The 855,717-nt window shown below is 41.5% G+C and overlaps 2 protein-coding genes and 1 non-coding gene across 4 annotated transcripts; 2 read left to right on the forward strand and 1 right to left on the reverse strand.

Annotated features, from left to right (window-relative positions):
- Nucleotides 1–19,316: 19,316 nt before the first annotated feature.
- On the reverse strand, nucleotides 19,317–149,470 carry LOC126273457 (transmembrane protein 209). 2 transcript variants are annotated; one of them, XM_049977014.1, is made up of 11 exons: nucleotides 148,920–149,441; nucleotides 148,695–148,835; nucleotides 141,326–141,501; nucleotides 119,052–119,201; nucleotides 92,413–92,604; nucleotides 90,477–90,599; nucleotides 83,801–83,943; nucleotides 64,578–64,806; nucleotides 50,283–50,380; nucleotides 33,790–33,999; nucleotides 19,317–19,860 (listed from the first exon to the last, which is right to left on the reverse strand). In XM_049977014.1, exons 1-11 carry the CDS (start codon nucleotides 149,111–149,113, stop codon nucleotides 19,732–19,734), a joined length of 1,785 nt encoding a protein of 594 aa, XP_049832971.1. In that variant the 5' UTR covers nucleotides 149,114–149,441; the 3' UTR covers nucleotides 19,317–19,731. The 2 variants fall into 2 exon arrangements, with proteins under 2 accessions (XP_049832971.1, XP_049832972.1); XM_049977015.1 differs by lacking the exon at nucleotides 92,413–92,604 and having other exon boundaries at nucleotides 148,920–149,470.
- A 77,984-nt stretch (nucleotides 149,471–227,454) lies between these two features.
- LOC126273368 (uncharacterized) lies at nucleotides 227,455–763,871 on the forward strand. Its single transcript, XM_049976918.1, has 16 exons — nucleotides 227,455–227,538; nucleotides 320,468–320,605; nucleotides 467,930–468,145; nucleotides 491,357–491,518; nucleotides 609,251–609,364; nucleotides 636,187–636,305; nucleotides 649,122–649,227; nucleotides 667,150–667,607; nucleotides 675,676–675,963; nucleotides 689,497–689,656; nucleotides 703,495–703,734; nucleotides 712,225–712,355; nucleotides 715,224–715,462; nucleotides 725,910–726,179; nucleotides 740,865–741,006; nucleotides 760,909–763,871. Exons 3-16 carry the CDS (start codon nucleotides 467,971–467,973, stop codon nucleotides 761,182–761,184), a joined length of 2,880 nt encoding a protein of 959 aa, XP_049832875.1. The 5' UTR covers nucleotides 227,455–227,538; nucleotides 320,468–320,605; nucleotides 467,930–467,970; the 3' UTR covers nucleotides 761,185–763,871.
- On the forward strand, nucleotides 398,701–398,807 carry LOC126274934 (U6 spliceosomal RNA). Its single transcript, XR_007550478.1, has one exon. It is a non-coding gene; the product is annotated as a U6 spliceosomal RNA (small nuclear RNA).
- Nucleotides 763,872–855,717: the final 91,846 nt, after the last annotated feature.

Raw genomic sequence — 855,717 nt, forward strand, 5'->3', positions numbered from 1 at the left:
TTCCACAATATTTCCTCAGAACAACTGAGACATCTCCAGGTGGTTCAACCTTGCTCGTGGCTAGTCGCATGGTTGACACAGTAGTCGGAAATGCTGAGGGTAATTCAGTAAGTTTGCTTTTTGCTGCTAGATCAATGGTTGTGACAAATCAGTAAGAGCTTCTGATCTTTCCCCTAACATTTTAGTATGTCTAAGTAAGGCATATGTTAAAATAAAATACCAATTGCAGTGTTTAACTTAACACACAATTGAATTACTGACGGTGAATTAACTGCCATACTAATCATAATAATAATCATCTACAGATTCAGCCCTTGTCTGGGTCTGTCTGGAACATAAGCCTCTATCTTTCCTTATCCTGCTGCCATTCTTCTGTCTCCACTTGTCCTAGTCTTCTCCTCTTCACCAATTCCTTCACTCCAATTGTCCACCTGTCTAATGGTCTTCCTTAAGGTCCCTTGCCTCCTATTATTATTTCATGAAAATGTTCTTCATATCTTGCCAACTTCCATTCTTTTTTCTGGCTTCATACATGAGCTTCTCTTTCACTATTTCTCTCGTCTTCTGATTCCTTACTCTATTCGTATTTGTTAGTCCTATCCTCCTCTTTAAAATTTCGTCTCTGAAGCATGTATCCTGCTCACACGATTTCCCTTCATTACGATTTTCCTGCTGTTCAATATATTTCTTTGCATTGTGGTGGAACATCATTGCTCCAGGTGAGGCTCTTACACTGTGCAGGTATCCATGAGCTTGCCTTCCCCTTTTTTTGATCTTCTCATTCCTTCCACTGACTTCTGTTATGCTCCACAGGTACTTGAAATGGAAACCTTCTATAGCACTTCCCTATTGTAGTGAAATCTGTTGATGGTTTCCTCTTAGTCCTTGTTATCACCATAACTTCATACTTCTTTGCATTAAATTTTAATCCAAACTGTCAAACCACTGCCTCCCATACATTAACGTTTCTTGTTCCTTTCCTTCTCCATTTGACCATATAATTAATCATCTGAAAACGCTATTGCTTTCATATTTTCATTGTATTCATGCTGCCAGTCCCCCCCACCAGCAATCTGTCTCCTCTCCTCCTATTTGTGTACAACTCGCACATCCTTGATACAGTCCCTTCATTCTTAGGCTGCGTTCACACTGCCGGCCGGGCCGAGCCTGGCCGGCCCGCCGCCCGCTTTGATATCAAACGCATGGTTTTGAATTGCGGTGTTCACACTGGCGGCCGGGCCGGGCCGAGCCGGGCTGCGCCGACAAGGCGTGAGCCTCCCGGAGCAGAGCCGGCGACATCCAGAGTGTTTAATATTGCTGGCACGAGCTGACCACAGGCGCGAGCCTGTGGAGCAGCACTACAGCTTCTGCAGTGCACGCATCACTCGTCTCCCTTCTGTGTGACTGCACACGTCTTTTATTTTAAGATGATTACCTCACATTTCACAATCAGTGAGGAAAAATTATGTTTATTATAATGATACATGCGAAATTACTTTTATTTCATTTATTTAATCTACCGTATTTACATGCATTTACAACAGTAGCTTGCCAGCGATAGCGGCATTGCCGCCACTGAATAGTTCGCATTTACTTGTAAACGGAGACAGATACGAGTGTCACTGAGGGACGGAAATGTGTCCCTACCAGATGACAATGCATTGTAAAGTCATGCTGTGGCACGTTACTGTAGGCTGTTGTCTGTGACATCTTTTTGCGATGTTCTTACTTTAATGAATGCAGAATAACATATACATGACATTAACTTGTGTCCATCAACTTGGTATCAGAAATTTGGCTAGTATGACAGTAATGATGCAGTTTCCATATTATGGAACGAAGTAACCATGGAGTGTTTTTCAGATAGTACACACAAATATAAATTATTTTTCTTAATAGTTTTATTTGCTTTATTTACAGTGAAATGAGATACACAAAAATAAAGTAGCTAAGTACGTTCAATTCCAAAATTTATTTTTTGAAAGGTTTTTGAATTATTTTAAGTTGCATTTTTAACGAAATATTCAACAAAAGTGTTCCTGACAGTTCTCAAACGTAATGTGGGATTTCTGTTGAATGTGGCATCAGCTGTGTGCATATCAGCATTGTTACAAAACTTTTCAGCTTTAACATTGCATCCTTCTCTGTCAATGACAATATTATGAAGTAGACAAATGCACTTGACTATGTGATCAGCTACATCAATGGATATTTCAATTTCCTTCCTCAGTAGTCTCCATTTATTGGTCATTATACCAAATGCACATTCAACAACTTTTCTTGCTCTGGAATGCATATCATTGTATAGAATCTTCTCGTTGTCAAAATTTCTGCGAGGAAAAGGTCTCATCAAATTCTCTAATAAGGGGTAAGCTTCATCTCCCAAGATGACGTACGGTAGTTCCTGACACATTACTTAAAGTCCTGTTGGTGGCGGTAATAACAGCTCCCCATTCGTAAGTTTCTTATATAACATACTTTCTTTAAACACTCCTGCATCAGACTGTTTACCGTAGGCACCAACATCTACAGCTACAAATTTGTAATTTGCGTCAGCAACTGCTTTGAGTACAATCGAATAATACTGCTTGTAATTGTAAAACATGCTGCCAGAAAGTTTAGGACATTGAACACGTATGTGCTTCCCGTCTATACATCCAACACAGTTTGGAAATCCCCATCTCGTATGCATTTCACTGGCAATTTCTTTAAACCGAGAAACAGTTGGTGTTGGTAAACGAATGGGAGCAAGTGACTCCCATATGGCCATACAAACGTCTTTCACCACCGCTGATACGGTGGACACACCTAATCGGAATGACAATGCTAGTGCATGAAAGGATATGCCAGTGGACAGATGCCTGAGAAAAAAAACGTAAAATGTGTTCCTCAAGTGTGGTGTTGAGCGAAGTTTTTAGTTTTGTTTGCACAGTAGATATTTACTTAGTCCATGTCATTTCACAATTATACAACAATAAATAAAGACACATTTTCTTGCACCCTTCTATATTGTTTCAATTAAAATAATGAAATCGAAATGCAAAGACCTGAGAGACAGTTACAGAGAATAACTTGTATAACTTGGCAAAATAAGGTCATGTGATCGAGGGAACAGTATATTAAAATGCAATTCCACTTGGGCTTTGTTCTGTCATATGATTTTCCTAAGTTCCAAGAGCTATGCATAGTTCCTTATCAGTGGAAATAGAACCACTGAGTCAAAGAGCATTATCTCAAAACTCTTCGCCTATCAATCTGTCTATCTTACAAGGTAATGAAAAGAATTCTGAGAGGTCATCAGTGGCTCCACATGATGAACCATCACCACTGCCAAGCACTGCATCATGAAGGAAAAAGAAGAAAAAAGTTGGAAAATTCTGAAGGAGTGTTTCTGCGATTCTTCTTTGAAGGCACAGCAAGACATTACCTAAAATGACTAAGCTAATAACTTACTAATGATTCTCGGGAGTCCCATAAGCTCTCTCCCCCTCAGAGGTAAGCGTTTGTGAAATTTAAAATACAAAAGCACGACTACAATTAATTGGAGGTAGTGAATGCTGTACAAAGTTCTACTGCAAACCAAAAAGTGTGTACTAACGAATCTTACCTTATCGTTATACACAATTTTTCTTCTGCTGTTATACTTCTGCGAAAATTTGTGTTCCGTTTCGAAATTTTGTCTTGAATGTTCTGCAGCACATACGGAAATGTATTCATTCTGTAATATGAATAAAAATTTTCAGGATAGTTTTTAAGATATTCATGTAAAGAAAAAACTCTCCTAAATGTATATCGCTATTTGAGATGAATCCATAAACTCCTAGTTCTTCTGTATTTCAAAACTCGACGAGTTACTGCAGAGTCAAAACAATAGCAATTAAAGAATGAAGACATTGTTCTACACGACAGCACAGACTAGCTAAAGGCGAGCAACTGTTGACTGCAGCTGCGTTTTCTACTTACTTGCTTGTCAGCTGTCGAAGGGTAGGGATTTTTTTAAATTTATTTATTTGGCCTCCGGCAGCTTAACAGCCATTTAGCCAAAGAGTGGGGACAGTGCAGCGCAGCCCGCCAAGGATGGGAGGGGGGGGAGGGAGAACAATGAAACGCAAATCTGTGTCGATCTACAGTAGTTTCATTAACTCTCCATTATTTTTTCTGTAAAAGTAGACAACGAGACTACAGAATTGAGCTTCAGTTTCTGCAGTAAATGGATCACAAATCTCCAGTTTGTTTTTGTGATTAGTTTTACACCAAATTTTATCAGACCTATGTGATTGACACTTCTACCTGTACATGTACTACACCAAGCTGTAACCGCGCGAACTCCGTGGCTTGCGGACGCGGCACTGACGCCACTAAATAGCTCGCATTACTTGTGACCAGAGACAGATATCAGTATCATTATCATTTCAAAAACTTTTTGGTACTTTTAGCTACATCTCATTCCCAACGATGTATGGTCTAAAACAGATATAACAGTATGTTACCCGCTACATAACTTTTTCACTGCAACATTTGTAAATGAAGTGCATAACGCTGACAAAAAGCATCATTACACAATGACTGCTAAGAAATATGGAAAGATAAATGATTCAATACGAAGCTAAGATGTTATACTATCACATGTACAAAAATCAGATTTTTTAGCAGCATAGTTTCTTCAAAATCGGTTGGAAAGCGTTGCGAAATTAAGAAATCACGCAAAACGAAAAGTAGACTTTTCTTTTTTCACGACGTAACGCTTTTAAGGAAAAAATAAGTTCATAAAACGGTGTGGTGAAGCCTTATATACCGCTAAGAATTTTTAAAACATGAAAATCGGATAAGTGTATTTTCCCCGATTTCGCCATCACGGCTCGGCGCAGCGCTCAGTGTGAATACACTGCACGTCGGCCTGAGCTGGCCAGGCACGAGCTGAGCCAGTATGCGTCAGCCCGGCCCGGCCGGCAGTGTGAACGCAGCCTTATTGTATTGGCCTTCCCGTTCCCCATATCCTGCTTCTTTTCAAACTGTCATACACCTTCTCAGTGTCTAGTACCACCGTTACTGCTAAGTGATTCCATTGAAGTAATACTTAAACAACTGTAATGGGCCTTTCATTTCTAACACCAGATTTTGACTTCACACCAACACATCACATGGGTGGCTGAAGTGGTCAAATCCACTGGTATCCCTTATTCTACATAAGTGACCTGTTCTCTTGTTGATACCAACTACATTAGTGATTAATCATCCTACTGAAACTTAATGCTGTTCATAGATACCTCATTCTTTCTTGGCTGTTACATGATTTGTTGTAACTCTTAACTGTGATGAACAGTTCAAATTACATCAGCTAGAACTTCCTTATTTGTAAGTTTCATACAGATTTCTCTCTTCTTTAGACTTGATTGCGACCAGCTTAACCTTATTCTCCAAATAGTGAAAGATTGTGACATTGTATTAGTACTTCCTGCCCTTCACTTTTAAGAACATAATTCCTATGTTATTTATATTGGGACTTTGGTGCTCTTAATGGTGTACACTGACTCCCTCTGTAGGTCATGCTGTAGTCAGCAAAAGACATGGGATTGCAGCTCCCTTTGTAGGTCGTGCTGTAATCAGCAAAAGATATGGGATTTCAGCTTAGCAAAGCATTGGAAAACCAGCAGTGGCGGCACTAAAGCATCTTCGGTTGCAGCAAAACAAACATGATGAAATTGTAATGATACTTTGAAGACAATAAATTTAAACTTTGCAGACTGCATTATAGCAGAAAATGTAATCAATACATATTTTAAATTGTCTTTTAAACAGATAATGGCTAATTATTTTTATCACAGATCTTACAATCTCTTAAACTGTAAAAATGTTAATACATATTTATTACACTCCAACACTTCAGTGTGCTAAATAACTGATTAATATATTTCAGTAATTGCCATCTCATCTAATGAAAAATTTAGAATTAGTTACAGACTACAGTGTGCACACACTTTATTTAACATGTAAATGTCACTACAGATATTTGGATTTAAGTTACGACATGTTTGATCTGTCATCAGTGGCAACGATGTGGTGCATGCCCACAGAAGTGTCGGAACATCAGTGCTGTTGATGACCTCCTGAATAGGTGTTACCAGCTAAGCAATGATTTTGGAGTTATTGCTGTGCACCTTTTCTTTAATAAAGCCCAACATCAAGGAGTTCAGATCTGGTGAGACTTCCAATTGAGGCCCTTAACAGTGGCCTTTCCGTACCCCATAGCCGGAATGTCCCCAAAGTGCTCCTCCGGGACATCAAACACTCTCCTGCTTCGAAGGGGTCAAGCTCAGTCTTGTATGAACCAGATCTTGTCAAAATCAGGATCAGTTTGGATAATGCAGATGAAATCATCTTCCAAAACCTTAACGTACCGTTCGGTAGCCACCATGCCATCAAGAAAAATCACACCAATTATTCTGTGACTTGTGGCTAGTGCATCAAGAGTTTCTGCCTTATGGTCATACGGTCAATAAGGATTACTACCTGTAAGTTATACGTGAAGCAATCCGAAGAAAATGACAATGACTCGTGGAAATTGCATCACGATAATGCGCCCACCCATGGCTCACTACTTGTTCGTGATTTTTTGTCAAAAAAATGAAAGCGTTATGTTGCCTCAACCACTGTATTTGCCAGACTTGGCTCCCTCCGACTTGTTTCTATTCTTGAGGCTGAAGAGAACCATGAAAGGACATAGTTTTGCCACCACTGATGAGATAAAAACAGAGTTGCTGAAGGTGCTGAACACAATAATGAAAGATGGGTTCCACGTGCTTCCAAGACTGGAAAAAGTGCTGGCACAATTGAGTTACCTGGAACAAAACAAAAATTGGTATATAAATAAAGATTCTTTAAGAAACAAAAACTCCCATTACATATTCTTCATTCAGTTCCAATAAGAACTGTTGTAACTGACAGTGACTTCAGAAATTCTACCATTTGTACCATCAATTTTTGCATGTGCTCCACTGCTCCAAATTTGGTATATAGTTTTTCTTGATGTACAAAACAATGAATCCCATGTGTCAATCGCAATTTTTTGCTTTTTCATCCTCAACTTAATCTTTAAAAATTCCTTCTGTACAGTACTAGGTACTAGAATGTTGTTTCATATCAAATTTGCAGTACCCATCACTTGTGCGACTGCATAATGTATAGTAAGAATTCTCATCCCTCCTTTGTTAAGCGTTTTCATTTTTAAAGCCTAGTGATGACAGATTGATAGACGGATTCTTTTTGTGCAAACCACTACTGGACCTGTGAATGTCATTTATGCCACAAACAGTGAACAGCAAACAATGCTGACATTGTCTGCCAAAATGAAGAGAGTTGTCCAACCAAAAAAAAAAAAAAAAATAATGCCACACTGGAATACTCAATGAAACAGAGCTTCCGTGTACTTCCCAAAAATATCGAGCAAAGATTGGGCCTTCGGCCGCAAAGCTTGCACAAGTGAAGTTCGGCATGCTGTGGCTGGCCATGCACTTCAGTGCTAGTATTGTATGGGCCTTTCCAGGATACATGGTGAGTCAGTGGTGATGATTAAATTAAGCTCTGTACCAAATTCTACCAGGCAGCTTCCTCTTTCATTCCTTTCCCCTCCAGTTCATATTCAGCCACTATTTTTCCTTCTCTTCCTTTACCTATTATCAAATTCCAGTTCCCCATCGCAATTAAATTTTTGTCTACCTTAACTATCTGAATAATTTATCTCGGCATAGATTTCTTCAATATTCTTATAATCTGCTGAGTTAAGTGGCATATGAACTTGTTCTATTGTGAATGGCGTGGACTTCATGTCTATTTTGGCTAATGTGTGTTCACTATGCTGTTCATAATAGCTTACCTGCATTCATGTTTACTTATTCATTATTAGAGCTAGCCTGGATTGCCCGTATTTGATTTTATAACCTTATACTCACCTGATGCGGTGTCCTGTACCTCCTACAACCGGCACTTTACAAGAATGGAAAAACTAGTATAAGCCAAACTTGGGGAATATCAGTTTGGATTCTGGAGAAATGTAGAAACACACAGATCAGTTGTGATCCCACAACTTCTCTTAGAAGAAAGGTTAGGGAAAGGCAAAACTCTATTTACAGCATTTGTGGACCTAGAGAAAGCTTTTGCCAGTGTTGACTGGAATACTCATTGAAATTTCAAAGGTAGCAGGGTTAAAAGCACTGGCAGCAAAAGGCTACTTATGACCTACACAGAAACCAGATGGCAGTTGAAAGATTTAAGCAGCAAAGGAAACCTGAGAAAAATTTGGAGAAGGAATTAAAGTTCAGGGAAAAGAAAAACTTTGTCTCTCAGTGACAGAAAATGACTAGGGAGAGCAGATGAATGGAATGGACAGTGTTTTGGAAGGATGGTAGAAGATGGACATCAACAAAAGCAAGATAAGGATAACTGAATGCATTTGAATTACATCGTGTGACGCTGAGATCAGGAAATGAGACACTGAAATTCGCAAATCAGTTTTGCTACTGGGGTGGTAAAATAACTGATGATAGCTGATGTAGTGAGGATATAAATGTAGACCAGCAATGGCAAGAAAACGTTTCTGAAGAAGAGATGTTTGTCAACATCAATAGAGACTTTAGTGTGTGGCAATCTTGAGAAAAGTATACGTCTGGAGAGTAGAGTGAAACGTGGATGATAAGCTGTTAAGACAAGAAGAAAATAGAAGCCTTTGAAATGCAGTCCTACAGAAAAATGCTGCAGGTTAGGTGGATAGACCATGTGACTAATAAGGTACTGAATAGAACTGAGAATAAAATAAAATCGTGGCAAAATCTGACTAAAAGAAGGCAACAATTGACACATGTTCTGAGACTGTAGAGGGCGGACTGAGCAATGAATACAGTAAGTAATTTCAAAATATTGTTGGTTGCAGTAGCTACTGAAATGAAGAGGTGTGCATGGGGCAGATTAGCATGGCAAATTGCATCAAACCAGTTTACAGACTGAATACAACAACAACAACATTGTTGAAACACTTTTTAAGATTGTAGACTGTCTCAAATTCATTTACACCAAAGGTAAATGCCACATCATCATCTTCAGCAACATAGGGTCTCTCTTCATCTGTCTAGGAATAAGGCCAAAAAAACTCAGCAGATGTCCTAAGTAGTTTTTTTGCTGCCATGATTTTACTGATAATATATCAGAATTTCTATGTCAAGTTACTCGGTTATTTCTCCATATTGCAGCTAATATACTCCCATTTCAACAACTTATTTGCAAGTACTACTTCTATGAATTTCGATTACTTAACACTTTAGCCGCGGCGCGGCATCTGTGCAGGCGCGCAACTCTCCAGTGCGGCCCGGCAATGTGAAAAACGCCAGGTACCTCTCGGAGCCGATGCTCCTAAGCACTCGTGACTACAGGCTGACATCAAGACCTTGGAAGATCTGTAGGATCATGTTCTATACTGACTTAATGATGACACCTTAGATAAGCTTCAACTGTATTGTGGTCATCGTTTTAAAGTCTGTTTGCTGTCTGACACCTATAGGGGTCACAGGCGTCATTTAGATGTTCGTCATTTGTTGATAATGTAACAAAAAATACAATTCAAACAAGCAACAAATCCACTGCATTCAGCAAAAATTTGGATTCCAAAATGCAAATTCTTAAGAAGGAAACCGGATTCATTTGAAATTATATTTACTTCAAAAGCACATTTTTCAGATTGACTCTGATGGAGGTAGTCAATTAAGTAGCATGTTTGCTCCTGGTATGAGAGAATTAGCCGTCTACATTTATCATAGACGCCCAGGGGACTCCCAGATGTGTATAAGTTAATAAGCGAAACATACCATACATGGAGACTTCTCTCGTGTCCCCCATCAATTCAATTGCAGTGCTATTAAAACAAATTTAGCACAAGAAATTATTTTGCAAAAAAACTGGAGTGAACACTTTACAACGCAATAAGAAGTCGACTTAAAAGAAAACCTTATTTTCTGAGTACTCGTGGAAAAAAAGTTCTAACCTTTCACGTCATAAAAGAAACCATGCAATATAAAAAAAATAGTTGTCTTTCATAATCGGAATTCCCCCATATTATCACGTTTTTGCTAATTATGGGAAATTATACAGTAGTTGAAGCAGTATCCAGGTTTGTCTGGGCAGATTGTGCACTCGTATGGTGTATCAGTGCGCTAGCCTTGTTCCGCGCACGTCTTTCACCGCTTCCTCGTAACTTGCTTCTTCACTGCAGTAGCTTCCCGCTTTTGCACATTTTTTCTTTTTTTGGGGTGATGTTTCTTGTTCACATTTCGTGGAACGCCCATTGGCGGAAGGAAGTCTTTTATAATGTTCATTCTCTAATAGTACAACGTCATTTTATTTCCTGAGTATTTGTTGTACAGATATAGAGAATTGAAAACTAGCTTGTCAGTGACATCAAAGAATATTTTTTTCGCTCAGCAGATAGTCTATCGTTCACATAAATAATACGATAACATACAATCTTGTTTATTAGTCCCAAACATACACGCATTGTACCTAATAATAGGCAAAGGTTCTTGACTATTTGCTGGCGCGTATTCGTCACTTGGTCCATAACATTTAGATGTTCCGTGGAAATGTGGGAAACCTCTCATCGGTCCTTCCATTTTCCAATCATAACGCCATTAGAATACCGTGCAATTGTCTCCTCTCCCAAATTTTGCCGATACGTCTTTGGGGGTATATTTCCTATTTAATATCAGAGTACCTGTGGAAAGTGCTTTTAGGTTCAACAGAGTTGTAGTTAAATGAAAACTGTTATAATAAGTGTCCAAGTAAATGTGATTACCAACATGCAACTTTTCTGCCATCAAATGCAAAACGACCTTTTCAGCATTATCATCCTTCCCCCCCCCCCCCCCCCCCCACACACACACACACACTAATTCCCGTGTACACAGCGCACTTATTTATGAAACCGTCTGGATTATTGAGCATGTACATCCTAATGCCATATTTATTACGTTTGCTTTTTAAGTATTGTCTAAATGACAGTCTTCCCCTCCAAAGAATCATTGATTCATCTATTGATAAATCTCTTCCCAGGTAATACGCTTGCGACATTCTCGTGTTAAAAAAAATCCAATATAGGTCATATATAAACGATTGACTGATACCGGGTTTCCCGGAAGTGGATTTTTTGTAAATGCAGATAGCGTAATATGATCAAATACCGGCCTCTGCTTATACTCATTGCTATTCCTCTATTCTCAAACAGCGGTCCTTTCTTCCAGTAGTCTTGTAATCGCAGATATTTAACGTTACTCATATGTAACGAAACACTCAGGAAAACTAGCAATTCGAATATACTTAGAGGTTTCCATTTACAGATCCTAGATCCCTCTCTTGTATTTTCACTCAGCAACCTGTTGACTGCATTATCATTCGTTTTGTCAACTATAAGTTGCAACAATTCGTCTGTTACCAACAATCTGAAGAAATCCATATGAGAATTGCCATCAGGATGAATTTGCAAAACTTCTTCCTTCGTAAGTGGATGATACTGCATATTAGATGGTTTTTTTTATGCCAGGAATCACCTGGATTACCTCCGTGTGACAGGTCAGGCTCTTTTTCGTCGTCGATTTCCACACAATTGTCGTGATCCGTATTCGGAACAGTCACGAAACAGCGTGGAAGCACAGCTTTCGAATCTATCATCACTCTGCAATTCTTCTGCTGCCTCTAAATGACAACCTTCGTGGTATGCCTCGTCCTCACTACACAGAAAATCACTGTCTACGTTCAATAACTAGCCACACAAAACAACAGTTTATACACTTTGATGCTAGCTTAGACGCTGCAACTAGACTGAGTAATCCGACAGTGGGCATCCGGACGCTTATTAGCGTCAGCCGCGCTGCCGTTGTATGGTTAATTGCAGGGGGTATCATGTAACACTATAGTCGTTTCCTTTCCTTTTCCACTCGCAAACACAGCAAGACAAAATGACTAGCTATGTGCCTCCATATGAGACCTAATTTCTGCACCTCATCTTTGTGATTACTGCGCGAAATTATGTTCGCACAATTAGAATCGTGCTGAAGTCACCCTCAAATGCTGTTTCTCTAGATTTTGTCACTAGCATTCCTCTAAAACTTTGCCTTCCATCGAGGGATTCCCAGTTGAGTTTACAAAGCATCTCCGTAATACCCGAGTGCTGTTTAAACCCATTGCTAATAAATCTTGGCACTTGCCTCTGAGTCTTTCTCTAATCCCACCGGGTGTGGATCCCAGACACTCCAGCACTACTCAAGATCGCATTAGTATCCCATAAGTGGTCTCCTTTACAGATGAACCACACTTTCCTAAATTCTCCCAATAAACTGAGTTCGATCATTGGACTTCCCTACCACAATCCTCACATGCTCATTCCGTTTCATATCAATTCACAATGTTACACTCAGATATTTAAATGACGTGTCAGGCAGGACACACTACTACTGCTGTATCGTAGCACTGAAGATTGTTTTTCCCACTCATCCACATTAACTTAAATTTTTCTGTATTCAGAGGTAGCTGCCATTCCTCACGCCAAAAACTAATTTTGTTTGTTGCCTTGTATCCTCCTACACTCACTCAACTTCACCACCTTCCCATACACCACAGCATCATGAGCAAACATCCACAGATTACTTCTCACCCTGTCCAGATCGTTTATGTACATAGAAAATAATAGCAGTCCTATCACACAACCCTGAGGCAATCATGACAATACCTTGTCTCTGATGAACACTCGCCATTGAGGACAATATATTGGGTTCTATTACTTAAGAAGTCATCGAACCACTCGCATATCTAGAAACCTATTTCATGTGCCCACACCTTTGTTAAGTCTGCAGTGAGGTACTGTGTCAAATGCTTTTCAGAAATCTAGAAATATGGAAACTGCCTGTTGTCCTTCGTCCATAGTTCAAACATACCATGACAGAAAAGACAAGCTGAGTTTCGCATGAGTGATGCTTTCTAAAATTGTGCTGATCCATAAACATAAGCTTTTCATTCTGTAAGAAATATATTATATTCACACTCAGGATATGTTCAAGAATTTTGCAGCAAATCGATATTAAGGGTATTGGTCTTAATTTTGCGGGTCCGATCTTATAACCGTGTTATATTCAGAAGTCACCTGCACTCTTTCCCGTTGATTGGGACTTTGCACTGTGCAAGAGATTAATGCTAAATGTGAGCTAAATAAGAAGCCAGTGCCATAGAGTACCATTTGTAAAATCAAATTGAAATTCCATCCATACTTTGTGACTTGTTTTCAACTTTTTCAGTCGTTTCTCTTTGTCAGGGATGCCTATTACTATGTCATCTATATGGGAGTCAATATGATAGTCAAAAAAAGTTAATTTTGTACTATTGTCCTGCGCGAATGATACCTGAATATGAAATTTAAAACTTCCTTTTGCTATCTCCTACTTCCACACCAGAATGGTCAGTGAGTGACGAGATAGAATCCTTAGACCCACTTAGCGATTTTATGCAGAACCATAATTTCTTGGTTTCTCAGCAAGATCTATTGCTAAGATATGATTGAGGTAGTATCTGTATGCTTCACAAATAGACCTTTTAACAAATGCATGAACCCCTACTAACATTTCACTGTCGTCATGCACGCATTCTCTTCTGTACCGAGAGTGAAAAAGCCTTTGCTTCTTCGGCATTTTCCAAATGTCGTTGTTAAACCATGGGGGTATTCTCCATCCATAATCCCCTTATTAGGTACAGACTCGCCGAGAGCATGATTTACAATATGTTTAAACTGTACACATAATTCCTCTGTGCCCTCAGACTGGAACTAAATGATTTCAATTGACTGTCTAAGTGATATGCTAACAACTGCTTACCTGCTCTTTCTAGCAGAAACATTCTTCTAGCCTTCTTGACTGATTTACTAACTTCTATCATCAGAAGTCACTGTAGTGACACCATGATTTTTACTAATCCCTCTCTAAACTAATGTCAGTGATGTGCTCAGTCATCTATGGTATTATTTCCATTATGTGTGGGCTGCAGAACTAGCTACTCAAAACAGTTGTCAGAAAATAAGTTCAAAGGTACTTCACATGAGTGTCTGCCACCCCCCCCTCCCCCCCCCCCCCCCAATATGAATCCTTTGACACCCCAGTCTATACTTCCTAGGTTAAAGTCACCTCCAACTAGTACTGCATGATATGGGTGTCTACCCTCTAGTGACTATAGACTTTCTTTGAGACTCTACAACTGTCACACCCAAATCAGGTGGCTGGTTATAATAATCCAACAATCAACCTGGTCTCACCTAGACCCATTAAATGCAACCAAATAACTTCACTGTCACACTCAATTTTGACCGCACTGGACACAATACTTCTCTCAACTGCAATGAACACTCCCTCTCCTATATATATTCTACAACTCAATAAATATCTCAAAGCTTTCTACTTCAGCTCTTGGTCCCAAGAATAATAACCTGAGAACTTTCCTGGATGGCATTGGTTTCAGAAACTTTGTTGTGGATACTTCAACATTTTACTGACGACATTTTGACAGTTGACATGATTTACTCTAAATGGGGTCTGATTTTGCTGTCCATGAGTTGTGTGGCGGGTGTTCATCAGAGAACCTCAACCTACTGCATAAACTTAGCACTCCTCAAGTACTCTGCTACCTGCATAGCTGCTGACATATCAAGGGAAGTCCTACAATTCCCCAACCAATAACACAGGTCCATAAATTTGCAGCCAAGATCATCGCAGAGCCGATGTAGCCTTTGGCTGAGACCCTCCACTCGCATCAATTTGAGACGAGCAGCCTCCACCACCTCTGCCAGCTGCCTAGATGGCCTCAGAACCCCTGCAACATTAATCATTGATGGTAACCACAACTTGCAGTTGACTGAACCCTGCACAATCGACAACCGCAGCCACTGCTGCCTCCACATCTCGGATGAGGATCCCCAGCAGATGTGCCAAGTGCACAACACTGAACCCCTCTCCCTCAGCCCTGAATGCAATCAGACCCTGCTGAAGAAACAGCCACCTGTTCACTCACAGGGTGAACAGGTGAGGCCACATGGCCAGCCTGCACATTGGCCCTCTGTCTCGAGCGATGCCAATAAGTTAGTACCTACCACTCCTCTCGCTGTGAAGGTGGATCCACCGCAACGGGTACGCTAGGAGGTACCTCATCAGCAGGGCCCGTGTGCGAAACAAGCAACACCACAGGTGACCCATGCATTGCACCAGATTCATTGCCACAGCTACACTCAGATCACAGGCAAATGCAAATTCAACTGTTTGTGGTCTGTGGCTGGCTGCTCCTGTGTCCACACACAGCATGTCCATATGCTACCCATCCTAGAACGACTAAATGAAGAAGTAAACTACAAAAGCAGACAGAAACCTAGATATGCAATCTGCTACCCTCCTCACAAGTCACCAAAGGACGCTGATGCCTTATTGAATTGTGTAGCTGGCTGTTCACAAGAAAAGAAACGTGCACTACAGACTGCCTGAATTTACACTTACAACTGAAAATGCTACATTAAACCATTTAAATAGAAAAATACACCCATTAAAACACAGGAAAAGCTAAATATGTAACATACTGCTGTGGACATGGGTAATAGGCTACAGCCGGGGCCTTAACTTTGTTATGCCACAAGCTCACATTGCTACATGGGGCAACTCCTTGTTAGTTCTATTCAGTAACCCAGATAAGAGATGGAAACTCGCCAATTAGCAGAGGTATGCGACAACTGTGAAGGAAGTTGTGTGCCCTGCAAATTTTTGAAATTGTGAGAAATTTACAAGGATCTGTCTGAACATAAATGACTGTAATTCTTGTTCAAATCAAGACCCAGCTATGAAACGTATGCCACAGAAAATATAAATACCAGAGCTTTACACTGATCTGCACCAAGGTGATTTCTAAGAATTTTCACACAAATTGTTATCGACTGGACATTTGACCTTGAATATATCAAAACATCCCATCCTCAACTTTTGTTTCAAAAATTTGTGTGTCATTGCACTATCAAAATTCTGTACGCAGCTATGTATCCTGTTTCTTCCAGAACAGCAGCAAGTAGCTCTCACTACTATTAGAACCAAATGGCGAACATTTCATGCTGGGAACAGCCTATCAGAGAGACTATTCCAACCAATCACCATTAGTTTAATTCATGGGTTGTAAAGTATATTTAGTAGCAGTGAGAAAAAAAATGGCTGTCAAAATTGTAGTGTTGAAATCCATTTAAATGAGGCTGTGAAAAAGTACAATAGAATTTGAGGAATGTGCATGGTAAACAAGTTTTCTAATGTATTTTTAGACAGAAAAATTTGCAGCAAATGTAGAAAGCAGACTTCACAAAACCTGTCAACACCTGCAAATATTGCCTCACCCGTTCAAAAGCTTAAAACTGTTGCCCCCGTGTTGGAACACATTGATGTGGCAGAACTGGAAAAAGTGTGAAAAATGGAGAAACTGGAGTTGTAGCCCACATGTAAGATGTTTCACAATGTAGGCAGAATGTGTGACAAAATACAAATTTTTGATTACACTTTCAAAGAGGTGGAGTATATGGAAAACTATGAAAGAATTTTAGACTTGTGAGTATATGATATGAATAGCAGTAGCAAAACATTGTATATTAGCAAAAGCAAATTCAAAGCCAGGTAAGATATTGTGTGAGGAACCTGTTCAATGTATACATGAATTTTGCTGTGATCATGTGAGATATCTGACATCAGGAAGGAAAGACAAAAGGGCCTGTGTGAGAAAATATAGAGTACATGAGCAGAATCAGCTAGAGTGAGTGTAAGTCCTCGTTCGCTCTCTCACATTGTGTAGGATTTGTTACATGCAATCCCGCTCTTCCATTATGTTCCTTAAATGCATGTTCCTATTGTCCAAGTGTGACAAGACACCTGTTTATCATCCAACAGCAGTTACAGTTCTCTAAATTCTTAATCTCAAACTATAGGTGATGGAGATCACACATGATCTCATACTGAAAACGACATCCCGTCAACTGAACAGTGGCAACATCCATTTGCAGGTGACTTCCAGAATGCTGCTCAATTTATCTCTACACAGGTTTCTTTATTATGATAGAGAAATCTTGTGCAGCATTTGTTTGTACTGAAAGATAAGGGAAAGAAAGTAATATTTCATTCCATAGTTGTTTTTAACATACTAAAAATTGCGAACACATTTTTGAAGTTTGTCGGTGAATTTACAATCTGAAGCTAAAAATGTCGCACATGCTGATGGAATATTTGAGAGTATTTGTGTGTCAATCTAATTGAATGATAATGATCATCTTATACTTATCTCATAGAAATATGTGCAATAGTTCATGAAATATTAGTTATGAGGTGTACCTTTTTATCTGTTTTCAGTTCAACTTTATAATTGCTTTTAAATAATCCCAAAACTGGTCAATTTTACAACTGATGAAGTATGAAGGAACATTTGGACTCCTGTTTTGAAAATGAAGAATTTTAAGCCAAACCACTCCATAATGCTGTACAGCAAGCATTCCTAAATCCTTGTAGGAATATCTCCACAAGTTGAAAAATTAAGATGTATATTGCTTTTAAGATTTAAAAATCTACGAATGATAAAGATTTTGAGATGAGAATCTTAATATCTGAACCAATACAAGAGTTTCCTTTATATATTAGGCTCATTATCTTAATAATGTCGCTATCTGTACTAGATTAAGCAAAATTTGTATAACATACACACTTAAGAACTGGACATTATGGAGATAGGTGGATGTCATTTCTTAAAAATCTAATAAGACATTTCTCTCCTGTTACTGAAAAATCAGGAAAAACTAAATGCTCTCTGACAAACTGATATTCTGTCATCTGTAAAAAGAACTGCTAATACATTGTTTCAAACCATTTGTTACCATTTCACCCAGCCAATTGTAATAACAATCATTGGTATTGAAAATTTCAGAGAAGTTAATTTCACTATACTAATGCAACAAATGGTTCAATAGTTAAAAATCAATGCTACATTTCTGTTATAAATGAGACAAGCTCTGTAACTGTTGGCACCACCTTGTTAGTACGTAATGACAGAAGCTTGGCTTCCTGCTCTCCATCATGTGATTTTAAAGTTGGTTTCTAACCTTAAAACAGGGGAGTTTGTGGTCTATATGCACTTATAGTCTAATCTCTCAATGCGTCATCACTCCTCAGTCTGCTCTAAGATCTCCAGACTGAAGCGTGTGATTGTGGCTTCTAAAAGAAAACATTGTGCTAGACTGAAAGCAGAAACAGTGAATTAATTTAACAGTACAATGTTGGATGAGCAAGTATTTAGGACCAAACTTTAACAGGCAAAGAGATTAACAAAACTGTGTGGGGAAAGTTATATTAAATTGACGAAGAGAATATCTCTCACTGCTGGAGCTGCAGAAATCTTCTTAGAGTACATTATGCAACAATCAAAGTACCTATGTAATGCTTGTAAAGCCATTGTGTGAAATCATTGACAAATAATATTCCATACAGAGTGATACTACTGTATATACACACACTTTCAAAGACTAAGTTTGCTATGAAAATAAATGTAGCTTTAGTTTTTAATAAAGTATAATCCCTATCAGTTTACACTAAATTTGACACACTCAATAATCTGACAGCCACATGAGCAAGGAATGGCTAGATTAGCAAGCATTTAGCGTAGCACCAAAAGTTACATCGATTTCATTGCTTTTCCTGTCTCATATAGCACTATATAAACAAACAACTGAGTAACACCGCATAATCAGCTCATGATGTCTTCAAATGTTAAACTATAATCAAATGGTTCTCATTCAAAACCTACTGTTGCTACTTTGAGTTAAAATTTCTGTACAATATTTAATTAAAGTGAAATATGCAATGAAGACCAATTCAGTTAAATCCTTATGTGTAACAGAATAAAGAGCAAGTGTGCTTTTCACTGAAGCACTACGTAAAACTTACTATATTCTCAGCAGGATGAGGTGCAATTGAACTCTGAATCCTTTTTAAGTACTCAACATTTCGTTGTTGTGCATCCTGAAGGTACTGCTATCTTTCATCAATTATAAACTTTTAAGATTTTCAAGTGGTTTCCATAATACATAAATTTCCAAAATGAAGAAACAGTTTAATCACTATATTACAAAAAGCAAGCATGTAAACAGGTAAATTTTGTCTGATTGGGCCATGTTTCATGTTACACTCATACTTGGTGATGTAACAGCATTGTTACAATTCTGAAGTACAAAATTATGATACATTGTAAAAAATCAAAATATATTTTGATTTCAAATGAGCAATTTGTTTTACATAGACAATGTAATAATGTGTACAGTATTAGTGTTTGTTAATACTCTACTCTTTGGAAACAACGTGGTTTAGTTTCTCATTTCTTTAGTTTTAGTGTTTCCTGTAACTGTTTTACAATTGCATATTACAGTGCACAGATCAGCATAAATAAGGCCTACAGATATCAGAAATATATTCAATTACAGGTTTCATTTCAGACTCCGCAACTTCCTTTTTCTCCTCTTCCTTTTTTTTTTTTATGAACTGGCAATATCAGGCACATTTCTCAGAAACGAATACAGTCCAAGTATTCTGACCAAATAAAGGTCTGACAGTCATATCACATTGACAATTATTTTTCTTTTCTGTCATTCTAATACTGCTAACTATCTATAACCCAAAGAATATTAATTCCTGAGGGGCCCAAGTTGACTCGTCCTAGCATTCCATGTTCTCTCGTCTTCAGCTGGTGCAAGAAGAGCAGTATGGTATGGAACAGGTTGTTGCGACCCTGGTAAGAATTAGAAGAAAATGATTATCAGTAATTCACAGTAACCAATGATCACACTCTTAGGAACAGATTAAAATATATCCAATATTTATCAAATTAATATTATGCAAGCACTGTAAATTAATACAAACAAAAAGGAACCATGGGCTTTCTTTGAGATTAAAAGAACGCGAGTAAATAATATTATACTAGCAGCATCACCACTACTGACAAACCAATATAGCATTGCTTCAGTTGACTGTCAAGCATTTTAAAAAACCTCAAACCTACTATAGTGGCAAAACCTGAACTACATGGTATGAAATGCTAAGAATAAGACTTTAACATTGGAATACTCTACATAATTCAATGATTTTTGGACAAACTGATATCTAATATTACAATTTACCATACAATTTTGTGGCCTTGGGATAATATAAACCCACTCAGCTTGACTACGTTTAAAAATTTTATTTACTGGCATAACCATAATATATTTTGTAGAAATAATCTGTTTCAGCCAACAGCAGTCATCTTCAGATTACAATGAGAAGCAGTGTTATTTTTCAATGCTACATTTAAGCACACTGCTGCTTCTCATCATGATCTGGAAACGGCTGATGCCAGATGAAACCATTTATTTTTAATAATATCTGATGATTCCAGTCAACAAGTAAGTCATTGTTTTTGTTTCCATGACAAAAACATAATGTTTTCCACATGACAACTACATGTGATTAAATATTATGACAATAAAATAGATGATTAAAAATTGGATTAATTTTAACTCCGAAAGAGAGAAACTAAAGTTACTTACACTTATTTTCTATGTCATATGAAATACCAATTATAATGAGAAATTGAGAACATAGTGAAGCACCATCAGTGGCAAATTTTATGTAATAACATGTGAAATTTTGCTGCTTCTGCCAAGACTCAGTAGAGTTTGCAATATTTCTCCTAACATGCTGATGCATTTGCATCTGTGACAAAAGAATCTTGGAAAATAGTTTATTATTAATCAAGCAACTGAAGACAAGACATGTTAACAGCTCATGAAAATGTTCATTGTCTGCCTAAAAATAAATGTGTTATTTCTTAAATTATGTTATTGAAGTTATGCACAGATTACCTTTTCATTACTTATTGATTTCAAAAAGACACGAAGCCCACACCCACTACAGTAGTAAAAGTTTATATGCCAACTAGCTCTGCAGATGATGAAGAAATTGATGAAATGTACGATGAGATAAAAGAAATTATTCGGGTAGGGAAGTGAGGCGAAAATTTAATAGTCATGGGTGACTGGAATTCGACAGTAGGAAAAGGAAGAGAAGGAAACATAGTAGGTGAATATGGATTGGAGCTGAGAAATGAAAGAGGAAGCCGCCTAAATCTCTGTCTTACCATTATACAATCTATCTGAAATCTTTTAGTATCTCCAGGGTTCTTCCATGTATGCAACCTTCTTTCATGATTCTTGAACCAAGTGTTAGCTATGATTAAGTTATGCTCTGCGCAAAATTCTACCAGGCGGCTTCCTCTTTCATTTCTCAGCTCCAATCCATATTCGCCTACTATGTTTCCTTCTCTTCCTTTCCTACTGTCGAATTCCAGTCACCCTTCCCAACCACTGCTTCCCTTTCATGCCCCTCCACTTTTATAACTGCCATCTGGTTTCTGTACAAATTGTAAATAGCCTTTCGCTCCTTGTATTTTACCCCTGCCGCCTTCAGAATTTGAAAGAGAGTACTCCAGTCAACACTGTCAAAAGCTTTCTCTAAGGCTACAAATGCTAGAATCTTTCTTCTAAGATAAGTCGTAGGGTCAGTATTGCCTCACGTGTCCAAACATTTCTACGGAATCCAAACTGATCTTCCCCAAGGTCAGCTTCTACCAGTTTTTCCACTCGTCTGTAAGGAATTCGCATTAGTATTTTGCAGCTGTGACTTATTAAACTGATAGTTCAGTAATTTACACATCTGTCAACACCTGCTTTCTTTGGGATTGGAATTATTATATTCTTCTTGAAGTCTGAGGGAATTTTGCCTGTCTCATACATCTTGCTCACCAGATGGTAGAGTTTTGTTAGGCCTGGCTCTCCCAAGGCTGTCAGTAGTTCTAATGGAATGTTGTCTACTCCCGGGGCCCTGTTTCGACTTAGGTCTTTCAGTGCTCCTTTGATGCTTAATTGATTGACTGATTTGCTAGGAACAGTGTTCTTGATCCTTCGTAACAAAAAATAGTTCTTATTCTAAAATAATGGATGTAACAAAGTAATGCATAATGCAATAATGAACATAATATAAGAAATTTTTCACTGGTTCATTCAATTTAGTCTTTCCTTTTCAGCTTCTTTCTAAAGCCTCTGCCTTTCTGAGCTCTATCATGAAATTTGATCTAGAATTTTGTAACTAAGTTTCTATTACACTTTTGTACACAGCAGGAATATAATCTAGAAATATTTCAACAGTCTTGTTGTACACCTTGCTTTTTATACTCTTCCTTATGTAATGTTCATAGGTCATTTTCCATAATCAAGTCCATTTGCAGCACAATTTTGTAAATTTTTCCATGTGGTCAGTGGATAACTCCTTCCCTATATTGGAAGAAAATAGAGCTTGCTGTCACATGAGAACTGCAGGAAAACCCATGGACTTTCTGTATGTGGTCTGGCCCATTGCTGCAGAAATCCACACATATACACCCAGCTAATGACTCCATATTGGATGTTCTGCGAATGGCAGCTGACTGCCTCAAGGTCGTGTCTCCACTAATGCAAGGCGAAGATTGCAAGTGTTCTAGAACCTGTCCGAAATAGCTGTCACCCATACCTAAAGTTCGTTTGTTTGTAACCAGCTAATGCAGCCTTATGCAAGCAGTTCAGTGCAAGACATTGTCATGAGCCCCTTTTCAGTTATCGTACTTTATTATTATTATTACTATTATTATTTAATTATTTCAGAAATACATATCAAACAGCAAACATCCTTACAACATCCAAGGATTAAAAATGTGTAGAAGAGAAGTAAGTTTCACTTAAACTGAAGAAGGGAACCAACACTCGTCTGAAGAAAAAAGGAGACAGCATGGGATGCAAAATTTTACACAGGTTGTAGAGAATCAAAATAAGGCTGTATGTTTTGCGGAGTGTAAGTCTTTAGCTTTCCAGTACCCTGTTGCAACACTTTAATATCGGCAAAGCTGCTTCTTATAGTCATAACAACAACAACAACAACAACAACAACAACGGCAACTTCCAGCATCAGAAAAACCTATTGTCCTGGCCAAGTGTATAACAATGTTGGCAAGAGATCTGAGGACATTCAGAAAGTTGTAAGAGACGGCGCTCTAGATCTTGCACAGACACTGCCAGAAACAGGAACACATTGCTCCCAATGAAATTGAAAGAGGCGTGCTTCCTCATCCATCAACAACTTCTCACAAGTGTTGCAGGACATGAAGGATGGTGCTTGCCCATATACAGCTCACACATGGAGAAACGCTTACACTAAAATACATTATTTGACTCGTACTATGCATTCAATCTCAAGAGAGTTGCAGTGCAAAAATAAAGTCTTTTTTGTTACAGAGGTCCCATTTGGTACAGAGTAAACTGCCACAAATTTACAGAACCTACACCAAACTCTTGAGGATAAATGGTTGCAGTAATATTGTCCTAATGTTTACACATCGTTGAAATTAATCAAAAATGCCATAATTTATTAAAAAGGACTGGCCATGTGAAAGACACACTGTTATAGTTTAGTGTAAGCAACATGTTGAGACTTTGTTGGAATACTTTGTGTGTCAGGCTAAAATCTGTGTTTACGCAACATGAACAAATTGCTGAAGATTGCGTGACTCGGGAAAAATACAGTTGTTTGGGAACTGAGATTCCATGTAGCTAACAAATTAATTCAGTTTCTCCGAGTAATTCAAGAGGCTACCAAGACTGTGGAAGCTGGCAGTGGTCCGATGCTACAGCTGCTTGTGTCATTGGTGTTCTAGGTTCAGGAGCACTGTGCTGAGAATGCAGCTGACAGTGAGGTAAGCAATCTCATATATGTAAAACACCACATTTATATACTAATAAAATTTATATTTTGGTTAAACATATTGTATTTAAAGAAGATGGTGTGCCTCAGTATTTTCAAACATTTGTGGGAAATAGCACTACTGAAAGCAAGCACTCCAAATCTCTTATGCGATGAGAGAGGAAGTTTATGCCGAAGCACATTCCAGATGTGCTGCACTTCTAGGTAAATGCAATGTTATGTAGATGTGCATAGTAAATATTTTATCAATGTCTAATTCCATTAGGAACTGTGTGCGCCACGAGCATGTTACTGTCAATATATTTTGGATAAATCGCACCATCAATTGTAAAGATTGAAACCATTTATTTTACAGATCAATTTCGGTCACTAAGTGACCATCTTCAGTGCAAACTATTTGAACCTTGTTTGCCCATATTGTAGTAACACAACATTTTCCATGAGGTGTAACATATATGTGATGATTACTTCCAACAGATATCTTCACTTTTACTGCATATGATAATTTCGAATTACAGAAGGACCTATCTTGTGACCTCAGCAGTTGCCAATCCAACATACCGACTAATCTCTAATGTCTTAAGTGCTTGTTTCAAGAATAAATTATCCAGAATATCGTTATGGTCTTAAAAGATTAATAATATTTCTTTATTTACTTGAAGGAAGAAAGTTCACACGTCTTTCTTTTCTGAAGTTTGTAATTTTCTTTTAATTTTAATAAATATATTTATACATAAAAGATAATTTAGTTGCTGTATCATGTGGGAATGATGGCATGTAGATATTTTTGCACATATCGAAGAGCAGAGGTTCCTAAACTTTTTCATTCTTTTACCACCTTCCGCAATAAATTCTTATGTGCAAATCCCCACCTTATAAAAGAAAAATGTACTTGCAGTAACATGGAAGTAATAGAATTCCAAGCAAATGATTTACTAGCCTCAATGCTTTTATATTGCTTTACATTTCAGTTGTATCATACAAAAGATCTTTGAATACTTTTGCATAATGGATTAATCTAGTATGCCATATTAAAGTATTTTACATTTTTCTGTTAACCTACAAGTTTTCGTTATGGGATATCTCAAATTACTTTCACTGGGAAGTTTGTTTCTGCATTTATTTTTTATGTAAGTGTAAGAAGGAAAATCCTTTTCACATAAATATGTGGATGAGACAAATAATAAATTAATGTAGTTACAGCTATATTTGACAGCATTGGAAACATTGCCTTTAATATTAACCAGAAACTTCTCTGTGACAGAGATTTCTTTTTTGTAACTTAAGTCATTGGAAGTTCCAAGTAGCTGCTCCTTTTAATTTACAATTCATGTGGATTCCAACATTATTGTCTCTTCAAAGTGATTACAAATCCAATTCTTAGTACTAGACAGAGCATGAAAATGGTCTTTGAAAGCTTTTCCAAATCCCTTTAAATGTTCCTTAATTATGTTCTTGACATTTTCGTCCAATGTAAGATGAATTTCTACACGGAAGTTGTGAAGGATATTAAAGTACTCAATTTGATTGGAATTTAAACAGATTTCCCAAACTGTAAGATTTTAACAAGCAATTCCAAATGGGCTTGAACATTACACAGGTTTGTATTTGGTCCTTAAGTAATAAATTTAAAATGTTGCTTTTTAACAACATGTCTGTCAATCAAGCCACAGTCTGAAGCCAGACTTTGCCTTAGGAAAGTGGTACCTGATGAAAAAAAGATATACTTCATATAACGAGAACAGTTCTGCCATGATATAATCATCTTCATTGTGTATCAGTAAAAACTTTTAAATACTTGCCATTCCCTCATACATTTTTACAAAAATTTGATAGAGCACCTTTTAATAAAATTAATTATTTCTATTGCATCATAAGGTACAGAATGTTTTGACATGCACGTAACAATACATTGATATAACAAGCAATGGTGGAGATTTATGTAACCATCTTGTTCCTGATGTTACAGCCATAAGTTATTTTAACGTAATGCAGGAAGTGAAGTACTGTGGCAGAAAAGACTGCGTGAAGTAAAAAATGGCCTGCAAATGGGCCACAGAGATTTTGTTTCACACACACCACAGTGCGATACCTGATGGGCAAGTGACATGATGAACAACTGAGCCGCAATGGCACCTGGGCAGACTCAGAATCTGGTGGCATACTGCTTGGTCACAGCTATGTTCGCGGGCAGGCCGAACAGGTTTGATGCATGCCTCTCGTCACCATTATTATGCAGGCACTATAACATGGCAGTTTTAGATGGGGATGTTTTGATCTATGGTAGCTTAAAATACTGACAGAGATCAGGACTGTACCACTGCATTTACGGCATTGCCAGTTGTAACCAAATGCCTCCAGTATTTACATGCTGTTTAGTTTGCTTTTTGTTGTTAATTGCTTGTTACTTTCTTCTCTTATTTTATTTTGAAATGCGTGATTTGTAATAAGAAGTGGTGCTCATAAAACAATGCACAATGTGCTGCGGTTCTGCGAGGTTGAAAAGGAGCATTTGAAACTTGTACACACTATCATTCTGGCCCATAAAAGAGCTCTGGCAAAAGTTTATGGAGCCTAGACAGGGTTAGGAAATTTGCCAGCTCTCATCCTGGTCAGCCACCAGGAGTTCCCAACAAGAAAAGCTCAGTTTTAGCTGTAATTTGTGCACATAAAGACTGTATTTATCTAAGTATAAGATGACTACCCCCCAATTAACAGGTTCCTTGAGAAACTTTTTTTTTAAATATTCTAATTAATTACAACTACAAATTGTTTTACTGGCAAAGTATCTGCCAAAAAGTTGTTATATCTATTCAATGTTGTTGTTGTGGTCTTCAGTCCTGAGACTGGTTTGATGCAGCTCTCCATGCTACTCTATCCTGTGCAAGCTTCTTCATCTCCTAGTACCTACTGCATCCTACATCCTTCTGCATCATCTCTTGGTCTCCCTCTACGATTTTTACCCTCCACGTTGCCCTCCAATGCTAAATTTATGATTCTTTGATGCCTCAGAACATGTCCTACCAACCGATCCCTTCTTCTAGTCAAGTTTTGCCACAAGCTCCCCCTCTCCCCAATTCCATTCAATACCTCCTCATTAGTTATGTGATCTACCCATCTAATCTTCAGCATTCTTCTGTAGCACCACATTTCAAAAGCTCCTATTCTCTTCTTGTCTAAGCTATTTATCGTCCACGTTTCACTTCCATTCGTGGCTACACTCCATACCAATACTTTCAGTAACGACTTCCTGACATTTAAATCTATACTCGATGTTAACAAATTTTTCTTCTTCAGAAACACTTTCCTTGCCACTGCCAGTCTACATTTTATATCCTCTCTACTTCGACCATCATCAGTTATTTTGCTCCCCAAATAGCAAAACACCTTTACTACTTTAAGTGTCTCATTTCCTAATCTAATTCCCTCAGCATCACCCGACTTAATTTGACTACATTCCATTATACTCATTTTGCTTTCTTTGATGTTCATCTTATACCCTCCTTTCAAGACACTGTCCATTCTGTTCAACTGCTCTTCCTAGTCCTTTGCTGTCTCTGACAGAATTACAATGTCATCGGCAAACCTCAAAGTTTTTATTTCTTCTCCATGCATTTTAATACCTACCCCGAATTTTTCTTTTGTTTCCTTTACTGCTTGCTCAATATACAGACTGAATAACATCAGGGAGAGGCTACAACCCTATCTCACTCCCTTCCCAACTGCTGCTTCCCTTTCATGCCCCTCAACTCTTATAACTGCCATCTGGTTTCTGTACGAATTGTAAATAGCCTTTCGCTCCCTGTATTTTACCCCTGCCACCTTTATAATTTGAAAGAGTATTCTAGTCAACATTGTCAAAAGCTTTCTCTAAGTCTACAAATGCTAGAAACATAGGTTTGCCTTTCCTTAATCTTTCTTCTAAGATAAGTTGTAAGGTCAGTATTGCCTCTGGTGTTCCAACATTTCTATAGAATCCAAACTGATCTTCCCCAAGGTCAGCTTCTACCAGTTTTTCCATTCGTCTGTAAAGAATTCACGTCAGTATTTTGCAGCTGTGACTTATTAAACTGATAGTTCGGTCATTTTCACATCTGTCAACACCTGCTTTCTTTGGGATTGGGATTATTATATTTTTCTTGAAGTCTGAGGGTATTTCGCCTGTCTCATACTTCTTGCTCACCAGATGGTAGAGTTTTGTCAGGATTGGCTCTCCCAAGGCTGTCAGTAGTTCTAATGGAACATCATCTACTCCGGGGGCCTTGTTTCGACTTAGATCTTTCAGTGATCTGTTAAACTCTTCACCCAGTATCATATCTCCCATTTCATCTTCATCTACATCCTCTTCCACTTCCATGATACTGTCCTCAAGTACATCACCCTTGTATAGACCCTCTATATACTCCTTCCACTTTTCTGCTTTCCCTTCTTTGCTTAGAACTGGGTTTCCATCTGAGCTATTGATACTCATGCAATTGGTTCTCATTTCTACAAAGGTCTCTCTAATTTTCCTGTAGGCAGTATCTATCTTACTCCTAGTGAGAAAAGCCTCTACATCCTTACATTTGTCCTCTAGCCATCCCTGCTTAGCCATTTTGCACTTCCTGTCGATATCATTTTTGAGACGTTTGTATTCCTTTTTGCCTGTTTCATTTACTGCATTTTTATATTTTCTCCTTTCATCAATCAAATTTAAAATTTCTTCTGTTACCCAAGGGTTTCTACTAGCCCTCGTCTTTTTACCTATTTGATCCTCTGCTGCCTTCACTATTTCATCCCTCAAAGTTACCCATTCTTCTTCTACTGTATTTCTTTCCCCCATTCCTGTCAATTGTTCCCTTATGCTCTCCCTGACACACTGTACAACCCCTGGTTCTTTCAGTTTATCCAGGTCCCATCTCCTTAAATTAGCACCTTTTTGTAGGTTCTTCAGCTTTAATCTACAGTTCATAACCAATAGACTGTGGTCAGAGTCCACATCTGCCCCTGGAAATGTCTTACAATTTAAAATCTGGTTCCTAAATCTCTGTCTTAGCATTATATAATCTATCTGAAACCTTTTAGTATCTCCAGGGTTCTTCCTTGTATGCAACCTTCTTTCATGATTCTTGAACCAAGTGTTAGCTATGATTAAGTTATGCTCTGTGCAAAATTCTACCAGGCGGCTTCCTCTTTCATTTCTTAGCCCCAATCCATATTCACCTACTACGTTTCCTTCTCTTCCTTTTCCTACTGATGAATTCCAGTCACCCATGACTATTAAATTTTCGTCTCCCTTCACTGTCTGAATAATTTCTTTTATCTCATCATACATTTCATCAATTTCTTCGTCATCTGCAGAGCTAGTTGGCATATAAACTTGTACTACAGTAGTAGGCATGGGCATCGTGTCTATCTTGGTCACAATAATGCGTTCACTATGCTGTTTGTAGTAGCTTACCCGCACTCCTATTTTTTTATTCATTATTAAACCAACTACTGCATTACCCCTATTTGATTTTATATTTATAACCCTGTATTCACCTGACCAAAAGTCCTGTTCCTCCTGCCACCGAACTTCACTAATTCCCACTGTATCTATCCATTTCCCTGTTTAAATTTTCTAACCTACCTGCCCGATTAAGGGATCTGACATTCCGCTCCGATCCATGGAACGCCAGTTTTCTTTCTCCTGATAACGACGTCCTCTTGAGTAGTCCCCGCCCTGAGATCCGAATGGGGGACTATTTTACCTCCGGAATATTTTACCCAAGAGGACGCTATCATCATTTAATCATACAGTAAAGCTGCATGCCCTCGGGAAAAATTATGGTTGTAGTTTCCCCTTGCTTTCAGCCGTTTGCAGTACCAGAACAGCAAGGCCATTTTGGTTAATGTTGCAAGGCCAGATCATCCAGACTGTTGCCCCTGCAACTACTGAAAAGGCTGCTGCCCCTCTTCAGGAACCACATGTTTGTCTGGCCTCTCAACAGATACCCCTCCGTTGTGGTTGCACCTACGGTACGGCTATCTGTATCGTTGAGGCACGCAAGCCTCCCCACGAACGGCAAGGTCCGTGGTTCATGGGGGGACATATTCGAAACGTATGCCATTTATTGATTGTCTACATTCTGATAACACTATGAGAAATAAAATAAACAAAAAGAAATGGTTTACACTGATTTTCAAGCCATTATCTTTTCTGCCTTTCTTGCTTACTAACCCTGTAGTCTATGGTATCACTATTTTTAATCTTCTTTGTCACAACTATCTGGCTGTTCCTTCTGACTATGTTGTTATTTCTAAGGTTGTCGTTATGATTGAACCTGAAAACATACCAGTTTTTTTCAGTACATACCAGATTTCACTTCTATACTTGCACGAGAGAGTTGTTATGTCTCGTGCTCCCAAACATATTGCCTGCTCACCACTCTCTCACTGGCTATATAGAACCAGCTGACACCCCCTCCCCCCCCTCCATTTCCTTCAGCAGGAATTTGGGAAAAAACCTTTTCTTATAATCGGGTAATCCTGTACATAGTTGTTCATATTTGACAATGCTTCCAACTAGACACCTGTGACATCTGAATTATTTTATTTTTATTTTGTTTCACTTAGGAAGAGATGCAGTAATATTAAAGAAGTTGATGACCTCAGTAAATTAATAATAAGGAATTCCATCACAAAAAAATAGTACCCTGCATATCAAAACTACTTCCAGTGTTGCTTGAGAAGGTAAGTGGAAATGGAGCAGTTCCTCCTTAAAAAATATACTAACTTGATGGGATTCATATGGCAATCCATAGTTAACAAAAGAAATCTGTTACCCGAACATGGTGATACTGTCCTCTGGCAGGCATGTTTTGTTGTGAACAGGAAGAGTAATAGGGAAGCTCACTACATCATTTTTTACCTTGAGTCATACAGCAACCTAACATGTGGCAAACATTGGCCGAAATCAAAAGATTTCGTGGGCATTGTGCTGTATGGAAGTGCCTCCAGAAGAATGATAGATGCAAATGTAGGATGGAGAAACGGGTTAGTAAAGCAAGCACAGCTACAGTTCTAGATGAAATTGACACAAGGAGACTATCATGGGCAAATTTGTTCAACAGATTTAGAGAAATTGTTTTTGGAGATGTGTACCCAAATCTTCCACTCAATTCTGTCATCATCATAGATAATGTGTCCTACCAATGTAGGCAGGTGGACAAAATACCATCACTACATTACACAAATGTGCCAATGATTGAATGGCTGCAAAAAAGGAGGGTAGAATGCAAAGACAGCATGACAAATGCTGAGCTGCATGCTTCAATACAGGAAAAGCTAATGAAGAGACATGTAGCCTATTAAGTAAGTGTGTAGACCACACTGTGCTTTGCCTGCCACCATACAGTTGTGACCTGAGCACTACTGAACTCGCACGAGTGAATATTAAATATTATACACAGACGCATACTGTCTTCAGCAACACGCTTACAGCAAACATTCATGAACTTACAGATACTGCCTTTCATTCTGCTACTGCAAACAACTGTGAAGGATAATGCATAAAAGTACAAGAGTGGGAGCATGATTGCAGGAGTGTCATGGAAATAGCAACTGATTACAGGATAATAAAAGCTGAAATCTAGTGAAAGCTCATCTCTTTTACAGATATTGTGGAATATGAGGCTTCATCTCACCAGACATAGTCAAGAACGAACTGTATGGTACAGGAATGGCCGAGTGTGACCAAAAAATTGTTTAATGTAAGTTACCAAACTTTTTCATGCTATGTAATAAAAGTAATAAGTTTTGAATAGTTAATTACTTTTATTGTCAAATATCTGTAATTGGTTTACCAAGCTTCCAGTTTGCCTATAATTTCATACTGTTTCTGATACTGATACACACTTTATAGAAATACATATTTTCACTGAGTGTGTCAGTATTAGATCAGCGGCTCTAGTTTCCACTATACGATATAGTTTGGTCGGTTGGTTGGTTGTTTGGCTGATTTGGAGGAGGAGACTAAAAAGTGAGATCATCAGTCCCACTGGATGAGGGAAGAATGGGGAAGGAAATCAGTCATGCCCATCCCACTAAACCATCCTGGCATTTGCCTGAAGCGATTTAGGGAAATCACAGAAAACTTAAATCAGGATGGCTGGACCTGGGTTTGAACCATTGTACTCCGGAATGTGGGTCCAGTATGCTAACCACTGCAGCACCTTGCTCGGTAATATAATTTAATTTGTTGTTACCATGTGTCAGTTTTGCTTTTGCAGAAACATGAAACATTAGCATAGGTTGGCTGACCAGTGAGACGGAAGGTGGGGCTTCTCCCATCCACCTCTTATTATCCTTCACTGGCCTAGGCCATTTTTTGTTTACACTAGTGACCAATTGTCACAATACAGTGTTTCCACTCAACCTTTTCAAATATGGAAGTGTTTTCCATGCATCATAAAAATCAATAATCATCCAGTAACTATTCAATAACCACAATCTGTAATCACATACAAGTTCTATCTGGAAAGTAATACTCTATAGACTATATATAAAATACTAAAACAATTAAAGTGAAAAGGAAAGCTGCTACTCAGCATATAACAGAGATGCTGAGTCGCAGGTAGACAACAGAAAGACTGTCACAAATTATAGCTTTCGGCCAGTAAGGCCTTCATCAGAATTAAACGGCAAGCACACACATACACACTCATGAAAACGTAACTCACACACAGTGTGGAGTCAGTTGCCTGAGACTGCAGGTGTGTGTGTGTGTGTGTGTGTGAGTGTGTGTGTGTGTGTGTGTGTGTGCAATTATTTGTGACAGCCTTTTTGTTGTGCCTATCTGTGACTCAGCATCTCTGCTATGTGGTGAGTAGCAACTTCCCTTTTCACAATATTGTTACATTCAACTCTGGATTTCCCATTGTTTCATTAAAACAGTTAAAGCAAATTTATTAAAAAATCTTAAAAACTAAACACATGTGTTGCTTATCTACATAATCATCATTCTTCATATCTCTTTCTAAGATACGGCAAATTCTTTCTGGCCTTAATTTGCACCAGTCCGCAACTATATCTTTAACTATTTTTCTGTATTCCATATGCATTAATAGATGGAAATCATGCTAGTGGATTCTGTTCAAATTCCATTTTCAATGCTGAAAATCAAATGCAAATATGTGTTCCACTAACATTTGTTGATTACAAACCATTTTTTGGCTTTCTGGGTATTCATCAACTATCACCTGTTGCTGGTCCAATAATATGAAAAATGGTTTCCACTGAAACAAATATCAGTGGAACAAAATACAGTTACTTTGCTTTTTGACATTAAAGATGGAAATCCTGTGGATCTTAGCCTGGGCAGATACTGTACTGTTTGAACTAACAACTTTCTGTCCCCTCTGGGTACTGACTACAGACAAATGGCCATTTTTGTCATTATAATGACTATTTGTGCTTCCATTCTTAAACACCATTGACATTTTCACTCATCATCTTCAATCTGTGTCAGCATGAATTTCATAATAAATATCAACAGATTTGGGTTTTTTGCCACTGAAAACCTTATAGTAGAATGGATTTCATATTTAGTGATATTTTCAATTACAACGCTCTTTTTGTATGGATACTGTAGTTTAATGAGCAGCAAAATGGTTCTTATTATGGCAGCTCTAAGCACTCTCAACGATCTCATGAGCCAGTGTAGTGACTGGTCCAGTCCAAGCTTTTTGTGTTCTGAAAATCTGATACTGTGTATTTTCTATTACATTTAATGCATTCTTCAGCAAAAAGCATTTGACTACAAATAAAAAAGAAATACCTCACTTCTTTCTACCCTTGAATACTTCCAATCTTGGTTATATTTTCTGCTTCTACTTTCTGCCATTATCATCATACATACACTACTATATACCTTTGCTAGTTCCAGTTTCTCATCTCCAACCATAAGGACATAGTGTGGAGGGTTGGTTTGGACTTCATTTATAATTGGGAAAGTCTTTCCCTTTGGTAACTTCTCTGTTGATTTGAGAAAATACTGCGATGTAAAAGGTCTTCCTTCAGGATTGTGTGGCAATGGAGGCAGCTGTGAGTCAAAATATGATGCCAACAAATGCATAACCACCTGCAAACACAAAATATAAAATTTAATTTTCTAAGCATACAGTGAATATTCCATCATAAACAGTAACAACCCCCCCCCCCCCCCCCCCCCCCCGTCTCTCTCTCTCTCTCTCTCTCTCTCTCTCTCTCTCTCTCTCTCTCTCTCTCACACACACACACACACACACACACACACTCACACACACTCACACGTATACAAGAAATACAGATAACATGGGAAGCATCTCAATGTTAACAATTCAAGTAAAGGAAAATATTTATGATTTTACAAGTGGATATATCAGCAAATGACTCCAGCTGGTACAGGCACAAAATATCTGGACCAAAAAAATAAAATATCAATCTTGTAAATTAAATTACAAACAAGTGAAATAATATATATTTACAATATCTCGGGAGACTGACCGTTTGAGAATATATATGAAACCATTGAATTACGAAATGCAGTGCAGATGTTGCAAAGATTCATTCGTCTTGTTCTTCAAGGCCTCCCACTCTTTTTAGGGACTTTGATGACATGCTCATGTTCTCGGAGACTGAGGAACAACAATAATGGTTCAAATGGCTCTGAGCACTATGGGACTTAAATTCTAAGGTCATCTGTCCCCTAAACTTAGAACTACTTAAACCTAATTAACATAAGGACATCACACACATCCACGCCCAAGGCAGGATTCGAACCTGCGACCATAGCGGTCACGCGGTCCCATACTGAAGTGCCTAGAACCGCGCGGCCACACCGGGCGGCTGAGGAACAACACTGACAACATCTGCAAGATAAGTTCAAGCATCTGGAGCATTCTGGAGTAGTGCTGAACATCACCAAATGTGCTTTTAGGCAATCTGAAGTCATTTTCTTGGGGCATTGACACTCTGCTATGGGCTCCCTACCTGACAAAGAAGGTTGAATTTACAGTTACATAGGCTGACCACAAGCAAAGAATTGCTTCGGTTCTTTGGTATGCTGAACTTTTGTCATTGCCACTTGCCTCATGCAGTACAATTGCAGGAACCATTGACTGCAGCACTTACTGGTCCTAAGACAAAAGGCAGCTGCAAAATGCAGTCGACTGAGACTGTGCGTTTCATATTCGAGGCCATGAAACAGAGCATGGCTAAGGCAGTGCTTCTAGCTCATTCTTAACTTGATGCACCTCTTGCATCAGAGGTAGGTGGAAGCCAGACGGCTACCAACACAGCATTAAATCAGGAGTCAGACATTTCATGGCAACCACTGGCACACTTTTCTCAAAAATGGACACCATCTCAGAGAAAGTGGAGCACCTATGACCATGAGCTCCTGGCAACATATGAGGCAGTGAAATACTTCTAACCTCAAATCAAAATGCGAGTGTTCACAGTATACACGGACCATAAACTGTGAAGTTTTGCATTAAAATGTAACGGTGTCAACTGTTCTCCTCGCCAATTCAGCAACTTAGAGTTCATAGCCCAGTTCACTACTGATATGACACACATTTCAAGAATCAATAACATTGTGGCCGACTGTCTTTCACCCCTCAGCAGTGTGATGAGTACTATAGACTTTTCTGCACTGGCCCTAACACAAAAAAACAAGACGAGGAACTTTGAAAGTTCATGCATGATAATACGTCTGCATTACAATTGCAGCTTGTCAATCACCTGGCCCATTTCTTCCAGCAGTTTCCAGACAAGCTTTTGACAGCATTCATAAGTTGTGCCATCCAGGAATACATCCCACTTTTTGCTTGTCTCCCTATGTTTTGTGTGGCCAGGCACAGAAAAGGACCCGTATTTACTCGAATCTAAGCCGCACCTGAAAAATGAGACTCGAAATAATGAAAAAAAAATTTCCCGAATCTAAGCCGCACCGGAAATTTGAGACTCAAAATTCAAGGGGAGAGTAAAGTTTTAGGCCGCACCTCCAAATCGAAACAAAGTTGGTCCATTGTAATATGAGACACAATTTAGGTCGAATGAATGACGATACAGCTACAGTAGTTTGGTTCGAGTCGTAAGCTTAGCAGTTAAGCTTTACCAGGTAGCCATTGCTATGCGTCAGGTGCTCCGTCCGTATTTATACCGATACCCTTCCTTTTTCACGTGCTTCGTCTGGTTTGAATCGATTGCTTATTTTGCTTTGATCTGATAAGTGCTGTTTTCTTTGTTACAGGTGTTTACGTCACTCTAAGCTGAAAATGCATTACCGTACTGTGTCAGGCATTGTTTGTCGCATTCTGTTAGTGTGTGTTTACGGCCTGTCGCCGCTCGCGGCATGGCTTGCTTTTGTGCGCGCTTACAATTAAAAAAGAAAGAAAGAGTAATCGTCTCATTAGCGAAACAATGGCAAGAGACTGCTATTTGTTGTTACTTACACTGCTGCTTTCTTTGATAATGACCAACAAGAACCAAATAATAGACTGCGTATGATAGAACATGTTCTGAATGAGAGTCAGGCGAAAATGTTTCTCCATTTGAATATCTTTGCGGCCGCTTCTTTAGTACATCAAATTCTGCACAGAAATTAGAGTCATCTTAGAATTAAAAATCTAGTCAGTTGCTGTACTTCATTTCTGACTGTATCACTATTAGGCATAAGAATAATACGAATATAAACATGACACAATACGTATATTCTTCTGCGTTTGCTGCTGTCTCACTCTTGTTTCGTAGTTTATTAGGCAGACAGGATTTAAATGAGATAGCAGCAAACACGAAAGAATACACTGCAAAATGTTGATATTCCTATTATTCTTATGGTGAAGAGAATACTGCATGTGATTCACATTTCATCAGGTTCCTATTAGCAACCATCTCTCCTCACAGGTAGGAAAAAATTCAGAAAGCAGTGTTGGCCATATTGACAAACATCCCAAACAGTTTTGCACATCGGATTTTCATAGTACATTGAAATTCTGCTACATTCGAAGATGAACACTATGAAATTTGTATTTACTTCGTTGGATAATGTATGAAAATGCAGTGGTCGAAACTCGGGGCAGAGAAAAAAAGCTAATCTTCCGCCTTTTTTTAAAATTTATTTACTGATGCGGAGGTTTTGGCGCCAGTATTTATCTTTGTGCCTACAAAGCATGCCTGTGTAGCGCTACATATATTCAACGGCAGAAGTTAGTTGTGGCGGCACCTACCAACATTTTTCAGAACTTCCACTTGCTTTGCACTCGATTCTAAGCCGCAGGCGGCTTTTTGGATTACAAAAATCCGGAAAAAAAGTGGGGCTTAGATTCGAGTAAATACAGTATCGAGAATAGACAAGGACATGTTTACAGTGCCACAGGTGGAAAGCGTCTTGCCATGTACATTCCCCCGTCGACGATTTTCATACAACTGTGTGTTTCAACCATGTACATCTAGATGATGTGCAAGCAGAGGCATTGCCAACAGATAATATTACTGCCGAAACGGTAGTCTCTACCTTTGTGTTAATGTGGTTCGTGAGGTTTGGGTGCCCACAGCATATCACTACCGTCTGTGGATGATAGTTTGAGTTGGACCTGTTTGCACAGCCTGCCAAATTTTGCGGGTATGTTCACCACTAGACCACCAGTTACTATCCCACTAGTAATGGCATGACTGAACGCTGCCATCACTGTTTGAAGGCGGTGCTCATGTACCATTAAAACACACGAACTTTGTCTCTTCCAATGGTTCTACTTGGCCTAAGGTCAAATTATAAACTTGATGTCGATTCTTTAGCTGCGGAGTTGGTCCACAGAGATACTTGCGTCTGCTTGATGAATCTGTCAATACTCACACACTGCAAACTTCCTCGCAAGACCAGCCAGATTTCTTACATCATCTGTGGAACCACATCCCACAGATTCCACCTCGAAAGGCTTCACATCATGGCACGCCGCGAAGTTAAGTGCATCACAACCTGCATTACTGCTTACTTGTTATGCTCTGCACTGATGGTACAAAATCACCTAACAACCTCTGTACATGCACCACGTGTTATGGAGAAATACACAGATGATGGACATACTGGTGAACAGCAAGTCTATGACAATTTCTCTGAACAGACAAAACTTGCATATGTTTTTCAAGAGGCATTACTGTCCACTACCCAAAAGAGATATCAGAACGGGCCTGAACACGATGCCTAGCTGCTAGCAGCAGCACCACCACCACCACCACCACCACCACCACCACCACCACCACCACCACCACCACAGCCATCCACAGAACATCTGGTGATGCAGATGACCGGCTCCAGATTTCGTGTCCACTTCATTGCTTGTTTCCTCGATACCGACACTCTGCTTCTGCCAGGGGGCTGACACATAGCATCCGACATGGAGCCGCCAGAGGTTCTGGTTTTTTATTTTTCACCTGCACTTATGCATTCTCCATGTGCGAGGTTTATTCCTTGTTTTTTAAGTTCCATGATCTGAACTGTTGCTCTGGGTTATGATGCAATTAGCTTCCTCTCCAGCTTAATCCTTTGGCATTGGATTAATCAGAATTATTAAGTCTATCAGTTTTAATTACACCAATGCCGACAACCTTTACACAGAAGCATACAGTAGTAATCTGTGTGAAGTTGGTAACTAGACATTCAGCATAAGCCTCTCTAGAAACCTAGGAATTCTTACATATATGCATAGATGTGTATACTCCCTGATGGTATTTGTGGTTAATGCAACAGTTAATTTATAATAAGCTGTGCAATCCCCCAACTACTATGCTACAAGTAAAATTATTTCCATATGTAATATGTATCCCGGTCTACGGATCAGAATGTAGTTTTACATTCTGGTGCAAAAGTCTTTAACAGGTCACCGGTAGACATCAAGCAGGAAACTGAAAATCCCCAGATATTCAAAGACAAAGTAAGAATACCTTATTAGTCACTTTATCTATAATTTATAATAATAACTAGACTTTCACTGATGTAAATTCTACTTAAATCTAATGCCTGTATTTAAAGACATCATGACTTTGCTAGTACACAGGCAGCAGAGAGAGAGTTGTGAGTGAAATTAGGTAAGTGCTTAGTTTGAAATATTAGATAAAAGCACAGCAGGTAGCAATTAAAAGATGAAAAGCAATAGCTTTTTTTTTTTTTTTTTTTTTTTTTTTTTGTAAACATACTTGGACTAAGCTAGAAGTATAGATATGATTTGTTGTTTGTATACTGTATAGATGTAGCTTGCAGTGCCTGCTTCTGCTCATTAATGAATAACTTGATTTGATTTACATCTTTGAAGACTTTTCTTCAAGATGGGCTTTATTGTGTATGACATATTTCTTAACATTGCTGCCATGAGTTCTACCAGGGGAAATATGGGAACCTCTCCACTGGAAGAACAGAGTTGGTGGAGGGCTTCGGTTTACACTACTTCAAGGTGTGTGTGTGTGTGTGTGTGTGTGTGTGTGTGTGTGTGTGTGTGTGTGTGTGTGTGTTTTAAATGTGCTGAAATGAAAAGAATTGATTGATAGGGATGAAATTCATGAACAGGAAATGACATGAAATCACTGCAGACTGATGCTGAAATTGCAGTGCAATGAATATATAACAGTAAATTAAATTTTGTGCCACAGCAGCTCTCTAACCCAGGCTTCTGCTTATTGTGACCAGCTGTCTTAACAATTACATTAAGCACATCTATAGGACTGACTCAAATACTCATTGTCCACCTACATGGAAACAATAGTGACATCAATATTAAACTCATTTTGTTATGTATTTCAGTTATTCTAGAAGGAAATCATATCATCATAACATGCAAAACTTAGCACAGTAGAATGATTTTAACCCTACATTAGCACTCGCACTATATGATCAATGCACACAATCATAACCCAAAATATAAATACAGAAATAATGCTATTAAGAGAGAACATAATTGCACAAAAACCTACTTACGTCAAACCTCATATATTGGCCAAATTTCAGAACAACTCAACGATTTAAAAACAAAATGGTGTTTGGTACAAATAACACTTTTAAACTAAAAGAAAAACTGGGAAAAACTAAAACCCCAATTATCTCAAATTTAGGAAAATATAAAATCTCATGCAACGATTGCATCCAATGTCACATTGGACAAACAGATAGGAACTTCACAAATAGGTTCAAGAACACAACCGAAATTTTGAAAGTAATCAATCCACATTTTAAATGCACTTTATGCAACCATAAACACAAGTCAGAAAGAATAGAAAATGCAATGAAAATTCTACAACGTATATCCAAAGGAACTATGATGTATATCCTAGAAAAACTAAAGCACAAACAATATTCAGAAAAGTTTATTGAATTTTTAAAGAAAAACTGGTGAATTTCAGTATTTAATGATACCAAGAAATAAATTAAAAACAGCAGAGCTCTGAACACAAACTATTTCTTTGCAAAATATACAAAAACATATGGTAAATGATCTCTGTAATGTAAACTAGTTGTAAACATATTTGCATCAGGGGAGTGGACCTAGAGTGAAATTACATTTCCTGTGAAATGAAAATAGGTGCACATAAAAAGTGAGCACCATATATGAAGTTCTAATAAACCTCAACAGCATAAAAACTGAGAAAAACTCTCAGCAAAACACTTCAGGACACTATATTGTGATGTCCAAAACATAAATCAAATAATTACCAATATAGATGTAAGCCATACTTTTATCACATTAACAAAAAATTGTACCATAATTAATATTTCAGGATCACTTGAAAGTGGTATAATTGCTGAAAGGAGTCCCACTGTATGTAAATAATGACAGAATAAAATCAGCGTGCATCAGAAACTGATAAATAAATAACATGTTAGTGACTGACTTAAGGCATTTGTGGTTAAGTACAACACTGTCAGAGGAGCAGTATGGATTCAAGAAGGCTGGATTGCAACCAATCTAATCTTTGGACTTCGTCTGCTCATGGAGAGGTATCGACAAAATGCAAGTCTCACTATATTGCTTTCCATTCTGTGATTAGGATAAAGTTTAGGTTATGCTATGACAGAATGGAATAAGCGGTAATATGGAGAAGATGACTGAAACCTTATACAAGGTCATCAACAGTGATGCTAAAAATAGTAGTAGAAACGACCACAAGAAAAGACCAGAACCTTACACACTGTCTAGGAATTATGATGCTACCTTATGGCAGAAGGAGGATATATAATAGAAGAAGCAGTTTCTATCTGGAAGAAGGAGGCAGCACTTAAGGACAAATGAGCCATAGACTACATATTCCCATTTTGACCTATGGGTATGAAACATTGACAGAGAGGCAGAAAGATGAAGTTGAATTCAGAATGGAATGGAGGGAAATTGATCAAGTTTTAACATAACTGTTCAAAACAAGAAAAGATCATTTAAGGGCAGGGGGTGGGCAAAGGGGACCTGCCGAAATTTTTGTGGAAGCAATAATGAAGAGGGAGGTGTGAATTTTGCCAAAAATAGATCTAAATTTTCAGGACTCTAGTCATTTGTGTTTTTTTCCAATTATTCTTAAGTTGAGCAATCAAATCTGCATTTTTGTAGTGGTTTTTACTTCCATTACCACGTGTAAGATAAGCTGTAGGTACACTTACCACAAGATGATCAGTGATGATATTTAGAGACACAACGAAGGAGGACATATGAATGAAAGGACACAATTGGGATTTCTTAGAAAAATAAAAACTGATATGAAGATGAAAGTTGCTCGAAGTACTTCATGTTCAATCCAACAAGTACGATTTGATAATTTAGAGTATGTATGTGTTATGGCATAAAGTCAAGTGCCAACACACCAGTTGGGAATGACAATGCAGAGAAGGCTGTGAGAAGTGGTCAGCCAATCGCACACTGACCAACGTCCCTTCCAGCATGAAGCTGCTAACCAACTGGGCTGCCACTAGTCAGGTGTGGCGCTTATGTCCTCTTCACCTAGGGGTACATTGAATCTTGTTAGGCCCTTCGATCGCAGCATCAATGTTAGCGACTTCATTAGCTAGCTCTAAGTGGCACAGACTTATTCTGAAGAACGTTGATTATTTTGTATGTTGCCCTTCATTTCTTGATGTAATAAAACTCATTAATATGAGTTGGTTGGTTGTTCATCTAGCGAACCGAGCAGGCAAGATCCCTAGACACAAAAAGATTGGCGATGAGGTGAACGAATCCTATAGCACCAACCTGTTAACAGAGCAGCCAGCTGCCACAGATTTTCTTTCGTCGTGAGCTTTTGTGTTTTGATGGCACCTTAATTCTACTTTGTCTTTTCTTTGAAGGGGTGTGTTTACATGTTTTAACAGTGTCTCTTCTTGTGTTTTTTTTTATTCGGTGTTTTCAGGTGGTTGTTGCAGAAATTTTCTTTGTTTGTATGCATATTTTTATTGCTTGCACTTTCCTATTTCAAATGAGCAACCCACCTTCGCCACCCGAGCAGCCCGCTTCCTCCTCCCCCTACTCAGGCACTTCAGCTGCGCTATAAATGCAATGCAGCTAACAAATTTTTGAGTAGCAGATGCTACAGATTGCAACCCTTCTCAATATGGTACAGCAGTTACTCACAAACCAAGTACCAAACGCTGTGCAACGTGCAACAATTGTAGCTCAATGTCGTATCACCTTTTCGCCAGTAAAAGGAAAACGAATAGGAATGGTCCGATTGGCTGCAGCAGTGTGAAGCCCACATCATTGCTAACAAAGTATCAGGTGCTGTGAAACTACATTACTTTTTGTCAACAGTAGGAAGTGCAGTCTTTCACATCATTCACAAATTTTTCCCCAACACCACTCTGAGTGAACTTCTGTTATCATTACGTTGTAGGTTCTCTAACTAACTATTATGACCAACAAGTGAGTGTGGTGGCAGCTAGGTACCAATTCTTTTGTTGCAAGAAAAGTTCAACAAATTTATTGTGAGTGGGTAACAGATTTGCAGGGTACGACGAGGAAATGCAAATTCAAATGTTGCGTGGTGCTTTATATTCTGATGTTATTTGCGTGATGAGATTGTGTACAGTGTAACTGATGTCAAACTTAGAGAACAGATTTTGAAATAGATTCATCATTTCATCACGTAGTGCAAATTCTAGATCAGTATGATTCAAGTGCCAAAGCAACTGATAAATTTGAGCAGCCATCAATTTGTCGGGTTGAGTCACCCTTGTTTACAATCAACCCGGTAGGCAGCAACAGCATGCACATGCCAAGCATGTGAACAGTTCTCTAAACAGGCGAACAGAATTAAGTCATGCCCTCGGTGCTAGTCAGGGGACAAACGCCATGACTGCCCATCCAGACAAGCACATTGTTATGCCTGTGGCAAGAAAGGTCACATACAATTCCAAGCAAGCAATTTCTTCACTGCTACACCAGTCCTACCAACTTTTTGTTCATTTGCATCTTACTTGAAAATGTGTGAAATTTGTGTTGGACACTGATGGCTCTGTTACATTGATGAATCATAACACATATGAACTGTCAAGGCTCCCCATGCCTGTCTAAATCTAGCATGCACCTGATGGCTTACAATGGATAAGACATTCCCATTCTCAGAAAACATACTTTGCCTGCCATGCATCGCTCGCATACACGAACTGCGACTTTTACTGTGCTACAATGGTGCGATTGTGAGAACATATTTGGTCTTGGTTCATTTGATTTGATTGGCTTTCAAATTCAGGACAATGTGTTGTCAGTGACTGCATTCAGTGCCAAAGACAATACAGCTTGCTGAAAGAATTCCCTGAACTCTTTCCTGAAGGTTTAGGCAAGGCTAACATTTTTTTAAACACATTACTTTGAAAGACTATGCTCAGCTGAAATTTTGACAGGCCAGAACTGTTCCCATAGCATTACAGGACAAAGTGGCTGTTGAACTTACAGAATTGCAAGATAGAGGAGCTATTGCACCCATACAAACAGTCACTGGGCAAGCTCACTGGTTTTTTTCACACCAAACATTCAGGTCGCATTGACTCTGTGTTGACTTAAAGTCTACAGACAACCCACAAACTGTGATTGATACTTATCCATTGCCATGCCCAGAGGATCTCGTGGACAGATTAGGCGCTGGTAGCTATTTTTCAAACATTGATTTGCGCGACACATATCTTCAAATACACTACATGAAAAATCTCAAACCATGTGTGTTGGGAACACACATTTGGCTTGTTTAAGTATTTGCGTACCCGCCATTTTCCACTAGTATTTGGAACAGCTGACTACTCATGTACCAAACTGTTCAAACTATTTGCACGTATTGTCATAGCAGGCACACACCTGAAGAACACCTTGCAAATTTGCATGCTTTCGTGTCTTACCTGATGCAGGACTAAAGTGTAGACTGGATAAGTGTGATTTTTTTTTTTTTAAACCCGAGTTGCAGTATCTTGGTCATATCATAAATAGTCAAGGTGTACATCCTCTTCAGTCACATTTGTTAGCCATGTGTGACCTGACAGTTCCTTGCAATGTCACAGAATCGCAGTCAGTCTTCGGGAAAATTAACTATTATATTCGGTTCATACCTAATGCTGCACAAATTGCAGCTCCATTGCATCGCAAGACCGTCCCCTTTATTTGGACATATGATGCCAAAAGCACAAAGATGCATTGCTCAGTGATTGATGCTTGGTTCATTTTGATCCTGACAAACCATTTGTGTTGCAAGTTGACGCTTCCTCTTACGGAATCGATGCAGTGCTTTTGCACAAATTTGGTGATAAAGAAAGGCCTATTGATTTCACATCAAAAGTGTTCTCCACAACTATTCATAACTAGAGAAAGAGGCACTGGCTATTTTTTATGGTGCCAGCAAATTCCACCACTATTTGTATGGCAGAAAATTCTATTCAGTAATAGATCACAAGTAATTTGCAATCCTTGTTTCATCTGATGAAGCCGGTTCCTGTACGAATTGTCCAAAAATTGCTAAGATGGGCTTTGTTGTTGTCTCAATACCAGTACGAGATTGTGTATCAGGTCTATCACCCGACAACTCAACATGGTAATGCTGACATACTTTCACGTCTTCTAATTGGCACTGATACATACTCTGACACTTCTGCTGCATCTTGTTGTCACATTGATGCTCACAATTCTGAATTGCTTCAATCCTTTCCTGTAAACTATAGGAAATAGCACAGACCATGAAGCGGATTCAGATTTGAACATTTTGCTTAAACACATTCGCACATCTTGGTCTCACTCATTGCACAGCATAAAGAACTCTGTAGGGCACTGATACTTTGCACGTTGGCACAGCCTCGCTATACAGAAAGGTGTGGTTCTTGTTCGAAACGATAGTGGACAGTCACGTGTGTTGACCCCGAAAGCTTTGCAGAAAGAAGTGTTGCAGTTACTTCACCGAGGACACTTGGGGATTGTTCATATGTAACAGTTAGCATGTTGACACTGTACTTTGCAGGGTATGGACACCCAAATAGAAGAGATAACATCACAGTGTCATGCATGTGTGGAAAATCAGTCTGCTCCACCACAAAATTCTCTTCTTGGCCTAAGTTGCAATCACCATGGCAATGTGTGCACACAGACTTTGCTGGGCGTTTTTGGAATACTCGCAGGTTGATTGTGGTGGACTCTTACAGCAAGTTTCCTTTTGCTGTGCCAATGAACTTGACAACATCATGTAGCACAGTTCAGGCATTGTCCTTTGTTTTTTGTCCCTAAGGTTTGCCTGAAGTCATAGTGTCTGACAATGGCCCTCAGTTGAAATCAAATGAATCTGAAACATTCTGTGAACACAATGGCATATAGCATCTAACTAGTGCACCATTCCATCCACAGTCAAACAGCAAAGCGAAAAATTTTTTTCAGATCCTTCAAGCAGCAGATGGCCAAACTTTACATTGCACTCACCTGGGACTACTGTGATGTCATCTGTTCTATTTGGGTGTCCATACCCCGCCAAGTACAGTATTAACATGCTAACTGTTTCATACAAACAATTACAAAGTGTCCTTGATTAAGTAACTGCAACACTGATTTTTGCAAAGCTTTGGGAGTCAACACATTCACGACTGTCATTTTGAACAAGAACCACACCTTGCTGTATAGCGTGGCAATGCCAACATGCAAAGTATTGGTTAACTACAGAATTCTTTATGCAACTATTTCTCATCTCCTATTGTTCTCATCCACGAGATGGGAAACTACTCTACCCTCCTCAGCATCCGATACCAAAGGAAGGCCACAAGTATCACTTTGTGTCACATGACATTGTGTATTTCAGGGTTTTTAGCAGCAGAAGATGGCACAAGCAGGGCAAGATCCTTTGTCGACTTGGTGTGCATGCTGTTATCTCATTTTAGGACCAGACAGACTGCAGTGCTGACATCACAATCAAATTTGCCACTGTCATGTGCACGGTGATCTTTCTATATCTCTTCCCCCAGCTTCACGGATCCCGAGGACAGTGCGGCCACAGCAGCTGCCAGAGGGTGTCATCATGACATTGCAGGACAACCCCATGCAGATGGAGCGTTTGCCGCCTCCTCTTGTCTTACTGATGGAGCTGCCCCCCCTCCCCCCCCCCCCCCCCAACGCCACAGTGGCAGACACTTCCTACATCTTGTAAAAGGCCTCAGGAGATGGACGTGTTTCCTTCAGGGTGTTTTCCTGGGGACGTTTGCATCAGAGCAAAGGCCGGATTGCGGGCTAGGACCCGAAGTCTGACGTCCCCTGCAGCCACAGCTTACAGTCCATCAGAGGGTCCAAGCTCCTGCCGCCCCTCCCATTGCCATGCTCTGTATTTGTTTGACGATGGTCTGTTGCTTTTTTTTTTTTTTTTTTTTTGGGGGGGGGGGGGGGGGGGGGAGTGGAATGTTACAGTGTAAAGTCAAGCGCTGGCACGCCAGCCGGGAACAAGAAAGCAAAGACTGCGAGAAGGGGTCAGCCAATCACACGCTCACCGACCTCCCTTCCAGGACGACAACGCAACAGCAGCCCCTAGGTGAAGAGGACGTAAGTGCCGCATCCGACTTGTTCAGGCCACTTACATAGCAGCTTCAATGTTAGGCACTTCGACAGCAGCGCCAACATTAGCAACTTTGTAAGCTAGCTCTATGTAGCACAGTCTTGTATTTGCCTATTCTGAAGAAGACTGATTATTTTGTATGTTGCCCTTTGCTTGCGAGACACATCTAGGAAAGTTAAGTATTGTAATTTTCTTGTTCTAATAAAACTCATTAATAAGAGTTGTTTGTTTCTTTGTCTAACGAACCGAGTAGGCACAACAGTATGTATAAGCTCATTATGAACTTCACCCCAGTCAGTATTTTATTAAACTGTCAATGACATGTCTCTTATTGTGTCACTGATTAGCCTCAAACTTTCTCACAAATATATAACTGTATCACGCATGTCAATAACTAGATAATGTGACACAAAAATCTAATACATTTTCTCCCATGAGGTTATGATCTTGAGTCACTTATGTAAGGAAGTAGGGTGAAATGTTAAGTGAAACATGGTTTGTCTCTAAATTATTTTTTATTGTTGAATAAAAGTGTACATGAGAATTAAATTTTCAAATCCAAAAGTATCTATTGCTCCAATCTTTTGTCATATTTTTCACTTTTAGGTTACTTTTCAGAACAATTATTTTTTCAAACATTTCATCACACAGTTCATAGGCATTCAAACATTGGGAAGTTCAGATTGAATAACGACAATGATAGTTGTATTTAACAAAATTTGAAATATTTATTGTTGTTAACACATGAAAGAACACGTTTCACAGATGCCGAGAAAGATAGCACCATGTTGTTTCTTCCGAAATTTCAGGGCAATGATCTGAGACATTCAACTAAAACTCTTCTCCAGCAAAAAACTGAGAAATTGTCAATTCTGCTACAGTTTCTGACCAGTAAATTTGTTTGAGTTCTCTTATCTGGTTCAACAGCAAAGAATTTATTTTCTTTTTTGCAACTTCATTATCAGAGATGTCACCCAATTTCTGCAACATTTCTTTGACTGCTATAAGCCTGAAGTCTGTTATAATCCTCCCTCGATCATGCACAGCAATGCATTTATTTTTACATCATGGGTAAGACAGTGCTGTAATAGATGCACATTTTCCCTTTGCTATAGAAAGTCAAGAAAAGTCTTCAAATCGTCTTTCAACACTTTCACAGTAGGATATTGTCAGTGCAATGTACTATTTACTTCTTATCTGCCCAACAGGAGTTTGAAGTCCTGTCCACTTTCTAGGATCATGAAACTGCAGAAACCGCAAGGAGTTGAATTCATGCATTAGCGTCCTTTTGGGATGACCGTGTACCTCTGTTTCAGCATTGGAAATTTTTCGGCCATGATAGTTCAACATTTCTACCTACAAAGGAGAGAAAAAACAACAAACTTGGCTCTGCTGATGTGAAAGGATGTTACTGTGAGTGTTTTGATATTTACAATATAGTTTCATATTGTTTTAGTTACTGTAAATTGGTATTGCTAATGCATTACTTTGTTTTTAGCTCTTAAGTAATATTCTCCATGTAAATTAAATCCATCGGTACAGTTTTCCATAGTTTAGGCAGGAAAAGGTTGAGAGGCCTGCCACCCAGTTTTTGCATTCTTTTACATCGAGCCATCATTTACATCGAACCATCATGCATGGAACAAAAAGCCCATAATTGTATATACTTAGCTCTATGTAATTTACCTCGGATCGAATAAATTTGTTTCATTGCATTGTCGTACAAACTATTCCATCTTTTAATGCCAAGCCTGCTTAGAGTCGGTCCTAAAACACTTTCAATTATTTCACATTGCTTTGAGTGTCAAGCATCATTCCTCAAAGTGTTACACTCTTTTATAGTTTTGCAACATACTTTGGCTCAAGTTTTGGATTCTCCATTTTCATCAATGTTCTGAAGGATATGATGAGCACCACTTGAAGTGCCCAAATTGTGTATGTGGGCAGCGGCAGGGGGGGGGGGGGGACAAACAAGCACGTGACCCCTCCCCCCCCAAACCACACACACACACACACACACACACACACACACACACACACACACACACACACAGAGAGAGAGAGAGAGAGAGAGAGAGAGAGAGAGAGAGAGAGAGAGAGAGAGAGAGAGAGAGAGAGAGAAATAATATATTTTCTGCTCAATTTCAGTTTGAAGTATGAACACTTACTATCAAATAGTGTCAGTGACAATGGTAAATAGTTTTCATCTAAGCTGCTTGACGTCTCTGTTTTAAGAGATATTAGACTTAAAGTCTGTTTATGTAGACTAATACCAGTCAGTGAGTCATAAATTTGTTCACTCCTTTTGTAGCACTACAGACACGAGACTTGCGTAGTTATATGGAATGGATCCACATCCTTTAGCTTTGGCAGCCCTGGTATAACTGAAGAAGATATTGCAAATTAGCATCTCTTGGCTGCTTTCTTATCTTCGCCTAGTTATGTGCATTGCTTCCACATGTTGGGAGAACGGGGGATGGGAGGAAGTACTGCCAAGAGTAGGGCTCAGATGAACTGGACTGTGTCACCAAAGTAGCTGCAAAGACCATTCGCCTGTGTCATATTTCTAACACTGTAGAGTAAATAAAGCTGTACACAACCAAAATTTTCATTCCAACACCACAGTGCTTTACTAAGCATTATCCTATAGACTCCTACAACCTCTAAACTGACTTTTCAGTTCGTTATATGGGCACTTGCAGTTTAACATGGACTTGGAACCACATTTATGAACGACTGCCAGAGGGAAGCAAGTGATTCGCGAACAATTTGTAGTCTAGCAGCTGTACACTGTGCCACAAAGTCATATGACCATAATGAAAATTGATTAAGTATCTATGAAGCAGGAAGCTCACTGTGTCTCAGGAACAAACACTAATCTATGTTATTCATTAGTTAAATGACTAATTAAAAACAACACTTATTTATTTTCACAAGGATGAATAATCCCTTTAAATGCAAATATTTTATTCATGAATAAAAATTTTAGAATCATCTATTTATTCGAATAGTTATGTAGTTAGAAATTGATTTGAATAATGCCCATCTCCGCTTTTAAGTTTATAGTCACAAATGGAATGACATATACTGGCTTTCTGAACTTTAAAATAAGGTCCTTCAACAGCAGAGACAGACTGGGATAAATGAAAGAGTGCCGTACTAATGAATAAAGGAAGCATTGCTTTAATTACACAAAGTGTCAATTGTGATTGTTTCTCCACAGTTGTTGAATTCACTTACCTGTCCATACCCAACAATGACAAATTAGATGATCCAGATATTGCATACTTATTTTACTAAAGTAAATTAACACAATTTTGTTTAATGTTTCAAAACCTGTTAACTCACAGCTGAATCTGTGGGCAAATGTTCCTCCCAGTCCTTGCCATGGAACGATCCTCCACTGTTCCACCGAAACTCACTCATTGCTCCTCCTTTCGCAAGTTCTGGACAAACAGATAACAAAAAAAATAAAGTGAAAAGGTTTAGCTAACAACAAAAAACATCATTATTGTTATTTAATATCTTACAGCATAAAACTTACATTACGGCCAATATTCCCTTTAACATCTAGGAGATATGAAACTAATATGAATGTATGTACAACACTTCTAAAAATAGTGGAATCTAAAATTTTGAAAGAAAGAAATGACTTATGTTACAATTAAATAATGCACACGACATGAGCTGTAATTGCAACTGCCAAGAAAAATTTCCATGCAGTTTCAGTGTGTACTTGTGGCAGAGTTTTTGTTTTTCTCATTTTGTGGCTGTTACAGAGTCATAAGATCCCAATTTATTATTGTTTGAAATATGTGTTAACACTGTAATTAGATGTCTACAGAGCAATATTAACTGAGTAATTATTGTCGACTTTTTCATTTGTAGAATTGTAGTCTGAAATGGAAGTGAAACTCAAGCCTATTAGCTCCACATAATATGTGAAGAAACATCGTGTTATTCACCTGATACTGCAGTTTTAAATTCACTGTCTGTCCATTTTGAGTGTTGGAATTTGTATTAACATGCTGATGCAGACTGCAACTTTGTAACAGTTTCCACTTTCACTGAGTCCGAGTTGATTATTCACAGAGAACTGCATTAATTGGAGATTTCATGATGCAAAGTCGATGTTTCAAAGCCTCCCAAAAATACTTATTCACATTGAAACCAAGATTCTGAGCATGGTATTCTCTAACTGAAATCTTTTCAGTAAGTACTTATACAACTGTATACTATGAAATATGGCCGAGTACCCCTCCATACTAGTAGATAAGATATTATGCCCCCCTCCCCCCTACCCCAACAATCAACCAATGGCCTATACTTCCTAATGGAAGTTACAAGTAGTATCACACAGGCACTTTCTTCGATGACTCAGGAGTCCAATGGGAGGACCCACGGGGCTCCCACAGGTGAAGGAAGTATATATTACCTCAAAGACTGATTCATCGGAGGCACTTGTGTACGTCTACAGATACATCCATACTCTGCAAGCCACTAGAGGCACATGACAGAGGGTATGACCCCCTGTACCAGATATTAGAGTCTCTTTCTGTTCCATTCATGCATGGAGCATGGGAAGAATAACTGATCGAATGCCTCTGTGCATGCAGTAATTATTGTAACCTTATCCTTGTGATCCCTACGTGAGCAATACATAGGGGACTGTAGTATATTCCTACAGTAATCATTTAAAGCGGTTCTTGAAACTTTGTTAGAAGTCTACCACCAGGTTTACCCATGACTAAATCCATCAGATCATCCGGTTTCATATTCCTACAAAGTGTTACACCCAAGTAACTGTATGAGTTGGCCAATTCCAACAGTGACTCACTGATATCATAGTCTTAACATACTAGGTTTTTTCGTTTTGTGAATTTCAAAAATTTACATTTCTGAACATTTACAGTAAGTTGTCCATCTCTACATCGCTTTGAAATCTTACCAAGATCTGAATGAATATTTATGCAGCTTCTTTCAGAAAGTACTTCATTACAGATAAATGGATCACCTGTAAAAACCATGATACTATTAATATCGTCTGCAAGGTCATTAATATATTTAATACACAACGTGAACATCAAGGGTAACAACACACTTACTTGGGGCACACCTAAAGTTACGTCTACATCTGACGAACACTCTCCATCCAAGATAACATGCTGTGTCCCCTACCAAAACGTCCTCCATCCAATCACAAACTTCACTTGATACTCCATATACTCGTACTTTTGACAATAAGTGCAAGTGTGATATTGAGCCAAATGATTTTTGGAAATCAAGAAATACAGCATCTACCTGTGCCTTGATCCAAAGCTTTCAGTATGTCATGTGAGGAAAGTGCGAGGTGGGTTTCAAATGATTGAGGTTTTTAAAAGCCTTGCTGGTTGGCATTGAGAAGGTCATTCTGTTCAAGATCCCACAGTATGTTTGAGCTCAGAATATGTTCTAAGATTCTACAACAAATTTATGTCATGGATATTGGACAGTAGTTTTTTTGTATCACTTCTACTACCCTTCTTGTAGGCGGGTTGACCTGTGCCTTTTCCCAAGAATTGGGAATGCTTTTTTGTTCGATGGCTTTACAACAGATTAAAGTTAGAAGAGGGGCTAACTCGCGGAAAATTCAGTACAGAATCTGACAGATATTCCATTGGGCCCTGGAGCTTTGTTCAATTTTAACGATATCATCTGTTTCTCAACACCACTGACACTAACACTTATTTCAATCATCTTTTCAGTGGTTCGAGGATTAAACTGAGCCCATTCACCTGGGTTTTCCTCTGAAAAGAAACATTTGAAAACTGAGTTAAGCTTTTTGGTTTTTGCTTTGCTACCCTCAATTTCAGCTCCTGTCTCATTCACTAGGGAATGGACACTAACTTTGGTGCCATTGACATCCTTTATATACGACCAGAATTTCTTTGGGTTCTGTGGAAGATCACTTATCAATACTCTGCTATGGTAGTCACAGAAGGCATCATGAAATTGCTCTCTTGACAGCTGAATGAATTTCATTCAGCAGCTCTCTATCTGTAGCCCTTTGTTTGTTTTACACCTATTATGCAGAAATCTTTATTTCTTTAGAAGCTTCTTTACAGTGACTGTATACCACAGAGATTCCCTCCATTTTGAACTCTTCTACTGTGTACAGACCTATCCAGCACATGGTCAACTATTCTTTTAAACTTGAGTCATAATTCCTCTACATGCTCCTGCCCTGTGCTGAAAGTTTCCTCACTGACATGTAACACTGCTGATTTTTGATCTAGTTTGGAGAAAATGGAAATGAAGTCCCATACGACTTGACAGAGCATAGGGCAACTATTCGGGAGACAAGCAACACCATACTAGTCAAGGTCTTAATGGAGGTGGTTTGCAGTTGCCTTCCTCCGACCGTAATGGGGATGAATGATGATGATGATGATGATGATGATGATGATGACGACAACAACAACACACCATCCAGTCATCTCGGGGCAGGTGAAAATCCCTGACCCCGGCAGGAATCAAACCCGTGACCCCGTGTTCAGGAAGCGAGAACACTACTGCAAGACCACGAGTGGTGGACTTTATCTAGTTTACTGAACATATATATCTTTCTGCTTGCTCTAGTTGTGCTTTGAACTTTAGTAATCATACTTGCCACAACCGCATCATGGTCACTTATGGCAGTTTTGATGTGGATATCATCAGAGAGGTCAGGTATATTTGTTGGATCCAATATATTTTCATCGTAAGTGGGGGTTCCTATCTTTTGTTGGTATATTTCAGAGAAGGCATTTAGTAAAGTTCCACAATATGTCTTATCATGCCCACCATCACTAATAAAACTGTAATTTTCCCAATTAATTGTTGGATCATTTAAGTCTCCACCAATGATTTCAGTATGACTGGAGAATTTAAATACAAATGAACTGAGGTTTTCTCTGAAGTTTTCGGTTGCACTAGGAGAGGAGTCTGATGGGTGTCAGAAGGATCCAACTATTTTATGCCCACCCCTGATGCTGAGTCTTGCACAAACAATCTCACATGCAACTTCAATTTCTACCTCCGTGGATTTGTTTCTTGTCTACTGCGATAAATACACCACCTCCATTTCCCATTTGCCTAGCCTTTCGATACACACTCAAATTTTCCCCAAAAATATCACTGCTATCAATTTCAGGATTCAACCAGCTTTCTGCACCTAGCGGTATGAGTTTCTTTGCTTTTCATGAGCATTTCAAACTTTGGCACTTTGTTGCAGCTTACTGTTAGGATTTTAATTCTCTCACCTGTGAGAGGCATTTCTTTTAATCTTACACTGATATTTATGGGTTTCCTACATATATCGTTATCTGGACTGGATGGAGAGTTGCCTAATCTAAAAAAAACCTTGTGCACCCCGCACACAGTAATTTAGCTGAGTAGCAGCCTTTGATGCGTAATGCACACCGGACCCATTTAGGAGGATCCTACATTTCTCAATCCTACTGTGCAAGTCAAAAAGTCACAGAACTTTTGGAGTGTCTAGTTCAGTCCTTCAACTCAACTCAGAGCTAAAGAACCATGATCAGTTCTGGGGCAAATGTTCAAATTGTGAGCTTCATTAAAACTCCATGCAAAATGCTGGTCTTCTCAACCTTCTCTGCCAGTCACTGGAATAACCCAAGAATGACCTCGGAGCCCAGATGACAGGCATCATTTGTTCCAACGTGTGCCACAATCTGCATCCTGTTCCCTCAATGGCTGCTCTTCAACATGTTAACATGTTGAGTGAGTCCCCCCCCCCCCCCCCCCCATACAGTCTGAGTGCACCTGGTGTCCTTTCTTGCCCCTTGTAGCCATTTCCCTAAGGGGCACCAACATTCGCTGTATATTTCAACTGCTGACAATAGACTCCTACTCTTTTGCGTTTGCTTCGTCTCTTCCTGACAGCACCCTGAGTTCTCTCTGGCCCTGTCCACTCTTTACAGAATGCCTAGATCTACAATTGACACACCACCCACAAATAGGTGGATGAGTAATGACAGATCCTGTACTTTCTGCATAGGAGATAGGTCCACAGTAGGGGATAGTACTAGAGGTACCTCTGGTACAGATATCATGGGTACACGGCTCTTGGGAGCTCTTCCAGTGCACCGATTCACAGCAACTGCCAATTGTTTAACAGTGGTCAGGGTAATTTCCACCTGCTTATGAAAGTCTATCAACTCATCCCATGTTTGAGAACAGCATTCAGAGTGGGGTTGCATTTTGGCTGGTGCAATGTATTACAAGGCAAGAAACAATGAACAAATAACTTTAAATATAACCTGATGATTATCTTTTAATCTGTTTAGCTAAAAAGTAGCTAATTTCCATTAAGAATTGAAGCAAATACACTAAATGAGATTTTCATATGGCAACACAAAAACCTGTGGTAAAAATTACTAGTTTCCTAAAATGTTTTGTTATTTATTATACTTGTTAGCGAACTGGAAAACAGAGTTAATTTACGATAAATGCAAGTGATTTATTGGGCTACTCCTCTTCAAGGGAAAACTAGATTTAACACAATATGTTAGATAGAAAATCTGTTACAGTAACTAAATAACAAATGCTGATTTGTTACAAATTTCTGGAAGGTTATACAAGGAAAATTCTCAGTAACGCATGTTTATTTGTGTTCATATACAATGAAGTTCAAAGCTGACGTGTTCTGTGGCAGAACTGGGAATCACCAACACTGATTCGCTATGAAATTAATTATGTATCCAAAACACTTGTATAACAACTTATGAAAACATAGTTTCATAAGAGTCCGAAAATTCTCAAGATAACCTATCTCTCGTTTTGTTGTACAATGAAATAAGACAACGATTGTATTGAATGAGGCTAGGCATGCTGTTCTCAAAAATTTTAAAAGAGCTCTATTAAGTTTAAGCCTACAATTAACAATTATAGTACGAGTTTATAACAGCACTTTCAAATGTTAGATTTTTTTAAAATATATCCGAATACAAACATATACGGATACAATCAATGAAATGTTATGCAGGGATGCCGCAAACAGTAAAATATGCAAATCTAGAGCTTTAAATTGGCACACAATCTTGTACGCGCGGTCTCAGAAGAAGGAAGATTTCTAAGCTGGCTTTTATATATAAATAAATGTGCATATTGCATGGATTTCTCTCTTAACTTATTCTGTGCATGCTTGCACACTGGTATGCCCAAGAACAACACTGCAGCATGAATTTCTCTCAATCAAAATCAATAAAATGTGCACCACCAGCAAAGTATGTGTTGTGCTTGTTGCAGCATAAAGAACACATGGGATGCTAATTTCACAGAAAAGTTGTTAAGCCAGCTGCCGTCGTGGAACTTGCTGCCTTTATTGGTGAGCTTCCTCCACCTGCTGTGGTCTTCGATGAGTTCATCCCATTATTTTCCCAGTTAATATTAAATGTTTTCATGCCATGCTTGACAAATCTCTGAAGTCCAATGCAGGTCTTCCAGGGGGTCTATAAGTGTCCTATTCACCAAAAGTGACATTCCTTGAGAGTGGTGGTGACACTTGGTAGCTTCACAGCATTCAGGACAATCTAATTTGTCACATGGTCCCTCCACGTTATATCTAGAATGTTTCATAAGCACCAAGGAAATTACGTTGTTGTTGGCAAATGATGTCCAGGTCTCAACACTGTACAAGAAGGTGCTCAGTATGCCTTCTTGTTAGACAAGCATTTTCACGGTCACAGTGAGGTGTTCACTGTTTCAAAATCTGGTGTGGAGCTTCCCAGATGTGTTCGCCGTTTTGCCAGTTATTGAATTTATTTAGTTGGCCAGAGAAAGATCTGCTGACACTAACAAGTTGGTATAGCATAATTTATCGACTACATTCAACGAAGAACCATCTAATCTTATTGCAGGCATAAGTGTATCCTTGTGCCACAATCACATTCTTCTTTAATTTCACTGATGTAGAGAAGAGCTTGAATGCAGCAGAAAATTTGTCCACAAGCCATTGAAGATCGTCTTGAGCATATGCTATGAATGCTGCATCATCAGTGAATAAAAGGTTTCTTACAAACAAGTCCTGACAATGAAACTTCCTGTCAGATTAAAACTGTGTGTCAGACCGAGATTCAAACTCGGGACCTTTGCCTTTCGCAGGCAAGTGCTCTACCACTTGCCTGCGAAAGGCAAAGGCCCCCGAGTTCAAGTTTCGATCTGGCACACAGTTTTAATCTGCCAGGAAGTTTCACGTCAGCGCACACTCCGCTGCAGACTGAAAACCCTCATTCAAGTCCTGACAATAGCACTTGTATCTGAGTAACAAAGAGTTGTAATTTCCCATCAGCCCTAGTGTGTAGATGGATGACCAGGTTTGTTTTTCCGAAAATAACATTGAGAAGTAATGAGAAGAATATATCAAACAGAGCAGGGGCCAGCAAACGACCTTGACGAATTCCTTCTGCACAACAAAATGATCTGATATGCTTCCTCCAAATATCACAGCACCCTCTTATTTCATCAAAATGTTATGCATTAGGCTAATGGGCAAGAAGTGGATGGGGCTATTTTCTTTGTTATTGATATTTTTGTGTCTGTCTGTTCTCCAGTCTCAAAAAAAGTATGGAATCCCTATTACTTAATAATAATACACCAGGGCTTTTATTAAAAATATTTCATTAACTACTACTGGTTTTGGGTAATGGCTTATTGTCAAGCAGTAAATTAAATCAAAAAAGTAATGCTTGTAGATTATTATTACAATAGTATGCATTTCATACTTTTTCTTTGTTAAATGAACAATGAGGTATTTCTGAATTAGTCTTTTGCACTGCAGCAGAGAGAGTACATTTTTTAAACTTTCTGACAAAGAGCTACTGGCAGAATTGAAACTGTTAGATGCAGTTTTTTTCCACATCCCTGAAGTCTCTCCTTCACAAAGAGATTTACAGAACCCAATATGTGAATGAATAGATATCTGAATCCGGCCTGAGTTGTCAGACATATGTGTGAGAGGTGTACTTGCTTGTGTGCATGAATGGTGCGCGTTTCGCTGTTTCTCTTTTGCTAATGAGGGCTGTGGCTGAAAGCTTTGTGTGAGTGTCTTAATTATGCCTATCTGCAACTTAACATGTCTTCTTTACGGTAAGTAGCAGTTTTTCTTTTCGTACATTAATTACCTCTCAACATACTGATCCTGATGATGAACACACTTCTTCCAATGAGAGTCCATTTTGTTGATACCGTTCACTGTGGGTTGCCTGACTTTGTTGCTTGAGCCACAACCTGACCTCTGCTTGCACTGCTTCATCACTACCAATGTTATGTCCTCAAAGGTGTTCTTTAAGTTTTGGAAACAGATGAAACTGACATGGGGACAAGTCAGGACAGTATGGAACATGATCAAACACATCCAATATAAGAAATTACATCCTGTAGGAGATAAACAAAGACAAGCTGTCGCATGAGTGAGACACAGATAAGCTGATTAAACAGATTGTTGTGTGTTTAGTAGTATATCTCACTGCCGTGAACCACAGGCAATAATGCTAATTTATTTACAGCTGAATGCATAAATGTTGCTGACTGGGCATCAGTTTTGATCTTAGTTCAGGAAACGAAACCCAATTCATGAATTCACTATGTTATATATTCTGTGTTAGCATGAAGCATTCTTGTCAACACCACTAATTCAAAACAGTTATTGCACTTTGACTGCAGATGTTAATCACAGAAAAAATATTCACAATACTCATTGTTGAAAATGTCCTGTTGTAAATATGCAGGAAAATAAGTGGAAGAAACTTAAATATGGAGGAAAATTAGTGGAAGAAATTTCTCAAGTTCCTTCAACAAACATCCCTGCAGCCAAAAAATATAAAAATAGCAGATGAAAAAAAAATATAATAATAATTCTCTGGGTTTAATGGTTTTGATACATTGTTTGGCAGCTGATAACTCATGGCCACCTGGTGTAAGCCATGACTGTGAACACAAGCTGTAGACAACTGTAGTGTTGTGTCAAGGTTTCAGGATTTTTCCAAGTGTGATGAAAACATGCATATTACAGATTAAGATTTTCATACAGCTTTTTGTGTGGACGAATGTTTCAATAGTTCAATTGTTTTAAAGCTATTGTTATCCAACACTAAAGAACCTATCAACACAGAGAACAGCTGAGGTACATGTCTGCACTGTCTGCTTAAGTAGATTCGTCATCGAAGCAAAAGCTGGTTTGGTCCATACTGGTTTAATGGGCACAGCCTTCTTGCAGACAGTATACGCCTCTTTGCCTCCTTCAGACCTCTGCACATACTTCTGCATCCAGCTGAACCATGATGCAATCTGGAATTATTGCCAGAGGGAAAGTGGGGAAAAACGACACCACCTGGGACAACTTCATTTAGTTATTGGCCAGCAAACTTCAGTTAACTAACTGACTTACATGTGCCTATTATTTCTGTTTGATAACACACATGTTGTAGCAGTTTAAGCCCAATCAAGAACGTGTCCTCAAAAAGTCTAAGTTTCATAGAAGTACCAGTACTTTCTGAAGGTCTTGCCTTTTGCCCTACTCCCAATTTCAGTGATGCTGGGCTTGTTAAAGACATTGTCTCCTCCTCCTCCTCCTCCTCCTGGTCCTTACAATGGAAACACTTTTGTGCCAGTAATCCTGCCTATTAGACTCCAAACCTTGATAATCAGACTCCATCCAAAATCCATCCTGACATTTTATTCATCCATCTGATGGTGAATCACCTCCACTACCCCAAAATCATTCACCGTTAGTTTTCCAGAATTTCCTAACCTCGAACATTACCTAACCATACAACCTCATACCACCAGAAAGAACAGCAATCCTCCATCCACAAATTGATCATAACCATATAATCCTACCTGCTGACAAAGCCTCCAGATGAACTGTGTGGGTTACCCAGCAGACTGATTTTGCCAGCTGTCAGATACACTGCCTACAAGCCCTGCCACAGTAGCTCTGTTCCTGAAAGGCACCAGAATCTCTGTCCCTCCTCAAATCTCAGAACCTCTCCACTGAATACCTCCCTCCTCACTAGCACCACTCTTGCTCTCCTACCTTTTGCATGCTTCCTAATTCACAAAACCAACAAGCCAGAAAGCCCCATTGTGGCTGGTTCCTGTTCTGTAATGGAGAGAATCTCTGCCCTTATAGACCATCATCTTCAGCCTATTACCCACAACCTACCCTCCTACATAAAAGGCACTGCTATTTCCTCTACCAACTTTCCATAGTTATTCCTTGTTTATTACCAGTGCCTTGCTCACCTCTAGCAATGCTAAATCCCTCTACAAGAGGCCTGGCCACAAGCGCAAGATGAACCTGCTCAGCACTCTGGTTTCCCTCGCCACTTTGCTACTGGAGCATGTGTACAGAGTGAGACGGAGGTGTGAGAGTGAGACAGTTACATGCCGAAGACAGGTGGCATTCTTAGGCATGTGTGTTGTAACACAGTGCAACTACTTCGAAGAGGCGAACATGGCAGCATGCTTTTATAAGCAGGATTTTATCATGCGAGTTTATTTTCAACTTTTTACATTTCTGCCAAATAACTTGATTAAATAAGGACATTAGATAGAGCTAATACAGTGAGCAGAGCTACAAAAAGCTTTACATACAGGCACTTAACATTTAAGTTGTGATGTTTTTAAATTTATACACATTATGATTTCAGTATATGTAATATACGGACTTCAAGAAGAATACAATAATTCCAGTCCCAAAGAAAACAGGTGCTGACAAGTGTGAAAATTACTGAACTATCAGCTTAAAGTCACAGGTGCAAAATACTGACAGGAATTCTTTACAGACAAATGGAAAAACTGGTCAAAGCTGACTTTGGGGTAGATCAGTTCGAATTCCTTAGAAATGTTGGAACATTTGAAGCAATAGTGATCCTACGACTTGTCTTAGAAGATAGAATAAGGAAAGTCAAACCTACGTTTGTAGAATTTGTAGACTTGGAGAAAGCTTTTGACAATGTTGACTGGGATACTCTCTTTCAAATTCTGAAGGTGGCAGGGGTCAAATACAGGGAGCAAAATGCTATTTACAATTTGTGCAGAAATCAGGTGGCAGTTATAAGAGTCGAGGGGCATGAAAGGGAAGCAGTGGTTGAGAAGGGAGTGAGACAGGGTTGTAGCCTATCCCTGATGTTATTCAATCTGTACATTGAGCAAGCAGTAAAGGAAATTAAAGAAAAGTTGTGAGTAGGAATTAAAATCCATGGAGAAGAAATAAAAACTTTTGAGGTTCGCCAATGACATTGTAATTCTGTCATGGACAGCAAAGGGCCTGGAAGAGCAGTTGAACGGAATGGACAGCGACTTGAAAGGAGGATATAAGATGAACATCAACAAAAGCAAAATGAGGATAATGGATTGTAGTCTAATTAAATCAGGTGATGCTGAGGGAATTAGATTAGAAAATGAGACAAAGTAGCACATGAGTTAGCTATTAGGGAAGCAAAATAACTGATGACGTTCGAAGTACAGAGGCTGCATGGTCGCCATTGCAACTGATACAGTGGGGAGGAGGCGGCAGGCAATCACCCTCAGGTACTCTGTCAGACCATCAAGCAACTGAGTGTAAATACACCATATGAAGAATGAATAGGATAGCTGTGGAGGAGCGAAGCTGTAAGCAGTTGTTGGGTTGAAAATCATAATTGGTCTCCAGAAGCAAAGTTTCATTATGGAAATGAGAGCAAGATTTCACAGGGTCTGCTATTGCATCAACACCTTTGTGAATTATAAATGAATTAACCATAGCAAATTACTAACATCCTTCAGTACATGATACCACGAGAAACTGACGTGCGGCTGGGAGATACTTTGAATCTTTTGCCTCATTCTGTTTACGTGTAGTAGGCGGAGACTGAAATGGTGATGGCTCATTGCAGCAAAATCCCCCATGATTGCCAGCATCTCCGATTGTGCACTCACTGCAGGATTCAGGTCAGATGACCTCGCAGGCCATGGAATAGGACCTCCTCTTACAATCCAGCGACCGGGAAATACAGCACTGAGATGCTTGCAGACAACTACACTGAAGTGAAGCAGTGCACCATCATGTTGTTGTTTCACAGTACGTTCTGTCATCGAACAATGTAAATATGATACAACAGAGCCACCTTAAGGAGAAGTAAACAAAACCAGCTTCGTGACTTCCTAGTAATCAGAACATCGTCCTTGTTCCCTTGCAGTAAATAAAGAATGTGTATGTACATATACAGCACAGTACATGCAAACTTGTACACACGTTAGTTGTTTATATGCTGGAAACCAGTAACACTAGATAAAGTGATAGATATGTTTACTTCCATATCTCCTTAAGCTGGATTCTCTGACCCCAGGTTCCCTACCTCAAACTGTTCAATGGAGCATTCTCTATATCCTGTTACATTTTGCACACTCTAACGAAAATATCCTATATACTGAAAACACGGTGGGAATGCTGTACTTAATTCTGTTACTGTGTAATTAATGAAATTGTAAAGACCATAGATTAAGCTGCATATCTGATGTAAATCCAAGTGATAACATTGTTACACTACAGAACAGTAATGGGCAGAAACTAGAAAATTTATTAAAATTCATTCGCATTGCCACGGGCCAATCACATCATGCCAGAGACAGCGGCAGAAGCAGGAAGTGAGCCACAACAGAGTCAGGTCATCAACATATTACGATGCCACCTTTTGTGTCAGGATGCGCATTCAGTAGAAAGGAGACTCTGACAGGAAACCAAAGGAAAGGAGACAAGTGTACTCTTTAGCCATAAGACATGTTGCCAGGAACTCTCTCTCTTCTACAACAGCACAAGTGAGGAACTAGCACAGCAGTTAACAGCCTGTTAAATTAAGGCAGCAGAGTAAGGAGGACAGAGGGAGTCACTATGAACAGAGCCTCACATCATAGATTCATGCTAGCTCTCTAAGTACCACACCTCTCCAGCTCTGATCACGAGTTCATAATTGGGACTGATGACATTCACAGTAATAGTGCTTCCGTGATTACAACACTGTAGTGAATCTATGTCTTAGACACTACAGCACAGTCTCTGAACTAGCTGAAGATATACTCTGGACAATGGCCTTCACCTGATGAAATTGCTGCCTACTATCTAATAATGAAGAAACTGACTGTCCTCTGACAACACTAAATCACACAGTGCTGCCAGTACTAGATTTTGGTGTGGAAGCCAGTTACAGCGCCTCTTGGGATCCACATTCCTGTTCAACATTCAGGTACCTCTGGGTGCTGACACCTACCAGGTGGAGGGAGGAGATCAACCGATCCACGACTACCAACACCAGGTGCATTGCAGGTGGGTCATCAAGGATCATCATAAAATTTGGAGCAAGATGGAGTACATTGCAGCAGCCAGCATGAAAACTACTTCATGCTTGGCAACAGCCGTGCCTGCTTGCCGGCAGTCCGCCATGATGCCAGGGTCACTGACAACTTTCCCTGCACAGGCAGCCACTGAATTAACTTGACTGACAGCAGCCAGAATCCAACATGCAGGTGTATGAGCAACAACTGAGGCTGATACGGAAGAATGATGACTTGTGAACACCAAGAGCAAAAAACTGAACTCTAATAATGTTTTTACTAGTGTCGTCAATGTTTCACAGATTCCCAACAGCTATCCTGACTTCACACAGAGGTCTGTCTGCTCAGTCCCTCCGTAACATTGTTTTTGACTGATTTGTATGTATGAAATGACTTAGTGATAACAACATTTCAGCATGTATGTCATATGAACTTGATGAAATGTTTTTTATTTGTAATATAAGGACATGAATTGGAGAGTTCATGTTTCACTGTTGATACGATATTTGCAATGGACCACCTGTGTCACACTAAGTAATAAAATGTTGTAAAACATATATCAGTGTATCTTTTACTTAATTCAATTAAGTTTGCACACTGAATGGGTATAAATCCAAATCCTGTCTTGTGAAGAATTACAGGACACCAAATGAGAAGAAGTTAAGTACCTGAGTCACATCACCCATCATATTTTGACTAAGTCTTGCCTGCAACAAACTTACATCATTTTAACTGTCAAGAATTAAAATTCATTTAGTTGAAGAGATTATGCTACAATGTGAAAGAAATAATAAGTGACAAAATCCTACAACTGAGCACAGATTGAATCTCAGAAGTATCAATTTTGTGCTCTGCTACTTAACTATTGAGTCACTGTGCCATTGAACAACTGTAACTGACCATTAGCAGTGTATTCAAATATTAAGCACACATTATAAATCAAACTGCAGCTGCTTAGTGTGATTAGAAAAGGCAGCTGAAAATGGGAGTAGTAAAGAGAACTAATCGCCATACAGCTGAAACACTGAGCAGATGACATGCACTTAAATAAGAATGAAGTGAGTTCTTCAGTATTTAATATGAATAACTTACTTTTTCCAAGCACACATTTTGGAGAAGATCCACAAAGAAAGAGGTTTTCTGTGTGTGTGCGCTTCACCTTCAAAATGACGTCAAAATGTTTAAAAATGCTTTTTTTTTTTTTTACTAACACTGACAAGCTAGCAAAAGCAAGTATTTCACTTTTACTGAATTTTGTTCTTTATTACAAAAGAATGCTTTAGTATTTACCTTTGATGCGAGCCAATAGATATTCTTGGTTAGTCGTAACTTCTAGAAATGGCACAATCAGTGGCAATGTAGGTATGTTTTGGACAACTGGTAATGTCTGAGCAGTTTTCTTTAAGCGTTCCAAACCCACTGAACCAATCTGCATGTCAGCAAGACCATGACGCGCAAATGCTTCATTCACTGATGATATCTCCCGAACCAGTCTGTCAAGTACTGTCTGTGATATCCACTGTCAAAAGAAGATTTCTTTTACACATATTACTAAACAAAGACAGAAACATACTACACTAACATACTTTTATTAATGAATAATATTTGTTACTCTCTCTCTCTCTCTCTCTCTCTCTCTCTCTCTCACACACACACACACACACACACACACACACACACACACACACACACACACACACACCGGAAGGTAGGGGGGAGAGACCAGTCTACACAAAAACTCTTCCAAATGTTACTAGCCCTTAAGCAGAAATTATTGTAGCTACTTTCCAAGTATTTTGTTAGGTGTTCACCAATATAAGAGAGCTAGTTTGTACTAAAAGGTTTTTTTCAAAAATAACAGGTGCCACTTTTCTTATGGAAGAGCATTAACTTTTAGAAACACTATTTAATTTATGGAGGACATCGACAATGGCTTGGTGTTTTTGTCTTTTGATGACAGGTCCTCGACTTCATATGCGACGACCAGCAAGCAATGAATTATACAATATGCTCTAGTAACTTTTCTGATAGACCCATTTTTGGCACAGGCATAAAAATCCATACCAACTCTCTCAGGCTGTATCTCACTGGCCGATGCTCTTGGTCTTCCTCCTGGGTGTCCAGGATTTGTGTGAGCCAGATGCCTTGCTTCTTTGGTTCTGGTGATAAGGTCTGGGTGTATATGTGGACAATAAAAACAAATTCCCAGATTTCCTGGTTAACAAAGCACCTTTTCCTAGATGATAGTACATTTAGTCCGTGTTAAGTGACAATATACTTTCCCTTTGAGCTGTAAAAATTATCAATTCTTTGTATGGTGAAGGTTTTATACACCATCATAGAACTTTCCAGCACTTTAGGAAAAGAAACCCAGCAAAAAACATTGCATTTCGGAAAGATCTTTGAGGCAGGGCAACATTTTCAGTACATATTTTCATATTATGAAAATATAAACATGAATTCCCCCAATTACAGAACAGTAGCTGCTGAAGCACTGAAATCAGGATTGTGATGTACTTCTGTCAGTTAATCATAGCTCATGTCATGTGATCTCACCAGTCAATGACGATAGATATTCACAGCTTAGGATACATGATGTAGTCAGCCAGTAATAGCATCATCATTATTAAACAGTGTGAACACTCGAAAAAATTAATACACATACAGTATAACCACAGGAAAACTAAGCTTTCACAGATAATATGAGTCATAAAACGTTTTTTGCTGTTTCTTCTGAGGGCATGGGTAGACAGGATTCTAAGAGCACTGCCTTACTTTGAGGAAGCACAATTACACATTTCACTACTATGCACCAAACATTTTTTGGGTAACCTGGCTGAATACATGTTCTGTCAAGCACTTCAGCTTTTCCATGTAAAGCAAATTAAATGTGACTTTGCTCAAGAAAGAACTTTGCACCTTTTTTTAAAAAAAAAGATAATTATACTTTTTGCTATCATTATTACATAATTTACAACCTATGAAAGAACCAAAATAAATACAAAAACTGACCTGTAAGCTTAAACAATGAAAATCCTGGATGGACTGTAACAATTTTATGAAGAGGAAAGTTGCCACTCACCATATAGTGGAGATGCTGAATAGGGGAAAAAAACTGTCACAAAGCTTTCGGCGGGCAAGGCCTTCATCAAAAATAGATCTCTCTCTCTCTCTCTCTCTCTCTCTCTCTCTCTCTCTCTCTCTCTCTCTCTCACACACACACACACACACACACACACACACACACACACACACACACACACGACTGCAGTCTCAGGCAACTGATGCCACACTGGGCAGTGTGGCATCAGTTGCCTGAGACTGCAGTCGCGCGCGCGTGTGTGTGTGTGTGTGTGTGTGTGTGTGTGTGTGTGTGTGTGTGTGTGTGTGTGTGTGTGTGTGGCTAATTATGATGAAGGCCTTACTGGTCGAAAGCTATATCCGTGACAGTCTTTTTGTTGTGCCTATCTGCGACTCAGTATCTCTGCTATATGGTGGGTGGCAACTTTCCTTTTCATAATACAGCTACATAACCTCAAAACTTAGTCTTTTTTAGCATCTGTTGCCTTTTCAAGATATATCAAACACAAATGTGCCAGTAAATTTTTACATAATGGCATAAATGGCTGGTTTTCTGGGCTCAAAATTTTTCTAAGTGACTGGTCCTCAGTGTTAAATTTTGAATGAGAGTCTCTAACATTGCTTGATTTAAGAAATTCATCGCACTATCTCACAAGTAACATAATTCATATTGCACAACAGTAAATTTACTTTGAAAGTGACGCTTTTCATTCCTTTGACCTATTAGAAATGTAAATAGTTGTAACATCACAGTTGTCGAAACACACCCCACAAGAAAGATGCATCGACAGCAGTTTGTTGTTATGAAGTACTGCATATTTCTGGAGCTTGTGTAGTTGGCACAGAGGTGGTGACAGCATTGCAGATGGAGCAATGAGCGCTGACTATTATCCATCAGTTCCGTTTGTCCTGATGAGGAGGTTCCAATTTGGTGAAATGGCACTTCTACATACAGGATTGGTACCAGATGCACCAGCATTAACTCTGGCTCATGCTTCTATCATTGACATTGCTAACAGTGCCTCACGCAGTGTTTACAGGAGCAATAAAGACATAGCCAGAGATACCTGCATTTAATTCATTCTAGTTTTCACATATCTCAGGTGGCCAGATGTTGGAGCATTGTGGAAATTCTTGAGGATCGCTAGTCGCAGATGAGCTGGGATGACGATCAACCGTCTCCAACTCGTCAGATCATAGTTCCTCTTACACTATGTTCTGTATATTAACTGGAATACTCCTTTGGTCTGTTCCTCATTTTTCAAGGCTTCTATGGTTATAAGCAATGCTGGATTAACCTCTCTATTCAGCAACAATGTCATTTAATGCCGGATTGCCCAATATTTTGTCCACACTGTTGTGTTCTGCCGGAAGAGACCCTGAAAGGCAGTCGGCACCCTTGCGTTAGGGACTGCTGTTTGTATGCCACTGTGGCGTCATACTCCTGAAGATTCAGTGCCACCTTGCCAGTAGTCCGATGAATCCTTCAGGCAAATCAACCAGCAGAGAAAATGGTGAATTGTCACAACATTAAATGGATTGCCAAATATACGAGTGGAACTTGATGGCCCAGACAACTACAAGGCACTCTACAGCTATCACCTTTTCAGCAGTTTTCTTAATTTGTACTATAGCTAAACTGTAAATCACATTAGTTTCTCCTTAAGGACAACAAAATCTCTCTCTTGCACTTCATTCCAGGGAAATATAGGCCCTAGTGTTATAGTATCTCCCTGCAATAGTTCTTGCAAGGGAGATGCCTTAGTACATATGTCCCTTATGAATGGCCTATAGAACAAGCACATTCTGAGAAAACTTCTCAAATCACGACTGTGCTGAGGAGTCAGGAAATATGTGACTGCTCATACCTTCTCTGGATCGGGATGGACTCCATCACCATACACTTTGTGGACCAAGATGGAGAGGCACTTTCTCAGATACAGGTGGAGATTTTCAGTCTGAATACACTTTAACACAATAACTAGGTAACTTATAATGTCCTTCAAATCATTTTAAAAAAAGAATATCAGCCACTTAGCAAAGATACAGCAACCATTTAAAGTGTCAAATCAGATTGCCTATTATATGTTCAGGATTGCCGGAGTATTACATAGTCCAAACAACATAACTTTGAACTCAAAGTGGCTGTCTAGTGTTTAAAAGGCAGTCTATTTTTTTTAATTTGCCAGCAACACAGTCACGTCCACACTTGAGAAATACTTTACGACTATCAAGTTGTCCAGGGTGTCAGCAATGTGGAGCCATGGATAAGAAATCTCTCGTGATTTTGTTCAGTCATCAGTGGTAGATGAACTGGATGTTGAAAGATCAATTAAGTATTTTTTAACATCAATATTGTGTGGAAGTCTCTGAATCAGGCACAGAGAGATAACTGAGACTATGGTGGAACATCTCATCAAAGAGACCATTACATAACCATCATCCTCCTCATCTTCCTACTTCCTGTTCTGCCTAAAAGGAACACAGAAAACTTCTCAGACTTGTAAACAATACACATATTACAGAAACCATATCTCTGAGCACTAATTTCCATTACATAATTACACAGGCCAACAGAAAATTTTTTTAAACCTTTTTTTACTTTGATAGCTGATCTTTCTAGATTTTCATCAGCTGAATCCAAATGCAGCCTTAGGTTTTTTTTATCTCCCATAGTTTTAGAGCAATAAGCTTTTTACTATATGGTATAAAAATCCTATGCTATACGGTAAATGGGTAAATTAATGAAACACTTTGTTACAACATAAGTTTGGTTTGCATTTACAGTAAGCTACTTAAAACAATGATAAATGTTAATAGAGGTTTCACTTGTCAGCTGGAATTGGTTTGTATTTTCTTTCCCTTTTTACTTTGAAGTTTCTTGTGCAGCTTTTTCTACAATGAGTCACTTGCTGAACTTCTCGGTAGGGCATCATGTTTGTGTTCCAGCGGCCTTGGTAGAGTTTTTTCATCACTTTAAAGTCCTGGTGAAAATGCTCTCCATGCTCCTCATTAACATCTCCCATATTGTCCAGGAAGTAATCAAGGTGACTATTCAAAAAGTGAACTTTCAGGCTCATTAAACATCCTAATTTCAAACTTCTTTAACATTGTAGGTTTAATAGAAACATATTCTGGGTCTTTTTCATGTCCTAAGAATTTGTAACGACTTTCTTGAATGGTACCCATACTTCTTAGGTGAGGTTAGTGTTTAACGTCCCATCGACAACGAGGTCATTAGAGACTGAGCGCAAGCTCGGGTCAGGGAAGGAAATCGGCCTCTCGTTTCTGGTCAATGTGAATTCAAAGTTAACATCAAACATCAATTTTCTAATGTCAGGTCCAACAAAACCGCCTTCTTTTAGTTTAGCTTCTGAAAGGTGTGGGAACTTTTGGCAGAGATACTTTAAACATGGTCCATCTTATGCAAACTGTTTAGTTAGGCCTAACTTCATATGTAGAGGTGGTAGGAGTACTTTTTTTGGATCTACAAGGTTTTTGTGTAGAATGTTCTTTTCACTAGGTTTTAAAGACTCCCTCACTTGACAGTTTTTCTGCACCACTGTTGATCCTTAACCCTACTGTCCCATTCAACAAGAAACATGGAAATTTGGTAAAGCCACCTTACTGACCAAGGAGCATGTATGTTACTTTTAGATCGCCACATATCATCCAACCATTAGCAGAATAGCCTGTTTATTTAGAACTACTTCTAGGTTTTCATAGCTTTCCTTCATATGTACAGAATTTCCAACAGGTATAGATGCATACATGTTACCACCGTGTAATAAAACAGCCTTTAAACTAGTTTTGGATGAATCAATAAACAGCCTCCAGTCTTCCTTTTTGTATTCAATACCAAACTCATTCATCAGACTGGGAATGTCTGAGCTGTACACTAAATGACCTTCTTGTTGAAAAAACTCTACTTTCTCTTTCTATACATGTATATGCTGGTTCCAACTGCCAATAAGTTCTTTTCTTTTAATCTACAGCCAAGCAATTCAGCTTCTTCTTTCGTAAGCCCAGATCCCTAACCAAATTGTTAAGCTTGGTCTGAGTAAACAATTTGGGCTCTAGACTTTCTGTATTACAATGGAATTCATCATCATTTAGTTCATCTAAATCAAATTGTACATCAGAAAATACTTCTGTTGGAATAGAATTTAAATCATCTGGCAGTTCAGGAACCGGCAAATCTACACCATGCCCTACTGGTCGGATGGCAGATGGAAGGTTAGGGAAGTTTATTCCCTTCTTGTTTTTTGAATTATGACCAGTAATAACACTGCAAAAGTAGCAATCATTGGAATGATTTCTTGACTCTCCCATATCACAGGAATAGCAAATCTAATGGCTTTTTTCCTCCTTTTTGGACCATTTTCTCAGATCTCAGCATACCTTATGAGGTGCCCAAGATTTATCTTGATCACCAAGTTTAGATCCAAAGAATGGTACATAAACCTTTTTCACAAAGTCTGTACACCATCTGTTAACACAAAAATTGATTCTACCTTTTTTTTTCAGCAAATGTTTTTCAGTAGTGTTACCAATGTCATCTACTTTCATTACACCTCTTTTTTAAATTATATTAATTATATAAAAGCTGTTAAATTCTTTTAAAAAATGCTTAATTTAATAAATTTAACTGCAAAATGTGAAGAAATGGTGGCTGATACAGTTTTTTTAAGTATAATATTTGGATTTACTGCTGTAAAAAACATAAGAATAAGGTATGCCATAATATGTCCATAATTGTAACATTTATTTATGTACCTCTGGCCTTTATCATTTACTTTTGTTCCAATGTATACCATAATATTTACGTAACATCACTGCAGCAACACTTTATAACTGATTGATTTATTTATCTTCATTTTAATCAGTTCTCTTTCAATGTAAATAGTAAGTACCATAACATTAGCAATTTGTAAATTTCTACTGTCAGATACATGTACATAATGAAATATCTCAGAGTGGGAGTCTTTGGCATTGATATGATTGTAATATCACCATTTTTTGTCCCCCTTCAATGATATGTTGCATAACATTGCCTCAGGAGTCATAACAAATTAATATTAGAATAGCACTGCTTAAATGGATTCTACTGTTAGTGGGCAGTTGGCATTCAGAATTAAGGTTAACATACTGTTACATTATTTAGTTGTAAATTAGTGCTCACAGATGTGGTTTTTGGAATGTGTGTATAGTTTATATAACAATGTAACTCCTTGCTAACAAACATCTGAGTGAGTGGGCAAAAGAAAATAAAAATTTTAATTTCAAAATATAATTCAGAAGTAATCCATTATTAAAATGTATGATTCTATAACTATTCTGAAATTCTTTAATATCTGCAGTGATATCAGATTCCATCCCTAATCAATGTGCACTGTTGATCCATATATGTACCCAGACTCCAAATTCAGTCACCTTCAAATGAATGCTTTATGAAATTCGAGCAAATTCCCTGCGTCTATTCCCCAAGACTGACAAACAGTTTACAATATCAAAAACCTTCAAAGGTCATAAATGGTGGCTATGGCGCTTTCCTGCCACATACAACTGCAACCTCACACATTCATTTCTCCTATGGCACGGCGTACATCACAGGTGGGATTAATGGATTATAAATTTTCTTTCAAGAACTGGTATTACTATGTACAATTTTCGCCAGAAAAAATCTGAGACCAGTACATACCTTCAACTTTTCCATCCTCTTAATGGTGAATTTCGGCTGATCTGTAACTGCCAAAAGGCTGAGGTAGGAGCACATTATCTCTTAAGTATATGAATATTGAGTCCTGTACTGGCCTAACTGTAGAATAGTTGGTACTAACATAAGTGGGAACACAGTGTTTACCTGAGAAATACTGTTCTCATGCCTGATGGCCCTCAACAGTTCTTCTTCGACTTGGTATGTGAAGCAGTGACAAAACATAAAGTACTACATGGTGAGAGATCCTCAGAAGCTCCATGGCAGACTGAGGGGCAAAGCTCTCAGCCAATACCAGGCCTCTAAGTGACATTAATCCTTAAGAATGAGCAATCATCTACTACGTGAAAGGGGTGCTCCGAGCTGTGTTCGGAAGACAATGACATGATATTCCGAACAGCTAAACTCCGGAAGATAAGCAGTGTTTGCACCCCATAGCAGATTAGCAGGTCATGTGCAGCAAAGTCCCTAAAAAGGAGGGATCGATTAAAGAACTATATAACAAAATCACTGAGAACCTTGAAAGTTTCCACATGTAGATAGGCCAAATAAATGTTACTAATTACACTGAGTTGTGAGTCCTCAAATAGTAGCTTGACCAGATTATGTCAAGCTATGATCAACAAACAGATTCTAAAATACCTAGCGAGCACAGGTTTCATAACACTGTGTACCATTGCTCGAGTATTAGTTCTGCCGTGTCTGGAGGATGATGATGATGATGATGCCGGTTCTGCAACAGATGTTCAGTTATCGAAAAGCTTTTTTTTTTCTTTTTTTTTTTTTTTTTTTTTGGAACATTATTAAGTTCATCACGACCAGTTTCAGCCTTTATATTGGGCCATTATCAATCACAGCTGAAAGTTATGCTGTAGAGAAGCAACGTCAAATGTACGTTTGATGTCGCTCCTCTACAGTATAACTTTCAGATGCATTTTTTAATGGCCTAATATAAAGGCCAAAACCGGTCATGTGAACTGAATAATGTTCTAAAAAAGGCAATTGCTTTAAACACTCCCATGCTATTGGTGCTCATGCAAGATGGATCTATAAACACGATAAAATTTGACATTTTGTTAAAAAGTGTATCAGCGGCATTCGCGGCGCACGAGGCGCAGGGTAAATGTGGAGGCTGGCCGTGTGGCATCGCCCAGTCTGCCTGTGAGTGGACATGTGGCCACTCCTTCAGCAAGGTCTGAGCAGGCACACCGGGGGGGGGGGGGGGGGGGGGGGGGAGTTTATTAGTTATTGGGAGCTCCAACGTTAGGTGGGTGATGGAGCCTCTTAGGGAAATAGCGGAAAGGTCGGGGAAGAAGGCCAGTGTCCACTCTGTCTGCTTGCCGGGGGGTCTCATCCGAGATGTGGAGGAGGCCCTTCCAGCAGCGATAGAGAGCAATGGGTGCACCCGACTGCAAATTGTTGCTCATGTCGGCATCAATGACTCCTGCCGTCTGGGTTCAGAGGTCATCCTCAGTTCGTACAGGCGGTTGGCGGAATTGGTGAAGGTAGAAAGCCTCGCTCGCGGGGTGGAATCAGAGCTAATTATTTGTAGTATCGTTCCCAGAACCGATTGCGGTCCTCTGGTTTGGAGCCGAGTGGAAGGCTTAAACCAGAGGGTCAGACAATTCTGCGGACATCTGGGGTGCAAATTTCTCGACCTCCGCTATCGGGTGGAGAAACGTAGGGTCCCCCTGAATAGGTCAGGCATGCACGACATGCCGGAAGCAGCTACAAAGTTAGCGGAGTACATGTGGAGTGCACATGGGGGTTTTTTAGGTTAGAGAATTCCCTCCCTAGGCCCGACAAGACGCCTCCTGAGATGCGGCAAGGTAGGAGTAGGCAAAATGCAACAGGGAATAACAATATTAATGTGCTTATAGTAAACTGCAGGAGCGTCTCCAGAAAGGTCCCAGAACTGCTCTCATTAATATACGGTCACAATGCCCATATAGTACTAGGGACAGAAAGTTGGCTGAAACCAGACGTAAACAGTAATGAAATCCTTAACTCAGATTGGAATGTATACCGCAGAGACAGGCTGGGCAGTGAAGGGGGAGGCGTGTTTATAGTGATAAGAAGTGCATTAGTATCAAAGGAAATTGACGCAGATCCGAAATGTGAAATAATTTGGGTAAAGGTCACGGTTAAAGCAGGCTCAGACATGGTAATTGGATGTCTCTATAGGCCCCCTGGCTCAGCAGCTGTTGTGGCTGAGCACCTGAAGGATAATTTGGAAAATATTTCGAGTAGATTTCCCCACCATGTTATAGTTCTGGGTGGAGATTTTAATTTGCCGGATATAGACTGGGAGACTCAAACGATCATCACGGGTGGCAGGGACAAAGAACCCAGTGACTTTTTTTTAAGTGCTTTATCTGAAAACTACCTTGAGCAGTTAAACAGAGAACCGACCCATGGCGATAACATATTAGCCCTTCTGGTGACAAACAGACACGAACTATTTGAAACAGTTAACGCAGAACAGGGAATTAGCGATCATAAAGCGGTTACTGCATCAATGATTTCAGCCGTAAAAAGAAATATTAAAAAAGCTAGGAAGATTTTTCTGCTCAGCAAAAGTGACAAAAAGCAGATTACAGAGTACCTGAAGGCTCAACACAAAAGTTTTGTCTCAAGTACAGATAGTGTTGAGGATCAGTGGACAAAGTTCAAAACCATCGTACAATATGCGTTAGATGAGTATGTGCCAAGCAAGATCGTAAGAGATGGAAAAGAGCCACCGTGGTACAACAACCGAGTTAGAAAACTGCTGCGGAAGCAAAGGGAACTTCATAGCAAACATAAACATAGCCAAAGCCTTGCAGACAAACAAAAATTACACAAAGCGAAATTTAGTGTGAGGAGGGCTATGCGAGAGGCGTTCAATGGATTCGAAAGTAATGTTCTATGTATTGACTTGGCAGAAAATCCTAAGAAATTTTGGTCTATTGTCAAAGCAGTAGGTGGATCAAAACAAAATGTCCAGACACACTGTGACTAAAATGGTACTGAAACAGAGGATGACAGACTAAAGGCCGAAATACTAAATGTCTTTTTCCAAAGCTGTTTCACAGAGGAAGACTGCACTGTAGTTCCTTCTCTAGATTGTCGCACAGATGTCAAAATGGTAGATATCGAAATAGACGACAGAGGGATAGAGAAACAATTAAAATCGCTCAAAAGAGGAAAGGCAGCTGGACTTGATGGGATACCAGTTCGATTTTACACAGAGTACACAAAGGAACTTGCCCCCCTTCTTGCAGCAGTGTACCATAGGTCTCTAGAAGAGCGTAGCATTCCAAAGGATTGGAAAAGGGCACAGGGCATCCCCGTTTTCAAGAAGGGACGTCGAACAGATGTCATAGGACCGTTGCTATTCACAATATACATAAATGACCTTGTGGATAACATCGAAGTTCACTGAGGCTTTTTGCAGATGATGCTGTGGTGTATCGAGAGGTTGTAACAATGGAAAATTGTACTGAAATGCAGGAGGATCTATAGCTAATTGACGCATGGTGCAGGAAATGACAACTCAATCTCAATGTAGACAAGTGTAATGTGCTGCGAATACACAGAAAGACAGATCCCTTATCATTTAGCTACAAAATAGCAGGTCAGCAACTGGAAGCAGTTAATTCCATAAATTATCTGGGAGTACGTATTAGGAGTGATCTAAAATGGAATGATTATATAAAGTTGATCGTCGGTAAAGCCGATGCCAGACTGAGATTCATTGGAAGAATTCTCAGGAAATGCAATCCGAAAACAAAGGATGTAGGTTACAGTACACTTGTTCGCCCACTCCTTGAAAACTGCTGAGCAGTGTGGGATGCGTACCAGATAGGGTTGATAGAAGAGATAGAGAAGATCCAACGGAGACAGTGCGCTTCATTACAGGATCATTTAGTAATCGCAAAAGCATTACGGAGATGATAGATAAACTCCAGTGGAAGACTCTACAGGAGAGATGCTCAGTAGCTCGATACAGGCTTTTGTTAAAGTTTCGAGAACGTACCTTCACCGAAGAGTCAAGCAATATATTGCTCCCTCCTACGTATATCTCGCGAAGAGAACATGAGGATAAAATCAGAGAGATTAGAGCCCACACAGATGCATACCGACAATCCTTCTTTCCACGAACAATACAAGACTGGAATAGAAGGGAGAACCGATAGAGGTACTAAGGGTACCCTCCGCCACACACCGTCAGGTGGCTTGTGGAGTATGGATGTAGATGTAGATGTAGATGCTTCAAATGCTGTAAAAGCAAACCCACCTAAAATAGAGGGTTGCTGGATCATTAACCAGTGATGAGGAAGGGAGTGTACCATATACATAGAGGACAGAAGGATTAGAGACCTTAAAACAGGGCTTCATAGCAAATGTGCTCCACGAACAGACAGTGATTGTAGGCCTGTGAACAATGAGTACTGTGCCCTCTCCATCAACACAGGGAATGGGGTTGGGAGCCATGTGGAGACAAGTGTAAATGAGGAAATCAATCATAAGGGAAGTGCTTGGAGAAATTTAGACTGTTTTTATGCTCCCTGTTGCACTACATTTACTTAGAGCTGCAGATCAGTGTGTGGTGGGTACTTTGGAGCATTTACATTTCCCTTTCAATTGCATTTTAGCTCCTGATTCATTTATGAACATGTCTGGTACTCAGTCTGTAGACACACAGAATATAGAACTCCATGAGAAACTAACCTTTTCTATACTGCTTAAACATTGCTAAGAATGTTGCATCCCACTGTGTACCTGTGATATGTTCACATTAATTTTTTTTTTAATATTAATGAGATGTTAGAAAGAATGGCCATTCCCTCTAATTCAAGTCCTATCTGCTACATAATACCTCACAGTATAACATGTCTCTCCTTCCTTCTAGTAGTTCTGCCAGAATTCCATTGTTTGCAGGTGTTCGTGTTGTTGTTGTTGTTGTTGTTGTTGTTGTTGTTGTTCAGAATGCTGTTTTCTTCTTTAGCTCTTTGACAATGACAGCTGCTCTCCTTCCACCATTCCCTTGACATTCATCTATAGGCGAGTCAGTCTCAAGATCCTGAGAGCTGCAGTGGGCTGGGCGATGCTGCATGGCATAGCTACCTCAACCATTCTCTTAAAGCTATTTTGTAAACGTCTCTAAGGCATTGCCTACGTACTGTTGCAGCTATATAGACAACTAACGTTTTCACCTGCAGCCATTAGCACCACACAGCTGAAAGCTGGCAACAGTACTTTAAGCTGTCGGTGATCTTCACATACCGACTGAACTATAGTTCTAATAATACATTTGTTTGTGTGGCTGTGCAGTTGTTAACATCTGTTGTTATAGATTATCTATCTTGAGCTGGCTGCAATGTAATAAAAAGAATTACACCAGATGAGTTTCGCTTTTATTTACAAAGCATCTTCTGTAGTATTCTGTAAATTGGATACACATATTTGTACATTTATTTTTTGACAAATTGCCTATTGGTTTCTGTCTCTGGTTCTTCGGCCAACGTTCATCTAATGATTTTTCTAACGTTTCGCCAGCACAAGTGGCTGGCATTGTCAAAGCTTCACCCTCCATTGCCGGTGGTGAACTGGAGCCGAGCTCACAGCCGCTGACTGTATGTACCTGGCCCGCCAACGTCCGAGGGCTTCTCCGCGGTCATTTCTGGTGCGGTTCTCCTCTTGCTACCAGCGACGGTCGTTCGCTGCAGTACCGGAAGCCAGGATCCATTTACCTTAAGGCTTTCCTCTTTCTCGTTGAAACTGTTCGCGTGTTTTTGTATTTCTACAGCTTCTCTGAAGAAGCACGTGTGATAGTGCTGCTCTACAGCCAGAATCTCCGTGTCGGCGAATTTTATTACGTGGTCGGTCTCATTCAGTGTGTGCTCTGCCACGGCCGATTTCTCCACCTGCCCCAACCTGCAATGTCGCTTATGCTCTTTGATCCTGGTGTTAATTGATCGTCCAGTCATACTGACATAAACTTTTCCGCATGTGCATGGTATATTCCCGACATTGCAAGTGGGTCTCTCTTTTCCTTCGCTGATCGAAGATACACTTTGATCTTCTTTGTCAGTTTGAAAATCGTCTTTAAGCCACGTTTGCGCAATATACGGCCCATTCTGTCTGCCACTCTAGGAATGTACGGCAGAAAGGTCATACCCGACATTTCTTTTTCTGGTTTCTTACTTCGTCGAGTGTTTGGATCTGTTACACTTCTAATATAATTTGTGGAGTACCCATTGCTCCTCAGAACAGTTTCCAGGTGTCGCATTTCTCGTTTGAGGTGTTGGGGCTCACATATTCGTCCTGCTCTCGTTACGAGCGTACTAATAATCACGCCTCTTTTCTGGCTTGGGTGGTGGTTTGACAGTTTGTGCAGGCATCGGTCCATGTGTGCCTGTTTTCGATACACGCTCTGTCCCAGGTTTTCGCCGTTCCTTATGACCAGCACATATTGTCCTTTTCTACTTCCATGGTAAATGTTATGTTGGCATGGAGGCTGTTCAAGTGTCTTAGGAAGTCACCCAGTTGTTGTTCACCATGGCTCCACACCACAAAAGTATCATCGACGTACCTGTAACACACCTTAGTTTTGCAAGTCACCGAGTCCAGTGCCTGTGCTTTAAATTGTTCCATGAAGAAGTTGGCCACCACTGGGCTGAAAGGACTACCCATGGCGACGCCTTCCAGCTGTTCGTAGAAATCACCATTCCACGTGAAATAGCTCGTGGTGAGACAGGCATTGAAGAGATTTTTGATGTCTTGCGGGAAAATGGAACCGATTTGCTCCAGAGCGTCACTCAGTGGCACTTTCGTAAATAATGAAATAACATCAAAGCTGACCAGGATGTCATTTGGTGCAAGTTTCAGTTTCTTCAGCTTCTCAATGAAATGTCCCGAGTCTGCACCGGAAATGACCGCGGAGAAGCCATCGGACGTTGGCGCACCAGGTACATATAATCTGCGGCCGCGAGCTCGGCTCCAGTTCACCACCGGCAATGGAGGGTGAAGCTTTGACAATGCCAGCCACTCGTGCTGGCGAAACGTCAGAAAAATCATTAGATGAACGTCGGCCGAAGAACCAGAGACAGAAGCCAATAGGCAGTTTGTCAACAAGTGGCCATGAAAGCCTTAACAATTTTGCATTTATTTTTTTATTCTCTTATATTAAAAATAGCATTTTTTTATCAAGTTGGTCCATAAGCTAAGTGTTTCTTTAAATAGTCTGCACCTTCCCCTCTTGCTAGCAGTAGTTGATACTGATAGGCTTCATTTCACATCTGCAGTTTTTGGTATTTTGTATTACATCCTGTGCTGCACTAATTATAATTGATTTCATAATTGTTATTCATTCATCACTGCTACAGTGTTTATGCCTATTTGTTTGTTTTCATTCAAGTTGTGAGTGTTGCCAAGCTATGAAACAATTTTTTGTGTGTGTGTGTGTGTGTGTGTGTGTGTGTGTGTGTGTGTGTGTGTGTGTGTGTGTGTGTGTGTGTGTGTGTGAGAGAGAGAGAGAGAGAGAGAGAGAGAGAGAAATTGTCTTGTATGTATGTAGTTTGTATGTAGGTAGAGATGTGAGAGGGGTGTCGTCGTCGTCCCCCTTCCTGGAATCTAAAAGGGGGGGAAGGAAGGTGGAACGACAGTGGTGGCCTGGATAGTGATTATGGGACAGATCTGGGAGGAAATGGTAGTGATAAATGAAGCCAGTGGTTATATTTGTACTTTTAATGTTATATTAAGTGGTCAATCAGTTTAAAGACTGTATGGTTTACCAAGTTGATCTGGACATTTATGAGTTGTTTCTTTTCTGTTATGGTTTTTTGGAAGTCGTAGTGTTATTGTAAAGTGTGATGAGGTGTTTTTTGTTGTTTATTCTTGTGATTTACATGACTGTGTGTCTGGTCATAATTTTATGTTGGTGTTGGTATTGCTGTTCTGCAAAAGTTGAATGATTTGTCCTATACTTACATGATCTGTAAATCTGGTGTCAATTGTCCTCCTGGTTTGACCAGGGAGAGGGGGAGAGGCACGGGAGAAGGGTGAGGGAAGACTGTAGTAGGGGGACGGGAGGGGGTAGGGAAGAGGGGGGACGGGAGGGGGTGGGAGAGGGGGCAGGCGAGCGGGCAGGCGTAGTGTGATGGGGGAGGGGACGAGAAATGGGGGTGGCGAGAGGGGGAGAGGGGAGGGAAGAGGGGATTGGAAAGGGTAGGCAGGTGTGAGGGGATGGGAAGGGGGAGAAGAGGGGCGGGCGGCGAGGGGAGCGGCGAGGGGAGCGGCGAGGGGAGCGGCGAGGGGAGTGGCGAGGGGAGTGGTGAGGGGAGTGGGCGGAGAGGGGACAGGCGAGGAGATGGGAGTGCACTGGCGGGGGCAAGGGCCGAGTGCGAGGGGAGGGGCAGGTGAGAGGTGATTGGAAGGTGAGAGGTGATTGGAAGGTGAGAGGGGACAAGAGAGGAGATGGGGACGGGAGAGGGGATGGGGACGGGAGAGGGGATGGGGACGGGAGAGGGGATGGGGACAGGAGAGGGGATGGGGACGGGAGAGGGGATGGGGACAGGAGAGGAGATGGGGACGGGAGAGGGGATGGGGACGGGAGAGGGGATGGGGACGGGAGAGGGGATGGGGACGGGAGAGGGGATGGGGACGGGAGAGGGGATGAGGACGTCAGAGGGGATGAGGACGTCAGAGGGGATGGGAACGTCAGAGGGGATGAGGACGTCAGAGGGGATGGGAACGTCAGAGGGGATGGGGACGTCAGAGGGGATGGGGACGTCAGATGGGATGGGGACGTCAGATGGGATGGGGACGTCAGATGGGATTGGGACGTCAGAGGGGATTGGGACGTCAGAGGGGATTGGGACGTCAGAGGGGATTGGGACGTCAGAGGGGATTGGGAGGTGAGAGGGGATTGGGAGGTGAGAGGGGATTGGGAGGTGAGAGGAGATTGGGAGGTGAGAGGGGATTGGGAGGTGAGAGGGGATTGGGAGGTGAGAGGGGATTGGGAGGTGAGAGGGGATTGGGAGGTGAGAGGGGTTTGGGAGGTGAGAGGGGTTTGGGAGGTGAGAGGGGATTGGGAGGTGAGAGGGGATTGGGAGGTGAGATGGGATTGGGAGGTGAGAGGGGATTGGGAGGTGAGAGGGGATTGGGAGGTGAGGGGATGGGGAGGTGAGAGGGGATTGGGAGGTGAGGGGATGGGGAGGTGAGAGGGGATTGGGAGGTGAGGGGATGGGGAGGTGAGAGGGGATGGGGAGGTGAGAGGGGATTGGGAGGTGAGAGGGGATTGGGAGGTGAGAGGGGATTGGGAGGTGAGAGGGGATGGAGAGGTGAGATCGGATGGGGAGGTGAGAGGGGATGGGGAGGTGAGAGGGGATGGGGTGGTGAGAGGGGATGGGGAGGTGAGAGGGGATGGGGAGGTGAGAGGGGATGGGGAGGTGAGAGGGGATGGGGAGGTGAGAGGGGATGGGGAGGTGAGAGGGGATGGGGAGGTGAGAGGGGATGGGGAGGTGAGAGGGGATGGGGAGGTGAGGGGATGGGGAGGTGAGGGGATGGGGTGGTGAGGGGATGGGGAGGTGAGGGGATGGGGAGGTGAGGGGATGGGGAGGTGAGGGGGTGGGGAGGTGAGGGGATGGGGAGGTGAGGGGATGGGGAGATGAGGGGATGGGGAGGTGAGGGGATGGGGAGGTGAGGGGATGGGGAGGTAGGGGATGGGGAGGTGAGGGGATGGGGAGGTGAGGGGATGGGGAGGTGAGGGGATGGGGAGGTGAGGGGATGGGGAGGTGAGGGGAGTACATTTACACTTTTGTTAGGCATTTGTCAATAACAGAACTTTGGTGGTGGTTGTGGTTGTGGTGGTGGCAGGCCAGATATACTGCTACAAAGCACTATAATTGATACACCATAGCATAAGACCATGACTGATCACATTTTCACAAAAATAGCTTGGCAAGTTTAAATGCAGTACATAATCACAATATTTCACTTTCAGGGATGGGACCACCAGTGTCATTACAACTGGTAGCTGTTGAAAATCAGTTACCTACGTATTTAACAGCTGGCAGGTTTTAACTCTTATGTAGCACAAATATTTTCAAATATTTTATGAAGCATACCATATTTACTCGAATCTAAGCCGCACCTGAAAAATGAGACTCGAAATCAAGGAACAAAATTTTTCCAGAATCTAAGCTGCACCTGAAATTTGAGATTCGAAATTCAAGGGGGGAGAAAAGTTTTAGGCCGCAAATCGAAACAAAGTTGGTCCATTGTAATATGAGACACAATTTAGGTCGAATGAATGATGATACAGCTACAGTAGTTTGGTTCGAGTCATAAGCTTAGCAGTTAAGCTTTACCAGGTAGCCATTGCTATGCGTCAGGCGCTCCATCCGTATTTACCCTTCCTTTTTCACGTGCTTCGTCTGGGTTGAATTGATTGCTTATTTTTCTATGATCTGATAAGTGCCGTTACTTTGTTATAGGTGTTTACGTCACTCTAAGCTGAAATTGCATTATTGTACTGTGTCACGCATTGTTTGTCGCATTCTGTTAGTGTGTGTTTACGGCCTGTCGCCGCTTGCGGCACGGCTTGCCATTGTGCGTGCTTACAATTTAAAAAAAATAAATGAGAGAGAGTAATCGTCTCATCAGCGAAACAATGGCAAGAGACTGCAATTGGTTGTTACTTACACTGCTGCTTTCTTTGATAATGATCAACAAGAACCAAATAATAGACTGCGTGTGAGAGAAGATGTTGTGAAGGAGTGTTTAGCAAAAAATTTTCTCCGTTTGAATATCTTTGCAGATGCCTCTTTAGTACATTACCTTCTCCATAGAAATTAGAGTCATCTCAGATTTAAAAATCTAGTCAGTTGTCGTGCTTCATTTCTGACTGTATCTCTAATCGGCGTAAGAATAATACTAATATAAACATGACATGATATTTATATTCTTCCGCGATTGCTGTTGTCTCACCCTAGTTTCGTAGTTTGTTAGGCACATAGGATTTAAATGAAGTAGCAGCAAACACAAAAGAATACATGGCAAAATTTTTATATTTGTATTATTCCTATGATGAAAAGAATACTGCATGTGATTCACAATTCATAAAAGTTCCTATTAGCAACCATCTCTTGTCACAGGTAGGAAAAAATTCAGAACGTAGAGTTGGCCGTATTGACAAACATCCCAAACAGTCTTGCCAGTCGGATTTTCGTAGTACATTGAAAGGCTGCTACATTCGAAGATGAACAATACGGAATTTGTATTTACTTCGTTGGATAATGTATGAAAATGCAGAGGTCGAAACTCGGGGCGGAGAAAAAAGCTCGTCTTCCACCTTTCTTCTTTTTTTTTAAACTGATGCAGAGGTTTTGGAGCCACTATTTATCTTTGTGCCTGCAAAGCATGCCTGTGTAGCGCTACATATATTTGACGGCAAAAGTTACTTGTGGTGGCACCTACCAACATTTTACAGAACTTTCGCTTACTTTGCACTCGATTCTAAGCCGCAGGCGGTTTTTTGTATTATAAAATACCGGAAAAAAGTGCGGCTTAAATTCGAGTAAATACGGTATTCTGGAACAGAAAAGAAATGAACTGGAAGATAAGAAGAATACAACACTGATGGACGTCTTAAATAAATGTGACAAAAATAAATGTTAAAACAAATGCAGTATAATATAAATTAAGTGAACATATTTTCTGTGTAGTTTACCATACGAAGGTTGGCAGTCCACTGGGTAAGAACTTTGACATCAACACTAAGTCGGCGCCAAACTTCCAGATTTTTATTCTGAAGTGATGATGGTGATCCTGGCTCCTCAGTTTGATGACTGCTGGGGCTGGTTGAGACCTGCACTGCATAGTAATTTCATAATTACATAGTGTTTTTGTACATAATTCAATACAAATGTCAATATAACACTGGCTACAGCAATCTATCCTCTAATACAAGCTGTTCTATCTTGTGTGATCACTGGCAGGTAGTAAGGCACCCATGTGAAAAAAGGGCAGGGGTGGGCAAGAAGGTGATGCATGGGCAGCCTATGCGACAATGTTGCACCAAGCAGGCAGCAGTGGCCAAGTGGTACAATCTGTGCAACAGGGCTGTCTGGCAGACAGCCTATATGGCTACGTTTGCCTGAGGATGAGCAGAAATGCGACAGGGGGCACCCGTGCCCTATGGGGCTGCAATGGAATAACCTGCTCTAATAGGTGATTAACACAGTCAAGAGCAGCACATTTACAAGCTCCTCCAGTTGACAGTTGAATGAAAATTCCTCAACAACAAGGTCAGTCACTCTAAACAACTATTAATAGTATATATATATATATATATATATATATATATATATATATATATAAAAAATAAAAAAAAAAAAAAAAAAAGGAGGAGGAGGAGGAAAAGATTCAATTGGCTCTTAGCACTATGGGACTTAACATATTAGGTCATCAGTCCCCTAGAACTTAGAGCTACTTAAACTGAACTAACCTAAGGACATCATACAACACCCAGCCATCACGAGGCAGAGAAAATCCCTGACCCCGCCGGGAATCGAACCCGGGCATGGGAAGCGAGAACGCTACCACACGACCACGAGATGCGTGCTATTAATGGTCGAGAAAGTTCAATGAAGGGCAGCTTGTTTTGTATTATCGGGATATAATGGAGAGATTGTCATGGAAATGATGCAACATTTAGGGTGGACATAATTAAAACAAAAGTGTTTCTCGATGAGGCAGGACCTTCTCATGAAATTTCATTCTGACTTCCTCCTCCAAACGTGAAAATATTTTGTCATCAATCTACATAGGGAGAAATGATCACCACAAGAAAATAAGCAAAATCAGAGCTCACTTGGAAAGATATAGGTGTTCAATTTTTCTGCATGGTGTCCGAGGAATAACGTAATTAATGTGAAGGTTGTTTAATGAATCCTCTGCCAGGCACTTAGGTGTGATTTGCGAAGTAGCCAGGTAGATGTAATAAGTAAAACAAGGTGTTTATGTGGACAAGGACAAAAAATTCCCGGATTTTCCCCAGATGTCCCAGTTAAAAATACACACTTTCCCAGGTGATAATACACTTTTTCATGTTAAGTGACAGAATACTTTCTCTCGGAACCACAAAACTTATCAACCGTTTGAACGGTTAAAGGCTTTATACGCCAGCACAGAACTTCCCCGCACTTCAGAAAATGAACACCCCCCTCCCCCATAAAAAAAGAAACATGCATTTTGGAAAGATCTTTGATGTGCAGCAGCATGTACACTGCATGTTTTGGTATTACGAATGTATATATTTGAATTCCACAAACAAAGCATGTTACTTTTCGAAGCACTGAAATGGAGATTGTGATGTGCTTTAGTAAGCCAGTCATAGCTGATGATACATGATCACGCCAGCAGATATTCAGAGCAGAAACACGTGATGTAGTCTGCCAGTAGCAACCAACATCGTTGTTCAGTAGCGTGAACACACAAACAGGAAATGTTAATGGTTTAAATTAATATACATAGTGTAGCTACAAGAAAAGCTAAGCTTTCGCACATAATACTGGTATTTTTTGCATGTGTAAAACTTTAATATACACCACACAAATGTGGCAGTAAGATTTTAAATAATACATTAACATCTGGGTTCAAAATTCTTCTGAGTTGTTGGCCCTCAGAGTGTTTAAGCTTTAAACGAGAATCAAACATTCTGTGATTTAAGAAATTCAAAGCACATTCATACATGTAACATGATTCACATTGCGTAAAATGAAATTTACTTTGAAAGTAACGCTTTTCAACAACCATTTGTAATACTTTCCCGCAACCTGTTAGAATTCCTTTCAGCAGTTGTCATCGAGCGCTAGAAAACAGTGTTACTGTGGTCGCACAGCTAGTACCAGTACTGTTTTATCTCATGTTTGGCTATTATGGCAGAATGCCATATGTATCAGGAAGTAAAAACTGGTACTTGTAATTCATCAAACAGTTCACACAAGCCAATACTGTGGAATGAAAGACTTAATTTCAAATAAATTGACTGCCTCTGCAGAAAAGATTAATAAAAACCAAATTTCTGTAGCAAATCAACAAAAGCAAGTTCAGTGTTCTGCAAGGCAGTTAATGCTTGACTGGCAAAATCCTGAAAATAAAATAAAACCACAAAATTAAGACTAATTACATATTTTAGCTTCCATAAATATGTGAATGTATCTTAATTCATGTGCTAGCTCTCAGCCCCAAAAATCCATTTTGTTTTAATCTGACGTGAGAGTTGTATACAAAGAAGAAACAACGAAATCTCTAAACCTAAACAAGGGTTACATGGAGACTACTCCCCTCTCCACTGCAACTTACGACTGCTCTGCACATGCGCAAATCTGGCATCTTGGGCTTGCCAAAAGCATTTTTTCCGGCTAGTGTCTGGCTGCTTGTTGCTACTGCCGGTACAGCTAACAGCCATACTTCAAGCAGCCATATGCGGAGGCAGGTACTGCTGATGTGTGACTCTACTACGCATGTGCACAAGCCCACTGGCAACTGCTCAAACCAACATAATGTAAACCGTTGTGACGTCATGGTCATCAGAAGCAGTTTGTTGTTTCGAAGTATTGCATAGTCTTCATCGCAAAGCCTTTAACACATTTTGGTGTTGGCACATACTTGTGTACGCAATGAGTTATGTTGTTGGAAATGGTGTATTTCCTTTGCAACTTGAGTTTATTTTGGTTTTCTTTCCCTAGTTTATGTTTCATTGAGTAGTGGGCTAAAGTATTTTTTTTTTCTTTTGAGTATCAGTTCTCACCAGTCAAAATTTTAAAAATTTAACTGAAAACTAAAACAATTAAAAATACCCAGAATTCTAAAAAATTCCCGTGTTTTTTACCGGATGAAAAAATTCCCAGGTTTTCCTCGGATCTCACGGTTGACCCAGGTTGTATACACCCTGATACAGTTCATATCCCAACAAATATTTTGAGTCACCTGTCCTTCGACTGGTTTGATGCAGCCTGCCACAAATTCCTCTCCTGTGCCAATCTCTTCATCTCAGTACTCGCAATCTACATTCTCAGTTATTTGCAAGCTGTATTCCAATATCTGTCTTCCTCTGCAGTTATTACCCTGTACAGCTACCTCTAGTGCTGAGGAAGTTATTCCCTGATGTCTTAACAGATTTGCTATCATCCTGTCTTCTTGCCAGGGTTTTCCCACATATTTCTTTCCTCTGATTCTGCATAGAACATTCTCATTCCTTAGCTTATCAGTCCACCTAATTTTCAACATTCATTTGTCGCACTACATCTCAAATGCTTCAATTATCTTTTACCAGTTTTCCCCACAGGCCACATTTCATTACCATACAATGTTGTGCACCAAACAGACATTCTCACAAACTTCTTCCTCAAATTATGGCTGTGATTAATATAGCAGACTTCTGCTGGTCAGGAATCCCCTGTCTGTCACTGCTACTCTGCTTTTATGTTGTCCTTAATCTGTCTGTCATTAGTTATTTTGCTGCCTAGGTAGTAGAAGTTCTTAAGTTTACCTACTTCATGACCATCAATCCTGATGTTAAGTTTCTCGCTGTTCTCTTTTTCTGCTACTTCTCATTACTTTCATCTTTCTTCAATTTACTCTCAACCCATATTCTGTACTCATTATACTGTTCATTTCATTCAGCAAATCATGTATTTCCTCTGCACTTTCACTGAGAGTTGCAATGTCATCAGTGAATAGTGTCCCTGATATCCTTTCACCTCGAATTTTAATTCCACTCCTGAATCTTTCCTTTATTTCCATCATTGCTTCTTTTATATATAATTGAACAGTAGGAGCGAAAGATTACAACCCTGTCTTTCACCATTTTTAATCCAACTACATCTGTCTTACACCCTTCTTATTCCAAGCACCCCATTCTTGGTTTTCTGGGCTCTTGTACATTTTGAGGTCAACAAATCACATAAACATGACTTTATTTTTCTCTAATCTTACTTCCATTATCAAACACAACATTGGAACTGATTCTCTGGTGCCCTTACATTTCCTAAGGCCAAACTGATCTGTATGTAAAACATCATCAATTTTCTTTTCCTTTATTCTGTAAATTATTCTTGTCAGCAACTTGGATGGATAAGCTGTTGAGCTGACTGAGATGGGGGCAAAAAAATCGCACTTGTCAGCTCTTGCAGTCTTCAAAATTATGTGGATGATATTTCTCTGAAAGTCACATGGTATATCGCGAGTCAAACATTCTCCGCACCAACGTGTATAGTCTTTTTGTTGCCACATCCCCCAACAATTTTAGAAATTCTGATGGAATGTTGACTATCTGTTCTGCCCCATTTGATATTCTGCATTATTTGATATTAAAGTCTTCCAAAGCTCTTTTAAATTTTGATTCTAATACTGGATCCTCTATCTCTTCTAAATTGATTCCTGTTCCTCCTCCTATCACATCAGACAAAATCTGCTCCCCCCCTCCCCCCCCCCCCCCCCCCCCCAGTGGCCTTCGATGTACTCTTTCCACTTATCCACTCTCCCCTCTGCATTTAGCAGTGGATTTACTATTGCACTCTTAATGTTACCTTGCTTTTAATTTCACCGAAGTTTTTTTTTTACCTTCCTATATGCTGAGTCAGTCCTTCCAACAAACATTTCTTTTTGGATTGCTTCACATTTTCATGCAGCCACTTCATCTTAGCTTCCCTGCGCTAGCTATTTATTTATTTATTTCCTCAATGACATGTATGTCTGTATTCCTGAATTTCCCTAAACATTTTTGGATTTCCTTCTTTCATCGATCAACTGAAGTATTTCTTCTGTTACCCATGGTTTCTTTGCAGTTACCTTCTTTGTAACTACATTTTTCTTCCCAACTTTGATTGACCTTTTTAGAGATGTCCAATTCTCTTCCACTGCGCTGCCTACTGAGCTATTCCTTACTGAAGTATTTATAGCCTTAGAGAACTTCAAGCATATCTCTTCATTCCTTAGTACTTCCATGTCCCACTTCTTTGCATTTCATTCTTCGTGACTGATCTCTTAAACTTCAGCCTACTCTTCATCACTATTACACTGTGACCTGAGTCTATATCCTCTCCAGGCTACAACTTACCATCCAATATATCACTTTGGAATCTCTGACCATGATGTAATCCAACTGAAATCCTTCCATGTCTCCCAGCCTTTCACAGTACATAATGTCATCCTCCTCTCGTGATTCTTGAACAGAGTATTTGCTATTACTAGCTGAAATTTATTACAGAGCTCAATTAGTCTTTCTCCTCTCATTCCTAGTACCAAGCCAGTATTCTCCCACAACCCTTTCTTCTACTCCTTTCCTTACAATCGTATTCCAGTCCCGCAAGAACTGTTAAATTTTCAGCTCCCTTTACATACTGCATTACCTGTTCAATATCATCATATTCTTAGTCTTTTCATCTTTAGCTTGCGATATCTGCATGTAAACCTGAACTATTATTGTCAGTGCTGGTCTGCTGTGGATTTGGATGAGAACAATCTGATCACTGAACTGTTCACAGTAACACACTCTCAATCCTACCTTCCTATTCATAATGAACTGTACCCTCATTAACCAATGTGTGTTGCTGTTGCTATTACTGTCTACTCATCTAACCAAAAATCCTTGTCTTCACTTCACTTCCACTTTCACTTTCACTTTCACTTCACTTTCACTTCACTTCAATCCCTTGCACATCCCTTTTCAGATTTTGTAGCTTCCCCATCACATTCTAGTTTCAGACATTCCATGCCCCGACTAATAGAATGTTATCTTTTCCTTGGTTATTCAATCTTTTTCTCATGGTCACCTACCCCTTAACAGTTCCTTCCCATAGGTCTGAATGGGGGCCTATTCCGGAATCTTTTGCCAATGGAGAGATCACGGTGACACTTTTTTAATAACACGCCACATTCCTGCAATTCTGATGTTACCATTATTAGTCTGCCATCTCCTTTACATACAACAGACACTTCACTGTGAATATCAGAGTAATCACGTAGATGTAGGGAACATGAACAGCAAGCGTCTCCATTCATTTCTCTAGGGCATACCTGAAGTTCTGTCTATACATGTTGATCAATCTCCATTTAAGATAACATGCTGTGCCCGCCCTATCAACAAAATGTCAATCCCGTCACAAATTTTGCATGATAAGCCTCATGACTGTGTTTTTGATAATAAGTGCAAATGCATAAAATGCTTTTTGGAAATCAAGAAATACGCCAAAGTCTGAAGATTGTAGCAAAGTAAAGAACATTCTATAAACAATGTTTAAATTATGATGAAACTTCTGATTTTGTTTCTTTTTTTCTTTTAAGGATCCTGTTATCTTTTTTTGTCCACCTTAATAGCAAATACTGTAAATCTACTGTACCTGGACTAGGAGTTGCCAACTGGTATACATAACGCCCTGAAACTGGTGACAATTCTGACTTGCGCATACTAGGGGTCTTCCAATACGAGCTCAGAAAGTTTGTTGGTTGTTCCATTGTTTCACCTGTAATTACAAAACAAAATGAAATAAAATGTCTCAGCTGTAACCAAAACTACAAAAATAAGAATAAATTATGTTCTCAAAATCAGAGCCCCTACCACTCTAATATTTTATATGCTGTGTCAAAAAGGATTACAATATTATGTACACCACGGAAATACTTATACGCTCGGTATAATAACTTGAGAAAAACTGTAAAATTTCAATGAGATTGTAAATCATTAAATTTAGAAGACAAAATTCCTGAAATAAAATAAAAGATAAAGCAGTCCTCAGCTCAAGGTCTTTCCGAGGTCATGTCCCGAATGTGTTGTGCAAGGTGTGCCTTCAATGCAGCTAAGTTTGCAATTGACACACTGAACACAACATCTTTCAGATAGCCCCACAGCCAGAAGTCACACGGATTAATATCAGGTTATTGGGACGGCCAGGCTGTAGGGAAACGGCAACTGATAATTCTAGCATTTCTGAAATGGCGCTTCAGCAGCTGCTTAACTGGATTTTCAATGCGCGGAGGTGAGCCATCTTGCATAAAAATAAGCCCATCCACACATCCACGCTGCTGGAGAGCTGGAATGACTTGGTTGCGCAAAAGACACTCATAATGCTTACCAGTGACAGTACATGTAACAGGACTGGAAGCACCTGTCTCTCCGAAAAAATATGGCCCTATGGTGCAATAAAACCGCACTACATAGTGACCTTTTCAGGATGAAGTGGTACTGAATGATTTGCGTGTGGATTTTCTGTTGCCCATATTCAACAGTTCTGTGTACTGACTTATCCTGTCAGATGGAGATGGGCTTCATCTGTCCACAAAATCTCACATGGGTAATCATTGTCCACTTTCATGAGAGCAAGAAATTCTAAAGCAAAGGTCTCTCTTGCTGGCAGGTCAACAGGAAGCAACTCGTTCACATGGGTAATTTTGAATGGATAGCAAAGAAGGATGTTTCATATGATTTTACACACTGCACTCTCCAGTACTGTGCACTACACGATGCCAAATCAGTTCATTTCCTCCCTCTACCAGGTTGCACACCAAAAAAACTAGTCCTTTTGAATTTCCAAATCATTTTCTCCAGACCCATGGCAGTCATTGGACCAACGCCTTTTTTCAAACACTTGTGTTCGGAACTTCTGCAGAGCAACGTGTACATAGTCACCACTTTTGTAATACAGCTTTACAAGCAGAGCATGATCCTGCATTGAGACAGTCCTGGCAAACATCGCAGACATGAAAGGAGGACAACATGAGTACCTGGTGTGTTTATACCAACTTCAATGGGTCATGTGCATGACACGTGTTTTCATTTACATATTCTATACAGCACCATATATTGATCAATTTTCACACTACTTTTTGTTCTGCCATACAATTTCCCCCTTCTCTGACAATATTCTGTTGCAATTTGACCTCAATCTGACTAGTTGTGTTATTTCTAATGTGTTTTAAAAGTTTAACCTTAATTATAATCATTCAGTAGTTGGTCATGGTGACTAGGAAGGAGATTGTTAGTTTGGAATCTGTCGGGGGTTAGGAAAGGTAGTGTTCCAATAGCCGTATGGCCACGGCAACAGGGATGTTAGTGTAAAGTGAAGAGGCATCAATAGTGACGAGCAGGGCACCGTGTGGTAAAGGGATAGGAACTGTGGAAAGTCTGTGGAGGAAATAGTTTGTATCTTTTACATAGGAGGCTGGGTTCCGGGTAATAGGTTGAAGGTGTTGGACTACAAGAGCAGACATTCTCTCAGTGGGGGTACAGTGAGACATCTGTAAACCCAAAATGTATACGTACAAAAGATACTGTCTTACCAACTGAAGCACACTTTTCCTTCACTTCATAATCCTTTAAATACTGCTGCAGAGAACGTTCGTTCTCAATAAAATCTACTGGTGATGAAGTGTAAAAAGAGACTTTGTCTGGCGAAACAGGGCTGGTCTCTGTGGCAGGAGGTGAACCAGGTGAAAAGTTCCACGATGTTGACGGAGTAGAAATATTAGATCCTGAAAGTGAATTATTTTTGTAATGTAACAAATACAAACACAAAATAAATATGTTTTTCTTGTAGCTCGTTACAAGTACAAAACAAACAAATTTTAAATTTTATTTCCCAGTAACCACATAAATAAGCAGTTTTGGGTAGAGACTTGTCAAAGTTGCAAAGCCCAGCAGGCAGTGGGTAATACAGGGTCACATATTGTAGCAGGTTTCTGAAAATTAAATATCAGTATGATTCTTACTGTTCTCTAAAACTTATCAATCGTGCATGTTCATAATAAACATGAACTCCTAATTCTAGGACAATGCCAATCTTGCTTCAGAATCTTAGTTTATAGCTTTTTGGTAGTTTATCTGTGATCCTGTTCATTCAGTTATTAATCTGGTGTGGTATTATAATTAAATTGCATGAATAATGGCTTGGTTCACTATCAACTACTTTATTCACTTGTCCAAATTACATAATACAGCAAGATTGTCCATGCACAGCTTATGCAAATAGACGTCCTTGCAAGAAACAAGCAAAGTTACTCTTTTTAAGCGTAACTAACATGACACAGACACTGACAGTTCTCAGTAGTGTGGAGCATACATAAAATTTTCGACATGCCTAAGAACAAACAGAAACATAGAGAATATAATAGAAATAAAACATCCTTGGGTGGCTCGCACAAAAACTATTTTTGACAGTATGAATTTGTAAGTGTAAGGATTACAACACACATGCACCAGCATTCCACGTCAGAACACGCAATAATTCAAGGATTTATAGCCCTCTATCTCAGATTTTCACAAAACTTTGCACATTTGCTTATACTTGTACCATAGGAACTTCTGCAAAATCTTTTTGGTCTCAGACTACAACTTTATTTTATACTGAATTTTAAATGTAGTGATATTCTGATAACTGGGATCTGCAAGAATGGCAACGCAAAATGTACTTATCTACATAAATGCCAATAACTCAGGTGTTTAAGAAGCTTTTGATTTGGAGCTCTTTTCAAAAGTTACGTAAGGCATGTAGCTAACAGATATCCTGTTACTGAAGCAATAAAGTTACAAAAAAAAAAAAAAAAAAAAAAAAAAAAAAAAAAAAAATTAATGTATGTCAATTATTGATTTCTGAAAAATTGCAATGATGTGGAGAAATGCTAATATCACATTTCTACAACTTGCTGGGAACCTGATTTTGTTCTTAAATAATTCCCTAGATTGTACGCTTCCTAATAAAATAAAAATTTTTGGGTCTTCTTCTAACTGACACACAGAACGGAAATCAAAATACTTTTTCCTGTTAAGGAAAAGGGTCATTTTAAGTAAGTTAATCCACTCACTGTCTCACTGCCTCAGATGCAAGGTATCAAATTAGCATTTTTATGTGCAACACATTCAAGGCAGGAAAGTTAACTTTAAGTGCGAAAATGTATTTCCTTTCATTTGACTAATACAGTAATTTTTTAAAGATTATAATATGTATGATTTATGTGTTCAGGCAATCACCTGCTCACAGTGATAAAAAACCGAGCGGGGTGGCACAGTGGTTAGCACACTGGACTCGCATTCGGGAGGACGACGGTTCAATCCCGTCTCTAGCCATCCTGATTTAGGTTTTCCGTGATTTCCCTAAATCATTTCAGGCAAATGCCGTGATGGTTCCTTTGAAAGGGCATGGCCCATTTCCTTCCCAATCCTTCCCTAGCTCGAGCTTGCGCTCCGTCTCTAATGACCTCGTTGTCGACGGGACATTAAACACTAACCACCACCACCACCACCACCACCACCACCACCACCACCACCGTGATAAAAAAGTATTCATGGACAGCAGTAGCTTTCTTGAAACCTTTATAGGCAACAAAACAATGCAACAACTGCTAAAATTCATTACTGAGAATAAATGGCATGGAACAATTAGTCTATTTGGCCTCAGTTGCTCTTTGTATTTTTGCGAAGACAGGCCATATCTGTTCATGGTGTGGCTGTATCATTCCACTTGTATAAAGTATGTTATAAGTAAATTAGTGTTCAGTTAATCGCAATTAAACATGTGAACTCATGCACTTTTGGAAAATTACTAAAAACGCCATGTCATTGACGACATATAAACTCTACAAAAAATAGAAGAGCTGAATGGAGACCAACGAGATTTGATACTGCTGTAATCCAATATAAGCTTGCCACAAGTTCAAGAAAGTGCTACAACATGAGGATATCACAGATACTATCACTTAAATGTTCTTGAAAGTCATCAAAGAACTTGTAATCCTTTCACAAAACAAAGACAAATAGTTAAAAGATATTTGAGGTCAGTTTGCTTGTCTTTGTCTAAAACATTAAGTGCTACATGAATCTATGTAAAACCAGGCCAAAAAGTGCCGGTAACATACTGAAAATTTGTGAACAGAAAACTGACCATCATTAGTCACTGTCCTTACCCATCCAGCCCCTTCCTTGTTCCCACTCCAGCACTACACAGCCGTCATTCCACCACCACACCCAGTCTTGTTATTTTTCTCCTTTTCCACTCCCCAACTCCCCCTGTCCACCACCTAACCTGCAGCACTTCACTGTCATCATCCCCACCATACTATCCCTCCCTCTGCCTGCCCCAGCCTCCTCCTTAACCCCCCCACCGCCGCCAAGCCGCTTCAGTTATTGTGATCATTTCACAGATTTTGTTACTGATAACAACTTGACACCAACGCCTACAAGCTTTAATTTGTACGCTAAAGCACTGAAGATGATCATTATGTGATCGAAAATCGATTTTGCTGTCAATAAATCATCAAAATTAGGCCCAACACTGACCTTCCTTCTCATTTTACTTATATGGTCATTGTGCACACAGCACTCTATGGAGTCGTCAATCAATACTCTAAATAGTTCATAGCAGGTTGTCTGGAACAATACCAGTGTCTATCTTACTCCACAGGCGTCACAAGTACTGTGATGGTTTGTGGTCCCCAATGTCTTCTTGTGTTAGTTCCTGATGGAGACATTCTTTTGTTAAGTTGATTTCCTTCTGATTAACTCTGCCTTCAGCCCGTTATATGAATTGCTTTCAGGTGGCACAGTAATTACGTCCTGCACCTTGGTGGTGTCCGATTTATGGCCAACGCTAAGTTCAAAGAACCAGCAAATATGCTCAAGTAGAAGCCAGCATCTACTTGCGTGAACAAGGTGGCTGGATAGTGAGGCCAAAAGGGCTGCAGTTGTACTGTGAGTCTTGACACAGTGAGCTTTGTCAGTGCTGAGCTTTCTGTGATCTTTGCAAATCATTTGGAAGATAATGCATTTCATCCTTGCACATCCTGTATCACACTGTTGCGTGGCCATCAATATGCCTTGTTTGCATCCAGTGCCAGTGCAGATAGGTCAGCCATCACATTCTTGCACCAACTGGTGACTTCCCAGCCACTAAGACTCTTCACACAGTTTCACACAAAATTATGTGGGGCATTTGCCTCCTCCTAATAGTCAACTCTACCTGCTAACCATGATTGAGTGTTTCACGCGATAACCAGAATAAGCACCAGTGGACAATATCTCAACAGAAACTTCGGTGTACTCCTTCCTGCTTAACTAGGTGCCATAATTCAATTGTCTACTCCACATCATGACGGACTGCAAAAAACAGGCTGAGTTGGATCTATTTGCCAAGCTCATGGCACTCTCTGTAAAAGCCACCAGAAGACAATAAGCCACTGTCTGACCAGCAATGGGATGACTGAACATTCAGACTGGTCTCTCAAAACAGCACTTATATGACACAATACCAGGTGGATAGATGCTCTTCTGATGGTGATGCAAAATGCCTATAAAACTGATCTGCATGCCTCCTCAGCAGAATTAATACATGGAGAGGCATTGCAACTAACAGGGGCATTTGTAGACATGACTACATTGCCTGATCTGGTCACATCTACCTTTGTTGGACATTTGAGAGATCATGTGTCGAGCTTCTGACCTCCACAACCATCCAGACTAAGAACAGTTTACCTGTTTATCCATAGCAGTCCGACCACATGTTCACATGTCAGGCTGTGTGCCAATGACACCAAATCAGCTCATCAAAAGCCTCACATTGGGCCCCACCATGTCTTCAAGAGGGGAAACTATACACTATACATTCCAGTCAATGGGAAACATGCTGTAGTCTCTATCAACAGAGTCAGACAGACATTTTTTAACATGCCCTGCCCCCCTGCTGAGATTTCACAGACACAGCCTCACCCAGCACCCTTTCCAGCAGCAACCACAACTGTCCGTTCTGTTTGTTCAGAGTGGTGGGCATGTGTTGTGATGCATATGTTTACAAACTTCATGCTGTCAAAAACTGTTTTCACACCACTCATCGGGGGGCTTTGTTTCTATTACACTGAAGTGCCAAAGAAACTAGTATAGGCAAGCATATTCAAATACAGAGGTATGTAAACAAATACGGCTCTACTGTCAGCAATGCCTATATAAAACAAGAAGTTTCTGGTCCAGTTGTTAGATCAATTACTGCTGCTACAATGGCAGGTTATCAAGATTTAAGTGAGTTTGAATGTGGTGTTATTGGCACATAAGTGATGGGACACACAATCTCTGAGGTAGTGACGAAGTGGGGATTTTCGCGTACGACTATTTCACGAGTGTACCATGATTATCAGAAATCTGGCAAAACATCAAATTTCTGACATCGTTGTGGCTGGAAAAAGATTCTGCAAGAACGAGACCAATGATGACTGAAGAGAATTGTTCAACACAACAGAAGTGCAACCCTTCCATAAACTGCTACAGATTTCAGTGCTGGGCCATCAGCAAGTGTCAGCGTGCGAATTATTCAATAAAACAACATTGATATGGGCTTTTGGAACCTAAGGCCTACTCGTGTACACTTGATGACTGCAGAACACAAAGCTTTAAGCCTCGCCTGGGCCCGTCAACACCGGCATTGGACTGTTGATGACTGGAAACGTATTTCCTGGTCGGATGAGTCATTTAAAATAGTACTGAGCTGATGGACGTGTACGGGTATGGAGACAATCTCATGAATCCCCGGACCCTGCATGTTAACTAGGGGCTGTTCAAGCTGGCGGAGGCTTTGTAGTGGTGTGGAACGTGAGCAGCTAGACTGATACGGAACCTCTGATAAGTTTAGATACAACACTGACAGATAACACATACTTAAGCATCCTTTCTGATCACCTGCATCCATTCATGTCCGTTGTGCATTCCGACGGTATTGGGCAATTCCAACAGGGCAATGTGTCACCCCCACACATCCAGAATTGCTACAGAGTTGTTCCAGGAACACTTTCCGAGTAAACACTTCCGCTGGCCACCAAACTCCCCAGACGTAAATATTATTAGGTATCTGAGATGCCTTGCAATGCGCTGTTCAGAAGAGATCTCCATCCCCTCATACTCTGACTGATCTATAGACAGCCCTGCATGATTCATGGTGTCAGTTCCCTCCAGCACTGCTTCAGACATTAGTCAAGTCCATGCCACATCGTATTGTGGCACTTCTATGTGCTTGCTGGGGCCCTACACGATATTAGGCAGCTGTACCAGTTTCTTTGGCTCTTCAGTATATATTCTCTGTGTGTCTGTTTATTCTTAGGCCTGTAAAAAATTTCAAGTTTTTTATGTATGCTCCATGCTACAGAGAATTGTTGGTGTCTAGTCATTCTAGTTACAAGTAACCAGAACAGTTTTGTTCTTTTCTGGCAGAAACATCTACTCACATTTCCTGAGCTCAGAGGGCCTTACTGAATTATCTAATTTTTACCAGCAAGAACAAAATAACTGACAGAGAACCAAGATGATGTTCCTGCAACTTTATCATAATATTACACTTGATTAAAAGCTGAACAACTAAGATCACAGCTCCACGGCCAAAGTAGTGATCCTGATGTGAAATGCCTGTTGTAACACACACATCTGATGCAATACTATTGAAAACAATTTGCAAGATGATGGAAAGCCTGACAGCAACACACATCAATGTTTCAAGACTCACAGTACTACCACAGCTCTTCTGGTCTCTCATTCTGGCCTTCTCTTACCCACAAGGGCATAACTACTGATCCTACTTTTTCATTGGTCATGAGTCAGCTCTACCACCAGTAGATTGCTGAGCTGCAGGACGTAATTGTCACACTGACTGAAAGCAGTTTTTACTACTGGATGAAGGCAGAGTTAGTCAGAAGGGTATCGGCTTCACAAGATGAACGCCTCTGTCAGGTTCTAACACAAGAGGACATAGGCCACCACCAACCATTCAAATACTTGAAACACCTGCAGAGTAAGACTGACATTGGTATGGTTCCAGACAACCTGCTACAAACAATATACCAGTCCTTTGGCACCTACCACCAAGGTGATGATAGCATCCCAGTCGGATATGTCTTTGGATTAGAGATGGGCAAAACTGTTCTTTTTCAAAGATTGGATCAGAACTGGCCACTCACTGCAATGAACTAGCTCTTTTTCATGATTCAGCACTCACCATTCACTCACAAAAATAAGTAAAAGGAAGGTACATTGTCTTTTTAATTCAGGTCACTAAACCTTCATTTTTATCTGATTTGGTCCTATTTTGAAAGAACATACAAAGATGAGTAATAACTGTGTGTTATGTCCCTATTAATTTTCAGATTCTGATTTTGTCTGCAGCAAAAATTCTTTCTTGAGATGACAATGCTGTCAAAGCATCTTTCAGCTCAGCATTTAATGTACAGCAGGGGTCACAGCCCAAACATCCCACTACTGCTCATAACAACTAATGCGCCTTAGACCTTGAAGCTCTTGCCTGGACAACACAGCAGAAACACGCATTCCATCAGAAAAGAAGCCCTAGAGATCTGATTGCTAAGATGAGTGGCTGGGTACATTCTTTCTGTAAGGAGAGTGAATGTAGGCATGAGAAAAGAACAGAGTGAAATACTTAAATGAGCAGATTAAAGAATATGAAAACAATTAGAATAATTATGTCACCAAAACTGGTGATAATTATTACCCAGTGGGCAGAAGATAGACTGCGGAAAATCAACAGTTTCAACCAAGAAGGTATAACAGACAAATGCCTAATACATGCAGAGAGAAGAAGAAGAAGAAGAAGAAGAAGAAGAAGAAGAAGAAATATCTTATTAAAAATACCGTGATTTTTTTAAGAAACTGTGATTATAATGAGTTTTGTAATTGCATACAAAACTCTGGTCTGATGTAAGAGGACTCCTCAAGGCATTAACCTGTTCAGGTCAAATGAATAAATACAAAACTAAACATAATATACAGCTTGTCCCATGATGAATGGTCTATATTCAGGGATATGACAGGAACGATAATTTTAAGCAAAAACCTTAATGTGTACACGTGTTATTCTGAATGGTTTCCAAGATAGAACATATTTAATGTACACTGTTACTTATTTTCTTTATCGTTCTGTACATTTCCATTTACAACGTATTACAGTAGTGTAGACGAAGTCAGGACGAATAATTTGATATGGTCTGTCAAGTCGGGAAACTACCGCAAACTGGCTTACATACACCTCAACACATGCATGTTGTGCAAGATTTTCTGTATTCTCTCACTCTCTTCATGCAACCTGTAAGGCCTTGGGAAAAATTACTAGGGCCTTTTGAAAGGAAATTTGATGTAGTTTAATTCCGTACTGTAGTTTTCACTCTAGTCCATGGACTTCATTTTCTTCAAGAAAAACGTACAAAAGTTACTTTAAATATGTTCCAACTCAGAAACCATTTGGAATATGGCATATGTCCCTATTTAGTTTTTTTGCTTCCTGTTGTATCTCTGAATATCAACTATTCCTCATGAGAGAACATTTATTCATCGACTATCATGTATGTTAAAATAATTATAATTTAAACATACCACTATATTTAGTCTCCTATCCACCAAAGTAATTAAAACCTTAGTAAAGTATAGTAAAGTCTACCAAAGACAGCAACTATAAATGCAACAGAAATAGAAGGGGACATACTACTACACCTGACAAGAACACACATTACAACAAGAAAACAGAAGAGCAACAACACAACACAATGACAAATAGAACAAATCAAATAAGGACACAAAAAATAAAGAGCTGAACTCAGATGGAGAAGTGCTCAGTCAAGAAAGCAAGTTGCAACCTGTATCACTGTGTCAAGAATAAAGCAGTGATGCCTAAGTCGGCATTAGGTCTGCTCCGTGGGATCTCATCCGTGAAAGCGGGGGGATGAGCAGTGAGCTAGCTTGCAATCCATTCCATAAGAGTGGTGAGGAGTAGTGAGCTACCTCGCAATCTGATTCCCGAGAATGGTGGGGAGCAGTCAGCTATTGAGAAGGTCCGATCGATCAGTAATAGGGAGCCTGAGCTGTTGTGAGGGTACTGGTGCCTGGATCAGTTAGTGATGCACTCCGTCCACATGGTGGGGGAAGACAGTAGCTTTTATAATCGCTGGTAATGCATTCCAAGTGCGAAGCCAAGTCAAAGGATAAGAAGTAACAACTTGCTCAAAAATATGTAAGCCATTGTTTAGCTTCTGAAATTTGAGATATTCTTTTGCAATCAAGAGTGGGAATATGATGCTGGAAGTGTTTTCCACCTTAATACATCATAACGAAGCACTTTGATCTCTTCTGCCTTGGTAGCTGCACACTCAACATGGCAGAATGTGAAGCAAAATGCCCCAGATTCGATTCCCGGTTGGTTCAAAGATTTTCTTCCCCCACTTGGAGATTGAGTGTTGTGTTCTGCTTACTTTCATGTCGTCCTAATTAGTATTACTATTGAGATAGCTGAACGGGTAACTGCTTGACAGCCAGTAAATTGAAAAAAAATAGAAGGAGCTTGCTTTATTTTCTGTTTTCATGGATGAGAAAAGCTTCATGTATTACCAAGGTATGCAAATACACATTTGTACATGGTCTATTACAAACAAAGATTCCAAGACTTATCAAGCGGGAAAGCGCCGGCAGACAGGCACAATGAACAAAACACACAAACACACACACAGAATTACTAGCTTTCACAACCGATGGTTGCTTCTTCAGATCCTGGGAGCGGAAAGACTTCCCTTAGGGGGGAAAAAAGGACAGGTGTACACTCGTAGGAGCCAGAGGGTAGGGAAGGTGGTTTGGGGATTTCATAGGGATGAACCAAGAGGTTACGAAGGTTAGGTGGACGGCGGAAAGACACTCTTGGTGGAGTGGGGAGGATTTCATGAAGGATGGATCTCATTTCGGGGCAGGATTTTAGGAAGTCGTATCCCTGCTGGAGAGCCACATTCAAGGTCTGATCCAGTCCCGGGAAGTATTCTGTCACAAGTGGGGCACTTTTGGGGTTCTTGTGTGAGAGGTTCTGGGTTTGAGGGGATGAGGAAGTGGCTCTGGTTATCTGCTTCTGTACCAGGTTGGGAGGGTAGCTGCGGGATGCGAAAGCTGTTTTCAGGTTGTTGGTGTAATGGTCGAGGGATTCAGGACTGGAGCAGATTCGTTTGCCACGAAGGCCTAGGCTGTAGGGAAGGGACCGTTTGATATGGAATGGGTGGCAGCTGTCATAATGGAGGTACTGTTGCTTGTTGGTGGGTTTGATGTGGACGGATGTGTGAAGCTGGCCATTGGACAGATGGAGGTCAACGTCTAGGAAAGTGGCATGGGATTTGGAATAGGACCAGGTGAATCTGATGGAACCAAAGGAGGTGAGGTTGGAGAGGAAATTCTGGAGTTGTTCTTCACTGTGAGTCCAGATCATGAAGATGTCATCAATAAATCTGTACCAAACTTTGGGTTGGCAGGCTTGGGTAACCAAGAAGGCTTCCTCTAAGCGACCCATAAATAGGTTGGCATACGAGGGGGGCCATCCTGGTACCCATGGCTGTTCCCTTTAATTGTTGGTATGTCTGGCCTTCAAAAGTGAAGAAATTGTGGGTCAGGATGAAGCTGGCTAAGGTGACGAGGAAAGAGGTTTTGGGTAGGGTGGCAGGTGATCGGCGTGAAAGGAAGTGCTCCATTGCAGCGAGGCCCTGGACGTGCGGGATATTCGTGTATAGGAAAGTGGCATCAATTGTTACAAGGATGGTTTCCGGGGGTAACAGACTGGGTACGGATTCCAGGCGTTCAAGAAAGTGGTTGGTGTCTTTGATGAGGGATGGGAGACTGCATGTAATGGGTTGAAGGTGTTGATCTACGTAGGCAGAGATACGTTCTGTGGGGACTTGGTAACCAGCTACAATGGGACGGCCAGGATGTTTGGGTTTGTGAATTTTAGGAAGTAGGTAGAAGGTAGGAGTGCGAGGTGTTGGTGGGGTCAGGAGTTTGATGGAGTCAGGTGAAAGGTTTTGTAGGGGGCCTAAGGTTCTGAGGATTCCTTGAAGCTCCGCCTTCATGAAATCCTCCCCACTCCACCAAGAGTGTCTTTCTGCCGTCCACCTAACCTTCGTAACCTCTTGGATCATCCCTATGAAATCCCCAAACCACCTTCCCTACCCTCTGGCTCCTACCCTTGCAACCGCCCCCGGTGTAAAACCTGTCCTATGCACCCTCCCACTACCACCTACTCCAGTCCTGTAACCCGGAAGGTGTACACGATCAAAGGGAGAGCCACGTGTGAAAGCACCCACGTGATTTACCAACTGACCTGCCTGCACTGTGACGCTTTCTATGTGGGAATGACCAGCAACAAACTGTCCATTCGCATGAATGGACACAGGCAGACAGTGTTTGTTGGTAATGAGGATCACCCTGTGGCTAAACAAGCCTTGGTGCACAGCCAGCACATCTTGGCACAGTGTTACACCGTCCGAGTTATCTGGATACTTCCCACCAACACCAACCTATCCGAACTCCGGGGATGGGAACTCGCCCTTCAATATATCCTCTCTTCTCGATATCCGCCAGGCCTCAACCTCCGCTAATTTCAAGTTGCCGCCGCTCATACCTCACCTGTCTTTCAACAACTTCTTTGCCTCTGTACTTCCGCCTCAACTGACATCTCTGCCCTCTGCCCTTACTCTTTGCCTTTAAATATGTCTGCTTGTGTCTGTGTATGTGCAGATGGATGTGTGTGTGTGTGTGTGTGTGTGTGTGTGTGTGTGTGTGTGTGTGTGTGTGTGTGTGTGTGTGTGTGTGCGCGCGTGTGTGTGTGTGCGTGCGTGCGCGCGCGCGTGAGTGTACACCTGTCCTTTTTTTCCCCCTAAGGGAAGTCTTTCCGCTCCTGGGATTGGAATGACTCCTTACCCTCTCCCTTAAAACCCACATCCTTTCGTCTTTCCCTCTCCTTCCTGAAGAAGCAACCATCGGTTGCGAAAGCTAGTAATTATGTGTGTGTGTGTTTGTGTGTTTTGTTCATTGTGCCTGTCTGCCGGCGCTTTCCCGCTTGCTAAGTCTTGGAATCTTTGTTTTTAATATATTTTTCCCTTGTGGAAGTTTCTTTCTATTTTATTTACATCATCATTAATTTGTACATGGTCTATAAGACTTTTTTGTAGTTTGGGGAACGTTTTCTTTTGGATGCGGGGTGGGGCACCGCTGTAGCAGCCTAGTGCAGAATTTTCATTCTGCTCATTCCAGCCACCTGAGATTCATTTTGAAATCAGATGAGCGACTATTTTTTTTTTTTCTGAGTCATTCTTCACTAACTCTTTAGATAGATCTGGCTCTTCGAATCAATTCAGAAGCAGACTGCCTATCTCTACTTTGGATACAGTGGTAGACCTAGCAGATAAATTACAGGATGTGTTGTCACTTATGTCCATCTGAATGGTACCAGCATAGTGCGGCGATTGGCTCTGGTTCGGCTAGTGATAGCCAAGGCACAATTCGGCTGCATGATATGTGAAGGCATCATGTACCCATCTAGCAGTCCCTGCTCTTCACCAATCCATTTGGTTCCAAAGAAGTGCGGTACATGGCAGCCAAGGTGCGATTACAGAATGCTTACAGTCTGGACAGTGCCAGATTGGTGCCCAGTGTCATTACTCTGTGGCAACTATGCATTGTGTGGCACTGATCTATGTAGTATGTTCGACTGTGCTAAGGCCTGAACACAAATACCAGACATTGAAAAGAGATATCCCTTAGAGGGCTGTAATAATCCTGTTTGGCCTATTACAGAGCAAGTTTATGATGTTTGGAGTCCTGGTAAAATTGACAGAGGTTCATCAATTCTGTATTACAAGGGCTGATCTTCTGTTTCACCTATTTACACAACATACCGACATTCTCAGTCTCACCTGAACAGCACTGCCAACACCTTGTGAAGGTATTCAAAGAGATAGATCAATACAGCATGGTACCGAACACAATGAAATCAATCTTTAGTCAACCACAAGTGACATTTCTTGGCCACTGCATTTCTGTCAGGCTCCTTAGTGCTACCTCACAAAGTGGAAGCCATCCTCCAGATTTCCCCACCGACCACAGTCAAAGAACTAGTGTTTCCTCAGAATGCTGTAACACTTATATCAATTAGAAGTAGGTTTATATTATGTAACTGTGTATCTGCAGTTATGAAATGTGTATTCTGCGTCATTTAAACTCCTTGATCTGTGGCAAGGAAATTAGTTTTGTAATGTACAAAAGAAAAAAGCAAAAGGATATGTTAAAATGCTTAATAATTATAATACATTTATGTTAAAGAAAAAAAAAGAAAAGAAAATGTTTATTGAAAGCTGGTTCATACTTAGGGCACTTGTATTTGTAACATGTAAAAGCTGTAAGGAAGTCCCATGCAACAGAAGTGGAATGGTGCGATGTGAAAGGTGGTTTTGGCAGCTGAATTGAGCCGCGCCTTTGTGTGAACAGATCATAGTATGTGGCTAGCCATAGCACAGTACACTTTGACGGTGCTAAGAGAAGCAATTAGAAGCTGCTTTATAAAGGATTTGCATCGGATGTGGATCTGACTATTATTTGGCATTCTAGCATAAAGGAATGGCTCTAATATGTTGAAAATCCAATGCCAAGGAGAGATTTTATAGAGCATTTGAACATCAAGAGCCGTGAGTACAGTTACCCGCCATGTCGCTTGCCACTAATCTTTGCCACTGTTTCACTAACTTCATACATTCAGTCATGTATATGGGCATGAACCAGTTACTTTGTGTGTTGTTTTAATAATAATCACAAAAACATACATTCGTGTCCGGAACCATATTTTCTATCCTGAACACGAGCCTGTGCAGGGTCCTCACCTAAGTGCTACTAAAACTGAGTATCCTGATCTAAATGAACAATTCTTGCATTCAAGTGTTTAAAAGTGAGTTTTTGTATAATGTAAAAGGAGTAGTAAGAGTTAAAGCTAAAACCTCAAAAGTGAAGTTGGATAGGCTTTTGCTAAAGTATCCTTAGTTTATTACAAAATATAGTTTTGTAGGATTACTGTGCAAGATTGTGTAAATATTATTGTCGTGAATATCTGCTTTACAGGTAATAAAAAAAGCAAATAAGTTATGCTCATTTTCAAAACTAGTTTGGTTTTGATTTATATCATGAATAGTTCCTTTTCTGAAGTTAATTAAGCCCAGTGTTGTATTTTATTGTCTTGCAAATTAAATTATGAATTACTCCAAATTAAAAGATTGATTAGCTTTTTGAATTAGTCTTTTCTACTGTAATAATCAAAAAGCATTGACTAGTGAAACTATACTAGTTTATGGGTCCCCATCATATTCTCCACCTATTAGGAAAAAATTGAGCTATTACTGTTGCTAAGGAAAACTGATATATGTAGGAAGACTTTAAACGCTGTATTTATGACATTGTTGTTGTTGTTGTGGTCTTCAGTCCTGAGACTGGTTTGATGCAGCTCTCCATGCTACTCTATCCTGTGCAAGCTTCTTCATCTCCCAGTACCTACTGCAACCTACATCCTTCTGAATCTGCTTAGTGTACTCATCTCTCGGTCTCCCTCTACGATTTTTACCCTCCTCACTGCCCTCCAATGCTAAATTTGTGATCCCTTGATGCCTCAAAACATGTCCTACCAACCGATCCCTTCTTCTAGTCAAGTTGTGCCACAAACTTCTCTTCTCCCCAATCCTATTCAATACCTCCTCATTAGTTACGTGATCTATCCACCTTATCTTCAGTATTCTTCTGTAGCACCACATTTCGAAAGCTTCTATTCTCTTCTTGTCCAAACTAGTTATCGTCCATGTTTCACTTCCATACATGGCTACACTCCAAACAAATATTTTCAGAAATGACTTCCTGACACTTAAATCTATATTCGATGTTAACAAATTTCTCTTCTTCAGAAACGCTTTCCTTGCCATTGCCAGTCTACATTTTATATCCTCTCTACTTCGGCCATCATCAGTTATTTTGCTCCCCAAATAGCAAAACTCCTTTACTACTTTAAGTGTCTCATTTTCTAATCTAATTCCCTCAGCATCACCCGATTTAATTTGACTACATTCCATTATCCTCGTTTTGCTTTTGTTAATGTTCATCTTATATCCTCCTTTCAAGACACTGTCCATTCCGTTCAACTGCTCTTCCAAGTCCTTTGCCGTCTCTGCCAGAATTACAATGTCATCGGCGAACCTCAAAGTTTTTACTTCGTCTCCATGAATTTTAATACCTACTCCAAATTTTTCTTTTGTTTCCTTTACTGCTTGCTCAATATACAGATTGAATAACATCGGGGAGAGGCTACAACCCTGTCTCACTCCTTTCCCAACCACTGCTTCCCTTTCATGCCCCTCGACTCTTATGACTGCCATCTGGTTTCTGTACAAATTGTAAATAGCCTTTCGCTCCCTGTATTTTACCCCTGCCACCTTTAGAATTTGCTATTACTGTTGCTAAGGAAAACTGATATATGTAGGAAGACTTTAAACGCTGTATTTATGACATTGTTGTTGTTGTTGTGGTCTTCAGTCCTGAGACTGGTTTGATGCAGCTCTCCATGCTACTCTATCCTGTGCAAGCTTCTTCATCTCCCAGTACCTACTGCAACCTACATCCTTCTGAATCTGCTTAGTGTACTCATCTCTCGGTCTCCCTCTACGATTTTTACCCTCCTCACTGCCCTCCAATGCTAAATTTGTGATCCCTTGATGCCTCAAAACATGTCCTACCAACCGATCCCTTCTTCTAGTCAAGTTGTGCCACAAACTTCTCTTCTCCCCAATCCTATTCAATACCTCCTCATTAGTTACGTGATCTATCCACCTTATCTTCAGTATTCTTCTGTAGCACCACATTTCGAAAGCTTCTATTCTCTTCTTGTCCAAACTAGTTATCGTCCATGTTTCACTTCCATACATGGCTACACTCCAAACAAATATTTTCAGAAATGACTTCCTGACACTTAAATCTATATTCGATGTTAACAAATTTCTCTTCTTCAGAAACGCTTTCCTTGCCATTGCCAGTCTACATTTTATATCCTCTCTACTTCGGCCATCATCAGTTATTTTGCTCCCCAAATAGCAAAACTCCTTTACTACTTTAAGTGTCTCATTTTCTAATCTAATTCCCTCAGCATCACCCGATTTAATTTGACTACATTCCATTATCCTCGTTTTGCTTTTGTTAATGTTCATCTTATATCCTCCTTTCAAGACACTGTCCATTCCGTTCAACTGCTCTTCCAAGTCCTTTGCCGTCTCTGCCAGAATTACAATGTCATCGGCGAACCTCAAAGTTTTTACTTCGTCTCCATGAATTTTAATACCTACTCCAAATTTTTCTTTTGTTTCCTTTACTGCTTGCTCAATATACAGATTGAATAACATCGGGGAGAGGCTACAACCCTGTCTCACTCCTTTCCCAACCACTGCTTCCCTTTCATGCCCCTCGACTCTTATGACTGCCATCTGGTTTCTGTACAAATTGTAAATAGCCTTTCGCTCCCTGTATTTTACCCCTGCCACCTTTAGAATTTGAAAAAGAGTATTCCAGTCAACATTGTCAAAAGCTTTCTCTAAGTCTACAAATGCTAGAAACGTAGGTTTGCCTTTTCTTAATCTTTCTTCTAAGATAAGTCGTAAGGTCAGTATTGCCTCACGTGTTCCAACATTTCGACGGAATCCAAACTGATCCTCCCCGAGGTCCGCATCTATCAGTTTTTCCATTCGTCTGTAAAGAATTCGCGTTAGTATTTTGCAGCTGTGACTTATTAAACTGATAGTTCGGTAATTTTCACATCTGTCAGCACCTGCTTTCTTTGGGATTGGAATTATTATATTCTTCTTGAAGTCTGAGGGTATTTGGCCTGTCTCATACATCTTGCTCACCAGCTGGTAGAGTTTTGTCATGACTGGCTCTCCCAAGGCCATCAGTAGTTCTAATGGAATGTTGTCTACTCCGGGGGCCTTGTTCCGACTCAGGTCTTTCAGTGCTCTGTCAAACTCTTCACGCAATATCGTATCACCCATTTCGTCTTCATCTACATCCTCTTCCATTTCCATAATATTGTCCTCAAGTACATCACCCTTGTATAAACCTTCTATATACTCCTTCCACCTTTCTGCCTTCCCTTCTTTGCTTAGAACTGGGTTGCCATCTGAGCTCTTGATATTCATACACGTGGTTCTCTTCTCTCCAAAGGTCTCTTTAATTTTCCTGTAGGCAGTATCTATCTTACCCCTAGTGAGATAAGCCTCTACATCCTTGCATTTATCCTCTAGCCATCCCTGTTTAGCCATTTTGCACTTCCTCTCGATCTCATTTTTGAGACGTTTGTATTCCTTTTTGCCTGCTTCATTTACTGCATTTTTATATTTTCTCCTTTCATCAATTAAATTCAATATTTCTTCTGTTACCCAAGGATTTCTAGCAGCCCTCGTCTTTTTACCTACTTTATCCTCTGCTGCCTTCACTACTTCATCCCTCAGAGCTACCCATTCTTCTTCTACTGTATTTCTTTCCCCTATTCCTGTCAATTGTTCCCTTATGCTCTCCCTGAAACTCTGTACAACCTCTGGTTCTTTCAGTTTATCCAGGTCCCATCTCCTTAATTTCCCACATTTTTGCAGTTTCTTCAGTTTTAATCTACAGGTCATAACCAATAGATTGTGGTCAGAGTCCACATCTGCCCCTGGAAATGTCTTACAATTTAAAACCTGGTTTCTAAATCTCTGTCTTACCATTATATAATCTATCTGATACCTTTTAGTATCTCCAGGGTTCTTCCACGTATACAACCTTCTTTCATGATTCTTAAACCAAGTGTTACCTATGACTAAGTTGTGCTCTGTACAAAATTCTACTAGGCGGCTTCCTCTTTCATTTCTTAGCCCCAATCCATATTCACCTACTATGTTTCCTTCTCTCCCTTTTCCTACACTCGAATTCCAGTCTCCCTTCACTACCTGAATAATTTCTTTTATTTCATCGTACATTTCTTCAATTTCTTCGTCATCTGCAGAGCTAGTTGGCATATAAACTTGTACTACTGTAGTAGGTGTGGGCTTCGTATCTATCTTGGCCACAATAATGCGTTCACTATGCTGTTTGTAGTAGCTTACCCGCATTCCTATTTTCCTATTCATTATTAAACATACTCCTGCATTACCCCTATTTGATTTTGTGTTTATAACCCTGTAGTCACCTGACCAGAAGTCTTGTTCCTCCTGCCACCGAACTTCACTAATTCCCACTATATCTAACTTTAACCTATCCATTTCCCTTTTTAAATTTTCTAACCTACCTGCCCGATTATGACATTATTCATCTTTATTTGTGCCTTTTTTCATGTCAGTCAAGATAAAAGCCCCTCATGTCAAAATTTAGTTCCGCCCTTCATGCAGTACATCTCAGTATTTGATTAAGTAATGCTCTTGAGTGTAGTTGTCAGTAGTATGAGCTTGATGCAAAATTACTTCCTATAATTTACTGGTGTGTGCATTATTGGTAACTACTGCTACACAAAATTCTGAGTGCACTCTGTCAGTCTGTATCCTGCTTGCTATTCAAAGGGAAATCTCAACGAAAGTAACTTCATAAATTTTTTTTTCCTTAAACATATTTTCTTAAACATTTATTTTCAAATGAATGTGCATAATTGAGCTGGCGACCGTTCATTTTTTTTCCATTCATTTATGATTTTACCACTTTCATTAACTCTTAAGGTTAAAGCCCATTTGGTTTTCCTGTTAATTTCACCAAATTCAAAATTATAATCCGACACTTTTGTCCATTACACACAAGCACAGTCAACCTTCGAAATCCTCTCAGAGGCTAATATTAGCGTGTTTCACATTAGAGTGATATATGTTAGTGTTACACTGCCAAAACACAGGAATCTTTGACAGCTGCGCTAGGAAGTCCTATACACAAAGGAAACACAGCAATTTCATGGACAGATCATACGAATGCTGAGTTTGAGTATTCTAGCCATGGAATAGTGGACGCTGAGTGACAACCAACCTTGCTGCACTGGCACTGGATGGAGCATCTTGTCTACTCACAGCAGTCTTTCTTAATTCCCAGCCAATTGGTGACTTCCCGTACACTATACTTGTTTCATGTAGATGTCATGGGGCCTTAAGTCTCCTTCAAATGGCCATCTGTACCTGTTAACTATGATCGAACATTGCATGCGATGGCCAGAAGCAGCACTAATGGACAATATCTCAGCGCAAACTTTGGCCTACTACATAGTATTCAATTGGGTATCATGATTTGATTGCCCACTCCACATCAAGGCAGACCATAGAAAACAGTTCGAGTCAGATCTATTTGCTAAGTTCACAAAGTTCTTCAGTACAAGCCACCATAAAATAACGCGCAGCCACTCAGTTACCGATGGGATGATTGAGCCTCATCACGGGTCTCTCAAAGCTGCACTGATGTACCACCAAACCAGAGAGGACACATGCTTTTCCAATGATTTTGCTTGGATTGACAAACACCTACAAAACTGATTTGACATCTCCTCTGCAGAACTGGTAAATGGAATGACATTGTGACTACCCGGTGAATTTGTAGATGTGACTACTCTGCCTGATCCAAACATGTCTGTGTTCATCACAGTGTCAAGTGTCCAAACTCAACAAATTCCAGAAATGGACTAGTTCTCACATTTGTATACCCTCTGCCAGGCACTTTATTGTGAAAAGCTGAGTAATCACATACATGTAGTGATGTGAGCACATGTCCATATGTGCTGCTACACATGGATGCTGTCAAATGGGCCCTTGGACCATCACACATTGGGCCCCATTGGCTCCTCAAGAGGGGAAACTGTAAACTAGATACTCCTGTTGGCATATATTTTCAGCCCCTGCTGAGATTCCACAGATGCGCCTCGCCCAGTACCTGCTCCAGCAATAGCAGCTCCTATAGCTGCACCAGTCACAACATTACCAAGGGACCAGTGCCCCACAAGATCTGGTCTATGCATCTATTTCCCACTGCATAACTTGCAAGGTGCCCTGCTTCTGCCAAGGAGGCTGTTGTAACAACTCTGGCTGCTAGCACTGTATGTGCAGTGTGGTGCATGTGTGTTGTGGCACTTATGTTTACAAAAATCGCATTGTCAAAAATAGTTTTTGTGCCAGCCGCCAAGGGTGTTGTATTTATATTATACCTTCTGTGTTTCTGTATATTATTAGGCCTATAGAAAAGAGCCTTTTTTATGTGTGCTCCACGCTACCATAAACTATCAATGCCTGTGTCATTCTGGTTACAGATAAACTGAGCAATTTTTGCTTGTTTCTAGCAAGAACATCTATTCACATAAACCGTGCTTGGAGAGCCTTACTGTATTATCTAATTTGGACCAGTGAATAAAGTAGTTGTTGGTAGAGAGAACCAAGATGTTGACTGCGCAATTTAATTATAATTCTACGCAGGATTAGCAGCCTGAAGAGCAGGATCACAATCAATACAATTCATGACATTATGTAATTCCATGAGAAATCTACATTTGAATTTATAGGATTAAGTAACCATTTTTATTTCTCCCTTTTTGTTAAATGTCCAGTAATAATTTATGTGCATACCTTTTCTCCACTGGCCAAGTATTGTATCTGGGTCCTGAAACCTCTGTCTTGGGCCAAGGGACCTTTTTCACGAATTTCAGCCTGAAACCTCTGTCTTGGATCAAGGGACCTTTTCCACCAATTTCAGAAGACAAAAGTCTTGTATGAATTCCGTGACTGATATTACTGTCATCCAACTTTTTTTGGAAATTATAACCATTTAAAATAGTCTGTGATTCACTATTATTTCTAGAGTGTTGTGCTACTCTCTTCCATCCTTAATCTATCATCACCTCAGATCTATTCCCATGTGTTCATGCAGACAAGACCAAAATACACCTGTAGTGGGAAATGAACATGATGCTTCAGGAGCAGTAGTAGGGTAGTGAGCGGTCATTCCAAGCCATACACCTAAGAGCGTGGTTCCACCTTTCGACAACCCACACTTATACTCAAAATAAAAGGTTGAATCGTATTAGGGATCTGACAATGATGATTAGCATCCACTATAGTGTTACAGATTTTCCTCTTCTGTAAAGAAAGTAAGATTAGGGTTTAATGACCTGTAAACAATAATGTCAGTGAAGACATAGTACAAAGACAGTGTTGGTGAATGAAATCAGCAAAGACCATTTCAAAAGAATGATTCTGATACTTGCCTTAAGTGATCTAGGTGACCCACAGAAAACAAAAATCTGGATGACCAAATGGGGGACTGAAACCTCATTGTCTCAAAAACTAGTCCACTGAAACTTCCTGGCAGATTAAAACTGTGTGCCCGACCGAGACTCGAACTCGGGACCTTTGCCTTTCGCGGGCAAGTGCTCTACCAACTGAGCTACCAAAGCACGACTCACGTCCGGTACTCACAGCTTTACTTCTGCCAGTATCCGTCTCCTACCTTCCAAACTTTACAGAAGCTCTTCTGCGAACCTTGCAGAACTAGCACTCCTGAAAGAAAGGATACTGCGGAGACATGGCTTAGCCACAGCCTGGGGGATGTTTCCATAATGAGATTTTCACTCTGCAGTGGAGTGTGCGCTGATATGAAACTTCCTGGCAGATTAAAACAGTTTTAATCTGCCAGGAAGTTTCATATCAGCGCACACTCCGCTGCAGAGTGAAAATCTCATTCTGGGAACTAGTCCACTGTTTTACCTCTACACCAATCAGCTCTATGCCGATGACATACCGGGTGGTTAGAATTAAACTTTCCCTATTTAATACATTATAACACGGAAACTATTTACTGTATGAGAGCCAAACTTGGTAGCACTAATTTCAAGGATGGGAAAGAGAAATAATGCAGACTCCATTCCATTGACACACTTTTAATGTGCTGCTATGGTACATCATACCGTTACATACCAATATCCCTATTGCTACAAAAGGGGCTCAATATAGTGCCCATCAGTCTCCAGAAGCGTATGAAAGTGCAGGAGTGTATTCTGCACAGCAAAACGAAGCATGTCCGTACATGTCCGTAGGTAAGCTGGCTACCTTTCTTGATATGCTGTGCTTCAGATCAGCACAAGTGTGAATGTTCCCCTGGTAAATCCTATAACCAGAAATCACAGGGAGTGAGCAGGTGATCATACCATCCAAGCATTTGGAAACAATTGGCTGATAGATCATTTCCAAATGTGTTTCAGAGAAGCAGGTGAAATTCACGAGTGATGTGCGATGTGTGGTGGGCCCCATCTTGCATGAAAACTGTAGAGTTCAATGCTTCTCTCTCTTGTAAGGCGAGCATGACATGCTGGTGAAGCACATCACAGTAATGCTGGCCAGTCACACTGCATGTCTTTGGTTCTTGAGCGCCAACATGTTAAAAAAAGAATGGGCCATAGATGAACGTACCCATAAAGCCAAACCATACAGTGACACCTTCACCACAGAGGAACTTTATGCTCAGTAACCAAAGGTGAAGATCCCTGCACTTTGGTATTGTGTGTGTTCACTTAACTGGTCAGAGAAAAATGAGCTCCGTCTGTCCGTAGGATGGTCCAGGGCCAGCCCTCACTAGCTTCAATCCTTGTGAGAAAGTTGAGAGCGAAGTCAACATGTCATCCTGTGTCCTGTGGTGCAAGTTGTGTACGATATGGATCTTGTATGGAACCATTTGAGAATGGTTACAAGCACATTCCATACAGTGGACCATGGGATGTTCAACTGTCATGACACAGCATGCACACTGCCTGACAATTGGGAATTGCGCACAGCGTTGTCTGCCGTAGAAACAGCGATTTCATCAACCACCTGTGGTGCAACCAGTTGTCAACCTCTTGCTAAGGCCAAGCCCAGTTATCCAGTTGATTCGAGTCTGCCCCGATAGCTGGGTGGTCAGCATGATGGACTGCTGTCCTACAGGCCCAGGTTCAGTACCCGGCTGGGTCGAGGATTTTCTCCGCACAGGGACTGGGTGTTGTGTTGTCTTCATCATCATTTCTTCCACATCCAGCATGCAGGTTGCCCAATGTGACATCGAATGTAATAAGACCTGCACCAAGGCGTCCGGACCTGCCCCGTAAGGGGCCTCCCGGCCAATGACACCAAATGCTCATTTCCATTTACAGCAAGTGGAGAAAGAGGACCCTTCCATAATCCTTTCAGCAGGCAATATTCTTGAAGTGCTGCTGCAGCATTACTGATGTTTTGATAGTAGAGCTTCACCAATAGTGCCCTGTTCCTTTTGTCCAAGCTCACATTGACACATCACCAAGAGCACTGTGACCGGTCAAGTTTGTGAGGCTACGAATCACGCACGATGACTGATCACGAAATGTGGCGGCCATAGTTGAAACTAGACAGTGGCACTGTGATGCACAGAAATCACGCATCCCATACTCTGGACATTGATGCTACCAAGTATGGTACTCCTACGGTAATTAGTTTCCATTTTATAATGTGTTAAATAAGGAAAGTTTAATTATAACCACCCGGTATGTGAGCAGATTAATAATTTAAGCATTCAGAAAAATTTTCATTCTGAAACGTTTTCTTAAACTGTGTCAGTGTTGTTTACCATGACACGATAAAAGATTTAGATGTAATGTTACCAATATTTTTTATGTAAAGGACAGCCTACGTGCACATATCTAAACTGTAATGGATGAAACTCATTTTTACTCTAGACTAGGTAGGAAGCTTAATCTCATACATTCAAAGATTACTAAAAGTGGCTGCACACGCACTGAAGATGGCACACACAACAGTCAATCAATTGAGGTCACCATAGAGGACACCAGTGGAAAGCTTCAAGATATGGAAACAGAAGATAACAGAAATAAACAGCGGGTGATTGTAATCATGTAAACGGAATGGGTGCTTTACATCTTGCATGAAATGTCAAATATAATATGAATTTGGTATAAGCTTTGTGTCACAACTGTTGACTTAAGCTAAAGACAGATTAAGAACATTTTGATATACTTTTTGGCACTTTATGTCAAACTTGACTCTTGATGTGGATGAAATCAGCTGCATAAGAGTAAAATAACAGTCACAACAATAGACAAAAGTTGGTGAGAGTGCATCAAAGACAGTTAGCTACTTTTTATCCAAAGGAAAGCTGATGAACACTTTTATATGAGTTCTAGGCCATGACTAAGGTGAATTACTCTGCAGCGAGTGTCAACCACGTAAAAGCATAATCACTGGTTCTGTATTCTCCTCCATGCTAACTTCTTTCACTTCACTTCTCTCTCTCTCTCTCTCTCTCTCTCTCTCTCTCTCTCTCTCTCTCACACACACACACACACACACACACACACACACACACACACACACACACACATTTTCACACTGTTCTTTATAAAGTTCTGCGTCCTCATATTGAATAACTATTTAAATTTTAAATCATTGTTTGGTTGACTGTTGTCTTTTGAATGGTTATGGTTTTATACACGGGCATAGAATTTCCCAGCATTTTAGAAAAAGAAACTCAGTGGAAAAAAACCAACATGTTTAGGAAAGATCTTTGATGTGAAGCAACATGTACCCTGCATATTTTTCTATTTCGAAAGTATAATTCTAATTCCATCAAAAACCACATGTTACTTTCCCACGCATTGAAATCGAGATTGCGATGCGCTTTTATAAGCCAGTCATAGCTCATATCACGCGATCTCGCCAGCTCAGGACAGCGGATATTCAGAGCACAGCACTTGTGATGTAGTCAGCCAATTAGCAACATCACTGTTAAGTAGAGCGGACACACAAACAAGAAAAGTTAATGGTTTAAATTGATATAAATACTGTTACTAAAAGAAAAGAAAAGCTTTCACATATAATGTTGGTCTCTAAGGTTAATAAGCTGCAAGAGAAACTAAGCTTCCATATATAATTTTGATCTTTTTGGCGTGTTACACTCTAAGATATATCACACAAATGTGCGAGTAAAATTTTTAATAACGAGATAAATGTCTGATCTGCTGGGCTCAAAATTTTTCTAAATGGCTCATCATCAAAGAGTTGATTTTTAAATGAGAGTCAAACGCTGCGTGATTTAAGAAATTCATCGTACATTCTCGCACATAGTTCAACTTGAGTAAAAGGAAATTTACTTTGAAATTAACGCTTTTCAAATCAACATTCGCAATATTTTCCCGCGATCTGTTAGAAATAGGTTCGTTTCAGCAGTTGCCAGACAGTGCTAGATAACAGGCACCACCACACTTGCGCAGCTACGAAGACGGAGGCAGCCCGTATGTTCGTAATTGTAAAACATTAAAAGATCTTACACTATGTCATACAAGAAGCAAGACATCAGAGGACACTGCAAAAGCATCGGAATGTGCACATTTAAAGTGCACATTCATATGTTCAGATTCCCAATGAAGTAGTAGTCGACCTGATACCGTAAGCTTTTCAGTGTGGTTTTCGGGATGTACTGTACCAGTACTGTATTATCTTATGTTTGGTTCTTTATTATGGCATAATGCCACGCGTACTAGTAGATGAAAACGTGCACTTGAAATGCAGCTAACAGTTGAACCCAGTCAATAGTGTGGAATTAAACACTTTGTTTCAAATACACCGACTGCCTCAGTGGAAAAGATTAATAAATGCCAAATTTCTTTAGCATACCACGTTTCAAATACACCGACTGCCTCAGTGGAAAAGATTAATAAATGCCAAATTTCTTTAGCATACCAGCAAAAACAACTTCATTGATCTGCAAGGGGATTAATGCTCGACTGTCAGAAAGGCGGAAATAAAATAAAATAAAACCTGAAACTAATAACAAATTTTGCTTTCTGTAATTATGTGAATGTATTTTAATTCACTTGATAGCTTCGTCCACAGAAATCCGTTTTGTATTCATTTGATGTGGGAGCATTAAACGAAGAGGATGCAGCAAGATCACAGGTCACGTGGAGACTACCCACTTCTCCACTGTAACTCAAACTGCTCTGCGCATCAGGCCTGTATCTATGATATTTCTGAACCGGGATAATACTTGATAGCTTCTGTAGCCAGAAGCACATTCGCACAAGACTGCTCATGAGTGCTATAGGGACACTGATGTAAACGGTTGTGACATCACGTTCATCGGAAGCAATTTTTTGTTATGAAGCATTGCAGTCTTGGTTCAAATGGTTCAAATGGCTCTGAGCACTATGGGACTCAACTGCTGTGGTCATCAGTCCCCTAGAACTTAGAACTACTTAAACCTAACTAACGTAAGGACATCACACACATCCATGCCCGAGGCAGGATTCGAACCTGCGACCGTAGCAGTCACACGGTTCCGGTCTGCGCGCCTAGAACCGCGAGACCACCGCAGCCGGCATTGCAGTCTTCCTAAAACCTTTGACACATTTTGCTGCTGGCAGACGCTTGTATGAGTTCTGTGTTTTGTTGTTGTATATGGCACATTTCCTTTGCAATTTAAGTTTTATTTTAGTTTTTTTTCTCTCGTTCATCTTTTATTGCTGCAGTATTATTCTGCAGTAGCAGGATATAGTAATAACCTTTGTTAGAGTATCGGTTCTTACTAGTCAAAATTACACAAATTTAACTGAAAACTAAAACCAATGAAAAATTTTCCAGGATCTCCCGGGTCATGTACACCTTGATATAATAAGTCCCATTGTGAAGTGATAAGCATATAGTATTCTGTTGATGTTATTAGTACACTGATAATATTGGGTGGACAAATTTAAAAGCCTGATTGGTAAAGGGTATCTTTCATGAAGGATCTTGTAGCTACAACCTTACAGAACTGTCCATAAGCACATTGTAACATCACAAGCTTAACTGGAGCACATCTGTCTAAAAGTAGTACTGTCTACCAGAATCTGTTCAGAAGCAGCCACGCCTTGCATCTATAGTTTGAAGTATCTTTCCTTCTCTCCTTCAACTACCTATCTTCCCTCTGCCTTTTGTACTTCTTATTTGATTTTTCTTCATACCAAATGCATTTACTAAAGTCCCAAAATCTCCAGATTCAAGTTTGTTCACACACACACACACACACACACACACACACACACACACACACACACACACACAAAACTTACTTTCACTCAACGTTGGAGACATGCCAGATGAACGCCAGCTTAGAGCAGAGAAGTTAAGTCGAGTTGAGGACAAACCCCGACCTGACTGTGACAGTTGAGAACTGTCTTTGTCCTCTGTAGCAGGTTTTTGTGAAACTTTGATGAATGAATCTGTAACAGAAAATCAACTACATAACAAAGGAAAATTTCTTACAGTTTGTTATGCAGATATCTATAATCTGGTACAAGTGTTACATAACTACAAACTCTTTACCTGAAGCATGACAACTTGTTACATCCTGTAGTGCCAATGTTCATTTAGCCATTATAAATAAGTATTTGTTATTAGCCTCCAAAAAGAGATAATATTCCATCAAATTATATTATATGCTCCCTTATGTGTGGGAAGAATACAAAGAATGCAAAACTGAAACGTTTATGATCATTGTATTTCACTGAACATTTAAAAATAAAAAAATAAAATAAAATACATCTTAAGTATGGCAAATGCTTCGAGAACTGAGGATGTAAGTGAATTGGACGTAAGTAAGTTTTGGGTTTAACGTCTTGTCGACATCAAAGGCATCAGAGATGGAGCACACACACAAAATGATTCATGGATGGGGAGGTACAGGTAAGAAAGCCATGCCCTCTCAAAGGAACCATCCCAGCATTCACCTGGAGTGATTTAGGAAAAAGTAAAAAGACTATCCAACAGTAATAAAAGCAATTTGACAACACAGGGCAGATTAAGGTGAAGCAGAGGGGTGAATAGATCACTGACTCATTGTAAGGTAGCAGCTTTTGGAAATGAAGGCAGCATATTCGGAACTCAACAGACTTCATTCGGCGCATCAAGGAGCAGACCCTACGAGAAACAGACATCATGGTGAGCTTTGATGTCTTGTCACTGTTCACAAGGGTCACGCTAGAAGATTTGATTCACCTTATCAGCGAGAAATTCGGTCCTGAGTTGACAACTGTTCAGGCACATATTTACATCCACCTACTTCATCTTCAATGGCCAATACTATGAGCAAGCCGATGGTGTGGCTATGTGGAGCCCTCTCTCACCTGTGACAGCCAACTTATTTACGGAGAGTTTCGAAGAGGAGGCACTTCAAGCGGCCGAACGGAAACCCATGTGTTTTTACCGATACGTGGACGACACATTTGTCATCTGGCCCCATGGATCTGATCATCTACAGACATCTAAATTCCATCCACAACAATATATGGTTCACCATGGAAATCAAGAAGGAAGGGAAATTACGCTTTCTTGATGTACTCGTAGAGTGGAGATCAAACGGCACACCGGGTCATAGCGTGTACCGCAAGCCTACACATACGGACCTATATCTACATGCCTCGAGTTACCACCTTCTTGCACAACTCAACGGGATGCTCAACACACTGGTTTGTAGGACATACTCGATATCGGACGAACAAAGTCTGCACAAAGAACTCAAACACCTAGAAAATGTGTTTCACAAGAATGGATACAGCAAATAACAGATTCAGACAGCCCTCAGACCACAGAAACACGACAGAAGCCCGGATGAAGAACAGTCTAAAGCTGAGGATACACGCCTAGCCTTTCTACCGTATGCAGGCAACGCGACATCAAAAATTGGGAGACTGCTAAAACAACACAAAATTGACATGGTCTTCCGACCACCATCCGAGATATGGTCCCGACTGGGGACAGTGAATGACGGATTTGGCCTCAAAGAAGCAGGCGTATGTAATATTCCATGTGGTTGCAGCAAATCCTACATCAGTCAAACAATCCGAACAGTTGAAGACCGCTGCAAAGAACACCAGCGCCACACGCACCTAGGCCAGCCCACTAAATCGGCACTGGCAGAACCCTGCTTCGAAACTCAACACAACACGAAATACGAAGAGACCAAGATTCTGGCCCCTACCAGTTTCTACTGGGACAGCATCTTCAAGGAGGCCATTGAAATACACGTAACGGGCAATCTCATAAACTGAGACACAGATTTTCAACTAAGCAAGGCATGGCAACCAATACTTAACTCCATCAAGGAGTCACGCGACAAGCGGACACAAGACCCTTCTACGACGGCCACAGAGGACACTCCACGGGATTCTGCATCTTCCACCACCCGGCGCGATGCCGGGTTGGGCGTGGACCTGGGTTGGCACCCGCAAACAGATTGTCAGCGGCCGTAATCAAAAAGCGTCAGCGCTCGCAAATGGAATGTCAGCAGCCTCAATTGGACCTTCGGCGCAGGGAATCAAAGCCCGACTGACTGACATAAATAACACTGACAATGAGCAGACAGATCATTCCATCAGAACCACCTGATGATGGCGGAAAGGTTATTCGCCGAAATATTGTGGGACTTCAACGATCGCATCCGGCTGGACACCCGAGAGCTCTGGAAACAACACATACGGCGGGAAAGCCTCTGATAAAATAACAACACAAACATGAATTGTTTTCATTTTTGATAATGCCCCACCAAAAAGGCTGGTTAAGATGACGATAATTTTCTCTATTAGGATCTTGGATGGGATACGGCCATTTTTCTCCAGCATACAAATTTATTAATAGAAGCAAGTACATTGGTAATCTGGTAAGGATAATAGTAATTCACAAAAAAATGTACAACAGACAACTTATGAATGGTTTCCACCTTCTTTTCTTTCAATTTTTCTTCTACTTTAATGGTTTGTGAACCCCCAAGCATACCCTGAGCCGATTATGCTGCCTTTTAAGTAATTGTCTTCAAGTGTTTTCTTCAATTTAGCTGAAGTTGAGAGAAAATTTCATCTTGTGCCTACTTAAAGGAGTCTGTCCACTGATTTTTAAATGTTATTGACCTTTTAAATCTTCTCTTCAAGATGCCTTTGGTTTTGGTCCTCTTTTTGCTTTTTTCTAGTTCACACTGTCTTTCTTTCACATTCTTCCTTATAAGCAGTATAAGTCACACGTGCCTGGTGTCTGTAACTAATGAGCTGTGAGTCAATGGGCAGAGAAACAAATGAGAGTATTATCTCCAAGCAACCCCTCAGTCAAAACACTGTTTAAAAATCGTTTTAGTTTTTGTTGCTTTCCTTCTCTTAATGAATGTGTTCTTCAAAGTGGAATACCCTTCTCTCTCTATATTGGCATTTCCGTGGGAGCAAAAGAAGCCTTAATAAGTTTGGAAACATTCAGAGACTTTAACTCTATGGATGACAAGACTCTTTTTGACAACTGCTATTGCCAGTAATTGTCAATACGATTGTTATCTCAAGCTGTATCATCTTTCTCAAACTGTAGAATCTTCCACTCGTTTAATAAGTAATCCTGCCAGACACTGAACACCATTTCCGTAAACTTTAATATATTGCTGCAGCTTCCATTCTTTATTCTTTCTTTGGGGTCTAAAAACCTAAAACTTTGTTGCGGTACACTTGGTAAGCACATCTTTTCCATCAAACAATGGAAAATCCAGGATGAAATAATGACAATATTATGAAATGGAAAGATTCACCACCACCAAATGCACACACATGACCACAGTGTCTGCCATTTGGGGCCACACTGCATGCATCTGTACATGATGGGAGAAGCAACCTTGGTGGAGGGGGTATGCTGGGCAGGGTGGGAAGGGAGTGTAGGGTACAGGTGGAGGATGGTAATGTGCTGTTTGTGGGAGCATACAGGGATGAGGTGGAGAGAGATTAGGGCAGCTAGGTGCAGTCGGGAGGTTAGACAGCGAGGTGGCAGAAAAGGAGGGAAGTAAAATGACTGTGGGTGTGCTTGTGGAATAGAAGTTGGTGGTGGTGGTGGTGGTAGTGGTGGTTGTTGTTAGTGTTTAACGTCCCGTCGACAACGATGTCATTAGAGACGGAGCACAAGCTCGGGTTAGGGAAGGATTGGGAAGGAAATCGGCCGTGCCCTTTCAAAGGAACCATGCCGGCATTTGCCTGAAACAATTTAGGGAAATCACGGAAAACCTAAATCAGGATGGCTGGAGACGGGATTGAACCGTCGTCCTCCCGAATGCGAGTCCAGTGTGCTAACCACTGCACCACCTCACGTGGAATAGAAGGCTGTGGACTGGGTGGTGATTCAGTTGCTCCAGTCCTGAATAATACTGAGTCACGAGAGGAATGCTTTTCTGTGGCCAGATGATGGGACTTGGGGAGGTGGTGGGCAACTGGAGAGACAAGGCACAGGAGATCTATTTCTGTACAAGGCTTCGAGGGTAGCTGCGGTCTGTGAAGACCTCCATGAGACCCTCTGTATATTTCGAGAGGGACTGCTCATCACAACATATGCGGCGGTGGTGGGTGACTAGGCTATATGGGAGGGACTTCTCGGCAAGGAATGGGTTTCAGCTGCCAATGTGGAAGTACTGTTGGTGATTGGTAGGTTTGATATGGATGGCAACTTTGAGGTGAAGGTCAACATTGAGGAGGGTGCTCGTGGGCTGAGGGGGGCCAGGTGAAGCGAATGGGGGAGATGGTGTTGATGTTCTGGAGCAATGTGAATAGAGTGTCCTAATCCTTGATCCAGATCACAAAGATGTCATCAATGTACCTGAACCAGGTGAAGGGGTTTGGGATTCTGTGTGGTTAGGAAAGTTCCCTCTAGATGGCCGATGAATAGGTACAGGATGATGTGTGGGTGCCCTCTGCTGTATCCTGGATTTGTTTGGAGGTGATGCCTTCAAAGGGAACGTAACTGTGTGTGAGGATGTATTTAGTCAAGGTGAGAAGGAATGAGGCTGTTGGTTTGTGATCTGTACTGTGCTGGGAAAGATAGTGCTCAATAACAGCTAGGTCATGGGCATTAGGGATGTTAGTGTAAATGGAGGGGGCATCAATAGTGATGGGCAGGGCACTGTGTGGTAAATAAACAGGAACTGAGGAGAGTCAGTGAAAGAAATTGTTGGTATCTTTTATGCAGGGTGGTACATTGTGTGTGATAGGTGGAAGGTGTTGGTCAACAAGAGCAGAGTTTCTCTCGGTGAGTGCACAGTAACTGGCCACAATGGGGCATCCTGGGTGCTTGGGTTTACGGACTTTAAGAAGTATGGAGAAGATAGGAGTGCAGGGAGTGGTAGGGGTGAGGAGAGATATAGATTCTGGGGAAAGTTCCTGGGATTGGTCTATGGCTTTGAGGTGAGACTAGAGATTCTGCTGGATTTCTGCATTGGGGTAACTGTAGCAGGGCTTGTAGGTAGCACAGTTCTTCTGCCATACAATCCTTTTGGTTCAAAGCATCAGTTGGTAGGTTGGTTTTGGGGCTTGATTGGGGGGGGGGGGGGGAGGGGTAACATCAATGTCATCAGTTCCCTGTTCCAAACAGACATACTTGTAGAAGGCCTATACAGGAAAAGCATAACCTCTGCACCCAGAGGGAGGGAACACCAAGGGGTACAGAGCTAAAATGAACACCACAATAACGCAAAATAGAGGACACTTAATAGGAATAACGCAATTAGTTGACTAGAGTAAAACAGACTACAGTGGTTGATGGATCAAGTAAAAGGTCAACCACTCAACTACAAACGAAGAACCTCCAGCTGGAAAGTGTTGACAGAGGCACCAACACAACTTGTTACCATAAAAGACGCTATATTGGTACCCAGGTCACAATTAAAAGTCGACAGAATGGGTGTAGCCTTAGAAATCATACGAGAGTACAATCACTAGAGTGAGTGATAAAACCCAGCTGCACGGATAAAACGTAAAACTCAAAGCACCAGTGATGGAGTCTTTGCCAGTGGTTAGGATAATAAGGTTGAATCAGATTTTAGGCAGTGGATTATGATTTTTTTTCTGTGGATGTGAGGTTAGCTTCAAAGTTGAGGGATTTGGGGAATGATGAGCCAAAGTTCAAAGTTAAGAAACTCTGGAAAGTTAACAGGGGTGATTTGGGGCCAGTGTGGATGGATCACAGTTGGAAGGAGACATGAACTGACTTAGGTAGGCTTCACCACTGGTCTTAGGTGGAGACTGATTGGTAGGGTTGATGATGAAAAAGTGTTTTCATTGTAGGGACCGGGAGAAGGAGAGAGGTCTTTAACACTTCCAGCATGATTGAATTTGGGAGTGCAGCAAAACATAAGGCCTTTGGAAAGGACATACTTCCATGTTTCGGGCCTGTTTAGGTTCTGGATTCTGTATGGTGGTGGGAGGAAGTCTTTTAAGGGTGGGGTAAATTTAGTAGCATGAGGGGATGTAGGGGACTGTTTGTAGGAAGTTGTAAAGAAGGCTGATAGTGGTGGTCCAAGACAAGAGTTTCACATGTTAGCAAGATGTGATGTAATGTTTTCTTTCGAAATCACCACTTGTCATGTTCTTCCAGTTTACTAAGCTCTTCAGCAACTTGTGCACTAACAGCTACTGAAGTTGTTCAAGAGGAAGCAAATTATCCAAAGTAAAGAGTTCATTATGGAGAACTTCAGAAATACCCTCAATTTTCATCACAGCAGAAACCTTCAAAACGAGCCAAAAATGTTTCAAGTATATTTTCTATTTCTGTATGCAACTTGTGAATCAAACATGTTTGACCTTCAAAATGTTGTGTGATCTTACTGAATAGTTCTGCAGATGAAATCATAAAATGAAGTTCTGCTGCCACAGAAGGTTCTACGTAAAAGAAAATGAGAAAGAGAGAGAGAGAGAGAGAGAGAGAGAGAGAGAGAGAGAGAGAGAGAGAGAGAGAGAGAGAGAGAGAATAGCCTTGTAGAATTTGGACTGAAAGGTAGCAGAATGTATTTATTTTGCATGTATATGTGTAAGAAAGTAATACTGAATACCATCCCAATGTTCCAAAAATCTGTTGGCTTAAGGTCATAAAGGAAGCACCTTGTTGTTGTCTGCCTAAAATACTTGTGATGTGGAATGACAAGCTTCAACTAAATCCCTTCAAATTCTTCCCAGCAAACAAGTCAACCATCAAAATAAAGGTAAATATTGACCAGAAATTTGAATGCTTCTTCATCTAAACACTCCAAAATCAAACAGTGGAAATCCAGGATGAAATGACGGTAATATTATGAAAAGGAAAGACTGCTACTCGTCATAAAAGATGAGATTTTAAGTTACAGACAGACAACAAAAATATTGCCATAAATGTTGAGTTTTCAGCCAGAAGATAACCATGCATGAGCAGCCTTAGTTATCTTCTTACAGTTAAAAATACAAAAAATGCTTTTCTTCATACATTCGATTATCTGGATTTGATTATGTGAATTACTTATGCCAGCAATTAGTCTGGTTAATTGAATCTATATTGTATCTCATATTCTTTATACGAAAGTGAAAAAATGTTCAGAAACACTACCAGGGAACATCTTCAAAAAAAAATCTTGTAACGAATCCATAGAGTAATTGAAAAACAGTGATTTCATTGCCCAAATCAACTCAGTTGTGGTGTAACTACCTGCATTGTTCACACACATACCAAACATGAAGGCTGTATGTGATCTGAAACTTATAAATGTAACTGATGGGGTTCACATTTAATTTCAAAGTTGTGCTTACATTTTGATGAAAGTAAGTGGGTAAAAATTGGCTGAAAACCTTGTCTCAAAATTAATGCAGCAAGATCATATACTGCAAAATAGTTCACTTCCACTAATTTGCCAATGCAGAGACAATTTTTAAATTTTGAAAAGTCTTGAAAATAAACTCAATGGAGTACAATGGCAGCACTTTTTTTTTACTACAGAAAAATTGGAATCTAGAACAAAAAACAGAACCATTTGTAACAGAAAAATATTTGACACTGATAAAAGTTATACTAAATACAAAAAACTCAAAAATCAAAAAGGAATTATCTATATCAACTTTCAGGAGCCCCTCATGTTAGATTTTATCTACTTTCATCATTGGAGCATTCCAAGAAGTGAACAAACACTGATGCAGACACTTTTAAACAAAAGTAAATAACTTACTCTCTCCCTAAAAGAGCGAAAAAGTTTGAAAAAGGTGAGAATGTTAAAAATGGTGAGAAAGAAGACTGGCTCCTCACCCTCAACTTGTGACGAACTCTCGCAGATTCAATTCCTCCAGCACTCCTCTCCTGCTTTGCAAACTTCACAAAAGCTCACTTGCATACTCCTGTGAGGGTGGGTTGAGAATCATGCTAGGTTAGTCCACGAGGTAACAAACAGTACTGCCCACTTTCAGCCCCAGTCTGGCACACAGCTTCAAGTGACAATGTTTACAGAGATTCTCAATTTCTTGTTGAGTGTCTAAAATGGGGGTTTGTTGGAAACCACTGCACCAAAACACCTTTTCAAACCTTAGACAAGGAGATGAAGTCTATCTAGAGTTTTGGCCCATCACATATTGCAACTGCATGAATCACAATTGGAATTAGAATTATTTTTTTTAATTATTAGAAAGCAATTTTAAGAGTTCCAAATCTTTGAAAAAACCCCAGCTATTTTTTATGCCCTTCATACACTATTCTTACTGCTCACTTTAGTTGAATTAATAACTCTTTTCAAATTTAGATGCACTGGTGCAGGTCTTGAGACAAGAGCGCATTAACATAGGCTGAATAGATCATGACCCTGGTCTTCATGTCAACACAGTAAGACACACTCTTAAATACTAAATAAACTGAAGTGAGCACCTAGAATAGGATTTTTTTATTGATGCCATCTTAGTAAAAACACAGATGGAAGACTAGTACTTTATTTAGTGTGCTACATTTGTCTACTTTTGGTAATAACAGGTTATTTGAATTTGTCGAAATTACACTATATGATTCTCTGTGAGCTAAGACCAAAACTGTTTTCTGTGAAACAGAAGTAAGACTTTGAGATATCATGTGGATGGACACAGATTTAGCTGACACTGTGGGCTAAAAATATCAGGTAGAGGTCAGCAATTGTATGTCTTCTTTTCCTATGTTTACTCAAAATTTACAGTCTATTGAAGCACCTTATACAGTTATATGAGTTTTCATTATCATCATCAGAGTGAGAGACAGCCAAAGTAACTTACAATGAGGAATATGTACGTAACTCCAATTTAACACTGCTCCTATGAACAAATAGATACAAAAAGTATATCAAAATTAATATAACGGATACCTTGTACATAATATGAAGAATGGTATGTTTCAGTGCCACCAATTGACACAAACCCAAAAGCTACAAATTTATTGCAATTTTTACAAGTGGTTTGGTTGGGTTCGGACTGTAAATGGGACACCTGTGAAAAAAAGAGCCTTTAATGTTTTGGAAGATCATTTGTAAACATCAGAAACAGAGTCAGGCCACATACTGAGCTCCATTGTACTCCACAATTTATAGGGGTCTGAGGAGCTGGGAATGTAGTTGACAGAGACGACAGAAATAAAATTGTGAAACACATCTTATGTCATGCCACAACAACCAAGTGTGTAGGAGAATTACCCATAAAACACAAAAATCCATGCCGAAGCCTTGATCTGGAGTAAAGCTTTCTGTTTTTCAGGAATTTCCTTAACAACTGTTTACAAGTACATGTCCTTGGATTCTTTCATGGTGGCATGTTTCAAAGGAGTCTTTCCCAGTAGCATGCTTCGATAAAATCTCCTCGATTTATGAGCCATGTCATTTTGAAAAAAAGTTGAGCTTTCAATAGCTGTCTCCACCTTCATCATCAGGAGTTGAAATCACCAACTGCTGAGGCTGGCACTGTGTTCTGCTTATTGCTTATGTACATGTAATGGCGACACCTGGAACCTCCCACAGAAGGCTGGAGTGGCGCATGTGCAGAATGCAAGTTGGGCAGCTCCTAGTGGCTCTGTCCCACTGCAGGACCAAGTGACATCACATGGCACACTGTTACCAAATGTTGTGCAGAGCATTCACAATGAATCAAACGAAGAGAACTTGAGAAATCAGCCACAGCCGAACACTGCCTGGGGAACAGACATAAAATACAATTTGGAAAAAAAACAAGTGTTTTGGCTCTAACATCATTATAATGGGATCCTGTTATCAAAGAAGTGGCCAAAATTAGAATAGACGACAAAATTTTAGCAGGTACCAGGGTACACACTTATTAGATTAGGGCATGGGGGCAGCCTTTGGACATTGATGTATGCTTCACACTTGCAAGAATGCAGGAGCTTACTGTCTGACATTTTCACTGGCAACACATATGCGAACCATTCATGGCTAAGAGGGAAAAGGGGGGAATGAACAATGGTACATGAAGTACTCTCCGCCACACACCATTAAGGTGGCTTGTGGAGTATAGATACAGATGTATTAAAGTATGTGGTTTGGAATTCAGAGTACAGTAAACCTTCATTTATACGTTTTTCGCTAATACGTTTTTCTCACTTACACTTTTTTTTTCATATTGCAGTGAAATATCCACAGTGTGCACAAGACATAAAGCAGTGTTTCGGAGTGGGTTGCCAGGAAGTGGACTGGTAAGGCCACTATCAGACTATAATAAAATTTGATAGTGTAATAAGGAACTTTGTCAAAGTTAGGCATTGGTCAAATTTCCTTTGATCAAACTTAGCACCTCACTTTAAATTTGGTCAAAGGAAGCATTCATCTTATGTTTACTGCGTGGAGAAATAAACCGCTTGGAGCACTAGCATCACTGCAGCTGCTTCACACACAATGTTTATCAATATAACTCCCAAATTTACATGGTGCGTCACATATATAACGAAACTGCTATAAAAAAAAAAAAAAAAATTGCTATTAGTTGTGAATTGCGGCCAGGATATATCCCCGAGAATATAAAGGAGAAACTTTACACATTCTGTGGAAATAAAAATTTTTCATGACTGCAGTACATATTACATTTATTTGACTTCACATATTCCTCCTCCAGTGCATTATAAGTAGCTTCAAACGTTTCTGGTATTATTTTCGTCAATGTGCACTCCAGCATTAGAGCGCTATACCAGTACTGTGAACTAGAGGAGCTAGAAATCGCAGTATTATGGTAAGTCTGTCTTTTGCGAATGTAGCATTTCTGAGGAGACTGTTCAGCTTCATAATATGAGGAGCCACTTTCTTGAGCACATACTGAAATGTACTCTCGTCCATTCCCAAAGGGATTTTGATGCGACTTTACGTCGTCGACCTGCAGCTCCCGTAGCAAATTTTGTTGTACGTCTTTCGCATCTCGCTGTGAACTCCACGGCTTCACCCAAGTATGTTTACTTTTCTTGCAAATACAATGACAATACAATTGCTGTGCACCAGGTATAATTTTACTTATGGCATAGATGGCATAGTGTGTTGTTGGCAACAATTATTCATTACAGGGAATTCATTTCACTACAAAGTAAATAATTAAATTTGTTGTTGCTCTATGTTTGACAGATTCTTGTATGTACCCTTGTCCACTCAGTAAATTAGTATACTCACAAAATGAACATTTCATAGGAAAACATTTACATTATATGAAGATGGTGTTGCCAACATAAGCACACTACACTGCCCTTGCCGCAAGTAAAACTGAACCGCAGAGAATAGTATTAAGTCAATACTGGCCATTATGAAGTAACTTTGACGAAATATTTGATGACAGTGCCATGTCAAAGATCATTGTCAAAGAAAATTTGATAGTATTAAGCTTCACCTATTAACATGGCACCGCCGTTGACAACCAAAAAAACACTCTGTTGCAAGCATCCGAATCCAACTAATCCAACTAATTAAATTTTTCATGTGACAGACTTGAGATTGTTTTAGAGATTGACAGATCCACAACGACAGTATAAACTACAATAATAGAGTCATCACAAAAACCAGATGTTATACAGAGACTGTACAGTATTGGACAGTACAGTATAACGTATGACGCTTATTATTATGGCAGTAGTGATAGCCATAGTGAACGTTGGTAGTAGGTGTTGCAATCATTTGTTTTCCTGAAATTACACGGCTTCTGCCGAACTAGGGCACAACTGGACAAGAATTGTTGCATGTCACTCAAGAATCCCAAAATACATCACACCCCATACTGTATAGGCTATATTACTGTATTTCTAATTATTTTGAGAACTGGTAACATGAGTGGGATGGAAAGGGAAAGTATTACTTTCACTGAAAAGCTATGAATTTTGAGAGTTGTGGACGAAAACAGTAGTCAAAAGCAAGTGGATATTGCCAAGGAATTAGGAATTTCTGTGTCTACTTTAAAGCAGAGGCAGATGCATGTTCAGAATTTCTACTAGTAAGCGGACGTGCATTCAGGGCAGGAAATATGAAGATGTGGAAGATTGACTGTTGCAGTGGGTCAAGCAACAGAGCAGAAGGCATTCCAATTAGTGGCCCTATGCTTTGTGAAAAAGCAAATGAATTTGCAATTAGAAACTGTATGGAAAATTTCAGTGCTTTGTCAGGATGGCTGCACAAATTTAAGGTAAAACATGGGCATCAGCTATCAGAATGTATGTGGCGAAAGCAAAAGTGTAGATCCCGAGACAGTGCAAGATTGGAAGGAAACAAGTTTGAAAAACTGACCGCCCAATATACTCCTAAAAACATTTTCAGTGCAAAGGAAATAGCCTTGTTTTACCTTGTAATGCCTTACCACACAATGGCATTCAAAAGCAAGAACTGACATGGAGGAAAACAAAGTAAACAACCTGTAACAGTGCTGTTAGGTGCTAACAGTGATGAGAGTGAGAAGCTCCCCCCACGCACGACCGGGAAATTTGCCAAGCCCCATTGTTTTAAGAACACTGTCACGTTTCCCACAAAATACATTAGTAACAAGAAATTGTGGATTACGACAAAAGTTTTTGAAAGCTGGCTTCAAAGTGTCGATGCGAAAACGGGTGCAGCAGGCCGGAAGATTTTATTGTTTGTAGACAGGTGTGCACACATCCTTCCCTTACTTCTTATTTGAGAAATGTGACCATGGACTTCGTTCCAGCGAATTGCACAAGTGAGCCCCAGTCACTTGACCTTGGAGTAATACGTAATTTCAAGTTGCATTGTCGAGAAATGCTCATGCAGCATGCCATCAGGTGTGTAAACATTGAAAAAAAGGAAGAAATGAAAACAAACATTTTACACGTAAGATTTTTACTTGCTATTTGTTTCATGTTGTGCTACAGGAGCCAAACAACATGCCAAGAAATTTCTTCTGATAGGCTACATTGCAGTTTCAAGGCACAGAATTTCTAATAATACCATTCAGAGATGTTTCTGAAAAGCTGGATTTGGAAATGAAGTCCACGATCATGGTGGAAATGATCATACTGATGATATTTCACCTAATGATGAAGAATGGAATCGACTTTAAGAGCAGGCATCATTTGAAGATTATGTGAACGTCAATGAAAGCCTCGTCACTACAGAACCCATGACTATCGCTGAGATAGTTCAATGTGCATTGTGGAACTTTAACAACGAAGAAACTGACGACGAGGATGCTACAGAAGAGCCTCAGCATTCCTCCATGACATTTAACAATGCAGTAAATGTGTTTGAAATAACTGAACAATTTGCGACATGCCACAATGTTTCTGACGAAATAATGACAAGAATTATACTGTTTTGAGGGTACAGTGTAAGCTATTGCCACATCAAAGAAACAAACACGCAAAAATTATGGAATTTTTTATGAAATAAAGTTTACTTGTGTGTTGAGGTTTACATTTTTCTTTATATATCTGCTGAGTATGGAACCTAGTAAGCCTATAAAACATTTAGTAGAAAATAGCTTTTTATTTACTGGATTTTTCATTTGTGTTTACCAATAAATTTGATAGTATGGTGTTATATTTCATATATACGTTTTTCACACTTATACTTTTTTTCCTGCAGTCTGTTAAAAAACATATAAACCAAGAGATAGAGGGGCTGGCCAGTACTTACCTCAGCTCAGTACAGCCAATAGAAACACAAAAAACAACCAAAAATTTAAGTTCCTAGCTTTCGGAATAAACGTTCCTTCATCAGGGAGGAGAGAGGGGAAAGAAAGGGAAGAGTAACTAAATCCACTTTCCCTTCTTCCCTTTCTTTCCCCTTTCCCCTCTCTCCTCCCTGATGAAGGAACATTTATTCCGAAAGCTAGGAACTTAAATTTTCGGTTGTTTTTTGTGTTTATATTGGCTGTACTGAGCTGAGGTAAGTACTGGCCAGCCCCTCTATCTCTTTGTTAGTAATTGTTTCACATCTTTATATGAGATTTTCCATTAATTAGTTAAAAAAACATATAAATGAAGTTTTACTGTATTACCTGCATACAAACACACTTGTTTTCTGTAAAGCCCGATCACACACTACTATTATTATTTACAAAGATGCATCTTGATTTCTACATAATTGTGTATACAGTGTTTTCTCTTAGTCAAGCAGTAATCCATTTGTAGAGAACATAAGCTTTTGTTAAAATTTTCATTTCCTATTTCTTGTGTTGGCAGACTTCGTTCTAACATGGGAATTCATCTATGCAGAGTAAGAATGAGACTGGATCCAAAAATCTGTGAATCCTGTGACTCATTGGTAATGTTTCATTTTTCAGTTACAAGATGGTTTCTTAAGAACCTGATATACTTCCTAACGTGCTGTTCTGTTTCCTACTGTCAAAATATGTTGTAAACCAATTACTAACTGTTCCTTCAACATAAAAAAATCATTTTCTCAACACTGTATGCACACAGACAACAGAAAATTCCAGTTGAATATTTTGTAATGTAATTTGTGAAATTATAAAACTTCCTGGCAGATTAAAACTCAGAACCTTTGCCTTTTGCGGGCAAGTGCTCTACCAACTGAGCTACCCAAGCACAACTCACGCCCCATCCTCAAAGCTTTACTTCTGCCAGTATCTCGTCTCCTACCTTCCAAATTTTACAGAAGCTCTCCTGCAGGAGAAACTTCCCCAGGCTGTGCCTAAGCCATGTCTCTGCAATATTCTTTCTTTCAGGAGTGCTAGTTCTCCAGGTTCGCAGGAGAGCTTCTGTAAAGTTTGGAAGGTAGGAGACGAGGTACTGGCAGAAGCAAAGCTGTGAGGATGGGGCGTGGGTCATGCTTGGGTAGCTCAGTTGGTATAGCACTTGCCCACGAAAGGCAAAGGTCCAGAGTTCGAGTCTCGGCCCGGCACACAATTTTAATCTGCCAGGAAGTTTCATATCAGTGCACACTCCGCTGCAGAGTGAAAATCTCATTCTGAGAAATTATAGTATGTAACCCAAAATATGAGCTAGAATATGTGAGAAACCTATTTGTATGCATTGACATGTAATGAAATGTACTTTACTAGATCATTTAATACAATGAACTGATTTTGTAAAGCTAGTAAAGAATAAGACAATAACAGGTTAGATATAGGTCCAAAGAAATGAGTGTTGTAGTAACGAATACCTATTGTCCCAACAGTGTTTAACAGTACTATGTGGCCTGTGGAATGAACTTGATGTCTCATATGTAGAACATTATTGGAGTCAAACTATTTCTTCCTGAACAGTTCGTACAGGTTTGCCACATGAAGTAGATGCTGTTATTGAAATAAAGTAGACTGTTGTAGGTGAACCCAATCATTTGCGTTTTAATCCATGAACTTTGAGAATCATTCAAGGAAGGGTAACTGCACCTGAATGTTCTCCATGTCAAGTCACAATTTATCTGTGTTGTTTGAGAACAGTAATTTAGAAACGCACAGCAAGTAACATTAGGGCTTTCATTAAGATGACGAAAAACGGAAAATCATATAAATCAGCAAATAGATTGAAACTATCTTTTCAGATACTCAAGTGACCATAATGGCATACGAACTGTGGATGACAGAGAAGGCTGAGATACACAACATCTTTTTTTCAAAACTGTTCCACTGACAAATACTGCACTGTAGTTCCTCCTCTAAACCACGAAATGAACAACAAAATGATAGATACCAAAATAAATGACCATAGGGTAGAAAAGAAACTGAAATCACTAGCCAGAGGAAAGGCTACTAGGTCTGATGGGATACCTACATGAAACTACATGGCGTATGCACAAGAATTTGCTTCTCTTCTTGCAGATGTGTATCTTAGGTTGCAGGAAGAGTGAAGCATACTTAGTGATTGTAAGAAAGTGCAGTTCATTCCCATTTTCAAGAAGGGTTGTCTAATAAACACACAAAGCTTAGGTGCCTGTATCTCTGATGGCAGTCTGTTGTAGAGTTTTGGAATATGTTTTATGCTTTCATATTATGACCTTCCTGGCCATTGAAAATCTGCTCTGTAGGAATCAACATGGGCTCTGGAAGTAACAATGGTGTGAAACACAGCTCACTCTGTTCATAAACGAGACCCAGAACACTACAGACTCTGACTTTTGGAAGGCTTTCAATACAGTTAAGCACTGCCACCTAATGAACAAAATCAGCCTAGCTGTGTGACTGGGCTGAAAAGTTTCTGGAAAACAGAATACAGAATCTCATTGTCAATGGAGAGAAATCTTCAGATATAAATGTAACTTCAGTGTGCCACAACGAGTGTTGTTGGTCATTTATTTTTCACAGTATATGTAAATGATCTAGCAGATAAAGTCAGATGTTCCATGAGGCTTTTTGTGGATGATGCTGTGGACACACAAAAATCACAATGATTGAAAATTGTACCAAAATGCAGGAAGACCTGCAGAGGATGGATGTTTGATGCAAGGATTGGCAGTTTATTCCAACATACACAAATGTAACGGACTGTGCACTAATTGGCAGAAAGACCCATTATTGTATGATCCAATGACTGCAAAACAATCGTATAAGACTCACATCTATAAAATATCGAGCTGCATGCATATGAAAAAAAAGTGAAATAACCACATAAAGCTAACTGCAGGAAAGGCTTATGCAATTGGATGAATCCTCCACAATCTCAATCCACTCTGCCTATCTCACAAAAGAAAAACCATGAAATTCAAGTTCATGTGGAGGCTTAGAAAATCATCCTTTCCAATGAACCATTCATGCAGAAAATGAATGGATGGGGAGTGGGGGGCACCTAGGAGCGACAGTAATATCCATGCTACCCTGTGCCATACACTGTAAGGTGATTTGCACAGTAAAGATGTACAGGGGATAGGCAAAATAATGTGATCACCTGTGCTTACTTGGGACTGGTTTATTAATAAGGGGTTGGTCCCCCATTTGCCCATAATACAGCTGTGATGCTTCTTGTAATACTGGTACATAATAATTGTGTAGTCTCCAGTAGAATGTTATGCCACTCTTTGACCAGAACCTCTTCTAACTCTTGCACCAATGAGGGAGGTAGAAATCTGCTCCGGAGTCTGCACTCTGATACCACCCACAAGGGTTCAATAATGTTCAAGTCTGGAAACTGTATTGGCCAGGAAAGACGCTGCAGCTTTGTTGCATGCTTCTCATACCAAGATTGTACTGTCCTGGCTGTGTGAGTGGGTGCATTATCATCATGGAATATGACCTCATTATTTGGGAACAACATCTAAATCTTGGGATGCATCTGATCACCTAAAACATTCACATAATTGTTGGCTTTAACACGACATTTGAAAGTAATGATAGAACCTGCAGAATACCATGATATGGCTGCCCACACCATAACCATCTCCATGCTTAACTGTTTGAATCAAGCAATCAGGACTGTAGGCTTCTTTTGGTGTTCTCCAGATGTAAACCTAGTCCGATGTTGGAAATAACGAAAATGTTGACTTATCGGACCATATGACGTGTTCCCACTGATCAACCGTCCACCATCACGTTTTGTGCTTCTTTGTGTTTGTTGTCGTCATTAATGGTTTCGGTATAGCAGCTCGTCCATGAATATTCACTTTATGCAGTTTTCGACGCACAGTGTTGATAGATACGGGGTCTCAAAGATGGCTATTGTTCTCTGCAGTCAATTTAGCGGCTGTAGTTTGGTGTTGTTTTGACACAATTCATGTTAGCATATGATGATCTCTTGTCATTCAGTTTTGATTTGTGCCCACTATTACATTTACACGATGTCTTTCCAAGTTTTGTGTAGACTGTCATGACTGTTGAAACAGTTGCTCTTGAAACATTCAGTAAGTTGGCTGTATTAGTTATTGATGCTCCAGCTATTGAGTCCCCACAATCTGCCCTCTTTGGAACTCCGTTAGGTCTTTCATTGCACTTTGACCTCGACCTCTGAAAACAAATACGAAGTGAACTATTCGTAAACAACCTGAACTGATGCCTAGTCTGTACTGAACATGCACAGCCCAGTGTGACATGTGCCTTACCTGTGTTGTCAACCATCAAACACAACCATCCCATTACTACCACTGTTCACATTATTTTGCCTTTCCCACATGCATGGAAATCTCCAGAACAAGATAGATTTTCTCTAAGCTACACCCTTGTCATTATGGAGGCTTACTTAAGTCTACAATGAATTTTGAGAATGAAAGCATGGTCCAAATAGACTGAGATCTGTTATCTAATTTTAGCCATGCGTCATTTTCAAGCACTCATCATACCTTCAAAAATGGCAACAGTGGTTTCTACGTCAATTGTCTATAAATTCTCGCATATACAATTACTTCGTAACCCAAGCTAGTTATGTATTTTAAACTTCATGCTTCTTTTCATATTCTAATACATGGTTGGTGCATTTGGACTGGTATACATTTCTGTGCACAAGTGGCACAAAAATGGTACAACAGTGTGTGTGATTACATCAATTAACAGACACAAACAAACAGGTGCCATATCATAGTACAGGCACAGCTGTTACGGTATGACCAAAGATGTTTAGAATCCTATCTGTGGATGATCAACAACATTAAATAAGGTACCGGCACAACTGTCACTGGCATATTATATTAGTTATTCTCACATGTACTATCTTATAAAACGTAGAAGATCAAAACTCACACATTGGATATCATGCCATACATAATTTAGAAGTCACAGCACAAAGTCAAAATTACAAATATGTCGGGCCTTTTAATGGGGTGGCCAGTCAATCTATAAAATAACAGTGATGTAGTAACAAATATGTCACGTGGTACATTAGAACCAGTAACATATTTTTATACACACACACACACACACACACACACACACACACACACACACACACACACACACACGCTCGCTCGCTCGCTCGCTCGCTCGCTCGCTCGCTCGCTCGCTCGCTCGCTCGCTCGCTCACTCACTCACTCACTCACTCACTCACTCACTCGGTGAAATTTCACTTTGTCTTCTATAAGGTATTATGTAACAGTGGAAAACCAAAGTTGGATTATACACCATGCCAGTACTGCCATCTCAGCAACATGAACAGTACGAATGTTGGAACCTACAGGTGGTATGTGAAAGACAAGAGACCTACTTCTGATTGCCTGTATGGGCAATGTAAATTACTGTACAACTTGATGTGAAATGGAAGCAGAAGCTACAGTTTTGAGGAAAGTAGCCTCATTTAGAGCTCATACTTTATAAGTCTTACAGCGCTAGGTCATTCATAGCCTGTACATCATGTATCATGTAAGATGAACAAATGTTACATCTGCCACGTTAAAACCAATAAAAATATGATGGACTTCCTCAATGTGCATACTAGTCATACTAAAAACTGAACTAGCCATTAGAAGATTAATAAGAGACTGAACAAAATATCTTAAATCTTCATGAACATTCATAAATAATACACTAAGATCAAGTTCCAATTGACCAAATTATTGACAATGAAAAGACAAGTAGACTGAAACCAACTGATGGAACGAGTGGGGGTTGGGAAGAAATGACTCTCAGGGATCATTCCAAACAGACCAATACTTCCAAAATATATAGAAGTACTACACAGCTCTATAAAATCTATATTATGGACGATCACCAGTGATCTAATTCCAGTTAGGACCGATCCAGTCAATTAAGATTATAATACTAATAGATGGAAAGTAAAGGCACCCATAAGCTAAAATATTACATACGTAATTCACCAAATCAATAACTGAGGAATAGTGGATGTTGTAATTCCAGATAAAAATAGCACAAGTAAATTAAGGTTAATAATAGAAGTCCAGGTCTAGTGACAAAGTATTACACACTTCACAGTTCTTGAAGATCTGAAAATTAATAACTACTTGAGAAAGCCGGAATTATAGTTACAGGTGAAGAAACCCAATACATTTATCTGGAATTATGACATCCACTATTCCTCAATTATTGATCTGGTTCATACTCTTTAAGAAACTATGTTTTCCACATATAATACTGTAACTTCTGGAAACTATCTAAACTTCGCAACATTACACTACGGGCCATTAAAATTGCTACACCACGAAGATGATGTGCTACAGACGCGAAATTTAACCAACAGGAAGAAGATGCTGTGATATGCAAATGATTATCTTTTCAGAGTGTTCACACAAGGTTGGCACCAGTGGCGACACCTACAACGTGCCGACATGAGGAAAGTTTCCAACCAATCTCTCATACACAAAAAGCAGTTGACCGGCGTTGTATGGTGAAACATCGTTGTGATGCCTCGCTTGAGGAGGAAAAATGCATACCATCACGTTTCCGACTTTGATAAAGGTAGGATTGTAGCCTATCACAATTGCAGTTTATCATATCGCGACATTGCTGCTTGCATTGGACGAGAGCCAATTACTGTTAGCAGAATATGGAATCGGTGGGTTGAGGAGGGTAATACGGAACGCTGTGCTGGATCCCAACAGCCTCATACCACTAGCAGTCAAGATGACAGGCATCTTATCCCCATGGCTGTAACGGATCGTGCAACCATGTCTCGATCCCTGAGTCAACAGAAAGGGACGTTTGCAAGACAACAACCATCTGCACAAACAATTTAACGACGTTTGCGGCAGTATCACTGACATGAGCGTCTGTGATGGTGTACTCAACGACGAACCTGGGTGCACAAATGTCAAAACATCATTTTTTCAGATGAATCCAGGTTCTGTTTACAGCATCATGATGGTCGCATCCGTGTTTGGCAACATTGTGGTGAACGCTTATTGGAAGCGTGTATTCGTCATCGCCATACTGGCGTATCATCCTGCATGATGGTATGGGGTGCTATTGGTTACATGTCTCGGTCACCTCTTGTTCCCATTGACGGTACTTTGAACAGTGGACGTTACATTTCAGATGTGTTACAACCCGTAGCTCTACACTTCTTTCGATCCCTGCAAAACCCTACATTTCAGCAGGATAATATATGAGCGCATGTTGCAGGTCCTGTACGGGCCTTTCTGGATACAGAAAATGTTCGACTGCTGCCCTGGCCAGCACATTCTCCAGATCTCTCATCAACTGAAAATGTCTGATCAATGGCGGCCGAGCAACTGGCTCGTCACAATACACCAGTCACTACTCTTGATGAACATGTTGTATCGTGTTGAAGCTGCATGGGCAGCTGTACCTCTACACACCATCCAAGCTCTGTTTGACTCAATGCCAAGGCGTATCAAGGCCATTATTACAGCCAGAGGTGGTTGTTCTGGGTACTGATTTCTCAGATCTATGCACCTAAATTGCATGAAAATGTAATCACATGTCAGTTCTAGTATAATCTATTTGTCCAATGAATACCTCTTTATCATCTGCATTTCTTCTTGGTGTAGCAATTTTAATGGCCAGTAGAGTATTTTACCCGGAGTTATGACACCACTTTTCCTCAAGAATTTACCTGCTTTATAGGTATTACAGAACTGTAAATTACTTTTGTAATACTTTAGCTTCTAGATACCTTTACTTTTATATTTACTAATATTATAATCTTCATCAGCTGGGTTAGTCCTAACTGGAATTAGATCACCATTAGCCATCAATATTATAGATTCGATAGAATGTTGTAGTACTTGTGTAAGCCTTAGAAGTATTTGCCCGTTCTGGCATACTTTTAACAGTTTTAAAACATATGTACATGTAACATGAAATACAATGCATGGGCTATGAATCAGCTAGCACAATGACAAAGTAGGAGCTCTAAATAAGGCTACTTTCCTCAAAACTGTAGCTACTACTTCCATTTCATGTCAGGTTGTAAAGTAATATACATGGCCTATACAGGAAATACAAAGTAAGTCTCTAGCTGAAGAAGACAAACAGGTTTTTGGCATTCAAAATGTTAGGAGAGACACTAGGCACTACCAGTGACAGACAAATAATTAAGACTCTCTCAGAGTAAAATAGCTACTTGTAAAGTGTAAACAGATACATAAGAACAGAATGTGTGTTGGGTAAACACATGCTCTTAGGATTTGAAGATGACAAGTGTAATAATAAACCTGATGACTGTCTTATAACAATACACTGTAGTTACTTATTGCAGACATCTATGGAAACATTAAAAATACATTCAATAAATTCACCTAAATGTTTTACTCCTAGAAGTTTTTTCTGCTCTGGAGTTACAGTCACAGATTCAGCACAAGCTGTGTTCCATATGTAGCTTACAGCATGATAGAGAGTATTCAGTCCCAGCACAACAGCCACAAATATTTCAATATAATAGACCAACGATGTGTAATGTGGACAAGTGTAGTACCTGCAACATGTAAGAAAATATTACAAAAATTATTTTAATATTTATTTATTTATTTATTCATCCAGGGTTATCTCACAATGATGTAGGGTTTGTCATCACAACATAATGAAAGTACGTAACATGCGGTTGCGCGCGTGCGAACCGTCCCAGAGTTTGCCTGAAATGATTTAGAAAAGCGAGTATGACCTGACAGAGCACATTACATCCTCCCAAGTACAAGATCAGTGTTTTAACGACTGCACTGCCTCAGTCGGTTGGTAGCTATTACACAAAGTTCTTTTGATGGCACAAAATAATTTATGTTTAAGAACTAAGTACAATAATACACAAATCAGAGAAAAAAATGGGTGCTACCCCAAGCTTGTTTCTTAGCACTGTATCTGAAACTTAGTCTATAAAGCAACAGTCTAAGGTCTCTAAATCAGGAGTTCTAAGACTTTGTCTACATCATATTAATCATTATTTAGGTGCTTCTTCCTTCCTCCCCCTCCCCTTTCTCCTGTTATCTTCTTTTTCTGAAGCAGGTGATTTTATGTTAGTTTTATCACATTCATATCAGTCATGCAAATAAAAATAGCGTACATCAGTCTCCAGGCACCCCCCCCCCCCCCCCCCGGTCCTTCAAATTTGTTTTGAGTGGCTGCCACTTCATTATACTTATTTCATAAACCTACATATTTACAACAGTTAACTACATCTAATCAAATATGTTTTTACTGTTTGTCATCTGTGCACTATTTTCAAATTTTCACTGGCTTCAGTTGTGAAGTTGACAGTAATCAACTTTGACCTCTATCTTTGTTTTAGTTCAAAAAATGTGTGTGAAATCTTATGGGACTTAACTGCTAAGGTCAGCAGTCCCTAAGCTTACACACTACTTAACCTAAATTATCCTAAGGACAAACACACACACACCCATGCCTGACGGAGGACTCGAGTCTCCACCGGGACCAGCTGCACAGTCCATGACTGCAGCGCCTTAGACCGCTCAGCTAATCCCGCGCAGCCTCTGTTTTAGTGTTGCAGTTTACTGTATGTTGTATATTTATTAAGGAGAAGTTGAACATACTTTTGGATTTCTTCTGAGTAACATGTCTGTGTCTGTGTATTTATGGGTGTGTGTGTGCGTGTGTGTGTGTGTGTGTGTGTGTGTGTGTGTGTGTGTGTGTGTGAGTGAATATATACCTATCCTTTTTTCCCCCCTAAGGTAAGTCTTTCTGCTCCCAGGTTTGGAATGACTCCTTACCTTCTCCCTTAAAACCCACATCCTTTCATCTTTCCTTTTCCTTCCTCTTTCCTGACGAAGCAGACGCCAGTTGCAAAAGCTCGAAATTCTGTGTGTGTGTTTGTGTGTTTTATTCATTGTGCCTATCTACCGGCGCTTTCCCGCTTGGTAAGTCTTGGAATCTTTGTTTTTAATATATTTTTCCCATGTGGAAGTTTCTTTCTATTTTATTTACATCATCATTAATACATGTAGAGTTGTTCAACATGTTAAACACGAATATGTCTACACTTGAAACATGGTCTTCCACAATTTTCAGAAACTGAAGTTTTATGTACTATGGCGAACTATTATCCACGACCATATAGAGACGCCATCAAAATATATAAACATGGAGATAATTTTAACAGAAAAGAAGAAGCCATGAAACTCAGTGATATAAGGACTGTGGCACTACAGAACCAATGGGAAGTTTCTTCTTTGGTGTACTGTAATCGATGGTTAAAATTTTTTGTCTTTGACAAGGTTTACCTCTGCTATCACGTGAAATCCAGGCCACCCCCACTTTCCACGGTGTTTAGGCTGCTCTTCGACGTCCAACTTGTCAGTCAGCAAGACTCAGCACAACCAGGAGCACCTCCGAAGACATCCAACGCAGCCTTGGATGAAACATCAGGGATTGAAGAGTTCCATGGACCATGGCCATACAACCCGGAAAAATTCTCAGCAGCTGAAGCATCCAGTCTTGAAAGCCTCCACTGTATGATACCTATGATTACCTCAGCCATTGGCGGGTGTCAGCTTTGCCACTGGTAGGAACCTGGGAAGGGAGTGACTCAAGGGATGCCTTCCTGGCAAGGGGAGCTGAGGAACACTTACACTTATACTTCTACCTCTGACAAGTGGAGACTGACATCCCCAATGGTTGGAGGGGGGGGGGGGGGGGTGTTGCTTCTGAAATAGGTTGTGCAGGGAGCAACAGGGAGGGAAGTGCCCCCACCCCCCACCATCAAGGGGGCAGGTGGAGTCTGACTGCTCTGAGAGCCAACTGTATGTGGCAGAACGGAAGATGGTAGAACCATTGTTATAGTGGCAATTTAGGTTGACATCATGTGCACAGGATGTAGCGTCTCACATTTTCTCTTAACCTCAGTGTAGGTCAGTCGGTCCAGGGTCTTGTATTTCATTATTTTTCTTTCTTTCTGGAGAATTCTGCAGTCTGGTGGGCATGGCGAATGGTGCTCTCCGCAGTTAGCATGGATGGGGGGCGGGGCACAGGGAGTATTGGGATGTTAAGGATGTCCACAATTCTCACAGGTGACACAAATTACAGTGGGAAGACATATGGCCGAACTTCCAGCACTTAAAGCACCGCATCGGGGGAGGGGTATATGGCTTTACGTCAAAGCGGGACACCATCACCTTGACCTTCTTGGGTAATGTGTCACCCTTGAAGGCAAAGATGAAGGCACTGGTGGCAACCTGATTGTCCCTCAGATCCCAGTAGATGCGCCGGACGAAATTTACACCTCGAAGCTCTGAACTGGTGCGCGCAACTCATCGTCAGACTGCAAAGGAAAGTCCCTGTGAAATATGATACCCTGGACCACATTTAAGCTTTTATGGAGCATTATGGAAACAGAAACATCCCCCAGCTTGGCACAGGAAAGTAGTGCCCGTGACTGGGCAGATGATGCTGTTTTGATCAAGACCGACTTTGACCGCAATTTGGACACGCCCTCCACCTCCTCAAACTTGTCCACTAAATGCTCCACAAAAAACTGAGGCTTCACCATCATGGAAGATTCCCCATCAGCTGTCTAACATACAAGGTACTGGAGCGAATAAAAGCCGCTGCCATCCTTAGCCTGATGATCCTGCCACGGTGTGGCCAGGGAGGAGAACAATTTGCGGTCGTACTTTTGTGCATTGAATTGAGCCCGTAAATGTTTAAGAGACTGTTGGTGTTTGATCACCAGCAAGAGACAACGTACTACGCTTCATGGCACGTCATCTGCCCTGATGCCACCCACTTCAACCAGGGGCCCTCCTCATGGGCGCCACCCTGCAGCCGCAAAGGCCACCTGGCAGGATGGCCATTGCTGGGAGCCCTGATGCCCCAGGGTGACTGGCACCTACTCCTTGGCATACATGGGGAGTTAACGGCACAGGCATCAATGGAGCGGAGCAATCCCTGTGTGGTCGGGGCTACAACCAACAGGGTACATGGTGGCCCCACCACAACAGACTGGGTATCACGCCGGATATCGGGCGCAAACGAGGTAAGAAGTCCATTATTGACAGCGCAGAAAGTGATACAGCACAGGAGATGGAGGAAGATGCACCCCGGATGGTGACCTCGCCGAACAGCTGGAGAATGAGTGGAAGTGCAGATTCACATCGACAAAGGATGCGAGAGGTCTCAGCGCATGATGGACGCTATGCACCGTGTAAGGCGCCCTTCCCCAATTGGCTTGCACTTCGGGAAAATTCTGAAAAATGGAGGTCAAACCCTACAGGGGACCATCACGCGAGGCTCCTTTTAGTTGCCTCTTACGACAGTCAGAAATACCTCGGATTTATTCTAACCCCCGGACCTGCAGGGGGGTACAAAATTTCTGTACATGCAGATACAAATCAGAGACTTGACAATCCACACTAGGGAGTGCAGGTGTGGTGTACATATCATTTCACTTAGACGTGCACAATTCACATAAGGTCAAAAAGTGCAGGTTGAACCTACAGACAGTGGACATTGGCTTTCACTTAAGTTGTAATATTGATATGGCATCTGACATCATATGGGGACAAACAAAAATAGAACAGAACATTGGCAACATCTATTTTACTTCTATTTTTTTGACTGCAGATTGTGGTGAGGATGAGCTGCAGCATAGCCCAACGTCTACTAAGATCTAAGTTGACTTGAAGGACGACAATTTGCTTGAAAGTTGGAGAAACCAATGAAGCTGAAGAACATTTGGAGATGGTACAATCGGACATCAGAAGATTCCTTCCAGGCTGTAACATCACGTGTAGAGTTGGCAATGAGGACTGTCAACTGCCTTCAGCAGATAGCGTCTTAAGAACGTCTAAAATGGGCATCAGTTATCATGACACAGTTGCAGCAACAATAATTACCAAAGAAAACTAAAATATGTAAGCAGATTTATATGTTCAGTAGACTAGATAATGAGGCAGTAGTGTGATATAGCAAGGTGAAACTTTAAACATTTAAGGCCGAGCTTAGGGCAGAAGCACACAGAGGAATTGTGAGTGAATTCTTGAGGTATAGTTGATTGAGTAATTGATGCACACAGTATGTAGCTAGATGCTTATTGAAAAAACACCTATCACAAAACAGAAAGAAATCAGATCACTGATGCAAAAGTTAGTGTCCAGACACTTATTTATGATAAAGGAACTGAATTTGAGTAGCAAAGCAAAAGTAGAAATGTTCAATGCCATTTTCAAATGTTTCTTTATAGAGAAAGATGTTTTGAGTACTGCATCAGTTTATTTCTCATGCTATGACCTTCCCCAAGCAAACTACCAAGGGTTCCCAAAACATTGGTTGTGTAAAAACCAAATTGCATTTTTTTTTCCCATGACATGTTAAAAGCCCTCAATGAGAGCCATCAGATAGACGCAGTATTTCTTGTATTTCAAACAGCATTTGATTGGCACTACAAAGTTCAATAATAAAAGCACAAACATGGAGTAGACAATAAAATTTAGGATTGCATGAAGGATTGGGATTCTGGCTATTCATAATCTATATTAATGCCCTGGCAGACAATATTAAAAGTAACTTCCATCTTTATGAAGATCATACTGTTACATATAACGAAATACTGTCGGGGGGAAAAAAGTTTCACAACATTCATTTGGTGCTTGGCAAGGTTCCTAAATGGCACGAAGATTGATAATTTGCTTTCAAATCTTCAGGAATGTAAAATTCACAATGAGTCACAACTGCAATCAGTAAACTCATGCATGTACCTGAGAGTAACAATTTGTGGGGATATGAGATGGAATAATCACATAGGTTTATTCAAAGGTAGGGCAAGTAACAGACTCCATTTCAGTGGTAGGTAGCCTACTGGAAAATTGCAACTGTTCTACAAAGGAACTTGCTTACAAAATTCTTGCGCAACTCATCTTGCAATATTGGTCAAGTACCTGGGAAGGAGTACCTGGGAAGACTGAACGTAAAGAAAATACCTCATACAATTAGGCACAGAAATGCTGAAAAACTTCAAACGAAAGACCTATGAAGACAAAACTTTCTCACAAATGCCTAATTACAATGTTTCTAGAACTAGTACCCCTTATACAGGGTACAAAAGAATAAGAATACAGGCTACTAACGTATGAGACTAAATCCTACAATACGGTACAACTGAAAGTGACTTACGTCACAGAGCATTTATGTCGAAAGTAATTTAATTTTCCTTTTCTTGTCCACAGGACTAACAGGTTTATTGCTCACATGTGAGACACATTTAATTATATGCGTTTTGGGAAGGCGAGCCAAAGGTTGCGTTTCATTGGCAGGACACTTAGAAGATGCAACAAGTCCACTAAAGAGACAGCTTACACTACACTCGTTCGCCCTCTGTTAGAATATTGCTGCGCGGTGTGGGATCCTTACCAGGTGGGATTGACGGAGGACATCGAAAGGGTGCAAAAAAGGGCAGCTAGTTTTGTATTATCGCGTTATAGGGGAGAGTGTGTGGCAGATATGATACACGAGTTGGGATGGAAGTCATTACAGCATAGACGTTTTTCGTCGCGGCGAGACCTTTTTACGAAATTCCAGTCACCAACTTTCTCTTCCGAATGCGAAAATATTTTGTTGAGCCCAACCTACATAGGTAGGAATGATCATCAAAATAAAATAAGAGAAATCAGAGCTCGAACAGAAAGGTTTAGGTGTTCGTTTTTCCCGCTCGCTGTTCGGGAGTGGAATAGTAGAGAGATAGTATGATTGTGGTTCGATGAACCCTCTGCCAAGCACTTAAATGTGAATTGCAGAATAGTCATGTAGATGTACATGTAGATGGTTTCAGAAAGACAGAATAAACTCATAACAGTTATGGAAAGGCTTGATACACTATCATTATACAAACTGGAACACTTTTCAATCAACAGTGTCTTGCTGATACATCAACATCGTGAACATTGATAAATACAGAAACAAGGAGGGATGTCATGTCAACAGTGAAGTCTCTAGAAACTGAGCACAAGCTTGGGTTACAAAAGGATGAGGAAAGAAATCACCCTCTCTCTTCAAGGGTACCATTCCAGCTTTTGTCTGGTGCAATTTGGGTAAATCACAGAAAAATCTAAATCAGAAAGGCCAGCCATAAATTTCAACCATCATCCTCCCTAGTACGATACCAGTGTGCTAACCACTGCAAAACATCTTTTGTTGTGATAAAAACAGCAACCTATAGTATAATTTTCATCCAACCTTAAACCATCTGTTACGTTTCTGGCAGCCTGCCACTAGTATATACTTGTTACACACAAATAATTTATATGGGGTCAATGCCAATTAATGATTGTACAAGCACAATACACTGGAGAAACAAGCTATGTTCTTCATTCAGAATTGCTGGACAGGCTCAAAAAAATATGAAGGAAATAAGCAAACCTATCCCTAGTTGACTATTACATAGTTTCATTAGACAACATAGAATTATTAGAGAAACATCCCGGAACGACCATCATACAATAAAATGCACTATAGTACAAAGTAGGGGACGATTCATATCGAAACAGGAGTCATCATCACGTAAAACAGTTGCGTAAACTAAAGGGGTCGATTAGATTCATTTTGGATCAATTATGGTTTCTGCAGAATTCTGATTAAATAATTCCCTAGCGGCATCTGTGGCAGTTTGATACCATTCATACAAACGTCTCTCTGGACAGGCCAGTATTTTATTTTGTGAACACTTACATATCATATATAAGAAACGAAAGGCCCGTTGCATTTACCGCACCCCACATCAAGTTTGATTTCGCTCGGTGCGCAACTTGTGTCAGTTGAAGAGTCTTTTCCAGAAGGGGGGTTTTTATCCCAGGAGAAACAGTTCCACTTCTGAAAAACAATGAATACCGAGATGAATTAACAAGCAGACCAAAACCGAAAATGAAATTCATTTATAATTTCTTCCAAATATACCTGTTATTTACAAAGGACGCATAACTGTCTTCGGAAGACATTTTAAGGCTACAATTTTTATTATGTTTTGGTATACTAAATTCGCAAATGAGACGCACCAACAAAAATTTCAAACATAACCTCCCGAAACTTGGACTCCCGCCACACAAACACGCCACTGCTCTCCATTCACACTTCCCTTCGTTTACCAACATTGACCATTGAAATATACCTTTCCTGTCTTGCAATTCACGTCCAAAAAGTTTCTATACTTTTCATTAAAATATAAAAGAATTTCCTTTGAGCAGTACCATTCACAATGAAATATTTACGTGAAATAAAATTATGGATTACCGGTTACATATTCAATAACGATACTTGATAATAGCTTCCACACTTCAAATAAATCAAATAGCGATGTTTCAGTTGCAAATAAAAGTCATATACTTGAATCATAATTTCATAAAAATTAGAAAAATGATAGAAGCAGCACCAACATTTTTGTCCTGAAATTTACACAACTGGAATGTTTCTACATGTCATTTGTCGTCTTTATGTTAAACAGTGGTACTGTATTCTTGTAAGTGGCCGATTCTCACTGCACGTGAATGGAGCAGAGCAGTATCTTCTGCACTACCATTGTTATTACAATCACACTCTGCAAACTCTTGAGAGGTGCGTAGTAGAACATACTTTCCATTGGATTACATATTAGGCTTTCACCCTATCCCATTCATGTATCAAGCGCCAGCCATTCAGACTTTTCGTAATTTCCACTACGCTCTCTTCTGGGTGAAACAAACCTGTGCCCATTCACTATACTAAACTTTGCATACGTCAGTACCCCTGTTAGTACCACACACTTGAGCAATATTCTAGACCATCCTAGAAGCGTTTGGTAAGCAACCACCTTTGTTAACTTACTGGTACAACATTATTTATTTAATTTGTTTATTTAATAATTCGTGTTCCGTTGATCCAGTACACAAGAGAATTGCATGGATATATAACGAGTCATAATTATATATGAGGACAGTACGTACAGACACTGATAAATACAAATCGTAATACTTGTATAGGATCAACATCTTCTGATGATTACAAGCTTTGGCGTTTCTAATAGTGGCAAGAGGTATAACACAATAAAATAATAAATAAAAATTATTCCACATTACAAATTTGATAGAACTGAAGCACGTCATTAGCGTGAAGGAAGATTTCGATGCTGACGTAGCGAGGCAGAGTGGGGATCGGCTATCTTCGAATTGTTATCACATTTACACAGCACAATCCACATATCTCGATGCGCTTCTTGTCTGCTCGTTGTCACTGTCTGTCGTAGCAGGTACCACCCAGGTGGTGCAAATAGCATTAAAGAAATTACCACCTAATACCTACCAGACAGAGGCGGCAAAAGACTATTTAAAAATCAGGTCCTGAAAGTTCATAATAAATATCGGGCATTTGGGTTCTACCTTCTTATAGCAAGATGTTTAAAGTTCTATTGACTATTTACTGCCACTAAGACTCATGAAATGGCTATCAAGGCCGTATTTATGTCTGCGTTAATATTGTCTCTGCAAGTTTACAGTTATAAAGATGTGCTACACATAATCACAAGAAAGCAGCCAGATATTTTGCAAGTTCGACCCGGAAATTATTCACGATCGAAAGAGTCAATGACCCACAACATTACACATTCGGTCGTTTCAGTGGCTGTCACAAATGAGAAACTTACCATACGAATTTTCTTAGTTCAAGCACAATATTTTACACGCTGCTACCCTTCACAAAGAAGCACACAACATTACCAAATATTCACTAAAATGTTTCCCACTCAAGTCTCTTTCTATTAAGACCCCTGTAAACGATCAAAAGTGTTTGACAAACTCGCTCTTGCCTAACCATTGGTTTGTCAAGCAAGCCCACACACGTTCACCAATGTTTATCAGTTTAAGGGGAGCCGGAAAGATGAAAATGACAAAATTAACGTTTTTTGTATTTTCCATTATAAAATTATTTGGAAAATAATTTCTAAGCAAATTCTAAGAATGTTTTTTACCGATACAAAGTTGATGCGCTGCGTAAACGGTTGTAGCGCGTTGGTGTGTCACCTCTGATGGCGCCGCTCGCTGGCTGCAGGCAGGGTATCTTTGCGCAATTATACATTGTTTTGATTTTCAACGTTGTACGGCTCTATCTCTGTGTCAAGTGACTGTTAATATCGGTAAATATAAATGATATACCGTGTGTGTTGACTTGTGGAGTTTGCTTTGTGTTGTTTAGCTGTTCAAATTTGCTTATTTGAAGAATTTTGCCCACACCTGTTTTATGTATTTGGTTTGTGGATATCAATATGCCCCGTTTCAGCAATCGAGTGTTTAAGAAAAGGCACAATGAGTGGAAGAAGAAATCTTTTGTTGTTTCGAAGATAGATGCTGCTCAAACTGCTTCACTGACTACTCCAAATGAATGTGACAGGAGTTGTTCCAAGAAACTTTGTGACAGTAAAGAAAAATTTGAAACCTATGAAAGTGACTGTAATGATGTGACTGAAATAATTAACATTTCCTTGCTCTGTAATATTTTGAAACATAACGTATTATTCCAAGTTTTCAAAGAAAGAGGTCTGGAATTGAAAATAACGTCACACATTGGTTTAGCATGTAAAATGTTATTGAAATGCAACAAATGTGCTGCAGAAGTTTCGTTTTCTAATTCTAACAGTATTCCTCATAGTGTTAATAGTGGAAAGAAGCTGTATGATATAAATGTTAGGCTACTGTATGGCTTGCGTTGCATTGGCAGGGCAGTGCTGCAGGGACTTATGAACTTACCAAAACCACCAACCAAGTTTGGATTTTATAATGAATTGGTAGGATCTTCTGCTGAAAATATTGCTCAAGCAACAATGAAGAAAGCAGTTGAAGAAACTGTGACAGATAATGGGAATTGTAGAGATGTAACTGTTGCTTTAGATGGATCTTGGCAATGTAGAGGTCATAAATCTCTAAATGGAGTTGTGACAGCTACAAGTGGAGACAGTTGCAAAGTAATTGATCTTGCTATTCTCTCAAAACGTTGTAGATGTAAGGGCACTACCAAGGATGAAGTAGTGAAAGTTGTGAAGCAAATTTTCAGAGCACGAGTGGAGCGATGGAAGTAGAGGGATTGTAACCTGTTTTTTCCAGATCACAGGAGTGTTATAATGTACAATACACTGACTATCTAGGAGATAATGAATCTAAGGGATATAAAGCTGTAGTGGAAGTCAAACCTTATGACAATGGAATTCACATTAAAAAACAGAGGGGCATTGGACATGAGCAGAAGCACAAGGGGGCTTGCTTCCGCAAAGTAAAGCAGACATTAGGGTCCCAGAAGCTTAGTGATGGTAAGGAAGAGGAAGATTGACAGATGATGCAATTGATAGATTGCAGAGGTATTATGGGTGTGCAATTAGGCAAAATACAAGAAGCATTGAGCATATGAGGAGAGCAGTATGGGATTTATTTTTTGTACTGCATCAACAAATGAACACCCACAACATACACTGTGCCTCACAGGTGATGACTCATGGTGTAAGTACCAATCAGGAAAGGAATATGCCCATAAAAACAGTTTGCCAAATGCTGTAATTGATGTAATTAAGCCCATATTCAGAGATTTATAACAGACACGTTTATTTTGCAATTTGGAGTGTATGATACAGTGGCAACATGCAATGAAGGAAACATTATCGAATGTGATGTGCTGAAACGTTTAGGTTTCCAACAAGGACACAACACCATTTCCACAATACACCTAATTGATGAAGAAAGACTAAGAGGTGCAGGAAGAAGATACAAAAACTACAACATTCAGCAAAAGGGAAAAAAACCAGTGAAAAGGAAATTAATACTGGAAAAAGAAGAGGATGCTGATAATCCATCATATGGGGCAGGAGTGTATTAAAAAAACTTTGGAAGCCATTTCCTGTAACTTTAAAATTTTCATTTTTGGGAACATTTTCTCAGAAACTGTTAACAGTATATGAATGAAATTTATACTCAATATTGTTTGCTTCTTTTCTTTCATTTTTATAACAAATTGTAAAAAAATATTGTATAATTCAAGAGTTATAGAAGAAAAAAAAGCAGATTTTGAGAGAAAAAATAAGCATCTGCTTAAAAAATTGTAAAACAAAAACCAATAAATATTTCTTAACATGGCATTATAACTTTGTAGAGAAATATTCACTGAACATGTAGTCCAAATTTCAGAGCAATGTGTTTAATGGTTTTAGAAAAAATGTTCCTTCTATTTGATAAAATTGACATGGAGCGGATGGATCATTCCAGCTCCCCTTAATCTCACTCTGAAGCAGAAGCGACTCATGATGATGTGTAGTTTGAGAGTAGTGAGAACGATCACAAATACATACAAAGCAGTCTTGGCATTTACTTTGTCACCATGTTTAAAGAAGTTGAAGAAAACGAGACTATGGTCTATGGATTAAGCTTAAGATGAGAGATTTACCCTGGAAAACATGCCAAAGGAAATATTACTCTCAGAACCTGATGATTACACCAACTTTCTTCAAATGTACAATGAAACTTTTTAAAATTTATGAAATCCCTGCCAGAAGAGTAAATCTGCCTGTAAAGTTCGCTCTAATCTAGCTACAGATGTGTCAAACAAGCTGCTACATGTACTAAGAAAGCTTGTCAGTTTAACCTTACTTTTGAATCAGACACTTTTCATGTATGCTCTGTTTTGGCACTAGTGGGAATGGCTAGAAATTCAGATAAAGCATTTAAAAAGTTGCCTCTTGCACTGTGTTTAAAGAAGAAGGAAACAAGATGCAGATCCAGAGGATAGTTTAAAATGAGAAATATCCAACTGGAAACCTGTTAATGGAAAAGTTTCACTCAGAATCTGTTGATTACATAAAATTTCTGCAGGTACATTGCGACACGTTTAATAAATTGTTTAGCATTACTTCACTCTCATATTGAAGAAAAAAAATGCGAAAATTTATTGTCCTCTACTTGGTCCTCTAATGACTGGTTATTAAAATACCGCAACATGGGAGCATATACCCCGCATCAGCTGTGGAAAAACTGCAGAAATTAACTTTCCTATACTTCATTCCACTCCTGTTGTGAGTCATTGTGTGCATAAAATATTGATTTTGTTCATGACCTCTTCACATGTAATAAAATGTTGGGAAAGGTGTAGTACTTTCACAATTTTGGTGCCTGTCAGTGCTATTTTGTTTTTATAGTTGATTGTAGTTGTCATAGTCGTGGAAACCCACGCTACAGTGAGATGAATTCTAATAAAACACCAAATGTATACGGCTGCACGTCGACACAAACAACGTCCGCCATATTGTCAAAATTTCTGTCGATCAAAATTTCTAGCAATTACGTCAAAGACGATCTATGCTTGACAAACATGTCAAACTGCGCTGTACACGGTCAAATATTTAATGAGCATTGTTAAGTTTGAAAAAATATTTGATCGTTTTCACGGGTCTTTAGCGATAACCATATCGAAACTACATCTCTAGTTCCTCGTTTTACATACTATTTGCGAAGAGCGATTTGACGTGGTGTATTCGGTTTAGGCAGGATCCTTGTACAGATAGTTCTGTCTCCATGTGGGAATCTCTCAATTCTGATTGGCTATTAATCTGAATGAGCAATTAGAACAGTCTTCATATACGATTCTTGTGTCAGAATACTCTCTTATCCAACCATAATTCAGAAAGCCATTTCATACAAGCAAAACTTCAATTTATTACATTAGATTTGATTATAAATCAAATAAAAGTATGAAATAATTCCAAAATTAAATAACAAACTTATTTTATTTCTCAAATACTTTTCTAGCTGCCTTTTACAAAAGCATGCTCACTCAGACATATGTCACACGACTCAGGGTTCTACGCTGGAATTTTCCCCATAGTTTGAATTTCACACAGATCTGCACAAAATAAAACATTTAGAATTTCGTATGTCTCTCATTTGCTCTCCCAGTCACTCCCATGCACTAACATAACAGCCGGCCGCGGTGGTCTCGCGGTTCTAGGCACGCAGTCCGGAACCGTGCGACTGCTACGGTCGCAGGTTCGAATCCTGCCTCGGGTATGGATGTGTGTGATGTCCTTAGGTTAGTTAGGTTTAAGTAGTTCTAAGTTCTAGGGGACTAATGACCACAGCAGTTGAGTCCCATAGTGCTCAGAGCCATTTGAACTAACATAACAAAAAGTATAGCTGAATATTAGTTTTAGAAGGTTCCAGTATTATGTGAAGTAAAAATTACAAAAAAATTTAAAAAATGGAAGATTCTAGTTAAATGATTTTTAGGAGCATAACATTTCATAATAGCACCAAAGGATGTTGAAGGTTAATCTATTGCAATTACTAGATCAGTTTCGAAATAACAGGATGGTTTTTTGAGATTTTTAGATAAGAATTTCTATCTTCGAAACTATGATCAGTAACAGCATGAAGTTTGGACAATATCACTTTAGTAGTAACCTAAAGCAATGAGTAACATTTGAACAAAACTGAAGAATAACTAATGTCATTTAGATTCATAGGGAGTATAAGTATTCACAGTTTTCTATTGGAACTGCCGGCAGGCTGAGTCACTGTCACAGGTGGCATCTGATATAGGTCCTTTAGCTGTACTCTAAGTAAAGAGAATAAAAACGAACGAATCTCCCACAGTTACTGAACAAGAGGCGCTTATGGCTACATATTTTACTATGCCTATCATAATACAGAATAACTTGTTACATTACAATAAGATAATGTGTTCCATTATACTGTGATAATAGTAAGTATTACAAGTACAATTTGTCATATCTACGTTACATGAACCATGGACCTTGCCGTTGGTGGGAGGCTTGCATATCTGTTGAGAGGCCAGACAAATGTGTGGTTCCTGAAGAGGGGCAGCAGCCTTTTCAGTAGTTGCAGGGGCAACAGTCTGGATGATTGACTGATCTGGCCTTGTACCATTGACCGAAACAGCCTTGCTGTGCTGGTACTGCAAATGGCTGAAAGCAAGGGGAAACTACAACCATAATTTTTCCCGAGGACATGCAGCTTTACTGTATCGTTAAATGATGATGGCATCGTTTTGGGTTAAATATTTCAGTGGTAAAATAGTCCCCCATTCAGATCTTCAGGTGGGGACTACTCAGAAGGATGTTGTTACCAGGAGAAAGAAAAGTGGTGTTCTACATATTAGAGTGTGCAATGTCAGATCCCTTAATTGGGCAGATTGGTTAGAAAATTTGAAAAGGGAAATGGATAGGTTTAAGTTAGATATAGTGGGAATTAGCGAAGTTCGGTGGCAGAAGAACAAGACTTCTGGTCAGGTGAATACAAGGTTATAAATACAAAATAAAATAGGGGTAATGAAGGTGTAGGTTTAAATAATGAATAAGAAATAGGAGTGTGGGTAAGCTACTACAAACAACACAGTGAATGCATTATTGTAGTCAAGACAGACACAAAACCCACATCTATCACAGTAGTACAAGTTTATATGCCATCTAACTCCGCAGATGACGAAGAGATTGATGAAATGTATGATCAGACAAAATAAATTATTCAGATAGTGAAGGTAGATGAAAATTTAATAGTCATGGGTGTCTGGAATTCGATTGTAGGAAAAGGAAGAGAAGGAAAAGCAGTAGGTGAATATGGAATGAAAGATGAAGCCCTCTGGTGGAATTCTGCACAGAGCATAACTTAACACTTGGTTCAAGAATAATGAAAGAAGGTTGCATACATAGAAGAGGCCTGGAGATACTGGATGGTTTCAGATAGATTATCTAATAGTAAGACAGATATTTAGGAACCAGGTTTAAGATTGTGAGACATTTCCAGGGGGCAGATGTGGAGTCTGACCACAAACTATTGGTTAACAGGAAATTGCAAAAACGTTTTAATTTAAGGCGATGGGACCTGGATAAACTGTCTAAACCAGAGGTTGAACAGAGTTTCAGGGACAGCATTACAGAACGATTGACAAGAACGGGGGTAGGAAATACAGTAGAAGAATACTAGGTAGCTTTGAGAGATGCAATAGTGAAGGCAGCAGCGGATCAATTACGTAAAAAGACGAGGGCTAGTAGAAATCCTTGGGTAACAGAAGAAATATTTAAGTTAATTGATGAAAGGAGAAAATAGAAAAATGCATAAATGAAGTAGGCAGAAAGGAATACAAACGTCTCAAAAATGAGATCAACACGAAGTGCAAAATGGCTAAGCAGGAATGACTATGTGCAAGGATGTAGAGGCATATATCACTAGGGGTAAGATAGATACTGCCTACAGGAAAATTAAAGAGACCTTTGGAGGAAAGAGAACCACTTGTATGAATATAAAGATGTCAGATGGAAACCCAGTTCTAAGCAAAGAAGGGAAAGCAGAAAGGTGGAAGGATTATATAGAGGGTCTATACAAGGGCGATTTACTTGATGACAATGTTATGGAAATGGAAGAAGATGTAGATGAAGATGAAATGGGAGATACAATACTGTGTGAAGAGTTTGACAGAGCACTGAAAGACCTAAGTCAAAACAAGGCCCCGAGAGTAGACAACATACCATTAGAACTACTGATAGGCTTAGGAGAGCCAGCCCTGACAAAACTACCATTTGGTGAGCAAGATGTATAAGACAGTCGAAGTACCCTCAGATTTCAAGACGAATATAATAATGCCAATACCAAGGAAAACAGGCGCTAAAAGATGAGAAAATTACCGAAATATCAGTTGAATAAGCCACAGCTGCATAGTACTAACACGAATTCTTTACAGACAAATGGAGAAACTGGTAGAAGCCGACTTTAGGGAAGATCAGTTTGGATTCCACAGAAATGTTGGAACACGTGAGGCAATACTGACCCTACGACTTATCTTAGAAGCTAGATTAAGAAAAGGAAAACCTACGTTTCTAGCATTTGTAAACTCAGAGAAAGCTTTTGACAATGTTGACTGGAATACTCTCTTTCAAATTCTGGACGTGGCAGGGGTCAAATACAGATAGCGAAAATCAATTTACAGTTTGTACAGAAACCAGATGGCAGTTATAAGAGTTGAGGGGCATGAAAGGGAAGCAGTGGTTGAGAAGGGAGTGAGACAGGGTTATAGCCTATCTCCGACGTTATTCGAGCTGTATATTGAGCAAGCAGTAAAGGAAATAAAAGAAAAATTCGGATTAGGTATTAAAATCCACAGAGTAGAAATAAAAACTTTGAGGTTTGCCGATGATATTGTAATTCTGTCAGAGACTTCAAAGGACTTGGAAGAGCAGTTGAACGGATTGGACAGTGTCATTACAAGAGGGTATAAGATGAATATCAACAAAAGCAAAACGAGGATAATGGAATGTAGTCGAATTAAGTCATGTGATGCTAAGGGAATTAGATTAGCAAATGAAACACTTAAAAGTAGTAGACGAGCTTGGTTATTTGGGGAGCAAAATAACTGATGATGGTTGAAGTAGAGAGGATATAAAATGTAGACTGGCAATGGCAAGGAAAGCGATTGTGAAGAAGAGAAATTTGTTAACATCTAGTATAGATTAAAGTGTCAGGAAGTCGTTTCTGAAAATATTTGTATGGAGCGTAGCCATTTATGGAAGTGAAACATGGACGATAACTATTTTGGACAATAAGAGAAGAGAAGCTTTCGAAATGTAGTGCTACAGAAGAATGTTGAAGATTAGATGGATAGATCACATAGCTAATCGGGAGGTACTGAATAGAATTGGAGAGAAGAGAAATTTGTGTCACAACATGACTAGAAGAGGGGATCGGTTGGTAGGACATATTCTGAGGCATCAAGGGATCACCAATTTAGTGATGGAGGGCAGAGTGGAGGGTAAAAATCGTAGAGGGAGACCAAGAGATGAGTACACTAAGCAGATTGAGAAGGATGTGGGTTGCAGTAGGTACTGGTAGATGAAGAACCTTGCACAGGATATAGTAGCATGGAGAACTGCATCAAACCAGAGTCTGGACTGAAGACCACAACTACAACAGCAAGTTACAATGTAGAAATGTTTACATTAAGACATTTATTAAGAGAATAAAACAAGTTTTTCAGAAGATAAAACTTTAATTTAATTTTAAATTGTGGCATTACACTGGCAAAATACTTTAAGTCAAATGTGAGTGCATTAAACACCTTTATATTGGGGTAGTGTACCCCCTTTCGATCTAGACTCTAGTTTTTTCTATCAACATTCAGTTTCTGTTGTGATCACATATTGTATTTATGAAAGGTACTACTGGTTTTGTGCACAGGGAGGTTCTTAACTAAAAAGCACATCAGGGATAGGCTGTGTTGTTAGGTCATCGTTAATATTTTACGTACTTTAAAAATATTTATCCAGGAATGTGAATTCTATTGCTCTTTTCTTGGTGAGAAATATTTTATTTGCCATTGATCAGTTACCCCAAATCATTATGTCATACGACGACAACGAATGAAAATGGCCAGAATAAGCAGCCTTAACAGTGCCAGTGCTAGTAGCTGCTGCCATGATAAGTATAGCATAAACTGCTGAACTAAGTCTTTGTCTCAAGTCCAGAATATGGCATGACCAATTTAGTTTTTTGTTGATCTGGAAGCCTAAAAATTTTTGAGAGTAAACTTACCATACATCATGATCATCAAAGCTTAGACATGTGTCCTCGTGAACTGTCTGAGACCCATGGAAATGAAAGTATTGTTTTCTTCTTTTTTTAAATTTAAAGTCAGGCCATTGCAGTTGAACCACTTATGGAGATCATGGAGCACAAAGTCGGCAGACGTTGTAATGTCACTGTCAGGTTTTCTTTTTTTCCCCAACTAAAAGAGATGTATTGTCTGCAAAGAGAGAAAATTTGCAACTAACTTTTGTACAAGGTGGAAGGTCATCAATAAAAACAAGAAAGAGCAAAGGGTCCAGCACAGAACTTTTCAGCACTCCTGTACTTTCTGCTCCCCAATCAGATAAAGCTATTATGCTTTTCCATGATTCACCAGTACCCTCTGCTTTCCAGCTGGAAGGTATGATCTATGCTACATTAACATTGCATCACTTAAGGAGTAATAGATTGCTTTCGAAAGGAGAATTTCATGGTTCACACAGTCAAAGGCTTTGGCTAAATAACACAATACACCAACTGAATCCAGTCTATTGTTCAGTGCTTCTAAAACATTATTGGTAAAGGGTAATGTGGCATTACCAGTTGATAGACATGTTTGGAATCTGGATTGATAATGGGTAAGAGCCTTGTGCATGTTCAGCTGGCTCCCAATTCTCTTTTGTGTAAATTTCTCAAGAACTTTGGAGAAACATTTTAAAACAGAAATTGGGTGATACTTTGTAGAAGTTGTTTTATCCTCTTTCTTGAATAGTGGTTTCACATCAGCATACTTCATTGTCTGAGACAATACCTGGTTGAGGGATTCATTAAATATTTGAAAAAGTATGATACAAATGGCATTATGACAATGTTTAAGTACCTTAGTAGAAATATTATCAAAACCAAATGAATTTTTGTTTTTCATTTTAGTGATGATCCTTTCCACCTCATTGACTGTAACAGGGGTGCATCTGAACTATTTTCAAAATGCAGTTCATTTCAGAAGAGCCATAGCTTTGTGGACTAAGCTCATACATCCAGTTTTCTCAGAAGCTGTGAGAAAGTGCTCATTAAGGACACTTGCAGCTGCATCTGTTTGTTTAATCAAATTACCACAATGTCTTTTTTCTATGCTGGATTCATTACCATCTTTTTTCCCCAGTTCCATTTTGATGACATTCTAGATGGTTTTTATTGTGTTAACACTGGAGAATCAGTACATGTACTGGTGACTGTGATCACTATTCAATTTTCTTGCTTTCATTTACATTTATGATGATTATTAGGGAAGACCAGTAGCAGCTAGTGTTTTGAATTGTTCTGTGCATGCATCAAGTGGAAAATAAGTGTTAACAATGTAGTGGGTAACATTCTCTAATACCAAACTGACATTCTTTCCAGTAACTGCTGTTTCTCAGCAGGAATAATAAGAATAATAATTTTATTGTTATTAGGTTATTACAGAAACGAATCATTTCCATGTTTTTTAAGCTAACCACTCACATATTACTTTTTAATTCGAGTTTTGGAAGATCTTTTGCAACTTGTGACAGCTTATTAAATAATTTTTTCCCTATAAGTTCAAGAGCTCACAGCTGTTAATTTGATTGTTTCTTGTACTTTAGCTATCGATTTCACCTTGGCGTTCTAATTCCAGTTGTTTCTTCTTCATCTAACATTCAAAATAATATCACAGACATGATTTGTTGCTAAGAGAATAGAGATTTGAAGTATGATTCATAAAAAGACCCAGTAGTTATTCTAACAGCCATCTTCTACAACCACATGAAGTCACAAACATAGCTATAGTTGCCACACATGTTGATGCCATAAGGTACAATGGTTGAAAAAATGCAAAATAAGTCGTTGTAACACAGACTTCAAGTACACAGTTCATCAGTCACATTAAAATATTATTGTAAACTATCTACTACTAATGTATTTTACATGTAGTTCTTCACGACAGAGTGTCATCCATATACACACCTAAGAACATGATAGAACTAGAAATATTTCATACATTTGCAGATCATCGGGAGTGTCTGTTCTTTCAGACATATGTGTAAGAAGAGCAGTGCCGACTGAAGGGACATTTAGTTTGTGAACTAAAAATAATTTTGTGTTGTTTTCAGAAACAAAATTCCATTTGCTCAAAATAAATAAATGTTTGATAAATTATATCCATAATACAATTCTTCATACTAATGAGATCATTACTACACTGAAGGAAGCATAAAAGATCTTGTATATCATAATTATCTATAATTTACTTACTGACTGTAAAATATACAAAAACGCAAAATAATATTACCATGGAAATTAGGTAAGAAATACCAGTGAACTTCTAGTTTTAATCTCTGAAGTGGACCTTTGTCTGTGTACTGCTGCTTCTATATGTCACACAAATAATAACCTAATTTCTGAAGGTTGTGTTAAAAGGAAAAGTATTTTAGCGTTCACTGTAAAGTGCTATTTATTAGTATTTTTTAAAAGTTCCTTTACTTATATGATCTCTTTGAGGTTCTTTTCACTTATAAAATAGAGCTGTAGCCTGAGAAGATATACCATTCATAAATAAAACTGTGTAGTTCAGAATCAATAATATGTAACAGGTGTGACCAGGCTATGTCTAAATGAACAAAATACAGCTAAAAAAAAGATTCAATCCAGTGTATGCTGCCAGAAGAATTTTCTGTTGTAACGACTTGTTCAGTAAGAAGATAGGTACAAATGGAGATTGTAAAACGAATATCGATAAACTTGAAGGACCTGAAGATTGGGCAAAATGGAAATGGCACATCATTATAGTGCTCCGTTCATATGAAAAGTACTGGTACACATATGGTGTTGCCTCGGTAACCGGCTAGTGAACAGTAGGCAGTGTACGCAGCAAGGGAAAAGAATGATGTGAAAACAGCAAGTCTGACAGTAACTGCACTAAGCAAACCAGCTGCTGCACTTGTGTTGGGGTGCAAAAATGCTAAAGAAGTACGGGACAATCTACATGAATGATTTGAATGTAGCAGCACACAGCACCTGACTTGTTCAGTAAGAACATATGTACAAATGGAGATTGTAAAACGAATAGCGATAACCTTGAATGACCTGAAAGTTGAGCAAAATGGAAATGGCACATCTTTATGGTGCTCCGTTCATATGAAAAGTACTGGTACACCCATGGTTTTGCCTCGGTAACCTGCTAGTGAACAGTAGGCAGCATATGCAGCAAGGGAAAAGAATGATGTGAAAGCAACAAGTCTGATACTAAGTGCACTAAGCAAACGAGCTGCTGCTCTTGTGTTGGGGTGCAAAAATGCTAAAGAAGTATGGGACAATCTACGTGCATGATTTGAATGTAGTAGAACACAGCACTTGAACATGCTAATTGGAGCCTTTTTTGGGTCAAATTCGACGAAACCAAAGGCATTAGCAAGCATGTAGCTAAGTCGAAAAAGTTATTTGTAGATCTCAATGATAATTATTGAAACGTGAAGGGGATACATTGCCTAAAAGAATATTAAATGGTCGAATGTCATCTATGCTGGGAAAGTAGAAGGTTGTAAGGATGGATTCTGTGATGGCTGTGGATTAGGAATAATTCATGGGCTACCATTCAGACAACTAGCAAATCACTCCACAGCTACTGGCAAATTAATCAACGCAGGTTGAGAGAGGACAGGTTACTCTCTCATCTATTTTTCGCACATGGAAAATTATTAGAGATTTTATTACAACTTGACACACCTTGAGTGAGACTCCAGAAAGTTAACGGCGCGACCAGACATTGATGGAGCATGGAAGGGCGCTAAAAGCATGAGGTATTTTTATGATTATTAACTCATAGTAACGGCTTGTAGGGAGTTGAAAGCAATTGGCGGCGAGCTCATCCTTCAGTAAATCTTGCTGGACAGGCCTACAGCCATACAGAGCAGACAGGGCAGCCCTTCATTAAGACAGGGCTCCAGCAGAACAATGCCGCAACACCTGCTGCTTGCCAGCAGACGCCTGGGCAGGAGCAACGGTCTAAAGGAACACATCTACCCAGTGGAGACGTAAACTGGGCATTGTGTGCAGAGCCATCCGTAATAAATATTCACATGTTTTCATGTTCGCCGACAGTGCAAGTAAGCCAGTGAATCAGTTCCCTCAGCTGCCTAACTTCAGCATCTGAGAAACATTTAGAGGTAGAATCTTTATTACACCTCATAGCTAGGACTAACAAGCTCCAAGGCACAGGAGATTTAGATAAAGGTATTTGAGATTGTATCTTTTCGCTTGTTGCCCTGGGAGGTGACATGACTTTGGAGAATATCATCTCTTCCTTCACTGTGAAAACTTTAAAAAGCCACTAACTGGCAGTTTCTATTTTTTCAGAGACGCAGATTTCTTAACTCTTGCCCTGGTTCACATGAGTTTGTGCTGTCATGTGGGAGGGGAGATTTAGTTCCTCTAGAGCCTTGATATTGGCTCAAGATGGGATGAATGCGGTGTCGTTCATGCACTTGGTGGGAAAACGGAATTTTTTTATGTAGAGGTGCGAAGCACTGGGAGGTGGGGGGAGACTTTGGTCTGGTAAGGGACTTCTGGTCAAAGCTCTGGCATGTGTTGTTGGTACTTGGGACCTGTCCTGAGACTGACTTCACTTGCGAGTAGTTTAGTTGGGAATCCTGTGGTGAAGTTCTTACTGTACTGACATTGTGAATTCAAACGTCTAGGATTGCTCGTTTGCTGAGGGCACACATATTCGGTTTTGGTTTACCAGTCTTGAAATTTTGTATCCTTGTGTGCTCTGTCGTATAAGTGAACGAAATTGGTCCTTGGTACGACCAGCGAACGGGTGTATCACACACTGAAATGTGCCGTGATACCAGGGCTCTGGTAGAGAATAAACTGCGATCCGTCTGCCTGATCGCTAGACCGTGAGATTTTGACATTTCTTTCGTGGCCCAGATCGAATCACAGGTTCCGGCTCCATGTCTCACCTCCTCCATTTCTTACATCTCTCCAGCTACAAGTCGTGTCACCGCACGAAGTCTGGCGTGAGGTCGGTCGTTTGACGGCGCGTTCGAAGCGGCCCCGCCCGTTGTCGGCGCGCCGTTAAGGCACAGAGGCTCGCACTAGGGCGTATCGCTTCTAGTCGGGCGTGCCGCGGAAGTCCTCACAGACGGAAGTGACGCGTCTATTAATGCCTCTCCTTCCCAAGTGGCTCTTTCCGCCTTCCCATTGTAATGGTTCTTTATTTACGTGACCATTACGGCACTCCAACCCCAGTTCTCGATACCAGTAATATCGAACTACTTTTCTGCGAAGTAACAGACATATTTTTGTGACAATATTCACATTTGGTTTTATTAATGTAGAGGTACTCCGATGTATCGATATATTACAGTGATATGGTTCTAGTGTTTATTCATTTCTATGAGACTGTCATAATCTTTGACTTACTTGTAATCATTTTGGCGTGAATGCGCACAGAGCAGCCTTTGTTTCACTTTGCAGAAGTTATGTTGTTATTTCGGCTTGTAAAAGAACAGTCAAGTCTTATGTTTGGTTAAAGTGGAAATTAAATATGTGAAAACTGATACAAAACTGTTTTCTTGATGATGTGGCAATTAAGAAGAAGCATATATGAATTTACAAGAAGTTTATTAAAAATGTGGATCGTGAACACCAAGTTAAAAATTATTTCTACCATGCCATTATTCCGATTTGGGATTGTTTGATCATTAAGAATTTCCTGAAAACCGCATTTGTTAGGTCTTCAAATATTGCTAAAATTCTGATCCGGAACTTCTAGCAGCCAAAGTGGAGACACCCTAGAATCAACAAGATGAGCCATAACGACTTCGACGAAATCTACGTGGGAATCCATCCAAGATAAGTGCCAAACTAATGACTTATTTACAGTGACCTCATTATTTCGATTCTGACGATACCATCCACAGTGAATAACTTAGATGTTGCCCGTTAAAGCGAACATATGCTGTGTGAGCAACATTATTAATTTGATTTCTAATCTACTTTGCAAGTGGTGGTATTGTTAGACCGTGGTGTCAGACGTTAAGCTGGGCGTACTGCCTTGTGACAAAAGGGAGAGCTACGACTCAACCTGATGCACAAGCAAAGGGTGCTTGGCACAGGGGGAGCTGTGTCAAGGGACCTAACATCAGTCCCTTTCTGTTCGCAAGGCACAGACCAGCAGGTGCTCTGCATGTCAGCGACCTCCTTTGTCGGCGTGGGATCGCAGCGCGTGTTGGCAAGGGTGCTTCCCTGTGTTCCTGGGTAACCGAGGCGTGTTCTGCCAAACCCAGGAGGTGGTGACATCGCCTGAGCCAGGTTAGATGGGTCCAGACTGCTGAACGACTGGGTGACCGGCCCACCACCTGAGTAGGAGTGGGTCCTTGGCCGAGAGGTGGAAGCTTGGGCTAGTTAGCGGCGAGGGGTGAGAGGTGCATCCGCCTCTCCAAAGTGCGGGGTGCTCTTGACGAGGAGCGTCGGGTGAAATCGTCTACGACGGGGCCATCGATGGGGACCAGTGCGCTGGTGACAGTGTGCTGAACCCACCAGTTCGCCAGTGCCCTTGGTATAGGGGCGAGGCCGGTGGGTGAGCTGCAGAAGTCCCCCCCCCCCCCCCCCCCCCATGCCAGAGGAGCCAGTCTGGGGCAAGAGAAGCGCTCCCACATTTTTATCACTCGTTACAATCATGGATTCTAATGAAACGAGTGATTCGAGTGCGCTTTCGAGGGCTTATTTTGCACCTGATCCCTCTCCTCAGGACGACAGGACGAGGTGGGACAGGCAGAGGAGGATGATACAGTGATCAAAAGACATGCTAAAATCACTTTGCTCTTGGAGCAAAGTATTGAAAACGGTAAAATAAGTCAAGTGGCATTGTCTCAAATTAAAAATGAATTGGCTGCTTGGGCTATTTCCCACACAAAACTGGAAGGCTGCGTGGATGAGTTAGAAAGGGAGAATACCAGATTGCGGAGACAACAACCTACCAAGACCTGGGCGGCTGTGGGTGTGCAAGCCCCCACTAAGCCGAGTAAGAATAAAGACACTATTGACTGGGTGGTCAAAAGGCAAGACATGGCAGTCTTTCTCAGGACCCTGCCTAGGCAGGATACGAGTGTCAAGATAATACAAGAACTTCTAACGACCACAATTGACCTGTCAAGGACAAAATAAAAATAAAAAGAGTCAAACCAAGCCGAAACTCAGTAATTGTAGAAGTAGCCTCTGAAGAAGATAAAGATAAATTGTTAAATAATCCGAAATTAAATGCGGTAGTCAAATATGAGCCACCGAAGAAAAGGAATCCGTTAGTCATATTGTATGATGTTCCTACTGTAATGACGAATGAAGAATTGTGCGAAACAATAAGAAAACAAAATTTCGAAGAAATGAATGAGGAGGACTTTAAGATTCAAGACGGGTTCTAGGCACCGTGATGTTGTACATCAAGTTGCCGAGGTCTCCACATCAATGTGGAAATAAATCACAGCTATGGGCAGACTATATGTCGGCTTCCACGCAATTAATATGAGAGACTATATCGTGGTACCTCGTTGTCATAACTGCGGCGACTTGGATCACATTCCGAGGCACTGCACTAGGGGGTCGGGCTGCTCCTAGTGTGGTGAGAGTGGTCACACTCGAAAGGACTGTAAGGCCACAGGAGTCTGCATTCCCTGTAAAAGTTGTGGCAAAAAGTCTTGTGGAGCCACAGGATGGAACTGCCCTACCTACAGAATGTTCGAGCTAAGATTAATTTCGAGAACTGATTATGGCTGAAAGCGGCATACCGAGCAGGATGCCAAAGTGTAAATCCCCGAACAAAAGGAGGAGGGATGCTATGAGGGCAAGCAAATTTAGTGAATTCCTGAAGTCACTTTCGAGCGCTGACAAAACAACAGTCGACAAATCTATTCAAACGGAGTTCATCACAAAGGAAATTGGTATCCAGACAGAGTTTCCCTTGGTGGTCACAGCTTCCTCCTCTCAAAGCCGGGGTATGATGCCAATTAAAGATCCAAAACGGCAAGGGCATCCTGTGGTAGCTGTACATAAAGCTGTACTTCAACCAGTACAAGAAAACAAAAACTAGCTCCACTACAAATTCCGTCACACAAGACACCCCAGTAGTTAGGTTGCCACCTGTCGATCTGGTAAGGGTGTACCCGAATCTCGAGTACACCATGCAGCTGGCTAAGCTGGAGCAGCCGACTACCCTGACCACTGCCTTACGACATGTGGTCTGCGTAGGACATGCGAACAGACGAAGGGTAACCTTCCCAGTGATAGAGGCTGAAGACATAATACAGTTAAAGTCGGTAAACCTCCCCACTGACTTTGGAGATCTACTTAAAAAAGTTTTCGAAAGACGCGGAGAAAAATTTGATCTAGATGAAATCTATCAGCAATCAGTTATGGCAAGTGGATGACTTACATATGACTGGAACAAAACCTGGCCGAACGACCATATACACACCTATTTTCCATGACGACCAAAATAACAATTGGACAACTCACACTCATAACAGTCGACTGGTGATGCAGGAGCTCCGTAAGGAAGTGGAGGAGAGGAGACTGGATATACTCTTCTTGCAGGAGCCGTACTCTCTAGCTGGAAAAGTCGCTTTCACCGCTGCAACATGGCAAACCGACAGTAGTGGGGATACCCCAAAAGCGCCAATTTTAGCAATTAATACTGCATTGCGTGTAACACCCTTGTCACAACAGTCACAGCAACGTCGTGAAGATGCAATCCCCTGCTGGAATTGTAATTCTCATTAATATGTACTTCCAATATAGAGACAGTATTGAGCAGCACTTAGACCATCTAATGAAAGTAGCCACGGCGTTGCGGGGACGCAAAATCATTATAACTGCTGACATAAACGCCAAATCCCCCCTGTGGTACAGTGGCACAAGGGACGAAAATGGTGGAAAAGGGGAAGAGATGATTATGGCTCTCCAACTTGTGGTGGCAAATAGGCCCAGTAATCGTCCCACCTACGCGACGGGAGGGCAGGGTACAAACATTGACGTGATGCTGGTCACACCAAACATTTCGTTCAAACTTTGATGATAAAGATTTTTTGGACAACTGGTTGGGAATGCCAATGACAAAGAAGAATTTATAGTATGAATTCCTCCTGAAAAGAAAGTGATCACTTTATCTTCCTCCAGGAGCAGACTGTCAAGGAATGTCGAATTTAATATGATCACTACAGAAACTAAATTTTACATCATGATTCGAGACCGCAAAGTGAAGCACTGTGGTGGGGCAATATCATAGACAGGTCAGTTGTGCATGGTGAGCTCTACAACTACAACTGAAGCAGAAATTAATTCAGTGAGTGAAGGAGCCAAAGAATTAATTTGTTTATGTCATTTATTATGTGAATTAGTTGAAATGCTGGAACAACTTGAACACTCTTTATGTTGACAGTGCTAGTGCATTGAAATTGGCAAGAAACCCTGAATATCATCATCAATCAAAACATATAGAGGTCCAAAACTTCTGTGCTCGTGAAAGATCTTTGAATGGTGAAATTATGTTGGAATCTGTAGATGGAAGGAATCAATTAATGGACATTCTGACAAAGCCACTTGAATAAGTTCGACTTAATTTGCTGCATGCAGAGACTGATGTGAAGGAAATCAAATAGTAACTTTTTATTTGTTTATTTGACAAATTTTTATATTTCCTTTTGGAGGAGGTGTTCTGAAAAAAGAAAAATGTTTTAGTATTCACAGTAAAGACTTCCTTGGTACTTTTTGAAATGTCCTTGTTTTTAAATAACCTTGTTGAAGTTCGTTTTGGTTACGAAATAAAGCTGTGTTCCAAGAATAAATACCATTAATATATGAAGACTGCCTGCTTAGCTTAGTGGTAACATGTTTGCCTCTCATGCAGCAGGCCCGAGTTTGATTCCTAGCCAGGTTGGGTGTTGTGTTGTTCTCATCATCATCTCATCCTCATCGATGCACAAGTCCCTCAATGTGGCATCACATGAAATAGGACTTACAACATGATGGCCAAACTGTCACGGATGGGGCCTTCTGGTCAACAGTGTCATAAGATCATTTCATGTGTTGTTCAGACTTAATAATTAAAAACACTGAAAAAAACTTTCATGCATCTACTAGTGTCAGAGTTGAATCCAATAATAACTCTGAAGTCACATTTTATTTAACTTCATAAGTAATTTGTTAAATTATACCTAAAGCTATCACAATATGGCGGCAGTATACACAAACCAAATGGTGTCAGTACCAGTCTGCATACAAGACAGTAGCAGGTTGAATAATTATGTATAATTCCTTTTCTAATTTACGCTATAGGCAAAGGAAGCAGATAGTGGAGAGTAATTTTAAAACTGCTGCTCATTTCCCTTAGGAAAGAGTTAACATCGGCAATTCCCACTAAACAAGTTTCCAGTTTATTTCTTATGTGAGGCTACAGAAAGTTGTGTCCATTGGAAATGGCAAAATGTGGCAAGAGTAGTCACTTGCCCCAGCCTCCCTTAGAGGAGCACAGAGTTGTTTCATTACAGAATTCTCTTATATTTCTAGCAGTGATATCCTGTGATTCTGCTACACCTCTCATTTAGTGGGTTATAGCATTTTGTGACTGATCACAGGGAGCCAGTGTTTTGGCTTTGGCAATTGCTGTATAACTTACATATGTGACAATTTTATAGTCTGGCTCCCTTCCCCATCAGTGTAAATTTCTGTGGACACCCGTGGTTGTGTCATCTGCACATAACACCTTATTAGATGTTGTGAATGACGGCAGGCCAGTCTTTGAGTGTTCAGCTGAAGATGACTAGCAGGGGTCCAGTCGAAATAATGCAGAGTGTTGTAAACAATGACTAGCTTCAAGCCCGAAATTTCTTTAACAGGTTATCAGTCACTATCAAAAATAGAGAAGTTCCTGACGTGGGTCCCTATGGAACACCTACACTAACTGTTCTACGCAAAATCTTTCCTTACCTACACAGACACCTTGTTAATGGTGCTATAGATAATATTTTTAAAGTTTTAGGTTGTTGTCTCTAACTGTTCTACACTAAATCGTTTCTTACTGACACAGACACCTTGTTAACATTTCTATAGATAATATTTTAGAGGTTTTGAGTTGTTGTCTCTAATGCTATAAAACTGCAGTTTGTTTTTGAGTAGTAACATATTCTACTCAGCTAAATGCCCTGGTTATAGCAAGAAACATAACCTGAGCAATCTCCCTGTCCTTGAATGCTTGAAGAACACATTTAACTGAAGAACACATGGTATCAATAGTTGATAAGTTTCCCTAAACACCTATTTCGCCTTATTAATTATTTCTAGATTTTCCAAACGATACAAGTCAACATTTTAGAAAAGACGGAACTATGAAAACAAGATGGATCTATGGAAACTGATCTGAATCTTGATAGAGATTCGTTACCTTCTATATTATATCTTGAAACTGCCAGTGACATTTACAGTGCAGTTTCTCATTAAAAATATTGCAGCATACTTACCTTATTCATCATTGCATAGCCTACTATTTCTTACATACAGTGATTTACATTTAACTATATCCAATCTCTCTCCCCCCTCCTTCTCTCTCTTCCTTCCTCCACCCCTACCTTTCTCCCCCCTCCCCCTCTCTCTCTTCATTTGATTATCTGTTAAATTCTTTATAGCACTGTGTAAATGATCAAAGGATTTTATGGCTAAATGGCTTATTCGCTTCCATACTACCCTAAGGCTGAGTGAAGAATGATGGGAGTTATTTCTATATACATACATGTTAAGAAATTGATAATTGTCATAAACATGTGTAGACAAACAAAAGATTATAACTTCAGAAAAATTAAATGACTTATTCAAGAGAAAGAACTTCATGAATCATGCAAGTCAATAACATTTTGATTCACCACTGCCCCATCTGCAAGCACCTATGAGGCTACGCATTGATAGAGCTGCTGGATGTACCACTGAGAAATCGTGCCATTCTGTCCAATTGGTGCAGTAGATAATCAAAACCCGATCTGGTTGGAGGGCTCTGGCTATAATTTACCAAACGTTCCCAATTGGGGAGAGAGCTGGAGACCTTGCTGAGCAAGATAGGGTTCATCAAGCACAGTAACAAACTGTAGAAAGTCCCGTCGCATGTGGGCAGACATTATCTTGCTGAAATATAAGCCCAGGATGGCTTGCCAGGAGGAGAAACAAAACGTGGGCTAGAATATAGTCGATGTGCCATTGTGCTGTAAGAATGCCGCAGATGACAACCCAAGAAACCTTTCTATAAAAAGAAATGGCACCCCATATCATCACTTCTTATTGTCAGGCTGTATGGAATCTGACAGTCAGGTTGGTATTCCACTACTGTCCATGACATCTCCAGATACGTAATCGGCGCATAATCTCATTGACTTGAGTAAAATCGTCTTCAGTTAAGAGTCCTGGTTCGAATTGAGACTTGACAACCAGCAAAGATATATCTGGTGATGCTCCGGATGGCCCTGCAACCAGCAGTGGTGGGTTGAGATGGCATTTCCTTTCATAACAGGATCGTTTGCTTGTCAACCATGGCGTCCTTACAACACAGTGGTATGTCGACGAAACTCTAAGCCTCATTTCTTAGCCCTTCATAGCCAGTCCTTGTGTTCTTACATTTCAACGACATATTGTCCGTCCACACATAGCGAGACTTTGTGCTGCTTGTCTTCACGCTTGTCAAACATTACCTTGATCAGAAAGGTTGATGGATCTCTCTAACTGAGAACGTTTGGACGGCTATCGGCAGGGCTCTCCAACTAGCTCAGGATTCTGACCATCTAATGCACCAAGTGGGCAGCAGTTGACACATAACCCTTAGGAGGACATCCAACAACTCAGTCAATCGATGTCATTAACGTTATTAACTTGCTCTATTCGTGAAGCTGTTTCTCTTGAATTAATCATTCAATTTTTACGAAACAGTAATCATTTATTTGTCAGTACACATCACATCTATCGATTTCCATGCCATTTTGATAATTCCTTTGTGGTGCGTAGGCGTTTTTTTGTCTTAAAGTATATTACTGTTGCTTTCAAATTGTGAATGACCGTTGACAACAAACTAAATGTTGAAAACGATCTTCATAAGACACCGAATTTGATGTGAAGCTATTGTCACTCTGCTCAACTTTTTAAAGAGCTGTCTCCAAGAATTTCTAGAGTGAATAGCACATATTAACCATATAACGCACTGCAGACACTTTGTGATGATCTTACAACTTGGAAAAGTTTAATATATTGGAGAAATGTACGCCAAATCTTCTCGTCCTAATGTACATTACGCCTCCTGCCTAATAAACCAAAATTTTCACTTGCTGAGTAAGGAACTTTACTTTTTTTTAAATTCTACAGTGATGGACATTTTAATTTCTATGGGACGCTACTAAGTTTTCAAATTCATAGAGTAGGTGGTGGGGGGTGGGAGGAGGGGTAAAGTCCCACAATTTTCAGATTTTCTAACATTTTCATCTATGAAGGGTGGATTTTCCCACGCTTTCACACTGAAGTCATAGAGTGAGATGTAACCTATCACCCTTATTAATTAAAGAGAAACTCCCAATTTCATAACACAGCAAAAAATTGAGTTTTTTCCCACAAAATGGGGGTAAAGGCGCAATGTGTGGGTCTCTGCCACATCTGAGAAAAAACATGGATACAAAAGGATGATTGCAGAACAAAGAATAACTTGAAATAATCGTTTGTAACACTGTTTCATTGTAGCTAAATTATAAAACACAAATATAACACAAATTTGAACATAATGCTTAAATATAATTGTATAAAAATAATACTTTTTCTCCATGAAAGAAGGATTAGCAGGGTAAGTTGGAAGAATAATTATAAAGGAAGACTTCAGTAACTGTCGATAAGCTATCTATGTACCTAATAAATAGAGTACTTTATTAGGCCCTCCAGAAAAGTTACTGTATTATGAAAGGATGCTGTGTGCATCCCTGTGGGTTTTGACCAATTCATTATCATGTTGTCAATACAAGTGAATTCTTCTTCCTGTGTCTCTGTAAATTTGTGAAGTGGAAGCTTTTTGCAACACAGGCCTTCATAGCTTTCCATTTGGTATAGTGAAATTATCTTGGGTACAAAAAGCCAGAACGAGTCCTTGATTTTTCCCTGCGTTTTCACTACAGTGAAGCTACTGAGAGATAGACCGATATGATTCTTCCTTGAAGTCCGAAGCTCTTTTTCCTCTTCTTCAAACATTTCACTCTCGAATAGTAAGTCCATATATATAACTGAGCGACCGGCATGAACTGAGAAGATCGAATCTGACTCTGAAGAATGATCAACTGGCTGTTTGACATATACTTTTTTTGTTTTGAAGTGATGTAATGAGATGTAGCTAACGCCATTTTGTTTTTGTATCATGCTCTCTTCTTCCATTGGTATGTCTTTCCTTCAGAGCAGAAAGATGTTCATTTCTCAAGGTTCTTCTCCCATTTGTTCTATGTTGGGTGTCGATGTCACATTTGAAGCTTTGCCAGAATATTTCCTCTTCATCTTTATTTTAGGTGGGAGAACTGTATCTTCATGTGAGACAACCTAACGTAGTGAAGGCCAAATATCATGTTTTGTGTGAATCATCGAAGAATAGTCGTCACATTGTTGCATATTGTGCTCCTGGGTTGATGTAATAGCAGATCAGAAGAAATTTCCTTCAGAACTGTAGGCTCAGTTACATTATTTTTCAGGACTTCTGTGTCGTCAAATACGATTATTAGGTCATCTTAGTTGCATTCGTCTTCTGGTAGCTCCTGGTCAGTAACTTCTAATGGCATAAAGTCACCTTCTGTAAAGATTTTGGGATCGAAGGAGAAAATTCCTGTTGATGTGAAACCATGAGAAGCAATTGTAGTGGTGCCACATCTTTGAAAAACAATTTTGAAAGTTGCACCCAAATCGAGATATCAAGATACTGAGAAATGCTTTAATGACTGTGACTTCAGCACATTATGCAGCTCTGTCTATAATGAAGAGGATATACTGGAACCCCTCTGAATCCGGGGGGGGGGGGGGGGGACCAAAAAGGTTTATGTGGACATGCTGGACACAGTCAAGGGAATCTCGAATCTCCCTAGTGAAGGCTGCACGTTGGGGCCAACTACTTCTTTTGTAAGCTGCACATGTACAAGGCCACGCCTTAGAGTCTTTTCTTGCAGTCAGCCAGATGAATTGTTCAGTTAAAAGCTTTACCATTAACCAAATTCCGGGGTGTGAAAGACTGCGCAGGTGGTCGAACATGGTTTTCCAGGAAGGGCCTGGTATGACTGAGCGAATTCTATCCTGGGAAACGTCACACACACAAGTTCACTAGGTTGTAGTCTATATGTGATGTAGTCATGGGCATTCTACACAGGTAGTCAACGACCATGTTTTTCGCACCTTTAATGTGTCTGGCATTGATTGTAAGTGGCAGAAGCACCAGGTAGAGTGGGGGGGGAAGGGGGAAGGGGGAAGGGGGAGGGTGGAGGTAAGAGTGGGAGTGAAATCAGTTGACAGGCGTTCACCAGGGGATAGTAATCTGTGTAAAATTACGAGGAGCCAGCCTTCAATGTTAAGGCTTTGTACAATGTGAGCATTTCTCAGCTAAAGGCAGACCATTTCCGTTGGGAATTAGACTGTTTCCATTAGAAGAAGCCAGCACTCGCCTGTTATATTTTTGCCTGACAGTACCTCAGTTAGAGGTAGAAGGGTGGCGGCAGCGTTATGGAGTTGTCGTCAGTAGTTTATCATCGCTAAGAAATGACATAATTCGCAGTAACCCGTGGATGGTTTAACAATCTGATTTGATCTATTTTTTGGTAGTTTTTAGGGATTTGTAAGTACGCTTTCTTGCGGTCTACCAGAATGAAAATCACTGCACCTTTTAGAGAATTTGTAAAGTTTTCAATTTTAGGAGTTAGTTAACTGTCAGTTACGATGCATGAGTTTAAAACTCTGTAATCTTCACACAAATGCCAAGTACCACCTTTCTTTAGGACGAGTTTTACGTGTGATGCCCAAGCACTGTTGGAGGGGCACACAATCCCAGCTTTTAATAGTTCATCTAAAGTGGCCTTTGCAGGACACAGTTTGTGTGGAGATAGACAGTGGGGTCTATGTCGAGAAGGTGGGCATAGCATGGAGACTATCCAGTGTATAGTTCTGTTAAGGGTAGAACTTTTCACAAGGGGCAGAGGGACACTCGAGGGTGGCATGTCAGGTGTGTTGTCGTCTTTGTGCACAGTATCTGACAGCAACACTTCACTAGTCTTGTATATGATGTCGAATGCACCAGTTCTGTGAGCACCATAGCTCTTTTGGGAGAGAAAGAGAGTGGTTGTAGGTTGAACTTGATGTAGGTGAGATTGCATGACATCGAAGTAAATCAGTGAGATGCTTACCACCAACATACAGTGCAGCAGCGGCTGTAGCAATATGCCAGCAAAGCTCGTCGCTTTGTGTGACTGTTGGAGAGGCATATTTTAAAATATTGAATCTGGAATGATTTAATCACATTGAGAGTGACGAGACGTTGGGAGAGGGTTAGAAGAGACTGATATGGATCCTCAGCTCTGTTTGGGTAGTTTACAGCTGATGACACTGAAGATGAATTGACTGCTGTCCTGTTGAAGTGCAACACCACAAGCCAGGTCTGGTAGCAGCTGGTAGTGTCATAGGATATCTGCACCAAAGACAGGTTCTTTGAAGTCAGCGATAAGGTAGGTCCAATGGAGAGTGTTGTCAGAAACCGGATCAATGTCAGTGGTAGTTGAATTGTACACAGTGACAGCAGTGTCATTCACTATGTGAAATTGAACAAGTGACATGACAGCTGTAAGGGACATATGGTTATGTTGTAGAAGTCGATTTAGAATTTCCTATAGAATTACACAATTTATGTAAGGATTTAACATTGGCACCTGAGGGAGGACAAAAATTATGAACAACTTTAAATAATAAAGAAAAATATATTTTATATTACAGAAATCTTACACAGTATTTAAAATGTAGATTAAAATTAACAAAAAGCCATAGAATCTTGTCAATTAAACAATCCGATTGGTTAAAAAATACACTGGTTTGAATACAGAAATGAGGAAAAATGTAGCTATGGGATTTGAAAAGGATTTTTATAAATTAATGAATAATTCCAGTTTCAGTAAAATAATGGAAACTATTGAAAAATGAGACAGAATAATAAAGTAATAATATTCCCAGAAAAACATAAAAAATATATTTCAAAACCAAAGTGTGAATGTACTACTGTATTTTCAGGAAGCCCAGTGGCAGTTCATACAAAGAAAGTAAACTTTGGTAGATCAGTATATATTGGAAAGTGTATTTTTGATATTTCCAAAATAAAAATATACGATTTTCATTGTAATTTACTGTTCGAAAATTTGGTAAAAGTATTGATTTATGTTATATGGAAGGTTTTTATAAATAAATAAAATCATTAATATACGGATTTGACACAAACAGTTATCAAAAAAGTAATACTTTTGGAACTCCTCAAAAAAACAAGTAAGTTTCAGGAAAAATGAAAGATGAAATTAGTGGAAAAATTATATTAGAATATATTAGTTTAAGATCGAAAATATATGTTTATAGAGTAGAACATCAAGATTATAAAAATCTAGAGGAGTTAAAAAAATCTGTCATAAAAATCAATTTAATTTTGTTGATTATAAAAATTGTTTAAATAACACAATAAAAATAAAGCAAAATGAATTTGAAAACAACATATAAACATGAATTATATACTACTGAATGTAGTACGATTGTTTTCATTCTGACAGCAATAAAAGATTTTACAATATGGAATAAATATTTTATCATATAGTCATTATAATCTAAGGAATTAAATCCAAACAAAATGGAAGGAACAATCATACAGAATAATAATAAAGATTTCTTAAATGAACTAAAGAGTTGTGGTAATGATTACCCAGAAAATGAAATAATGAATGACGTTCCTTAAGTGAATTAAAGAGTTGCAGTGAAGATTATCCATAAAATGGAACAAAGAATGACGGCTTCTTAAGTGAATTAACGAGTGCCATAGAAGATTATCCAAAACAGATTATGAAATTAATGGGATCAAAAATTAATTCGATATCTAATCAGTTTTAACGTTTTTTAGGATAAACGGATATTTGGTGTTTCTTAAGAATATTTTACAAAAAACTCACCACATTAATCTTTTTTATAATACTATTCTTTATGTGTTGGATAATTGTTGTCTTTTTTCTGAACTATGGTCACAATTCTGCATATATTTAGAAACCTTTCTAAATTCTAATTTCTAAATTTAACACATAAATGTTTCATTATTCAAAATATTAAAATTTTCTTTTATACATTCTAAATTATTTTCCTTTAATTCATTAAATCCAAGGTTGTGGGAAAACTTTTTGTAATTTTTATTGTTTTATTAATTACTTTTTCTTGTTTACACTATGAACAAATGACTTTCCATTTATAAACCAAAATAAATAATTTTGTTTTATACAAATCGATTCATTTTTAAATCTTAAAAATAATGAACTTCAGTATATCAATAAACAAGATTTAATATTTATTGATGATAATAATAATCTTTGACTTGATAGAAATAAGGTTAGTGATATTTTAGGATATGGATGTCCTCAAGATTCTATAAAACATATTAAAGGAAAGTATTGTAAAAGATTTGAAAATTTCAGTAGCGGTAAAGTCAGTCTACATAAATGTGAACAAAAATCAACAATTTATTAATGAACCTCATGTATTTTCTTTACTTATGAAAGCGAAAATACCTTTTGCTGCAAATTTCCAAGATAGGATTTATGAAGAAGTTTAACCATCAATTCGTAAAAATGGAGAATACAAGATAATAAAAGACATGACAGATATCTATAGAAACGAAATAAAATACAAAAATTACTTAATACAACATTTAAAGGAAATATATAATTTGAGTGAAAACAAGTAGAAAATTTAAAAAAGAACAATTACTAAGGCCTTAGAGACAATAAAAGATAAAAACAGAGAACTACATACAATATTACTTCATTCTTTTCCACCAATAATTGATGAAAATCTAAGATCTGCTTTTGTTCTTTTGAGATTCTATGGTATAATTTTAAATATGATTATTTTGTTATTTGAATGCAAGTTAAAAATTTTCAAAACAAGTAAATATTATCAGAAAATTTTTGTTTTGCATCTCCAATCTACTGATTCAGTATTAATAGAACTTGATAGTCTTACTTTAGAATACTTGGTTTATGTGTTATTCTTATTGATTGGATAAAATTTATTATTTTGTAAAATTATCCAGTACATTTATGAAAAAATCAAAATTGTTAAAAAATAATTTATACTTCCATTTTCACCAATAAAATCTACGTTTATAATAAAGAAATCAACATCGTTGAAATTATGTATTTTTTGTTCATTTGTGGTAATAATAGTAAATTCAATTATTTGTTTTTCACAGATTTTATTTCAAAGATTACTTATTTGATTTATATATGGTATTGAATCTATCTTGGAGAAGTACTCTGAAAAACGTTTTCTATTTCCTATTTGTAAAGTAATTAGGTAGATTAGTTTCATTTAGTTGATTAATTTCTTCATTAATATACGTTTTTGCGATATAATTATTTATTTGTGTTAAACTATTTGAATGTTCATTCCTTGTAACGAGATTTCTTTAAATTCTCCTTTATTGATGTAATTATTGTGCTGTGTTAAAATATTTTTATATTCATGTTTTGTAAATAGGTTGGTTATTTCTTTTTCTAAATTCTATTTATTACCAACATTGGATCTCTTACTTCAACAAATCTTCTACCTATAAAATCAATGTAATTTTTGCTTACTTTTAAAAAAATTCATAATTCTTTATGAATGAGTTTAATCAAATTTTCTATTTTTGTGTTTACCAATGACTAAAATCTTCGGATTTCCTTAAATTTTGGTTTTAATGACTATAATGCCACCTATATTTTTTCAATTCAGAATACAATTTTCAGTTATACTGATTAAATGTCTTTGACATTTGATTCTAATGGCACTTTTCCTAAATATTAGAGTCTGTTGACGATTGAATACCATATGTCACATTTTCTATTTTTGATTGAAATTCCGCAAAATTTGTATTTAATTCTCTTTTAAATTTCTGTTCTATTAATGGCTTATCTTTGATTTAGTATCTAATGTCTTTATCATTTCTGTAAGATAGATAATTGTTCGTTCATCTTCGCTTCTAATGGTTGGCAATCATTGATTTTTTTTGTAACTCTCCATTGTCTGTAGGATGCAACTTATTTCCAAAAATGTCCATATGTTATATTTAAAATACCATTGAAGTTGGAAGTATTTGATAGTAGTTTAAAGACAAAGAAACATAAATGGCTACAAATAAATAAGCTAAATTCCTTATTGTTTTGATGTTATAAAATAAGACATTTTCCCCAAATAATTTACTAATTCTTTTAGGATATATCCACCATTTGAATACAAAACAAATATAGAATTTTCGGGTTATAATAACAAATCTAATGAGTACCAACATGATCAGATGTATGTTAGCAAGTATTCAAGATCTGTTACTTCATTGGTATAATCTGTCACTCTTGAAAACACATCTAACATATTTAATTTTTAATTGGTTAACTAATTCTCATCTATCGAATTAGATAAAGATTATTATATTTTTAATATTTCTTTGATTTTTAAAATTTTTCAGCCATTTTACTTTGTTCTCCATTATTGGAATACATCTTTTTTGTTCTTTGAACTCTTTATCAACTTTCGATTATTATTAAGAGGTGAAACACCAGAAGAAATACCTGTTAGCGAACCAGTTATACCAAAAGATACCAATAAAATTGATAAAACTCCTTTCTTTTTCATAAGATATACAAAAATTTTTTCAGCATACCAATACCTATCGTAATAAGTAAATTTCCATCAGTTTTCTTATTTCTCTTACCATTTAGAGTTAAAATATTACCGATACTGTTTTACTGAGCATTATTTAATTTAACCTTAATTTATTTTTGGTTAATTTTATATCTTTGAAGTAATGACAAATCAATATGAAACTGTTCATGTATACAGATAAAAATTAAAGGGAAATTTTACAAACCTCATCCTGTATCATCAGCTTCAATTCCCATTCCTAATTTTCTTTTTCCATACTTTATTTCTACAACACATGTTACTGACAATTTTTAAATGATAAATCATCTTCAGAATGCCTTCTTTCTTTTGCAGTTAACTGAAGTTCTTTATTCTGGTTCATGTCTTCTTTCTAAATCTTTATTACCTATACAAAACATGTTATTTTTTTCATTCATTTCATGTATTGAATAATTCCTTTATTATCTCTAGCTAATCTTTCTTTTAATTTTGTTGCAGGACTGTATTTGTTATAACCAGGAGATAGTTCATTAATTAATGTTAACTTATCCTTCTCCATATTTTCCCTTTTTCGAAAACGTGTGAGAAAGATTATTCAAAAAATATAAAATATGGAATTCTTTTCGCATTTTAGTAACAAAATCACTAAATTCATTTGTTAACGTTTTTGTTAGTCTGACTTCTTCATTGTCATAATTTTTATTTCCAGTAATTCACCATGAATTACTCTTTACCTAACGATTAATTGTCTGCATAATTCATCCATAGTTGATCAGTTTTTCTGTTTATTTTTTAGTTAACATTTTACCTATTTTTTTCTAATGAATTTGTAAGATTTCTTTCTGAAGAAATTCTTCGATAATTGTTTTTATCAAATTATTATATTTATTTCCTTTAATTTATTTATTGAATTTGGATTATTTTCAATGTGTACTACATTTGAATCGAATAAAATTCTAAGATAATTTTGTAAATCAGGGTTAAAAAAAATTTTCACTAAATTATTCATAGTAATCTGTTTTTTCTTAAAAGATTTATTAATTCATCTGTAACTTCACGTCTTTTTTAGGAATTTTTAAGATATTACCATCGAATGCAACTAGATATTTTCCATTATATTCAGAAGTCCCAACATGTCTTCATTCAAAAACTATATCTCCACTGCATTGATAAATTCTAAGATTCTACACTTGTATTTTAACTATCTTCTTATTAATTTTGAGACAAAATAGTACTTCTGTTTTACTTTATGTATAATCAAGCTATGAACTTTCATGTTGATTAATCAATGGAATATCATAAAATTCTTCTTAAAATTGTTGACGATAAGGAACTACTTTTTCAGGACCTCTTTTTTCTTCAGTCACTTTTAGCACATTATCACCAAATACTTCAATTCCTTGTTAAAGTTGTTCCATTGGATCAATAACTAGTTTATCTTTTTAAATCTTTTGTATTCCATAATTGTTTCTTTTCATTTTTAATAATTTTCTTTAAATTGTGTTTTTTCTTTTGTATTTCATTTAGCTTTTTTAACTATGTCTCAGTCCGATTTTGTATACATGTATTGAGATAAAAAAGTAAGCAATTTTGTTTTTAACCTTCAACATATATTTTCAATATTTATGTTCAACTTTTATCTTCAATATTTATGTTGGATGTAAGTTTATGTTTTTCAAATATTATTACTCCTTTCCCTGTGATGATCGTTATTTATTTTTCTTGTCATATCTGTTGTAATAAACCCAAATTCATCATTATTCCAACATTTACTGCATATTTCTTTACAAGCGTCAAATTTTAAATAACCTACAGTATATTCATTATAAATTCGATTTAAATTTAAATTTGTGTCATCTTGTCAGAAAATATCTGAAAAATTAAGATTATCTCACACAAATTGTTTCAGTATTTTTAAATATGTTTGAGTTAAATAAAGACAAACCGTCCCTTCATATCTACTTATAGTAAAATATTTTCTAGCAACATCTTGATTTCAAGAATGAAATCATCAAATATAACTACTGAATTATTTTCACACTTATCTAACAGAATAGTTTCAAGAAAAGTAGTTTTTTAATTAAATTCATCCTGTTTTTTCATAAATTCTTGATATTATGGTTGATCTAAGCCTTTAGAATAAATGTATATATGGCTAATTTTGTTCCAGTTCAACCATCCCAGACCTATAAAATAATTATCTATGTTTAATGTCGTTTTTCCACAATCAATAGGTCTCATTATTGAACATTGAGTAGAGTTTGGTAAAGGTTTCCCCTGTTTTTATTTCGGTTACTTCTCTGAGACTCTTATTTTAAGTTCGCTTTTTGTTTTTTATCTACATAAATTTTATTAATGACAAATGATTTGTGTTTTTTCAAGTGAGTGGTAATCATTTGCTCTTAAAAATGGTTAACCATTTCTACATGAGATTCCTATTAAGGATTAACTGGTGAAATTGTAAACGATGTTTTTCAGGAAATCATTAAGTGGTTCTCTGCAAATGGGCTCTCATTAAACTTTGACAAAACACAGTATATACAGTTCCACACAGTAAATGGAATGACCCCATTAATAAATACAGACACCAATCAGAAATCGGTAGCTAACGAACAATATTCAAAATTTATAGGTGTATGCATTGATGAGGGGTTGAACTGGAAAAAACACACTGATGATATGCTGAAACGTTTGAGTTCAGCTACTTATGCTATTAGGGCCATTGCAAATTTTGGCGATATACATCTGAGTAAATTAGCTTACGATGCCTATTTTCATTCTCTGCTTTTGTATGGCATCATATTCTGGGGTAACTCATCATTGAGTAAAGGAGTGTTCATTGCACAAAAGTGTGTAATCAGAATAATTGTTGGAGCTCATCTAGCTCAGCTAGAAATCTTCACTGTAGCCTCACAATATATGTATTCACTTATGAAATTTGTTATTAACAATCCAAATGAATTTAAAAGTAAAAGCAGTGTACATGGCTACAACACTAGGAGAAATGATGACCTTCACTACTCAAGGTTAAATCAAACTTTGGTTCAGAAGGTGGTAAATTAAGCTGCCACAAAAGTCTTTGGTCACTTGTTGTTGTTGTTGTTGTTGTTGTTGTGGTCTTCAGTCCTGAGACTGGTTTGATGCAGCTCTCCATGCTACTCTGTCTAATGCAAGCTTCTTCATCTCGCAGTACCTACTGCAACCTACATCCTTCTGAATCTGCTTAGTGTAGTCATCTCTTGGTCTCCCTCTACGATTTTTACCCTCCACGCTGCCCTCCAATACTAAATTGGTGATCCCTTGATGCCTCAGAACATGTCCTACCAACCGATCCTTTCTTCTGGTCAAGTTGTGCCACAAACTTCTCTTCTCCCCAATCCCATTCAATACTTCCTCATTAGTTATGTGATATACCCATCTAATCTTCAGCATTCTTCTGTAGCACCACATTTCGAAAGCTTCTATCCTCTTCTTGTCCACACTATTTATCGTCCATGTTTCACTTACCGAATAGAATCAAAAGTCTGACAGATAGCCAGCCATATAGCATTTAAAAGGAAATTAAAAGAATTTCTTAATGGCAACTCCTTCTACTCATTAGATGAATTTTTGAATATAGTAAGTGGGTAATTTCCCAACCTCCACAAAAAATTGAGTGTCATGTAATATTTTGTCTAATGTAATATCTTGTATAGACACCTTTTATTAACCTGACACATTCCATATCATTACGAAGTGTCGTATTCATGGCCTATGGAACAAGTACTAATCTAATCTAATCTAACACTGTGAGGTGGCCATGAGTCATCAACTTGTGCATTGTTAGGTGGATAATATATGCTTTGTTGGTGCTGACTGAAGGTGTGTTTTCTATTTGCAAACCATAGTTTAACATCAAGGGGTTCCTCTTCATGTAAACTTATCGCTAGTTGTGCAGAGTCCAGTTAGGGTTTGATTCAAATCCACTAGGGTTCAGTGGTGGCGCCGTAGCTATGAAGAAGTGCTGTCACCAATAGCTTCCTTATAAATAACCTGTTTGAACTGTTGCTTCAGTGTCCTTGACAGGCACTGAAGCAACAGTGGCTTGAATATGACATACTTGTTCGCTATGGATGTCGTGAAAAATAAATGTCTAATCAAATCCGCCTGCTCATCGATGTAGTTCAGAAGATTACCTAGTTCAGCACTGTCGTATACTATACCATGTGCGTCCATGATGCCCTCACTGACGACAAATCCTATGGTGCCCTGATTGGCACAGAACAGCGCAAGCTTGAAAGTTGAACGAAAAGTAGACAATTCGTCTCAAGTTTGTAGTCACGGTGCAAGCTGGGTTTCAAGGAGAGCCAGTGTAGCAAACCCAAGCATGGTAGGCGCAGCATCAGAGCCGTTAACTCAAAATTCACTTGCTCTATCAACTGTTGCGATGCGGGTGACAGAACTGTAGAAATGCATGACGTGATTAGTGCAATGTTCAAGGGTGAGGAAACATGGGTTGAGATGTTGCACATTCTGTTGCATGGAAAACACTGGAAAAGTCATGGGTACAGTAGGAATACCATGGATACAGGACGAAATGTCTGTCTGATATCATCGTTCAGGTAAGAGTGTAGACATTTGTGACAGGGCAGGCATGACATACTCAAGTGGGGAAAATGGATCTGAACATAGCACCACTCATGGCGCAGTAAGCACCAAAAATATCAGGAGTGCGATAGATACATCATATACGCTCGAAGAAGGGGATGTTTGACTCCATAGTTCAGGCAGGAGGTCGACACTGTTCGGCATTGGCACATGACACTGTTGCATAACATCCTTGATTTTAGGCACAGTATGAGGGGACACACTTGATGAGTGGTTTTGTAGCATGGCGCTTGGCATGAAGTAGCAGGAAAGTAACAGCCTATTTGTGGTAATTTCGGGACTCCAGAGTTCGAAAGTAGCTGCATTGCTACTGGGTAGTTACTGGCACAATTGTACAGCGAAAAAATGCAGTCAGATATAGTTGTCATTGGTCACCAATGTAGATCTCCAATGTAGTTCTCAGTCAGGGTGGTGAGAAAGCTGCATAATGAATACATATACGACTGATATAGATGACAATTAGCCTTCTTGTAGATGAGTGTGAACTATCCTCTCTTCCATTAGGTAACTTTTTGTTTGGCTCATTTACAGTAGCTAATTGTTAACAGGCGCAAATTTTGTGTAAAAAATTAGAGGTATTCCACCGAGCCCTGTAATTTTGTCAATTTCAGTGATTTCAGCTGTAACTCAACCCCACTGATACTGGTATTTACACTGGTTCTTTTTCTCTTTGCAGTGGTGCAAGGATTAAAGTGGGCCAAGTCTTATGGAACTTATTTCATAAAGTAATAAATAAAGTTTAAAGCGTTTCTCCTCTAGCACTGCAGCCCTCAATTTCAGCTCCTTTGCTTTCTGTAAGTGTTGTGACACTTCGCTTTTATGCTTGTGGCAGACTTCTGTATTAGTTACAAAGGGGCGATCTATAATAATTACTTGAGAGAAGATGAACTTCTAAGCCATGGCCGCTTGAAAACAACCTTTATTGTCGGTTTCCTATTTTGGTAATCATGGTTACCATCTTCATATCTGTGAACGCATTCATACAACGTGAAATTTTATGGAGATAAAATTAATTGTAGAACGCGAAATTATACAGAGATAAAATTAAGCATACAAAACATGTGCTTTGTAATAGTGGAAACAAGTTTCAACATACTTCGATGAAAGATCATTACATGTATTATATATGAGCTGTAAAGGTGCTCTTTCTAAAACATTGCCAAGTATGTGAGGGACAAGTTCGACAAATGCTCGTGTCCCGTACCATACAGTACTGTGCACTTCATTGCAGCCAGAACACCGCTAGACTGGCAAGTGGTGGCCAGCACTGGCCAGGAAATTGGCACTGTCAGGAGTCGGTAGTGTATCACGTATTTCTTACTTAAAATTATTTGTGTAATTTAACTATAGCATAATTCCAGATACATGTCGATAAAAGATGCCTGTACATCTTTTTTAAAATAATTGTAAAATAGTTATTAAAACAAAAGCTAAAAATTATTCTCATTACCTTGTTTTGCACTATGTTTTCTATGTGGATTTGCAGAGATAATGGATCATTATGGGTACAAGCATAACAGGCCTATTGTTCTCCTTATCAGCAAGGACAAAGGTCAATGATCTCCAAGCACAGTGTATTTACTCCTTTATGAAGTTTGTGGTAAATAATCCACTGTACAGAATTAAAACACCTGAAGAAAAAATGACATACATTATTCCACATTGAGGTTGACTTTATCACAAATGTGGGTGCACAAAGTTGCAACTAAAATTTTTGGTCCCTTGCCCAGTGCCATAAATTGTTTGACACAGAGCAAAGTAAAATTTAAAAAAAAATTAAAATTTTTCTCCTTGACAACTAGTTCTATTCTAAACAAGAATTTCTGTTATTTTAGTGTGAAAAAGGCACTGGGCAGGAATAAATAATTCACATCTGTATATTTTTAAAAAACTTATAAATGTTCAACATGTTAGCATATTTACAAATTAATTAGCAATGTGATTGTAAGATGACCCATCCCACATTATTATGATTTATCATGCAACATAATCTAGGAAATATGAAACTAACTAACTAAAAAACCAATGTCCTGGCAGTTGCATGACTTATCTCCAACGTTGATCACTCTTCCTATCCCCCTCCCCACTCATCCTCGCCTTTCTGTCTCCCCTACCTCTTCTTTCCCTTTATTCTCCCCTCTCTTTGAGCTAAATTAACATCACTTGTGTTCTCTACACCATAGTGAGAGCATCATGAAGTACCAGCAACAGAGATCTTACTACTTTTATTAATGCCCCATCTCTGTTACTTATTACCCAATCAAAGGCCTGGTGTCATTATTTATTACCTAATGATAGTGAATATTGATTACAGGCGAAGTGCCTAGTTAAAAATGTCGGGAAACTAAAAGGGGCATTGTCCTACTCTTTATTACCCAGTTATACTATTAAAATTGATTATTCGAAAACGACCACCACAGATTTTTCTCTTCAATTTATTTCATCAAGTTTTCACTCATGTCTTATAAATACACATGACTTGTCTCTTTACTTATACATTTACATGCAGTACAGCTATCATAACATTATTATTGTATTCAGTGCAGTTCTCAATGTGATTGGATTTGAGGATTGATGGTATGGTTTGTAAATAATATCGACCAAACATGATAAAATGTTTCATTCATTTACCTACAATATTATCATTCAATCTGTTCTTGATTACAGTGTTAGAGACAACATATTTAATATTTTTTGAGATCAGTTTTTTTAACAAAGGTGCTTTTTTACAGTGACAATTATAATGACTAGTACTATGAAATCCTAAAATAACGAAATCTATAGTACACAGTTCAGTATGTTTCTCAGGAAATTCTTTACCCCTGTCATTCTTTTTCAGTTCTTGCAAGGATAAAAATTTTTCATTCAGCTACTGTAATGTCATTTCATTCACTTTTTTTAAGTGGAAAAATCTTTTTTGTATTAAAAAGACAGACTTTGCATGGGAAATACGTTATAATAAAGGCTAAGGACTTCAGTGACTAATGGCATGTGAAAAAGATTAAAAACAAATGCAATAAATACACACATAGGCTCATATTTGTGTACAGTAAGCATATTCAATGTATACAGTTTTACCTACACAGTGTCTGCAACCAGCCCACACACATGTGCATATATTTACACTGATTTGCAGTGTGTAAACAGTTCACACTATTCCATACAAACTAGCACATACGTACACTACTTACAAATCTGTATATCTACTCTCTCTCTCCCTCTCTCTCTCTCTCTCTCTTTATATATATATATATATATATATATATATATATATATATATATATATAATGTGAGTGAAAGAGGCTCTCGATCCCATCCTGGCAGATGAACCATTTCTCATCATGGCGCAACAGACTGACCTTCATTTCTGATGCATAGTATATCATATAGTCTCACAGTCAAATGCTTACTTGGTGCATGCAGAGAATGAAGGTATCGACATCACCTCTGCCATTTGCGTGTCAAGTACAATCCACCAACAACCAGACAACAATGGACAGAAGCCTACTCGGAAGATAGAAGAGCAGCTCTGCCCGCTTGATTATAGACCATCGTCCAGGGCTGACAGAGAGGGCATGTCATATAGTGAATTCCTAGAAGTGAACAGACAGTTGTTGTAAAATTCCGTATGGTATGTACTGTGAAGTTGACCAACGATTATTTGCACATAGCCATTGAAGGCTTTTTTGTATAATACTGTAAGTAGTGTTGCAGACTTCGTATTTCAACTAGTCACAGAGATAAGTAAACATTTTAACTCGTTTATGTGACTTTGTTACTAATTTGTTGTAGTTTTCTCCTGTCCTGTTACCTGACCCTGGGGCATACCTGTGTAATACTGGCAGGGAGAAGTTGTCTTTGTGGTGTACTGCGCCAGAAGCCGTTTCACGAAAACAGAAACTCGGTCTCCACTGCAGTAGCGACGAGACCTTCACAAAGTTGCTGACGAGGCTTCACAAAAGCACCTATATGGTACATATACATTTATGATCTGAGACCCACAAACTCCTCAAACTGTGACGATCAGCCTGGTCTTTCATTTGGCTGATAACTTTATTGTTTCCTACTTTTATGCCATAAGGATCATTGGTCACAAATCGAAGTATGTCGAATCTGTCAGGGTGGTGCGTTAGTACTTCACATGGAGCACCTCCCTTCATTCAGCAGTTGAAACTGTCAGTGGCCATATAAAGTAGCTTCAGACTTGTGAAATAAGTTTTGTTAAGCTGTTATTGAAACTGGTACATGTGGAGTTTGGACAGGTGCAATACATACATACTGACATAGACAAGTTTCTTGAGCACTATAGAGACCTTAGCTCCAGAGTGGCACATCCTTCATTGAAAATAGTGGCCTGTTTAAAATATCGCCTGCACCACGACGCCCCTCTCAGGGTTAAACTATATGAATTTCGTGTTTCTTGCTGAAATTCTTCGTTATCTTTGCCGAAAACTGTGTTGTTCATTAATTTAAGAAAGTCTTTTTCAAAGTCCCCATTGCGAGAGCCCTCTGTTTGTTTGATATTGACATCAAAATAGGTATTAGGTATGTTCTCTCTACTCCCTCACCCCCGGCCAACAGCTTCATCACCTTGTCGGTGGAACTGATGTGCAGAACTAGGCACTCATGACATTGTGGCATACTGCTGCACACGTCATGCAAAATATCAGCATATGCCACTTCTGTCTTCAGGACATGTCTTACACTAGAATCAGCAGGCACATCGCAAAATTTACCTAATATGACGATCCTTTTATCAGACAGCCATCAAAACCACCCATTCAGCAGAGATTGTTGCATGGTGTAACCATATAAGTTGTTTACATCCAGGTACAGTATGTAACTGAAATCGTCAAATGTATGAAAACGTCATTGATTCGCGAGTTATTTGTCTCAGTGTGCCTTTGCACGTGTTGGCAAAGTCCCTCACGAATCCCACATTAGAAAAATAGCAACATGTGTACATCAGTCGATGTTGAGATGTCTCATTTACAAGACGCCATGTCACAAAATCCTTGGAACAGTGTGACAGAAGGCAGGAGTTGGAGTGTATATGATTATGATTGCACTCTGGAATTTCTCGAAAATATTTGCAAGTAAGAGTACATTGGTATCCACATAAAGTTCCGCATACCATCCTAAGTTAGAGATGTTATATTCCCCCATATCATTTACCAGATGCCCATACTCTATCTACTGCCTGTAGAGCTACTGGCGAAAGTGGTTATGTTGTACAGTGTAGTTTCGTACAGTTTCTCCATCGATTCTAGACATTCGTATGGAAAGACCCCTTTCTTTGTCATGAGCTGAAACTTTGCATCATCGGGATGTACAGCTCTAGTGTTGTGCATGTTCTCATAATGCATTGCTTTCAGCAAGTTTCTGAAGCGGTTTATGTATAAACCATAGCGAATGTAGAAAGCACAACACAATGTTCTTGGAAACTTCCTTGTAGAATCAAATTATTTTTTGGCACCATCAGGCAGGACATAAACCTTATCATTTCTCAAGCCGAAATCAGCCAAGTGCTCAACAAGAACATGAGCACTATGTCCATGAAAAATGAGGAAGAAACCGGGTTTGTGTCACGGCAGCAAGTATTTCAAGTTGCATGCATTGTGTGGTGCACCACAGAACTTTCCCATTAGATGACAGTGGCATCTAAGCAGAGTTTCAGATTTTTCATTTAACAGCAGCCCATAGATATGATAGTGAACTGTATTCTCATATAATGCATCATTCTCCTGTGATCTGGCTATGGGGTTGTTGGTATGATGAAGTCGATCAACAGCCCATGCAAGTCATTTGAACTCAGAGAGCAGCCATCTTCCAGCATTATCCCTAACATAGGAATCAAAATGACTAAGAATTAAGTCATACATGCATATGACCTGGTATACAATTGCATATGGTGTGTACCACTCTGTGAATGTACTTTTGGAGGCAATGTGATCACCCTCACAGTGTGTCACTAGAGCTATGAGGCACTTGGAATCAGTGCGTACTAAAAAAGGACAATGTTCTTGATGGGGGGGTCGTTCTTAAACTTCAAGAACTTGTCTGTCTTGGGGGGCGTTCTTAAACTTGAAGAACTTGTCTGTCTCGGTAGGCATCTCCACACATTACAGTGTAGAGCAATCTATTACATGCTTTGCTAAATATTTGCTCAAAGTAAACGACTTGAGACATCCAGAGCAACAAAACTTTTATTTTTAGTCGATTGGGGGAAATGCTGCCGGGACATGTGGGAGAAAAGTAACAAATCTACATGTTGGGGGCGCTGACTGGCAACTCTGGGAAAGTAAAGGGATCCACAATTTTAAGCTTAACGTTTATTTAATGCGTATCATGCTCAGGTTGTAAATGTGGTGTGACAGCAGGTTCTGCCTCTCAAATGTAGGTATGTCCTGAAGTTTAATGAGGAAATTGATGCCATCCAAAGGTGTAGAGTCCATGCATAGATAGGCATATTGTAGCTAGTACGTTACTGTTCATCTAGCAGGTAATTTTTCTCACAAGCCAGGACTGACCGCACAAAGGAAATTCATCACCTTTATTTTGAACATTAAAAAAACCTGTTTGGCAGCTTTATCCTCTGGACGTGGGGTATGGCTAGACCCTCCCCCCCACATTTAATGGGCCATAAACAAGTGAGTGGATGGGCTAGTGGATTATATGGTGAGTGTCTAACACAATCGTTATTTCTCACACACCATTACCATCTTCTTTTAGGGTGTGTTTTAGTTCCCAGCATAAAAGTGCATACATTTAATGATGAGTTACAATGTATCATAAATGATTTTGAGGAGCTCACTTTCCAGAACAGATAGGCATATGTTCAGGAGAAGAGTGGGCTGTCATAACCTGAAATATGCCTGGAATCAGAATGTAGTTTAAAGTTGGCCTGCAATTAACCTTGGTGCTACTATCCTAAACCAATAGGATAGGTAAGAGAGTTGCTGCTGGACTGTTGGTTATTGTTATTATATGTTACAGAGGTTGATAGATGGGGTGGGTGAGATGGTTCCAGTAGTGATGTCAGCATAATGCTCCAGGCACTGGTAGAGTGTCGCTAATGGAGACTCGATTCTGGATGATTCCAAAACCCTTCGAAGGAAACAAATGGCGACATTGATAAGTATCATGTGTATGTGTGAAGATTCCATAAGATATGGCAAACATACACAGGCATAAATAATTCCTAGAATTTATGTAGCAATTCATCAACATCACTCTTGTCTCGTATGGATTTCATATCATCATTACCAAGTGCCTTGAATTTTGGTCATGCAACAACCACAGGATCAACATGTATCACATCATCATCACCATTAACATCATTTAATTTTTGAAGAAGCAAAAGCATCTTATAAGCAATGCATGTGAGTGTACATTATTACTGTAAAAACACTTTTAACATGAATTAACACTTACATATTCGTTCATTGACAGTTGGAACCATTTCCCATCAATGTTTGGAGGAAAATGACGTTGAAACAATTTTGTGATGTTCCAAGTCGTTTGTCGCAGCCTCAACCCATTCTGAACTTCCAGCATCATCCAACTTCCCAAGAAACAAGAACATTTGATATGTATTCAAGTACAAAATTATTATTATTATTATTAGCATTTTTCATGTGAATTAACACTTATGTGTTCGATTTATGACCATTGGAGGCACACCACATGAACTTTGGGCGAGGAAAGTATAATTTAACGCTCACTGTAGGCGACCTTGGCATCAATGAGCTAATATGGCTCAATAATCACGTATAACTCTCCTAGAAGCCAAAAGCAACAGCTAAGAATTGTATGCAAATGTAAATTATTATTGTAGAAACACTTCCAAGCTGAATTAACACATGCAACTTCATTTGTCACGGACAACTGATATTGGCATAATTCTAGCCATTTACTCTGCCTCAATCCGAGCAGCTGCAGCATCAAACCAATTGCACAACTCAGTAATTTCATCCAAGTCTTCTAGGAATTAAAAACAGCAGTTAAGTGTTGTATACAAGTGCAAATTATTATTACTATTGCAGAAACAATGTTTTAATCTAAAACCCAACTGTTAATTCGTCAGCAGCAGTTTGAGCCTCATTTGGTATACATCTTGTGGTTTTAAGCAGAGCCAGCGATCTAGGCTCACACACTTGCATAAGGCCCAATATTTATCAAATCCTATAAAGAAGAAAAAAGGTTAGATAAAATATGTGTCAAGCGTAAAATATATACCCATATATATAGAGCACTCTCTCTATATATGGGCTTATAGATGTTACATACCAGTTTGACCTTCTGCAGGTGGCTCATTTTGGCCATGTGGACTAGGATCTGTAACAATAATGTTCTCTTTCAATAATACCGGAGAAAGAATAAAACGTAATATAACAATTATGAGATGATTTGCAAATGTATACATAAAAACATATACTGATGTCCATAATTCTCACCAATAATCTCCATCAAGTTCTCCATAGAATAACCACTAAACAGAGCTGATAATAGACTACATCTATAACACCAGAAAATTCAGTAGTTTATGTCTGTGTACGAAACAATGAACATACATGTGTGTATAATGCGCTAGATCCATACCTTCAATGTAGTCATCTAGGTGGGGGTATTTGCTTCCACCTTCACGATCTCAGCGCTCTCTCAACACTTAAAACTGCTAGTAGCCTGTCGAAAACGAAAATGACTTCAGCCAGTACAATTGTGTCTTATATATAAACTGGCTTTGTAGGTGTCATGTAAGAATGCAGGTCTACACTTGCATTGCGTGTCTACAGAGTCAAATGGAACATATTTCTGCTAAAATTATAACGCCTCATGAAAACAGGTAGGAATGAAATAATTTATAATATTTTCATGTGAATTAAAGCGATACTTCATGTACCCATCAGAGTATAAAAACACATCAGCAAATCATTAGAGCGAAATAATTTATAAAGTTTTCATGGCAATGAAGCAGAGAGAAGTTTCTGACGTTGTCACTATACATTATTATTTATATTCTTTGTAATGAGACTCATGTAAGCAGTTGGGAGATAGACATACACAACTGGCAGAAGCAACTCATGGCCTCCTTCAATACGTTTTTCCAATTAAGAATAAGAATACAACACTCTTTGATGTGTTTCCGGCTACAATTTTCTTACACTCTGTTCACTACATAAACGTTGGTGTCCTAGTTATATTCATAAGTATTTTTCGCCCCCACTTAATGATATAAGCTCATTTGTTTCTTATGAAGCACCAGATTATTCTGCTTTACTAGCAGTCATTAAAGTGAGTGCTGAGCTGAAGCTATGGTTTAAGATGAAATATAATTCGATTCACATGATGATTGCCTGGAATTTTGTATATTGTTAAGTGCTCCTGTGGGGGAGGAGGATGAACTGAATAAATAATAAGCCATTGCACTTTCATTAGAAATCATTTACACACATAAAAAAAAGTTTTGCATCACCTCAGTTCCGAGAGTTCCAGAACCTGTACAGGAAATTGGTATAGAGATCAACATAAATATCATTTCTGCCCTTTTTATTGCTCTTGAAAACCACATGTTGTGCCACCATACAGTGAGACCTTCAGATGCGGTAGTCCAGATTGCTGTACATACCGGTACATGTAATACCCAGTAGCACGTCCTCTTGCATTGATGCATGCCTGTATTCGTCTTGGCATACTATCCACAAGTTCATCAAGGCACTGTTGGTCCAGATTGTCCCACTCCTCAACGGCGATTCGGCGTCGATCCCTCAGAGTGGTAAATGGGTCACATCGTCCATAAACAGCCCTTTTCAATCTATCCCAGGCATGTTCGATAGGGTTCATGTCTGGAGAATATGCTGGCCACTCTAGTCGAGCGATGTCGTTATCCTGAAGGAAGTTATTCACAAGATAAGCACGATAGGAGCGCGAATTGTCGTCCATGAAGACGAATATCACGCCAACATACTAACAATATGGTTGCACTATCAGTCGGAGGATGGCATTCACGTATTATACAGTTGTTACGGCACCTTCCATGATCACCAGCGGCTTACTTCGGCCCCACATAATGCCACCCCAAAACAGCAGGGAACCTCCACCTTGCTGCACCCGCTGGACAGTGTGTCTAAGGCGTTCAGCCTGACGGGGTTGCCTCCAAACACGTCTCTGACGATAGTCTGGTGGAGGGCATATGCAACATTCATCGGTGAAGAGACTGTGATGCCAATCCTGAGCGGTCTGTTCGGTATGTTGTTGGGCTCATCTGTACCGCGCTTCATTGTGTCTTGGTTGCAAAGATAGACCTCGCCATGGACCTCAGGAGTGATGTAGGGCATAATTCTGCCTATTGCGCACAGTTTGAGTCGTAACACGATGTCCTGTGGGTGCACGAAAAGCATTATTCAACGTGGGGGCGTTGTTGTCAGGTTTCCTCCCAACCATAATCCGTAGGTAGCGGTCATCCTCTGGAATAGTAGCCCTTGGGCGGCCTGAGCGGGGCATGTCATCGACAGTTCCTGTCTCTCTGTATCTCTCCCATATCCGAACAATATCGCTTTCTTTCACTCCGAGACGCCTGCTGAGAGCCCTTCCAGGCACAAAGTAACAATGTGGACGTGATCGAACTGCGGAGGCGATCGAACCGCGGTATTGACCGTCTAGGCATGGTTGAACTACAGACTACACTGGTCAAGTATCTCCTTCCTGGTGGAATGACTGGAACTGATCGGCTGTCAGACCCCCTCCGTCTAGTAGGCGCTGCTCATGCATCATTGTTTACATCTTTGGGCGGCTTTAGTGACGTCTCTGAACAGTCAAAGGGACAGTGTCTGTTATACAATATCCACAGTCAACGTCTAGCTTCAGGAGTTGTGGGAACTGGGGTGATGCAAAACTTTTTTTTGACGTGTGTATTTGTCATGCAACTTAAAAGTAATTTTACATTATCTGTAGCAGACATAAAACGATTTTCTTCTTCACCATACTCCTTCTTGAGCAGTTGTAGGGAAGGACACCCATATAGTTCAAGTTTCCAGTCGTAACATTTTTGTACATACCGCTCATCCATGAGTTCTTCTTGTTTCTCACCTTTGACTTAGACAATTGTACTTAAATGTTCAAATAGTGGAAGTGATGTCACCATAAGACATGTACATGTCATGCCATTATAATGAACGATGAAAACAACCATAATGCACTTTACTGTGTTTTTGTGAGTATCACGTCTCTGTAAGCTTTGGTGAAGTGACATTCACAGAGAATGTTGTTATTTAACGTCCACTGTTTATGAATTCAATAAATGCAATGTCCTTAAAATGTCCACATTTGTCATAGAAGCCTTGAGTTTCTACAACCACTTTCGCATTTTGAGGTGTCATCATGAAGTGCTTTAGATGAGACCCAACACTTGTTCATATTGAAAATTTGATGTTCATATCCTTTTTTGGAAACTGGCTATTGATTCTGTTGTGCATGCACGAGCTCTGTGTCCCAGATATTATCATCACGAGTGGCAGTGAGTGAACAGTTATTGAGAGTGGTTGGACGCAGCCTGGGTTGGAGAAAAGGCATGCAGCAGGAGAGATTGAAGCCTCCCCTGACCGCTACACAGCAAAGTAATTTCGTCTTCCTCTCTTTCAGTAATAATGTTACACAATCAAAACTAGCTCTACTTGTCGAGATTAAAAAATCGAATGACGAACTTTGTGGAGAGACCAAAGAACCTAGTAACAAATCAATAAAATTTCAAGTTACAGGAAGAGAATTTCAAATTGTTTTGGGATGAGATTAATTACAATTAACGACTAGCATACAGTGATAAGAGGATTAATTTACTGGACAAGGTATGCAAGGAACACAATAATGCATACATTACAATTATGCTGTCAGTGGCTCAAAGTGCTCTGCTGTAGAAAGGAAGAGTAAGTAGCGACAGTGGAGGACATCAGAAAAGTTGCCTAGATGCTTGACGAATTGACTTACGTGGGCTTCCGAGAAACATTTGTCTAATATCCTCCACTGTCTCTTCTGAAACTCCATAACATGCACCGCCAGAATGTTTCAGAACACTTCCTGTTGCCAGAAACTTCCTACACCATTCCTTAATTGGTTTCACATCAGGTGGATCACATTTATACACACACCGATAACTACTTTGCACAGTAATCGGCAATTTTGTCCCTGCAAACCACACTACTGCTTATGCACAGTGCTGTGAAGTCGCCACTATCACTTCATGCGACCATGCTGCACTCTGGCGACGATACTTCGCACTTCTAATGCTCTGCAATGTGGTGCATTTCTCATTGTCGTTTCTACTACAGGTTTTCTCTTCTGGGTCTTTGAAATCAGGGAGGTGTGAGTGGGACACCCTGCATAATGCCTGGATGGTCATTGGAGGCTACGACGGGTTGGTGGGTGCCTCATCAGTCTTATATCCTGAACCAAATGCAGGAGAGAATCCATGAACTGTATGAATCGATTTACTGTCGAGATCTGTGTTCATTCGGACTTATACTTTATGAGAATTGTACTGACTGCTTGTATGTCTAGTGACTGAGCCGATTCATAAAATTTATTGCTACTCTTCCTCGAAGCTTGACTTTTTGAGAAACCTAGTAGCAGTCCTACTGAACCTTCCTGGCTAAATTATTTGTCATCGACTTTGTCCTTATTTGTGATTTACACGTATTGATGTTTGCTTCTGACGGAATCTCTTTTACTTTCCATTTTAAAAATGCATTTAAATAGTCAATATTTTATTAACCAGGAGGCATTTCCACAGCCTGTTTTTATCGTGAGCTACTAGCTGTAGTTTCTTATTTGCATTGGTGATATTAGTAACGCTGTTACGACTTCAGTCCAGGAAATGTGGTACTCTAATCCCTCTTGCTTAAATTGCATCGAACTGATGTTTTTTTTTTTAAAGCCGGAATGTACATATCACATCCAAATCTCAACTGATATATTCATGTCTATAGTGCTTGTTTTTATATCTTTACCAGGAGGAATATGAGGTAAACATTGCCACACAAGTCTCTATTGAACTTTTGGTAGCGTCAAAAATTGTAGTAGAGCACACGACTTTTGGTAAAATATGAATGCAATTTTTTTGACAGCTGCAAATCACAAAATGTGTTATTCAGTTTTTTAACATACGAAACCCAGTACGTTCCAAGTCCTCCTGCAACATCTAAATTCACAATCCCATATTCCTTTAGGTTCCCACATAGTTTCATGTAATGTATTCCTGGAAATGTTGGATGTTGAATTTTAGACGAATTTAAGCAGATCAGGATTTGTAAGTCTGCTGTTGGATAGTACGGCTAGTAGTTTTCTTTGTGAATAGTCCAAGTTCTTTTTTGCACCAGCCTGGTTAACCACGCATTGATAGCACTGTTTCTGGGATGGGGAGACAGAATGACCTGGATCGAATCCACTAGGCATATTAACAATGAGGATCAGTGTGTTGGTTAGCATGGATGTTGTTTTCATCAGTTTACCATATCCCACTAGGTGAATATCAATCTGGAAACCAAGTCCCACCTCAGTTACATGATTCGGAAACATTTACAGAACTTTTGCGTGCTTCCATATGAATAACACTACATATAGACAGTTGGGGTACACACCTATTCCGATCTGGTGTGTGTGTATGTATGTGAGGGGAGGAGGGGGGGAGGTGGGAGGGGAGGGTGGTAATGGGGTATATCTGGCCACCTCATAAATTAATTCCCTAAACAACCATCGTGGCCCTGGATCAATGCGAGACAAATGCATAAGAGAAAAAGAAGAAGAGTCCAAGGGCTTTTCTGTACAGTTTTAAGTAAAGTCCTTATCCGATAGCAACTGATTCCATCATCCTATTGTGCTTTTTGCCTCATCAAGTTATTCCCGAGTGCTTTTAGCATTTTTCACTGTCTGGGCGATGTCTACCATGCCTACGATTAAAAAGCTAATCAGAGAAAAGCCTGCATGTGCAGGAATTAGAGATGTAATAATTCCAATAGATGTCTTAAGTACTGGTACAGCCCTAGGTGTTTTAAGCGATCCTCTTCTTACTGCTCTATTTACTCTTCCTTTCTACAGCAGACCACTTTTAGCCACTGATAGCACATTTATAATGTATGCTTTATTGTGTTCCTTGCATGCCTTGTCCAATAGAGTAATCCTCTTATCACTGTATGCTAGTCCTTATTCAGGGTTTGTTCTTGGTCCACAGTACTCACATGCAAGAATATGCAATTCCACAGGTAGCTTACTGAGGATACCACGACGATCTCTGATGTACTTCCTACCACACATGTCATGCTACTGGTGGTTTGAGATTTGTGCATGCTGGAATATATCAAATCATGAGCGTTCACCAAACTGTTGTGGGATGGTGGGAAGCCAAGCCATTTAACCCTTGGAATACCAAATGGTGAGGGGAGGGGGAGGGGAAGTTAATTTATGTCCACCATTTGAAAATATTTGAATATAGTTACATATCCTATATTTTAAAATTTAGAAAAAATGTAAATATTTTAAAATGATTTCTTATACCAGATTCAATAACTGTTTTGAATTTTTCAGGTAAGTATAACACAAAAGTTTCAGTCTTTGTGGTAAATGTGACATTTCCACTAAATGTCATATTCATATTCAAGTTGAGGACCCATCATACACATCTACATATTTTTAAAAAGTGTGTTGTGAACAAAACTCAACGAAAAGCAATGAAATCAGTGTTTTTTTGGTACTTCTTGTAGTGAGCATAGAGTATCTGAGTACACATTATGGAAAATGTGTTGGTCCTGCTAATATTACACTAATAGATATTTTCAGGTTCTGGACTCTACTTATACAACAACAAAAAAGATGTCATTAATAAAAGTTAACAACGATTAACGAATTTTTTGTGGTGGGCATGAGGTAACCCCACCTTGCAAGTACACATTATGCGAAATTTTTTGGTGTTCTAGGGTTAACTATAGTGTTTCCTCGATGTTTTATGACACGGTCTTTGTGTTACACATCCAGTTCAGAGCTTCTCTGTAATTCTTCTGTGCAAAAACTCCCAGCAGTTTCTTCACCTTTGAGTCCTTTAATATTTAAGTTGTAGGATTTGTTCTCTGTAAATTCGCAGAAGAGCTTCTGTAAAGTTTGGAAGGTAGGAGACGGATACTGGCAAAAGTAAAGCTGTGAGTACCGGATGTGAGTCGTGCTTCGGTGGCTCAGTTGGTAGAGCACTTGCCCGCGAAAGGCAAGTGTCCCGAGTTCGAGTCTCGGTCGGGCACACAGTTTTAATCTGCCAGGAAGTTTCGTATCAGCGCACTCTGCGCTGCAGAGTGAAAAGATCATTCTGTAAATATCACTGTTGACTAAACGATTTCTCAAACGAAACTTTGTATTTTGAAACAGATAATAAATCACCTAAGGCACATTAAAAATCTGTTTACCCAGATTCACAATTGTAATACGATTGTGTACTGTGTTTAGATCCTTATCATGGACACCAGTTGGTTTCATTTCTATTGTGTGATGTTTGGTACAGTTATACTGCCCAGTTACTTTGGAACTATATCTAATCATCTGCATGGTACTCATAGATTAAAATGGATCAACTTATGTGTTTTATTGTTGTGTTCATATATCCCACGATCCTCTCTTCTATACTGTGTGTATAGAGTAGGTGGATTGGGAATAAGGAATTGTATCAATGACCATTAAAATATATTTGAAACCTTTATTTCTGGGTCAACATTTTTTCATATCAACGAGATCCACTTGACATAAGTAGTCCAAGACTTCTGTTGTATCATATTTATGTGGAAATGTCTTGCACACTGGTTCATGAAATCCTTGAACTACTGTTTCCATGATTATTCGATGGTGTATGTTTCACTAAGCACAGATGTTAAATCCCATAGTGCTCAGAGTCACTTGACCCATTTTTTTCATTCTTCATGTCTACCTCCTCCCCCCATGAACCATGGACCTTGCCGTTGATGTGGAGGCTTGCATGCCTCAGCGATACAGATGGCCGTACTGTAGGTGCAACCATAACAGAGGGGTATCTGTTGAGAGGCCAGACAAACATGTGGTTCCTGAAGAGGGGCAGCAGCCTTTTCAGTAGTTGCAGGGGCAACAGTCTGGATGATTGACTGATCTGGCCTTGCAACATTAACCAAAACGGTCTTGCTGTGCTGGTACTGCGAACGGCTGAAAGCAAGGGGAAACTACAGCCGTAATTTTTCCCGAGGACATGCAGCTTTACTGTATGGTTAAATGATGATGGCGTCCTCTTGGGTAAAATATTCCAGAGGTAAAATAGTCCCCCATTCGGATCTCTGGGGGGGGGGGGGGGGGACTACTCAGGAGGACATCGTTATCAGGAGAAAGAAAACTGGCGTTCTACGGATCGGAGCGTGGAATGTCAGATCCCTTAATCGGGCAGGTAGGTTAGAAAATTTAAAAAGGGAAATGGATAGGTTAAAGTTAGATATAGTGGGAATTAGTGAAGTTCAGTGGCAGGAGGAACAAGACTTTTGGTCAGGTGAATACAGGATTATAAATACAAAATCAAATAGGGGTAATGCAGGAGTAGGTTTAATAATGAATAAAAAAATAGGAGTGCGGGTAAGATACTACAAACAGCATAGTGAACGCATTATTGTGGCCAAGATAGACACAAAGCCCATGCCTACTACAGTAGTACAAGTTTATATGCCAACTAGCTCTGCAGATGATGAAGAAATTGATGAAATGTATGATGAGATAAAAGAAATTATTCAGGTAGTGAAGGGAGACGAAAATTTAATAGTCATGGGTGACTGGAATTCGTCAGTATTAAAAGGGAGAGAAGGAAACATAGTAGGTGAATATGGAATGAAAGATGAAGCCCTCTGGTAGAATTTTGCACAAAGCATAACTTAATCATAGCTAACACTTGGTTCAAGAATCATAAAAGAAGGTTGTATACATGGAAGAATCCTGGAGATGCTAAAAGGTATCAGAGAGATTATATAATGGTAAGACAGAGATTTAGGAATCAGGTTTTAAATTGTAGCACATTTCCAGGGGCAGATGTGGACTCTGACCACAATCTATTGGTTATGACCTGTAGGTTAAAACTGAAGAAACTGCAAAAAGGTGAGAATTTAAGGACATGGGATCTGGATAAGCTGAGAGAACCAGAGGTTGTACAGAGTTTCAAGGAGAGGAACAATTGACAGGAATGGGGGAAAGAAACACAGTAGAAGAAGAATGGGTAGCTCTGAGGGATGAAGTAGTGAAGGCAGCAGAGGATAAAGAAGGTAAAAAGAGGAGGGCTGCTAGAAATCCTTGGGTAACAGAAGAAATATTGAATTTAATTGATGAAAGGAGAAAATATAAAAATGCAGTAAATGAAGCAGGCAAAAAGGAATACAAACGTCTCAAAAATGAGATCGACAGGAAGTGCAAAATGGCTAAGCAGAGATGGCTAGAGGACAAATGTAAGGATGTAGAAGCTTATCTCACTAGGGGTAAGATAGACACTGCCTACAGGAAAATTAAAGAGACCCTTGGAGAGAAGAGAACAACGTGTATGAATATAAAGAGCTCAGATGGCAACCCAGTTCTAAGCAAAGTAGGGAAGGCAGAAACGTGGAAGGAGTATATATAAGGTTTATACAAGGGCGATGTACTTGAGGACAATATTATGGAAATGGAAGAGGGTGTAGATGAAGACGAAATGGGAGATAAGATACTGCGTGAAGAGTTTGACAGAGCACTGAAAGACCTGAGTCGAAACAAGGCGCCCGGAGTAGACAACATTCCATTAGAACTACTGATGGCCTTGGGAGAGCCAGTCATAACAAAACTCTACCAGCTGGTAAGCAAGATGTATGAGACAGGCGAAATACCCTCAGACTTCAAGAAGAATATAATAATTCCAATCCCAAAGAAAGCAGGTGCTGACAGATGTGAAAATTACTGAACTATCAGTTTAATAAGTGACAGCTGCAAAATACTAACGCGAATTCTTTACAGACGAATGGAAAAACTGGTAGATGCGGACCTTTGGGAGGATCAGTTTGGATTCCGTAGCAATGTTGGAACACGTGAGGCAATACTGACCTTACGGCTTATCTTAGAAGAAAGATTAAGAAAAGGCAAACCTACGTTTCTAGCATTTGTAGACTTAGAGAAAGCTTTTGACAATGTTGACTGGAATACTCTTTTTCAAATTCTAAAGGTGGCAGGGGTAAAATACAGGGAGCGAAAGGCTATTTACAATTTGTACAGAAACCAGATGGCAGTCATAAGAGTCGAGGGGCATGAAAGGGAAGCAGTGGTTGGGAAAGGAGTGAGACAGGGTTGTAGCCTCTCCCCGATGTTATTCAATCTGTATATTGAGCAAGCAGTAAAGGAAACAAAAGAAAAATTTGGAGTAGGTATTAAAATTCATGGAGACGAAGTAAAAACTTTGAGGTTTGCCGATGACATTGTAATTCTGTCAGAGACGGCAAAGGACTTGGAAGAGCAGTTGAACGGAATGGACAGTGTCTTGAAAGGAGGATATAAGATGAACATCAACAAAAGCAAAACGAGGACAATGGAATGTAGTCCAATTAAATCGGGTGATGCTGAGGGAGTTAGATTAGGAAATGAGACACTTAAAGTAGAAAAGGAGTTTTGCTATTTAGGAAGTAAAATAACTGATGATGGTCGAAGTAGAGAGGATATAAAATGTAGACTGGCAATGGCAAGGAAAGCGTTTCTGAAGAAGAGAAATTTGTTAACATCGAATATAGATTTAAGTGTCAGGAAGTCATTTCTGAAAATATTTGTTTGGAGTGTAGCGATGTATGGAAGTGAAACATGGACGATAACTAGTTTGGACAAGAAGAGAATAGAAGCTTTCGAAATGTGGTGCTACAGAAGAATACTGAAGATAAGGTGGATAGATCACGTAACTAATGAGGGGGTATTGAATAGGATTGGGGAGAAGAGAAGTTTGTGGCACAACTTGACTAGAAGAAGGGATCGGTTAGTAGGACATGTCCTGAGACATCAAGGGATCACAAATTTAGCAGTGGAGGGCAGCGTGGAGGGTAAAAATCGTAGAGGGAGACCAAGAGATGAATACACTAAGCAGATTCAGAAGGATGTAGGTTGCAGTAGGTACTGGGAGATGAAGAAGCTTGCACAGGATAGAGTAGCATGGAGAGCTGCATCAAACCAGTCTCAGGACTGAAGACAACAACAACAATATGTCTACTTATTTATTTCTCAAAGAATCACCCTGGTGACACATACATTTTCCCAACAAGAGACCACTTTGTTGATACTATCACCATAGAATGTTCGGCTTTGTTAATGGGGCCACGATCTCACCTCTACTTGCACCGCTTTATCACTATCAAAGTGAAATCCTTGAAGGTTTTCTTTAAGTTTTGGAAACAGATGAAAATCAGATGGGGCCAAGTCAAGAATGTATGGAGGGTGATCAATGACAGCGAAACCAAGGCAATGGATTGTCACAAGTGTTGCACCAATCGTGTGTGGTGTGGTGTTGTCATACTGAAGGACATGGTGCTCCATGTGCAGACGAACTCTTTGACTTAGAAATTCAATTGCAGCGTACTGTTTATCACGCACAGTACAGTTATGTCACATACTCCATGTTACACACTACAGTTCAGACACCCTAGCAGCAGTAGGCTGTAAATACATAGACATGAACAACGAAGGAGTAGAATGTTAATAAAGTTTATTTGATTTAAAAAGCTATAAGAGTTTTCTCACACAAAATTTGTAGGTATCACTTTTTAGCACGCCATCATATAAACTATAGAGATCGATTGTTAATTCTTTTATGCTGAATGCCAACAACTCTACTGATGCTGTGTCAAGTATCCAATGCCAGTTTAATAAATATTTTGTATTTCACACTGCTTTGGCCTTCTGGGCTCCCATTGGCTTTCTTATACACATTTATCAAATGTAAACTTAACCACACATTTCCAGATCTTTTGGAGATAATTCTTAGGTTTTGGAGCTCTCAGAAATATGAGGGTCAGTAAGCTGAATGTTATTTCAAATTCTCTACAGTCAGCGTTTATTGCTTGCTCAGTTAAACATATAGGCTATGCGCCCAACATATATGGTTTTCCTCTGTTGATTCCATGTGTTTTATCTATCTTTGCATTGCTCTCTCTGTTAATAAAATCAGTAATGGCAGCCTCTTCTTAAACCGTTTGAGAGACACAGTAACCGATTTACACATTTCTTGGAGTCTTTGATCTCATTTCTAATCTTAGCTGTCGTAATTTCTGTCAAATGGCCATATGCAGTAATGTGCCTTGATGATTTTACATTTTGTCGATGTGCTTTTGAGTACCGATTTTGTTAGAGTATACTACTTATAGAGTCTCACAAACTTATCCATGTTAATGAGTGGGGCTTTCTCATTGAATGTATAAAACTTTGCCTAGCGTGTCAACCTTTGCATTTAACATATTTATTAACCTCGGATGGATTCTAATGGTTTCTTCCCCAGATTTTCTTCCCCTTATTTACAAGAGGCATTTTTATATTTTCTAATGTTTTTTCAATTTCAAGAACCTTCACCAGTTGCTATATTCATGTAATCCAAAGCATCTCCCAATATTTGCATTTTTGTACTATGACGTTTCAGATTTCATTAATTTTCAGTTTCCATAGTACAGGCTTTAAGACTATTGTTTATTTTTTCAATTTTCGTATCTAAGTATGGACGAATGTTCTGTGTATGCAGCCATCACCCCTCACCTCTTGGGATGAATCTGTGACATATGTGTGTATTTGCCTATGGTGTAAAGTGTACTTACTTTATTTACTGTATTCATTAAGTCAAAGAAATTATTGGAAGTTTCATGTACATCATCCATCATTCAATTTTCTTGTTTTACCACTAACCAGCAACACACGCTGTGTGTGATTCTGGCAATCTCCACATATGGTTATAAATTTATTGAATGGCATGTCACATCCTACAAGTACTTTGTAAATGTGTTATAAATTCATACTGCCCTGTCTGAATGTGATAATAAAGTAGGCATTATTCCTTAGCAACTGTTTTGGAATACTAAAATATGTCAGGTTCAAATGAAAGATGTCAGCTCCCATATGATAAGTGAAACAGAAATATTTCTGTATTTGAATTTGGTTTTCTTGGTTTGGCTTTATTCTTGTTGCTTTTGCTGAATGTTGTGTCTGTTACACCAATGGTACTGTGTATGATCTCCAATAAAAGCTAATATTTGGGCTGAAATAATGGCTTTAAAATACATACACATGATCGAAGTGGGTCCAATCTGGATGTGTTAGTAGTAACACAAGAATATTCGTTTTGCTGTCATTGGATGGGCCAATAATTATTATTTCTATATCTTATCAGAAAGGAGTATTTCACTCTTCTTCTTCTTTTTGTTCTTCTTCATCTTCTGGTCTTTGGAAGTACTGCAAGACCACTTGGCTGTTACAAGGTCTTTGTGATGTGAGTGCTTTGCCCACTCACCCATAGCAATGACTATACAATGACATAAGCATGCAAGTGATTTTACACAGAAATAAAAAAAACACATGTAACTATCACATATTTTTTAATTGTAAGAGTTTTTATGAACTATGAACATGCTTAAATAAGAACATGGATTTGTATCTATATCTGGCATAGTAGATTCATACACATTTGCACATATTGATTCACACATGCATCATAAGGTTAAGCAACGATCTCTTCTGTGCGATGTAGAATTTGACGAGCTAACTCCAGAAAATTAGTCCATATTTTCTCATAGCATCTATACATGAAATAAGATATCAGATCACCTGAAGTTTGTTTTTGTATAGTAGTAATTTATTTATTTATTTTATTTTGTGCTCTCATGTTATCGCCAGTCTGAGTAAAATATTTGCCCTTATATCGACTTTAATACATGTAAAGAGGAACGAATTACATCTCTGTGCAAAATTGGCCTATGCCATATCTTTCTGTCAAGATCTTTGTTACAAGCAACAGTCGTAAAGCGCTTGCTGTGTGCTGGAAAAGTCTCGCTGTCAGAGCGTAAATTAATATAGTCTGTGTGGAAGTGTGTGTAGTAATATAACAACTGGACATCAAAATGGAGGCAGACAAATGAACACTAACCGAAAAAAGGCGCCCATACTGTCACAGAAAGTAAAAAAGTAAATTCACATCCATATCAGCAGATAAGCTGTAGCCATAGTGATATATTAAAGTGTGTTCCATTTTTTTGTCATAGAACCATCACCCAGCATTATGCTAGTAATAATGCTGTAGTTTCCTGAAACCATCTGAAGATGAAGCTGAAAAGGTTCGAAACTTGGTTCATGGACTAAAACATAATTATTCAAAAAAGTGACTGATTGCAGTTTTGTAAATTTTATTTACATTCCATTTACTTGATCTGTTGTGTTAACTACATGTTGTATTAAACAACATTAATTTCACATCAGGTTGCGATGATTATGATGATGCCTTTGCTTCACCTGCATGAAGAAGAAAAGAAAAATTAGCTACACACATATCTGTGACCACATACTAATACATAGCCATCATCCCAACTAATACTTAGATAAAAAATATAAATGTCGTGTGACCAGGGCCTTCTGTCGGGTAGGCTGTTTGCCGGGTGCAAGTCTTTCGATTTGACACCACTTTGGCGACTTGCGCGTCGATGAGGATGAAATGATGGAGATCAGAACAACACAACACCCAGTCCCAGAGCGGAGAAAATCTCCCACCCAGCCAAGAATCGAACCTGGGCCTTTAGGTTTGACATTCTGTCTTGCTGACCACTCAGCTACTGGGGTGGACAATACTTAGATGATAGACATAGTGAGGATGAGAGATGTGTTGCTGCTATTGACATTTTCACCGTTCGCAAATTTTCATATGACTAGGCAAATGATTTTATTATCCTTTTGCCAATAAGTATTATTCATCACAGTGTATGAAACTTTCTTGAAAAATTTGTGTAGTTAAATAACATTTTTGTTTTTCAGTGTAAAAGAATAAATATGCGGGTCTCTGCAGTCATTTCATCACTACTGCTTGTGTCATCACATATACTGCTGAAAATGAACAAGTTTATGATACCTGACACTAAACCTGATAAAAGTATAATGACAGTATTAGTCATCAATTTAAGTGAATGAAATGAACATACACTGCAAATTCTGTATACTAAAATGTCTTCCTGTAATTTAAAAACATCCACTAACTCACTGTTAAAGAAGATGATGACTACACAATGTTGGTGTTTTCAAGAAATCTGCTAAGCTCAGACTTCCTAAATATTCTGGGACTAATGATTCTCAAGCATTCGCAATAATACAGCTGGAAGACAATGGATTTGATGAGAATGATCAGAATGTTAATGCATACTACCTATTTAAATGACTGAAGTCTAAACATGTGTGTAAGCTGGTTTTTGAAATTGATAAGAAATTTACAGAAAGAAGGTGTAGTTTGAACAATATATACCATTGCTATTTGACATTTCACTGGCTATCTCGAATGTTTCAGAATCACATGCTTATTTCAAAAGTATGAACCTTGCCATAATGAGGTGGAAAAAGTTCTTATGTTGTGTCAGACATCCTTCTCCCCAGTGTTGTTCAACAACTTAACGTGATGGACTCAAAAATTTGTAGGAAGTCCACCACAGAAATACTGAACCATGCTGTCTCTATAGCCATCTATCATTATGAAAGTGTTGCCGATTTGATGGAATTCATGTCAAGAGTTCTGGATGGTCAAATTATACACTTGAAATGTCCAGAATGTTCTTCAAATAAATTGCAAACAACTGAGGCCCGGTGTTATGGTGTATTGTCATCCATAAAAATGCCATCGTTGTTTGGAAACATGAAGTCCGTGGATGGCTGCAAATGGTCTCCAAGTAGCTGAACATAACGTTTCCAGTCAATGATCAGTTGGACCAGAGGACCCTGTCCACTCCATGTAAACACAGTCCACACTGTTACTGAGCCACCACCAGCTCGCCTGGTGCCTTGTTGACAACTTTGGGCCATGGCATCGTCTCCTTGGGGTCTGTGTAGAACTCGAACCCTACCATTAGCTCCTACCAACTGAAATCAGCATTCATTTGACCAGGCCATGGTTTTCCAGTCGTCTGGGGTCCAACTGATATGGTCATGAGTCCAGGAGAGGCACTGCAGGTGATGTCGCGCTATTAGCCAAAGTAACTCACGTCAGTCACCCGCTGTCATAGCCCATTAACACCAAATTTCACCACAGTCTCCTAATGGATACATTCGTAATATGTCTCACATTGATTTTTGCGGTTATTTCAAGCAGTTTTGCTTGTCTCCTAGCACTAACATCTCTACACAAACTCCAGTGCTCTCAGTCGTTAAGTGAAGGCTGTCAGCCACTGCATTGTTGTGGTGAGAAGTAATGTTAACAACTTTCAGCAACCTAGATAGAATAAAATATGTATTTATTTAAGACAACCGGTTTTAACAGACTTTGTTGTATCTTCAGGTCTTAAAAATGTTTATGTTGTGAAATGTGTACATTTTACATTGAATCTCACACCAAGTTGTCTTGTGGATAAAAATCAGCACATTAGAAAAGGTTTGTCACACACACACACACACACACACACACACACACACACACACACATCTGAATACTGACAGTATATATATATATATATATATATATATATATATATATATATATATATATATATATATATATATATCAAACCACTGGTAATTTACTGTGCACAATAATAAAGTCAAGACAGTTGTAAAGCACATAAATGTATAAAGAAAGAGGCAAGTCATGTTTATTTATAGAACATTAGTTCAAAATTGATGAAATAAAGTGGAGGGAAAAACGCATAGCAGTTGTTTCTGAATAATAAATTATAGTAGACTAACTGGGTAACAATGCCTTTTTAAAAATTTCCAGCCAAATTTTACATAAGGCAATGGACCTAAAATCATGGGCAGCAATTTTGGGACATACATCATTATAATTAGGCAGTAACAGGTCTCTGACTCAGTAATAAATAATGGAGATGGGTGATTAATAGAAATGATAGGATCTCTGGTGCTGGTACTTCATGATGCTCTCTCTATGGTCTAGAGAGCACAAGTGATGAACAATTGACTTAGAGAGAGAGATGGGGAAGAGGAAACGAGAGGTTTGGCAGATGAGAAGGGGAGGGGGTAGGGAGGGCGAATTGTAGGGTGGGTTGATATTGGAGATAAGTCTTGGAACTACCAGGATATTAGTTAGTTAGTTTCATGTCACATGGATCATGTTGCTTGATAAATCATAATGATGTCTCATGAGTCATATTACATTCCCACTGCAAATTAACTTGTAATTAGGGCAACATAATGAACAACTCTAAGCTTTTTTAAAGATATACAGGTGTGTGTTCCTACTGACTACCTTATACTCATTAAAATATTAGAAATTCTTCTATAGAACTGAAGGAGCTTTTAAAGAGAACATTTTCAATTTGTTTTATAAATATACTTTGATGTCTGTTAGACATTTTATAGCACTGGGTAACTGATCAAAAATTTTAGTTGCAGCATTTGTAACCTTTTTGTGCTGGAGACAATATTAATATGTAGTAATGAATGCCATTTTTGTTTCCAATTTTGTAATTATGTACCTCATTGTTCCTTTTGAATTGTAGTGGATTATTTACAAAAAAAACTCCATGAGAGGATAAATATAATGTGAAGTAGTAGTGAGAACTTCCAACTTCTTCAACAGATTTCGATGAGATGATGGTGTGTGGGCCATATTATTCTTACAGCACGTTTTTGTGCAATTAAGACTGTCTTTCTTTATGAGTTACCCTAGAAAGTTATTTCATATGCCATTATTGATTGAAAATACACAAAATATGGCAGCTTACTGATTTCTCTCCCCTCAAGATTTGCAGATTCTAAGTGGAAGTGTGGCTGATCTAAGTTGTTCCAGGAGTTCCAAAATGAGTTTTTTCCTATTAAATTCTTATGAATCTGGGTCCATAAGAATTTGGAAGTTTACACCCTATTTATTATTTCCAAGTGTCTTACACTTGTCACTGGTGTAGTATGTCTAGATGTGCAGAACTGAATATGTTGTATCTTTTTAAAATTGAGGTTGAGACCATTCACAGAAAACGAGTGAATGATAGTTTTAAGAACTTTGTTTGCCATTTCTTCTCTTTCTGTACATATGTTTGGACTGATTACAAAACTAGTATCATCTTCAAAAAGAACTAGTTCTGCTTGTTTTATACTCGACAGAAAGTTTTACATGTATAAGGAAAAGGAGAGGACCTTAGATTGAACAATGGGGAACCCCAAATGTGCTTTCTCCCATCAGAATTATGTCCATGGACAACATTGCTTGCATTACGAAATACAGCTTTCTGCATTCTTTTGGTTAGATATGACATTATCCTTTGGTTGGCTGTACCATCAATCCCATAACACGTCAGTTTATCTAGAAGAATTTTGTTTCTCACAGTTAGATACCTTAGACAGATCACAGAAAATACCAGCTGGCGCTCTTTTATTATTTAATGCTTGTAGAATCTGATGAGTGAACTTGTAAATGACATTCTCAGTAGAGCAACTTTTCTGAAACCCAGATTCTCATTTGCTGACGATGCTATTGTTGCTAATGTGAGATACTATTCTAGAATTCATTCTTCTCAAAAATTTTCGAGAATCATGTCAGCACTCAAGCAAGTCGGTAGTTATTGACATCTCTCTTACAACCTTTCTTAAAGACCAGTTTAACGATGGCATATTTCTGGCTCCCTGGAAAAATGCATTGCGTTAATGATGCATTACATATTTCAGATAAGACTGGGCTTATTACATGGGAACACATTTTTAGTACTGTACTGGAAACACCATCGAAACCAGATGAGTTTTTATTTTTGAGAGAATGTATAATGCTCTTAATTTCAGAAGGAGAAGTTTGTGATATATTTATATAATTTAATTTCATGAAAGTTATATTTTCAACCTACATCTGTGTGTCACATGCATCTATAAACACTTAGAATGTTCATACATTATTTTCAGTCCAAACATGTCTGTGCTTCTGTTTTTTTCATGGGGTAAAGTAAAAAATTATTTTCAGTCATAGAGTCTTGTTAGGTTAATTTTTATTTTTTTTCATAGCAGTTCACAATAATTCTTTTTGGAAACTACTGCGTCATATTCTAAAACAAAATCTAATATTTTTTCGGAGTTTGTACTAACATCTAAAATTATAACTAATTGGCAATTCTGTAGGATGGTGAGATGACCTTAAGGTGCTTATTTTCGTGACGACTGCTATAGGCGTGACATTGCAAAACGAAATGGAACGAGCATGTGAGGACAGTAGGTGAAGGTGAATGTTCGACTTTAGTTTACTGGGAGAATTTTTGGAAAGTGTAGCTCATCTATAAAGGAAACCAATTCACGAGTATTACGGAAATGCTTTGTGAAATGTAATGGGAATCCCTGGAGGAAAGGCGATGTCCTTCTCGTGGAGCTCTAGTGAGAAAATTTAGAAACCGGCGTTTGTAGTTGACTGCAGAAAGATTCTACTGCCGTCATGGTACATTTTGCGTAAGGACCTCGAAGACAAGATGACAGAAATTAGGGCTCACATGGAGGCATATACACAGTCGTTTCCTTCACATAACTCCGTTTGAGAGTAGAACAGAGTATACATGGCTTGGAGAGTATATATGTACATGTGGAAACAGTCTACTGGTCGGACGTTGTGCTCGCATCTTCCAGCTGATAAAAACGGTATGTCTAATCACCACATCACTATCACCAACTGCCAAGTGTCGAAATCTGCTGGATGAAAGTCTCATGTAGTTTTTTTCCATGTGTAATGATCACCTCACACACCTAGTTCCTCCTTCATGTTATATAGTGCCATTTGGCCATATCTCATTAGGAAGTCATGTAAATCTTTACTTACCAACTGGGATTTAGCAAAGAGTTTCCTTGATCCTCTGTGCTTGTAGAAAAAGATGGAAATAGTAAATTAGCTGAACTCCAAAGATACAAGTCATGGTAGATGGGTGTGAACGAAGTGAAGTGAAAATTTTTATGCATGGAAGTGAAAAACTTCTTAAATGCCAAATCAAACAAAACAACATGATTCCTTTTCAAGTCACAAACATCCATAAAATTTGTACCAAGGACGGGATTCCAACCTGGGTCTCCCGCTCACTAGGCAGATGAGTTAATGAGTGCACCATCCTTGTACAGTGGTTGCACACAAATGCACTGACTACCCTAGCGCACCTCCCTCCTTAATCCAAATTCCAGTTCACGCCTCAGCCAACTTGGCTTCCCCTAAACTCGAACTGTATTGCAGAGGCTCATCAGCTCTGTTTGAACAGCATCTAAGCATCGAACGAAATGGGGTTCCAGGCATAAGTGCTTTGATCAAATGAATCTATTTGGTACCATAGACCTATTCCAGTTCCGAAAATCTGTTATATATAAATCCAGACTGAATTTTTATAAGCCAAAAATGTGCTAATCTGCAGATGTACTAGTCTTTTACTTCAAAGCAATAAGCCAACTATTTTTCAGAGATTAAACTGCATCCCTGAAATGCGATTTAGGAAGGTCTGCTTCACTGGGCTCAAAATTTCTTTATATATTGGAATGAGAGGAAGGCAGCTGGTACCAAAATTGATGAAAAGGTTGGATGTTCAAGAGTTCAGATTTCAAATCCGTTAGTTTCCACGTTGTCAAAACCTTTTTAATGGGCAGATTCATTGCTCTGATGATGTATGATATCTTTTCTTTCCAAATCTAGGACTCTTATCACACTTTTTTCATCCATCTGGTTCTGAAGAGTTACAGGGTATACAGATTATTGTTGTTTCTCTTCTCGAAATAATAAATAAGGAAAATTTCATTCGTATTATAAAAACACTACAAGCAACCGTTTGTGGCAAATGAAATCTGTTTTGTCTGCTGTTTCATTTTTGCTGTGAAACAGTTCCACTTGCATAAAGAGTCGTAACGGGAGGCCCACGGTATAAGACACTTTTCGGCCTGTCGGCGATGACAGAATCGAGGCGTACACCTTGAAAGTTTTCTCAAGCGATTTTGCTGTATCTATTCGGTAAAAAATTTCATTTTTACGTTACTAATCGCTTTATATGTTACCTTCATGATGATGTGCCCATCGTTTCGTTAATGGTCATAGTTATTGTGATATCTGCATACAGTAATACACTCCGCGAAATTAGAAAAATATTACAATGAAAGATACTGGTCGCTATGATTTTGCGTTTGGTTCATATACATAGTATGTTTCTGGGCGTGAAACATAGCTAACATTTGAGTTTTTCTTTATACTTGGGTGGAGATCTCTATCTGTCACCAGTATCAAGAAAATTAATCTGATGTGCGACTCTCATTTGCGATCACGTGCGCCGGCGATATATCCAGAGTGAAATATCCACAACATTCCTCAAATTGCATAAACGGTGTGAGATATCGGAATGAGATTTAGGCACGTGATAGCACACGAAAAGGAGAATTTTTTGTCATTTGGTTATTAGGCAAAACTCTATTTTCTACCACGTTATTCCGCTAACTACAGGCTTTTCCGATTAAAGATGTAATTTTTAAGGGCGATCGATAGCTTGTGAAACGAGGAGAGCTATGGATTTTGGAACAACATAAGTGAAGACAGTACACGTTTATTTTTATATTGAGGATGTCCTTTTTCAGAAGCTATTAATCTTACTTTTCCTCAGTTACTCACTTAATACACTTCATAAATTATAGTTTCAGACTCTTCTCACAGTTGCGTCTGCACAACATGTTAGTGAAGTGGCACTGTATAAACTCCGCACTGTTTTGGGAAAAGAAACAAATTTTAACATGGCAACAAAAGAAACGTGTAGATTTTACTCAAAACTCGCCACTAGTGACGCTTCTCTGGAAGTTACAAATGGTTAACAAGTCAGGCGATTGTTGCATTTTTAGTGGAATTCGTTTTAGATACTTACCATAGCAGACGTGACAGATCTTTTTGAATAGTCACCGTTGCAAGTGTGTTTGTTGAGGGGCTCCACTCAATATTTACAAAAAAAACTGAGTGAAGGCTTCAGTTTAGAATGGCACTTCTCCTTCAACACACAGCATTTTCTCTACAGTGCCTGCTCGTAACCCCCCTCCCCCCCCCCCCCCCAATTACTACCCTCATCATGGGTGTCCTGCCAATTGCGCATCTACCGACCAAGTTATTCTGCGCGTTCTGTATATAAAGGCACGAGTCAGTCGTCTTATGACCATGACATCGCCGCAACATTCAAACAGCTGCACTGTAGCTGCTCAGTGAATGTGTGTCCAGTTAATAGTCGTCTGCAAGGGGGGAGGCACTTGGTCCTTCTTGGAATCTTGTAACACGTTTTCCATTCATTAGCACTGTTAGCCCGACGGGATATATTGTTACTTTATCGATCACTATATACCTATCAAATTTTTTTGTTTGCAACTATGTGATATTAGAAAATTCGAAAAATTAGAGCTACTACAGAGGCTTACCTACAATCGTTCTTCCCGTGCACCTTTCATGAGTGGAACAGGGAGGGGAGGGAGCAAGGGTGGCACTTCGCTACATTCTCCCTCCAGAACCTGGAGTACAGAGTTTTATTCACCACAGAACTCCCATACACTTCTAGAACCAACTACCGTGACTCTGCAAAATTTCACGTTTAGCCAGTTATAGTGTTATGTGGCCGATCGCAGTGAGATAATGCTATGGCAGTTACCACCTTCTGTTTAGAAATCGTAACACTAGACATTCGATTGTGAAACACTGACTTCATTCGTTCGTTAAGTCGTTGTGCTTTTCTTAGCAATCAGCCCGCTGCTGTTCCGCGGATTGGATTAGATTAGATTAATATTTGTTCCATAAATCATGTATACGACTCTTCGTAATGATGTGAAACGTATCAATCAAATAAAATGTTTTTTTTTACATCACGTAACGCAAATATTTTTAAATAATTGTGAAGTTACTAATTTAAATCTAAAAATTGATCTACTGAGTTGGAGTTATCATTCAGATGCTGGTTGAATATCTCTCAGACTTTCGATGCTACTTGGCAAATGACCAAAGACTTTTGTGGCAGCATAAATCACCCTTTCTGTTCCAAAGTTAGAATTAACCCAGAAGAGTGCATATCATCCTTTTTCCTAGTGTTGCAGCTATGCTCTTTGTTATTTCTTTTGAACTGGAAATTGTTATTATTAACAATTTTCATACGTGAATATATACATCATGAAGCGCTGTGTATATCCCTAGTTCCTTAAATAAATGTCTGCAAGATGATCTTGAGTGAGCTCTAGCTATTATCCTGATTACAAGCTTTTGTGTAAGGTATACTTTTTTCATTAATGATAAATTACCTCAAAAGATAGCGAAAAAACCGGTGTTGTGTTCCTGTGCCGACTTCAGATATTGCATCCTTCGATGTACTATTAAGGTGGTAACGAGACGAGGCATTTCCAAACTAGTCCGTGGAAAAATAAGGCTGGGCAGTAAGCGTTAAGTGCTGCCACTGGCTGACGCTGTGACGTCACTAAGGAACAGCGACTGCCGCTTTAGTCTTTACTGGAATAATGTAATGTAAATTGCTGTTCTCTTATTGCTGGAACGCTATTGCTACATTCTGTAACTTTTCTAAAATTTAAACGGACATTGGTGTCTTAAAAATGTTCAAACGTCTATCGAAACGAAACATCCAAAAATGAGATCAAACTATATTCTTCTTTTGAGGCTCTCTGTCAAAGTAAGGATTGGAAGTAAGCATGAAGTTTTCTAAGTTGCCTCAGAGAACAGTTTTCACAAATAAACAAGGTCTGTATAACGCTCATTTTCATTTTTTATGCATAAAAATTTCAAAAGAACTTCAGCTAATAGACAGACCCCGTCGTTTTCACTGAAGAAATTATCGAACTGCCACATTTGTGGAGATCATTCAAAGTAGCTAATTTGGAACTGCTGCACATACACTTAACAATTTTAGTCACACAAGTAACGTTAGCATTTCGTGACCAAGTAGGAGACTGCTGATCCCAGTTGTTCTAATTAAGCGATATAAAAGGATACTAGGTCTAGAAATTTTTAATGACGCTGCAAAATACAATTTAATCTTACATGAAACAAGCGAGTTCACTTACCGTGCCAGCCATTCAGCAAAACTAGGATGTAGGGAGGCAATAAGTCAAGCCGAGTCAGCGTCATCCTTGGACTCTTGCTAGGTAGCTGTCAAACAGTGTCAGAGGACCTTCACTTTTGTCACTAATCTAGGTTTCTATATAGCTTAACTTCCACAAATATCGTTCATTGATACCCTAAAGCGATTTGAAATGCCATTTCCTTGCTTTGCGATGATGAGCTGCATCTGTCTTCTTTGCCTTGTCTTTCGGTGACAGCGAGATTAGTCGAGTAAATGTTCTCGTCCTGACGCAAATTTTTTATTATTTCTGGGTGAATACTGGGGAAATTCTCGGTAAGTGTAGCGGAGAGATTCTTGATGATACCAATTTCCCCGGAAAAACTGTCTTGTCCATAGATATGGGCAGAAATTAATTTAAATTTGTCAGTTGCTTCAAGCCACGTTTCTGAGGCTACAAGCAAACCTTCGTGAGAAACCATGCCCAGCCATCCACTTGTTTTATCTTTAGGAATTGTCAGTAACTCGCCAGTGGGTGTCGCCGATGATCTGTCGTGCTGTCCACAACGATATGCTACGTGTTCAGCAAAATATCTGAATCCTTCAACGCTGCAGTCAGAGATCAATGACAATGAATATTGCAATCTGCTTCTGCGAGCTCTAGGTCTTCGATCTCCTTCTCTCCTAGAACCATTGCCAGCGCCTCAGACATTATCTGATAGGATGCTGCCAAGCACCGTTGCAATCACAAAACTTCCTTCTTCCCTTGGCTTAACAGAGGATGCATCTGAATAAGGAATGTCGTGGGCAATTGCTACGAACAACAATAGTCTTATCCGGTTCTTTACCTCGTCTGGCAATGCATCATAAATGTCCAAGGTCTCTTGTCAGGTAAAAAATTCTCTCCAGACAGTCTTAATGTAGCCTTGGAATAAGAATGTAGTCAATATTATAAGCCACTACATCACTGAGCAAGCCCAAAAGTGATCGAACAGTTTTCAAAAATTCTTTTCGAAATGGCAGCAGATGCTTTGAGGAGCCTATGTGCATGCTCTTATAGCGTTTATTACATTTACTTATGCACTACTCTTGGGCTTGAAAATGAGTACCGTATCCACAGACCAGTAGCTTATTACTTTCGCTAGTCCTTTAATGGAGCACATCGAAGGTCTCACCCACGATCTGCATGAAATCAGTGGCGTGTCCTTCTTCAGGCATTAAATAGCGAATCGCTTGTGCAGTTACGTGAGATAATAGTTGAGATGCTGAACGCACTCGCTGTCGTTCTCTGCCCTTCACTGTAATGTGTTGCTGAAATAACTTAGGGCCTATATTGATTTCGTCACTGTCCGAGATAAGGAGTCTCTCCAACACGATTTTTGTTACTGCCTTGTTTTACAATATAATGTCTTCCCTAAGAATTGTAGCAAATGTGGGGCACCAACGAAAACCAACACATGTTTCAGAGGAGCACTCGGGTGCGGAAAACAAGTGATTTTTTGAGTAACGCTAAGCTCTTTCCAGACAGAAGTATTCTTTGCCCCCGTATCTCTACTGCTGTCACGACATCAAAAGCAAATGCTGGCCAAGAAAACAATTATTTCGGTCTGGAGTGCAGCTTCATTTGAATATCAAAACTGAAGTAGACAGACTGCTTCCAAGTTGCAAACAATCCTCACACCACAACAACGAGGATATTGCTATGAGGTCCAAGTATCCTGTCTTCTTACTGATCATAACAAATCTTGCTATCAATGTTCATTTCATCAAACGACAAAACACAAATATATTCCCTGCGTTTTCATCGTCACTAAAAGATCCTTCAGAACGAGATTGTTCTTAAAGGGGATGTAGACAATCATCGATATTTATCTTCAGTGGAAGGCAACAGGAGTAGGAAATACATGGAAATACATCAGAGGACAGAAGAAGGTCAACATCGATCAGAATGTCATCTCTTTATTTATTTATTTTATTGGAATGCTGAACTAGATTTCAACAGACAGTGCAGTTATTATCAGTGCTTTGAAAGCAGTCATGTAGACTGGACGTAATTATAACGACACATATTCCAGGCCGACTTAGGCATGTACAAGTATTAGTCCAAGCTTTAGTCTAAGCATTAGTTGAACTAATGCTTGTACACGCCTGTGTTACATTGAAATATGTGTTGTTATAATTACATTCCGTCTACATGACTGCTTATAACGCACTGATAATAGCTGTACTGTCAGTTGAAATCTAGTTCTGCAATGCAATATAAAAAGAAGATGATATTCTGACCGATGTTTACCTTCATTCTGTCCTGGATTGCATCCCGGTCGTGGGGCACAATCATTTCCATGGAATGATGAATTTCATCACAATTGAAAATACAGCTGGGAGGACCAACCATGATAAAAATGTGATAAATGGCAAGAAAATATGAAACAAAAGTGAAAGACTTTCAAACTTCAAGAAGAATGTGATAATCCCAGCATCAACGAAAACAGATGTAAGGTTTACTATCGTCAGCTTGCTAACTCATTATTGCAAATATTAAGACGAATTGTTTACAGAGGAAATAAACTTCTGGTACAGGCAGATTTGGGGGAAGAAAAACAGTCACAGAAAAACGATAGAACACTCGAAGCACTACTGTCCCTACGATTCATTTTGGAAGATAGTCTGAAGAAAGGCAAACCTAAATTTATAGCACTTGTATATTTATCTGCAGCGTTTGACTAAGTATTCTGGAACACAATCTTGGGAATTCAAAAGTCACTGAGGAAAAACTATGGGGAACCAAAGCGTCCTCACTGTACTTACAGTATAAGAGTCGATGGATACGGAAGGGATGTGTTAGTGGAGAAGCATATGAGATGGAATTGTAGTTTGTCACCGATTTTAGTCAATCTGTACACAGAGCAAGCAATAAAGGAATCTAAGAAGAAATTTGCAAAAGGAATTTGAGTTTATAGAGAACAATAAAAAATTTAAGGTTTTCCGATGATACTGTTATTCTGACAGAGACAGCAAAGCACTTATCGTATGTTGTTGTTGTTGTGGCCTTCAATCCAGATACTGGTCTGATGCGGCTCTCCATGCTGTGCAAGTTTCTTCATCTCAAAGAACCTACTGCACCTACATCCTATTGAATCTGCTTAGTGTATTCACCTCTTGGTTTCCCTCTACGATTTTTACCCTCCACGCTGCCCTCCAATACCAAATTGGCGATCCCTTGATATCTCAGAAGATGTCCTACCAACCGATCCCTACTTCTAGTCAAGTTGTGTCATGAATTCCTTTGCTCTCCAATTCTATTCAATACCTCCTCATTAGTTACGTGGTCTACCCACCTAATCTTTAGGATTCTACTGCAGCACTACATTTCGAAAGCTTCTATTCTCTTTCAGGAAAGACTTCCTGCACTTAAATCTATACTCAATGTTAACAAAATTCTCTTCTTCAGAAACGCTTTCCTTACCATTGCCAGTCTACATTTTATATCCTCTCTACTTCGACCATCATCAGTTATGTTGCTCCCCAAATAGCAAAACTCATCTACTCCTTTAAGTATCTCATTTCCTAATCTAATTCCCTCAGCATCACCTGATTTAATTCGGCTACATTCCATTATCCTCATTGTGCTTTTACTGACGTTTATCTTATATCATCCTTTCAAGACACTGACTATTCCGTTAAAACGCTCGTCTAGGTCCTTTGCTGTTTCTGACAGAAATGCAATGTCATCGGCGAACCTCAAAGTTTTAATTTCTTCTCCATGGATTTTAATTCCTACTCCAAGTTTTTCTTTTGTTTCCTTTACTGCTTGCTCAATATACAGAGTGAATAACATCGGGGATAAGCTACAACACTGTCTCCCACCCTTCCCAACCACTGCTTCCCTTTCATGAGGCTCGACTCTTATAACTACCATGTGGTTTCTGTACAAATTGTAAATAGCCTTTCGCTCCCTGTATTTTACCCCTGCCACCTTCAGAATTTGAAAGAGAGTATTCCAGTCAACATTGTCAAATGCTTTCTCTAAGTCTACAAATGCTAGAAACGTAGGTTTGCCTTTCCTTAATCTTTCTTCTAAGATAAGTCGTAGGGTCAGTATTGCCTCACGTGTTCCAACATTTCTACGGAATCCAAACTGATCTTTCCCAAAGTTGGCTTCTAACAGTTTTCCAGTGTCTTGCACATGTTAATATTTTGTATTCGTGGCTCATTAAACTGGTAGTTCGGCAATTTTCACATATGTCAACAGCTTCTGTCTTTGGGATTGAATTATTATATTCTTCTTTAAGTCTGAGGGTATTTCGCCTGTCTCATACATCTTGCTGACCAGGTGGTAGAGTTTTGTCAGGGCTGGATCTCCCAAGGCTATCAGTAGTTCTAATGGAGTGTTGTCTACTCCTGGAGCCTTGTTACGACTCAGATCTTTCAGTGCTCTGTAAAATTCGTCACGCAGTATCCTATCACCCATTTCATCTTCTTCTACGCGCTCTTCCATTTCCGTAATATTGCCCTCCAGAACATCGCCCTTGTATAGACCCTCTATGTACCCCTTCCACCTTTCTGCATTCCGTTCTTTGCTTAAAACTGGTTTTCCTTCTGAGCTCCTGATATTCATATAAGCGGTTCTCTTTTCTCCAAAGGTCTCTTTAATCTTCCTGTCTCTTTAGTTTTACCCCAAGTGATATATACCTCTACATCCTTACATTTGTCCTCTAGCCATCCCTCCTTAGCCAATTTGCACTTTCCGTCGATCTCATTTTTGAGACGTTTGTATTTATTTTGGTTGCTCCATTTACTGCATTTTTATATTTTCTCCTTTCATTAATTAAATTCAATATCTCTTCTGTTACCCAAGGATTTCTACTAGCTCTCGTCTTTCTACCTTCTTGATCCTCTCCTGCCTTCACTATTTCATCTCTCAAAGCTAGCCATTCTTCTTCTACTTTATTTCTTGCCCCTGTTCTTGTCAATCGTTCCCTAATGCTCTCTCTGAAACTCTCTACGACCTCTGGTTCCTTCAGTTTATCCAGGTCCCATCTCCTAAAATTCCTACCTTTAGCAGTTTCTTCAGTTTCAGTCTACAGTTCATAACCAATAAACTGTGGTCAGAGTGCACATCTGCCCCTAGAAATATCTTACAATGTAAAACCTGTTTCCCAAATCTCTGTCTTACCATTATATAATCTATTTGAAACCTTCAAATGTCTCCAGGCCTCTTCGACATATACAGCCATCTTTCATAATTCTGAAACCAAATCTTACTTATGATTAAGTTATGCTCTGTGTAAAATTCCATCAGACAGCTTCCTCTTTCATTCCTTACACCAATTTCCTTCTCTTCCTTTTTGTACTATCGAATTCCAGTCCCCAAGACTATTAAAATTTCGTCTCTCTTCAGTATCTAAATGATTTATTTTATCTAATCACACGTTTCTTCAATCTCTTCTTCATCTGCGGAGCAAGTTGGCATATAAACTTGTACTACTGTGGTGGGCGTGGGTTTCGTGTCTGTCTTGGCTACAATAATGCGTTCACTATGCTGTTTTGGTTAATGTTTCAAGGCCAGATCAGTCAATCATCCAGACTGTTGTCCCTGCAACTACTGAAAAGGCTGCTGCCCCTCTTAAGGAACCACACATTTGTCTGACCTCTCAACAGATACCCCTCCGTTGTGGTTGCACCTAGGGTATGGCTATCTGTATCGCTGAGCTACGCAAGCCTCGCCACCAACGGCAAGGTCCGTAGTTCACGGGCGGCGGGAGAGGGGGGGCTGGACTTATTATATAGCTGAACGAAATTGATAATGACTTGAAAAGAGGCTATAAAATGAATATCAACAAACATAAATGAAATGTAACAAAGTATAGTCGCATTAAGTCTTTTGATATTGAGGCACTTAGGAAATGAGATTGTAAAAGCAGCAGAGGAGTTTTGCTATTTGTCCAGCAAAATAAGTGACGAGTGGAGAAGTGAAAAAGAACATAAAATGTGGACTGAAAGTAGTAAGACAAGCATTCCTGAGGAAACGGAATATGTTAACATCGAATACAAGTGAACGTGTTATATTTGTTTAGAACGTAGCCTTGTATGGAACTGCAACTCCAATGATAAACAGCGCAGACACGAAGAGAATGTAAGTTCTACAATTTGGTATTACTGAAGACAGTTCAGAAAACTTTAGAGGCACTGAGTCGAAAGGGAGGGAAAGAGCATTATGACGTAATTTGGCTAAAAGAAGGGACGGGTTGATAGGCCACTTCCTGAGGTTTCAGGGAACAGTTTATTTGAAAATGGAAGGCAGTGTGGTGGGTAAAAATGGAGGAACTCCCTCAAAGAAGGATGCATAGGACATTTTCGACAAAGTTGAGTTTTCACTGGAATAAAGTGGTACGTCACATGAGACATGTTACCATATCACTACAGATGCCTTTCTTCCTGTTTACAAGCTGCTTTATTTGTAACTGTAATGTTCACCATCCTAGAAGAGCGTTTGTATAACTGAAAATGGCGGACGTGGCTGATGAAAGTTTCTTTCCAAAGGATATTCTACAGTTAAGCACAGAAAGGAAAACAGATCCATCAAAATAGAAGCGGGATGTCAGGAAAAGTAGGAGGAACGGCGGAAAATCTCATATTTCTACAGTTGGTGGTGATGTGCTTGAAAAAACTACATCAAAAGCCGTACGTTTAAGAGAGCAAAGAACATCTGGGCAATGATACTTTTGTGCAACTACCTAGTTTTGACAGGATGTTTTAGAACAATAGAGCATACGTTTATTGTTTTGGTGCATAGATTTCTGCCTCAGAATAGTACTTTTGCATTAGCTGGTGAAAAAAGAAGAGTAATGGGTGTCATAATTACCTATGAATGGAATTATTTAATACCTGAAGTCTGTTTAAGTACGCATTTCATTATAAAGGAAATGAGCCAGAACGACTATGTTGTTATCAATGTTTTTGAAATAATTATGGATTCTGACCCAACTTGTAAAATAACTTATTACGTGGTTGAATATCACTGCAGATGCGCGAAATGCATTGTATCTGGGTCTTAGTCACAATGTCAGTCAACCTTGAGCATGTATCTGTCCAATGTCTGTGCAATCTCCTCGATACGTTGCAAGTGTCAGAAGTAGTCAAAACAGTGTTCTGTGTGGTTGTGAATGAGTTATGCCGAAGATAATTGAATTCGAACGTGGGCAAATTGTTGGTGGTCGTGTGGTGGTTGCAACCTTGGTTGCATACTGAGCTGCTTCCACTATAGGCCGGGATAATGAAGGTCTTGCTGGATATGCGTAACTACCTTGATGTACAATATAGGGAATTTTATGTGAACTTGCCTTCTGAATGAACAGTTCAATTTATTTTTTCTCTGTCTAATTTTTTCTTTGTCATTGCCTCTTGTGCTATATAGAATTATTTCTTTTTAGTTCGAAAGTTAGTTAAATAAATACATTGCATTGTTTCAGTATGTCAGATAAAATATTATCAGGATTTTGCATAATTTATGCCACTGTAACGGAACATTAATACTGTTTTGATGTACAATGTTATTTCCCAATGTATCTTTACAGGACATGCAGCTTTCTTACACGGAAAGCTGTGTAAAAATTAAGATAACTTTCTAAGTATGGTAAAATATGCTAAATACAAGTTGCTGATTTGTAATACATACTGTTTTACTCAATCATACATAATAAATAAATAGTCCCAAAACAACAATTATTTTTACTTCCTGAAAAATTATGGGATTGTGATATAGGACCTACTGAGGAGGAAGTTTCCAGTTGTAGATGCAGTTTCAGGGTTTAATAGAGTAAGCACTCTCACATGGATGTTAACGTGCAATAGGGATGGGAGTTATCGCTGAAACAACCGGTTTTCGATTATATTGATCTTTTCCCATGCGAGTTTAAATTGACGGTTAAAACCGGCCAAAATTATCCGTTTCTAAATTAATGGATTTTCAGTTTTTTAATGCTGTTATTTCCCGTAACAAACGTAGAAATCGAACCAAGACTGAAAAATTTTGACTCTCTCAGTTTTAAGGCACACAGAACCAAATTTGAAATTAAATAAGCAAATAAAAGAAAACTTAGTCCGTTCACAGTTTGCTGCTTTGCTCTAAAAGTGATTAGTGATTGACTACTACAAAAAAACTTGGATGGGTGATCATACAGGCCGCCATGCGCTCTTGCCATTTTTCGCGGTGCACTCAGCCTCGTGATGCCAACTGAGGAGCTACTCAACCGAATAGTAGCGGCTTCGGTCAAAGAAAACCATCATAACGACCGGGAGAGCGGTGTGCTGATCCCACGCCCCTCCTATACGCATCCTCCTCTGACACTGCGGTCGGCTGGTCCCGGTAGGGCACTCGTGGCCTGAAGACGGAGTGAGACTATAAAAAAGTATTTTCCTATTAGTTATTCCAATTTTCTTTAAACTCTGCTCAAAAATCATGATATAATCGGGGATCGTATCACTATTTAGGCATAGCGAAAAGTCAGTGCCATAGGGTGAAAACTGATGTTGAAGAATTCTGTTTCTCGTGTTAATTTGTCCGTTTTCAAGGTGCACATGCAGGTTAGGTACAGGCTTATTATGTAGTCACAGGCGGTAGATTAGCTACTTTCTATTTTTATTGTATACCATGAATGAATTGTTGTTATGGTTTCAATTTAATACTGTTATCAAATTACCTTCCTCTTTTATTATTTCATAAAAATGACAGACAAATCTCTAATCTTATGAAGCATTGACCATTGTACTGCACTACACTGCAACATCACTTCGTAGAAATATTTGCAGACTGGGGTTGGTGCCATTCTGCAATACAGCGTGTGTCCAGAGACGGCAACGAGAAACTACCGTACAGAGTAAGTGGAGTTAAGTCATGCACCCTGTACGTACACTCGTTTCTTAAGCCAGGACATTTGGCAAGAGGGACGTTATTGTATCAGCAATGCTGTACCAGTTGTTATACACTGTGTTTGTTGCTCGTTTCTGTCGGAATTGTTACTAAAACTGTATTGATCGCTTTCCCCATTTTCTATAATAACGCAATATTTTAACACAATGCAAATTATACGAATAAAAATTACTCCTTTTTTAAAAAGGTTTATTTAAAAATGAAAAATTTTAGCGCTGCTGTTGTGGATAATTAATATTTTTTTTACTCGGTTATTAGTGAAAAATAAAGGAACCCTCTTGTAACCGTGAACAAACAAATACCGAAGAATACTGGATAATAAGAACTAAAATACCGTCATCGGTTCTTCCCATCCCTAAGATGCAGTAGTCATGAAAAGACTTACATAGGATAGAATAACGCAGGGCACTTCATCAAACCAGTCTTCAGTGGTACATCACATGATGGATACTGACAGATTTATGGTGACAATCAGTGTTTATAGTGAAGAGTAATCAGTTCATCAGTATTATGAAAAAGATGGTTGCTACTCACCATATAGTGGAGATGCTGAGTCGCAAATAGGAACAACAATAAGATTTTCAGAATGTGCTTTCGGCCAATAAGACCGTAATCGAAAACAGACAACACACAGATACACACTCACGCAAACGGAACTCACACACACATAATCACAGTCTCTGGCTGCTGAGGCCAGACAATCAATCAGTTCTGTAGTCAACAGTGAATGGAAATGAAAAAAAGAATATTAATTGCAATACCACCCGCACTGCCGCAAGTCAGTATCCAACTACACGTTACGAAAATAAATAAATTCCGCGTGTCGTATCCGAAGATGAGTCTGAAAAGTTTCGGAAACTATGTTGTGGACATAAACATACTTTTCCAAAGCTATACGTTGTGGTTGTCTGTCTTTGTATTGAAGTAATCTGATTTACAGTAGGAGAAACTGTGAAGGTGAATTGAACAGAGGCGCTTCTTCGTTTGCAGAACCATCAAGCTGAGACCTCGTGACAGGAGACTGGAGCGCAGGTGGCATTTCCAGTACCGGAGAAAGTGCAGGTTGCGCCGTGCCGGGGGGGAGGGGGGCGGGCCGTTCGAGTGGGGCGTACCGGGAGCTTGCGGTCTCCAGCTTCCAGCTCCAGTGTCCAGTGGCCAGTGCTGGACGGGACACGGCCTGCCACAGCCAGCGCCTCTCCACGACTTGGCAGGTACGTCACGCTGAGGCAGCAGATGGAGCGTGTTGCGCCAGGCAGCAGAATGTGGTACTCTACGAAGACTGGGCGAGGTTGCTGATTGGAGTGCCTGCATCGATAGGAATCGAATGATATCGACCGAAACTGATGTCATTCAGTTCACTGGCAACTTCACCTAGAACACAAGACTCTGCTTAGCGTGTATACGAAAATCAAAGTGAAACGCGGAGATAACGACTGCTGAAGTATTTTGTGTAACTGTGTTTCAAAACATTTACCGACAGCGTAGCAGCATTAAGTATAATGTTATCTGATAGTTCACGTCGAAGGCGGCCGGGAAGCACTCAATGCCGGTCAATGTCATTCAGTTTCCGTCGATTCAATTACTTCTCACGTCAGTCACCCCGCAGTCTCTTCTCAGTGTGCGCCTATAGAACTATATATACATGCTCTGTAAAATGGTATAGACGACCATATGATTGTGGCGAATACAGGTTCAGCATAACGTCATGTCTAAAAACAACCTCAAATGAAGACTATGACAACACAATTGCTACAGCGCAATAAGCCTCAGCTAGCATCTGAGGAAGTGCATTAACATGCCAAGAAACAAATCCGAACACGACTCAAAAACTGGAAAAAAATTTGGGAGAACCTCTTCTGACCTGTCTGTGCTCTAAGTACATAAATTAGAATCTTCCAATAATTGTCGTCGTTTTCGTTTCATCAGGAACATAAGGCATTTATACTTTTCTCATTAGATGTGCATTTTTCGCAGCTTTCGGGACAATATATATCTATCCTTAATGGCGGCTGACCGTTTGATATTCTGCATTACTTATTTTTTAATTTTTATTTTGCGACAAATTGAGTTAATACTGTAAAATAGGTGTGATTACTCTTCCTCTGTGATAGCATTACGTTTCATTTATTCATTTATTTTTTGCCGAAGAGTGATTGTCTATAGCTACAAATAACCAACCAATTTAAACTTTAAATGTCAACCGTTTAGGTTAGGTTTGACCGTGACTGTTACGAATATCAGCTGAGACTGCTCTTGTTGAAACCGTTCACGTTTATTATATTATACCTTCCATTACGTCTTTTGGAGGTTTATACCTTCTTCATCCGATGGATTCATGTCAGTTAATAAGGTGTGGCCGTAGCGTGTGTACGGCTTTTGGGTAGCGTGTGGCACGGGCTTGCAGTGTCTGCATGTTTGCTGCTTTCTTGAATTCGAGAAAAGTGCTGGTGACCCTCACATGAGCGATGCTTCCTAAACTCCTGTCAGTCTTTGGAAAGTAGTTTGTGTCTCCCTAGCTGCTAGTTGGGATAAGAAAGCTCCATTCGCTGCCCAAATTTGTTCTTGTACCTTAAAAGTCACCCTCTCTGAAAGTGTCGAAGTTAGTAGAGCTCTTGAGGAGCCTACGTGTTGTGAGCCGTACTAAAACTTGCAGCAACTGCACTAGTGGCGCAGAGACGAGTCCAGAGTGTTCACAGAGACGCGCGTAACATGGGAGTACAACCTCGATGTGCCCAATGGGTAAATGGGATGATGTGTTACACACTTACCGAAGTCATCCAGTGAAATAAGCGGCAATTTTCGCAGATGTGTTGTGTAGCGTTACCGTCAGTAGTAACAGTCTGTGTCTACAAGCAAATACATGGCACTTGCGGGCGAAAGACGATGTCGGCGGACGGGAACCACCAGCACGTGTCACGGACCACAACAAACAGTCCCTTCTAGGTGAGGTTGGAATACTTCGCGACCTGTTTCCAGATGAATTCTACGGATTGTAGCGAACAGAGCAACATCAGAAGTTGAGCACTGGGAGTCAAATCACGTTTTGTGTGTACCTGAGTTCATTATACGCCTCAGGAAACCTCCGGGCGAGTTCTCATGCAACGGGCGGAGTGAACTTCCTGGGATGTTTGAACGAGTACTTTGGCTAAACAGACATAAGCATACATTAGGAACTACTCTACTTGGTCAAAAGTATCTGAGCAACTATGAGTGGGCTTTAATATGGCGTTATATTGCAGTGCATCTGTTGTTCCGAAGTACGATGCAGTGGGAACAGGCACTGCGTTGACTGCAGCCGTTATGAAATGCATGAAATACATTCACAGCTGCGAATGTTGACAACCAACAGCTGTATAATGGAATGAAGACAATGAAAAGCGGGACTTGAACCCGGATTTCTCACTTATCGTGATCGGTCCCCTTGTCATTAGGCTATCCGAGAACGACTTATAAGCAGACTTCCATATGTTGTCAACCATGTGTCTATAACTTGTACTCGTTCATACATTATGATTATTCCCGCACAGGGGAGACGTTCTAATTGAAAGTCGCTTGCCCAATGTCGGCGGATAAATACGAAATTGCTGTGCCTGTGTTGTTCCGATGTACGATGCAATATTCAAAAAATGGTTCAAATGGCTCTGAGCACTATGGGACTTAACATCTATGGTGATCAGTCCCCTAGAACTTAGAACTACTTAAACCTAACTAACCTAAGGACAACACACAACACCCAGCCATCACGAGGCAGAGAAAATCTCTGACCCCGCCGGGAATCGAACCCGTGAACCCGGGCGCGGGAAGCGAGAACGCTACCACACGACCACGAGATGCGGGCTGCAATATTCCCTCAGACATGCATGTATGTTCGAGATGTACTTGATGTACTTGAACTTAAAAAATTCTAAACTACAAATACCGGCGTCTTTAAAATTATATCCAACATTTGTAGTAACAAGAGTTTCTGCTGTTACAAATTTAATTTTTTAACTCAGAGTTTTGTAGATAAAGGCAATGCAGTAGTTTTTATGGTGGACTGCCGTGAAAAGTCCTTGCGGCTTAAAATTAATTTGTTTGAGTTCATATCTTGTAAATTTTCCCATTTTGCATATATTCCTAAGATTTGCCTTGAGCTTTTACGTACTATGAAAAGACGCGTCTGGATTCTTTTGAATTCATTAAAAAACTCAAGTCTCGATTCTGAAAACAAAAATTACGAGCTGCACACAGTAATACTGAATGTCTTCTTATTCACATGACTGTAAAACTACGCGCTCAGTTTGAGGGTTTTAGCACGTAAATAATGATGTGGGTTCTGTAAAGAGAAAAACGTTCAAAAATTATGACAAAAGTAATAAAATATTTAAATGTCCAAACCGACGTCGGAAGTCTTCAGATTCGTGTCGGGTTCTCTGATGTTTTGTTTAGTATTTCATACGCTTACTTTCTACATTTACATTTCTGGCTCTCTTTCTGTATCTGTTTTTTCTCTGAATTTAGCATCTTGCTCTGCATTTCACGACCTTGAGGCAGTTGCACAAGATATTCTTATCGCATAGGTTGCAACTATTGTTTCTCCCTTCAGACGTTGTTGTAGCTCAAGTTATTTCACATTACCCATACTGAAATTATTTACACCTTTAATAATCGATAAATCCAATATTTTGTTTCCGAGAAAATTTCACAACGAATCAGTCAGCAATCGTACGTGCACTGCGTTAGTGTTATGCAGCCAGTCTCTACAGATGTATCAAGAATTGCGTGGAAGCAATAATAAGATTCATCAACATTTATCAAGAAACAGATTGTTTAACCCCAGAAGCCGTATATTTCGTCCTGTGTCCTGTATAATATACGTAATGACGTTGTCAGTAAAAGCTCTTTACAGATCTTGGCCGGTTTACTTCGCATTTTGATACGATACTCCAACAAACACATTTTGAATATATGTAATATATAAATATGTACATAAATATATAACAGGGATACGTTGTAAGCAAAAATCTCGAAGAGTTTTTCACTGATTTATTTCTAATTTTTACATGATAGTCCGATAAGACGAACAGAGACTGTACATTTTTTTAGGCTACAATGAACCCTTTTATGTTAATACCATCTGAACAAAGGAAGTGCTATGAAACTGTGTGACCAATGACCCCAACTGTTTTACCCATTCATTCTAAGCGACTTCAATTCCAAATCAAGGTTTCGTTTGCAATGGCAATAAACTAATGTCAAAGACAGAGAGAAGGGTAAATGGAGATGAACATAGAGATGGGTGGAGGAAATGGACAGTGATAGTGGCTGCTGGGCAAAGAGAGTGGACGAAGGAGGAAATGGACAGAGAGATGGGGGAGGAGAAGAACATAGAGAGGGGGGGGGGGGGAGAAGGAGAATAGGACATATATCCAATTCCCATACATAGTTAGCAACTGTGAAGCATTACTGGGTTCGCTAGTAAATAAATAAAATGTATATAAATAAAAATGTAAGTGTTCGTTTGGAGAAAACTTTAAATCTTCGAAAGGTCTTCACCGATTGCTTTGAAATTTTGACACCACGCTGCATTAGAATAAACGCGTGTTTTTATGTAGCCACTGGAGCGCCATCTTTAAATATGTAAATACATATTTAATACAAAAAGAATAATCATAGTTGCCAAATATCTCGAGAAATACTTTATCGATATACTTCAAATTTTTACACGTCACTCAAATAAACGTTCGGATGGACATAGCCTATACGTTTCAGTATAGATGTAATATGTAAACGTGGATAAGGCTATATATACTTTAATTTTTATGATCTATAAATGTGTATATAACATATAATAAGAAAACAAGTTGTAAAGCCTCGAAAAGCACTTGACCAACTTACTTGAAATTTTTATAGGACTCCCTCATAAACCTGCATATGGGCATAAGCTGTGTATTTTTTTTTTTTTTTTGAACGACAATGTACAGGTTTTCTGTTAAAACCGACTGCGAGAAAGAGAAGGCTGTGCTTTGCTCTGCGGTGAATATGTGTGGTTTTGTTTAGTTTCTCGCAATGTTTTAACTAAGATAGTAGGACAATTAAACCATTAGAAAAATTATTTTTCCCATACATGTTCTTCCTCATTATGCATATATCATTGACAAAAAAGTTGTACACAACAATCTGCTGTGTCATTTTTTCCCTCGCAGTCGGTTTTCGCAGAAAACAGAAAGTTTTGTTTATGGCTTATCAGTTTATGATTAGAATACTGCCACGGATTCCGAATTTGCAATAACAATAAACAAGACACAAGATCAGAGAGATTAGGAGGAGCAGATAGACGGAGTAGAGTGGTGGGGGAGGAAATGGACACAAAGAGGGGGATGGAGGAGATAGAGAGAAGGAGAGGAGGAGACGGAGAAAGAGGGAGGGATGAGGAGGAGGAGGAGGAGAAGAAGGTGGACAGAGGGAGAGGGAGGGATGATGGATAGATGGGGGGAGGATGAGAATATGTATAAATAGATGGGAAGGAGGAGATTAGGATATGTCTCTTATTCTCATACATATTTATCGATTGCGAAGCTTTGATGGGTTCAGTAGTAAATAAATAAATTTCTGTAGAGACTGTATGGGCAACGGAAAAGTTGTATGCTCTAGGACTGCAGGACGATTCTTTGAGACTGAAAGGTATAGGCGTATAGTGATTTCCATAAATAAGAGAAAATATTACAGTAACAACAATAACTCGGGGCAAAATGGAGAATTGAAATTAGTTGTCTATCACCGGTAGCATTGGCACAGGAATATCACAAGTAAACCAAGTCGTTTCAATCCGCCTGCATCATCTACATATAGCAAAGAACTGCTCCAATGAGAGAAGGTATACAGTTAATACTGTGGTAGTGAAGAAGACGCCTGAGAACTCTAATGAAACGCAACTATGTTGAGACATCAAATTCTCGATGAAGTGCGACGGAGGGTCATAGGCAGGTGTAAGTTAGTGAGATGCAGTCGGGTGATAAGAGTGTACGCCCTTCTCTAGTCCCTAGATGGTCACAACTACCGATCGTAGGTTCGTAACCCTAGATGTTTAGCCACGGTCGAACAGTGGCTATGGGACGACTGGTAACCGATACTCGAACGGATAGGAGAGCTGGCGCTCATTTTAGCGGAGAACTAAAGTGGCGCAAAGAAAATATTGTGTGGTCCGTCAGCGACAAGAATGATATGAAACTCATAGTTTCAATTATCCGCATGGTACACGATTAGTTGTATCGAAGACGTATACCCAGCTTTACTTATCATTACTTTTGGTGAACCAGTCTACGTGGGCGTGCTAAAAAGTAATGCCTCCTAAATTTTATGTGAAAAGTCTAAAACGAACTTTATTAACATTCTATATCTTTATTCTTCATGACTACGTTTTGGTAGCCCTCTGCCGCTAGAGGGCTCCGAATTGTAGAGTGTAACATGACGGTGTCTAACGGAACTACGTAGGTGAGTGAGAAACAGCTTGCGGTTATAGAATTCCTAATTCGAAAAGTTTGTTTACACATGGAGCACCGCGTCCTTCAGCGTGACAATGCCATACCACAGACATCGCTACATCTGCAACAATCCGACGCGTTGGGTTCACTGTCATCGATTATCCTCCGTACAGTCTCGATGTGGCCGATTCTGTTCTTATCCTTTCACAGAACTTAAAGAACACCTTAGAGGACTTCACTTTGACAGTAATGAAGCGGTGTAAGCAGTGATGCGACTGTTGCTACGTCACATTCAAACATTCTACAGTGAAGGAATCAACAAACTGGTCTGTCGTTTGGAGAAATCTATTCGTCGCCTGGATGACTATGTTGAGAAATAAATATGTAGACATGAAACATAAAAATGCAGAATGTTAATCACGTTTGTTTTATTTAAAAGGCTTTATGAGTTTTCACTTAAGAAATTCGGAGGCATTATTTTTTAACCTGCTCTAGTACATTGCTAATAACTTCAGCAATCCTTGTAAAGTTTGCGGAATATGAGCCTCAGACAAATAAAGATGATGCCCCATGCGGATATAATCAGCTGATTTCGTCGCTCCCTACATTACAGTTGACGTGAGGTATAGCGTTTGCAACTCCGGCGCAGGTGTTGGTCTTAGCATGTTTCACGCATTTCTTCTGTTCGGTACCACATTTTCTCCCGTGTCGGAATTTGTCTTTCTTTGGGCTCGACAACTCTGCCATGCAGGAAATAAACATGTCGTTAATAGAGGGGAGGCAGCTATTGTAAGTAGGCTGTTTAGGTTTTTATGTTGCTAACACCACGTAGCGCTCTGTATGAAAATCACTGACTGCTGTGCGCAGTCTGTGGCTGGTTGAAATATGACTTTTGAACATTATTAAGGTAAATACATTGTTTGTTCTCTATCAAAATCTTCCATTTGCTAACTACGCCTATCAGTAGTTACGGACTTCAGTAGTTAGAATCTTTTAAATAGCTGGCAGTAGTGGCGCTCGCTGTATTGCAGTAGTTCAAGTAACGAAGATTTTTGTGAGGTAAGTGATTCGTGAAAGGTATAGGTTAATGTTAGTCAGGGCCATTCTTTTGTAGGAATTATTGAAATTCATATTGAGTTGCGCTAAAAATATTGTGTGTCAGTTTAGTGTTGATCAGAATAAGTAAAGAGAGAAATGTCGGAGTACGTTCAGTTCTGCTCAGCAGTTTGAAAATCAAATAAAGTAAGAGGTTTATCAGCACAGTCATTCGTAAATTTTTCTAAGGGGACGTTTCACTATTAGCGCTTTAATTCAATGTTACATGGTACAGCAGAAAAATTGATTTCGAGGCCGAGAACATCCTTTTTATTTTTTAAACAGAATCTGTAAGTTGGCACAGTGGTTTTCAAATACTGACTCATATTCCGCAGAAACAGGGTTGAATCCTGTAGTAATTTTATTTCACAACAGGCGAATATTACTATTATTTTCTTTGAGTAGGACTTACCTCATCTTCATTCTCGTAGATTTTTCCAGTAAAGCAAAACATACGTTAAACACTGACCTTCTTTTATCATGGTGTCTGTTGCAGTGGAGCTTTTCGTGCTCTTTCCTGTTTTAAGGCTGCGTCTCTGTGTGTGAAAGTCATTTGAACACATAGGCGCACGTGCGCACACAACTGGTCAATATACATACTCCGTATGTATTGAGAGAGAGTGTGTGTGTGTGTGTGTTTGTTAAGGAAAGAGAGAGAGAGAGAGAGAGAGAGAGAGAGAGAGAGAGAGAGAGAGAGAGAGAGAGAGAGAGAGAGAGAGAAAGAGAGAGAGAGAGAAGGAAGGGGGAAGAGATTTGAGAGTAGAGGTGTGGGACGTAAAAGAGAACAAACTTTCCGCAGTGTGTATGCATTGTTAAAGCAGCTATGGATACAAAGATAGATTTGGAAACGGCGTGATTCTGTTGTAAACTTGTTTGTCTTTGCCTTCCTTGGTCTGTGAATGGGCTCATTCAGCAACTGTAGGAGCTTATTAATATGCGCTGAACATTTGAACTGAATTAGTCACCTGAACTACTTCCTACTTTCAACTAATCTACGTTTTTTCTGATGCAACACAGACTAGCTCCCTCTTTGTTTTCTTGCAGCTCACCTCCATCCTCATTGCTTACTTGCTCTTCTTCTCTTTGGTTGATGCCCTCACTCTGTATTTCTTCCCTCTTAACTATCACTAAATTCATAATTGTTTGACTCACTACAATTATCATCAAAATCTATTATTCGGGAATCTCTTCAGTCACATCTCCTATTTTCCTTTTCAATCTATTTTTCATTTCTGCTCTCCATTCTCTAGTTCAAAAATATGTTCACCCACGTTGCACAAATCGTTCATGCAATAATTATGTACATCGTTTACTTTCTCTGTGCTGTATTGCTTCTTTGTTTTTGGGATCCACTTTCACAAACCGCTCAGTCTAAAGCTCATTATCAACTCCTGTAGCTTTCTACCCACAATTCAGATTTCTAATGCCTTGACTAACTATATTTGATTATTTTGACAGTGTTTGGGCTAAATCCAATAAACAATTTCCTACAAAGATATACCTAAATTATAGTCAATTATGCCGATGAACGGCCTAACATCTTGTGGTAACTTCCTGCGTCCTGCTGTCCTATATACGTCCTCGTAGAACTGTTTTATCATTTTCCTTCATTTTGGCTTGAGGTGATCAACACTTCTTTAAAAAAACGCTTCAAATAATTCCTAATTTTATAAACCTAGAATACTTGTGATTATCCAACTATTAGCATATCTCCCATGCCTTTGTTCCACTTTTCTGATTTTATCATTCACAGGATCTTCCTTGGGTATAAGCCTTTCTACATCTGCCAACGAATGCTGCAAGGTATTATTTGGATCATATTTATCAATTTCTGTTCCTTTATTAGCACAAAATCTTCCATAAGCGCTTGAGGCATTAGAAGTATTGTATCTACACACTGAAATCAAAGTGGCAGCTTTTAGGTATTGTCTGTTTAAGGACGTACCGACCTCTATGGCTTGTTCGGCAAATATCAGCCTTTGCTGTCTTCCATCCCCTTCCTTACGCATCCTTTTTTTACGTAAAGAAATGATCGTATGGCATTAATGGCATTATAGGTTGGGAGGCGGCAAGAGGGATAGTCCGGTCTCGTCTCTTTATTTGGCGCCACTTCGGGGACTTGCGCGTCAATGACGATGAAATGATGATGAAGCCAACACAACACCCAGTCCCCGAGCTGTTAAAATCTCCATCACGGTCGGGAATCGAACCTAGGACCCCTCATGGCAATCAGAAGCGCTGAACACGTTTTGTTTTGTTTTTGAGATTCCATCAGACGGAAATTTAGCAGACACACGAAAAACGATTTTTAAAAAATAACGATGGGTCTCGAACTGGTGACTACATATAAATACTGCGCGACGTTTACCGCTTTCTTTTTTTGTCTTTTAGTAAGTTCCTCACATTAAAGACTATACCTAAGCATACAAAAAAAGGACAAGATAATGCCATCGCCACTTTTAATGTAAGCACAAGAAGAAGCATCAAAAAAAGCTCCAAGCTCCACCGCTTCAGGCGTTGGCCCCTGTCAGTGAAGACTCCAATAACCTCTACCAAAAACAGGAAAGCAGGATACACGGAAGGCATTTTTAAAAATTAGTAATCCATCTCCGTCGCACCAGCAGATCCTCGCAAAGACTGGCGATCGTCTTCGACTTCAGCGGGAGATAACCCGTGAGGTGACCCCTTGCCACATGGAAGGAAGGAAGGTAGAAGTCGGTACGAAGCCAGGCGCCATTTCCATCTCCACGTCGCGGTCATCGCTATTAGGCAGGCTAGTGGCACCTCCCGACAATGTTTCTGGCTGCAGTGATGTGACAAGTGACGGATCAGTCTCTGTGACGGCAGTTACCGTCTGTGTCGGGTCGCGTGGGTCGTGCGGGAGATCGGCAGTTGGTGCGGTGACCGCGGCATAGGTAACAGGAAGGGCTGTGGACGCCACAGTAGGGGTGGTGTCGTTGTGCAGGGTCTCTACAAGTTGGGGTCGGAGGCGTTTTTGGTCTGGTCACAGCCAGCACAGGTACGGGGCTGTCAGTCATACATGATGATGGCTCTGCATCCTCCTATAACCAGGTATGACTGCACAGGCTTCACTAACTCAATTTTCAGTTGACGGACGCCGTCGAGAACAGGGCAGGTGTCTAAGGTTTTTCATTTTTCGGCCTGATGAGTGAGTATAATGCTCTATAGCTGGAAAACCGACATGAAGACGTCCGGTGGAAACTCTAACGGGGGCTCGAAGGCCCTGATCGTGCCTAGTCCGAAACCGGCGGGTCAATTACGATGGCACCTACGCATCCGTTGGGGCAGCCCAAAATTTCGGAACACAGTTCTTCGGACCTAATAATGCAGCGCAGTGGTTAACACACTGGACACACATTCGGGAGGGCGACAGTTCAAACTCTTGTCCGGCCATCCTGATTTAGGTTTTCCGTAATTTCCGTAAATCGCTTCAGGCAAATGCTGGGGTGGTTCCCTTGAAAGCTCACAGCCGATTTCCTTACCCATCTTTCCCTAATCCGAGCTTGTGCTCCTTCTCTAATGATCTCGTTGTTGACAGGCGTTAAACACTAATTTCCTCCTCCTCAGTTCTTCGGTGCGCATCTTGACATATATAACGATTCCAGTGATGGAAAAGTGAATGGAAGTTACATCCTGTGGATCCAGGAGAAGTTCATCCCGTATAAAGTTCTTAAGTTCGTAAGTTCGTGGTCGTACATATTCTGCTTGGAATGTGTTCTTGATTGTTGTCCGGCGCTAAGGACGTGCCGTGGCTCCCTCGGGGAGGGACGCAATACACGAAACCATGGCGAGAGGTAAACAAGGAAACCACGCGCGTACTCCACAACAGGCGGGACGGAAGCGGACGTCCACGCCTCACGGCTACGCCAGCCGAGCTGCCGCCATTTAGTTACAGAGACGGACGTCTTTTGTACTGATCCGTGGGTTATCAATCTGTAAGTGGAGCCACTTAGTGACTGACTCGTCCCTGCCATTATTTCTGCTTTACCTTCTTCGTGCTCTTTATTTAGTATTTTAATTTCGAGATCGATTTGCTCTTTCAAATCATTTCTTCCAGTTGTTCGAATGACTCAAGTCTACAGTCAAGAGCTTCAATCCTTACCTAAAGCCGGCCGCGGTGGTCTAGCGGTTCTAGGCGCTCAGTCCGGAACCGCGCGCCTGCTACGGTCGCAGGTTCGAATCCTGCCTCGGGCATGGATGTGTGTGATGTCCTTAGGTTAGTTAGGTTTAAGTAGTTCTAAGTTCTAGGGGACTGATGACCACAGATGTTATGTCCCATAGTGTTCAGAGCCATTTGAACCTTACCTAAAGCATATATATTTTATCGTCCAACCCATATGTTTTTTGTTAATCTTTCTCCTATTACCAGTCACCACTTTTGTACCGAAGGAAAGAAGGCATTTTAGGATTTAACGTCTCGTTGACGATGAGGTCATTACACATGGACTGCGATCTCTCACACTGAAAAAGAAACAAACCCGGTCGTGCTATTTCAGAGGAACCGGCCCGGCATTCACCCTATGCAATGTAGGGAAACCACAGATAACCTACACCTGGGTGCCTGGGAGAAAATTTGAATCGCCGTCTTTCCGAATACGAGTGCGGTGTCTTACCACTACGCCAACTCGCTCGGCCGTTACGTTTTCTCTAGCGAGCTGATGGTTACCACCAGTGAAACATAACTAAATCACTGCCAGAGTTCAATGAGCTATGTATTAACTGTGAAATCCATTTCTGTTCTCAACGAGCTGCTTACCAAACTGCCCACAGCCTGTACAATATTTCATAAATTTCAGAAAATTTATTCCCTTTATTAATACGTACCATTTGCACGAATTATGTCCTTTTACACGATTACTTTGTCCCCAGTTACGTTTTCACTACATTTTTTACGACTTCATCTGATCGTAATATTCGCCTTCCCCCTTTATTATCACAACTGACACCCAGTTGAAATAAGGTTCTCACATACGAGGGCTATTTATTCTTCGAGATCCGATCGGTCGCGAAATGGAAACCAAAGCGAAAATCAATTGCAACATTGAAATACATCTGACATTTGTTGTAGCGTAGTACCAGCTCTTCAATTCGCTCGTCATAGAAGGCAGCAACCTGTGCTTTCCGCCAGCTCTCTACACCGACCTGCAGCTCGTTGTCCGTGCCAAAATGCTGACATATTAGTCAATGGTTCATGCGGGCAAAGAGATGAAAATCAGACGGAGCGAAGTGCGGGCTAGACGGTGGGTAATCAAATACTTCCCATGTAAAACGCTGCAGGACGTCATTGTTGCAACTACTGCATGCGGCCGAGCATTGTCATGAAGAAGAACAATGCCTGGTGAGAACATACTCTTCGCTTGTTCTGAATGGCACCTCGTAGACGATTTTCTTGTACTGCCTTATCTTCTAGCTGAAAAAGATCATCGGTTGGCATTCGCTTCACTGCCCGACGGCCTGCATCATGAACGTCTGTATGTTCTGCTTCAGAGTTCCTACACCATTGCCGCACTTTGCTGTCATGCGTCACAGATACGTTACGTGTTTTGCATGAAATCAGGAGGAACCGCTCAGCACGAAGAAATGGAATGACAGCACACACTTCACACATGGCGGGAGACTCTATTCTTAAAAGCATTTTTACGTCTTCACTGTGTGCTCAGAACTGAAAAGTTGAATCGACGGGATTACTAGAGAAATGCACAACACATCTGCACAAAGCTTCATCGGACTTTCACTGTCGCTTTAATTCCGCGAGTGACCTTTTTTTTTTTTTTTTTTAACTAGGCCTCGTATTTACGGCAAGGCCAAGTCGCATGGCGTTATCGACTGGGAGAGCTTGTGGGATACGTTAAAACATCTAATTCTTCGTAGAGGTTGGTACCTCTCCTTCTAAAAAAATGTTAGCGATGTGTTGTAAGTGCATGTGTTGACTGTGGGTGAGCATAATGAGTACTTATGGAGGGTTATTATTGTGTATGTGCCGTTGATGATAATGTGACTGAAGATAGAGTGTGAAATAGGGCACACATCCTATCACTCTCGAATAGCACAAGGAGGAGAGGGAAGGGGGGGGGGGCAGAAGATGAGAGGTCCGAGCTTGACGCCCCAGCCGCGATGGGAATCATCATCAACAATGGCACGCTCCTTCGTTCTTCGAGACACTGCTTAGAAGTTTGGAAATTAGCCCAGGACAACGGCGTACAGTCTGGTCAACAGAAACTGTACACTGTTATTTCTCCCGCCCTTGCTGACCACGTACTCGCGGTAAATATTTTTCCACCCACAGGATGCGAACTGGTTACCTCTGGCACATTGATCGCCCTGGACACCTCAGTCCAGTTACAACAGTGCTGTTATCGCTGGATAGTTTCTTTAATTGTACGGTGAAAATTGTCCGCATATCTTCCTGTAGGGAAAAAAAAATCACTGAGTGACGCAATTTTCAACAATACTGCAGGCTCTTCAACCACCAACGCCGTTGCATAGCAATAGTTTGAGACGTGTCGAATGGCCAGCAATACCAACGTTTCTGTTCCCTTTCTATAAAACCATGAATTCCAGTGTGAGCTTGGAGCAATAGTAGCTGTCAGATGGTAAGCCATCAACCAGGATCTGATTTCTGCCAATCCTTTGTACGCATAGCGCAATTATCAGATTGGTTGCACCTTCCTGCGGACGCAAGAGATCAGTTCTCTCAGGCATGTATTTTTAATGAATATTGATATCTTCGACAAAGCAGTTATACTCAGGGTAATTTAATTTTGCGAACCACTCATCGATACTGTTTATCACTGCTTGTCTCAGGCAGTATGTGTTGAAGAAACAATTTCATAAATCTTGTAAATGCGTGAGTATTAGAGTACTAAAAATTACATGGTCCTACGAAGCTGCGATAGCAAGTAACTTTGATATTCATTCAGCCAGACAGTGCTCGACAAGTTTAATACATCACCATGGTGTAAAAAACACGTTTCCGTGCACATATCATGTTGTTGTTGGTGTGGTCTTCAGTCCTGAGACTGGTTTGATACAGCTCTCCATGCTACTCTATCCTGTGCAAGCTGCTTCATCTCCCAGTACCTACTGCAACCTATATCCTTCTGAATCTGCTTAGTGTATTCATCTCTTGGTCTCCCTCTACGATTTTTACCCTCAACGTTGCCCCCCAATAATAAATAGGTGATCCCTCGATGTCTCAGGACATGCCCTACCAACCGATCCCTTCTTCTAGTCAAGTTATGCCACAAGCTCCTCTTCTCCCCAATTCTATTCAATACCTCCTCATTAGTTATGTGATCTACCCATCCAATCTTTAGCATTCTTCTGTAGCACCACATTTCGAAAGCTTCTATTCTCTTCTTGTCCAAACTATTTATTGTCCACGTTTCACTTCCATACATGGCTACACTCCATACAAATACTTTCAGAAACGACTTCCTGATATTTATATCTATACTCGATGTAAACAAATTTTTCTTCTTCAGAAACTCTTCTCTCAGTATCACCCGACTTAATTCGACTACATTCCATTATCCTCGTTTTCCTTTTGTTCATCTTATACCCTCCTTTCAAGACACTGTCCATTCCGTTCAACTGCTCTTCCAAGTCCTTTGCTGTCTCTGACAGAATCACAGTGTCGTCGGCGAACCTTAAGTTTTTTATTTCTTCTCCATGGATTTTAATACCTACTCCAAACTTTTCTTTTGTTTCCTTTATTGTTTGCTCAATATACAGATTGAATAACATCGGGGATAGGCCAGAACCCTGTCTCACTCCCATCCCGACCACTGCTTCCCTTTCATACCCCTCGACTCTTATAACTACCATCTGGTTTCTGTACAAATTGTAAATAGCCTTTCGCTCCCTGTATTTTACCCCTGCCACCTTCAGAATTTGAAAGAGAGTATTCCAGTCAACATTGTCAAATGCTTTCTCTAAGTCTACAAATGCTAGAAACGTAGGTTTGCCTTTCCTTAATCTTTCTTCTAAGATAAGTCGTAGGGTCAGTATTGCCTCACGTGTTCCAACATTTCTACGGAATCCAAACTGATCTTCCACGAGGTCGGCTTCTACTAGTTTTTCCATTCGTCTGTAAAGATTTCGAGTTAGTATTTTGCAGCCGCGACTTATTAAACTGATAGTTCGGTAATTTTCACATCTGTCAACACCTGCTTTCTTTGGGATTTGAATTATTATATTCTTTTTGAAGTCTGAGGGTATTTCGCCTGTCTCATATATCTTACTCACCAGATGGTAGAGTTTTGTCAGGACTGGCTCTCCCAAGGCTGTCAGTAGTTCTAATGGAATGTTGCCTACTCCCGGGGCCTTCTTTCGACTCAGGTCTTTCAGTGCTTTGTCAAACTCTTCACGCAGTATCCTATCTCTCATTTCATCATCATCTGCATCCTCTTCCATTTCCTTAATATTGTCCTCAAGTACATCGCCCTTGTATAGACCCTCTATATACTCCTTCCGCCTTTCTGCTTTCCCTTCTTTGATTAGAACTAGGTTTCCATCTGAGCTCTTGATATTCATACAAGTGGTTGTCTTTTCTCCAAAGTTCTCTTTAATTTTCTTGTTGGCAATATCTATCTTACCCCTAGTGAGATAAGCCTCTACATCTTTACATTTGTCCTCTAGCCATGCCTGCTTAGCCATTTTGAACTTCCTGTTGATATTATTTTTGAGACGTTTGTATTCTTTTTGACTGCTTTTTACTGCATTTTTGTATTTTCTCCTTTCATCAATTAAATTCATTATCTCTTCTGTTACCCAAGGCTTTCTAGCAGCCGTCGTATTTTTACCTACTTTATCCTCTGCTGCCTTCATTACTTCATCCCTCAAAGCTATCCATTCTTCTTCTACTGTATTTCTTTCCCCCATTCCTGTCAATTGTTCCCTTATGCTCTCCTTGAAACACTGTATCTACAGTTAATAACCAATAGATTGTGATCAGAGTCTCCTTAAATTCCCACCTTTTTGCAGTTGCTTCAGTTTTAATCTACAGTTCATAACCAATAGATTGTGATCAGAGTCCACATCTGCCCCTGGAAATGTCTTACAAATTTAAAACCTGGTTCCTAAATCTCTGTCTTACCATTATATAATCTATCTGAAACCTGTCAGTATACAACCTTCTTTTATGATTCTTGAACCAAGTGTTAGCTTTGATTAAGTTGTGCTCTGTGCAAAATTCTACCAGGCGGCTTCCTCTTTCATTTCTTCCCCCCAATCCATATTCACCTACTACATTTCCTTCTCTCCCTTTTCCTACTACCGAATTCCAGTCACCCATGACTATTAAATTTTCGTCTCTCTTCACTATCTGAATAATTTCTTTTATTTCATTATACCTTTCTTCAATTTCTTCGTCATCTGCAGAGCTAGCTGGCATATAAACTTGTACTACTGTGGTAGGCGTGGGCTTCGTGTCTATCTTGGCCACAATAATGCATCCACTATGCTGTTTGTAGTAGCTTACCCGCAGTCCTATTTTTTATTCATTATTGAACCCACTACTGCATTACCCCTATTTGATTTTGTATTTATATCCATGTATTCATCTGACCAAAAGTCTTGTTCCTCCTGCCACCGAACTTCACTAATTCCCACTATATCTAACTTTGACCTATCCAGTTCCCTTTTTAAATTTTCTAACCTACCTGCCCGATTAAGGGATCCGTAGAACGCCAGTTTTCTTTCTCCTGATAATGACGTCCTCTTGAGTAGTCCCCGCCCGGAGATCTGAATGGGGGACTATTTTACCTCCGGAATATTTTACCCAAGAGGACGCCATCATCATTTAACCATACAGTAAAGCTGCATGCCCTCGGGAAAAATTACGGCCGTAGTTTCCCCTTGCTTTCAGCTGTTCGCAGTACCAGCACAGCAAGGCTGTTATGGTTAATGTTACAAGGCCAGATCAGTCAATCATCCAGACTGTTCCCCCTGCAACTACTGAAAAGGCTGTTGCCCCTCTTCAGGAACCACAAGTTTGTCTGGCCTCTCAACAGATACGCCTCCATTGTGGTTGCACCTACGGTAAGGCTATCTGTATCGCTGACGCAAGCCACCCCACCGAAGGCAAGGTCCAAGGTTCATGGGGGGTCCAGTGGATTATAGAGAGATTTTAGACATTAAGCTAGATTCCTGTCAGAACACAATTTGGTCTTCAAAACATAGGTGTTCTACTAACGGAATGAAATTATTGTCTTTGTTTACGTGTCATTAAATAAGGTGGGTCAGTTTCATAGTTTTTGCGCCAGTGTAGTTCGTGTCCTCTGTATCAGTACAGGGCTTCCACACTGTTTTGGCTTTTCGTCTCTATTGTACTGAATCGGTAGAGGTCGCTAGATTTAGAGCTACTAATACGTTGATTTCTCTCACTGTCACATCATCCAGTGAACTATAAGCAAGATTATGTAGACGACTGTGCTTAATGCTGTGTCTCATTTCGACGATTTGTGATTTATTGTAGTATCATTTATATATGACTTCTTACGCCATTGTGTATCTCTTGATCTGCCACATATATTTCCGTCGACGACGACCTTTTTAAACGCTAGACACACACACACACACACACACACACACACACACACACACACACACACACATGATGTAGTATTGCTGGAAATGTCGCGAGCAGTTATCGCCTAAAGTTAGTCACACACTACCGATTTAGGCGATGTAGCAAACGATTCCAAACACTGTCAAACACTACAATGTCATAAAGTTTTGTTATCGAAAATTATTTGCTATGTTTAGCAAAACTGCATAAGTTGACTAACATCCATGAAAAACAAGAGTTGAAATCTGTTAAACTTGTCTGGAATGTTTTGGTTTGGGATTATAATCTATACATTAACACATTGTTAGATTTAAATTGTCCGGTACTTACATAAAACGGCACAATTTTGAGACAATCTTTGATCAGTTCATAATTGTCCTTAAAATTTTCGTCTTCTTCCTTATTCTACTTTCTTGCAGCACAATTTATTAAGTTTCAAATAGTTCTTGTTTTTTTACTGATTTATTTTTCTTTGACTTACATTTAGTGGTAACACACTGTACTCGAATGCGGAAGAACGGTTGGTTCAAATTCCTGACAGGCTTATTTACATGCTTTGTTATTTCTTTAAATTGCTTAAGGCAAATGCCTGATTGGTTACTCTGAAAGTGCAGAGTCGCTTTACTTCCCTGTCCTTCGCAAATTCGAGATAGTGTTTAAATTCGGAAGAGTGTTCCAGGAGCCTCTCTGTAGCAATCTGGACGTATGGGATGTCTTTTTCCCTTGCTGGAATTATCCAAGTCCGTTGGAACGCGCAATAGACATGAATGGATGCAGGTGATCAGACAGGACGCTTACGTACGTGTCACCTGTCAGAGTCGTATGTAGACGTATCAGGGGTCCCATATCACCCCAAATGCACACGCATCACACCATTACAGAGCCTCCACCACCTTGAACAGTCCCCTGCTGACATTCAGGGTCCATGGATTCATGTGGTTGTCTTCATACCCGTACACGTCCATCCGCTCGATACAATTTGAAACGAGACTCGTCCGACCACGCAACATGTTTCAGGTTATCAACAGTCCAAAGTCTGTGTTGACGGATCCAGGCGAGGCGTAAAGCTTTGCGACGTGCAGTCATCAAGGGTACACGAGTGGGTCTTCGGCTCCGAAAGCCCATATCGATGATGTTTCGTTAAATGGTTCACATGTTGACACTTTTTTCAGTTGCCGTTGGTCCCGCTCTTGCAGGATCTTTTTCCGGCCGCAGCGGTGTCCGAGATCTGACATTTTGCCGGTTTCCTGGTACTCAAGGTACACTCGTGAAATGGTCGTATGAAAAAAAAACCACTTCATCGCTGTCTCTGAGGTGCTGTGTCCCATCACTCGTGCACCTACTATAACACCACGTTCAAACAAGTGGCCAGACACTTTTTGTCTTATACAGACGTTGCTGACCGCAGCACCGTATTCTGCCTGTTTACATATCTCTGTATTTGAATATGCGTGTCTATACCAGTTTCTTTGGCACGTCAGTGTATATTCTGCCTAAGAGAAGAGGCATTTCCCTCAGCCCTTGAATGCAAACGCTCGCTGTTGGCGCAGTGTTATTTCGTCCAAGTTAGATAATAAAGAAACGAACACTGCATATCAGAAATCTTCTGTTTTAATTGAGCCACTGCAGTTTCGACGATGTGGCACTGTGGAGCATAAAATTTGACGTCATATTAAGAAACAGAACTAGGTTAAAGATAACAACGTTCTTATTGGACAGTGTCACTCTTGACTGCAATAGAGGCAATTACTATTCTTAGTGACCCGAGTATATTTGTGTAGAACTAAGTTTAATAATGTCGTATGACACTGCTGGCTGGGATATTCCAAGGGGTGGGTGCAGCCGCCTAATCAGAGAAGTTGTTCTTCCTCCGCGAACTTGGTTATTTTTAACTTATTTCCATGCCAATGTATGGCATCAAATATTATCCTTCACCGTGGCATTTAAGCTGAAATTGCAATAGTGCAATAACAACTAAAAGGAAAAACAATGTCATTTAAAGAGTTTATAGAGACTTTTCACCTGTAATACAAGAAGGTAGTGCTAGTTAACCTGATTGACAAAACAGGATCCATCTATCAGGTCACCTAATGATATTATATCTACATCTACACAGATACTCCGGAACCCAACGCACGGTGTATGGCAGAGAGTGCCCTGTAGCACTATTAGTCATTTCCTTTCCTGTTCCACTCGCAAACAGAGCAAGGGAAAAATAAATGTCTATATGCCTTTTTACGAGCCCTAATTTCTCGAATCGTATCTTCACAATCCTTATAAGTAATATATGTTGATGGCAGTAGAATCATTTGGCAGTCAGCTTCAAATGGCATTTCTGTAAGTTTTCTCTATAGTCTTTCTCGAAAAGAACGTCGCCTTCCCTTCAGGGATTCCCATTTGAGTTCCTGAAGCATCTCCATAACACTTAACGTGTTGTTCAAATCTACCAGTAACAAATCTTCCAGCCTGCCTCTGAATTATTTCGATGTCTTCCTTCATTCCTACCTGGCATGGATTTCAAACACTCGAGCCGTGCTCCAGAATGGGTTGCAGCAGGGTCCTATATGCGGTCTACTATATGCGGTATGCTTTGGAGGTAAACCACTCTTTCCTAAAATACTCCCAATAAACCAAATTCGACCATTCACCTTCCCTACCACATTTCTCACATGCTCGATCCATTTCGTTTCGCTTTGCAACGCCATGCCCACATATTTAAATGACTTGGCTATGTCAATACTGTAACCGAAAATAACAGGTTTGTTCTTCCTACTCATCTGCATCAACTTACATTATTCCACATTTAGAGCTAGCTGCCATTCATCACACCAACTAGAAATTTTATCTAAGTTGTCTTGCATCTTCTTACCACCTTTGACACCTTACCATACACCACAGCATCATCAGCAAACAACTGTAGATTGCTGCTCATCTACATAACGTGGAGGGAGCACGTCAAATTCAAGTGCCATATCACTGCAGCACTCCCACATTGTAAAGATACACTTGAATACCATAAATAAATTACTGCAAATAGTAGTCATACAGAGGTGTTCAGATCATTAGACTAAACGATTATTTTTGACACTCTTAAGTTTTCTGGTGTAAAAATAGGAGAGAAAAGTGTAATAATTGATTTGTTGTAATGGTTTGATTGATGTCACGAACTTCTCCTTCCAAGCAACTCACAGATCACAGAATTATTCACAGTTGGTGACATTTGTCATTTTCCCTCCAAATCATGTTGGTGTTAGTTGACTATATACATGCTTTGAAACTGTGTTTACAGTAATGTTTCATGTTTCTGTGGTGTACTTCAGCTTGTTATTTATTTTATCAACTTCTTGCTACATTAACAAGACATTATGCAGCTTGTGAACTTGCATGTTTTTTGCTATAGGAATAAATCAAGGAGTTTCCAAAGAAAGTGAGGTTATCGGGAAGACAAGAGATTTTTCACCTCGGAAAGTTTCGGCTGTGGTAGCACTTCTTGCTGAAAGTCGCTTTACTCAGCAAGAAACTGCGGACAGAATGAGAATATCACAGAAAACTGTCAGCTGAATTAAACTTTCAGCGCAGAAACTTTGTGAATACAAGTCAAACAGGAAAGGAAAATGTGGACGTAAGAGAAAAATCAGTGCTAGAACAATGAGAAGACTTACAAACATTGCAACAATGAACCATAAACTTACTTCTACAGACATGAGCTGTCAGCTGAAAGGTTTGAGTGTTGAAATTTCACCTGTGACAATCAGGAAGAGGCTGTTTGGCTATTTAAATGTGGTTTAACGCATGCCAACCATGGAAAAAACAGAAAATTACTCCTGTCATGAAAACCAAAATATTTCAGTGTGCTAAAGAACTTCAGGAGTGGACAAGTGAGGTCTGGGCTATGGTATGTGCAATGATATGATAAACTAAGTGGGTCTGATCTCTAAAATCTCTAATGTTTTGGCTTGAAATTGTGATGTTTTATTGATACTGAAGAAATGCACACTGCTACTATTCCCAACTTTTATAACCTGCAATTTTGTACACGTGCTTCAGGTATGCTTCAGTAATGAATCTTTATTTACTGTGATGGAAGAAAGCAGCCAGTGTGTTAGTCGCAGACCTGGGGAACAGCTCAAAGCTGAATGTGTGCAGCAATGTGTGAAGCACCCAACTTCTGTTATGGTCTGGAGTATGATGGTCGTGAAAGGTCCTTGCAGATTACACATTGTTGAAGGGACAATGGGGCAAGCACAAAATAAAGAAGTCCTTCAACAGAACTTTTCCCCCAAATAAATGAGTGGTTTCCTAATAAAGATGTCACTTTTATGCATGTTGGTGCACCTTGCCACAAAGCCAAAAGCTTCTCCAAGTTCTTGGAAGAAAAGCAAATGAAAGTGTTCCCTGGCCAGGCAACAGCCCTGATATGAACCCAACTGAAAATTTATGGGCTACTGGGAAACAGTAGATAAGTGACCACCAAACAAGATCTCATGGCGAAACTACAGGAAATCTGGTACCATGACAATGATATTAAAATGTCATGTGAAAAGTTATGCTAACTGTGCCAAATAGGATAAAATGTTGATTAAGAACAAAAGCATGCATACAAATTACTGAATGTACAAATATAATCTGTATGTGGATGTTAATGTGTAATAAATGTAAAGTTTTAGTCTAATAATTTGAACCTCTCTGGATTTACCAAGAGGGCACTGAAATTTCGGAATGTAGTATAGTTCCTATCAGTTTGGATTACTGATAATCGATAGCTAATTAATCACGTTTTGGATAATGTTTCGTGGTGTTCTTCAGCTGGAGACTAGTTTGATACTGATGTTAGTGTATCATTTGCAATTCTCTTCAATAATATTTCAAATTGGCAATTAATGTAAGTACCTAGTGATTAAAACTGATACCATCTGCAAATTTCATTTAACCTATATCAGTTCTTAATTAGTAGCAAAATCATTTCATAGTCTAAGAACCTGGTGTGTAAAATTGCTGCTTCAAACGTAAATAGTTTGAATTATGCATTTCGAAAAGGCATTCACAGTTCATTTTTAAATGTGAGGAGCATAACTTTCAGAAATGATAATTTTGTACCCACTTGTCGAATAAAATTCGTGGTGTACACCAAAGGTTATGAGGCGTCAAGACAGTCCATTGCTCACGTAATACATTGTTTAATGGGAATAACAATATTACACAATGCAGGCACCTTAGATTGCTAACAGTTGAAAACATCTCCGGTAAAATCAATGACCATTCAGATTAAAAGATGAACATTCATTATTGTTGGTTATTGCAGAAATGTATGCAATAATACTGCAATTCTAAATGTTGTTCTGCTACTTACCTTTTGTATCAGTCATCTTCCTTGTTGACCATCAAGTAAAAATGTTATCGATGCAGAATAAACCAAAGACGACATGCTGAAAAGTGTTACCTTGCAAATCAAGCAGTCGCCACACGGCAATCTATTTTGGCTACCTTCTTCTTCCATAGTGTTTGCATACTTTGGGAGACACTTTATTCAACTGTATCTTCGGAAATCTGGTATCATCCAGAGCGTATCCTCTGCTGACCAAGTCCAGCAATAAGCAAGAATGAGGATTACTCTCTCTTAAGCCCTACTTATATTCTAAAATCTCTAATCTCACATACCTTGAGTTGCAAAATGCTAATATGCCTTTACAGAGACTCTCTTTTCAGATTTATAATAACGACGTACAACATTCACTCTACACTATCTATTGCACTGTAAAGTTCCACACTCCAATCGATTAAACCACTTAGTCTTGTGATCGCTTAACTACGGATTTCGGAAGGATTTACGAGTACTACCAGATTGACAACTCACAGCCAAAAATGGCAATAAAACTCAATCAACTACAATTTCTTTGATGTGAAAATACACTCCTGGAAATGGAAAAAAGAACACATTGACACCGGTGTGTCAGACCCACCATACTTGCTCCGGACACTGCGAGAGGGCTGTACAAGCAATGATCACACGCACGGCACAGCGGACACACCAGGAACCGCGGTGTTGGCCGTCGAATGGCGCTAGCTGCGCAGCATTTGTGCACCGCCGCCGTCAGTGTCAGCCAGTTTGCCGTGGCATACGGAGCTCCATCGCAGTCTTTAACACTGGTAGCATGCTGCGACAGCGTGGACGTGAACCGTATGTGCAGTTGACGGCGTATAGTGGGCATACGAGAGGCTGGGTGGACGTACCGCCAAATTGCTCAACACGTGGGGCTTGAGGTCTCCACAGTACATCGATGTTGTCGCCAGTGGTCGGCGGAAGGTGCACGTGCCCGTCGACCTGGGACCGGACCGCAGCGACGCACGGATGCACGCCAAGACCGTAGGATCCTACGCAGTGCCGTAGGGGACCGCACCGCCACTTTCCAGCAAATTAGGGACACTGTTGCTCCTGGGGTATCGGCGAGGACCATTCGTAACCGTCTCCATGAAGCTGGGCTACGGTCCCGCACACCGTTAGGCTGTCTTCCGCTCACGCCCCAACATCGTGCAGCCCGCCTCCAGTGGTGTCGCGACAGGCGTGAATGGAGGGACGAATGGAGACGTGTCGTCTTCAGCGATGAGAGTCGCTTCTGCCTTGGTGCCAATGATGGTCGTATGCGTGTTTGGCGCCGTGCAGGTGAGCGCCACAATCAGGACTGCATACGACCAAGGAACACAGGGCCAACACCCGGCATCATGGTGTGGGGAGCGATCTCCTACACTGGCTGTACACCTCTGGTGATCGTCGAGGGGACACTGAATAGTGCACGATACATCCAAACCGTCATCGAGCCCATCGTTCTACCATTCCTAGACCGGCAAGGGAACTTGCTGTTCCAACAGGACAATGCACATCCGCATGTATCCCGTGCCACCCAACGTGCTCTAGAAGGTGTAAGTCAACTACCCTGGCCAGCAAGATCTCCGGATCTGTCCCCCATTGAGGATGTTTGGGACTGGATGAAGTGTCGTCTCACGCGGTCTGCACGTCCAGCACGAACGCTGGTCCAACTGCGGCGCCAGGTGGAAATGGCATGGCAAGCCGTTCCACAGGACTACATCCAGCATCTCTACGATCGTCTCCATGGGAGAATAACAGCCTGCATTGCTGCGAAAGTTGGATATACACTGTACTAGTGCCGACATTGTGCATGCTCTGTTGCCTGTGTCTATGAGCCTGTGGTTCTGTCAGTGTGATCATGTGATGTATCTGACCCCAGGAATGTGCCAATAAAGTTTCCCCTTCCTGGGACAATGAATTCACGGTGTTCTTATTTCAATTCCCAGGAGTGTATTAGCGAATAAAAAGATTAAATTTCATAATAATTTTCCACATAAATAAATATTTGCACTGGCTGAATAATTTATTTCTTGAAACGAACTTTGATAATTTTGAAATATAATGGTCGCCAGTCCAAAGATACGAAATTCACTGCAAAATCAATCAATCGTTCAAGTCAGAAAATTAAAACATTCGAACTACCGAAACTCATCATAAAATATCAGCCGTTGAAACAAGACTAAAATATTGCACACCTAGCTACCAACACACAATAATATAGAAGCACACGCAAAATTCTTTCAATAATTGTTTAGTGCCATTCAGATTAAATTTATGTAAATAATTGCTTTGAAATCAAAGAATACTATGCTGAAGGCCTGTTATCATGCAATCTCGCTATTAGTTAATTTAGATTTACTCATGAATTTTCCAAAGGGACAAAATTTAATATAACTGTATTATATTCTATTGCAAATATTACCAGTATTATTTACTCACATTGCCTTTTCAGACACTCAAAACATTTTAATACTATTTTTCATATTAAAATTGTGATTTCTTAGAAAAGTAAGATGCATTTGTGAAATCCTCATCCGATGTAGGAGAGAACCAGATGATCCTAACCAGATCGGGTTTGATAAATACATAAATAAAATTTGAGGGCACACAATTCTGCGGTGAACTTATTTACAGGCATGGTCAGTGCCTGAATAATGTAGCTGCTTCCTCCTCTCTTAAGTGCACCAGGCTACACTATGGTTTTGATATACTCATCTCGTTGATGGAAGCTATACCACTTATCTTAGTGCACATACGTGGTACGAACATGTTGGAGCCTCAGCTCATTTTTGATATCATACTCTCGAACACCTGAGTCAGAAATTCCGTGAAACGTGAATAGGAAGAGGAGATACTGTCACGTCGCTAGCTCATTCGCTTGATCTGACGGCACTTCAGTTATTCTTATTCATCGATGTTGTTCGACTAGATATGACGAACACGGTGTGACGACGCCATGCCCGTGACGGCATTTCGAAAAACTATAGTAAATGTAGGCGACCTTGTACGAGCCAAGCAGATAAATGGTAGAATCCCAGTATTTGTTAACTTGGATTTTTTATGATTGGAAGCAGACTAAGAGTTAATTTCGATTTTTCTCCTTTCGTTTTTAACTTTCGTCTGGAAAGTTTGCCCCTCTCTGTCAACCTTAAAAATGTGTGTCGCTGTCATGAAAGAAGTCGTGACTTTTTGCTACCACCACAATGTTATCGTATTATTTTTCTCATTTATTGGGGAAAAAGGCCTAGAAAAGATATTAATTTCTATTTTTGGAGGTAAACTATCCGAGTTTATGAACGCTACAACTACACTGAAACAACCTCAATGTTAATTTAGTTAATAGAGTTTTTGGTAGTATAAATATCAAGCAGCTGTTTTGTATTCCTGTGAAGGTTTCGTCTGCAGGAAAAGTTTTTCTGCGGAGATATTCCTAGCGTGAGATACGAATAGCTTTTGCAGTCGCTCGCCCTGGGTCATACGTTGCATTCTAAGTTTCTATTGATCTTCGGGAATTATTTCAGTTCCCTCCCGCCTCCTGTCTGATGGGGAAGGGGCAGATGCTGCTGAGCTCCCAGCAGATCGTAGAAATAAATCTTCGCGAGAAGAGGCAGTCTTCGCCCGCCAGCTCATGCTAATTGCCCTACATAGCAGGCATACAAGAAGAGTGCATTAGCTCCGTTCACCACTCATATTGAGGAAACACATATGTCAATTATCTTCTCGCCATCAACTTTTTAGATCGTGACACTTCGTTGCCCGACATTTCTCAGATGGAAATCTCACAACGTGCCGCATCCTCTGTCCTCTTTAGCTGTCTGTGTGTATTTGTATTTGTGTGTGTGTGTGTGTGTGTGTGTGTGTGTGTGTGTGTGTGTGTGTGTGTGCCAGCTAGCTAGTGGAGTGGCTAAATATTGGACTGCCTGATGCACCTTACAGACACGTGGCTCCTAAACTGACACAGTGCTATTGACTAAGTACCTGTGATAGCACAGTATACTCATCCTCTCACGTACAGCAGCTCAAAAGTCACTACACCTGCAACTCAAAATGTTTGTCATTTACTCGGGTAATATCTTTCATATACCCTCGTATCAAAAACAAACTGTTCTGACTGCGCTGTTCACACTGTAAAACGGTAATTGATTAGTCCCTTTCAATATGTGGCGAAATACATAGGTTTGTCGACAATAGTCACGGTGCCTACATACACCATCTGATCAAAAGTATCAGGACATCTATTAGTGGACGTTAATATGGGGTGTGTCCACCCTTCGCGGTTATGACGACTTGAACTCTGCTGGTGACACTTTCAGTGATACGTCTGAATGTCTTTGGAGGACTCCAAGCACATTCTTCCTCAGGAGCTGAATCCAGAGAAGATAGTGGTGTTGGACGCTGGGGTCTGGAGTGAAGTCGTCCCGGAGGTGTCTTATTGGGTTCAGGTCGGGAAGCTGGGCAGGCTAGTCCATGACATGAATGTTATTGTCCATCAATCACTGCTTCACAGATGTCATTTTACGACAAGGTGCAATGTCATGCTGATACTATGCTCATCTGTACCTCTACTGTATGCAATATACAATCAATGAACAGCCAAAGAAACCGATACCCTTCCATGGATTGCCAAAAGGTTAATCGCGAGTCATGGCTGCAAATCACAGCTATTCACTGTGTACTGGCGTCGCTTCTTAAACCATTTAAAGCGTTACTTTTCACTGACTGTACAGTAATGTGTAGCTTTTGAGGAGCTGCTCGACAATTGCATTCCATTATTTTTAACTTCCTGCGTGTATTCATTGTACTAGCGGGACTGGTGGTAGCACTTTGCAACTCACGAATGGTTCCTTACATTGTTTTCATGCAATATTTTACAACCATCCTCCCTAATTTTTTTATTTAATAAAATTGCAGCCAGATAGCCATCCATATACAGTTACTTTGCTTAACATTTTAAATTTACATTTACATTTACATTTTACATTTTTGCATGTTCATTTATCGATTTCACTCTTTTACTGCACAGTTACGCATGATATCGTTCAGAGGCTTCGTTCACAGTTCACATACACATGTTGTGGTTGGGTCGTGATAAGTTTTGTTTTTGCGAATTAGATGATGAAAGCCGTGAATAGAAAGTCTAGTTACGACATGTCGCAGCTCGAATTTTGGTGCTGTCCATGAGCGGTTCGTCATTGCTTCGGTGCCATAGTACTCCGACCATACTTTTTCTCGTTGTCCTCAATGATCTTCAGTTGATTTCTGGAAGCCCTGGTGTGTGGCATCATATATCGAAGTTTTATGTCTTCAGTTAAAAATGTCTCTCTCGCTAGCAGGTACACGAGTCGAGATCTTGTTGTCTTTGAGAGACTTAGTGCTCTTTTTAGGTAAGTCGATTTTACCTTTTTTAGCGTGTCTAATTTTTTTTCTGTCTGGTGGTCCCATATAATCTCCATCCCACAGGCCAGGATTGGCAAGATTTTTGCGTTGAATAATTTCATGGCTGTTTCTAGACTGAGTAGGCGGATGTTTTTGATGTCCTGTATTGCTATTATTGCTTGGGCTGCACGTTCTGTTGTATGTTTTGTGAAGCATTTGGCTGTTGGTTGCAATGTCACCACTACGTATTTTAAGTCTGATGAGATTTTTATTTTTTGTCCTCTGATGTTGATTTCCACATTCTTGGGTATTTTGCCTCCTTTACTGAAAATCGCCATTCCTGTCTTTGTTTATGTGTAGTTTGTGTTCACTGCACCATTTGTCTATTTTCTCAATGATTTTCTGCAGCTTCTGTGTATCTGTTGAACCTACTGCTATGTCGTCAGCGTATGCATATACTTATACGTCTTCTTCATTTTCTCCAGTTCGGAGTACTTCTTCAGTGGCAAGAACGTATAACAAAGGGCTCATTGGGTCAACCTGTAAGACTCCGTTCGGTTGCAGAATGAGGTTCGAAAAAGAGAGGTTGTCTGATATTGTGATTAAGTTGTATTCGAGGATTGACTTGATTATTCTTGCCCATTGTGTTTTCCAGTTTTCGGACTATGAGTTCTCTTTCCTGTAGGTTGCGTTGGTAAAGTCTATGAACACTGTGTAGAACATTTGTTTCTTTTGTAGCGCTTCGTCGATGTGGTTTAGAAGAAGCCTGACTGCCGCAAGTGTTGATCTTCCAGATCTGAAGCCCATTAGTAGTTTTGGGAGATTACTGTCCACAGAGGCTTTGATTTTTTATGTAACTATCTTTGAAAACATGTTGAACTGAGTATTTTCCAGGGCTATGCCTCTGTACTTGTTTGGATCCGTTGGGTCTCCTCTACCTTTGAAGAGAACTTTTGTTGTGGAGTGTCCCCATTGGGTCGGAATTCTAACAAGTTCCAGGCATTTGTTGAATAGTATGGTCCATACGTTTTGGAGGGCCTCTTACGCATCTTTTATATGTTCATTATATATATTATCGGGTCCTGCTGCTTTCTTGTTCTTTAGTGCTTTTATTACTTCTTTTACATCTTCTTCATTTAGAGGTTCCCATACATTGTCTTTTTCCTTAGTTTGATGATGTTTCTCTGTCTTTGGGGGTGTTTTTATTCCTTGTTTGTTCAGTATCTTACTGCAGTGGTCTTCCCATTCCATCATGTCTATATTTGGTGGTTTTGAAAAGCCAAACTTAACTTCGAATACAACTTCATTATTGAAATAGTCAACGTTAGTAATTCACCCAAATCACTACCACCTCCCTTTGCATTCAGTTTCTCTTAAACGTTTTATTTATCGGCCAACAGAATTTCATGTACATTTCAAAGTATTACGGCCAACATTGCACACCGTTGAGCCTGCAGCTAATATATTTTATTCTTCTTCATGAGAGAGCAGAATATAACGCGATCCACTGTTGCTGCTTTAGAGGCAAGACAATTTTATTTATTTATTACGTGCACAGTGAGCAAAGTTATCAGTTTCGAACAGCACCTGAGGATTCAGTACCTAAGGGGCTGAATGTATTTTGCGGTGACTGCATTTCTTTATTGGTATTGGGAGTTGCAATGCCCAATCAATCCGTATAACGTTTTGCTAACAATAACACAGAGTAAGCACACCATTTTCAGTTACAACACGCTATGCGATAACTCCAGTTTTGTATGGATTCACATTTCAGGCAATCATTTAAAGATTTCAATAATTTATAAAGAACGTTACATGACAGAAATTTAATTTTTAAAGAGCATTTAAGCGCTACAATAATTTTTAAAGAACGTTACATTCGTATAATTTTTAAGGAACGTTACTAGGGGAGGGAGGTTCTGGGCCCCCTATACGCTCCTTTGCCTACGTACTTGGAGACACGCTGAGCTGCTAAGTACTAGTGCAGTTACTTCCAGACTGTCCAATGAGGCTTCGGTGTCGAGCCCTTCCAAAAGGAATAAAATAAACCTGAAAGCATACGCCTTGAGCGTACTGTAGGAAGGCTGGTGTCGAGAGCGCTGGAGTGCAGTGGCGGTCTTTTTTTTTTTTTTTTTTTTTTTCGAGCAGTAGCGCGCCGGTTGAGACGTGAGCGTGACGTGAACGGAAGTGCGAGCTCAGTGCGCTAGACATAAGAAGTAGTAATTGAGCAATAACTGTGGAATACAACCATTAATTGATATTATAGCAGCATTACACGTGGAGAAAGAGAGACAAGTTTTTCTTGCGAGTGGAGTACTGACTTCGTACGAGTTATGAGTGGTTGCAGCTTCAGCAATTAGCCGACAACCGAATGGTTATGTGAAGGTAGTAGATATTTATCACAGCAACTTCTGTATGTTTAAAGGACGTTCGATACACTGAACAGACCACTGCGGCAGTAGCCTGCTAACTCAAATACACTTAATAACTGGTAGAGTACGCTAACTGGTCAAGTATTCGGACACAGCAATGTAATGTGAAACTGTCCCATAGGTGTCAAGAGAGGTGGAACCGTCGATATAAAAAGGAGGCGGGGAGTACTGCGTCGTCAGCAGAGAAGCAGCGACGGCACAGTGGGTCGGCCGGGAGACCTCACAAGGGGAAGGCCTCAGACACGGCCAACCGATTCGGTTCAGATTTGGCAGGTCGCTTGTGTATAACCTAAAACGAAGGAATGTGACATATTTTGGGTCAACACCCCCCCGTTTTTGAGAAAATCACCCCTAATGGTTATGACGAACAATCGACTCAAAGTTGGCGGGATCGATAGATAATTGTAATTAGAGCATTTTGCATCACCAGGTATGGAGTCCGAAAACGCATACTTTTCCAGAAATTGAGGTAAGAAACTTTTACAACTGCCGCTTCTGTACCCACATGGTCAACGCTTTTCGCCGACAGCACCGACAGCGCAACGGCCAAGGCAACTGGCTGTGAATTTCGAAGAAACGTAGTGGATGTTATTCTTTTGGTTTGTTTTTTTCCATATCTCAATTGATAGGGATAGGAGGTTTAATTAGGTAAGTAAATCAACAAGGAATGATAATAAGGTAGGCAAATAAATTTCTCAAAACTCTTGAGATAGTAAACAACTAAAATGTTACTCCAGGTCACATTACAATGGCTCTTCCAGTCACTGTTACGTGTCCTCACATTTCTTCGAACAACTAGATGAATAGTACTTGTCATATAAACATTCGAAACAAACATACTCACGGCACGAAGAGCATCTAATGAATGCAATCTTTCGACAGCTACACTGTTCCTTCCCTATGGTATGACGAAGAGGCGCCGGCCGCGGTGGTCTAGCGGTTCTAGGCGCTCAGTCCGGAACCGAGCGACTGCTACGGTCGCAGGTTCGTATCCTGCCTAGGGCATGGATGTGTGTGACGTCCTTAGGTTAGTTAGGTTTACGTAGTTCTAAGTTCTAGGGGACTGATGACCACAGATGTTAAGTCCCATAGTGCTCAGAGCCATTTGAACCATTTTTGACGAAGAGGCAACCGGGACAACATAACTCTCCCCGCATGCATTCTATCCCGTGCCTCATTGTAAACAAGCGTCGGACGGTTGGCTACCTGTGATCCCTCTTGAGGAAGTCGCAGCACACTTAACTCAGAGTTGTTTTCATGTGGCGAGGCTTAAAAGTTTAATTCTTTACTAACTCACGGCGTTTGGGAAATTAGTTTGCCCACCTTATTATTATCATTCCTTATTGATTTACTTACCTTATTAACCCTCCTATTCCCATCAACTGAGATATGGAAAAATACAAACGAGTAGAATAACATTCGCTAGGTTTCTTCGAGATTCGAACCCGGGTTTTCAGATTCCCAGCCAGTTACCTTGGCCGTTGCGCTATTTTTTTTATTGCATTTTGTTCGTTGTTGATCGTTGTGTTTCGTCGTTGCGGACTTCTCATGACATCCATTCAGGTTCGTCGTTGATCCTTTCACTCAGTTTTTTATTACAGAGGCCACCCAGCTCTCTCGCCGAACACGCTTAGCTACCGTGCCGGCTACGCTATCGGCGCTGTCGCAGATAGGCGTTAACCATGTGGGTAGAGACGCGGCAGTTGTAAAAGTTTCCTACCTCGATTTCTGGAAAATTATGCGTTTTCGGATCCCATACCTGATGATGAAAAATGCTCTATTCACAATTATCTATCGATCCCGCCAATTTTGAGTCAATCGCTCGTCATAACATTTAGGGGTGAGTTTCTCAAAAACGTGGGGGTGTTGACCCAAAATATCTTAGTGTTTCACTTTAGATTGTACACAAGCGACCTGCCAAATCTGAGCCGAATCGTTGGCCGTCTCTGAGGCCTTCCCCTTGTCAGTCATTTCGCATTTCGAACGTGGGCTAGCCATTGAATGTCACTCGAAGAACAAATCCATTACGGACATTTGAACCCTTCTAAAGCGCCCAAGTCGAGTGGTGTTGATGTGTGTGTGAAGTGGGAAAGCGAAGGAATAACCACAAGTAAGCCAAGAGCAGGCAAACCTCATGTACTGACTGCCAGGAACTCAGAAAAATTACATCCTTTTTACTAAATGAAAAACTATCTTTGCTGACGTAGCTGCAAACAATGAGAATTGTACAGCAGGTATTATATAACCTTATTATTCAAGTATAAATGCTAATCAGCCAATTACATATACCTGTGTTAAATCTTAGAAACTAGCCTACACATCAACCCTGTTTACGTACTTTCTGCGGTTACTTAATATAGAACTCTCTGTTACCAATAACCAACCAACTCAGTTATACTACCGCGCTGGCAAAATGAAAGTATAAAAAAATTAATTTCCTTACCTTAACTGCTAGAAAACTTCTGATTCCACATTTATATTTCCAATAAAACATGTACTCGTAAAGATTCTTTGTAATATCAGTGCAGTAATCCTTCCTTGTCACAATTAAATTTACATTTCAACATATAACTTTACATTCCATTATAAAATCACTCATCATGTTTAACTACCTATTTTACGTGCCGTGTAACGCAAAATATTTGTATGAGAAAATTCCAACATTATAATCTAACACTTGATGGCTTTACAGAGCACACCACAAAAAGCTGCCTACCGCATCTTCTTTCGCTCACTGCTGTGTGTCGAGCGCTCTCTTACTCCAGCACTACAATCTCAGACCAGAAGCAGCATCTTTTGCTCTATGGTCGTGCAAAGTCAGTGACCCGCTTTACGGAGCCCATCAGAGACATACATAGTTTACAATGTATTTTCTTTCTAGTTTACATCAGGATCATTACAATGTTCGCGTGCTACATATAAGTGTACCCTAGTAGACTGCTTTCACCCTGAGTCACGCAATTTAAATTACACGCGGACTAGCTGCCTTATAGTGAAATTGAAAAATATTTTGATTTCCAATCAAACTACGAAGTAGGGATATGCACTATCAATAGTCAGCGAAGTCAACGATAGATTTAAGCTATTGTACATTCATAGCACTATCGGTTGTCACACATCCCTATTTCAGCCCAGACCTATTGTCAGCCTTGCTTGAGCTCAATTGTTGGTTTGTTGATCAGTTCAGCTCTTACTTGTAGTTCAATTTAATGTAAATGTTGCACCACTGCAGGTTTACTATAAATATTGGACCTTCACATTGACCATGAAATACAGATATTGCATCGGGATTGCATACAAAAGGCACAATGCCGACTTCTGTCCAGGCGGAGTATCGCTCCAAACAGTCTGTGCTTGGAACCTTTCCTGGGAGTCAAGTAGTAGATTCCGATGCACCACTGCAGATTTATTGTAACCCTTAAACCTTCACTATGACGATGAAACACAGAAATTGCATCGGGATTGAATCCAAAAGCACAATGCCTAGTTCTGACAAGGGGGTCTAACGCTTCAAACAGTCTGTGGTTTGTAAGCTTTCCTGAAAGTCCAGTAGTAGATTCTGATGCACCACTGCAGGCAACCTGCAACCCTTGGACCTTCCCATTGCCGATGAAACACAGATATTGCATAGGAATTGAATACAAACGGCACAGTGCCGGATCTTTCCAGTGGGACTAGCGCTTCAAACAGTCTGTGCTTTGAACCTTTCCTGGGAGTCCAGTAGTAGATCCCGATGCGCCATTGCAGGTTTACTGTAACCCTTGGGAATTCACATTGACTATGAAACATACCAAAGGCACAGTGCCGACTTCTGTCCAGGAGGAGTAACGCCTCAAATAGTCTGTGATTTGAACCTTTCCTGGGAAACCAGTGTTAGATTCCGATGCGTCACTGCAGTTTTACAATAACACTTGGGCCTTCACATTGATGGTGAAACACAGAAATTGCATCGGGATTGAATACAAAAGGCACAATGACGAGTCCTGTTCAACGGGAGTAACGCTTCAAACTATTTGTACTTGGAACATTTCCTTTCAGTCCTTACTTGTAGTTCAATTTAATGTAAGTGTTGACGTTTATTGTTTTTATGCTGTTTATCGTTGTGAAAGTTTCTGATTAAGAATAAGTTTGTAACTGGAAAGAAGAGGAAAACCGATTTTGATCCTCCCGCTAGCATTGTGGTAAGTTAAAAATATCTACGAACTACTACAGGGTGAGGCAAATAAAAGTGGCCCGGACTAGTGTATCCGACTGGATTACCATAGTTACTTCCAACGGGATGGTGCAACTGCCCATACAGCCGGCCGAACATTGGATCACATTTAAGCCATCTTCACGCCCGACAGAGTTGTTACAGAGGTCAGTCTGGTCGGGGCCCTAGGTGGCCACCCAGGTCAACTGATCTACCTATGTGCAGTTACTTTTTGTGGCGTCCTCTCAGGTCTATGGTGTAATGTTAAAACCCTCAAATTTCAAGAACTGCAGCAGAATATTTCTGACGAGACTGCAACAACTCCAGCAGTGAAGCTTCGATGCGTCTTCAGCAATTTGCGAACCAGAGTCCAAAAGGGCCAAGAGGTGAATGGTGGTCGATTTCAACATCTACTATAGTCAGTGTAGTGTACGTTTTTCCTTTCCTTTGCTGTGTTTCTTTGTACCCTGGAACTCTGTTCCCTGGGCCACTTTAATTTTCCCCACCCTCTATAATAGTCTATCTATGTTAGCACTGGAGTCGGTATTTGGAGACTGGTACAACTTTGGGATTGCAATATTGCAGTACTTAACAAGTAGCGGAGCGGCGAATGTCATTACAAATAGCGTTAAATAAAATGAGTACATAAAAATACACCTGGATTTGTCTGCCTTGATCAACAAAAATATCTCCTAAATTGCGATGGTTGGATATCTTTAAAAATTTGCTCAATATTCTATCATTAGTGTCCCAAATGGCAAAATATCGCCCAATCTAGTCACTCGGAATGTACTGAATTATGAAAACCTGTTCCAATACGGAACGATGGTGAGGAGTTTGTGGAGAACGGAAGGAGCGTGTGGTGACGTCAGTTTGTTCGTATCTAAAAGATTTTCTTCAGCAGGCTGTTTGAATTCGTCTGAGTCGACTGCCCCCTGCATCCTTCCCTGCCCCTTTCATTCAAAATCTATTTACGCTCTCGTAATAGTATAACAATTGAAGCCAGGAATTCCATGCGCAATTAAATCTTAAAATAAGCAAGTATTCGTGCACTGTCAAATGAGCAAGCATGCACAATTAAAGGAAAAACATACACTGTCAGAATTCAGTCTTTTGTTGTGTGCATTTTATTTTATTTTAAAACAATGCACAGCATCTAGTTTTCCAAATTCTCCACAGGTGTGGAGTAGCTCTGCGTGTTGAGCTGCTGAACTAGCAATCTCTGCCGACATTAAAAATAGTTTTCTGTGGTTTCATCTTAAGCAAAAGCCGGGATTGGTCCCCTACTATAGGCCACAACAAACTCCTTCGGAATATGTTTCCTTCCTAGCACATCCCTAGATGCTTAAATGAAATGAGCTGCTTAAAATGTGAGTCGAGCATCTCTTCGGAGACTCCAGGCACTAAAAAGCTCTATGATAAAAGAGAATAGAAATTATCCTCATTTAAGCTCATACATTTGTCTGCCGGGACCTTCTTTAATGCAGAAAATGATCTTTCTTACATTGCAAGAAGTAACAGATGCATACTTACATCAGAAAATCTTGGAAAGTTTAAGATTGAATCCTTCCAGATCCTTTGCATTTTTGCCCCGAAACTTCTTTTCTATCGAACGGGGATCTCTTTATTATTTCAAAAGCTCTGTTGGTAATAAGGTGTCTCAAAAAAATTGCGCTCGTGCTTCCTGATCACTTCCTCATTTCAAATCCAGACTGAAAGAAGGAGAGCTTAAAATGACCTTGGAGAGTGAAGGGAGAGTGGAGCATGACTGAGTCTTACTGGTTTGACAAAATATAGCAATTCTAAGGAACGAGATTGTATCTTCACTTGGTGAAAACTCCGAGATTATTTTCGAATAAAATGGCTTATCGTTTCTTATGCAAATTTTCAGAACAAATGAAAAACATGAGCCTTCATAAGTTCCTCTTTAAGAAATCAGACCCCACTTTTGGCAAAAACCTGGCTACATCCTTGAGTGTGGCCTAGATCTGTGACCATATGTCTGAACTGTATGTCGGAAGAACTGCACAACAAGAAGATAGAGCAGATTTGACACACAAAAGTATTCAGTATACTTGATTAGAGAAGTTCTCAAACAGGAGACAGACATTTTAAAAAAGGCAATAAATCCCGAAAATCTGTTGTTGAACGTCTCCTAAGGACCACCCTTGCCAGTCGAGACCTTCCCAAGTGAAGATCTTTAGTGAGTGATTAGGGGAGTCGAAGATGAGACGGGATGGGTGAGAAATGTCCTGAAACATGTCACGTAGGTGGCGCAGGAACGCAAGGAATTAGGTATTACATTGTAACAAATAATATTATTTACTTAATGAAAGTCATATTTACACCATGAAACATCTGTTCGATATTTATCGGACTTTGTGGAGACGTTCATCACGTAACGGGTATTACGTGATTAAAATTTCATTCCGTTTCAAACCGGACGTCCACCGTCAACATCAATATGAAGTGTAATCCCGAAAGGCACGAATATACTGATGTGCAGAGGGAAAAAATGCACCCATCGGCGCACAAAAAATTCGCATATGCGCCTGTTTATTTAAAAGAGTCTGAAAAGTGGCTTACCAGCTGCCTCATTCTACGTTACCCAGCACCTTTTAAAAGTTTTCCCAAAAATTTTGGCATGCGAACATATTCGCGCTTTTTTCAACATGCAACTCAACTCAAACTCCCACAAGTTACCCTAACTGTAACTCATTCACACCCATTAGTTCATCTCTGTGCATCGCTCATACCCACCCACTCCCAGTTGCCCTTTCTGAATCACTCATTCAGCCCAGCTCATGGTCATTATCTCTTTGTCTCTCTCTGTCATTGTCTTCTATGTCACAGCTACAGCGCTCTTCGGCCTGTCTTACTACTACAATCTCCACTCATTGTCACTATCTCTGTCTTCCTCGTTGTCGTTGTCATATACTCTGGTGTCTCTCGCTATCACTATCACTGCCTCTCACACACTTCCATTATCTTCCTTTTTATCCCCCCTCCCACTACCCCCCCCCAATCTTGGCACTTTCTCCTTCACTCTTTTCCTAGGACTGTTCTATCACAGTCAACTATATTCCACTACCGCTGTGTTCCTCTCTTTGCATCTACGCATCTTCTCTTTGCATCCTCGCCGATTTGGCGTGGATGCAAACAGCACCCGAATGTCATGATGAGGGGTTTACTGGAACGCCTGAAACATATGCCGCTGTCTTGAGTTCATCTCGTCACCACTTGCTATGCAGTCATTGTACCACAGCCAACTGTCTGTGCGATCTGTCATTATGATTTTGCCATGTCCCTCATGCCAATGATTCACCTTTCTCAAAGCCCTAGAGATGCTGATCATCTGCGTACGACGTCCGCCGGGCAAGATGTGTTTCAGTCTCCACCTGAAATATTCCAATAACGTTAGACACACCCAACAACCATCGTGTACTCACAGAGTTCTTCATCGATAGTAACGGCTTTATTTCTGTACTAAAAATACCGAAAATAAGTTCTCATAAGAATGCAATTTTAGTTAGCACATCCCACTGGCATGGAAATACTGGAATAACCGGTTTGTAGCGTTAGTCTAATGAGTTAATGGTGTATTTTCAATTACGAGAGTTAAGTAAAACTAATAGCGGCAGGTAAAATAAACGTTTAGGCAACCTATTAACAACGTTGTTATACAGGCTGCTTAGCGGTGATGGTGTAGATCCGAACTGGCAGCAAATGAAGGTTTATTTTATCAACCAGTCTCGGTGGTATAGTCATGTGACTTACTTTAAAAGTTTACGAGCTGTGGGATGCCACTTGAAGCATCTGTCTGACTTTGTGAGTGAATGTGTGTGTGTGTGTGTGTGTGTGTGTGTGTGTGTGTGTTTGTGTGCTAGTTGATGATTAAAAGCTTAGAAAAGTACGGTAGTCAGTGAAAGAGGATGGCATGCGTACGGAGTAAATAACGGTGTTTTCTCCGGTAATAAACTACTATTGTTTGGAAGCCTGAGTTCAGCTGTACCTCAGGACTGTGTCACTAGCCTTGATGATATCTAGGCTCCTTAACATTTTTATCACCTAGTCGTATGCTTCGGAAATGCAACATAGTAAGATACTGTAATGTGTCTCTTCAGTGCTGCATATACAATGACTTGTCCACAAATTGGACGATTGTTACTATTTTTGAAGTGAGCTGCACCGAAGGACACATCGGCATATGAAAATTTGAAGTTTTGCTTAGCTGCTTACCTTGATGTTGTCTTCATTGTCTTCTTTGGAGGTAAAACAACACCCGTATGTCTTCTTCTAGTAGGGAGAAAATTAATTGATGAAAGGATTGCGAAAATAGGGCAATGCTCTAAATTATAAATGAAGTAAAATATCTGGTATTTCAAACGTTTATATTCTGCAAGATTTCATATATTATGGTGGCAAAATTTGAAGAAACAAAACAAGGAGAAGCACATTAAAATAAAGGACGCATCACAAAGGAATTATTCGAAGCCGGCCGCTGTGGCCGAGCGGTTATAGGCGCTTCAGTCCGGAACCGCGTGCTGCTATGGTCGCAGGTTCGAATCCTGCCTCGGGCATGGATGTGTGTGATGTCCTTAGGTTAGTTAGGTTTCAGTAGTTGTAAGTCCAGGGGACTGATGACCTCAGATGTTCAGTCCCATAGTGCTTAGAGCCATTTGAATCACATTTGAATTATTCGAATGGGACGGAAATCGGCAGATGTATGTACAGACAAACAAATGATTACAGTATCAAAAAAACTGGATGATTTATTCAAGAGAAAGTGCTTCACAAAATAAGCAAATCAATAACACGTTGCTCCACCTCTGGCCCTTATGCAATGAGCTATTCGGTTTGGCATTGATTGAGTGAGTTGTCGATTGTTTTTCTGAAGGATATAGTGCCAAATTCTGTCCAGTTGGTGCGTTAGATCTTCAAAATCCCGAGGTGCTTGGAGGGCCCTGCCCATAATGCTCAAGACGTCCTCAATTGGACAGAGATCAGGTGCCCGAGCTGTCTAAGGTAGGGTTTGGCAAGCTCGAAGACAGGCAGTACAAAGTCGGCGGTATTCTACGGCCAGTTTTGTTGTCCTTCATGGCAAGGCGTTCTGGGCTTACAATTCAGCAAGATAACACCCACCCGCACTTGGCGAGAATTTTTGCTGCTTGTCGTTTCGCTTGCCAAACCCTTCCTGGGCCAGTTGACGAAGCTTGGAATATTATGTGCAAGACCCTCCAAGCACTCCCCCTTCAGGCCACAAGTGGCCCGTCGGGACCATCCGACCGCCGTGTCATCCTCAGCTGAGGATGTGGATAGGAGGGGCGTGCGATCAGCACACCGCTCTCCTGGTCGTTACGATGGTTTTCTGTGACCGTAGCCGCTACAGTTCGGTCGAGTAGCTCCTCAATTGGCATCACGAGGCTGAGTGCACCCCGAAAAGCGGCAACAGCGCATGGCGGCCCGAATGGTCACCCATCCAAGTGCCGGCCACACCCGACGGCGCTTAACTTCGGTGATCTGACGGCAACCGGTGTATCCACTGCGACAAGGAAGTTGCCAATGCCCTCCAAGCAGCTCGGGAGTTTGACGATCTAACGCACCAGTTTGACGGAACGTGGCACGATATCTCTCAGGAGGACATCCAAAAACTCTGTCAATCAATGCCAAGCCAATAACTGCTTGCATAAAGGCCAGAGGTGGACCAATGAGTAAGTGACTTTTTCAGTTTGTGAAGCTCTTTCTGTTGAATAAATCTACAAATTTTTCCGAAATTGTAACCATTTGTTTGTCTGCACATGTCCATCACATCTATCGATTTCCGTCCTATTCGGATAATTCCTTCGTGGTGCGTTGTTTTGTTTTTCTTAGACTTCATATGTAAAGTTAATGAACGTAAGTATACAAGGTCGCCATTGGGACTCGCATAACGTAAACACATTCTGATCTCGAAAACAATGAGAAATATTCAGTAATACGAAACAATTTTAACATACGAGTCACTCTATACACCTCCTCTGACTGAAACACCACTGGGAGCATTTCATTAATAATGAAACACTAAGAGCAAACTTCTAACAGTAATTGTACTACTAAAGTATCACATTCTCAGACTGCGTAGAGAACTCGTCGTTACCATCCGGAGATACTCAAGCAAAAGACAGAATCCACGCTCCAAAACTATCTCTCTCTCTCTGGATCGTTGAAAGAGACTTAAAATTACGCAATCAGAGTTCATTGTTCACACTCTCATCTTCCCTTACTTTTATTTTATAAAGAGGCCATAATGTTATCAGTTGAGCTACCGGCTTATTACTAGCTATCGAGAGATGCGAGAATCGTATTTTCATACATCCGCATCTAATTTCACATACATGCTGTTAATAGTATTACACAGTGGACGCTACTTATATACAGACGCAGATCATCCATGGCGGTTTGACATGAACAAGGCGTCTATGTGAGGGGGAAGGAAGTTCGGCACCAACTTTGATGGTGAAAGCGTGCTCTCTTCACATACTGAAGACAACACATCTAATGGTCAGCGGGGATTCTGACCTCCTCTGGGCCAGACTGTGGTCCGTATGACGATCTGTTGCTTGAATCAACTGAATTATTCTCATTTTACCATGCACTACATTCGATACCCCACCAAACTCGATGTTGCTGACTGCCACGGGCTGCGCACACATTACAGACGTCTGCATACAGACCACTCTCTGAGACCCCTGTATGCAACCTGTGGAGAAACTGCAATTCTCGGGGCAAGTATAATCTCAGAAGTCTGTTGTCTTACATAAATTATTGGGTTGAAAAACTTTCTTACATTTTTAAAGATTATTAGGAATCGGGACTAGAACCCGGAACCTTGCCTTTTCCGTGTATTGCTCGCACTATCCAGGCATGGTCACAATGTGTCCTCACAGCAGCTCCTCTATGACCATACCTTTCTCCTATTGATCAAACTCCACAGAAAGTCTCCGTGTTACATTGCGGGACTAACGTTCCTAAAATAATACAATTTCGTGCAGAAATGGCTTAGCCGCGACCTAGGGTTTGTTTCCAGAATTAATATTTCATTTTGCAGCGGAATATGCACTGTTCTGAAACTTCCTGACAGATGGGAACAGTACGCCGGTTTGGGAGTCAAACGAAGACCTTTACTTTTCACCATATACATACACAAGATTTTTCTTTCATATACCAAAAGTTTCTCAGCGTCAGTTTTCGTGATACTCAAGGCCTCTGTTTCGCTGAAAATGGTTCAAATGGCTCTGAGCACTATGGGACTTAACATCTGAGGTCATCAGTCCCCTAAAACTTAGAACTACTTAAACCTAACTAACCTAAGAACAGCACACACATACATACCCGAGGCTGGATTCGAACCTGTGACCGTAGCGGTTTCGCTGAAGATCGTGTACGATGTTACTATCTGTTCATGGAGAAGCATGTTCTGGATACATTAATAATACTCTGTCTTATGTCCCGGTTTAAGTTGTTGTGGTTGTTAAGACTTTCATGTCGCAGCCAAACTCATTTTCAGATATCAGGCTTGCAATAGTTCATTCCGCATTGCTCCTTTGGATAACAGCTTCGCTTCCGTGTGCTCAGCGTTGGTGTTCCAGTCAACTTTACTCGCATACTGGGCTAGGTTTGTCACTGACCGCATGTCAGATCCGACTCTGCCTGGGCTGCGATATATTTTCGATCAGTTTTGTGGAGAAGACACAATGAAATGATTCAATGAAACAATACGAAAGAAAAATTTCATAAACATACTCGTACAGTGGATAGAATGACGTCTTATCAGTTACGATGACAGAGAGCACAGCTAATAATGAAAGAGATAAAGCTGTACAAATATTCGAATATTTGTCAGAATATAGACGTTCTCAAAAAATTTCGCAGATGTAATCTTCTAGTTATCAGCCCCGCGGTAGCGTCGCTCTTTCGAGAGTACTACTCGTCATCTTGAGCTGAAGATGTCCTGGAAATGTGTAGTAAACTTGTTGAAACTTTGTTTCTAGACAATGTTGCCAACTGGCTAATAACCAGAGACGATGACACCTATCCAAAAATATCTTTAAATGTTTCTTCAGTTAAAACAAGGAATTTGATATACAGGTAATTAGTCCTAATAATGAAAACAAGTGACATTTCGGGAAAACTCTAGATGAGGTATGTAAAGCCATTCGAGGTATGAAGAAAGTGAAGTCACCTAGAGATGTGGTTTTAATAAAAATGGTTAAAGTTGACAGGAAAGTAATGCAAAAGGAACCTGCAAAATTGCTTAGGGAAAGGTTGCTTGTCGGGTACACATAAATTGTGAGAAATGTTTTGACCCAGTTTCGACAAAATCTATGCTAAAAGCCCTTACGAAATATGATACGTTTTCAATATGTGTTAGTAAACCGAAGAAGATACGCGTCAACAGCACAGCTTCCATTAGACTTCATCAGGATATTGGGAAATTCATAATGTTTAATAGCAAAACTCTTCTCAGCACCAACACTCGAAGCGTTCACATTGTTAAACTGGAAACTAGAGTACTGCTTACGTGTTAATTAAACATTTATCATCCACTTTGGTTTCACTGATGATATTGTACTGCTTGTCTATAGTGCATATAAACTTGAACAGAAATCAAAGAACTTTTGAATATTTTGGCAGACTAAATAATATTTTTAAAACTATGTTCTTGATGTATCTGAAAAGGAAAATTTACAATCAGTGTGTGTTACCCGCGTTCACTTATGGCAATGAGAAATGATTTTAAATAAGAAAACCGTTCAACTCTGCAGGTTGGTTAGCGACCAGAGGGAAGACTAATGTTAGGAATCACAAGGACAGACAAGGGGTCAAGGATCAGGCAGGAATGGAGATGTATTATGTCGTAATGAAAATGAAATGGAGGTAGATAGGACATGCAAGCAAATGAAGAGCTCGTAAACTGACAAAAAAATCCATTGCTTGATTTCAAAACACGAAGAAAAAATAACGACTACGACCTTATGTGGCGTGGGATGATATCAAGAGGGAGAACATGCAGGAGCGAAATGTATGTGTAAACTGAAGATTCTGATACGTGAAAAGTATGGAGAAAATTATAACCCAGCAGCGGGTGTCAAATGGCTGATGATAAAAGATGATAACGGAATAGTTTATTCACCTTTGGTCGTGGTGAATACAAGATACGCAGCTTGGCAGCCTCGGAAGGTGCCATATGCCATTGGCGACCCATTCTCACAAGACTCAAATAAATATAATGGCCTTATTCCAAGTAATGAGAGTCGAATCCGCTGGTGATACCTTTTACCAAGGTCAAGGACGGAGTGGTGCAGTTGGAAAGGATGTACGAGGGGACTTCAAAAAGTTGCATATTATTATGGCAGGACAAGCAACTATTATTGAATGTTACGTTATGTACCAAGTGCCACAGATAGACGAATCCATTTTTCAGCATGGTCACCAAGTCTCTGCAAACAACGATGCGAACGTTCTACCAGTCGTTTAATTCCTCGGCGACAGAAACCCGCTGCTCGGTCACGGAGCGACGCGAGAATCGCTGCGTCAATGTCCTTATCGTTGGAAAATGTGTTTTCCACAGAAGTTCTTTCACCTTGCCGAAATGAGTGCCTGGATATTATCGTTTATGGTCGATAACGATGGCCAGCTTTCACAATCAGGATGATCCACGTCTGTGCGACCTTGGTCAAATTGTTGACACCATTTCGCTACGGATGGACGCAACATTGCATTTGGTCCATATTTTTAATTTTTTAATTTTTTTGAGTCACTTGTCTTATGACTGGTTTGATGCGGCCCACCACGATTTCCTCTTCTGTGCCAACTTTTTCATCTCAGAGTAGCTCTTGGAACCTACGTCCTCAATTATTTGCTGGATGTATTTCATCTTTGTCTTCCTCTACAGTTCTTACCCTCTACAGCTCCCTCCAGTACCCTGATGTCTCAACACATGTCCTATCATCCTGTCCCTTTTTCTTGTCAGTGTTTCCCATATATTCCTTTTATCGTCGATTCTGTGGAGAAACTCATCATTCCTTACCTCACCAGTTCACCTAATTTTCAGCACCACTTCCCAAATGCTTCGACTCTCTTCTGTGCCGGTTTTCCCGCAGTCCATGTTTCATTACCTTACAATGCTGTGTTCCAAACGTGCATTCTGAAAAATGTTTTCCTCAAATTAAGGTCTAAGTTTGATACTAGTAGACTTCTCTTGTCCAGGAGCACTCAATTTGCCAATGGTAGTCTGCTTTTATGTCCTCCTTGCTCCATGCATCATGAGTTACTTTCCTGCCTAGTTATCAGAATTCCTTAACTTTGTCCACTTTCTGATCACCAAGTCTGTCGTTAAATTTCTCGCTCATCTCATTGCTGCTACTTCTCATTACTTTCGTTTTCTGCTTCCCTGTCTTTCATCCTTTTTAATCCGAGTACTTCGTTCCTGGTATTGCACTCTTATTGTTCCCTCTTGGGTCTTGGTTCAAATAGTTCAAATGTCTCTGAACACAATGCGACTTAACTTCTGAGGTCATCAGTCGCATAGAACTTAGAACTACTTAAACCTAACTAACCTAAGAACATCACACACATCCATGCCCGAGGCAGGATTCGAACCTGCGACCGGAGCGGTCGCTCGGCTCCAGACTGTAGCGCCTAGAACCGCACGGCCATCTTAGGTCTTGTAAATATTATATATTACCCGTCTTTCGCTATATCTTATTCCTATTGTTGTCAGAATTTTGAACGTCTTGCACCATTTTGCACTGTCTAACGCTTTTTCCAGATTGACAAATCCTATGAAAGTCTCTTGATTTTTCTTCAGTCTTGTTTCCATTATCAACTGCAACGTCATAACTGCCTCTTTGGTGCATTTACCTTTCCTAAAGCCAAAATGATCGTCATCTCACACGTCCTCAGTTTTCTTTCCCTTTTTCCGTATATCATTCTTGTCACCAACTTGGATGCATGAGCCGTTAAGCTGACTGCCCCGTAATTCATGCACTTATCAGCTCTTGCAATTTTCGGAACTGTGTGGATGATGGTATATCGCCAGTCTCATACTTTCTACACACCAATGTAAATAGTGGTTTCGTTGCCACTTACCCCAATGATTTTAGAAATTCCAATGAAGTGTTGTCTATGCCTTCTGCCTTATTTGATTATAAGTTTTCCAAAGATTTTGTTAAATTATTATCCTTACCGTGGATCCCCTATCTCTTAGCTATCGACTCCTGTTTATTCTTCTACCACGTCATCAGACAAATCATCCCCCTCCCAGAGGCCTTCATTGTACTCTTTTCACCTATCCGCTCTCTCTTCTGCGTTTCAAAGCAGAATTCCCGTTAATTCTAATGTTACCGCCCTTGCTTGTAATTGAAACGAAGGTTGTTTTAACTTTTCTGTGCGCTGCGTCAGTCCTTTCGACAATCATTTCTTTTTCGATTTCTTCGCATTTTACATGCAGCCATTTTGCCTTAGCTTCTCTGCACTCGCTATTTATTTCATTCCTAAGTGACTTTTATTTCTCTATTTATGAATTTCCTTGAACGGTTTTGTACATAAATCGCCAGAATTTCGCTGCGAATCTGTGTGCAATTTAATTGCTTTGTCCACAAGGATTGCAATGTCACGCGTACGTAAACGTTAGAGTACGTTTCCAGTTGGCACGCCGCTATACTCCCACACTGCGATGCACCTGTTATCCGTATCGCAGTAGAACTGTGTCTGCAGGAAATTCGGAACAAGAATTCTCTTCTGACAATGCGCCATTCTCACTGCGTCTTGTTCTTAGCCGTGGGACGACAAGTATGACTTTCTTTCTGAAGTACCTAAGTACACTTAACGGTTACCGAATTTTCAATGAAGAGGAAAGTGGGAATGGAGGGGGAGGAGGGGAGGGGGAAGTAGGGAGGTGGTATTTCGAATACGTACTCTGAAATTAAGCTTCGAAATCAATCGAAATTATGTATTTGATCAGAGCTCGACCCCGGATCTAGAAGGCAAATATCCCAGTTAAAATATCTGCACACTCTCCCAAGAAGCCCCATAATAAAGATTTGTTTGTTCCTCTGTCGATAGCATTATCTGTTGGCCATAGTCTCTAGTACCAGCAGGTATTTTGACCAGACGTATGAGATTAATAATTCAGACGTGGATGCGAAAGTCTCTTCCCTCGTTAGTGAGGTATAGTTTCGCATAAGTACGAAAACAGTGCGTCTGATTAATTAGGATGTCACTGTAAATCGTAAAGGGTCGTTGGGTTTTATTATTCATGTAGACCCCTCCCTCAGTTCCTACCGCTCGAATACCATTTTCGAAGACTAAGGGCATATGCGCATACGCTCGTGCATTAGACTAAAGTGTAGGGAAGATACGATACGATATTACAGTGCCTGTGTAGTTCAGAAGTACGATGCAAAGGTTCTTCGAACATGCCACAGGAGCAACTGCGGTGACTACAACGGTTATGAAAAACATGAAATGTGTTCGCATTTGCGAATATGAACAACTATCAGCTGTATAATGGAATGACGACAGTGGAAATTTGTGCTGGAACGGGACTCCAACCCGGATTTCCTGCTTATCGCGAGCGGTCACCTTAACATTAGGCTGTCCGACCAAGACTCACTGCCCCACCCAAACTTCCCTATGTCGTCAACCACGCGTTTCCACCCTGCACTCTTACATTCATTATGTATATTCCCGTACAGGGAGACATTTTGCTTAAAAGTCGCTTGGCCGAACTTTGTATCCTACCTCTGAACAACACAAGCGTTGCAATATCGTATTTATCCGCCGACATCGGACAAGAGATTTTCAAGTGAAATGTCAGCCTCTACGGGAGTATTCATAATGAAAGTACACTATGTGATCAAAAGTATCCGGACGTCCCCAAAAACATAAGTTTTTAATTTTGGTGCAGTGTACTGCCACCTGCTGCCAGGTACTCCTTATCAACGACCTCAGTAATCATTTGACATCGTGGGAGAACAGAATGGGGCGCCCCGCGGAACTCGCGGGCTTCAAACGTGGTCAGGTTGTTGGGCGTCACTTGTGTCATACGCCTGTACGCGAGATTTACACAGTCCTAAACATCCCTAGGTCCACTGTTTCCGATGTGATAGTGACGTGGAAAAGTGAATGAACACACACAGCACAAAAGCGTAGAGGCCTACCTCGTCTGTTAACTGACAGAGACTACCGACAGTTGAAGAGGGTCATAATGTGTAATAGGCAGACGTCTGTCAGACCATCATCACACAGGAATTCCAAACAGCATCAGGATCCACTGTAATCACACTATAGCAGTTAGGCGGGAGGTGAGAAAACTTAGATTTCATGGTCGAGCGGCTGCTCATAAGCTACATATCACTCCGGTAAATGCCAAACGACGCCTCGCTCAGTGTAAGGAAGTAAACATTGGACAATTGATCAGTGGTAAAACGTTGTGTGGAGAGACGAATCACAGCACACAATGTGGCCATCCGATGGCAGGGCGTGGGTATGGCGAATGCCCGGTGAACGTCATCTGCCAGCGTGTGTAGTGCCAACAGTAAAATTCGGAGGAGGTGGTGTTACGGTGTGGTCTTGTTTCTTATGGAGGGGCTTGTACCCCTTGTTGTTTCGCATGGCACTATCGCAGTACAGGCCTACATTGATGTTTTAATCACCTTATTTCTTCCCGCTGTTGAAGAGAAATTCGGGAATGGCGATTGCATCTGTCAACACGATCGAGCACGTGTTCATAATGCACGGCCTGTGGCGGAGTGGTTACACGACAATAACATCCCTGTAATGGACTGGCCTGCACAGAGTCCTGTCCTGAATCCTATAGAACACCTTTGGGATGTTTTGGAACGCCGACATCGTTCCAGGCTTCACCGACCGACGTCGATACCTCTCCTCAGTGCAGCACTCCTTGAAGAATGGGCTGCCATTCCCCAAGAAACCTTCCAGCACCTTATTGAACGTATTCCTGTGAGAGTGGAAGCTATCATCAAGACTAAGGGTAGGCAACACCATACTGAAATCCAGTATTACAGATGGGGGACGCCACGAAGTTGTAAGTCATTTTCAGCCAGGTGTCCGGATACGTTTGATCACACAGTGTATATATGTAATGAAATTTGTCCATATTAGCAATTGCGAATACATTTCATGTACAAATTGTAGGGAAGTCAGAACGAAACGTGTTATAGCCTGCAGTCGTTTGTTGATTGGTCTATGCCGCGCTGTAGGTGGCTTGCCTTGAGGCTGGCATTACGTATTCGTGACAGGTGCTGCTATTAGCGGGTCGGTCAGTCACTTCTTGTTCGCAAGTTGGCTCATCGGAAATTCCCAACACCGGTTTCAGTGAGCCACGTGGTGTGTGTTGTGATTCATAAACTGTTTCAGTATGCTCTGCAGACTCTGCTTTTTGTAACTAAATACCTTAATGTCAGCGAATGTCTGAATGAACCACAAACAGCTGCTATAACGAAACACTTTACTTTTGTAACTAGTTTCAGTCAAAACGGATCACCATCAGCTACAAAAAATATTGTCAACTCACCAAATATGTATGGATACAGCTATGACGTTGAAAATAAACCTACTTAATGGCAACTATCTTATAGGAAACGTCACAACCTGCTGCAAAAACATCGATAAGTCATAGCTGGCAACTGTAATCCTGACATTAAATACACCCACGGAAAGGAATCACAATATAGAAAAATAATTAATGTAGAGTAATGAAATTTCGGGACTCCATTAGTCTGGGTGACATATATGAGTATTAAAACTGCAAGGTCACAGGTTAATGTAAGAGCGTGATAAGCCATTGCAAATGCAATACTGATTTATTAATAACCATTGCACTCGCCAGGATGTTGAATACAAGCATGTAAATGTGCACGCATTGTGTTGTACAGGTGCCGGATGTCAGTTTGTGGAATTTCACAGCTTGCGGCACTTAACCGGTCAATACAGGGAAGGTTAATGTCATTTGTAAATGACGCTGGGGTTGTCGTTCGATGATGTCACATACGTGCTCTATTGAAGAAAAATTTGGTGATCGCGCAGGCCAAGGCAAAATGACACTCTGTTGAGCATGTTGGGTTAAAAAAACTGTAAGTGAGAGCGTTATCTTGTTGGAATACACCCCCGGGAATGCTGTTCATGAATGACAGACAACAGATCGAATCACCAGACAGTCGTAAAAATTTGCAGGTAAGCTGCGCGGATAGCCACAACAGTGCTCCTGCTGTCATATAAAATCGCACTCCATACTATAATCCAGGTGTAGATCCTGTGTGTGTAGCACGCAGGCAGGTTGGTTACAGCCTTCAACTGGCCTCCTTGTAACCAACACATGCCCATCACTGGCATCGAGGCAGAACCAGCTTTCATCTAAAGTTGCAAATGGTGGTGGTTTGGGGTCAGTGGAATGCGCACTACAGAGAGTCTCACTCGGATGTGCCGTTGAGGTAACCGATTTGTAACAGTTCGTTGAGCTGATATAGAAGCTCACCTACCAACTTTGATTTATGTCGCACAACTCCCTGTTGATGTGGCTACTTTTTCTTCCGCCCGTGTACATCGGTTTGCAAACGTCGCTGTTACTGATAGAATTTTGCGCATCAAGCCTAATTATACCTGCCGACCAGCATTACCACTCTTCATTGGGTATATTTTAACACATCCATTGACCTAATGCTAGAATGTGAAAATGTTACGACGTTTTCCATCTGTATATAATATATTCTTGTGAACAAAATGGTTCAAATGGCTCTCAGCACTATGCGACTTAACTTCTGAGGTCATCAGTCGCCTAGAACTTACAACTAATTAAACCTAACTAACCTAAGAACATCACACACATCCATGCTCGGGGCAGGATTCGAACCTGCGACCGTAGCGGTCGCTCGGTTCCAGACTGTAGCGCATAGAACCGCACGGCCACTCTGGCCGGCTCTTGTGATCACCAGTGTGTACTTTCATCAGTTACGAATATTCCTGGAAAATATTTGTCGTGATAATATTATGCGAACTGCCCAGTACTCTACTTAAGTTTTCAAAGATTTTTTTAAAATGTAGACACATGATCAAAACATGGAGATCTTTGTTGTCGTTGACTTCGGCCCCAAAGACTGGTTTGCTGCAGTTCTCCAGGCTAGTCTATCGTGTGCAAGCATCTTTTTCTAACTACTGCAGCCGAAATTCATTTGAACCTGTTTACAGTAGTCAATTCTTGACCTCGCAGTACAATTTTTAGGCCTCACATTTCCCGCACTTACCAAACTGACGATTATAACGTGCCAGTTGATCTCTTCTCTTAGTCAAGCTATGCCATAGATCTTCATTTCAATTCAGCACCTCTGAATTAGTTATCCTATCTAACCTCATAATTTTTAGAATTCTTCTGAAATATCATATTTCAAAAGCTTCCATTCTTTTCTTGTCTGAACCGTGTATCGTTCATGTTTCCCTATCGTACAAGGCTACACTCCAGGCAAATACCTTTCGAAAAGACTTCCTAACACTTAAATTTATATATGGTGCAAATGGGAGGAGCTTTCAGAAAGTAATGCAACACATTTTTTCTCTGCCAGTTTCAACTGAAAAAATGTGGAATTTGTCGTGAGACATCATGGAATACACCGGTTTCAGGCCCTATAGTTTTATGAATTTGCGATAGGTGGCGGCGCTATACGCAGCTTTCAAGATGGCATCTGCAACAGAGGTGCGTTCAAAGCAGAGAGCTGTCAGTTGAGTTTCTTTTGGCGGAAAACCATCGCAGATATTTATAGGTGCTTTAAGAAAGTGTACGGACACCTAGCAGTGAACAAAAGCACAATTAATCGTTGGGCGAGGCGTCTGTCATCATCGCAACATGGTCACGCAAACCTATCCCATCTGTTGCGTGCCGGCTGATTCTTGCAAGGCTGAAACGTGAACAGTCTCATTGGAGGTATTCGATGGATCACAATAAATTTCAACTGGCCATCTCTTTTGGTAGTGCCGATACACTCGTCCACCAGTTGAAGCACCCAAAGATGTGTGTCCATTGGGTCCCTCACCGCCTAAAATAGACTATAAAGAAATCAAAGGATCCACTCTGCGGAAATCAGTATGTCGATGATGGGGAGGTTATTACTGTAGCGGGACGTCAACTCCGACGTCGACCAGCAACCAGCGGAGTGGTACCATGCGGGCATACATGCACCCCCTCCCCCCCCACCCCTCTTCATTAAGGTGAAGTAAGGTCGTGGCATTGAACGAAGATTATTTTGAAACATAGGGTTTTGTAGCCAGAAGAATAGGGAGTAATATGGTGTATTGGAACCCAGAATAAAACCTACCTAATTTCAGTAAAAAGTGTTGCGGTAGTCACTGAACGCCCCTCAAAGCTTTCTTTTGGAGAAACGAATTTTGCCTTTTATGTTCATTACAGTAGTGTAAGTGTGTATGTCTACTATCTCCACAGATATTGAAGAGAGTGAAAGGATATGTTGTTGTTGTGGTCTTCAGTCCAAAGGCTGGTTTAATGCAGCTCTCCATACTACTCTATCCGGTGCAAGGATCTTCATCTCCCAGTAACTACTGCAACCTACATCCTTCTGGATCTGCTTAGTGTATTTATCTTTTGGTCTCCCTCTACGATTTTTACCCTCCAAGCTTCCCTCTAGTATTAAATTGGTGATTTCTTGATGCCTCAGAACGTGATCTACCAACCAATCCCTTCTTCTAGTCAAGTTGTGCCACAAATCTCTCTTCTCTCCAATTCTATTCAGTACCTCCTTATTAGTCACGTGATCTACCCATCTAATCTTCAGCATTTTTCTGTAGCACCACATTTCAAAAGCTTCTATTCTTTTCTAATCTAAGCGGTTTATCGTCCACGTTTCACACCCACACATGGCTACACTCCATACAAATTCTTTCAGAAAAGAATTCCTGACACTTAAGTCTATACTGGATGTCAACCACTTCTCTTCTACAGAAACAATTTCCTTGCCATCACCAGTCTACATTTTGTATCTTCTCTACTTCGACCATCTTCAGTTGTTTTGCTGTCCAAATAGCAAAACACTTCTACTACTTTCAGTATCTCACTTCCTTATCCAATTCCCTCGGCATTACCTTATTTAATTCAACTACATTCCATTATCCGCTTTTCCTTTTGTTCACCTTATATCCTCCTTTCAGGACACTGTCCGTTCCGTTCCACTGTTCTTCCAAGTCCTTCACTGTCTCTGACTGAATTACATTTAATTTCTACCCCAAATTTTTCTTTGGTTTCCTTTACTGCCTATTCAATGTACATATTGAATAACATAATGTATAGACTACAACCCTGTCTCACTTCAAATGGTTCAAATGGCTCTGAGCACTGTGGGACTTAACATCTGAGGTCATCAGTCCCCTAGAACTTAGAACTACTTAAACCTAACTAACCTAAGGACATCGCACTCATCCATGCCCGAGACAGGATTCGAACCTGCGACCGTAGTGGTCGCGCGGTTCCAGACTGTAGCGCCTAGAACCGCTTGGTCTGTCCGGCCGGCTAAATGAAAACAATAATCTGGTTTCGAATATGGGTCGCAAACATGAGGGGCAGCCACTGTGTAACCTATTTCGGCTGAGATTATAGCGCTCTAAAAGGCATCTAAATTAAGTCCAAATTTTGACCGCAGTTTTCTCAGAAGCGGTCGAGTATCTCCAGATAATCAGAGACAAGTGTTCGTTTATCCTGACTCCTCTTCACTGAGTGAAGTTTCGGGGAATCAGGTTATGGCACTTGCCGTGTTCTCCTCGTGCGGTAAGAATCTGGAATGTCGGAAAAACGTCAGTCTATGGCTGCCATTATCCCTTCGTTAGACTAAAAAGGTTCCCCATGCAATAATTTTGTTTTATTGTGGTCAGATGGCACAAAATCTAATAAACATCAAACATTTTCTAGCAATTTGTATTCAGAACCTACGGTTTTTCCATTGCCAAAGCAAATCAACAGTTTTTTCGTTGCAAAGCATCTTTCTGTAAAGATCCAATGTATTCATGAAATCTAATTTCCGCGCCTTCTGTAACGTATTTTTTTATTTTGATTTCACTCTTAAGCCTTGCTTAGTATTCTACAGTCACTGTTTTATCTTTTGCGGGGTAATAAATAAAAGTATTCCATTTTGCATCTCAGGAAACAGGGCCATAAAATTTACGGAAATGAAATCGACATTGCCTTTTTTGTCCACCGCTGTTGGTTTACAGTCGCCACTTTACTGTGGTGTCAGTTTTATCGTAAAATAATGATTCCAAGTATCTGTGACAGTAAGAAGTCGGTGTAAAAAATCGGATTGTTTATTGAGGTAGTGCTCAAACTATTGCTGATACATTAGTTCATTCCATTTCGGACTGTAGCCAAACAGGTCGCCAAGTTAGTTGCAAAAGCTTTATTATTTCTGTATTTAAAACCTCCTGTTCTCTAGCTTCTGAGATTTCTATGATGACAACAGTTTCATGTTCATTTAATGCTGTAGGCATTCTCCATATTTCAATTTGTGGTTGCTACTCTAATACGTACTCTATGTTTACCTCCTTCGAGACAAGTGCGATTCTTAACAGTTGCATGTGATGGAAAAGGTGCGCTGTGTACTTCACCAAACTTCGACGAATTTCCGTTGGCGATACGCCTCCCTAACGAATGAATTTTATGATGGCATGACTTTCCATTTTCCTCATTTGACAGAAGGAAAGCGGCATAGTGCACAACATCCCGTCTGCGACGAGCTGGCCAGTTACGAAGCACACTATGTGTGTGTGTTTGAGGTTTACGGGCGCTAAACAGCGTGGTCATCAGCGCCCAAAGCACACTATCGCGTTGCAGAGGGATAGGAAAGCAAATGGTCGTATCTTTTTGCAATAACCATCTCAGGATCTACATTAAGCGGATTAGGGGAACCAGGAAATACCTAAACCTGGGTTACCAGGAGAGGAACTGAACTGCTGGTCTCGCAATTGCAAGTCCAGCATCTTAACCTCTGCTTCACCTCACAGAAGTATGCTCAGTAGGTCTGCTCCTTGAATTCGCAGAAGCAAAATTTTTTCACTTATAATTGGATTATTTTCTTATGTTTGTCAGCAATAAGTACTAACGTCAAAAAATATTGATATCATCGGCATCTCTGCATCGTAATGCAGTTTTTTTTCTTTGTGTTTCTATGCAACATACCTCCTGCAGTTAAATGATGACATGGCATTCTTCCGTTTTTCCTTTTCGAGGAACCCTTGAAAATTAAATCAGTGTTCGCTTGGCATTTTTTCTAATATTGTGCTTGTGTGATCAACAAATTTACAACATTCTTAAGGTATGGGTTTCTGCATCTACATTTATACTCCACAAACGTTTGTGCAGTGCATGAGAGAGGCAAAAATTACTCCTTATTGCTTGTGTATGCGAGAATCTTTCTATTTTATTTTCGTGATTCTTACTAGATTCTGGGAGAGGTGCTGCTCTAACATTTTTCACAATATATTTCCACTATTTACACAATCCATTTCTAGTAGCCGCCTTCGTTTCACATATCTGTCATACTGCATTTTGATCTTTTATCTGATTGCTCGTTATTCCTGTGCGTGTGTATTGATCAGCCCGTGAACGATAAATTATATATTACAGAATTCTTCATTACAAACACAATTGCTCTTCCTTGCTGATTTTGGTGATGAAAGCCTCAGTATATTTCTTTACTTTGCATACTTCTATTAATTAATGTCATGTACAATAACTTTAAGGGGCAATTCTGCACATACGAGGGTTGCCCAGAAAGTAACGCACGCATGTTTTTTTTTCTCAGTCGAAAACAATGCTATGAATTCGAAACGTTACGTATGTATTATCTGAAGTCTGGGTGAGCGTACTAAGTTTCCGTCACTTCCAACAGATAGCATAGCTGCAGGACAGTTTCAAAATAGCGTCTGTAGGTGAAGTACGTTACAAGCGACGTGCCATCATTGAATTTCTCACTGCAGAGAAAGAAACTGTCGCGAATATTCACAAACGCTTGTGCAAAGTCTATGGAGTATTTGCTGTCGACAGAGTACAGTCAGTCGCTGGGCACGGAGGGTGAGGTCATCAGAGGATGGTTCGGTGGAGCCCCACGATTTGCAGCGATCGGAGAGAACGCCCACGGCTGTCACACCTGACCTAGCCCCCTCGGACTTCCACTTGTTTGGACCATTAAAGGATGCTATTCGTGGAAGACATTTTCAGGACGATGAGGAAGTGATTTACGCTGTGAAGCACTGGCTCCGCCACCACGGCAAATTGGTATCAATAGGACATACACGCCCTTGTTTCGCGCTAGAAGAAGGCCATAGAACGGGATGGAGAGTACGTGGAAAAATAGGGTGCGTAGATAAAACACCATTCTTTCGTGTGTGTAATTCTCATTATGTTCAATAAAGAACTGCTGAAGAAAAAATGCAGTGCACTATTTTCTGGGCAACCCTCATAGTATTCACTACACACAAATGTTCGTTAAGAACAATACCCCGTGCCCATCCCCGAAACTCATTTAGCATCACAGTATTCACTCTGTTATGAAGTTTACCATGATAATCCTCTCACACTTTGAAAATAATAGCAACATTAATAAATGCAATATTTGGTGCAAAAATAAACTTCATTATTCGCAGTTCACCCTTGCTTTTAAACACAAAGAAGCACATACAGCCTTAGAAAATTTTTACCATTTGTCTTGTGAATTAAAGACATTGGCAGATAATGAAACCTTTAAAAACAATTTCAAATAATTTGAGCTTGAATACTCAACTACTGCAAAGATGAATTTCTGAACAGAAAATATGTGCATCGTTCAGCCGCAGTTATTATGTATCTTTGTAGATTAAGGTTCAACATTTAGCCATATTTTCACAGGAAAATATTTCTTACAGGTAAACGTGCGGAGGCGCTCCATTCCGTAGTGAACTCTATGCGGTCCACGGAAGATGCAGACAGCTACACGAGACTAGCTAATGGGGGACAGACACTGTCTGCTGCAACACTTTCACACTTTCCGAAGGTTGTTTGTATGCCACGGAGGAAGTCTGTCATCCTTGACGATTTTGTGACATTCAATTTTTGTAAAGTTGGGTCAACTATTCGTCCGAATTTGAACCACAGTTTCCGTGCAAGGCCGCATTATCCAGTACACATTACGTCTGCAACTACATCTGTACTTAGAAAGCCACCTTCCTTATGAGATGGCATTTCTGTGTTTTTCCCGTAATTTTGCGAGAAGGGGGAGGGATTAGTTTGTTGACTCATTTTTCCTAAAGAAGTTTTCTGCCGAAATTTTAACAGTAAACTTCTCCCAAATGAACAACGCCTCTCTAGTAGTGTCTGTTAATAGAATTGAGGGGACGCGTCTGTGACGCCCTCACGCTCATTTCATAAACCGTGACGAAACGCGTCGCTCTTCTTTGGATGTTCTCTGTGTCTCCTATTATTTTCATTTGGTAATGGTTTGACGAGCAACGTGCTCGTATAGTAAAACGCGCAGCGCACTGGTTCGATACAGCAGGTGGTGAGCCAGACCGGAATAGAATCCGCTCGGCGGGTTAACGATGGGGGCAGGTACACTGACCAGCCTGAATGTGATTTTTGGCAGTATTCCATGCTCTTTTAGCCTAATGCTGGGCTGGTTCCCAAATTCCGCCTCAGAGAAGACTATACAAAAACAGTTAAAGTACGATAACACACAGAACAAAGCTTTCTTCATTCCCTCCGTTAGGTTACATTGACTACTAGCGCTTCAGAAAGGGCATCCGGTCCTAAAGTTAAATAATAATACAATAAAATTTGCCAAATCCTCAAAAGCGGACCCTGTACTAGACGGAATAAACGCTAGACAAAGACGAAGAAGAGATTAATCCGACGAGTAATACTCTACTGTCGTTCGAATGAGTATTTTGTAAGGTACATCTTTCATAGGTGACATTTCGATCGTATGCTTCCAGTGGCTCTTAGCCTCCCATCTACTATCAGTGTGCGATTACTTGGTCGTTACATTTTAGGTCGCTCCGGACTGATAGTACCACACAGTTTACGACAGCCAGTGTTTCATTATAATCTATTTGTGTTCATCACTAACATTTATTCAGAGGGTCAACTGCCAGTCACCGTACCAACCCCTGGGTTGCGACTTACTGACATATATCATTCGCGAAAAGCCTCATGGAGTTTCTGACGTTCTCCGACGGGTCATTTCCATATGTCACCAAGAGTAACGGCCCCATAACACTGTCCTGCGGGACTCCCTATATTACTTGTGCACCTATCAAATTCTCCGCGTTAAGATTGACGTGTTGAGTACTAGGAAGTCGTGAATTCAATTACAGTGCTCGTATGATAGTCCTCAAGATTGCATTAGGTGGACATGTAGTGATCGTTGAAAAACTGTGCCAGATAGGGGCTCGAACTCGGATTTCGTGTTAATCACGACTAGTCGCCTTCGCCATTAGGATATCGGAAACGCTTGCAGGTCTGGCTCAAATTTTCATTGTCAGTGATGTTTCCACCGACGATTTTCAACCACTGCTGCTAGAGGTCCTCTCATGGGGTACGCGGGAATAGCAACGCCACGGGAATTGAGTCGGTGAAGGATTTTGTTGACTAGACGACAGTGCGCAACTATTTCGCATTTCATCCGGAGGTCAAGGGACGTGCTTCTTTATTGGAAAAGATATTAATATCATCATCTCCATTCTACGTCGTTTGTCTAGGGCATTCCATCGTTCAACATAAAGAAGTCTTCAATGCTAGGATTGTGGCAGTACTTTAGTACGCATGCTCGCGTTAGAGGTTGTATACCTTCTTCCGACCTTGGAGGTGACTAAGCCAGCTGCTGATAGCGAGACCTAGAGTCTGACTTGTGCTCCAAACCACGACATGATGTGGAATTCTTATCAGACACATATCGTTGCCAGGGGGGCGAAAGAAACGGATAGCGACAGTAGAAATCCTAGGACAGCTCGAAGGCTGAATCTAGACTTCTGGATTTGTTGAGTCACTGACCCAGACAAAACAACATTAGCGACGAAATTTTTTTTTATTTTTTTATTTATTTATTTATTTATTTATTTCTTTTTTTTTTTTTGCACGCCGCAGTGCCTCCATCACAAAGACACTGAGCAAAACTTAGCTATCTTCGGCTAACATCACGAGAATAGTGCTGGCCGGAGTGGTCGACCGGTGCTAGGCTCTACAGTCTGGAACCGCGCGACCGCTACGGTCGCAGGTTCGAATCCTGACTTGGGCATGGATGTGTGTGATGCCCTTAGGTTAGTTAGGTTTAAGTAGTTCTACGTCCCTATGGGACTGATGACCTTAGAAGTTAAGTCCCATAGTGCTCAGAGCCATTTGAACCATTTTGAACGAGAACAGTGTGTAATTTCACCTCTGACTTTGAGCATGGCCTCAGTGTATCAGAGAAGAGAGCACACATTTTTGTTCAGGTATACTTTATCCAACTGACGCAATTCATTGATGATTAGATCCGATAAAGCTACCAGACAGCGAAGATGTTCACTGCTACGTTTCACCCGCTATAACAAATAATCCCAGACATTAACTTTGGGTTTTTTAGCCAGTCAGACAAGGTGCGACAGAGTGCCTCAGCGTCCGTAGAACCAAAAACTGTGAACACTGCTGTTGTCCTCTCGAAAAATGGTAGTGTCCCACAAGATACCCATCATGAAGATGTAGACGAAAGGGCAACACTTCGTAACCAAGAATTGTGAAATAAGAATCCTGGTTCATCGAACTTTTTGGCAGATTGAAACTGGGTGCCGGACCAGGACTCGAAACTACGACCTGTGGACAAATGATCCACCGACTGAGCCATCCAAGTACGACTCACGAACCGGACACGGAGTTCCACTTCTGCCACCAGTACTTCTTCTCGCGTTTTCCAAATTTCAAAGAGGTTCTCCGGCTTACCTTGCAGCTCCGCACACTGTTTTAATCTGCAGGAAGTTTCAAATAAGCGCACACTCAGCTGCAGAGTAAAAGTACGTTCTGGAAAACCTAATTTATATTCATGGTGCACAGAATGAGTGGACCTAAGCCGTGGTACAAAAAGGAAAACAAATCACAGAACGAGCGCTGGTCTGAACTACAGTTTCCAAATTCTGCGGGTTAAGTGCCTCATAGGACTCGTAGGACCACACAATACGCATCTAGTCAGCTGTTGTCCAGTTTTTATGTTGTGTGGACCACCAAACATATTTATGTGCCGCTGATAGCAACTGCTTTTTGTCAGGTATCCTATTCCACTGCATTAAGTTCTCTTCGCATTATTTTCTTGGAAACTGGTTGACTTGGACATGTATTCACTGATAGCAGCTATTCCTGTCGAGACTGAAACCGAATGTCACTCACTATGTTTACTACTCGTCTCTGGTTCCTGTCGGTTAAGATGTGTTTACGAACACTGTACCCACATCACGTCCTATGGCTGCGAGTGGTATTCTATTCCTTGCAGATACAGTGGACATTCCGTGTCGATACACAAAAGAATCGAGCAACTTCATTCACGGTGTGTTCGTGGGCACGTTCACACGTGACAGCTTCTTTGTTCCGTTCTGTCACGCCTTTACGTCGACTCGTCTCACTGTACTGATTCCATACAACTGACTGTCACATACATCTATTGAATTATATCCACATGGAGTGAAAAATCTGCTTTTCCTTAGAAATGATGCTCATGTGGATGATACTAACGTAGGTAGCACCACACGGGGACGCTGGACTTGATACCTGCCTAAGAGGTCTATGTGGAGCACTGCGACCTGCATAAAGAATTGTGATGTCAGTTCCTAGTAGTCATAATGCCTCTTTGGGGAAAATGCAGCTTGTCACCTACCTAACTGCCGAGACCTACGTCAGCGGTGGATAGTTACATGCGCAACCCTTTACAGCGCTCCAGTGCGACTATTGTTCTCTTTTAATGTTGCGACTAATATTTAGTTAGTTGGTTGGTCGATTTGGGGGAGGGGACCAGACAGCGAGGTCATCGGTCCCATCGGATTCGGTAATGACGGGGAAGGAAGACGGTCGTGCCTTTTCGAAGGAATCATCGCGGCATTTGCCTGAAAGAAATTCAGGCAAATCACGTAAATCTAAATCGAGACGGCCGGACGCGGGTTTGAACCGCCGACCTCCCGAATGCGAGTCCGGTGAGCTTACCAGTGCGCCACCTAGGTCGGTAATATTCAGTCCCGTGAGCTTCAGCATCCAGTCTTCTACTACAACGAAGTGCGTCCCTGCGTGGCAGTAACGGCACAGACCCACTACAGCCGCCACGGCCGTGGCCGCAACCACGGCCATGGTCATGACCAACGGGTAGCGCTGCTGGACCGACAGCCGTGCGGCAGCAGTCGACAGGCCGCACGCAGTGGACGTAGCCGATACCTGTGTGGCTGTGCTCTCGTGTTGATGCCTAAAGTAGCCTGTCTCACTGAGTTTGTCAACTTGTTTATAATAGCTTATTTACAGCTGATAATCTTACGGACCATATCTAAAGACATTAACGCACATGTCCTCCAATGTGTATGTGTATGTGTGTGTGTGTGTGTGTGTGTGTGTGTGTGTGTGTGTGTGTGTGTGTGTGTGTGTGTGTGTGTGTGTGTGTGCTCTAAAGTTACTGTTAACGCATGCTCCTCTAAAATGATAACGCAACACTTCATGCATAGTGTTTACTTTTTTGTGTAAAGAAACACTGTGAATATATGTTGCGTGTGCGAACACAAAAATCTCGAGAACATAAAAAAACGACTGCAGGAAAAGAAAGTGAGAGCGACACACACTCAAAAAATTTGTCCATTAATTACATAAACTCTCACGGCACGCGAATATGGGAATAAATCCCCTCAACGTGTTGTTACGCCTAAGGCAAACGAATTTTTGTTATTTCAATCTTTATTGACACAGTTGCAAGTTTTTCCAAAAATATCGATTATAAAGGACTAAATAAAGTAAAATACGCTGGCGGCTATGAAAATATCATGCAGACAGCATGCAGCAAACGCCAAATTGGCATGCAGTGTACTAAGGGCTCGAATGTAAAATTGATTAGCATTCCTGTGCGACAGCACGAAGTATATAGGAACAGCATATATACGGCAAGATAACGCAGCGGAATCTTTCTTTATAAGGGAAGATTACACAGCGGATTTCTCATTCAGAAATGACATTTGACTGGTAGATATTTTCGAAAAGACCACATTGTGCCTCTTGTAAGAAGGAAAAACGTCTGCTAGCACACGTCGGAATTAGACAGCGGCAGGATGGTGGCTTGTCCCGATAGCGGTTTATCGTTCCGTGATACTGAGGAACGTGATAATACACTTTCGGCGGTGTAGATTTTACAATCGGATTTTATAATTTTCTGAAAGAAGGCAGCTACTTAGCTTTAATCATCGACTTTGTAGTACAGATAAGTTTAGCCGTGTCTCGCTGGCAAAAGAGAGGGTGGCGACCCTTATTTAAACTGACGTGCACGCATCCATGCATATCTGATGGGCACCGTATTGTAACGATACAGATATTGTGTAAAGCAGACATTTTAACCATCAACGATGAATCTTTGCCTCAAAGGCCTAAAATGAGAATATGATATTTGTTTCCAATGCAGGGATCACGAATACTGCGATCGTTCCTGAGCCGACCGGGGTGGCCGAGCGGTTCTAGGCGCTACAGTCTGGAACCGCGCGACCTCTGTGGTTGCAGATTCGAATCCTGCCTCGGGCATGGATGTGTGTGATGTCCTTAGGTTCGTTAGATTTAAATAGTTCTACGTTCTAGGGGACTGATGACCTCAGAAGTTAAGTGCCATAGTGCTCAGAGCCATTTGAACCATTTTTGATCGTTCCTGGAGGCGTGCTCGGATAGCCGAAATGGTCAAACGACGACTCGCGATTAGCGGGAAATCCTTGTTCGAAGCCCGCTCCGACACAAATTTGCATGTATCGCAACCGGCTGGCGTCCATGCGTAGCCGTAGAATGTGAATCTACTTCGCAATTATTGAGATTGGTTTTAACAGTGTAGCAGTGCAGAGAATGAACTTGGTTCCACCAATAAACGTTTCCGAATAAACCTGCGTGACAATGTTTGGCGCGCCGCACGTCGTTAGGAAACATGGGATTCACTCCGTGGCCGCGACTAGGACTTTTGCGCGACGCCACGAAGCGCCGAGGGCGGGACAGCCAACGTTTCAAACACGTCTCGTTCTGGTCTCGACAAGAGTCGATCTGCAACCTCAGAATGAATTCAGAATTCAGTGCCTGGTAGAGGGTTCATCGAACCACCTTTACGCTTCTTCTCTACCGTTCCATTCTCGTGCACCACGCGGTATAAACGAACACTTAAATATTTCCCTGCGAGCTATGATTTCTCTTATTTTATTATGATGATCATTTCTCCCTATGTAAGTTGGCGCCAACAAGATCTTTTCACGATGAAATTACAATTAAATCACTACGCTTAGATGCATACAGGCGTATCTGTTCTTTCGGACATGTCCCAAAGAACAGATACCATCTTCATATATGTACATAGTTAAGGCTCGCCGGCCATTTGACCATCTTCTTTTGTGCGGATGCACAAAGAGTGCCAGAACTCTTACGGCAATCGGCAAAAAGCCGCGAGTAATGAGTATAATGGGCAGGGGCACTATGAATATAGTGCGGGACAGTAAGTTGAGAATGTGGGTCTCACGGGAGTCGTGCCAGAGATAAGTCCCTGCAGTCGCGCTGTCCTCAGTGGCTCAGATGGATAGAGCGTGTGCCATGTAACCAGGAGATCCCGGGTTCGAGTCCTGGTCGAGGCACACATTTTCACCTTTCCCCGTTGACGTATATCAACGCCTGTATGCAGCTAAGCGTAATGATGTAATTGTGATTTCATTCTAAAACAATGGGCTGGAAGGTCTCCGATGGCATCTGTTCTTTCGAAGTCTACTTAGGAAGGAAGGAAGCTTAGGATCCAACGTCTATTCGGCGACGAGGACATTAAAGACGGATTGCGCGGTCAGAATGGGGAAGGAGATCAGATGTGTCCTTTTTCAGAGGAACCACATCCGATAGAACACATACCATCTTCATATACACTCCTGGAAATTGAAATAAGAACACCGTGAATTCATTGTCCCAGGAAGGGGAAACTTTATTGACACATTCCTGGGGTCAGATACATCACATGATCACACTGACAGAACCACAGGCACAAAGACACAGGCAACAGAGCATGCACAATGTCGGCACTAGTACAGTGTATATCCACCTTTCGCAGCAATGCAGGCTGCTATTCTCCCATGGAGACGATCGTAGAGATGCTGGATGTAGTCCTGTGGAACGGCTTGCCATGCCATTTCCACCTAGCGCCTCAGTTGGACCAGCGTTTCTTGCTGGACGTGCAGACCGCGTGAGACGACGCTTCATCCAGTCCCAAACATGCTCAATTGGGGACAGATCTGGAGATCTTGCTGGCCAGGGTAGTTGACTTACACCTTCTAGAGCACGTTGGGTGGCACGGGATACATGCGGACGTGCATTGTCCTGTTGGAACAGCAAGTTCCCTTGCCGGTCTAGGAATGGTAGAACGATGGGTTCAATGACGGTTTGGATGTACCGTGCACTATTCAGTGTCCCCTCGACGATCACCAGAGGTGTAAGGCCAGTGTAGGAGATCGCTCCCCACACCATGATGCCGGATGTTGGCCCTGTGTGCCTCGGTCGTATGCAGTCCTGATTGTGGCGCTCACCTGCACGGCGCCAAACACGCATACGACCATCATTGGCACCAAGGCAGAAGCGACTCTCATCGCTGAAGACGACACGTCTCCATTCGTCCCTCCATTCACGCCTGTCGCGACACCACTGGAGGCGGGCTGCACGATGCTGGGGCGTGAGCGGAAGACGGCCTAACGGTGTGCGGTACCGAAGCCCAGCTTCATGGAGACGGTTGCGAATGGTCCTCGCCGATACCCCAGGAGCAACAGTGTCCCTAATTTGCTGGGAAGTGGCGGTGCGGTCCCCTACGCCACTGCGTAGGATCCTACGGTCTTGGCGTGCATCCGTGCGTCGCTGCGGTCCGGTCCCAGGTCGACGGGCACGTGCACTTTCCGCCGACCACTAGCGACAACATCGATGTACTGTGGAGAGCTCACGCCCCACGTGTTGAGCAATTCGGCTGTACGTCCACCCGGCCTCCCGCATGCCCACTATACGCCCTCGCTCAAAGTCCGTCAACTGCACATACGGTTCACGTCCACGCTGTCGCGGCACGCTACCAGTGTTAAAGACTGCGATGGAGCTCCATATGCCACGGCAAACTGGCTGACACTGACGGCGGCGGTGCACAAATGCTGCGCAGCTAGCGCAATTCGACGGCCAACACCGCGGTTCCTGGTGTGTCCGCTGTGCCGTGCGTGTGATCATTGCTTGTACAGCCCTCTCGCAGTGTCCGGATCAAGTATGGTGGGTCTGACACACCGGTGTCAGTGTGTTCTTTTTTCCATTTCCAGGAGTGTAGATATTTTCAGGCTTTGAGGAGAAAGTTGTTGACTGAAATTTCATGAGAAGTTCTTAGCGCAGCGAAAAACGTCTTTGTTTTAATGATTTCCACCCCCATTCGTGTGCTATGTCCGTGAGACTCTCTCCCTTATTTCGCGATAATACAAAACGATCTGCCCATTGAAGTTTTTCAGTGTCGTCCGCCAATCTTGTCTGATGCGGATCCCACACCGCACAGCAGTACTCCAGAACAGCGCAGACAAGCGTCGTGTAAGCAGTCTATTTAGTTGACCTGTTACAGCTTGTAAGCTAACAATACATAACAATACATCGCATTTTTTGGTGTTTTTTCCCCACAACATTATCCACCTGATCGTTCTAAAAAATGGTTCAAATGGCTCTAAGCACTATGGGAATTATCATCTGAGGTCATCAGCCCCGAAGCCGGCTGGAGTGGCCGAGCGGTTCTAGGCGCTACAGTCTGGAACCGCGCGACCGCTACGGTCGCAGGTTCGAATTCTGCCTCGGGCATGGATGTGTGTGACGTCCTCAGGTTAGTTAGATTTAAGTAGTTCTAAGTTCTAGGGAACTGATGACCTCAGAAGTTAAGTCCCATAGTGCTCAGAGCCACCTGAACCATTTCATCAGCCTCTAGACTTAGAACTACCAAAACCTAACGAAGCTACGGACATCACAGGATTCGAAACTGCGACCGTAGCGGCAACGCGGTTCCGAACTGAAGCTCATAGAACCTCTTGGCCATAGCGGTCGGCCTGATCGTTCCAATTTAAGTTATTTATAATTGAAATTCCTAAGTATTGAGTTGAGCTTACAGCGTTTAGATTTATGTGATTTATCGCGTAACTGAAATTTAGCGGATTTGTTTCAGTGCTTCACACTTTTCATGATTTGCCACTTTTTGCAACATAGAGACTGCCCTGCTCTCGGATGTGATATTAGAATACTGGACGTCAGTCGTGGAGAACGTATCGGGAGCTTCCCACTTCTCGGCTGCCGGGTTGCCGAACACTTGATCGCCACTGCGGCCGTGGCCCTGATAGCGCGCCGCCTCCGTGAGCCGACATAGCAGGCTCCGCTCGGCAGAGGCGGGAGCGCCGAGCCACCAGCCAGCGGCCGGCCGGCTGACCCCTGGCGCCTTGACCTCCATTACGGAACCTGTAGTGCAGGGTCCCGGCCAGTTCCGAGTAGGTGGACCCACGCTCGTGTCTCGGATCCGGGACACGAGCCGAGCCGAGCCTTTTTTTGCCGCCGTGCTCAGCCAGCGCCTTATCCCACCTGGCCGTCCGATGATGGAGCGCCTTCCTGCGTGTGTAATCACGCGGCATCTGGGACGGCGGGGGACAGGCCACACGATAAGGCCCAGGGAGCCGTGCTGCTGGAAGGTGGCGTGGGGGAGACGCCGGTCACGAGTAATATGTCAGGCGCGGCAGATGGAGGCTGTACTAATGTGTGCCTCATCAATATTCATCGCCGCGCGCCATCTGACCGCGTTGTTCGCTTCACCTGCGAGGTAATGCTCCTCACGATGGCGGCGCATGTGCCCACTCTACTTCGGAAGGAAGGAAGGAAGGAAGGAAGCTTAGGATCCAACGTCCAGTCGGCGTAGGGGTAATTAGAGACGGATTGCACGGTCGGGACCGAGCGAGGTGGCGCAGTGGTTAGCACACCGGACCCGCTTTCGGGAGGTTGACGGTTCAATCACAGCTCCGGCCATCCTGATTTAGGTTTTCCGCGATTTCCCTAAATCGCTTCAGGCAAATGCCGGGATGGCTCCTTAGAAAGGGCACGGCCGATTTACTTCCCCATCCTTCACTAACCCGAGCTTGCGCTCCGTCTCTAATGACCTCGTTGTCGACGGCACGTCAAACACTAATATCCTCCTCCTCCTGCACGGTTGGGATAGCGAAGGAGGTGGAAGGAGATCGGATGAGTCCTTTTTCAGAGGAACCATTCCGGAATTTGCCTTCACGAAAACTACGGAAAAAGTGTAAGATTGCTGAGTCTCGCGGCGGTAACTCTGAATAAAAAAGTTCCCGGATTTGTAGCAACGTCGTGTGATCAAAATTACACGAGCTTTGGGCCAAGCACTCCTTGGCCTTTGTCAAGTAGTAAGACTGCCAGTGGGCTGCTGGTATCCAAATGGCTCTGAGCACTATGGGACTTAACTACTGTGGTCATCAGTCCCCTAGAACCTAGAACTACTTAAACCTAACTAACCTAAGAACATCACGCACATCCATGCCCGAGGCCGGATTCGAACCTGCGACCGTAGCAGTCGCGCGGTTCCGGACTGCGCGCCTAGAACCGCTAGACCACCGCGTCCGGCGCTGCTGGTATCCTCTTTATGTACACGAGCTGCCGCGTGGCCTACGATAAACACACTCCGGAGTGTACATCTGTGTGACGCCACAGCAATGTAGTGTTCCTGGCCAACGATAAATACCGGATGATTAAAAAGTCAGTATAAATTTGAAAAGTGAATAAATCACGGAATAATGTAGATAGAGAGGTAAAAATTGACACACATGCTTGGAATGACATGGGGTTTTATTAGAACTAAAGGAAAAAGAAAAAAGTTCAAAAAATGTCCGACAGATGGCGCTTCATTTGATCAGAATAGCAATAATTAGCATGACAAAGTAAGATAAAGCAAAGATGATGTTCTTTACAGGAAATGCTCAATATGTCCACCATCATTCCTCAACAATAGCTGTAGTCGAGGAATAATGTTGTGAACAGCACTGTAAAGCATGTCCGAAGTTACGGTGAGGCATTGGCGTCGGATGTTGTCTTTCAGCATGCCTAGAGATGTCGGTCGATCACGATACACATGAGACTTCAGGTAACCCCAAAGCCAGTAATCGCACGGACTGAGGTCTGGGGCCCTGGGAGGCCAAGCATGACGAAAGTGGCGGCTGAGCACACGATCATCACCAAAAGACGCGCGCAAGAAATCTTTCATGCGTCTAGCAATATGGGGTGGTTCTAATAAAACCCCATGTCATTCCAATCATGCATGTCAATTTTTACCTCTCTATCTACATTATTCCGTGGTTTATTAAGTTTTCAAATTTATACTGACTTTTTGATCACCCGGTACTTATCAAAGCCCTTTGGTGAAATCTCTGCATTTTGCTTTTAGCAAAGATATTTGATAAAAATTAGAACGAGGGCCTAATTTTGAATAAAGTTCGCCATTGCACACATTTCGCTTCACTTGCTTTAGTGCGTTAGGCTTTGCACTTTGTGCATAGCTGCCACCACAATGATCGCTGCAAAGTGTGAAGAATACGAAATTCTTCATAACACAAAGTACGCTGAAACAGTAGAAAGCGGCTGGTATGTTACAAGGAAACAGCTGCAGCAATCAGCTGCATTCGAAGTGGCCACAATGCGGATGATATTAAGCTTACATATAAAAAGAAAGGATGTGGAAGAAGATGGAGATGTGAAAAGACAAGTGTACTCGAAGTGTATTTTGTGTTATAAAGAATTTCGTATTCTTCACACTTTGCAATGATCATTGTGGTGGCAGCTACGTACCAAGTGAAATAAATGCATTTATTTGTACTCTGATGATGAGGAAGTCCCAGAGCGTAGGGAAACGGTCTGGGAGACCCGCACCCACGTACTAGGCAATGTCCTAGCGGAGGTGGTTTGCCATTGCCTTCCTCCGACTGTAATGGTGATGAACGATAATGATGAAGATGACACAATACCCAGTCATCTCGAGGCAGGTGAAAATTCCTGACCCCTCCGGGAATGGAACCAGGGACCCCGTGTTCGGGAACCGAGAACGCTACCGCGAGACGACGAGCTGCAGACATTTGTACTCTAAATAACCTACTTAACCTTTATAGGTTCCTCCTTAGAACATTGGTGTATTGGTTCTAGAATAACACGTAAAATGTTACACTTTGGGATTCGGGTACGTATTACCATTACAAGCCTTCGCCTTTTGCTAAAAATCTTAACCTAACGACAAGATGATCCTTATTAGAAATAGCATACGTAATTTGAACAGTGGAACGTTGCACCTGTTACGTAGTTTCTCACGAACCCGCGCGACGCTTTGAGAGAATGTATTCTCGCGATCAAGTGCAAGTATTTACCTAGGTGTTTTATGTGAGGTTTCGGGAAATCGGACAAAAGAAATCTGTCTGATTGCAGTAAATCATAAAAACCCAACTGCAAGGCAGTAGAGACAGAAAAACACTCATACAAACGCCACATGGAATACCTATGTAGCTACTTCTTCTTGATAATGAAAATAAATTCTCGAAACGCGTCATATTAAGCATGAAAAACTACGTAACTGCACAGCATAGTAGCGCAGTCTCCAAGTACCGTAAGCGCAGGAAGAGTTCTGCATAGAGACATTGTGTACAATGTAATTAAATTTATGTCGGGAGAGGCAAAGAGGGGACGAAAATCTCATTAAGATGTATGCTAAAAAGAGTTCAGTCTGCTACTGGTGATTCACTTCGGACAATAAGAAGAGTAAAGACAGAGGGAGAGAAAGTAGTTGCCGGTAGTTCTGGGGTTTACCTACTCCAGGAAAAGAGAGAAAAAATTTATATGTAGATGATTTTGAGGAACAAGTTATGCGGAAACTAATACACAATTTGCATGTTACAAACAGACAGTGTCCCACGACGAAGTCGTTTTTTCCCATAATAATAGAAAATACCTCCTAAGGGAAGTATGTCTTCATTACGGCATCTACTCCACAAGGTAAGCTTCAGTTAGGTTAACTTTTTGTGTCCATGTATTAAACATTTTTGTTTATTTAAGGTGTCTAATATTTACCTGGTGGCGATAAGCAACAGACAATCGGAAGAAGCTCGTGGGACGCTTAGAAATGCGCCGTAAACGTACTTAGTATTTAAATAAAATAAAAAATTACCCTGAAGAGGGTAGATCGATCATATACGTCGATGAAACGTACGTTCATAGTTCGTATACTATACCTAATGAGTGGACAGACAGCTCAAGTGAGGAAGTTAAGACGCCAATTTCGAAAGGACAGCGCCTCGTTATAGTACTTGCAGGTAACAAAAATATCTGGTAAGGACATGTAGTTCTGCAGACTGCAAGGTATTGACGCGTCTAGAGTTTAAAGAAACATTGACTCTGTTCTAGTCTACAATATTGTACAACAGAAGAAGTGAGAATTTGTTTTAAATTTAAACATGTTCTATCAAGAAGCGACTGAAAATTCCCTCTATTTTATTAACGCGTTTATGGAATGTTTCTGATCGTAGGAGGAACGTTAGGTTTTGTGCCAAATGCACTTTTAATGTTCAAATCCGGAACTAAAACGGAAAGAAATTATTCAAGGTAATGGATTTATCTTTTATCTGACTGAAGTAAACGCGTACAGCAGTGTCCCACTTTGACATAACTAATACATTTTTTATCAGGTGTCTGGAACAAACTGATACGGAACTTCCCGAAAAACACAGTTGTTGTCGTTGACTATCACAACATTCTGCATAAAAAACCACCTACAATGCATAGCAAGAAAGCTGAGATGTCATTCTTGACATTAGATTTGACCAGGAAAACACTAAGATTGAGTTACTTGCCTTAATAGAAAGCAACAAACTTGCTAAGGTTTTAACTGCAGATAAATTTCTGGCACATTATGGTAATTCTGTTCTCCCTCTACCCAATTACCATCCCGAACTAAACGCTGTAGAAATGGTATGGGCACTAGTAAAGAAAATGGGTGGCTGCAAAGAATGTTACTTTCAAGCTGGAGGACGTGTGGAAACTAGCTCAGGAAAATTTTTCCTCCGTTACTGAAGAGGACTGGGCAGTGACTTGCAGACAGGTGGAACGTTTTGAGAAAACACATGTAGATCAGGAAAAATTGACATACGAAGTGGAATAAATGGTTATCGAGTTGTGTGCCTACGATACTGTGGGCACTGGCGACGTCGAAGATGAATTCCGACTATTCCATTTGCGGACAGCGAATAAATGGAAGGCCAGTCGGAAAAAAAAGCCATGTTCTACATACCCTTTATTTTACCTGTTGAGCACAGCGAAGTATGTATCTTGTGATATCTCCTTCGCATTGTGAGTGTTACATTTAGCATTGCTTCCAACTGATTCCTTGGTTAAGTCCCTAATGAAAATTTTTCTATTTGTATGTTCGCCAGAAAGATCATACTCCCTGTAGGCACATTAACAGTACTAACAAATCAGCCCTTATCCTGAATCCCAAAACTGTCGCAGCAGCATCAAAATTTCCGCTATCTGCCCTTTCTCCAGCCTATAATGCGGCTGAGGTTTTTTCCCCATAGCTCTTCAAGCGGTGGCCTACTATTCCGTAGGATCTCTTCTTTTCCATTATCTCCCTTCATGGGGCCTTATAAATGGGTGGTTGAGGCGAGAAGCAAGGATCACATCACAGTTACCCACCAGCGCCGAATCTTTTTAGATACTAACCGAAGCAGAGGTGATAGTAGATCTTATTAGATGGTCAGCATGCAAGTGTGGACATGGAGAAGCTCCACTTAACACTTACAAAAAATATAAGCGTAGGCTTCAGTTTAGAACGACACTCCCCCTCCAGCGATCGTCATTTCCCCTATAGCGCTCTGAGCGACCCACGACATTTTGCGCGAATTATACAAGGAGCAGCCCACTGGAAGTCACTTGACTTGATAATGGCCAAGAAGTGCTTGGCTGAAAGCTTACGTAATTTTAATCACCTGATGTGGCCGGAAATCAGAGAACTTTTTATTCTACGGAAAACGTAAATCATTATAGCCAAACTAGAATTTAAACAGCATTCCTTCAAACAGCGAGGCCAATGTCTTACCACTGCACAGTCTCACTCGCTGAAAATGCTGACTGTAAGAGGAAATGAAAGAGTGAAAATATTGATGAACGGATATAAAGCGAAATATGTGCAAGATTTTAAGGACTTAGAGCGTACAGGGTGCTTCGAAAAAATATGTCCTATTTCACAGTACATGAACGGAGAAAGAAACTTCTGGTAAATTTTGTAATAAACATTGGTTACAAAGCTTTTATTTTGAAAAGAAATGGTATACGGGGGTTGGTTAAAAGTTCGACAACATTTCGAGAAATGCATGCTTGAACATAAATGCAGACGCTAGCCAAGTCTGCAGGTTGCGCTGTTACATTTGACCATGAACGGCACCCTCAATACGTTAAAAGTGTCACTCGTGATCGGAACAGCGTTCTGTGTAGTTGTGAGTACGTTATGTCGAAGCTAAGTGAATTCGAACGTTGGCAAACTGTTGGTGCTCGTATGATGCATGCTTCTGTAAACGAGGTGGACAAAGTATATGGTGTTTCAAGAGACACCGTAGCAAATATTTACACCGTATATAGCCGGCCGCTGTGGCCGAGCGGTTCTAGGACCGCTATGGTCGCACGCTCGAATCCTGCCTCGGACATGGATGTATGTGATGTCCTTAGGTTAGTCAGGTTTAAGTAGTTCTAAGTTCTAGGGGACTGATGACCTCAGAAGTTAAGTCCCATAGTGCTCAGAGCCATTTGAACCAAAACCACTCGTTAGTGGTGTAAATGTCCTTAGCAGAAAAACGCGCTGTCGAAGCCATAAAGCCTGGACTACGGAGCAATGAAACAAAGTGATTTAGTCGAAGGAGTCTTTTTTTACGTTGTTTCCAAGGTCTGGGCGATTTCTTCCCAGTAGCGAAACAAGGCAAGCCCTATGGTTGCTTTGCAAGGTCACAGTACTGCCAGAAATTACGTGACCATTTTGGCTGATCAGATGCATCCCATGGTACATGGGGTACATTTCTTGTTCCGCAACTGTAATGCTGTGTTCCAAGACGAGAGCGCCCGTGTTAGCACAGTTCGTGCCGCCCAGGACTGATTTTATGAACACAAGCAATCGCTCCTCCACAGCCACCACAGTCGCCAGACCTCGACGTTACTGAGCCTTCGTGGTCTACTTTGAAGAAAATGGAGGTGGATAGCGACCACGCATCATCACCGTTACTGAACTCGCCACTATTTTGCAGGAAAAATGGTATAAGATACCCTTGAAAGCCATGCAGGACCTTTATTTAGCCATTGGAAGAAGATTGGAAGCTATTTTTGTGCCAACAGGTTTCCCACGCCGTTTTAGGCATGGCAATGTGTTGTGTTTTTGATGTTTCCGTATGTTTATCGAACCCCTCTATCTTCCACATGCATTGATCTTCCACATTCATTGACATGCAGTTTTCCTACCATTACGTTTACTAAGTTCTCAGTTACCTCTCAGAAATGTTCAATGTGTCCTCCACCGGACGCACGACAAACATCCCATGCTTTCTCGGGCATGTATGGCGTTAATGCTTTCACTGCTGTTGCTATGCAGGGCATTAGTTCACGTAAAATAGTTGGAAGGGGGGCACATAGGCGGAGTCATTACCACACATACACACATAAAATATCCTTAGGACAGGCTATTTCCGTGGCCAGTGGCAGAATGCAGGATCCGCACACCCTTTACGCTGTAGTATCTGCAGTCCCATACTCTCGACCAAAATCACGCCACACCCTTGTAACTGAACTTCAGCTGTTGAAACTCAAAATGGAAAGCGCCTTTTCTTGCTGTGGTATCAGCATCTTGACCTTACACACATCGTTTAACGAACCGGTGAGAGAACAAACAAGATGCACAAGGGAGACCCCTACCGGCTACCACGCGAAGCAGCAACTTACGACTAATGGTAAACTAAACTTTTGGTTTCGATGTGTAATTTAGATTCGCCCCGAGTCTCTATCTTCATGTATATAATAAAAAAGTCTTGTAAAATTAGATAAATCTTTTAGAAAAACCCTGCATAACAGAAAGCGTTTTGAGGGACACCACGGACTTTACAATGAGAATAACACTCGCAAAATTGACCTTCCCTAAGAAGTGGAGGATTTTCTGCAGCGATAAGGAAATAGGATCCTGGAAAAGCGTGGTTAAGGACTTGAACCTTGAAGACAGAAAACACGAAGAGAATGGAGGTTTTCAGTATGTGGACTTTGTGGAGAAGAGATAAAAATTAAATGAGTCGACAGAGTGACGAACGAAACCGTGCTAATGAAAATAGGATTCAAATTCAAATGGCTCTAAGCACTATAGGACTTAACATCTGAGGTCTTCAGTCCCCTACTTAGAACTACCTAAACCTAACTAACCTAAGGACATCACACACATCCACGCCCGAAGTAGGATTCGAACCTGCGACCATAGCAAAATAGGAAATAAAGGCAGTTACTGGCTGTGGCTCAATGGCCAGATGCAAATACACTCCTGGAAATGGAAAAAAGAACACATTGACACCGGTGTGTCAGACCCATCATACTTGCTCCGGACACTGCGAGAGGGCTGTACAAGCAATGATCACACGCACGGCACAGCGGAAACACCAGGAACCGCGGTGTTGGCCGTCGAATGGCGCTAGCTGCGCAGCATTTGTGCACCGCCGCCGTCAGTGTCAGCCAGTTTGCCGTGGCATACGGAGCTCCATCGCAGTCTTTAACACTGGTAGCATGCCGCGACAGCGTGGACGTGAACCGTATGTGCAGTTGACGGACTTTGAGCGAGGGCGTATAGTGGGCATGCGGGAGGCCGGGTGGACGTACCGCCGAATTGCTCAACACGTGGGGCATGAGGTCTCCACACTACATCGATGTTGTCGCCAGTGGTCGGCGGAAGGTGCACGTGCCCGTCGACCTGGGACCGGACCGCAGCGACGCACGGATGCACGCCAAGACCGTAGGATCCTACGCAGTGGCGTAGGGGACCGCACCGCCACTTCCCAGCAAATTAGGGACACTGTTGCTCCTGGGGTATCGGCGAGGACCATTCGCAACCGTCTCCATGAAGCTGGGCTACGGTCCCGCACACCGTTAGGCCGTCTTCCGCTCACGCTCCAACATCGTGCAGCCCGCCTCCAGTGGCGTCGCGACAGGCGTGAATGGAGGGACGAATGGAGACGTGTCGTCTTCAGCGATGAGAGTCGCTTCTGCCTTGGTGCCAATGATGGTCGTATGAGTGTTTGGCGCCGTGCAGGTGAGCGCCACAATCAGGACTGCATACGACCGAGGCACACAGGGCCAACACCCGGCATCATAGTGTCGGGAGCGATCTCCTACACTGGCCGTACACCTCTGGTGATCGTCGAGGGGACACTGAATAGTGCACGGTACATCCAAACCGTCATCGAACCCATCGTTCTACCATTCCTAGACCGGCAAGGGAACTTGCTGTTCCAAAAGGACAATGCACGTCCGCATGTATCCCGTGCCACCCAACGTGCTCTAGAAGGTATAAGTCAACTACCCTGGTCAGCAAGATCTCCGGATCTGTCCCCCATTGAGCATGTTTGGGACTGGATGAAGCGTCGTCTCACGCGGTCTGCACGTCCAGCAAGAAACGCTGGTCCAACTGAGGCGCCAGGTGGAAATGGCATGGCAAGCCGTTCCACAGGACTACATCCAGCATCTCTACGATCGTCTCCATGGGAGAATAGCAGCCTGCATTGCTGCGAAAGGTGAATATACACTGTACTAGTGCCGACATTGTGTATGCTCTGTTGCCTGTGTCTATGTGTCTGTGATTCTGTCATTGTGATCATGTGATGTATCTGACCCCAGGAATGTGTCAATAAAGTTTCCCCTTCCTGGGACAATGAATTCACGGTGTTCTTTTTTCAATTTCCAGGAGTGTATTTCAATTGGACGCCACTTGCGTGACTAGTGTGTCCTTAATGAAGACCCGTTGTCCAACCGAGAAAAGTGGCAGCTACAGTTTAACTCCTTGTCGTGCCATTTAGTTCGACGAAATCAACGCTCAAGCGATTGGAGACAACACTTGCGAAACGGGCCGTTACGATGCGCTAGAAGTTCACAGTACAAGCCGACATGCGGATACCTGCTACGTAACTGTTATTTGCTTAATGTCATGCTGCTCTTGTAGACGTCAACACTAATTTAAGTGTTATTCTGTTTTAATACATTTACGGGAAAAAATCACATCAACAAATAATTAATGCAGAATAATGAAATTTTGTCTAGGTAACATACAGGGTATTTCCGTAAGAGCGTGCAAAAATGTAACAGGACAGAGAGAATGATCGACTAAACAATTTGAGGTAGAAATCTGGGGTCGAAGAAGCCAGCTTACGGAGATACAGAAGTAAACTTCCCTACCGTTTTGGTTTGCAATATGTATTCCAGCTTATTTACAACTAACATACGTACAACTTTACATGTACTGTGCTATTTATTTACATGTACATTCTTTATTTCTTGCAAGAAAACAAGGAGGAGGAGCCTGATTACTAGGAAGTCGTGATGCAGGTTTTGTTTACTTTACTTGTACATAAGGTGGCTCTGTTATATCGTATATACATTGTCTCATGATAGATTGTGCTATGAATCAACGATAAACCCATTCATTACTCAGTACTGTTTAGAGACGTAGAGTACAATACAATGGAGCAGCACGCGTAATGTTTCGCGAAACAGACCTACATGCACATTGTGTATGGGGAAGTACGTTGCAATCCTTTGTAGGTAACGATTTCCTAACAGGCATCATGTACGTTTATTTCTCTCGATCGACAAATGCGGGAGACTGGTTCATTGGGAAGAAGGAACTAGGGACCTGGAAACATGAGGATCACTCGCACACCCGATTTGGAAGAGGAAGTGCTGGAACGTGTTGCAGAGGACACCACTAGAAGTTCTCGTCGTATTGCAAGTGAAATGGGCTTCTGCACATATTAGCATGTGGCGAGTACTCCAAGAACGACAATTACACCTACATCACCCACAACGAGTCCATGAAGTGCCTGTGACTGACGTTGCGCCAAAGGGTCGCATTGTGTCATTGTGTCAGTGGTTGCTTCAACAATGAATTGATCGACCAGATTTCCTCCGATCCGTGCTGTTTACTGATGAGGCCTCATTTTTGATCGTGCTGGTAATTCTAACAGCAAGAATAGCCATGTGTGGGATAAGAAAAACCTTCATACTGCAGTGCGGTCACACCGTCAAGTAGGTTTTGCTGTGAACATCTGGGCCGGCATTGCAGGCGACAATCTTACTGGGCTATATCTTCTATCTGGTCGTCTGAATAGTCACCTGTACTTGGGCTTCGCGCAAATAGTTTTCCCGAGTTGTTGGAGAACGTCCCCATGGCTGTTCGTGAGAGGATGTGGATAAAACATGACGAAGTACCGCGTAACTTCAGTGTGGGTGTCCGCAATCATGTCAGTACTGTATTTTCTGTTGCTGGATTGGGAGCGCTGGTCCTATTACATGGCCTGCGAGGTCGCCTGAGCTGAATTCCCTTTGTTACTTCTATGGGGACAAATAAAGTCACATGTGTATGAGGCCCCAATGGATATGGGGATTGAATTAGTTGCCAGAATTGTAGCGGACTGTGATGTGATTGGAAGCATATCAGAGATGTTTCTCAGGATGCGTCAGAATCCTGTTCGGCGGTATCATGCTTGCATTGAGGTTTATGGCCGTCTGTTCACCACGCTTTGTAAAGTACAGTACAAATGGTACCTTCATTGTGTCAATAGTGGTATATGCAGTTAACTGTAACTAATGTAATTAAAAAGTACACACTAGTGTGATTTTGTTCCTATTATCTCCTTAAGCTGGCTTCTCCGATCCCAAGTTTCCTACTTCAAATTGTTGGTTGGTTGGTTGATTTGGGGGAGGATGACCAGAAACAAGGTCATCGATCCCATCGGATTAGGGAAGGATGGGGAAGGAAGTCGGCTGTGCCCCTTCAAATTAGCCAACCCGGCATTTGCCTGAAGGTATTTACGGAAATCACGGAAAACCTAAATCAGGATAGCCGGACGCTTGTTTGAACTATCGCCATCCCGAATGTGTGTCCAGTGTGATAACCACTGCGCCATCTCGCTCGGTACTTCAAATTTTTCGGTGGAGCATCCTCTATGTCCTTTTGAACTTTTGCACACTCCTGCAGAAACACACTGGGTGTAAGTAAGATTGCAGGACCTCAGCCAGATAAGCCATCGCAAAAGTGAAATTCAGTTGCATTAATAACCGGTGTAACCGCCAGAATGTTGTATGAAAGCACGAAAACGTGCTGTAAGATGGAAGTCTCATACCTGCTACACTTGCTCAGTCTATAAAGGGACGATTAATGCTTGTTGTGGACGACGCTGCAGTTAGCGTCCGACGATGTCCCATATGTGTTCGATTGGAGACGGATCTGGTGATAGAAGAAGCCAAGGCAATATGTCGACACTCTGTGGAGCTTGTTGGGTTGCAACAGCGGTATATGGGCGAGCGCTTTTCTGTTGGAAAGCACCAACTGGAGCGCTGTTCATGAATGGCAGGACGACACGTCGAACTACCAGACTGATGTGCAATTTTGCAGTCAGGGAGCGTGGGATATCCACGAGACTGTTTCTGCTGTCATACCACATGGAAACCCAGATCATAAATCCAAGTGTCAGTCCAGGTTGGTTGCAGGCCCTCAACTGGCTTCTTTCTAACCAATACACCGCCATCACTGGTACCGCGGCAGTACCAGCTTTCATCGGAAAACACAACAGACTGTCACCCTGCCCTCCAGTGAGCTCTCGCTTAATATCACTGAAGTCGGAGGTTCGAGTCCTCCCTCGGACATTGGTGTGTGTGTGTCTTGTCCTTAGGGTAACTTAGTTTAAGTTGCATTAATTAGTGTGAAAACCTAGGGACCGATGACCTCAGCAGTTTTGTCCTATACAACCTTACCACAAAACGTCGCAAATGGCGGTGGTTTTGTATCAGTAGAATGCACGGTACACGGCGTCTGGATCGGAACTGTCCTTAAAGTAACCGTTTTTTCACGCGGTGTGTCGCTGTGGTGCCAAACGCTACTCAAATTGCTGCTGCAGATGCAGTGCGATGCGCCAGAGCCATAGACCGAACACGATGGTCTTCCCCCTGTATAGTGCCACGTGGGTGCCCGGAGCCCGGTCTTTTTGTGACCGTTCATTCTCGTGGCCACCACAGCCACCAATCATGTACAGTGGCTACATTCCTGTCAAATATTCCTGCAGCATCGCAGAAGGAACATGAAGCTCTTCGTAGCCCTATAACACAACCTCATTCATTCTCTGTCAGGTGTTGATGATACCATCTTTGTTGCCTTAAAGGCATTTTGACTAACATAAACTCACCGTCCAATCTCCGATGTAACTAACGCTCACGTCCGATAGAGTGTATGTTTCAAGAAAACCTTGTAGATTAAAACTGTGTGCCGGACCGATACTCGAAATCGGGACCTTTACCTTTCGCGGGCAAGTGCTCTACCAACTGAGCTACCCAAGCACGACTCACACCCCGTCTTCACAACCTTACTTCCGCCAGTACCTCTTCTTCTACTTTCCAACCTTCACAGAATCTCTCCTGCGAACCCTGCAGAACTAGCACTCCTGGAAGAAAGGATATTGCGGAGACATGGCTTAGCCTCAGCCTGGGGGATGTTTCCAGAATGAGATTTTCACTCTGCAGCGGAGTGTGCGCTGATATGAAACCTCCTGGCAGATTAAAACTGTGTGCCGGCACACACCAGTCCGCCTTTGGCCGCGAAGCAGCTCGGACTTGGTTACGTCGCGGCTGCGAACGTTCGCGGAAGAAGCGGTATATACACCATCGTGACTCGCGTGTGTTACTGTTTGAATCGAACGCAATGGCACACAATTTCCGAAAAACCACGAAATCGAACGCAATGGCACACAATTTCTGAAAAACCACGATATAGTTCACGTTCTGTAACGAGTATGCAAGACCGAAGGCTTTCGAAAACGAACGTTTCTTGAGGGACGAAGTGCATCTTAATTGCACGGAGATTACTGGAATTCATTTATCAATCGTGAGCATCACTCTTTACGTAAAGATGATTGACGACGCAGCATGCGATAGAATCATTGAAGCTGCCAAACGAGGATTCCAATTCCGACACTCCGATGGTCATATTGACGAAGTTTTAGTAGATCATTCGGGCCTGGGCGTGCGTACGATTCGAGTCTCCGAGCTGCCTTTCGAGATACCCGAATCATTGGTCACTGAATCACTCCAGCCATATGACAGAGTTATTAGTCGTACGGCCGAACGTTGGGCAAGTTTTAGCACGTATCCGGTGCTCAATATTGTCCGACATGTGGTAATTGCCTTTACGAAACATGTGATATCGTACATAAACATCGGTGGCTGTAGAGCTATTGTCATCTATAATGGACACCCCCGGACATGCTCCGGGTGTGGTGGTGAAGGACATCTTTAATAAATTGTTCAAATGGCTCTGAGCACTATGGGACTTTACATCTGAGGTCATCAATCCCCTACAACTTAGAACTACGTAAACCTAACTAGCCTAAGAACATCACACACATCCATGCCCGAGGCAGGATTCGAACCTGCGTCCGTAGTGGTCGAACGGTTCCAGACTGAAGCGCGTAGAACCGCTTGGCCACTCCGGCCAGCGAAGGACATCTTCGATCTACGTGTATGCAGCGGAGACTTACAGAATCAGACTACACCAACGTCACTGCCGATAACTTACGTGACGGCGCTTCGCGTGGAGGTGACGCCGAGGTCGGAGCGCACTATCGAACCAACGGCGCAGTTGATTGAGGCGCCTTCGGGTCCCACTGAAGAAGGAATGGCTCTGACCAACCTCCAATCCCAGACACTACAGATGGCCCAGAAAGAGGATGACAACATCACACTAGTCATGGAAGCTGAAGTGGAACGGCCCCAGGGTGTTGTGGCGGCGGCGGGAAAGCAGCAGATACAAGACTCGCCAACACTAGAGGCCGAGGTTAGGGCCCGCAAACAACGCTAGCCAGAGCGCCGCAAGAAGAGCCGACTAAACTCTGCGGAGACGCTCCCTTTCTTCTTGGGAGCCCAGATGACTCTAACACTATGGACCTATCTGACTTGGAGCCACAAGCTTCGGATGTCGCTAACCATATGAATTCGGACAGTGAAAAGATGCCATGTCGTTCAGACGACGCATCCGCTCAGGGGCCTGACACCCGTTCTGCAGTGGACGCTAAGGCTGCGAAAGAACCACAGATGTCACACATCAATTCCGCACAGCGAAATTTGGAGCCCCCCAACAATAACAGCTGGGATGAGCAAGACGACGAAATCACCGATGCGGACCATTCTACTGGTGGGGACTCGCATCCGTCCGCATCTCAAGAAACCTAATGCCGCAGGGGCACTTCCGTCGGGCGGTAATCTGCGGATGTGCAAAGGGACTATCGATAGGTGAAATTCTGTTATTTTAACATCATGTGGAGATGACAGCTACTCGACCCCAGGCATACAGAATAGTGACAGTGAACGTAAATACCATTAGATCGCCCGTGAATCAGTAGTTGTTTAGGGACATGATGTACGCGTCAGATGTGGATATACTGATGGCGCAGGAAATTTACATTCCTGAGTTCATGGAAGTACATGTATACATCTCCTACACCTCGCCTCACTCGAACAACGACAGTGGAACGGCAATATTGTGGTCCGGGACGGGATTCCGGTTCGCGATCTGGCTCATTTGCCTTCGGCACGAGGACTGGCGATAGCTGTTAATGGAATTCGTATTCTCAATGTTTATACCCCTTCCGTCACAGACAACAGACGGGCGCGTGAGAGATATTATTCGGAAGAGATTGTGCCCTTATTTACCGGCAGATTCGATAATTTCGTTATAGATGGTGATTTCAATTGTGTTTTAGCCCAAAAAAAACAGACTCCACATTACAATACCTGTCGTGAATTGCATGTGCTATGCCGGGATCTGGAGTTAAGCGACACCTGGGACTTGATGCATTGGAACCGTGAGGGATATACTTTTTTTACCAGTCACTCGGCGAGCACACTCGATCGAATATATGTTTCAGTTGGCCTGCAGGATAAGGTGGTCGACGCGGAAGGAAAGGCTGCACCATTTACTGATCATCTGGTTTACATTTGTACCATATCACTCCCTAGGCAAAGTGTGTGGAGAAGTCGCGGGACATGGAAGCTAAATTCGTCGCTTTTGGCGGACCTCGAATGTCGTCAGAGAGTGGAGGAGGTATGGGCCACATGTCAACGCCGTCTAGCAACATATACCTCCGTGCTTAAATGGTGGCTAGAGTGTACTAAGCCGGCAATAAGAAGAGCTCTAATACACTATGGCCGCGATAAGACGAAATGGCAAAGAGACACTCTTGATTATTATTACATCATGCTTCGTGAGCTGTCATTCCAGGTGCCATCTGTAGAACATCATGCAGAAGTTCATCCTGTCAAGACACAAATCCTATCGATCACGCGACGACGACTGGGTGGCATCCCAATATGGACAAGATGTCTCGACACCATCACTGGGGAACGTACCTCGGGGCACCATGTGTCGCGGGAACATTAACGTTACCACCGGGCATTGGTAACAGTGCTCCACGGTTTAGATGGCCGTCAACTGACAACACAACAGGACATTGCAAATGAATTTTGGAGCATTTCCGCCACCTCTATGCCGGTACACCGGCAGACCCTCGAGTGGAGGAAGACATACTGCAACATCTGCAAACGACATTGACAGAGACGGATAAGGCAGCGCTTATGGAGCCACTCACAGAAGACGATATAAAGGTGGCACTCACAAAAGGAGCGGCCCATAAATCACCAGGGCCAGATGGGATTGCGTTAGAGCTTTATCGTGAATTCGTGGACATGATGATGCCACAGTTGGTGTCGATGTACAATGAGGCGATGCGTCCGGACATTCGCCTACCGTCGGATTTTGTGACGGATTTTCTTCTCCCCATCCCGAAGATAGTGGGGAGCCGCAGTGTTAATCAATATCGGCCTCTCACTATGCTAAACACCGACTATAAAATCTTTGGAGGAATACTAGCGTCTCGTCTCAAACTGGCAATATCCAGGACAATGTCCCCTGATCAGGCTTGCCTAGGGGTGCGAAGCAACATCTCCTCAGCGTTAAGTGAATACAGTGACGTTATCGCCCTTGCGGAAACGTGTAGAATGCGAGCAGCGATGATATCTGTGGACTTTGATCGTGCGTTCGACAGGATAAACCATGATTTCTTGACGTCAGTCATGAGCCGAATGGCGATTCCACCTGTTTTCATCTCCATCGTTATGAGGCTAATACGAGGGGCTACATCGAAGGTGGTTGTAAACGGTCGGGAAGCTGGCTCGATTCCCATTAACAGCTCAGTCCGACAAGGGTGCCCACTCTCCATGATGCTGTTTGCGATAGCACTGAAGCCACTGATGTGTGTTATGAGGCGCTCAGTTATTGGGATAGCACTTAATGAGAACTCTTTCGTTTGTCGCGCATACGTGGACGACTGATCCTTCTTGTCAGATCAGGACATGAAGTGCGTCGGGCTGTTGAACATCTTGACTTACGGGACGGCGGCAGGCAGTGTTGTTAACATGACGAAATCCAAAATTATGCACATTGGACGGGGTCTGGAAGACGTACTGGGACCGTTTGAGACGGTGGAATCGCTGAGATGTCTGGGGATCACATTTACCCGTTCACTACGGCGGTCAGCGGCGGCGAGTTCTCGGCGGCTTCTGCAGAATGTTCCTCTGACGATACGCAACAACTCACTGAGAGACTTTGACATGATCCAAAGTATGGCATACCCCAATGTTCACATAGCGTCACGACTGCCCCATTTAGCGCAGATCCTACCAATACCGAAGGGTATTGCAGACCGCTTCTCGGCTGCCTTTGGTTATTATGTTAGTACTGGAATGTTACTTAAGATCAAATATGACACGTTAACGCTACAGTTCCGGAAACGTTGGCCTCAACCTCACAAACGTACGAAACAAAGCTTTGGCGCTTTACAAGCGAGCGATGATACGAAATTGGCAACAACGAAAGCATACCATAACATCAGCTCTGCTAGAAGTACTTGTTCCGCCTTCGTATGAACCCCCGATAGTGGGGGGCAACATTTCGCATTCTCTTGCACACATTGCCTCATTTCTTAAAGTTATGTTCGTCTGAAAATACCTTCGACGAGAATACCCACGACTCGGGAGATCTATAGGTGCTTGATGGATCACCATGGCCGCAACATAATGAAATTCAAATACCCATTGAGAACTGGGAGCCACATTTGGTGTGCAGTGCATACTCTATTACTGTCAACAGCAGCGAGATCGATGCGGTACGTTCTTATAAACCGTAAACTTGTAAGCAGGAGTCGATAACATACAGTTCATATGGTCGATTCTCCTCTTTGCACAAACCATGGACTGTTAGCAACGGAAGAACATGGTTTAGCGTATGACGCAGCGAGAGACGTTTGGATGCCGACGCCTCGAATATTGGCCTTCCTTCAGCGCACTAATTACACAGAAATCACATCGGATGTACTTTTTCTACCGGACAAGACCTTTTTTCCTAAACAAAAGACGTATGCGGTCAAGTGGATCGCTGGACATGCAACGAAATATTTGTATTCGTACGATATTAAGTCCGTGATGGATTATTTGATGTATTTACAAGAACAACACGAGCTCATACGGGGTCATACGAAATGCAGGACTTACTTTTCCAATTTTTTAGGAAGTGTTTTTCACAATCCGCCCGACAGCTGGGGTGACCCAGAACTGAGAAGACTCCTGCAGCAGAACGACTAGTGACAGTACTGCGCGGTTCAAATATATTGGCATATTGCACACTGAGAAGAAAACTGGCCCTACCTGTTGGCGACAGTTATGCCTGGATTATGTTAACGTGTAGAAAAAAAAAAACAACACACAACGATGGTAAACACCGAAACCACCTCAGATAATGGTCCTTCGAATGGTCGACGCAGGAGAAATACATACCGCCCACACTGGCAGATATGGTCAAGATTATATGGCTTTCTGCCAGGTTTATGATGCGACACCGCGTGCTGCAGGGATTGTGATGCAAATGATAACTTCATTTTCATTCCTGCCCGTGACTAGGATTGTCATTTACTTTCTTAATGTTAAAAAAATAAAATAAAAAATAAATAAAAAAAAACAAAAAATAAAGAGGGTGGCATTTACGTTGATTTTATGGTTTCCAAATTGTTTTTGCTGTCTCAATACTTTTCCTATCCCTAGGTCAGCACAACTGTATGAATAAAGATTGTTTGTTTACCCTGCCGTCCTATTCCACAAAAAGAGGAGGAACCGCGTTTTTATTTTTATTTTATTTAAACAGGAAAAAAAGTTGGTGGAGCACTTGCCCGCGAAAGGCAAAGGTCCCGAGTTCGAGTCTCGATCCGGCATACAGTTTTAATCTGTCAGGAAGTTTCATATCAGCGCAAACTCCGCTGCAGAGTGAAAATCTCATTCTGAAAACCTGATCCTCATTGTGGCACCACTAGCGCCACTCTTATGGGACTGGCGTGTAATTTTTGAGATGTAGAAACACGTCTATCAACTTTTGTTGGCGTTGCACAGCTTCGAAATTAAAATATTTTTGAGTTTCTTCATGAATGCTTTCTTCAGAAATGATGTAATAACACGACTCTTAAACGTAGATATTGTCAAAAATTGTAATGACAAGAAGTAATGCTCCCCTTAAAAGGTTTATAATAGCAAAATATCTAAATCTCTAAAAATTAGTAGTCCTGCATGGCATGGCAATTTCGAAAGCAATGAGGTAGACGTAACGCCACTTTACACTACGGGCATTCCCATGTCATTTCGCTTCGTCATTGTGTTTCATGGAAACTTCGCACATATTTGTTGGTTTTCTTTAGGCATCGGATCGATACGTTTTGGTAATTTGGTCCAATATTGCGCTCGGAGTCGAAGATGTGTTTGCTGAAAGGCTCACTGACTCACATTTTATGAAAACGAATACATTTTAGAGTCCGTCTTTGCAGACATTTTTTCTTGTTTTCGTCCATACTGCCTCCTCCCAAAGTATGAAAAGCAAAGAGCTTGCAGTAGAAGAGATGTGTTTCGTAGTAGAACACCCAGTGTACACTTCAAAATCAAAATGAGTAAACGTAAGCAAATGAAGAATTATTAGTGTATGTAAAATAGTTTTTGATTTACAATTTTTTCACGCCAATCACTTTAAAGAACAGCACATCTCCTGCAAATCTAGTTCACTTTAACAGTATCATTTCTAAAATGCCTATTTGTACAGTAGAGTCCCGTTAATCCGAACTAATTGGGAACGGACCTTGTTCGGATTACCGATTTGTTCGGATCAGCCAGAATTATGGTGACGAGTTTCTAGAATGAAATATACCAAGCAGATAAGTAGGTACACCATGGTAACAAATGGGAACAAGTGTGGGAACAATGGCTCACTTTCACTGCCTGCCCTTGTTGTTATGGATTGTTGAGACTTTTGTAGTGTCTGAAGTCAGTACACTGCCAATTGGCTCGCAAAGCGCTTGGTTATGTTAGTTATCGATCGCTGGCACGCGTAACAGTTGTACTGTATTGGTTCAGGTGTAGTGGTGTACGTATTTTCGTCATGAGTAAACGGAAACATACAACGTTAACCCTCAAAGAAAAACTGAGTGCTTTGAAGTGGATAGACAATGGTGAGAATGTATCTAAACTGGCAACGGAACTGGGTGTTGGTAAAGCAACCATTTGTGATTGGAAGAAAAAGCGAGTGAAGCTTGAACAGTCCCGGGCAACGTCTTCGGGAAAAACACTCAAAATTCGGCAGACTTTGAAACAGTCCCTGTATGATAAAGTGGATGAAGCTCTTTTCCTTTGGATTACACAGGAAAGATAAAGGGGAACTCCTTTGAGTGGAGCACTGGTTCAGGAGAAGGCTGTTTACCTAAACTATTTAATGGATGGCGATTACGGGTTGGTTGGACAGAACGTCATGGAATCCGTCAGTTAACAATTACTGGAGAGAAGCTTTCTTCTGACCGTGATGCCGCCAATGCATTCTTGGGTAAGTTTGAAAAAATGATAAGAGAGGGAAAGTATTCTCCCCAACAAATTTATAACGCTGACGAGACTGGTCTTAATTTTAGAGCATTGCCAACAAAAAGCCTGGCATCAAAAGCAGAAGACTATGCTCCTGGTTTTAAAATGTGCAAAGATCGCGTGACTTAAGTAGCGTGCAGCAACGGTACTGGTAATCACAAGTAGCCTTTAATGCTGATCGGCAAATCTGCTATGCCCAGAGATTTTAAAAACTGCAGCATGAAGTCACTGCCCGTATATAATCGCAAACAGCAAAAAGCATGGATGGATGGTAAGCTGTTCAAAGAATGATTTCACGGCCAGTTTATTCTCTCTGTTCTACGGTTTTCTAAGGAAAATCATTCGTCTCTCCGTGCAATCCTTTTGACTGATAATGCGCCATCTCACCCCAGCACTGAGGAATAATGTGTTGGAGAAACTGTGAGAAGTTTTTGCCGCCAAATGTTACACCATATCTACAGCCGATGGACCAGGGCGTACTGCAAACATTGAACCTGATTTAAAGAAAACAATTTTTAAGAATGCTGATCCAAGATGATAGCTTTCCTTTAGTGGACAAAACAAAAAAGACCAATGTGAAGGATGTTGTTTATTGGGCCACTGAGGCATGGCAGAATATTTCAGAAAACACTATTAGAAAATCGTGGAAAAACTGGGGATATCTCTTGAATTGCAGGACAACCTAATTGACAATGAAGAGGAAAATCTACTACAAATGATACAGACAATCGCTGGTTATGAAGAAGCTAGTGAAAGAGACGTAGATGGGTGGATGGTAGCGGATGATGCATGTGTGGCGAACCTTACTGACGCTGATTTAGTTGCTGCTGTGACTCAAGACCAGGAAGAAGTGGACTGCTGTGACGGAAGTGACAATGAGCCTGAAAGCGAGAAAGGAGAGCTGGTGTCACAGAGTGACGCAGTAGAAGCCATTGACCTCGCGGTACGTGATTTGGAGCATCAGACCACTGCTACACCTGCTGATCTGATGTTTACGAGACGATGGCGCAACTATGCGTCGTATAACAGACCGTCTTCATTACGCCAAAAACAATGACTTGAGTTTCTGTCATCTGAAAAGTAGGGATAAAATGTCCGCTGTATTTTAGTAAGACTGACAGCTTTCCTCTCATTGTTATGGATTGTTTAAACATAATGTTTTCTTGCTAGTTTTTCTAATACATGTTTACTGAACTGTGTTAATTAAAATAGTGTATGTACATCAGTATACCGCACAGTTTTCAATACTTAGACTAACATTTTTCATGTCCGGATTAACCGAACGCTCGGCTTACCGGGGTTCGGATTAGCAGGACTCTGCTATATATTGCTTGTGTGCCACCGCGTTTAAGCTGTAGCGTTCATGGCTATATGGCGCTATCGAAAACTGGCGGCGAGGCAGCTGTTGTGCACGCCGGACCAGAGATGACAGGGGTGAACTATGGCTATGGAGATGTGGAAGAGGGAAGAAAGGTAACGTGGTGAGAACTTGACTGCCCAGATGAACCAAGGCTCTACCAACGGTGTCTCCTCACCGACCCTTCACCGAACGTTGTTGCGTATGGGCCTCTGCAGCGGGCACCTATTTCATGCGCCCATGCTGATTGCTGTTCATCGGCGACGAAGGCACGCCGATACCGCAACTGGAGGTCCACTCTCTAGCGCCAGGGAGCATCTTCAGATAAACCACGTTTTGTGCCCCCTTGGACAGATGGCCGTTGGTGTGTTTGGCGTCAAACGTCCGAAAGCAGAGGATCCAGACCGGAGGAGGGGGCTTTACAGTCTCGGAAAAGTTTTCGAGGATTTCCTGGGTGATCTCGTCGTTCCGGAATGCTCAGTGGATTAATACAAGTATGCATCAGTCCTTGGGGACCCTTCCATCCCAATATGCAGATAGGTTTTCCTGGGCTTGATGGCATCTACTAGCACGATAATGTCAGCTCGTATTGTAATGGCGTGATTACAAGAGTACAAGGACAGGTTTAGCGCACTGCCCTCGTCAACAAACTCTCCGGATTTAAAGCTAATCGAGAATCTGTGGAAACCCCTCGATCGGGCTGATCGCACCACGGATGCTCAACCGAGAAACCTAGCGCAGCTTTCCAGCGCACTGGAGTCGGCTTGGCTCCACCTCCCCGTCGGATCCTTACAGAACATCACTTACACACTTCCTACGCGTCTGCGTCTCACAGCGGTCCACGTTGCAAAAGATGGTTGTTCGGGTCTTTGACACGTGGTCACCTTAATGCCGCAGTATAATGTACATTGATAACTGAACACAGAACAAATCCTGCCCCTTGTGATATACAATTACAAAAGAAAAGAGTAGATGACCTGGAGCCAACGATGCGAAGCCCTACGTGGCGTCGTCAAATATTCTGTTGTTCCAGCCTCAGCATTTACAAGGCTAACACATGCCTGCTCCTCCTCCTCTTCTTATCCTTCTTCTTCTTCTTCTTCTTCTTCTTCTTATAGTTAACAGTTACCATGGAACGCTATTTACGCCTTCTACATCTTTACTATCGGGGTCAAAGACCATCCGAAGCATCATTTTTAGGGAGTATAGATTTTAGCCTCGTAAGCGATGCGAGATGTTTCCACTATGACAGTTGACTTCTCCATTTTTCCCTCAGTTGGCACGCTCTCCATGCGCCTTCCACCGTTTCCACTGACGTGCCTTTGTCTACTTAACGCCTAGGAACTTCCCTCAGCTTTCCTACCCTATTGTTACAATTCCATCGAACGTATACGTGGACCAATGCCCCACGTGGACCAATGCCCCACGCAATATTTTCACGGATTACTATATATGTATAAAATGGTTCTCTTTTGGTACAAGTTCTGGTATATAGACACTTGTAAACAGTGACAGCACATACACACTGAAGAGCCAAAGAAACTGGTACACCCGCCTGATATCGAGTAGGGCTCCCGCGAGCACACAGAAGTGCCGCAACTCGACGTGGCATGGACTCGACTAATGTCTGAAGTAGTGCTGAAGGGAACTGACACCATAAGACCTGCTCGGCTGTCCGTAAATCCGTAAGAGTACGAGAGGGCGCAGATCTCTTCTCAACAGCAAATGGCGACGTATCCCAGATGTGCTCAATAAAGTTCATGTCTGGGGAGTCTGGGGGGCCAGCGTAAGTGTTTGAACTCAGAAGAGTGTTCATGGAGCTACTCTGCAGCAATTCTGGACGAGTGGGATGTTGCATTGTCCTGCTTGAATTTCCCAAATCCGTCGGAATGCACAATGGTCATGAATGGGTGCAGGTGAATAGACAGGACGCTTAAGTACATGTCTCCTGTCAGACTCGTATCTAGGCGTTTCAGCGGTCCCGTATCACTTCAACTGCACACGCTCCACACCGTTACAGAGCCTCCACCAGCTTGAACAGTTCCCTGCTGACATGCACGATCCATGGTTTGTACTATCCGCTCGATACAATTTGAAACGAGACTCATCCAAGCAGCAACATGTTTTCAGCCAAATCGATCATGTTTCTTTGAATGGTTCGCATGCTGACACTTGTTGTGGCCCAGCATTAAAAACTGCAGCAATTTGCGGAAGGATTGCCCTTCTGTCACGCCGAACGATTCTCTTCAGTCGTCGTTGGTCTGGTTCTTGCAGGATCTTTCCCGGCCGCAGCGATGTCAGAGATTTGAGGTTTTACCGGATTCCTGATATTCACGGTACACTCGCGAAATGGTCGTATAGGAAAATCCCCACTTCATCTCTACCTTGGACATACTGTGTCCCATCGCTCGTGCGTCGACTATAATGCCACGTTCAAACTCACTTAAATCTTGATAACCTGCCATTGTAGCAGCAGTAACCGATCTAACAACTGTGCCCGACACTTGCTGTTTTATATATATGCGTTGCCGACCGCAGGGGCGTATTCTGCCTCTTTACATAGCTCTGAATTTGAACATACAGGCCTATATCAGTTTCTTTGGCAATTCAGTGTGTAAAACACAGGCAAAACATTATTTACAGGCGACTAATATTTATGAGCGACGTGAAGTGTTGGTGCTACAAATTCATTTACAAAATACAAACTCCATATTGAAAGCCTTTGTCTGGCTAGTAATTTTGCTTCTTCTGACACCAGAACAGAGTCGGTAGAGTGTCTTCCAGGTAGTTCATTCATCTGCGGGGTCACAAGGTATCTTCCATACTTCAATAGACTGGTTTCTAGCTCGCCAGGTTGTTTGCTGTGGTGGTGCTGTGTATGCCTCAGATATCTTATGGAAACTTTTTCTCGATTTCACATGTCAAAGAGCTTGTCAGTAGGTACGCAGAGGAAGTATTTCAGATGTCACTCATCGAATGTTAGGAGAAGCTGTTCCAGCGAAACGCAACTTCTTCAGAGGGATGCGCCTGAGGCAGACTATAGCGCCGCAGTGTGACTCATTGATAGCTATACCCGTTACTTTGGCATGGTGGGATCCGTTGCGTGTATAAAGTTGTACTCAGCAGTACAGTAAAGGAGTCCCGTCAGTTTCTAGTTGAGGTCCGCAAGTTGTTCGTGTCAATTCCTTACAGCGGTGTTGACGGCATCCAATTCATCTGTACGTTCAGACAGTGCTGCTTAAAAGACAAGGCGGCGTCCAACAGAGCCCCTCATACTGTTTCAAGGCTTTTCCTTTCCAGGAGAGTGTGAAGTTTATTTTGGCCTTCTACACATGTTTGTATCTTCTGTAGGTTCGATTTGATTCTTTTAACTGTATGTGGAGAGGGAGCCTCACTCTGTCAATGACTGTCTGAAATTTTTTGTCTTGCGCACTAAAAGCACAGTAGTCGGCTTAGATGAAACTTCGGGTCGATTCAGAAAGAGGCATCAACTGACGTTGTTAATTTATATACATTTTTACATAATATGTTCGTCTCACGTATTGAGGTGAAAATAGCTAACCAAATTACAAGGCTACATCAACACAATCGCTGTTTCCATTTATTCTTGGCTTGCATAGAACACGGTGCTTAATAGTTTTTTGCCTTGTGTCTTTTCAGATTACGCAGTATCTCAGCGCTCCTTAAAACGGAACTGTTCTTTCCGAGAACAGGAAGTGTTTGCTACAGTGCAAGTGGCGTTACCGTGAGAAACTCAGAGGACCGATGTAACGGTTGCCGGAGCCTTGTTCTACACAGGTAAGAGAGATCGTGCACAGATAGCTTCCCGCGTGGTGAGTACCTATAATTTCCGCACGTGTTCATGAATGCCGGTCTCCTCGCTACTTCCAAGGCCAAATAATTGCCTGCGTTATTGGACAATGATGTAACTATTATGAAAAAGTAAAGAAAGAGTTCAGTTTCAGCGCAACAGAGGCAGAAATTGATGCGGAAAAAGAGGAAGAAACTACAGGTTTCACGACATGTCGACGTCGAGGTCATTAGAGACTGCTCTGAATTACGGCTGCTGAAGATATCTTAACGATTATGGTGCTAAGTTACAGGCCACACACGTAATTTCTGTATACTCCAATAGGTGTTGCAGCGAATGGAGTTCGTCAGAGACTGCTACTAAGAGATTTCATGCAGTATCTGTTTTCTGCCCTAAAACGAGTTCCAGTGCGGCAGCGTAGCTATTCCAGTTACGATTCCAGCACGAGCTTTCCCCTAGTGAAATAGAGAGGCGACTTTCATCGCTCGATCTGTCACTCCTAGATAAATAAGTCCGCCATCGTTGGTGGCGGCGATTCCGGTTTTCTGATCGCCCATCAGCAGTAACCGATTATCAGCTATTAACTTGTATATAACGAGTTCTGTATGCCGAGAGCGGTAGAAATGATATGAAATGCTACTTCCACATTACCATACAGGAAAATATAGCATCTGGCTATTAACTCCCAAGTACGCTGTAGAAATGCCATCAGCTGTAAGGTTGGTTCAAATATCAAAGCGCTTATTAGTCATTATCCAGCTACATTAACACCTACGACTTTGCCCGTAAGCCAGCTTACGATGTCTGGCACAGAATAAATAGTGTACTACTGTAGCGTCATTTGCGCTCCTTCGTACTCCGTTCTCTGAAGGTACCAGGGGCGGGGTGGGAGAACCCCTCTCTGTGCTCCTAATTTTTGTTAAAAAGACGACATTTCGTTTAAGGAGATCGGTGACTGACTTATAAAGTTTTGTTTGTTTTTGGTGCAATAACTTTTCATGAAACATCATGGCCTTCTTCAGATGCTACAAAAGGAAGAAATAAAAAGCTACGGTAAGACGTTAATATAAATAAAAATATTTTACTAGGTCCACTTTTGAATTTAGTAATGTGCAATTAAAATACATTATACCTAAGGGTGACATGTGGTGAACAGCCACGCGCTGTTAAGCTGAACATAATACCAAAAATCAAGGGTTGTATGGATGCAACTAAGTGTAATTTTCTTTTCCAGCTGTCTCCATTACATGCGCGGGTCTTCTACGAAAGTAGTCTTTAATTGTGAAAATCAAAAAGGTATCAAAATAAACAATAGCAATCCAAGTAGCCTTCTTTGTTTTTTTTTTTCCGCAGTCGCAGTTACAAGTAGTGTAGGTTATGTGGCGTCTTTTGCGACTATAATAAAAGTCTTATTTAGATGGCATGCATTTCAGTTTATTTGAAAGCGTCTTCATTGGTCGCTGTAATACTATGGTTTTTCCTACAATTCCCGTGCTTCAGCTTGCTGCTGTTAAACAGTATATAATTACTATCGTTATTTACGTTTTTTTAAATTTCCTACTTCATTCTTAGCTTTCTTCTACAGATATACTTACAAGAAAACTTCCAAATCCAAAATCAAGTTGTAGAAATGACGTAATAAATAACGAAACAAATATTAGCAACCAAACGTTATTAAACTAGTAAAAAAATATCAGATACGTAACAACCATCACCACAAAAATAGCATCACGTAAACTAGTCGTATACCTACTCAAGATCACCCACCACTGCACAACAGGGAAGTAACAATTTCGATCCATGGAAGTTAGCACAAAATAACACCCCTTACATGTAACCCCCCAACCCCCCCCCCTTCAAATATATGTACATTGTGGACTGCAGGCGGCACTTGGTAGGGTGAGTGTTGGTGGTGACATATGTGGGCCCAGAGACATACTGCAGATAGAGACAAATGTTTAATTCAACTTTAAATAAACATCGCGTTATTAGTAACACAAGGCAGGCACATCCCACTCTGTCGACCGTTGCTGGGGTTGGCTTGCAGGTGGCTGCGTTCTCCCTGACAAAGAGATGCACCTATGAGCGGCCTGTGATGCTGACGTCAAGCCGAGCAGCGGTCGGTGACCCGATAGTAGTCCATACCCTTGACACCACTGGCATTTTCCTACTACAGCTATGTCAGTACTCCTCTGTGGAACGACTGCTACCGACAACTCATTCTCTGTATGTGTCCACCACGGAGGCAGGCGTAGACTGTCGTGGGACATGACCCACTGGCAGGAGTCTGACGATGGCAGGCGCAGCCGGCAGGGCACCGGCGCTGTGGCACCACGTCCACAAGGAGACTCAGTGGAGGCGGCAGCTGGTCCAATCGTCTAGAACTCATGGCTACTGCTGGCGGAGACCAATTGTCTTGTTACCTAGCGTACATTTGGCATCGTGGTGGTGCTCCTGAACTCAGAAGGAACCTGTGTCAAAATTCACTCCCATTTATGTGTCTCTGAGGGCCTTGTACTGCATGATTACGCAGCCACCGGTCACAAAGCTCACAACATGGCTCTTGTCCTGGTGTGGTGACATCATCCTGCCTGTTTCGGTTATCATCACTTCGTGGTGCAGGTTTCGCCAAACACAGCTGACCTGGGGGCCGAACCGAACAATAGCCCTCGGTTCGGTGTGGGACGGCGGTGGGGTGAGTGGACTGCTGTAGCCTGTTGTGGGGTTGTGTGCCACTGAGGGCTACGGCGGGGACGAAGCCCCTCCGTCGTTTCTAGATCCCCAGTTCATCAAGAGTAGTGACTGACGTATTGTTATGAGCCAATTGCTCGGCCACCATTCACCAGTCGTTGTCAATTGGTGAGAGATCTGGAGAATGTGCTGGCCAGGGCAGCAATCGACATTTTCTGTATTCAGAAAGGCCCGTACAGGACCTGAAACATGCAGTCGTGGGTTATGCTGCTAAAATGTAGGGTTTCGCAGGGATCGAATGAGGGGTAGAGCCATGGGTCATCTGAAATGTAACGTCCACTGTTCAAAGTGCCATCAATGGGAACAAGAGGTGCCCGAGACGTGTAACCAATGGCACCCCAATACCATCACGCCGTGTGATACGCTAGTATGGCGATGACGAATACACGCTTGCAATGTGCGTTCACCGCAATGTCGCCAAACACGGATGCGACCATCATGACGCTGTAAACAAAACCTGGATTCATCCGAAAAAATGACGTTTTGCCATTCGTGCACTCATGTTCGTAGTTGAGTACACCATCGCAGGCGTTCCTGTTTGTGATGCAGCGTTCCGTATTACCCTCCTGAACCCACCGATTCCATATTCTGCTAACAGTTATCGGATCTCGACCAACATGAGCAGCAATGTCGCGTTACGATAAACCGCAATCGCGATAGCCTACAATCAGAGCTTTATCAAAGTCGGAAACGTGGTGGTACGCATTTCTCCTCCTTACACGAGGCATCACAACAAAGTTTCACCAGGCAACGCCGGTCAACTGCTGTTTGTATTTGAGAAATCGGTTGGAAACTTTCCTCATGTCAGCACGTTGTAGGTGTCGTCATTGGCGCCAACCTTCTGCGAATGCCCTGAAAAGCTAATCATTTGCATATCACAGCATCTTCTTCCTGTCTGTTAAATTTCACGTCTGTAGCACGTCATCTTCGTGGTGTAGCAATTTTAATGGACAGTAGTGTACATACTTACATACAAGGCCTTTATAACAAACGGAACAAAGGAGAAAAGAGAAGGTGAGTATTGTGTTGTAAAAAGTAGTAACAGCAGAAACGGTCCGTCATGAGAGCTCGATGAGTTCGAACGTGGACTAGTTGGTTGGTACCAGCTGAATAACATGTCTCTCAGGGACGTTCTAACCCTTTTAAAGCTGCCCAAGTGGACTGTTGAGGATAAGATCGTAAAGTAAAACAGCGAAGGAACAACCACAGCTAAGCCATGCACTGACGGACAGGGACCTCGAACATTGCATGGGATGGTTGTAAAAAATCGCATGAAACGAACAGAACGAATAACTCTGAAACCATTGTAGAACATGTGAGCTCCGGTAGAGAGTGTTATAATAGGCATACCTCACAAAGCAACCCATGTCCGCATCCTTAGTGTACAGCACTAGTCATCGTTGTACTGAGTCGCGCGCTGCCAGGAGGGTAGGCACACATCTTGTCACCCGAGCCGTTGTGGTAGCAGGTCTGCAGGGCGACGATTTCAATGTATTTGTGACAGCAGGGTGAAAGAGATGTCAGGCTGAAGTTTTATGACCTTTATTTGCAAATTATGTAGTCGACGTAGTTACGGATATTCTAGGCGGGACACCACTACAAGTTATCCGCCTCTTGCTGGGACGTGAACGCGTTGCATTTAGCTGTACAAATGCTTGTTTCATAGGTGTTTCATAGAGGGCAGCATCTGTGCAGACTGCGGAGTCCAGTTCGACCTGTGTCAGTTTGTCATCTACGAGGACACGTGTACGTTCCTGTGTGGGGCGGACAGGTAATGTAGTGCTTTTCTTGGGAGGAAAGGGCAGATATGCTCTGTGCTTATTAGGCGGCGAATCTAAATGCTCACGCTGTCCAAGGTTTATACGTTTGGCGGTTTTCGATTAGCCGAGTGCCAGATCCAAGCACGTTTACTGCCATCCACCGTTCCCCACGAGAGGCAGGTTCACTTGAGGTACGTTTTCCACTGACACGTTCTCGTAATGACACAGGTGCATTTAAGGTCTACGTCGAACCCTGGTGTGTTCATTTTGTATTACAGGTGCGAAGGCCTGATGGACGCGGTCGTCAATGCACAGTGCTTACACCAGAGCTAGAAGAGTAGATGTTAGCACTGCTGAAAAACACACCCTCAACAACCTCGTAATGTGTTGCTTGGGAAATGGGTACAAGCCATTCCACAATTTGGCATGTGTGGCATGAAGATGATTTGCAACCCTATCGTCTTCGGAAGGTTCAAGCCCTTAACCCAGACAATTTTCCACGTCGAATTGAATTCTGCCAGTGGTTTTTGAGAAGGTGTGCCATTCAACCGGACTTTCGGAACCGCGTACTTTTTACAGATGAGGCATCCTTTACAAGAGGGCGAAAATCAACAGATGTGGCCAAGGAAAATCCCGCACACCGCCTTTGTTAGTCGTCACCAAGATCGCTTCGCTGTCAGCATTTGGGCCAGTTTGGTAGGTGAAAACCTGGTAGTCCATACATGTTCAGTTGGCGACCGGATGAAAACAGATGCTTAATCCTTTTACGAAAACTCTGCCGAAGATGTCAGAATATGTTCCACTCAACGCGCGACGGCGAATGTGGTACCAATACGATGCTACACCTGCACACTTCGCACATGCAGTGCGAATGCATTTGGATGAAACCTTGAGTGAGAACCGAATAGGGCGCGGTGGGCTGGTGACATGGTCTGCATGTTCCCCGACACATTATCTGCACGATCCCCGACGTGACGCCAATAGATTTTTTCTTCCGGGGCCGGCTGAAATTTGTTGTCTATGAAACTGACACTGGCGAAGAGCTGACAGCGCGCGTTATGGCAGCCTCCGATGCAATTTCCACATTGCCAGGAGTGTTTGAAAGAGTGCGACCGTCGCTCCAGTATCGAGGGGGAGGGCGAAATTTCGAGCATCTTTTGGCTCCTAGACACGGACAATTATATACGGAAAAATTGCACCGCCATCGGGGAAGACATCAAGCGTGAAGGGATGCAGGTTGTTCGAAGCTGTCAGCGTGACTTTGGTTATTACCACAGGTTCCATGTAATCCCAGGAGAAAGTTTCCCACAGCATAATACTGTTTACAGCAACCCACAAGCGTGGCGCTGCATGTTTCAAGCCGCCATGCACCTCAGTGACTGTTTGTGGAGACGAAAATCGACCTAATGTAGCAAAAACAAGATTCACCCGACAATTCGATACGTTTCCATTGATCGGCGGTCGAATTCCGATGGATCCGTATCCACTGCAATTGTAACTGACGATGTCGTTGGGTCGACATGTAAGCACGAAGGGATCATCTGCTGCGGAGTTCCATGTTCAACAATTTACGATGAACGGTATGCTCCGAAACACTTGTCCGTGCACCAGCATTGTGCTGTTTCGGCAGAGATGCCACAGATCTCCATCTAACCTACTTCACAGGTCAGACAAGCCTTCGAACCCCACGTCCCGCGAAGAGTCATGGACGTATACCATTTAGCGCCTAATGGTAGTAGTTTCACTGTTCTTCTGCCTCTTTCCGTAGATGCTCACGACAGTAGCAAATGAACATCCTACCAGCTTCACCGTTTTCGAGATACTCCTTCACAGGCTCTGTGTAATAATAATCTACATTTGTCAAAGTCGCTTGCCTCAATAGATTTCCCCATTTGCAGCCCCTGTCTTCGCTAAGGTGATCCACCGTCCGTGTCTACTTCGCTTACGTACATTCTTTACCACGTCAAGTGTCCCAAAGCCACATTATGTTTTGGATTTATACACTACTGACCATTAAAATTGCTACACCAAGAACAAATGCAGATGATAAACGGGTATTCATAGGACAAATATATTATACTAGAACTGACATGTGATTACATTTTCACGCCATTTGAGTGTATAGATCCTGAGAAATCAGTACCCTGAATAACCACCTATGGCCGTAATAACGGCCTTGATACGCCTTGGCATTGAGTCAAACAGAGCTTGGATGGCATGTACAGGTACAGCTGCCCATGCAGCTTCAACACGATACCACAGTTCATCAAGAATAGTGACTGGCGTATTGTGACGAGCTAGTCGCTCGGCCACTATTGTCCAAACGTTTTCAGTTGGTGAGAGATCTGGAGAATGTGCTGGCCAGGGCAGCAGTCGAACATTTTCTGTATCCAGAAAGGCCCTTACAGGACCTGCAACATGCAGTCGTGCATTATCCTGCTCAAATGTAGGGTTTCGCAGGGATCGACTGAAGTGTCGTAACACATCTGAAATGTAACGTCCACTGTTCAAACTGCCGTCAATAGAAACAAGAGATGACCGAGACGTGTAGCCAATGACACCACATACCATCACACCGTGTGATACTCCAGTATGGCGATGACGAATACACGCTTCCGATGTGCGTTCCCCGCCATGTCGCCAAACACGGATGCGACCATCATGATGCTGTAAACAGAACCTAGATTCATCCGAAAAAATGACGTTTTGCCATTCGTGCACCCAGGTTCGTCGTTGAGTACACCATCGCAGGCGCTCCTGTCTGTGGTGCAGCGTCAAGGGTAACAGCAGCCATGGTCTCCGAGCTGATAGTCCACGCTGCTGCAAACGTAGTCGATTTATTCGTGCAGATCGCTGTTGTCTTGCAAACGTACGCATCATTTGACTCAGGGATCGAGACGTGGCTGCACGATCCGTTACAGCCATGCTGATAAGATGCCTGTCATCTCGACTGCTAATGATACGAGGCCGTTGGGATCCAGCACGGCGTTCCGTATTACCCTCCTGAACCCACCGATTCCTTATTCTGCTAACAGTCATTGGATCTCGACCAACGAGAGCAGCAATGTCGCGATACGATAAACCGCAATCGCGATAGCCTACAATCCGAGCTTTATCAAAGTCGGAAACGAGACGGTACGCATTTTTCCTCCTTACACGAGGCATTACAACAACATATCACCAGGCAACGCCGGTCAATTGCTGTTTGTGTATGAGAAACCGGTTGGAAACTTTCCACATTTCAGCACGTTGTAGGTGTCGCCACTGGCGCCAACCTTGTATGAATGCTCTGAAAAGCTAATCATTTGTATATCACAGTATCTGCTTGCTGTCGGTTAAATTTTGCGTCTGTAGCACGTCATCTTCGTCGTGTAGCAGTGTTAATGACCAGTAGTGTAGATACCAATACATGAGGGTTGTCCAGAAAGTAAGTTGCGATCAGTCGCTAAATGGAAACCACAGTGAAAATCCGAAACATTATTTGCAAGAGTTAGCTATACTTTCCAAATACTTCTCTACATAGTAGCCGCTCCAACTTAGACATTTGTCGGAGCGTTATACCAAATTTCCAACACCACCGTCATAGGAGGCAGCCGCCTGTGGTTTCCGATAATTCTCTAAACTGGTCTATAGCGCGTAGACTGCGCCCAAGTGTTGTCTTCCTATCCAGCGTTTCATGTGAACAGAGATGATACCCAGGGCCAGCCAATTAGGGCTGTGTTGTGGATGATCGAACAATTCCCATCGAAAAGGCTGCAGGAGCGTCTTCACTGCCCCTACAGAGTGTGGCTGAGAATCGCCATGAAGAAGGAAGTGTGTGGCAGTTGTATTAGGTGGGTTGCATACATTAAGGCGAAGCCTCTCAGCCGGCCCTTCTATTTGGCGGGAGACCTCATTCTTGGCACCTTTACTCACTCACACAACTGAAAAAAGAGTCTTGATGCGATCGACGGTCATACTAGAGACACTACCCAACACATCTGCGCAGAGCTTCATCGGGTTTTCACTGTGGTGTCCATTTCGCGACGGATCAGAACTTATTTTCTGGACAACCCTCATATAATGTTATCCCCCTAATTCTTCCACCTCAGTATTTCCTAAACGAAACAAAACGTGAAAAATGCAATTGGCCAGGGATGCACCTATGACAGGGGTTCACAAAATGGGCTAGAATGCACAATCCATCATTGTAAACAAACATTACTTTCAACCCAGACTTACTTTTTTGGCACAGATATGTTTTTTTCTACGGAAATAAAAATCAGAGGTACCTTTGTGACAGCAGACTCGTTTTCACATTCATAAACCTCATACCTTCTGAAATACTTAGACTTCTGTGGCAATGATTAGAACAAGGGTTGCCTGCAGCAGGCTTTAAGACAGTGCAGGCAAACCGTGTTGCGGCACTGCAGCATTGCGGTAGAAATTGTAACACCGTTTCACCCTTGAAAGTATTCCAGAAGACATTGGGTTTAGAGTATCGAGACCAAGTCTGGCATCACTAACTGTACCTCTAATTCTCATTTTGGTAGAAAAAACTCATCGTGAAGGTTCTGGGCAACCACGTAAGAGCGTCACGAGGGAGGATCACCGTACTGTGCACGGAACCCTTTCACATGTGCACCTGCCATCCGAGAGCAAGTAATGGTCTGCCTACAATGTTCTGTGTTATCCATTACCGTTGGTCGGAGACTAGCAGCAGCCAGGCTACGGAATTACCGACCAAAGCGTAGATCGCCGTAAACAAAACACAGATATCTACGTTTGGAGTGGTGTCCTCACCGCAAAGCATGGACTACTGATAAATGACGTCATATTGTGTTCAGCGATGCTTCGCGGTTCTGCACTAAGCCAGATGATCATCATCAGCGAGCATGGTGGCGATGTGGGGATTCATTCAATATTTTGGAGAGGCACAACGCTGTAACTCCAGGCGTCATGGTGTGAGGGCCTTTCAGGTACGGCTTCATGTCAGAGCTGATAATAATACAGAGAACTACGATGGCACACCAGTACATCACGGACATCCTGCCTTCCTCGTGTGTTACCTCTCAAGTGACAGTATCGTGGCGCCATAATTGAACACACGACACGTGACACTCTATGAACTACCTATGTGATGTTGAGGCACATCCGTGGTCAGCAAGATAACCACATCCCTCACCGACAGAACGTGTAGAACCGCCACGGACGTGAACTCCTCCCCCTTACCAATATCGAGGATATCAAAGGCCAGTTACAACAGTCGCGGGGCAGGTTGTCTGAGGGGAGGATACCCTCACTTTATAGCAGCCTTCCCCACAGAATGCGTGCACACATCCAGACCAGAGGGGGGTGGGGGTGTAGCGTCACATTGATAAGTGGCAAGTTACATCAAGTTCTTACGTAAATGTGACTATTTTGTAATCATTGAAATAACATCACCTATCAACCTGTAAAATTTCCTTTCGTTTCATCCTCCTCCTCTGGGAGCTACATTTTTTATTTCATGCAATGAATTTTTCAACACAACCACGTCAAGACTTTACAGTGCTATTACTGGCTTCGACTAGCCCGTGATAATCTTCAGACAAAATGTATGTGCTGCAAGCGTTTTCCGTGACACTGGCAATAATACGGTATTGTTGAAAAGGCATAGTAGACCGCTCATAACATATGACTTTAGTCTGAAGATGACCACGGGCTGCTCGAATCCGGCAACAGCATCTGAAATCCTCAAGTGATTTTGTGGAAAGGTATAAAAATAAAAGAACGTGAGCGCTGTCGCGACTCTGAAAGCGACAGTTAAATCAGTAAACTGTGATAATAAAGTAACAAACGTCCGTGGTAGTGACAGGAAAGAAATTAATACAACTTTTGACTGTGTATTGGCTTTGACTACTCGGAAGGTTGTCCAGAGACGTTAAATAAAATTGTAAGGAGTATTTGTACAACACTTCGTCAATTATTGTATATCAATAATTTAAAATACCGACTCCCTTTCGTGTTTAAACAAGTTTTTCCAAGCAGAGTAGGAAAATATAATATACTACATCTATTTTTAAGGGCTGTAGCTTGTATTTGTAGAATTTGTAACGATCTTTGATCAGAAGAGATTTTTATGTTTTATTTGATTACAAGTTCTATAGCTGAAGATCATCTACAGATCGACCTATGTTAATTGTGTGCCGGTGCTGGCTCCACTGTACTGGCGACGTAAAATTGTTTTTCTTTCAGTTTTTCTGTGTATTATGTTCTCTTGGCTGAAATTTTATGATTAAAAAAATTTTTTTAATACTTTTTTCCTCCGTTGATGGTTTCAGTCCTCTCTCGGGCATGGGTGTGTGTGTTGTCTTTAGCGTAAGTTAGATTAAGTAGTGTGTTAGCTTAGGGACCGATGACCTCAGCAGTTTGGTCCCACAGAACTCACCACAAACTTTCAAAAAAATTTATACCATTTTATTAACTTAAACCGACCTGAAGAACATTCTTGCTGATAGAAACTAGTTATTAAATGAAACAAAAGACTTTTACGATCAAAGATCTGTACGAATTTTACAGTTTCTAACATCTATTTTAGTTTCATTTCAAACAATTAGACACTAATTAAACAAGAAATTTGTTGATTTATTCGTATTATTACCCCATTTGACTAATACAGGGTTATTCGTAAGTACCTCTGTGTTTTTAGAAAACGACTGTGTGAAACCTAAAATACATACAGGAAATAGACACACATCAGTGTACAGACAATCTCCCTAAATTTTAAACTCACTTTATAGTTGTTCAAACAAAATGGGTACCGTTGGTCATGTGGTAAATGTCTTTATGTCCGTATAATTCCTTGAAGTCGCTAACACTAACAGCCTGGGGAGGGCGTGACAGCAGCTGGCGTTAGAAATCTGCACATTGGGTTGCTGCGTGTACGAACTAATGCGATGCAACAATAGGGAGCGGCCGATTTGTCTACATGTTCTGATGCACGTGTCCCACAATGCAACTACGCTACGGCGCGAATTACGAGTCAGACCTTGTGTGCTAGCCACTGAATAAGGCCGTTTTCCCGTTGTATTCTGAAACCCCCAACGTACTTACGAATAATCATGTATAATGGGCGACAAAAAAAAAAAGAACATTTCTCTTCGAAATCCGAACAGTCCAGAATCGCTATGTCAGTCAGCAAAAATCGCCGTGAGCATTGAGACAATAATCCCACCGACGCACCGCGTAATGTGATAAAATACCGTGTCCTGCCGTGTGAAGAAGTCCGTAACTGCCTTCTGTATATCCTTGTCCGACAGGAATGGTCGACACTTCAAGGTACTTTTTTAGGGACTGAAGGCGTAATAATCGCATGATGAGAGATCAGACCCATAGGACAGATGCTCATGTGTCTCACTTGAGTTGGTGTAACTTATGCTTTGCGACATTTACGATATCGGGCCGTAGGTTCTCACGAAGCAGTAGCACCCGTTGTCATGCACCATTCCACAACGGTGGTTTTCTACAGATGTACTGCCCCACACACATTCTTTACTATCCGATGGATGTAAACTGCTATTTGTCCTTCAGCAACCAAGAAAAGAATAACAGCATGTTAGTCCTGTTTGGACGCATTTGGTAATAACGTCACCACAGTTCACGTTCGGGCAATTACTACGCGCACCTGGGAAAGACTTTGTAATGGATTTGTTACACCTTAAAATTTATTCTTAGTTGCAGAAAACCGATGACGTGCGCCAAACAACAACAACAACAACAACAGTCTGAGTTCAATGACATGAAAGCCCTCGCTCAAGAATTGTATTTTCTTCTCTGCGACGCTTTGAGATAGCATGTGACCCAATGTGGGCTGGCCACCTAAACCTTATAGTGAAGGAGTCAAATGAACATACAACATATTACGAGGGTAATTCCAAAAGTAAGGTCTTTTTTTTTATAAGTACAGAACTCTGTTTGTGTGGCAGTGTCACACTGTTATGAAGAGTGCTTCCCGCGCTGTGTGTAAACATGCGCACGCCGCGCTGAGGCGCTCAGTCTTGGCTTTGGAGCCGTTGAGAATGGAGTTCCCGTTGTATGTGTTACCGACAAGTGCGAATTGCGCGCAGTTATTTGGTTTTCGAACGCAAAGGGCACTGCGCCGATTGAAATCCATCGCCAATTGACGGAAGTGTATGGTGAGTTGTGCATGGACGTTAAAAATGTTCGTAAGTGGTGTAGACAGTTTGCAGTTGGTCGGACAGAAATTCACGACGAACAAAGGATCGGAAGACCGTCAGTTTCTGAGGAGACAGTGTTGAAAGTTGAGCAAAGCATGCGCGAAGATCGGCGGATCACCCTGGATGATCTCTGCACGTTGGTTCCTGAGGTTTCCCGAAGCACCGCTCACAGAATTTTAACGGAAACATTGAACTACCCAAGGTATGCGCAAGACGAGTGCCAAGTATGCTGACTGAGGACCACATGCGGCAACGAGCTGATGCATCCCGCGCATTTCTTCACTGCCTTGCAGCCAAACAGGACAACTTTCTGGACTCAATTGTCACGGGTGACAAAACCTGGGCATACCACTTTACACCTGAGACCAAGCAACAGTCACGCCAGTGGCGGCATCCTTCTTCGCAGCATGGTGGCGAGCTGGTATGACATGGCCATACATAAACTGCCACAGCGTCTACAAAAATGCATCGCCAGAAATGTTGATTATGTCGAAAAATAGCTAAATGTTCAAGCTGTATACTGGTGTAAACCATCGTAGAAATAAACAGCTCTGTATTTATAAAAAAAACAGGAGATCTTACTTTTGGGATTACTCTCGTAATTCGTCAAAACTCAGAGTTAGATATATGCGGCAAACAGCTTATACCCTTCACGCCTTGTGTACAGTATGTTGAAGAACGTAGTTAGCTCAGGAATTCAAGGTACTCAACACGTATGTTTGTTGTTGTATGAGGAAGTGCAAAACGTGCAGTTATGGCAAATACAAAGGCCTGTTTCAGTGACAGAAATGTTGCATGAAACACCTTCACGAAATGCTTGTAAGAGTATTTGAAGCAGCTGAAGTGGAAGTGACTGTCCCGTTTATTAATAAAGGCTGAAACGTATAGCTGGTCATTTTCTGTAGTCACCGTTATGTGACAGTTATCAGCCGCTGGACTTACCATTACTGCTGTACTAATGCTTGGTGCAGTATATATAACACGTGTTCGTCGCTGACAGCCTTTGCATTCATAAAGCACTGGTAATGGCCTGAGACTGCAAGGAAGCACCGTTGTGTTTATTTGCCGTGTACTTCCTTATAGATTATTTTACAAGCCCACCTGTCTTAAACCGGAGTGTCTGCAGAACGTAGAAGTACTGGAGAACACAGCTGGAAAGCAAGAAGCATGAAGAACGGTGGATAGAGATCGCTGCCTGTGATTTACTGGCCGAAGAGACCAGTGGTACCTCTTTTTTATAAGTTTGTGCCGAGACCGTAATGCAGAAGCGTTAGTTGAGATTGTGCTATTGGAAATTCTGACGCCAATTGGAAAGAATGCACCTAATGCCAGTAAGACCGTTTATCTTTTCCAACCAATCTCGTTAACGTTCAGATATAACTAGCTACTTGGATAAATGTGAATCGCAAGTTCGCGTAATTTAAGACAGTACTGAATAATTTTTCAGTCACCCATATACGTTTCAGTAGATTTGACTTTCGTTTATTCGCCTGAAATTTTAATCAAAGGATATATAACTTACAAGATAGTGTAAGTTTTAGTAAAACGGACTACGTCTATAAAAATAATGTAAAAATTGAAGTTCACACTTGTATGTGCAGCTAAAGATTGTGAACAACGATTAAAAATTAAGCGCCGCAATACTCTATGTCTGTTTCTAAAGTTTGTTATAAATCAGTTTTTTGGGGGGAATTAGAGAATAAAGTATTTGATAATCTGGCTTTGAAATTCGTGACCCAACCTTCACACAAACTCACAATGAAACAGATGTACAGTAAAGACTCGCAAGAACAAGCTAGATGACTAAGAAACCTAGTGTTTCTGTGTCAAAATAAATAAACATGCTTGTGAAACCATCCAAACTTTCGTTGTAAAATATTTTTATTCCAAACTAATATTCTAGATCTAATCTGGATTGCCAGATTCCATCTGGTTTTTAAAAGTCTCTGCTAATCTGGACGGAATGATATTTTGTTCAGCGGAAGAGAGAAAGAAATAACATTCAGAGCAAGAGTTTTCCACCTCAAAATAGTTAATTGAAGAAAAACAACCATCGTGATATTTCGTATATCAGTTGTGTAACATGTGCCATTAGCAATGCAAGAATGCCCAGTAAGCATGGTCAATGATCAGTGATATGAGAGAAACAATCACTCGAACCAAGAAAGTTTAATAAACATAGGATCTAAAATGCATACCTTAAGAGCTACAAGCACTCCTTCAACTTCTATACTCTGAAACAAATCTCTTCTACTGCGAGCTCTTTGCTATCCGTATTTTGAAAGATGATAATGTGGACCCAAACAAGCAAAAAACGTTCAGTGCACATGTACACTGAAGTGCATAACTTAAGAGCTATGAGCATTTGTTCATCTTTGCTACTCTAAAACACATCTCTTCTACTGAAGAAGTGCTCATAGACTTTAAGGTATGCATTTTAGAGCCCACGTTTACTGCGCAATTTTTTCTTGTTTCGGTCGGCACTGTATTCTCCAAAATATGGAATGCAAGGAGTCTGCAGTAGAAGAGATGTGTTTCGTGGTATTGAAGATGAAGTGCTCGTAGCTCTGCAGGTATGTATTTTAGAGCCCATGTTTGTTAGGCTTCTTTGTTTCGAATGAACATTCGTTTCGTAGCCCTGAATATTGACCATTCCCCCTGGGACGTCCTGTATCTGTAAACCAACGCCAAAGTTGACGCCTAATCACCGCTAGTTTAAAAGTACATAAATAACTTTAAGCTGAAATTCAAATGTTGCCATATTATAATAATTTTCAGGCAGAACAATGAGAAAAAATTCCACTGAAGATAGTGACAAAAAGTGCTGAAACTAGTTACAGTAAAAAAAAATAAAAATAAAAAAAACAGTGTCGCACGTAAGAAGAAGTCTCTCTCCAAAACATATGAAGTTTTCTTACGTAAACTAGCTGCTGTAATACATCGGTATTTCTTCAGCTTGTCATCTGCAGCTATTTTTTTTCACATTAGATTGAAATCTGGGTTTCGTAAACCGATTTCCCAGTACCATCTTATGTTACTAATGTAAACGTCGTTATCGATACTGGAAATGCTGTTCTAGGTGCCTGATTTCCTCTTTCATAATCTATGTTCGCCACCATGTTAACGCTCAGTCGTTTCTGAAACGTCCTTGGCTTGACAGAGTCCTCCTTGTTTTTATAAATATCGGTTAATCTGGACGGAGTGACGTTCTGCCCAGCAGAGAAGAAGAAGAAATATTAGAGAAAGACGTTACCCATCTCTCATATTTAACTGTAGAGCAACAGCGTTCGTGATGACTAAATCAGAACCAATCAGTGTAAGGGAAAAAAAAACTGTCTGTCGGAAAACCGATATTTTATCTTGTTAGCAAAAACTATTTGGGCTTTAACACGTAAGTAGGTCAGTGATAATCACTTTCCGACGTTCGGTTTTAGTCTTCCAAATGTGGTGTTGGATGAAAACGTAACAACCGAAGAGACCTCTTTCTCCTAGTAGATATTATCACGCGATGCTTTCAGCTTTTTCGAACGCGTAATTGCAATATTTTGAAACATATTTAGGACACTTCATTTGGTTCAAATGGCTCTGAGCACTATGGGACCTAACATCTCAGATCATCAGTCCCCTAGAACTCAGAACTACTTAAACCTAACTAACCTAAGGACATCACACACATCCAAGCTCGAGGCAGGATTCGAACCTGCGACCGCAGCGGTCGTGCGGTTCCAGACTGAAGCGCTTAGAACCGCTCGACCACACCGGCTGGTTTTATTTAGGATACTATACGGCTTTTTTTTTTTCCAAGTGTAAATACGAGTTATGATGTTCCATAATTGGCAGCATATAATATTTTTGCGGTCGTTTGTGTATTACTACGAGTGCTGATGTTCAGTTGTTTTCCCTCTCATTTGTTTGCAAATGGAATGATTTCAAAGGTTTTTTTTTCCAAGTTATATTTGCTTGTGCGTATCGAAGGGGTGTGTAACATAGGGAAGGCACATTTTGCGGGCAGTGCGCTACGGATTCCAGGTCATCCACGAATGACGTCTTTGAAAAACTAAAATCTGCTATCAGTGGAGTTGTGATGACATCTGTATGTCATTCAGGCTCACTTGAATGAAACCTGTAGCGATCATACGAATACAGGCATGATATTTAGAATTCGGACGTATTAGTGGTTGTATGACGTTTATTCAGCTATACATGAGAAATTGCGAGCGATACAGCTAGAAATAATAATTTGTTCGGGTATCAGATATCAATGAATTGTTTGTGGTGCTAGGGTGCTCAACTCAGTGGGCTCTTGTCGTTAGCGTGTATGTCTCGTGTCAACGAACAGCACATTGTGTCATAGACAAAAAGTAGACAGGTCACTGCCGCGAACCAGCTAGCTTACGGAAACAAGATAGACGTCAAGGCGATGGTCGAAACAGTACAGAGTGAACAAAACCAATGCGCAATTCGTTCCCACAAGCGGAACTGAGAACACCTTCCTAAGACCGATGTGCTCACGCAGTGTAAACAGAGCTAGTTCGTTTCGGTATCCACTAGCCTTACATGGGCTCTGCCAAACCGCTCAAACTTTTGCTACGCTGCGGTCACTACCGTGGACGGTTGCGACTGCAGCTCTCCTGCAACACAAACTTCTCAAAACCTACCGCATAGTGTCGCAGTGGCTGCTGATGCACTTCATACACCCATCGGTTAAGTGATTAGCCACACAATTATCGCGTCCCAAAACGCAAACGCCCATCAACATGTTCCACACGTAAATACACCTACAGCGGAAGTTCTGGAGCCCTCGCGGAATACTCAACGGGACCTCATGGAGGAGGAAGGACACGACGATCAAAAAATGGTTCAAATGGCTCTGAGCACTATGGGAGTTAACATCTGTCGTCATCAGTCCCCTAGAACGTAGAGCTACTTAAACCTAACTAACCTAAGGACATCACACACATCCATGCCCAAGGCAGGATTCGAACCTGCGACCGTAGCGGTCACGTGGTTCCAGACTGAAGCGCCTAGAACCGCACGGCCACACCGGCCAGTGACACGACGATCAACGAGACAAAATGTAAAGAGTGTTATGTGCAGAAGCCACCCAAGAAGCAACCCTCACCCAACAACAAGTAAGTGGCTCTGCGAACAGATACGGAACAACCCACAAAGAGCCTTTTACCTTGTTTGTTGAAAGTAAAGTCAGAAACATAGACAGATTCCGTCATATGGCACCAGGCAAACTTGTTATATAGGATGCCAATAAAATTCTTCTGGGTTAGAGACCGCATTGTCATTTATAAAATTCCAACGTTTCGGCGTCTGTTGCAAGACGCATTCCTCAGGGTGTGTTTGCTAACTGCTGAATGAGCGCAAGTGTGGGTACATATATACTATGGAAGAGTGTTGTGATTGGATGTGAGGATGAGGAGGAAGGGTACTGGGAGTTCATTTTATTGGCGTTTGCATTGCGTCTTGTTATTGGCGGAAATAGGCGTTTTCCATTGGAGTTTCCTTTACTGCCTGCCATTGGTGGAAATCGGCGAATAGGAGACTTAGCGGCGACTGCAGCGTAGCGTTGTTTACTAACTGCCTAGTATCGCCTAGGCCGCGTCAGCGCTCTGTGTACCATCTTCCGCTGTGGCCTACCGCACGCCTGTTGCTTTGCGCGAGCTGTCCTTCCGCAAAGCAGGCAGTAAAGGAAACTCCAAAGGAAAACAAAACGCCTATTTCCGCCAATAACAAGACGCAATGCAAACGCCAATAAAATGAACTCCTAGTACCTTTCCTCCTCATCCTCACATCCAATCACAACACTCTTCCATAGTATATATGTACCCACACTTGCGCTCATTCAGCAGTTAGCAACACACCCTAAGGAAGGCGTCTTGCAACAGACGCCGAAACGTTGGAATTTTATAAATGACAATGCGGTCTCTAACCCAGAAGAATTTTATTGACATTGACAATGACCGCGGAAGCCTACGGTTACATTGTTATATAGGAATTTGATTCATTATTGAAGCACATAATTAATATTACGGCGGCAGGGAAAACCACGTATAAAGACTGTGTCAGGATTATCTACACTCCTGGAAATTGAAATAAGAACACCGTTAATTCATTGTCCCAGGAAGGGGAAACCTTATTGACCCATTCCTGGGGTCAGACACATCACATGATCACACTGAAAGAACCACAAGCACATAGACACAGGCAACAGAGCATGCACAATGTTGGCACTAGTGCAGTGTATATCCACCTTTCGCAGCAATGCAGGCCTCTATTCTCCCATGGAGACGATTGTAGAGATGCTGGATGAAGTCCTGTGGAACGGCTTGTCATGCCATTTCCACCTGGCGCCTCAGTTAGACCAGCGTTCGTGCTAGACGTGCAGACCGCGTGAGACGTCGCTTCATCCAGTCCCAAACATGCTCAATGGGGGACAGATCCGGAGATCTTGCTGGCCAGGCTAGTTGACTTACACCTTCTAGAGCACGTTGGGTGGCACGGGATACATGCGGACGTGCATTGTCCTGTTGGAACAGCAAGTTCCCTTGCCGGTCTAGGAATGGTAGAACGATGGGTTCGATGACGGTTTGGATGTACCGTGCACTATTCAGTGTCCCCTCGACGATCGCAAGAGGTGTACGGCCAGTGTAGGAGATAGCTCCCCACACCATGATGCCGGGTGTTGGCCCTGTGTGCCTCGGTCGTATGCAGTCCTGATTGTGGCGCTCACCTGCACGGCGCCAAACACGCATACGACCATCATTGGCACCAAGGCAGAAGCGACTCTCATCGCTGAAGACAACACGTCTCCATTCGTCCCTCCATTCACGCCTGTCGCGACACCACTGGAGGCGGGCTGCACGATGTTGGGGCGTGAGCGGAAGACGGCCTAACGGTGTGCGGGACCGTAGCCCAGCTTCATTGAGACGGTTGCGACTGGTCCTCGCCGATACCCCAGGAGCAACAGTGTCCCTAACTTGCTGCGAAGTGGCGATGCGGTCCCCTACGGCACTGCGTAGGATCCTACGGTCTTGGCGTGCATCCGTGCGTCGCTGCGGTCCGGTCCCAGGTCGACGGGCACGTGCACCTACCGCCGACCACTGGCGACAACATCGATGTAGTGTGGAGACCTCATGCCCCACGTGTTGAGCAATTCGGCGGTACGTCCACCCGGCCTCCCGCATGCCCACTATACGCCCTCGCTCAAAGTCCGTCAACTGCACATACGGTTCACGTCCACGCTGTCGCGGCATGCTACCAGTGTTAAAGACTGCGATGGAGCTCCGTATGCCACGGCAAACTGGCTGACACTGACGGCGGCGGTGCACAAATGCTGCGCAGCTAGCGCCATTCGACGGCCAACACCGCGGTTTCTGGTGTGTCCGCTGTGCCGTGTGTGTGATCATTGCTTGTACAGCCCTCTCGCAGTGTCCGGAGCAAGTATGGTGGGTGTGACACACCGGTGTCAATGTGTTCTTTTTTCCATTTCCAGGAGTGTACAAATGCCTTGTTTCAACATTCTTTCTTAGTTAATGCAGATTTGGAGGCGTATGTCCCAAAGTGTTCGCTGCTAATCGAGGAATCATCAGTAATGTTGAAACCTTCCTCACAGAGGACGAATTGCTAACTGAAACGACGAGTTGCTTCAAAGTTCTTTCCATCTGGCGATTTAGTAAAATTGGAAACCTGAACGTGGAAAGGGGAACAAAGCCGTCACCAGTTTGTGTTGCGACATTCAGATCACAGCGGCTCCCACAATTTGTATATATTCACGGATTTCGCTTTCCATTGCCCTCCGTCTTGCAGTGGTATAATTGCTTGCGATTTGGACATGGCAACAAACAGTGCAAAAGTAACACAAGGTGTGCGTACTGAGCTTACTGAACAGGCCCAGGCAGAAGTGATGCCGGTGGGAGGGCCAATCAGCCAACCTGAATTCATTGTACTGGTGGTTACAGTGCCCTATCTCAAACCAGCGCTATGTGTCTAAAACACCAAGGAATTTTTTTTAAAAATTATGGCTCTCAGTAATATTACCTTGAGAGAAGCAGCAGTTCGTTTGGAAATAGGCGTTACGCGGATGGAGTTACTTCTCGCCCAAACATTACGAGACATGGGCTCAACGTCGGCTCAATGCAAATATCAGCAGCTCCGCTACCTAAGGTCTACAGCAACCAACCCAAGCCATGACGACTGTGTCGCGGACTCCAGGAACAGTGGTTCACCATCGATACCGCCTTCCCCCTTCTCTCATACAGTATGCCCTCCTACACCACTAGCAACGTGTAAATTCTATGGAACATAGAGCATCGCGCCAAAGCATGGGTACCTGGGACAAATTGTACCATCCACATCTCTGCCTCCCTCTTGCTCCAGTGGGTCCCAACTCCTATCCATCACACTATCATAGACTTAACCGACAGAGTTGTGCTGGGAAGTATCGCGTCTGAGTATGTTGACCCCTTTCTTTACACCCCAAAATGGCTTATATAATTATCCAGTGCAACGCAAGATCGCCCAAAGCACACAAAGACAGCCTTCGCCTTCTTCTGCTCGAAACTAAGATCAGACATTTGTGCCACCATTGAAACATGTTTTAAACTAAACGAACCGTTCGCGCTCCGGGACTGTTATGTCCTTAGAAAAGATAGAGAAGATAGCTACGACGGTGGAGCATTGTTGGTAAAACATGATACGCACTTTTCTGTTGTCAAAACTGGCTATCAGCAATGATACATTGCAAATGGTGGGTACCAGCCTGTGGATCAGGGACCTCCTTCTGAATTTCTTCGCAGCGTACAAAGCATCTAGCGACCGACTTTCCAAACAACAGTTAAAAACTCAATTGGAAAACCCCTTCTGCTACTTGCTGACTTTAACGGCCACTATAACCTGTGCTGTAGAAATGCTAACGCAATGGGAAAAATACTAATGGATATACCAGGTTTGGTACTCAGTGATGGCTCACCAACGTGGATAGTCGACCAAATGAAGTCCCGACGGCAGCAGACTTGAGGACAGCATCCCCTGTGCTGACTACGGGAACAATGTGGGAAGTACTACCAATTTAAATCGTAATAAACGCACAACCTAAGGGGACTGTCAGATGCGCAATCAGCCAGAAATGGAACACAAACGAAGCCAATTGGAACTTTTACGAAACACTACTGGGAGAAAAACTGGAATCTATCATCGAAACTGAGGATCGCGAATGAGGGAGTGTGCTCTTGGTATCGCTTAATGAAGTAGAGGAGTCTCACTACCTCAAAAAGTACATGAGCGGACTAGTCAGAGGCCATCATCGTGTTGGTGGTATTCAGAATGTGACGCAGTCCTCAAGGAACGAAGGGAATCGTTAGGGAGATACAAAACTTTCTCTAATGATATCAACTTTATTGCTCATAAGAAAGCACACGCTGCAACCAAGAAAATACAGAGAGAGAGAGAGAGAGAGAGAGAGAGAGAGAGAGAGAGAGAGAAATCGTGGCAAAACTTCTGCATTTCAGTCTGCAAAGAAACACCATTAACCATGTTCTAGAATGTGAAAGTAATTTAAAAAATGGCCTCACAATGCACATGCACATACCGGCACCATCCCACGAATTTTTTGATTCGTTCTTGTGCATGAAATCCTCACCTCATGTATTGGACAAGGAAGACGCGGCGGAATATGAAGACAATATTATTACGCAACCGTTTTCGCTGGAAGGGCCCCAGACTGCGGTCTTCAAAGGGAAGCGTATTGCACCTGGACCGGATTATATTGACTACTGAATTCTACAACGCATCCCATACCTAGGGAAACTGCTGCTGTTCAAAATCGACTTGATAGCACTTTGTATTCTCATGAAATTCCACACATGGAGATTTAATTTCTGAATAAAGATATTAATATTTATTGATAGTTTCGTTCTTTTATTTCGTTATTGTAATATAGTGTAGTATGGGATCTCAAAAGTGTTTTTTATTCTTAAAGCTGCCCATGAAAGCCATTAACCTACATCCGTGAATGAGTCTACAAGCACGTCATATTATTAGTTTTTGTTACGCCTTCAAGCGCTTGTCGACAGTCACAAACGAACGACTGCTTGATATTTTATGTTAGCTGATGTAATGTGTATTTGACTTTAAACTTTTTGCGCCTGAGGCGGAAAACAAATTCCACAACACGTAAGCTGGTGGTCTATGTTCTAGTTAGTGCAGCGATTTGTCTTCCGAATAAGCTTCGAAGCAGAAATATGTAGGTGCCTAAATAATTTTTACTTTCTCTGTATGAATTCCGGGTAATTTCCAAGAATGTTTGCCTATCGATGCCGCGGGCTCCAAACGATAGATATGGAACGTGCGATTGTATATCGACCACGCAACTGTGGTGGCGGGTGTTGTGATAAATTATTTGTGAGTTGTTAGGGAAACCAAGACGATTTATGTCGGTAGTAAGTGGGATGTCTGGTGTTGTTGACGTTTCTTCGGCCGATTGCCTCATGTGGAAGAATATAATTCTACGCCTATGCAATGTACAAAATTGTTTGACATTTTGTCGCAAATATGGACAAATATCAGACGAGGACAGGAGGGACTGTGTAGATTGCAGTGGGGCGAAGCGTATGAAACTTCATGAGACGAGTTCCGATTCTGAAATACCGTCACAATTTCATTGCGGAAAGTGTGGAAAACGTACGACTGTCAGGAAGGATACATGTTTTGACTATTCGAAAGTACCCATCCAGACCAGCGTATTTCTTTTATCTTGCTTACTTCCCATAGCATACACATCAAATGGACTTTCTTATGACAACATCGACGACAAATGAGGTAAGTCGTTTCCTGTTTAATTACAAGTATTTTAATAACTCTCTTCTTTTGTCGTTGCTGTTGTGACTTCAATAAACATGTTCATAACGCCCGCTACCACAGTCGTGTGACTGACTTACAATCGCGCGTTCGATATCTATCGTTTGGAGCCAGCGGCTTCAATAGGCAAACATTCTTGTAAATTACCGAATTCCGTGTACGGTAAGTGTAAATAGCCCTAGGCAGATGTGTTATTGATCTAGTTAGCGTCCAAAAATTAAACGGTTTACTAGCGTATTTTTCGCAATGTCATCACGTCTTTTTGTCTCAGCGTCAGAGGTGTAACAACGGACTTTGCACTCTGCTATGTCACGTTCTATATTCACTGCTGTTTGGACGAAAGATGGCCGCGTCAATAGGATTAGTCTCTCTCTCTCTCTCTCTCTCTCTCTCTCTCTCTCTCTCTTAGTATATAGAGTCTCTAGCCAAACATATCGCCTGGCATTCCCATTGGCTGACCAGGGTTCAAATACCTTAACGTCTCCGGAGAAACCACCGCATATTCACAGTAGCGACGCTGCATAGTACCCGCGCCTTGCACTTGCAGCCGACACATTGATCGATATTCTGACCAAACAAGCGACAAACACAATGCGTACTGCAGATTCAAGAGGAATGAGAAGAGGCGTGACATATTAAGCAAGACGAAGATCACGCTGTAGTTCCTTAGTTCCTCCTTTAAATCATAGCACGAACAATAAAATATTAGATATCGAAATAAGTGACCAAGGGATAGACAACCAACTAAAATCGTTCAACAGAGGGAAGGCCATTGGAACCGAATAGTTCGACTCTACACAGAGTATGCGAAAGAACTTGCTATTCTTCTTGAAGCAGTGTGCCGTATGTCTCTTGAGGAGCGAAGCGTTCCTAACGATTCGAACGGAAAAAGCACATGTCATTCTGTCGTCGAATAGACGCTCGGAACTATGGGCCTTTGTTTCTGTGGTCAGTCTGTTGTAGAATTTTGGAATATATTTTCTGCTTGTGTATCATGATATTTCTGAAGAACAAAAGCCTCTGTAGGCACCAACATGGTTTCCGAAATCAACGTTCGTGTGAAAATCAAGTCGCCCTGTTAGTCCACGAGACACACAAAGCAGTAGAAGCAGTCGCTGTGGTAGATACCGTGTCCGTCGAGTTCCGAAAGACATGCGATAGAGTTTAGCACTTCCGGCTAATGAACAGAATACGAGTATATGGATTATCAGGGCAACTGTGTGACTGGACTGAGAAGTTTCCAGCAGACAGAACACAGTATTCTGAACGGGCATAAGTCTTCAGACTTAAATGTATGAGCGTTATTCGGAAAGTAAGGAACGATCGGTCGCGAAATGGAAACTAGTGAAAATCCGATGAAGTTTTGCACAGGTGTGTTTGGCAGTGCCCGTCGATCGCGTTACGACGTTCTTTTTAGTTCTGAGCACACAGGAAGCAAAGATACCTAAAACAATAGTGTACGAGGGCGTGGTGAGAAATTTCGCCTAAAGCTATGCAGCCAACATTACGTAACTGTCGAGCGTTTTCTTCAAGACGATTCTCAGCAGCATTCTGCAGGGGCAATGAAGATGCTTCTGAATCGTTTCCAATTGGAAATGTTTGATTACCCACAATACAGCCCGTAATTGTCTCCCTCTGAGAAAGAGAATTGACGAAAAGCACCGGTGGCTGCCTCCTATAACGAGGGTATTGGAAAGTTGGTACAACGCTACGACAAACGACTAAGTCGGATCGGCGTCTATGGAGATAAGTAGCTGAAAGTTGTAGCTAACTGTTGCAAATAAAACAGTTTTGATTTTCACTGTGGTTTCCATTTCGTTACCTATCGTTCCTTACTTTCTTCACTTCAGACGTGACCCAGAGGAGAGTTATACAACCTTTATCTTTCACAATGTATATAAACGACATAGTTGATAACGTTGAAAGTTCTATGAGGTTTTTCGCGTATGGTGCTGTTGTATACAGAGAAGTCGCGACGGTAGAAAATTGTAACGAAATGCAGGAAGACCTGAAGAGGATCAACGCTTGGTGCAGGAAGTGGCATTTGATCCTCAATATAAACAAATGTAACATATTGTGAATACATGATTACAAAACTGCAGAACAATCGCTGGAAGCAGTTACTTCCATAAAATATCTAAGAGCACGCGTAAGGAGTGACTGGAGTGGAATAACCACCTAAATGTAATCTGGAGTAAGTCAGACGCCAGACAGATTCAGTGGAAGGCTCCTCAGGAAATGTAGTCCATCAACAAATGACGTAGCTAACCCGCCCTCGTGGTCGTGGTCGTGGAACACAGTTATAGGGTGACCATTATTGAACTATATGAAGTAAAATCGTCATAACTTGTGAACGGTTTGCGTTAGGACGTTCAAACTGCACAGTTGGCCGCGGGGCATGATAGGAATTAGTACGTGAATATGGTATGCTTTAGCGACGAAGCCCACTTTCATTTGGATGGGTTCGTCAATAAGCAAAATCGGTGGATTTGGGGGACTGAGAATCCGCATTTCGCGATCGAGAAGTCTCTTCACACTCAACGTGTGACTGTGTGGTATGCAGTGTCCAGTCACGGAATAATCGGTGCGATATTCCTTGATGGCGCGGTGACTACCGAACGGTACTTGAAGGTTTTGGAAGGTGATTTCATACCCATTTATTTCATACCCATTATCCAAAGTGACCCTGATTTCGACAAGATCTGGTTCTTGCAAGGCGGAACTCGGCCCCATCGAAGCAGGAGAGTGTCTGGTGTCCTGGTGGAGCACTCTGGGTAACGCATTCTGGCTCTGGGTACCCAGAGGCCATCGGCATGGGTTTCGATTAGCCGCCATATTCTCCAGATCTGAACAAATGGACTCCTTTTTGTGATGCTATATTAAAGGGAGGGTGTACAGCAATAACCCCAAAACCACTTCTGAGCTGAAAACAGCCATTCAGGAGGTCATCTACAGCATCGATGTTCCGACACTTCAGCACGTCATACAGAATTTCGCTATTCGTCTGCGCCACATCATCTCCAATGGCGGCAGGTATATCGACATGTAACCTGAAGCCGAATGTCTGTAGTGACATACGTTGAATAAAGTGAGTGCACGCCGTTGTTTGTAAATGATTTATGTTGTTTCATATAGTTCCCTGTATGTGCATAGGGACTATCGGCTACCAGGATGGCAACGGCACGGGAAATATATCGCATCTTGACTCGAGGACGGCCGAGTAAATCCGTAGGGAGGCGGCAACCAACTGTGACGTGGTCAGTGGTATATCGTACAGTGCACCACGTACATCTTGATACGGGGACGCGCGCTGTGTGGTATCAGGTTGTAAATGGGAAATATGCTACACATTCCAGGTTACATACAGTTCACATAACGTATACGGTCCGTGTCCACAGTGCAATGTTATAGACACAGACGAATATTGTCTGGTGTGTAGGCTTTCGGCGGCAGAGTGGAGTTAGGTTCAAACAGCGATCGCCTTCCTCCTTGGGGTGGCGCCGCAAGCAATGGAACCACGGATGTTGCTTCCCCCAGATAAGACGTATTTTCCCCGAACGGAGACCAGCACAGTAACGTGAATTCGGGGTTTGACTGTACTTTACCTTTTCCGGGAGGGTAGCAACAGAGTGCTAGACTTTTGGCCCTCACTACAAGAACACCACTCATTGATTATAGAAAATCCGAGATTAATTTTATTTATTTACACGTCAATCTCCGTCGGACCAAATTGAGGAGCAAATCTCCAAGGTCTTGGAACGTGTCAGTACATGAAATTACAACGTAAAAGTAATAACAAACAATAATAAAATGTTTTATCAACCAAAAAAAATGAAGCCATAAGTTTAAGTAAACGCAATCAACAATACAATAAGAATCAGCTTAATTTTTCAAGGAACTCCTCTACAGAATAGAAGGAGTGACCCATGAGGAAACTCTTCAGTGTAGATTTGAAAGCGCGTGGATTACTGCTAAGATTTTTGAAATCCTGTGGTAGCTTATTGAAAATGGATGCAGCAGTATACCGCACACCTTTCTGCACAAGAATTAAGAAAGTCAGATCCAAATTCAGGTTTGATTTCTGCCGAACATTAACTCAGTGAAAGCTGTTTATTCTTGGGAATTAGTTAATATTGTTAACAGGAAATGTCAGTAAAGAATATATATATTGAGAGGCCAATGTCAAAATACCCAGACTTGTGAACGGGGGTCGACAAGAGGATCGTGAACTTACACCACTTATTGCCCAAACCGCTCGGTTTTGAGCCAAAATTATGTTTTTAGAATGGGAAGAGTTCCCCAAAATGTAATACCATACGACATGAACAAATGAAAATAAGCAGACTAGACTAATTTTGGTGTCGAACGATCACTTTCTTCAGATACCGTTCGAATAGTAAAAATGGCAGTATTCTGTCTTTGAACAATATGGTGAACGAGGGCTTTCCACAACATTTTACTGTTTAACTGAACACCTAGAAATCTGAACTGTTCAGTTTCACCAATCATATATCCATTCTGTGAAATGAATTTCCTGAATTGTGTGTTAGAAACTGTAAAAACTGACTCTTATTGTAATTTAGTGTTAGTTTATTTTCTACAAGCCATGAACTTATGTCATGAACTGCACTATTTGAAACCGAGCCAATGTTGCACGCAACAGCCGTTGCTACCAAGCCATTGTCATCAGTAAACAGAAATATTTTTAGAGTTATCCGTAATACTAGAGGGCATATCATTTATATAAATAAGGAACAGGAATTGCCTCAACGCCGATCCCTGGGGCACCCCCGATTTGACTGTACCCATTGAGGCCCCACATCACAGCCATTCTCAACACTGTGAATAATGACTTTTTGCTGCCTGTTGCTAAAATTAGAGGTGAACCAATTGTGAGCTACTCCCCGTATTCCCTAATGGTCCAACTTCAGGAGCAATATTTCGTGATCAACACAATCAAATGCCGTAGTTAAATAAAAAAAATGCCTAGCGTTCGAAACCTTTTGTTTAACCCGACTAGTACCTCACAGAGAAAAAAGAGCTATAGCATTTTCAGTTGTTAAACGACTTCTAAAGCCGAACTGTAAGCTAATTTTTTGGGGAGTGCCTTTCTTGATCCCCCACCCAACTGGGGTGTACCGGATAGCAGAATGTAATTACTACATATGATTATTCTAAAAAAGAAAGAACCAGGACACCGGAGAGGATCCACCATAATGCTTGAAGAAGTACCCGGCACCAATATTAGGTACAACGGGATCGGCGAGGAGTGCATCCGCGTAGAAAATGGTTCAAATGGCTCGGAGCATTATGGGACTTAACATCTGAGGTCATCAGTCCCCTAGAAATTAGAACGACTTAAACCTAACTAACCTAAGGACATCACACACATCCATGCCTGGGCAGGAAACGAACCTACGACTGTAGTGGTCCCGCGGTTCCAGACTGAAGCGCCTAGAACCGCTCGGCCACAACGGCCGGCGCATCCACGGAGAGGGACGTGGTCTGTTATTGTTTTGTACTGCGAGAGGCAGTTTATGTTTATCATTTGTTACTCGATCTATATATAAAAAGTGTTGCTGAGACTTTACACTTATACATTTTCCAGAAATATTTCATATTATACAGAACATCGTCTTATTTTCAAACATTAGACATTTTTATTTGCTTTATCATTTCACCAGCAACATTTTACTCACGTAGAAGGTATTTGGTTTTTTTTTCTCCGTAAGGAGGGCTTTATTTCTTATTTCAACAAGAGACCAATGAAAAAAAAGGTAAGCAGGAGAAAAAAATACAGTAACGCACTCTTCTGCGGTGGCGCTCGACCCGGAGGTTAGTCGGTTCAAATCCTGATGGTGGAAGAAATTTTCGCTGCCAGTAATTGGTCGGCAAGGGGAGGAGAGGTGGCGGCGTTAAGTTCATGATCACCAGACTCTGGGTCAGTGCCGTGGTTTAAACACCAAACATCTCCGCAGTGTCTCATGAAGTGAAAGCATGTGATACTGTTGACGGTGAACCGTCAATTGGATAGGGACTTTGAACTTGGCTGTTCCCTTGGTGCTATTCGCGAGGAGTGGACAATGTCACGACACCGGGTTTCACCCTCTCCCTTCTATCATCACAATCATCATACGACACACATACTACACTACACTAAACACGCAATACATACATCTAGTATTACAAATACTGTAATGGAGAGTGTTGTAAATAAATAAAAAAAGGAATGAAGTAGCTTACAACACGCTCATTCAGCCGATACTTTAATATTGCTTCGCAGTATGAGATCCACAGCAGAAAGCATTGATAGAGAAAACAGAGAAGATTCAAAGAAGAGCTCCACGTTTTGATACAGGTTTATTTAGTATGTGCGAAAGCGTCGTGGAGATGTTCAGCCAAGTACAGTCGTAGACACTGCAAGAAAGGTGTTTACTGTTTCAGTTCAAAGAGGGTACACTCCTGGAAGAGTCCTGCTGCTAGAATGTACACTACTGGCCATTAAAATTGCTACACCAAGAAGAAATGCAGATGATAAACGGGTATTCATTGGACAAATATTTTATACTAGAACTGACATGTGATTACTTTTCCACGCAATTTGGGTGCATAGATCCTGAGAAATCAGTACCCAGAACAACCACCTCTGGCCGTAATAACGGCCTTGATACGCCTGGGCATTGAGTCAAACACAGCTTGGATGCGTGTACAGGTACAGCTGCCCATGCAGCTTCAACACGATACCACAGTTCAACAAGAGTAGTGACTGGCAAATTCTGACGAGCCAGTTGCTCGGCCACCATTGACTAGACGTTTTCAATTGATGAGAGATCTGGAGAATGTGCTGGCTAGGGCAGCAGTCGAACATTTCCTGTATCCAGAAAGGTCTGTGCAAGACTTGCAAGACGTGCATTATCCTGCTGAAGTGTAGGGTTTCGCAGGGATCGAATGAAGGGAAGAGCCACTGGTCGTAACACATGTGAAATGTAACGTCCACTATTTAAAGTGTCGTCAATACGAACAAGAGGTGGCCGAGACTTGTAACCAATGGCACCCCATACCATCACGCCGGGTGATACGCCAGTATGGCGATGACGAATACACGCTTCCAATGTGCGTTAACCGCGATGTCGCCAAACACAGATGCTACCATCATGATGCTGTAGCCAGAACCTGGATTCATCCGAAAAAAATGACGTTTTGCCATTCGTGCACCCAGGTTCGTCTTTGAGTACACCATCATAGGCGCTCCTGTCTGAGATTCAGCGTCAAAGGTAACCGCAGCCATGGTCTCCGAGCTGATAGTCCATGCTGCTGCAAACGTCGTCGAACTGTTCGTGCAGATGGTTTTTGTCTTCCAAACGTCCCCATCTGTTGATTGAGGGATCGAGACGTGGCTGGACGATCCGTTACAGCCATGCGGATAAGATGCCTGTCATTTCGACTGCTAGTGATACGAGGCTGTTGGGATCCAGCACGGCGTTCCGTATTACCCTCGTGAACCCACCGATTCCATATTCTGATAACAGTCATTGGATTTACGCGAACAGCAATGTCGCGTAACGATAAACCGCAATCGCGATAGGCTACAATACGACCTCTATCAAAGACGGAAACGTGATGGTACGCATTTCTCCTCCTTACACGAGGCATCACAACAACGTTTCAGTAGGCAACGCCGGTCAACTGCTGTCTGTGTGTGAGAAATGGGTTGGAAACTTTCCTCTTGTAGGTATCGCCACCGGCGCCAACCTTGTATGAATGCTCTGAAAGGCTAATCATTTGCATATCACAGCATCTTCTTCCTGTCAGCTAAATTGCGCGTCTGTAGCACGTCATCTTCGTGGTGTAGCAGATTTAATGGCCAGGAGTGTGTATCTTGCGAAAAGTCTATGAATATACACTCCTGGAAATTGAAATAAGAACACCGTGAATTCATTGTCCCAGGAAGGGGAAACTTTATTGACACATTCCTGGGGTCAGATACATCACATGATCACACTGACAGAACCACAGGCACATAGACACAGGCAACAGAGCATGCACAATGTCGGCACTAGTACAGTGTATATCCACCTTTCGCAGCAATGCAGGCTGCTATTCTCCCATGGAGACGATCGTAGAGATGCTGGATGTAGTCCTGTGGAACGGCTTGCCATGCCATTTCCACCTGGCGCCTCAGTAGGACCAGCGTTCGTGCTGGACGTGCAGACCGCGTGAGACGACGCTTCATCCAGTCCCAAACATGCTCAATGGGGGACAGATCCGGAGATCTTGCTGGCCAGGGTAGTTGACTTACACCTTCTAGAGCACGTTGGGTGGCACGGGATACATGCGGACGTGCATGGTCCTGTTGGAACAGCAAGTTCCCTTGCCGGTCTAGGAATGGTAGAACGATGGGTTCTATGACGGTTTGGATGTACCGTGCACTATTCAGTGTCCCCTCGACGATAACCAGAGGTGTACGGCCAGTGTAGGAGATCGCTCCCCACACCATGATGCCTGGTGTTGGCCCTGTGTGCCTCGGTCGTATGCAGTCCTGATTGTGGCGCTCACCTGCACGGCGCCAAACACGCATTCGACCATCATTGGCACCAAGGCAGAAACGACTCTCATCGCTGAAGACGACACGTCTCCATTCGTCCCTCCATTCACGCCTGTCGCGACACCACTGGAGGCGGGCTGCACGATGTTGGGGCGTGAGCGGAAGACGGCCTAACGGTGTGCGGGACGGTAGCCCAGCTTCATGGAGACGGTTGCGAATGGTCCTCGCCAATGCCCCAGGAGCAACAGTGTCCCTAATTTGCTGGGAAGTGGCGGTGCGGTCCCCTACGCCACTGCGTAGGATCCTACGGTCTTGGCGTGCATCCGTGCGTCGCTGCGGTCCGGTCCCAGGTCGACGGGCACGTGCACCTTCCGCCGATCACTGGCGACAACATCGATGCACTGTGGAGACCTTATTCCTCACGTGTCGAGCAATTCGGCGGTACGTCCACCCGGCCTCCCGCATGCCCACTATACGCCCTCGCTCAAAGTCCGTCAACTGCACATACGGTTCACGTCCACGCTGTCGCGGCATGCTACCAGTGTTCAAGACTGCGATGGAGCTCCGTATGCCACCGCAAACTGGCTGCCACTGACGGCGGCGGTGCACAAATGCTGCGCAGCTAGCGCCATTCGACGGCCAACACCGCGATTCGTGGTGTGTCCGCTGTGCCGTGCGTGTGATCATTGCTTGTACAGCCCTCTCGCAGTGTCCGGAGCAAGTATGGTGGGTCTGACACACCGGTGTCAATGTGTTCTTTTTTCCATTTCCAGGAGTGTAAAATTAGAGAGATTCGATCCTACACTGGAGCTTACCAGCAATCGTTCTTACCGGGAACTATAAGCAACTGGAACAGGGAAAGGGGGAAGGCGACACTGGTACACGAAGTACCCTCCGCCACACATCCTAAGGTGGTTTGCGGAGCGTGTGTGTAGAGATAGATGTAGATTCTGTGAGAGTACACGGACAAGGTTGGAACGCAGCCAGGCAGTGGTGAGTGCGCTTCGTTATCTCGTGCTCTCGTCACGCACAGCGAGCGCGCTGCGAGTGGCCGCGCCGGCATATGCTGGGAGCCGGAAGCTGCCTCCCGTACCAGGCGGTCGGCCTTGTGTTCACGAGCGGCCAGCTGACTGCCCAGCTGCGTTACGTGACGCGGCAATATACGACCTGCGGACGATGACCGCCGCTGAACAACTCGGAACGGAGAACAGCTACTAAGCGTGTAGCGTGCGGGCGACGCCTTTGAAGTGGTGGGCTCCCCACGGAGTATCGTGATGAGCAGCCCACTGCACGTGGCCGACTGCGGACCGCAGGTGTGCGTCCCGCAGCACAAAAAGCGCCGGCGGTTGGATTCTGAATCACACCAAGTAGCGTCCGATACTGCTCATAAAAGTAAACGGCGCCTCTAAATGTGAGTGTAATACAGGGAGTTATGTCTCACTGACACTCGGCTGGAAGCAAACACCCTCTAAAAATGAACAAGAAAGCACGTCCTGTGTCATTACAGAATTTTCAGATGTGAGAAAAGTCTTGAGGTGGAGTCAAGGTCGGAACAAGCCTAAAAAATACATGAATATCGCAGCACTTACAGCAGTGACTTGGTGGTTTGGAGACGTGGTCGACAGACTGATGAACAATTACACTACGGCAGGAATCGAATCCCTGCTTCCGCGGCCGGCCGCTGTGGCCGAGCGGTTCTATGCGCAGGTTCCTATCCTGTCTCTGGCATGGATGTGTGTGATGTCCTTAGGTTAGTCAGGTTTAAGTACACTACTGGCCATTAAAATTGCTACAACAAGAAGAAATGCAGATGATAAACGGGTATTCATAGGACAAATATATTATACTAGAACTGACATACGATTACATTTTCACGCAATTTGGGTGCATAGATCCTGAGAAATCAGTACCCAGAACAGCCACCTCTGGCCGTAATAACGGCATTGATACACCTGGGCATTGAGTCAAACAGAGCTTGGATGGCGTGTACAGGTACAGCTGCCCATGCAGCTTCGACGCCATACCACAGTTCATCAAGAGTAGTGACTGGCGTATTGTGACGAGCCAGTTGCTTGGCCACCATTGACCAGACGTTTTCAGTTGGTGAGGGATCTGGCCAGGGCAGCAGTCGAACATTTTCTGTATCCAGAAAGGCCCGTACAGGACCTGCAACATGCGGTCCTGCATTATCCTGTTTAAATGTAGGGTTTCGCAGCGATCGAATGACGGGTAGAGCCACGGGTTGTAACACATCTGAAATGTAACGTCCACTGTTCAATGTGCCGTCAATGGCAACAAGAGGTGACCGAGACGTGTAACTAATGGCACCCCATACCATCACGCCGGGTGATACTCCAGTATGGCGATGACGAATACACACTTCCTATGTGCGTTCATCGCGATGTCGCCAAACACTGATGCGACCATCATAATGATGTAAACAGAACCTGGATTCATCCGAAAAAATGACGTTTTGCCATTCTTGCACCCAGGTTCGTCGTTGAGTACACCATCGGAGGCGCTCCTGTTTGTGATGCATCGTCCAGGATAACCGCAGCCGTGGCCTCCGAGCTGATAGTCCATGCTGCTGCAAACGTCATCGAGCTGTTCGTGCAGATGGTTGTTGTCTTACAAACGTCCCCATCTGTTGACTCAGGGTTCGAGACGTGGCTGCACGATCTCTCACAGCCATGAGGATAAGATGCCTGTCATCTCGACTGCTAGTGATACGAGGCTGTTGGGATCCAGCACGGCTTTCCGTGGTATCCTCCTGAACGCACCGATTCCATGTTGTGCTAACAGTCATTGGATGTCGACCAAGGCGAGCAGTAAAGTCGCGATACGATAAACCGCAATCGCGATAGGCTATAATCCGACCTCTATCAAAGTCGGAGACGTGATGGTACGCATTTCTCCTGCTTACACGAGGCATCACAACAACGTTTCACCGGGCAACGTTGGTCAATTGCTGTTTTCGGTTTGACACTTTCCTCATGTCAGGTCCGGTGTAGGTGTCACCACCGGCGCGCCAGCCTTGTGTGAATGCTCTGTAAAGCTAATCATTTGCGTATCACAGCATATTCTTCTTGTTGGTTAAATTTCGCGTCTGTAGCACGTCATCTTCGTGGTGTAGCAATTTTAATGGCCAGTAGTGTAGTTCGGAGCCCAGGGGATTGATGACTTCAGATGTTAAGTCCCATAGGGTTTAGAGCCATTTGAACCTGCTTCCGCATTTATACTCTAAGACAAGAGGACGGGACGAAATCGCTAGATGTAATGTACATGTGCAGGAAAACATCTGGAATCTCTCTGACTGTAGTAAGATTACCTCCAGTGACGAGTCCTGGTTCGAGGTGAGCCCGATGACCAGCAGAAAAGTGTCTGTAAAAGCCCCGTGAAGCGATGGGACACCAACCCGGCTCGCCCTCCATACGCTCCCTTAGCCAGGATTGATGGTGTGGGGAGCCACTTCATTTCATAGCAGGACCACTGTAGTTGTCATCCGCAGCACCTGTATGTCGAAGATGTTCTACGTCCCGTTTTGTTGCCGTTTATGGCAAGCTATTCTCGGGTTTCATTTCAGCAAGATAATGCCCATCCGCACAAGGAGAGATTTTATACTGCTTGTTTTGTGACGAAAGCAAGGTCGCCGGATCTGCCCCCAGTTCAAAAAGTGCGGAGCGTTATGGGCAGCCGGCCGGGGTGGCCGAGCGGTTCTAGGCGCTACAGTCTGGAACCGCGCGACCGCTACGGTCGCAGGTTCGAATCCTGCCTTGGGCATGGATGTTTGTGATGTCCTTAGGTTAGTTAAGTTTAAGTTGTTCTAAGTTCTAGGGGACTGATGACCTTAGAAGTTAGGTCCCATAGTGCTCAGAGCCATTTCGTTATGGGCAGGGCGCTCGAGATTTTGATGGACTAAAGCACCAAGTGTACAGAATAACTGCTTGAATAAGGGATAGAGGTGAACCAACACGTTATTGACTTGTTCGATTTTTGAAGCTCTTTCTGTTGAATAAATTATCAAATGTTTCTGAAATTGAAATCATTTGTTTGTCTGTTCATCTACATCACATCTACAGATTTCCGTCCCATTCGGATAATTCCCTAGTGGTGCGTCGTTTTTTTGTTTTTCAGCGTAATTTTTGTTTGACTGTTTCAATTTGTTTATTCTATAGAAAATATCAAATTAACAGAGCGAACAGTTCACTGTTTTTCATAAGAGTTTTTCGATCCTCAGAACGGCAAAGCATGTGATTTCGTTTGCCACTTAATACCCCATACTGAGACCTTCCACTTCAATGAATATCTGCATCCTATGAGGAGTGCAGTCTATGAAGTGAGTAATATATATTTCTTCTTTTCCCTCATCTCCACCCAGGCAGCTAGGGTTGCATAGCGGAGGTCATCGCTAGTTCGTTGCGCGGTATCAAGCCCATTTTCTCGCATCGTCCTTTCCGCCTCTGTCCGTACTTTTTCAGCGAGATTGGAGTCTGGTGTAGAGAAATCTCGTTCTGTTGTGTTCTGCGATGCTCGTTCTGTTCTGCGTGCACTCATGCACCATAGCTGACATATGCAATGGAGAATGATCCTGCTAGATACAGGTTCACCCAGCAGGATATAGAGGGCGAGTCTTATTAACGTTCAAAAAACCCTGAAGCGACATTGATAACTTAATACAAAACATTTGGGGTCTCAAAAGGGCTCTGAGCACTATGGGACTTGACATCTGAGGTCATCAGTCCCATAGAAATTAGAACTACTTAAACATAACCAACCTAAGGACATCACACACATCCATGCCCGAGGCAGGGTTCGAACCTGCGACCGTAGCGTGGGGTCGCAAATGACGGGAAATACCCCAAAAGTGGATGACAGATGCTGAAAATGTGAAGTCACCAGGTGGTGTATCTCGATGCAGCGGTTGAGCTCAGCGATCTGCCGCATCTGACCCTCTCAACCCAAGTCAAGTACTAAGGTCGGTGTGGCTTTGGGACTACGTGCGCGACTTCAGCGGATGGGGTCGGGGTTCAAGTCTTGCATTTGACACGCGCCACTTTTCCTTTTTTGCGTTGCGTTTGATGATGATATGTGTACAATAAGATAAGATTTACTATTTTATTTAGCGGCCTCCCAGTCTCCACTGTTAGTGCAAAGTACAGTACAACAAAACCCTAGCGTATTGCGTCATAAGCAAATTTCTGTAAGCTTCAGAACTGCGTCACTACCAGAAAATGACCTATGTTCTCTTTAGTAAATAAGGTCCGTAAACAAAAAAAAAAGGGAAACTACAGAAGGGAAGAAAAATAACAACTGCTTTTGATTGGTTATACCAAGTATACTAATTTTGTAATTTCTACATTCACAAAAGATCACTCTTATAAAAGGTGCCCGAAAAAAAAGTAACCTAGTGGAGCGACGTGGAGCACCGCGCCCTACCGGCGAGTGTAGGATCGACAAGCCCTGCCGCTGCACCTTTGGTGAGGTACGTCACCTGGTGACGTTATATGTTTCTTATTTGTCATCCACTTTTGGAGTATTTCCCGACATTTGCGGACACATGTGTTTTATATTAAACTACTTGTCTCAGCGTCATCTACATAGTTTCAGGTTTTTTTTAAACATTAGTAAGACTCGCCATGTACTTGTTGCGCAGATGCGATCGTAACATTACTCACAATTCGAGCATCATACTGCTCAGAATCAATTCGGTCATTATCCTATGAAGCATCCGCAGTCTAGAGGAACACATCCAGCCCCAAAAAGCCAAAGACAGTCAGTGCGAAATGATTCAAGAACATATTTGTAGTCGAAACGGGCACCATACAGGCAGCTTGTATACTAGTACTAGGCCATTATTCGCAATAATAATAATGGCGTGTGACGAGGGCTTCCCGTCGGGTAGACCACTCGCCTGGTGCAAGTCTTTCGATTTGACGCCACTTCAGCGACTTGCTCTTCGATGTGGATGAAATGATGATGATTAGGACAACACAACACCCAGTCCCTGAGCGGAGAAAATCTCCAACCCAGGCGGGAATCGAACCCGGGCCCTTAGAATTGACAGTCCGCCGCGCTGACCACTCAGCTACCGGGGGCGGACATCATTCGCAAAATATTCATTCGTTGTAAAACATTTTCCCAAGCAAACGCTAATCAGTAGTGCTGATGATCATTAAGGTTTTTCCATTTGACAACTGAATGTTTGCTCTGTAGTCCAGGTACCAGGAGCTGTCGCTGGCTGTATCAACAGACCCGGCAACCGCGTTTAAGAAAGTATTTTGCCGTGACGTGTTGACGAGTTCATTATTCTGGACTGATTCTTACACATCAACGTCCTCTTTCCACGCTCCTACTGGATTCTCCATTACCGCGACATCGTTTTCCCCATTGTTTCGCCCCGGTCTCCGGCACCGTCAAATTTTGTTCCTCCACAGGAACAATTACACATGTTAACGAGAAGCCTGCTGATGATGAGGTAAGGCTGGTCAGTAAACAGGCCAAATTAAAAGCGAGGTGGTTCAGGTATCTGACCTTGAATCGTGTACTACCATTGGCTATTATAGAACGAATGGTGCGACGACAGAGGATAGCTCGCCACATTAGACTGTCTGTCATTGTGCCGTAGAATAATGCCACCACCTGCTGAGATAATCTAACGTGATAAATTGTTCCCGAACTCTATTCCTTTTTTGGGAAGGTGATTATACAAGAACGTTATGTAGTGTAGTCTCTCTAAATGTGCCCATACAGGGTTTAGGTCCCTAGACCTTAGTTTTTGAAAAAAATTGGAATGTTTGAGCACTTTACTACCATCAGCAGGAGAGTTGACGCTGCGATTAGAAAGACTATTTACCGAACATGAAGTTTTGGCTTTATATACCAGCGCTTCCATTTCTTTTATTTTTCAGGAGGATAATTAAAGATATTTCATAAAACTGTAGAGTAACATTCTGAAATAATTACAAGACAACACAATAATCTTGGAAAGAATAGATAATTATAGTGCACATCGTTTCTTGTTTTCATTCACGCAATCTCTCATCCCTCACTCAACACGGACGGGCGTGTTGTGAATATAATTATTCTTTTCCAGCTGTCTTTAATTAAAAGACATGTATATGTTTCAAAGTGTCTTACTGAAGCAGCATGATGGACAAGGTTTATGAGTTTTGAATAATTTTACTACGAGTACAGTTGTCAGATAACATATTGTCAAAACGAAGTTCAGCAAGATACAACATGAAAAATAATTTAAAAAAGATGTGCGTTAAGAGTGTTTTTTTTTTTCTTCAGAAAACTAAGACTAACGCTCTGAAGCCTTCGTAAGCTTTTTATAAAAGAAACTGTCTGTACGTGAGAAAACTGAATACATTAATTTCAAAAACTTTCTCCTCGTGTAACGTCTGCTTTAGATATGAACTGAGAAAAATTGACTCTTGATTGGCTCGGTGTTGCGCAAGTGAACAGTGCCGTGAAATAAAATTTTGAAATGCAAAATTTGAAATAAAGAAAATGAGTGTAATTAGATGCCAAAAGAAACTAATTGTATGACAAAAAAACTGCATAAGTGAAACTCAGTACCGATGTACAGTATGAACGTTTTGGGAAATGAAGTGCAATGTTAGACTTGGAATAGCCGCCAAAATAAATTACTGCTCTACTCGGAAGGAAATAATGTTTGCAAACACCATCTCTGATCACTGAAAATTAATCTTCTTGCTAGTGCGACACCTGATAATCCCTACTATACACCGTTTGCTCAGGAATACAAGGTAAAATCTGCCCTGAAATAAAAGTGACTTACATCTTGCTCAGTTTGCTGTTTTTGTGTCTGGAGTACAGACGTCATCAAAGTCAAATACAAATCAGCAGATGCAGCAAAGAAATACAAGTAATCTACATTCTTTTTTGCTTGTCAGAAACAATCTTTTGCTGCGTGTGGCGTAAAACTGAAATTAGGAAAATAATAAATTCACTCAAAAGTAAAAGCTCACATGGAATTGGTGGCATTTACAACAGAGTACTAAAAGCTTGTTCCCAACAAATAAGTAGGATTCTCAACCACATATGTAGGAGCTCACTGAATCAGGGCATTTTTCCAGATTGACTGAAATAGGCTATTGTTAAACCATTGAATAAAAAAGTGGAAAGATCTGATGCTAACAACTACCGCCCAATCTCGTTTCTGACAGCTTTATCCAAAATTCTTGAAAAATTAATGTATTCAAGAGTAGCATCACATATCTGTAAAAATGGGGTATTAACAAAATAACAATTTGGTTTTCAGAAAGGCTTTTCAACAGAAAATGCTATATATGTTTTCACTGATCAAATATTAAATGCAATGTATAACCGAACGTCACCCATTGGGCTATTTTGTGATCTCTCAAAGGCTTTTGATTGCGTGAATCATAAAATTCTTCTAGATAAGCTGAAGTATTGTGGCATGAGTGGGCAGTGCACAAATTGTTTAATTCATACTTAACTGGAAGAATGCAGAAGGTTGAAATTAACAGTACAGATAGTCTGCAAAAAACCAGCAGAGTCCTCTAGTTGGGGAGGTATCAAGAATGGTGTCCTACAGGGTTCAGTCTTGGGCCCCTTACTGTTCTTAATATATATTAACGACTTGCCACTCTAAATTCATGAAGATGTAAAGCTAGTTCTTTTTGATGATGATACAAGTATAGTAATCACACCCAACAAGCAAGAATCAGCTGAGGAAATTGAAAATAATATCTTTCAGAAAATTATTAAGTGGTTCTCTACAAATGGATTCTCACCAAATTTTGAGAAAACACAATTTATATAATTCTGTACAGTAAATGGCATAACACTATTGATAGATATAAGACTATGAACAGAAGTCTGTTGCTAAGGCAGAATAATCAAAATTCCTAGGTATGTGCATTGATGAGAAATTAAATTGGGAGAAACACATTGATGAACTGCTGAAACAGTTAGGTTGAGCTACTTATGCTGATAGGGTTATTGCAAATTTTGCTGATAAACGTATCAGTAAATTAGCCCACTATGCCTATTTTCTTTCAATGCTTTCATATGATATCGTATTTTGGGGCTATTGGTCATAAGGAGAGAAAGTATTCATTGTACAAAAGCGTGTAATCAGAATAAAAGGTGGAGCCCACCCAAGATCACCTTGCAGACATTTATTTGAGGAACTCGGGATATTCACAGTGCCTTCGCAATACATATGTTCACTTATGAAATTTGTCAGTAATAAACAAACCCAATTAAAAAAAACAGCGTCGTGCATAGCTACAATACTAAAACAAAGGATGATTTTCACTATTCTGGATTAAATATCACTTTGGCACAGAACGGGGTGGATTATACTGTCACAAAAATCTTTTGTTCATTTGACAAATAGTATTAAAAGTCCAACAGAGAGCCAACCAACATTTAAAAGCAAATTAAAAGAATTTTTGAATGACAACTCCTTCTACTCAATAGATGAATTCTTATTATGAATTAGTAATTGTAGAAAAAATGAATTCATTATATTGTGTAAAGAAAACTTACGTTAAAGTGACACATTACACATCATTACGAAATGTCGTATTCATGATCTATGGAACAAGGGTTAATGTATGTATGTATGTATGTGCAATGTAAACACGACAGAATATAAAAACTTTAATGTTAATCATGGGGATGGGCTTTACTTTAAAGAAAGCCGTGTTTGAGAAATCAAACTCTGATTGTTGATAAAAAGACTGCAAAACATAAGAAGACTAACAATTACAAAATTCCCTAGTTACAAAGAAAGTACAAACATTTCAATCTTTTGAGATATTTGTGGCATAATAAAAACAAAGAGATCAAATTAACAATAATTATGAAAGTTATTAGTTGTATGAGGAACAAAGATTTACTTCAATCGACAGTTCTGCAAACATATTACTCTTGCACATGACTTCGTTACCTTTAAGATTCCTTCAAAGTCTTCTCCATCAATATAAAGAACTAGAAAATATTATACGCGAGCTTTCATCTCCATAATGAAGTATTCCACATAAAATACGAATGACACAGGGCCGCAAAACTGACTAGCACATTAACCACAGATATAACTAAACAAAGATTCTCACATAGTGCGCTCATTCATCTTTGTTCCCTCACAGTAAAGGTGAATTACATACAATAGCAAAAAGCATATGGGAACCTTACACCGTTTACAAAAGTTACTTTTGAGTGATCCCCGATCACTGTGGCAACGTGCATCGAAATGAGCGGATCGTTGGGTGTAGTTTCCCGTTGTCAGACTGCAGTAATGGTGTTCTTGCTGCTGTTGTCTTGTAGACTAAAGAATATCTTTTGATACTCGTCGAGCTTCTGATGGAGTTTGATCAGTTATTTTATTAGTAGCTCACAAATCCGGCATTCCCTGAATGTTCATTCTACCAAATTTCTTTCAGAAACGAAAACGAAAAGTGAACTGTGTCTGTAGTAAACTATCGAAAAAATTTCATTTCCATGTGTTCGTGAAAACACCTCTGAAATTATGACACACTCGTACAAACAAATATGCATAATGTACAAATGTATAATTATACTACCCAAATTAAAAAACGTGATCCCACACAGTTTCCGTAGGGCGGACGCTGCTGCTTCGCAAGTCTACAACGCTATTTTTTAAACATTTCTACAGCAACGTCTCTTCATAGACGGCTATCATATTCGCCTAAAACAACCGCTTCGCAGTTGAAAACTGTCAAAAGCGCTGACAGGCGAAGGGATTTCTTTAAGACGACTCGACTGTAGGAGTGACTTAGTGGTTAAGAAAAAGTTTAATAAAACATACATGATGCTGTGTTTTTCCTCGTATCTCTGTTTATGGCGTTATACCTATTTAACTATGTGTCACTAAATAATATATGTGTGTTCCTACATTCAGCGGCGTGTGTGGATACTGTCTGCGAAAAAAGTTGCAAATATAGTTAGTAAGAAAGAAGTACCAAATTTAAACGCCGTGCATGATATGGCAGCTTCACGCATCTCATTGTTCGTGATGTCATACTCGCATCTCAAGTTCCTGCCCCCACAATGAAAGCTAGTGTTGCCTGACAGTAAGAGATACGTGTACCAAGTTTGGTTTAAATCGGTCCAGTGGTTGAGGAGGAGGAGATGTGGAAAACGAACACACACACACACACACACACACACACACACACACACACACACACACACACACACATTTTTATAACAGGTATGGATTATTGTACAGGATGTTAGACAAGTCAAATATTTTGAGAGGTAGTAGTACCGAGTAAAACAAGAAAAAAAAGTCCACTAAAGATGGGTCCGGAAACACATACTTTCTAAGGTCTGTAAGCTTGTTCATGGTGGCCGAAAACTAAAGTGTCCAATATTGTGAGAGGTGGTAGTACACATCACAAGCCGGCCGCTGTGGCCGAGCGGTTCTAGGCGCTTCAGTCCGGAACCGTGCTGCTGCTATGGTCGCAGGTTCGAATCCTGCCTCGGCCATGGATGTGTGTGCTGTACTTAGGTTAGTAAAGTTTAAGTAGTTCTAAGTCTAGGGGTCTGATGACCTTAGATGTTAAGTCCCAAAGTTCTTAGAGTCATTTGTACAACACATCACAACATGATAAAAAAGACCATTACATATGGCTTCTGGAACGCATACTTTGTGCACTTCTTCACAGGAGAGGTTCAACGTGGCGTCCATTCATGACAATTGTTGCACGAGGTGCTCCACGTGATGCCCGTCCATGGAATTGCACCCCTCTGCCCTTCTACGTAAGAAAGCACGCACTCTTTGAAATACACCCAACTGTTGTTGCAAGTGCTGACACACATTGAAGACGCGACCCTGTAGCACCTGGACACCGTTAACTGGGATGGCTTAAACTTATAATGTCTTCAATGTGTCCACATAATAAAAAATCTCGGAGATTGAAGTCTGGGCAACGGGGAGGCCAAAGTTTGTGGTAGATCCGACCAGCCCATAGGTCCTGAATTGTCAGTGCCAGATGTTCACACACACACACACACACTGCGTAGGAAATATGCTGGTGGACCATCGCGCATCAGCCACATCTGTAGTGTTCGTTGACGTGGCACATCTTGCTACAAGGTAGGCAGTACGTTAACAGGAAATCGACGATAATGAGCCCCATTTAATCTTTGTGGTAGGCTCTAGTAATTTATCACCAAAACAGCCTGTCCAAATGTTAATAAAGAAACAATACTGTTGCCCTCTTTCTGCAGACGCACAGGGATTTTCGTCCCTCAACTCACGCTGATTGTGAAAGTTCACAACGACATCTATTCTCAACCCCGTCTTGTCGGTAAATAAAATCTTCGACGAAAGAAGTGGATCTGTAGCACACTTTGTAAGTAGGCTGTTTAGGTTTTCTTATTGGTAACGCCACGTAGCGCTCCGTATGAAAATCACTGGCTGTGCTGTGTGCAGTCTGTAGCTAGTTTGCATTGTTGTCTGCCATTGTAGTGTTGGGCAGCTGGATGTTAACAGCGCGTAGCGTTGCGCAGTTGGAGGTGAGCCGCCAGCAGTGGTGGATGTGGGGAAGTGAGATGGCGGATTTTTGAGAGCGGATGATCTGGACGTGCGTCCATCAGAGACAGTACATTTGTAAGACTGGATGTCATGAACTGCTATATATATTATGACTTTTGAACACTTTTAAGGTAAATACATTGTTTGTTCTCTATCAAAATCTTTCATTTGCTAACTATGCCTATCAGTAGTTAGTGCCTTCCGTAGTTTGAATCTTTTATTTAGCTGGCAGTAGTGGCGCTCGCTGTATCGCAGTAGTTCGAGTAACGAAGATTTCTGTGAGGTAAGTGATTTGTGAAACGGGCTCTGGCTCTGAGCACTATGGGACTTAACTGCTGTGGTCATCAGTCCCCTAGAACTTAGAACTACTTACACCTAACTAACCTAAGGACATCACACACATCCATGCCCGAGGCCGGATTCGAACCTGCAACCGTAGCAGTCCCGCGGTTCCGGAGTGCGCGCCTAGAACCACTAGACCACCGCGGCCGGCGATTTGTGAAACGTATAGGTTAATGTTAGTCAGAGCCATTCTTTTGTAAGGATTATTGAAAGTCAGCTAGCGTTGCGCTAAAGTTATTGTGTGTCAGTTTAGTGTTGATCAGAATAGGTAAAGAGCGAAATGTCTGAGTGCGTTCAGTTCTGCTCAGCTGTCTGAAAATCGAATAATGTAAGAGGTTTACCAGCACAGTAATTCACTAATTTTTCTAAAGGGACGTTTCAACTTCTGTAAGAACCACTGGCACACCAGCAACCTGTTACGGTGATTTTATGCGCTCAGTGCCTGGACGCACAGAATATGGTATGGATACAGCAATTGTTCATGCAATACCGCCCAGACAAGAGGATGATTCACACCTTCTGTTGGTGCCAACTGCTGCTCACTGGTACAAGGTCCTTCGTCCAACAAATGTACCACATGCTCCTCTATCTGACCGAGGCCGTCCACTGTTCTCTTTATGGGCGTCTAGTGAACCTGTGTCCTTAAAAAGCTGAAAAAGTCTGGCTAACACCTTGTGTTGTGCTCTGAGACGTGAATATTTTTCCCCGTAGAGGGCAGGGGTTCCCAGGCTGCTTCCATTTGTTAACCCGTAGCAGAAAATCATATCCGCCATATAATTTGTGGAGTAGTACGCCTCTACTGCTAACAAGTGGAAGAGAAAAGAAAATGTACTGAACCGTTCATATACAGGACAATATAAACATCACAATAACAGTAAACATAACAATTAAGCTATTTTTGTAGGTAGGTATCGACACTACGATACACACCTAGCGTTTCAAGTAATTTACTGCACAATAACACACACTAACAAGACTGAAAGTACAGTACCAACAACACAACGCGAACAACACAACTGCCTGTAAACTACCCGATGCTGACACTGATGTGTACACCAGAGTACGTAGATACGGAGAGACATGTTCAGCAGTGAATCCTGTTTCCTCGATGTTAACCTTGTCTGTTACGGAGGGGAACATTTTCACAACTAAATGTCTTCACCCAATATGTACAAGTGTACAGATCTCAGAAAGTATGCATTTCCGAACTCCTGTTTATTGGACTTTCTCCTTATTTTGATGGTTACTGCCACCTCTCAAAATATTAGATTTTATTTTAACGCCCTGTATTATTATTACTATTTCCAGAAATCAGAGCCTTTCCATATGGCTGGACTGACTGGAAATTTTACCACCAATTTTTTCGTATCATCACAGTGATACTCGTTACATCCTAAAAATTATCGCTTCTACTGTGAAGAATTAACTGTACATTCAACGGAACAGACGAATGGTTTCAATATGTTACGCGCCTCTTTCGGCAAGAAGGAATAAGAAGGAAAAAACTGTTGCAAGTTGACAAGAAAACGAGACTCTACTCCCTTAATTAGGAAGCCCACTTAGCTACAATCAGGATCAGAAGAAACATCCCAGCTTAGAGTGTATGTAGTTTATCTGTTTGTAAAGACGGGATATTTTGTTTGCAGAAAAGCTTTTGTGTTTTAGAATAGTTCTGCAAAACAGACAGAATAGTTGTTAAATAATATCTCCTCTCCCTCGTGTTCTAGACATGTTGCATTTCATTCGTGTCAGTGCTGTATCGGTCGTTGGCTGAGAGTTTGTACCGCCACTTTTTGTGCTCTGTCAAGTGTAAATGCGCAGGGAGCCGATGTAGGTATGTAGAGAGAGAGAGAGAGAGAGAGAGAGAGAGAGAGAGAGAGAGGCTAATGAAGAGATCGTCCCTGATTGGCTAAGAGCTCAGAATTCCATCTTTTTACTCCTGCTGTAAGTTGAGCCTGTGACGATACTTCGCGAAATATATTTTCACAGCAGTTTTTATGAGCTAAATTTTAACTGAAGGTGATGTACTGATTGTAATTGACAATCTAAAGACATATTAGTTTTTCCCACAGAAAAAGTAGAAATGAAGATAGCTTTATGACTTTTCCACCCAATAAAGACGGAGACAGTAGAGAATTGTAATTGATTTCCGTATTGAGTAAATATTTTGAACTGTATTATGGCATTAGTAACGTCTAGCCAGTACTGTTTTCTATTAACTGTTCATTTAATAACTACTTAGTGCTACAGTGTACAATTTTATACTACTAATTTCATATTTTTGTTATGATAGAAGCATCAGCACCGTTAAATTCGTTTCCATTTTCTGGATAATACACAGCAAGCAATGAAAAAACAATTATTTATTGTAGAACAATGACTTAATAAGTTACATTGTCATCTTTCTTGTATTTCCCTCGGAATAACAGCAAAATTTGTCACTTTTCTAGCTTAGTTCGCTTTTCGTCATCTTTGTCGGTGGATACTTATAAGATAGGAGACTGAGGATTTTTTTGTTTTGTTTTAGTGATTCGCTATTTAATTACTGATCTTCCAGTACCAAGACTTAATCTTATTAAAGCCACGATGTATTAAATGTATTCGCAATTACGAATATGGAAAACTACCAGCAGTATAATTGTGTGGCGACAATGAAAATTTGTGCCGGACCAGGACTCGAACCCAGATTTCCTGCTTATCGCTAGTGGTCATCCTTAGCACGACTCACTGCCAGACCCAAATATCCATACGTCGTCAACCATGTGTCTACAACTGGTAAAACTACTACTAGAACATCGAATTGTGGGATTAATCTTTCAGTGGCGCTGACTTTCGTCAGACACATACACTGCTTCGAAGCAAATGTTTAATTCATTCCGATATTTAAATACACGATCTTACAAGAACCGCGTTTGTATTCTCTGTGATCAAATAATCGATTAGATGTTTATTTACTAGCCGTTCAGCATGTTTGTCATGCAGTTGAGTTCCTAAGTTGTGGTTATACATGTACATGTACATGTACTTATTATTCCAATACAAATTTTTTTTAAGACAGTTGCAAAGTGATGATCCTTGTAACGTAATTTATATTGTATTATATCGCATTACACGTCTACACAATCATACGTAAATAAATACATAATCTCTTCCATTATATATCTGATTATTAATTACAGAAGTACGCACATGTTCTTCCACTTTACACATGAATGAAAAGGCGTATTAGATTACACATTTATGATAATTTGCACGTGGCTGCGTTTTACCCTGCTGCGCTGCTTAATAGTAATCGCTACACACAGCCTAGTAAAAATCATGGCGGCTGCCGAAGCACTGTCCAAACTCTCTGTAGAAAATGGCTCTGTACACACTTTGAGAGCCACCGGGCGTGTTTTCGTCCGTGCCTGAGAGGCCGCCTGCTCTTGTAGCTCGAGCGGCAGCAGTTTCGGAACTACGTCTCGTGTCTACTTTTCTGTTTGCCCTCTTCGTCGACGAGGCGAATTAATTTTCTGAGTGGAAACCAAACACTTACAGCCGTAGTCGAACTCTCCGAGGACATACTAACCTCAAAGCTGTTTGGAAATTTTCCCGAGTTATACCATCTTCAGCAACACCTGTGTGTTCTAGGCCATCGGCCTCAGATTCTTTTCGTCCCTAAATTTATGGCAAGAGATATTTCGTTTGTAATAACAAACACTGTATGTAGTTATGCACGGTGTTTCGAAAAGATTCATCCAAAATCAGGTGACTATATCTTCTTCACTATTGAAGGTAGAATCTTGGGTGCCGGCCTGGGTGACCGAGCGGTTCTAGGCGCTACAGTCTGGAACCGCGCGACCGCTCCGGTCGCAGGTTCGAATCCTGCCTCGGGCATGGATGCGTGTGATGTCCTTGGGTTAGTCAGGTTTAAGAAGTCCTACGTTCTAGGGGACTGATGACCTTAGAAGTTAAGTCCCATAGCGCTCAGAGCCATTTTTTTTTAGAATCTTGGGTAAAGTTTTACTGCCGGCCGCTGTGACCGAGCGGTTCTAGGCGCTTCAGTCCGGAACCGCGGTGCTGCTACGGTCGCAGGTTCGAACCCTGCCTCGGGCACGGATGTGTGTGATGTCCTTAGGTTAGTAAGGTTTAAGTACTTCTAAGTCTAGGGTACTGACGACCTCAGCTGTTAAGTCCCATAGTTTTTAGAACTTTTTTTGAAAGTTTTATTTAAGCATCGAAACAAAAATTTTATCGTAAACCAAGCGACTTTCCGCCTGAACTCTACTGCTCGTTGTGGGTGCGTACCATGTGCTTGCGTGTAAATCATCCAGCAACAGCGTCACGAGTCGGTCAGTGAAGTCAACGATCAGTTGACTGTGCTGTGTCAGGTTCTAACATTTACAGAAACAATGCACTGTAGCTTGGTCTGCTAACGTAGGAAGCCTCGCCGAACACACTACTATCATAGCAGTGGGTTTTATGCCTTTTTGACCTTTCCTGTGTTATTTGCTTTTTTTTCGTGACGCACTGCGACGGCTGTACAATGACCCGCTATTTTTCCTACCAGTGTGGTTCCACTTTTCCACACGAAAGTCGAAATATCAGAAAGCAAAAAGGTATCTATGTTTACAATATCTGGACAAAGAAAAGGCCTATACTACGCATAAACAAAGCGTAAATGAATAAACATGTTAATGAAATCTGTGTCAGCAGAAAATGTCAGGCATATTTAATGAGGAAAATAATTTTCGATGTTATTTGGCACCTAGAAAGAAAACAAGATAAAGGATAAAGTAAAACGACCCTACTCTTTGCCGTCTGGCTGGTTGTTTGATGTGCTTGTAAATATACACGACGAGACAGCTAAGACAGGTCATCTCAGCTGTATCCAGAATGCATAAATATATCGAAATGCGGTTTTCGCCGATTAATATAGGACAATGCGGCAAATTTCCTGACGGTCACAAGTAATTTTTCTCTCTTTCAGTGGTCGAATTACAGCTCCGGCGTTTTATATTCTTATGCACCTATATAGTATTACATGTAGATGGACAACCTAGGGGAAGGGTAAACTTGCGTAAAATTCGGTCGCTGATGACCGCAAAAAAATTTCTCTTTCAGACAGGTCCACAATTCTTGTAACAGTATTAAGCACTGAAACAACAATTATTTTCAGAAGCAAATATTTAAAAACAATTCCTTAGTTCTGAAACAAACGTTAGAAAGGAACCAACAACCTCTCAAATCAATAAACTTCGTAGTTTAATAAAGCAACCAAATCTTTATCCTACAATTAATTTCAACAGTGTTTACTTTACGCAAATAGTAAAGAGCTGTCTGTCTCATACAGACGAATGAGTTTCCCTTAAACATAGCAACTGGTACCAATACATGTTAGTAAACAAGTAATAGTTTCACACTTGAGAAAAGAATCTATAGAACTAGAAGTTAATACTGACTGAGTAGTAAATAATCTGCGATGGAACATAGCTACACTTTTTTATAAAGGGGTGGTCATGTCCCGACCATTGCTTCATCATTAACAGGCCCATTAGAATCCAGCAATAGTCTGCGCCAGTCCACAGAAATACAATACAAGATCGGCTCTTACAGCTGAAACAGCCCAGTATTAGACAGTGTCCTTGAACTCACTAACACAGTTACTGTTTGAACTTTAATCCCTCTAGCCACTGCCGTGGCCTGATACCAGTATACTATTGACTGTTTCAAGTGGATCTGAGCCCGTTGCTTATTTAGTACACCATTATTAAACACTAATATTTAGCAGATATGTTGTGAGCAGCTATCTAGTCTCTAAAATAAAGCTGCACAATTATGGAACACCAATGTTAATCACCGATATCAGTCTAATATTGTAGTGCTAAAAATGACAACAGTAATATTGCCGCGCGACAGTACCTGTAGCAGATGTTCCATCAACACGACAGCCGCATTTCACTTCAGGCATCCATCCTCCAGAAACACGTTATGTGCAGGATTTCTGCTGCATGCCACTGTGTCCCCATGTACACAGTGCGAGCCTTTAGCAGTTTAGCCGCTCTGTACAGCGTAGCCTCCTGGAAACAGACAGCAGCGGTCCAAAACTGCGTCCCGCCAAAGCGACGTTCCCGTGGCCCACTAAACTGTTTCATGCTCTGCTGCCAACTTCCTTCTTCCTCCAAAGCTCACTCGTACGCCCAGATAATCCAATTCCAAACAGAAAAGTTCCGCTATAACAGTAGAAGGAAGTCTCATTAATCTATTTCGGCTGTTGCCAAACTCCGTCTGAAATGCAGAGGGTTAAATGGGCAGATAAGAGAACTTCAGTGACATGACATGTAAGAGAAATGATCAAACAGTATCAAAATACAGGAGCCATAGACCACTGTCCCGCCGTCAGGAGAAGAGGTATCACAAACGTTTGCCCTATTATACCAAATACAAACAAGCACGTAATTCAGGATTGGTTCTTGTATTTACATGTGCGGTTGAAGCCCAACAGCCTGTATTCTGCTGTTGCAGCAATCAGAAGACTTGCTCGTAAAGCTGTTAAGACATTCACAACGTTTGCGACAGTCGACAAAGTGAATACCTTTTACGGTGAATGTCGCCAAACTATTAGAACGGTGTTGCGGTTGTATGCTGAATAGTTTCCAGATAGTGCCAAGCACACATTATCTGTCTCTACAAACATTATAAAAGAAGTTTTACTAACTGGAAATGTGGAGCATGATATAGGCCAAGGAAAAGTGAGAACAACTGAGCAGTAACACACAATGAGAATGTCACTAAGAGCCATCTCGGAAGTATGACATGGATCAAACGAATGTTCTGCGAACACTATATTCCATTTCATTTAATCCTCTTCACATTTCGCAGCATCTACAGCTTCATGCCAGTCACTTCCAAAATTGGTTACATTTCACCTGTGCGATTTTTGTTTAAGGGAAAAGTATCATTCACAAGCCATGGCCAAATTGTGAGACCTTCGGATGGGGGCAATGTTACAGTTGGTTTGGACAAGCAGAATTACGTTCAAAAGATGCAGTATTTACTGTCTGATTCAGCATATCGCAGAATCAGTGCTGATCCCTCAAAAAGCGTTGGCGAAGGACTGACAACCTCCCGAGGAAAAGTTTTTTTCGCAGGAGGCTACAACAGTCTTAATTCTTACGGCTCTGTCCTCCTAGGTTATAGAGCGTCACGAAGCTCCACAAGGAAGGGTTTCCTCTTAGGCCGATTGTGAGGGGCTTTGGTACTCCGGCATATCGTGTAGCGAAACAGCTTGCTACTCTGTTTCACCCACTAGGTAGGCCGGTGTGAGCATCGCATTAAGAACTCGGCGGATTCCTTACGTTGATTAGAGGGAATAAGTTTGAAGGACTGATATCCTAGCAAGCTCTGATGTGGTTTCTCTCTTCACTCGTCTTCCTCTGTTTGATACGTTACGGTTGATTGAGGTTAGGTTTTATCGTTGGATTAACGAACCTATTTAAATACCGGTTGCTTTCTACTTTTTATTTAACGACCAGAATTATGAGCAGACAGATGGAGTAGTGGTGGGAAGCCCATTGTCATCCTTTATCGACAATTTGTCTGTGGAACACTTCGAGGAATGCACCTTGGAGTTAGCGGCTTTGCAACCTTTCAGATACATTGACGATACCTTCGTGCTTGGTCCCATGGCAATGATAACTCTAAAAACTTTTTAAAACACCTCAATTCAATCCACCCGAATATTTGTTTCAAGGTGGAGGTGGAAAAAGATGACTGCCTTCCCTTCCTTGATGTGTTGGTCAGGAGGAAGGCTGATGGTGCGTTGAGAGATGCCGTTCATAGGAAGCCTACTCACACCGACTTGTATCTACAGGCTGGTAGCTATCACTACACAGTTCAGAGTGAAGGGGTACTTCGTAACTAGGTCATCTCGGACCCTGAGAGTTTGTCTGCTGAGTTAGCCCATCTTGAGATCACCTTCCGTCAGAAAAGTTGCAGTGAAAGACAGATGAGACGTGCCCTGCGCTAGCGACCAACTGTGCACCGGGTTAGTGATGATGATGTCGAGATGGCGCTGAAGTCTTGTGCAAGGAGCACTCCGAACAAGACTGGTCGTATATTCCGTAAATATGATGTGAAACGTGTTTTTCGTCCACCATCCGAGATTAGTGTCCTTCTCGCTTCCGCAAAGGATGATCTTGGTCTGCGTAAGGCGGGTGTCTCCCATACTCCTTGCAGTTGTGGCACTTCTTATGTTGGTCAGACTGTCAGGAGTGTGGAGGATCGGTGTTCACAAGCATCACGCAAGTTTACAATAGCAGAGCAGATCAGGTATTGTAGCACACTGTCTTGGTACCGGAAATCCTACGCAATATAAGAACACGCCGATTCTTGCATGCACTTCCAGTTACTGGGATAATGTTACTGAGGAGCCAGTTGAAATTAAATTAGCAAGTACCCTTAGATTTCCGTTTAAACTGTGGATGGAATCCTGCTCTTTCCCCGTCATGGCGCTAGTGTATACAAAGTGAATGTGTGTGCGTGCGTGAGTGTTTTATCTTTTCGGAAATGTTCTACAAACCGATGTTTTAAATTAGCACTTCCTTGCTGCAGCTTTTCCTTGTAAGTAACAGGGTGTGCTCCTGTCGAAATAACTGCGATTATCGACGACATCATCGACTGCGTTTCTGTAGGTTATATGAATACAGGTAAGTTAATCTTTGCTACTATAATCGACAGCTGAATATCCATGCTAAGTCGAAGTGGATAAAAACAACACTCTTGGTCTACAAAAGTTTGGTGCTTGTTTTTCAAGACTCGCAACATTGGTCCCTGTTTTATAAATGGGAATCTAAATACAATCAAGTATCTCGACTTACTGAGACCTGTTGCTACCTTAGTTATTGGAAGACGTCCCGCTGGACATAAGGCAGTCATTGAGGCAAATGACAAATGTCCCTTCCATCCCGCACAAATGACAGCCGCTCGTAAGAGAACGTTTAGGTAGCATTAGAACGATCCTTCAGGGACGAAAATTGGTATACACACTCATCACATTTAACATTGCTATACTTTTATCTGTGGAGAAAATTAAAACAAGAGATCTGTTAGAAAACACCGATTAATTTCGAAGGCATGAAATGTCGTGTAACACAAGCCTCTGCTGCCGTTACCTCCAGGTGAAATTCAGCGTGCAGTGTTGTTTCTCCAGAATAACTTTAGACTGAGGTGACAAAAGACAAGGGATACCTCCTCATATTGTATCGGACCTCCATTTTCCCGGCGTAGTTCAGCAGCTCGACGTGGCGTATATTCAACGAGTCATTGAAAATCCCCTGTAGAAATATTGAGCCATTCTGCCTCTACAGCCGTCCATAATTACGAAAGTGTTTCCCATGCAGGAGTTTGTGTACAAACTTGACCTTTCGATTATATCCCATAAATCTTCGATGGGTTTCGTGTAGGGCGATAATCATTTTCTCGAAATGTTTAAAATGTTCTGGAAACCAATCTCTTACAATTGCGGCCCAGTGACTTGACATCGTTATTTTGGAACATGAAGTGCGTGATGGCTGCAAATGGTCTCCAAGTAATCGAACATAGACATACACAGTCGATGGTCGATTCAGCTGGACCAGAGTACCCAGACCGTTCCACGTAAACACAGCTCACACCATTATGGAGCCACCAACAGCTTGCAGAGTGCCTTGTTGAGAACCTGGGTTCATAGCATCGTGGGATCTGCACCACACTAACACTACCATCAACTCTTACCGTGAAATCTGGACTTATCTGACCAATCGTCTAGATCCAACCAACGTGGTCACGAGCCCAGGAGAGGCGCTAGAGGCGATGTCGTGCTCTTATTAAAAACACTGGGGTTCTTCATCTGCTGACATAGCCCGTGAACTTCAAATTTCACCGTACAGTCCTACATTATATGTTCCTCGTACGTACCACGTTGATTTCAGCTGCTATTTCGCGCAGTATTGCTTATCTATTAGCACCGACAACTCTATGGAAACGCCGTTATCCTCGGTCGTTAAGTGAAGGCCATCGGCCACTGCTTTGTCCAATGTGATAGAAACGACTTGATACTGTTCATCTGAGAATACTGAATTCCCTAAAGATTTACGAAATGACTGTCACATGCGTCTACCGCTAGCTAACATTACGCGTTCAAAATCTGTTAATTTACATCGTGCTCCTACAATCACGTCGAAAACATTTTCACATGAATCACCTGAGTACAAATCACAGTTCCGCCAATGCACTGGCCTTGTCTGCTCGGTACTACCGCCATGAGTACAGGTGCATATCGCTATCCCATGCCTTTTGTTACCTCAATGTGTAACATGTAGCAATGTTGGGAGCGCTTGGTAGACAGGCGTCATAAAAAAACATACAAACGGTATGTAAGTTACGTACTTGGTTACGTTTGAATAACAGGGCAGATGATTTTGGTAATTGTTCTCCTGACGTCGCGGCGGGACAGTGGTTTACGGTGCTGTTATTTAAATGCAGTTTGATCAAGTCCCATACGTGATATGTCAGTAAAGTTCTCTTACAAGCTTCTTTCAAATGTCACAAAATAGAATACAGTAAAAAATAAAAATAATGAAGTCTATGTCGTCATTCGGCGACTATAAACGATATAATATACTTGTGAACGACCAGAAATTCGCCATATTGTCCGGCATAACTTGGGGAAAACTACACCTCGATGCATTTATTCCTTCTGGATATATTTAGGATAGCCCGTTTTAGCTGCCTTACCCTGTACATGTATTTTTGCTTTACAGGTTTGGACCATACTTCTTATTCTTTCAGTTCTCAGGAGCGTGGTGAATTTACCTTACGATCTTTGTTGAGCATCCACTATGAATCTTGCCCTTGTCATTAATAAACTCGAGTATCATTCTTGTTCCTTAATTATCTTACAGTATTTCGAAATTTTCGTAATTACGATGGTTCCACATAACCTCACTTTCCCCGTTCAGGTGCCAAACTACACAACAGACAGTTATGATAATACACGCATCACTGTTGATGCCGTGAACGAGATTCAGTAGAGGAACGAAACGCCAGGCGCGCTGCAGTGGACTAACCTAGCACAGGCTACCAGGAGGCTTTAGGACCAGTTGTAAGCTGCTAGCAGGAATCTGCGTGGTGCAGCTAGCTCGCTCGATCGTTCGTTCATCCGCTCTTTATTCATCTTATGTGGAGTCGAGATGGCGATAACACAGGATCAGAAGGCGTCTGGCGCTTATTATTTCAACCGGCCTCAAAGATGGATTTGACCTAAGGAGCGTGAGCGTGCCGGTCCCATAAGACATCTTTGTGTCCCGAGGCTGCTGATCTCATGGTAGTTGATTTTTTTTGTCAATCCTGGGTCGTTTGCCACGTCGCATTGCAATAAAAGTGAATCCAGTAGCCCTAGTCATGCTCGGAAAAGCATGGGATGACTATGAACATTATTCTGCGTTTGTCAAAGGTAATTTAAAATTTCAGCACTAAATGTTATTATAAAAAACACACCAATGTTGTATGTACATGCTTGTAAAATATATTTCCTTGTAAAGCTACACTATTATTTTGAAAATAAAAACTTTGTAATCATTTGAGTAGCTCAAAAAAGTTCGTAGTACACTGCCAAGATACGATGATGAATACTTTGTTATTTACAAAAACGTCACGATTCGTCACCAAGAGCTAATAACAAATACTTCTCTTGGAGGTGAACTAGGGCGAATTTTTTAAGAACAAGTATTCATTACGAGGCTTTGGCAGTGAATTACGTCTTTTTTAAATACTTATGAGCTGTGGGGCACTATAATATACATAAGTTCAAATGTTCCCAAAGTTTCTGTCTTCATTCTTTCTTGTGAAATCGGAGTATCTTTTTGGAATACCCTTTATTTCTCGCGTGAAAACTTAAAGCTGTCCTCAACACGAAGGTTACTTTAAACGACGCTGTCCTCACTAGGCAAGTTTCTATTGGATGTGGTGTGCCTTTCCCTTCTAGCGACGTTTAAAATGACTTACTCATATGGTTGAACGCAGAGACCGAACTACAGCACAGCTTTGCATTTTTCATTTATACAAATCATTACCAGAGATTGAAGAAGTGTCAAATTCTAATACCGACTGAGGGCCTAAGCCTGGACCTTTAGATTCGTAGGATAAAATTTAACCAACTGTTTTTTTTACTTAAAGATTCTACTCACAAATAAAATCATGTCCAATGCAGTCACATCACAATAAGAAGACAAACTCTGTTATTGTTATTACTGTTAGTAATTATTTCGCCTCCCCCCCCCCCCCCCCCATTGCCACTCTGATGCTGCTTTGCAACTACCACAACCAGAAAATCGCAACTGCAAACCATCTGAAATGCCATGTAGTTACCTAATAATGATACTGACTATTTTGTGATAATATTTGGTATGTTTTTTCCGAATGAAACTGGAAAACTCATTTTGAAATGTGTCCGTTTCTTACAACAACTGGAATTTGCACTTTATAGCAATCCAATTCTGCACATCCTCATTAAATGACTTGCTCTGTAAGGTATCAACAAACGGGATTTATTCCTGCAGTACTCTTGGCTCTTCATCTATTAAGATTTATTATTGAACAAGGAAGAGAGTACAAAAGAAGGAATGTGTTTGAAAATATAAAATTAAAGTCTGAACTTCTAGTAAAAAGCGATCTCGTAACAAAATTTGAGTTTCATAGCTATTACGTAACGCGTCAGAAACATCGATAATTTACTGATTACAAGCCAGTAAACTGAAAATCCTTATAATCTAAAGTATGCTCTAACGAATTATATACAGAATTTACACATTCTCGTCAAAAAAATTTTGAACGATTGCGATATAATACGCGTACCACGCGCTCTCCCTCTCTCTCTCTCTTTTTTCTTTCTTTTTTTTTTACAATGCAATGAAATGACATAAATAAGGTGACAGAAATTGCAGTTATTAATTACAGCATTCAAAGAATGAGGAATGATATGCAGTCTTTAGCAGTAGCACACATTTAGCACCTCCATTGTCACCTTCAACTGGTGGCAGTTCAGCATGTAAAAGTTCCTCTTCTGCAGCCTGAGGTTCCTCACCATCATTTCCCAGACCCAAATAATTAATCAGTCAGTAAATCCTTGATGTGTTTTCCTTCCAGGCTAAATTACGTGGACAGAAGAGCAGTCCCGAACAGCGACATTGCAGAGTCCTTCGCTGCCTCGTTATTTTTGTCAGTTTCAGCTTCCTTTATAACAGACACCAGATGTTTGTCGCCATATTCTTGTGTCTGCTGTACTAGTGATTTATTTTTCATGTGTGACTTGCAGGTGAGGTTAGGGTCGGGAACGTGACCCAACCCATCCCCTCTCCACGAGGAATCCAGTTCCTAACCTATACCCATTCTGTTGAAGACAATTCGGAGCATGTTACCATATTTCTTATTGTGATTCTGATACTTAACTGTTTTCTCGAATTCATTTTCCATATACAACTTGTATTCATATGTTCATCGCTCCCAATATTCTTAAAAATTTAACTTGTATATTTGCCCATTAACAAAATCACTGCGTTAGTTTTTACCTGAGGGTAGTAACTTTCTTCTGGTCTGAAGAAAATGTTGGCCGGTACATCGGCTGGCGCGCAAGTGCACAGTGTGGAGAAATCACTATAACGCACGGGATGATCGCACTAGCATACTCTCGACTGCTTGCTTCATCTTTAATGAAGGATGGGATTCAATGGTAGATATTACTCGTACTATTTACGTCACTGTACGAGGACAAACAAACTATAATTTCTCACAAAATGAAGTGCAACGTCTATCTAGTGAAAATTTGCAGTGATTCCGATAGACCTCATTCTGAGGCAATACAAAATGATACTGATTCTGACTGGAAACAGGTTCCAGTGCATGACATATTAGGCCTCGTTTCTAATATGAAACGTGCCTATTCATTTACTCTTATATCCGTATGCAAATCACGCTGAGGGCGAGCGGTTCATGCGTAACAGGTTTGCCGAAAATGAGGAACGCTCTACCAAGGAAAAATGTGGACAGACGTCGACGTATTAAAAAGTGGAAGCGCTCTGTATAACTGACTGCTAAAGAGGCGGAACGTTTCTGTAGCTCTTCGATAAGTGGAAAAAAAAATCGATAGCTGACCCGCAGAACTGGAAGTACGGGGGCGTGTTTGCTACTAGCTCTCGCGTGGTGCAGGCAACGATCTTTTCCAATTAGCGGCTACATGTACTTTCACTAAACTCAGCGCCGATAATCGCACTTGTAGGGGCGTAAAATCGACGTCAAACACACATATTCCTCTTAATATGAGAGAAACATCATTTAAAGGTACACGCAGTGTTCTGTGAAAAAAAAAAAAAACAGGTCCCGTCCTGCAAGGACCTGCGTGCCACCCGTCCGGTTATCTTGATACTGTAGCAAAATAAAATATTTATGTCGGTTTCATTTTGCATATACTTTCGTAGCTAAGCGGTGAGCGTGTTTGACTGCCGAGTGGAGGACACGACTTTGATTTCCTGTAGCTTCTGTTTGGGATTTTTCGTACATGGGAGGAGTGGAACAGGTTACACTATTCTCCAGTGGCCAGTTGAGGAGCTACGTACGAGGGGAACACCGCGGGTGCCATAACCTTATTTCCCAGGAACTTCGCTTAGAGGTAGAGGGGTCAAAATAAGCGAAAACGTGTCTCGGCTGATCTGGAGGTACCCCGCCGTTTCTGAGAAAACGACGGTCAGAGTTTTCGACGTAACTGAGATGCCTTTTAGCGAGCGGCAAGCTTGACCAAAGTGGTGGCACAGTGAGTATCGTCAGGACCTTACACTTTCGCATGGAGCGTTCGAAGTGAAATTGTCATTTTTACTTTCTTATACCTACACATGTCCGTAGAAGTGTTACTATAGGAATTTAAGGGGTACCGTGGTGTTATATTAACTGTAAAATTTCAACTGCGTTTCACGATAAGTGTTATACAGTCGTCACATAATATACATATGCATGTTATTCACATATTCTTATATTTCATTCTTACATCAGTGTTTGTATTTTATTCTTATATTTACTCTTCTGGAAGATTTGGTGTATACTCTTTGATGATGCCAATAACAGAAATATTCGAAACACAGAATTTCCGAACATCATAGGTATGGCGAGAAGGCAGGTGTTCCACAGACACATTCCTTCGTATGAATCTCACTATGAAAAAGAAACTTCGTTAATTTTGCTGAAGATTTCTTGATTTGGCAATAATTTCGCTGCAAACCACAGATAACGGATCTGCAACTGTTTGTGAATCAGTGTAAGGATTTTTATTGTGTCGTGTCAAGTTGTGACGTCACAGATTTGCCAGAATGGCGTACACTTAGGAGGAATTGCGAAGCGTGTTTTTTAAGTAAGTGCTGTTTTGAAATTAAAAAAAGACGTAATAATTTTAGTTTTACATGAAAGCCTGGACCTTAATCTACATTTCTACATAATTTCCGTCAATATTGAGGCTCTTGTCATAACGTTGTACCAGTGTTTGAATACCCTCCTTATAGAAGTCTGCCGACTGACTTGTTAACCCCTGCATCACCACTGTTTTGACTTCGTCATCGTCTTGAAGACACTGACCGCCCAGGTGTTTCTTCAAGTGCAGGAACAGATGGTAGTCACTGGGCGTAAGATCGGGGCTGTACGGAGGATTATCTAGAGTTTCCCATCGAAAAGATGTGATGGGATCTTTGGTCTAATTCGCCACATGCGGACGGGCATTGTCTTGCAGCAAAACGATGCCCTTGCTCCACTTGCCACGTCTTTTGTTCTGAATTGAACGACGCAAATTGTGCAATGTCTTACAGTAAGCTGCTGCATTGATTGTCTCATCACGAGGCAGAAATTCCACAAGCAATACACCTTTTCTGTCCCAAAAAACTGTGCACATGATTTTCCGGGTAGAAATTGTTTGCTTAAACTTCACTTTTCTGGGGGAATCGGAATGCCACCCTTCCATTGACTGTTGCTTTGACTCTGGTGTGACGCAGGCCACCCATGTTTCATCGCCTGTAACAATCTGGCTTAAGAAATCACCACCGTCGTTGTGGTACCGTTCAAGGAAAGTCAATGCACTGTCTAAGAGTTTGGTTTTGTGCACATTCGTTAATATTTTCGGTACCCAACGTGCGCACAATTGTCGGTAATTCAAGTGATCAGTCACAATGCTATACAAAACACTACGAGAAACATTAGGAAAGTCATCCCGCAAGGAGGAAATCGTAAAGCGTCTGTTTTCTCTCACCTTATTGTCCACTTCCTACACCAAGCATTCATTAACGACCGAAGGACGCCCACTCCGTTGTTCATCATGCACATTTGTGTTGCCATGTTTAAATGCTCTCACCCACTTTCTTACCATTCCATCACTCATAATGTTTTCTCCGTAAACTGCACAGTCTAAAGTGGCAGGGAGCGATTTCGGGAGATGGTAAGTTACTGGAGGTCAGAGAAAATAAACAATTTTAAATAAACAAATAAACTTTATTACAACATGATCCACTAATTGGTAAGAAATTAAATTTCAGTGCAGGTAACGAGTAAGACCTTCAAGTACTGGTCGGTAGCGCTAATAATAATTACTTAAAAAGTTAAGCACTGAGAAGAAAATATATTAACATACTTATAAACCTTGAAGTTCCACTAGTGTGGTAATCCAGAAAATGACATTACAGTTCGACAAACATATTAACCTTCAAATACGTGACTTAAACAAGCGAGGGAAAGCACCCAGTATTTAAGCACTATTTGTGCCACATGACAACGTGATTGCAATTTATCTGATTTGCAGTTTTGACTTGAACTGTAGAGTACAACAGTAAAATAAAAAGCTTACAACATAGATTACTTGGATCTAAATGTTACTCATACTGCCTCAGATTACACATTTACGTAATTTAAGTTTAATCACAATTAGAAAAATAGATAAAGATGCTGCAATTAGAGATGACGAAATCCGAATACAAAATATGAGGAGTTCAAAAGTCTCCCCGCAGTGCCGTATGATTGTTAGCCGCTCGTGCCGTATGCCGCAGTGAATGTATCGAAATGAAACTCAGTGGAGGCGCTACAGTCTGGAACCGCGCGACCGCTACGGACGCAGGTTCGAATCCTGCCTCGGGCATGGGTCTGTATGATGTCCTTAGGCTAGTTAGCTTTAAGTAGTTCTATGTTCTAGGGGACTGATGACCTCAGAAGTTAAGTCCCACAGTGCTCAGAGCCATTTGAACCAATTTTTTTGAAACTCAGTGAAATACAAGTAATTAATTTATTGAATATTCATTTTTACTTACAAATTTTCACATTAAATGTTGAAAGTGCCCCCACTGTTGTTGAATATACAATTAAATTCGTCTAAGCAGGTTTCCTAACACGAGCTGTAACATTTCTTCTGTAACAGAAGTAGTGCAAGCGGATACCGCAGTTTTCAATTCATCGATGGATTTTGGACGGTTTTTATAGACAGTTGCTTTCGCTGCACCCCAGAAGAAAAATTTAGGTGATGTTAGTTCAGGCGATCGTGGAGGCCAAAGTCCCTGTGAAATTATGCGATCACCAAAAACATCAGCAAGCAGTGACATTGAAACGCTAGCTGAATGCCTGGTTGCACCATCTTGTTGAAAATAACCGTTCAGTATTTCACTTAACACAAGTTCTCCTACGAATGGGTACAGAATATGACTGCAGTATCGTTTCACGTTTATTGTTTCACTGAGAAATATGGGACGTCTAGAAATTGCAATTCAAACTCTTGTTTTCACAAAATGATGTGGTTCCTAATGAACACACAGTGGATTTGCAGTACTCCAAATACGAGAATTTTGCGATTTCATGTATCCGGATAAATAAAACCACGCCTCATCAGTGAAAAACGTTTCATTAAGATTGTCTCGACACTAACATCGATTTCCTGGGCGAGTTTTCTTACTGACTTGTACGGACTCACGGATATTTTATCGGAAATATCGAGTAGTTTATCCTAAGACAAAACGGTAGGACGACCACTTCTCAGTGCATCTGTCACTGAACCCGTACTTCGAAATTTGTTAGTCAAATCTCGCACAGTATCGCGATGTGGGAGTGTTGTCTCCGGGAAAACTGAATTAAATGTTTGACTAACTGAAACTCTGTATTTACCGCCAGCTTTGAACACTTGTTCGACTAAAAACACACGTTCTTCAATGGTTAGCATTTTAACAGTGACAAAAACGAAACAAACGAACTAAACTTAAACGTTCACGACAACACGTAACGACACACGCCAACGGTACTGCTGACGCTCGCTGAGGTAAACGAAGCAGAGGAATGTCGGGCGGGTCCACTTGAAGGGAAGAAATCCAGGCAGGCGAACAATCATACGGTACGCGCGGTTAACAATCATACGGCACTGCGTAGACTCTTTTTGAACACCCCGTACTTACAACATAGGCCAATTTGTAAGCAAAATTTAACGGTAAAATGCAGTACTGTAGAATTAAAAAGAACTAAATAAGTAAAACTACTCATGAATAATAATATTAGTGAAACACAAATAACAGAATTAGCTATGATTAAGGCGAAACACTTCGTAACAATTTAATAAAAGAATTACAAGTGCTTCTAGTCAGTCAAGAAGTAAATGTTTAAAACTACAGTTTTAACGGTGAGCAAGTCTGGAATATTAAAAATGGGAACGCCTAAAACCTTACACTAAAAACAAACAGGACAAACATAGCGAATTAAAGTACAATTACCAACTTAATCAAAATGGATAAAACAAAACTGTACTCAGCTGGCCAACTACACAAATCGGTGACAAATATGCCTAATGTTCCAGTGCCTCAAAGTACATTAAAACTGCGCGTGAACATGAATAGGATTAATTAGGCGTAGGCAGGATACGATACCATACACGCACAATCCACTCATGATAATAATTCTAAGCACTGCCCACAATATAATAAGCTCCATTAGACACTTGCCACTCGCATAAGCTGATAGATCATCACTTAAAGATCCTATAAAAATGGTGAAAACCAAATGAAGCAGATGTTACCACCGAAATTTTGTTAAATCAGCACCAGCGATCGACATACCAACACTGATCGTAATAACTACTCTGTAGAAGTTTACAAGGTATAGTAGGGTATAAAAAAAAGCAGGAAGGAGAAATAGACTTCCTATGCTCAAACGCTCGTGTATCATCCTTGGCGAAGCACCTACTAGTAAATAACACTCGCGCAGTAGGTACTACTAACGGACATGACAACTTAAACACATCCAACAGGCAAACAGCACAACTACCAGGGTGGCGCGGCTCCGAGAAATGGAAATGACAGCCGCGCAGTAGGGTGCTACCAACATATATTACAACATAAACACATGCTACGCGCAGGTAGTGCAAGTACCAGCTTGGTGGCGCCTCTGAAATAGGACATGACAGCCACCCACCTGGGCACTACTGACAGACAATAAACAACAGAACAACGAACACATTTAGAAATAGCAAGACACGTGCCACACACAAAACAACAGATCTACTACATGGCAGAACGATCGCGGGCACGGTACATTTGACAGGAGATTTAAACATATAAATTAAATACAAGTTGCTACTGGATGAACACACAAATAACCATAACAAAAACTTCGGGCGTCACATAAATCACGGTAGATGACCACTCAGTGCGCTTACCCTGACATTTAAATTCTTGCACAGCGACACAACGTCTCTCAATGCTGGTTACGACACGTACAGCTGAAAAATTACGGCTAGGTAGCACAAGGTGTATTTAAGCAAGACGCCGAAAAGTGAGAAACTTTGAGGAACAGGCAGAAATCTTCACATAAAGCCAAAGGCAACGTTCACATTAGCTCCGATTTGTGCTAGCACCGCAAGGTTGTAAACCGTTAGGCTGGTCGAACGCAGATCACTGACTCCGGCAAAGAACCTGAGGCCAGGCCGCCACCTCCTCCCATCTACAGCCTTGGACCGCCAGGGAAAACAATGCTACTAACAGCGCCGAGCGCCCCCGGTCAGTCAATTCAACTGTCTCCATAAGGCAATTTTTTTTTCGTTTATTGAACTGACAGCAGCTTAATATGCCACCCTACAGCCTACAGAAGAGTTAGAAAACGTAATGAGAAGATAACAAACAAAAAAAACAGGCGATAAAACGGCGACTTTTACAAAACTGTAAAATGGCAGAGAGTTGCGGAAGTTAAAATAGAAGAACAAGGGGTTGACGATGCTAATAAAGACACACAGTGAGTAGACAGGTACAATTGCCGCTCGGAGTGGCCTCACGGTTTGAGGCGTCATGTTCCGGGTTGCGCAGCCCCTGCCGCCGGAAGTTCGAGTCATCCCTCGGGCATGGGTGTTTGTGTTGTCCTTAAGTTAAAGTTAGTTAAGTAGTGTGTAAGTCTAGGGATCGATGACCTCAGCAGTTTGGGTCCTTAGGAGTTCACACAGATTTTAACACATACAATATAAAAAAAAAAAACCACGAGGACACGTACAGCAACGAAGGAGTGGCCAGGTCGCCACTTCCTCCCATCTTCAGCCGTTTATCGCCAGGGAAAACACGTCGTCGCCAATACTACTCACTACCAGCACCGAGCGTCTCCGTTTGAAACCACCCCTTAGAAAAATTTATGAATGGTTGTGCTGGTAAACACCTTACGTTATTTGATTTTCAAACCGCTGAGCAAAACTGAACGTACACAGACAGTTGTCTCTTTACTTATCTGATCATCACCAAACTGACACACAATATTTTTAGCGCAACGCAATCTGACTTTCAAAAATCCCTACAAAAGAACGGCCCTGACTAACAATGACCTATGCCTTTCATGAATCACTTACCTCACAAAAACCTTCGTTACTCGAACTATTGCAATACAGCGAGCGCCAATACTGCCAGCTAAATAAAAGGCATTAACTACTGATATGCATAGTTAGCAAATGAAAGATTTTGATAGAGAACAAACAATGTATTTATCTTAATAATGTTCAAAACTCATCATGTCTATATCAGTTCACGATATCCAGTATTACAAATTTACTCTTTCTGATGGAGACACGTCCACATCATCCGCTCTCAGAACTCCGCCATCTCAGTCCCCACATCCACCACTGCTGGCGGCTCACCTCCAACTGCGCAGCGCTAAGCGCTGTTCACATCCAACTGGCCAACACTACAATAGTGAATATTCCAACAATGCCAACCAGCCACAGACTGCACACAGCACAGCCAGTGATTTTCATACAGAGCGCTACGTGGCGTTACCAACATAAGAACCTAAACAGCCTACTTACACGTTCAGTCAATTCAGCTACCTCCATAAGGCAGTTGAATTGACTGAACTGACCACTTTCTGTTCGCAAAAGATAAAAAAAACACACCTAGCGACGGTATGGTTTCTGTTCGCAACACTTAAAAAAGGGGACGCACGACACTGAACACTCACTTAAACACTGTACTATAGAGTAGACACGAAGATAACACACCACAGCCTATGGCAGATGGGGCATCGAGCAGCGAGCACACGGCCTTACATCAGAGCGCCATCGTCCACTAGCCCGCCAGCTTGCCGCCGCTACCGATATTCGATGCGTGTAACAGAAAACTGGCGAGTGCACGGCTCACAGTTCCTTCCGGTTTTCTTTTGGTGTCTCGCGCCATTTCAGCTGTCCATTTGGTGTAGTCTTGTGACTACACGAAAAAGGAAAATTAAGTGGTTTCTCCTCTCTGACAATGATCTAGAAAAGGTTTGTGACGATTTACGAGCAATTACATGCAGTCGATCAAAATAATGCAACTGTTTCCTATAAATTCAATTGCTTCAGTCTCTCGTTCAAAAATGGTTCAAATGGCTCTGAGCACTATGGGACTTAACATCTGAGGTCATCAGTCCCCTAGAACTTAGCACTACTTAAACCTAACTAACATAAGGACATCACACACATCCATGCCCGAGGCAGGATTCTAACCTGCGATCGTAGCAGTCGCGCGGTTCCAGACTGTAGCGCCTAGAACCGCTCGGCCACTGGGGCCGGCCCTCTCTCTTTCAATCTGGATCGAATTGTTATGCACAAAATACTGATACAAGGAAACTAAAATGTCGAATTCGTGGTAATGCTGGATAATTAAGTGGCTAAGTGCCAAAGCAAAACCTGAAAGGTTTGGATTTCGGTGCTCAGGAGGTGCAACAATTTTTCATTTCACTTATGATTTCTTTCAGCTCAGCCAATGAGAAATGCCGGGATGTATTGTAGTTCGGAGTCCACTTTCAACAGGTGGTATATCTGTAAACAGCTGAAATGTTGAAACTAACTTGTGGTCTGTGACAGTTTCATCTTTTCTGAATTTACTGAAAATGCCTCAAGATGAAAGCATGAACGTTTGTCGTTATTAGTTGCACTCCAGCACCGAGTGAGGTGGACCAGTGGGTTGCAAAACTGACTATTTATAAGGTGGGTACCAGTTCAAATTACTGGTCGGTCAATGGGATTTACATATTCTGTACTTTCTGTAAATCGGTTAAGGAAAATGCAAAGCGTATTCCTTTGAAAAAAGGACGCCGCTTTCCTTCCCTGACCTGAATTACTTTTATTTAAAACAGCTGATAGTGCTGGAAGTTCATCTCCATCAACACCTACATGACCAAATTCACACATAAGAGCCTGGCAGATAGTTTATCGGACCACTTGACCATTTTGCACCGTTCGACTCTTGAATAGCACGTGGGAAAAACAAATACTTAAAGCTTTCTGTGCGTGCTCTGATTTATTTTACTACAGTGGTCATTTCTCACTATATAGGTGGGAGCCAACAAAATATTTTCGCATTCAGAGAATAAAGTTGGTGACTGAAACTTCGTGAAAAGATTTCGCTGTAACAAAAAACTTCTTTGTTATAATGATTGCCACCCCAACTCGCGTATCGTAACTGTGACAAGCTCTTCCCTCTTTCGCGACAGCTGCCTTTCTGTGAAGTTTTTCGATGTCGTCTTTCAATCCTATCTGGTAAGCATCCTACATTAGGCAATAGTACTCCAGAAGAGACCTGAAACCTTAATGTAGGCAGTATCTTTAGCAGATTTGTTGTATGCTCTAAGTATTCTGCCAATAAGACGAGGCTTTGGTTTGCATTCTTCAGTACATTTTCTATATGATCGTTCCAATTTAAGGTGTTAACTGTAACCCCGAGCTATTTGGTTAAATTGACAGACATTAAATTTGTGTGATTTATCGTTAACCGAAATTTAACGAATTCCTCTTAGTACTAATGTGGACGATCTCACACTCTTTATTGTTTAGAGTTAGCTGCCACTTTCGCTTCATACAGATCCCTTGTCTAAATCATTTTGAAACACGGTATACTCGGTGTACGACAACACCATCCACAAACGGTGTGGCGCCATTCCTTGGATTTATGTTTTGCTTCGGGTTCGAAATGATGCACCTATATTTCATCGCCTGTCACGATGTTCGACAAAAAAACTGTCACGATCAGCCTCGTAACGAGTAAGCAATTCCGCACAGAGGGTCGGTCACCCTATATGATCTTCTGTTAGGCGGTGTGGAACTCAGCGGGCACACATTTTCGCGTACCCCAATTGGTGGAAGAGTGTGTCAGTACTGCCAACAAGAATATCCACTTTAACAGCGAGGTTTTTGATTGTGGTCCGTCGGTCACATCAAGTGAGAGTGTCTGCACGTTCCAGCACTGTAGAAGTGGCAGCTGTGGGCGGCCGACCTGCACGCGGGAGATGAGACAGGTCTGCACGATCTTGTAGTGATGACAGGTGCCTCGCCCAACGATTCACCGTGCTTTTCGTCAATCCTATGTCTTCGTAGACATCCTGCAAGCGTCTGTGAATATCTGCAATTGTGTGGTTTTCCACAAAAATAACTCAATTGCAGAGATCTCTGCCTGGAAAGCACCTCCGTTACAGATGCTATTTTGAACGCTACGTGTATCGCCCCCACCCAGTGGGACTTCATGAAACTGTAGGAGCTGAAGCAGGAATATTCGCAATGCCCCACAACAAATCTCGAATTTTTTCAACCGAAATTGGTAGAGAAAAAAAAGATGTTGCATTACTTATTGAACGCCCCCATATGTCAATTTGAAGAGTGAATAAATGGATGGAGAAAAATGTCAGGTAATGCATATGAGTGGGATAAATAATGCTGTAATGTTGGAATACAGTATTAATGGTGTGCTTCTTGACACAGTTGCGTTGATTATATATACACACGCAACGCTGCAAAGCGATGTTAAATGGAACGAGCATGTAAGGATGGTAGAGGGTAAGGCGAATGGTCGACTTCGGATTATTGCAAGAATTTTAGGAATGGGTAGCTCATCTATAAAACAGACCGCGTATAGAGCACTAGCGCGACCCATGGTTGAGTACTGTTCGGGTGTTTGGGCTCTCCACCAAATCGGATTAAAGGAAGACATGGAAGCAATTCAGGAAGTGCTGCTGGATTTGTTACTTATAGTGACGATCAGAATGCGATTATTACAGATATGCTTCATGAACGTAAATGGGAAGCCCTGCAGGAAAGATGACATTCTTTTCGAGAAACACAGTTGAGAAAATTTAGAGAATCTGTATTTCCAGCTGACTGCCGAACGATTCTACTGCCGGCAACTTACATTTCACGTAAGGATGGCGAAGACAAGGTAAGAGAAATTAGGAGGCGTAGGAACAGGAACAGGAGGACAAAAACAGGAAAGGAAATCACTAGTTGTGGTACGAGGTAGGCCTGTACTCTACTATCCTGTACAATGGTTCCACTCGTAGCTTACATATCGGCAACAGTGTATAATGACTGGAACCGAAAGGCCACAATGGCGGGATGTAATCTTAGGGATCCCACAGGGATCAGTACTGGGCTGACTACTTTCCTCATGACATATTAATGATTTGTCATCTAGTTTACCCCTCTGCAGATATCACTTATACGCTGACGATCTTCAGTTATACCTGAGTGCTGGACCAACAAGCTTGTGCACAGGTATCACGCATGTAAATGCTGATTATTTGCCTTATCAGGATTGGTGCGGTAGCTCACGCAGACTAGAACTGCTGATGAATTCTTGTGTGCGATGTATTTGTAATGTACGCTACTTCGATCATATAGCTCCTATCTACGAAAAATTATCATGGCCATGTGCCGATAGGCGTACAGATTCCCATAGCCTATTTTCGCTCTATTATCTTCTCAATAATTGCACTCCCTCTTATTTATCTTCAACTCTTACACTACTACCTGAACAACACGGCAGAAATACTCGTTCTCAACAAAGTAAAACGGTCGCAGGTCCGAATCTTGGCACGGGCATGGATGTGTGTGATGTCCTTAGGTTAGTTAGGTTTAAGTAGTTCTAAGTTCTAGTGGACTGATGACCTCAGAAGTTAAGTCCCATAGTGCTCAGAGCGATTTGAACCATTTGAACAAAGTAAAATCCTCTTTGTGTCATCACAGAAGACATACATGTCCTCTAAATAATTTTATGTGTCAGGAGCAAGGCTTTAGAACAATCTTCCTCAAAATATCAGAGGAATTAAATTCTCTCCGAACTTCAGAAGGCAACTAATGGCCCACCTTCCATCGAAATAGCCATCACTCCCAGATACTACTCAGCAGCTTACTCTCGTCAGCCCCCCTCCTCCACATCTTTTCCCTACACCTTGTCGGCCGAACTTTCTGTTAATTTCTGTTCTTTTCTAACAGCCTCTGTCATTCGTATTTCAATCTCCTGCTTTTTGTTTATCCCTTCCGCTGATAAGACTACACGTGGGCCGGCCGCGGTGGTCTCGCGGTTCTAGGCGCGCAGTCCGGAGCCGTGCGACTGCTACGGTCGCAGGTTCGAATCCTGACTCGGGCATCGATGTGTGTGATGTCCTTAGGTTAGTTAGGTTTAAGTAGTTCTAAGTTCTAGGGGACTAATGACCGCAACAGTTGAGTCCCATAATGCTCAGAGCCATTTTGAACTAGACGTGGCTTCAATTGTGCTAAAGTAATCTATATTATTCTTAATGCCATTTACCATTATTCTTATACTTATTAGTGTCAGTTATTATTGTCATTATTATTATTGCAATATTGCAGTGCTTCTGTTGTTCAGAAGTGTGATGCGTAAATTTATGTCTGAAGGAACATCACCTGCATGTCTGAAGAAACATTGTATGCATGTCCGACGGAAGATCACATCCTGCTTCTGAACAATGCAACACAATATATCTTATTTATCCGCCGACACTGCCGGCCGCGGTGGCAGAGCGGTCCTATGCGCTTCAGTCCAGAACCGCGCGACTGCAACAGTCACAGGTTCAAATCCTGCCACGGGCATGGATGTGTGTGATGTCCTTAGGTTAGTTAGGTTTAAGCAGTTCTAAGTTCTAGGCGACTGATGACCACAGATGTTAAGTCCCATAGTGCACAGAGCGATTTTTTTCCGCCGACATTGGGAAAGCGACTTGCGATTAAAATGTCCCCCCAGTACGGCAATATACATAACTGATGTATGGGTGCAGGCTATATACATGGTTGACGACATACGGATGTTTCGGTGTGGAGGTGAAGCGTGCGCGGATAGCCCAATGGTCTTCCGGCACGGTAGCTCAGCGTGTTCGGTAGTAAGGAAAAAGAAAAAAAACTAAGTCAAGGAATCAACGATCAACTTGAACGGATGTCTTGTGACGTTCGCCCAGACCAAACGCAACGAACTGTATCGTACAAAATGGATAAAAAAGGTAGGACGACAGCTCGCGATAAGCGAGAATACAGGATCGAGTCCCGTTCCGGTACAAATTTTGATTTTCGTCAATACTTTATTTGTAAATAGTTGTCCATATTCGCAACTGCGTATAAATTTCATTACTATTATTGTTATTATCACTATTTTTGTAATTATTAATATTATTGTTGAAGTTGTGAATGTTTTTGTGATATCTTTGGCATGCGTGGTCTTGGTTAAGTGTAAGCGTTGGCCTTAAGACCCTAATCTGGTGTACCGAGCGAGATGGCGCAGTGGTTAGCACACTGGACTCGCATTCGGGAGGACGGCAGGTTCAATCCCGTGTCCGGCCATCCTAATTTAGGTTTTCCGTGATTTCCCTGAATCGCTCCAGGCAAATGCCGGGACGCTTCCTTTGAAAGGACACGGCCGATAAATAATGTGGCTTGTGGGGTACGTACCGAGATGTAACTGTAGATACCGAGAATTAGTAGAACACTCACCACGTTTCGTGGCCACAGCTTAGTTTTTTCGATCTTGTTATTAAACCTTTATTCATACTCCTTCTATAATCAGTTTTTGCTCGCTCAGTATGCGATTAGAATAGGACAGAAAAATCACTGGTTTTGATAGGATGTACCCTCCACCATGTACTGTACGGTGGATTGTGGAGTAGCCAATTTATGTAGATGAGCTGAGGGGTTCTGAACGGCTGGGTCGTGCGCGTAGTCTTGCAGACGGTCCTGCGCGGTCTGCCCGACTTGACCCCGTGAGTGAGTCGCGGTGTGGGGAGCGTGTGCTGTGCTGTGCTGTGCTGTGGTGTCACTGGACCGACCAGCTCACAGTAACGGGCCCGGCCGGCAAGGTCGGGGGCAGTGACCCCACGGCGGGAGAGCGCTGCAGCCGGCGCTTAACGAGGTGTACTCCACGGATGGCGGAGGACCAATAGTCGCCGACTGCTGTGGGATCGCATCCAGCTTGCGCTGATCAAGGTAAATTCCAAACACGGTCGCGAACGTTCTTCGAGAGCGCTGGTTTCACCACCTGTAGAAAACTGCCGATCGGTTTTTCTTTGAGCTCAAAGAAACTTGTTAATTTGTATAAATCACACCATTCTCAGACACTTATGGCTGCGCTAGAAACTTTCATTTCTCACACTTGACGTGTTTCGGTCCATAGTCCATTTTCATCAGTAGTCCTATACTAGAGAAATTTAAAACAAAGTAGCAATTAACACGTAAAAAGTATTTATACAGGGTGGCCAGTAATGAATCCGACAAACTATAGGGACGAATTCCTGATCGGAACTGGAGGAAAAAAACTCCTATGAACTTGTGCCCTAAAATGGGAGCTGTGTGTGCAACGGCAACAAATCATCCCGGAACACAGTATACAGCTGCATCACATCCGCATCACAGCAAATGTTCAAAGTGGTCTCCATGGGATTTCAGGTGAGACGGACAGTAGCGGCTGTCATGCAGGATACACATAGTCGTACTTTGGGCTACACCATGTTGACGGGCCACGTGCCTGGCGCTTGTACTAGAACGTCTCAATATCCTGAAGAACTTTGTTCTCCAGATTTGGTGTACGCACAGATGGCCGCTTCCCTGCACGTTTGTCTGTCTGAAACGACCTAGGATCACACAAAGACACAAAAAGGGCTTTAAATGTAGTGTGAAGCGGTTGTTATCTGTGAGGGTCCTTATTTTTGGTATAGACGTGCTGCCACTCGACCGTTACCATCTGCTTGGTGTTCAAAAACACCTTCTCGGCTTGTTCCTGACGTGAATACCGGACTGTCTACAGCACGCTGCGGTAATCACACAATCAGGAACACACGGTACGTGGTCAGAGGAACTTTCATCCGCCAGCGCTATCTTCCGTGGCAACTATGCATTTCGGGGCAGATGTTCATAGAACTTTGTTTCCTTAATTTCTTGCCAGAATCTGTCCCTGCAGTTTGTCAGTTTTATTAGTGTTCGCTCTATATAGGTAAAAACGGAAACATCGTTGGTAGAAAACCAACGTCATACAACAAAGGTACGTACGACTTATGGCGTATCTCCTATCGAGAAGTATGAAGGTATATTCAGTGTCAACTCGCCCAGCTAGCCGCGCAGTCTAACGCATTGCTTCCCGAGCGGGTAGGCGCGCTGGTCCCTAGCACGAATCCGCCCAGCAGATTAGTGTCGAGGTCCGGTGTGCCGGCCAGTCTGTGGATGGTTTTTAAGGCGGTTTTCCATCTGCCTCGGCGAATGCGGGCTGGTTTCCCTTTTTACGCCTCAGTTACACTATGTCGGTGATTGCTGCGAAAACACTGTCTCCACATACCCGTACACCATAACTACTCATCCACGCAAACATTTGGGATTACACTCGTCTGGTATGAGATGTTCCCGAGGGGGTCAGCTGGAGGCCGAACCGCACAATAACCCCGGCTTAGGTGTAGGGCGGTGGTGGGGTGGGTGGACTGCTGTAGCCGGTTTTGCGGTTGCGAATCACTGAGGGCTACGGCGGGACGAAGCCTCTCCGGCCGGCTTTGGATTTAGTAGTGTGTAAGCTTAGGGACTGATGACCATAGCAGTTAAGTCCCATAAGATTTCACACACATTTGAACATTTTGTTAAATATTTAGGGATTTGGCAGGAATTATCATTCGAACCAAAAATGTTTAGTAGACATGGACTCCCAACTGTATACCTTTAGAACTATTGGAAAAAAACTGCCCAATAAACAGGGGATCTAAATTACGTAACTTAAGAGCAATAAACACACATACTTCACGTGTATGCAGCCTCCGTGAATTCAAGACCGGTACTTGGTTATCCAGACGTCAGTCATATGTGGCACAACATGCGTGTGTGGAACTAAGTGTAAAACACGCTTACCCGAAGTTTGTGTATCCTGTGCCATGCAACGGTTGGCCATGTAAGGATGAAATGCAGTTTCGAACCACTGTAACACGTTCTACTTTCATGGCCACAAATAGGGTACAGACGTAAAGGATTAAGAAAGGAATACAGTGTATTGTAAATGTTACGCTATATTTACACAGAGGTGTGTAGTTCATAGGAGGGGTACTACGTACGAATAGGACACAGGAATTTATTTACGTCATCCTGGATGTTTTTACATTGATTCTGAACTAGCATCTGGATTTACTCGTCATTAAGCACACTACAGCAGTCAGATGAACATCAGTAAGACTACTCCTAAGCTTCGATTTTGTAAGTTTCATTATAGAGAAAACACTTCCGTACAGATATGTTGTTCCAAAAAAACTGTGCACACAAGTAGCTATTTTAAATAAGAATGGAAACTGTTCATGTGGGAAATATTTGTAGAAGCCTTCCAAGGTTTCTGCACTGCGAAACTTCTCTTTGAGAACACGATTGCCTTGAAAGTCAATGAGTTCCAACTGAATTTCAGAAGGCGCACTTTCAACGTTAACTGCAAAAGGAGTTGCAAAATGGTTGACATCGCAGTCTAGTCGATTTAAGTCCTAAAATCTACTATCAAAACCGCCTTAGAGAGTCTGTAGCATCGTTACAAACCCATAAAAATGTTCTTTGAGCCTCTCTTGCTCCAAATTGTTTTCATTAACAACTATTGCAACGCTCGGGAAGTGTACACACGACATTTCTAACGGCAGCTTTTCCCACAAAATCAGTTTCCTCTTGAATGCAAAAATCGTGTCAAACGCTTCGCTAATTGCCTTATTTCTACCTTGCAAAGCTACATTCAAGCTATTCAGATGCTTGGTTACATCAGTTAAAAACACAAGGTCTAAAATCCACTGTTGGTCATCCAGTTCTTTTACCAGTTTTCCATTTCACATCAATGAATAACGCTACATCTTCACGAAAATTAAAAAAAATCGTTCTAAAACAACACCTCGACTCAACCAGCGTACTTCACAAAAATGTGGAACATCGCCTTATTCACAATCTAGATCTGCCAGAAACGATCTGAATTGTCTGTGTCCCAATCCGTGCGATCTGAGAATGTCAACTGGTTTTATAACCACGTCCATGACGCCAACTAGTTCTGCACATTTTGCTAGCAGATTAACACGGTGAAAACGCAATGTATTGCTGGTAGTTCCTGCTGGACACCAACGGCTTTCAACATTTTTCGTATCAAAGCAACGATATCAAACTTGTGACCAATCGTTGCAGGAGCCCCATCTGTTGCAATGGATGAAAGTTTTTCCCAACAAAGCTCGTATTTCTCCATTATATGTTCTACGCATGAAAATATACCGCCGGCCGCTGTGGCCAAGCGGTTCTAGGCGCTTCAGTCTGGAACCGCGCTGCAGCTACAGTAGCAGGTTCGAATCCTGCCTTGGACATGGATGTGTGTGATGTCCTTAAGTTAGTTGGGTTTAAGTAGTTCTAAGTCTAGGGGACTGATGACCTCAGATGTTAAGTCCCATAGTGCTTATAGCAATTTGAACAATCTGAACTTGAAAATATATCCTCGGCCGTTGTTGTGTAATGCGTTGGCACTAAATCGAGGAGTTCCTCAATCACATTAAACTGAGCATCATCTCCTCGCAAAAAGACTGCAAGTTCAGGAACATCTCATACATCAGTGTTTTCGTCCAATGCTAATGAAAAGAAAACCAAATCTTTTATCCTGTTTCTGAGTTGAGCTTCCACATCGTGTGCCATTTCTTCAATGCCCCTGCAAACCATTCTCCATGAAAGAGCAACGGTTTCAAAAGCAGGAAGACTTGCTGGGCAGAAAATTGTTGCAGCAGCAAGGGCTGTTTTAGCTCTTTTAAGAGCTACACGATAGCTTGTATTGTATGTTAACCGGGGGAGTAGAAACGACGGAGAGGCTCCGTCCCCGCAGCAGACGCAGTGGTTCACAACTCCTCGACGACTACCGCAGTCTACTTCACCCCTCTGCCGCCCCACAACGAATCACGTACGCGTACGTGGAGAACTTGTTTTTTGCAGCAATCGCCGACATAGTATAGCTGAGGCGGAATAAGGGGAACCAGCCGCATTCGCCGAGGCAGATGGAAAACCGCCTAAAAACCATCCACAGACTGGCCGGCTCATCGGACGTCGACACAAGTCCTCCGGGAGGATTCGCGCCGGCGACCAGGCGCTCCTTCCCACTCCGGAAAGATGTGCGTTAGACCGCACGGCCAACTGGGCGGGCCACATGATAATTTACTGTCATCGCTGCATCTTTGTGGATGATGAGGTTTTCGTCCTGTAAATGCGTACAGGAGAAGGTAAAAGTGATGGAAAAGGCACATAACATATTATTAATGACAGTAATAATGTGAATCCATGTCATAATAATCTACATGCATACGTACGTCCTTCTTCTTTTACTGCTTCAAATAGTTCAAATGGCTCTGAGCACAAGGGGCTTAACTGCTGAGATCATGAGTGCCCTAGAACTTAGAACTACTTAAACCTAACTAACCTAAGGACATCACACACATCCATGCCTGAGGCAGGATGCGAACCTGCGACCGTAGCGGTCGCGCGGTTCCAGACTGTAGCGCCTAGAACCGCTCGGCCACTCCAGCCGGCTTTTCTGCTTCATTTCCATAAGTTCGGCGTTTCTTTCTTCATTATACAAACCGACTATATCCTCGTGAAGCAGTTAATAATGTCGCTTCATATTGTACTTCTTCCTTGAAGACAGTGTTGCATTGCAAATCAAACACCGAGGTCCACTTTGCGTTCCAACAAAAAAGTATTCTTGTTCTTCCCACTGTGGATTAACGAGTATAGGTTCAAAAGACTTTCGTTTCAACGATTTCAGCTCCTCCTCAGCTATTTTCCACCCACTAGTCCTGTTTTATCGCTATCACCGAATGTGATGTCTACACAGATAATAGAAACGACGGGAAGTAAACGGACCAAGTGGTTCCGCGCCGTGCAGTGACGTGTGTGGCTAGGATAGTAGATGGTGGGGTAACTGCTGGCTGGCAGAGTGGGGGAGAGCCACGGGCAGGGCTTGTGGGCATCTGCGAGCGCCCGCGCTCGCGAAACGGTATTTGCCCAACCCTGGGCTAGAGCTTACACTTCGGACCACAATGCGCGCCGCTGCCGCTGCCCATCCGACGGTGCCATCTCGCATCGACGCCGGGATCACAGCCACTGGCCCTCCTTCAGACGCTCTGGAAGGTCCCACTACACTGGACCTGCTACCTTCGCCTGGACTACACCACATGCCGCCCAACAGCTGCTCCGGAAGATCCGTATCCTCAGCCCGTCACATTATTTCTAGGTGTATGCGTACTCGCTTCGGCGGTACATACACTAAAATTGGAACGATACAGAGAAGATTAGCATGGCCCCTGCGCAAGGATGACACTCAAAATCGTGAAGCGTTCCACATTTTTTCACACTAGCGCCGACCGAACCGATGCACATTCCCTACCGGAGGGGACACAGGCCAGACGTGTTAGACATGGCCCTCATCAAGGGCACAACAACGACACTCAACGTTGCTGTTGAAAACGATCTGCCCTCAAATCACCAACCCATTGTACTGTACATTGAAGAAGCACTGCAGCACATGGTACAACGCTGGATGTTAGACTACAGGCGCGCGAATTGGACCCAGTTCAAGGAAACGCTTGACAGTCGCATCCCACCCACCCACGCGATTAACGAGACAGCCCAAATTGACGAGGCAGTTGAAACCCTCACCGGCGCCGTCCAGGACGCAATAGCCGACACCTTACCAATCCGCACGCCACAACAACACAGTGCAGCCCTGCCCCAGGAAATCCTGGACCTAATCTCAATGAGGAACCGCCTCAGGGGACATTGGCAGCGTACCAGGCGCCAACACTTCAAACAGCACATTAACAGGCTCCAGGGTATAATCCGGGAAAAAAATACAAACATTCAAAACACAACAGTGGGACCAGAAACTCGAAGGGCTGGACACCACGAGACCTGGCGTGTCGCAGCTGGCCCGACACTTCACCAGGGAGAAACTGTACACCCCCACGCTACAAGGGTCCGACGAACCAGCATATTCTGCGGAAGAAAAAGCGGAACTGATGGTCCTCACACTCGCAGCGTCATTCACAGCGAACCTGGATCCCTCAGACCCAGCGTTCACACTTGCTACGGACCAGGAGGTCACACGCATCCTGACCCAACAGCGCGCAACAACATCAGGCAAGCTAGTACAGCTGAAGTCAAATGGGCCATCATGCATACCACCGCTAGGAAGGCACCTGGTCACGATGGCATTCAAAACCGTGTCCTCCAGGAGTTCACGGACAAAGCTGTAGACTACTTAACACACCTCATTAATGCCATACTCAAGCACCAACACTTCCCCGCCTTTTGGAAGACGGCCAAGGTCCTGATGTTCAGGAAGCCGGGGAAAGACCACTCCCTCCCACAAAATTACCGACCCATCAGTCTGCTGAGCGCGCTCAGCAAGATCGTCGAAAAGGTAATACTAAAACGACTCACCAGGCACTGCATCACAAATGACACCCTGAGAGCGGAGCAATTCGGTTTCAGGAATCACAACACAACACAACACAACAACTCCTCTGCGTCGTTGAACACATAACACACGGATACAACACAAACAAGGCAACTGGGGCGGTGTTCCTGGACATCGAAAAGGCTTTCGATCGTCTATGGCACAACGGCCTAATACGCAAACTTTGTGACGCAGGATTCCCCGACGGGCCCGTACGTCTCATACACTCATATCTCACGGACAGGAGTTTCAACACCGACGTGCAGGGCAAACAATCGACACGACATGGTATACAGGCAGGAGTACCCCAAGGAAGTATCCTAGGGCCCTTACTGTTTAACCTCTACATTAGCGACCTCCCAGCTACACATAACACGACGGTAGCAATCTACGCGGATGACACTGCCATCCTCGCGCAAGATTGGAAGCCGTCTAACATTAACTCACGACTACAGACTGCACTCAGAACGGCGGAGCCTTGACTGGTGAAATGGTGTGTTAGAGTAAACGTCGACAAGTGCGAGGTCGTTCTGTTCACTAGAAGCCCGAAGAAACTGCGAAAACATCAGCACTGCAACCCAATAACACTACACACACGCCCAATACGTTTCCGCGAGAAGGTCAAATACCTCGGTGTCTGGCTGGACAGGAAACTATTCTGGGGGGACCACATCCAACACGTGACCAACAAAGCTAACGCGAGGCTCAAACAACTCTACCCTATGCTTAACAGGCGTAGCACACTGAACAGGAGGGTGTCTAGGTCCATGTACATGACACTTATTAGACCCCTGATGACGTACGCAGCCCCTGTATGGGGATACGCTGCGCCAGCTCGCCTGCGCCGTCTGCAGCTCATACAGAACAAAGTACTCAAAATCATAAGCAACGCATCGCCACACGACTGTACAATAACACGAGACACTCGTGCAACCCGTTTATTCTTTCTCTAGGTAACTACGACCACAACCATAGATGGAAGCATAACACACCACAGGCATTACTGGCTAGGAACTAAACATCTATGATCCATAGAACGCTAACACGACAGTACTGGCGAGCCCCTGCAACACAGTTATTACTGGAAACCCAGATGTGCGACCAGCCGAAAATCAGGCAACCGCAGGGAAACCGTACTGTACACAGCACGCAAACCAGCCCACACACCCCCTACACCGTCTGTGAGCCGATCTATGACCGATCGCCCACTAATCTACAACGACCTTGAACTGTTGCACGGACGCAGCAACTGCAGCAAGCGCCGCAACAAGCTTCAACAACGACAAAGGTAACGATGCACGATACCTCGAAGTAACACAACCACACCTTGCATGCACTGTCGCAGATAGCAAGCCGTTACTGCCCTTACTACCCGTCCTACTGTCGCAGAGGTTTTTTTCCCTTGGCTCTTGCCTTGGCACTTTTTCTCCTCTGCCCTTACAACCGCTACCCTTCAATCGTTTTCGACCACTTCTATCTCCTGATGGACCATGTTAATGAGTAATCTTACCCAGACGCATGGACAACATCACAGCCTTCATCCTGTGACGCCTGATTCAAAAAACTAACATGTTTACGGAGGTGACAGTAGAATTTCTGGTTTGGTCACTACGTTGGTGTGGGCGTGGAGGGGCCCCATCCTCGCGTCTAGGTGTATGCATTGATGAGGGGTTGAACTGGAAAAAACACACTGAGGATCTGCTGAAACGTTTGAGTTCAGCTACTTACGCTATTAGGGTCATCGCAAATTTTGGCGATACACATCTGAGTAAATCACCTTACCACACATATTTTGATTCTCTGCTTTCGTATGGCATCATATTCTGGGGTAATTCATCATTGAGTAAAAAAGTGTTCATTGCACAAAAGCGTGTAATCAGAATAATTGCTGGAGCTCATCCAAGCTCATCCTGCAGACACTTATTTAAAGAGCTAGAGATCTTCACTGTAGCCTCACAATATATATATTCACTTATGAAATTTGAACAGTCTGAACGAATTCAAAAGTAATAGCAGTGTACATGGCTACAACACTAGGAGAAAGGATGATCTTCACTACTCAAGGTAAAATCTAACTTTGACTAAGAAGGGGATAAATTACACTGCCACAAAAGTCTTTGATCACTTACCTAATAGCATCGAAAGTCTGACAGATAGCCATATAGCATTTAAAAGGAAATTAAAAGAATTTCTTAATGGAAACTCCTTCTACTCATTAGATGAATTTCTGGATATAGTAAGTGGGTAATTTCCCCAACCCCACAAAAAAATATTAAAAATATAAGTGTCATGTAATATTTTGTGTAATGTAATATCTTGTATAGACACCTTATATTAACCTGACACGTTCCACATCATTACGAAGTGTCGTATTCATGATCTATGGAACAAGTACTGATCTGATCTAATCTAATCTGACAGTCGGTGACTTCCTCATAGTTATCACCGATACGCCTTGTTACGGAAGGATATTTGACCTGTATTCATGCGCGGAACTTCGCCCTCTAAAGCTGTATTGAGTTAGTTCGTGGTCAATAAACGTACAGTTGTTCTCGCAAAGCGTAGATATCAAATACATCCTTGGCATAGCACTTACCCGAGAGCTGAAATACTGTTCAGTAACAGGGTGACTCTTGCCACCGTGTAAAAACTCTAGGGATTGATCGATGAGAGGATACAGAACAAGAAAGGTCGAATGATCTTATTTCCGGAAATGCATGGTTTCCATGCTAGAGACCATTTTTTCAATCATACATTGCTACAGAGACTGCGGCCTACTAATAGATAAATTCAGTAATAACATTTGCAGGATGAGGCCGTGGGTTACCGTCGATAACCACCCTTTTTCATGGATATGCGGTGTTTTGCGGGTGCGTAGATTTGCGAAACTTTCAAGACATTCATCTAGTCCTGCCCAGTTACTAATGCGTGTGCAAGTACAAAATGCTGATAAACAATTCTGTAATGACAAAGAAATGAGATGACCATAACTTTACCAACAGAAGCAAACACTTTTGCTTTTTTTGGGGATTGGTGATGAAGCAGATTTGCACACTGAGCTCCGATGTTTGCTCTCAGGATCAAAATGATGTAGCTAAGCTTCATCAGCAGTGATAACCTATGAAAGAAACTTCAGATCTTCTTCTAACAAAAACTTCAACCTCATTTAGACCATTGTTTCTGTAGGCGATACTGGACATGTCTCAGCTTGTTCGCCTCTCACAGGCGGGAGGCAGGATCTGCAACAGTGAAATTAGTTTAGCGTATTTGCTACATTTTAAGCAAACAGAATATCATAAGATAAAATTCTAGCGCCAGAAATTTTGACCGTAGAAAGATTATGGTCATTCTTTACTCTTTATTGAGTGGCCATCCCTCGTATATTACTAAACGACTAAAACTGAGCACAGTTACCAGTTCCAGGTTGTCTCTCTAATAGCTTCCAGGCACAACAAAAATTTGATTTTCAATACATCATATAATTATTCACCAAATTTAGAAAATTAAATTCCTGTTATAATCTACTCATTAAGAGGCATTATCAAACGCTAATCGTTTAACGCAATAAGTCACGTTTTGACGTTAGAAACTGTGTACCTGTATTGAGACAATGTAACTAACGCCATGCAAATTCCCCAAACTATAATTTCCCAGTATTTGACTATGAGATTCTTCCAACAAACTATACAGGTCATTTCAATCCGTTTCGAAACTCCCCCCCCCCCCCCCCCCCTCATCCACACACACACACAGTAATGAAAGGAAAAAGAGTTTATCCCTTGTTACATTTTCTTTACCCATGCAGTACAAATACAGCATCAGGCATGTGCATTGCTATTTATTATTTCTTTACAACTGTTCTCAACATATTTTACACACAGCATCCACATATACCATTGAATGTACGTCTGAGCTTACGTCATTATACCTTACGTAGTTCAGTAGGTCTTACGTCACAAATATTGATATGAGTGAAAAAATAGCTTAAAAGCAGGGTTCGATCCATTAAAGAATCAGAAAGGGAGTTAACCGTTTCTCTGCTGCTTGGAGGAGAGACTGAAAACAAAAAATTGCCATCATAAGACGAGCAGATGTGATTACTCGCAGCTTGTTACCCGGCTATTACGGACGCGGCGTTCGCAGTGTGAAGTGTTTCGAGCAGCGGTTCGGTAATGAGTAGCTGGCTTAACAAACTCAAAACCAGTACAGTTGCTGTCACAGAGGTGAAATGAAGGCGGAAATTGTAGACGGTGAATTTCGTCAGTCGGTGCGTCATATGCCGAATTAATGTTTACATTCGCTGAGAGCTAGTGCTTACAACACATATTGCAAGGAAATTGTATTTGTCAGGCGTCGAAAACCGTTACAGTGGCAGTCGTTCAAAATGACAGCTGTTAAACAGATTGAGAAGACGTAGCAACGATTTTCGTGCTAATAGATTCATTTGTGGTAATACTATTTTCTCTCATCGTAGCTAGACTGATTTTGATGCACGTATCACCTTCAGAGTGTATAATTTAACTGCAATAAATTCAACATGTTTCACCACAGTTTGGCATCTTCAGTAATTTTCTTTTCTTTTACTTTTTTATATTATGTGTACCATGTGGCTGCCAACAACAATCAGCAACAAGTCTGGTATGCCACAGAATAATAAAAAGATCTAAAATTCACCAAGGAGCAGGAGAAATCGTCATTTTAAATATAAAAACAACAACAAAAACACATTTAGTAGACAATAAAAATCAAATGCAGCTCAGGACAAGTCAAATATAGCAAGCTGCTGTTAGGGATGATGATGTGGTGTGTTATTTTAGACTTGTGGCTTATTTCTGTTGGTAGCGACGGGCCACGCATGGTGTAAAATAAAAGAAACAGTAAAACAAAATTCTCACTGAGGCTCCCACAACTATGGTGAAAGGTAAAGATCGCAGTTTCGAGTGAAGGTCCGGTACACAGCTTTAATCTGCCTGCAAGTTTCATTATGAAACAAGTTTAGGTATTAAACAAAATAAAAACTATGTTCTTGCAAAAAGGCGAATACTCTTTAATTCATTATCATTATACGCAAGAGCAGGAACAGAGCTTACAACTCCATTTTGACCAGTGTTTATAATTATAATAGTAATTATAATTAAGAACGGAAACAGAGCTTACAATTACATTTTTACCAATAGTTATAATTGTCGAACTGTAACTCTGCCAAGAGTACTCACGCTGATGGGATTTCTGGATAACAATATCGGCTCATTCAAAAGGTTCGTTCTCTGCGATCTAGTTTCATCAGTGAAGCTTGTGCCTTAAATAATTTCTAACTAATTTACTTACAAAATCCAGACTTTCTGCCTGGGTATACTTCATTTTGAAAATGTTACAGTGACAGAGGCATCACTGACTTTGCGTCACCTTCAGAAAGACTCTCAACACCATGAATAAAATCAGGAAACAAGGCATACTCACTTATTAACGTACGCACACCATCAAATGACTGCAACAGAAAAGACCCAGGATGTTAGAAGACTTCTAGAAATTTCGGGAAGAAATCACGAACAAAATTCCTAAATATCATATCAATATTCCATTAGGTGGGCAGTTATGAAAAGAAAAGAAGCATGGGAGATTCACATGACACTACACCACTCACAACAGGACTAATAAATTTCAGAACACCTCATTAGCTTCTGCCAAAATTTTGATCTCAAAATTATGTCAACACAATTCAAGGAACCCACACAAAAACTAAAGACATGGAAATCCCCAATAAAACACTCAGACACTGCCAGATTGACCATATTGCTATCTCCAGGACGAACACTAAAGAAATTCTCATTTTTAAAACCAAAATAGTCTTCTTCATGTCAGACTACAACTTACTCCAAATTAAAGTAAAATTTCAGTCAAATAAGAAACTGACAAGAGTAAAACAGAGCTTCGAGACTGATCCCGAATACCTAGTACTCAACAAGAAGAAAATCATTAAAGAAAACCGTAGGGTGGATAGCACAAACTGGTCTGAACACGCGGAGAGAGAGAAGTAAACAATAAAATTAGGTCAACCCCCGAGAAGTAAAAAACATAGGTAGTGGAATATCCCATGTGATCAAGCTGTAGAATGTAGGATTAAAGCATGGTATGATTTTAATAGTCATAAAACAACAAAAAGTGACAGGTATTCGGGGAGCTACAGGGAAACGCCTCTAAAATTATTCGATGAGATAAACGCAAATACGATGATAGGAGGCTGATTGAAATAGAAGACTTTACCAAGAACTACATTTGCAATTTTTAGGAGACCATTAGAGAAAATTTAGCTGGTTACCAACCTCCTGGCCTATGGTTCCACAAACCTCACGGATCCCTGGAACCTAATAAAAAGAATAATTGTGAAATTCTAACCAGATATTTCAGTACACTCTCCAACTGCGAAGAACTTTCCCAACAACTCTGATTTGTAAAACCAGCACCAAATCCTGATTTGCTTTGACCTTCACGTGAAAAAATAGTGGAAATAATCAAATAATTTAAAAATCAATAGCGCACCTGGTGAAGATGGAATTATTACAGAATTATGGAAAGTATACCACAAAAACGTAACATCCGAAATTCACAGAATAATATAGGAGTGTGGAAAACAGAGAATATCCCAAAAGAATGGAAGAGCGTCTAGATACACCCATTCTACAAGAATGGAGACAAAACAGAACCGAACAATGAAACAGGAATCTCACTTCTTCCAGTAGCTTACACAGTTCTCTCTAAAGCTGTATTGAACTTACTTTAACTGCAAGCAGAGCCATATATTGGCGGTTATCACGCAGGATTCAGCAAAGGATCCTGTACTGAAGCGATATGGAATCTCAAACCCATACTACCCATCAGATGCTGCCGAACACTACAGTCACATTTGTAGATTTCAAAGAAGCTTACGATGTTGTTGACAGACAAATACTGCTTAATGGCCTAGACAAATTAGGATAGAAAGGCCAGAACCATCATCTCGGACACTTTATTAAAAACAACCTCAATAGTGAAATTCATGGGAGAAATCTCAAACTCATTCGGAAATCACATAGGAGTATGGCAAGAAGACGGCTTATAACGATTCTTGTTCAACGCCGTACTGGGAAAAATAATCAGAGAATGGGAAATGCATGTCAGAGGTATCCAAACCGGAAAAGTAAAAGGAAAAGAGTCACTGAGAAATGTCTGACCTCCTGTAATACCGGGTTCCAAATTGTATGGAAATACGGAAAAATCTCACAGGTTGCTCACTTCAAGTACTGGGAAGAAACCATCCAACCCACAGGATTAAACACAATTTCCCACACAGGAAGAATATTCAGGCAGCAAATGGTGTACAAACTGACGTGGAATCATTATAACAAAAGAGTATATCTCATAGTGCAGAACTATGGCACTATCACTTAGATGTTTTACAAGTAGCCTTGCGTGCACCATAAACCACATTTATTAGAAGAATGACAAAAACATCATTTAGAGAAACAAGAATGAAAAATTCTTAGAAATATTTATAGCACTGTTCTCTGAGATGTAACTTGGGTCAGACAACCTAGAAAAGAACTCTATGAACACATAGAGATTGCCCGCATCTCGTAGTCGTGCGGTAGTGTTCTCGCTTCCCACGCACGGGTTCCCGGATTCGATTCCCGGCGGGGTCAGGGATTTTCTCTGCCTCGTGATGGCTGGGTGTTGTATGCTGTCCTTAGGTTAGTTAGGTTTAAGTAGTTCTAAGTTCTAGGGGACTGATGACCATCGATGTTAAGTCCCATAGTGCTCAGAGCCATTTGAACCATTTGAACACACAGAGAAAATTACAGATAAAATTAGGAAATAACACAGTTCTATAGGCACCAATGTAGGATGGAGGAAAACAGCCTGACAAAGAAAATTTTTAACATCATCAAATAATGCAAATTAAATCTCAGTAGAATAAAATAAACACACGAAGACCTGTTTAACTTAGAATTTCAGAAGAAGAATTTGAGAACAGGAAACAGTTCAGAAGTAAAATCAAAAACAAGAAACTTGAACAAGTCTTGATGAAAGACACAATAGGGAAAAAGGACAGACAAAAGGAAGAAAAACACAATGAATTGATGAAGAGGTTTTGGAAAGAAAACGAAAGAAAAGAAGAAAAGGAAGTGAGCCTGTGATAGGATCAAGTTCACATTCTGTCCTAAAGGGGAATAATAGAGCATAATAATAATAAAGCAAAGTGTATGTGTGTCTTGATCTCCTCACAAATCCCTGGATTGGATCGATTTCAACCAAATTTGGCACAGAAACACCAGCTGTCAGGAGTGTCAGAAATGTGGTGTTTATAACTTCCTACCTCCAATAGTATGTAAGACACAGGTAAAAACGTGTTTTTTTTGCCAGCCCCTGGTGTATAGGCTGCTCTGAATGACAGGCATGTTGTGTGGAAACAGTATTGGCCTGCTAAATCAATGTGCTTTGCAAGTCGCCTACATGTCAGAGACAAGAAACGGTTTTCCAGGCTCCAACGTGTTGGCTCTTCTGCATGACAAGTGTGATGATTTATTGAACTGTAATGCATAGGCTATATGTGTCGATGAGCATGGTTGGGCACAGGTTTAAATGGTTAGAGGAGGAGATGGAAAGAGTGGAGGGTGGGAGGAAGTGGACAGAGAGATAGGAGGAGTTGGTGATGCATGAGAGAGATGGAATTTGTAGAGGGATAGTGGGCAGGTGGGAGAAGAAGAAGGGGAGGTGAAGAAAGAGACAAGGTTGAAATGTACAGTTAAAGAATGGTAGAGGAAGATATGGTCTCAGAGATAGGGGATAGAGTAAATGGGCAAAGGGAGGGAGAGCAGGAGATGAAGAGAGTAGGGAGGAGGAGATAGATAGATGTGGGAGGGTGACGTGGACAGACAGAGGGACGAAGAGGTGGACACAAAGACGGGGAGGGCGAGATGTTTTCAGTGTATGTATTGAATGCATACACAGGCAAAGAAGCCATAGGGAAAAGGCTAGGACTATCAATAAAAAATAAAAATTTCTGCTTCACATTATCGCCACACCTAGCAAGCCTGCCAGATTATCGCAAAAAGATCACTCAATGCATGCAAAATAAAGTATGTATTAATCACAAAATTTGTCCCAAATACTGATTTATTTTCTAGTTCATTTCTTTAACGATGAAAAATAAATGACCCGATGGTACTACTTACAGAGTTTTGAGTAACATTTGTTTTGTTTACATACAAGATTATTATAAATCATTATAGAACTATCAGATTGTATCAGGTGATACATTAATTGGTGAATGCCTTTGTAAATGCCGAATGAGCAATGAATGAACACGTGGTACCTTACAGAATACGTGGCTATGACATGCCCTTGATATTTGGCGAGGATCGAACATTTAGATATTGACCATGGCTTCCAAAGCGTCTCCACGAGATTACACTTTTAAGACTCATAACTTTAAAATCATTGTTGCACTTCTTGTATCGGTACTGCGTTAAATAAAAACTTTCACTCATTGTCCTATATTGGGATTAAATTTGTAGTCGTAAATGAACAGCATAGTTAGGTGGCTTTGATAATGTTGTGCCTGCACAACGAAATTCATTTGATTTCTCATCCACCTGTTACTTTCTGCCAGAATGACACCATGGCTCGGTATATAAAAATGTTTATTACTTCCAGACATCACTGATCGACGAACAGAGCGGGTTGGTGAATAGTATGGCGCTGTATTCATATTCGAGAAGGCCAAGATTCAGATCCCAATCCAGTCATTCGATATAGTCTTTCGCTGTTTCCTTTTAATCGAGTAATGCGAACGCCGACGTGGTTCCTTTGAGAAGGATATGGGCTATCTTCTTCTCCGTTCTTGTGCTTCGTCTCTAATTAGTTCGTCATAGACGGGAGGTTCAACACTAATCTTGCATCTTTTCTTCCTAAGAGAGGAGCAGAATTCACTGCAGGAGCTAGCTAGTCGCGGACTGGTTGGTGTTTGTAACAGGGCTCAGTAGACTTCTGCTATCAGGCAGTAACAGCTAAATTCATACACTGTTCTTTCATGTCTACAAGTGTACAGTTTGCTTTGCTAAGAAAGCACGAAAAATTATCAGAAGCACGCGACTTTAAGAAAGTTTTATTCTCGTCATATTTCCAGTAAAATGTGTGGACTAGTTAATGTTATGCAGAAAAGTTTCAGTCAGCTTAAAAATCTGAATAAATGGCTGTTCTGGATTTACACTAGCTGAGGCTAAAATCAAGTGGAGAAAATCCCTGATATTCTCTTGATTCTAAAAAGGAATTACACTTAACAAGCGTAACAGGAATTTACGCTTTGTATTCATCCTACAAGAAGAGGTTGCGAAATTCAGATGTGGACTTCGTGGTTCCTCGCCTTATGTCCATTAGCACTAGAGGACGGCGAGAGAGGCCATCCTACGTCACAGGTAGTTGCGGAAGACCGTTAGAACACGCGAAACAACTTAGGTGAGTGCCCCATCCATCTCTGTCCGCAAGGTGAGGGTCGCAGCACCTACGTACGGCGGCGTTCAAGTCGTTATCTCACCCTGCCCAGAGACGGTCTCTCAATTACTCCAGCTGCTTCAGCGGACGTGCTTGCGTGTCCTGGCTCCTGAAACACGGCTGGCTTTGTGAGACTTTGAATGTCGATGAGATGTAAATAACAGCCGACTGTCCTCATTGCCACGGGCACCACAAGACGACATCGGTTTCCGTGATGAAAGTTTCAAGTTGGAAGCGTCTTTAATGCTTGGTAGGAGGAGCTCAGTACGATTCTTGCACGCAGTATGCATAGTAAGAACTGATCCAGTTTAAGTCCGCAAAACGGGCCGTACCTTTTGGATATGACTTCCGTGTCCACTTCATCTCTCTGTCTGCAGTTCACACTTTGTACCTGTTCACTACTGCCAGTGGCCATCGTTCGTAAGGCACTCAGTACTGACCAGAGGTCACTTCGGAATAATTCTGGGACTGTAAAGTCAAGGCTGATTTCCTCCCTAACCATCCTCGGTGGCCTCACTTTCGAGGAGCAGCTACTGGTCTTGCTCCCTATTACAATTTCTCTCGTCCTACTATGCGTATTGTCCGCAAGATTCAATTTAATATCTCTTACTCTATATTAAACACACTTAAGATGTGAAATTTTCAGAACCGAAACCAATGTCACCCTGAGGTGAATCACAGTGTGAATTATGTAAATCGATCACAATGAAAAGCGCAACGGATGCACTAGTCTACCTGTAACATATTTTATGCATAGATTAAAAATAAAAGCAATTGTAAATTATCTTTGAGGTAAAATGGTTAATTTAATTGTGATTTCAAAGGGTTTCTCCTCGATATTTATCTCTGATTAGTGAGGCACCCAGCCTGATTAATAAATTGAGAAATCCAAAAAAACTACTTAAACTCCTGCCCCCATTTTGTACTATGTGGGGAAAGGGCCGATCACTACATTTGTAGCTCCTGTGAATTTTTCCATTGCCTCATTGCAGATCCTTAATACAAGTATTCAGGACAGATTCGAAAACAGAGATTTGCTTGTTATATTCCCTTCTAAAAAATTCCCATTCGTCAGTAGTGTCTAGTTTTCTGATATCTTGAACCCTATTTCCTGATGTGTGGTAAACCCTTTTCTCCTGAGGCTTGTCCACTGTGCGTTATTCCTTCGTCCTACAGGCGATGCAAGCGGTGGGTGCTAGTTCCAGTCGCTCAGTGGTGTTGCGAACGCGTGGAGTGTCAGTGCCTGGCGAAACGATTTGCCTCTGTACCATCCTTCATACACATACACACACACACACACACACACACACACACACACACACACACGACAAATAGCAGAAATTTTTGAGAACACTGCCCGAAGGTTAAACAGCTGTAGTGCAAGCAAAAGAAATGCTACAAGCACAATGGAGGCAACGGCCTTGCCGCAGTGGATACAGCGGTTCCTGTGATGTCACCGAAGTTAAGCGCTGTCGGGCGTGGTCGGCACTAGGATGGGTGACCATCCAGGCCGCCATGCCCTGTTGCCATTTTCCGGGGTTCGCTCAGCCTCGTGATGACAATTGAGGAGCTACTCGACCGAATAGTAGCGACTTCGGTCAAGAATACCATCATAACGACCGGAAGAGCGGCGTGCTGACCCCACGCCCCTCCTATCTGCATCCTCCACTGAGGATGACACGACGGTCGGATGGTCCCGGAAGGCCACTCGCGGCCTGAAGACGGAGTACAAGCACAACGGTGTACCAAAGTTAAGGAAGAAATTAACTTTCGCATGATACGCCACTTTCGAGTAACATACCTAGATAAACTTGAAACATACATAGAAAGAACTGATCCCGAATAGTACAAAAGGTAACTGAAAGAAATACGCGATGAGACTAACGGAAATGACACCTTTATTCAAATACAACATTACACTGCAGTCACCACTATTCATCATGGTCCACTGGACATTACAGAAGGTGGTACATGGATCTTAAGAGGGCCTGTGATCCCCACGGGCGGCAGTGCATGTTCTGCAACGTGCACCTACTGTATGCTGACCACAACGTCGATAAAGAATTGTTGTGGTAGGACGTTCCATTCCTTCACCAGGGCGGCCAACAAGTGCTTGATTGTCGTTGGTGCATGTGGACATGCTGTAGTACCATTTCAAGTCCGCCAGCTTCGCAGTGTCGTAATGTGCTTGCCTACCATACAGCGGGCCCGGGTTCGATTCTCTTCCGGGTTGGGGATTTTCTCCGCCCGTGGACTGAGTGTTGTTTTGTCCCCCTCCTCCTCATCATTATGTCATCGTCACCGACGCACAAGCCACCGAATGTGGCGTCACCTGAAGTAAGATTTGCAGCTGGCGGCCGAACTTTCCCGGATGGTGCCTCCAGGCCAACAATGCCACAAGATCGTTTCATTTTTCCCCCTTGAGGCCGAGTGGTTCTAGGCGCTTCAGTCCGGAACCGCGCTGCTGCTACGGTCGAAGGTTCGAATCCTGCCTCGGGCATGGATGTGTGTGATGTCCTTAGGTTCAAGTAGTTCTAAGTGTAGGGGACTGATGATCTCAGATGTAAAGTCCCATAGTGCTCAGAGCCATATGAACCATTTGAACCCATTGCATCCCACACATCATGATGAGATTTATGTCTAGGGGACGGGCAGGCCAATCTGTTCGCTGAATATTCTCTCGTTCCAAGAGTTACTCCATCCACGCTATACGATGCGTCATTATGAAACATTATGCATCCCCACACCCTAGCACCTGGACCATCAAAACGATCATATTCGACAATGCTGGACGTACTCTCATATCGCGGGAGGTGGGAACACTCAATGCACACAGCGAGATTTTCGAATATGATCCTTTTAGGAAAAATAATGTTGCTTGCGCATACCGGCATCCCAATCTTTGAACTGCGTACATTCACCGGTCAACTTTATTGTGACATGTACTTCTTCCCCATGTTCGTTTTCTCGGTGGTGCTTTCGGACCCGACTTCTATTTTTACGGATAACAGTGCGCGACCGCATCGAAGAGGGTACGTGGAGTAACTCATGGAACAACAGGATATTCGGCGAATGGACAGTCCTGTCTTTTCCTCCTCCTTAAAGCTCATTGCGTGATGACTGGGTGTTGTGTGATGTCCTTAGGTTAGTTCGGTTTAAGTAGTTCTAAGTTGGGGACTGATGACTATAGATGTTGAGTCCCATAGTGCTCCGAGCCATTTTTTTGCTCATTGAACAGATGTGGGTTCATTGGGCAGACGTATTGCAACACATCTACGAGCTCCAACTACCATCCAGCTGGTGACCGGGCTTTTGGAAGAATGGAACGCCATATCATATGAACTCCTTACTAACCTTGTGGTCAGCCTAGGAGCACGTGGCAGAACATCCATTGTCGTCTACGGTGATTGCACACCCTGTGAAGAACCATGTCTCGCCTCTTTTAGTATCCGAGGCGGCCATAATGAATCCCGGTGACTTCAGTGTAATACGCATCTTTGAATAAAGGTGTAACTTCTGTTCGTCTCATTAAGTATATCTTTCTTTACCTTCTGTACTCCACTGAACCGCTTCCTTCTATGTATGGTCCAATTTTCATCTAGTATGTTACTTGGCAATAACATATCATGTCAACGCTATTTTCCTCCTTAAGCTTTTTCACAGCAGTGTAGTTAGATAAACATTCCCAATCACTGAAATGAAAACAATGGGTGTTTTAACACGTTTGACCACTCAGCTTTGTTGTGATAGGGAGCAGAGGATACCTTGTGATGGTATCATCTTCAATGTTTGTTGCTTATTGCTTTTCAAATAGTTCGTGAACAGAGAAATAATAACTAAACCAATAGACCACGAACAGCCGGCTGCTAATAAATTAGACTCCCAAATGTGGAAAAATAGGAATATAACAATTTAAAGTTACATAGACGTCCAAATTAATGGAAAGGGAGTATCCTCGCACAGTAGGAATGATGCTGTAACGTATCAGTTCCGGGCAACGCCCGTCGGCTTGTACTGTTTGCTATTGTGAAAGGCAGCACCGATCTTTCGATTCCTGGTGACGGAGAAATGGGCAAGATCCGGATAAATAGGTGGTGGTATGGACCGCCCGTTCTGTCTTCCAAGGCGAGTGATTTTGACAGAATGCCCCATATTTCCTAACACATTTTGGAATAGAAACTTCTAAGAGTATTGGCAAGACGGAGCACCTTGTAGCAAGTACTAGGGGTGTTAGCAGGAAATTATTAATTGAGGCGCCTAGTTTCTGCCCTGGAGGCCGTTTGGCGGAAAGATGGGCATGTTAAAACAGTTGCGTGGATCGGTTTTGGTAGCTCAGGATATCGGGAGTCAGCCGGAAGTACTCACGAGGGAGGGACAGGATTCGTTGGGCCTGTGGGGCGGAGTCGAGGTTTTAAAAATGTTGAATGTATGAAGTAGCGAGTGAACGGCATTAATGAGTGAGCTTTTGGTAGTTAGACTGGAGCCTCATATTTGAAAATGGAGACATCAGCTAGCTGGAGGTAGAGTCTGTAACAAGACGTGGACTTGGCAAGGTCTTATAGAAGACAATAAATTCTATTTGTTTAATTGGAAACTTGTGATGTTCTTACATGCATCCTTCCGCCTTATAATTTTAGAGTCTTATCCCGTTTTGTTTGTTGAGGACATACTACGAGTATAAACCAGTTGGTGTCGGGGTAGTGGGAGCTTTTGGTACTCGTTTTCCAATCTAGTGTCTTTTGAAAGTAGTTGGATTGCTAAAGGGGATTGTTTAGGACTACAGAAGACGTGTCTACTTTAACCCTGTCTCGCGGGTCAAAGTCAGGCTGCCGAATCTTGTGCAGTATAACAGTACATGTGTAGCAGTGCACAGATTGAATCCGGGTCCACCAACAAACACTACGGACCACAATGTCGCGTGATTCTTCTCGTGTAGAACATCGTGCGAGACCACGGAAGTTCTGAGGCGAGGACGAAAAGAACGCTTTAGTGTGAGGAAGAATTTGTATGGGGCCTTCTTGAAGAAAACATTCCAACATTCGCTTGAAGTGATTCTGGGAAACAATGTAAAACTTACATCAGGGTAATCGAAAGGGGATTTAATTGACCGAAACAAAAGACTAACGTAGAAGTGGAAACTGTGTATGTAAAGTTCTTTTGGAGCAGAAGTGCAATCTTTCTCGTTGAGGATTAAGTAATGCTGGTCACTTGATGGCTCGCCATTAATGGGAACTGCTGACAATTTCTAAGCCTTGCAAGAGACGGCATTGAAATAATGATTCTTGCTTTTTTATGGTGGTATACGTTTCACAATAATGCAACCGTCATCATGGTCTGTGAAATAGTTTGGTTTACAAAGTGTCTTGGTGTTTCAAGTATGTTTCGTTCAAGTAGATATTCTGAAAAAAAAAAAAACCGAGCCGTCATATAGATATTAGATTTGAACAGTGTAACCTCAATAAAAATTCATTCATAGTTAGTGTATATTTACAAAAAATCTTCCGTTGCTTCGTTTTGAGCAATTAAGAAATGAATGATGAGTGCAGACCGTAGTTCCTAAACTGCAACAGCAACTTCATATGAAAATTTCGAGAAAGTGTCCAACTTATTCTTGGATGTTATATAATAACCGTGTATGAAACAGATGTCAGAAAAAGCATGTCGGAGAAAAAGAGGAATGTTATATATGTAGACAGTAGGCCAAAAGCAAAGGGTAAAGTGAATTTCTTAGCGGTGTTCAGGACGTTTGAAACAGAATTCACCCGACGGTAAACAGCGACTTGTTACTATGGGTGAGACGTGGAACCTATTATTCTCACACCATAGGAAGACTCTCGGCGCGGTGGCTGATGGGAATACCTGTACCAATCAAATGACATCGAGAGATATTGGACGTTATCTACGTTAGCTTGCACACGACACTATATTCATGGCGTCTGCGTTTACGAAACTGTAAGTGACACGCGACGTTAACAGTCACTGAAATATTTTGTGTAATTGAGTCTGAACATTTCTTATTTGTTGACATGTCAGACTCATTAAACACTGTGTCGTCTGCTAGCTAGTCGGTAGCCAGCATGAAGCACCAAGCCGAGTGCATACCTGGAGTGCGCGTGTCACACTGCTCACACCAGTAAAGAAACTACAATGAAAGACATGAGCGAAAAGCCTGTGACTCAGCGGAAAAAGAGTCGCAGTCGATTTTATTTGCAGAAATCCTGAGATTCTTACCGCAAGGGTGACAACTTTACTCTTTGTTTATTTATTTGTCAATATATATTATCCAGTACGTATATCACACAAAAGATATTGGAAGAAAAATATTTTTACATATTCATTTTACAAGTGTATGCTATTTAAAGTTGTATAATAAGTATGAAGCCAAATAATGAACAATTACAAATTTGATTAAGTTTTGGTTTACATATACTGTACACTTACTATTTGTTTGTACAGTTCAGTGGTTGGGTTACACAATTTGATGCAATTTAATGTTTATGGTTCTGTGAATTGAGTAAAGGCATTTTTGCAGCAAGAACGCCGTCACAAATTTTTTTAAACCGTGTAATTCAGAAATACGTTCTATTTGTGCGGGTAATTTGCTTTAGAGATAGGTAGACAGAAGATAAAGTATGAGTTGTTCAATCTCTTGGAAAAAGCAGTATTCGGCTGTTTAAGTCGATGTACTTACCGGATGTCCTACTTGGTTGGTAAGATGTTGAGAGAACAGGAGTGCACCGTTGTTCATCGTCTGCGTAGCCTCATCACAACTCTCTCTCTCTCTCTCTCTCTCTCTCTCTCTCTCTCTCTCTCTCTGTGTGTGTGTGTGTGTGTGTGTGTGTGTCCTCTCTCCTCTCACATCTCACTCCTCTCTCGACGGCTCGCCTTTTGTACATAGGTTTCGCAAGTGGCGTAATTAATACGCAGGACCATCTTCATAATTACCCCATGGAACGGGAACAGCTACTAATGAGTTCCGGCATTAGTAACCAAGGTCCTGACTGACCATCAGGCTATTTTATTCATACCTCGTCTCTGCATGATAACACATTAGTACTCAAATGCAGCTATGATCTCACACATACAAATTTTTAACTTCTTGTCTAAAAAGACTGGAAATTTTGCTAGACTAATGAGGGTCTTCAGAATAATGCTGTTGGTGTTTCAGAAGTGTGTGTTCCCAGGTGTAAAGTAGGGCAATAAGATACGTATTTTTGATGCGAAACACATTCAGAAACAGTGGGCTGTACAGCGCGAAATGGGGAGAAAAATATTGGGAATTACCGGCCGGGGCAGGAAGACAAACATATCAGACAGCAGACTAGAATGAAGGTCGTAATGAAATGGAGGTGGGTGGGCATGTAGGTAGGCCAATGAATGGTAGACGAACCACGAAAATTCTTTGCTGAGTTCCAACGTAAAAAAAAGACCGAGAGGACTACGTAATGGAAAACAGATTCAGTTGCAAAATATGCAGGAACGATACAGAACAGCATAGCTGAAGATTGTAATGCAAGGAGAAGCTTGGAGGAATCCTTTATCTAGCAGTGGATGTAGAACAGTCGATGATCATGATTTAATTTTTATTGTGCTGCACATCTGTGCCAATGACACGAAGTAGTTGTATACTTGAAAACGTATGCGGAAAAAATAACTACAAAGACATGTAATAGAGATTAAATACGCAATCTTAATGAAAGAAAATGAATCTAAATGGTTACATGGTATTATTGGCCAGCATAACACAACCGGGGCTGTTTGGCCACCTGGAACAAATCTTTATATTTGACGCCAGTTCTGCGACTTGCTTGTCTTTGTGATGAACATGCAGTGGAGTTAAGAAGACACAAACATCTAGTCCCCGAGCGAAGAAAATCTCCGATCAGTCGGGAACCAAAGCGGGGACCCGCATCTAGAACAGTGACGCTAACCACTAGACTAGGCGCAGTGAACAAAATTGAATGAAAACATTGCGCAGAATAACGATAAAAATATCGAACACAAGAATTTTTTTCAGTTTCACAACCTTAAAGATGTGTAAGAACAGGAGGAGGAGACGGTCATTGATTATTTGTAGGTACTGCCCATGTATTCCCCTTACATATTAGCAAAAGACATGCACAACCCGAATCAGGGTGTTTCAGCTGGGTAAAAAAGATCATATCCTCGTAATATGAATAGTTTTCGTACCCCTGTGACCTTTCATCGAAATCATCATCATTACCGACTTCATTATCATCATCACTAGCTGTTTCACATAAACAATGGAAAAAAGCATTCAGTTTTTTTTTTTTTTACGGTCTGCAACTATGAGCATCCATGCTGCTTCTTAACTCATCGGACATTGTTGGTTCGATCTTTCTTTTTTACTTGTTTGAGCACAGCAAAGAATTTCCTTAGCCTGTCTGCCTGGTTGAATATCCAACCCACCTGCTTTTCATTTTCATTACGATCAGAATTACGACGGGGTAAGCAGTGTGCTGACCTCATGCCCTTCCACACCACATCCGGTGACGCTGTTGTCTGAGGACTACACGGCGGTCGGTCGGTACCGACTGGCTCATTACAGTCGTAATGCAGAGCTTTGCTTGCTTAGAATCGTAATTATTTCTTCCTTAAGATCTATTTCCCCTATCTGTCTATGTCTCTTCTAGTAATTCATCGATGGTATATAATTTTGTCATGACTGATTTTCAGTCACGCTGTCAAACTCGCTCTGTCAGTTTAGTGTCTGATTTTAGAATCATATGAAGGAATGCTCTCCACAGCCCGCCATAAGCAGTTTCCGTCCATTTCTACAGTTTTCATTGTTGCTAGACGTGTGGTTGTGTTTTGTGCAGCATTTGTAAATATTTTTCGAGTTCTACACAGTTAAGTTCTGTATAACATATAAAAGCTATTTCTAACAGAGTGTTAATTCTTCGCTTACAGAATTTTATGGCGAGCAAATTACTACATATTTTTGAAACTAGTTATAAGACTTGACATGTATGGTCTTTTACCATGGGACGTGGGATTTGTGCAAATTAAATTTGTTTTGTTAATGCCTTAACAATTTTACCTGTCTTGGAAATGGAAATTTGTGTTAGATTCCAGTGGCTTCTGTTTCAAAGTTTATTTAACTTTTAAGTGGTTTTTGATAACACTTCTGATTATTAGTGTGTAGGAGAATAATAAAGTAATAAATAGATGACTAAATACTGGGTGACAATTATTAAACAATATGAAAAAAAACGTAAATTAGTTACAAACTACGGTGTGCACACACATTGTTCAACATGTAAATGTCACTACAGTTATTCGGATCTGATTTAGGTTATGACATATTCGATAAGCCTGCCATCATTGGCGATGATGTGGCGGAGACGAGTAGTGAAATTCTGCATGACCCGCTAAAGTGTCGGAACCTTGATCCTGTCGATGACCTCCTGAGTGGCTGGATTCAGCCCAGCAATGGTTTTGAGGTTATTGCCGTACCCCTTGTCTTTATTATAGCCCCACAAAAAGGTGTGGCATGTGTTCAGATTCCGGAGGACATGGCAATCAATCGAGGCCAGTGCCAGCGGCAGCGGCCTTTGGGTTTCTCAGAGCTAGAATGCGGCCCCCAAAGTGCTTCTCCAGAGCATCAAACACTCCAACACTGGAGACAACACGTTGTCGAGTAGAGACCCCTGAGGAAAGGTAGCCCACGAATACTAGTAACAAGGACTCCACAATAAATGCCCCAAGGATTTCTAATACTCTGTTGGCAGTTTTGGGGCCTTATGATGGTGTTAATGTGCCGCCGAAACTAGTCGCGCGCGATAATAAAGACATTCTCAAGATATAGCTATGATGGTACTTTTCCTCATATATATCGTCAGCTGAAGTCCCTCCTCCATGCAGTAGGATGGACAATCATGAATTGAACATAGGATGAATCCGAGCCTTTCTCTCCGGGGGGGCTTTATTGGAAATGAGTCTAACGTTTTCCTCAAAATCTATGCATTTCAGGGAAAGCAGAACGTCATTCTTATTTCTCCGTTCTATAGTTTTCTTCACGACTTGCGAGTGGACCTCTGAGCTGCATACAATTCATTAAAGAGAAAAAGTTGATAAGAGAACAGCTTTCAGTCTTATCAGTCTCTTTTCTTGTGATGTACAATAATAGGAGCACTACCCCAGTTTTTGGAAATGTTTTCCTGCGTAGACATGCCTGTTTTCAAAATTTCCCTCCAGATTAAAACTGTATATCGAAACAGGGCTCGATCCCGGAAGCTTGCCCTACGTGCTCAGTTCTCTTACCGACTGAGATATCTAACTACAATTCAAGATGCGTCCTCAAGGTTCCGGGTTCGAGTCCTGGTCCGGCGGAGAGTTGAGATTTTTAATAAGTCTCAAAACAACATATTCGGCTGAGGAGTGAAATATTTATTCTAGAACTTGGTCAGTTCTTTTTCTACACCCTATAAACGACCATTCACGGAGTTCAACAGCATCCACTATGGATAAAACTCTCATTTTACATTGATTATCCTCTACCTTCAACCATTCATATTGAAAAATCACCGTAAACATGCGTTTGATCTAGTCTTTGCCGTGTATCATTGGGGTTCCGCGAGTTGCCCACTGTAAACTTTTACTTGCAGATACATCGTAAACTTAGATTTGTAAACGCTATTTAGTTTAGCAAATTCTCTCCATTCTGTTTACTTCTTTCCCAGTCCTTTCAGAGATTGTTTTCAGTTGCCCACAATAATATGTTAATTTGTACTGTATTATTTTTCTAGGCTGACTGTATGCATTTAAGTCTAATTACTATCAATTTTCAGTTATATTTAAACATTTGTTCTTTTAATTTTCTCGACTGGTTATTGTCTTACAATCATATTACCACAATCAATTGAAGCTCAAGTACTCAACTATGGAAGTACTGACAACTATTCCATTCTTTCTAACGAATTATATTGCCATAGCAAAATTAAGTAAATTTAAAATATTTCCGTAGGGAACAGAAATATACAAAGTGAAAAGGTTTTTGCAAAGGTGCAGTTTATCGCTGACAGCATTCGACTCTTGTGAGAATCTATTGAAAATGTGTTTTACTGAATGCTTCATGCTTTTTCTGAAGAATTTTGAAGTGCTTGCTTGCAGCATAGTGATCTTTCATCTGTACTATATGTCCTGAGCTAATGATCCTGTTACATGAGATTCGTGAGTTAACATCATGTACAACAAGAGAGTAGAAGCTTTAGAAATGTGATGTTATGGAAGAGAGTCGCGCGGAGTGGCCGCATGGTTTCAGGCGTCATGTCACGGACTGCGCGGCCCCTCCCGATGGAGGTTCGAGTCCTCCCTCGGGCATGAGTGTGTGTATTGTTCTTAGTATAAGTTAGTTTAAGTTAGTCTAAGTAGTGTGTGAGTGTAGGGACCGATGACCTAAGCAGTTTGGTCCCTTAGGAATTCACACACATTTGAACATTTTTTGTTACAGAAGAACGCTGAAGATCTGTTGGACAGTGCTAGTAACGGATAAAGAGGTAATGAATTGAGACGTGGAGAAAGATGTTCTATATAGCTTGACTAAGAGGTGGGTGGGGATAGGATACGATGCATCAGCGATTGATTAATTTAATAAAGGAGGGAAATCAATGAGTAAAAAGTTGTAGATAAAGACCAACCGCCAAGGTTGGCTTGTTAATGTGGAATGCAAGTGCTGCGACAGAACTTCCTGAGGACTGGTAATTGCTCGGAGAACGGAACTGCTATTGACGAAGCTGCACGTGTCGCCACTTTTTGGCTAAATGCTGTGTCAGTTGGTTGCAGCCGATACCCTGAGTATGGTTCTGTAATGAATCTTTCCATTCTTTCAGATAAAACTAAGAGATGTACTTAAATTTTGATAAAAATGTGCGATGCATGAATTAGCTAAATGGAAATGGGGTGCAGTTACTCGACTTGTTTACAAATGTTTCTTTTGTTTGCAAATTTTTACAGGCTAAAAAAATATGATTTTCGGCGCAAAAAGTTTTAGCAGTTAATGGCTTGTTCGGGAAGTCTTTAATTATTTTAACAGTAGTCCAGATAGAAATTTTGGTTTCATGGTCGCCAGTTGGAGAGTATCTCTCCCTTCTGGAAGATAAAAGTGAGAGGTATATTTAAATATGCAATGCGTGAATAATGCTCTATCTCAGAAAAGACACGACCCATATGCGATGTCTCGATGTGGTTAATAATATGACATATACTGGGATAAAATTTTCTACTAAACTGAATCGCCGTCATTCAAACACCTATGCCATCTGTAGCATTACTCATATGTAGGCGAGTTACTCGACTGCGAGAATTGGTACGAGGTGAGGTGAATTTGTTTGCGCAGCTGAGCGCTAACTGTGTCCCCAACACCCATGGTGTGCCACTACCGGTCCATCATAGCGCCCGGTGTGGTTTTGCGCAGGTACGAAGGCGGTTAGCGCAGCCAGAAACGGGAAAATCACCAATACAGGAAATTTAGACTGCAATTGGTCTCTTAACTGAAGAAAAAGCGATGTACGAGGAATTCAGACAGTGTGAAATAAGGATATTAACAAATGACAGTTACATAACAAAGCAAATCTGAATATATCAGGGGATCTCAGAAAAATGAGGTGCATCCAGTAAAATAATAATATTTTCAATATCTTAAAGCTGCAGAAGTCAATATTTTACACTGAATAAATATAATCACAATGAATTTTAGGATTAACAGCTTTTAAGTGCTTCATTGAATTTCCCTGAAAGATATGTATCTGTAACTGTTTTATTTATTGATTTATTATGTTTCTTATATCTTTCTCACTATGCAAATGTTTGTCAAAACATCGTATCCTCCACTATTACACAGCAACCGAATGCTTCATCAGTACCTCATATCTTATCACAGTTGTGTCTTATTTTAGGAATATGTTACTACTTTGCCAGTAACTTTATTTAAAAGTTGATTACAACTGACATTAAAGGACCGTAGTAATTTAAAATTGGTCACTCGCGTGTCTTAGTGACATCACTATCGAAAAGAGTGCCAAAAGCTACCACTATAAAGCAGACATAAATAATTGTTTTAATAATATTTAAAGCAATTTTGCTGTCAGTTAACGTGAGAACACTTGCCCAAGGTTGTGAGCTTATTTATTCATAACCAAAAATTCGTTATATTTATTGTGAATTGTCTGAGTGTGGCCAAATGTTTATAACAATTATTTATTTAAATTTATTAAAATACGTTAGTTTAGTGCGGAAAGCGGTCAAGTTGAATCAAAATAATGAATGTAGAATATGAGAACGATCTATTTTTGGAGGGGATGGCCTTCAGTCAGTAAGAGTTAGACAGTGGCGGAGCATTGCTGGAGTCGCCTGTGGGAACATTCGGTCATGTGCGTGACCGGGTGGTGAACGGTTGCTGTAGTAACTAATCTTTTGATGGGACTCTAAATTTCGCGAGGTCTGGATGTGCCCCATTTCAAAACTTTTCTTTTCCCATTTGTTTTACGGAATTAAAGAGACAGTGCGAGTTATCTCTCGTGTGCTATTGTGTAAATTGTGATACTTAACTCTGAATCATTTTAAGCTGACGAATATTTCGAGCATTCTGATCACGAAATGGACTTAGTTTTTTTCGTGTTTTCGATGACTATTTAGTTTGGGAATTTTGCTACCAATGCTCTCAACTGAACTGCACTGCATTTCATAACGTTATTTCATTATAATTGGTTACTGTAGGACTACATTCCGTATATATGAAATTTACTTTTTTGAATTAGCATTCAGGGGAATTCTCTAATGATGTCTACATAAATTACTGATATTACTGACATACCCTCGGTATGTTGGCAAAAATACTTGTTCAAAACCGGTGGTAGGCAGAAAATATCTTCAGAGATTGTCCTAAATGCTTTCTCCGAAAATTATTTCGAGCAGTTAGTCCACGAACCCACGCGAATTGTAAATGGTTGCGAAAACACACTTGACCTCTTGGCCACAAACAATCCAGAGCTGATAGAGAGCATCATGACTGATACAGGGATTAGTGATCACAAGGTCATTGTAGCTAGGCTCAATACCATTTCTTCCAAATCCATCAGAAACAAACGCAAAATAATTTTATTTAAAAAAGCGGATAAAGTGCCACTAGAAGCCTTCCTAAAAGACAATTTCCATTCCTTCCGAACTGACTATGCGAATGTAGACGAGATGTGGCTCAAATTCAAAGATATAGTAGCAAACAGCAATTGAGAGATTCATACCTCATAAACTGGTAAGAGATGGAACTGATCCCCCATGGTACACAAAAAAGGTCCGAACGCTGTTGCAGAGGCAACGGAAAAAGCATGCGAAGTTCAGAAGAACGCGAAATCCTGAAGATGGGCAAAAATTTACAGACGCGCGAAATTTGGCACGTACTTCGATGCGAGATGCCTTTAATAGGTTCCACAACGAAACATTGTCTCGAAATTTGGTAGAAAATCCGAAGAAATTCTGGTCGTATGTAAAGTACACAAGCGGCAAGACGCAGTCAATACCTTCGCTGCGCAGTGCCGATGGTACTGTTATCGACGACTGTGCCGCTAAAGCGGAGTTATTGACTGCAGTTTTCCGAAATTCCTTCACGAGGGAAGACTAATGGAATATTCCAGAATTTGAAACACGAACATCTGCTAGCATGAGTTTCTTAGAAGTAGATACCTTAGGGGTTGCGAAGCAACTCAAATCGCTTGATACGGGCAAGTCTTCAGGTCCAGATTGTATACCGATTAGGTTCCTTTCAGATTACGCTGATACTATAGCTCCCTAATTAGCACTCATATACAACCGCTCGCTCACCGATTGATCTGTACCTACAGATTGGAAAATTGCGCAGGTCGCACCAGTGTTCTAGAAGGGTAGTAGGAGTAATCCATTTAACTACAGACCTATATCATTGACGTCGGTATGCAGTAGGGTTTTGGAGCATATACTGTATTCAAACATTATGAATCACCTCGAAGGGAACGATCTATTGACACGTAATCAGCATGGCTTCAGAAAACATCGCTCTTGTGCAACGCAGCTAGCTCTTTATTCGCACGAAGTAATGGCCGCTATCGACAGGGGATCTCAAGTTGATTCCGTATTTCTAGATTTCCGGAAAGCTTTTGACACCGTTCCTCACAAGCGACTTCTAATCAAGCTGCGGAGCTATGGGGTATCGTCTCAGTTGTGCGACTGGATTCGTGATTTCCTGTCAGGAAGGTCGCAGTTCGTAGTAATAGACGGCAAATCATCGAGTAAAACTGAAGTGATATCAGGTGTTCCCCAGGGAAGCGTCCTGGGACCTCTACTGTTCCTGATCTATATAAATGACCTGGGTGACAATCTGAGCAGTTCTCTTAGACTGTTCGCAGATGATGCTGTAATTTACCGTCTAGTAAGGTCATCCGAAGACCAGTATCAGCTGCAAAGCGATTTAGAAAAGATTGCTGTATGGTGTGTCAGGTGGCAGTTGACGCTAAATAACGAAAAGTGTGAGATGATCCACATGAGTTCCAAAAGAAATCCGTTGGAATTCGATTACTCGATAAATAGTACAATTCTCAAGGCTGTCAATTCAACTAAGTACCTGGGTGTTAAAATTACGAACAACTTCAGTTGGAAAGACCACATAGATAATATTGTGGGGAAGGCGAGCAAAGGGTTGCGTTTCATTGGCAGGACACTTAGAAGATGCAACAAGTCCACTAAAGAGACAGCTTACACTACACTCGTTCGTCCTCTGTTAGAATATTGCTGCGCGGTGTGGGACCCTTACCAGGTGGGATTGACGGAGGACATCGAGAGGGTGCAAAGAAGGGCAGCTCGTTTTGTATTATCGCGTTATAGGGGAGAGAGTGTGGCAGATATGATACACGAGTTGGGATGGATGTCATTACAGCATAGACGTTTTTCGTCGCGGCGAGACCTTTTTACGAAATTTCAGTCACCAACTTTCTCTTCCGAATGCGAAAATATTTTGTTGAGCCCAACCTACATAGGTAGGAATGATCATCAAAATAAAATAAGAGAAATCAGAGCTCGAACAGAGAGGTTTAGGTGTTCGTTTTTCCCGCTCGCTGTTCGGGAGTGGAATAGTAGAGAGATAGTATGATTGTGGTTCGATGAACCCTCTGCCAAGCACTTAAATGTGAATTGCAGAGTAGTCATGTAGATGTAGATGTAGAATAGTGACCTTTTCATTATTGCGTCATTTGTGTCTTATTTAATACTTGTGTCTATTTTGTTAATTCGCAATTCTTGTCATTGCTTAGACTATTCGACTGCAGCATCACAGCTACAGTTTATTAATTGCAGCGAGTTAGCTGCTGAGCATGAAAGCAGGCAGGTGTGGTTCGGTCCCACGACATTATCGAGCTACTCGTTTCAAATAGTGCCGTGCATAGCCCAATTACCTAAGATGCGAACAACGTCAGGTAAAGCCGCAGTTAGTTTGCTCGTATGGAATGATGGTTAAGGGAAACTACTCAGCAGAGTATCTTTTAGGTAACATCGCACATCATGATCTTTTGATGTATCAGACCCTGATGCTATTGAACATTATCATTGTTTGAAGGCCACTTGGCTGTGAAAATAATATACAGACATCCACAATCCAAGTTCGAGTCCTGGAGCAGCACAAATTTTCACCTGTTACCGTTGATACGTTTCAGTGCCCACGGACATCTAACTTCATGAAAACCTTCGGAAGAATATAAAGAAGTTGGAATACCATGAAGATGATATACAACGAACGTCAAGCTGTCGTGAAGTACTAGGGTATGCTAATGGTTAGTACGGCGCGTGTGTACAAAGTAGGAAGCAGCAATGCCGTCTACATTGTGTACACAAGGAAAGATTAAGCAGCTCATTGCGCATTCAGAAACAGCATTCGAATGTCGGTTGTTTGTGAGCGTATCATGTTATTCGTCATGTAAGAGGAAGACATCTGTATCAGCTCGTGCCGGAATCCGACAGGTTAGGATCGTGGCCCACCGACAGCGATTTATCGTTCCACATACAGCAGCTCGCACTGGTTGAGATCCCAAGACTATAGGACGAATTTTGTATGATGGATTGAAGAAGGCTGCCACCAACGCCGTGAAGTATCTCAAGGGCCACACGTGACATTCATATGATGGCACAGACATATAATACAGAGATAAACAGTCAAATGCCGCTCGAAATATAATTTGATAAATGGTTTTGTGCGTCTGTATGCCAACACAACCTAAATAAAATGCAGACCCATTAATAACTTCCTTTGTTCTATAGCGTACAACTCTAATGGTTCTTATGTATGAATGATACAGGCATAATTAATACACGGTCATGTCAGGAACTCAATAATGTAACAAATCATGTTAAAATCAGGAAACGCTATTGATGTATCGTTAATAGACATGATATGCCCTAGTTGAACGATGTTAAGATTTCGTCCTTCATGCTGTAAAACTATCACATGAAGCATGGTGCTATAAGTTTTACTTCTTTACTTCGATTAGATTAGATTAGTTTTTCGTGCCATAGATCCGTGCTGAGGAGATCCTCGTGGATGTGGAACATGTCAATTTTCTTAAAGCTGAAATAACAATACTAATAGTATGAATATATACAGTACATCATTTCTTTCTATTACAAAATTCGTCAATTGAGTAGAAGGAGTTTGCCACTAGTAAGTCTTTCAGGCTCCTTTTAAACTGATCTTTATTTGTAACAAAATTTTTTATGTTTGCTGCAAATTATTGAAGATGAGTGTTCCTGGGTAGTGGACCCCTTTTTGAACTAAAGTAAGTGCTTCTGAATCCTTGTGTAGATCATTTTTGTTCCTGGTATTGTATGTATGAACTGAGCTGTTTGTTGGAAAAAGAGGTATATTAGTTAGGAAAAATTTCATTAAGGAGTAAATATACTGAGAGGCATTAGTTAGTAAACCCAGTTCTTTGAAGAGGTTTCTACATGACGTCCGTGAATTTACTCCCAAATAATACACATTACGCGCTTTTGTTTGACTTGAAGAGTTACCCCAAAATATTATACCATATGACATTATGGAATGAAAATTGACAAAGTAGTCAAGCTTTTCAATTTTTATGTCGCCTATGTCTGCTAACACTCGAATTGCAAATAGGGATTTGTTAAGGCGTTTCTGCAGTTCTGTGGTGTGCTCCTCCCAACTGAATTTTTTATCAAGTTGTAATCCCAGGAATTTAAGACTGTCAACCTCTTCTATCTACTCTTCTTCATACATTATGCATATGCTAGGTGGAAACCTCTTACAGGTTCTGAATTGCATGTAGTGAGTCTTTTCGAAGTTTAATGTCAGTGCGTTGGCTTTAAACCATTTGATAATATCCATGAAAATATCATTAGCAGATCTTTCTAGAACTACACTCGACATACTATTTATTGCAGTACTTGTGTCATCTGCAAACAAAACGAACTCTGCTTCTGGCAGTGTAACTGATGAGAGACCATTAATGTACACAAGAAAAAGCAATGGCCCTAAGATGGATCCTTGTTGGTCACCAGATGTAATTTCTTCCCAATATTCCCATTCTGATGACGAATGATGACTTAATTCTACTACTAACTGTATTCGAGACACGTTTTGTGGAATGTATTCACATTACCACTGAAAGCAACTGAAAAATTATACCATTATACAACATATACGTCAGGAGATATGACATCATAAACACTAAATGCGTTAAAACTACCACATCTTACATTAATTAAATGTTTTCACAGCACATTTCGCATATAATATCGACGTATGCCGCTGAAAAATCTAGAAAAATATATCACTGTGCGACGCATAGTTCAGGGGATACGACGTCATGAACACTAACATCCAAGACAAACTATCGCATCATGTATGACGTTTTAATTTGTTTCTTCTTTACAACTAAATACATCCACAACGCATTTCGCAGAGAGTAGGCACGTATATCACTGGATATACCTGCAGAAATATATCACTTTACTGCACATAGATAAGAAGATACGACGTTATAACATGTTCAGCTGGGTGAAAATGAAACTGCAGAGCGTAATTCGCTAGACAAACAGGTGAAAGATATATACAAATACATTTAAATACGTTAAATATGTGTGAAATATATTTGATATTTGCGTATGCGAGCAACACCTCCAATAAAAACCTTTTCCTAAAAACTTACAACGATTTTAATTAAATGTGGTACACATATTCATTAAAATGTGGAAAGAAATTGTGTAGGGGTAAGAACCACCAACTTCATGTCGGGGTGAGTGTGATAACGTTGAGAGAGAAGGGAGGACGAGGAGATAGAGAAAGGAAAGAGAAGGGGATAGACAGATGGAAGAAGGAGGGGGCAGAGGTAGGCAGGGAGATGGGAGAAGAGGAGATGAACAGACAGAGGGAGAGCAAGAAATGAACAGAGAAAGGGAACAGGAGGAGATGAAGAGAGAGTGAGGAGTGGACAAAGTGGGCAGAGAGAGGCGAATGAGGAGACTCACAAAGACAGGGAAAGGAGGAGGTGAAATCAGAAGGGGGAGGAGAAGGTATGCAGAGGGGAAGCAGAAGATGGGCAAAGGGGGGAGGGTCAGATTGATAGAGAGAGGAGGAAGGAGGTGATGGACCAATAGAAGATTGGAATAAATACATACCCAGTCAATGCTGGGTTCATCCATGAAAGAAGTGGCATTCAAACGTTCGTTCAGTCTACTCTTGGGTAGCGCACACCAGTCCGGCGACAACATGGTAATGTTAATAGAAGAGGTAAAAATAATTACAAAGAAGACACCCCTGGTCGTCATTTATCAAGTACTATAACATTGTGATGGTGCTGGTTAAATTCCAGGGACAGACTCTGCAGTAAGAGTGTTGAGTATTGCAGATAGGTTTAAGTGCCTATTGTAATAATTGTCAGCAACTATATTCGAAGAATAGTCAGCCAACATATTTACTCCTGAGACATGCATGTCACTAATTGACCACAATATCAGCGAAATTCGAGTTCGTACGCATTCAAATCGGCAGTAGTTCTTCCGCGAGTGGGAGGGGATTGGGGAGAACAGATAATAGTATCAGAAGTATCCTCTGCCACACACTTAGGAATATAGCGGTAGACATCTCCATTGTAATGTAGCCATAAATTTACGTCTCTGTATGTCTTTAATTATACTTCTTTTTTTGTCTTATGTGATGCCCACCGCAGGCAGTGTGTTAACAACCGGGTACCGAACATGTGTTAAGTGCTTCCAGCGGCTTACGATCTACATACAGGTCATGCTGCCCAAATTACGGGCCGTTACCCCTTTCATTCCGGCCATGTTTATGAGGTGCTTAATTCAAATCCCCGGACGACGCTGGACTACTTCCTGATGCAAGGCGATAAGTTATAGCTTGTTCCTCACGTTGTACTCTTTTTAATGTCATACTTTCCGAGACAAGAATTATTTTCAGACAGTCGGCTACCAGCTTGAAGAATACGAACGTGCGTCTGCCTATGTGCAAGCACGAATTCTTTCAGTTATAGTTTAAGACAGCGAAGATTAGTTGGTTCAAATGGCTCTGAGCACTACGGTACTTAATTTCTGAGGTCATCAGTCCCCTAGAAATTAGAATTACTTAAACGTAACTGACCTAAGGACATCACACAGATCCATGCTCGAGGCAGGATTTGAACCTGTGACCGTAGCGGTTGCGTGGTTCCAGACTGTGGAGCCTAGAACCGCTCAGTCACTCCGGCCGGCACAGCGAAGTCTAAAATATTAAAATATAGGAACAGACAAATTGTTGCCATTATTTTTCATTGTACCAGTATGAAAAACGAGCAGTGATTAACGACAGCGTAAGGCAGTGTTGGAGCTTTTGCTTACCTTTGTTTAACCCAAATGGCAAAGAAACAGTGAAAAACGTGAAAGAATCGATTCTTCATAACAGGACTGAAAGTCGAAAACAATGATGGAAATGAAAGGAAAAGTCTGAGAATGGGAATAAAAGTGCAAGGGAAACGATTCCATTATTAAGACCTGCAGGCCGAAAAGCTCTTCTGGATGCAAGATAGAAATTGTATAAAAAAATCTGTTGAATGAAATGAACAAGCAACTAATCATACGATTTTCAGGGAAGCGTTAAAACAGAGATGAAAACGACAAAAAGTAGCAGAAAGTAGAGTGGCTTTCTAAACATCAAAACTGGAAAAGAGACTGCACAAGAATTGAAAGGATTTTATTATAGGAGTGGCAAGATACTTGGAGAAGCCTGATACTACAGGAGACTTAAAAGCAAATGCTATATCAAGACTATGCAATACGTAGAACATGCGACGAATGACTGTAAAGAATAGTGCATAGATATCAAAGTAGGAAAGATGTACAGATGCTTAAGTTTGCGGATGACTTACCTGTGAGAGCCCTAGAAGAAAGAAACCTACAAAGAATCTTAGTAGATCCGCATTACTAAGACATAAATACAGAATAGAAAATATAATAAAAAACAAGACACGACTCCTGTGCTCCAAAGAATCATAGGAAGGAAACATTAAAATTAGAGGAAATAAAAGTCATTAAAATCACTGAAACATTTAAACGGAAAAAGCAAAGAATATATAAGACTGAGAATTAGAAAAGCAAAAAGTAACGTTTAAAAATAAAATAAAAATGCTTTGCTCCTCATCAACGGGAATGCTGAAGTAAGGGAAAAAATGATTAAAAGCTACATTTAAAGCATTGTACTTTCCGGTTGTTAAACGCGAATGATAAGGAAAAATAAAATGAAATCCCTTGAAGCATTTGATGTATGATACTGGAGACACCTCTCAAAAAATAGGCAAATAAAACCTCCAAAAAGAAAGTCTTTCAAGGCAATGACGAATAAATGACTTCTAAGAAATCATTTGACCGAAAACGACAAAGATTAATAGAGCAAATAATAAGCCATGAATAGTTTCCTGTAGATACGTTACGAGATGTATACACGGAAAGAAAATCAAAGGAATATCCAGAATGACATTTGTAAAACAAGTCGTAAACGATGAAAGAGTCAATAAATATGCAGAAATGAAGGATTTGGCTTGTAGCAGATCCAGATGGAGAGCTATCACCCAATTAACAGATTGATGATGAAGAAAAAAGCAGAGAAAGGTGAATATTATGCACTTTCACGGGGAAGAAATCTGCGTGATCGGGGGATAAAAAATGCAATAAAAATTTAGTTTACTACCCGGTCACTGCATTTCCATAAGGCAACATGACTAGCCTATGAAAACTGAACTGGTCAGTGGGGTATGGTACGTGGCCCGGTATGATCAACTTCATCACTGAAAGGAGAAGCAAAGGAGAAAAATTATTCAGGTTGGCTGAATTCAGGGCTGTGGTGGACAACACCTATATAAGACGACAAGAATCTGGCGCAGTTGTTAGATCGGTTACTGCTGCTACAATGGCAGGTTATCAACATTTAAGTGAGTTTGATCGTGGTGTTAATAGTCGGCGCATTAGCGAAGGGACACAACATCTCCGAAGTAGCGATGATGTGGGGGTTTCCACCATTTCAAGAGTGTACCGTGAATATCAGGAATCCGGTAAAACATCAAATCTCTGACATCGCTACGGGCGGGAAAACATTCTCCAAAATCGGGACCAAAGACGACTGAAGAGAATCGTTCAACGGGACAGGAGTGCAACCCTTCCGCAAATTGCTGCAGATTTCAGTGCTGAGCCATCAACAAGTGTTAGCGTGCGAACTATTCAAAGAAACATTATGGATATGGGCTTTCGGAGCCGAAAGCTCACACGTGTACCATTGACGACTGCATGACAAAGCTTGAAGCCTCGCCTGGGCCCGTAAACACTGACATTGGACTTTTGATGACTGTAAACGTGTTGGTTGGTCGGACGAGTCTCGTTTAAACTGTATCGAGAGGACCGAGAGGACCGACGTGTACAGGTATGGAGACAACCTCATGAATCCATGGAAACTGCGTGTCAGCAGGGGACTGTTCAAGCTGGTGGAGGCTCTGTAATGGTGTGGAGCGTGTGCAGTTGGAGTGATATGGAACCCCTGATACGTCTAGATACGTACGTAAACATCCTGTGTGATCATCTGCTTCCATTATTGTCCATTGTGCATTACGACGGCAATTCCAGCAGGGCAATGCGACACCCCACACGTCAAGAGTGGCTCCAGGAACACTCTTCTGCGTTTAAACACTTCCGCTGTCCACCAAACTCTCCAGACATGAACATTATTGGGCATATCTGAGGTGCCTTGCAACGTGCCGTTGAGAAGAGATATCCACCCGCTCGTACTCTTACTGATTTGTAGAGAGCCCTGAAACATTCATGGTGTTAGTTCCCTTCAGCACTACTTCAGACGTTAGACAAGTCCATGCCACGTCTTGTAGCGGCACTTCTACGTGCTCGCGGGGTACCTATATGATATTAGGCTGGTGTACCCGTTTCTTTGGCTCTTCAGCGTACTAAAGTGGGATGATCTCATAGCCATATCTGTGCCCAGTAAAAACAAATTTACAAATTCCTTTGTAGGCGCCTCTAGGTATTTTATTTTCAGATCTGCGGATTCTTTCTCCCTTTCAGTCTCTCTTTTTCCGAGCAGGAGGTACGTCTTGCCCTCAACACTGATCTTCCTTCTCATACGTAAATTTGCGGCAGTGGAGTTGGAACCATAGTTTATTTGCACTGACGTTGCATGTCCATCTGAAACATTTAATGGAGCTTGTATATTTGCCTTATCTCAGGCTCTCCCAGGTTAAGTGATATGGATACAACTTCTGTATTGTATCTGGAATCAGTCACAATGTTTAAAACAATACTGTCGGTCTTTTCTTCCGTCTGAAAGTGTCTGAATTGGAGCCAGATATGCAACAAAATATTTCCTGTTTAAGTTCTTCAAAAGTATCAATACAGTGCTCGCAAAAAATTTAGAGACATATCTAAATTTCGTTGACTCCACAGGTGTCCACTGAGTAACAATGTTGCAGTCGATATTTTACATGATGCTATTAGAGGTTTGAATTATGAGCTTATAGTTAAAATTTCACTGCCCTGCCTCTAATACTTTTGGAGATTTAACGTATTCCTGGTTGGTAAACAGAGCTAAAAAAATAGTGTTTTCTAACACATTTTCTTTCTCTAAAACTGTTAGTGCTATGCTATGAAATTTTTAGTGCCACTTCATTACAGCATAGCAATCACAAAAATAATAATACCACACGGAAAGAAATTCATAATGTTTTAGATACCTCTCAAATAAGATATTTTTCCCGGTAAACTAGGCGGTAAAATTGGTCAGCTTCGTTCCGCGATAACTATCGATTGTTAACACTTAAACGAATTTCTGACCACGCATTTTTCTCCTTGTCTTGTGTGCAATGGATCGCAGTCAGAATGGCTCTTACTGTTGCCAATCTGGAGTTATCGCGGAAAGTAACTGCCAAATTCTGCCACCGATGTTATCATGGAAAAATTTTGTCTTCTTTGTGTTGTATTATTATTTTTGTGATTGCTATGGTGTAATGAGGTGGCACTAAATATTTCATAGCATAGCACTAGGGGGAAACATTTTAGTCAGAAAACACAGTTTTGTCTGAAATGGGTTGTTAGTATTTGTGTAATTTCTATGCTGTAACAAAACAGCAATAAAAATTTTATAGCTGTAGGAGTAGCGGTTTTCGGGAAATGAGACATGTCAGTCATAAAAATAGAGTTTTTTTAGATGTGTTTACAAAGCGGTAAAACGTTTCATCTCCCAAGGTAATAGAGCTAGAGCAGTGAAGTTAAGATTTCTAGTAACATCATGTAAAACATTGACTGAAACGCTATGCTGTAGTAAATGCTGTGCTGTAATAAAACAGATGTGAAAATGTTATACGCCCTGGTTCCCGGGTTCGATTCCCGGCGGGGTCAGGGATTTTCTCTGCTTCGTGATGACTGGGTGTTGTGTGATGTCCTTAGGTTAGTTAGGTTTAAGTAGTTCTAAGTTCTAGGCGACTGATGACCATAGATGTTAAGTCCCATAGTGCTCAGAGCCATTTGAACCATTTGAAAATGTTATAGCTGCAGGAATAGCGGTTTTCGAGAAATGAGACATTTCAGTAAGAAGCATAGCATTTTTCAGCTCTGTTTAAAAAGTGGTAAAACGTTCCATCTTCCAAGGTATTAGAGCTACAGCAGTGAAATTTAACTGAAAATCCGTGATCAAGATGTCTAGTAACATCATGTAAAACATTGACTGAAATGCCATTACATTAGGAACACATGCAGATTGAACGATATTTACACCTGTCTTCATTTCCTGCAAGCGCTTTAACAGCCTCGATTTATGTTTCTCAAATACAAAATAGCAGATGATTAAAATCAAGAAATTTACTTATTTTTTTCGTGTTGAACTGTACCCGGGGAAATCTAGTGATCATGCAGAACCCATTTATTTGGTTTCGCTGAGACATTTGATCCTGTGTCTAGTATTCTCTCTCTTCTATTTCGGACATAAGTTCCCAAGCATTCTTTCTCTTCTATTACTCCGACATAAGTTCCTGGTGTTTCTCCATATGTTCTTGAAAATGTCGCTTAAAATGCCACGAAATATAGACTTTTTAAATGTAAATGTTTACTAGCTTAATCACCTTTCATCAGGTTTATTGCAACAGGAGAATGTACCTGTCTCTAGTATTTTCCTTGCGAATCACTACAGAATGCGGCAGCAGAATTGTGGAAGAAGTACTGCCCGCATTTGTCTATAAACTGTTTCGTATTTATTTCCCGGTTCCTTGAGCAGAAAAACTTTTAGAGCAAGTGAAGAAGTTTTCAACTGAATTTGCAGTTTTCCAACTGAGACGGTGCTGGAACAAAGCGATCTTGTACTTATGATGCCTTAAATCCAAAGACGCTGATGCTGCGATACTAGCTCACAGAGTATTACTTTCTCTGAGTGTCGAATTGCTGTCTTCTTTGGCTAGACTTCACTGCTAGACAACACTGCTCAATCGCACGGCTTCCGTCGCAGCACTACGTCACTGGTGCGATGCTGTGATGGCGTTCGCAGCCCCCCCCCCCCCTACCGGGCATTGCAACCCAAACTGCGCATGCGCGAGCAGACAGCGCTTTTCGCGGCGGGGATCCTGTAGCTGCCGCAAGCCGCTGTCGCACCTTGGATAACGCACCTTTACTGATTATAGGCAGCTTGTGCCAGCCAAATTACTGCAGCTACTAACAGATGCGTGAAAGTGCACAGTTTGGGCATACGGCAAGGTCGATACTTCGTCCTTATAGGCTAGCTTTAAAAATATGATGCCATAATACAAAAAATTTTATGGGCACTGTTGCGCTGTGTACTGTATCTTTAGAAACATTATGTGTTAAGTTCTCTTAACGTTTTAACTTCAGTGGCGCCGACACCAAGAGCTTGACTCACTTCTTGAATGTCTGAAGCTCGAGTCTAGACTTAGACATGACGATATTTTAAAACCTCAGTGTTTCTAAGACTAATATTGAGCGTGACCTTTAGTGATTGAGCAAAACGTGGAGCTGTGACAATTTAATCAGAGTATGTATTGACGTTACTGCCGGTATGGGAGCGGAAATACTTCGTCTCCCTTCGAAGCAAGCTGCGAGAGCAGTCTGGTCACATCCTTAAGAGGGGAGGAAACGCAGCGGGAATGCACAGGAGGAAAAACCGTTCGTGGAGGTATTCTCAGTGGCTACGGGACGACTTCGAGGAAAAGGGCTGATCTGCAGCAGTGTTCCGTCCCTCTCCTCAGCACTTGACGCTGACTGAGTCGTACACAACGTCCAAGGATGAGCACATATACGTTTAAACTGAATTAAAACGTTTGGTATGGACCATATGAACGTTCGTGGTGTGACTGATGTCAGTAAGTAAACTTCAGGTAACGCAGAGAATCTGCAGAATAAGCTGACTCAGTACGTTTCATGGAGAAATTTACCGTTGAAATTGGGCAACTGCTGTGGCAGAACTGTGGAGGAGTATTTGAGGATGGGACCGACTAATTGACGCAAGCTACAAATAGCAAACATTTGAAGACTGATTTTTTACATTTAAATTGAAAATACAAAAACGATTGTCAACAGAAGAGTTTTTAGTCGACAAGTTCATTTGACATCAAAGAATTAAGATTTTACATGTTTACTCTCATAACCAAAAATAAAAGTGTGAATAGAACTCCCGTGCCGACGATTCCGTGCGAACCTAATCATGTATATAGGTAGTTCACCAATACTGGGAACAGAGATTCTCAACGATTTTTGCCTGTTATCGATATCGATAGTAGCAAGGTACACACTGATCAGCCAGAACATTATGACCACCGACCTGCTGTCAATATAAACCCGTCCAGGCGACAGCAGCGTCACCTGGTGAGGAATGACTGCTAATCAGACACACGCACGGAGCATGTAGTGAGCATGCTGCCCGTGTGCAAAATGGGGAAGGCGCGATCTGTCTGAGTGTGACCGAGCGCACATTACGGTGGCCCAGAGGCTTGGCACAAGCATTTCGGAAACTGCACGACTTGTCGGGAGTTTTAGGAGTGCCGTGGTGAGTGTTTTCAACACTTGGCGAAAATAAGGAGATACCACGTCCAAACGTCTTGGAGTCGGGAGGCCACCCCTCACTATAGGTGTTGGACGTCGTAGGCTAGGCAGACTGGTAAAACAGGACAGGCGGCGAACAGTGGGGAGAATAACATCAGACTTTAATGCTGGGCAGAGAACAAGAGTGTCTGAACACACGGTGCCGCGAACTCTTCTAACGATGGGCCTCGGCAGCCGACAACCAATGCATGTGCCAATGTTAACACCACGACTACGATTGCAATGGCCACTTTACTATCGGCACTGGACATTCTGGCAGTGGCAGAGCGTTGCAGGGTCCGATCAATCCCGATACCTTCTTCATCATGCCAACGGGAGGACGCAAATCCATCATCTTCCAGGGAAACAACTCCTTGATACCTGTACTGTGGGACGGAGATAAGATGCCGGCGGTTCCGGTTATCCTCTGGGTAATATTCACGTGGACATCCATGGGTCTAGTGGAGCTCGTAGAAGGCACAGTGACGGCCAAAAGTATCGCACACTGGTTGCAGACCACATCCGCCTCTTCATCACGATCATGTTTTCCGACAGCAGTGGCACTTTTCAACAAAATAATGTCTCATGTCATAACGCCACGAGTGTGATGGAGTGATTCGAGGAACACACTGTCGAGTTCCAATTGATGTGCTGGCCTCCCACCTTGCCAGTTATGATGTGATTGAACGTGGCGTCAGAGCTCATCGCCCTCCTACCCGGAATTTACGGCTATTAGGTGACTGGATGTGGTGCCAATTCCCTCCAGCGATCTTCAAAGTGTTCGTTGCTTCCATGATATGATGCGTCGCCCCTGTTATCTGTGCCAAAGATGGACACACCGGTTGTTAGGTAAGTGGTCATAATGTCATGCTGATCTGTGTACATAATACAGAGATGAAACGGTCAAATGCCGCACACAATATAATTTGAAAAATGGTTTCGCGTGTCACACATGGGCATCAGCTCTGTAAAAATGAGACTACTATTCAGCAAAAACATCAGGTAACAAGATTTTTGTGTCGTCATTTTCCGCTTTCGACTGTATGAATCCTTAATCGTTGGTATAATCCGTTTCATCTCAGCTTCGTGAGCTACACGCTTTGTAATGTAGGATTCATTGCTCAGGTGTATTCTTGAATACTTCGGGTTGACACGTGATGTTGAGTGGCACCAGCTGCAAATTCAGTTGTAAATATTTGTGAACTACTCCTCAAGCCTAGTTAGGCACAAACTTAGAAAATGCAAGCGTGTTAACCGGGGACACGGCGATCGTTATCACTGATACTGCAACGCAGTTTCGAACTGCATGGCATTAAGTGAGCATTTAAAGGCAAGCAAGCACAGCACAGGAGAATTTCAAGGTATCATGAGCGTAATGCACGTACGTGCCTTGAGTCAGGAAATGCTCTTGTTTGCAGAGAGACAAGTATCCACTTCAACAGTGCGACGACATAGGGGGTTCCACGGAATGTCATCACGGGCGCCACTGCTGCGGCTCCCATTGACGCGGCATTAGAGAGATCTGCGCCGACAGTGATGTGCCCAAGGACAATACTGGACACGGAATTCGCACCACATCATCTGTTTGGAAGTCCTGGTTCTGCATAGGCTTCAGATTCTACATCTAAAGCATACTCCACAAGCCACCTACATGTGTGTCGCAGAGGATATGTCTGATACCTTCTCTGTTCCACTCGCGAATCACGTATCCGCGTGTCGAGGCTCCAAGAAAGAACGGAACGTTGCCAGACTGCAGTTCTCTTTGTCATACGACCACAAAGCCTTCCGTGATAGTATGGAATGCCACTGTGAACAAACTATGATCATCTCTTACAATCTAATAAAAATGATAAACGTTTAAATATATGGAAATTATGAGATAAATTTTTCGGTGAGCCAGATAAGCACAATAAGCTACGCTCTGCCTGTAAATGGGTAAATAATCTTTTCATAGTAATTACACATAAACGAAATAGCCTTTCTCTTGTTGTAGATTTATGCTTACCAACCAATAATACTACGTCCGATCGCCCTATCCACCTACAAATATCGACTGTGTCCATCATTTCTTTTATAATCGGATCTTCCTAATAACTCCGAAGTACACAAAGGGGTTAAATGGCCCTGAGCACTATGGGACTTAACAACTGAGGTCATCAGTCCCCTAGAATTAAGAACTACTTAAACCTAACTAACCTAAGGACATCACACACATCCATGCCAGAGGCAGGATTCCAACCTGTGACCGAAGCGCCTAGAACCGCTCGGCCACAAAGGCCGTCCCGAAGTACACAGGTGGGCTTCTTGGATTTTTATACAGGGTGGTCAGAAAATGTGTGAAATGCTTGTAGGGATGTTACACGGCAGGTTGTACTGAGACATAAATGTTAAGAAAGAAATTCGATACGTTGCTCCGTTTCCGAGTTACTTAGCACAGAATTTAGCCAATCGGAGCGTCGCGCGCTCACATTCAAGCGGCCTGCCAGGGGCGGTGTTTCCCAACGAGTGCTGTGTCTCGTTAGCTGAAACTTGAATTAACGCGCGACGGTCTGATTGGCTAACGTCAACGCTAAATAACTCGGAAACGGAGCAACGTATCGAATTTCTTTCTTAACATTTATGTCTCAGTACAACCTGCCCTGTGACATCCCTACAAGCATTTCACACATTTTCTGACCACCCTGTATATTACAGTACTACTTGGAATAATAACTCAGTTTTTCACTGGTGAAACACCCCTATATTATTTCTTCTACACACATCAGAAATACAGGCATTTGACTTATTCTCACAATCAAAATGGCTACGGCCGATTTCACTCTAAAATAACGTGCGTCTACCTTCGTTCATTAACAGAGAGGGAGTCCTTCCTCTTACCGAGGAACGGGAAAAACATCTTATATTTTTTAACATTTGAAAATCAAAAATAAATGACGCTAGGCGCAGGGTCTACGCTGGGGTACCGCTTCACCTTTTCTCTTTGACTTTGAAGGAAACGAAAATATAAAAGCAAGAAATGCAAAAGGTAAATCACGGTCTGATTCCCATCATCGGTAATTTCGACAGTAGCCACTACATTCCTAAAACGTTAAGGCCGTTGTCTGTCTCATCGTGACATTATCTTTCAAAAAGGTAAATGAAGACTGCATATAGACCCTGTTGTCTTGACCCGCTTCTGTACGGCTGTCCTAGCCAGCAAGTTCTCCAGATCTCTCACCAAGAGGCGGGCGGTAGCCACGCGGTCTTAGGCGCCTTGTCACGGTCCGTGTTGCTCCCCCCGTCGGAGGTTCGAGTCCTCCCTCGGGCATGGGTGTGTGTGTTGTCCTTAGCGTAAGTTATTTTTAGTTAGATTAAGTAGTGTGTAGGCTTAGGGACCGATGACCTCAGCAGTTTTGTCCCATAAGACCTTACTACAAATCTCCAAATCACTCTCTCACCAACTGAAAACATCTGGCTATGGATCTTCAAGAGACTGCCACGCTACCACTCCGAGGCACTATTGATGAACTCGATTTTGAGTGGAAGGAGAAAGCTTATCTGCCGTGTACATTCAGTTCAATTCTATGCCCAGCTGGATTAGAGCCATTATTGCTGCCAGAAGTGGCAGCTGGGTACTAAATATTACACCCTGAATACCAAACACAGGCCTTACAAAAACGTCGTCCAGTCAGCTTAATATCATCACCTGTCAAAAACCACCATAGCCACCTTTTGCAGTGCGACCACTGCGAGACGTGCAGGAAGGAAGTCAGTGAGGTTCTGGAAGGAAACGACAGGGAAGTGGAGCCTTATCGACTCCAGTGCCGTGGCCAGCTGCTCTATGTTCTCGGTTGAGGATCCATGGCGCAAATAGCCCGATCGAAGTGGTCCCATAGATTCTCGATTGCGCTTTAAATCCGTGGAGTCTGGTGGCCAGGGGAGTACAATAAACTAGTTCTCGTGCTATTCAAACAAAGCAAGTGCACTGCGAGCTGTGCAACTCTTTGCATTGTCCTTCTGGTAGACGCCATCATGCTGAGGGAAGACGAACTGCAAATAATGGTGGACATGGTCCCCAAGGATAGGTGCGTAACTGTGTCGATTCATTGTGCCTTCAAGAATGACGAGATCACCACGCCTGTACCGTTCCGACGATTGTCGTAGAGTGTTTGGCAACGGCCTTCTGTGCGAAGGAGCATAATACGTGATTCACAGGAAAAGACTCCCTGTCGCCGCTCAGTCGACGTCCAGTTACGGTACTGGCGTGCAAATTCCAGGCTTAGTCGCCGGTGAACAGCAGCTAGCTTGGGTGTATAAACTAGGCGCCTGCTGCGGAGATACATGCGCTACAACATTCTCTGAACGGCCGTTGAGGACACACCGTTGGTAGCCCCTGGGTTCTTCTGGGAAGTCAGTTTCTCAACAACTGCACGTCTATTCGCCCGTACCAATCTCCGCAACCGTCGTTGTCATCTGTGGCACGTAGTTCATCACAACTGCCGGGAAGCCGCTTCCCGATAGCGTCCTTTTGCCATGTATGATATACTTTAACCACAGCGTCACACAAACGGTTTACAAACTTACCCAACATGTTTTAAAACATGACTTTCATAATCCATTTTGTAACGATTTTCCAAAATATCATACCTTTGAAAAGCACCACGCCGATCAATTAATCTGACAGGCTCCCTTTCCCGTGTTTCACGTGAATGCCATACTCCTACAACTAGTCCCTACGAATTTTCTCCTACTTATCCTTGTTTCAGCTCGTGGGAAAACTCTCCACACCTTCTGTACATAGTCCCTGTCACGAAGGACAACTAGATACAGTCTAATCTCATTAATGTGACTACCGCCTCTGTTCGACGTCGACGTGCTACAACGACTTATCGAATTCCCAGGATAATCTAGCCATTCTGGAAGACACAGTGGATTAGGACAAGTAAACGTGTATTCTTAGGGACCATATCCATCCCTACATGCACTTTATTTTTCTTCGGGGCAGTGGCATCTACCAACAGGACAATGCAATGTGTCACACACATCGCAGTGTACGTGCGTGGCTCGAAGAGCATCAGGATGAGTGTCTGTACTTTCCAGAACCTCACTGACTCTCCTGCTGCACCTCTCACTGCGATTCTTGGTGAAAGAGGTGGTTATTCAGGCTTTATATACAGGGTGTTTCAAAAATGACCGGTATATTTGAAACGGCAATACAAACTAAACGAGCAACGATAGAAATACACCCTTTGTTTGCAATATGCTTAGGACAACAGTACATTTTCAGGCACACAAACTTTCGAAATTACAGTAGTTACAATTGTCAACAACAGATGGCGCTGCGGTCTGGGAAACTCTATAGTACGATATTTTCCACATATCCACCATGCGTAGCAATAATATGGCGCAGTCTCTGAATGAAATTACCCGAAACCTTTGACAATGTGTCTGGCGGAATGGCTTCACATGCAGATGAGATGTACTGCTTCAGCTGTTCAATTGTTTCTGGATTCTGGCGGTACACCTGGTCTTTCAAGTGTCCTTACAGAAATAAGTCACAAGGGTTCATGTCTGGCGAATATGGAGGCCAATCCACGCCGCCTCCTGTATGTTTCGGATAGCCCAAAGCAATCACACGATCATCGAAATATTCATTCAGGAAATTAAAGACGTCGGCCGTGCGATGTGGCCGGGCACCAACTTGCATAAACCACGAGGTGTTCGCAGTGTCGTCTAAGGCAGTTTGTACCGCCACAAATTCACGAAGAATGTTCAGATAGCGTGATGCAGTAATCGTTTCGGATCTGAAAAATGGGCCAATGATTCCTGTGGAAGAAGTGGCGGCCCATACCAGTACTTTTTGAGGATGCAGGGACAATGGGACTGCAACATGGGGCTTTTCGGTTCCCCATATGCGCCAGTTCTGTTTATTGACGAAGCCGTCCAGGTAAAAATAAGCTTCGTCAGTAAACCAAATGCTGCCCACATGCATATCGCCGTCATCAATCCTGTGCACTATATCGTTAGCGAATGTCTCTCGTGCAGCAATGGTAGCGGCACTGAGGGGTTGCCGCGTTTGAATTTTGTATGGATAGAGGTGTAAACTCTGGCGCATGAGACGATACGTGGACGTTGGCGTCATTTGGACCGCAGCTGCAACACGGCGAACGGAAACCCGAGGCCGCTGTTGGGTCATGTGCTTCACTAGCTGTGCGTTGCCCTCTGTGGTTGCCGTACGCGGTCGCCCTACCTTTCCAGCACGTTCATCCGTCACGTTCCCAGTCCGTTGAAATTTTTCAAACAGATCCTTTATTGTATCGCTTTTCGGTCCTTTGGTTACATTAAACCTCCGTTGAAAACTTCGTCTTGTTGCAACAACACTGTGTTCTAGGCGGTGGAATTCCAACACCAGAAAAATCCTCTGTTCTAAGGAATAAACCATGTTGTCCACAGCACACTTGCACGTAGTGAACAGCACACGCTTACAGCAGAAAGACGACGTACAGAATGGCGCACCCACAGACTGCGTTGTCTTCTATATCTTTCACATCACTTGCAGCGCCATCTGTTGTTGAAAATTGTAACTACTGTAATTTCGAAAGTTTGTCCGCTTGAAAATGTACTGTTGTCCCAAGCATATTTCAACAAACGGTGTATTTCTATCGCTGCTCGTTTAGTTTTTATTGCCGTTTCAAATATACCGGTCATTTTTGAAACACCCTGTATATATATCACAAACTCCCACACAACACCACGTACGAGAACGCCAAGTATGTACTCCAGCACATAGGCCACCGGGCTGACAGAAGGAACAAAGACCACCTCTGTCCAGTATCTCACTGAACCAGAGCGGTACAAAACTTGATGCCAAAATGAGATTTTTGTCACCTTGCGAAACTGTCCACCATTGCACCCTGTCCAGTCACATTAGCGTGATCAACTTCAAATGGCTGAGCGAGAGTAGGATACCCCTAGCCAAAAGTTTGAAACGGCAGGGAGAAAATAGAGGGGGTGAGGAGCCAGAGATGGCTGCAAGGATGAGTCCTGACATGGGAATGATGAAGAGTGTTCTGTTAGAGTTGGAAGGATGGATATTATGAACAGAAAGGGGAAAACGGATGAACTTTCATTGGGGTAGTAAGTGCGGAGTATGTGTTTGGGAGGGCGGGGTGTACTGGTATGGGGTACGAGAGTTGATAATTAGGGACGAACGATTAAGGTGATTGGTGTTGAGTTTATGGGAATTGTCAGAAATCTGTAAATGTCGAATGTGGGAGAGGAAGGAGGGGAAATTAATTAGCTTACTGAATGTGATACGGAGTACATAGCGTACAAACATTTGGAGGTAGTGTTGAAGTTTTGGTGGAGCGGAAATCTAACTGACATTAGCACAAGAGAAATTGGTCACCGTGCTAGTTAATTGGATAGGATAGTTGTAAATAGTGAGATAGAAATCTGGAGAGCGAAGCTGTGAGTGGTTCGCCTGATAATTATTGCCTGGAAGAGTTGATTTGAAGGAGGCTTTGCTTGCAACAGGTGGTAAATTTGTTGAGATGGTTCTGAAGAGATCGTTGAGAGTTTTGGAGATGAGATATGGGACTAGGAAAGCAATGTCGTCGGGGTACTAGAAAGGTAGATAGGAAGAGAGTGCTTCGCTATATCGTCTGAGTATACAAGAGAGGCGAAAGAAAAGAGCCTCAGGGCACAGCTGCTGTAAGATGGAAGATGTGGGAGTTAGTGTTTTTTATCATCACCCTCTCTTTATACAGGCTGTCTAAACTGTAGCTTGTTGTATCGGCCCTGTCAGCGCCGTAACGTATCGTAGACTGCCTGGTCTGCCTGACAGCATTTCTGCTAGTCGGCGACGATTCGACGAGTCGAGACATTGCTGTTTGGGCAAGGGTGGGGGCCACAGAAAGTTCTGTGTCTATGTAGTGGACGAAAGGATGACGCGGTACGTCGACCTCTGTACCATGATCACAGACCGTGAAGTGGCCCATGTGTCTTGTTGAGAGGCGGGAATCACTGAGGTGACGAAGGTCATCTTTTGTCCGGCGTAGTGCAGCATTTCGATGTGGCATCGTCTCAATAAGCTGTTGAAGTTTCCTGCAGAAATACTGGACCATTCTGTCTCTATAGTCGCCCACAATTCTAATATGTTGCCGGTGCAGGATTTTGCTCACGAGCTGACCTCTCGGTCACCCATGCCGAGCGATACCGGTGGACAAATCATTCGCTCGAATTGTCCAGAATGTCTTTCAAACAAATCGACACAGTCACACGCCGCATTGTCATCCACAAAAATTCCATTGTTGTTTGGGAATATGTAGTCCATGAATGGCTGCAAATGGTGTCCAAGTAACCGAACTTAAGCATTTACAGTCAATGATAGGTTCAATTTACCAGAGGACCCAGCCCATTCCACGTAAAGACAGCTCACACCTTTACGAAGTCACCACCAGCTTGCATAACGACTTGTTGACAACTAGCGTCCATGGCTTCGAGTGGTCTGTGCCACACACATCCCGTATCATCAGCTCTTTCCAGCTGAAATCTGGACTCATCTGACCAGGCTACGGTTTTCCAGTCGTCTAGGGTCCAACCGATGTGGCCACAAGCCAAGGAGAGGCTCTGCACGTAATGTTGTGCTGATAGCAAATGCACTCGCGTCGTCAATTAACGCCCAATTTCGCCTTTCTGTCCTAACAGATATGTTCGTCGTACGTCCCGCATTGATTTATGCATTTATTTCACCCAGTGTTGCTTGTCTGTTAGCACTGACAATCTGCACATGCGCCGCTGCTCTCGGTCGTTAAGTGAAGGCCGTCGGCCACTGCGTTGTCGGCGGTGAGAGGTACTGCTTGAAATATGCTAATCTAGTCACACTCTTAACGCTGGGGATCTTGAAATATTGAATTTCCGAAATGGAATGTCCATGCGTCTAGCTCCAACTAGCATTATGCGTCTAAAGTTTGTTAGTTCCCTTCGTGTGACCATATTCACGTTGGAAACCTTATCGCATCACTTGAGCACAAATGACAGCTACGTCAATGAGGCGCCATTTTATACCTTTCATAGGCGGCACTGCCGTCATCTGTATACCTGCATATCGCTATCCCATGACTAGCGTCACTGTAGGCTACACGGCAATGTACTCTGTAGTGATCCTTGTACGGACACATCTTAGAAAATCTACACCTACACACATTCCATACCCCGTTAGAACCAAACTTCAACCATGACAGGTTTGATGGTTCCACGGCTTCGGCCGAGTATTTTTTAAATTTCTTTACGCAATGCTACCGGTTTTTAGTGTTACACTGCCTCCAATAGGCAATAACTGGATCTACGCCAACTATACAACTGTAGATTCAGTTACTGCCCGTTGAGGGACTGATGACGGTGCAGTGCAGCAATGAGTCGCAATGAGTAAAGCAATTTTTAAAAGCGCATGGCTAAAGGTGGTATTATTAACCCTCACATACTGACCAGACACCGTCACGTTTCCTATAGAAGATGGATAACCTAAATCTTCAACCAGTCCAATTTTCTACGATGTACTGCACTTTTCTGTAACACATGAACTGTTTATCTTATAACGATTATTTTAACGGGCTTAAGGCACGGGGGTCGTATGAGTAGCTGTCGGCGCTGAGTGGAATTTTGTCCAGCAGACCTTGCGATTGTCCTGATTTTCCGACTTGTGGCAAGTGATGTGGCGATTGGAATAGCATATGACCACAGAGCTACATTTGCGGTAAGCAGACCTCACCCCATCACAGCACTGCTGCTACGAAAGAATGGGAATTACACGGACAATCATCGCGACGAAAATTTCCGTTTGTAGAATTGCTGAGGCACGATACGGGGAATGAAGACGAGACGTTTAGTGGCCATCCTTATCGAGGAAACGTTTGGCTGTAAGGGTACCGTATGCCGTTGCCGTCGGGCCGTGTGGCTTTCTCGCAGTGGACCTGACAGCCTCGCAATTACTGGTAACGGATCCGCAGTACCCGTCTGGCACACAGAGGTGCTCCCGAGATTCTGCAGGCTGCTGAGGCAGTATTCTGGTGAGCGCGGTAAATATCTGCTCTTAGGCAAAGAATTGTGCCTCCAGGCTGAGCTACATCTCATTTCACGTTAAGAATTTGGATTGCAGTGGTCTCTTTCTTCCTCAGTCTGCCGTTGTTTACAGTTGTATTACAATAAGAAATTATTGTTATTCTTGTATTCATCAGTTTGTAGATTTGAGTGATGCACCTCCCAATCCTACTCTATCTCGTGAAACTCTTTTCATACTTACAGAACTACTCTTCCCCTTTATTACTCTGAATCAAGTTAACATGTTCGAACCTCGGCTACACTCTAATATTCTAATGTGCCCTACTCCTTCCCCCACACATGCATATTTCTCTCTGTTACCAAATTAACAATTTCCGAAGAGTCAGTCTGTGTCCCATCCTCCGAATCCCTTTTTTTTACTTAATTGAAGCCATAAAGCTCTTTCTTTCCCCAGTTAGATTCAACACCTCTTCACTAGTTACTCGATCCAACTATCTAGTCTTCAGCATTTTTTCGTAGCACCGCACTTCAATAGCTTGCATTTGCTTCTTATCTACGAGGATCATTCAATAATTAAGGAGACAAATTGGTCTGGAGAAAAAACTGTTAGTAGGGAAAGTTTGGTGCTTTTATGGTTTTAAATAGGAATTATTGGGTTGAGCCCTGATCAGCTGATTTATCAACATTGTTTTGTTTATAACCTCAAAAATACACTTCAAGATAGCGAGTCCGCTTGAAACGTCCACATTACTTGAGCAACGTTCTGTTACTCGTTTTTTACTTGCTGATTGTGAGAAACCAGTGAATATATACTGTAGAATGTCTAAAGTTTATGGTGAAGGTTGTATGAATCGTGCAAATTTTTACAAGTGGGTACAGCCGTTCAAAAATGGTCACGACTCTGTGACTGACGAACATCGTTCTGGCCGACCAGTTACAGTTTCAGCTCCCTCACTTGAAAGTCGAATTGATGACATTATTTGTGCCGACCATCGTTAGTACTGGTACAGTTCATAACATTATCTGTAACAAACTGAAGTACCCCAAAACATGTGCAAGATGGGTCCCAAAGGAGTTGACGCGGCTACACAACGAAACAAGGTTGAGAGTATGCACATAGCTAAAGAAACGTTATGAAAGAGAAGGTGGGTACATCTTCAACAAAGTTTTAGCATGTGATGAAACTTGGGTTCACTATTATGAGCCAGAATCAAATAGACAAAGCATGGATTGGATGCACACCAACCTACCTGAAGGTCCAGTTTTTTGTGATTATCTCGAAGAGCAGCATACAATACACAGCCAACACTACTCGGATTTGCTTTTAAACAAGGTGAAGCTAGCCATGAGAGACAGAAGTTGTGGATCTCAGAGGAGAGGTGTGATTCTCCAGCAAGACAACGCACGTCCTCATATCGCTGACCTAACCGGTGAGACCACCGACAAAATGGGCTGGGAAGTACTGACTCATCCCCATTACAATCCTCTTTTAGCGCCTAGTGATTTCCATTTGTCTGGTGCACTGAAGGAGGCATTACGTGGGAAGAGGTTCCAGGACAACGAGGTCGTGAAAATGTTTGTGGGAAATTGGTGCAAACACCAGGAAAAAGAGTTCTTTGGAGCCAGAACAAAAAAGCTTGTAGCCCGTTGGAACAAGTGCATAAATGTTCAAGCGGACAATGTTAAAAAGTAGAAAAAGTATTGTTTTGTAGAAATAAACTCTTTTTTTCTTCCAACCAATTTGTCTCTTTAATTACTGAATAAACCTCGTACAGCCGGTCGGAGTGGCCGAGCAGTTCTAGGCGCTACAGTCTGGAGCCGCACGACCGCTACGGTCGCAGGTTCGCATTCTGCCTCGGGCATGGATGTGTGTGATGTCCTTAGGTTAGTTAGGTTTAAGTATTTCTAAGGTCTAGGAGACTGATGACCTCAGAAGTTAAGTCCCATAGTGCTCAGAGCCATTTGAACTATTCTTGAACCCCGTACATTAGAGTGGCTCTTATTTTTGTGGTTGTGTTCATATCCTTCCACATTTAGCGTTTTCTTAACTGCAAAATCTCCATACCATAATAGCACCACCTCCATACTTCACTATTGGCGGTACACATGACGCAGATAACATTCTCCTGGAATTCGCCAAATCCAAACTCTACCGTACAATTGTCATAGGGTATAGCGTGACCCATCAGTCTAAATCACTCATTTCTAATCATCCTCTGTCCAGTTGCGTCTCACATTCGCTTAGTATTAACTACAGAAGCGTGTGGCCTATGAGGAGCTGCTCAACCATTATAGCCAACCCTTCTTAATTTCCTAATCAGATTCATTGCGCTAACTTGACTGCTGGTAACACTTTGGAACTCAATTCCGCCGATATCTTAAGATTTTTACTACAACTCTCCACAATGGTCAACGATGTCTGTCCATCAGTGCTTGGTCTTGGGTTGGCTGCGATTGTTCCTTCGCGTTTCCATTTTGCAGTTACATCACCGACAGTTGACTAGTGTGACATCCCTTCCCTCCTTCTTCACTCACCGGCATGAATTCTTCTTGTAACGATGTTCGTCCCCGTCGGTATGAGGTGGAACAGCACCTATAACTCTCGTAAGAACACAACTCCTCGTGTGGTTTAGAAATATTCTGTTATCTGTCGACAACAGTCTTCTCAGCTTGTGCGAACTGGTAAAAAAATGGTTCAAATGGATCTGAGCACTATGGGACTTAACTTCTGAGGTCATCAGTCCCCTAGTACTTAGAACTACTTAAACATAACTAACCTAAGGACATCACACACACCCATGCGCGAGGTAGGATTCGAACCTGCGACCGTAGCGGTCGCTCGGTTCCAAGCTGTAGCGCCTAGAACCGCTCTGCCACCCCGGCCGGCGCAAACTGGTAAACTGCAATCGTTTGATTTTATTATTATACCTTGTGACATCCCATGTCTAATCGACATCCGAAGTCACTGAGCTCTCCCGACCGACCCATTCTGATGTTATTCCTTCTCTACAGGTAACATCCTCCCCGCCTCATTTTATACCGTCTGATCCACCTCTCGATACTGCTAGTTGCCAATTCGCATTACATAGAGGGGGTGGGCAAACTAATTTGAACATCATGCTGTATAGTCTAGCGGTTCTAGGCGCTCAGTCCGGAACCGCGCGCCTGCTACGGTCGCAGGTTCGAATCCTGCCTCGGGCATGGATGTGTGTGATGTCCTTAGGTTAGTTAGGTTTAAGTAGTTCTAAGTTCTAGGGGACTGATGACCACAGATGTTAAGTCCCATAGTGGTCAGAGCCATTTGAACCATCACGCTGTATAGTACATCTTGTTGCAAGTTGGCACCATTGCGTGGGTATAAATACTGTGACGCAGCTGCAGTGGCATTTGACGAGCTAGGCTTTGGGGGTTATCTTTCAGTGTATTATACTCTTTGTTCTGCGACCTTAACACAAGCGATTGGTGAAATCTGTGATCTCTCATACTTCCAAACAGGGCGAATCGTTGGTGCGCGGGTATCGGGTACATCTTCGACGAAAACGGCTGAACTGTTTAATGCTTTACGAGCGACAGTAACCACAGTAAAGACAGCATACATAAATCATGGTAAAAGACCATCTGTGAAGAGGAATAGTGGGTGAAAACGGAAGTTAACTAACAGAGACAGACCAGCATTAAAAAGGATTGTGGCCAGACAATATTAAACTACCCAGGCAGAAATGACTGCAGACCTCAACACTCACTCGAGTAATACTTTATCGACTGAAACAGTACGGTGGGAGCTTCACTAGGCTAACATTCATAGATGGGTTTCAGTTGTGAAACACTAAATAACAAAAGCCAACGCAAAGCCGCGAGAGAAGTGGTACCACGGTCATAAAACCTGGACACTCGATGACTGGAGAAATATGGTATGGTCGATGAATCATCGTTTACATTGTTCCATGGAAATGACCGAGTTGCGTATGGAGAATACCAGAAGAAGCATACGATCCGGCCTGCTTGCTTCCTACAGTCAAACATGGGAAGATTCTGTTACGATTTGGGCAGCTATATCAGGGTATTCAGCTGGTCCTATCATTACCCGCATTGACTGGGTTATTGCTGCTGAAGATCACGACATCCTCGAAATGAAGTGCTTGCAATGACTATCATATTGTGCCAGACACTGCGATATTCCAAGATTGTAATGCACCCATACATACAGTGAAGAGAGTTCAAGAGTGGTTTGTGGGTCATCAGAGTATCATCAAACATGTTCCCTGGTCGGCACAATCGCCAGACATCAACATCACTGAACTTCTATTGGGAGTTTCAGGGCTGAGAGTGAGAGGCTGATTTGCAGTTTCAACACAGTTGAAACAATTGGCAGATGTTTTGGTACAAGAACAGGATAAAATTCCATTGGAAACTGTTCAGACACTCTAAGACTGTATTCAGCGAAAAGTTGCAGTTGTTCTCAAAGCCAATGGTAGCCCAACTTCTTACTAATAGAAATATAAGTACCGTGTGTACGTCAGGTGCTCATGCTGTTTAGTGCACTTCCTGTAGGTGTTTGAGGATACTTTTTATCAGATAGTGTTTGTTGGAGGAAGTACGTTTCTGGCCTGTTTCAGCTACATTTCACGTAATTGTCATTTGTAATACCTATCTTACTCTCAATCAGTCTAGCAACTAATCTTTTGCTAGTTTTTGTCATTATATTTCGATGCTGGGAGAAGGGTTGCGTAGGGACCCATTTTATTGATTATTATTTTTGGGTTTCACGTCTGCAACCTGGATCAGGCTTTTCCCGTAATTCCCTCCGTGAATAAGCTCTGCAACGCGTGGATATGTGGGTTGTTTGATGTGCGCTTCTGCCAGCAAAGCTCAGGATAGTTTCTCTTACTTCGGATATTTCCGTTGAATCTTATTTAAACCTTGCTTGTGGCCTGATATCGCCGAGGACAACGGACATCCCGCCTTTTCTTCAACTTTTGCCGTTGGTCAGGCAAACTAAGGCGCAAAGTCGTGGAAATTTTCCACGAACCAAACTGCCGTGGGTCTAGAGAAAAGGTCTTATTCTACTCATCGGTTGGTATAAGTTTCAGTATTGATCGAGATCTTTTCTGTGTAGATAATCTTCGTCTTTACTTACATTAAAAACAAAATAAACTGATGCTCTTTGGTATCATATGAAATTAATATTTCTTTAGATTCGTGTTTTCCATTTCTGCGATCCATGAGTGTGATTTCTGCACCAAATTATGAACCTAACGATATAAACTGCTTTTCTCACTGAGTGGGACGAATACCCGGATACATATATCCAAAACTGTCTGTGCCGAATTTTGTCACGCCAAATGGCAATTTGTCATGCCAAACTTTCAGTGTGTGTCCCTACTCGTTACTCGTAGAACGTCACGGCGTTATTTGAGTTCTTCCCATGTACGGGTCATCATTGCACCATCAACGGTTTTGATTGTTTCATTGAATAGTCCACTGACTTGTTTCGTGTGCACGCGATGCCTGCCGTAACCCCACAAAAAGAAATCTAATGACGTGGCACCGAGAGGGCGCGGGGGTCCTGCGATGGGGCCATTACGACCAATACACTTCCCGGGAAATGTGTCATGCTGCATACACCGAACGTTCAAACTTCAATGTGTATGTGCACTACCATGCTGGAAGAAAACGGACGGTTGCAGCTCTTCGATCTGTGGTAGCAGGAACTGTTATAACTTGACCAGGAAATCATTTGCCGTTATTGTTTTCTCTGAGAAGTGAAGTAGGCCTGTCAACCTATCGTGCATTACGCCACACCAGATATTAAGCTGAGGACTATCAAGAATTTGTTCCCATACGTTTTGTGGATTTTATGATCCCCAAATCCTAATGTTTTGGCGATTGATTTGTCTAGAAAAGTGGAAGATTGCTTCATTTGAAAACAGACGCCTTTTCATGTAGCCATTATCAGCATCTGTGGAGGGCAGCATGCAGCACGCGAATGCATATCGCAGAGGATCATACTTTCGCTGCAGTGCTTTGATCATATGGACTTCCATAACCACCTACAACTACCTTCCAGAAGTAGTGAAGTGATGAACATGTAGCCATTATGAGCATCTGTGGAGGGCAGCATGGAGCACGCGAATGCACATCGCAGAGATTCATAGTTTCGCTGCAGTGCTTTGATCATATGCACTTCCATCACCACCTACAACTACCGTCCAGAAGTAGTGAAGTGATGAACATGTAGCCATTATCAGCATCTGTGGAGGGCAGCTTGGAGCACGCGAATGCATATCGCAGAGGATCATAGTTTCGCTGCAGTGCTTTGATCATATGCACTTCCATAACCACCTAGAACTACCTTCCAGAAGTAGTGAAGTGATGAACATGTAGCCATTATCAGCATCTGTGGAGGGCAGCTTGGAGCACGCGAATCCACATCGCAGAGGATCATAGTTTCGCTGCAGTGCTTTGATCATATGCACTTCCATAACCACCTACAACTACCTTCCAGAAGTAGTGAAGTGATGAACATGTAGCCATTATCAGCATCTGTGGAGGGCAGCTTGGAGCACGCGAATCCACATCGCAGAGGATCATAGTTTCGCTGCAGTGCTTTGATCATATGCACTTCCATAACCACCTAGAACTACCTTCCAGAAGTAGTGAAGTGATGAACATGTAGCCATTATCAGCATCTGTGGAGGGCAGCTTGGAGCACGCGAATGCATATCGCAGAGGATCATAGTTGCGCTGCAGTGCTTTGATCATATGCACTTCCATAACCACCTACAACTACCTTCCAGAAGTAGTGAAGTGATGAACATGTAGCCATTATCAGCATCTGTAGAGGGCAGCTTGGAGCACGCGAATGCATATCGCAGTGGATCATAGTTTCGCTGCAGTGCTTTGATAATATGCACTTCCATAACCACCTAGAACTACCTTCCAGAAGTAGTAAAGTGATGAACATGTAGCCATTATCAGCATCTGTGGAGGGCAGCTTGCAGCACGCGAATGCATATCGCAGAGGATCATAGTTTCGCTGCAGTGCTTTGATCATATGCACTTCCATAACCACCTACAACTACCTTCCAGAAGTAGTAAAGTGATGAACATGTAGCCTTTATCAGCATCTGTGGAGGGCAGCATGGAGCACGCGAATGCACATCGCAGAGGATCATAGTTTCGCAGCAGTGCTTTGATCATATGCACTTCCATAACCACCTACAACTACCTTCCAGAAGTAGTGAAGTGATGAACATGTAGCCATTATCAGCATCTGTGGAGGGCAGCTTGGAGCACGCGAATCCACATCGCAGAGGATCATAGTTTCGCTGCAGTGCTTTGATAATATGCACTTCCATAACCACCTAGAACTACCTTCCAGAAGTAGTAAAGTGATGAACATGTAGCCATTATCAGCATCTGTGGAGGGCAGCTTGGAGCACGCGAATGCATATCGCAGAGGATCATAGTTTCGCTGCAGTGCTTTGATCATATGCACTTCCATAACCACCTACAACTACCTTCCAGAAGTAGTGAAGTGATGAACATGAAGCCATTATCAGCATCTGTGGAGGGCAGCTTGGATCACGCGAATCCACATCGCAGAGGATCATAGTTTCGCTGCAGTGCTTTGATCATATGCACTTCCATAACCACCTACAACTACCTTCCAGAAGTAGTGAAGTGATGAACATGTAGCCATTATCAGCATCTGTGGAGGGCAGCTTGGAGCACGCGAAACCACATCGCAGAGGATCATAGTTTCGCAGCAGTGCTTTGATCATATGCACTTCCATAACCACCTACAACTACCTTCCAGAAGTAGTGAAGTGATGAACATGTAGCCATTATCAGCATCTGTGGAGGGCAGCTTGGAGCACGCGAATCCACATCGCAGAGGATCATAGTTTCGCTGCAGTGCTTTGATCATATGCACTTCCATAACCACCTACAACTACCTTCCAGAAGTAGTGAAGTGATGAACATGTAGCCATTATCAGCATCTGTAGAGGGCAGCTTGGAGCACGCGAATGCATATCGCAGAGGATCATAGTTTCGCTGCAGTGCTTTGATAATATGCACTTCCATAACCACCTAGAACTACCTTCCAGAAGTAGTAAAGTGATGAACATGTAGCCATTATCAGCATCTGTGGCGGGCAGCTTGGAGCACGCGAATGCATATCGCAGAGGATCATAGTTTCGCTGCAGTGCTTTGATCATATGCACTTCCATAACCACCTAGAACTACCTTCCAGAAGTAGTAAAGTGATGAACATGTAGCCTTTATCAGCATCTGTGGAGGGCAGCATCGAGCACGCGAATGCACATCGCAGAGGATCATAGTTTCGCTGCAGTGCTTTGATCATATGCACTTCCATAACCACCTACAACTACCTTCCAGAAGTAGTGAAGTGATGAACATGTAGCCATTATCAGCATCTGTGGAGGGCAGCTTGGAGCACGCGAATCCACATCGCAGAGGATCATAGTTTCGCTGCAGTGCTTTGATCATATGCACTTCCATAACCACCTACAACTACCTTCCAGAAGTAGTGAAGTGATGAACATGTAGCCATTATCAGCATCTGTGGAGGGCAGCTTGGAGCACGCGAATGCATATCGCAGAGGATCATAGTTTCGCTGCAGTGCTTTGATCATATGCACTTCCATAACCACCTAGAACTACCTTCCAGAAGTAGTAAAGTGATGAACATGTAGCCTTTATCAGCATCTGTGGAGGGCAGCATGGAGCACGCGAATGCACATCGCAGAGGATCATAGTTTCGCTGCAGTGCTTTGATCATATGCACTTCCATAACCACCTACAACTACCTTCCAGAAGTAGTGAAGTGATGAACATGTAGCCATTATCAGCACCTGTGGAGGGCAGCTTGGAGCACGCGAATCCACATCGCAGAGGATCATAGTTTCGCTGCAGTGCTTTGATAATATGCACTTCCATAACCACCTACAACTACCTTCCAGAAGTAGTAAAGTGATGAACATGTAGCCATTATCAGCATCTGTGGAGGGCAGCTTGGAGCACGCGAATGCATATCGCAGAGGATCATAGTTTCGCTGCAGTGCTTTGATCATATGCACTTCCATAACCACCTACAACTACCTTCCAGAAGTAGTGAAGTGATGAACATGTAGCCATTATCAGCATCTGTGGAGGGCAGCTTGGAGCACGCGAATGCATATCGCAGAGGATCATAGTTTCGCTGCAGTGCTTTGATCATATGCACTTCCATAACCACCTACAACTACCTTCCAGAAGTAGTGAAGTGATGAACATGAAACCATTATCAGCATCTGTGGAGGGCAGCTTGGATCAAGCGAATCCACATCGCAGAGGATCATAGTTTCGCTGCAGTGCTTTGATCATATGCACTTCCATAACCACCTACAACTACCTTCCAGAAGTAGTGAAGTGATGAACATGTAGCCATTATCAGCATCTGTGGAGGGCAGCTTGGAGCACGCGAAACCACATCGCAGAGGATCATAGTTTCGCAGCAGTGCTTTGATCATATGCACTTCCATAACCACCTACAACTACCTTCCAGAAGTAGTGAAGTGATGAACATGTAGCCATTATCAGCATCTGTGGAGGGCAGCTTGGAGCACGCGAATCCACATCGCAGAGGATCATAGTTTCGCTGCAGTGCTTTGATCATATGCACTTCCATAACCACCTACAACTACCTTCCAGAAGTAGTGAAGTGATGAACATGTAGCCATTATCAGCATCTGTAGAGGGCAGCTTGGAGCACGCGAATGCATATCGCAGAGGATCATAGTTTCGCTGCAGTGCTTTGATAATATGCACTTCCATAACCACCTAGAACTACCTTCCAGAAGTAGTGAAGTGATGAACATGTAGCCATTATCAGCATCTGTGGAGGGCAGCTTGGAGCACGCGAATGCATATCGCAGAGGATCATAGTTTCGCTGCAGTGCTTTGATCATATGCACTTCCATAACCACCTAGAACTACCTTCCAGAAGTAGTAAAGTGATGAACATGTAGCCTTTATCAGCATCTGTGGAGGGCAGCATGGAGCACGCGAATGCACATCGCAGAGGATCATAGTTTCGCTGCAGTGCTTTGATCATATGCACTTCCATAACCACCTACAACTACCTTCCAGAAGTAGTGAAGTGATGAACATGTAGCCATTATCAGCATCTGTGGAGGGCAGCTTGGAGCACGCGAATCCACATCGCAGAGGATCATAGTTTCGCTGCAGTGCTTTGATCATATGCACTTCCATAACCACCTACAACTACCTTCCAGGAGTAGTGAAGTAATGAACATCGGGGAGGACCACGAAGGATTTCTTGAGACCCTGACAGTCCTCTCCCAACCTCTACACCTTGGGTAGCAGAAACCAGTGTTTGCATATGATAACCGAATACTTTCTTGGATTTTATTAGTTTCATTCGTTCTGAGAATTCGATTCTTCCACGCCGCCCACATTCCACTCGAGCCGCTTTACACTATCAAGAAACTGACGCCAGGGAAGGACTCTGAGTTTTCTGTGTGGTGAAAACATTCCTGAGTGCGAAACTATGCTCGAATTTGGAGAAAAGTCCTCAATCAACTGACTGTGTATTCCATTTAATGCAGGGTGCCTCCCATCTCCAGTGCAGTTGTGGACGTTTTCAGTTTCGCGCTTTATTAACGACTGCAGAGGTTACAGCCACTACTGCATCGTCAGTAACGATGATTTCCATATGTTGTACGAGGGACATTCAATAAGTATTGCAACAACTTCGGCCACTTTTGGTTGAAATTGTGGAATTTTTTTTCGGAAATCGTGGAGGATTCCCGCTTCAGACCGTATAGTTTCAAGAAGTTCCGATAGGTGGCGGCGCTATACGCGTTTGTAACGGATATGCGTTCCAAGCAGAGTGCTGTAACTGAATTTCTTTTGACGGAAAACCAGAGCATCGCAGGTATTCACAGGCCCTTGCAGAATGTCTGCGGAGACCTGCCAGTGTACAAAACCACGGTGAGTCGTTAGGCGTGGCGTCTCATCATCGCAACTCGGTCGCACCAGTCTGTCCAGCCGTCTACGTGTCGGCGGCTACACACTGCTGTGACTCTTGCAATGTTGGAACGTGTGGACACTCATTCGAGGTGATGGAGGTCACGGATCAGAATCAAACACCTCACTGCTCAACTGGATGTGTCTGTTGGTACTGCTGACACACTCGTCTACGATTTGTGCACTCAGAGGTGTGTGATCGCTGGATTCCTCGCCGCCTCAAGAAGATCATGAAGAGCAACGAAAGACCATGTGTGTGGAATTGCTTGTGCGTTACGAGGCTGATCGTCGTAACTTGTTGTCTGTCACAGGCGATGAAACGTCGGTTCGTCACTTCGAAACAGAAAGAATACAGGAATCCTTGACGCGACGCCACTCCAACTCTACTCCGAAGAAAAAGTTCCAACCCTCACCCTCAGCTGGTGAAGTCATGGCGACAGTCTTCTGGTACTCTGAAAAAGTTATTATTTTTGATGTCCTCCACCATGGTGCAACGAATAACTCTGAAGCGTACTGTGCCAGCCTCAGGAAATTGAAAAAAAAAAAAAAAGACTTCAGCGTGTTCATTGTCACAAAAATGCAAACTAAGTTCTCCTTCTCCAGGACAACGCAAGGCTCACGCAAGTCTGCATACGTGAGTGGAGCTCACAAAACTTCCATGGGCTGTTCTCCCTCATTCACACTACAGTCTGGATCTCGCACTTTTCCTCTATCTGTTAGACCCAATGAAGGGCGCACTTCCGGGGAAGCAGTGCATGGATGATGGTGAGGTTAGTGATGCAGCAAGACTTTGGTTCGAACTTCGACCAGTAGAGTGGTACCATTCTGGCATACAGATCCTCTTAATAAAGTGGTGTGAGGTCGTCGCATTGAACGGAGATTATTTGAAAAATAGGGTTTTGTAGCCAAACAAATAAGGAATAATATTGGTGTATTGGAATGCTATGTAAAACCAAACTGCTTCCAGGGAAAAAAGTGTTGCATTACTTAGTGACCGCCCCTTGTATGAGAGTTAAACAGTCGTAACGGACTTTAACATTGTCGCTTTCAGTCTACACATCTTCAAGCAACTGCTAGATGGCAACACCTACCTTTGCAGCTCAGTATTTTGTCATAGGTAGCACATACAGTATTGTGGAGAGTTTCATGAGAATTTTGAGCTGGTGGATGGTTCAAATGGCTCTGAGCACTATGGAACTTAACATCTGAGGTAATCAGTCCCCTAGAACTTAGAACTACTTAAATCTAACCAACCTAAAGACATCCGTGCCCGAGGCAGGATTCGAACCTGCGACCATAGCGGTCGTGCGGTTCCAGACTGAAGCGCCTAGAACCGCTCTGCCACAACGGCCGGCGAGCTGGTGGACAACAAGAGTATTGCTTGTTTACTTTTTGATTTCATTGTTTCTTTTGTTTTTATTCTGTTTTTGTTAGTTTGTTCATGTCTGAGGCGAGGCTTTCCTACCACAATTTGTCGGTTCATTTTTTATAAACGTGTGCATAAGACGCATGAGTCTAACAGGAGTCTACCCTTACAAAGGCATCCGGTTTCCAAGAGCTGTCGGTATCACATACCTATGTTGTTCTTCTGCGGTGAGTCATTCCTAAACCGTGCACGAAACTCAAGCTGCACTGTAACCACAAATTTGGACACTTCATAACGGACCGCACAGATAGTCTTTTCCTGTTGCGACACCATCTTGTAAACAGATGCTGCGCTTGCGCAGTAAGCATGACGAGCAAACATCGGTTAGAGCATCAAGAACTTGGATAGCTACCATTTCTTATGCTGTAAGGCTCGTCCATATGAAGCAATATAGCGTTTTATTATTAATTTTTGAAACCCATCATTCTTTTATAAACATTTATATACAGAGGCTTTCGCACTGTTTCGTATCAAAATAAACCAATATTTTAGGAAATGGAAGGTATTAATTCCTAAGAGCAACGTCCTATGTTTCTATGAGAAGTAAAACTAAATTTATGAGATGTCTTCCTTACTTTCAGAAAGACGTTTTACTCCAAAGAAACACCAAAGTAACTCGCAGAGGTAAACTGAGGGTGAAGCAGGTAAGATTACTGTCTCGTTTTTCTGGTTTGAATAATTACTCCTGCAGCTCCACATTCGCATCAGAATGGAAAATGTGATGCAGATAGCATTACAATAGAGGACAGGACACGACTACTTGTACATCACAGAATGCGACAGATAAAGGGATCAGAACTTCACTTGTCGACCACAGCGGGTCTGGCACCTGATACCGGCAGCAGCGTACGCCCTTCTGTATCTCTGTCCCAGACATCTACCCACAGCCAGCATTTATGGGAACTGGGTGAGCACAGCCGTTCTCAATAGCTGCGCGTGCCTTTTCTGGCCTTTGTATGCCGCGGTTTCACGTTAAAGAGACGTGATGCATAGTTTCTGATGTAACATATCTGCCACGTTATATGTATTTTTCACAAAATAAACATCATACAATAAATGCACTCAAAATCAAAATTACACAAAAGTTTTGCAGCAGTAATTGATAAATTTGTTAGTTTGTGTGTGTGTGTGTGTGTGTGTGTGTGTGTGTGTGTGTGTGTGTGTGTGTGTGTGTGTCCCACATCTCCTCTTAAACCACAGGACCGATTAGAACCAAACGTGGTACCTGTAAATCAGAAATCAGAGTTCAGGAGGTATGACGTCATAAACAATTAGATGCGTGGAAAACTGCCACATTATGCATGACGTTTAAATTTATTATTTATTTCTACTAATTCTGTTCGCAACACATTTTGCAGACAGTATCGACATATCCCGCTGAATATACTTACAAAATTGTATCGTTGTACGACACATAGATCAGGAGATATGATGCCATACACACTGAGATGCATGAAAAAATGCCGCATGATGCAAGGAGTTTTAATACATTTATTCTTTCCTAATAAGATACTCCTACATTTGAGTCAACTTCAGGAAATCCCTGACACCTGGTAGTGCTTTTAAAAGCTTTCAACTGCGAAGTGCAAATGGCTGTAGGTAGAAACAATAGCTGTCTGTATATGTATGAAGAGGCGTTGCCATAGAGACGTTTACAAAATCGCCTTGTAGAGAGGCGAAGCAGCTTCACTCAGAATATAAAACTGTCCGAGATTTGTACTTATTCATTTGTACATTATGCGAATTTCGTTCTTAGCTGTTTAGTCCCCCTTAAACATCCCAACAACAACAACAAATTTCGTTGTAAGATTGTTTCATAATTTAAAAGATATTTACACGAATATATGGAAATGAATTTTTTTCGATGTTACTTTGCAAACAATGCTCAGTTTTCGTTTCTTACAGAAAATTGGCGAAATGAATATCCGGGCAATTTCGGATTTGTCGGTTAGCATAAGGCGCAGCCCATAGAGATTATTTTTATAAGATAGTCAAAATTGTTATGTCTTTCGTTGTTATAACAAGTTACATGACGGCAATAAAGACCAATAATAAGAAATCTCTTTTTAAATTGAAGAAGCTTACTTATGTTCTGGATTATTTCATGGTAACAAAAAGCCTTATCATGAGCAAGTTTGTCTACAGTTGGTACTCAGTATTTACAAATGTAAATTTAATGATTTTAATTATACATAGATTCTATTGCATGAACTATTTCACTTATTAATAGTATAATTAATACACAGGATAGTAGGGTAATTTTGGCGTTCAAGGATATCAATGTCTTATTGTAGATGCCATGTTATGACACCGATGACACCGGAGGCTCTATATGCGACAGAGATACAGTGAACAAGAAAGGTCTTATGGAGAAACATGAGGCTAGAGAAAGAAATATTTGGAAAAAATCCTGGGTCCCATCGCAGAAAAAAACAACGAGTACATAAGGAGACACAGCCACAAATTATATAAACATGTGGAGAAGATAAAGCCTCGGAAAAGACGGATTGCCTTTTACGGCAGTGTGACACGGATGAGTCCAGAAACGAAATCTAAAACGATAATAACCTACCTTCAAGCTAAGAAAACCAAAGCGGCATGGCTCACAGAAGTCGACATAGATCTACGAGAATTGGAAATGTCTCCTCTAGATATCCAGGACCGTTATCTCCTGAGGAAAATTAAGAACGCACAAACGTTTTCAGGAAAAGTCGAAGCTGAAAACAGGGAAGGCATGAACTCATGAGCGAAAAGAATGTAGGAGCAGTGGGCGGCAATTAAAGCTCGGAGAAAAGAGACAGTTGAATTGACGAGGTCCCTAGTCGACCAGAACGAAGAAAAAAGAAGTAATTCTATCAGAACTTTTTGCAACCTATTACTACGTAATCTAAAAGACATAAAGTATACAGCAAATCGAAAAAATTTAAGTAAAAGTTAGTAAGAGAAAAAAAGAAAAGAAAATAGAGATATGGGTTAGGTCCCGGTCGCAGCCGTCGGGTTAGTGGTCTAGAAATAAATATCGATTCTACATCCCAAGGTCCGATTTTTACATTTCAACTAAGCTTACCGGGTAAAATGTTAATCGCCTCCTTGAAAGAGAGCAGTGGGTGCTATGGGAGTGCTGTAAATGGTGCGGAATCTCCACCGCTGACATAACTCATGGCACTGAAGTGATGAGTATTTGTGTCGGTTATATTGAATCAGCGCAGTAAGATAAATTGACATGGGGACGAGGCAGAATGGCAGAAGGGACTTACCGTGTTTGAAAGTGCCCATTATCACACCGTGAAATTAGTCATTCGATTTATTGGCGTATCAGCGCTAACTGTCCAGAGTGTCTAAATCTGAGATGCGCTACAAGTTTAGGCTTGAGATCTACTAGTCCATTTAGAGATCTACTGACTTAAAAATTCGTAAACGATTACGCACAAAACAATGCCGTAGCCAAATTTTACCATTTTAATTACACAAAAAGTAGTTTTCCCTGCGTCAAAAGTTGTACACCTATTACTTAAGTTTCAAGATGTTACATATGTGGGAGAAAATAGACCATCATAAATGTTTAAAAAAAATTGAATGAAATACTTGGCTTTGCACATCATTGCCAAGTATATTATAATCTGGTGAATAATTTGTCAGAGCCAAACTTACACTGCCTGAAAGATAAGGATCGTAACTTATTTCTACACTTACATTTCACTATGTCCATCGTTGAAAACGCTGCTTACATAGATAAATTGATACAAAAAAACATACCATGCTACTTTTACAGTGTTAGGGTAGGTCTACACTAATTTCCGAAAGTTATGTTCATTGCACACTGATCTTAAGGAAATGTCATTCTGAAGTCGAATTATTCCCTTTTCAAGTTCAGTCTCACTACAAGAGAAAAGAGGACTAATTTTACTTGAAATATCTTCAACATACACTTTTTGGAAAATGAAAGCTAGAACCTTGAGATATGATAAGCGGTTTTCATATTCTGTCTACTGTGCTGTTAGGTTGGCTGTATACTTCTTTTCAGCTTCTTGATCCAGTGATGTTTGTTGACTTGACAGTTCTGAGTGCATTTGAGGAGAAACTTTCATATTTACTTTCTGTAACTATGCTATCCAAACAGCAAGTCCCGGAGCAAACCATGAGCGGTCTCCCCGCTCACCGCGACCCCCGCTCACAATGCGGTAAGTTTCAGTTCTCGAGTAGTAACCTCACCATGCAGGAGGAAAGACTGTTGCTTGGTGCGAGCGTTAAAGGCCGTGTAATGCAGATGGACAAAAGAGGCGGACACAGTGTTGTCAGACTTAACGCCTACAAATACCGTGCGAAATACTCATTGTCAACAAACTGGTATTTCGCAAAAACAGATCATTTAAACAGATACCGAACACAGGTTTTGAAAAATCTACTCATAAATCCAAGAAGATCGACCGGTCGATGGCGATCGGCAGGTAGAGCACCTTTGGTCCAAAGGAACTCGCAACTACGGAACGCGGCGTAAGAAATGTCATTATAAAAAGCTCCTAACTGGCACGGACCGGAGACGAATGTCATGCCTTGTCAGTTACTATTGGTTTCAAACCTGGAAGGATTTTCTACTGTCAGTGACTACAGTCCATTTCAATCAGTCTTCAAGCGAAATTTTGGAAGGGAACTGCATGCACTGAACAATTGTATCCTGGTACCTCGCAGAAAGCCACAGTCCACCAGTAGCACCTAAACTACATATCTTCCGTGCACTAAACAACGCAAATATTGGACAGTAGCTGGCTTGAGACGTGTAGTGTGGTTAGAGGAGTCTCGATTCTACTTCTTTTCAAATGATCCAAGGCATCAAGTGCATCGACTTCCCATTGAGATGTTCAGCCCGCAGTGAATGGGGCGTGCAGTTTTGACTGCAAAAGTTTCTCTCATGGTTTTTGCACCATAGCTTGAGCCTACCCATTCAGGTTAGCGTGAACATGAACCAAGATGTTTATTGACTCATTATCGAGGAATATGAGTTGTCTTCTGATTTGATCCATTATAAATGGTTTTTGAAAGCAAAAGAATGGCTCTGAGCAGTATGGGACTTAACTTCTGTGGTCATCAGTCCCCTAGAACTTAGAACTACTTAAAACCTAACTAACTAAGGACATCACACATCCATGCCCGAGGCAGGATTCGCCCGCAGCGATCACGCGGTTCCAGACTGTAGCGCCTAGAACCGCTCGGCACTGCGGCCGGCTTTTTGAAAGTTTGCGACTGTAGAAACAATAGGTTTATTTATAAATAAATAAATCTTCCGCTACCAGTCACGATTTTTCTTTATTTTAATTTTCGCACGACGCATCTGGAGAAATAATTCCCATTTTCAAGTGCGTTTTTTGTGTGTATTAAGCCATTTCTTTTGATGTTGTCAGTATGTGTGAGTCTGCTTAATTTCTTTGACGTTTACTGCAATACATAAGAAACATCCGATTTCTTAGTTGGGTAACAATTCTTTTGGTGTAGTTAGTGGCGAAATTTAGAAGAATTTGTACTTACAGTTTTCTAATGGTCCATTTGTGCAGAGTCTCACACTCACTAAACATCACACACAACTTGTTGTACACTTTACACATCGAAAATATCTTATATAAACAAAACAATTACACAGATCTTCTTACAGGTAGTCCATAGAGGTAATATTATAGTTCTTCCACAGATTATGATATGCTTTTGTATAGAGGTTATTTATCTTAACAATTAGGCTCATAAATTACTTATATTGAATTTACAATTGTGCTTATTTCTATGAGTTGTCTTTGGTTCTATATATCTACATGATGAGTATGCTGTGGACTTTCCCGTCTATCAAGGTGGCAATAGCCTAGTTCATATAACCTGCATGCGTGTGCTCCTGGTCTGACGAAGATGCGGACATACTATGGCACCCGGACTGGTTTGCTAAATCAGCCGATCTTAATCTGATAGAGAAGGCACGGCAATATTTGGAATAGTGGGTAAAACATAGCAGGTAACATCCCATAATATGGTAACCCTTCGAGATCTGATAATTTATGAGCAGCTTCCTCACCAAAATAAGGCCGTTATCGTGGTTAGAGACCACGTCGCACGGAAATAGCTTGATGTTTTCTGAGAGTGACTAGTTTATTATCCATTGTGTATATTTCGATTTCTCTACAGTTCTGATGTGGCTTTGGCTCAGAAGATCTAGTACCCTAATACAGTTCCCCACAGTCGTTTAATGAACAAAGTAAGACCAATAGTGTGATTGGATTGAAGAGTTTCTAGATAACAGAACGCAGCATGTCATTCTCAATGGAGAGAAGTCTTCCGAAGTAAGAGTGATTTCAGGTGTACCGCAGGGGAGTGTCGTAGGACCGTTGCTATTCACAACATATATAAATGACCTTGTGAATAACATCCGAAGTTCACTGAGGCTCTTTGCGGATGATGCTGTGTATGTCGAGAGGTTGTAACAATGGAAAATTGTACTGAAATGTAGGAGGATCTGCAACGAATTGACGCATGATGCAGGGAGTGGCAATTGAATCTCAATGTAGACAAATGTAAAGTGCTGCGAATACATAGAAAGAAAGATTCCTCATTATTTAGCTACAATATAGCAGGTCAGCAACTGGAAGCAGTTAATTTCATAAATTATCTGGGAGTACGCATTATGAGTGATTTAAAATGGAATGGTCAAATAAAGTTGATCGTCGGTAAAGCAGATGCCAGACTGAGATTCATTGGAAGAATCCTAAGGAAACGCAACTGAGGAAGTAGGTTACAGTACGTTGTTCGCCCACTGCTTGAATACTGCTCAGCAGTGTGGGATCCATACCACATAGGGTTAATAGGAGACATAGAGAAGATGCAACGGAGAGCAGCGCGCTTCGTTACAGGATCATTTAGTAATCGCGAAAGCGTTACGGAGATGATAGATAAACTCCAGTGGAAGACTTTGCAGGAGAGACGCTCAGTAGCTCGGTACCGGCTTTGGTTGAAGTTTCGAACATACCTTCACCGAGGAGTCAAGCAGTATATTGCTCCCTCCTACGTATATCACGCGAAGATACCATGAGGATAAAATCAGAGAGATTAGAGCCCACACGGAGGCATACTGTCAGTCTTTCTTTCCACGAACAATACGAGACTGGAATAGAAGGGAGAACCGATAGAGGTACTCAAAGTACCCTTCACCACACACCGTCGGGTGGCTTGCTGAGTATGGATGCAGATGTAGATGTACCTTAACTCCCCTTACAGACTAAGAAACTGAATCCTGCTGTAGCTACTGCCATAGTATAATGAAAGTAGTTGGTAATGTAGAACTGTAATGTTTGTTTGGGCAGGCCCTGCGAGGCGGCCTTCGCGGCGCCATGAGAGAGGCGCGATGAGGGCGCCTGGCCGCCGCCCACTGCCCCCGCCTCTCTCCGAGCTCTGCCGGCTGATCCTGATCCTGAGCCTGTGGCTGGGGCTGCTGCCGCGGCTGGCGTCTGCCGGGCCAGCGCCGCGACCCGCGCTCGTCCACAGGCACCACCACGGGGACATGGTCGTCGTCGCCTCTGGTGAGTCGCCGGCGCTCTGCACGGCCGCTGTCCTGTCACGGTCGCCAGATATACACTGCCTGACCAACACAGTTAAACTCCCAAAGGTTGGGGGAGGGGCAGGGGGCGAGGAGAGAGGAAAGTAATTAAATTTCGCGGTTGAGACAGGTGTAAGTGACGTAATTCCAGTGATTACAAAATTGAATCTAATTTACAAAGAATTAGGTAGCACGATCACACATCAGTACGACATTGTACCCCTTGTGGCCTGGACGCAAGCGCTGATTCAGTTGGGAAGGATTTCACAAAGCCGCTGTATACTCGAGTCAGGCAAGCTGGCACATAAATGTTGTAACTGGTCCTTGATACCCAGATACTGGCAATGGGAGTGGAGTTGACATCTGACATACACTGCAGGCCACTAAAATTGCTACACCAAGAAGAAATGCAGACGATAAACGGGTATTCATTGGACAAATATATTATTTTAGAACTGACATGTGATTACATTTTCATGCAATTTGGGTGCATAGATGCTAAGAAATCAGTACGCAGAGCAAACACCTCTGGCCATAATAACGGCTTTGATACGCCTCGGCATTGAATCAAACAGAGCTTGGGTGGCGTGTACAGGTACAGCTGCCCATGCAGCTTCAACACGATACCACAGTTCTTCGAGGGTAGTGACTGGCGTATTGTGATGAGCCAGTTGCTCGGCCACCATTGACCAGACGTTTTCAATCGGTGAGATATCTGGAGAATGTGCTGGCCAGGGCAGCAGTCGAACATGTTTTGTATCCAGAAAGGCCTGTACAGGACATGCACCATGCAGTCGTGCATTATTCTGCTGAAATGTAGGGTTTCGCAGGAATCGAATGAAGGGTAGAGCCACGGGTCGTAACAAATCTGAAATGTAACGTGCACTGTTCAGAGTGCCGTCAATGCGAACAAGAGGTGACCGAGACGTGTAACCAAAGGCACCTCATACCATCACGCTGGGTGATAAGCCAGTATGGCGATGACGAATACACGCTTCCAATGTACATTCACCGCGATGTCGACAAACATGGATGTTACCATCATGATGCTGTAAACTGAACCTGGATTCATCCGAAAAAATGACGTTTTGCCATTCGTGCACCCAGGTTAGTCGTTGAGTACACCATCGCAGGCGCTTCTGTCTGTGACGCAGCGTCAAGGGTAACCGCAGCCGTGTTCTCCGAGCTGATAGTCCATGCTGCTGCAAACGTCGTCGAATTGTTCATGCAGGTGGTTGTTGTCTTGGAAACGTCCCCATCTGTTGACTCAGGGATCGAGACGTGGCTGCACGAGCCGTTACAGCCATGCGGATAAGATGCCTGTCATCTCGACTGCTAGTGATACGAGGCCGTTGGGATCCAACACGGCGTTCCGTATTACCCATCTGAACCCAACGATTCCATATTCTGCTAACGATCACTGGATCTCGACCAACGAGGGAGAAATGTCGCGATACGATAAACCGCAATCGCGATAGTCTACAATCCGACCTTTATCAAAGTTGGAAACGTGATGGTACGCATTTCTCCTCCTTACAGGTGGCATCACAACAACGTGCAATACCGGTCAACTGCTGTTTGTGTATGATAAATCGCTTGGGACATTTCCTCATGTCAGCACGTTGTAGGTGTCGCCACCGGTACCAAACTTGTGTGAATGCTCTGAAAAGCTAATCATTTGCATATCACAGCATCTTATTCCTGTCGGTTAAATTCCGCGTCTGTAGCACGTCATCTTCGTGGTGTAGCAATTTAATGGCCAGTAGTGTAGTTTCACACATGGTCTGTCGAAGATGTTTCTGCGAGTCTTGCTGGCCAGGAGAGTACCTCAATATCATATTGTCTGCGCATGGCACTAAATGCAGTGACTATTGTTCCACTGCCGGTGCCGTTGGTTTAAAAGTACTCACCTTAATGTAGAGGGCACAATTTCGGTTCTTTACAAAAGAAAGTTTGCCGGCTTGCATATCGGGCCTATTCACATTTGATAATGGTCAAGCTAGTGATGGGAAGAATCTGATTTCAGAATATAATAAGTGCTCAGTATGAGTTAACTGCCCGTTGGTGGTTTAAATAAACATGGTACAGAAAAAGGAGCAGTTGTCTTTAACAAAATAACATGATAGTAACAATAACTCCACATTAAAACCGCTCACTTGTAATATGTGAAACAAATATTGAACAAGAGATCCAGGCGAACGGCTTGTAATGACGATGCTGATTCACCATTTATTCAACATTCAGACAGAAATAATCTCAGAAAACGTATCAGATGAATCAGCGAGGAAAAGGAAACGGGGAACTGTGCAGGTATACTGGTGACAGCTAGATTCTCTGCGGCTGCAGACCGGCGGTGGTGAGAGAGCACGGCATGGCGTGGTCGTTTGATGAGAAGGTAACTGCTACGCAGAAACTTGCGACTTGGTATTCCGCGGTGAGCCCGACGGTTTACTTCAACAAGAGGAGAATAATGCAGAGGCTGCAGCTCTGTCCACATAAATATGAAACACAGATCACTCCGCTAATGTCCAATACAAGGGTCGCTCTGTAAACCAGTCCCTAAGCCGACTAGCATACATTCTGCTGACTTGTTCCCAATGTCTGAATGTCTTGTATCCCTATGTGGGACGCGCATAAGTCTATGCCAAGGGTAACGGCACTCTGGAATTCACCATCTTTCTTACATACCTAGTTCTCTAGCCAGAAATTAATGTGATATACATTTTGCTTTCTTGGGTAGAGAACACGTTATCAGTCGAAAAAAAGCCTTACACAGTGTAATTTAGACAATTAAAAGTACACGTACGTTTACATTTCTCTACCTTCATATTTCAGTTGTTGAATATAAAAGGTTGTTAGAAATCACTGTGGAGCGTCGTTTGATACAGCGACCATCTTATGACAGGTTTATTAGCTTTTCCAGCAAATGTTACAACGTCTGTACTCAACAGGGAACTAATCACTGAAACATTTCAAATGTAGGGGGTCTATTTTTGGTACCGTACCGACTTTCGACTTATAACAATCACGTTGGGTAGCTGAGAGTTAACTGTTGCACAAATACCGTGCCTAACATTATCTACTCGGCCTCAAATACTGAACAGTCTGAGGTTTTGTGAATGTTAATCGATTATTGGCCCTAGTCTCTATCCTAAAGACAAAGCTGTGCAACGGAAATTAAATTAGTGAACTTCAGAATGATCAATCAGGGTTTACACTTCACTAAACTTTTTAAGTAATTTTCTGTCAAAGGGTACATGTGATTAAAGGCTGCAGGAAGGGGGAGAGCATGCTGGGATGCATGTTGGGACAACGTTTAACGAACTAAGTGGATGGATAATTAACATTTATTTAACAGATGGAGCACTCTCTTCAAACTGTATTTGCGTGGAACATACACAAGAAATTCTAATCCCATGGTTCCATACGATCAAATAATATTGTCAGTCATTATTATTCAGCAAAGATTTGTTTACTAAGGAACGCAAGATGTTCTCGCTATTACTCACACACAAAGATTTTAGAACAAAGTACACCACCTTCCGATAATAAATGAAAAATTAAAGCCAGTTCGGGACTCACAGCGACAAGAGTCGTGAGAATTAACTGGGCACATGATAGGTGAAGTGAATCGTGACGGATTAAAGAACGAATTCAGTTCCATCTGAATTTACGTGAAACGATACTGAAATTCTACACTGCTCCCAACGATGGAGTTTCATAGAGAGGATCCTAACTCGAAATCGAAATAACTCCCATCGAAAAGTCACTGCTTACTTGATCGCGGAGTAGCAACTGCTCGCGTCGTCTGCGCCCTGGTGAGTTCTGTCCAAAACTAAAAATCTGCACCGTCTTTGCGTGAAGAGAGCTACAAACTGGTTGGATGCTTTTGCCCGTAAGAGCAGGCATTTCCTCCAATGAGAAGTCAGGAGAGTAACGCCTCCTTTTGTCGGTTACGACGTTGCACTCCGTTCAACGACTGAAAATTTGAAGACTGGGTCTCAGCGCTTGGATCCGAAAGGGCCAATAGTGTCGCTACACTCGTGGTGACGCGCTACTGAGTTTGGTGACAAGAGTGCAGAGACAGATCTTCGCCACCGGAGTAGGCTTCGAAAACAATATTTAACTACCTTCCCAGGCAGCTATTGCAAAGCTAGACCAAGAGCTTCCACCTGAGTTTACGTGACTGCAAGAATTTGTAGTTATACCCACATCCAATCAAAATGAGCGATCGTCCATCTTCGAGACACGGGGCTATAGTTGCGTGTGCGTGTAGTACTGAGTACCTATTGTAATAAAGATGAGAATAAAGACAAACAGTTCGGGTTCCCAGCGTAATCATTCTCCCTGTCATGGAAAATACGAGCATGAAAAATATGAACAAATCTATACAGGGAAAGATATTCCACCCAACTTGACGAAACGAAACCACAAAATTATATGAGACGCCGACTGACTGACGCCTTTCAACTTGATCTTGTCTTCGTATAATTTACTGACTCCAGTACATTCAAATTCCTCTTGTCTCCACCAGTTACAGAGGACATATTCTGAGCTCAAACGTAATGAGATATCACGAGCAGAATGAACTCCTCCATGCCAGCCAGCAAGGATTCCGGAAATATCGACCACGCAAACATATCTTTTACTTTTCTGACACGGCATCCTGAAAAATATGGATACAGATTTCTCGATTTCCGAAAAGCACTTGACTCATTAGCGCACTATGATTATTATCAAACGTATCACGTGAAATTTGTGTCTGGTTTGCATGTTACTTTGGATAGAGAGTCATCGACAAGTGTAGAAATACCTTCAGATGCGCCAAAGGCGAGAGTGTTGGGAGCTCTGGTATTTGTGTTTTATGTTAAGGACCTTCTAAACAATAGTAATAGTAATGCGAGACTTTTCACAGGTGATGCAGTTATCTGTGATGAAGTACTGTCTGAAAAAAGTTGCACGGATGTTCAGTCACATCTTGATAAAATTTCGAAGTGATGCAAAGATTGGAAACTTCTTTAAATGTTCAAAAATGTAAACTTGTGCACTTCATGAAACGAAAAAGCATGGTATCCAATGACTACAATGTGAAAGAGTCAAAACTGGATCAGTCAACTCGAACAAATACCTATGTGTAAGAATTTGTAGATATACTTAATAGAAGATATACCTAATAGATATGTACCTGTAGATATACCTAATAGAAGAATCACATATGTAGGTAAAGCGGTTGGTGGATAGCGGTTCATTGGTAGAATACTAGGGAAATGCAATCAGTCTACATTTGCTTACAAATCATTCGTGGGACATGTCCCAGATATTGCTCAACAAATGGGGCATATACCATATAGGACTAACAGGATATATTGAACGAATACAGAGAAGAGCAGCACGAACGATCACAGGTTTGTATGACACATGGGAGACACAGTGATGCCGAAGGATCTGAACTGGCAAAAACCTAGACACAAAGTATCGTGAGATACACAGCCCCACTGAGAAGGTGGGTGTCAGTGTATTACTGCTCTTCCGACCAAGTATCGCTAATTACACTCAACAAGACAGCTTGTGTTTAAGATTGTTCTCATAAATATCAACGTTTCATTTATGATGAAACCTGATGATCCAAAATATATTTCGCACAGGCAACGGCTTCAGGGGTCAACTTTCAAGGTCACAGACATTTGCCTGGGTGAGCATACCCTTAATCAGAAACCTCAAGAATGGCGGACTTTTAATTTTTGCACCTTTCTGTTCTATTTAATGAGGACAGAGCTGGCGGTTGTAGACCTTTGTTCTAATCTGTATCTACATCAGTACAGTAAAATACACCATGAAGCGCATGGAAAGGGAACGTCCCATTTCAGTACATATTAGGATGTATAGAGTGCGGAAAGGATTACTGCTTAAATGCGTCTATGCGAGCTGCAATTAGTTTAATTTTATCCTTATGGTTCCTTCGTAATGCTAGCTCGTGAAATTTTTTAAGTGTGCTTTCGCGAGGTAGCAGACGATTAAATTCAAGCGGCTACCACTTCAGGCTCTTTAGCACTTCCGTGACGCCTACGCGTGAGTCGAATAAACCCGTCACCATTCGTGCGGCTCTTCTTTGCTGTATATTCAGTATTACCATTTAGTCCTGCTTTGTACGTGTCCCACACACTTGTGCAATACTCTATGACGGGTCGCACAAGTGTTTTGAAGGCAGTCACTTTCGCAAAGTAAATGCATTTTCCCAGAATCACAGCAAGTGCCCACCACACCTAACCTGACTGCCAGTTTTCCTATCCCAGGGACCTGAACGAAAATAGCTTGCCCCAGCTAGTGGGCGAGATAAATACTGATAGACTATCGGTATCTCACATTATTATTCTGCACAGCATTAGACCGTGGGACTACTAACCTTCCTGCACGGAGCCATTGATTTCAATAAATACTGGGGGAGGATGGTTGAAATCTCAACACAAATAAAAGATTTAGAAATTAGCACAAAGAGCTATTCTGAAATTAGCACACAACAATGTACGTTTAGCCGAGGTCAGTCCTCCAGTGACAAACACATTCCCAGGATGATATAGAGAGATAACGTTCACTTATAGCTGCGTAATTGAATTGAGAACACTTTGGAGTGAGAATCCTGAACCATGAGAGCTAGGTTTCGGTAACAATTAAGGGGGTGAGAGATGTCAGAATTCCATAATTCGGTGAACTTTGACGCATGACTGGCGTTGCTGCTTTCCTCTAATATTGCGAAATACTCGCAACCGCCAGGACAATCGAAACGGCTATCGAATTCGAGCACCATTATTAGACTGTGCCCGAATTCGCGAACCGTTAAGCTTTACCGCCACATGACGGAGCGTACCTACGGACAATAGGCGGTAGCGGGCGAGACAACATCTACTGGACTTTCCAAGAGGACGTTCCAGAATGGGCTGGAGTGACAATGCTCAAGGCTTTTGTTAACTGGTCGGCAACTCGCACTAGTGTGTCTAAGGCCGAAAAAAGTGGTTGCGGTGCCAACTTGCTGGGTGGTCAAGCGGATAGCTGTCGCCTGCTGGGCCTCCGACTTGGCTGCTTCCTTTTCGTCCTAGAAGTTTCCTAACCTGCCGCAGTCTCGGCCGCTGGCACGGCGGGTTGTCCTTTGTTCGTGCCCGACACAAGACGAAGAAGTCGCGCGGTTTAAATTTTAATCTCTTTGACGACCGCTGCCATTTTGAATAGTTTATTAATTCCTCTCAAAATGACAGCAGTCGAGAGCTGTTTATAGCTGTTTATAGAAGCAAGAAATTAATACAAGACCTTTTTGGTTTCTGTAATTATTTAGATGCCTCAATTCGCAGTCGATTCTTTAGATACTTCGAAATAAAATTGATATGGAAATTATGAGTAGAGCAGTGGTTTGTTCCTCGTCAAAAGGTTCCTGAATCTGTCACTGATTTTATATTCATTGCTTACTCTCAATTTATTTTTTTGTCTCCGACCTTGCGCTGCCGGCCGGCCGGTGTGACCGAGCGGTTTTAGGCGCCTCAGTCTGGAACCGCGCGACCGCTACGGTCGCAGGTTCGAATCCTGCCTCGGGCATGGATGTGTGTGATGTCCTTAGGTTAGTTAGGTTTAAGTAGTTCTAAGTTCTAGGGGACTGATGACCACAGCAGTTAAGTCCCATAGTGCTCAGAGCCGTTTTTTTTAAACCTTACGCTGCCGCCCTCGCTCATGACTGCACATGGCGTTTTTGGGAGGATTTGTAAGACGATGTGCTACACAATAATCCGAAGTCGGCCATCTGCTTTGCCTTCGAGTGACCATACACAGTCATTTCATTTCATGTCACCACAGACTGTTACAGATACATACTTGCATGAGCTGCTGACTCCAGTTATGACCCAATGACTTGTAGTAATGACACGCTGCGTTTTTGCTTTACAGCCAAGTAGCTGTTTTTCCTTATAGGATATAGGTTCCCCTTTCTTGAAAATACACCGTATTTTCTTTTTACCCAAACATGTTTCAGTACGTCTGTACCATCATCAGTGGGTTGTCTTTACTGAAAACTGAACAAGTGAACATATTTTAGGTTGTAACTGATCTAAGAAAGCGAATCTCAAAGAAAGTTTTTGTTCCTTTTGATTTTTACAGTGATTTTACATTATATGTACGACGTCCTGAACTGATAACTTGTCATCTGTAGACGAAACGATATAAAAGTGAATTTCATCGGCGAGCTAACACATCCTCTGATTTTTAAAAAACGTGATGAACACACATACGTGATGAACACACATACAGGCACTTTAACACGAGATAATGAGAACATCTTAGAGCCCTAAAATGTAACAGCACACATAGCACATTTGCTGACCGCCAAATTCTGTAGGAAACAAATGAACGCCTACAGGATTAGGAAAGGCAATAACATAGTGCTCAACGCGTTTTCGAAGTAAAAAGGCGTTTATAAAAAACGAAACTACACAAAGTACATTAATATGTGTGAGCAGTGCCCTCAGAGCGCAAAAGACGAAGGATCAGTCACAACAAAACGTGAGCTGTAACAAACATGTACGCAAAACATTTTTACCCAAGAAAATCCCCTTTTTTAGAAATATAATGATGTGTTAACTCGCTGATGAAATCCAGTTTTTCATCGTTTGGCTTGCAGATGACAAGCTATTAATGCACGGAACCATATAGTTGGTCCTCCAAAACCACATGATGTAAAATCATGGTAAGAAACAAAATGAACATAGACTTTCTTTAAGATTCACTTTGTTAGATCAGTTACAACCTAAAATATGTTCACTTTTTACGGTCTTCAGTAAATAAAACGACTGATGACGGCACAGAGGTGCTGAAACACGACTGAGTAAAAAGAAAAAACAGCGCATTTGCAAAAGGGCGGAGCTTATATCTTATAATTTAACTCCAAACACGGAAAGAAATACAAGAGCTACATATCTAAAAGATAAATAGCTCTTTTTTATTTATCAATGTCCGTAATTTATAAATATTCATTGTCGTTAGTTTTCTGTGTTATATACGATATACGCAAACTAATAACAATATAGCTGCAACTTCAGAGAAAAAATTAAATTCATTTACGAGATAAGTAATATAGTTTCATAAATTTGTAGTAAAATTCGCTATATGTATGTAGTTTGTTTAGTCTAAAGGTACGTTTATATCTGGCAGTTAGTGCAAGATATATATGTCACACGGAAATCATGTGTAGTGTAAACAGTGAAGAATTGATATCAGAGATATGCAGGGTGTTTCACTGTACATGCTACATACTTCTAGAGGTTGTAGAGGTAACTTAATAGATCAATTTTTACATAGGAATCCATGCAGGGAAAGTCATCCAACGACGTTTCAGAGCGTCGAAGTTATAGCTACGGCGCCTGCAAATGTGTGATTCCGTGAAGGTGTTATAAACATTAAAGGATGACGGAGACGGATGAACGTATCAATTTGAGGTAAGGGTCCCTGTTTCGTGAACGAACAAGTCGAAAGCTATACGTGGAAACCATTCTGCTACCTCTCACAGTAGAATATATGTGCCGGTACTGTTGTTACTAAGATCTTAAGGTAGGAAACTTTCAGCGATAATAGGAAAAATGTTTAGTAAACATAGGGTCTAAAATGCATACCTTAAGAGCTACGAGAACTTGTGCAATGAAAGTGATGTGCTTCAAATTATCGAAGATGAATAAGGGCTCATAACCTCCAAAAAATGCAATTTAGAGCCCACGTTTACTCGATATTTTCTTTGTATTGGTCCATACTACCACCTCTGAAAGCTGTGTACCCTACATTCTTAATGACAACAATACCAGTACATGCATCCCACAAAAAAATCTAATGGCTCTAAGCACTATGGGACTTAACTTCTGAGGTCATCAGTCCCCTAGAACTTAGAACTACTTAAACATAACTAACCTAAGGACACCACACACATCCATACCCGAGGCAGGATACGAACCTGCGACCGTATCGGTCACCCGGTTCCAGACTGTAGCGCCTAGAACCGCTCGGCCACTCCGGCAGGCTGAATCCCACAGTCAGAGTGTAAGTAGGCTGTTTAGGTTTTTTTATTGGTAACGCCACATAGCGCTCTGTATGAAAAATCACTGGCTGTGCTGTGCGCAGTCTGTGGCTGGTTGGCATTGTTGTAATACTCGCCATTGTAGCGTTGGGCAGCTGGATGTGAACAGCGCATAGCGTTGCGCAGTTGGAGGTGGCGCTCGCTGTATTGCAGTAGCTTGAGTAACGAAGATTTTTGTGAGGTAAGTGATTTGTAAAACGTATAGGTTAATGTTAGTCAGGGCCACTCTTTCGTAGGGATTTTTGGAAGTCAGATTGCGTTGCGCTAAAAATATTGTGTGTCAGTAAAAGCACAATCATCTACAATTATTCTAAGGGGACGTTTCAAGAGGTATCAGAGTGATTTTCCCTTTTAACTTTCAAGTCATTCGTCTTCGAACCAGGGACTCTTACCTCAAACTGATACATTTATGTATCTCCATCATCCTTGAAAGTCTATAACATCATCACGGAATAACCCTGTATATACCGGATGATCAAAAAGTCAGTATAAATTTGAAAACTTAATAAACCACGGAACAATGTAGATAGAGAGGTAAAAATTGATACACATGCTTGGAATGACATGGTGTTTGGTTAGAACAGAAAAAACAAAGTTCACAAAATGTCCGACAGATGGCTCTTAACTGCTACCATGACGGGTGAAAGGTACACCGATATGTTATAGAATCGCATCATCCCCAGCCCGGCTGATAAACACGTGTTGGAATGTACGATGTTTATGCAGGATGGCGCTCCACACCATATTTCTAGATGCGTGAAAGATCTCTTGCGCGCGTCGTTTGGTGATGATCGTGTGCTTAGCCGCCACTTTCATCATGCTTGGCCTCCCAGGTCCCCAGATCTCAGTCCGTGCGATTATTGGCTTTGGGGTTAAATGAAGTCCCAAGTGTATCGTGATCGACCGACATCTCTAGGGATGCTGAAAGACAACATCCGACGCCAATGCCTCACCATAACTCCGGACATGCTTTACAGTGCTGTTCACAACATTATTCCTCGACTACAGCTATTGTTGAGGAATGATGGTGGACATATTGAGCATGTCCTCTAAAGAACATCATCTTTACTTTGTTATGCTAATTATTGCTATTTTTATCAGATGAAGCGCCATCTGTCAGACATTTTTTGAACGTTTGTATTTTTTTGGTTCTAATAAAATTCCATGTAATTCCAAGCATGTGTTTCAATTTGTACCTCTCTATCTACATTACTCCGTGATTTATTCAGTTTTCAAATTTATACTGACTCTTTGATCACCCGGTACATACACTGGCAAGCGCCGGAGACTGACTTTGACGCTTTGCAGCGTCGTAGGATGACGTTTTCGGACATGGGTTCCTAAGTAACACTTTATCTACTAAGTCCCTTCTACGACCCCTAGAAGTGTGTAATACGAATTGTGAAACGCGCTGTACATTTCTACCACCAGCGATATGTGTAGACCTATCTATGTCAACAGTTGTAAACACTGCTTGTTTGTAAGTTCAGACACATATCGCAGAATTTAGGTACTCCTCCACTTTGCTTGCAGTGAGCTGTAATTCTCGAGTAAACGTGCGTGAACAACAAGAGTCGTTAAAAGTCGAAGCTGAAGAATTAATTCATATGCTCCACGGTGAACCTGAAATACGATACGTTACATGTAAAAGTTATAAGGATGGAGTGAAGGAATATAAGGCACTAATGGAAATGCTGAAAGAATTTGGTGAGAGCGTAGAACAGACGCAAAGAAAACTTCATAACTTAAAAATCAGTTTACCAATGAATTTAAAAAAGTTGAAACACCAAATATAATCAGGGGAGTGAATAACTGCATGTATCAAAATGGCCGTGCTGTAATTTCCTGTCAGTTCTGCAAGGAGTCTCGTTGTGAAAACGACCAATATGAAATTTACCGACGGCAGGTGTTAATAATGCATCAATTTTTATTTATTCATTTCACTTTGTTTACATGAATCTGTAATGGCAAGATATTTCCTCTTGGCAAATAATAAAATATTCTCTATACTCTTCGCATACTTCTTTAGCACTCTTTCAGCACTTATTACTGCCTTTTTGTGGCAGTTTGACTGTTTTAGCAGTCTCATTCGGCACATCAACATTACGCCAGCTTACATATATTGTTTCACCTGTTCCTAAACTTTATCGGTCGAACGTTCCTTCTCGAGTGTTTACATTTGCAGAATATTTTTAGACAATAAACAGTTATCTAAACATCAAACAGGAAAACTACAGACTCCCCACTGTAATGTTATGTGAGCCTCACTGCCCTTTTATTAACGAATTTGTGCCTAATTTTATTCTGAGAAGCTCAGTATTGTATGTAAATACCGTAAATGTAAATTTTATTCAAAAAATACTTGAAGTGAACTGAAGCGTAGCTGGACAACAAGAAACTCTTTAGCGCGCAACCCCCGCGACGATAGTAGTTGTGTGTCTTTGATTATGGACTTAAAAAAAAGACAGCTGATTTATTTAAAAAAAGAGGACTGTTAATTTGCATCTTGTGGAAAGAGGGCGTGTTGCTAGGCCGTCGCTCAGAAGGTGTCGTTACATTTAATGAAAATTGCTATTTCAGTGATAAAACCGAGTGAAGTATGTGTAAGAGTTGCAAAACCTTTATGTATACAAATTTTCTGGAAGTGAAGAATAGCAATATCTTGTATTTGAAATAGGAAGTGAACTCCATTGTCGTCGTCGACTGTCAATCAACTGGTACCAGTTCACTAAAATACAGGAAGGGAAGTGCATTCTCTGTAGTTTTCATTCAATACGTAACAACCTCTCATAATTCCTTAATTACAGTAATTGGATTATGTTCTTGTATAATAGTATGGTGCTGAACTCCACTGACCAATTTTGATGTAGCAGGACGTGTAGTTCGAAGGAAGCAGATTGCTGTTTGATCTTATATACTTACAACAGTGGTCCCTTAGGTATGAAAAGCTACGAAAACTTGGGCTCAAAGCTATCCGCAATACGGCCAAGTAAACAACAGAGTCGTACTTTAAATCTTAAAAAACAATAACCTTCTCCAAATTATAATACGACACCAACTGGTGCAGAAGCTGATCATTTAAGGAGACAGCAACCAAAATTCAGGTACCAGTTACGACTTAAAGTAAAGTCTCAATCGAAAATAAATCTCTCTCTCTCCAAACACATATATAAATAGTCATATTATTAAGATAAAAGTCATTTTATAACGCGTACTGGAGTAAGGATAAGCAGTTTTCACTATCCTCCATGCTCTAGAAGCCAGAAAGCTTTCGGAGCCGTAAGACCATTCGTGTACCCTTGATGACTGTACAACACAAAGGTTTATGCCTCTCCTAGGCCCGTCAACATCGACATTGAACTGTTGATAACTGAATACATATTGCCCGGTTGGACGAGTGTTGTTTCAAATTGTATCGAGCGGACAGACATGTACGGGTATCGAGACAACCTCATGGATCCATGGATCCTGCCTTTCAGCAGGGGACTATTCAAGCTGGTGGAGGCTTTGTAAAGGTGTGGGCCGTGTGCAGTTGGAGTGATATGGGACCCCTGATACGACCCTGACAGGTGACACGTGGCATCGTGTCAGATCACCTGCATCCAGGCATGTCGACCGTGCATTCCGACAGACTTGAACAATTCCAGCAGGACAATGCGACACCCCATACATTCAGAATTGCTCCAGGAAGACTTTCTGAGTTTAAACACTTCCGCTGGCCACCGAACTCCCAGGACATGAACATTATTGAGCACATCTGGGATGCCTTGCAACATGCTGTCCAGAGGAGACCTCCATCCCCTTGTACTCTCACGGGTTTATGGACAGCCCTGCAGGATTCATGGTGTCAGTTCCCTCCAGCACTACTTCAGACAGTCGAGTAAATCCCACGTCATTTTGCGGCACTTCTGCGTGCTTGAAGGGACCCTGAACGATGTTATGCAAGTGTACCAGTTTCTTTTGCTCTTCAGTGTACTTGCCTATCTTTTCCTACAGCTTATACCTTTTTTTCTGAGAATTTCGAAAATTTTGCACCAATTTACATTGTTGAAAGCTTTTTATAGTTAAACTAATGCTATATACGTGTCATGCATCCATTATCAAGGGCAACTTGAGAACTACCTCTCTGGTGCCTTTACCTTCCGCAGTGCCAAAGGATCGTCATCTAACAGATACTCAAGTTTCTTCTGCATTCTTCTGTGTATTATTCTTGTCAGCAGCCTTGATGTATGACCTGTTCAGATGATTGTACGATAGTTATCTACCCTTTATGTCTTTGGGATTGTGTGGTCGGTGTGTTTCTGAATGTCTGATGGTGTATCTCCAGTCTCATATATTCTATACATCACCTTGAAAAGCCCATTGGTTGCTACTTCGCTTACTGGTTTTAAAAATTCCAAATGAATGTTAGCGATGTCTTAAGCCCAGTCTGACCTCAGATCTTCCATGTCTCTTTTAAACTTTGACTCCAACACAGGAAGAAATACCCATCACGAGAGTGAATCGGCCGGTCGTATTTCGTTACTGAAGTCTCCGCGTGCCGATTCTCGAATGCAGCTGCTACTTCGCTTTCTGGACGTGGACTTTGTCAAGAAACTCTGTGTGACTGCGTGTTGTTGTGCAAAGAAATTCTGAATTTGTTCATTGTTCATCTGCTACCTTACGTTCGGTCCCTAATACTTTTTCGGCCAGACTTGGCGCCTGTTACAGAACTCATGTGTAAGTTATTACACACTCCAAAAGCTGAGTGAGACGTATGTCAGTTTTCAGAGCGAATGTGCTTTGCGGATCCCTGCTCTGTGTTGCCACAGATTGCAGGCAACCGCCCATTTGTTCCGGTGTACCTGCACGTATGAGGGGCCCCTGAAAATGTCTACCGATCTGGCATCTTCAAATGAAGTTCTCGTCCCTTCACAGACGTACCACGTAGATCATAGGTCCGCTGTTCTTCCTGTGAGATTGTAATGGAATTACTAAGCACCATGCCAACGTTCGCTCTGCTATTAAAGCCGGCCGGAGTGGCCTTGCGGTTTTAGGCGCTAAAGTCTGGAACCGAGCGACCGCTAAAGTCGCAGGTTCGAATCCTGCCTTGGGCATGGATGAGTGTGATGTCCTTAGGTTAGTTAGGTTTAATAAGTTCTAAGTTCTAGGCGACTGATGACCTCAGAAGTTAAGTCGCATAGTGCTCAGAGCCATTTGAACCATTTTTATGCTATTAAAATGAAATACCCTAAGCTTTTTTACGTGCTGCAACGTCTTTCAACAGCACATTCATTAAAGAAACCTTAAACTAATCAGATGGCTTTGAGCACTGTGGGACTTAACATCTGAGGTCATCACTCACCTAGAACCTAGAACTACTTACACCTAACTGACCTAAGGACATCACACACATCCATGCCCGACGCAGGATTAGAACCTGCAACTGTAGTAGTCGCGCAGTTCCGGACTGAAGCGCCCAGAACCGCTCGGCCACCGCGGCCCGCGGTAAACTAATCACCAAAAGTGTATGGTAACAACGCATGCCTACAAAAGTCACACGCGATGTAATTTATCACCCATATAATTGAAAAATATAATCCTCGTACATTATAAACATTATGGAAATCGTTAGAGGTGTTTCGCCAGATAAAATTAAATTTCCTATGCTCAGTTACTCGGCTCTAATCACCGATTCGCGATTTATGTGATTGTCAGTTTTGTTCGATTCCTCGACGAAGATTGGAGTGGGGAAAAGCGAATCACTTCACTGGGCGGTCGTTCGGCGGGAAGCCGATTTTATACAAAGAGATTCCGTTTATTATTTCTATTGAATAATTTTCTATACGTTTATCCTAAAATAAAGTTTTGGAAGCATGGGGATAGTTTACTTTTGAGATTTTTCTCTATGATTATAAATCAGATCTGAATTATACTTAATTGATAAAAAATGACTAAGTGCGAGTAGGTTTCCTGCACTGAGGGTTCCCTGCGAACTTAGTTGGGTATATAGTCGATAAGCCAGAACATTATGACCATCTACTTGCTAGTCAGAGACTCGCACAGTGCATATATCATTAGTGAGCGTGCTGTCCATGAGTAGAATGGGGAAGGCGCACGATCTATCTTAGTTTAACCGAGGGCAATTGTGATGGTCCGGAGGCTCGGTACGAGCATTTCGAAAACTGAACGTCTACATCTACATCTACATCCACATCCATACTCCGCAAGCCGCCTGACGGTGTGTGGCGGAGGGTACCCTGAGTACCTCTATCGGTTCTCCCTTCTATTCCAGTCTCGTATTGTTCGTGGAAAGAAGGATTGTCGGTATGCTTCTTGTGGGCTCTAATCTCTCTGATTTTATCCTCATGGTCTCTTCGCGAGATATACATAGGAGGGAGCAATATACTGCTTGACTCTTCAGTGAAGGTATGTTTTCGAAACTTTAACAAAAGCCCGTACCGAGCTACTGAGCGTCTCTCCTGCAGAGTCTTCCACTGGAGTTTATCTATCATCTCCGTAACGCTTTCGAGATTACTAAATGATCCTGTAATGAAGCGCGCTGCTCTCCGTTGGATCTTCTCTATCTCTTCTATCAACCCTACCTGGTACGGATCCCACACTGCTGAGCAGTATTCAAGCAGTGGGTGAACAAGCGTACTGTAACCTACTTCCTTTGTTTTCGGATTGCATTTCCTTAGGATTCTTACAATGAATCTCAGTCTGGCATCTGCTTTACCGACGATCAAATTTATATGATCATTCCATTTTAAATCACTCCTAATGCGTACTCCCAGATAACTTATGGAATTAACTGCTTCCAGTTGCTGACCTGCTATTTTGTAGCTAAATGTTAAGGGATCTATCTTTCTATGTATTCGCAGCACATTACACTTATCTACATTGAGATTCAATTGCCATTCCCTGCACCATGCGTCAATTCGCTGCAGATCCTCCTGCATTTCAGTACAGTTTTCCATTGTTACAACCTCTCGATACACCACAGCATCATCTGCAAAAAGCCTCAGAGAACTTACGATGTCATCCACCAGGTCATTTATGTATATTGTGAATAGCAACGGTCCTATGACACTCCCCTGCGGCACACCTGAAATCACTCTTACTTCGGAAGACTTCTCTCCATTGAGAATGACAGACTGCACTCTGTTATCTAGGAACTCTTCAATCCAATCACACAATTGGTCTGATAGTCCATATGCTCTTACTTTGTTCATTAAACGACTGTGGGGAACTGTGTCAAACGCGTTGCGGAGGTCAAGAAACACGGCATCTACCTGTGAACCCGTGTCTATGGCCCTCTGAGTCTCGTAGACGAATAGCGCGAGCTGGTTTTCACACGACCGTCTTTTTCTAAACCCATGCTGATTCCTACAGAGTAGATTTCTAGTCTTCAGAAAAGTCATAATACTCTAACATAATACGTGTTCCAAAATTCTACAACTGATCGACGTTAAAGATATAGGTCTATAGTTCTCCACATCTGTTCGACGTCCCTTCTTGAAAACGGGAATGACCTGTGCCCTTTTCCAATCCTTTGGAACGCTACGCTCTTCTAGAGACCTACGGTACACCGCTGCAAGAAGGGGGGCAAGTTCCTCCGCGTACTCTGTGTAAAATCGAACTGGTATCCCATCAGGTCCAGCGGCCTTTCCTCTTTTGAGCGATTTTGTTTCTCTATCCCTCTGTCGTCTATTTCGATATCTATCATTTTGTCATCTGTGCGACAATCTAGAGAAGGAACTACAGTGCAGTCTTCCTCTGTGAGACAGCTTTGGAAAAAGACATTTAGTATTTCGGCCTTTAGTCTGTCATCCTCTGTTTCAGTACCATTTTGGTCACATTTTGTTTTGATCCACCTACCCCTTTGACATAAGACCAAAAATTCTTAGGATTTTCTGCCACGTCAGTACATAGAACTTTACTTTGGAATTCATTGAACGCCTCTAGCATAGCCCTCCTCACACAACATTTCGCTTCGCGTATTTTTTGTTTGTCTGCAAGGCTTTGGCTATGTTTATGTTTGCTGTGAAGTTCCCTTTGCTTCCGCAGCAGTTTTCTAACTCGGTTGTTGTACCACGGTGGCTCGTTTCCATCTCTTAGGATCTTGCTTGGCACATACTCATCTAACGCATATTGTACGATGGTTTTGAACTTTGTCTACTGATCCTCAACACTATCTGTACTTGAGACAAAACTTTTGTGTTGAGCCGTCAGGTACTCTGTAATCTGCTTTTTGTCACTTTTGCTAAACAGAAAAATCTTCCTACCTTTTTTAATATTTCTATTTACGGCTGAAATCATCAATGCAGTAACCGCTTTATGATAGCTGATTCCCTTTTCTGCATTAACTGTTTCAAATAGTTCGGGTATGTTTGTCACCAGAAGGTCTAACATATTATCGCCACGAGTCGGTTCTCTGTTTAACTGCTCAAGGTAGTTTTTAGATAAAGCACTTTAAAAAAATTCACTTGATTCTTTGTCCCTGCCACCCGTTATGAACGTTGGAGTCTCCCAGTCTATACCCGGCAAATTTAAATCTCCACCCAGAACTATAACATGGTGGGGAAATCTACTCTAAATTATTCTTCAGGTGCTCAGCCACAACAGCTGCTGAGCCCGGGGGCCTATAGAGACATCCAATTACCGTGTCTGAGCTTGCTTTAACCGTGACCTTCACCCAAATCATTTCACATTTCGGATCTCCGTCAATTTCCTTCGATACTATTGCACTTCTTATCGCTATAAACACGCCTCCCCCTTCACTGTCCAGCCTGTCTCTGCGGTATACATTCCAATCTGAGTTTAGGATTTCATTACTGTTTACGTCTGGTTTCAGCCAACTTTCTGTCCCTAGTACTACATGCCCGTCGTCGCGTAGTCGAGGAGCGCTATGGTGAGTGTCTTCAACACGTAGTGAAACCAAGGTAAAACCACGGCCAGATCTCTTGGGGTTGGGCGGCCACCCCTCAACACAGATGCCGGACGACATAGGCTGGGCAGACAAGTTAAACACGACAGGCGGTGACTGTGGCGGATTTGTCATCTGACTTTAACGCTGGACAGAGTACAAGTGTGTCTGAGCACACAGTCCTAACGACTGGCCTCCGCGGCTGACGACCTATGCATGCGACAATATTAACAGCACGACATCGGCAGCTACAACTCAAACGGACAAGTGACCAATGGCCACTGGATGTTGACGCAGTGGCAGAGCGTTGCATGGTCTGATGATTCCCGATACCTTTTTCATCATGCCGATGAGAGGGTCCGAACCCGTCCTGTTCCAGGGGAACAACTCCTTGACACCTGTACTGTGGGAGAGAGACAAGCTGGCGGCGGCTCTATTATGCTCTGTGGAACATTCACGTGGGCATCCACGGGTCCAGTGGAGCTCGTGTAAGGTACCATGACGGGCAAGGAGTATGGTACACTAGTTGCAGACTAATTTCCCGACGGCAGTGGCATTTTTCAGCAAGATAATACGCCATTTCACAAGGCCAGGGTGTAGTGGAATGGTTCGAGTAACACAATTCAGATTGATGTACTGGCTCCCCAGCTCGCCAGATCTGAACCCGAACGAACACATCTGGGATGTGATTAAATGTGGCGTCAAAGCCCATCGCCCCCTCCCCGGAATTTACGAGAGTCAAGTGACTTCTGCGTGCAGATGTGGTGCCAACTCCCTCCAGCGACCTACCGTTTCACTGTTTCCATGCCACGCCGCGTCCACACTGTTATCCGTGGTCCGTGGCAGTGGACATACCGGTTATTGGGTAGGTGGTCATAATGTTCTGTCTGATCAGTATGTATATACCCATACAGGTTGGTCCATCCGAAGTTTCGGATGAGATTATCTCGAAAACTATACATCGGGTAAAAGTAGTGGGTAAGACAAGTTCGTAAGCTCAAAGGGGGACATCAAACGATACTGCGTGTGACCTCCAGCCCCCGCCCCCTTGGGTGGGGTGAGGAGCAACTTTTAAATCTTAAATGGAAACACCCAGTTTTCTTGCAGATTCGGATTCTCCATGAAAAGTAATCAAGTTTTGTCTGAAACATTTTTTAAACCGTTGACAGATGGCGCTAAAACCGAGACAAAATTGGGGAAAAACCCCGATTTATTTAGAATGATCCGAGAAGGTCTCATCAGATCGATACAAAATGTTCACCAATTCTTTCATTACGCCAAATTAAGCTATTTTATTACAAAATGTATCCTGCCTGCCACAGTTTTTGATGGAGGGAGGCGGAATGGTATTAAAATCTCGTTAGGGAACTCTTCACAATTGCATTACTCACCCGACTGTGTCTGTACCGTGGCCAAACTGCGAACTATGTCTCAGTATTAAGGTCGATGCAATACGATCAGACGTGACTTCACTTTCAGATTGTGAACCGTAAACATCAACTGACGAAAGTAAATTATTCTTTAGTGAAACATGACTCACTATCCTCCTACAGAGATTGTTGATATGATGTTAATTTTAGGTGAATGCCATAACAATTACGCTGCAGCTGTGCAGTTGTATGCGGATCGTTTCCCAAACAGTCGAAATCCAAGCGAAAACATTATTCGAAATGGCACTCAACGAGCTCGAAATGGATACATGCACCGTCCACCTCGACATCGCGATAAATTGAAAATGACGCTCGTACCCTTACAGATCTCGCCTGTGTTCAACTGGATCCCGAAATTGGTAGTCGTGCGATTCAGAGACAAGCTGGAATAACGAAATCAACTGTTTTGAGGATTTTGAAGGCACATAAACATAATGCGTATCATATCACACTGACACAGGCATTAACGCCGAAAGATATGCAAATACGCGTGTATTTTTGCCAATTTGCCTTGGAAAAAATAAGAAGCTAGATTGGGGATAATTTTGAACAATTTCTTCGTGACTAATTTCATTAATTACGCACCATAAAGTCTAAGAGGCAAGGAGAGTTACACTAATGAAGCACCGCATGGGAACATCATTGTACTACGTCCATGTCGTTGTTCCTGGGTAACGCTAAAAGTAGAATACATAACATTTTGTACAAAAATTACTTAATTTGAAGTAATGAAAGAATTGGTGCACTTTTTTTATCGATTTGATGCGTCTTTCTCGGATAATTCTAAATAAATCAGAGTTCTTCCCCAATTTTAATTTTTCTCGATTTCAGCGCCATCTGCCAATGGTTTAAAAATGTTTCAGACAAAACTTGATTACTTTTATTTATGGAGAATCCGAATATGCAGTAAAAATGGGTGTTTCCATTTAAGATTTAAAAGTAGCCCCTCCCCCCCCCCCCCCCCCCCCCCGCCCCACCCAACGGAGTCATGATGTCCCCCTTTGAGCTTACGAACTTATTTTACCCACTATTTTTACCCAATGTATAGTTTTCGAGATAATCTCATCCGAAAGTTCAGATGGACCACCCTGTATATAATCCATCCTAGGAATCGAGTATATCAAAGATTTTTTGCCTTTTCCAAAAAATGTTCAAATGTGTGTGGAATCTTGTGGGACTTAACTGCTAAGGTCATCAGTCCCTAAGCTTACACACTACTTAACCTAAATTATCCTAAGGACAAATACACACACCCATGCCCGAGGGAGGACTCGAACCTCCGCCAGGATCAGCCGCACTTCCCTTTTTCGATATAGTTACTGGCAACATAACGTTCCCGGGAATCGCATGACGATATTAAAATCTCTGCAGTAATTCCTCAGACTAACCAGGACACAGAAAAAGAAGCGATAGAGGACTTAAGTTTATATACGAATATCTGGAAGATTTAATAAAATATTTTTGTTATTTACTTACTAAAACATAACTACAACTTACTATTTATGTTTTCATGCAGTTTGTTCGTCTGTTATGGTTTTGACGGATGATGAATTGAATGTATGTTCTAATGGCAAAAAGGCATTTTTTGTGATATAATTTAAGAATTTTCAGATTTTTATTTTATTTTACATATGCTGACAAACCTTGCATCTTGCAAAATTTTATGATTCTCCGTCAACGGGAAGTACCCTGCAGGTTTTGATGAGTGAGTTTGCGAATATTAAAATATGTGACATAAATGGTTGAATCTTGATTGCATTGACTTAGAAACTTAAATTTTTTACGCCACCAAGGGACCATAGACCTTAGTAAGTGACAAATTTGAATTTGATTTGCCAACCCATACATGAGAAAAAGGGGTCTTAACAGATGGACAAACAGACAGATGGTTAAAAAAGTCACAAAAATATTTGTTCGTGTCATATAGTAACAGATTAACAATTGTCGAATTTTTTCTTTACTGTTACTATAAAGCCTTGCTTGTTGCTGAATTTCATGGTTTCAGGTCAACGGGAAGTGCCCAACAGATTTCGATGAGTGAGTTTTTGAGTATCAAAATATGTGACATAAATGGCCGAATCTTTTGACTGAATGAACTTAGAAGCTTTAAAGTTTTACATTCCCAAGGGACCACAGACAAATTTGAACTTGACAAGTCTACCTATTGCTGAGAATAAATGTTCTTAAGATCAGACAGACAGACAGACGAACAGCAAACCGATCCTATAAGGGTTCCGCTTTTACACATTGAGGCACGGAACTGTAAAAGTGATTGAAACTGAGGGTTTTCGGGCGCTGACCAGAGGAAAATCCCTCCATCTTCTATCCCGTCAGCCATTCATATCACGAAAGTATTAAGTAAGCGTAATTTCTCACTCACGGTGTACTCTTCGAACCGTCTGTTCTTCGCCGCACACTCCACTTTTTGACTACATGCGTCAGCTAAATCATATTTTCTCAACAGCTATGTGATGCGTGGGCTCCCCTGTTATGCATGGTAGCTACACACTACGTTGTCCAATAGACTGACTGCCTAGTTTGTGCCTGGCTACCGCATAAAAGTAACAACAAGGAACGTTCGACGGTGTGATCGGTTTCAAATAATGTGCTTCAGTCATATTAAAAACATGCTCCGAAATCCTGAGTGACCCTGGAAGCAACTTGAAGTATTGCTGTATGCTGCCTCGATACCGCCATCCGATGTGGCAGGATGAACTGTTCAGTTACCTGTATTGCTGTTTACTGCGGTTGCAGGCGGCGTTTCGTGCGGACCGGAAGCGTGTTCGGCGCTGGGCGCCAGGCCGTCTAATCCCGCATCCGCCCCCGCAGAGGAGGCCGCGGGCTGCGCCTGCCGCTGTCCCGGGAACGCCCCCGCCTTCCGAGAGGATCTCGCCGCCTGCGTCGCCGACATCACGGGTGAGTGGCCGGATACATCTGTACTCCACAAGCCACCTTACACTACAAATGGCAGTCACTTTCCGTTCTTACTTTTCCGGACTTGATGGTACGAACCAAGAACGATTGTTGGTAGGCCTCCGTGTTGGTGCGGAACTCTTTAAACAAGTTATCACTAGGTCGCTTTCTTGTCTGTGTCTTCGGTAAGAACTTTGAAATTGATTTTAGACTAATTTTCCCGATGATCTAGAGACTTGAAATTTTAAATATAGCCCCGAACTGGATGGCAAAGCAATAGTGTTGGGCTAAGAACCACCTGCCTGCAACAGGGGAGGGGGTGGAAGAGAAAACAGAGAGACAAAGATGCATAATGTAGAGCACTGCCTGACCAACTGAAGTTCCTGGAAAGTCGCTGTGCTTAGCAGATTGTATCACAGTCCCTACAGGCGCAATGTTAACCTCCTGTAGAAAGAGCATGCAACAACATTCGGTTTATAGCTGCACCTCTGTAACGCCTGAAGCAATTTCTTCCGAACTTGGCGAACATATCACTTATATCCTGAAAAACAAATGTGACAGAAAGACTTCTAGCACCTCTATAGCTAAGGGTGGGGATGAAAACAGGTAATATAAAAGCAAAACTGAAGGGCGCCTGTAGCAATGTCAACAGAATTTGGCGTATACATGACTCAACAACGCGTTTCAAATCGACTGAAAAATTTCACGCATACAAGATAAAAAAACAGAGATTTTGGTTTACTGGTACGTTTTATATTGGACTAAAAAGTATAAAATAATTTCTCTTAACCCCATAGAAGAATTTGACAGGGTACTGAAAGACCTAAGTTGAAACAAGACTCCGGTAGTAGACAACATTCCATTAGAACTACTGATAGCCTTGGCAGAGCCAGCCATGACAAAACTCTTCCATCTGGTGAGCAAGATGTATGAGACAGGCGAAATACACTCAGACTTCTAGAAGAATATAATAATTCCAAACTCAAAGCAGGTACTGACACGTGTGAGAATTACCGGACTGTCAGCTTAATAAGTCACGGTTGCAAAATATTAACACGAATTCTTTACAGACGAATGGAAAAACTCGTAGAAGCCAACCTCGGGGAAGATCAGTTTGGGTTCCGTGAAAATGTTGGAACACGTGAGTAAATACTGACCCTACGACATACCTTAGAAGACAGGTTAAGGAAAGCAAACCAATGTTTCTAGCATTTGCAGAGTTAGAGAAACTTTTTGACAGTGTTGACTAGAATACTCTCTTCCAAATTCTGAAGATGTCAGGGGTAAAATAAAGGGAGCGAAAGGCTATTTACAATTTGTACAGAAACCAGATGGCAGTTATAAGAATAGAGGGTCACGAAAGGGAAGCATTGGTTGAGAAGGAAGTGAAAAAGGGTTGTAGCCTATCTCCGGTGTTATTCAATCTGTATATGGAGCTAGCAGTAAAGGAAACAAAAGAAAATTTGGAGTAGGAATTAAAATCCATGGCGAAGAAATAAAAACTTTGAGGTTAGTGGATGACATTGTAATTCTGTCAGAGATAGCAAAGGACCTGGAAGAGCAGCTGAAAGGAATAGACAGAGTTTTGAAAGGAAGAAGATGAACATCAACAGAAGCAAAACGATGATAACGGAATGTAGTCGAATTAAAACAGGTGGTGCTGAGGGAATTAGATTACGAAATGAGACACATTAAGTAGTAAATGAGTTATGGTATTTTGGGAGCAAAATAACTGATGAAGTAGGGAGGGTAAGAGATGTAGACTGGGTATGGCAAGGAAAGCATTTGTGAAGAAGAGAAATTTGTTAACATCGAGTATAGACTTAAGTGTCAGCAAGTCTTTTCTAGAAGTATTTGTGTGGAAGTGCAATATGGACGATAAATAGTTTAGACAAGAAGGGAATAGAAACTTTTGAAATGTAGTGCAACAGAAGAATGCTGATGGGTAGATCAAGTAACTAATGAGGAGGTACTGAATAGACTTGGGGAGAAGAGGAATTTGCGGCACGACTTAACTAGAAGAAGGGATCAAGAGATAAATACACTAAGCAGATTCAGAAAGATGTAGAGCGGACCGCGGTGGCCGTGCGGTTCTAGGCGCTGCAGTTCGGAACCGCGGGACTGTTACGGTCGCAGGTTCGAATCCTACCTCGGGCATGGATGTGTGTGATGTCCTTAGGTAAGTTAGGTTTAAGTAGTTCTGAGTTCTAGGGGACTGATGACCTAAGATGTTAGGTCCCGTAGTGCTCAGAGCCATTTGAACCAGAAAGATGTAGATTTCCGTAGTTATTCCGGGATGAATAGGCTTGCACAGGATAGAGTAGCATGGGAAGCTGCATCAAACCAGTAGAGATTCCTGAACTCATATAGACGGATCTGAAAATTCGAGATTGTGAATTTTTAGTAGCCATGAATATACTTCTAAGATTGCAAACGAAAAACTTGAGATGCGGCAAGAACAATCACATCTATAATCTGCTGCATGCGCCTCGCATTTTTCGTTGCAAATATTACAATTATCTTCACAATTGTTAAAAATTCACACACACTATTTTCAGAAGTATCGATGAGGTTAGGATTCTGTATGCTGTCAGGATAAATTAATTTATACTTGTTAGTCCGATATTAAAACGTATTATATTAAAATTTTATTTTTCCTTAATTATTTTACCTTCATGGTATTTCTGCCTTAAGCCGAAGCGCAAACTCTGCTCTCAGGCACTTCTTCACAAACTAGTCACATAGTCAATTGGCTATCTTCTAAGCAATCAATCGCTATTATCTGTACCAAATGGTTTGCTACAATTTATATTATGTAGATCACCTTGTTTCATCCACGCTCATCTATGGTTTGAAAACATCGACTATTTGTAGTGAAAAAGGAGAAACAGGAACATAACTAGCGTCAGCAACATTTTATTTTCTCCCACAACACATTTCGAGGTGTTACATACTCATCCTCAGGTGGCTGCAGCGATTTACACGTGTAGTTCTTATCCTGGATGCTGCCCTCATCAGCCTTACGTTTCACTTTGCTATAACTTAGTTGATATGTGCCACTTGTAATCATAATATGGCTCTGGATTCATACGTCATAAACGACAAAAAAGCTATTAAAAAGATTTACCAGCACTTAGCACTAGGCAGTCCCTTACATGTAGATATTTATGCAAATGTATTTACACAGTGTGTTAACTGTAAGTCGTGGGGGGGACGGGAGTTATTTTTATTAGAGCAAGAGCAAATGACTCCAACACTCAAACGACCATGCATACCACCGCAGGACGAGGAATCGTACACGCGGAACAACCTATGTTAGCCCCCTACAGAGCAGCCACCTTAACCTATGCTTCATGCTTCCGCAAAAGCAGGAGTCACGCACAGAGGTAAAGAGCACTTAAACATTTCTCTCAGTCCAAAATGAAATTATCTTATTTACTGACATGTTTAACAAAGATCCTAATTGTGACAGTTACGTACGATTATCACAAGGAAAGGAAACACTACGGAACAGAGTAAAGTAGGAAACGGTAACAGAGCTATCTTACTCAGTACTCTTAGGTAACGTCGGGTGCAACCGAAAACAAATTATTGCCTACTGAAGCTTTTCGACTTCTGCCAACTTCTAAAGATTCACATTTAGCGAACTGATTGGCAGACTTACACTTAACACAATCTATAACGGCCAGCAATGTGTTTCTTGTAGGATCATCTTGTATGTAGATCTAATTATATTATCATTTATGATGTACGAATTCAGCGCAATGGTTTGATAGCAAATGGAACTAGATGACCGATCTGTGAAGAAGTGAAACGTAATACAGACGGCTGGGTACATGAACGACAGATATGTATCGATTTTTGCACAGGAAGCAGCTTTACCTCGATCTACAAAAACAGTTGGACTGTTATTTAAACGGTTTTCTCGTTACCGAGAAATTACTTTTCGTGTGTGTTTTAGCTCAGCATTCAACAAATGTCTCAGTGATGTTGTGCAAAGCTTTCGTATACTTAATTCTTTACATGAAATGTACTACATTCCTCCTTGTACCTATATGACGTCATAAATTTGATACACTTTTAGCCGCCGATCCTCCGCAACCATCTGAGCAACTTGTTGGTGTTATTTGCGTTTAATTTTCAAGGTCGTCTTTCAGTCACAATTACTGGATGATGATTATTTTGTGTGTTCACACTGCAGAGTTATGTACTTCATCCACCCATAGAGGATTGTATGATCTTTGGGATATATGTGAAAGAATCTCTCACCTTGTACGGAGCAATCAGACTGGCAAATCTTAGAAAAAAGGTCTCTTGTAACACAGTACTGTAATGTGTGTGGAGTCTGTTAAATTGGATACGACTTCACTAGTAGCAGTGGAAATTAAATTTCCACTAGAAATTGTATTAATTAAAGATGCTCTCTTTAAAGCTGAACAAAGCCCAAAAGAAATAACAGTTTTATGCTAATATTATCACGCTATCTGAGTACCCTCAGGAATAAATTATAACTGATGTGCATACATAACGCAACGGCACGGGATTGCTGCAGTGCTAACATCGGTTCCGTCAGATGACCGAAGTTAAGCGCTGTCGGGCTTGGCTTGCACTTGGATGGGCGACCGTCCGGGCCATCCTAGTGCTGTTGGCAAGCGAGGCTTGCGAGGCCAGTTGAGCTACCTGAATGAGAAGTAGGGGCTGAGGTCACGAAAATTGACAAGGGCCGGAAGAGCGTATGCTGACCACATGCCCCTCCATTTGTGTATCCAGTGACGCCCATCTTCTGAGGATGACACAGCGGTCGGTCGGTATAATTGTGCCTTCCGAGCTCTGTTTGGTCAGAATCAGACTTAAAGCATCGGAAATTCTCTTGGCTTATGAAATGATCTGCTAGTCATTGAGACCTAGTAATAAAAAGTCTTCACGGAGGATGAAGAAGAGACAACGAAACAGCTCTTGTCCTGCAATTCTCAAGGCAAATTTACCTTCCGTGATATAAAGGTAATTAAGTGCTGATATGAAATCATTGATATTTTAATAGATTGTTCTTAGCGGAAGTGGTCCAAATTAATCTAACGATCGAATGAAAATACGAGAATATTTCTGTAATCACCTCTGAATAAGGATATAATGGAATCCTCTTGGTTATCCAGTATTACCATCTTGCAAAATCGTACTTTATTATTTAAACTGATGAAAGGTACGAAACAGAAATAAAGACGCGAGATTTTCTTTTAACTTCAGGGATGTTATTTGATCCAAAAAGCACACAGATTAATGTTACATGACTCACGTTGTGCTCTCAGAACAATCATACAAATACCTGCTCCGCAAGACAATTAAAAAAAAATAAAAGCATAAAATTCACAACCTTTGGTGAGTGAGATACCGGTTTGCTAAGCCTAGTCACAAATCAGAATGGGATCTGCGTCACATTAATCGCTACTGCACGTGTTTAAGCAACCGCACTGTTCCATTGTAGCTTGCCAGACAGCTTGAAGCGTAGGGAGAAGCTATATCTGTTATAACCACTTCGTCGATATAAGCCCACTGCCGCTTTCAGTGTGATTCCCTCTCTTTCAGTATACATTAACGCAGTCAGGCTCGTTAGCGCACCATATCACACACAAGCAAAACACACTTTTACTGCAGAGAAGCCCAAACGGAATAGACATGAAACGGAACGCCTTGTTTTCCTCATAAACTGACAAGCCATGTTTTGCCGACCACGCCCTTACTAGGCACTGGTCGAAGCACTCTCGTCTCAAAGACCCGAGGCAGATAAACTCGTGTAGCCGAAGCAGCTGTGAATATGCACAAGTCGTCGAATGTGCCACAGTACAATTGCAAACATTGTTCGCGAGATGGAGCTACGTGCAAACAGAATATATGAAAGATGGTCATGTATAATTAACAGCTTTCAGATGTTATACATTCCAATTTTTGACTGTTTCATGCTGAAGTACATGTATTATTAAGACTTCATGTCACATAGTACCTTAAAATTATGCACATTCAGCTTGTAACTGTTTCACGCTGGAGTAGATGTTTCACAAGTCTCATACTTCTAATTACCATTCATAAAGACAGAAAAGTAATCCGTAAATGCATGTATTTTCTTATGTGTTAAACTACTAGTACCGGAATTTCCTGTAGCGCAACAATTACATAGGCACGATCTATACTGCGGTACCTCACCACAAGTAAGAACTGTCTGACCTCATTCCTTCCTTTCGAGCTGAGGCGCTTAAATTCAAGGGGATACGAAACATGAAAGGAGCGGCAAACCGCAGACGTGTCAAGGCTGCTGGCGGCATGTGGCTGCTGTAAACGCCTGCATCTTAACTTGATGGCTAGAGCTTCGGAGATGAGCGGAGAGGTTCACTGACGCTACGAGGAAAGGAGGAGGCCGAGAACTCGTCCCGGCCATTGCTTGTTCTCATGGTTCTATAGGCTTTACGATGAAATGCAGGTTAGAAGATTAGGGTTGAAATTTACGTCTGCTTCGAAGTCGACGGAACAGTGATCACAAGCTATGATTGGACCTTCCCCGGAAGAAAACGTCCGTCCCAAATAATCCGCTGGAGTCACATTCTGGAGACGTCCAGCTTCGCAGAAGTAGGTTTTTCTTCGCTTCCATGAACAGCTCATGGTAAATATCAGCATTCTACTTTTCAAAAGGACAAAGATAATTTCCTTTCTGATCCTTCCGCGATTGTAACTTGTACTCCGTCTCTGATGATCTTGCAGCCGAAGAAGCGTTCAATTCTAATCATCCTAACTTCATTACGAAACTTGTTTTGTGCAGTTAAGAGAGTTCATGGGAAACGTAATAAATCTGTATGACTGGACGCGAATGAAGCATTCTCCATATCACTGTCTTAACCATGTCCCCTCACTAGACGATGATGGCGTTTTTGTTTAGCTGATGGAGGTCCTTAACGCTCATACTATGCTTTGTGTATGAGTAGCAGGAGTATAATATTTAAGAAGATATCCACTCGTTGTCACATTAATGAGAGCTTCGAGGTCGATAAAAAGCATTACGTCATGGCAACACGTTCGGGGCAACACCAAAAGCAAGGGACGTAGATAGTACTTCAGTACACGACGACTTAGTATTCCTGCAAGAGTCTCAGAGAGAAGAGGTCTAGGATTTAATGGTTCTTAATTTCGTTTGGCTCGACACCACAGACTAGATAAATTCGAAGATAGATGTACTCAGTCTGAAAAAAAAAAAAATCCAGAACTGTAACCTGAAGCGAAACTGACCAGTAAGTGTGACGAGAGGCGGGAAATGCCGATATAAAGAGAGACAGAGAGTATTGTGTTTTCTTGAGAGAAGTAGTAATAACAGAATTGGTAGGTCAGGAGAGCAAAGTGACTTCAGACTGGACTAATCATTCGATGTCGTCTGAGCAGTAAGTCTATCAGGGGCATTTCAACCGTCCTAAAGCCGCCCAAGATGACTGTTGGTGATGTGACTGTGAAGCGAAGTAACAACCTCAGCCAAGTCAAGACCAGGCACACTTCCTGTTCTAACGGACAGTGAAAGTCGAACATTGCAGAGGGTGGTTGTAAAAAATCGCATGAAATCAGCGGAAAGAATCATTCGTGAGTTACAAAGTTCTGCGAAGTTATGCTTAGGGAGTTAAAAATAATGGGGGTATAATGGTCGAGCAGCGCCTCATACACCACACATTTATGCATATTGGCACATTGTAAAGAGCTGCGCCACTAGGTAGTGGATGGTTGGAAACGAGTGAATTGAAAAGATGAATCACTCTATAACCTCTAGCAATCGAATGTTAAAGTTTGGGTTTAGTTAACACCTGGAGAACATTACCTGTCTTCATGTTTAATGCCACCGGAGATGTATGGATGACTTGGCACTACGGCATGTTAATGTTTTTCGTGGTCAGGGTGCGGTCCTCTTATTGTAAGTGGTAAAATGTTAATGCGAAAGGATATCTAACATATTTCACAGCACTATGTACAGCAAGGAACAGTTCGGAGACAATTATTGTATCACTATGACAGTGCACCCTATCATGAAGCAGCATCTGTGAGGTAATGGTTTATGGACAATAGCATTCCTGAATTGGGCTGACCTTCCAAAAGTCCCGACCTGAACCCAATGGAATGCCTCTTGGATGAGTTGGAACGTCGACGTCGCTCCAGATGCCAGCGTCCAACATCACTACCTTCTCTGGTCTCGGCTCTAGACGAAGAATGAGCTGCCATTCCATCACAAACACTCATACACCTCACTGAAAGTGCCCATTGCAGAATTAAAGCTGTCATAAAGGCGAAGAGTGGACATACCACATATTTATGTCCACTAATAGGTATCCGAATATTTTTCAACATGTAATGTATTTCTACCATGCTGTTTGGTCAAAATAACGGTACTCTTAATGTGCTGGCATGTGACTTTTGATAAATAATTACGAGGAGGAAGTGTTTACATCAGTGAGAAATGAGCTAATGCTTGTGACTGTCCAGTACGATAAATAGTGTGATTATTTTAGCCAAACAGCCTGATGAAAATTATGACTTTCCTACTGGTTCTTAAATTGTCGAAAATCACAGGCTAGAATCTTCTTCCAGCTGTAACTCAACTCGACAGAGATCACACTACAGACAACTGATCATCTCAGTGACCGTAATCAAGCTGAGACCATTCTCTACCTTGTATCTTTCGGTAGACCTATTTGTACACCTTAATAATGTAGGATTTCATTCCCTTCCCCCGGCCGGAGAATCCGTGCGGTTCTAGGCGCTGCAGTCTGGAACCGAGCGACCGCTCCGGTCGCAGGTTCGAATCCTGCCTCGGAAATGGCTGTGTGTGATGTCCTTAGGTTAGTTAGATTTAATTAGTTCTAAGTTCTAGGCGACTGATGACCTCAGAAGTTAAGTCGCATAGTGCTCAGAGCCATTTAAACAATTTGAACCATCCCCTTCCCTCTCTTCCTTTGAGTGCGACATGAAAATTCTAGTGATGTGTTAAAGTGTGGCAAATTGTCCGTAAGCATTTCTCTGTGACCTATGACAAATGGTTATGTGACCTATGACAAATGGTTATGTGACCTATGACAAATGGTTATGTGACCTATGACAAATGGTTATGTGACCTATGACAAATGGTTATGTGACCTATGACAAATGGTTATGTGACCTATGACAAATGGTTATGTGACCTATGACAAATGGTTATGTGACCTATGACCAATGGTTATGTGAACTATGACAAATGGTTATGTGACCGTAGTTGTACTGCTTGTTACATGCTCTGATTAAACAACCCACTTCTTAGCTGCTACAAGTAAGTGCTGTTGGAAGTCGCCAGACTTAGATGAGAGACTTTGTGAAAAGAAATTAATTCGCTGTTAATATTCTACATGGAACACATTATTAGCTGTTTACTAATATACGACATCAGTTGACCTACATATCACCAGTTTGTCTATCAACGACAAGACGGCAGCTTGTTGTACATTATTTCCGTTCTAAGTTTTCGTTATCTTTGTGTCTGCTTGTTAATTCTCCTGCTTTCCCATGTGACTCAGTAGCAGTCAGGAGAATGGCACTTCTCTGGCCACGGTAGTGTATGAAGGGTGTTTTGTATGATTTTCACCATTTAATCTACTGAATACATCTGCGAAATGATCTGAATGGTACTTCTGGAATCAGAAGATATTGGTAAACTACTACGTTGATCATACCTCACCTGTTTCCACGGCTTTAGGGTAACTTAAATCTCCGCAGCATACAATATAGTCTCCTGGAATGTGCATCATAAAAACACTACAGAGTATCCGACAGTATCTTCCTGTAGAGGCATATTAACGTAAAAATCTGTAGAGTGTCTAAACTTTTCCAAAATACTTTTAAACTTTCTGATACTTAGATCTTGTGTATATTTTTTGTATTTTGTCAAACTGATCTATACACTGGGCCTCATTACCGACTTCGTATGTTTGCTCCACCCTGGGGTTGAAACATTCAGGATTACTATACTCAGATCACTCAGTTCCTACTATAATGAGATCTTTTGCTCCTGCTCTTACTCTTTTGTGATTTAAAATAGCTTGTGCTCTAGCGATCGAACAACATTAAATGTCGAATGGAGTGTTACTGGTACGACTATGTCGTTCCATCAAGAAGTTCATGTTGTATACTCTCTCATGTTATTCAGTGGTTGTATGAGGTGATGATGACTTTTCAAGAGCATGGAAATGGTTAAGTGCGAAAATCAAACTATAGTACGTAGGTCGGCGAATCATTCAGTTTTAAAATTTTAATCAGTGGAAGCTGATGAAACAGTTTTAATCTCTTAAAACTTTACCGTAACTTTGACCGATGCACGAAGAAGTTTATGAAAAAATTACAGTTTGTGATATTTATATTTAGTATTAGTTAGTAGTTTATACACAGTCCAAGATTCTTATTTACAGCTCGATTTAACAGATCGCGGAATAGAATAACAGCTATAGTCGCTTTGTACTGAAAAGACATCAGGACCAGATAAGATACTTATAAGATTCTGCAGAGATCTACATCTACATTTACATCTACATCTACATCTGCATCCATATTCCGCAAGCCACCTGACGGTGTGTGGCGGAGGGTACCTTGAGTACCTCTATCGGTTCTCCCTTCTATTCCAGTCTCATATTGTTCTCTGATTTTATCCTCATGATCTCTTCGCAAGATATACGTCAATTCGTTGCAGATCCTCCTGCATTACGTATATTAAGTGAAAGAAATTGCTCCCATTCTAGAATTAGTTTACCGTATTTCGCTGGTATCAATCGACTGGAAAAAAGCGCGGGTCATTACCGTTTCCAAGAAGAGTCTTAGGACAGAGGCACATTATCATAGGCCTACATCGTTGACGTCAATCTGTTGTAGAATTGTGGAACATGTTTTATACTCACGGGTTATGAAATTTTTGTAGAGCTAAAAACAGCCGCTGACGTTTAGTGAACAAAAATTTCGAGCTTACCAAGTATCGGATCACATTTGCAACTGGATTCAACACTTCGTTGCAGATAGAGCTTAACAAGTCGCTCTTAACGAAATCAACAGAGGAAGAGGTAATTTCGGAGGTACCCTGAAGAAGTGTAATGGGACAGTTGTAAAATGTAAACTTTCACGGCCGGAACTGTCATGATTAATAAAATTCTTTTCCGGGCTATTATGCCGTGGTCTGATGGATTTCGCATTGTAACCCGACGTTTCGTCCCCATCTGCGGAGGACATCTTCAAGGGGGTTCGTGGCTTCTGTTAACTTTCGAAACACACACTGTCTCACTACTGACTGCAGCAAATTTTTGTTTTCGCGTGCTCCCGCGCATAGGCGTGACGTCACATGTTTTGAATACGCGAGCGCAATTGGCCGTTGTCGGTTGCCGCCGTCCGCTGTTGCTATCATCCCATGGCGGAAGACTGGTACACATCTTCTTCAGCACCGGCATCCAGGTGTCATTCATTTTCACGCCCTCCTCCTTCCTATTAAAATTCCTGGGGTGTTTCATAATCTCTATAGCCTCTCTGTAAAGCCTTTCATGATATCCGCTTGTGGCTGCCAGTACTTGAGTTCTATCAAAATAAATGTGGTGGTCTCCTGACTGCAAAGCGTGTTCCGCAACAGCTGATCTATCAATCTCTCCCCTTCTACAATTGCCCTTGTGCTCTTATAGTCGTTTTTTGACCGTTCTTTTTGTGGTACCCACATATACCTCCCCACAACTACACGGGATCCTGTAAATTCCTGCTTTTTCCAGCGGTTTACGAGCATCCTTAGCCAATCTCAGGTGTTCTTTTATCTTCCGGGTAGGTTTGTAAATCACCGCGATATTCCGTTATTCCACCAGCTTGTCTCCATCCCGCAGTACAGGTGTTAAGGAGCTGTTCCTCTGTAAGACGACGGATTCGCGCCCTCACATCGGAGTGATGAAGAAAGTATCGGGATTCATCAGACTATCTAATGCTCTGCCACTGCGCCACCGTCCAGTGGCCATTTCAGTCGTAGCTGCCGATGTCGTGGAGTTAAGACTGCCACACGCACGGTTCGTCAGATGCGGAGGCCCATCCTTAGGAGTGTTCGGTGTACTTTGTATTCAGGCAAATGTGTGTTCTACCCAGCATTAAAGTCTGATGGTAGTTCCACCACAATTCGCTTCCTGACCTGTTTTACCAGTATGCCTAGCTTACGACGTCCGTTATCTGTAATGATGGCTGGTCGCTCTAAGTGTTGAAGATACCGCAGCGCTCCTCGAACACTCGACAAGTCGTGCAGGTTTCGTGCAGCGTTCGATCTATCACAATCTGCCCTCAGTCTCACTCAGATAGGTCGCGCACCTTTTCAATTCTATACATCGAACGGACAGCAAGCTCACTGATGCTACAAGTACCGTGCGTGTGTCTGACTAACAGTCATTCTTCGTCAGGTGATGCTGATATTGCCTTGACGGGTTTATATAGTTAGCAAGTCAGTGGTCATAATGTTCTGTCTGATCAGTGTATATTTCTATTGTTCCACTCTCAAATGTTGCACGGGGAAAATGAACGCCTAAATATGATTTTGTAGCGTCTGTGTTATTACGGTGTAGTATGCACTGTCCTTCAGACATCCATGCATATCTGAAGGAGCAGGCAATGGTGCGAGCGTCAGCTTTTGTGAATATGGTGAAACTCCAGCTGCGTAGTGTACCGGTGACAACGAAAATTTGTACCGTCTGGGACTCGAACTCGGATTTCTCACTTCACGCGGGCTCCCGCCTTAACCACTTCGGCTATCCAACACGCTCCCCAGACAAACCCAAACTTCCATACGTCATGGTTTAACTACATCCTATGCTCGCACAGATACTGTGATTCTTGTAGGATGCACGATCCAGACAAAGCAGTGACACATTGAGTTTTGGCTCTGCCTGGGGAGCGTACTAGATAGCCGAAACGGTTAAGGAGACCGCTTGCGTGAAGTCGGAAATCCCGGTTCGAGTCCTGTTCCAGCACAAGTTTTAATTGCCACCATATATTGCACTGAAGTTCTGTCATCTTCGCAAACTGTGAAAATCAGTCTTGAATACCTAAATGTTCCAGTATGAGCTTGCTTTCTGTTATTTTATCGTGTTAATCATTCTCATCTGTGTAAGTGAGATGCCACAAGATATTCTGATGTTTGAAGGTAAAAGTTATCGACTGAAATCTCTTGACAAGATTTCATCTCAACGGAAAACGGCTTTCTTGTAATAATGGTCATCCATGCTTGCGTAACAAAACCGTGACGCCCTGTCTCCTATTACGTGGTAAAAGAAAAGGAACCGCCCTTCCGTCAATTTTATCCGATAAGGATATACTGCGCAGCAACATGCTAGAAAAGTACAGACAGACAAGCGTAGTATACTCAGTTTCAGCAACGGTTTTGTTGTGCCTCCCAAGTGTTCTGCCAATAAAATGCAGTCGTTGGTTCGTTTCTTGTATCGCTTTCTAATTTGTATTCTTCCTTACAGTAATATCTTTTAGTTGAACTGACAATCTACAAATCTTGTGTCAACTGAATTCTGTAAGTATACGCGTGGGAGACCTCATACTTTTTATTATTCAGGATAAGTTGACATTTTTTACGCTATTAAAGCGTATAAATCAATATTCACTAGACTGAATTATCTGCAAGCAATCTCAGAGAGACATTGAGCTTGTCTTGTTGATAATTTATGTGCAGCAAGAACAGCAGACGCCCTATCGCGCTTTCATGGAGGACGCCAGATATTACATCGGTGTCACTTGATGAGTTCCCATCAGTTACTACATACTAAACTTTCTGACAGGAAATTGCGTCTCCAGTTGTACAGCTAAGACGATATTTTGTAGTACCGCAATGGGATTATGAGGCGCGAAGCTCGACAGTCGACTTCATTCCTGTCGGCTGTGTGCCGACTGTGAAGGGTATAAACCCCTGTTACTAGATGAATATTTCTAGTATGCAAGGATTGCTTTGTGGAGAGCGAGCGCGCTACATGGTACGTGATTCGCCGAAGCGCGTCGCGCGCCGGCGCGTGATTTGCAACGGTCGGTGGGATGTCTCCGCCCAGATGGCAGTGGATTGTCGTCAGCAATATGCACCTTCTGAAAGAATGATTTTCATTTCAAGTCACGAGACACAAAAGTTTTAGTAACCTCAAAATCGGTTAATATCACGAATACTGAAAGATTAATAAAAATAGTAAATACCAACTTACAGCGAGGAGCGAGCACTCATTAAAAACGTTTCGTCAAAGCGGATCGAGTGCGGTAGTCATATGTTAAGATTCATAAATAATTAAGCCCGTAAAGAGCAATAAACAAAGTATGAGGGAAATTGTTAATAAAATTCAATAGAACATTCACGATGTAAAGAACGGCACTATATAATATTGTGGGTGGCATCACTCGTATTTTAAACTCGTTAAATTTTACTATACATGTAACTTGCAATAGTTTTCATTGTTTGCAAATTATTATTAACATTTATCGCCCATAATTAATTAATTATTATAGATATGAAGATTTTGAGCAGCACAATGTATAAATCGCTATAGATTAAGTCTAAAAACAGTGCTATATGCAGTTCCATGTTAAAACTTTGCAGCACAGATGTAAACAAACAAATTTGCGCTAAGTGACGGTCAATAGAATAGTCATAGAAATTAAATTAACATAGTAAATAATATGTAGTTTTTAGCGCGGCCGGCCGCTGGTGGCCGAGCGTTTCTAGGCGCTACAGTCTGGAACCGCGCGACCGCTACGGTCGCAGGTTCGAATCCTGCCTCGGCATGGATGTGTGTGTTGTCCTTAGGTTAGTTAAGTTTAAGTAGTTCTAAGTTCTAGGGGACTTATGATCTCAGCAGTTCAGTCCCGTAGTGCTCAGAGCCATTTGAACCATTTTTAGCGCGGTTCCTATGGTGTACTTATTTCTGTCGAGGGATGTATGTATCAAAATTTGTAACTTTAACTGGTGAGACTGGTACTTAAATAACCAGGGGTTGGGCATCCGAGCTTATATAAGCGAGCGGACATCTTGGCCAGGTGTCATTCGTTAGTCAGTCGTTTTGGAGGGTGGGTGGCGAAGAAGTCCCACTTGAGGGTAGCCCATGTGGTTGTTTGAAAATTCTTTTTCGCGCCGATTTATTTCGACAAAGAGTATTGTTTAATAGTACAAGTGTGCAAGCATATATTTGGTGAAATGGAAGTGCTACGATTATTTGTGTGAGTGCGATTTACGAGGTATACATCGTCGCAAATGAACACGTGGCGAACAGTGATTTCGCGCCAAAACTGTTAGAACAAAGAGGACAGTGGGACTTGTGGTTCTGTTCGAATTGATTGAATAACTTTCGATTATAGCAGCCTACATTACTGCTATTTTGGGCTTGGAGTCAAGTTATTATTAAAGTAAAACTGTAAATCGTCTCACCAGTGCCAATAAATAGTGACTGAACTGTCTCAGGAAAAACTGATTTTAATAAAATAATCGCCTAATTCTTGTTCCCTAGCATAAACTGTACTTATGTCTGAGTGAATAATCAATTGAAAAACCATAACAAATGCGCGGGTGCGCAAGTGTACTAATGCACCAAGTGTGGAAATCATCCAGTGAGACTTACGTGAGAGCCAAAATTTGCAATAACATTTTTTAACCAACATTTTCAAATGCACATTGTGTGAACTCTCTGCAACCGCACTTCTCTTCTTTATTTTTACCGCCCCGTCGCATGACCCAATTCGTTCTCTCTATCGTCATCATCATACTTGGGGCCTAGAGGTTTATGACGGTTTTCTTTCATTTCTTGTATGACCAACAAACAGCTCTCTTTCTTTTGACTACATAATTTATAACTGGTCGTGGCAATCTAATATGCTGAAGCAAGTTTTGTCACTAATCCTAAACGTAAGCCGTTATGTGTATTATTTTGAGCTTCTTGGCTGTGAGTTCGTCGCATTTATGGTCTAGAAGGAAAAGCAGACCTACTTTTATCGCATTTATAGACTTTCAACAATGCTGGCTGGATACTCTCTTTGAAATTCTGGAGGTAGCAGAGGTAAAACGCAGGGGGGTTAAAGGCTATTTACAACTTGTACAGAAACCAAATGGCAGTTATAAGAGTTGAGAGCCATGAAAGGAAAGCAGTGGTTGAGAAGGAAGTGAGACAGGGTTGTAACCTTCCCCCGTTACCACCCAATCTGAACACTCAGTAAGCAGAAAAGTAAGCCAAAGAAAAATATCGAGTAGGAATTAAAATTCAGAGAGACTAAATAAAAAAAATTGACGTTTGCCGATCACACTGTGATTCTGTTAGGGACAGCAAAGTACTTGGGAGAGGAGCTGCATAGAACGGACAGTTTCTTGGATGGAGGATATAAGATGAACATCAACGAAAGCAGATCAAAAAATAAAAACTTTGAAGTTTCCCTATGACATTGTAATTCTATTTGAGAAAGTAAGGGACTTTTAAGAGCAACTGGATGGAACGGACAGTGCCTTTGAAAGGATGATATAAGTTGAACATCAATAAAAGCAAAGCAAATAATGAATTTCAGTCGAATTACTTCTGGTGGACGAAATTAGATTAGAAAAAGAGAATTTTGCTCATTTGGCATCAAACTAACTGATGATGACCGAAATAGAGAGGATGTAAAATGTATAGTGGCGAAGGCAAGAAAAGCGTTTCTGAAGAGAAGAAATTTTTTTAACATCGAATATGGATTTAAATGTTAGGAAGTCTTTTGTGGAGGTTTTTGTCTGGAATGTAACTACGTATGGAAGTGGTACATGAACGATAAACTGTTTGGATTAGAAGAGAATGGAAGCTTTTGATGCGTGGTTTTACAGAAAAATGCTGGAGGTCAAATGAGTAGATTACGTAAGTAATGAGAAAGTACCGAATATAATTGAGAAGAAAGAAATTTGCGGCACAGCTTGACTAAAAGAAGAGAGGGGTTCATAGGACACATTCTGAGACATCAAAGAATCGCCAGTTTAGTACTGGAGGTAAGCGTGAACGGTGAAAATCGTAGAGGCGGACCAAGGGATGCATACCGTTAGCAGATTAGCAAGGATGTAGATTGCAGTAGTTATTCTGAGATGAAGAAGCTTGCACAGGATAGAGTAGCATGGAGAGCTGCATCAAACCAGTCTTTGGACTGAAGACCATACTAACACAACCACAATGGTCTAGAAGACTGTAGATAGCTTGTTTCCTCAGAAATTTCATTTCTACGGTTTTTAACCACTTCCTTTCATGCTTTGGAATGGTTCATTATTCGCTACCATAGTACAAAGATTGTCGTGTCAGAACTTTTACAAGCTTTTAATCTTACTTGTTTTTGAATTTGATTTTGAGTGCACTATTGTAAGTTTGTATATTGTATGATGTAGATCGTCTATACAAGACAACATGTAGCCCAAGTATTTAAATTAGTGTATTTGTAGTATTACAGATTTGTCCAGACAAATTCCACTTCTGATAGGCGTTTTTCGTTTAGAGATTCTAACTTAGTCTTCCATTTTGAGATTTCACAGCATAATCTGTTGCCATTTTGAAATATTGTAACTCATATTAAGTACTAGCAAAGAGATCCCAAATGGGTATTTGATCAAAAGTATGTGGGCGTCTGTTAGTGGAAAGTAATATATCGTGTGGCCAACCTTCGTCTTTATGACGGCTTGAGCCCCGCTGAGGACATTTTCAGTGAGGTGGCTGAACGTCTGAGGTGAAATGGCTGGCCGAAACTAGAGAAGGTAGTGATGTTGGACGATTGGATCTGAAGGTAGGTCGACGTTCTAGCTCATGGAAAAAGTGTCCCATTGGGTTCAGGTCGGTACTCCTGGCGGACCAGCCCAGTTCAGGAATGTCATTGTCCGTATACCATCGCCTAACAGATGCTGCTTCATGACAGAAAGAATTGTCATGCTGATACAAACAACCATCGTTTCCGAACTGCTCCTCGTCACACGCAGTACACAGTGTAGTCAAGCGTGTAGAATAGCCTTCGGCACTTAGCGTTTTATTAAGCACAATAAGGGGACCGCAACCTGAACACGGAAAACATCAACACACTGTAGCACCCACCCTTCCGTACTTCACTGTAGGCACAAAACTTGATGGCAGGTAACTTTCTCAAGACACTCGCTAAACTGAATCCCTTCCATCGGACTACCACAGGCTGCAGCGTAACTGATCACTACAGATCACTTGTTTCCAGGCATCCATTGTCCACGTAGCTGTTTACACCACTTCAAGCGTCGCTTACCCTTGACAGCAGAAATGTGTGGCTTATGAGGAGCTGCTCGAACACTGTACCCCTTTCTTTTTAACGCCCTGTGCACTTGATTTTGATTCTATCCGCTGATTTCATGCGATTTGTTGTAACTATCCTACTCAGTGCTCCACGGTCCATGTCCCTCACCGAGCGAGGTGGCGCAGTGGCTAGCACACTGGACTCGCATTGGGGAGGACGATGGTTCAATCCTGCGTCAGGCCATCCTGATTTAGGTTTTCCGTTATTTCCCTAGATCGCTCCAGGCAAATGCCGGGATGGTTCCTTTGAAAGGGCACGGCCGAATGCCTTCCCCGTCCTTCCCTAATCCTGTGAGCCCGATGACCCTGTCTGATCTCCTTCCCCAAACAACCCAACCCAACTCCATGTCCCTCAGAACATGAGATCTGCCTCGTCTTGGTTTAGCTGTTGTTTTATCCTTAGTGTTTCTACTTCATAGTTGTGTCACCAACAGTGGGGAAGCTTTAGTAGGATTTAAATGTCCCTGATAGATTTCTTACTCAGGCGACATCCTGTGACTACTCCACGTTCGAACTCACTGAACTCTCCTGATCGACTCATTCTGGTATTATTGCTTCTCTAATGACAACATAGAACTCCCGGCCTTCTTTCACACTGACGGGTCCCTCTAGTGACATGTAGTGGTCAATTCCGCATTACACAAAGGCTTTCTGGTACTTCTGATCGGATAGTGTAGTTCAGGCTTTAAGTGAAGATGGATGGTTTAGGAGTGATTTTCATAGCATGACTTGGGCCTACTCATTCAGGCTACCGTGAGTACCAACAAGGATATTTGTTTCGACAATCTCTATGGACAAATGTTGCCCTTCCTGCTACACCTTCATGAATAATATGCTGGGGATTCTCCCGTCTTCCAAGATGACAACCACTTGTTCATTGAGCTGTGGCGAACACAAAGCCATCCTACTGCACCTCAGTGGTTCCCTGTATCACCCGATGTTAGTGCCATAGGAACAGTCCGTGATTATTTAGAGAGCTGACGAAACGTAGCATTCAACATACCCACAACTTCATATCACTGCGGGGTTTATTTCGATACGTCATACCTGGTGAAGCTTTTCTACAAAGGCCGTTATCAAGGCTACTAACGTCGTTAGACGGTATTAGCGCGATGTCTCCAGAGAGTTACAATATTTCCTACGGTATGGGAATAAATATGGTTAGAATTTAACTTATCGTCGATATTATTAGAGACGAAACATAGCCTCGAACTGTACAAGAAGATTATACAGATCTGTTAATCGCAATGATTGTAAGACTCAGTGCGATTCCCTCATCTGTGATATCGCAGATGGCACGCAGTTGTCTCCATTTGTACTGGCATGGCAGGACGTGTGAGGCGCTCGTTGTGTCTTGTTGAGTCGGAGCAAAACACATAATTTCCCGTTTTCCACTAACCTGGAGTCTTCAAATAATGTCATCATCCCAGCACATACTAGGTAGCTCGTAAGTCTCAACTCCATTGCTTTGTTGAGAGGCCTTAATGGAACTACATCGAAACAGGCTGAGGCTGTTTCTGACTGATAAAAGTGAGATTCACGGTTTATAGGGATTTCAGATTTTTATTGTTCTGCGCAGTAAGAAAACTATGCTGCTATAGTAAGCAAGGACAGCTACTGGCCAGCTACTACGTTCAGCATTATCTTATGAGGTACACTAAATCGAGTTCCACGAATCGACGGAAGCCATTTGGAATGCTTGTCAGTCTCAGAGGGCTGTGGATTTTCTAGGAGGCCTTTCGACGACCGAGAACAGGATCAGCTTTAAAATACCACTGAAGTCCATGTGTCGGCTGCGTACTATCATGAAATAAATACATTCTTCGATACAAACTGCTAAGAAAAAGTTTTACTTTGTGGCACAGTATGACGGGGAGAATGGAAAGTGGCACAAATCAACATAAGGTCTCAGAAAGCCTTAACCTTACACGCAGCATTAAAAATCAATATTTCGCCCCACTGAGATCAAAACCTTAAAATTAAGGAGACACGAATCATCACATCAAATAACACATATTCATCGACAGGAAAACACACAACCAAGGATCTTGTTTCATAACCTAATCATAAAATGCACCCAAACAAACATGACTCTTGAGCAAACACCAGCCAGACAGTAGAAACAGACAGACAATATGCACATTAATGCATTAACTAAATGTGCATGCTGTAGCAGCGACACAAAGAAAAGCAACACTAAATAAAAGGCAAAGTTATCCCTAAAGTGCGATTCAGTCAGAGGAAGCACCGCTCTACGAATCCCGCTCCTAACAGCAGCCTCTCCGCGTAACACAAACGTTAACCTATGGGTACTTAACTACGCCAGCACAGGATCAACTGTTTGCACGGGAAGACAGCACAAATCGCCACTACCCACTGCCAGCCACTCGTAACGGAGACCACACTTCAGCTACCACTTCCTCGCTCCCAGATGTGCCGTGTCTCCTGGAGATGCGAAGGCAAACGCCGTCTGTTACTCAGACGGAACTACGTCTCGTGTTGACAGCAAGCCACTCCCAGCCATCAGCCCAGCTGCCTTGCTGCTCTGTCACGCTTCCAGCTCCGTCTTCAAGTGGCTGCTCCCGAGCTCCAACTTGCCGGTTGTTTCCGCTTTCAATGGTCGATTCCAACTACACTCATGGAAAAAAAAATCGCAATGCCAAAAAATAAAGCCATTGCAGATGTGATATGCTGATACAGTAACAACCGATGTAACCGCCACAATGTTGTATGCAAGCATGCACACGTGCATGCATTGTGTTGTTCAGGCGCCAGATGTTAGTTTGTAGGATGGAATCTATGCCTGTTGCATTTGGTCTGTCAATATAAGGATGGTTAATTCTAGTTGTGGATGACGCCAGAGTTGTCGCCCACTGATGTCTCGTTTGTCCTTGATTGGAGAGCAGGCCAAAGTAACATTTCGATACTCTGTAGAGCATTTCGCGTCGCAACAGCGGTACGTGGGCGTGCTTTACCCTGTTGAAAACAGTCCTCGGAATGCTGTTGACAGTACAACAAGTCGAATCACCAGGTTGACGTTCAAATATGCAGTCAGGGCGCGTGGGATAACCAGGAGAGTGCTCGCGCTGTCAGACGAAATCATATCCCCTACCATAACCCCAGCTGTATGTCCAGTGCGCCTAGCACGCAGACAGATTGGTTGCTGGCCTCTTTCTAACCAATAGATGGTCATCACTGGCACCAAGACAGAACCAGCTTTCAGCTTTCATCAGAAAACATAACGGACCCATTCCCTGCCCTCCACTGAACTCTCGATTAACACCACTGAAGTCGCAAATGGTGATGCTTTGAGGTCAGTGGAATGCATGGTACTGGGCGTCTGGCTCAGAGCTGTCGTGTTACTGTGGTGCCAACTGCTGCTCAGATTACTGCTACAGATGCAGTGCGATGCGCCAGAGCCATACGTCAAACATGATGGTCTTCTGTCTCAGTAGTGCCATGTTGCCGTCCGGAGCGTGATCTTGTCACCGTACATTTTCGTGGTCATCACTGCCAGCAGCAATGTACAGTGGCTACATTCCCGGCAAGTCCTATTGCAGTATCGCAGAAGGAACACCCAGCTTTTCACAGCCCTACTACATGACCTGGTTCAAACTCAATGGGGTGTTGATAATGGCTTCTTTGTTGCTTTAAGTCGTTCTTGACTAATAACTCACCACGTCTAAACTAAAAGATAGCTGACGCTCACTACCGTTACAGTGTGTATTAAAATAAACCTGATGTGCATCCTCGTAGTAGCGCTACCAGCGCCACTCTTACGCGACAGGCTCGAAATTTGAATGGACATCATCTTCCGCGTGTAGGAAATGAAATGAAATGTCGTGTGACGAGGACCTCCCACCGGGTAGATCGTTCGCCTGGGGCAAGTCTTTCGATTTGACGCCACTTCGGCGACTTGCGCACCGATGGGGATGAAATGATGATGATTAGGACAACATAACACCCACTCCCTGAGCGGAGAAAATCTCCGACCCAACCGGGAATCGAATCCGGGCCCTTTGGATTGACAGTCTGTTGCGGTGACCACTCAGCTACCGGGGGCGTACTCCACGTGTAGGAAAAACGCCTACCAACTACGGTTTGTGTCCCACAACTCGTTATTGGTGTTCCGATATTTTTCCATCAGTGTATATTCCTCTGCTCCAACACGGTTGCTCCTCCCCCGTCTATGTGGAACTGCCTTGATACCTTCAGATCCAGGCCAGCGAGGTACCAAGCAAGATCGGCCGTCGCACCACGTATGGCCTCAACGACGCACCAATGTCTTGCCAGGCACTGCTCACGCGGTTCGGCGCTGGCAATAAGTTGCAGCTGCACCTTCAGTTCTGTGCCACACACTTCGGTTTACTCTGACAGTGTGTCGCGTCTTCTCTCGCTGTGGTGCTGCACTCGGCAACAAAATATTGGTGTGTCAAGAACGCACAAGCAGTGCTGGCGCAAGGAACCATTTTTCTAAGGAAACCGCTACTGAAAGCCACCCATGTATTTGGGGTTATAGTAAGCCTGTATTCTCAGAGCAGCTCAGTGGAGTCCGTTGATTTCCAATCATGTACACTCTGCACTCTGTCAACATACCTTGAGGGGACTTTCCAAACTCAGGCCTTTACGCATCTTGTAATATTACAGCTTGAAGGGTTGTCAGCACTGGAAAGTTCTCTCGAAATTGGCGTAGATCACAGCACTGTCATTGGAATGTTTAGCTGGTACCATGCGACACAAAACATGAGAGATCTGTCTGGTAGTGGTCGCTGTGGGAAGCAGAGCAGCACCAGCCGATAACAGTTATACACAAACTATGGATCCCAGGTAGCCTGAGGAGACTACAACAGATTACAAGTAGCATTTTCTGGGGCGACTGGGAGAACTGGTGTGTGGACTGGGTGGAAAAGGGAACACCTGGAACGCAACCTGGGTCAAATTTTTCGGCATCTCTTCAACTGTGAGTGCAGAGTTTGTCTGAGGCCTGATTGTCAACGCAGAAGAGTGTAGAGGTGGCCACGCATCAGTATTCATCGCGAGCACGCAGTTCCACATGTTCATCAGAGAGAGAGAATTGGGCCAGACATATCATGCCGGACGTCTGAAGACTATCGTCACTATCGAGGGTAATTTGAAGGTTGCCCAGTATCGGTACAGGATCCTCCAACCTATTGTACAGTCCTGTAGCCAACGTTTTGGTGATGGGTTCATCTTACCACATTTACATGGTTTATGCACCGCCAGTCTTGGCTGACGATACGTTTGAGTGTCCGAGAAAGTGAGTGTACTTTACCTCTACAAAGCCAACAGATCTTTAATGACGTGTTGCTCTGTTTCAGTTGGTGTTCCCCGCAATGAAAATTAAAGTAATGTATCAATTAATACGTGCGTCTTTTCGTAGCACGCTGGTTCTTCACCAGGCCAAATATGTTTTGAAATAAACAAGTGACGGTAGAAATCAAGACAACCTGAGCGATTGCGACAACTGTAACGTCCAGGCAGATAGACTGCAAGTTCCGGTATGGACCGAGCGATCAGCCTTTTGATTTATTTATGTTTTCTTTCTGCCGGCCTCTCTACGGGATGTCGGCATAAACCAAGTGTCGTTGACCTGTCCGATAACCGTTGAGGCTGGCTGTTCCGTGCCGTGGCCTGCCAATGTGGTACCTCCTGGCGACTTTAGGTAGTTACAGAACCGGCTGTTAAGAGTACAGGAAGATGTATATGATGACGATCGTTACCGACATCCCAATGCCGTCGTGCACACGCTATACGGTCGAAACACACCACCTACACAGCGAATCATAATGTAACAAATATCTACATCTGCCTTACTGAAGCTAAATCTATAAACATTTGTGTTTGGCTTCTTAGTTACATCTACATCTACATCTACATGACTACTCTGCAATTTACATTTAAGTGCTTGGCAGAGGGTTCATCGAACCACAATCATACTATCTCTCTACTATTCCACTCCCGAACAGCGAGCGGGAAAAACGAACACCTAAACCTCTCTGTTCGAGCTCTGATTTCTCTTATTTTATTTTGATGATCTTTCCTACCTATGTAGGTTGGGCTCAACAAAATATTTTCGCATTCGGAAGAGAAAGTTGGTGACTGAAATTTCGTAAAAAGATCTCGCCGCGACGAAAAACGTCTATGCTGTAATGACTTCCATCCCAACTCGTGTATCATGTCTGCCACACTCTCTCCACTATAACGTGATAATACAAAACGAGCTGCCCTTTTTTGCACCCTTTCGACGTCCTCCGTCAATCCCACCTGGTAAGGATCCCACACCGCGCAGCAATATTCTAACAGAGGACGAACGAGTGTAGTGTAAGCTGTCTCTTTAGTGGACTTGTTGCATCTTCTAAGTGTCCTGCCAATGAAACGCAACCTTTGGCTCGCCTTCCCGACAATATTATCTATGTGGTCCTTCCAACTGAAGTTGTTCGTAATTTTAACACCCAGGTACTTAGTTGAATTGACAGCCTTGAGAATTGTACTATTTATCGAGTAATCGAATTCCAACGGATTTCTTTTGGAACTCATGTGGATCATCTCACACTTTTCGTTATTTAGCGTCAACTGCCACCTGACACACCATACAGCAATCTTTTCTAAATCGCTTTGCAACTGATACTGGTCTTCGGATGACCTTACTAGACGGTAAATTACAGCATCATCTGCGAACAGTCTAAGAGAACTGCTCAGATTGTCACCCAGGTCATTTATATAGATCAGGAACAGTAGAGGTCCCAGGACGCTTCCCTGGGGAACACCTGATATCACTTCAGTTTTACTCGATGATTTGCCGTCTATTACTACGAACTGCGACCTTCCTGATAGGAAATCACGAATCCAGTCGCACAACTGAGACGATACCCCATAGCTCCGCAGCTTGATTAGAAGTCGCTTATGAGGAACGGTGTCAAAAGCTTTCCGGAAATCTAGAAATACGGAATCAACTTGAGATCCCCTGTCGATAGCGGCCATTACTTCGTGCGAATATAGAGCTAGCTGCGTTGCACAAGAGCGATGTTTTCTGAAGCCATGCTGATTATGTGTCAATAGATCGTTCCCTTCGAGGTGATTCATAATGTTTGAATACAGTATATGCTCCAAAACCCTACTGCAAACCGACGTCAATGATATAGGTCTGTAGTTAAATGGATTACTCCTACTACCCTTCTTGAACACTGGTGCGACCTGCGCAATTTTCCAATCTGTAGGTACAGATCTATCGGTGAGCGAGCGGTTGTATATGAGTGCTAAGTAGGGAGCTATAGTATCAGCGTAATCTGAAAGGAACCTAATCGGTATACAATCTGGACCTGAAGACTTACCCGTATCAAGCGATTTGAGTTGCTTCACAACCCCTAAGGTATCTACTTCTAAGAAACTCATGCTAGCAGATGTTCGTGTTTCAAATTCTGGAATATTCCATTCGTCTTCCCTGGTGAAATAAAAAAACATATGTAAGTCGCTGTTTTTGGAAATTCAACTCGCATTTTGTTGAAATAGGGGTTGCTATGTTTTATAAAAATATTTGATTGAGGAAGAGTTTTTGAAGTTAAATCTATAAATATTGGTATTTGGCTTCTCGGTTAGAAATGAAAGAAATATGTGTTTCACTGTTTTTGGAAATTCAAGCATTAAGGGACTGAAACAGGACGAGACTGATTTACATACTCATCGTCGACCAGCCGAAATAGCGCTTTCGGCTGGTCGATAACGATAAGGACAGAAACTTCAAATTTGGAGAGGGTGTGGAGCTTATATTATTGGTATCGTTTAAGAAGGGATTTGTTATTCCACTCCTAAGGGGGTGAAATAGGGGATGAAAAGCTTTTTGAAAGTATGTTACTTTTTTAAGGCAAGTTTGAAGAGAGAATTACGAAAATTGGTATTTGGTTTCGGAAATAACAATCTACGTGTTTTATCATTTTTGGAAATTCAACAATTAAGGTGGGAAATACTGGGTAATTTTTTTTTGGAAATAAACCTTTTTTGAAGAATAGCTACATCCATGAAAATTGGTATCTGATTTCTCAGTCTGAAATATAAAACCCACGTATTCCAGTGTTTTTCGAAAATTCATCCCTCTAAGGGAATGGAAGTGGAGATGAAAATGTTTATGCAATTATTTCATTATAAAAACATTTTCAAAGTTAAACGTATGAAAATTTGTATTTGTCTTCTCTGTTAGAAATTAAAAAATCCGTGTTTCACTGTTTTTGAAAGTTCAGTCTTTTAGGTGGTGAAAATTGTTAAGAAAATATTTTGTTACATCACAAAATTTTTAAAGCTAAATCTATGAAAACTGGTGTTTCACTTCTGAGTTAGGTATAAAGAAATACGTGTTGCGGGATGAAAGTTCCTATGACAATGTCTCCAAAAGAACGCCAAAGGCATGATTAACAAAAACGTTGGACTCCAGCTACCAGGATCGCTTCTCGGTAAAATGCTAAAATCTGCTTATGACAATTCTGAGTTTTTGTCAGTGTGCTGTATGAGTATGAGAGAGATATTACATTACTTTTATTTGTTAATTTTTATTTGATTTTTATTTTAAAGTGGAGGTTTTGTTCATACTTGTATGTTTGTGAAAGGAGCTAACATGTCCTGTCGACTGTGTGTGTAAGTTATTGCTTTACTATGGTATAGTGGTGGATGATTTAGGGTGGGGATATTGCCTAGTTTGTGATATTATTTGGTGGTGCCCAAGGGAAGTTTTTGTTTGTCAAAAATACGATTTATTAGTTTATATAGCGCCTGGTCGCTGATGTTTGTTTGGTCATTTATTATGTGGTTCTTGTCTACGTCTACATTTACGTGATTACTCTGCTGTTCACAATAAATGGCCTGGCAGAGGGTTCAATTAACCACCTTCAAGCTGTTTCTCTACCTTTCCACTCTCTAATGGTGCGCGTGAAAATCGAGAGCTTAAATTTTTCTGTGCGAACCCTGATTTCTCTTATTTTATGGTGATGATCATGTTTTTCTATGTAGGTGGATGCCAATAGAATGTTTTTGCAATCGGAGGAAAAACTAGTGATCGAAATTTCAGGAGAAGATCCCGTCGCAAAGAAAACGCCTTTGTTTTCATGATTGACACTCAAATTCACGTATCATGTCTGTGACACTATCTTCCCTATTTCGCGATAATACGAAACGAGCTGCTCTTCTGTGAATGTTTCCGATGTCATCCGTCAGTCCCAATCGATGCGGATCCCACACCTCACAGCAAGACTCCAGAATAGGGCGGACAAGTGTGTTGTAAACAGTCTCTTTAGTAGACTTGTTGCACCTTCTAAATGTTCTGCCAATGAATCGCAGTCTTTGGTTTGCTCTACCAACAACATTATCTGTGTGATCGTTCCAATTTATGTTATTTGTAATTGTGATCCCTAAGTATTTAGTTGAATTTGCAGCCTTCAGATTTGCGGGGCTTATCGCGTAATCGAAAATTAGTTGATTTCTTTTAGTACTCATGTTAATAACTTCACACTTTTCTTTATTCCGAGTAAAATGCCACTTTTCGCACTATACATATCTTATCTAAATCATTTTGCAATTCGTTTTGGTCATCTGATGACATTACAAGACGGTAAATGACAGCACCATCTGCAAATAATCTAAGAGGGCTACTCAGATCGTCTTCTATGTCATTAATATAAATCAGGAACAATAGAGGGACTATAGCACATCCTTGAGGAACGCCGAATATTATTTCTGTTTTACTCGATGACTTTCCGTCTGTTACTACGAACTGTAGCCTTTGTGACAGGAAATCACGAATCCAGTCGCACAACTGAGGCGATATTCCATAGGCACGCAGTTTGATTAGAAGACGCTTGTGAGCAATTGTGTCGAAAGCCTTCTGGAAATCTAAAAATATGGAATCAGTTTGACCTCCCCTGTCGATAGCACTCATTACTTCATGAGTATAAAGAGCTAGTTGTGTTTCACAAGAACGATATTTTCTGAATCCGTGGTGGCTATATGTCAATAAATCGTTTTCTTCGAGGTAATTCAAATCTTCGAACACAGTATATGTTCCAAAACCCTACTGAAAATCGACGTTAGTGATATGGGACTGTAATTCAGCGAATTACTCCTACTTCCCTTTTGGGGTTACTCTGTACCTAGAGGAGACAAGCAAAATTTTTGAAGTGAGGTATGGTTCAAATTTTTTCAAATGGCTCTAAGCACTATGAGACTTAACATCTGAGGTCATCAGTCCCCTAGACATAGAACTACTTAAACCTAGCTAACCTAAGGACATCACACCCATCCATGCCCGAGGCAGCCACGTGGTTCAAGACTGAAGCGCCTAGAATCGCTCGGCCACCGCGGCCTGCGAAATGAGGTATAATGATCATTAAGGAGCATGGAAATGTGGTACCAGTCATTCAACATATGCAGAACACCTCAGGCAAGGAAATAACCCCACCAAAATAGAAAACGACATGAAAATATTCAGATTCAGCAACAAGAGACTTCTCCCACACCTACAAGAAAACTTTAAATGTTAACAGCAATAATAGAAAAGACACAAATAATAAATTACCAAACAAAATTCGGCAGCAAGACGCTTTTTGAACTAATAAAACATACTGTTGAGAAAGAACAGGAGTATAGCGGCAGACGCTGAACCAAGCAGGCGCACCAGTAGCGGTAGCAGGAGAGCAGTTGTCTGATACTCAGTAATTCAGTTTAGTTTCTGTTTCTTTTTCACGTACTTCTGCAAAGAAGTGAGTGTATTTACTGTGTAAATTAATGGTTAGCAAATTACTCTAAGTTTTTGTTTTTGCGTAAATTTTGGTGCATATCCTTGTGTAAGGCAGCTTCCTATTGCAATTTTTCCTCAGTCTGCCACCACACGTCATTAAGTTTAGAGCTCATGCTGGTACACAGCATATAGTTTTGATCAGAGCATTCTAGTGTGCATACTTATCTCGTGCAGTAGCTTTCGGATTATCAGAGTTTCTAGCAGCAGGTAACTGTAGATACACCCACTTCAGTAAAGAAATTTATTTCTGTTTTGGGAGAAATCTTGTTACCAAACTCCTCGAGAAGTACCTGGATCTTCGCCGATTTGCTTCAGATTTCTATATTCAAATGTAAAAATGAGGAAAAATAATGAGAAATTAAATTACTAGCAAATGAAATATATCGTGTTAAGCTGAGAGCTTGCCGTCTCAGGGCATAGTGAGTAATCTGCAGAGCGGTTTTTAGTGTTTCTTTATTATCGTCCTTACATTTAGCGTACAATCAAACTCAGTAGATCTTATATCTATTTTTACACTCTACGACATGGCTAGGGACTGTGCTTGTTGTGAGCGGACGCAAGGAGAACTGGCTGCTGTCCGTAAACAGCTGGAAGCAGCGTTGACTACCGTCGACAAGATTCTAGCTAATGACCAAAGTTGCTACGACATCGGTGCGCTGTGGACGAGACCTGCAACATCACTGGTGCCTTTGGAATCCCCTGGTGACCTGCATCTTCTGATACGCAACATCTGACCGGTCTGTCCTCACTCGAAAGTGGCTGACAGACACTGGTGGGTTCTCGTGCCACTGGGCAGAAAGGCAAAGAGGGAGCAGGTCGCGCTGTTGGCTCCCTACGCCTTATAAGTACGAAGTGCTACCCAGTGTTGATTATAACTCTGAGCCAGCACGGGATGCCTCTCCTGTTGGGCCAGTGACCGATTTTCCTTCCCAGTCCGGACAAGTTCAGAGGCTAGGTATGCTTGTCATTGTGGGCTCCAACGTTAGGTGGGTGATGGAGGCCCCCTCAGGGTAAGGCGGGAAGGAATGCCAGTGTGCACTCGATATGTTTGCCGGGGCGTCTCATTCGTGATGTGGAAAGGGCCCTGCCGGTGGCTATCAAGCGCACTGGGTGCAACCGGGCGCATATAGCGGCATACGTCGACAAGAATGACGCCTGCCGCATGGTTTCTGAGGGCATCGTCGGTTGCTTGCGGCGGATGGCTGATTTGCTGAAGGCAAATAGCATCGCATGCGCGGTGCAGGCTAAGCCATCTATTTGTAGCATCGTACCCAGGGTTGATCGCGGTCCTCTGGTTTGGAGCAGAGTTGAAGGTCTAAACCAGAGGCTGAGACGACTCTGCGGCGGTATCGATCCGAATTTCACCGCCTCTACTGTCGGGTTCAGAATTCTAGGGGTCCCCTTAACGCAGGTAGCGGCTATTAGGTTAGCGGAGTACGTTTGGCGTGCACATGGGACTTTTTTAGGTTAGAGAAACTCTCGCTTTGGATCAAAGACGATTCACCTGTTAAATTAGCCACAGCATCCTCAGAGAACGTTCGTCGTCGCAGATCATAAATAGAAAAGGTCAATATGATTTTAGTAAACTGCAGGAGCAACCAATGAAATTTTCGACCGTGTCGCTTACTAAGGGCTGGAATGCACAGATAGCATTAAGAAAAGAAAGTTGGTTGAAACCAGACGTTAATGACATCATGACTAAGTTCAGGTTAGATCAGTCGCCAGTGGTGGCGGCATGTTCATTGCAGTAAAGAATTCGATAAAATTTAGCAAGGGTGTCCCGGATTCCGATTGTGAATTAATCTGGGCGAAGTTAAGCATCAAACATCGGTCAAAAATGGTAATCGGATGCTTTTATAGACCTCCTGGGTCAGGAGCTCGAGTGGTAGAGCGCTTCAGGCAGAACTTGCAGAATATATCAATAATTTCCCTGATCATGCCGTTGTAATAAGGGGTGACTTCAACTTTCCGTTATAGGTTGGGAGTGTCATGCTGTCAAAACTGGTGCCAGAGACAGAGATTCGTGTGAAATTGTTCTGGATGTCTTGTCCGAAAATTACCCTTGAGCAGTTGGTTAGAGAACCAACTCATGAGGATAGCCTCTTAGACCTCCTGGCGACAAACAGTCCTGAAATTATAGAATCAGTTAACACAGAGGAAGGTGTCAGTGATCATAAGGTTGTGATAGCATATGTGACAACGGGTCTGACAAAGAATGTTAAGAAACGAAGGAATATATTTTTGCTTAGCAAGAGTAACTGGACACAAATTTCAGAGTATCTGACCAGTCAGCATCAAATATTCGGTGATGAGGATGAAGATGTGAGAAATAAATGCATAAAGTTCAAAGAATCATGCAATGTGCCTTAAACAAGTACGTTCCGAGTAACGTCTTAAGGGATGGGGATGACCCAACATGGTTTTATAGCCGTGTTAGAAAACTGCTACGTAAACAAAGAGAACTTAATCGCAAATTCAAGAGAAGTCAAAACCTAGCCGACAAACAAAAGCTGAACAAAGCGAAAATGAGCATAAGGAGAGGAATGAGAGAAGCGTTCAATGACACTGAGAGTAAAACTTAGTCAACCGATCTAAGAAAATCCCTAAGAAGTTTTGGTCGTATGTAAAATCAGTAAGTGGGTCGAGATCATTTATCCATTCACACAGTGACCATACTGGCTCCGAAACGGACGCTAACAGAGATAAAACCGAAAAACTGAATTCGATCTTCCGAAATTCTTCCACTGTGGAAGATCCTAATACGGTCCCTACTTTCAAACGTTGTACGAATGTTGAAATGGGTGATATCGAGATAACCGATCGCGGAACAGAAAAAAAACAATAGCTTAGTAGTGGAAAGGCTTCAGGACCAGATGAGGTACTTATAAGATTCTACAAAGATTAGGAGAAAGAACTTGCTCTCCTTGTACGAGGGTCAGTCAAAAAGTAATGCCTCCTATTTTTTTTTTTCTACGTTTAATTGTCAGGAAATTTAAATGCAATTACATAGGTTGAAAACCACAACATTGAGGATCATTTTGTCATTTTTCAATGTAATCTCCGCCCATCTCTACAGTTTTGGTCCATCTTTGAACAAGGGCATGTATCCCAGCACGGTAAAAATCACAGCTCTGCTTCCTAAGCCATTGACGCACGGATGTTTTGACGGCCTCCTCATCTTCAAAATGAATCCCACGATGAGCTTCTTTTAGTGGCCCGAACAGATGGAGGTCTGATGGTGCCAGGTCAGGGCTGTATGGGGGATGAGGCAAAACTTCCCATCCAATTTTGACAATCTCGTCAGAGGTGTGACGACTGGTGTGTGGTCTTGCATTGTCATGCAAAAGAAGAACATCTGCCATTGATTTTGTTGGGCGAACTCGCTGAAGACGTGCTTTAAGTTTTTTGAGGGTTGTGACGTATTGAACAGAATTTATTGTGCATCCCTGCTCAAAAAAATCAACCAGAATCACACCCTCTGTATCCCAGAAATCTGTTGCCATAACTTTCCCTGCCGATCGCACAGTTTTGAATTTTTTCTTCCTCGGCGAGCTTGTGCGACGCCACTCCATTGACTGCCTCTTTGATTCGGGTTCAAAAAAATGCACCCATGTTTCGTCCCCGGTCACAATTTTTTTCAGAAACTCATCTCCCTCCAAACGGAAGCGCTGCAAGTGTTGGGAGGCTATTGTTTTCCTCGCCTCTTTATTCTGATCGGTTAACATTCTTGGAACCCACCGTGCACAAACTTTTGAGTACCCCAATTGTTTAATAATCGTGATCACACTGCCTTTACTAAGAGAAATAATGCGACACACTTCATCTGCAGTCACCCGACGGTCACCACGAATGATGTCATCAACTTGCTGAATGTTGTGTGGAGTCACTGCACTCACCGGCCTGCCGCTCCGCTTTTCGTCAGTCAACGGTGTTTGCCCTTCAGCTTCCTTACAACGACGAACCCATCGTCTAACAGTGCTGACATCCACTGTCACAACACCATACACCTTCTTCAGTCTTTCATGAATGCGTATGGGCGTTTCACCTTCTGCATTCAAGAATTCAATCACACAACGCTGTCTCAAACGAACATCGATGTCGGCCATCTTACAAACTTCTGCTGTGCTGCCACCTGTTGACACAGAAAGTTACTACTGCAGTGGATTGCAGAAGAAGGTTTGAGGAATGGCGCCAAATTCAAATTTTTCACTTAACTTAATTTTTTTAAGTAGAAAAAAATGGGAGGCATTACTTTTTGACCGACCCTCGTAACAATAATTTATTGTAGATCGCTTGAGCAGCGAACGGTACCTAGCGACTAGAAGAAAGTTCAGGTCATTCCCGTTTTTAAGAAGGGCCGTAGGACAGATGCACTCAATTACAGACCTATATCGTTGACGTCAATCTGTTGTAGAATTACGGAACATGCTCTATGCTCAAGAATTATGACGATCTTGGAGAAGGAAAATCTCCTCTCTAAAAATCAACATGGATTTTGCAGAGACCCCAAGAAACTTAGTTCTCTTCGTTCCTCCGTCTCTACATCTACATCTACATTTATACTCCGCAAGCCACCCAATGGAGTGTGGCGGAGGGCACTTGACGTGCCACTGTCATTACCTCCCTTGAGGTTGATGCCGTGTTCCTTGACTTCAGGGGGGCATTTGACACCGTACTGCACTGCCATTTAGTGAAAAAGACTGGAGCTTATCGAGTACAGGAGCAGATTTGCAACTGGATTCAAGACATCCTTGGAGACAGAACTCAGCACGTCGTTGTTAACGGAACAAAATCGGCAGATGTAAAAGTAATTTCCGAAGTACTCTATGGAAGCGTGGTAGTACCTTTACTGTTTACAATATATATAAATGATCGAGTAGAAAGCGTCGGACACTCTCTAAGGCTGTCCTCAGATGATGTGGTTGTCTACAACAAAGAAGCAACGTCAGGAGATAGTAAATTGCAAAATGACCTCCAGGGAATTGATGTATGACAGTTAACCCTGAACGTAAATAAATAACATACTATGCATACATAGGTAAAGAAATCCACAACTGTATAGCAACACTATTGAAACAGTATCTGCCGTAAAATATCTAGGAGTAACCATTCAGAGCGACCGTAGGAAAAGCAGATGCCACACTGAGATTCATAAAAAGAATCTTAAGAAAATTTAACTTATCCACGAAGAACATGGCTCACAAGACTCTTGTTCGACCGCTTCCCCAATACGTCTCTCGTAATGACGATAAAGAGAAAATTCGAGAAATTATCGCCAGTAAAGACAATCATTCTTCCCACGCGCTATTAGCGAGTGGAACAGGGTTGGAGGGCTCAGTTAGTGATACAAAAAGCACCGTCCGTCACACATCGTTATGTGGCTTGCGAATTACGATGTAGACGTAGATGAAGAACTCCCCTTGACACCACAAAACAATACAAAAACTGGGCAACATTCTCACCCCAGATCGTCCACCAACATGCCACAATGAAGCAGTAACTTACACATACAGTGTGTAGGACGTGTTAGCTCCCTTCACAAACACACATCTACAAACAAAGTAACATAATCACCCCTACTTTAAAATAATAAAACAAAACAAATAAACAAAAATAACGTAAACTCTCTCTCCCTTTCATTAACACACACACACACACACACACACACACAACCAGAAACAGACTCTCTCTCTCTCTCTCTCTCTCTCTCTCTCTCTCTGTCTCCCTAGTCGGAAAATATAAACACTCACAAGGCGATAGCAGAAGCTTCCGCCAATATCAAAACAAAGAAATCCCGCAAAAGCAAAATAAAATCACGCGTAATGACGAGAGGCCAATGATCCTTCCCAAAACAGAAATGTAAATGTGTTTAGTGCAGTGAGAGTGGTGTGTGCGAAAACTCAACGCATAGACGTGAAAGATGAAGAACAATGCGATTAACAACAAAAAAGCCTCGAGTAAGAAAAGAATAAAAACTATTCGTAGTAATCAGTAAAGTAAGCGAACTGTTAACGATCATAACAAACACAATTGTAAGAGAAAAAAGCCATATTGTTACAGAGACCACCTGAAAACGCTTAAAAAAACGAGATGCGTCTGGTCTTAATATGAATTTTATTACAGTTGCTAAAGTCGGCAATTAACCTATATAACTGCACCTCTGTTTGAAGGTGACTGCAGCTACCAAGAGGCCATTTCGAGATATCTCGTTGCTGTGATGGGTGAAGGGATCGATTTAGATTTATAGCAGGTAATTAAAGCAACAATTAACTACTTTGGGCCAAGGAAACCTCAAGTTCCTGAAGATTGCAGTTTGTAAATTGGTCACACGTCACACACTGCTACGCTGAAACCTTATAATAAATGGCCAGAAGGAAGTACTGTGAATAACTGCATATTATCACTAGCAATAGATGTGAAAGATAAACACCAATTATGATCGACATTAGGACTCTGAGTTATACTGCACTGGGAGCTATTCAGGGAGAAACGAGTACTAAGATTCTCAGGCGTATGATTACAACTAGAACTCTGTGAGTTCCGTTTCGCATAGTACTTACTAATTAACATATAGTCACTACACATATACTATAGCTCGTCAAAGATGGAACGCCAGAAACTGATGTTACGTGTCTAAAACAACAGGGGAAAAACTATACAGGTCGTATAAGATCCTAAACTGAGTGTTTTAAGATAAGTAACCAATGTTTACAAATGAATATTTACTTTTCTGTTGACATAAAGAACTTATATCCCATAGGAGCAAACTGAGGCCGTAGCTGATCTGTTACGAAACGTTAGTAGATAATCGAGGGTCTACGAAGACGTTTCTCATACGCATTCATGACTTCATACCATCTGAAATGTTTATACCTGAAATGTACATTTCCAACAATTGGTTACTTATATTAAAATACTCCGTTTAGGATCCTCTACCTTATGCATAGATTTCACTCATTAAGTTTGTGGGTACCTTTAATAGTTAATACTGATTAAACAAACGATCCACTTTTCTAAGCAACAATGTAATATGTAATGCCCAAAACTGCATAGAGGCTTTGGAATTGCAATTGTATCCAGGTAAATCTACGAGTCCATTACACACGTTAAGAAAAACATTAATAATTTTAAGAGTTAGGCACTCTTATAAATAATCTTTTATTAGTCAAGATTGGAAAAAATATTCATAATCATAAAACAGTTAGCCATTTTCAGCAATTTTACAGACAATTGCACATGAGCACTGGGGCACAAACTGTCATTAATATAAACGTTACACAAACTCAACAGATATCAAATATGACAAACATTGCTATGTCTAATGACCATCCAGATAGGAGATAGATTGCTATCAAGAAATTACATACTTGCACATGACACGATCCCTAGCCCAAGCTGTTGAGTGCATTACAAGTATGTAATTTCTTGAGTACAATGTGTCTCCTATCGGTACGGTGATTAGGAACAGAAATGTTTGTCGTATAAGATATGTATCGACTTTGTGTAATGTTTGTCATAAAACAGTTTGTGTCATACTATTCTCCTCCATGGGGAATTTTTATAAAATTTTAAGTCTGAAGATTGACAGCTGTTTTAGTCAAAGCACTTGTCAACGATTGTAAATAATTTTTGAGAACTTGAGTAATAAAAGATTATTTGTGAGACCCCACAACTTTTAACATTCGTAGGTCGTGTATTTCCAACCTAATTATGGCACTAAACAACATTAGTAATTAACACGCGAACACCAACTAATGGAATTAGAACTGTGCTTAACATACATGTAAAAACTCAATAAAAAACTCAAAATTGGATTTTATACGAGGGAATCAAAATGTATAACAGCGAGAAAATGAAGCACCTAACTGATAGCAAGATGATCAAAAAGGCATTTAAAATGTACCTCTTAAATAACAAGTGCCATTCAGCGGACGGTTAAGCCCTACAAAAATAACACAAAAAAGTGGTTGGTTAAAAATACTAGCATTGGCAAAAACTTAAAAAAATCTACTCTGTCATTCAAAAATCCACTATCAGACGATAATCCATACTATTTGAAGTTTTTATGAGCAATATCTATGACGGAAAATGATAACTTCCTTTCATTTTTTTCTGGGCTCAATATGTCCTTCTTTATGGATGGATTAGACTTAGTTTGTCAGGCAGACAAATAGGACAGCACGAAGAATATAATTAAGAGACAGGTCTATCATGAGTGTTTGCTGTCAGCTGAAAGGATGTTGATGTAGTCGGTGCAAGAAGTGTAACGTGTGCAGTAGTTCGTGCTGTGAATAAACAGTTTAACATTAGTTATGGAATTAACTTCAGCTGTAAGTAATTATACGCCAGAATGTTTAACTTTTAATTATGTTTTTTATTGTATTAAGCTAAAATCTGTAACATAAATGTGAAGTGTTTTGTGGATGGATAAACACCTATCTGACTCAGAACACACAGTACTAAAGATATTCTGCGGTAATCAGGCGTTATTCCGAGAGAAAGGCATGATATCAACTCAGAACGTTGTGTTCAAATGTTCAAATGTGTGTGATATCCTATGGGACTTAACTGCCAAGGTTATCAGTCCCTAAGCTTACACACAACTTAAGCTAAGTTATCCTAAGGACAAGCACACACACCCATGCCGAAGGGAGGACTCGAACCTCCGCCGGGACCAGCCGCACAGTCCATGACTGCAACGCCTCAGACCGCTCGGCTAATCCCGCGCGGCCAGAACGTTCTCCAGGAGTTTTGGCACTCCAGGCGAGTAACTTATCTGTAGCGATTTTTCGGACTATCAGGCAAGTGGTTTAAAATATACACCGGGTGTCTCTCCCTAAGAGTCGTCAGGCACATTTTTTCTGGTGATTCCGCAGATATTTGCAATTTTGTTTTTGCATTGTGTAGCTGGAGTCAGCTCACATAGTTACTGCTCGTCTCATCTTTCATGTGACGCCCATTATCAACAAACAAAATGATTTTTAAAACTGATTTTCATGTGGCCATTCAATAGAGTGCTGCCAAATTAGTTCGACTTTTAGCGATGTGTATTTACAGAGGCCTAATAGACGAAGAATAAACAGCAACTTAGCAGCGACTTAGTAGCGCTGCGTGCTTGACGGTAGCAGTCGGAGCTTGACAGATCAGTGCTGTTGATGTTGGAGTACGGGTTACTCTTAGAATTTTACTGTCTTTATTAACACATATTGAAAAAACAGACATCTAACTAGACTAATTTAAGACCGCTCTATCGAATGGACACGTAAAATTTTACTTTAAAAATAATTTTGTCTGTAACAAGGAACCAACCGGTGCTTTCTGTCGACACAGGGCATCGCATGAAGGATAAGCAATATTTGTTTAGTCTGACTCCAGTTACGCAGCGCAAAAACGAAATTTCAAGTATCTGCTGAAACACCATAGAAGATGCGCCTGAAGACTCTTCGGAGAGACGCCCTTATGTCACTCACAATAGTTGTGTATACGATTACTACAGCAGCTACCAATTAGTACAACAGCTCCAAAAACAAAGAATTTCTGAACAGCAACTCCTTCTACTCATTAGATGAATTTTTGGATATAGTAAGTGGGTAATGCCCCCCACCACAAAAAAAATTAAGTGTCATGTAATATTTTGTGTAATGTAATATCTTATATAGACACCTTTTATTAACCTGACACGTTACACATCATTACGAAGTGTCGTGTTCATGATCTATGGAACAAGTACTAATCTACTCTAAACAGGGTAATGCAATTGCCACTATAGCCCCTTTGCAAACTATGTGGCCGTTATTCTTCCCCATCCTTCTCCAACTTCATCTCTGATGACCTTGTCGCCCATGGTAAGGTAAACCCTAATCTTTCTATTATGTATTCCTCGAACAACTGTTTAACCTTATCTGCTCATCCCTTTTTTTATGTTAGTGTGTCAGTACCTGTGGTGTCACCGCCAGACACCACATTTGCTAGGTAGTAGCCTTTAAATCGGCCGCGGTGCGTTAGCATACGTCGGACCCGCACGTCGCCACTATCAGTAATTGCAGACCGAGCGCCGCCACACGGCAGGTCTAGTCTAGAGAGACTCCCTAGCACTCGCCCCAGTTTTACAGCCGACTTTACTAGCGATGGTTCACTGTCTACAGACGCTCTCAATTGCAGAGACGACAGTTAAGCATAGCCTTCAGCTATGTCATTTGCTACGACCTAGCAAGGTGCCATATTGAGTGACTATAATGTGTCCTGAATATATAATATTGTGAATCATGTACCGTCAAGAGCGACATTCATCATTAATGCATTAAAGTTAAGTATCAAACTAATTACGTCCGCTTTCTGAATTCTAATTCCTTGGCATGTTTCAGACCTCACGTCAGTATAGTTCTTTCCTCCTCACGCCAGCCTGCGTGAGCTAAAACGCGTGCATTTCGGCCTCCACTAGTAACACAGTGTTGGCTCTTCTGCCAGCACAACAGTACTCATCTCTGTGGTGGAACCAGCAGCGTGCCTCATAGAAAAATGGTTTCATTCTAAAATAGTGGAGGTTCGATGCAGATTGTATTCTGAAAGTTCACCATTTTCAGCCGATGCGCCTTCATTATGTAGGAAGCACTAACGAAAGTTAGCAATTGTGCGGTAGCAGTTCCAAACAGCCTGATTGCTTTAGACTATGTGTGCGTATTGCTTCGTGATGGATGTACTTCACCAAAAAACAGAGGTCTCTCAGGATCAACAGGTACGCCAGAAAAGTGCCATTGATAACAATTATTCGTTTGTTGCGTGTTTCGCTTCATTCTACTTTACAGTTGTGATCGACTGAGGTAGATGTGTACGTCCGTTACCTTCAAAATTGCAGCAGTATGAACACGTGACTGGTACTGTATTGTATTTTCTGAATCTGAATGGAGTACCCTCTCTACAGCGCCCACCACGCCAGAAAATTTCTGAATGACGAAAGTATACCCTTCCTTCACTCATGATTTTATTTCAGCACTATAGTTCTCTTCCTGGAATTGCAAGGAACGGTCACAACTCCACTGAAAAACGATATCTCTCTTTGACTAGCTTGCCTGTTCACGCCACGTATCACCCCCTAAAAGTGAGATTGGCTTTTATTGACCTCACTTTCTGCTGCGATGTCCTTCTCTAATCGCTGAATGTGTCCTCTGGGCACATATGCTCAGTGTACATCGTTTTCCTTCGTCTCATCCTGAGTGATGCCTAGCCTGGGCGCCCACTGAAGCCGTATTCATCGTTCTAACAGGTAGACGGTACGACTACGGACGACCGATGAAGCTCGTCCACTGCAGCCGAGTAACATCCGACACACAGTCAGTCGCAAGGCAACTTATTGAATCTACACTGTTCATCACGTATCACATATTCACTGAATCTGACCACACAGTACTCTGTTTTTGCTACGTTATCACTAACGTTTCCACTTACGTTTCCACGCTCGTGCCCTCTGCAGCTTTCGGCTGTAGTCTAGCCAAGTGGCGGTGGTGTTTCTCTTGTCTTGCATATCCCACAATCACCTATTCTCATTCAGAAGATTTGTAAGCTACCCTAGGTCCGTAGTGGGCAATTAAGTGCGAAACACACACAGAAAGGCATCAACAGCACTCGCTTACACCTGCTACTTCCGACTACGTGCAACCACTCCAATTTCTCTGCGATTCGCCCTTCAGCCGGCCCTGTACAGGTATATGCGGTCGACTTGGTCGTATGCAGTGGACGCTTAACAACGTCGCAATATGTGGTGGCATTGGTCGCCTGCGTGCGGTCGTATACGGCCATCTAACTACTCGGACCAATACGTTACCAGTGGACGCACAGCCATACTCGGAATACGTCCAACTTACCGACGTTTCTGCTCTAGATTGATTTCGCTTGAGATTTCGACAGAAAAGTCTATTGAATTGTCTCAAGTTCACAGTCACTTTTAGCCAGCACTTCATATTTCTGAGAGTATTTTTGTTCCGTCGCTACAACTACCAGAAGCGTTTCGCTTTGTTGAAGTAAAGCATGATCAGTGGTCTGTAATTAAGGATATTTACAGTTTGATTTGTTTTCTAGACCGAAAAACAGTTCGTTAACAAATAATTGGTTTTTACTTACAGTAATTTCTGCTCGGTTATTGGCTTACATCGGGAAGTGTCGTCTGATAGCATGTCTCTGATTTCATTTTTCGTTAGGCACTGAAAATTGTAGTCTAATTTTACACTGCTTCACAGAAGTATCCATTTTTTTCACGTTTAGCACTGCAAAATTACGTACACTATTTCTATGCAGCAAAGCAGCAATATTCGAACCTTTTTTCAGGACACCTTGTATAAGAAATAAAAATAATCGAACAGTGATGTTTATTTTGCAAATCGCTTTGCAGTAAGAAATAAATGAGCGTAAAATCGATTAAATAAAAGGGAGGGGATTACAAGATAAAGTGAAATAAGACAGGAAGTATTCGTGTAAGGAGATATGTGGTTACAAGACTACCCGAAGTTAGCCAACCTTTTTGCAGAAGTTCGGACGATCGTGCTTGCAGGCAATTTAAGGCCGCGCGGGATTAGCCGAGCGGTCTCAGGCGTTGCAACCATGGACTGTGCGGCTGGTCCCGGTGGAGGTTCGAGTCCACCCTCGGGCATGGGTGTGTGTGTGTGTGTCCTTAGTACAATTTAGGTTAAGTAGTGTGTAAGCTTAGGGACTGATGACCTTAGCAATTAAGTCCCATAAGATTTCACACACATTTGAAGCAATTAAAGCAATGGCAGAGTTATCGTCGTCCGACAGGCCCGTTAGTGTGCGGTCACCTGCGATGTCGGTCGAAGTTGGGAAACCGGTGGACTGCCGCCGAAAGCCGTCGGGGGTCACGAAGTGAAGAGGTGTGGCGGGGCGGCCGGCTAAGCTGTCACAGTCCCAAACACGTTCTCTCACAGGTCGATGAACAGCGCCATATTTCTTCCGGTGGGTCTGGATTCAGCGGACGTCGGACCACTCTCATTCTAATGCGGTGTGACAAAAACACAGTGCAGAGAGTTTTAATAAATCCTCTCAACTGCCTGGTCACATTATTCGTAGCTATAATGCAGCGCACAGCTGCTTGAAGAACTTAAATCTAGTATACTGTAAATGCAGATGACAGAAGCAGGTGCAGACAAATCTCGACTGCTCTGGAGCTATTTTACACGCAATGCCTCCTACAGCTGTTGGAGGGGTTGTTGCAAATGTTTCACACAGTCAACAGAAAGTAAGAGGTGATCTCACGAACGCGTATTTGGACTCAGGAGAATCTGGGTGCATGGAAAGTAGCCATTTTATGACATTTCTACCCGAGTCATATATATATATATATATATATATATATATATATATATATATATATATATATATATAAAGTAATTCAAGAGTTGTGCGACGTAGGACATCTTGTGCAGATACAGAAAAAACGATGGAGGGCAAAATTGTTGGAAATATATTAAGTCATGAGCTCCATTGTTGGGACGTAAGAATCACCACTGAAGTTAATTATTGAGTAACTTTATTAGTCGGCTTGAAGTCACAAATTTAACAAAACTAAACGACTGTCAAAATGGCAAAGTGAAGCGAACACAAACAAATCAGTGCCATGTTCGTACGCCATTCACCACTTAACAACAATATTGTCACTCGCAGTAGTAAACTCACATAATGGCAAACTGAAAGAATCCGATGATATGAATTTCCACGTCCTGCTGCTGTACCACTTTAACACTACTGGAACAAATTGTCCAAATTGCTTGCCATCCTCTTGATGGCTCACCCGGCAGAGTTCAAATAACTCTTTCGCGCTTTACGTAACACTGCAGGTGTTATTGCTGCATAGGCTACTCCGATCTTTTCCTGGTGTGCCTGCAGTGTTCGGGGCATGTTTTGTACACTACGGATTTGAGATTGTTCCAGAGGAAAACGTCAATTCGTATCAAATCTGGCGTCTTAGGCGGCCGTTCCAATGGATCTCTTCGACCTATTCAACGCTCAGCTAAAACTTCATTAAACGATTCGCGAGTTGTTCATCCAAAAGGTGGCGGTGCTCCATTTTTCTGAACAAGAGAAAACCTCGTCGTTTTACTAGGGGTAAATTACCCAAACAGGGCAGGGATGTCATCTCAAGATGCTCTCTGCACAGTTCACCGGTGAGCGTGTGGTTAAGAAATATGGGGCCGATGAGAACATCCACGACCATGCTACACCACACATTTAACCTTGGATCAGTTGATATATAGATTCTTGGTTGCCCAGTGTTTTTTCACTGTTCCGTTCAGATGGAAACAGGTCTCTTCACTAAAAAGAATTTCAGCTTCAAGATATGGCTAGCGTGGTCGTCTTTCTGTAATTTGCTCACTGATTGCACCATTTTATCTGTGTCATCTCCATGAAGCTCTTGGACAAAATTCACAGGATATGGATAGAAATGATTTCTAGGTAATATCCTACCCACGGATGTTGACTGATGCCACATTCTCGAGCCACTTTTCTTGTTCACCGCGTTGGACTGACTGTCAGCCTAGCTGAGGTTGCGTGATCTGTTGCTGTACGTGACTCCCAGACGATTGTTTGTCGTGTCTGCTGCCTGTTGCCTTGAACCGCTCAACTAAGCGACCAATGGTTGCGTGTTGTGGGGGTGATTGATCTGCATGCTGCCTGTGACGTTCCTCTCCAGCTTCTCGTAGACTTATACCTGCTCCATGGATAAGAACCATTCCACCCTTTCGTGAGTTGTGTGCTGGGACGCTGTTGTTAATTGAAAAGAGAGAAAAACTGAGTATTAAGGTCATGCATGAAACCCGAGGGATGGCCGCAGTGACCTCTCATAGCCATCGAGTCTGTTGGGTATAGGAAAGTAGGAGAAATAGGAATCCATATTATTTACAGAACCCTTTTAACTGCCGCTACCGCCCGACCACGCAGCAGGAAAATAACACGAGGTGGGGCCATTTCTGGCGCCCTTCAACGCTTCACCAACATAACTAAAAAAATAAAAAGAAGGAAAAATAAGGAATTGAAACAAAATAATCCTTCTACTGTTAGCCTCGCACCTTTTCTATGTTCCTGGTCGTTTACACTCGCTGTTTTTCTTAGATGATCGATTTTCTGATTGATTCTACAAACGATATCACCGCTGTTCATCTTTGCACTCTCCATCTACCTTCCAAGTATTGCCGATAATCCATTACGATCGTATCTGTATCTTGGTACACGTAATTGATCGTCATGCCCTTGGCCTTATCCTCTGCGTTCGTCTTATGGCGCGTAAACTACGCTTCCTTTGGAGAAAAAGAACACTACGTCGGACGAATAGTGTTGTGCGCCGCATGAACGCTATGATCTTCCTTGCCAGAGTCCAGATCTCAAAGCCACGCCGCAGACCAGCCGGTGATCGTCCGTATCATGCATATCGCATCGTTAACACAGTTCGTATCCACCAAACGGATAGCGCACTTTTTGTCATTCGTCGGGTAGTTTCGGTTCGTGACAATTGACCATGTCGACCCGAATGATGCATTTAGATGGGGGTGTTGAACCGTATGCCACACTACTGTGCAATTAACGGCAGGCTGTTTCCGTTCCTTCTTGTTTCGGTCAATCTGTCGATGAAAGTCCGCGCGTATGTTAGCGGAGACGAGACATGTCCGACGTCCGACACTGACATTTCTAGCACTGGGAGGGTAAGTGTGTCATCCTGTACCGTAAAGGGCTGTCCGAAGCTTACATTTTTATTTGGTCGTCAGTCTACTGACTGGTTTGATGCGGCTCGCCACGAATTCCTTTCCTGTGCTAACCTCTTCATCTCAGAGTAGCACTTGCACCCTACGTCCTCAATTATTTGTTTGACGTATTCCAATCTCTGTCTTCCTCTACAGTTTTTGCCCTCTACAGGTCGCTCTAGTACTATGGAAGTCATTCCCTCATGTCTTAGCAGATGTCCTATCATCCTGTCCCTTCTCCTTATCAGTGTTTTCCACATATTCCTTTGCTCTCCGATTCTGCGTAGAACCTCCTCATTCCTTACCTTATCAGTCCACCTAATTTTCAACATTCGTCTATAGCACCACATCTCAAATGCTTCGATTCTCTTCTGTTCCGGTTTTCCCACAGTCCATGTTTCACTACCATACAATGCTGTACTCCAGACGTACATCCTCAGAAATTTCTTCCTCAAATTAAGGCCGGTATTTGATATTAGTACACTTCTCTTGGCCAGAAATGCCTTTTTTGCCATGGCGAGTCTGCTTTTGATGTCCTCCTTGCTCCGTCCGTCATTGGTTATCTTACTGCCAAGGTAGCAGAATTCCTTAACTTCATTGACTTCGTGACCCTCAATATTGATGTTAAGTTTCTCGCTGTTCTCATTTCTGCTACATCTCATTACCTTCGTCTTTCTCCGATTTACTCTCAAACCATACTGTGTACTCATTAGACTGTTCATTCCGTTCAGCAGATCATTTAATTCTTCTTCACTTTCACTCAGGATAGCAATGTCATCAGCGAATCGTATCACTGATATCCTTTCACCTTGTATTTTAATTCCACTCCTAAACCTTTCTTTTATTTCCATCATTGCTTCCTCGATGTACAGATTGAAGAGTAGGGGCGAAAAGCTACAGCCTTGTCTTACACCCTTCTTAATACGAGCACTTCGTTCTTGATCGTCCACTCTTATTATTCCCTCTTGGTTGTTGTACATATTGTATACGACCCGTCTCTCCCTATAGCTTACCCCTACTTTTTTCAGAATCTTGAACAGCTTGCACCATTTTATATTGTCGATCGCTTTTTCCAGGTCGACAAATCCTATGAACGTGTCTTGATTTTTCTTTAGCCTTGCTTCCATTATTAGCCGTAACGTCAGAATTGCCTCTCTCGTGCCTTTACTTTTCCTAAAGCCAACGTTGAGACCTAGCGCATTTTCAATTTTCTTTTCCATTCTTCTGTGTATTATTTTTGTAAGCAGCTTCGATGCATGAGCTGTTAAGCTAATTGTGCGATAATTCTCGCACTTGTCAGCTCTTGCCGTCTTCGGAATTGCGTGGATGATGCTTTTCCGAAAGTCAGATGGTTTGTCGCCAGACTCATATTCTCTACACACCAACGTGAATAGTCGTTTTGTTGCCACTTCCCCTAATGATTTTAGAAATTCTGATGGAATGTTATCTACCCCTTCTGCCTTATTTGACCGTAAGTCCTCCAAAGCTCTTAAATTCCGATTCTAATACTGGATCCCCATCTCTTCTAAATCGACTCCTGTTTCTTCTTCTATCACATCAGACAAATCTTCACCCTCGTAGAGGCTTTCAATGTATTCTTTCCACCTATCTGCTCTCTCCTCTGCATTTAACAGTGGAATTCCCGTTGCACTCTTAATGTTACCACCGTTGCTTTTAATGCCACCAAAGTTTGTTTTGACTTTCCTGTATGATGAGTCTGTCCTTCCGACAATCATATCTTTTTCGATGTGTTCACATTTTTCCTGTAGCCATTTCGTCTTAGCTTCCCTGCACTTCCTATTTATTTCATTCCTCAGCAACTTGTATTTCTGTATTCCTGATTTTCCCGGAACATGTTTGTACTTCCTCCTTTCATCAATCAACTGAAGTATTTCTTCTGTTACCCATGGTTTCTTCGCAGCTACCTTCTTTGTACCTATGTTTTCCTTCCCAACTTCTGTGATGGCCCTTTCTAGAGATGTCCATTCCTCTTCAATTGTGCTGCCTACTACGCTATTCCTTATTGCTGTATCTATAGCGTTAGAGAACTTCAAACGTATCTCGTCATTCCTTAGAACTTCCGTATCCCACTTCTTAGCTTACATAGTACCTTATAGACATCGTACACGTTTGTACCACAGGTAAGGTTCCTTCCGTTCCTGATCTTAGCACACGCCCCACATGCATGTATTGTGATTTTCAGAAGTTAATCTCGCTGCCAGGTGCCATCTCATACCTCTGTATCTGGTCCAGTGCGGAACCGGTCTCGTTAGTCCGAACGAGAAACACAATATCATCTGCGTAGGCTCTGCTTTTGAATGATAAATGCCTTAGGGAGATCCCAGTAAGTCGATGGCGTGTGGCTGCAAGGCACATTTCTAAGGCGATCGCATAAGAGAGAATCGACAAAGGGCAACCCTGCCTGACAGATCGTAGGATCTCAAAATACTACTTTCTCTCCCCGTTGATCACCATTGAAGTCTGGCACCAGGCAACACCCACATTACTGCAGTGGTCAGTAAGGGCAGGACGCTATCCTGTTCACCACAGCATCGAGGTACGCATGAGACACGATCAAAGGCGTGGTCGAAATCTTTGACGACCAGTGCTCCCTGGAGGCGAAAGGCCACCGAGAGGCCGACGCTGTCACGATAGTCACCCGACGCTGTGTGGATATCGTTTGTTCTGCCAAGACACGTCTGATCTGCATGTATACGACCCTCCAATGACGTTTTTGTACGATCGTCCAGTATGGCATAAAGATCTTATAGCCGCTATTAAAAAGGGTCAGGGGACGATCATCACATGATCGTTTGTCGCCACGTAGCCTAGGTAACAGGATCACGTCCTCTTCCGCGAATTTAACGGGAATCGGCAGTTCAAATTTCAGAAGCTCATTAAACATGCATAATCACGTCGGAGTCATAATGATCACAAGAACACGGTAAAATTCGAACTGGAGCCCGTCAGGGCCTGGAGGCATCTAGTGTAATCGCTTCCACCAGCTCCTCCAAATTTCAGATAAGACGTCTGCTTCCCAGCTCGCACGTGTCGCGTCTGGGATCTCGTCCAGACAAGTCCAGATGATCCGTGAATGCCTGTGCTATGTCCCTTTGTGCTGTAAAACAACGACCATCGCCAAGATCGATCTCATGGATTATCGTCCTGCGTCGTCGTAGTCTTTCCCGTACTACATAATGCATCGAGGGTTGGGCAGGCAGTCCTTCGACCCGTGTGTGTTACTGTATCCACCATCTTTACCGTCACAAGTTGTACAGCTTCGCCTTGACTCGGTGGACGGCTGTCTGACGTTCCGGTGAAGGTGGTTAAGTGAAGAGTTCCTGGATGGCTGCCATCGACAAGCCTCCCTCTCATAACCCATTAACATCTTCCTTAAAGGTGGTTTTGCGCAATCGATCCACCACTGTAGGATGGAGCCATAAGAATTTCTTCAGTGGAGGCAGCCGTGCCACGTGCCCTCTACCATGCGGCAGCAATTCACACCATGCAGATCGGAGACTTTCACCTTCCAGTTAACCCTCCATCTCCATACCCGCTGCTTGGCAAAGGTAACCGTACAAATATATGCCTTATGGTCTGTAAGCATCTGCGACCAGATTTCTGCGTCCACCGTCAACATCACTGACTCCCTTGAAACATATATCCGATCCAAATACACTCCTGGAAATGGAAAAAAGAACACATTGACATCGGTGTGTCAGACCCACCATACTTGCTCCGGACACTGCGAGAGGGCTGTACAAGCAATGATCACACGCACGGCACAGCGGACACACCAGGAACCGCGGTGTTGGCCGTCGAATGGCGCTAGCTGCGCAGCATTTGTGCACCGCCGCCGTCAGTGTCAGCCAGTTTGCCGTGGCATACGGAGCTCCATCGCAGTCTTTAACACTGGTAGCATGCCGCGACAGCGTGGACGTGAACCGTATGTGCAGTTGACGGACTTTGAGCGGGGGCGTATAGTGGGCATGCGGGAGGCCGGGTGGACGTACCGCCGAATTGCTCAACACGTGGGGCGTGAGGTCTCCACAGTACATCGATGTTGTCGCCAGTGGTCGGCGGAAGGTGCACGTGCCCGTCGACCTGGGACCGGACCGCAGCGACGCACGGATGCACGCCAAGACCGTAGGATCCTACGCAGTGCCGTAGGGGACCGCACCGCCACTTCCCAGCAAATTAGGGACACTGTTGCTCCTGGGGGATCGGCGAGGACCATTCGCAACCGTCTCCATGAAGCTGGGCTACGGTCCCGCACACCGTTAGGCCGTCTTCCGCTCACGCCCCAACATCGTGCAGCCCGCCTCCAGTGGTGTCGCGACAGGCGTGAATGGAGGGACGAATGGAGACGTGTCGCCTTCAGCGATGAGAGTCGCTTCTGCCTTGGTGCCAATGATGGTCGTATGCGTGTTTGGCGCCGTGCAGGTGAGCGCCACAATCAGGACTGCATACGACCGAGGCACACAGGGCCAACACCCGGCATCATGGTGTGGGGAGCGATCTCCTACACTGGCCGTACACCTCTGGTGATCGTCGAGGGGACACTGAATAGTGCATGGTACATCCAAACCGTCATCGAACCCATCGTTCTACCATTCCTAGACCGGCAAGGGAACTTGCTGTTCCAACAGGACAATGCACGTCCGCATGTATCCCGTGCCACCCAACGTGCTCTAGAAGGTGTAAGTCAACTACCCTGGCCAGCAAGATCTCCGGATCTGTCCCCCATTGAGCATGTTTGGGATTGGATGAAGCGTCGTCTCACGCGGTCTGCACGTCCAGCACGAACACTGGTCCAACTGAGGCGCCAGGTGGAAATGGCATGGCAAGCCGTTCCACAGGACTACATCCAGCATCTCTACGATCGTCTCCATGGGAGAATAGCAGCCTGCATTGCTGCGAACGGTGGATATACACTGTACTAGTGCCGACATTGTGCATGCTCTGTTGCCTGTGTCTATGTGCCTGTGGTTCTGTCAGTGTGATCATGTGATGTATCTGACCCCAGGAATGTGTCAATAAAGTTTCCCCTTCCTGGGACAATGAATTCACGGTGCTCTTATTTCAATTTCCAGGAGTGTAGCTCGCAGAGTTGCTCGCAAAAATTGTGCATTTTGTTGGTTTGGCGCTTTATGTCCCATGTATCAACTAATCCCACCCCTTTGACGAGCTTCCAAAGTTATTCGCTGGGAGTGTAGTTGGGATGTTGGTCCTTTCGGTCGATCGCACAGTTAACATATCCGCGGATTATAAAAGCATCGTGTCATCCCCAGAGAACGGCGTAAACTCGCGCTCTTTAGAATCTGATGGCGTGTAAATATCGATCAAACGCCCGCCATCTATGGGCCGAAGGCATATACTTCACCACGTCGTCTGCAAGTGTCCCTTGCTTCAGTAGTATTGCTGTGCCAACCTCTCTCTTGTCACACGTGGAACATCGTAACCGTAAAAATCCGGGGAGGCGGGGGAGGGAGGGGATGGAACCCATCTATTTTCCTGTAACAGCGCTATGTCTATGTCCGCAGCCTTTAATAAGTCATCATCTTGATCTTCATAGGCGTCCGAATGCTATTGTTGTTAACTGACCCTATTTGATATACTTTTTGCATGGCATTCATCATAGACAGGGTATCTTAAAGTGGCTAATATCTCCGTATACAGGCTGCGCTCTTTCTACCGCCCCCTCAGTCCCATCACGTGGTCAGCCGTCACTCCGTGCACTCTCTCAGCCTTACACCAGGAGAGTGTGTGGGTGCAGTTCCTCGAACTTCATGTGGCCTGCACAGGGCCCAGTCTTGTGGCCAGTCTCCCAGCGTCCCATCGTTATCATATGTTGCAAGAGCCATAGCCTCCCCAGTATCCTCGTGCCGTGGGTCGCACTCCTCAACAGCCTCTGGGGCGTCGTTGTGGCAAGCATGTGTCGTCGCCCCCCCTCCCCTCGCCACACCCTACACCTCCCCACAGTCCTCTACATTCTAGGAAGTTCTAGTGTACTCATGATCGGCCGATTTGTACACGTAAATGCCTCAGTATTTCTTTCTCGATCTCGCTACTCGTTCTTCACCATGAGGCGGCTCTTCTTCCAGCATTTTGGTGATCGCTGTTTCCGTTGCCGACCCTCGGAGTCGGAGGTTAGTATAGCCTCTTGATGTTCGTGGGATTCGGAATCGTGCTCTGTCCATAGTCCCCATGTATTTTGCAAGGTCGCATTACTGCCAAGGATTATGTTGGCTGATCAGGTCTATCCCATGGCACAATGTTTGTTGCTCAATGGTGATTTCGTGTTCCAAGACGAACTGTTCACACAGTTGACATCGTACAGGACTGGTTTTGTGAGGAGAAGGATGAATTTTCGAATCTCAACTAGCTACCACTGCCAGCTGACGTCAATGCTATTGAGCCATTGAAGTGCACTTTGGAGAGAAGGCGCGTGATCGTTATCCGCCTCCATTATCGTTACGTGAAGTTGTCACTGTTTTCCAGGAAGATTGCTGTAAGATTCTATTGAAAATAATGGAAGACCTGTATTCATCCAGTCCAAGACGACTGAAAGTTTTTTTTAGAATGCCAACGTCCACTTCGATAGCTGAGTGGTTGCCGGCACGGTAGCTCAGTGTTCGATCAGAGGGCTGATTGCCCTCTGTGATAAAAAAACTGTGTAACGAAATCAACAATCAAAGTAAACGGATGCCATGTGACATCCGCCCAAACCAAGCCCAAAGAAAAATACCGATTAAAAAAAGTGGTCAGTGCGACGTAATGCTATGCACACGGTCCCAGGTTCGATTGCCGGCTCTGTCCGAGATTTTCTCCGCTCAGGGACAGGGTGTTGTGTTGCCTTGAGCATCATCATTCATCCCTTTTCGACGCGCAAGTCGTCGAAGTGGCATCAACTAAAAAGACTTGCACCAGGCGACCGGTCCACCCGACGGGAGGCCATAGCCACACTATAGTTTTGTGCCAAAGACTTTCCTACATCGTATTAGGCATGATAATGTGTTATGTTTTTGGTGTTTCCACAATTTGTTTTCGGTTCTGCGCATTACTTTGTTCTGAAGTTATGCTGCTGCATTACTTTCTGTTCGCGAAGTGGTTTGGGAAAGGAAAATACTATGGAATAATGATACTATCGGCTGTTATACAATCTGTGGCCTGTTACAGAAGCCCTTATCTGGAATAGACCGTCAGTTATATGTGAAGGTTACAATCTCTTACAATATGTAGACAGTATGATTGCGTATGCTATTACATTACATCTGGGCATGTTAGTGAGAAATTGGCGTTTGTAACTGCTTAGTTTCTTGCACAAAGTTACTTGCTGATCATGATACTACTCACACGAAAAGAGTATGTGATTTAAATCACCATTTGACGTTGAGACGCCCGAACATGTTGGTGAGCCTCCGATGCCTGCCCCTAATCTCTAGAGACAGATATCGGGATCGTGTTTCAAAAAAGGAACACACCCAGCTCCTGCCCCAATCCGAACTCTAATGACTTCGTCATCGATGGGGATGCTAAACCCTACCATACTTCCTTCCATTTTTCTAAGGTCTGTCTTCTGAAGACGAATATCATCGGCCACATGTCCATAGTCACCAGCTGTATCTCTCTATTCGCTTCCCAGTTACTGCCGCTGGAACTTTCAATCCAAAGCAGCGTTTCACGCTAGTCTATCTCGTGCAAGAACCTTCATCTCTGCGTAACTATTGAAATACATCTATTTGAACCTGCTTACCGTATTCCATCCATGGTCTTCCTCTGCAGTTTTGACCCTCACATTTCCCTCCCAACTTGATGGCATAAGGTTATGTCCCATCAACCGACTACTTCTTTTACTCACGTTGAACAATAAGTTTCCTTTCTCCCCAGTTCGATTCAGTACATCTGGAATAGTTACTCGATCTACCCGTGAAATATTCAGAATGCTCCTGTAGGATCATATTTCAAAAGCTTCAAATCTCTTCTTGTGTGTACTGCTTATCGTCCACATTAGACTTCCATAGAAGGCTACACTCCTGCGAAATATCGTCAGAGTCTGCTTCCTAACACACAAATTTATATTCGAAGATGCCAGCTTCACCTTTTTGACGAAGACTTTTCTTGCTATCGCTACTGTGTGGTCTACATCCTCGTTACTTAGTTCATCATCGTTTTGCCCCCTGTGTAGGAAAACTCAACTAAATTGCCGTGGAAAAACGCAACACTCTCCAGGACTGTTTTCAGTTGTACCAGGACATACACTGAAGCGCCAAAGAAACTGGTATAGCCATGTGTATTCAAATACAGAGATTTGTAGACAGGCAGAATACGGCACTGCGGTCGGCAACGCCTATATAGGACTGAAAGTGTCTGGTGCATTTGTTAGATCGGTTACACCTGCTAAAATGGCAGGCTATCAAGATTTAAGTTAGTTTGAACGTGGTGTTAACAGTCGACAATGGGACACAGCATATCCGAGGTAGCGTTGAAGTGGGGATTTTCCCGTAGAACCATTTCACGCGTTTACCGTGAATATCAGTAATCCGGTAATACATCAAATCTCTAACATCGCTGCTGCCAGAAAAAGATCCTGAAAGAACGGCGCAAACGACGATTGAAGAGAAACGTTCATCGTGACAGAAGTGCAACCCTTGCGCAAGTTTCTGCAGATTTCAATACTGGATCGTCAACAAGTGTCAGGGCGGGAACCATTCAACGAAACGTCATCGATATGGGCTTTCGGAGACGAAGGCCCACTAGTGTGATCTTGATGACAGCACGACACAAAGCTTTAGGCCCCGACTGGGCCTTTTAACACGAACATTGGACTGCTGAGGACTGGAAACATGTTGCATCGTCGGACGAGTCTCGTTTCAAATTGCATCGAGCGGGTGGACGTGTACGAGTATGGAGACATCCTCATGAATCTATGGTCCCTGCATGTCAGCAGGGGACTGTTCAAGCTGGTGGAGGGTCTGCAATAGTGTGGGAGTGTGCAGCTGGAGCGATATGGGACCCTGATACGTCTAGATACGACTGACAGGTGAAACGTACGTAAGCATTCTGTCTGATCACCTGCGTCCATTCATGCCCATTTTGCATTCGACGCACTTGGGCAATTCCAGCAGGACAATGCGACACCCCACAAATCCACAATTGCAACAGAATGGCACCAGCAACACTCTTCGGAGTTTTAACATTTCCTCTGGCCACCAAACTCACCAAACATGAACATTATTGAGCATATCTGGGATGCCTTGCTATGTGCTGTTCAAAAGATTTATGGTAAGCCTTGCAGGATTCATGGTGTCAGTTTCCGACAGCACAACTTCAGACATTAGTCGGATTCATGCTACGTCGTGTTCCGGCACTTCTGCTTGCCCTACACGATAATACGCAGGTGTACCAGTTTCTTTGGTTCTTCGGTGTAATATGTTCATATTGAGGGGCTGTCGTGTTACTGATTCGTTTGTCACAATCGTCGGCTATCAGATGGCAGCCACGAGGCCAGTCTCTGTAGCCTCTGTTTTGGATCTGCAGGTGAAGCGTGTTCGCAATGTTCGTTCTAAGATGCAATCATGCGCCGCTGGCGACTACGTGCCCATGTTGAGCAGCTTCTGCCATTTGATCGGAGTAATATTGTGGGGCTGCAGGAAGCTGAATGGACATATGGACGGATTGTTGCACATTTTTGGCGAAATCTATGGGTGGGGGGAGGGGCGGGGTCGCAGATTTATTACAGCGGTTTTCTGTGGTATATTCTCACACATGTAGACCAAGTTCTGGACGTCTGTTTAGTTCACACACACGTCAAGGTAGCAGCATTGTCCGACCATGGCGGCCGACCAGACGTCGTCCATGGGTAAAATTCTGTCACATTGCAACAGGATTAAGATTACGTGTGCCTATGGCCAGGCTACCAATGAAACCACGACACCGCCAAGCATGGACACTCTGGTGTCGTGAAAGAAATGGCTGGAGAGTCGAATAGCGCTATGTTGTCTTCGGTCTTGAGAGTAGGTTCTGTCTGTATGTGACAGGTGGACTTACACATGTACGGTGAGACCTTGGGTGTTGCCTATTACAGAGTGCATTCGTCCAAGACTCACGGATCCCTTCACAGACCTTCATGGTGTGTCGAGGAAGACATCAGTTACAACTCTCATTCACATTTAGGGTTTCTGCAGAGTAAATTAACCAGTGCCCTCCACACGGCACAGGCTGTTATCCGTGTGCAAATACATTTCTTCGACAGGAAGGTGACGTACTTTTTTTTCTACCAGGATACATACGGCTACTGCGACGCAATGTACTCTTCGTGGTGTACAACAACTGCTCTGGGCGGCAAGATCGTTGGACATCTCGCTAGCTGAACACGGATGGGGCATAATGATGCGGGTACTTACTCGTTCTCCACAGCCTGCAGGAACCGTTGCCTAATTGCAACAAAAGGCGCAAGACGCTTGGGACGGTCTATGCAGGACGCCATTCGACTCCTTTAGATCGTTTACATACGAGTATACACGTCTGCATTGCCACGAGAGAGAGTACATTGCGTATTGATGAGAGTGTTTGGGCATTCTTTATTGTGACGTGTGTATTTCGTTTGTGTAATAGGAAGCCTGCATACTCGTTTCGCTAGACACACAATAAAATAGTCGTATTAATGAGTTTTATTACAATAAGGAATTTACAATACTTAACTTTTGCGACAGACAGATGTGTCGCAAGCAAAGGGCGACAAACAAAGTAATCTATCTTCTTAAATATAAACAATCCCAGTCTGAGCTACATAGAGAGTACAAGCGAAGTGTCTAGAGCTGACGCTGCTGTCCAAGTTGCTTGACTTGAAGCTGCTATTAAACTGGGCCGTCACTAGCCGGTGGCGGCGCTTATGTCCTCTTCATATAGGGGCCGTTGATGTCTCGTTGTCGTTTTAGAGGGAGGTCAGCGTGCGACTGGCTGACTTCTTCTCACAGCAGTCTCTTCTCTTTTGTTCCCGAGTGGCGTTTCGGCACTTGACTTTACGCCGTACGAATCTGGTCTGAATTTGTTATTACATTACTGGCCATTAAAAATGCTACACCACGAAGATGACTTGCTACAGACACGAAATTTAACCGTCACGAAGAAGATGCTGTGATATGCAAATGATTAGCTTTTCAGAGCATTCACACAAGGTTGGCGCTGGTGGCCACACCTACAACGTGCTGACACGAGGAAAGTTTCCAACCGATTTCTCATACACAAACAGCAGTTGACCGACGTTGCCTGGTGAAAAGTTGTTGTGACGCCTCGTGTAAGGAGGAGAAATGCGTACCATCACATTTACGACTTTGATAAACGTCGGATTGTAGCCTATCGCGACTGCGGTTTATCTTATCGCGACATTGCTGCTCGCGTTGGTCGAGATCCAATGACTGTTAGCAGAATATGGAATCGGTGGGTTCGGAGGGTAATGCGGATCGCCGTGCTGGATCCCAACGGCCTCGTATCACTAGCAGTCGAGATGACAGGCATCTTATCCGCATGGTTGTAACGGATCGTCTCGATCCCTGAGTCAACAGATTGGACGTTTGCAAGACAACAACGATCTGCACGAACAGTTCGACGACGTTTGCAGCAGCATGGACTATCATCTCGGAGACCAAGGCTGCGGTTACCCTTGACGCTGCATTACAGACAGGAGAGCATGCGATGGTGTACTCAACGACGAACCTGGGTACAGGAATGGCAAAACGTCATTTTTTCGGATGAATCCAGGTTATGTTTACAGCATCATGATGGTCGAAACCGTGTTTGGTGACATTGCGGTGAACGCACATTGGAAGCGTGTATTCGTCATCGCTATACTAGCGTATCACTCGGAGTGATGGTATGGAGTGCCATTGGTTACACGTCTCGGTCACCTCTTGTTGGCATTTCCGGCGCTTTGAACAGTGGACGTTACATTTCAGATGTGTTACGACCCGTGGCTCTACCCTTCATTCGATCCCTGCGAAACCCTACATTTCAGCAGGATAATGCACGAGACCGCATGTTGTAGATCCTGTAGGGGCCTTTCTGGATACAGAAAATGTTCGACTGCTGCCCTGGTCAGCACATTCTCCAGATCTCTCACCATCTGAAAAAGTCCGGTCAATGGTGGCCGAGCAACTGGCTCGTCACAATACGCCAATCGCTACTCTTGATGAACTGTGGTATCGTGTTGAAGCTGCATGCGCAATTGTACCTGTACACGCCGTCCAAGCCCTGTTTGACTCAATGCCCAGGCGTATCAAGGCCGTTATTACCGTCAGAGGTGGTTGTTCTGGGTACTGATTTCTTAGAATCTATGCACCCAAATTGCGTGAAAATGTAATCACATGTCAGTTGTAGTATAGTGTATTTGTCGAATGAATACCCGTTCTTCATCTGCATTTCTTCTTCTTGTAGCAATTTTAATGTCCAGTAGTGTATATGCTCCTACAACCTGTCGTCCCGCTGTCAGTAAAATGATCTTGCATCTGAGATTGTTGCATTTTTTCCGTCAATATACTTGTTTTAGCGTCTCATCTCCTAATATAATTTATTCAGTATCTCCAGATTTTTTATTTTTTTACTTTATCCCTCGTTTCATGATACTATTCGTTTTGTTCAACTGTTCTTCGAAGTACATTGCCATTTTTGTCAGAATTACATTGTCAAAGGAAAGCGTGAAATTCATCCATGAAATATATTCTGAGTTGCTAGGACGACCAACCAACATGTGCATAAGGGAATTACGACAATGAAAATTTTGCTGGGCCGGGACTCGAACCCGGATTTTCCATTTTACTTCAGCGGTCCCCTTAACCACTTTGGCTATTCGTGCACGACTCAGATCCAGCCGAAAACTTCCACACATAGTGGTAAATACGTCACAACCTGTACGGTGCTGATAGTTATTAGTATTCTCAACTGTGAATACACTTCACGTATCTTATAACGGCCGCAGTCGCTTTGGTGCCTGTTCTTTCGGAAATGCATGCCTCTCCAAAGGAACATTGATTCGCGTTTCTTAAGGGGGTAGGACGTCAAACGGAAGGACTTGGAGCAGGAGAGGCACCACAGGACATTTTAATATTCAATGTCTATACTTTTACAAATAAATTCATTAAACTTTGTCAGCATGACCAGGTACGATTCAGAATTCACACTCGTTGCAGTGGATGTTCGAAAACATAACGAAGTAATTTTTTTTACGTGTGAAATTTCATCATGTTTTTCACTTACTAATGGCAGCATTTGTTGTTATAGGTACACTTTTCTTCATAAGTAAGAGAAATGGTTCGATGAATTTTGCAAAGCATACAAACCATACTTAAACGTGTGTGAAACTCTAGAATTTTCCAAATCTATTAAAAACTGTGGTAAAAATTGTGGTAATTAATTACAAAATCTGTGTTTTTTCTAAGCATGAAGTTTAAAATACGACAAATCATTCGTTTTTTTCATAAAATAAATAAAATCTAGAGTTTCATACACCTGTGAATTTGTATGCTGTGCAAAATTCATCGAAGAATCTCTTAAACGTACGAAGAAAAGTGTACCTATAGCAACAACTGCAGCCATTAGTAAGTGAAAAAATGATGAAATCTCACATGTAAAAAAATTTATATTGTTATGTTTTCGAACTTCCACTGCAATGAGTGTGAATCCAGAATCCTTCCTGGTGATGCTGACAAAGTTTTATGAATTTATTAGTAAAAGTATAGACACTGGAAATTAAAATGTTCTATGATGCCTCTCCTGCTCCAAGTCGGCCCGTTTGACGTCCTACCCCCCTTAACAACTCAGGCACAGCACTAACATAATCATGAAAGTTTTTATTTTTCCTCCTTGCATTTTAATTTCTCCTTGGTTCTCTATATTGGGGGCTCAGTATACAGATAGAATGTCATCGGTGATAGGCAACAACCTGTGTAACTCCCCCATCCGCTAGTGCCTCTCTTATGTCCTTCGACCCTCATAACTGCATTGTGTGTTCTGCTAAAGTTATCGATAAGCTTTGAATCCCTGTGTTAAATCCTTCCTGCCTTCAGAATTTGAAAAAATTTCGATATTGTCGCTGTTATATTTCAATAACATCATATCTCGCATTCGGCAAGCATACACAGGATGACAAGACGCGTGCGCTACCAGCTGCGTTCGTGGCAGCTGACACGGCTTAGCCCTACGGCTGTCTGCGGAAGTGGGTCGTCCTCATCGAAAAAGACGCGTCGACCGCGCGCCGCCGCATCACATCGCATCGCGGACGCCGGGCGGATTCCGTAGAGCGGCGAGAGCGATCTCCATCAGGTCCGGTTGCCGGGATGGTCCCCGGCCTTTCACCCGCAGGAACCAACTTTTCCCGACCCCTGCAATTACACGCGCCGCTGCGATGACCGCCGTCTGGCCCATCGCCGCCTCAACACGACTCCATTACCGCGGCGCCGCTCTGCGGGTTACCGCTCCCACGTCTTGCGCCCACAGACGCCGTGGCCTCTGTAACCCGTAGTGAAATCCACGTTCCCAAGCGACTATTGTCGTACACCCTGCGGAAAGCTGCATATATGCCATTAACTGCCGTATAATGTTTTGTTCAAATGTATGAGCACGCCGAAAACAAGACTGCCTAGAAGCTGCGCAATGGATTCTTGTTCGAATTTTCAGGAGCCAACGAAAAGTGGGAAACGGACAAATGGTGTGTCAAGTTGACCAGCATGAGATCTAGTCTTGAAAAAAAGTTTAATATCTTGAAAGGAAACAGGATAATGAAGTAAAACTTAATTAGCAACTTGATCGAAAATTGAAATACATTGAGGTGGCAAAAGTCATGGTTCAAATGGTTCACATGTTTCCAATGGCTCTAAGCACTATGGGACTTTAACATCTGAGGTCATCAGTCCCCTAGACTTAGAAATACTTAACCTAACAAACCTAAGGACATGGCACACATTCATGCCCGAGGCAGGATTATATACAGGGTGTTACAAAAAGGTACTGCCAAACTTTCAGGAAACATTCCTCACACACAAAGAAAGAAAATATGTTATGTGGACATGTGTCCGGAAACGCTTACTTTCCATGTTAGAGCTCATTTTATTACTTCTCTTCAAATCACATTAATCATGAAATGGAAACACACAGCAACAGAACGTACCAGCGTGACTTCAAACACTTTGTTAAAGGAAATGTTCAAAAAGTCCTCCGTTAGCGAGGATGCATGCATCCACCCTCCGTCGCATGGAATCCCTGATGCGCTGATATAGCCCTGGAGAATGGCGTATTGTATCACAGCCGTCCTCAATACGAGCAAGAAGCGTCTCAATATTTGGTAAAGCTTTCAAATGCCCCCATAAATGAAATTCAAGAGGGTTGAGGTCAGGAGAGCGTAGAGACCATGGAATTGGTCCGCCTCTACCAATCCATGGTTCACCTAATCTCTTGTTGAGAAGCGTACGAACACTTCGACTGAAACGTGCAGGAGATCCATCCTGCATGAACCACATTTTGTGTCGTACTTGTAAAGGCACATGTTCTAGCAGCACAAGTAGAGTATCCCGTATGAAATCATGATAACATGCTCCATTGATCGTAGGTGGAAGAACATGGGGCCCAATCAAGACATCACCAACAATGCCTGCCCAAACGTTCACAGAAAATCTGTGTTGATGACGTGATTGCACAATTGCGTGCGGATTCTCGTCAGTACACACATGTTGATTGTGAGAATTTACAATTTGATCACGTTGGAATGAAACCTCATCCGTAAAGAGAACATTTGCACTGAAATGAGGATTCACACATTGTTGGATGAACCATTGGCAGAAGTGTACCCGTGGAGGTCAATCAGCTGCTGATAGTGCCTGCACACGCTGTACATGGTAAGGAAACAACTGGTTCTCCAGTAACACCCTCCATACAGTGACATGGTCAACGTTACCTTGACGCTGACGTTAGGGTTGTCGTCAACTGTACGAAGAATTGCCTCGCCCATTGCAGGTGTCCTCGTCGTTCTAGGTCGTCCACAGTCGCGAGTCATAGCCTGGAATATTCCGTGCTCCCTAAGACGCCGATCAATTGCTTCGAACGTCTTCCTGTCGGGACACCTTCTTTCTGGAAATCTGTCTCGATACAAACGTACCGCGCCACGGCTATTGCCCCGTGCTAATCCATACTCAAATGGGCATCTGCCAACTCCGCATTTGTAAACATTGCACTGATCGCAAAACCACGTTCGTGATGAACACTAACCTGTTGATGCTACGTACTGATGTGCTTGATGCTAGTACTGTAGAGCAATGAGTCGCATGTCAACACAAGCACCGAAGTCAACATTACCTTCCTTCAATTGGACCAACTGGCGGTGAATCCAGGAAGTACAATACATACTGACAAAGTTAAAATGAGCTCTAACATGGAAATTAAGAGTTTCCAGACACATGTCCACATAATATCTTTTCTTTATTTGTGTGTGAGGAATGTTTCCTGAAAGTCGGAAGTTTGCCGTACCTTTTTGAAACACCCTACTCCTGCAAATGGAAAAAAAAACACATTGACAACGGTGTGTCAGACCCACCATACTTGCTCCGGACACTGCGAGAGAGCTGTACAAGCAATGATCACACGCACGGCACAGCGGACACACCAGGAACCGCGGTGTTGGCCGTCGAATGGCGCTAGCTGCGCAGCATTTGTGCACCGCCGCCCTCAGTGTCAGCCAGTTTGCCGTGGCATACGGAGCTCCATCGCAGTCTTTAACACTGGTAGCATGCCACGACAGCGTGGACGTGAACCGTATGTGCAGTTGACGGACTTTGAGCGAGGGCGTATAGTGGGCATGCGGGAGGCCGGGTGGACGTACCGCTGAATTGCTCAACACGTGGGGCGTGAGGTCTCCACAGTACATCGATGTTGTCGCCAGTGGTCGGCGGAAGGTGCACGTGCCCGTCGACCTGGTACCGGACCGCAGCGACGCACGGATGCACGCCAAGACCGTAGGATCCTACGCAGTGCCGTAGGGGACCGCACCGCCACTTCCCAGCAAATTAGGGACACTGTTGCTCCTGGGGGATCGGCGAGGACCATTCGCAACCGTCTCCATGAAGCTGGGCTACGGTCCCGCACACCGTTAGGCCGTCTTCCGCTCACGCCCCAACATCGTGCAGCCCGCCTCCAGTGGTGTCGCGACAGGCGTGAATGGAGGGACGAATGGAGACGTGTCGCCTTCAGCGATGAGAGTCGCTTCTGCCTTGGTGCCAATGATGGTCGTATGCGTGTTTGGCGCCGTGCAGGTGAGCGCCACAATCAGGACTGCATACGACCGAGGCACACAGGGCCAACACCCGGCATCATGGTGTGGGGAGCGATCTCCTACACTGGCTGTACACCTCTGGTGATCGTCGAGGGGACACTGACTAGTGCACGGTACATCCAAGCCGTCATCGAACCCATCGTTCTACCATTCCTAGACCGGCAAGGGAACTTGCTGTTCCAACAGGACAATGCACGTCCGCATGTATCCCGTGCCACCCAACGTGCTCTAGAAGGTGTAAGTCAACTGCCCTGGCCAGCAAGATTTCCGGATCTGTCCCCCATTGAGCATGTTTGGGACTGGATGAAGCGTCGTCTCACGCGGTCTGCACGTCCAGCACGAACGCTGGTCCAACTGAGGCGCCAGGTGGAAATGGCATGGCAAGCCGTTCCACAGGACTACATCCAGCATCTCTACGATCGTCTCCATGGGAGAATAGCAGCCTGCATTGCTGCGAAAGGTGGATATACACTGTACTAGTACCGACATTGTGCATGCTCTGTTGCCTGTGTCTATGTGCCTGTGGTTCTATCCGTGTGATCATGTGATGTATCTGACCCCAGGAATGTGTGAATAAAGTTTCCCCTTCCTGGGACAATGAATTCACGGTGTTCTTATTTCAATTTCCAGGAGTGTATATATATATATATATATATATATATATATATATATATATATATATATGGCGGTAGTATCGTGTACACAAGTTGTAAAAGAACAGTGCATTGGCGTAGCTCTCATTTGTACTCATGTGATTCATGCGAAAATGTTTTCAACGTGATTATGGCCGCACGACGGAAATCAACAGACTTTGAATTCGGAGTTTGAGCTACACGCATGGGACACTCCACATCGGAAACCGTTAGGGAATTCAATATTCCGAGATCAACAATGTCAAAAGTGAGTGGGAGTACCAAATTTCAGGAACTGCCTCTCACAACGGACAATGCAGTGGCCGACGGCCTTCATTAGACGACAGAGAGCAGCGACGTTTGGGAAGAGTTGTGAGTAGTAACAGACAAGCAACACTACGTGAAATAACCGCAGAGAACGATGTGGGACATACGACGAATGTATTCGTTGGATCGGTGCAACGAAATTGGGCGTTAATCGGCTATGGCAGCACACCACCGACGAGAGTGCCTTTGCTAACAGCACGACATCGCCTGCAGCGCCTCTCCTAGGCCAGTGAGCATAGCGGTTGGGCCCTGGACAACTGGAAAACTGTGGAGTGGTCACAGGAGTCCCGATTTCAGTTGGTAAGAGCTGATGTTAGGGTTCAAGTGCAGCGCAGTCCCTACGAACTCATGGCCCAAGTCGTCACCAAGGCAGTATGCAAGCTGATGCTGGCTCCATAATGGTGTGGGCGACGTTCACTTGGAATAGACTGGTTCCTCTGGTCCAGCTAAACCAATCATTGACTGGAAATGGTTACGTTCAGCTGATTGTAGACCAGTTGCAGTCATTCATTTTATGAATGACAATGCACCATGTCACCAAGCCACAATTTTTCGCGATTGGTATGGAGAACATTCTGTACTATTCGAGCGAATGATCTGGTCACCGAGACCGTCCGATATGAATCGCATTAACACTTGTGTGACATGATCGAGAAATCAGTCCGTGCACAAAATACTGCATCGACAACACTTGCGAAATTATGGGTGGCTGTAAAGGCACCATGGCTCAATATCTCTGCAGGGGACTTCCAGCGACTTGTTGAGTCAATGCCACGTCGAGTCGCTGCATACGCCGAGCAGAAGCAGGTCGAATCTGATTTCAAGAGATCAGTCTGATTGTGGACTGATTAAATGTCGCTTATTAGGATTATTAAATTCTTTACAACTGCTAGGCAATGTATAGCTAACTGCCTCTGCCTAAAGTGATTGGTTCACCAACTTTGAGGACTGATTTATGTTTCGCCTTATGTCACTCTTTCAAGAATTCTGTGGAAAAACAATGGAGACAGCCCATTTCCTTGTAATACACCCGTTTCGTTTTGTGAAGATCTGAGATTTTCCCCATAAATTTAGCTTTGGGCTTTGTTTTATGACTGCATGTGTTTTCAGATCTAGACATTGTTCTTTAATATATGAAAGAATGATTCGCGGTCAGTCGGATCGTAGGCTTCTTTTTTAAGTCAACAGATATGGAGACAACAGTATGGCTACAAGTTGTTTGAAGTCTTAGAATTAGTTTTAGGTTCAAGATTTCTCTGGACAAGAACGTGCTAGTCTGTGCTCTAAAAAATGGCTCTGAGCACTATGGGACTTAACATCTGAGGTCATCAGTCCCCTAAAAAATTAGAACTACTTAAACCTAACTAACCTAAGGACAGCACACACATCGATGCCCGAGGCAGGATTCTAGCCTGCGACCGTAGCGGTCTAGGCGCTTCGAGTCTGGAACCGCGCTACAGCTACAGTCGCAGGTTCGAATCCTGCCTCGGGCATGGATGTCAGTGATGTCCTTAGGTTAGGTTAGGTTTAAGTAGTTCTAAGTTCTAGGGGACTCATGACCTCAGATGTTAAGTCCCATAGTGCTCAGAGCCATTTGAATCATTTTTGAAAATTTGTGGTAAGTGCTTATGGGACCAAATTGCTGAGGTCATCGATCCCTAAGCTTACGCACTACTTGAGCTAACTTTAACTTAAGCTGAGAACAACACCCACACCCATGTCCGAGGAAGGACTCTAATGACCGACGGGGGCAGCAGAACGGACCTTGACAAGGCGCCCAAGACCGTGTGGCTACCCCGCGCGGCGCTGTTTTGAGTGCCAACGCTTATCTTAACCCTTGTTAGGCATGGTGATGTGTTTGTGTGGTGTTTTCCATATTTTTGTCCAACCCACGTAGCTGTCTCGGAACTCCAGGTTGCAAGAGTTGTACATATTTACCCGTGCTATTAAAATTATAACTGTCGGCTATTGACAAGAAGTGGCTATTAAATACCATTTTCATAACAGTGGTGGATCATTATCAGTTTCCATCTTACACAAGACAGTACAATATGTTGAGCGCCAACATTGTGTCTTGGCACCTCTTTCGCCACTGACCATACAGTTCTAATTTTGTTGTTAGAGTTTTTATTTTCTTGATTAAATACATTGTTTTAGCCTGTCTGGCGACATTACCTCAGCACTTCAGTTTAGACCTGTAAGCCTACTGAAAGCTGCTAAACTACTGACTGGGGTGAGCGGGTACGAACAGCCACACTTACCGCTGATTAGAACTGCTAGTCAAGTGTGCGCTAGCAGGCAGCTGCAGTCCCATCAGGCCGTAATGGCTCACTGCGTGCTTTAACGACGCCACAGGCAGCAGTCATAAAACGCTCTCTGCACGCGGCCGCTTCCAATAACGCTAATTGGCCGCTCCTGCTGAGCGATACGGACCTTGATTCGCCGTACCCTGCCAATAATCCTGTCTTGTTGCCCTTGGGTGGCCGCTACGGCAGCAGCGCGAAACGAGATGGTTTTACCTGGACGACGCGATTAGGATTGTTAATATTCTAATAATTTACGGATATGCAGCCGGATCCCGTCGACATACCCGGAAATTATTAGAAGACGAAATACGCCGGGAAAATTTCAAAAGTCACATCAGGACTGTTAATGTTGACACCGCGACGCTGTACAGTGGAAATGAAGATCGCCACATACACTTCTTGAAAGTCTTCTTAATGTGCTCTACAATAATTGCATCATTAGCTATCGAGTTTCGTTGGTATTGATGTGGCGTGGCTTGTTGAACTTCTCTACCTGGTTCAGAACAACATAGTGATGGAAATATTTTCGCAGTACCTGGTGCTGTCCCCCCCCCCCCCCCCTACCTTCCCCGGTTTGCTGATATTTGTCGAAAATGATGTTGTACCACCATGAAAATCTATACTATCGCTAAAAGTTTCGACTGCCACTAATCGTCATCGGAAACCTGGCTACAAACGTGTACAGACCTTTGTAAAAATTTGAGAAATAAATGTTAAAGTAGTACAACCTCATTTTTTAATTACCTCGTAGGGTTGGAATATCTATGCTATGAGCATAGGGCACTGTACAAGTCGCCAATTACAAACTGGAATCGTTTCGTGGCTTCAGAATAACTCTACTTGTTACATTCTTCGCTAAGATTAAAACTTTAATATTAAATGTATTTTACCAGTTCTTACACGTTTACTAATTAGTAACAGCAATGGTGATTGATTGTCTTCTGTACTGTGTGAAATCGAAATTAGGGAAATGATACTTTCCGTAGGTAAGAGCCACAATGATCTAATAGTTAGCATAGCAGTGAAGATGATTTATGTGTTGAAAAATATTGAAGCACAGTGAAGTAAAGATTTACTATTATACGGCTTATTTATATGAATATTGCCATATATTAATTCGGTAGATTGTGAATGTGCTACTAGTCAGTTCGTCCAATGTATACATCTCTCTCGCGTTGTTACTCTGCTGACAAGTTTTATATAAGGCAGTCTATTTTCACCGTATTATTCTCGTGTACAAACGACTGTGCTTATTTTATAGCAGTCATGATGCAGTGAATGGTTATATATGGTTAATAGACACTAAGACAAAAAAATATCCGAGTGGGACGCAAACATGTACAAGTAGAGACAAACAAATGATTACGATTTCAGAAAACCTGGATAATTTGTTCAAGAGCAGGAGCTTCACAAATTGAGCAAGTTAATAACGCGTCCGTCCGCCTCTGAGCCTTATGCAAGCAGTTATTCGTCTTGGCTTTGACTGACAGAGTTGTTGGATGTCTTCCTGACGGATATCGTGCTAAATTATGACCAAGTAGCACGTTGGATCGTTAAAATCCCGAGCTGGTTAGAGGGTCCTGCCTCTAATATTCCAAAAGTTCTCAGTTGCGGACAGACCCGGCGATCTTGCGGACAACGTTGGGGTTTGGCAAGCACGAAGACGAGCAGTAGAAACTATCGCCGTGACGTCCGAGTATCATCTTGCTGACATATAAACGCAGGATGGCTTGCAATGAAGGACACGAGAACGGGGCACTGCATTTCGTCAGCGCATCGCTGAGCTGTAAGAGTGTCGTGGATGACGACGAAAGGGATGCTCCTGGTTATCGAGTCGTATGGTGGGCGACAGTCGTTTTGTCATCCCACCGATGTCCAGGGCTTCTCTAGACATGTTTTCGTTGGTCATTGGGGCTCAGTTCGAAGTGGGGCTCGTGACTGAAGACAAATCTACCCTATTCAATGAGATTCCAGGCCGAATGTGTCCGACACCACTGCAAAAACGCTTTTGGTGTACAGAGATCAATTGTAGTAGGCTCCAGGGGCACCATGAGGTCAGCTCCCTTTCTGTGAGCCACCTATTAATGGTCCTTGTGTTCACTGAGACCCCAGTTGCACTTCGTATGAATGAAAATGATAAATTCGGGGCTTTGAGTGTCTGACGACTGCTCGGTTCTCTCTTCCTGTTGTCTCTCCAGGTCGACCACTTTCTTCTTGACGCTGTGCTCGGTCGTGGTTCACAAATTCCCGCCAACATCGTTCAAATGTTTCAAATGGCTCTGAGCACTGTGGGACTTAACATCTGAGGTCATCAGTCCCTTGGAACTTAGAACTACTTAAACCTACCTCATCTAAGGATATGACACACATCAATGCCCGAGGCAGGTTTGGAACCTGCGACCGTAGCAGTTCCGCGGTTCCGGACTGAAGCGCCTAGAACAGCTAGGCCACACCGGCCGGCCCTTTTACGAATCGTTTGCTCATGTTTCATATTTGATTTATGATTGTTGAATCTAATGCAGATGGCCCCACTTTTTAAAGAGATTTATCGACAAGATTTTTAATGCATTATTTGAGAAAATTGTCTTTTTAATTGCTGAGAATCCTTATATTACATGTAATCAATGTTTGCACTTTGTAACGGGTGCTTGTACTGGTTTCACGATTGTCACTGGGACATTTCCTTTCATAACGAGTACAGGGCGGTCCATTGATCGTGACCGGCCAAATATCTCACGAAATAAGCGTCAAACGAAAAAACTACAAAGAACGAAACGTGTCTAGCTTGAAGGGGCTTTGGTTGGCCCGCTAGATGCCGCTGCCATAGGTCAAACGGATATCAACTGCGTTTTTTAAAATAGGAACCCCAATTTTTATTACATATTCGTGTAGTACGTACAGAAACATGAATATTTTAGTTGGACCAATTTTTGCTTTGTGATAGATGGCGCTGTAATAGTCACAAACATATGGCTCACAATTTTAGACGAACAGTTGGTAGCAGGTAGGCTTTTTAATTAAAATACACAACGTAGGTACGTTTGAACAATTTATTTCGGTTGTTCCAATGTGATACATGTACCTTTGTGAACTTACCATTTCTGAGAACGCATGCTGTTACAGCGTGATTACCTGTAAATACCACATTAATGTAATAAATGCTCAAAATGATGTCCGGCAACCTCAATGCATTTGGCGATACTTGTAACGACATTCCTCTCAATAGCGAGTAGTTCGCCTTCCGTAATGTTCGCACATGCATTGACAATGCGCTGACGCATGTTGTCAGGCGTTGTCGAAGGATCACGATAGCAAACATCCTTCAACTTTCCCCACAGAAAGAAATCCGGGGATGTCAGACCCGGTGAACGCGCGGGCCATGGTATGGTGCTTCGACGACCAATCCACCTGTCATGAAATATGCTATTCAATACCGCTTCAACAGCACGCGAGCTATGTGCCGGACATCCATCATGTTGGAAGTACATCACCATCCTGTCATGCAGTGAAACATCTAGTAGTAACATCGATAGAACATTACGTAGGAAATCAGGATACATTGAACTATGTAGATTGCCATCGATAAATGGAGGCCAATTGTCCTTCCTCCCATAATTCCTCATACATTAATCCGCCAAGGTCGCTGATGTTCCAGTTGTCGCAGTTATCGTGGATTTTCCGTTGCCCAATAGTGCATATTATGCCAGAGTACGTTACCGTTGTTGGTGAATGGCGCTTCGTCGCTAAATAGAAAGCGTGCAAAAAATCTGTCATCGTCCCGTAATTTCTCTTGTGCCCAGTGGTAAAACTGTACACGACGTTCAAAGTCGTCGCTGTGCAATTCATGGTGCGTAGAAATATGGTACGGGTGCAGTCGATGTTGATGTAGCATTCTCAACATCGACGTTTTTGAGATTCCCAATTCTCGCTCATGATGTACGGATTAGCCGCGACAGCGGCTAAAACAGCTGCACCATTTGTTGCAGGTCGTGGTTGACTTTCACATGTTACTGAACACTTCCTGTTTCCTTAAATAACGCAACTATCCGGCGAACAGTCCAGACACTTTGATGATGTCGTCCAGGATACCGAGCAGCATACATAGCAGATGCCCGTTGGGCATTTTGATCACAATAGCCATACGGCAACACGATATCGACCTTTTCCGCAATTGATAAACGGTCCGTTTTAACACGGGTAATGTATCACGAAGCAAATACCGTCCGCACTGGCGAAATGTTACGTGATACCACGTACTTATTCTTTGTGGCTATTACAGCGGCATCTAACACAGAGCGAAAAAATTGGTCCACCAAATTCATGTCTCTTTACGTACTACACGAATATGTAATAAAACTGGGGGTTCCTATTTAAAAAAGCGCAGTTGATATCTGTTTGAGCTATGGCAGCGCCATCTAGCGGGCCAACCATAGCGCCATCTGCTTTCCCCCTTCAAGCTAGACGAGTTTCGTTCTTTGTAGTTTTTTCGTTTGATGCTTATTTCGTGAGATATTTGGCCCGGTCACTATCAATGGACCACCCTGTATACGCTACTTGTGTAGTCGCAAATGATTTTTTAAATTGAAGATAAAACTTAATGCTTTGAAACCGGTGTGCAAAATATACGAGTCCATATTTAGTATCTGCCTGGGGGAATTTCTCTTTCATATACAATGATGACTGCTGCAGCAGACCCACCTCATTTCACTATAATATAGACAAAGAGCCACAAGATAAACTGAAGTGAATGAACAGTCGCACATGAGAATTCTTCACTGTTGCCGCCATTGTAGAGCTGCCATAGTTAAAGGAAATTCTGATTGATTCATCTAGGTTCACCCTATATATAAAATTCTCCAGCTGTCAATGTTTTGCTTTACTTGGCCGCTGATGGAGTCGCCACGGTCAGATTCGTAATAGAGATAGTTTAAAGGCCGGCTTCCTCAGACCTGTTAACCGGCTTTCTAAGCAGGTGCCGGCACGCTCCGTGTGCGTGGAATCTTGCTCTATCGCACTGATTCGCATTCACAATTGGTAAGGTTTTCCACACCCAAGAAGTTATTTCTGAGAGAACTCTGAGTTAAAATCTTCCACATGCGTACTACGCTCTGGAATCCGGACCCACGTTCTGCTGACGACAGCTGCACACCAGTTTTCTAACTGCACTAGCAGCCGGAGAGCGCCTGCTGAGACAATAACGTAATGAAGCGCCTGATGCTGAATGTCAAATACAGGACGGAGGAAGACTTCTTTAATTGCTGTCACGTTTTATGAACAACTAAAAAAAACTATTCATGGAAAATCACATTTCTTTTGCAACCGATGAAAATATAATGTTTCTTGGGACCTACTTGCAATTACTTCGTAATATTTTCTGTGAGTACGAATAACTTGCCTTCAGTTGTCTTCCATATAGAGGTACTATCCATTCGTGACTCAAAATCTGTGCCGAATGTGACACAGATCCTGATTCTATGCTTATCACAAGCGGTCGCCTTAGCTATTAGGCTATAATTGCACGCCTCTTGGACCGACCCAAACTTCCATATGTCACACTGACCACATCCCTATACTACAGTCTCCTACACTTCATGCTCCTACACTTAATGCTCGCAGCTATACTCTGTAGTCCGGCAGCAGTGAGAGCGACACTGTGAAAAATCGAGACCTAAGGTGTTATCGCCTTTTGCCAGCTTCGGCACGTAGTATTTACTTGCAAGTCTGGATGAACAGAAATTGTTGATGATGAACAGCCATCAGAAATTACATGGGAATAAGTCCGCTGAATACGAATAATATCATGTAGAGCCCCCGCGACCACGCAGAAGCGCCGCAACACGACGTGATATAGATTCGACTAATGTCTGAAATAGTGCTGGAGGGAACTGACACCATAAGACCTGCTCGGCTGTCCGTAAATCCGTTAGAGTACGAGGGCGTGGCGATCTCTTCTGAACAGCACGATGCAAGGCATCCCAGATATGGTCAATAACTTTCATTTTGGAGAGTTTGGTGGCCATCGGACGTGTTTAAACTCAGAAAAGTGTCTCTGCAACAACTCTGCAGCAATTCAGAACGTGTGGGCTGTCGCATTGTCATGCTGGATTTGTACAAGTCCGTCAGAATGCACAATGGACATGAATAAATGTGGTGATCAGCAGGATGCTTACGTACGTGTCACTTGTCAGGTTCGTGTCTAGACGTATCACGGTCCCTTATGACTCCAGCTGGACACGCCCCACACCATTACAGGGCCTCCACCAGCTTGAACAATTCCGTGCTGACAATCAGGGTCAACGGATTCATGAGGTTGTCTCCATACCCGTACACGTCCATTCGCTCTATACAATTTGAAACGAGACTCGTTCGACCAGGCAACATGTTTCCAGTCATCAACAGTACGATGTCTATGTTGACGGGTCCAGATGAGGCGCAAAGCTTTGTATCGTGCAGTTATCAAGGGTACACGACTGGAGCTTCGGCTTAGAAATCCCATATCGATTATGTTCGCACGCTGACACTTGTTGATGGCCCAGCATTGAAATCTGCAGCAACCTGCAAACTGTGGCACTTCCGTCAAGTTGAACGATTCTCTTCAGTCGTCTTTGATCCCATTCTTGTTGGATCTTTTTTGCAGCCGCCGCGATGTCGGAGATTTGATGTTTTACCGGATTCCTGATATTCAAGGTACACTCGTGAAATGATCGTACGGGAAATCCCCACTTCATGGCTACCTCGGAAATGCTGTGTCCCATCGCCATTGCCATTGTAGCTACAGTAACCGTTATAACAACTGCACCAGGCACTGGTAGGCGTTGCCGATCGCAGCGCCGTCTTCTGCCTGTTTACAGATTTCTGTATTTGAATATGAATGCCTGTACCAGTATCTTTGGCTTTTCGGTGTAGCTGTGAGCATTTAGTGATGATTGTAGGAGACTATGGTACAAGGGTGTGGACAGTGTGACACACCGAAGTAAGTTTGATTCGGTTCCGTGGAGGGGGGGGGGGGGGGGGGGGAGGCGCACGTATAGCCTAATGGTTAAGGGCCCGATAAGCGGGAAATCCGAGTTCGAGTATACAGGGTTTCATCATGCTTTTTCAGCGGGACAACAGACGTCCACTTACGGCTGCTATGACGCAGCAGGCTCTTCGTGGTATACAACAACTGCCCTGGCTAGTAAAATATCCAGATCGCTCGCCAATTGAACAAATATGATACACGGTTATTCGGGAACTTAGCTCGCTCCTCAGAGCCTGCAAGAGCCACTGCCGAATTTCATCAAACGTCGCAAGATGATTGGAACAGTCTATCGCAGCATGCCATTCGGCACCTTCATTTTCAGGTATGAACACGCACCTCGTTGCTGCCAGAACGGGGTTCATTGTGTACTGATGCGACTGTTTGGCATCCGTTAATGTAAAATGCGTTGTGAATTTGTGAACATATGCTAAGAGAAGTACGCTGCCGTCCATTAAAATAGCAACACCCTGAAAACAGCAAGAAAGAAACAAATTGTCACGAATTGTGCAATATTCGTGAATATACAAATGATGACAATTTCAGCGAAATCACGCAAAGTAGGTACGAGAAATGTCATCTGCATTCTACCCTGCCAGTCCAAAAAGTTTCGAGACTGTTTTAAGACAAATAGAAAAGTTAGGATGGTGGTTTTAATGCATCAGGTGTTCTACACAGTTTCCCCTTCGCTTAAATACAACGCACAACACGTACACACAACCATGTGAAGCTGTCATAAAAGTCCTTCTTTGGGTTGTTGTTCAACTTGCGCGTCACATTTGATTGACTATTGAGTATGTTGTCAAAGCATGAATTTCTGCACTTCGCCGTTTTGTGGCATTTTCGTATACTGCTAACACCAAGTCTCGTCACTCGTGACGCTTTGTTCTAGAAAAGAATTGTCGGCGTTTCGTATTTAAGACAAATCACGGCAGGCGACCTCGCGTCTTTGTTTTCGTTCGAGAGTCGAGATGTGCGAGATGAAATTCCCTTCGTAAAACTATTCTGAAGAATCTCTGAACACCTGATTTAGAGATGTTGCTCTGCTGCGATTTATGGCACAACAGCGTCGACGCACCACTGCAGCACGTCCGCTACTCAACACTGACTCCTCGCAACTGATTTGTTAACATTTATTAATTCAAGCTGCCACCGTAGTTACTGCGCTGACGTCGCCTGTGCACCAGAAATAAAATCTTTATCGGAACTTCTTGGACAGACGGCGTAAATTAAAAGAAAGATGTTGTGCCTGATAATAAATTGCCGGTCGCAGGTGGCCGAGCGGTTCTGGCGCTATAGTCTGGAAACGCGCGACCGCTACGGTCGCAGGTTCGAATCTTGCCTCGGGCATGGATGTGTGTGTTGTTCTTACGTTAGTTAGGTTTAAGTAGTTCTAAGTTCTAGGGGACTTATGACCTCAGCAGTTGAGTCCCATAGTGCTCAGATAATGAATTTCATTGAAGGTGAGTCAATAAACAAGTCGCCAACGCCAGAACTCTTCATATCGTTTTAAATTACGCACCTATACGCACCCAGAATGTTACAGTTAACAGTCGCTTGGAAGATAGCCGATACACAGTATTCCGAGGCCAATGGTTAATGATCTGCAGGCAGGTCAAGATGTGTACCCAACTAGAACAACGCGATTTTTATGAGCAGAAGGACTTTCCGCAGATCACATCCGTAGCGAAATTCGTCCCGTACATGGTTAGAACTGTATTTCAAAGAAATTTGTGTTCTCTTCTATAGAGAAATTGAGCAAAGGACAAGAAAAAAATCACAAATAATGAGCGGCCTTACTGCCAAAGTGCCCAATGATGGCAGGTTGTTGTCCCCACTAGTGCTATTTCGCTACCGTAGGACACATCGATCTTGTGGGTTGCTGTAATTTAAGGAACCAAATAAACTTCTTATATCCCGAGAGGCCGCCCTTCAGATGCGAACGCTGTCACAAGAATTTTATGCTGCTAGATTTAACGCTTTGGTTAAGTTTGCAAGGGGAGCATATTGCGAAGGAAAGTAAATTTCAAGTTGGTACACACGGCTCTGCTGTCTGTAGCCCAGTTTATTACTCACCCACGTATATCTTGTGGTAGGGTAAGACACACTCGTCAACCAAATCTGTTCCCCCGGATTTCGAACCTCCACACATCCTGAGCAAGAATCTTTGGTCGGAGGTAATAGGAAGAAACACGACAGTGAAAGTTCGAGTCAGGACTGGAGGCGGTCTCGTACACTGATAATCCAAAACATTATTAGCACTGCCCATCGCGAAACTGAGTGCCGCCTGGGGGAGTTGTGGGTACGTGACTCAGTAACGGAAGTAGGTGAGCGGAGCAGAAACCGACGGGGAACGATCGTAGCGACGATGCTGGCTGCAAATGACAAACGGCGCTTTGTTATGAGCATCTCGAAAATGGCGAATCAGGTCGGCTTTTGGCGTGTTCCTGTCGTGAGCATCTAGGGAAATTGACTGAGGGATGATGAAACCAGGAGTATGCGAGAAGGTGTTGAACATCTACGCTACATCACAGAACGTGGAGATCGGATGTTTGTTAATTCTGTAAAGCAGTGTAGACGTGGATTTGTAGCAGTCATGACGGCAGAGTAGAACGCTGGTGCAGGCACAACTGTTTCAGAGAACACCTTCAGCTCAGTTTATTGAACATGGGCTTTGCAGCAGACAGCCCCTACGTGTTCCTATGTTGACCCAACGACTTTGTCATTTACGAGTTCAGTGGAGACAAGGTCATCGAGATTGGACCGTGAATCAATGGAAACGTGTCATCTGGTCGAATGACTCACGTTTCTTGTTACACGAGGACGATTGTCGTGTCTATCCGCGGTCGTCCGTTTGCAAGGCTACTCGAATATTGCACCACACCACGCATGCAGGTAATATTATACCAAGGGGACATTTAGGTGGACTTCCGAGGGACCTGTGGTAGTAACAGAAGGCACGACAACAACAGTTAATGAAATGAACATTATCTTCGATAAGGGTAGAAGATGAAGTGTTGAATTAAAATTTGTGGCAAGGTCATGACATAAACCAAGGTCTCCTGCTTACTACTCAAATGTGCTAGCCGCTAACCATACTTGTTTTGCAGCTAACACATTTAAGTGTATTATCCTAGTCCGGTGAAAGACTGACGTAGTGGATAGCACATCTGCCTAGTATTAAAGAGACTCAGGTTCAGGACCTGGCCTTAGCACAAATTTTAATTAATTATTTCAGGTTCTATCCTTAACGGAGATATACTATGTGATGAAAAGTAACCGGACACCTGACTGAAAATGACTTACAAGTTCGTGGCGCCCTCCATCGGTAATGCTGGAATTCAACATGGTGTTGGCCCACCCCTTAGCCTTGATGATAGTTTCCACTCTCGCAGGCATACGTTCAACCAGCTGTTGGAAGGTTTCTTGGGGAATGGCAGCCCATTCTTCATGGAGTGCTGCACTGAGAAGAGGTATCGATGTCGGTCGGTAAGGCCTGGCACGAAGTCGGCGTTCCTAAACATCCTAAAGATGTTCTGCAGGATTCAGGTCAGGACCCTGTGCAGACCAGCGATGTTACTGTCATGTAACCACACCGCCACAGGCCTTGCGTTATGAACATGTGCTCCATCGTGTTGAAAGATGCAATCGCCATTCCCGAATTGCTCTTCAACAGTGGGAAGCAAGAATTTGCTTAAAACATCAGTGTAGGCCTCTGCTATGATAGTGCCACTCAAAACAACAGAAGGGGTGCAATCCCCCTCCATGAAAATCACGACCACACCATAACACCACCGCCTCCGAATTTTACTGTTACCTCTACACAAGCTGGCAGATGAAGTTCACCGGGAATTCGCCATACCCACACCCTACCATCGGATCGCCACAGTGTACAGTGATTCGTCACTCCACACAACGTTTTTTCACTGTTCAATCGTCCAATGTTTACGCTCCTTACACCGAGCGAGGCGTCGTTTGGCATTTACCGGCGTGATGTGTGGCTTATGAGCAGTCTCTCGATCATGGAATCCAAGTTTTCTCACCTCCCGCCTAACTGTCATAGTACTTGCAGTGGACTCCGATGCAGTTTGTAATTCATATGTGATGGTCTGGATAGATGTCTGCCTATTACACATTACGACCTTGTTCAACTTTCGGCAGTCTGTCAGTCAACAGACGAGGTGGGACTGTACGCTTTTGTGCTGTACGTGTGCCTTCACTTTTCCACTTCACTATTACATCGGAAACAGTGGCCCTAGGGATGTTTAGGAGTGTTGAAATCTCGCGTACAGACGTATGACACAAGTGACACCCAGTCACCTGAACACATTCGAAGTCCGTGAGTTCCGCGGAGCGCCCCATTCTGCTCTCTCACGATGGCTAATTACTACTGAGGTGGCTCATATGGAGTACCTGGTAGTAGGTGGGAGCACAATGTACCTAATATGAAAAACGTATGTTTTTGGGGCTATCCGGATAGTTTTGATGACACAGTGTACCTTTAAGACTATGTCTCCAGGAAAATGTAACTTCATATGTGAACATTATTGCGGACCACTTCCATTCCTTCGTGCTTGATGTCTTCCGTGATGGCGATGGCATTCTCCAGCAGGACAGCTGTCCATGTCGTAAGGTAAGAATCGTGCTACAGTGGTTTTGAGGTGAATGGTAAGGAACTGACGTTTATGTTTTGGCCACCGGAACCGCCTGATCTGAACCCGATGGAACACATGATTAAGGAGACTGCTAGATATACGCAGCAGATCGAGCACTTATCTGGAACAAACATTCGTTACTCATCTCCTGTTCATTAAATTGCACGTTCAGTACTTCCAAACGGTGTTCACTAGTTCATTTCGTTGCATGAAAGTAATTCTGAAGTCCATATAATTGAGCTGTTTCACATCTGAATCTGTATGTTCCATCTAGAAAGAAAAATACAATTCATTCGATCTGCAAGCGCTCAAATGAATTAGAAAACTGGTGTGCAGCTGAGAGGATTAGGCCCAGCAACATTTTAGCTAAACATAGAGCCGACTGGATAAATGGCAGTCACGTCCGACTCGCTTGAGAGCTGTATACTAACCAAACACTGTAAAAATAACTTAACTTCCCATGGGCGCGGGCTATTTTTAACCGCGGCTGAACGCCATTGAAGTGGCAAGAGTCTTTGAAGCAGAAGGGTAGTGTGCCTTTTAAGGACGCAGATCTAAAATTATGTATTAATTGGAGGACATATATTGTATTTGATAACTGTAATTGTACCTCCTACACATACCAGCTTACGTAAAAAAAAATCCGGCGAAGTATTGCGCATGTTTATTTGCACAAATGAATTCGATAAAGGGAACACTATTACCTCTCTTAGGTTCGTGGACGTTTTTTGTGTTAGTGCACTTGCATTATAAATGTTTCTACAACGTAATAATGTCACACACGTGCAGTTAATTGCAGGCTGCCGGTTTCCAAACCACAGCGTTTAGAAAAATGGTTATATGCTGTTAGGAGGCAAAGTTTCCGACGGACAGAAAACCCTTTTCTATGTTCGGACCATTTCGAGGGATGTTGTCTCATTTCGATTTATGTAAATTGCAGAAGGCTGAAAGAGGGTGCTGTTCCATCTATCATTCGTTTACCGAATCATATACTACAGAATGTAAATAAATTTTTGGAAACCATAGCGCCTACTGTATTTTATTTTAACTGAAGTGCAAACAAGAGTTGATTTAGCATGTAAGTTTACAACCACGATGGCTGCCATTCAATTTGTCCGCTGTTCACCACTGGTCACTTACGGGATTGTGGAGTCTTGATACTGGCATTTTCTGCTAGAGGTAGCAAGAAATGACATTAACGGTTGTTAAATAACTGAAGTTACTGTAATAAGCGATTATCTCCATTCATAGTCGGCCAGAGTGCCCGTGCGGTTCTAGGCGCTACAGTCTGGAGCCGATCGACCGCTACGGTCGCAGGTTCGAATCCTGCCTCGGGCATGGATGTGTGTTGATGTCCTTAGGTTAGTTAGGTTTAAGTAGCTCTAAGTTCTAGGCGACAGATGACCTTAGAAGTTAAGTCGCATAGTGCTCACAGCCATTTGAACCATTTATCTCCATTCATAAACAATTGCAAGCGCCAATTTTCGGAAAAGATGATCCGTTAAGCGTGGTTTGTCGCGAAATTATTGCCAAAACGTAAAATCTTCAACAATGTTAACGAAGTTTCTTTCCAAAGTGCGATTGATGTGAAGCTCTGACACTGTGATGAATCCGCCTCCGCGCGATGCTCATAGTGTCCGCAACTTCTATCTTTCGAATGTTTCTAAGATCGGCATCATCCAAGGGAACGCACCAAATCTTCCTGAAGAATAAACATAATAAAATGTATGAATTAATATAGAATGAAATATAAGAGTATGAGAATTTGAAAAGGTTGTAACCTCTGAAAATACTATACACACATACATTATATTATTAATGTATGGCACTAATTGTGTAACGCACTTGTAATTTCATAGTTAATATAAGGCCGTTATGTTCCCTAATTTGATATCAAACGTTTGTGTAGTAACCATCTAAAAACATGGGGAGATAAAAAATTAAAAAGCCTGCAACCCTATCCACAGATTCAGTTCAACTTTTAGCCTACTTAAAGGCATATAAATAACGGCAAAAACTTTGACCCCTATTTTGTCAGCAATGGTAGAGTATGACGTACTTGCTTATTTTGACTCATTTTCGACTGAGTGAAGTTACTGAGAAATCGCATGATGCCACTTGCCGTTTTCTCCTCGTCTGTCGGACAGAACCGTACTCCTAAACATTCCCAAGCACTTTTATAATGAATTATCCCAGTACATTAACATCTACATCTACATTTATATTCCTCAAGCCACCCAACGGTGTGTGGCGGAGGGCACTTTACGTAAAGCTGCATATGGTTTTATTAGTAGTGCTTCTTCGCTACTACAAGTTTTGTTTCGGCTCTAGCAGCATTCTCAAGCCTCACCAACTGTAACAACTAAAAAAAAAAAAGATTGTAGTAAGGAAGAAGCAGTTGTTGTTGTTGTCTTCAGTCCTGAGACTGGTTTGATGCAGCTCTCCATGCTACTCTATCCTGTGCAAGCTGCTTCATCTCCCAGTACCTACTGCAACCTACATCCTTCTGAATCTGCTTAGTGTACTCATCTCTCGGTCTCCCTCTACGATTTTTACCCTCCACGCTGCCCTCCAATGCTAAATTTGTGATCCCTTGATGCCTCAAAACATGTCCTACCAACCGATCCCTTCTTCTAGTCAAGTTGTGCCACAAACTTCTCTTCTCCCCAATCCTATTCAATACCTCCTCATTAGTTACGTGATCTATCCACCTTATCTTCAGTATTCTTCTGTAGCACCACATTTCGAAAGCTTCTATTCTCTTCTTGTCCAAACTAGTTATCGTCCATGTTTCACTTCCATACATGGCTACACTCCAAACAAATACTTTCAGAAACGACTTCCTGATACATAAATCTATATTCGATGTTAACAAATTTCTCTTCTTCAGAAACGCTTTCCTTGCCATTGCCAGTCTACATTTTATATCCTCTCTACTTCGACCATCATCAGTTATTTTACTTCCTAAATAGCAAAACTCCTTTACTACTTTAAGTGTCTCATTTCCTAATCTAATTCCCTCAGCATCACCCGATTTAATTTGACTACATTCCATTATTCTCGTTTTGCTTTTGTTAATGTTCATCTTATATCCTCCTTTCAAGACACTGTCCATTCCGTTCAACTGCTCTTCCAAGTCCTTTGCCGTCTCTGACAGAATTACAATGTCATCGGCAAACCTCAAAGTTTTTACTTCGTCTCCATGAATTTTAATACCTACTCCAAATTTTTCTTTTGTTTCCTTTACTGCTTGCTCAATATACAGATTGAATAACATCGGGGAGAGGCTACAACCCTGTCTCACTCCTTTCCCAACCACTGCTTCCCTTTCGTGCCCCTCGACTCTTATTACTGCCATCTGGTTTCTGTACAAATTATAAATAGCCTTTCGCTCCCTGTATTTTACCCCTGCCACCTTTAGAATTTGAAAAAGAGTATTCCAGTCAACATTGTCAAAAGCTTTCTCTAAGTCTACAAATGCTAGAAACGTAGGTTTGCCTTTTCTTAATCTTTCTTCTAAGATAAGTCGTAAGGTCAGTATTGCCTCACGTGTTCCAACATTTCGACGGAATCCAAACTGATCCTCCCCGAGGTCTGCGTCTACCAGTTTTTCCATTCGTCTGTAAAGAATTCGCGTTAGTATTTTGCAGCCGTGGCTTATTAAACTGATAGTTCGGTAATTTTCACATCTGTCAGCACCTGCTTTCTTTGGGATTGGAATTATTATATTCTTCTTGAAGTCTGAGGGTATTTCGCCTGTCTCATACATCTTGCTCACCAGCTGGTAGAGTTTTGTCAGGACTGGTTCTCCCAAGGCCGTCAGTAGTTCTAATGGAATGTTGTCTACTCCGGGGGCCTTGTTTCGACTCAGGTCTTTCAGTGCTCTGTCAAACTCTTCACGCAGTATCGTATCTCCCATTTCGTCTTCATCTACATCCTCTTCTATTTCCATAATATTGTCCACAAGTACATCGCCCTTGTATAAGCCTTCTATATACTCCTTCCACCTTTCTGCCTTCCCTTCTTTGCTTAGAACTGGGCTGCCATCTGAGCTCTTGATATTCATACACGTGGTTCTCTTCTCTCCAAAGGTCTCTTTAATTTTCCTGTAGGCAGTATCTATCTTATCCCTAGTGAGATAAGCTTCTACATCCTTACATTTGTCCTCTAGCCATCCCTGTTTAGCCATTTTGCACTTCCCTGTCGATCTCATTTTTGAGACGTTTGTAATCCTTTTTGCCTGCTTCATTTACTGCATTTTTATATTTTCTCCTTTCATCAATTAATTCAATATTTCTTCTGTTACCCAAGGATTTCTAGCAGCCCTCGTCTTTGTACCTACTTTATCCTCTGCTGCCTTCACTACTACATCCCTCAGAGCTACCCACTCTTCTTCTACTGTATTTCTTTCCCCCATTCCTGTCAATTGTTCCTTATGCTCTCTCTGAAACTCTGTACAACCTCTGGTTCTTTCAGTTTATCCAGGTCCCATCTCCTTAATTTCTCACATTTTTGCAGTTTCTTCAGTTTTAATCTACAGGTCATAACCAATAGATTGTGGTCAGAGTCCACATCTGCCCCTGGAAATGTCTTACAACTTAAAACCTGGTTCCTAAATCTCTGTCTTACCATTATTATAATCTATCTGATACCTTTTAGTATCTCCAGGGTTCTTCCACGTATACAACCTTCTTTCATGATTCTTAAACCCAAGTGTTAGCTATGATTAAGTTGTGCTCTGTGCAAAATTCTACTAGGCGGCTTCCTCTTTCATTTCTTAGCCCCAATCCATATTCACCTACTATGTTTCCTTCTCTATCTGTCTCGCGTGTGTATTCCAGTCACCCATTACTATTAAATTTTCGTCTCCCTTCACTATCTGAATAATTTCTTTTATTTCATCGTACATTTCTTCAATTTCTTCATCATCTGCAGAGCTAGTTGGCATATAAACTTGTACTACTGTAGTAGGTGTGGGTTTCGTATCTATCTTGGCCACAATAATGCGTTCACTATGCTGTTTGTAGTAGCTTACCCGCATTCCTATTTTCCTATTCATTATTAAACCTACTCCTGCATTACCCCTATTTGATTTTGTGTTTATAACCCTGTAGTCACCTGACCAGAAGTCTTGTTCCTCCTGCCACCGAACTTCACTAATTCCCACTATATCTAACTTTAACCTATCCATTTCCCTTTTTAAATTTTCTAACCTACCTGCCCGATTAAGGGATCTGACATTCCACGCTCCGATCCGTAGAATGCCAGTTTTCTTTCTCCTGATAACGACATCCTCCTGAGTAGTCCCCGCCCGGAGATCCGATTGGGGGACTATTTTACCTCCGGAATATTTTACCCAAGAGGATGCCATCATCATTTAATCATACAGTAAAGCTGCATGTCCTCGGGATAATTTACGGCTGTAGTTTCCCCTTGCTTTAGCCGTTCGCAGTACCAGCACAGCAAGGCCGTTTTGGTTAATGTTGCAAGGCCAGATCAGTCAATCATCCAGACTGTTGCCCCTGCAACTACTGAAAAGGCTGCTGCCCCTCTTCAGGAACCACACGTTTGTCTGGCCTCTCAACAGATACCCCTCCGTTGTGGTTGCACCTACGGTACGGCCATCTGTATCGCTGAGGCACGCAAGCCTCCCCACCAACGGCAAGGTCCATGGTTCATGGGGGGGTGAAGAAGCAGTATTAATTTAAATAATTGTAGCTCGCCTGGAGTAATTCATTATAAAATAGCATATTATTAGGCATTCTTTGCTACAGAAGAATGCTGAAGATTAGATGGGTAGATCACATAACTAATGAGGAGGTATTGAATAGAATTGGGGAGATGAGGAGTTTGTGGCACAATTTGACAAGAAGGGACCGGTTGGTAGGACATGTTCTGGGGCATCAAGGGATCACAAATTTAGCATTGGAGGGCAGAGTGGAGGGTAAAAATCGTAGAGGGAGACTAAGAGATGAATACACTAAGCGCCACCCGGTGTGGCCGAGCGGTTCTAGGCGCGTCAGTCTGGAACCGCGCGACCGCTACGGTCACAGGTTTGAATCCTGCCTCAGGCATGGATGTGTGTGATGTCCTTAGGTTAGTTAGGTTTAATTAGTCCTAAGTTCTAGGGGACTGATGACCTCAGATGTTAAGTCCCATAGTGCTTAGAGCCATTTGAACCATTTGAATACACTAATCAGATTCAGAAGGGTTTAGGTTGCAGTAAGTACTGGGAGATGAAGAAGCTTGCACAGGATAGAGTAGCGTGGAGAGCTGCATCAAACCAGTCTCAGGAATGAAGACAACAACAACAACAACAACAAGGCATTCTTTACTACGGTCCCGGCCGGAGATAAAATACACCCAAACACATTCGTTTCTCGGACAAACTTCCGAGCGCTCGCTTCTGATTGATTTTTAATTTTCCCCTACCCAGTTCTGATTTATCACCAGGTTGTGTTCCTCCACTCCGTATGTGTAAGAGGTACGTTTCTGTACAGCCTCTGCTTTTAGAGAGATGTTTTCGCCTCGTTTGTGAGGAAGACGGGTGGGAGAGCCAGTTGGGCTGGCGTCATCACTGCGCCAGGGGCCAGGTTCAGGGTACGGGCGACGCGCCCGCCAGAGGGCCAAGGGGCAGCGGGCAGGGGCGTGTCCCACTGACCCGGATGGCGGGCGCATGCGCACCGCGGCACGGCCTTCCCACGGACGTCAGACGCATCGGGCCGGAAACACCTGCAGCTCCGCCTGCGCTTCCTGGCAGCGTACCGTCGCACACATTGGCCCAATTCTCGCCAAAAAGTGAACAAATATTCATTCATTCCTAAAATAGAGATGCAGACTGAAGAGGCGAGTGAAAATTCGTACCAAATGTAGGATTCGAACCCAGGTCTGCTTCTCGCAAGGCAGATGAGCTCACCACTACGCAAGTGGGTCACAGTGGCTTTACACAACAGCACAGATTATCCTAGCACTCCTCTCTTCTCAATCCAAATTCCTATTCAAGCCTTAGCACAGAGGTATTCCCCTGAACTCGACCAGCATTCCATAGGCTCTCCAACTGTATTGGAGTAGCACCTCAGCATCGAACGAAAAGGTGCTTTAATCAAATGAAACCATATGACTCCAGATGCCTTTCCAAGTCAAGGGGGAATACTATGTGAGCTGAGGTAAATGTGGCCAAGCGGTTCTAGGCGCTTCAGTCTGGAACCGCGCGACCGCTAAGGTCGCAGGTTCGCATCCTGCCTCGGGCATGGATGTGTGTGATGCCCTTAGGTTAGTTAGACATAAGTAGTTCTAAGTTCTAGGGGACTGATGACCTCAATGTTACGTCCCATAGTGCTCAGAGCCATTTGAACCATTTTTTTAAGGTGTGAATGGGAATTTGGTCTGAGGAGGGAGGCGTGCTGATGGAGTCCATGCAGTTGTGCAAAGCCGCTGCGGCAGAGAGGCGATATCTGCCTAGTGAACAGAAGACATGGTTTCGAATCCCGGCCTTGGTACAAATTTTCATTCGTCGCTTCAGTCTGCATATTTGTGTCATAGACGTTTGAGGCTTGAAAAAATCTCTGGAACCATGTAGTTCCATTCGAAAAGTATAGGTTTATACAGGTTTGGAAGGTTGTTACCTTTGAAAATATATTATATTCGCCATTAAACTATGTGGATGAAGTGCTGATTGCTACTATTGTCAATTAAGAGTCTCAAGAGACTAAACACCTAAGGTCATCAGTCTCTCATTTACTTCCCAGGACGGAATCTGTGTACCACATCTGTCTGCGGCTAGAGGTAATCTTACGTGTGAATGTGAGAGCATTTTCCAAATGTTGAAGGAGCAGGTTTCTGAGGTGAAACCTGGGCACCAGCGTGGTTTTCACATTAGCCTGCTCTGGTCACAATGCTTTCCAATTTCAGTATATTTCTCGGATTGTTTTGGAAAGTGTTTCAACTTCAACATTAACAAGCATCATTTCACTGTACTCATATTTTTCAAGTGCTTTCGGATACCGTTAGAAAAAGTATATCATTCTGTTTAAAAAATCATGCTTGCTACAATATCGTGCTCGATACAAAAATTAGAACTCTTCAGCACACACCATTTACATGCCCCTTAGTTTACTATCAGTTGCGGAACAATCTCGTTTCGATACCTAGAACCGTTCACGAAAGAAATCTTACGTGACTCACTCTGTATTTCACAACATTTGGAATGAATGATACTTACCTTCAACATTTTCCGTGATAAGTATTGAAAAAATTCACTTCGAACAAAAATAATAACGATTTTCCAGGCAATTAATTTGCGAAGCGAACTCGTGGCGAGAGCGTCATACAACTGGGTTAGGTTGACCCGCTCTCATGCTTCTACGAGGGGACTTCAAAAAGTAAGTTACACATTATTATAGCTGGCCAAGTAACTTCCACTGTGCCCACCCGGTTAGCCGTGCGGTCTAACGCACTGCTTTCCGGGAGGGAAGGCGTGCCGGTCCCCGGCACGAATCAGACCGCCGGATTAGTGTCGAGGTCCGGTGTGCCGGCCAGCCTGTGGATGGATTGTAAGACGGTTTTCCATCTGCCTCCGTGAATGCGGGCTGGTTCCCCTTATTCCGCGTCAGTCACACTACGTCGGCGTTTGCTGTGCAGACACTTTCTCCACGTATCCATACATCATAATATGTCTGCCACACAAACTTTGGGATTACACTCGTCTGATGTGAGATATTCCCGATGGAGGCGGCGGGGGGGAGGGGGGCACTGGGGACTGAACCGCACAATAACCATGGGTTCGGTGTGGGGCGGCGGTGTGGTGAGTGGACTGCTGTAGCCTGTTGTGGGCTCGTGAACCACTGAGGGCTACGGCGGGACGATGTCTCTCCTGGGTTCGGTGTGGGGCGGCGGTGTGGTGAGTGGACTGCTGTAGCCTGTTGTGGGCTCGTGAACCACTGAGGGCTACGGCGGGACGATGTCTCTCCGTCGTTTCTAGGTCCCCCGTTCCTTACAATACAATAAAATACATCTTCCTCTGAATTCTGCACTGCACACAGATACATGATACAACATATCAAGACAGTCACCAACACTGTGTAAACAAAGCTCGGAACGTTCTACCAATCGTTCAGTTCCTCGACTATAAATGTCCGATACTTGGTCACGGAGCCATTCCAGCACCGCTGTGTGAACGTCTTCATCGTTCAAAAATCTGCAGCTTCCCCAAATCAGTTCGTCTACTGCCTGAACGTAATCGTCTACTATCGATGTCTATGGCCTTCCTTCCCGATCCGCATCGTCCACGTCTGTGAGGCCTGAGTCAAGTTGTTGCCACCATTTCACAACAGCTAGGATCGACATTGTACTCAGTCCACATACCGCCAGAATTCCACGGTCAGTCTCTGTGCGCGCAAGAATCGTTCTCTCACGAGAACTTCATCTTCGGAATATGTTTCCAGTTGTTTCACTCCCGCACTATGATGCGCCTGTTACCCAATTCTTTTTTGTCATTTGTCTTCTCACTGGTTTGACGCTGCCACCACGAATTCCTTTCCTGTGCCGTTCTTTCCATCTGAGAGTAACACCTGCAACCTAAGTCCTGAATTTTTTGCTGAATTTATTCCGATCTCTGTATTCCCTTACAGTCTTTACCCTCATCTCCTTCTAGTACTATGGAATTTTTTCCCTGATGTCTTAGCATATCGCCTAACATTCTGTCCCTCTCCTTTTAGTGTTTTCCATATATTCCTTTTCTCACCGATTCAGTAGAGAACCTTTACATTCCTTATCTTATCAGTCCATCTAATTTTTTACATTATTCTGTAGCGCAACTACTCAAGTGCTTCTATTATCTTCGGTTTCTGTTTTCTCACAGTCCATGTTCCACTACCATACAATTCTGTGCTTCAAACATACATTCTCAGTAATTTCTTCCTCAAATTAAGGCCCATGCTTGATACTACGAGGTTCGTTCAATAAGTAATGCCCCATATTCTTTTAAAAAGTCATTAATATACATAGACAAACGTCCTTGTTGGTGCTTCACATTTGATGCTTGTTCTGTGCGCCTGTGAACTTTTGAACCGTTCTGGAAGATGGCAGAGCCATAGTACAGCGCCAAAATGGCGTCTACATACGACTCACCGATACAAGCAGCGTGCTGTGATTGAATTCTAGTATGCAGAAAAATAAACCGTGGTGAACATCCATAAACGTTTGTGTGCAGTTCATAGCGATGCTGCAACAGTTGGACGATGGTTAAGGAAAGTTATAGCCTCAGGAAATGCAGAAACAGAACTCCCTGATCAGCCACGCTCGGGACGTCCTGTCACAGCTACTGCTCCAGACTTTCTGAATCGTGCGGATGCCATTATTCGTGCCGACCGGCGCATCGCAACTCGACAATTGGCTCTACAGTTATCGGTCAGCTTTGGAAGTGCGTCTGCAATGATCGAGGCTTTCGGATATTCAAAGAGGTCTTCACGATAGGTTCCGCGAAAGTTCACAGCGGACCACAAGATTCACAGAAAGGCCATTTTATCTGAATTGTTGGAGCGTTTCAGACCGACGGAGAGGTCTTTCTGTCACGAATCATAGAGGGGCGGGAGGGGGGGGGGGGGGTCGGTGGCGAAATCCGGGTGCTCCACTTTGGTCCGGAAACAAAAAGCAGTTCATGGAGCGGCATCATCATCAACATCATTAACCACAAAAGAAGAAATTCAAGACAGCCCCCTCTGCCGGAAAAGTCATGGTGACAGTCTTCTGGTAGTAGGCTTCTCTTGGCCAGGAATGCCCTTTTTGCCATTGCTAGTACACCTTTTATGTCCTCCCTGTTTCGTCCATCGGGAGCTATTTTGCTGTCTATGTTGCAGTATTACTTAACATCGTATACTTCGTGATCCTCAATTCTAACGTTAAGTCTCTCATTGTTCTCATTTCTGCTACTTCCCATTCCTTTCGTCTTCCTTCCATTTACTCTCAACCCACATTCCGATAATGCACCCATGATCTGCGGGTAGTGTCTTTGATTAGTATCACAATGTGCAGCATCCCATTGTTCGAACTTCCGCATTGCTTAAATTTTGAAGCAAAATCGTCGGCAGTTCTGCCAACGGCGTTGTCAAAGAGGGCGGGAGGTTCAGGATAGTCTCTTGTCATTGGGGTGGGAAACTGCCCCTTAAAGGCGGTAGAATCAGCAATAATCAACGTCATGAGGATGCAGAAGGCAATGAAAACCACTGCATTATAGACTCATACTGTATATACACAGGACATATGGCCCGTAATTGAAAAAGTGTAGTAATGATCTCTCCATTGGCAAAATATTCCAGACTATTCCGCCATTCAGATCTCCACGAGGGGACCAAGAGAAAAATTCTGAATAACCAACGAAAGGATAACGTTCTACGATTCGGGGCGTGGAATGTCAGAGGACTGAACGTGGTAGGGAAGCTAGAAAATCTGAAATGAGAAATGCTAAGGCTTAATCTAGATAAGGGGGGCGGTTATATCAATTGCAGCAGAAAATGGTATAGCAGAGACTTAGTTACTATGAATAGTTCTGTGATAGGTTGTTCTCATCAGAATCGAAGCAAACTAGCATCGAGAACAGTTGTTCAGGTATAGATGCCGAAGTCGCAAGCAGAAGATGAAGAGACAGAGAAATTATACAAGGACATTGAACGGATGATTCAGTATGAAAAGGGAAATGATAATGTAATAGTCATGTGGGACTGGAATGCGGTTTTAGGGGAAGATGAAAGGGTTACGGGAGAATATGGGCTTATTGGTAAGAATGAGAGGAAAAGGCTAATTGAGTTCGCAGCAGAACTGTGTCTACAGGAAATCCAGAATATATACTCTCTTCTGACAATGGTTTTCGTGTGGGACGAAATGCTGAACTTACATTTCGAAGTCTCCTCGTAATTGAATGCCTAATAAGTAGAGCTGCACAATGTTATGCGGTGGTGCATCTTTATCAGATTACGGAGTATTACAGATGAAATTAGGAACTTCGGTCCGCCGTTTTTGGTAAATGGGCGACTGCGCGTCACCTTGACCCAGTGGACACAGGCGCTGTTTTCGTTAATACAGGCAGAGAGTTAGTGAAGTCAAGGCCCCTGGCAACGTCTGCACCATGTTAGAAATCTCTCTCAATAAGTCGGCCTGCAAACGGGATTTCTGGCGTACGTCATGTACTTCACTACGGTGTAATATTCTGGTAAAATATAGTTAAAGTAAAAATAAAGCATTTGTAATGGAGAAAAGTGCAATAAGGATATTCTGTTAAGGGAAGCCTAGGACAGAAAATGAAAAAGTCGTCTTGTTCTTTTATATCTACATTGATAAGTTGTCTTCTTACGAATTAGTTTGACTCATTTGACCGAGCACATTTCCGGGACAGTTTACACTAAAAGGCTGTAGTTCTCTTTTTTTTCGCGTAGAGCGCCTGCTCGTTCCCGAAGTTTGCTTGCATCCCCATATGAAGTGAAAAGATGCCTTTTCTATCGTGTTTTAAAAATGTTTCCATTTCTGTTTCTGTATTGTATATGTGGAGTCAGACAAATTAAGGCTGCCCATGGAATGTTCCTCGCAATGTTCTATGTAGCTTTTTGGTTTGAGTTCTCCCTAGAAACAAAAATTAACTGAATTGTAGTTTTATGGGTCTAGTTATGTCAGACTAGCTTGATGCGATATTTATTTCATAGGTGATGACAGAAAACACGAAGAATCATCAGTGTTACACCTATTTAGTGAGTATAGTGTCAAAGCTCACGCCACGCGAAGACAACGAGACCCAGGAAGCATCATTATACAATTGTCTACAAGTATGTAGCTTGTTACTTTCTTCAGCTGAGTAAATTCTCAGCCACGGTGCACAAGCAGCATTGCTGTTCTCACAGTAACGGAAAAAATGCTGAAACAGTATACTTGACAAATGATGACTGTCAAGAATTGAATGAGTAAACAGAGGTCATAATTTTTGAAGCACATTTCAGTCCAATCTTCTACGTATCATCAACGAAGGGTAGCAAGAGCAGGCACTCCCTGCAGTGGGAGCAACTGTTAAAACAAAGTTTTTGAAAACTGCCACAAGTCATACTTTGTATGTTTGCCTGTTTCGCTCTTCAAATGAACAAGAGCATCATCAGAATACACACTGTAAAAGATACAAATTGAGATAATACGTAAGACTTATATTGACATTACATAAAGTACCTATTCTGTTTCCATTGTGGGGACTTACATTCACAGTTGGCTCACAATATTAAAGATTGCGTTTAAAGTTGGCTGACAGCTCTATGGATTAAACTGGCTGAACTACAGCACTTAAACTTACGTTTAAAGTTTAGTTGTAAATGATGACTCTGACTGCGCCAAAGATGAAATCGACTGTACAACAGTACTTGTAACGTCCATGGTATCGAGTGTGAAATATAATTTACATTACTGAAAACGAAATTTACATTTTAGTCACCTCTCTTATGGGCGTATGTATAGACACCTCATATCTGTACATATCTGTTTATCTTTAAAAAAATTCGAGTACATCTGTAAAAATTAAAATGTCTTTCAAAATACATGATAAAAATACATATTTGAAAATGTCCTTACAAAAATGGTTTCTTACACATGTGCATTTGTTCAAGTGCAATATTAGACGCTTTTGAGAATAGTTTACCACAGTTAGCTCTGTCAGCAGAATCTTTCCTAAATCTTTAAAGATACCATCAGTATGGGCTAAGACTAGCTAGAAGATGTACCATCTCCCTACACCAATTACGGCAGAAAGACATTACTGGCGACTGAAGCGGAAAATACAAGTTCCATCCCCATCTCAAAGGCGTATTCATTACCAATGTAAAGCTACGTTGTAGAGTCCACATCCATAGCTGCCTGGTCAGCGTAGATGGCAGCTATCTGGATGATCTGAGTTCGATTCCTGGTACTGCCAAGGGTTTTTCTTAGTGGAAGGACTGGTACGAGGTGCACCCAGCCTCGAGATAACTGGCGAGATACTTGACTGAGGAGTAGCGGCTCCAAGGTCTGCGAAGCCGGCAAAACGGCCGAGAAAGCTTTGTACTGATGAACACATGCCCCTCCATACCGCTTTCGCATGACGCGACATGGTAAAGGATGACATGACAGCTGGTCGATATCTTCTGGGCCTTCAGAGTCAGGACGAGAAGTTCGAGAGAATGAAAAAAAAATTAAATATCCTGTTTACGTAGATTCACCAGAGTTGCAGGATTAGCTCAGCTGCAGCAGAATGGAGGTGAAATTAGCTATATGCTCTTCGAAACAAGCATTCACTTCAAGTGATTTAATGTAACCCTCGTCATAGAGTTTCTGCTCGAGTCACTTTTGTCACATGTTTTTTTTCCAGGCTCAACCACATTCACATTTCAAAATAACTCGTTTTGGCTGTCTGAAACGATCATCAGACGTGAGAATGACCGTATGAGAAAGTCCAAGTCGGTTACCTAAATGAGTAAATGTTAACATGAGGCCTGAGGTGATCTCTTGAGACAGTCAGAACCGATTATATAAAAATATCCAAAAATAAATAAAAACAGCTTCAACAAATTTAGAAAACACAATAATCTCCAAACCATGGAAATGTTGGCAGACACATTTTTACTAAGAAAATAGTTTGGCACCTGATGTTTCGACTGCATGCTATCATCGACAGATGACCACAAATTCGCATGACGGAATGGTACTGACGCAATGCGTCGTTTCAAGCTATTATGGTATTACATTCACATGTCTATCTACGCGATTCAGTTTTATTAATGTAATCGTCACCTATGTTCGACGTCAACGAGCAGTAACCACTCACAAACGGCAGCTGGCAGTAATAGCAGTGAAGACTAAATAAAATATTTTGGGATAGGGGAAACCAGAAAACAGTGCAGTCATTGTTGAGCTATTTAAATGACATCCGGAATCGCATGATCATTGGCTTTCTGGCCAAGGTTGGAAGCATTTACAAACCGGCTAAATTTTTAAACTGCCCACGTGCCGTTGTCGTTAAAGTACACCACGCACGGCAAAATGGCGCTATCCAAAACCGCTATCCAAAACTGACGCCAAGAGAAGTGTGATGAACCACGGGCCATAAATCACGACGGGTGTGGAGATGTGTACCAGCGAATAGACGTACAACTGTTGAGCAACATACCGCCCAGATGCGATAGTCCCTCCTATTTGACCGTTCAGCGAACTTTGGTGCGTGAGGGCACCCATGCTAACTGCTATTCATCCCCGACAAAAACTGGACTTTGCACTCCAATACCGCTACTGGACGTCCGTTTAGTGGCTATAGCCGGGCTCTGCGCCGTATCGGGGCAAAATACTTGTTTTTAAAATGTTCTGTTCTTCTTGTTGCTTGCATGGTGAAAAAAAATACTAATGATGAAGTTAATCGCCATTGCTCCCACAGAAGTTCGACTTGTGAGCCCCCAAGTGCATCAGTACGAATAGAAATGTTACATAAAGCAAGGAAAACACCGTTCATGTGCCTTCCCAACGCGTGGTTGGATTTCAAAATGTTGGCTTCGTCACTGTCCAGGGAACAACCAACGCATCCGTCCCATGTAACTCTAAATGAAAGCAGTCATAAGTTGATTGAATTTAAAGGCAGGAATTTGTTCCAGAAAAAAACGAAATATTTTTTCACCCTATTCACAACAGTTTATTATGAAAATATTTGTCAGTGTGAGAACCTGAGTAAGTCGACCAGCATGCCTTGTTAGCCTTAACCTTTACCAAAGTCACGAAAATTATTCAGACTGCTTGAACACGCTTCTAACTTGAGTTTCTGCAGTCGCGAACTAACGACAACAAAGTTAACGGCAGAACAGTTAATAGACGTTTAGACAAATCACCTAACTCAATATTATTCTAAGTCCAAAAACTGACAATGTTTCAAACTCTTTTTGATAGACACTCGAGTAGTATTTACCAACCATCCGTTCAAGTGACGTAAATTTCTTCTAAACACGAATAATATTCCTCGCGATCGTCACAGACGAATCTTTTGCAAGTCTCAAGTGACTTCTTAGAAAATATTTCTGTTACACATAAGGGACGACTTCAAGCAGCATATACGTGAGTTCCGCTCCAGTCGGGTGCCGAAACCTGTCTGTAGTCGCACAGAAATGGCCGCCGATACTTGTAGCCTCGCAATGAACGTGAGTCAAGTATTTCCAACATTGGAGAACATTTGTAAAATACAAATTTAATGTTATATAGATATATTACACATGAATTTGGATGTAAATTTCATCAGCTTGTCAATACTGCTCTTAGTTTTTGTTTAGTTTTAATGCTTTCCTTAAATGGACGCTTGTTTGCGTCATTATATCACCAATAAATGTCAAACAATTGAACTAATTACGGCCATACACCCCTAGTTATTTCTATTTACTAATGCAATCAATACTTTTACTGTTACATGTCTCATTTTCCAGAAAATTCACTTTTTCATGCGCGGAGTACACATTTTGGCCCGTGATTTGAAATACGAAATATTCACAGAAATTATATTAGAACAGTTCTATAGCGCTCACAGAGCCATTATACACTGACACTACGATTGTCTGAATCGTTTAAGTCATATGATTAATTTTTAAGATTATTTTTAATATTTTTAAAGATTAGTTTATATCCAAAACATGTAACATTTAATAATCGTCACTCATGCCCTCGTCTAAGTTTTGTCTTTGAAACCACCTGACTCGTTTCTCTGTTACTAGTTTGCTTAATTTTTTTAGGTTTCCCCTTATTTCATATTTTCTTTATTCGGCTTGCTCGGCCATGGCGGCTACCCTATGCAGTTCGTTCATATAGACGGACTTTCCCCCGCGTTTTCAGAGCGTCCGGCTAGCTGACCTGCAGTAAGGATTTCTCATACTGTGAGCTCCACCATACATCGCGCAACGTAGGTGCCACCACCTACCAAACACGCCGCAAAGCTCGTCCGGCCCAGCATGGCCCTAAACTGTCAAACCTCGCGCTGGCCGTCACAACACCCGCCGACTCGGCTGCCAGTGTTATGACATGACGTGCTCGCATAGCTGCATCTCTTGTTGAGGTTTTTCATAGGTTATTATCTGGATGTATCGTCTCACCTTTTCAGATGAATCACGTTTCATCCTCCCTCGCTGTGAAACCGTCGAAAGGAAACATATCGCAACACTCATCGAAAGCGTCCAGGCCGGGGGAGGGAGCGTTATGATCTAGGAAATGTTTTCGTGGCTTTCCCTGGCTGATCTCGTGATCCTCTAAGGCCCAATGGGCCAACACGAGATGCATCTATCCTTGGGGGCCATGTACATCCCTAAATGCAGTTACTATTCCTCGGCACAAAGGCATCTACTAACAGTACAATGCAACTTATCACACAGCCCGCAGTGTACGTATGTGGTTCAGAGTGCATCGAGATGATTTTACCATACTCCCTGGCCACCAGACTCCCCGGATTTAAAACACAGTCGAGAATCCGTGGGATCACCTCTATTGGAATGTTCGCGCCATGGATTCTCAACCGAGAAATCTAGTGCAGCTGACGACGGCACTGGAGTTGGCGTGGCTTCACATCCCTGTCGATACCTTCCAGAACATGACTGACTCTTTCCTACACGTCTCGCAGCTGTCCGAGCTGCTAACGGCGGTTATTCAGATCGGAATAATAACCATACAATTACTTCTGGCAAGTAATAATTTGCTACTTCCAGTACATAGCTCTTTACGTTTTATGGTAACCTTCAAAACGTTTTTTTCGCCCACTGCGTAAATACTTCCATATTTGCCGCATATCTCTTACCTTGGAATTGCAGCCAGGTATCCTGCATTTTGAGGCATTCCTTGCCTCAACGAATTTTGGTAGTTCCCCAACATTGTAAGACAATTTCTGAAATTGCTTGCAGCATAGCTCTTTTTGGGTTTTTATTCACATTTTCTACATTATCTACAGCTTCACTGTCAGAGGGATTCACTGTACAAGTGAGGCATCTTAATGTTCTTATTTTTATCACTCAGTTCCAGCAACCTCAGCAGGACAATCTTCAATCAAAAACGAGAATTCATTATCTTCCCAGACAGATAATTACGCTTGGCCATCATTAATAAGACCTATTTGCTCATCATTTAATATTACATGCTGTACTGTGGACTGTAGAAATAACAGTTACTTCAACATTCCATTATCGAAGACCAAATAAAAATTACGAAATATATACTATGATCTGAGGGCCACATGTGAGGACCTTCAAAAAAAGTCAGCCGTCAATACCTACATCAAAAGAGTTGAACTTCTGCATCTCTTCTCACTACAGTCTTCTTGCATTGTATTTTACACAACGGGACAACATAGTACATGAACAGTCACACTGTACTTCCGACGTTGCCAAATAGATGATTTACATGTCTCGTAAACTCAGATCCAGAACGAGGCGTTGCTGTGGTATGACACTGAATTTGCCTTCGGGTCGAGTACGGTTCAGATTTCCGTTGGCCTTTGAAATTCAAGTTTTCGTTGGTTTTCCTAAATGACACCAACAAATACTACTACGATTCTTTTGATTTCTTTCGCGGATCCAAGATTACTCTTCGTCGTTAATTATTTACACGTTGACGGAACGTTAAACTCTTATCTTTCTTTCTTTTTGGATCAGTACCGCTCGTATAATGCTACTTTGTGATATGCCCGAAGTTAATGACGATTTCGCGCCGCTAAGAACGACGTGTCGCGTTCTGCCTGCTAAGATGTACTGGTCTAGCCACAAAATTGAAACAATAGTCCGAAAGCTCGTATTTTGTTTACTCGGTGACAGTGCATAACAGTATCAGATGTCCTCCGGAAGTCAAGGAACGCTTCATCAATCTCGATGCCGTTTCTGCTGTTTTTCCCGCTATATATAACGAGTAGGATTTGCACAAGATCGCCGTTTTTGTAACGCGTCTTGACAGGAAGCCAACTCGATTCTGCGAGCGGCTTTGCTGGCGGACGTCCGCTATAGGACCGGTCTTCGGCGACTCAGCTAACGATGACCTCAGCGCAACAGCTCATCAAGTTCTGAAAGTGCGCTAAGGCGACGGAAAAAGATGTTGAAAAGCGCCCGTCAGGCAGACAATGACCGATGTGAAGCAGTGGTCAATACATGACGGTTTAATCTGCATCTATACTCTCAACAAGCTGGCTTTCAACCTGTGGCAAAGAACACTTCTAATATCAGAGTCATTTGCATTCCTTCCTGTTCCAATTGCGAACTAACATCCCAAAGATGTTCTGGCTCACATGCGGTTCGTCTTCGTCGAAATGTCTTGGCTCAAACTCGTCTAGGGGTTGAACCGCACGTGCCGCATTTCAAGCACTAAATTAGACACTTGTGACCCTTTGGTTAAATTGTCTGGCTGATGGCAAGTTTGCGAAATACAAAGTTAACATAACATATAATAACGGTAATAATAATATGTGGAACTAAATTAACGACCCATAAATGATGAAGGCCACACAATTGCGATTTGGTTAGAATAATGTTTTTTTCGGAAAGCTAACTAATAGCGAAAGCGGTCGTATTTAGAGTTAATGTTACACTCGAACTCATGTCCATTTCACACAGTTCGATCATTCACAATCTCATCATGAATTAAAAGCTCAACACTCCAACTCATTAACTATGCGAAAAGTTAGAGTTTACACCAGGCGCGGGGCTGCTCACCGGTCAGAGACTAAGTCCCGCGATACCACACAACACGAAATTTTCTTAGTCGTTTCACTTTCTAGCTGCCTAAGGTCCAACTCTCCGCTTTCGCGTCTCCATCCGAACTGTCCCAGTTTGGTGCCTCAACCAGAACTGTCCTCTGCCCGTTTCCGACCGCCTTTCCCGCGCCCGAACATCTTCTCTCAACTGATTAGAGCAGTTCCCTTACCTTAAGCCGTCCATCTGATTGGCTATAGGTTATACGTTTTAACATATTTAAATAATCAAAGCTTGACCACTTTCACGTTCTAAATAAAGTAACAATAATATCCATTACATAATAAACGTTAAGTTCTTTTACGTAAAACCAGTACAATTTACTTCTTAACTTTGAATGTCACGACCAGTAGCTTGCACCAGTGTGCTTTCTGATAAATAAATAAAGAACAAAAGAAACTATTATGTGCTAAACTTCACAACAAATATTCTATTACCTAATGATTCAATAAGATTTCATGCTGTCATCGTCCAATGTGCTTTGTGTGGAGGAAATGATGATCTGATGCTTAACTGAAAATACTGATAATTTATGTATACTATATCTTTTAAACAAATATAGTTACAGGTTGATATTTACAACGTTTGTGATTTTCATTATGCTCTTCTACATGAAATATCAATCGTTAAGACTTTAGCATTCAGATCTTTGTTATAAAACCTGTTAATTTCACTTAAACACTAAATCCTTAACTATTATATATATGATCTATGTTTATTGGGATAAATTACTGTGGCTTAAACCCCTGCATTACTACCGAACTAAAATGTTTTCATAAATGTTTCCCTTTATGGGCGATATTAGGTCCGCCATATTTAACACTGCTATGTTTCCTTCGTCACAAAAGCCTTCTACTGGCTTTCCCTATGATGTAGTTTCTCGTCTGTCTCACTCAAACACTATAGCGCTTAGGCCTCAATATACAATAGACACCTGTGAGTTTCCCCATCTCGTGGTGAATCTGCACCCTTTGTGGCATCCGGTCCTGGACGACATTGTTCGTTTCACAATTCCTGAAGGCTGACTCTTTCTGCCATATACTTAAATGGGAGAGAAGTGCTCGATAACTCACACAGTCACGAAAACTGGCCGGGAAGTGTTTCTATACTTCAATCCCATCCAGATACAAACAAAACTGTCCTGTGTTTATGGTCTAGTATCACCCTGAAGTAACTGTGAGGGACCTAGCATTTAAAACGGATGTCTTATTTTAGAATTCACTTTAGTAGAGCGAAAAACGTTTGGAAATTGTTTAAAATTGCTCCAGACGGGGTAATGTGTCAACAGAAATCCTCTTCGTACGGTGTATGTTGTTCTATGTACGATTTTTCCACCAAGAAGTGCACTAATTGGACAAACTTCAGTGAGATTTGACTTTCAGTGGTAAAACCATTCAAAAACTGAGAATAGCGTGTAGGGAGTTACTTGAAGAGACAGGAAAAGAAACCTGGTGTGATTGTGATGCACGAAGGATGGATCAGGTAAACACTCTGGTGACCCAGTGGAAGTTGGGTAAATGACGTTAGAAAACACGTAGGAGCAACATGGATGCGATTCGTTGAAGATCGTAATGAAAGGAGAAGTCTGGTATAACATTTTATACAGCCGTGGATGTCAAATGGCTCATGATAAAGATATACAGGGTATTTTTTAAGTGTCTTATATTTCTACTGAGATCAGTATTGGTCAAAACTAGAAAAAAGTTCCTACCATTATACGTCCGGAAACCAATATGTTTTGCGATAAAGGCCAATCTGTCCTCTTATTCCCGCCTGCCTGTTACACAGAACTAGGACAGTGCTGCGTGTGGTTAACACTCACAGTCACACATCTTTCAGTGTTTCTTCGCAGTGAGAGAATCACGCACTATGAGTTACACACGGCTCCATTCTGATTGCGTCACATGCATTACCCACACTCTTCTGTAAAGTCTGGCCATTGTCAATGGTTGTTGTAAGCCAATGCCATTAAACGTTTCCATGGCCAGGAATCCAACGGATTCAGGTCCAAGCACCAGGCTTCAACGACCAATCTCTCGCCCATGAAATGTTGAGGTGAGGTACTCTCGTACAAAATGTTGTAGTGCTCCTAATGCACAAACCACAGCCGTTGTCTTGCTGCAGTGCTACTGTGGTGTCACCGCCAGACACCACACTTGTTAGGTGGTAGCCTTTAAATCAGCCGCGGTCCGGTAGTATACGTCGGACCCGCGTGTCGCCACTATCAATGCTTGCAGACCGAGCGCCGCCACACGGCAGGTCTAGAGAGACTTCCTAGCACTTGCCCCAGTTGTACAACCGACTTTGCTAGCGATGATTCTCTGACTTCTACGCTCTCATTTACCGAGACGATAGTTAGCATAGCCTTCAGCTACGTTATTTGCTACGACCTAGCAAGGCGCCATTATCAGTTTCTAATTGATATTGTAAATCATGTACCGCCAAGTGCGACGTTCGTCATTAATGGATTAAAGTTAAGTATTGCACCAGCTACGTCCGTTTTTCTCAATTCTAATTCCCTTGTCATGTTCCAGACCTCACGCCAGCCTGCGTGAGCTAAAACGCGTGCATTTCGGCCTCCTTTAGTAACACGGTTAGCTCTCCTGCCAACCACAACAGCTACTTGCTCCAATACTACTGGCAATTCATTGCGTAGAAATCATGATACACAGTAGCTATTAATCTGTCTCGTGATGCGGGCATGGGCATATGAGTATGCTACCGACAACTCCTGCGCATACGCTCACACTGAAACGAGCCTGATGTCTTACCGTGTTTGCCAGAGGATTTGCATCTGCCCACATCCGAGTTGTGAAGATTTGTACCATCTCTTGTGAATCCTGCCTACGCCACTCAATGCTACAACACATTATTCGTCAGAAGTAAAACGGCTCGTTTCCGAACATATCCTTACATCTACATCTATACTGACGGTGTGTGGCGGATGGTACCTTGAGTGCCTCTATGGGTTCTCCCTTCTATTACAGTCTCGTATTGTTCGTGGAAAGGAAGATTGTCGGTTTGCCTCAGTGTGGGCCCTAATCTCCCTGACTTTATCCTCATGGTCTCTTCGCGAGATATACGTAGGAGGGAGCAATATACTGCTTGACTCTTCGGTGAAGATATGTTCTCGAAACTTTAACAAAAGCTCGTACCGAGCTACTGAGCGTCTCTCCTGCAGAGTCTTCCATTGGAGTTTATCTATCATCTCCGTAACGCTTTCGCGATTACTAAATGATCCTGTAATGAAGCGCGCTGCTCTCCGTTGGATCTTCTCTATCTCTTCTATCAACCCTGTCTGGTACGGATCCCACACTGGTGAGCAGTGTTCAAGCAGTGGGCGAACAAGTGTACTGTAACCTACTTCCCTTCTTTTCGGACTGCATTTCCTTAGGATTCTTCCAATGAATCTCAGTCTGGCATCTTCCGGCCGGAGTGACCGAGCGGTTCTAGGCGCTACAGTCTGGAACCGCGCGACCGCTACGGCGCATGTTCGAATCCTGCCTCGGGCATGGATGTGTGTGATGTACTTAGATTAGTTAGGTTTAAGTAGTTCTAAGTTCTATGGGACTGATGACCTCAGAAGTTAAGTACCATAGTACTCAGAGCCATTTGAACCATCAGTCTGACATATGCTTTACCGACGATTAAATTTATATGGCCATTCCATTTTAGATCACTCCTAATGCCTACTCCCAGATAATTTATGGAATTAACTGCTTACAGTTGCTGACCGGCTATTTTGTAGCTAAATGATAAAGGATCTTTCTTTCTATGTATTCGCAACACATTACACTTATATGCATTGAGATTCAGTTGCCGTTACCTGCACGATTCGTCAATTCGTTGCAGAACCTCCTCCATTTCAGTACAATTTTCCATTGTTACAACCTCTCGAAATACTACAGCAACATCCGCAAAAAGCCACATTGAACTTCCGATGTCATCCACAAGGTCATTTATTTATATTGTGACTAGCAACAGTCCTACGGCACTCCTCTGCGCACACCTGAAATCATTCTTACTTCGGAAGACTTCTCACCTTTGAGAATGACATGCTGAGTTCTGTTATCTAGGAACTCTTCAATCTCATCACACAATTGGTCTGATACGGGAACTTTTCTTCCAGTTTTGACCAATACTGCCTCCTGCAGGATTACCTGACACTTTTTTTAACCGCCCTTTGTATAGGGTTTTCAAAAATTCAGTGCCCAAGCGAACACCAAGTGTGACGGAGACTGCACCATGTGCCGGGAACGCTTATAGTTAGAGTACTGAGTATGCAGGATATTATTGTGTGTGATTGAGAATAAAACGGTGTTAAAAGATTTTCATTGTTTTATTGTTCTGATCACTTTTACATTACAGTAAATGTTCAAAATGAGCACCATACCAGAGCCGGTATCGACGTAGCATTCAGTGCCGTGTTCGCTAGGAAATGTGTGGTGTATTATGTATTTTCATGGCTGCTGCAAAAATGCTTGAAACCAATTCCGCTACATGTAAGGGTCAAGTAAGTAGTCGCCCACGATACCGACCTGCATGTTTACTGCAAAAAATCTCTCATAACTTCGCACAACTTTTATACGTTGTTTTAAAAAATGCATAACACTTTGCTGTCTGTAATAACGTTATTTTATTTTGCTACCGGTTTCGGTTTTGAACCATCATCACCGGCAGGAGAATTATCACAGATGTAATTAAATTTAAATCTTGTCAGAATTTGGCAATGATGGTTTCCTGTGGTAACTTATGTTAAAGCATGTATGATTTGTGATACATCTGTCATAATTTCCCTAACCTTGATGATGGTTCAGAATCGAAACCGGAGGTGAAATAAAATAACATGATCACCGGCAGGAAAATTATCACGGATGCAGTTAAATTTTAATTAAATAACACAGCACTGTGTTATGCATTTTTTAAAATTTTTTCATGCTGTTGATCATCGCCTAACCAAGATGTTTAATACGTTGGTTTTCATACGACCATGCATCCAAATTCTGACTATTTGTAAATGCCTTTTCGAGTAAACAGAATCTAATCTGTAAACATAACAACTTCAGGAAAACAAGGCTGTTCATTAGCCTGTTGCAGTAACCAGCGTACATACTCAAGACATTGTGAATACTCACCTGGTCCCATGGCCTACAGGCTCATGGATGATATGGATGAAGCAGCTGTCATGCGACACATCCGATACTAAACTATGGTGAATACCGAGCACAGCAGCAATGGCTCGTGTACATTTCTATGAATTGTCTTAACTTCACGTGTACGTACAGTCCGTGGTCTGCCCACATTTGCCCTGCTTACCATCAATGTGTCGGTATTCCCTAGTCCAGCGTGGTCTGCAGCGAATGTACGATAACGTGCACATCTGAGTGCAAGGAAAAGTTCGCCGTACTTTCGCTGGGCTCTTCAACTATTGCCTTCAGCCGCTCCGCAAGCGAAGTGCATGTCTCGCTGTTCTCCCTACGGGCGGCGCTCCCTGTTGACACTACAACTGCTACCCGCTTTTTACATGTTATGTAAAAATGTTAGACACAACGACTTTTAACTGCTCCAATCGTGTTTTATCTACGCATGCTCTGAGCTCACGCAATGTGTGTTTCCGACTCATCGATGGTTTACGAAATATATTTGTTTATGTCTCCTGTATCATCACTGTTAGTTTGGGCACTGAACACCCTGTTTGTAATTCGAATTAATGGTTTCAAATTTCTGCAGACAGAGAATCATGTCTATGAAATGGCACAGCGCGCAGTCAATGGTTTAGTCTTCTGGACCGTTCCATACGAATTAGCAACAAGGACGCTAATAACGTTATAATCGCCATATTTATTAATGTTGTGATTGTAGAAGCAGATGTCACGTCATGCGTGCCTGTAACCTATAATGTTCGGATACAGTATTAATAGTGTCCTACTTGAAACGGTCAAGTCGTTTACCTGAGCGTAACGCGCAAAGCGATATGAAATGGGACGTGAATCTGAGAACTATGGTAGGAAAAACGAATGGTCGACTTGGGTTTATTGGGAGAATATTAGAAAATAGTAGCTCACCTGTAAAGGAGACCGCATGTAGGACGCTCATACGACCTATTCTTGAGTGTTGTGGGCAGTACCAGGTCAGATCGAAGGAAGACATCAAAACTGCTAGATTTGTTACCGGCAGGTTCGAACAACAAGTATCACAGAGATGTTTCGGGAACTCAAATGGGAATACCTGAAGGGAAGGCGACGCTCTTTTCGAGAAATACTATTGAGAAAATTTAGAGAACCGGCATTTGAAGCTGCCTACCGAAAGATTTTACTGCTTACTGGCTTAACGACCCCTAAGGTAAGATACGAGAAATTAGGACTCGTGTGGAGACATATAGACAGTCGTTTTTCCCTCGCTCTATTTCTACATCTACATGACTACTCTGCGATTCATATTTAAGTGCTTGGCAGAGGGTTCATCGAACCACAATCATACTATCTCTCTACTATTCCACTCCCTAACAGCGCGCGGGAAAAACGAACACCTAAACCTTTCTGTTCGAGCTCTGATTTCTCGTATTTTATTTTGATGATCATTCCTACCTATGTAGGTTGGGCTCAATAAAATATTTTCGCATTCGGAAGAGAAAGTTGGTGACTGAAATTTCGTAAAAAGATCTCGCCGCGACGAAAAACGTCTTTGCTGTAATGACTTCCATCCCAATTCGCGTGTCATATCTGCCACACTCTCTCCCCTATTACGTGATAATACATAACGAACTGCCCTTTTTTGCACCCTTTCGATGTCCTCCGTCAATCCCACCTGGTAAGGATCCCACACCGCGCAGCAATATTCTAACAGAGGACGAACTCTATTTGAGAGAGGAACAGGAAAGGAAATGATTGGTAGTGGTACAGGATACCCTCCGCCTCGCACCGTACAGCGGCTTGCAGAGTGTTTATGTAGATGTAGAAATTATTTGAGAAGCTCTGTGACATTAGTGGAAGTTCATATAAGAGAAACCTTTTGATCTCAAAGTATACTATAGAGCAAATTCCGCAGCAGTACTACGATCCACTCCGTCAGATAGAAGTCCGGTTAATGGGTTACCTTTTTTATGTAATGTTAGCGTTATATCTGTAAGAAGCCTCTGTAACTGAGGGAGTAAAGGAAGCAGGTTAGAGTTCGTCATCCTATCGACATTGTGAGATGACCATTAGCTAAGAGGTCTTATCGAAGACCTTGTTTTGCGGTCGCTTGTTCAGCCTGCCCCATTTCAGTTAGTGACATTTTCTGGCTGTCATGTACTAACTTGCGCCCACACCCCTGGAAAAAGATATTATATAATTTAGATGTATATTCACTAGATGTTTCTGACGAATTCCATGATTAATTTATCAACTGACGTACTTAAAATCACTAATAAATAATTGCTTTGTTCAATGTTTTACGAAGATAGTCGTTAAGTGATTTGTCTGAGTCCTATAATTTCACCCACGTTTTGGGTATCAGAATGATTTGTTTGTGAATAAAACCTTCTACATCGCTGAATACATTTCTTCATTTATTACACCGTTTCGGCTACTGCCTTCATCAAATCTGTGGCAGAAACGGAGTAATAAATAGATATATTATGCGATCTAGAAGATTTTATTCACAAAACATTCACAATGATCGCAGACTCATGCAGGAAATTTATCTCCTTTAGTAATAAATCAGAATGATAGATCACGGTAGTGGCGGGTACGAAATTCCTCTTACCAAATCCTGTGTAAGTTGCAAGCCGAGGTGGCCATAGCTATCAGATTAACTTCTCACGGTTGGGATTCACATTCATATAATATTTCTTAAAACACATCATGGTCGCCGTTGACTGTAACAATAAATATTTTATGCAGTCAACGGTGACTATGATGTCTTTTAAGAAATAGTTATCAGAATTATTCTTTTTTAAGAATATCGCTCTCCGACCCAGCTCCTGTTATAAATATGGAACGGGAAAAATTAATTCAGAATTTTTCATAGAAGGTACAACAGCATCGACAGCCCTAGCGTTGTCCTACTACAAACTCATCAACGGCTCGCATCAGAAGCCGTCCCAAATACTATAGTCCGGAAGGCACACCTGCGCTCATTCCGGTTCGCAGGCATTTTTTTTTTCTGGGAGAGACACAGCAGGCTTCCCCATCAGCGAGTCGGCCACGCACTGACCGCCTCATAAATCTGTCGGCATTTTCCCGTTTGAGGAAAGCTGTGAAAGAAAGCGGTGACTTCACATTCCTGCTTCGAGTGTGTAGAACGACTGTCGCTCTGTACCAGAGAACGAGAGGAAAAGAGGGAGAGACAGGGACAGGCCAAAAGACGGAGAGAAAGAGCGAGAGGAGCAAAGGGAGGGGATGAGTTAAGGTGCTGAATACGCACATGACCACAGCGGAGCGACCTTGTCCGGGTCACGACCCGTGCGACGTAGTTTCGTCACTAGTTGCCCCTGTGAGGGCATGGTCGCCTTTTGCTGAAGGCTCGTGCCTGTGTACCACGTTTCACCTGCATTTGTTCTCTACAGCTCACCGAGTCGTGATGAGAGTACGAAGACTTCTTTCATGCAACTCTCCACGTTAGTCTATCATACAGAATTATTTTAGTCTACTCTCAATTGACTCTGTTTAATGTATTGAAACCGTGGTCTCCTACAATACTTACCACCTTTCCTCATACTTCCCTCCTTCGCCATATTTATTCCTTCATGTCTCAGGATGTGTCCTACCATCTTATTCCTTCTTGTAGTCAAGCATTATCCTAAAGCTCTTTTCTCCACGATTCGAGTTGATACCTCTCCATTGGTTATCTGACCTACACCCCGAATCTTCAGTAATCTTATTTAAACTACTTGAAAGTTTTCGGCTCCCTTCTTGTCTCTTCCGACGTTTCACTTCTGTGTAAAGCTACATAACAAACATCTGTCAGAAATTGCTTACTAACGTTTTAAGTTCCACGGTAACACGTTTCTCTTGTTCGGTAGAGCTTTGCCTGTTATCAATCTCACAAACATTAAAATAGTTCGAGCTGTTAGGAGGTGACGGGACAAATTTTTTAACTGGAACCCAACATTTCGTCCCCGTCTACAGAGGACATCTTGAAGAGGGGGTTGTAACTTTTTCGGACATCCGACGCTGAATAATGCAACAGAAGCTGGCAGAGGAAGAGGGTGTGGGGGTAGGCGGGAGATCAGTACTGGTTCCAGAGATATGTGAGAACACGCCGGGCAATGCTGATGGTACGACTTATCGTAGAAGATAAGTCGTAGAAAGTCAAATGCACTACAAGTGGCGAACCAAGGTGCGTATTGGACCTCCGGAAAAACTACGGAGCTCCTTGAAGATATCCCTCGCCGACGGAGACGAAACATGGGGTTTCCACTTGTAATTCATTCGACCACGGCTTAATAAGTGGAAATATTGTAAGAAGTGTGATATTTCTGGCCGTGAAAGTTTATATTTTACAATTTTAGCCAAACTGAAATCTATATCCACTTTACATTTGCCGTCGTCAGTTATTTTCCTGCTCTTACAACAAAATTAGTACACTGCTCTCAGTGTCTCATCTCCTGATCATTATTTCATTCAACTCGACCACACTCGATGATCTTTGTTATACTTTCGTTAAAGATTATTTTATAATCTCTTCTGACAAAACCATCCATTTCATTTAATTGGTCTTCCTACTCATTTGCCGTCTCTGACAGGATTACAGTCTCACAAGCGAAACTTTAAATTTTTTTGTCTCTGCACTACTATTAAACATTCAGGTTCTTTGACCCGTCCGCATGTAATTAAGTCTGATACCTGTACGAACTGTAGATAACCTTTCTCTCCCTGCGCTTTACGCTTTTATGTAAATCTACAAATAGTATAAATGTGCCGTGCCTTTCTCCTGCCTATTTTCTAAGATAAATCGTCGTATCGGTATCGCCTCGCGTGTTCCCACATTTCTCCTGAACCCGTACTGGTGTCGCCCCTAACTTCCCATTGCATAATTCAGTAGCTGGTTTGTATTAGTATTTTTACAGCTGTGACTTATTATTTTGATGCTCCGATAATACTCATATCTGTTAGCACCTCTCGTCTTGATACTATTTACATTTTTCTTGAAGTCTGGGGGCATTTCGCCTGCCTCGTATATCCTACATACCAACTGGAAGGGTTTTCGTCATGGTTGATTCTCCCAACAAACTTAAGAATATTGAGTGGAAGTCCTTTACTCCTGGTTCCATGTCTCGGCGGACATTCTTTCAGTGCTCTGAAAAAGTCTCTTTGCAGTATAGCATCACATTTTCCAACCTTATCCACATCATCTTCTGTTTTCATAACATCGCTTTCATGTGCCTTTCCTTTAAATAAACCTTGTACATATTTATTCCACCCTTCAACATTCTATTCTGTGCTTGGTGCCGGCTTGTCAACAGATTGTGAGTTCTTGTGGTTATAAACCAGCTTCGATTTTCTCCAGTAATTTATTTAGTTTTGCTACAACCGGCACAATCTTCTTCCTGTAGCCATGAATGCTTCTAAGCTTTGCACTTCTCCTGTGGCCATTCCTACTTCATCAGTTTGCTGTTAATGAGGGTATCAGTTTATTTTACTCCTCTTTATTTTTCAAAGAAGAAATAAAAATGGTATTTAAAAACCTTCAAGGACGAAATTATTAGCGTCAGAACACAAACTCGAATTTGTCAAGGATGGGTAAGGAGAATGGCAACACTCTTTTCAAAGAAACCACCCCATCATTTCCGCTGAAAAATTCTGAGAAATCAATCAATTGAGTATCGGGGTTGAGATAAAAGTTAACATTATTAACCAAGTAAAGAAAGTTCGTGCCTCAGTGTGTACTATCATTTCCTGGAAACCTCGTTTCGATGTCTGACCCGTTTAAGAATTAAAAAGGAGTGTTACGAAGAAACTACGTTTATATAAAATAAAGAGTATAGAACTAAGCATGATTATTAAACCAGAAATAATTTTACGGAGATCTGAAGGATTTATCAATAGTTCAGAAAGAATTTGGTTTCAACCTCTAACTAGAGCTGAAGAGGATTGGCCAGCTCGTTCCACTTCATTGAAGACGATCGTCACAACTATTCTTATGGTTCAAGTAATAGAATTAAGCTTTTCTTACAATATTATTGATTGTAATATATCCTACATTTAGTCTTTTTTTTTAAATTTCATTCATTCTATTGTATTTCAGTGAAATTTATAGGCATGACCGCATTTACATCTATAACACTTCTCTTCTAAGAATCTGTAAAATGTGATGTGCGTAATCTCATGCAGCATGGCTGTGAGACCCGGAAAATTAGTAGCTTTCAGCGATCTGACGGCTGATTATGACACTGTCAGTCACCGTGCATTGTCACAGAAGATCTACGGGATAACGAAAGATTACAGTTTCACCAAGTATATTTAAAGTTTACTCCAAAACAGGAGATTTTATGTGGATTTCCAGTGTCAGCATAGTCCATGGGAATGTCAAAGAAATGGCTTACCACAACGAAGTGTTCTTTCACCAACGTTGTTTCTCGTCTTTGGAAATGACTAACCACTTTCGACGAACACAAAGTTTTCGTTTATTCCGACGTTTTGGAATTAGCGAGTTAAGGAAAATCTTTTGAAGATGTTGAAGCCCATTTGACAGATGCACTAAGACTGATGGTATCTATTGCTCTACCATCTTCGTTAAAAGTCAGCTACAACTCAACTATGTTATTTTCATCTTAAGCGCAATCAGGCACGTTACAAAATTAAATTCACTTGTAAGTGATACATTTAGTAAGTACGTCTCATCCGAAGTATCTGGAGTCACTCTGGATCGTACTCTGACGTACAACTAGTAATGCAAGAATACGACTATGAAGGAGGATGTCAGAAATAACATCTTTCGCAAGATCACTGGTAGTATTTGGGGCTCTTGATCACAAAACCTGTGAACGTCGGCACAAGCAGCATGTCTCAGTGCTCCAGAACACGTGAACCGAGTCTGATGTACATCTATCTATGCAAACGTAGTTGACAAGGTGCTAACCGAAACACGTAGGCTTAATACAGATTGTCTGAAACACATGCCACTAGTAAAACTTTTAGCTCGTAGCCGTAGCTCTACGAGATATTCGTCGGGAAGTAACTGCAGAAGCAGAGAGAATAAATCAGGTTCATGAAAAAACCCATCCATTATATGGGCATATTCCAGCAGCGACTCTTGTAAACAGCAGGAGCAGGAGCGAGGAAACATTTACGGATTTCTCTACTTGAGAATAATTCTGTCTGGCATCTTGTGACGGGTCAAAGGTTAATGTTTTAATTCTATTGTCGCCGCCGTAGTCGTGTCGTCAAACTATTGGTGCAATGGAGGAAATTTACGGTGATAAGAGTTAAACGTTATTTGTCGTAATGTTACTTATATAATGTGTAATTTAACGTCACATCACAGCTTCGTTGTGGTTCTGCTACAGGGGCGATAAAATTTGAGTGGAACAATTCAAGTAAAAAACGTAGTTCTGTACCTGAATCTGATATATTGTTTCCCGTGTTGTGTTGACACTGTAGCTTGCTTCGCTAGCGGAATGTTTTATTTTTACCGTGCGAAACAGCTTCATCAGGAGGTCTGATTGACAATTATGGTAATTGTGTCGTTAGATTAGCGTAATTCGTCCCATAAGCGGTGCTGGCGCTGATCTGAAAACCAGTTCCGGACCAGTTAGCGGACTACGTCGACGCTCTATAAATCTCACACACAGGCAATCTCGCGAGCAGAGTGAAGCGCCTTTTTATGAGAAAATGATTATCATTTGGGGCAGTTATGCCGTCGTTGTAGTTTTAAGGTATGTTCTGTTGCTTTTTATTGAATATCACATCGTGTAACTTAATCAACTTTAGCACTCTATTCAATAACATCAGCATGGAACCTGACGAGTCAGTGCTTCTGGCGCATGGATGTGTGCGGTTTTCCACATCACAGGTGCGCGATAAGTCTCATGAGAAGTGACGGAACAAGTAGACGCCTATTTTCATGTGACGTAATATTTCGCGACGTAATAAGTGCATTATGAGAACTGTTGTGAATTGCACAATTCGTTCATGAAGTTAGGAACTTGCTGCTTAGTTATCTATTATAACCAATGATAATACAGACGGAGATACGTCTTGACTACCAGTTAACAGACAATATCGGCACGTATTCCAGTGACTATAGTGGGAAAGGTGACACAGTTGTGAGACGCTGCTGTAATCGCATTCGGGAGGCTGAGGGTTCAAATATCAGTCTGGCCATCCACATTAAGTTTCCCGTGATTTCCCCACATCTCTCAAGGCAAATCCTGGCCTTTGAAAGGGTGCGACCGATTGCCTTCCATCTCGTTCTCCAAAGCGAGTTTGTGCTTCGTCTTTAATGGTCTAGCTGCCGACGGGACATTAAACTCCACTCTTACTTCCTCTAGTATCTAAAAAATTGACAACCTTCAAAAATTTCCATGGCAGCTTCAGTATAGTCCCTATTTCTTCCAGATATTCTCCATCTTCGTGTACAAACATACTCTGCAAGCCACAACACTGTGTATAATGGAGGATACATTGTACCACTGCTGCTCATTACTTTTCCTATTCCACCAACAAATGGAACCAGTGAAAAACAACTGTCTGGTATAATGGAGGAAACATTGTACCACTGCTGCTAATTACTTTTCCTATTCCACCCACAAATGGAACCAGCGAAAAACAACTGTCTGTGTGCTTCTGTACGGGTACTAATTTCTCTTATTCTGTCTTCACGGTCTTTAAGCGACATTCACCTTAGTGGCAGTAGAATCGTTCTGAGGCCAGCCGCAAATTTAGATTTACTAAATTTTGTGGATAGTTTATCGCGAGTGTTACGCAAGCGTTCTCTACGCACCTCCTAGAATTCTCTCAGTAAATCGAAGATGACTGTAAGCCTTCCCTACTACCGACCTTAGGTGATCGTTCCATTTCATATCATTTCAGATGATGGGTACGAAGACAAGACGATGCCACCACTCGACTGATAACCCGAGAAGAATTCATCGGTGGAATACGCCGAGAAAGACTGAAATCGCATAGACGTGACTGTGTCAAGTATCACACCGCTAGTATTATATTAGAACATTGCAGAACTGTTTTTCTTACTCATGTTACCTTTTCCACATTTACAGCAAACTGACGTTCTTCACACCAAATAGAAAGCCTGCGTAAGCCATTCAGTATCCTTCCACAGTCAGTCACAGACTACATTTAACAGTACACTACAGCGTCATCCACGTAAAGCCACAGGTTGCTGCCCAACATTTCCCTCAGATCGTTCATATAAACAGAGCGGTACTATAACACTTCCCTTTCCTCTGTTTCCAATGACACTCACCGTCGAGGACAATGTACTGGCTTCTGTTACCTTAAAGTCTTCAAGACACACACATGTCTGAGTAGTTTTTCCGTATTCTCGGACCTTCGTGAACAGTCTACAGTGTGGCACTGTATCAAACGCTTTCCGGAAAGCTAAGAACGTGGAATTTGCCTGTTGTCCTTCGTCTGTGGTTCACAGGACGTTGTGCTGAAAAGGGTAAGCCGAGTTTTGCACGAACGATGCTTCTTAAACCCATGTTCATTTGTTGATTGAACTAACTGACGACCACTCAACTGCTTATCTGTTCTCCCAGCAGAAAAACGCTGCTAGCCTTTTTGATGAATTTATTAAGTTAAGTAACCATTGTTACTGCAATGACATCGTGATTAATAACACCTTCCTCTACGCTGCCATTGTCGATGAGGTCCGGCCTATTTGTAACTATAAACCCTAAAATATTTCCACCGCTCAAAAGTCGTCTCATTAGTGAAACTTCAGCCTTGAATGTTAAGAATGACTGTGCTGGTAAAACTTCTCCGTTACTTGATTTTCAAACTCCAGAGTGAAACAGAACGTACTGAGACTGTTTTCTCTTTACTTATTCTCAATATTTCTAAATTGACATGCAATATTTTAGCGCAACGCAATCTGACTTTCAATAATTCCTACAAAGGAATAGCCCTGACTAACATTAGCCTATACCTACCATGAATCACTTACGTCACAAATATCTTCGTTACTCGAACTACTGCAACACAGTGAACGCCAATACTGCTAGCTAAATAAAAGATTCTAACTACTGACGGCACTAACTACTGATAGGCATATAATTAGCAAATGAAAGATTTTGATAGAGAACAAACAATGTAATTACCTTAATAGTGTTCAAAAGTAATTTTTTTCTGACGGACACGCGTCCAAATCGTCCTCGCATATTAACATCTCAAAACTCTGTCATCTCTCTCCCCACATCCACCACTGCTGTCGGCTCACCTCCAACTGCTGTTCACATCCAACTGCCCAACATTACACAGGCGAATAACTTCCAACAACGAGTCCAACCAGCCACAGACTGCACGCAGCGCAGTCAGCGATTTTAATAGAGAGCGCTACGTGACGATACCAACATAAAAACCTAAACAGCCTACTTACACTAGTTGCTCAAGACTGTTTTCGTGATAAGCGTTCAGAACCACTTCGCAAAACTATCCGTATCACATATTACGGATCCGTAGACGTCTCAGTCTATAACGGATAAGTTAAAGTCACCTCTGCCTAATATTACATGGTCAGGATACTTCCGCACTACTTAGTGTAGACTTTCTTTGAATGATTCTCCAACTGTTACACCAAAGTCACGTGCCCTGAAGCAACGCCCCTCATTAATCTGAGGCCACCTTGACCGGCTACTAGTGACCACGTAACTTAGTAGTCAGATTCTATTTCGAGCACGATGAACATAATATTTTTGTCGATTGCAATGAACAACCTCCCACCTTAGATATTTAACGTGTAATTTTGACGTGCGTTCCGTTCCATATCTCGTTAAATATTTCAGAGCTTTTCACTTCGTGTGCTAATCAGCCCTCGTTTCCGAGTATTATTTGAGAGCGCCACGTTTCCTGAAGTGCGAGAAATTCAGGGACTTTGTTACAAATTCTTTATCAATTTACCGGTAAAGTCTTGTTATCTTCATCCATTTAACGTTAAACAATTGTCATTCGAAATACTCACTTTGCGCGTAATCTGATTTTGCTCTCTTCGTATTGAATGGTGAGCGTTCATCACAGGGCCTCGAACTATCTGCACTTCACATTTACGTTGTCTCTTTGTTGAAGATTAAAGTAATCTGTGTGTTTGTATTGAGTGATAAATGTTCCATCATCCTGTTCACCTGTTACTAAATGAAACCCAATGTCTCACTGTCAAAATCAAAACTCGTAATACATAAATCCTCGTTTTCAGGCGTTAAAATATTAATGTTGAAAACCTAAGGTTCCCAGAAGCACGCCAGGTTATTTTTACTCTTCGGTTTATTTCTGTTCATGTCCGTGCAGTCAGTGTCTCCAACTGCTCAAAGAATGAAAAATCACCCAATGGATGTATTTGGTTGTTGAATAGTACTATTCGCTTTTTGCTACGTTGTTTGTGCAGTCTTCTTTTGCGGATCGGTCGCTTGGGATCAAGCGAAATCAACATTTTTTGGCCTTCCTTTTAGTCCAGCACTCTTTCATGCACAATGAGTGACCATCTTTCTGTTGCTCCGTCCATATCTGTTGTTTGAACCTTTTCTCTCCTTCCTGGAAACCCGGTGAGTGAGTTTTCTGGTTGTTCTGTAAATTTGGCGATCCTAAATTATTAATTTCCTTCCTGTTACTTTACACCGTATTGGTCTAGTCACTTAATCTATCAAGAGTGTGTGAATCTGATGGGATAGCGTGTTTATGCCCATTTTGTCTATGTGTACCATGAATTGGAATCTTTGGATGCACATTGTATCCTCCATTGCAGGGATTTGCCTGTAATTTTCTCAGTGAATTCGGGTGACGTATACCATCTTTCTTCTTCTTCTTCTTCTCCTTGTTTCAAATGGGCCTACTTTGGACCACGCTTGTTCAACTGTTGGGCGTATTCCATCTTTCATTATTTGTCCTAAGATTTTTGCTCATAGTTGTACATCTCTTTACCTTTCATTCACTTTTAACGTCTTTGTTGTAGAGCAAGTATCCATTTCACTGACGCATAGCGTGCTTCTGGTTTGATCATTGTTGTATAAGCTTGCATTTTACAGTTCCAAGTTATTTTTTGTTAACTGAACGCGGTTTTCACTTTCTGAAGTCTGTGTTCTATAACCTGCTTTTCGTTACAATTCTCACTGATCCATTCAATTCAGTATTTACATTTTTTAAACTGAATGCTTTGTTATCGGCAATTTTTAGCCAATCCGATGGTGTTTTTACGTCAGTCAGAATTTTTAAGGCAAAATTGGTACTCCTACTTTCCTCGTCTATATCTGCAATATTTCAGGCTGCGTTTGTGCCTCGCTGATGTCTTAGGTGATTAGTGATAGGTATCTGCAAACACTTTACAATCTAATTCTTTAAGTTTGAGTTGAGGTCCTAGTCGCTATGTTGGTGCACCTGCTCTTCTCCAATCTCTTAAATGTCACTTTTTCTTTCGTTGTTATGGGAGTTTCTATTCTGATGTTCGTTGTCTTTTACTTGACTCAAATTTAGACGGTATTCCGAAGAAAGTTTCTCGGTCTATAATGACATGTTTCATTTTTATCACTTTCTTAGTAGATCACTTTCTCGTCTCTCTGTTCGTTCGGTACAAATTTTGCAATTGGTTTTAAACTAACTTCCCATTGCGCTAGAGACTTGAACTTTCAACACAATCCACAACTGGATGACGATGTGATATTAACTCGCTTTTGCGTCTAGTGTGTTGCAGAGGGTACTTTGTGTACTCTTGTTCCAGTTGCGTATGTTTCGCCGCAATAACTATCGCTTATAAGTTGGTGAGTGAGCTCGAATCTCTATAATTTTTACCTTCAAGATCTTTTCACGAGATACACGTAGGCCAAAGGAACTACTGATGGACTCAGGTGAATAGAAACTGAAATAAACTTGAAATTTGCCACATCTCTCTGTTGACATGTATCATTAAAATGTTGGAAATCAGTTGAAAAATTTCGCGCACACAAGACTAAAGAGCAGAATAATCAGTCATCATTTAATTTAAAATTTCTTAACATAACACGTTTTTAAAACGGAATAAAAAGTGTAAAACTATTTCTCCTTGCCCTGTACAGATTCATAATCCCATAGACATAGTCCTTACAATTTATCAGGTTATTCTGGACGGGTTTAGGAATCTGCATGGGCTAGCAGAAATTAATTTGTACTTCTAGTCTGTTTTAAAAACGAGTTATATTAAAAAGTTTTTATTTAAATAATTATTTTTTCTTTTTAACACGACATTTGTAACGACTTATCCTTATTTCGCTACAATTTATCAGGTGTTGGTGAGCTAAGCACCTAGTCGTGACTCTGTGTGGTTGAGAAGAACTTCGAAAAGAATTTTGTGCGAAACTGAAAGCAGTGAGATTTCACGATAGTTGTTCGGATCTGTCTTACTTGCTTTTGTATTTAATTAGTGTATAATTGCCGTCTTCCAATCTTTACGGACTTTTCTGGCTCGCCAGACTTGATCAGACACTTCTTTCAGTTCTAATGAATAGTTATTTCCTGTCAGCTGCTTAACCTTTATTGTTCTCCCGTACTGTAAGCTTATTTCGACGTTGCTGTCATTTTCTGTTACATCCTACAATCATTATGCGTAGTATAGATGCCGTCAATAAGATGGTACTTTAGATAGAATATGTATGGAGGCATACTTACGTTAAGTTGTTCATAACGTATGTACATACTGTAACTGTTGCTTGTCACTATTTTCTTGCTGTCATATCATGAACAAGTATAAATTTTCCGTAAGATTTCACAGTTGGTTGTATCTTGACAGGTTAGTAGCTTGATCCAAGTTTGCTTGCGTTACGTTTTTATAGAGTATTTATATGGTAGACTTTCATATGGTTGGACTTGTATACGTTCTTGCTGTCTTATATCGTGAATAATTACGTATTTTGCGTAATATTTGACAGATTCATAGCTACTTTCAGAGATTTTGTATCTTTACATTTGATTATCCATAACAAAGATACTATGGTTTAAGTTGTTGTTTGTGCAGTCTTTGGTGTATGCTGTAATGTGATTTATCGTTTCAAAAAGATAATAATTATTTCTAAAAGGTGTTGATGCTTTAGATCTGTTTGCATGTTTAGAATTTCTTGGGATTTGTTTTTTATGTGTAAGTAAATTTGTCTCTTCCAGAATATTCGTGTTGATTCATTTAGTAATGTTATGCAATGCATTTAGTAATGTTACGCAATGTTTATGTTTGTAGGTTTGAACTATAGAAAGAAGATGACGGGTTAATGTCGGAATCTCTTGTTTGCTCTCTATATTTGATGTAGAAGCAACATCCCTTTTGTTCAGAATATTTTCAGCAATTTGCACAATTAATTTTGTGTACTCCGCGATATGAGTATTCTGGTATTGTGGTTTTTGCTGAATGGACTTTGGCTCCTAAGTTGTTAGATGTTGTAAAAATGTCTTTTCTAACAAGGCATTTAGTTTATTTGAAATATTTCCCATATAAGTGGCAGGTATGTATGTGCTTTTCTTTAACGTAAGTATACCCCTGTATATATTCTGTCTAAAATACCGTCTAATTAACAGTATCTATATTACGTATAATGGTTGCAGATTGTACTAGAAAATAGCAATAACGCCGAAATAAGCTTATCGCACGGAAGAACAATAAAGTTTAAGCAGTTAACAGTAAATAAATATTCATTAAAATGTCATTCTGTGACCTGTATTACGCTGCAGGCTCTACAATGCGGAAATTACTTCTTCCAGTTTCATAATGAAGTTTTCTCCTGTACTTTCCCATTGTTTGCGTTCTATATCGTTTTGCCTTATTACAATTAATTTTAATCCTTTGGTGTTCTAAAAACACAAAAAAATTAATTTTAAAATTTTCACAAAATCAATGGTTGTCATCTTAGTAATAGAGTAATAAAAGAAGAAATTTGAAAAAGTAAAGAATCAATTGTTTCAAATTTGTGGTTCTACTCTGGAGCTACAGGGATTTGTTGTTTTCACTCACCCTTTATTTCATGAGATATATTCTAAAGCGATTTCTCATTTTTCCTGGAAATAGTCCCTCATCTCGAAACGCCCATGAATTCATACCGCCTAAAAAATTCTACCCTAAATAACAAACAATTATGGAGTTAAAATTTATTAACTTCATATCAAAAGTACATACTGCGCCAGTGATATCATTTCGAAACTACTCATATCCCTAGTAGCATAAACTCAAATTTACACGAACTTTAGAGATACTTACTTCCAGTGTCAATAAACTCCTCAAAATGATCACTATTAAAAGAAATCATGTGTGACAATCTCATGCAATCACGCAGCACAGTCTCCGTGTTGACTGTTGTTTTGAACGCTGAGTGCCTGCTACAATTCACAGCATTCATAGTAGTACCTCAGTGCACCAATAGATGCCTCTGTCTTGGAATGGCATCGATGATTTCATGCGAAAGGCACTGGTTCTTCAAAAAATAATTAATGAAATGGTGGTTTCAGGCAGAACCCATTGGCATTCAAAGGGTTAAAGCCTACTTTCAGATTTCATCTAAGTTTCTCCATTCGTGTTGAATTTTATCTGCACGTTGAAACAGAATAAAGGTATCAAGACAATAGCAAAGAACAGAGATACCAGTTGTACCCGGGTTGTCTCGTGGAGCTTGCATCTACGAGATGTAAATCGCAGCGAACAAAGTGGGATTGGACGTGTCTCCTGTTCCAGAGTGCCCCGTGCTGGACTTCCGCTCGCCGCCGGGCCCGCCGCAGAAGCTGCCGTTTGTCTTCCTGCCGCTGCGCGGGCAGATCGTCCACCCCAGCGCCGACATCGCCCTGCCCGGTGAGTCGCGCAATGTCAAACCTGTCTACAGCAAATGAGAAGGAGGAAAATCTGAACAAATGCTACATTACACTACTTCCCGTTAAAAACTTTGTAATGTCTAACTCACATACATACTTCTTTATTTACAACAACCATTTCGACAGGCTTTGCTATCATCTTCAGGTCTTCAAAATTGTTTGTTATTAAACGTGTTCATTTTGAGTTGGAATCTAACGCCAAGCGCCCATGTTAGTGGACAATATGTAGCACATTATACAAAGGTTTGTCATAAATTATACAATTACAATGAAACAGCATAAACATTTTGTTAGCTGCAATCCAGAAACCGTACGCTAAGAAGCACCTTGGGTACATGGCCATGCCCATATATGAAACGCTCACAGATGACTGTAACGTCATTTTATAAGTATTTTATTTAGGACATATAATTGTACTAGCGGACCCGACAGACGTTGTCCTGCATGATATTTCAAGCGATTAGAGTATTAAACAAAGTATGAAATGAAAGACAAATAAAATAACAATTTCATTATTCTTTATTTTGGAATAACATCAATTTTTCTAAAAGCAATTCGTTGTAATCAATAATGTTTGTTTAATTTTATCTTAATGCGAGTTGATGAACATTATTTTTAATCAGTTCCTGATGAGTAAAAATGAATAAACTTGACGGTTTTCAAACTCGAGAACACGCCACATATACTTGGCCATGTGAAAAGACCGGATTTTCTAGATCCAACCCACAAATCGACATTGTTTGACCTTGCATAAAAATAAAATATTAGGTAATGACATGTGTAGTTTGTACCTGTTGTTGGATTTCTTTATTTGATATATAAATGATATCCATCTTCTCCTTCCCAAAATATCAATGGATATTGCAAGCTTCGTAAGAGCGATGGCTGTCTTCAATCGTATGCACTGTGTTATCTCTGCGTTGGATTCATATATCTCGACGTTCAAATGCGTCGCCAACCATAACAACTGCAATTTCATTAACGGTCGCTGCATTACATCGGCCCTTGTGCTGCCCAGATAGTACTTTGTCTGCTTTTATGACGATCGTATAGTTGTCGTTTTGCAGTCTGTTTGAAACGGTATGGACCGTTGTGATTCTTTAAAAACGGTTCTAAAATACCCACAATTTCTTGCTCCTCCATCTGCTCGATATGGTTGTACTGGCAGCGTGCTTTTATTTGTGCTCGTCATCACCCATGAAGTAGATTTGTATAAGTTTTGAGGCGGTATCAGGCATCGGCATTAAAGAACCAATTTGATGATACACTTGGCCTTGAATCTTAAACGTTGATTGAAAATTGCGACCATCTTCATTCTGAACGATTTTTGTTACTCCAAATGATGTCATTTGAAAGCACGAATTGAATTTGCGAATTTTACGCAAAAACTATTTAGACTGAGATATAGCTCCAGCCAATAGCGTTTTCAATGTTTCTGGCGGCGAATTAAACGGTGGTAATACAACAGACGTATTTGAGTGCATGACAGTGTTGGCATTGTTTGTTCATAGCACCCATTACAATTAGTGAATGTGACAAATAGTCGATGTCCGACTCATATTCAAACGCAAGGCGAAGAAGTGATGCACGTGTTAATGAGCGATACACTTGCAAACGCTGTTGTTCACGTGCTCTGAATGTGTCGGTGACTCGTTGACGGGCCAGTCTTTGTCTCAATGCATTAGCTCGAAGGCGTTCGTTGCGTTGCTCTTGACTTTCATAAGCACATCTGATTGCATCCTGGTTTCTTAAATTTTCATTGTCCCTCAGTTGATTTTCAGCCGATCTATTTAACCGACGGTTCTGAACTAATAATGAATTCCGAGTCCGTCGACCAATATTTCCTTCTCCTTCACGAAGACCTGGCATTGTTTTATGTACGTAATTGATATGTGAATATAATACACTTAATATTCACTGAAATGCGACACCTGAAATATCAAAACACACCAAAAAAATTAAAACGTCAGAATAACAGAACACACTTAATATAATACACTCAAATTAAAATGTCGAAAAATAAACGAAATCCTATGCACGCAACGTATATCTGAATATAATTCGCTCAATATTGCACACAAAAATGCAACGCCACCTACCGTTCTGGGTTAAGAAGGTAAATTTTCCAGGCCCCCACTTGAATGCATAGACAAAAATTCATTCAAGTCGATCCAGCCGTTCAGTTGCAGTACAGATAAATAACCCAGATACCGGCTGCAGCGCCATCTGCCGGGCTGATTTGTGAATCTAAATCATCCAGGCCCCCAATTGAATACATTCACAAAAATTCATTCAAATAATCGATCCCGCCGTTTAGTTGCAGTGTAGATAAATAACCTAGATACCGGCTGCAGTGCCATCTAGCGGGATGATTTGTGAATCTAAACCATCCAGGGCGCCACCCAAAGGCATACTAAAAAATTCATTCAAATCGGTCCAGCCGTTTAGGAGGCGTTCAGTGTCATACACACGTACAGTAGAATTATACACTCCTGGAAATGGAAAAAAGAACACATTGACACCGGTGTGTCAGACCCACCATACTTGCTCCGGACACTGCGAGAGGGCTGTACAAGCAATGATCACACGCACGGCACAGCGGACACACCAGGAACCGCGGTATTGGCCGTCGAATGGCGCTAGCTGCGCAGCATTTGTGCACCGCCGCCGTCAGTGTCAGCCAGTTTGCCGTGCCATACGGAGCTCCATCGCAGTCTTTATCACTGGTAGCATGCCGCGACAGCGTGGACGTGAAACGTATGTGCACTTGACGGACTTTGAGCGAGGGGAATAGTGGGCATGCTGGAGGCTGGGTGGACGTACCGCCGAATTGCTCAACACGTGGGGCGTGAGGTCTCCACAGTACATCGATGTTGTCACCAGTGGTCGGCGGAAGGTGCACGTGCACGTCGACCTGGGACCGGACCGCAGCGACACACGGATGCACGCCAAGACTGTAGGATCCTACGCAGTGCCGTAGGGGACCGCACTGCCACTTCCCAGCAAATTAGGGACACTGTTGCTCCTGGGGTATCGGCGAGGACCATTCGCAACCGTCTGCATGAAGCTGGGCTACGGTCCTGCACACCGTTAGGCCGTCTTCCGCTCACGCCCCAACATCGTGCAGCCCGCCTCCAGTGGTGTCGCGACAGGCGTGAATGAAGGGACGAATGGAGACGTGTCGTCTTCAGCGATGAGAGTCGCTTCTGCCTTGGTGCCAATGATGGTCGTATGCGTGTTTGGCGCCGTGCAGGTGTGCGCCACAATCAGGACTGCATACGACCGAGGCACACAGGGCCAACACCCGGCATCATGGTGTGGGGAGCGATCTCCTACACTGGCCGTACACCTCTGGTGATCGTCGAGGGGACACTGAATAGTGCACGGTAAATCCAAACCGTCATCGAACCCATCGTTCTACCATTCCTAGACCGGCAAGGGAACTTGCTGTTCCAACAGGAGAATACACGTCCGCATGTATCCCGTGCCACCCAACGCGCTCTAGAAGGTGTAAGTCAACTACCCTGGCCAGCAAGATCTCCGGATCTGTCCCCCATTGAGCATGTTTGGGACTGGATGAAGCGTCGTCTCACGCGGTCTGCACGTCCACCACGAACGCTGGTCCAACCAGCATATCTATGATCTTCTCCATGGGAGAACAGCAGCCTGCATTGCTGCGAAAGGTGGATATACATTGTACTAGTGCCGACATTGTGCATGCTCTGTTGCCTGTGTCTATGTGCCTGTGGTTCTGTCAGTGTGATCATGTGATGTATCTGACCCCAGGAATGTGTCAATAAAGTTTCCCCTTCCTGGGACAATGAATTCACGGTGTTCTTATTTCAATTTCCAGGAGTGTATATATATAAACATAATGTGGGCAACGGCCTTGCCGTAGTGGATACACCGGTTCCCGTCAGATCAGCGAAGTTAAGCGCTGTCGGGTGAAGCCCGCACTTGGATGAGTGACCATCCGGGATGCCATGCCATCGTGACGACCAGGAGAGCGGTGTGCTGATCATACGCCCCTCCTATCCACATCCTCATCTCAGGATGACACGGCGGTCGGATGGGCCACTTGTGGTCTGAAGACGGAGTGCTTTGCTTTGTATAATGTGGTAAGTTTTATCTACTAGAGTGGCATCTTGGCATGAGGTTCCAAATCAAAATGAACACATTTTGCAACAAAAAATTTTAAAGACTTAAAGATGACAACAAAGTCTGTGGAAACCGGTTATCGTAAATAAAAAAAATATTGAAGCGATCTTGACTGTAGAAAGTTTTCACTTAAATGTTCTACAATGAAATATCCTACCATCTTACAGTTTCACTGTGCTAGCAGTATTAACTTTGTTATAATCTAATACGAGGGAAAGTCAATCAGCACTGACTCTGCATTGACGCGCCTTGACTTCGCTTGTTGTTCTTTTGTATTACCTTTACTGGTTCAGTCATCAGCTCTGCTCGTGCTAATTGAATCTCCCCTCAAGACTGTTCTGTTGGCCCAGTTAGCCAATCCAGACACAGCTCTGGGGTTCCTGCACTGGGGGAGGAAGCCTATACTTTGCATATCCTAAGGGGAGCCAGTCAGCGACTCCAAACCTCTCTTGTCTGAAAAAGAAGATTTTAGACTAGGGAGGCATCAAAGAAGATTTCAGACTAAAGTGGCGTTGTTCTCATGATAAGGATGGCCACATTTTGGTGTTTTGGCAAAAAACATGTACCTAGATGGGACCACAATCCTCCATTTACTGAGTAATCTAATCTTTACAGGCCGACTATTTTCAATTTCTGGAAGAAGGCTGTTAAGCTTCCTAGGCAGTCGTGCCCATGCCGCTCAGTTAAAAATCTGGCGACTTCCTGCCATCAGAGGAGTGGGAGGGGGTCGCAGAACTACCTCCACTAGACACATACACCAGTCGCTCTGACCTATTGTCCCAGCTTCTAACACGAGAATGCATGGAGTTTTATGAGATTCCCACCATTTGAACAAAAACTCAGTTTACACCAGTCTCTCTTAAATGGCTCCGTCCACCCACTTTCAGCCATCCAACCATCTTCTGTAATGGGCTGGCATCTGGCGCCCTTCTGTCCAACCCTAAATGGAAGGAGGGAGAGCTTCGGCCAGAAGTCCATCTCCAGGTAAGAACCACTGAACACTGTTTTCCAAAATCACTCAGTCAGGTTGCTGCTCTCAGCATTTATGGACTCCTATTCATCTCCCTTTGTTGTCAGTCATCTCTACTACGGCCCCCTGGGTACAAACTCTTTATAGGTTACACACTCTGTTACAAGAACATTCTGTCTCCGACTTCCTCATGTAGAAAAAGTCATTAGCCGAACATAGCATATGTAGTTCTGGGTAACACCTCTCAAGATCTCCTTAGTGACACGTTCAAATGCAATACGAATTCTTGCCTTCAAGTCCTGTAGATATCTAACCTTGGTTCAGTACACTAGATCCTTTACAAAACCACACAGGAAGAAATGTGGTGGGGTGAATTCAATGGATCGTGGCGGCCATAGATTTGGACTATCTTATCCAATCCAACTGTCCAGGAAATTTTCATCTAAAAATTGACAGACATTTAGCGACCAGTGGGCGGGCGCCGCATCCTGTTTGAATATGACTTCAGGTTATAAGGGTGCCCCGATTGTGGCATGTCCAGGTAAACACCACTGTTGATGGGAGACTCCATGAAAACGAATGGTCCAATGATGTAATTGTGCATTACAGTTTGTGGGATACATGAAACGTTGCCTCATCGGAAACACAAATCCTGTCCAGAAGGTCATTGTTTGTGTCAGTCTTGTCTAGCATATCCACTGCAGACTGTACTCACTGAGGTTTGTCTATAGGCTTTATTGCCTGAAGTGGCTCCACGTTATAGGGATGTAGCCATAACTTTTTATGAAATACATTGTGCGCTGTTGATCGATTCATTTCCAACTCTCTCACCGCCATAGGCACCGATTTTGTCAGACTTCTAGCAAACGCATGAGGTGTCTTGTCCACACTGGACTCGGAAACAGATGGGTGACCAACCTCCTTTTTACAGGAAACACTACCTGTTTCCATAAATGCCAGGCCCGAATAGTTGGTCGGGATGGTGGTTGTCTTCCATACAGTATCCGTGAGTTTCGTTGCACTTTGCATCGAATGTCGTCTGTGTGAACCAGGCTACAAGCTGAGCTTTCTCCTGCGGCGTCCTCATTTTATCATATTTTTAAGTACAATTTTGCGTCAAAAAACAGCTTTATGAGTTACCTATCACACGTTGAAAATGATTTGTTAAGTTTTAGTATAGTTTTAAAGATATTAAAGTCTGAAGTTGTAAGGATAATTTATGGACATCTTGTATAAACTAATCATTTCCTGTTGGTCAGTACTGGATATCGTGCCATAACTGTATGTAAGGGGCAGTCAATCGCAAAACGAGACAGTCAGAAAAAAGTAAGTAAAATTTTTATAATTTCAAAAGGAATCGGCATAACTGTTGATACAGTTCTCCCGTTGTGAGCCAATGTGGTCGAGGTCTTCACGGAAAAATGTTAGCAGTTACATACGGAATCATGATTGTACCCAGGCGTGGACCTCTTCATCCGAGGCAAATGGACATTGACGAATGTCTTTCTTTAGGGCCTCATAAATATGTAAACCACATGGAGAGAGAACTGGACTCTACGGATGATGTGTAAGGTTCCCCAGCGAACCCAGCGAAACTTCTGCAAGATGCTCGAAAAAGCTTTGGGAACATGTGGGTGGGCTTACAAGGGCGACGAAGAGGTGCATGTCTGGATAAAATCATGGTTACGTTGCGAACACAAATATTTTTTGATGACGGCATTGGCCACCGCCTCTCACGGGGGTTGGGTGGGGGGTAAATGTATTAAGAGTTATGGCGGTTACTTTTTAAATAATAAACGATTTACCTTTTTTCCATTTGTCCCCCATATTTGCGGCTATCATCATCCCAGGCAATAGCAACAGTACACTTTGGCTGGTAGCACAGACTCCCTTGACGTGGCATGAGAAGGAGGTGCACCAGTCTAGTGCTCCCAGCGACCACATTCGACACACGAGTGCACCACCACGTGGACGTATCTACCTGTGAATGGAACGGGGGTAACGGATGTTACCAGACTGGATGCGACGCCGTCATACGGGCCCGGTGCCCTGGAGTGACGGTCTGGGGTGCCACTGGATTCACAACATGATTATCCAGAGTCTGCGGAGCCAGTAATTTAGACAGTAGGAGTTACATATCTGGCGTGTTACGGCTGATGGTTGTGCTGTATCTTCGAGATCCCTGTCACATTTTCCAACAAGATAAAGCAGTTTTACATAAATGAAATGACACAATTTCAGAGACTTTACTGGTCTCATACAGGTATGATCTTACGTATATAGACTGAAGTGGCGAATGGAAATGTGAACCAAGGTTGGGAATCAAACCCAGATCTCGTGCTAACTGGATAGTTTCGTTAGCCACTAAGCCACGTTGGTACAGCGGTTCACATAACTGCACCGATTACCCTGGCACGCCTCCCTCCTCGATCCAAATTCCCATCGCCGCTGCAGTCTACGTTAAATTCTCCTTTACACACGAACAGGTATACGCACCGGGTGATCAAAAAGTCAGTATAAATTTGAAAACTTAATAAAGCACGGAATAATGTAGATAGAGAGGTAAAAATTGACACACATGCTTGGAATGATATGAGCTTTTATTAGAACCCAAAAAAGTTCACAAAATGTCGGACAGATGGTGCTGGACAGCAAAACGTCAAAAACGTCAGTGACTGTGCATGACAATTGGGTATAAACGGAGCTGTAATGAGAGAGAGTATCAGATGCGCCAGCAGTCGCAGCATGTTGACGTTACCTGGAAAGGCGCTTTTAGTGAAGCTGTATTATCAGAATGGGGAATGTGCTAGTTCAGCGTTACGATCCTATCGCCATAGGAAGGGGATTCGAACGGGTAAAGGACCGTTGACAAATGCAGCTGTGGCGAGAATGATTTCGAAGTTCGAAGCCACGGATTGTTTAGACGATAGACCCTGTAGTGGCCGACCGAGCACAAGGCGTAATGTTGCTGAGACAGTTCAGGGTTCGTCTATGCACGGGGAAGTCAGCGCTCGTGCAGTCGCACGTCGCACCGGCATTCCATACGCTACTGCTTGGTTGGCACTTAGGCGTACCCTCCGATGCTATCCGTACAAAATCCATCGGCATCATGAACTGTTACGTACCGATTTTGTGAAGCGGAGGGCATTTGCGGTGTGGGCGTTTCGTCAGATGGCGGAAGATGACGATTGGTTGAGTAACGTGTTGTGGACCGACGAAACTCATTTCACGCTCCGAGGATCTGTCAACGCGCACAACTGCAGAATTTGGGCTACCGAAAATCCTAGAACTGTCGTGGAAACTCCATTGCACGGCGAGTAAGTCACGGTATGGGTTGGATTTACCACATCTACCATTATCGGGCCTTTTTTCTTCGAGGAAATACGTGATTCTGGTTTTGTAATTGCTACCGTGACGGGTGAGAGGAACACCGATATGTCACAGAATCGCATCATCCCCAGCCTGGCTGATAAACACCAGCTGGGACGTACGATGTTTATGCAGGATGGCGCTCCAGCCGATATTGCTAGACGCGTGAAAGATCTCTTGAGTTCGTCGTTTGGTGATGATCGTGTGCTCAGCCGCCACTTTCGTCATCCTTGGTCTCCCAGATCCCCAGACCTCACTCCGTGCGATTATTGGCTTTGGGTTACCTGAAGTCGCAAGTGTATCGTGATCGACCGACATCTCTAGGGATGCTGAAAGACAACATCCGACGCCAATGCCTTACCATAACTCCTGACATGCTTTACAGTGCTGTTGACAACATTATTCCTCGACTACAGCTGTTGTTGAGGAATGATGGTGGACATATTGAGCATTTCCTGTAAAGAACATCATCTTTGCTTTGTCTTACTTTGTTATGCTAATTATTACTATTCTTATCAGATAAAGCGCCATCTCTCGGACATTTTTTGAACCTTCGTAGTTTTTTGGTTCTAATAAAACCCCATGCCATTCCAAGCATGTGTGTCAATTTGTACCTCTGTATCTACATTATTCCGTGATTTATTCAGTTTTCAAATTTATACCGACTTTTTGATCACCTTGTAAAATGATTGTTTCGTAAGCCAAGCCTACCAATAGTATCTTTTTTTCTTCTTCCAGTTTCACAATAATGTGGAATCCAATTAACATTCTCAATTTAGCAATAATGAAGTATGAAGAACGTGATTTCCAGCCGAAATATCCTACTTCTCCTGAGGACGTCCATACGAGTCATTTTTTAGGTGGTTTCTATGACATTCATTCGAATGATATCGACATTCGTTTTTTGTTGGATCATGGTCTGGACATAACGACGCCTATGTTTTTGTGGAGGACGACGGAAAATCTGAAGATGTAATGTGGATTCCGCCTGGAACTAGTAGTGCGATTCAACCTCTCGATAAGGAATTTTTTCAACAGTGGAAAGCACTTCTCGGGAAATTATCAGGCAACATAATTTCCGATACTACTCTCTCATTTCAGTTTTATTAGCGGAACTGTACTCTTAAGCTTTGTCATTTGTGCATTACCAGTTTTCTTCGCCAAGCTTTACGATTGTGATCAAGCATGCCTGGTGTGCAGTGCAATATGCACAACAATGGCCGGGACCATGTCTGACTTCATCCCAGTTCTGTTTACTGGGAAAATGTTTGTATCATTCAATAAACACTTTTCATTTTTGTGATGACTGCAGGAAATAAACATAGAACCGTTTCACTGATAGTCAAATGTACATAATTCAAACATTATTATAAGGAATGGCCTACAGGAATTGTTATAAAATGTGGTACTGCAAGATACATTTCATTTCAACAAATTACAAATTGATGGAAGTCGCCTGTGACATCAAACAGCGCCTTGATTTTATTTTCTCTGCTAGCCACACTTTTACCAGAATTACATGTGCAAGAATTGAACTGTCGATATGAAGTTATTCAAAAAAATGTTTGTATAGTTTAAGCGAGATTTTTACCGGAGCAAACAAACTAACAAGCACGAGCAAAAGAGAACTGTTTGGTGTACTCGGTAGGTCTCTTGCAGGGCTTTCAACTGGACGCCACTGCAGCTACTTACGTGACTCGAATCTTCTCCTGTTGCCTAATCAGAAAGTGGAGACCTGCAGTTTAACGAGCAATCCGAACTACATCACTTCTTCGGCTACTCCAACATCTGTGAGAGGTGAATGCTCGGTTAAAAATCACATTGAATAAGTTGTAGCCTGAACGGGATTTGACCCCCCCCCCCCCCCCCAACCTCTGCACCACGAAGTGCGCGCTTTGCCACTAGACCATTTTTAGAAAAAAAAGGAATATGATCAATAGACCTTACACGCGTTGTGGAAGTGCTAGCTGTGTCAACTCTTGAGATGATGCTCGACGTCGGTAATTATTGTTCTGTTTATAAATTTTCCCTCAATAGTAATGAGAGGCCAGGAAAAATGGAGCCGAAATACAAGGAAAATTTTGGACCAGTGCTAAGCAGAGTGGGAGACGCAATAATGTGTAAAGTGCATGATCTCCACGCATGTCACGCTTCCTTCCCTGCGCCATTTTGCATACACCGTCAAGAACAGTGCGCTCGCCATGCAAAATAATTTTCAAATCTTCAGTGAATATCTGAGTTTCGCATTGTGGCTCTAACAAGATAGAGTTGTATCCTGTATGACGAATATTAGATTCAAAACTAAGAATTAACAACACAGCGTTCATAGGCAATGATCGCTACCTCGTGGTCTCTTCCTTTCAAACGATGCTACCCTCATACACAGGAACGGTAGTGAATTTTCTGCAAATGCTCATTCGCAGGTGTTTCTTCTCTTCGCTTCACTGTAAACCGGGCTTTAGGTGCTTAAAATTAGTGTCTATGAACTCCGGACAATTCCGCTATGCGGCGCTGAGTGAGTGATTCACCGAGTCTTGCTCTAGGTGGGCAGGACTGTGCAAACCGCTGTTATAAGCTGTTCTTCGCGCGGCAAAACTGTGTAGCTTCAACATTTTCGACAAAATAATTGCAGTGCCTCTTAGCAGTTAAAATTTTGGCAGTGCATTTCTTTCGTTGTCTTATTGTGTAAAAAATTGCAGAGTGTCTTATTGGACCATTCCCTTGTAAGTAGACATTACTGCAATATTTAGAGAGCGGAATATTCTGGAACGTAACCGCGCCATCTGCGCAAAGACAAAGCCTCCAGTTCATAATCAGGAAAGCTTGGGTATAGCTGAATCGTTGAATGCTAAGCAGCTACACATTTCTGAGATAACACGTTGACAAACGTTTCATAAGAATTATGTATTCCAGCTTCGTTTGCGCCATGTGTCAATGATTTTCTGGAAGGCCTATGTCAGCCTACACGAAAGACACATACCGTATACACGAACAATACAAATAGCTGGTAGAAGAATGAGACAACAGGATGAAGAGCTAACGGACTTTCAGAGAGGTAATTCTACTGACCTAAAAGCAGACTGCTGCGTTGTACGTCTCAATTAGCTGTCATGTGGGCTGTGGGGGCTTGACATTAGATCGTTGTGAGAGTGGTAGACTTAATAATAGAGATTACCAGGAAAAATAACCGTTAGGTACTCACACAGACACAGGTAGCTCACGTCCTTTTGTATATGGTGTTCATCTCTTGGCAGACTGACTGCCAGAAGCTCCCAAAGCTCCCAGGCAGTTGCCATCTATATGTATAAAAATTGGTGTGTGTGTGTGTGTGTTCCGCACTTCTGACTTCTTTTGCAAGTGTCTGTTTTTCTAGACATTGCAAATCAGTTATTAAATAGGATTCAAATTGCTTTCGTGTCTAAAGGGCCTTTGTTTAGCGAGCAGTTTACAAAAACACTGGGCACACATTTAAGTCTGATTGTCCTGTCAGCCAGCCGGAGTGGCCGAGCAGTTTTAGGCGCTACAGTCTGGAACCGCGCGACCGCTACGCTCGCAGGTTCGAATCCTTCCTCGGGCATGGATGTGTATGCTGTCCATAGGTATGTTAGGTTTAAGTATTTCTAAGTTCTAGGAGACTGATGACCTCAGACGTTAAGTCCCATAGTGCTCAGAGTCATTTGAACCATTTTGTCATGTCATACAAATCAATACCTAGAGGCATGAAATGGAACAGGACGACTGTTATCTGCTCTCGTATAAGCACTGATTTGTCTTCGCAAGATTTACGTTGGTGGCAGCACAGTCGTTCTGCAGTCCGTCGCTAACGCCGGTTCTCTAAACTGTCTCAGAACCATTTTGCCCTCCAGGATTTCCCATTTTACTTCACGGTATATTTCCGTAATACTCGCTTGTTGATTGAATCTATGGTAACAAATGTAACAGCAAGCTTCTGAATTACATCGAAGTATTTTATTAACTCCACGTGGCGAGGAACCGAAACAGTCGATAATTACCGAAAAATGGGACGCACAAGGTTCTTGGAAGGTCTCCTTTATAGGAGCGCTAAACTTTGCTATAAATCTCGCAATAAATCAGAGTCGTCCATCATTCTTCCACAGAATCGACCTTACGTGATCGTTACATTTCATGTTGATTTGCGGCGATACACCTAGATATTTAATCGAGGTGATTTAATCCACTACCTTCGAAGCTTACTGGATTGTTTTTGCTACTCATCTGCGTTAACTTGCATTTTTCCACATTTGTAATAAGGTGTCATTCATCGCATCAAACAGAAACTCTACCCAAATTACCCTGTATCCTCCTACAGTCATTCAACAGTGACACTTTCTCGTAATCTATAACGTCATTGGCAACAGTCGCAGATTACTGCTCACCCTATCCGTCATATAATTTGTGTGTACAGAGAACATAAGCAGTCCTATCACAGTTCCCCAACACTCTTGTCTCTGACGAGGCTCACGTCAAGGTCAACGTACTGGGTTCTATTACTTAAAAAGTCTTCGAGACATTCGCCTACATGAAAAATTGTTCCGTATGCTCGGACATTTGTTAACGGTCTATAGTGAGTCACTGTGTCAGATGCTTCCGAGGAATCTAAAAATATTGAAACTTCTCATTTGTAAGTAAATAATGATAGTGCTGGAAAAACTCTTACGTTCTTTGATTTTCAAACAGCTGAGCAAAACTCAACGTATTCAGACAGTTTTCTCTTTACATATTCTGATCATCACTAAACTGACACACAATATTTTTAGCGCAACGCATCTGACTTTCAATAATCCCTACAAAAGAATAGCCCTGACTAACGATAACCTATACCTTTCACGAATCACCTCACAAAAATCTTCGTTACTCGAACTACTGCAATGCAGCGATCGACAATACTGCCAGCTAAATAAAAGATTCTAACTACTGAAGGCTTTCACTACTCTTAGGCATAGTTATCAAATGAAAGATTTTGATAGAGAACAAACAATGTACTTATGTTAATAGCGTTTTTTGTGACATACAATTAAACAAATTTCCTTTTCCTGACGGACAGATGTCCAGATCATGCTCTCATAGTAACTTCTCAAAACTCTGGCATCTCTCTCCCCACATCCACCACTGCTGGCGGCTCACCTCCAACTGCCCAAACCTACGGGCTGTTCACATCCAACGGTCCAACATTACACAGGCGAATAACTTCCAACAACGAGTCCAAACAGCCACAGACTACACAAAGCGCAGTCAGCGATTTTAATAGAGAGCTAAGTGGCGTTACCAACATAAAGACCTAAACAGCCTACTTACAATATTGAATCTGCCTATTATCCTTCTTCACCCAGGGTTCGCAGGATATCGTGCTAGAGAACGGCAAGTAGAATGTCGCACGAGCGATGCTTTATAAATACGTGTTGATTTGTGAATAACAGCTTTTCTCTTTCAAGAAATATAATTATATCCGAACTTAGAATACGCTCAAGAATTCTAAACTAAACTGACGTTCTCGCAGTTGGTCTGTAATTTTGCAACCTCATTTTTTCCCCTTCTTATAAAGGATTATTCATTTGAACTTCCAGGGTTTCAGATGGCAACTGTACAAAAACTATAAAACATACAGAAAAACGACGCATATCAGTGTCACGTGTGCCACGTGTGCCGGCCCCTGTGACCGAGCGGTTCTAGGCGCTTCAGTCCGGAACCGCGCTGCTGCTACGGTCGCAGGTTCGAATCCTGCCTCGGGCATAGATGTGTGTGATGGCCTTTGGTTAGTTAAGTTTAAGTAGTTATAGGTCTAGGGGACTGATAGTGCCATAGTGCTTAGAACCTTTTGTACCATGCGACAAACAACTCCTGTACTGAGCACTTGTAACGTGAATTAAAATTTGTAGAGGTGCTCTTTCCACTGATGTGCGTCATTTTCCTGCATCTCTTGTAGTTTCGGTGCAGTCGTCTTCTCAAACGCCGGAGGTGCTTATCACACGGTCCAGTTCCATTAATGTGACCATCTGTCAAAAGCCTGAACAGCCAGCTTTTGCAGCGCGGACCGCTGTAAGATGAGCAGGAAGAGGGTCAGTGAGATTATGGAAGGTACCGATAGGAATATGAAGCCATGACGACTCTACTGCCGTGCCCAGCTGCGCTACATTCGTCGGCTGAGGATACAAGGAGTGAACTGCTCGATCGAGGTGGTCCCACAGGTTCTCGATTGGGTTTAAAGCCGGGGAGCTCGGTGGCCATATAAACTCATACTGGTGCTCTTCGAATCACGTACTACTGCGAGCTGTGTGACACGTTGCATTGTCCTGCTGGTAGACACCAACGTGCCGAAAATGTTCTAATGTGTGTGAATTCCTAAGGGACCAAACTGCTGAGGTCATCGGTCCCTAGACTTACACACTACCTAAATCACTTCGGCTTCCACTTTCGAGGAGAAAAATGCGAAAATGTTACGTTTGTTTGTGACATGTCTCAGAGTTAAGTCATCGTCATTCTTTTTCGCTATCAAGTATGCTTACTACGTTTACATTATAAGGTGCGTAAAATGGTCAATATACAAGGTGAACTATCATTATTTAAAATTCAAACTGAACTGTGAATTTATTTTCTTTTGCATATTTTTCGTAGTTCCGATTCGTGTTACTCGAGTGAATGTTTAGTGTATCTAGCGATTTTCTTAAAAACAAGTCGTGTTATTCGAAATCTCGATAGCTGCATCGTAGGGAGAAATTTTACGTGTTGTACACATCGAAAAATCTATTTAAATTTCCCCAGTAGTATCAATTTCTTCAAAACACGGCAGCTACTAGGTTCAGCAGTGTCTACTCGCGCCTTAAAAGTTCAATTTAACGTGTCCAAATCGTATTTTCGGACACATTTTTTGTTAGTTACTTTTGGATAACTGTGATCTAGGTCTAAATTTTCCGAGCTATAAACGGTTATAAAGCTGACAAAACAATGTTAGTACGACGAATTCTCTCAATACAAAGCAACTACTAATTCATTCTTCAGTCATTCTATCTCTAAATCAGTACAAAAACACTGGCAACAGCGCAAAACACGTCAGTGTAGTTTTGTCTACGTCCAGCCAGACAAACTTAATACAGTCTTTCAAGTTCAACTTAATTATTATTTTCTAAATCACATTTAGCTGAGTGAGAAGTATGGGAGATATTACAGGTTAATGAGTATTTGTTGGCAGTCTTGTAGGAAATGTTTTCACTTTAGGTGGGGGGGGGGGGGGGGGGGTTGCGATGGGGTAAACACTGCAAAACTAAGAGGCGCTCTCCTGGAACTGTAGATCATGTAACAGAAACACTTTGATTGAGGAGTAGCAACGGAAAATATCTGCCGTTTCGGCTCAGTTTGGGGAAACGAGGAAGAAGCAAGCATCATAGACAGGTGGAGAACGGTGGCAGTTGGTATGAGGGCAAGAAGAAAGAGAATGTGATCTGACAGTTTCATACACATATTTTTTTGTGGGGGGTGGGGTGGGAAGGGGGGCGGATGATTATCAGTCCTCTAAGTGGTACGATGTGGCTTACCACAACTTCCTCTCCTGTGTCAATCTTTTCATCTCAGATTAGCGTGTACACCCAACATCCTCGATTACTTGTTGGGATATATTCCAATGTCTATCTTCCTTTGAGGTTTTTATTCTCTACAGCTCGCTTAGCGCCATCGAAGTTATTCCCTGAAATTTAACACATGCACCATCATCGTGCCGCTTCTTCTTGTCAGCGTTTGCCAAATATTTCTTTCCTCGCCGATCCAGCGAAGAACCTCCTCATTTCACTACATTTTCGACATCCTTCGATAGCGCCACATCTCAAATGCTTCGCTTCTCTTCTCTTACGGTTTCCCCATAGTCCGTGATTCGCTTCCATGCAACGCTGTGTCCAAATGTACATTCACAGAAACGTTATTCTCAAATTAAGGCATGTGTTCCTTATTAGCAAAGTGCTTTTAGACAGGAATCCTTTTTTGCCTATGCTAGTCTGCTTTTAATGTCCCATGATCCATCATGCGTCGTTTAGCTTCAGAAGTAGCACAGCTACTGCAATTCGTCTACTTCGTGGCCACAAATTCTGATGGTAAGTTTCTCACTAATCTCATTGCTGCTACTCCTCATTACTTTCGTCTTTCTTCAGTTTACTCTCTGTTTTATTATATGGCCAGTAGACCATTCATTTCACTCAGTGTGGCCAGTAGTTTGTTCCCGTTTGTACTGTGGATAACAACGCCATAAGCAAATATTGTTCTTGATATTCAGCGGAATTTCTTCCATCCCTCGGTATTCGAATCTTGTGCCGTCGACTCTAACATAATCACTATGGAATGAAAGTTTTTTTTTCATCTTGTGTTATTATTTTCTGGACCCACTGTTTTCGTATGCCAGGTTTGATGCTTCCAGCGGCATAATTGCAGCTCTCTCTTTAAACAGTATTTAAATAAATTTGAAAAGGCGTGCTAAAATATTTATTTTAAAATTGAACTAAATGATCGTTGAACGATGTATCAAATATTTAATACACTTTTACAGTACAATAGTAAAGAATTAAAATGCTGGTGACAATTGGTTTTTAAATGAGGTATGTGCAGTAGGGGAATGAAAAACTGGATGAAAAGGAAAATCCCGATTAAATGCATTGGAAGATGGAAGGTTAAGCATTGTACTGATGTTATTTAGGGTTTTATAGGAAATCAACGGCTATTTTATGTGTTGTTTCTTGGCTGGCGTTTATAAATGCAAGTAAATCGAAAGCAGCCCAATTGCAGGAAGAGGGGAGAGGTAGTGTGTGTATATTCAAGACACATTATCCGGTCTAGCCGTTGGAGTCGACTGTAAGCTTCATTATCAAAGGATATATAGCGTATAGGCGCTGGGTTGATGGCATGTGTTGCTATTGGATTAGCAGAGTACCAGTACTGGAGGTTAGGGTACAATCTCGGCAGTCGTTGACATCAAGGGTAGGGGACAGAATGCATGTGCATCGATTTTTGATCGAAATATGGTAGTTACAAAAGCTGGTGGGAGATTCGTAGTTGAAGAGGATAGCGCACGTGGAAAGCTAAGCAGATTCCATGTCGTTGAAGGATATTGTGGATTTGGCCGTATGGCTGAGTCCGACTCGTCCGACCACTTAACCCGTCGGTTTCGATGAGAATAAATAACGGACAATTATGGAGATTGAAAGCAACTTAATTCTCCCAGTCTACAAGCTTCTACAGTACGTCGTTAAACGTAATGAAAGAATAACGAGCCGGAGAGTGAGAATAAGCGTGACTCTTTATCCATAACTAAGCTATACAATGAGAAAACGTGAATGGTAGTTCTGTAACAATAAAGACAAAGAGTAAACATAACAAGAACGTTGCAAAACACAAAGAATAAACAAGCGTGGGAATGGCGTCAAAACACACCGCTCCTGGCGGCCGGGGCGGGAACTGAATTGACGGCACGAAATCAAAACACCTCCGGCAGGAGACGCGTCGAACACATGCGCACTGCAGTGCAAAGAACTACACTGATGCTAGCCGAAGTCGCTACAAGGAAAGCTGCAGTATTTTGAGAATGGGTCGGTATTAGTAAAATTAACGATGGGTCAGGCTGGGGTCTTACCAGAGTAGCAGACGCTGGTGATATGCAACCAACTGTTTCTAGCGATTAAGAAATTCATCACGTCAAAGATTATTTTTGTGTGTCGTAGTATATCTGCGAGAGGGATGCGACAGTTATTTATCATAATGTGAAAGTCATACTGTGCGTGACGTGAGTCATAACTTGTAATTTTGTGCCTGAGAACTGTTTAAAAGACATAAGAAGGAGCTTGTTACAGAGACACAGGAGTTTTGATCCGATAAGGGGAGAGAGTGCGGTTTAGCTGTGGAGGTGTCGCCGGACTTCCCTGTGCTTCGCATAGACGTCCTGTTCAAACAGAATGGTCATGGATGACCTGCGCCTGTGTCGGAGACTGCAGACAACGGAGAGCTAATTAATAATACGTACTGATTGACTAAAATAGGTTTTTAACATCCCCCGATCATCACTATTAGATGGTAGCCTCAGCAGCATTAAATTATAGCCAGCCATGTTAAAATTATTTCATTTGGTATGGAAGATGTATGAGAGAGTCGAAATACCCCCAGACTTCGAGAAGAGTGTGATAATCGCAATTCCAAGAAAGCAGATGCTGATAGGTGTGAAAATTATCAAACTATGAGTTTAATAAGTCATCGTTGCAAAATAATAACACGAATTCGTTACAGGAGAATGGAAAAAATGGTAGAAACCAACCACGGGGAAGATCAGTTTGGGTTACGGAGAAATGTAGGAACACGCGAACCGATATGACCTGCCGACTTACTTTAGAGGATAGGTTAAGAAAAGGCAAACCCACGTTTTTAGCACTTGTAGATTTAGAGAAAGCTTTTGAAAATGTTGACTTGAATCCCATTCAAATTCTGAAGGTAGAAGGGGTACAATACAGGGAGGGAAACGCTATTACAACTTGTACAGAGAGCAGATGGCAGTTATAAGTCGGTGTACAGTCGACAGCAAAAAAAAGTGGGTCACGCCTGCATTCCAACGTGTAGGCTGCACCTGAACGTATGCAACCAACGTAGCATATCTGTGTTCCACATCGTCGCAACCCTCCACAGTACAGTTGTTGTAAGATACACAATGGGTACCGCTAGAGACTACTAGAGAACACTGGTCTTTATGACAGTCTGTCCAGATGTAAAGTAACGCCATGATAGTACAGAAGAGATAAGACAGTCATTAACGTTTGTAAACTAAACTTAATTAAAATAAGTGACATTTCAAATGCTATGGGACAACTAATTTTGCCACATAAATTGTTCAGTAATCCTTAGGTACAATTAAATTTTTGAGACAGTATATGGATTTATAAAGTTCTATGACAATTTGAAACAAGTTCTTTCCTGTCTAAAAAGTTTATCCAATACATGCTGGACGTCGTTCAACTTTCAACAGGGAGTGGTTTCACATCAACTTTATGTAATACTAAGCAGTTAAAAGAAAACGTGATTAACAGCGACAAGCACTCTACGGAAATCCCAACAGCGAATCACAAGAAATATCACTGTTCACATTACTCATCAACAGTTACTTGTACACAAAGTTGTACTTTAAATGATATGACCAACGTCTTCGTTCTGGATCCGGATGCAAACCCAGAACGTAAAACCATTGTTAACCGAGCAAAGCTTTGTGCCTTATCGATACTCGATCACTAGGCAGAAAGAGATGTCAAATATTGACGTTTGCACCAGTATCAGTTATCAATTCTGAACTTGAACGTAAATGAGGATAATGTTTTGACGAAACAAGGAACCCTAACATGACAATTACCTTCTTGGTAATTAACCTCGAAAGAAGTTGGATATTGTTGCATTGTCAAAGAACAAAGGATGCACATGTTTAAAACTGAAATGCCATCATGTAATGCTGGTGACAAAGATTGCTGAATAAGAACGTAAAATTAGAATGCATAAATCACAGTTCGTCACCAGTAGTGACGTCGGAAACTTAAATGACGACTGACGTTGTTTTACCTGACCGGGATTCAAATATGGCGCCTACCGCCGTCGTTGTCTAAGCAGGAACAGACGAGAAATGTCCAATGTTGGTCCACTATTAGCGAGATGTGCCCACGTTTAACTAGAAATAAGGCGAAGAAAACGTCTATGCTGACTGGGGGTTGAACGCCGCACGCATGATTATGAAGTCACATTAATAATCAAATTCTTATTCAGTAGTAGCTAGGAGTAGCATGTTTAGTTGCAAAGCTTAAGGCATTTCTCACCCCTAGTAACGTGTTGTCTAATATCTGCGGTATCATGGTGTTAGTTTACAAGTGGATTGACTGCCGTAAAGAACAATGTTCTCTAGTAGTCGTGTATCATTTAGATGTAAATGAAATGCCTCAGCGGAAAGTAATTTCTGACGTGCAGCACGTATTGTTTCATAGACACTGAGTACATGTTACAAGCGCACAAAACGTGTATTGTATACTACGTATATACTATTATTTGGAGAAGCTGCCGCCAAACCTATTTACTTTTACATTCTGCTTAGTTGTCGTGGTTGAATACACTTTTTCTTAAGGCTACATCTAATGCAGAGCACTTACAAGAAAGAATAGTTTCCTGCGTCATGCTGTTGCTAGCTAGGTGAAATATTTTGTGGTAGCTATGTTTAAAATGAATGTATTTTTCAAATTATTGTTGGTCAAATATTTGAATGAATCGTCAACTGTAGGTATGCCTGCACATTTTATAGCATAATAGCTGTAGCTGCGTTAGTTTATACTACAGACTTGGGTAGGTTAGGTGTAACTTTTCATCCTTCAAGGGGTGATCGTGGCCTTGCGGCCCGGGACCGTACTAGCCGCGGCTCGCGGGCTGCGGGCCATCCAGGGTGGCCGAGGCGAGACGGAAGTGAACGAGCGGGCGGTGGCGTTGGAGGGCCAGCAGCCCGGGACGAGCCAGCACGGCTGCGCCGCATGCCTCTGCCTCTGCCGCTCCGTTTGACGTAAATATGTTTACCTCCTCTCCTGGCATCAGTATTAGAGCGGGAGGCAGAAATACACATCAGGCTGTCTGCCGTAATGGCTCACTGGGAGAGGTCTATTCGAGATAAGAGTCGTGGCTCTCATTGAACAAGGAGGATGTTCCATCAGAGGAGCTGGCAGATGGCATGGCGTACCACATACCACTGCAACGAGATGGTGGTGGATCTCCCTCGAAAGAGGCACCACCAACAGGGCTCCTGGCTCAGGCAGGAATAGAGTGAACTCAGCAGCAAGACAGCGACCTAGTGTCTAGGAGCAGTTGCGGCGCGAGACCAACTTCCCAGGCTCCAGTGACACGATTCGCCGAAGGCTGAGGGACGCTAGACTGTATGCACGACGATCCGCCGTGAAACAAGAGCTCAGCGAAGACAACGTTTTATACCGGCTACCATTTGCTGAGCTCCAACTGAGGGCGTCGTGGGACAACGTCATTTTCACTGATGAGAAGGTGTTTTCCACCAGTAACGACGGTCAACGAATCGTTTACAGGCCGCAAGGGACTCGCCATCGACGCGAATATGTAACCACGACGAGAAGAACTGGCCGGCTATCTGTTACCTACTGGGGTTGGAATTCTGCGACAGGGGCGGGAATTCTTCACAGGATAGAAGGAACTCTGGACAGCGCGCAGTATTCCCACATATTGGAAAAAGTGATGCTTCCGTCAGTGCGAATGCTGTACGCAGAAGGGGACGTCACATTGCAAGAGGACCATTCTACCATTCATAAGTCTGCATTTGTTCAGCAGCAGCTCTCCACGATTGGCGTCAACGTCATGGACTGGCCACCACGGGCGGCTGATATGAAACATGTGGGCTGAGGTTGCTAGAACGTTAACAGAGAACTGGCCACGAAACCAACCAACTACTGCGGACGCTCTTTGGGGCTGCGTCCTGGAAGCCTGGGACGAAGTTGCTTCTTCAGGCTGTTACATTCCACGTCTTATACATTCTATGCCAAGACGCGTGATAGAAGTACAAAATAATGAAGGATTCTGGATAAAATATTAGAATCCTTAAAATGTTTTGTTGTGTCTTCTTTTTCGTCATTTTTCCTCTTTGAAGCTAGTGGAACATCACGTGGCAACAAAAAAGATACAATATGGGTTAGTTTTCCTTTGAGTTGCCTGTTTAATTCAAGTGGGTTTCTTTTGAACATACAGTTTGTTAAATATTCTATTTTGATTTCATTTATACCCTGTCTAAATACTTACAAACTAATCAGCGTAGATGGACTCTGTCACAATAGTTTTTGTTATTTCACATACATCTCTCTCTTCCCCTCCATCCATGAATACACCCTCCGTCCTCCACACAATACGCAAACTAATTCATATTATGTTGACTCGTTGTTAATATCTCCTCTATTCTCTCCCACACTCTCTCTCTCTGACACTATCTCCGCAAGTGCCTTCTATTCAGTTCCCCCAAAACTTTATAAACAAATCTAGCGGTTTCCATTGACGTTACATTTTCTCTTTTAATTTCTGCTGTCTTTACTCTCTATCATTCCTCTCAACACCGATGAAACCGTATTCTTTGATCTCCCCTTCCCTATAACACATTCTTCATTCTGCAAACAGTCCTTCCTTATCTCTCGGTCCTAAGATAAAACGAACTGTGGCACACATCTAAGTAAGCAATACTTTGCAAGCATTTCACCATTATATTTTGCACTTCTGCACTTCTATCCATTCCCAGATCCCCCCATGTTTCCTGTTACCAGTCCCTTGACATCTGCATCTACATCTAAATGAATATTCTGCAATTCATAATCATGTGCTTGGCAGGGGCTTCTGTGGTCTGGTGGATTAATTTTGTATTGATGTGTAAAACGTGTAGGTTCTCATCTCACGTCAGGCGTAGATTTTTAACACACGCAAGTAACTCTCCTTCAGCCCTAGTAACGCCAAGTGCAGAACGCCAGTAAGCTCCGTAGTTCAATATCCGCAGTAAAGATAACATCAATTCGCTGCCGATTGGGGCAGAGCGGCATTCGTTTGAGCTGACACAGATAGAGAAACCCCGGAAGGCAGAGACTCTGTCACCATCAAGCCGTCGTAAACTAGAAAACGTATTCCGTTTAATGAACCAATGGCCATGTAAGTTCACAAGGCTCTTACTTTATTTGAAACTGAGACGTTGAAAATTGTGGTGTTGGACTGGGATTCGAATTAGATTTCACTGTGTTCCCCAAGATTGGAAACTCTTCTAGGCCTCCTAAAAAGGCTCCTATCTGGTTTCGAATCCTAATCAGCACTAAATATTCATTATTTCATTTCAAGCCCTAGCATGTGCTCTCCGAACTACTAGTGAAAAATAGTTGCATTTTCAACGTCTCTTCGTGTGTACTCAGCTGTAACGTGTTCGTTTCAACTCACAGCCACATGATGAGCTTTTTATCACAACATTACAAGATCAAACATTTCCTTACATCTTTTCAAGTTCAAACATTCCTCTCCATCCTATTGGCGAAAACGGGTTTGGGTTTGATGTTGTGTTGGTTGTTATCACTAACGACGATATGTTGTGGATTCAACTTCTAGCCAGCAGAGTATTTTCCATCACATGATTGAAAGTACAATCATGCTACTCCTGGCTATTATTGGGAAAGAATTTCATAGTTAAAGTGTCTTGATGACCACGTGTGCGGGGTTTGAATTCCATTCAGCACAGAACTTTTCATCGCCTGATGTCTAGCTAAACATGCGCACATCTCGCTACTGGGGAACCACCAATAGCTATTTATCGTCTGTTTCTGACTAGAAAACGACGGCTTTAGATGCTGGGTTCGAATCACAGTCACGCAAAAACAATTATATCGTCATCTAATGTTCCATCATCTCGCTATTGGTGAAAACATTTGATATTTAACTTCTGATTTTATGTACTTCGTTAACAATCCGATTAGGTGCTGGGTTCGCATCCCTGTCACAAGCTTTACGTGATGGTATTTCAGTTTTAAACATGAGAATACCTTGTTACTTTTGAATGAGACCATATTAAATTTCGTTGGGGGTAGTTCCCAGGAAGGTGTCTGTTATGACAGGATTCTCAGTTCAGTACAAACATTTCCGTCATTTATTTTAAGGATCTGAATTGATAACTGATATTGGTGCAAACGTGTATACTTTACGTCTTTTTATGCCTAGTGATCGGTTCTCAATAAGGCACAAACAAAGTTTAGCTTAGTTAGCTATGTCTATAGGTGCTGGATTTGAATCAAGGACCAGAAAGACGACGTTGGTCATGTAACTTAAAGTTCAGATTTGTGTACACGTAGCTGTTGATGTGTTATGAGAACGATAATATTACTGATGAATAGCTGTTAATGTTGAGATTTCTGTAGAGTGCTTGTTGCCGTTAATCGCGTTTTTTTACTGGTTCGTCCAATATCCAGTTCCCAGAGCTACTCGCCGTTGAGCTACGTTCAGCACGTGGATGGGAAACCTTTTCGAGGGCGAAATACTTTTTTCCAATTGCCGTACAGCTTTGTAACTCCATATATTGTCTCAAGTATTTAATTTTGACTAAGGATTATTGTACGATATATGTAAAATAATCCGTTTTCTCGTAACTTTTGGAATGTCACTTGTTGTAATTAAGGTTAGTTTATGAGTGTTATGGTGTGTCTCATCGCTAAGAACGTGTTTTCTAATATGTTCTGTATGAGGATATTAGTTGACGCTTAGACTGACTGCCATAAAGACCTTCAGTCTCTAGTAGTCTCTTGCGGTACCCATTGTGTGTAGACAAACGAATGTACCCCACGGGGTTTTGGTGTTTAGAGGACCTGCAACACAGCTATGTTATGTTGGTTGTATTTGGTAGTGACCCACTTTATTTGCTGTGAAGGGTACATGAAGGGGAAGCTGTGGTTGAGAAGGAAGAGAGAAACGATTGTATCATATCCCCGATGTTATTCAATCTCTACATGGGGCAATCAGTAGAGGAAATCAAAGAAAAATTTGGAGTAGGAATTAAGGTTCAAGGAGAAGAAAGGAAAACCTTGAGGTTTGAAACAACAAATGACTTGGAAGAGCAGTTAAACGGAATGGACAGTGTCTTGAAAGGAGGGTATAAGATGAACATCAACAAAAGCAAGACAAGGATAACGTAACATAGTCGGATTAAATCAGGTAATGCTGAGAGAACTGGATTCATTTCTTAACATCGAATATACACTTAATTGGTGGAGTGTGTTTTATGCTGGTATCTGTCTGGAGCGTATCAAGTATGGAAGTGAAACACGGGAGATAAACAGAATAGAAGCGTTTCAAACGTGTAGCTAGAGAAGAATGCTGAAGTTTAGATGGGTACATCACGTAACTAAAGAGGAGCTACTGAATAGAATTGATGAGAAGAGAAATTTGTGTCACATCCTGACTAGAAGCAGGAACGATTGATAGGATGCATTCTGAGACACCAATAGATTACAAATAAAGTATTGGGCGGAGGATGTAGGTTGCAGCAGTTATTCGGAGATGAAAAGGCTTGCAAATGGTTCGAATGGCTCTGAGCACTATGGGATTTAACTTCTGAGGTCATCAGTCCCCAAGAACGTAGAACTACTTAAACCTAACTAACCTAAGCACATCACACACATCCATGCCCGAGGCAGGATTCGATACTGCGACCGTAGTAGTCGCGCGCTTCTAGACTGTAGTGACGGCCGGGGTAGCCGAGCGATTCTAGGCGCTACAGTCTGGAACCGCGCGACCGCTACGGTCGCAGGTTCGAATCCTGCCTCGGGCATGGATGTGAGTGATGTCCTTAGGTTACTTAGGTTTAAGTAGTTCTAAGTTCTAGGGGACTGATGACCTCAGCAGTAAAGCCCCGTAGTGCTCAGAGCCATTTGAACCATTTTATGAAAGACTGTAGCGCCTAGAACCGCTCGGCCAACCCGGCCGGCAAAGGGCTTGCAAAGGATACAGTAGCATGGAGAGCTGCATCATACCAATCTTCAGACTGAAGACAACAACAACAACAAGGGAAGACTGACAGATGAAACAGTGGGCGCTACTTAACCAATTAAAGCGGCTTTCTGAGGTCCAGAGAGAAAGGATTTTCGTCTGCATACTAAGCCTCTTGCTTGCTGAGCTGTGTATGGTTAAAACGTGTGTTCCGTGTAGTCTGAGAATCTCATTATTTGGTTGAACAAATACTTCAAAAAATTTGTTACGCTTGAGTTCGATTTAATTTCGTAACACATGAGTTAACGCTCGTCTTTGTGTTGATGCTGACAGTGCTGTGATATTATCGTACTTTTGCGTTTCATGTACTCTAGTATAAATCTAGTGGTTTAAAATACATTTTGCTCAATTCAGTAGTAGTGGGCATGTTCCTATTCCGGGTGCATCAGAGTGACTACCTCACATTCAAATGTCCAACCATTTTCTACAGTGACTTCGCTTGTCCCCTACGTGGTTGCCGTTAGCAGCGAGCCCATTGGAAACAAAAACTAATGTGATCTTCTTACTTGGTATCGAAATTTACTATATTGTTAGAAAAACGGCACAGAATATTATAATAACAGGGTAAGAAAGTCACTTATTGTGACATTGATTTACTTCATACACAACACGAAACTCGCAGTGAATGACATAGACTGTAAGACCAGTGGCAGCTGCCTATTCTGCTGGAGACTGCAGTGGGTTGAACTGTGAGACTGCGTGACTTAGCGAGGCACGTCTTCCTGCAGATCCGGAGCTGTGCCCTGTGGTGGGCTGGCGGTCGCTGGGACTTCGCGGGTGGAGCGACGCGGTAACCGCCGGGGACGCCTTCAGTCTCTTCACTGTCGACGGCAGCGTCTTCCTACAGGTAAGCATCTGCACCTCCACAACCTTACAATCTGGCTGCTGCTCTACAGTACCCTTCCGTTTACCGAGTGAAGGCTTTACGAAACGTAGAATCGTAATGTATTGTGACTGTCACATCAATACCACAAGCAATACATAAACCGACAGCTGTATTTTCATCTCTGATTTATTGCACTCACAGCTGGTTTCGGCATTCCATTACGCCATCAACAGGCCATCTAAGGTAAAATAATGGCTGACCTTATACTGCCAGACAAATATAACCCAAAACAGACCAGCATCCGCACCAACTTATGCAATATGGTTATACACACGGAAACAATCAGAGCGCTCACATTGTTTACGAGTGTATAACGATGTTGCATAAGCTGGTGCGGATACTGATTCGCTTTTGAATAAAATTTTATCTGCCTATATAAGCTCATCCATTATGTTATCGTAGAGGGCCTGATGATGGCATAATGGAATGTTGCCCCTGAATAAATTAGAGATGTAAATACAGCTGTTGATTTGTTTATCGCTGGGTAAATATATGTCGGCTGTCGTCCTGTAGCCGCTCTTAGCGAGGATGGAAGAAGTAAAATAACACCTGTGAGTCACAGTAGGAATCAGTCAACTATTACACATATCTGTCTGGACCAGTTTCTGGGGATCGTCATGGTAAATGGGTTCAGTCGTAGATAAAGGAGTTGGCAGACTTTGAATCATTGTTAGAACACTGGGAAAATACAGAAAACAGAGGTGACCCATCCTAGAATATTGCTCGAGCGTGTGGATGCAATAGCAGATGGGACTAACAGTAGATACTGAACGTATAGAAAGACTGGCAGCTTGATTTGTCAATAGTCTCAGTCACGGGAGAGCATGACGCAAATACTAAAAAAATAACTGGCGGGAGCTTGAAGAAAGACGTCAGCAATCCAGCGAAAGCTACTTATAAAGTTTCAGAACGCTGTGTTAAATGAATACTATAAGGCTTTACTAGAGCAATATTTATATCGCTCCCCCAAGGACAACGAAAACAAGATTATAAAAAGATTATTTTTATTTAAGCAGTACTTCTTCTCATGCTCCATACGAGACAGGAACACGAAGAAACATTCATATGCCACGTACGCCATATGCTTCATTGGCTCACCGAGTATGGATAGGCCGCCCGTGTGACCGAGCGGTTCTACGCGCTTCAGTCTGGAACCGAGCGACCGCTACGGTCGCAGGTTCGAATCCTGCATTGGGCATGGATGTGTGTGATGTCCTTAGGTTAGTTATCTTGAAGTAGTTCTAAGTTCTAGGGGACTGATGAACACAGCAGTTAAGTCCCATAATGCTCACAGCCATTTGAACCATTTCGGTGACATTTACACCTAAAACACTAACTTCTCAACAGTTTCTGGCACAGTGTTCACGATGACAGCCATACTCCACACGTCAGCGTTCGAGGTGTGGTCTACACCAACAGTCGCTGCTTTCTCGTTCTGTTGTTTTTAAATCTATCTGTCTCGAATGAACCACAGTGGTTGGAGATACTGGTTGCCTCTCTAGGTGCGTATTTTCTAGCACTGTACTAATTCATATACACACATAACTTACCTTTGGTTAGAAATGGGCAAACCTTGGAATTGTTTATGAAATCATAAACTTACTGTGACATGATTATTCCCAGTAAAGCACTAGTTTTAACAAAAACTGTGACATCACACAGTTAAGTAACATAGTGGCGGCTTAGCGAGAGCTTATCATTGCGGTGCTGTACTTGTCGCAGAGTATCTTTGACTGGAAATCGGTACATTATAGAATTATCTATAATGTCTTTATTCCTACCAATACACATAAACTATGACAAAACACACACACTAGTAATGTTGTAGTGGCTTAGCAGTGATAATTAATTTGGATACTTTTGGACATATGTTGCACTGTTACTGGCTGAGAGCATTATGATGTTGATATGACACGACGCAACATTGATGAGACGTTGCGACGTGGTCTGATGTGGCTTTGACCTAACGTCGAGAGCTGTGAGACGAAACTCAAAATGCTCAAAATTTTGGAAAATATGAAAAATTGTAAAAAGAAATGTTTAAAAATATATGAAATAAGTGGAAGATTAGGAAAAATAATAAAATTGTGGAATAATATGTAAAACTGGAAAATTTAGGAACATAGTAAAAATTAGAGTACTTATATATCTGTCTGTGTGTGATCTCAGCTGGTGTCTCAAATGACGAAAATCAGCTAATGTTACATTTAATTTGTTATTAACAATTACCCACTCCCTAGACCTCGAGTGACATGACTTAAGGTAATTACAATAATATTAATTTGTTATTAACAAATAGTCACACACAGACTTCTCACTATGGTGCACAGTTTCAGAGTGAACCCACCAACTACAGTGCTCCATTTATAATAGATGACTAAGGCGAAGGGCTTGAATCTTAATGTTCCAGGGATGAGGGGAGGGGGGGGGGGAGGAGGAGGGGAAGGGTGGGGAGATGGGGAGGGGTTGGGTGACATGATGAATTACCAGTGGGTGGGAAGTGGGGGTAACGTTGAATAAGTTGCACAGATATGTAACCCGCCACTGGAAGTGATCTTGAAATACATCTCCTAGAATCGTCACTGATAATCTACTACTACAGACGGTATTTTGCAAATCTTCTTTAATCACATTTCAGAAATTGAATCTACTCACTTGAAAATCACTGGACAAATTGCATTGAGTTAAAAGGGCGGCTATCTGGAAAAGAAATGCATCTCACTATACTACGCTTTACTGCGAGGCTGGGAAAGTTCCATCTTGCCCTTGAATATAACTACACAAACATGCATTCCAAACTGTTGCTGCAGCTTTCCAGTCGCTTGTAAGTTTAAAACGCCAGTCGAAGACAATCGATTTCGGTTCCACGCTTAAAATCTGTTTATCTAAACGAAATGATCACTAAGCTGTCATTTGTACACATTTAATTTTACCACAACCTTCTCATATGTACAATTAAATACTCCTAACTCCTTAGGCAAATAAAGGAGTCATATTTCGGCTGACTTCAGATCCTACACCATTTGTCTGAGAGCTTCGATCTGTTACTCAGTTCGGTGACTGCTGTTCAAAGTCTGTTGGATCCCGTAAAGTGAGCATTCGGCAGCATCAGCCGACAGAGTTGCGAAACGCTTGCGTCGGCGAATCAGCGTCTTGCGGCAGGCTGGCACAAGCGTAGCAGATGGAAATTGCGGACTCCTCGAGGCGAACCGCCACGAAACGCGAACGTGACGGAACGTAATCAACGGGCAGCCGTTACTATGCAACCGCAGCGTGGCGCTGTTTGATATTCCATTCAGTTTCGCCGCCGCCTGAGACTTGGCAGTCACGCGAGAAATATACCGTACCAAATGTTGTGCTAATATCCACACATCCCGTGCTTGGAGTTACTGGAAAGTTTCTGGAAAAGCCATTGCGTAAGGGTAGAAAGAATTATAAGTCAGTGATGCTTTTTTCCACAGCAATATTGAACAAAAGACACTAAGATACTGAACTCAATTGAGAAGTCATTTCCGTGCGAGGTAGATTGTCCCTTCTTCTCATATTCCATACGTTTCTACCCTCGTCAACTCTTTCAGGTATTTATTGATTTCGTACTTTATCTGTTCACTTAATGTTGAACACCAACTGACTGCTCTCACATCGAATGCATCCAGTCTCTTTTCCGGACCTTCGACAACGACTTAAGGTAGGAGATAATAAAGAGCAAGTGACGTGTACTGGGGATACTCGAAAAATAGGTTGAAATACTTACACCTCAAAGAATTTGTGTTTCTAATAGGATATTCAGAAACAGAAGATTTGGCTTCAGCCACAAATACGAGTTGCTAGTAAAAAGGCAGAGGAAGTCATTAAGTTTGGAGACTTATGTTACGAGAAGAGCCTGCAGAATAAAGCTGGTGGAAAAAGCTCTATGCAAATCATAAAAAAGGGTGATGGCGGTAAAAGATTGTGGACAATTTAGAGCGGAATAGAGTGCTGCGGTATGGACACTGTTAGAAACGTGATGGAGGAAACATCTTCTGCAAAATTACGTAACTGGACATCTTCTAAAACAATGGCGTGGAATTCCAAAGAGAATATGGGTAAAAGGAGCGTAGAAAGACACGAAAAGCGACAATATGTAGGAAGATGATGCACACAATCGTGATTGTAAGCGTACTGGATGCGGGAAACGGTGACTGTTGCAAAACACTTGTAAAAATATTAAAATCTTGTCTTTCGTCACTATGAATATTATGAAACATCACTCCAGTGATCATAAAATTACAAAAAAAATGGTTCAAATGTCTCTGAGCACTATGGGACTTAACTTATGAGGTCATCAGTCCCCTAGAACGTAGAACTACTTAAACCTAACTAACCTAAGGGCATCACACACATCCATGCCCGAGGCAGGATTCGAGCCTGCGACCGTAATGGTCGAGTGGTTCCAGACTGTAGCGCCTAGAACTGCTCGGCCACACCGGCCGGAATAAAATTACATGTGACCAATGCCGAAAAATGTAAGTACTTGGAGCAGACAGATCTAATATTAAAATCTCACTTTAACGAACACATTTGTCCACTACATAAAATGGCACTAAGCACACATTTTCCAACACTAGCCATAGGATCACAGATCAAGATTTAGCATGGAGTCAACAAATGGTTGTATAGAGATGTACTAAAAGAACTAGAAATACATAATGCCAAAAGAAGTAAACGAGACAAGGTTCTGAATGAACAACATTAATTTTCCCGTAACTCTTACTTCATTATTTACCATGATCTCTTGCAAATCTAGAATGCCTAATGTCTCCCTCATTCTGTAACCATGAGAGTAAAATATTTATCATTTGAGTTAATCGTTGATGGATGGTGATCTTCGTGGACATTGTTCTACACCAAGCACAAACACACTACTTCTCTCGCTGAAGTTACAACAGATGTGGCTCACTCTTACAGTCACTTCCTATGTTTCCCCAAACTTCCATTGTTCTACAGTTCCATCGTTCATATGTTACGTTAACTCTCAAAATAGTGTCTGAAGTGTTTTTATCATGAACATTAGACCAACGTTCAGACTATGAAACTTTGTGCAGAGTTGTCAACTAACAGATAAACTGAGGAAGTTTGTTAGTTCACAAAAGAACCGAGAATCTTTAAATGCTGAGAATTTTCGAAATGTTATAAATTCATCTGGTGGAGAATTAACTAAATATGAAAGTTCAGTTCTATCTAATGGTGGCAATTTTGTTATGACGCCGCTGAAAGTTCCCACAGAATATGTCACAGCAAATGTTGAGGCATTAATTCATCTGTTACGACAAAACATCGCTGATTAGGATAGAAATATATAGCACACTAAGGAAATCTCAGGCACGAAAACGTAATTTTCCACAAGCAGTGAGGAAAGTGCTGAGAGGCATCAGAGCCGATGATAACATCATTGTCCTTACCACTAACAGAGGTATCGCCACAGTTATGATGAAGAGTCAATATTATCATCAGAAAACTGACGATCTTTTGTGTCCAACTATTAATAAAAAGCTTCGGAAAGACCCTATAACGGAAGTCTTCAGAAGGACAGGAGCTTAACCATGCAGTCTGTATAGCTTACCAATATTTGACAAGCCAGGAGTTCCTTTTGGGCCAGTTATGGTTGCTATAGGGTCTAACACCCACGATGTGGCCGGAATTCTAGCCAAAATCTTGCAACAATCTGTTGGCGGAACTGCCAGGTGTACTAAAAATTAAGCAATTTTATTTAAAAACTAACATAAGACATGAACGTGGGCCTGTGCGACATTCTTGTCAGATTTGATGTTGTGACCTTAATTACGATGATTCCCCTGAACGAAGCTTTTTCATACACAGCAGATATTTTTCCGACCAATGTGACAACTTTGTTTAGATACAGTTCCACTGAAGTCTATTAAAGAAGACAACCGAAAAATTCAGTTTAAGATAAAAAAGGACATAAATGGGCAGCGTAATTTTCTGGGTGTACCTGTGTCAAATGGGCGAATGGGACTTTGGGTCATAAGGTGTACAGAAAGGCTGTGCTCGTGATTAATACCTCCGTAAGGCATCTAAACATCACCAATACAAAAAAGAAGTGTTAGTTAAACCTAGGTACAGAGCTAAGAAATTATCTGGGACTATTTATTTCCAAAATGAGATGAATCACCTATGACTGGTTTTCAAGAAGAAGGGTTACCCCAGTAAGCAGGTGTATCGAGTCCTCTGTCCAAGAAGAAAGAAATCCAGGACTAATGACGAACAGTGGTCGTCAACTGTGAAAGTTTCTCTCGTTTGTTAGCAAAAACATGCATCATTTCAGTAAAGTGATTTGCAAAGTGATCCGTTGAAACGATCTTTATACCCACCAAAAAGATAAAAGAATATTTAAGAAGGACAAAAAATGTACGGCGGGATGTACTAACAAGACATAGGACATATAAAATTCCATGTAGTTGTGGACAAATATATATTGGTATCACAAGAAAGTGGTGCTAACATTCGCTTAGTCGAACGTAAAAGTAACTGCAGCCGGGGACATACAGACAAATCGGCTGAGTAGAAAATGTTTTCTGTGATGGAAACCACGAAGAAGAATTCAGTGAGACGATCGTTTTAGCAAAGACAACGCATTACCATGCGTGCATCTATAGAGGGGGCATAGAGATTCACAAACACCGTAAGAATTTTAACAAAGAACGAGAAGGTGTTAAGTTAAATAAAAGATGGATGTCGACTTTGAACCAACAGAAGGACGATCAGTCACGTAACGAACTATGATTCCCTGTGTGGCTTTCGAAATGCGGTGGCCCCTCGAGCCCTTGACGAATAAAACGATGCCGACTTACTTCGATAGGCTGTTGACGGTATCTTGACGAAGAAACTGAGGAGAGGAATCAGTGTCCGGAACCATCATCCATAAACGCTACAGAGCGTCGAAGCTATAGGCGTCTGTGCCTGTCGCTAGGCCACCCCTTTGGCAGCAAAGCAAACCTGACCTTGTATGCCGATGGACAGCAGGCGGAACGTCCCGCAACAGACCTGAGAGCATTCTGAACGTTATATGGCACAGAATGCGACCACGCCTGTCACAACCGCACTGTAAAGACCACTAATAGCAGAAAAGTGAAAAGACAAACATACGCGATAGAAATAAAGCCCTTATTCGAGTTTGTTTCATGTTCTTGTGTCGCATAATGGAAAACTTCACTGTGCGAGCAGTGCGATATGCATTTCGATTACGGCGGGGCGAGAGGAAAGGGGCAAGCGGCTTTACGCTACTACAGGCAAAGATATCCTTATAGGCATCAGACACACCATTTTACGTTTGCAGCTATTCATCAACGTCTGGGTGAAACAGATGGTTTCAAAGGACGTTAAAACTGCTAAGGTCACGTGCGAAGTGTACGCACGCTACCGTTAGAAATGGGGAGAGATTAAATGCAGGCCGAGCCACAAGCATTCACGTAAAGCAACCACATAGCGATTTGGAGGGTGACGCGTGAGGATGGACGGCATTCATTCCGTCTTCAGAAGGCACGATGCTAATTTCCCATGATTTTGCTCGCTTGTGGAGTTCGGACAGTAATTTCTGCTGCGCCACGCAGCTGTGTTAGATTGCTTCTGTGTTCTGAATGAGATTTTCACTCTGCAGCGGAGTGTGCGCTGATATGAAACTTCCTGGCAGATTAAAACTGTGTGCCGGACCGAGACTCCAACTCGGGACCTTTGCCTTTCGCGGGCAAGTCTTTGCCTTTCGCGGGCAAGTGCTCTACCAACTGAGCTACCCAAGCACGACTCACGCCCCGACCTCACAGCTTTACTTCTGCGGGTACCTCGTCTCCTACCTTCCAAACTTTAATGAAGCTCTCCTGCCTGCGAACTTTGCAGAACTAACACTCCTGAAAAAAAAAGGATATTGCGGAGAAATGGCTTAGTTTGGAAGGTAGGAGACGAGGTACTGGCAGAAATAAATCTATGAGGACGGGACGTGAGTCGTGATTGGGTAGCTCAGTTGGTAGAGCACCTGCCTGAGAAAGGCAAAGGTCCCGAGTAGGAGGCTCGGTCCGGCACACAGTTTTAATCTGCCAGGAAGTTTCATTTTGCTTCTGTGTTGTTCACGAACGAGATGCCTTTCAACCATGAGGGTGTGCCCAACGCTCACAAATGTCATACTTTGTCGGCAGTGAACCCCCACACCATCCAAAAACTAGATCATGAAGAAAGGTTTAACATAAATTTATGGGCTGGCATGATACACGTTTGCTTGAGTGACTTCTATGTGCTTCCTAATCGACTCAAAGACGATAGCTATGCAAGGTTCTCTGAAGAACTGTCGCAGGAATTACTGGAGGACGTGCCGTTTGCAGTGCGTCGATGTATGTTGTTTCAGAACCATATGCCATCCACTCACTTCATTCTGGCTGCCAGAACCCAGATAGTAACTATGTTTGGAGGTCGCTCAATTGGTCGGCGAGGCCTTGTAAATTGGCCGCCTTGGTCGCCTAACCTCAACCCGCTGGGCCTTTTCTTGTGAGATCATCTGAAAAATGTGGTATATGAAACTTCATCGGAAGATTAGCGACTGCTTCAGTCAATGGTACGAAGGTGCTAGACATGTTGAAATGCTGGAGGCAAGCATTTTCAACACCTTCTCTAATTCTACTTAATTTCTTGTAACAATAGAACTCATAGCAATGTTCAATCCTTTGTTTTCCACTGTGTGTCACAGCGAATATTCTTATGTTTCCTCCTCTCTTCTTTGTTTTAAAATTTCTTTGCCTTTAAATTAAATAAAAGCGCCGAATTCTCGAAAACTCTATCGTTATCCATAGAATGCAAATGATTACTTCGAATTCCAGTTGAATAGACAGCGATAGCTGCTGCGCAGACGGATCTCAGCCCCGTAATTTCGACGCTGCCGATATCTTTCTGTTACAAGCTGTATACTAAGAAACAGTGGCGATTTTACAAGGTTCCAGAAGAAAAATAAACTGCGGATGGAAGCTTGTGTCCGGAACCGTCATCCACTGAGGTAACAGAGCATCGCATTCACAGGGAACAAGGCCGGTCTACACTGCAGCTAGATCCATCTTCTTCACCGGCGACTGCTGCAACCAGTCACAGTCACTGGATAACAAATACAGCAGGTATACTGCGAGACGTTCTGCTTGCGGTCCGTCGGCATACAAGATCATGTTTGCTGCTGAACGGGTGACCTAGCGGTAGTCGCCAGCGCGTGTAACTTCGACGCTCTGTAGCGTCATTGGATGACGTTTCTGGACGCGGTTTCCTATTCTTAGTTTGTTTCTCAACACACCCTCCACAACTCCTAGAAGCTTGTCAGTATCGTTTTTTCAAGCATCCATATATCGACCACGGCCTCTCAGGCCAGAAATTTTATCTGAAGTAAACATCAGTCGTGAAAGCCTACTTTGAACGAAAACATGAAACAGTTTTTGCAAAATAATTCATATTTGTAGATTCAGTCTTTTCTCGTAATAATTTATATGTAATAGTGCTTTGTATTGGGTGTATGAACTTAAAGTGTTAATTTCTTTAATGTGTGAAGAATTTTCACATTTTATGAATGTACAACGCCGTCATGCGACTGTCCACCTCACTCTCTTCGCAGTATCAGCTGAACATTTTATGAAGTTCAATGTTATATCTTCATGCTTGACGACCTTCAGGACAAACTGTACGTTCTAACACTAAGTATGACCAAATTCAGGATGCTATATTTCTTCTTAACACCACTGCCTGTTACAATGTTACACTCCTATAATTTTTCTGTAATCGCTTCCCTTTCTTCTAATCAGACTGAAACCAGTCGTCGTCGTCGGCTGATACTCGTATCCGAGTTTTCATTTTTCTCCTGTATTTTCTTTATTTAATGGCAGTGCTGCTGTGGAGATGCTAATGGTGGCTTAGGAGACCAGTCCTGGCGTGAAACATGCAGCCACTACGTTATACATAGTAGAGGGTGGAGAGTGTGGCTAGGCCTGGCGAAGTTTGCACCTCTGATGTGTCCCATTTTCCAGTTTTCGACGTTACTCCTCAAAATGTAAAAGCGCAGTTGAAGTAGTTATAGGCTGGCGAGTACGATCTTCTACTGTGGCGCGCCAGTTACTCGGATCAATGTTTAGACTCTTTTGGCACGTATTACATTGAGCCTTAAAGCGCTTCAGAGGAGCACCACGGAATCTTCTACCTGTGCTCGCTTCGCTGTACAGAATTCTCGAGGAAGTCTGTTGTTTCTCATCCGCCTGAGACCCCCAATCGATGCGAATCGGTGGCCATATACGGTGGCTTCTATACTGTTCATTTTTCTCTTCTCAAGAACGGTTGATTTTGATGTGAAACTATCCAATTTGATGCCCACAATGTATCTAAGCTTCTATTGGTTCAAGCGTCCTATTTTCTTAATACTTTGAGTCCCACCAATGTGAAAAAATATAATGTTTGCATTTTTCAGAAAATTAATCTTTATTATCGCAGTAAGTAACGAATGCAAGAAGAAACTGGCAAAAAATAAACACTGAACTGCTTTAAAAAGATGATTTCACTTTGTAACCAGTAGGACATACCCTACTGGCCATTAAAATTGCTACACCAAGAAGAAATGCAGATGATAAATGGGTATTCATTGGACAAATATATTATACTAGAACTGACATGTGATTACAATTTCACGCAATTTGGGTGCATACATCCTGAGAAATCAGTACCCAGAACAATCACCTCTGGCCGTAATAAGGGCCTTGATACGCCTGGGCATTGAGTCAAACAGTGCTCGGATGGCGAGTACAGGTACAACTGCCCATGCAGCTTCAACACGATACCACAGTTCATCAAGAGTTGTGACTGCCGTATTGTGACGAGCCAGTTGCTCGGCCACCATTGACCAGACGTTTTCTATTAGTGACAGATCTGGAGAATGTGCTGGCCAGGGCAGCAGTCGAACATTTTCTGTATCTAGAAAGACCCGTACAGGACCTCCAACATGCGGTCGTGCATTATCTTGCTGAAATGTAGGGTTTCGCAGGGATAGAATGAAGGGTAGAGCCACGGGTCGTAACACATCTGAAATGTAACGTCCACTGTTCAAAGTTCCATCAATGCGAACAATGGCACCCCATACCATCATGCTGCGTGCTACGCCAGTATGGCGATGACAGATAAATGCTTCCAATGTGCGTTCACCGCGATGTCACCAAACACGGATGCGACCTTCATGAAGCTGTAAAAAAAATCCTGGATTCCTCCGAAAAAGTGACGTTTTGCCATTCTCGCACCCAGGTTCGTCGTTGAGTACACCATCGCAGGCGCTACTGCCAGTGACGCAGCGTCAAGGGTAACCGCAGCCATGGGCTCTGAGCTGATAGTCCATGCTGCTGTAAACGCCGTCGAACTGTTCGTGCAGATGGTTGTTGTCTTGCAAACGTCCCCATCTGTTGACTCAGGGATCGAGACGTGGCTGCACGATGCGTTACAGCCATGGGGATAAGATGCCAGTCATCTCGACTGCTAGTGACACGAGGCCGTTGGGAACCAGCACAGCGTTTCGTGTTACCCTCCTGAATCCACCGACTCCATATTCTGCTAACAGTCATTGGATCTCAACCAACGCGAGCAACAATGTCGCGATACGATAAACCGCAATCGCGATCGGCTACAATCCGACCTTTATCAAAGTCGGAAGCGTGATGGTACGCATTTCTCCTCCTTACACGAGGCATCACAACAACGTTTCATCAGGCAACTCCGGTCTAAAGCTGTTTGTGTATGAGAAACGGTTGGAAACTTTCCTCATGTCAGCACGTTGTAGGTGTCACCACCGGCGCCAACCTTGTGTGAATGCTCTGAAAAGCTAATCATTTGCATATCACAGCATCTTCTCCCTGTCGATTAAATTTCGCGTCTGTAGTATATCATCCTCGTGGTGCAGCAATTTTAATTTCCAGTAGTGCACACCCATCATTTCATGCGATATATTTGAAAGCAAATTCGCATTTTTCCTAGACACAATATCACATCTCGAAACTTGCGTGTACTCATAATGCCTAAAACAAATTATAGTCCTAAACAACAAGCAAAAATGGGCATAAAATTTTCAATACATGTTTCAGACTGTATATTTCCCCAGTGGTTTCACATAGGAACCACTCATAAATGGCGTAGTACAGACTCAAATTTACGTTACAGTAACTTTAGCTATGGAAAAAAAACCTACGCGTCACATCGCAATCTCCTGCAATCACGTAGCAAAATCTCCGCTCTGAATGTTTCTTTGAACGCTATAGTTACTGATACAATACACTACATACGTAGAAGTACTTCTTTGTATCATTAGTTGTGTCTGCCTTGCAACAGCATCTGTGGTTTCGTGCTAGAAGCGCTGGTACTTCACAAAAAAGTAATAAAATCGTTGTTTCAGGCAGAAAACACTGAAACCCAAAGGTTACGATCACGGTGGTATGGCGTTCAGGTTTCGCACCCATAGACCACGGAAGAAACATCTGTACGACACACATTAGTATGGTGCACGGTGTCAGATTTTTATTCAAGAAAACCTGTTGTGTGAGACGTCCAAAAGCGAAATGGGCAGCACCAATAATTGAAACAAGAACAAGTGTGACGATCCAGATGGAATTTTCATTGGCCGTCGTGTCTTTGGCTGTGAACTGTGAACATTACCAAGTCTGTTCATTTATCGATGTTGTTCATGTCAGACAGTAGACCGTGTTGGCACTATGTACCTGTGTGTTTCAGTGGCTGGGCCCCGCCTCTCTCCGGAGGGAGCTGGAGGGCCGCCTGGTGGTGGTTTCGCTGAGCTGCGGCCGCTGCGTCGCCCTCAGGGTCGCGGGTTCTGTCGCAGGTCAGTATATTTACCTACAAAAGCAGGTTCAGTACTTAAGGCAGCAAGAGCTCTCACTGGCGCACAAATACAAGGGCTGTTAGAAAAATATCCGACCTCTAGGTGGGAAAAAAACTGGCTTACCTGGAGCATTGGACGCCTAATCACCATCAAAGTAATTCCCCTGGGACTCCACACACTTCACCCAGAGGTGCCGCCATTGTTGGAAGCATGCGGAAAAAGCCTCATTCGTAATGGATTTAGCTCGGCTGTAGTTGATCCCATAATGCCATCTCTTGACTGAGTTTGCCTTCCTTTCAGTGGTCTCTTGGAGTTTGGGGAGCAACTAGAAGTCGCAGGGGACCATATCAGGAGATTTACGAGCCTGTTGAAACACAGGAATCTGGTTTTTAACCAAAAAATTTAAATCAAGTGAGAGGAAGGTGCTGGATTACTTCTACGTATGCAGTGTATTGTATCAGGCGCCAGTTTCTCATCGACCGCTTTCAAGTTCGGTCTCTTTCGGCGCACAGCATCATGTAGGCGACAGAGGACACTCCTGTAGTACTCTTTTGTAGTTGTTTGACCCTGTAGTGCGTACTCGTCTTGTACCCAACCGTGGGAGTCAAAGAAAGCAGTCAGCATCACTTTGACGTTGCTGCACTCTTGGCGGGCCTTCTTTGGTCTTGGTGACGAGGAATGATTCGACTGTGACGACTGGGATTTGGTTTCTGCGTCGTACCCGCACACCTGGACTCTCGGCCGGCCGAAATGTTCGAGCGGTTCTAGGCGATACAGTCTGAAACAGCGCGACCGCTACGGTCGCAGGCTCGAATCCTGCCTCGGGCCTGGATGTGTGTGATGTCCTTAGGTTAGTTAGGTTTAAGTAGTTCTAAGTTCTAGGGGACTGATGACCTCAGAAGTTAAGTCCCATAGTGTTCAGAGCCATTTCCACACCTGGACTCGTCACCAGTGATTATGTTGTTAACAAAGTCTGGGTCACTGTTTGTGCAGTCCAGCATATCCTGTGAGACTTCAACACGAAGTTGCTTTTGCGCTGCCGCGAGCAGCTTCAGCACTAACTTTGTCGACAGTCTCTTCGTGGCCAGATCTCTGCTCACAATGGAATGTGCCGAAAAAGTGCTAATGCCTACCTCTTCCGCAATTTGTCTGATAATCTCGCGAGAGTCCCGCATCATCACAGCGTTCACTTTGGCAGTGACCTGGTCATTTCGGCATGTTGATGGCCTACCGGAGCGAGGGTCACTTTCCATCGATGTGCAGCCGTCTTTAAACCGGTAGTACCACTCCGTAATCTGGGTGAATGGTTTTCACCTGGCTGTAGCCCAGTTTCTGGAAAAATCTGATGCAGTAACTCTGCTCCAGTCGTTCTGTCATTTCCTTTGTAATGAAAAACCGGCGCGATAACTACGCACTACCTCACTCACTGCTGTTGCCAGCAACTGGCGCTATCGACAGGCGGGAAAAAATCACGAATGTGCACGAACGTTCAAAGTCGGCTCATGCAATCGAGCTAGACTCAAAACCATGAGGCGTTCAAATGCAAATGAGACGTGTTCTCAATAGGTATGAGACAGTGGACGGTGTTGTCTCCCCAGTATATAATACAGTGTGCAGCAGAGGGTGTTCCATCCGTGCACCTTATCATCACAGGGCACGACACTTGTGTACATCATGTGACGTCCAAGACGAAGAAAGCATTCCTCATATGTCATAGGAACACAACCCCCCCCCCCCCCCCTTTTCCTTTCCCAAGCAGTTTAAAACGATGGTATCCGTGAACAATGTTTTGGCCTCATCCTTTTGAGATACGCACTGTGTGCTGGTGATCTATTTCCTCCCCCATGGGGAGACCGTGAATGCTGCCAGTTATTGTGTCACACTGGAGAGTTTGCAGAAGGCGATTCGCAGGAAACGAACGGGATTTTTTTCAAAAGATGCTATCTTGTTGCACGACAACACTAGGGAGCATAGGCCACGGTTAAACGCATTTCATTCCGGCGTGTCCGATTGAATGTATTAGATTATCCTCTTTTCAGACCGGATCTCGCACCAACCGAACGCATTTCGACACACCGTTCAAGATACATCTGAGGGTCGCCACTTTAGAACCGATGCAGCCGTTCAGGATGCTGTTATTAAGCGGCTTGTCTTGCCATTTTTCATTTCTATCAATCTCATTTTTAGACATAATTATTCCCTTTCACCTGCTTCATTTGTTACATTTTAATTTTTCTCCTTTCGTCAATTAATTCAATGTCTGCTTGTCTTTTTACCTATGTGATTCCTTGCTACTTTCCCTATTTCATCTCTCAAAGCAACCTACTCATATTTTATTGTATTCCTTCTCTCTGTTTCAGTCCAACGTTGCCTAAAGCTCCCTCTGAAAATCTCAACAGTCTTAGGTTCCTTCAGTCATCTAGGCATCATCTCTTTCATTTCCTGTGTTTTAGCTGTTTCTTCAATTTTAATCTGAAGTTTCTAACCAATAAAGGCTGTGCAGACGTCACATCTGTCCCTGGAAATGTCTTGCAGTTTAAAATTTGGTTTCGAAATTTATAATCAGTCTAAAAGCTTCCAGTGTCTCCAGATCTCGTCCACGTATACAACCATCTATAGTGATTCTTAAACTAATTCTAAGTATCAGCAATGATTACATCGTTCTCTGTGCAGAATTGCACAAGGCCGCTTCGTCTTGCTTCCCCCCCCCCCCCCCCCTGTTCACAATCTCCTATTATTTTTCGGTCTCTTCCTTTCGCTAACACCAAATTCCAGTCACCCACTACAATTAAAATTTCGTCTTCCTTAAGTATTTGAATGATTTCCTTTCTCTCGTTATACATTCCTCTAATCTCACCATTTGCGAAGTCAGTTGACATACAAACTTTTACCAGTGTTGTGTTGGTTGGCTTCGTTTCTGTTTTGTTCGCTGCAATGCGTTGGCTACGATGCTCGTATTAGCTTACCCACATTCCTGTCGTTTTTAAAAAATTCGTTATTGGATTTACTTTTACATTACCACCATTTGATGTAATGTTTGTAACCAAATATTCACCTGACCAGAAGTCCTTTTCATCCTACAACCGAAATTGACTAATTCCCTCTATATCTAACTTCAGTCTACCCATTTCCCTTCTTAAATTTTCTAACCTGCCTGTTCGATTAACAATCCGTGCTACGGCCTAGTTTTGCTTTTCCTGATGACGACATCCTCCTATGTAGTTCCCGCCCATAGATTCGAAAGTGGGCCTACTTTACCTTCGAAATACTTTTACGCACGAGGATGCTATCATCGTCAGACCATGTAGTAGAACTGTATGCCCTCGGGGAGAAATAACAGCTAGGTTTATCTTGATTTCAACCGTTATTGCTGCTCCCGTCCAAAACATCACGTAAGACGTTTCTGAGAACGACGACGAAAACTGGAATACTACTTGGCTCTGTGTGATATTACGGTGCCCTATGGTAACAGAAAGACCTGTCCCTCCGCTTCATTTTCTGTTTGAGGGTGAAAATCTCCCTGCCGAAAACATAATAGGATACAGGCACTTGTGGCTACATAAGATGTGAACTCAATGGAAAAAGAGTGATCCGCTTATGGCAGAGGTGCGGCGTGCGCCTGGTCCCACTCCATGCGGCAACCCACCTGACGGCTAAGTTAGGCGGTTAAGCAGACGAGGGCGCTCAGCTGATGACAGCTATCCACGACGTCTAGCAAGTTTTCTCGAGGAATTTGCGCTGGAACTGATTTAAATGCGAGAGCGGGACATCAAGTAGTCTTTTATTCAGCTCACCTGAAAGATTAAAGCCTTTCGCCGGAATATTTCACCAATAACAACCTCTACATCCATATGTGCAGTCCGCAAGCTATCTTACAGTCTGTGACAAAATGTACACTGATGTGCAGAACTAACGGACAACTTAGGTAACGGTCGCATTATGTGTCACTACCAAGTAACAGAATCTGATGAAACTTGGACCATACATAAAACAACCCCTACAGTAAAGCACAGCAGGTAGCTGAAACAATTACGCAATGAGACGAGCATTGTTCAAAGACAATAGTTACCTTAAAGTCCGAGCTATTTACGATGGTCCCCCGGAAATTATAAACGGCGGTACATTGCTCTTAATAGGGTATGTGATCACTAGGGACGGCAGTGCTTTCTCTGTAAGGTGTGGCCGACCGCTGTGACCGAGCGGTTCTAGGCGCTTCAGTCCGGAACCGCTCTGCTACAATGGTCGCAGGTTCGAATCCCGCCTCGGGCACGGATGTGTGTGATGTCATTAGGTTAGTTGGGTTTAAGTGGTTCTAAGTCTAGGGGACTGATGACCTCAGATGTTAAGTCCCATAGTGCTCAGAGCCATTTGAAGCATTTTCTCTGCAACGTGTCCCATGCTGGCCACGAGGCTGGTAAGGAGTTGTTGTAGGGCGTTCCATTCCTCCACTGTTGGATGGTTGTTGGTGCATGTGGCCTGCTGCAGTGCGCCTCCACAACACATTCCACGGCTGCTCCATCGGATTTAAGTCGGGGGATCGGACAGGCCCTCCCAATCGCCAAACGTTCTCTCGTTCTAGGAGTTCCTCCACCTGCTCAATTCGAGCTGTATCGCACTGTTATCCATAAAAATGAAGTCAGGACCGAATGCACCCCTGGAAAGACGCTCATGCGGAAGGAGTACAAGGGAACAATAACGTTGACCGGTGAGTGTACCGTGTTCAAAGATGTGGACGTCAGTACGCCCATGCAACATTATGTCCCCTATGTCCCCTATACCATAACAACGGGGCCACCAAAACGATCACATTCGAGAACGTTCCTTAATGCCTTATTTGTTCCAACTTCTGTCCATATAAGACTACGTCCAGGATTGTCGAATATGGTCGTTTTGGTGGTCCATATTTTATAATGTGCAGGGCGTAAAGTTGTATAGACGTACTGCCCTCCAGATGTTTGCACACGATACATTCACCAGTCAAAGTGTTCTCCTATCCCACGTGCATCTTTTCAGGGGTGCGTTCAACCTTGACTTCACTTTTATAGATGACAATGCGCGATCGCACCGAACATCGCAGGTGGGAGCGTTGGAACGAGAGGATATTCGGTGAATGGATCGGCCTGCCCGTTCCCCAGACTTAACTTCTGCAGAGCACGTGTGGGATGTGTAGGGGGAACGTATTGCATCCCGTCTACATGCACCATCATCTAACGACTGTCGGTCGCGCTGGCGGAAAAATGCAACGCCCTACCACAAGAATTACTTACCAACCTCACGACCAGCATAAGAATTCGTCCATTGTCGTCCATTGTGATCATACACCCTATTACGAACCATGTCCCACCTTCTGTAATGTCCGGGAACCAACAAATCGCGGTGACTTCAATACAATTGCTGTAGTTGAATAAAAGTGTCATTCCTGTCGTCTCGATGCGTACTCTGCTGTAGCAGTTCTTTCTCTGCATGGTTTAAGTATTTAAGTTTTGCGCACTAGTGTACGTAGACATAGGAACGTCCCAGAGTTAAAGTTAAAAATAGATCTTATATATGAAGGTAGTATCTGTTCCCCAAAGAACAGATACCATTGATGACCGTGCAGCTTCTCTAGAATGAAATGATAATTAAATCGACACCATAGCTGCAAACAGGCGTTGATATAGAACATTACGGTATGAAATGATAATTAATTTCATTCTAGAGAAGCTGCACGGTCATCAATGGCATCTGTTTCTTTCGGGAATAGATACTACCTTCATATATAGTTAAAATATGGCTACCCGGCTATTGACCGTCTTGTGCGAACGCACACGCAATGCCCCAACTCGTACGTGACTTGGTAGATTAATCTGCCACGAGTAATGAGGGTAATGGGCAAACAGCTATTAGGCGCACTCCGAATGTAGTTGTGTGGACATATTGGAAAGGTGGGTCTCACGGGGGGGCGGGCAAGGGATAAGTCACTATAGGCGTTTTATCGTCTGTGCCCTCGGTAGCTCAGGTGGATAGAGCGTCTGGCCTGAAAGCAGGAGATCCCGAGTTCGAGTCCTTGTCGGAGAACACATTTTCAACATGTCCCTAATGTTCTATATCAACGCCTGTTTGTAGCTACGGTGTCGATTTAATTATCTTTTCATAAAAATAAATCGTATCCCCGATTCTGGCCAAGATATTAGGAGTGTTCGCATTAGTGAAAAGGCACATCCCGAAACTAGAAATCTCTTCTCAAAATGTCCTCTGTTGAAGTTCCATTTGTCCCATTACCAGTTGGCCTCGTATTTGGCTCAAACGTCGACCACCCTACAATACGCCATTACTTGATCAGACTGATACCGCTAGAAATGAAAAGTATCACAAAATAAAAGTAGGCCACAGTCAGTGCACTGCCTATGAAACCTTTAGTCATTCGCTGTGTACTGTCGTATTACATCGACTTCGGTACGACTCTGGCTTTCTCACCGTTATAATTAGTATTTATCAAGCCGGCGATGAAGTGACCTTCACTTTAAGCTAGCAGATTGGATCGGAAAAGTTTCGCGACATTAGTTTACATTCTTTTCGTATTCTCTGGACTCTATCCGTGACAAAATGAATTTTCACTCTACTGCAGAGTCATATGAAACTTCCTGACAGATTAAAACTATGTGCATGACCGAGAATCGAACTTGGAACGTTTGTCTTTCCCACAAGTGCTGTACCAACTGCGTTACCCAAGCAGGAGTCACGACCCGTCGTCATAGGTATAATTACACCAGTGCCTCATCTCCTATCTTCCATATTTCTTAGAATTCTCCCGAGTACACAAGGCTGTGGCTGGGCCATTCCCTCGCAATATCCTTTCTTTCTGGAGTGGTACGCCAGAGAGTACGCAGGGCAACTTCTGTGAAATTTGGGAGGTACGATATAAGGTACTGGCAGAGCTGTGAGGGCGGGTCGTGGGTCGCGCTTGGATAGCTGAGTTGTTAGACCATTTTTCCGTAAAGGGCAGTGGTTCCAGGTTCGAGTTCCGGTCCAGCCCACAGTTTTAATCTGCCACGAAGTTTCAAATTAGTGATAATTCACCATAGTGTAGAACGGTCAGTAGGCTTAGGAGGTAGACACATTTTCTCTGTGGAAAGATATTTAGTCCATTTATAGAACTGCACTACCTAAACCTTAATATACAAAAATATGATAAATGGAAACAAACCACTTGCATACTTTGACTTCCGAAATTCGTCTATGAACGAGGAGTTTTCAAGCAGAAATGATTTTGAATTCTCTTTTAAGACATTCATTATCTGCCAGCGCCTGTAACTCACAGGTGAGTGGTCAGATAGTTTATACTTTGCTCCTTTCTGTTAAAGAGTAAGGTTAAGTTGCGGACTGTAGGGGCTATTTTTGTTCCTAGTGCTATATTTATGAATATTACTATTATTTACAAACCACAGGAGCCTTGCGGGACTATCGCACTTTTATACATTTAAATAATCACATTATTTGGAATACGTGTAGACGCTGGGATAAGAGTTACTGTGGAAAAGACGAGAAAGCACCTTTAAAAAAACCAAACTACGTTATCATGAATTTATGATACATCCTTATGTATACATTTCCATGTTACCAAAAATGTGTTTTGCATAAGGAATGTTTGCCCCAGCTTGTACAACGAGCAGAGAAACTGTCACGGAGGCGCAAAACCTGAAGCTTAAGCTCGACAAACATTTTGAATTACAGTAAGTACGTATAGTACAGCAATAGGTAAATCACAATTTAAGGCGAGAATGCCAAATATGTTTTGTCGTTTTGGAAAGTGTATTCGTTTAGAAAAGCCAACTTGTTTGATGGACAGACACAATGGACTATGACAGTGGTCAAGGTTATTATCTATCAGAATGCTTTATACAAATTAGTTAATAAGAACTTTAAAATAAATAAAATAGTATTTGTCATAAGATAATACATTGAAGAGCCAAAGAAACTGGTACACCTGCCTAATATCGTGTAGGGTCTCCGCGAGCACGCAGAAGTGACATGGACTCGACTATTGTCTGAAGTAGTGCTGGACGTAATTGACACCATGAATCCTACAGGACTGTTCATAAATACGTAAGAGTACGAGCGGGTGGAGATCTCTTCTGAATGGCACGCTGCCAGGCATCCCAGATATGCTCAATAATGTTCACGTCTGGGGAGTTTGGTGGCCAATGGAAGTATTTAAACTCAGAAGAGTGTTCCTGGAGACTCTCTATAGCAGTTCTGGACGTGTAGGCTCTCAGATTGTTCTGCTGGAATTGTCAAAGTCCGTCGGAATGCACAATGGACGTGAATGGATGCGGGTGATCAGACAGGGTGCTTACGTACGTGTCACCTGTCAGAATCGTACGTAGCCGTATCAGTGGTCCCATATCACTCCAACTGCACAGGCCCCACACCATTACAGACCCTCCACCAGAGTGAATAGTCTTCTGCTGACATGCAGGGTCCATGAATTCTTGAGGTTGTCTCCGTGCCCCTACACGTCCATTCGCTCGATACAATTTGAAAAGAGACTCGTCAGACCAGGCAAGATGTTTCAAGTCATGAATAGTCCAACATCGGTGCTGACGGGCCCAGGCGAGGCGTAAAGCTTTGGGACGAGCAGTCATCAAGGACACACGAGTGAGCCGTCGACTCCGAAAGCCCATATCGGTGATGCTTCGTTGAATGGTTCGTACGCTGACACTTGTTGATGGTTCGGCATTGAAATCTGCAGCAGTTTGCGGAAGGGTAGCACTTCTGTCACACTGAACGATTCTCTTCAGTCGTCATCGGTCCCGTTCTTACAGGATCTTTTTTCGGAAGTAGCGATTTCGGAGATTTGATGTTTTACCGGATTCTTGATATTCAAGGTACATCATGAAATGGTCGTACAGGGTCACTGGTGAAGGATACTTTTACGTGAAGTTCATTGAAGAGATTGAAAATATGGTCAATGCCAACAATAAGTCCTTTTGAGGCGACTAAAATTTCAGCGACATATCTGAAATAGGAGAGAATGCCTAGCGCTGTAGCTGAGGAACACTTGAAATTTTTTTTCTAGAGAGTTAATGAAAATGTCAGCAAGGATACCAGCTAACGGACTTCCCACAGCGAGACTGACAGATTGCTGATACAGTTGTATTTGACTATGACTGTAATTAGATTCATAAAGTCAGTGATATTTTCATCTGAAAGTTCTTTTTTGAAATGACGTAAATTTTTTCCCACGACTTCATATGTTTCTTATGCGGGAACATTTCTATAAAGATTTTTGATCTTCAGTGAAAACAACTTGGTATCTGCGCTGTATTCTAAAACTTTTATTTTATGGACTAAGGCATGACTATTGGGGATGGAATACTTATTCTCAAAAACAAATGATTTTTTCAGAGTTTCAAGAAGAAATTTGGCTAACTCATGGTACACGCTATTCATACTATTAGAAACTGGTCATATTGGATGGTTAGGTTTGTTAACTTTGAATTGAGAACGAAGTTGTGCGGTCTGAGGGTCCATGTCTTAAGCATTTTCTTATGGAAAGGTTTGATTAAAAAATTTGCCTCACTGATAGCTGACTTGACTTCTTTTTCTAATTCTGGAATCGGATCCTCATGCAGTTCCGAAATATTGTTTCTGTTAAAAAAAATCTAATGTTTTAGAAATATATTCAGATTGTAGGCAATAACCGAAGAGCAACTTTTGTCTGACCTAGTTATTAAAAGCATCGGCTTCTTTAAGTTTATATTGATAGATTTCCTATCGATATACATAACATTTTGAAAACAAGCCATGTTTTACTATGAATGTTAGCTACATCAAAGGCAATTCTAGTTTGCTGTGAATTATCCCTTTTTATACAATCAAGACCAGTTTTTAGGTCGACAAGCATTCTTTCTATAACATTATTGTCTGTCAAGTTGGGCATGATATTGTACTTAAGACTTTTTTCGAGTATGACAGTCAGGGACAGTGGCAAGGGGAGGGCTATGGGGGCTATAGCCCCCCCCCCCCCACCCCATGTAGTATCATATTACACAGGATAAAATGACTTCAGAAATTAGCAAATATGTTACTCCATCAGATTCAATCATTGTTTTATAATTATGGAGCAATATAGGTCGCAATGTATTCCAGACACAATTTAACAAAAGAATAAGAGCGGCAAATAGCTCACTACCTAAACCAATGAATATCATTTAACTTAAAACAGGACTCTTATTGTGATTCTTCAGTTTCTCCTGGAGTATTTGATAATCAAAATATCCACGGGTGTACTGCCGGTCTACAGTGTCCAACGGTGCCCGTAGGACTCTTATTATTTATTAATATACATATTTTACCCTGAAGTCGAAAACAGTTACCAAAAACTACTTTAAGCAACACCAAATTTTGCCACTTTGTCGGTAGAGGTCCCCAACTCTTCTTTCGTTAAGCCATATTCCATTCCCACAGACTTCCTCTCCCCTCCACCATTAGTCCACCCCCTTGACCGACTTCTAGAATCATTCTGTGTAAAAGTAATGTTAGTCTCACTTAAAATTATTTTATAAAACAAATGGTAGCTTTTCTTAAAAGTACTTTGAGGATATTTTCAGCAAGAAACAGACAAGAAAGAGTACTAAGTTTCTTTTTGTGACTACACAATGCACCTCGTTTACAAATTTCTAAATGTTCGTTAAACTGTATCCAGAAATCGTTAACGTTAAAATTATAATTAATATGGAAGGTATTTGTGAGCTCTAAATACAGATAATATGCCTCTTCATTGATAACATCTGTTTTATCATATATCTTTTTAGCATGATTAGAAATGAGATTTTTAATTACATGTCGAAAAACCTTGGGATCTTGCTTACAATTTGCGAAACTAATATAGGCTCTCACATAATTAAAGACCAGCCCTGGATAGCGAAAATGAAGTCTCTTTGACTTACGTTACAGCCACTTCTATGTTTCAGCCACTTCTAAAAGTGCCTTCATCAGAAGTGAAACATTTAAAACTGGCACGTCATGTATGAAATTAAAATGAAGAGATAACACTTTAGTCACAATATATTAAAATAAAAAATAAAAAAAAACATGGAAGGCAGGCTACTAAGGGCTGCACCACATGTCGAGCTGCGATAGCATCAGACTGACGCAACCACATTAGCAATTCTAGGCATGTAAACGTTTTACCAAAAGTGTCATCTAGCAGCCGCAAATATAGAACAGCTACTTAACAATCCAAATATAGATAGACGAAATGTTTAATACATGAAGCAAGAGGCAATATTTTATCTGACAGCAGCAGATATGGTAGCAATTTGTCTACATAAGAGCTTAGATGTACAGTTTAAAGGCTGAGAAATGCCTGAATCTAATTACAGTCATAGTCTCAAACAACTATTCTATTTAATGAACAATTGTATCAGCAATCCGACGGTCTCGCTATGGAAATCCATTAGCTGGTGTCCTTGCTGATATTTTCATTAACTCTCTAGAAGATAAGTCCTTCAACTGTTTTTCAGCTACAGCGCTATGCATTCTCCTCCTATTTCAAATATGTCGATGACATTTTAGTCATCTACAAAGGACCTGTTGATGGTATCGACCATATTGCTAATCTCTTCAATGAATTTCACGAGAAAATATCCTTCACCAGCGAACTCGGAAACGAAGGCCATCAATTGAATTTTCTTGATTTGATGCTTACAGTAGAAGAAAATAAAATGTCATTTAATGGTTTTTGTAAAGAAACACATACCAATCAGATCATACCCGCGTCTTCTATGCACCCACAATCTCATAAGAACGTTTTCTTTCGCTCTGCTATTTACAGAGCTACTTCTATTCCACCCTCGAAAGAAAAATTAGAGGAAGAATTTAATGTAATGAAAGTGATAGCAGTTAATAACGAACCTGTCATAGCGGATAACATCCTTAAAAAGAAAACATGTTATAAGAGTCACTATACTCGGCACCTCTATAATTGAGTCTCAGCCTAAAGAAGAATTTTTTTCTATTCCTTTCTTGGGGTCCATCTCCTATCGGATACAACACCTTCTTTGTAATAAATACAATTGCAATGTCTCCTTTTCCACCAATAATAGTTTGTAAGAAAATTTTTCATAATTTAAAATCGACCCGTTCACCTTTAAAAACCTCTAGTGTCTACGAGATTCTTTGTAACATCTGCTCGTCTTACTACATAGGACAAACAGGACATTCCTTTACGGCCAGATACAAAGAACATCTTTTAAAAGAAATTGGTACTAGCACTATCTCGGAGATGCTGTGTCCCATCGTTCGTGCGAAGACTATAACACCACGATCAGACTCACTTAAATCTTGATAGCCTGCCGTTGTAGCAGCAGAAACCAACCTAACAACTGTGCAAAACAATTGTTGTCTTATATAGTAGTTGCCGACAGCGCTGTCGTATCCTGTCTGTCTACATATCACCGTAACTGAATACGCATGCCTAAATCAGTTCCTTTGGCGCATCATTGTATGTAAAGGGAGTCTCTTACTCGTGACCGACAAGTTAGCTTCGTAAAATATAGGTACGAAACTAGGCATCCGTGATGCCCTTTTGCCTATGGAAGTTAAAAGTCTTTTTTGTTAAAATTTTTCACAAACGATAAGTATAGCCAAAATCGGTAACATTCTAAGAGAGTAAATGTATTGTGATGGTGTTTTGGATTCCTAACATTTTAAACGGATGCATCCATGAAGTTTGTGGAGAGACACCAGATATCATCTTTACAGCGCTCTTCTGTACAAGTGATAGTTTGTTTTTAGTTGTGAAATCGCCCCAGAAAATTATTGGCTCTGAGCACTATGGGACTTAACATCTGAGGCCATAAGTCCACTAGAACTTAGAACTACTTAAACCTAACTAACCTAAGGACATCACGCACATCCATGCCCGAGGCAGGATTCGAACCCGCGGCCAGATTGAAGCGCCTAGAACCGCTCGGCCACATCGACCGGCATGAAATTATTCCTTATGGCAACAATAAATGGAGGTATGCAAAGTAAGTTAATTTTCTTATTCTTCCATCACCAAAATCAGTTATTACAAGTAGGAAAAACTTTACTGAACTCGACCATTTGAGAAGATCTATAATGTGCGGTTTCCAATAAAGGCTCTGATTAATGTACATCTGTACCTATGAATTCTGAACAGTCTTGTTTCGTTACTCTCGTATTGAATTGTTACTGAAAATGCCACATCTCGTCTTGTATATAAATGAAAGAACTTTGTAAATGATAAAACCATTTTTCGAAAATCAACTTTCAAATATTTCATAAATTGATTCTGTTGTTGAAGCTCTATTGGACTTGATTATAACCTTTGTATCATCAGCAAAAATCACTATTTCTGCTTTGTCAGTGTACGATGTAAGATCATTATCTCATCAAAAGTATCCGGACACCCCCATATAAGGCAAATTTGACCACAAGATATCACGCATGGTGTACTGCCAATATAAAACGAAAAGCGGAGTATTGTGGTGGCACTGGAGAAGCAGTGGCTGCAGAATGAGTCGGTCAGTGGAGCTCAGTGACTTAGAGCGTCGCCTAGTTCTGGATGTAACGGATCTATCTGCGACATTTTAACCATACTAAAGCTGCGCAAGTCGATTACTGGTGTTGTGATTGTGAAGTGGAAACGCGAGAGAACAACCACCGCTAAACTAAGACCAGGTAGGCCTCAATTACTGTGGGACAGGGATTTCGTGCATTGCGGAGAACGACTGCAAAAAAGTCGCACGAAATCTGCGCAATGAATCACTCGTTAGTCTCAGAGTGCTACCAGACGTCCATCTGTCGTACTGACTGTGGGTACAGAGTTAAAAATAATGGTATGCAATGGTCGAACAGCTCCTCATAAGCCACACTTTTTTGTAGTCAGTAGTAAGCTACGCATGAGGTGGTGTACAGAGGGACGCCACTGACTGGAAGCGAGTGATTTGGAGTGATTGATCATATTGCATCTTGTGACAATGTGATGGAAGGGTCTGGATGTGGCGAATGCTTGGAGAACGTGGCCTGCCATCATGCTTGATGCCAACAGTGAAGTACGATGATCCTCATGTTTAGGGTATTGTCTCGTTATTGCTATTAAGAAAACGCTAAACGCGGAAGGAAATCAACGCATTTTACTTATTGTGTACTGTGTTCAGTAGAGGAACAGTTCGGAGACGATGATGTATTAGCATTACAAGCACCCTGCCATAAATCAGCGTCTGTGAGGTAATGGTCTGTGAACGACAGTATTCCTCAAATGGACTGGCCAGCCCAGAGTTTTGACCTGAACTCTGTAGAATACCTTTCGGATGAGTCCAGGGCCCAGTGTTATTATCTTCTCTAGTTTCGGCTGTTGAGGAATAATGGACTGCCGTTTCTCTACAAGGATTTACACTCCTCACTGAAACTGTCCCCAGAAAGTAATCACAAAGGCGAAGGCCTGACCACACCCCACATTAATGTCCACTAGATTTACCTATCTACAAACATACTCCGCAAGCCATCGTACGGTACGTGGCGGAAGGTAGCCTCTACCACTAATAGCCATACACTTTGCTGTGAAATTTGTAAACAGAGTGAGGGAAAAACGAATGTCTGAAAGCCTCCGTATGAGCCATAATTACTCATACCTTAGCTTAGTGATCCGTAAGCGACACGCATGCTGGTGCCAGTGAAATCGTTCTGCAGTCAGCTTCGGATCCCAGTTCTCTAAATTTTCTCAGTAGTCTTCTCGAAAAGAACGTCACATTCCCTCCAGGGATTTCCATTTGAGTTCCCGAAGTATCTCTGTAATATTTGCGTGTTACTCGAACCAACCGGTAACAAATGTAGCAGCCCGGCTCTGAGTTGCTTCGATGTCTTCCTGCAGTCCGACCTGATACAGATCCCAAACACTCGAACACTACTCAAGAGTAGGTCGCACCAGTGTCCTGCACGCAGTCTTCTTTGTCTATGAACTACGTCTTTCCACAATTCTCGCAATAAACCGAAGTAGACCATTCGCCTACCCTACCACAATCCTAAGATGCTCGTTCCACCCAGGAATTTAAAGTACTTGACTCTATCAAGCAGGACACTATTAATGCTGTATCCGATTACTACGGGTTTGTTTCTCCTGCCCACACTTACTAACGTTCATTTTTCTACATTTAGACCTAACCGCCATTTACCACACCTAAAAGCAACTTTGTGTCGTCATCTTGCATCCTGCTTGCACCTTACCATACATCACAGCATAATCAGCAAACAAACGCAGATTGCTGCCCACCCTTCCGCCAAATCATTTATATATAGAGAGAACAACAGGGGTCCTATTACATTTTATCTGGGACACTCCTTACGATATCCTTGTCTCTGATGAACACTCGCCGTAGAGGGCAGCATATTAGGTTCTACACTCCTGGAAATGGAAAAAAGAACACATTGACACCGGTGTGTCAGACCCACCATACTTGCTCCGGACACTGCGAGAGGGCTGTACAAGCAATGATCACACGCACGGCACAGCGGACACACCAGGAACCGCGGTGTTGGCCGTCGAATGGCGCTAGCTGCGCAGCATTTGTGTATCGCCGCCGTCAGTGTCAGCCAGTTTGCCGTGGCATTCGGAGCTCCATCGCAGTCTTTAACACTGGTAGCATGCCGCGACAGCGTGGACTTGAACCGTATGTTCAGTTGACGGACTTTGAGCGAGGGCGTATAGTGGGCATGCGGGAGGCCGGGTGGACGTACCGCCGAATTGCTCAACACGTGGGGCGTGAGGTCTCCACAGTACATCGATGTTGTCGCCAGTGGTCGGCGGAAGGTGCACGTGCCCGTCGACCTGGGACCGGACCGTAGCGACGCACGGATGCACGCCAAGACCGTAGGATCCTACGCAGTGCCGTAGGGGACCGCACCTTCACTTCCCAGCAAATTAGGGACACTGTTGCTCCTGGAGTATCGGCGAGGACCATTCGCAACCGTCTCCATGAAGCTGGGCTACGGTCCCGCACACCGTTAGGCCGTCTTCCGCTCACGCCCCAATATCGTGCAGCCCGCCTCCAGTGGTGTCGCGACAGGCGTGAATGGAGGGACGAATTGAGACGTGTCGTCTTCAGCGATGAGAGTCGCTTCTGCCTTGGTGCCAATGATGGTCGTATGCGTGTTTGGCGCCGTGCAGGTGAGCGCCACAATCAGGACTGCATACGACCGAGGCACACAGGGCCAACACCCGGCGTCATGGTGTGGGGAGCGATCTCTTACACTGGCCGTACACCTCTGGTGATCGTCGAGGGGACACTGAATAGTGCACGGTACATCCAAACCGTCATCGAACCCATCGTTCTACCATTCCTAGACCGGCAAGGGAACTTGCTGTTCCAACAGGACAATGCACATCCGCATGTATCCCGTGCCACCCAACGTGCTCTAGAAGGTGTAAGTCAACTACCCTGGCCAGCAAGATCTCCGGATGTGTCCCCAATTGAGCATGTTTGGGACTGGATGAAGCGTCGTCTCACGCGGTCTGCACGTCGAGCACGAACGCTGGTCCAACTGAGGCGCCAGGTGGGAATGGCATGGCAAGCCGTTCCACAGGACTACATCCAGCATCTCTACGATCGTCTCCATGGGAGAATAGCAGCCTGCATTGCTGCGAAAGGTGGATATACACTGTACGAGTGCCGACATTGTGCATGCTCTGTTGCCTGTGCTATGTGCCTGTGGTTCTGTCAGTGTGATCATGTGATGTATATGACCCCAGGAATGTGTCAATAAAGTTTCCCCTTCCTGGGACAATGAATTCACGGTGTTCTTATTTCAATTTCCAGGAGTGTATTACTTATGAAGTCTTCGAGCCACGCTCATCATGTGAGAAAAGGGCAATGAGCTACGCACGAGACATGCTTTCTAAAACCATGCTGACTCGTGGACTTAAGCTTTTCGGTCTCATAGAGATTTATTATATTCGAACTCAGTACATGTTCAAGAATTCTGCAGTAAACCGATGTTAAGTATACTAGTCTGTGATTTGGTGGGTCCGTTCTTTTACCCTTCTTATATACAGGAATCATCTACCCTTTTTCAGTTGCATGATAGTTTACTCTGGGCGAGAGATTCGAAATAAATGCAAGCTAAGTAAGAGGACAGATGGCTCGCCCGGTTGGGAAGGAGTGGGAAGGAGCGCCTGGTCCCAGACACAAATCCGACCGGCGGACATGTGTCGAGGTCTGGTGAGCCGGCCAGTCTGTGGATGGTTTTTAGGCGGTTTTCCGTCTGCCACGGCGAACGGCGATTGCTGCGCAAAAAGTTCTCCACATACGCTTACACCACCATTACTATACCACGCAAACGTAGGGGTTACACTTGCCTGGTGTGAGACGTTCCCTGGGGCGGGGGGGGGGGGGGGGGGGGCTCCACCGGGGCCTGAACCGCACAATAACCCTGGGTTCGGTGTGGGGCGGCGGAGGGGTGAAGTGAACTGCAGTAGTCGTCGTGGGGTTGTGGACCACTGCGGCTGCGGCGGGGACGGAGCCTCGCCGTCGTTACTGGCCCGCGGTTAACATACAATACAATACATACAAGAGTAAAGATGCTTTTGATCGGATTCTGCACATAGCAAGTACAGGAGTCCTTCCAGAATTTAACTCTGTGAAAAGCACAAGTAATTTGCTCGAACTCAGAAAAATTTTGATAATGAGAGCTGCATGAACAATCAGACACGACTTTTCCTTTCTGGCAGTTAAAAGTGAAGTAAACCTTTACCCATTCAACCTCGAAAGCCTTATGCACGGTCTTGACAACATTGCCTGACCTGAGGTTGTTGATTTTAGTGCTGCTGCCGTCTTCAGTCTCTCACACGCTGGTGAAGTATTCTGTGTCATTCTAAATGCCGGAAGATACATATGGGGGCGACTGTGGCTGTTTCAGAATCCGGCGACAGCTCCGCGTCGGAGGCGCACTTCCCGCCGTCTGCAGTCGCCTCCGGTTCGACAGTTCTGGGTGCGGATCTAGCAGACGCCGGACCGCTGGAGGCGGAGGAGGACGCCGGGGGCGGTGGGGGCGAGGCGAGTGGCGGCTCGACGTACCTGCTGGTGGGGGCGGTGGGCGGGGCGCTGGCGGCGGCCTACGTGGTGGCCGTGCTGCTCTACCTGGCCAGGCACCGGCGGCGGAGCGCCGACCGTCAGAGGCAGAAGGACGCTGAAGCCGCGGCGGCGGCAGGGGCGGCGGAGGCGGCGTCCAAGGCGGCCGCGGCGGCGGCGTCCAAAGCGGCGAGGCGGCCCACGCTGCTGCGCAGGCACCACTCCTTCTCGCTCGAGTCGGAGGACACCGACTACAGCGGGGGCGGTTGCTCCGACTACGACGAGCACTACCCAGATTTCAAGCAGGTACAGCTTCAGTTAGCAAGGGGAGCCAGCAGTGGCGAGACTACATTCTCTACTAGTGGATGGACTGGAACAGGGATAGCAAGTTTGATGGGGTCCTGCTGGTTTCTCTCTGTCAACGTTTAGTTATATCTGTAAGTTGCTCTGCAAATAGCATACTCTTTTACTGTACCCATAATGAAAACTTCAAGCTGCTGAATATTATGAAATAACCAGAGGGGAATTTTGTTTGATGTAACTGTAAATGGAAGATATTTCTTGTGGGTGAGAAGGTCACCATCAGCATCGGTTTTCTGGTCTCTGATCCTTGTTTTTTTTTTCAACTCTTTGCGATATGTTACTTCCTTCTTCGGGTTGTTATAGCTGAATTCTTTTAGCAAACCGTCTGGGGTCTAAGTCCTCGTCATGTCTGCCTTCTCTTCCCTCCACACGATCTGCTTACAGTAGACCTCGAATCCATCTCCGTTTACTGTATTCAGTTACATCCAGTAACTGCCTTCCACACCCACTCTTCATAGAACATCCTCGTCTGCCGCTTTACCCATTTGATTTTCTCCGTTCTCCACCATATCAGCGTCTAAAAAGGTTCCCATTCTCTTTATGACATCTTTTCTCATGGTCCATGTTCCGACACTACGATATGACACTCTAGACGCAACATTTTATCAGTATTTCCCTCTAAGCCATTTCCATACGATTGGAAAAAAAGAATTTCTTCTTGGAGAATGACAGTTTTACTACTGATAATCTCGACTTAATGTCTACACTGCACCTCCAGTTTCTTTCTATGCTACTATCGCGAATTTCCGCCCATTGTGCAATATATCACTCTTTCGTCTCATCCTACTGCCATTATTTTTGTCCTGTATGTTTTCATTTCGTAATCTTCTCCAGTAGTTACTATCTCCTCTACAATTTTTTGGCGCTGTTTACAATCCTTGGTGACAAGAACCATATCATCCACAAGTCTCAATCGTCATATCCTCTAAAGTATGTTGAGGAGTGTAAGTAATAAGCAACTACCTTGCCCTACCTCTTTGCCTAATTCCATTCAGCTGGTACACATACTCTTCGCTCTTGCCTCAGTATTTGGTTCAGGCTGAGTGATGGAAATATAAAAACGTAAGAAGCAGTCAAAGCCAAGCATCGCTAAAAATGGCATTAAACCACTGTGGCGTGATCAGTTGTAAAGAAGTACGGACAGTCACAAAGTAACAAAGTGAATAGCGAACGGGCCATAAAGAGGTAGTATTATTATAGATTTTCATGTAGGAAGACCACTCAGGACACTCGAATAATGTCATAAATCATACGCAATAACTGCCAGTGGCAAGTTTTAATAATGATACAGTGCGGCTACAGCCCATCCTCATTACGCTGTCTTGTCCCGTAGCTAAAACAGAGTTTGGATGCCCATATTTGCAGAGAGGTCCCCTTTTAGAAGTATCTGGACTTTATATGTTTCTTTTAAAAAGTAATATCCCAGAAGCTTCTGGTGTGTATTCTCGCAGTAAATTGTCTGTCAGTAGGCACTGCATTATCCATAACAACGTAATCAGCTGGCTTGACTAACAAGAGATTCTATTCGTCTGGGTTACTAACCAGAGCAAATGCAGTTAGAAAGAACGGAAATAACAGACGACGAAAATCGAAGAAACTAAACGAACGTAGCACGTGGTGTTTCCATTACGTTGATACACACTTCCAGAGACGACGGAGAAGATAATATCTATAAATTTACGCTAAGGAGCCCTTGTCCGGATACGACTGAATCGAAAGGTACTAAGCCAAAAGAGGTGTGGAATAACTCTGCTACCGGAATTAGAAAACCTACGAATCGTTGCTTGCACGATGTAATAATGTGATTTATGATGTATGTAGCTGATAACATTGTGTGGTATGTAGATCTGGGCAACATGTGGGTGTACATCAAAAATGCTTCAAATGGCTCGGAGCACTATGCGACTTAACTTCTGAGGTCATCAGACGCCTGGAACTTAGAACTAATTAAACCTAACCTAAGGACATCACACACATCCATGCCCAAGGCAGGATTCGAACCTGCGACCGTAGCGGTTGCTCGGCTCCAGACTGCAGCGCCTAGAACCGCACGGACACTCCGGCCGGCGGGTGTACATCATGTGGAGTGAGGGAACGAAACTTTTAATGCCGCCTTGCAGGTGGTCATTTCTGATTTAATGTTCTGTCAGTTTACAAATTGACGTGTGAAATAGCATTGCAAACGATTACTAAATTGGCAGACATGATTTTCTTGCAAGGGCATAGAAATGTAACAGTACCTCCGGATGAAGTCGCCAAGCAGGATAGTTCTTACGTATACCATGTTCCCAGGACTGTTCCAAAGGTTAAGGCAAACAACAGAAGTGCTTCAACAACATAACGACCGAGAAGGACACCAAATTGAACTATCTCAAGACTGTGGAGAAACAGTGTTTGCTCGCACGGGCATAAGAAGAGAAACGGGTCGCGTACGGATAGTGTGTGTAAAGTAATACGGAAACAGCAACTATATCGCACAGCTACAGTGCACAACTAAATTCACATACTGTGCAAGTCTTAGCTCTTACTGATTTCGTCTATTGGGCCAATGGGTGCTGTAGTTCTGTGCGGCTACTCTTCGGGTGAATCCTTTTCACCGACAACGGAATTTTTAGGTTACAAAAGTCACGTGAGGGCGCACTAGTATCCAAATATGGCAGTTGTGAAGTCATCAACAATTATTCACTATGTATCTGTGGTTGGGCATTGTCAATGACTGGTTAATATTTAGCTATCTGTTCTTCCCTGCTTAACAGCATTGGTGTAGCCCGTGTTTTTAAGAGAATCCACACATTGTGGGAACATATTGCACTTGATCTTCGTGAACATGTGTGTTTCTGGCACTATGGTGCTTCGGCTCACATTGCACGTCTTGTACAAAGATACTTAGGTATAAGAGGTCTTATTTCATGGTCACCTCATTCACCTGTTCTGGCCTCACTTTATTTCCCCTCTTGGCGTCACATGAAATGTACTCTGTATGAGACTCCTTCAGAAAGTGAAAAAGATCTCCTGGGAAGGATTGTCCGAACATCACCAGGGTTGTTCGAACTGGTGTGACTGAACTTTGTGTGACGATGTCGTACACGCATAGAACTGGAGGACGCCTCGTTTAACAGCTGCTGTGAATGGAGCACCTTGTGTTAGTTATGCAGATAAATAAAGCTATAGCAAAAATGTGTCTACTAGAACTTTTTAATTTGTACTGTTAATCTGCTAACAATAGGAAATGTTCACATTTTTCTTTCAACTTTCAACTCCATTTTTTTGGACCAGATTTCCATGTCCGAGAGCGATCTGTTTATCCCTTTTCCAGTCCCTGGAGATTTTTATCATCGTCACGAAAATACTACATTAACGAAGGGAAAGAAGCACACAACGGACAGGATACTCGGAAAGCCTTCTTTGCTGTTTTCTGAATGTGCAGTTGACAGCGAAGGCATTAATAATGGCGTTCAAGTCTGTTAGACATGGGTTACTTAATGTAAGAAATAAGGGAAAGTGTAAGATGAGGAGACAGGTGATTTGAACCTTGTAAGGTGGTAAACTATATATTTATTGTTGTTACAAACTAAACCTGAGTCTTGTTACCTAATGCAGGTTGCATAATAACAACGTTAACAATAATGCAAATAATTAATTCGAAAAATCATTTCAACACGCTGAATGCTTTTATTTATAGCGGAATAATTAGTCGTAAGAACTCACTATTTATTACCTTAGAACTAACAGTCAACTATCTTTAACATTTCTTTAAGTAGACGTGCAATGTTATATAGCAATTATGACTCAATATTCCTGGAGCTGCTAAGTACTCCGACATTCAGTCTATAGTAAACTCAAATATGCAAACCGTCACTACCCAAACTACATTACTACTATGAGACTACCATTGAAATTCTCTGATTTTCTTCTTCTTTCTGGCGTTATCGTCTCTTCGCGGTCTCGGCATGTTAATCTGGTTGGTTCAAATGGCTCTGAGCACTATGGGACTCAACTGCTGTGGTCATTAGTCCCCTAGAACTTAGAACTACTTAAACCTAACTAACCTAAGGACATCACACACATCCATGCCCGAGGCAAGATTCGAACCTGCGACCGTAGCAGTCGCACGGTTCCGGACTGCGCGCCTAGAACCGCGAGACCACCGCGGCCGGCTGACCTGTTTTGATTGAGACATAATTCTCTTTCGTTCTGGATATTTCTTGCACATTTGGGCTTATCTAGTTCAGCTTTGTGTTTACTGTTAGTTAGAGTAGCAAGCTGCTGCCACTTTTCTCTATAATACACACACACTGTTTAGTCTTATGTCCTGTCCATGTCTAAATTCAGTATCCTTCTTACATTCAGAGTAAACATGTTCAGACGTTCAGTTGTATCTCTGCGCCCTAATCTTTTTAATTGTGCATAAATACACATTATATGGACCACATTCTGTCAAAATACCTAACATCCTTTGGCAGGGGTTGTAACTTTATCTACTTACCTAAGCAAATATGCCTCCGGTAGTTGCGCCTCCATCGAATCTGACTGAAACGTAACTGGCGAAAGTGTGCTCTTTCTAATGATTCCACACCAAGTTTACAGTTCAAAAACCTGTAATGGCACTTTGATATTAAATAACCAATGGCTTATGGGCAGATAGAGTCTCATTCATTATAATTTACGCACAGATAAAGGGTAAGCCACATACTACACTCTGATGATGTCCTGTAACGTGATTGTTTGAGTTTAGTAACCTAACAGAGACAGACTGATTCATAATAACTAACTTGTGGTAAGTAAATCATTAACACATTCGCTAATTACACTCTCCTTCCAAGTACATAGTCATATCGAAACGAAACCGATGTGCACAGTAGATATAATTTGGAAATAACTCAGTTCACAGTCCAATCATCCTGCCACAGTTTACAAAAGGCATTACTGAAGCTTAGCACAGTTCATAAAATTAATTAGGAGTTCACAGTCAATCAATAAAAATCAATTGCTGTGTAAATTTTCCAAAACGAAATTTAGATAAAACTCTGTATCTTTTACTACGTGCGGTTTGTAATAATTAGTCTGGATACATTGTGCAGTAGTTTCCGGCACAGATATTGCTCTTATCATAATCTCCTGCGGACTGACTGACTTGGCTTTCAACAGTCTCTCTTTTGTAAGTCCCTCTTTTATAAGCCTCTCTTTTATAAGATTACATTTATCTATTATTGTTCGATGGAGTTTTACAAGTTACAACTAAAAGTATACATTCTTGATTAATTGAATGGTGGGGAAGGTTTCTTCTGAATGTGAACTTTTAGATACAACTGCTGAATTACTCTGTCTACTTTGCCAAAATGTAGTATTTTGTTTCAGTACAATGTTTTAGCTAAGTATGTTAATTAGTCTGAAACTAAATGAATGCAAAAGTTGCTAACGCCTTTCCAACATTAGCTCTACATGTATTTCATTTATTTATACACTGATCAGCCAGAACATTATGATCACGTACATAATGGCCGACATGTCCACCCTTGGCACGGCTAATAACAGCAACGCGTCGTGGCATGGAAGCAGTCAGGCCATGGTAGGCCGCTGGAGGAAGTTGCCACCTCATCTGCACACACAAGTCACCTGATTTCTGTAAATTCCGTGGAGGGGGTCGATGAGCTCTGACGCCACATTCAATTACATCTCAGATGTGTTCGATCGAGTCCACATCTGGCGAGTTGGAGGACCAGCAAATCAATTAGAACTCACTACTGTGTTCTTCGAGCTGCTCCATCACACTTCTGGCCTTGTGACACGGCACATTATCTTGTGGAAAAATGCCACGTCCGTCGGGAAACATGATCATCATGAAGGGCTGTATGTTATCTCCAACCATTGTAAGATACTCTTTGGCCGTCATGGTGTCTTGCACAAGCTCCACTGGGTCTACAAACGCCCATGTGACTGTTCCTCAGAGCATAATGGAGCCGCCACCAGCTTGTCTCCGTCCCACAATACAGGTGTCAAGGAGGTGTTCCCCTGGTAGATGACGGATTCGCGCCCTCCCATCGGCATGATGAAGAAGGTATCGGGATTCATCAGACCATGCAATGCTCTGCCACTGCGCCAACGTCCAATGCCGACAGTCACGTGACCATTAAAGTCGTAGTCGCCGATGTAGTGGTGTTGGTACAATGCATGGGTCGTCAGCCGGAGTGTTCGGTGCTCTGTATGTTCAGACACACTTGCACTCTGCCCAGAATTAAAGTCTGATTTTAGTTCCACCACAGTCCGTCGCCTGTCCTCTTTTACCAGTCTGCCCGGCCTATGACGTCTGACATCTGTAATGAGGGGTGGCCGCAAACTACACGATGTCTGGACGTGTTTTCACCTTGGTTTCGTCACGTGCTGGACACGCTCACCCCAACACTCCTCGAAAATCCGAAAAGTCGTGCAGTTTCCAAAATGCTCGTGCCGAACTTCCAGGCCACCACAGTCAAACTGAGATAGATCGTACGTCTTCCACATTCTACACATGGACAACATGTTCACTAATACTACATGCACCGTGCGTGTGTCTGACTAGCAGTCATTCCCTGTTCCCTGCCAGGTGACGCTATTGTCTTCTGGACGGATGTATATCGATAGTAGGTCGAGGGTAATAATGTTCTGGGCGATCAATGTACATACTTTTGATGTACTTCACCTGAAAGTTAGCAGTTGAGGATATGTATACATATGCACAACGATAATGGAGTTTTAAATCACTGCTGTTTTGTAGTTAGCATAGTTTCTAAGTAATCTAACGGATTCTAATTAACCAAATGAATATAACAGATAAAGAAATGAAGCTACATACTCCATGAGTTAATGTTCAAGATATTTAGTACTGTGTACATGTCATAAAAATAACATTATTGAAAGAATTTGTAAAACAAAATGGACCGGGGGGGGGGGGGGGGGAGGACATAACAGCTGGAAGGAATCCGCCTCCTTTATCACAGGGTGCATTAGCCTATTTTTTCCATTTATTGGTTGGTATTGAGTTTCAACCTGCTGCCTAGGTAGTAGAGTAAGTCGTGATACTGCTCTTGTTCAAATTTTTAACTGATTGTAGATGTATTCGAGGTTCAACAAGTTGAGGATAGTACTGAGCTGTCAAATGGAACTTTATGGTTCCAGATACCGTTTGAAATCTCAGGCACCTATAAGATATACATACTTAGCTGTGTTATGTTAGTAAATTGCAACTACGTCGCTTATGACAATAGTACGTAGTTACGACTAATACGCTAAGCCGGCCAAGGTACCACACTGGTTAGCACAATGGACTCGTATTCTGGAGGACGACGCTTCAAATCTCTGTCCAATTATCCTGATTTAGGATTTCCGCGATTTCTCTGAAATTCTTAAGGTAAATTCCTTGATGGTTTCTTTTCAACAGTAAGGCCAACTTCCATTCTCATCCATTCCCTAACTAAGATTCTGCTCTGTCTCCATGTCTGTAATGATCCTTCGCTTAAGGGACGTTAATCTATAAACCTCCCTCTCTATTTTTACTACAGTTGTTAGTATCATTAAATAGTCAATATCCTGCTGTATATGTTTACAGTGTGTAATAACGCGCAACACTTACTATCTCCGTCCGAACAGGCCTTAGAAGGCCCAACGGTACCGACCAGCCGCCGTGTCATCCTCAGCCCACAGGCGTCTTTGGATGCGAATATGCAGGGGTATGTGGTCAGCACACCGCTCTCCCGGTCGTACGTCATTTTACGAGACTGGGGCCGCTACTTCTCAGTCAGGTAGTTCCTCAGTTTGCCTCACGAGGGCTGAGTGCACCCCGCTTGCCAACAGCGCTCGGCAGACCGGATGGTCACCCATCCAAGTGGTAGCCCAGCCCGACAGCGCTTAACTCCGGTAATCTGACGGGAACCGGTGTTACCACTGCGACAAGGCCTCTGGCACTCACTATCTAGTATTACGATAATATTTACGGAGGCAGGGCTCACTTGATGTGTTGTCTATCGGACTACAGGTGGAGGCGGCGCTGCTGGAACCTGCCGGCTGCCTGCTGGTGTCCGGCGCCAGTAGCGGTGCCAGCGAGTGCCTGCCGGAGGAGGCGCTGCAGATCGTCGAGACGGCAGACCTGGCGCTGACCGGCTCCGGTGGAGGCGGCGGGGGCGGCGGGTACGCGCGGCAGCCTCCCGTGGGGGCGGAGATGCAGGGCCGGGGGCCGCCGGCCGCCGTCAGGCCGCTGCAGGCGCACCACCACCGCCGCAGGCTCTACTTCAATCCCGTCTTCTTCGAGCCGGACATGCTCAAGGTCTGCGTCCCACAGCTTTTCCTTTTCTTTGTAGTGTAAGCTGATTTTTAAATCTTTTACATCTATTGCGTTGGCGCATAAGTTCGTAGCGTTTTAGTTTCTCATGTCGGTATTCTGGTCGCTATGGGTTTATTTATCGATTGTAATTTTTTGTTTGTATTTCAATGCTGATATTTGAGTTTCCCTATAATCGTTTTGTCGTTTGGTGATAATGACTAGAGTTGTGGACGCTAGAAAATGGTATGCCAAGAGAAAAAATCGGAACATTTCCGACATATTCTTATGTTTGAGTTCAATGGAGGACTAACACCAGCAGAGGAGTCATATGGTACAGATATATTAAATGTTACAGGATTCAAGATAGCTTCTTACTTCTGTATAGAAAATATGGACAAAGGAGGATTTGCCATTTTTGTCAGAAACTGTTTTGATTTCAAAAATACTGATATTAATAAATTTTGCTCAGTGTAGCACTCAAAAGCTTGTGCGACAGAAGTAGGATTTCATAATAAGTATATACTAAGCACCTTCAGGAAATTTTAACCTCTTTATAAAATATCCGGAAGGTCTATCGTCCCACCTCACAGCAAAAAAACAAAGAAATCATGGTTGCTGGTGATTTTAATGTGGATTTATTGAAAAGTTGTGTCAGTGAACAATTATTGCAGTCAGTAATACTTTTATTCAATTGAATTCCTACTTTGAACTTTGCAATTAGGATATGTAACTGCTCTGGAACTGCTATTGCGGTTCTAGGCGCGCAGTCCGGAACCGTGCGACTGCCACGGTCGCAGGTTCGAATCCTGCCTCGGGCATGGATGTGTGTGATGTCCTTAGGTTAGTTAGGTTTAAGTAGTTCTAAGTTCTAGGGGACTAATGACCACAGCAGTTGAGTCCCATAGTGCTCAGAGCCATTTTTGAACTGCTATTTACAATATCTTTGTAAACAAATCTAGGGAAAAAAAGCTGTATCACAAAAGCAATAGTAAATCTGATCATGACATGCAGAATCTTGTGTTAAATGTTGAAACTTGCTAGGATAAAAAATCTATTAAATCTGGGTACAAGAGGGTAAAAAATGAATCAAAAATTCAGAAGCTTAGAAGACTGCCCAAAGACGTGAACTGCATAGATGTTAACAATACATCTGACTCAAATGGAAAAGACAAAGCATTCATTTATAAAATTACTTCCTTGTTGAAAACTGTTTCTCCCTAAAGGTAACTCAGATCAACCAGAAGTCTAAAAATAAACCATGGATTACATAAACAATAAAGATATAGTGTTGGACAAAAAGGAGACTGTATCTATTATCTAGGAATGGCTCTGATGTTAGCGTTATAATGCATTACAAAGGATTCTGCAAAATATTGAAGCAAGTAATCCAGAAATCTAAGCGGCTTTATTACGAGAAAAAGATAATTACACCAGGCAACAAAATGAAAACTATAAGAGATATAGTGAAGACAGAGACAGATGGGACCAAAAAGGAAGAGGAACAAACGGCTCTAAAACTAAATGAGACGTCGGTAACAAGTTCTTGTAGTGTTGCAAACTTCTTAAACAAGTACTTTGTTTCTGTTACTGACAGCTTGTGATTATCGGGTCTGGTAAAGAGAGCAATGGAGTATCTGAGACCAGTCTTTATAAATAACTTCAGTAAAATGGGAATGATACTCACATCTCCCAGAGAAGTATCGTCCATCATAAAATCCTTAAAATCTTAGAATTCTAGTGTTTATGATAATATGTCATCAAAATTAATGAAAGAGTGGTCATGTAAGTTGAGTTCTATCTTGAGTTATTTGTATGATCAACCTCTTATCTATGAAATATTTCCAGACTGCCTAAAATATGCTGAAGTTAAGCCTATTTACAAAAGGGGGATACAGAGATACCATCAAACTACCAAACAATTTCACTTTTGCTGGCTTTTTCCAAAATATTTGAAAAAGTGGTATTCAAGCGTATCCTTAGGCATCTGACTACAAATAATATGTTGTCCAAGTCACAGTTTGGGTTTCTCAAGGGTTCTGATATAAAGAAAGCTAGTTACACAAACAGTGAGAAAGTACTTAAAATTCGTTAGATAACAAATTATAGGCCACTGGCATTTTCTGTGACCTGTCAAAAGCCTTTGACTGTGATTCACAGTTATAATATTATGGTGTCACTGGCACTGTTGCGAAATAGTTTGAGTCTTATCTAACTAACAGGGAAACAAAGGCTGTCGTTGTGATATACCTGTGCAGTAAGTAGTAAGTCTTCATCTGATTGGGAATTAATTATATGTGGTGTTCCTCAAGGTTCCATCTTGGATCCATTGCTTTTTCTTGTGCACATTAACGGCCTCTCGTCTGTTACATTGCCAGATGCTAAGTTTGTTTTGTTTGCAGATGGTACAACCACTGCAATAAGTAGCAAGTCAAGTACAGACGTAGAAATGTCTGCTAATCAAATTTTCACTGATTTTAACAAATGGTTTAAAGCTAACTCACTGTCATTAAACTTTGAAAAGACCCACTATATGCCAATTAGAACCTGTAAAAGATTTCCCTCCAGCAAGAGTGTAACATACGAAGACATGCAGATCGAAGAGATTGACAGTGTTAAATTTCTGGAATTACAACTTAATAATAAATTCAGGTGGGAACGGCATACTACAGAATTGCTGAAGCGCCTAAACAAGTCGGTATTTGCAGTGCGGATGATGTCATATGCAGGAGATATAAATAATTAAAAAACTTGCATACTTTTCTTACTTTCATTCTATCATGTCATACAGGATCATATTCTGGCATACTTGTCAAACCGACTAAAAGTTTTTATCGTGCAAAAGCGTGTAATAAGACTTACTTGTGATGTAAATTAAAGAACTTCGTGTAGAAACCTGTTAAAGGAACTTTGTGTTCTAACCACTGCCTCTCAGTATATTTATTTCTTATTGAAATTTTTTGCAAGTAATATTTGCAACCAACAGATCTATACACAGCATCACTGCTAGAAATAAGAATAATATACATAAAGCCCTAAAATCACTTACTTTGGTCCAGAAAGGGGTCCAGTATTCAGGAGCATACATTTACAATAAATTGCCAGCGACCATAAAAAACCTGGTTTTAGATAAAACACAGTTTAAGCAGGTTTTGAAAGACTTTTTGAGAGGAAACTCTTTCTGCTCTATATATGAATGTCTTAACACGGGCTATTAGACCAGCTTAAGTAAAAATGTCTATTAGATTTCAGTTTTGACAGCATGTGGTCACAACAGACAAGATTAGGTATTTTGTGTACGATAAATTTATTAAAAGTGCGTAACTATCTTTCATCATGACAGAGTATCAATTCTGTAAATATTAGCAGGTCCTGTTTACTGTAATATATTCACCTATTTTGACAATCTCCTGACAAATGACCAGGGTAGTGAGTATTATATTCAGATGTTTTACGTTTTTTATATTATACTTACTGACATGTTCCGCATCAACAACAGTCATCTTATTTTTGGCTCTATGAAGCAAAAACTGAATTTAATATAATCTAATACGCATTTGCCCTGAGTATAGAGATAATGTCATGGGACTGAGCACGGCAAAAAAATTGTTTTCTCCTTTTAAGGAGGACCTTTTTGACATTAGTTACTCTACACGCTCATGAAGACCTTTGGGGTTTGATAATCGTTTAAACGCATTAATCAACAATGATCAACAGCAGTGTACTCGGGAACTGTGATCATTCCACCATCGTGCAACATTTGCATGCAATGGGCAAGCTCCAAAAATCGGGTGTATGCCCTAAGCCCAGATGACAAAAACCAGCTGGTGGCCGTATGTGCACCTCTTGTCATCAACTGGCTCGTGAACAACACTGACCATTCCTATCCTGTACAGTTACTGGTGACGATAAATGCTGTCTTTAAGCTAACATAAGGAAAAGAAAGGAATGGTCGAGCCCAAACAAGACAGCAACTCCCCATACAAGAACCTGCGCGCATCCACGAAATATAATGTTATGCATCTGGTAGAACAGTGACGGTGTGGTATGCTAAAAATTGCTTTCCCGAAGTGTAACTATCATTGCTGACATTTACTGTCAACAACTGAGACGTCTTGCAAAAGCACACCAAGAACAACGACCAGGAAGACTGCGTGAAGTGATGCTGCTGTACGGTAGCGCTAGCATGCATTTTGCTAGACTGAGAAGAAACGCTACACTGGAGGTGGGTTGGGTAGTCATTCCGCGCCCACCTTATGCACCTCATCTTACGCCCTCAGATTTTCATCTTTTGCACACTCTATCAAACAACCTTTAAGGAACTTCCTTTTCGGATGAAAATACACTCCGAACCAGGGTCGACGAGTTCTTCGGACTCAAAAAGTTACCCTAGCGTTCGCACACTCTTGTAAGTAGTGAAGAAGAATGTATTATTGATGACTAAAGTCTCCGTTATATTTGTCTGTTGTTTTTATTAAACTTAAGAAAAAACGCTTCGAACTTATGCACCAACCCAACAATACCTCATGCCGCCTTACGATGTGTGGCGGATGACACGTGGAATATCACTATTATTTCAGTCACACAGTGAACGAAACGGAAAATAACGAAGACAAACCCGAAATATTGATATACGGTAGTTTTACCACGAAAGATCATTTTAAGCCTTCTCCTTTCCGTCATCGCATGAACGATGAAATGTCAGATACTGAGATAAGCGATTGTAGAATGGAAAGTCAACTCAAATACTGACTTGTGGTAAAGTGTATGGACCGAAAGTGATCACCATGACATTCGATAGGAATTAGGCGAAAGAACTTGCTGCCCTTCTAGCGGTAGGTCACTAGAACACTAGAACAACGGAAGGGTACCTAGTGTTTGGAAAAAAGCACGGTTGATTTCCGCTTTCAAGAATGTTCGTTGGGACACACAAATATAGCTCGAAATTACTGTTGTTAATATTTTCTAAAATTATGGGACACCAGTCATACGCCCGTGCTTCGCAACTAAGATTAAAGTACGCTTTAAATGCCCTCGCTTTCTAGGGTTCCGCACCTAAGTTCGTAAAAAATGAATCCTTCTAGCATCAAGTCGTCAACAAATTCGTTTTTCTTAGCTAAGAAGTCAAACATAAATGGAACGCATAGAAAGAAGCAACGCACTTTCGTTAAGCTTTTTAATTCATAAAGCGAAATCATTATATTCGTATATCCTAGCCAGGTATGTCCATTGTTAATTTGTATTCGTAAAGATAAGATTGCAGCGCTTACTTCTGTTACAGCCGTAAATTTCCGAAAATATTTCTGTCACTGAGGTAATAAAAACTAACAGCGCCCTCGATTGTTTCTTAGGTGTGCTACGCCTTCACAAAGGTAAACATCCGAACTACCGACGAGGAGAACACGGCAAATGCTATAACGTTATTTCCCAGAATCTTAGCTTAACGGAAGATGACCTAAAATAAGCGAGCCCATGTCTCAGTTTATCCGTAGATATTCGACCGTTTCTCAGAAAACGACGATCAAAGTTTTCGAAGTATGTTCTGTGCCTTTTAGCAAGTAAAGAGTTCAACTGAAGAGGTGGCAAAATGGTCATGGTCGCGGTTTAGCGCTTACGGCCCGTATTCGAAAACCTGCTATTATTTTTATTTTGTTTTTCATTTGTCTACCCATTTTCGTGGTAGATTAGTGCACAAATGTTTTCAAATGTATTTTGAAATAACATCGTCCTTATTCGTCTACTAAACTGTATATCTGATGAATGAATTACACGTAAAAATGAAAAGAAAAAGAAAAGTCAATTGCTGAATCGAAAAATTATTTTTAATTGTTTTCGGTGAAACTCCTGAGGCGTATCTTGGTGCATACTCAGCTGGAAGCGCCAATTTTCGAGAAAGTTATCAGTTATACGTGGTTTGCCGTGAAATTAATGCCAAAGCTTGAAATCATCAGCAATGTTAACGAAATGTCTTTCCCGAGTGAGATCCACACGAAGAAATATCGCTGTGGCCATCCTGCCTTCGCGCAATGGTCTTGGTGCTCGGAATTCCTATGTTTCGAATACTTCTACGATTAATATCATCCAATAAGGAAGCACCAAATCTTCCTGAAGAATGAAAATGAAAATAAAACATAATAATTAAGAACTGATCTCAGAATTAAATATAAGAATGTGAAAAATTAGAAGGATTGTAACCCTCGAAAGTGCAACACACACGTATATGCATTCGAAATAACAGGCAACCAGCTGCAAAATTCGGGTTAATTGAACCATTATTTTGCAACTGGTTGGCTGTTATTTCGAATGCAATGAAGCTCTTGCATGCACAGTTTCTGTGGCGCAGCCATGTTCAAAATCTTGACACAAACATACACAGGGTGAGTCACCTAACCTTACCGCTGGATATATTTTGTAAACCACATCAAATACTGACGAATCGATTCCACAGACCGAACGTGAGGAGTGGAGCTAGTGTAACTGGTTAATACAAACCATAAAAAATGCACGGAAGTATGTTTTTTAACACAAACCTACGTTTTTTTTAATGGAACCCCGTTAGTTTTGTTAGCACATCTGAACATATAAACAAATACGTAATCAGTGCCGTTTGTTGCATTGTAAAATGTTAATTACACCCGGAGATATTGTAACCTAAAGTTGACTCCTGAGTACCACTCCTCCGCTGTTCGATCGTGTGTATCGGAGAGCACCGAATTACGTAGGGACACAAAGGGAACGGTGATGGACCTTAGGTACAGAAGAGACTGGAACAGCACATTACGTCCACGTGCTAACACCTTTTTATTGGTCTTTTTCACTGACGCACATGTACATTACCATGAGAGGTGAGGTACAGGTTCGACGGGCGTTTCATAGGACGTGGAGGACGCATAAATTGGCCAGCCCGTTCTCCTAATCATACACCTCTGGACTTCTTTCTGTGGGGTACGTTAAAGGAGAATGTGTACCGTGATGTGCCTACAACCCCAGAGGATATGAAACAACGTATTGTGGCAGCCTGCGGCAACATTACACCAGATGTACTGCGGCATTTACAACATTCATTACGCCAGAGATTGCAATTGTGTGCAGCAAATGATGGCCACCACATTGAACATCTATTGGCCTGACGTGGCGGGACACACTTTATTCCACTCCGTAATTGAAAACGGAAACCACGTGTGTACGTGTACCTGTTCGGTGCTCTCCGATACAAACGATCGAACAGCGGAGGAGTGGTACTCAAGCGTCAACTTTAGGTTGCAATATCTCCGGATGTAATTAACATTTTACAACGCAACAAACGGCACTGATTACGTATTTGTTTATATGTTCAGATGTGCTAACAAAACTAACGGGGTTCCATTAAAAAAAACGTAGGTTTGTGTTAAAAAACATACTTCCGTGCATTTTTTTTATGGTTTGTATTAACCAGTTACACTAGCCCCTCTCCTCACGTTTTGTCTGTGGAATCGATTCGTCAGTATTTGATGTGGTTTACGAAATATATCCAGCGGTAACATTAGGTGACTAACCCTGTCTATTATGTAATAAATGTATAACCCTTACTGTGAAATCTAGTTGTAATTTTACATTTATAAGTAAAACAGCGCCCTTGTATCCCCTAACTTAATAAGAAACATTTGTGTAGTAATCTTCTGCGGACATGGAATGATAAATGAAAAAATGAAATAAATAAAAACAATAGGGTTTCCAAAACGGGCGCAAAAACTGAGAAACCGCGGCAAATCACTAAGCCAACAATTGCGCTGAGGTCATAGCGCTCTAAAAGTCATCTAAGTGACGTTAAAAACTTTGACAGTCGTTTCATTCGCGTATTGTGGGTCCTCCTCCACTGAGCGAAGTTTCTGGGAAATTAGGTTGTGGCACTTGCCGTGTACTCCTCGCAAGCTTAGCAGACTCCTGAAACTTTAAATCACGATATCTCCTCTTTCGTGACCCGATTTCAATGAAAAAAACCTATACGTTTCCCGAAGCAAATTTAAGGTACCTGTGAAAACCTCATGAGAAATCGTCTAGTAGATTTGGCGATTATGTGTTCAAGCAGACAGATACCTCGATTTTGCAGTTTTATTATTAGTATATGTTTTATGCTCAAGAATTATAAGTTTTCTGGAAAACGAATATTTGCTGTGTAAAAATCAACATGGGTACCGCAAACGTAGATGTTGCGAAACTGTGTATGTCCACGAGGTCCGCAGCGCTAGGCAACGTCGTACTATTTGATGCTGCGTTTCTTCACTTCAGTCAAGCACTTCGATGCACTGCTGCACTGTCGCTTACTGAACAAAATACGAGCTCACCGACTAGTGGACCAGGCTTCAGGTCTTCCTTGTAAACAGAATTTAACATGTCGTTACTAACAGAACGCAATCGACAAATTTAAATTTAATGTCAACTGTACTCCAATGGAATGTGATAGAGCCGTTACTGGATAACAATAGGGTTTGCGTAAAGGCTATTCGCGGACGATGCTGTTATTTAGAGGAAGTTTGCAACGTCAGAAGACCTGCAGAAGATCAACGACTGCTGCAGGGGCTGGAAGTTGACTCGGAAACGTAAATAAATGTAACGTATTACACATATACAGGTGAACAAAGGCAGTCCTGTTCGATTACACTACCTGCGATGAATCGCTAGAAACAGTCATCATAATAAAATGCGTACGAATAACCATTCGAAACGTCAAAGTGGAACAACCACATGAAAAACTGTATAAAAACCACACATGAGGCTGAGTTTACCTGGAAGAGCCTTAATGAAATGTATGGGGGATGTTTAATAAGTAAAGAAACAATTTTTTTCTGTAAGCAGGCTAGTTTCATCCAGGATTCCAATACAACACATCATCCCCCCCCCCTTTTGGTACAAAAACCTATTTTTAAACATAATCTCCGTTCAATGCGACGGCCTTACGTCACCTTGTTAGGAGGACATGTACGCCTGCTTGGTACCACCCTGCTGGTCGACATCGGACTGAACGTTTTGCTGCATCAGTAACCTCCTCATGATCCACGTATTGCTTCTCCCGGAGCTCAACCTTCATTGGTCCAAACAGGTGGGTTGGTTTAGGTTGTTTGGGGGAAGATACCAAACTGCGAGGTCATCGGTCTCATCGGATTAGGGGAGGGCGGGTAAGGAAATCGGCCGTGCCCTTTCAAAGGAACCATCCCAGCATTTGCCTGGAGCGATTTTGGGAAATCACGGAAAACCTAAATCAGGATGGCCGAACGCGGGATTGAACAATCGTCCTCCCGAATGCGAGTCCAGTGTGCTAACCACTGCGCCACCTAGCTCGGACTCCAAACAGATGGAAGTCTGAACGTGCGAGATCCGGGCTGTAGGATGGATAATTAAGAACAGTCCAATTAATTTTTGTGTGCTCCTCTCCGGTACGCCCACTTGTGTGATGCCTTACGTTGTCATGAAGGAGGAGTTTTACGGCGACGGACACGCTCTACTCTTTTATTCGGTTTCCTGCTCAATACACTTCAGAGAGAATCGGTGCACCTTGAGGGAGGAGATCAAACAGAGAAACGCCTTCACAGTCGCAGAAGACCGCCGTCATGACTACCAGCTGAGGGTGCGGCTTTGAATTTCCTTTCCCGAGGAGGCGTTGTGTGGTGCCACTCGATTGATTGCCGTTTTGGCCGGCCGGGGTGACCGAGCGGTTCTAGGCGCTTTAGTCCGGAACCGCGTGACTGCTACTGTCGCAGGTTCGAATCCTGCCTCGGGCATGGATGTGTGTGATGTCCTTAGGTTAGTTAGATTAAAGTAGTTCTAAGTTCTAGGCGACTGATGACCTCAGATGTTAAGTCCCATAGTGCTCAGAGCCATTTGATTGCCGTTTTGTTCCCGGTGCGGTGGCGAACACATGTTTCATTACTTGTGACGATGTCTGGCAAAAAACTGCACATGATCAGCCTCGTAACACGCAAGTAATTAAGACGAGATGGTTCTCCGCTGATCTTTACGGTCTCCCGTTAGGCAGCGAGGAACTCCGCGGGCACTCACCGTTGAGTGCGTCTACTGCTGGATCAGTGTGTCAGCACTACCGACAGAGACGTCCAGTTGTGCAGCGTGGTGTTTGATTGTGATCTGTCGACCACCTCGAATGAGAGTGTCCGCACGTTACAACACTGCAGGAGTTACAGCTGCGTACGGCCAGGTGGTACGTGCAGATCAGATATTTTTGTGTGATCTCATTGCGATGATGACAGACGCCTTTGAATGCAAGTGCCTTTGAATATCTGCGATAACCTGGTTTTCAATCAGAAGAAACTAAAAAAAAAATATGTGGTTATATCTTATGGGACTAAACTGCTTAGGTCCTCGGTCCCTAAGCTTACACACTACTTAATCTAACTTAAACTAACTTACGCCATGGACAATACACGCACCCATGCCCAAGGTAGGACTCGAACCTTCGACGGGGGTAGCCGCGCGGACCGTAACAAGACGCCCTAGACCGCACGACTACTCCGCGAGGCGAAGAAACTCAATGACAGCTCTCTGCGTGGCACGCACATCCGTTACAGACGCCATTTTGAATGGTACGTATAGCGCCACCACCTATCCCAAATTAAAAAGAAAATTATACAGGCTTAAGCGGAAATATTTCACGATGTCCCACAGCAAATACTGCACTTTTTTTAAACCTAAATTTGCCAGTAAAAACATGTGCTGCATTACTTATTGAATGCCCCTCGTAATTGAAGCAATAAAAAGTGGGTTACAAAACGCTTGTTCGTTCGATTCTAGAGTATTGCTCATCGGTCTGGAATAATAGAAAAGATGGAGAAGATCCAAGGAAAAAAGGCGCATCTCGTCACGCGATAGTTTAATCGGTGAGAGAGCGTTAAGGAGATGCTCAAGAAACTGCAGTTGCTACAAGGGAGATGTTGTGCGTCACGGATAGGTTTACCGTTGAAATTCCGAAAGCGTACATTGCACGAAGACTCGAATAATATGTTACTTCCTCCCACATTCTTCTCGAGAAACGATCAAGTCTAAAAAATTGGAGAAATTAAAAGTCATGGTAAGGTTTATCGACAATCATTTCACGAATCGAACAGGCAAGAGTGGCATAAAAACCACACTGACTATGGAAAACAAATCCAGATGTAGATGTAGTACGTTATAGGGTGATATCTCCAGGCTAGTTTCTGAGATGTTGTTTATAACTGGTGATACGTAGAGACATTTGTTAATAGTTAGATTTATGAATAGAGCAAATCTCTTTTTTGAGTAAGGGTTTCTTGAACCTAGCGCTTCAAAGACGCCGAGAGGACATCGAATATCTAATCACTTATTTTCTAATCAGAAGAGGGTCTGCCTTCTAGGTTCCTCAAATACATGGATTGAAGCAGGCCATTTTGTACTTACAAGGGGACCGAACGATCTTCCCCTCATTGATTTGATTCATAATGACAGGGTGTGTAGTGTACGACTAGAACTTCAACGTATGTAAACAGGAAGACGGAACCCTCGGCCGTTTTCGAGAAAACAGTTCTAAATTTTAGGCGTACTTATAAACTTCGTATGGTCGCTAGTGTTCAAGGAGTTGCAGTCGAGTGAGTAAACATTTAGTTTCTTAGTCGCAACGTATCTGGATCTAATCTCGCTGCCGGTGCCTTTTCTTCATTCGCGCGTAATTCTAACAACGTACTTATTATGAATGTGCAAATTATCAATATTTATTATTTCCTAAACTCTACCCTGAAAAAATAATTTTTTTCGTAAGGAGGTTCAGTTATATCCGTATAGTCATTTTATTTATTCATTTATATATACACTCGTGACAAGTATAATGTGTAACGTATGGAACAGCGCATGAATCAGGATGATACTGATCGTAGAAATATAGAAAACAATAATTATTACTACATACCGCAAACGTAATTAACGCCGAATTTTTGAATGTGCATCGTCTTTTCAACGCATTTATTGAGAAACAAAAACTTGATTTAAATTCATAAAAGGTTTTCGTTTATCTTACAATTTCGTGTTGTACGAAGCATACTATTTGTTATGATTATGTGGGAATGGAAAAAAAATACCAACAACGAGATTCGATACAATAACCTCGCGTTTATGGAACTATGATCATACTTGCTGAATGCTTCCCACCATACAAAGTACGAGGGTGAGTCAAATAAAAACCTTAAATTTGTAATAACAAATCGAAATTTCGCGCCGTTATCCTGTAAGTTGGTAAGCGTACTACAAACAGCGTACAAAATGGCCTGTAGGTGGCAGCATACTGCAGATGCACACATACCGTCGCAGTATCAGTATAAAGATGGCTGCCCCACTTGCGACTTGCACCAGGGAGGAACAGCGTCCTGTTATTCGGTTTTTTCGTAGTGAAGGTGTGAAACATATTGAAATTCATCGACGAATGAAGATTCAGTACGGTGATGCATGTTTGTCACAGCAGTAAGTCTTCGAATGGAGATGGAAGCTCGCAAATGGTGTGACTTCAGTGGAAGATGCTCCTCGTCCAGGTCAGGCACAACGAGTTGTGACTCCACAGAACATTGCAGCAGTTGAAGCCATAGTGAAGGAAAACCGCCGAGTGACACTGAATGACATCACAGCATGTTTACAGATTAGTCATGGGTCAGCACACCACATTGTGACTGATGTGCTCCAGTTTCACAAAGTGTCTGCAAGATGGGTGCCACGGCAGCTGACTCCTGAAATGAGAGAACGATGTGTTGATGCTTGTGAAGAGCTTCTTCGGCGCTTCGATCGAGAAGGTGATGGCTTCTTTGCAAGAATCGTTACTGGGGACGAAACGTGGGTTCACTTCCACCAACCGGAAACAAAGAGAGCGAGCAAGGAAAGGCGCCATTCCTCATCACCAAATGATTTCCATATGTTTGGAACACTCAAAGACGCAATGGGAGGAAAGAAGCTCCGTTTTGATCAAGAGGTACGCCACGCGGTGCACGAGTGGTTTAGCGAACTACCAAAAGAATTTTTTTCTGAAGTAATTTATACTATTTGTAAGCGCTGGAGGACTTGCATTGACCGTAGGGGAGATTATGTTGAAAAGTGATACAGCTTTGTACCACTTCTGCACAATAAATAATATTTGGCCGTCCCGTGTGGCCGAGCGGTTCTAGGCGCTACAGTCTGGAACCCCGCGACCGCTACGGTCGCAGGTTCGAATCCTGCTTCTGGCATGGATGTGTGTGATGTCCTTAGGTTAGTTAGGTTTAAGTAGTTTACGTTCTAGGGGACTGATGACCTCAGAAGTTAAGTCCCATAGTGATCAGAGCCCTTTGAACCATTTTTGAATAATATTTAATAAAATATTTAAGGTTTTTATTTGACTCACCCTCGTATATAAGCACGCATAACATTTTCAAAACCCATTTTCTCGAAAACGGTGCCTTACATATCCTGTCAATATGAATGAAATTGGTGAGAAGTTCGTACGGTCCTCTTGTTACCTAGGAATTGTTATACGGTCCTGACACGGACCTAATGTGTCGTGCCGTGTTGTTGCAGTCGCCACCGCTGGCGGCGCTGGAGTTCCTGTCGAAGCTGCGGGAGGTGGTGTCGCTGTCCAAGAGCCGGCTGGCGGCGCGCCGGTTCGCGCCCTGCCTCATGCCCATCGCCGAGGGCGAGGACGAGGGGCCGGCGGCCGCAGTGCCCGCGCTGCTCGCAGGTGTGTCATTTGCGGCCCCTGCCCTGCTGCCTCTCTGTCAACAGCACTCTACAAAAGCGAGAGCCACACGAAAAAGTAGCCAGGCTCTACATCTTCATGACAACTCTACAATGCACACCTACTGCTAGACATCACTTTCAAACTACACTATAGGGTTAAGTGCTATGTCGGACGAGATTGCAAGATTTTTAGAAATCTGGACCGTCAGCCACCTGCAGGTATTGAAATAGGTAAATCAGTGGTGAAGGTTGAAAATTTGTGCCTCACCTGGATTCGAACCTGAATTCTCCGCTTCCCTACAACGGTTGCCTTAACCGATTTTTTTTATATTTTATTTTAAATCTCATATTCTTCGTTCCATTTGTTCGGGCGGATGTCCCATAACATCTGTTCGAGTTCGTCGTAGATCCATTCACACAGGTTTTTTTAAAAATTATTATTATTAGAGAGGATAGCTAACCGTCTGACCGAACACGCTGAGCTACACTACTGGCCATTAAAATTGCTACACCACGAAGATGACGTGCTACACACGCGAAATTTAACCGACAGGAAGAAGATGCTGTGATATGCAAATGATTAGTTTTCAGAGCATTCACACAAGGTTGGCGCCGGTGGCGACACCTGCAACGTGCTGACATGAGGAAAGTTTCCAACCGTTTTCTCATACGCAAACAGCATTTGAACGGCGTTGCCTGGTGAAACGTTGTTGTGATGATTCGTGTAAGGAGGAGAAATGCGTACCGTCACCTTTCAGACTTTGATAAAGGTCGGATTCTAGCCTATCGCAATAGCGATTTATCGTATCGCGACATTGCTGCTCGCGTTGGTCGAGATCCAATGACTGTTAGCAGAATATGGAATCGGTGGGTTCAGGAGGGTAATACGCAACGCCGTGCTGGATCCCAACGGCCTCGTGTCACTAGCAGTCAAGATGACAGGCATCTTATCCGCATGGCTGTAACGGATCGTATGCCCACGTCTCGTTACCTGAGTCAACAGATGGGAGCGTTTGCAAGACAACAACCATCTGCACGAACAGTTTGACGACGCGTGCAGCAGAATGGACTATCAGCTCGGAGACCATAGCTGCGGTTACCCTTGACGCTGCATCACAGACAGGAGCGCCTGCGATGGTGTACTCAACGACTAACCTGGATGCACGAATGGCAAAACGTCATTTTTTCGGATGAATCCAGGTTCTGTTTACAGCATCATGATAGTCGCATCCGTGTGTGGCAACATCGCGGTGAACGCCTATTGGAAGCGTCTATTCGTCATCGCCATACTGGCGTAGCACCCGGCGTGATGATATGGGGTGCCATTGGTTACACATATCGGTCACCTCTTGTTCGCATTGACGGAACTCTGAACAGTGGACGTTACATTTCAGATGTGTTACGACCCGTGCCTCTACCCTTCATTCGAGCCCTGCGAAACCCTACATTTCAGCAGGATAATGCACGACCGCAAGTTGCAGGTCGTGTACGGGTCTTTCTGGATACAGAATATGTTCGACTGCTGCCCTGGCCAGCAAATCCTCCAGATCTGTCACCAATTTGAAACGTCTGGTCAATTGTGGAACTGTGGTATCGTGTTGAAGGTGCATGGGCAACTGCACCTGTACACGCCATCCAAGCTCTGTTTGACTCAATGCCCAATCGTATCAAAGCCGCTATTACGGCCAGAGGTGGTTGTTGTGGGTACTGATTTTTCAGGATCTATGCACCCAAATTGTGTGAAAATGTAATCACATGTCAGTTCTAGTATAATATATTTGTCCAATGAATACCCGTTTATGACCTGCATTTCTTCTTGGTGTAGCAATTTTAATGGCCAGTAGTGTACTACACCGGCATCGCCTCGGTCACCTGGACACGGCTCCCGTCAGGCCAGAGTTTGCAATCCGTTACCCGCAAGTACCACTTTGGTGGTATCTCTGCCGTACATATCGCAAACTAACCTATTTGACCATAAATACCTGGACACCTGTCAGCGAGCAGTAATATGTGGTGTGCACTTTTCACGTGTATGGCTGCTGGAACTGCGCTGGGGACACTTACAGCGAGGTTTCTGAATGCCTATGAAGGAATGACTGCCATTCTTCCTCAAGATCCGTAATCATAGAAGGTACTGATGTTGGACGATGGAGTTTAGAGAGAAGGCGACATTTTACCTCACACCTAAGGTGATCCATTGGGTACAAGTCGGGACTCCGCGCAGGCGAGTCCATTTCAGGAACGCTATTGTCCACAAAGCACTGCCTGGCACATGCTGCTTCATAACAAGGTGCCTTGTCAGGCTAATACGATCATCGTATTGAAACCGTTCGCTCATCCCGCATTTTCCGCTTTCTTAAGCACAATAAGGAGACCACAACTTATTCACGAAAAACATCCCCATACCGTAACGCCATCTCCTCCGTACTTCAGTGTTGACACTACACACGATGGTAGCTAACGTTTTCTAGTCATTCGCCAAATTCAAATCCTTCCATCGGATTGCCACAGGGCATAGCGTGATTCATCACTGCGAAATACTCGTTTCCAGATATCGATTGTCCAGTGGCGTCGCTTAGCTCTGACTACAGAAATGAGTGGCCTGTGAGGAGCTGATCGAGCATTGCACACCTTCCTTTATAGCTCCTTACGCACAGTCATTGAGCTAGCTGGAGTGCAGGTAACACTGAGGAACTCATCAGTGACTCCTTCCGCTGATTTGGAAATTTGTGGTAAGATCTTAATGGGGCCAAACTGCTGAGGTCATCGGTCCCTAAGCTGATACACAACTTAATCTAACTTAAACTAACTTACGCTACGGACAACACACACACACCTAAGCCCGAGGGAGGACTCGAAGCACCGACGGGAGGAGCCGCGCGAACCGTGACAGGATGGCCAATGACCGCTCGGCTACCCCGCGCGGCTTCCGCTGATTCCATGCGAATTTTTACACTCACCTTCCGCAACGCTCGACCGTCACTGCTAGCCATTACACGAGGTTTGCCTGGTCTTGCTTTAGCTCTGCTTTGTTCCTTAGCGTTTCCACCTCACAGTCACGTCAACAACACTCAGCTTTGAAGGAGTAAACATTTCCCTGATGGATTTCTCACTCAGGTGACGACCAGTGACTAGTCCTCGTTCGAAATCACTGTGCTCCCCTGAGCGAACCATTCAGCTGTAACTGCTTCTGAGGTCACAACACTATATTCCCTGCTTCCTTTCAAAGTGGCGGATCAGCCTGTCGTGACACCTAGTGGTCAATTCTGCATTGCATAAGGGTGTCCGGATACTTTTGATAATATAGTGTACAACTCTAGCGTTCTACGCCCTAGGACTAAGGAAACATAAACATCTAAATCTTTCCGTATGGGCTCTTACTTCTCTAATTATGTCGCGACACCCCTTTCTGCGTATATGAGTGGTTGGCGACAAAACATTGACACATTCGGTGGAGAAATTTATTCCTTGTAACTTATAGATAGGTTTCACCACACTGAAATATTTCATTTACTTTAAGGATTGTCATCCTAACTCCCTTATGACGTAAGTAACACTAACTACTTCGTGTAAACGCAGAGCTATTTGTGTTTCACACGAAATATATTTTCTGTGTCGCCACTCTTTATGGATCAATAGACCATTTTCTTCGAGGTACCTTATAAAGTTGTACCATTTTGCAGAAATTTAAAAAGTGATTTGAATAATCGGTATCCCAAGTCGGTTGGATGTTTCACATTCATTGCACTCTCAATCTCAGCAGTCACGAAATCCACATACGTTCTTGACCCACCTCTTCACAAGACCTCTGATTCAGACCACACGTATGATACGAGCTGTCGAAATAAGTTAAGAGCTATGTTGTGGTCGTGAACTTTCAACCACTTCCTCGGAACAAACTAATCAGTTAGCGGAGAGAGGTGAAAATACTGCACCAATCACAAAACTATCTGCTCTATAATTCAGAGAAAATAATTATAATTATCCATTACGGATATTTTAGAACCGTAACTGTATATTGAATTTAATAAGTTATACAGAACTACAACCAGTTACTTTTTTGAATAATTATGTTTTATTCCATGAAACATAATTATTCGAAAAAGTGACTGATTGCAGTTCTGTATGACTTATTTATATACGAGAAAATAATTTCTTGAACAAGATAATGCTACCAAAATTTGTAGACTACACGAATATAACGCATGACCGCCAATATCCTATGAAAATCGCTCAAAAGAGGAAAGGCCGCTGGTCCTGATGGGATACCAGTTCGATTTTACACAGAGTACGCGAAGGAACTTGCCCCCCTTCTTGCAGCGGTGTACCGTAGGTCTCTAGAAGAGGGAAGCGTTCCAAAGATTGGAAAAGGGCACAGGTCATCCCCGTTTTCAAGAAGGGACGTCGAACACATGTGCAGAACTATAGACCTATATCTCTAACGTCGATCAGTTGTAGAATTTTGGAACACGTATTATGTTCGAGTATAATGTCTTTTCTGGAGACTAGAAATCTACTCTGTAGGAATCAGCATGGGTTTCGAAAAAGACGGTCGTGTGAAACCCAGCTCGCGCTATTCGTCCACGAGACTCAAGAGGGCCTTAGACACGGATTCACAGGTAGATGCCGTGTTTCTTGACTTCCGCAAGGCGGTTGAGACAATTCCCCACAGTCGTTTAATGAACAAAGTAAGAGCATACGGAATATCAGATCAATTGTGTGATTGGATTGAGGAGTTCCTAGATAACAGAACGCAGCATGTCATTCTCAATGGAGAGAAGTCTTCCGAAGTAATAGTGATTTCAGGTATGCCGCAGGGGAGTGTCATAGGACCGTTGCTATTCACAATATACATGAATGACCTGGTGGATGACATCCGAAGTTCACTGAGGCTTTTTGCAGATGATGCTGTGGTGTATCGAGAGGTTGCAACAATGGAAAATTGTACTCAAATGCAGGAGGATCTGCAGCGAATTGACGCATGGTGCACGGAATGGCAATTGAATCTCAATGTAGACAAGTGCAATGTGATGCGAATACATAGAAAAATAGGTCCCTTATCATTTAGCTATAAAATAGCAGGTCAGCAACTGGAAGCAGTTAATTCCATAAATTATCTGGGAGTACGCATTAGGAGTGATTTAAAATGGAATGATCATATAAAGTTGATCGTCGGTAAAGCAGATGCCAGACTGAGATTCATTGGAAGAATCCTAAGGAAATGCAATCCGACAAGAAAGGAAGTAGGTTACAGTACGCTTGTTCGCCCAATGCTGGAATACTGCTCAGCAGTGTGGGATCCGCACCAGGTAGGGTTGATAGAGGAGTTAGAGAAGATCCAACGGAGAGCAGCGCGCTTCGTTACAGGATCATTTAGTAATTGCGAAAGCGTTACGGAGATGATATATAAACTCCAGTGGAAGACTCTGCAGGAGAGACGCTCAGTAGCTCGGTACGGGCTTTTGTTAAAGTTTCGAGAACATACCTTCACCGAAGAGTCAAGCAGTATATTGCTCCCTCCTACGTATATCTCGCGAAGAGACCATGAGGATAAAATCAGAGAGATTAGAGCCCACACAGAAGCATACCGACAATCCTTCTTTCCACGTACAATACGAGACTGGAATAGAAGGGAGAACCGATAGAGGTACTCAGGGTACCCTCCGCCACACACCGTCAGGTGGCTTGCGGAGTATGGATGTAGATGTAGATGTAGAAATACGTTACGGACGACGCTTTTAAGCTTCCACAAATTCTCAAATAGCTGCCTTTAAAAATGAAGGGATTATCTGAAATTAGGGGGAACAATTGTCTCAATGTGAACACTTCTGCCGAAATTTGTATAAATCGTGAATTTAGCTTACAGCTAACTACATAATAAGAAGTGAGTTTATATCACAACACAAAAATTTTTTGTATAATAAGTGGAATTTAAGGGACGATCAAAAATTTTCCGTCGAAGACCACTCTATCCACTTGCCTACATGTCGATGTTTGTACACCTGCACTCGAGTCACGCTGGATTGAATATATGCTGCAGCAACGACCGTAGATGGAAGTTTTTTTCCCCTTATATAATAAAAAATGGTACGAACAGCACGTTTATTCCGTAATTAAAACGTTAGAACGTAAAATTTTGAAGTGAGTTTTTGTGACACGTCTAGCTCGCACACAAAAGAAAACAACCGGAAGTTGGAGTAAGAGCGTCAATAAAAGCGCAAAATGCGCGGATACTGGAGTTGATTTAGTAGAACATCATACACTAGGGTATCAAAGATGAACACTGCTGCGTCAATTTATCCCATTGGAAATAGCGAAAGCGATGCACCCAAGGCGTTAGGAAACCATCCTCATGCACATTCATCAACTGCGGCAACAACACATGTAGATGTACAAAGCCTGCTCATCTATCTCGGCATGCTCAGTAGGAGTGACGTCACCTAAGCAGCCACGTGGGAGTGGACTGTTCCTCAAACCACACCGACTGCTCATGTTAAGACATTCGGTTCAATTACACTGATATATCCTGCTATGTCATCATTCTGACAGTTGTCATATTTGTTAAATAAGACTATTCTAACGCCATTCCGAAGACAACTGTCCTTAAAACATCACAACTTTTAGCAAAACTAGGGTCTCGCTCTTTTCTGGTTAGCGCTAAACATGACATTATATTAGAAACCAGAATTATCGCTCTTCGTAACAGCACCTGTATATCCATTGGAACTCAAAGATGGCACATGACTACCACATCGTCATTATGTACCCTGCCTGATGAAACAAGTTAAGCACCCAGGAGGAAAGGAGGAAACTAAATGAAACTTCACGTTTGAGGAGGTATGTGAGATTATTTCAAAGATTACGAAATCGAGTCATATTTATGAAGAACTTGACAGTATGACCCTACTTACCAGTGTGGCGTCGCACAACCCGTGGCGTAGATGTATGCTCTGATGCGGTTAGGAAAGGTCTCACAAAGCCATACCATCTTCTCCTGAGGCAAAACCGGCTCACAGCTGTTGTAAATAGTCTTTGATATTCTGGATATTGCACGGGGACGGAGTTGATGTCCAAGCTAGTCCCACACTCTGTTGGGGAAGGATTTGGGGATTTTTCTGGCCACGGGAGTACCTCAACATAACGCTGATAGTTCATAGAGGTATGTGCCATATGTAGATAAGTACAGTCCTACTGAAAAATTGTACCACAATACTGTCGCGTGAGGGCTACCACATGAAGATACAGGTTGTCCGTGATATATCGTTGTTCTGCCAAGGTACCAATTATTAACAGCCGTGATGCCATACACGATAGTTCCTCACATCATTGCGCAAGGACTGCCTCTCCAAAACACTGGAAAAATGGGACTTTTCCCAAGATCCCTACCTTACTAGCCGACGATGATCATCGGGAGTAGTGCAGAACCGCAATTCATCGCTGAACACACTGCGTCGCCATTCTTTGGCAGTCTTCGACCATTGATGCGGGATGACGCAGAATGTTGTAGTGAGTCCATTACTTGTTCTCGTATGGCAGAGGCAGACATGAAGGAGCTACTATATGCAGTGCATTTCTGGACAGCGAAAGGAAGCGGGGAACGGAAATTCATCAAAGAATGGCAGAATTGTATGAAAAGCATTGCCTGTTCGTTGCAAGGGTCAAAGCGTAGCACAAGCGATTCAAAAAATGACACATGTCGTTAGCGACGACGGACAATCTGGAACGCCACATCGCATTATCGATACCATTGCCCAGTAGGTGGGTGCGCTCATTATTGAGGACCGGTGAGTTACAGTGGCAGCCGTTACCCCAGAAATCGGACTGAGCGTCGGAATTGCAAGGGACGATCAGTGCTCTCCGTACATTTGTACCAGTATTCGATGAATTTATATTCCTCGCACTCCTTCGGCTGAAGAAAATGCGCTGCTCACCTTTGCCCTTCTATTAAACTCTCCATTCCTCTGTTTCCAGCACGACTGATTGCACTGGACTGTTAATGCGTGCAGGTGCTCCGTTTTTTCGTCAATTGGGTGTGCGCCCATGTCCCTCTAGCTATGAATTCGAGGCCTCATCGCTCTCGCTCTTCAGGGACCAGACTTCCTGCCGTAGTCAATGGCTTTACGATACGTTCAGCGATTTTCATTTTACAACTTCCGGCTCGTTTCTTTTTGAATGACCTTCGGTAACAGCTGACGGTGTTATGCCGTTCCACTGCGCAAACAGTGCCACCATTCCTCTGTTCAAGCGGTGATTACTGCTTTTATTAGTGCAAAAGTGTATCTTCGGTTAATCTTACATAAATCCAAACTCAAAATCATTTACTCAGCCACAAAAAATACTTAGAAAACGTTGCACCCGTTCGCAAACTGCGAGGGGCGTTCAATTAGTACGTTCTAAACTCCACCTGAAAAGGCCATGAAGGCCCAAAGGTGCCGACCGGCCGCCGTGTCATCCTCAGCCCACAGCCGTCCCTGGATGAGGATATGGAGGGGCATGTGATCAGCACACCGCTCTCCCGGCCGTATGTCAGTTTACAAGACCGGAGCCGCTACTTCTAAGTCAAGTAGCCCCTAAGTTTGCCTTATAAGGGCTGAGAGCTCCTAGCTTGCCAAAAGCGCTCGGCAGACCAGATGGACACCCATCCAAGTGCTAAGACCAGATGGTCTCCCATCTAAGTGCTAGCCCAAACCGACAGCGCTTAACTTCGATCATCTGATGGGAACCGGTGTTACCACTGCGGCAACACCGTTGGCGTTCAATAAACAATGCAACACATTTTTTTCTCGGCCAGTTTCAATTGAAGAAATTTGGAATTCGTTGTGGAACATCGTGGAATATTCCTGCTTCAGGCACTATAGTTTCATGAATTTCTGATAGAACGCAGCACTTTACATACCCTTCAAAATGGCGTCTGTAATGTAGGTGAGTTCCAAGCACTTATTGATTGCCCATCATATTTTGCTCTTTTCAGTGTAGTTGAACCTATTAAACAATTAATAGGTTTCTAGAACGTATTACCTGGTTAGAACTGGTGAATTTTAACCTGTTATTCGTAATTAATAGTTCAGCTAATCCGTAGTTAGAACCAGCCTTCTATTTTCATCCCAAATTGCATTCGAAGTGAAAGCGAAGTAATGAGAGCAAGTGTTCGATTTTCGTTCAGAGTCAGAGGCACCCATCCAAAGGAAAATGGAAGGGGGGAGGGAGGTACAGACGTCCTTCTCCTAGCTCTCAGGGGAAGAGAAAAAATATGGTTATCTAACATGATCATTCAGTGCAGGAGGCAACCTATAATTTCGCACTGTAGTCTTCGTTTGAAAACAAATTTATTTGCCAAGATCGCTACGTTAACACAATTATTGGATTACTTGTTTCGTCAGTGTTAATTGCCGTCCTCAGATCTATGGAAAGACAACATGCCGAGGTTAGAGGCTTTCAATCATACAAAAAATGAAGTAGGGCATACACATACATGACAAAAATTACATACCCATAAGACCAGACAGTGGTAGTTACATCACATAATGAGTACAGCACTCTGCCAGAGACACACTACACAATATACTATAAAACAGTGCCTCTCATAAAATTTTAAATAAAAGCGTACCATAAAAAATGTAGCATGTGTCTCTCTTGTTCTCGCCAAGTTGCATGTACATTATGGTAGTACACCTTGACCTTTTTTATAGTTAGTTTATATTAAAAATGTTTCGACTATTTGAGGTATTCGTTATTACCGGTTGACTTTGCATTGTATCCGTCCATATGAGCACAATTTTATGATAGTTACTATTTTACATGAAATTATATAGTACTAGTGTGACACATTATGTGATATAACTATCACTGTCTAGTTTTATGGGTATCTAATTTTTGTCACTGAGCTGTTGTGTATACCGTACTACCTTTTTTGTATGATTGTAAGCCTGGAACCTCGACATATTGTCTTTTTGTAGACTTGAGGATGGCAATACATATTGCCGAAACTAGAAACCCAGTGGCTGTATTAATGTAGCAACCTTGGCAAATAACTTGAGGCTGCCGAAGTGGCCGTGCGGTTCTAGCCGTGCAGTTCTGGAGCCGCGTGACCGCTACGGTCGCAGGTTCGAATCCTGTCTCGGGCATGGATGTGTGTGATGTCCTTAGATGGTGTGGTGGTTAGTGTTTAACGTCCCGTCGACAACGAGGTCATTAGAGACGGAGCGCAAGCTCGGGTTAGGGAAGGACTGGGAAGGAAATCGGCAGTGCCCTTTCAAAGGAACCATCCCGGCATTTGCCTGAAACGATTTAGGGAAATCACGGAAAACCTAAATCAGGATGGCTGGAGACGGGATTGAACCGTCGTCCTCCCGAATGCGAGTCCAGTGTGCTAACCACTGCGCCACCTCGCTAGGTTAGTTAGGTTTAAGTAGTTCTAAGTTCTAGGGAACTCATTACCTCAGAAGCTAAGTCCCATAGTGCTCAGAGCCATTTGAACCATTTTGTGAAATAACTTGATTTTCAAAAGAAGACTACGGTTCAAAAAATGTAATGAATGAAGGGCTTTTAAATCCCGACGCAAACAGAGGTGTGTTAAATGTTTAACGTATGTACGTGCCAATGGCATATCTTAGACCCAAACTAAAAGTCCGATTTTAATACAGTTTATTTTTATTTTTATTTGAAAGCTAGTTTGATCGGAATGGTTCTTAGCTATTTTCCCCGAAAGTCTGTTCGGACGTTTAAATTTCATCAGCAAAATGAAGTAAAAATGTTTTCTGCCAGCTCACTTTCTTGATATTCGCTCCATAATACACACACTATGTGATCAAAAGTATTCGGATACCTGGCTGAAAATGACTTACAAGTTCGTGGCGCCCTCCATCGATAATGCTGGAATTCTGTATGGTACAGCTTTCACTATCGCAAGCATGCGTTCAATCAGGTGCTTGGTGAATGGCAGCCCATTCTTCAAGGAGTGCTGCGTTGAGGAAAAGAATCGATGTCGGTCGGTGAGATCTGGTACGAAGTCGGCGTTCCAAAACATTCAAAAGGCGTTCTATAGGCTTCAGGTCGGGACTCAGTGCAGGCCAGTACATTACAGGGATGCCATTGTCGTCTAACCACTCCGCCACAGTCCGTGCACTATGAACAGGTGCTCGATCGTGTTGAAAGATGCAATCGCCATCCCTGAATTGCTCTTCAGCAATAGAAAGCAAGAAGGTTCTTAAAACATCAGTGTAGGCTGTGCTGTGATAGTTCCACGCAAAACAACAAGGGGTGCAAATCCCCTCCATGAAAAACACGACCACAGCATCACACCAACGCCTCCGAATTTTACTGTTGTCACTATACATGCTGGCAGATGACGTTCACCGCGTATTCGCCATACCCACACCCTGCCGTCGGATTGCCACATTGTGTACCGTGATTCGTCACTCCACACAACGTTTTTGCCCTGTTCAATCGTCCAACGTTTAAGCTCCTTAACACCGACCGATGCGCCGTTTGGCATTTACCGGCGTGATGTGTGGCTTATGAACAGTCGCTCGACCATGAAATCCATGTTTTGTCACCTCCCGCCTAACTTTCATAGTACTTGCAGTGGATGCTGGTGCAGTTTGAAATTCCTGTGCGATGGTCTGGATAGATATCTGTCCATTACACATTACGACCCTCTTCAACTCTCGGCGGTCTCTGTCAGTCAACAGACGAGGTCGGCCTGTGCGCTTTTGTGCTGTACGTGTCCCTTCACGTTTTCATTTCACTATTACATCGGAAGCAGTAGACCTAGGGATGTTTAGGAGTGTGGAAATCTCGCGTACAAACGTATGACACAAGTGAAACCCAATCACCTGACCACGTTCGAAGTCCTTGAGTTCCACTGAGCGCCCCATTCTTCTCTCTGACGATGTCTAATGACTACTGACGTCGCTGATATGGAGTACCTTGCAGTAGGTGGCAGCACAACGAACATAATATGAAAAACGTATGTTTTTTTGGGATATCCGGATACTTTTGATCACATAGTGTAAGAGCTAAATCAATTTACGTAGAACTCAAAAAGATGTTCATCTTTTACGATTGACCAGCAATGATGGTTTTTCGCTTTTGAAGTCGCCGATTTCAGCAGCTACAAAGCAAAAAGAAAGGTGATTGTGATTCAGTTGCAAAAGATAAACATACGCTCTCGCAGACTTTTTTGTATGTTGACCTAGAACCATAAATTTTGGCACGAGACGAGGCGTAGCAGCCACGTTACACGAGAAAATGCGACAGGCATTAATTTGTAATAAAAACGCAAGAAAATGTACCGGTTTTGTCACTTTCTTTCGTACTGACGTAATGCCACAACATCACATTTCTCGCCTTTCTCTCGGGAAGGGTTACATTTATCGGCTGGAAATTTATGTCACGTACTAAGGTACCCAGTCTCTTCGTTCTGTACAAAACAGAAGCTTCTGCGTAAATGCAATTGATGTCTATAATTCAGTACTAAAAAGCAAATGATTTTTCCCTGATAGTTTAGACAGCCTATTGCAAAACAGTGCAACGGCAGCACACTAAATTAGCTCAATATATAGTAAAACATAATAAACATATAGGTGTGGATTTAAAAAAAAAAAAACGTAAAACGCTTAAGTGAGAAGACGTCGCGTCGTAGTTCCGTGTTTCTCCCCGGAAAGTATTTGTGTGAATCCCACAGAGTGTCGATCGCACATTGTGTGCTAGTAAAATACGAAGTTTAAAAACGATGACATAAATCTTAAATTAAAATTTAAAAAGAAAGACATAAAAATCCTCTAAAAATTAAAAAAAAACATGTATTGCCCCTTTAAGTTTAATATAATTAGTAATTTTTAAATCCAAGCGTCGTCGCGTCGGGAGACCGCAAAGTAAATAAAATAAAAACAGAATACATATAAAAATGATAAAGTATGAAATTTAAATACAAATAAGGTAACTAGGAAGAGTAGGTAAATATCAAAAGAACAGTATCAAATAGCTGAGTCTAACTCTTAATTAATTTACTCTGAAAAATTCGCAATAAAGGCACGATCGTCAACGACGCCTGCCGTCACGCGACTGCCCGCCCCGCTCGCCACATACCGCTCACCACGCAACTCACGCTCGCCGTTTAACGAAGCCTGAGTTAGTGCGCTAATCTCAGACTACTGCGGGACATACGCCTTGTGGTATAGATTAATGCATGAAATCAAGTTCATACGTAATTATGTAAAAATATGATATAAAATAAACAGGTAACTCCATTTTTAGGAACATTTCACAAATTAAAGACGAATTGGTTTTCATATTTTATATAATAAGTAATTATGACTTCACTAGCTGTTTAGAGATGTGGACGCATGACTTGCAGCCTGGAAGAGATGGCGCCAAACAGAATAGACTCAGACCCAGCAAAAATTAAAATATTCCGTTCTAGTAAGGGTAGCTGCTGTAAACTTCTTTTTTTTTTTACTTACTTATTTAGCGGTTCCCCGACGGGACGACGCTTGGATCAGACTATAACTACTTCCATTAAACTTAATAGGGCAAACACTTTTTTTACTTTTTAGAGGATTTTTGTGTCTTTTTTAAATTTTTAGCTTAAGTTTTATTCTTTCAAGAAAATGATTTAAAATATGGTATCATGCAGGTTTTAACTGGGTCAGATTTGGAACTTTTTTATGGCTATTTACAAGTCCCCATTCGCTTCTAAAATATTAATAATACCCCAAATCCTCATGTCTGGACCCCCGCCCCATCGTATGGACGTTCTTGTTCGGAGTGTAACATTAGTAGTATGACGGCAACTGCATTTGGCATTCGATGTATAACGAGCGGCGCGGTGTTTTTCAGTGGAGACGTCTGACAGCGAAGCCCGCCGCCTGATGAACGAGGTGCTGCGCGAGCTGCGGCAGGCGGCCGCCGTTGCGGCGGACCGCGGTTCGAGCCCCGCGGCGCCGTCACAGCCGGCCCCCGCGCCCGCTCCCGATACCACCCCCGCAGCCACACCCAGCCCCACGGCCACGCTGCCGCTGGACGAGGAGATGACCGCCGCCAACGATGTGCTCAGGCAGACTGCTCCAGAACAGGCCGGTAGGCGCGCTCTGGCTGTGCTGTTCTGCCGCGTGTCCACTGACTGTTCTGTAAAGACGTGTCACTGCTGTGCTGTTTCGTAAATACTCTGATTTCCACAGATTAACGAAAAAAAAACAAGCACTGCAGTAACTCGGTTAAGGGAGGAAGGTCATGAAAAACACACACTGTTTAAAACATACACCAGATACACAAATTTGAAGATAAGGCAATGAAATTTTGTTCCATGCTTTACATAAAATTAACACATTTATTGTTAAGTTCCTTGAATTATATACAGGGTCTCTCAAAAGAAACTTCATATTTGAAGTGATCTCTGCGCATGCGCTACAAATCGGAGGAGAGTGGGGCTACGTTCTTCGCTTCCTTGACCTTTTGGCATTCAGTCGACATGGAGCGCTTCTAGGAAGCGGACGCGCGTTGTGTATGCGAGAAATTTACAAAAAAGGTGATTCTATGAATGTAGCGCGAAGGAAATTTTGCAGTGATCGTGGATTGCACACTGTAAATGATGCTTCAAATGTTCCCCTTATCCGGAAATGAATCAAAACGTTTGAGGAGACCATTTCAATACTGACCAAATCCAAATCCAGGTCACAAAGGTAACCAAGAACGAGCGAATCTGTGGAGAATGTAAATCGGTCTGTTCGTGGCGATCTGAACCTCCCCATTTGTAAGCGAACAAGTTCTTTAAACGTGCATACATCATCACTGCACCGAACTCTGCAAAAAGACCTTAAAATACACGCTTACAAAATTCAATTGGTGCAACAATTGAATACTCAGGATGACGTATATAGGCTGCAGTTCGTTAATGATATGACCGAGAGCCCTTCATTTAATGTCATCTTGTTTCCTGACGAGGCTCGTTTTCACCAGAACATCAGGTTGATAAGAAAAATTGCCGCTGCTGGAGAGCAACTAATACTAAATGGAAGCGTGATAAACACTTACATTAACAAAAAAATTACTTTACGGGCTACGATGTCGACTCGAAGAATAACTGGCCCGTACTTTTTCGAGGACGAGAGTGGTCGTGCAGTTACAGTGAATTCGGAACGTTATGTGACTATGTTAAACGCTCTTTGGTGCCTGAATTGCAAAATTCTCCTGCTTATCACCAAGGAACATTGTTTCTGCAAGACGGAATCACAGCACGCACGTCCAATGCGTCTGTACTGCGAATTCGTGAAATTTTCCCTGCCAATTGATCTCTAGGAGGCGTGACATAAATAGCCCCCAAGCAGTCCAGATTTGAGCCCCATGATTTTTTTCTTATGGGGATATATGATATCTACAGTGTATGTCAATAATCCAACTGCCCCCGGAGCAACTGTAAGAAAATATCAGTAGCGAAGTGGTAGCCATGCCAGTGTCTACATGCCGGGCAGCCAAGCAAACTTTTTCTCATCGTTTAAATGAGTGCTGTAGGCGTACTGGATTGCGTTTAAATGACATTATTTTTAAGAAATAAATTCCTTAAGTGTATATTTCAACAATAAATAAAGATTTTATTGATAGACTTCAACCTCTATTTCATTTTGACACATCAGATATAAACTATCTTTTGAGACAACCTGCATATTTAACTTTTTTATGGAATGTAAACATTTTATTTTCAAAAAATCATATAAGTACCTTTTTCTCAGAAACTATTCAAGAGATTGCTACAAAATGTTTAATCCCTTTATATATAACAAACTTCTTCCATGAGGCTTTTTGAGTGTATCGGGTAAAAGAACTTCAACAATTTTTAATTGTAACTCTCCTAGTTTAATATAAAATTCACGCAAAGTCCCAAGCGCTTCGATCCATATCTCAGCTTACATTAAGCATCTCAAAATTTACTCTTGAGACAACATTTATTAGATTTCTAGAAATACGTTGACCAAATTTCATAATTCCAGTCTTCATTCATTCTCAGAAAACACAATATTCAGGGAACGCAGTTTAAATTTCAACTTAATGATTTTCCTTATGTCACCTCTTCAGAAGGCCCCAGATTTGTAACCAGGGTCCTTTTCCCTCCAAGGCTTCTCTTCTGCTTTTTTGTCATCTGCTTTCTTTCCTTCACCGGGTCTTCCACTGACTTTTCAACTGCAGAGAGGCGATGTACGTCTATTTTTCTCAAGGTATCTTGAGTGAAATTTCCCATCTTAAAACTGATTCTTTCTAATACCTTCATCCTCCCTACTTTCCCATCATAAAATGCAGAGCTGCATCGTAAGTTGTAATTCTGATACGGTAGCAGATGAAAATGTGTTTTTAGGGTACAGTTTCCACAAGAGTGGACTTAGAGACCCGTTTGGATTCTGAGTTTTGCCATGAACACTCTTTTCAGAAGTTCATGCTCTGTCAGAAATCTATTAAGTGGTCTTGACAACATCCAGCCTCTCCTTGTGAATGTAGGGGTTGTTATCTCTCTGAACCTGAGGTTCTTACAGGAGCTAATGTGGCACAGATGATGAATGAGACGATCGTCTGTATTTTTCAGGCACTTCGATGCAATTTCATCGTTGAAACTTATTCTCCATGAGTTCTACTAATAAATAAAAAATAAATTGAAAATTGACATTTTTAGTCAGTAGCGCAAACGTTCCACGTTCCCCCTTAACAAGAACAATTGTTACAGAAAATAAAATGTTACACAGAACACATTACAATGTGCAAACCAGCGGCAGTGAAATCTGTTTATGTCATCCAGACAACTGCCTTTTGATGCTCTGAGAGAGCACAGCAGTGGTATAAACAACCTAATCAAGTGACATAGAGTCCAAACTGCTGCAGCTCTCCCTCCGGTCCTACATATCATTGCGAAGCAAATCAAATCGCTTGATACGGGCAAGTCTTCAGGTCCAGATTGTATACCGATTAGGTTCCTTTCAGATTACGCTGATACAATAGCTCCCTACTTAGCAATTATAAACAACCGCTCGCTCACCGATAGATCTGTACCTACAGATTGGAAAATTGCGCAGGTCGCACCAGTGTTTAAGAAGGATAGTAGGAATAGTCCATAAAACTACAGGCCTATATCATTGACGTCGGTTTGCGGTAGGGTTTTGGAGCATATACTGTATTCAAACATTATGAATCACCTCGAAGGGAACGATCTATTGATACGTAATCAGCATGGTTTCAGAAAACATCGTTCTTGTCCAACGCAGCTAGCTCTTTATTCGCACGAAGTAATGGCCGCTATCGACAGGCGATCTCAAGTTGATTCCGTATTTCTAGATTTCCGGAAAGCTTTTGACATCGTTCCTCACAAGCGACTTCTAATCATGCTGCAGGCCTATGGGGTATCGTCTCAGTTATGCGACTGGATTCGTGACTTCCTGTCAGGAAGGTCGCAGTTCGTAGTAATAGACGGCAAATCATCGAGTAAAACTGAAGTGATATCATGTGTTCCCCAGGGAAGCGTCCTGGGACCTCTGCTGTTCCTGATCTATATAAATGACCTGGGTGACAATCTGAGCGGTTCTCTTAGGTTATTCGCAAATGATGCTGTAATTTACCGTCTAGTAAGGTCATCCGAAGACCAGTATCAGTTGCAAAGCGATTTAGAAAAGATTGCTGTATGGTGTGGCAGGTGGCAGTTGACGCTAAATAACGAAAAGTGTGGGGTGATCCACATGAGTTCCAAAAGAAATCCGTTGGAATTCGATTACTCGATAAATAGTACAATTCTCAAGGGTGTCAATTCAACTGAGTACCTGGGTGTTAAAATTACGAACAACTTCAGTTGGAAAGACCACATAGATAATATTGTGGGGAAAGCGAGCAAAAGGTTGCGTTTCATTGGCAGGACACTTAGAAGATGCAACAAGTCCACTAAAGAAACAGCTCGTTCGTCCTCTGTTAGTATATTGCTGCGCGGTGTGGGATCCTTACCAGGTGGGATTGACGGAGGACATCGAAAGGGTGCAAAAAAGGGCAGCTCGTTTTATATTATCGCGTAATAGGGGAGGGAGTGGGGCAGATATGATACGCGAGTTGGGATGGAAGTCATTAAAGCAAAGACGTTTTTCGTCGCGGCGAGACCTTTTTACGAAATTTCAGTCACCAACTTTCTCTTCCGAATGCGAAAATATTTTGTTGAGCCCAACCTACATAGGGAGGAATGATCATCAAAATAAAATAAGAGAAATCAGAGCTCGAACAGAAAGGTTTAGGTGTTCGTTTTTCCCGCGCGTTGTTCGGGAGTGGAATGGTAGGGAAAGAGTATGATTGTGGTTCGATGAACCCTCTGCCAAGCACTTAAATGTGAATTGCAGAGTAATCATGTAGATGTAGATGTACACTAACCGTATATGACTCCCCACATCCTGTTCAACACCCTGGTACGTTGATGACAATGCCTTCCTAGTCCTTTCAACTCCATCTTAACAAATTCACATCCTGGCGCAATCAGTGGTTCGTCGAGACCTATCCTTCCAAAACCCAGCCAATGACTGTGGTACGGACCACTCATACCTTCCTCCTACATGGCTTTTGCCTAAGCATTTAAGATCATCCTATCAACTAACAGACTGAACTTCCTTAAACTAAACCCAGACAGTCAACTAACGAGGGAACTAGACTATTAAGCAACATAATAAAAACTACAATAAACTAAAATCACTAAAACGTTTTTGGAACATAAAATGTTCATTCTATGGAGGAGAGGTATTGACGTATTGTATACTCGTACTTTTTTATTTTTTGTCACAGTATAACAACATTAACAATTTTCTGCTATATATTGGTCATCTTCAGTTCCTACACATCACAGGCGGCATTTGACGAACAAATCGTTCACGACATATATTACCATACTGTTCGTCTCTGGACTGTAAAGAACTGCAAAAGACTTAGAACTTTTTTTGTTCTGCTTGTATTTAGCGTAGTAAAGTACAGGAAGCTATACGACACATTACATTAAGTATTTTAAACTAACCATGTGTCACTAAGTCGATGTTGAATCCAGACATGAGACACTATGGGTCACTTTAGAAAACTCTATAGTGGGATAAATAAAACCGCAGAAATAAGTGAACCGTATTTTTACTTATTGTACAACTGCTCTCTTGTGAAGAGAGTTATGCCCATAAACGAGAGGAAGAATCCAATAGTATCCGATTACTAGATTACTGGTAAAGCTTCGCAGCCAGTTAGTGCGTTTAAAAACCTGATAGTAATGCACTCCATCTTCAGGCCACGAGTGGTCTACCGGGACCATCCGACCGCCGTATCATTCTCAGAGGAGGATGCGGATAGGATGGCTGGCTCAAATGGCTCTGAGCACTATGGGACTCAACTTCTGGGGTCATTAGTCCCCTAGAACTTAGAATTAGTTAAACCTAACTAACCTAAGGACATCACACACATCCATGCCCGAGGCAGGATTCGAACCTGCGAGCGTAGCGGTCTCGCGGTTCCAGACTGCAGCGCCTAGAAACGCACGGCCACTTCTGCCGGCGCGGATAGGAGGGGCGTGGGGTCAGCACACCGCTCTCCTGGTCGTTATGATGGTATTCTTGACCGAAGCCGCTACTATTAATAATGCTACGACGGAATTACGCGTCTGAACTGCACAAGGCTTGCTTACTTACAAAATCAAATTACGAGTGCAAATATTGAAAAAGAATGGGAACGCATTAGGAGTTGCATCCACAATGTTGCATTTGAAGTAGTTGGTGAAAAGCGTTAACTAAGCGATAAGAAAGGTCTTAGACTATCAAATAAAGAAACAGCAACAGCCACAAAGGAGAAAAAGAAAGCTTATAATGTGTTTTTACAGTCAAGAACAGATGGTGATAAAATTAAATATAATACAAAGAGAAATACAGTAAAAGCCGATATAAGGAACGCTAAGGATCAAACATGGAACAGATTTATTAGTAATATCGAGGATGAGTTACATGGCAGGCGAACAACAGCTCATCGAAGAGTGAAACATCTCAACAAGATAGAGAAGGATACAGCCAATATGAACCCAATATCAGAGGGAGGTTTGGAAAGACATTACAAGGGCTTTTGGTACAATGAAAAACACAAGTATCAGTACGCTATTTCACAGACTAACCTTACGTAGATGATCTTTTGACACGTGAAGAACTTGATGAAACTCTGTCAAGAATAGAAAATAAAAAGACGATCGGGAAGGATGGAATAAACGCTGTACTTATAAAATAAGATGGTACATTGGTATATCTGTTTGATATATGCTGGAAGAATAGGCATATACCAACTGCATGGGGGAGTGAAATTGTCATCTCTCATTTTAAAAAAGGAAAATGGAATAACTGTGATAATTATAGAGGGATTTGTTTGTTAGACAGCCTATAAGACACTTGCTAGAATGATTGGCAAGAGACTACGGGCTATAAGTGAAATTCTAATTTTAGAAGAACAGAATGATTTTAGGAAGGCAAGTTCTTGCACAGATAGTGTATTAATTTAATACGGAAGCGCATACAGCCTACTCCTCTTACAGAGCGGCATGCTCTGTGAGTTGTTGAATGCTACTGAAGGCGCAGCTGCTCGAAGTCTGACGCCGAGTTTCTCCTTACATTACATATGTAGCCTGCCCCTTACCGCTTGTCTTTAACCAGGGTGGATTACAAAAATCTTTTGATCATGTAAACAGGCAAATACTATGGAGCATACTAGAAAAACGAGGCTATCTTAAACACAAAATACATATTCTGAAAGATATGTACAAGGACATTTTTCAGATATGATACCTGTGAATCAGGATATCAGACAAGGGTGCAGTTTGTCATTGTCGTCAATGAATTTACTGTATTTGGCGATGAAAAGAAATACAGTATGTCATATAAACGTCGCACCTGCTGGGCAAAGAATACAAAATGGAAATCTCGTTTGGTAAAAGTAACGTAATGACATTTAAAAGAGTTGAGCCGATCAAATCAAAAATTGTTTTCCGTAACAGGATAATTTTAAAAGTAATAATTTTAAGTATTTAGCGATCCATATAAATTACGAGAGTAATAGAGATGTAGAAAACAAGTTTCATCAGTTCCAGTATATATGTGGTATATCTTAAAGAACATGGTTAAAAGTAAACAAAAATAAAGTTTCATAAAACAATGGCTGCGACAAATCTGCAGTAAGGTAGTGAAACTTGGGTTCACACAAAGAAGGATAAGAGCACAATACAGGCAGCTGAAATGAGATTTCTAAAAGCAAAGAAAGGCTGCACACGGCAATACCACATTGGGAGTGAACAAATTAGGAAAGAACTGAAAATTGAAGGGATGAACATTACAAGAGCTAAAGACAGAAACAGGTGGAAAAGGCATGTGAACAGAATGCGAGAAAAAGGAAAAACTTTTGATGTACAAGCCGTCAGGAAGAATAAATCCTTGTAGGACGAAAATGAGATTTAAAGATGCAGCAGGCAGGCAGCACAATCCTTGGAAGTGAAGGTTATGATGATAATGGTGATGCTAAGGCTACGAATCTATATCACACCGACTGAACGCAGGAAATCGGTATAGGGAAGGTGAGCAAAAGATTCGTATTATGGGGAAATTGCAGTTTATATGGCAGCTATAGATGGATATAGCTCTTAAGAGTGGGTAGAATAAAGTCTCAGAGAAATGAAATGGGAATCTTTGGGAGAAAGATGACGTACCTCTCTCAAAACCCTGATAGGTAAATCCAGAGAGTCAGTATTCATGGTAGGTTTTGTAACAGTTTTTCTATCTCTGGCGTTTGTTTCTCGTAGGGACACGTTAGGACACGCTAGAAGGCATACGGACAATCATTTACCCTTCAGTCCATTCGCAAAGGGGGATGTTTGTATATTCCTACATTCCTCACTGTGTACTGGTTCTTGAAACATGCAATGAGGCTTTCTAAGGACAGTCATCACACATTTTTAGCTGTCTGCGAGTTCAAGTTTTTCATAGTTTCCTTGACGTTCTTCTTCGAGTCAAACAACCCTTTCACCATTCGTGTTGCCCCTTTTTGTATACTTTCAATATCTCCTGTTAGTCGTATTTTGTACGCATTCCACACACATGAGCAATAGTCTAGAAAGGGTAGCAAGAGTGTTTTATAAACAATCGCCTTCGTAGACTGATAACATTTTCCCAGTATCCTGCAGACGAATGGAAGTCTGCCGCTTGATTTACCTGCGACTGAGCCTGTACGATCTAACCGCTACAAATATGTATCTCTCAATCACCCAATTTGTAGGAATATATGCCACACAATTTGTACGAACATATATCGCACAATTTGTAACAGCCATGTATTTCTATCAGTTGACTGATTCCAATTGTGACACTGACATTGTTTTCATAGGATAATATGATGCTCAAAACTGATCACTCAACAACAATGTCAAAACTGTAAATCCATTGAGACCACCAATGGCTGTGGACACAGCTGCAGATGTACACAGCTCAAGCAACAGATGTTAGTGCTCATCGTCCTAGGTTGCTAGCCCTGTTGCAAGATCACGGTCCCATGTTGCAGGAACCGCGTACAACCTTATCAGCGAGGTGTACGTCAACGGCAGTGCAGATCAGGGCTCCGAACGCGACCAGCAGACTGCTGCAGACCCCGCAGTCACCTACCAGGGACAGCCAGGACACCTCACCATACAGGTAACGCCGGACCAAAAACATACACCATCTGGACCAGAGCTACTACTCTCTGCTCCACTGGGATACCAATGAATCTGTACGTAGATGAAAGCTGCCACATCGTTCGAAGAACTGTTGTTACGGTATGAGGTGTAATTGCCCACAATGTGCGTCATTCCTTGAATTCATTCCAAGAACTTTGATAAAACAGTGCTGTGCTTAGGAGGCAGTATAATCACTCCACTTCTCTTTCTAGGCTTCAATCTCTGGAAAATGTTGCACCAATACTAATTCCGTCTTCTCGTAGCTGTCATATGCCTCCAAGAAACAATAATGAGGCTTTCAGCATAATTTCCCCTCTCCCAGGCAGGTAATCTATGCGACAAAATTGGAAGCATTCTATAGATCGAATTTCCATCATGAAATTTTCTGGAGTGTGTGACTCAAGTCTCCTGGAACTGGACTATCATTTGTCACAGTATGTCATCAAACACTTTTATGGGTCCATATTGCGGCACCTGGTGAACTGTTAGTGAACAAATTGATAACATTGTCTGCTGATAACAGCAGAAGTGGCATGAAAGCTATCAGTTAAGAATTGAAATTTTAATACTTTAATGAGTCTGATACGCTCTTCTGCATCCCAATTGTAGCATTATTTGGATTACGGCCTACTGAGAGTACCTATTTACTAATTTTTATTATTATTGTTGACGACGAAGAGTTGAAGTTATGTGAACCAACAAATGTTCTTGTTGCACATGCTGTCATGCAATACTGATCATTTCAGTAGCGATTCTTCTTAGCTAACAGTCACAAATATTTGGTTATGGGCTCTTACCAACTCTTGTAAAGTCTTACCAGAAGACCCATTAATTAGAAACACTACCTGTCTCTCTTTCTTTCTTTTGCTGTCGTGTTTGAAATAAAACTATAGTGAGACTAAATAAAATCATTGTTACGGTTCTGAATCATGAAACTTAACATTCTAACTACATTCATTTGTAATTTCTGCAGCTTGTAAAACAATTGCCGACTGGTGCGTATTGATAATTATACCGAGTTGCAAGAAGAGAAATCTGTGTTAGATTGAACATTACCAGAAATGAAGAGTCAGGCACTTTTGGTGTCGGAAGAGGATGTCTTAGCATGGTAGTACTCCAGTCTCAAAATTCGGACCCGCGAAAGAGTTCCTTTAATCACAATGACTTAAGTTTTTAGTTGCTTCTCATATATTCTAGGAATATTATTCATTTCAAAAAGTACTGTGACTGTTTAGTAAATGTATGTCCATTTTTTTCGGAACGTCAAATTATGTAGTGTCACGATAAAGCTTCCACTGCAAACCCATATTCTACAGAAAAACATAGACGTATAAAGGCAAGCCACAGCGAAAAGTGTGCTTCAGATGAAAACTATTAAAAATCATGTTTCTGTTCGCGGGCATACATAAAATACTTTTGTATCCTACACCTATCTGAAACTGCTTACTGTAATCAAGCTGCCCCCTCCCCTTCCCTCGCACACACAACACAACCCGTAATTACGAATCTACTGTTCCCAGATGTCTCAAGATATGTCATGTTAACCTGTTCATTCTTTTCGTCGAGTTGTGTCGAAAACATTTTTCCCTCCGGTTCGATACAGTATTTCTTGATCAGTTATCCGATCTACGCATCTAATCTTCAGAATATTTCTGTAACACCATACTGCAAAAGAATTTATTTTTGAGTTCTATTACCAACACATTTCACTTCCATATAAGGCTGTAGATTCTAACACTCAAAAATTATGTTCGACGTTAACTACTTTTCTTTACACAAAACCTTTACTTGCTACTGGTCACTTCACCATCGTTAGTCATTCTCCTGTATGGGTAGTAAAATTAGTCTATTTTTACAGTGTCCCATTTCCTAATGTAGCTTCCCTGGCGGCACATGACTTTATTCCACTAACCTCATTGCCTTTTCTTCTTACTTCCACTGTTATTCATATTATAACCGATTTTCAAGACACTAGACAGTCCATCTAACCGATCTTCTGAGTTCTTTGCCATCTCTGACAGAATTATAATGTCATCCCCAAACCTCAAAATTTTTATTCCTTCTCCCTGAACTTTAATTCCCTTTCGAAGTTTCTCCTTTGTTTCCTTAACTGCTCTCAGTGTACAGATAGAATAACATCGGAGATATTCCTCTCTCACTCCGTATCAGCTGCTGCCGCCGTTTCATTTCTACATCTACATCATACTCCGCAAGCCATCTAATGGTGTGTGGCGGAGGGTACTTTCGATACCACTATCTGATCCCTCCAACCCTGTTCCACTCCCGAATAGTGCATGGGAAGAGTGATTGTCGGTAAACCTCTGTATTGGTTCTAATTTCTCGAATTTTCTCCTCGTGGTCAACACGCGAGATTGTATGTGGGGGGAAGTAATATGTTGTCTGACTCCTCCGGCTCTTACAACTACAGTCTGAATTCTGCACAAGTAGGCGATGGATTTTTACTCCCTGTATTTTATCACCGATCACATCAGGATTTCAAACGTTATATTCTTGTAGTTTTGTCAAAAGCTTTTTCTAAATCTAGAAATGCTGCGAACGTGTCTTTGTCTCGCTTCAGGGTTTCTTCGGAGACAATGGAAGGGTCTGTGCTGCATCTCTGGTTCCAACATATCTCTCGACCACAAATTGATTTTCTTGCATGTCGGCCCCTCCCACTCGTTCCACTGATCTACAGATACAGTCGTGTCATTATTTTCCAATGTTGATTTCTTAAAGTGAAGTTTCGGTAATACTCAAACCTACCAGCTACACTCTCGGGAATTGGACCTGAAACGAATGTTCAGCTCTGCCGCTTCGTCACATCAGACATCTGTGTTGTTTGCAGGTGGAGGACAACCCGGCGGCCTACGAGTACAACCCGGACGACTACAGCAGCTTCGAGCCCGACACGCTGGACCGCAAGGCGGGGTCGCAGCACCAGAGGGAGGGGGGCGTGGCCCGCGAGCAGCCGCAGCCCGGTCAGGACGCCACGCTGACGTCACTGCGGTCGCTGGATTCCCTGGAGAGGCCCGGGCACATCCTGCTGAGGACATCCGGCAGCTTCCGCAACGACTCCATCACTAGGTGTGTTCTACGCACTAGCTTCATCCCTGCTCCATTTGTGGGACCAACGAATGGTGCAGCTCGTGTGTCAGAATGCTTCGCACTTTTCTTATTCAAAGTAGCGGGATGCATAATTGAACTAGTTCTACATCTACAGCGGTTGAAATGGAGACACAAAAATAAAATGCACTGCCTTGCCTAAGCCGATGTAGGAAACCTGCTAGCGTTCAAAACAGCTTCCAGTCATCTCTGAATAGATAACCTGGTCCTGTATGGTTTTCAAGGGTATCTTAGATCATTCTTCCCGCAAAATAGTTGGAAGTTCAGGTAACAAAGATGGAGGTCGGAAAGGGTCAAGTACGAGGGTCACTCCAATATATATGCACACTATTTTTGTAAAAATACAGTTTTCATTCTGCATGTGTGAAAGTTTTACAGGGTGTAGATAAATCCTTCCCGCTTGTTTTCAAACTTAGTTCAGCCTGTTACCGTGAGTGGCGCCATCACAGCATGTCTTCAAGATGGCTGCTACACTTGACGTTCGTCAGAAGCGACGTGCTGTCATAGAATTCCTGTGCTGTGAAAGCGAGACAGTGGGAAAGGTCCACAAGAGGTTGAAAAAGATGTATGGAGATGCTGCTGTCGGTGGGCAAGCAGGTTACGCGATGATAGCGGGCACGTCAATATTGAGGATTTTCCTCACAGCGGCAGGCCTTTTACTGCACACACTCCAGACAATGTGCAGAAAGTTAACGAATAGGTGACTGCTGACAGACGCATCACAGTGAACGAATTGTCACACTACGTTGAGATAGGGGAAGGAAGTGTTTGCAGAATACTGCAAGTGTTGGCGTTAAAAAAGGTTGCTGCCAGGTGGGTTCCCAGGATGTTGACAGTGGCTCTCAAACGGATACGGTATTTTCGATTCCGAAGGACTCTTGCTTGTGGACATCACGGCAAGTGGAACCACAATAAATTCTGATGCATATGTGACGACACTGAAGACACTTCAAGCTCGACTGAGTCGTGTTCGACCACATCGGCAAAAGCAGGATCTTTTTCTGTTGCACGACAATGCACGGCCACATGTCAGTCAAAAAACCATGGAAGCGATCACAAAACTCGGATTCAAAATACTGAAACACCCGCCTTACAGTCCTAACCTGGCTCCATGTGACTATAATCTCTTTGGAAAACTGAAAGACTCTTCGTGGAACAAGGTTTGAAGATGATGACTCCCTTGTGCACGCTACCAAACAGTGGCTCCAACTGGTTGGTACAGAATTTTACCATGCTGGTATACAGGCGCTGGTTCCAAGATGGCGTAAGGCAGCTACAGGGATGGAAACTATGTGGAGAAATGAAAATATTTTTCCTTAAGGGTGTATCTACACACTGTAAAACTTTCAAACATGTAGAATAAAAGATGGATTTAAAAAATAGTGTGCATTTCTTTTGGAGTGACCTTCGTACACTTCTCTCCAAATAAGACCTAAAATCTGGTGACTCTGGTGACCAGGGGAGATGCGACAACTCATTCTCGTGCTCGCAAAACCACTCCTGGACAATGGATCTGTGTGAACAGGTGCCCTGTCATCTTGGAACACAGCATCGCCATTGGGGAACAAACAGTGTACCATGAGATAGACCTGATCATCCAAAATGGTCACATAATTCTTGCAGCAATCCGACATCAGTGACGAAGGGGCTCATGATGTACCACGATATGGCCGCCCAAATCATCGCCCAAACCCGGCCGTGTTTGATGCTTGGGACCTAAATTTGGTCAGAAGTTGGAAACAGTGTGAAATGAGAATCGACCGACCAAATAACTTCCTTCCATCGTTTCACAGTTAAAATTTCGGCACCACGTTTGCCTGTTATGGGGAGTGCATCATTGATGTGCGGTTTAGCAATTTCAGCTCGCCCTACAATTCGCTGCTTATGGAGTTCCCTTCGGGTTGTTTTGATGCTGACAGGGTTCGCAATGCGACATTCAGTTCTACAATGACTTGTGCAGCTGTCGCCCTCTTCTTTTTCGTCACAATCCACTTCAACGGTTGTCTTTCACGATCATTCAACACATACATTCGTCGTATTGTCACTGCGCGGATGGTGATCCTTCGCTTTGCTTTCCATGTAAGCGAATGAATCTTTGTAGTTGGTGCCTCTTTAAACTTCAAAAACCTCGGCTACACTGCCTACGGAAACAGCCACCGTACGAGGAGCAACAATTTGCCCAAGTTCTAATTCACTTGTCACCGACAAAAGTACTCACTACTACACGTAACACTGCTCTGATCACTACTGACACTTGCAACGTACCGAGGACATTACACAGGGTGTTTCACAATGTTATGACGATTTCAAATTGAAATAACGCTCAGTAAAAGCATGATACAGGGTAGAGCAAGACTGCATTGAATGCCACAAATTTGACTTCACAGATGTGCCCCTTTGAAGAGTTTTGTAAAGCCTTTCTTAATTCCCTTCCGCCATTGAATCCAAGCTCAAACATGTCTGCAGATACACAGGTAGTGTTCACTTATGTAGAAAGGCTAACAGTTATTATAAAAAATAACATCCAAAAGATATATAAAAAGAATTTGAGGACTGATGCTCATGATAAGCTAGCTACAATCGTTCAATTGTTCGAAACTCACCTACTCGTTCTGCAGCTCCCGTATCATTTGCTGACAGCAACTGCCATACTCTTGGCTGCGGACTCTCTACGCAAGTGTTATTCCGTAGATCAGCTGATTGTACCTCAACGATTCGTGGACCAGAATCTCAACTCTGCTGCCTACCAGTTTCTTCATTGCCACCGCTAATGTGGCTATGCCAAAATCTCCTGTTATTCTAACTCCCTCGTCCTCTCCTGAAGTTATTGCTTTCATTTCTAGTCGTAGAATCTTCCTGATGCCCCCATCACCCAGGAAAAATGATTTGACTTTACTGTAAAGGTCATTTCGTCAAATAAGTGTGAAATAATTCAGCAGGACTGTAAAAACTGCGTAAGACCGCATTTTTTAAAAGTATGGTCTGAAAGGATCAATCAAGAGTTGTTAAATAGGATTGTTTAAAAATGTTCATCACAATATTCCATGCTTTACTCTGTCGTGAGCAGCTTCGGATCAATATACAGACAAGAACAAATTACGAAATTCTTTGTACAAGTGTGTATTATACGCTCTTCAGTTTCACCTTCCATGCAACTGCACACAAATTCAATTCTATGAATGTCACTTCAAGTGGAGGACATTCATGGCCGTCGATTTGTTTCGGAAGAAGAGATGCGTGCCTGGATACACTCATGGTTCCGTGACAACCGAAAACATTTTTCCGCGAAGGAATTTACCGTCTGTCTCACAGTGAGATAAATGTATTAACAGCTATAGCGATTACTTTTGAAATAATAAGCAGTTATTTACTTTGTTCTCTCTGTTTCATTTTCGTTTGACTGGCCCTTAGAGAAACTGTATGTATGTCTTGATGTAGCATAACTTGTGGTGCCCAAAATCACCCAGACTACATTCATTCAGTACTTGAGAAACCAATTTTCTCTAATCAAGTAGAAGGAATACTATTTGATATTCTCCTAAACACTTGAAATTTGCTTACTGACAATAAATGATTATAATCGAACTTTGACGTTCCTTCTCGGTTCACGTGTTCATCACTAAATTATTCTCTGTTCCGATGAGTCTTTCTCCTCTAATATTGAGTGATGGGTTCTGGCTCATCTTCAGGGCCTGAATCAAGTTCTTTGTCAGGCACCGGACTTCTATCACTGCAATGACTTCTGGACTCATCTTTGCCTACTTTCTCCTTAATCTTAGAAACCCTCTCTTGTAATTCATGACCCACCTGTCTTCTTCTCCTATTAATCTCCATTTGACCATCTTTGAATCTCAATAGCGACCAAATTTATACCGAGTCACGAACACTTACTGGCACTGTGTCATATGAACTCTGCTCAGCATTAACAGTCAGCAGCGCTACAGGAATAGCAAGTTCATTGACCTTAACAGCCTTATAAATCTCTTCTCTGTTCTCTGAAATCCCCTTTCCTGAACTGGCCTTTAATTCTTCTAACCTCTTCGCAGGGCTTTTCTTCGTCGTTGTGTGACTGTACACTTGTTCCTGCACAAGTTTCTCCATACAGTCCTGATTTCTCCCCATGCAATTTCCACATTTTTAGCTCCGAATAGAGACATTCATGGCCATCGTTTTGCTTCAGATGAGGAGCTGCACGCCTGGATACAAAAAATGGTTCAAATGGCTCTGACCCCTATGGAACTCAACTACTGTGGTCATTAGTCCCCTAGAACTTAGAACTACTTAAACCTAACTAACCTAAGGACATCACACACATCCATGCCCGAGGCAGGATTCGAACCTGCGACCGTAGCAGTCGCACGGTTCCGGTCTGCGCGCCTAGAACCGCGAGACCACCGCGGCCGGCTGCCTGGATACAATCACGGTTCTGTAAGCAACTTCTGAATATTATCCCTTGAAGGCTCTGACCATCTCGTATCACAGTGGGAAAAATCTGTTTATAGTTATATCGATTACTTCTGAAATAATAAACAGTTTACTTACTTTTTAGGGTTCCGTGCATCAGTCGGTGACAACGGAATCCTTACAGAATGTCTTTGTTGTCCGCCTGTCTGTCTGCCTGTGTGTTCGACAGTTAAAAGTCCTTTTCCTCAGCACCAAGTAGAGAATCAATGTGATATTTATATTACGTACTGAGATTTAAGGTCCCTTGGTGGTGTAAAAATTGAAGCTTCTAACTCAATGCGATCAAAAGATACTGGCATTTACGTCACATATTTTAATACTTGCAAACTCACTCATCAAAACTATACGGTACTTCCCGTTAGCCTAGAATCGTGAAATTTGACAAAAAGGAAGGTTGGGCGGTGCAGCCAAAGGAAACAAATCCGAAAACTGTAAATTTATAATTGTAGCACACGAAAAAAATGTCATTTCATATCTGACTCTCTCTGTTCTTCCACCTCTTAAGGCATTTTTTGTTAGAAATGGGAAGACGTATCAAGTTAAAATTTATGTCCCTTGGCGCTATAATAAACGTTGGCTTCTAAGTGAACGGAACGAAAAGACACGGCCATTTATGTCATTTTTGATGCTGGCAAACTCACTCATCAGAACCTATAAAGTACTGCCCGTTGGCCTAGTATCATGAATTGTGGTAAGAAGCAAGGTTTCACATGCGAGCAAAGGAAAATATCCCAAAACTCTAAATTAGCAATTATATCACAAGGAAAAAAAGTTTCCTCATTTCTCATCTGACTCTATGTCTTTTCATCCTTCTGTTGCGACTCCTTTTTTCTCAGGAACGGGTGGACTTATCAAATTGAAACTTATGTCACATACTAGGGCCTATGCTCTATTGGCGGTGTAAAAAACTGAAGCTTCGAAGACAATGTAATAAAAAGGTAAGGTCTTTAATATCACTTATTTTGATACTCGCCAACTCGGTTATCAAAACCTATAGAATACTTCACCTTGACCTAGAATCGTGAAATTTGGCAGGAAGCAAGGTCCCACAGTACAAAGAAAGAAAAAAATTGGAAAAATTAGAACCTATAGTTATATCATATGAAAAATATTTATTTTTGTCATGTGTTAACCGAATTCAAACATCCAATTAAAAAATGCTCGAAAATCTCTGTGATGTCGATAACAGACAAAAATGATCGAGATTCTCGATTCACTGAATGGATGAACTATCTGTATACATAAATGACTTCGTATTTAAGCCGTTAGATAGACAATCTGTGACAGGGACCCGGATGACCGTGCAGCGGCTTAGTCGTTTAGTAATACAGACATTCCAACCGAGTAAATAAAGTGGTCACCAACGACTCGTGAAAACTAGTGTTATAGCCCCACTGGCTGCTACCGGCCTAGCCCCTGAACGCCGTTAAGCATGACTGTTATCACTGAAACAATCCTTTTTCGGTTACATCGGCTCCTTCAAACGCCAGTTTACCTGGAGCTTCAAAACCACTTGGAAACAACCGGTTTCTGAAATAACCGACTTACGTTTTTTTTTATTTCTATTAATCTGTTTCTTGTAATAAACGTGGAAACCGAAGAGAGATTGAAAAAAATTTACTTCCTCTGTTTCAAGATACTTAGAATCAAGATTTTCAATTGTGCACACAAATAAAAGAAAACTTAGTCCCTCCACCGTTCGCTCTTTTCTCAAAAAGTTGTAAGTGGTTGACTACTGAAAAAAATCAGCAGTACTCTCCCACTGATTCTAATTTTTTGAAACTCATCTCAAAAAATCATGTTGTGACAGAAGTTCATATCACTATTTGTATATTACGAATAGTCAGGCCTAAAGGGTGAAAACTGAGGTTGAAGAATATTTTTAGTGTAAGCTTGCCTGTTGTGGAAGACTACAAGCACTTAAAGGCATGTTATGTAGACACAGGCAGCAAATTAACTATTTTAGTTGTAAACTATGAATGAACTGTTAAGTTCTAAGTTTTCTCCTTATCCTTCGTAAAAACTTCCAGACTAGGTACGGTGCTATTCGGTAATATAAGAACCACGAGAGTGTGAAACTACCGTATAGATCAGATGGGGCAAGTCTTATACGTTGGTTGTAGGCGCGCACCATCTAATAGGCCACGGCAGAAGGTAATAGGTACATTGTCCCAGCATTGCTGTACCAATTCTTGTGCCATATGTTTGTTGCTCGTTTCTGTCAGCATTATTAAAATAGCACTGATCGCTTTTCCCATTTTATGATAACACAATAGTTCAAAGCAATGCAAATTAAGACAGGTTTATTTAAAAACGAAAAATTTGAGCACTGCTAAAATGGGTAACTGTGACATGTTGCGACGCTCCGCCTGTATGGCCGGCAACCCATCTGGCACAACAACGTCGTGTGTTGCTTACTTGCCAGGCAACCGGTCTGCGCCAGAAAACAGTCTTGCAGCAGTTCCATGAGCGGCTCCCCGAATCGGGAAGGACCTATTTCCATACGCGATCCACGTGACCTAAAATAGTTCCTGTGATATACTGCCTGCCACGCGACAGTATTTAGGCCCGCGCACCGCCATTCGGAGCGAGTTCACTTAGAGCCAGCACTACAGACAGATACGCTCCACTACGACGATGCTGCCTGTTGCCAACCAGTTTCCTCCTCGACGAACACCTCCTGGCCCCAGCAGCTAGGCCGAAGTACCAATCTCCGTGGTCGGGTGTCGTAACCAGATTCGGAAACTTTGATAGAATATTGACAGTATTCTGTTTTTCTAAAGATCTATATCAACTGTGCACATACTAAAAGTCAACTGGGGAACTTGATGTCCATGTGCAGCAGTAGAGCTATTTGAACACACACATCAATAAAAGTTTTGTATCACGTCGGCTCCGAGAGTTCCAGAACCTGAACAGAAAACTGGAATCAACATAAACATTATTTCCGCCCTTTCAATTGCTATTGAAAACTACACATTGTATGTTGTACCACCATATAGCGAGACCTTCAGAAATGATGGTCCAGATTGCTGTTCACACCGGTACCTCTAATATCCAGTAGAACGTCCTCTTGCATTGATGCATGCCTGTATTCGTCGTGGCATACTATCCACAAGTTCATCAACGCACTGTTGGTCCAAATTGTCACACTCCTGATCGGCGATTCGGCGTAGATCCCTCTGAGTTATTGGTGGGTCATGTGGTCCATAAACAGCCATTTTCAATCTATCCCAGGCCGGTTAGATAGGTTTCATGTCTGGAGAACATCCTGGACACTCTAGTGGAGCGATGTCGTTATCCTGAAGAAGACATTCACAAGATCTGCACGATGGGGGAGCCAATTGTCGTCCATAAAGACAAATGCCTCTCCAATATGCTGCCGATATGGTCGCACTATCGGTGGAAGGATGGCATTCACGTGTGGTGCAGCCGTTACAGCGCCTTCCGTGACCACATGCGGCGTACGTCGGCCCCACATAATGCCACCCCAAAACAACAGGGAACCTCCATCTTGCTGCACTCGCTGGACGGTGAAGCGAACGTGATGCAAACCCTGAGCGATGCATTCGCCATGTTGCTGGGCCCATCTGTACCACGCTGCATGGTTTTGGGGTTGCAGAGTGGACCTCGCCATGGGCGTTGCGAGTAAAGCTGCGCATCATGCAGCCTATTGCGCACAGTTTGAGTCGTAACACAATGTTCTGCGGCTGCATGAAAAGCATTATTCAACATTGTTGCACTGTTCTGAGGGTTCCACCGAGCCATAATCCATAGGTAGCGGTCATCCACCGTAGTAGTAGCCCGTGGATTACCTGAGCGAGGCATGTCATCAACAGATCCTGTCTCTCTGTATCTCCTCCACGACCGAACAACACCGCTCTGGTTCACTCGAGACACCTGTACACTTCCGTTGTTGAGAGCCCTTCCTGGCACAAAGTAACAATGCGGATTTGATCGAACCGCGGTATTGACCGTATGGGCATGGTTAAACTATAGACAACACGAGCGGTGTACCTTCTTCCTGGTGGAGTGACTGGAACTGATCGACTGTCGGACCCCCTCTGTATAATAGGCGCTTCTTAAGCATTGTTCTTTACATCTTTGGCGGGTTTAGTGACATCTCTGAACAGTCAAATGGACTGTGATACAATATCCACAGTCGATGCGTATCCTCAGGAGTTCTGGGAATCGGGATGATACAAAACTTTTTTTTATTTGTGTGTTAGTTTGTGGAAAAACTCGACCCAGTACGAGACTTCGAGTTGTTGAACAAATGCCTTCAGACCGTCAGTCATTTTTGGTGTTAATTGTGTCTGGCTCATCGGAGCAGACGAGTATACCCTTCTTTTCGAATGAACTACACTACTGGCTATTAAAATTGCTGCACCACGAAGATGACGTGCTACAGACGCGAAATTTAACCGACAGGAAGAAGATGCTGTGATACACAAATGATTAGCTTTTCAGAACATTCACACAACGTTGGCGCCAGTGGTGACACCTACAACGTGCTGACATGAGGAAAGTTTCCAACCGATTTCTCCTATACAAACAGCAGTTCACCGGCTTTGCCTGGTGAAATGTTGTTGTGATGCCTCGTGTAAGGAGGATAAATACGTAGCATCACGTTTCCGACTTTGATAAAGGTCGTGTTGTAGCCGATCACGATTGCGGTTTATCGTATCGCGACATTGCTGCTCGCGTTGGTCGAGATCCAAAGACTGTTAGCACAATATGCAATCGCTGGCTTCAGGAGGGTAATACGGAACGCTGTGCTGGATCCCAACGGCCTCGTATCACTAGCAGTCAGATGACAGGCATCTTATCCGCATGGCTGTAACGGATCGTGCAGCCACGTCTCGATCCCTGAGTCAACAGATGGGGACGTTTCCAAGACAACAACCATCTGCATGAACAGTTCGACGACCTTTGCAGCCGCATGGACTATCAGCTCGCAGACGATGGCTGCGCTTATCCTTGGCGCTGCATCACAGACAGGAGCCCCTACGATGGTGTACTCAACGACGAACCTGGGTGCACGAATGACAAACCGTCATTTTTTCGGATGAATCCAGGTTTTGTTTACAGCATCATGATGATCGCATTAGTGTTTGACGACATCGCGGTGAACGTACATTGGAAGAGTGTATTCGTCGTCGCCATACTAGAGTATCACCCGGCGTGATTGTATGGGGTACCATCGGTTACACGTCTCGGTCACCTCTTGACGGCACTTTGAACGGTGGAAGTTACATTTCAGATGTGTTACGACCCGTGGCTCTACCCCTCATTCGTTCCCTGCGAAACCCTACATTTCAGCAGGATAATGCACGGCTGCATGTTGCAGGTCCTGTACTGGCCTTTCTGGGTACAGTAAATGTTCGACTGCTGCCCTGGCCAGCACATTCTCCAGATCTCTCATCAGTTGAAAACGTCTGGTCAATGGTGGCCAATCAACTGGCTCGTCACAATACGCCAGTCACTACTCTTGATGAACTGTGGTATCGTGTTGAAGCTGCATGGGCAGCTGTACCTGTACACGCCATCCAAGCTCTGTTTTACTCAATGCCCAATCGTATCAAAGCCGCTATTACGGCCAAAGGTGGTTATTTTGGGTACTGATTTCTCAGGATCTATGCACCCAAACTGCGTGAAAACGTAATCACATGTCAGCTCTAGTATAATATATTTGTCCAATGAATACCGGTTTATCATCTGCATTTCTTCTTGGTGTAGCAATGGCCAGTAGTGTATACTTGTGGAAAGTTAACGACTTTAATTTTTTTTTGTGGGGGGGGGGGGATATCCGGTAATAGTAAAACGTAAAACCACTGTTCCACCCGAGACCAAAAATGTAGCGGTTAATCAGAATTCAAATACCGGTATCGCTGTTAAACAGTCGATTTTGCCCATCCGTAAGAGCCACCACCGCTTGCCGCAGGTCGGCCGCCGCGTCGACGGAGCCGGCGCCGGCAGCGGCGCCGTTCACGCGCGCCTACGGCAGCCTGCGCGAGATCTTCGAGGCGCGCACGCGCGGCCGCGAGCGCAGGGTGGCGCAGGCGCAGCAGTCCCCGTGCCCGCACCTGCAGCCGGAGGTGGAGGCCGAGTCGCCGCCGCCGCTGCCGCCCAAGACGAGCGCCCCCATCTACCAGGCGCCCTGCTGGCCCGCCAGGCCGGTGCTCCCCAGGAGCCGCAGCCTCACCGACCACAGGTAGGCGCCGCCGTGCTGCTGGCTCGCTCACCGGACAAAATGTCCGTCACCCCCTTACATAGCACACTGGTCGCTTTTGTGCGGTGTACAAGGGTGGTCTGGTAAGTCAGGTAAATTTCCTTGAAAGAGGGAGGTCACAGTTCGTAGTAATTGACGGAAAGTCATCGAGTAAAACAGAAGTGATTTCAGGGGTTCAAGAAGGGACGTCAAACACATGTGCAGAACTATAGACCTATATCTCTAACGTCGATCAGTTGTAGAATTTTGGAACACATATTATGTTCAAGTATAATGACTTTTCTGGAGACTAGAAATTTACTCTGTAGGAATCAGCATGGGTTTTGAGAAAGACGATCATGTGAAACCCAGCTCACACTATTCGTCCACGAGACTCAGAGGGCCATAGACACGGGTTCACAGGTAGATGCCGTGCTTCTTGACTTCCGCAAGGCGTTCGATACAGTTCCCCACAGTCGTTTCACGAACAAAGTAAGAGTATATGGACTATCAGACCAATTGTATGATTGGATTGAAGAGTTCCTAGATAACAGAACGCAGCATGTCATTCTCAATGGAGAGAAATCATCCGAAGTAAGAGTGATTTCAGGTGTGCCACAGGGGAGTGTCGTAGGACCGTTGCTATTCACAATATACATAAATGACCTTGTGGATGACATCGGAAGTTCACTGAGGCTTTTTGCAGATGATGCTGTGGTGTATCGAGAGGTTGTAACAATGGGAAATTGTACTGAAATGCAGGAGGATCTGCAGCGAATTGTCGCATGGTGCAGGGAATGGCAATTGAATCTCAATGTAGACAAGTGTAATTTGCTGCGAATACATAAAAAGATAGATCCCTTATCATTTAGCTACAAAATAGCAGGTCAGCAACTGGAATCAGTTAATTCCATAAATTATCTGGGAGTACGCATTAGAAGTGATTTAAAATGGAATGATCATATAAAGTGGATCGTCGGTAAAGCAGATGCCAGACTGAGATTCATTGCAAGAACCCCAAGGAAATGCATACCAACAATCCTTCTTTCCACGAACAATACGAGACTGGAATAGAAGGGAGAACCGATAGAGGTACTCAAGGTACCCTCCGCCATACATCGTCAGGTGGCTTGCGGAGTATGGTTGGCTCTGACCACTATGGGACTTAACTGCTGTGTTCATCAGTCCCCTATAACTTAGAACTACTTAAACCTAACTAACCTAAGGACATCACACACATCCATGCCCGAGGCAGGATTCGAACCTGCGACCGTAGCAGTCGCACGGTTCCGGACTGCGCGCCTAGAACCGCGAGACCACCGCGGCCGGCGCGGAGTATAGATGTAGATGTAGATGTAGTGTTATAGGCCCTTTGCAGTTCCGTATCTTCCGGGTGATCAAAAAGTCAGTATAAATTTGAAAACTTAATAAACCACGGAATAATGTAGATAGAGAGGTAAAAATTGACACACATGCGCGGAATGACACGGGGTTTTATTAGAACAAAAAAAAGCAAAGTTCACAAAATGTCCGATAGATGGCGTTGGACAGCAAAACGTCAGTGGCTGCGCATGACAATCGTATATAAAAGGGCCTCTAATGAGAGAGATAATCACATGCGCCAGCAGTCGCAGCATGTTGAAGTTACCTGGAAAGGCGCTTTTAGTGAAGCTGTAGTATCAGAATGGGGAATGTGCTAGTTCAGCGTTACGATCCTATCGCCATAGGAAGGGGATTCGAACGGGTAAAGGTCCGTTGTGAAGTGCAGCTGTGCCGAGAATGATTTCGAAGTTCGAAGCCACGGGTTGTTTAGACGATAGACCCCGTAGTGGCCGACCGAGAGCAAGGCGTAATGCTGCTGAGACAGTTCAGGAAGAAATGGAGACTGTAGCGGGTTCGTCTATGCACGGGGAAGTCAGTGCTCGTGCAGTCGCATGTCGCAGCGACGTTCCGTACACTACTGTTTAGTTGGCACTAAGGCGTACCCTCCGATGCTATCCGTATAAAATCCATCGGCATCATGAATTGTTACCTGGCGAATTAGTGAAGCGGAGGGCATTTGCGGTGTGGGCGTTTCATCAGATGGCGGAAGATGATGATTTGTTGAGTAACGTGTTGTGGACCGACGAAACTCATTTCACACTCCGAGGATCTGTCAACGCGCACAACTGCAGAATTTGGGCTACCGAAAATCCTATAACGGTCTTGGAACCTCCACTGCACGACGAGAAAGTCACGGTATGGGTTGGATTTGCCACATCTACCGTTATCGGGCCTTTTTTCTTCGAGGTAATGCGTGATTCTGGTTTTGTAACTGCTACCGTGACGGGTGAGAGGTACGCCGATATGTTACAGAATCGCATCATCCCCAGCCCGGCTCATAAACACCTGCTGGAACGTATGATGCTTATGCAGGATGGCACTCCACCCCATATTGCTAAGTGCGTGAAAGATATCTTGCGCGCGTCGTTTGGTGATGATCGTGTGCTCAGCCGCCAGTTTCGTCATGCTTGGCCTCCATGGTCCCCGGATGCGATTATTGGCTTTGGCGTTACCTGAAGTCGCAAGTGTATCGTGATCGACTGACGTGTCTAGGGATGCTGAAAGACAACATCCGATGCCAGTGCCTCATCATAACTCCGGACATGCTTTATAGTGCTGTTCACAACATTATTCCTCGACTACAGCTATTGTTGAGAAATGATGGTGGACATATTGAGAATTTCCTGTTAAGAACATCATCTTTGCTTTGTCTTACTTTGTTATGCTGATTATTGCTATTCTGATGATATGAAGCGCCATCTGTCGGACATTTTTTGAACTTTTGTATTTTTTTGGTTCTAATAAAAACTCATGTCATTCCAAGCATGTGTGTTAATTTGTACCTCTCTATCTGCATTATTCCGTGATTTATTCAATTTTCAAATTTATACTGACTTTTTGATCACCCGGTATATAAACGATTTGGGAGTTAATCTGAGCAGCCGTCTTCGGTTGTTTGCAGATGACGCTGTTGTTTGTCGACTAACAAAGTCATAAGAAGACCAAAACAAACTGCAAAACGATTTAGAAAAAAAAACAACATCTGAATGGTGCGAAAAGTGGCAGTTGACCCTAAATAACGAAAAGTGTGAGGTCATTCAAGTGAGTGCGAAAAGGAACTCGTTGAACTTCGGTTACACGATACATCAGTCTAATCTAAAAGCCGTAAATTCAAATAAATACCTAGGTATTACAATTACGAACAACTTAAATTGGAAAGAACACATAGAATATGACGTGGGGAAGGCTAACCAAAGGCTGCGTTTTATTGGCAGGACACTTCGAAAATGTAACAGAACTACTAAGATGACTGCCTACACTACGCTTCTCCGTCCTCTTTTAGAATACTGCTGCGCGGTGTGGGATCCTTTCCAGATACGACTGACAGAGTACATCAAAAAGTTCAATGAAGGGCAGCACGTTTTGTATTATCGCGAAATGTGGGAGTGAGTATCACTGAAATGATACAGGACTTGGGATGGACATCATTAACTGAATGCGTTTTTCGTTGCGACGGAATCTTCTCACGAAGTTCCAATCACCAACTTTCTCCCGCGAATGCGAAAATATTTTGTTGACACCGACCTACATAGGGCGGAACGATCACCACGATAAAATAAGGGAAATCAGAGCACGTACGAAAAAATGAAGGTGTTCATTCTTTCCCCACGCTATACGAGATTCCAATAATAGAGAATTGTCAAGGTGGTTCGATGAACCCTCTGCCAGGCACATAAATGTGATTTGCAGAGTATCCATGTAGATGTAGCTATAGATGTAGAAATTTTTTGTTACACCTTCGTGGTTAGTAAGGATAGTAAAAGATTTTTCAAAATGTTCTGAGGATCAAATAAGTAAAAAGACAAGGCCTAATAGAAATCGTTGTGTAACACAAGAGTATCTAAATTAAGCGATGAAAGGAGAAAACATAAAAATGCAGCAAATGAAGCAGGCGGAAGGGAATAAAAACGTCAAAAAATGAGATTGAGAGGAAGTGCAGAATAGCTCACCAGGAATGTTTAGAGGACAAATATCCGGGTTTAAAAGCACTTTTCACGAGGAGGAAGATATAATGCCTGCAGGAAATTTAAAGAGCCTTTTGGAGAAAAGAGAACCACCTGTATGAGCTCAGATGGAAAACCAGTCCTAAGCAAGTAAGAGATAGCAGAAAGTTGAAAGGAGTGTGTCGAGGGTCTGTACAAAAAAGATGAACTTGCAGACAATATTATAGAAATGGAAGAGGACATAGATGAAGGTAAGATGGGAGATATGATACTGCGAGAAAAATTTGACCGGGCATTGGAAGGCCTAGGTCGAAACAAGGCAACAGGAGTAGACGACATTTCGTCAGACCTACTGACAGCCTAGAGGGATTCAGCCATGACAAAACCGCTCCATCTGGTGTGCAAGATATCAGAAAAAGGCGAAATACCCTCAGACTTCAAGAAAAATGTAATAATTCTAATTCCAAAGAAATTATGTGGTGACAGGTGCGATTATTACCCCGAACTATCAGTTTTAATAAGTCATGGTTGCAAAACAGCAACACGAATTATTTCCAGAAGAATGGAAAAACTGATAGAAGCCGACCTCGGGGAAGATAAGTTTGGATTCTGGAGAAATGTGAGTACATGCGAGGCAATACGGACACTAAGACTTATCTTAGAATGTAGTTTAAGGAAAGGCAAACCTACGCTTACAGAATTTGTTGGTATAGAAAAAAAAACTTTTGGCAATGTTAACTGGAATACTCTCTTAGAAATTCCGAAGGTAGAGGGGGTAAAGTACAGGGAGAGAAAGGTTACTTATAACGTGTACGGAAACCAGACGGCAGATTGCGAGTCGTGGGTCGTGAAAGGGAAGCAGTGGTTGAGACGGGAATGAGACAGGGTTGTTGCCTGTATGTTATTCAGTATCCACACTGAGCAAGCAGTAGAGGAAGCCAAAGAAAAACTTGGAGTAGGAATTAAAGTCCAGGAAGAAGAATTAAAAACTTTCAGGTTTTTCGGTGACATTATAGTTCTACCAGAAACGACAAAAGAATTGGAAGAGCAATTGAACGGAATGACAGAGTCTTGAAAGGAGGATATAAGATGCATATCAACAAAAGAAAAATGAAGATAATGGAATGTAGTCGAATTACATCAGATGGTGCTGAGGGTATTACATTAGGGAACTAAACACTTAAAATAGTGGATGAGTTTTGCTCTTTGGGAATCAAAATAACTTATGATGGCCGAAATAGAGAGAATATAAAACGTAGACTGGCAATGGTAAGAAAAGCGTTTCTGAAGAAGAGAAATTTAACATTGCGTGTAATTTAAGTGTCAGAAAGTCTTTTCTGAAGATATTTGGGTGGAGTGTATTTAAGTACGGAAGTGAAATGTGGATGATAAACAGTTTAGACGAGTTTCAAATGCGATGCAACAGAATAATGCTGAAGATTAGATGGGTAGATAACGTAATTAATGAGGAGATACTGAATAGGTCTGGGGAGAAAAGAAATCTTTGACACAACCTGACTACAAAAATGGAGCTGTTGATAGAACAAATTCTAAGACACCTAGAGATCACCAACTTAGTATTGGAAAGAGGTGTGGGGGAAGTGGGGAGGAGGGTAAAAGTCGTCGAAGCAGACAGCGAGATGAATGCAATAAGCAGATTCAGATGAATGTAAGTTGCAGTATTTACTCGGAGATGAAGAGAGTTACACAGGATAGAGTAGGATGGACAGTTGCATCAAACTAGTCTTCGGACTGAAGCCTACAACAACAACAGCGTACTGTAAACTGTTGACAGCTGTCTGAATTGCTCAGTGTGTCGACTGCTGTTATTAACCACTTTCATTTGAATGGTTGTACAAATAAATATAGAATTGGATAAAGTTCACGCAGACTCTTCATTTACTTTTGGACTAATGAATTTAAACGTGGTCAGAAGAGCACCATCGACCCAGCGCGCTAGGGCCGTCCAATTCAAGTCTGCACAAAGGAAACCATTGACAAAAACCATCATATGGTAATAAAAATTCATGAAATTGCTGAGACTGTAGGCGTCTTAACTGAGCGAGTGCATAATATCCTGCACCGAGAGTTGTCTGTGAAGAAGCTGTGTGCGATGTGGGTGCCACGTTTGCTCACAGTCGACCAAAAGCCAATCCGTCACATTTTAACACAATGTCTGGAGATGTTTAATTGCAATCCACAAGACTTTTTGCGCTCATTTGTAGCTATTGATGGAAAATGGATCCATCATTACACACCAGAGTCAAAACGGCAGTCAAAACAATGGACAATGTCTGGTGAAAGCGCACCGAAGAAGGCAAAGACCATTTTGTCAGCTAGTAAGGTGAAGGCCACTGGTTTTTTTGGGAGGGGGGGATTTCCAAGGAATAATCCCCATAAATTACTTGGGAAAAGGTAGACCCATGACTGGACCCTATTATGGTTCATTGTTGTGTCGTTTGAAATTTGCGTTGGCAGAAAAGAGCGAGGATGGCACGCAAAAAACTGCTCCTTCACCAGAATAACGCACAATGTCACACATCAGCATTAACAGTTGGCGAAAATGCATTAATTGGGCTTTTAGCTCCAAGCGACTTCTTCATGTTCCCCAACTTAAAACTTTGGCTTACTTGGAAGACATTTTCCTCAAATGAGGAAATAATAGTTGCAACCAACGAGTATTTTGTAGTCTTTGACAGAACCCATTTTTCCAATGTGACAAGAAAGCTAGAGGATCGCTGGACCAAGTGTACATCCCTCAAAGGAGGCTATGTCTAGAAGTAAGGTCAATCGTCTACAAAACAAACATTTTGTCTTGCTTTTTTAACAATCTTACCAAACTATTCTCCTAGATATTGTAACAGGCGGTCATTTTATCCTCCACCACGGTCGTAAGTCTGATGGCAAGTTCCTATGGGACTCCACTGCTGAGTTCATCGGTGCCTAGGCTTACTCACTACTACTTCATCTAACTTCAGATAACTTATGCTAAGGAGAACACACACCCCCCATGCCCAAGGGAGGATGCGAACATCCGAGGGCCGCAACCGCGCGAACTGTGGCAAGGTGGCCCGGACCGCAAGGCTAGCCAGCGCGGCTTTAAGGCAGCTGAGATGAAAATAGAAATATGTAAAACGACGGTGCGTCTTGTTTTGACATATGCAGCAGAAACTAGAAAATAAATGAAAAATATAAAACAAAAGTTAACGGTAGTGGAAATAAACGTACTAAGACAGATCCAAGGATTAACCATGTGAGACAAAAGAATAAATGTTCAAAAGGGAACAGTGTGGAATATAAAACAAACAAATAAATGGATGAAGATAAGAAAAATAAATTGGGAGGATGATCGGGGAAGGATGGACCCTTCAAGACAGGCTAAAATTTGTAAATGTAGACAACCCAATGGAAACGACTACCCAGGAGACGGGACAGCAGTCTGTCCAGTACATCCACGGAATGAGACAGAGAAACAAGGACACCTCTTGTCATCAGAAGAAGAAGAACAACAACAACAACAAGAAATTTCTCTAGTACTGTCAGCAGTAGCAGTAGAGTGTATATAACGTATGTCGGTGGGATGGGGCATGAGGGACGCGAAGATAGTACAGTCGTTTCGCAATGCTGAAATGGAGTGATTTATCTGACATCCAAAAGGGCCTCATGATTGGCTTTCAGACCAAGGCTGGAAGCATTTCCGAAATTGCTAGAATGCTGTAAACTGTTCGCATGACACCATGGTTGAAGTATACCGTGCATGGCAAAATCTCACTCTCCAAAACTGGCACCGAGGCAACTGTGGTGCACCAGAGGCCACAGATGACAGGGATAAACGACGGTTGTGGAGATATACATGGGCGAACAGACGTGCAACTGTTGAGCAACTTACTGCTCAGATGAGCAAGGGGCTATCAGCAGTGCATCGAATACTGCTGCGCATGGGCCTATGCAGCAGGCACCTGGTTCATGCATTCATGCTGACTGCTGTTCATAGGCTGGAATTTGCATGCCAATACCGCAACTGGGCCATCCGATGTGGCCGAGCGGTTCTAGGCGCTTCAGTCTGGAACCGCGCGACCGCTACGATGGCAGGTTCGTATCCTGCCTCGGGCCTGGATGTGTGTGATGTCCTTAGGTTAGTAAGGTTTAAGCAGTTCTAAGTTCTAGGGGCTGATGACCTCAGAAGTTAAGTCCCATAGTGCTCAGAGCCATTTTTGAGGCGAGATAGTGCCACAGACATGATACATGAATTGGAGTGGCAATCATTAAAACAAAGGCGTTTTTCGTTGCGACGGGATCTTCTCATGAAACTTCAACCAGCAGTGTTCTCCCCCGATTGCGAAAAAATTCTGATGGCACCAACCTACATGGAGAGAAAAGATCACCACGATGAAGTAAGAGAAATCAGGGCTCGCACAGAAAAAGTTAAGTGCTCGTTTTTCCTGCACGCCGTTCGAGAGTGGAACGTCGCGAATCTGTGGTCCACATATAGTGCTCTCTTTAAGGCACGGTTTTGCACTGTTTGCAGTCTTTTCAATTGGGATTTTGCCGCATATACCGACACAGGGGACGCGTACTCTAGCATTCCCCTTACCAGGCAACAGTATATGCCGATTCCTAGTTGCTCTGTTAGCTCGCAACTTCGGTGTAATAAGGGATAAAGCACGCCTAATCTCGCGCTTGCCTTTTTTCGGACGTTTCCTATCGCGGTCCACCATGTGAGCCACCTTTCAAAAGTGACTGCTAGGTAGCTCACATCACTTCAGACTCCTCCCTTGAAGGGATAATACTGGGTGGGTGTGTCGTAGAAGTGGTAATTTCCCTATTTTTTTTACGTAAACATGATGGCTTTTTTTTTAGGCGAATCTTCATCTTTTGGCTCATGTTTCTGCTTGGTTGAGAACGCCCTGTGCGCATCGATGTGCTACGTTGCGTTATCCACCAAGTGCGAGAAACGTGATGTCATCCGCAAATTGCGCATTGTCTACATGTGGGGTCATTAGTTTATTTGCGGTATAGAGAATATACAACATGGGCCCTATAATCGATCCTTGGGGGACTCCCGCGCGTATGTATCTTTTCGTAGAGTGAGCTATGTCTACCTTTACAGTGAAGCTTCTACCACAGGGGTAACATTACAGAAGCTTTACTACCGATCCTCGGAAGCCATTCGTGAACAATTTGTAGAGGGTACTGTGCGCTAGACCGTATAAAAACATTTGGCTACACCATCCCACGATAGCTTCTGAAGCTGAATGCAAGGGTGACAGCCTTAGCCACTCTCATTAGTTGTTGTGTCGCGGAATGGCCTTTCTGGAAACCAAACTGCGATTTGGGAAGGATTTTTTCCCTTCTGACGTACTGCTGTATGGGTAGGCGCTTGTATAATTTACTCAGTGTGGAGAGTGGATTATTGGTCTGTGGTTCTGGGGGAATAGGGGCTCCTTTTCAGGTTTGGTGATTGCGACTACTTCTGCATGTTTCCAAGTTTTCGGAAACTTCCGTGATCGCGTTGAAGATATCCGCCGGGAGTTCGATGGCAACTGGTGGTAAGTTTTTTTGTATCTCGTTAGTAAGTTTGTCATGGCCAGGCGCCTTTTCGGTGCGTTATGCTTTTATGGAACCTACTACGTCTTATGTTGTGAAGGGTGGTAGTGCGGAATCTTCATTGTCTCCTGCTACAAGGAAAGCCTGTGTTTCCTGCTGACGATGGTTTCTTGGGCCCTGTCTTGTGCCTCTACTAGTTGGAACTGTCCTTCGAAGACGTCTGCCAGCGCGTTGCCTTGTCAGCAGCGCTAAATGCGAGGTTTCGCTCACCGTCCGGTGGGGAGGGAGGCGGCATACTTGCACACCTTTCTCTGAATTGTTTGGTCACCTGCCTTAAGTTGTTGTCTTCCACCTAGATGACGGATATACAAGCAGACGATTCCTGATTTCTGTGCTCATCGAGCGCTGCTTTCAGTTCTCGTTTCACTCTGTTGAGTAGTCTCCTGATACGTGGATTTCGGGTCGATCCTATTATTGTGTCGATGTGTGCAAGCAAATGCCGTGGAATTTTCCCACTGCTTTCTTCAGGCCTGGGTGTGGCCCCCTCTGCTACTTGTAGTATCGTTTCAGTGAGGAGCTTCAAGGCCCGTTCTGTGTTGTCCGCGTTTGGAGGCGCGGGGTGTGGACGGTATCTGCTGTTAGTTGTATCGGAGCTACTCAATATCTTTGAGTCGGAACAAAGTTAGGTGTTGTAGGATTGGGAGCCATTCGCTCACGTCTATTTCTAGAAGTACAGGATCCTGGTCTGACGACTTTCTGTTCAGTGAACTCGCGAGCACGAAGCTCGTAATCCTCTTGGTTATAGTTATGTCTAGCACATCAGTTCTACCACCGCTTGGAGGTTCTTCAGCCCCACACAATGAGCTGACGTGTGAGCGCTTGTCTTTGTAGATGACAGCTAGCTATATTGGTTATTCTCGAGTGCCAGTCTGGGTGCTTAGCGCTGAGGTCTCCCCTATTCAGGGTTTTGCCTCTTGGCTGCGCTAGTGCCCTTATGCCACCTTCGTGTATGATGTTCCTGAGAGATCTGTACGCTGCCACGACCATGAGTGTGCCGGTCGCTATGTTTATTTCAATAGCTACCGTCTCTGTCTGTTGTGTACCGTGGAGTTGCACCTGGTAGTGAGGGATGCCTCGTTTTTTGAAGACTGTTACACCACCTCCTGCTGTAGTCGTGTGTTTGTGGTAGCTTATTCGGTGCAAACAAATATTTATGTCCTCTTCTTTTAGGAAGTCCCTAAATTCCTGTATCTGTTTCTCGATTCCGTTTGCGTTGAAGTCGCGTTTCGTTAGACGCTGCACGTGTACGTCTATCCATCGTCAGATGAGTGTGTGTGTGTGGGGGGGGGGGGGGGGGGGGATTTTACGGGGGTTTTTGCAGTTAATTGCGAAGACATGGTTGGTGTAGTGACGGAGATTTCTGCGAACTGCATTGTTAGGTGCTCCTTCATGGACAGTGGCTGGTTGAAGGCCCCCATGAGCTGGTTCTTTGAACTTGCCAACAGTGAAATGTCGCTCGGATGTGTGGACGTCTGGCTACTGCAGGGCTGTTGATCACTCACGGCTGTTTGGCAAGTTTTCCCATGTTTTGGTGGTCAGTCTTGTCTGCCTTCTGCTTCCCTTCGTTGATTTCAGAACCAGGTGCTGATGAGATTGCGAGGTGGCGCTTGTCGTCTATTGGAAGACCTGACGGATCTGTGCTGACATTTTTGCTGACAGGAATGGTGACTTGGGCGTAGGTGCGACCTCCGGTCGCGCTTACGCTCATGCGGCCTTTGGCAGCGCCCACATCGTGTTGATTCAGTGCCGATGTCTCTGGAAGTGATCTGGCTCCTCTCGCCTGCCGTGTTGCGTCTACTGTTCCCTTGTGCTTGTTTGTGTTTTTTTCCCTATTTGGTTGTTTCTTCTGAAGTTTGTTGCTCTTGTCGGCATTCCTTAGCCCACATTAACTGGGGGAATCAGTGGTAATAGACTGGGTGAGGTCCATTGCAGTAAAAGCATTTTGTCCCCCCATCCCCATCTGTTTTGTTGGTGCAGTCCCTAGACGCGTTATTTCCAGCACAGGGCACACAGTGATGGGAGTAGTGTGCAGTCTCTGGCTATATGTCCTGGTCCCACATGCCTGTTGGTACCTTCTAGAACCTCAATAACTCTCTTCCTGCACGTCACGCAACGGTCTGCACTAGAAAAGGTGGTTATTTAGGCTTTTGACAGCTGGTCGCATTAATATGACTAGACAATGTATCGCACAACAGCAACACAACAGTGAAATTCATAATGAGTGACAACAATTTTTAAAGTATATCAGTGTCGACTGCACGGGGTACACCATGGTACAGACAGATGGAAAGTGAGTGCAGTTGTTGCATAGGTTGTATTCAGTTAAGATCACTCTTGCGTCTATGAGCGTAACTTAAGTTGATGTAGGGTATTCATTAATACTAGCATGGCGGGCAGTATTGTTTTATATGGTTTTCATAAAAGATAATTTTATGTAAGTTTCTTGGCCATCAAACCGAAGTGCATAAGAAAAAACTGTGTTCGAAACCTATAAAAACCACACACATTCTTAAGCTTCAAGTACTAAAAAATGGTTCAAATGGCTCTGAGCACAATGGGACTTAACATCTGAGGTCATCAGTCGCCCAGAACTTAGAACTTCTTGAACCTAACTAACTTAAGGACATCACACACATCCATGCCCGAGGCAGGACTAAACATTCTTCAGGTACTATCGATTAGCAAAGACACACAAATTTTGCAACAACAGTGACACTAGAAGAGATTTTAGAGACAAAAATAATCACCACATACCAGGCGGCAGTGTTAAACTCTCCATCCAAGGTAACAGGCTGCGTTCTCCCTGCCGAGACATTCTCAGTCCAGTCAAAAATTCCATTTTCTGACAACACATATGATCGTATTTTCGTTATTAGGTGCTAATACGGCCAGCAGTCAAGTGCTTTTCGGAATTCAAGGAATAATGTATCTATCTAACTGATTTGGTCTATGGCTTTCAGAATGTCATATGAGAAAGCCACTAGTTGTGTTCGCAAAAGCGATGTTCGCGTAATCCTTGCTAGTTTGTAAGGAGGATGTCATTGTGTTCGAGGTTACATTTGAGCCCAAATATGTTCTAAGAATCTGCAAAATACAGGGTGGTCCATTGATAGTGACAGGGCGAAATACCTCACGAAATAAGCATCAAAACAAAAAACTACAAAGAACGAAACTCGTCTAGCTTGAAGGGAGAAACCAGATGGCGCTATGGTTGGCCCGCTAGATGATGCTGCCATAGGTCAAACGGATATCAACTGCGTTTTTTTTTAGTAGGAACCCCCATTTTTATCACATATTCGTGTAGTACGTAAAGAAATATGAATGTTTTAGTTGGATCACTTTTTTCGCTTTGTGATAGATGGCGCTGTAATAGTCACAAACGTATAGGCACGTGGCATCACGTAACATTCCGCCAGTGCAGACGGTATTTGCTTCGTGATACATGACCCGTGTTAAAATGGACTGTTTACCAATTGCGGAAAAGGTCGATATTGTGTTAATGTATGGCCATTGTGATTAAAATGCCCAACGGGCGTGTGCTGCTCGGTATCCTAGACGATATCATCCAGGTGTCCGGACCGTTCGCCCGATAGTTACGTTATTTAAGGAAACAGGAAGTATTCGGCCACACGTGAAGCGTCAACCACGAACTGCAACAAATGATGATGCCCAAGTAGTTGTTTTAGCTGTTGTCGCGGCTAATCGGCACATCAATAGCAGACAAATTGCGCGAGAATCGGGAATCTCAAAAACGTCGGTGTTGAGAATGTTACATCAACATCGATTGCACCTGTACCATATTTCTATGCACCAGGAATTTCATGGCGACGACTTTGAACGTCGTGTACAGTTCTGACTCTGGGCACAAGAGAAATTACGGGACGATGACAGATTTTTTGCACGCGTTCTATTTAGCAACGAAGCGTCATTCACCAACAGCGGTAACGTAAACCGGCATAATATGCACTATTGGGCAACGGAAAATCCACGATGGCTGCGACAAGTGGAACATCAGCGAGCGAACTTGGCGGGTTAATGTGTGGTGCGGCATTATGGGAGGAAGGATAATTGGCCCCAATTTTATCGATGACAATCTAAATGGTGCAATGTATGCTGATTTCCTACGTAATGTTCTACCGATGTTACTACAAGATGTTTGCATGACAGAATGGCGAGATACTTCCAACATGATGGATGCTGGCACAGAGATCACTTTAAGCGGTATTGAACAGCATATTTCATGACTGGTGGATTGGTCGTCGAAGCACGTTCACCGGATCTGACGTCACCGAATTTCTTTCTGTGGGGAAAGTTGAAGGATATTTGCTATCGTGATCCACCGACAAAGCCTGACAACATGCGTCAGCGCATTTCAATGCATGTGCGAACATTACGGAAGGCGAACTACTCGCTGTTGAGAGGAATGTCGTTACACGTATTGCCAAATGCATTGAGGTTGACGGACATCATTTTGAGCATTTATTGCATTAATGTGGTATTTACAGGTAATCACGCTGTAACAGCATGCTTTCTCACAAACGATAAGTTCACAAAGGTACATGTATCACATTGGAACAACCGAAATAAAATGTTCAAACGTACCTACGTTCTGTATTTTAATTTGAAAAACCCACCTGTTACCAACTGTTCGTCTAAAATTGTGAGCCATATGTTTGTGACTATTAAAGCGCCATCTAGCACAAAGCGAAAAAAAGGGTCCAACTGAAACATTCATATTTCTTTACGTACTACACGAATATGTAATAAAAATGGGTGTTCCTATTTTTAAAAAAAGCAGTTGATATCCGTTCGACCTATGGCAGTGCCATCTGGCGGGCCAACCAGAGCGCCCTCTGGTTCCTCCTTCAAACTAGACAAGTTTCGTTCTTTGTAGTTTTTTTTCGTTTGACGCTTATTTCGTGAGATATTTGGTCCGATCACGATCAATGGACCACCCTGTATATCGGACGGTTCCTCGTTGACAGCCAAATCCGTGAAGAGAGGGAGCTCATCGACAGCTTGCGGGTGCTTGCAGGGGCTGTGGAGCCGGCAGGACGACGTGGGCCCGGCGCGCCGCATCGCCCTCCCCCAGCTCCGACAGCCTCGACAGTGGAGGCGCAGACGCCGACGCCGACTACGAGGAGTGCGACGTCAGCCGCAGTGCCCACCAGCGCCTGGTAAGTCCGGCACGGCGTCCCTGCGTCCCTCACCGCGTCTACAGCGCTGTCTACTCCTCTATAGCCGATGTCGTTAACGGGCAGTACACAGAGTATAAAAGGGTAGTGCATGGCAGAGCTGTCATTTATACTCAGTTGATTCCAGTGAAAAGGTTACCGAAGTGATTATGGCTACATGACGGGAAGTAACAGACTATCGCGGAGTGGTAACTGGAGCTAGACGCGTGGGACATTCCATTTCGGAAATCGTTAGGGATTTCAATATTCCGGAATCCACAGTGTCAAGAGTGTGCCGAGAATACCAAATCTGCTTCCCCTCTCGCCACAGACAATGCAGTGGGGAGCAGCACCGTTTGCGTAGAGTCCTCAGTGATAACAGACAAGCAAACACACGTATTATGTTCGAGTATAATGACTTTTCTGGAGACTAGAAATCTACTCTGTAGGAATCAGCATGGGTTTCGAAAGAGACGGTCGTGTGAAACCCAGCTCGCGCTATTCGTCCACGAGACTCAGAGGGCCATAGACACGGGTTCACAGGTAGATGCCGTGCTTCATGACTTCCGCAAGGCGTTCGATACAGTTCCCCACAGTCATTTAACGAACAAAGTAAAAGCATATGGACTATCAGACCAATTGTGTGATTGGATTGAGGAGTTCCTAGATAACAGAACGCAGCATGTCATTCTCAATGGAGAGAAGTCTTCCGAAGTAAGAGTGATTTCAGGTGTGCCGCAGGGGAGTGTCATAGGACCGTTGCTATTCACAATATAGATACATGACGTGGTGGATGACATCGGAAGTTCACTGAGGCTTTTTTCAGATGATGCTGTGGTGTATCGAGAGGTTGTAACAATGGAAAATTGAACTGAAATGCAGGAGGATCTGCAGCGAATTGATGCATGTTGCAGCGAATGGCAACTGAATCTCACTGTAGACTAGTGTAATATGCTGCGAAAAAAATAAAAAGACAGATCCCTTATCACTTGGCTACCAAATAGCAGGTCAGCAACTGGAAGCAGTTAATTCCATAAATTATTTGGGAGTACACATTAGGAGTGATTTAAGATGGAATGATCATATAAAGTTGATCGTCGGTAAAGCAGATGCCAGACTGATATTCACTGGAAGGATCCTAAGGAAGTAGGTTACAGTACGCTTGTTCGCCCACTGCTTGAATACTGCTCAGCAGTGTGGGATCCGTAGCAGATAGAGTTGATAGAAGAGATAGAGAAGATCCAACGGAGAGCAGCGCGCTTTATTACAGGATCATTTAGTAATCGCAAAAGTGTTACGGAGATGATAGATAAACTCCAGTGGAAGACTCTGCAGGAGAGATGCTCAGTAGCTGAGTACGGGCTTTTGTTAAAGTTTCGAGAACATACCTTCACCAAAGAGTCAAGCAGTATATTTGCTCCCTCCTACGTATATCTCACGAAGAGACCATGGGGATAAAATCAGAGAGATTAGAGACCACACAGAATCATACCGACAATCCTTCTTTCCACGAAAAATACGAGACTGGAATAGAAGGGAGAACCGATAGAGGTACTCAGGGTACCCTCCGCCACACACCGTCAAGTGGCTTGCGGAGTATGGATGTAGATGTAGATAAGAATGTATTAAGCTGTAGGATATTCTTAGATTTATATAAAACATTTGATCTAATTAGCCATGAGTTATTGCTTATGAAACTTAGACTTATATGGGGTCCAGGGACTCGCCTTCAAATGGTTCAAGTCTTATCTCTCTGATACACAACAGAAATTACAAATGTCATGAAGGCAAAGAGTATCTTTCAAATTAAAAAAAAAACCAACTATGGAGTGCCCCAGTGTTCCATATTGGGCCCTTGTTGTTCTTGGTGTATATAAATGATTTGTCAAACCATCTGACACTTGCAGAAATAGTGATGTTTGCTGATGACACTAGCGTTCTCATAAAGGGGCACACCAAGGATAATCTACAGCAGAGTGTGACTAGGACAATAAATGAGACAGGAAAATGATTTAGTAGTAATACTATATTCACTAATAAGGATTAAAAGGTACTGATGAATTTCAGTGATATTAATAGTAAAGCTAGAAGAAGATTAAAAGCTGAGTTAGGGAACTACGTAATTGCACAAGCTCCATACACAAAATTCCTAGGTATATCAGTGGATGAGAACTTGAGATGGGAAAAGCATCTAGAAGTTTTGAGTGAAATACTAAGTAAATGCTGTGATATGCTAAGAATGCTTTGGGACTGTTGCAACACTGAATCACTGCTGTGTGCCTATTATGAACAGTTTGCTTAGATATGGTGTGATCTTCTGGGGAAATACAAGTATGGCAAAACAAGCTTTTAAACTTCAAAAAATGGCTATTAGCATAATGAATGGGGTTCCCTGTAGAGTGTCAATCAGGGGAATATTTAAAGAATTTAAAATAATAACTCTTCCTAACTTTTAAATCTATGAATGTGTCTGCCTTCTCAAAACTCACCAGGAATTTTCAACATTAAATAATCAGGTTCATAAACATAAGACAAGGAACAAAGATGATTTTCACACAGACCCCCACAAAGGAGTGCTCTACCAAAAGAGTATAAACTACCAGCCCAAAATACTTTTTATGTATTGCCTGCTACAAAAAAGAAAATTAAAGAATTTCATAAATTCAAGGTAAATCTTAAACCATTTTTCCTAACACACAGTTTTTATAACATTGAAAAATATCCTAATATGGAAAAGTAATATTATTAATATATACTGATATAAAATATTTGTATTTATTACCAAAGTTTTTTAAAGAAATATAAGAAATTATATTGTTATTGACAACATCCATACAGTGTGTATTGTTAACAAATTAATAGAGATTGATTGATTGATGATACTTCTGAATCTGCTTACTGTATTCATCTCTTGGTCTCCCTCTACAATTTTTACCCTCCACACTTCCTTCCAGTACTAAATTGGTGATCCCTTGATGCCCCAGAAAGTGTCCTACAACCGATCCCTTCATCTTGTTAAGTGCACCAAATTCCTTATCTCCCCAATTCTACTCAATACCTCCTCATTAGTTACATGATATACCTATCTAATCTTCAGCATTATTCTGTAGCACCACACCTTGAAAGCACTCTTGGAAGTGTTCGAAACCTAGGGCAAATTGACCTGCTTTTTGCTTTTAATTTTACATTGTAACCGTCGCTGACAATAAAGCCATATTTAAAACTTCTATTCTAATATTGTCTAAAGTATTTATCATCCATCTATCACTTCCATAGATACACTCCATACAAATACTATTAAAAAGTACTTCGTAGCACTGAAATGCAAATGTTAAACTTCTGTTCTTCGGAAATGCTTTTCTTTACATTGGCAGTCTACATTTTATATCCTCTCTATTTCAGCCAAGTTATTTTGCTTTCCACACAGTAAAACGCATCTACTATTTTAAGTGTCTAATGTAATAACCTCATCACCACCTGATTCAAGACGACTTCATTCCATTATCCTGGTTTTGCTTTCGATGATGTTCATCTTATATTCCCCTTTCAAGACACTATCCATTCCCTCCAACCACTCCTCCAGGTCCTTTGCTGTCTCTGACATAATTACAATGTCATTGGCAAACCTCAAAGTTTTTATTTCCTCTCCATGGATTTTAAATCCTACTCCAAATTATTCTTTTGTTTCCTTTACTGCTTGCTGCAATCCTGTCTCACTCCCTTCTCAATCAATGCTCCCCTTTGTGCCCCTTTTATATCTCTTATAACTGTCATTTATTTTCTGTAGATATTGTAAATGGAGGTTTGATCCCTGTATTTTACCCCTGCCACCTTCATAATTTGAAAGAGAGTATTCCAGTTAACATTGTCAGAAGCTTTCTCTGACTCTACAGATGCTGTAAACGTAGGTTTGCCTTTTCTTATCCTATCTTCTAAGATAAGTTGTAGGGTCAGCATTGCCTCACGTGTTCCAAAACTTCTATGGAATCCAAACTGATCTTTCCCAAGGTTGGCTTGTACCAGCTTTCCCCTTCGTCTGTAAAGAATTTGTGTTAGCATTTTGCAACCGTGACTTATTAAACTGATAAGTCAGTAATTTTCACACCTGTCAGCATGTGCTTTCTTTGGAACTGGAATTATTATATTCTTCCTGAAGTCTAAGGGTATTTCACCTGTCTCATCTTGCTCACCAATGGAAGAGCTTTGTCACAGCAGGCTCATCCACAGCTATCAGTATTTCTAACGCAATGTTGCCTATTCCTGGGACCTTGTTTTGACTTCGGCCTTTCATTGCTCTGTCAAATTCTTCTTGCAGTATCATATTTCTCATTTCATCTTCATATACATCCTCTTCCCTTTCTGTAATATAGCCCTCAAGTACATTGCCCTTGTATAGACCCTCTACATTCTCCTCCATCTTCCTGCTTTCCCTTCTTTGATTAGTATTGGTTTTCCATCTGAGCTCATGCAGGTGGTTCTTATTTCTGTAAAGACCTCTTCAATTTTCCTGTAGGCAGTTTCTATCCTACCCCTAGTGATATATGCTTCTACATCCTTACATTTATCCTCTACCCATCCCTGCTTAGTCATTTTGCTCTTTCTGTCGTTCGCATTTTCGAGACATTTGTTTTCGTTTTGCCTGCTGCATTTACTGCACTTTTTTTATTCTCTTCTTTCATCAACTAAATTCAGTATCTTTTCTGTTACCCAAAGATTTCTACTAGACCATTTTTTTTTTCCTACTTGATCGTCTCCTGCCTTCACTATTTCATTTCTCAAAGCTACCCATTCTTCTTCTAAAGTATTTCTTTCCCCCGTCCTTGTCAATTATTCTGTAATGCTGTCTCTAAAACTCTCTACAATCCCTGGTTCTTTCAGTTTATCCAGGCCTCATCTGCTTAAATTCCTACCTTTTTGCAGTTTTTATCTACAATTCACAACCAATAAATTGTGGTCAGTGTCCTCTTCTGCCCTTGGAAACACCTTACAATTTAAAAACTGGTTCCTAAACCTCTGTCTTACCATTATGTAATTTATCTGAAACCTTCTGGTGTCTCCAGGCTTCTCCCATGTATACAACCTACTTTCATGATTCTTAACCCAAGTGTTAGCTATGATTAAGTTGTGCTCTGCACAAAATTCTAGTGGGTGGCTTCCTCTTTCATTCCTTACCCTCAGTCCTTATCCACCTACCACTTGTCTTTCTTTTCCTTTTCCTACAATCAAATTCCAGTCCCCCAGCATGTGAGAGCCCCTTTAAATTCTTGTGTGCACACTGTAATTAATCAAATATTGACTTCCCTGTCTGTCTGTTGTAGAAAATTCCTCAAATCCTCACTTAGTGCAGACTCTGGCAACTTTTTGAGTGGACTTTTGTGGAACAAGTACCATCTATCTTCAGGTGTCTGGCAGTTCACATTTTTTTAGCATCTCTGTGATGCCCTCTCAGGAATGAAATAAACCTGTAATATTGATTGCATTTTTCCAGTATCCTACCAATGAAATGAAGTATCTCAACTGCTTTTATTACATTTGAGTCTATGTAATCATTCAATTTCATATCCCTACAGGTTGTTATGCCCATAAACTGTATGTGTGTGAACTACTCATCGATATAGTAGCCATTTTTTTTCATTTTACATTGCTGAATATTTACAGTGAGTTGCCAATTGTTAAACCAGTGAAATATTATCAAGATTTGACTGTGTACTTCTATAAGTTTTTCCAGACATTACTTACTTGTAAACAAAATAAATCATTTAGAAAAAATGTCTAGTTGCAGTCGAGGCAGTGTGGGGTAAATGATGATGATATTGATGTTTGGTTTGCGGCACACTCAGCAGCACAGTTATCAGTGCCCGTACAAATTGCCAATCTTTACAGAGTCCAATCTAGCCACTTTCACGAATGATGATGAAATTATGAGACAATACAAACACCCAGTCCCTGCGCAGAGAAAATCCCCAACCTAGCCATGAACTAAACCCGGAACCCCGTGATCCAGAGGCAGCAACACTAGCCACTAGATTGGTGGAGGAGGGGGGTGGGGGGGTAAAGAGGGCACTGTTAAGTGAAATTCAACTTTCCCAAACTTTTGTTATTAATAGAAGCTTGACACTTAAACATTTTTGAATCTTCATCCTATAAAAAATCACACCAAACATTTTTAAGTGAAAAAGAAAGCCATACATAGGAACTATATGTACCGTTTTGAAGACTTACATAGTGGCCACTTTTCCTTACTACATGGAGGTTTTGTGGCCAGTGCCTGCCATTAATCCATGTGAGTTGTTATTATAAAAGCAATGGGGTACTTTGGTTTGCTCAGCTAACTGGAATACTAATCTCTATTTTTCATTCACTACCTCATGAAATCACTTTTCCATTTCAAAAATATAGATAAGAATTTCTTGTAACTGTTCTTCATTCAACATGTTCTGATTTTTGGACATACGTTCAAGGCATCTCAATGCCATAGTACCTAAAACAATTCCAAGCAATTGCAGCAGAGCATTTTCAATAAGAATTTTGTGCTATGTCAGATAGAACAGAGATGGTTTATATATATAAGTCAAACTGCAGTGTTCTGCATGATGTATGGAAGTATCTTATTCTCATTGGGACTGACAGATTAAAAATAAACTGCTAGAAAATGTGCTCACTTTTCCCAATGGCGCAGTGTCAATTTTCCCAACTAGGGGCCACGTTGGCATTAGTGTTTCAGATGAAACTATCAAACTGAAAGAAGGAACTACATTTACAAGTCAAAAGATGTTTAAACATTTGTATTGTACTCTATGTCTAAGTGAAGTAACAAGAGTAATATAAATAACTGACCTTACATCAACCAACTGACAGGAAAGTTTTTATAAAAAATAACATATCAAGCTTCCTTTGCCAAACTAACTTACAACAACAATGGAGTATAAAACTCAATTGATCACATTTTACCTGGCAGCCACACTGTTCAGGGCAAAAAATAGGCAATGGCCACTTAACATATCCGCTTACCCCACTTTCTTCAAATACTGCCTGCAAGATTATTAACATGCACCATGAACAGCAAGGGTTCCAACAACCTCCCTCATACATACCTGAACTTACTTTCAAGATAATGCAGTGCATCCTCCCTAACAAGAAATTCAGAATACAGTCACAAATATCTACTCATACCCCCATGTGATTGTATTTTCATTAAAAAAATATTGGCGCAGATCTGAGTCAAGGCTTATGAGATAACTCTGATCATGGATTCCATCTGTCTTAATCCATGGCTTTCTGGATGTTATGAGAAGAAAGCACAAATCTGGTTTCACATAACTGATGTTTTCTGAAATAATACTGGTTGGCATAAAGGTCACTCTGTTCAAAAGACCTCATTACATTAAGAATTCAGAGTATGTTCAAAATTCCTATCATACATGGATATCAAGTACATCAGACTTCTGCTACTCTTCTTGTAGACGGATGGAACACATACTTTCTTCCAGCCACAAACTACAGTTTTTTGTTTGAGGGATCTATGGTATCTTTTGCTTCAGTCAGCTTCAAATCTGATAATCTCACAGATACTCCATCAGGCCTTTTTCAGCTTTAACAGTTGATACTGTTTCTCAGCCTCAGTGGTACTAACACTTATATCACTCATGTTTGCAGTTACATGAGAATTAAACTGGAATTATACTCTGGATTTTTTCCTTTGTAAAGGAATTCATCATTTCTGTTTTTGCTCTGCTACCATCAATTTCATGGTTTCTGATCATTCATGAATGTCCTTAAACTAATTTTAGTGCCACTGACAATGTTTAGATGACAACAGAAATTCTGTGGGTCTTATGAGAGACCCTTCGGTGGGATTTTCTAAAGTTGTCATGAACAGCTTCATGCTTCGTCTTCTTGATGGCCACATGTGCTCCATTCATCATGTATCTACAGTCCTGTGTATTTGCCTTGTTTTAAACCTACCATGGAGTTGTCACTGTTTCTTTAGAAATTCTTTTACTGAGACTGTACACATAGAGGGTCTGCTCCCATCACAAACTGCTCTATTAGGAACATTTTTATCCAGAGCGTGAATAGATATTCTTCTAGAATTCAATTTACATTTTCTGTAGGTGCTTTTGCTCAGACCCACTGCTTAAAGTTCCTTATTGATATATGACACTACTGTTCTTTATCTAGCTTCCTGAACATGTAAATCTATTTGTTCTAGATGGACTTTCTACTTTATTAATCATTGGTTAACTGCTATATGGTCACCAATACCTGTACCAATGTGAACCTCCTCTATAATGTCAGGTATGTTAGACTGTTGCTATTAGCTCTACTATATTTCTGTCATCAGTGGACTGCCAAACTGTCTGTTCTAAAAAGCTGTTCAAGAGCACTTTTAGTATTGCTTCATTAAGATGGCATGCCACATTCTCTATTTATAAAACTGTAACTACGCCAGCTGATTATTAGATGATAAAGTTTCCCTTGATGATGACAGTGTGATAATGGAACTTGTGTAATGGGGAGCTGATATATTCTCAAAAGCTTTCAGTTACATCTGGGGAGGGGGAGTCCAGTGGGCAATAGAAAGATCAAATTAATGTTTTTCTCCCCACTGATACAGAGTAATGCTCAATAAATCTCTCACACAACTTTAATTTCAATTCAATTTCAGTGGACTTCAATTTCCTGTCTCCTGATAATGACAAATTAGCCAAATCCATTTTCACCCATTAGCCAATTCATTCAACGTACACTTAGATTTCCACAACCTCACTGATGTCAATTTCAAGTTTTATCGAGAAGTTTGTACCTAGTACTATTTTTCTTATTTATTTATCAGTCATCCACTTTATCACATGCAATGATACAAAACTTGTCACATGTTGATATAAAGAAGGTGTCTGTATACAAATAATACAGATAATTAAATACATAAACAGAATAAAACCATACAGATACAGTTCATACAAATAACAAAATACATAAACCACACAAATTCTAAGTTTACATTACATCTAGTGATACCTGGCTATCTTTAACTTAAGTTACGGAAGGCCACAGAATTCAAAAAAATATGTACTCTTCAACGCTATAAAACATTTCACTTATAAGCATTTCCTTATTTTCATTTTTAAAAATGTGCAGCTTTGATATCTTTTTAATTCCTAAGGGAAGGGTGCTAAAAAGGATTTTGGAATGTTGTATTACATTATGATACTGGGATTTCTTATGTACTTCTCTATGAAAGCCTGTCCTGAGTCTAGTTTTGTAGTTATGGTAACCACTGTTCAAAGGAAAGAATTGGGAATGGGCTTTCAAAAATCGTAATTCTTTCAACAGTACATATAGATGGAAGAGTTCTAAATTTCAGTGCTTTGAATATTTCCCTACAGGACTCTGTAGGTGACACCCCTTTTATAATTCTTATTGCTCATTTTTTAATAGTAAATGAGTCTTTTGCTTAACTTGAAATGTCCCGAAATAAGACACCATATAGCAACATACTATGCATAAATGGATAATAGGCACACATCACTGTTTCTTCACTGCAGGAATTTTCAAGAATTCTAAATAAATAAGAGCATGTACTTAATTTTTTATTGAACCATTCTGTATTTTTATTCCATTCAAAACACTCATCTAACCAAGTTCTTAAAAATTTAGTATTTCAAGTTTGTAGTGTTTTCTGTTCCAACTAACTTCACTATTAATGTACAAAATAGGTTTGACCTGTTGCCTCAGTCAGAAACTGATGAGCCTCTCACAGAAGTAGATGTAGACAGGGCTCAACAAGCTTTCAGCAGCAAATTGATTAAGAATGTAGGGAAGTCTGCAAAGAGAAAGAAAGTCTTGTTGCTAGGTAGTTCGCATGCTAGGGGTGTGGGCCAACTTCTGCAGGATGAATAGGGTTGGATTACCAGGTCACAAGTTTTTTCAAACCTAGTGCTGAACTTGGGCAGGTTACAGAGGATTTAGGTTCACTATGTAAAGGTTTTACTAAGGAAGACACCGTGGTTATTGTGGGTGGGCCGGGCAACAGTATTGACAGACATCCGGGGTACAGCATAAAGTGTGACCTGGCAAAGATTGCATCGGCATCGAATCATACCAGTGTTGGGTTTGTGTCGGTTCTGGAGCGCCACGACCGACCTCATTTGACCTCTTCTGTCAGGAGAGTTAATTTGGAGTTGGAACGGCTACTTGGATCTGGTGCAGGGTCACACATTGGTGTGGTTCCTGTTGATTCACTCTGTAGGTGGGACTATACTAGACATGGCCTACACCTCAACAGGAAAGGGAAGGGTAAACTGGATGGGCTGATAGCAGGAAATTTAAAGGGGGGAGGAACTACATCTCATGGTGGAAACTCTTTTTTAGTGTAAGATCAGTGTCCAGTGGGAAACTCAGCCAGGCAAGTACTAAAGATGTTAAAAAAGTTCAAGATACTCACAAAAGTAAAGTGAAAAATAATGTTAGTATATTTCATCAAAATATTGGGGGATTGAAGAATAAAAGTACTAAAGATGTTAAAAAAGTTCAAGATACTCACAAAAGTAAAGTGAAAAATACTGTTAGTATATTTCATCAAAATATTGGGGGATTGAAGAATAAAATTGATGAGCTTCTGCTTTGTTTAGAAGATATAGAAACCAAGAATGTAATAGATATACTATGCCTGTCTGAGCATCACATTGTCACTGATATGCAAAAGGTTAGCATCAATGGGTACAAATTAGCTGCACATGTAAGTAGAGATAATATGATGAGAGGAGGAGTTGCCATATATGTCAAAAGCTTCCACAGTGCAAAAAATTTAGAAACTAAAAAATTTTGTGTAGAGCAACATATGGAAGCATGTGCCACTGAACTTAAACTAAATGATGGCACTTTCATAATTGTAACAGTGTATAGGTCCCCCTCAGGGAATTTCCAGCTATTTCTAGAAAACTTGGATGCTTTGTTGTGCTATCTGTCAGACAGGGGGAAGCAAATTATCATTTGTGGGGATTTCAATGTTGATTCCCTGAAAGAGTGTAATAGGAAGAATGACCTTTTAGTATTACTCAGTTCTTTCAATTTGAGTTCTGTCATTGATTTTCCTACTCGGATAACAAAGAACAGCAGTACATTGATAGATAACTTTTTTATAGACCAAGATAAGTTTAAGGACATAAATGCTTATCCTGTTGCGAATGGTCTTTCAGATCATAGTGCACAGCTTGTTACAGTACATGACATAGCTCCATGCAGTATAATAAATCAGACTTTCAAAGCAGTGCGTTCAATTAACAATATAAATATTGCAAACTTTAGGGAAAGCCTACAGCAGCTAGACTGGGATGAAGTGTATAAGGAACCCGATGCAAACTTGAAATATAACTTATTTCACAATACATTTTTAAGGGTATTTGAAAATTGTTTTCCCAAGAAAATAGTTAAACATAATTCCAAGAAAACATATAAAAAACCTTGGCTAACTAAAGGAATAAGAATATCTTGCAACCGCAAAAGAGAACTGTATCTAACAGCAAGAGGGAGTACTGACCCCGAAATTGTTCAATATTATAAAAACTATTGTGCGGTACTAAGAAAAGTTATTAAAAAGTCCAGAAGCATGTGTATCATGTCTGAGATCAGTAACTCTGATAATAAAATTAAAGCAATTTGGAATATTATTGAAAGGGAAACAGGGCAACCAAGAGCACAGGAAGACTTTAGTGCAATAAAACTGAATGACAAGTGCACTAACAAACAATCAGAAATTGAAAATATTTTGAATAATCATTTTTTAAATGTTGTGGAGAAAATAGGATCTAGATCTTCACCAGAAGAGGCAAGGCTATTAATAGAAGAGGCCATACCTGCGCAGTTTGAAACAACTGTAATTCCACCAACCTCTCCCTCTGAAATCAGTAAAATAATAAACTCACTGAAAAGTAAAAGCTCTTACGGAATTGATGGCATTTCCAGCAAAGTACTTAAAGCTTGTTCCCCACAGATAAGTAGGATTCTCAGCCACGTATGTAATAGCTCTTTGGAGCAGGGTGTTTTCCCTGATAGACTGAAATATGCCATTGTAAAACCATTGCATAAAAAGGGGGATACGTCGGATGTCAATAACTACCGCCCAATCTCTCTTCTGACAGCTCTATCAAAAATTTTTGAGAAAGTAATGTATTCAAGAGTAGCCTCCCATATTTGTAAAAATAAAGTACTAACAAAATGTCAGTTTGGTTTTCAGAAAGGCTTTTCAACAGAAAATGCTATATATTCTTTCACTGATCAAATATTAAATGCTCTGAATAACCGGACATCACCCATTGGTATTTTTTGTGATCTCTCAAAGGCCTTTGATTGTGTAAATCATGGAATTCTTTTAGATAAGCTAAATCATTATGGTTTGAGTGGGGCAGTGCACAAATGGTTTAATTCATACTTAACTGGAAGAATGCAGAAAGTTGAAATAAGTGGTTCGTGTAATGTTAAAACAACAGCTGATTCCTCAAACTGGGGTGCTATCAAGCACGGGGTCCTACAGGGTTCAGTCTTAGGTCCTTTACTGTTCTTGATATACATTAATGACTTACCATTCCACATTGATGAAGATGCAAAGTTAGTTCTTTTTGCTGATGATACAAGTATAGTAATAACATCCAAAAACCAAGAACTAAGTGATGTAATTGTAAATGATGTTTTTCACAAAATTATTAAGTGGTTCTCAGCAAACGGACTCTCTTTAAATTTTGATAAAACACAGTATATACAGTTCCGTACAGTAAATGGCACAACTCCAGTAATAAATATAGAATTTGAACAGAAGTCTGTAGCTAAGGTAGAATTTTCAAAATTTTTAGGTGTGTCCATTGATGAGAGGTTAAACTGGAAGCAACACATTGATGGTCTGCTGAAATATCTGAGTTCAGCTACGTATGCTATTAGGGTTATTGCAAATTTTGGTGATAAGAATCTCAGTAAATTAGCTTACTATGCCTACTTTCATTCACTGCTTTCGTATGGCATCATATTCTGGGGTAATTCATCGTTGAGTAGAAAAGTATTCATTGCACAAAAACGTGTAATCAGAATAATTGCTGGAGCCCACCCACAGTCATCCTGCAGACATCTATTTAAGGATCTAGGGATCCTCACAGTAACCTCACAGTATATATATTCCCTTATGAAATTTGTTGATAATAATCCAACCCAATTCAAAAGTAATAGCAGTGTGCATACCTATAACACCAGGAGAAAGGATGATCTTCACTATGCAGGGTTAAATCTGACTTTGGCACAGAAAGGGGTAAATTATGCTGCCACAAAAGTCTTTGGGCACCTACCAAACAGCATCAAAAGCCTGACAGATAGCCAACTAACATTTAAAAATAAATTAAAATAATTTCTAGATGACAACTCCTTCTACTCATTGGCTGAATTTTTAGATATAAAGTAAGTAAAAAAAAAAAAAAAAAAAAAAAACTTAATCATTAGTGTCATGCAATATTTTGTGTAATGTAATTTCTTGTACAGACATCTTTTATTAACCTGACACGTTCCACATCATTAAGAAGTGTCGTATTCATGATCTATGGAACAAGTATTAATCTAATCTAATCTAATCTAACTATTATATTAAGGTTTACTATACTTGATATATGCCTGAAATTTGTTCATAATGTTTTCTTCCCAATAACAAATAGACTTATCTCTAAACCATTTAACCTCTTCTTCAGACATTATTTCTATTTTTTGTTTAAGTCAGTAACATTCTGAGCTTTAACAAAGAGACTAGTATCATCAGCAAACACTGCATCAGCTTGTGTTAAATAACTTTGTAAGTCAGTTACAAATATCAAGAGCATCAGCAATCCCAACACAGATCCTTTTGGTACACTGGAACTTTCTTGTATCCAGAAAAGTAGGATTTCCCTTCATGAATTACTTTACTTTCTGGTATTGGCCAGATAAATATGATTTAAACCACATATGACTAGTGCCACAGACTCCATACCAGTATAGTTTCTCAAGAAATATTTTATGATCAGTAACATCAAATGCCTTATATAAATCTAAAAACAATTCACACTTTACTTTGTTATGATCAACGGAATTCAGAATACGTTTTAGGAAATTATATGTATAACAATTTCAGTCTATGTGTTTTTTCTAAAACTATTTGTTTTTTTCTAAAACTATTTTGTCCATTGGCAAATATTTCACTTTTGCCAACAAAAACAGAGTATCTTTCATAAATTATTCTTTCAAAAAATTTTGAGAAACCAGTTAATTATATCAAGAAGTAGAGGAACAATATATTTTCTGTCTTAAATTACTTTATCTGGGATGCCTTCTGTACGATTAGACAATTTTTTATTTTTTTAATTGCTGATTGCATTCTTTACCTCCTGTAGTGCTATAGGATACAAAAAAAAAACATTGTTTTAGATTTACAGAGATGATATGATTAGCCTTTATATGACTGTTTTTTTTACAATACATTGTACTATACTTATATAGTGACTAATAAACGTAGTGACAATATGTAAAGAGTCTTTCTTTGCTTCTGCCTAGGTTTGTATTTAACACATTCCAAACAGGTTTTATTTTTTGTTGCCCTTGTTTCTGTTGATGTATGAATCATTCCTTAATTTTTTTTAGGCTGTAATGACTTTCTTGTACACTTTCGTGCAAGTGCTCACATCTGTTTCAGAGCTGGATTTTTTCCTAGCTGATTTAATTAACTTTCTAAGTTGCTCTGAAGAGTTTCTTATCCCCTGTATTACCCAAAGGTTATTTCTGGTTTTTACTTTAATTTTCTTAAGAGAGAATGCAATTTCATAGATATGTTTGTGACAAGCTGTCTGGACTGTCATTTTTATCCAAATCCCAATATGAATTTTTCAACAAAGAAATAAAATCCCAATGTTCTCTTCATTTATACATCTTATGTAGAAGTATTTCTCACTTTCCCTAGAATCTTAGTTGAGTGCATTATCTATGCTACATCTTATTCCTGAGAATCCACTATCAATCAGCTGAACACTATGACCAAGTGTCTGCAACTCACAAAATGTTAGCTTTGTTGTAGTTTTAGAGATCTTTCCAAGTCTAGTATATTCATGGACAGTTGGAGCTAAATTATTTGAATATAACAAATTATTCAGCTTAGATATGTTTTGATAAGTTATTTTGAAGTTTACATTGAAATGTCCAACTACATTAACATTTTCTTTAAAATTCCTTAATTCACTAGAGTCTTTCTACACTGTCCACAAACACCATAAAGTTATGAAGAATGGTATATACACACAACGATTATTTTGGGTTTTTTAAGTTCGTGAACACAACATTCAAAACTTTTTCAATATATTTTATGTTGCTGAACTTAATTTTTTTTTTTGCTTTCAGTTCCTTGCTTAACATATATACATTTTCCTCCACCAGAAATTTAAATTCTGTTACTCTAGCAGTACACACTTGGTTTTCATTTAACTAATGTTCACCCACATAAAACTGAAATTTCCCTTAGCTGAACAAGCGAAAGTACTAATAATTCAGCAATCTTACTAGTTATATCCCAAAATGCTCACCTCAAGCTTTTTTTCTGCTTGTTTTCAATAAAAAGTCCTTGTGGCAGCCTGGTGGTGATGCGCTTCATTATTTTGATGAGTGATTGGCTTTTACTGCTTCAAGTGGTATAGTTGACACAGTAGTTGTTGGTGTAGGCTGACCTGTTGCTTCTGAAAATGATGATTATTGTGCAATGAAGCATGCTGTTGACTGGGAAGTAGGATGTGGGAGAGTAATGGGGTCACCCTCCTTGCATCTGCCTAATTAATTTATGATGTCTCAGATTTTATGGCATAGTCGTATCTTTGCCTACACATTTAGAGCTCTACTGTTTTTTAATAGTGCCTCAAACTCTGAAACTTCTTTTCAGACACTTTGGCACTTGATCACTACAGTTTTAGCAATCACACTCATAGGGACATTTCTTTGGGTGTTATACCAACACTTTGGGTCTCCTGCAACTGTGATTATCTTTACTGTATGGAGAGCTGCATAATATACAAATAAACTTGTGTAAACCCCACACGCACTCAGCTACTTGGATAACAGCCCCCGATGTGCGGGTATCCCGTTACCAATTTAGGGGAACCTTCAGTAGTTCTCAACCCTGTGGAGCAAATCTACAAAGTCACAATATACACACATCACAAAAAGTTTTGCATCACCTCAGTTCACAGAACTCCTGAAAACAGATGTTTATTGTGGATATTGTTTCACAGACACAGTCACTTTGACTGTTCAGAGATGTCACTAAACCCACCCAAAGGTGTAAACAACCATGCATGAGCAGTGCCTGCTAGACGGAGAGGATCCGACAGCTGATCAGTTCCAGTCATTCCACCAGGAAGGAGGTAATGTTGCTGTCTGTAGTTCAACCATACCTACATGGTTAATGCCATGGTTTGATTGCATCCAAAGTGTTACTTTGTGCCAGGAAGGGCTCTCAACAAGGGAAGTGTCCAGGTGTCTCGGAGTGAACCAAAGTGATGTTGTTTGGACATGGAGGAGATACAGGAACTGTCGATGACATGCTTCGCTCAGGCCGCCCAAAGGCTACTACAGCGGTGGATGACTGCTACCTACAGATTATGGCTCGGAGAAATCCTGACAGCAGTGCCACCATGTTGAATAATGCTTTTCGTGCAGCCAAAGAACGTTGTGTTACGGCTCAAACTGTGTGCAATAGGCTGCATGATGCACAACTTCACTTCTGACGTCCATGGCAAGGTCCATCTTTGCAATCATGACACTAAGCAGCGTGGTACAGATGGGCCCAACAACATGCTGAATGGACCACTCAGGATTGGCATCATGTTCTCTTCCATATTTCCATTGCATTTCCTTAGGAGTCTACCAATAAATCTCAGTCTGGCATCTCCTTTACCGACTATCAACTTTATATGATCATTCCATTTTAAATCACTCCTAATGCCTACTCCCAGATAATTTATGGAATTAACTGCTATATTGTAGCTAAATAATAAAGGATCTTTCTTTCTTTCTATGTATTTGCAACACATTACACTTGTCTACATTCAGATTCAATTGCCATTCCCTGCACTATGCATCAATTCGTTGCAGATCCTCCTGCATTTCAGTACAATTTTCCATTGTTACAACTTCTCGATATACTACAGCATCATCCACAAAAAGCCTCAGTGAATTCCGATGTTATCCACAAGGTCATTTACGTATATTGTGAACAGAAATGGTCCTACGACACTCCCCTGCAGCACACCTGAAATCACTCTTACTTCGGAAGACTTCTCTCCATTGAGAATGTTACCTAGGAACTCTTCAATCCAATCACACAATTGGTCTAATGGTCCATATGGTCTTACTTTGTTCGTTAAAGGACCATGGGGAACTGTTTTGAACACCTTGTGGAAGTGAAGAAACACAGCATCTATCTGGGAACCTGTGTCTATGGCCCTCTGAGTCTCATGGACGAATAGTGTGAGCTGGGTTTCACATGATCGTCTTTCTCAAAACCCATGCTGATTCCTACAGAGTATATTTCTAGTCTCCATAAAAGTCATTATACTTGAACATAATATGTGTTCCAAAATTCTACAATTGATTGATGTTAGAGATACAAGTCTATAGTTCTGCACATCTGTTTGACTTCCCTAGTTGAAAATGGGGATGACCTGTGCCCTTTTCCACTCCTCTGGAATGCTATGCTCTTCTAAGAGACCTACGGTACACCGCTGCAAGAAGGGGAGCAAGTTCCTTTGTGTAATCTGTGTAAAATCGAAACTGGTGTCCCATCAGGTCCAGCGGCTTTTCCTCTTTTGAGAGATTTTAATTGTTTCTCTATCCCTCCGTCGTCTATTTTGATATTTACCATTTTGTTATCTGTGCTAAAATCTAGAGAGGGAACTACAGTGCAGTCTTCCTCTGTAAAACAGCTTTGGAAAAAGACATTTAGTATTTCGGCCTTTAGTCTGTCATCCTCTGTTTCAGTACCATTATGGTCACAGAGTGTATGGACATTTTGTTTTGATCCACCTACCGCTTCGACATAAGACCAAAATTTCTTAGGGTTTTCTGCCAAGTCAATACATAGAACTTTACTTTCAAATTCATTGAACACCTCTCGCATAGCCCTCCTCATACTACATTTTGCTTCACATCACATAATTTTTGTTTGTTTGCAAGGCTTTGGCTATGTTTATGTTTGCTTCTGAAACAGTTTTCTAACTCGGTTGCTGTACCACAGTGGCTCTTCAACGATGAGTGTAGGTCGCACATGCTTTCAACCAGACAATCATCTGAGATGTGTTTGGAGGCAACACAGTCAGGCTCAACGCCTTAGACACACTATCCTGCGAGTGCAGCAAGGTGGACGTTCCTGCTGTTTTGTGGTGGCTTTATGTGAGGCTGACGTATGACGCTGGTGGTCATGGAAAGTAACAGCTGAATGATACTTGAATACCATCCTCTGACCGATAGTGCAACCATAACGGCAGCATAGTGGCAAGGCATTCATCTTCATGGACAACAATTTGCGCCGCCATTGTGCTCACCTTCTGAATGACTTCCTTCGAGATAATGACATCGCTTGACTAGAGTGGCCATGTTCTCCAGACATGAACCCTATCGAACATGCCTGGGATAGTTTGAAAAGAGCTGTTTATGGGCGACATGACCCACCAACCACTCTCGAGGGATGTACGCTGAACCGCTGTTGAGGAGTGGGACAATCTGGACCGACAGTGCCTTGATGAACTTGTGGATAGTATGCCATATCAAATCAATGCAAGAGGATGTACTACTGGGTATTAGAGGTACCAGTGTGTACAGCTATCTGGACCACCACCACTGAAGGTCTCGCTATATGGTGGTACAACATGCAATGTGTGGTTTTAATGAGCAATAAAAAAGTCGGAAATGATGTTTATGTTGATCTCTGTTCCAATTTTTTGTACAGGTTCCAGAACTCTCAGAACTGAGCTGACGTAAAACATTTTTTGATGTGTGTAGTTTGTCACAGAAGCTTTGGTCTTTGGTTCAAGCAATCTGTTCAACTTAGAACCAGTGAATTATGATTATAGTTATGAAAGGTGATCTTCACATTATGAAGAGTTTAGAGCTTTGTTTCTGTGTATATGTAGACATACAGGGGTAACAACCTGAATCATTTCTTGTTATTATTGATGCTATACACTGTTGAGTTAGTCTGAATTCTAAACATCACCATCTCCCTGGGCAAGTGAGAGGAAGCTTGCAAAGTGAAGTCTTCAGGGGAGCTGACAGATTTTGCAGAAATGGTAGCAGTTGGTGTCATGTTGCAGCTCACACCAAGCTATTTTGCACAGTGGCAAGACTCTGGACTTGCATTTCGAATGACAGTGATTCAAATCCCAATCCACTAGTCTGATTCTGGATTCCTGTGACTTTCATAAATAGCTTAATTTGTTTGTGCTCCCCATGTTACTGGTGGATAGCAGCAGTGATACAATTCTTTTTACAATAACGTTTATTCTCATCAAATGATTCCTGCCCTATGGTTATGTTGAGGGTCACCACATGTGCATGACTTCTACGTAGAGCATGTGGTAGCAGCCACACACATATTGTGACCCTTAAAAATACCTCACTCAGCTTTAGAGCTAAAGATAATCCAATGGGCTATTTAAAATAGCTAACTATTTAACTTTAATTAAGCCACTGAAATATTAATTGTATTTAACTATATAGTAAATTTCACAGCATATCACCGAACATAAATGGCTGGATGGATGCTTTTAAAAGGGGATGCCTGAATTCCCTTCCAATCTGAGCTGCACTCCGACTGATGACCTTATTGCTACTAATTCTTCTTCATCCTTGTTGCAGCTTGGATCATGGAGCCCAGCAACACCACAGGAGAGTCACAGTTCAAGCCCTGGCCCCGGTGGCAGTGTGAGTGCTGGCTGTGGCAGCCTCAGTGACAGTGAGGCGGACGGTTCACTGTGCGATGGAGCCTCTGAGTCTGGCGGAGAGAGCGTAGCCACTGACTCAGTTTTCTTCGGCAGTTTCCGGAAGGTAGCCACATGTGTGGCCACAGTGCCTGACGATCGGCTGAGGGAGGCGCTGTCTGGGCTGGCAGCTGGCAAGCGACACCGCAGCTGACGGAGGAGGCGGAACTCACCACTTCGTAAACTGTGCCTAATACATTGAAGATTGAACGGTCCAAACGAAACTTTTCTGTTCACCTACAAAACTAGATTTTACATGACAAATGGACTTGAAAGTAAAGCATCATATCTCCAGTGTGTGGTCATCCCAGGTCACACACGTATCGAATGGAATCACTTTCCTTTGTTTTCCATTGCAGCTTCTTTCCATAGCAGCTCTGCTCAGCCAGGGTGTCAAGTGATAATGATGATGATAATAATATTGTGTTAACAGTGTTGAACTGTATTCTTATCAGTGTCCTTGCAGAATATGAACTAAAATTTTAGTTGAGACAAAAATGTCTTTCCTGGTAAGCCATCTTCTTGGGACAGTGACCCAGGTACACATATTAGACTTTAAAGACTATCTGCCAATGACAGCACATGCATATTAATATGTTGAAATGGATAATGAAAATCTTGCATGGAGATGTGCAAGTCTACATGCACGTTCACACCCATTTCTCATGCTTTAATAAGCCATAATATGGTCACATCCAATGCATGTGTATTAAACTTACTTAATTGTAGACATGTGAAAGGTGTTCATGGTCACACCTGTTAACTGCAGAACAGATTCTCAGACTTTTTTCACGACTATGTTATGAACATGGTACCTTTTATCTCCAATTATTTTTGTGCTAGTACCCAATTAGTTGGTCAAATTACATGTAAAATAAATGCTGTAATCAGAAATGAAAATACATCCATAGGAAGAACTGCTCTCCAGTCAGTTCATGCTGGTTCACACTACGCTAGTAATTTAGTCCAAAGAGAAGTGAATATACTTTCCTTGGTGAACAATGAACAGAAAAAGGCTAAGTTTAGTTGTTTAACAACTGGTGACTGCTGAGGAAGTGTGAATTGCGAAATGATCTGATGAGGAAGAAGGAATCAAGCAATAAACACTTCAGAAATCAAACAGAGGAAGGAGGGATTAAAAATTACAAAAGTGTGAGGCTATAATGGCTGAATGAGTTGTACATGGAACCTCAAATACGTCACCACTGAAAACGCAAAGGAATACTTTTCCTCACAGACAATGTCAATGAGTGAGGTGAAGCTGCTGTTACCACACTGGAGATGTATTCTTGAGAAGCACAAATGAAATCTCAATCCTTGTATAGTATAGTTAGGTTTTCTCAAATCAGTTAAAACAAATGCTAATTTTCTTTAAAAAGGATGTGGCTGATTTCTTCCCTCATCTCTGACAACCTTGTCATGAACAAAATATTAAACTCTGTTTCTCTTTCCTTACAGAGAATGTCACAAAACTGGTTCAAATTTCTCTAAGAAAAAATATAATATTCTAAGAAACTGATTTTCATCTGAGAGCTGCCAAATCACTACTTTATGCAGTATTGTATCTTATTCTGAACCCATCTTAAGTTCCATCAAACTACTCTCAGTTACAGAGGTTAACTATACAAGTGGGCATTTTAAATTCCTAATACACTTCTGTCCCCTCCTAACACTGCAGAAATATATTGTTTTATCATCCCAACAAGTCATGTCAGTACTTGACTTGTCACTTGTAATGGTACACACCTGTAGGCCATACTCGTAGCACTGAAGAAAAGAAATCAGAACCACTGATTTTGTAAAACCAATGTTGTATTCTTACAAAATAATCAATCAAGACACAAGAGATGACTGATAAGAGAGAGAGGAATGAAATGTGCAGTTGACTAATGACTATGCACACACACTGCTCAGGCATGTTCAAAGGTGCACCACTGGTAACTGAGTTGGGCTGCGGGAAGTTACTCAACTGTCTACTATAAGCTTCATTTTACTAAACTATTTGATTAAGCTTTTCTGTACAAATATATTTAGTTACTGAGTCACTCAACAATGGACTAAATTACTGGCCTCGCATTAACTCTAATGTAGGAATCAGGGATCCATAAATTTCACAGCTAAAATTGTTGGGGATTATATACAATTGCGATAGAGGGGGGATCACAATTTACTGTGTGAAATAAAATGGCACAAAGTTTGAAACATTTTCATCCCTTTGAATTTATATTTCTCCAGGAAAGTTCCTTATGCAATCTGTGCCTCACACCTTAATAGTCAATGAAGAATTTCTTAATTTTCTGTTTATTGCAGTGCTGGACTGAAATCTAGCACTGTTACTGCTGCTATGGGTCCCCTGACTGTTACTGAATTGACTTGTAGTACTTGATGCTGAAATATTGATATACAGACCTGCCACTGTCCTTGAAAGAGTCCCAAGCCATCATATTCATTGTATATTGGGTGAAGTGCAATAACATTTAATCACAAAAGAGGACATTGTTATTTTTTATACAGTGCTGACACTGTCCTTGAAGAGCTCCAGTCCATATTCATTGTATATTGGGTGAAGTGCAATAACATTTTAAACACAAAAGAAGACATTATTATATTGCTATACAGACCTGGTACTGTCCTTGGAGAGTTCCAAGCCATATTCATTTTATATTTGGTGAAGTGCAATAAAATTTAAGCACAAAGGAGGACTTATTGAAAAGTTTGTCTGTTGGAAAATGGACTGACAATAACAGTAATGTATATGAAACCAAGTGCAATATTTAATGTGCAATTCTGTGAGAACACTCTGTTGATATTTATCAATAAACTATAACATTTTTTATCTTATTCTTCGATAACAACAGATTATTAGCCCAAACTTCATCCTTCTTAAGAGAGGTAAGCCTTGCTGTTACTAGTAAAAACTATCATTTCTTTTGGACATCTTCTATTATTAAGAGTTTCAATACTTTTTCAAAGCTAATACTAGCCTTGTTGTTTTGAGAGTGGCAATGTTACATATTTCATAGAGTGGTTCTGTGAAACAGACCTAAGATTATTTTGTTCTGAATACTCAGGAAAAATTAAAACCATTTTAGCATGAGAGACAAAATTATAACTTTTCTACACTCTGGAAGATCTAGTTTATGAATGTATCAATTTTTTCATTGGCTATAACAGGAACTGTTTCTAACATAATATGTACTTTCTGAAATAACATGTATGGTTCCGATGCCTAGATATCATTATAGGTCAGATGGTGATGAATACAAATTAGCATCACAACATAATAATGAGGGGAAAAAGAGATTCTGCTCATCTGGAATATGGCCAGTAGAGCTCTGAGCAACAGAAAGCAATCAATGTGCTGGAAGGAATCATTAAAAGGAGCACAAAAGGTAAAGATAGTAGGTTGTCTAAACAACAGGTATTGATGACTTATTAGTCAAACGTAGACTGGTCTCCTTACCTGAATTATTATTTGTTAGAGTGAAGCCACCTGAACAAGTTTATAGTAACATTGAAGAAGTTAGTATGATATTGAATTTCAAAAAAGTACTAGACTTTCCATAATTAATTTGCAGAAAAGTGAACCAGACAGGAACTCAAACCTGCAGATTTACTTCTTGCAGACAATGCTCCAATCAATATCCCAGCATGACACAACCTGCTCTCATAACCCTATTTTCACCAGTAACTCTCTACCATTCTCCCAACTTCAGAAAGTAGGGGAGAGGTAGTGCCATAAGCAAGGCTGTGAGGGCAAGGCATCGGTCAAGCATAGATAGCACAGTCAGTTATACCATTCGATAGACAGTGACAACCTGAGGTTCAGTCTGGCACACAGTTTTAATCTACCAAGAAGTTTCATAAACAATCATCTTCCTAAAATATATAGCTTCTGTTCAAAAAGCATTGTAAATATTGTAGCCTTTTCTAGGATGTTCCTGACAGTCATGTTAGAAGCCACTGAGAGTGCATTTGAGACTTAGCATAGGTTTGGCCCACAATGAGAGATTTAGTTATGGGATATTCCAGTGGGTTGTGTGCACATTGATGACAATTAGTGAAAAAAAAACTAATTTTGGTGGATTATTTTTGGTGTCAATCACCATAAAAAGATTCATAGTATTTTATCAGAATATTTTCTGCTTTCCGAAGGTGAAGTAATACGGCATAACTTGTCAAAGTTAGCACTGAGAACATTGTAAGAATTCATCTAAGTAGCTGATTCAAATCAAAATCAGTTCTTGAAATGGATGGAGTGAAACAAGCCCAATTACTTCTTTCATTTGTAGAATTACAATAAACAAAAAGTTATATTGCGCAACGTAGCTCATCATTTTATGAACAACCAATAGCCATAGTTCCCTATTGCAGGAAACAACAGCATTAGGTTAAATGATATGCACATTGTAAAAATAATTTTCCATCTGTTTGTTTGGAGTAGTACCTACTTTACACATCTGATTTCAGATTTTATACACAACTGTATATTAGGATAGAGTGGGGTCACAGGGTCTTCATCTTCTCTGAGAGATGATCATGTAGGTAACACATTCTTGAATGTGACACTGTTTAAGTTTTTTAATGCTGATATTATATGTCAAAGCTAAACACATTTATTTTAATAATTATTTTAACAGAAATAATTACTAACACTGTTTGTATTTTCTTTGATTCGTTTTTTAAGTTCAGTTCAACTACAGGTCATTAAGTTTTTTAATGAACATACTACTTCCTGGTGATACTGGTTTCATGTCCTATTCTATGAGCAACTTTACCTTACTGGCTGGTGAAGAAAAAAATAATTTAGTTGGAATAAAACAATGGAAAGACCAGGATGAAATAACAACAACACAATGAAAGAGATAGATTGCTACTCACCATATAGAGAGGTCTTGAGTCACAGACAGGCATAATGAAAAGACTGATACACACTTATGCTTTCAGCCAAAATGCCTTCTTCTGATGCAGAAAACACACACACACACACATTAATACAAGCACAACACACAAACACTGGGTTCTGTCTCTAGCTGCAGAAGCTGGACTGAGCTGCAACTGCACATGATGAAAGCAGCAATTCAGTGGTGGTGGTAGTAAGGAGGAGGAAGCCTGGGGCAAGGAAGGGGGAGTAGAAGGGTGGGTGGGGGATGTAGGTCCGCTAGATGCAGTCTGGAGTTTTGGGGCGAGTAGAGAAGAGGAAAAGGAGAAATGGGTGCATTGGCGAAATGGAAGACTGTGAGTAGAAAAACGAAGAGAGTAGATAAGTGAAAGGCAGGGACTAGCGAAGGTTGAGGACAGAGTGGTAACAGGAACTTAGGATGTATTTCAGGGTGAGTTACCACCGACACAATTCTGTATTGGTAGCAAGGACCCAGACTGCGCAGGCTGTGAAGCAGTCACAGAAGTGAAGCACATTGTTTTTTGGGCAGTGTGTTAAGCAACTGGGGTAGCCCAGATGTCTTTTGGCCACAGTTGTTGGTGCCCATTCATGGGGACAGGCAGGCTGTTAGTCGTCATGCCCACTTAGAGAGTAGCACAGCAGTTGCAGTCTAGTTTGTAGATCCTATGCCTGTTTTCTCATGTGACCAGACTTGAGTAGGCAGTGGTGGGAAGCTGTACCACCAATACCACTACTTTGACAGCTGCTGCCCATTCCATACCAAGAAGTCCCTTCGATACAGCCTAGCCACCTGTGGTTGTAGCACCTGCATTGACCAACAGTCATCTCCAAATATACCAGTGGCCTCACTGAGCCCTTCACAGACCAAAATTAGCCACCCAACCTTGTAGACACGTGCCACTTCCCACTGTACAGCCACAAAGGAGCACTCCCCTCATGACTGGATCAACAGAATCACATTCTCCATCAGAATTTCAACTACTTCTCATCAGCCCTGAAATGAAGAATATCGTAATTAATATCCTTCCCACAGTACCATTGTTTCACTCACCAACCTACATATCCTTGTGCATCATTACTCCACCCCTGCTGCCAACCTCTTGCCTCAGGCTCATATCCTAGCAATAGTCAAAGATGCAAGAACTGTTCCCTACATCCTCCCACTGCCATTTACATGACAGTCTGGTCACAGCCATTTGCTATTCCCTAAAAGGCAGAGCTTCATGTGAAAACAATCATGTGATCTAGAAACTACATTGTGACCACTGTACTGCTTTCTACATGGGCATAATAACCAAATGTCCACATGAATGGCCACCCACAAACTTTGGCCAGGAGACATCTGGACCACCCAGCTGCTGAACATGCTACTAAACACAACGTGCTTCACTTGAATGACTGCTTCACTCCAATGGCTGCTCCACAGCCATCTGGGTTCTTGCTAGCACCACCTGCTTTTCTGAACTGCGCAGGTGGGAACCCTCTCTGCAATATATCCTATGTTTCTGTAACCCTACTGGCCCTATTTGCCACTTACCTATCCCCTTCTCTCCTCCCAACACAGCCTTCTATTTCACCAACACACAACACACCCCCTACTCTGCTTCTCTCCTTCTGTCTCTCATTTATTTTATTTATTTTTCATTTGTTTATTCATCCAGAAACCTTGTTGTGTTACTACACATAGATGTAGGATAAGTTACATTTAACATGCTTTGATACATAAATATACTTATTTTGTAGGTATTCAGTTACATGCATAAGTATAGACATTCTTAAGATATACATTTATATAAATTATATGCTGTACATAGCGAATCATAACTTTTTTGGTATGTTACATACAGTCATCAGATAATGACTACAGAGTAACACTATTTACATTGTGTTATCGGAAGTGCAGATGAGCCATAACAATGAACAGTTATATCTGTGAATAGAGTCAAATAAGTCAGTTGAAAGTAATATCTTAACACATGCAGTAAAATACATTACAAAAATTATTTTAGATTACTATTCATAAATTCTTCCACTGAATAGAAGCAGTGCTTCTGTAGGATTGACTTTGTTTTGGATCTGAATACTTTCTGGCAAGACCTGACATTTTCAGGTAGCTTCTTGTACAGAAGTACTCCCCTGTGCCTTACACTACTGTGCCCAGTGGAAATTTATATACACTGTTTTATCTTTATTTAGGAGAAGTTTGTTTTTGTCCAACCAGTTTACCAGACTACAATTTGTATGAGCAATTGTGGAGTTGAGTTGATGAGGACAGTGATTTGAAAACAGTATATTGGTGTCATCAGCAAACATTACCGGTAGACCTTCCTTAATGCTTTGTGGCAGATAATTGACGAATATTAGAAATAAAAGCAGAGCCTTGGGAAATACCTTGTCTTACAACTTGCTCCTCCGATTGAGCATTTTCACCAATTTTTGACGTAATCACTACTTTCTGTACTCTGCCTGAGAGATATGACCTAAACCAGTCATTGCAATTTCCCCTAATCACACAACGTAGTAGTTTCTCCAAAAGTAATCCATGGTTGACAAGATCAAAAGCTTTAGTGAGATTAAGAAACACACCTGTTGTGTGTTTTCTATCATTGAGTGCCCTATAGATTTCATTTAAAAAAGAGTATAATGCTCCATTTATTGACCTCCCTTTCCTAAACCAAAACTGGTGAGGACTTAGTATGCAGTTACTTTCCAAGAAATTTATAACACTGTCTCTCTAACCCCCCCCCCCCCCCCCCCTGTCTGTTCCCAGAGCAGACCTATCCTGCTCTCTTACAAACTGCACTACACTTTGCCTCACCCCCTTGCTATGTTGGAATAAATGGCATTAAAATTTAAAAACTCTATTTTCAGTGACAAAGATTGTTAAAAACACTAACAGACACTTGTGATAAGAATGTTCCGTCATTTATTTAAACCATACCAGAAAAATGACAAATTATTTCATTTAATAATGTAAGAGCGACAGACCCAGGTCTAGGTGTACAAATTTTTTCTTTTCATTTTTAATGGACTAGATTAATATGTATATAGGTGTTAACACATTGTATTCACTTAAGTTAGGAAAGGACAGGTCTTTGAGTAATGATTGCATTTGGTTGTTTGGTAAGGTTATAGCAATGAACTCATATACTACAAGCAGATTTTCTTTATTTTTAAAATTGCACATAACAAAAGTTAAAAAGTGCACTTCAAAGAATCCCCTCATATGAGAAATCTCCTGCTGAAGTGAGGACTTTTATTTTTCCTTTGTTACATTCTGTTAGGGAACTCTTCAGAGAGGACTTGATTGGAACTTCTGATATAGTAGTCAAATACAGGGTCATGATGTAGCTAACTGGTCTCTATACTACATGTCTAGAATGTGTGTGTATTTGTACTTGGGAGTGTGTGTGTGTGTGTGTGTGTGTGTCTGAGAGAGAGAGAGAGAGAGAGAGAGAGAGAGAGAGAGAGAGAGAGAGAGAGAGAGAGAGAGAGAGAGACTACTCCATAAAAAGTGCTAAGAGTCATGAAAGTAGCAGGTGATCTCCACAGCACCAATATGCATTACCTGAATAGAATTTTTGGTAAACTTCTTTCTCTAAAGATACAACTAAAAGTAGTAAACAAAATTATCAACTAGTCAAGATAAATAAAACAAATGCGTGCTTACAACTTCACAAAAGCTATAATTTTTTGAGCTGTCACAATGAAATGTGGTACACTCATAGTTAGTCTCCTTTGAAAAATAGCAGTAGACTGACCCACTTCCAATAACGGGTAGAATTTATCAGCATATTTTAGCTGTATGTCTAGAGACAGTTCACAGTTGATTGTGCTAAAATTATCACGTCCTCAAACTTGAGCAGTTTTCATTTTGCTGGCAGAACTATCCTCAACAACATTGATGTATCCTTTTCTTCCTCTCATTATTCATTTTTAGCACAACATTACCACATACATCATGAATATCAATGATTACTTTCATTACAACACTTTTATCAACTGTTACATCACCAGAGTTTTCAATGTTACAATCGGTTTCACATTTTGGAACAAACAGCTCATCATTGACTACACTTTCCACTATTCACAAGTTTAATGATTCTTTTACAACATTTTTACTGTCATTGCCAGCGTTTAATACCAATTTCCTTAATGCTATTGTAAAGTGGGGTGTTTAATGTCTCATGAATCTTTTTAAATATTTCCGGCACATATTTACATTCATACCTCTCTAACCTTATACATTGTCTCACTTCTGATTATGATACGTCAGACTCAGAGTACATTTTAGTTTATTTTATGATCATTTTTATGAGGTTTACATGGTTGCCCCTCTTTCAATTTTCCCATCTATGTTATCTCTTAATATTGTGTCCATTCAGTTTTACCATCTCATCTGTGAAAATGCATTTTCTATAAGATATTACTGGAAGATTAACACTACCTTTTTATCAGATAATTGTTTTCTCCTCGCCTATTTACATAACATCCTTACTCTGTCTTACACTATTTTAATTAACTACAACATTACAAACATGTAACAAAACTGTTAGTAACATACTTTAATAACAATGAGTAACAAATGTTTCCTTTGTTTACCATTCTTCACCTAAGTGGTGCTTCAACATGTCATTTGTAGAGTGGCAGATCTACTCCACTAGCCATGTACATGCACTTTCCCCACAGGTATTCCTAGTTCAAATGTTGGCATTACATTTCTACTGCGGAAAGCTGAGCAAAACCATACAAACAGTATAAGTGCAATAAACTGTGAAGCAACCAAAATATAGAAACAACAGTACATGTTTCAACTAGAAACACATTTGGCACCCAGAAAGCTTTAAACAAAATAATAATCAACAAGTGAAAGAGTTCACTTCCGTGTATTCACTTCACACTTCCATGACCCTAAGTTATTAATCATCAGAAAGGATATTAAAGAAACAATCTTCAAAAATACTAGGCTGAATATGAAACAGTACTTCAATGTGGTTAACTTAAATAACTTTCATGAATTATTAATGAGAATTATCACTTCCCTCTAGCTGCCTGTGTAGATTGTAAGTACACCTAGTTTTATACATAATGCTTTTTTAATCATACTTTTCTTCATGCCCAGTAAATATTTAGAATACTGTATGAAATGTGTAAGACATGTGCTCCTCCAACATATATACACACATACTTCAAAAATATATCATGAAAAGTTATTAAACAGCTTAAAGGAATATACACTCCTGGAAATTGAAATAAGAACACCGTGAATTCATTGTCCCAGGAAGGGGAAACTTTATTGACATATTCCTGGGGTCAGATACATCACATGATCACACTGACAGAACCACAGGCACATAGACACAGGCAACAGAGCATGCACAATGTCTGCACTAGTACAGTGTATATCCACCTTTCGCAGAAATGCAGGCTGCTATTCTCCCATGGAGACGATCGTAGAGATGCTGGATGTAGTCCTGTGGAACGGCTTGCCATGCCATTTCCACCTGGCGCCTCAGTTGGACCAGCGTTCGTGCTGGACGTGCAGACCGCGTGAGACGACGCTTCATCCAGTCCCAAACATGCTCAATGGGGGACAGATCCGGAGATCTTGCTGGCCAGGGTAGTTGACTTACACCTTCTAGAGCACGTTGGGTGGCACGGGATACATGCGGACGTGCATTGTCCTGTTGGAACAGCAAGTTCCCTTGCCGGTCTAGGAATGGTAGAACGATGGGTTCGATGACGGTTTGGATGTACCGTGCACTATTCAGTGTCCCCTCGACGATCACCAGAGGTGTACGGCCAGTGTAGGAGATCGCTCCCCACACCACGATGCCGGGTGTTGGCCCTGTGTGCCTCGGTCGTATGCAGTCCTGATTGTGGCGCTCACCTGCACGGCGCCAAACACGCATACGACCATCATTGGCACCAAGGCAGAAGCGACTCTCATCGCTAAGACGACACGTCTCCATTCGTCCCTCCATTCACGCCTGTCGCGACACCACTGGAGGCGGGCTGCACGATGATGGGGCGTGAGCAGAAGACGGCCTAATGGTGTGCGGGACCGTAGCCCAGCTTCATGGAGACGGTTGCGAATGGTCCTTGCCGATACCCCGGAAGCAACAGTGTCCTTAATTTGCTGGGAAGTCTTGGTGCGGTCCCCTACGGCACTGCATAGGATCCTACGGTCTTGGCGTGCATCCGTGCGTCGCTGCGGTCCGGTCCCAGGTCGATGGGCACGTGCACCTTCCGCCAACCACTGGCGACAACATCGATGTACTGTGAAGACCTCACGCCCCACGTGTTGAGCAATTCAGCGGTACGTCCACCCGGCCTCCCGCATGCCCACTATATGCCCTCGCTCAAAGTCCGTCAACTGCACATACGGTTCACGTCAACGCTGTCGCGGCATGCTACCAGTGTTAAAGACTGCGATGGAGCTCTGTATGCCATGGAAAACTGGCTGACACTGACAGCGGCGGTGCACAAATGCTGCACAGCTAGCACCATTCAACGGTCAACACCGTGGTTCCTGGTGTGTCCGCTGTGCCATGCGTGTGATCATTGCTTGTACAGCCCTCTCGCAGTGTCCGGAGCAAGTATGGTGGGTCTGACACACCGGTGTCAATGTGTCCTTTTTACCATTTCCAGGAGTGTATGATGATGATAATATCTATAAACATACAAATAAAGTAAAATCTGTGTGGGACCTCCCTAGGAGGAAAAATATTAGTATTACACATAATAATAAGGAAATAGTTGATTTAACAAAAACAGCACCCTCTTCAAACTGAAGATTTGCAATAAAATTATTTTTCTAGAAACATACAACCAACAGAGTACATGATCACAATGTTAACCATCATCATAATCAAAGACATAATAAAAGTTATCTGTGGTATTGTAGCCTGTTGATACCACACAAGGGGCTGTCATTCTGGGTACAGAGGCTGGCACTACAGGTTTCACTGCTCTCCAACAGTGGCAGCGACTGGTGCCGACCAGCCTCTGACTGCCCAAACTGAGGCACCACATTTCAGGTGCTTAAAGAGACTACTCAGCAGCAGCTTTCCCAAATTGAGTAGTTCTAGTTTAGCAGCAGGCAAGTATCATAAAAGTGGCAGTTGCAACTTTCTGTACAAGTGTAATACATCAGAACTGGCCTCAAGACTTGACTTATGTTTTATTCTGTGAACTGAAAGCTGTTTAACTTGTCTCAGCATTGTCCAAGGGCTCATATAAGAATTTTGATGAGTATTCATTGTACTAAGTTAGTATATCACTATATGTCTCACAGTGATTGCGTTCTCTCATTTTTTTTTTTTTTTATTTCAGCCTCTGAAACTCACATACTGTCCCAATGGGGCTCATCATAATTTTGGCAGTGAGACTTTATCTGGTCACTTCATCATTGAGGAACTAAAAAATATAAACTTGGCTGGTTTTGATGGTACCCCTAACCTGATCATAAATAAATGTCAGAAAGATTAACTGAACATCTAATACACTTATGAAATAGCTCATTCCAGTCAGGACTGTTCCAGACGTTCTAAATAGATCCAAAATCAAACTCATTCATCAACTGGGAGAGAAAGATAATGTATGTAATTGCTGCCAAATCACTTTGTTTTTTAGGTTTTCAATGGTACTTTAATGTATTCAGAGACTGCTATTTGCCCAGTATATGCTGGGTGGTTGTGATTAAACTGACACATGTTCTGAGTGCTGCAGTGCAGGCTGTATACATCGCAGGATGCTGAAATATTGTAGGTATTCTGATTATTCGGTGTGCTTGAAGAGGATACTGAAAAAATACCTCTTCCATTTTCTGCTATCAGGTGAAAGTTTGGCACTGTAATCAGTAAAAATGCGGTGTGCATGCAGGGCTATAGGAGGAACTGTTAACACCTGATAAAAGTGGTTCTAGAATGTTTATCACGATATGGTCACAAATTATGATCTGTGTTCAGTGTGGTCTCCTGAATAGGCAACATGCTGCATCCGTAACATGGTATAGTCGTCAGTTGCTTGCAGAATATCTGGTGTAATAAGAGTGATATGTCATTGTATGGTACCTGAAACTACCTAGAAATGATGTGGTCATTACCCAAGGTTTCTAGAAGCAAATTTTTCACCAGGCAAACAACATGCGATGGACACAAACCTGGAATCAGGTAATGCACAAGGAAGTCCATACAACGCGCCACAACTAACACACCCATGAGGTATCATCTCCTCAAAGATAAATGGTTGAGAATGAAGGAGCGTATGAAACCACACCACACAGTCACATAAGCACAACATGTAGTGGAATAGAAGCCCATGTGTGGCAATTCTGTTCATTCTAGGCACTGTGCAGAGTAAAATGTGCCTCAACTGCCCAAAGAATATTTCCATGGCGCATCATCCATTTCCATGCATGCCAAAAAATTAAGGGCAAAATCATGGTATTGTAGCCTATCTTTGTGCTTCATTTGGTGCATGTTGTGAACCTTGTAGGGATACCAGAGTAAAATGTGTTGCAAGATCTTTTGATCTGTTGACTTAGGAGAGAACACAGTTTGAACACTGGCTGCAGAACATGGGTCATGTGCTGCATGATCAGCTACAGCTACAGCGACTTCATCTACTAATGCCATGGGAATGGGCCACCTTCTTCTCCTTGCTGCACCATATAACTCAGTTATTTCTTCAAATCCATTTATCAAATTCTTAAGCCCATTTATTGAGATGGGGCCTCTTGGCAGCTGTTTCTGTCAATGATATTCCTGAAATGTAGCACTGCTGTTCTGATAAGAGAACTTTACCAGTAGCGCACAAATTTCGATCTTCATACCATTTACGTAAAAGAAATCAAAATGTACCACCAACTGACAAACAGCATACTGATGATAAAACAAGAGTCATTTCACATTCTGACTGCTTACAGTGTCATATTTTCACCTTGTGGAAGAGAGTGGAACAGTTATTTTTTTTTTTTTTTTGCCATACTTGCAAGTGCACTGATTAATGAACATATCTACAATATTTCGGTATTCTACAATGTATACAGCCCACAATGCATCACTTGGAACAACATCAGTTTAATTATCAGTCTGGTACAATGTCCTAAAACTATGGATGAAAAGAGGCAAGTACCAGGATAACCCATAAACTTGTAAAGAAATCTGATATCGTGGAGCACTCCATTCTACTGTAACAACTTGACAGCTGTGACACAAGAGATTCTCAAATGAAGAGATTCAGTTGTTTTTCAGCAATTATACACATAAAATTAGTGTTACATTTACAGACAACAAAACTAAATTAGTCTCTTTGTGCTTATCAAACACTTACAACATCCCACATGAATCTGTGCTGCAACCACTCATTTCTCTTATATATATTAGTGACCTGCACTTGAGCACTGAAGCCCACAGAACAGTGTTATTTTCTAATGACACAGCAGTTACAATAAAAGTTGAGAATAATGAGGATCTTCAAAACAAAATAAACTGTCACCAAGAATAATGAGGATCTTCACTGTCATTGGAGAGCTGACAATAATTCTGTGAAAATTCCATCTACCTTTTCATTTTCCTGAATGGGTATGATGGTCTCACCATTTTCATTTATAAGGCTTCTGGTGTTTTTATGAAAGCCACTAAATGCATTCGTTTTAATGTCCTTACAACTATCTCGTTGTATTAACAGCTGTTACTTCCAGCTGTCTTTTGGATGAATTTACCTTAAAAAGGCCTAGTGAACACAATGTAAATCACTGGGATAGGATGGATACTATTTTTGTCTAACTGTGTCCTTCTGGAAAGTAGTCATTCAAATATCCTCTTACAAGTAACATTCAGAATCAAATCTGTCTGTGTATGAGTGAGGGGCCACATATCAATTACATCCATGTGTGAAAGTCCAGCCCCTTTAAGCAATTTTTCAAGCTCTGCATTAACAAATTCCACAGAACATTTCATTCAAGGCTTATCACACTGCACAATGAATGACATGATATACACACTACAGTGACAAGTATTGTGAGCAATGTTCCTGTCATCCTCCACCTCCATTGTACAATTACAGTTCCAGACCACTGTCACCAGCACCCCTACAATCATAACATTATCCACCTTTCCACAATTCATCACCAAAGAGTTTGGTGGGTGGTCACTTTACCCTGCACTTGGCATAAAAATACTAGTTACTTGGCAATCACTTCCCAAGGAATTCTGAATCATTTTCGACATTCTTCTCCCATGATTACTACCCAACAACATTATCTTCCTGGTCTTCTTAAAAGTTTCTCTCCTGGTCTTAGCTTGCATCTTATGCTCTGAACTGTCAGATTGCTTTGCAGCAACTTGGGTTTTGTGAATGATTTTGTCTTCAGTCTCCAAAGCACTGAAGCTGTTGGAGACCACTACAGTGAAAAACTATAAAACTTACAGGATATCCTGGGTCTTTCTACTGATTTGGAAGGCTTGACTCTAACCAAGTCTTCTGATCTAGAATCAATGTAATTACTACAGCATGCAAGAGAGCCAACTTCTATTGTGTCATATTCAGACCAAGTCAAAACCTGAAGCTGCTCTTTTCCTAATACTGTGTAGCAGTTATGACAATCACTATACTATATTTGTAGGTTATTTTACAACAACTCACATGAAATTAATGAAGACATTCCTCACACTGACTACAAGTCTTGTTGATTCTGCGGCAGTAGATTAGATTAGATTAGTACTTGTTCCATAGATCATGAATACGACACTTTGTAATGATGTGGAATGTGTTAGGTTAATAAAAGGTGTCTATACAAGATATTACATTAGACAAAATATTACATGACACTCAATATTTTTATTTTTATTTTTTGGTAGAGGTTGTGAAATTACCCACTTACTATATCCAAAAATTCATCTAATGAGTAGAAGGAGTTGCCATTAATAAATTCATTTTATTTCCTTTTAAATGCTATGTGGCTATCTGTCAAACTTTTGATGCTATTAGGTAAGTGATCAAAGACTTTTGTGGCAGCATAATTTACCCCCTTCTGAGCCAAAGTTAGATTTAACCTTGCGTATTGAAGATCATCCTTTCTCCTAGTGTTGTAGCCATCTACACTGCTATTAGTTTTGAATTCGTTCGGATTGTTAATAACAAATTTCATAAGTGAATAAATATTTTGTGAGGCTACAGTGAAGATTTCTAGCTCTTGAAATAAGTGTCTGCAGGATGATCTTGGATGAGCTCCAGCAATTATTCTGATTACACGCTTTTGTGCAATGAACACTCTTTTACTCAATGGTAAGTTACCCCAGAATATGATGCCATACAAAAGCAGAGAATGAAAATAGGTGTGGTAAGCTAATTTACTCAGATGTATATCGCCAAAATTTGCAGTGACTCTAATATCATTAAGTAGCTGAACTCAAACGTTTCAGCAGATCCTCAGTGTCGTACAATGAAGGCTTTCACAACCGGATGGTACTGTTGTACCAGATTTAATTACAGACGAAGGGATAGTTGTTCTTCCATCTGATAAAGGCAATGCCACTGTGGTGGTGAACAAAGAGGACCACAGATATAAAATTTTGGATCTATTAGTGACGGGATATTACAATAAACTTAGAAGAGACCGACAGCTGTTATTTTGAGGAAAACTAATAAGTTGATTAAGTCTTCTACTTCCATTTCACAGAAGGATAAAAAAGTTTTGCTAAGGAGTGAAGCTAAGTGTCCCAGACTTTATGGTTTACCTAAAGTTCACAAAACAAATCTACCTCTGAGACTCATTGTTAGTGTGATTGATTTCCCTACTTATCAAATATCTCGGTATCTAGCTACTCTTCTACAACCATACATCGGTAAGACTGATTCATATGTGAGGGAATCACATCATTTTATTGAGAAAATTGAAGGTCTAACATTGACCTCTAAAGACATTTTGGTCAGTTTTGATATTGTATCTCTGTTTACTGTGATTCTGGTCAATGAAGTTATGTTTTACATAACAGAAGTTTTCCCTGAAGATTTGACTGCTCTGTTTAGACACTGTCTCACATCTAGTCAGTTTCAGTGGGATGAGGAGTTTTATGAGCAAGTGGATGGTGTTGCCATGGGTAACCCATTGAGCCCTGCAATTGCCAATTTTTACATGGAGAAATTTGAACAATTAGCAATGAATAAAGCAAATAAGAACCCATGTTGTTGGTATCATTATGTAGACGACACATTCGTGGTTTGGACACACGGTAAAAAAGCCTTAGATGAATTTTTGATTCTCTTAATAGCATAAACCCTAAAATTCAGTTTACTATTGGAGCGCAAAAAGACCAGGCTATTTCATTTCTCGATGTGTTAGTCATGAGACATACTGATGACAGTCTAAAACATAAAGTGTTTCGGAGGAGCGCACATACTGATAGATACTTACATAAAAACTCCAATCATCGCCCACAATAAAATAGAGGTGTAATCAAAAGTTTAGTGGGCAGGGCAAAACAGATTTTATGCCGGAACATCTGGATATGGAACTGAAAAGAATGGGTACTCAAACAAAGAAATTAATAGGGTTTTAAGACCTAATTACAGCAGGCCAAAGGACAAGGATGGTACGCAACAATAGAAGAACACGGTGTCTTTACCTTTCATTAGTAAGGTTACAGATCGAATCGGCAAAATTTTGCTGAAACATAAAATGAAACTGGTACTCAAACCTACCATAAAAATAGGACAAGTACTTCATTCTGTTAAAGATAGAGGGCCACCATTATCATCTAGCAGTGTGTATAGAATTCCGTGTACCTGTGGCAAGGTCTATATTGGTACTACAAAAAGAAGTGTGAATACGAGGGGATAAAGGAGCATAAAAGTCTTTGCCGACTGGGTAAAATAGATAAATCGGCCATTGCGGAACATGCACTTCAGTCTGGTGACCATGTAGTTAAGTTTCTGAAACTACAGTTTTAAGTGCTACCATGAACTATTATCCACGACTGTATAGGGAGGCTATTGAAATTTATAAACATGAAGATAATTTTAATAGAAAAGAAGAGGCCTTGAAATTAAGTGAGATATGGACAGTGGTGTTACAGAATCAATAAGTGATTTTTATCTATGACGGACTATTATCGATATTAACATTTTATCTTTGACTAGTTTTCTCTCTGCTATTATGTGCAAGCTAGACCACGCCCACTTTTCTCGGTATTTAGGCCGCTCTCTGACCCCCGACTTGTCAGTTGGCAGGACTCAACAGGACCAGCAACACCTCTGAGGATGTCCAACGTAGTATTGGACGAAATGTTAGGAATAGAAGTATTTCATGGATCACGGCCATATAACCCGGAAGAATGATCAACAACAGATCCTCAGTGTGTTTTTTCCAGTTCAATACCTCATCAATGCATAAACACAGAAATTTTGAATATTCTACCTTAGCTACCGATTTCTGATCAAAGTATATATTTATTAATGGGATCATTCCATTTACTATGTGGAACTGTATATAATGTGTTTTGTCAAAGTTCAATGAGAGTCCATTTGCAGAGAACCACTTAATGATTTTCTGAAAAACATCGTTTACAATTTCACCATTTAATTCTTGTGTCGGGTGTGATAGCTATGCTTGTATCATCGGTAAAAAGTACCAGCTTTGCATCTTCGTGAATATAGAATGGCACATCATTAATATATATTAAGAACAGCAGAGAACCCAAAACCGAACCTTGCGGCACCCCATTCTTGATTGTTCCCCAGTTTGAGAAATCACCAGTTTTTTGCATATTATGTGAACTGTTTATTTCAACTTTCTGCACTCTTACAGTTAGGTATGATTTAAACCATTTGAGTGCTGTCCCATTCATACCACAGTACTTGAGTTTATCTAGAAGTATTCCATGATTTACACTGTGTACTAGTCCATTTTGACAGTCAAGATTTGTTCAATGAAAAATAGCATCTGAGGTAATTCTAAGACAGATTATTTGATCAAATAGCTAAAAATGGGGATTATTTAGTGACAACGGTGTTAGATCATTTAAAGTTACCATTCCTTTCCATCACATACATCTTGCATAATGAAATTTGCATACAAAATAAAATGAAAAGTATTCCCAAATGATAACTTCCTTCAGAAAAATGAATTAAAATTATTTACAAAATAATACAGTCACATCATAAGCAAAAGCAATTTATTAGATCTTAAGTACTGATAAGTGAATATTTTACAACAGGTGCTAATACCAAATAAATGGAAATTATTTCAAAGGCACTACACAATCAAAATGAATTGTAACAACTATCACTCAACCAAGAGTTTACTGAAATACTGAAGTTATATGAAACCAATAATTGCATAAATTTACTGATATTTTCATAAAACTAAATATTACTAACTTAGCTCTCTCACATACAATGATGTTGCAACCTATTTTCCGACTACAACATATGATTTGCACATACATATTGAATATAAAGTGCAAAATAGGATTTGACTGGAAGGACAGGTGACTAATTTTTAGTTCATGCACAATTCAAAGTACGGAACTGGGTATTAGTCATAGCAGGAAAGAAGAAAAATGAGAAACGGAGTGAGACAGGCATTCATCGAGGAGGCAATAACACACATTAAAGAAAACACAACTGGAATCAAAATTAATGGTATGTATATTCATTGGATCAGATTTGCCTATGACTTTTTAACAGTGGTGGACTCAGCGTAGGAACAACATAAAATGCTTAAGGTCCTAAATGAAGAGATAATGAAATTAAAACTAAAAATAAATACAAGAAGTCAAAAGTCATGGCTATAGATAAGAGAGGAGCTGGTGGTAAGAATGACAAGAACAGGCCAGTCAACAACTTGAGGAAATAATCAAATATCACTAACTTGTTAGTACCGTGGAAGAAAACAATAGATGTATTAAGCAAATCAAGAGAAGAATAACATTGGCCACGACCACCTACCTTCTACTGAATAAGCACATAAGCACCCATACTAAGAAAAGATCTGCAAAGGCCTTTATACGGTGTCCTGTCATATGGATGCTAAACTTGGACATTAGTGAAGATAAAGGAAGCTGAGCTGCATAAATGTTATTCTGAAATAAAATTGCAACAACTCACTGAACTGGCAGAAAAACAACTGATATAGGTCTACGCAAATCAAATCTCATTGGACACATAATTAGGCATGATATTCAAGGGCAAGAATGTAAGGAAGAAAATGATGGGACAAACTAGAAATTTCTGTTTAAAAACTAGAATCAATAAGATAGAACATGCTTCATATGTGGGGACTGCCGAAAAAAGGAAGCTGGGGCTATAGAAGCAACAGAACAAAGAAGATGGGGGACCTGAGGATATGAATGCTCCTACTACACATGGATACATGGATTGGATAAGAAGTTATAAGTGCTATTAAAATAGATGTAAATGCCAAAACCAGTTTAGGGAACATTAAGCTCCGCCAACTGAAAAAGAAAAGGAAGTGTACTGGGTGCATCAATACAATGCTGTATCTAACATGGTTTGGTTGTGGTCTTACGTCAGCTCTACAAAGCAGGACAAAAATTTTTGATATGCTATTTCTCCTGCTGAGAAGGTAAGTTGGTGCAAGTGTGGGAACGGTGGTTAAAAATGTCAAAAGTTTGTTTTTAGTAAGACCGCCACCTCATGTGGTACTTTATTTTGTGATATACATATATAAATAATGGTTACCGGTGCAAGTTAAAAAGCTACAACTATTCATTATCTTAAGATAGAATGTGATTCAGCTTCAGATTCATTCACAAGAAATGTTGCTGGATTTGAAGTTGTAGCAGTGACTGGTGAAGTGTGTGTAGGGGAAACAATGTGTTTGAAGCAGAAGAAGTCTATGAAGAAGACAAAAATTCCAGTGTCTCATTCTTGGCTTCATCCAACTGCTCATTCAAAAGTAACAGGAATGTTGCATTCAGAGCCCTTCTACACCTGTCACTAAGTTTCTTGAAATCAGGGAGCATGAGCTGCAAAAACATTCAGTCAGCATCATAAGTTGAAGAGTCTTTCCATTACATTGTTTCTAATTGCCAGCCAGTCCACAAATGCTTTTTTGTATTGCTCCTGCTTGCTATAGATTTTGTTCTGGGGAAGCTGGTAGTACTTCTACACAACATTTACGCACATTGCTGGATTCTTCTGACATCTGACAACTTTCCACTACATGAGGGTCTGTGGCAGACAGCATTGCATAACATTTGCCATTCGGCCTTTGTTTTCCTTAGTGGTGGTACATGTCCAGATGAAGCGAGTCCCCTTCATGTATGAGTAAAGAAATGAAAGGTGTGAGCCAAACAATATGGACTCGTGACTGTACACAAATTTTATTTTAAACTGAACATTTAAATGTACTGAAACTCAGGACTGCTCCAGTTTTATACCTACAATTAAGGTTTTCAGAACTTAAATAGTGGTTCCTTCATCTCTGTTTCACATGAAGTAATTTTTAGAATCACAGCCAAAAACCAAACATTTGTTGTCTGGGTAAGAAAAAGCAACAGTGAAAATAAGTTCCGAAGCAAGTTCTTAACAGTTTCTTTCATTTCTGCTGCTATCTTCCTCCACACTAAGGTGATCACATCTTCCTTTGAATATGATTTAATTGGGCAATTTCACAGACTAAGAGATTTTTACAACAAGTTGGACAAAAAAATATCATCTTGGAATGTCCTCTATTGTGAATGGCAAGCTGACTATACACAGCAGTCCGCCCCCGGTAAATGTGTGGTCAGCACGATGGACTGTGAATCCTAAAGGCCCGGGTTAGATTCCCAGCTGGGTTGGAGATTTTCTCTGCCCAGGGACTGGGTGTTGTGTTGTCCTAATCACTAATCATCATCCTCAAATCAAAAGACTCGCACCAGGTGAGCGGTCTACCCGACGGGGAGCCCTCGTCACACACCTACCTACCTATACACAGCACAGTAAGAAATGTACAGATCGAGATGTCTTACAATTCAGAAGCACATACTATATGAATTATTGAATTGTACTGGAAAAAAAACTGCACCCAAACGTCAAAATATATCATATGTTTACTCAAGACTGGATGGTGTCCCAGCTCTCCATACAGCTTCAACACAGTACATTAGCTGCATTTATTACACAGGAGTATATGCCCTAAAATGCACCAAATTTAAACTGGTCTCTAACTACATTTTTCATTGCAAACTTTTCAAAATATGTATGGTGTTTTACTTCACTTGCCAAATGGTTGTCTCAAAATCGGATGAGGAAGATTCCATTATGGAGAACACCATGAGAAACATATAACAGCAGTTTTCGATTTTTTATTCCAAAAGTAATAGTTTTGCTGAGAAATTAACTGCTAAGATGAATGTGGCTTCAGTTCCATCTACATAAAACAAGGCACATGGGATTACTTGAAATTTCCTTCCCCGTGTATTGTACAATACGAGTTGCATGGATTCACCAGCATGCTTTGTTGCACCGGGAAACCGACAGAGGTGCTACTAGTTTGTATTGATGCCATACCAGTGAGAACCAGTGAAGTCACTTCCATTATGTCTCTATGTACTCTGTCCATGTAGGTGGCTTCTGCATCATATCATGTGTCACATCACGTATCATATCACATATTGTGTCACCTCAGTGTGAACCACACCTAAGACTCGACTGTTTCCTGGTCTAAGAGAAATGCTGAAGCTTAGTAGATTAGAGAAGTACACAGAACCATGTTATAATTTCACATTGGAAATACCATAAGTATAGCATCCATCTTGAAAATAATTTCTCATTGTGAAAAACTATGCAAAATCTTAATTAGTGCCTTAATCTATTAAGAAAAACTAAACTCTGTCCGATCGAGCCTTGAAAGGCCAATGGTATTGATCAGCCACTGTGTCACCCTCAGCACTTAGGTGTTACTGGATGTGGAAATGGAGAAATGTGTGTTCAGCACACAACACTCCTGGCTGCTGTCTGTTTACTAGACTGGATAATGTATTAAAAATGGCTATTATATGAATTGGAAAAATTATATTAAGAAAAATACAGTGTCAGGAGTTCAGAATCTGCAAATACAAAGGCAATATAGACAATGTAAATCGTGCTGATCTGAACTTTCAATGTCAATTATTTTGTAAGGTAAATAATTTCAGCTAATTTGAAGCATATTTTCAGAAAAAAGTGGAACATCTGCTACTGAATGAAACATAACAATACCTTGGATTCTATGGATTAGCTCACAATATTTATCCATTTTGTACAGTAGTAGGATTTTCAATTAGCTATGACTTTTAATTAAGTGAGCTTATTGTTAAACTAAATGCATCATTGTAATCAGGAGGAGCAGCAGAATCAATCAGCTGAACAATATATTTAAATGAAATGTTGCTTAAAAACACTTTAACTTATTCCTGTACATTTTATATATTTCTTCAGCTACTGTATTGAAAACAGAGTGAAAACTCAGGAAAAAATTTAGTAAGTCATGGGAGTAAAAAACATGACAGATGGAGGAGTTCCAACTTGTTATGTTTCAATAAGCTTGCGAATTACATATCAAAAGTAGCTGTGGAAGGCCCAGAAAGCCCACAGTGGATAAAGAAAGAGATTTTTAATAATGAAACAAGCCTCCAAACAAATAGTGGGTCTAAAGGAAGATGACAGAGGACTGACTGTGGATTTTGATTTGGAACATTAAATATCTGAACTTTGAAAGGGCAAGCAGAAAAAGTCACTGACATGATATAAAGAAAAAAAAATGAGTGTTTTACGGATTGGAGGAAAAAAGGTGCAGAGGTGAATGAAAGAGTGGACTGTGGTTTAGCACTTTTGCATATGATAGGGTACCCAAAAAAATTGGAATAACATTGTCGTGGGTGACACTTGTGTAGTATGCAACTCATTGCCAGTTCAGTGCCACCTGTGTTGTTGACCTGGCTTGTTCTGTGCCTGCAGCTAGCTCTATTTTGTTCTTGTTTCATTTTTTATGATAGCAAGTTTAAGTGAACAATGTGCACCTGTGAAATTTTGTTCCCTACTCAGTAAAAAGGCAGCTGAAACTGTTTCAATGTAGAAAAATGCTTAGCAAGAGATGCCATGGGAAAAACTCAAGTATACAAGTGGTTTGCTCAATTTAAAAATGGTGACATGTAATTGACAACAAAGCCCAAAATGATGAAAAATATTCAAAAAATACGAGATCTTGTGCTTACAGACCATCAACAGACAATTGATCAACGGCCAGAGGTTAAGGAAAGTTGAGTTGAAACATATTGTGCATTGAAACACCTTGAGACTGATCCAGATTTTCCGTCAACAGTCAGGTGATGAGTCATGGTACTAAGGTCACAATGCAGAAACAAAGCAACAATCAAGCCAATGGAAGACATCATAGTTACCCCAACAAAAAATTGTCGTAAAGTCAAATCAAACAAAACAGCGCTGATTCACTTTCTTGATGCCAAGGACATAGTTCCTTCAGAGTTTGTTCCCTCAGGTAAGACTGTCAATCAGACTTTTTATTTGGAAGTTTTAAGAAGATTGTGCAACAGAGTTCATCAAAAAAGATACAATTAGTGGCAGACAGGAGACCAATTCTTCCACCACAACAACACATCTGCACACACAACCACCTCCGTTAGACAGTTTTTGGCTTAAAAAATGGCATGGTTCCACTGCCCCACACATCTGACTCACCTGAACTGCCTCTGTGTGACTTTTTCTTATTTCCATACATGAAAAGGGGCATGAAAGGACATTGATTTGACAACACTGAAGAAGTCAAGAAAAAAAATGAGGGAGGAGCTGTCAGCCATTTCTAAAGAAAACTACAAAAAATGCTTCAAACAATGGAAGCAGAGGCAGGACAAACATATTAGTTGTAATGGAGAGTATTTTGAAGGGGATAAGGCTGTTTTGTAAGTAATTTGAAAATATGTAGCTTTTAAAAAAATAATTCCTTTTTTGGGTACCCCTTCGTAGACAGTGCAGAGGACACAAAAACTGAAGTTTTGAGATGTGGGGTGACAGAATAAGTTGCTGGAATAAATGAGAGCATAATAAAGACAAAAATATCATTGCATAGGAAAACAGTGATGGGATGCACATAAGTTTTGAGAGGCAGAAAGGAAGAATAAGCAACTGGAATAAATGAGAGAATAATAAAGACAAAAATATCATTGGATAGGAAAACAGTGATGCGATATGCATCAGAGGAAAAAGGATAGTTAGAAGATGAATTACAGATTCAGATAACTGGACAGAACACAATTGTAATGAGATATCTAAATGCACCTGTTTGTGTAGAGAGATGTGGATTTGAAAATGTATTTGGAGCAAGTGTATTGTGAAGCAGAAAGAAATACAGTGAAATATAACTGAACTTTTGCAAAATGAATGGACTGAGGATTGGAAATTCATCATTTAATAAGAGAGAAAGCATCAGATAAAGGGGTATAGCAGTGAGTATCTAAAGGAATAAGTAGCTGGTTGTATGTTAGTAGATGATGAAACAATGAGAAGTACAGCACTTGTCAAGGAAATATCATCAGAAGAACTTTGGGACAAAGCATGGAAAAGGTGAGAGCATGCAGAATGCTAATCCTTGGGAAATCAAAATTATTGAAATAACAGATCCTACATCACAAGTCACGTGAAAAATAAAAAAGAAGAATCCAGTAATTTTTAAATATGTGTAATCTACATCTATATGGATTATAGTTATTACAACTGGATAGTTTTCCTTGTATTTTAAATTTGTGCACACTATAGTATCCTCATCAAACTTGGACATCAAGGACAAGATGGGCAAACCAGTGATGGCCATCCAGAATTGTTTGGCTTCATGTCCACAATACAGACAGTATGGACTTCACATCAGTTGGAAATTTTTATCTGGTGGCGTAAAATATGAGGAAAGTGTGTGCATTTTTCATGTTTTGGATTATTATATGTTTCCCATTTTGGATTTGTGTATGATTTTTGCTTTCACCACTTGGTTTTATTGAGTACTTGCCATTTTCTCAGAGACCGACTTGTGACACTTCCACACCTGGTTAGTGCATTAATAAAGGAGTGGCAACTCTGACTCTCATGTGGAAACAAGCTCATAATGATGGATCACAAATTTCAGGAGCTTATGCAGCGTCAAATAATGTTGCAGGTAGAACAGCAGGACTATTGCAACTGCAATGACAAAAACAGCAGGAACAAATGTGTCTGCAATGATTAAAGCAGGAGCAGATGCAAGAGCTGAAGTCCAGAGTGCTCTGCCACTGAGCAGTAGAAAAAGTTAATAATGATTGTGTGAAAGCTGTGTCCCCACACATAGACCCTCATGCTTTAGAATTTAATGAACTGAGCAATTTGCTGAGTGGGCATTTCTGACACTAAAGTTACAGCCTAGCTGCAGTTTAACCAGTCCCCGGTATAAGACTTGAAAGGGCCTACAAAAACTAAAAGTATGTACTTACTAATTTTGGTGTCTCATGTACTTATTCTTTAATCAGAGCCCTTATTGTCAAACTTAGCACCTAACAATAAAGTCCAGATTAGAGCATTGGTATCATCCTGTCCCATGTTAAACACAATAGTAAATCTTGCCAGAACATCTGAGGTGTCTGCAACACTCGAAATGAGGTTTCAGACAGTTGACAAATAGCTCAGCTCTTTGCCTGAAGTCGAAAAGTTAGTCCCCGGATGACAATCACGAATCAGGAAGTGAATCCAGAGCAAGGAAGAATTTCTTATTCTCAAATAATTTTCAGTAGACTTGGTACTCAAATAATTTTCAGTAGACTTGGTACTCAAATAATTTTCAGTAGACTTGGTACTCAAATAATTTTCAGTAGACTTAGTACACAGACACGATCTAGCATCTAGAAGTAGCGTAGATTTCTTAGGTTCCCCCACTGCATAAGAACTTTCACCTGGAAAGAGGCATACAGACAGACAGCGTTACCTTTCCATATCTGTAGCGGATCTCAGAGATCGCCACACATCAGTGTCAGATTCACCTCCAATGTCACCCCATCTCAATGTCCGATTCACAACCAATACACTATGAGCAGAAGAGCTTAACCACACATTGGTGTTCACTTTAACTTGTGTTGTCAGATCTGGCCAACCACCAAATAAACTCCTAATTAAATTGGATGTCAATATTATTATGGTCTAATTTCAAGGTGACACAGATGCAGTAGTTTATAATATGATTACCCAAAAAACCTATCACAATTTGTGCTTCTCCTGTCTACAGCCATCATAGTAGTAGCAAATTTTGTACAGGAACAAAACTTTTCAAAGACTGACTAGAAGCATGCATTCTTGCAGTTATCCTGATATGCAACACACACAAAACCTTGAAAATAAACACATATTTGGAATTTACCAATACAAAAACTACCATTTAAGCTCACCTCAATACAAAAGATTACCATATGGGATTACATCAGCATTGAGAATTTTCGAAAGATACACAACAACTAACTCAAGGTATTCCAAAGCAGTTGTATAAACTATGAGTATTACATCTGGGTGACAGATGCTACAAGGGAAGAACACATGCAAAACAAACACTATTTAGGTAGCTGTTAGTGTGTGGTCTTCATTGTAACTTGATGGAATGAAAGTTCTTTGCACAGTCTTCACCAAATTTGGGGCGTAAGTTAAGTAGCAAAGCAATCACACTGATGACAGAGCATGTTGATACTATTGAGAAACTGTCAGCTGCAAAATCTTGAAGGAAATGTAATCTTTTCTCTGGTGAATGTGAACTACTACAAATAGCTCACTCCTTGGTCAGTTCACCTCACGCATCCACTGAACCATTTGAGGAAGAACGACATTCTGACTGTTTGATCTCACAAGTGTTAAAGCATTCTTGCAGCTGAAAAATCAGCTGTGATTGACCCTGCACTTAACAACATTCATAATGGGCAAGCTTATGACCCTTGCAACCAATGCATCCCACAGCATAAGACTGCTGATGCCACAAGCAGCCAATAGCTTTCAAGTCTAAGACAATCTCACATGCTTAACAGAAGTATTCACAGATTGAGAAGGAGTGATTGGCAATTGTGTACAGTGTTAAAAAGTTTCACATTTTCCTACATGGGAAAAAGTTCTAGTTACTAACAAATCACAAACCCCTCATTTCTCATTTTTGTCTTTTTTCTCACCTTCTAGGCAAAATTGTGCAACTTTTGGAAAGTTGGGTACTGTTCTTCAGCAATTATCATTAACATTCATTTTTGTACCACTGCACAGAATGCAATGCCAACACTTTCTCACACCACCCCATTGTCACCAACGTTGAGTTTGAGCACCATAAAGTGGATAAGAGTATTCACCACACCTTGAAAGATTTTCTGATCACTGTTTAAGAGCAGCAGCAGCAGCAGCTAGTCAGGACAACCTCTGTGTAGTCAATCAGCAGTGCAAAGTAGTTGGCAATAGTGTCTCCCAAAGGATCAGACCCAGTGTTGTGAAATTATACAGGATCACCTGATCCTTAACAGCAATCAACTGTGCCCACGAAGCTGTCCCCACTACTTGAGTCAAAGCAGAGGACTCTAGTCCTACCACTCTCAGCAAAAATGCTTTTAGGCCTCCCTCACAGACAGCTGGTGCTCCTAGGTTCACACCCCAGCCACTGCCACAACTGGCTCCCACACTATCACTAACAACAGCAACAGCAGTAACAATACAGAACTGGCAACCAATAGAGATTGAGTCATATCCTCCAATACTGTAATCATCAACATATGTAACACCTCAGCAACAACTGCAGCAAGTGGACCAGTCACTGCATGTACAGGATGCCACAAGGTTAGAAATCCCGTAATTTGAAATGCTGCTGAAGCCAATGGACAACACTCCCCCTTGCCTCTCATAGGCAAAACTCTGGTCTGATCACTATTGATACTATGCACTTACTAAAGGGGGTTGGGGATTTAGTGTCGTTGCCAGATGCAGACATTGAGACCAAGATAGATGTACCAGCGTTGGTCATCTAGAGTTGTTAAACTTCACATATGCACAGCCCTCACGCCAATTGGCAAGAGCCTCTGATAATGTAAGCAAGTAGGAAAGTGTATGTGCTTTCCTAACCCGGATGTGCTTATGTTACCAAAGCTTCCTGATCACTGACATTAGTTTCGCATACAGTTACTTGCTTGCTCTTGGTTCTTTACTATTATTTGCCATGGTGGCTTCGTTTGCATACTGCTGACAATTCTTGGTTTTCAAGTTTTGAATTACTCTCTGTGTGTCCTTTCAGATTTGTTTCTGCCATCAAGCACTTAGTCCTTATAGCCGTTTGCCATTTTGTCTTAAATGAACCATGGCATATCACATCTAGGTAACAGACTCATGTCTGTTCTTATACATTGCAGGGTAGCATAAGAAAATTACAAGTGAGCATAAGAAAATGGATATGTTTAAACTGATCATTTTTCTATTTGAGGATCATGTTAAATTTGTTTTTATTTATGTCTATACTAAGGCCTTTCTTCCCCAAATTGTGAAGTCAGGGATTTATTTGCCAGAGTGAAGGTGTATATGAGTGATGCAAAGCAGATAGATGGAGCTAAATTTTGTGAGTTTATGCATTCTTGAAAAGTGCTAGAGTTTTGCAAACTAACGACCAGAGACAGACAGATCACAAACCACAAATGCATAGAAGATTACAACTTCCAAGAAACCAAATGGTTCAACCATGCACTGAAGACAACCTTCCCCTACTCGTAATAACAACACACTGAAAGTGTGCATCTACAAGCACTTCAAATTCACAAAGAGCATATGTGAATGGCATTTAGATGCAGAAGTTCCCTCAGGTGGTCTGTAACCCCTAGAGGGCACATCCCCAGTTAGCAGACAGGGGAATGCCTCCCAGATATGGGTGGTAGGAGGGAAATGAAATACCTTCCATGGAAAAACAGGAAAACTGTCATCTTGCAGTCGGATGTTGGCTCATCAAGGATTAGGCCCACAGCTTAAAACTGTAGATTGGTGACAGACTATTATGACAGCCCAGCCGGTACACTTCTGTCACATCATCAAAGGAGTTGGGATAAATGTTAGCTTGAAATTTCAGGACTCTGTACCACAAGTTGAGCAATTTCATGAAAGTTGTCTTGGCTACGGACAAGAGGAACATCCATACATTCTTATGTTACACTCCACAAACAGGCTGCATGTAAAAGACAAAAGATCATTTTTGGATGTTGCTTGATATTAAGATCTTAGAAGTCTCACCTGAAGATATTCTCATAATATCTGACGATCTCAATGGTCATGTTGGTTCAAATGCGGATGGATACTGATTTGATGGAAGTAATGGGGCTGGACTTATAAATGTAATGGGGAGAGAATATTGAACTTTGTAGAAACACATGAACTAGTCATCATGAACACCTACTTCAAGAAGAGGATGTCCCACCTTTTGACTTACTACAGTGGTAACCACATGAGCCAGATAGATTTCATTCTCGTATGGTGACGTGACCTAAACTTTATTTTGGATACAGAAACTGTTCCATCTGAAACAGTTGCTACACAACACTGCCCGCTAGTTGTCAAATTGCACTTCAAGCCTCCAAATTAAAGAAAGAGAGGATGCAATGGCCCAGCACATACTAAATGGTGGCGACTCAAAGCAGCAGAAAGAGACATTATTTATCCATTACTCTTCCCCCTATTACTGACATAGGAACAACATGGGATACCCTGAAAGACAAGCTCATAACAGCGGCCCAGGAAAAATTAAGCACCACAAAACCAGGCAGATTTAAAATCGATCACCAAACATGGATCTGGACTGAGAAGGTGAAGAAGGCTGTGCACTTTAAAATGCAACTATACAAAAAGTTCCTCGCCTCTAAAACAGAACTGGAAGGGTTAACATGAAGCTAGGAATGCAGCAAAGAATGCAGTTGCGGCAGCCATATCAGCCCACTTCAGCAAGTCTGCGATAAACTAGAAACACCTACTGGAGCAAGTGGTGAAGCAGCACCATAAGCAAATTCTGTAAAATCAACGATGAAGAAGGCAAACTTATCACCAACAGAAAGAAAAGAAATACTTTGAGGAAGTTTGTAATGATGAGTTTCTACATGCTCCAATTTCAGTATCAACTGCCATACAGGGACCCATTGCACTTGTCACCAAAAATGAGATTGTCAAAGCATTATGGAAAATTAAAAATGGAAAGGCAATGGGACCAGACGATCTTCCTGCAGATTTAAGAAAATCAGAACTCTGGGATTCAGCTGAAGGATTGACAGACTACTTTAATAAGATCATTGAGGAGGAAAAGATTCCAGCTGACTGGACATGTAGCACAGGATACACCTCCTGTCACACACCATGAAAGTATTCTAGCACATGATCGATAAAAGGAGCTGACAAATTAACAGTCTTTCCACCAATCAACGTCGATTCATGAAGGGCTGTGGGATGACAGGTTCTGTCATGTAGCTCACCTACTTATCGAAAAGCACAGATCATCAGGGAAAAAGAGTAATGTACTATTACTAATAGACAGTCATGGCAGGAATCTATCCAGCATGCTCCGTGAGAAAAATCGCGACATAGCAGTGACTAGTGTAGTGAAACCGGGAGCGGGATGTAAAAATGTTGCAGACATTAACTCTCAGACGAAATTAATGCAAGAAAATGACTTTATCATCTGTATAATGGGTTCAAACGATGTGGCAAAAAATGAAGCACAGGTTTGCGTGAAAACGCTACAGAATTTTTTACAAGCTAATAAATGCAGAAACACAGTAGTTGCCACACTTCCTCCAAGGCATGATCTGATTTATTGTTCGTGTGTAAACAAAGAAATTCGGAAAACAAACATTAAAATAAGGAAATTGTGTTCTCAACACACAAAGTGTGATGTACATGATATAAGCAAGCTGCATCGAGATCTGCACACGAAGCATGGAATGCATTTGAACTATGAAGGGAAAAGATTTGTTTGTGATCGTGTTAGTGAAATAATTAAAGAAAGACTTGTAAGGGATAGAACAATTTATCAGCTTCCTGAACATCCTTCCAAAAGCAAGGAAAACAAAATAAACAAGAAAGAAGAACGAAAATACAACACTGCTGACGTTCCAAATTTAAACTAGAGGTATGTGATGCTGTAAATATGATTCCCAATTACAAAACCGTGAATACGCCCAAACTAAAAATTTATCACCATAATGTGCAATCCCTGCGTAATAAGATCGATGAAATTAACGTTCTATTAACACACGAACTTAATGATATCTCAGTGTTATGCATTTCTGAGTACTGGCTTAACCCAGACTTAATCCAGAATACGAAAATAAACAAATTTGTCTTGGCTACTTACTACTGCAGGAAAAACAGCAAGCAGGGCTGGGTAGCAATTTACACAAAGGATAATGTAGATTTTATTACACTACCTGACTTAACTAGAGCAAATGTCGAAAAGGATTATGAAATTGCAGCTATAAAAATTACTCAGTTCAACCTGGTTATTGCTACAGTTTACTGATCACCGTCCGGGAATTTTGAACTTTTCTTAAACAAAATGGAGTCACTACTAAATAAAGTAAATAAAATGGATTGTGAATTGATAATCTGTGGGGACTTCAATATTGACTTCCTCACGAATAGTGGAAATAGGGAGATCATTTTGAACCTTGCAACGTCCTACAAATTAAAGGCTGAAGTAAAAGCAGCTACCCGAGTATCAGAAACTTGCCAAACAGCTCTTGATCAGTTTCTAGTCAAGAAGAGTTTACACAACACCTCACTAAGAATTTTCAATGCAGGTTTTAATGATCATCTTGCTCAAATATTAAGCATAAAAGTACAAGGCAGTATTATTAACAACATGTCTTTCAGAACAGCATATCGAAGTTATAATCAGCATAATGTGAACTACTTCAACAACTTATTACACAAAGAAAAATGGCTAGGAGTGTACAAAATGAACGATATAAATGAAAAATTCAACACTTTCATTGATGTATTAACCCATTTCTTTGAACTTGCATTCCTACTGAAAACATTAACCATACGGGGAAACTCTAGAACAAACAGCTGGATCACAAAGGGAATAAGAGTTTCATGCCAGAAGAAAAGACTACTTAATGAAATATGTAACTCAAAAAATTCCTCACCTGTAGTACGCGCATACTATAAAAAATACTCCAAAATATTAAGAAATGTAATAAAAGTAGCAAAAATAATGCATAATGATGAAATCATTTATAATTCAGCTAATAAACCAAAGGCTATGTGGAGTGTTATAAAAAAAGAATGCGGAGAATACAGACAACCTTGGAAAAATATAACACTATTACATAAAAATAAAAAAGTAACAAACCCCTTAGAAGTAGCCAACGCATTTAACAACTTTTTCACAGGTCTTGCTGAAAATATGTTACAGTCAAACTTTAAGAGCACCCAGGCAAATGAATATAAAATAAGTGCATGCAGAGGATCAATGTACATCAGTTCTGTTTCACAAGATGAAGTAGCTAAAGCAATAAAAGGACTAAAATATTCCAAATCGGCAGTTATTGATGGTATACCTGCAACAATGTTAAAGAAGAGTGCATCAAACCTGACTGAAGTACTCACACATTTATGCAACTGCTCACTTCAGGCAGGCACTTTCCCTGATGTGTTGAAAACATCAAAAGTTATTCCCGTATTTAAAAAAGGGGATAAAGACAATGTAAATAACTACAGACCCATCACAATTTCCTCCTGCATCTCTAAAGTACTGGAAAAAGTAATGTATGAGAAACTTATGAAATTTATTAATAAAAACAGCATCCTATGTAATGAACAACATGGATTCAGAAATAAGAGGTCAACAACAACTGCTATCTATGAGTGCATCAGTTCCATTCTAAACCTGATGGACAAAAAACAGAAAACAATAGGAGTCTTTATTGACTTGTCAAAAGCTTTTGACATGGTGTACCATAAAATTCTGCTATCAAAGCTAGAAAGATATGGTATTCGAGGTCTGTCCAACAAGTGGATCAGTTCCTTCCTGACAAATCGTATGCAGGCAGTGTGCGTCAAGCACACAAATATTGAACTAAAAACTGTATCTAATCACTTATCTGACTATAAACAAATAAAATGTGGTGTACCCCAAGGATCCATATTGGGACGCCTTCTGTTTCTTCTGTACATAAATGATCTAAGCTTAAATATTGATGCACACAAAACAATCATATTTTCAGATGACACCATGATTCTACTAAAAGGAGGCACGATGAACAGTTACAGCAGACAGTAAACACGGTTACGAAACAACTTAGTAACTGGGCACAGAGTAATCAGCTTGTAATAAACAATAAGAAAACCATTGCTCTAAAATTCCACAAAGTTCCTAACAAGGACATGTTTATCCCATCAGTCTCTATCAATGATGAGCCAGTTGGTAACATTACTGAAACCAAATTCTTAGGACTTTGGCTGCAGAGTAACATCAGATGGAATAAGCATATTGAATATCTCAACGCTGAACTGAGCAAAACATGTTATCTTCTTTGTTCATTAAAATCATGCTGTAGTGAGAAAACAGTACTGAATGGATATCGTGCGTACTTTCATTCTCGTCTTAGATATGGGGTCACCTTCTGGGGAAAGTCTAAAACAGCTAATAGCACTTTTAAACTACAAAAAAGGGCCATTAGAATCTTGTTTGGGTGCAAGCCTAGAGATTCTTGTAAACCCCTGTTTAAGAAATCTGGTATTCCCCCATTACCATGTGTATACATTATGGAAACCCTTTTGTTCTTTAAATTAAATGTAATAGGCAAGGACCGGAGACTACAAAAAAACTTTGATACACATGAGCACTTTACCAGACAAAACAGAAACTTACATATGACTCAAATCAGCACAGCACTGTGCCAAAAAGGTACTTTTCACATGGGAGTTAAGCTTTATAACAAACTTCCTGAAAACATAAAAGCTACCACTGAGGTCAATACATTTGGAAAATCTTTAAAGTCATATTTACAGCATCACTGCTTTTACTCCATTGAAGAATATTTAAATTTATGAAATGTGTTATATAAATACTTACTTATGTGTAAAGTGTATTATTGTAAGCTTACATATGTATGCCTTGAAATTACTATCAGCCTGTATATTTATAACTTGACTTGTCCAATGTCTTATGCATAAGCTGCTATGTAGACAACAGGACCAATAAAATACAATCGACAATCTACAACCATGAGAAGTCAAAATATCCACACTCTGCCTTTCTCAACCTCGAAAAGGCCTTTGACTGAGTGCCTCATGAGTTAATTTGGCTTTCCCGGCAAGAGCATGGACTATCTGAAGAGCTCGTTACATGGGCCAGACTGCTCTACCAGAACCCAACTGCTCTATAGTCAGCTACCGGACTATCTGACGACTTCCCTATTTCTGTGGGAGTTCATCATTGATCTGCTCTCTCACCACTCCTATTTATCACTGTCATGGATACTGTCACAAGAAACCTGCAGAAAACCTTACTCTGGACGTTACTGTATGCTGATGATGTGCTACTGGCCAGTGAAAATAAGAATAATCTACAACTTCAAGTCCAAGCCCAGGATGACAGCCTTGCAGATGGAGGACTATGGGACTAGGGCTCAATGTGTTGAAAATGTATTACCTTTCAACAGATTTAAATGACTCTGTAACCACCAAAATCAACTGTGTTGACGTCCCAACAGCAAGGACTTTTTAAGTACTTGGGCTCGACAATTGCTCCCAATGGAAATCTCAGTGCAGAAATTTCCAATTGCCTTAGCAGAATGTGGCTCAAAAGGTGTTTGGCTACTGGAGTACTATGTGACAAGAAAATTCCAAATAGGCTTGACAAGAAAATTCCAAATAGGCTCGACAAGAAAATTCCAAATAGGCTCGACAAGAAAATTCCAAATTGGCTCAAATCAAAGGTATACCGATCGGTAATCCATCCAGTTGCACTGTATGGGGCTGAATGCTGGCCTCCAACAAAGGAAGCAGAGCAAAGACTTGAAAGACTTGCTGTTATGGAGACAAAAATGCTTAGGTAGACATCAGGATTAACATTGCGTGACCACGTTACAAATAATGAAGTTCGCAGGCTATATGGTATTGCACCAATAGTAGAAAAAATGAGAGAAAGCTGCCTACGTTGGTATGGGCATGTCCTTAGAGCAGACAAGACAACAGTGGCAAAGAGTAGTTTCAACCCAAATGTAAATGGGAAATGGCCAGCAGGATGACCAAGGCAGTGAAGGCTTGACACCCTGCATGAAGACCTCAAGATCTCAGGCCTTCACCCTGATCAGGCACAAGATCACAAGAAGTGGCGACAACAAGCCAAAACAGTGGAACCTGCCATATGTGGAACAAATGCTAAGGAAGAAGATTAAGATGCAGAAGTTGTGATGTGGGTTTAGCCTGACATACACTATTATGCTGCATCTGAATCTTACTCAGACAAGGAAAGTTGCAGTGTTAATGAGCATCTTCATTCCCTATTAAAAACTCTACCGATCTCAAGAGGGTATTTACCCAGAGAAAGAATATGACATGATTTCAAGGGGTTAGGAAAGTGGGACCAGAATTGTGAGATAGCAGCCAGGAAAGAAAACACTAATTCTGGGGTAAAGGTCAGAGAAACCTAGTTTGGAGATGTGGTCATTAGAGTTGTAACTCCTGTATATGACAGATGTGGAACTGCTCTGTCAAACTATTACACAGAAGTTTCTGTAATCAATACCACAGTATGGATAGAATATTCAATGATATCAAACATCTGACAAGACAAACATCTAGGAATTTGTCCCTATTATAAGCAATATGTATCCAGTAGGTCCCCACAGGCAGAGGGACACACATGGATCATGGATCACGATTATATCATGCAGACGACAAAGGCTCACAGTTGTCTGAAACTTAACATAATATGTAGAGGCATAACTGTTACTTTTGGAGAGGCACGAGTGCTACTTTTGCAAAGGGGTAATTAGGCACAATAGAAATCAACGAAGAACTATTCCAAGGTTGGACAGAAACTAAAGATTCACTGATGAATTTAGCATTGTCTTAGTTTTGTATAGGGAAAGCCAAACATGTAGGCTGTTTGAATGATGAGTGGTGCCACACTGCTGGTTTGATAAAGGATGCAGTCCAGGCCATTAATTTCTATGAAGGATGACAGGGCCAAAGTACAAATGGGTGCCAATGAGCATTTCAGCTTGACCAACCAGATTTGTAAGAAGTGGGCAGTAGAGCTTGACAGCAAAAAGACAGCTGCATCCTCTCCTTAGAAGACTCTTCTCAGCCTTTTTTTGTGATAGATTAGAGGTATTTGCAATTGCAAAGGAAGTTGTGGGTCTGCAAATTCTCGAAGGGTTTTAAACATATGTGTCTTAGCATAAATGATTGTAACCATTATGTTACTATAAACATGGTAAAAATCTGCATGGCATACCACCCTAAGTCAAGCTCAAAATACACCACTAACAGGAGTTTGGGAATAGTAATAAAGCTGGTGAGCTGGGCAGCCTTGATGTGGTTTTTAGATGGTTTCCCACACACCATTGAGCAAAGACTGGCCTGGTACCCCTGTCTCACCTCAGACAGAAACTACTCAAACATTTACAAAACAACCTCACAAAGGATTAACTCTTGATGAAGACAAATGAGGTGCACAGATTCCAGCCATGTGGGGGGAGGGGGGGGGGGGGGGGGAGAATAAGAGATTGTTGACCTTAGAATATTTAGTCACTTCTACATCTACACTCTGCAAACCGTCATAAGGTGTACAACTGAGGGCATGTTGCATTGTACCTGTTATTAGGGTTTCTCCTCTTCCATTCATGTACAGTGTGTGGGAAGACCAATTGTTTGTATGCCATTGGGTCTCTAATGATCCTTATGTGAGCAATATGTAAGGGCTTCTAATATATACGTAGAGTAATCATTATAACGCAGGTTTTTGAAACTCTGCTAATAGAATTTCTCAGGATTCTTTACATCTGTCTTCAAGAGTTTACCCGTTCAGTTCATTCAGTATCTCTGACACTCTCCCACATATTAAACAAACCTGTGACCATTCGTGCTGCCCTTTTCTCTATACATTCAATATTTCTTGTTATTTGTATCTGGTACAGGTTCGTCACACTTGAGCAATATTCTAGGATAGGTTGCACAAGTGATTTGTAAGCAATCACTTCTGTAAACTGATTGCACTTCCCCAGTATTATACCAACAAATCTAAGTCTACCACCTACTTTACCCACATCTGAACCTATGTGATCATTCCTTTCCATATCCCTACAAAGTGTTACATCCGGGTATCATCCGGGTATTTATATGAGTTGGCTAATTCCAACAGTGACCCATTGATATTACACTCATAGGAATACAAACCTATCATCAGCAGCTGCAGGTGATGCACCAAAGGCATTATGCTCAAAAATTTTGATTTCTTCTAGATCACTGCACTAACAAAATGTAGAAATCAAGTCAAATATCTGGCAATCTTGTCAAGTTTGATTATTGCATATTCGAATTAAGCCTGGGAACAGCAGTCAATTATTCTGACCAATCAGTGAACATTTCTTGCTGTGAACAGCTAATCAGACACACCTTTTTTTCAACCAGTCATCATTAGCTTGTTTCATGTATGTGGCTTGTTTACCCAAACTGCAATGTACTTCTAAGTTGAAGTAGTATTTAGAAAGGAAAAAAACAGACACCAAAGCTCTGCACTTTTGCCAAGATGGGCTAATTGGGACCATATGATTTGGATGTGCTGTGGGGGGAGGGAAGGGTAGACTTGGGGTCAACACAATATTCTAATGGTCATTGTCGGGCTTCTTGATTTCTAAATCAAGTAGTTCTTCAACTGGCATCCTAAGGCTAAGTGCACTGCATGCCAGTCCTTGCACCAATGAAAAATCCTTGGAAGTACTGGTAATCAAACCTGGGTCCTGTGCTTAGCAGCAAGACATGCTAACCACTAATTGTGAGCAACAGAATCAAATATTCAGTGTTACTTTGTAAAAAATAGATTTAAGTTAAAATTGCATTGCAGCAAGCAACCCATTTAAAGGGGAATGCCAAGCAAGAGTAAAGATGATGTTGACAAATATTCAGAAGTGAATAGTAGACAAGTGCGTAACATACTACTAGTGGTGGAAAAATTCACAGCGAATGTAGAGGCCAAACATCACAATGAGCCTGCACATACAGCCTCAGTTATGCTAGGTATTTCCACAGAAGATGTAAGTGAAGATGAAACAGCATCTGATGTGGTACTGTATTCTTTAAGCACTAGCCTTCATATTTAGGTGAATCTCTGGTGAAGAAAAAGAGGCTTCAACACGGGAAAAAGTATACCAAGCGAAAACTGATAAATATTACCCCAGTGTTGGATCATACTCCAGTGGCACAACTCGAGTGCATGAAAAAGTCCAGAAAGTGAAATTATAGCTGAGCTAAAAGTTAAGTTCATAATACAGACATTGTGTGTGACAAAATTCAAATCTAGACTGTACTCCCAAAGAAATGGAGTATAAGAAAACCATGAAGGAACAGACTGTTTCCGACTGGTACAGAGAGAAAAACAGGTAGTAGCAGAACAATGTATATTAGTACAGCATTGTGTGAGAAAACAATTCAATGCATATCTTACTTTTACTGTGATCATAATACGAGCTGTGTAATGCAAAGAATGAAAGACTGTGTGTCTGTGAAAGAAACTGGAAGTTGGAGTGCTCTCCCGGCACAATTCTTAGGTGTGTGTCCCTACTGTCCATGTGTGAAAAGACTGTTTGAACTGTTTGGAAAGAACTGCATTAGTGAAATTACATATAAGTGTTGAATAACAATGGCAGTTCTACAGGCTATAAGAAAATCAAAAGACAATTTCTTTGAGGTGTTTGCATTGAGTTTACAACAGCTTCTACCACATTCGTTTTACCAAACAGTAACAGTGACAGTGACAATTTTTGAAAATCACTTGAGAAGAGCTCAAAATAAGTGAACATCTTGTTGTTTGTGACTCTACAGAGAATTACTCCTTTATCATTCTGAATGAAGTACAGCAACTGCACTTGAATAATTCACAGGTTACATTTCACCATTTTATACACAGATGATCAAAAAGTTTCGATTTGAGGGCATTGCTGCAGTGCATATGCATTGTAGCATGACTCTGATGCAGGTATATAAGCACCAACATGTAGGCAAAGGATTTAGCATGGCATTTGTCTTTCCAAAGTGTGCACAGTAAATGTATAGCTACCAACCGTTATAATTTGTCCATAATTATTACAGATTTATCACCTTCATTATGGAGTTATGGAAGATACTAACAAATTACAAAAAGAGGCATTATCCATTTCATGTTAAAAAAATTTGGGGAAGATACTGTTTGGTTTCCTGCCAGTCATATGCTGCTTAAATGTTTTAAAGAATGTAAGATTTCTTTGTAGAGTACAAAGTAAATCTGTCTACGAATGATTTCAACGAACAACACTTAGTGTGACAGCCATCTAGAGCTGGAAATGAGAAAATTGGTAGACATGTCGTGAATGTTGTAACCACCTAAGAATCTGTGCATGCATACTAGGCAGCAACATTGCACGTGTCCAGAACACAGTTTCATGATATTTACATAAGACAGCAAAAATTATACAAGAAATAATAACAAAAAACTATTACTTAATAAATAGGAACCCTAAGTTCTCTTAAATTTTTAATTTGAATGAATGACTACAAAAAAATCAGACAATCCCCTTCAAGTTTTGCATGGTATTTCCAGTGATGAGAATATCCACCTCAGTCTGCTATGCATGCACAAAAACTCACAGAGACTATACCGTGTGCATTGTGTATAGACCAGATATTTTTAGTAATCATTACATTGTGTTTGTTGGTAATATTTATCAATATAGAATTTGAAAACATCATGTTAGCAGCTAAGGAAAGCTTTAGTTGTTAGATGAAAATGCAAGGAATTAGACTTTTTTTTATTTCTTCAGCAACTGTTAATAGTGTCTGCAAAGAATAACCTGACAAAAACAATAATGCGAAATTGAACAGTGTAAAAAGGTATCCCAGGAGAAAGTGAGAAAAATACTGTGACAAACTCAAATCAAATCAAATATTGTGGAATACATAAGTGTTAGTATAGTGAATGGCAGTGTAATGAAAAAATGTAAAACTGGACACAAATTTCAGAAACAGCGTAGTAAAGAATGGCCATGTTTGGTAAGATCCAACACATCAGACCAACATGTGTTTTGTACAAATTTCTGAAACAGTACAGTAAAGAATAGCCATGTTTGATAAGATCCAATAAATCAGACAAACATGTTTTGTACAATTAAGAAAAGAAATTTCTTGGAAAAGTTGCATTTCATTTGCATCTGATAATGTAAATACAATGGTGGGACTTATAAAAGAATTTGCTGCTTTTCTGAAGAAAATTCGATCTTCTTCCTCCCACCTGTTTCATTTAGCTTCACAAAAGGTGTAAAAAGCTTAACAATATTTTGATTCTGAAGAATTTGTAAATGCCATTTTATACTTTCTTCAAGAATTCAAAAAGACAGTAAACTTTTAAACTTATTCAAAATACATATAGCACTAAACCCCATAAAATACTGAAGTATGTTCATACAAGATGGCTCTCTCTGCTTCAATCAATATAAATAATAACTGAATAGCAGGAACCCCTTGTAAAAATTATCAATAAGGAAGCTTCAAAAAACATAGAGAACTCTTGCCTATCTAGAGTGCACCCTGTTCTAAATGATCTAGTAACTATGATGTATCTTCTGTACCTTTTTGTTATTTACCAAAGCAAATGTATTCCTTCAGAAAGAAGAGCCAGTAATTCACAGACTTCATAGCATCCTAAATAACGTTTTTAAGATTTAACTGTGAGGTTTATCAGTCCTTCAGAAGTATCTACTTCCGGTACTCTGCTGGAACTGAAATTTATGAAAAATAAATATCATAAGGGGGCTACATTCACCACATCAAGCTTGAAAAATCTGTAATTACAAAACTGTATGAAGATTCCAGAATGAGATTTTCACTCTGTAGCAGAGTGTGCTCTGATATGAAACTTCCTGGCAGATTAAAACAGTGTGCCGGACTGAGACTTGAACTCGGGACCTTTGCCTTTCACGGGCAAGTGCACTACCAACTGAGCTACCCAAGCACAACTCATGCTCTGTCCTCACAGCTTTACTTCTGCCAATACCCCGTCTCCTACCTTCCAAACTTTACAGAAGCTCTCCTGCGGCAGTTACATCAAAGCGAAATTTCCACTGTATAATGACTTCTCAAAATACTTAAAAGTTATAAGATATCAGACCTAGGAAAAGAAAATCTTTATTGTCAGTTGTAAAGGTCAATGAGTCATTTTCAAGAATGGTGGAAGAAGAGAGAAATGATACTGCTTGGTACAAAATATAAGCTCTGTGTGATGCATCAGATGTTAAAAAGTATGCTTGCATTATTGCTTGTCCTTCATAGTAATGCTGTGTGTGACAGATTTTTTAGTATTGTTAGGAAAAACAGTACTGAATTTTGATCTAGTGTGAATATAGGAATCTTGAGTGCCTTGATCATCAGTAAAATTAACCATTTATCTTCTGGACGAGCATGTTACCAAAATAATTTTTAAAGGATGGATTCAGGCTGCAAAATGTTTATCACTCAAGAGAAAATTGTCATCAGTCACCAGTGAAGATCCGGTATTATACAATTAGATGCTGCTGATCCAGCAAGAAGGGGTAGTGGATGAGAAAGACTAATATTTTTGTGTAGAACACTGAAGACAAGCCACATTCATGATGTAAAAGGATTTTGTTAACATGTTTTCGTTTCCTCTTAATTAATAGTTTGATAGACATAAGTGTATTGATTTTGCAGTATTTGTAAATTACAGGAATGTTTCTAAAGCTTACGTAAGTACTTACTTAAGTTCCTAGAGCTTACTTAAGTGATTTTTAGGTTTTTGATGTAATGTTGTTTTAATTGCTGGAAAATCTTCTTTACTTGGATCCAGAAAGTGTCTATAATACAGTGTTTACAGGCCTAAAACACAGTTATAATTATTAGAATTTTCTGACTATATCACTCCGGGCAAATGTCGAGATGGTTCCTTCGTAAGGGCACAGCCACTTCCCTTGCCCATCCTTGATGCAATATGAGCTTTGGCGCCTTCTCTCAATGACCTCGATGCGATGGGACATTAAAATCTAAGGACCCCCCTCCCCCTTCAAAACTGCTTCCATATTTGCCATGTTATTACTGACAGCCACTTCTGAAGCTTGGCAGCTGTATGAAAGTGGAAACGTAAACTAAGGTGACATTGTTACCAGACGTGTCCAAACAGGACCGACATGCTGCTGTTCTTATCTTGGCTCCCAGAGGTCAAACACTGGTAGGCATCCATCCAAAATGAAGAATGTGTGTGGAGCAGCATGTCTGTCAATAAACAATGTTGCACAATGGTGTGCAATGTCTCACACTGGTTACAGTTTGACACAAGGGGCAGAAGTCATACCAACACAAGTGGAAGATTCTTGAAAACCAGACCTATAGTCATTCCTTAAAAAAAGGTCTTCAAGGGTCAACAGTTCCCATCGGATGAGGATATGCAGCAGGCAATTATGGACTTCTTCACACAGCAGGACACAATGTTTTGCCAAGCAGGTATCTTCAACATGTTGCATCAGTGGGCTTGTGGTGATTTAGCCTGATTGGCATACTGATTCTGGACTCTACGTCCTTCAAACAAAACTTTTTAATCACCCCTTACATTATACTCCAGGCACACAAATACTAATGAAATACTCCTTATGTATGTGAAATATCTGACTGCCTTCATTGTGATAAGTTGTGCTATATCCCAGAACACTACAACTATTCAGCAATGCAGATGAGACCAGGGGGTTGCTGTGCTAGATCAACATGGGTTGGCAGGCACAGCTGATCAATCACAATACTGGCTGGCATGCACTGAACGTAAATCAACGGAACAATCAGTGTACACACAGCTATCATCCAAAGTTTTTACAAGGGAGCCTAAAGCTGACTCCACAGAAACGAGTGGCACAAGCATCACCATCCACAGTACTTGAATCACCAACAACATCAATGCATTTGTGGCACGATTTTACCAACACAGATCACATGTCCGCTGAGTGAAGAGCAGGTATTCATCTGCTTGGCATGTACTTACGATGCCATTTGGCCAGCAGTAAAGCAGTTCTGTTTGTAGAGCCATTCCAGGATCTACTCTTTGTACGGTCTATGGAAGTTTCAGCCACAGCTAGCATCCCAGAGGATCAACACTAGGACACCAACAATAAGCAGTCCAGCAGTAACCAGAAGCCATTGCTCTCTACAGACCAAGGTTTCAAATGGACTGTGATTCACACACAGAGAAAATGGGGCAAGTCCATCCAATACATGGACAGAAAAGATGAAGTGCGGCAGATGTGGGTTTCTGAGCTGTATTGATTTTATTGACAGCTTTTATAGAAGTCTCATTGTTGACATTGTTAAATGCTATGTCATTGGTGATCTTTCTTATATATTGTTGAAGCCAACATGGAGCAGATTTGGCATTAGTTGCTTTGTTTTGTGCTGTGGTGGAACTAAATTTTGTGCCATGATTTGTGCTAACACAGTGCAGCCTTGACAATCACTTCAGCGTTTTGTGGTGTGGTAGACAGAATTGAATTTTGTGTACTGAGGGCAGTGTTTCAATTGGTGATAGAATATCCAGAGTCAAGCTGCAGTGGTAAGTCTAAAAAAAGGCAGAACGATGGTAGGCAATCTGAAGTATCTAAAAAGCTAAGAACAATATTGCATGAAATAGGAGAGCATTGTAACTGCAAGAAGAATTGTACTGATTTGCTAACTTATGCAGAGAAGTCTAAACTAATATCTAATTTCAATTTGCTGAAGCATTGGAATGAGCAAAGTTGTCACCTGACGGAACTGATTTCTGTTGACAATGTGCAATGCCGAAGGCCTCACAGAGATGAGACAGTAGCTACTTTGCGAGATTATATATTTCATTATAAGGTCAGAATAATGAGACACAATACTGTGACATAATTGTCTGTTTGTCAAAAGGCCTTTATATCATGGCATGGTATTTCAAAGAAAACATTAGAAACTATCAGGAATTCCATAAAAAATTAAGACATGGCGCCAGTTGATAAACGAGGGAAACAGAGAAACCAAGTTCATAAGCTTTCAACAGAAACAGAGCAAAACATCTGCACTCACATCAAGTTATTTAAAGGATGGTCCAGTCAAAACAGCATGAATAAAGCACAGAAACTGTATTTGCCTGAAGAATTCACAATCAAGAAGATGTTCAAGATGTTCCAAGAGATACATTCTACTTGTTCTGTATCATATGAAATTTATCATAAAATATGTAATAAAAAATTTAATATCTTATTTGATTTCCCTCAAAGTGATGCATGCAATAGTTGTGAGAAGTTTTCTGCAACTTTCAAAGCTCTAGAGGCACAACTCACACACACAGCACAGGGAAAGGAAAGATCAGACGTTCAAAATAATATTAAGAGGAAGAAGACTTAATATGAACTGCTCCGCTGCAAAGCTGATGCATTCTATCAGCGTAAAAGACAATCTCGACAGAGAAGCAGAAAGTTCACAAACACAGAATTGATATGTATGGATTTCTAACGAAATCTTCCATGTCCAAACATCAGCACTAACATTGTTTTAAGTTGGTCCTGAAACTATAGGGAAGAAAAGTTCAAATGGAGTAGTTTATTTCCTGCATTGTTATGTTACTGCATTTCTGAATCCAGAGGTTAAAAATTTGGAAATCATCTGTAACTCATGTGGTGGCCAAAACAAAAACCACACCCTTTTCAGGTTCATCCATTATCTTATCCATCATGCAAAGGGATTTGAATCAATTTGTGTGACATCCCCAGTAAGAGTACATTCATGCCTGGATAGTGACAAAGACATGGGCCTCATCAGATGTAAAACAAAAGCTGAGCTTCCAAAGGACTGGAAATCATCTGTAACTCATGTGGTGGCCAAAACAAAAACCACACCCTTTTCAGGTTCATCCATTATCTTATCCATCATGCAAAGGGATTTGAATCAATTTGTGTGACATCCCCAGTAAGAGTACATTCATGCCTGGATAGTGACAAAGACATGGGCCTCATCAGATGTAAAACAAAAGCTGAGCTTCCAAAGGACTGGACAGACACAATTAAAGATGTGCGTGCAAAACTCACTCCTTGTGAGGTTGTTGAAGTTGATGTCTCAATGATACATGACTGACTGATTTCTTGCAACCAAGATACTGACCAAAATGTCCATTCCCATTACGAATTATTATGGAGATGAAGACAGAATGTCATCATCCAAGGCTTATCATACATGACACTTACAATGGATCTTGGATCACATCAGTTGTTACTGCTCCTGCTGAATGAGTGGAAGAGAAACCAAAACTTGCAGAAGGAGAGATCTTTTCCCTTTCACACTATTATGATGACAGGCTGGTAAAGACTTTAGTCACAATAATTAAATGGAACTAAATCATATCAGTGTATGAAATAGCAGGTCCTGCTTTATTATAACAAACCTATTGAGATACCATGCTAATAAGAGGTTGCATGTCCAGTGTTTCAGGACTGCTACCTATCACCAAGGAAAGCATCAGATCTGCAAAAACTGAAGGTGTTCTGTGACACAGGGGCCCAAAAGTACTATACAAATATTCCTTTCTGGCAGTGAATTTATAAACATGTTTTGTGTTATTTGTTCGTAAAAAGTGAGAAATGAAGACTGAGGGTTATAAAAACTGTGACTTATGCTGATATTTGAAATTATGTCATATTAACTGTATTTTTAATGTACGTGTTATAACCATTTATTCAGTAATTGATTTAAAGATACAAAAGTTGAGACATGGGTTTATTAATCATTATAATTTACATGAGTTCAATGTAAATAAAAGCAGAATACTGATAAACAGTATTGTTCCTAAAACCTGATTAGTCACGAACATCCTGTACAATAATGACAAGACTCAAAAACGAGTAGATCTTTGCCAAGGGAACTGCAGGGAAGTTTTATAGTGAAGTATCATCCCAATATCACATTACATTCTGACTTTTACAATCTAATTAGTGCATTACACAAAAAAAATTAAAAAAATAGACATTCACATAAAAAGACATACAGGGTCTAATTTCCTGTAGTACTCTTTTGCACTTTTAAGGAATCCTAAAGAAAAGATCGTTGAATATACTTTACAAATTATGAAAGCAGATTTCAATAACCAATGAAACTGTAACATTTAAAACTTTAAAATTGCTCTCTTGAAAAATCTATAAAATGGACTTAACCGCTTCTTTCTGAGAGGTCTTCAATTCTAACAAATTCATTTAAGACAGTGACTAAGATCCCCCCCAGATATGGAATATCTGTATTGAATCATCCTGTTTGGTGAGCTTACTAAATCAGACTTCAAGTAGTTGCCACCAAAGACATATGCCCTGCAGTACTTTGAAATTCTGTATTTGTTCATGTCAACCCATTCACTTGTTTACCAAATGACTATCTATCTTTAAAGGAATTTATCCAAGTTCTATTATTTGTGTATCTTCCGGACTTACCTGGACTTTCTTCTGCTGAAGGACAATCATTACTGATTTCTTGTCCTGCTTTAATAAAGTGCTTAGTATACTGCAATATCTGGGAATCGGAGCAAGGAGTGTCAGATCCCTTAATCTGGCAGGTAGGTTAGAAAATTTAAAAAGGGAAAAGGGTAGGTTAAAGTTAGGTATAGTGGGAATTAGTGAAGTTCAGTGGTAGAAGGAACAGGACCTCAGGTCAGGTGGATACAGAGTTATAAATACAAAAACGAGTAGGGGTAATGCATGGGTTGTTTTAATAATGAATAAAAAAGTAGGACATAGATAAGCTACTACAAACAGCATAGTGAATGCATTGCTGCAGCCAAGATAGACATGAAGCCCATGCCTATCACAGCAGTACAACTTTATATGCCAACTAGCTCTACAAATGATGGAGAGTTTGAAGTAATTTATGATGAGATAAAAGAAATTATTCAGATAGCTAAAAGAGGCAAAAATTTATAGTATGTTTAAAATTAGTTGTGACTTCTGATGTTAGGCTCGCCGGTGGGGACACGGTGCTGTTGCCCACGTAATACCAATGGTGAGCCAGCTTTCCCTACCACACCACCATCAGTTCTCTTGGTAAAGCACCCCTGTTGCCATGCCATGGATAAACAGTACCATGGGGTGTCATGTTTTGGAGACACCTAAGTCCATTATCTCTCATAGTAAAGTGACATTTTCTGGTGTTGAAGCGTTCTACAGTCAAGTGTTGTGAATGAGTGTTTTGTGTTGGTGCTGCATTAATGATAACAGTCCAACATCTCTGAACACAAGATTCGCAGTAAAAGTGGTCACTGAAGAACACGGTCATCGGCTTTGAAGATAATGTTCTGCTACAAAAATTAAATCCGGTGATGCTGAGGGAATTAGGTTAAGAAATGAGACACTAGTAGTAGTAGTATAAGAGTTTTGCTATTTAGGCAGCAAAATAACTGATGATGGCCAAGCAGAGAGAGTATAAAATGTAGACTGGTGATGACAAAGAAAGTGTTTCTGAAGAAAAGAAATTTGTTAACATTGAGTATAGATTTCAGTGTCAGGAAGTCTTTTCTGAAAGTATTTGTATGGAGTGTAACCATGTATGGAACTGAAACATGGACAATAAACAGTTTAGACAAGAAGAGAATAGAAGCTTTTGAAATGTGGTTCTACAGAATAATGCTGAAAATTGATGGATAGATCATATAATTAATGAAGAAGTACTGAACAGAATTGGGAAGAGGAGGACTTTATGGCACAACTTGACTAGTAGAAGGAATTGGTTGGTAGGACGTGTTCTGAATCATCAAGGAATCACAAATTTAGTATTGGAGGGAAGCATGGAGGGTAAAAATCGTAGAGGGAGACCAAGAGATGAATACATTAAGCAGATTCGGAAGGATGTAGGGTGCAGTAGTTACTCGGAGATGAAGAGGCTTGCACAGGATAGAGTAGTGAGGAGAACTGTATCAAATTTAGTCTTTGTAATTAAGACCACCACCACCACAACAACATCAACAACGACAACAGACCTACATGCATTTGTTGCCTGTACGTATGGCAGTTATTGGTGGGCTCCGTATGTCTTTCAAACTTCTGAAGAAACTGATGAGGCACAGACCAGCTCCTCAAATTCATATGGACCATCTCCATCATTTGTGTTTCCTACCAAACAAGACGTGTTATCAGAAGATGGGACATTCTCACAAGAATAGATCCTCCGACACCAACTGAAAGCACATATACTCTCACTGCATCAGGTATGGCAGTTATTTACAACTTAGTTGCAGACTTGTGAGATGAGTTGTAACCAATTTCTATTGGCTTTTCAGTTAAGCTACTTTGGTACAACATTACCTAAACATTTTCCATAATTTTCATATTTATGGGCTACTTACTGTATTTACGTAGCGCACAGTGCAGACAAAACAAATTTCTGGGCACAATGTCTTTGGTGTGCCATCTCCACAGTACCATGTTTATAGTAGCATGCTGGAGCAATACCTACATTCATTACAAAAAGTTCAACAAAATAATGAGTTGGCTGATGAAGCTGCAAACTCTTGTGAAAGTTCAGAAAATAAGATGCCATGAGACAAGTTATCTATATTACCAAGCAAGTATTCTTAAAGCTGGAACCAGCTGCAGGTTCCAGGGAAAGTTATTGACAAAAATTATGCACTGAAAATGCTGTCATAATCTATTCATTAAGAGGAGTACTCCTAGGTTAAAAGCTTAACACAACAAGACAAGTCTTACAGTTACAAACCATTTGTTTGTCTTGAAGCAGCTTAATTGATAACACACAAATACTCGGACTTCACTCATCTAGTACTTGAGAATAAGAGCTTTTGCTGACGTCCAGTAAACTTTACATACAATTCCAAATCTTTACAAAACATTTTATCGCCATCCCCCTCCTCTCCTATGTGCAACCCCCCCACCCCCCCACCCATCAAAAAAAAAAAAAAAAAAAAAAAAAAAAAAAAAAAAAAAAAAAAAAAAAAAAAAAAGAGGTTACTACATTTTCATCATTCATGCAGTAAAACTTCAGCATCTGACATTATGTTTTAATTTAATAATTCTTTACTACTGACTTGATTCGTAACACAATTTGTAGGCAATATTCAAATATAGCATAGATGTACCTGCAATCTACTTAAAATAGCATGCATTAAAACTTCAACATTACAGATGGCTTTTTAATTTATTACTTCTATGGGGAATTACAACCCCCCTCCCCCCCTGCTCTTGTGACAGATGTTTGGGTGTGTGTGGTTTGATTTTTGAGCAATAAAAACATTATTCACAGTTTGTATCAGTTAGTGCTTCAGTCCATGCGAGTTCTGCAAAGGATTACTTACAGTGGTAACCCTGTTTCCATGCAGCAGTTTGTTCATTAATTTTGGATCTGTCTGACACTTGTGTGCTACTTTAATGATGGATACACTTTAGGAGCATCCATTTTCCCAACAACTCATGCAGAACAGTGCAATGACTAGTGCTTCTAAGAACATTCTTGTGCCCACTGACCATAATCAGGTGGAAATAAAACACGAAAATGGCATCATGATGCCTTGTATTGACACTGTCACAAACAACTGTAGCACAGCTTCAAGGAATGGATGAGAGACTATATGTTCTCAACCATTATGCGGTTTGTTACTTCCTTATCAACCCAGGGTTGGCGATGAACACCTTACAATATGGAAGTTACTACTATGTGCAACAAATGATACTCCTGTGGACTATCATGGAGTTGTAGAACAAACCATAGAGTCCACACAAATCAGGAAAAATGGGGGGAAAATTTATAGATTTGAAATACTGAGAAAATACTCTTATGGGATGTAGAAGTAAAAAACAAAAAAGTTCCTTTCCCTATTGGGTGACCTTCCCCCTCCCCCAGCCCTTAATATAATTTATTTTCCTTTTTTAAAACTTTACAAAAGACAGTTCATTTAATGAAGTTATCTGTATAACAGAAAATATTTCTGGTGAAATTCTACTCAGAGGTCAAATGCATGTTTAAACAAGGTAGTTAGTTTATGATTGCAAAAATTTGATGGCAAAAATAGTTAAATTTCTTTTAAAACAGACTTTTATTTATAAGGAACAATTTTGCTTTATAGTCCTTTACTTTAGATTTATGCAACTTAAATTATTGGAATGAAAAGCATTTTTCATGAAAATTAAGAATTACTGTAAAACTAGTCAACAATTACTTTTGCTGTGATATATTTACAATCATATGTAAAGCACGTAGACAATGAAAATACCACAGTATCTATCAAACAAATAAATTCTTGTAAATAACAAATAACTTTTTTTTTCAAATCTTCTGTCAGATCACTGTGAGGCACATTAGTGCAGCTTAGTCCACTACAGTTTTTGCAACATTGTAGTGCAATACTGGACAGGCTTCACACATCTGCACTTTCTTCCGCAGCCTTGAGTGCAGCCTTATGAAATCAGTACCAGTATTTTCTCTGGAGCTGGTGGTTGTTTCATATGAATTGTGGATAAGTATGAATTTGTACTCCCTACAGCTCCAGTTCCTGGGATTCAAGTTGTTTCCCAGCCAGAGCTCGACTTGTGGATAAACACGGTAAGGCGTTCTGCATCAGTAGCGGGTGACAAATGAGAGAGTATGACAACATTGTTTGCCTGACCTACAAGTACATTAAAGCATTTAAATCGATTGACATTTAAGTTATCATGAGGAAACTACTGTTTTTGTATAGAGAGAGAGTATAAATTTCTCTCCTGATTTTGCAGTGGTATAAGGAGAGGAAGCAGGTTAGTTGAATATCCATGGAATATTAGTAAGCTGGGGATACCAGTTGAACAGATGAGGCTGAAGTGCTATCACAACCAGTTACTGCACGAAGAAACCGCACTGAATTCTTGCATTCATGAATGAGTGATGAGTTACTTATATGTTTAGAACTGAAACATCTTTACCTTCGTTTATCAGGATCATGCCTCTGTTGTCTGCAGTGACAGCGATAAGTAGCACAATAAGATCTACATCTCAACCCACTATAATCACTTGCTGGGTAAAATTTTGGGGCATTTATTGCTTTTACAACAATTTCAACATCTGAAACATCTGTAATCCGGGTTTCGATACCAAAACTGTCTAGTTTTTGCACTAGCTATATAATAAAGTATCCTTATTGCTGAGGTTGCTAAGAAAGGTGGATTCAACACAACATCTCATCATCAAAGAAAACTTCTCATGATGTCTGCTACATTGTTCATCTTTGGCGTCAATAGCTTTTATATTCAGAGAACTTTCTGAATATCCATCAAATAAATAGCAACATCTTTATAATGTCTCTAAATATAGGCTATTAAGGTTGTATAAATGTCACCAAAAGTTCCATTCTTGGGCCACTGACATGGTGGATAAGAAACCTTCCATCTATAAGAAAAGAACTTCAATTCGTTATTGTCAATATTCCTTTCAGGTACTTGATTTAAAAGATTGTACAGTGGCAACTTCTTTGTTTTCCTCATAAACCCATTGCTGTCAAACAGACATCGGTACACACAACATTTTTGCATGAAGTAATCTTGTAAATCATCAGGTGAATGAAATGTGGACAGTATTCTCTGAAATAACTGTAACATATATACTTCAATTATTCTTTTTTCAAGTCTAACAGTTAACATGCACCTTGTCCTAACCATGCCTGACTGCTTAAGCTTCAGACAACCAAAATTTGGAGAGACAATAACTATTGTTTGAAGAGCATCTTCACCAACAGACATGGCTTTGTGGCAGTTTACTTCCTGTTAAGCTACTAATCCAGAGCCTAATGAATACAACTGCTCCTTATAAACAAAAGGAGTGTGTTGTTGCAAGCATAGCTAAAATGTTCTGCGAACATTCTTGAAAAGTGGCATTGAAGTTGGTATCTTGAGAGCAGCCTCTTTTTCAAACAGATACTAATTTAGCATAGCAATCTTGATGATGATCGGCTTTTGCAGCTACTAAACACAAAACACTGTTGATGCGTTCGGCAACCTTTCTACCGAAATCATCATCATGTTTCTCTGCTTTCTCACACACAGTGGTGGTACAAAGACACCCACCACTTAGGCCTTTTTGCCGTACTTTGGTGCCATGTTGTAAAGAATTGGAAGAGTCCTCAGAAAATATGGAATTAAGTGTGTTTCTCAACCATTTGCAAAACTGAGAAACTTGTTGGGTTAAGTTAAGGATGACCTCGTCCTGAGGAAATGTGGTGTGTACAGGATTCCTTGTCATTGTGGGATAGTATATGTAATCCAGACATGCTGCACAGTACAAGAATGCTGTGATGAACATCAGCATCATACATGCTTTTGTCAAAGGTGGCAATTGCTGAACACTGTCTAAATACAGGACATCGAATGATTTATGAAAAGATGGAAGTTTTATCCCCAGCATCATCTTTCTGGGACTGTATCACTAAGGAAGCAATACATATCTGTACAGCTGATTATCTTATCAACAAGGATGCAGGATTTCAACGGAGCACAGCCAGGAACCCTGCATTGGCTGCTATTAAATCACGATGCGAAAATCAAGATTCTTCGATAGCAGGCCCATCATAACACTGGTCTAGTATGACCGTTTGTAACCTCTGGCCACACTGTTGGCAAATGCACTGTACAGTGCATGCACAGGAGAGCTGGTCTGTGATTTTCGCCAGAGGGAGTTTGAATATGGCACCATCTATCTGCAAATCATTGCGCATGTGGAATTTCCGCGCCTGCACATTTTTCGTGCATGTGTTTGAGAAATGGGGTGTCGATGTGTGGATACTTTCAGTCTTACCTAGCCACCATCAATGTTGAACCACATGAAGATGTTGACAATAGTTCCAAGGAAATATTGTGGAATTTACACAATGTGATCCAGTGTCAAACCTAATAAGATTATTTACAACACATCCACCAGGAAAGCTGAAGAGTCACACCAATTATAATGTTTAATCTTTTGTTTATTGTCATATAGTATTAATTTTATGCAGAGAAAACTAAGCACCTGTGATGAATCTAAGCAATCCCTAAAGCAATATAGCTTGTTCTGCAATTTATGTTGTTTCAAACATAACTTATCTATAGTACTACAACTCTGAATTTGGATATGTAACAAACTCTACTGATTTCATGTATACTGCCAAATATGAATTTAACACTTCAGACCGTAAAGTATGTAGCCTACAACATTATTTTTAAAAATGCAAAAATTTTACTTTTTAAACTGCTATCAAAAATTTCATCTCTTCAGTGACCATGGTATATAGAACAAAATCCACCATCATTCCCATCCTCCCATAAAATTCAAACATACTAAATATTCCACACAAACTGCAAATTTCCAGTTTCAACTGTTTACTTAGCTCCAATGTCATGACCAGAGTTATATAGTTCAGTATATCTTTAAGGGTAGCTCATTTCCAAATGTGAAGACTTGTATTCAACACAACTGGATCCTTAGTCATGGTTTTGCCTTCCCCAGTGCTTCACATTGTGGAGGGTTGGGTGGGAGAGGGCTCTGTGGGACTTTCCCACAGCAAGATGCAATGGAACGATGAAATAGTATTTATATAAACATCTGACAGTAAGAGAACAAAGTAGTAGAGAAGTGTGTGATGTATTTAGTGTCTAAGCAGTTTGGTTTTGTACAGCTTTGTGATCTGACACTCACATGTATGTTATATATTAAAAACAAAGATTCCAAGACTTACCAAGCGGGAAAGCGCCGGCAGACAGGCACAATGAACAAAACACACAAACACACACACAGAATTACTAGCTTTCACAACCGATGGTTGCTTCTTCAGGAAGGAGAGGGAAAGATGAAAGGATGTGGGTTTTAAGGGAGAGGGTAAGGAGTCATTCCAATCCCGGGAGCGGAAAGACTTCCCTTAGGGGGAAAAAAAGGGACAGGTGTACACTCGCACACACACACATGCACACATATCCATCCGCACATACACAGACACAAGCAGACATATTTAGGCAAAGAGTAAGGGCAGAGATGTCAGTCGACTGACATTGCAAAAGGTAGTAATTCTGTGTGTGTGTTTGTGTGTTTTGTTCATTGTGCCTGTCTGCCGGCGCTTTCCCGCTTGGTAAGTCTTGGAATCTTTGTTTTTAATATATTTTTCCCATGTGGAAGTTTCTTTCTATTTTATTTACATCACATGTATGTTATTGGATTTAAGAGCTGTGAAAAATTATTCAGAGTTTACGTAAGGAGTGTTCAGATGAAAAGGTATGAAATGTCAAAACAACCAAGCCAGATTAAATTTGCATATGCCACTTTGGGATAACATAGTTAGACATTTGGGAACTCGAATATAGTGACACTATCTCCTCCTAAAAACTCAAATCTGTGCCTTCAGAAGGCAAGTAGATGCTCTTTGTCTATTTAGATGTACGATACACATGGAACTCCTCAAACATAGAGAAAACACTAACAGTTATGTGTATTGTAAGACACTCTGTAGCCTACACAAGTCCGTCAATAGCAAACGGTCTGGGATGCTCGCATAGGGAGTGATTCTGCTCCATGATAATGCATATCCACACATCTCCAAGGTTACACAAAGTGTGACAGTCAAATTACAGTGGGAGCAGCTTGAACATCCGCTCTACAGCCTGGACAATTCGCCCTGTGACTTCCATGTGTTGTCCACAGAAAAACATCATGAAGGATGGTGCTTCAACTCAAGACAATGAACTGAAGGACATAGTGGAAGACTGTCTCCTGTCACCGGCACAGTAATTCTGGGAACAGGAAATTGTTTGGCTCATGAAATAGTGGAATAGTTGTGCTCAGGCCTCTTTTGATTACTTTTGAATAAAGACTTCAATTATACCTTTAGTGTTGCATTGTTCCTTTCTTCCGAACACCCTTCATATCAGGTTAGTGGCTCATTCTGCACAGGTCCTGGGATGTATTACTTACACTTCTTTGCTATTAACACTATCTGCAATACAGTTTGCACATGTCACTCAATGTATCTGCAAAATTATATCATTGTATAACAAAGGAGCCCTTATGATAGTTTGTAGCGGGTAGCCAAGACCTGGGGTATGGAGTATTTTTATTATTTTGGAAGACAAATGGTGACTTTTAAGTAGCCACAAGAAAGTTCCAGTTGTGACTCTGTTAAAAACCTACGTAACACTGACTTTTAAATAATTTTCTTGCAAGAAAAACACCTGGCTACACTGTTTTTTCTTCCTTTACCTGAAGACATGGAATGAAAATTATCCACACTATATTCATCTGGTGTTTCATATTATGTCTGTGTCATAGCTAGGGTCATGTACGCACTTGGCAAGATTTGAATTTTGCACACCCCGTTCCTTAAAAAAGGGCTTATTTTTATAGGAAGAGAAACAACACCACAGCTTTGAAAGTCTAATTCAAATCATGTATATATTAGTTCTTACTTACAATTTGTAGGAAGAGAAACAATACTAGTTCATTCATTTAGGCTTTATCAAATCTCTTTTACAAGTTTACTATTTTGGCTTATTCTGAGGGCAATTTTTTGGTAATACAGACTGCATTAACACTTATTGCATTGTCATACCCAATCGATAGACTAGTGAGATACTCAAAACATTGCTGACAATTTGCAATCATAAATAATTTTTTATTAATTTTAATTTTTTGAGTGGTCCTTCAGAGCTGACAGAAGTCACAGGTTGCATCAATGCTAGGAAAGGGGAATTCCTATATTGGGATAATAAGTCACTAAGCCATATTCTTCAGTGCAATTAAGAAGTACAAATTATTTTACTTTTTTTAAACCAGGCAATAATGATTTTATTTGGGATTTGCAGCTTTTAATCTCTATACACAACTCAAAACCAAAATTCGAAGCTACAACAGCTGAACTTTGAAATCACCATCCCATTTGCCAAATAAGTGTGTCTAATGCACAGTAAAGGAAGTCATTATGGTAACGTCATCCTTGGCTCTTTCATTAAATATTGTTTTAATCTTTAGTTTATGCTTTTCAGAAAATTCCAATAGCTCTTTGTTAAATTTTTTTGCTGTATCAGCACAGAACTTCATTTGTTTCTTTTTTCTCTGGACTCGTTCAAAAAATCCACAAGTCTTGGCAAACATTTTGAGGCAATCATTTCCCATAGAATGTGATTAATTGTGTCAACAGTTCTAAGAAGATAATCACACATGGCCAATAACCCGTGAATTCAAAATTAATCATTTTTAAAACAATTTTCGCTGAAGGTACAAAATCGGCTTTCATCAATTCCTGATGCAATAGTATATAAGGTTTTCGTTATTTATAGTAGCTGAGTTTGAATGTTGGTGTTGTTGTTGTTGTTGTCTTCAGTCCTGAGACTGGTTTGATGCAGCTCTCCATGCTACTCTATCCTGTGCAAGCTGCTTCATCTCCCAGTACCTACTGCAACCTACATCCTTCTGAATCTGCTTAGTGTACTCATCTCTCGCTCTCCCTCTACGATTTTTACCCTCCACGCTGCCCTCCAATGCTAAATTTGTGATCCCTTGATGCCTCAAAACATGTCCTACCAACCGATCCCTTCTTCTAGTCAAGTTGTGCCACAAACTTCTCTTCTCCCCAATCCTATTCAATACCTCCTCATTAGTTACGTGATCTATCCACCTTATCTTCAGTATTCTTCTGTAGCACCACATTTCGAAAGCTTCTATTCTCTTCTTGTCCAAACTAGTTATCGTCCATGTTTCACTTCCATACATGGCTACACTCCAAACAAATACTTTCAGAAACGACTTCCTGATGCATAAATCTATATTCAGTGTTAACAAATTTCTCTTCTTCAGAAACGCTTTCCTTGCCATTGCCAGTCTACATTTTATATCCTTTCTACTTCGACCATCATCAGTTATTTTACTTCCTAAATAGCAAAACTCCTTTACTACTTTAAGTGTCTCATTTCCTAATCTAATTCCCTCAGCATCACCCGATTTAATTTGACTACATTCCATTATCCTCGTTTTGCTTTTGTTAATGTTCATCTTATATCCTCCTTTCAAGACACTGTCCATTCCGTTCAACTGCTCTTCCAAGTCCTTTGCCGTCTCTGACAGAATTACAATGTCATCGGGGAACCTCAAAGTTTTTACTTCGTCTCCATGAATTTTAATACCTACTCCAAATTTTTCTTTTGTTTCCTTTACTTCTTGCTCAATATACAGATTGAATAACATCGGGGAGAGGCTACAACCCTGTCTCACTCCTTTCCCAACCACTGCTTCCCTTTCATGCCCCTCGACTCTTATGACTGCCATCTGGTTTCTGTACAAATTATAAATAGCCTTTCGCTCCCTGTATTTTACCCCTGCCACCTTTAGAATTTGAAAAAGAGTATTCCAGTCAACATTGTCAAAAGCTTTCTCTAAGTCTACAAATGCTAGAAACGTAGGTTTGCCTTTTCTTAATCTTTCTTCTAAGATAAGTCGTAAGGTCAGTATTGCCTCACGTGTTCCAACATTTCGACGGAATCCAAACTGATCCTCCCCGAGGTCTGCATCTACCAGTTCGGTAATCTTCACATCTGTCAGCACCTGCTTTCTTTGGGATTGGAATTATTATATTCTTCTTGAAGTCTGAGGGTATTTCGCCTGTCTCATACATCTTGCTCACCAGCTGGTAGAGTTTTGTCAGGACTGGTTGTCCCAAGGCCGTCAGTAGTTCTAATGGAATGTTGTCTACTCCGGGGGCCTTGTTTCGACTCAGGTCTTTCAGTGCTCTGTCAAACTCTTCACGCAGTATCGTATCTCCCATTTCGTCTTCATCTACATCCTCTTCCATTTCCATAATATTGTCCTCAAGTACATCGCCCTTGTATAAACCTTCTATATACTCCTTCCACCTTTCTGCCTTCCCTTCTTTGCTTAGAACTGGGCTGCCATCTGAGCTCTTGATATTCATACACGTGGTTCTCTTCTCTCCAAAGGTCTCTTTAATTTTCCTGTAGGCAGTATCTATCTTACCCCTAGTGAGATAAGCTTCTACATCCTTACATTTGTCCTCTAGCCATCCCTGTTTAGCCATTTTGCACTTCCTGTCGATCTCATTTTTGAGACGTTTGTATTCCTTTTTGCCTGCTTCATTTACTGCATTTTTATATTTTCTCCTTTCATCAATTAAATTCAATATTTCTTCTGTTACCCAAGGATTTCTAGCAGCCCTCTTCTTTGTACCTACTTTATCCTCTGCTGCCTTCACTACTACATCCCTCAGAGCTACCCATTCTTCTTCTACTGTATTTCTTTCCCCTATTCCTGTCAATTGTTCCCTTATGCTCTCCCTGAAACTCTGTACAACCTCTGGTTCTTTCAGTTTATCCAGGTCCCATCTCCTTAATTTCCCTCATTTTTGCAGTTTCTTCAGTTTTAATCTACAGGTCATAACCAATAGATTGTGGTCAGAGTCCACATCTGCCCCTGGAAATGTCTTACAACTTAAAACCTGGTTCCTAAATCTCTGTCTTACCATTATATAATCTATCTGATACCTTTTAGTATCTCCAGGGTTCTTCCACGTATACAACCTTCTTTCATGATTCTTAAACCAAGTGTTAGCTATGATTAAGTTGTGCTCTGTGCAAAATTCTACTAGGCGGCTTCCTCTTTCATTTCTTAGCCCCAATCCATATTCACCTACTATGTTTCCTTCTCTCCCTTTTCCTACACTCGAATTCCAGTCATCCATTACTATTAAATTTTCGTCTCCCTTCACTATCTGAATAATTTCTTTTATTTCATCGTACATTTCTTCAATTTCTTCATCATCTGCAGAGCTAGTTGGCATATAAACTTGTACTACTGTAGTAGGTGTGGGCTTCGTATCTATCTTGGCCACAATAATGCGTTCACTATGCTGTTTGTAGTAGCTTACCCGCATTCCTATTTTCCTATTCATTATTAAACCTACTCCTGCATTACCCCTATTTGATTTTGTGTTTATAACCCTGTAGCCACCTGACCAGAAGTCTTGTTCCTCCTGACACCGAACTTCACTAATTCCCACTATATCTAACTTTAACCTATCCATTTCCCTTTTTAAATTTTCTAACATACCTGCCCGATTAAGGGATCTGACATTCCACACTCCGATCCGTAGAACACCAGTTTTCTTTCTCCTGATAACGACATCCTCCTGAGTAGTCCCCGCCCGGAGATCCGAATGGGGGACTATTTTACCTCCGGAATATTTTACCCAAGAGGATGCCATCATCATTTAATCATACAGTAAAGCTGCATGTCCTCGGGAAAAATTACGGCTGTAGTTTCCCCTTGCTTTCAGCCGTTCGCAGTACCAGCACAGCAAGGCCGTTTTGGTTAATGTTGCAAGGCCAGATCAGTCAATCATCCAGACTGTTGCCCCTGCAACTACTGAAAAGGCTGCTGCCCCTCTTCAGGAACCACACGTTTGTCTGGCCTCTCAACAGATACCCCTCCGGTGTGGTTGCACCTACGGTACCGCCATCTGTATTGCTGAGGCACGCAAGCCTCCCCACCAACGGCAAGGTCCATGGTTCGTGGGGGGGGGGTGAGTTTGAATATGTGAATTTAATTATATTTCATGACAATTCCGTATCAGAATGACCCTTGAAAGTTTTACATGTGATAAAGCTTGCCAATGTTCAACTGACCTGGAAAAACAATTAAAAATGTTTTATACTATGCCAAAATGTATAGAAGGAAAATGAACTCCACAGAACTTAGTGAGTGAGGACTAAGATTCATGCTTGAACACCTTAATATTTACCTGCAATATTAACACCACTGTCATATGACAATCCCCTACAGTCTGACAGTGTAATTTATTTACAATTTTGTTCATAAGTCCACTGCCAGTTTTTTCTACAGTACCAAAAATATGTGCTGTACCAGATTTATGAGTCCAGTTTATTCGAGTCTGCCTCTCAGTACCAAGTTGTTTTTGGCACAAAACACTACTACGTCTATTACTACTGGTACCTTAGAATCAGGGAGGCTACTCGAACTACCAAACAGCATCAAAAGCCTGACAGATAGCCAACTAAAATTTAAAAATAAATTAAAAGAATTTCTAGATGACAACTCCTTCTACTCATTGGCTGAATTTTTAGATATAAACTAAGTAAAAAAAATAATAATAAAAAAAAATAAAAAATAAAAAAAACTTAATCATTAGTGTCATGCAATATTTTGTGTAATGTAATTTCTTGTACAGACATCTTTTATTAACCTGACACGTTCCACATCATTACGAAGTGTCGTATTCATGATCTATGGAACAAGTATTAATCTAATCTAATCTAATCTACTCAGGGGGAGGGGACTGAAAATTCCAAGTATGAGGAGCAAGAAGGTGTGATTAAGTTCTCACAATAATGTCTTCTCTTTCCTCGTGACTGAAATATACTAGCTACTACCTATAGGAAGTAGTTTGACCACTGTTTTTATACATTGATAATTTACATGGAATAATATTCACATAATTAACACACTCTAAAATATTATGTATTTTGAAATTTTTGAGTTATAAAACTCAATAAAATTCCCTGAATTTATGAAATTCCCTGTGATTTCCCAACTTTTCAGACAAAATGTAATTCCCTGAAAATTTCAGGTTATCCAGATGAATCACCCCCCTGGGAAAGTACCTCCACTTTCTTTTTTGCAAACATACCACACTGCAACTAGATATCTAAACTCTTACCTCGTATCAGCCACAGATCCATTTCTTTCCATGTTACATAAAATTTGCGTGTTCTCCAGTGTTCTTCTGTTCTTGGGAATTTAAATGCTTCCAATCACAAAAATGTTTAAAAAACTTTTCCTTTCATACTGAATAATAAGAGAAAACAAAAAACAGATTTGGTGTCCTACACTGTAAACAAAACACTTCCTCTAAGATCATTATAATTTAGGCATTTTGGCTTATTAAAATTAGCATCTTCCAAATCAAAAAACACAGTATCAGTACAATGCCCGTAGAACAAAATGTAATTGTAAGACTATGAATGTCACTTGATAAAATGGTAAAAAATAAACGTTTTGGCCACAGCCACTCTTGCTCTACTATCTACTGTAAAATGATTGTGCTACCTCAGAATGTTTGCAGGCATGCACAAAATGGTTTTTTGCTATCAGATGACTTTGTCTATGATTGCATACTGTCCATTTCACTTTTACATATTATATAGGTAACAATACCAAGGAGCTCATAAACAAGTGTTATGGTTAATCTTTTTTTAAAAAAAAAAAAAAAATGCTAATACTCTTAAGCAAACACTAGGTAGTTTTGTGAAAATTACATGCTTGGCGTGAGAGTAGGAAGAAAAGAAGAAAATTTGAGAAACAGGGGCATCAGGTAACTAATGAGAGGACAACTGCATATAAACTAAGTATATAACATAATTCTAAATATAATACATTAATCAATGCATACCATACTTTTCTTTTTCATCTGGAGATGCTTCGTTGTCAGAGTCATTACTGTTCTTTTTTTGTGTCTATCCAGCGAGGCATCAACTTCTTCTATAAAAGAAGCTGTGGCGTTACTTTGTAACGGTCATGTAGCAGCTGCACTACCACATTCTGTATTTGATGACCTTCATTTACTTAATGTGTTGACTGACCTTGTTCCTCTTTCTCTGCACTTGTGATCTTTCAGAATTCAGAATCAAAAGATTTTTCCGGAGTTGGCATTCTAAATAACAAAAAACAATTAAAATAATATAACTTTAAACTAAAATTATAACTTACTTAGACCCTAGTTATCTACTTTTTCTACTGACTGACAACTGTCATACTTTTTCATGTGACGTAAAACAAAATAATCCATTTTCAGTGTAGAAAAGAATATTTTTATCCCAGCCATGTAAATGTTTTGTGCAAGGAAAATTACTGTATTGCATAGGAGGTTTCTTCACAAATGGAAGAAAAGTGGGAATTCCCATAAAGTGTTATGCTATGCTCACTGTTGAAATGTGTTAACACTGTACTTAAATTTTGTTTTTTTCTGTGCCCCAGGTATCTGAAAAGTGTAAGGTGAAGGTTGCCCATCCCCCTCCCCCTCCAGGAACTACCTGCCCAGCCAGCCCCTAACTACAACACTACATTTAGTGACTTCCAAAAAATTTTAAGCATAATTTCAAACCTTCTCCAAACTTTTTCTTGGTTTCATACTTGACAAAAAAATATTTTACACATAAACTCATCTGTAAAGTAATCACGTCTGAAGCTGTTTTATACATGAAAAGTTTAATTCTTTGTGAGTCAGGGTTTACTAGTTATTCTGAACTGAGATTCCCATGCCCCAATTCTGGGGTAGATCAGCATGGCTCGAAAGAACAACAGCCCACCCTCTCCTTCCTGGAAGTGGATGAAGGATCAGTGAATAAATTTTACAAGAATGAATAGTGAGGGGTGATCCACAATCTGATCAATGGCAAGCCTCATTAACCCCAATCTGTGCATCTCTGATAAAGTTCTTCAGTAGAAAATATGAACTGAAGGAACAGGGTAGTACAGCAGATTAAAATATCAGGTTTAAAAGGTTACTAATGAGATGCTAAGAAAGAACAGAAAAGAAACACGTCTGACTATATTGTTTCAGAAGAAGCTGAGTAGCACCATGGTGTAGTTGTTATGATACTAAACTATTGCATGGAGAGTCGCGAGTCCAAAATTCACCTGGACTGTACAATTTTAATTTCTATATTTGGTTCAAGTACATTCTAGAAGTATCCACAAATGCCAAGAATCACTGTACTGGAATGTCCTGTAGATCGCAATCTATCTGAGACAGAACAAGAGAATGTTCTGATGACAGCAACTGTATGCCACCACTTGAGACATCTTTCTGGATTCTCTGGTGACGATGGCCACGATCCAGACAAGTGGCTGAAGATATATGAGTGTATAGCCAAATTTAACAAATGGAATGACACTGTGTGTTTGGCTAACATATTTTTCTACTTGGAGGGCACTGTCAAGCAATGGTATGAGAACAATGAGGAGAAGTTCACAAGCTGGGAAGTATTCTAGGCAGAACTGCACCACAGAAGTGCAAGGCTGAAAATAAATTAAAAGTGCAGAGCACAGCATCTAGGAGAAACTACAGCATCCTACATTGAAGACATCTTAGAGCTGTGTAAAACAGTGGATCCTAGACTGAAGGAGGAAGATAAGGTTGCACATCTCATGAAGGGTGTTTCTGATGAGATGTATCGAGCCCTACTCCTGAAGGAGTGATTGACAGCAGACGACTTCATAAAAGGGCGCCAGTATATCGAGACAATGCATCAAAAAAGAATGACACATAAGAAGTTTGAATGGCTTTAAAACATCGTATCAATGTCTGTGATTGAGGAAGCAACTGATTTCACAAGAGTTCTTCATCAGATAGTGAGAGAGGAAGTTCAGAAGGCACTTGGAGTGCTTGGCGAGCAAAGAACTGAGATGCTGCAAGAGGTGATAAGGGAGAAAGTGGAACAGACATTGAAGCCAGTCTCTCATCCTTCATTTCCCTTTAAAATGGTGAAAAAGTCGAGATCAAGGTAGAGTTACATTCCTACAATACCACATGAGGAATCTGTTTGGGCACCAAGGAAGACTGTGGACAAATGGGACATGGGGTGCACTATTGTCGAGAAAGGTGGTGGATATTTGATGAGACCCGAGCCGGAAGACAGCAAACCGATCTTAGCCGATGCCAGCTCCGGGACAATGAAGATGAAGAGGAAGACGTGGATGTAGGATGATGTAGGTCGCCATCGCCGCAGGCTAGCCACTGGAGAGTACGCTCCCCAACACACTTTCCTAATCATATACTAAGTGCAGTGGCTAAGAAAGTATTAGACCACTGGATCAGCATTTATGAAAAGCAGAGTTCTATCCTGTCCAATCATCCTGTCTTGGATTCTTCCAAGTATCTCAGATGAATGTAGCAATGGTTCCATTGACAAGACCATGGCCAGCTTTCTGCCACATCCTTGCCCCCAACCTTGATTAATCCTTTTCTGCTTTGTATGTACATATTTCTTCTGTGCTGTATCTGACATGTCTGATACTCTTCTGGTGAATGGTTTAAGGACGAAAACATAAATAAATCCTCTACTCACAAATGATTTCAATAATACACTCCTGGAAATTGAAATAAGAACACTGTGAATTCATTGTCCCAGGAAGGGGAAACTTTATTGACACATTCCTGGGGTCACATACATCACACTGACAGAACCACAGGCACATAGACACATGCAACAGAGCATGCACAATGTCGGCACTAGTACAGTGTATATCCACCTTTCGCAGAAATGCAGGCTGCTATTCTCCCATGGAGACGATCGTAGAGATGCTGGATGTAGTCCTGTGGAACGGCTTGCCATGCCATTTCCACCTGGCGCCTCAGTTGGACCAGCGTTCGTGCTGGACGTGCAGACCGCGTGAGACGACGCTTCATCCAGTCCCAAACATGCTCAATGGGGGACAGATCCGGAGATCTTGCTGGCCAGGGTAGTTGACTTACACCTTCTAGAGCACGTTGGGTGGCACGGGATACATGCGGACGTGCATTGTCCTGTTGGAACAGCAAGTTCCCTTGCTGGTCTAGGAATGGTAGAACGATGGGTTCAATAACGGTTTGGATGTACCGTGCACTATTCAGTATCCCCTCGACGATCACCAGAGGTGTACGGCCAGTGTAGGAGATCGGTCTCCACACCATGATGCCGGGGGTTGGCCCTGTGTACCTCGGTCGTATGCAGTCCTGATTGTGGCGCTCACCTGCACGGCGCCAAACACGCATACGACCATCATTGGCAGAAGCGACTCTCATCGCTGAAGACGACACGTCTCCATTCGTCCCTCCATTCACGCCTGTCGCGACACCACTGGAGGCGGGCTGCACGATGTTGGGGCGTGAGCGGAAGACGGCCTAACGGTGTGCGGGACCATAGCCCAGCTTCATGGAGACGGTTGCGAATGGTCTTCGCCGATACCCCAGGAGCAACAGTGTCCCTAATTTGCTGGGAAGTGGCGGTGCGGTCCCCTACGGCACTGCGTAGGATCCTACGGTCTTGGCGTGCATCCGTGCATCGCTGTGGTCTGGTCCCAGGTCGACGGGCACGTGCACCTTCCGCCGACCACTGGCGACAACATCAATGTACTGTGGAGACCTCACGCCCCACGTGTTGAGCAATTCAGCGGTACGTCCACCTGGCCTCCCGCATGCCCACTATACGCCCTCGCTCAAAGTCCGTCAACTGCACATACGATTCACGTCCACGCTGTCGCAGCATGCTACCAGTGTTAATGACTGCGATGGAGCTCCGTATGCCACGGCAAACTGGCTGACACTGACGGCGGCGGTGCACAAATGCTGCGCAGCTTGCGCCATTCGACGGCCAACACCGCGGTTCCTGGTGTGTCCGCTGTGCCGTGCGTGTGATCATTGCTTGTACAGCCCTCTCGCAGTGTCCGGAGCAAGTATGGTGGGTCTGACACACCGGTGTCAATGTGTTCTTTTTTCCATTTCCAGGAGTGTAGTTCCATAAATTCTAGTAAATTAGCTATGTTAAATGAAAATAATTTATCAGGCAATGTTGACAGACTTACCTATTTGCAACAGAGCTAAACATGGACTTTTAAAAATTTTGGGTGGAGAGCTGTCTGTCCTACAGTTACAATTGATGCAGTCAGATCTCTGAGTCTCTCCAGAACAGAAGAAATCCACTGCTTCTCTAAAGTAAAAAGTACAACGTGGATTCCATGGTCTTACACAGTAAAGAAGATGTGAAATCATAATTGGCAAACAGGAACAAAATAGTGTCTGTTAATTTAGATAAAATATCTGAGCTTCTCAATGTAATACATGGGCCCCAGGAGATTTTTGCTGTGAATGTTCTTATTTATTGTCTATGTGAGTGATCTACCCAACTTATCTATGTAAATAAAATCAATTGCTGCATGTATGAAAGATCATCACTTGAAAAGTTGGAAATTTGGATGGCATTTTTACATGAACTCCTCAATGAAAGGAATGTGACTGTCAATTTGATAGTTCTGCTGTCACGTTTTCATCCATACGTAAATATATATTATAATTGAGACCTTCACTTTGATAGCTCTGTTGTCACATCTTTTCATAACAACAACAAATTCTGCAATGAATATTGATATCTGGCAGAAAAGAATACAACTGAAACCAATATTTCAATATGTTATCAGTGGTGATAATATCTCTGGTGTGTTCCATAGACTGAATTGACGTCAGTTCATGGTAATTTGGTGTTTTGCAAACATTCAATTGATTTCTGTTCATGGTTTATTTTTTTGGCAAAAATGCCACCAGTGAGGCGTTGAAATACTGGCCAGTGTACGCACTACCCAAGCCAACTACATGACCATTGAATGAATGAGTCTGATGAAGAGTCTAGACAACATTTGAAGGCAAATCAAATAAGAATTTTTCAAGTGCAATCCATTATGATTCCAGAACAATGGATACAGTTGAGTACACTTAGTTGGATCTTACACACAAAATAATATGGACATCGACAAAACTGATCATATCTTTAGTGTGTTGCAAGGATTGAGCTGCTACACTAATTTGGTATGTTGTAAACTTTCAATTGGTTTCAGTTTGTGGTTTATTTCTTTTTTTTTAAAAAAAAAAAAAAAACCGCCACCAATGTGGTATCAAAATATTGGTCAACATATGCCCAATGCAAGCCAACTTCATTAAATTCACACAAAGTCAAGGAAAGAATCAAACAATGGAAAATCCAGACCCTTAATGGCCGAAAGATTTAACTTGTGTATCTTTTTGTTGTGCCTATCACGACTCAGCATCTCCGCTGTATGGTGAGTAGCAACTTTCCTTCTCTGGTATTGTTACAATTCAAGGAAATATTTGATTGGATAAATCAAGTCGGGACCAACCGACTGACTGACTAATAGACAATGCACAGCCTAAACAACTTGAGATGTAGACATGTTACACAATAAACAGTGGCAAACCAGCTGCAGGAAAGTACATATTATCCTGTGAAAACATGCATTTTTTGTTTATTTTTCACAATCACTTTTAACAGAAAACAGGAAAGCTGCATTTATGGCTAACTTTATAATCCTTCCTGTTCATAGATTAAAAACATGTAAAATATTGTCATAAAAGCTACTATCCTTACCTCTGGTCTAGTGGTACTATCTTTGGTTAGTAATCAAAACATCCTCGGTCCTGTGTTTGAAACCTGCCTTGCTTAAATTATGATTAATAATCTGGCATAAGAAGTCACCTTCATTCTGCTAATGGCCTTGGCAATGAGGGTGGAGGAGTGGACAGAAATTCTCTTGTCCTTGTGATGGAAAAATGGTTCTAAAGGCAGAAGAATCAGCAATGATCAATGGAATGAGGATGCAGAAGGCAACTAAAACCGGATAATGTGTATCCAAGGGACTCGACATCTGCAATTGAAGAAGTGTCATGATAAAATTTCCATTGGCAAAAGATTCCAGAGTAGTGCCCCATTTGGATCTCTGAGAGGGGCTGCCTAGGGGAGGGCGACCAAGAGAAAAAGATTGAATAACCAATGGAAGGATAATCTTCTGCTAGTTAGGGCATGGAATTTCAGAAGCTTGAAGGTAGTAGGGAAGTTAGAAAATTTTTAAAAGGGAAATGTAAGGGTTCAATCTAAGTACAGTATGGGTCAGTGAAGTGAAATGGAAGGAAGACAAGGATTTATGGTCAGATGAATATAGGGTAATATCAAGAGCAGCAGAAAATGGTGTAGCTAATGGTAAGTCACTCTTGTCTGAATCAACAGCAAATCAACACTGACAACAATAGTTCAGGTATACATTCTGCCATAGCAAGCTGAAGATGAAGAGATAGAGAAAGTATATGTGGATATTGAAAGGGTAATACACTACATAAAGGAACATGAAAATCTAAAAGTCATGAGGGAATGAAATGCAGTTGTAGGGGAAGGAGCAGAATAAAAGGTTACAGGAAAATATGGGCTTGGGGCAAAAAATGAGAGAGGAGAAAGACTGAGTTCTGTAATAAATTTCAACTAGTAACAATGAATACTCTATTCAAGAATCACAAGACAACATATACTTGAAAAGGCCAGAAGATACATGCAGATTACAGTTACATTAAATCACTGTTAGAAAGAGATCCTCAGAACCCCCATGAACCATGGACCTTGCCGTTGGTGGAGAGGCTTGCGTGCTTCAGTGATACAGATAGCCATATCGTAGGTGCAACCACAACAGAGGGGTATCTGTTGAGAGGCCAGACAAACGTGTGGTTCCTGAAGAGGGGCAGCAGCCTTTTCATTAGATGCAAGGGCAACAGTCTGGATGATTGACTGATCTGGCCTTGTAACACTAACCAAAACGGCCTTGCTGTGCTGGTACTGCGAACGGCTGAAAGCAAGGGGACACTACGGCTGTAATTTTTCCCGAGGGCATGCAGCTTTACTGTAGGGTTAAATGATGATGGCGTCCTCTTTGGTAGAATATTCCGGAGGTAAAATAGTCCCCCATTCGGATCTCCGGGCGGGAACTACTCAAGAGGATGTCATTATCAGGAGAAAGAGAACTGGCGTTCTACGGATCGGAGCGTGGAATGTCAGATCCCTTAATCGCGCAGGTAGGTTAGAAAATTTAAAAAGGGAAATGGATAGGTTAAAGTTAGATATAGTGGGAATTAGTGAAGTTTGGTGGCAGAAGGAACAAGACTTCTGGTCAGGTGACTGCAGGGTTATAAACACAAAATCAAATAGGGGTAAGGCAAGAGTAGGTTTAATAATGAATAAGAAAATAGAAACGCAGGTAAGCTACTACAAACAGCATAGTGAACACATTATTGTGGCAAAGATAGATACGAAACCCTAGCCTGCAACAGTAGTACAAGTTTATAGGCCAATTAGCTCTGCAGATGACGAAGAAATTGAAGAAATGTATGATGAAATTAAAGAAATTATTCAGATAGTGAAGGGTGACGAAAATTTAATAGTCATGGGTGAGTGGAATTCGGTAGTAGGAAAAGGGAGAGAAGGAAATGTAGTAGGTGAATATGGATTGGAGCTAAGAAATGAAAGAGGAACCCGTCTGGTAGAATTTTGCACAGAGCACAACTTAATCATAGCTAACACTTGGTTCAAGAATCATAAAAGAAGGCTGTATACATGGAAGAGGCCTGGAGATACTGACAGGTTTCAGAGAGATTATTTAATGGTAAGACAAGAGATTTAGGAAACAGGTTTTAAATTGTAAGACATTTCCAGGGGCAGATGTGGACTCTGACCACAATCTATTGGTTATGATCTGTAGATTAAAACTGAAGAAACTGCAAAAAGGTGGGAATTTAAGGAGATGGGACCTGGAAAACTGAAAGAACCAGAGTTTGTACAGAGTTTCAGGGAGAGCATAAGGGAACAATTGACAGGAATGGTGGAAAGAAATACAGTAGAAGAAGAATGGATAGCTTTGAGGAATGAAGTAGTGAAGGCAGAAGAGGATCAAGTAGGTAAAAAGATGAGGGCTGGTAGAAATCCTTGGGTAACAGAAGAAATATTGAATTTAATTGATGAAAGGAGAAAATATAAAAATGCAGTAAATGAAGCAGGCAAAAAGGAATAAAAACATCTCAAAAATGTGATCGACAGGATGTGCATAATGGCTAAGCAGGGATGGCTAGAGGACAAATGTAAGGATGTAGAGGCTTATCTCACTAGGGATAAGATAGATACTGCCTACAGGAAAATTAAAGAGACCTTTGGAGATAAGAGAACCACTTGCATGAATATCAAGAGCTCAGATGGAAACCCACTTCTAAGCAAAGAAGGGAAAGCAGAAAGGTGAAAGGAGTATATAGAGGGTCTATACAAGTGCGATGTACTTGAGGACAATATTATGGAAATGGAAGAGGATGTAGATGAAGATGAAATGGGAGATACGATACTGCGTGAAGAGTTTGACAGAGCACTGAAAGACCTGAGTCGAAACGAGGCCCCGGGAGTAGACAACATGCCATTAGAACTACTGACGGCCTTGGGAGAGCCAGTACTGACAAAACACTAACATCTGGTGAGCAAGATGTATGAAACAGGGGACATGCCTTCAGACTTCAAGAAGAATATAATAATTCCAACCCCAAAGAAAGCAGGTTTTGACAGATATGAAAATTACCGAACTATCAGTTTATTAAGTCACAGCTGCAAAATACTAACGCGTATTTTTTACAGACGAATGGAAAAACTAGTAGTAGCCGACCTCAGGGAAGACCAGTTTGGATTCCGTAGAAATGTTGAAACACGTGAGGCAATACTGACCCTACGACTTATCTTAGAAGCTAGATTAAGGAAGGGCAAAACTACATTTCTAGCATTTGTAGACTTAGAGAAAGCTTTTGACAATGTTGACTGGAATACTCTCTTTCAAATTCTGAAGGTGTCAGGGGTAAAATACAGGGAGCAAAAGGCTATTTACAATTTGTACAGAAACCAGATGGCAGTTATAAGAGTCAAGGGACATGAAAGGGAAGCAGTGGCTGGGAAGGGAGTGATACAGAGTTGTAGTCTCTCCCCGATGTTATTCAATCTGTATATTGAGCAAGCAGTGAAGGAAACAAAAGAAAAATTCGGAGTAGGTATTAAAATCCATGGAGAAGAAATAAAAACTTTGAGGTTTGCTGATAACATTGTAATTCTGTCAGAGGCGGCAAAGGACGTGGAAGAGCAGTTGAATGGAATGGACAGTGTCTTGAAAGGAGGATATAAGATGAACATCAACAAAAGCAAAACGAGGATAATGGAATGTAGTTGAATTAAGTCAGGTGATGCTGAGGGAATTAGATTAGGAAATGAGTCACTTAAAGTAGTAAAGGAGTTTTGCTGTTTGGGGAGCAAAATAACGATGATGGTCAAAGTAGAGAGGATATAAAATGTAGACTGGCAATGGCAAAGAAAGCGTTTCTGAAGAAGAGAAATTTGTTAACATCGAGTATAGATTCAAGTGTCAGGAAGTCATTTTTGAAAGTATTTGTATGGAGTGTAGCCATGTATGGAAGTGAAACATGGACGATAAGTAGATTGGACAAGAAGAGAATAGAAGCTTTTGAAATGTGGTGCTACAGAAGGGTGCTGAAGTTTAGATGGGTAGATCACATAACTAATGAGGAAGTATTGAATAGGATTGGAGAGAAGAGAAGTTTGTGGCACAACTTGACTAGAAGAAAGGATCGGTTGGTAGGACATGTTCTGAGGAATCAAGGGATCACCAATTTAGTATTGGAGGGCAGCGTGGAGGGTAAAAATCGTAGAGGGAGACCAAGAGATGAATACACTAAGCATATTCAGAAGGATGTATGTTGCGGTAGGTACTGGAAGATGAAGAAGCTTGCACAGAATAGAGTAGCATGGAGAGCTGCATCAAACCAGTCTCAGGACTGAAGATCACAACAACAACAACAGAAAGAGATTTCAAGATTAGATCCCGGATTGCAAGAAGGAACCAGGAGTGCATATAGACTCAGATCACAATATAGTAGTAATGAAGAGTAGGCTGAAGTTTAAGATATTAGTCAGGAAGAATCAACACACAAAGAAGTGGAATACAGAAGTATAAGGAATGATAAGATATTCTTGAAGTTCTCTGTTGCTATGGATACAGTAATAAGGACTAGCTCAGTAGGCAGTACAGTTGAAGAGGAAGGGGTATCTCTAAAAAGGGCAATCACTGAACTTGGAAAGAAAATCTTAGGTACAAAGAAAGTAACTGTGACAAAACCATGGCTAACTGAAGAAATACTTCAGTTGATCAATGAAAGAAGAACGTACAAAAATGTTCAGGGAAATTTAGCAATACAGAAGTTCATGTCACTGAGGAATGAAATACAGAGGTGGTGCAGGGACGATAAGATGAAATGGCTGCATGAAAAATGTGTATAAATTGAAAAAGAAATGATTGTTACAAGGACTGACTTAGCCTATAGGAATGTCAAAGCAACTTTCATTGAAATTAAAAACAAGGATGGTAACATTAAAAGTGCAATGGGAATCCCACTGATAAATGCGGAGCAGAGAGCACATAGGTGAGAAGAGCACATTAAAGGCCTTATGAGGAGGAAAATTTGTCTGGTGTGATAGAAAAAGAAACAGGAGCCAAAATAGGGGATCCAGTATTAGAATCAGAATTTGCAAGAACTGTAGAGGACTAAAGATCAAATAAGGCAGAAGAGATGGATAACATTCCATCAGAATTTCTAAAAATCATTGGGGCAGTGGCAACAAAATGACTGTTCATGTTGGTGTGTATAATGTATGAGTCTGGTGGCATGCTATCTGACTTCCAGAAAAATATTATCTACACAATCCTGAGATTGCAAGAGTTGACAAGTGCAAGAATTATAGCACCATCAGCTTAACTGGTCATGCATCCAAATTGCTGACAAGAATAATATACAGAAGAATGAAAAAGAAAACTGAGTGTTACATGATGATCAGTTTGGCTTTAGGAAAGCTAAAGGAACCATAGAAGCAAACCTGACATTGCAGTTGATAATGGAAGTAACACTGAAGAAAAATCAAGACACATCTGTAGGTTTTGTCGACACAAAAAAAGTGCTTGATAATGTAAAATGGTGCAAGATGTTCAAAAATCTGAGAAAAATAGGAGTAAGCTACAGGAAGAGATGGGCAATGTGCTATATGTACAAGAACCAATAGGAAATAATAAAGAGTGAACGCTCAAGAATGAAGTGATCAGATTAAAAAGGGTGTAAGACAAGGGTGTAGTCTTTCACCTCTACCATTCAATCTGTACATTGAAGAAGTAATGATGGAAATAAAAGAGAGGTTCATAAGATGGATTAGAATTCAGGGAAAAAGGATAAAAATGATAAGGTTCATTGATGATATTGCTATCCTGAGTGAAACTGAAGAAGAATTACATGATCTGCTGAATGGAATCGACAGTTAAATGAGTGCAGAACATGGTTGAGAGTAAATCTCAGAAATATGAAAGTAATGAGAAGTAGCAGAAATGAGAAAGCAAGGAATTTAATATCAGGTTTGATGGTCACACAAAGAAGATGAAGTTAAGGAATTCTCTACCTAGGCAGTAAAATAACCAATGATGGATGGAGCAAGAAGAACATCAAAACCAGAGTAGCACTGGCAAAAAGGGCATTCCTGGTCAAGAGAAGTCTGCTAGTATCAAAAATAGGCCTTAATTTGAGGAAAATATTTCCGAGAATGCACGTTTGGAGCACAGAACTGTATGGTAATGAAACAAGGACTGTCAGAAAATTGGAAGAGAAGAGAATCAAAGCATTTAAGATACGGTGCTATAGACAAATGTTGAAAATTAGGTGGACTGATAACGTAAATGAATGAGGAAATTCTGCACAGAATTGGAGAGGAAAGGAATATCTGAGAAACATTGACAAGGAAAAGGGACAGGATGGTAGAACATCCATTAAAGAAATCATGCAAGACTACCATAGCGCTAGAGGAAGCTGTGGAGGGCAAAAACCTTAGAGAAAAACAGAGATTGGAATACATCCAGCAAATAATTGAGAATGTAGGTTGCAAGTACTACTCTGAGATGAATGAGATGAAGAGGTCGGCACAGGAGAGGAAATTGTGGTGGGTCGCATCAAACCAGCCAGAAGACTGATCAAAGGTACTAATGATTCCAAGTGATTTATTTGTTCATTTTGACTTTATTCCCAATTAGGTTCTGTTTGCAATAACAATAAATAAGGTCAAACAATGGAAAATCCAGGATGGAATAACGACAATATTACGAAACGGCTAGATTGCTACTCACCGTATAGTGGAGATGCCGACTACCCCCAAATCTAATTAAATTTAGGGTGAAGGTTCTATATGATCTCTGGTGTTTATACACAAACTTTCAGTTCAGTATCTCCTGTAGTTAAATTTTTAGGAGCTTTTAAACAGAGGCTATTCCCTTTGCATCATGTACAAAAGTGCAAATGTGCAAAGTTTGCTAGGCTTTCTTAGAAGTTCTAGCAAATATTTTGTTATTTTCTTTAATATACATAGACAAATTTTTATGCTGAATCACACCATGTCAAAAATTTTGGATTTAGCCATGCCTAAATACAAAATAGGCATCGAAACAAGCTAAAAAAAATTTGTTGCACTATTCTGAGAGCCAAGATTTGACTGACCACTGCTGCTTTCCATATGAACCAATCACATCAAAACTTCAAGGAGTTATTCCTACTTATGATGTCTACACATGGATCAAATTTAATTAACATTGGATGCCTAGATGAACTGATATGCAGCTGCAAAGTTGGCCCAAATTTTATATGTGCAAATTTTAAGGTACTTTTGGGAGGCAATTTCTCAACTGTATCATGTTAAATTTTTTTTCTTGCCACAGCTGGAAAGAGCGTGCTTTAATGTTTCAACGCTACGTCATTTAATTTATGGATCCTGCATTTTGATGAACGAGAATACATTTCAAAAGTTACTATTTTAGTACTCTGAGAAGACTGAAAAGCGAAATATTCTCCTCATTAAGTCACATAATTAATTTTTTTATTCACTTAAATAAATCAGTTTCAAATATTAATATAACTCATGACATACAAACAAGTATACTACATAACAACACAAATTTACAAAACAAAAATAATAAAATGTCAGTTCCATTTTCTACAGTTTTTTCGAGGACAGATTGCAGACAACTGTATTGATGATGATGGTGGTGGTGCTTCTAAAGTCATGAAAATATGTTGCTCAGAAATCCAACAGGTGTCTTTAGCAGTTGGCCAGTGGAAGGAACAAGCAGAACCATGTGAGTGCATAAAGCTGATGAGGACATCTTGTTGTTCATGTGAAACTTCACACGTTTCCAAACAACCAAAAATTGTCGTACACCCATGCAACATACTGACCTGGTTGTAAATTTGCAATTGAGATCGCTAGAATTTCTTCATCTACAGAAATGCTGTAGCCTCATTGAAAACTCTTACTATGAGCTGATTACAACTAATTGGCTTAAACTGACGATTTTCTCTAGTTCCAGAAATTGTAGGTCCCCTGGGAAACCTTATTTCTTGATCTGTCCAATTTTTTTTCAATTTTCCTTATGGTACATAACAAACTTTATGCCTTTTTTGGTACATAAAAACCTTTATCACTACAGAATTTGAACAAATCATATGGAGTCAATATTTGGTTATCTAAGGGTATCTACACACTGGCACAGCACGCTAAGTCTTTTTGCTGTTCCCGAACACAATCACAAGGCAATTTATCATGGCTTGTTCCAAAAAACAATTCCATTTGGCAAGTGATGCCAAAATGCAGATATATGCTTTTCATGCAGACATAAACTGATGAAATTTTTGAGATTCTTATATTGAGCAGCTGAACCATGACTAAAATAATAAATGTTCATAATGTTTTCAATCTTTGTCTTTATATATGCTATTAACTTTATTGAAAGGCATGGACAGCAATGGTATTGTGATGTAGACAGTCACGGATCGTACAAATGCTAATACTCTGACATTCTTTGCCACCAAAATAGACAACAAATAGATGTAATGTGGCCTGATTATTCTCTCAATGAAATCCTTACACAGCACCTTGAACAACAAATAAATAATTCTCAGCAACATCCATCAATATAATTAATTCATTTTCTGCACAATTTCCTTTTGGCTGCTTAAGGTATTAACTTTGGTGTTTTGACACAAAGTGATGTCTTTTTCCAATGTTAATTTTCAAAACCACTGACTCCACGAAATCTTCAACAGTTCTCTGGCTTGTCTCCAATGTTTCTGTCATTATGGATCAATTGCTTTCATTGCACTATTTCTTCAGGGTCACAGTCTTCAAATGTGTCTTCAAGAAAAGCCTCTAGTTGCATTTTTCCTGGACATTCCTCACAATGTTTCAGCATACAGTCTTGTGATTCCAAACAGCATATATTTTTTTTCATAAAATCCTTGTATTGTAATCATCTTGGTTGGATGTTGCTGAAGACAACATTAATTTGACACTTTCATGAATTGCACATACACATACTGAATGTAGTCCACAGGCACCAACTGTAGTGCACCATTTTGGCCTAAGCTGAAAAAAATTTGAGAAGCTCAGTTGATTCCCAAATTACTTGCAATAAGCAATGGACATTTCTTCAGTTTACATAGGAGCAGGAGTTTCTCCTTTAAATTTTTTCCTCGTTTATTCTTATTGTAACGCCACCCTGAGAAAAATCCTCAGAAGAGTGCAGACATTTTGTTTTAGTTCATCATTGAGCTTTTGCTCTATTTAGGGTGTAGGTATTGCCAAAATCCCATATTTCATCTTCAGTTTTCTAGCCTTCTTCACCATTTTAGTTGAAACAGCAAACTCTTTAGCCATTTCTACAACAGCCCAGCTATTTGTGGCCACGGTCAAAATTTGAACTTTACTGCTTGAAATCTGAAGCATAAATTTTAAGTTCTTCAATTAAGATGTCCATATCTTTATATTTTCGGCACTCTTCCATTTGTATCTGAGCAATGTCTACTTGGGCCATACCAGCGGCCATGGCAGTTAAATTAGTGATGCTGCTTTGGGTTTTCTGAACTTAGGACTTATGTATCCCATTGAATCGCTTTTGCTGATCCATTGAAGCTTTAATGGTGACTCTCCAAGTGATAATGAAGTATTAGCAGTAGAGCAAGCGTCGACAACATCCATGTCCTCATTGGATGGAGATTCTTGCTTATCCTGGTGAGGTGATTCTTTTTGGACCACTTCATGTCTACATTTGGCCAAATTTTATGACCAGGTTTAAAAGCTACATTTGTCAGTAACTTCAACCTATAATAAATTTCAATGTTTACTGGTGTTAAAGCGTTCTTGGTTAAGTATTTTTCTGTACCAAATTGGTTACAGCAAGTCTTCTGTAGAAAATGAAATTTTGTCGTCAACAAGGCTTAATTAATGTGGGAACATATTTGAGCATCTGCAGTAAAATCAACCCAGACCTACATCGTAGAAGCTCCATGCTCACTGGTGACATTTCCTTAACTAGCTGTAGTTGACTTTTGCCATAATAGAATGGTGATTACTTACGACAGTCAGCTCCATCTGATCCAACAAAGTAGAAGGGTGCAATTATCTCTTAGTTCATTTTATACAACAGTTTATTAACCTATAACAAGCAATTTTGAGAGCTCATGAATATTGTGGTTTGAAGCACAATGAAAGATGCTGTTACACATGCTGATGCATCTCACAGTTTTTGTAAATTACTTGTAACAGGTTGTTGTGTGTATAAAATATACAAATTAGGCTATCAACAGTCATTGTTTTAGTGCTTGCCTTCAGCTAAAATAATGGTTATTGATTATTCAAACACTCGGCACTCAAAGCTAAGATTGTACAATGTCAACACCAAGATAACACCACACAGAAGACTGTCACTGGGAAAATTGCCAATAATGGAAGCAACAGGTGGAATTGGTGATTCAACAAAGTATCACTGCTGTGAGGACAGAGCTTAAAAAACTATATCTGCTTTACAATGCCGATGTTAACTTGGTGGAAATGCATATATGCACCACCATGCATTGTAGGATGGTTAAAATGTTCTAAAACAACATAGCATTTCATTATGATCTTCTAGATTTTATGAGCTTAAGAGCATTTTCTGAGGTTTTATTATATTTATATTCTGTACCGTAAAATAATGTAAACACTTCTTATTAGTACAGCTACATTTCCTAAATCACAGGCAAATCTCATACTGTTAAACGACACTACAATTAAGCATATTTTGATTTAGAGGTTCAAATTATATTAACTTCTGTATTTATCGATAACACATTTTCCGTACTTTTGATAGGCATTTTTATTCATCAAAATGCAAGATCCAGAAATTAAACATGTAGCTTTCTAAACATGCTCTTTCCATCTGTTGCTAGAAAAACAGACTTAACAATACACAGTTAAGATATTGCCCCCCTAAAGGCCCTAAAATTTGCTTTTTAGAAAATTTTGATCAACTTTGCAGATGCACATAATTTCATCTAGGCATCCAATGTTATTTAAATTTGATCCATATATAGACATCATAAGTAGGAATAACCTCGTGAAGTTTTCATGTGATTCGTTCATATGAAAAGAAAAGTAGCAGTGGTCGGTCAAACCTTGGCTCTCAGAACAGCGCATCAAATTTTTTAGCCACTTTAGAGACCTATCTCTATATTTAGGTGTGGTTAAATTCCAAATTTTTGCAATGGTGTGATTCAGCATAAAAAGTTGTCTATGTATGTTAAAAGAAATGACCAAATGTTTGCTGGAAATTTTAAAAAGCCCAGCAAACTTTGTACATTTGCACTTTTGTAAATGATGCAAAGGTGAGTATCCTGTTTTTAAAAGCTCCAGAGAATTCAGCAAGATACTGGAATGAAATTTGGTATATAGCCATCAAAGACCATGTAGAACCTCCACTCTAAATTTCATTAGTTTTTGGAGATGGTCAACTGGGGACACTTTTTAATTTTGGTCCCTTTTGTGTTCGGCGGTCCAATTGCTTCTTGCCCAGTTGCTAATGTCCATTGATCAGTTTGTTGGTTGTCATGCCCACATAGAATGCAACACAGTGGTTGCAGCTTAGCTTGTATATCACTTGACTGATTTCACAGTAGCCTTGTCTTTGATGGATAGGTGATGCACCATGAGGCAGAGGATTGGAAGCAGGGATTGAAAAGGGATGGACATGGATAGTGTATAGGCTCTGCAGGCAGTGGAATATCACTGTGGAAAGGAAGTGGGTAGGATATTCCTCATTTCAATACATGAAAGGTGGTAATCAAAATAAATAAGGTCTGAGGTAGGGGGCAGGAGGAGTTGGACAGAGAAGGTGAAGGTGACAGGAAATGATGGATAAACTGAAGGGGAACGATGATATGAACAAAGAGATGAGGGAGTGGGGGAACAGAGTAGGGTAAGCGATGTACACAGATTGGGGGAAGGTGATAGGGAGAGATAGGTGGGAAGCAGAAGAGATGGACTAAAGGAAGGGGGAGGGTAGAGGATTAGAGAGAGAGAGAGAGAGGAGGGAGGAGAAGGAGACTAGAACATGTATTCAATTCCCATACATATTTAGCTAGTGTGAAGCATTGCTGGGTTCACTGGTTACCATAAAAGCTGATAGCACAAATTACATGACATCAGATAATTAATGTGGATGTCAAGCAAATGAGCAACTCCATAATAGAAACAGCAGATCAGTGGATGTCAAGCAAATGAGCAACTCCATGATGGAAATAGCAGATCAGTGGATGTCAAGCAAACAAGCAGCTCCATGATGAAAATAGTAGATCAGTTGTTTCAGGAAAATATGTTGTCATTAAATGACAATAATGCAAATCACTTGCCCCATGCCCTTAAAAATCCTCATAATGAAGAAAATGAACTTAAGAACTCTAAAAATTTAATACATTTACCCAGATAATAAATTATGCTGAAAGATCCACATAACAGAGATCTGAATTAAATTCACAAGAGTATTAAATCTGCTAATGATACTGAATGGTTGTGTGATTAAGGAGCTACTTTTCTCATAAACGCACTATGGAATACTACTGTTAAAACCAAGCAGTGGTTGTGTTGTTATGACAAGGTTGAGCGAAGAGCAGGGATGAGTAATCATGTCGAGTGCCAGGGCACTAATGAAACATCATTCAATTAGCAATCACTTATTGGCGAATGTTTCACAGATATTCTGTTTTCTTCCCACCACTGCCTAGCAGTTATCATGTTGAGTCTGCACTGCTTGAAAGCGTGGGGTGGCTCATTAGTGCCTGGCGAGGAACTTGCTGAGTGCAGATCCTGGCGTTGTGTGTGGTCAGTGTCGCAGCCTGTAGGTGTGTGGCATTGATTATACTCGTAAACAAATCAGTGTAGCCTGCAGTAAAATTACAATCACATTTCACATGATTATTTATTTACTGTTAGCAACGAATTATATCTAGACAAACCAAAAATAATGAAAATAAACAACAACAAAAATGAAAAAGAAATATACATGTCTTGACATGTATTATAATAATTTATGCAAGTAAGAAAAGAACAGGGAACCTTTACATTACATTACAGTACAGTGCATGATGATGTTGCAATATTATGAAACAGCGTTAATTTTTAATAATAACTATTGAATATAATGGCAAAAGCACAGAGAAGTGGGGGTTTTGTAAACGAGAAACTATTTTTTTGGTAGAATGTAACGGAGCAGTTGGAAAATGAAACAAATAACAACATGTATGAAGCAGTAGCATGAAATGTGGAGAAACTGACGCACTACATCATAAAAGAAAAGCAAGTACACAAATAATGAAAACTCACAAAGGGTAACAAGTATCAGAATCAGTAGCCTAACTATAATTAAACTATATAGGTCGATTCCAGTGACAGATTTGAACCGTTCCATGGTTCATCATGTTATTCAGTTTTGCAGGAGTTGTATGCACTCACCAGTAAGTGATTGCTAGCTGAATGATGTTTCATTGGTACCCTGGCACTGCATTTGTAATTGCTCTCTGAATTACTGCAAAAAAATATCAAATATTGAAACCAGAGATTAAAATGAAAGCCCAAACCCAGTTACCGATTCCAACCGTTTCATGGTTCATTATGTACATCATTTTACCAAAAGATGTACACTGAAATGTAATAGGATGACTACATTTGTAACTGCTCACTAAACTACAGCAGAAAAAAATAAAATACTGGAACTAGAATTAACCTACACAGGTCAATTTCAGTCACTAATTCCAACCATTTGATATTTAGTTTTGGCTGTTTTTGCAGAAGTCTGTGGGTTGGGTTTCTGCATTATTTCTCCAGTTCTCATTGATATCTGAACTATTGTGAAAAGGTAAAAAATACTCTAGGTACCAATTACAAGCTTTTTTAATTTTTCGCATGCAGTAGTTAGAGAGCATACCTAATGTAGAAATCTTGTAACACTTTAATGTGCACACTTACTGTAGAAAAGCTCTATTTGTCAAACCATGCAATTACTGGAATCAATACTTCAAACATTTCTTATTTTTTTCTGCAGTAGTTTTGAGAGTGATCACAAATTCAGTCATCCTATTATATTCCATAAGACACACATGCTGGAAAAATGATCTACACAACGAACCATGGAATGGCTAGAATTGGTTAAGCAGAATTGAACTATACAGGGTGTTTGAGGAGGAAAGGTCCATATTTTAAACAGTGACAGTAAAAGTGATTCTGAACAAAAAATGTTATATGAACATAGGTCCACAAATGCTTTGTTAGGGAGGTATGGGTATTGAAAGGAACTTTAATTCTGCAAAATTGATGTGCACAACATGATTGTATCCACAATACAGCTGGCCTGTAACGTGATTTTCTTGCAGACAATGCACGGGTACATGCCATGTTTACATTGTGCAACCTACCCCACATATTACGGTCATGTGACATACGTAGTACTATTATCCGTTGTCTGAGCAGTTGAGCCATGTAAGCCGCATTGTGTAGTCTACTGGCAACGGATCAGTTAGCTGTATAGTGTATGGTGTTAACTGTGTCCGTACAAACGCTGCTAACAATGCCACACGTCTACAGTAATGAGGAATAGGCAGATATGGTGTATGTTTATGGCTTCTGCGACAGTAATGCTATTGCTGTAAGAGAAGAATAGAACAGGCACTTTCTGACTCAACGATTACCTGATCGCAGGAAGTTTACCAAAGTGTTTATCACTTTGCGTGCAACAGACTCTCTTCCAAGTAGACATTTTTTGACAGAGTGTGCACGTCAAGACTTTGCAAGAACAAGAAGAAATTATCCCAAGTGTTGAGCAATGTCCCGGTATGAGCATATGAAGAAAGTCCCTGTGTATGAATGTTCCACAGACACGTGTGTGGGAAACATTACATGCGGAAAACCTGTATCCATTTCACATACAGTGTGTCCAAAATCTCCATGTTGGCGACAATGCCCAACAATTTCAACTCTGTCACTGTGTAATTGAGAATAGTCATTTGCTTTGATACATACAATTCACAGAGGAAGCCCAGTTTTCATGACATAAACAACACTTGCAATAATGATCGATGATCAGGGGAAAATACACACACTTCAGTGGACAGAAATTTCCAAATTCGTTTTGCCATAAATGTTTGGTGGAGGATGACTGGTAACCTTTTGATAGGCCCATTTACTATTAATCGGCATTTGAAGGGAGAGAGATACCTGAATTTATTGGAAAATTCATTTGTGTGGAACTATTGGAAGATGTTCCTTTAGCCAATCAAACTGGAATGTACTTTCAACATGACGGTGCCCCTCCACACATTACCTTGTGTGTGAGGGACCATCTCAAATGCACTTACCCTAATTGCTGGATTGGCCTTGGGGCTGCTTTTAACTGGCCTCCAAGATCACCTTACCTTACACCTTTTAGATTTCTGTGTAGGATGAAATCAGAGGAGCACATAGTGAAGATAAATACACGAGATGAACTGCTACGTCGCATCACAGATACTGCTGAATTAATTAGGAACTAACCATAAGCAATTGAACAAGCAACACATCATGTTATCACTGGAGCGTTCATGGTGGGATTCGAATCTGTTCTATGAACTGTACATCTGCACGATAAGTGTTAAAAGAGATTTGTAAATGACGTAGGCCTACTATGTCTTCTCCAACTGAATATATGTAACATGCATGTTGTAATGCATTATATAGGACCTACTAAATGAAAAGTAAATAAATATTATGTAAAAATGTGTAAAGTAACTGTACTTCTCTGTAATATTTTTTTCAAGAAAATCACATTACGGTCTAGTTGTATTGCATTTACGTTGTGCACATCAGTTTAGCAGAATTGAAGTTCCTTTCAGTACCCATACCTCCCTAACGGGGCATTTGCGGACCCATGTTCATCTAACATTTTTCGTTCAGAATTATTTATACTATCACTGTGTAAAATATTGACCTTTCCTCCCCAAACACCCTGTAGAGTTAAATTCTGTTTATTGGTTCCAATCATTCCATGGTAAATTTTTAATCTATAGAGGTCAACTCTAGTTACCAATAGTAAAATTCATTGTTTTTACAGTTTATGTATGTTTGTGTCGTGGTATGTTGTAGGGTTTCCATTCAAGGGTTTAGAGTCATGACAACTTACTGGTATCTACAAAATTGGCCATTTTGACATATCTGCTTCATCACTGTCTTAATGTTAAATGTGGAAATTGTTGAATGAATGTTAACACACTTAAAGATTCATGAGATATCACAATTATCAGCAATGTGAATTTGGTGGTAGCAGTGATAAATCTATTGCTGCAAAATTTCTTTCGCCTTCATCTCGAAACACGCTGTTTGTAAATGACTTTCAACCCCCGTAACTTTGCTGTTATTTCTGTGCTACTGTGGTAAATAAATTGATTGTTTGTCGCAGAAATACAGAGGGAAAAAACAATGGAAATGCTGAAAATACCACTGCAAGCACACGTTGGCAAAAGGCAAATTAATGAATAAATTACTAAAAAGTAATAAATGTCAAGCACGAAACTTATACCACCCAACTCAATTCTCCTTCCCAACCAGCCGCCCACACCCTCCAAATCGTTAAATAAAAAACACAAAGGAAATCACACACCAAACACACAAACGCTTGCGCACAAGACACAACAACAAACCCTTCACCCCATCCTCCTGCCCAAAAAATAATGAAACAACAGAAAAACATCTCCCAAAGAAACCGCAGAGGTATCAACCCAAAAATGGTTCAAGTGGCTCTGAGCATTATGGGACTTAAAAATCAGTCCCCTAGAATGTAGAACTACTTAACCCTAACTAACCTAAGGACATCACACACATCCATGTCCGAGGCAGGATTCGAACCTGCCACCGCAGCAGCCGCGCAGTTCCGCACTGAAGCGCCTAGAACCTTTCGGGCACAACAGCCGGCGGTAGCAACCCGAATGACAACAATAATTTTAAAAAATGTACATTATCAACAACCCACAAGCTTCCGTTAATACTACAAACAACCCCTGTTTTGTGCATGGCACATTTAGTAGAATTTTCATAGCAAAAATATTTGGTTGACGTTACTATCACTAAATGGAGCCTCGCTCTTTCGAAACAGTCTCTCACATAATGAATCTCCATATACTTTTGCGCCTCCACTTGTTGAAGCAGAAACCTTTGTTAACACCTTACAATTGCCACAAATATTACACTTGCAAAATTCTCCGATAGCACCCAATGAATGTAAAAACCCGATGGTAAATTTACGGTCAATCCTTCTATCAAGTAGCATTTTCGCAGTAAATACAACTAACACATTAAAAATGGAAAAGAAATTCAGTATTAATTCTGAAATCACGAATACTTTCACCGAAAGAATAATCATTTTTGCGGTAAAATGGCTTAAGTTTATTGGTCTTATATTCAGTTATGATCTAGACTGCAATTCGTTTATTTCACAGTCCCTATAATATACATCCCTTTTTGCAGGCACTTTTTCTATAAATCGATATTACTGAGCTGAGACATACCACAATTATTTACTTATATTATTTGGTGCTATCTTACCTTGCGTCTAAATCTCTTCATGCTCCAATATTCACATAATGCGCACTTTTCTGAGAGGCTCATATGCTTCATGTTAAGCGAGCAGACTCGTTCAGACGAATGCTTGGCAACGATCCAGTCCGTAATGCATTGTTGAGGTTTTCATATAGCATCTTTTTGCACAGAAACACGCATGTTTAAAATCATAGTGTTGCAATAAAAAAAACTTTCTACAAAAAATTCGTCTCTGCTCGTTTTGTGAAAATAACTAGCGTCTCTGTGTAACACATCATGAAACACTAAATATAGGTGTTCATTTAGAGAAAGCGCATTTTATGTTCTGTAGGCTAAAGACAACCACATAACATGAAACATACAGCACAGGTTTCTACATCAAGCTACACCCATAAAAAGTTACACAATTTGTGTCAAGAATTGGAGTTTCACACAGAGGCAATTATAGTACAGATACTTAATACGTATGGAACAAAAAAGGTCTAATCGAAAATATTAATGGCTTCACTTGCTGAAAGATATCAATGGGCAGGATCTAATTACCCAAAATGGTTGACTGCAGACTTACATCTGGGAAAAATATAGTTGCGGCCGAAGAAAACCCTTCCTGTTCGTCGTAATCATGACACGTACCTGTTGTATATTGATCACACTGTTTGTCTCCTAACGCTTTATCCAAAATGCAGAAATATGGTAATTACTAATTTTGCCGTTCGGTGAATCTAAATTTCTAGTTTTGGTGATTACTGAACTATCACTGACGAATAATGTGGAGCATGATGGAGTTTGCACTCGTTACCACTAGACGACAAAGCAATGGTGTTGACACTGACTAAGTATACAGTAAAAGACAATAAGCAACTGTAAAATTACTAAAATAATCACTAAGTTTTGGAATGACGTGGTATCGTTAACTACTAGTTGTTAGACATTGATCCTACTGTTATAAAAACTATCAATACAGCAGCAATACAGGCCCATACAATGACTGTGGGATAATAATACTCTGAATACTATCAATTAGAGTGTCTTAATCTTTATTTTACGATAAAATTACTCTAAAAGAATATTTCAGATTTTTACAATTATAAGTGCACGTTTCAGTACCAAGAGCAGCTGTAGCCGAGTGCAGAATTGCTGACTTACTTCGCTAGACTGCATTACCACGAGTCATTCTTACTGTCGACCTATGACTACCATATCTTCAGCAGCACAGCCCGAAAACACATTCCCCGAAAGCATGCAGCAGACTGGCGCAGAAACAACCGCATGCCGTGGCGCCTTTGCGGTCAAACAATGGCCGTCTTTCAAACCAACAATTTGCTGATGTGAACCTTCACAAAAAGTATTTAGTTTCCGTGTATCGTAATTCTTTGCAGTGCAACGATTCACCAAAATTTTCCACACTGACGAAACAAAATTTGTGCTTGAAGCTTCCAATGACGCTCTGGCTGTATCACTGGCGAATCTGATAAAAATTTACGATATGGAAGTTTGATGATGAGCAGGTGATCCAAGACATAAAAACGTATCGTAGGTATCCACGTGCGCCCGGAAGAGGTGTGACCATTGCTTCTAGTTGGACCTCCAAGAAATTCTTCAATTTATAAGTAAACTGGATTGCAGTGAATCATTGCTCTGTACATCACTTACAACCAATACTTCTTGACCTCTGTGTATCAGCCGCATCATACGAGAGAAATTTTTATAAACTGAAACTAATAACAAATTTTCTTGACTCTATGATGAATCAAGAAAGCTAGCCAGTATGACCACTTTATCTACTGAAAGAAAAATTTCAGGTGAAACAGATTTCAACGACTTTCTTGAGAATTTCATTAAAATAAAGGCACAAAAACATGTACTATACTACAATAATATCAATAATAACTACTACCTCGTAATCGGATTACGAAACTGGCTGATATTATAATTGTACAATCTTCATTTCGAAGCAGGTGAAATAAAAATAAAACATTTTTTTTTGGTCTGCTACCTGATGGTTGCTGTGCTAAATGCTGATACGTAGTCTGAATTTCTCACCTACATCTTTAAGTGTCTATTATAACAGCTCCTAGAGCATAGAGTACACACATTATAAATAGATAAGTGTTTTTTTTTGTCAGCCATTACATCTAGATAAATCATTTTTTAGAAAATGTGCACTACAAATACATCATCCCAGGAGCCTCATTTAATTCGGCGCCCGGGCCTCTGGCGGGCGTAGACGGCGTCTGGGTGACATCGTCTTCTCCTGAAGCCTTGCAATTTTTGTATTTGAGGATGTTCCTGCGAATGTCTTTTTGCGAGGGTGGTAGGGTTTCGTTGTGGGTGTTAAGTGGGGATTTCCTTAAGGAATCTTGAGAAGCCTTTGGGGAAGTTGAGGAATTTAGAAAAATATCGTGTCAGTTTTCGACAATTTTGCTGACTCGTCAAGGAGAATCTTCTGTCTGATTTTCTGTAGCATAAATACTGAGGGCTAACCTCGGATTAGCCCTACAAAAGCTATATATAGCCCAATAGAGATATCTTTGGAAAAGATGTTGGATTGAAAAAGGTGGAGTAATTTTATTTTTCACATATGTTGTATGTATCACTCCTCTCATGAAAAATCCAAGTCTTTGACCTTCTTCGCCTTGCGCGTTATCTGCTATCTTGAAAAACCTCTAAGAAATGGTATATTTTTCAATTTTTCCTTACTAACTCGCTTCCACCGCGTTTTGGGCAAAAATATAACATTTGTAAAATTCGGAACAGCTACTGAAATACAAGGCTGTGAAAATCTTCAAAAATGTCGAGAAATTGCAAAACATTTGATGTGCCAGTGGTTTGGCCTAAATAACTTTTTTAGTGGAGTTTTGTGCACAATGCGTGACAACCAGTGTTGTAAAGGTTTTTATTTCATTTAAGATTAAAAAAAATATTTGTAATTACTCCCTATACAAGCCAAGAAATGTTAGATTAACGAAATTCCGATACGACCAGGGCTCAATTTCACCCACATATCACCTAGCCAGAGAAATACACACATACTTACAGGAACTTTATGTATGCACAGACAACAGAAGCAGACACAACAATGAAGAGATTCTGCGAAAAATGAAAGAAATCAGCATATCCCCAACAGCCATACTCACATCATTCGACATTACATCCATGTAATTCCATTAATTACTGTGTATCATTGAACAATTTGTTAAATAGGAAGAAAATTTAATTTCTGCTGTAGCAGACTAAGATCTCGTGTGAAGGCGATAAACAATAGTTCTGGATGGTCACTCCATCTTGAAACACACAGTGTGTGGACGGCGTGTAAATTATGTTCCTGGACGAAAGTAATGTTGTGTTAAGTGAATGTAATGTCTGTTTCTGCTAAATCCTCTGTCGTAGATGTGTTGCAGAAATGCTTAGTGGGAGGTAAACGATATAGTTAGAGTTCAAGCCATTACGTGTTTGTCATGTCAAAAAGCTTGGAGGTTATTATGAAGGTAGAATAGGTCCTTGAAACTTCTGACTGACTCCTGACACTACTGCTCAGGCTATCATTATGTAGATGACTTCATACATCTTCTAGATGAAAGAACGAGTCGCAGCCAACAACTCCACAATAATACAAACACTGTTCACACCAGAATAAAATTCACCATAGAAAGAGAGAATGACAAAATGCTAAATTTCCTTGGCCTCACTGCGCCGTGGTGCGCCTTTTCTGGTACACCGGCTCTTCGGCACGACATTATCCATTACCCGGCTGTAGAGGATCTATGCCCCTGTTGTGGTCTCGCGAGTGTAACGCGCTCGCAGCAGTTGGTGTTGGACTCGCTACGAGGGAGGGTGCTAAGTTGACCTAACCTGGATATGATTTGACGCCATTATGAAATAATATACGCTTTAGCCGATTAACACACCTATCGACTTTTACGAACGTTCGAGATTCTGAACTGTCGTCAGCTAGTGGTTTGTTTTGACACGTGCGATTCTGGAAACAGCTCAGTGTGGCAGCGTATATGTATTTCGCCAAAATAAAAGTAAAAGAGCTGGATATTAATAGAAATATGCCTGACCGTGGCCTTGAAAACACCACGGACAACACGTTTCGTAAAAAAGTGAAGTCTTCTTATGTCCCGACCAGATTAGATTGCGTGATTGTTGCATTGAATGCTTACGCCGAAAATAATATTAATTTATTATCAACATTTTAGTATGGTTTCATACAATTGGTCTTGTCAGTACATATTAGATTGTAGCAGCATACCCTTGCTGACTTTTTTTTCTTAATTTATATAGCTCAAAGAGACCTCGTGCAAGTTTGTTAGCTAAGTAATTTACATGTCCATCCTAAGATAGTGTTTTATCAACCATAATTCCAAGTAATTTTACACTCGGACCGCAGAGACAGGTACCTTAGTGTCCAGTAATGACTGTTGTGTAGATGATTGAATTTCGGACTTAAAAAGAAATATATGAGGCATTGTTGAAGAAAAATCGTCGACCGGAGATGAAATACGAGGGGAAGTGGATTTCTGAATCTAATCTTAACCAAAGGTTAGTGTCTAGTACTGATTGACGTATGAAATGATTGAATGCAGTGTCATAGCATTCCGTGGGGGTATGATAAACCAGACGTACTGTATATTATGTCATGTATACAACCACAATAGTTTTAGCATGTACCTGGCCATGTCAATCTGGTTTATGACAGCAGTATAATTTGTGAGACAAGATTATACCAAATACGAATTGCATCACAACATGGGCGGATAGCCACAATAATTAGAGACGAGCAAATGAAAAACAACGCACGGGACACAAACACAGTACAATACACGATTTAAACCCAAGGAACGCAAAACACATTCAAACGAATGGCGCAGAGCACAGCGCTACCCTGTCACAACCTCTCTAAAGTTCACAAAAGTCGAATAGTCGATATACGGTTTCTATCGTTTTCGATGTAGTGTGTATACGTCATAGTGACGTCACATCGTATCCAAGTTCGGTGAACTTGGTATCTTCCCGCTACAAGGCGCAAGGACGTGCTTGCATGGATGAAAGAGGAAAACACGCGTGGTCGGCCAGCAGTGGCATGGCGGGTCTACCTCGTAAGACGGTCTCGAGCTTCTGGTGGACCTGATGTCAACTCCAGGCACTGTTCGTCGCATTACCTAGGTGCCTGTTTTCTCGGAGAGACCCATCCCTGGAGACCATCTCGAACAACGCTCTCCATTGAAGGTGTGAGTGATTTTAGTGCCTTCATTTCGTTGAACCGTTTGCGTTGTAGCGAGCCAGCAAAGTGTGTGACCGCTTAGAGACCAACAGTTACTACTTCTTTTTAAAAATTCGCTGGTTGGATTACTATGAGGATGCTGATTAGCACAAAGGTGTGTGTGTTGTATTTTGGGTTTTTGGAACAGTATCCAGAAGATTGTGTATTGTCTGTATCAGATTTTCAGTGTATTTTGATTGCCATCAAATCAATTTCCGTTTTATATTGCTGTAAAATTTGGGTCACTTATATACATGCTTTTATTTGAAAGCACTCACTCAGTTACTAGTAAAGACTGATATTCTGTAAACCTAGTCATTTATACGTAGTTCCTTTATTTACATGAATTTATTTGAAGGCACTCACGCAGTATTAGTAAAAGAGCAATTGCTTCTTCATTTATATTGTTATTTATTGATCTCTTAACTTATATTAATTTATGTTTGGTTGGTGTTTGCTGTGTTTTCTGCGGTCTATCTGTGTTCCAGTTTTCTGGAGTTCAGGTTAATGGGAAGTGACTTTCAGTTGGGCCCCAGCGGTTAAGTGTTGTTTTGGATAGCTTGTCTGCTGCGTCCGACATTTTAAGTTAAGTCACCTTTTGGCCAGGGCAGCCTGGCGTCACTGCCCGTTTGGTAAACATTTAACATGTTTCGTGTATATTTTTTAAAAAACAAAATTTTTTATTTGCTTGGGAAAGAACTGTATTAATTTGTAACTTGTTCTGCTGCTTGTGTTATTTGGGTTCTTAACGAACTGGTGTGTGTTTCATAAATCACTTTCATATTGCAAATTATTGCACTTTAAAAAAAAAAAAATCTGTCCACATTTCTTCAAATCACCTCCAGAATGTAATTTATTGTTCCCTTAAGTACTGAAATTTTCGTGGCTCATCTCTTTAAGTCAGTTTTTGTAATTGTACTTTGCTGCCTTGCTTAAGAAGCTACCTATGTGTGATATTTTGGTATTGTCTTAAAGATGGCCACATGTTGATTTTCTCTTAGCTGTTTTATAAATATTGTCTTTGAATAAATTGTTGATTTATAGATTCGGTATTGTGTTTGAGTGATATTATAGGGGCCTCGACATTCCATGCTAAGTGTACCCCTCATCCCGACTTACTCAATCACATACAGATACAATAGCCAACACCAGTTCTCAATATTCAAGAAAGTCACCACCACCAACAATGCCATACACAAACAATCTAATCATCTGACTGCTCAAAAACTAGCTGATTTCCAGGATATGCTGCACAGATTGAACAAAATTCCCCTCAGTGATGATAGCTACAGAAATTAATTACAGACAATTAAACAAATGGCTATAGAGAATGGTCATGATACACACGTTATAGAGGAACTAAGTCACAAAGGTGAAACAAAAATAAAAGGTACACCTAGCATATAAAACCAAACAACCTGTCACCAGTTTACAAACATGCACACAGAACATAAACACACATAACACAAAAACACAGAACTCACACACAACCACATATGTACATGAAACACCTGTAACAACAAGCAAATGATATACCCACCCTTACAACAACAAAGCAGCCCATAGAAAAGGCAACATATTAAAAAAAAAGACTAAAAATAGTGTACAAGACAGACAACTCAATACAGAGAATACTGTCCGTCCCGATAGCTGAGTGGTCAGTGTGATGGACTGCAGGGATCCGGGTTTGGTTCCTGACTGGGTCGAAGATTTTCTTCACTCAGGGACTGGGTGTTTGTTGTCTTCATCAGCATTTCATCCCCACACAGGTCCCCCAATGTGGCATCGAATGTAATAAGACCTGCGCCAAGGCAGCCAGACCTGCCCCGTAAGGGGTCTCCTGGCCAATGATGCCAAACACTCATTTCATTTCCACAGAGAAAACTGAGAGCATCCAACACAAGCACATATAAGCACAAGACATCTGTTATTTATGAACTGACATGCTAAGACTGCAAATCAATTTGTACAGTACAGAAAAGCAGAAACTTTAGTACCAGATACACAGAACACAGATGAGCATTAAAAAGTAACAGCTGTCATCCCACATTTGCTGAACACTTTATGAACATGAAGCACAACCTGAGAAACGTCAACACTGCCCTGAAAATTCTCAAATACAGCTACAGACCCTCACAAAAGCTAATAATTCAAGAAAAACAAGTAATAAATGAATACATAGTTTTATCAATGGATCTCTGTCCCCAAAGAACTACCAGGCAACACAAGCCCATAAACACCCATACCCCCTTCCAAACACACACACACACACACACACACACACATACACACAAATCTGTCATACACTACTAGTTTATGGTAGGCATAACAAAACATGCCCAGCTGCAAAGTATCAAAGTAAATAACTGTTTTACATTAAGTTGTGTACTACAGACATGTGACAATTTGTGAAACAAAACAACTGCATTAAATAATATAAAATACAGGAAGCCCACACTATGTGGTAACAAGGTACACTATGTGTTTAAAAGTATCTGGACACCTGGCTCAAAATGACTTACAAGTTCGTGGCACCCTCCACCGGTAATGCTGGAATTCAATATAGCGTTGGCCCACCCTTAGCCTTGATGACATATGTTCAATCTGGTGCTGGAAAGTGTACTGGGGAATGGCAGCCCATTCTTCAAGGAGTGCTGAACTGAGGAGAGGTACCGATATTGGTCGATGAGGCCTGGGCATGAATTCGGCATTCCATAACATCCCAAAGGTGTTTTATAGGATTCAGGTCAGGACTCTGTGCAGGCCAGTCCATTACAGAGATGTTATTGCCGTGTAACCATTCTGCCACAGGCCGTGCACTATGAAAAGGTTCTTGATCGTGTTGAAAGATGCAGTTGCCATCCCCATACTGCTCTTCAACTGTGGGAAGCAAGAAGTTGTTTAAAACATCAGTGCTGTGATAGTGCCACATAAAACAACAAAGGGTGCAAGCCCCCTCCATGAAGAACACACCATAACACCACCACCTCTGAAATTTGCTGTTGGCACTACACATGCTGGCAGATGACATTCACCAGGCATTCACCATACCCACAGTCTGCCATTGGATTGCTACATTGTGTACTGTCACTTCACCCAAAGTTTTTCCACTGTTCAATCATACAATGTTTATGCTCCTTACACCAAGTGAGATATCATTGTCATTTGCCACTGTGATGTGTGGTTTATGAGCAGCCACTCCACCATGACATCCATGTTTTCTCTCCTCCTACCTAACTGTCATAGTACTTGCAGTGGATCCTGATGCAGTTGGGAATCCCTGTGTGATGGTCTGGATAGATGTCTTCCTATTACACAATACGACTCTCCTCAACTGTTGGCGGTCTCTGTGTCAGTCAACAGTCGAGGTCGGCCTGTACGCTTTTACGGTGTACATGTCCCTTCACATTTCCACTGCACTATCACATCAGAAACAGTGGACTAGGGATGTTTAGGAGTGTGGAAATCTCGCATACAGACATATGATACAAATGACACCCAATCACCAGATCACTTTCAAAGTCCATGAGTTCTGTAGTGTCCCATTCTGTTCTCTCACGATGTCTAATGACTACTGAGGTCGCTGATATGGAGTACCTGGCAGTAGGTGGCAGCGCAATGCAGCTAATATGAAAAACGTATGTT

Source organism: Schistocerca gregaria, chromosome 5, assembly GCF_023897955.1.
Source record: "Schistocerca gregaria isolate iqSchGreg1 chromosome 5, iqSchGreg1.2, whole genome shotgun sequence".
In the NCBI taxonomy this organism is placed as follows: Eukaryota; Metazoa; Arthropoda; class Insecta; order Orthoptera; family Acrididae; genus Schistocerca; species Schistocerca gregaria.

Coding starts and splice junctions, on each gene's coding strand:
- LOC126273368 (XM_049976918.1), top strand. CDS start 467,971: ATGAGGGCGCCTGGCCGCCGCCCACTGCCCCCGCCTCTCTCCGAGCTC. Junction 703,735..712,224: donor GACTGCTCCAGAACAGGCCG/GTAGGCGCGCTC, acceptor CCCATGTTGCAG/GAACCGCGTACAACCTTATC. Junction 715,463..725,909: donor CGCAACGACTCCATCACTAG/GTGTGTTCTACG, acceptor CGCTTGCCGCAG/GTCGGCCGCCGCGTCGACGG.
- LOC126273457 (XM_049977014.1), bottom strand. CDS start 149,113: ATGTTGGTAAACGAAGGGAAGTGTGAATGGAGAGCAGTGGCGTGTTTG. Junction 141,502..148,694: donor TCGTTTCTTATATATGATAT/GTAAGTGTTCAC, acceptor TACATGTTGCAG/GTACTACACTTGTCCACATT. Junction 119,202..141,325: donor TCTAGGAGTAAAACATTTAG/GTGAATTTATTG, acceptor TTTCTGTTACAG/ATTCATTCATCAAAGTTTCA.